The following is a 1,153,433-nucleotide window of genomic DNA, read 5'->3' as shown; positions in this document are numbered from 1 at the left end:
TGTAAGTACAAGGAAAATGGGATCCCAGGATGACTTAAAAATACCAGTTGCCGTGACAACGCAGCAGTGGATGATAAGGAGACCTCATTTGTGGCTTAATGGCTGGGAGAGAATAGCTAATGAAACACCAGCCTGACAAGAAAATTAGCAGGTGAGCAAAAGCCTTGTCCAACCTGTCTCTCAGTCTTCATTGAGGTGATCATTATGGTCTGGTATTATTATTATTATTATTTTATTCTTCCCCTCTGCATTTCGACCGCTGTGTACGGCCACTGAGAAATGAAGCAACAGGAATTCTGCAGTGGCAGAAAAGGTGGTAGCACTTTAGGTTGCAAGTGGGGTGATTTTTTAAAGAAAGGGATCCATGGACTGGTTAGACGCAGTGGTGGTGGGAGGAACCAGCTGGGGAACCTCCAGCAGAAGGTTCAGAACCCGGGAAGTGGTGGTAGGAGGACAATAAATGGTCAGAGGGAAGAGAGGGAAAAGACTGGGGAAAGGTGGTGCTGGAAGCTAAAGGGCTCAGGGGGTTGGGAGAGCCCGTAGCAGAGCAGAAATGGGAGAGGACGAAGGCCAAGAGGCAGAGATGAGTCTGGCTGGTGAAGAGGCACAGGTGTCTCTCCCTCCTCCTTCCTGCTGCAATAAGCTTCCCTCTCCTTAGGTCTCCCAGAACCAGGAGAGCCATGAAGAGGGCAGAGAAGTTAGCTTCATGCAGGCACAGTCTCAGATTACTTGGAGAAAACCCTGGAGAGGAGGGGACTAGGGCAGCTGTGGGGAGCAGTCTCATCAACTGCTTCATGGGGGCAAGACCCGCTGGAGATGAGCTGCTGTGCTCATTAGGCCTCCTGTGCAGGTCCTGTTTTCTGCTAACAAAGTTAACTTCAACTTGCTTGGTGTGATTTACTGCTGGCTTACTGCTGTCACCTGTGTTTCAGAAACAAGAAAGGAACCACACAGTACAGATAAAGGTTCCAGTCCAGGGATGGGAAATCTTTTTCATGCCTTTAGGGGCACAGGCATTGGTGGTGGGACAATGATGGGTGGTCAGAGAGAGAAGAGGGAGCAGACTGCAGGGAAGAAGTGTCAGATTCTGAAGAGGTAACAAGAGGCTGTGGCAGAGAGCAGTCCAGGTAGAAGCAGAAGGGAGTCAAGAGGAAAAGTGGAGGCAGGCTGCTGAAGAAGCCAGGGAAGGTCTCCCCATCCTGCTGTGACCAGCTCCCCTCCATCCTTGGTCTCCCAGAACCCACGGAGGTATGAAGAGGACGGAGCAAAGAGAGACAAGCATGACTGGCTATCTTTGTAGTTACTCCATTTTTAAATTGAATTTTGCAGCTTTTTCCAGCTCTTTAGTTGAATGCTATTGCTAAATTTGTTGAATTATTGTGAGCCACCTTGTACTCTTGGTTACAAAGAGGCCAGATATAAACACTTTAAATAAATAGACAAACATATAAATTACCGTAACTCCCATTTTCCAGCTGAATGAACACACAAAGCCCTTTCTAACAATTGTTTCAAACAATTCAGGGAAACAGTGTTGAGCTTTGTGTCTAACAGCTGTGTCCCAGAGTGTGGTCTGCACCTGAGGCCACCATATTGCTGAAGCTAAGCAGGTTTGTCTGGGTCAATGCATGGATGGGTTCCCTCCTGAGAACGAAATGTATACCACCCTGTGGTTTCATGAAGGAAGAAGGGATATGAATGTAATGGGTGACCACCCTGGGACTTGACTAACATTAGTGTCTTCATTTCTGGACCAGAATTCCAACAGGTTGTGTTCCTACCGTACCTACCACCTCTTAAAATAATTATAAATGGTTCAGTTAACTGTAATTTAAATAAATTATTCTCAAACACCACACCCTTCTTCCAGAATGTAACTGGGGCTTCAGTGTTCTGAAATACTCCTTGAGGGACACTGCTAAAATGCGAAGGGCAAAGGTTTGTTAAAAAACAAACAAAACTCTAGACAAAGGCAGAACTCGATTAGATTAAAAAAGTGTATTGGATATCCAATACCAAATAATAAACATGACAGTATTAAAAATTTATAGAGTATACAGCAAATACTACAGGAAAAAAATGTACAGAAAGGTAGAAGTTTACAGCAGTCCTCAGAACTCTCCTACATCAGAACTGTAAAACAATATACAGAGGTTTTCCCACCCCCTTCTCCATACTCAGCTGGAGGAAGCTGCTGTAGAGCAGCTTAGCTATGACACTACAAGATACACAATGTTCCAAATTTAAAATCACAAGATATGTAAAAAACAGTGTTAAAATGTGAAAAAGTGCAATACATATTGTACACTGACTTGAATGTTTCCTTTTTTTTTGTTTTAACCTTAAAAAACCAACTTTGAACAGTTGTTTTATTATTAAAAATATCCCCCACCCCATTCCCAGATTCATGGCAATATTGACATTCATGGTGTTCGACGTAAAGTAGCAATATATTCACAAAAATCCACCAGTGGGGGAAAATACTGAGTACACATGATGGAATTTCTTTGGGTATAGACATGAAAGAGAAATGTACACATCTGAGGAGCAGAATGCGTGCACTAACTGAATTCAGTGGACGCAATGAGGACCCTACGCAAAGGATTTCCTGTTCTTCACAAGAACTTTGCATGTACAAAGGAAAACAGCCACATGGAACATTCCCTTTCGCAGGAATGGGAAGCCCCTTTTGACGATAGGTGCCCACCCTGATTATACAGGGCTCTGGATCATACCAAACAGCCCAGATCCAGAGAAGTGCATTTCAACACCTGTGGGGGCTTTTAATGTACTATTAAAAATTCTCCTCTCCCTCACTGGAAGCTCTTTCTGATTTATGAGGCGTGTGTGTGTGTGTGTGTGTGTGTGTGTGTGTGTGTGTGTGTGTGTGTGGCACCTTCCTTCTGCATACCAAAGTATTAAGGAAAATAAAAACCTCCACCACACATAGAGAGAACAGATAATTGGATCCAGGCCAGTGTCTGAATCCTTCTCTCTCCCCAACCCAAACCTCATCTAATTTTACTCAATGCCTATTTTGCAGGTGTGCCAGTTTGCTCTTATGATGGAATTTTTGCTGACTGCCCTAACCCAAAATAAGCATCCTATTAACCTATGAGAATAAACAGGGGGGGGGGAGGAATCTACACTACATACTAAGACTGTGAATGTCTCTGGGGCATTAGGATGTTTACTGTTGGAAGACAGAACACTGAGCTAGGTGAACATGGCACTTAATTATCTCATTGTAAATTCAATACAGTATTTAAAAAATAAATGGCTTTTCTTATGCATATGTTATAGCTGCTAATCAGAATGAATTAATACATTTCTTCAGTGCTCATCATCAGAAACCACTAGTCTGTCGGCATCCCTATTTTTCATAATTGCTTCCAAGAAATCTTCAAGATGAATTTGCTGATGCAAAGTCAGAAGCAAATACAAGTCTGGAACTCTGTGAAGGGAAAGCAGCTTGAAGGGAAAGAAAGGGAAGGGCTGGGAAGGGTTAAGCATCCCTCCTTTCCCCAACCTCTTCATCCCTGTAAGTAATTCTCTCCTGATACTGGTTCTAAGTAGAGAGCAGTGGCTGGGTGTTTTCAAACTTGAGTTAGCCAGTAATAAAACCATTCTAGCCTTATTCACACAGAAATTTAAAGGATCCAGTGAAGTCTGCCTCAGATCAGAGCACTGCAAACTCCAAGGGTTATGAGCGATTTCCTCCAACCGCACTGCTAATACTGACCCTAAAATAACACTGCTTTACACAGAACAAATTTGCTAAAGAAAACTACCTATTTCGACCTTTTGCTTCTTTCCCACCTTCCAATCCTTTTGAGTGTACACCTGAATTCCAAAAGCAGCAGGATTTTTATTTTTATTTTTTTACAAAATCAGTCTCTTTTATTATGTTAAGTCACCACCCAATAGAGAGGATGGTGGTATGTCAAACTGGGCAGCAAATAGTAGAAAGGAAATAACATTTCCTTTTAGCTTCCCTTTTTCCCCCAAGCGGCACCTGAGTCACAAACATTGTACGCCTAGGTTTTTGTTTCCATTTAGAATAAATAAGCCTGCAAAAGACGTTTTGCTAATTGTGGTTTAACACTGAAGGTACTTTTGAAGACCTATGGGGCGGTGTACAACTACAGGGAAAAGTGGCTCCCCACACTATTTACTACTAACCTCTGTACATTAAAAGATCTGGAATAAAACTCAAGATGCAATGTAAATGTTAAAGAGGTTATCTTTCAAATAAAACATCAAAACAGAAATTTCTCCTGCGAAGACACACTGTGGTATCTGATGCTAAACAATCCTACATTTCTCAATGAAGCTTCCCGCCCCCATCAATTTAATAGCCAGACACACTTAATGACTAGCTCACAAAGCAAATGACAGGTTGTTGTTGTTGTTGTTTTTAAAAAATCTGTTTCGCGACTTAGAGCCTGTCCGCACAATAGGTTGTCTTGTTCGCATGAGTAATGCCAAGTGTCTCCTGGTATGTGCTTACACAGGCAGAGGTAATGTGCAAACTGATAATCACAGACGCAGTCAGGGGCCATTCCCGTGATAACTGCAGCACTTTTCCCGATCACTGTGATGAGGGAATTGTTGCAATTACTACTCAGAATCACCCGCTTTGCACATTACATTTGCTCATCTGGGCATTCTCTAAGGGATGGTTGGGGCAACTCATATGGATCAAGCTGTATTGTACTGGACCCCATTCCTTGGAAACAGTTAAACTTCTTTCCACTCAGTGGCTTCCTTCCCAGTGCCTACCTCCACCCTATATTGAAAATGCAAACATAAAACAAACATAAAGTTTCTCAGTGTTAAGATTTCAATCCAAACAGGCAGCTAATCTCACAGTGATGAGAGAGAATCTAGTCAGGCTTTTAATAATTATAATATAAAAATAAAAAAGCTTACAAAGAGCGATGCAGCATCCCCCAAGGTCATGGATTAACTGCTGGAAGGTGATATAATTATACACACACTAAAAAATAAAAAAATAAAACATAAAACAAACCGAACATTCCACACTGGCAATGAATTCCCGTACACAATAGAACAAGCAATCAAACATCTGTCTAGGCTGTGGGAAACAACACAAATTTCTTTTTCTTCAGATTACACTTTTTTTAATAAAAAAGATACAATAAAATAAAAACACACAAATAAAATTGTACATAAATGTGAATGTCCAACACTGAAAATGCAGGGAAGGTCACAGCACCGAGACAAAACCTGACTCAAATTAATGCTAAGTCCACTTCTTTGTCTGTATACTGGATTTCATCACATCGGCACGTCTCCCTCACCCATTTCTTGCAACATCTTAGGAGGAAGTGGAATCCAACTTTCCAACAGGTTCATTTCAGGTAAAGAATAGAAAAGTCACTTGGTTTAACCAGCATTGGCACTGATTATGCAGCTGGTTGAATATCCCTCTTGTGCTGTCCCCTAGTCTTTGTACATTTCCTTGTGCTCCAAGATTAAGTCCCAAGACCTGTGAAACAGGATTTGGAGTCCTTTCTTGGGGAAGGTGGTCATGCTGTTGTGATGGCATTAAGGTCCTTCATTAGTCCTTCCAGGTGGGCCATCTCTTTGGTCAGCTCATCTGGTTCATAATTCTGCAGGAGATTTAACAGGGTTACTCGGCAAGATGAGCTGCATTGTTTTGGGTGGGGGAAGAATATGGTGCGGATATGGAACATGACAGCAAAGTCACATCTATTAGATGGATTGCGTTACTACAGAAATGGAAATGTCCCCATCCCGTTTTTCATGCGAGGAGAAAGATGTGGGGAGAAGCAGCACCAGAATCCAACATGTAGACAAACCCCAGGCAGTGAATTAATGAGAGAGAATGTGATTGGGGAGGCAGGTAAGAGGGAAAAGAGGAAAGAGGGAAAAGAGGAAAAAGAACAGGGAAAGAGGAAAAAGAAAAAGAATTCATCAACTTTTGCAACCCAATGCACTATTTATGAAGAAGTAATCTAGGCATGTTCCAGCTGCCACCCAAATCTTGCTGAAAAATCTTGATGAGTTTCTCAGAGTGCATATTAAAGGAATAGACAATTTGTTAAACTCCAAGGGAATACACAAAAAGCTGAACTTGGAGGATATAGTATCCTTATTCTTCCACAGACTTTAAAATACTAGACCCACCTATGTAAAAATGTTGAATCTGTCCTTGAGAAAATATTTACGCAAGAAAACAGAAGTACTGTAATGAAAAATGATCAATGAGCTTGCCTGTGTGTTCCAAGTCTTTTACAATAAGAAACTTATCCTGGCTTTTCAGAATGAAAGATAGTTTCTTTAAGCTGAGCAATGAAAGGTTATCTCTAACAAGAGCCAATTGTCTAAACTAAGGGTAGACAAATATCGTTCCCTGCTGATGCTGTTGGACTCCAATACCCATCAGCCCCAGCCAGTATGGTCAATGGAGAGGGATGATGGGAGTTAGAGACTAATAAGGACATCATGCTGGCTAACCCTGGGCTAACATTGGGTTCCTAGACATTATGAGATTTTTTTTTTTTTACTCCATCTATGCTTTAAATCAGGAGAAGCAAACACTTTGCCCTCCAGAAGTTGTTGGACTATATATCCCATCCCTGACCATTAGCTAGGCTAGGTGGGGCAGATGGGAACTGGACTACAACAACACTTGGAAGGTACCACGTTGGCTTTTCCTGTCTTAGATCATCCCCAAATTGGGGGTGTTTTGGCCTACAACTCCCATGATCCCTAGCTAAGAGGACCAGTGGTCAGGGATGATGGGAATTGTAGTCCAAAACATTTGGAGGGCAGAAATTTGGGGGTGCCTGTCTTAGATGAACTCAAATTTCCAAATCTGATATGGAATCTTTTTAATGAGACCCACTCATCACTAATAATCAAATTGCCTTAAAAAGAAGAAGAAAAGCCAAAAGTGTACCTCAGTCTACTGCAAAGCATGAATTTTTAGAAAGGGCTGGTGCTCAGTTGGATGGCTTCCAGCTGCACTGTTTCAAGTTGTAAAGAAATTACATGAAGAATGGGAGAATGTTCGTATGGAAATACAAAGCTGCCTTATAAAAAGATAAAACCATTGGTCTATCTAGTCAAGCTTTGCTAACTGACTGGCAGGGGCTTTCTAAGTTTTCCGTCAGAGAGCTCTTTCCCAGCTCTGCTACTTCAGATCTTTTTAACTGAACCTGGGGCCTTACACATTCAAAGTCCATGCATTATCATGGAGCTACGGCCCTACCACAATCATCACTCTTGAAGAGGAAAAGGTTTTCAGAGCAGAAATGCAGTTACTGATGGGCAGAGGCCTGGCGAATAGTAGCAATGTGAGCAGCTTATACATGTATTATTAGGTAATACACTATCATCAGGTTAGAATTGTCTTTTAAGAAGTTTGGTGATCATTACAGAAGGCCTTACACAAATGGCAAAGCAAAGCAAAGAAAGGTGGTGGGAGCTCTTCCATGAAGGTCTGAAAAACTATTGCACTGTAATAGTCTTTTAGTTCTCAAAAATATGTTTAATTCGAATTCTAATTTTACTCTCATTCACTACCAAGGTTTTGTATGTGATGGAGGTTAGGCTACCTTCTAAGCAGGTTACTTACACTTTCTGAGTCTTCGAGCATCCTTGTTGTTTCCTGGACTTCAGGGGCACTTGGGACCACGACTGGCATAGGAGGCCGAGTTCTCCCTAGGGTGCCAATTGATGCAGTCTTCACTGAATGAACTGGATGGCTAGAAGCTTAACACAAATATGACCAGGATTAGCCTTCTGCAATCAGGGTTGGAGGGATGAGTAAGACTTGTGAAGATCCATACTTTAAAGTGCTGATATGTCCCTAAATTGTCTTCCAGTCTTCTGATGAGATACCATTGACCTTCTCAATTATGCAATACTGCTACCCTGGATTTTAAAGGGCATTACTTGACTGCAATTAGCTACTAAGCATGCTATATCATGCCCAGGTAAAGAGTAATTTAGAAAGGCCTCACTCAAAGTTAGTTAGAAAGTAAGGGGTAGTTTCACTTAGGCAAAAATTTGTTCCCATAACTTATCTCCAAGTGGGATGAATCCTTGGGAGAATGAGTAAGGTGCTAAAAACATTTGAATTGGAATATACATTTTTCCTAGATGGGAGAAATGTTTTAGATTCTTGTGAAACAATGTGGAGTTGGATGCTGCTGGGTGAGAACCTGCTGTCATGGATTTTGCATACACAAACAGGTAGGAGGCAAGAGAGGAGTTGATGTTGTATGCCTGGTTTGTAGGATTTTTCCCCCCTTATAATATGGGGTTAATAAATATTTTGACTGCTGGCTGATAGGCTGTGGTGGACAGAGAAGTGATTAGTGCCTTGGGGTGAGAGCCTTTTGAGTGTGAGAGACAGGAGGGGAGCATGTAAACATGAAACATACGTCTGGCTTGAATGATAGCTGTTTTGTTTCTTGCCTCAGGTTAACTGGTGTTCCAAATATATATTATGTCTGATTGATTGGTATTCTGTGTTCTCCCCCCCCCCTATTTTTTATTGTTTTGATTTATTTCTTTGATATTTATTTTGCATTTCGAAGTGTTGCTTTTTATTTGTAAGTGCTTTGTTATTGCTGTGAGCTACTTTGAGCTCAAGTCTGTGGTTGGCAAAACAGCATACAAATCTTAAATCAAATCAAAATCTGAAGATATCAAAGAAGCAGCTTAGCTCTGCTGCCCATCACTTTTCAGTTTGTCAGCTCCCTTAAACTGTGCATTACAGTCACGACTCAGCTTTCTACAGCAGTAATTCCTTCGCACTCACCTTGCTGGGATAATAAAGGTGTGCTTGGTAAGGCAGGGTCATAGGTTGCCCCAGTGGGTGGAACTGCTGGCACTGCAAAGCTCTTCAGAGGATGAGAAGGACGAACATGGGCAGTAGGGAGGCTTTGGCTCGTCTCCTCCTCCTGCGTACTGGGCAGATAAGATCCTGTGGCACTTTCTGGCTCCTGGTGGTCAGCACAGCATGTCTGAGATGAGGAAGCTGGCATGGTATCTGTGCTAGGTGTATTCCGAACAGATTCTGGGTTTGAAAAGAATATGAACATTCTCTTTTACTTTAACAAAACACTCCTGCTAGCACTAAACCAGAGTCTCTGAACATCCTTTCACCAGAGTTCTCTGGTGGAGTTACCTCACCAGTTAGATATAAATATTCTCTAAACAATTGAGACAATGAACAAGTCATCCAGAGGCACACCTAGCCATTAAGCTGGTACTTAGGTAACTCCACAGTCTGCTAGTAGGTTCTTCTGCTTTTTAAAGATATCTTCTTTTGAAAAAGAGCAGCCACCCCCCCCCCCCGGAATGGTCTTAAAGGTAAAGGTAAAGGGGCCACTGATCATTAGGTCCAGTCGTGACCGACTCTGGGGTTGCGCGCTCATCTCGCATTATTGGCCGAGGGAGCCGGCGTACAGCTTCCAGGTCATGTGGCCAGCATGACAAAGCCGCTTCTGGCAAACCAGAGCAGCACACGGAAACGCCGTTTACCTTCCCCTATTTATCCACTTGCACTTTGACGTGCTTTCGAACTGCTAGGTTGGCAGGAGCTGGGACCGAGCAACGGGAGCTCATCCCGTCGCAGGGATTCGAACCGCCGACCTTCTGATCAGCAAGCCCTAGGCTCAGTGGTTTAACCCACAGTGCCACCTGTGTCCCACAGGTCTTACTGCCATACAAATAACCAGTGAATTAAAACACAAACTGATTTACTTGGATATCTAAAATTCCCTTAAATTTGCTTTGTACTCATCTATCTTTCAGCTAGAGCATGATTGTCTTAACTGGATGGTTGATAAGTAGTAGTATCTTATTTACATTTTTTACAAGGTACAGTACTTCAATTCTGCCAATTTTCCTATTGCTTGTATGTTTAATGAACATAATGGGTGCTCCAATGTAAGTTTGCTTTAGCCCACTATTTCAAAAGAAGAAGAAAAACCATTAGTACTCTAATTAAACAAGGGGATTATTCTTGCCACAAAGCTACTATGCATTTTTATCTGTTCACAGGCTTTATAAAGAGACAGTGAATCATGCAAATCTAAATTATCAACCACAGAAACTAGATCACCATCATGAAACCATGGATCAAATAAATTATGTAAATTTAGAATATGGCAGTCACTAGAAAAATCTAATCTTGCTGAAGATCTGCAAATGCCATATAAGAGTGGTAATCTTGTTTCTTTTTTGCTATATTACAGCCGGGCACACAGGCTCATCCATGCCTTACCCTTGCACACAAGGCTTTTATTGCAACAGCATTCATTTGACTTAAATGCTGTGTATAATAATTTTAGCAAGATAAAGGTCTCAGAAACAGGGTGGGTATCTTATATGAGCTTGCCATAATATGCTTGAAAACTTAGCCACTGGCAAAAGAAGCATTCTGGTAATATAAAAAAATTCCTTCAGTAGCACCTTAAAGACCAACTAAGTTTTGATTTTGGTATGAGCTTTCGTGTGCATGCACACTTCTTCAGGTATCTGAAGAAGTGTGCATGCACACGAAAGCTCATACCAAAATCAAAACTTAGTTGGTCTTTAAGGTGCTACTGAAGGAATTTTTTTATTTTACTTCGACCCAGACCAACACGGCTACCTACCTGTAACCAGAACATTCTGGTAATAGTAATAGTAGAACCATATTTACAATTCAGAACAATAAGCAACCTACACTCCCAGAATTTATTTTACTTTAAGAATTATAATACCCTGTCACTCTAACTGCATGTTCTCAGGTTATTTCCCAAAGCACTAATAACAGCCAGCATTGCATACACATAATAAGGTGCCTCAAGCTTTTAGGAGCTGGCTGAACCCCTCGAGAAGCAGCTATCAAAATAAAATATACATACTTCAGGAATGCAAACCAAGCCTACTTCTGTACTATCCTGCTGTTTAAACACAACTTACCAGTACCATAATAATGTTCAAACTGTGCTTGATTAAATGCCATCCACAGATTATACAGGGAGGACAGGCAGGCCTTTGGAATATGTGAATTATAAAACAACTTTAAAAGGAGTAGTATTATTTTTCCTTTTGTAATCCAGATGCAAAGTTAGGATGGGATGATTCCAAATATGATAGGGGAATTGTTCATTCTTAAATTTATTCCTGGGCATAAGAGCAGCAGCCAATTTCCTTCTTACTTGCAGGGTCTCTTAACCAACACTGAACCAACAACCCTAGCCCCAGAGCTAAAAATGCTAAAGCTGCTATACAATTAAACATTTAGTCATGATTAATGGTGTCATCATTTTTAAACAAAACAAAAAAAATCAAACACACGCAGGTTCCACTATCCACACACTTGTTATGCAAAAATTCACTTATCTGAACAACCTGTGAGAATGATTTTCCTTAATGTTGCAATTTACAGTTTTCAAAAGAAAGCCCAACATTCTCCTTCTGTGTATCTACACTGCCATGATCCTGCCCCCCCCAGTTACCCTCCCCAGATCTTCTACCTCCAATTTACACTACTGATCTACTGCCTGCTCTTGGCAGCATAGGCAACCCTGTCCCATTTGCCCCTGGTTTTTGAACCAGTCCCCACTCCCTTTGTCTGGATCTGGCCAGTGAGTCAGTCAACCAGCAGTGACACTGCATGAGCCTGCGACAACAGCAGAATGAAGGCATGAAAGGGCCAAGCTTAATGACATGCCAGAGTCTCCTCTGGTGGTGCAGCTGCCGCCACCTTCTTCCTCCTCCCTCCTCTTCTTTCCTCCTCTGGCACCGAGGAGGCGGGCCAAGGCTGAGAGCAAAGCATGGAGATTGAGCCCCTGCCCCTGAGCAAAGAAGCAGTGGAGAGCATGTCAGAGCCCAGCTCACAGGGAGTCCAACCAGGACAATGAGGATGAAGAGGACGAGGAAGGGCTTGGCTTCTGTCTTGGCAGCCTTGCTGCTGCAGGAGCTGAGCAGACAGGTCTCATCACTGCAGCAGCCACTCGAAGAGTAGGAACCGGTGCTGCTGCTGGCCTTGGGCACCAGAGGAGGGAAGAGAAGGAGGTGGGAGGCAGTGGCAGTTGCACCAACGCAGAAGGCTCTGCCATGTTGCTCTGCTTGGCCTCTCTTGCAAGCTCATGTAGCAGTGCTTCTGACTCACTGGCCACATCCAGGCAAGGGGAGGAGGAAGGCAGACTGGTTCCAAAACAGCAGCAAAGGGACAGGGCTGTCACTGCCAAAACAAGTCAGCAGCGCAGATCAGAGGTGGAGGAAGATCTGTGAGGGTTACGGGGCGGGGTCATGCTGTAGATACACAGTAGGACAGGGGTGGCCAACTCCCAAGAGACTCTGATCTACTCACAGTTAAAAACTGGGAGTGATCTACCCCCTTTGGGGGGGGGGTTCAGGTCAAAGCTGTTGAGTTTTTTTAAGGAAGGGAAGCCCTGTTTTTTTGGGGGGGGGGTTAGGTCAAACTTGTTGAGCTTCTTTTAGGAGGGAGGGAGGCCCATTTTTGTTTAGGGCTTCAGGTCACAGTTCAGCTTTTTTTAGGGAGGAGGAAAATTTTGGGTGATCTTTTTTTAGGGGTGCCAGTGATCTAGCAGTGATCTACCACAGACACCCCGTGATCTACTGATAGATCACAATCCACCTGTTGGACGTGCCTGCAGTAGGAAAATGTGACGCTCCTCCAGTCCTCTCATTTTATCAGGCTGTTGGGAAAGCATTGAGATTTTCCCCACAGAAAACACTGGAAATGGTTGACTCATTATGCGAACACTTGCCCAACCAACCATTTCTCAAGAACGTGTTATGTTCAGAAAGCGAGACTTGCATGTGCATTTCAAGCACTTTTGCAGAACAGAAAAAGGGGGGGGAGAGATCACAAGACAGCTCAGTCCTATACATATGCACTTAGAAATAAGTCTTTCTGAGCTAGCAGAACTTATTTCCTAGTAAATAAGTTATGTTTGTTATCCCAAACAACTCTTTGCACATCACTAGTACAATTATATAAGCACCCATCCCTCCCCCTCACACATTCACAAAAAATGGATTTGAGTATGTCCCAGAAGTTCTTGTCTTTGCATCTTTTACTAATGGCTGCCCCAGGACATTCTTCTCACCTGTGGAATTAGCCCTGTCTGAATGGGACACGGATGTGCCAACTGGCCATGGGTTTGCCTGGTGATGGAGATAGCTGCAGGTTGGAGAAGCGAGGCTGCCGGAGTGGAAATGATGGTGGGGGTTATCAAGGGAATGGATGGGATGAGCACTAATCACAGCTGCGAATGAATATAAGACAGAAAAAATGCTTAACACACACCAACCAGCATGCATGCAGAAGTGCACCCCCCACCCATTTCACAAAAAAGCACATTAAAAACCAGCACACTATCCTCAAGGTTCCAGAACAACAAAGTCCATTTTGCCATGACAGGCCATCTCTATACCCATTTGAAGGAATCCCCCCATTTTTCCAATATTTATTTATTGCAGTTGAATCACCTCATAGCCAGGGTTCTCTGGATGATTATATTTTAGAAAATCATATCCATGTTTTCTGTTGCAATGGACATGTGGGATTTGAATATGAATTCAAGTTATATAAACTGTTACAGAACAGAATTGAACTTCCTGAGCAAACAGGAATTCTGGTTGATTTGAGATGGACTCTGTGCATCTGATCTTAATTACAAACGGAGAATATTGCTAAACTCTGAAGCTCACATTTTATAATCTTGTATTGAGGTACCCTGCAAGGGTAATAAAAAGGATGATAAACTGAATGGAAAACATCCCAGGATAAAACTATAAGCAAACTATCCCAGGGGAGGGGGCAGATACAAAAACCAGAGTGTAGAACAGTTACGGTAACAGTTAATGAAAAAGGCCTGGTGCCTATGTAATTATGAACCCTGCTTAAATTCTGGACATGGTTTGCTGCTTTAATCTGCTTCGCTTCCTAAATGTACAGTAAAACCATGGTTTATGCTTTGTTAACCAAACCTGTCACCATGGCAAGTGTATAGGGAGGCACCAGCAAGAGAGGTTTGTCATCTGGCAAACAAAGAAATGGACTTTTACCAAGGTCTGTTCAACACACATGCAACTGTTTGCAAACCCATTTCAAATCATGGTTTCACAGCATAGTTTGCAGCCAACCTTTAACCATGATTTAGGTACCATTCCTACTAATGCTCAATTCATTCCTTGAGTGCTGATCCTTATGCAGCCAAAACAGACATGCACAAGAGGGAAATATCAACAGGCTTGGAAAAAACCCAAGGTTTGCACAAAAATATTCTCAGCTGCATGTGTATAGTGGAACTGGCTGGAAGTGGCAGGTGAAAAAGGTTACAATTTTCTGTTTGTCTGAAGTGAGATAAACCACAAGCCTGGGTTTGAACATAACACTAAGCCAACCATGGCTTAGCTCAAAACAGCATTGCAACAGCAGGCCTGGAGAAAAAAAGCAGTGACCACAATCCTTTTTCCAGGAATACATACATTTGCTCATTTGTTCTAATTATGGTTTGACCTAGCATTGTGTGCAAAATGCCTCTGCCTCCATCCCTCTCCTATTTCCGCCTCCAAGAGAAATAGGGGAAACCCTCCCTCCAAAAAAGGATGTAAAAAGGATAGAGGCTCTTATTCATTAGTACAATAGCTCCCCCTAGCAAGCTCTCATTTGGATTTTTTGAATATACAAAGACATATGTGGAATAGAAACTAGCAAACCTTATGAATGAACTGATCTATTGGGACTTCTGTTTACTTTGTTGAACTTTATCTGTTGATTATATATGTGAGAAATATTTGATATTGTGAAAAATATGGAAGAGCATTATTTATGTGAATGCACAGCCGGTTACGTCTTGTGTGTTTGTTGAAAAACACTTTATGGCATACCTGCAATGTCTACTAATAGTGCAAGTCAGAAGTTGGGCTGAAGCTGATTTGGATTCACAGTAAAAATAATGCCTATTACATCTCAGGTAGCCCAGGCCAAACAGAGCACACATTTGGATGTTGAAGACTTAAGTACCATTGACTTGCATTCAGAATGAAATGCACTTCAAATTTGTTCAAAATCTATATACCTGTATTAAAAATTGCCAGACTCAGGTAATGCACGCACACACTGCAATATTTTTCTGAGGGGCTCTGCTTAATGCTTATGGCAAAGGGTTACCTTTTCATATTATCTAAACAGAAGAGTTTCACAGTACAGAAATAGTAAACAGGGATGCAAATAAAAATGAAATCCAACAGCAACAGAACACCATGGTAAAGGAAAACTGAAAACAAGAAAACTTAATTTTACACTGGATGCTCTACATACAAATGTTTCTACATAGTGGTGGTGAATAACACATTAACTTTTTCACAGTTGCAAAGACTTCTGAAATAGATTTTTAGGTCAAAGTGACTAATTATGGGCACATTATTTCACAGTAGTTCATTTGTTCCAAAAGTTGTTTCTTAAAGGCCTAAAGGGCTGTTGATCTCTCCAACCTTTCCTCTTTCTTTAGTATTCCAACAAAAGTACCCTGAGGGACCGGATCACCATCTTTCCCCTTTGCTTTCTTCTTCCTGTCTTGTGATCTTTATTCTGTATACCTCTGTTCACCTTACCCAGCACATGGCTTATCTATACTTACCTTTTACCCCACTCTATCCAGGCAACGGCCTGTGCTTTGAAGCTCCATGTCCTAGCGCCCACCCCCATCTTTTTTGCTCCAAGGCTTTCCCCATGAAAACCCACTTTCTAAAGCTGATTGAGAACAAACGGCTATTCTGGTTTGTTGTGGATTCAGTTTGCTCTGATTCAGCTTTAAAGAGCAGGTTTTTGCAAAGAAAGCCTCGCCACGGCAGTGGGTGGTGGCAGCAGAAGCGATGGCAGCCTGCGAGGTCTTGTCATGCTGGCGGCAGTAGTGGTGGCCTGCAAGGCCTTGCGGCAGTGGCAAAAGCAGCAACAGCCTGCAAGGCCTTGTCACAGCGGTGGCAGTAGCAGCAGCCTGCGAGGTTTTGCGGTGGTGGCAGGAGTCAGTGGCAGAAGCAGAGGTGCCTGCCACAGCTTTTGCCACCGCCTTCCACTACCGCCAGGAGGACTTGCAGGCCACTGCCACTACTTGCCACCACGGCGAGGCCTCACAAGCCCCACTGCTTGTGTCACCACAACACCTCGTAGGCTGCCACTACTATTGCCGTCACCTCCTGTTGCCACAGCAAGGCTATTTCCGTCACCTCCTGTCACTGCTACAAGTCCCCATGGGCCTCTGCTGCGAGGACTCGCAGGCCACCACCGCTTCTGATGCCAAAGCCTGTTGCCACTGCAAGTCCTTGCAGGCCAGTGTCATTACAACAGCTGCTTCCTACCGCCACTGCAAGGCCTTGCAGTCCAATGCTACTGCCATCATTCCCTGTCGCTGCCGTGAGGTCTTGCAAGCCACCGCTGTTACTGTTGGCACCTCCCATCACTGCCATGAGGCCTTGCAGGTAACCACCACTACTGCCACTGCCTCCCATTGCTGCCACAAGTCCTTGCAGGCCACTGCTACTGCTGTCACTCTCTGTCACTGCTGCAAGGACTTGCAGGGCACTACTGTTTGTGCCGCCACCGCGAGGCCTTGCACTCTGCCACCACTACTGCCGCCATGTCCTATTACCACCATGAGGCCTCGCACGCCACCGCTACTACCATCACTCCCTGTTATCACCGTGAGGCATTGCAGGCTGCCACTGTTACTGTCACAGCTGTGCGGCCTTGCAAGCCACTGCCATTACTGCTGCCACTTTTTGTTGCCTCTGCAAGGCCTCGCAGGCCACCACCACTACTGCCGCTGCCTCCCATCACTGCCATGAGCCCTCACAGGCCACTCCTGCTACTGCCGTCACTATCACCACTGCAAGGCCTCACAGGCTCCCGCTGCTACTCCCGCCAGCTCCCGCCACTGCCATGTGGCCTCGCAAGTCGCCACTGATTGTTCCGCCACCACAAACACATACCATGGTCATGGCAAGCTGCTTCTGCCCTGCTGCTTTTGCCTCCTAGAAGGTCTGCTTGCAGTCTGGCAGTCCCAGAATATTTGTATTCACTATGACTCATCACCGTACTTTGGATTATCATGAAGCCCAAAACCAAAAGTCCTGTTGAGATGCATTTTGGCTTGCCTGCTGATGAGACTGAGTGTGTGATGATTGATAATATTGTCATTTATCCGTTTTAGACCCCTAAGTTGTCCTGTTCTGCTCTGTATAGCTCCATCCCTATTTCAGACATTGTGGTAGATTGTTTAGCTGGTGATATTGTGAGGTTTAGCTGCTGATAACACTGAAACATTAAGCTGGTGAGTTATTGCGATGTTGAAAACCAGATATCGCCTAGCCCTTACACACATTGTGATTCGCGATATATTGCCAGCTCAAATGTTATGAAATAATTATCACGATGTGAACTTCAAACCAGTTTTGGATGATATATTGATATATTGCCCAGCCCTAATAAGTGGTGGACATTTGAAAACATTCTTTGGCCAACAAAACAGAAATCTGACCTTAAAGACAGTGCAGAAGGACTACAAATACCTTAAATACAGTGGGGAAACGCTGTCACTTTCTGCTTAGTTTGTGCTTTTCTTAAAGCGCTTAACAGTATTATGAAAAATACAGCAACTCAGCCAGAAGTTCCTATCTTTCTGAAATAAATTTTAAATAGATTGTGGGCTTATCATTAAATCTACAAAAATTAAAAAGCAGAAAATTTAAAATGTGTACTATTTTGCCAAAAGGCTATTTAGCTCTCCTATCAGGTTGGCATCCAAATACAGTGTGAGAGCCAGTGTGGTGTAGTGGTTAAGAGCGGTAGACTCGTAATCTGGGGAACCGGGTTCGCGTCTCCGCTCCTCCACATGCAACTGCTGGGTGACCTTGGGCTAGTCACACTTCTTTGAAGTCTCTCAGCCCCACCCACCTCACAGGGTGTCTGTTGTGGGAGAGGAGGGGGAAAGGAGATTGTTAGCCGCTTTGAGACTCATTCGGGTAGTGATAAAGCGGGATAGCAAATCCAAACTCCTCTTCTGCTACTACTACTACTTTGGCATGGAAATACTGCAAGATTCAGTTCTGAAAGTTCTCTATTTATAATCTTGATATTCTTTCCATAATTGTTATAATAATGCTAATGTTTCTTCTTCTAAACTTTCCTAGCATTTCAAGTAGAAACAAGATTTTGTGCACATTCATTACCCTACTCCCAGCAATACGGGATGGAATGTGAAATGTTTGACTCAAGGAAGCTTGGTGAGAAATAACTAAAGTTAGACTTACGCTGAGGTGGTTGAGAATCAAATGGCATCATCATTTTTGGTCTCATTCCCCTTCTTCCTGCAAGTGTGGACATGCTATCCTCTGACTCATGCCCTAGAAAAAGAATGAATGCATCTATAAACATTTATGTCCATCATCTTTATATCAAATCATTAAGCAGGAAGATGAAAACAAGTGTTTCATACACATTCATTGTGATTACCAAGAGCCTCTATTCTTAAGAACACTTTACAGTCTTCCTTTCTAGAAACTTCATTCAAAGAGAATAGGGGCAGGGTTTGGTGCTGTAGTTATCTAAAACCAAAATAAATTCTCACAATAGATTTTTAAGTGATGCAAATAATGTTATTAGCAGAAATGCTATGCCGTATATTATGGGTTACATTTTCTCACTGATTTACATGCAAATTGTAATAAATATAAACCGAAGTGCAGCTACTACAACTTAGTCAATCGGCAAGTACTTTAAAACCCAAGTATCTTGGCAAAACCCACCCTTTGCAATCTACAGGCCAGTTGTTTAAGGATAATGAATAAATAGGATAATGAATAAACTTAGCATGATACTAAGCCCACCTCTGTAGGAGTTCCGTCTTTGGTGGATATTGCTGTCCATAGAGTTGTCAACTGGCGTAATGTCTTGGGAATTCCGAGGGATTGGGGTGTCTGTCATGATTGGATTAGGATCTGGAGATTTATCAATGGGTTTCAGCTCCAGTCTTTCATGGTGAATCCAAAGGTCAGGAGGTTTAACATCCTTAGAATTTCCTTTGTATTTATGTGACCCATTCACAGATTTGCATGCAGCTCGCTTCCTTTGAAAGCCGTAAGAAAAATATTAGTGTATTCACAGGCTGGCATAAAACTACTACGTTTTTTTCTTCAGGTAGTTAACTAACACATGCTTCAGCTTTCTGTGCAAGCAATTTTATTCTAGACACATCATGTATGTTATATTCTGATTCTATACTTGTATCCAAAAGGTGGAGGGGGGGCATGTATTATCCTTTCTTCTCCAACACCCAGCCAACAACAATGGGAGGTTTCCTCATTTATTTTACCAGACTACTAAATTCATGTCTATTTAATATTCATGTTATGAAACCCAAGCAAAGCAATGACTGCTAATTAAATCTATGCCCCTAAAAGATAGAACAAGTTGTTGCCAAAGCATCTTACTTTTCCTGGTGAGAGGTGGTGCGCCGTGTGCAGAAGACCGCAACAATTACCACCACAACAATGGTGATCACTCCCACAGACACTATTATTACCAAAAGCATATTGTATTCCAGAGGAGAAGGGCTTCCATGAGGGCTGTTACTGCCTAAAGAGGAAAACAAATATTATTTAATTATACATGGCAATGTCTTGGGAGTTTTGAATCTAAGGCAAGGGTGAGGAATCTGTGGCCCTACAGATGTTGTTCGAAGTCCCTGTGGCTTCATTGGGGGGGGCAGAGGGGCGGTCATTCTGGGGACAGTTTTTGGGAGGGCACATTTTACTCCTCACGCCACCCTGGCAGCCCCAGGTCACATTGCAAGGCTGGCTGGGATTGGATGGTCAGATCCCAGCCATGCACAGAGCCATGCAGGGCTGCCAGGGAAGGCAGGCAGGTAAGCAAAGGAGCATCTACTCCTCTGCCAGCCTCTGCTCCAGCACATGAAAAGAAATAGCGCTCTCTTTCTTCAATTGCTTCCCTGTGTAAATGTGGCCGAGGAAAAGCAATCTGCTTCCACCCTGACCACACTGGGATGGGGAGAGAAAAGAAGCAGCACATTTAACAACAACAGAGTAAGGATGGAAGAAAGACTCCACTGCACTTTTCCACCACTCCTTCACCACCAGCCAGCAGCATCCAGCAACGTTGCCATTGCACACCCCACTGGGCCCTTGCAACATTGGAAGCCACATTTCCAAGCAAGCCGGTTAGGCTTTTGGGTTACACGGGGGCTGCCAGGGCGGTGTAAGTGCACCCTGAAGGAGTGGCATGGATGACAAGGGCTGGAATAGTGGGACAGGCTCCCTCTGCCCCCCCCTACATGCACGTATGTGCCCCGGGTGGCAGTAGCACATGCTAGCCCCTTGTAAAGTCCCATGGCTAGTGTAAACGCTGATGGAAGTTCGGAATCCAACATTTGGAGGGCCACGTGTTAGCCACCTTGCATCTAAGACAATAGTCCCTGCATAAGGAGATTGTCTTCCTTCTGATAAAAGATTGGAAATTATAATTTGTACTGAACAAAAAAACCATGCTGTTCTGTAGAGGTCACCTGCACTGCCAGGAATACTAGAGGGATTGTTTTCAACTTAACCCTCTCATACATGGTTGTAAAGATGCTTTAACTTTTCTTTGAATATGTTATGATTTCCTTTCAACACCTTAGTCAACAGAATTCTACTTACCACTCATAGGTGTTTTATAGTCTGGCCCAACATCCACTGGCCGATTTCCTTTTCCTGCGGACCCCAATGCTGGAAAACAAAATTGAAGCTGTGTCAAACTACTTGTAGTTTCTGTCTTTTTAAAACATAACTCTTATTTTTATATGGACAAGAACATATCCTAGACAGAAACACACATAGAAACAGTCCAGGAAGATTGTGGGACTTTTCTAGAAGTGTCTATCCAACTATATCAAGAACAGCTAGAACAACATTCATGCAAAATGTATGTATGCATACACACAAAACTAAAGAATAACCTGGTGCCTTCTGTGAAGAAACAAACAAGCCACAGTATTCTAGTAATGTCAGAACCCCCTAGTACTTAACTCTTCCATATGACCCAAATGGCTGAAGTTCATAGAACTTTCCTATCAATAGTTACCCGATAGAAGGCTATTAGAGATGAAAGGGGGGGGGTGATATTGGGTGATGCTTACTGGGGGGGGGAGATTCGGGAAATACCTGATTGTAATTCAGTAGTAAGGGTATTGCATTTTGTTCTTCACAGAATTTTGAAGAGGGGGAGATGCAGTGAGACTCATTACTTCTCTTTAAGAAGAATAAAGCAAGGCAATATCTAGCCTCTCCCCGTGGATCACAGCATTTTTTCAGAGAGCTGGGGAGAGGGAACATGATCTCATCTACTTCACCAAACATGAAGCAAGAGACTTTCCCCACTCTAGAGTTCTTTGTGGAGAATTCAGTGGGAGGATGCCTCTGTTGCAGCAGAAGCTTTCATGGATCTGGTGTGGAAAACACTTATTGCCTCTTATGAGGTGGGCTCTGGCACAGTAAAATATATGCCACAAAAAACTAAACTAAACTAAACTAAAACTAGAAGTCATGTCCCTATTTTGAAGCATGCTAGCACAGCTTTCACTCTGAAATTCAAACTAGTGGAAAATTGCATTTGCCTACTTGTAGTTGTGTGTGCGCATGCACACACAAACACAGTTTGAAGGTTACACTGAACACCAACAGGATTAAGCCAAAGACCCATTTCATAGCAGTCAATGTGATGCCTCCAGGAAGCACACAAAGCAGGACCCTACGGCAAAGGCACTCTTCTGCTCCCCAGCAACTAGTTTTCAGAGGCACACTGTTCCCCCCTGTACTGGAAGCGATTGTGACTAGAAGCCATTGCCAGCTTTATCTTCCATGAGCTTGTCTAATCCCTTTTAAAGGCTATTCAAGCTGACAGCCATCACTGCATTTTGTGGTAATGAAATATGTGAATATTTTCTTTTGTTACTCCCAAATCCTCCACCATTCAGTTTGACTGGATACCAAATTCTAGTACTTTGAGAGTACTTTTCCTATGCACTTTCTTCGTGACCTGGACTCCCTTGGAAAGAAGGGATGGAAATTAATCTATCAATTAATCAACCAAATACGTCTATCATGTCCCTCCTTACTTGGTTTTGTTCGAAGCTAAAAAGGTAAAAGGTCCCTGGATGGTTAAGTCCAGTCAAAGACAACTATGGGGTGCGGTGCTCATCTTGCTTCAGGCTGAGGGAGCCAGCGTTTGTCTGCAGACAGCTTTCTGGATCATGTGACCAGCATGACTAAACTGCTTCTGGTGCAATGGAACATTGTGGTGGAAGCCAGAGCGCACAGAAACACCATTTACCTTCCTGTTTCAGTGGTACCTACTTGTCTACTTGCACTGGTGTGCTTTCGAACTGCTAGGTTGGCAGAAGCTGGGAAAGAGCAACGGGAGCTCACCCCGTTGCATGGATTCCAACCGCCAACCTTCTGATTGGCAAGCCCAAGAGGCTCAGTGGTTTAGACCACAGTGCCACCCGCGTCACACCCCATATCTAACCTTTATTCATAAGTGAGTGGCTCCAGTTCCCTGATTACTTCAGTTGCCCTTTTCTGAACTGTTTCCAGCTCTACATTTTCCTATCAGACTGTACATATTATTCCAAGTGGTCACACCAGAGATTTGTAGAAAAGCATTAAGAAACTAGCATCTTTATTCTTGATTTCTTACCTAATGATCCCCAAAACAGGAAATCAACTTTTTCACAGCTACCACACATGTGGTAGCTTTTTCAGAGCTGAATATCACTTCCCTAGCCAGTCAAAGAAGGCTCAGACCCCATGAGCATACAGTATATGGGAAGCTGGGATTCTCTTGTCCCAAAGTGTACTCCTGCTCTTCTGTAGTTTTACACTTATACAGATTTTGATAGTGTTACACACAGTTTATATAACCTTGCATCTTAAAATTATATTCATATTTTTTAAGTTTCTATAAATTGCTGTTAAAATAGTAGCCTACTTAACTTCTTTAAAAGGGAAGAAACACACTAGATAAATACAGAGTTAATAGATAAAAGTTATAAGAAGAAAAGAAAGAGACCTTGCCTGTCTGTAAGCAAACAAAACACATGGATGGGATGTTTCAAGGAGTACTTTTTGACATTCCTTTACATTCACAAAGAAACTTAAAATATACACATTCTGGCATTTCCTTTGAGCAAGCCTCACTGAACTCATTGGACTTATTCTAAGAAGATCAAGCTGTTAGAAATAAATTTAATGTGGTCCCAATTTGATGTTCAAAAGTAACATTCTGGCATTTACCTTTGAGCAAGCCTCACTGAACTCATTGGACTTATTCTAAGAAGATCAAGCTGTTAGAAATAAATTTAATGTAGTCCCAATTTGATGTTCAAAAGTAACATTTTAGAAAAAAAGGAACCATAGTTTTTCTGTTAACGGCTTCCAATGGTCAGACTTGCTTGCTGCCAATAATTGTTTACCCAGCGGTGAGGGGTTGGGGACAGACAGCTTTCTTGAGTGCTTCTGAATATGGAGATTCCACCAACTGTGCTAAAGGCCAAGTCATGTCATGTAGCCTTTACTTTTGTTCCCATAATCCTATACACAGAATATACACTTGCTGGTGTTTTGCAATGCCCAATGATTTTTAGCAAATAAATCTGATTCACTGTCTGAATTACTGGTGCATTTCCAGAGATCCATGGCAGTAAAGCCTCCACCACTGCAGGTTCTACCTTTTGGCAATGACTCAATAAATATGGTATGTACCAGCATAGCCAATAAGAGCACATTAGCCATTAGGGTCACCTTATGGCTGACACAAATGCTTATGCTACATAGCATGTGGGAATAAACGTGCATGAGCACAAAAGACACATTATGAAGTCACTGAAATGTTCCATGATCCATATACAGACATAAATGAATGAATACAAGTATGGACAAAAGAAGGCAAAAAAGAAGTTCCGTATTTACTCAAATCTAATGCTCACCTTTTTTGGTCTAATTACGTTGCGAAAATTAAGGTGTGCATTAGATAAGTGTTTAATTATGTATGCAACTGCATCCTCCAGACTTCTCATAGCAAAGAAATGGAAGAGTGTACAAATACCAAAGATAGAGGATTGGCAAATTAAGTTAATAGGATACCAAAATATGGCAAGGAAAATAGGAGAAAGTAAAGGGTTATCTGAACATAAAGTTGATAAAGATTGGGAAAAATTCAACGATTATAAGAAGAAATTTGTGGAAAACGCTAACCTCTTAGCAGAGAGGTGAAGGGTTCAAGTAGTATAAATAATCAAGATATAAAACATTCAAAAAGGTATACAATTTTTTTTTGAGAAATCAATGTAGAAATAGAGAATAGGCTGGAAGTCACACAAGGGGGTGGTGGGGGTGTAGGGTGAAGGGTGAGAGGGAATTGTTTATCTTGATTTGTGTGTTAGGTTTTTTTCCTTTGTATATTTATTTATTATTATTATGTTTTGGAATTATATTTCTTTCTATTTCTTTATTTCTTTTTTCTGTTATATTATGAAAATTCAAAATAAAATAATTAAAAAAATGACACGTTTACATTCACCAGCAAATATTTTTTTTGGTTTCAAGTTTCTGAAAATTGAGGTGTGCATTAGACTAGAGTAAATATGGTAGTCAATTTTCAGGAATGAAGAATTCAAAGAATGAAGAAGCCACACAATTCTACCTATTTTTCTTTCCACTCTCATACAAAGTTAACCTCCACTCAACTAAACTGATATGGAGACAGGTGAAAAATTCCATCATACCACTACTATTCTCACTTCCACTGCTGTTGAGACCATAATTCTAGGATCCTCCTATAAAATGGATTCTGTTCATGGGCCATCAGTTGCCAGTCCCTACCATGCTAAATGTGGGGAGCCTCTCTGGTCTGTGGGCTGAATGAAGCCTCCCAGGCCTTTCATGAAGTTGAATCCCTCATCAGCTTGGTTCTATGACGTCCTCAAGTGCATGTCCTTGAACTGTGATAATACCTTTTGCATGCCTGGATGGAACACGGTGAGATGTGGGGAAGATGTGGAAATCTCTGGCTCTGCGTGGCTGGAATATCGTCTATTAATGGCAGGGGCCACACTCATTGTTCTGCTCCTCCCCACCACTGGTATGTGACACCTGGTAGGTTGCTCATGAGGGAATGCAACCCAAAGTTTAAAAAAGATTACTCAACTGTGTTTTAGGAAAAAGACAGCAAGGTCGACTATCCCCCCCCCCCAGTAACTAAATAGTATGTGAGCACATGGCTCCCTCATGTTTTACACCACCTATAGGTTAAAATGCAAAATGCGTTTTTTAGCAAGAGGAAGACCATCTTGTGACACACATTGCCTTAAAGTGCCTCTTTGGCCACTACCTAATCAAGAAAGGCTCAGATATAAACCTCTTTGTAAGTTTATGAACACCTCCGTTTACGAATTTTCGGTTTACGAACGCCGCGGACCCATCTGGAATGGATTAATTCACTTTCCATTACTTTCAATGGGAAAGTTCGCTTCAGTTTATGAACGCTTCAGTTTATGAACAGACTTCCGGAACCAATTACACCCATGCTTCGGGTTAAGTACGCTTCAGGTTGAGTACTCTGCGGACCCGTCTGGAACGGATTAATCCACTGTCCATTACTTTCAATGGGAAAGTTCGCTTCAGTTTATGAACGCTTCAGTTTAAGTACTCCGCGGACCGTCTGGAACAGATTAATCCACTTTCCATTACTTTCAATGGGAAAGTTTGCTTCAGTTTATGAACGCTTCAGTTTATGAACAGACTTCCAGAACCAATTGTGTTCATAAACTGAGGTACCACTGTACGTATTTCCTCAGTGAGGAGAATGAATGAAACCAGTGAACTGAAGGTTGATTCACTTAATTGTCGGTTGCATGTTTTAATACTTGGGGATGATTTGTTCAGGTTCACCATTATGTTCATTCAACTGTTTTTTATTATTATTATAAAGATAAGAAACAAACATGCACAAAAGTCATCTTGAAAAGTGGGGAAGGGAAGGGGCCACATGACCTCAGAGATAGCTAACCAATGTCCAGCCCACATCAGCTGTCAACAATAAAAACAGGCTTTCCGCAAAATGAATTCTTAAGATGTGTGTATGTTTTCATACTGGGCTCACCACTCAAATTATGTACATGGGGCGCAGCTGCTTTGAGCATGCATTTGCATACATGGTGCCAATCATGGATGCATCCATCTTGCACTACCTAACAAAAGAGTTTACATTCCAAACACACTATGCAAAAAAGTATTTACAGCATTTCAAACTTTAAATTCCACAAGAGCTTGCTTTTTGGCATTTAACAGTTGAAATGCTGTTAGAAGAAAGAAAGACAATAGCACTTGCATGAAAGAAAATGACACAAAAATATGCCCATTGGTTTACCTTGATCATTAGACATTTTATCTGAAGATTCAGCTACCAGGACAAGCACAGGGAAGAAGCAAACAAGAGAAAGGTAACTAAATCTAAAGGAGTGACAAAAATTTCACTGGTACAGAAGTACCATAGCAATCTCTATAAATGGGAAATTAAATAATTGCTACCACTACAGCTTACTTTATAGGAGACCCTCCCCACACGACGCCTTTACAGCTCTTGTTCATAAATTACAATAATTGCTCATATCCCATATGAAAATCAGGGAATGTTTTACTCATACATATTTAGGAATATTGGAAATGTTCAGATGAGCAGTTTGATAGCATACCTACCCAAGTAGGAGACCCTTACGATCATTCAGACATTTGCAATGAACTCATTTGCACCATACAGTATACATTCAAACAATTGTTCTATGGATGGGAACATACAGTAAACTGTGTACTCAAAAATACTGTCCCATTCACAAGACACAACTAATGACAACAACTGGAACATTTCCATTTCCAGGCTGGCAGGTACTGATTCACTGAACCAGACAGGCCCCACCCATGAAAAAGGCATTTAAACATTTGTCTGCATTTCCTCTTTTCTGCTCCCAGAGAAAATATTCAGTTAACAAGATCAACCTACCTTTAGGTGTTCTGAACTGCACTGCCTCTGACATAGGACCCATGCCTTTGGAGTTACGGGCCTGAATTTTGAAATAATATGCTGTGTCGAGTGTTAACTCTTGAATCTGGTGGGTCAGTCTATTTCCTACTACTGGCTCAATGACCCAATCATGTATTTCGGCGTTGACATCTGTACTATAGTAAATGATGTATCCTGCACAATAAATAAAATACAGATGAAGAATTATGAAAACACGTTTCCAAGGGCTCTAACCTATTTGGGAATGTTAGATATACTGAATAGATACTTGAAACAACTAGACAAACCCATATTTCTTAAGTGTCCTTATAATTCTTTCTCAATGAAGACACAGAAGCAACTGATTAGTTTATTACACCAATATTCATACAATTCTTCCCCTGCAGCATCATGAGTACCACCACTATATTGCGCGCGTGCGGGGGGGAGGGGAGCTCTTTGGAGCGCCTTCCTCCTACGTGCCACCATTCCTGCAGCTACCATGTGCTGTGGGATGAATTTCCGCAATGACGTGCCTGCTGAGCACGAGCAGGCTTCCTGTGCAATTTGGAACCCCAAATTTCCAGGTTCTAAATCATGTGGGGACTCTTCAAGGCGAAAAGGCTCCCTGCCACAGACATTCAGCCTCTGACACATGAGGGGGCCTACAGGTACGCAAACAGCCGTGCAAGAAAGTGGGATGTCTGCAGACTCATTTCTTTTTTGCTTCTTGTGCAACGGTAATCACATATATGTGGTTAAGAATGACTGAACAGGGCTTACAGCTACCATAGAAGGGAAATCACTAATTGAGAAAGCAATTAGTAATTGCTAAGGAACTGCTACACAGCTAACATACTACACTTCATAAACCTTTGGGGAGAATCCAAATTGACTGCAAAGGAATATGGATTGTTCTATTGGTCTGGTATCAGACTTCCAGATTTTCCACAGAAGGCCAGTTCATACAGATACTAACTGGTAATTTTTGTGAGTTGTGAAAGTTCCAAACAGCTCCACTAGATGGTATGCTTGAAATTGAAATCCCTCACTCACATATTACACTATTCACATAAGAAAATGACTTGCATAGCTAAAGAAAAATTGCAGAAAACAATCCACACTCCTCAGAAAACATATTTTTGAGTTAATTGGGTTGTTGTTTATGCATACTGGAACAAGTCACATGTAGATCATTTGCCCCTAAGAGTTAACTTTGAAACATGCTGGGTTATTATTCACAAAATTAATTACTATTGCCAAATTGTTGCTTGAGGCCCTTCTCTCTTCCTTCACTATTCTGTTTTGTGCTGCCCCCTACTCTCTCCTGCCATGTTTGTAACAGAAAGGAAATATTTTGTTAAAAATAAAGAATCATTGAGCAGCAAGGAAAGCTATTTTATTGTTAAAGCCCAGTCGGTTTAGTGAGACACATCAAGCTACATAAATATTTCCCAGAAAAATCACAAATGTCCTATATGTCCTATAACCATGACATACAAAAAAGGAGGACTCTCTGGGCCACCCCACATCCTGAAGGTGGGACTGAAAAAGAACAGAAAATCTCACTTAAGTTCTGAAGTTTTGAATAGAATACCATATGAAACTACTTATTGGGGACACAGGACAATGATACAAGTGGGGATTCTTAGCTTGGGGATGATTTGATGACTGGACCATTTTTTTAAAACAACAGAAGCATTCCTGCTTAAAATTAGAACAAATTGAATAAGCAGAAAATTGTGCATCCAGTTCCTTCTGCGATGGGGTTCAGCTTTATAATGCAAATCTTAAAACGTATTGCACCAGAGGGCAGACCTTTCACATAATTATGCTGAATAGAAATTCAGTATTACCCTATTTCCAAGCCTGATAAGTTCAACTGAAGATAGACACTGTAGGATATGCTAGGGCTGGCAATATTCTGTAGGTCTGAACTAATAGTAGAGCCATGTGCAAAAGACTGTGTATTGGGGGAGGAAAGAAGGAAAGAACTGAAATCCCCCACCCATTTCCTTCAAGCCCTGCCTTGGCCTCAGAGGCTTGAGGGACTTAGATGCACCACTTTCCTCAAGCTGCTGTGGAATATGTCTGTAGCACATGGAAGTATAGTGACACTAGCCCTGGATTCACGAAGAAGATAGTTGAACTGGCTCAGAACCAACCTGACCTCTCATCTTTCTCTTCTGCTGCTGCATGCAGGGTCATGGAGGTCATTAGAAGGGCGGGAAGAATCTGCTAGCCCACCTTAACTACTCTGCTTAAGCTAGTCATTTCATGCATGTGCTTCTAGCCTGAACTTGATTCCAATACTTTAATATACCATATTATATACTTCTCATTAGTATTTGGCACTTTGATATTATTTACACAGTAAATAAAATAAAATAAAATAAAGAGGAAATGGACCTAATTGTTAAACTTCAGTCATTTCATCTTGGAACATTAATACAGTATGTAGTTAATTAAAAAACAACAACCACAATTTTCTTCAAACTGAAAGAACATAGATAACTAAGCATTCTAATCATTGTTTCCAACCCTTTAAAAAGTTTTCATCCTATATACATAACCAGAATGGCAGCACAAATATACTAAACTATCCCAAATAAAATTTCACCTGTAATTTTGCCATTGGCTTCAGATGGAGGCTGCCAGTTGACTATGATGGTTCGGGGTTTTCCTTCTTTGCTCACTACTGTCACATCCTTAGGGGGAGAAGTTGGAACTGCAATGATGATATTTAAATTAATCACAGATTGTGGCATCAGTTTTCTTCTTTTAAGCATTCTTTGTCAAAGATCGCTATATTCAACTACAAAAATAAGCTACTAACTTGCAGTGATAAATTTTTTTCTACTGAAGCAGCAACATGAGTACTAAGGATTTCAAAATACTCTTTCTATTTGGAGTATCTTGGAAGAGCAGCATATGCCTTCAGAGGGTTTCTGTGAGCTCCCTCTTCACCATAAACCCTTCCTGTCATGCCCTCCAACAGCAAACCTTATCAATCTCTAGGTATGAAGCTTAAATGTGAACTCCTCCCTCCAACTGGAATTCATAATAATGTCAATGAATCATGTGGAACAGTGATGTTTATAGAGGATCAATACCCTCTAGAGGGAATAAAGTAAAATTCAGGATCTCACTCCTTAATGATTTGTTAAATCTGCATTTGATAAAACTCAAACACTATTGTAATTTTAAGGGACTTAATCTACTACTACTTATCAAACCTTTATTAGGCATTATGCAAATAAAACCATAAAAGAGAAAATAACATATAAAAGCCTTGAAATATATATAAAAAGGCAGCAGTTGGCTACATACATATATATATATATATATATATATATATATATATATATATATACATACAGAATCAGTGGTTTTCCTTGTTAACCTGCTCCTTGGAGGACTGCTACCAAAAACTCGGCTACCCCCGCCGTTACCCTTTGGTCAATGTCAGATAGGCAGAATCCCACACTTTCACCTTGCTGGGGTTCCAGACCACCCAAAAGAGGGGAGAGCACGCGTTGACGGAGCGTACTGTACAATGGGCAATGAAAGAGAATATGCTCTACAGTGTCCGGGACATTCATAGAACATCTGCAGAATCTTTTGTTTCTAGGAATGTTTTGGTATCTTCCCCTGACAAATGCCGAGGGAAAAACATTCAAACGGGCCAGCATAAAAGCCCTACGTTGGGCTGGGATTATTAACTTAGTGACGTAATTGGCTCTGCTATCTAAGATACTTAAATCATAGAATATGGGGGAGCAAATTTTGTTTACAGCTGCCATAATATTTTGTCTCTCGACATCCTTTAGTCTAGTTAGGATATTATGGAAAATGTATTGCTCGTTAGAATTGTACAGGGGCTCCAGCTCGATGCCTAAAGATTCAATCTTTTTTTCAAGGTACTGATACCATCTTGATTTATAGGAGTCTTTGAGCAAATCAGCGAGCAGACTTGATGGGGGGCAGCGAAAATGGCAGCGTAACCAGTATTTTATTGAGGTGGTCCAGGCCCAATATTCCATTGTGTGTATGCCTATTTCTGCACACATTGTTTCATATTTGATCACAGTTGGGAGTCCAAGAATACGTCTCAGAAAGCTGGAGTGAATCTTTTTTAAATCACTGTTATATGCTTGGACCCATAGCGGGATTCCATAGAATATCTGGGATTGCACTTTTGTTTGAAATATCTGATTGGCCGCAGGAATAAATTGATTACCTTTCTGATAATAAAAACGGGCAACTGCTGATGAGGTGCACTTTGCCTGTTTTATGGCATTTGTGCGATGATTTGCCCACCCTAAATTGCTCTGGAATAAGATTCCCAGATACCTATAGATTTTCACTTGTTGGATTTCTTGCCCTCTTATTTTCCATTTCTCTAATTTCCAACCATTCGAGAAGACCAAAATTTTTGTCTTCTCATAATTTATAGAGAGTTTGTTACATTCGCAGTAAAGGATCAGAGAAGATATAAGACGTTTCAGACCCAAGCTCGTTAATGATAGTAGGACAGCATCGTCTGCGTATAATAAGAGAGGAACTGGGTTCTGATTAAGTTTAGGGGCATGTGATTCTATTTTTTGGAGGTGATCTGGCAAGTCTGATAAAAATAAATTAAATAGAAAGGGGGCAAGAATACACCCTTGTTTTACCCCTTTCGAGTTTGGGATGTCTGATGAAAGGTGACCTTTGGTGTTAAGTTTGACCTGACTGGTATTGGAAGAGTATAGATTTTGTATTAGAATCAATAAGCGCTGGTCAATTTTTAATTCTGCGAGTTTCCTCCACAGCTTTGGGCGGTCAATTGAGTCGAAGGCACCACGAAAGTCTACAAAAGCAGCATATATCTTAGATTGCCTTTGGGATCTGTATTTCTCAACCAAATGCATAAGTATAAGGCAGTGGTCTAAAGTAGAGCAACCTTTAGAGAAACCTATTTGTTCTTTCCCTGGTAAATTTAGATTTTTCATCCAGGTAAGGAGTTTAGATAAAAGGTGCTTAGCGTAGATTTTCCCTATCACTGATAATAGGCTTATCGGTCTATAATTCCTTGGTTCTTTTGGGTCGCCATTTTTAAAGATTGGGATAATTATTGATCTTAACCATATCTCAGGTATGATCCCATATTTATCTATGAGAGTAAACAATTGAGCTAAGGGTTCTGCCCACCAATCTATATAGGTCTTGAATAATTCTATCGGTAGACCGTCTGGCCCAGGAGATTTCCCCGATTTGGAATTTTTAACTATCTCTCTAATTTCCTCTTCTTCTACCCTTGGCCACTCCTGGAGTTTATTGATTTTATTTTTAGTGGTCTCATTTCCTTTAAGTTCACTGTGTAGATTGTTAAATACAGATGTAAAGTATTGGGACCATTTGGATTCTGCAATTGGTGGAAGAGTTAGTTGATTTTCGGCTTTCAGTCCTCCGTACACTAGGTTCCAGAACGCTTTGTTGTTTTTACTCTGAATTGAGTCGAATAATTGTAGCCATTTTTGGGTTGCATATTTCTGTTTCTTTTCGGCCAGAATGTAATGATATTTTCTTTTTTCATCAAGATAAGAGGGCTCTAGTTTACTGCGATTATTTTTAAATGTTTGGCGCAGTTTTCTTTTTAGCTGGAAACATTCATCATCAAACCAAGGGCTAGTGCTATGTTTAAGTACCCAAACCTTAGGTGGAGTACTAAGCTCTACGAACATTTGGAAGATTTCATTATAAATTTTCGGAATATCACTGTGGGAATTAGTGGTCTTTAAGTTGGATAATACTTGTTTTCTCAGGTTGGCTGTAAGTTTTTGCCCCACTGCTGCACTCATTTCCTGGGACCATTTTAATTGGGTCATTTGTTTGTATTGAGAAGGTTCTATGATATTGTACTTGGTTATTTTGGTTTCATCCTTTAAGTTAATAGACAACGATAATGGCTGATGGTCACTTTCAGTACGCGTTCCAATTTTGAGGTCCATGATCGTATTTATAATATTATAAGGGACAAGAATATAATCGATGACACTGCATCCTCGGGGGGAGAAGTATGTAAACTCCCCGCTTCTATCGCCTTTTGTTGAACCGTTCACAATCTGCAAATTAAAGTTGTTACATAATTCAAGTAGGTGTAAGCCTTCATTGTTTACAACCCTATCTCTGGAGAATCGTCCTATTTTCAGGGCATGTGCGATATCATTATCAGTATTCCAATTTAGTTTGCTACATAGTTGTTCATTGTTGGTTCCCACTCTGGCATTAAAATCACCTGCTATTATCAGTGAGGCATTTGGGTATTTATCGGTCAAATTTTCTATATAAAAGGTTAGTTGTGACCAATTTTCACTGCTGCTATTGTTTTTGGTTGGGGGGATATAGACATTTACAAGTAGCAAAGTATCGTCTTTTTGGGTTAAAAGTAGAGCTTGTGCAAGTGGTAAGCATTTTTCTAGCTGCTTGATTTCAAACCCTAAGTTGTCTTTGATCATACAGCAGAACCCTGCTTTCGGCCGGCCCTTCGTGTTTGTTTTCAATGCGGGTTTCGTATAGGAGGTGAATCCATTGATTTTAATATCTCTAGTTGACCATGTTTCTTGTAGAAGTATTAATTCAAAATCTTTAAAGAAGTTCATTAGGTCTGGGTCTCCGTCTTTGTTTCCCCACCCTGCAATATTCCAGGACAGCAAGCGTAGGATCCGTTTTTGAGTTGGTGGCTGGTTGACGGCATTTAGTCATTCTAGTTCTGTTATTGAGTCCAGCGAGAGATTTTGTCTTGTGCAGATACAGCCATTTGTCGCTGCTTTCGGTGGGGAACATATTGGTGGATCTTCTAGATTCTTTTTTAAAGTGCGGGAAATTAAAATTTCCTCCCTTTCTTGATTTTCTTCCTTAACTGTTCCTTGTTCCTGAGAAATTTCTGTGGTTGGCGGACTGTTATGGACAGTAGGACTGTTTTCAGTCTCTACTTCCATTTCTTTGGCCTCATTTGATGTTGAGCTCAGTGTGTCAGGTCTGTTGGAGGTCGTCTTTTGTTCGACAATGTTAGAGTCCTTTGTGGTACTTAAATAAGGGGTACCTATTTCGTTTGGAGCTAGTATTTGATATCTCAGCCAGGAATTTGTGGTCTCGTTACTGGAGTTTTTCCTTGCCATTTCATATTCTAAAGGAGGCTGGATTTGAAGCTCTGCATCTATACATTTAAAAGTTCCATTAGTAGCTCTCTTTTTGACTATGCATTTTGGGGAGAAGGCTGGTAAGTGTAAAGTTTGATTGTGTATTGTTTCTCCTGCATTTTGTTGACCTTGTTGGTGTATTTCGGTCAATCTGGCCTGTAGTTTCATCAATTTACTGAGTATGTTTATTTGTTCTTTATCTGGTAGCTTGATAAAGTTACTCAGCAGATCTTCTTCTTCTGGGACTGTCCAGTCTATTGTGTCGAGGGCGAGGCTGTTATTTGATGCTACAGTCACATGGTTTGGGAGCTTGGATTTTTCTTGCGTGATTTCCCGGGTAGCTGGCTGTGGTTTCTCCCATCTACTGGGTTCTTCCACAGGAGTAGGGCAGATGTCGGCTTCTGGTGGAATGGCCTTGTTCATCTTGTTCTGTCTTTTAGATGCAATCAATGGTCTGAGTGATATATCTTCAAAGTGTCGATGCGGAATAATTCCTTTCTGGGCTAAATGAGCCTTTTCCCTTAAGATTTTGGTTGGAATTCTATGACTACCAAATCTTAGTAGTACTTTTTTGGAATATCCATCGTTAGTGAGCCTCTTGACTGCTTTTAAGTCAATGCTTCCACCCTCAAGGCCTAGGAGCAGATTTAGATGATGTCTGGCCCAGAAGGATGACTCCCAGTAAGGTAGGGGCCCTCTATATGGAAAAATGTGGAGAACAATCTCACATGGCCTCAGTATCAGGTTGACTGAGTGAGGGGGGCTTCCTCTGGTTTTTGGCTGGTTTAGAGGTATAAATTTGTATTTGTTCTGTTTATCTCCAGGGCTTGTTAAGGATGGCAAAAAGGGAGTGAGTTGCCTCCTTTCATCTGGGTTATCCAGCTTCTTGGAGATGTTTTGTAATTGTTCAAAGATTTTTTGAACTGTTTGAGCAGTCAATAGGCAGCATTCCTCCAGCAGCTCCACCTTTCTATCAATTAGTACTTGTGCCTCGATTATGGGAGTAGTAGCCTTGTCCTCATTTATTCCTAGGGATATCTCTTCAACTGTCTTTCCATGTAAAGGGTTGAGGAAGGTTTTGGGAGGAGATATGTGCTGTTTTTGAGGTAGCAGGTAATTATCTAGATTACTCTGTTTGAAACCAGAGGGCTCTGCGTCAGTTTCCGTATCAGGACACCTGAGTCTTTTGGCTCTTCTCATTGCTAGATTCTTCTTAAATCAATGAGATCAGACTTCTAAATAGAGTGATAAAGTGATAAAGTTCTTAGGTAGCAATCTCATTCAGTTCTCATTCAGTCCTGGCTGGCCTGCTGCGAGGAGTTTAAAACCGGGTCCAATTAGAGCACTCCTTTGAAGTATCCCCCCCCCTTCTCAGTTTGCTAAAACAACTGAGATGTTTGGGGGTCCACGAAGTTAGAGGTGGTGGGAGAAATTTGTGGTTTTATGAATTTGTAGTTTTTGGGGTTAAAAGCCCATTAGAAGTCCTTAAAGATCCTCGGAATAAGTTTGTCACGAGGAGTCAACGAGAAACTGGGAGGGAGTGCCTTAATGCCCGGGAGGGAATGTCTGAGAGCCTTCGTTAAAACTTCATTAACTTCATTAAGTCCCGGCACCGAGGTGGATAAGATAAGATGTTCAAAAGCACAACGAAGTAGTGAAAGGAAATAAAATCCAAAAGAAGGAGGAGAGCCAGCAACAAAGGCATTTAGTTAAAAGATTTCTTTGAGCTCCGATAAGAGCGTCTTACCTCGGCGCCATCTTTTCCTCCAACCAAGGGACTTAATCAAATATTTCAAAAAGTATGAAAAATATTGATTTTTACTTTTCTCGGGTATAATTAAAGTTGTATGATTTACTTTTCTTGACTTGAATCTCATTTCAAATGGTAGACCAAAAAGACAGATACCCAAAATTGAATGGTGCACAATTTCAAAGCACTTCTTCTGGCATCGAACCAAGTTTTAAAGGAGTGTTTTGCTACCCTGTGCTTTATTTTGAATTGTTTATACTTTTACAGGAATGGACTGAAGTTTTATGTGAGCTGTCCTATGAAGGTGGCATAGAAATTCTTACATTTTAAAAAGAAACAAAACTCCACAGGGTTGTTCTCTTCTGTGAAGCTAGAGGTTGTTTTGCTTGCCTTAAAACATTTGCTATATTTAGAGGCAATCATCTTTTTATTTCTAACCACAATAAATGAGAAATATCATAAAGAAAATAAACAGACAAGATGCTGAAGAGAAGGGTTTGAATGTGTGCAGAAATATTTCATGCCATTTGACTACTGAAACTGCCAGAACTTCAAATATCTCTATTTTAGCAAACAACATTAAAATGAAAGAAGCTTGGCACTTATGGATGCTTCAAGGATCAGATCAGAGCTTTTCTGATCTCTTACTTGCTCAATAATTAAATTATTTCCCCTATTCTCATTAATTATTAACCTTCATGCTATTTATTAGTCGCTACTATTAAGACATAATTTGTATGTATGAAATGTTTTGTGGTTCTGTACACGATAAACCTATTTCATTGTATATAAATTCTCCCTTTAGTTCAAATAACTTTAAGAATCTTCCCACACCAGAAAGAATTCAACAGTACACAATAATCAGCATAACATTTATGTTTAAGAAACCAGCAATGATTCATCTGAAAAAAGTATGTCAACTAATTTAGAAATGGCTCAACAATATCACCTAATTCAAAAGTAGTTCCATGTGCAGTCATACTCCAAGTACTTGATCTTCGGCCTTTAGTCACCATCACCGAGAACTCATACAAAGTGTTCGGTTTTAAGCCAGTTACTAAGAAGCTTAAGGTGGTGGTATTTGCAGTCTAAAGAAAAATCAAAGGGTCACAAAATGAGACACTCTCTATTAAATATCCTGAGTATGACAACAGTCTCTAGCATTATCTCATCCATATATCTCTATTCTCACAATATTAACAGCATTAATAAAAATAGTTTCTAAAGCAGTTTTGAATTTCCATTTTTGTCCATTATTTAGGCATCAACTTTCCATTTATCTTGACAGCTGATAGAAACCTATGTCCAGAATTTTTTGTTAGTTTTAAATTTGGTTTGGCAAGTACCTCTGGACTGCACGTTTTGGTTACCTTGTATTTTGTGTTTGCAGGAATGTTGGTCTTCCAGCGTACTGTGTAGTAACGGGCATCCGAGACCTTCTGGTTCTTTGGCAGAGAGTTGTCTGCCCAGGTGATTCGAATGGTGTCATGGCTCAGTATGGAAGCCTGAACTCCCACAGGTGGCATCATGGGGGAGGGATCTGGCACTGGAGTGTACGGAGCATTAACAACAAATAAATCAACCTCAGAAGTGTCTAGGGAATTGATGGGTAAAAGTAGGGTATTACAATAAAAAAGAAAGAAGGTGGCATTATATGTGAATAGAAACAAAAGGGGGAAATGCAGGGTAATACGATGAAATGAAAGGTGAGAAATGGAGAAAAAGAGAGAAAAGCCAGAGTTAATAGGCAACACAAGACCAGCATAAAAGTTTTCAGAGATTATTTCGATTCCTCCCTAAAACACATGCCATAAGCAGAGTAGGCAAAGTTCAACACCTGAGAAGATTGCTACAAAAGTAAAAGATCACTGAATCTAAATTTTAATATCCATTTGAAACTGTTTACTAATTAAGATACTCAGCATTAGCTGCATTAAAGCACTATTTCATCCCATCTCTAAAAAGAGGGTGGAAGAACAAGGTAGAATTAGGATCAAATGGGGACAAGCTAATCTTCCAGACAGTATTAGTGGGGAGGGGGGGAACTGCTTGTGTTCAAGTTCACAGTAATTCACAAAACAGCAATATAAAAACACTTAAGATCTAGGAAACATGTTCAGCAACAAGTTACAACAAAATAGGCAAGCATTATATTTTACCTGTATAAGCCCTAGTCACTGCACTCTCATAGAGCGGAATTCCTTCTCCAACATTGTTATAGGCTTTTAAAGTTATGACATAATGGGAGCTGGGATCTAAAGGAAAAAAATATATTATTTGATACTACAAATTCTTAGTTATTTCTTCAATTGATTGGTAAAAATACCGTAGTTTCAGCCATACTTGGCAACTGAAAATAATTAATCAAGAGAGTATAGAATGAAAGTATTTTATTTCTTTCATGTTGTATGTGAACTGCTATTCTAGAGAAATATACACCCAGTTGTTTTTAAAATCAGAGTGAACCCTTTACACATAAAAGAGACCCAGATAAACTTAGCTAAATTAATTCCGGCCTCATAACTAACCAATGCTAAAAACATGCCCTATAATATATTTGCTTTTTTATTGTTTTTGGACACCCTTAGTGTGGATGGAGGCAGCTAAACCAGGTGATAGAAAGTCAGTACTCTCAACACATACAGGTCAGCATTGCCTTTATACTTTTACTCAGAAAAATATCAAAGAAAAAAAATTAGTCATCATTATTACTGAATTTCCCTTACCCAAATTCTCAATAGTGTAATATCGTTGCTTATAATCCACCTTGATGGTCTGTGCATGGGGGCTACCCACACCATACCCTATAGCATAACCTCTGACCACAATGTTCTGGTTTTCAGGTGGAGTCCAGCTCACAACAATACTAGTTACAAGTGGACGGACATGTAGAGAACTTGGAACTTCTGGAACACGAGATTCTATAATAAAGAAAGAACATTATTTAACTATATTAAACATTAAATGTGATGCTTTTTATTAGCTTGTTAAGCAGTAATATTGAGTTCCTATGCTTCTTCAACTATTTCAATATTTAAGGAAGAAATAGAACAAAAACGCTGTTGTGGCTAGCTAATCCTGCACCCATGGACTGCAAGAAGACCAAACCTATCCATTATTAAGGAAATCAGCTCACTGGAAGGACAGATCGTGAAGCTGAGGTTCCAATACTTTGGCCACCTTATGAGAAGAGAATACTCCCTGGAAAAGACCCCAATGTTGGGAAAGATGGAGGGCACAAGGAGAAGGACAGAGGACGAGATGGTTGGACAGTGTTCTCGAAGCCACCAACAGGAGTCTGACCAAACTGTGGGAGGCAGTGGAAGACAGGAGTGCCTGGCGTGCTCTGGTCCATGGGTTCACGAAGAGTCGGACACGACTAAACGACTAAACAACAACAACAATCCTGCACCCACTGTGTATTGTACAGCATTTTCCACGTCAAAACTGATTTTGAGGGGAATTGAAAAGGCCTTCAGAAACCATCCATGGTCTTTTACATTTTTCACATCTGTTAGCAAACCCATTCAGAGATCCTGTTGTGAATGTGAAATGTCATTTAGGAAAACAAAGCCATCAGTGCAGTGCGGAACACAGCCCTATTTGCTAAGGCGCTACAACAGCCTGTCTTGTAATCCTGCACTGGCAAGTTCATTGCTCACCAGTGCAAAAATTTTCCAACAGTCTTCCTCCAGTTGTTTCACTGAAAATAATGCATTGTGGGTGGATAAGAAGCTGCGCAATGGGGTGAGCTCCTGTTGCTCTGTCCCAGCTTCTGCCAACCTAGTAGTTCGAAAGCATACCAGTGTGAGTAGATAAATAGGTACCGTTGCGGCGGGAAGGTAAATGGATAACAGACATATATACAAATATAGATGTGTGTCCATTCTGCATTACTTTCAATTGGATGTGCAATTCCATCCACTTTCTGCACTGGCTGCCTATAGGCTATTGAGCCAAATTGAAGGTAAAACTGTTGGTATATAAAGCCCTGAACAGCTTGAAACCAGCTTACTCAAGGGATTGCCTTGCACCATATATACCTGCTCAATTGTTATGTTCAGCTGGAGAGGTAGGGTGCCACTTGATATTTGCCTTGATTCTATGAGTGTTTAGTATGTCTGAAATGAGGATGTGGAACATATGCATGTTAATATTATGCAGGCACAATCAGTACTTTGCTTCAAATCCCAAATCAAGACTCTTCTCTTTACACAGGGTTTTTCTGATGTATAGCTCAACAATTGGCTATTGTGTATAGTTTGTCCAGATGTTGACTAAGTATTCCTATGCTGTTTTTTGGATGTGCTTTGTTCACTGCCTAGATACTTTGTTTAGTATGTGGTATATAAGCCTATAAATAAATATACAAAAAAAATCTGCTGCAATCAAATAAAATGCATGTCAGCCTAGTTTTCTCAGCAACAGGGATATGTTCCCCTCTCTCTTCCCGCTCCACCCCACCCCCCAATGCTCTATGCAAATACTTTTCATTTCTGGCCAAAGGTTGGGAGGGGGGAATCTCCCTGGGCATGCACTGTTAAAACACATTTTTAATAGTAAATGGTGCATCTTTATATCCATACCATCAAGATCACTTTCAAATGTTTCTGCTGACACCCAATCAGTAGGTAGTCCTGTACCATTGACTGTTAAAGCAGCCACCCGGAAGCTGTACTCTGTTCCTCGTTCCAGACCTGATACAAAAAAAAAAAAAAATCAGTATTATGAAAATATAACTCCCACAGTGAATACGATGCCATTACTTCCAATTAAAATATCAACAATTCATCCAACCTGATAGTTAAATAGCTTATTAAAATGAAACTAAGTAAGTGCCTAAATGAATTTCCTATATAGTTGTTTTTTCGATGATATAATTTAGGTCAACTGTGACACAGATCTAGGAAGCTAAGTGTTTTACAATTTGGCCTATCACCTCTTAGACTACTCAAGCATAACCTGAGGCTATGCATGGAAATCAACAATACTTGCAGTAGGACTCCAACTGATTCAATTGACACAGATTATCTGTCAGTTTGTGACAGGATTGACACATTACATTGACCTTCCCTGTAAGGCAACAGCAAAAGAGCATGTGGGTTACTTGTTTATGGCAATCTGGAAGACTTTGTTTTCAGAGCGTTTACTTATATTTTATCTGCAGAATAGGAACCCATTGTATGTCCTCTTCAAAGAGAACTTAATCCAAGTAAAAAATAAAGTTGCTACCCAACCCATTCACATCATCATCAACCACCTTAAATAAACCAGATTCCCATCATTTTAAATAATGCTACTCTTCCATGTATGTGAACACTTATACTATTATTTTCTTTCATTTATATCCCAGCTTTTCTTCATCATGCAATTCAAGGTGCCATATATGTGGCTCCTGGGTGGTCACCATCCAGGCACTGACCAGACTTAAACCTGCTTAGCTTCAGGAATGTGGTGGCTGAATGTGGCTTCATGAGCTATACCCTGGGCTACGTTGGACACAGAGGTCAGCTCAGCTTCACTGAACTGGTGAAAACAAGTCTTGTTAGAGGGGGCTTTCTAAATTACTTAAAGGAACATTTTACACTTCTGAAAAATGGGAGTTAATTTATGTGTCTTTTAAAAACATATTGCCTATTTATTTCTGCATCTGGCCTCTCCATAACCAAGAGTTTAAGGTGGTTCACAACAATTCATCCAATAAAATCCAAATGAACAAAAAAAATACTAAAAATTGAGTAATGGCAAATACAGTTAATTACTAATTAAATGCTCAGGAAAATTAACCTAATTTGGCATCTAAGATAGTAAAGTTGGTGCCAAATGGATCGTTATAGTATTATTAATAATAATTAATTAATTAATTAATTAAATTTCTATATCACCTTTCAGCAAAGGATCATTGGGCGGTTTATAATATAAAAAAAACAAAAATACATTAACATAGTAACCAACAAAAACAAGTATTCCATAACCAGGACCACATCCAACTCATCAGTGGCCAGACACCAATCCAGAACTTGCATTGTCTCACCAAACTCCAATGACAAGGAGAAATAGAACTGGGCATCATCAGCATATTGATAGCACAGGTTAGAAGGACATTCCTAGCTCAGTTAGGTCCCACCTCTAGGAATGGGAAGACAGGGCCAAAGAGAAGAAGTGGGAACTACCCACTAATACCCAAGATGAATAAGGAACAAGTTTAAAAGGCAAAATGAACCAACTGCAGTAAACACACAAACTACCGCAAGGCAACCAAGACAACCAATGAACAAAAGAGCAAAGCCCACTTTTACTTGCTCCTCACCTAATACCATATATGACATCAGGTATAGGAGAGATGGGAGTGACTTGATAAATACAGCATAGTGGGTCAAATGGTGGAGACTGGTGGGCTTAATCACACATGTGGGCTGTAGGTTCCCCATTTTTGCTTTATTCCCAATATTATTTTTGGCCATCCATAAAATGCAGTCAACTCTTGGTGCTCTAGAAGCACTACTCAATGTGCTTTGCAAGCCATCTGCTCAGCACTTCCCAACAGCCAACCACAGGGCAAAGCTGCCTCTGCAGTTTTGTTGGTTTGTTTAAGAAAGAGCCCCACTTGAGATTTTATGAGGCGCTACAAAATTAATACCTGATGCTTGATTTGAGGTAACCTTTTGCCGTACATCCTCTTTAACAGTTAAAGGGAGCCTCTCTGATGGCACACTTCCAGTACCTATTAATTGATTGGTGCGTAAAGCAGGTGTTCAGAGACGGATGGTCCAACCAAAGATTCAAACATGATTGGTGGGCATAGCGGCGTCTTCCTTCTTTATAGTATCAGCTGACTGACAGGTGTGTGGTAAAGCTGGCCCATGGGGTGGAAGAGAATATGGATAGATTCAATTCCCCACCCCTCAAATAAAGGATGCTGCAGGATAGGGAATCATCTCATACCTTACAGGTAAGGCACTTTCAGTGCTCACGTCATTTATCCCAGTTGGTATCCATCCTGCATCACTGGTGGTTGTTTTTTTAAAAATGGTGGTGGTTTTAGTTACCAAAATCGGTTAATCTTATAGTATGCTTATAATATTATAATTATGTCCCTTTCAACAGTTATGCTATTGTTGTTTATATGTTTATGAGTCTTCTGAGATTTTAAAAACAACAACAGAAGAAGAAGAAGAAGAAGAAGAAGAAGAAGAAGAAGAAGAAGAAGAAGAAGAAGAAGAAGAAGAAGAAGAAGAAGAGGAAGAAGAAGAAGAAAACATACAATACCAGTGATAAAGAGTATACTGCAAACATCAACATGTTTGGAGTATACTCTTTATCAGTGGTATTGCACTGTGGCCGTACATCTCAGAAAAGATCTCTTTGCCCATTCTTACTATGAAAAGCACATGCTAAATAGCCTTGCTTAGAATAAAGAACCTGTAATTAGCTGATTCTACTTTTAGATGAAGAATGCATGCCCACTCACCTTCAATTAGCTGTGAAAGTTGTGTCCCAACAATACTCTCAGTCACATCGCTTTTGCGAGTCACTTTTCGGTAACGGATCTTATAGCCAGTAATTTGCCCATTGTGTGTTCCTGCAGGAGGGGGCTGCCAATGCATCATAATGCTCTGTGGGAAGTTAAAAGACAGTATAAATCATGTTCTTTGCATTAAACTATGCTAATTCTCATGCTTCATCAATCTCCATTAGACTGGTTCAGGAAACAATTTATATGTAATCTGCAATATTGTGTGTAAACTTACATAACACCTTAGGCATTAAAATGATGTATCTCGAAGCAGCTCTGCAGTTCAGACTGCAGAGAACAGTATTTGATTTTTATACCCTTACATCTTAGGAATTAAGTAGCAGATCATGAACAATTTGTAGGCACTAGTATATGTCAAATCTAAATTTTATTTCTCTTCCATACCAAATAATCTCCAAAAGATACTCTGAAATATTGAAAATATTTGTCTTCACTGTTTATGACTAAAGGAACCCAGTTGATACATAGAAACAAAAAAATCTTTACTGCTCATAGGCTCAGCATTTGGGCTAAGAAAAACAGGCAACTCAGGATGATAAAGACCTATGGTCTGGTTCACACATAACACTAAGTAAAACTATGATTTAGTGTATGCCATCAAATGCCAACGGTGCCCTTCAGCTCTCTGTATTGGAGAAACAGGCCAAACCCTATGCCAAAGGATAAATGGACATAAATCTGACATCAGGAATCACAAGACAGAGAAACCAGTAGGAGAACACTTCAATCTCCCAGGACATTCTATACAAGATTTCAAAGTAGCTGTTTTATTACAGAAAAATTTCAGACTGGAAAGAGAAGTTGCTGAATTGCAACTCATTACCAAGCTTAAAACCATGGAGAGACCTGGTCTGAATAAGGACATTGGATTCTTATCTCATTATACATTATAAAGCAGGTTCCCCAAACTAAGGCCCGTGGGCTGGATGCGGCCCAATTGCCTTCTAAATCTGGCCCGCGAACGGTCTGGGAATCAGCGTGTTTTTACGTGAGTAGAATGTGTCCTTTTATTTAAAATGCATCTCTGGGTTATTTGTGGGGCCTGCCTGGTGTTTTTACATGAGTAGAATGTGTCCTTTTATTTAAAATGCATCTCTGGGTTATTTGTGGGGCATAGGAAAAAGTTTGCTGACCCCTGTGATAAAGCTTTCTTTAGCACCTCACCCATTGCTTTTTCCTGCAAGACCAATTGCAGTCATTAACAGTCGTTAACAGTCATCAACAGGTTTACCACTCCTATCAGCCAATCACCCATTCCCACCACCATTCTGAGTAATACCCCTCCCCACCCTCTGATTATACATAAGGGTCTGGTGACTTCTGTTTCAGATTATCTGAAGAAGTGTGCATGCACACGAAAGCTCATACCTATGACAAACTTACTTGGTCTCTAAGGTGCTACTGGAAGGATTTTTTTTATTTTGTTTTGACTACGTCAGACCAACACGGCTACCTACCTGTAACTACCGGTAGTACTATGATTTAGGGTTAACAAGCAAATGTGCTGGCACACATTTAGAAAATTACATCTGCTTCACTCTTCCCATGGTCCTGCTGCTGCTATATTAGTAAGAACTAAGCCAGAATTTGGCTTAGAATTTTCTGTAAACCCACACTACATATTTGGGTCATTCCAAACAAACCAGAAACTGTAGCCAAGATTTGTTCTAAGCATATATATATATATATATATATATATATATATATATATATATATATATACACAGTGGTACCTCGGTTTATGAACACAATTGGTTCCGGAAGTCTGTTCATAAACTGAAGCGTTCATAAACCGAAGCGAACTTTCCCATTGAAAGTAATGGAAAGTGGATTAATCCGTTCCAGAGTACTTAAACTGAAGCGTTCATAAACTGAAGCGAACTTTCCCATTGAAAGTAATGGAAAGTGGATTAATCCGTTCCAGACGGGTCCGCGGAGTACTTAAACTGAAGCGTTCATAAACTGAAGCATGGTTGTAATTGGTTCCGGAAGTCTGTTCATAAACTGAAGCGTTCATAAACCGAAGCGAACTTTCCCATTGAAAGTAATGGAAAATGAATTAATCCGTTCCAGATGGGTCCACAGTGTTCATAAACCGAAAATTCATAAACCGAGGTGTTCATAAACCGAGGTTCCACTGTATATGCACACACCATCATGCTTGCTTGTTCATCCAAACCATAATTTGTAAATTGAGCTAATACATGGGAAATTGTCATGTGGAGAGTCCCCTTGGAAAACAAGTGAACCAAGTGCTCAACTGCTAGAGGATCTCGGCTAGTTCTATTCTTCAAGTTTATCTACAGAAACAAACAGAGTATCTTACCTTGGAGTTTTGCACTTCCAGAGTTAGATTTTGGGGTGCAGCACTGGGAACTAGAAACATTAAAGTAAGTTATTCAAGAGTGAGTGTCAAAATAAATTATATAAATGAATTCAGTTATATATAATTTATGATGTTCTATATTGCCTCTCCATATTTATGGGATTCTCAGTAACAGACTACCAGTCCTTACACTGTACAGTATATAACCATCAAAGAGTAAATATTCAAGAATGGACTGAGAATCAGTAGTTTGCTTACAGAGAACCAAAAAGGTCTGGGCATCACCAATTTGTAGATAGGAACTATTTGGGGATTCCATATAAATTCTGTGAACAGGAAGGATATATATTTCATAAAGAGAACAATTTCTTTAAAGTCTACAAAAATGGCTATTGATACAATATACATGCTCTGAAATACAGCAACATTAGTTTCTGATAGCCAGAGAATATTTCTCAAGATAAATTGAAGGCATATTTCATTCTTAGACTTGACAGAGTCAACTTTTACCTTATCCACACACACACAAAAAGGTTTACCTGACCTTAGAAAAGCACACCATGAGATATGGTTCTAGGCCAGTCAGAGCAGTTACTCATGCAGAGAGGCAATACAGTCTCTTTGGAGGACAGGACATTCTTTTGCATTGCCACAGTGGGCATGGTTGAATAATCCAGCTGCACCCTATTCAGAATTACTGTGTATCAGTGGAGGCTGACTGGAAGGGAGCCAGGCCAGAGCAGGAAATCATGCAGCAGTCTGTGTAGGTAAGGTCACCCATAGAAGTATTTGATTCTTTAATTTACTTCTTGCAGAACACTAAGTGGTGCAGCACCTTAAGAACTTTAGCAATATTTATTTCAACTGCATTCTAAAGATGTGTAGAGCAAACTGGAGAAATGTATAAGATATAGTCTCATAATTTTACTAGTATTGCAATGATCCTATGAAAACATTCTGTGAATGCGAAATCACTTTGTTGTACACACAGAAACCCAGACATGCTATAATGCTACAAACAGACATGCCACGAAGAAATCAGCCCAAATAGTGAATTTAAGAATTTCTATCATACTTATAACCAAATTGCAACAACACATCATGATATAATAAAATCAGCTGCTTTAAAATGTGTACTGGCTTAAAACACTTATCCGTCAATATGTAAGTAAAGGATTGTAAGAAAATTATAAAAAATTAAAAGAAAGAAATGAGTAATAAAAATGCTGAATGCGAAAGGTAACTGTGTTGGCCCATAAGAAAATATCCAATAACAGGCCAACCATAATACCACAAAATGGTGTGTAAGATTTTGAATTTGCCTGAAGTCTTCTTCAAAGCAAGGATGAAGAGAAGAGAAAACTTGGCTGGTGGTAACATCTGGTAATTCTGCAACTGGCAGATTGTGGGAGAAAGCAGTCAATCAAGCAAGACTCATTCAGATTGCTCTAAGACCTAGTGGAAAGATATAACCTAACAATGGCTGGTGGGAGCAGTTGGCTCTGAAATTCCAGAGCTGGGGAATCCGCCATTGTTGTGTTTCTTTTTCCTGTATAGTACCATAATGCAGAAACTAAACTTGGCAATTAAAAATCCATTTAAGTTAGGAAACTTTGTTTGTAATCAGAAGATACTCACCATCTGACAGAGTTCGAACAACAACATCTTGTGTGGAAACTCCTGGACCATGTTTATTGTAGGCCACCACTCGGAAACTATATTCTGTGTATTTTTTCAAACCACTGATTGTATAGGAAAGACCTCCAACATCAATGTCCTATATTTGAAAAGATGTAAACCGGGATGCACCTTTTTTAAAACACCCAGGGATTAAAAGACTACTGCTATGAATGTTTTGTTCATTTCTGTTCATCATAATCTCTAGATCATTGTTAGATAATCAAGAACAAGCCACACTGAACCTCAGATTCACATTTCCTTCTACCATCTGTGCATGAGCAGAGTGAAAGCTGTCACGTATATAAATTAGGGGAGCTGTGGTTTATTCTAACTCGAGTTAGATAACAAAGCAGGCTATCAAAATATGGTTTGATAGCCTGCTTTGTAAACTAACTAGGATTAAAATAAACAGTAGTTCCCAGAGTTCATATCTATATACAGTCGTACCTCGGGTTACGACCACCTCGGTTTGCGAACAGTTCGGGTTACGAACTGCGCAAACCCGGAAGTGTTTTCGCCCCGCCCGCGCGCGCATAAGCCGCGCGCGCGCGATTTGCGCATGCGCAAAAATCGCGATTTGCGCATGTGCAAAATGGCGGCGCCCATCGCGCTCGGTTTGCGAACTATTCGGGTTACGAACTGCGATCCGGAATGGATCGCGTTCGTAACCCGAGGTATTACTGTATATATAAATGTAAACTGGGTATGTTCCTTCGTCTCCTATGTTCTACAAAACCGCTTGACCGATAGCGTTGAAATTTGGACACAAAGTCAAATGTGACTGTGTGAGTGTCCCCAGACTGTTTTCAAACACAGATGTGTCAGCTACGCCAGGTAAAACCCCGAAAACCCCGTGTTCCAGAACTCACAAATCACCCGCAAGTGCATGCTGGGAGCACAGGAGAGATTGCAACAGCGCCCTCTAGTGACGGCCACACTGGTACTACACCTAGGAAACCTACCCTCTCCACAGGCTTGGCTTTATAGATTAGACCACTTTCCAGACTAGGCCAAGTGGAGGTAGGGCCTTGCCTTGGGGGGGGGGCGGAATAGGGGCAGGGATAGGTAATGGGTCGGAACAGGATGGGGGGAGACACAGGGATGAAACCTGACCTCTCCACAGTATCTCGGCTCAGCTTTGCAGACTAGGCCGCTTTCCAGACTAGGCCGAGTGCAGGTAGGGGCCTGCCTGGGGGGGAGATGGGGGGGTGAATAGGTGATGGGTCGGGACAACGTGTGCCCAATCACAGGGATGAACCGGGGGATGGGGGGAGGAGGGACAGGGATAGGTAATGGGTCGGAACAGGGTGGGGGGAGACAAAGGGATGCGCCTATGTAAACAAAACACACGAAAAACGGGGACTCTGAAGGTGAGGGGAGTCTGAAGTGGGACTCTGAGGCTCCATTTAACAAACAGAGCCACCGCAACGCGTGGCAGGGCCAGCTAGTTCTCTATAATATAACCAGGGTTTAGATGGCTGTCTGAAAAAGGCTACCATGATAACTTTCTTTCTTTTGTTATTTATTTAAAAATATCTAAGCAGTACATACACACACACACACACACACACACACCAATTAAAACACAGTGCAATGTCCTGACCAAAGAAAAATCCATGGCTCTCAAAAATGTTATATAGTTGTACCTTGGTTCTCAAACAGAATGCGTTCTGCGAGTCCGTTCGACTCCCAGAACCATTTGAAAACCAAGGCACGGCTTCTGATTTGGCTTCCAAAAATCATTTGAAAACCGGATTGTTCAAGAGCTGACTTGTTCGGGAGCCAAGGCATTTGAGATCCAAAATACAACTGTACTGCTCTGTGAAACACAATGTTGTCAAATGGACTTTGGTGTCTGCTACTGAAAAAGGGCTTGGCTGTCTTCTGAAGTGGCTCGTTGAATCACCCCATTTGAAAGTAACATTAAGGTTGGGTAGAACATTTGTCAGTTTTAGTTTCTGGGGCAAAAAATAATACTACGAGAGATCTGAAATGTTTGTCACACCTTTGAAAACGTTCTCTGTCACTGTTCACCCAGCAGCTGTTGCCTCAGTGACATAACAAATATGATGGCTTAGCAATGTTATGAAGTTAGTCAGGCTTGGCTATAAGCTTTCTTCACCAAAGGCAAACAAATCTATTTTGAGTTAGGGCAAATCTACTCTGAATTAGACTAGCCATGTGCATGATTCTATCTACCGTAGCCAATCAGGAAAGTGAGGGCAGAACTTCCTGAATATGTGAACACTCTACTCTACTTCAAAAAATGAAACTAGCAATTTGCCTAGCAATTGCAACATGTCCATTTGCTGCAAAATATTAATAGCTCTTCTCTCCTGCTGTTTGTTTGTTAATAAAATCCAACAAAATAACATCCAAATTCTGAAATGAGAACTATAATGAAAACAGTAATCTTACTACAGGTAAAAAAGCCTAAAGTTCTGTGAATATTATGCTATGCATCATACCTGCTCATTGTCTGCTGCCTTCTCCATGTAGTACAGCTTGTAGTTTTGGATTTCACCATTACCAGATAAAGGTGTTGCCCAACTAATAGTGATTGATGTGGGTGAGTTTGCATATGCTCGAATATTAGGGGCTGGTCCAGGAAGCTGAACTGAAAAATAAACAAGATGTATTATAAGCATTACTAAAAATAAAATAAATAAAAATCCTTACACTTTATATTGCATATGTGAAGCAAAGAGCTCTGAAATTCTAAACAGAATTTAAGTGAAACAGTGTGAATAGAAATATATTGAGGAAAATGTTTTGGAACCAATTTGGCGCTCCATGAATCTAGCACACAGCTGAATCATGCTAATTCCTTTCCACTGGTTCAGGTGTTAAATTATACCTTGATTTATTGTGTTGGGAATGAGCCATAGAAAATCTCAGGCTCACATGCTTGCTTCCACTTCTGTAATGTAGCTACTTGGAGATTAGAAATCTTTACTTCCATTTTTGATTATCCACAGCTTGTTGTTTCATCTAAATCAGGCATCCCCAAACTTCAGCCCTCCAGATGTTTTGGACTACAATTCTCATCATCCCTGACCACTGGTCCTGTTAGCTAGGGATCATGGGAGTTGTAGGCCAAAACATCTGGAGGGCTGCGGTTTGGGGATGCCTGATTTAAATCCACAAAAACTGCATCCAATCTTAGTTACAGGTAGGTAGCCGTGTTGGTCTGAGTCGAAGCAAAATAAAAAAATTCCTTCAGTAGCACCTTAAAGACCAACTAAGTTTATATTTTGGTATGAGCTTTCGTGTGCATGCACACTTCTTCAGATACACTAGAAACAGAAGTGTCAGACCCTATATATATACAGAGGGTGGTGGGGGTGGGTGGGAATGGGAGATGGGCTGATGGGAGTGGTAAACCTGTAGATGGGTGTTAATGGCTGCTGATGGCTGCAATTAGTCCTGGGCTGAGGTGCTAAAGAAAGCTTGATCATGCATAATGAGATAAGAATCCGATATCTCTATTCATCCCAGGTGCTTCCATGGTTTTAAGCTTGGTAATGATTTCCAATTCAGCAACTTCCCTTTCCAGTCTGTTCCTGAAATTTCTCTGTAATAAAACAGCTGCTTTGAGATCTTGTATAGAATGTCCTGGGAGATTGAAGTGTTCTCCTACTGGTTTTTCAGTCTTATGGTTCCTGATGTCAGATTTATGTCCATTTATCCTTTGGCGTAGGGTTTGGCCTGTTTGTCCAATATAGAGAGCTGAAGGGCACCGTTGGCATTTGATGGCATACACAATGTTAGAAGATGAGCAATTAAATAGTCCTGAGATGGTATGTTGGATGTTGTTGGGGCCAGTAATGATGTTGTCCGGGTGTATGTGGCAGCAAAGTTGGCATCTGGGTTTATTGCAGGCTCTGGTACCAGTGTCCATGTTAAGTCTGGTGGTTGTATTATTGTGGGTGAGGAGTTGTTTAAGATTGGGTGGCTGTCTGTAGGCAATGAAAGGTCTTCCTCCCAGAGCTTGAGAAAGGGAGCTGTCATTGTCCAGGAGAGGCTGTAGATCTCTGATGATGCGTTGTACTGTTTTAACTTGGGAGCTGTATGTGATGACTAGTGGTGTTCTGTTATTTTCTTTTTTGGGTCTGTCTTGCAGCAGGTTCTCCCTAGGTATCAGTCTGGCTCTGTTGATCTGTTGTTTAACTTCATCAGGTGGATATTTTAGTTCTAAAAAGGTTTGCTGTAGATCTCTTAGGTGAGATTCTCTGTCTGTAGAGTTGGAACAGATACGGTTGTAACGTAGGGCCTGGCTGTATACGATGGATTGTTTGGTATGTTTGGGATGGTAGCTAGAAGCATGTAGATATGTTTGTCGGTCAGTTGGTTTTCTGTATAAGGTGGTGTCTATACGTCCATCCTGTATAGACCCCCACCACCCTCTGTATATATATATATATATAGGGTCTGACACTTCTGTTTCTAGTGTATCTGAAGAAGTGTGCATGCACACGAAAGCTCATACCAAAATATAAACTTAGTTGGTCTTTAAGGTGCTACTGAAGGAATTTTTTTATTTTGCATCCAATCTTAATTGTATTTTCTTTGAAACAAGCTAACTTCAACCAATGGTTTATGAACACAGCTTATTTCAACAAATTATAGTTAAAATTAACTAATTTAGGGTTTGGGTGCAACATTAAAATGTGGTAAATAAAAAATGGAAATGAAAGCATTCAAACTGCCCAAAATGCCAATTTCATGGCTGAACATCAATAATAAGATACGGGAAAACTGAATCTTTAATGAGCACTGAAACAAACAAAAAAACAAACAAAATGTGAATCAACCTACCCAACCTAAAATGGATGTTGAAAGTAGTAGGCAAAGAATGGCCAAACTTTAGCAATTAAAAATGTTTTTAGAGAGGCAATTTTTATGGTAAATTGGTTTTTTAAAAGGCCATGCATAAGTTGATTGTGGTATCTCATATCATAACTCAAACTTGGGAGTTTTTAAAGCAGGTTTGACTTCTATGCTCTATGATTCTATGCTCCATAACTTCTTTTTCTTCCTGACATAAGTGTACTTTGTGCTTCATCTCAAGTATAATGAGACTGCACAAGTAGCTTAACATTGCCATAAAACTATTTGCTTCCAAAGATAAATTTAAATAGAATGTTAACTGTAAGGGATTATCCGACGCAAGATTAGATTGCACACATGCTTAGAACATGATCTAGCCAAAACTAAACTTCCTTTGTTACTATGCAGGCAGAAGTCTTATATTTTAAATACTAATTTCAATATAAAAATTAGTCTGCAATCCTAAACACACTTGTGCGTAGTAAGCACTATTGCACAAAGTAAAAATTATTTAGAGTAAATATGCATTGGATTGTCCTATTAATAATATGCTGAGATTTTTTTGCAATGTAGGCTTAGAAGTATGGTAACTTTCACTGGATCATCTCTAAATCATTAAAATAGGCAACTGACTTTAACACAACATGAGCATATCTTAAAGGAACCAGGCTTAAGTGATAGAAATGTGACCATATAGCATTATATAGCAAGTTTAAAAACAAACATTTTATCACCATCTGCCACACCAAAAGCAACAAACAGGGTGGAAATGTTTAAAGCTTACCCTCAGGTTGTGTTGCCACCTTAAGTGGCAATGAACTTTCTCCAGGCCCATGTTTGTTTTGAGCTACCACTCTGAAAACATACACAGACTCAGGCATCAAGTTTTGAATTGTCACTTGCATTTCCCCAGGATGGCTTGTGTTTTCAACACGCTCCCTTAAAAAAGGCACATGGAAAAAGACTTGAGGTTAGAAAATATTTGGACCTGGGAAAATCTGCATACAAAGCATGTGCTCTCTCACTAAACCACAGCCCTTCTGCAGCTTCCAACATGATTAAAGTACTCCTTCCCTGCTAAAATATTTTTGATGTCCCACAAAAGCAAAGCTCCCAAAATAAGTGCTATACCAAGGACAGCCAGCATTCATGTTTGATTCTTCTAGAAATACATGATTCCTCACTTTGTGAGGGTATTCTCAAAGAATAGCATTCACAATTCAGAAACAAAGCCGATTCAATGGCTCTAAGATCCAAACAACTCATCTGCAAAGTCAGTTCTTGAAGTTTCAATAATATTTTTACAATGTGTGCTCTTAAGAGTCTTTAAATTCACTAAAGGTAAAGGGTAAAGGGGCCCCTGACCATCAGGTCCAGTCGTGTCCGACTCTGGGGTTGCGGCGCTCATCTCGCTCTATAGGCCAGCATGACAAAGCTGCTTCTGGCGAATCAGAGCAGCACAAGGAAACGCCGTTTACCTTCCCGCCGGAGCGGTCCCTATTTATCTACTTGTACTTTGATGTGCTTTCGAACTGCTAGGTTGGCAGGAGCTGGGACCGAACAACGGGAGCTCACCCCGTTGCAGGGATTCGAACCGCCGACCTTCTGATCAGCAAGCCCTAGACTCTGTAGTTTAACCCACAGTGCCACCTGGGTCCCTTTTAAATTCACTAGACAGACACAAATTGCTTTTTTCTCATCAGATACTCTCACAAGAAGCAAGGCAAGAAGCAAACAGGATGAAGCTACAAGTGTCTATTTGACAACATCTCACCCTTATTTCTTCACTCTGAAAATTCAAGTTGAGCCCATGTATCTCCAAGTAACTACATAAAATGTGTCTTTTTCTTTAAAAAAAAAAAAAGTCACAGCATTTTATTTTAGTTGGAAAGTTCTGAACTTCTTACCAGGCCTTTGGAATGGTACAGGTAAGAAATCTAAAGCTTAAAAACAGCCAAGTAAAGAAATTACTATATTGTAAATTTGTACAGTATATAAAAAAGTAAATTATACCTGTTTACTGTTTCCTTGGTGTAGAACACAGAGTAGGTGAGATTGTCTCCATGAGGATCAGATGCAGGTGTTCTCCAGGTTAGCTTGATGAAGCGGGTAGAGACAAGGGAAGCCACAACATCTCGAGGGGCAGAAGGCAACGGTCCACTTGTAGCTGGTGCTAGATGGTCAGTAGTGGCACTGGTCAGTGAAGTGGGAGGTAATGTTGGGATGGCAACATCTTGTCATGTGCAAACATTGGGGAATATGAAGGGCATACATCACGACGATTTAAAGAGAAAACAGAAAAAACCAAAAAAGAAATAAACAAAACCACGATGGGAAACAAAACAAAATGAACACACAAAAAAGGCCATTAAACTGAAGGTTGGCATGCAGGCAAAAAAGGTAACTACTGAAAACTAATGGGAAATATCAAATGAGACATCACTATAGAGCAGGCAGTCAAATCTCCATTATAATGAAAGTGGGAAGGGAAGGGGTGAAAATTGAGGATAAAGTAGCATCTCAGAATGAAAACATCAGTTTGACATTTAAGCTTTTTTTTGCACTGAAATATTTATTTATTAGAAAATCGTTAAATTTGCCATCAAATAAACAGACTTCAAGAAGACCGTCAATTTTTCTTTTAATAACTGAAGTGTGCATGCACACGAAAGCTCATACCAAAATAAAAACTTAGTTGGTCTTTAAGGTGCTACTGAAGGAATTTTTTTATTTTGCTTCGACTCAGACCAACATGGCTACCTACCTGAAAAAAACAAGTTTATACTAGTCATAAGAATGAAATAGACATTGATTAGCTTGGTGAACTGATTCTTTTGTGCATATTTTAAGTTGCTCAGTTGCGAATTCATCTATTACAGGAGTGTGAGAATCCTAATGTAGTTTGAAACCATTTCCAGTCAGTATGTGAAGAATATGAACAAGAGAGCCACTAACTCCTACCCCCAAAGAGTTTCAATCTTTCACTCCAGTCACATGTTCTCTTCATGAATCATTATTCCTCATGATTAAACAGCACCTAGCTATCGTGCTGCATGCCATCATTATTAGAGCAAGCCTGGCATGCTTAATTTCACAAATTATTTGAAGTGCCACTGCATTAAAATAAGAGTAACAATGAACAATTAACTTCTTGTTTTAATTTTACTGTAAGCTCCTCGAGCGTTAATAGAAAAAAGATGGAAGTATTTTAAGACGAAAGTGAATTAATTGAAAATATGAAGGCTGTGTATGTGTGTGTACAAACACATTTTATATGTACACAACCAACCAACCAACCAATGAAAACATTAAAAAATGAGAGCAAGCATTTATTTTTATAACAGCTTGTACAATCAATTCTAAGGAAGACCTAGAAATAGTATGATAAGGCTTCCCTGTTTCGAGAGAATATTTACATAAATAGTTCTTCATATTTTGAATCCCTGCAGTATATTTCCATATATATCTCCCTTCAAGGATATTTGAAAGAAATGGTGCAGTACAGCTAAAATTATTGTGCAATTAGCTGCCTCTTTTTGCTTTTAATTCTACTCCAACAGTTCAGAGGATTATTTAATAATTTCATGCAACTGAAAGCTCAATTAAGTAGATAATATGGAGCTCTGACCAATAAACACTGCTGAGGCTGATCTAATTTAAGAATAGATTCAATTAGAACTATTTATTATTGTAAATTAGCTAAAACATGAACATTTTACTACGAATAAAAAATTATGCAATGTTTTACAGCCTTATGTTTAAATTATTTGTAAGCTGATTTAAGCACCAAAATGGCAGAAAATGGCCCAGGATTTCTCAAAGTAATAGAGGCTAAATACTTAAGAATATGGGACACATGAGAAAGGTGCCTTATCATATGATGTGGTGTGGGCAGATTGCAAAAAGCCAAGTACCCAGGGAAGTAAAAAATATACTGGTTTAAATGCCTTTGTGGGGTTTTTCTTTTAACAACATGGTTGAGAAAAAGTAAAGAAAACAGAATAGGATGAGATATTTCTATGCCAATGTAACTTGCTGTGCCCAGATTATTGAACCATCTGGGAATAGCACAAAGGAGAAAGGGTCTCTTTTCTGAGTGACATCAGTGAGAGCAGTACAGTGGTACCTCGACTAACAAATAACCCTACTTACGAAAAATTCTACTTACAAACGATACAAATTGGGCCCGCTTAGAAATTTTTTAGACATCCGAAGGCCGGATTGGGCCCCCGCCACCGCTACTAGCAGCCTCCCGCCGCCTCAGATGCTTGGCCCACGGCCGGATCAGGCCCCACCGCCACCACTAAACTGCCGCCACGCCGCCACCCACCCGCGCTCCCTGCACCAGTTTGCATGCCTTTAACGTCTCTTTTAAAGGGTCCTTTTCCCAGGCTCTGGAACGAATTAATCCATTCCCAATGCATTCCTATGGGAAACATCGTTTCGACTTACGAATGTTTCTACTTACGAATGTGCCTTTGGAACGGATTAAATTCGGACGTAGATGTTCCACTGTAAATGGCCTATGTGCATGTTTGGAGACGGGTGGAGGATGGTCAACGGATTGAGGTTGAATCCCAGCAAGACAGAAGTACTGTTTCTGGGAGACAGGAGGGCAGGCAGGTGTGGGAGACTCTCTGGTCCTGAATGTGGTAACTGTGCTCCTAAAGGACCAGATGCACAACTTTGGGGTCATTTTGGACTCACAGCTGTCCATGGAAGCGTAGCTCAATTCTGTGTCCAGGGCAGCCGTCTTACCAGCTCCACTTGCTATGATGGCTGAGACCCTTCACCCTGTCTCGCCAGAGTAGTACATGCTCTGGTTATCTCCCGCTTGGACTGCCGCAATGTGCTCTATGTGGTGCTACCTTTGAAGGTGCCTCAGAAACTAAAATTAATCCAGAATGTGACTGCCAGACTGGTGACTGGGAGTGGCCACCGGGACCATATAACCTCAGCTCTAAAAGATCTACCTACATTGGCTCCCAGTATGTTTCTGAGCACACTTCAAAGTGTTGGTGCTGACCTTTAAAACCCTAAATTGCCTCGGCCCTGTATACCTGAAGCAGCATCTCCAACCCCATTGTTCAGCCCAGACTGTGAAGCCCAGCTCTGAAGGCCTTCAGGTGATTCTCTCACTGCGAGAAGTAAAGTTACAGGGAACCAGGCAGAGGGCCTTCTTGATAGTGGCACCTGCCCTGTGGGATGCCCTTTCATCAGATGTCAAAGAGATAAACAATGATATGACTTTCTGTAGACATCTGAAGGTAGCCCTGTATCAGGAAGTTTTTAATATCTGATGTTTAACTGTGCTGTTATTTTCTGTTGGAACCCAGTCAGATGGGTCAGCTACAAGTAATATATTGTTGTTGTTGTTACTTATCATTAGCATTAGCACAACTAGGTCAAGGGGGCAAAATGAATGACGGTGAGCTAACTTTTTTTCTGTTTTGACTAAATGAATATTTTCAAGTTTATACAAAACTTTTTACTACTGTACACTAACACATTCACAATCTTTTCAAAGAATACTTTCCCTTATGAGACAGCGAAACAATTACTGTCTTTAATTAGTTGTCCTGAGAGCTGAATTCAATATTCACTAAATATCATTTTTTCTTTAAAATTGTATATTCTCTGTCTCCCTTCATCAACCCTAATGAAAACTCATTAGCATAACCATTATGACTAAATTCCATAATTTGATCATCTGTTCCCAAATAGAAAGATTGTAATTTTATTTCCAATAGCAGGCTAATACTACCCTGGCTTCTACAACCATATTAAACAACAATAATAATTTCCCCTCAGAAATTGCATCTGCTTAACATATTATTTGAACAAATCTTGCATTATTTCTTCTTTTATTTTATTTTCAGCAGTATTTTCAAGTGTCAACTGGAGGCAATTGTTAGTTGCCACAACATAGCTGCCAAGTTTTCCCTTTTCTCGCGAGGAAGCCTATTCAGCATAAGGGAAAATCCCTGTAAAAAAGGGATAACTTGGCAGCTATGTGCCACAAGTACTATTTATACATTTGCATCAATTTCAAAGGCGATTCAAGGTTCCTGGAAGCTGTGAAGAATAAATAAGTTTGGCTAGCAAAGAGTGAGATAAATGAAAAGGAAAAGTGTGTGGCTGGGGTTGGGGGGGGGGAGTGATAGGAAAGCTCAAGAAAAAAAGTTGAGAGCCCTAAATTAATACAATGATAGACATTGTAGCTGCTTCAGGGGAACACAAGTATTATACCGTACCACACTGGTGTATTCTGCAGGAATATGCAGTGCTGCCCTAAGGCTATGATAAGGAGAACTCTGATTCAAAAAGATTGTACCCTCTTTATTTCTCAAATTACATGATTATCTCAAACTTGATACGGACTGATCTACTATAACACAGATATCCACGTTTTTCTTTTGCCTCATATTAATATTGTTCTGATTTTTGTAATCTATTCTGAAAATGTAATGAAACACTTACTTTTAAAGATTTTAATAGTTGACTGCCCTATTTAAGTTTTGTGAAATGAGTACTTTCTGAGCTCATCCCCAAATCCACCCATAAAATTTTATGCCACTTTGGCATGGAGAATGTTTTAATTTTTTCCAATGTAAACTTTTAAAGGAAGTCATAAAAGTGTGATAAAAACACTCCTCCCACACCCATGGCATATTTTGTTTTAAAGGAAGTCATTAAAAATTTCCTGTCGTGTACAATAATCAAAAAGGTGTGTCATTATCAATGCATCAAAAAATTCAGAAAGGAAAACAACTCTTCCTATCCTTTCAACCCAAAGTTATGCTGTATTTTAGATAAGATACCAGTGTTAACATAAGAGCAACACAAAGGCACAGTATGTTTTTACACAGAGCCAATAGAAAGTCACATTTATCTACTTCCTTCAGAAGCAACAAATCCATAGATAAACACTGCACTGTGCCTGAAACAAATTCTATCAGAAATTATGCATTATAAAATGGAAGAAAAAGCAAAGAGTACCTCATTAAGATTGTTTTTTTAAAAAAAATTCTTTTCTTAAGATTTAGAAAAGTCAAGCATAGCCTTGCATACTCTTGTGTAAATATAAATATCAGCAACCTCAGTCATCCAGTCACATTTTTAGATTTTAGCTATTTTTTAAGATTTTATTCTTTCCCCCCAAAAAGCCTTTGACAGCTTACCAAGAAGATTCTCTAACGAATTCCATATTTATAGGACAAACTGTAATAGAACTGTCATGCTTTATAATAGGAGAATGCTACAGAGCCCCGTGTCATAACCACAGAGACAAACGCACAGCTCTATTTTTTATTTATTTCATTTATATCCCACCTCTCTCCCAAGGCAGTTCAAAGCATAAATTAAAAGAAACACCGCTAAAAATACGCAAATATGAATATTAAAAAGCAAGTAAATGTCCTATGAAAAACAGCACTGAAAACCTTAAAACCATTCAAAAGCACAAGAAAAGTACCGGTACATCACCCACCCTTCCAAAATTCTGCCACAATAGCCAGTTCATGGCCAAAGACCAGTTGAAACAAAAAAATATTTGCCCGCCAGTGAAAGGAAAGCAGAGGGTGCTATCCTGACCTCCCATGGAACTGAGTTCCCCCATCTCGGAGCAGCCACAAAGGTCTTCTCTTGTGTCCTCACCATACATGCCTGTGCAGATGGAGGGACCAAGAAAAATGCCTCCCCCGAAATTCTCAAAGCCCAGACAGGCTCATATAGGGAAATACAATCCTTCAAATCCTTCTGATGATGCAGAACACACACACACACACACACACACACACACACACACAAAAAAAAAAAAAAACCTCCCTGCAGGATGGCTATAGAACACTTCCAAGAGTCTGCTGAAGGATGAACCACCAAGAGAATAACTGAATCTATGGAATCCAGTGCCATGCATTCAAGTGCTCTGGTTAATTAAAATGATATCATAATAGCAACACGGGGTTGTGATTAATAAATGTTAGGGGTTTTTTGGAATGATATTAAAATTGTATCATAAATGTTTTAAAAGAATTTGCTTTAAATGGCCACTGAAGGAATTATTATTATTATTATTATTATTATTATTATTATTATTATTAACAGCTGATAGTTTTGATAACTAAGATGTAATTTAACTATTGAAAAGTAATCATTATTCACTTTATCAATGCCAATTTCCTTGCTAAATTATTATATTGTTATAAAATGCTACAGTAAAGACAAATCATGGTGTGTCTTTCATCTATCATGTTCACAGGCTGAAGGAATGTACTGCAATATAAAAGTTTGTTTCAAACCAAAAAGAACACGTTTAGAAATTTTATTTTACAAAGATAATGCATTTATAGCATGAGCAAACAGCTGTCACTCATATCTGAGTAGAAAAATCATTTTGGAAAAGAATGGTTGTGAACCTGAAATTATTCTTCCTCACCTTTGGCAATATATGACCCTAGTTTCTTACCATGATCAAGTATTATCAGCTGGGCTCCAGCCTGTATGTTTCCCACATCATTGTCTGCAATACACTGATAAAATCCTTCATCCGATTTCACTAGACCTAAAACTTGTAGGTCATGCTCATTCTAAAAGAGAACACATACATGGCATCATATAATATTCACTAAAATGGAGAAGTAAAAACTACAAGAGCTTCAAAGGGTGGGGAAAATGTGGGAAACGATGTTTTTATGCCTCATGACACTTCTAAATCACATTTGTGTTCAAGAGCTCTTGGACTTCAGTGCTCAACTTCCACAACATCAAGATCAGCACAAATTGTCAGAAAAACAGCAATATTTGGCAACCATTAATGGGCATTGACAGGAATTGCTGTATGTACCAAACTTTGCTCTAATCTAATTGAAAATGGCTATAAATCAATACAGCTCAGCTCCTGAAAAGACCTGAAAAGACCATCAATGGAAAATGAAGCTGGTCAGGAGTGCCTCTGTCCCACCAAATGGAATGCAACAAACACCCCAAAGATGGGAGATCACAAAGCACATTCAGATGAGGCATTAGAAGAAGCTTTCGGTGTCCTACCATGAGGATGCAACCTATTGGCACAGTGGCAAGGTCTGCCATACTTTTTCTATTGATAAAGTACAATTAGAAGTGTGGGTGAAGCTTTTCTACCATACCACATCACAAAATTGATCCTCTAAATTTAAATGGTCTTTCTGCCTATCTAGGTTCAAACTATTGTGACTATGCAGTTATTGGAGAGAGAGAAAATTAAAATCAATAGTTTGGTGGCTCAAGCATACATTGATTAATGTACCCAATTTAGCACTAAATGCGTTTAGTTAAAACACAAGGAAATCAAGCCACAGGATACATACTAAATATATACTTACTACAATTTTAAAGTAGTCACTAGGGATCACCACATCTCCATTCTTTACCCACTTCACTGTTGGAGTTGGCTTCCCAGTCACATCACATTCAAACACAATATCCATGGATTCATGAGCATAAATATTAGAGGGTTGCTTCAGAAACTCAGGAGGAGCTTTAAATAAAAGGAAGAAAAGCACTTACAATTACTGATCAAATATGGCATACACTGTTCAACCATTTCATATGACAAAATTGAGTACAGAAGCAGACTAAATATATATTGTAGCTACAGTATATATGTGCTGCAAAGAAATCTATTAGAGGGATTACCAGCTTTCAATAATAATTGCTATTGCTCAAGATCAAGTAATCAAGCAGTTCAATTTCAGTAGGAATGACAATCTGTTAAACGTTTAACTGATCATTTGCCTCTTAACAGATTAAATAAATTAAAATACATCAAGTGATACCTTTGAGAAATTGATGCAAGTACAGTACAAGACAAATTTCATAAATAAAAGCAACTTGCTCATTGTTAAAAGAAAAAGTCATCTTTAGTATTCTTCATCATTCAAAAAATAAAATTGTCCCTTGCCAGTTGAGTAACTAAAACTAACTGGTTAATGTAGCAATTGAAGTTACAGCCCAAGTTTTAAATATTTATTTTACATTTCAACAGAATGGAGATTATGATTAAGGGCAAAGAAGCCATTGCAGAGCACCAGAACCTAAATAAAAGCTGCCCCAAATGACTGTCCTTTAACATCTGAGTGGATTAAGCTACCAAGCTGCAATAGCACTAAAAGGATCTGTTGCAGATGGGGAACAACTTAAACCAAACAGAACTGTGCAATGGGAAAAGAACAAGAGGCATAAGATAACAACCAGAAATGTGAAGTGTCTTGGCTTATCAAACAACATAATGGGTGAGTAATATTTTTTGTTTCTATGAGCAGATCCGAATACAAATCTGTTTAATGAGGGGAACACCATTCTCAGTGCTAAATTCAAGCATATGCCTGAATTCCATCCTCAATGGGTCTTGCTTTAATACAATTAAGTTTTGTTTTGATTTTTATCTTGTCATAGGATTATTTGCTTCCGTACACTCCGGTTGGAGGCAAGTAAAACCATGTTCTTCATAAAAGTTGAACATAAAATACACAAATTCATTAGACATTCTTCTCCATTTACAAGTTTAAATGTTTTTGAAAGTTTTTTTGTATCTTAACTATATTAGTATTCAGTATACATAGCAATTAGGCACAAATACAGATGTTTGTGGTAAACAAGTTAAATAGATAACCAGAGAAGAAACGAGCCAATTACATAAAATACTATTTTATTGGAAAATCACATGTTTTAGCACCAGACAATTATATTTTAAAGCAGCCTTGGATGTTTACTCTTTCCATTTCACCTTTCCTGGTGACACTATCACCCAGAGAACAAGTATATATAATGAACTATTGAATTTACTGTGATGGGTTAAGATTATGCACATTTTATTAAGCTTACATACATGGAAATTATGCAGTCCATGAAAAGAAAGCCAAGGCATCAGACATATGCTTTCAACCCTTACACTATGACTGCCTTTCATTCATTTGTGGCAAGTTTGCATAAGTGACAGGTTGCATTTCTTATACCAAGGGAAAAGAAAACTTTTAAAATCTCCTTCCAATCTGCAACTGAGCCTTTGGTCAAAAGGATCACTGTATTTTAATATATCCTTGTTTTTTAATTTTCTGCTGGAAGCCACCCAGATTGGCTGGGGAAACCCAGCCAGATGGGCAAGGTATAAATATTATTATTATTATTATTATTATTATTATTATTATTATTATTATTATTATTCCAATCCATGTTTTACAACCAGTGGTACAAGACCAAAACAAAATGTCCGTAACACTTGCAGAAGAAAACAAGTGAAAAAGCAAATTCACTATAGCCATGAATTAAATGTCTTGTTCAAAAAATACTCCTACAAGATTGGCAAACGGTCTCTTTCATGAAGCAGCAGTTGGTATAAAGCTTCATTAATATATAAAGCTCCAGTTTTTAAGATATCCTAGCTGAAATGTAGGGCTAATGCAATTCCCTCAACTCAGTATCAGTGTCTTTACTGCAGATATTCTAGACCCGTATCAACAGCTAATTTAGCCATGTTTTTGTCCCTTAGGATTTCTCAAGAACCCTTACAAAAGAAACAATTTTGCAAAATGGCATGTGTCATTGATAACATTGTTTTAAGTTTCTTAACGCTGTTAAGAAACTTAAAACAGTTTCGGAAAATAACTGCAACTACTCTGCATCTATTCCTTAAAGGTAAAGGTAAAGGGACCCCTAACCTTACAGTATATCCCCCTGCCCCCCAATACCATAAAAGGGACCCCTGACCATTGGGTCTAGTCGCAGACGACTCTGGGGTTGCGGCGCTCATCTCGCTTTACTGGCCGAGGGAGCTGGCGTACAGCTTCCAGGTCATGTGACCAGCATGACCAGAGCAGTGCACAGAAACACTGTTTACCTTCCTGCCGGAGCGGTACCTATTTATCTACTTGCACTTTGACGTGCGTTCGAACTGCTAGGTGGGCAGGAGCTGGGACCGAGCAAAGGGAGCTCACCCTGTTACGGGGATTTCAACTGCCGACCTTCCGATCGGCAAGCCCTAGGCTCAGTGGTTTAGACCACAGTGCCACCTGCGTCCCTTCCTTAAAGGTAGTTAACTAAAAATGTAACAAAATAAAAACAAATTAAAAGAGATTGGATTCTCCTTGAGAGAAAGTTGGTGAATCCTGGAAGAATTGCTCTAGGGAACTAATAGAGTAAACTGAATCTTACTAATCCTGTTAGAAATATTTGCAGCTTTGATGCAGCTGATCATGAAGTTATTGGGAATACAACTTTGTGTTTGGAAGGGATTTAGGGAACTGCTTGTTGAAAATTCTGCCCACTTTTGGCAGAGAGGACACTCAAGGGTGGTGATGGGTAATTACCAACATGATTAGGGATGCTTCCAATGTGGTTCTACAAGTTGTTGGTGTGTTCCCAAGTTGTGTTCAATATGAATACATGGCTGCTTGGTGAGATTATATTTCTGTATGATGTTCAATGCTAGCAGAATACTGGTAACACACACCTCTCTTCCTGCTTTTCATCTAGCCTTGTCCACTAATGTAGTCTTCCAATCACTGGTCATGTTTGAGAATTAGAAGTATGCAAGCTGACAAATGAAATTCAGACATGACTAAATCAGCTGGTTTTGTGACTTGGGAAGGAACTGGGATTCCTGTCACATCTGGGAGTTGACTCCCTGTGGTCCGTCTAGATACTCAGGTTGCAACAGGGCCAAAATGCTTTTTACCAGCTTCTTAATTGAAGCAGGAGGAGCAAAAAGGCACTTAAATTTCAAATCTCTCAGTACAAGTTTTTACTTTCTTCTGTAAATCTGAATGATCAGAATTCAAAACATGTTTGTTCAATGTGATGCATTTTGTGCTTAATGCAAAACTCTTAAAAATAGATACATTTAAAATGCTATTTCATGTGATCTGTAACATACAACTCCACTGGAAACCAACCATTTCCATGTAGTTTACATCATAATATTTACAGGAAACTCTGGAGACCCAAGTAGAGTGAATGAGAAATAATATATTCCCCAGCTGAAAAGTGAACTAATAACCTTGTCAGCATATGTCTGTCTCCGTGTAATTTCCTGAGTTTAACCGATTAAATGAATGCCACCTTCTGATAATCTACGTAAGGGAAATTCATCCATTTTATTTTCAGTGGCTAAATGAGATCAAAGACTACATACCCCACCCTGTCCCAACACCTTTGTATTACACACGAACCTAACTTGGAAAACACTGCACAATAATCTTAACACATTAGACCTATAGAGATTTATAGGGGGCGGGGTGCAGGGGAAGGGTGGTGGCTGCTTCCCCCCTTCCTCCACTGTGTAAACCATAATGCTTTGATTACTTTTGGGGGGTGGGGAGTGGTTAAGCAAGTTTCTGGCAAATGTAGAAAACAAAATTCTGAGGCACTATTCTCATTTATTTTTGTGAGAAACTAGACTGCTCCAACCTATCTGTGTTTTCTCCAAGCATGCAACTGAGCAGGCAGGTGGGCCCAGGCAGGTCTTCCCATGTCCCCTGTGTTGCCATTAACACTATCCCCCTGCCCATAAATGCTCACTTTGCCTGAGCAAGTGCTGTTGCCACCACTCAGTTTGCCCAGAACTCCCCCATCCCCTCACAACTTGCCCCAATCCTAAAATCCTGCTGCTAAGAGCAGAAAGTGATTTAACCCAGAGCAGTATGGTGTGAAGGGGATAAAGACATTCATTCTCCTGTTCATTCCCCTCTGCTTTAGGCCACAGCAGCAAGATCTTGGGATTGGAGTTTAAGGGATAGGATGAAGCACTTTGGGGTTAACTGTGGGGGAATGGCAATCGGGTGGCGGGTAGGCAGGGATGACTGGGGGCAGAAAGAGCTGTGGGGGGGCTGGCGGGGGGGGTAGCTGGGGTTGACGTTCAAACCTAAGTAACTATAGCTTGTGTAGCCCACAAACCAGAATATGAAGGCCCCAAATGCTCACTAAGCTATCAAGGAAGGAAGGAAGGAAGGAAGGAAGGAAGGAAGGAAGGAAGGAAGGAAGGAAGGAAGGAAGGAAGGAAGGAAGGAAGGAAGGAAGGGCTGTTGGAATATTAAACATTATATGCAAAACAAGCAACAGTTACATTGCTTATCTGTAATGAACACCGTAGTTCAGCATCAGTTTTTTGGCAAGTGCATATGGCACTGCTGGTCTCCACTCTTCTCTCATACCCAAGTTTCTCAACGTTGCTACTGTTGCTACTCAGATTGCTTCCCCAAAAGAATCAGTGAAGAGGAACAGGAAACATTTCAAAGTAGGTGAATGCCAGCCACAGAGGATGGGAGGCAAATTTTCAGCAATGGATCCCCAAGCAACGGCCCTAGCTGATAGCTGGCTCCTTTCAAGCTCTGAAAGACACTGGGAAAGAGATTGAAGAGTCCTGTGGATCTACCACTTTAGACCAAATAAGGGAACAATTGAAGCTGCCTTAAAGTGAGATCCCCAGTCCATCTAGCTCAGTAGTGTCTACACCAATAGAAGTGGGCCTTCAGAGTTTATGGTGGGGACATTCCCCAGGTCTACCTGAAGATGTCAGGAGTAGAACCTGGGATCTTCAGCTTGCAAACCAAGTGCTCGTGCACTGAGCTAGTGTACGTTGAATGTTGGTTCCTGGCCTAACGCTTAATTATAGGGATCGGTAGAAATTACTGCATGTCCTCTGCCCCATTAACAGAACGTAATTTTAAGATATAGAAATTTGTGGGTTTTGACTGTACTCTCTTGCAAAGTAGTTACATACCTTGTACAATCAGATCAGCTTGAGCTTCAATTGTTTCATTTCCATTATCTGCAATACAGGTATATGTTCCAGCATCACCTTCTGTGATATCATTGATCTTCAGAGTCCCCCCAGCCAGCAATAAATAATTTTGAGAGCTGTGCAAAACAGGAGAGATTGAATATTTTTTAAAAAAAACTTTAAAATATTCTGATAAAGACTTCACCTCCAAAGGCACACTCCTCCATTATCTCCCAAGGCAGACATATGCCACCAAGAACAACAACAGGATACAATCAACACCTATTTACTACTACCCCCTTTTATTGCATTTGGAGATCAATTTGCATTTGGAGTCACAACTAAGTTCAGCCAAAAAAGTCATTATTTTCCAATTATTTAATTTCTATTCCACCCTTCATCCAAGGATCACAGGGCAGTTTACAATTCAAACCACACTCCCTTTCCTAAAGTCAATTTTTAAGGGCTTGTTCTTCGCAGAAATCAAAAGGCATTCAATCTCTTAAAACTTTTGTAAAGAATATTCCTGTGCCACAATTTCCTGAGGCAATTTAACATATTTATTTATCCAGAAGCAAGTGTTACAGTAGCATTCAGTACAGCAGAAACATACTCCTCCAGATCTCCTATATGAGTTTCTAGAGCAGGGGTCAGCAACCTTTTTCAGCCGTGGGCCGGACTGTATTGGGGGGGGAGAACGAAATCCTATGCCGCACAGATAACCCAGAGATGCATTTTAAATAAAAAGCACACATTCTACTCATGTAAAAACACCAGGCAGGCCCCGCAAATAACCCAGAGGTGCTGTGGTGCTCAATACTCAATGTTTGCTGAGTCAGTGAGCAGCTGGAAAGCCCCAGGTAACCCTTTATCTGCTTAACACATTCCCTTCTAAGTTAATTTTATGGGCTTGCTTTTTGCAGAGATCAAAAGGCATTCAAATTCTTAAATATGAGCATTAAATGATTTCGGCACTTGAGCTTTGCAGCCTTTATCTATGCATTAAACATATTATAATTACATAGGTAACAGAACGGACAGTTGGTCATAGTCATATAACATAGCAGTCACTATCAAACGGAAAGTCAGGCTTAGTTTTTAGGATGGGAAGAGGTAGCAGAGAGGTAAGAGCTGATGTAACACCAGAACCACTACCCACCTTTCTGTAACAAGCTCTTCTTCATTTCTTGTCCATCTGATAACAGGAATGGGAATGCCTGTAGCAACACATGGCAAAACTGCATTCTGCCCAGTAATTTTGGTAAGTGAAGAAGGCTGTCTCAGGAACACCTGATTTGAGGCAACGTCAGATTCTGTAAATATTGAGAACAGAAAGTCCAAGGTTATTATAGTAAAAATTAATGTAAAGTGATATTAACAAAACACATTAATTATGGATGCAATGCTCTAGACCAGGCTGTTCCAGACTTGCTTCTTCATACATACTGATCCTTACAACTAAAGCTTTGCCAAGAAATAACCAAGGCAATTTGTGTTAAACTTCACTCAGAAGATGGCCACCACCAGTAAATAACTATACTAGACAAAAATATTTCACATAGGCATAAATATTGATCTCTGCATACTTTGCTGTCTTGACCATGTCTGCAAAAGTCTCTTGCAAAAAGTTCATTACAAGAAAATAATGTTACTATTCAAGAGTCCTCTGGCCTGCGGCTTGGCATAGAAAACCAGCCTTTAAAGTAAGCTTTTATAAGTACAACTCCCAGAGATCTACAGAATACATTGAGGTTGTTAACTTTAATTGACAAAGAGAAACTTGACAGAACCTATCTGCCAGCAATTAAATAATCTTACTAGTGAGTTGCAATCTAGGAGAGAGAAATCTGAGCACATATGCATATACCTGGAAGAACTTTAATCTCTGCTTCATCACTGTATTTGGGAGAACCACCAATTTCAATAATACAACAGTATGTTCCGCCATCTTCATCTGTAGCATTGCTAATAATTAAAGCTCCACTTGGCAATTTGAATACACGGTCATCCAGAAAGAGTGGCTCATGATCTAGCTCCCACCTTACAAAGGGTGCTAGATCAGCATTTACTTCACAATTAAGAACTATGCTGTTTCCTCTATAGACTGATGCTGACTCCGGCTGACTGATGAATCTTGGAAGTCCTAAAAATAAAATAAAAAGAACACACATAAGGTTGTGCATCTGTACTTTCCTTATTTTTTTCTTTCTTGCAGTCATATGCTTGCTTATAATGCAGCAGAATAATGTCAACTATACTTCCATTATGAAAAATAGGTTGACTCATTAGCCTACTGTCCAGGATTGTCCATTAGTATATCCCATTGTGAAGCATAGGTTTGTCTGCAAGCTCAGCTATCAAGCCACCTTTGATTACATTACTCCAGAATGAAAAAATGGATACTGAACTCATGTACCTGCTCTAAGTTACACATTTAACTAAATAGTGATATTGTTTAAGTTCTGCACTGACTGCATTGAGCAGAATAAAATTTAAAAACTGGTAGAAGAGCTGTAAAGTTCCTGATTTCAGATGGAAAATATTGCCATAATAAAATATGCAAACATATTCCTTCTCCCCCCTTCAACAATTAAGATGAAATATATATAGATCCATTTAGATGACTTTTAACTATGTGCTACTTCCATGTTTCCAATTTATGCAACTGAGAAATATATAGCATCTCATTCTGCCAGTGAATCACAGCCTTCAGGGAATGAGGCAGCCTATGGAATCTGCACAGATGGCATCCTTTCAGAGGTGGGGAACTTCATGGCCAAGGGCGAAATGCAGCTCTCCAGTTCTCTGCTTTGGGGCTCTCTATAGGCCATACCTCCTCCCCAGGTCACATCCCACAATAACCTTTGCACCCACCTCAGATGCTTTTGCCAGCCTGTAATGTGTCCTTGAATTGCTATAATGCCTTTTGCTTACCTGAATGGAGCGATGGGACCTCTCTGTTTTTTGTACGGTTGGAAAGTAGCCTGCTGTACAAAAGTAAGAGTGACATCCAGGGTTGGGCAATGTTGGGTTTTCAACATTGCAGTGTATCGCCAGCCAAACACTGCGGTTTGGTGATAAACTGCAATGTTGAAAAAAGTTGCATTGGCTCCAGCCGATGAGGTGCCCGGTGAAACTGCCGCAGCTCTCATCTTGGGAGCTGAGGCGCTTCCACCTCCACACCTCACAGGCTGTGGCCAATACAGCTGGCCCCAGCCCACTGCTCAGCTGTGGGGCGGAAAGGCTCCTGCCCTCATCTGAGTGAGCCCCGAGTCCCCTGCCACTCGCACACAACCAGCAGAGGGCTCAGGCTCCTTGGCCAGGCTCCACTGGGGGTGGGAGAGCTCCTTCACCCAGTGGAGCCAGCCCCAGTGTTTCTGCCACTCCTGCTCGAGCAACAAGGACATTGGGGCTTCTTGGCCAGGCTGCCTTTGCTGGTGTGGGGGGCAGGCGAGCTACCTTGCCCGCTGGCCCCTCACTCCCCAAAGATGGACCAGGCGGCAGTAGCCAAGTGCAAGCAGGAGCGGGGTTGGGGCTCTCTCAGCTGCAAAGGGCAGGCTTCACGCTTCCCAGCTGAGCAGCCCTGATCCCACTCCTACTTGCATGCAAGCAGGAGCGGGGGGGGGGGCTTTCTCAACTAGGGAGAAGGAACACTTTAGCGGAGCAAAAATTGAGCATGGTATCCTCCTGGACCCACTCAGTGGGATGGATATCAGAGGCATTTTGTTATGTTAGTACTGTTTCTGGCTTATGGGGTTCAGAGGGTAGCGCTGGGTGGGTGTTCTTTGGCCCTCTGGTACTTGTGCAGTGGTGTTTCTACAGAGTATTATCCTATTCCCAGTGCTCTTTAACATCTAGATGAAGCTGTTGGGAATGGTTACTGGCGTTTTGGAGCAAGATTTTCACCAGTACACTGATGACACACAGGTTTACTTCATCATATGATTATTATGATTATTATTATTATTATTATTATTAAATTAAATTAAATTTGTATACCACCTTATATCCATAGATCTCAGGGAGGTTCATGGAAAGACTAAGGTTCCTTGCGTGGGTGGTTCCCATATCCAGGATATAGGCAAGTTACCTGTTCTGTTTACTGTATGATTTTACATACAATCATTGTGAACCTGATTTTTTTATGAATAGTACTTATTTTTATAATTAATTAAATAAATATATCAACTGTAAAAGTATTCAATGTTAAAAGAAAAGGGAAGTGGACAATGAATTTAATTTTTTTATTTATAAAAATTATCCCTCCCTTCCTTTCAAAGGAGCCAGAAAGTCATTAAACTTTATAATTTAATTGAGGATTCAAAAGTTCTAAAATTTAGTTTCCTGTATTATAATCCTGTTTCAGTTATTCCATGTTTTGGGTGAGATGAGGAAACAAGGTCATATTTTAGAGTAAGGCTATTGTCTCAGCCAAACATTTCCTGGACACAAATTTCCATTAAAAAGACAACATGGTATGATTATGGAAAAACAAAAATTAAATGAGCATATGTTTATAAAATATGGAGAAAAAAGAAAAACAGGTCAAACACCAGATTTATGGCTTTTTAGCTCCTATCTGAAGTGTTAGCCATTGTTTTTTCATTTATTCTTAAATACATATAGTGTATTGTTTTGCTTTAACTGCTGTCAACAGTTATTGCACACTTCCATTTTAAAGTAACATTTCCTTCATATACATGTCCCATATTAGAATAAGGTGCTTTATGACAGCACCTTATTCATTTTTGCCAAAGTTGTTTGTTTGTTTTGCGAGGGCAAAGTTATTGAGGTTTTTTTTGCTGACTGCAGTATTCCATATATGTCCAGGAAATCTGTATGGCAACCCTAAATATACAGTCCATGAATTTTAACTACTACATACCCCGTGGAAGTGAACAGTCAAAGTTTCCACTAACTTAAATACTGCTGTATACAAGTGATCAGTTAGTGCTCCACAAAAGACTTATCCTGCTTGCACTATCACATTTTATGCCCCTAATTCAACAGAAATGAGAATTGGCATAGTCTAAGGAGTACACAGCTCAGTTGCAAATCATGAAACCCATATTAAAATTTCCCCTCTACCATGAACAAAATCTGACAACCACTTTCTCTCATCATTAGCCTCCACTTGCATCTACGGTATTCATCCTACAAGGTTATAAGGATACAAGGCATTTATATGATTATGTAAATAGTTACATAAATTCCAAATTTTCCGTGGCAGCATCCCAAAGAATATGAAACCAGCCCCATTCTTGATGGCAGTGAAAATATTCCATGTGGTCTTAATAGTTTTTAATGCAGGACTGAAAGTTTGAATTCTCCCCCTTTTGATTTTACAATTTTAGCTTAAATTTTTGTTACCTTTGCGTAATCCAACTATTTTACTTGGCAAGCCTTTCTCCAATTGCTGCTCATCTCAGAAAAAGCACAAGGAAAAGCAGATCTTCAGCCTTGTCCCCCCCCCCACTCCCCAATAGCAGCTATTTTATAATAGCTGGCCACAAAATATAGCGAATTACACAGAGGTTATGGTTTACACTAGGCTCCTTTAGACGAAGGTGTTGGGTAAAAATCTGACTAATAATAATACTCTGCAACTAGGGTTCTTGTAAGCAACATAACTTTAAGAGTCTGTGCACATTGTTGGAAAAAATTGTGTTCCATATCTCTGTAGATTCATCTCATTAGATGAGGAAATTTTGTTATCCACTAACCATTTTCTCTATAGAACTTAAGCAATAACTAAAATTTTCTGTACACTGTGATTCAGGAAATATTTTAAGAATTAGTCTATAACACAAGCAATTAAACTCAGCAAAGGCCACAAGCTTTCTGTATCACACGGTGTGAGATAGGAACCAAATATTTTGATGGGCACATGCATAGCACCTTCTATCTCTTCTTCATCTTTGCAAAGTCAGTTTGAAAGGTTGCTAAAGTCTGCTTCACAGATTAAAGGGATGAAGCTCCAAGCAGCAGGAACCTACTGCCAGTTTTGAAGCTTTGTTAAAGCTCCACAGGTATTGCACTTTTCCTCCTCACAGTAAAAATCATGATGGCAGGAAAGAAAAAAACCATGACATGATTGTATGATGGTGTTGTGTTCCATACCTTCATGAGCAGCGAGACAATCCTACAGGGGCAATACTACAATCTGTATAAGGAGAATGCACTAGTCTCTTTTTATCATTTGTTAATTTACAAATATTCAAGATGGATGTGAGGAATTATTGAAGCATGCAGTATTAATTAATAAGCCTGAATCAGATTAACATACAGCAACAGCAACACCTCCCCTGCTACCTAGTTTATCCTTTCCCTAAACTCTCAAGGGTGAAAAATTCCCAAGGCGGGCAAGAGATTCCAAGTCATTAAGGACCATTAAAGTCCTTACATCCCCAAATGACCATCAAGTTTGTCAGGCAAAAGCCCAGGACAGACCCATTTATGCTAATTGGACCATCTCATTATACCAGAGATAAAAATCAAGCACTTGTACCTTGTGTTCTTCCTTTTATCCCAATTTAATACACACAATGTTTGAATTTTAAAAGCAGCAAATATTGCTGGGTTCTGGAAGGAATTCATTACCCAAAGCTTTTTATTAATCAAAGAAAAAACCCTGAGAGGAGCTTATAGTTCATTACGGAAATGAAAGAAACAGTTACATTAGTCAAGTTATTCCTGTCTAAAACTACTATAAGGTTCTTTTCCCCTTGTTTCTCCATTCTCTGTATGCCACATCATTTACAAAATATAACAGACAAGCAGAGACCTACAAAAACACATGTTGAGAAACAAAGAAGAACAGTCCTTTGGCCCTTCACTATCATTTATGCAGAGCAACTGACTTCTGAAGCTTGTTGTATGGATGGTGTATTAGGGAGTTGCCTGTGCAGCAGCACACCAAATACACTGTGATAGCAAGTGGGGGGACCTCTCAGGTAGAAAGTCCACTAAAAAAAATTCCCTCCACATACAATGCAGGCAGAATGTTGTCTGTGGAACTGAGGGGCCAACATCTGTGAGATAGGATAATCACAAGAAAGGAAACAACTTTAAAATACTCACCGGCTACTGTGAGCTTAGCTGTTCTGCTTACAATGGTTCCAAGGCTTTCCACAGTTGCAACACACTGATAATGCCCTTCATCAGGCTTATTGTGCTTAGAATGCACTACACTGTTGATTAATAAAGATCCATCTGGTAGCAACTGGCGTCGGTCATCTGACACCAAGTTTAAGAAAGTCCCATCCTTTTTCCATTCGATTTTTGGAGATGACTCACAATAAGCTGAACAATTCAGTATAACAGATGAAGCTCTAACTGACAGAGTGTCCACTGGCTCCACAATAAAATAAAATGGAGTAAAAGTCCTCACTGTGGGTCCTGCAAAACACAAGAGAAATGAAGATTTTTTAAATGCTTCTCAGATATCCTAAATATTTATTTTACAACAATTGAATATTGTTCCTTACATTCTGATATGTTAACTGCTTTTGGTAGTAAATATTTGAAAGAAAGAATTTGGCCTTTGGTAGTAAATATTTGAAATAAATATATGCTTTGATACCCTGTGTAATGGAACCAATAGATATCATCAATAATATTAACACTTTCCATCTCATGAAGAAACTACCATAGGTTCTAGAAAGGACTATGAACTTGGTGGTTAAATAGGCAATCTTGCTTAGCATGCATATGTTTACAGAGATGTATATATTTCACAAATCACACACACACACATAGATGCAAGTTGTTGTTGTCGTTTAGTCGTGTCCGACTCTTCGTGACTAAGTAACTCTTCGTTACTAAGAAGTATAAGCCATGAGGCATATGGCTTGTAAGTCCAAAGTTTGGCTTAAGCTGCTTGATAAAACATCCTTCTGCAATCTGCTGCCCTCCAGACTACCTGAGCAATCATGGTCAATGGTGAAGGATAATGGGAGTTGTTAGCCAAAACATCTGGAAGGCACAAAGTTGAAGAAGGCTAGTATAAGGGTCCTGTTGAGTTGCAAACCATAAATTATTACCCATCTTGTCCAAAGAGAAAGTAAGAGAGTGATTATAAAAGGGTAACAAGCTGGAAACGGCATAGAGACTGGAGAATATACCCTACAGACAGAGTGAGCCTACATGTTATGGTATAACAGGACTGTTGTCGAAATAACTTACTCATGTTCTGTTTTTATCCTCACCACCAATCAGGCGCGTAGCAAGGGAGGGGCGTAGGGGGCAGGCTGCCCCTAGCTCCACTCTGGCGGGGGCAGCATGTGGGGGCAGCGCCCCGGCCCCTGGCCCGCCCCTCGCCTCCTCCGCTCCGCCCAAGCAGGAAGAAGCAGAGCGTGCTACGTAGCAGGTTGCCGCCGGGCGGCACCGGCGCCAGCAAACCGCTCCATAGCGCACTCTGCTTCAGAGCGTGCCAGCCGAGGAGAGCAGCAGCGCCAACCCGGACAGGACAGACTGTGCATGTGCGGACATGCGCAGTTTGTGATGATGTCACAACGCACATGTGTTGCGGAGCGACACCCCGGGCAGCCAAGCGGCACCGTTCACCACTGCCACCAATGTGCAATACTGATTTAACTTATGTCATTTTATCACAACATTTTGCATTTCCCTGCCCCTAGTTCAAAATTTATCTACTATGGTCAAAAAAATCGCAACATTAGGATTCCATAACATGGCAAAGAGCAAATGATACTTAATGTTACAGAGAGGGGAAATAAGAACCTGACAATTTTCAGAAATTACCCTATGTCTTTCAAAATATGCAAACCAGAACTAATAGGTCATCCAATGAAAATGATCAGCACTAGGTTAACGAAAGACTACTCACACAATGACTGACATCAGGAATTCACTACCACAAAATATGCTGGATGCTAGCTAGCTAGTTAGAGTTCTCTTTCTCTCCCTCTCCCTCTCCCTCTCTCATTTTGTAAAGCTAAGTCTACCAATACCTGTTTGCCAAGACAAATTAATGCAACTCCACATGCTGGGGGTAAACAAGGGGTTGCTTTAATGACCTGCATATAAACTCCTGAAGCCCCTGAGCCACCTGGCCGTTATTTCTTGGCATTGGAACACTGGAACAGATGGCCCTTGGCCTAATCTAGCAAAACAATTTTTATAGTCTTATGAAGTTTTGCATGTTATCTCTCACACTGAAAATTTAAAGTGAAGCCACATCCTCCCCATAATAATTTAACGTACAACATGTTCTGTTTTTTCTAGAAAAGCTTTATCCCTCATTATGTGACCAGGGTCTGTCATACAATACAGTCATACAAGGCATTGTTTTGTAAATATAATTTACATTAAATGAGAACATTAATGTTTTTACATGAAGCTTTCCCCAAGCTGCCGTAGCCTTCACATAGTTTAATCAAAGGCAACTTGCCTTTAATTGCAACAGAGCCTTAACATTCAAAACTAACAGTATCTTTGCTAAGAAATTTGTTCTCTGCAGGACGAGGCCTAAATAACCTGACTGGAATACATGGTGAATACACATTTTAAGTTAATCATATTCTCAGTATACAGTTCATTAATGTATACTGCCTTCCAACAGAAGGCAGGGCAAATATGTTAAGTAGTTTTAATCATGTGATTAGAACAGTGGGTCCCACCCAACCTTACTGGTATGGCAACCCACAAGTCAAAGTAAGTATGGTGCCACTGATTTATTGTTACGAGAAGGTTGACCTTAGAACTTATGGAAGTGTCAGTAGGCATACTTTGGAAATTGCCTCTCCCACACATCCAACTTCTTGTGTCCCTCACACTTTTCTACTGAATTTGTGGTGAACTTTTAATTAAAAAGTTAATAAAGATAAAAAATACATAATATAAATCAAAGCACATAACATTTTATAGATACTCCAAGGGCAGCATGTCAGTGGACATAGGCCAAGTAAGTGTGTCCAACCTGTACTCACTCTCATGTGTGCATTCCCATATACAGTGGAACCTTGTTTCTCAAATGACTTAGTTGACGAAAAAATCAGCTCCTGAACGCCGAAAACCAGGAAGTGTGTGTTCCGGTTTTCGAATGTTTTTCAGAAGCCAGAAGTCTGGTGTCACTTGAGTACAGGAAGCTCCTGTAGCCTATCGGAAGCCACACCTTGGTTTTCGAACAGTTTCAGGAATCTAACAGACGTCCGGAACAGATTAAGTTCAAGAACCAAGGTTCCACTGTACAGTGGTACCTCTACTTACGAATTTAATGCATTCCGGACGCACATTTGTATGTCGAAAAAATTCGTAAGTCGAATCCCATAGGAATGCATTGGGAGAAAAAAATTGTAAGTCGAAGCAGCCCTATCTAAAAATCTGTAAGTAGAAAAAATCCTATCTAAACTGCATCCAAGATGGCGGACGGAGCTCCATTCGTAAGTAGAAAAATTCGTAAGTAGAGTTATTCGTAAGTAGAGATACCACTGTAGTTGATACAGCTGAGCAGCAGCAAAGAGAGGGCTGCTCTTTTGGGAACTGCCACTTCAAGATGCTCCAGGTTCTTTGAGGCAGCAACTCCAACATTGCTGACTTCCACTGACTGATGAGAAAGGTAAGACAAGACATTAAGAATTATCCTCTATTTTAGCTAAGCAAATGGGAAATATTGAAGCATTCCTTCCCATTTCTTGCTCAACAAGGCTCCAAGGAGGAGGAGGAAGGCAAAGCATGATGAGCAGCCTATGCTGGCTGGAGGCATAGCTGCCAAGTTTTCCCTTTTCTCACGAGGAAGCCTATTCAGCATAATGGAAAATCCCTGAAAAAAGGGATAACTTGGCAGCTATGTGGAGGGATGCTATATCCATGCTCTGAGTTCACAGAACGCATGACAAGTTTTTCCCTGGGGTAGAGGATAGGCGGATGGCTGAGATCCTGCTTGTCGGGGGGGGGGAGGGTATTGTTTTGTTTGTTATTATGTTACATATTTTTGTGTTTTTCCACTGTAAACTGACCTGTGATCCTTCGATTAAGGGTGGTATCTAAACTGAGTAAATAAATAAAATCAAAATAGGATTCCTGAAGGTTACTGATTGGGGCAGTCACATGGTCATTGTTTCCCAGGTGCTGGCAATGATCATCAAGTGCTCAGGAATCAAACCATTTATTATTGTTTCTTGAGCAACTGGAAAAGGGTAACTCTCAATGGTGGTATTGGTCAAGCTGGCAAATTCCATCACCGTGGGCAACTCTTACGGCAGGCACCCCCAAACTTCGGCCCTCCAGATGTTTTGGACTACAATTCCCATCTTCCCCGACCACTGGTCCTGTTAGCTAAGGATCATGGGAGCTGTAGGCCAAAACATCTGGAGGGCCGCAGTTTGGGGGTGCCTGTCCTAAAGGATGCCTTGGAGACGGAAAAAAGAGCTTAGTAGACTTGTTCCAGGCTGCACATTGGCAGTTGAGCACCTCGAACTTAAAGTATGGTGTTGATCTCCAAAAACTGAGATAGGGGCCTGACATTTCAAAATGTTATACCCAGCCATGTTGTGCAGTCAATTTCAGCAATGTTCCTTACACTGACTGAATTATTCAACAATTCAGTCATTCATTTGTTTAAAAAAACAACAACTACCCACCCCTCATTGTTAAACAACTAAAGCAAATCTGGGGGGGGGGGTGTGTAAACAATGGATGCCACTAGTGTAATTTTAATTATTTTTCATTCATTAAACTCAATGATAAGAATTTCAAGTTCTCACTTCATGAAATGGAACTTTAAAAAATTTAACTGAACTGTCAAAATTGAAAAAAATTGAACACAAACTACTTCTTTTTTTGCAAAGTTGTAATAGCCTTTCATAAACTAAACAAGTGCTGGACATTATTTAGGACATCTTCTTCATTCCTGGTTCTCTTAAAAACTGGAAGGGGACAGCACTCAGGTTTGAAAATTACGGTAATTCCTGAATTTTCCTTCCAACATTTGATATTTCCAAACATATACATATTTAGCATTTATCCCTTCCTCTTTGAACAGAAGTGAAGGGATCAAAACAAATAATTATGTTCTGAAAGTACATGCCACATTTTACTGAACATGAACAGAATACATGTACTACTTTCTGCAAAGGCAGGGCAGACTGAGGTATTCTGGAAGCTCCATCTCTTTCCTGTCTTTGCTGCTGGTGGGTCCTAAAGCCCAACCTGACAGTATCGCTCCCACTACAGGAGATTATATAATCATGTCCTGTTTTCTATGTTTTTTTCTTCTTCCACCACAGTCTTCCACACACATAAATATATTATAACTACTACTACTTATATTTATTAAAATAAGCCTGGGAAAAGAGAAATGTGTTTTCCTGGAACAGTGCCGGATTTACGTATAAGCTAAACAAGCTATAGCTTAGGGCCCCACTCTCTTGGGGGCCCAAAAAAATTTAAAGGGAAAAAACCTGGATGTACATTTCCAAAATATAAGATAAAAAACAAATAAAATAAAACCTACATACAGCAACAGTGTTTTGTGTTGTGTAGGCAACTATTAGGTCCATAAATTACCATATAGCATATATTCAACACAAAAAACAGTGACAATTTGTTGTTGACAAAGGACAGCTGGACCATAGCTGCCAAGTTATCCCTTTTTTTCAGGGATTTTCCATTATGCTGAATAGGCTTCCTCGTGAGAAAAGGGAAAACTTGGCAGCTATGAGCTGGACATATAATGGGCCCCATTACCTACAGCTGCTTAGGGCCTCATCAAACCTAAATACAGCCCTGGGATGGAACCTAAAAATATGTAACAAAGGCACAAGGCAAGCCTCCCTGGGCAGAGCATTCCAGAAGTGTGTAGCCACTGCAGAAAAGGCCTGTTCCCATGTTGCCACTCTCCAGACCTTTCATGGAGGAGGGACACCAAGAAGGCCATCAGATGATGATCGCAGGGTCCAGATCAGTTCATATGTGGAGAGACAGTCCTTATTGTGGTTCTGAGCCATTTATATATGACATTAGGCCAATGCCTATAATCCTATATAAACCCCCATGTCCGATGTCATTCATGAACAGGTCAATACTCTATGTGCCACTTGTGCCATCTGTGGGAGGATTGACTGGTATCATGAAAGGGGAATTTTTTGTGCTGGTTGTGTCAGTTCTTTATCCCGTTAATTGTTTAATGTTGCTAATATTTGTAAGAACTGCTTGGAGGGCCCCATGGGCAAAAAAAGAAAGCTAACATCTAAACTAGTACTTGTGTTTCTTCTGGCAGCTCTATAAACAAAATATTTTCTAGAATGATATTGTTTTTAGAAACAAAGCAAACATTTGCTTTTACACTTTTAGCATATCAAATTCAAAATGTACCATTAATTCTTACAGGTTGTATTTACATCTAGATCATAGGAATTTGATAAAATCCCACTAATGAAGAATAATCACACAAAACAGGCTAATCCTCCTGGAAAGAAACAAAGCTTGTATCAGCTGAGTGGCCTGAGAAAGGAAGTATTGGTGCGTTTCCATCTGGCTATAGATTGAAAAACAGAAGCATGTTGATTTGTAAAGGAAAGCTCTTTTGACAACTAGAGCACTTGGGAAAAAATGCTACTTGTTTTTAAATAACTGTCTGTGGATAGATGCCCCTTTATAATACGGTTGAAGTAGATGACATTGATTGAGTACTAATTGCCTAGGATACCAGGATAAACGTGCAACCTCTCCCCTTCTCCCTTAACAAGAGAAATTATGGTTTTCAATAGGGTACTCTGCCTGGGTGGCTGAGAAGCACGTTCTTTAATTAATGCCAAGAAACCTAAATATAGGTTGTCAATTTTTAGACAAGACAGATTTAGCTCTTAGTTATGAGGAACAGTAGTCTGGATTTGACCTGCTATGCTATATGAAATGAAAAAAATCATTAGAGAAAGAATTCTGTATTCAAAGAGTAACTTAAAAGGTATTTACAACTAAGTTTTTCTTTGAGAGACTGACTATACATACTCTTATTGCATTTTGGCACCGCTGGATACTGTTGTATTCAGTGTGTTTGTGTGGACTTTTTCATTTACCCCTAAATTAAATACAATAAGAACAAAACTAAAAAGGAGAAGGGGGCTTGGTGGGGGAGGGGGGAAGTAAGGGGGAAACAGACTTAGGCAAAGCCCACTGGGCATGTATTTAATACAAAAAATTCCAAGTATGGGTATTGGCATGGTTGATATTTTACTAGCAAATAACTGTTTAAGGCCAGATTTTTAGATTCTCCTTTAGAAATAATGGGCCTTGTCTTGGCCCAAATTTTGCTTTCCAAATTACTATTCACTATTAGACAGAAGTAATGAATATTTAGATTGCCTCTTGGACAAGCACTTTTGCCAGTTGTTTTTCCCATCAAGAGCCTTGTAAATATACATTGCTAATTCTGGTTCAAACAAAAAGGCCTGGATGCATGGAGAAATTGTTAGCACAATATTAAAAATTACAGAAGAGTTTAGTGGCTCGTTGGAAGAAAACCTCCTATTAAAAACACTTAACTCATGTTTCTGATTTAAAAAGTGGAACAAAGTGTACAATAATACCTCTAGATATTGAGGTATATTGGGGGCAGATATCAAATTGCTGGCTAACCTGTGATGTTTGATGTATTTTTTCCCCTTTTGGTTTTAAAGTACCTATGTGAGATTTTTTTTTGTCTGTTTATTTGTAAGTTGCTTTGGGTTTGCCCTGGGCAAGATAAAGTGACTTAAAAATTTCAATAAATACCGTATTTATTTGAGTCTAATGCACCATCAATCCTAATGCGCACCTCAATCTTCAAAACCTTGAAATCCAAAAATTTGCTGGCAAATGTAAATACACCATTGAATCTAATGCACACCCTAATTTTTGCAACGTAATTCGGCCACAAAAAAGAGGTGCGTATTAGATTCAAGTAAATACAGTAAACAAATTATCTGCTGAATGCTGCTTGACTACAACCCCCATCATCCATTGCAAATCGTCATGCTAGCTAGAGTTGATGTGAGTTGTCCAGCAATATATTGGAGGGCCACAAGTTAGCCACCCTTGTCCTATGCTATAAAAAATACAGCTAATTGGAATGGTACTACAGGACCTTATAATTAGCATGGAAAGTCTGTGACATTTCAGTCTGAATGATTAAAAGCAAGCCACAGACAGCCTCTCAAGAACCATTCAGTCCTTCATCTACATTCCTTATGAGCATGTAGTTAGTGCAAACTTCAATACAGTACTGTTTTCCCACAGATACAACTTGTAGTAATTGAGTGCCTTAAAGGCAGTGGTTTCAAGTTGCAGAGAGTGGGGAAACTTGAAAACTCTGGAAATCATACAAGCCTCCATGTTCAAGAGCAGAGAAAAAATTCCAAAGTAAGTCAGGGAGAAACAAAATTAAGATTTTTAATCTAAAACCAGTCATAACAGCAAAAATGGAATATGCAAGATTTCATTTCAATACACTACACAAGTAGCATTAAACAAGTCAGAAACAATTCAAATTCAAATTCATTAGCAACAAAAAGTGTGGGAAGTAGGACAAAGACATGATTCATAAAAATTTCTATCTTTGTTCTCTGTGTTCTAAAGCAACATCGCAGCCACTAGATGGCACCAAACACAGTTATTTATATATGCAATGGATCTCAAAGGAAAAATGATCTTACTACAAGACTGCTCCTTCATTGCCAGAGTGTCAAACTCCTAGATGCCATTCCTTAATATAGAAACCTCAGTTACTGAAGCCCACTTTAAATTTGTATGCTTCCTCCCTGTCTTAAAAGACTAAGAATGAATAATAATATAAGAATATCTCCAGAATTTAGAAGCTGTTTACTAAAATTGTAAAATTAAAACACCCAACACACAAATCCCCCCTCAAAATATACCTGGTAAAATGGTATATATTTTATGAACATGTGAATATGCTTTATACTGAGTAAGCCAAGCCTTGGTTCACTAAACCCAATCCTGACTTGTTTAAAGGTACAAGCTCTCAGAGTGCCAGCTGGAGTTTTCCAACTACTACCGTGTTTCTCATATTTTAAGACATGTCTTATATTAATTTTAACTCAAGAAAATAAGCCTATGGCTTATTTTCGGGGGTGCCTTATTTTTTGCCGAGCCCCGACTGAGCGGGAACCAGCAAAGGCAGCAGCCCGCTGGGCTGGGGTTTGCCTTCCTTGTGAGTCTGTTCTTTTACCTCTTGGCGTCGCTATCACTCACTCACGTCAGTCTCTCTTTCTCCTCCTCTCCTCCGCTTTGCGTCGGAGATCTAGGCTTCAGGGGCTTCTCCTCCAGCCGCGCTGCAGGCTATTGTTTCGCCCTGGTTCACCCCAGGGCTTTTAGGGGGTCGCTTAGCCTCGCGTTGCCCCTAGACCCCTTAGGCAGCAGCTTCGTGCACGGAGCTTTTCTCAGAGCTCCCGCAGAGCGCGTCCGATGCGAGCGCGAGGAAACCGGAAGTCGGCTCCCGCGCGCTTTGCCGAGCTCCAACGGAGCGGGAACCAGCGAAGGCAGCAGCCCGCTGCCGGCTTGGAGCTCGGCAAAGCGCGCGCTGCTGCCTTTGCCGGCTCGAGCTCCAAGCCGGCGGCGGGCTGTGCTTTTGCTGGTTCCCGCTAAGTCGGGGCTCAGCAAAGCGTGTGCTGCTGCCTTTGCTGAACCCCGACAGAGCAGGACTGAGCGGGAACCAGCTGCTGCCTTTGCTGGTTCATGCCGGGTCCAGCATGTCTTATTTTTGGGGGATGCCTTATATTTTTTAGGCTTCAGAAAATCGTGCCATGCCTTATTTTGTAGGGATGCCTTAAAATATGAGAAACACGGTACTACCATAGAATATTTTACTAGAAATACTTTACATGCAGAAATTCCAATATGTGATCTACCACTAAAATATGGTCCCTCCCTAGCTGCAGAAATAACATCTTCATCGGACAGAGAATTGTGTGTGTACAAATAGGTACTGCAGTCATGAACCCCCAGCCTGATACAGCAGCAACCAGAACTGCATGCACATAGCTCTGTGATATAAGTCACAATATCACAATCAGCTATTTTGGAGAGGAACAGAATTCACACCCTTGCAGCAATCAACAGCAGTTCCCTTTTGGCCTGCTAGCTCTCCCTTTAAATATTTACCACAGTCCAATGGCTTGAGAGGTGTGTTTCAGGATACCGGTTCATCTTTCTAAGGAGTGGAGTACAAAGCGTAACCCGAGGTACCAGTATATTCAGTTTGCAGCTGGAGACAGAAGTCTAAAACCAAATGCCAAAAATGGAGATAATGCCCTAGCAGCCAAATTTTAAAGCTTAATAAGTGGGAGAAACAGATTTTTTTTAAAAAAAAAACAGTCTCTACCTTCCATGGGTAGATGAGCAGGGTGGGAGCAAGGATTTCTGCACATAGTTACCCTCCCTTCCCCAATAAGGAAGAAGTGGTGGAGTGTTCCATGAGTGAAGTGGCTGGTATACACCCTGCTATTCTTAATCTGCTGATTCTGAAACCTGTTTCTATGCATTATGGCCCTTCGCTGAATCATGATTCCTAGCCTGTTGGAGGTTGGGCAGAGGAGGAACAGAGAACTCCACCCTCTAGCAGCACCCCAGTGAAGTGTTCAAAATTTGCCAAGTGCATTTTGCACCTAGCTATCGGCCATTTGTGACCAAGAGAAGATTCTCGGGTGCCAGGATGCTGCCTGATGTCTCCACCATCTGGAGGGGCATACCTGGGGATCCTTGGATCTAAACTGTTTTCACACACTAGCAAAACATCCTGTAGAATTCTATCCATTATATTTTATCTGCACAATCAGAATGAATTTCAGGAACCAAAAAGTCATACTGAAAAATATGACTTTCAAGCTGTCTGGCACTAAAATGGTAACTAGGATTTCCATTTTGGTGAGCATAAAAGGCAAAAGATTTATACAATCTGAAGAGAAAGCGGAGTATGGTGACTGTATCCTGGTTTAAGGAGCCATTTGGAGCCTAGCTTATGTATCTGAATTTCTAAAACTGATCATGACTCAGATATCATGAACTATTAGTGTTGTGGTTTGAAAACCTGGGATACTAACTAAAAGCTTTGTATCTGCCATATCCCTGCTTCATTTTACTCTTTGTAAATGCTATGAAAGTTAGATAAGTTTCTATGCATATGCATTCATTATGTTGTTACAAGTGGCTGACTATTTCCACTAATGTAAGAAGAACACAATACTTTATAACACCCAAAATGTTATGTCCTGCTAAGAGGGATGAAGTATAGCAGTGTCAAGTCTAGGACGGCTGCCCAGCATGCCAGTCTCTCATGCCATACAGAGGGAAACTATTTGAGAGTTTTTCCGATGCGACTTGCCTCCCTTTCATTGAGGTCAGAACAATTCTGTATGACAACTTACTTCAAAGAATCATTTAATTCATGCTGCATCTCATTTGGGCTGCATAGTACTGCTGCTAGGAACGGACACATCGGTCTACATCTCAGGTATTCACTGAGATAATGGGGGGGGGGGTTCCAATGAGCCAACAAGGTGAAACAAAGCACATCAAGTGCAACAAATAACAGAATCTGGCTTCTAGGGCAAACAATGAAAAAGTGTAGCATTGTATTCTGTGCTGATAAAGTTATTCTGTTAACTTAGCAAGCTACTGAATATTCCTTTTTTCAGAATACTGCATACCCCTCTGTTAACTTTAACACACCATGAACTGAAGTTCTAAAAAGGTAACAGTGTCATGTGTAAAGAAATAAGACCTTGTGTGAAATCTCAATTTCAAGGGCATCCTTTGTTACACAGAATTAAACAACTAACAAGCACTTCACATAAAATACAATGTCATAATGCATGCATTAGAATTGATACCAATGCTTCATAAAATGTGCTAAATAGCAGTAACATAAGCTTAGAGAGAGGATTGCAAATAAACATCACAAATGCTCAGTGATCCTAAACAAAGTGATTTTGTGAGATTGACAAACCACGGATTGTACAAATTGTATAAGTGAAGAACTACTAAATCCTTAGACAAAGAACAGTGCAATTTTGTGTGCAAGTTTTCAAGAAAATCATGTTAGAAAACTTTAAATATGACCAAATCCTACCTAAAACTATATGTAAATATTGTTCATAGAACTATAGAGTTGGAAGGGACACAAGACTCATCTAGTCCAACCCCCTGCGATGCAACATAGGGCTTGAACCCATAACCCTGAGATTAAGAGTCTCATGCTCTACCAAATAAGTTATCCCAGCTAAGAACCACAGTTTTCTATTAATATGAAGGAATAATCTGATCCAGAATTACTGGCTCCCACAAAGAGGACTTGGATTTCCTCTGGTTTGGCCCAGTTTTGGATTGGTGCTAGGTTTCCACAATAAACATGTAAGTAACATCAGGACTTAGATGTTTGTAGTGTGGGTATGCCCTATATTTGACAAAATATCCAGAAAAATGGCATACCTCAAGCCATTTATTTTAAGGGTGTAAGAGCCATATTTCTATACAGTACTATGTACCTGTGATACAGCCTTCCTTAGCAAATTTTAATATAATATTAAAATGAAAGGTGGTAGAATTTAAGTCTGCTAAGATGCTGTGCTCTGACAGTGTCCTCCATCCCCAATGTGCATGGTATCACAGCAGCAAAACCATAGTCATGACCAAAATCTTTACTCTGGACAACCCACGTTTTTGTTCATTCATGCTAAGCTGATTTGGCTTATTTTACGTGTAAAACAGTTGAATATATATTTACGGAAGCTATTTCTCTTTTGTTGATTAAAATTTAACACATATCAAATAACTGCATGTAATATCTGCTGTGCCATCTTTTTCTTCTATTTCAACCATGGAACAGAATTTCTAAGTGAAGCTGTATTAATTCCTCAACACAAAAAAATGAACACCACATGAATAATGTATTAGAAATATTTGCTTCATGTCAGCATTTGTAGGAGGAAACAATATTTATGAAGTCCCTCGGGAAAATGAGAAGTTAAAAATGGAAAAACACACACTAACATTAAGGCATCTCCAGAAAAAGAAAAAAGTTTTTCATAGATATACAAGGAAAGGGTGAGGGCTGTGTGCTTGCTTGGTCAAGTTTCAGAACATACTGCAAATGAGGCTCAATCACATGTAGATTTCCTCCTCCACTAAGCAAATGCAGCCCCAGAAACTACAATCTGCGGTGGAAGATGATAATTCAGAAAAAGGTAACTAAAAAAGAATCTATCTTCATAAGTAATAAGCCTGGAAATCTAATACAGTACCTCAAAAATGACATACAACTTAATGCTTTGCATGTTTAAATATAAGCACACCAAATTAACAAACAACAATGCTACACAGAACTCTATGACATGGCTTGCCAATAGGTAAAGGACCCAGTCAAAGGCGACTATGAGGTGCAGCACTTATCTCGCTTAAGGCTGAGGGAGTTGGCGTTTGTCCACAGACAGCTTTCCAGGTCATGTGGCTAGCAGGACTAAACCGCTTCTGGCACAATGGGACACCATGACAAGTGCCAGAGCACACAGAAACACTGTTTACCTTCCTGCAACAGCAGTACCTATTAATCTACTCACACTGGTGTGCTTTCAAACTGCTACGCTGGCAGAAGCTGGAACAGAGCAACAGGAGTTCACCCCGTTGTGCAGATTTGAACCGCCAACATTCCGATCGGCAAGCCCAAAAGGCTCAGTGGTTTAGCCCACACCACCCACTCCCAGGTGCTCACCAAAAACTATCCCAACAGCAGCCATTATGCACGGAGGATAGCACTATACTATACAGTTGTACCTTGGAAGTCGAATGTAATCCATTCTGGAAGTCTGTTTGACTTCCAAAACGTTCGAAAACCAAATTGCAGCTTCTGATTGGCTGCATGAAGCTCCTGCAGCCAATCAGAAGCCGTGGAAGCCCTGTCAGACATTCAGGTTCCAAAGGAACGTTCACAAACCGGAGCAATCACTTCTGGGTTTGCGGTGCTCGGGAGCCAAAACGTCCAAGTTTCAGGGCTTTTGAGATCCAAGGTACGACTGTACTCAGAAATTCTGCCATATTTGACACACTTATCTATACCCCAAACTGAACATGCTTGCACGGTATGCACACAACCAGCAAAAAAACCCTAAGTGACAGTCTAGATTTGGGGGGGGGATGACACAATTATCCATTGGGAGACTTGTATTTAATTCCAACATCTACCATGGAATTCTTGCATGCCATTGTGATGACTCAGTTCCCATCTGAAAAATAAGAACAATAACACTGGCATGCCTTGTTTTGTGAAGTGACATGGAGACTAACAAAACATGCATTTTAAATAACTTTTTGAAACATTCAAGAAACTTGTACCGTAAGCATTAAGTAGAACTAGTGCCGCATGTCTTAACAAACACACTAATAACTTCAATAGTCATTATAAGAAAAATGAACATTATTCCAGCTGACGGGCTGTCCCAGTATTCCCCCCCCTAACATCTGATATCACATGACCATTGGTGGCCTCCTAACTTTATTTAAAGCAGCAGATATACCAGTCTATCATATTAGGCTAAGAGCACCTTTTCTCCAAACTCAGTCATCATAAGAGCAGTTCAGGTTTATAAAACATTTATACATGAGACACTTTCATGAAGGAATAGACATCTTGTGAGTACACCATAAGAATGACTGTTTTCAATCCATAACGGAGACTGGGAACCTGTAATTAACCGAAGGTCCTTAACATGTGAATACTGGATGCATTCAGGTGAAAAGCCTACATACGTGATCATGACACACCTCAATCTATGGACAGATAATCTGCAGGAATTTTGCAGAAGAGGACATGCCTCTTGTTAGCAAGTATACTACTGGATGATAACATTGTTAAAGCCCTAAAAACTTTAAAAAATGAAGTTACTTGAAGTTACTTGAAGGACCATCTCTTCATGAGAGTCTGCCTGCCTTTAATCCTGGCTACTGTGTCCCTTCTGCATATGCCATTGCCTTCTAATGCAAAGTTGGTGGCAATGCAAGAAATGCAGTGAGTGATGCCTCACATGTGGAATTCCCTTCCACAATTTGTATTTCACTAACAATTGAAAACTTCCCTTTTTAAACATTGATTCTGTTTTGATTCTGTTGCTGCTTAATGTGCAGATTGCTGCCATTTTTAGTTTTGCTTATTTGTGTTTTACGGATAAGATTATAAGCGCTTTTCTATTTGGTTTTTATTTGTAAGCTGCTTTGAGTGAAGGAGGAATGTAGGGCATAATTTTTTTTCAATGAATAATAATATGCATTAAGTTAGGAATTTGGGAAAAATAAACTTAAGGACTCAGCAAACACAACATTGAAATTCAACAAGCTTTTAACTACAAGTATGACAGGATTTGGTGTTCAAGTTGCCCTGCCTAGCTTATCAACGATAACTAACTCAAATGAACTTTCAAAGAGTTTAATTTAAAAAGACCCATTTTTTTACATGGGAGACATGAAGGCAAATTGCTGCTCTCAATGTTTTTTAAAAACCACTCCCCTTTTCTGACTTAATTTTAAAGTATGACAAGCCAGGAAGAAAACATCAGACAAAGAACAGCAACAGCCAACATACCGTACTATGTACAAAAACTTTCACTGCACACAAATAAAAGAAATTAACACAGAAAAAGTCATGTATACCCAAAGATAAACTCAGCAGCAGCCCCAACACAAAAAAGAGTAGGGTAAGGCCCTATGGTCATCTGCTGATAGACACAGAAATCCATTCCACAGGTAAGAACAGTATTTGCTTATCCAGGAGCCCACAGGTTAGGACACACCAGAGCTGAAGCATGTATGGTGGGAAATTGTATAAAATAGGCGCTACCTAATCCTAATGCACAGAAGGGAAATGCTGAAATATGTGCTTTCCAAATGCCACTTCAGCCAAGGCAAACAAGTCAATCTTGCAATAATTAATTGCCTACTGGGCCTAGCCTATGTAGCCATTCTACAGATTTCCAGCAGTGGAGCAATTTAGGCAAAAGTCAGCTAAAGTAGCTGCTGCTTTGATGGTATGAGCAAATACCTTACCAGGAGGTGGAAATTTCACACTGGTGTAAGCTAAGGAAATACAGGCTTTAAGCCAACCAGCCAAGATAGGAGTGAAAACCTTCAGTCTCAGAGAGAGGTGGAAAAACACAAAAGGTGCAGGTTTCAGGGGCTCAAACAGTGGTGAAGATCCCAGGACGGAAAGTGATGTTGGATAGCAGATTTGAGAACAGCTTCCAGAAGAGAACAGCCAAAAAAATGATTAGAACTGAGTAGTTTACCCAGATCCTTTGATAAAAGAGGGTGAAATGGAAGCCAATAGTTTTAAGGTGTTTGGCTTGAGTCAAACCATCTGGCAGAAAGCATGCCTTCTAAGGACAAACTTATGCTGACAGCACCATTCAGAAAATTCTTTCCATGTTCTCTGATGAAGCTTGACAGTCAAAGGACAATGAGATGCAACACAGCATCAATACCAAGAAGAGAGCTCTTCCTTAGAGAAGTGTCTCCTTTCAAACGCCAGCCATGAGAGTTTCAACCAAACCGGATCCAGGTGAAAGATAGGTCTCTGAGACAGAAGGCCATATTCAGAAATGAAGGTCAAGGAGGAGATGCTGTCAAATTGAATAAATTGGCAAATTATGGCCTCCAAGAACAAAAAAGGAGGCACAAAGAAAACAGATGCTCTTTATTCCCCTACCCTTTTGGCCACCAGAGGAAAAAGCAGAGACCACGGGGAGAATATAGCACTGACTGCTTTCACCTTTTGATGCGCATATTGGGAGAAGAACCTGCTGACTCGGTGGTTGGACAGAGATGCAAACAGGTTCATACTCGCCTTCTTGAAATGTGTAACCAGGTGCCTGAAGGCTCCTGGATGGAGCTTCTTACTTTCCATGCTGCATCTGTTACCTGCTGAGCCAATTGTCTTGAATTTTTTCTTCTCCTTTTAGATGCTCTGCCTTTGGAGTGTCAATATATTGCTTGCCCAAAGGAGACAGACATTATGAAATCAGGTGTCAGAGGGCCTGATATGGCTACTCTAGAGTAACGACTCCAGCATGGTCTTTTAAGGCTTTTATTAAGTGCTGATTATTTACAGTGTTCAGAGCAGTAAAAATGCATCCTTAAGGTGAGGTGTCAGAACCTCCGAATGGCGATTGGCGCGTTTTCTTCCAGCACCAAAGCTTTGGCAGACCCAACCTCTTCCCCCTACGTTTGCGTCGCAATTCGGGAGTTGGGGGGATTGGCCTCCCCCCCCCCCGTGCGTCCAACTTCCTGTCCCACCTGCGGCATGGGCTCCACAACCTTGCCTGAGCCTCGGACACCACTTCCTGACTCTCCGCTGGAGGCAGAGCTCTCCTTACTCTCTCCAGCGCTTGGGGATGGGCTGGAACTTAAGATGGGAGGGACTTCCCTGTATCCCTTGTCCCTCACATCCACCCCCCTCCCAGGCTCCTCTCCCCCCCTCCCTAGGGGCTCTCTGCTTGCTGGGGACGAGTGAGACCCCAAGAAGTCTGTGGCATCCAAGCCTGTGGGTGTAAAAATTTCCCCCCAATCCTGCGATCTTTCTCCTTCCCCCTGAGAAGACGTGAATCCCAAGAAGTCAGTGGCGTCAGAGCTGGTGGGAGTAAAAATGTTCTGCCAGTCCTCTCCTGCCTCTGACGTAGTCGACCTCGGTGAAACCCACACCTCTTCTTCCGTATCCTCAAATTCCGCTTCCCATCTCCATGGAGAGCTGCTGCCTGCGATCCCTTCCTCCCGCCCCTCCCCCTCTCCCTCCCTTTCCATGTGCCAGGGCTTGGGCCTGTGGGGGAACAGGGCGTGGAACTCTTCCACTAAAAATTCCTCAGGTACTTCCGTGGCCGGTATCCACTCATTGTGGGACGGCGGAGTGTCCTCCCATGCTATCAGGTACTCCAGCCCTCTCACCCCTCTTCTTGAGTCTAAAATCTCAGTTGCCTCATTGAGCTGTCGGGCGTCTCCCGTCTCCCCCCCTCCCTCTGGAGGCTGATCGCTGTCCCTGAACCTGGTACTTTCCCTGTACGGCGACAGCAGCGATCTATGAAACACTGGGTGCACTCTCATGTCCTCAGGCAGTGCTAGCCTGAAGGCTACCGGGTTGACCTGTTGCGTGACCGTGAAGGGGCCCAGCCTCCTGGGTGCTAACTTCTTGCATCGCCCCCTGGTGGGAAAACCTTCCGAGGATAACCAAACCTTGTCCCCCACCCTGATGACCTCTCCCGGTCGCCTGTGGCGATCTGCCCCCTTCTTGTACGCTTCCTTGGCCCTCTCCAAGTGTTCTCTGAGCTGCTGGTGCACCGTCTCCAGGTCCTCTGCCCAATCCTCTGCCTGTGGGCCCTCTTCCTCCTCCTCCCCCTCCCTCTCCGGGAAAGATCTGAGGTCGCGCCCGTAGTTGGCCTTAAAGGGCGACACCCCTGTGGAGACGTGCACCGCATTGTTGTAGGCAAATTCTGCCAGTGGCAGGCGATCCACCCAGTCCGTTTGCCTCTGGCTGACGTAACATCTCAGGTACTGCTGCAGAATGGCGTTGACCCGCTCCGCCTGTCCATTGGTCTGCGGGTGCCGAGCCGTAGACAAACTGACCTCCACCTGCAGGAGGTTCATTAGCCGCCGCCAGAACCTGGAAACAAATTGGCGGCCACGATCCGAAATAACTCTTAAAGGCAATCCATGCAGTCTGAATACGTGGTCAACAAACAGTTTGGCCGTCTCTTCTGCCGAGACCGCCCTGGCACACGGTATAAAGTGGCACATTTTGGACATGAGGTCCACCACCACCACCACTGCGGTCTTGCCCCTGGACGACGGCAGGTCTGTGATGAAGTCCATGAACACTACTTCCCACGGCCTGTGCGGTGTGGCTAATGGCTCCAGCAAACCTGCTGGTGGCGCTCTGACCACCTTTGCTCGCTGGCAGGTGTCACATCCCCTTACATAATCCCGAACATCCTCCCGCACCCCTGGCCACCAGAAGTGTCTCATGACTAGGTGAGTGGTTTTGTCCCTTCCGAAATGACCCGCCGTTGGGTTGTCATGCATCTGCTTGAGAACCTTACCTCTCAGCTGTTTGGTGGGCAGGTACAGGGCTCCCCTGTAAAAAAGCAAACCCCTCCTTTCCTCAAAGTCTTTAGTCTGCTCCCTCCCCCCTCGCAGCTCTCTGAAGATGCGGGAGGCAAACTCATCTGCTGCCGTCAGTGCTGTGAGTTCTGCCTCGCTCACCACTGCTGCTCCGCAGGACCATGCTGATGGGGGGAAAATGTGCCTGGGCGCTGGTGGCAACTCCTGCTCCATGTACTCTGGTTTGCGGGAGAGGGCATCCGCCCTGACATTCTGCTCCCCCGGGATGTAGTGGATGGAGAAGTTGAAGTTCGAGAAGAACTCTGCCCACCGTATCTGTCGCTGGTTGAGCACCCTGGCCGTTCTCCAGAACTCCAGGTTCTTGTGGTCTGTGCACACCTGGATGGGGTGCTTGGCGCCCACCAGGAAGTGTCGCCAGTGCTGGAAAGCAGCGTGGATCGCAAGAAGTTCCCTATCAAACACCGTGTAGTTGCGTTCAGGCTGTGTCAGCTTCCTGGAGAAGAAGGCACAAGGTCTCCACTCTCTGTTGGCGTCCAGTTGCAACAGGATCGCTCCCAACGCCCGGTCTGAAGCGTCTGTCTCCACGCGTAGGGGCGCATCCTGCACCACATGGAACAGGTTCTGGTCAGACGCGAACACCCTCTTGAGGCTTTCGAACGCTGCTTGCGCCTCTGGCGTCCACCTGAACTTCTGCTTGCCTCTCAGGCAGTCCGTGATGGGAGCCGTAACCCGCGAGAAGTTCTTGATGAATTTCCTGTAGAAATTGGCGAATCCTAGGAGGCGTCGGGCATCTTTGCGCGTCCTGGGGCTGTGCCAGTCCAGGATGGCCTGCACCTTGTCCTTGTCCATCGCCAGTCCCTTGTCTGACAGTTTGTAGCCCAGGAAGTCCACTTCCCTGGTGTGAAACTTGCACTTCTCCAGCTTCACATACAGGTGGTTCTCCTTCAGGCGTTGCAATACCTCCCTGACATCCTTCACATGTTGCACTGGGTCGGCGGAATAGATAAGGATGTCATCCAGGAAGACTAAGCAGTTCTTGAAGAGAAGGGACCCCAGGACGTGGTGCATGAAGGCCTGGAAGCATGCTGAGCCCCCTTGCAACCCGAAGGGCATCACCAGATATTCAAAAGAGCCCAGAGGCGTGAACATCGTGGTTTTCCACTCATCGCCTTCCCAAATCCTGATCAAGTTGTACGCCCCCCTCAGGTCTAGCTTGGTGAAAATCTTGCCCCTGCGTGCCGCTGTCAGGAGATCGTCCACTCTGGGCATGGGGAAAGCCACTGGCTCTGTCACTGAATTGAGCCGTCTGAAATCCACCACAAGACGGCGCTGTTGCGTGTCTTTCTTTTCCACCCAGAAGACCGGGCTGCCCCCTGCTGCCTTGCTTTCTCTGATGAACCCCCGTTTGAGGTTCTTGTCTATGAACGCACGCAAATCCTCGAGTTCCTGATCTGACATGGCGTACAGCTTGGCTGGGGGTATCGTTGCCCCTGGCACCAGGTTGATCTGGCAGTCGAAAGACCTGTGTGGGGGTAGGTGGTCGGACTCCGCTTCGCTGAAGACCTCCTGCAGGTCCCAGTACTGCTTGGGTATCGCCTCACCCCCTTTGACATGCATGGTGGCCACCGTGGCTATTGGAGGCCCCTCCCCTGGTTGGTGCTGCATGCAATGTTCCAGACAAAAGTCCGACCCAAACGTGATGCATCTCTGGTGCCAACTTATGGAGGGGTCGTGGCGCGCCAGCCAGCTCATTCCCAAAACGATGGGGGGGTCTGAGATGGTTGTGACGTTGAAAGCCAGTGTCTCTGAGTGCCTTCCCACCGTCATTCTCATGGGGGGGGTTTGATGAGTGATGGCCCCTCCCAGCAACTCTCTGCCGTCAATGGTGGCTACGTGCAGGGGAAAATCCAGCTGCAGAAGCTGGATCTGGTGCTCTTCTGCAAAGTTTCTCGAGAAGAAGTTGGCTGAGGCACCACTGTCAATTAAGGCGAGGACTGTCAGGGGATAGCCATTTGGGAGCGTTAGCGTGACTTCTAGAACCACTCCTGCTCTGGGAGGGGTGGGCTGGCTCTGCTCCTCTCTGTGCGGGTGGGCGGGCTGGGGCTGTTGTCTGCTGACTGTGCCTGGCTGCTGCCCCTTGTCTCCTGCAGCCAGGCTGTCTCGTTTCCCTGCTGTGGTGCTGCTTCAGTGGGGGAAGGTACAACCGTTCCCGCCTTTCCTTGCCACTCTCTGCGATGAGGGCAGTCTCTGACGCGATGCCGGGGGGAGTTGCAGAGAAAGCAATTCCCGCCTCTTCCCTCCTTGCGTCTTAAGATGGGAGGGACTTCCCTGTATCCCTTGTCCCTCACATCAGGAAAACCCAATCCTTGGCCACTGAGAAAGACATGAACAAAACAAATGGCAACAAGAAGGATAACTCAATTGAGAGGCGATGACAAGAGACAGCGATGGGTGATTGTGCCCTCAAGCCTTGTTTGCTAAGTTATTCTGATGCAACAGAAACTTTATAAAGCATCACACTCACAAAGATCTATAAAACCAACAGAGTAACAAGCAGAAAGAGCTTTTGCTGTGGAAAAAGGGAAGATACTACAAACATCATTGGTCACTGTTTGAGACTCCTTACAAGAAAAAACAATTAAGGGGGAGAAGTAATCACTAAGTGACCCCTTCTTCTTTCAACTTACCCTAGTTTCATTATCATTTTCATTTCTTATGAATATTTTCCTGGGGTAAACAATGCTAATGCAAGTCTGAGTGATCAAAATTGGTGTGTTGTGGGAGATATTCCATTTCCCTGAAGATCTCAATAACATATTTTGCTGGTGCTTTTCAGGAAAAACAAAAAATATTAAGCAGTTTCACTCAAAAGCTGTTCAGGAGCACTGAACGCCATAATGAAACCTCCACTCCAGAAGACATTAGTAGGCATTAGCGCTTACAAAGTTTGAATTATAAGAGCTCAAATCTCACAATATCCAGAAAAGGGAAAAAAAAGTGGAGATCAGTGACAGAGATTTGTTTTCCTAAGACAATAGTTTGTCTGAAAAACTTTATATCCTATACAAAAAGGCAGAACAGAAGCAGTAGTTCTCATTTCCCAATGATTTCCTGGATATTTTACAATTGTTTCCTTTCAGGAAGTTTATGTACTCTATGCAGTTCCAACACTAATAATCTGCTTGAGAAGTAAGCTATTCAAATACACCAAAGTTCCATTCCTAGAACGGAAACAATGAAAAACATCTGGCTCAGTGCTAACAGTACCATTTTTGTTTTGTGAAGTGTCTATATCAGGAATCATGCACATCCTCATGAAGTGTCCTTCAGATCTCCACAAAAAATTAGATCATCTGTCAATCCATCTGGGAATTCACTTGCATGGAAACAGCACAGACATAAGTCTAGCATTGGTGGTATGCACCTAGTCTTAAAACACTACTAGCTGGAGAACTGAGAGCAGAAAACAGAATCTGTCCCATTTACAGGCAACAATGCACCTAGACCTACTGTTTCCCTTCCCCTAATTTAGACTAGGAGTTAAGTGAAGAATTATAGCTCAGTCGGGAGAGCACGAGACTCAATCACAGCATCGTAAGTTCAAACCCCATGTTGGGTAAAAGATACCTACATTGCAGGCAGGCAGATGACCATTGTAGTCCCTTCAAGCTCTACAGTTCTATGATTATATTATTCTGCTTTTCCCTTGAGAGAGAATGGCGATCTTTAAAATCAGTGCATTCCTGGGCAGATACTAAAGCCAACAATCTCCTTAAGAGCTGAAACAGCTTTAACACCCTCTAGAGCACTATTCTCCCAAAAGTATCCTCTGAGGGTGTGAAGATGTCCCACAAAGGAATTAACAGAGGATGAAGTGGACCACTCTGCAAATGTCTGCTAGAGAAGCTTTTTCAGAGAGCTAGTAGTAGTAGTAGTAGTAGTAGTACCATTAACATTTCTATAATGCCCTTCATCCAAGAACCACAGGGCAATTTACAACATGAAAACACAGAGGCAGCTCTGATGACAGAGGGTCTTAGGTCTGTCAGTAGAGTCCTGGAATCATCAACATGGCATCTGTAGGAACAATGGTGCCCTCGCAGACTCTCAAACCCACAAAGCTTCTAAGCACCCCCTTGCTTACCACCATCAACCCCATTTTGAAAAGTACATAGAGATGAAGGAAAAGTTGGACGAGATGCTCTTTCTTCACTTCTTTCAGCTCTATGTGCTTTTCAAGGCACAGACATGTCTCTGAGTAGCTGCATGGAAATGGGGGCAACTGAGAGGGCAAGACAGAAAGGGGTATGATCTCGGAGTTGGGAAGGCAGAGAAGCCAGGGGAAGAAGGGGGGTTCACAGGAGTCAGGAGTGAGAATGTAGTGCAAAAGGGGAGGGGAGGTTCTCCAGTAGGATCCTTTTTTAAAATGTAATTTTTTCACAAGATCCAACAAACCATAGATCACATTCATCTCAGTTGAATGAACAGTTAGAAATGTGGGTATGACCTTTTCACATGCTGCCATGATTCAAAAACTTGGATCCAAGGCATGGATCTTTATTGAAGATCCTAATTTCTACAAAGGATCCCCTGAAAGCCACCACCAGGTCCCAAGACATTTCTGTATCCACAGATGTGTTATGTGATTTGATGGTGATTTTGTTGTCAACCTACATAAAAATACCGTAGTTATGATCCATAAGGATCCATGTCTTGGATCAAATATTTTTGTGGTCCAGTTAAGTCCTAGTTCTGGAATTTGTTTACTTTAACCAATGTAAGCTTTCATGGACTCATAGAATTGTAGAGCTAAAAGGGACTCAAAGGGTCATCTAGTCCAATCCCCTACAATGCATAAATCTTGATCATGCATGACAGATGGCCACCCAATCTCTGCATAAAATCCTCCAAGGAAGGAGAGTCCACCACCTCTCATGGGAGTCTGTTCCACTGCTGAACAGCTTTTACTGTCAGAAAGTTCTTACTAACATTTAGTCGGAATCTCCTTGGGGGGACTCAGTCAGTGAAAAATTATACTTACTTTGTCATGGGGGAGCATAAGTGACTTGGAGGAAATGGAAAAATGTAAGAAGAGGGCACAGTGCCCACAGCATTATTTCAAGATTTCAACTGTGTCCATGGGCCCAAAACAACCAGAGCATCTTGCAAACATCTACATGTGTGCCACTCCTGCTCCAGAGGAGTGGTTGTGCAAGGGCAAAATTAACTGGAAACACATTTTGGGACTAAACTGCAGATCTGAGTGAAGGATATCTACTCTGCATGCAAAATATGTATCTTTTCAGTTGACAGCACCCACAAAGATGAAGTCAGCAGCACTGTTTTGAAGTCTTCTAAGGGATCAAATGAAAGTTCCATTAAAGTCTAAGAAATATATTGGCCTTCCATATTGGGATTCTGACCCCCCAAAAAGCAGACCAGAGAGGCTGTCCAAAGATTATTTTTGATGTGGAGATGTGAAACCAATCATGGATAGCAGTTAAACCTTATCTGCCCCATAAACATCTATGCTAGGGAGGTACTTCCTATCTCTCATATTGGAACACAATCCCTGTACCTCCCTAGAAAATCTAATGGTATTACCTAAACCATTAGTATCACCTGCTAAAGAGCTCTCTGCTCCCTGGAGATCAGGTTTCTTTGAAACATGGGGGGAAGTTCCAAGCTTAGTTGCATTACAGTTGTGAAATCCATAGTTTTCATACAAAGTTCATACTTTCAGGGAACTGTTGCTTTAAAGGACATAGAAACTTTTGATATTATCCTCTTGAGGACAAAGGAGGAACCATACAAGCATATGGCTCGTTCAACTTTGTGCACATAGCAAAAAACCAACTTTTCATTATGTTACAAATAGCTAAATATAAAGAAAAATACTTCTGACTAATAACACTAGTATTACACTAGAGATGTAAAATTATTTAGGGCACTTCCAAGCTTAGCTGCAATGCAGTTGTGAAATCCAGTCTGAAGTACACAGTCACTTTATTATTTCTCTGTGTGACATAACTGTTTTCCCACTTCTGGGGAGGAACACCCTGACATAGCTTAGGTCACAAGTTGGCCAGAGGAAGAATGCAGTAGAAAGATGTACATTAACTCAAACATCTGTATGACAGTCCTGTCCTTTGATAAGAAAGCTGACCTAGTAACCAAGCACTGCTGCCATCAGAGGTCTGATGAAAGGATATTATTAGAATATGTGATCAATTGAAAGGTGTTGGTTTTCTAAAGAGCATATGGGTTAACTGGATCCATATTTCAAAGGCTTTGAGAGTTTAACATTGGACATAATGAAAGATCCCAACTAGGGCAGCAGTTATCAAACTGAGGCCGGTCCCCACTGGAAAGGCAGCATAATAAACTGACTGGCACTGAGAATGGCTGAGTTCAAAAAGTTCATACCATTGCAATGGGTGGCCAAGGCTCCTGCAGAAGCAGCTTCCAGGAGGGACCACCTCCTTCTCCAGCTGCTCCATCGGCTCTCTCACACAATCAAGGAGTCCTCTAATAAGATCAGGCTGGAATCCCACTGCCGGGCTGGGACCAGGATTGTCTTCAAACAGTACTGTACTTTGGAGCACAGCAGCAGTATGGATCGCTCCGGCTGCTTTTATCTACTCCAAAATCTCAGCACAACTCCTCTTCTGAGTCAAAGAGGTTTATCATATTGAGCTTCAGAACAGGCATAAACTTCTGCCAGCTTCAGACTTTACAGCAATGCAATAAACCTCTCAAGTTCTCTGCAATTCACACAGAGGAAAATTTGCTCAAGAAAGGGCATCTGAGCACAGTTGGATGTCCTGCTTGCTAAAGGCAAACACATCTATGGAGGTCTATTCCAGAATGATTGCAATTCCTGCTTAGCAAGAAATTTACATATTAGTATTATTAAAAGTTCAAAAACAGTCACTGAATCTCTTTTGAAGAAAGCTGTTTAGTTTCTACTTCAAGTTCTAATTAATATACTGAAGAAATACATTCTTATTGTTATAGTAAAAGCACCACTATATACAAACATAAAACCGCAATTCTGTGATCTAGGTCCAGGCCTGAAGTGGGCTCATGAGACAAGGGAACATCAGAATACAAAACTGCAGTAAATACTATGCAAGGAGCTGCTTAATAATAATAATAATAATAATAATAATAATAATAATAATTTATTATTTATACCCCGCCCATCTGGCTAGGTTTCCCCAGCCACTCTGGGCAGCTTCCAACAGTATATTAAAATACAATAATCTAGCTTAAAAATCATGGAGGAAATGGTGTTTATGGAAAAGCCAAGGCAGACATTAAAAGTAAAGAGCCAAGCAAGTTCCAGTTCCAGTTTTACAATCAAGTGTATATAAATGTAGTTAAATGAAGAAGAAGAAGAAGAAGAAGAAGAAGAAGAAGAAGAAGAAGAAGAAGAAGAAGAAGAAGAACACAAAAGGTGGGTTTTAATAATGTATATGAAAATGGAAATTGAAACATTGTAGATATGAGCTGGAAGCAAGTTTCAAGATAAAGAAGCAGCCAAAGGAAGGTAGAATTAAAGGAATTAACAATTCAAAATGAAACCTCTGCTTAACACTGGAGGTTATAGAGAGTAGTCATCATAAAAGTTGTAGGTAAAAGAAAAATAGTAATTCCCATTAATAATAATTGAATTTGCTTCCTTGCTTGCGCACATTTTGCTGCTTAATTTAGTTCTTCACTGTACTCTTCTACAGTATTTTAAAAGTTTTGATAGTTGGGTTTAAGTACTAATTTCTCTGAAAATGAATTTATGACCATTCAATCCTAAACATATTGTTAAATAGCAAGTCTCACTTAATTCAGTGAGACTTACTTCCTAGGAAGCAACCTAGTTCTCTAGAACCTCTTGCTGTTGGTATCCATCTGTCTCGGGAGACAATGGAACAGTGCACCTTTGGGGGTGAAGTCAAACTGTTGGAAAATTGCAGTGCCTGCTGTGGCTGTAGAGACCGATATAGGAGAAACATGGTTTTTATTTATTTATTTATTTATTTATTTATTATTCAAACCCCACCCACTCTGGGCGGCTCCCAACAGAGTATTAAAAATATGATAAAACATCAAACATTAAAAACTTCTCTAAATAGGGCTGCCTTCAGATGTCTTCTAAAAGTCAGATAGCTGTTTATTTCCTTGACATCTGATGGCAGGGCGCTCCGCAGGGCGGGTGCCACTACAGAGAAGGCCCTCTGCCTGTTTTGTGGCAGCTGGGGCATTTGAAGGCATCAGGTTGTGCTGTTGCAGATGCCATTTCTTCTCCCTATGCTCCTCCCAGCGATCATTCCTCCTCTGGTCACTGCTATAGATACACAACTTGTCTGCCCATCTCCAGGCACTGTGATCATCTGCAAGGATTCCCACGCAGTGGGGCCAATGTTGCCACACCCATGTTTGCAGATATATTTGTAACACAGAGTCAGTCTTCCAATAGGTCTAGTGCCTGAAACCAGCTGCTCGTACAGCACATCCTTGGGGATGCTACCATCTTCCATTCTGTGGACATGACCAAGCCAGTGAAGATGTCAATGAGACAGGAGTGCAAACATGCTGGGAATGTTGGCTTGGGAGAGTACATCTTTGTTTGAAACTCTGCCCTGCCTGTGCGATGCCCAAAATCTTCCTGACGCAGCACACGTGGAAGGCATTCCTGACATGGACTGAGCATGGACCAAGTTTGTTTCACTTCTGTGGGTCATATGGGTCACTTTAAGAAATAAATTTTGTATCTGTAGATTGCCATTACCTCAGTTCTGGAGATTGAAATTGATTATAGTTGTGTATGGGTTTGTATAAATGTTCACATGTATAACACCTGAGCATGGATTTAGTTTGTTTTACTTCTGCTGTGCCATATGGGTCACTTTAAGAAAGAAATTTTGTATCTGTGGATTGCCAACACCTGTAACTGAAATCAATATTGTGCCAATATAGTGTCCATATAATCCCACATTGCAACAGTTGCTGTTTATTGCAGCTACTACTATGCCATAAGATCCACAATCTTGTTACATCACATATGGTATGTACAGTTGTTTATAGTATTTATTTTATTCTTCCTATAATATTATTCTTCCTGTTAAAATGTGTAAGACTACAACATTGTATTTATTTGCATTACTCAGAACTAATAACTGATGAAGTCCAGGATGGCGAAACAAGGCCAATATTCCAGAAATCCTTGTCTAGACTCTGTGAAAGGATTATGTGGAACTGTTATGAGCTCCCATGTGGATTGTTTGGACGAATAGACACTAGTACATGTATGGACCTCATGAATGAACTGGTCTGTGAATGAACTGATCTACTGGGTCTTCTGCTTACTCCGTTGAATTTTATGAGTTATTTCCGTCGAACTCTATAAGCTATTTGATATGATATAGTGAATACTGTAATATATTTTATTTATATAAGAGCACAGCCAGTTACGTCTTGGGCAAAATATACCTGCATTGCAGGGAGTTGGGCTAGATGACCCTCATGGTCCCTTCCAACTCTACAACCCTATGATTCTATGATTGCCAGAGCTGCCTTGCCAATATGCTTGTCCAGCTCAGCACCAAGGGAAAGGCTGCTGGTTATGCTGGAACCCAGGTAGACAAAATTGTCTACTACCTCAAGTGTGTGGTCATGCTGAACCATGGAATGCTGGTTACATCCTGATGCAGGATGTTGGTCTTCGCCAGGCTTGATGGTAAGGCTGAACTCCCTGCATTCTTGGGTAAAACAGCTGATAAGTCTCTGTAGAGCTTCCTCAGAGTGCGTTGTCAGGGTTGTGTCATCTGCAAACAACATCTTCATGGATAAGGACACGCCACACTTTTACTCAGGATAAAAACTTTTAAAGAAGATAGTTGCCTTGGGTAATCTGGCAGCTGATGCACTTTTGAAGATTGATAGATAAGGTTAGTGTTAGTGCTGAGAAACAGATTCTCCACCCCATGGTCTTTAACCTGCAGGATGGCTCAAATATCCACCTTATCTCCCATGGTTTCCAACAACTGTATGAGACCACTGGGATGGGTCATCTGGAAGTTTTGAACTATTATGTTGTTAGTGTGCTGGCAACATACACTTCTACTTCTCATTTTCACCTTCTGATCCTACTGAGGCAGCAGAAGCCCTTGTCAATGCCTGGAATTAAGATAGGCATGAGTGGGAGTGAACATATGTAAGACAAGCAGTTGGGAATCCATGTGTCATCTAGCCCAACCCACTGCAATGCAGGAATCACAGCTGGCTGGACGTTCTCTATAGCTGGGTGGAAGTTTCCATCCATGCAGGGTTGCTCTTCCGCTGAAAGATCAAGTATGCAATTTAGGATTCTCCTGGACCTGGAACTATCCATGAGTACCTAGTCTCAAACTCATACCCTAGTTATTTCCAGGCTGGCCTTTTTCTGCGTAGGATTGTCTTTAAAGAGAGCTCCGAAGTTTCATTTGTTAAAAAACACGACTGCCAGCGAGGAAAAGTATCAATTGCATTTATTGCCTGTTGTTTTCGCACTACAGTACATTGAAAGTTCTAGTATTGTCATTACCTTCCTAAGCAAACTTTGGCCTTATGAGCTTCTCCAGTTCATACAACTGGCCACACAGGCACTACTCTATAGCCAGTCTCTACTGGAAATATGATTTGCATGCATGAGGGAAACAAGTGTCTCAGTGATGGCACCAAAAGTATGGAATATCCTCTCTAGATCTCTAACAGGTTTCCCTCTCTACCTGCTTTTAGACATGCTAACATTTATTCAGACAAATATTTGGCTTGTAATTTTATACTGTTTTAGCTGCCTTTATAAAGTAGCTGCTCTTTTTACTGGCTACTTCTTAATAGTGATTATAGTGTTTGTATTAACAAAGCATATACACACACTACTTTGTATACATTTTTGTAGAAAATGAAATAATAATAACCAAAAATATAGAAATAATAATAACCATCATCTACCTTAGTGTAGGGACATGGGTGGCACTGTGGGTTAAACCACAGAGCCTAGGGCTTGCCGATCAGAAGGTTGGCGGTTCGAATTCCCGCGATGGGGTGAGCTCCCGTTGCTCGGTCCCAGCTCCTGCCAACCTAGCAGTTCAAAAGCACGTCAAAGTGCCAGTAGATAAATAGGTATTGCTACAGCGGGAAGGTAAACGGCGTTTCCATGTGCTGCTCTGGTTTGCCAGAAGCGGCTTTGTCATGCTGGCCACATGACCTGGAAGCTGTACCCCAGCTCCCTCGGCCAATAACGCGAGATGAGTGCCGCAACCACAGAGTCGTCCGCGACTGGACCTAATCATCAGGTGTCCCTTTACCTTTACCTTTTACCTTACTGTATCCCATGTACCTAAAGGTCTACAGCAGGCACGTCCAACAGGTAGATTGTGATCTACCAGTAGATCACTGGATGTCAGTGGTAGATCACTGCTAGATCACTGGCACCCCTAAAAAAAGCTCACCCAAAATTTTCCTCCTCCCTAAAAAAAGCTGAACTAAGACCTGAAGCCCTAAACAAAAATGGGCCTCCCTCCCTCCTAAAAGAAGCTCAACATGTTTGACCTAACCCCCCCAAAACAGGGCTTCCCTTCCTTAAAAAAACTCAACAGCTTTGACCTGAACCCCCCAAAAGGGGGTAGATCACTCCCAGTTTTTAACTCTGTGAGTAGATCAGAGTCTCTTGGGAGTTGGCCACCCCTGGTCTACAGGAACAATAGGGGTCACTTGTTTGCAAGAGATAATTTACATGTGGTGTGAATGTCCAAGAGCAGCATGGATGGAGTTCTGGCTTGGCAATGAAGCCAGGCAAGCTCGTGAGCTATGCACAAGGCACAAACTTATTTTTCATTAAATAGATTTTTAAAAAATCCAATAAGCTCATTGCCTATGTACCCCAATTTTATCCTCACAACACTCCTTTGGAAGTACATAAGGGTGAGAGATAATGACTGGTCCAAAGTAACCCAATGACTCTGTAGATGAGCAGAAGTTTAAGCCCAACCTTATTCATATAACCACTACTCCATACTAACTCTTACGTAAAGCATACAGGTGTTAGAAGACCCCAAACCTTTTTAAGATGCTCCTTAAGCCATTAGGCATTGAAGCACCTAAACCAGGCATGTCCAAAGTCCGTCTTGGAGGCCTAATGCTAAAGAAAAAGCTGAACAACTTTGGGCTAAAATCTTCAACCCTAAAAAAGCTGAACAACTTCAAGGTATAATCATAAAAAAAGCTCAACAACTTTAATCCTAAAAAAAAGCTCTAAAACTGTGGTCGATCCTCATGCATGTTCACTTCATCAAATCTGGCCCTCTTTGGAAAAAAAGTTTGGGCACCCCTGACCTAAACTACCGGTAAGGGAGGGCCACTGCACTGAACAGAGAGACACTGCACTGAACAGATGCACTGCAGTGTGGAGACCATAGGCTGTAAATATTAACCTGGATCATCCTGACTTGCAGTAACTACTTCATTCTAGTTCTATCAAGCAGTTAAAATTAGAACCCCTCCTCTAAGGTCACTATTTTCTTAAGTATTTAATGCTACTTGTTCAATAAAGTTACTGCCATTTTTTTACTCAGCTCTGTATGGGCTCCCATTTCTCTTCTCAATTCCTCACTGTGGACATAAAGGCCTGCATATGGGTCAGTAGGAATGCACAAGATCCAAGTATGACTTTCTATTAATATATTGTTTTCTATACATTCTATTCCCACCTTCCTGAGAATATGTTCCACTGAGTGAAAAAAGACCAACTTCTGAGCCAGCACAGGATTGCACTGGAAGTCTTCTCAATACTTGCATTTCAAGTTAAGCAAGTTTCCACAAACCTAATTTCAAATCTGAAGAATATGAATGATTAAGGGCGAGTCCATAGAACTATTAGGGGAAAGGTCTACTAACAAAAGAAAGTCAGTTTTCAGAGAATGACATTTTGCAGCCATTTCACTCAATGGATTTTTAGGAGACTGTTTTCGGTAATAATTTTTCTAACCCAAGAGAACACTGGCTGTTTTGTTTGAAACTGCCAAGAGCTACACACCAAGATCAGACTTTCCCCCCCTAAAGTATACAATCCTAGCTCACTTCACACAAGCTTCCTTGTTCCTACTTAAGTGCTCTCTTCTGTGAAGCAAGGCTTTATGTGCCCACAGTGGAAAAAGCCCACTAGTTTATTTCCTTTTCAAGATGTATGCAGTTAATTAAAGTGTAAAGTAATACCTGTTTTGAAAGTTTGGCACAGAGAAGTGACACATTCTTTTAAGTTGGGACCATTGCCAAGAGGAGGTCAACTTACACTCAATGGTGCTGAAAACTATTTGGGGGGGGGGGTTTGCACATTGTTAAAAGGCTAGAATAATTAATTTGGTTACTACGTTGTGTACTGTATTTAGTTTTAAAACATTCTAAGAATTTGAACATTTAGCAGCTAGATTTGGCTTTCAACTTATTTTTTCCATGGAAGAACATACCAATTTTTTTAAAGGTGATTTGAAAGATATCAAATCAGTAAGAGGGCTACTTATTTTTCATATTGAACAGGCACAAATAGGCATCTGAAAGCATTTACTAGAGTTTTCAAGAGTCATGTAGATAGGCTTAAGAGCAGCATGCTCCAATCTTCCTCACATCACTTCCCTCATATTATACTGCTGTATCTGAACAGTATGCACTGAGAACAGTATGCACAAACTTTCCTATCTGTAGCAGATTATGATCATGACATAGTTAGAAAACCAAGTTCAATAAAACAGATACTTTGAGATTCAGCTTTGCTTACAGCTGTGCTAAGGAGAAAAAGCATCTCATACAACAACACTCCCTTTAAAATACCAAATGTGCAATAAAATGTGCATGAAAGAACGACTTCAGATCAATTTTTAGACATCTAGTATTCTCAAATAAAAGGCTTATTACTCAAAGATGCACTATCAACTCTAAGGAAATGCTATGAGAAGCATAATATTGTGTGTATATATGCAGATTTCCCTGTGAAATTGACATTCAATGAACATGCCTTGGATATATCCTTTACTTTCCATTTGAATGAAGAAAAGTTTCCCTTATTGACAAAACTACACTGAAACACTCTACAAGGGCCATAGCTTAGTGGTATAGTGTAAATGCATGCACAAAGTAACAGGATTAAATCAGTAGCATATCCGAGAAAAGAACCCTACATGAAAACATGGAATCAGTGCACCGTAGGCAACAACAAGTTAAACACGCCAATCATTTGACTCCATATAGGGCAGCTTCTTATGTTTCCTCAATTCAGTTAATCAATATACAGTGGTACATCGGTTTATGAACACAATTGGTTCCAGAAGTCTGTTCATAAACTGAAGTGTTCATAAACTGAAGCGAACTTTCCCATTGAAAGTAATGGAAAGTGGATTAATCTGTTCCAGACGGGTCCGCGGAGTACTCAACCTGAAGCGTACTTAACCCGAAGCATGGGTGTAATTGGTTCCAGAAGTCTGTTCATAAACTGAAGCGTACTTAACCTGAAGCGAACTTTCCCATTGAAAGTAATGGAAAGTGAATTAATCCGTTCCAGATGGATCCGTGGCGTTCGTAAACAAAAAATTCATAAACCGAGGTGTTCATAAACTGAGGTTCCACTGTAGCTGTTTTTACTCACTAAGAGTGTGTGTCACTATCTTTGGGTCGGATTCAATCACATACCAGCAAATTCAGGTTGTGCAATTATAGTTAATTGGGAGCTCTTCTGCCACAAAGCCACTTTCCCAAAAGATCAGACACTTTTCAATAAGGAAAGTAATGAGTAAATGCAGTAGAAAGCATGGGATAATACAGTACTTGCTTTGACAAAATGACATCTAGTCTCCCCACAAACAAATCAGAATGAAAGTTCAGTATATAGCCAACACTGTTTAATCTTGCTACAAACATATCAGAGTGACTGTTCTATAAGCTAGGGTTGCCATACATCCAGAATTTCCCAGACAAAGCCAAGATTCGGTCATCAGACACAGTGCCCGGGCAGAAATCGGTTAAATGTCTGGGAAAATCTGGACATATGGCAACCCATGTCGGAAGTGTAGATAGCTTAAAAATAGTGCAAAATCTTCATTTTTTTGAGATTTTGAAAAGCTCAACAACTTTGGGAAAAACGAAGAAAAGTTCAACAACTTTGCCCCTCCCCCAAATTTGGCCGAAATAAACTTATGTGCATTAAGCTTTATACACTTGGCAGGGGGGGGCACCCAGAAGAAAAGGCTTTGGCAATTCCATCCACCATTGAAGCCAATGTGTTTTGACTATATGCCACTTTGGCTTTAGGCGTATGATCCCCAGAACATAACCCCTATGTAAGGTGCAGGCTTACTGCATATGCCAACAAAATTTTAGATGCATGTCAAAATCAGGGGCTAAAGCACGGGTAGTCAACCTTTTTATATCTACCGCCCACTAATGCATCTTTCTTGATGGTAAAATTTCCTTACTGCCCACCAGTGCTCGATGGAACCTATGGCATAGAACCCCCTACCACCCACCTAGAATCCTGAAATGGCCACTACTGGGCGGTAGGGACCAGGTTGACAACCACTGGGCTAAAGGATTGCTTCTAGTATAGAAATGCAATACGATCATGATCAGAAGGTGCCGAGCGCCTTCTGGCAGTTCCCTCGCTACGAGAAGCCAAGCTACAGGGAACCAGGCAGAGGGCCTTCTCAGTAGTGGCACCCGCCCTGTGGAACGCCCTCCCACCAGATGTCAAAGAGATAAACAACTACCAGACTTTTAGGAGACATCTGAAGGCAGCCCTGTTTAGCGAAGCTTTTAATGTTTAATAGATTATTGTATTTTAATGTCCGTTGGAAGCCACCCAGAGTGGCTGGGGAAACCCAGCCAGATGGGCAGGGTATAAATAATAAATTGATGGTGTTGTTGTTGTTACAGAGGGGTTACATTCCAGAGATGGCATGTATATACAAAAACACATATACTCAAACCACCCTCTTGGAACCACCGATGTGAGCGTTTTCCCCCTTTCCAAAGCTGTGTGCCAAATGGGCCTTGCCCCACCCCATCCAAAGCAAGCATAAGAGCTTTTAAGCCCTCTGCCTAACTTACTAAGCTCTGCAATGCTCTCAAACTGGGCTCCAGGAGGCTCTCACAAGATCTTGCAGGACCATCCAAGTTCCTGCAAGCCTCTAAGAACCCAGTAAGCAAATCTGAGAGCTCCAGACTGTATTAAGTTGAAACTAGACATGTTAGATGTGTGCAAATTGTGACCACACTGTAATTTACTAAACTCAGATCAAGTTATGTTCATTGATACAAAATTAAAAGAAATTTACCAACAATTAACATATACTTTGGTTTCTATCCACTAAAACCTCACACAACCAGTGTAAAGTTACCTCATCCCCCAAAGAAAAAAGTTTCTTCAGCTGCAATCACTTCCATTCAAGACATGGGATTTCTTTTATAGCCCAAACCACACTGCAAACCACTTGCCAGATCCCTACTGAGGGCCTCAAATATACGTCAGCTAGAACATGAAGTATAAATGAAATGAATATATTAGGAACAGAATAAGGAGGTTGCTCAGTTTTGGGAAGTCTAAGAGCATGATCTAGCCCAGGGGTCAGCAACCTTTTTCAGCCGTGGGCCAGTCCACCATTCCTCAGAACATGTGGTGGGCCGGACTATATTTTGGAAAAAATATATGAATGAATTCCTATGCCCCACAAATAACCCAGAGATGCATTTTAAATAATAGGACACATTCTACTCATGTAAAAACATGCTGATTCCCGGACCGTCCATGGGCCAGATTGAGAAGGTGATTGGGCCACATCTGGCCCACGTGCCTTAGGTTGCCTACCCCTGATCTAGCCAATCAAGCACTTTTAAGTCCCACTGAATTCAACAGTAGCTAAACATGCTCTAAAATGTATCCAACTAAAGAAAATGGGACTTTTAAAAGTGCTGAGCTTTGACTGAATTGTTAAACTTCATGGTATTTTTGTTTATCACACCAAGTTTGATTTTCATTTTATATGCCAGCAAGTCACCTATCCTTTTAAAATGATTTTAAAAAACAACCATTAAGACAATATGACAAATTAAATAGTAAACATTAAACTAATTCTACATCCACAACCATCTTAAAATTCAATTTTGCACCACAGCATATGAAAAAATCTAATTCACAAAATAGAGAGTTCAAGAGAAAACACATACAGTCTTTTCACCCCTCCAAAATAAAATGGGGAAAAGTGAAATTGCACTTATCCAGAGATTTCTCTTCAGGTCAAAGTGAGGCACTGCCCTGCCTGCCAGCCCCACGGCTGTTAATCTTGACCCCAAACATGTGGCACCATTAACTATAGCAAACTTCAGCACACAGCAGAACAGCCACGATGGACCAGCATCAATGTTAGAAACTGGGATAGAAAAGTTATTGAGCACATGGCTATGGGAGCAAAAGCACAATGTCAAGTCACCATTTACCCCCCAATGCAGCAGCTATTTATTTATTTACAGAATTCATTTGGTTCTTTTGAGGTATTTGGAGGGTTATAACCAGCCATAGCAAAATAGGTCATACAAAGAGCACAGTGGGACTTAAGTTTAGTCATGTGTAAAGGGCAGTAATACCCAGTGAACTTCATATCTGAGTGGGATTTTGAACCCTGGTCTCTTAGATCCTAGTCCTACAGACATTCTAACTTCTATACCAGCATTTCCCAACCGGGGGCTGTATGGCCTCCTAGGGGCCCCCAGGATATTCCATGGGGGGGCCACACCATGAGACTAGGGGGCCACAGAGGGAAATGAGAAGTGAAGAAAACGAAGAAGTGACCGAGAAAGAAAACAGATAAGGAAAACAGAGAAGTGAAGAAAATAGAAAACAAGAGAAATAGGGTGGGGATGGTGGGGCGGAAAGTCAGTGTGTGAGTGCGAGTGGGAAGCAAGCACATGCATGTGGGAGAGGAAAGGACAGGAGAGGCTTGGCGGTGCTTAAAGCCTGAGCCTGTTTGTTTTTTGGGGGGGGGGAAGCGACAGGGAAAAGGAGAATGGGGTGGAATGCAAGAAGGGAGAGCAGCAGCAGCAACAGGTGCTGCAGCGCAGACTGAGAGGGAAGGATCTGCCTTTCTCCCTCTCATGCAGTGCACTGTGACAGCTTTAACGGTCTTGTGATTTTGGATCCTTTGGGCTTGACAATAGCTGAGTAACCAATCTTGCTGTGTCCAAAACATTAAGCTAGCAACGTAGCATTAAACTCTCACTTGTCTGGTGAGAAGGGACCTGGGCTGCAGCAAGGGAAGGGTGGCACCTTCCCTGTGCATGCAGCAAACCATGTAAATCATGTTTCTCCTTGATAGTCGAGCCTGTTTGCCTACAATTGGATCGCCTCATCTGCTTTGTGACCAGGTAGCAATCTCACAGTCCTTCACATTTGTAAAGAGCATTCTAACAAAGACTTGGTGGACTCAGCAAGAAATCTCAACTTTGTTGCAGCCGGGTCAGCGGTGGCATTTTTATGCTTCATCTTGCGTCTCAGTCAGGCACCACTATACTTCTGGAGGTGCTCACAATCGGGGAACTCTTAGTCACAAAATGCACCTGGAGCACTGCTAAATTCGAACGCTGACAATAAAGGATGAAAAAGTTCAAGTCAGTATCCCAAACAGCCTACACATTGTGGCTGAACTTTATGTTAGATGTCACTGACCACAATATAACACCTCCACATCATACCACTAGTATAATGAAATGTTAAGGAAAGAAAGCAAAAATAAAACACCAACAGCACCCCAACAAATGTGGAATCATAACATTATTGAACTCTTCTAGAAATTAAGAAATGCTTAGGGAAGCAGGGGTTCCAGTGTTACTTTCCCCCAGATATAAATTTAGGAATTCATAATCTATCTTTTGTGTAGATTTGCCAATACAAATAATAAAATTTACATAAAAGATGGAAAATTCCTTCCTCCTGGTTCAGTTCCTGATCAATACAGTTGGCGACCATTTTGTGAACATCCAATTGACATGTGACCACCAATGCACGGTTCCTTTTGGACTCAAAAGAGAGCAGAAAGGGGGGAGGCGTAACAGATCCATAACAGGGCAGAGCAGTTTTATGCAAGCTCCTCTAATGCATGCAGGGGTCAGAAACAAAAACCCCATGCAAAATGGTCACAGCCTGTGTAAAGTGTTGAGAGAATCATTTTTCATCTCCCTGTGCTCTCAACTAGCTGATAGTTCCTGGCCTAAGAAATGATTAAATATAATAGTTGGCAATATCATGCCATTATACAAATCTATGGTGCACCCCACACTTGAAATACAGTGTACAGGTCTGGTCGCCTCACCTCAAAAATAATACGATAGGGCAACCAAAATGATTGAGAGAATGAAGCAGCTCCCCTATGAAGAAAGGTTACAACATTTGGGGCTTTTTAGTTTAGGAAAAAAGATGAATAAGGGTAGACATCATAGAGCTGTATAAGATCATGCAAGGTGTGCAGAAATGGGATAGAGATATGCTCCTCCCTTTCTCATAATACTAGAAGCCATGGCCACCTAATGAAGCAAAATGTTGGACAATTCAGACAAAATAAAGTACGTCTTCACTCACTACACAATTACTACACAGTTCACTACCACAAGATGTATTGATGGTCACTGATTTTTATGAAAATCAAATCCCAGGCAATATCAGAGTGAAGCCAACATATGTCTACCCATTAGGGGCCAGCAATTTTATTCATGTTCCATCCTGAAGTTTGGATAAGGCAAACTCTGGACCCTGGTGATGTAATTCCTTTTCCCAGTGATGCAAACTTTCAACCCGTTTTCCTTGTCACAGTGTGGGGTCTAACCGCCATATTCTTTGATATATCTGAGGGGGTTAAAGCAACGGTAGGGAGGGTTCAATCAGTGATAGGGAAAATTTCCCATAATGCCTCAGTCTCAAGAGCATATTTGGAGACTGCACCCCTCCACACAACTTCTACCTCTGGAAGTAGGGGGGTGGGGGGAGTGCAAACTATCATCAAGTGGAGAGAGTTTAAGTTGCAATATGGCCCCTGGGCCCCACTCCTCTCCCAATAACACCTTCAGGGCATCAAGAGCCTAGAGGCATCATAAATAGAGAAGGCATCATAAATAGAGAAGAGCCAGTGAACATCTTCTTGGTTTGCTTTTAGCAGACCAATTTCAAATTGGCCATGGGAGCGCACCCATCACTATTATATATGCCAACTGGTTTGTAAAAACAGCATTTTCTAGATATAAAAACCAAACCACTTAATTACATGCAAAGTTTATTAACATAGAAAGTGGTCTTGAGATTGTTTGTTCAGGAAGATAAAATCACCCTTTATCCAGAGAAGAGACATTTCACAGATAGGTCTGGCACAATATCCTGGTAATACAATATAAAATTTGAGTATATTGTATTTCTATTATAAGAGACTCCACATACCATCAAACTGTTCCTAGTATTGTTGCCTTCTTGGATGACTTCAAATCCTGCTATCACGGATCTTAAACCATCAATATTTTCAATTGGTCATCAGCATCTTGTCATCAAATAAGGCAATTCCATCCACTATATTATATGAAAGATATTCAGGGATGTGGAATCTTACACAGTGTTATTTTCAACATGCATTAGAAATTTACATCAGGTACAGCATCATTGTAGGGTACTCAAAAAATACAAGAAAGCACTATATAGAGAAAAGAATAGTACTTTGGGGGAAAGAATCTGAAAGGTAATATGAAACTTTGGAAGGATGAACCTATGCTCACTAGAATCCACACCATTGGCTTCAAATGAAAGGTTTCCTATCACCATTTCTGCAGATCTGAATATAAGAAACTAACAGAAAAGCTTCAACTTTGATGAACAGAGTAAGACATTTTGTTGTGAGACCAGGGATATACATTCCTCAATATTTTGGAGACATATGGGTTTTACAGTTGAAAAAAATATTCAATGAATATATAGCAATATAGTGAGTGAATATCATAAAATTGTCAACCTGAATCTGCAGATTAAGTAAGAAATCTTCCCTAGCTCCTGAAAATAATACTATTTCACATTATATAAGTGAAACATAGATGGATGTGGAGTCTCACTATAAAAATATAGACTTTTCTTCCCATGTTGAACTCCTATGTGAGAAGCAAACCTTTCCTGGACCTAACCATTCATGTATAGGATGTAGCTTTTATTCTATGCAAGGAAGGTCTCTCCTGGGAATCTTGTTTTCTGAAGCATATTCTAGAGAGGTGCCAATGTGCCATACACTACTTACAAAATTCGGTCTTCATCCACATCACAGAAACTAATCCAATGAGACAAAGAATGAGGCTACTCAAAGGAAGCTTGAACCAATATGGGGTAGTGGTTAGATGGTATACCAGGGTTGAAATTCTCTTTCAGCCATGAAGCTTACTGGGTGATCTCAGGCCAATTACTATCTCTCAGCCCAAGCTACCTCATGGGGCTGTTGTGAGAATAAAATTGGGAGGAGGAGAACCATGCATACTACCTTGAGCTTCTTATAAAGAGCTAGGAAATAAAACAAAATAAAACAAATACATTTTATTATGGTGTGTGCATATAGCTATAAGTGCAGTCATCAACTGAATAAAAAAAGCTGCAAAGCATCTTCAGCTCAGGATGGCCCTAAAGGGTATGTCAATGTGCAAAGGTCATTATGTCCTAAATAGACAATCCTTGCTTCAGCTGTAGCACATTTCAAAGAATTTTAGATAGAACTGATATTTTAAATTAGAAAGCAGACAAATCCTGATGAAATGAGACTGTCACGAGATTCCGGGGGGTCTTTCCCCCACAATCTTCCTTTCTTTGCCACTTCAGAGGGCACAACATGAACTTGAAAACAATCCACAAGAATCCCATCACAGTAACAAGGACAGACACTGAATTGGAGGCTGCTTCCTCACATCCTATCTTTTCATTGCTAGCTACGAGGCATAAGCCCGTCTCACACAAGCATTTCCTAAAGGAGGGGCTTTCCCTGTCCTGGTAGTATAGTTCTGTTGCCTCAGGTCCCAAGATTAATGTTCTACAGCACCTACTATAGCTATTATCTCTGCTCTGCCTGGGAGCAACCTTTATGGAGCAGGAGAATATATTGGTATGCCCAGTAATCAGTGCTGCTGTATCACTTCCTCTTTTCTTTTCTGCAAAATACAATGAGGAAGTGCTGAAGAGCTCCCTTCAGCATGGCTACTGACAGAATATCACAGGACATTTTGACAACTTCAGTTTTTGGAGTAGCTATGAGTATGAAAAACGTATTTCATAGTGTTTTTTGTATTGTACAGCATTAATAGTGGGTATGACCCTCCGGTAAAAACATCTGCCCTATTTTCAGACAAAAGGAGATAAGCATTTGAAGCCACTAGACTGGACAAAGCTCCACTAGAATTAAATATATTGTCCATACCTCTAATGCCCCTTCAATGGTTCAAATATAAGTTTGTTTCACTCAAATTTACACCAACAAGTTGCAAGACTCATGATGTCACTCATCGTGTCACTGCTCCACATTAACAGCATGTAATTTAGAAGTCATTCCTTTTCATAGCAGCAAAGGAGCGAGCCCCTACCTCAGAATTCTTCCCTCCAATATCCCTGGATGTAGCTACAGAAAGAACAGAAACTATGGAACATGTCACAGCTGGATATTAGACACATCTAATGGTTACACATGACCTCACAACTGCAAAAAGACACACTTTGATCATACAAGCATCAGCTCTCATTAATGTCTTAATGCAACTTGAGTGATTTCACAACCTAGTGGCCTCTTTTCATGCTTACCAGCAAACAACAATGAAGAATTTGGAATACTTGCTTCAGATAACCAAAAGGAATCATTTAAAGGGGTACATTTCATTTAAAGCATCTGTACCAAATCCTGTCAGTTGTCATGGAAATATTGCATTTTAAGGAGTATTGGGGTTTCTTTAGTCTACTAAGATTCATTGCATGCTCATGTGAAAGATGTCTAGTTATGCTTCAGAAATTGTGAAAAAAAGTTTATAGGAAGATTTTCTAGTGAAGCTGGAAAGAGTCCTAATGAGCAGAATGGTTTGTTGTATGCAGTGCTAGACACTAGCGCTGAGCCAAAACTGGAGAAGAGGGATGGCAGCTTCATGAAAAGCTTGCTCAGATTTGAAAAGAGGGGGCCCCTTTTGGCTATTTTTCAGGAAACAGTGCAAATGGGCTGAACACTGCTCAGAAAACAACCCTGGATTACCCATGTAATTAGTAATGGAAACCTAGTCTTCATGTGAATCTAGTGGTGTCACTACATAACTAAACCTAACTGGTTACAACGCACCAACAGTCACATGCATTGTGTGATCCCAGATTGGCTATGCTGAATCAGCAAAAACAAAATGGCGAAAAGCCATGTGGTGATCAATACATATAGCTTCTTTACTGAAACTGATGTACCATTTTAATTTACATGGTTATAATAATGATAAAAAGATTTGCTCAACGTGTTTGTTGCATTTGTATTTCATTTTGTAAGAAATAGGTTGAAGTCTACCATCTTAAAGGGCCTTTTGATGTGAAAAGGATTTCTAATTGAGCCAGACTTTTTATTTTATGCATTACTTTATGATTTAATCAAATGGTATTTGGGGGTACTTAAAAGGTAAACGTAAAGGGACCCCTGACCATTAGGTCCAGTCGTGACCAACTCTGGGGTTGCGACGCTCATCCCGTGTTATTGGCCGAGGGAGCCGTTGTACAGCTTCCAGGTCATGTGGCCAGCATGATAAAGCCGCTTCTGGTGAACCAGAGCAGCACTGGAAATGCCGTTTACCTTCCCGCTATTTATCTATTTACCTATTTATCTACTTGCACTTTGACATGCTTTTGAACTTAGCATACCTCTAAGAGATTAAACATTTGATGTTTGTGTGCCCAGAAATAAGCTCATCTGATGAAACAGTTGAAAAAGATGTAATTTATGATTTAGGCAAAACTGCATAGCCTGTTGCTCTTAACTAGACAAAAACATGACTGTTGCTCTTAACATGACAAAACAAGAGTACACAGATCTGCATCTTCAAATCTCACCTTATTCTTTGTTCCCACAAACCAACATGGTCTTCTGAAGGAGCATTCTCCTTGCCCTGATCATTCAAACACTGTTAGTGTAAAAAATGTATACTGTATATTCCTGCGTATAAGACTACTTTTTAACCCAGGAAAATCTTCTCAAAAGGCGGGGGTCGTCTTATACACCGGGTCGTATTTCTTATATAGCGAGTATATCCCAAACTCTATATTTTAACTGGAAAAGTTGGGGGTTGTCTTATACGCCCAGTCGTCTTATACGCCAGAATATATGGTATATTGCCCCTTCCAACCAAGTCCCAAATCTGCATAGCCCTGTCCTGGATTCTGCTTCTTGCTTAAACTGTGATACAGAACATCGTAAGTGTGTGACTGTTTCAAACTAGCTTTTTATATATATATACCAGTAGACTAGCAAAATGTCTGTACAGTGGTACATCTGGTTACGGACTTAATTCTTCCGGAGGTCCATTCTTAAGCTGAAACCGTTCTTAACCTGAGGTACCACTTTAGCTAATAGGGCCTCCCGCTGCCGCTGCGCTGCCAGCACACAATTTCTGTTCTCATCCTGAGGTAAAGTTCTTAACCCGAGGTACTACTTCTGGGTTAGCGGAGCCTGTAACCCAAAGTGTTTGTAGCCTGAGGTGTTTGTAACCCGAGGTACCACTGTAAAGTCAAACCTCGGTTTACGCCTACCTCAGCAAGCAACCGCCGTGGACCCATAAGTGTTTACATCCAGGTTCCATAGCGTCGGATGTGCAGACGCGATCTGCGCAGCTCGCGCATGCACAGAAGTGATCTAGCGGCGCTTCGCGCACGCGCAGAAGCATGCCTTCGGCGAGCAACCGCCTCCGCGGAACGGATTGTGGTCGCAAACCGAGGTACCACCGTATGTGTGACAGATTCCTGGGAGGGTCACATCATGCAGGGTTCACATCAGCAAAGGTTAGGGCACTCAGTGTCAGAGCTTACGGACACATTTTACCCTAACTGTAGCTTCTGCACAACCTCACCCATGTTTCACAGTCACATAAGAGTGTGACAAAGTTTGGAACTGATTTCTGGACAGGTAGGGGAGGAAAGGAGAGTTCCAATTCTTATTCTTAATGACATATATACCCCACCCATCTGACAGGGTTGCTCCAGCCACTTTGGGCAGCTTCATCTAACTTCCACGCCACAATCCCTTCACCTCATCCATTACTCATTTTGCTCTCTCTGCAGTCTTAGAAAGTCAGCTATATAAACTAATCGCCAAATGGCACCTTAAAACTAGGTTGCGGTCACCATAACAAAATATCTAGGCCCCATTTTCCCCCAATGGAATTTGTTATTATTATTCATTTCATTTCTATAGCACTTATATTTTAAAGAAAAAAAATCTCAAAGCAGTTTACAACACATTAAAACATCAAATAAAACAATCCAGAAAAAAACAAATTCAAGCTTCAAGTAAAATATTTCAGGTCCTTCTCTAAGTGACATTTTGCTTTCTCCATATGTATTTACCTACTTACCATATTTTTCCGTCTATAAGACACCCCCATGTATAAGATGCCCCCTTTTTGGGGGGGACTCATTAAGAAAATGGGGGAGACACTATCCGTGTATAAGACACACCCTAATTTTTTTGACATTATTTTTTAGGGGGGGGAACTGTCTTATACACGGAAAAATACAGTAATTTATATAGCTGCCCCATAGCAGAAGTACTCTAGGAAGCCAGTGTGGTGTAGCGGTTAGTGTGTCAGACTAAGCTGAGAGATCAGGGTTCGAATCCCCACTTCAGTCATGAAGCTCACCGGATGACCTTGGGCCAGTGACAGCCTCTTAACCTACCTCACAGGGTTGTTGTAGGTATTAACTGAGGAGCGGGTGAACCATGTACTCCTTAGAGTAAAAGGTGGGATATAAATGCAATGAATAAGCTCTTCTGCTTACCTGCTTAAGAAAGCTGGAGGGGCCAGCCAGATGGAGATGTCAGTTGCCAATCTGGCATCCAGAGATCTCCCCATGGTCACAATCGGACCTGTGCCAGTCACAAAACATGCCTGGCACCTGGGAAATTTCAAGTACTGTCTCTTTGTTATAAAGGCAACAGCTACAGTGATGAATGATGAATGTGTGAGGAGAGTTCTTTCACCTATCCACTTCTGCTTCACTGACACTACCAAAGAACAAGGGAAACCATCTGGGGTGGCTTGGCTCTGGGAAACACTGACCTCAATGCATATCCCATCCCTCCCATATTGCCCTTTTGGCAGAGGACAAGAGCACCCCAAATTTCTAACACAGGAGACACCTGTACATCTCTGATCAAAATGATGAACATGAAGAATAACTCAAAATGCCTATTCTACCATTCAACTACTAAAATTGTGAGATTGGATACAGGCATAGCCTAGAACAATCAGATTATTACTGAGGTATCCTTTTTTGATTCTCCTTAAAAATTGCAAACTCAAAGGGTAACCCTAAATCATGGGATGTCAAAACTTCTAGTAGCCAACGCATACTCCCCCCTCCCTAAATTATAAGTCAAGGCACACATACAGCGAAAAGGTTTACTCCGAGTATGTCTTGAGTAAGAATTACCCACCATCAAAAGAGTCCACCACCCAGTGGCAGGCATCTGGCTGTGTGCCCAAACCGAAAGAAGCCAAGCTCAGAGCAGTCACTTATGAGCCAGACAGCCCACCTCCAAGAGCAGGTAATTCTGCTGCAGCAGAAGGAATAAGTTCCTTCCCTGCTAAAGCAAAAATACAGCAAAACTGCCCCCCCCCAACCAGGGAACCTCAATGGAAGAAAAGACACCCAGGACAGTAACTCATGCAGAAGCACAGCAGTAGCCCCTTCCACAGGTTGATGTGAGGAGGTCCACAAGAGCCTATTTTAAAAATTTGTTGCACCACACTAATAGCATGTTCATGCCAAACTGTGTAGAAATTGCTTAGTGAAGCTATGATACCCAAGATTTTGACTACTGTATTGGGGAAGACATAGCCAAAGATACATCAAGAACTTATAAAAATGTGACACTTATCCAAACAGTCAAAGCTTGAAACATGAAGGCAAAGCAGAACATAGAAAACAAGCTGAGCATAGGATAGCCTGCTGGGCTGTTGGGATTTCATTGCCTTTTTACATATTTTGACTCATGCCTTGATTTGAGAGTTGGGAAACTTCCCAGAGCAGCCAGGAACATGCATCATAATAATGCCTATTTTTAATGTTCTACTTACAAAACTGTTCTATACCCATATTCATTGACCACTGATAAAAAACAGATTTCCTTAAATTGGTGTTAACTTATACAGCTACACCCACATCTCTTTTCCCACTTCAGAACTTTTTTCAAATATGCTTCAATCCACTTTTCATCTCAATACCTTCAGATAAACCATCACATCATAAGGCACACTTTTAACAAAAACTGAAATGGTGTTTTAATAACTCCAGTTTAGTATATCAATACTTTGAAATTTGTAATCCTCCAAGACATTTGGCAAAACAACCAACTCATTTTGTTCTTTACAGACAGCACATATAACACATTAGCCTACATGTGAATCTCAGTCTGAATTGCATATACATATTGTAAGATTCCCCCCCAGCAAAATAGAAAAGCAGCTACTCTTAAGTCAACTTTCCCTGTGCACATACAGTTTACAACTGCACAAGAATATTGCTAGAAAAGTTATATAGCTATCATTTCTACTAGTAGTACTGTATTCAGATTCACTTTCAATTGTTTTGCTATTGGCCACAACCACAAAACACAAATGTAAAACATACCAAAAAGTTAACACAAAAAACCTATACAGTATATGTAAAAGGTGGAAAATCAAACCAATGAGTAGCATCAATTTCAATTACATATTCAATTCAGCATATTAGCACCAGTAATTGAACAAAGATCGTGGGGAGTATATTTCAGAACACTTTTTATCTCAATATTTTTGGAATACGGTAAGTAAAAAGAAAATTAACCAGCTGATTTCCCCCTCAATATCTTAATGTCAGTTTTATCTAATTAAGAGCCGTTCATGACTATAATACTGCACCTACATAACATGCATGGCTATGTTACAGTATGTTAATCAGACTGTTAGTGTACCTTATTTATGATAGTATAAGCAGCCACCTAAGGGTCCAGTTTAATAACTTTCCAGAAGCATAATCCGGCTACAACCTGATTGTTTGGAATAAGCATCATGGAGCTCAGTGCAATTTGCTTCCAAGTAAACACACACAGGATCCCACTGATGTAAGCAGGACCTAAGTACACACTGCTAAATCCGACAGAAGTTAAAGCACGGTTCATGTTTATGGTATTACAACTCACACCCACTAGCGGGGGGGGGGCAAGAGGAAGGGCACTGTGGACAGTAGGCTGGTTGTCTTCTTGAAAACATCTGAGGCTCCTTGATTTTAAGAGAATTTCTCTCACCAAATTCAATTACTACAGAGAGAGAAAGGGGAGGGGTAATTCTGGCGAAGTATTCATTGATGAATACCAAATTGAAGGGATGGCTTTGCAGTGGCTGCCTCGCCTTCCTGTACAAGGTAGTAAATGGCACCAGCAACTGATTACTACGGAGGTGTGCAGTGGCCTCTGCTGGCACATTAAACGTGTCCAGCAGTGTGAGACTCTTACAAGTGGAACTGACCTCTTTTTAACAAAGCAAAACAAAAATCCCAGCACAAAAGAGGAGGAAAAACACGCCGTTAAATAAGGAGGAACAGATTTGTGTCACACAACCTATACAAAGCTGCCTCGATCTCCAGGTTTTTTTTTTGTTTTGTTTTATTAGGCTAGCAGCGACAAAAGACCCACACTAAAAACAACACACAGGGAGCAGGACTGGGGAAAGGAGGGGGGGGGGAAATCACTGCCCACTCCTAGCGCGCTGCGCAAGGCCACTCGCTATCTGCGGCAGCAACAGACCCTCCACAGCCACCCCTATAAATACTTCCTTTGCTCAGAGGCATGCAGGACAGGATCCCGTTGTTGTTGGCGTGTGTGTGTGCGCGCTGTGTTTTTCTTTTTTGAGAACGGGGAGGGGGCGGGGGGGGAAGAGGAGAGAGAGAAGGGAATTGCCCCCTTTCGGCGTAAGTTATTAATTAAAAAGAAATCGCAGACCCCACCCCCCAAAAGCACCGAAATGCCCTCGGCAACACCATGGCTTATTGATAAAAGCTGGAACTTGACGCGGTAGTAGCCCTCCTTCCCCACATGCCAGACAGGCAACCCCCCCAAAAAACAAAAAAACCACCACGGAGGGGGTGGGGGACACACGCAAAGCCTTTTAAAAGGGGGGAGGGGGCCACAAACCAAGGCGCGCGCAGCTTCTCTTCCCCCCCCTCTTTTTTCCTTGCTCGTTCGCCCCCCACCTCCCGGCCTGAGGGTCTCTCGCTCGCTCTCACCTGCGGGCGGGAGGCTCTGCTGCTGAGGCGAAGAGCTGCTCCTGGCGGCGGCGGCGGCGACGCTCGACTCCGGGCGCTGCCCGAGGAGAAACGCCACCCAGAAGGAGCCGAGGAGGAGCCGCCAAGGGGCTCCATGCGCCGCCATCGCTCCCCCGCTAGCCCCGAGCCCGGCGAGCGGGCGAGAAGCGGAGGAGGAGGAGGAGGCGGCGGCGGCGGCTCCCTCCTTAGTGGCGGCGGCTGTGGCAACTCCTCCTCAGACGACTCAGTCACAGGTCCTCCTTCCAAGGCGCCCCAAGAATTAAAAGGAGAAGGGGGCAGAGGAGGCGGCAGCGGCGGCGTTGTTCGCCGGTTTACTCCATGGCGGGCCGGTCCCAGCGCCGGGCTCTGAGCGGGGCTCCTTTTCCTTCTCTCCTCACACAAACACACACACACATACACGGCCGCCGCTGCGGCGGCAGCAGCAGCAGGAGGAGCAACAGCGCGCGCGCGCGCGCGTTCCCGCGCACCACCACCACTCCTCCTCACTCGCCGCCGCTCACGCGACCAACCGTCCTTCCCCGCTCCTCCTCCTCACACGGCCGCCGCGCGCCGCCTCCGGCCATCGTCGCGAGCGCGCACGCTGAGCTGACAGAATTCCAAAGGAAAGGAAAAGGGGGTGGGGCAGTCCAGGAGGAGGAGGAGGAGGAGGAATGCGCGCGCACCTCCGCACGCCACGCGAGCCGTGTGCGCGGAGCAGCAGCAGCAGCAGCTCCTTGGTACTTCCCACCTCTCTCACTCACTCTCTCCCCTTCCCCCCCCCCTTCACGGACATTCCCGAACTCCGCCTCAAGTGCGTGAGTGAGAAGGAAAACCCGGCACGGCGGTTCCCCTGTCGCGCTTCCGACGTCCATCCCAAAGGAGGGGTGGGATGGAACGGGGAGAAGGAGAGAACGTTGGGGGGAAAGGATTCGACGGGTGCCGTGGGAGCGGGATGCAAAACCCGCCCTGGCTCCGCTGTAAATAGGAACGGGAGGGCTTTAAAAAAAAAAAGGCTAGGAGACCCGGCGGACTTGCAAGCCCGATCTCTCACGCTCGGTTTACTCAGAAGTAAAGGAGCCGCTGGGTTCAATGGGGCCTTGCGACGGGGTGGCTGGGCTTGCAGAGGAGGCTGTCCTGCGCGCACACTTGCGTGTAGAATGAATCCCCCCACCCCATTGAAGCCGGTTGGTTTGCTTTTGAGTAAACGTGCCTAGCCCAGGATTGGCTGCGGTGGAGGGAGGGAGGCGGCAGCGAAGGGAGAGCTGCGTCGGGAGTCTCCGTACCCCGCTCGGTGCCTCCTGCTTACCAAACCGCATCCTTTCCCCACATTGCCTCCTTTGCAGGAGAAACCGAACCGAACCACCGCAAGCAATCCCATAAGAAGGGTGCTTGATGCTTTTTTGCATTTCCCTCCGTAAACCGAGAACAAAAATCTGCATCTTTGTTCACAGCTATAAATGTCTCGGGTTTTTCTTTTCTTTCAAAGGCATCGTGTCACTCTGCATATTGGTGGGAGGGCAGAAGGAAGCTGCTCGCATGCCTGTCTGTGGGCTTCTTATCACCTATCTGTCTATTTGCTTCACTCATTTGTTGCCGCGTGTAATCAGAATTCCAGGTGATATGCAACAGTTGTATGAAGCTAAAATTAAAGTATGGCAGTAGAGGCCCAAATCACGTGTATGGTACATTGATGGACATAAGAACAAGCAGGTCACCTGCTTTAAATACCTGGGTATAGCTTTTCAGTCAACCGGGAAGTAGGAAAACCCATGGTGACTACGTTGCAGGGAATGCTCAGAGAAGTGCTAATGCCATCCTTAGGTATCTTAGGTCCAAAGGTGGACATTAAATACCAGCAGCCCTCAAGTTGTTTGAGGCCAAATTGATTGCACAACTGTTATATGTCGCCCAATTAGGCCCCTTTGCCAACTGTGCTCCATTAGAATTGGTGCAATCCAAATTCTTAAGATCAGCTTTACAAGTACCGTACCTAAATATGTGTCTAATGCCACCATACGCCTCAAAACTGGATTCATAAGAATTGAGGCCAGAGTGTGGCTTGCCACACTTAATTATTGGCTGAGACTAGCCTTCCTTCCGAGCGACCTTGCTTCTTTGACCATTAAAGACGATTTCCAAAACACATGGAAAGGAGCAGTGGAAAATATAATAACACCTTTAGGTTTTAATCCACAGATCTTACTTGCCATGGGGTATGAAGAAGCAAAAAAACAACATTAAACAGTCGTAGATTCAGAACGACAGGCAGATCTAGCCAGATCCCCAAGATTCCTAATTAGTGAAACTAGAAGATACTTGACTGCCCAAATGCCATACATAGCCAATCTTGAAATACCAAAACAGTGAAGGGCTTTTACCTTGGCCCGCTGTCAGACTCTCCCTTCAGCAATTCAGGAAGGCCGCTATAGGAAGATACCTTATGAGGAGAGGAAATGCCCATGTGGCTCTGGGCAGCAGGAAACAACAGAACATGCCTTTCTTTATTGCAAGTATTATATAGACGTTCGAGCCAGGTTTATCCAGCCCATCCTATATAAGTTCCCTGGGCGTTCAGAACCACACAACATCTCCCTATTACTACAGGACATAGCTGCCAAGTTATCCCTTTTTTAAAGGGATTTTCCCTTATGCTGAATAGGCTTCCTCGTGAGAAAAGGGAAAACTTGGCAGCTATGCTACAGGACGAAAGCCCAGAAGTAACGTATTCAGTCACCAGATTCTGCGCTGCCATGATAGATATTCGTCAAAGGATGGTCTATGATACAAATCAGTCCTAAAATGAAGACCCATATTGTTAGATCTGTATTATTGAAGCCCCATCCCATATAGCTGTTTAACGAGTCCTTTTAATCCCTCTATTAGTTTTATCCACTCATTATTTATGCTTCATCAAGTATTTTATGTATATGTTTTAATCTACGGTTGGTTTTTGCCCCCATTTATTTAATAATTAGGGACCCAGGTGGCGCTGTGGGTTAAACCACAGAGTCTAGGGCTTGCCAGTCAGAAGGTTGGCGGTTCGAATCCCTGCAACGGGGTGAGCTCCCATTGCTCGGTCCCAGCTCCTGCCCACCTAGCAGTTCGAAAGCACATCAAAGTGCAAGTAGATAAATAGGGACCGCTCCGGCGGGAAGGTAAACGGCGTTTTCGTGCACTGCTCTGGTTCGCCAGAAGCAGCTTTGTCATGCTGGCCACATGACCCGGAAGCTGTCTGCGGACAAACGCCGGCTCCCTCGGCCTATAGAGCGAGATGAGCGCCGCAACCCCAGAGTCAGACACAACTGGACCAGATGGTCAGGGGCCCCTTTACCTTTATTTAATAATTATTTGCTTAGATCCATATTGCTATGCTATTTATTTAAATGTCTTGTTTATGCTGGTCTGTGACTGAATAAAGTAAATTCATTCATTCATTCAACTATGGCAGTAGATGGAGCAGGGAAGAATGTGTTTGTGGTTGGTGAAGTCACAGCCCCCAAATGGACGGGAACTCCCTTTTCACCATAGCACACTGGTTGAAGTGTCCTGTTCTGCATGCAGATGCTCCTATGCTCAACCTCAGCATCTTCAGGCAAGGCTGGGAAATATCCCTGTCAGAAATCCTGGAAGGCCACTGCCAGAATAGGCAGTACTAACTGAGCTAGATGGACCAAAAGAGTGGCTTCCTATGCTCTTTGCCACCTCTTCTCTCTCTTTCTCTGCCCCCAATTCTCCCCCATCCTTGCCACCTGCCTGAGATTAGGTAGAGGGCTGGCGGTTGCTCACCCCTGCTTTTGAGCCTAGCTGCAGAGCAGTCTCAGCCAGTAGATGGAGGTGTGTCTTCTCCCACACTGGCTGGAGGAAGGGAATGGTGACATTTTAAATAGCATAATTCATAGAATTTTAGAGTTGGAAGATGTCCTGAGGGTCCTCTAGTCCAACCCCCTGCAATGCAGGAATCTCGACTGGATCATCCATGGCAGATGGCCATCCAACCTCTGCTTCAAAACCTCAAGGGAAGGAGAATCTACCACCTCTGATGGGAGTCTATTCCACTGTCAAAGAGCTCTTACTGTCAGGAGGTTCTTTCTGATGTTTAGTTAGAATCTCCTTTCTTGTAACTTGAAGCCATTGGTTCAGGTGTAAGCCTGCTCCATCCTCCATGTGAGCAGCGGTGATAACTTGAAGTGGGGGAAGAATCCCGATAGTTAAAAACACCTGTGATTTGGTTCCGACTCTTAAATCCCTTTCTGCTCTTTTCCTTCTAGAGTGGTGCTAGGTGAAACATACACAAGAATGTTCTTCTGTCCTCACCCCTGAGGAGCAGGAGATAATTAGGCCTATTTCACACATGCATATTCATTACTTGAGTGCCTCAATGAAGTATCAGGTTATGACTTGTCCATGTCAGTGAGCCATCACAGATCAAAGACTGAAGAAGGAATTCCCATATCACTTCTTATCAGCTCAAAACATTTGCTAATCTGCAGTCTGGTATACTCATAGTTGAAGGTGTCCTGAATATTATTTCTTAAAGTCTCATAATCTTACATGTACACTTTTTACATCTAACTCTAACGCTTCAAAACTCAGAGCACAAATTGTACCTCCTAAGGAAGGCAAGCAACAGTGAGCCATCAATGCCTCAGTCTGTAGAATGTTTGTGGAAGTTTCATTGCATATTCAGATACCTGGTTTACATTCAAACATACCTGTTTTAAGGCAAAGCTCCAAAACTCAGTGCAGAGATCCTGCTTCTCACACAGAAGGCTCCAGGTTTAATCCCCACCATCTCCAGGTAGGACTGGGAATGTATCCCGTTTGGAATCTTGGAAAGCCTCTGCCAGTCATTGTAGACCAGTGTTTCCCAACCTTTGGTTTCCAGCTGTTTTTAGACTACAACTCCCATCATCCCTAGCTAGCAAGACCAAGGTCAGGGATGGTGGGAATTGTAGTCCAAAAACAGCTGGAGGCCAAAGGTTGGGAAACACTGCTGTAGACAATGCTGAGCTAGGTGAACAAATGGTCTAAGTATAATAATGGAACAATAATTATTCAATGGTCTAAGTATAAGGCAGCTTCTTATTTTTCTGTCAGGTTTTTCTGATTTGGAACAAGCTTTCTTTTCCCCCTGCCTCCACTCCTGCTATATCATTTATTACTTTTTTTTCAATCAGACCATCCCAAAGGAGCCCAGGGCATCACACAACACAACAGCAAAAAACAACAACACGCTTTTATTTTTTATAGCAACCCAATACCCGCGTAGCTACGTAATAGCTAAGTAATGTCAAGGATGCCAGGACAATATCTTTCAGCCATCAAATGCCTGGGTAAATAAGAATGTTTTAAGATTGCAGCTAAATGTTAAAAATGAGGGAGATGGAGGCACCTCACCAGGGAAGGCATTCTGTAAGCAGGTAAACACTACCAAGAGGGCCCTGTTGCCAGTGCCGTTGTGTTGGGGGCCACAGGGGCACAATATTGTTAGGGATGCAAAATTTCAACACCCGGTGCTGCCTCAATACAGCTTCATGCTTCCCTCGCTGGGCTCCATTAAAAACAGTTTCTCCATGTGAACCAGGGAGTGACCTCTCCAGACGACGGAATGACTCTTCCTATCTCTGTGGCTGCAATCTCCTAGGTGACGTGAATGCCGTTGGGCAGTTGAATGTGCATGAGTGCTACATCCATTTCCCTCTCACCCCCTCTGTGTGGCCCCGGGTGCCAGCAACCCGCGCTATGCCACTGCCTGTTGCAGACCAGTGCCGGCTGTGAAGCAGCACCCCAAATATGCATAGCCTTCTATGCTGTTTCTCCCCACTTTACTTCAAAATGAGCTGCCTACTTTGGGGTTCCTGCAAACACCCTGTGTGATATTTTGCTCAAATGTTTATTTGATGTTTTTTATTAAAATAAATACATATATTTGCACATTAAAAACTGGGTCCAAGAAGGCTAAGGGTCTGGTGGTTAAATGACCAATGGAAAAGCCAGCAACCACCACTGTGCACAACCCTACCCTGAGGAGGGGGGAAGCGGCTTTGGGACTGACCTAAAGGCTAGGTACTGAATGCTGCACCAATCTGGCTTCTGTGGGCGGGTCCCCTTCAGCTGAATCCAATGGGGCCAATTGCTCTGCTTCACTGGAGGCCTTAAGGCCGTGGCTCTGCAGCCATTCACTATAGATGCTCCAGCTCTGGATTTGCTTCATCAAGCTAGTGGTTAGAGTTAGACGCAGGCAGAAGGATGATTTGCAGTACATCAGCAACAATTTCTGATTTGCAATTGTTTAACAATAAAATGCCACTTCTTTCTTAATTAGGCTGCTCTAATGAAGAAAGCTTGGGGAGGGGATCGGGATTAGATTTATGTGTGAAATGACTGAGCTCCATCTGGATACTGTAAACAAATTCATGGGCTGAGCACATGCACAGAGGCATCCTGTTTCTTAATTCTAGGAGCGTGTCTGCTGTACTAAGCCCCTATTACGCACCTGGCTTCAGTGGCTAGGGGGGTTATAATCAAAGAACTACAGTAAGTTGTTTACAGAAGGCTGATATCTGCCTGCCTCTGAACTAAATGTCCTACACTACAGCCTCCCCTCCAAGTCTAACATAGTACCATTGCTGAAAATGCATAATGTGCATTTCCACAATAGGCTCAGTGCTAAAATTATAGCAATGTGCCCTTAAAAGAGCCTAGAGGAGATTTTCAATAGTACCCAGGAATGTGTATGTAGGTTTGCAGAATGGAATCAGTAATTTACTGAAACAAATCTTATCAACCTGTGATTGCAACCCACAACCCCATTGCCTTGGGGCAATCCCATGAACTCCTCTAGGAACTCACTCAAGCTACTAAAGAGTGAGTGGGGTCCCTGGATTGTAGCCAAGGAAACATTCACAGGGGAAAAGTTCACCAAAAATAACTGAAAGAAAGCAAGCAGACCAAATAACAATTGCAGCGTAATTAAGTATTTATGGCTCTTCAGCAATGGGTCAATTTGCAAAAATGGGCACTGTTATTTATTTTGTGTATTTTGGCATGAGAAGTCTACATTTTGGCATTAGAAGACCACAGTTCATAACAGACATGAGTTTTTAATTATTTAGCAGCCAAACTCTATTGGTCATTGCATTTGGCTTTGGCTGACGAACAAGCACAATTGTATCCAAGTAAAACTCATGAATATTTTACATTTTCTTTATTTTACTTTTTGGGGGCAAATGTCAGTTTTAGTTGAAATATTTTTTAATCAAAACTGTTTATTTTATTCCATTTATTTGTGTTGTTTATTCTGTGCTGACTAATCTGGAATAAATGCCATCTGAAACTCCCAAGGGCCTCATTTATACAATATTTGAGCCTGTAGCAGTTGTGTTCTTTATGCAACCCACATAGCCCATGGCACCACCAGCTCAACCCACAACAGAGTCAGAAGATGATGGCTGTTGTCTACCCTGTGCCAAGCTAAACCAAACCCTAATCAGCTTTTCACATTTGCTTGATAAGCTTCCGTTGCAATGGCATGCAGAAAGCCAAATCAGACTCAACTTAGTGCATTGGCAGCCAAAACAGCGCCCTCCAAATTTTGTAGGGCTATGAGTCCCACCATCCATTACTACTGACTATACTGTTGTGGCAGATGTGAGTTGTAGTCTAACAACATCTGGAAGGCCCCACGTTGGCTATCACTGGCATAGCACACGGCTGGCAGTAGCAGCCAGCTTTCACACAAACCAGCTCATCCCTTGACAACGGGCTTAACTGAAAAGTACAACTATTATGAGCTCAAATGGATTGTGTGAATGACCCCCAGTACAGAGATGGGGAGTCTGTGTTCCTCCAAATGTTGTTGGGCCCCTGCTCCCAGCAGCCACACCAGCCTAGTTGGTGGTGAGTGAAAGTGGGATTTGTAAATGAGTACAGTTGTACCTCTACTTACGAATTTAATGCGTTCCGAATGCACATTTGTAAGTCGAAAAAAATTGTAAGTCGAATCCCATAGGAATGCATTGGGAGACAAAATTCGTAAGTAGAAGCAACCCTATCTAAAAATTCGTAAGTAGAAAAAATCCTATCTAAACTGCATCCAAGATGGCGGATGGAGCTCCATTCGTAAGTAAAAACATTCGTAAGTAGAGTTATTCGTAAGTAGAGGTACCACTGTAGTTCATCAGTTTATTAGGTGGTGATGCAATTCCCATGAAGGGTGGGTGTGCCCAGTGGTGCAGCTTCACGCTCCAGCACCGGGGGGGGGCGGAGAGCAAGTGGGGGTGAGGCTGGTGCGTGTCCTGGGGGCAGGGCGCGTCACCCGCAGGGGCGTAGCGCGTGTCCTGGGGGCATGGTAACCAACCTGCGGGGGCAGCCGTGATGGCACCATGCCAGGATCGCACTGCTGGGTGCGGTGAACTCCCCCCGCACTCCTCTTCCTCCGCCAGTGGGTTTGCCTCATCTTTCACCATGAACCAAACAATGTGCATTTTCTTAGTCTAAAGACATACATTCATAAACCACTTCATTAAAAAAAATCTCTAAGCACTGCTATATTGCACTACAATATAAAAAGAAATGATAGCATTAAAACAGAAAGGCAGCATCAAACCAACACAGCAGTAGTATAAAAAGAAAAAAGAAATTCAGTATATTCAAACATGGGGGAAAATATTTTTGGAGCACTTGGGAATGCATGTCCATTTTGGACTCCATAAGCCCCTGAGCAATGAAGTCAGTATTAAGGTCAGCATTATCAAGATTTGGTGGAATGTATGTTTAAATGTTCCACCGTCAAGCAGCCTTCCTTAATTTTGAACCCTCTGGATTGGACTGGTTTGGACTACGATTCTCATCACCTTCAGCCAGCATAGCCAACAGTCAGGGACCAAAGGAGATGTAGTCCAAAGTATCTAAAGAGCACATGACTAGGGAAGGCTGCCCTACAACTAGGTCTGCTTAAGGATATATATTCAATTTAATAGATGAATTAATAAGTATAGATGAAATCAAAGTGTTTGTATGATAGTTTCCAAACCAGCCTCCAAAGAAAGAAATAATTCCTTCTGAGATGCATTTGGTACTCAACATTTTGAGATCAACATTTGGTACTTCTTGAGAAGTTCTGTTATCTCTTTGTGCTTATCAACGTGTCTCTCTTTCTTCCATACACACAAAAGCCTAATCCACCTCTCCCCCACCCCTGCTCTTTTTTTGAGGGGGGAGGGGAAGACGTTGGCCTTTGATCTTCCGTGTCCCATTAACTTGTGGAGTAGACATGGAACGCAGGCCTGTTCCTCCACCATGGGAAGTGGATTGTCACCGGCTCATTTCATGCCAATGGTTTACTCCAAGGGTTAGCAAACCTTACATCCTGGGGGTCAGGTATGGTCCTCCTGCCCTTCTCTCCAGCCCTTGGGCCTGTCCCCAGGCCGCACCTCTTGCCATTACTGCTCCACACCCTGGCCAGGTGCTTTTGCCTGGCTGAAATGTGTTCTTAAACCATGACAATGCCTCTTGCTTGTCTGGATGAAGATGAAGAGAGTCTGTTGGGTATAAAAACCTTTGACTCTGCATGGCTGCAATGCAGCTTGCTGTACAAAGGGAGGAGTCACATCCATTCTTCTGCCTGCTTTGGCTATGGCCCTACTGACCACAAGCATGCGCCCCTGGAATATGAATGTATACGTTTGGCTGCAGTAGACCATAAGAAGAGCTCCACTCCTAGTTTTACTCCTTAGCAGGATGTGAGGGGCAAAAGGTACAGAGAGCCCCCTCCCATCCTGAGGAGCAGCTCCTCCACCAGCAGTAGCGCCAGCGGGGAGGGGGAAGAGTCCAGTGAGGAAGGAGGAAGGAGGAGACGGGGCTCTGGCAGCATAGGAGAGCCCCTGTTGCACGTGGGAGAGGAAGAGAGAGAGGGGGAAGAGGGGGAGAAGGAAAACATGGAAAGGAGACCCTCTTTCCCTCCGGTTCCAGAATTATGCAGGAGGAAACGCGGGAGGAGATTTGGGGTGCCCAGACTCTTATGTTGGCGGAAGACGCGAAGCGCGCCACTCCAGGGTTCTGGGTCAGACTGAGCGGATGTATCCTGTATAGCTCTAGCACTGTAAATAGCCTGCACTTAATAAAAGCATGAAAAGGGAAAGGTCTGGAGAGTCGTTACTCTAGAGCAGTCGCAACGCACCGCCCGTGACACAGGCAATGAATGTGAGTCCAAAATATGGCTCCCCAGTCTACTGCTCCACACAATCGTATGTGAAAATGATTAGAAAAAAAGGCTGTTCATCAGAATGGTGCTAGTCAACACAAGTTTCATTATTATGGTGACTAGCTAAACAAAGCGTTACTATGAACAGAAAGTGAAGCTCGTGAAAGCAAGATAGAAACCCTATAAAAACAAACCACGTGTGAGAACTTGCTTCTCCAGAGTGGGTGGGTCCTGGTTGACTGGCAACTTCTCAAATAATGAAAGAACAAAAGTTATGTACCAAGCATCTTAAGGAATAATATTCATACATTGCTAGGATGCAGAGTGTCTAACAAAAAAAAAGTGGAGGCATTCTTTGAAAAAGAAAGGAGGTAGGTGGGAAAGAAATATGCCTTTGTTCTTGGTTATAATTACATACATTTCCTACGCAAAATCATTGGAGAGCAAAGTGTTTACCAGCACATTTTATTCTGAGTACTGAAGCTCATTTTGCGCTGTTTTCCAGAATGAGAGAAAAGCTGCAGAGATACTTTCTTCCTCTCATAAGCATATGAAAAAAGATCCTTGTTTTCTTTCCAATTTGCCTCTTCTGAATAATATTGTCAGCGTTATTTTCCAATTGGCATTTGTGGTGTTTTGGGGGCTTTGAGGTTCCCCCCCCCAATTGCTTCTCTCTCTCTCTTTTTTAATAATGTCACCTAATTTAGTTGTCTTTCTCCTTCAGTGCATAAATTATGTACTACTAAAGCTCAAGAGGTACGGTGGTAATCATGAGATAACCATTCCCCTGGGGCAGTAAGACATGAAACACAGCTAGGCAGACTACATCCTCCAGCTGTGAGATTGTACCACAGGCTGACTTTGAGCTAGTTAAAAACACTGTCTGTGTGTGTGTGTGTGTGCGCGTGCCCCCGCTGTGGAAGAAACGTGCATGGAACAACAATAATTGCTATTCTCCATTTTTCTTTCATCTATCTATAGCTTCATCTAAAACATTCATTAGTCAGCCAAAGGTTCGTCTTAACCCATCTTATTTCTAGGTTGCAGGCCTAAAGCAAACATTTTGGCTATGTTTCAACCAATATGCAAAATTCAGATCCCTCACTCCTGGCTCCCACCCAGTACTCTGCATTCCCTAGGCCAGGGCCTCAGAACTGCACAGTGTGTATCCAGCTAGGTTTTGCTCAGTGCAGATCTATTAAATTAATAGACCTACCTTACCGGTAGGCATGTTCATTAATTTCAGTGGGGCTACTCCAAGTATGACTAGCATGGTATACAACCCTATGGGAGGGTTTCATTGCAGCTTCAAGGAGATCACGCCATCTGTGGAACTATGTCCCCTCTCCTCCTCCCCTTTGCTGTTCATTCATCCCTTCCCCTTCCCTCCCAAGAGCCAGTTGGGGGCAGGGGAAGAGATGGGGCGAACCCTATTAGGCTAGTGGAAGTCATGGTGTGGGCTTTGGCCGGCAGGACCTTTTAGCTGAATCCAGCCTTGTATGCCCACCTCACTCCATTGATGGACCTTGGGTCCCCCAATGTTGTTGGACTGCAACTCCCATCATCCTTGACCACTGGCTATGCTGGCTGGGGATGGTGGAAGTTGGAGCCCTGGGGTCCCAAGGTTGAGCAACACCATGAGTGTCTAACATCTGGGGTCCCAAGGCTGAGCAACACCATGAGTTGATTTTGATTTTGCTACCTGCGGAGATTGACCTGGCTATTCATTTTGGCCCTCTCAACGTGTGTTCTGGGAGTAAAATGAATAGCCATAAATTTTTAAAAGTTGTATTTCTCTATCAGTCTGTATTTGAGATTCCCCGTTTCATTGAGTCTTGCTGCAGTACATATCAGAATTATTGATTTCGGTTATGGTCTCTGGCACAGATAGCTTTAAGAGAGGATTAGACACATTCATGGAGAATAAGTCCATCAACAGCTAATACCTGTGACAGCTAAATGGTATCTCCATACTGAGAGGCCATGCCCTAATTCCCTCTAATAGCAAACTCAGGTGGCTGTGCACTGACAGGACCAGGGTCCAAAATGGGGCCACCAAGGAACACAAAGAAAGTGTTGGGATGTCCGGCTAAGCCTCAAGGTAAGCAACTTATTTTTTAAAAGCCCAGAGAGGCAATCCAAAAAAAACAACCCAACAAGGATCAAGCATGCGCCAAGAGCCCAGAACATTGAGTGTCAATTGGAACAGAAAAATGGAACACAGAGAGGGCAGAGGGAATAATTATTTGACTAAAGACCTAACAAATTATAATTCTGTAGGAAGGCATACATCTGTCTCCTTGAACATGTTTCCAAGCACAGTTCAAAGTGTTGGTGCTGACCTTTAAAGCCCTAAACAGCCTTGGTCCAGTATACCTGAAGGAGCGTCTCCACCCCCATCATTCTGCCCGGACACTGAGGTCCAGTGCCGAGGGCCTTCTGGCGGTTCCCTTGCTACGACAAGCCAAGTTACAGGGAACCAGGCAGAGGGCCTTCTTGGTAGTGGCACCCACCCTGTGGAACGCCCTCCCACCAGAGGTCAAAGAGAATAACAATTACCAGACCTTTAGAAGGCATCTTAAGGCAGCCCTGTTTAGGGAAGCTTTTAATGTTTGATGGATTCTGTATTTTAATATTTTGTTGGAAGCCGCCCAGAGTGGCTGGGGGAACCCAGCCAGATGGGCGGGGTATAAATAATAATAATATATTATTATTATCATCATCATCATCATCATCATCATCATCATCATTATGAACAGAAAGAATGCTTCTGTTAGGAGGTGAAGATGCACTGCAATGTTTTATTGCAGAGTCTTCTGAATACCTCTGCCATTGCCTTTCACATCTGACTTGTGAGCTTCCTAGAGGCATCTGGCTGGCCATTGCATGAAGCAGGATGCCAGACTAGAGGGAAATCTCGTCTGATGCAATAGGTCACTTCCTACATCCAAACTCCTCCCTTCCCAAATAGTCAGTAGATGTTGGCGCCCTACGAGTGCTTTCCTCAATCCTGTTTCTCCAGCAATTTCTGTCTCTGCATCATCCAAATTCAAAAGAAAAGCCTTCTTCGGAAATCAGTTTTGCAGTTAATTAATACATTCATTTTTATGTACACTGTCCCCTAACATACATACTTTTGTACATGTTATTTTGGGTGGAAAACTGCACTGGAAAATTCAGATAAGTGTGGATTTCAAAGGATAATTGTGCTTTGGTTTCCGTGTTCGAGGAGAGCGAATGACGTCATTTCTCATTAAGATGCAAACAGGATCTAATTCCCTCCCCTGCTCACAAACTATTTCACTTGCTGACTGTTTTCACATTAGGCATAAAGTGTTGAAACTATTCAAGTATTTCTCAGCACAAATCTACCAAGAAGAGGCTGTCAGCTGTCATTTAGTGCATAGGCACACATGCACATATTTTGTGTAAAATTAATGCGGAGCAAGCCAGAAATTCCATCTTTCCCACTTGTCCCTGTTTATCCCTCCACTCAAGCGACTTGCATAAAGCAAGAGGCCCAAGATTAAAATTAGACTCTCTCCGTTCACAGAGTCGGGTCGTCTTTGGGGAGGCAGAAGCTTTTGTTTCTCTGTGGAAGGTCCCTGCCTAGCAGCCAATCTGTTTAGCAGCTGGTACTAGCACAGGGCGGCTCTGTGCCCACCTGCTACATGGAGGCGAGGTGTGACTTTTCCATTCTCTAGAAAGCAGGCGGGGACTAGAAAAAATATATAACAAAAATATATGAAAGGAACTATCAAGATGACGGGGTGTACCAGTTTCTCACCAGCTTGTGCCAAGGGGCTGCAGCTAAAATAGAACATATTGACAATGACTCGTCCAAACAAAAAAACCCACCCACACACACACACAAAAACAACCCACCAGGGATGCGGAGGAAACCTAAGACACAGAAGAAATTGCTTTCATTCTAGTACAGTTTGCTCTACAAGCAGCCCTTAAACAGAAAGGCAATTGGAAAAAAGGGGCTGGAATTTCATTTGGTTGTCAATAGTTTTTCTGTTACCGGTAGATGGCAGCTCCTATGGGGTTAGCCGAGGGTGAAGGCAGAGGAGGAAGAGGACATAATCCCTGGCCAGTCAATAGTTAACAAATGAATGAAGAAGGTCCAAATAGGATATATTTCTATCACATAGGTCTGAAAGAATTTTTTCAAGTTACAAAAACAAGCCTGTAGCTGGTGGGCAATAGAATGTACAATAATAAGCAAAGAATCTTACGTGGCTTTGCAATGTTGCAATGCAGGCACAGTGTATAATAGCACAGAAATATATCCTAAAACATCTGAATATAACTTACAAATGCACAGCAATGAAACACAAACGTAGGATTGGCCAGACTTTGAAATCCAGAAGATTTCAAGGGTCTGTTTACAACAGAGGTATTTTGGAAAGACTTGCTTGTTCTTCTTCAGTGGCATGTACAGTGGTGCCTCGCTAGACGAATTTTATTTGTTCCACGGGTCTATTCTTATAACGAAAAATTCGTCTAGCGAATCCCATAGGAATGCATTGAATTTTTTTTAAAAAAAATTGCCCATAGGAACACATTAATTGAATTTCAATGCATTCCTATGGGAAACCGCGATTTGCTAGACGAATTTTTCGTAAAACGAATTCGTCTAGCGAGGCAACCTCCGCTAGAAAAATCCTTTAAGTGAAAATTTTGTCTTAATTTCGTCTTCGTTAAGCGAGGCACCACTGGACTTGGAAAGGGGCATCTCCCTGTGCATGAGCTTCATGCATGTGTGTCATGACAAGGGGGGAGACTAGCCTGTCCCCATTCACTGGCTAGAGAAGGAGCCTTGACGGAGTGCCTGGTTTCTTCTAACCTTGTTCCTAGGGGGGAAAAACACCCAGCTCCAACTGTCAGGTTGCACAGCAGAAGCAAGGGGAAAGAGCACTTTGGCCTAGAGTTCTTCAACCATAAGCCCCCAGATGTTGTTGGACTACAACTCCCATCATCTCCAGACAGCTCAGCCAATGGTCAAGAATGATGGGAGTCACAGAACACAGCTCTGACTATTCCATCGGCCAAAGGAACAGGGTCAATCAGCTGTTATTCCAGCAAGCATACCTCCTACCTGCAAGGTCATGTCCAAAGCGTAGGATTGAAAGACTAGTTTGAGCCCCACGGTCTTTGCGCTATGGGGTGTTGCAGGGTACATTCTTGTCTCCAGTGCTGGTTTTGCAAATTTGGAATGGTTTTTAAAATTATTTTTGAAAGACTTTATTGAGTAAATCAAAACAAATACAACATAGCAAAGAACCCACGAGTGACTTCCCAATGCTGTTTAACATCTACTATTTATTTAAAAGAAGAAACTTTGTTGTTGTTATTATGGCCATTCTTCATACAGAATGGTTATCGACATAAGCACATACAAAATGCAGTAAGAATAATGAATGCAAAAAATGCAAATAGAAAAATAAAATGAGAATACAGAGGGAAGGGGGGGAGCAACTGAGAATGCAATGCAGCATACATTGATCACATATAAGAAGAAAAAGGCGAGTCAAATTAGTTCTCGATAAAGCCTCTCCACATATTTATCTGTGGAGCAGGGGGGTGAGTGGACTGTGCCGACAAGTTAACACAAGAGAAAAACTTATTCCAAGTTAAATAAAAGTGGTCTATTTTTGATGAACCATTAAGAACTCTCCACTTGGGTGCCAGCTGTTCTGGCAGTGCAATTTTCCCTACTTTTGCTAGTCACTTCCTCTTGGGAAGGAGGTGAATCCGATTTCCAATGGGAAGCTACTGACATTCTGACTGGGGCAAGTAGCACAAACACTAACATCTACGTATATGAAGTCACTGGGTGTGATCATTTGGAGTTGGGGGGGTGGGCAGCGTCATCAGAGATGGTCCATAAACCAGCGGAAGAACCCATGGTTTAATCTGTGCTGTCTCCAGTTTTTGGAAAGGTAGCCCGGCAGGGAAAAGCTACTGCCTGTACCTTGGAGTGACCACATGGGCTAATGGACTAGCTTCATATAGCTTTTAAGCATTCTTCAATAACCAAATTCTTCAATATCACGTTCCCTTCCATCGCATTATCTTCAAACCCTTCACCATTATTTCTGCCAGTGTAAAACTAATGAAAGGGAGAGACAAATCTGCCATTATGTCCCTGCTATAGCATCATTTCCTCTGGGACTTTCTAGGTCACTCCATCCTCCGATATGTCAATTTCCCTCCCCCCTCCAAAGATTTAACCTTTTGCAGAGCAGCCAATGACTGCCCCTATCTTTCCTCCCCTCCCCTCTCCCTTCCCCTGGTCTCTAGCTCTGTAAAGTCCCCTTCGGGAACATAAACCATTCCAATAGCATTTTCCTCAGATCCAAAGTCTCCCAAGATGCATGCGCCAAAGAGCTGACACTCTGGAGTGCAGACATCTTGACTCAGCGCCAGGTTGCCTGTGACCTATTGTGTACCAGATGAGGCCCGTGGGAATAACTATATGACAGCATCATTTACAGCATCATTAGTGGTCAAGAAAACCACTGTTAACCCTGATCTAAATGCTACAGTTCCTTCTCAAGCAAGGAACTGACTTTCCTGTGATTTCGGCTCGTCAGATTTAAAGCCGAATTCATTTTATCCATTTTAATTTGACTCCAAGGGGCTGGGAACGGCCCCCCTGTTTCCTTTTGCAGAAGCCCTGTGAAGTAGGCAATGCTGAGAGTGACAGGCTCAAGGTCACCCAGCCTACAGTGTGGCTGAGCAATGAGTTGAACCTGGGCTGCACCCAGCACTTAATCCACTGGCATCACGATGGGTTTGGTTAAAAACAACAACAAACATCTTCAAGGGCTTATATTACAAGAGAGCTAACCATCAAATCAGCCACAGCAAAACACAAGAACATACACATAAGCGGTCGGTGAAGATGTCTTTGGAGTTTAGCAACTGTCAGCAAATGAAATGAAGAATAACAACAAAAACCCTTGACACAGCAGCCAATAAGGGTGAGGGGAAAATTCTTCAGAGCACTCAAGAAAACAAATTTGTGAAAAAGTATATCTGATGTTGGAATACCAGGAGAAAAGGGATGGGATGAGGTTCTAGTAGAAAGTAATTTCTTGCTGCTGCTGCTGCTGCTGAAGTCTCTGTCCAAAGTAAATCTCTGCAGTATTTCAAACAGTGATGCGTGAGTAGGATCTCCAATGGTGGAGGCCTAAATTACACAATGTTGTAGAATGGCCACATCCACACCATCCATTTAAAGCATGTGGATTCTCTCCCACCTGAACCCTGGGAGGTTGTTGGGAGTTGTAGCTCTGTGGTTGGGTGAACTCTCGTTTTAATGATTCTTTGGGTGAAGCCATGTGCTTTAAATGTGGATGTGACCTTAGGAGGCTGACTTACAGCATAATGCTCTCATTCCACCTCTAGGTCTGATCCATAACTTCATCCCCAGTGCTTCCCCACCACCCACCCAGTTTCTTTCTCAGGAATTAGAATGCCAACTGGGTGTTTCAAAGCTACTTGCAAGGGCATGACGCCAACTTATTGACAGTTCATGAGCCAAACTCCTAAGTGCCCCCCATTTGACCTGTTCGGTTGCAGGAAATGAGAACCAACTTTTTTATAAAAAAAACTCTTTACAGTTTTATAGTTATGAATAAGACAATATGTGAAATAAGTATTCCGTAAAGACAGCCACAGATGTAGCACACTGGGGAGCAACTGCAGTTCTCAGTAAGCATTCAATTAAAGGGAACAGCAAAATAAAGACAAACGAAAAAGAAGACCCCTCCCCCAACCAGAGAACACAAAATTAGACAAGGACAGGAGACAAGAATCCATTTCACTATTACGATGTACATCAGAGTAGCCAACATGGTGCTGTTAAAATGTTGTTGAATTGGCCATGCTGCCTGGGACTTATGGGACCTGGATTCCAATGGGGGAACAATCCTGAGTGTCCCTGATTAAACACCATAAAATTTCCATTCATAACGACAAGCAGATTGATCACACACGCAAAAGGGGGTTACGTTTTAAAGCAGTCCTGCAGGCACCACAGGAAGGGGTGTTTATTGGTCTCACATGGTACCAGTGAAGGGTTCTGAAATGGGAAGCAGCCCTTGAGATAAGCTCTGGAAGAAAAAATGCCTTCGCGGGGTGAGCAGTCACTTTGTCCAATGTCATGAGGTCCTGGGATCTCACAAGCCAGCTCACCTTCCACTCTATTTCCATTCTATCACAACTTGAGCTTTGGCAGCAGTTCAGAGGAGAACCACCTGATCACCCCAGAACTTAGGAAGCTCCATTAGATGCCAGGCCAGACAGTCCATCTATCCCAGTCTTGTCTCCTCCAGAGGTGCAAGCCCTCCAAATGCTGTTGGACTTCAGCTCTCACCATCTATTGGCCAATGCCGACTTGGGGTGGCTGGGAGTTGTAGCCCTATGACAACTGAATGGCATCATACTGGCTACCTCTACATTAAATTATATCCTGTGCAGTGTGCACGCATATCAGGAGAAGCTTCTGTGCTTTATCTCATTATTATTGTATTTTTGTAGCATAAATCTCATCAAAAATATGAATGGATTATTTTTGCTTTTCAAATCTGATTTTTGAAAATTACTTCACTGAGATTGGTGCCTGTATAACAAAATATGAAATGATCTTTCCAGGCCAGCCCAGCATTATTTGATAGTGGGATTGAGCAGGTTTTTAGGAGCCTGGAAGAGACTCAGCTCATCCATTGCCTTCATGGAATATTTAACGCTTTGCACCAAGTGGTCTATTTGGTGTGTGAACAGAATAAAGTCCAGGCTAAGAGAAGATGAAAGAGACTAAGAGAAGATGATAGACAAGAGGCAAGATGAAGTGCTCTGAAACTGGAAGACGCATGGATGCTGATGGGAGGCTTAAGACATAAGAACATAAGATCCTGCTGGATCAGGCCAATGGATGAGAGGGATAACAAAGGCTACTAGCCAGTGGCCCATCCAGCCCAGCTTCCTGTTCTCACAGTGGCTAACCAGATGCTTATGGGAAACCCACAAGTAGGATCAGAGCGCAAGGATGCTGTTGTCTCCTGTGGTTTCCAGCAACTGGCATTCAGAAGCGTTATGGACTCCAGCTTTGGAGACAAGCACAGCCATCATGGCTAGCTATTCAATCCTAGCCCAGTTTCAATAAATGCATCTTACATCTCTTTCAGAAGATGCACAGGCTCAGGCGTTGGGGGATCTCCAGAGAAAGGAATTCCAAGAATGAGAGGCAGCACACCTTCTGTGTGTGCTTGCAGCCCAGTTTGGGCACCTGAACTGGGGCATAGATTTACTGTACTGTTGTCAGAGCTGAGTGACAGGTAGGCAGGAGAGTTGTACCATGGGGTCAGAGCCAAGGGATTAAACTAGGAGGGAGAGCAAAGTAACACTCTGAAACACACCCAGTCAGGAAGGCCATTGTCCTCAGCCTGAGTCTGAGCCTAGACAGAAAGCCCTTCATAGCTCTTTCTGCCTAGGAGGGTTCAATGACCAGGCTAGGTGGGTGGAGCCACCCCAGAATCTGAGAATACTTCACTAACCAGGAAGATGCTCCAAACTGCTGCTCCAGTGACAGAATGCACAGGACAGTTGCACCCGCAGCCGAAGGGACTTTGTTCTAGTCTTGGTGTTTCCTGCAATTGTACACAAGAGAATGTCCCCATTCAGCCAAAAGGTCATGACTGAACATGGGGGGAGCAATGTGTGCCAAATGTGCTTTAAATGTATGGTGTAGATGTAACCTGAGTCTAGAAAACAATAAGAAAGGGCATGTTGATTGCTGTTGATTTTAATGTGCCCATAGATATCTCTACTTAGACACCCACCCATAAGGGAATTTGCTTTAAATATAATTAAGCAACGAAGGCTGAACTGAACACTAACTGATATTAATTTGGATTCCTTTAGTTAGTTAGTTAGTTAGTAGTGCCCAAAAATTTGTTGTACCTTCCCAAGTAGTGATACCTTCTTTTATCTAATAATTTTTATAATGGTTAAAATGGTTTATATTTATTGCTTATATTTTAGATTGTATTTTGGATTGTTTTATGTATATATGTGTATGCTGGTCGAGTACCGTAACAATAAACTAACAAACTAATAATTTGGATTCCTTATAATTAATTTAGAATCTTGAAACAGCCATGGGTAGCAATTTCATCCTGAGCAGCAAGTTTGAGAAGCCTTCGGCAAAGTCAGGTAGAGGAGCATGTCATCACCTAAGAGGCTTATCCTGCGATACATTATCAAGCCACCTTGATACTCTCTTATTTGAGGATTTTGTCTGACAGCTTCTGCAAACAATGAGAGCGATCAAGGGGATGGAGCAACTCCCCTATGAGGAAAGATTGCAACATGTGGGGCTTTTAAGTTTAGAGAAAAGGGAAGTAACAGGCAACATGATAGATGTGTAAAAAAACCCCCAAAAAACACTATGCATGGTATGGAGAAAAAGAGAGAGACCCTCTCTCTTAACGCTTGGAGGATTCAAGACACATAAAAGAAAGGACCTCTTCACACAGTGAATAGTTAAAACTATGGAACTTGACCCCTGCAAGATGTAGTGATGGCTCCTGGCTTGGATTGCTTTAAAAGTGTTTTGGACAAATTTATGGGAGAGAAGGGAATCAATGGCTACTAGCTAGTGACTATTTTCTACCTCCATAGTGTCATTGAATTCTACTCAATATTGATCCAGGTCTGATTCCAATGTATAGTTAGCAGAGTAACAACTTAAACTCGTTGCAAGATCCCCCAAAATAGACCAGAGGCAATTGTATTTCATCCAGCAGAGATTTACTGCTACTGAAGGCAAATGAGCATAATGGTCACAAATTCAATACGTTCAGGATGTCCATAAGAAATCCATTTGCAGCAGACTTACTGTTTTGATAACAATTACAATAACTTATAATAAGTCTAAAGCTTAACACGAAGCGTACTGTACTATGTACAGACCATCACACCAGAAGGAAAAGAGAGAGAAAGAGAAATTAAACCCAGACCCCTCCTGGCCTCTTATTATACCAGTCAGCATGACCTTGACAGAAAGAGATACAGTAAGAGAACCTGTTTAAGCCAGCTGTACTCAGCTTCTCTGAAGGAATAACCCAAACATCATAAACCTTCTGCTTCTTTCTTTCACACAGAGAAGCTTCCAGAACCCCCTTGAATTAAGTAGAATAGGAAAGATCAGATCAATACTTTCTGACACATACAGTAGTTGGAGGCAGTATGCTGAACACCAATTTCTGGAAACTTCTGGGGGAGCAAGTACAGTGGTACCCAAAACTGTTCTTAACTAGAGGCGTGCTTTTGCTAATGGGGCCTCTTGCTTCCGCTGCGCCGCCAGCACATGATTTCCCTTCCCATCCTGGGGCAAAGTTCTCAACTCGAGGCAACTCTTCCAGGTTAGTGGAGTTTGTAACCTGAGGTGTTTGTAACTCGAGGTACCACTGTACTGTTGCATTCACGTGGCTTCCCACGGGCATCTGGCCAGTCATTGTGAGAACAAGATGCTGGACTAGATTGCCACACTGTCCTGATCCACCATGTTCTTCTTGTTTTCTGAAACAAACAAAAGAAGAGGGGAAAGAGGATATCCTAGACTGGCTCCCCTTTGGATTTTGACATCATTAAATCTCCCTTGAACATGGGTGTGGTGCTTCATTAAGTGGAATCTAGACACATATTTTAAAAACTCTGTGAAAATGCTTGCTTTTTTAAGCGGTTTGAAAAATATATTGAATTTGCCATGAGCTCACCATCGCCATCTTGTGTCACATTAGTATAATGCACTCAAAACACACTTAAAATGTTGTACAGTCGCGCCTTGGAACTCAAACAGCTTAGTTCTCGAACGTTTTTGGCTCCCGAACGTCGCAAACCCGGAAGTGACTGTTCCGGTCTGCAAACTTTTTTTGGAAGCCGAACGTCCAACAGGGCTTCCACAGCTTCTGATTGGCTGCAGGAGCGGTGCTTTGGTTTTGGAAGATTCTGGAAGTCAAACGGACTTCCAGAACGGATTCCATTCGACTTCCAAGGTACGACTGTATTGGCAGCTGTATCGCTGAGTCCCTTGTGTTCAGGCTTCAAGCAGAGGATTCCAGTGTGAGAATGCACATTTAATTCATTATGATAATGCAGCAAACAGGGCTTCACAACACAGCAGGGGGAGACAATGTGGTGTCCTCCTGGTGCTGTTGGACTTCAACTCCCATCATCCCTGACCATTGGCCGTGGAGGTTGGGACTGCAGAAAGGTGGGGCTCCACCAATACCTGCCCACTAAATAATCATCTAGAACAGGCATCCCCAAACTGTGGCCCTCCAGATGTTTTGGCCTACAACTCCCATGAAACCTAGCTAACAGGACCAGTGGTCAGGGATGATGGGAATTGTAGTCCAAAACATCTGGAGGGCCGAAGTTTGAGGATGCCTGATCTAGAATTACCCAAGTGATCTATTCATCATTGAATCATCTCTTTTCTATGTTAGGGCTAATCAACATGGTGCCCTCCAAATGTTGGTGGATTGGTGCCACCAGCTCCAACAAGCATTGTCAGTGGTCAAGGATTATGGGAACTTTAGTCAATCAGCACCCAGAGGGCACCATGCTCTACAATGACTGGCAGTGGCTATTCAGGGTTTCAAAACAGGGATCTTTCTCAGCCAGAGATGCCAGAGCTTCAACCCAGAACGATCTGCACTAGACTCTAGCTCCCATCTTCCCTGACAACTGGCCACAAGGGTGATGGGAGCTGGGGTACAACAACATCTTGTTACCCAGCCCCGCTTTGGGGACAAACTATCAGTGTTGCATGTTGCAGTGTTGCAGCAGTAGGCTTACAGAGTGAGAGATATTTGTATAAACAGGTCCTCAAGACTTCCACATTCCACATGCAGTCATCCTAACCACAAGTCCCTTCCCACAGTTGTGCTTAGTGCATTTTTGACACTCACCTTGAGTCCTTCAAAGCACCTCTGTTTGTAAATCTCCGGAAACTGCCACAGACTGCATTACTGACATTAAAAAACTGGGGAGCTCCTTGTAGAATTTTCTCCCTCTCCAAATGCAGAATGCTGCTGTCACAACAGATTCTCATCCTGCGGAATCTTGGCGTTCAGAAAATAAGTTGTTGGAAAAGGGAGGCTTTAACAGAAAACTGGGACTGGGTTTTCCAATAAAGGTGGAAAATGCTTGACGAGAATTCTCAATCAATCAATCAATATATACTTTATTCGACCGATAGTCAGAAACAAAAAACATTTCTCAATACAAAGATAAACATATAAAACTGAAGGCATCAGAGGGATACATAAAAATATAAAGCTGAAGGCAGACGAGAATTCTCTCCACACACATAGCTCTCCGAAAATGTCAAATCAGTCCTTTCACAATAATTAAATTTGGGGTGTGTGTAGGTGTTCAGTGACACCCATACCCCAAAACCTTCCAGTGACCTCAACGACAAGCTAGCTCTCTTTCTTCTACACACACACACACACACACACACACACACACACACACACACCTGTCCCCTGAGGCCAGTGATCAAAGCCAGGAAGCTGAAGGTTGAAACTGTGAGGATGTGAAATGTAGGGGATTTCACTGTGAACTATTGCATCTTCCTGACAGGTACGCTACACACTAAACACATCAATATTTGTACCTCTGGTGTGGGTTGACCACCCTTGAAATCTGACCGACAGCTGCTCAAAATCAAATTACCCTGAGCACTACAGGCTCTGACCCCCATGCCTTGAGAGCCATTAAATCAGGTTAATTGAAACAACAAATATTCCTAGATAGTGTTGTTTCTCTCATATATATGAGAGAGAGAATGTGAATGACTTCACTGGACTGGACATATTGAGTTGCCTGCATTTCTGCCACTGCTTTTGATGTCTATTGATTTTGAGAATTATATAATGAACTTCAAAGGGGTCACACTATGATTCTGCCAGCACCGAGACACAGCAATTCATAAAACTACAAATGGAATACTGTAAAGTGCTTTATTAAAACAACAGCATCAGGAAAGCAGTGCCAGTTTTCCCAGCCAAGATCATTGGTTTCTTTAAGTCATCATTGCAACAAGATTCTTCAATGGCACCGAAAATTGATGAGAATTATTTCTATCAGATACTGTAGACCAGGCATGTCCAACAGGTAGATTGTGATCTACCGGTAGATCACTGGACATCTGCGGTAAAACATTTTACCTCCTCCCTGAAAAAACTCAACAACTTTGACCCAAACCCTCCAAAAATGGGCCTTCCTCTTTCCTTAAAAAAGCTCAACAACTTTGACCTGAACCCCCCAAAAGGAGGTAGATCACTGCCAGTTTTTAACTCTGTGAGTAGATTGCAGTCTCTTGGGAGTTGGCCACCCCTGCTGTAGACAAACTGGCCATTACAACCCCTCTCCAAGAAAGACTGAGAAAGGGAAGAATTCATACTAGAAAACTCACAGTGATGTGACCAGTATTCAAAGTGGGGCAGGTCTTGCCCTCCCATTCGGTCCTTCCAACCTAGCAGTTCAAAAGCACATCAAAGTGCAAGTAGATAAATAGGTACCGCTCCGGTGGGAAGGTAAACGGCATTTCTGTACGCTGCTCTGGTTCACCAGAAATGGCTTAGTCATGCTGGCCACATGACCCGGAAGCTGTCTGCGGACAAATGCCGGCTCCCTCAGCCTATAGAGCGAGATGAGCACCGCAACCCCAGAGTCGTCCGTGATTGGACCTAACGGTCAGGGGTACCTTTACCTTACCCAAGAAGGCTACTTGTGCTAATATGTTCATTTTTATGCACACTTTCCCCAATATATGCATTTTTGTAAACATCCTTTGGTCGGGAAGCTGCACTGCAAAACTTGGATACATATAGATTTTGAAGGATGGTTGTGTTTCAGTTCTCATATTGTATTGGAAAGTGTACATTTGATAGATTGAGCTTCAATGTGAACAGAATCAAATGCCCCCCATCCCTACCTGTGATGCAAAGTGATGGGGTATTCAGAGGAGGGGGTAGCAGTGGTGGTTGGGGCAGTAGTCAAAAGTGGGCAGGGGCTTAGTCAACAGTGTGCAAGGCCTCCTTCCTTCCTTCCTTCCTTCCTTCCTTCCTTCCTTCCTTCCTTCCTTCCTTCCTTCCTTCCTTCCTTCCTTCCTTCCTTGCCACCTGCATGAAATTAGGCCACAGCTGCCCCACCCAATGCTGCTTTCAGCTTGTATGACCAGGTCGTTAATGGGAAGTAATGGCAAAGTGCTGGACAGTCAGCTATTCCAAAAACCTGGAATGAGGGTTACACCCAGCTGTAGATGTATGGAACAGGTCTGGCCAGAATGAGGGTGCAGGGTACAGAATGCATTTGGGAAGACAGCTGAACATAGCAGTCAGCTTTCAGGTTTTGGTCCTGTATGGAGGTATTTTGAGACTAATAAATCAGAATGAGGCTAGTCTTCACACACCTCTATACGGTAATACCTGTGACACCAACACCTTTGAAGGTAAACAGAGGCAAAGTCAAATCATTCTATAAGTCTCTACTCCTGCAAAGGGTTCTTGAAAAGGTGTCCTTAACTCAGACATGGAGGGATAAGAGAGGTGGAGAATGTAAAATGCAAGTGCATTTTGCATCTTACTGAAATCCTAAATAATAATAATAATAATAATAATAATAATAATAATAATAATAATAATATATTATTTATACCCCACCCATCTGGCTGGGTTTCCCTAGCCACTCTGGGCGGCTTCCAACAGAAAAATGAAATAAAATAATCTATTAAACATTAAAAGCCTCCCTAAACAGGACTGCCTTCAGATGTCTTCTAAAAATCATCATTATTATTATTATTTATTATTATCCAAATATTATCCAAATATTAACTTTGGAAAAACCAAACACGTATTAAATTGACTGGGTTTAATTCAAATATGGAGGATATAATTTTCACCCATCTCTTTATTAATAAAGTGGGGGTCCACTGGCGGCCTTGCACAGAATTAGGGCCGCTCCAGACATCCTTTTGCACATTCATGATTTGTACTCATGGGGCAGTTATACGCTATCCCACTTTCAGAACTGTTTGTATCTGCAAAAGTGTTGGCGCAGACCCGAACCTTCATTTCCAATCCGTGCAGGTCCTGTAGTTGAAACCCTGTCACTTTTCATACCATAAACTTTTCATACCATAAACATTCCAGAGTTGTTTTGCTTTCTTCAGCTTTTATTGTGCCATAGTGTGTCCCCCCCCCCAGATAGCAATAATGTAATAATACTGGGAAAGCATCATGAAACCAGTTAATGTGTGGATGATCCAGTACAAATCCACTACTAACCCACAATTATTGCAACAACGACATATTACAGAATACACAGGGCTGGCCCGCCCATGAGGTAGACTGACGCGGCCTCTTCGGGTGGCGGAATCTTGTGGGGTGACACTCCTGCGGGCAATGAGCCCCACCCCTGCAGCCACTGCTGGGTTTGTGCAGCTGTGGCTTCTGGTTGGATCTTGCGATGGCGAAAAGGGAAGAGTCAACATTGAACATGCGCATGGGATGGAGGGGACACCAGTCTTGAGGGGGCCCTAGATTTCTAGAGAATGAGGGCCACAAATGTTGCTTCTTGGGGTTAGGGAACAGAATAGAACAGAACAGAACAGAATAGAATACAATAGAATAATTTATTGGCCAAGTATCAACCATACTTGGAATTTTGCTTCGTAAAGAAAAAACATACCTCATACAAACACTATTCCCCTCACAATACAACAGCACAGCAAAAAAAAACCCATACCACCAACTGGCCTCCCTTCCGTCCACAACTACAGATTCAACAATTTGATGGCACAAGGAAAAAAGCTATTCTAGACGTTTTTGTATATAGAGTCCTGTACCGACGTCCGGATGGGAGTAAATCAAACAGGTAATGACCAGGATGCGAAGGGTCTACAGCAGGGGCCCCCAAACTAAGGCCGGGGGGCCAAATGCGGCCCAATCGCCTTTTCAATCTGGCCCACGGACGGTCCGGGAATCAGCATGTTTTTACATGAGTAGAATGTGTCCTTTTATTTAAAATGCATCAATGGGTTATTTGTGGGGCCTGCCTGGTGTTTTTACATGAGTAGATTGTGTCCTTTTACATGTATTTAAAATGCATCTCTGGGTTATTTGTGGGGCATAGGAATTCATTCATATTTTTTTCCAAAATATAGTCCGGCCCCCCACAAGGACTTAGGGACAGTGGACCGGCCCCCTGCTGAAAAAGTTTGGTGACCCCTGGTCTACAGCAATTCTCTCTGCTCTTTTCCTGACTCGAGTGGCATAAAGTGTCTCTATTGGAGGCAAACTAACCCAATTACCCCCTCTGCAGTTCTTGCTGCTCGTTGGAGCCTCTTCTTATCTAGCTTAGATAAAATTTTATTTGCTTATAGTGCATCTATTTATCACATTTCTATCCCACCATTCCTCCAAGGAGCTCAAGGCACCATCCATGGCTCCCTTTCTCCCTGTTTTATCCTCACAACAACCCTGTAAGGTAGGCCAGCCTGAGAGTCTGCGATTGGCCCAAGGTCATCCAGTGAGTTTCATGGCTGAGCAGGGATGGAACCCGAGTCTCCCAAGCCCTAGTCTTACACTCTGACCTCTACACCACACGGCGAACTGGAATAAAGAGACCGAGTTCCGGCAACGCGGGGGAATTTAAGCGCTGCGGCCCCGCCCCCTCGTCCCTATTGGACAGGGGCGTGGGTGACGCAGTTGGAGGCTTCCATTGCGTGGGGGCTGAAACTGCAGCCCCCCACGCAATGGGCTCGTCGGGCTGCCCACAACTCCACGGAAGTGGCTTTATTTCCCAAATAGTCTGGCATTTCTCCCATTCGGGGCTCTCACTTGCAGGCAGAATTAGCTTCCTGGATAGGCAATGTCAACATTCCTGCAGCCAGCACAGCACTAATATGCATTCAGATGTCTTTTGGAGTGGATATATGTATGTCAAAATAGTTAACCCTACAATTATGCACTGAGTGTGCCAAGCAGCGAGGGCTGGGGCCTGGGAGTGCTCTGGCTCAGAAATGGTTGCACCTATTTTTAGGCTCAGAAGATACACACCCCACTTGCCGAAGCTTTTCTGTTCCCACAGCCCTGCGTGGCTCACTCTGGGGATATTGGGTACCTGTGGGGAGACAGACGGTCAAGCTGGTTCAGAGAGGGCAGAATGGAGAATAAACTACATTTGCAAAGACTTTGTGGCATCACAAGATCATTGTTTTAACTAAGCTGGTAGAATTTAGGATTTATTACTATTAAACAAAACACAGGGGGGTGTTGGTGTGGGTGTGTTTTGCTAGGGCTGGCCAGAGATATTTTGGCCCCTAAGGCAAACCACCAAATGGTGTCCACCCCCCACCAGAGAAGAAGGGGTGAGTGAACATTGGGAACAAGGGGGAAAGAGAGAACTACATTGGGATCTGCTGCCCTTGTGGCTCGGGCCACCTGAGGTGGTCACCTCACCTGGCTCCATGGGAGGGTCTGCCCTGCTTTCATCTGGCTCCCTCCCTCCCTATAGTTATTGTGATTGTGAACTTCCTTTTCCAGGAAGGTTTTTATGGCCCAAGTGTGCAACTGAATGGACTGTCTTCATACAGCCTGTTTGTTTCCTTCAGGTAAAGAGCTTGCAGACACTGCTGGGAAGCCTTCGGCACTCAGACACAGTAGCTAAAGGGGACCCACCACACACTAACACAAAATTGCTTGAAGAGCAATAACTCCCCTCCCCAGGTTACCCGCTTGAATCTGCGTCTAAATTCATAACATGATGTACAGGCAGGAACAGACAAATCTATTCATTTCAGCTTCTTTCAGCTTCTCACTTTTCCAGTCCTAAATTCAGTTCTTCTAGTTTCCACAAAAATCCTCATGAAAATCCATCAGCATTTCATTGCCAGCTTCTCTTAATATGTATGGGTTTTGCATGCAGTTTCGACAGATATACACATTTTTGTAACCTATTTCCACCATATGTAATGCATTGAAGAAGGTTCTTTTCATCATATGTGGTGGTCTTGTGGTAAGGCTTACTGGGAAATGATATATAATGAATTGAAAAGGATGTTTACAATAACATTTGTTTAAAAAAGCAGAAGCTTTTCTTTGGGGAATTATAGGGACAGAATTACCCAAATTGTATAGAAAATTATTCATGCATGCGACTACAGCAGCAAGAATGTTACTTGCCCAAAAATGGAAAGAAGAAGTCCCAGCAAAAGAAGAATGGATACAAAATCTTATGGAACGTGCAGAAATGGCAAAACTTGCCAGAAGAATAAGAAACCAAGAAAACAAACTTTTTATAAAAGAATGGAAATGTTTTACTGAATATTTACAGACAAGCTGTAAACAGATAAAAACACTGGCAGGATTACTGTAAAAACCTGCAGTTTTATAAAGAGTATATATTTAAAGTAAATAAATAAATGAGCAAATTAAGTTAATTTGGATATGCAGAAGATATTAAAAATAAATTTAAGGAACCGCAGGAAGAGGAGGAAGGAGGTCAAGTTTTGAAATGTTAAAATTATTGTGAAGTTGGTGCAATGTATAAAGTTGAAAAAGTTTCTTTAAAAGAGAGAGAGAGAGAGAGAGAGAGAGAGAGAGAGAGAGAGAGAGATGTGCGGTGATAAGCTCACCTATTTAACCTGCTACATCATTAATGTTCCGTTTGATTATGTGCAATCTGAAAAAAGGATGCACGGGGAAAATACGGGCCAGCAGCAGTTGGGTGATTTACTTAACCAAATTTATATACCACTTGACTGTAAGAAAACCTTTCAAAAATATAAAATAACACATTAAAATTATTGACAGAAACATTTAAAGACAGATATCGAAAAGATGATTAACATAAGGAAGAAATAGGACCCATGTAACTTCTGTGTGTCTGGATAGGTCTGCCGAAACAGAGATGTTTCAGGCAGGTGCAGCAAAGAGCACAGAAAAGGCGCCTGCTTGTTGTCAAGAGGCAGGGAGTTCCCAAGTATAGGTGCCTGGAGCAGTGCCAGTTTCGCAGATCGAAGTGGTCAAGTGGGCACATATGGAGTGAGGTGATCCTGCAATAAACAGCAGCAAATTAGCCAAGTGTGGCCGTTCTACCATAGACCCCCATGTTGGAAGCATCCTCTGAACCAGGACAGATCCAGTTTCGAACAAGGCAAGAGAAGGCACATTAACTTGCAGCAGCTCTCAGCGCACGATCCATGCCGCAGCCAACCAAACTTTTCATATTATTATTATTCTGCCTTGCAGCTGGCATGTCTGTAGCGATTCTGCCCTTGATATTAATAGCACAGCTCCTACTATAAATCACAGGATAGTGTGTTTACCGAATGAAATGGGAAAGCAAAAAGAGAGAAAGAAAGAAAGGAGAGAGAAGTCTTTTTTTAAAAAAAGCAGCTATTGCAGTTAAAGGGCCTTGGAAATGTACGCCCAGATCACCTCTGCTGTGTTATGACAGGGTAGCTGCAGGAATGACTTTTTCATTCCTAGATCACAGCTGCCTCTGAGAGTTATAAAAATATACAGTGTGTGAAAAGAGGACAGCCAGCTTTGGACAGCAGCTTTGAAGTGCAGAGTTGAGGAACTAGAGCAGGCATAGGCAGACTTGGCCCTCCAGATGTTTCGAGACTACAACTCCCATCATCCCCGACCACTGGTCCAGTTAGCTAGGGATCATGGGAGTTGTAGTCCCAAAACATCTGGAGGGCCAAGTCTGCCTATGCCTGAACTAGTGTTTTAATTTCAGTTTGGCTGAAGGGAAGAAGGCGAAAGGGGAAAAGGCACTTTGCTGAGCGGTTCCTGCCCGTTTCTCATTTTTCCACTTTGCAGTTGAGTTCTCCACATTTCTTTTTTTTTAAATAAAATAAACTTTATTTCGTTTAAAAACACATACATAACAAACATAACACAAAAGAAACACAAAACATACATTCATCAAATAATATCAAACTAAATCAAATCATAATAAATCAAATTGAAATCATACTCAAATCATATTCATGTTCTCCACATTTCTACATCAGCTTCGGTCCTCACAGTTAATCAGCATTGTGGTGAGGATTCCTCCTAAGACAGACGTTTTTGTGGACACTTTTGCCTAACAGACATGTTTTCGAAGGATGGTTGTGTTTTAGTCTGCGTACCGTTCTATAAAAGCGTGGATTGGGGTGAGGGAAGACTTTAAATGCAAACTGAATCTAATTCCTCTCCCCACCCCCTTTTTTACCACCAAATTGCTGATTAGTGGCCTGTTATGCAAAAGACAAGAGTGACAGCAGCAGCCAAGATCAAAAAGACACTTGACTCAGGAATATTGACTCTGTTTGCACTTATCCACACGCCAACCCCTCTTCCAAATTTCATCGCTTAATGCTCTTCCCCTGGAGAGCTATTCCTTGACAGTCTTCCCCCCCCCAATCTCAATCCTCCTTCTAGCTATTTGAACAACATACTGTAGTTCAAATAGCAGCAAAGCTGCGAAGGAAGAGAGGAAGGAATGAACATGTCATTTTAACCAGAAAAACGATGCAAATGGGGAAAAGCAGCTCTCTCAAATGCATGTAAGGCTCCATAAAGAGATCCCGGAATTTTCTGTTTTGTAGAACCCATAGTTTATACATTTAAACACACACACACACACAGAGAGAGAGAGGGGGGGGAGGGGAGAGAGAGAGAGAGGGAGAGACCCTAGGTGGGTTTTCTAAACTTTAAAGATGCAGAATTATGAATGTGTCAGATTCTTTTTACCTAGAGCTTGGAAACTCACCAGGCTTTATATGACTGAAAACCTATTTGGGACAATATTTTTTAAAAAGAGCAAAATATTATTCCCTAAAAGGCTTTCTTCTGACAATTCAAATTGATATTCTCCTAAATCCCCTCTCCCCATTTCAGACTACTGCTGGATATACTGGTTTTAGAAAGCAAGAAAGGAAGTGGTTGAGGTGCACCATTAGTCAACAACCCCCAGCAGGGCCAGCCCACCCCTGAGGTAAGGTGAGCCAGCTGCCTCAGGCAGCAGGATCCCCAGGAGCAGCAGATCCCTATGTTGATCTTTCTCTCCCCTATCTCTTGAGCCGGTCCTGGCCCCTAGAAGGCTGCCCACAAGGGGAAATGGCCCTCAGGATGAAACAGGTCCCCCCATCCCAACACAAAGCCAATGTTGTCTTATTTTCAATCCCTTACCTATTAAATCCTCTCCTGGAATCTCCACTTTTCAATGCCACCATGCACTGAGCGGAGTTTCCATTGAACTATCCATAACCTTTCTCCTGCTTAATCACCCCTAATTCAGAACCCAACAGTGTCTTCATAAAATTGAGTTGTTTTGCCCGGTTTTGAGGTGCTACAGAGGAATGAAGCAGCAGCAATTTCTTGCCTTCTGTTCCCCAAAGCTTCCACCCTCCGTAAGAATAGAAAAATGAGACACTTGAATGAAAACAGAATCGACATGTTCCCGCAGTGTGCTCTCTGCATGTAGAAGGTCTCACGTTCAACCCTGATAGGGAAGACCTCTGAGCCCCTGAAGGACTGCTGCCAGACTGAGTTGACAATACTCTACTTGATGACCTGGCGTAAGGCAACTTTGCTTGCCTCTTATTTCTGCTTTGTAAGGAACCCAAGTAACATTCCTTTTTATAACAGCTGTTTTAGCTAATATGATGGGTAGGCTGCTACGAAGGACTTTTGAGCTGACTTTGGGTGACTTCTATCCCTCACAGGAATGGTGTCTTTTTTCCCTGCTACATGAACTGGCAATGTCCATGGTTTGGCTATTGGAGCTTCAAATCGAATCAAAATTTATTAAACGATCACAGACCAAATCAACTCATACAGCTATTCAACAAAGGATAACACAGAAATACACAGAGGACAATTTCAATACAAATTAGGCCATAACAACACTTTAGAATTAAAGGACATAGATAAAATTAGATATTCGCATTCGCCTGCGTATTGACATTGGAAAGCTCTTGTTTCCTGCGTCTGATAGCAGAGACACAGAATTTGGCAACATTGATTGTAATTTCAGGGACCTTGGGATTCTGCTTCGTTTTTAAGCTTTTGTAAGGCTGGAGTGATATTGGAGCTTGAGAGATCAGCTATTGGAGCTTGAGAGATCAGCAGAGTCCTGGGGTAAGGGGTGCTGGCTCAATAGCTAAACAGCTCATGAATGCAAGACCCAGCAGGGGACACTGTGCAAACTGGTCTCATATCACACTTCCCGAGGAGCAGGAAAGATGAAACAGAATGCACAAAGAATAAACAGGTGCTGCCCCTCACATTACGACATTAAAAGCTACTGGTGTGCTCCCATTGCCCCTCCCCAAAATCACTTCCCATGACTAAAATAACAGGGTGGGAATAGTTGATCTACTGGCAAGCAGCAGCAAAACCTGTCAGCTCTTCTGCAGGATCCTCATCTGACCCGTTCTCCCACGAAGACACGTGTACACCCTCCTCTCACGTCATAATTTTATTCAAATGTGGGTAGCACTTATATTGCTTCAAATCACAACCTAGGCCATTGCCTCGGGAAGAAAGGAGAGGTACTAATTATTTCATGAGAGACAGTCATAGGGGCCCAATGGGAGGCATTTTGCTGAACTCTTCCTGCCCCACCCCCAAATCCCTTGAGCCAGCCGTGTTTCCCCCACAAGACACCCCTGCCCTGACACACGCTATGGTGCGACATTCAAATATGGCATTATTTTAAAAGGCACAACATGTGTGCACGTATGTTATGTGTTTATTCCCTGCTCTGGTTGCCTTGATAACTCTGTACTGTATTTGGTATTTAAGGTGCATAGATCAAGTAAACTAGACTGTGATGAATACAGCATAGGAATAGGAATATGTGACACAGTCAATTTAAAATGTTGGTACTGACCATTTGATCTGGGCGATGTGCCCAAGACTTCATGGGTGCAGGCCCAGCTATGTGAGAGCCCCCTATGGACGCCTGGTGATTCCGGAGGTGAAACGGCACTCATAAAAAAGTAAAAAGGAAGGCACAATTGCTCTGGCTGCAAAGAACAAGCCATGTAATTGAAGTAGTTATTAAAGCATATCAGGAATGCCATCACCAAACGATTGAACAGGAAAAACCAGCTTTTGTTTTTTTTTAAAGGAACGGGCAAGTGAGAAACTTCTGATTACAGGAACATGAGATCCAAAAATCTAGTGCCTTGCTAGTCTCTCCCACTGTGTTTTAAGACCAAAAAAAGAAAAAAAGGGGGGGGAAGCTACCACGCAAAAAAAAAAAAAAAACCCACACCACAAATCCAACCAGAAAAAGATGAGAGGGCCACACGGAAATATTGATGACCTTAACATATGGACAATAATGTATTTCCAATTCCCCTGTAAAATGGAGAGGACAAATGATGTCCAGGCCACAGCGGAAGCAACTGAATTGCCTTTTAAAGCTACTTAATCTTCAGCATATCTGCTGGTGGTGAAATCCACAAAGAAAATGTGCTCTGTGAAGTTTTACCTCCTTTTATCCATCTGCCAGTAGCTCCACTGGGTGACAGAGAAAGGGAGAAAAATTATCTCATCTATGAATAGCATTGGCAAAGAAGATATTTTGAAAAGTTGGCATTGCTACTGCCTTGAAGGAGCCACGAGAACATCATGGCATCAGCCTCATTCAACAGGGAACCAAGAATGATGACTCGGCCTTCCTTGCCAGGTATAGGATGTGTTCATTTCATTGCTGCAGCTGCAGCAAATTCATTGGGTTAAGTGCTTAGAGAGTTATATCCACAGCATACATTTGGAGTATATTATTATAGTTATTATTATCAGATTGGTTAGGATCTTTTCTTACAAATTAATTCAAATCGATTTACATCAAAACCAATGATAAACAACCACAAAACCTTTAAAGCACAGCAGTAGAAATAAAAGGCTAAAAACACAGCTGGACAAAAAAGGGAGGACTACAGGTCCTGCCCCACTATAAGAGGGGAAATAAAAAAAGTCTTTGGCTAGTGCCACGAGCTGGATAAATATGGTGCCAGGCATGCCTGCGGAGAACATATCAGCAGTGGGGGTGGGCACTACTGAAAAGGTGAGTTTTCATGTTCTCAAACCTTCCCAACTTCCCATGGTGATGTCTGGGTCTAGGTGGGTTCATGTGAGGAGAGACATTCCTTGAGGTGCTGGGGTCCTAAGCCAATAAGACCTTATTGGCCAAAACCAGCACTTTGAATTGAGCCCAGAAACTAAACAGTAGTCAATGAAGTTGTACCAGAATTGGTGGGACGCGGTTGGCACTGTGGTCTAAACCACTGAGCCCCTTGAGCTTGCCAATCAGAAAGTTGGTGGTTTGAATCCCTGCGATGGGATGAGCTCCCATTGCTCTGTCCCAGTTTCTGCCAACCTAGCAGTTCGAAAGCACATCAAAGTGCAAGTAGATAAATAGGTACCACTGAGGCGGGAGGGTAAACAGTGTTTCCGTGCACTCTGGCGTCCGTCACTGTGGCCCAGAAAGCTGTCTGCGGACAAACGCCAGCTCACTCGGCAAATTCCTTTAACGACCCAGGGGACACCTTTAACGACCCAGGGGTCCTTTATCTTTTACCAGAAGGTAAATGCTATATGTTCAGACTGCCCTGCTCCGGTCAACAGTCTGGCCGCAGAATCCTGCACCAGAATTCTGAACTTTCTTCATGGGCATTGCAGTAGCCGAACCCTCAAGTTACCAGTGCATAGACAAGAAGTTAGGCTGTCCCTATGCAGCTGGGGCACAGCTGATGGAAGTCACTTTGTGCCGCTGAGATCTCTTAAGCGACAGCAAAGGATCCAGAAGTACCCCAGAAGTACATAGCTTCCCCAAAGAATCGTGAGAGCTTTCGTTTTCCCATCACAGGGCTATAGTTTTCAGCACCCTTCATTGGGAACTCTACAATGCATTTACCCATCACTTTCCAAACAGAAGAAAACTCAGGGTTGGTTTTTGTTTTGTTACAACAACAACAACAACAACAACAACATTATTTTTTTGAAAAAATTATATGCTATCCATCTTGGTAGGTTTCCCCAGCTACTCTGGGTGGCTTACAACATAAATGAAAACACAACAAAGCATCAAACATTAAAAAACAAAATATCCTACACGAGCAACAAACAAACCAATAAATCAATAGAAATCAATAACAACAATCGCCACCCCCAACTAAACATTTAACTAAACATCAACCTGACAAAAGCAAAACAGAGGAACCAAAATTAGAACCGTTTAAAGCATTTTTAAACATTTCAGCCCATTGCCCCAACCCAATAGTGCATGCCTGAGAAAGCAATGTGGGGGATTTCTAGTTGTGAATAACGAATGACTTTACTTCTAGCTTTGATGATGTTGCATCCTGATGGCACATGCTTTTGGCAATTCTCTGATACATACTAGGTGGATATATCTTTCCCCCACCAGAATATGTGCCTTCGATGTTATTTCCTTATTATTTGAGAACAATACAAGTAGCGACAGAACATACCAATGCTGGTTAATGCCCAAATGAGCCGGTACTGCAGCAGAGGGGGCAGCGAGGGTTGGAATCGATGGCCTTTGGATCCCTTCTCAGTTTGATGAATCTATGATCAAGTGAAGCCTTTGAGTAACTTCTGCCCTTCCATGATGTTTTGGGAAACCAGCACTGTGTAATCATCTTCCGAGAAGCCTGGATTGCAAGTGGGTCTTGTTTTGTGCTGGAGGAGACTCTTGAGAGTCCCATGGACTGCAAGAAGATCAGACCTATCCATTCTGAAGGAAATCAGCCCTGAGCGCTCACTGGAAGGACAGATCGTGAAGCTGAGGCTCCAATACTTTGGCCACCTCATGAGAAGAGAAGAATCCTTGGAAAAGCCCCTGATGTTGGGAAACATTGAGGGCACAAGGAGAAGGGGACGACAGAGGACGAGATGGTTGGACAGTGTTCTCGAAGCTATGAACATGAGTTTGACCAAACTGCGGGAGGCAGTGGAAGACAGGAGTGCCTGGCATACTATGGTCCATGGGGTCACGAAGAGTCGGACACGACTAAACAACAACAAAGTTCCAGTACGTGCTTGATTCACCCTTGCAAAATAGTCTACATGCACTTTTAGTAGCAATTATATTCACATTGACTTCAGAGCAAACTCCACCAAACACAGATTTCCACTCCGATTGGCATAGGATTGTGCCGCACATCTTTGAAAACAAGCATTTCTCATTTTTTAAAAAAAGCACACACAAATCAGATGGAAATGAATCTGGAGCGGGGGGGGGGGGAGGAAGCTTTATTTGTGGTTTTGATATATAGCAGTTGGTATTTGGCAGCCAAGAAACAGCAGACACCCAAGGACAATGGCCAGAGTTAAGTGACTGCCTGGGCCAACAATGTGGAATTTATGGAATGGGACGCTTGGAACAAAGGCATAAAATGGCATTGGCTATTGCTGCAAGGGAATTTCCTCCTCTTTATAGGCTGTTGTGAAGCAGCAAGAATGAGGAGTCTCCCCCCCCCCTGTTTTATGCACAGATGAGAGCATACCTGAAGGGCAATTATACGCATGCACACAATTGCTGCACGCCAATATTTATACCCATTCTAAGCCTGCTAAAAGCAAAGACCCCTAAAGTCTTTGTCACAGATGTCCGAGGTCAGACAGCATAAGTCACGACATCAGAAAGCCTCCAACGCCCCAACACTCCATCACAGTCTCATAAAATGTTGTCCTCCTGTATTTATTCACCAGCAGACAGTACCCAGCATTGCTCAGGAATTTTTTTTTCACCCCATACTACTAACATTTATAAATAGCTGGTTTTATTTTTTATCTTCTTAAACTGTTTTTTGTTTTTTTAATTTTCAATCTAATGCTGTTGGATAAACTGCAATAGTGCTCCCCACTTAACACATGGGGTTACATTCCCAGGAACTGAGGGTATAAGCGAAATTGCGTGCCACTGGGAGAACCATATAAGTAGCCTGTAAACACAGGCTAAACCTCTGGAAGACCCGTTAAGAAAACCAGGAGCACTTATCAGACTGGCATGAATGGTGGCAATGGTGGCTCCCAGACTTCCTCATCTCTGGACGAGGATGTGCAAACAACGAGAAGGGCCACAGGCTTTGGTGCAAATGCTCCTGGGATGGCTTGCCGTTTTCCTGCTCTTTTCGTGCCATTTTTGCTGTTTTCCTGCTCTTTTTGGGCGCCCCGTCCCGGCAATAATCCAATTGGGAACTCTAGGAACAGGCAAAAGAAATATCTTCACATATGGAAAAGAATGGAGCGGTGGAAGGAGAGAAAGTGTGTTTCAGAACTAGAGAGGAGTTTTGCATATGGTACGTACAGGGCCGGTGCCTCCATTTAGGCAAACTAGGCCATGGCCTAGGGCGCCGAAATGGAGGGGGCGCTGTCGAGCCTGCCCACCGCCCACCGCCTGCCTGCGCCTCCACGCGCATCGCCGGAGCCTGGTGGGTGGCTGCTCGGCTGTGCCCCTGAAATGGAGGGGGTAGCACCGGTAGCAACAAGAGAGCGGTGGCGGCGGCAGCGCCCGTAGCTGAAGCCTTCAGCTATGGGCGCTGTTGCTGCCGCTGCCACTGAAGAGCTCACAGCATCCCCTCCATAGGCGGGAGGCGGGCGAGCCAAAATGAGAGCTCAGCGCCCTCCTGCCTATGGAGGGGACGCTGTGAGCTCCTCAGCGCCTGCAACGAGTGAGCGGTGGCGGCGGCGGCAGCGTCCGTAGCTGAAGCCTTCAGCTATGGACGCTGTTGCTGCCGCCGCCGCTGCTCACTCACTGCCGCTGCCACTGAAGAACTCACAGCGTCCCCTCCATAGGCGGGAGGCGCGCAAGCCAAAATGAGAGCTCAGCGCCCTCCCGCCTATGGAGGGGACGCAGCGGCGTCAGCGGCGTTCTGCACGCGTCATGACGCATGTGCCGGGGGGAGGTGCCAGAAGGTGATTTAGCCTAGGGCGCAAAAAGCCCTAGCACCGGCGCTGCATACGTACATATCAAAATGAAGACAGAACTGTACTGATTCACAGAAGGGGCTTCTGGTGGACCAGTGCTCCCCTACCCACCCCTGCATTTCTGGCTATGATAGCAAACATGGGATTAGGGGCACGTATTACTGAAAAAACATCTAGTTTCACCATCAGCAGCAAAAGAGAAAAACATAGGGTGCCATGCCAATTTCTCCCTACAGAATCTGGCCTAGAGAGGAAAAATTTCTGCAGGATTGGAATTCTAATGTTACTTTCTCAGCATATTTGCATTGCCACCCCTATTTGTGCCTTCTGCAAATTTTACAAAACAGGAGGCCTCCTGCAAAACACTCTTAGAAGAGTACTTTCTACGTAACAATTCTCCCACCCCCTATATACAGTAGTTATCACATCGGTGTGGGAATACAGGTTCAGACCTCGTGGGTGCAGCAGCCAAAAGCAGAAGCAAAGAAAGAAGAGTGCTCCACCATAGATTACAGGGAGTCAATTTTCTTATGTAGAAACTTATCTGTATTTCATATCAGTAGCCTGATCCTAAAATATATTAATTTGGAAGCAAGTTCCATTGATGCTTGATTACGTCCAAGTAAGATATAATTAGGACTGCAGTATTGGATAAAACAGGAAAGCTGAAATCAATTTTTAAAATACCAGTTATTGGATTTAGTTATAATTTCTAGATGCTGCAAAAAATGTAAATGGATGACACTCTTCCCTCCTCCCCTTTGTGGGTCCTTTCGTTAGTCATTTCCCCCTGTATCTTTTATAATAATCCAAATCTTTTTCATCTCCATTATATCCAATATTCACCATTAAACTGCAAGTGTTATTCCAATCCTACAAACAATTTTAACTGTTTACAATGGTTTTTAAGATAAATTATAATTTCCCCCCATTCTTTATTAAAAATTTGGTCTTCCTGATTTCTAATTCTTTTTCCCCTTGGCTTGCTACAGTGCCTCTGAACAACGCCTAGATTTGCTTCCTTCCATTTCTCTGGAGCGCATAGCTGCCAAGTACCCCGTTTTCCCTGGGAAACCCCCGTTTTTTCATACCGTTTCCCGGTGGTCCCCCATATATCTTCGTCTCCTGTTTTTTCCCCTTATATTCTCCTGCAGGCGGTCTTTTTTTTCTTCCTGATTTGCCCATCTATGGGCACCTAAAATGGCCGGCGCGGCTTCGAAAGTTGCGTCTACGCATGTCCGGAAGTGCGTAGGCGCGACATCCGGTGTCAGCAGCGGCCATTTTTGGTGCCCATAGATGAGCAAAGCTTCCTGAGTTCTCAAAGAGGGAAGAAGATTGAGTCCAAAGACCCAAGATGGTGCAAATGAAGCGTTGAAACAAAGGCCTGGATGTCTTTGCCCACTGGGCTAGCGTCTTCTGCTTCCTTCTTAGAGTGATGAAGAAGAAAGTATTCTGGATTCCCTAACTTGTCTGCCCTGAGAACTGATTCCGTATAAATAGCTCAATAGCTACGGAAGGGAGAGGCAAGAGGTCGGGAGGGAGAGATCAGATTTCTTTGTTAATTTTCAAATAGGACTCCAGGTTGTTCTTTGATCTTAGATTCTGGAAGTGCAGTGGAGTGAATCTGAGCCATCCCTTAGCCACGTTCAACTTGGATGGAGGAGAGCAAACAAGAGAGAGATTATATATAATTATAGACCTATCATGGTGTCAGGGATAAGCAGGAATCACAAGCGGCGATGAGGCACTGGATGTTGGCATACCCCCAAGTCTGGAACAGGGGCCAGCCAACAACAGGCAGCATGGCTGGAACATGCTTTTCACAATGGGGCTGTTTTCAGTGAGCCTGAGGGATACTGCTTTCTGCTAGCTTGCTTCTCGCTTTTGGCTCTGGGCATGTCCCTTGCAAAGGAAAGGAGCTTGCCCAGTGCAGTGTAGAAGCCAAACTAGAGTTAGCAGAATGCTCAGCAGCAGCAGCAACATGGATGAATTACAGACCCTTCAAGTGTCCCTATTTTCCAGGGACTTCCCTGATTTAGAGAAGCTGCCCTGGTTTCTGATTTGATCCCAGAATGTCCCACTTTTTCTCAGGATGTCCCTATTTTTACTGGAGAAATGGTGGAGGGTATGGAGTTATCCGACCCCCAAGCTGCCTGAAAGCAGCCCTGTATAGGGAAAGTTTTTTTTAAAAAAAATGTTTAATGTTTTGTTATGTTTTTTATATGTTGGAAGCTGCCCAGTGTGGCTGGGGCAACCCAGTAAGATGTGTGGGTTATAAAAAGTAAAATTATCATTATGGAATGGGAAGTCTCTGTTTTCATTGGAGAAATGTTGGAGGGTATGGGATTGTTCAGCAAGGAATTTGTACAAACGTCGCAGCTTGCTTAGGTCAGCGAAAAGGAAGAGGGGAGAAACATGAAAATTCCCCTCCACGGAATTCTGTACAAAGCAAAACAAAATATCTGTAGATGTTTCAGAGCCTTTCCACCTAAATCTGAGGAAACTGCCTCGGTGCTAAACTGGTGTCTGTCTTCAGTAACGGGCGGGATGAGGGTGAACAAATTGAAACAAAGCAGAGGTGCTCAGAAGGGAGAACAGGGGATGGAGCACATAGGTTCGCAATTTGTGTGTGCTCCTGGACATAGATGCTGAGGTCTCTGCAGTGTGCATTTGCACCAATAACGCTAGTGTGCCAGCTGCACCCGTTCCGTGAGATGTCTGCTTCGGCCATAGCTGCCAAGTTATCCCTTTTTTTAAGGGATTTTCCCTTATGCTGAATAGGCTTCCTCGCGAGAAAAGGGAAAACTTGGCAGCTATGGCTTCGGCCACAGCGGCATTTGCCTTAGTTACATTCCGTTCAGATTACTGTAACATGCTCTTTGTGGGGCTGCCTTTGAAAAATGCTCAGAAATGTCAACTAGCTCAAGGAGCTGCAGCCAGATTGCTTACAGGCACAGGTTATAGGGAGCATATAATTCCTTTGCTGTAACAGGTTCACTGGCTACCAATCTGTTTATAGTACCGGTTATCACCTATAAAGTCCCCCATGTCTTAGGCCCAAGCTATCCAAAAGACCGTATTCCCTCATATGAACCTGCCTGGACGCAGGAAAGGGCCTTCTCAGTGGCTGCTCCCAATCTCTGAAACTCCTTCCCTGGAGATGATAGTTCAAATCCCCACACAGTCACTGGATGACCTTGGGCCAGATCAGGATGCGGGTGGCGCTGTGGTCTAAACCCAGAGTCTCTTGGGCTTGCTGATCAAAAGGCCAGTGGTTCGAATCCCCACAATGGGGTGAGCTCCCGTTGCTCTGTCCCAGCTTCTGCCAACCTAGCAGTTTGAAAGCACACCAGTGCAAGTAGATAAATAGGTACAGCTGCGGTATTTTCCTGCGCTCTGGTTTCCACCACAGTGTCCAGTTGTGCCAGAAGCGGTTTAGTCATGCTGGCCACATGACCCAGAAAGCTGTCTGTGGACAAACGCTGGCTCCCTCGGCCTTAAAGCGAGATGAGCGCCACAACCCCAGAGTTGCCTTTGACTGGACTTCACCGTCCAGGGGTCCTTTACCTTTTTTTTAAAAAAAAAACTTTTTTGGCCAGGTGCCGCCTCTCAGCCTATCCTACCTGTCAGGGTTGTTGTGGAGATTAAATGAGCAGTGGGGAGAAGTGTGTGCACTGCCTTCAGCTCCTTGAAGGAAAGGTGGGATATAAATGTGCGCGCACACACAGATTATATATATATATATACACACACACACATACTAATTAATATATTTATTCTGGCCTGCTTGCATGTATGGCTTCCAGGATGTATCAAGGCCTTATTTAAAGTGCTGGTTTCAACCTGTAAAGTCTTGCATGTGTCAGTATCTCAATATGTCATGAAGTTACCCAGACCCTGAGGTCATCATCCAGCAAAAGTGCAGAGGGCGGTGACTAGAGAGAAGGCATCCTCGCTAGTGGTTCCCTCCCAGATTATGGAATACTGCCCCAAGGAGCCTCGCCTAGCGCCAACATTTACACCTGTTCTGTACCTGATGAAGACTTCCCTCTTCCTTAATCCTTTTCACTGGCTTGCTGGTTAGTTGTTACCTGGTAATTATCAGCAATCTTTCTGTTTGTATTGTGACTTTTGTTGCAAGTCACTCTGAGACGTTTCTGCTACAAGGTGATAAACCGATGAAAATAAGGATAAGAAGAATAACAGCCTCATCGTATACTATCGCACTTCCAGATATATCTCTGCATCTGCAGTGTGTGAAATAGGTGGCTGTACGCTGCATGGTGCGTATTAATCTCAAAATGTATCTAGGCAGCTGCCTTACAATACTGCATGGATCCATAGATCCATTTAGCTGGCAGCAACTCTTCAGACAGGAGTCTTTCCCAACCTGCCCTGAAGTTGTCCAAGATTGAACCTGGGGCCTTCTGCAGATTGTTGACCACGGCTGATTATAGGGTGTAATTGACTCTCTTGCCACAAGAGTTCCACTGCCTACCAGTCTGTTTCTGGGCACAATTCAAAGTACTGGTTATGACCTATAAAGCCCGAGATGGCTTAGGTCCAAGACCATATTCCCTCATATCATCCTGCCCAGGTTCTCTTGGTCCCGCCACCCTCACAGGCCTGCTTGATGGGGACTCAGGATAGGGCCTTTTTAGTGGCTGCTCCCAGACTCTGGAACTCCCTCCCCGGAGATGCTAGGCTTGCTCTCTCCTTGTTGTGCTTCCACTGGCAGACAAAGATCTTCTTGTTCCAACAGGCCTTTGGAGAACTGAGTGCTTTTAATGAAAGGGCTGGTGCCATGCTGTTTTTATTGCCATCACTGGTATGCTTGCAACAGAATTTGCATATGTGTGTAGTTTTAATTCTATCAAAGTTTAATCGTCTCTTAATGATTGATTGATTGATTGATTGATTGATTCCCACCCACACCTATGTTTTTGGCAGTTCTTGTTTTTATCTGTAAGCTGTCTTGAGTCTCGTCAGTGGAAAAGGTGGGGTTTAAATAAATAAAGATACTAATCCTGCACACAAAGCAGATGCTCCATGTCCTGGTCTACACCTTCCCAGGTACACCCTTGGAGGCTGAATTTCTAGACACTCTAGTGAAGGAGCTAAACCATTGTGGGGAAAACATTTTCAGCCCAAAGCCCACAGTCTGTCTTGGACTGGCTGGATGCAGAGGAGTGGGCGAGCACCAGCTGGGGAGCCCCCAAGGGAACCCCCAGGGGAAGAAGGCTCAGAGCCAGGGGATTGGTGGTGGGATGACGATGAGTGGTCAGTTGGAGAAGAATGGAAGGGGGGAGGTGCTGGCAGCTGAAGAGGCAACAGGGTTTAGTGGGCAGGAAGAGGCTGTGTCAGAGAGCAGTCCAGAATCAGTGGCAGAAGTGGAGGCTGGAGAGGAGTGGGGCCAAGAGGCAGCGATGAGGCAGGCTGCTGAAGAATCCAGGGAATCTCCCCCTCCTGCTGCGACCCACTCCCCTCCCCTCTGGTCTCCCAGAACCCACAGAGAAATGAAGAGGGAGAAGCAATGGAAAACGATGGAGCCTTAGGTTGCTGGGGGAAGAACTGGAGGAGGAGGAGATTAGACAGTAGTGGGAAGCAGGGACCATCAGCCCTCGCAACTCCTCGTCGCAGGAAGACCTACTGGGAAGAATTGCTATGATCACTAGGCCTGCACTGTTTTGGTTTCTTTGAATAAAGAGTTAACTTCCCAGACAAGGGGTGTTTTATTGCTGATCTATTCCTGCCTTCGCCTCCTGACACAGTCTCCAAAGTCAGGGGTTTCTACAGCCCCTCCCCCAGCATGTCCACGCCCTCCATCCAGGCAAGCAAGAGACGCCATCACAGTTCAAGGATGCATTTCAGCTAGGCAACAGCACTCCAGGAAAGTGTGGCCTGGGGAGAAAAAATGTCCTAGCAAGAGTCTCAAGGGCCAAAAAAGGAGGCTTGAAGAGCAACATTTGCCTCTGGGCCTCGAGGTTTCCCACCGCTCACCTAAACCTTGAAGGATGACATTAGCAACTTGAACTACCAAAGCACCGAATAGTTATTGCTTAGAGGCAAAAAATAGGAGCTAAGTAGGAAGAGTGATTTGCTAAGGAGCAGGTAACAAAAGATAAGGACTGTCCCTGGTGAAACGGGGTGTTGGTGCATAAGGGAGACATGCAGAAGCCATGAATCCACGCACAGCCTGCATTTGTCCACCAGTAAGATTCCCTAGCGATATCAGAAAGGACAACTGCCAGCCGAAAATGCGTCAGTTGAGTGACTGGCCAAATGTGCATTTAGCCGGGATGCGTCTTTGTGCTACCCGAAGCCACTCTTAATCTCCTCCTTTCACATTTCAAAATGTTGGCAGGTATTTAATGCTGTTTTATTCCAGAACATTATACAGCCAAAACAAAGGTTGTCCTGGATGCTAGATAAGACCGTCAATTCCGGAACTGCAGCCATGGCAAATTCTGCACTGCTGTTGGCAACTTTCGTCTCAAATTCAAAATAATAAAAATTGCATTATTACATGTAGTCTAAAATACAGCCAAAAGCAGGCAGGCAAGGAAGCAAAGTAGTGGAGGACCAAAAAAAAAAAAAAAGAAGGAATCTCAGGATTGATGCTCAAAGCCACAGAAAAAGAACAAGGAAATTGTTTTAATCACAAGGGATCACAGCAAGCAGATAAACAAGGCCGATTTATCTTCTTGCGCTTCACATCCATCCCTAAACTAGACAGAAAAACCCACAGAACACTACATTTTCAGCACTACAGGATCAATGGCTACATCTGTTGAAAAAGAAATCACTCATGGGCCGATTATTAAGTTGTTTACGCCCTAAAACAACCCAGGCCTTCTCCAGTTTGTGGGTATCTTCATAAACAAATCACTCACAAGAGGGCAATTGGTTTGAGGCTTGCGTTTGCAAATTTCACAGGCTAAAAATGAGTTTTTTTAAAAAAGCATTTCTTTACAATTCGGCCCCTGCTGCAGCACCTGCAGATTTTGTAGCCCCTAGGCTGGTTGTAAGAGGAAGGATGGGATATGCAGGGGGGGTGGGATGGAGCCTGGAGAGAGAGAACGGGGATTTAGGAACTGGGCACACGCATGCAGAAAAGGGGGGAAAGGAAGGCAAAACAGCAATCTCTCTAAGCCCTCTGAGGATATAAGTCAAGTGTGGCCCTCAAGTGACTAGTGCTTGTGTCAGCAAGGAATCTAATCAATAGACAAGGGAGACAGACAATGTGCCGGAATGGAGTCTTGCTGCACTGTGGTGGCCTGGAGGTGGGTGAAAGCAGGCAGGGCTAATGTCCCCAGATTGCAATAAAGCAGTTTGAAGGTGACAGATTTCATTGTTGAAGGTGATAAGATTCCAGGGTGGTGCTTTGCAAAATGAGGGCTGGAACTAAGAGAGAGGGAGGGGAGGGGGCTGAGGATATGGAGGAGCAGCAATGCACAAGAGCTGCTAACATCTCTTCAGGCATAGGTCGCAAAAGGCTGCTGCTTTGTCTCGCTGGCATTTCTAATTGATTAAAGGAGAAGAAGAAGTATACCTTGCTTTCTCACTCCACAAAGGAAGTTGCTCAACTTGGCTTACAAATAGAAAATGCAAAGGAAAAACAGCCATAATCCAACCATCAAAATACCACCAACGATCAAACTAAGAAGGGCAGAAAACCCAAATATATGTGCTTCAGCTATCCCTGGGGTTTCCTGCATGAAAAGCGGGTGCTCTGCTGCTAAAATACAGCCCTTCCCAATACAATAATCAACACACACACACACACACACACACACACACACACACACACACACACACGGAAGCATGCAGTGGGGAAATCACCTCAAATGACACCTGCAGCATCATTCTATTGGATCCGACAACCCCAGTGCTTTTTTTTATGGGGTACTCAAGAGTGCGGAGTACCGACAACCTTTTTTTCCTGGAAGAGAAGCACTGAACACCCCTAAATGCTTACATGGCTATTTATTGTAGGGTAACCAGCTTCATATAACGAGCATGCTTGAGTCTAATTAATGCACGAAGGGGTTAATGCCATAGAGTAAGCTGTCCTGCCAGGCTTAGCCTCTTCCACATCACCTCATCTTGGGAGGAAATGAGCAACCAAGCCTTTGGTTGTACTCAAGTCTACATGTGAATTTGGTGAGTGAGGAGCTCTGAGCTGCTCTCTCCAGCCTCATGGCTTTAACCAGCCTCTTCTGTTTCAGATAAGAATGGAGTCTGAAACTAACATTTTCCTATACCAATAATTTAGGAACTTTTACCATTTTGTAACCAAGCAACATTTTACTGCCTGTGCAGCTTTTTCTGACTGCTGTGCGGAAAAGCACATTCATCTGACCTTTGGAGAGTATTGTAGGTAAACCATTTTATTACTTACTTGTCTATCTGTATGCTGGGGGAGAGGAATACTTTGGAAAGCACCATTAAAAGTGGGGTACTTGGGGTTCATTGAAAGGGCATATTAAGGTTTTACAGCCTAAAGTTCCATGCTTTCCTTTGTTGCATTTTTTTTAATAAAAAATCTCCACTGGGGTTCCCTCACCAAAGAGTACTTGTCCCATACTTGGGTCTTAGTTCCTCAGGATTTTCAACATTTATCTGGTGCCTAAACTATAGCAAGGTGGACACCTATTGTGGGAGATGGTACAAGCCAAGTACCACTTATAGGTTCTGGCTGCTACCAGCAACAATGCTGCTAACAGACATGATCAAGGCACAAAAGGAGCGGAAATGGGAAAGCAGTTGGGTGGTGTAAGCATCAACACCCGAGGTTATACCCTCAGAATATATTTAAGTTGAATCAAGCTATAGGAGGAGTACTACCCAAATTTCAAATTTCTTCTTTCTCAGTTCCCTCCCTTTGCTGTTGCCCAGTGCAGAGACCAGGAATTACTCAACCAGATGCTGCAAGAAACATATTTAATGAACATCCTGAGACGCATTATCTTGGCTCAGCAAAGTCCCACTTTCCGGGAGTTATTTACATATTGAGTATTCAGTACCCCTGGGTACACAAGCAGGCCCCCCAGAGACAAAGCAATTTTATTAGCGAAATATATTGGAATCACAGTTGGCTGAGGTTCTGAGGATTGCCAGTGATTTAGGGCAAGGGTGCTACTTACAGCTCCTCCAACTATTAATAGATAGGTCAATAAAGGAGAGAAGGATGAGCTAGCCGAGCAGATGATAGGGAAAGCAATGGGGCAAATATGTGTGGATTGATTTTCTTGCTTGTAAAATGTGGCACAATTGGGGGTTGATGTATTTCCAGGCTGTGCTCGTTTCGCCCATGTTCATGCAGAAGTCTGTGCAGTCCAGTTTCTGCATTAATCTGCTCATAAAAAAGCATGTTGAAATTTCCTGTTGAAATGTGCTTAAAAACCTATTTAAATATGTATTTTATCACTACATGCATTTTTAAATACTTATTTCATTTTGGTCAAATGCACTTGTAGACCTATTTTATCCTAAACTACAATGCATTCTGGTAGCTTTTCAAAAATAAATAAATCTGTGAACTGAATTGCAAAAATTCGGGGAAGTGTGAAATCTGAAGGATAATGGCTTTCTCATCTGCATATTAGTCTGGGAAGATCTAGATCAAGTCAGTGCACAATGGAATTCACAGAAATCAAATCCCTCAAGCTTCCCTGCATGTAACTGCTAATTATTCTCAGCAGTAACAGTTCCAGGTATTCTTTTAGGGGGGTGCTATGCAAGACACTCTCAAAGACCTCCCATGATATGGGCCACTACTGCTGCTGCTCCTCTGCCTCATCACTACCTGCTTGCCAGCCAGCTAGCCAGAGCCAAGGAACATGGGCAATGGCAGCACTTCCTTCTCAGCACCATTGCTCTTTCCTTGCACTGGAGCAAGAGGCAGGTGCACCAGCAGCCTGGCACGGTGAAGGGGAAGAGAAGCAGGCCCAGAAGGCTCTTGTCAGTGGGTGTCTCTCCAAGATGTGGATCCTCGACAGATGCCCACTCATGCCAGTTCTAAATGCTAGCCCTGGTTCTCAGAGACACAGGGTCATAACCAACATGTTCCATCTTGCAGGGGTCCCCAAACTTACCCGGCTTCGGGCCGGTTCCTCTAGCGCCGATTGCGCAGCGGGCCGGAGGGTGGGGGGACGTGCTCCCATACACGCGCACACTTGCTTTTTCTGGCATGGGGCGGTGCTGGAAATGGCTTCTGCGCATGCGCAGATGTGATTTCCGGTGCACTTCCAGGTCAGCACGGCACCAGAAATAGCTTGTGCGCATGCACACAAGCTATTTCTGGTGCCGTGCCAGAGATGGGCAACCGCACTACAGCGTGCCAGTAAGAGCTGGTGTGACGTGGCGGGGGTCACCGGGGGCCACACAATTGGCTCGTGCGGGCTGCATCCGGCCCCCGGGCCTTAGTTTGGGGACCCTGCTCTAGTGTGAGAGCCCTGCCCTAGCAGATGTCAGGGTTGAAACAAAGGAATCCAATGCAACAGTCGTGCCTAGTGGAAGCTTGTTGTGCAACAGCTGGTCCTTGTTGTGAAATCCTTTGCACAACCATCTCTGAAATGCTCTTGTGTTTTCCTATGAACAACAGCCAATTATTTTTGTGCAGTCCATTGCACAACCATCTTTGTTTTCCTTGCACTGCCCTTCCAAAACAAACTATACAGTACTGCTTAATGACTTTAACTTAGCTCTACCTTACAGGTAGGTAGTCGTGTTGGTCTGAGTCGAAGCAAAAAAAAAGGAAAGGAAAGGAAAGGTACTGCTACTGAAGGAATTTTTTTATTTAGCTCTACCTTGGATACAACCCATAAACTATAGAGTCTTCACCATCCCTACTGCTGAATAAGACAAGTAAGCAAGATACCTTCGTCTTTCTCGTGTGTGTGTGTGTGTGTGTGTGTGCGCGCGCACACACACACACACACACACACACACGAGGAGAATAAGGCTGGGGGAAGATCTGAAATATAACAAGAATTTAAATATGATCCTGCAGACTTCTCTCTCTCTCTCTCTCTCTCTCTCTCTCTCTCTCTCTCTCTCTCTGTGTGTGTGTGTGTGTGTGTGTGTGTGTGTCTTGAGTATATTTCTTGAAGAAAGCAAATCTATATATATCACAATGGCAACCTGCATTGTGCCTCTATCTAATCATACAAACATTTTCCCTACAAAAAAAAACCACCTCTCCTTGGTTGAAAACCAGCATTTCTCCTCTTACTATGTTCCTGTGAGGGAGAATGGAGTGCTTCTTGAACCTTGCCCTTTATTACACTTTACAATCCTAGCACAACAGCGACAAGATGCTGAATGAGGAAGCCCCGAAAGCGGGAGAAAGAGAGGGAAATTGTTCTCAGCCAAGGGCTCATCTTCCCGTCCCTATTGATGTGTTACTTAAAAGGAAGCTCTGTGTGCAGCTACCCTGGGCAGGAGGGAGAGGAATACGCAGGGATCCTTTTTGCTCGGCTTTCATCACCACAGGAAGTTCCCTCATGATTCTGCACACAACAGTCCTCTTGCTGCAGTTCCTTCTCCAAATAATGTGGAGGTTTGAGAATTATAAGCCAGTTACTGCAACCCAATTATTCTGTTCCCTTTCCTTGTTTTAAACCACATTCCTTTGGGGACAATCTTCTAGAGACCACTTGGCAGTGGTGAGCAGGGCCAGAGGCAAAAACACGTGAAACAACAGATGCAAATTTCACAGTAGTTGGCTGGATTCGCACTCACACACCCCTCTCCGTCTTCCATCCAAAGCAGAGTCTAAGGACACCCCAAAAGTCCAAGCAAAAAAAACAGTCATGGGGAGAATAAAGAAGGGTTGAGAGGCATAGCCTGGTGGTGTGGCTTGAGGAGAGCCCTTGAGGTTCCTCACTATTCTCTTGATGGTCTCTCTCTCTCTCTTTCCTTTCCACCTTTCCACCCATGTCCTTTCCTTTCCCACCCTTAGGTAAAGGTAAAGGGACCCCTGACCATTAAGTCCAGTCGTGACCGACTCTAGGGTTGTGGCGCTCATCTCACTTTATTGGCTGAGGGAGCCAGCGTACAGCTTCCAGGTCATGTGGCCAGCATGACAAAGCCGCTTCTGGCGAACCAGAGCAGTACACGGAAATGCCGTTTACCTTCCCGCTGCAGCGGTACCTATTTATCTACTTGCACTTTGACGTGCTTTCAAACTGCTAGGTTCGCAGGAGCTGGGACCGAGCAACGGGAGCTCACCCCGTCACAGGGATTCGAACCGCCGACCTTCTGATCAGCAAGCCCTAGGCTCTGTGGTTTAACCCACAGTGCCACCCTTAGTGATGGGCTAATGCCTCGAATCCTCTAAGAACCTCGCAATGCCCCACACACCAGAAACTGACACCATACATAAAGGTGGCTGGGTCAGTCTAACAGGCCGACATTGCAAAACATACACAGAACAAGAACAAGAACAGGAACAGGAACAGGAACAGCAACAACAACAACAACAACAACAACAACAACAACAACAACAACAACAGCAACAGAAAGATGGCTGCAGCTCACAATTAATCTGTGCCACAGCAAAAGATGCTAAATAAAGCAGGAATGCAGAGGCAGAGAGAGAGAGAGAGAGAGAGAGAGAGAGTCAGTCTCCTCCCCCCCCCCTTGGGTCCTGAAGTGCCCAACAAGGTCAGCACTTTCTGCTGAACGTTGCCTTGCCAGATATTGATCCAGTTCCAGAGGGTGTGATAAAGAGAGTCCATAAAGTCCCTATTTGCAGTAATAAAAAATACTAATGAGAAGGGAGGTTGGAGAGAGGGGAAGAGAGAAGTCAATAGGATTCCTATAAGCTTTTTCCCTGATGTGAGTGGCCAGCTTTTTACTCCTTATAGGAGTAAATGGCGTTCTCTTGGTAACTGAAGGTCCCTCTTCCTCCTCCTCCTCTTCCTGCTTAGCTGCACGGTCTCGTCTCTCGGGATTACCTCTGCAACTGTACTTTGCAAGGATTGGTTCGTGGGTATCCTCGGGCTTCGCGGACTTCGCAGGGCAGCATAGTCTCCTTCAAAGGGTGCCTCCAGACTCCCACAATGTTGTGAGAGAAATTCTGGGACAAACTGGAAATTTTGGCTTCCAAAGCTCTTTGCTGCCTTGGTGTAACAAGTGTACCAAGAGAGAGAGAGAGATGCAAAAGTGGCAGGGAAATCTGGCCCTTCCCAGAGCAAGGAAGCAAGATGTTCAACGAGCCTTGAAAGTGTCTATTAAAGGCAGAGCTTCCTTCCCATTGCCCATCCCCCCTCCCCGTCCATCTCTCTGACAGTTAATAAGTCTGTGTCATGTCACTCTTATTGACTTCCAGTCTGGCAGCATCTCCCCTGTGGGGGATGTCAGATCCTGCTCCCTCCTTTGGTAGGTAGGAGTTCCAATTGCCATGTCAGGCACTGCTTCCCCCTCTATTTGCCTCTGGGGGGAAAGAGCGCTCCAGCCTCCCATCCTATCCTCAACCAAAGGTCAAGTTCAATGAGAGCCTCAACGTACACACAGTGTGCTTCAGTGTACATAGTTACAGACAACAGAAGCTCAGAACAGTAGCTGCTGTGCTCAGGAAATGTGCAGGGCATCTTGTCAACAGACTTACTAATTCCTCTCCAGGACTGGCCAAGGGAAACACCAGTTCTGTTTGTTTGTGCAGCAGAGCCTATCGGGTACAGCACTGATTGGCTAATAACTGGGTTATCACGACCAGTATTCCCTCAAGGGTTGTAATTAATGGACCTGGCCACCAAATGGACATTAAATCCAACAAGCATGCATGCAAAGCATTTTTTTAAAAGATGGAAAGCCCACTGAAGATACGTTGGGGAGATGAAATTAGTGCTTACATGAATATATTCTATATAGATAAACAGCTGCCTTAGACCAAGTCAAAGCATTTGTGCCTCTTGCCCAATTTTGTTAACTGGAGGTGGCAGGGATTGAACCTGAATCCTTCTATGCCACCCCCAGTTAATAATACTGGGCAAGAGGCACAGCTGCAAAGCTTATGCTCTAGCACTGAGCTATGGCCAATGAATCCTTCAGCATTGGAATCACTGGTAGAACAGTCTTGTGGCACCTTAAAGCAGTGATGGGGAACCTGTGGCCCTTCAGATCTTGTCGCAACTCCCGTCACCCCGACCATCGATTAGCCCTGCCAGCTGAGACTGATGGGAGTTGGAGTCCAAAACCTCTGGAGGGCACCAGGTTGGAGATTGTCCACATCCTTCAAGAGTTGTGCTTCTCTGAAATTCGCAATGCAGTTCTCCAGGTAAATAACATGTATGGAAATGCATATACTAGTGTGAAATGTGCATAAAAATGCAGGTATTAGTGAAAATAAATGAATTAAATTTGGGGAAATTGTTTTGCAAAATTGCGTATTTTAGGGGGAAATTGCATACAAAAATGTGTCTATCGGGGAGAAATCACACTAAAATGCTGATAAATTTGCATGAGGACATAAATACTTGTGTGAGAGTGTTGTACTGCAAACTGATGTGGAAGTGTCATAGCTGCCAAGTTTTCCCTTTTCTCACGAGGAAGCCTATTCAGCATAAGGGAATTTCCCTTAAAAAAGGGGAGAACTTGGCAGCTATGGGAAGTGTGAAAAACTGAACTTAAGAATGAGAAAAGGAGTTTCTCCTCCCTGAACACCTGTAGATGATTTCTTCATCTGCTACAGTCTAGAGCAGCATCTACAGACCACCTGCAAGGGCCATAAGCATGACTGCAGCTGGTAAAAAATGTGCTGGCACTTTCATTAAAGTTGCCACTTGCAATTTGCCACCAGTAATATGTGAGTAGGGCTTCTGAGAAGCGGAATCAAGACATTTTGACCCTCCCTGCTTCCTGATGGTGTGATATGGCATTGTCAGAATGGGAACTGTGGATCTGTGTGGTTCATGTGATCTGATTTGGTCCCTACCACCAGCAGCGTCATGAGAGACGGGAAGATACAGCCCCAAAGCCTTTGCCTAGCTATCCAGTTACCACTCTGGCCACATGCCAAGCAAACCACCATTGTCCACATTTCTATCCACTTCCATCCTTCACGTTCTGTGTCCCTGTCTCTCCACAAACAGAAATCTGGAAACCTGCAGGACTGAACACCCTCCTATCAGCGCAGCCAGGCACGTTGTAACCTCTGCCAGTCTGGCTGCGGAGAGAAGATATAACGCATTGCATCTCCGCTTCCAGCTGCCGCCACCGGAGTCAGCGGGGTTCCCCGAGTGCAGTGGAGCAGAAGCTGACCCAGCATGTTCACCCCCTCAAAGGGAAGTCCTTCTGTTCTGACAGATTAGCTTTTTGACTGAGTCTGCGCTGGCACAGCCGGGCCAGCCCAGCCATAGCAACATGCCACAGCAGGGTCCCCCTGTGTTGTGGGAATCCAACCCACGGGACATTAAGAGGGGCCAGCTTTCTTGTGCTCCAGGCTACCCACCTCATCTCCCCATGCCTGTCTTCCAGCTTTGAGTTTTTGTCCCTTTATGGCTTCCCCCTGAAGTCAAGAACATGCAGCCGCTCACATTTCAAGCCAAAAAATAAATAAATAAGGAGAGCTCAGTTTCAGCAAGGGAGAGCAGGCAATAGATTCTCTGTGGATTCGCTGGGAGATTCCAGGCTAAATTCAAATGGCTGATACCAACCTATAATGCCTTTAACCTGTGTCCCTTCAGAATGTCAGGATGTTCTACGCATGAGTAGGACCTTGGCATGTTCTCTCCCTCCTGATAGATCGTTCGGGAGCTTCACAAGCTTTCTCCAGCCTGAACATCACAGCGACTGATGCCTTGGAGACATCAGCACACTTACGGGATCCGCAGAGGTTTGCACAGTTGCGTAACAGAACTCAGTAGCACAGCATTGGGCTAATCTACATATAAGCACGCGCGGAGCTCTGCAACATGGCTCCCTCTCTCTCTAGCATCAGACAGCAAAGAGAAAGAATAAAGGACAGTAGTCCCACTTCAGGAAACACAGTAACAAACATCTTGTCTACATCACTTCCCATTCCTGTGGAATGTAAACACATATACAGTCATGTGATAGACAACAATCCCATGAATGCAAACACGGGAATGAATCTCCAATACAGAAATGGCTGGACTCCCAACTTCAATAATCCCTGACCCTTCACCATATTTGCTGGGGTTTATGAGAGTTGGAGTTCAGCAACATCTGAAGGGCCAGGCATCCCCCATCCTTATTTTAATAGCTTGGGACCGAGATCTTTCCCTGGATCAGCCTGCCTGTGTTCTCAGCACTGCTTGGAAATGAAGCAGTTCTGTTTAATGCATTTGTTCGAAATTCTCTGAGCTGCACTTGAAAGTCATTCCCATAATCACCAGGTGAACTGAACACGAAAAGTTCATTTGGGGGTGGAATTCTGAATGACTTCTAGTTCCTCTTCCAGTTCATTTTCTTGCATGTTGTTGTTGTTGTTGTTTCTTTAGACTCTTTGAACCTTTAAGTTTAAAAATCATAACTGTTGGGGAAAATAAATCAAACAATTCACATTCCACTGTGTTTGATGTTTTGATGGTGTATATTTTATACTTCCTCAGAGCATCTTGTAACATTCTGAATGCTGGGGTGGGGCAGGGAAATTCTCAAGAATAATTTGGATGAACTTGAACAGTGAGCTGCATGTGAACCAAAGTAGTTCATCTTGAAAATGGACAAATGTGAACTGGAATTTGTTCCTTTTGGACATGTTTAGCTTGAACCAGAACTAGTAGCACTTTTAAAAGAAACTCTCCAAGCTCTGGTCTTTAGGTATTCAAAGTTTTTCTCTGAGTGATTCTGTGTTCCACTGCTGGGAAAATTACATTATGTGGTGATGCAAACAGAGCCTTCTCTGTGGTGGCCCCCTGTTTGTGGATGAACACTTGGTGTTGGCACTTGTATCTTTTTGATGCCTAGTACAGACTCGTCTCAGACATATCTTGACTAGCCCACACTGCTTTTTATCTGTTTTGTAGTTTTAACTCTTTTTCTGCCTTTAACTATAGTTTTTAAATCCATTTTTAGTAGATTTTACGTAACATGGTTTGCAATTTGTGTATTTTATCTCACCCTGAGATCTAATGTGATGAAGGGCAGGGCAGAGGTATGCCTAATGAAATGAAGAAAAACAAACAGACGAATTAAGTAAGCAAATTAGTAAGATGTGCAAGTTAATTCTGCTAGCATTGATGATAAAGCTAAAAGAAGACAGTGACGGGTTAGTCTAGAGAGCAACCCTTAAGGCCTCGGGCATATGGATTCCCTCTCCCAAGTGCCCTTCCACAATTTGGGCAGCCCAGCTGAAAGCAGGGAGAGAGGTGTGGAACAGCTGAAACCCTGGGCAGCCTATTTAAAGTCTGGAATTCGTCACATCACTCTTGTTCCCAAACTCCTCGCAGGCAATGAGAGAGCAGAAACTAAATCCTTAAGAATCTGTGTGCAAGACTTCATATGGAGTGTAAATAGAGGGAAGAGGGGGCTTTTCAACTTAATTAAATTTCCTCTGGATATTTACACTGTGTGTGTGTGTGTGTGTGTGTGTGTGTTTTAAGAGTTAGCTATAAACCTACTGCTTCTCATTCGCCACACGTCTTTGTGCCTGCTGCTTAATTTGTAACTTCTGACAAAGTCTCTCATGCTGCGTAGTGGAACATCTTACAAGATATCAAGATGAATGGCATGTCAAACAAGCAGATCAGGTTTAAGAAATGCTTTCAGAGAGTGGCTTAAGACATCGGTTGCTTCCATACTAACCATTTGCTGGATATCCCTCACTTAAGTTTAGTGACTATCCTACATTCCATGCGTTTTAGTGGGGAATCCAGATGTGACTTTACCCATCATTTTTTTGTCTTCTTCGTCCATAATCGCAGTACCAACCCTTTCCCCCTTTTCTTTTTTGATTATAGCAATTTTGAAATTTCACAACTGCAATATAACAACAACAACGACAAGCAGCAGCAATAGTTTTGTTTGCAGAGAGGAGGCCAGTACTTAGAACCCTGCTTGCAGGAAACAGGAATTGACTAATTAAGAGGCTTGTTGAGAATCCCACAGCCAAAAGCCAGGGCGACTGAACAGGAAGCGATTAATTGCATTAAAAGAAAGGCACAAGGAGGAAGTTGAGCACCAACCCTGTGTTCTCCGCAGAGAGGCTTGCCTGGCCCAAAATGCTATGCCTTTCTGGCACCAGAAAAAGACCTTTTCATTTGTCCAAGCTGCCCTGCACATCCTTGTGGGACATTTTAATGGATGGTGTTGACAATTCCGTGCTGTCACTCTCATATGGTTGAGTTTATTGCATTTCTTATTGTTCCACTGCTTTTTGATTGTAGAAACCAGCCAGAGCAGGGAACCCATGGATGTGGATACTTCTAAAGGTCAGCATTCATTGAGAACTTCTTTAGCTCAAGTTTCGAGCTAATATTATTTAAGTGGGGGCTCTATAACTTAGGTTTGTAAACCCTTCCTGAGTATTACAATGAATGACTATTAATTTAGGTTTTGAAACCTCTTTTCAATTTTCCTTCGAGGAAACTGATAGTCTCAGTGAAACGGGACCCCTCTAGCCGGCAACCCGTCAGGTTTATTTAATTAAATTTCATTCTAGAAAATCCCTATTTAAGTTTATAATTAGGGTATTTTCCCTTCTCAGAGAATTCTTATATAGGTTTATTATTTAGAGTTTCACGGCAGGCACTTTTAGGTTAGGTTAAGTTTGTTTCACTTTCTTTGTATAGAATTAGGCATTACCCATTCCAGAGATTTTCACGGCTTCTACTCTTTTTTGTTTTTACAACCGTTGTCCCCGTGACTGTCTTTTTTTGCTCTGCTCCTCAACATCACAAAGTAGGCTTGGGAGAGATCTCCTGCCTGAAACCTTAGGGAGCTGCCGGTCAGTGTAGACAATGCTGGATGGACAAGGGCTCAGGCTCTGGATAAGGCAGCTTCCTGTGTTCCAACCTCTTGCCGTGGGAAATAGTGAACTACTGAACATTTGCAACACGCTAATTGATTTTACACAAGGTGCCGCCTGCACAATTGTAAATGGCCTCCTGTTCAGCACCAAGGACAAGCCTCCACTTCTTCTTTCACAGGCGCAGAAGGTGATGGGGGATGTATACAGTAGAAAAATAGCTAAGTGGCTTTAAAATCAGCCAGGTAGCAGCCCTAGTTATAGGTCACAAGGTCAATTGGCTGCAACTGTCAGAGCCTTTCGCTCCATCAGCAGAAATGAGAAATAAACTCTATCAGCCTTGCGCGCTCTACCATGCTGAGAGCAGATGCTTTGCTTTTGCCTCTTCTCACATCAGGAAACGCTAACTGAACAGCACCAGACAGATTCTTTTTCATATTTCCCATGTCTGCATAAAGAAGAGAAGAGGGTGGGTGAACCCTTGATTCCCCCCTCCCTCCCCCCAGTTGAAAACTGTGGTGAATCCAAGGGGAAATGACCCTGTAAGGGCAAAGAATAATCTGGTCTGCACCTACAGTTTTGATGTGCTTCATCTTCACCCGTGGCTGGTGTGCCACATACAGAGATAAGCCTGTGTGGCTGGACAGTGCTGAGTACCGATAGGGATGGACAGATCAGTCTGTGTCCATTTTGTACGTGTTCATTCAGAACTCTTTCCCATCTCATTTCTGCATCAATCAGCAAAAAGCAAGCAACGAGAATCACCTTTAAAAACTTGCATGTAAATGTGCATTATATTTGTACACCTCCCCCCCCTATGTTTTTATTGTATTTAGATAAATGTTTTAGTTCTGGACAGGAAAAAATGATATTTGAGCTTAAGCTTTGTGTTTCTCTTTAAAAATACTAATTAAATTTATTCCCAAAAAAATGAGCTGCATCCAGCATTCTCTGCTAGAGCAAGGGCTCTTGCAGTAGCAAATGATTGTGCTTTAATGTTGCACACCAGAGGAATCCATCATAGCAGTTGCACTAGTGGAAATTTATTGTGCGACAGATTGAGCAATCTTTTGCACCACAAAGTTACCTGCAATTTGCCCAGCCATTCTCTTGTGACATCATTCTGCTGGCACAAAACATTTAACCAGTAACTTCAACTTAGTGCTGCATTGGATACAGCCTACTGTTTAATCAAAGGACACATTTTTGTAGGCACATTTCCCTGCAAAGCACTTGTTTTATCCTCAAATACAATTTGTGCATGAATCTTATTTATTTAGTTAAGCTTAAAACATGATTTTTGATACATATTTCAAGCCAAGAGCTGCATCACATAATTTGAAGATGTGTGAAAACCAAAAGACAACTGCATTCCAACCTACATATGAGTCTGGAAAGTGTGAATATGTTGCTTCGCTCAAAATATAGACTGTATTAATTCCTTAAGCATCCCTAGACAATACACCACGGGATATTGCCTTTGATCTGATCCAGAAAAGCTGCTCTTGAGCAGAACAGTCTTAACAGCTTTATTACACCCTTCCAAAGGCAATCTCCTTCTAACCAGCTACACATTTTGTTTGTATGATTGTTGTTGTTTAGTCGTTTAGTCGTGTCCGACTCTTCGTGACCCCATGGACCAGAACATGCCAGGCACTCCTGTCTTCCACTGCCTCCCGCAGTTTGGTCAGACTCATGTTGGTAGCTTCGAGAACACTGTCCAACCATCTTGTCCTCTGTCATCTCCTTCTCCTTGTGCCCTCCATCTTTCCCAACATCAGGGTCTTTTCCAGGGAGTCTTCTCTTCTCATGAGGTGGCCAAAGTATTGGAGTCTCAGCTTCACGATCTGTCCTTCCAGTGAGCACTCAGGGCTGATTTCCTTCAGAATGGATAGGTTTAATCTTCTTGCAGTCCATGGGACTCTCAAGAGTCTCCCCCAGCACCATAATTCAAAAGCATCAATTCTTCAGCGATCAGCCTTCTTTATGGTCCAGCTCTCACTTCCATACGTCACTACTGGGAAAACCATAGCTTTAACTATACGGACCTTTGTCGGCAAGGTGATGTCTCTGCTTTTTAAGATGCTGTCTAGGTTCGTCATTGCTTTTCTCCCAAGAAGCAGGCGTATTTTTATTTCGTGACTGCTGTCAGCATCTGCAGTGATCAAGGAGCCCAAGAAAGTAAAATCTCTCACTGCCTCAATTTCTTCCCCTTCTATTTGCCCAGGAGGTGATGGGACCAGTGGCCATGATCTTAGTTTTTTTTGGAGGTTGAGCTTCAGACCATATTTTGCGCTCTCCTCTTTCACCCTCATTAAAAGGTTCTTTAATTCCTCCTCACTTTCTGCCATCAAGGTTGTGTCATCTGCATATCTGAGGTTGTTGATATTAAGGTTGTCTTATTACATACCTTAATAAGGGCCCCCACATCAATTTACAATTTAATTTGGCTACCAGAGGCTTGAATGCATCTGGTCACTCTTTAACTAACGTTAACGATCATCAGCTTGATCCAGGAGATCATCTCTTCCAAGAGATCCAGCTTGGTGCAATTTTGCAGGTGTCATTTGGGAGGCCGGCTCTTTGCTGGGGCTCGGGTGAAGAAGACTGCCCTTGCCATCTTGAAATATGCTTTTAAATCACACAGTCTGCTTTGTGGTGGTTTAGCAGTCATTTCCCATTTTCCCTGACCACTCAAAAGCTGTGCAGGGAACACGGCTGCCAACAGCTTTTCCCAGCACAGATGAAGAAACAGCTGACTTCTGCTGTCTTACTACACTGGCTGTGCATGCAACCCTTGGCCCCCAAAGATAATAAAACCAAGAGCAGACCAAAATGGCAACAGCTCAATCAATTTGCTTAAAGCTTGAGAAGGAGGGGAACAACTTTACCTTTCTAGGTAGGGGAAATCTGTCATCTGGGTGTCCAAACAGAAAGGGCCCAGGCTATCCAACATCTGAGCATGATGAGATTCAGTGACCTGGCTGCAATACCACCAAGTAAATGATGTGTTCACAAATGATTAAAAAAAAAAGGATTTGAAGATAAAAGATCCAAATTTCAAATAGAATTGTTGGGAGGCAGAATAAAATTGTTGTCAAAAATGTATGATTTGTTGTTAGAATGGTACACGAAAGATGAATTGACAAAAGATGTGATGATTAAGTGGGCAAAAGATTTTGGGTATAATATTGAATATGATGCGTGGTTGAAATTGTGGAATCAAACATTGAAGTTTACTGCATGTACTGCCCTGAAAGAAAATGTTTTGAAGATGATGTATAGATGGTATTTAACACCAGTGAAATTGGCTAAGATGTATAGGATGAGTAGCAAAACATGCTGGAAATGTAAAGAGAAGGATGGTGAATTTTATCATATGTGGTGGACATGCGAAAAAATTAAAGGATTTTGGGAAAGAATTTATAATGAACTGAAAAAGATTTTCAAATACACCTTTCCCAAAAAACTGGAGGCGTTTTTATTGGGACTTATAGGACAAGGGATTGTAAAAGAAGACCAAGTATTATTTTTGTATGCGACAACTGCGGCTAGGACTCTGTTAGGTCGACTCCGACGATTGAGGAGTGGCAGACGAAATTGATTGACTATGCGGAACTAGCAAGACTGACTAGCAAGATCCGAAACCAGGGAGAGACAAGGTTCCAAAGAGACTGGAGTAAATTTGTGGACTATATGGAAAGGAACTGTAGAAGTTTAAAGACACTTGCAGGATTGAAATAAATCCTACGAAATGACTTTAAGTAGAGGAAGTAAAGGAACTGTGAGATAGGAGCAGATAAGAAAACTGAATGAGGGGAGGGAGGGAGGTCAAAACTCGGCAGAGTATAGTAAATATGATATAGCAGAATAGATGTTAAAAGAAGAAAATGTTGTGTTTGTTGTGTATTGTTGCTGAATGTTTTGTTATTGTCTAATGTGTTTATTTGAAAATTTAATAAATTGCTTTAAAAAAAGAGAGAGAGAGAGAGAGAGATTCAGTGACCTGTCACTCAGGACCAGTTCAGCCCCATCTGTAGTTAGGGAGCTCTTCAGATAGATCTGTCTCAAATCTTTTAGGGCTTTGGAAAGGAGAATCAGCACTTGTGCCCAGAAACAAACTAGGAGCCAGATGGGATGGAACAAAATCAGAGCATCATGCTCCAAAAAGCAAGCTCTATAGAGTTCATTTCTTGTATGAAATAGTTTAGCCCCAATAGTCTCTGTCTTACACAGAGAATCCACATGGCAACACTAGGTAAGAGCTTTGGCTCTCATGGTAAAAGGTAAGTTAAAGGACCCCTGGACGGTTAAGTCCAGTCAAAGGAGACTATGAGGTGCATTGCTCATCTCACTTTCAGGCCAAGGGAGCCGGCGTTTGTCCGCAGACAGCTTTCCGGGTCATGTGGCCAGCAGGACTAAACCACTTCTGGTGCAATGGCGCAACGTGATGAGTGCCAGAGCTCATGGAAACCCTGTTTATATTCCCGCTGTACCTATTTATCTACAGTACTTGTAACTAGCATCCTTTCAAACTGCTAAATTGGCAGAAGCTGGGACAGAGCAACGGGGACTTGCCCCGTCACGCAGATTTGAACCGCTGACCTTCTGATCGGCAAGCCCAAGAGGCTCAGTGGTTTAGACCACAGCACCACCCGGTCCTTGGTCTCATTGTACAGGCTGGCAACATGCAGGGGCGGACTTTTGTAATAAGGCGCCCTGAGTGAGGACAAAATTTCGCACCTTCCACTCTCTCACCTTCCATTCTGTGCATCTCTTCAGGAATTCAGATTCTTTGCGATGACTTGGGATCTATTTTATGGCATGGAATATATACATGCCCACACACTCACACGGATACATACAGAGAGATCCTGATTTGAGATGTTTATAGATGTATACTGTAATAATGTTATATTCTGATGTTATATTTTGATGTTTTGTTTATGACCTGCGTTTGTGTCTTTTATTTATTCTATTTATTTTATGTACAATTATTTTTTTTCCTTATGCACTTATGTGCTTTGGTTTTGTGATTTATGGCTTATGTTCCTTAAAATGTGAAAATCATTATTTATTGTTGTTGGCAGTAATGGCATGTGGAATATCTTGCATGTGTGTGGGTGTGGGAGAGAGAGAGAGAGAGAGAGGGAGAGAGAGAGAGAGAATCTGACAGAACTGAGATGGCTAAATCAGTTAGAGAGTTTTCTTGAAATGTAAAGCAGAACACAAGCTGCCTGTTCCACAGCCTGCATTAGGAAGATTCATTATTCCAGTGCAGGGCAGTGGCAGGGGTAGGAATGGGAATTCCCTCTGGTTGGCAACCACAGGAAGAAAATAATGGACCAGACAGCAATGGTGGCTGGTGCCCATTAGGACAGGCAGGGCAGGAAGCCAAAATGGTAGGTGTAACCTGAGCCAATGGCAGGCAGAGCCAAATAATTATGCAACCCCGAGGCCAAGGAGGAGGAAGCTGCCAGGGCAGGTCCATCCCCATGGCTGGATGTAAGAAGGCCAGCAGTTTGGGGGCTGGCAGACTGAGGCTGGTGGGGCAAGTGCCCCAGTTGCTCTAAGAGATCTGTCTGCACATTTAGATCGTCCCTGTTCCAGCAGGGCTTGCTATTTTGTACATAATGTGGCAAACCAGGAAAATGCAAAGCTTCCAGGCCACCACCCTGTAATTCTCCCGTTCCAGTGACAGCTCCTTCCACACTGTTCAACCCGCGTTATTGCCAGCCCCATTGTTTGAAGAGTGCGTACAATTTGCCTGACATCCCCAACAAATGTAAACTGGATAAAGATCTCCCAGAGTCCCAGAATATGCCAGCCTCCCTTCCCTGCAGGCCCTCTGGCGTTTACATCATCTGTCAAGATATTCCTGTAAAACAGCTACATCCTTTAAAAACAGCTTCTGCTAACTTGCTCACCCCACCCCACCCCACCCTGCCATTTTGTATCCTCTGCAGATCTAGAGCTGTTGCCTGGTGATTTTGGTTGACATAGTTAATGAATGCATTTAAAAGCCTCAGCCTGCAGCCCCGAGGGCTTCATCTCCTGCTTCTAAAATCCTCAAGCATACCTTGGACAGCATGCCACCACTCTCAGCCGACAAGCCTCCCTTTTACATACCCGTCTAAATAATTGATCTCCTAACTTATATTTAGAGGGTAATACTGTAATGCACCATGCAAAGCTCCAACAAGCTCAGTTGGAATTGCGTCTTTTTAAGGCAAGGATTATTTCATTACCGCTCACGTCAAAATTCTATACTGACATCTTTATTGAAGTGAACAGTGCTTTTCACTATGTAGCTCAAGTGTTACTGCCCCCCCTCTCTCCCACACACACAAACATGCAAAGTGGGCAGATTTCCACCCCTCTCTCCCCCACCTTCCTTCAATATTAGAATCTTAAAATCAAAGGCCATCTCGTTCACACTTGCTGATACAGACCCATTCACTGCTTCTGCTTCTTTGGTGATCACTCATAGCCGAGTAAGATTGTCTTCCATAAACACGGTTTTAACAACGAGTCCGTAAGTGGCTGTGGAGGCCAGTTCTGGATCCACACATCCTTCCACAGTGGGGACATTGGTCTCCGGGCAGGAGTTGATCACAGTGAGGGTTTGCCAAGCGTGCCTTCCTCTTAGCACGTTTCTCCCCTGCGTCCTGAGTTCGAGTGTCTTCAAAACCCATGACACCTTTGGTAAAAGCTGTTCTCCAACTGGAGCGCTCGCAGGCCAGTGTTTCCCAGTTGCCAGTGTTTATACTACATTTTTTAAAGATTTACCTTGAGACAGTGTTTAAACCTCTTTTGTTGACCACCAGCATTACACTTTCCATTTTTAAATTTGGAATAGAGTAGTTGCTTTGGAAGACAATCATTACCTTTTCACTGCTACAACATCCCTGACAGGGTGGTCATTCAGCCTCTACCCAAAAAACTAACAAAGGAGAGTCTACAGCAGGCATCCCCAAACTGCGGCCCTCCAGATGTTTTGGCCTACAACTCCCATGATCCCTAGCTAACAGGACCAGTGGTCGGGGAAGATGGGAATTGTAGTCCAAAACATCTGGAGGGCCAAAGTTTGGGGATGCCTGGTCTACAATCTTCCAAGGCATATCATTCCCATTGGGAAGTTTAAGTTCTTTCTGCTTTTCCTCTTAAACCTTTTTCTTGTTATTTGAAGGCACTACTTTCTGGGAAGAGCAGAAAACAAATGTGCTGCATCGTCAGTGTGGCAGCCCTACAGCTACTGTATCTGAAGGGGGCATCTTACCCACAGAATGAAAGAGTCACAAAATGTTGTGCATGACATTGTTTAATGAGATGGTTGTTGGATCCTGCTGCAGAACATAAGGCTTACCCCATATATACCAAATCAATCACTGTGGTCTGCAGGATACTTGGGTTTTTACCACAAGTGTCTATTTCATATGGTTTTAGTTTTGCTTTTGATGCATCCGGGATTTATTTTCATTTTTTTTGCAGGGGGTGTTTTTCACTGTTTTCAATTATCACCAATTAACATAAAGAGCAACCATGATATGCTTTCTAGTGTGTTTAAGTTTGTATGGCATTGATTCAATGCAGGGTTTAATATATTGCAAACCACCCTGCAATTGTTAGATGAAGGGTGCTGGTGTTGTTAGTCACTGTTTTCGACACCTGCTGAAGACTTTTTGTTTAGATAAGCCTATGAAGACATATAACTCTATTAAAGGTAAAGGGGCCCCTGACCAGTCGTGACCGACTCTGGGATTGCGGCGCTCATCTCACATTATTGGCCGAGGGAGCCAGCGTACAGCTGGTCATGTGGCCAGCATGACAAAGCCACTTCTGGCGAACCAGAGCAGCCCACGGAAATGCCGTTTACCTTCCCCCTATTTATCTACTTGCACTTTGACATGCTTTTGAACTGCTAGGTTGGCAGGAGCTGGGACCGAACAATGGGAGCTCACCCCGTCACAGGGATTCAAACCGCCGACCTTCTGATCGACAAGCCCTAGACTCTGTGGTTTAACCCACAGCGCCACCTGCGTCCCATAACTCTATTATGTACTTTTTTTAATAAAAAAAACCAACCCTCGTATGTAGACATATGACGACAGTTTAAGGTACAGAGCACAAGTGAATTAGGGCTGGTCCAACAAATTATGCAGCTTGAGGCGTTGTTGTTGTTTACATTTGTATACCACTCTTCATCTGAAGATCTCTGGGCAGTTCGCAGCATAAAAATACAAAAAATAAACACCAAAGGCATAGCAGAAACAAGAACAAACCAAACCAATACCTCCGCAAGACAAAATGGCACATGCCCATGTTCCACATTCAGAAGCTGACCAGCCTTCAATCAGGTGCCTGCCTGGGGGAATGGTCTAAGGCTCAGGAGGAATGATTGCAGTTCGGTGCTATGTTATAATAAGCAAGCTTAGATGAAACAAGCAAATGTCAGTGTAACTTCCCATAAAATACAAGGGATTTCTGAATATTGCCAATGAGTTGTTACTGTAGCTGGTCTGACTGAAACAAGCAAAGTTGCAACTAGTTCCACATCTTTACTCCAAATTAGGATGCTCTCCTGTACAGTCATACCTCGGTTTAAGTACGCTTCGGTTTGAGTACTTTCAGTTTAAGTACTCCGCGGACCTGTCTGGAACGGATTAATCCACTTTCCATTACTTTCAATAGGAAAGTTCGCTTCAGGTTAAGTACGCCTCAGGTTAAGTACAGACTTCCAGAACCAATTACACTCATACTTCGGGTTAAGTACGCTTCACATTGAGTAGTCCGCGGACCAGTCTGGAACAGATTAATCCACTTTCCATGGGAAAGTTCGCTTCAGGTTAAGTACGCTTCAGGTTAAGTACAGACTTCCAGAACCAATTACACTCATACTTCGGGTTAAGTACGCTTCAGGTTGAGTACTCCGCGGACCCGTCTGGAACAGATTAATCCACTTTCCATTACTTTCCATGGGAAAGTTCGCTTCAGGTTAAGTACGCTTCAGTTTAAGTACTCCGCGGACCCGTCTGGAACAGATTAATCCACTTTCCATTACTTTCAATGAGAAAGTTCACTTCAGGTTAAGTACGCTTCAGGTTAAGTATAGACTTCTGGAACCAATTGTGTACTTAAACCAAGGTACCACTGTACTCATTTCCCTAGGAGTAAGCCCCATTGAGCTCAGTGGGGAAATGTGTATAGGATTGTGCTGTCTGTCATTCAAGTAGCACAGCCCTAGGAGGGTGTGGTATAGCATCCCTGTAATGTTTTTATTATTATTAAAGTGCATTGCAAAAAAAAGAAGTGTTGATGAGCAGGTTTGAAAGATGTGTATATATAAAATCCACCCTTGAAGCAGGATCTCATCAGCAGGTATTGCTGATAAGATGGGTCATATTTTTATTACTGTATATTACATACAGGTATTCCTTATTAATTTTTGCACATTGAAATACATTAAAAACAGACGAAAACAAAGAAGCAATCAAAATCCATGGCAACCACAAAGTAAGAAAATATAAATATATTAAGCTGCTCTTCAAATTGTTTCTAACTTTCTTTGGTTGCATTTTTTAAAATACACCAGTACATAACAAAACTGATCTATTTTTCAATAAATAAATTATCAGTTGTTTTTCTTCCCTCACCCCTACAGTATGAGTTAATCTTAACATTGTGAGCCAGTTCTTGTCCTTTCATCATACAAGGCTCTTATCTCTCCCCCCCCTTAATTGAAGATAACATCCACAGAATTCAGTCATTACAGTTGTCCTCCCCCCACCCCCCACCTTACATTTCTGGCTGTTGTTTTGGATTGTGAGCAAATGGGTTACTCTCAGTGGTGACAGAGAGAGGCTATCTGCTGAATATCATAGGGAATGTAACTTGTAATGTTCCAAGCTAGGTAGACCACTGTCACTGGCATAAATGGAGGAAGCAGGTGGTTGTTTGTTTCCTGCCAATATGATTCTGATGAAGAATAGGGATCATCCAAACAGATAAATGGATCTGCCATTCAGAAGAGATTTATCTGAAATATTCCTGAAATGTCTCATCTTTGTATTGATGGACCTTTGATGGACCAAAGTGTCTTGATGTGTATTTTGAGCAACTTTTACAAGCCTAGTGTGTATTATTACTACGTATTTTATTTATGGGTCACGTATTGCATGCGTGTCAAGACAATCTGCGAACATAGAAAAGCAGCTAAAAATAGCTTTAAAAACAGCACTAGAGTAACTGGAAATAGGGATGAAAACAATGCAAAATGAACATTTAAGGCAGAGACCTTTTCACCAAGCTGGAAAAGCTTGTCTAAACATTTGAAAAATGTCTACAGTTGCTCCTGGGAAGCACAGGAAGTGAGGGCTCCTGTCATCTCTCGACAGGAATGCTGTTCCACAGAACAGAGGAGGCACATTGAAAGCCTTGCTTTTAGACTTTGCGAGATCTGATGGTGTGCTGTGTGTACCTTTATGTGTTTGTATTTTCAATGTTTTATCCTTTGCGCTCATGTCTTGTATACCTTTACCATCGTGGTTTGTTTTCTTATCTTGTCCTGGGGCTGCATGAAGCACTCGAGCTTCACCGTAGGTCTTGATCTTAACGAAGGGGGCGAGATGTGATCCAATAAAAGGATTTGTTCAGTGTTTTAAAGGTCTGCTCATTCTTTCAATTAACCTTTCCCAAGTGGCACACGCTGTACCCATGTGAGCCAGTCGGCATTTTATGTTCGGGAATTCAAACGCCTTTCTGGAATTAGTCAAATAACAGCCGTCTGTTTTGAGGAGGAAGGGACATTGCACGGGTGGTTAATAATCTTCCTGGGCAGAGTTCTGAAGAATGCAGAAGGCACAGTGTGGGTGGCAACATTCTGCCTAAGACCGACATCCAAGAAGGTTATTGCCACTTTTCTGAAGGACAAGATTTCCTGGAGTACCCTGTACTGTTGGGCCATGGGGCAGCCCTCTCTTGCTAACTGAGACAATTAAAAGACGTTTCTGGTTTTGAGGCTGTAATCCAGGCATCCCCAAACTGCGGCCCTCCAGATGTTTTGGCCTACAACTCCCATGATCCCTAGCTAACAGGACCAGTGGTCGGGGGAAATGGGAATTGTAGTCCAAAACATCTAGAGGGCTGAAGTTTGGGGGTGCCTGCTGTAATCCTTTGCATGTTTACTTGGGAAAGCACCACTGAACTCTGTGGGACGTAAACATGTATGCTGTAGAACAGAGATGGGGGTAAGCTGTGGCGCTCCTGAGGTTGTTGTTCCACTCTTCTGATCCATTGGCCCTGCTGGGTGGAACTGATGGGAACTGGAGTACAATGACACCCAGAGGGCCACAGGTCGCCCAGCCCTGCTGCAAATGCACCAGAGTTACATGTGACATTCTGTTGAGGGGAAAGGGAACAGACCACCACCTGCTTACACAGGAACTTCCTAAGTCAGAAGATTGGTCCATCTAGCTCAATATTGTCTGCTCTGACTGGCAGCAGCTCCAGAAGACCTGATACCTGCATGCCAGGCAGATGTTCTGTCACTGGACTGCTGCTGGACTGCTTCTGTTGTAGCACCTTAAAGACCAACTAAGTTTTTATTTTGGTATGAGCTTTCGTGTGCATGCACACTTCTTCAGATACACTTGAAACAGAAGTCAGACCCTTATGTATATACAGAGGGTGGGGGTGGGTGGGAATGGGGGGTGGGTCTGACTTCTGTTTCAAGTGTATCTGAAGAAGTGTGCATGCACACGAAAGCTCATACCAAAATAAAAACTTAGTTGGTCTTTAAGGTGCTACTGAAGGAATTTTTTATTTTGCTTCGACTCAGACCAACACGGCTACCTACCTGTAACTGCTTCTATTGTGGTAGACTATTGGCCCTCATAGCTGAATATTGCCTACTTTGGACTGGCAGCAGTTCTGCGGGGTCTCATTTCCCTCTGACCCAGGAATCTTTTAGCCAGATATGCTGTGGGCTGAATCTGAGGCCCATGGCATGCACTTCATAGAGCAGCTTTCCCCAACCTGGTCCCCTCCAGATGTTTTGGACTTGGCCCCAGGGACCAAGTAGTCAGAAACAATAAACAAGGCATCAGAAACTACACAACCAAAACGATCTATTTCCACATAAATCACAAGATACAAGAAATTGACAGAAGCAACAGCAACAACCCCCCCCAAAAACAAAGCCCGCTAGACTACACCCCAGCCCAAGATCCTCCAGAAAAGTTCCTTCCAATTCTAAACTTGGTTTTTTTTAAATAACCCACTATTCCTACACATGTATGGAACAAAGAAGCCCAAAAGAAAAAAGGAAGAAAAAGAAGAAGGAAAAGAGAAGGGCGGTGAATCTTTTCAGTATGGCTAGTAAACCATATTTCACCTGAAACCAAAATAAGCATGGTAACCTCTTAATTCCAGCCACCCATCCCCGAGAAACCTTTCCTCAATCAAATTCTCACTGCCTGAACTGAAAGCGAAAAAGCTTGGTCTTGCACAATATTTATCATTGTTAGCATTTTTTATTAAATTTATTATATCATCTGAAGGCCACAGGGAGGTTTACAGTTTAAAAACACGAAGAACATAACAAAATAACCAAGAAGTCCACCTTCAAAGTGGAAGGACACATTAGGAAAATGAACATCTACATTTGATCCTAAAATGCTATACTTCGCCGCCACCCCAAACACCTAGTATCAGCCAGTACACAGTTGTTTGTCCAAGGAATTTAACCTGGAATCACTGTGTGTATTAGTATGCTTATACAGGACTTGCAAATTGTTCACCTACAGGAGGAGGAAGTTGGGTTTATCCATCATCGGTAGCTCAGTAGCCGACGTTGGCAATGCTAGCAACAAGCTCAGCTTTGAGCGCCTGCTTTAATCCAATTGCTTCCTGGGGGCTTTAACAGCTGCCGATCAGTAAACATGACAATTAAGCATTTTGCTGAGCTGGAGCCTTAAAACATCCCAAGTGAAGACAGACGTGACATCAAAAGAGGATGCCCTGTAGATTTCTTGGCTATGAAGTGAGCCCAGCTCCACAAGTGAACCAGCAGACATGGATACCAGCAAACCACGTCAGTGTTTCCCGTCTCTGCCTGCAATACTTTGCCTGGACTTACTCACCTACTTGATCCCACTGCTGCCGCCTCCATCTTCTCCACCTGGGGAAAGTTAGCAATGCACCTGAGAACAAGCCTTTCATATTACAGTGGTACCTCTACTTACGAATTTAATGCGTTCCGAACGCACATTTGTAAGTCAAAAAAAAAAAGTAAGTAGAATCCCATAGGAATGCATTGGGAGAAAAAAAATCGTAAGTCGAAGCAACCCTATCTAAAAATTCGTAAGTAGAAAAAATCCTATCTAAACCGCATCCAAGATGGCGGACGGAGCTCCGTTCGTAAGTAGAAACATTCGTAAGTAGAGGTACCACTGTACAGCTGTTCTTGCTGCAATACGGATCTTTTGCAGGAGTGGCTCCTTATTCCTTCATACATGAAGCAAACCACACTTTGTTATGGCAAGGCGACATGCTTCTTGGAACTAGCCTGTACTTCTGTAATGCTATCTGCCATGAACTGAGTTCAGGGTGGCTAACTTGCAGCCCTCTAGATGCTGTCGGACTACAGCTCCTATCATCATGGACTTCTCCCTGTCACAGATGCTCCCAGCTCACTAAGCCCTGTTACCTTCTCAGCTTCCAACACCTCTTCTTCCCAGTCTTCTCCCTCTAATCACTCACTGTTGTCCTACCACCACTCCCTGGGCTCTGAGCCTTCTTCCCTTGGTGGTTCCCAAGCTGGTTCCTCTCACCATTCCTCTGCATTCAACCAGGACATGGCATCATCTCTGACCATCACCCATCATGGACAGGGCTGATGGGAGTTGGAGTCCAGCAACACCCAGGGAGCTATAGGAGCATAGGAAGCTGCAAATATACTGCATCTGGCTCAGTATTGTCTACAGTGACTGGCAGATGTTCTCCTGAACTTTGTCTGAAGGCCCCTCTCAATCCAACCTGGAGATGCTGGGGATTGAACCTGGGACCTTCTGCAGGAGAAGTAGGTGCCCTGTCACTGAGCTATGGTCCATGTCTGGGTCACTGGATGCAGAAAATATGGATTTGATAGCAAGTTCTCTTCATGGGGGTTAAATGCAGGTTCTCTGCTTTCTACCCCATCATTTTAGTTATGTGTGAGGTCTGTCAACCTCAGAAGTGTCCTAGCCATGACACAGGGAATCTCAGGGAGGACTCCAAAGATTTTTTTATTAAAAAAAATACATTATTGTTTGGCTCGGGGGGGGGCAGCAGAAATTTGATGAAGAGGGCATGCCCTTCCATTTCAAGAGGAAAAGGTTTCTTCTGGCCAGGGGTGTGACCAGCCAGCTTCCTCAACAGTTACCTCCAAGTCCTGCTGCGATGGGATCCTCTCCCATTTCCCAAGGTTGCTACCAAAGCCACACGGCCACACCTCCTGTTGAAGGACTGAGTGAAGTTATCCTTGTAAGATTATAATGAACAGCAAGTCTCTCAAATCCAGGCAGATAATTATATGTCTGAGGAGACGGGAGTCTACTTCTTCAGCCAGGCTTGGTGCCTCAGGGGCGCTGCCTATTTTTCAGCTCGTTTTAATTTCATCAGTCGAATCAGACATTTTGGAAGCCACACAGCGAAGGCAAACAACACCTTGATCACCCCGGTTTTCCAGCTTGCATGGCATGGTTGCTCTGCTAGCTTCGTCTCCTCAATAGCTCCAGGAATTGAGAGATTTGATCAAAACACACCCATAATGTTGCTTCACACCATATTTTGAAATTAATATTGCCGTCACAAAGTCTTGCCTTGCTTATTACATGCGCTAGTCTCGCCATTGCTGTGTTATCTACTGCACCTCGATGACAGATTCAGGCTCGACACAGACACTGGTAATTGGCATATTAACTGGTTTTCAAGGACTCCAAAGCAGAGCTCTTAACATGTGCCAGCAGCAAAGTTTCTTCTGGCCAAGAAGAGAGGGGTGGTGACTTGGGAGGCTGGATTATTCTTAAGGGGACAATGAAGACTTAATGGTGCCAAAACACAGCTTATTAATCACCTAAATGCTGTTAACCTGATTAACATAGACCTAATAAAGTACTTCTGTCCTGACATGTACAACCCAGCCTCCAGATTCCCCCAATTCCTTTTCTTTTCTTGACCAGGAGAAACTCTGCTGCAGGCATATGTGAGGAGGTCAGCTTTGGAGTTACATAGAACCCTCTTAATGCACCTGTTAAATTATCAATGCCCCAAAGTTAGTGTTCTAACAAAACATCTAATATGAAAAAAATTAAGCCCATTCTGCTGCTTGGTGATCCCAATTATTTAAAAGGTAGTAGTCTTTGCTTCAGCTGCAAGGCTAAGCAGAAAAGGGATCACATTATTTGCAGATTAGTATTTGAATGGCAGAATTGTTCTCTACAGCTTGCTTTCGTTTTATGCTGATGCTGACTTTATGCTGGTGGTGAAGGTCACACCCATGCCATACAATAAAAGCACATCACTTTCCCCAAAGAATCTGGGAACTGTAGTTTGTTAAGGGCACTAGGTATTGTAAATCTGCAAGAGTTAATCGATAGTTCCCTGGATTCACTGAAGGAAGCTGTGTGCTGTTAAATGCATGGTGTCGATAGGTCCATAACTATTAAATTGATATTGTTTTAATTTATTTTCAGTGCATTTTTCTGATTGTGTTTAAAGTTTTGTAAACCATCCAGAAGATTTGATCGATGGGTGGTATAGAAATAGCATAAATGAATAAATAGCTAAATAGATGAATAAATTTAAATACCTTTGAGTCATGTCCAGCTGGAACCAGAGCTGTGGTAATATCTAGCAGGGGAGCGGATGGCGCTGTGGTCTAAACCACTGAGCCTCTTGGGCTTGCCGATCGGAAGGTCAGCACTTCGAATCCGCGCAACGGGGTGAACTCCCGTTGCTCTGTCCCAGCTTCGGCCAACCTAGCAGTTTGAAAGCACACCAGTGCAAGTAGATAAATAGGCGGGAAGGTAAAGGTTTCCGTGCACTCTAGCTTCCATCATGGTGTTCCGTTGCACCAGAAGTGGTTTAGTCATGCTGGCCACATACCTGGAAAGCTGTCTATAGATCTAACACACCATTAGCATAGAAAAACTTAAAATCTGTGCCCCTGGCACCCCAAACCTCTTGTTCATAAAGCCATAGTTTTATGCTCAGAAAGGATTATGCAAATGAATGCTATTTCTGCAAAGTGACTGATTGCCATAAATATAGGCATTTTGCACCATTTATTCTTAATACCTAAAGGTTTTCAAGAATCCCTTAAAAGGGGGGGGGGCAAAAGGGCAGGAGAAAACATTTGGGAACCAAAGTGCAGCAGGAATACACAGCAAAGAGAACATGATTGAAGATTCTAAAGGGCAAAACCAAGACAGCTGTTCATGACACAAACCCTTTGCTTCCTTTGGTGCAACCTGAGATTGTTTTTGCACCTATCATGATCTAACCTAATTAAGGCTGCATAACCGGGGAAGAGAAATTGAGTTCAGTTTGCATTTAAAGGCAACCCTACATTTTTCATACAACAAACTGAAACACAGCCTCTTTTGGAATTTGCTCTTCTCCAGATTTTACAATGCAGCTCTCCAGCTAAGCAATGTGTAAACAAATGAATATCTTGAGCCAAAGTGTTCATAGATATGCATATATCAGTGGAAATAATGTGCAAAATGCATTTTATTAGTGTAAATTGCTTTGCAAAAATGTGTATATTAGGAGAAACTGCAAACAAAGGTGTGCAAAACTGAACCCAAGATTAGAAAAATGAGAAATGGAAAAAAATTGTCACATTCATATATCTCTAATACCAACTCTTCCACTCCATTACTGTGCAAGCAAACCAAAAATAACCTATTAAGGGTGCAATCCTATTCTTACTTATGTGGGAGTAAACTCCATTTAACCACCCCTTTTGCTCCCATTTTTCTCTCTGAGTGTCTTATATTGTTTTATTATATATATCAGCATCTTATTCTAAATAATTCTTTTCCATTCCTTTAATGACAGAGGTTGTTGTTTTTTTCCTTCCAGTTCTTTGCTGTCAATATATGAGCAACATATTTCCTACTCACATATGGAACTTAGTTGCTTTTATTCCTTTGAACGTACTTAATAATAAAACTGTAGGATCTACTGGCACCCTACAATGAAAAGCCTTCTTTATTGTATCTGCTGCATGAATCCAAAACGTCTCAGGGTTGTAGCCAACTAATTTCTACTCACTGAAATTTATGGATCACAATTAGTCATGCCCATTAATTTCATCAAAAGGACATGAAAGGGAAACTCAAGCATGCAACAGCTGAACTAAAATTTTACATTCAGCCTTTAATAGGGACAGTGGCTTCCTCTCCCAACCTCTCAGGCTGGGTATAGGAAAGTTGTGCTATCAGCTATGATTGTCATAGTGGATGATTGCTGTGCTTATCTTGTGTGTATTTAGAGTTGCATCTAACGCTAGTCCCACTCAGATGAATGGAAATTAATGGGCATAGCAAACTTGGGAACATTAATTTCAATGGGGCTACTCTGAGTAGGATTTAGTTGGCAAAAACTGTTAAGCTGTACATTAGGAGCAGAGAACCTTTGGTCCTCCAGATGTGGCTGAACTGTTAGTGCCCTCAGCTCTAGCAAGCATGGCCAATAAGCCAGAGATGATGGGAGCTGTGTTCAGCAACATCTGGAAGCCAAAAGGTCGCTCTGCTTTACTTTGATCTCTTGCACACTCGAGTTTCAATGATATTTGGATCCACTCTTTACTGTGTGTATGTGAGAGCTGGACCATAAAGTGAGAGCTGGACCATAAAGAAGGCTGATCGCTGAAGAATTGATGCTTTTGAATTATGGTGCTGGAGGAGACTCTTGAGAGTCCCATGGACTGCAAGATGATCAAACCTATCCATTCTGAAGGAAATCAACCCTGAGTGCTCACTGGAAGGAAGGATCCTGAAGCTGAGGCTCCAATACTTTGGCCACCTCATGAGAAGAGAAGACTCCCTGGAAAAGACCCTGATGATGGGAAAGATTGAGGGCACAAGGAGAAGGGGACGACAGAGGACGAGATGGTTGGACAGTGTTCTCGAAGCTACGAACATGAGTTTGACCAAACTGCGGGAGGCAGTGCAAGACAGGAGTGCCTAGCGTGCTATGGTCCATTGGGTCACGAAGAGTCGGACACGACTAAATGACTAAACAACAACAAATGTGTACACACAACAACAAGGATGAAAGCTTTTGCCACAACGAATCTGTCAAGCTTAAAGATATCACACGACTCCCTTCTCACCTACTTTATGGCGTATCTCCACCCTCCTCCTCCTCCTTTGGTGATCCCTTGCAGCCTAGTAAGTTTGTCTTTCATGAATACGGTCTTAACAGTGAGTCCATAAGTGACTGTGGAGGCCAATTCTGGATCCGCACGTCCTTCCACCATGGTGAAATTGGTTTCCGGGCAGCAGTGGATCATGGTGAGGGTTTACCAAGCGTGCCTTCCTTTTAACACATTTCTCCCTTTCGTCCTGAGTTCAAGCATCTTCAAAACCCATAACACCTTTGGTAAAGGCTGTTCTCCAATTGGAGCGCTCGCAGGCCACTGTTTCCCAGTTGTTGGTGTTTATACTACATTTTTTTTAAAAAAAATTTGCCTTGAGAGAGTCTTTGAGCCTCTTTTGTGCATCTCCACCCTCCACTCACCTGTTTGCCAGAAACCCTGGGACTGGGTAGGAGACCTTTAATTTCCACCAGAGCTACCAGATTCTATGCCACGTACAAAATTCTGTGGGAAATTCCTCAAGAGTGCAATTGTTGACGATAAACTGCTCTGTTCCTTTAAGGACAAGGGCACTCTATAAATCCCCGAGAGGTCTCAAAAGCCTGCCCTCTGGAGACAGTCATCTTTCCCCTCTCCTTCTTGAGAGCTTCTCTTTGTTCTCCATTGCAACCCTTAATTTGCTATTGTGCTTGTGTGCTGGGGGGAGTCAGAGGATATTGCGAGAGCTGTAAATAAAATAATGCAAGGAGTCGACAGACCAGCAACGGGGCTAATACTTAGCGCACAGTTTCAAAGCCAAGCCAAGGCCTCCTTGGACAGAGCTGTCAGTGGCAAAAGGGCATAAATCCCATCTCTGCACCTTTTGTTGTTTAAGGAACTATGGAGAAGAAAGAGAGGAGCATGCGGGGTGTGGGGAGTGACCCTGAGCATACTCGGTCCCACACAGTAGGCGGGAGGGAACCGCCCTGGGACAAACAAAGGGAGGCATACCGTGACAATGAACGGGCAACGTCTCACAAATGATGGACTGGAGGTCTTACTCGGTGCCTGGGCTGTCTTACGTACAACTTTCATGGGAGAGTTTTTTAAAAGGCATGTAAGTAGGGGTAGGACTCCTTTTACGGACAAAGGGCAACCCCAGTCCTCTGTCCTTGATCTATAGCGGCTTATTCCCCATCTGCCTGCTCCTGCTCCACAGCTGTTCCCACCAAACCCACCTCCCAGCTGGGCACCAGAAGGGAGATGCATGCTAACGGGTGTCAAGGTGGGATGCACAAACCCCATGCATTTAAAGCACATTATTATTTCCCCTAAAGAACCCTGGGAAGTGTGGTTTGTTAAAGGCTGCTGGGAACTGCTGTTCTATGAGGGTGTGAATTAGTTCTCGGGGTTCCTAGGGGGTCCCAGGTTTCATCCCTGGCATCTCCAGGTAGGTCTGGGAGATACTGCCTGTCTGAAACCCCGGGGAGCTGCTGCCAGCCAGCTCAGACAGTGCTAAGCTTAGTGGACCAATGGACTGGCACAGCATAAGGCAACTTTCTATGAATGAAAACGGAAATATACTCGGAGTCGAGAGTGAATTTCATGCTCTTTATTCAGCTCGTAGTCATCAAGGAGAAGAAGAGAAGAATGCCCTTTCCCCAAAACCATCTGCTTATATACATTATTTACACAATGGGCTTTGCGTGATTGGCTACTTCAGGGCTACACCTGTGGGCCAATCAGTTTGTGGATTGACTTCTGCCAGCAGCCTGATTGGCTGCTCCTGCAGGCTAATCAGGTTGCGGATTCACTTCTGCCAGCCACCTGATTGGCTGCTCCTGCAGGCCAATCAGATTGCGGATTCACTTCCACCTGGAGTTGGATTGGGTGGTTCCTGCGGACCCTATTGTTCTATGATTCAGCTCAGTACATAACAAAAACACACTTAATTTTGAGCCCAATGCAGATACTAAGTGGGTTGAAAGGCTCCACTTAAAAGACTTACTGGGAAAGGGTCTGCAACAGGCACCGAGAGGATGATAGAAATGGTGGCTGTCTGATATGTGATGGAAAGGAGTTTCTGTCACACCAAAGGCCTGATTCTTACATCATGGGGGAAAGACATCCTAATGGGATGGTATCCACAGAAGGGTGTCTCCCGTCGTGATCAGTTGGGGATATAAGCAGTGAGGGTGGCTTTGTTCCAGCGGTTATTGTCACTTTCAAGTGGATCTTTTGCCCCTTTTTTGGGGGGGGGGAAAGTATTTTTAAGCTGGAGAGCTGTGTTTTATCTATGGCATCAAATGAAAAAGAAATGAAAAGAAATCCATTCTGGATCATGGAGGGGCCCCTAGATATGAGCATTCAACCCACTCACCCCAGGGCTTTATTGCTGAGGGAAGGCAGGCTCCATCTACCTCAGGATTCAAAGCTGGTCTGAAATGAAGCTTTCTGAAGCTATTCCATGCACTTCAAAAACGGGTTGTTTTGTTTCATCTATTTGCTTGGCATTGCAACGGCGGGATAAATAAGAATGTCTTGCAAATATGGTGTATCCAAAAGCAGGTCCAAAAATTTGAAAAACACCCAATGTTGTCTGGAGATGGGGGTAGCAATGAATTCTGCAATCCTATGCATATCTCATTAGAATTCAAACCCATTAGGTTCAATGGGATTTATTCCTAAGTATTAAGACCTACAGATCAGTGGAAGTTGGGAAGGGTACACACAAAACCATTTCTTCTCAAATTGCTCAATGTCAGGAATTTTTGACTGAATCACTCTAGATTCCTAGATCCTCCTCTGGAACTTCAGCCTCTCCCTCACAAGGTGTCCCTTCTCACGCTTTGAAAGCCACCATCTAAAAATGCCTTCACAGCAGAAAAAGTCTAGAGACTGGTTCTCAGCAGGTCCCTGGCTCTTCTGTTCCCAAGAAAACTCTGTCAAAAACGTGGGAACCTATTGAGCAGCTCTTGCAGAAAGTATTGTTAATATTATTATTTATTAAATTTGTATGCTGTCCCTTCATACGTAGATCTCAGGGTGGTTCACAGCATCAAAATCCACAATAATAAATACATCAAAATACATAATACAGTAAAAGCAAAAACAAAACAGTAGAATAGTAGGCACAAAGACACCTGGGAACAATGGTTGAGTCAACAGAAAATTCTCCAGTACAGTGATACCTCTACTTATGAATTTAATGCGTTCCGAACACACATTTGTAAGTCGAAAAAAATTGTAAGTCGAATCCCATAGGAATGCATTGGGAGAAAAAATTCGTAAGTAGAAGCAACCCTATCTAAAAATTCGTAAGTAGAAAAAATCCTATCTAAACCACATCCAAGATGGCGGACGGAGCTCCGTTCGTAAGTAGAAACATTCGTAAGTAGAGTTATTTGTAAGTAGAGGTACCACTGTATTTAGAGCAGCTCTCAGAGTTGTAGTCAATGTTAGTCCTGCTCAGAGTAGACCCACTGATAATAATTATTAACAGGGCTGATGAAGATGTTTTTTTCTTTGAGGCAAACAGAAAATGCCACCTCTACTACCAAGTTAGTGTCTGAGATCTTTGGAATTTGCAAGAGAGACTCTCCCACAGACCACAGCGATCTACTGAGTATCTAAGGGATAAGGCAGTCTCTCAAGTAACCTGGTCCTAGGCTGTATAGCAGGCTTCCTCAAACTCGGCCCTCCAGATGCTTGGAGACTACAATTCCCATCATCCCTAACTACTGGTCCTGCTAGCTAGGGATCATGGGAGTTGTAGGCCAAAAACATCTGGAGGGCTGAGTTTGAGGAAGCCTGCTGTATAGGGACTTACATGTTGAATTTAGTACCAACACCTTGAATTTAGCCTGATAACAATTTGGCAGCCAGTGCAAATCCCACAAGCGAAGCATTATATATTGGCAGTAGTTTGCCCCCACAAGCAACCTAGCTGCCACGTTCTGCCCCAGTGGCAAGTCTCCAGCCCAGCCCCAAGGGCAGCCCCACACAGAGCGCATTTCAGCAGTTCAGCCGTGAGATGAAAGCATGGGAACAATGGTGGAATATGGATATAAAATTTACAGCATGTTATTGTCTAAGAGAAAATGATATTACCAACTTAGCAACATCACTAGCGCTATCTCACAAAAAGCTTGGGGAAATTATGACTTTGTGGTGCATAAAATGGGTTGGATCCTGATGCTGATATTTATGTGGAGTGCCCCTTTCTTGAGAATGCTTCTGTCATTCTTTTTTTTCTAGAGTGCATGGTATTGATTTGAATGATCTTTTCACCTCCCTGTGTCTCCTAATTCAATATCCTGTGTTGTAATTTTCTCCACCACCAAGTTAATGTTTAGCTTCCAACCTTGTTCAATCCTTTTTCTCTGATATCATTTCAATTGTATTCATTCTCTCTCTCTCTTTCTCTCATATTTCGCTGGTTTTTCCTTAGTCTCTTGCCTTCCTTTTTATTGTTCCTCTCTTTAAAACCGTTTCCTAGTGAAAATTGCTCTACGCATACCACATAATATTTGCTGCATATATTTCTCTACAGGAAATATGCAGAAAGCACTCATGTCTGAGTAGGGGTGGGGAGGAAATTCAGTTTTGTTTGCATTTTAATTAGAAACTACCTAAATCGCATTCCTCAAAACAATGCAGAAACCAAAACACAGGTACCCTCTTCAATTCATCCTTTCCCAAAATTTATAATGCAGTTCTCCAACCAACCAATGTGTATATAAATGTATATATAGTAGGGGAAAGTGTGCATTATATTAATGAAAAAATGCATTATGTTAGGGGAAATGCTTGCCAAAACATGTATATTAGTCAAAATGCATACAAAAAATGTGTTTGTTAGGGAAATTTACGGTAATATGCTGAGGAATTTTCACAGGGATTTTTTTTAAAAAAAATTGCTGTGCAAATGTGGAGAACTGAATTTAAAATTCAGCATTCACCTTTTTTGCTGCTGCATCAGACAGTTGACTCATGTTAAGTTTGAGGTTCACTAACACCCCTAGATCCTTTTCACATGTACTACTAATAAGCCAGGTGCCCTCCCGCCACATCTTATATTTGAGCATCTGGTTCTTCCTGCAGAATCTTACATTTGTCCCTATTGAAATTCATTTTGTTAACTTGGGCCCAGGTCTCCACTCTGTTAAGATCATTTTGAATTCTGATTCTGTCTTTTGCAGCATTAGCTACCCCTCCCAGTTTTGTATCATCCGCAAATTTGATGAGCATCTCCTCGGTTCCTTCATCCAAGTCATTTATATGAACAGTGAATATTTATGAACGTTTATATGAACACTGAACAACAGCGGACCCAGGACAGAACCCTGTGGCACCCCACTTGTCATTTTTTCCAGGATGACCAGGAACCATTAATGCATATTCTTTGGGTTCAGTCAGTTAACCAGGGCAAGTAACTCCAGGGCAGGTCTTAAAATTGCCAGGTCCTTAACACTAAGGGAGTGTCAACAAATTACAAGCCCTATCATTACATCGTTCTTGTAAAGAGATGAATTATAAGAATTAGGGGCTGTTATCTGAAACCCAGCAGGTCACATTATATGGCTGGTGACCCCAGGGGCTCTATGTTGTAGGAATTAATGCATCAGCCTGTATCAGTTTCAGCTGTGGTCTGTCACAAGTCTGCTACATTCTGTTTTCTGCTGATATTTTGAAAAGTACCAAAAAGCATTTAAGGTGCAAGCGGTTCACATAAAACACACATTTTATGCCCATTTCCTCCTCAAAACACACATTTCTGTATGCTTTTCCATGCATTTCTCCCTGAAATACACATCTTTGTATGCATCTCCACTGTAAATTAATGCATTTTTGAAACAAAATGATACTCTGACCCTTGGATACCGTAAGTCCAAGAACTGAGAATTAGGTTGGTTCTCTAAAAACAAAACAAAACATCTACAGCCAAACAACCACAATTCTCCTCCCTTCCATGGGTCGTCCTAGGATTGTCATGGCAGGAGAAATGATGTCTCTGCACATCAACTGAACTTTGCTGAACCACGATGGAGATATCATGGAATGTCCCAATGCAAGGTCCATATTTTGAATCAAAAGTCTCCTGTAGCAAACTAGTCTGTTCCAGCATAGATTATCGGCTGCTTTGTGGCTTAAACTATTGCTTCTTGATCTGGATCAAGATCTGGATCAAGATAATGGTTTTTGCTCTGGCTTTGGTTTTTAATCTCAAACGCAACCAGCTCTAGAGGACATGTCGCCGGCTACTTTTAAGAAAGGAATCCAAGTCCTCATAATTGCACACACACAAACCCCCTTCCACGTGCTCAATGAACAAACAACCCCTGCCAAGTCTGATTGCAACTGACGTGCTACACTTTTAAGTGCTGGAAAGTTCTGGCGAGGGGGTGGGGTGGGGGCTCACGCTGACTCAAAGCAACTGAGCCGAGCCTCATACCAGCTCCTGCCCCATTAGACCCCTGATTGCATTTCATGCCTGCTGTGATTCATCAGCACGATTAATCAGTTCCATAGCCTGCTACACAGACCAAGGGACTGTTTCCACTGCCAGTGGTGACCTCAATCTTAGACGGATGAGCGTACATGCTCCCTGCAAGAAAAGTTCATTTGGCGACTGTGGCGTGGGTTTGGCCAGGACTTCGCCGGAGAAGTGTGCATTCATCTCATGGCGATCTGCATTTCTGGCATACATCTATGGCTGCTGCATTGTATTCAGGCACGGTGAATTAACTGTGCCCTGTCTTTTTAAGTACAGCACATCTCCCAGACTAGGAAAAGCCCTGCTACTTTAGGCCTGTATGAAATGTCCTGCCATGGAGTCTTGGAAATAAGCTTATTCCATTACTAACACCTGCGTAAAGCCCAAATCAGTCATCAAGGTCCCACCAAATGCCAGACTAAAAAATTCACAAGACATTTGACCAGGTGCATGAAAATTTGCACAGGGCTGCAGCAACTAATTTTCAAAGTCTGAACTGCCCCCCCCCCTAAAAAAATGAAGATGACCAGATAGTTCATCCCCACTGTAGATACTGGCTCACTCAAAACTCTCCATCTGAAGAAGTGTGCGTGCACACAAAAGCTCAATAACAAATTTAGTTGGTCTCTAAGGTGCTACTGGAAGGAATTTTTTTATTTTGTTTCGACTACGGCAGACCAGCACGGCTACCTACCTGTCATCAAAACTCTCCATTTAGAAAGGCTTCTAACCACCTCTCCTTCATTCACAACCCAACGCTGCCCATCCATCAGTCCCACCCAGAAATCTTTCCATTTAATCCAGACCAGTTTGCCTATGGTGTGGGACAAGAAAACGCAGTGTTCGAATTAATCTGTGACGGATATTAGTTTTCCATTTCTCTTCAAGTGAGTGGATAAAGGCTCTTTTGCACTTACCATTTCTAGTGGAATAATTGCTGGCCATTGCGTTCCCCCCCCCCATTTCTCAGCATGTCGCCACACAATATCGGCATCATTTGGCTAGTATTCTGCATTTATTGGCTGGGGGAGTATGAGGGCATGTTAGTGTCGTAAGGGAAACCCTATACTCACTCCCCAATAATAGTGACATGAAAGCAAAGGTGCAGACATTCATTCTTAGAAATGTTGCATCAAACAGCAACTGTTCTGCTATAAATGATAAGTGGAAAGGTCCCAAGCCTCTATCAACAAATATTAGCCACAACAGTGATATGAAACCTCCAGCTTCAGAGGCAGTGTACCTGCATTTCAATTACTAGGGAGGGCAAACAGCTTTCTTGTGGGATTCAAGAGGCAATTGGTTGCCCAACAGGAGGATGGACTGACCAAGGAGGGCTTTTCTTATGCCCCCTTGAAAAAAAAGCACAGCCAGGTTGAGCTTACAAGTAAAATTCAGGCTACAGGCACAGCTGGATGGGTAATTAAGCTCACCCAGCCCTTAATCAATGACCTGTTTCAATGTTGTGGGTTTCTGACAGACAGATTCAGCAGGGGGAATATGAAATCACTGTCCTTCTGTCCTCCTCTCTGATTAATGCATATTTAACTATGCATAATGAATTGCAGACAAACTAGATGAAACGACAGGAGCCCATGTATCTTTAAATTTTGAGAAATAACACCTGTGGGGAATGGAGGCAGTCTGGGCTGGAGGGTTAACTCTTACCCCAGCATCCTAAAAGAACAACAACTTTGATTTGACCTATAAAATGCAATTTATGCATACAGGCCATGTACAAATGAGACTGTCTTAATAGGGAAAATCGCACCTTTGAGGGTGGGTGGGTTTGTGTGATTTTCCATCAGGAAAACAGCACTGGGGCAAAGAAATGCAACACATACACACCCTTCCTGATAGGTGTCTGTAGTAATAATAACCCTGTTCAGGTGCAATGCAAGGAGGGAAGCGTGGGGCTCCCTGTTGGAGATTCATTCCCAGTGTTTGCATTCATGGGATTGTTGTCTGTCACATGACTGTATATGTGTTTACATTCCACAGAGTGGGAAGTGACGAAGACAGGATGTTTGTGTTACTGTGTGTTCCTGAAGTGGGACAATTGTCCTTTGTTCTTTCTCTTTGCTGTCTGATGCTAGAGACAGAGGGAGCCATGTTGCAGTGCTCTGTGTGTGTTTATATGTAAATAAAATAGATTAGCCAAATGCTGTGCTGCTGAGGTCTGTTACACAATTGCGCAAACTCTGCGGATCCATAAGTGTGCTGATGTTAGTTGGCATCAGTCACTGTGATGTTCAGGCAGAATAATGCTTTTGAAGCTCCCAAACGATCGACCAGGAGGGAGAGAACATGCCAGTCGGGCATGTGTCTCTGCCAGGGTCCTCCTTGCGAGTAAGAGATCCTAATATCCCCACCCCCACCATTGCAGTCCCCCCAACTTTTTGCAGATAGGAGGTCTTAGGCAAGGAGATGTTCTCTGCATAAAGCAGAGGTTGGGAACTTCAGACCGGGAAGGGGGGGGGAATCTGGTCTTCCAGGCCTCCCTCTGTGGTTCACAGGACTCTCCCCAGGCCACTCCCATATCCCCAAGCCACACCTCTCATTGCCCTTACCTGAGCCCTCCCTGAGTGCTTTTGTGGGGCTGGAATGTGTTCTTGGTCTGTGATCATAATGCCTCTTGTATGCTTGGATGGAGGCTGCTGGGATGTGGAAACCTCTGGCTTCATGTGTATCCTCCGGTGCAGATGTAAGGCTCACATCGATTGCTCTGCCACTTGTGGCCCTCGGAAGGTTGCTAACTGAGGAATGCTTACTGGGCCGTGTTCAGAAAGTGGTGGTGGGGGATGAGTGTTCAGACTCCTGGGCTCTCACTTGTGGGGTGCCTCAGAGTTCTGTCCTCCCCCCATACTTTTTAACATCTACATGCGGCCGCTGGGAGAGATCATCAGGGGGTGTGGGCTGGGTGTTCATCAGTATGCGGATGATACCCAGCTCTACCTCTCTTTCAAATCAGAACCAGTGAAGGTGGTGAAGGTCCTGTGTGAGTGCCTGGAGGCGGTTGGAGGATGGATAGTGGCTGAGTTTGAATCCTGACAAGACAGAAGTACTGTTTGTGGTGTACAGGAGGCAGACAGGTGTGGAGGACTCCCTGGTCCTAAACGGGGTAACTGTGCCCCTGAAGGACCAGGTGCACAGCCTGGGAGTCATTTTGGACTCACAGCTGTCCATGGAGGTGGAGGTCAATTCTGTGTCCAGGGCAGCTGTCTATCAGCTCCATCTGGTACGCAGGCTGAGACCCTACCTGCCTGTGGACTGCCTCGCCAGAGTCGTGCATGCTCTGGTTACCTCTCACTTGGATTACTGCAATGCACCTTTGAAGGTGACCCGGAAACTACAACTAATCCAGAATGCGGCAGCTAGACTGGTGACTGGGAGCGGCCGCCGAGACCACATAACCTACATTGGCTCCCAGTACATTTCCGAGCACAATTCAAAGTGTTGGTGCTGACCTTTAAAGCCCTAACCGGCCTTGGTCCAGTATACCTGAGGGAGCGTCTCCACCCCCATCGTTCTGCCCGGACACTGAGCTCCAGCGCCGAGGGCCTTCTGGCGGTTCCCTCACTGCGAGAAGCAAAGCTACAGGGAACCAGGCAGAGGGCCTTCTCGGTAGTGGCACCCGCCCTGTGGTACACCCTCCCATCAGAGGTCAGAGAGATAAACAACTACCTGACATTTAGGAAACACCTAAAGGCAGCCCTGTTTAGGGAAGTTTTTAATCTGCGATATTTGATGTATTTTAATGTTTGTTGGGAGCCGCCCAGCGTGGCAGGGGAAGCCCAGCCAGATGGGCGGGGTATAAATAATGTTGTTGTTGTTGTTATGTGGCCCTCATACTGGAAATGACTCCTGTCCTCGCATTTAGGGTCCCCACATGATTTAGAATCTGCTGCAACCTGGGCTCTAAATTGCATGGGAACTCAGCATGTAGAACAGGCACTGTGCTTTAGACTTTTCCTTTCTAATGTATGGAAGTCAGGAGGTCAGGGGGTGGAGGCACGGGGCAGAGCCAGTGAATGCGGCCACTTTAGCTAATGCAGTGCATCATCTCCTACAAACGGGTCAGTGAGAAGTGGCTTGGGAAGAACCGGCTGCAGAGCATGGAGGTCCGCGAGTCCCGCCAACCGCACTGACCTGGAAGCTTTCTAGTTAGCGACACATGAGCTAGCAGAGCAAGAAGGGATGTGATCAACGTGCGTGGTGGTGTGGAGAAAGAAGAGGTTTTTCTCCCTCTCTTGCAACACTACAAGTGGACCTACAATGGCGCTGAATGTTGGAAGATTCAGGGTTGGACCAAAGGAAGTGCTTCTTCCCACAGCACGCTCTTAAACTATGGAACTTGCTCACACAAAGGAGGCAGCAACGGCCACCAACTTGGGTGGCGATAGACTTTAGCCATCAACACCGAAGAGTGGGCAGGAGGGAAATCGGTGTTGATGCAGAAAATAATCCCCCCCCCCCATACACACAAACACTGTACTGAGCTTTAATGGCAAGAAAAAATTTTTTGACTCTGAGCTTGGCAGCATCAACTCCCCCTGATAGATCTAATGGCACGAACGTGGTCAAACCACTGCTGCCGCGCCTCTTGTGTGATTTCCTCTCTGCTGGGAGATTGTAAACTGAATATCCCTGTAGATACGGGGGATTGTCCACCAGGCACCAGGTCTCTTGGGTGCAAATAATATCAATTTTTTGCAGGGAACGTATCCGATTCCTATCTCCTTTTCAGTTATCCGATCCTGCCAGGTTGCAGGATATTAGATCTTTCTGTGTACTTTGATGATTGGGCATTATATAAGGTCTTGGGGTTTGGGGGCTGTTGACTCGTTGTTAATTTAGGTGCATGGGCTGAGTTACCTCATTTGTTTGGTAAAAGGTCAAATTGCCTGGGTTCAAGTGGGATAGCTATGGTTGCCACCTCGCTGCTCTCGATCGCACACAGCTCCCCGTGGTAAACCACTGGGTTTACTAGCACCTTAGAAACCAACTAAGTTTGTCATTGGTATGAGCTTTCATGTGCATGCACACCTCTTCAGATACACTGAAACAGAAGTCACCAGACCCTTATGTATAGTCAGAGGGTGGGGAGGGGTATTACTCAGAAGGGTGGTGGGAGTGGGTGATTGGCTGATAGGTGTGGTAAACCTGTTGACGACTGTTAACGACTGCAATTGGTCTCACAGGAAAAAAGCAAGGGGTGAGATGGCTACAAAAGAATTTCAGAAATAGACTGGAAAGAGAAGTTGCTGAATTGCAACTTATCACCAAACTTAAAACCATGGAGAGACCTGGTCTGAATAGAGACATTGGATTCTTGTCTCATTACAGTCATACCTCTAGTTTCAGGTTGCATACTTTCAGGTTAAGTACGCGGCGGACCCGGAAGTGTTTACTTTTGGGTTTCGCTGCGCGCACATGCGCAGAAGCATCCTGCAAGCTTCACATGTGCGCAGAAGTGTCCTGCGCACTTCGCACGTGTGCAGAAGCACCGCTCTAGATACGTATTTTTGGGGTGTGGATGGCACCCCAGAACGGATCGGGTACGTATCTAGAGGTACCACTGTATACATGATTAAGCTATTTTTAGCCATCTCACCTCTTGCTTTTTCCTGTAAGACCAATTGCAGTCATTAACAGTCATCAACAGGTTTACCACACCTATCAGCCAATCACTCATTCCCACCACCCTTCTGAGTAATACCCCTCCCCACCCTCCCACTATATATAAGGGTCTGGTGACTTCTGTTTTGGTGTATCTGAAGAAGTGTGCATGCACACGAAAGCTCATACCAATGACAAACTTAGTTGGTCTCTAAGGTGCTATTTTGTTTTGACTACGGCAGACCAACACGGCTACCTACCTGTCACTGGGTTTACTGTAGCTACATGGCTTTCTTTGTCTCTTGGGTGGCTATAAAAGAGGATTAGACAAATTCACGGAGGACAAGGCTTTCAGTGGCCATTGATGGATATGTTCTACCTGCACTATCCAATGGAGCGTGCTTCTGAATTCCAGCTGTTGGGAGCTGTAGGTGTGGAGAGTGCTGTTGTATTCAGGGTTTTCTTGTGGGCTTCGCATTGGGGCATCTGGTTGGCCACTGTGAGAACAGGAGGCTGGACAAGAGGAGCCATTGGACTGATCCAGCAGGCTCTTAAGTTCATATAAGATCCCCTAGCCTACTGCTGTAAGTGTAGGCTCCTCCTTGTTGTTAAGATGCTCTCTGCACCAACCTTCTAAATGTAAGAAAATTCTCCTCCCCTTGTTTCCACAAAAGAAGTTCAGGACTGCATGGCCTTTGGGTGGCATGTTTTTTAGGGCACAGCTGCGGAATTGCTGTGTACAGATAGGTTCCCATTTCCAGTTGCCCTGAATCCAGCCTGGGAACCTGGGACCGTTTTCTCATCATGAAGCCAATGAAGCTAATGTATGCCTCCAGGATGTGACACCTGGGAAGCAGAATCTTTATAGCTGGCCTAGTAATTACTGGTCTGAAACTCTGCTCCTCCAGAGATGCCACTTGGAGGCTACCCTCTGGTTACATTCCTCAATACATGTTTAAAACATTGCCGTTCTGGTTTTGCCAATCTGAAGCTCAACAGCATCTGCACGCCTTCTTGCCTCGCTGTTCGCCAACCCGTTACCTGGTTTGATGCTGGCCTCTTGCAAATTTTATAGAAACACAAGCCAAGCTCTTACTAAGAATTCCGGTAAACATTCATGTGCTTGGTTTGATTTTTGGCTAAGGAACTCAGTACACATCTGGGATGGCCAATCTATCTGAGCCCTCCACAACCTCATGCTTTCCTGGCTACAACTCTCACCATCCCTGACCAGGTGAGATGTGAACGATGGGAGGTATAATCCAAAACAACTGGAGGGCACCAGGTTGGGGAAAGCTGCCATGCTCCAGCCCTCAGGGCCTGAGGTCCCAGTTCAGGGAGGCATAATCCCCCCCTATGCAATGGTGATGATTCAACACCATCCAGGACAACCAGAGTTAAGCACATGGAATAAGCCCAGTTTCAAAACATAGGCCAAATGCAGGACCTAGGAGCAGTCAAGAGGCTACACCAATGGGAATCCAGTCAAGGGACAGTATTGGAAGGAGGGGAGGTCAGTGTTGTTTTGAGCAACTAGAAGGCTCAAAATGGAAATATGGTCATGATATATGATTATACATATAGCTCAGTTGGTAGGGAATGAGACTCTTAATCTCAGGGTTAAGGGTTTGAGCCCCACGTTGGGTAAAAAGATTTCTGCATTGCAGGGGGTTGGACAAGATGGCCCTTGTGGTTCCATCCAACTCAACAGTTCTATGTAGTTCATGTTTAAGGAGCAAGGATGGCACTGTGGTCCAAACCACTGAGCCTCTTGGGCTTGCTGATTAGAAGGTAAGCGGTTAAAATCCCCACAACAGGGTGAGCGCCCGTTGCTCTGTCCCAGCTCCTGGCAACCTAGCAGTTCAAAAGCATACCGTTGAAGTAGATAAATAGGTACCACGGCAATGGGAAGGCAAATGGCATTTCCATACGCTCTGGTTTCTGTCACGGTGTCCCGTTGCACCAGAAGTGGTTTAGTCATGCTGGCCACATGACCCAGAAAGCTGTCTGTGGACAAACGCTGGCTCTTTCAGCCTGAAAGCGAGATGAGCGCCACACCCCATAGTCGCCTTTGACTGGACTTAACCATCCAGGGGTCCTTTACAGTACCTTTTACCTTACCTTACCTATGGGACATGGGTGGCACTGTGGGTTAAACCACAGAGCCTAGCGCTTGCCGATCAGAAGGTTGGCAGTTCAAATCCCCGCGACGGGGTGAGGTCCCATGGCTTGGTCCCAGCTCCTGCCAACCTAGCAGTTCGAAAGCACGTCAAAGTGCAAGTAGATAAATAGGTACATTTACCTACAGCGGGAAGGTAAACGGTGTTTCCGTGTGCTGCTCTGGTTCGCCAGAAGCAGCTTTGGAAGCTGTACGCCGGCTCCCTCGGCCAATAACGCGAGATGAGCACCGCAACCCCAGAGTCGGTCACGACTGGACCTAATGGTCAGGGGTCCCTTTACCTTTACCTATGGTATTGGGGGGCAGGGGGAATATACTGTGAGGTTAGGCACCTTTACGTGCACTGTATGGGGATGTTTCAGGAAGAAGGAAAGCGAAAATAATAGCTTTCCCCTTTTCCACTCTCAATATAGGTATGGAAAGCTCTCTAGGCATGGACCATTGGCCCATCTAACCCAGTGTAGCATATGCTGATTGGCAGCAGCCCCCCAAGGATACAACTGGATGGCCATCCAACCTTATCTAAGATGTTTTTAGGTATAAACATAAAGAACTGAACCTTGGGGCATAGGTAGCTGCCTTCTACCAAGTCAAATCGTTGGTCCTTCTTGCTCAGTGACTCTCAGCAGCTCCACAGGGTTTCAGGCAAAGAGTCTTTTCCCAACCCTACCTGGCGATGCTTGGGATTGAACTGGAGTCCTTTTGCATGCAAAGCATGTGGCTCTGCCACTGAGCCACAGCCAACATGTGCACTGGCACTGAGCTTCTCCCTTTACTCGAGAGTCTGTGCGACCTCAGTCAGATGCTGCGTCTTCGTAAGATGCCCAGGAGGGAAATTCTTCCTGTTTCCTTGTCTGTCACTACAGTCCAGGAGGCTAAGATTAGGGCCATCGGGAGGAGGATTTCACACATTGATTTAGTAAATAATTGAGTGGCCCACAGTCCAGCCCAAGGTGCTAAAACTGACAAAGGTCTTCCAAGAGCAGGCTTGATTTCTTGTTAATTCCCAGCTCCCTATGGATATGCTCATCCCTCCAACAGTCTTTGAGTGTAGCCCTAACCTCATTCTTTCTCATAGATTCAAATTCACTCCAGTCATGAGGGGACAGACCATCTTTCTCATCCGTAAAAAGCCATCTCCTTTTGGGGACTTCAGGTTAACTAGTTTTGAGATGCAGCGCCATCAAAGCTCTTCCAGCTTTTACAACTTTCCTTCTCTTCTTCCTTCTACAGTAAAATTCCCCATAAATCTGCAAAATCACTAAGGTCTTCAGAGGAGTCTCTTGTGACTCAGATCCACCAGGAGTTGTATGTTTTGTATTGTGGGTCCCTTTCTGTGGAACCCCCTTCCAGTTAAGGTCAGACAGGTCCACTTCCTATTGAATACATTCTTATCGTTGTTGTGTCATTTAGTCATGTCCAACTCTTCGTGACCCCATGGACCAGAGCACGCCAGGCACTCCTGTCTCCCACTGCCTCCCGCAGTTTGGTCAAACTCATGTTGGTAGCTTCGAGAACACTGTCCAACCACCTCATCCTCTGTCGTCCCCTTCTCCTTGTGCCCTCAATCGTTCCCAACATCAGGGTCTTTTCCAGGGAGTGATGATGATGATGATGATTACAGCAGGCATTTTAAATAAAATTCTGATTTTATAGTTTTAACCAGTTTTTCCCTTGTGCATTGCTTAGAGACAATTGTAATTAAGCAATGCATAAAATTGTCTAAGTAAAAATAAATAAATAAATAATAAAGGGCTGTTAAAGTCAATAATCAGTGAACTACATTGAACTACATAGAACTACATTGGTTGGCATCCGTCTGTCTCAGGAGACAAGGTAGGAGTGTGCCTTTGGGGGTGAAGTACTATTGTTGCCTCCAACGTTTCTTTTGCTGTGTTTGGAGCACCGAAGTGACCTCCCTGGGGTGCAAGCCTGGCCAGCGAAATGGAGGTCCTGGGCTGCCTAGACAAAGGTGGAGGCAAAAAGGTGAAGGACCCCTGGACGGTTAAGTCCAGTCAAAGGCGACTATGGGGTTGCGGTGCTCATCTCACTTTCAGGCTAAGGGAGCCGGCGTTTGTCCACAGGCAGCTTTCTGGGTCATGTGGCCAGCATGACTAAACTGCTTCTGGTGCAACGGGACACTGTGACAGAAGCAAGAGCGCATGAAAATGCCATTTACCTTCCCGCCGGAGCGGTACCTATTTATCTACTTGCATTGGTGTGCTTTCGAGCTGCTAGGTTGGCAGGAGCTGGGACGGAGCAACGGGAGCTCACCCTGTGGCGGGGATTCAAACCGCCGACCTTCCGATCAGCAAGCTCAAGAGGCTCAGTGGTCAGTGGCATAGGAAGGGGGGACGGTGGGGGCAGTTCACACGGCAGATCATCCCACCGCTGCCATAGTGTGCGGCGGATCGCCCCACCGCCATACTGCACAGCGGATTCCCCCCGCCCCCCGCACGGTGGATTGCCCCCCCATGCATTTCCCCCTCCCCCCCAGGTGCAGGGCATGGCCACTGCTCTGGGCCCCCATGCAGCTAACTCTGCCACTGTCAGTGGTTTAGAGCACAGCGCCACCTGCGTCCCATTGCCCAGACAACAATACACCTGAGCAATATATCTGGCACCAGGCGGACTGCAGGAGTTGCCGAAAGGAAGTGTACAGGGCACCATCCATCTGTCTTAGGGACTCCACGCTGGATTTTGTAGGGTGTACTCCTTAGCCTTTTCTCCCCCCGAATATATCCCACAAGGCAGTGGGCTAGAACTACAGACTAAAACCACTTTCTGCTCCCCAATTACTTCCGCAATGTTATCAACGACAAAACAGTCATGCTCAGAAAAGTTCAGTTTTTCAAACTTTCAGTAGGAATTTGGGCGGGGGCTCTTCGGGGGACCCAAAAATGGAGGGTATACCCCCAACATGCAAACGCACAGTGCCTTGCAAGTTGAATTGATTTGCAGGGCATTGTGCAGCCGGGGGTGGGGGTGGGGGCAGAGACAGTGGCCACTGCATGGAGCTGGTAGGAGCCCTGTTAAGACGGCATATGACGAAAGCGGGCTGTGCTAGAGCCATGGCATCTGCCACCCTCCGACGCCAGGCTTGCTAGATCCTTTTCATTCAGAATACCGACAACATAATCCAGTATTCACAAAAATAAATTCCTTTTGAGCCTCACATTTCTATAATTTCCGTGCCTGGAAATGACAAAACAAATCCACCTCTCTAAAATCCATCAGTCTAAAAAGACACACAACACCAGGCACCTTGTCCATTTCTACCTTCTTTCGGGGCACTTTAATAGCCACTTGCACATAGATGGGATTTGTGGACTCCCCCCCCCTATACACCCACACAATTTCTGCCACTATTAACATGATTATTGTTAAGGATTTCAGGGTTTTAGGAAGATCAGCATTGGAGGAAGCCTAAGCACGCAGCCAAAATTTACATTACAATATGTAGTATTTATATCCCAAAATCATAAGTCACCAGACACTCCTGCCACATCTGTACTAAATGAGCATTTACAACTGAGCCCTTCCAACAACCGAAGCTTGCATATGGAGTAGAATTTATTAAGCCTAGCTGGTGTTAAATACCAGTTCAATTCCCACATTCATGCATGAAGCATCAATTGCCAAATCATAGTACATCATACTAAAACCCAGGTCTTCTTCCCATCACAGAACCTCGCTTATCCAGTTCCATCAATATTTGATTTTATTTTTAATTTGCCAGCACACATTATTATTCATTATCAACTTTCCCCAAGATGCCAGCTGTCTTAAGGTATATGTGCGAGACCGCTGCCTTTAAGTCCCATGAATTTTAGTGGGAGAAAGCTCATACTCCGCTCTTTCCCCTTTAAATCAAGAAGCCTTCCGAATGCTTCGCTTTGGCCAAAGGCAGAATTGTCTTTGGCAGGCCAATAGCACACAACTCCCGCTTTCAAGGGCCTTGAAGAGGCACAAGACTGCAACAGAAGAAAAGCCTCTGGTAACAGATTTTGTCCTTAATTCCTCGTGGCTCAGTTACAGCACTTTGCTGTATCTCTCACTCCCCCACCCCCTCCTCCCGAACTCAGTCTCTGGTCTCCTGCTGAGGAGATCAGGATACATGCAGAACAACTCCCCTTCCCCATCACCCCTCCCCACAAAAGCAATCCTTCATTTTTTCAAGGACTTGGCTCCCTTCCCCAGCTTTTTAAGGAAGCGGATGCAAAAACCAAGATGCTCCTTTGTGGCTTCTCCTGCAGGACACTTCAAAGTCTGCCTGTGTGTGATTGAGCATCCTAGATGCAGCTGCTGCCCCAGACGAGTTAAGAAGCTGCAGAAATACAACGGGACTGAAAGGCTGTGTGTGTGTGTGTGTGTGTGTGTGTGTGTCCAAAGCAGCAACTCTTGGCAAAAGCAACACAATAAAGATCCCCAAACGCTCAGCTCCTTATTGAACCTTCAACGGGGTTGTTAATTCGCTATTCGCTTCCTAGCCTAGAAGGGAAAGTATGTTATACCCTTGGGCCAGAACTGATGAACGGAGCCATAAATCAAGCAATTTACAAGACCAGCAATTAGGAAACAAGCAGACAGAAGGGAGAGCTCTGTGTGTGTGTGTGTGTGTGTGTGTGTGTGTGTGTTTAATAAAGGCAATGACACCATTGAATCTAGCAAGTGCATGGGCAAAGCAGGGAGTGCATTCTGGCCACCCTTCTGCTCCAGGGCTTCCAGAAGCCTCCTCCCTGTTCATTTTTTAATATAATACATTTTTATTAGTTTTCAACAGTGTACCTCTACTTACGAATAACTCTACTTACAAATGTTTCTACTTACGAATGGAGCTCCGTCCGCCATCTTGGATGTGGTTTAGATACAATTTTTTCTCCTCACGAATTTTTAGATAGGGTTGCTTCGACTTACACATTTTTTCTCCCAATGCATTCCTATGGGATTCGACTTACAATTTTTTTCGACTTATGAATGTGCGTTCGGAACGCATTAAATTCGTAAGTAGAGGTACCACTGTATAAACAAAACAAGAAGTTTGCCCCATCCCAACCTCCCCCCCCCCACCTTAAACAGAACATTAATGTATTAGATTTTGCCATAAATCCATGTGGTTGATTGGAGGGTGCCAGGCAACAGGATGCTCATTTGAGTATTTTATGAAGGAGCACCAAGCTTCAATAAAATCACCCACATCAGATGTATTGTTCAAGGCATGTACCCTCTTTGTTAGTTTTAGGATGGGGCAACTGTCCATACATTCCGTCTCCATTGTGTGATATCCAGATGCTCAAATCCTTTCCGATTCTGCTCTATAAGTAATTGCATCACCACCAGAAGAAAAGCAGTAGGTTTATGATTTGTAATATTGCATATTTTGGTGAATACTCCTTCCCAGAACAGTTCTCATGTCCACTACAGCTTCCTTACTGTTCTTTGTCCTTTCTCAAAGAACATTTTTTCAACCATTCTTGGAGTGGGGGACTTTGATCAGTAGGAATGTAGGAGAATTCCAACAAAAACAGAAGCAGGAGCGAACGTTTTTCAAGGATCTTCTCTTTCCATATGAACCTACCCGGACCCTGAGATCATCTTCTGAGGCCCTTCTTCATGTGCCGCCTCCTCGACAGGTCTGGAGGGTGGCAACACAAGAACGGGCCTTTACTGCAATGACTCCCCATCTGTGGAATGCTTTTGCCAGGGAAGTTCACCTGGCACCTTCATTATACACCTTTAGGCGCCAGGCAAAAACATTCCTTTTTAACCAGGCCTTTGGTTGACCTGATTGACAACCTATACCCTTTTAAAATGTGGCTCTTTGGGGGGAGGGGATGTTATTGGGTTATTGTTCTTATTTTGATTTTATATACTCTGATCTTTTCTGTGAACCGCCCTGAGTCCTCCGGGTATAGGGCGGTATATAAATTCAATCAATCAATCAACGTTGCTGATGTTCATTTTATTTGTCCCATATACGGAACAAAAAATCAATCCAGCGAATACAATTGGTATTCACTGTTATCACTTTCCGTCTGCAAATGATGCATAATTGATTTCGTCATTGTCCCAATTTGCATGGCGTTTCCTTTGCATTGAAATGAACGGGGGAGGAAAATGTAATTATAGTCTAACTTACAAAATTTGCACAGTTAATTACATAAGTTGCATCACTTCCCCGCAGCATATAGTGAGTCGAATAACATTAATTTTGAAAGACAGGTTGCAGTGGAGCAGATTCGGTGCTGCATGTGAACAATGCAGGGCATTGCAGGGAGTTGCCAAGATTATCAATTCATCTGAGCAGATATTAGCATGGGCATAGGCGGGGGCAGGGGGCAGTTGCCCCCCCCCTAGAAGCAGGGTCGCTGGCCAGCCTGCCCCGCTGCCCGCCCGGTGCCACTCCTTTTCTTTTACGTCTCCCTTCTCCCTGGCTGGCTGTGGGGCGGGTGGGGGGAAAGCCAGCCAAACGCTTTGCGCGGCTCTGGGGCTTTCCCTCCGCCCGCCCCACAGCCAGCCGGCTAGAAGGGACGTCTCCCTTCTCCCTGGCTGGCTGTGGGGCAGGCGGAGGGAAAGCCCCAGAGCCGCGCAAAGCGTTTGGCTGGCTTTCCCTCCACCCGCCCCGGCGATCGCGGATGGGTCTGAGGGGGTCAGAGCAGCCCATTTTCGGGCTGATTCTGGTGCCCCCTCGCCCCTGCCGGTCGCGGAGGGGGAGGTCGGAGCAGCCTGATTTTGGGCTGATCCTGGTGCCCCCTCGCCCCTGCCGGTCACGGAGGGGGAGGAGGGGGTCGGAGCAGCCCGATTTTGGGCTGATCCTGGCGCCCCCTCGCCCCTGAACGACCATGGCTTGCCTTGCCCCCCTAGTTTTCATCCTGGGTACGCCCCTGGATATTAGGAAAGGATCCAGCACTAGAGCTCGTATTCCTCCACCCATCCACTGAAATGAACACTGATGCTTTAGGAATCCTATCTGTCTAAAGCAGCCTTCCTCAACCTCGGTCCTCCAGATGTTTTGAGACTACAATTCCCATCATCCCTGACCACTGGTCCTGCTAGCTAGGGATCATGGGAGGTGTAGGCCAAAAACATCTGGAGGGCCAAGGTTGAGGAAGCCTGGTCTAAAGGCTCAGGATCAGTGAAAAACACTGGCATAGATTAGAGATGCTGGCAGAGGGAAGCCTTAAGCAACTATCAAGTGAGAGCAGGAAGCAGACAAAGATGGAAGGAGGTTGCCTTCACCCAGGCAAAGTTCCAGCCTTTGTTACAGCAGAGGTCCCACATCATAGGTGCCAAGTTCCAGATTGAAAAATCCAGGATCAGCAGCGCCATGGCACCGGAAGTGCTTCAACGCATGTCCGGAAGTGCGTAGAAGCAACTTCTGGCGCCCCTCTGCCCATTTCCAAAATGTCCGCAGCGCCAGAAGTCACTTCTACACATGTCCGGAAGTGTGTAGAAGTGACTTCTGGAGCTGTGGACATTTTGGAAATGGGCACAGCGGCATCGGAAGACGCTTCTATGCATGTCCGGCGCAGCACCAGAAGAACATGGCCGCTGGCAGGAGCTCCGTAATCCGGAGGAATACGGGGTATTCTGCCATTCGGGACACCTGCGGGAAACAGTAAGAAAATACGGGGGTTTCCCGAGGAAAACGGGGTACTTGGCAGCTATGTCCAACATACAGGCTCTGTGTGTGAAGCCATCCCAATCTCCAGTGAAGGAGGGCAATTTGAAAGCTGCCACGGTAGTGCCAGTCTAGTGTTAACCCTAAACAGCAACAACAAAGGGTGCTTGTGTCATTTGGAAAGGACCCTCCTGCTTCTCTGTACCCACCTCCTCTGGTGAAGGAAGCGTGTCGCATTGGAGAGAGCACCATCCAAGCCAGCAGGAAACTGACCCCCTCCTCAAGGAACTTGGCATGGGCAAACTGGGGCAATAGAAAGGGAGTGGGAACTGTGCTCTTGGGAAGACGACTCTGATCTATCAGCTGAGGAATTAGAGCAGGAGTTGCCAGCATGGTGGCTTGCAGCAATTGTTGGACAGCCAATTCCTACCAGCAGCAGCGACAGGGCCAATGGCCAGGGATGGTAGGAGTTGGGCATCTAGAGAGCACCAAGTTGGCTACCCCTGAATCAGAGCAGCTGTTCTTGGCTTCAGGCACATCAGCACAAATTCTAGCCATTATCTCAATTGGGTGCATGAATGGGGATGGAACGACTCACCTATGGGGAAAGGTGGGTGGTGCTTTTTACTTGAGAGGAAGGGGTGACATGATAGAAGAGTATAAAATGATGTGTGGCATGGAGAATGGTTTAAACCAGGCATCCCCAACCTTTGGCCCTCCAGATGTTTTGGCCTACAACTCCCATGATCCCTAGCTAACAGGACCAGTGGTCGGGGAAGATGGGAATTGTAGCCCAAAACATCTGGAGGGCCGAAGTTTGGGGGTGCTTGGTTTAAACCATCCAAAGCAACTGAAGATGATTCAACTGCTACCATTCCCTCCTCCGTGTCACCTGCAACTGAGGGGTAAAACTTGAAGGGAATGCAGTTGGTTCACTTTCTCTTGCTGCTTGGGAATATTTTTTGGGGGGACATACAAGACCAGGTTGGCGCTTGAAAACACTAGGAACGGGTGCCATCGGGTGCCCCCGTGTTCCTGTCCCCAGGAAGCAGTTTACTTTGAACAAATCTCATGCTAATGCCCTGCCAGTTGCCTGCGGCTTTGATCTTGACCAAGGAGGCCAAGAGATTAATTAGCAAGGACCCACAAGTGCAGGAGATGTCTCTCCAACCTTGAATTTCTAAAGACAAACAATGCGCACACAAACAGGCGCACAGGCACACACAGGGGGCAGCTCCCCAGCATGGGGGCTGGGGGGGGGGCTGTACCAAGCTCTGTGCAAAGGCCGTTTGAAGAGGCTCCAGTGTAAAATTAACAAATTAATTGCAAAAGAATGGAAATTAAAGCCGACATAACTTATGCTCTCTCTTTTTAAGAGGGATGTATCATGGAGAGGCAGATGCATTTGCAGGAGAAATTTGGGCAGCCTAGAACTCAGGAAGTCACCTATTCCAGGGTTGTTAGGGGGAAGAAAACAAAGCACAAATCAGTGTCAAATTTGGAGCCCCCAACATGGTAGGGTGTTGCTCTTTTCACCTTGCCTCTTCGTTCCCAACTCATCCTCATTCCCCATCCTCATTACCACTACGTCACACTGCAGCTTCAACAAAACTCGTGGTTCCCTGTTTCCAATGTGAAATGGTCTTCATTGTTAAGTCCTGCTAAGTACCTGGTACAGTATTCCCCAGACCCCTGATCAGAGAGATGTCTGAGTGCATGTGACTATTTTTGAATATTATCCAACAAGTGGATGTTTTGAAAGGCCTGCTAGGATGCAACCACAGAATCTAACATTTAGCGCATAGCGAAGGGCACAATTCAGCCAGTGCTAAGCACGTTTAAAATGTCGGTTCATAAGACCAGATCCCAAACCCAAAGGTCAGTTAATGGTGTCTATACCACGTCACTACTAGAGTTAAGGGATAAATTCGTTCCCAATTTGCACTTCCTTGCCTAATTCAAACTTTCCAAGCCTACAGCCAAACACCACGATATTTCGAAATTTTACCCTTCCTCAAATTTTGCAATGCAAAAACATACAATGAAAATGGGTACAAAAATGTGTGTGTTGTTGAAAATAATATACAGAGATGCATCATATTGGGCAGAATTGCTTGCAAAATTTTGAACATTGAGCAAAACTGCATGTAGAAATGTATACAGTCAGAGAAATGTGCTCAAAAATGCATTCAAATGTTTCTGCAATGTCTTCCTTTTTTTTAAAAAAAAATCACAAACCATTGGAGGAAAGAGATAAATTAGAAACCAGAGCTGACAGTTTTGCCCATTCGCAGTCCTCATCACAGCAGAAGTCAGTGTCACGCAAAACATACCTTAAGGGGAATGGAGGAGAATCCAGAGTCTTGCTTTTCTGCTTTGCCATCTGAAGGGGATAGTACACAAGCTGTTCATCTCCAGCGAAATAAATTACATGGGAAACCAACAGCACCTGGAGAGAGAAAATAAGCAAAAGCTGTGAGACTAAAAAATTAACCTTTTCTCGAGTGAAAAAATAAGTGGCATCACAATTTTAAAGTTGGCATGTTTGCCCTTAAGCAATTCTAAATTGTATCTATTAAAAACCTTTAGGGTCACTTTTTCAAAAAAAAAGAGAAAAAACCATGTTAACCCTCTCCCCCAGATAATACTAGCAATGAACTAGGTAAAGGTAAAGGGGCCCCTGACCATCAGGTCCAGTCGTGTCCGACTCTGGGGTTGCGGCGCTCATCTCGCTCTATAGGCCGAGGGAGCCGGCATTTGTCTGCAGACAGCTTCCGGGTCATGTGGCCAGCATGACAAAGCTGCTTCTGGCGAACCAGAGCAGCGCACGGAAATGCCGTTTACCTTCCCGCCGGAGCGGTCCCTATTTATCTACTTGGACTTTGATGTGCTTTCGAACTGCTAGGTGGGCAGGAGCTGGGACCGAGCAACGGGAGCTCACCCCGTTGCAGGGATTCAAACCGCCGACCTTCTGATCAGCAAGCCCTAGACTCTGTGGTTTAACCCACAGCGCCACCTGGGTCCCCCTAGCAATGAACTAAGAGACACAAAATTCCTAACCAGCCAAACCTAAAACCAGCTTGGGGTGGGTGGGAATATGCCTCACAGCCCCTTCAAAAGCCAGGTGAGGAGATATTGCTTTGTTCCCAAGGGAGAATATAGTTCTTTATCCATGGAGCCATCACTGCAAAGGCCCTGCTTCTGGCAAATAGCATACTACCTTCCTGCATGGGTGGAATGCAAAGCAGAATTAGATTTGAGGAACGTAGGCAGCTGCCTTATAAGAAGTCCGACTATTAGTCCATCTAGCCAAGCACTTTCTTCTCTGACTGGCAGCAGCTCCCCAGGATCTCAAGCAGAGAAGAAACTTCCTATCACCTGCTGTTTTATCCTCTTTGCTGTAGGTGCCAGAGATTTTACCTTCCAAGTCCCAGACTGCAGAATTCGGGACCGGCAGCCGTGTGACACTGGAAGTTGCGTCGACGTAACTTCCGGTGCCGCTTTGCCCTTCTATGGGCACCCAAAATGGCTGCCGCCGGCTTCAAAAGTAGCTTCTACGCATGACCGGAAGTGCGTCAATGCAACTTCCGGTGTTGCCCCGCCCATCTATGGGTACCTAAAATGGCCGCCGCTGACACCGGAAGTCGCGTCTACGCACTTCCGGTCATGCGTAGATGTGACTTTTGAAGCCGGCGGCGGCCATTTTTTGTGCCCATAGAAGGGCAAATCGGGGAAAAAATGGCCGCCGGCAGGAGAAAATAACAGAGAAAAACGGGAGACGATGTGATACGGGGGACCACCGGGAAAAGGTAAGTAAAAACGGGGGTTTCCCGGGGAAAACGGGGTACTTGGCAGCTATGCCAGAGATTGAACCTGGGACCTTCTGCATGCAAAACAATGGATTACAATTTCTGCAGGGGCTGAAACAGGGTGTGTGAACCCCATGGGCCATGGGTTCGTTTTCTACTTCTAACACTGTGTCATGGAAGGTGTACACAGCACTGCAGATGGAAAGCAAGATAGGGACTTTATTGTCTCTTTCAAACAAGAACAGCAACAAGAAACTCCTGACTCCATATGGAGTCCATCCTAAGAGCAAGGATTGTGCAGCAAGATTCTGTAAAGTCACCTGTATTGCTGCTGCTGCCTCAGCAGAAATTCAAGGTTGATGGAACAGCAAGAAAAAGTCGGGAGTGACATTTACCGGGTCACCTTAGGCAGCTGGATATCTTCGGCCGAGGCTGCTTGCTGAGAGTCCAGGGAAGCCTCGGCTTCCACAATCACATTTTTCCTTGCTGTGCCTTTGTTTTCTAATCTTGCGCTGTAGCTCTCAAAAATACCAAATGCCTTTGGAAAAGATGCCCAAATGGGCATGCCAACTTTCTCTCTTGCAATCTGGCGTTTCCCCAGAACACGAGAGCCTTGGAAAGATGAGTGCCTCATAATAAACCATATGCTCAATATCAGTTTCTCTCTCGATGCCAATGCTTGCCTGAGAAGAAAGAAAGCTGGCGGGGGGGGGGGGGACACATTTAAAGCAAAATCCAACAACAACTAATAATGCTGCTGATGACCATGTTTGAAATGTAGCCCTTCAACACAGCTGTTTTGCTACCTGGTAACCGTACAGCACCACTATGGGGTGCAACAGAGACCACTGTTGCCGGGCAGATTAAAGGGAATAACCCGTTGTTAATAATTACTGGAACTTTGTGACTGGACATGGGACGGCAACTGCTGCTGTTCTTGGTGTGAAATAGCAACTGTTCTATTGTGGGCCCCTATGCTCAGAGGCTGAATGCTAGCCATTGGTAAACATCAGTGGGAGACCTTACCAGCAGCATCTGGTTAGACATTGTTGGAAATGGAATGATGGGCAGGTGTCAGGTTTGGGTTATATGCAGCAGCCTGATGTGAGCTGGGAGCCATGGGACAAGCCAGTAGTCAGGACAAAATAGCAAGTCTGAGCCAAAGGACAAACCCATAAGCATGGCTGAAAAACAAGTTAGAAGCAAATAAAGCAACCAACATGCTTAAGTCTAGTTAACACATGAAAGGGTTAATAGCATAGAGCAAACTGTCCTGCCAGACTTAGCTATGTCCACTCCACCATCTTGGGAGGAAATAGGTAATCAAGGGTTCTCCCCCAGTCTACATATGAATTTGGTGTGTGAGGAGCTGTGAACTGCTCCTTTCAGACCGCATGGCTCTCACAAGCCACTCTTGAGTTTTTATACCCATAATTTAGGAACTTTCACCACTTTGTAACTAAACCGAGTTTTACTGCCTGTGCAAATTTTCCTTCGAATTTGTGGAGTCCTGAATTCCAGCTAATCCTCTTTGAGCAGGTTCCAACCATCTCCCAGGAAAGGCTTTATAACCAGCAATGAACCATTTTGCCTCCCTTTACTGCGGAGCCATGCAAAGCAATAAGGCAACTACTCGAGAACTCAGAAAGGGTCGCGGTGGTGAGAATTATCAACTGGAAATAGCAGGAGAAAGGTGGCAGGTTTTTGGAGATGCCGTGCGGCCACGTTGCTCAATTTGGGAGAGATATGTGCAAATCCAGCCAGCCAAGTTTTTAACAGACCAGAACTTATTAAATTAATATGCGAAATAATCAGATGGCATGATGGAACTTCCTTCTCCAAGTAATGCAAATGAGCCTGGGAGGCTGGGCAGAGCCAATGGATGACAGCATGGAAATGACTCAGAGAAGCATTCCTCTTGCTCCCATTTATGATTAGGGATGGGCCTTCTGGGCAACTGAGTATTTGCATACTCCCCCCCTCCATGCTCTTCGGGGTTCATTTGCATGCCCATCAAAGCCATTTCAGGTCAGTTTGGCAGCTCTCCAAATTAGTATTATAATTTCTGACTTATTAAATTCAGACTTAGGACAGGCTTGAAAAATCCCTTTTTCCTCTTTAGTGCCCACTTAATGCTGTGCTGCGATCTAAAAGGCTTCTCTCTATGATCTGCCAGCTGTGAAAAGCCAAAGCCCTTTATAATTTATAAATGGCAGGAGGGCTCCTATAGTCAGGGCCTCCCTGTATCCCTAAATGCATCTGAGTGGTTAAAGGAGGACATACTGTACATACATAAAGAGGCCTTCTCTTTTAACAGGGGTGGGAAACTGATTCCTCTCCAAGGGCCGTATTGCCTTCCACACAACCATATGGGACTGCATGTCCGTGATGGGCAACCACTAGGATGGCCAAGCGCCCTATTTTGCAGAGGGCAACCCCACTCTTCTGTCTATTGAATCACAATCACTATATTATAATCTGGCTACCTCTGTTCCTCATAGCTCAAATCCTGCTCACGGGTTCATCATATTACAATATTTCTTAAAGCACTCTAAAAAAGGCATCCATTCTTCTGTAAAACACTGATCATGAGATTCTCTTAATTTTGCTAGTTCTGCATAGTCCGTTATCTTACTTTACCATTCTTTGGTGGGAACTTCTTCCTTCCATTTCTGCACATAAAGAATCCTAGCTGTTGTTGTTACATACACAACTTTAGCATTTTCTTTGGGTTTTCTGCCTCTATAATCCCTATCAGAAACACTTCAGGCTCTTTTGGTATGCTCATTTTAAACATCTTTTTTTTTTATCTCGTCATATATCATTTCCCCAAATAATAATAATAATAATTTATTATTTATACCCCGCCCATCTGGCTGGGTTTCCCCAGCCACGCTGGGCGGCTTCCAACAGAAAAATAAAATAAAATAATCGATTAAACATTAAAAGCCTCCCTAAACAGGGCTGCCTTCAGATGTCTGCTAAAAATCTGGTAGCTGTTTTTCTCTTTGACATCTAATGGGAGGGAGTTCCACAGAGTGGCCTCCACTACCGAGAAGGCCCTCTGCCTGGTTCCCTGCAACTTGGCTTCTCGCAACGAGGGAATGGCCAGAAGGCCCTCGTTGCTGGACCTCAGTGTCCAGGCAGAACGAAGGAGGTGGAAACGCTCCTTCAGGTATACTCATACCTGCCAAGTTCCTGCCATAAAAATAAGGGGTCGGACCGGAAGTAGCAGACCGGAAGTAGTGCTTCCGCCATTTTGGAACTGGGCAGAGCATGCTCAGAAGCGACTTTTGATGCTGCTCTGCCCTGTTCCAAAATGGCTGCCGCACCAGGAGTCACGCTGCAGCCATTTTGGAACTGGGCAGAGCAGCATCAATAGTCGCTTCTGAGCATGCTCTGCCCAGTTCCAAAATGGCTGCTACGCCAGAATAAACCGGGGGAAAACAAAAAAATCCGTTTTTTTCGGCTGGGAACAGCTGGAAAAACGGGGGTTTCCCGGGGAATACAGGAGACTTGGCAGCTATGGGTATACTGGACCGAGGCCATTTAGGGCTTTAAAGGTCAGCACCAACATTTTGAATTGTGCTCGGAAACGTACTGGGAACCAATGCCCACGCTTTCTTGAATACCACCACATATGAAAAGGAGTCCTCATTTTGATGGGCTAAGTTTGAATATAACAAGCTCTAAGAAGGAAGACCAGGAGAAGCCTTGAGGTTCACCATCATCCATTGCAGCTAGACAGCAGACAGAGCGAGGCGCTTAAGTCACCTGCTCACAATCTTCCCCACTATGCTGACCTGCATTGCATTTCTATTTAAACTGCTACAACTATTTCTAAATTTGCACCTAGACATATGAATTAGCACATGCACATTGTATGCCAGCCTCTTTCTTCTTCTTTTTTTGGGGGGGAGGGGGGGTAAGCGGCCACCCTATTCTCAACACCAAAGAAGTCGAGCTTATTAGGGGCAAGGGATGCTATTTACCAGCAACTCCAGCTGGAGATCAGTGCGACAGCAAACGGTGGTTGCCCCACAGTGGGAGCACCAGCAGGGGGACAAGTAATTTGAAACCCCGAGTCACAGCTGTGTGGTGCTCCCATGAGACACCCGCCATCTCAGAAGATCCTCGTTTCTAAAACTGCCCCTTCTCAAATTAAGCAGCGCAGCAGGTTTTTCTTTTGAAAGTGACCTGGATGATAAATGATCTTTCCTGCTTCTGGGCAAACTTGTAGGAGAGATAGATGTTGCATTAGTAGCCACCTATATCCCTATGGAATTGATGCTGCAATGTTTCAGAAACAAGCTCAGAGATTGCTCTTCTTAGCAAGAGCAAAAACATGAAGGAGCAGCCTTTGTGGATGACGGTTTGCCAGGTTTGGTACTGAAAGCAGGGGGTTTTTTTCCCCCAGGTGAAAGCTACAGTCCATTAACAGTGCAATTCAGACTCAGAAGTCTGTACAAATCGAAATTATACATAAAACACAGCTAAAATCTGCAAACCAATTACAAAAAGAAACGTAAGACCACCATCATTAAGAATGATGCCTGGATCTGCCTCTAATGACGCCTAGAGGAAGGGTCATAGCTCAGTGGTAGAGCATCTTCATGAAGTGCTGCCTGAAACCTTGGAGAACCATTACCAGTTGGCATCATAGCTGCCAAGTTATCCCTTTTTTAAAGGGATTTCCCCTTATGCTGAATAGGCTTCCTCGCGAAAAAAGGGAAAACTTGGCAGCTATGGTTGGCATGCACCAGGGTTGGGGAACCTGTGGCCCTCCAGCTGTTTTGGGACTACAACTCCCATCATCCCTAGCTAACAGGACCAGTGGTCAGGAATAATAATATCGGTAATAATAATAATAATAATAATAATAATAATAATAATAATATACTATTTGTCAGGGCCGTCTTAAGCCCATCCAGTGCCCTGGCGCTAAGGTCCCTCCAGCGCCCCCCTCCAGAGCCCCTCCAAGGGCCCGGGAGTGCCAAGCGGACCGCGGCAGCAGCGGGAGGCCACCTCCGAGGACTCCGCGCTGTGCCTCCTTCTCGTTTCCCCAGCGCTGGGTTCCGCTCAGTCAAGCTTCGCCACCAGCGCGCGCACCGCGGGACCAGCAAGAGCTGCTTGGGCGCTGTGCACGCGCTGGTGGCAAAGGTCGACTGAGCGGAACCCAGCGCTGGGGAAACAAGAAGGAGGCACAGCGCGGAGTCGGAGGAGAGAGATGTGGCGCAGCCTCTCATCTCGTGGAGCGCAGTCCTGGCCAGATCGCCGGAACCCTGCGTTCACTTGGCCCCCTTCCAGCACCCGGCGCCGTGGTTCTCCACGCCACTAGCCTCTATGGCTAGGACGGGCCTGCTATTTGTGCCCCGCCCATCTGGCTGTGTTTCCCCAGCCACTCCGGGCAGCTGCCAACAGAGATCAAAAATACACTAAAACATCAATCATTAAAAGCTTCCCTAAACAGGCTGCCTTCAGATGTCTTCTAAACGTCAGGTAGTTGTTTATCTCTTTGACATCTGATGGGAGGGCGTTCCACATGGTGGTGATGGGAATTGTAGTCCCCAAACAGCTGGAGGGCCAAGTTTGGACATCACTGATCTAGGAGCTATGCTTGCTGAGGCTGATGGGAATTGAAGTCTAACAGCATCTGGAGGGCAGGTTTCACTATCTATAGTCAATGCTGAGTAGATGGACCAATGTTCTGGCTCAGTATAGCAGGTGGGGAGATGCTCTGTTGTAGGGAAGCACCAGTTCTGGACCAAGCAAGGAAAAGAGGTGGCCTTCAGAAGGCGCTCAAGGAAACAATATGATTTATTTATAAAAGCAACCCATTTTAATCATGCTGCGCTAAATGCATTTTTCAGCTTGGTTTTTTTCTGTTGGTTCAGATGAAATGCATTAAGCGCAAGAAGGGGAAACTGGAGTGCATTTGTAAATCAATTGTATTATTTCCTTGAGGACCTTGCCATGTTTACCTCTTTTATTTCTCGGGGTGGTGATGTATGACCCTCTCCTCTGCACCACCTCCCCAAATGACCTCCCCTCCACACGCTCTCCAAAGCTGATTTGGGGCTTGCTAGGCAGGGATGGGGAACAAACACAATAGCACAGTCATTTTGCATGAACTGCTTTCCTCTTTCCCAGCACAGCAATTCAAAGCAGCTTCTATTAGGGGTAGGAGACAAATTCGATTCAATTCACATTTAGAGGTCAACCTACTAAATTTGTACTGCCTGAAATAATATGTGAACTAAAGCGCAGGCATCCTTCAAAATTCACACTTCTCCGAATTTTCAATGCAGTTCTCCAGTGAAGAAATGTGTGAAAATTCACATATTGGTGAAAATAACCAGTTGCTGAGCATGGCAGGAGGGGAAAGTGCTGTTGCACTGGTGTCCATCTTTCAAGTTTCCCACATCCATCTGGTCGGCCACCATGACAACAGGATGCTGGAACAGATGGACCACCATCTATGTTCACTTTCCATGAATGAAGACTGGGAGTCCGAAAAGCGGTGTGGATGTGTAGCAGGGTGTGGGGAGCCAATGGGATACATAGGCCAACCTTCAGAAGTTGGCCGCTTGACATTGCCCTGAAACTGAAGCGGCAATCCTATATAGCTGCTTGTTTGTTTATATATACACTTTCTTGGCCGCACGTTCCACGGAACTCAGTGGGACTTCACAGTAGGCACGCATAAGATTGTGCTACGAATTTGAAGAGCACCAGCCGGGTCTGGTTTTGTTTTTAAACTGAACTGCCAGCTAAGGAATCAGCTTCAAGCGCCGCCCTGCATCAGATGAACAGGCTGCGCGGGGCAGCATCTGAAGAAACAGAAAAGCTACAGTCAAAGCAGATAGTGAATGGCTGGAGGGGTGTGTTTTGCCCTGAGACCAACCAGGGCTTCTAATGCAAACAGGCTGCCGAGCTGAGCACATCCGTGCTCACAGGCACACCCCTTCCCCCTTGCAGTACGGTAGGTATGGATACACAGAGATATTTATGTGTGCAGGCAGGGAGACGCCAATGGTTCCTGGCGGCTGAACAATAATCTTTTCTTCTCCTCCTGCCGGCACCGCCAAGCTTTCTGTAAACACCTAACCCCAAAAATGTGCCTGTGGATTTGCAACAGCGGGGTCTGTTCTCCCGCTGCCAAGCAACAATATCACTCTTATTGACTCTTTCAAGGAAGGGGGGGGGAGAGAGGAGAGAAGAAGAAAGGTGTTCTCTGGGGCCCAGCACAGCTGTACATGGATGCACGATGTGAATAGCAATTTTGAGTGCAGCCAGATGCGCATCTGAATCACATGCGACCTCTCTCTGCCCTCCAGCATCTCACGGATGAAACTCCCATGTGCTCCTTTCCCATTCCCACACCCGGGGTGGCTTTGCAAGCCCTACCCCCTTCCCACTATTTATTACACGTGGCCCAAGCATCTTTGCTGCCTGACTCTGCACTTTATTCGTTTACTCTGCATTTCTGTGGGTTTTTAAATCCAAGAGGGTGAGGGTTAAAGAGACACTACCCAAAGAATCAAATAGGACTTGCAATAGGTGATCTGCATTTCTAAACAAAAGTGGTAGGTGAAAGGTGACAGATTGTGAAGCCTTGGGCCAGATTCACACAGCACCGTGATGACACTTTGAACGCTCATGGCTTCCCTCCCCCTCAAGCATTCTGGGAGTTGTAGTTTGGTAAGGGTGCTGCGAGCTGTTAGGTGGCCCCTATTCCCCTCAGAGAGCTACAGTTCCCAGAGCAGTTTAATAATGAATCGGTCTTCCCAAGGATATCTGGGAACTGTAGCTCTGAAAGGAAGGAGGAAGGAAGCAGGAAACACCACAAAACACACAAAATCAATGACATACACACACTAGACAAAACAACAACAACTCCACAATGCTATCTCTATGGCTGTGGAAGACAACAACAACAACAACAACAACAACAACAACAACTTATTATTTATACCCCGCCCATCTGGCTGAGTTTCCCCAGCCACTCTGGGTGGCTTCCAACATAACATAACATTAAAATGCAATAATCTATTAAACATTAAAAGCTTCCTTAAACAGGGCTGCCTTCAGATGTCTTCTAAAAGTCTGGTAGTTCTTTTCTCTTTGACATCTGGTGGGAGGGCATTCCACAGGGCGGGTGTCACTACCAATAAGGCCCTCTGCCTGGTTCCCTGTAACTTGACTTCTCGCAGTGAGGGAACCGCCAGAAGGCCCTCAGCACTGGACCTCAGTGTCCAGGCAGAATGATGGGGGTGGAGATGCTCCTTCAGGTATACTGGACCGAGCCCATTTAGGGATTTAAAGGTCAGCACCAACACTTTGAATTGTGCTCAGAAACGTACTGGGAGCCAATGTAGGTATTTCAAGACCGGTGTTATGTGGTCTCGGCGGCCGCTCCCAGTCACCAGTCTAGCTGCCGCATTCTGGATTAATTGTAGTTTCTGGGTCACCTTCAAAGGTAGCCCCACGTAGAGTGCATTGCCGTAGTCCAAGCGGGAGATAACCAGAGCATGCCCCACTCCGGCGAGACAGTCCGCGGGCAGGTAGGGTCTCAGCCTGCGTACCAGATGGAGCTGATAGACAGCTGCCCTGGACACAGAATTGACCTGCGCCTCCATGGACAGCTCTGAGTCCGGAATGACTCCCAGGCTACGCACCTGGTCCTTCAGGGGCACAGTTACCCCATTCAGGACCAGGGAGTCCTCCACACCTGCCCGGCTCCTGTCCCCCACAAACAGTACTTCTGTCTTGTCAGGATTCAACCTCAATCTGTTAGCCGCCATCCACCCTCCAACCGCCTCCAGGCACTCACACAGGACCTTCACCGCCTTCACTGGTTCTGATTTGAAAGAGAGGTAGAGCTGGGTATCATCCGCATACTGATCACCTCATGCACAGATTAGCAGAATGAATGTGCAAAATATGGATGTGCCTAGGAGGGAGCAGGAGCACGGTGGCGAACCTTATCCTCTGATGTGTCTTCACTCAGCCATTGGCATGGTCTCTATGTGCCTGGAATCTGTATGCATGTGGGCTCCTATGCGCAATCAAGGACTGTGCTTTTTGCATGGCTCTCATATAGGAAGCGTGCCAATAGGTGATGGAACAGGCAAAGGCAGGGCTTGTTCCCACACACACAGTTTACTCATCTAGGCACATTTATTCTGCACACATTTGTTGTTGTAAATATTGCTCGTGTGTCCGGCAAACAGAGAATTCTTTTTCTCTCCCAATAACAATTGAACTTGGTGCCACTCAATGAAACTGAATGCTGGAAAGTTCGGGACAGACAGAATATACCGGTAGTTAGACCATGGAATCTGCTGTCATGAATACTATGTTGATGGCTAGCAGCCTGGGTTGCTTTTAAATAGGATTAGACAGATTCGTGGAGGAGAAAGCTATCCATGGCTACGAGCCATGCCAGAGGAAGAACGTCAGTGACTACCAGCAACTGGAGGCCACAGGGGAGGAGAGTTGCTCTCGCACTCAGGCCTGCTTGTGGGCTTCCCATAGGCACCTGACTATCCACTGTGAAAGCAGGAGGCTGGGCTTGATGGGCCACTGGCCTGATCCAGCAGGCTGTTCTTTTTTCTTTCTCTTTTTACTATTTAAATATGTATTTTTATTTTATTTTATTTTTATTTTGAGAAAGTAATAATCATAAATAAATAAGAATAAAAATGGGCACCCCACCCCTGAGACCCAAAATGTCAACACCTCTTGCAATGGTTTGACCAATTTCCACTTTAACAGTACAAATTCAACAAACACCCTCCATTTCTCCTCAAAATCATTTCTCCTGCACATTCCCCATCTTACCTTAATGGCACAGGTTAACTTATCATTAATAGCTGTATCCCACACCTCTTTATATCATTCTTCTATTTTATATTCTGCTTGCCCCTTCCACTTCCTAGCTATGATAACTCGTGCAGCTGTCAATAAATTTGTGAGCAATTGATAACAATGCTACCTCTGGACTTTTGGTCAGCTTTAACCCAGTGATTTGTGATCTCCCTAAACACCTTTTGCCCCCCCCCAAATTGTACATACTTACACCTCCACCACATGTGAACATAATTCCCTGTTTCCTGGCATCCCCTCCAACATAACACTGAATATTCCTTGTTTATTTTATTTAATCTGACTGTTGTTAAATACCATCTCCAAACTAATTAATAATAATTTTCTTTTATTCTTATAGACAACATTTTCAACATATTTTCCCCCCAGCAGGCTGTTCTTGTGCCTTTATTTTACATGACTATGCCTGTGATGTCCATATAAGTGAATGCATGTGTTTTGTGGCTTTCCCACGTGCGTATCAGCATAGGTCTATTCATTCTTGTTACCATCTACATCCATGCACATGGCAGCATAAATGAGCCTACAGCATCACTCAGGCCTTATGGTAGGCATGTTATTACCCACCTCTTACTTAAATGCTGCTTTAGAAGCTCCAAACAGCTTCTTATACGTGAACTATTGTCTAGCAAAGTGTCCATACTTATTAGAGCTAATTATTTCACCTGCCACTGTTAGCTGCACTGAACTCCAGAGGGAAACCCATCAACAGTTCAGAGAGATTATAGAAGGAAAAAAAATTGAACATGAATGTCATTTTGTCTCCAAGCTTTCCTAAGAGATGCATGTCTGCATATTTATTTTTGTGTTTAATTGCTACTCTGCCTTACGATCCTGAAAGGCTCCCAAAGTACCTTGCGGAAAATAATATTATACACTTATAATGAATGTTTGTCTGAGTGTATATGCTCTGAAATTAATAAGGGTCTCCTGTTTACCTGTTCACAGTAATCGAAGGACAGCTAGAATACATACTGCAGATGAGGAAAGTTACCACCAGGCCAAAGAGGATGCCAGCGTGGTTTACAAGCAGAGTCAAGGAAGCTATCAGAGGCCAGAACTGATGGCCTCTGGTGTAGACATAGAGCAAATCAGCCTGCCAGGTCTCCTAGACTTTACAGATGCAGGACAAACACCGTGGGCAAAATTACATTTCCAAAAACAGTTCGTGTGCTTCATCAAACATAGACTTCCCAAGCTAAAGGTTGCCCAGTCACAAAAAACAATAGCAGATTTGGATTTCTCACACCCGAAAATGTCTTTTTAAAACCCCTCACTAAAGAGATTTGACAATAAATTAAATTCCACTTCCTGAAATGGCATGCCCTATTCTGCCACACACTAGCTCTACTCTTGAAGGGAGTTTGCAATAGGAGTTATTTGTTTGTTTGTTGCATTTATAACTTGCCTTTTTCTCCAAAGAGCTCAAGTTAGCATACATGGCTCTCCCTCTCCTCATTTAATCTCCACAACAACCCTGTGAGGTAGGTTAGGCTGAGAGGCAGTGTCTGGCCCAAGTTCACCCAGTGTCATGGAGGTCCTAGTCTGACACTCTAACCCAGGCTTCCCCAAACTGCGGCCTTCCAGATGTTTTGCCCTACAACTCCCATGATCCCTAGCTCACAGGACCAGTGGTCGGGGAAGATGGGAATTGTAGTCCAAAACATCTGGAGGGCCGAAGTTTGAGGATGCCTGCTCTAACCGCTACACCACACTGTCTCAGCCTAAGCCAGCCTAATTTCTGCTGCCTTACTTAATGGGGGTTTTCCCTACCAATATCTACAGTTACTGATATCTGACACTATTATGGAAGACGCCACATTGATACATCGAGATAGGGAAATTGCAGATGAAGGAAGCCCATCCAGTATGAGAGGAAATCTGGATCTTGAGTTTCAGATCTTTGCATTGTGTCACCTTTGTTGCTCTGCACAATGTGCTTCAGTTAACTTTTAAATCTCAGTAATACCTGTTGCGCTTCATAAATTGAGCACAGCCTCAGTCTAAAACCTCGGGGGTGTGTGTGTGAGGGATTCCTACTCTCCCTTGCATATGTAGCCCGAAAGCTCAATAGCTTTGCATGAGGATTAATTCGTTCCCCCTGTTTTATTCTGGCAGTCCTGTAACCCAAGAAACAGTGAGGCCTCCCTACCTCTGGCCAAGAAGAAATCCAATTAAGCAGCCCTTCTTGATCTTTGATGAAACCAAGAACAGCACGTAGAAATTCATTCTGTCATTTGAGCTACAGATACCTCATTCTGTCTGACTAAAGAGGCCGTACTTTAAACACTTCCACTGCTTCATTATGTTGCTTGCCTGATCGGTCACAATATTCATAGGAAAATAGGAAACTGTCTCATGCTGAGCCAGACCATTCATACATCTTTGGCCTCTCCAGGTGCTGTTGGAGTCCAACTCCCATCAGCCTCGGCAAACATAGCCACTAGATTATGGCTGCAGTCCAAGAAGGTCCGATGGCCCACAGCTTCCCCACCCCAGGTCTATGCTGACTGGCTTTCCAGGGATTAAGGCAGGAATCCTCCCAGTCCTACCTGGAGATGCTGGAGACCAAACCTGGGGGCCTTCTGCATCCAAAACGAATGCTCTACCACTGAAGTTGTTGACCTTTAAAGCCCTTAACGGCCTCAGTCCAGTGTACCTGAAGGAGCGTCTCCACCACCATCGTTCTGCCCGGACACTGAGGTCCAGCGCTGAGGATCTTCTGGCGGTTCCCTCACTGCGAGAAGCCAAGTTGCAGTGAACCAGGCAGAGGGCCTTCTCGGTAGTGGCGCCTGCCCTGTGGAACGCCCTCCCACCAGATGTCAAAAAGAAAAATAACTACCAGACTTTTAGAGGACATCTGAAGGCAGCCCTGTTTAGGGAAGCTTTTAATCTTTAAGAAATTAGTGTATTTTAATATTTCTGTTGGAAGCCGCCCAGAGTGGCTGGGGAAACCCAGCCAAATGGGTGGGGTATTATTATTATTATTATTATTATTATTATTATTATTATTATTATTATTATTGAAGTGCTCCTGGAGGCAGTTCCATGCATCATTTTTAATGACGGTTGTTTTATGTACGTTTTTGTGATTGGGTTGGGGGTTTACAGCTACATTTCATACATAATCTTATTTTTTACACTGCCTGGAGCATTTTTCTTTAGATCAAGCCATTTATCATTCATAAAAAATAAATCCATTTGTCCATCAACCCCATTCTGCAAGTCCAGTGGTCAAGGTGTAGCCCAGCAATATCTGGAGGCCTACAGGTTCTTCACCCCTGCCCTAAAGGTTGAATGGAGGCTCCATTCCTACACACACTTACCTGGGAGTAAGCACCATTGAACTCAGCAGAGCTGACTTCTGAGTCAAAACGTCTCAAAAAGACCTGTTGCAAATTGCAGCTCTAAAATCTGCTTTTCAGTGCCAAACTTGCATTGTCTACACCAGGGGCCCATACTAAGGCCCGGGAGCCGGATGCGGCCCAATCGCCTTCTAAATCCGGCCCGCGGACGGTCCGGGAATCAACATGTTTTTACATGAGTAGAATGTGTCCTTTTATTTAAAATACATCTCTCTCTGGGTTATTTGTGGGGCCTGCCTGGTGTTTTTACATGAGTAGAATGTGTCCTTTTATTTAAAATGCATCTCTGGGTTATTTGTGGGGCCTGACAGGTGTTTTTACATGAGTAGAATGTGTCCTTTTATTTAAAATGCATCTCTGGGTTATTTGTGGGGCCTGACAGGTGTTTTTACATGAGTAGAATGTGTCCTTTTATTTAGAATACATCTCTCTCTGGGTTATTTGTGGGGCCTGCCTGGTGTTTTTACATGAGTAGAATGTGTCCTTTTATTTAAAATGCATCTCTGGGTTATTTGTGGGGCATTTTTTTCAAAATATAGTCCGGCCTCCCACAAGGTCTGAGGGATTGTGGACTGGCCCCCTGCTGAAAAAGTTTGCTGACCCCTGGTCTACACTGACTGGCAGGGTGGTTATTTTTGTTTGTTTTTTGGCGTTCCATTAAGATGCCTCTCCTAGCCCTACCCGGAGAGGCCAGGGATTGAACCTGGAACCTTCCATTCAGCTTTGGCCCTTCACGCCAATTCTATAGCTCCCCACACATAAGCTGGGTCTTCAGCAGGGTCAACAGCATCCAGGAGGAAAAGGGTGTGCAAGAACAGATTTGGAGCATTTTCAGGCGGAGTGGGCAAGGCCAGAATAGCTCATGGCTCCAGCCATTTTACGGATCCTTGGCGCAACCAAATGTTCCACCAGGACACATACGCCGGCACAGAATTGAACGCCAACATTGTGCTAATCCCTCGGTGCCTAGGTGAGGTCATTATTCTAGTAAGAGGGTAAGGATAGCTCATGGGAAGAGCTGGAGACCATATTTCCCCTCCTTGTGTGTGAAGCTCCGGAGCGTGGGAAACATGAGGCACGTTAGTCATCTAGCAGATCAACCCAGCAAGCCAAGAGCGAAAAGCACAGAAGCGTTTGTCACCCGGAATGGATTGCGCTCTCCTGCCAGACGCCTGCCTGCAATTATTTAAGTCAAATATTATGTTTCACTAACTGAAATATATATAATTAATAAACATTTCCCTCTCTTTCCCCCTTTCTCTTTAGATTAATTCTTGCTGCAAAGATCTAATTGCAGAAATAAATCTCAGCTTCACCCTATATCAAAGCACAAGAGAGAGGCAGCGAGTGTGTGTGTGTGTGTGTGTGTGTGTGTGTGTGTGTGTGTGTGTGTGTACAAGGGTCTGCATGCTGGTTTCTATGATGGGAAGTCGAATTTTCATGTAGGAATTATATTTTCCTCTAGGCTGAAGCTAGAGTCTATAAGAACCCCTGACTGTTAAGCATCTTGATTGGATCTGTACTTAGAAGTAGGAATGGACAAATCTGTCACTTTTAGTTTCTCTTTGTTTCTTTTTTCCTGAACCTTAAGGTGAGCCTTCTGCATTTCCACTTCAGTTTGCAATTATAAAAAAACAAAATTATGAAAATCCATCAGAATTTTAATGCAAATTTCTCCTAATATGCGCACTTTGAGCATGCAGTTTTGCCTAATATACATTTTTAAAAAACCTGTTTCCACTAAGATAGTAAATTTCTGTGTTATTCTATATTTTTATGCACACTTTATCCAAGTATTAAGTGCGTTTTTGCAAAATTCAAAGAAGGATGCAAAATTCTGAAGGATAGCTGTGTTTTGGTTCACTTATTGGTTCCCGAAAATGCCGATTGTGCCATTTCAGCTTTGAATGTAAACTGAATAGAATTTATCCCCCATCCCTCCTTAGAAGACCCATCAGAATCAGCTTAAGTCCTGTTGATTTCCATAGGTCTACTCTAAGCATGGCTAAGTCTGGATCCAATCCCTTTTAACCTGGGTATAACCAGGGAAAGGTCTGTTTCCTGCTACACAATTTATGATTTTGGTGCATTCATCTTGGAGGTCACTTTTGCAATGTCAATTGCACGGGGCTCCCAGACTGCAGCCAGGATGAATGACTCTGGTTATAGCCACATCATACATTTAAAGTACATTTAATGCTCATGGCTTTGCCCAAAAAAGTCTGTAATGCACGCCCTCACAACTACAATTCCCAGTTTCAATCTGTTTTTAGTCGATTGTGATTTGAACTTTTTGGAAGTCTTACTGTTGTTCATTTTTCTCGGCGATATTTTTATTCTATGCTTCATCATTTTTGCAAACGACTTTGAGGTGGGTGGTGGTATTTTTACAGTCAAGTGGTATATACATTCTATGAAATAAATAAATGCATAAAGTCTTGTCCCACACTTAACAGTGCATTTTCCCCATCACTTCCCTCATTTCAAAAGACCAGTCTGTGGGGGAAGTGAGTTTGCTGTGCAGGGACACACACTCACAACCAACTGCAATTGTGCAACCTAAATTTGCCAGCCTGTGACTGAATCCCATCCCAAAAGAGTGACAGTCTGGGAGCACCTTTAATGTGGTCGGGGAGGAGAATTTCCGGGTGGCAATCTTGCCACTTTAGATTTATACACACTGGTATGTCAAGATGTTAGCAGACCGCCAGCTCTTCTGAATCTGATTCATGAGTACTTTCCATCTTCCCATTTGACTTGTGTGAGATTATTCCTGCACACAGTCATACTGAAATATGGGAAGGGGGCCATTCTCTGCGATGCGGAATAAATCTTCCATCAGGGCTGAGTTGTTGATGATGATTATTGTAGATAGCTAAGCGTAGTTGCTCATCTAAACTTTTTGCAGTTGGCTAAAGACAAGCCAGGTGGCGCAGTGGGTTAAACCACAGAGTCTAGGGCTTGCTGATCAGAAGGTCGGTGGTTCGAATCCCTGCAATGGGGTGAGCTCCCGTTGCTTGGTCCCAGCTCCTGCCCACCTAGCAGTTCGAAAGCACATCAAAGTGCAAGTAGATAAATAGAGACCGCTCCGGCGGGAAGGTAAACGGCGTTTCCGTGCGCTGCTCTGGTTCGCTAGAAGCAGCTTTGTCCTGCTGGCCACATGACCCGGAAGCTGTCTGCAGACAAACGCCGGCTCCTTCGGCCTATAGAGCGAGATGAGCGCCGCAACCCCAGAGTCGGACACGACTGGCCTGATGGTCAGGGGCCCCTTTACCCTTTACCTTAAAGACAAGCCAAGTGTAAACATGGTTTGCCTGTGCAAAGCCCACGCACACAAAAGGTTCTGTCCCTTTAAAACGCATGGAGGCAGGGCTGTTTGTGCATGGAAGTTTCTGTTCTGAGAAGTCAAAGTTTTCATAGAGGCCTTAGAAGCATAGATCTTTAGCAGTTCTTCCAAGCAAGAAGGCCGTGGATTCATTCCAAGAAGAAAACAGTTGAATCATCCTGTCTTGTATAACTGGAGATTATTTGCATGCAGACAATCTTATAAGATCTACAACCTCTTCAACTTTATGAGTACATATAAATATACTTATGTAGGAGGTGTGTGCGCTTAATCATGCCGGCACTTCTTCTGATCCAGCAATTTCAACGCTGGCCAGGGACCAGATCGCAAATCGAACTCCCTGGAGTATCAAGCAGAGAGGGTTCCTTTCTCCAGTGGGACTTTCATATATGCTAAACATTTATAATCTGTTTCTACTTACCAGGGACAGTGCCTACAACTGCATTATCTGTGACAAACTGGTCTCTGTTTTGTCCTTACAGTATTTTGCTTTTAAGGACATCTTAATATTCTTAGACTTGCAGATTCCCAGACTTGCCATTCTTTCGGGTTCTGTTGAGGGGCTGGGGAAGCGATAGTGCTGTTAGCTAAGTTTAGACTCCGCATATGATGGTCTTAAACCCCACCTCTTTCAGTCGTAATGTGTGCATTCTTCACTTACTTTTCAAGGTGGGAAGCTCGCCGCACTGCTTTGGGGGTCCCCTTCCACTCATTCTGATTAGTGGGGCCACAGAATTCTGCTCCAGAGTTCTGTCCTGATGGTGCCACTGTCTAGAAATTAAACATCTGCGTGACAAGCAGGCATCTCAGGATATCGCACTGCATGCGCATGAACACTAAGGCATTGTGCAGCATGCCCATTATTCCACCCACTATGGCTGGCAAGGCATATTTTAAACTCTTGGTGACAACAATTAAACGTGCAGGGGCCCTGCATCTGGCCACCCAACATTGATTTTCTAACCATTATTCATTTAAAGCGTCTTTACAAGATCAACTTACAAGAATCCTGATTCCTCACCCTTTGTCATTCCAATGCCCTTGTTGCCCGCCCTGCCCAAGGTAGCATCTGATTGGCTGGGCTCACTGGCACTCTTGCTTGGGGTAAATGGTTGAATTCAAAATGGCAGGTGGCAGCAGAAGGATCTAGTTTAGTGGGTAGAGCATCTGCTTGCAGGCAGAAGACCCCACGTCCCATCCCCCGCATCTCCAGGTAGGTTTGGGGGGAACTCCTGTCTGAAGCCCTGAGAGCTACTGCCAGTTAGTGCAGAGAATATTGAGCGAGATTGGCCAGTGGTCTGACGGTATAAGGCAGCTTCCTATGTACCAGCCCATCACTTCACTTCCTTGCATGCTATGGATTACCACAACCTCTCTGCCTTCGTTTGGGGGTCCCTAACGGGTGGCGCTGTGATCTAAACCACTGAGCCTAGGGCTTGCTGAATGGAAGGTCGGCAGTTCGAATCCCTGCGACGGGGTGAGCTCCCGTTGCTTGGTCCCAGCTCCTGCCAACCTAGCAGTCTGAGAGCACGTCAGTGCAAGTAGATAAATAGGCACCGCTCCAGCGGGAAGGTCAACAGTGTTTCCGTGCGCTGCTCTGGTTTCAGCAGAGCATGTCATGCTGGTTACATGACCCAGAAAAACTGTCTGTGGACAAACGTCGGCTCCCTTGGCCTGTAAAGTGAGATGAGCGCTGCAACCCCAGAGTCGTTCGCGGCTGGACTTAACTGCCAGGGGTCCTTTACCTTTACCTTTTAACAATTCTACTGGCTGAAAGCTGAAGAGCAGCATCTCACAACTGTAAAGAGGCATCCCTCCCTCCCTCCCCAGTCTCTACCCCAAAGTCAAAGCAGAGACAGTGGCTTACCTGGGATACATACCAGAAAAGCAGGGTGTGCATCTCATAAATGGAGATGGGGAGGGGTGTCATATAGGCTGGGGGGGGTTTGCCTTCCTGCTGCCCTGCAGAGAAGCATGAGATGTAATTCACCCGGCCTGTCAGTGTGACGGCACTAAAACCACACATTAAAAAATAACAACAGCCACCACCAGGTTTATGGCCTCATGCAAATCGGCTACAAATATGCAAATCATCTCATTAGCAATTTGCATAAAACATTCTTGCAGCAGGAATGGAATATGTCTAATCTCTCCCCCCCCCCCACTTTTCTTTCCAAAGATGACACCACTACACTAAACGAGGAACAATTTTTGACTGTGTAGGGTATAAATCATAGGGAGAACAACTGGACCCATGTGCTCTCATGCTCCCTCCCTCCCTCTTTCCCACTGCTAATAACAGTACATTTGTGAGCATCTGCTCATGTATTGCTTTAGACGATACAAAATACAACAACTCATCGTCTCATTGAGTTAAGTGTCTTAGCTCCCTTCAGCGAGTCCTGGGAGTTCTGGTTTGTTAAGGGCGTTGAGAGTTTCTGGGAGAGCCCCATTCCCTTTGCAGCACTACATTTCCCAGAGTGGATTAACAACCATTGGTTGTTAATTGGGCAGAAATTGGGCAGCGCTGGCACCAGAAATTGGGCAGCGCTGGCACCGGAAGTTGCTTCTACGCAACTTCCGGTGCCGGTCTGCTGTGGTCCTGTATTTTTCTAACCAAGACTTGGAAGCTATGGACTCAAATACAAGGTGCGGCCTTCTGTCCCTCTGGACGGGGCTTGTCCTACAGGCTCTGGCTGAGTCAGTGTGGCAGTTACTCCTATGTTAGCTGAAACAAAAAATTGCATGAATGGCTGGCCTAGTTCACACAGCATCCTGTGATTAGTTATCTCCCCCATCTCACACACTTATTTCATCAAGGCCTTTGCATAATAGGTCTAGGAAGATGTTTATCTGCCACTGTCTCTTAGCTACTTTTCCTTTCTGGTTGACACTTGGGGCAAACCTGGGTTTGCTCTACGTAATGTGTGAAATGTCCCTCAAACCACAGAAACATTGGTGTCGGAGGATGGGACGGGACTAATTTCCTAGACAGCTCAAACTGAATGGTAAAAAAATTCAGGACAGGTGTCAGGGACTGGGCAGAGAAGGAATGATGGAGACCGCCTCCCCATCCTGACCCTTCCAGGGAGGAGAAAGAGGAAGACAGTATAGATTGACAACAGGGGTTTGACAGAGGTCACAGCTCAGAGGCAGATGAGGGGGAAAGCTGGGAAATCATGGGAGAGCCGGAACAACACCCAGTTGACACATTGACATTAGAAAGCATCCCAGACCCTCCATTTCCCAGAACCCGGCGAGCCTTAAAAGTAGGAGAGCAAAGAGCTCAAAGACTGAGGGCAAGTAGCAGCAGATGAATGAGGAAGTGGGAGACACAGGGGTGGAGATTCACTCGGGACAATGCCATTATCCAAGAGGCTGGGTTCTATGGCCTCTCCCTGTAAAGATTGAAATAAAAAAGGATGGTAAGAAACTTTTCCTTGCCTTTATACTTTCCTGGGCAACCAGCAGGGAGCTGCTGACAGCATCCTGACAACAGTTGAAAAGAAAGACTTGCTCACAGTGTTAAAACTATGAAATTTGCTGTCCTAAGGTGGAGTGGTGCTCACCAACTTAGAAAGGGGATTCATGGAGGATATCCATCTATGGCTATTTGTCAAGAGGGTATCCCAAGTGGTGTGCATCTGAATACCAGTTGTTGTGATTCATAGTTGGGGGAAACGCTCTTGCATTCATGTCCTGATTGTGGGCTTTCCAGAGGCATCTTGTTGGCCACTGCGGGAGCAGAATGCAGGACTAGATGAGCCTTCAGACCCAGGAAGGTTCTTATATTCTTATGTCCCTTCTCTTCATTTCTTCTGAGTTTGTCTGAATGGTGGCTTAGCAAACTTCCCCTAGAATGGATTTCCTGATTTTTGCAGGCATTGCTATAACGTAACATGAGGGCGTGTTATAAAGACCCAGCTTTTTCTGGAATTTGTTTTGCAACCCAAAAAAAATTCACATTAGGCTTGCATTGGTTTCCAGCCACACCACAATATTTCTCTTACAAAATGCCTTCCAGAGGCAGGCTTGAGGAAAGGTCAAAACATTGCAACATACTGCATGCACATGCCTTCAACCTCACACACATCCGCTGCCAGGGAGTCCGTTGCAAGTCTGAGCAATTTTAGTACCAAATTTGTGATCATTCGTGCATCCAGTTCACATTCATTCAAGACAAAAGCACACTAATGGTACATTGTGGGCAAGCCCTTAGCTACATGGCATCTAATTCAGCCATGAAGTGGTTTCTTCCTTTGTTCAACCCAATGTAATTGCTAGCCGTCACTACATATTGCAGCAAGGAGTTCCACTGATCATTTGTGTACCATGCAAGAAAAACCTACTGGTTTTATATGTCAGTGTTTTGAAAAAATATAAAGGTTCTGACCTCCTTTGCCTGGTCCTCGGACCCTAGTCGGCACAAAGAGTCCTTGAAAAAGAGTACAGTACTTTGCAGAATGCTGCTTTTATTACAAAAACAAAAACTTCTTCAACCACGACCAACAGCTTTACACATCAAACACAACCAGCTTTTTACCTACCTACCTACCTACCTACCAACAAACCAAACCAAACCAAACCAAACCGATCATCCTACATATACACAAGCATATTTGGGTGAAAGGTTGCATGAGTTATTTCAGGCTTTGTCAATTCATTGTAGGCCACTGACTCATGCTGACTTACTTACAGTGGTGCCTCGCTAGACGAATTTAATTCGTTCCACGGGTCTATTCTTATAACGAAAAATTCGTCTAGCGAATCCCATAGGAATGCATTAAATTTTTTTGATTTTTGTTTTTTTGCCCATAGGAACGCATTAATTGAACTCCAATGCATTCCTATGGGAAACTGCGATTCGCTAGACGAATTTTTTGTAAAACGAATTCGTCTAGCGAGGCAACCTCCGCTAGAAAAATCCTTTCTTTAAGCGAAAATTTCATCTTACAGGGCGTTCGTTAAGCGAGGCACCACTGTAGTTCCTTTTTGAATTAAAGAAACAGCGGCTAATTTTTACCCATGACCTTATACTTGTCTCTTGGGAATGACACGTTAGTGTGTGTTCATGTGGTGGAACTCTGGCTGATCTTACAGCTGATATCCTTAAGAAATAACCAGAAATATTTGTTATTCTATGAAGTTGCTTATTCTTGGCCATTTCCAAATCTTATGGAATAAGGGCATTTGTGTGTGTGATTCTTATTTGTTTGTTTTTTAACAGACTTGTGTGAAGGTCACATGTTAAATCAGTGGCAGGAAACCTCTGGCCCATGCATCTAAATAGGCCTCTCACACACACACAGCATTGGGCCCACGAGGCTATTTTGGCCAAGCTATGCACAGGACAGAGTACGTAAAAATCAGACTGGATCAAAAGGAAGTTTTTAGACACTGTGCAAAGCTTGGTGAGTACCATAGCTGTCAAGTTTTCCCCTTTCTCGCGAGGAAGCCTATTCAGCATAAGGAAGAAGAAGAAGAAGAGTTTGGATTTGATATCCCGCTTTATCACTACCCTAAGGAATCTCAAAGCGGCTAACATTCTCCTTTCCCTTCCTCCCCCACAACAAACACTCTGTGAGGTGGGTGGGGCTGAGAGACTTCAGAGAAGTGTGACTAGCCCAAGGTTAACCCAGCAGCTGCATGTGGAGGAGTGGAGACGCGAACCCGGTTCCCCAGATTTTGAGTCTACCATTCTTAACCACTACACCACACTGGAATTTCCCTTTTAAAAAGGGAGAACTTGACAGCTATGATGAGTACTGCTTTGCAAGCTCTGGCAATGCTAGGTGGTCTCCAGGACAAGCACTGATTATTATTTTTTTTGCAAAAAGTATTTTTCCTAATGTTTATAACAGTGGTTCCCAACAGGTGGTCCGGGGACCCCCAGGGGTCCGCGAGCTATGCCAGAGGGGTCCGCAAGATGCTATTAGAATAAAAAATATATTAAATATATTTCGTATGATAACAGATATTTTGTTTTGGCCGCTTCCTGCATGAGCAGAGTCTAGCGCAAAACTAGAATTAGATAGAGGCAGTAGTTCTGCTGTATGCCGTTAGGTGGCACTTTACAAACACTACTGTTTTGCAAAGAGGCAGCGTGCGCATTCTACTAACGCTCACCTCCCCAAGATGCTTTGCGCGCGTCGGCTTCATTTGTGCGCTACTGCGCAGGTACCCTGTCTTCACCATTCCCCTCCCTCCTCCCTGGTGCGCGCTGCCTCTTTGCGTTTGTAAACAAAGCGTTGTTTTTCACGGAAGCTACAGTTCGCGTAGTTAAAAATGGACCGTTGGTTAAAAAGTGGATCGTTAAAACGACAAAGGCCTACAGATGAAGAGGAAGAACTGTAAAAAACGTATAAATATAAAATATAAAAAGACTATTAATTTGGCTCTCACTTTTTAATTTTAGGATTAGGAATTAATGGGGGTCCTTGTCACAATAGCGGCTCGATGAGGGGTCCTCGAGAAAATTTTGTTGGGAACCCCTGGTTTATAATATTAATAATGCCTTTTTGGATGTTATTTCCACTAATATAGGCACGCTTTTGCTCAACTCACCTTAGTATATGCGTTTTTGTAGCGTTACTTAGCTGGAGATATGCACTGTGAAATTAGGAGAAGTGTGGATTTCTAAGGGTGGCTAGTTTGTGGGTTGTTTCAGAAAACATTTATTTAGGTTGTTGTTTGTTGTTTAGTCCTTTCCGACTCTTCGTGACCCCATGGACCAGCCACTCCTGTCTTCCACTGCCTCCCGCAGTTTGGTCAGACTCATGTTGGTAGCTTCGAGAACACTGTCCAACCATCTCTTCCTCTGTCGTCCCCTTCTCCTAGTGCCCTCAATCTTTCCCAACATCAGGGTCTTTTCCAGGGAGTCTTCTCTTCTCATGAGGTGGCCAATGTATTTACCGTAGGTAGCTTCACTTTTAAATGTGAACTGAATCCATTTTCTTCCCCATCCCTACCAGGGCTTTTTTTCAACTGCAACTCACCGGAACTCAGTTCCGGCACCTCTCACCGCCATTATAAGAGAACAAGCAAGGTGTTCATGGTGAGTTCCAGCACCTCTTTTTTAAAAAGAAAAATAGCACCCCCTTTCCTTCGCCCCACAGCTCTGTCCACCTTTACCCCCTCCCCACTCCATGCTGGTCTGATCTTTTCTTGCTAGGTTAGCACCAGCAAGTCAGCTGAGCTTTTTGAAACTCTGTATTGATCTCACTTTGATGCCCTCCAATAAAACACATTGACAGAAACTATTTGTGCCGGCCAAGACCTGTATGTTACAGCAAACCTCTATGGCATGTATAAAGAGAGGTTAAGCAGCCTGCCCGTAAACTCACAAGATTAGCTCTTTCAGTTAAGCACACCGGCTTCATTCAATCCACCGCCATGATTAGGATCGGAAGCGATTTCCTGTCTCTCCCGCTTGTGGCGTTTATAGTAATAGATCGGCTTGCAAGAAAGATGGCAGAGGAAACGAGAGCAGGAAAGAGAGCAGCAGGTTCTCAGTTAGCTGTCCTCCTGTTTCATGCTGGGCATTGTTGGTCGTGCAATGGCAAGAGGTTCGCCCAAAGTGCCATTGGCGTTTGCTGCTGGTTGTATTTCTCAGTTTTTCAAATTAGATCCTGAAAGTGCTGTAACTATTCTTGCAGGGTTGTTTGTTTGTTTTTTTGCAATAACTTTGCCAAATGGCCTCAGCCAAGCTCAGAGTTTTGTCCCAGGCAGACTGGGGTCCAAGGGGGCTAGAGGCAGATGATGGGATAAGATATGGGATGATGGTCGGGTTCTGCATCAAGCATACAAGGAGGGCAAAGTGAGGCGGAATGCAAGTATTTGTGCAATTTAGGGATGGGAAGATCTGCCAATTTCAATTCTCTCAGTTGCTCTTTTTTCCAGTCTCAAATTCAGTTCTCTGTTTTTCTGCAGCAATTTGTGAGATGTGTGGTGTGTTTTTTTTAAAAAAAATCATCAGCATTTTAGTGCAGACTTCTAATGAACACATAATATACACATTTCTGCAAGCAATTTTTTGTAATACGGAGCCTTTTGGTATGTTATTTTTACTAATATATATATTTTTATGCCCACATTTCGATAATATATGGATTTTTAAAACTCTGTTTGGGTGGAAAACTGAATCACAAAGAATACCTGTGCCTCAGTTCACAGTATTGTTTCGGATAAAACAAATAGCGTAGATTCACCTTTAAATGTGAACTGAATCAAATTGCTCCCCCATCCCTAAACCCTACTCAGAAACTACTTACTCATAAGGCATTGTGGGAACTCACTTCACTCCCAACTGCAAAGTGCCAAAAGGGGAGCAAGTCGATCAATTGCAGGTTGAGTTGCACTTGTGGTAAAATCACCAACCTTTTCACCACAGGAACAACTCGGCTGACTTTTGCCACACCCACGTACTTATTTATTACATTTATAAACATCTTTCCACCCAAGAACTCAAGGTGGCATACAGAATTCTCCACCTCCCCATTTTATCCTCACAACAAGCCTGTGGAATCGATTAGGCTGAGAGTCTGTGGCTGCCTCAAGGTCAACCAATGAGCTTCATGGCTGACCGGGGATTTGAACCCTGTTTCCCAGATCCTACCGGTAGTTTCTTGAATAGCAGTATTAAAGTCCAAACTACGCATTATGTGGAGACATGGCGATTCACCTCTCCCTTTTGGGGGGGGGGGAACGAGATGACCCGATTGGCATAGCATCATTGTGTTAGAGTTTCCTGACCTGCCACAAGCAACAAAACAGAAAAGAGAAATTGCTATGATTTACAGGGACCCAGGTGGTGCTATGGTTAAACCACTGAGCCTATGGCTTGCTGATCAGAAGGTCGGCGGTTCGAATCCCTGTGACGGGGTGAGCTCCCGTTGCTTGGTCCCAGCTCCTGCCAACCTAGCAGTTCGAAAGCACGTCAAAATGCAAGTAGATAAATAGGAACCGCTACAGTGGGAAGGTAAACGGCGTTTCCATGTGCTGCTCTGGTTTGCCAGAAGCGGCTTTGTCATGCTGGCCACATAACCTGGAAGCTATACGCCGGCTCCCTCGGCCAATAATGCGAGATGAGCGCGCAACCCCAGAGTCGGTCACGACTGGACCTAATGGTCAGGGGTCCCTTTACCTTTTTACAGGGCAGGTGTAGGTTGGCAGAACCCACACATCACCCCTTAATTTGAAGCCTGAGCCTAATTCAGAAGACAGCTGGAGTTCCCTAACTTTGGGGTCCTTTTCCCATTCCCCAACACTATTATTTGCTTTGCGCATTTCCTAAGCTTTGTGATTCTCCAATACAGCACATATGAATGAAGCTATTCAGGAAAATGAATGATGCTGGAACCCCCCCTTGCATATCCATTTTAGCCAGCAGGAGCAAAATGAAAAGCCTGTTCCATGCAGATATTGAACCTTGTGAAACTACAGCAAAGTTGCTGCGTGTATTTGTGGACAGAGCTTGGCTTTAAAAGGTAAAGGTAAAGGGACCCCTGACAGTTAAGTCCAGTCACGAATGACTCTAGGGTTGCGGCGCTCAGTGCCGACCTGAGAAAAGCTGGGTCCTGTATGTCCCAGTGGCGACATTCAGCTACCCTGTCGTGGCTCAATGCGGGTGAATTTCAGCAGGGGCTACAATCAAGTGGTATAAAATAAAGATATAAAATAAAGATATATAAAATAAATAAGCAACCAAGAGGGGGAGGGGAGAGTTGGCGGGATCACTGTGCAGAAGGAATTCCACAGCTTGGGAGCTGCCGCAGAGAATATCCTCTGCCAGACCACCACCCCCTCCAACTTCTAAGGGTACTGGAACTAGAAACAGAGTTGGACGGGACCTTGAGAGTCATCTAGTCTAACAGCCTGCAATGCAGTAATCTCAACATGCTGTCTCCCATCCGATTTGAAACCATACCAGAACCTGCTTAGCATTGCAAATGTCCTAGCAGGTTTTTTAAAAGATTGCTGCTCCACTCGGAGGGCTCACTCTGTTGATCTTCACCCTCAAGAAGATCTGCATGGAAGGAGGTGGCCTTTTGGGAATTTTGGAATGATTTCTATAAGGAGCATACGGGAGGGGGCTATCCTATAGACCCCACCGAAAAAACTACTGACCCCAAACAGCATCATAAATTTGTTAGGCGACCAGGCCTGTTAGTGATGCTTGTTTATTTAATTGATCCTCCCCCTTCTCCTCCCATGCTGGGGTGTGGGGTGGGGTGGGGGAGAGGTTACAAGCCAATAAAGCACAATGGCAACATAACCCGTCGGAAAGGTCGCCTAGTTCAGTATGCACAAGGGCTGCGACTTCCTGTGCTCTAGAGCTGGGAGTGGTGGACCCCCTGCTGGCTGTGCCCACCCTACGTGCGTCAATCGCAAAGCTCCCCACTGCTCGTGGCCAGATGACCCCCCAGTGGAATGAAATTTCTGGGGCTTATCGAGACAAACACAAAAGGCTTCTCGGGAAATCCAGTCCAGAGCTGTCGGATGGGCATTGTCCTTTGACAGACGGTCACACTGCTGTACAACATGCGGAGGAGGAAATGCTTTTATGCTCACCCCCACCTCCCATTTTCAAATTACCATGTAAGCATTCATCAAAACAGAGCTGTTTCCCTGGGGCTGGGCATTCACCGTTTCCTTCTCTTCTGTGCTTCCTTCTGTTTTTCCGGAAGGTCTGTTCTGGTCAAGGATAGCGCAAAACAGGTACAGATGAAGAAAAGGAAGAGAAGGAGGTGGCTCCCTCCACAGCCCCATGGTCCCTCTCCATCTGCCTCACCTGAATCAGCAGCTGTGTTATTGCCAGAGGGTGGTGCATCTCAATGCACCCGTGGCATTTGCCCCTTCTTTGGAGCTACATAATCACTGGAAAGAAGTGTGTATGTGGGCAGAATAGTTTTGGATCCTGCCACACCTGCAGTGCATTTCATGATGCAACAAGACCCAGCTCGCTTCTGCATCACCTGTTCGTTGAGCATTCACCCTGGTTTGTTCGCACCAAGTTTGTGGGGCGGGTAGACAACACTGCCTCAAGCAGTCGTAATCCTACCTTTTCCCATCGCATTGCCCCGTCACTTTTCTTATTGCAAGAAATCCAATTGGGGCACAAAGCAGGCTTGACGCACAAGGGGGCCAACACCACTTTAGTAGGGTGGCCTGAATTTGCCAGTATGCGAGTGAATCTCACCCGGAAAGGGTGACAGTTTGTGGGCCTTTGTTGGCTTCAAATGCAAGGAATTGTATTGCAAGGCAATAGGGGTGCAAACTTGATTAAAATACTTGGGGTGAGGAGCAGGTAAGCCCCGCCCCATGCAATCAATCACATGACATGGAGCACATATACCATTGGAATGGCTATGCCCATCAACTTGGGGGACCCTGGCTCCCTCAAATATTTCAGGGGGGCTGAAGGGATCTCAGCTCTTAGGAGTTGGCTCCTATGCAAGGCGAGATCCTACAGACAGCTCTTGGCCAGCACTCTTTCTGCCTACATTTCATGGTGTCATTCACTTGATGCACTTGAAACTAAGCCCCAAAGTGGGATTTGATACTGAGTACATATATAGAGGGACGCAGGTGGCGCTGTGGGTTAAACCACAGCGCATAGGGCTTGCTGATCAGAAGGTTTGAATCCCTGCAACGAGGTGAGCTCCTGTTGCTCGGTCCCAGCTCCTGCCAACCTAGCAGTTCGAAGGCACATCAAAGTGCAAGTAGATAAATAAGGACCACTACAGCGGGAAGGTAAACGGCATTTCCGTGTGCTGCTCTAGTTTGCCAGAAGCGGCTTTGTCATGCTGGCCACATGACCTGGAAGCTGTACGCCGGCTCCCTTGGCCAATAATGCGAGATGAGCGCGCAACCCCAGAGTCGGTCATGACTGGACCTAATGGTCAGGGGTCCCTTTAGCTTTACATATATAGAGTTATGGATTCTGGAGAAGTGCAAAGGTTGGTTGGCTGTGCTTCGGTAAGTGTGAATTAGGTTAAGTTCACCTTTAAATGTGAACTGAATCAAATTTATCCACTTTCACTTACCTGGATGACAGAGTGGGAAGGCACACGGGTAACCTGATTGCACAGTCTTCCTTGGTATAGTGAGGGATGTGCTTCTGTTTAAATTGCAGTAATTATTTGTAAATTTCCCCTGATGCATATAAATTAGCACATGCAAATATTATGCCAGTCTGTGCCATCTATTGCCTGGTTTTTTTTTGGGGGGGGGTTGCATATGTATCTGCCGCCCTAAGACAATGCGCTCCCTCTCTCAGTGGGCAATGTAGCACCAAAGGAGGTTTTACTCATTTTTTATTTAAACAAAATATATACCACTTAACTACAATAATCTCTAAGTGGTTTTACAAGGATACAAAAAAGAAAGAAAGAAAATATCAGTTAATACTAAAATCAAACTTCATTTGAAATACCTGCTAGATTTTTTTTAAAAAAGTACCGGTATTCAGTAGGCACTGGAAGTTCAGTAGGTAGGGGGATTGTCTGACATCAAGTGGAAAGGACTTCCATAAAATTGAGCCTGCAATACTACACATTGTGTCTCAATGGTGTTGGTTCCTTCCAACTCTACAGCTCTATGGTTCTATTATTTCAATAAGCATGAAAGGACAGGAGATTCAGAGCCCAGGGCAAAAGATCCACAGTTCAGGCCCCCTTGCCCATGCCTTAACAATGTCATTGCCGGGATGCTGTCAGTGGTTCCCGGCTGGCTCCCCAGGATAGACAAGGAAAAGTTTCTTGCCGTCCATTTTTATGTCTATCTTTACAGAGAGAGGCTATAGAACCCAGCCTCTTGGATAATGGTGTTGTCCCGAGTGAATCTCCACCTCCTGTCTCTCCCACTTCCTTATTCGTCATTCTCACCGTCTCCTCTACGGGTGCTGCTACATGCCCTCTGCCTTTGAGCTCTTTGCTCTCCTACTTTTAAGGCTCACTGGGTTCTGGGAGGTGGAGGGTCTGGAATGCTTCCTAATGACAACGTGTCAACTCGGTGTTGTTCCGGCTCTCCCATGATTTCCCAGCTTTCCCCCTCATCTGCCTCTGAGCTGCTACCTCCCTCAACCCCCTGTTGTAAATCTATCCTGTCTTCCTCTTCCTACTCCCTGGAAGGGTCAGGATGGGGAGGCGGTCTCCACCATTCCTCCTCTGCCCAGTCTCTGACAATCATTGGCTAATCTGACTGGGCCAGTTAATAACCTGTTCCGGTTTCCTAAGATGCATCATGGAGTCTCCCAGCTCAGTGTGATTATCTATAGATTATGACCTTCTGGTGTGCATGTAGATATGAAATAAAGCATCAGTTTCCATTCCAACCCATGTCCATCACCTGCAGCAGTGTTTCTGTTCCACTGCAGTTTGGCTTAGATCTTTTATAAAAAAATATGAGAGGAATTCAACATCATACTATTCTGTTCGTTCCACCAGCACAAGCACTACAGTGTGGCAAATGGAACAATCACCCTTGTCTCCCCACACCTCTCATATGCTGTTCTAGGCATTCCCTATTGTCCCCCCATGAGCCAATAGGTGGGGTGGAGTGGGGAAGGCGGGGAAGTCGTTTTGTTTTAGAGGGACTCATTGTCTTGGCTCCCACAGTACCAGCTCCCTGGGCCTACCTTATTCATCTCACTGTCCACTGTGGCAGAAAATGTATGTAATTGATTATGCAATTAATTGCGTTATTTTTATGTCATTGCACGCTATTCATCGTGATGCAAATGAAACATAACGGAAATGAGGCGGGAAGCAATTTATTACGTACCATTTGCAGACTGAAAGAACAACAGCAGAGAATAGTGAGAGCATCTGCTGGATTGACTTCTGTTCCAGACAAGGGACAAGTAGCACACATTGGTGATTTCCACTCCCATTTCCATTTCCATTGGAATTCCAGCAGCTCTACCCACATACTCTTTGTGCCCTCCAAAATTAGTATAAGTGAGGAGGCTGAGAAATGTGAGATTTTCAGAAGCGGGAGTAAAAAAAACAACCCCAACATTTCAGGAGCCAGGCTGAACAAGGATATGTAACTGAACATGGAAGGAATGGATCATCCTGGGCTGCATCTTGACACAGCACTTGGGGTGACACCTGGCTGTGCTTTTTACTGATCTTCCTCCTCTCCTCCTCCTCCTCCTCCTCCTCCTCCTCCTCCTCCTCCTCCTCCTCCTCCTCCTCCTCCTCCTCCTTATTTAAAGCACTTGGCTAGTTTCCAGTCTGGGGAAAAAATAGGCAATGGGACACATGCCCACGCCACCTCCAAAAGAGGTATTTTACTGATTTTTCTCTCCCCAAATTACTATATTTTAAAAGTCTAATTCTTCGTTTGTTTGTTGTTTGTTAAAACAAACAACCTTTAATGTGAGGAGTGGGAACCTAGTGCTCTCTTGCTGGGCTAGAACACTCGTGGGCATGTGGGGCTGGTCAGCATGGGAAGGTAGCCTATCTAGGAGAAGGAAAACTCTGATCCTAAATCTCTGCTACCTTTGGGAGAAGAAAAGGCTGAGTAAACCCTACACAAATCTGGAGTGGAGTCCCTACGATGGTTGGGTGGCGCCTTGTATGCCTCCTTCCAGCAAATCCTGCAGCCAAACTGGTGCCAAACATATTGCTCTGCTTTCCTTTGGACCACAGCAGTGAGTCCAAGAGTGGGGAATATTTGGCCCTCTAGATCAGTGATGGCGAACCTATGACACGCATGTCAGACGTGACACGCAGAGCCCTCACTGCTGGCACGCGCCCCATTGGCCCATTCGCGCTGTTGTTGTTGGTTCCCGCCCCCAATTTGTTCTCCCGCTCCTCCTCACGCTACAGCTCCTCTCCGCTGTTAAAACCCGGATCCTTTGTTGTTGTTGTTGTTGGTAGCCAGAGATTGGTTTTTTAACACTTTCTGTGCTGTTTTTTCTGGCGCTTTGGCAGGCTATGATTTGGTGTAACAGCGTTCATTTTTTAACCCGTTCTGTGCTTTTTTTTGGCGCTTTGGCAGACTATGTCAGTGCTGCATGTTAGTTCCAGCGAAGGTATTATTTGTCATTTATTTCCTTTCTCTTCCCCCCCCAAAGCGCAGCAGCTTTGGGGCACCCCCCAAAAAGCAAAACAACTTTTGCACCCCCCCAAAAAAGCCTCCTAATCTTGGTCAGCAGCTCCCCCAAAAAAGCTCAACAACTCTGGGCACTTTGTGATAAATAAGGGGGTTTTGGTTTGGTTTGGTTAAATAGTTTTTGCTTCATTAAATATTGTTATGTATTAAAATTATACATTTTTGTTATTTAAACTATAAATATTGCAGAATTATGTTTTTTTTTCTTGAAGTGACACACCACCAGAGTTATGCTTGGTTTTTTGGCGAATTTTGACACACCAAGCTCAAAAGGTTGCCCATCACTGCTCTAGATGTTCCTGAACTCCCATCATCCCTGGCCATGGCCATGCTGGCTAGAGGTGAAATCCACAACATTTGGAGGGCCAAGGTTTCCCCTTCCCCATAATAAAAAGCAGCTATAGTGGGAAAATCATTGGAGCTGCAGGACTGGAAAAAGAGATGGGGAGAAATTGGATTCCGTTTGCATTTAAAGGTAAACCTACGGTACCTAACTGGTACTTTCCAAAACAATTCAAGAACCAAAATGTCATCCTCTGAATTTTGCAGTGCAGTTTTCCAGCCAAGCAGTCTATAAAATTGTATACAATATGCAAGGATAAAGTGTGCATAAACAGGCATGCATTAGTGAAAATGAAATGTAAAAATGAGCTTTGCAAATGTGTATAGTAAGGTAATACCATGCAAAAAAGGTGTGTATTATTGGGAGAAATTCACACTAAAAGGCTGGGGTAAATGATGCTGTAAATGATGGATTTTCATGCAGATATTTCTGTTTTTATTGCAGGCACGTGGAATTGAAGGTTGGGAAAATGAAAAACTGAGAGAATCCAAAATTGACAGACTTGGGCTACCCCAATTCACTTATCTGCACCTGGTTCAGTTGTTTTGCTCCTTCCTGCTACCTTCTGGGACCCCATAAATCCTTGCCTACTTTGCAATTAGGACACCAGTGCCAGCCTTGCTTGAGCTGTGCTACATCATGCAATTTCTGCTTCTGCTGAATAATGTTGATGTCTAAATCCAAATTGGAAAGATTTGTCAGCTCAGACTTCTTGGTATCTCTGTACGCATCTGAACACAAGGATTTAGATGAGAATTTCGCCGAGACTCTATCTTTTTATCAGACTGGAACCAAACCTCAGGGATGAATCTGGATCCTGACATCACAAGCTCAGATGAATCTTGCTGACAGCAAGAAGCCATTTGCTCCTGCAAGAGACGCCACCCATCAGCCTTGAGATTCGTCCAAAAGTGAGAGGGAGTTGATAGGAGCAGGATAAGGAGGTGCATGAGGGTTAGGAAACACATGGTCCGTGGACTTTGAGGAGGGCGGAGCAAAGGGGCACAAGAGGGTTTAACTTCATATTTCAACCTCTGCTTTGGAAAAAAAACCAGCAATAGCCCTGCTAACTAGAGCTGCAACAAAAGGTTAGATTAAACACTCTCAATAGATGAAGAGGGTGCTCCAGTTAACTGGGTAGCAGATACATCAGTAGAGAGATTTTCACGAGTTTGCTGGAAAGGGGTTGGTTTCTTCCAGAACAACTGCTGAGGTTATGAGAGTTACTGTCAAGTTCTTGCCAGGGGCACCGAACCATGTTGTCTAATAGTCTGTATCACTGCCAGGTTTAATAAGTCTAATGAGTGCTGGCTGGATAAGCTTACTCCCTGGAGTGCAGGCTGAGACTTGCTCTCTAGCCTAAAGACCTCTGAGCCAGTTTTTCTAGCAGGAACAGGAGGAAAGAATTTACACGGCTCATGTTGAGCCTTTTTCAACTTCTCTCCCCACCCAGTTGTTCCACATGCTCCTTGTAAATTCAGTAAACTGATTTAAACAATGAAGTAGTCTCTAAGAAGTTCCATATATGGTATAAAATTTAGGTTCTAGCTCCCCTTTAGTACAACATTTGTTCTAGACCAGGGATGGGGAAGCTGTGTGCTCCCCCATATGTTATTGGACTGCAACTCCCATTAGCCCTAGCCAGCACAGACAATGCTCAGGGATGATGGGAGTTTGAGTCCAGCAACATCTGGAGGTACCATATTGGCTACCCATGGATTTGAGAGCAGCTTGGTTGCAGAGGAGAAATATATTCTCATATATATATATATATATATATATATATATATATATATATATTCAAATAGATTACTGTTCCAGTGTGATACTGCTATTTAATTTTTGTATAGTCTGTTGTATATTTATCCACTCTGAGTGTTCCACGAGTAGAAGAGTGAGCTACAAAGAAGCTACAGTAATAATAACCCCAATAGTGTTAATATGGAGACAGCCCAGCCTCCGGTGAGCTGAATTTAAAACAAAGTGGGGGTATTGTGTTTTGGGAGAAAATATTGCTCATTAAAAAAGTGGTATTTAAGCACAACTAAAGTGTATGTGGTAGGACGCGGGTGGCACTGTGGTCTAAACCACAGAGCCTAGGGCTTGCTGATCAGAAGGTCGGCAGTTCGAATCCCCGCGATGGGGTGAGCTCCCGTTGCTCGGTCCCAGCTCCTGCCAACCTAGCAGTTTGAAAGCACGTCAAAGTGCAAGTAGATAAATAGGTACCGGTCCGGCGGGAAGGTAAACAGCATTTCCGTGCGCTGCTCTGGTTCGCCAGAAGTGGCTTAGTCATGCTGGCCACATGACCTGGAAGCTGTACGCCGGCTCCCTCGGCCGATAGAGTGAGATGAGCGCCGCAACCCCAGAGTAGGTCATGACTGGACCTAATGGTCAGGTGTTCCTTTACCTTTACCTTTAAAGTGTATGTGGTGCACCTGGAAGCTAAAAATTTAACATTAAATATAAAATTAAAGCTTTGGGACGGATCACAAAAGGTTGGGGTGAACACAAAAACCCAGAGATGGGTTGGCAGGGAGAGAGAGAGAGAACTATGATGTAACCATGCAATGTGGAACGCTCTGCCCACTTAGATCTGTCTTTGCCCACCATCAAATGCAGCTCCAAGCTGACTGTTCCCATTGGTCAATTGCCCTTCAAAGGAAAAAAGCTTCCCCACCTGTGCACTAAGGTCTTTGCCAATGCTGATGCTACACTTCCTTTAGAGGGTGATGGCGGCCGTTGTACTTTACACCATGGATCAAGGCAGGTGGGGTGGGGGAGCTTCTGAGCTGTGTTTTGCCATCCCTCGATCTGAACGGTGCATCTGAGAATGGCCAGTGCACAGGGGACAATTAAGAGAGCGCTGAGAGCAGCAGCAACAGTGAGCTTCACAAGAGCTGACATTTATATGCGCACAGGAGGGGCTTCTGCGCTGACATTCAATACGATGAGAATCATAACCGGCTATCGATCCTTTCTGCTTCGGGGCCTGAGCAGCCTGCCAGCTGGGTTGAGGCAGGAAATTTCCCCTGTAGGTTAGGATTCTACAATTAGGTCCATTATTGGAACTTTATGCCTTCCTCTGCTATTTCCTGCACTGGCTGGCTGCTGGAGACAGAATTCTGGGCTAGATGGAATGTGGGTCTGCTCAGCCCAGCTGGTTTTATGTTCTAATTCAAAATTTATAACTCTCTGCAGAAAGCTCCACACAGCAAATATCTTTTGCTGCCCTTCTGATAGAGCAGGACGAGAGCAGAGCTACCTGCTCAGCAGATGCCTAGGAAGTAGCCCAGAGATGGGGAGCCTGTGGCCCTCCAGATGTTGTTGGACTCCAACGCACATCTGCATTGGAAAAAGGCTGCCACTTAGTGATAGAACATCAGCTATTCCTGCTTGAAACCCTTGAGAGTTTCTGCCAGTCAATATCAATGGTACAGAGCTATTATTATTATTATATTATTATTATTATTATTATTATGGTATTTAGTATTTATTAAATTATATGCCACCCTTCACCTCAAGATCACAGGGCAGTTTTCCACAGAGAAACACAAAAATACATAACAAATGAAACAACAGTGCACAAACCCTATGCACACACAGTTTAAAAGGCCATTGTTGTTGTTGTTTGTTGTTGTTGTTGTTGTTGTTTAGTCGTTTAGTCGTCTCCGACTCTTTATGACCCCATGGCCCAGAGCATGCCAGGCACTCCTGTCTTCCACTGCCTCCCGTAGTTTGGTCAGACTCATGTTGGTAGTTTCGAGAACACTGTCCAACCATCTCATCCTCTGTCGTCCCCTTCTCTTTGTGCCCTCCATCTTTCCCAACATCAGGCAGGGCCGGCTCTACATAGACCCCCGGTGGCGCAGTGCACCATGGCGGGGGGCTGGTAAGCTGGGCGCTGGCCTGGCAAGGAGGGCGCCGCGCGGCTTTGCCGCGCGGAAACCAATTGCGCCCTGCGAGGGCGGGGCAGGCGGCGGAGCGATCTCCGCCCCTCAGCACCAGGGCGCGCGATCTGCTCAAGACGGCCCTGACATCAGGGTCTTGTCCAGGGAGTCTTCTCTTCTGATGAGGTGGCCAAAGTATCGGAGCCTCAGCTTCAGGATCTGTCCTTCCTGTGAGCACTCAGGGCTGATTTCCTTCAGAATGGAGTCTCCACCACATACCCACCACAGCAGACAGCCACTGCCAGGGCTGTCTTAAGCATATGTGGCACCGGGGTGCAAAGATCCACCTGGCATGCACACCCCCCCCAGGTTGCCCAGTCCCAGGGGCGTAGGAGGGTGGAGCTGGCCGGCGGCCTCAGCGTCTCACTGGCTCCGTTGCCCCCAAACCCGTGGCGCAGAGCCACCCGCAGCAGAAGAGCCCGCCGCGGCGCTCCAACCGGCGGGTGGGCTCTCCCCCAGACTCTCGGCCTGGCGCCCCTGAGAACACGCCGCCTGGGTGTCCCGCACCCCTAGCGCCTATGGGCAAGACAGCTCTGGCCACGGCTGGCCACGTTCCTTTTTGCTTTCTGCTCTCTTTCAAGACCCTGCTCTTCTTCAGACCAAATCACAGAGAAGATATACAATCATTGCTTCGGCTGACAAGCCAATCGATGCACCTCATGCAAAAACATGCTTTCTTTCACTAATAAATATTGATCCTCACCCCCCTCATTTTGCACCATGCAACTCTGCAATAAAAAGCAGGTTAAGCAGCTGCCGGACTTAACTGCCTCCATCGTCCTCTGCTTGCTTCCTGGCTGGCTTCATTTCTTTGTTTCCATCCCATTTATGAATCGCTTCCGATAAAGGGTCTCAGACCAATTTCGTAAGAAACTGTATTTTGTCCCAGGATACGTGAGACTGGGCTTATTAGATGGGTGGTGCTCAAAGTTCAGGTGATGGGCTGCAGCTTTGTAGAGCCAAATACTGTAGAAACATTCAGAAAAGCTGGAGCCAAGCTGCACTCAACCATTAAACATACAAACTTATACAAATCATTTGGCCCATCTAGTTTGGTATTGTCTACCCCAGTGGTTCTCAAAGGGAGCAGTGGGCCACTCTGGTGCAGCAGGAGAGGGTGGCAAGTTTGGCAGCAAGAGTCAAGGACAATCAAAGAAACATTTAAACATTTCAGTATAGTATAATAATAATAATAATAATAATAATAATAATAATAATAATAATAATACAGTGGTGCCACGCTTAACGAATGCCCTGCTTAACGAAATTTCCGCTTAACGAAAGGATTTTTCGAGCAGAGGTTGCCTTGCTAGACGAATTCATTTTATGAAAAATTCATCTAGCAAATCGTGGTTTCCCATAGGAATGCATTGAAATTCAATTAATGCATTCCTATGGGCAAAAAATAAAAAAAATTCAATGCATTCCTATGGGATTCGCTAGACGAATTTTTCATTATAAGAAAAGACCCGTGGAACGAATTAAATTCGTCTAGCGAGGCACCACTGTAATAATAATTTATTATTTATTATTTATACTCCGCCCATCTGGCTGGGCTTCCCCTGCCACTCTGGGCGGCTTCCAACAAACATTAAAATACATCATAGTATCATATAATTTATTTATTTTTTTGCAGAATATGGATAGATAGTAATTGTGTTCCATGTTATAAATCGAGCACTGCTATGCCTTGTTTCTTTTTGTTTTCCAATGTATTTCTTATCAATAAAAAATTTGGTGTGGTGCGAGCAAATTTTTATTCTGAAAGTGTGGCCCAGAGAAAAAAGCTTGAGAACCATTGGCCTTCCCTCACTGGCAATGTTTCTGTAGGTTTTGAATCTGGAGGCAGTTCCAGCCCTACCTGGTGATGCAGCTGAGAGGGACACCAGCAGCAGCAGCAGCGACTAAGGTGGTCTGGGCATACTGATGCCTACGGGGTTGCCACCAGTAGCTACAGTAGATTAGGGTTGCCATACGTCCATAACATCCTGGATATAGGCGGTATTCAGACCTCGTAAGCAGCATCTGGGCAAAAATCCAGTAAAATCCGGGCATATGGCAGTCCATGTCGATAGTGTAGATTTTGGCAAATTTCATGAAAAAGAGCTCAAAAGATGGAGAGATGGAGCCCGTTTTATAGTTAGGAGGTGGCCGGCCAGCCACATGCGTGATTCAAGCTGCTCATTTTATAGCTTCCACTTTAAAATATTGTTTATACAGCACTTAATCCTTTCTGATCGTAAAATGGAGCTTCTTCCCAAATCAGTGGATGGTATTCAACCAAGTTCTACTCAGTGGAAACGGAGTAGACTAAGTTAGTTACGCCCAGGCATCCCCAAACTGCGGCCCTCCAGATGTTTTGGGACTACAACTCCCATCATCCCTAGCTAACAGGACCAGTGGCCAGGGATGATGGGAATTGTAGTCCCAAAAAATCTGGAGGGCCAAGTTTGGGGATGCCTGGTTATGCCTATTAACTTCCATGAGTCTACTCTGAGTAGGACTAGCACTGAATACTGCCTGGTGTGTTCTGGCATCAGGGCTGCAGCAAACCCCCCCCCCCACTGTATTGCCATTGACATGACAGCACTGTGAGTTTAAAATGCAAAACTCTGCTTGTTTAGAATCTTTCTTTATTAGCCAAACTGTTTTTCATTTGTTTGGGGGCAAGCATATCAGGAATGCAGAGGCACGTTGTAAAGTACGGGGTGGAGGGAGAAGAGAATTGTGAAATATGTGCTTTGCAACTGAAATAGGACACATAGATGTCTAACCCCTGCCCCACCCCACCCCCCACCCAAGAAGACCATTTAGTCCTGAGTCTAAGATTTCCAACTCTACCAGTGTGCAAAAACAGCTGTAATTAATTAAATGTGGTTTCTGTGCTGCCGACATCACCCTTCCAACCACCCAGCTCACTTTCTGTTTGGGCTCCAGTTGGCTTTCGTTTCTGTATGGAAAGAGCTAAACCAAACCCGACGAGATTAGTTTAGATTTACACTGAATGCGTCATAGGCAGAATTCCTATCTCTGCTCTTCCACGGTGGGAACGGTGCCTCTTAAAGGGATGCTTAGTCATTCTCAGAAGTCCATCTCTGAGGGTCATTTAGAGACAGGAAGCCCTTGGTTAACCCCGGCAACATTATAGTGACACGATACGTCTATGGCCATATGAGAGTCCTCATTGTCGAGCAGGGGAAACTGGAATCGCTGCTGAAGACCACACAGAATTAATGATTTGGGGGAAGCAAAAAGCCAAGTTGCAGTTAGGTAGCTCCATATACTGAGGAGTTTGGGTCAAAGCGATTTTGTCTGTTTCTTCTGGCAGCCTAGTCTGGGACAATTTATGCAGAGAAATATTCTTATGGGGCTTCTGCCGGGGGGTGGGGAGGTTGGCTTTCAAGCTGTTTCTTGGGAAGGTTTCTGGCTCCGAGGAAAGACAGATGAATTTCACACTAGTCTCTGATTGGCACTTGGCAACTTGTCCTTCTCAGATGCCTGGGGACCTAGAGAATCAAAACCACACATCTAAGGGCTGTTTGTGTTTCAGGGAAGTAGGGTGTCTTGGCACTGAAACCAGGTTTTTCTGCTTATATCTGTGGCTGGAGTCATTGTTCCATAGTTCAAGAAGAGAGTTTAAGGGTAGATAAATCTGTGAATTTTGATTTTTCTCAGCTTCTCATTTTTGCTTTCCTAAATTCGGTTCTCCACATTTCTACAGTGATTTGTGATATATCTCTATCTCTATCTCTATCTCTATCTCTATCTCTATCTCTATCTCTATCTCTATCTCTATCTCTATCTCTATCTCTATCTCTCTCTCTCTCTCTCTCTCTCTCTCTCTCTCTATCTCTATCTCTATCTCTATCTAACTATATCTTATATGTGAGATTGAGGACGCAAGGAAGGCACCCTTGGCAAATCCACACCGTGATCAACTCCCTCCCGGAAACCTGTGTCCCACTGTGGAAGGACGTGTGGATCCAGAATTAGCCTCCACAGTCACTTGCGGACCCATTGTTAAAATCGTGTTTATGGAAGACAATCTTACTCGGCTACGAGTGATCGCCAAAGAAGAAGAAGATGTGAGATATCTATATATCTGTACATATCCTTGTGCAAATACACCAGTGTTTCTGTATAAATCTCAATAAACATATTTTTGTATGTAGTTTTGACTGATATACACATGTTTACAGTTGGTTTTCCCTATTATAATGCATTATTGCATGCAATTTTCACTATGTAATTTTATGCCCACTTCCCACTAGAATACTGTATGCATTTATGTAAACATTCTTTGGCTGGAGAAGCGCATTGCAAAATGGCACAAGTACAAATTTTGAAGGACTTGCATTTCAGTTCATGTATTGATTTGAAAAGTGCAAATTAGGTAGTTTCTCATTAAAATGCAAACAGAATCAAATTTGCCTAGGAGACATTCTTTTCTTGACAGCAAAAGAAATGCATGTTGTTATTTGACCTTTGTTGTTGTTGTTTTAAATATCTTACGGTAGTTATCAATCAAATAGCCTATTGCCTTCATATCCTGTTCTTCAGCTTTCAAATAGCATCTGGTTGGCCACTGTGAGAAAGAAAATGATGGAATGAAAGCTGTTCCAGACAACCTGTATATTCAGCGTTCATCCTGATTAGCTGCAAAAAGCTTAGGTAGTTGTTAGATTTTGTCCAGTCTCTATTGAGCATTCATTCTGATTTGATTATGGAGTGTCTACATGTCTTCCAGTTAATCATTTGTTCATCCCACACTTTCCGATGCATTCCAAGCTGCAAAAAAGTAACAGTCTCTATTCCATCCTTCCTTGATCTGTCATAATAGGATGACAGTTCTTTAATCCATTGTAAGTGCACAAACTGAAAGTTCCAGTATGCACTTAAATCCCTCAAGCAGGATACGGACAGTCTAGAGGCACCTTGACATGCAACTTTGGCCTGATCCAGCAGAGCTCTTCATGCACCCAATTGACTCATTCTCATGACAGATACTGCCACAAGTCCCATGGAGACATCCTGAAGATGGTGGCAGGGGAATAATAGAATCATAGCATTGTAGAGTTGGAAGGGATCATGAAGTTCATCTAGTCCGCCCCACCCCCCTGCAATGCAGCAGTCTCAACACACAGTTCCCTATCCAATTTCAAGCAATACCAGATCCTGCTTAGCTTTGCAAATGTGCTAGCAGTTTTATTGCTGCATCACTAGGAGGCCTACAAAGAATGCAAGGCGTTTGGAAACCAGGGGGAATTGATCCGGGTAAGGGCCACAGTGGATGACCATGGGCAAAGTCTTTGTGATATTGGGGAGAAGGTTTCATAGAACCATAAAATTGTAGCATGGGAATGTGCCCCCTAGGGTCATCAAGTCAAACCACCTGCGATACAGGAATCTCAACTAAAACATCCAGGAGAAATGGCCACCCAACCTCTGATTAAAAACCTCCAAGGAGAGTCCACAACTCCATGAGAGAGTCTTTCCCGCTGTTGAACAGCTCTTACCGTCAGAAAGTTCCTCCTGGTGTTTACTCAGCATCTCCTTTCTTGTAACTCGAATCCACTGGTTTGAGAACTACCCTCTGGAGCAGGAGAAAACAAGCTTGCTCCATTTTCCACACGCCCACCCTTTCGATATGTGAAGATGGCTATCACATATCCTCTCGGTCTGCCCTTTTCCAGGCTAAACATGCCCACAGAAGGGCTGCAGTGAGTTGGCTGTGGATCTTCCAGAGGCTTCAGTCCCTGCTAGCAAGTCAGCTAGAGAGCATTCTCCTGCCAGGGTGGAACCTTTCTCCACAGGAGAGGTGCCAGGGGAGAAATCTGATAGTGAGATGGCTTCAGCATCGCCACTTCTTTTGCCAAGCACATGGAGATACCATTGTGAGCAGACCTTATTGGTTCAACATATTTGAAGGAGTCCCCATTTCCTTGCCCAGTCCCAAGATTTGACCTCTTGCCATGCCAATAGCCACCCCCTCCTTGCACTTCATAAGAAGGGTGCAGGGGGTGCATTGCTTGTTGGGTCTAAGCAATCTGGTAATGGGGATCGTTTCCGTTCCTAGTCTGATGCGGAGAACCAGGGCAGCTACAACCCAGTGATTCTTCAGAAATTTCCCATTGCAGTGGAAATGAAAGCAATGGGTTTGATTTCTCCCTATTCCCTTCCCCTCGGATGCCCTATTTCAGATAAGACTTCCTGGCTTCTTAAGCTACAATTTCTCCATGACCTCCAAACTGAGGATCTGTGGCTTACAAACCAGACTTGCAAACTAGGATCAAACCCTGGCCTGGGGACTTGGTATCTGAATTCAGCTGGTGAATAGACTGCAGAGGAGGGTATCCCAGGACTGCTTTAATCACTGGTGTGTATTAACTTATCACTTGTCAAAATACTTTTGTCATGCTTAATTCCAGTAAATTCTGAAGATGATCCCAGTAGACTAAAACACTCAGGCAGACGTGGTGGTCCTAATGTGCTGAAGATGTCAAAGCTTGCAATCTTGCAAGAGCTGCAGTCACAACCAACTGGAAAGGTCCATCCAATATTAGTATTGTCAAGTGGTTTAGATGTCTCAGGAATCACTCGATCATTGAAAAATCAACTAATAAAATAAAGAAGGCAACAGGGTAGGCCAAGAAAAGAAGTACTATACACTACCTGGTTCCTTTTTCTAGATTACATATATCACTCATCGTTACAGACTCAACATAAAATATTTTTAAATCTTCTGCAGGCCTGCCACACAAGGTCTGGTGGCAATGGGAAAACTAACATTTATTTCAGTTACGTCTGCAGTGAAACAGCCAGCCCTTGGAATCGGTGTGTGACTGCCCCATGTGGTGAACCACTGAACTGCAGGTAGCAGGCCTCTTGGCGGGTACCCTTCTGGATTGACTCAGATTTTACTTTCCTGGGCTCCTTGATCACTGCAGGTGGTGACAGCAGTCACGAAATTAAAAGACGCCTGCTTCTTGGGAGAAAAGCAATGACAAACCTAGACAGCATCTTAAAAAGCAGAGACATCACCTTGCCGACAAAGGTCCGTATAGTTAAAGCTATGGTTTTCCCAGTAGTGATGTATGGAAGTGAGAGCTGGACCATAAAGAAGGCTGATCGCCGAAGAATTGATGCTTTTGAATTATGGTGCTGGAGGAGACTCTTGAGGGTCCCATGGACTGCACGTAGATCAAACCTCTCCATTCTGAAGGAAATCAGCCCTGAGTACTCACTGGAAGGACAGATCCTGAAGCTGAGGCTCCAATACTTTGGCCACCTCATGAGAAGAGAAGACTCCCTGGAAAAGACCCTGATATTGGGAAAGATTGAGGGCACTAGGAGAAGGGGACGACAGAGGATGAGATGGTTGGACAGTGTTCTCGAAGCTACGAACATGAGTTTGACCAAACTGCGGGAGGCAGTGGAAGACAGGAGTGCCTGGCGTGCTATGGTCCATGGGGTCACGAAGAGTCGGACACGACTAAACGACTGAACAACAACAACAACAACAACAACAACAACAACAACATGGTTGGCCATTGGATCTTTCTGTGCAGGCAGGAATATAAAAGGGCTTTCGGTTTCAGCTTTGCATTGCTTGTGAGCGCTGCTGTGTCTCTGTATTTACAGTTGTTCTTCCAGCCCTGACTCATGGTTGGTTAACTCAGCCCATTTCCTGGTTTGGCTTCAGGTCCCAATTTCCTCTTTGGTCCTTGCTCCCGTCCAGCAGCTGTGCGTGTGACCTTGATGTGATCTCCTAATCCAATGACTCTCCCAGATTAGCCACTGATTTATACAGCTTCTTCCTGTCCCAAGCCCTTTACATGGAACAGGCTTAACCCAATGTGTGAGCCCTCTTTCTGACTCCAGTCCTAGGCCGGGTTGCACCGTGATCTGAGTAGTGGTGACAGCCTGCACAGAGTCCCAGTTGCATCTCAGTTCAACCTCTCACTCTCTCCAGCTGCGCCAGCTGGAGATATATGCAAGGCAGCCCGGAGTTTCCATGGACTGGGAGGCTGTTGAGGTTGGCTGGCAGGCAATGTCCTAAACAAGACATGCCATTTATAAATCCCTTGTAAATTGTTTACCTAGGTCAGAGGGGTTGATAGAACCAAAGCAGATGGGACTTTCCCCTTAGATGCCCCCCTGTTTGAATTTTTGGTCGATGGTCAAACAGGAAACTCAAAACAGAACAAGCAGGAGCAGTGGGGTTTAGAGGTGTCACCGTCTTCACTCTGCACATCCTGCAGCCGTCTTCTTCTTTATTTTTAGCAATAGTCTACAAATGATTTTGCACTCACGCCTGGCTTGTGAGTTTCTCAGAGGCATCTGGTTGGCCAACTGTGAGAACCCAATGCCAAGCTAGGCAGGTAACATATGTAGTGCCCTCCATGCGTCATTGGGTTAAGAACATAAAATGATTTTGCTGGATTGGGCCAATGGCCTATCTTCAATAGCATCCTGCTCTCACAGTAGCCAACCAGATATCCATGGAAAGCCCAAAAGCAGGACAAAACGACACTCTACCCAGCTTTGATTCCTAGCAACTGGTATTCAGGGCCACACTGCCTCTTGACAATGGAAGTAGAACAGTATGGCTCCTGTCACATCCCTGCATAGCTGCCAAGTTTTCCCTTTTCTCGCGAGGAAGCCTATTCAGCATAAGGGAAAATCCCTGTAAAAAAGGGATAACTTGGCAGCTATGCATCCCTGACCGTTGGCCATCCCAGCAAGGTTTGATGGGATCTGGACTCCCCAAACAACCTGAAAGCACCATGTTGGCTATCCATGAAGAAGAAAAAGCTAAAGATTCCTACAAGGCTTTGGGCCCGGATATTTGTTGGACCTCATTCACCCATACCAATCTGCTCAACCATTCTGGGTGTCTTCAGAAGGTTTCTTCTGGGTGCCTCTGCCTTCTGAACTATGGCTGGTGGCAACTGGAGACAGAGGGTTCTTAGTGGTGGCACCCTTCCTCTGGAGTCTCACATGCAGCAAGCCAGGCCCTTCCTGGGGGGCCCTGAAGCTCTTGTCTCGGGCACCGTCTCCTCTTCTCCTGTGGTCATAGGGGAGGTGACGGACCTTCAGTATGAGGTCAGGAATGTCTGGATCCAATGGTTCTTCAGTAGTAGACACAGAGGGACCCCTCAATGGGATTCATTTCTGAGTACACATGCAGTTATTTACACTGCAAATCAGCTAAGAGCAGCCTCCCACCAACCTGGTGTCCTCCATATTTTTGGACTGCAATTTTGATGGCCAATAGTCACGGGTGATGGGAGTTGTAGTCTAACAGCATCTGACAAGCACCAGGTTGAGGGATGCAGTTTGAGATTGTGCTTCCTACAGAAAGATCTCAGGTTGCAAGAAAGTCTGTTGAGTCAAAGAACCAATGGTCGGCTTCCTTTTCAAAATCTAAATGCTGGCACTTATTCAGGGCTGTCTCAAGCAGCAATTGGAATGTATTCCGTACTTGTGGTTTTCTCTATGGCTGGCTAAAGCTGAAATCAGACCAAGCATCCCAAAAGGGTTGGTTGACTTGAAAGCAGAACATTGTTCAGTGTCTAAAGTTTTCTTTTCCTTTTTTTTTCATCCTGAAGGATGATCTAATCCAGAACCCTACAATGCAGCAGTGTCCTCTATAAGAGCCTTCTCCAGTTGGGTGCCTTCTAGATGCTCCAGACTACAACTCTCATCAATGGTCCCAGCCAGCACAACCAGCCTTTCTGGGGCTGGTGGGAGTAACAGTCTAAAGCATTGGGAGGGCACCAAGTCAGGGAAGAATGCTCTGTCCTCAAATGCCCCTAATTAATAGATTTCCGCATTTGAATGTTTCACAGGCTACTTTCACACCAGCCATTTTAAAAAAAACTAGAATCTTTGAATAATCAATTGCAAAAACTAGGAATGTTCTGAACACCAGTAGAAGATTCAGTGGTTATCGTATATGGAACTGGCTGAGATGACCGGGAGAATTCACGACTGGGGAGAAGAAGCGACAGAAGAAGAGTGGAAAGATTTTAAAATTTATTTTAAAAAAAATATGCTAAAATTGTATATCGAGATTAGATTTAGAAGTGTATAGAAACTGTGGATTTGGGAATTATGTGAATAGATGCATGAGAGATTTGAAATTGTAAGGAATTTTTAACAATGAATTGGAAATTGCTAAAGATAAAGGAGAAATGAACCGCAGATGGAGGGAACTCGAGGAAGTCCCTACATACAATGTTAAAAGAAAAGGATGTGTATTTGGATTTTTGTGTTTTCTTTTTATTGTTATGTTATTGTGTTTTATTGTGTTGTTTGTTTTTTGCTGTTTTTGTTGTAAAATCAATAAAAAATATTTTTTTATTTTTTTTAAAAAGAAGATTCAGTGGTTATCAGGACTGTCGGGATCTCTCACACTGAAGAAGTACATCCCAGCCCTGGAAGAAACCACTGGTAGATTTGCCCCCAATATGGGGAAACGAGAATATGGCAGAGAAGTTTGTTTGAGGAAATGCTGCCAAGAGGTGGGGGGGGGAGGTCTCACTGCAGAGGGATGAGGCAAACTCCACGAAGGAGATGATCCTCAAGAGGAAAGATTAATCATTATTGGCAGCTAAGAATGCACACAGCTAACAAAAGCCAATAGTACTTTTTATTACAGCCCAACTGCAGCAGAGCAAGCAACGTCAGCTAAGAATCGTTAAACCTCTTGCAAGAATAAATTCTCTTTGGGCTGGATCATAAAGTGGGGAGAGAGGGGGGGGCCTAAAATTCTCTTAAGCCGGGGACAATATCTAATGAAAGAAATCCCCTTCACACAGACGAACATATGCCAGCAACCTCCACAGACCCAATAACATAAAATAAAATGGCTCCAATTATTAACAGGAGAGATTAGGTTTCAGCATGGAAAATATTTGCTCAGGCAAAAGCTAGCTCATTCATTATCAGCTGCAAGTCATTTTAAAGTTTTGTATTATAATTGGACAGAGTAATGGCATTTGCTGCCTATACAAATATGGATTTGTGGATCCAGTTTGCCCATGATTCCGGTACAGGAGAAGATGATGGAGAGAGAGAGAGAGAGAGAGAGAGAGAGAGAGAGAGAGAGAGAGAACAAACCCTTCACATTGCTAGTTCTAGGTAGTCTTGGTACTCCTGTACTCAGCCAGTAATAGCTGGGCGTGGGGCACACATTTCCTGGCAATATAAAATCAGTGAAGGTAAAGTCATGGACTTCTTATGGAAGCAGGTCATTCAATAAACAAAAATGTCCAGCTGACAACCAGCCATTTTGTGAAGATTACGACCTCCCCCCCCCCCCCGGCAATGCTGAAGAGAACCATTTCAAAAATGGGTGTGGGAGATTTATATCACACAGGCTGTGTTTTTAGATGGATGGAGATGATGTGATAGATCTGCTGCTACTACTTTTGCATGACGCATTCTGGGCCTGGCAACAGTCAAAGGCATCTTTGAGTAGCTGCTAAGAACAAAATGCCCTGGCAGAGGCGGCCATGGCTGTGGGAACTGGTTCTAGAGTGGGTCTGTAAATATTGATCCAGGGCACTGGGTCCTTAGCAGTCCTTAGCCAGTGTGGTGTAGTGGTTAAGAGCGGTAGATATCAAATCCAAAACTCTTCTCTCCTCTCTCTCTACCATTACTGCCACCACCATGTGAGCCCACTTAGGAGAAAGGGCTGTGACTCAGTGGCTAGGTGTCTGTCTTGCACACAGAAGGTCCCCGGGTCACTCTCTAGCTTGTCCAGGAACGGCTGGGAATGTCAGCTGTCTGAAATTATGGAGGACCACTACCAGACGGTGTAGCCAATTCTTGTCATGAGCTCCATGGAGATGTTATGGAGGGGACAGTCAGATCCTAAGAAGGAGTAGGATGAGCTCAAGGAGGTGGACAACCCAAGAGAGGGCCCTAGTGGGTTGGGGGAAGTGCCTGCAAAAATTCAACAAGTGTCTGGGCCCAGGGAGGGAGACAGTAACCTGAGGACTAGAGAACTGAACCCTTAACAGAGGAGCATTTCACCCCTGTGACATAAGACACCTCCTACTCAGACAACTCTTATTGTGGAGCTGTCTCCAGCACCTTCTCCTGTCAGTGTGGAGTCACTTATTTTGTGGGAGGTGACTGAGAGTAAACTGAAGGCTGAGTTGGCACAGACGCCACTTCCATGTCATAGGACATGGAGATACCAGCGTTGGCACAAATGGACCTTGCAAGCCCTACCTACTCTGAAGAGGCCCTCTTTGCTTGCCCATCCTTGGGACTCCAGCTGCTTGACATGTTAAGTGCTATGCCCAGCCCCATTCTCCAAATAAAAGGACATGCCGGTTGTTGGGTCAACGACTCAGCTTGAATATAGCTATGTGTCTAATCACCTAGCACACCAGCTGTGTCTTATAACCTGTGCCTTGCCTAAGTACTGCTCTGATTCATGCAAGGAAGCTAGCCTTGCCCTGTCTTTAAGAGCTTGGTGGGTGGGCATGCCCACACATTGGGACAACTCATTTGCTTCCATGCAATTCTGAACTCCTTGCCTTCTTTATTCCTGCTCACCTAGCCTCTCCTCTCCTCTCCACTAGCCTGAGAGTAGCAACTGCTATGACTCGTTAACTGTTGCTGAGCCTGTAGCTTTGATGTGCTGCAAAAAAAAAAATCTCTTCCCTACTTTCAAGTAAGTGCCTCTGTTGTTGTGATCCGGGTGTGAGCCAGGAAAGCAGGGGTGATTATAGAGAATCCAGAAGTGGGGGATGAATCCAGCTGTACATCAGGTCTAGGGCTAAATGAGCCATTCCATTCAATTCACATTGAGGGACAAAATCACGTAATCTGCACTTTCAAAAACAATGTGTTGACGAAAACACAGCCATCCCTCAGAATTTGGACTTCTCTGAATTTTGCAATGTGGGTTTCCCAGCCAGGTCATGTGTACAAAAATGCATAGATTGGGGTAAAGCCCACCCAATGTACCCAAACATGTTATATTACGAGGAAATTGCTTTTAAAAATTGTGTGTGCTTTAGCACTAAAACACTGATGAATTTCCATGAACAGCTAGCTATTTATGGACAAGGGCTATGGCAAGGGTGGAGGGAAAGTACTATGCTAATTAAAGAACAGGCAATGGGCATGAAAACAATGAGGAAAGGGGTTAGGGGTAGGAGATACCTTGCAATGGCCAGCGGATGAAGGAGAGCTGGTTCTATTTTCTGAAGGATTCTATTAATCGAAGCATAGCTTTGCCCTAATTCCTATTTACTTTATCAGATTGCGGCATGTCGGCAGGACTTTTCCTTGGGCAGCCATTATCCGCTGGCTCACTCGCTCTCTACCTCTGTGCTCGTGAGTTACCCTCATATTTTCTTGTCAAATATGACAAGCAATTCGTTTGGGGCGGGATGTGTGATCTAAAGCTCCTCCAGTCTGAGGCCTCCATTTCCTCTGATTGCTGCTCTCATCTGAGGTGAAGGAGCCAGATTCAGGGTAAATCAATAAACAACCTTTAACGGGGGGACAGAGAGAGAGAGAAGAAACATTCAAACAAAGAGGACTCTGTTTGGTGCTTCCGAGCAGCGGGATGTTCTGATGCAGAGTTTACAAAGCCAGTTTCCTTTGGAGAAGAGGGCAGCAGAGACGTAGGTTGAAATCCTAGGGGCACACTTTCCTGGGAGAAAGCCCTGCTCAGCACAGTGGGATATACTTTCCGAACAGACATGACTGGGATTTGGCTATTAGGGCATTGCTATAATCCTCAATTCCTCTAATTGTGAGTTCAGGTGTCAAGTGCCGGCAGCAATGGAGTCAAAACAGGTCGGTTCCTGACAAATGAGAGGGAGATAGCAGCATTGTTTGCCGAAGTATAAATAATCAATAAAAACACACTGCAAACCCAATTATTCAGGGTGATGAAACCCAAAGGGGATTGTGAATAATTCCAAAATAATCTCCCAAAATGGGGTGAATAAGAAGTAAAATGGTGGTCCAGTATAAGAATCAAGCAGGCATGGGGAACCTTTTTCAGCCTGCGTGCTGCTTGTCTTTCTGGGCTAAAAAGGAAAGGGATAAAAAATAAAATAAAACCGCCAGGAAATAACTTGTTGTTATACAAATCCATGCTGTGTACAGTTCTGGTAACCACACCACAAAGATACTGTAGAGCTGGAAAGGGTCAGCAAAGGGCAGCTAATAAGATCAAGGGGGTGGAGAAATTCCCCTATGAGGAAAAGTGACAACATTTGAGGGGGTTTGGTATAGAGAAAAAGATGAGTCGGGGGGACGTGTTAGAGGCATTTAAATTATGCATGGTGGAGAAAGCAGATAGGAAGATCTCTCTCTCTCTCTCTCTCTCTCTCTCTCTCTCTCTCTCTCTCTCTCTCTCATAATACAAGAACAGTAGAACATGGGATCATTCAATGAAGCTGGATGGTGGGAGATTCAGAACAGACAAAGGGAAATTCTACTTTACAAAATGCAGCATTCATGTATGGACCCCGCTGCCGCAGAATGTGGCGGTGGCCACTGGCTTGGATAGTTTTAAAAGGGAATGAAACAAAATTATGGAGAGGGAAAGTCTATCAACGGTGTTGATGGCTTGTTGGACCTAATATTATTATTTTCTTATCAAGTGCCTAATATTTTTTAAGTGTTGCACAGAGCTTAAAGGAACAACAGGGTCCTTATCTGCAGGCTTACAACTGATAAATTCAGAAGAGGAACGGGAACAGGGAAGAGGAAAGCAAGCAAATTCATGCACTAGTCCTTCATAGCTCTATAAATTATGGAACATCTTCACTTGGGGGTCTCCAGCATGGCATCCAGTAGCTCCTCTGGACCCCCCAATAGGCATCAGAAATACACTGTTGTTGTTTAGTTGTTTAGTCGTGTCCAATTCTTTGTGACCCCATGGACCAGAAGGGAGTCTTCTCTTCTCATGAGGTGGCCAAAGTATTTGAGCCTCAGCTTCAGGATCTGTCCTTCCAGTGAGCACTCGGGGCTGATTTCCTTCAGAATGGATAGGTTTGATCTTCTTGCAGTCCATGAGACTCTCAAGAGTCTCCTCCAGCACCATAATTCAAAAGCATAAATTATTTGGCGATCAGCCTTCTTTATGGTCCAGCTCTCACTTCCATACATCACTACTGGGAAAACCATAGCTTTAACTATACGGACCTTTGTCGGCAAGGTGATGTCTCTGCTTCTTAAGATGCTGTCTAGGTTTGTCATTGCTTTTCTCCCAAGAAGCAGGCGTCTTTTAATTTTGTGACTGCTGTCACCATCTGCAGTGATCATGGAACCCAAGGAAGTAAAATCTCTCACTGCCTCCATTTCTTCCCCTTCTATTTGCCAGGAGGTGATGGGACCAGTGGCCCTGATCTTGGTTTTTTTGATGTTGAGCTTCAGACCATACAGTGTGCAATAAATTATTTGCTCTTCCTGCTCAGTTCCTCTCACCGGCTGATCGTTTACACCAAACATCTCCAAACTTGGCCCTCCGGATGTTTTGGGACTACAATTCCCATCATCCCTGACCACTGGAGACCTTCTTTGGAGGTCTTTAAGCGGAGGCTTGACGGCCATATGTCAGGAATGCTTTGATGGTGTTTCCTGCTTGGCAGGGGGTTGGACTGGATGGCCCTTGTGGTCTCTTCCAACTCTATGCTATGATTCTATGGTCCTGTTATCTAGGGATGATGGGAGTTGTAGTCCCAAAACATCTGGAGGGCTGAGTTTGGGGGTGCCTGATTTACACTATGCTTTCCATAACATACCCACATTTCACTGGCCGCAAGAATGAGGCACCCAGCCTCCCATTCATTCTGAAAAGAGGAGAGGTGCAAAGAGCTTCTCTCTATAGGCAAATGTGGAGGTAACTGAGGTAGGTGCCTTTTTCCAATTGATGGGGGAGTTTATGGGGAGAGAGCAGAAGGTCCACACCATTTTGTGGGCCCTTCTCTCTTTTTTGTTCTCTTTTAGATGTGGCAGCCATTTTGTGCTATGCCACAGCCCACAGTGGCCATTTTGTGGGTGGTGTCTATGGCTGACCCACTTTCTTAGTTCATGAGATTTATCTAGCCCTTTCTGACGTTTTTATAATAATATTTATTAGTTTTCAGTTACAGTCCAATAACATAACAATGCTGAATTATAATACAATTACTAATACCAATCTTTCAAATACCAAATTATATATTTTGAGTGGCCTCCCACATGCTAGAATTGATGGTTTGATGATTTTCTTTATTTCTGCATTCCACAATCTTATAAATTTAAATTACATTACGGTCAAAATAGTAACAACAACAACAACAACAACAACAACAATTTATTTATACCCCTGCCACTCTGGGTGGCTCCCAAACAAATGTTAAAAACACAATACAGCAATTCCTTATACAACAACAGCAATATTAATAACTTCTATTTGTGTTGACACATTAAATGATTTATCAAACTACAAGTGAGGCACTCAAACCATATCCTTGTTTTCTTGTGTGTGGCAATTATTCTGTCTGTGATGTTTCTTCCTGTCTTTGTAAAATGTTATGTCTATCTTTTCCCGTTGTTGTTGTTCTCCATCATGCCTTGGGCAGAGCTAATATCCCATTGTTGTTTCAGAAATTTCTCCATAGCCCTTTCTGACTTTTGTTGCCTGGTCAAACCTTTTGGAATTATCGCAGGCAAGATTATTAAAATGCCACATGCCTTTATTTTGAGATCTTTTTTATCTAGAGGGAGGAGAGGAGAGGAGAGGAGAGGGGGGGGGAGGAGGAGATAAATTATTATTATTGCCTGTCCCAAATCAACAGTTCTAGATATATTTTATGATCAGATGGAACATAGGCACATAGGTATCAAAATGGCTTCCACTGAATCAATCCATCTACCTCAGCATTGCACGCACTGACTGGCAGTGACTCTCTGGGGTTTCAGGCAGGGTCCTGGAGATGCCAGGGACCCTTCCCTAATAGAATGGCTGCTGAGGTTGCAATCATAAACATACTTATTAGGAAGTCACCCTACTGGAAACAGTGGGCTTACTTCCATGCACAGATGCATAGGATTGTACTGGACAGGAGACAGAAGAGGATCAAAATGTCAGCAGCCCTCAGCCCATATCCCTGAGCAGGGCCGGCTCTAGGTAGAGTCCCGGTGGCGCGGTGCGCCAGGGCGCCGGCCCGGTAGGCGGGGCGCTGCACGGCAAAGCCGCGCGGAAACCATGGTGCGCCCTGCGAGGGCGGGGGCGCCGGAGCGATCTCCGCCCCTCAGTGCCAGGGCGCCCAACCTGCTTGAGACTGCCCTGTCCCTGAGTATCAGATGCTGGCAGGGGCGGGGTGGGAGAACAACAAAGTAGAGCTATTGCCTTCATCTCTTGCAAGTAGGGAGCTTCCCAGAGGCATCTCATTGGCCACTGCGGAAAACAGAACACTGAACCAGATGGACCAGTATAGCTCTTCCTCTGTTCTTACAATAGCTCAACTTGGCTTGTCCACAGCTGGGTTCCGAGTTCATTTTAATTCAGCTCTATACTCGGGCTGTTAATGCACACAAGCCCGATATTCAATCTGAGTTCGGGCCTTGCTGAATGCCTTCTCAAGAACCAGATGCTCTCCTGGCTTTAAAAGTCCTCCCCCCTCTGTGCCCCCAAGGAGACTGCTTTGGTATGCTCCAAGCAGACAAAGGTCTGATAGACTCTTTCAGAGGTTTTGTGGACTGTTGGCTAAATACATCATTAAGGAATTGTTGAAACACAGACTATTTATCCTGTGTGGCTGTTCTGCACTCAGGGATCAATGCAGCCCATTGAGTTGAAGAGCTAAAATTTCCTGTCGAAAGCTTGGCTAGTTTTTGCTCACAGAGACATTTTGGCAGCAAAACTCTTGCTGCGAATATTTGTTCTTCAGGCCATCAAAGAAGCAACAGTGACTTGCAGGCTGGGCATTTTAAGGCACATTGCGCCAGCAAGTGAAGCTCTTTGGGTCTGCTATGATAGTACTCTGGCACTGCAGGCAGATAAGCTAACACATATGTTTGCGTCTGGAATACTAGGGTCAATTGACAGAAGATATGCTTCCCACACAGTGAAAGTCTAGTCTATGTGCTGGCAATCTCAAGGCTAGATTACTGCGACACACTCTGTGTGGGGATTCCCTTGGGCATGGGCCAAAAGCTTCAGCTGGCACAGAATGCGATGGCCAACAACATGTGACAGCATTGTTAAAACACCTGCACTGGCTGCCCATCCCCTATTGAGCCTGGTTCAAGATCCTTGGATTAATTTACAATGCCCTGAACATATTGAGTTCAGGATATCTTAGGTACCACTGAGCCTCTTGCGATTGCCAATCAAAAGGTCGACGATTGGAATCCCTGCAAAGAGGTGAGCTCCTGTTGCTCTGCCCCAGCTCCTGCCAACCTAGCAGTCCGAAAGCACATCAAAGTGCAAGTAGATAAACAGTGTTCCGTTGTGCCAGAAGCGATTTAGTCATTCTGGCCACATGACTCAGAAAGCTGTCTGTGAACAAACGCCAGCTCCCTCGGCCTGAAACGAGATGAGCGCCACAACCCCATAGTCCACTGGTGGAGGAAGGGGGTGTGGTGGGGACAAACTGCCCCGGGTGTCAACCCTGAGGGGGGGTTGCATCGCTGCTCTGCTCCCCTGGGACACTCGTGACATAGCCACGCCCCTCGGTGCGCAGTATGTGCACTGCTCCGGGGGCCTGAGCTGCTAGCTCTTCCACTGCCATAGTCGCCTTTGACTAGATAGACTTAACCGTCCAATCGTCCTTTACCTTTACCTAGGTACTGATCAAACCCTTATATCGCAGCTCAGATTGACAGGCTTATCCTCCATGAGTTTGTCTAACCCTCTTTCAAAGTCATCTTAGTTGGCAACTCTCTCTGGGAGTGAAATCCACAGCTGAATGAGGTGCAAGGTATGTTGTGCTGCGAGGAACGTGCCATTGGGACGCACATTGCTTGAGCATCTATGCAACCTCTAGGAGAAGCTCTCCAAAGAGAGGACATCAAACACACACACACAAAAAAACTACAGGTCAGCAAAGTTTATTTACTATTTATTTACTTACAAGTTACGTTCCACTTGATTGTAGGGGGGGAAATAACTTCAGATGTGTTTACAAGAAGATTACAACATTAAAATAATCAGTAATAATGGTTTTTAAAAACTGTTTAAAGCATTCAGAAAATAATTACTATCAATGATAAACTGAAACCCAGATTAAAACGCACATCTTAAAATGCTGTAAGCATGTGACTGATAAGGGGCGGGTCAGCCACACCTGTGCTCCATTCAAGGCTTGCACCCTGGACAGGGCACAGTGATCCAGTGATAGCCCTAAACCATTGCTCTCTCTCCAAGTGACCACGAGATGCAGCAGTCTTTTGAAAGTATCGTCTCTCTGTCACCAGCTGTCTACAGGCAGGCTTGCAAACTAATACATGTGATACAAACTGACGGGTGGGGGGGGGGGATAGGCAAAGGCAAACAATCAAATTTGGGCACTAGTTCTTGGTAAGTTACAGTCTGTCTCTGTTGACAAGGAAGTCCACCTTCTTTGGGGGTACTGCACATCTAATTTAGCTCATTACCTGGGTTGTCTAGAATCATAAAGTGAGTAAGCTATTTGCTTAAAGCAGATTGTGAGTGTGTGTGTGTGTGTGTGTGTGTGTACATTTTGCAGTGAGTTGTAAATTATTCTGATGATTTGGTTCTTATTAGAAGGCAGACACAAAGGGAGCTTGCCGATTGGCTCTCAGTGATGTCATACTATGAACAATAGTAAGCTACACTCCCCCCATCCCTCTCTTCCTTTTAAGTGTGTGTGGATATATGTTATCTTTCTTTCTTCATCATCAGATAAGTGAGTGCTCCCCTAACATTACCTTTCAGCACTCACATATGGGGAGGAAGCCCCTTGCCCACCCCCAACCCCCTGGAGTGGCTTTTTGTTCATTTCTTTTGCGGGAGCATGAGATTGGCAATATTCATTTTGCAGTGTACACGCCACCTTCTTCCGTGGACCTCTGTTTTCAACAGGACAGCAAGGTAGAGAGACCTATAATTTTAGGGCCATGTGCAGCCTAGAATAAGCTGCCACCAGACACTGATTGGAGAGGGAATTGGTTTTGATCTTTGCAAAGCTGTCTAAGTTACAGCTTGGCGTGGATGTGAGCAGTGGTGCAGTTAGGTAATTTTAGACTCTAGATTTAATGGCCTTACTGAGCAGGCAGCGGGTGGGGGAGGGAGGGGGCCTTCCTTAGAGAGTCAAGTATTACTTCTCACTTACTTTGAAATGTGGCAAGCCAGCTGTGACAAATTGAAGCACTTTTAAAATGTTTATTCCTGCCCGGCTGGCAAAGAGTTAACCCACCTCCAGCCTGACTGACATAGAACTCTGATGGGGGCGGGACTGTGCCCGGTTTGAAAGGAGGGAGTGGCGGTTTGGTCAGTTAGGAGGGAGAGGGAGGAAGGTGTGGTGTGATGTTATGTGGTGGCTTGTATGAAGACAGTTAAGAGGCTAGGAAAACTTTAATTAAATGTTCGACTGAGTTTATTTTGTACAACTGGAACAAAGCTAATTAATAAATGACACGTTAAGGAAACACTTATGTTTTTAACACAATAAAACTTCATCTCTGTTTTTGCCAAAAAGAGGTCCGTCTTTATTTTTCCAGCGAGGTACCAGGACTCACAACCGTGGTGGCTCAAGAGAGGGCAAAACTCACCTCAGGCAGGGAGGTGGCAGTTTGTGTCCTGAAGTTACACGGAGGAGGCTTAGAAGGGTAACCTGAGGTGCCAAGGAGTTGCCAGAGTGCATAGGGCAAACTTCTACAGTGGGGAATCCAACTGAGGGAGACCCTTTACTGGAGGCAAGAGGTTATTCCGTGGGACAGCCTAGAGTTCCTTAAGGTACCAGGTCACGCAGGCTGGAAGGCTCTCCTTACTTAGAAACCCATCAGCAAAAGGGGTTTATTTTTGAGGCGGCAGGACCAGAGGGTGGGTGTTTTCCCCTCTGTATTCCTGTGTCACAGTGATAGTAAGGGAGAGTGGGACACGGGTCGTCACATTTTTGGTGGCAGCGTCGTGATCGAAATTAAAAGCTCACGCGCCTAGTTTGGTTTGAGTCTGTCAGGATTTTCCTGTGAGGAAAATGACTCACGTAAGAAAACCCAGAGAGGCAAAAGGAGATGAAAGAACGGAAGGGGCTGAGGGAAGCCCAGGTTCTGAGGTAGAACTGATGAAACTACGAATTGAGATGGCCCGAATTGAAGTTGAGAGGGAAAAGATAGCATCTGAAAGTGAGAGAGAAAAAGCTAGGATTGAAGCTGAAAGTGAGAGAGAAAAAGCTAGAATTGAAGCTGAGGAGAGAATGCAGTCCGAGAGGTTAAGGGTTCAATTAGAACAGGACAGAATGAAGCTTGAGGAGATACGTTTGCGATCAGAATTAACCCAGAGTCCAGTTAACAATGATAGTACCGCAATTAATTTAAAAAGGTTCCCCAAATTTGGAAAAGACGATAATGTCGAATCGTTTCTATTTACCTTCGAACGCGTTTGTGTGGAATTTCAAATACCTGAGGAGAACTGGATGCTTTATTTAAGACCTCAAATTTGTGGGATACTAAGTGAAATTTATGCTGACCTGAGGGAAGAAGAGCTGTCATGTTACCAAGTATTTAAGCAAAGGGTCAGGGTTCGATGTGGACTCACGGCTGAACAAAGCAGAAAGGCTTTTCGTGAGGCAAAAAAGGAACATAAAGAGACTTATGCCCAACTAGCTAGCCGCTTAGATAAATTACTTGACAGATGGATTCAAGGGAGTGGAGTGAAGGACTTTGATGAGTTAAAACAATTAATTTGTTTAGAACAATTTTTTAAGCAAATCCCTAGCAATTTACGTTGGTTCTTGAGGGATAAAAAACTGAAAACTGTGGCACGGGTTGCTGAGGTCTTAGACGAACTACAAGGAGATTTCAATGAAATAGCATTCCCAAAACACTCACAGAAGGGTAATCCATGGAGAAACAGAGAAAATAAAGACAGGCAAGAAAATTTTCCTGTCAGGGAATCAGTTTCTGACAAGACAGGTTCTAAGAAAATCACTTGTTTTTTCTGTAATCGTGAGGGCCATGTACGTGCCAGGTGCCCCCTGCTGGTTAAGTCGCAAACTACACCTTCTGCAGCTAAACAAGTAAAACTGGTAATGCAGTCACAGGAAAATAGCTCGCCTCAGACAGAAGGCTCAGAGAAATCAGACAGTCCAGCTGAGACTACTTCTAAGGTCTTACAGGTCTGGAGGGCTGAGCAGGAGTGCAACCAAGATTACATGGAGCCAATTGAATTAAATGGTCAGTTTTTTTTAGGTTTGAGGGACACAGGAGCAGAGGTCTCACTGGTCAAATCACAATTTGTTCCAAAGGAGCAGTACCTCAAGGGTCAGTCCTATAGTTTAAAAGGCATATGGGGCCCACATTTTGAAGTACCATTAGCTGAAGTTGATATTACCTACAAAGGATTTTGTGGCAAATGGAGAGTAGGAATCCTAAATGAATTGGAGGTACCCTTTTTAATAGGGAATGACCTAGCTAGTCAGAAGCACCGTATTCAAGTGATAACTAGGTCACAGTCTCAAGTCACTGAGAGTAATCCTCCTGCAGTTATAGAGTCACCCATAGAGCCTGGTGAGGATGAAGGGCTGATTAGCGTGCCAGTGGTCCAGGAGCACGGTGCCCAATTCTTGAGTGATCAAAAAGAGGATGAAACTATAAAAGAGCTGTGGGGTAAAGCACAAAGTCCTACTGCAGAAGTAACTGTGGAGAACCCCTGCTTATTTACCACCATTGAGGGAAGATTGTATAGAATTTCTAGGAGGAGGAAAACTGCTGCTGTTTGGGAAAGGAAGAAACAGTTAGTGTTGCCAAGAACTTACCGGTTGCAAGTGCTACAAATGGCACACGACGCACCCTCAGCAGCGCATCTAGGCATTAGAAAGACTAGTGATAGAATCCAAGCAAGATTTTACTGGCCTGGGATGGGCAAAGACATCAAAGAGTATTGCAAGTCCTGTGTGATCTGCCAAAAAGCAGGCAAAAGAGCGGACAAAACGCGAGGCTTGTTACAGTCTATTCCCGTAATTACTGAGCCCTTTTCCAGAGTAGGAGTGGACATCCTCGGGCCTATCTCCAGAGTTACAAAAAGGGGGAATAAGTTTATTTTATGCCTCGTGGATTATGCTACGCGCTATCCAGAAGCAATACCTCTGAAGGACATTGACTCAAAGACTGTAGCAAAAGCCCTCATGTCGGTGTTCTTAAGGCTTGGATTCCCCAAAGAAATTATAACAGATTTAGGGACATCCTTCACGTCCAAGACCATGGAAGAGCTTTTAACTCTTTGTGGAATTAAGCATGTTAAAACTACGGCTTATCATCCACAGTCGAATGGCTTGACGGAGAAATTTAATTCGACCCTGAGCCGGATGCTAAAAACCTATTCCATCAATCATCCTAACGACTGGGATGAGAGGCTGCAACACTTCCTATTTGGTTATCGCGAAGTGCCGCAGGAGAGCACAGGGTTCAGTCCTTTTGAACTCCTATTTGGACGACAGCCACGAGGACCCCTAGACTTGATGAAAGCAGCGTGGTCAGGGGAGGAGCAGATCGACAGCCCTGATGTTGTGACGTATCTACAGGAGCTGCAGAGCGACCTTCAAGAGCTACGGGAACAAGCTGCTCACAACTTGCAGCAGGCACAGCGTCGACAGAAACAGTGGTATGAGGCACACGCAAGAGACAGAACTTTCCAGCCTGGTGACAGTGTGCTCGTGTTAAGAACAAGACGTCGGAAGAAGTTGGAGATGTCGTGGGACGGTCCCTTCAAAGTGGTCGAGAGGATATCAGCGGTGAACTATTTGGTAGAGTTAAATGGGGAAGGGAACCGATGTAAAAATTTTCATGTAAACTTACTTAAGCCTTATTTTGACAGAAATAAGTTGGTGTTGCAAGTAAAGGGGAAGGTGACACAAGGAATTCATTTAACTGGGTGGGGAGAGCTGAGTAAGGGCACAACTCTAGCAGAGGTGTCATTCGATGAAGGTCTGACCCCAGAGCAAAAGGAGCAGTTAAAAATAGTCCTTGCTCAGTTTGCTCAGATCTTCTCAAACATCCCAGGGAGGACCAGCCTAGCAACTCATAAAATAGACACAGGGTAAGCACATAAGTGGGAAGGAAAACATCATAGCGGACGCTTTGTCTAGGTATATTTTTGAGAGGTATAGAATGGTGCAAAGTATTATATGAAACGGTGGTAACCCTAGCAAAACATTTGTGCTTAGGCGTTATAATCTGACACATGCCAAACATGGTTTATTTGTGTACAAGTTTATGAGATGTTAATTTAGTTGACTTTGTAATATGAGTGTTATAGAATGCATTGAAGGATTTATAACCCCAAGCCCATTGCTTTGGCATTGCTCTAGTTAGTTAAGAGCAAGCCGACGCAATGTCTTTGTGGTGGGGGGAGATATGTGACAAATTGAAGCACTTTTAAAATGTTTATTCCTGCCCGGCTGGCAAAGAGTTAACCCACCTCCAGCCTGACTGACATAGAACTCTGATGGGGGCGGGACTGTGCCCGGTTTGAAAGGAGGGAGTGGCGGTTTGGTCAGTTAGGAGGGAGAGGGAGGAAGGTGTGGTGTGATGTTATGTGGTGGCTTGTATGAAGACAGTTAAGAGGCTAGGAAAACTTTAATTAAATGTTCGACTGAGTTTATTTTGTACAACTGGAACAAAGCTAATTAATAAATGACACGTTAAGGAAACACTTATGTTTTTAACACAATAAAACTTCATCTCTGTTTTTGCCAAAAAGAGGTCCGTCTTTATTTTTCCAGCGAGGTACCAGGACTCACAACCGTGGTGGCTCAAGAGAGGGCAAAACTCACCTCAGGCAGGGAGGTGGCAGTTTGTGTCCTGAAGTTACACGGAGGAGGCTTAGAAGGGTAACCTGAGGTGCCAAGGAGTTGCCAGAGTGCATAGGGCAAACTTCTACAGTGGGGAATCCAACTGAGGGAGACCCTTTACTGGAGGCAAGAGGTTATTCCGTGGGACAGCCTAGAGTTCCTTAAGGTACCAGGTCACGCAGGCTGGAAGGCTCTCCTTACTTAGAAACCCATCAGCAAAAGGGGTTTATTTTTGAGGCGGCAGGACCAGAGGGTGGGTGTTTTCCCCTCTGTATTCCTGTGTCACAGTGATAGTAAGGGAGAGTGGGACACGGGTCGTCACACCAGCCCTGCTGTGTTTAGGGGTCCTCCTGCTCATTGGGGCCCTGGATTTTTGCCCTGAATTACTACCCCAACGGTACCACAAAATGAGAGATCTAATTAGGGATGCAATGATTAGTAAGTTTTGGTTTCTCTCCATTTCTCATTTTTCCTCAAATTAACCTCAAATTCAGTTCTCTGCATTTTTTCAGCAATATGAGATTTACTTAGTTGTTTCTTTTGAAAACCTCATGAAAATTCATCAGCGTCTTAGGGATGTGGATTTCTCCTAATGAATACTTTTTTTCCGTATGCAGTTTTGACCAATATACACATCTTTGCAAGCAACTTTCCCTAATACAATGCATTCTTATATGTCTGTTTCTCAGACAATCAGCATTGCAAGGTTTTGATTTAGAAATCCAGAATGGGCTAACTCAGATGGTAAGTCTGTGTGCAGGTAAATCTCATGATCCTGAGACAGCCATTCCAGACTCCAGGTGGGGGAATCCTATGCTCAAATGCGTCTCAAAAACTATGTATTCTTATGCAGGGCCGGCGCGTCCATTTAGGCGAACTAGGCCACTGCCTAAGGTGCCAAAATGGAGGGGGCGCTGGCCAACCTGCCCACCGCCCCCCGGTGTCGCCTCCACTGTGCCTGTCACCTGTTGAGCGGCTTCAGGCCGCTCTCCTGAGGCATGCGCTTGCCTCCGGAGAGTGGCCTGAAGCCGCTCAACAGGCACAGCTGACAGGCGCAGTGGAGGCGGCGCCAGGCTCACGCTCCCCGCGCGAAGCTCCGGAAGTGCGCGGGGAGCGCGAGCCTGGGGCCACCTCGCCACGCCTCTCAGCTGTTTTTTATTTTATTTTATTTCTTCTACTTTTTATTTTTTCTATTTTCTATTTTTATTTTTTCTACTTGTTTATTTTTTTCTATTTTTCTATTTTTTATTTTATTGGGGGGGGGCACCAGAAGGTGACCTCACCTAGGGCGCAAAAAACCCTAGCACCGGCCCTGTTCTTATGTATTCATTCTTATTTGTGCATCCACAGTAGTGACCAGAGGAGAAATGGCCGCTGGGAAGAGCGCAAAGAGAAGAAAGGCCATGGCGCACCTGTAGCAGCAAAACCAGACACCTTCATCTGCCCCAGCTGCAGCAAAACATGTCTCTCTTGTGTTGGTCTCTAAAGCCACAGTAGGCACTGTAACTCTCCAATGGTTTGACTTTAAAAGGTGCATTCCTCCATTGTCTTCCGAGAGAGACGAATGCCAACAACGAAAAACATTCTTATGCACTTCCCCCCTAAATATATGCACTTTTTAAAAACATTGTTTGATTGAAGAACTGCGTCACAAAATTTAGAGAAGAGCAACTTCTGAAGGATAGCCGTCTTTCAGCCAGCGCATAGTTTCAGGAAGTGAAAATTAGTAGAATCATCTTGAAATGCAAACGGAATCAATTTTCTCCCCATCCTTCATTCCAACATATATAATTCAGATCTCTCTGTTGTGGAGACTCTGAGATAGACAAGAGAGGAGAGCTGAGAATTGCTTTACTGAGTTAAGTTTACACATATCCTTTTAATCTTCTCAGAAATGGTACCTGGTAGAGTACCATTTTGTATGTTGATAGAATTCTCTGACATCCCTAGTCTGAGCAAATAGTCAGTGTATAGCCATGCCGCAGATTCCTAAAGCCTTTCCTCTTTCCCCTGAACAGCTGCTTTTTGCAGCCCTGTCACTTGCCTGCCTGTAATGAGTAATGTCACCTGCCTCTGGCCCTTTAGAGTGTTGGCTGCAGACTTTGGATCTTGGCCCCTTGCCCTGGTGGAACTGAGTTCCCTACCTCTGACCTCTTTTGGCTGCTGCCCCCAGAACTTGAGCTGGGCCTGCTGTCGACAGTGCTAGCCGTCTTCTTTCCCATGGACTAACAGTCTGTACTACTGCAGAACCTTAAACCTACCTGTTTGAATGCCTGACCCCATAGGGCCCTGAGAGAGAGGGAGCACACCGTCAGTTCCACCTTTTTCAAAGTCCAGGTAGACACACCTGCACCATACATTTAAAACACACAGATTTCCCTGAAGAATCCGGGAACTTTAGTTTACCCCTCACAAAGCTCCAATTCCCAGCACCCTTAACAAGCAACAATTCCTGTGATTCTTTGGGGGAAGCTATGTACAGTCGTACCTCGGGTTACGTACGCTTCGGGTTGCGTACTTTTCTGGTTACGAACTGGTTACTTCCGGGTTCACCCCGCGCACATGTGCAGAAGCGTGTTTTCGTTATTTTTCAGGTTGTGTACTTTTCAGGTTACGTACCGCACCCCGGAATGAATTAGGTACGTAACCCGAGGGATCACTGTACTTTAAAAGTGTACAATAGATGTGACCTACTTCCTCTTCCTACATATTTTGAAGGAATTGAGGATTTCATCCTGACACCTCCCTGCGGTTAGGTAAGGGACTGACAAAGAAATAAATAAATATATATATATATATTTATAAGAAGGAAAACAGCTTCTTTTGCTGACTCCCCAAATGGAGTCTGAGCAGCCAAGCAAGACAAGATTCCCCTGTGCCCTGCACCGTCACAGTATCAGGGCCTTCTTGGTGGTGGCTCCCTATTTGTGGAAAGCCCTCTCTGGAAGAGGAATGCCCTCCGTCTCCATCATTACGAACATTCAGGAGAAATTTAAAAACATTCCTTGGTTCGCCCAAGCGTTTGATAGCTGGAAGATATGGTTTCTGGCAGTTTTGAGGACAGGTGATCGCTTTTAAACTGTTTTTAGACCTTCTTATCATGTTTGTTTCATTTCTAATTGCACCATTTGCTTATTTATCGTTTGCCCCCCTGGGCTAGTTTGGGAAGAAGGCTGGTACTGAAAGGCAATGTGTAAACAGTTTAGCTCACCTTTAGCTCTCCTTGCCTTAGCTGTGCCAGGAACTCTGTTTTCCTACCCTCCGTCCCTCCCTTTTCGCCCAGAGCTGTCTCGTAGTCTCTGGAGCAAGAGAATCTGGGCTTTGAGTTAACCCAGACAGCTGGGGTGTCTCTCATCAAGGACACGGCAGACTCGTTTGTCCTACGCCGGCATGAGGCAGACACACCGATCATTAGGAAGATGGAGCAGCCTTTGCACATTCCCTCGCTGGCCTGCATAAAAGAATTCAGGCATCTGGCCTGTCAGAAAAGGCAAAAGATGGTGAGAGATCTGCCATTCTCAGTCTCCGGCTTGTGATTTCTGACAAGGGTGTATGTGTGTCTATTTCTGGCAGCAGCCTAGCACCAAGTTGGGGTGGGTGGGTGGGTGTGCGCACGCACGCACGCCCAATTTGCTCCCCTTGATCTCCCCACAAAACCAGAATCAATCCTTTTAGCCATTGGTGCAAATGAAAGGCACCAGGGCTCAGGAAGTCAGCGTTAAAAAGGAGCTAGCTCTAGTTCAATGAGCCTTGACTTTTTTTCCCAGCATTCAGAATTATATAAACTGCTGCGCTGATGTCTAAAATATACTTATGAAGGCTAAGAGAGCATCTAAACCCTCACACAGTGGGATGTGAATTGCTTAATTGATTTCCCCCCAACTATTACCTTTAAGCTTAAATGCTTAGAGTGACTAAAGAGTGAAGGGGGGGGAATGCCTCATAAAAAAAACACATGAGCTAGTTCAAAGTTCTACCCCAAAATTAACTTAATCCAAGTTCAGTTTATGGGAAGTACTTTCATGTGTAGTTTTGAGCTACTGATGAGGTGAACTTTGCTAAACAAAACTAGCTCATTCTAAGCATTGAAGGGGCAGGCTTCACATTATTTAGAACAGTAGTGGGCAAACTTTTTTTTCTGTTGAGGTTTCCATTCTCTCCGACACAATCTCTTGAGTGCTGAATGCCAGTTGTGGGCGAGGCAAACTCCAAAAGTGAACCGGCCACTTCCTTTCTGCCCGCTGAATTTTTCCATGAAAATGCATTGAAAACGAGGAACCTCTGGCCTGGGAGCCAAACGTAACCCTCTCTATATGTCCCTTGGAACTCTCCCCGGGCCACAGGGAGTGAGACACAGCTGTCTTTGGAGGCCTCATCCAAGAAATGAGAAATAATATCCTTGATGGCCTCATCCAAACGAAATAGAATGCAAATGTGTGTGCATGTGTTTGCAGGGGAGGGACATAAACAGTTATGTATCATTTGCAGATTAAAAGCAACGGCCGCTCATACTGATCTTATTTACTGGATTGATTGCCATCCTGGACATGGGATGAATTCTGAATTCTCTGACATCCCTACTTGGGACAGCAAGAAGCACGTTGCCCCTCCAGAAGCACAACCCACAACATATTCCTGGATACAAGGATCTCGGGTTCAGGGCCTTGTGTGATTGCTTCATCCTATGCCCAATATGCACTGGTCCATCACAAAGCTTCTGAAGGTACAGGTAGGTAGCTGTGTTGGTTTGCTGTAGTCGAAACAAAATAAAAAAATTCCTTCCAGCAGCACCTTAGAGACCAACTAAGTTTGTCATTGGTATGAGCTTTCGTGTGCATGCACACTTCTTCAGATATCAGAAATGATATCAGATATCAGATTTGATATCCCACTTTATCACTACCCTAAGGAGTCTCAAAGCGGCTAACATTCTCCTTTCCCTTCCTCCCCCACAACAAACTCTCTGTGAGGTGAGTGAGGCTGAGAGACTTCAGAGACGTGTGACTAGCCCAAGGTCACCCAGCAGCTGCATGTGGAGGAGCGGGGAATCGAACCTGGTTCACCAGATTACGAGTCCACTGCTCTTAACCATTACACCACACTGGCTCTCACAGTGAATATTGAAGCATTCATACGGCCACAGCAGTACATACCAAATGGCCCATGGATCAAATTAACAAGCATCCTCAAATGCCACTTGGGTTGTGTGAACTGGTCTTGAGTGCGGAAGCTTAGATCCAGTCATGCTTGAAATTCCTTTGCCAACTTAGCAGAAATGAGAAATGAAGAGGGGGGGGCGCCACAGCACATGGGCGATGTCTTTGGGAACAATTTGTAAAAGTCTCTTTACACCTCTTAATTCATGGCATAACCTGCATGTTCTTTTGGCTTTCCAGATGCCGGTTACAGAGCAGGACACACTAGCGACAGAATCTGGCCCTGTATACTTATTGCTTTCTTGAAATGCAAGTCCCTCTGTCATTAGATTCTTAATTAATTTGTTTTTGATGTGTCAATCACCTTCCCCTCCTCACTTGAAGGCATTATTGGATTATAATACATAGTAGAGGCTGTTTGGAGGGTGATATGAATCAATTTCCCAGGAGCGGGATGGGGCTTAATTAATCATGGCTGTCAAATGAGCGCATTGATCCCATGTTTAGAGGGCCTGGGTTGGGTGGAGGCAAGGCTTGGAGAAAGGTATTAATTTAAGGCATTGGGGCATGTGTGTGTGTGTGTGTGTGTGTGTGTGTGTGTGTGTGTGTGTGTGTGTCCCCGTCCAAATCTGTGCTGGAGGAATATTTTGCCATTCTAGTTGACACTGTAAGTGTGGGAGGATGGAAGGGAAGAAATGAAATAAAGGAAGCTAATTGGGCTCTATGTGTGCCTGCAAGTGTGTGAGTGCATGTGTGATTGCTTTGTCTGAATAATCATTTGCCAAGCAACTGTACAACAGAGCAGCAGATGAAAAGCGAATTGCCTAAAGATCTTACCAGAAAGGCTCTTTGTGTGTGTCAAGCAAATAGGATTCTAAACCGTGGCCCCTACACCCTCAGGTTATTGGGGGAAGCAGGAGGGAGAATATGGCTCCGACCGCCAAGCAAAAACGTGGCCAAGTTTATGAAAGCAGTATATGCCAAAAGCAAAGCCAATGAACACTGTAGCATTGGGGACAATGGAAGGTGTCCTTGCATTAAACTCTCTCTCTCTCTCTCTCCCGGCTGCTCGCTGCTTCTTCCCTTCCCCCACCTCCCTTGCAAGTGTGGCCTGGCAGGAATCCAGCTGGAAGGGGGGGGGGGGAGAAGAAAAAGAAAGAAAGGAAAAGAAAGTCTGTCATCTGAAATAGTGGGGGATGATGAGAGGGGCTTGGCAAGCTCATTCGGAGATAGCAGCGTGCCAGTCCTCGCCGCGGGGAGGCGAGAAGGTGCCTACCCCAGCCGAGAGGGCATGGAAGGGGCAGGCCTTTCGCTCGCAATCTTGCGTGCGCAAGGCGGCTAGCCCACTGCTTCCTGCCCACGGGGTGCCCTGTAATCTCTCGAGGCAGACCTGCTGTTGCACACACTCTCATCATTGGCGCAGCAGGTGCAGCGAGATGGGCGTGGGAGGCGGCGGGAGCCATTCAGCAGGGGGTTAATAAAAGGCCCCGTGCCAAATTAACATACACACATGCGCACACACACACACACACACACAAACCTGTGGCAGTCACCATAAGCTGCACTTTCCCTCCAACCCACAGAAAGTAAATACCATGCTGTATGACATGCGCGCTCTGCAACCAGGAAGGGTACAAGGCAACGAAAAGGAAGGGGCAGGAGACTGGAGGATGTTGGTGGGTGGGTGGGTGGAATTCACAGCAACTTAGACATTTCCAAACATTTCCACTTGACGACTTGCCGTCGGAGGCGGCGAACCACCTCCATCGAAAAGCGCTGCATCCTGTGTGACATGGATGCTCTACCCCAATGGCAGTCAGATGCTCTACCTAGCAGTTCGAAAGCACACGTGCAAGTAGATAAATAGGTCTACCCTATTTATCCTATAGGGCAGGAGATATAGAAGTATAATCAGTCGTACCAACAGGCTAAAAAACAGTTTCTATCCATGGGCTGTTAGGCTGCTGAACAGAAAATAATATAGTGCAACTGACTTTCGGGGTTGGTGTGTTGTGCGACAAGCACACAGAGTGCAATGAGATTGAGTGTTTGGGGGGGGGAGGCTCGGCTTGGTTAATTTCCTTGTACACAGGTTGTACATTGACCATAAAGGTGCGGTGCGGCAGGAAGGTAAATGGCGTTTCCGTGCACTCTGGCTTCCATCACGGTGTTCCGTTGCACCAGAAGCGGTTTAGTCATGGTGGCCACATGACCCAGAAAGCTGTCTGTGGACAAACGCCAGGTCCCTCGGCCTGAAAGCAAAATGAGCACCACAACCCCATAGTTGCCTTTGACTGGACTTAACCGTCCAGAGGTCCTTGACCTTTCCCTTTTTACCCCATAGTTTTCAATTGGCAAGGGCTTGTTTGCAAGTGGAGGCGGTTAATATATCCTTGCAAACTGGCCTGTTTTGAATTCGCTTCCATTGAAATTCAGGGCAGACAAGTGGAAGTTCTTCCTGCAACCTGCATGGGATGGGGCGAAAGTCCGTCATGTAGATGAGTTTAATTGGGGATTTGGGGGAGGGGGGAATAGCTCTCTCATAGGACTAAGATCACATTTAAAGCACATGACTCCTCATCAAAGAATCCCAGGAACTCTGGGAACTGTAGTTTATTAAGGGTGCTGGGAACTGGAGGTTTGTGAGGGGGGGAGCTACACTTCCCAAGATTCTTTGTGCCAATTCATGTGCTTTAAATGTGTGTTCATTCTGCTTTCGATGTATGGTGTGAATTTGCCTATGGGCTACTAACTATTATTATGTGAAATCTCCATGTTCAGAAGCAGTGAGACTCTGAATACAAGTTTCTGGAAGGAGAGGGGGAAGGGGGAAGGGAGAAGGCTGTTGCCTTAATGCTCTGTTGCGGCCACTCGATGCTGGACTAGACGGACCTTTTGTCTGATCCTGCAGGTACATCCTACCTTACAGTCTTTTTAAATATTTAATAGTCTTTAAATAGGCCCAGAAGACCTACTTTTCCACTAAGACCCTTGATGTGAAATTTAAGCTGGGATCATAAACTAGGCTGTGCTGAGGTCTGCAGAATTTGTAGTGCTATTATTATATTGTGTGTGTTTCATGCTAGCCTATAGGGTTAGCATTTTGTAAATGTATATTTTAGATTGTTTTATGCCATGTTGGCATTGTATTTTTATTTATGCCATAAGGTGCTTTGGGGAACACATACCCCAAATACCAATTATAAGTTTCCCCCAAATAAATAAATGGTATAAATACATTTATTATTTGCTTATTATTCATTTAAAATACTTCTCTGTGGTCTTTCAGAAAGCTTGCACACTACAATTTTTAAAATGTGAATGCAGTAATCTAAGGAGAAGAAAGGATCCCATTCTCTACCACATTAGCTATGAGTGGGGAAGGAATGGTCTGTCCTTTGCAGTTCTCTCCATTTCTCACTCCCCCCCCCTGATCTTAAATTCAATTCTCCACATTCTACAGCCATTTGCATTTTTTATTATTAAAAAAAAGCTCATGAAAATTCATCAGCGTTTTAGTTCAAATTTCCCCTAATAAATACTTTCTATGTGCAGCTTTGACAAACGTGATCATTTCTTGCAAGCAATTCACCCTAATACAATACGCCTTTGTATGTTCTTTTCACTTGTATCTCCATTTTTACCCATGTTTTCCCCAATGTATGCATTCGTGTGAACTTTGCTTGGCTGGAGAACTGGATTGCAAAATTAAGATAAGTGCACATTTCAAAGGATAGCTGTGTTTTAGCTGGCTTTAAGTGCCTGGACTGGATTTCCCCTCCATCCCCAGCTATAAAAAGTGGTCCTCCTTTTTATAGTATGTTGCTACAACATTGCTCTGTCACCAGTGTAGCACTGCATTTGTGTCCACAATGTAAAGGCCTTCAGTTGACTGGGGACTCCCATTTATTTCCACTAGTATTCCTTGTTGCTCCCTATGCCTTGCAGAGAGATCCTGTTTTTGACCCTGCATTGTTGTTATTTTCCGTGCCAAGCTCTGGAATCAATGGGCTTCATGGGAAATCCTTCACCCCTGTTTTCTGCCTATTACTGCCTGGTTTATGCTGCATATCGTCCCTAATCCATGAAATATGTGATATGGCAATAAATCTGGTAGCAAAACGGAGGATTTGCCATGCCACGGAAACCAGGCAAGAGTAAAACTGGAAAGGGCAGGGTGCTCTCTAGTGCCTCCCCAGCATACTGCAGGCCACACGTGCTGTCAGAGCCTGGGAGAAGCCCTTTCACCCTTCCTCCATTCTTCAAGGCTTAAGACAGTCATCGTGTTGCTCTGCTTATGCAGCACATAAGTGCTTTGTTTGGTTTTAAAACGGTGTTCCTGGGAAGCCTGGGATTTTTCTAGAGTGTATCAGGAGAAGCGGGCAAGCTGGCAGTTTGCACACCATTGCTAATCTTCCCCCTCACTTCTTTCAGAATGAAAGCTAGGCCCAAGTGGTCTGGCCAGTATCCCAAAACAGCATGGGCATTCGACTGGATCCCCTACAGCCAACTCAGAAGAGACTGCGATCTACTCAGAGTTAAAAAGAGGCAGTGACCTACCCCATTTTGGGGGTTTGAGGTTGTTGAGCTTTTTTAGGGAGGAAAGCCTGTTTTTAGGGGTTCATGTCAAAGTTGTTGAGCTTCTTTGAGGGGAGCCAGTGATCTAGCAGTGATCTACCACAAACATCCAGTGATCTAACGGTACCGTAGATCACAATCTACCTGTTGGACGTGCCTGCCCTACAGCACTCTAGTCCAGGAGTGGGGAAGCAGATCCAGCTGGTGAAGTGGATCCTTTATCTCCCACACCTCCCGGGTGATGTTGACATCAGGTGTCTCATTATTGCCCACAGCAGTGATCACGCAGCTGATCCTTGGGGCTTGCAAAGCACCGCACATGGAGCTGAGCAAGCTCTGACTGTCACCTGAATGTAGGGAAAGGTGGGCAGACTGGGCATGGCTTGGCCCAATGAAAGTTCCACTACCCTTATCTAGCCCTATCCAAGTGTTCGAATCCCTTATCTGATTGGAATCGCGACATCATGGGCCCCATGGCTCCACCAGGATTTGCCTTGGTTTAGCTTTAGCAGTGTCAGATGATGATGATGATGATGATGACAGAGGAGGAGGAAGGAGCAGCAGGTGGGTGGCTGGAAGGCAGGCAGGCACCCGAGGAGAGAGGGGAAGAGATCCTCCCCTTGTGTTTCTAGATGTCAGAGGGAAGGAAGCAGATCTGCCTGCTCTCTCCCCTGCCCCACCTGCGGAACGTAGAGCCTCATCAGGGAGTGGGGAGGACTTTGGCCGGTCAGCGGGAAGGGGCTAAACAGGGAGAGCTGACATCAGACCTGGAGGCAGAAGGGCAGGAGATGGTCTTGCAACCATAAACCAGTCTCCACCTTCATAGGTGGGATCAGAGCCACCTGCCCAGATGGAGTGCACACGCAGCAGACTTGCAGGGCGAAATAGTCCCTTGAGCTCACCCAGCCTCATATTTAAAAGGCTGGTGGAAGGGTTGTGTCCATGGCTAGGACCCTTCATCTCTTCCATTCAGGCACAGACCACTTTCCCAGCTTGTGGACCTTGGAATCTTAACCTCAGAGCTTGTGCTGCTAGTCCTGCTATTAGTCCAAATAAAGATCCCTTCCTTCTTCTCAAGGGAGAGTCGCTGCCGGCGTCGTGTTCTTGTACGAGAAAATGACGCTCATGAGGCAGTGTGGGGATAAGCATACTAGCTCTGGCTCCCTCCATGAGTTGGCAGGAAAGGTATTGAAATATACTCAGATACATTATTTACACAATGGGCTTTGCGTGATTGGCTACTTCAGGACTACACCTGTGGGCCAATCTGTTTGTGGATTGACTTCTGCCAGCAACCTGATTGGCTGCTCCTGCAGGCCAATCAGGTTGCGGATTCACTTCCACCTGGAGTTGGATTGGGTGGCTCCTGCAGACCAATCAGACTGCTGATTCTGGATCCTATTGTTCTATGATTCAGCTCAGTACATAACAGGTATGCAGTGGGGAACCAGCATGCGTAGAAAAGCCTCTCCACTTCAGAAGTTATCCCTCCAATTCATGGATGGCCATGGGGATGGTGCAGCTAAAGGGCTCACAGCCCACTCTCTCACTGAGTGAGGCATCAGAAGGCCTCCATTCCCTGTATGCTTATGGGTAGCAACCAATGTGGGTTGCCTCAAAACCAACAAGGAAAGGCATTTCTGAAGGCAGTAAGTTTTATGCATTTTTGTGCATAGCTACTGGTGAAAGAGCTGTAAGATTAAAGATAGTGTGGGATTATTATTTTTTAAATTTTAATTCCTATATTGAATGCCACAAGGGTCAGTTCAAAGGAGACAACGGAGTTCTGGAGGTTTCATTACAATATTGTACAGATAGCTAGACATTAGCTGAACAAGATTCCTTTTGATTGTGAAGTTGGCCTGTAAGACATATGAAGGAACCCAACTAGTGAATCACCTAACAGGTCATTTCTCAGTAAAATAGGCTACCTCGCTCTCTGTTGGAAAATTCAAGGGCATGCAATTTATGGGACATTAGACAGAGTGTCATATGTAGTCCAAATAAAGCCTCTCTGTGGTATCCAGGGTGTGTATAAAGTTGCATTTGCCTTATCAGCCCGCATGATCCAGTGGTTAGTATTGAGCCTAGATTGAAAAGACCTGCGTGCAAATCACAGTGGAAGGAAATTATAGGTATTCTTGAGTAAGTCTCAAAAGAGTTGCTCGCCCATGTCTCTTGCACTGAATGTCTCTTTTAAGATTTACACTTGTGGCAATGCATGAATGCATCATCTAAAGCAGGAGTGGGGAAACTTCCTCCACCTCCTCCCACAGGGCCGTCTTAGGCATGTCGGGCACCCTGGTGCGATGATCGCTCCGGTGGCCCCCCTGCCCCGTTTCTCACCGCGGCGGGCGGGCGCAGCATGCAGCCGTGCGGCGCCCCCCTGGCAGCCCTGCGCCCTGCCACCCTGCACCACCCGGGCTTGCCTTAGAGCCGGCCCCATCCTCCCACAGCTGTTGTTGGACTACAACTCCCATCATTCATGACCCTGGCAAAGGCTGATGAGAGCTGCAGTCCAACACCATCTATAAGGCCGCAGGTTCCTTACCCCTGCTCCAAAAACAGAAAGGAATACCTTTTGCTGGTATGGTTTTTGTCCAAGCTTTCTTTAGCCATAAGACTAGATCATGTTATTGCAAGATTTGTTTTTTAAATCTCTGTTAGTACATCACACTGTCAATGATTAGCCAACCGAGATTCATTTCATTGGCTAAAGGTGAGATTGAAATATGTTAATAAACAAATTACATTAAAAAAACAACAACATAGTTGCACTTACAACAGGGTTCACCTAAGGATTTCTCTATTTTTCTAGGGTGTTGTTCATTTCTACACAAATTATGGCCAGATTGGGGGTGATCCGAGACAGAGGTTCAAGAGCCAATTCAAAGCAAATGGCATTGGATGCCTTGGAAGAGAGGCCGCCCCTAACTTCAACCTCAGATTTCTGACTGAGTGTTAAGTTAGTTAATGAACTAATCTAAAACAAGACTGAACACTTTGTCCTGTGTGATCCTGATTTGAGTGACTGCGAGGTTGACATGCATTTTGCAGTTGTCGGAGACTTGAAAGCGTTCTGTCATTAACACGTCGTCGTATAATTAGGGAGCCCAGCAGGAAGGGAGGGAGGGGGGTGTTCTCTGTCGGCTGACAGTCCGTTTGTAGAAGGAGTGTTATGAAATCGTGTCAGGTGACAAGTGAAAATGAATTTTGCAGTTCAAATGAAACAACTTGGCACAGTTTTTCCATAGCTGGTATTATCTGCTCAACAGAGAGCGTGGAACAGAATACTAGGGGGGTATACTGCATGATCTTTGTATCACATATGGAGCAGGCGTGTGAATTTGCATATCACATGCCAAAAATCTTGCTTCCACCTTTCAGATTCATATATAATTGCATTTTTTTAACAAAAAAATACAACTATGAGACAAAATGCTTCCCAAAATAACAGTTTGCACAATTTGGAAGGTGGCATACCCTTTAAGAAAATCCAAAATCTTCTTCTGTATTTGTGTTTGACAGAAATTGCAAACCTCATTACTACAAAGTAGTGGGGGGGGGGTCTGCTGAAGATCAACATTGGGCTACATCTTTTGTTTCATTTTTTAAAAATTATATTTTTATTGATATGTCGATTCCTATACAAAAAAAAATAAATATTACGCAGACATAGCAAACTATAACCCTAACAAAACATAACCGTACTCTTTTATAACAGCACAGTTCAGGGTGATAAAATAAGAATTGGCAGACATGGAGTGAGTGGGGTCCCATCAGAAGAAACAAATCCTAGAAATGATGCACAGGGCAACACACCCCAAACCAGGCAACAGTCCAGAGAATATAAACCAGAGCCTTATAGGTTCCACCAAATACAGTGGTACCTCGGTCTATGAACAGTTCTCTTAATGAACTATTCGGGTTACGAACTCCGCAAAACCGGAAGTATCGTTCTGGTTGGCAAACTTTACCTTGGTCAATGAATAGTGGAAGCGCACCGGCAGTGGGAGGCCTCATTAGGGAAAGTGCGCCTCGGTTTAAGAACGGCTTCGGAAACGTACTGGGAGCCAATGTAGGTCTTTCAAGACCAGTGTTATGTGGTCTCGGCGGCCGCTCCCAGTCACCAGTCTAGCTGCCGCATTCTGGATTAATTGTAGTTTCTGGGTAACCTTCTAAGGTAGCCCCACATAGAGCGCATTGCAGTAATCCAAACGGGAGATAACTAGAGCATGCACCACTCTGGTGAGACAGAGGTAGGGTCTCAGCCTGCATACCAGATGGAGCTGATAGACAGCTGCCCTGGACACAGACTTGACCTGCGCCTCCATGGACAGCTGTGAGTCCAGAATGACTCCCAGGCTGCGCACCTGGTCTTTCAGGGGCACAGTTACCCCGTTTAGGACCAGGGAGTCCTCCACACCTGCCCGCCTCCTGTCCCCCACAAACAGTACTTCTGTCTTGTCAGGATTCAACCTCAATCTGTTAGCCGCCATCCATCCTCCAACCTGGGGCTGTTGTTTGGGGATGTCGTTTGTTATAATTCCTAAAAGGAATGTTTCTGGCTTCTTGCCAATTGTTGTTTTGAACATTTTTTTCCAGTTCCTCATGTATAATTCCCCCCCCCCACACACACACCCAAAATTTTATTTTATCACATCCCCACCAGTCTAAGTGGTGTTTTCACACCGGTGCTGGCATCTCCATCTCACTTGGCGATGCAGGAGGAGAAAGTGCCTACTCATGTCAGACTTGTCATCCAGTGCCTCCTCTTTGGGTGCAAGCTGATTGACAGGAGGCGGCACCATGGGTCTGCCTGTATGGCAGAGTGCTGCTCAGAAGCATCAGGCGACATAAGGATGGCCTCCTTCTCTGACATCCTCCTTGGTACCTTCCCGGGATCTGACTCTGTGCTTGCAACCTCTGAATCTCCCCAGGAACTGGATGAAGCCCATCCCGACCCACCAGGACCCTACCCAGGATCATCAGGCTTTAGTTCTTCAAGCTCCCCTTAACCTTTTTTTCCTGATCTGACCATCCCCTCTAGGATGGCAGGAGGAGATTGCCAGGAGCATGCTGGAATACAGTGGTACCTGCAAGACGAATGCCTCACACATCGAAAAACTCACTAGATGAAAGCGTCTAGCGATTCTTTGTTGCCTCGCAAAATGAAGCTTTCTATGGCCACGTCTAGCAAGGCGATTTTTTTTTTGCCGCTTTTTTTTTGCCGTCTGCCGTTTGTTACCGCAAGACGAAAATTTTCGTAAGACGGCACGACCCGCAGAACGAATTATTTTCGTCTTGCGAGGTACCACTGTATGAACTATCCCCACCAGTGATTAAGTGATAGTTGAAATGACTGGAACAAACAAAGAAACCTATTTCTTTTCAAAGTACAAAGCTACTATTTCTATAAATGCAAATTAGCCGGTGAGAATTTTATGTGTAAATCTGTGCCCTCTTTCTTTTTGGTGATGCGGATGAAACCACCCTATTCCAGCCCTTTGTAGTCTGAAAAACTGTCCAGAGAACCTAATGGTAGAAGATGATCTACAGTATCGGAAGTGGGTAATCTGGGAGAATTCATTTCTATATCTTCACTCAAGGAAATGAGAGAGAGAGAGAGAGAGAGAGAGAGAGAGAGAGAGAGAGAGAGAGAGAGATGTGGCTCATGCAAGAGAAATAGAGGGACAGTAACTTTGACTTGTGCTTGGTGTAGTCTTCTCCTTTCATTAGCAGCACATTAGAAAGTAATTAAAAACCACCCTGAACTGGGATCATTGCTAATAACCTGTGTGCAGAGTTTGTAAGCAATCTGCTTGCAATGTGGCCCTCTGATTAAGCCTTACTAATAAAGGAGTCCCTGAACTGTGACAATACGTTTGCTTGTTGCTGTCTTAGAGGCATGTCTAATTATGATGTTTAGTGACAAAGAATGGGCTCCTCCAGGTTGAGATCTTATTGTGCTCAGCATTGTCTACTTTTAGCAAGCTTCCCTACTGCTTACACGGCCATAACTTAAGTCTGAAAGTAACCTCCTCTATCAGGAAAGGCATAAAGCAGTAGCATATTGCATTGATCTTCAATAAGTTATGTTGCACCACCAGCACTGCGCCAGAATAGAAAGATGGGGAGGGGTAGAGACGTGAGAGAATAGCAGTCGGTTGTTTGCAGTGCTGCACCCAAGCCACTTAGCCGTACGCCTGTCCTGCTGGCAAAATGTGTAGCATTTAACTTGTGTACATTCAGCTTTACGTGCTTGGCAAATTAAAATTAAAAAATTAGGGGGCGGAATGCAGGAGAGCATCTGGGAAACAAGACTTTGGCAATCCCACCCACCATTGAACCCAATGTGTTTTTAACTACAGACGATTTTTACTTTAGGTGTGAACCCCAGAATGTAACCCTAACATATGTTGAGGGCTTCCTCTACTGCAAATTTAAACCACTTCTATACTACTGGTTCAGCTGTCATGGCTTCTACCAGAACATAATACAGAATAAGAATTCTGTATTAGAATTCTCTCTCTCTCTCTCCAAGATGAAATGTGGTGTCCTTCCAACAGAAGCACAATAGAAGGTATGTGGGCCACGTGCAAGAAATATGAAGCAAATGCACATTTGCTGGGGGTAGGAGAGGAGTAAGCCTGATTGGATGGACAGGCTCCAGCTGTTTTTCTGTAATCTGTGTAATCTGTCGCCAGCATACTTGAGGATCGAAGCGGTTAAGCAGAAAACTTAACCTGCAGCAGCTGTTTGCGCAGCATAGATTTCTTCTTCAGGGACTGCGCTCCACAACTCAGGCACTTCAATGAAATTTACTGCAGCTTATACTAAAAAAGATTGTGAACTTTATTAAGAGTTTCTCAAGGGCAATTTTCCTTCCCTGGAGTTATATCTCTTTGATTTTCAGTCGCAGCAAAGGGAGGAGGTGAATTCTTGTGGAAAAGAACGAACAGCTTATAAAAAAAAAGGAAAAGGGGGGGGAAACACCTAAGGATTTTTTAACAGAGCCCTTCTTCATTTTTCTTTACAACTTTGAAGAACAAATACTAGAATTCAAGCGCCGAGGAGAAAGGATAAGCTGGCCTAGAAAGGAAAGTTTAAAAACCAAAATGGAGGCCAAGTCTTTTCAACATAGCCAGTGATGTCTTTTGAAATATATTTCTACAAGCATGAGGGTTAGCAATGGGTTTTTTAAAATCTGTGGTTTCCCCTCCCCCCAGGGAATAATGCAGTTTTCGGATTTAAAGAACCCTCTGTAATTACATGTGAAGTTGCCATGAGCCAGACCATGGGCCCATCAAGCTCAGTATTACCGTAGCTACTCTGACCGGCAGCAGCATTCCAGGGGTTAAGATACATTATCACCTGTGGTTATCTGATCCTTTTGATTGGAGAAAGGGATGGGAGAAAAATCAATCCAGTTCACATTTAAACACAAAGCTAACTGGTTTGCACTTTCCCCCCTTTCTTTCTTTTATCAGTAAAGAAATGTTATTTTACAACACATCAGTTTAAAGCTTTGTAAATTTAAACAGGGAAAACAGGTAGAGAAAAATGGGACTCCACATTGCCATCTGCAGGCACAATGTTATATTGCATATACAATGCATATAAACCACTTTTTCTTTACCAGTCTAGCTGAGTTCTTGGTCTATTAGGGTCAAGTCAGGAATTGTGTTCTGTAAATAAGTTGGAAGAGGAATGCACATGGTTTCAACATTTCTGGAATGATAAACAGAATGTGGTTTGTTGGTATTCCTTTCCCTTCACTGTGAACTTTGTTAGAAGCATGTTTCTGTGGGTTGTTTTTTCTTTAGTTTTATTTGATGCCATAAAACTAGGGAGGGAACCCTTTGTTATTTTTGTAATTGCCTCAGCCATGTAAGCCGGAGGAGCCACCCAGTGGGACGCCTGCAGTGACTCAGGCTTACAAAATGACATCTTTGATTGGGGAGATTCAGCAGACTTTGGGGTTTAAATTACAAGCCCCTAATAAAAGAAAACTAAGGAAAGAAAGGAACTCTATTAGCAAACCACTTCCGTTCTGTCTTTCGTTAAATCTCACCCTTTTCCAGATTCGCCTGACAGTGAAGGGTTTGGCTCAGTGGTAGGTCATCTGCTTTGCTTGCAGAAGGTCCCAGGTTCTCAGCTTCTCCATGTCCAAACTCCTGCCAGGCAGGTGTAGACGATACTGAGCTGGAAATGTGGCCACCCAATGTAGACAGTACTGACTGGCCTGCCTTCGTAAAAGGCAGCTTTTTATGTTCCTATGATATTTGTCTCCCAGAAATCCATCCATCATTGAGTGGAATGAAACACAGATAGACGTGCTCTGCCATTAACTTCAGATAAAAATGTAAGAGGGCTGGTGGAGGAAATGTTATTGAACATGTACAAGGTGTGTTTCTAATAACCATTGTGATTACAGTTATGCTAATCCAAGGGCAACTGGGCCTCTAAATCAAACAGTGACAAATAACCTTGAAAACTGGTAAGCTCCTCATACTACCCAAAAAAACCCTAACAGGATGGTTTCATAGAATTGTAGAGTTGGAAGGGACCCTGGGGATCATCTAGTCCAACCCCCTGCAATGCAGGAATATGCAGTTGGATCACCTACAGGGATCCAACGTACAACTTTGGCATTATCAGCACTACACTCTAGCCAACTGAGCTATCCAGGTTTACAACATAATACTGTAACATAATGCACAACATGATGTACATAACATCCATTAAATGAAACAAGAAAATAAGGTGATTATTTAAATACAATACATAATACAAGCAATGGCAGCAATTGAACCTGGGGTTTTTTTTATAAAAAAAATTCTGCTTTTGTCATGCAACGTGTGCCCTCTACCATTATTGCTGTCAACCAGGCTGGCAGCAGCTCTCCAGGATTTCAAACTTGGGGGTACCTGGGGGGTTAAACCTGGGATCCTTCTGCATACAGAGCACAGGGTGCTCTGCCACTGTTATGGTCCTTCCCCTTTTCTGCCTCTTCTATTCTCTCCCTTTCCCCTTCTACCCATCCTGAGTCAAGGGCTCTCCTTCCTTGGAGGCTTTTAAGCAGAGGCTGGATGGCCACCTGCCATGTATGACCTAGCTAAGATTTCTGCATTGTAGGGGTTGTTGTTACAGGTAGGTAGCCGTGTTGGTCTGAGTCGAAGCAAAATAAAAAAATTCCTTCAGTAGCACCTTAAAGACCAACTAAGTTTATATTTTGGTATGAGCTTTCGTGTGCATGCACACTTCTTCAGATACACGTGTATCTGAAGAAGTGTGCATGCACACGAAAGCTCATACCAAAATATAAACTTAGTTGGTCTTTAAGGTGCTACTGAAGGAATTTTTTTATTTTGCATTGTAGGGGGTTGGACTAGATGACCCCCGAGGGTCCCTTCTAACTCTACGATTCTACAAATGGCATCATTATCACCATCACCAAACTGGTCCAAGCAACTAAGGAGAACGTCTTGCGTACACCCCCGCCTTGCAACGCCTGATGGAACATTCCTCTCCCTCCCCTTTTTCCCCTCCTTTCCTCTTCTAGTCGCCCACCCCTTTCTCCCGACGATTGGTTACGTTCCCTTTTGATTGGCAGCTAAGCTTCGCCCGGCCGGCTTCCGAGTTGCGGCGCCCGACGATTCTGCAAAGCTTGCCGCGCCCGACGGGAGGCCGCCCGCTTGCCCGCCGGGGGAGAAGTTAGGCAGAGCCGCGCAAGCTGCGCAAACTCCGCAAAGAGGCGGCGGGTGGGGGGGGGGGACCAGCCGCCGGCGGGATACGGACATGGCGTAAGGGAGCTGCCCGCTTCTGAGGCGGCCTTTCGAGAGCCTCGGGCTGCGGAGAGGCGCTCCAGGGCTCGCGGTTCTCCTCGGGGACGGGAAGAGCCGCGTTTTCTGAGGGGAGCAGCCCGTGGGCTGGGCTCCACGGAGGGGCGGGAAGGTGCCGGGGCCCTGCTGCCCCGTCAGCTGTGAGGTAAACTTGCGACGAGCCCGCGCTTTTCTCTCCGCCGGAAGCCAACGAGGGGTTTCCCTCAGGGAAAGGGAGGGAGGAAACCTCGTTTTGCAGGGTAGGCCGCCTGCAAGTCCCTCCTTCGCCTTCCCTCGTCGCGCTCGCCGCCTTCCTCTACCCTCCCTCGCCGGTGGTTCCCGCCGTCTTAGCCCCTGGGTCGGGGGCTGGGGGCGGAGCTGCAGTCCAGCGACGCCGGAAGGGACGCGGGTCCGACGCCCCCTCGACCCCGGCTTCTCCTGTCCCCGTTCCTTGCTTTCGTTTCCTCCTAATCGAGGGGAAAGGGTTGTTGGGGAGAGAGTATATATCTATATCTTTTATATATCATGAGGGGCGGACTTTGGTAATAGGGCACCCTAAGCCAGAACAAAGTTTGGCGCACCCCCTAGCTATTATTTTCACAATAATTGAGTAGGTACCCATATAAATAGAGGTGGTGGTGTTATTTTGCATCCCTTTGGCTGTGCGCCTTGTGCCTCCCCCTTACCCCTAAAACCGACTCTGGTTGTGCATACATATATATATATATATATATATATATATATATATATATATATATATATATATGCGCGCCCAACACTTGCCCATCTCTCTCTTCGTACCGCCTCTTCTCTAAGTCATACCTTTTAATAACTTGAATGAGAGGCAGGTGCAATTTCCCCCACAACTAACTCAATAGGTCTCCCCCCCCTACCTTATTGTACAGTACAGTATAAGGAAATTAATAATATAACAGGGAAGTATAATAAACCTAGAGGCAGGGGAGGAAGGAAAAGCAAAAAGGCTATGATCATGAGGTGGGGTTTGCTATACAAAATCTAATGCTCATGTTATTTATAGGTTGTGAACATTTATAAACGTGAAGGTGGCAGTTCTGGAGAATTTTCAGGCCAGACTTAAGAGAGCTGCCATATAAACTTCATTTGCACTCTTCGCCTTGAGCTTTCGCTTCAGGACATCAGCATGTGGAACAAGTCGGCATGTGTGGCCTTGTTGGCTCTGGCTACAGGCTATGTCTTCCTACTGGACTCTGACCTGCCAGATTCAGTGCTGAAGTATCTCTCAAGCTCCTTCCTATATCAGCTGCAAGGGGATCTTACGTCCCCAGAGAGCAGCATGGCAGCTGCCTGGGATGTGCTTATCACCCAGCCGGCCAAACAGTGGAACAGAGTTGCTGTTGGGTGAGTGATGTCTTAAATTGTTGTGTATAGATCTCCCTGAGTGTTCTTTGAAACACTAGCTAATAAACAACTGTTCCTGCTATAGAGGAGTGGTTCTTATATTTTCTGCTGTGGAGGAACCTGTTTCCATGTATTTTTGACTACTAAGGATCCCCAGCATGTTTGCCAGACAGAATATTCTAGGGCAGACATAGGCAACCTTTGGTCCTCCAGATGTTTTGGCCTACAATTCCCATCATCCCTAGCTAACAGGACCAGTGGTCAGGGATGATGGGAATTGTAGGTTGCCTATGCCTCTTCTAGGGCACATATTAGGGTGCACACTGCAATGTGCGACACTAGCCAGTCCTACTGAGCCTTGATGTTACTTTGTATAAACTAAGTGTAAACTAAGATCATGCATTAGAACACACTTCTATGTGGTTGTGCGTTGTAAGGGAAGGCCAGATAATGGTGGGAAAGCTTGTGCAAAGTAATGCAAGCAAGGAACTGCAAAATAAGCTTGAATGCATATATCATTGTGGATATGTTCCTTAAAAAGTAACCTAGATTATAGCTTTTTATCTGTTATTGGTAGGGTCAATGCCTGTGTAGATGTTGTCCTTTCTGGTGTGAAGTTGCTGCAAGCCCTTGGTCTAGATTCTGGTGTTGGGCAAGACCACTCAATCTTGCATTCCACAAAAGATTTGAAGGAAGCCTTCATCCACTTCATGGGGAAGGGAGCTGCTGCAGAACGCTTCTTCAGTGATGCAAAGTCCTTCCACCACATCGCAGAGACTGCTTCAGCATATCCTGGGGCACAGGTACATTATCTAGCTTGGAGCAAACTCTTTATCCCTCTGTGGCACATAATACACAGCATATATTCAGTACCTCTTTATAGCTTCTGTGGTAAATTGTTTAGCTTTCCCTTAGTTTGCTTTTCTTTCTGCTCTCTAGAGCAGAAGTGACAACATTTTCTGGCTTCAGGGCCACATCAATCCTGGCAACCTTCCAGGGCTACATGGAATTGGTGGGTGTAGCCACCCAACACTTTGCAGTACACATGCAGGCACACAGCCCCAATTTACATATGCAGCACTGTCAATATTTTAATTTTGCTTGGACTGTTATCTAGGCCCCCAAACTGGGAGTTAGCAACATGCCATAGAACTGCTAAGTAGCCACCATGTGGATATTTGGAAGGGGGGGGGAGTATGGCCTTCAGCTGATGGTACACATTTTTCAGAAGAATAGCTCTGTAAATCTGCAGCAGCAAAAAGACACTGTTGTGACACATCAGATGGGCACATTGTATCCATAAAGAGCTTGGCAATCAGCCTCATGCTTCCTTGCTTACTGCTCTCCCCTCACTGCATGGAAAAGTGAATGATTAAGTGATAGTTGTTCTTATTTTGGAATATTTAAACCATCAGAATTTAGCCTCCCTTTAAAGGATTGTGTGCTCATATAACCATTTTCCCTATAATTTTATCATACTTTTCCCCTGTAGTTTGGCAGGGGTGGGGTGGAATGGGGAAAATAGTTTCTTGTTTGGACCCAAAGCATTTTACCTGTATTTGTTATGACAAAATAAAAAATCCTTCCAGTAGCACCTTAGAGACCAACTAAGTTTGTCATAGACATACATATGACAAACTTAGTTGGTCTCTAAGGTGTTACTGGAAGGATTTTTTTATTTTGTTTTGACTGCGTCAGACCAACACGGCTACCTACCTGTTATTTGTTATGAGTTACTTTGCTTCATCAGATATATAAAGTGCAATCTAATAAGCTTTACAAAGCTTATGCTACTACTATATATCAAGAGCCCTGCAGTTTTTTTCATCTTTTGTATACACTTAGTGATGAGCCCTTCTCAAAATGTCACTTGTATGCACTTTTGTATCTTAATAAAACTATTAAGAATACTGCCCAGTATAGTAGAGATGAAATTCTGTCTGACAAGATTGGCCTTGCAAAATATATGTTCATTATTTAAAGTTGCAACATGCAAAAAAGCTTAAGAAACATGGAACTTCCAAAGGTTGGAAGGGTTGAACACAAACTAGTCTTTCAAGACCACGTAAAGTCACTGCTTCTGGAAAAACCTGTTTCTAAAGTTAGTGTTTCTAGAATAACTTGTTTTTACTGCTGAGACTGGCAGTAGACTTTTGACAAAGTCCTCCATGATATTCTTGGGAGGAAGCTGGTAAAATGTGGGTTGACCAAGGTAGCTGTTAGGTGGATTCGTAGCTGGTTGGCTGACTGAACCCAAAGGGTACTCATTAATGGTTCCTCATCATCCTGGAACAAAAGTGATAAGTGGGGTGCCACAGGGTTCTGTCCCCGCTTTTGTTCGACATCTTTATAAACTACTTGGATGAAGGAATTGAGGGGATGCTCATCAAGCTAACAAAATGAATTTCAGTAGGGACAAATATAAGGTCATGCACGTAGATAGGAAGAACCAGGTGTACAAATATAAGATGGGGGACACCTGGCTTACTAGCAGTATATGTGAAAAAGATCTAGGGGTCTTAACTGTTTGTGAGAGCCAAGCAGTCAGCGGCTAAAGTGAGTAGAGCAGCTTTGCTGCAGCTTTGGCATACTAGTACTGTAGTTAGAGGGATGCAGGTGGCACTGTGGATTAAACCACAGAGCCTAGGGCTTGCCAATCAGAAGGTCGGCGGTTTGAGTCCCCGCGACAGGGTGAGCTCCCGTTGCTCGGTCCCAGCTCCTGCCAACCTAGCAGTTCGAAAGCATGTCAAAGTGCAAGTAGATAAATAGGTAGCACTACAGCGGGAAGGTAAACGGCGTTTCCTTGTGCTGCTCTGGCCACATGACCTGGAAGCTGTACGCCTGCTCCCTCGGCCAATAACGCGAGATAAGCGCCGCAACCCCAGAGTCAGTCACAGCTGGACCTAATGGTCAGGGGTCCCTTTACCTTACTGTAGTTAGATAAGTGAACGTGTTTATTCCACTGATAACTATGGTTATATTCTTGATAGTACACATATAAAACTATGCAGAGGACTGTGATCATGTAAAGATACATAGAAAATGCAGATTAAATGTGTGCACAAACTTGTGTCTTAACAGTTGTATGTGGGGGGCAATGCTGCTCTCATTGGCCAGAAAATTGCAACAAATCCAGACCTAAAGGTAAGAATATCAAATGCCAACCCTCACTGATTGCCTATAACTGTACACCTCTTCTCATTGGCATCTAATCATCTAATCATTGTCCCCATTTTATCCAGTAAATATGCATGCATGATGCAGAACAATTTTTCAGTGGAAAAGTTCATTTTCCTTTTGATGACACAAACTTCTTCTAGTGATGCACATGCTTGTAGCTATCACTTGAGGCAGTCCGGTGCCATGCCTGGCTTTTTGATTACGCAAGGCAATGAGTAGCACATGGGCAAAGTACTGGGTAATAATGTATGAAATAAATAAAAACAGCACAAGCAAAGGCAGCTGTGCAAGTTAGTTCACGGAAGTGTAACTACCATTGCTTCCTGGTATCTCTAGCTGAGAGGCACACAAGTGTGAAGTATGTTACTCTAATAAAAAAATAAAACCAGGCCTCTGAGTATGAGAAGCAATATATGGCAGAGAAAATAGCAATTGCAGCTTGGTAGTAGAATGTGTGAAGCTGTCGAGTGAACAAATGTGATTAGACATACAAGGAAATTAAAAGAAATTGGAGGAAAGTTCTAAACAATATTTCACTTAACTCTTTGGAAGAAGGGGTTATTACTTCTTTCTTACCTCTAGTACTGTGCATAGAGATGTACTTGGAATGTCAAAAGGAATCAATCCGTAGTGGAATGTCACTTTTCCAAGTGTCCATATACATTTGTATATGTAACTTAGTGGACCAAGTTATTGGGATGTGTCTGCTTATTTCAGCCATTATATGTAATAGTAGCTATTCATATTATGATATCAGTATATGTCAGGCATCCCCAAACTGCGGCCCTCCAGATGTTTTGGCCTACAACTCCCATGATCCCTAGCTAACAGGACCAGTGGTTGGGGAAGATGGGAACTGTAGTCCAAAACATCTGGAGGGCCAAAGTTTGGGGATGCCTGGTATATGTGGTCTTTTAGAACAGGGGTGGCCCTCCAGATGTTCTTGGACTATAAATCCTATAAACCCTAGTCAGTGTGGCCAATGGCCAGGGATGACCAACATCTGCCAACCTTGCTTTAGCGAAATAAAAGTAGTGACTTGTGCTGTGAGATTTTGCTATGCAAAATTGTTTGTGTGTCTCCTCCCTCCTGCCCGTGTCCCACATATTCCTAGTACAAGAAGCTCTGCACGGCTTCATTTATTTATTTTAATAGGAAGAACTCATTGTTAGAGAAGAAGCCAGACAGTCTATTCCAGGCATGTCCAACAGGTAGATCATGATCTACCGGTAGATCACTGGACGTTTGCGGTAGATCACTGGCTTCCCCCAAAGAAGCTGAACTGTGGCTCCCAAAAAGCTCAACATTTTACCTCCTCCCTAAAAAAACAACTTTGACCTGAACCCCAAAAAGGCGGGTAGATCACTGCCAGTTTTTAACTCTGTGAGTAGATCGCAGTCTCTTGGGAGTTGGCCACCCCTGGTTCAAACTCGCATGCTCATGGATAGGAGAAAAGTTGCATTCTTAGTTCTTCCATTTCCAGACGACACAGAACTCTTATTGCTGGTGATAAAGATGTAGTACTAAATGTCTTTTAAGCTAATTCGGATATACAGAGAAGCAAAAGACATGTCCCATTTCATAGGAAAGTTGACATGATATCTCAACTGTGGACGTCATCCATATTATGTTTGTACTGTAATTTGCCTTCTAGTAGGGAAATGTCATATTAGGATGCTTATTGATGTCTTGGTTGTTAAGTGAGTTGACTTCTCCCCACCCCCACACTTGATGCTCAACTGTTTCTTCAGAATGGACTTTGGAGTCTCTGAGAGCTTGTTACACATGGTTATTTTATTTTGAAATATTCTGACAAGAGAACTGTATGACCTATCTGCACACATAGTTCATCTATTTGAAACAGGACAGAAAAGTGAATGCATTGGAATCCAGTTTATAGTGTCTCTATTACAATGAGAACCATCTCACTGAAGATTGCACTAAACAGAGATGATAACAGTTAACTGGTATCAATTGGTTGATTTGTAGGTTCTGCTGTGTGGCCCAATTGGTCCTAAGCTGCATGAGCTGCTTGATGAAAATGTAATCGTCCCTCCAGAATCAATGCAAGAATTTGATGAATTTCACCTCATTTTGGAGTATCGAGCAGGTATGCTTTATTGAAAGATGCAAAAGACCCAAAGCTGTACAGTGGTACCTTGGTTTACAAACTTAATCTGTTCCGGAAGTCTGTTCTTAAACCAAAGCGTACTTAAACCAAGGCGTGCATTCCCATAGAAAGTAATGGAAAACGGATTAATCCGTTCCAGGCGATGAAAAGCAACCCCTAAAACAGCAATTTCACATGAATTTTACAATCTAACAAGGCCATTGATCCATAAAATGAAAGCAATAATCAATGTACTGTACAGTGATACCTCGGGTTAAGAACTTAATTCATTCTGGAGGTCCGTTCTTAACCTGAAACTGTTCTTAACCTGAGGTACCACTTTAGCTAATGGGGCCTCTTGCTGCCACCGGAGCACGATTTCTGTTCTCATCCTGAAGCAAAGTTCTTAACCCGAGGTACTATTTCTAGGTTAGCAGAGTCTGTAAACTGAAGCGTCTGTAACCCGAGGTACCACTGTACTATAAAATAAATAAGACAGCATTGCAGATGATAAAAATTAAAATTAATTTTTTTTCTTACCTGCACTGATGATAGTCATTGTTTGAATGGGGGGTTTATATCCATTTCCACAGTCACACAATCAATCAGCAGCTGAACTGGGATCCACACGGCTTGGCAGCAAGAAAATGTTCCCTCTACCCAGCTGGGCTGCGGGAGGAATGCGCTCTGTTGCACAGTTTCCCCAGACGAGAGCCAGCTGTTTGTGGGCTTGCAACTCCCCCCCCCCCCATGACGCTGCTGGAGAAGAGCGTTTCCCGCAGCTGGACAAATGCAGTGCGTGAACTCCAGCCAACCCGCCCTCCTCCCTTCCCCAGGCGTGTTTACTCGGAAGAAAGTGCCATTAAGTTGCATGGCACTTACTCCCAGGTGCGCAGAACGGCAGCCGGCTGGACTCGCCGCCTCCTCACCCTCTGACTTACTGGGGCCGTTGGCCAAGGCAGCTGTGCGCATGCCTCCACATAGTTCCCAGGGAGCAGCTGCCGCTGTTGCACAAGCAGAGCACCTTCCTCCTGCAGCCCGGCCAGGTGGAGGGAACATTTTCTTGCTGCCAAGCCGCTTGGGAGACGGAGGTGCATAGAAAGGCCACACGGTTTCCCCAGGCGAGAGCCAGCTGGTTTGTGGGCACCCAGCTTCCCTCCCTCGCTGCGGGAAATGTTGTGACGACCCCCTTCTCTGCTGGACAACGGAAGTGTGGCACTCAAAATGGAAGTGCACCTCTGTACTGAGTACGTTCGTATACAAAAAAACACCCCACAACCAAGAACACTCATTTCCGGATCTGAAGTGTTCGTAATCCAAAAAGTTCATGGGCTAGGCTGTTCGTAACCCAAGGAACCACTGTATTTGTATATATATCAGCATTAATGTGTTGTGTTGTTGGTATAGCACAGTGCTTAGGAAGTGAGCTAGCTGCTTTCCATATCAAAATCGTAATTAGTTTTGTTACATCATCTAGGAAATGTAACTCCTACTTCTACCTGCTATGGAAACTAGAAATATAATTTGTATACTCCCAGATTGCATTGTGAAGTGGGTGCATGAGTGAAGTAGGTGCATGAGATCTTGATAGAGTGATTCACAATTTGAACTCTGATAGAGAAAGTACGTGGCTACTGAGAAATTTGGTTCAACTGCCATGCTGTGGAGTGGGGGGGGGGGAGCAAGAGGTTTGGCTTTGTTTTGAGCAGTGAAGGTATCCATGTGACAGATAGGCAGTTCCCTACTGTGTGAGTCAGTGATGATCCTGGCACATGCTGGTGTCAAGCAGGAGGTTACACCCATATAATTCCAGAGTCCAATGCCATATCGAAAAACCACGCAGCAAGAATGAGAGCTTGTTTCTAATACATTGGATTAATTAGATCAATAGTATTTATTTTTCAGTTTCCTGAGAATTTACAAACACCATATCTTTTCTGCAAACAGTGGACTGAGTAAATGGAAAAGCCCCTGTGACATTTAACTAACTCATGGTGTCCTAGGAACACTCCACCCATGTTTACTTGTTATAAAATGTCACTCAGGTCCAAGATCAGACTCTGTGCAATAAGCCCTTTCAAATTCAGGATAAAGCAGTATGATGTGTTTTTCCTAAATGCCTGAGGCTATGGATTGTCTGCTCATTTGGTATTTGTAAGCCTTTCTTAGAGACTTTTTTGGCTGAAGGGCTGCGTAAAAATGCCAGCAACGCAACAGCACATATTCACATAAAAAATTTTTTGCAGAACTTCTTGCCAGCAACAGCACATATTCACATAAATGTGGGTACTGGCACACTAGCGAACAACATATATCTAAAAATGGCAAAATACAATTGTGAATATGACACATGCTTCTGAATGGCTGTTGACTTGCTGTTTACGCAGAAGAAGCATTTTGGAAAGGATCCATGCTTATTAAAGGGGAGCATAAGGAGAAAGGGATGACAGAGGACGAGATGGTTGGACAGTGTTCTCGAACTTACCAACATGAGTCTGACCAAACTGCAGGAGGCAGTGGAAGACAGGAGTGCCTGGTGGGCTCTGGTCCATGGGGTCACGAAGAGTCAGACATGACTAAACAACAGCAACAAAATGGGACCATTTAAACTTGTATCTGAGTTGAAATGTGAATTTCTAGAGATCTGAAAGTCTACTGAAGGAAGAAAAAACTGGCAGTGGCACCAATGCACCACACCCATTGTAACACAGCACCAAGCAATCTGATGCAACCAAGATCTTTATTTCATATAGTGAGTGTTATGTATAGGTCTGCTTTTATAAATTGGTGGTTCTACCATAATACAGGTTACTCAGTATGAAAGTAGGAAACAATGACTTCATTTTCTTTCAGTGTTTGGAAATTGGCAAGGTGATTTCTGATTTCATTTAGTTGAGTTGATTGAGTTGAAAGAGTTTGAGGAGAAGCCCAACATGGAAGTCGTGATGACTTTTGGCAGTGAACGTTGTGCTCCAGAAAAAGAATTCAGAGCATTATGCAGTTACATATTTTTTATTACTTGAAATACAATGTGAAAATGTCCCATTTCTGCAACAAGTTTTTGCAGAACTTCTTGCAAGAAGACAATCTAGATTAGATTGATATTTTGTCTGATAACTGTATCTTCCATTTTATATGGCAAAAATGCTGATTATCAGATATGGTAGCATGCAGGTGATGAGTCATTTTGCTGTTTCTAAACTTTGTAAGTGGGTGGAGGAGTAACCTAAAACTTTTGTATTGCTGCTGCAAGTGTTCCGGGTGAAGCCTTAGCTTCCTAGAAGTGACTCTTGTTTTAAGTGATGTAGTTCCATGTGGTACTTCCCTTCTGAGTACTTTATTATCTTGGGAACAGTTCATTGAGTGTGCTGATTATTCCTAGATGCTGTCAGGTTAGAGAGTGAGGAAATCCTGTTCTTTGAAGTGTTTAGGTTAATTTACTGGGGAAGATGCATTTGTTTGGCAGAGTTCAATGATTTCAGATTTTTTGTAAAGGTTTTTTAAAAGTTGCTTAGATGCCACAATGGTACTGATTATAACCCTAGTTTATTTTTGACTTTATTTACATCTCAAGTAAATTTCTTAGCAGTCAAGAATAATCTGAATTAGTATTAGAGCTGCCATTGTTGGAGTCTGGTACTTCTGCTGGATTCATGCAGCTTCCTAGGTTGCATAAGCTCCAGCAAGCTGCTCTTTTCCATTTGAACTAGAGCCCCATAAACGCTCTTCTTCCTCTATTTTCTACAGCATTGCTATACTCCTAGTTTTTAGTGTGCCTGCATGTTTCAAAGTGAAAAATCTAAATGATCTTTCCTAAAGTGGAGTTGGAATGAAACCCATAACCCAGAATTCACTTGATCTTCTTATAAATTTCTGGCTTGGTTGGTAGTAATCAAGAACATTTCTTAGTTTCTTCCTATGGCATTGTGGATGAGTGATAACTGGCTTCTTCTCAGAGCAAATTGAATATATGCTTTGTGAGAATGAAATGCTGGGCATGGTTGTGTCTCCAGTGCATATTTTATTTATTTTATTTCAAGTCATCATTTCTATCATGCTTTTCTTTCTAAAAGATAATTTTTAAAGCATTCTCGTGCTCCCAATTTTGCTTGATACACAGGGAATAGGAGCATGACTGGTTCCCCCATATTAAAAAATAAACTGACTCTGTGTTGAATTCCTAACTGCTAAAAATGTTGAGAGGAGCCTGCTGGATCAGGCCGGTGGCCCATTCACTCCAGCATCCTGTTCTCAACAGTGGCCAAACAGATGCTTGTGGAAACCCACAAGCACAACCCAAGCACAAGAGCACTTTCCCCTGTATACAGTGCCCAGTCCTGTTAGCAGTGCACATTTATGCAAGTTGAGTATGAGCAGAGCTCTCATAGGTTTGGCACTTGGAATTTACAGGGGGAGCAGAGAGAGTTACCGAGATGAGCAGAAGGTGTGGTCCTCTTAGCTACTGATTTTATAAAGCTATGGGTGGGGTATGATTTTCCTGTAACTTGCGGAATTCAGTAAGGGGCATCACTTCTTTCCCCTAAATTCTAGCACTGCACTGGTCTGAAATGCCTGTAGATTGTGGATTTGCTCTAGTGTAGACAACTGTCTTAGTAGGCAGTCCCTGAAATTATGGCAACAACCAGATGATCACATTTCTTCCTTCTTGGCTAAAAACATTCATTGCAAGTGGATCAAAAGGGATATGTGTCCAGGGTTACAGCTGCTACACAAACACATTTGCAAATTCGGGCTTTGAAAGAATCAAAGCTGCCAGTGTTTGGATTACTGTATCTGAGAGGGAGAAAGGAGAGAGATTTCATTTCTTTTAAAAAGGTCTCTTGAAAGAAAGAAAAATGTAGCCAATATTGCCATGTAATTATTAGGATAAACACAGCTCCGAAACCCAGGATATTGTTCATTGGTCCACATTAATTTATCTCACATTTTGTTGTTCAGCATAGAATTTTCCCTCATGCCCACTGATGGCTGCAGCTGACTGTAGGATTCAAATCCTCTCAAGATTGTGAGGAATTCACAAGCTGTGGCTAAAGGGATGACACACACTCTGCTTTCATGTTAAATTACTAATGCATGGCAGTTCAGCAGGGCATGGCTTGCTTGCATATTCTTAAACAGCATCTCTTGGAAATGCCTTAGGCTTCAAACAATCTGGCTTCATTCAGCAAGTGTAGAGATACTTAAGAATCAAATTGTTAAACTATTGAGACTTAGTGGGAGTCTCATGAAGGGGACAGAGCAACTCCCATATGAAGAAAGGTAGCAGCGTTTGGGACTTCTTAGTTTAGAGAAAAGGCAAGTGAGAGGTGACATGATAGTTTATATATGATGCATGGCATGGAGAAAGTGGATAGAGGACCCCCCCCCCAAAAAAATCTCATAACACTAGAACTTGTGGACATCCAAAGAAGCTGGATGTTGGATAATTCAGGCCATATAAAAGAAAGTACCTCTCCATGCAGTGCATAGTTAAACACTAGAACTCACTCCCACACAAGGCAGTAATGTTCTAACCTAGACTGTTTTAAAAGAGAATTAGACAAATTCCTGGAAAACTAGGCTATTGACAGCTACTAGCCATGATGGCTATGCTCTGCCTCCATAGTTGGAGGCAGCAATGCTTCTGAGAAACCACAAGAGGGGAGAATACTGTTGTACTCAATTCCTGCTTGTGGGTTTCTCAAAGGCATGTGGTTGGCCAGTGTGAGAACAGAATGCTGGACTAGATAGTCCATTGGCCAGATCCATTAGGCTCTTCTTACGTTTAAATACTTCAATTTGTAATAGTGCATTGAGTAATGTGGTGTGGATATTTGTATCCTGCAGGAGGATGCAGGATAACACTGTGAAACAGATGGGGAGAAATAAAACCCACCCTACTTGCTACTCTGACGAAAGGTCAGAGTTCACTGCTAAAGAAAAGAAGCCATTAAAACTAATTCAGAGGCCTATCTATATGGATCCCATATAATTGTGTGTCTTTTGGGGGTATTCCGTAGGTGAAGAGTGGGGGCAGCTGAAAGCCCCGAATGCCAACCGCTTTATCTTCTCTCATGACCTATCTAATGGGGACATGAACATGCTGGATGTATTTGTGTCCAGTCTGGAGGAGTTCCAGCCTGACCTGGTGGTCCTCTCAGGTCTGCATATGATGGAGGGACAGACAAAGGAGATGCGTCAGAAGAGACTCCTAGAGGTAAGAGCACCTTGTTCCCTCAGACCCTAAGGCATTCCAAGGTGCACTCCGTTGGTCCTTCTGTCACTGTGCAGGCATTAGGTACAGTCATTGCCCTACAAAGGACTTGTTTTTAATTTTGTAGCACTCTAGGATATGTGTGGGCCTCTGTCCACTAGCTCATTTGCTGGGCAATCCTATACATGTCCGCTCAGAAGTAAGCCCTCAGGGTTCAATTAGAGACAGTTGAATTCCATTAGACTACTTGTATGGGATTGCAGCTTTAGAAATCTGACTATATCTGCAGCATATATAATACTGTACTTTTTATCAAGGTCATTCTCTCTCCACCCCCTTTTTTCCTACTGTTAAGTTTTTTCCTTTGTTTTCTGCAGGCTGTAGCTTCCATCTCTGACATTCCCTTGGGTGTACCTGTACACCTGGAACTGGCCAGTATGACTGACCCAGAACTTATGAGCGCAATCATTCATCAGGTAACCTAAATGGCAGGGTATGACCTGTACCTCAGACATCTAGTCAACAAAATCCTTGTTCCCTCCCCCAAAAGTATTGCCTCACTAATCTGTTAGTTATTTGAGAGTGTCAACAAGCAGACAGATAGAGGTGATCGATTGGAAACTATGTATTTAAACTTTCAAAAAGCTTTTGACAAACATCCTTACAACTAAGCTTAGCAGTCAAAATACATAGTCCTTTGTGGATCAGCAGCTGGTTAAGAAACAAGAAATAGAGAGTAAGAATAAATGGACAGTTCTCCCAATGGAGGGGTATAGCAAATGGTGTATCCCAAGAATCCATATTGGAACCTATGCCTTTTAACTTTTGCATAAATGCTCTAGAGCTAGGGGGTGAGAAAAGAGGGAGCAAAGTTTGTTGTTGATAACAAATTGTTGGATTGTGGAGAACTTCAAAAAATCACCTCCAAACTGAGTGGATGGGTGGTAAAATTTCAAAATAAGCATGTATAAAGTGATGCCCATTGCAGCAAAATTATATATATAAATTTCACATATGCGTTCTTGGGATCTGAACTGGCCCTGACTGACCAGGAATGAGACCTTGGAGTTGTAGTGGATAGTTTGATTAAGATGTCAGAACCTGTGGGAAAAGGTGAATGCCATGTTAGGGATCATTAGCAAAGCAGTTGAAGATAAAACTGCCTGTATTATAATGCTGTTATAGAAATCTATGGTGTGGGCACATTTGGAATTCTATGTAAAGTTCTGTTTGCCTCACCTCAAAAACGACATTGTAGAGCTGGAAAAGCTTCAGAGAAAGGCAACCAAAATGATCAAGGTGATGGAACAGCTCCACTATGAGAGAAGGTTACACTTGTAGCTTTTTGTTAAGAGAAATGGCGGTAAGAGGGGACATGATAGAGGTATATAAAATTATGCATGGTGTGGAAAATGGATATAAAAAAGTTTTCTCATGATAAATTAACTTGGTCCAGTCAATGAAGTTGAATGTTGGAAGATCCAGGACAAAGTACATCTTCACACAGCTCATAATTAATTTATGCAATTTGCTGTATAAGAGGTAATGATGGCCACCTCCATGGATGGCTTTAAATGAGAATTAGACAAATTCATAGACGATAAGGTTACGCTCTACCTCTGCTGCCAGAGGCAGTATGCCCCTGAATACCAGCTGTTGGGAATTGCAGATGGGGAGAGTACAGTTGCACACCAGTTTGACTTTTGGGTTTCCCATGGCCATCTGGTTGGTCACTGTGGGAACAGGATGCTGGATAGATGTGCATTTGGTCTGATCCAGCAAGGTTCTTCCTATGTTCTTATGTTACACTAGCTTTGCAGGCACTGGTTCCTATATGTTTGTCAAAGCCTAATCTAAAAAATTGGACTCCCCTGAAGCCAATCTGTCACTTGCTCTGTTTGTTAGCAGGTCTTCCCTCTTGTGAACTCAGTTGGTTTGAATGAACAGGAGCTACTGTTCCTCACTCAAGCAGCCTCTGGACCACATGCCTCACTGGCTTCCTGGAATGGTGTCCCAGATGTGGGTGTCGTCAGTGACATTGTCTTCTGGATCTTGAAGGAACAGGGAAGGACTCCTGGGAAGGCATCAGATCTTACTCGTATCCACTTTCACACTTTGGCCTATCACCTCCTAGTTACTGTGGATGGATATTGGGCCAACCAGGTGGCAGCTGTTGCTGCTGGTGCAAGAGTAGCAGGGACACAAGCTTGTGCCACCCAGACCATTGATGCCAGCAGAGTTTTCCTTAAAGCGCCACTGAAGTTTGCCACTTCTAAGATGGAGGAGGCCTCTACAGTCTCCTTAAATCCCCACGAGCCTGTGTCAGAATGGCACAGGGATGGGGTAACATTCCATTACACTCCTGTTCTGGTGTGCAAAGATCCTCTGCGGACCGTTGGCCTTGGTGATGCCATTTCTGCTGAAGGACTTCTTTATTCAGAAATATACCCTTATTAACCTGTGGAATTAAGATACACTCCACAAAAAATTGAACCATGCAGGCATGGGCTGGAAGTTAACATTTAGTAGAAAGCCAAAGAATAAAAGTTAGGCACAGCTCAGCTGCTGCGTGTTGCTACAGGGATGTCTACAATTAAATAATGAGGTATGACTTGTTAAATAAATGGGCTGCCTTTTCCCTAGAATGACAACTTAAACCAAAACAGCTTCTGCTTCAAGTAAGCCAGTCTTATTTGCAGTAACTTAAAAAGCTGGGAACTGAAAGAAGTTTGATGTGACTAGCTGTCACAGGAAGGCTATTTTTGTCTTTCACACCGTCATATTTCTGGGAAGGCAAAGGTAAAAGATAATTGTGTTACCTCTTCATCACATTCCAAACATGGCAAGAGCCATTGTTTTGTTTGGTAGTGGTGGAATGAAAAAGTATAGCACTTGGGTTGCACCATGCCAAAGGAACACTGTCCCAAGTGAATAGTACAAAAGCTTGTTCTGTAAGCTCTACAAATGGGAGGTAGGCAAGATGAAAGCCTTGCCTGTGGCAAGGAAAGGATGCTGAATCGTAACTTTTTTCTCCTTTTTTTGACCTCATTAAGTGGACATCAAACTATTGGGAGTGTGGCATTTTGTCACATGTGCTTCCTCAGCTAGTGTATGCTAATTTTGATACTCTGTTTTGTTTTATTGCTGGCAGGTTGTTGTTGTTTAGTCGTTTAGTCGTGTCCGACTCTTCGTGACCCCATGGACCATAGTACGCTGGCAGGTTAATCTACTTTTAAGACAGTTGCATACCAAATGCTCATGCACACAATTATTTTACCTCTCAATAGCCTCTTAAGCAGTGACTTAGAGATCATTCCTATGAGTGAGAGTTTATAGCACAATTGCTAGTCTTAGCAAGTGACAATTAGTCTGGGTCAAATTCCAAAGAAATGTAATGTACAAAACCTGAAATGACTCCTTAAAAAATGGCATAAACATAATTTTCAGTGGAGAAGAGGCTAGCGACCTGGCACATTCTACTATTCCACGGTTACTGTATTATTCTGCAAGGTTATGTGGAGCTGTGATCACATGATCATAGTAAGTGTTCCCTTGAGCAGGTTGTGTGTGGGTAAAATCCATATTACTTTCTGTGTACTTACACATAGCAATAGAACTATATAGAATCAGAGATATGAAATTTGACTTCAGGATGAGGACAAAATCTGGCAGTGATGTACTACTAGGTTAGCAGAGTGTTGAGTTTCGATGGGAGAATACACGTGCAAATCTGTACCCAGACATGGCTCTCACTAGGCTTTATCTTTGCCTAACCTACCTCATGGGGTTGTTGTGATGTTAAGAACTGTACTAAGCCTCAGAGTAAGGGTGGGCTACAGTAGTAACAAATGATGAAACTGAAAATTCCCAGAATGCCAGTACAGTATATATGATTAAAACAGGTCAGGGTATGATTAATGCTGGTAGATCTGAACAGGGCTAAATGCCTTTACAATTAAGGAACATAACAGGATCTGCAGGACTCCATCTGCTTAGCACAGATTTTCATTAGTTTTTTTACAATGTGGTGCTAGCTGAGGGGAGCAGAAATTTTGCACTGTGTAATATATTCCAGGTTTTGTTGTCTCTTAAGGTCAAACTAGATGTTACTTCAAATGTTTTTAAACCTGTTCTAGGGATTCCGTGTGCCTCTTCTACCAAAAGCAGTGGTGGGGCCTCTTGAGAATCAGGGAGGATGACTTCAATTCTTCCCATGCTCTGAGTGCCAGAGTCTTGCTGAAAGTTTCCCTTTGCTGCAGATAGTGGTCTGGGAACTGGGTGGGAGAGGCGGGGCGTTCTATAGAAAAAACCATCAAAATGACTTTATAATAAGGGCTGATAAGGTTTGACTTCAGAATTAGAATTGACATATAGGTCTTGAACCTGATCATGGATGTGTTCTCACAGTAAAAGTTTCCGAACAGTGGCTTAGGGCATGCTGATATGTTTTACATCAAGGTATAATGCTTGTTCAAATTGCTTTTTCTGCCATACGTTTTCTTTCTCATCATTCTGATGCAGTGATTGTTTCGCCACTGATCCTGAATGTGATGTTGCATGGTGTTAACAGTGCCAGAAACTTGTGGTTGAGATGTGGGGGGAAAACACAAGAGGGGACTCCAAACTACCTCTATAGGTCTTCATTTGGCAGCAATGTAGAGGGGTAGACTATTTTGTCTGCTTGGGCTCCACCATAACCAGCAACCTTTCCATTGATGTTGAGCTGGACAAGCACCTTTGTAAGGCAGCTACAGCAATAGCTCGCCTCTCCAAAAAGGTATGAGAGAATGATGTTAATGACTGATACCAAGATGAAGGTCTACCAGGCTTGTGTGTTTAGTACACTGCTTTATGAAAGTGAGTCATGACCAGGAGTGATACCTCAATGCTTTCCATTTGTGCTGTATCACTTGGCAGGACAGAGTCTCAAATGAAGATGTGCTCTTCCAAGCCCACAGCCCCAGCATATTCATACTTCTGTACACAGAATGAAAGATGGCAGAATCCCCCATGATGTGCTTTACGGGGGAGCTGGCTTCAGGCACCAGACCTGTTGGCAGACCAAATCTATGTTATAAAGCAGTCTACAAATGTGACATGAAGGCTGGCAACATTAACACTGCCGTATGGGAATCCCTTGCAGACGATCGCAGTGCCTAGAGACAGATGGTCAAGCTGTGTATCCACAGCAGTGACCAGAGGAGAAAAGACAGCTGGGAGAAGTACAGAGAGAAGAAACGTCATGGTACATCTGTAACAGTGAAATCAGATGCATTTATATGCCCCAGTTAAAATAAAATGTCTCCCATATTGGTCTCTACAGCTATAGTAGGCACGGTAACTCTTCAACAGTTCTCCTTTACCCCTGATGGTACACTCTTTCATTGTCTCTCGAGACAGACGGATGCCAACTAACTAGAGGGGACTTCCTCCAGGTGGCTTACACAATCCAAGTTGTTTGGATTTAGAAGTTATTTGTGTAATGCTTCAGAGATATTTATGTAGATACTGTTTGAACTTTCTGAAAGTCTCATTGCTGGATTTCTGGATTTACAGAGTTCTTGTTTCACCTTGAATAGATGGGCCCGGGGTGGAGAACTGTGAAGGGTGGCCTCCTCTTTGCTACTTCAGTGCTGCATTTAAAGGCAGTAGCAATGGATGATCTGTGCAGTTAGCTGCTGAATAGCTGTAAAACAGGTGAGGTAGCAACTTCAGGTGAAGTAGCAGTGCAGAAACCATTCCTTTGATTTCTGTTCTCTTCACTCTTTTTTCCCCCACTGTTCTCTCACCCCTGGCTATTTTCCTCTTAGCCAGGTTTATATCCAAATATTGAGTCTTCAAAAGAAAAGGCAGTGATGGAAAGTTGTGGACAAAGGAAAAGTTCGGAGCCTTTGCTCAGTGGTGGAGCACTCACTTTTCATGCAGAAGGTCAGGTCACTGGCATATTCAGATGAGAGGATTTAGTAGTAGATGATGGGAAAGACTTTTATGTATCTGAGACCCTGGAGAGCTACTGCAAGCCAGCACGGACAATACTGGACTAGAGGGACCAAATAGTCAGACCTGGTTCAAGACAGCTTCCTATGTTCCACTTTCCTCTTGGCCTGGAACTGACATCTCCATCTCTACCCCTATTTATACCAGTATGGTAGAGAACTTTGATAATACAGATGTGCTACCATCTCAGCTAGTTTTGTCCTTAGTCAATTGGCTTCTCTTGGCTCTTTGCAGCAGAGTAGGCCTCATTTGAGTGAACCCCATCTGCAGGCATTTTGTTACCCAGCTGCAGCCACTAAGATGCTAGCTGTGTATTTAGTCATGCTTGCTGGTATAAACCCAAGTACAGAATGTCCGTATAATATTCTTACCAAAACATCAACTTGTAAAAGTGTTGCTTCTGTGTGCATGAATAGTATTACCAAAAAGGACTCCAAGGGGTTTCCGTAGACCACGGGCTCATGGCTGTGCTTTGCTTGGATGAAGGTTTAAGAACAGGGAGCTTGACTACTACATAATCACATTCTTGGTTCTGTGGGAAGGGCTTCTGACTTTAGACATCTCGAAACAGGTCACTAGGAAAGCATAATACGTTAGCGATCCTGAGCTGTGAGACTGAAGTATTCTCTTGGCGTTTGCTGCTTTTGTGAGACAAATCATAGTGGTTAAATATGCAGCTTCATTTTCCAGGTTTTGCTGTTTTGAGTTTAGGGTGTACTGTACAAAGCACTATTGTAGAACTTGTTTGCATTCCATAAACAAAGTAAATGAATGGCAGCTATACAGCAGTGGTGTGTGTTGGATTTTTCTTAGTTCTTTGCTCTTCGCAAAAGTGTATCCTAATTAGATCCACGTCGTTATTTATTATCACACATATTCCAGTGGTGACAGCCTCCATTTGTACATGTGTTTCTCTACTTGATATGCGAGGCCTTGGTAACCTTATCCCCGCTGCCCCCGCTCTTGTTAACACAGGTTTATTTGAGTTCTGTAATTCCTACCTGAATCAGGAGCGGCCCTGGGTAGAGGTGATCCTACTTCTGTGCACTCTTGTATTTTACTCACCCTTTTCATTAGAAAGACAAAAGGAACATGAACCCCAAAGTCATCTCCTACCAACTAAAAGCCGAAAACTCAAGTTAATTGTGTCTTAAGAGTACCTGTAAAAAAGATACTTGAATGCATTGGTTTTAGTACTTCTCCTGAACTCCTGGACACTGTCTACCCCTTTCCCCTGCCTTTCGTGCTTTCCTGTATACAGAATCATAGAATTGTAGAGTTGGAAGGGACTCTGAGGGTCATCAGTTGCTATACTAATAAATTGTTTTGTTCAGCCTACGGAATGAGCCTATCCACTTGGCCACAAGCCAACCCAGCTTTAACGGCAATAACAATGTGAGTGCTCAGTGCCAGGGCCTCTTGCCAATGGGTAATGTGAGACAAAGTCTTCCTTACAACTCTCCTTGCACTAGGAAAATATTCTGTGAAGCAGAATACTGAAGCAGGTTCATCCTCTCTATATCTGAAACCCTATGGATAGAAAGTAAAGCTTTTGCTAAGAGTTCTAGCCTGTGCTTTACACCCAGTTGTTTCTTTAATGTGACAGCTAAAGTGAGCTTTTTGCTCTTCTGAATGGTAAAGTTTCTTGTCCACATTGTCAAATTGGAACAACTCTCTGTCCCGCCAGAATTCTCAGGGAGTTGCTGACCCCAGAATCTAACATGGGATCAGAGGCTTCAGAAACCAAGCATTTGTCATCTTGGTGTCTGGCACTTGCTAACACAAAGGGTGGTGAAAGTCACCTGTGCTGTGCAAGCTACACTTCCTGTTTTCTTCTTTTGTAAATAGCAGGGATAGAGTAGGTGTCATTTGCAAGAGCTAAAAAGCATCCTTGAAAGCAAGTTCTCAATACCTTCTGTTGCCAAATTGTTCTGCCTCTACAATTCCTATGAAAAAAGTATTTCTGGACATTGTGTTATGTTTCACTGTATATGATTATTAAAACCTTAGATTCTGGTGTTAGCATAAAACAATCTTTTTGCATTTAGAATGTACTGTGTTCTTTTTTCTTTCTTTTTTGCAATTACTTGGTTTAAAGTTCCACGGTTTTGAGTGTTTGACTAATCTGGAAACATCAGAAGGTGCCTTATACGAAGATCATTGGTCTATAGAGCTCAGTATGTATGGCCTGCAATACTAGAATGCCTCTCCAGGGCTTTGTACAGGTAACTTTCCCATTGTTATTCAGTTGTTGGAGATTGAACCTGTAGCTTTTGCATTCAAGGTATGTTCTCTACCACTGACCTATGGCCCTTTCAGCTTTTTTTTTATCGGGGGAAACTACTCCATAGTAAATCGGGATTGTTATCCTTTCTACTGACACCATGTCAAAGGTACCATACAGCCTTGGCTTCAGGGCAGTGGTGCAGTGTCTCTAATGCCTGAATGCTGCTTTCCAGATTCCTATTCAGATGTGGCTCAGTGACAAAGCACTCTCAAACAAAACGGGAGACAATTCAGAATTGTCCACTGGCCACCACTGACCAGAAAACCACAATCAATATACAGTTTGAACAAAAGCTCTTTGAGAGGGTGGCATTCACAATAGGCTGTGAGTGCTTGAATGGTGTGGTTTGGCTAAGAATGAAGATAAGTTGGTAGGATGGAACTGTTGGCTAGTGAAGAGCCTATGATTGTTCTAGACTTCCTACAAGAACAGTTCCACAGCTGGGTCCCCCTTACTGAGTTTTGGTTCTAGGTCAGGGGTCAGCAAGGTTTACATTGCCTGGGCTGATTCACTCCTGTGGAGATTGCTCCATGGGCCGGATCATGTTTGTGCAGACGCAATTTCCAGCGCCGCACGCTGTTTAGCGCAGCACGCGGGAACTCGCCGAGCAGTTGGCTCAGTTTGGGCACGGCTCGTGAGCCGTTTAAACGACCCCCGTGGGCCGCAGGTTGCCAACCCCTGTTCTAGATGCACAGCTAGTACTAGGGGCTGAGATTGCCTCTGTCAAACTGAAACTGAGAAGCTGGCAGAGCCCTTCATGACCTGCCTCTGCCCTTCTTTGATAACTTCATTTCTCAGGTATCTAATCTGGAACCTTGGGTAACATTGCTCTTTTATTTCATTGGCAACTGAGACTTGTCTTCTTTGTTTTCTAATACTAAGATATATATATATATCTGTCAGGTAAAAAGATAGCAAACATAATTCAAAGTTCAATTGTTACTTCAAAGTTAATTGAGTCTTGCTCAGAAATTCACAATATAAAGGAGTTAAGTAACACATGGGACAAGTTAAATACAAGTGTTTCAATCATTTTATTAAATATTTCTATTTACTGTACATCTTTTTAAAAGCTCCCCCTATATATAAAATAATTCAGCCAAATTGGCTGTAGTGATAAAGTCCACCATTCAATGATAGGAGAAGGAAGATATCTGCTGGTCATTCATCTGCTTGATTTTTCTGGGATCCTAAAGCAGTAGTTTAATACATTCAAAATTTGACAACCTCGGAGAACTTAGTTTGAGAGTACAGTAGCAGATGCTTCAGGCTGCCCTTTAGCAGTTAACCACTGGCTACTATCAGTACAGATATGTTATGAGAGGGCAAGACAAAAGCACAAGGAATGCTGCAGTCTCAATTTTTAGGGCACCTCTCTACAATTGTGTGTTTTTCTGTCAGTTAACATGAAGAATAACTGTAAAAACCCAACTTCTCTTGCTGCAACGAACTAACTTTTTCCAGGACTACTCCCAAATTTCATTTGCTGTTATCTTGAGGGCATCTTTCATAATCCTTTTAATTTGGAATACTGAAGAAAGTAGATTTTAAACAGTTCCCAAGCATCCTGCTGGCTCAAGGATGGAGGGAGAACCTCTTGCTGGAGCAAGGCTTGGGTGATACCAACCTTACACATCTTGCTCCTCTCACTAGCAGGGCAAGTTCTGCAGCTCTACAAGCTGTCCTGGTAGTCCCTTCAAGTTTCCTTTTCTTGTTCCATAGGCGGCTCCTGCCCTTCAGCAGATGCAGCTTTCTCTGGACCAGAGACAGGCTTAGACTCCACTGGCTTTGCCAGCTGAGTTCCAGCGCCTGAAAATGAAAGTGAGCACAAATCAGCAATTTGCTTTTCTCTTCTAAACAAGAGAGAGCTTTTGGTGGATGGTGAAATTCCTAGTGTTTCTATATTGCTTACCATGCAGGTTGGCCCAATTCCATGAGCAGCCTTTGCTCCTGAGCATCCTTATGGCTCAGTTGGGCCATTGTAAGTAACCTGGAAGTAGCAAACATTTCTCTTTGGCCTTGATTGTGGAAGGAGACTTCTCCCACTCCAGTAACTTCTAGAACCATTGAGTGAATAAACTATTGCACATTGTTTTTGGGGGTGGGGTGGGGGCGGTGGGGGAAAATGGGCCAGCCTGAACAGAGAACACACAGAGCCCACAGAGGCTTTTTCTACTGCCTGCATGGTTTTATTCCCCCTGCTGAAATTAGGCTTGACAGAAGAAGCATTATATCAAGAAATCTGCAGGGTGTCTGTGATGCCCACAGCAGTTTCTCTGGTTTGCAGATGTGCCTACTGGCCCCAAAAGGTGGGCAATATCTGTTAGTGGGTAGAAACTGCTTAGAGGTTCTATTTGCAATCAAGCAGCATATACATTTTGTTAAATAAACAAATGCTCAATCTGCAGCGGATAATGTCTTTTGCAAAACTATCCTGAGGCCCCTGCCTTTTAAGAGCCAGAGTGATCAATGAAGATCATGTACAAATTTGTGATGATTCCCTGTTCCCTCCTTTATTTCCTCTGCTCCTGCTCTACACTATCCTGCTACTATCACTTACTGAATAAAAGGCAGAATATACATAAAACCAACACTCCTCACTGCTGAACCTAGACCTCCTGGGAACATTTTCGAGCACAGACTAAGACTAGGTATTATATGCATGGTCTCCAAGCTGCCTGGAGACATCACCTGCTATTTTTGCAAGTTATATGCTAGTAGTGGGCACAGAATCTGAATGAGGATCCACCCTTGCCATTAAATTCAAACTTGTGCTTGCTGGAGCATAACTTGTGTCTATATGAAAGTTGGTAACTCAACTTTTTTCTGCAGAAGTATGCAGGAACTACTTCTAAAAGTTTTTCACAGTTAAATCCACCTCTCCATTTAACCTGAACAGTTGCAACACTGGGTTTAATTGCTTGAAGGCTAATCTACCTGTGAGATTACAGATGACTAGTGAATACTTAAAATGCTACTGTGTAGCTCCCAGTTGTCTATAGCATTCAGACAATGAAAGGGGGGGGGGTTGATTCTGCCTATGCTAATAGCCATGGCGCAGATGGGCATACCTGGAATCATGGTCTTGGCGTATCCAGCTGCAGAAGACATGGCCTGTCCCAGGGCTTGGTTTGAGCCCAAAGGCTGTGCGCTGGAGGATTTGCTAGATGCAGTTGCCCGCTGCTTTGATTTGGAGTCTTTAGCAGGTTTAGCCCAGACTGCAACCTCTCCCAGTTGCAAGGCAGCACCTAGTCTCTGAGCTACATCCACCATCTGCCCAAGTGTGAAGAGGGAAACGGGGGTGGGAAGAAAATACCATTGCCATCAATTCTCATTCCAGTTCTGCTTCCATATAAAACAGGGGCACTAACCCGTAGCCCTTCAGATGTTTCTGACAACTCCCATTAGCCCCAGGCAGCATGCCTAGTAGTCAGGGAAGATGGGAGCTGCAGCCCAGCAATATCTGGGGAGCCAAAGGTTCTCCCTGATAAAAGGCAAAGGAGGAAGGGGAACTTGGGGGAAATCCACATATACCTCTTGCCATATGTTCCCCTAAGGTACATCATCCTACCCAGCCAAAGATCCTGAAGCAAAAGAAAACTTTGACAGATATGCTAGTATTTAGCAACCTGCCTTTCACAAAAATCAGACCATTGGTCCATCAAGCTCAGGTTACACTGCCTGCCAGCAGCTTTCCGGGGCTTCCAACAGTCTTATATGGAGGAGCTAGGGATTAAACCTAGGACATTTTGCAAGGAGACCATGTGCTACCCCCTCCCCTTTTAAGGGCAAAATGTGAGGGGGAAGGGGTGCTCATCTTCCTGAACGTTGGCATCTCTTGCCCTTTTTCTGTGTGCCTGCCTCCCCGTCCCCAGAGGTGCCCAAACTCCCCACCCCAAATTTCAGGGAATGCTATCTAGGTCCAATGACTTGGCTAAAGAGGCATCCCAACCATGTTACTACAGTGGTACCTCAGTTTTCGAACATCTCCGTTGACAAACATTTCGGTTTCCGAACGCCATAAACCTGGAAGTAAATGGTTCGGTTTTCGAACGCGCCTGGGAAGTCGAACATGCCACACAGTTTTCATATTAAGTTTTCCGTTTTGAGGCTTCCGTATTGAATTTTCGGTTTTTGAACGTTTCGGAACTTGAACGGTCTTCTGGAACGGATTATGTTCGAAAACTGAGGTACCACAGTGTTGGTTATTTCTGATTTTTTTAATGGAATCTGTTACATTCTCATTTTAAAGGGCGCTATTTTTGACACATCTATACTCTCTTCTATCCCACCCCTACCCCATAGTTGTCTCAGTAACCACACACACTATTTGAAGTTCTGCTAACAAAACATAGCTGCCAAGTCTCCCGTATTCTCTGGGAAACCCCGTTTTTCCAGCTGTCCCCAGCCGGAAAAAAACACGCATTTTTTTGTTTTCCCCCGGTTTATTCTGGCGCGGCGGCCATTTTGGAACTGGGCGGAGCATGCTCAGAAGCGACTTTTGATGCTGCTTTGCCCAGTTCCAAAATGGCCGCAGCGCGACTTCTGGTGCGGCGGCCATTTTGGAACAGGGCAGAGCAGCATCAAAAGTAGCTTCTGAGCATGCTCCGCCCAGTTCCAAAATGGCGGCAGCGCTACTTCCGGTCCAGTCCCTTATTTCTCAGGCCGGAACTTGGCAGCTATGTAACAAAACAACCCCTCTTCTCTTATACCCAAGCTGTGTAGCTGTTTGGGAGCTGCAAGCAGTGGTTTAAACTAACATACCTCAGGGTCAAACTCCAGAGTGCTATCCACTAACGCATGAACCTTTCTTTTCATCTCATGATACTGGAGAACAGCCCCCTTCTTATCCCCTTGATTGTAGAGCAGGCTTGCATAGTTCAGATTTATCAGCGGGTTGAACCTGAAACCCAGGAGAGACAACATGGTAGTATAAATGGTACTGGTGCTAAAGGGAGGTAAACTGCACTGTTGTCAGCAAGTATTACAGCCAGGACCAAGACCCATCTGTGAGATCTCTTAAGCAGTAGCCTTTTGCTTGCTGGAATTTTTAATTGATGAATTAGATTTCTTGCCCACCCGTTAGCATAAGGTCCCAGGGAGGGATACAACAATAAAATACACAGTTATATAAAAAAATTACAACCACAACACAAGGAAAGTGTCAAAACAGTTAAAAATAAGTTCATCTAGGAAAGCAAGCCCACCTATAAAAACAAACAGTTGCAGCACAGATAAAATTAAGAGTTCTGTAACATAGTAGGTCAAATTCTACTTTTTTCAGAAATGAGTAGAATAGATCATAAAAATGATGTAAGTATCCAAAGGTAATTTTCATCTTAAACATTTGATCAGATTAGCTGAACAAACAGTAAGAGAGTAATGGGAAACAGAGCCTGTACATGGACAAGGACCTGAGCAAGGAGCTGTATGAAAGTGTAGCCTCGGGCAAAGAGACCCTTGGGGCTTTTAACACATCCTACATACGCCCTTTCAAGTGTGCTCTCCAAAACTATATGAATGAAGAAGAGAAACTGGGTTTTTAAAAAATGCAAATGAAGGCTTTTAAGAGCATGTCTAATGATTGTGCTGGAAGCCAGATTTTGAAGTTTTTGAAGTGCCTGGGAGCATGCACTGAACTTGTGTCTTTGGAGTCATGGGTGTAGCCAGGATTAATTTTAGGGGGCAGTCGGGGGGGGGGGCATAACCAAGTTATCTGCAAAGCAATTGGTCAGTTAGTTAAGTATTTTTATTTACTTGATTGGGGGGGTAGCTCTCCCCCCCCCCCGGCTATGCCTATGCTTGGAGTTCAGCAGCTTCTAAGTCTCAGGACTGGGCAGGATTTGGTGCAATGTGACCAAAATCAGCTCCATAGTTATGCAGTTGAGGCAAGATAATAGTTGGTGCATAAACAATCCTAGATGCCACAGTTGTAATCCCCCAACTGCAAGAGATTTCTAACTGGCTTTGAAACTCATGTCACACCTGTATGGTGAGGTACATGTTCAAACCTATCCCCAAAATACCTTGCAGTTGTAGGGCAAAGCACCTTATCATAGTCCTGGAACTTGCAGGCTGGCAACTGTTTATTGAACCTATTCCAACAACATGGAGCAGATGGAGGTTAAATACTCTAATCCCAAGGGAAATAATTTTTAAAAACCAGAAATGCCTCTCCCATCTGGTCTCCAAAAGCAACCCCAAAGGGGGAGGCAGGAGATGGTTTTTATAATGTGGCTACCAAAAACACCTTCCCAGGTAGCACACATGTTATCTTTGAGATCATGAGAAGACACAGTAGAAGTGCTTTCTTACAAATGGTGAGCTGCAAGCTCTAGAACAGGCATTCCCAAACTGCGGCCCTCTAGATGTTTTGGCCTACAACTCCCATGATCCCTAGCTAACAGGACCAGTGGCCGGGGATGATGGGAATTGTAGTCCAAAACATCTGGAAGGCCGAAGTTTGGGGATGCCTGCTCTAGAACTAATGTAGTCCTTGGCTCTGCTAAGGACCTGGGAAGTGATGCGGTTTACTGCCCACTCTTGCAGATTTTCTAAGTTTTTAGGTCAGCAGTGATGCAATTGCACTTGAAAGAAGCAAGTGAAGCTCAGCAAACACTAGAGGCCAAGATTGTCTACTTTACAGAGTACATTTCCAGATTAATCTGTGCAGGATAACGTCTTGCACACAGCTATAGACCAGTGGAATTAGGTTCATATGGCAAGTTCCCAGAGGGAGATTTAGTGTGGAAAACACTTTTCATGGACTAGAGCCCACTTACAGAAACATGCATGCACAACCTCCTGATCTCCCCACCACAAAAACAAAAAGTTGAGAAAGTGTGGTCCTAAGAAACAAGAAAGCTCACAGATAGTGCCAGCCTTAAGGTACAGATAGTGAGGAGATGGGAGAGGATATGTGCTCTATGGAGCCACTTTTGGGTAGGTGCAGAAAGAACACTATTTAACAAGTAAACTGCCCCAAGTAAACTAAGAAACGTACGTGTCCAGCGCTGAAGCTTTTTGATAGGCGAGCTTGGCATTCTCTAAATCTTCAAGATTTGTCAGAGCAACTGTATCAAGAAAGGGGAAATGGGATAACTCTTGCTGGCAAAGTGAATATATTCTAAATTAATTCTGTACCTTTGGCCAGTGTCTTTATTCTCATATTGCAGCTGGGAAGGGGACTGAGAGAAAGACTTGCCTTCCAGGAAGCTGATGGTGGAGTAGGGTTTGAATTTGATTCCCTGCCCCACGCCCCCACATGCAATGCTCTTAAGGAATGTTTGAGGCAGGGAACAACAAGTCTTCTCAGGAGAGCTGTAGGTAGAAAGGCCCTGCTCAGGTTTCCAGGTTCACTCCCTGCCAACTCCAGTTAAAGCAGAAATGGGGAAACCTGTGGCCCTCTGGATGTTGTTGAACTGTGACTTCCCTATTCACCACCCAGAATGGCCAAGGGCTGAGGGATAAGGGGAGTTGTAGTCCAGCAATGTCTGGTGGGCCAGAGGTTGTTCATCTCCAGCTAAAGATCTCAAGTATTGGGTGATGGGAAAGACCCATTGGCTGAGACACAGGAAAGCTACTACCAACCAGAAAAGGCAATACCGGGCCACATAGACCAATGGTCTAAGTATAAGCCTGCTTCATGGATTCAGAATCAATGCTAACCAAAGATAGGAAACCTCCATGGATCTGGTACTTCTGCACCTGCATCGCAGCTGATTTTATTTCAAACCAGGGTTTAGTTCACTGAACAGAAAGTTGGCTGTGAACCTGGGAGATCTGGATTCGAACTGCCCATTTAGTCATGACCATAAGAGGTAGCCTTAGGCAAGTCAGTCTCTTGAATTAAGTTCCCAGTCTGTATAATGGGAATAATGTCTACTGGGATTATTAAGGGAAGAAATGATATCATCAATATTGAACAAACCACATACAGGTACTTAAAACACTACATCAATTTATACTAGTGGTTTCAACCAGGGTGGCATCCCATAACGTCAATAAGAAACAGAATTTCCATTGTAGTAACAGGTAAGGGTGGCAGGTGTGTGTGGTGCTACCTGCTAACAACATGTAGAGTTCTGCCAGCTTTGGCTGGAGATGGATGGCAGCACTGATGAAATGGAACGCAGAGGCATACTGCTGCATTGTCAGATGGACGAGGCCAAGGTTGTACAGAATCTTCCAGTCAAAGGGAGCAAGGTAGTTTGCTCGTTTCAGGCAGCTGATGGCCTGCAGGGGGAAATGACTCCAGTTAATAAAAGAAGGCAGAGGCATTAGGAAATGGCTGCTTTAGGGGTAGAGGCCAAGGGTGCCATTTTCTTGATCTTTCCAAATAATAACGCCTCTCAAAAAGAAATTCATTCATTTATGTGAGGGACAGGGGATATCGCGAAGTCCCTCCCCTCCTGAGTTCAAGCCCGTCCCCGAGCAAAGGGGAAAGCAGGGAGAGTTCCGATTCCAGTGGGGAAGCAGGAAGTCGTGTCCGAGGCTCAGGCAAGGTAGAGGAGCCAGGGTCCCAGGTGGGACAGGAAGGGGCAAGTAAGGGGGGAAGACCCATCCCCCCAACTCCAGAATTACGCAGGAAGAGGAGGGGCAAGAGGATGGGTCTGCCAAAGCTTTTGTGTTGGAGAAAGACGCGCCAAAAGCCATTAGGAGGTTCTGAAACCGACTGACAACATCGCTCCGTGTAAATAGCAATGACTTGAGCACTGTAAATACGCAGCACCAATAAAAGAATAAAATGCAGAGCTGCGTAGCGTCGTTACTCTGAAGTAGTCCACTCCGGCCACTGTGACAGCAACCTCCTAATCATTTTTGGGCTACTTTGGAGTTGCCGGGATGAGCGTGTCAGAGGCGGAGAAGTGGCGGCAGATCGCTGAGCAAGCCCAGCTAGAACTGCAACAGCTGTCGCTGCAGGCGCAGGGAGAATTGAAGGCAGCTAAAGAGGAGACTAAGAAGGTCCAGGACGACCGGCTACAACTTGCGGAACAGGTGAGAGAGCTCCAGGAAAAAGAGCAGCATTTAAGGGCGGTGGCGGTAGACCTCCAAAACAAGCTGGATGCAGAGAAAAACAAGGCGGGAGGGGCACCCCAAGTCCAAGTGCTGCCAGGAAGGAGAGCCGGGACCCTAGTAAGCAAGTTCAATGGAGACCCGAAGGAGTTTCAGGGCTTTGAGACTGAGATTGTGTATGCTCTTGAGCTGCACCACGATGAGTTCCCTGATGATGAGCACAGAGTAGCGTTTATTGTGGAGCACCTTACAGGGGCGGCCAGGGAGTGGCTAAGACCGTTAATTGCAACAAGGAATCCTTGCATGAAGAATGTCAAACTATTTCTAGAAGGTTTGAAAACGATGTATTCGTCCGATAGTCATATGGACCAGACTAAGGAGGAACTTCATAATTTACGCCAAGGAAATATGACAGTTCGCGCGTATTGGGCGAAATTCACCATGCTGGTGCACAGATTGGGGTGGGATCTGGAGTCTGCCCCAATGCAAGCGGCGTTTTACTTGGGGTTGCATGAGGAGGTGAAGGATGAGCTCTCGAGAGGTCCAAAGCCCAGTAATATGGATCAACTGAGCAAAGCGGCTCTGGCGGTGGGGGTGAGGCAGGAATCCAGATGGAGCGACAAGCAAGCAACGCGCGCAAAGCGGGCTTGGCTCCCACGGTCGCAGGAGAAGCCACTCCCTCAACAACCCTTTCAAGCCACGCCTGGGGCCAGTCAGGACCAGGAACCCATGCAGATTGATAGCGCGCGCGCGCGGGCTTTTCAAACCCCAGCGGCGCCAAGACGCAAGGAGGGAAGGGGTGGGAATTGCTTTCTCTGCAACTCCCCCCAGCATCTCGTCAGAGACTGCCCACATCGCAGGGAGTGGCAAGGAAAGGCGGGAACGGTTGTGCCCTCCCCCACTGACGCAGCACCACAGCAGGGAAACGGGAAAGCCTGGCTGCAGGAGACAAGGGGCGGCAGCCAGGCACAGTCAGCAGACAACAGCCCCAGCCCACCCACCCGCACAGAGAGGAGCAGAGCCAGCCCACCCCTCCCAGAGCAGGAGTGGTTCTAGAAGTGACGCTCACGCTCCCAAATGGCTATCCATTGACGGTCCTCGCCCTAATTGACAGTGGTGCCTCAGCCAACTTCTTCTCGAGAAACTTTGCAGAAGAGCACCAGATCCAGCTTCTGCAGCTGGATTTTCCTCTGCACGTGGCAACCATTGACGGCAGAGAGCTGCTGGGAGGGGCCATCACTCATCAAACCCCCCCCATGAGAATGACGGTTGGAAGGCACTCAGAGACACTGGCATTCAACGTCACCACCATCTCAGACCCCCCAATCGTTTTGGGCATGAGCTGGCTGGCGCGCCACGACCCCTCCATAAGTTGGCATCAGAGATGCATCACTTTTGGATCGGACTTTTGCCTGGAACATTGCATGCAGCACCAACCAGGGGAGGGGCCTCCGATAGCCACGGTGGCCACCATGCACGTCAAAGGGGGTGAGGCGATACCCAAACCATACTGGGACCTGCAGGAGGTCTTCAGTGAAGCGGAGTCCGACCACCTGCCCCCACACAGGCCTTTTGACTGCCAGATCAACCTGGTGCCTGGGGCAACTATACCCCCAGCCAAGCTGTACGCCATGTCAGACCAGGAACTGGAGGATCTGCGCGCTTTTATCGACAAGAACCTCAAGCGGGGGTTCATCAGAGAAAGCAAGGCAGCAGGGGGCAGCCCGGTCTTCTGGGTGGACAAGAAAGACACGCAACAGCGCCGTCTTGTGGTGGATTTTAGACGGCTGAATTCGGTGACAGAGCCAGTGGCTTTCCCCATGCCCAGAGTGGATGATCTCCTGACAGCGGCACGCAGAGGCAAGATTTTCACCAAGCTAGACCTGAGGGGGGCGTACAACTTGATCAGGATCCGGGAAGGCGATGAGTGGAAAACCACGATGTTCACGCCTCTGGGCTCTTTTGAATATCTGGTGATGCCCTTCGGGTTGCAAGGGGGCTCAGCATGCTTCCAGGCCTTCATGCACCACGTCCTGGGGTCCCTACTCTTCAGGAAATGCTTGGTCTTTCTGGATGACATCCTTATTTACTCCAACGACCCAGTGCAGCACGTGAAGGACGTCAGGGAGGTGTTACAGCGCCTGAAGGAGAACCACCTGTATGTGAAGCTGGAGAAGTGCAAGTTTCACACCAAGGAGGTGGACTTCCTGGGCTACAAGCTGTCAGACAAGGGGCTGGCAATGGACAAGGACAAGGTGCAGACCATCCTGGACTGGCACAGCCCCAGGACGCGCAAAGATGCCCAACGCCTACTAGGCTTTGCCAACTTCTACAGGAAGTTCATCAAGAACTTCTCTCGAGTTACGGCTCCCATCACTGACTGCCTGAGAGGCAAGCAGAAGTTCAGGTGGACACCAGAGGCGCAAGCAGCGTTCGAAAGCCTCAAGAGGGTGTTCGCCTCAGACCAGAACCTGTTTCACGTGGTTCAGGACGCGCCCCTACGCATTGAAACAGATGCTTCTGATAAGGCTGTGGGCGCCATTTTGTTGCAACTGGACGCCAACAGAGAGTGGAGACCCTGTGCCTTCTTCTCCAGGAAGTTGACCCAGCCCGAGCGAAACTACACAGTTTTTGATCGGGAACTTCTTGCGATCCACGCGGCGTTCCAGCACTGGAGACACTTCCTGGTGGGCGCCAAGCACCCCATCCAGGTGTGCACAGACCACAAGAACCTGGAGTTCTGGAGAACTGCCAGGGTGCTCAACCAGCGGCAGATACGGTGGGCGGAGTTCTTCTCGAACTTCAACTTCTCCATACACTACATCCCAGGAGAGCAGAATGTCAGGGCGGATGCCCTCTCCCGCAAGCCAGAGTACATGGAGGAGGAGGGCCCACAGGCTGAGGATTGGGCAGAGGAACTGGAGACGGTGCACCAGCAGCTCAGAGAACACTTGGAGAGGGCCAAGGAAGCGTACAAAAAGGGGGCAGATCGCCACAGGCGACAAGGGGAGGTCATCAGGGTGGGGGACAAGGTGTGGTTGTCCTCGGAGGGCCTTCCCACCAGAGGGAGGTGCAAAAAGCTGGCACCCAAATGGCTGGGCCCCTTCCCGGTCACGCAACAGGTCAACCCGGTGGCATACAGGCTGGCACTGCCAGAGGACATGAGGGTGCATCCAGTGTTTCATAGATCGCTGCTGTCGCCGTACAGGGAAAGCAGCAGGCTCAGAGACAGCGAACAAACCCCCGAGGAAGGGGGGGAGAGGGAAAGCAGGGAGCAACTCAATGAGGCCACGGCCATCCTGGATTCAAGGTGGGGGGTGGGGGGCCTGGAGTACCTCATGGCATGGGAGGATGCTCCACCGTCCCAGAATGAATGGGTTCCCGCCACTCAGATACAGGAGGAATTCTTGGTGGAAGAATTTCACGCCCTCTTTCCCCACAGACCCAAGCCCTGGCACATGGAAAGGGAGGGGGAGGAGGAGGAGGCACGGGAGAACAGCTCACCATGGCGCTGGGAAGCGGAGTTTGAGGAACCAGAGGATGAGGTATGGGTGTCGCCAAGATCCACCCAGTCAGAGGAAGGAGCAGATTGGCAAAACATTTTTACCCCCACCAGCTCTGACGCCACGGACTTTTTGGGATTCCCGTCCTCCCAGGCGGAAGGGGGGGGCTCGCAGGACTGGGGGGAGGTGTTCACACCAACGGGCTCGGAGAGCACCGAGTTTTTAGGCTTCCAGTCGTCACCGACACATGGGGGGGGCCTGGGGAGGGGTGAAGGAGAGCTTGGGAGGGGGGTGGATGTGAGGGACAGGGGATATCGCGAAGTCCCTCCCCTCCTGAGTTCAAGCCCGTCCCCGAGCAAAGGGGAAAGCAGGGAGAGTTCCGATTCCAGTGGGGAAGCAGGAAGTCGTGTCCGAGGCTCAGGCAAGGTAGAGGAGCCAGGGTCCCAGGTGGGACAGGAAGGGGCAAGTAAGGGGGGAAGACCCATCCCCCCAACTCCAGAATTACGCAGGAAGAGGAGGGGCAAGAGGATGGGTCTGCCAAAGCTTTTGTGTTGGAGAAAGACGCGCCAAAAGCCATTAGGAGGTTCTGAAACCGACTGACAACATCGCTCCGTGTAAATAGCAATGACTTGAGCACTGTAAATACGCAGCACCAATAAAAGAATAAAATGCAGAGCTGCGTAGCGTCGTTACTCTGAAGTAGTCCACTCCGGCCACTGTGACAATTTATTTTATTAATTATTAAATTTGTATGCTGCCCTATACCCGTAGATTTCAAAGAGGTTCAAAACACAAAAATATAAAATAAAATATACAAAGCACAGAATAGATAATAAAAACAAAAATAAAGACAACCCAATAATCCCCTTTCCCGCAACACATTTAAAAGGCCATTAGATGCCAATCAGCCAAAGGCCTGATTAAAGAATAACGTTTTCACCTGGTGCCTAAAGGTGTACAATGAAGGCACCAGGCGAACTTCCCTGGGGAGAGCATTCCACAGATGGGGAGCTACTGCAGAAAGGGGCCATTCTCGTGTTGCCACTTCTCATGGAGACACATGAAGAATGGCCTCAGAAGATGATCTCAGGGTCTAAGTAGGTTCATATGGAGAGAGACGGTCCTCGAGGTATTGGAGTCCTGAGCGGTTCAAGGCTTTATAGGTCAAAACCAGCACTGATGTTGCTCTCCCAGTTGCCAACGCTAGCTAAGATGAAATTAACAAAACCCTGACTGCTTTTATCTTTTCCAAACATCAGTGCAAATAAGATAAAACCCTGCCTCTCTTTGTGCCAGAGGGTTCAAGGGGTAGGTGGGAATTTCTCTCCTTTATGCTGGGGTATGGAGAAGCCAAGAAATAGCAGGAGGAACAGCAATGCTATTGAAAGAAATGCCTGCCTCCCCACTTCCAATTCTGCATGGTGGAGGATTGGGAAGAGGGGAAGGAGGGGGTAAAAGACAATCACAAATGGATGCAAATTCAGGAAGATAATAGGGTAGGCAGATGACACAAAACACACCTACCGCCACATATTTCTTTTTGCCGAAGAAGCACATTCCAATGTTGTTCCAGAGCGGGGGGCTTTCAGGGACAGCACAAGCGACCACTCGGTACTTGGTGAGGGCTACATCGAAGTCTCCATGTGTCTGCATCATGCTGCCAGCTGCCAAGATGGCCTTTGGAACAGAATAAAGCAAAAACCAAATCGTAGGGGGCTAATAAACTGGCTTTTCACCACTATCGGTGAGTAAAGAATGCGAAGGCATTATCAGAGCAATGACTGGAGAAAGGTTTTGCACATCAGGAATACACCCAAAGCCACACATACCTGGAACCTAGTGGGATAGGCAGGACCAAGGACTAGGAAAGATCAGCCTTCCCCAACATGGTGCCCAGAAGATGTTTTGGACTACAACTAGGGCTGACGAGAGTTGCAGTCAAAAACGTGGAGAGCGCCAAGAAGGAAAGGGTGCTTTAGTGACTCTGACCAGCTCATCCAGCTGTTTAGTTAGGTTACCATTTTGTGACATTCATATTGATTTTCTTCTGTTTCCGCCAACAATTCAATATATTCCCATCCCCTGAGTTACCTTATAGTTGCTGGGATCATACGTGAGTGCATTCCCAAGATACTCAAAGGCTTTCTGATGAACCTCGAGCTAAGTAAAGGGAGGAAATATCAGTAGAATATTTAAACAACTGAAGCACAATACATTTTTCACTGCATCTTTGGATGGCATGCTCTAAATCTGGCTCTCCCCTAAAAAAGTACTCAAAAGTCAACCAGTCCCAAATATCACACCCCAGAATTCAAAGCCCTATCATTTCCTCCTGGGAAATCTACACTAGAAACCTAATAATCTTGGGCCATTATTGAGGCTGCTAGGAAATGAAGCAAGCATTTAGATGAGGAAATCCTGCCCAGAGACAAAATGGAGGCCCAAGTTGCATAAACAAGAACCATTTGGGGAGTGAGCTAGGGATTTGGCAGAATTATGGTACAGAGAAAACTGTCGACTCATGAAACTGTGTGACATTGCTTATCCCCAGGAAACTTTAAAGCCATTTCTGAATTTCTCTAAGGTGCCTTTGTATCCAATACGTGGTCCTTTCCTATATAGAAAACTCACAAAGCTACTGTTTCCGTCTTCATATACTTGGACTAGCAGGTTATAGAAGCAGAGCCTATCTGCATTCTGCTTTGGCTCAACTGCGTAAAGTAAGTTCCTTCCTGTGATGATCTAAAGCACATATTTAGAAGAGATAAAAAGGTAAAGGGGCCCCTGACCATCAGGTCCAGTCGTGTCCGACTCTGGGGTTGCGGCGCTTATCTCTATAGGCCGAGGGAGCCGGTGTTTGTCCGCAGACAGCTTCCGGGTCATGTGGCCAGCATGACAAAGCTGCTTCTGGCGAACCAGAGCAGCACACGGAAACGCCGTTTACCTTCCCGCCGGAGCGGTCCCTATTTATCCACTTGCACTTTTGATGTGCTTTCGAACTGCTAGGTGGGCAGGAGCTGGGACCGAGCAACAGGAGCTCACCCCCTTGCAGGGATTCGAACCGCCGACCTTCTGATCAGCAAGCCCTAGACTCTGTGGTTTAACCCAGTCTGGTGTAATTTTTTGAGAAAACTCTCAAAGCGGCAATGGGGATGCCTCAACATGAATGCCATTAACAGCTGCTGGACCAAACCGAACAACTAACCAATTAGCAACCTCCCATACCTCCAGGTAGAGCAAGCCCAGAGTTGTAAGGAGCTCTGGGTTTTCCGGGGAGAACCTGAAACAAAAAAAAGAGAGACCCTAGAGTTTTTATGACATCTGGTGCCCTCATTAATACAGAGTGGCATCCATTGTTATGCAAGGGCATGGACGAGTTTCACGCAGAGATGGCCCATGACATTTCTGCCCCATATGCAGAAAATACAAATGTTCCCCACTATGGTGATAAAAATAAACTACAGTAATTATCGTACAAGTTGCTGCCCTTTGACGGTGGTCCAAAAATTGCCACTTGAAGTGATCTGCTTCCTGCAGAATGGGAGGACTAGCCCCAATCGTGCATGTGGAGACATTTTATCAGCCTTAAAGAAGGACTACCAAGCCCCCGTCTGCCACTTTGTGGCCTGAGCAGAAGGCTATGGCAAATGACGTGCCGGGCAGAAATCTTTACTTGCTGAAAGCAAGCGGCTCACAGAAAGGCTTAAATACATTTGCCTCTGGAATATCCCAGGGCTAACAGACCCATCCAGTTGCCACATTGCTGCGTATTTTAATTGGCTGGGGCAGCAAATGTAGAGGAGCTTTCCCCACTCTGCCAGAGGTGTTGTTTGTATTTTGTTTTTGTTTCTCAATTTACATACTGCACCACAGCAAAGCTCTCTGATCGATTTACATTAAAAGGCCATAAGCTGTTCTTATCGTTCCTCTCGGCTTTGCAGTGCATGGCTGTTTTATGTGCTTTTATGTAATTTGTACTCTGCCCTGGGATCTATTGCGATGAAAGGCAGGTTCTAAATGCACTTATTAAATAATAAATAGATACAAACCGGGGAAGGAATAAAAGACAAATGATTCCTTTTTTTAAAAAAACAACACCAAAAAATGAACAAACCTAATTCTATTAGAGGCTGTTTGAACAGAACCCCTTTTGTTGGGGCTGACATATGCTCCTTGGCTCATACTGTGAGAACAGCAGCAGCAGATTCTGTTTCCCCTCATGAGTGCTATGAAAATGCTCAGAACAGCCTTCAGAAATAGTTTGAAGAAGCTGATTTGCAGGCTGTCACACAGGCTTATAGCCTTGGGGTTGAAGACCTATGTAAATTCATGCGCTCCAAAGGGACCTGAAAGGTGGGAGCAGTAATCCAAAACTCTGCCTAAGATGGCTGCCTGGGCCATGAGAGAGAACTTTTCTCAGCGCTTTCTAGTTCTGTACAATGAAGTTAATTCCTGGTCACAAGACATCTTTCCTACCCTCCACCCCCAACAGAACAAGAGAAGAAAGGCTCTTACTCCACTGCTTTCTTATAGACTTCAATGGCTTTGTCCGTCTGCCCTTCCAACAGGTGGATCTTCCCCAGCATCATGTATGTCAGGTCATGTCGGTTGAGCTCCAGGGCATTATTTAGCTGATCTTTTGCCTGAGCAGAGCACAGAGTGTATTATTCATTTTCAGATATTTATATGCCACTGTTCAGGTGAACTTCATGAAGTGGTTCACACTGAAATGGTAAACCTATATCAGACATCCCCAGACTTCGGCCCTCCAGATGTTTTGGACTACAATTCCCATCATCCCTGACCACTGGTCCTCTTAGCTAGGAATCATGGGAGTTGAAGGCCAAAACATCTGGAGGGCCGCAGTTTGGGGATGCCTGACCTATATAATAAAACGCCAAAGATGAGCGACAAAAAAACCTTTTGAAAGCTATATTTCTCCTTAATGAAATTGGCAAAGTGCCAGCCTGAGCACTGGTTCATTTACACTAGGATAGCAAGAGAGAGAAGAGACAGGCGTGTTTCTGCAGCCAGTGGGCTGAAAAATACTTGTAGTCTTTGTGGCTGCAAAAGCCTGAAAGCAGAAGGGCTGTGTTTGGTGGTCATGGTGGTGGTGACTCAATGACCCAGAAAAATAATGAGCAAATAGGTTTGAGCTTATGCAACTGCACTGTACGAAGTCAGACCGTCCATTGATTTAGTTCAACGGCTGTGGCTCTTCAGGGTTTCAGACAGGAGTTTCTACCACCCTTACCTGAAGATGCTGGAAACTGAAGCTGGGACATTCTACCCCAGGGCTACTGCCCTTCTCAGGCTGAGAAAGTCCAGCTATCTGTGTCCCTTTGAACTGGAGATGTCAGGGGTTGAACTGGGACCTTTGGAATGCAAACCAACCAGGTATCTGGTCCCACCAATGGCTAGTTACTCCCTTGCTGCCTATACTGTATGATGCAGCTCCACCCGTAAGAGAAAGACAGAAAAGCAACCAAGCTAACACACTCGCCAATGATCTCCCTTTTGGACAACTGTGGATGCCTCACAATTATAAAAAAAATCCCCTTGCTTGTTAATTCCTCACTCCCTTTTGCTGGTCCAACTTGAGCTCCTCTGGTGATATTTTCTTTCTTTCTTTCTTTCTTTCTTTCTTTCTTTCTTTCTTTCTTTCTTTCTTTCTTTCTTTTTTCTTTCTCTCTCTCTCTCTCTCTCTCTCTCTCTCTCTCTCTCTCTCTCTCTCTCTTATGGACGGAATATAATTTATTGCATGAAGCTCTTGGGATAAGCCCTATTTTCTAACTCTCTCCCTCCACTGCCAAAACAGGTCTTATAGTAGACAAGCTCAGATCTTATAGTAGCTCAGGTCTTATAGTAGACATCGAGGACATATAGTAGACATCGAGGACAGGTCGTGAAGCTGAGGCTCCAATACTTTGGCCACCTCATGAGAAGAGAAGAATCCTTGGAAAAGACCCTGATGTTGGGAAAGATTGAGGGCACTAGGAGAAGGGGATGACAGAGGACGAGATGGTTGGACAGTGTTCTCGAAGCTACGAACATGAGTCTGACCAAACTGCGGGAGGCAGTGGAAGACAGGAGTGCCTGGCGTGCTCTGGTCCATGGGGTCACGAAGAGTCAGACACGACTAAACGACTAAACAACAACAACAACAACAGTAGACAAGCTAGGAGCAGAGTTCATTTCCTCCTTCGTTCCCCCCTGAATGCCCCTTCCCTTCCTGTCTTCCTGGGTGCTTCTGCGAGTTAAATAGGCCTAGAAACACTAGGAAGCCAGAATCTGCGGACTGGCAGGATTGGATGTTACCGAGGCTTTTACAGCTCATCATTCCACAAAATGCTTATCCCAGCACTGAGCCAGGAGGGCTGCTGAACTGCACAAAGGAGCAGAACTGCTCCTCCTGGGCACATTGTTAATCCCCTCCAATGAGAAACATCGATTGCAATGGCCTCTTTTCCTCCCCTGGGCCCAGCCGGTGGGACTGGAATGAAAGGTTGCAGGTTTTCTTCTCTCTTTTTTTCCAGGCACATTAAAGGAGAGAGATGCTGACAAAGTAAAAAAAGAATTATGCAGCCACGGGATATTCATTGCTAAAAAGCTAAAATGCCAGCACATTCTATAGGCTTCATTATATTTTATAGGCCCATGTGACTCGATGCAAGGAAGCAGCATGGTGTACGGTCGGGGCGCAGCAAAGGGGAAATGTGAGCAGGAGGAAATTTCTCATACTAATGGCCCATTAACACCTCAATGCAAATGTTTGTGTGCCCAAAACTGGAGAGAAGATGCCATTTTCATGGCTTACAAGAATCAAACTGGTGCATCTTCCTAATTGGTGAGAGTAAAGCAAGCTCTGACCTGAGGGCTACAGTATTCTCAGTAAAGACAGTATCACTATCTTGGATACTTTCTGCAACTGGCTTCATTACTCAAAAAAACCCCACCATCCCTGACCATTGTCAATGTGGAAAGGGCTGATGCAAACATCTGGAGGGCTACAGATGCTAAAGATCCCTTGTTGTTTAGTCGTTTAGTCGTGTCCGACTCTTCGTGACCCCATGAACCAGAGCACGCCAGGCATTCCTGTCTTGCAATGCTTCCCGCAGTTTGGTCAAACTCATGTTCATAGCTTCGAGAACACTGTCCAACCATCTCGTCCTCTGTCGTCCCCTTCTCCTAGTGCCCTCAATCTTTCCCAACATCAGGGTCTTTTCCAGGGAGTCTTCTCTTCTCATGAGGTGGCCAAAGTATTGGAGCCTCAGCTTCAGGATCTGTCCTTCCAGTGAGCACTCAGGGCTGATTTCCTTCAGAATGGATAGGTTTGATCTTCTTGCAGTCCATGGGACTCTCAAGAGTCTCCTCCAGCGCCATAATTCAAAAGCATCAATTCTTTGGCGATCAGCCTTCTTTATGGTCCAGCTCTCACTTCCATACATCACTACTGGGAAAACCATAGCTTTAACTATACGGACCTTTATAGGGATCTATAAAGATCCCTATGCTAAAGATATGGTGGGAACCAATCAAACAACACATGGAGCCCAGGCATTTTCATGTGATTGTCCAAAAGTCTCCAGGCTACAGCTCAGGAAACAGGTGGTGTGCTTGCCAAGTCCGAGGCTCCCTTTCGTGGTACTTCTTACTTCACCAAACCTTTATTAGGCATTACAAGTATAGGCCATCATAAAACATCCATATATAAATTTTTTAATATGTAAAAATAAACAGCCATGTAAAATATATGACGGGGATTCTTCTAAATCGCTTTCGTGCCAACGACACATGCAGGTCATAGTCAAGATACTGTCAGGGGCTGATTGGACGCAGAGGAATGGTGGGAGGAACCAACTGTGAAAGACCCATGGGAAAAAGGCTCCGAGCCAGGGGATTGGTAGTGGGATGAGTGGTCAGAGGGAGAAGACTGGGGGGAGAAGGTGTCGGAAGCTGGAGAGGTAACAGGGCTCAATGAGTGGGGGTAGTCTGTGGCAGAAAGAAGTCCAGAATTGGAGACAAAGGCTGAAGCAGGAAGGAGGCCAAGAGAGAGAGATGACTGAGGCTGCTTCATGGGGGCAAGACCTGCCGGAGATGAGTTGCTGTACTCATTAGGCCTGGCGTTCCTGTGCAGATTCTGTTTTTGCTTATAAAGGGTTAACTCCGACTTGCTTGGTGTGGTTTGCCACTGGCTTGTTCCTGTCAGATATCAGGATTTTGGAGACTTTCCAGCTAGATTCTTCTACTAACTCCATGAGAGGCAGGTATCTCTGCTCTTCTAGCTTTCCACTCAAAACTCTGACAGCCAATACGTGGTGTGGATTTGGTTTAACATGCAGAGGATTCTGCATTTAGGGTCCCATTCAAACAGGCCTCACATTTTGCAGAGACTGAGAAGGTCTGGGCTGTTTCTGTCAAACACTCACTAACTATAGGAACATGGGCTAGGGACTCCAGGGGCCATACACATACATGCTGCTCAGCCACATATAATTTCCTGTCTATTAACAACAGTTCTGCTCACTTCAATCTTACACCCAAGCCTTCTCCAGCCTAATGCCCTCCAGATGTTTTCGACTATAGTTCCCATCAGCCTCAAACAGCATGGTCAATGGTAAGGGATGATGGAAGTTGTAGTGCAAAGCATCTTGTGGGCACTAGTCTGGGCAAGGCCGTTATACCCTGATAGCCTGCCCCCCCCCACTCCTCCATGTGTCAGTCCTTGATACCCACCCACCAAAAAGGCTGATTTCTGCAATTCAAACCCAAATCCTACTAGGTTGTACACAAAGTTGTACACAAAGTAATATTATGGGAAAGTTTTAGTTGTGCGTAACTTATTTGATGATGATGGTGATGATGATGATGATGATATTATTAATAATAATAATAATAATAATAATAATAATTTATTATTTATACCCTACCCATCTGGCTGGGTTTTCCCAGCCACTCTTGGTGTCTCCCAACAGAATATTAAAAACACAATAAAACATCAAACTTTAAAAACTTCCCTAAACAGGGTTGCCTTCAACCCTTGTTATGACCGTAGCAGCTGTTTTAGGAAAAAACAAATATTGTGGTTCTAACATGAGAATGAGAGGCATACTAGGAACCTGTCAGTCAGAAAAGAACCCTTTCCAATGCTTAAGAGAACAACCCCCAAGTCCTTTTATCAAGGTGCCCCCTCTGCAATGTATCTGCAACATGCAAGATGCCAATTAGGACTGGAATATCTTTTCTGCAACTGGTATTGATGGAGCAGCACACACTGAACAAGAGGAGGAGCTGTTGAACTCAACCAATGGCTCTTTTTCTAGAGCTCTACTGCATAGACTTCCTTCATCTCAATTCCATACAGCTATTGAGGGTTCCTCAGGATACAACCCAACCACTTGGACCAGGCATCCCCAAACTTCAGCCCTCTAGATGTTTTGGACTACAATTCCCCTCTTTCCCAACCACTGGTCCTGTTAGCTAGGGATCATGGGAGTTGTAAGCCAAAATGTCTGGAGGGCCGCAGTTTGGGGATGCCTGACTTGGACTGTTATTTATTTGTTTGTTTGTTTGTTTGTTTGTTTTATTAAATGCATATCCCACCCTTCATCTGAGAATCACAGGATGCTTTACAGTATAAAACAGGATGGATTTGATTTAAATCAAATTGATTTAAATCACAATTTAAATCACTAGTCAGTAAGACTTGATTTAAATCATTTTTTTACAGAAAGACATTCCTACTGGTATAATCTTAATATTTACAACCAAATGAAGTTTTCAATTTTAGAATAATAAATTTTCAGAGTAGTTTTTACAGTTATATCAAAAATTACTGATTTGGTTATACTATTAGAAATACATAGATAATTATGAAATTATTGTGAGGTTTAATAAGTTAACTGTTTATATTTGAAAGGAGAAAAATAATCATTTCCTTAATAACAATTTCCTTAAAAACCAAATTAGACTGAGTTTCTGCACACATGGAAAAACTTAAAACAAATCCTTATTTCCTTTGGACTATAATGTAACTTAAATAGAAAACTATATTTAGAAAGATTTTTTCCTCCAAAAGCATTTTACTTTAAAAATCCAATTTAAATTTTAAAAATCCAATTTTTTTAAAAAAAAAATCATTGTTTTTTATCCACCCTGGTATAAAAAAATTCAAAAATACATAACATAATAACCAAAAAACCCAATACCCTGCCCCGGTTTAAAAGACCATAGATTGTTTAATGAGCCAAAGGCCTGGCAGAAGAGGAATGTGGTGCTTAAAGAGGAACCTGGTGCTTAAAGTTATGTAACGAAGGCACCAGGCAAGCCTCCCTGGGGAAAGCATTCCAGAAACAGAGCCACTGCATAAAATGCCCATTCTCAGGCTGCACCCTCTGGACCTTCCATGCTTGCCAGACAACCAGGCCCGGCTCTACGTAGACCCCCGGTGGCGCAGTGCACCAGGGCGGGGGGGCTGGTAAGCTGGGCGCCGGCCTGGTAAGGAGGGCGCCGCGCGGCGGCAGAGCGATCTCCGCCCCTCAGCACCAGGGCGCGCGATCTGCTCAAGACGGCCCTGCAGACAACTGCCCACTTTACCTTGTTGAAATGCTTCAGGTGCATGTAGCAGACACCCAAGTTGTGGCAGATCTCCTAGATGTGAGGGGAAAGGGGACGTGTAAATCCACATGTGATACATGAGGGGATAAAACCTCTTGTCATTACAGTGGAACCTCAGTTTATGAACACCTTGGTTTACGAATTTTTGGTTTACGAACGCCGCGGACCCATCTGGAACAGATTAATTCACTTTCCATTACTTTCAATGGGAAATTTCGCTTCAGTTTATGAACGCTTCAGTTTAAGTACTCCACGGACCATCTGGAACAGATTCATCCACTTTCCATTACTTTCAATGGGAAAGTTCGCTTCAGTTTATGAACACTTCAGTTTATGAACAGACTTCCGGAACCAATTGTGTTCATAAACCGAGGTACCACCGTATTGGTCTCAAGCTCAAGCTCACTAGTTGCAAAACCACAATGTGCTCAAAAAAAAAAAAAACAACCCCAGGAATGGCACAATCTATCACACCACCAAATGGCCATCCCATTTTCTCAGATTGGTAACAAATCATTTCCATTCAGTAGAATATTAACAGTACTAAATGCCCCAGATCTGTGCTTGAAAAATCTCTTCATTTACAAATAGCCAAATTCTGGCCTCATTCACACATCACAGTAAACCATAGTTAATAGTTTACCATGAACATGCTGATCTAAGCGGCTTCGCTCATCCCCACTAGTTCATGTGAAGAACAAACCACAATCCCTACTATGGCATTGTGTCTGAACTGGAGATTATGACTGGTTTTACTTGAAACAAAGCATGATTTTTTGCTTCCTGACTGACTGACTGGGTGGAACAAAACTACTATGATCTCCAATTTGGATATAATGTTAAGCCAAGAAACATGATTTGTTGCTGTGGTGTGTTAATGGGAAGCAGCAAAGTGGCCCAGATCTGCATGTTCATTGTTCACAGTAAACCATAAACTATGGTTTATCACGATGTGTGAACTGGGCCACTGTAACTTACTTGGTCTTCCAGAATCAAAAAGAAAAGTTCAATGGATCTGAGTTGTTAACTTCAGCCCGTTATGACCAAAGATGCTACAGAAATACAATTAAACTGAAAACCTGGCAAAGATTTAGTCAGACACATCTGTTAATCTTTCTTTTAACAACTATCATTGGACTTCTGCATATAAACCTGATGGATGAGCTTATGCAAGCAGAAAATAAATACTGGGCCCAGTATATATTTACATCATGTAATAAGGAAGATAAATTTAGTTATAAGGCTTGTCAGTGTGCCACTTCAACAACAGAGATGCTGCCAGGGTTCTCCAGAAGTCCAAGCCAACTTGAGCACTATTTGGGTACAAAGGCATGATAGGCATTTAACAAATAAATGAACACTAGATTCACCTGGGCAGAGTTCAATGTCATTTGTGTGCCTGGCAAGGGTAATTCTGTTTGCTCAAGCACTTTTTGAGTGTTTAGAGCCTTACATTTTAAGACCTCTGATTTAACATGTCTGGCACTGATATATTCTGGCTGCTTTATCAATGTTAATTGTACTTAGGCTTTTTGCTGCTTCTAAATCTGTGTTAGCTACTCTGAGAGCTCTTGGCTGAAGACCGGAGTAAGAAATGTGACAAAGAAATGAATGGATATGCCTTGGCAGTGATCATTTTGGTGTCCGTTGTGGTAATCCAGCTTGGTACACAATGTTTTGCCTATGCTGATCCTCTGCTGCGGCAGACTCACCACCCAAGATGCGGCATTCGGTCCAAGAGCAAGTATCAAGCCATGTTTTGTTTTCCTGCTGAATATTAAAGCAGGGAGCCATCTGTGTGCACATCTGGCAGAGACAATAACCAGTGCTTCCTCTGTTTTGATCAACTATGTGGGAAGGTTGTATATTCCTTCCTGTATCATGGAATTTATGAAACAGGCTTATCTCTTCAATGCAACTAGACTCCCAATGGGACTAAGAGCTGATCCACATAGTCACTTTCCCCTATAAAGGGGAAGTCATAGCTGTCCTTGGTCATATGACTGCACATGATCACAATGGGGAACATATCAAACTGAGCAGTACATGCAATAGAGGCAGCAGCAGTTCCTGCTGTTGCAGGAGCACCGTTCCCACTTGCCACAGGAATCATTAAGGCTGTGTCTGTGTAGACCCAGATTCCCATTAACACCTCTCATAAGCTGCATTCCGAGGACAGGCTGGTGCTGGAGCTGCTGCCCCTGCACAGAAGAAAGTGCTGTGCAAAACTGACTCATAGGTCAGCCATCGATCTGCAAGTCTCAAATTCTACTCCATTCTATTTACAAGTAGCAAAGAAAACCTAGGGCATACCCAGTCCTTCTCGTTGTATTGGGCCGCATCGTTGTACACTTCAATGGCTGCTTTGTGTTTTCCCAAAAGAAACCTGCAAGAAAATGTCAGATCTTATTTTTCTTACCCTTTCCTCCCAAGGTATCACTGGACCATCAATTGTGTGTCAGTCAGAGGATCAAAGAGAGCTCTAGGGAAGCCTACTGTGCTGTAGAGTCAAACAGAAGAATCCAATACTTGTCCACTATACAGGGGATTCAAAGCATGCCGCAACACCTGTTAAAAGGACTTTATTAGAATGGAGGCAGGCTGTTGCTTTCATGTCCTAGAGGTGTCTAGTTGGCCACTGTTTGAAATAAGATGCTGAATTAGATGGTCTGAATTGGTCTAGTCCAGCAGGGTTTTTATGTTTTTAAGTGTGTGGACAAGGGAGGGTGTATGATTAAGTAGTTCGCCCATGCAAATATGAAGGCTCATGGGAGTAAAACGGCCTTTGGTAACCCCACTCCCTTTATTCAACACCCAAAATCTGAAGAATAAAATGGAACCTACAGCGATCGTGCCACCTGCTTGAGGTTGTCTGCACTCCGGGGCGTAAGAATAGCACAAGTCTGGAAAAGCTCAAGTGATTCATGAATCTTCCCTTCCAAGCGAAATATCAAAGCTGAAAAACAACAATGCACAGCATGTTAATCGGGAGTCCTTTCGAGGAAGTAAGCTGCACCCTGGGCAATGCTGAAATGTATAGAAGTGCAGGAGGGGAACCTACCCCCACCAGCTTCCCAGCTGAAGCACTTTTGAAGGAGGTAGGTCAAAGCGGAGCAGAACTAGCAGCTGGTGGGTTCTGTATCTGGAAACCATGGTGCCATTGCCACCACTGTTCCTTTGTGGTAAGCGAAGCCCATGGGGTAGTTTAGCATTTCTCTGTCCCGCTTGTCCTGAAAGAGCCATAGGATCGCTTTTGTCTGTTATCATGGCCCAAACTATACACACCAACTGTGGCATAATGTGTGCAGCCGCAGCAGACAAAGGCACTTTTGCAGTGGCAGCAAGGTCCACAGTCGATGAAGAGATCAAAGCTCCAATACCCAATTCAACTTTCTGCCATGGATTTTAGCATCCGACACAGCAACTAGGAAAATTATAGAAGCTGTCACATCTTTATCCTATAATGGTGAGTTCTGCCTTATTATGTCCTGCACACTGACGGTTAAAATGTAAAAACAGCAAATGATGCATTTCTACTAGCTCCAGTAGGTATGACCCCATATAGCCTGGACAGAAGAACTGTACATAAGCTGCTCTAAGCTCCTCAGGGGAGAAGAATGGTCTAAGGGTAAAATGATAATAAATTTATAGTAAGAGTGCAATAAGTGTTGAATGTTTGTATTGCTGATTTATTGTAATTTTTTGTATCGTATGCCATGTGCCATTTGGTAGAAAATGTAGCTAATGAATAACTAAAATAAATACCACCAATTCTCAGAATCCTGCAGTAATCTTCAGCTAAATGTGTACTGAATATCAACTTTCTTGGTAGTTTGTAAGTACATTAAATATTTTAGGGCACACTTTAGAGAGAGAGATGTACAATTGTCCTCTTTTTCAGACTTCTAGTAATCATGTCACAGCAAATTGTAGTTAGCAGTTTGCCATGAATGCTTCTATCTGTGCTATTGTTCTCCTCCCTCTTTCCACTGGGAGGTAACAAAGCACGGTTCCTGGCATAATATTACTTCTGAACCAGAGATCATGGTTTGTTTTACTCCAACAATCCACAATTGGTAAGTAAATAAGAAACCTTGGCTGCAGATTGTGGTTTGTTGGAAGTGAAAAGCTAAGTCAAGGATCATGGTTTGTCTCCTCCCAGTATAAGCAGATGAGAAAGGAAAAATGAAATCGGAAGGATTTGCTTGTGCATGGTAAGCCACGCTTTTATGTTAATGTGACCTGTGTATTTTGAGCTGTGTTTACAGATTTACCTCTTGCTAGTGTGGAAATATTATAATATCATTCTGGGCTACAATTCATGTTCCCTCCCATCCCCTTAAGAGTGAGAGATTATGCAAATGTACCATTTTTAAAAAAGTTTTCTAGTAATGAGGATTATGTGGACTATGGAAGCAGCCTCGTATTTTTGGAACTCCCTGAGGGAGTCAGTGAAAGAATTTTATTTTCAGCCCTAAAGAGAGGTTGCTCGTGGAAAATGTGTCAGACAAGTTAGAAGCATGTCAGCCATTGGTGGGTGCTTTTAGCTTACCTTGAACATAAACTGCATATTCACATATCCCACGGGTCTCTTGGAGTTGCTCCTTTATAAGAATCTGAACCACAAAGTAAAGAAGTTACGTTCCAATAAAAAGATTTTCTTTTCTTTTTTGGATAAGGGGCAGAATGTTGTCAACTCTACCCTTTAATAAGTTATCCTCAACATTAAGCCAGTATTTGTTAATGAAAGGTATCTAAAAGATCAGGGGTGAGGAACCTGTGGCCAGCCAACATTGTCAAGGGTCAAGGAAGATGAGATTTGTAGCCTAGCAGTATCTGGAGGGCCACAAATTCCCAGTCTCTGTGCTAGAGGGAAAAAATGCCTAGAATTTTCTCCTTTTTTCAGAGCAAGGAAATGCCTGTTGAAACCACTACCTCTCGCGCTGGTAATTTGTCCTTCCTGGAAAAGAGCCTCCTAAAGTCAAATTATCCAAGAGCAGGAGCTTTTTGATAGCTTTGACATTGGCAAGGCTTTCAATTTCATTTAATGGCACTATAAAAAAAACCCTTTTGCATTAAAAAATGTTAACATTAAGGCAACGACCTCTGAATAGGTAACATTAGGGCAAGTGAAACTCCTGCCACCCAAGTACTTGTGGAATAGATTACTGTTATCCATCTATTGGGAAATTAAGTGCCTGCCTTGATGGTCCTTAGAAGTACACACTCTCTTTGCACAGCACCAAGAGTAAATTATTTTTTAAAAAAGGTTTTTTTTATTTTTTTGTTTTTTTAAAAAAGGTTCCCAAAGATTCCTGTATTCACTATAAAGAGAAAGCTGCACATCTAGGAACCAGTGTGACATAATGGTCCAAATTTTCATACCAAGTGGGCTCCAAGCAGTGGAGGGCAAGAGGGGCACAGATTTCTGAGAGCCCCCACAACAGGCTCCCTCATGGGGCTGAGCTCCTGCCGTCTTCCAGAGCCTCAGGAAGGCAAGCTGTGCCCAGACCGGGCCTCCTTCTCCTTGTGGCCAGCGAAGGGACACCCATGGGTGCCCCAACCCTGGGCTGGCTGAGAGGCCGAGGCACCCAGCAAGAAGAGGAGTTGCAGCAGTAGGCTGCCACCACAGCCACAACAGGGGAGGGCATGGCCAACGGGCAACAGTGGGTCATGCAAGAGCAGCCCTGAACTCTCCCAGCGCAGGTGCCAGCCAGTGTGCCCTCCACTGCGCCCCCACACCACCCAGCTTGGCCAGGAGGGGGGCACCAAGCCAGAAAGAGACGTGGCCACCAGCAGCGGCAGCGACACCAGCCATGTGCCTCCCGGGCTCCATTCTCGGAGTCCCACTGCAGCGGATGGGGCTCCCACCACTCTGAACCGCTCTGGGTAAGCATGCATAGGATCACCAGCAGAGACCCGATGACAGTGAGGAAGGACCGAGTGGGGAGATCTAGGAGGCTGCGATTTATTCAAAAGGAGAAAACGGGTAGCTGCATCCATGACTCTGACAAGTTTTGGTAAAGGGGTAGCAGTTCCTAAGGATGGCACATGTTAACATACTGCCATGCTCTCATTAGATTTTGAAGCAACCAACCAACCAAATGCAAAACAAAAATTCAGTTAATTCAGTTAACAGGAGGCTTTTTGGAAGAGAAAGAATATTAACCATCACTAGGATAAACCCGGGGTATGCAAACCCACTTCAAATCATGGTTTGGAAGCAATCTTGATTAGTGTGAACCATAGTTACCTCTGATTCAGGTTTAATAAGAAACTCTGTCTATAACAAACCAGAGAAGGGTGGAGGAACCTGTACAAGGAGCCCTTGGTATATTCCCTATCTTGAAATCTTGTTTTGGAAGTGTTCCAAGAAGAACCGAAGTCCTTCTCCAAAGCAAAGGCCTAGGTACTTCTCTGAAGTTATCCTTAAAAGGCACTGGTGGCAAAACTATAGCCCTAAAGATGCTGGTTTGCAATTCTGATAATATCTGGTCATTGGCTGCCTGGGGCTGATGGAAAACGGAGCTCAGCAACGTCTAGAGATCCACAGGTTCCCCACCTTTGATTTAAAGTGCCAAAAAAGTCAGGGTATATCATATTCCTACCTTACACGAATCATAGTCTTTGCGAATGTAGTACAAGTGGATCAGCCAATTCCTGCTCTCCAGACTGCGCAGTTCTGGCACTGTGCAAAAAGGCAGCAGAACAAGAATTTAGAGATCTAGTAGATGATGCCTTTTGAGACCCAGTTTTTGTACTTTACCCAGAGAGAAGCTGAACCTTGGACCAGACCTGCTACATGAGGTTCTTGGCTGTTCATGCTCCAATGAAGCAGAAAACAGGAGGAGGCAGCAACGAAGAAGCAAGCAGGGAAGGAAACATCATACTAAGCATTATTACTGTGGTAGAGCCATGAAAGCTGGACACAAGAATAAAGGATGGCTGATGTGACTCATTCACTAAATATTTATATCCTATGTTTTCATCTCATTTCCTGGTGGTACAAGGCAGCTGACTATCACCTTGTGTTAAAAATAAAGGCAAGACCAGCAGGCAAGATCACCCTTAAGTAAGCCACGAAACATTTAAAAAACCCCTGACAGGCCACCAGAAGAAAGACGCTTTCATTTGGTACTGGAAGAGAGCCTGGTGGATCTTCCAGGACAGGGATTTACGCAACCTGGATGCTGCCACAAAGCAGCAACTGCACCTCAGACAGTAGGTGATGGAACAAGATTTCTCTGGTTGATCTGAGTGGATAAGCAAGATCACATGGAATTGTACTTTAAATCTGAAGTCAGAGCTTTAGAGGCAAGAACCCAATGGAACCCAGAACTTGTCCTACTTGTGAGTAGACCTGGGGCAACTGCTTGGCTATTGCAAGATAGACTTTGGGACAGAGCCAGTGTTTCAACTCTGATCCTCTCATGGCATAGTTTACTGCAGAGAAATCAGTGTTTTAAGCTCTAAAGAAGTACCGAGTCGCAATGCAATCAATGGCAAGCATGGACACTGCTTTTCCTGGTACTATTTAAAGTTTTCAGAACAAGCCACTGTTCACATCAAATGGGCATGAGTTGCAGTTCATCAAATTCATTTCTGCATCTGAAATTATGGCAACCCAAAGGTAACCATAGCAACCAATAGGAAAATCCAATGTCTGCAAGCCAGTATCACGATGGAGAAGCCTAGCAGGAAACAAAGACAAAAGACTGCCAGAGCAAGAGCGCCGAGTTGGTGGTGAAAATTTGAGAGAAAGCACCTCAGAAGGGGAATACCCCCCCTTCTAATAAGAGCAAAGCCCCCTTTACGTTTGCCCAGCTCAGACTGAGGCTTGTATCCTGTCTCTAGCATGCCCTCTTTTCAAGGTAAAGAGACTTTGGTTTGGGGAAATGGGAAGCTTCATGGAAGACTGAATCAAGTTCCAACTGAACCCTCAAAAACACACTTTTTGTCAAGTGTTTGACTGAAACATATAAATAGTTCAATTTATTTTTAAAGCAGATAGGAGAGGCAAGAGCCCTTCTGTGGAGAAGCGCTACAGGCAGCCTATGGAACATAGCATACTTACCGTTGGCCAGATATGTGGGCAGACATTTTTAATAACCACAGGGAGGGGACACCAGTGGAAGCCATGTGCAGTTACTGTGACATAAGCTACCTGAAGGGTAGTCAGTGCCAAAGCATCATCTCTCTGGACCCAAACTTGTTACCAGGCCCCCCCTTCACCCATGATCCCTCTCCAGTTTTGAAATCCTGGAATATAAGATATGCGTCCTTTAGATTATTCAAGTTCCTTTTGCTTAAGCTCATGGCATTTCTGGCTGTCTGATTTGGATTTATAGCCAGGCATGCCAGTGTGACATGTATGTACATTCGTTATATGAGTGCACTGGCTTTTTAGACATTGTTCCCTATCTCTGAGATTCAGTGCCTGATCTTCTCTGCCCACTGGAAACTACGGGCCTCACTTGTTTGCTCACATCTGATCTAAGGCCTGTAAATCACATCAGCAGAGCTGGCTCCTGCTGTCCGGGAGATCTCATTGTTCCTGGTTATGCCGGTGCTTGTCCTGTCCTCCTGTTGCCACACCCTGTTAGCTCTTCCTGCTTGTGCATGGAAAATACCTGCAGGAACTCCAGGACTTCGAATGATTGAAGAGAGGATGTTGCAAATTACAATTCACAAATTACAATTACAAGTCCTACACTTTCCCATACAATAACACATTCTCTCTCTGAGGATCCTAGCCAGCAGCTCATTGGTCAGAATGAATTTTGCTTTTTCTGTTCTAACACTGTTTCTGGTTGGCTCCAGTAAACCACACAGGATCTGGGCACACTGCATATAGTTCCTAGGAAATAAGTCTGTATAAACAGCCTCAAGAATGACAAAATAATTTCCCCTTCTATCATAATAGGCTTGCAGCTCTGCTGCCTCACATCCTGAACTTGAGTGACACATAAAATACCTGTTTCTGTCTTCCCTTCCCCCCCAATTCTTGGGCCGTGAGAAAATTCAAATTAATGCATGCATTAGATTATGTCATGGACTGTTCTAAGCACAAAGTATTAACAACTAGCAAGGAGTGCCTGGCACTGCCCAAGAATTAAAAGAAACCAAAACATACTATGGGTTTTTAAATGCATAGTGTAATTTTTGAGTTTCGACCTGCCGTGCCAAGAATAAGTGAGGTCATGCCAAAGTCACGTTTTGGTCCACCACTTTGATTCAAAATAATGTCCGGTGTCCAAAGACTATCCATCTGCCACCCCCATCTCAGGACCCTTTGTGCCAAGTTTGGCAGCGATATCTCAGGAGGTGGCCAAACCTATACCAAAGAAGCAGGGAGGGTCATGCAAAAGCCACATTTTGCTCTGCCATCTTGATTCAAAATGGTGGCTGGTGTCCCAGCATCAAGGAGAACTGCTGCTCCCACCTTGGCCACCCTCATGCTGAATTTGGCAATGATACCTCAAGAAGCATCCAAACCTATAGAGAACACATAGACAGACAAGCAGACAAACTACTTTCCCAAACAAATAGTAGTAACACTCAAAACCTCCAATTTTTAATAACAGTAATGTTTGCTTTCCCATTTCTGCTACTAGGGGAGGCAGTTCCAGATGTGGGACTTGGTATTTGGGGAATTTATTTGTTTTGCCTCGTTTACTGCCAACCTGTGGGGAATAAATCTTTGACTGTTTCCATTTTTTGCAGCTTTAGAATTATCCAGGCCAGGGGATTTATAATTCCTCTTTAAAAGAAGCAAGGGAAGCAGCGGTAACAAGGGCCTAAAGAAACAATGGCAACAGAAGAGCAAGGAGTAAGGATTCTGGCACAAAATGAAAGGCACTACGCTAGCATGAATAAGTCTTACATCCAGTCGGCTGCCATCGCTTCCCTTTAGCAAGGATCAGAGAGGAGGATTAAAACGTATGCAGGAGCCCTAGGAGACCTTCCAACATTTCTCTTTACAGGCCAATGGTTTAAAATCCCTTTGCCACGAGGTGTAAGATGTCTTTTACGAGTGATTCTGTTTTCACCTAGGATTCCAGAGATGTGATTGCACCCGCAACAGGAGAAGTGAAGGGTTTGCTTAAAGATGTTAAACAAAAGAATAGTGGCCAGCATCTACAAATATCCATGATCCCAAGGGCTGAGAATAATCACAGGTGAAGCATGACAAACTCATCTAACCACAAAGGTGTCTTACTATATTGCACACACAGACTCAAAAGCACATGCAGGTGATAAGCCCATCTCCTGGCACACACACAAACAATAGAAAGCTTTCAAATCTCTCTACTCCCCAAGACACAGCTGTTGTCTCATTGCTTAGTGCTTCTTTTCCCTTTGCTCACTTTTGCAAACAGCCACTGGAACCAACTTTAAATCAAACAATAAACCTGTATGGCTCACAGTTATTTACAGTCAACTGGGTTTAATAAAACCCATCATATACAATTCTGATGCTTGCAACAAAGCTATAATTCATCTCACTATTCTATATTAATAGTCCCCATACACACAAAAGGAAAAAATTGGATTGAAATTGAAAAAATAAGAACAGCGGTTTAAATATAGAATAGCCATTCCTGGCTCCAGATCTCCCCCTAGTGGAAAACGGACTATTTGACAAGTTTTTACCTCCCTTGTTTCTAGATTCCTTTAAAATAACTAAAAGGAAAATTGGGGAAATTATAATTAGCATGCCTAAAAACGTGTTTGTTTGATGGTTTATCACAACAGTGCAGGTTAACTGAGACTGAGCAAGTCACAAGTCCTCACTGATGCCCAGTCTTTGCACGCTGGTCTGTAAGAATGGGTCAGGGTATTTGCTGGCAATATCAGGAAGCTTTTTTAATATAGTTCTGCATTGTGGAGACTGAGCTACACACCAGTTTACAGAGTTAGAGGTATCCTGTTTCCTTCAGAGACCCAGACAAAGATCCCTGTAAAAATAAAAATAAAAATCAGGCAAAGCAGGCAGTTTCTCTTATAGTGGCTTGTGAAAACCATGGAACTCTGTGCAAAAAAACAACAACCTGGATCTAGGAGACTGGGGCCAAGTGCTGGTCTTACTAGGTTTTCTGCTCCCTCCTCTATTTCTATGGGGAGATTGGGAGGGGGGCATCCTCCCATGCAGAAGATTATCAGCACTGCAAGGGCTCCAACTATTGTAATAGTATTTAATGTGTAAGGAGAAGGTGGGGGGGAGCAGACTTGATATGGAGATGAAGAGGCCAAGCCCTAAAAATTACTTCTAATCCAGGCATCCCCAAACTCAGCCCTCTAGATGTTCTGGGACTACAACTCCCATGATCCCTAGCTAACAGGACCAGTGGTCAGGGAGGATGGGAGCAATAGTCCCAAAACATTTGGAGGGCCGAGTTTGGGGATGCCTGTTCTAATCTGTCTACTATTCTTTAACATTCATGAGCTGTTTCTTTTCAGTACAGTTGGAATCTTTTTAAAAATTTAATATTGAACCAGCATGCCCCATCAATTCAAAAATATTTCCATGTTCCCTGCTAGCAGGAACAGGCCCCTTGTTTTCTGGTATTTGTCTCTGGCAAACCAGTATCCCTGTTATGTCTTTGGAGAATGTTGTGTTAAAAAACAAAACAAAACTCTAAGAGCCAGTTGCCAGGATTCAGTTCACTCGCCAGGGTTCCAAAAAGTTACGTGTCTGTGTGGATAAGGTACGGACAGGGCCGGCGCGTCCATTTAGGCAAACTAGGCAGTTGCCTAGAGCACCAAAATGGAGGGGGCGCTGGCCAGCCTGCCCGCCGCTGCCCGCCGCCCCTCGGTGCTGTCAGCGGCTGTCAGCTGTTGAGCGGGTTCAGGTCGCTATCCTGAGGAGCGTGCGTGCCTCCGGAGAGCGGCCTGAAGCCGCTCAACAGGTGACAGCCGCAGTGGAGGCGGCCCTAGGCTCGCGCTCCCTGCGCAAAGTTCCAGAGGTGCGGGGGGGGAGCGCGAGCCTGGGGCCACCTCGCCGCACCTCTCAGCTGTTTTTTATTTTATTTTTTTCTATTTTTATTTTTACTTTACAGTGGTACCTCTACTTACGAATGGAGCACCGTCCGCCATCTTGGATGCGGTTTAGATAGGATTTTTTCTACTTACGAATTTTTTCTCCCAATGCATTCCTATGGGATTTGACTTACAAATTTTTTCTACTTACAAATGTGCGTTTGGAACGCATTAAATTTGTAAGTAGAGGTACCACTGTATTTCTTATTTTTTAGGGGGGGGGCGCCAGATCATCTCGCCTAGGGCGCAAAAAACCCTAGCACCGGCCCTGGGTACGGATCCAGCATGCATAAACCCATGTGGGTGGCCAGTTCACATACACCACAGCTGCCAAGGTATATTTCCAATGGTTGATAACTGCCATAGGGCAAGCATGCTTTTCTAGGCTCTCTTTAACCAAAGAACAGTCACACTCCAGCCTTCTAAATCCATGGGAGGCTATTTCAGACTAAATTGACAAAACATTCAACAGGTGGAATAGAATCACTGGCCATGTATAATTGCTTTAAAGCCCTAAACGGCCTCAGTCTAATATACCTGACGGAACGTCTCCACCCCAACGTCATAGTCACACACACCCCCCTTTTGGAAAGGAAAAATCAACACGAAAAATGTGACCATTACATGGTAAAATGCGGTATATATACTGCTGCATGATGCCCTAATTATTTTATGTGACTGTGATACACACACACACACATATATTTCATGTTATAGAAAGATGTTGGCTGTGGGAGCCACTGCTAAAAGCGACAATAGAAATATATCTGTGCTCATAGCAAACAAAGTATTCCTCTTGAAAAACATCTGTTTTGTGCTCATCCGGCAATAAATTCAACCTTTTCTCAGGCTTAGTCCATTTTCCACTATTTTGTGTCTATTTCACCACAAGAAAATCCAAATGACTTAATTCCATTTAGTGTTCTGCTTTCCACAATAAAATGCCTGTAATGAATCTGGCCAAAAAACTGGACTGAACACCAGAACAAATTATTCAGGAGATGTTTATTCTATAAACTTAACAAACAGGGCTTAATCAACCAGAGGCTTACCATTTGCAAAGAGCATTTCCTTACAAAGAAAGAAAGAAAATAAATTGGAGTCGTGCTCCACATGACCAGCAGTATACAAAGAGAGAAATGCCTTCCCCAGTATGACACTATCACTAACTACAAGATTATTTGATTGGAATGCTCAGGGAGAGGAAATGGGGATGACTGGAGCTAGTCATTTTTAATTCAAAACCAGAAAAGCATTTTAGAAAATATCCAATTCATTTACAATGAAGTAGTAAGATTAATATCTTGACACAGCACGATTATTATTAACCCCATGCTGCTTCAAGAAGCAGAGCTCCTTTTATTCAAACACTGTTTGATTCTGGGTGGGGAGAAACTATTTGGAGTATATTCTAGATTTTGAGGCACTAACAAAGGAAACTGGTTTTTCAGAGCAGATCTACCCAGGAGGTAAAGTAAGTGTGTGTGTGTGTGTGTGTGTGTGTGTGTGTGTGTGTGTGTGTGTGTGTGTAGAGATGAAGGTTTCCCCTGTGAATGTGTTAGTCCCTGAATAATGCCTGGCATGCAGCAAAGCTCTGAAGGGTTTACTTCCTTCAAGGACTTTCATTCAGAAAGGATTTCAAGGTTCAAGATAATTTGTACAACATAAAATTATCTAATCATTTGTCAAGTGTTTTCTAGCTACATCATTAAGAGTATGTACCGTGTTTCTCATATTATAAGACATGTCTTATATTTATTTTTTCCTCAAAAAAACACACTATGGCTTATTTTCAAGGGATGTCTTATTTTTTCCTCCTCCTCCTGCTGCGGCCAGCATTGCTGCTGCACCTATCACTATGTCTTATTTTCGGGGTATGGCTTATATTCCTTGAATGCTTAAAAATCCTGCTATGTCTTATTTTATGGGTATGTCTTAAAATATGAGAAACAGGGTATGTTGAAGAATCCTGTTGGAAATTAAATGGGAGCAGAAATTGCCCTGATGCAGGCAAAACAAAACAAATAAATAAATAAATAAAATCCTTCCGGTAGCACCTTAGGGACCAACTAAGTTTGTCATTTCGTGCATGCACACGAAAGCTCATACCTATGACAAACTTAGTTGGTCTCTAAGGTGCTACTAGAAGGATTATTATTTTTTGCCTGATCTGAATGTTCGTCTGAGATCCAGAATATGGGCAGTATTTGCTGTCACCCATTTTAGTCCACAAATGTGGACATAAATAATTATATGATTTTCTGCATTGCTTTTGATCTTTCCGTTCCACTGAAATCAATTACATATTTACAGATAGTGACATTAATAACGTAGGTTTTACCAGAAGCCAAACTGTAGCAAATAGTATGGAACTTGCTATCTCCTTCTCATGACAATCCTTTATTCTCTCCATTCCGTTACCTTTTCCTCTTCTGCCTTTGGTGCCTCTGGTTATTATGTTTTTAATGGAAAGTAGTATTTCACTGTTGTGTTCATCTACCGTAGACACATTGTTAATTTCTTGGAAGGATGTCCAGGATTGCTTCCACACCAGAGCCCCTTAACACTACTGAGATATTACTTTTTCATATTTAGCTGGAAATGGAATTGAAACAGAGGCACCATACTTCTGTTACATGCAAAGCAAGAGTTTTTCCATCTAGCTACGTCCTTTTCCAGAAGTGCCATATGGAATTTAATACAGTGCTATATTACCCAGCAGTGCCCTACCCCAAGGCATAGATCATTCTGTAACATTTAGTCACAAAGGTCCTTTGCAACATTAATTAAAGGTTTCCTGTTTGCAGTTCTTCCTGTTTTATGCTTCTTGTTGATTCCAGCTGTAATGATTTGAACAGTCCCCGTCCCAGTTTCTGTTCCTGCTGGCTAGTACATCTTTGTGACTTTTATTTTTAAGGCTGCTGAACTGTATCAGTCACACCATTTTCTGTTTCTGCAGCTATGCTGTACATTTCTGCAAAAGCAGGATCAGCCTTTTCACCCCATCTGGTTTAAATTATTTAAAAGTGAGCAAGTTTATTCTTAACTCTGACTTGCCTTTGCCTTTCCCTCAGAGGAAATTCCAGAAAGAGGGCTTAGCTTTGCTCCTCTTTGCCTGCTTAGGAATGAGAGTGGATGGTACACAAGTGAAAAGCTATGTTTCATAATAATGCTAAGGAAAAAGGATGCAAGGACTTTAGTGGATATGGGGGCGGATCAAAATGCACTCAAAAGTCGACTAGTAATATAAAGCTGATCCCAAGGACAAACATAAGGAACAAAATGCAGGATTCATATTCATGAGATAACTAGTTGGATAGGACATTGCTTAGAAAATCAGACATCACAGTGGGTAGCAAAAGAATTCTCCACTCCTCTACCCTGCTGATATGCTAAGTAACATACAGAACTCCACTGGCACATATCTGTAGTAATCCTCAGAGAGCCCAAGCACACAAAACCTGGACACATGGTAGTTACTTGAAAAATATGGTTATGCGTCAGCTTCCAGTTCATGGAGAACTATTTGCAGTTTGACATACAAAACTATTGGCCTCGTTCAGATGCACTTGTAGAGGCAAGGAACAAACAATGGGACTGCACATTCTTTTCTTGACTCTTTCTTTTCTCAGTGCTAACATCTAAACCCTAAGCTGTGGTTAATCCTAACTATGGTTAGACAAAGCCAGCCAGCCTGATAACCCATACTTTGAAATTGGCATGGCTCCCATTGTATTCATGCACTTCAGCCGGAAACATGCGGATACGTTTGGGGTACGATTAGGGAGCAGGGCTGGCTAAGGGGTATTAAAGGTCAGGGAGAGAAAGGAATTCCCCACGCAGTCTATCTTGAAACCGCAAATGAGATTTCATCCTGGTTACACTAATGGAGCCTTCAGTCAGGAGAGATGTCAAAGAAGCAACTCTTGCCTCGCAAATTTTATTGTGGAAAGGTGACATATAAATATTTTAAACAGTATTATTATGTAGCACCATCAATAAAACAGTAAAATAAAGCAATGAAATAAATAATAACTGATCTCGCATTCTGAAACCTTTTTTTACTGCATAGTTATCAACTAAGAAGGAAATGACTTTTAGCTATGAAAATCTCCTGGGTAACTTTCCATTAATGCTTAAGAACATGGCTAGCAGTACGTTTTACATACACTTGTGCTTCCCCTGACCCCAAATTGATTGTTCCTAGATGTTTTCCAACCTGTTTGGGGTTATTTGTACTTATGGGTACCCCACTGAGGGACAAATGGATGGGGGGAAGTGATGCGGGGGCAAGAATGTTCACCTCCTCCCCACCCAGTTTTGCCTGAGTCAACACCTCCATTCGGCCTACTTTGGCCTAGTCTGTAAAAGCGAGCCGAGGTGCTGTGGAGAGGAAGGTTTTATAGCTGCAGTACCAGTGTAGCCGCCGCTAGAGGGTGCTGTTTTGCAACTTCTTCTGGCTTCTTTTCCCCAGCATGCACTTTGGGGTGAGTTGTGTGTTCTGAAACACGGGGTTTGGGGGGTTTTACCTTGCGTAGGTGTGACATCTGTCTACGCAAATTGCATATGCTTCCTCTCACAGTAGCATGGGACGTTGTGTGCAAATTTGTACGCTATCGGTCAAGCGGTTTCGGTGAAAAATGGAAACACACCCACATGCCCTTTTTACATTTTTATATATATAGATGAGAAAACAGACTGATTATAACACAAATCTGATGCTAGAATGATAGTTTGGCCAACAGGTATCCATTGAGACTAAACTATTTGTCACTACTAAGTGGTACCAGTATCAAATGAAAGACTGATAGATCATTTCCAAGATCACAATGATATATGGAAATGTCTCTCCACACCCACCTGTAAATCACTGGGGTGTGTTTGTGAGTGTGCGTATAGAATGGATCTGATTCACTAGGTTGGGTCAAAGCAATTCAGTAACTGCAAAAGGATAATTCCGTTATTTTACGAAGCGTTTTACTCATGAAATAGATAAGCTAGAACAAACCTCTTGCTGAGCGAGCTCTTGGGGGTTCTTTGGATGCTGGGAAGGATGCAGGCTGAAATAATACAAAAAGGGCATTAAAACTGTGCCAAAATGAATAACATAGGACTATCCAGAGATGAAATACAGTCTAGACTTGTTCAGACGCTAATAATTGTGGATTATGACAGGGATGGCCCTCCAGATCTTGCTGGACTCCAACTTCCATCCGCCCCAGTTTTCACTGCCACTAGTACAGGCAAGATACACATACATTAATAAAGCAAATAGCACATTATCAAATATCTTTTTTTTATCTTTTTTTTAAAATACTTTATTTCAAATTCTTAAAATTTACATAATACAAAAAACACACAGAAAACACAAAAAGAAACCGAGAAAAACAAAGAAAAAACCAAATAATCTATAAACAATATACATGAACCAGAACTCAAATTCAAACATAGACCAAACCAAACATACAAAAATCATAATAACCAAACATAATAATCAGAAATAACGTGTATATATATATATGTACCTACATGCATATATATACTAACTCAAAAAGCTGATTCCCAAATAACTTGCACATTAAACATCAAGCATAATGCAGAAAAAAAACCAAAAGAAAAACACAAAAGATGATACAAAAAAACGGAAAATCAGAAAAATGCAGAGTACCTAATGTAGATACATATGGAAACAAGAATAAGGAGTAAACAAAAAAAAACAAAAAAAACAAATAGAGCAAAACAAAAGAAAAACAAAAAAAGACGATACAAAAACCAAAATGCTTCCAATTGTCTGCGTACTGATACCTTGTGTTGTAGTCTTTTCTTTACTTGTTTTACTCCAACTTTCGCCCCCGGCCACTTCCGGGTAGATTTACCTACTTTTACCTGAAATGTGTTGTCTATTTGTACAGATTTTAGTTTAAGCAAATCACCAACTCCGATTTTAAACCTTCCTTTGTTAAATATTCCTCTAGTAATTTCCATTCCCTTTGGATTTTTTGATTTGGATTTCAAAGATCTTGTTCATACAGAGGTGATAAAACTTGCAATATACAACTTCGGAATATACACAACACAACCAAAAAGCAAACCCTGACACAGTTTTTACATGCAGGGGTTTTTTTTATTTTTATTTTGCATTGGAGGAACTTTCACTCATGTGAGCCTCCACTGCTCACAGCCTAGATACAGGTTCACTACCACAGTGAGAACAAGGCCCAAATCTATAAAGCATTACTTCTATATTTATTAGAACTGAGAAGCAAAATCTCCTCTCTAGAAAAGCCTAAATGTCGGGCTGACTGAAAAATTCAACCATGTGATCAATAAAACACTTTTTTTAGGGACAGAAGCAGAGAGTCAAGCAAAGGGAAGGTTTCTTTGGGCTGTGGAAGTTAATGGGGAACTTTATTTAATAGCTTTCAAATCTGTTTTTTTTAAGCCTGCAATATCATTTTTAAGCCTGCAATATCACACAACACAGAGAAAGAGAATAGATTGGGAGGGAGTAAGAAATGAGGAAACACAAGTACTTTGTTCCAGGGCTAGCTCAAGACATTTTGGCACCTGAGGCAAAAAAACAAAATGATGCCCCCCCTCTCTGCCAGGGAATAAGGGGTGAGTGCAGATCTATATCAGGAACAAGGGGGTGGAAATAAATACAGTACTGTATATGCATTAGGATTTGCTCCCCCTGTGAATCTTTCTGCCCAAGGTTGCCCCCTCACTCTGCCAGGTGGGCCAGTCCTGACTAGTTCTAAGATGTTATTTTAATGACCAGCTGAGATGGAAGGGCCAAACATTGCTGGTCTCTCAACTGCAGCACCAATAGGGGGGGCTGCTTCCCTTTTCTTCCACTTCTGAGTCTGATGGAATGACTGCTGCCATGCTCACACTTGATGGAGAGAGAAGTCTTGCTTCTCAACAGGGCTGACAACAATACAGCCACCTTCCTCACTCCAGCCTCCATTTTTCCCTAGCATCTAGTATTCTGATGTATACTACCTCTCAGCATAAAGGTTCCATTTACGTTAATAGCAGGTGAATTTATCTAGTCCCCTTTTAAGCTATCTAAGCTGGTACCTCCTCACCCCCATCTAATCTTGAAGCAGCAAGTTCCATACAGTTATTATGCTCTGTATGCAATACTACCCCTGTATGACTGTTCTGAATTTTCACAAGTTGATCCCCGAAAAAAGGGGGCATTCTCTCTATTCACATTAAGCACATTTACTTTTATCGATCTCTGACATGGCACCACTTTTTTAAAAAAAACTTCTTATAAAGCCCCAAATGGTTCAGTTTTTTCTTATAGACCTAACAGATGCAGCTTATGCTCTGTTATCAACAAAGGAGACAGAAAGCCACCACAAAGCTGCTGAGTGCATTATATCTATTATTAGTAACAGAATTAGATTAATTCCACTTACTTACACCTGCCATCCTGCTGCTGCTGTTATTGATTATATGGATTCTGATAGTGTGCAGAACTTTTAAAGTGTGTAAGAGTTGCCGCCTGTCCTGAGTGCTGAAATTCTGGCATGAAGCTGGACTTGCACACAGGAAAAAAACTGGATTATTAAAAAACAACTGTTGTCAAGAGCAGTGGTCGTGCATGTTTGTGAGTATATATTTGACTCTCATCACCACAACATGGTGATCCACTCCCTGCTTTGACAATTAGGTTCATAGACTAGAATTCCTACTAGATCTATCTGTCCTTTTATCTGTCCAAGGGGCTGGAGCAGCACAAACCATCTTACACTTGGTAAGGTTGATGCATGGCCTCTCCTAGACAAAGACAGGTGGCCACATTTTTTTAATGTTGTGGCAATGTCCCAGCTGCATTAAAGTTTTATGTTGGGCTGCCTACATGCAGTTTGGAAAAAATACATTTGGTAACCCAGCAGCTGCATTTTGTACTAACTGAGACAGATGTATGTTGCTAGTCTTAAACAGTTTCACAGAGTAAACATCTGGGTTCTATTCAAGATACTAGCTGAACCTTTAAAACCATACATTTGTTAATGCCAGTATACATTAAGGACCACCACCAGGACACATACATCTGCCTGATTTCTGGGATCTTCTTTGGACACCCTCCTTTGGGTCCCTCTGCTAGAGATCTGAGGCAACTGGTGATCCACAAGAGCGTCTTTTGAGCTGTGGCCCTCAGGCCCCTGGAATGCTCTATCCAGGATGACTCAGCTGGTGCCAATAATGATGTCTTTTTCGTGCCCAATGAAGAAAGATATGATTGTTTCTCCATGCTTTTTAAGCTTTAATCTAGCCATCTGCTTTTAATTCCTCTGCTAATGTTTTATGACATTTTGTATTGTTATTATGTAAAGGTAAAGGTAAAGGTAAAGGGACCCCTGACCATTAGGTCCAGTCATGACCGACTCTGGGGTTGCGCGCTCATCTCACATTATTGGCCGAGGGAGCCGGCGTATAGCTTCCAGGTCATGTGGCGGCATGACAAAGCCACTTCTGGCGAACCAGAGCAGCACATGGAAACACCGTTTACCTTCCCGCTGTAGCGGTTCCTATTTATCTACTTGCATTTTGACGTGCTTTCGAACTGCTAGGTTGGCAGGAACTGAGACCAAGCAACGGGAGCTCACCCCGTCACAGGGATTCGAACCGCTGACCTTCTGATCAGCAAGCCCTAGGCTCAGTGGTTTAACCCACAGCGCCACCTGGGTCCCATTTTTATTATGTACTTAAGTGTATTTTCTTAACCACCCTGTGGTTTTTACCTGAAGAGTAGCACAAAAAATCATTCAATAAATTAATGTTGTAAGCTTTCAGGCAAACTGCTGAGACACAGAGTACAGCTATGACGACAAAGGAGGTTATTCATCGTGATCCATGTGTGTCTGCCCAGGAGGAAAGCTTTATGTCACATTATTTTATTCTTAGAATTGCTGCTTTTAAACACTACTGTCTGCAACAGTTAATGGAAAAACAAAAGTATTTATTTTAAATTAATAGTGACCTGGGGCAATGCTGTAGCAGTGCTGGATAATGAAGGTACTTTGGTAAAAAAAACATCCAATGTAAAAATCATTCTGCAACTAAGACATCAAAACTTTGTCATTGTACTACCAAATATAGTCAAATACAGCTGGACAACCTTGCAGATCAAAATCCTTCTGTCAGATGTGAAATGCTGAGCTGAAACCACCATTAAAAGAGCAACTAAAATTCCTGGAATCTACCATAAAGAATCTTGGTTCTAACTATATTCTCCAGCTGTGACCACCAAAAAATTAACATCAATGAATCATGTCCTTTGAAGTGATGTACTGGAGCAGGCATCCCCAAACTTCAGCCCTCCAGATGTCTTGGACTACAATTCCCATCTTTGCCGACCACTGGTCCTGTTAGCCAGGGATCATGGGAGTTGTAGGCCAAAACATCTGGAGGGCCACAGTTTGGGGGTGCCTGCACTGGAGGATATTTTAACAAATCTAATGTTAGAGCACACTGCCATAAAAAGATACCTTTAAAATAATCATTCTGTATTGTTTTTAAGGGTATTTTATCTCTTTTATAAATCTTCTTGTACCCTAGGATTTTGTTATGAGGTGCATACTATATACATACTTTAATAAATAAATTGCAGCTACTGCTGACATTCCCCACCCCCTCAATTATTCTCTGTACAAGGGGAAAGGTAGCCTGGTGCATTCCAGATGTTCTGGACTACAACTCCCATAACCCCTGGCCATTGGCCATGTGGGCTGAAGCTGATGGGAACTTTATGTGATGAAAACCAGGATTCATGTAAGGATTAGAACATTGAGCATAAGCACGGGAGACTTGGTTGTTCAAATCCCTGCAAAGCTTAGAGGATGACCTTGGGCCACTCACTCACTCTCTTTCTCTCTCTATCAGTCCTGTCCCCACCACTGACAATATGGAGATGGTGCTGAGTTTAAAGGGCTTTTGTAAAGATGTACTGTATTAGAACCAGGCCTGATAATAAATAAATAATAATTGTAGGTTTTATTTTATTTGTGTTTTTTTATCTTATATTTTCGAAATGTACACCCATTTTTTTCCTTTTAATTTTTTTGGGGGCCCCAAGACAGTGGGGCCATAAGCTATAGTTTGTTTAGCTTATACGTAAATCCGGCACTGATTCTTGACGCTCGGAGCAAATCGCGTAAGCTTGCAGCCTGCCCTTATTATCCCTGCGCCAAAGCGCCACCGGCAGTGCTATATAAATAAGGATTATAACATCCTAGAGCCGGAAGGGAACCCCCAAGGGTCATCTAGTCCAACCCCGTGCCATGCAGGAATGCCACGTTGTGAAGGAATCTGAGGGTGCTAAGGACGGGTAGGCAAGCAAGCAGGGAGCCCCCTCGGAGGACGGTGCTAAAGATCCCCCCCCACCAACCCCAATATCTACACGTGATGGGGAGGAAGAGGAGCACCGGTGCCTGCTCAGCCTGCCTGTTTCCAAGCCAGGCTTTCTAATAGCAAACAGGCCGCGCGGGCTCTGAGAGAAGGACCCCGACCGCTTCCCATGGGGAGCGTGGGGGAAATGGGGAGTGAAGGCAAACGTGGCAAGAGACGAGAATACAAGACCCCCTCGCTCACCGGTCGTACGGCCACCTCCGCCATGGCTCCTCAGTTTCTCAACCAGGCCCTGCAAGCCGCTCGTTGCTATGGTTACCAGACAACGCGGAAGGTTTCCCTGCACCGCGCGAGGAACCCGGATGCTGTTGCCGCGGTAACCACAGCTCTCCTCGATCCAGCCCCCGACAAACGGGATTTTACGTGAGCGGAAGAAGGGAAGTGAGGATGCGGCCGCCGCGAGGCCTGTCGGGATGCTGGAGGGGGGAGGGGAGGCGCGGCCGCGATATAATAAGCTCCTCCTCCTTGTTATCCAGTTCTCCCTTCCTTACTCCCCATCGTTTTCGCAAATGGACCTTTCCCAGCGAAGCCTTGTGTAATTGAGTATGTAGTTTTGAATGGAGCAAATGAATACTGTAGTTTGAAACACTTGTGGCATAACCTAATAGAAAAGGGGCACACACTTTTTATGAACGGTAGGGGGGAATTGCAAATATAAAATGGAAGAATCAGCAGTGAAGTAAAGCTTTATTCCGTTTGGCTACACCCACTTTGTACTGCAGCAACTGTGTGGGCTGGATCATGCCCATCATGACACTCACAGAACTGGAGCACTGGTAATAGTTGTGTTCATACATTAATGCAAGCTAAGAACTTTAAAAATGAGATTGATACTTACTTTTGCACATCTACAATTCTTCAGTTGTATTCTTCAGACTTAAAAGGGTTAAGTAATGATTTTTAAATCTATATAAAATACTGCCTTTTAAAAACACTAAATTTCATAAATTATTGAGCACATCTGGGATTCCACTAAGACTTAAAGCCTTTTGTGGAAATTGCTTTTAATGAAATACTTTTCAGTGGTTGCATTGCAAATACTCTTAAACCACACTAATAAAAAGTTAGATTTTGCTTTTGTTTAACAAAATTGGCAAGAGGCAGGATGCAACACCTTTGCACCTAAAGTCAGTTTCAGAACTGCAGGTGCAACAAGTGACTAAAAGCTCGTGAAAAAAGGTGGATGAAAAACAGCTATGCTTCTACCTTTATGAGCAGCAAGATGGATTGCAAAAGGGTTCTGTTTCTATGGAAACAGTCCCCAACTGTGTTGAGCACACTGTCATAGTTAAATTGCTAGTTGCCTAGAAAAAGGCGGACACAGATGTCATTCTTCTGAGGCTTCAGAGTTAGTATACAGCCTCTCCTCAAAATACATTACAAAACATCATGCCAAGCATCTTTTCATTTGAGCAGTTTCTGTAGTCAGTGGGACAGGTTTCAAAGCTGTGGTGGGGGCTCCAGAGAAAGTTTTCAGAGGGAAGCTACTGTGAAAACATATTTATGTATGCCTGTTGCACAGACTTCACATTTCTGCCACAAAACAGAACATCCTCCTTTCCAGTCTCATTCCTAGTGTCCCCTCTTACCCACTTCCCTCCTCCTCCCTCTCAGATTGCCACTCCCTCGTGATCCTAGTGCTTTAGTGTTATTGTCAAAATACATGTAATTTAAATACTGTAACTGCATATTCTTCCCTTCCTCACCCATCTCTTCCTTCCTCGTTTGTTTGCCTGTATCTACTGCAAGTCTCTTTGGTAAGGACCTGTTATACGACTTACATGTCATGTAGCTGGATATTGCTATATAGCAGGCATGTCCAACAGGTAGATCACTGGACATCTGCGGTAGATCACTGGTAGATCATTGGCTCCCCTCCCAAAGAAGCTGAACAACTGTGGCTCCCCTAAAAAACTCAACAACTTAGACCCAACCCCCACAAAAATGGGCCTTCCTCCCTAAAAAAAAGCTCAACAACTTTGACCTGAACCCCCAAAAAGGGGGTACGGTAGATCACTGCCAGTTTTTAACTCTGTGAGAAGATCGCAGTCTCTTGGGAGTTGGCCACCCCTGCTATATAGTATATAAAATAGAAAGAGAGAGGCAAACATTAGAATATCTGAATACTCAAATGTGCCTCACTGCTCAGTGTTGGTTCTAAATCTGTTTGGCCATTTTACAACAGCTTCTGCTTGCAAGCTCATTGGACAACCTTGAGCAAGACACTGTCAGGGACGATGGAAGTTGTAGTCCAGCAACATCTAGAAGGCCACAGGTTTTCCACCACTGAACTACAGGGAAGGGATCGAGTATGTTATCTGAGCTCTTTGGAAGAAGGGCTAGATAAAAATTAGATGCGTCAAGCAGTACAGTCATCCAGAGAGACAAGGAAGTGGAGCTGGAGACATGTGGAGTGTTGGTACATCTATGTCTGTGAGGGGATATGTTGAGATTTGAGTATGGGCGATAGATCCACATCAACAGTGGCTTCATCAAACCAGCTGGAACAGGAACAAATCCAAACTACTGTCTGGCCCATTCTCTAGCTGTTCACTGAAACGTATTCCAAGCTGGGACATTTTCCTAACTTGTTATCACAAACTTGTGTCTGCACCCACCCCCCTTCTGGGCCCTCACTTGTGGGGTACCTCAGGGTCCGTCCTTGCCCCCATGCTTTTTAACATCTACATCAAACCGCTGGGAGAGATCAGGGGGTTTGGGCTGGGTGTTCATCAGTATGCAGATGACACCCAGCTCTACCTCTCTTTTAAATCGGAACCAGTGAAGGCAGTGAAGGTCCAGTGAGAGTGCCTGGAGCCGGCTGGAGGATGGATGGTGGCTAATGTATTGAGGTTGAATCCTGACAAGACAGAAGTACTGTTCTTGGGGGACAGGGGGCGGGCTGGTGTAGAGGACTCCCTGGTCCTGAATGGGCTAACTGTGCCTCTGAAAGACCAGGTGCGCAGCCTGGGAATCATTTTGGACTCACAGCTGTCCATGGAGGTGTAGATCAATTCTGTATCCAGGCCAGCTGTCTACCAGCTCCATCTGGTATGCAGGATAAGACCCAACCTGCCCGCGGACTGTCTCGCCAGAGTGGTGTATGCTCTAGTTATCTCCTGCATGTACTACTGCAATGTGCACTACGTGGGGGTACCTTTGAAGGTGACCCTGAAACTGCAACTAATCCAGAACGCGGCAGTTAACTGGTGATTGGGAACGGCCACCGAGACCATGTAACACCGGTCTTGAAAGACCTACATTGGCTCCCAGTACGTTTCCGAGCACAATTCAAAGTGTTGGTACTGACCTTTAAAGCCCTAAATGGCCTCGCCCCTGTATACCTGAAGGAGCGACTCCACCCCCATCGTTCTGCCTGAGGTCCAGCGCAGAGGGCCTTTTGGTGGTTCCCACTGTGAGAAGCAAAGCTACAGGTAACCAGGCAGAGGGCCTTCTCAGTAGTGGCGCCCGCCCTGTGGAACACCCTCCTGTCAGATGTCAAAGAGATAAACAACTACCTGACATTTAAAAGACATCTGAAGGCAGCCCTGTTTAGGGACGTTTTTAATGTGTGACATTTTAATGTATTTTTAATCTTTGTTGGAAGCCGCCCAGAGTGGCTGGGAAAACCCAGCCAGATGGGTGGGGTACAAATATTTATTTATTTATTTATTATTAGAGTAGTCAGCATTTCTGACTTCAAGAGATTGAGCATCCAACCCAGCAAGCTCTTTAATAAACAACAACCAGGCAGTGACAAGAAATGCCTGCTCCAATTTAGAAGCAGAGGACAAAATTACTGCAAGCAAACACAAAAAAACTAATGAAATAACAAAATAAAAGTTTATTAGAATTAGGAACACTTTCTCTCCCTCTGTTTAGCCTTAACACGGAACAGTCCAGCAGTTACAATGAAGTCTAATAACAGTTATTTCCACAGCATGAGGTGCTCTTTAGATGGAAAAAATTAGAAGATTACAAGTCTTCAGTCCGTCACAGCCCAGTCCGATTGTCATACCACCCCCCCAAGTGCTGAATAACAAAATCCTCCTGTCCATGGAAAGGTTCTCCAAAGAGCACTGCTCTTGTCTCACGTAATAACTGATTTTTAACACAGCAGTTGTACTAAAACATTTCAGGGTTAAATGGTTTTGAAAATTAAGACTGTCTGATACATACACTACCAAAAAAAAAAACCCAAACAGCTGCAGTGAATTAGGTGGAACAGAAAGAGGGTGGGTGCTAAATACAGACCATGCTCTGCTCTCCTGTTGTGTGTGGCTAGAGGCCCTCATTCAATTAGCTCATGATAAAGTCAACACAAACCATTATTTAAGCATATTGCACCAACCAAAGCTTGAGTAGCATCTTCATTGCCAAGTATTTGCTTTTTAAGGAAAGAAGAGGCTGCTTAAAGGAGAGGAGGAGGAAAACTGTCTAGGATTGATGAGCAAGCCTTTACAAGAGCTTCTGTTCAAATGATCTCACTCCAAAGCCCACAGAGTTTTAGAAAGTTTTCCAAAATTAAGTGTACGATCCTCAGGAGCAGAAGATACAGCAGATTTATATACAGTTTTGGATTTATTTATTTTAAAAAAATGGATGGGGGGGAGGGTATGGCAAGAGCAAGGTGTTTAGAAATGAGAAAAATCTGGGGGAAATGCTGAAAGTATGGAACACATTCATCCAATTTACACACCCACACAGCAGGGCTACCTTTTCCAGTTCTAGGCAAAGATGCTAAAAGAACATGGAAAAGAAATCTTAACTGGACTGGAAGTTCAGTCTGAGCAGCAGTGTGCGAAAGCATAGTAAAAGACATGACAGAAAGCCTTAGAAGGAGAGGTATCCAAGCAACAGTTGCACCACACTCAGTTTAATGGAGTGGAATTCTTTGAATATTCACACCCCACTGAAGGCCAGAACTCATCTTCCACTACAATGTTACCAAGTCAAAGCTGAAGTTCCTCTTCCCTCTATAACATCTGCCCGATTCAGCTTTTGGGACAGTGCAGATGAGCAACAAGCAACTAAATAAGCCCTGCCAGACAAGTTACGTGTGAACAGATGCTAAGCTCGGCTTCTTCTTGTACTGCTCAATAAACAAGCTAGGCAGCATTAGATTAACCCAAGAGCTCAGCAAAATCTCATTACTCTTTTCAAGAGCAGACGCTCAGAAATATTTCACACGCTTGCTGCAGTTCCTTTTTCTTTTCAGAAGTCTTTGCCAGCTGACATAGGAAGCTGCTGTTCTGGAAACACATGCCAAAGCATCACTGGGGACTCATGGAACTAGCTGAGCAGATCTTTGGATCTGGGCCACAAACTCTACTTGAACGAGCAGCAGAAACTGGCTTTAAATACCGCTTTAGCAGATCTACTTTTTCTCTCTCTCAACTTGAAAGTGTGAAACCCTGCCGTCGTGGAAAAGTACCCACATAACGCAGGAGCAGATTTTAAACAAATTGCTTCCAAGTGGTGCTTTATCATAGCTTTTATTACAAAAAAGGACTGTGTATATGAAACTCACTCACTCTTCCCTCTCATGGGGGGGGGAGAGGGGAAATACCCCAATGACTTCAGGGACTGCAGATCCTTGCAACTAGATGGAGTGTTTGCTGTATCAGGCACTTTTTCCAACAACCAAGCCGCAAAAATGTGACCCAGAGGAGCTCCGTCTCCCTTTTTCGGTGTTTCACAGCTGACAAGGCAAAGCAACAAGGAATGTTCCATTTGAGCACTTCATTCCACAGAGGAAAATCTAACACTTCCTATGTATGACGATGATCCAGGTGTAGGGTGAATGTTGGACATGCATGGAAATGGACAAGAGGGATGGCTATTCTGAGCTAAAAAAACAAAGCAGCCATAATCACTACACTTTCATTTCCAAACGTTAAAAAACACAAACCAAGGTTAACCAGTTTGCATCAGAAGCTGAAGTGCAAATGGGACAGTGTCCGTTGCCAGCAATGAACACACCCAAACCATGGAATAGTTGCAAAGGAGCTGCAGGAGGAGGAGGAGGAAGGAAATCAAAATCTCAGAGAGAGAGAGAGAAAGGGGAAGATTTGTTACAGCAGCACACACTGCCCCCCCCCCAATCCCAATCTCCGGTAAAAAGCAAAATGAAAGAAAAATGCACAGCAAATAGACATCATCTTGAAGATTTTTAAAGAATAAATATTTTTGTAATTAAACATTATGCAAACACGTGCCACGCTTGCTCTTTGTCCATGCATATGCGCTATATACAATTTTGAAAAATACTGTGTTGTCCTCTTTGTTTTTTTAAAAGTCATATACAAAGTTTTTTCCTTGCTGTGTGCCCCGCCTCCCCCCGCCCCCAAATCCTCTTTACAATAAGCCAAACAACATTCACCCATGGACTGGTGCATGTGGGGGGAAGAGGGGAGAGTAGAGAAGGGGAGAGGGAGGGGGAAATCTCATACCAAAGTACATCAAAATGGCTGGTTGGACATGAAAAGCAGTGTCAAGAAACTGTTTTAAGTTTTATCTGTAATACGCATAGGAGAAAGAAGGAGGGGGGAAAGTCAGCTTGGAGAATGAAGCTACATTACAAGTTAAAGTTGGAGGGTTGTTTTGTTTTTCTTAGTGCGTCTGTCACACTTACTGGCCACCTAGAATACTGTTGTACAATGGTTTATCTACCTTTTTTATTACAATATAATTTACTTAAATTTTTTTCCATTAACAAAAACAGAATTCCGGTACTACAGACCAGCGGTGTAATAGGCGTAGTGCCCCTTTTTGTGTGTGTTTTGCTTTAATTGCATGAGCACTCTAGATGGTAAAAGGTTTTCAGAGTTCGTTTTATGCAGGCCAGTCTCAGTCCTCAATATACTCCCACAGATCCTTCTCGTAGCCTTCATGCACATGCTGCAACAAAACCCTTCGCCGGCTCTCGCAGTATCTGCAAGGGGAAGGACGCACAGTTACAGTTAAGAAAACAAAGGCTGAGTATTTCGCACACAATGCATTTCAAGGCAGCATAGAAATAGTTTAGTCAACAGCGGCTCGCAGTGGGAATGTCTACCTTTACCTTGCTCAGAATGAAAACAGACACAAAGGGCCTGCCATCTGGGTAATTTCACAGGTGGGAGAGATTATGCGCTGAAGCAGAGCAGGCAGGACCTATCACAATATAATCATTATGCTTATTAATGCTAAGACAATTGAACTCAAGCTGTATTTGCTAAGCATGGGTCTTGGCCCAATTTCTTAAAAGTGGAGCCTATTAACTGTGAGGACGGCACAATATTTACAACCTGGAATTTTGTAAGCCGAGACATTTTTGTAAGCAAAAATGTTATCCCAAGGAAACCCACTAAAGGAACCATGCCTTGTAGGTGTAAAAACTTCCTTTTGTGACCCCTTAACATTAAGGCACAAGTGTGTCACAAAACCAGTCCCACGTGCCAATTTCTCATTCACTCAAAGGCAAGATCATGTCCTTTAAAGCAACAGAAAACCAACTTGCATGCAATCTGAGGTCAATGGCTTCCTTCAGCTCAAGAGCTGGCAAAAAATAAGGACTCACTTGCTAGGTAACAATTCAAAAGACACCAAAATGTTAACAGCCAAGAAGCTCCTGTAAACAGGGCATGCTAACTTGATTTTCCCATGTGCTGCAACTAGCTGCTATCTCCAACTGCTTGATTAACAGCAGCAGTCGATCAGGAAAACCTGGTTGAAGGCCAACACAGAAAGTTAGCTGGCTAGCCTCCCTCCACCATAGATTATATTGGGAGTAAGCAGGAGAATCTCTCTCACCCATTTCCTGGAAGTCAAGCCACTTTAATACGTAAGAGATTGGCACATGAAATGAATTAACAATCCATCAGTTTTGAACAAGGAACATACCTGTACTTATCTTGCACTTTCTGCTTTATGTCTTGCAGTGAATCTTGAGATATATCTCGCTCCAGATACCCAGAAAGGACCTCGGTAGCATTTTCCAAATCTGCTTGATTATTCTAGGCAGGCAAAATACAAGGCACACTTTTAATAAACTTAAGCAGTTCCTTGAATTGAGAATCATCACATGAATGAAATTTAGCCCTTCGGTTAGCAAATACTCATTGAAGCCTACTTTGAATATTTTTCTAGTCTTGTAGAGGTTCTCTCATTTGGTTGTATGAATACCAGGCAGGAAAACACACCAACGTATTGGAAAACTTACCATCACCTTCTATAGGACTACTGGCAGACAAAACCATCTTGTGGTTGCAAACCAAGTAGATGTTATTCTGAGCAATCATGACTTCTGACCAACAGTCATTACTCTTTCCCATTAAGAAATCACAATTCTTAAGGGCATTTATCTATGTGACCAATTCACTGCTCCTGTCCTGGAGGTCAGGTGGAAGCTATCTTATAATAGGCTCCAGCAGTTAATTAGTTTGCATTTTATAAGCTAGGAAAAAACCTATTTACCAACCAGGCATTTCTATCTGGCTCTCAAAATTCTCACCAGCTCATGCCTCTCTCTGACCTTGCTTTACAGCGCATAATCTCTTTACTACAACTCCCATCATCCCTAGCTAACAGAACCAGTGGTCAGGGATGTTGGGAATTGTAGTCCCAAAACCTCTGGAAGGCCGAGTTTAGGGATGCCTGGAAATGAAATCTAATATTAAAGATGGCCTTTGTGGCAAGGCTGAAGGAATGAGAGGCAATTTTTACTTGTTAAATTGTGAATTTGCTTAAACACTTCCTTTGATAACTCCAAAACGTACCTATACTGCACTTTTGGTAATATAGCAAGTTGAAATTTATTTATTTGCATGTATTTGAGAAATTGGTTTGTCTGTTCGCTATGCATTTGGACACGTCTTAAGATATCGTGAACAAATTTTGCACAATGGTTCCTAAGATCAAGAAGCAACTTTTTGTTTATGCCGGGATACAATGGGATCCTGTGTTGACTCAATACGGTTTACTCAATATGGCAGACAATATAAACACAAGTGTATATTGCTAGAGTGCCTAACCAAGTAATAAGGTATTAAAATACAATAAAGAAAATAAGCTGTACACAGACACCAACTAAAACAGCAACGGTCTATCCGAGTAGAAAGTAAAAATCAAAACTGCTACAAGTTAACAAAGAGCTAAATTTGGTAGTTGTTTTTCATTGTTGTCATTTTGCTTAGTTCCTAAATGAGGGTACCAAGCAGGCCTTCTTAGAGAAGGCATTTAAAAGACAAGGAGACTCTATTGACAAGTTATGTATCTCTAAAACAAGCTTCAATGCCCACCATTCTGAAGAAACTCCACAACTACTGACTTTTCAATAGTTATGGGTATAATCCTGGTTAACTTTTAAAAAAACAACCACAACTCTTTCCCATGTTTATTGGAATTCCTCAACAGGACACTTTGCAAGGTGGCTTACAACGTGAAATGAAAGTGCATAAAAACAAAGAACAAACTAGAAACAGCTGTCTTTTTGTGTTCCTCCCCTCTCTGAACTGCCTCCTGCAGTGACCCTCCACCTGGCCATTATATAATTTCATTACATAAGAGTTTTGTGAAGCTGAATTTGCATTTACTTCTTCCACCATTCTTTCCTGATCATGTCTCTAGTCAGGGCAGGCCAGAAAGCAGACAAATCAGGATCTATCAGTAGAATGCTGGTGATCTGCAGATCATCAAGGAGTCTTGGAGGCCCTGCTCCCTGCCTTGCAGGCCTTTCCCACCTGGCCTGGGAGGGTGGGGCCCATACTGACTCCAGCTAAAAAAAGCTGAGGCTGCTGAAGGGACTCTTCGGCTGGATAACTGTTTGCAGGGTTTTGCTGTGATTTTTTTCTTCTGTTGTTGATGTTGATTTTTTTTGTATATTTATTTTAAATCTTACGATTTATGTGAAAATTGTTCAGTTTGGTTGTGCATTTTCTAATGTTTTATTTATTGCTTATGGCTACTTTTATGTTTTAGTTATGTATTTTTTTCCTGTTGTCAGCAGCCTTGAGCAGGGGCTGATCTGTGGAAAGGCAGCATACAAATAAAATTATGCTTGTATGTATGTACGTCAACACCTGACCCACTGTTTTGCATCATGTATGCCCACGCCCATCTTAAGTTTGCAAATAAGTGAGCCATGGTATTAAGTTGTAAATCACTTGCAGATGCTGTTGCTGAAAAGTGGGATGTGGTAAATAATCAACAAGGTTAATAAGCCTATATTGCCAATCACCCCAGGCACTTGCATGAAATTGTTTTTGTTTAACTAAGGAACACATACAGAGTTTGTGGCGGACAGGACTACACAACTCTGGAGCCATCACAGAAAAGGCCTTCAGAACAAAGCCGCTGGGAAAAAATCACATAGTTGTTACAGAAAGTCCCAATTTTGGGGCTGCACAAGTCACTCATCCAATGGGCCCTAAATATACACCTGAGCTGCTCATCAATGGCTACTATAACTAGCTTCAGGATCTGAGGCAATAAGGCTCTGGATTGCTGGTTACTAAGAAAAAGGATTGGAAGAGGGCTATTGAGCTCATGTTCTATGTGTGGGATTCCCTTAGGCATCTGGTTGGCCACTATGGGAACAGAATATTGGACTAAATAAGCCTTGATCTGATTCTACAGGACTCTTACGCTAGGCTAGGACCCAAGAGCTGGGTTAAAAAAATGTCTGGTAAACTCTCCTTACCTCGAAGATAATGGACTGATTATTCTTTTTGAGGTAGAAGGCAAAGACGTAAGTGTACATGAGTGTGGCACGACACTGGCAGAGGACATCGACTGCTTTCTTCAGGAACTGGACCTCGATCCATGACATGTTGTGCTGCTGCATCTCCTCCATTTTCTGCTTGACTTGGGCATAGAGTTTGTGCTCAAAGCGCAGGCTCTGCATATGGTTCATGTAACGGTTGCAGTAGAAGAGGTACCTCTGCAGGGCTGCTCTGGATCGCTGTGTTAATTCCCATTAGGGAAAAAGAAAATCAATAGTTAAAACAGAGTAATAGCAGGTTGACTTGCCTATAAATGAGGGGCCTCAAGGCAAATGTGGCCACCACAGGGCAATGTTCTTATTTCAAAGTCCTACAGTATTCAGGGACATGGGAACAGGAGGTTACTGCCTTTTGCTTTGAGCCTGATCTTGTTAAACAGTGCTATAGGGCTCCTGGAGCCCTGAACAGGGACTTAGGATGTACTTCATTTTGTTGCAATTCTCCACTTGCCACATTTGTGGACCTGATAAACTGCATATACCCGGTCATGTGATGAACAAACATGCTTATTTTTCTATATAAATGCAAAGCAGAAAGGTCTGATTGGCAGTGGGTTCTGTGGCAAAACTGCCCGAGTGGAACACGGTGAAATAAACTGCCTAGACAGAAATGATATCCATACAGAAAGTAATCTGGTAGAAAACCTCTTTCAGCAATAAGCAACTGTCAAGAAGGGTTTGGCTGGTAGGATATGGGGTATGGCATATTCATACTCAGATTACTGCTGCTTCCAGTGCTCAAGTTGGGTAGTTTTACAAGTTGGCCAGGACAACATCAGGGAGCAGTAACAAAATGGGTCGGCCTCTTGTGTCAAAGTCTAACAGCTTGAAAGCTAGCAGTGCTCAATTGGAAAACGCAAGCACAGTGAAAAGCTAGGCCAAACCATCTTACTGAAGCTGATAATATTGGTCACCAAGAGTTATGGACTCACCTCTTGGGCATCTCTTGCTGCCTTTGCATCATCCTCATTATAGCGATTACAGTTGTACCTGAAAAAAGATTTTTTTTTTTTATGAGCATAGTGGTTTGCAGAACTTCTTTTGTTTTTGCCACTCTGAGGCTTCCAAGTATTCTTTCGTCAGTACATAACTGTAAACATAATAAGCCCCTCCGATACCTTGAGCAGAGGCTCAACAAGAAACACCCCAGACCTTTCTCACCCTAAGAAGTATAGACATATGCACCAGCTACTGCTGTGTTTTTCTCCCACAGAAAATATTTTTGCAGGGTACAGAAACAAAACATGGCAGTACAATTAGACACATCAAGAAAGCTTGGGAGGAATTCGTTTAAACTTACCAGGCGGACCCATGAGGTTCCCAGGGGCCAAGACACACCCAGCAGAACTCTGCTTTACAATTCTGGTTCCGACAGACCATGTGATTGCAGCCTCCATCCTTTTCTATGGTCACGTGGCATTTAGGGCATTCCTGTGGCGGGTATGAAGAGTGGTGGAAAGAAATAAAAGTGGGTGTCTTCCAACTTTAAAAAATGGGGAAGGATGCAGGCAGTGCTTTGTGATGTTACAAAGAATTTGCAACAGTAGCTCTTCTAGTTACACATCCAGCTGTCAGCTGGCTTCCCATTGCTGCCTTAGCAATGTAGTGAAAAAGTAGTCGTAAAGCAATATAATAACACAAAATAACTGATCAATGCCAGGAGAAGTTGCACTTCTTCCAGTTCATGGGATAGCTTGGATAGGAAGCTATTTGCAAGTAATGGGACATTTCGTGTGTGTGTGTGTGTGTCATGCTCAGCTTTGACACTTGATATTAAACATATTCTAGATCTACTGATTTAAGTCCACTCAGACTGGGTTCCTCATACACTGAATGAACATACTAAAGAGATGAGCCATTGTGAAGTGAAATAGCACGTTTTGCAAACCAAAGGTCTAACCCTTGACATTGCCAGACAAAGGCTGGGAATGGCCAAACTCTGAAATCCTAGACAGCCACATTCAATCTGCATAGGCAATACTGAGCTAGGTAGGACCAATGGTCTGATTTGGTCTACAGCAATTTTCTGTATTCCTATACTCAGCAAACCACATGTAAGTACTTCTCAATCTACAAAGTACTGAGATGTTTGCCAATTTGGCACCTCTCTTCAATTTAGCTCTAAAAGCCTCATTTTAAGTAGAGCTAGACAGAAGCCTGTTGTACCTTTTGGTGGTAATGTTTGGCTTCACTGTGAACTTTGAAGTTGGGGGGGGGGGTTAGGAAAACACAGCCCCATTATTTACATGAAGGACTTACCCCTCACTACTCACAATGACAGTTCAGGATTTGACAGTTATGTCTTTGTAAGGGAAAAGCAGCTCTGCAAGCGTGAAATTTTGAGCACTTAACGTCTTGGCCAAAATATAAGCCACACCTTTTTTTCCAAATTCTGATTGTGAAAAGTTAAAGTGCAGCTTATATTCACTGGCACCCCCCCCCCCGGAAGCAGCCCGGGAGCACGGGGCAATGGAGCGCAGCCCGTCCGCAGCTCCCAAGCCTCTGAGTTTTAAAGGTGCAGCTTATTTGCGGTGCAGCTTATATTCGGGCCAATATGGTATGTTTTAAAGAGAAATGTGATGCTACTGAACCTTTGTGTTTGCTGCAATCCAGTTTGAAGTTTCACTGTCATCATCACACTTCTTAATCCATTTCTTTAACCACTGTCAGGAGAGAGAAAAAAAAGAATTGTAAAACAAGAGAAGAAGTGAAAAAGGCCACACAGAAATGTGCACCTGCATCTCATGGCAGTTCAAAGTGTTGGTGCTGACCTTTAAAGCCCTAAATGGCCTCGGTCCAGTATACCTGAAGGAGCGTCTCCACCCCCATCGTTCTGCCTGGACACTGAGGTCCAGTACCGAGGGCCTTCTGGCGGTTCCCTCGTTGCGAGAAGCCAAGTTGCAGGGAACCAGGCAGAGGGCCTTCTCGGTGGTGGCACCTACCCTGTAGAATGCCCTCCCATCAGATGTCAAAGAGAAAAACAGCTACCAGGTTTTTAGAAGACATCTGAAGGGAGCCCTGTTTAGGGAGGCTTTTAATGTTTAATAGATTATTTTATTTCATTTTTCTGTTGGAGGCCGCCAAGAGTGGCTGGGGAAACCCAGCCAGATGGGCGGGGTATAAATAATAAATTATTATTGTTATTATTATGGCTCACAGGCTCCTCTGAACTGGACACATAATAGCCTATTAAGCAAGGGTTGCCCATTCAGATCCAACACTCCAAGATAACACATCAGGATTCCAGAATAAACCTTCGAATAATTCTGTATTGCGGATATGTCTTACAACTATGATTTTCTTCATGTTTGTATCAAATACCCTCTAGATGGAAATAAAATATCTGAACTAAGGGGAGGAGTGCTTATTTTGTTGTTACAGTCAAGATGGACTATTCTTTCATACACCTGTTACCCAGAGTCAAATAGTTCAGGGTGAATTACACACAACTTAAGGGAAAGTAAACAGGTAACCATGGCAAAGATGTCTGAATAGCTTGCTAAGTATCATCAAAATATTTTACAACACTACAACTGTGATATTTAAACAGAAAGGCTAGGTTACTTTTCCAGCACTCTGCCATATACACTTAAAGTGCTCACCTTGCATTTAACAGGATCATGCCAGTTTTCACCACAGTTAAAGCTGTAAAAATAAGATTTATACATATTACACAGTCTATAGTTATGCAACACTAAAATTTAGAGGCTTGCTCTAATTTAAGCAACCATAACTGTTACCTACTAAGCCAAACATTATACCAGCAAGGTAATTTGGCTTGACGGGTACTTGAGAACCTCAATTTTCCAATCCCAGACAGGATGCAAAAACTCATAAGTTTATCAGATCCCAAACGGGCAGTGTTTGGCTTGCTGGTAGTCAGCATGAGTAGGCCTACCAAGGCAACTTGTCATTTCAAGAGAAACAGGAACCACCTTCTGCTTAGTGGTAAGCAATCCAAAATCATTACAACCCAACACAAGAAATGTTTGCTTACCAAAACTGACGGCCACATTTACAGCGAACAGGCTTAGCATCAGGATACTGAACTTTAACAACATGGTGGCAATCTGGAGCAGGACACCATTTTAACAGCCGATTGCACTGCAAAAATAAAAAGCTACCAGATCTTACTTGGAAATTGACCAGAATTAAAGATATCAAAGTGTGGTATTTCCCTTCCATTTCCCCAGAAGTCTCCTTTTAGCCAAAGCTTGGTTTCATCTTGACAGGAAAATGCCACAATTCTCATTTCGGTATAGACCTTGTCCCTCCACACCAACAGCCAAGCAGAATACACCAAGCCAATTTCACAGAAGCAGTTATAAAATGAGATAGGGCCCCCCAATGTTACCCAGGATGACCTTCTAAGAACTCAGATAATCAATTTAGTCCCCCACCAACCTTCCCAACTGTCACTAAGACTACAAATGCAACCTATAAGAAAATCCATGCTGATGAAAAAAAGCAAATTAATACACTCTAAAGGCCATAATCTATGCCTAAAAGACAGCCACCCATCCAACCTAAGGTATTTTGTTCCCTTTGGCAAAGCTTTAAAAATCTCAATTTCAGCTCAAAAATAAGCAAGGTAGCTTGACAAGGTAGCTTTAAAAATGGCTCATCTTTCATGTTAAGTGCTTTAATTTTTAGGGGGCCAAAGGTCCGTGATGTTCATTTATGGGCTGCTCACATGTGTCGTCTGCTCAGGGGACCCTGGCAGTTTTGTGGTTTAGTGTCACACCGGTGCAGGCACATTAACAAAGATTGAATTGAGGGTCACATGTGGCTTATTGTGATTCTTCAGTCCTCTTCAGCTTAGGCTTCACGGGCATTCCACAAATTGAATTCAAAAATCCTTTTATAACAAATGAGGGGACAACAAGCAAAGCTGTTATTGTTTCCTCAAAGTTTCACCAATTCTGAAGTTGTAACAGATCTGCTTAAGTAGCACCCTACAGTAATACTAGAGTCAGTTCAGAAGTACCTGCTCTAGGTTCTGATGAAGGCACAAAAAGTTTGTGCCTAGTTGTTCTCAAAGGACTGTAAATCAAGTGCTTGAAATACCTGGGACATAATCAGCAATGTCCCTTTAACAACTATTACCTTCTCTAATCTCCTGAACAGCTGTCTATAGCCATTACATTAGGCACTAGGATTTCAAATTTCTGCTGCAGAATGCTGTGCCTATAAAGTGATTTTTCCAGCTTAAAGTATTTTCGTATTTGAAGCAGCATTCTAAGTAAAATCATGCCACCTATTAACAAAAAGCTTAACACCCTCTATCAGTATGAGCAAGACCAACCCTGTTAATTGGGGTGGGGGAAGCAACCTCTGCCAACAACTGAACAAAATCTGACACACACCCCACCATGAAAACTACATGTCAATGCCGGCTGTGTGAGACAAGAAAGAGATGGGCGAAAGCCCTCAAATCACAGCCTGTCTTCAGCATAGTTTGAAACATAACACTCACCTCTACAAAACTATTAGTTATTAAATGCTGGTACTTTAATTTAACCTTTGAATCTGTGATGAGGCGCCTAAGAAGAGAAGGGAGAGAGAACATTTCATTGAGAACATTCATTTTTTGGCAGTCAAGAAATTGTTTGCAACATCAGCTTTATTGCTTGGCAGAAGCCGTGAGCAAGGAGAATCATTGTTGCAGATTGCATAATTCCCCACCCCTACCCCTATATTTTTACTTGGCAACCACACATTTTAAAAGCAGAATTAATGCCCTGCTTTAAAAACAAAAAAACCCCACCACTGTTTTGTGACCAGATTTTATTCGCTTTCTTGTTCCCCAGGTAATATGTTTTGCTTATTTCTACTCAGTTGTTGGCATGTCTGCAACCAATTCTTTCACAGAGCTCAGAACACAAAAGCAATGTTTAATCTTTATTTCCATCCCAATGTAAATTAGTGAATGGACATACAACACTGTACTTGCAAAGTCATAAGCAAAATGAAAAACAGACACTAACTAGTGCCACATGCATACCATACAGAACCTATCATCAAAAGTTAAAACAGACACCTGTAGATTTCTGGTGGCACCACTCAAATATTTAAGAGACTTTTTTTTGTAAATAACCATATACTACAAATTACAAAATTACTGAAGGCAATAATCTGAAGCAGTACATCGTGTGATAAATGAAGAGCCATAACAAAGATCAAACTTTAATTTAGTATTTAGTGTTTCTGTCTGTGATGTTTAACATATGCTTTGCAGCTTTATTTAGATAATTCTGCTCTAAAACAAGTATACTAGACAAAAAAACTTAAAGTAGAAGCCTTTGACAAAGGGGTTTCCTTTAAGGAATGTAATGGTTGTCCAACATTAATGTTTAAACTCCTGACTAATGGCTATATGCAACCTCTAGGTTCAGGAGGAGTTTGCCACTAAATACCAGCACTTTGGTAGAAGACCAACAGCTTTATTTCCTCTTTCTGGGGGGTTCCCGCAAAATGCTGGACTATTGGGATTTTTGGTCTGATCAAGCAGAGCTCCCAATATCTGCACTATTTATTCCATCAACTAAGTAAAATTTTTACTGTGGAGATTAACTCAAGCAGCTTTGCAAATGGGCATCTTGTGGCATATGGCCTACAATATTTTTGTTGCTTTAAAGGACAAGTACACAGAATATACGGTACATGCCATTTCTGCCTGCAGCATGTCTTCCCTGCAAATGCCATAATGAAGCCCCTGATGGTTCTGAAAGATGTACTTAATATTTTTTATGTTGTCCTGGGTTAAGTCCTAGGTATCAGCCAAATACAAATTTTAGTTGTCAGGCTAAGTCATTCATATATATATATATAACAGAATTCACACACCACTTAATTGTAAATAAAACCTCTAAGGAGTTTACATGCATGACAATACCTAACTAGTGGCATGGCAATAAAACCACTAGCACATTTGCAAAGCTAAGCAGGGCCTTTTATGGTTTCAAATTGGATGGGATACTGTGTCTTGAGATCTGTATTGCAAGGGTTTGGACTAGATGACCCTTTGGGGTCCCTTCCAACTCTACAGTTCTATGAGTTATGGAAGGAATTACAAGGCAGGGGTGCCACCAAAAAAAAGCTACACTTTGGTCCCAACTAACCTAACAGGCGGATAAAATTTGAAGGCAGTCTGAGCCTCCTGGGAAGACACTGAAAAAGCAGGCTAGGGTTCATATGAGCACAGGCACTTAAGAAGATAGACTGGGCCCAAGCTGCACAATTGCTATATGAGCAAGAACTAGCACTTTAAACGTAGCCCAGAAGATAACAGGGTCCTTGTGCAAACCTTGGAACACTTGTGTCACACGCTGCCTCCTGCTAGCATTCAACAAAAGGCAAAACAGCTGAAAGACAATGCCTGCCTTAAAGTTAACCATTTGAGGCAACACAGAAGTGTGGGGAAAAGGTATAGTGAGGGAAGAACAAGAAAATTCAAACACCACTAGGTAAAGTTAAATAGAGCTAAGCGAGAGGAGCAGCCAAATTGAGATGACAAATAGTATCAACAATACTAAAAAAAAAAACAACCCCAAACAGCAACACATTCTTCAAAGCACAGGGATAGCAATCCGCATTTTAAAAGTGTGCTAGAACACACTAATAGGCATGCAAGACCAAACAATGATGCATTTAACAGAATTCCTTTTCCATCAATTGACAGCTATTCAAAGTTAAAATCATGTTCTGTGGCTGAGGAACTGCATTTCTGACACTGGTAAGCCTCCTCACACTTACAAGTGTCCACACACAAAAATAATATGGTAGGTACAAAAGATGGTGGTGATTATTTTTTGCCTACCTAACCCCTAATCTTCACTGCAGAAGTTAAATCCAGAAACCCTCAATATAGCATTTTATTGCTTTGTTGTATTACTTTATGTTTATTCTGCTGTTCTGCCAAAAAAGGTCCCAGAGGAACTTACTAATGACTACAAACAGGAACTGTCCCTGCCCTCAGGCTTACAGTCTAAAAAGACATAATATAAAAGTCAAATGGACTGGGAAGGAAGAATAAATAAGCAAATTCATGTACAAGTTCTTGATTACAAGTTCTTCTAATGATGAGCTAGAGTAGAAACAGATTAAGCAGAGGTGGCACCAGATATTGCCAGTCTCTCAGCTACACTAATGCAAGTGGCTCGGCATCCCTTCTCATCCCTCCTCTGCTGCTGCCTGATATAATGGCTGGTTCCTGTTGATAAGAGGGAGGAGCCTTGCAGATATATCTGAAAAGGTTCATCTGAAGCATTACTTCTGTAACATTTAATGGGCTGCAGGTGCCAGCTCTAATGAAACTCTTGAAAATGAGCACTGCTTCATTGTGTTATTGTTATGTTACCTAGCCTCATATGGGCTTAAAGAAACTAGAACTTCCATGGCCCACGAAGGAGCTTTATGTGTACAAACCAAGGGTACACTTACATTCTTTTAATATTACACTGTTTGTTACTGATTTCAAGCTTTCTACCTACAGGAAATTATTTCAAAGTTGAGAAATCCAGCTTACTGAAGAGGATTTGGGGAACATGCTCAGGGGTGCACAAAGTTTTTTGCAGAGGTCTACTGGGCCTCAATCCTGTCCCATATGAACTGAGTGTAACAGAGAGACAGAGAGAGGGAACAAGAGAACACTGAGACACAAATCCCTTCCTGCAGCCACATTGCAGGGGAATTTTGGTAACTATGCACAAGCAGTCTTTCTGGGTAGTTTATCCTGCATTACTCATCTTCTCAATTAGCTATACCCAATACGTTTCTGAAGAAACATGGGTATCCCCATAAAATTCAAGTTTCAAAACCACTGCATTAAGGTGACCTTAGAGTTACTGTGGGACGTAGGTGGAGCTGTGGGTTGGGCCAGAGAGCCTGGGGCTTGCCGATCGGAGGGTCGGCAGTTCGAATCCCTGCGACGGGGTGAGCTCCCGTTGCTCGGTCCCAGCTCCTGCCAACCTAGCAGTTCAAAAGCACCTCAAAGTGCAAGTAGATAAATAGGTACCTTTACAGCGGGGAGTTAAACGGCGTTTCCGTGTGCTGCTCTGGTTCACCAGAAGCGGCTTTGTCATGCTGGCCACATGACTTGGAAGCTGTACGCAGGCTCCCTCGGCCAATAATGCGAGATGGGCGCCGCAACCCCAGAGTCGGTCACGACTGGACCTAATGGTCAGGGGTCCCTTTACCTTTACCTTTTAGAGTTACTGTCTCCTGCCTCTCCCCTCCCTGTGCTCCTTGTCTGAAGAACAAGGAGGCAAGCCAGCTAAACCACACATGCTAAGGCATATTCCAGAGCACTGGCACGCTAAAACCTACAATACTAATTTCCAACTTTTGTACACTGGACTAGATGCTCTTCCACTTTGCACTGCTGGATCAAATTATACGTAACAATTGTCTAAAAAGACATAGGACAAGAAACTTTTGAAAGACAGCGACATCCCTTCATACAGCTGGCTATGAATAGAGAGATGTGCACCATAATCTAGGGATTTCTACTAGCATATTAAACACTCAATGAGTGAACTCTAAGGAAAACAAATGAATTAGCTGGTCGCTTTCAATCTTTTTTTGGGGGGGGGGGTTCAAGGAAAGCTGCAGAAAGCTGCTGGGGCATATGGTGTCCGCTGCTTACCCTCTTGTTTATTCATTGGCTGGCACTGGATATAAAGTGTTGGCTGCTAGGCAGCATAACAAATGTTTCAACATGTACTTGGGAAGCACACATTTTAAAAGGTACAGATCAGCCTTTGTTAACCTGGTGCCTTCCAGATGGTTTGGAATATGCATGGTATTCGATTAAGTTTCACCACTGAAATTAATGAACTCAACTTAAGTCATAACATTAATTTCAATGAGTCTATTCTGAGTAAAGCTGGACACCACCCTATAACTCTCATCATCTTCTCATCATGAGAAACACACTGATTTGATGCCTTGAAGATTCTAAAGCAATCTCCCTCTGTCAAAGTGTGCCATAACTGAAGCATCATCCATCAGTTGCTTCTAATGTGTTTTGTAAAGATGTGTTTTTTTGCCTGAACATATGAGATTGAACCCTATTAACTGAATTTCTGTTTTTATGACTCTGTTTTATTGTTTCTATATTGTGTTTCTGTATACCACTTAGGGCTTTTCTTTTCTTTTAAAAAAGTGATTTAGAAATGTTTTTAAATAAATAACAAACATAAAAACAAATTACAACTACAAGAGATTGGGGGTATAATTCTCTGTGAACCAAAACAAGCCTAGGTCTGACAGGTACGTTACATGGAGACCACCTGTGAACCTCTGAGATCCTTGGAAAATGAATGGAACACAACATTTAAAACTATGGGGATGTCAGATAGAGGGGAAAAATCAAATACACAATGACCTAACAGATGACGACATTTACTTCTGGCACAGTATTCCTCTCTGAACAGTTCTCATTAAAAATAAGATACGTAATTAGTGCATGTGGAAGAAAATGTAGGATACCTAAAACATATGCCTTTTTGTTTTATGCTTTTTGAGGACAGTCTCAAAAGTACTCCCTTGCAACTGATGTTGTATTACAAGATAAAACTAGTTTAATAACCAGCAAAAAGTATATGTTTTAGTCAGATTATTTTAGACTCTATAAAAACAACAGAACCTTTTACATGGGCTTCACATGATGACAACAGTGCAGTTATACCTACTTTCCATATTTATACGAGCCCCAACTTAAAATGGAAACAGTTGCAAAAGGACCACAACACTAATTTAAACACTAAAAGCAATCTACAAAGAATGAGGGTGAATAAGGCCAAACTCGGGATTTTATTCCTGGAAAGGATTATACAAGGTTGACTAAACCATCTAATGTAAGGCTGTGAGATCATGAACTTAAATTTATTAGATGACCTAACTGCAGTTCAGAGGTCTCTTGCTTTAAGTCTGTGAAATCAGCCAATGGAAAACTTCAGCAACAGTCATTTTATGACTTTGTACAAAAGCTCCTGCAAGCAAAACATACTGCAAGCAAAAAGGTGAAGTTGATGGCAAAGCAGAAGCATTCTTTGGTTTCCATTTTGGAGACTACAGAGGAGGCTCAATTCTCCCAAGGCATCCAATGATAGGTGTGTCCATGGATGCTCATATAAGACTGACCCATTATATTCCGATAAAATACAGCTTTGGGCCAGTCAACCCTTAACCGATTTTTTTTTTTTGCGCTCAACACAGGAAGGGAGGTATTACTGAAGTCATGTATCAACTATAATACTTACATAACTGTATTGTCATCAACCAAGATATCACAGCCATGAGCAGGGCATGAAATTGTCTGGTGAGGGGGGGAAACAGGAGTCAGAAAGAACATCTGATTTAATTTGAATGGCAGTGAAGAATCTCTAAGAACTGTGTATACTTGGCAGCACTTCTAAAACACAACACAAGTTACAAGAGGTTGGCCAACCAAGGGCTTAAGCTCTGAGTTTAACTGTTCCCCCCTGAACACTCATCAGCTGTAATATAAAACAAACCTCCCAGGTGCTTGTTTTAAATACCCTCCCAAGGCAAAACCTAAACGAAGAGTCCATAAATTCCGGTGGTCAACCAGAAGTTTGTGGTTGCCAGGAGACTGGTTTTTGACGGGGGAGATTTGGAAAGGCAGGTGGGTGTCTTATCCCTGAACTTGCACTGAAACTCCAAAACGGAGCACAGAGTGAGGGACAATTCCCTGCTCCACGCTTAGAGCTGGGAAGGCAGGTGAAGGATCATTTTTGGATTTGCACTGCATGGAAGCATAGCTTGATACCAAGATCTTGATACCAGTTTCCCTCTTTGGTTCACAGCTGCTTCTGATGCAATAGAATGCCTTGAAAGAAGAAAGTCAAGCCAGCAAGCTATCATCCCTTCAGCACAGAGCTGGAGTGAGTGTTGGGAGTTTGTCGTTTAAGCACTGCGCTTCTGAAGCCCTACAATCCTCAGGCTTCCTCTCAACCTGTGAGCAGGGGAGGTGGGGCAGGAAGGAAACTGGCTAAGTGCAGAATAACTAGAGGGGCAACCCCACCTCCAGTTTCATGGTTGGGGCAAACCCTAAGGCTCTCCACACCTCCTAGACACATGAAATGGCGAGCAAAGTTGTGGACCCTTGATCAAACAATTCTTTCTCAGACATCAAAACATAATGGAGAAAAAGTTTTTACCTGTCCCATGCCTTCCTCCATTATTTTGGTAGTTAAATATTCACTCCAGCACTGCATACAAAACTTATGTCCACACTCCAAACCGGTGAAGTACTGCAAAGAGAGAGAATGTTATGTGTACTGTGTACTCTTTTCCCACTGCTGCAAGATTAGCTGTATGCAGTTTTTTCCTGAAAGAAGAATCATCTTGCAAAATGTCAACATCTTTCCTTCAGAGCAGCCCTTCCCAACCTGGTGTCCTCTGGATTGTGTTGGGCTGCAATTTTCATCAACCTAGAGACTGGGGCTGATAGGAGTTGTAGTCCTGAATAATCTGAGGGGCACTGGGTTGGGGAAGGCTGTTAGCTATCATTACTGCTACAACAGTTACTTTAGAGCAGGGGTCCCCAAAATAAGGCCTGGGGGCCAGATGAGGCCCAATCGCCTTCTAAATCCGGCCCGCGGACGGTCCGGGAATCAGCATGTTTTTACATGATTAGAATGTGTCCTTTTAGTTAAAATGCATCTCTGGGTTATTTGTGGGGCACAGGAATGTCTTCTTCTTTTTTTCAAAATATAGTCTGGTCCCCCACAAGGTCTGAGGGACAGTGGACCGGCCCCCTGCTAAAAAAGTTTGCTGACCCCTGCTTTAGAGCTTCTTTCAAGTATTAACTGACCTAACCGCACTCACTTGCTTTAGCCAGAAAATCCTATGGTGCCTTTGTTTCAAAGTTCAAATAGCACATAAAAAGTAAATATCCCCATTCCTCATTCTTATAATGTAAAAAATAAATAAATCACAAATCAGAAAATCAGTATACATGATCATAAACACGTTACAGCAATTGTTGTTGATGTCATCCGTCTGTCTTGAGACACAATGGAATGCGCCTCCTTCTCTGAGGCACAAACTTAGGCAGTGTGTATGGAGATCCTGGGCTGCCCGGACGGCCGCTGTCAGCCTCACTGTGGTCCATAGGAAAGCAGAGCAATACATTTGGCACCAACTTGGCTGCAGAAGTTGTCAGAAGGAGCCATACTAGGCGCTATCCAACCATCTTAGGGACTACATTCCTGATTTGTGTAGGGTTTACTCCTTAGCCTTTTCTTCTGAAGATGTCCCGCAAAGCAGCAGGTACAGATTTTTACTCAGGGCTTACTCCCAAAGCATTTCTTATAATAATACCAGATGTCAAAATAGTACTCTGTGCACTATGGAGTTCTTCGACCAAAGCATCATCTGAATCCAGTGCTAGGGAACCATTTTTAGGCGATGGGTCATATTCTTATCTGAGCAACCTTCTGGGGGGGGGGTGTCACATGAGAGCATGGATGTGGCCAGAGGCAAAACTGAGCAGAGCAAAGAATCCTATTGTTACCTTTGCATAGAAATTAGCCAAGTGTTCACACTCACAAACCCCTGTCTATCCTCCATCAAGGGAAGCAAGAGGAATTCTCGGAGTTCAAGGACATATTCCAGCCAGGAAAAGTCTCTCAAGGAGGATGTGAAGCAGGGACAGTAAGGGTGTGTGGCCTGGGGAGAATTCAGAAGGGCTTGGAGGGCCATTTCTATGTGATATATCAAAGATGAAGGTGGAGGCAGAAAGTAGTGACAATGAGATTTGTAATATGAGAGAAAGAACTAGAAGCAACATTGGCCTCTTGTGCATCATTTAATGCACTATTAAATGATTATTTTCACCACCCTGGTTCTCAAAACCTCCAATTTGACTTAAATCTCCACAGATTTAAGGGGTGGCTGTGACTACTGCCCCCTTCCCTATCACATGCCCTGCCAAACCCAACCCCGCCAATTTCTGCATTCAATGCAGAGGTCCTGGATCATGCAGAACATGTACACTTCGCATATTTTCCACTCAATGCATGGGCACAGAGGAAATTCATAATCAAGAGAGGCATGGCCAAAAGCACAAGCCTGCTCCCATCTACATGCAGAGTTTATGAATGGCAGTTAACCTGTGGAAGTTATAATCACTGCCTTCTCTGCTCTACTGCCCCCTCTGCTATTCCCATGTCTCAACTAATTTCTGCACATCCCAGTGCTTCCAGTCCCCATACCAACACACACCAACACACACACATGGGGGGGGGGGAGGGAGAGGGAGAAGGAGAAGGATAATTCCGCCCAATTTTCCAGGTATAGTAGCCCCAAGGGTTGAAAGCTGAAAGATGTGAATGCAGGCTTGTTTACAGCTTTTCATTAATCATTTTTAATGAATGGTCTACACTTGCAAAAAGACATTCCCTAGGTGTAATAAATGTAGTCTACCAGTATGACAATATGACAGCAACAATCACAGATAACAATGGCTCTCAAAGTGAACCATTCACAGTGGGACCAGGTGTTAAACAGGGTTGTGTTACTGCCCCAACTCTATTCATTATTTTCATTGCCATGATCCTACACTTTGTCGACGGGAAACTCCCCACCGGAGTAGAAATCACATATCGAACAGATGGAAAGCTCTTCAATCTGAACAGGCTGAAAGCAAAAAGTAAGGTTACCGTAACTTCCATCATAGAGCTTCAGTATGCTGATGACAACGTAGTGTGCACACGCTCAGAAGATGACCTCCAAACCATCCTAAATATCTTTGCAGGAGCTTAGCTTGGCCTATCACTCAACATCCAAAAAACCAAAGTGCTGCACCAACAAGTACAAAATCTAAATAACCCCTCTGCAGCGCCACAAATCCAACTCAGTGGTGTAACGTTGGAAAATGTTGATCACTTCTCCTACCTAGGCAGTTACCTTTCCACAAGGGCCAACATTGATGCTGAAATCCAGCATCGCCTGAGCTCTGCGAGTGTGGCTTTCTCCCGTTTGAAGTGCAGTGTTCGAGGACCAGGACATTCGCAGGGAAACCAAAATGCTTGTTTACAAAGCTATTGTACTACCAACCTTACTATATGCTTGTGAAACATGGACCACTTATAAACGCCATCTCCAACTGCTCGAAATATTCCATCAACGGTGTCTCCGAAAAATTTTACACATCACTTGGGAAGACAGGCAAACTAATATCAATGTACTGGAAGAAGCAAAGATCTCCAGTGTTGAAGCAATGATTCTCCAACATCAACTTCGTTGGACTAATAATGTTGTGCGGATGCCTGATGATCATCTTCCAAAGCAACTACTCTATTCCGAACTTAAAAATGGAAAGCATAATGCTGGTGGCCAACAAAAGAAGTTTAAAGACTGTCTCAAGGCAAATCTTAAAAAATGTAGTATAAACACCGAAAACTGGGAAACACTGGCCTGTGAGTGCTCCAGTTGGAGAACAGCCTTTACCAAAGGTGTCATGGGCTTTGAAGACACTCGATCTCAGGACGCAAGGGAGAAACGTGCTAAGAGGAAGGCACGCTTGGCAAATCCACACCGTGATCAACTCCCAACCGAAAACCAATGTCCCCACTGTGGAAGGACATGCGGATCCAGAATTGGCCTCCACAGTCAATTACAGACTCATTGTTAAAACCGTGTTTATGGAAGACAATCTTACTCGGCTACAAGTGATCGCCAAAGAAGAAGAAGACCAGGATAGCGAACCTCTATCAACCTGAGCTGTATTAGAACTTGCCTAACCTTTAGTGGACATACACAAAAATCTTCCCCAAAAGAGGAAAAAAAATGTGTGTTTATTCCCCCCCCCCGACACAAGCACACATCCCAGCCCCCTCCTCTCACTCTCTCACACACACTCTCAGCCTCACACATCAGGCAGGCACAAACACAGTCAGCATTTGTAACCTTCTCCACTGAAGCACTGAGGTATGGGTGGCTGGACAGATCCCCGTCCACTCCTTAAACAGCAGCATTCATACCCATCTGCATCCCAGCACTGGAATGGGGGTAGGGAAAATTTTGCCTTTTGCTGTCCAGGATGAAGCAGGAAGCTAAAGCACCAACAACAACCCCAGGACTTTTTTCAAGTCTAGCTTCACATGAAATTTAGGCTACTTTACTGCAAAAGTTTCAAACCTGAGGACAACAACAGGCAATGCAAATATATGTCGTAAATTCCCTCTATCTAAAATGTGCAAAGCCAAGGGATGTTAAATGCATGGTGTTAAACCTCCAGTTGCCTTCTCTTCAGGGCTTCCTTTTAACTTGTTGAACTTAAATCACATTTATGGACTAGTCAACAGACTTCAAGGAAACAGCAAGAAAGCCTGGTCTAGTACTGTAACTAGCTGCTGACAAAAGCAATGGCATGAGATGCTCCCCCACGCAGAAATATTTGTTGCCAGCTATTTATATAGCATATCTCCTATTTTGTTCATCCTCACCAGGAGATCTGAGAGGCACGTGTTTAATGCAGTGCAGCAAGTGGGCAGTTAAGAGTGAAGGCTCAACCAAACCCAGTAAAATCTGCAAGAGCTCTGGAATCTCACCCCAGGCTTATTCATCTGCGTTGTTTTTGAGTTCAAGTTTTGTGTTGCCTTCTGCTGTAGAATGAAGTGCATAAGTATTTCTATAGCCAAGTTTAAAGTTCTGCTTCCTAGACTCTGCACATTCAGACTCGGTATATGAGAACACACGCTTGCACTCCCTGATAGCAGACTGCATTCAACATAAAAGGTCCACTCCGTGCTGCTGCTGGGCTACTACCACCCAGTCCCTGCGACATGCAGTCAGAGTTCCTGCCCAGTGGAGCCAACGGTCACCCTGGGTCATACATGTGAACTCTGGTTGTGGTTGGCACCCGTCTGTCTCAAGAGACAATGGAGTGCGCCTCCTCTCTGGGGCACAAGCCTGGGCAGTGTGTAAGGAGGTCCTGGGCTACCTAGACAACAAGATTCTCCTCTCAAGCCTTAGGGGTTGCTGGAAGTACCTCCAGATTAATTATACCAGTTCTGCCTCAATGTATGTAAGAGCTGTTCAGCAGTGGAATTTGCTACCAAGGAGTGTGGTGGAGTCTCCTTCTTTGGAGGTCTTTAAGCAGAGGCTTGACAGGCATATGTCAAGAATGCTTTGATGGTGTTTCCTGCTTGGCAGGGGGTTGGACTGGATGGCCCTTGTGGTCTCTTCCAACTCTATGATTCTATGTATGTATGACGTGGGTGGGGATAACATAATTAACATGGTGGGGCTGAAAAATATGAGTACATGCCACCACACACACAGGCCCTGTCAGCTGCTGCCATGAGAAGGCAGTCCCTGTCAAGACACACTATGCTATGTAAAAGGTAAAGGCAAAGGGACCCCTGACCATTAGGTCCAGTTGCGGATGACTCTGGGGTTGCGGCGCTCATCTCACTTTACTAGCCAAGGGAGCCGGGGTACAGCTTCCTGGTCATGTGGCCAGTATGACTAAGCCGCTTCTGGCAAACCAGAGCAGTGCATGGAAATGCCGTTTACCTTCCCGCTGGAGCGGTACCTATTTATCTACTTGCACTTTGACGTGCTTTCGAACTGCTACGGTAGGTTGGCAAGAGCTGGGACTGAACAACGGGTGCTCACCCCGTTGCGGGGATTCAAACCGCCGACCTTCTGATCAGCAAGCCCTAGGCTCTGTGGGTTAACCCACAGCGCCACACTATGCTATGTGCCTGCCTCTAAAGACCTCAAGGCATTTGGCTGGCCTTTGTTCGAAACAGAACACTGAACTAGATGGGCTTTGGCTGATTCAGGAAGGCCGTTTTTATATTGCTATAGTCACTAGGTAAAGGTAAAGGGACCCCTGACCATTAGATCCAGTCGTGACCAACTCTGGGATTGCGGCGCTCATCTCGCTTTACTGGCTGAGGGAGCCGGCGTACAGCTTCCAGGTCATGTGGCCAGCATGACAAAGCCACTTCGGGCAAACCAGAACAGCACATGGAAACACCATTTACCTTCCCGCTGTAGCAGTACCTATTTATCTACTTGCACTTTGACGTGCTTTCGAATTGCTAGGTTGGCAGGAGCTGGGACAGAGCAACGGGAGCTCACCCTGTCACAGGGATTTGAACCGCCAACCTTCTGATCGGCAAGCCCTAGGCTCTGTGGTTTAACCCACAGAGCCACCCGTGTTTTTATATTGCTATAGTCACTAGTCACTCTCAATTACCTGTGGGAAATACCTGCTCTGCTGCTTTATAAGTTCCAAACTTTGACTCTAGCATCAGTATTCTTCCATCTAACTTTGCTGTTTCAGAAGCAGAGATCTGTGCTCACAGCAATATTCATAAAGCTGCATCATCCTATGCAAACAACCCCACTGAACTCTTTCTAACCCCTGCATATACAGCATTACTCAGAGTTCTCTGTGCACCAATGGCCTGGTCACCAGACACTGGGGAGTGAGTAAAGACAGACAAGGGGAAAATTCAATTTGGAATTAATGAGAGGAAAAACAGAATCTCTAATGTTTAATTATACATTGCTCCCAGGAAAATCAGAGGATTTCTATATCAGGTTCCTATTGGAAGACCGGTCAAATGCCAGAACACTAGCAGTGGCAAAGTTTTTATCGGTGGTCACAAGAACTAATGTTTCCTATTCCGAATTTGAGTAAGATGTCTGAGTGGTTTGAGGGCGGGGTGTCCCAGCTGTGTATCACTTGGTAACGAATTGATGGGTCTATGGACCGTAATAAAGATTGTTGTTGTTGTTGTTTGATTATACATTTTCATCTACTTCAAGAGGATATGCATTTTGGTATTACCATTGGCAAAACCTCAACATTACCTCACATTTTCTTCAAGATTGATTCATTATTCTACACTTTTAAAAACATTACTAATGAAAGGTAAGTGATAAGCATTAAAAGTCCACAAAGATTAGTTGGACCTAAATCCATTTTTCCATCCATCCACCAACATTAATTGTGCTTAACTCCTATTGGGGCATGAGAATATCATGTTGAATATTTTTTTTAAAAGATGACAAACTATTATAAAAAACACATGCTAGGGAAGGATAATGGATATTTGGAAGTGCTATACAACAGGATGATGCACCATGGGCCAACACAGATTAGAACAAAAAATATTATAAGGATCCCTTTGAACAACAGTTTATTAAATATACAAAGGGAAATAATTTTAGAAGGAAATTAATTTTGAGACTACTTTGGTATACAGGCAGCCCCCTAGTTAATATGTGTTCAATATGTACATTGCACCAAACACAGAAGTAACCAGGAAATGTCATAAAGACATCACTGAACCGTCACTAAAAGAGCAGAAAGGGACAGGGTGGAATGTTTTGCAGGCTTTTTCAATGGGTTTCAATTATAATTCCACAAATGGGGAGCTACTGCAGAAAATGTCCGTTCTTGGATTGCCACACTACAAACCTCTCATGGAGGAGGCACACAAAGAACGGCCTCAGATGATGATCTCGTGGTCCAGGTACCGGTAGGTTCATACGGGGAGAGGTGGTCCCTGTGCAGTCCTAAGCCGTTTAAGGCTTTTTGGTCAAAACCAGCACTTTGAATTGTGCCTGGAAACTAATGGCAGCCAGTGCAGTGCTCAAACAGTCTTCTCCCAGTGAGCAACCTGGCTGCCGAATTCTTCACCAGCTGAAGTTTCTGAACCCTCTTCAGAGGCAGCCCTATGTATATCACGTTGCTGTAATGTTACTAGAGCATAGAGATGCTCTAGGCTGGCTCTGTCCAGATAGAGGTACATGTGGGCCACCAGCCCAAGCTGATGGAAGGCACTCCATACCACTGAGGCCACCTGAGCCTCAAGCGACAGCAAAGGATCCAAGCTGTGTTCCCACTCCTTCATAGGCAGTGTAACCTCATCAAGAGCAGGCAGCCGCCCGGTTGAAGGAACCACTCACTAACAATGCCTCAATCTTATCTGGATTGAGCTCCAGTTTGTTGGCTCTCATTCAGTCTATTATCAAAGCAAGACAACAGTCCAACACAAGCATTGCCTCACCTGCAGATACAGAGGAGAACTGTGTGCCATCAGCATATTGCCGGCAACATACTTCAAACCTCTGGATAACCCCGCTCAGTGGTTTAATGTAGATGTTAAACAGCACAGGGCACTGGTTTTCAACCAGAGTGCTGAGGCACCCTGGGGTGGCTTGAGGAACATTCAGGGGAGCCCTGGGGGGTACCCTTTAATTAACTTGCAGCTCATATCTTCCTGCATATTCTCTCTTTTTCTCCCTGAGGAACATTTGGGGGAACTGGCAGCTTTAACCTGCAGCCCATTATCTTCCCGAAACAAAACAGTGGCAAAAAAGTGGGGAAACACTTTTGCATGACTTAAATCTCCCCCCTCCCCCCCAAAAAAAATTATCCCCAGCTTTAGTAACTAACAGTTCCTTAGTTTTACACTTGAGAAATGCAAAAAACAACAACAGCAAAGTAGCTCGATGGTGTGTGTGTGCCCTGTAAGGAGGGATTTAAACATAACCCTGAAAGTGAGGAGTGTCTTCTGTGTTTCTCTCTCCTTCTACCCCCAACATTCCTCCTCATTCTTCTTCTCTACCTCTCCCTGCAGGCAACCCACTCCTCCTTAACAGTCACCAAGCTTTATGGGGACAGGGAGAATGTTGCAGGAAAAGAACCATGTATGCATGTGTGTCCTGTGCAGTGTTTCTCACTTTCCTTCCCCACAATAAGAAAATACTTCTGCTCTTAATATTGTTTTGCACTCTCCCCAACCCAATGTACACTCTAATTTCAGGAAAGGCAGGCTAGGGTTGCCACGTGGAGTGCGTCAGCTTGGCCCTGCAAAGCAATGGCAATCCTTGGGTTCCCGCTGACACGTGCTCCCACTTACAGACGTGCCAAAAATGGTGCCAAAAAGAGTCAGGGCAGAATGGGAGGAAGCCCCACTTATGTGTGTCCTGTAACGGAACCCCAGTGTACATGGCTGGTGGATTCAAAGGGAGCCATGGACTCAAAAAGGTTGAAAACCACTGACATAGGGGATAAAATTGAACCTTGCAGAACCCTACATTGAAGGCTCCACGGGGCACACCCCTCAAGCAACACCCATCCAAGTAGGATCCAAATGCGTTGGAACATTGTGATGCACCATATGCCAGCTGCAGGAGTAACTCACTATCAACTGGCAAGTATAAAAGCATTTGAGACTCTGCCTTGAAGCTGAAGAGCATTCATATATACAATTATGTTTTAACTTGTGCACAATGATCCAAACAAATGATATAAGAACCAAAAGGATACACAATAAAAAAAATGAATGCAAGACAGCACATGAAGATATTGCATTTTACTTAGGAAACTCAATTTTTATTACTCACTGACTGGCATTAGAACTTGTTATATAATTAAATTACATGAAGTCAGAAGTACTTGGATATAAATCCCATAAAACAGAAGCAAAGTTAAAAGACTGCATGAAATTCTAAGAAGAACAATGTTAATTAAGATGTTATTGAGATGATAAAAAGAAGGGGATAATCTCTCAAAACAGCATTTTCCAGATGTTTGAGAAACCCTGGGATTCCCTAGTAAGATCAAATAATATGGCAGGTTGCATGTCACTGTTAATCTTCAATATGGAATATGCTGGACATGTTGGTCACATTGGAAGTCACAGATAATGCAAATGGAGTAACAACGAGATCCAAAAAGGTTCTCAGGGGTCCAATGTGAATTGAGTATGTGTTATGCTATAATGCAGAAGAGGGAGGCTGTGCCTTGGGCAAGCAAGTGAATGAGAGTAACACTTGAAGCCATATAATTTGAAGGACAATGTCAAAGATCCATATTCAACTGGAAATATGAGCCTTAAGTTAAATTATTGGTTAACAGCTATACCTTTTGATTATTCTTGAATGGAATCATTAGAGATACACATTATTCACTGGTGTCATATTTATTACTTGCAGCAAAACAAACAGCAAAAACTCTGGCAAACTTCAAATCTTTCAGCCATGAAATAAGACTTAAATAATGTGTGCTACACAGCTCAAACGATGAAACAGTAATGCTTAAAGAATAGACTGTATAAAAACTTCAGGGAAAATTTTGCAATCATTTATTGCATTCAAAAAATTACAATATTGATACAATTGCATTAGGATAATCTTATTAGTTTTGAAATACATGTGTTATTTTCCTGTTCCCTATTTGTATAAAGGGATAAATGTTTTATTATTAGCCGTATATATAGCTTTCCTGAAATATTCATATTAAAAGAAAAAGAAGCCTAGTTCTCAAACAACAAATGAGGAAAACCTGTTTCTACCATGTACCACTTCAGCCTGTAGGAAGAGGTTCACATTAAATGTTCCTCTAGTCTATACAAACAAATTCCCTGTGCAGGGAAAACACATGTGTCGGAGAGAAGATACTGTAGCTAGATGAAGGCCAAGACAGATATAGGAAAGACTACTGGCTATTATCTTCCATAACAACCCATATACAAATTGGCTAAATTGCAGACATCCAAAATAAGAGTTTAGAATGAGAATGTTTTAAAAATTTAAATGCCTTTTTAAAAAAGTTACTCACAGAGTTAGGATAGTTCAAATAGCAGATCTGGCAAGGCATGTCCTGTGCAGATGACCTTGTGTTCATCTGACGTGTTCGAGACTTTTTACTAGGATTAATTACATGACATTCTGCAAAGAGCTTCTCCAGGTTGCCATCAAAGTACCTGCATGAACAGAAAAGGGAAGTGAAGCCAAATGTTTAAAAAACGCCACCTAAGCCTCACCTTGCCATTTGTATTCGCCCTGTAAAACTGTGAAGATGAGGCAACCCAAATAACCCTGCAATGTTTGCAGCCAGGAAAACACCAGCAGTCAAAGGCTACAAAGATCAGGACAGGCATATCTAGTATATGGGCAAGTGTTTTGGATCGCCTACCTTAGATCTGCAGTTAGGCAAGACATTTTGCAACAACTGTAGGTAGGCAACAACTACCGGTATAAAACAGTTGTTGTTTGGATTGTCAAGATGGCAACTTATCAAAGCATCTTCAAATTTAGCCTTTGGAGTGTACAGACAGCCGTTGAAGTGTACAGACAGCAGGTCTGCTATGCAACAATTGCTCACAGGAAAAAAAATATTTCCAGCTTCTTCAGAAGTTACCTGTGAAAACTTTGGACAAATTCTTCTGTTTAGCAACTCTAGTTTCCAAAATATGTAACATTGCTGTACAGGGCATACTTCATAATAAATTCATCCCCACCCAATTCCCAGTGCTGTCTTAGTGCACTTTTTAAAAAACCTCAATTAAAAACAGCAACAGTAAAAAGAAAGTGCATCTACCTGTGCAGATGAACACCTCAAGAACCTTCTCTAACAAGCCACGCTTTCAATTCCTACAGTAATGTCCTGCCACTTCCGAGTTGCTGCAACAGGTCTTCCTGCCTCTATTACCTTTACACAGGAGTTGCATTATGATAGAAGAAACTATGCTGCTTCAGCTAATGGTTTTAGTTCAAGTAGCAGATTAGATGCTTTGCAAGCAGAAGCTGCCAGGTTCAGTTCTCATCCTCTCCAAATTGCATTCAGAAAGACCCCATCTAAAGCCCTGGAAAACTGTTGCCAGTGAGTATACTAAATATTGCGCTAAATGGACCAACGGTCTCATTTGTCGTACAGCAGCTTCCTACGGTTCTAATCCTTGCGATTTCTGCAGCTGCTGCTCTCATTGCTTAGAATAACCAACTGCCTGTCTTGAGCTATCACACTGGAAATTTCAAAAGCAGCAGCCATCTTTATTTCTTGGGTGATGTAATAAAATCATTCGTCTTTAAATGGGCAGTGTCTGATTCAGGTCTGTGATAGCCTGGTATTTAAGGCCACTCAAAGAATGAAAGGAAACCATTAAATACTCTGGAGGAGAGGTGGGGGAGGAAAGAGCTTACCCAGTTGGGGCAGCTGTTGGAAACTTGCCCTCTCACAGGTCTTGCTAAACTCCTTACAGGAGAAAAACAAGAAGGAACTCTTAAATTATGCCAAGATGGGCGTTTCCCATTATCTAACACAACTAACACAATGTAACATAAAATATTAACAAGAGTGTTGCAGCAGATTTTTGTTCAGGCATCGGATTAATCTGTTGCTTAGAAGAGAGTGTTGATAGTAGAATGGCAGATATTTATCATTTATTTATTTCAACAATTTGAATACCACCTAACACCACTGCTTATAAGTACAGTGGGCTTACAAACAATACAAAACATAAATTCAGTTAAAATCAACTAAGAAGTCAGAAAAGCTTAATCAAAATGCCTGAAGTTCAACAGGGCTAGGAGAAGAAGGTTACACAGAATTGGGCCAATATGGAACACACGGTTTCTAGTGGATGGATGCAAGCCATGTGGCTATACCTCAGAAACAACATGTCTTGTGATTCTCAGCAGCTGGTATTAACAGAGGAAGAGTGCTATTACACTCACTTTCTTCTTGTGGGCTTCATATACCGTGTTTCTCATATTTTAAGACATGTCTTATATATTTTTTTTCCGAAGAAAATAAGCCTATGGCTTATTTTCAGGGGTGTCTAATTTTTTGCCGAGCCACGACTGAGCGGGAACCAGCAAAGGCAGCAGCCCGCCGCCGGCTTGGAGCTCGGCAACGTGCGCGCTGCTGCCTTTGCCAGCTCCCGCTCTGTTGGAGCTCGGCAAAGCGCCGCTGCTACGGTACCTTTGCCGGCTCGAGCTCCAAGCCGGCGGCGGGCTGCTGCTTCGCGGCTTCTCCTCCTCCTCCTTCTCCTCACTGCCGCCTTTTTCGGGCTCCAGCTCCTTCTTCCCCACAGGCTCCTCTGCGGAAGGCCCGTCCAGCAGCTCGGCCTCTGAGTCGCCGCTGCTGCTGCCGCCTCTTTCTCCTTCTCCTCCTCCGCTGCCGGGCTCTCCTCCTCCGGGCCCCTCGTCCTGGGCGGGAAGAGCGGTGGTGGGGTTCTCGGCGGCCGCCAGGCTCTCCTGGGTCTCCTGCCTTCCCGCTCGCCTCACACGCGCGGCGCACGAACAGGCAAGGCGGCGCGCTGGGCCGAAAAGGGGGAGGGAGGGGGGAGGGTGAGCGCAGACGCGCGCGCAGGGGAGGCTCCCTCTCACCGGGCCATGTGCGCGAGAGCGGACCCGGCGGCGAGTCTCGCGAGAGGGGGCAGGGACCAACTCGGCACAGGAGGGGGGGAAGGAACGGATTCCAAAAGCGGTGTCGTTAGAACAATCCTGGTGGTTAAGTCCAACATGGCGGCTCGAGGCCCCCGCATTAAGCCCGCCCTTAGGTGGGGTCGGATGGACCATCCCAGAAGGAGGGTGGAAGTGAAAGTAGTGTCGTGAGTAGTGGCATCGTCATTGCGTCCTTTCGCTTGTGGCAGTATTGTCGAAATTGAGCGGGAAAGCAGCAGCCCGCCGCCGGCTTGGAGCTCGGCAAAGCGCGCACTGCTGCCTTTGCCGGCTTCCGCTCCGTTGGAGCTCGGCAAAGCGCGCGCTGCTGCCCTTGCCGGGTCCTGCTCATGTCTTATTTTTGGGGTATGCCTTATATTTCGCAAGGTCTTGAAAATCCTGCCATGCCTTATTTTTTAGGGATGCCTTAAAATATGAGAAACACGGTATGCATCTGGCTGGACATGGTGAGATCAGAATGCTGCACTAGTCAAATTTAACATAATATAAGGACAAATATTGCTTTGCCAATGTATAACAAGTTAAAAATTCAAGTTAAAATTCCTAATCAATTCTGAATCAAGCAACCTAGATATAATAAGCGGAAACTGCTTCCTAGAATTACTGTACAATATCACGTGTAACTGAAAATGAGACACAAGAAGAAAAAAGTGGGAAATCCAAAGGATTTGGAATCAAAGGGATTCTGGAAGCATACTTCTATCATTTCAGAGCAAGGGATCTTCCTAATAGTTTGCCCAAGAGGATTTCAAAGCTAAATAGCAGATTACATCAGTTTACACATGGAAGAGCATCCTTTAATAGATTCACAAGCATTACTGGAATGAAAAGCTATACCACAAATGAAATCTGTTTTCCAAAATAAATAATATTCCTTGGGACACCTGGAATAAGTGCCACACAACTAATGTATATTTTTCCTACTGGGTAGTGTTTGCTATGCTACCTGAAAGCTATGCTCTTAAAAAAAAAGCAAACAAACAGCCAGTGTCATGCTTTATTTTTGGTGAAAACATAGACCACCAGTAGTTATGTGATTTTCTAGCATGAAAAAAAAGCTTAATGAATCCATTTACAACTTTTCTACTTTACTAGCAAGTGTAAGACACAATTACTCAACCTCATTTCCCTACTCAGTTGTCTGGTGTTCCAAGCAAGAGAAAAATAGGCAGTTCAGATATGACTTTACCATTCTCTTAACTAAGGTTCCCATCTTAAACAAGTTGTCAAACCAAATGTTAATATGCAAGAAATATCAATTAGTCTTCTCTTTTACACCAATATTTTTAATAGCTGGATCCAGCTATTTCTAAATAGATTTAAACCACATTTCTCATTTACAATTTTTTCTTGGTGATTTAAATACCTCTATCTTGAAAGCAGCTGGAGCACAATGAAGAAGGCCACATTTTAACTTGGTTGAGGAATCAGCAAAGCACCAGATTCTTCAAATTTATCTTTGCAACTATGAAGGGTAGATTGTCAGTCTCAGACACTATGGTTGAGGATGAAAGTAGCTGCAGACTATCAACTTCTGACAAGCCACAGACTCCCTACCTCCATCAATTTCTCCTCTTGTATCATATTTCTTATGTTACTCTTTGAACTGGGACTTAAAAAAAAATTAGACAGTGTGTTGGACATTTTAAGTGCAACAACAATGAATGCTGAAAGTGCCTCATGCCATGGCGTACCATTTCCATGAGTCCAACTCTGAACTCCTCATGGGAGTTAGAGAAGGAACTCTTTTGATTTGAGAATATTTGGCTTCCTTGCAGTTGCTTAACCTCCACATTTTCATGTTGGCACAGTTCAAATATAACTTGCAAAAAAGAAATAAGATCTGCATTTCTTGAAAATAGTGTTTTATTATAGCAACACTCAAGCTACAAATTAAACGTAGCAAGACACAAGCCAGGTAGCTCTGCCCACATTATATGGTTGTTCAATATCTGTCAACAGCAAGTAGCCTGACATTAATACAATGAGTATTGTCAGGTACAAGCAAGGGCCAGTGCCAGCATAACTAAAATCACCCAGATTTGAAAACTCTCCCCAGTCACCACCCAGGACCATGTTTACGCTTGCACTGAGGGTTATGAAATCCTATGGAGAACACATTGTAAAAGACGGGCATATTCAATATAAAAAGGCAGGGTATCTCTTGGGAACAGGAGGCTTCTCCCTGACCCCACCCTTGTCCTCTCCACTCTACCACCACAACCTTAAAACACAGCATGCCTCGCATTCAGCCATCTGATTGCCTCTAACATAGGCAACTGGTGACTGTCTAGATAGAATGAAGCACTTACATACTCAGGGTGGCTTGAACACCATTTTCTTCACTAAGAGAACTTGCTCTCACAAAAATCTGAAAACCATTGTGAATGCTAATCTGTAGCCAAGTATAGATAACTGGAATACTAAACCTACCAGGTTACCAGAACACTTTCCAGAAGGAGAAAAGCAGTTTGCTTACCTTTCCATCAGCTTTTCTTTATCCCAGTTGAAATGACTAAGGAGTATCCTGGTGATAGTTGCTGGATTCTAGAAAAAGGGAGGGAAATGTCATGGTAGAAGTTAATGAGCAGCAAAACAGAGCCGTGCCCATAAAGAACTGGAAGTTTAACATGCGTAGGCATCAAAGCTCCAATACACATTTACATCCCCCCTTCCTCCAACGAGCTCTGGGCAGTACACTCGACAAATATTTTGCACAGGGGTTCTATTTCTGGCCCCTGCACACGTTGGCGGACATGATTTGACATGATGCTAAGCTTTGGAGGTGCTCAGTGTCTCAGAGTCGCAACTCAAGTGCAGTGTCACAAATGGCTGAACCTCTGTTTATAGTAGTGGTGGGAAAATTGTAGCCTTGCTAATATTGCTGGACTACAACTCCCATCATGCCTGAATGCCTGGCCATGCTGGCTGGGGATGATGGGAGCCCAGCAATAGGGAGAGGGTCACAGGTTAGCCACCCTGGAAAGTATAAACAGGTTTTAAAGTTACATTAAAAAAACCACAGACACCTTGCTTATTATTACAATGTGCTTATGTTTCCTGTTTTCCTAAAAGAAATCTTAAGGAATCAAGGGTTTTAGAAAAACAAAGCTCTTAAAGACAACTGCAAATCCTTCACTATCCCCAGACTTCTCTGCAGCTGAATTTCCTCCACCATATTTTGCTAGATACACCTACCTGCTTCCTAAAAACAACACAACTTGCCAGTGTTCAAAACTCAGATATATAATTTAATCGCCCAATGGCACCTTAAACCTATGTTACAGTCTCCACCATGGAATGTCTAGGTGCAATCCCTGCCCTCCCGGTGGAATTTGTTGTGGTTAGAAACATCATTATTTCTACACTGCTTTATATTTTAAAGAACAAATCTCAAAGCAGTTGGCTGTTGTTTAGTCGTTTAGTCGTGTCCGACTCTTCGTGACCCCATGGACCAGAACACAAGGCAAGGTGATGTCTCTGCTTTTTAAGATGCTGTCTAGGTTTGTCATTGCTTTTCTCCCAAGAAGCAGGCGTCTTTTAATTTCATGACTGCTGTCACCATCTGCAGTGATCATGGAGCCCAAGAAAGTAAAATCTCTCACTGCCTCCATTTCTACTCCTTCTATTTGCCAGGAGGTGATGGGACCAGTGGCCATGATCTTGGTTTTTTTGATGTTGAGCTTCAGACCATATTTTGTGCTCTCCTCTTTCACCCTCATTAAAAGGTTCTTTAATTCCTCCTCACTTTCTGCCATCAAGTCAAAGCAGTTTACAACACATTAAAACATCAAATAAAACCCGGATTAAAACAAATTCAAGCTTCAAAGAAAATATTTCAGATCCTTCTCTAAGTGACATTTTGCTTTCCCCAGTTGGCATCCTAAGATCTCCATGTCGTCACAACTAGACCCGCGCTAGTTGCAAAACACGTTGGTGCCTGACTAATTTCTAACACTACAACTTACACTCAGCAACAGGAATCTGTTAAGTGAGATGACTTCAAGGAAGGAAGGAAGGCTTCCTTGTAAGGAAGACTTACAAACAGGAAGTTCCTGATATAAAGTTCTCTGGGAACTGTAGGTTGCCATGCCCCAATGCTACTGCTGCTTGAAGTTAAGGTTTGGGGAGGGAGAATGACACAGGGCAGGGAGGCTTGGAAATGGCATTTGTTTATTTATGAGCCTAGCTGAAATACAAATGGTATTTTGGCTCATGTCATAAAAGCTTATTTTATTTCCAAACCCTATTCATCCCAGTTGCAAAGCTAAGCAACATCACTGGTTCTGGCACCCATGGACAGAAATTCAGAAATGGCACCAAAAAGACATTACTTTACACTAATGTAATGACTAATATTCTAATTATCCAGCACTACAGTGTTTCTCCTAAAATAAGACGGTCCTCAAAAATAAGCCATGTCAGGCTTTTCATTAGTAGAATAAATATAAGACATCCCCCGAAAATAAGCCGGGGGGGAGCAGGTCTGGCAAGGAAAGGAAGGCATTTAAGCGCCTTCGGAGGAGCCGGCAAGAGGCAACAGCGCGCTTGCTGGCGATCTTCTTCTTTTCATGCCACTCGCAGTGGCTGTCTCCAGCGCCGCCGCCGTACTTTGGGGCTTGGCGCGCGCCCACAGCCACCTCCGCAGCCCCTGGGATTACCGTCGCTGCAGCCGCGCTCCTGGGCGCTCTCGGCACTTCCCCCGCGGCCGCCTCAGTGTTTTGCGGGGGTGGGAGCCGCTTCGGGGAGTGCAGCGCAGCGCGAAGAGCCTGGTGAGAGGCAGCTGCGGATGCAGATGAAGCCCGGGATCTGCGTGGGCGACTGGGGACGAGCGCCCTGAGCGCTGCGGCGGTAGCGAAGAGACGCCCGATCAGCCCGCTTCTCAGCTGATCGGGCGCCTCTTCGCCACCGCCGCAGCGCTCAGGGCGCTCGCCCGCAGTCGCCCACGCAGATCCCGGGCTTCATCTGCATCCGCAGCTGCCTCTCACCAGGCTCTTCGCGCTGCGCTGCGCTTCCCGAAGCGGCTCCCGTGCAGCCGCCTCTTGCCGGTTCCTCCGCTGCCGCTTCTCTCACAGCCGCCTCTGCGGCTGCTTCCTGCTCCGCCGACGCGTTTGGATCCTTGGATCACGGCGTTTCTTCTGCTCCCCAGCAGCACGCAAATGGGAGGGCCGGAACCCCGCTGAGCTCCGCAGCTCCGCAGTATTACGGTATTATTGTGCTTTGTTACAAGGGCAGCCTTGCCATTTTTATTTTCTGCTCCCCGGCTCTCAACAGGTCGGGGCTCGGCGCAGCATGCTGTTGCCAGCTCCCGCTCAAAAAAATAAGACATCCCCCGAAAATAAGCCGTGGTGTGTTTTTTTGGAGGAAAAATAAATATAAGACGTGTCTTATTTTAGGAGAAACACGGTACTTCAGACTCATAGCACATACTACCTCAAGTACCCACAGTACCAAAGGCCAGACATGTGGGATTTTTTTTAGTAAACTGCTATCTGGGACAAGAGTTACACTACCAAATTCTGAGTGTTGCGATTTTGACAACAGTTTTTAAGATGACAATATCAAGTCATTCAATACCTCACCGGCCAAATTCATAACCGATTTCTAAATATTCTAACCGTTGCCAGAAGCCTACAGTAACAATTTGCTACTTCAGAAGACTACTGCTAGTAAAATGAATGTGCAGCACTACAAATATAATCCAAATCACAAAATCTGCCACTATATGTTACATCCAGGGTAGGTGGGTAGAAAACCACACATGCACACACAGCCTGATATTATTGGACTCCAACTCCCATTAGCCCCAAAAGCATAATCAAAGATCAGGGACGAATTGATGGGAGTTGCAGGTTTCCAAAATAGTATTTAAATATCAAGTTGCTTCGATCACTTCATTTCTATTACAGTACTATGCTACAGTTGTAAGAGATTATGGGTTTGCTACCTCAGAGGAAAATGTCAATCCTAGGACCCTGTGGAATTTGTATCCACACAAATAATCTACAGTATTAGAATGCAACAGTTTCACTGAAAAGCAACTTTGTTATGCTTGTTTATAATAGAAACACCCAGAATAGACCCAGAAACCACTTTTAATCCCAACATGCAACACAGGGAGGAAGATGCAAAAAAAAAATCCTCAGATTTTAGATTGAGATATAATCCATTTATGAGTCCCACAGCACCAACTGAAGACCATTATCTCTAACTGATCTCCAATTGCAAGAAAGCCAAGAGCAGCGGTTGGCAACCTTAGGCCCATTAGGCTTGTATAATCGGCCCATGGCGACCCCTGCCACCACGGCACAGGGACCAACTTCCAGGTTGATGGCGCCTGTGCACGGTGCACGTGCACACACTCTATTTCCGGTGCACTTCCTCTGACCCGGAAGAGCGCACGTGCACACACACTCTGGCCCATCCTCCGATGGATGGAGCGTCAACCGGCCCATTCTCGGAGAAGTTGTAACTCAACTAGCACGGATTCAACTCCCATCCGTCTCTGCCAGTACGGCCAATGCTCAGAGGGGAAGGCAGATGTGGTCCTAGAAAGTGCTGACTGCCCTGGGCTTGTTACAAAACTCTTGCCCACAGTATCTGGAGGAGGGAAGGGGGAAATAACAACTAGGTCCAAGTTCTGTAATTACCTAGTCACACTAATACAAGCAAGATTTTATCGGTTTTTGGTATGAATTCTAAACATTAATTAAAAAGTACAGTGGTGCCTCGCTTAAAGAATGCCTTGCTTAACGAAATTTCCACTTAACGAAAGGATTTTTCGAGCGGAGGTTGCCTCGCTAGACGAATTCGTTTTATGAAAAATTCGTCTAGCGAATCGCGGTTTCCCATAGGAATGCATTGAAATTCGTCCGGTTTCCGCCGGCAGGAATGGCGGACCTGTTTTCCATCCCTCTGACCTTCGTAAGGAATTTGGCGGTTGCTAGGGGAGTAAATGGCAACCCCCTACCCTCTCCGGGGGTTACGGAGAGGGGCCGCTGGCCCGCGATGCCCCCAGACCCACTCCGACTGTTTATGGAGTGGGGGGAGCTTGGGCTGAAAAGCACTTACGAGGGCCAGGACTCCCGGACGCTAATCTGCATGGCGGGGATTTCCATGGTTAAAGAAGATAATTAGGCTTAAATCTATGGACATACTTCAGAAGGAGGGGAAGAAGCGCTGTTTACTGCTGAGAAATCTATGCTGCTGAGGGAGAGGAGTTAAAGGCTGTATATCATCTGGAAGAAGGATTGATGGGGACGGAGCGATAAGGGAATGGAGTTTTATTTTTCTTCATATGAGTTACTTCGTACCTTCCCAGACGCGATGTCCTGGCTTGTTTGGAGTGAAAGAGAAGCAAAAGACTGTGTGAGTTGAACTTTATAAACTGTTGTTACTGAGCATAATTTTTAAAGATGTGGAGTTGCCGATGAGAAAAGCCCCCCCCCCTAGTCGGACGGAAGGAGTCCTGGACGCGCTCGGAGGATTTATGAGCTGTGACGCACTTTGAATTGGAGCAGCGACCTGAAGCTAAGTTCAGCTATAGGGCAAGGAGATCCATTAATTTACCAAGAGTTTATGGTTTGATGTTTGGGTCTTCTGCCTGGAAAAGCTGTAAATTTTATAAAGATCGTTAATCTTCATGGCTATGAGAGAAAACGAAAGTGATTTGAGCTTTTTAAGATGGCGCTGCTTCGACGCAACAGGGAGCTTCAGACTAAGAAGATTTATGGGGAGGCTGGACTGATTAACCCACACAGGAGAAAGAACATTTGTGAAACCTTGTTTGATATTTATCTCAGCAGCTGGGAAACAATCGGTTGAAAGTGGAAAACATCTATGTGACTGTAAGGGGAAGATCTGGATTATTATGAACTTGGAGGACGATTTGAACTTTAGAAAAAAGACGGCAGTGGACGGTTGCGAGGAATCCCCAATTTCTTGAAGCATGGGAACCCAAATAAAAAATTCTTTAGACGATTTGGCATAACATTCGGTTTGATTGATATATATATGTGTATAATTTGAAATAATGAATGTGATATAATTGGTTTTAATTGGAAAATTAATAAAATATATTTTTTTAAAAAAGGAATGCATTGAAATTCAATTAATGCGTTCCTATGGGCAAAAAAAATTCAAAAAAAAATTCAATGCATTCCTATGGGATTCGCTAGACAAATTTTTCGTTATAAGAAAAGACCCGTGGAATGCATTAAATTCGTCTAGCAAGGCACCACTGTACTTAAACATGAATTGTGTTCATGGCTACACACCCTAGGGTTGTTCAATACAAGGGAAATGGAAGACACTTGGAAGGCAAGGAGAGAGAGCAAGAGAGAAACTGACTATAGATATTCAGCAGTATTAATCTGCATACGGGATAAGACTAGCAAAAATTCACTATAATTTGGGGGAGGAGCCTCCTTGCATCTCAAGCACTGTATAGGTACAGTGGTAGTTCAATGTAGAAAGACTTCAGGAGTGCTGAACTCTTGGCTCTCCCTATGCAGGCATAGTTCAAATGTAAGAAAGCACTGCCCAGTCAATTCATCCATTTGTTTTGAATGCATGCACACACACAACATTTTAGTTAATGAAGAAGCATTTCATTCAGCATTTCTAAAACACAACTCAAAATTAGCAAAACATTCCTGCCTACCATTCCATGTCAAACAGTTCCTGGCTAAATTTAAAAATCATTTCTACCTAATTAGACACATGCGTGACTCACAAAATTTCAGATGGTATTAGCTCTCCTACAGGCCAAGGCTTAAGGTAGGGGCTCCACTTCTGTGCATGTACCACTTCTACTGGCTTCATTACATGCATAGCCAACAAGTGTCTCCTACCCTTTCTCACTGAAATCCTCAGAAACCATTCAACTGCACAAGTCACCTGAAAGTGCATGGTATCAAGGAGCAAATGATGAAGCTTAAAATGGAAGCTAGTTTTGTTACTTAGAAGCCCGGACTCAACATTTCTCACATTACTGTTCCACTTTCCTCCAGGAAGCTCAGGGTGGCATACATCAATGGGCTTGTCACATTTTATGCACTGGCTGTCCCAATGTCACCCAGTAAGTTTTGTGGCTTGTGAGTATTCAAACTAAAGCTCCTTGAATCTAAGCTCAAAACAGTAAGCAGTACTTCACACTAGCTCTCAATGAAGGGAAAGACACTACCACCAGAAAACTAATGAAAGGGGAAAGGTAGTTTTTTTCAATCAGCTCCAGTGAAAAGCTTTACACTAGAAATTTGAGACAATGGGTTTACAGTGGTGCCTCGCTAGACGAATTTAATTCGTTCCACGGGTCTTTTCTTATAACGAAAATTTCGTCTAGCGAATCCTATAGGAATGCATTGATTTTTTTGGATTTTTTTTGCCTATAGCAGGCATCCCCAAACTTCAGCCCTCCAGATGTTTTGGACTACAATTCCCATCATCCCTGACCACTGGTCCTCTTAGCTAGGGATCATGGGAGTTGTAGGCCAAAACATCTGGAGGGCCGCAGTTTGGGGATGCCTGGCCTATAGGAACGCATTGATTGAATTTCAATGCATTCCTATGGGAAACCGCGATTCGCTAGACGAATTTTTCATAAAACGAATTCGTCTAGCGAGGCAACCTCCGCTCGAAAATTCCTTTCGTTAAGCGGAAATTTCGTTAAGCAGGGCATTCGTTAAGCAAGGCACCACTGTACAATCTCCTACACTTGGTTTTATTGTATAATGATGTAAAGGGTAAAGGTAAAGGGACCCCTGACCATTAGGTCCAGTCGTGACCGACTCTGGGGTTGCGCGCTCATCTCGCATTATTGGCCAAGGGAGCCGGCGTACAGCTTCCAGGTCATGTGGCCAGCATGACAAAGCCACTTCTGGCGAACCAGAGCAGCACACGGAAACGCCGTTTACCTTCCCGCTGTAGCGGTTCCTATTTATCTGCTTGCATTTTGACGTGCTTTCGAACTGCTAGTTGGGCAGGAGCTGGGACCAAGCAGCGGGAGCTCACCCCGTCACAGGGATTCGAACCGCCGACCTTCTGATCAGCAAGCCCTAGGCTCAGTGGTTTAACCACAGCGCCACCTGGGTCCCAATAATGATGTACAATCCAGCATATTACTGCAAAATTACTTTACTTGTAACCACTTTAGGAGCTGACACTGCAAAGTGGGAAGCCCGAAATTTTATTGCTTCAGAAAAGAACAGCCCAGTTAATAGATTTCCACCTTTACTCATGAACGAACCATGGGCTTCCATATGGTTCCACCCAAAGCTTCATTCTATTAGAAAAGTTGGGAATTCTTTCAGGGTGAAGGTGAGTTTTGGCAATCTGTTTTGGGAGGAGCAGGAGAGTGAGATGATGAAAATACTAAAACAGCAGACATATTGCTTTTATGCAAAGTGTTGCATTTTGTTGCATGCTGACCTGACACGGTGTACAGTAAGTGTTCACATATATAATTCCCTATTTTTGCATTTAGAATAAATGTGAGCAGTGAACGGAAAAAGGTCACACGACTGTTTGCATATATTTTCGTGACAAGCTTTACATCTGTGTCATTTCATACAAAACAGAGTATGCTGGCATATTAAAATTTGCTCAAGTGAAAGCCATCATGTAGGAAGGGGCTCTTCAGATATATGGCAAAGGAAAATGTGAGTGAAAAGGAAACACATTTGAAAAGTGGAAAAGATAAATCAAGGATATTAATGTCTTGTGTTAGGCATCTGCCAGTATATTTTGAAGAAGACAGCAGAAACACTATGATGACCAGTTATTTGAGTTTCATCCTAAAATTTCAGACATTTTTAAAAAACATAGCTTCTAAACAGTTAGATGTCCTTAAGGGAAGGGCTGTAGTCCATGTTTTGCATGCAGAGGTTCCCAGATTCAATCTCTGGCATATTGAAAACTGAAAAAGACTGGTGTTAGTACAGGCAATGGTAGACCAGGAGTCTGACTTGTATAAGGTGACTTTCCTATGTTAAATATTCAATATGGAACAATCCACAGCAACACGATATGCATTTGATTAAGCAGTACTGCTAACAGGATTAATTAATGTGTTATTCTGAGAAAAACTAGCTTTTACCAGGGCTTTTTTTTAAAAAAGCTTTTCTTATCCTAGTAAAGGCCATGTCAAGTCTCTTGGGCATTTTCTGCAAATGTCAAATTTACATAGTACCCATGTGTACCCATACACTTACTGTGGTGGTGTAACACGTCCTCACAGAAATTATGATTTGACAAATGTTAAATGCCCATACAATACAACTGAATAATTTAGAAAGAACTGTAATCAAGATTTTATAGGAATAGACTAGTATCAAGTGGTCACTAAGTGCAACATACCACCCTTTTAAGAGGGAGTCTTCTCAATTGGGTTTGTTATAGTTTTCACTGCAGAAAATCTACTGAATTTCTGCAAAAAAAAAAATCTAGAGGAAAGTCAGAATAAATATCACAGGTATTCTCAAAACGCAGTAATATGGCCCCCAAGAGTTATTCAGGTTACGCATGTTTTAAAAAATATTTGCAGCCTACAAAAAAAAAACCCACATAACTCAAGCCAGCTTATTCTAAACCCTTGGAGAGTTACATAACACCCCCTTTCTACTTAGGTCTGGGCTAGTGTGATTACATGTGTGCTCTGTTGCCTGAAGACTGCTAGTGGCAAAATAAACAGCTGTCCTATTCCAGTAGGCAACCCTCCTGAAGTTAAAAATATATCAAGGATCTGCAAGTCACTTAAGCATTGAAAGTGACAGCTTCTAGTAATGGTCTTCATTTCTGGAATGGCTGCCACAATTAGCACAGAGCAGAAATATCAGCAATATTTCAAACAAATCTATTTTACAGCCACAGAGACTCAGAAACATTTCAGAATACTCCAAGTATGAAATTACTTTGCCAGGTTTCAAACAGAGACTATAAAAGCCTCACCTTTTTTTTCAGTACCAATGGTTTCAGTGTGCATCATTTTAAATGACAGACAGCCTAGGCCTTTTTTTGTACATCAGTGATAATATATGAAGTTGTGCAAACGAAATTAATGCTAGATGCAATTACAGAGCTGGAGATTGCTCCACTATTATATTATAATCCTTCCCTTTCTCTGAACAGCTCAGAGCAGAATATACCCCCCTCTCTTTATCCTCAAAGCTACCCTGTGAGGTAAGATTCAGCTGAGACCAGCTCAAGGCTCCTCAGGAGGCTTTGTGGCCAAGCAGGAATTTAAGGGAATGTCTCTCCAACAAATCTAGCTACTACATTACCAGAGCACAGTCCACCAAACCCAGAATCAAAAGGCTTGTTTTTCCTACCACTGTCACAAGTGGTAGCTATTCATTTGCTTTCGAAAAACAGAGAAGTAAAAGAGTCAAATTCTGGTTGGCCAAAGAGGGCCTGCAGTGCTGCCATTTCCACAACTGCCTCCATTAGCCAGTGGCAAAAAGAATACGGTATAAACCTTTCTATTTATTGTTAATATTAAAGAGTTGCTTTTCTGTTTCTTACCTTAGAAACAAAAAGCATTACACCTGATCGTGATCCTTCAATAAGACAGTTTCACATATACGAACACTTGCCAATCCACTCTGATTCTTCAAACTCATGTCCTTTCATGCTGGTTAAAGGCAATGCCCAACTTTTAAACCAATTCAATTTTCCTCCAATTCTGCTTCCATCAACAACCACTAGGGCGGTGTGGCCACATCCAACAAGCTTTATCTTCCAGTACAGTCATACCTCGGTTTGCAACCGCAATCCGTTCCGCGGAGTTGGTCGCTCCCCGAATCGGTCGCTCCCGCGTAGCACCGATAGAACACTTCTGCGCATGCTTCTGCGCATCAGAGCGCCGCGGAACCCGGATGTAAACACTTCCGGGTCCACGGTGGTCAGAAACCAAAGCGGTCGCGAATGGAGGCGGTCGCAAACCGAGGTCTGACTGTATGACACACCTTAAGTATTTTTGGTCCACTCCCTGGGAGTCAAAATAAAGAGGGAGTCCAAGGAACAATGAATTTTGAGCTCAATTTCAGTCCAATCCATTTACAAGAGCTTATCAAAGGGACCCAGGTGGCGCTGTGGTTAAACCACTGAGCCTAGGGCTTGCTGATCAGAAGGTCGGCGGTTCGAATCCCTGCGACGGGGTGAGCTCCCGTTGCTTGGTCCCAGCTCCTGCCCACCTAGCAGTTCGAAAGTATGTCAAAATGCAAGTACAGTGGTACCTCGGTTTATGAACACAATTGGTTCCGGAAGTCTGTTCATAAACTGAAGCGTTCATAAACTGAAGCGAACTTTCCCATTGAAAGTAATGGAAAGTGGATTAATCCGTTCCAGACGGTCCGCAGAGTAACCGTTCAGAAACTGAAGCGAACTTTCCCATTGAAAGTAATGGAAAGTGGATTAATCCGTTCCAGACGGGTCCGCGGAGTACTTAAACTGAAGCGTTCATAAACTGAAACATGGGTGTAATTGGTTCCGGAAGTCTGTTCATAACCTGAAGCGTTCATAAACTGAAGCGAACTGTCCCATTAAAAGTAATGGAAAGTGAATTAATCCGTTCCGGATGGGTCTGCGGTGTTCATAAACCGAAAATTCATAAACCGAGGTGTTCATAAACCGAGGTTCCACTGTAGATAAATAGGAACCGCTACAGCAGGAAGGTAAACGGCGTTTCCATGTGCTGCTCTGGTTTGCCAGAAGCGGCTTTGTCATGCTGGCCACATGACCTGGAAGCTATACGCCGGCTCCCTTGGCCAATAATAATCCTCCTTGAGGATGGGGCTATCAGGGACTCCTAACCATGTGGGTTATATGCTTTACTTCGACTGTTGGAGGCAGTGTGCTCCTGAACTAGGCCTCACATTTATCTTTTTTTCAGATTTTACCTTCATGCTGACTTTCCTTGGGTCTTAAGAATCATATTTATCACATGATGTAATAACTGTTCCAAAGCATGCTAGCGTGCCATAACCCAGAGGTTTTCAATCTTTTTGGGTTGACAAATCCCTTGACCAACTACATTCTTTCCGCAGCACCCTGTGGGGATCAGGAGCCCAGTTATGTCACCCCTTGCCTGCAGAGCTGGTAGCCACTCACCCTCCCTTAAGGAGTGTTCCCTCAGCCTTCTCTCCTCCCTCCTTGAGAGTCCTCTGGGTAGCCACTGTTGCCATCCCTTGTCTCTGAGCTGCCCCCTCCCCTGCCCCAAAGATAGGTGCCTCCTCACACTGCTCCACAGGGACATGGAAAGTACCCCCTGGCCAGCCCCAGAAGCACCATTCACTTGGGGAGCTAGTAGCCAAGGCTGCTGCATCAAACAGCTGCACAAACCTTCAGAAGGCAGAGATGCGAGAGGGCATAAGAGGAGGGAGGGAGTGCGAGCGCAAAGGACAGAGGCCAGTGTTGTCTATGGCACCCATGACCATAATTCAGGGCACCCCAGGGTGCCATGGCACACTGGTTGAAAACCACTGCCATAACCCATTCCAGATGCAATATGATAATTAAGATAGCTAAACACATGGATTCTGTTACTTCAATTTGTGGCACAAGCCCACTGGACAAGAATGGAGTCCAAAGTGAGAGAAGAGGGTTAAGGAAATTTGGGGGAGAGAAAGGAGAAAACAAACAAGCATCAATGTTGCTAAAGAGGCCATGGGTAGCTGTGTCTTCCTAGCAGCTGACCTCAGGACAAAGGGAACAAAGTATTCCTCAAGCCAGGGGCCACAGTTTCCTCACAAGTAAGGAGGCAGAGAACACAACAGAAACTGGACTCGGTTTGTAGGGCTGCCCATAAAAGGGAGAAAACAAGGAGATGTTGACGAAGCAGCAGTTCCAGAACTGTTCTTGGACGAAGTCTGGGTGTTTGTCAATTCTCTTCCCTCCCTTCTGGAATAAGCCAGAACATGTGTCCAACAGGTATTTGTGTGAGTTCTCACTAATGCAAACACGTATCTATGTGCAAAAACCTCTATCCTACTACACATATTGAGGCATAACACTCAAAAGTTTAAGAACTTTAAGTAGTATTCTCTTCTTCCATGCAAAGTCCCATATGGAAAAAGTGAAGAAAAACTATCCAATGACAATGAACAAAGAAACAGTATTAGCTGCTTTATAGGGAAGTATTGCAAGCAAGCTGCAAGCCTGACTCTCAACATAACAATTTTATACAACATCACTAGTCCCAAAGTAAAAAAAAATAGATCAAATCTTTCTATTAGAAGAGCTTGTGTGCATTTCTTATCATTAGGCAAGAAGCTATTCAGAAGCCTACTTGTATTCATTCATTTGAGTTGTCTCTAAAAAATGAATTTATTTCTTCATGGTCATGGGGATATGCTTAGTTACTTTAGACTGTAGCAGCTTGTAGTTCCATCTCTTGTAGCAAAAATATACCTGATTATTGTCAGAATCAAAATGTGTTAATTTTATTATTTCATAACGTACCAAGTAGCATTTTATGTGGTAACTGGTAAGTCATTTAATGCATTTAATGTTCAACTTCCCCTCTCTTCTCTAACCCTCTGCTCAAAGCCTAAGGGAAATAATGTTTATTGGCTTCAATTTTCAAGGAATGTTAGGTCTGTGCACTTAACCTTTAAAATACAAGCAATCAACAATTAGGAAAGGATTAGTTTTCACTTGCATAAGAACAAATACCAACACATGCATTTACTTCTGTCTGACACTAGCTTGGTATTCTGTATTCTGGTATTTTTTCCAAAAACAAAAATATCTTGTGTTAAGTGGACTGAAGCACCTCAGATTCAGAAACACAAGTAGCAACACAATAATGTTCTGATAATTTCCAAAGCACATTTCAGGACTTTTCAATAAATAACTCACATTTGAGAACAATGGTGCCTGGATAAGAATTCAGCAAAGTAACTAATGATAACTTAGCATTCAGCATGCTTGCGAAAGTAATATGTAAACATGAACATGTGATGTTATATAAGTTAGTTGAACTGCTCCCTCCTGCTCATTATAGACTTTTGATGCAGATTTTGAGACTGAACAAGTAACCCCACCTCATTCCAGGGTGGTAAGTCATTCCTAGTAAGACACGGGTGGCGCTGTGGGTTAAACCACTGAGCCTAGGGCTTGCTGATCAGGTCGGCAGTTCGAATCCCCGCGATGGGGTGAGCTCCCGTTGTTCGATCCCAGCTCCTGCCAACCTAGCAGTTCAAAAGCACTTCAAAGTGCAAGTAGATAAATAGGTACCGCTACAGCAGGAAGATAAACGGTGTTTCTGTGTGCTGCTCTGGTTCGCCAGAAGCGGCTTAGTCATGATCTGGAAGCTGTACGCTGGCTCCCTCAGCCAATAATGCGAGATGAGTGCCGCAACCCCAGAGTCGGTCACGACTGGATCTAATGGTCAGGGGTCCCTTTACCTTTAAGTCATTCCTGTGTCTGTCACACACACAAAACCAACAACCCAGAAGGCATTCATTCTAAAGTTTCTGTTTGCTGGATAATATATTGAAGACAACTTCAATATGTCCCAAGGTAGAAGTGTGTTAAGCAAGTAAAAAGCATGTGCTAGCTCAGCCTCACAAAAACTGAATACCTGAGGAGCAAGAGCTGGGAAGCCGATCATATAACCCAACAGCAGCAGGCTGGGACTGGAGATCAAGTTGACCAAGCACATTTGCTCCCTGAATAAAACTCCAATCTTATGTTTGACCTTGAAGTGTCAGACACAAAGATACAAAGATACACACTTCTTACATATCTCACACTACAGATTAAGGAGAGATAAGCTTGAGATCAGGGTCTACTTGAACAAAATTGAAGCAGAACACAATCCATCCACACCCACTGTTACTCACTCTGCAATAACAACCACCCAACCCTTGCAATTTGAAATCTGACTGCAGCCATTTTTTATCTTGCCTTAAAAAAAATCACCAAAGGACTAAACCTTAAGGCTGAAGGTTCCCAAAAAGCAAGAGAGTTTCACTACTAATGTGAAGTAGCCAACATGACTTCAAACAAAAAGTACACAAATAGTGCTACAAGTTACTTCACAAGTATTTTCCTACTTGCTGTGTAGTCAGAATCTATTGCAGCCCTCCCTGTTAAGCAAAACTTTGTTGTATTTAAAGTGCAAACTGTCAGGCTGCAAACAGTCAGGGTGGGTAAGAAAAACAGATAATGACACAGCAGCTGGAATCTACAGGGCAAAGTACACTACCTCTCACATTCTTCTCACCACATCAGTGAAGGCCCTTTAAAAAGTTTGGGTTCAGTTTGCTTTCAGTCTAACCAAAACACTGCCTCTATAGATTTAGGGCTGGAAGCTGAGAGTTCCACGCCCAATATAAAAATGACATGCAGGTCTTCTGTTGGGAATAGGAGAGCAATCTCTGGCCACAATGACCCCCTCCAGGACCCCAAATAGGTTCACGGTTACCCCTTTCCAATGCTTTTTTTCTTTAAAAAATGGTTAGGGGTACTCTCATTTTCCTACTCATATTGAAATACTGCCCCTCAATGAGGCCAAACTTAGATTCATAAAATGTTTAGGGGTATGTGTATCCCTGCATCCTTCCCAGGAAAAAAGCACTGCCCCTTCTCTTTAATCGTGTTTAGGGCCAAATCACTGTGATATCAAAATGTAGAAGAATGGCAGTAAGAGCCTCTCTGGATCATCTGAATGCATTTTCCAATCCTAGCTTCTCTCCTGTCTCATCACAGTTAAAATAAATGTTAGAATGCTGCCCCCCTCTCCTACTGCTTTTTCCACCTGCCGAGACAGATATACCAGTACTACATCTCTTTTCCCCTCAAAGGACAGGAGACTTTGATTTAGCAAAGTATTTTCTAGAAAATGGTTAGAACACACACATGCAGTAAAACAAAGGTCCCATCTGCACTATACATTTAAGGTACTCTATAAGGTATATCACATTAAAGAATAATGGATTTACACAAAGAATGCTGGGAACTGTCATTTGTTGCTGAGAAGCTGTTGGGGGACCCTGGGAAGAGGGATTGACTCCTGTGAGAACTGAAGCTCTGTGAGGGGAATACTGGGGAATACCAACTCTCAGCACTCGTAACAAAATACACTTCCCAGGATTCTCAGGGGAAGTGATGACTCTCTAAAGTGGTACTGCTTTAAATGTATGGTACAGATGGGGCCAAAATCAGTCAGGGTACCATGCAACTTATCTCCCATGGTAGATCCAAGTTTGGCAAACGTGAACACCATGCAAAGTGAGGATGCCTGCACTTTTATCGTCAAAGCAACTTCCTCTCCTATTTGATCCAAACAAAGGAGCTGCTGAAGGAAGAAGTTTTCAAAGAGTTTTATGTAAGCCACTGATTGCCTACCCCCTGCTATGGCAACTAACCTGTGAGACAAGGGAGGGCAATTATTCCTACCAACCAGAAGTAACATGGTTGCCAAACAAGAAAAGCAGCTTGAACTAAACAAAATTAGAACCAAAACTTCCATAGCTTAATACCTTCCTTAGTATATAAGACAGAGTGCTCCTTAATCATGTTAATATGTTATTAACTTTCCTGAATAAGTCAAATGATACTTTGCAGGAATCATTAATGACTTTTCAGCAAGATCAGTATGTGTAGGGGAGCACTTATGTTTTATTCTAGTATATTATCTAAAGGCAAACTATTAAATATGGTTGTAAGTTCATGATGGTGAAGATGCTAACAGAATACTGCCTGCCTGTCTACCTTAATAGTTATTGTCTGTGTAAGGAGGGGGGCACACATTTCCACATTTCCAATCCCTAGGCAACTGTATCTCAACTTGAGGACTGAAAAGCACAGGAAAATACCCAGATAAAAGCATTAACAACTAGACACCTGAGATTTTCCTAGTCCTGAAGAACCAGCAATCTTCAAGACAGCAACATGTAAAGATGCCTAATATGAATGGATTGGTTAGAACTAAAAAGATTTAACGACCATCTACCTTCATGACCAATATCAGGAATAATTTTTTTCACAAAAATCAAAACACAATTTATTTTACACAAGTGGAATTTTAACACACACAACCCTAAAATATTATAGCGGCATCTCCCTGCCCCCAAAATCATATTTTACTGTAGCCAAAAAGCATTATATCAGACAAATGAGACCCCTTGGCAGTTGGAAGGCTCATCCCCCTACTAGCAGACCTGGCAACTATCCAGCACAAACCCACTGAAATTAATACTGAAGCTAGTTGTGTCCATCAATTTCAATGCAACTACTTGAAGTATGATTAACCCCAGCTCTGATAAAGTTCTAGTATCTGTGGAACCTGCAAAAAGTGCAACATGAACAAGTGTTTCTAAACATGTGGGTGCAGACTAAAGAATATCTGAAACTATACAGCTCACTAGGCCACAACAGTACCTAAAAACTCCAGACCTACACCACTCTACACACACTCTACACCCTGCCCTGTTGTTGCTTTTATTTTGCAATACTGAAAAGCTGTACAGCACAATCCAGAGGGATTTTTGGGACTCAATTCTTGGGCCAGGGTGCCAATCCCTGGGTGCAGTCCAGAATCCTTTAAAAAGATGGCTAGGGATCATAGGGGCACACTGTGTTAACATCGATTATTTCTGATGATAATAGGGATGGAATATACACATTTAAGGTCCATAGAGAATTGTCACAGGCCATGCATTTCATGGCTATTAGTCACCCTCCACTGCTTACAAGAAAGAGTGTGTGTATATAACCGCCTCTCTTTCTTCCAACTGGGAACAATGCTTTATGCATCTGGGAACTCCAGCTCCTATAAGCTGAGGCTATTTTGTTGGTTCCACAAAGCCGCTGTTTCTAACGCAGCAAGGCCCATTCGGCTGCCCCTCCGGTTGCCACGCCAGGTTCACTGAAAACCCTGAGCGCGCACACACTGACACAGCCGGCAACACCCGCTTGAGCACATACACCCCTCCTTCCACCCATCGCAACAAGACAACGGAACCCCGAGCCATTGCTACTCATTCATCGTGCTCCCCACTCCGCTTCGCCCCTGCCAAGAGGCAGAAATAAGAGCTTATCGGGAGGGAGGACGAGGGAGAAAAAGCAAGGGCCTCCCAAACAGCTCGCTGGCTGGGCGAAGTGCTTGTGCGAAGGCGTGGCTGGAGCAGGCCGCGGCCGATCCTCCTGGCCCTCCACAGCCCGCATTCCTGCACGAGCAGCGCCCACCCCTTCCCTCCCCCCACCCCGAGCTTCCTCCAGCCGCGGCTGCTCCGCTCCTCTCCACCTCCTCCTCCTCCACAGCCGCCACCCGCCGCGTGCAAGCCAAGCCGGCCCCCTCGAGCCAGTTGGACCGGGCCGGGCTCCGCGCGCGCACCTGGATGACCTCGTTGACCTCTCGGATGCACTCCACCATGTGCTGCAGGATCTGCTCGGCCGTCAGGACCTCGTAGCGGTAATCCTCCTCCTGCTCGTGGCCCAGCCCTCCGCCGGGGCCCGGCCCGCCCAGGCCGCTGCTGCCCAGGCCTCCGCCGCTCCCGCCGCCGGGGCCCAGGCCTCCCGTCTCGCCGCACAGCAGCCCGTCGCGCTCGCCGCCCACGCCCAGCCCGGGCTCCACCAGCTCCACCTCGCCCAGGTCCAGGTTGTCATCGTCGGGCTCGTCCTCGTCGTCGGGCTCGTCCTCATCCTCCTCGGCGCCGCTGTCCTCGCTGCACTCCTCGTCCTCGTCGAACTCGTAGTTGTAGCCTTCGTCCGAGTCCATGGCGGCTGAGGCGGCGGCGGCGGGGAGAGACGGCGCGGAGCGGGGCCGGCCCCAGCGGGCCGCCGGGGGGACGGACGGACTCGAAGGCTCCGGCCTGGCCGCCTCCCTTCGGCGGACCGATAACAAACACCCGCCGCTGTTGCTTCTGCCCGCTGCTGCTGCTGCTGCTTCTCCTCACAGGCGCCGCTGAGCCAACAAAGGGACGCGTCCGGCCCGCTCCGTCACCTCGACGCACGCACACGCACGCACGCAGCCAGCGGCGAGGCGCAACCCCGCGTCGCATGACGTCGCCGGCGTGGCGGGCCGGGCCAGAAAGAGTGGGGTGGGGAAGAGAGGCGACAAGCCCCGCCCTTTTTCTCTTTTTAAGACCGGCGCGCTGACGCTTTTCTGAGGAGAGAAAAGGCTGGTGGCCCGTGGTGACGGCCATATTGAGTGTGGCCACGCGCGTGAAACAATAAAAGGGAGTCTCCACTGCGGCGGCCATTTTCTGAGCGGGAGAGGTTTCCTTACTCTTTGCTCCCCTTCAGAAAGGGAGTGGTTGGGCACCTCCATCTTGGGTGTGGCAAAAGAGGTTAGGGCGCAAGTTCCGCGCGGTTTGTGGCAAAGAGTTTGCTAGATAAGAATAACAATTTCTCATACCCCGCGCATCTGACTAGACTGCCCCAGCTTCTTTGGTCGGCTTACAACAAAATACGGCATCAAGCAGTGCAAGCTTCCCCAAACAGGGCTGTCTTCAGACGCCTGCGAAAAATTGTATAGTTGTCTTAACTCTTGGCCATCTGCAGGATGGTCACAGTACAAGGTGTGGCCACCGAAAAAGGCCTTCTGGCTGGTTCCCTGTAATTTCATTTTGGAAAGTGCATGCCATACCCGGTAGTATTTCCTCAGTATCTTCATGGTTTGTGTTAGATGCCATGTGTGAATTGCTCCCCATAAAACACCTGACATCCATTTCAGTAAAATAAAATCCCACCGACAATAAACATATTTTGGATGCATTGCTCCACAATACATTGGATGCATTGCTCCACAATAACATTCAATAACATTCAATAACATTCAATAACAATAACATTCACAGGCAGGCCGCCATGGCATGGGCAGCTGCATCTTCTATGGATTTGTATAAATCAGTGATGGCCAAACTTTGCCCTCCAGCTGCTTTGGGACTACAATTCCCATCATGCCTGACCACTGGTCCTGTTAGCTAGGGATGATGGGAGTTGTAGTCCCAAAACAACTGGAGGGCCAAGTTTGGCCATCACTGGTCTAAATCTACAGAAGTGGGCAACCGCCACAACATTTATAGCAATTGCAAATTCTACAATGTATGTAACTGTACTGTGTGGAGGAGCCCTTTCACCTCATGTTTTATTTGTATGCCGCTTTTCCATAATCGTTATGTCAGTATTAAGCACCAATAAAAATTTATGGTGCTGGAGGAGACTCTTGAGAGTCCCATGGACTGCAAGAAGATCAAACCTATCCATTCTTAAGGAAATCAGCCCTGAGTGCTCCCTGGAAGGACAGATCGTGAAGCTGAGGCTCCAATACTTTGGCCACCTCATGAGAAGAGAAGAATCCTTGGAAAAGACCCTGATGTTGGGAAAGATTGAGGGCACTAGGAGAAGGGGACGACAGAGGACAAGATGGTTGGACAGTGTTCTCGAAGCTACGAACATGAGTTTGACCAAACTACGGGAGGCAGTGCAAGACAGGAGTGCCTGGCGTGCTATGGTCCATGGGGTCACGAAGAGTCGGACACGACTAAACGACTAAACAACAACAAAAAATCTATATTCATCGTGTAGAGCATTTCAAAAAAAATGTCCTGATTAAATAACTGAATCAAAACTGAAGAGAAAATGATACCAAACACAAACATTGATGAATAGCATACAAAGCATCACCCCATTCCAAGCAACCCCTTTGTTTCCAACGATTAGATTTTGAGACTCATCTTTTCCAACATACTGTATATGTGAAGTTAGGCTTTTTGGTATGAGACCCAGTGGCATTTCCTTCTCAGTAGACATGCACACCACTTATTTTTATATTGCTCATTCTGCACAGTCATCTAAGCAGTTTACAACACTGTATAAAAGCACAATCAAGCCACATCACAAATGCATACTTCAAGTACATTAATACATAAAAATAAAACTGAAATCAGCAGAAAAGCAAGTCAATATCCTTGTAAAAACTAGCACAGAAACAACATAAAATGAGCAGAGAACCAGCCTTAATCCAGCATAGGAGAATAGTGCCAAGTTCTAGATCCAGGAAACTTTAGCTATAAATAAAAATGGTCTTTCTCTGGTGCTGAAAGGTCTGCAACCAGACAAGCCTGTCAGGAGAAGAGGGTATTCTATCACTAGGGCTGCTTTTAAAAAAATCTAATCTGCTAAAAATTTCTTGTAAGACAGCATGGAGCAAAACATTCATACCGGTAGTCATCAGGTTGTCTGACTAAGTTCATGTGATTGCCCTTCCCAACAACACACACTTTGAGGGCCAATTGCTAACTGCTATTAAAAGATTCTTGCTTTTTTAAAAATGAAGAAAACAAGCCGTGCACTGTAGATAAATACAGGGCAAGAAGTATGAATCAAGAAGACAGAACAAGGAAAAGCAGTGAGCATGTTCTGTGTGGACTGTGAGAGAATGCATCTTGTGGCTTGACAGCAATTAAGGTCTTTAAAAAAGCAATACTAACACACAGGTCCACTGAGAAACCAGTGACCTGGAAACGTCTGACCTGGGAAGTGCTGTTTTCTCTAATCCTCACTTTTCGAGGACTGGCTTTTGCTACTCACTAGTAAAGCAAAGTACCCAGCACATGCTCAGAGTAACTCTCTTATTGGTGACAGCTTCACTCATGAGAGTTCAGCCTCAGACAGCTTCCTCTAAGCCAGTGGTTCCCAACAGGTGGTCTATGCCAGAGGGGTCCGCAAGATGCTATTAGAATAAAAAATATATTAAATATATTTCGTATGATAACAGATTTTTTGTTTTGGCCACTTCCTGCATGAGCAGAGTCTAGCGCAAAACTAGAATTAGATAGAGGCAGTAGTTCTGCTGTATGCCGTTAGGTGGCGCTTTACAAACACTACTGTTTTGCAAAGAAGCAACGCGCGTATTCTACTAACGCTCACCTCCCCAAGATGCTTTGCATGCGTCGGCTTCATTTGTGCGCTACTGCGCAGGTACCCTGTCTTCTCCATTCCCCTCCCTCCTCCCTGGCACGCGCTGCCTCTTTGCAAAACAGTAGTGTTTGTAAACAAAGCGTTGTTTTTCGCGGAAGCTACAGTTCGCGTAGTTAAAAATGGACCGTTGGTTAAAAAGTGGTTCGTTAAAACGACAAAGGCCTACAGATGAAGAGGAAGATAATGCATTAGATGTTCAAGCAAGTAAGTCAGCGACTCTCGAACCGATCTTGTCAGTGTCCATTTAACCTAAATCGTCGGCGTCCCTTGAACCTAACCCTTCCAAGATCAGTGTTAAGCTTACTGGAAAAATTAGATTAGAAATTAGGAATTAGATTTAGGATTAGGAATTAATGGGGGTCCTTGTCACAATAGCGGCTCGATGAGGGGCCCTCGAGAAAATTTTGTTGGGAACCCCTGCTCTAAGCTCTGTGGTCTGCATTTGGGTCCACTCCATCATTTTTATTAGAATCATAGAGTTGGAAGAGACCACAAGGGCCATCCAGTCCAACCCCCTGCCAAGCAGGAAACACCATCAAAGCATTCCTGACAGATGGCTGTCAAGCCTCCGCTTAAAGACCTCCAAAGAAGGAGACTCCACCACACTCATTGGCACCTAATTCCACTGCCGAACAGCTCTTACTGTCAGGATGTTATTCCTAATGTTGAGGTGGAATCTTCTTTCTTGTAGTTTGAATCCATTGCTCCGTGTCTGCTTCTCTGGAGCAGCAGAAAACCACCTTTCACCCTCCTCTATATGACATCCTTTTATATATTTGAACATGGCTATCATATCGCCCCTTAACCTTCTCTTCTCCAGGCTAAACATACCCAGCTCCCTAAGCCGTTCCTCATAAGGCATCGTTTCCAGGCCTTTGACCATTTTGGCTGTCCTCCTCTGGACACATTCCAGCTTGTCAGTATCCTTCTTGAACTGTGGTGCCCAGAACTGGACACAGTATTCTAGGTGAGGTCTGACCAGAGCAGAATACAGTGGTACTATTACTTCCCTTGATCTAGATCAGCGTTTCTCAACCGCTGTTCCGCGGCACACTAGTGTGCCGTGAGACGCTGGCTGGTGTGCCGCGACGTGCGGCGACGAGAAGGGCGATTTGCATTGTCACGTGCCTGGCGGCCGCCAATAACCAACACTGACCCACCGGAAAGCAATATTTCTCCTCCTCTTTCCCAAAGCTCAGTGCAAACGAGCCTGGCGGCCGCCAATACACAACACTGACCCGCCGGAAAGCAATATTTGGCAAGTGTTTCTTACAGTCATAATTATAATATAGGGCGGCACAGAGTTAAATTTTTTAACTTTTTTAATGGTGGTGTGCCTCGTGATTTTTTTCACGGAACAAGTGTGCCGTGGCCCAAAAAAGGTTGAGAAACACTGATCTAGATGCTATACTCCTATTGATGCAGCCCATAATTGCATTGGTTTTTTTAGCTGCTACATCACACTGCTGACTCAATTTATGGTCTACCACAGGGGTCCCCAGACTACAGCCCGGGGGCCGGATGCGGCCCAATTGGCCTGCCAATCCGGCCCGCGGCGACCCCCGCCGCCCGCCGCCCGCTCTTATGGCGCGCAGCGCGGCAGCGCTCTTCTGGGTCGGGAAAAAAGCGCCGAAAATCCTTTGTGCGCATGCGTATGCGCCTCTCCCGACCCGGAAGAGGTCATTTCTGGTGCACTTCTGGGTCGGGGGAGGCCCATACGCATGAGCACAACGGATCTTCGGCGCTTTTTCCACCCTGGAAGCGTGCCGCCGCGCCAGTAAGCGCCCGTGCGCATGCGCACGGACGCGCACTCCCCCGCCCGCCGGCCCGCACTCCCCCGCCCGCCGGCCCGCACAGGCACGCGCTCCCCCGTCCTCCGGCCCGCCACGCGATCGGCGCGGTGGGAACCGGCCCAAACGTCGGTAAATCTGGGGACCCCTGGTCTACCAAGACTCCTAGATCCTTTTCACATGTACTGCTCTCAAGCCGAGTGTCACCCATCCTGTATTTGTGCCTTTCATTTTTTATTTTTTTATTTTGCCCAAGTGTAGTACTTTACATTTCTCCCTGTTAAAATTCATCTTGTTTGCTTTGGCCCAGTTGTCTAACCTGTTAAGGTCATTTTGAAGTGTGATCCTGTCCTCTGGGGTATTAGACACCCCTCCCAATTTGGTGTCATCTGCAAACTTGCTCAGGATGCCCTCAAGCCCATCATCCAAGTCGTTTATAAATATGTTGAATAAGACTGGGCCCAAGACAGAACCCTGTGGCACCCCGCTAGTCACTTCTGTCCAGGATGAAGAGGAGCCATTGATGAGCACCCTTTGGGTTCAGCCAGTCAGCCAGTTACAAATCCATTGAATGGTAGCATTGTCTAGCCCTCATTTTACTAGCTTCTTTACAAGAATATCATGGGGCACCTTGTCAAAGGTCTTGCTGAAATCAAGATAGGCTACATCCACAGCGTTCCCTTCATCTACCAGGCTTGTGACTCTGTCAAAAAATGAGATCAGATTAGTCCGGCATGACCTATTTTTCAGAAACCCATGCTGACTTTTAGTGATCACAGCGTTCCTTTCTAGGTGATCACAGACCGTTTGCTTAATGATCTGCTCTAGAATCTTTCCTGGTATTGATGTCAGGCTGACTGGGCGGTAATTGTTTGAGTCCTCTCTTTCCCCCTTTTTGAAAATAGGGACAACATTTGCCCTCCTCCAGTCTGCTGGGACTTTGCCTGTTCTCCAGGAATTCTCGAAGATTACTGCCAATCTTATTACAAGTAAGAACGTTTAAGAATTTAAGATAACAAAACTACTACAATAGTGAATATCAAAATCAGAAAAATCATAGGGTGTTCCAGATGCCCATAAATAAGTGAAGATTTATACCATTCATATTGATGTACCTGAAGTTAACAGTAAAAGGTGTTATTCCAGAAGCATTGCCAGGGATTCCAGATTTTGCATGATGCTGTTGCCGCTGCAAGTCTTTACATATGAAATAAAGTTCCACTAAAAAATCTCTGGGTGTTTCTGTACCTTTCAAAACATTTCAATCAAGCATTATTTTATTAGAAATAGCAATGTTCCATATCCCATATGCTTCATATGTGATACTTCCCCTTTCTGTGTGATGGAGGTGTTGGGCTGTGTTGAATATATGCTATATGGTAATTTATAGACCTAATAGGTATCTCGGAACGCAGGTGGTGCTGTTGGGTTAAACCACAGAGCCCAGGGCTTGCCGATCAGAAGGTTGGCGGTTCGAATCCCCATGACGGGGTGAGCTCCCGTTGCTCAGTCCCAGCTCCTGCCAACCTAGCAGTTCGAAAGCACATCAAAGTGCAAGTAGATAAATAGGTACCGCTCCAGCAGGAAGGTAAACGGCATTTCCGTGTGCTGCTCTGGTTCGCCAGAAGCGACTTTGTCATGCTGGCCACATGACCTAGATGCCAAAAAGGCGAGATGAGCGCTGCAACCCCAGAGTCGACTTGGGACCTAATGGACCTAATGTTTCTTAGTTTGCCTTTTCCTGGGTAGCCTGGCCATTCCTTTGAGATGGAAATCACTTTAATCCTTGAGACAATGAGAAAGTTCATTCACCCCTCTTCTCTCCTTGCAGAGAAACATTTGGTCGTTTTGGGAGAATCAAAATGGTTTTCAGGCCTGTCTTCCTGTACTGTTTGCTTGGTACATTTATGAACATTTATTATATATATGACCTCAAAATTCTTACATGTCTCCTTGCTATTTTTTGGAAATCTGCATTCATTCGGAAATCTACCCATTCTTAAGGAAATCAGCCCTGAGTGCTCATTGGAAGGACAGATCCTGAAGCTGAAGCCCCAATACTTTGGCCACCTCATGAGAAGAGAAGACTCTCTGGAAAAGACCCTGATGTTGGGAAAGATGGAGGGCACAAGGAGAAGGGAACGGCAGAGGACGAGATGGTTGGCCAGTGTTCTCTAAGCCACCAACATGAGTTTGACCAAACTGCGGGAGGCAGCGGAAGACAAGTGTCTGGCGTGCTCTGGTCCATGGGGACACCAAGAATAGGACACGACTAAACAACAAATCTTATATTTTGGAAATGTACATCCAGTTTGTTTTTTCCTTTAATTTTTTTGGGGGCTCCCAAGAGTGGGGCCCTAAGCTATTGCTTGTTTAGCTTATACGTAAAACAGGCACTGGTTGCAGTCGGAGATGGGCTGCAAATCCTCGCCCTATCCTCCCCAGGCACGTTTGCACGGCGGGCTCCCTGACTCCGCCTTGTCGCCGGGGCACCACCCGCTTCCCCTTTTGCACGATCACATGACTCGCCCGCCCCGCCCCGCTTGCATCCTCCGATCGGCTGTGTTTCCCCGGGCGAGCCAGTCCCCGTGCGCTCCGCTGGCGACCATGGCGGGGCTCCGTTGCGCGCTGCTCTCCTTGCTCTCGGCCGCCTCCGTCGCCGCTGCCGTGTGGCCGCAGCCGCAGTGGCTGATCCAGGCTGCCCAGGGCGGCTGCCGCCTCCGAGCCGGGAGCTTCCGTTTCGGCTATGCCGACTCGTCCGCCGTGGGACCCGGCTGCTCGGTGCTGGACGAGGCGTTCCGGCGCTACTGGGCGCTGCTTTTCCTTCCCGGACTCAAAGACGCAGGTCAGGGGGGCTGGGGGCTAAGAGTGATTTTCAAGGAGAAGCATCGCTCTTCTTCCATATCTGCACGCTTTGTCATCCCGGATAGGGCTTTCGGGGTTTGATTGCCGAGGGGAACTCTGTGCATGCCCAGAGACACGCCTCTTCCCCCTTTCCAAGTTGGGGAACTGAAAGCTCCGAGTCTGACCCCTGTTTGTAGAAAGCCTTGTATCCAGCAGTTTTATTTCATTTCAAAACTTAATGCGCGGCTGGATTTAACTGCCCTGTGTTGCTGTGGGTTTTATTTTTTGAAATTATTATTTGTATTACGATACACAAAGTCGTTTACAAGCTGAAGAAACAACAAAGTAAGGCAGCAGAGATCACACATGTAATAACAATGTGATCCATTATTATTTTTTAAAAAACCTTACAATAACTTTAAAATAAACAACTTATGTCAAATAAAACAATATTCAATAATCCTGATACTGTACTGTATAGTAGTAAACGGTTAACAGTGCATCTGGCAGTTAGCCAGAAGTTTAATGGATTGAGCCCAGCCAGGGATGGCTGTGGGCAAGATTCCTGCATTGTAGGGGGTTGGACTAGATGACCCTTGGGTTCCTTCCAGCTCTACAATTCTCTGATCATTGGAAAGAACCTCAAAGTGGTTTGCAAGAAGGAAAACGAGTAAAAAGCAAGGGAAAAAAAATTACAACTGTACTTTAATATTAAAACTTAAAATACTAAAACAAATTAAAATAATCTCAACTTTCTCAGCATCTGGGTAGGCTTGCCTAAACAAGGATGCTTTTAATAGGTGGTACACCCCCCCTTTCCCTCCAAGGAGCTCAAGGTGGCCTACATAGTTCTTTCCCACTCCATTTTATCCTTTTAACAGCCTTGTGAACTGGCTCCAGGTCACCCAGTAAGTTTCATGTTCAGGTGAGGATTTGAACCCTGGTTTCTGATGCTCCAACGTCTAATCCAGGGGCCGGCAAAGTTTTTGTGGCTTGGGCCAGTTCATGGTCCCGCAGATGCTGCAGTGCGCAGGAGTGTGCGTGCACACATGCACGGATGCGCAAATGCTATTTCTGGCGCTCCTTCCGGTGCGGAGGAGGTGTGCGCAGCTTCCTGCAGCCAATGGGAAGCCGGCCAGCGTTGTGGAAAGCGGTCTCCACTCTGCTCTGCGCTGGTTTAGCACGCCACACAGGAGCCGCCCGAGCGGACGGCTGGGGTCCATGGGCCGGTTAAACAACCCCCATGGGCCGCTTGTGGCCCATGGGCCTTAGGTTGCCGACCCCTGCTCTAACCACTACTCCTCAATTGTCGAGGCAAATATGGATACCGTTTTAGTGGTTTGGGAATGCAGGGCAGAGCACTGAGAAGTGAGCAAGACGGTAGTTTGGTTTTCAACTTTGTGACCAATTAGCATAGAGGGAACCAAAGAAGGAGGAAGATAATAATCATAAGAGGTTGAGTACTCATTTCCTTCTTTTCAATCAGTTCCTACTTCCTGCTAGCTGTTTAGATGCTGACACTGTTTTTTTGGTGTGTGTGGGTTTTTTTTGCAAGGTTGTATGCATTTCTTTCCAATAGTTAAAGGTTATAGTATTATTATTATTATTATTATTATTATTTATTAAATTTGTATACTGCCCTCCATCCACAAATCTCAGAGCGCTTCACAACATAAAATTACAATATAAAAACAAAACACATAGTAAAAACAAAAACATCAACAAATCAATAATCCCTCCTCCTCATCTCACAACACATTTTAAAGGGCATTGGCTGTCAATCAGCCAAAGGCCTGGTTGAAGAGGAATGTTTTTGCCTGGTGCCTAAAAAGTTTTAATGAATGTGGTGCCTTTCCCGCATTTCAGCTAGCTGAAAATCTTCTGTTTTTAGTGTTGAATCTATGCAGCCAGAAGGAAGCACCACGGAGTTAATTCCTGTAAAAATTATGCATAGTATTTCATTTGTACTCATTCTGATAAACTAGATATTGTGGTACGATGTGCTGCTGCTGCTGTTTGGGATGTGTGTATGTGCATTATTTTAAAATGTAGCACTACACTAATAATGCCGTTGTCAAAAATAATGCAAATAATTTTTATTTAGTTGCATTTCTAAGACCTTTTTATCTGGCCCCCAGGACCCTCTGTAGGCCATGCCCCTCCACAGTCCCTGCTTTGCACGCTGCATGCATTGTTCCTGGTGTTTGGCTCAAATGAGTCCTTGAACTCTGGTTGTAGATTGGTTGCGGTAGACTGGTTGTGTGTGTGTAGCAACTAGCCCTGGTATACAAAGGTCAATTTTATATTTATTGCCTCTGGCCCTACTAGAACATGGTTCATTATTTGCCTTCTGAACAACAACCTCAGGGCAATGTACCCTAAAGATAATGCAAAACAGTTAAAAGCACAAAAACAGCAATACAAAGCAGACATTCGTGGTAAAGACCCATGTATGCCATTGGAGAAACTTGTTGGAACAAAAATGCCTACTGTTTTTCTGGAATGTATGTAGGTAGTAGTGGACACCTGTCATATCATTTGACAATGGCACCTGCCAGAAGATCTCAGAATGTTTGAATGAGCAGCATCAAACACCACAGGCAGGAGGTTTCTTCTATTTCAGATAATAAATTGCATGGACAAGCAAAAGAAAAATGTGAATTAAAAACTCTCAAATCTGTGCCTTATACACAAATGCCATCGGGACGGAGATATAGAACTATGCAGGCAAGAACGAGCCGTCTCAGGAACAGTTTCTTCTCTAGAGCGATTTTGGCCTAAAATGGAAAGCCTGGACTTTGAAGTCATCTTATTTTACTTGTTATTTGTATTATATTTACTGTTTTTAATTAGGTTTTGTAATTTTGGATTATGCGGAATGCTTTATCTGAGTGGATGTAGCAACCGAGTAATTTCGTTGTTCCCACAAGGGGACAATGACAATGAAGATATCTTATCTTATAGTCTTTATTACCCTATTGCAATTCAATTTTATATTGTATCATCATCGGTACAATTTTGATACAGTAGTCACCATATTCTCAGCCCTAACAATATTTTTCATAATATTATAGGGGGGGGGAAATAAGTGTAATCATTGCCCAAATTCATTGACAGGTGTTTCCTGTACTAGCAGAGACGATGATTTATCTGTGTTCTTTCATTTCTGTGTTCCGCAGAGAATGCCCACTCTGAGGACTCCTGTAACAAGCTTCTTGTGACTGTCACCGAGCCAGGGTGTGATGGCTATCCTTCTCTGGACTCCTCAGAGAGCTGTAAGAGAACCAAGTGTCTTAGCACCACCTCCAGAGCTGTGTGGGCTACTGTGCTTGAGCAACTGTGCTCAAGAGCTGCTTCAGTGCAGCTGGAAAGTATTGCAAGCAGGCATTGGTGGCGCTGTGGCCTGAACCACTGAGCCTCTTGCGCTTGCTGATCAGAAGGTCGGTGGTTCAAATCCACGCAATGGGATGAGCTTACGTTGTTCTGTCCCAGCTCCTGCCAACCTAGCAGTTCAAAAGTACGCCAGTGTAAGTAGATAAATAGGTACCACTGTGGCAGGAAGGTAAACGGCATTTCTGTGCTCTTTGGTTTCCGTTACGGTGTTCCGTTGCGCCAGAAGCAGCTTAGTCCTGCTGTCTGTGACCAAATGCCAGCTCCCTCAGCCTGAAAGCGAGATGAGCGCCGCAACCCCATAGTTGCCTTTGACTGGACTTAACCGTCCAGGGGCCCTTTACCTTTACCTTTTGCAACAGGCATCCGTCACTGAATGCTGAGTTAGGGTACGTTTGTTTATTTCAGAGACTGCCCTCTGTACTGTAGGAAGAATAAGAACAGGGGAGGTCAAACTGAGACCCTCCAGATATGATTGAATTTTTCATCTCCTCATTGCTGGCCTCTGGCCATGCGGGTTGGGGTGAATAGGAGCTGAAGTGCCAAACACCTCAAGGGCACCAAGTTGGGGAAGACTGGCCAAATTGATGGGAGTGAACTTTTGTTGCTGCTTCTGTTCAACATTTGGAAGTCAGGAATCTTTTCTAGGCTGCTGTAAATCACAGTATAGATCCCTTATTTGCCTTCTACTGACCCCTGCTATATATAAACCTAGAAGAGCGGACTCATTATCTATCCCAGGTTCCCCATATACTGGCATAATTCTGAGAGAGGCTACATTTTAAGAAGTCCTAACAACTCTCTTGCTTGATGCTCTTTCAGATAAGCTGACCGTTTCAGATGAGCAGATGCTTCTGACAGCACATACTGTATGGGGAGCTCTCAGAGGTAAGGCAACTGAGCTTTCCCACAGTTCCTCTGTAAGCAGAAGGTCCGTAGCTCAGTGGCCGAGCATCTGCTTTGCATGCTGCAGGTCACAGGTTCAATCTCCGGCTTCTGCAGGTAGAGAGAAAGACGCCCTGCTTGAAATCCTGGGGCAGCACTCCCAGCCGGCTGAGCTAGATGGGCAAATGGTTTGACCCAGTAGAAGACAACTTTCTATGCTCCCATGTTTTGTTTTTAAACCATGCACATTTAAGTTGATCTTGCCTTGTTTCCACAGGGCTGGAGACCTTCAGCCAACTTGCCTGGAGAGACGATGATGGGGCGGTGAGTGAATATGGATCTTCCGTGGTTGGTGATATTGATGTAATGCATCTGGTTGGCCACGGTGAAAACGTGATGGGCCATTGGCCTGATCCAGCCTCTCCTTTCACTGCCCTGTAATCACAGAACATCTGAATTACAGGATATTCTTCCCCCACCTCTACCCACAACGAGGCTCAGCAGGGCCAGCTGAAAAAATGGATGCAGAGGCTAAGTTCAAGAATGCCCAGTTCCTGAGTCAAATGGGTTGCATTTCACTGCCACCATGCCAGCTGTTGTCCTTTCCCACAGGCAAAGGGATTTGAGATGGCAGGGCAGAGGAAGTAGCTGCTAACTTGTGCTTTTGGGGTGTTTGAAATAATCCAGCAAATACAGTTATGCTTCAGACGTGCCAACCTGGAGTAGTTGCCCCATACCAGTCAGAAGGCCCATGCTCAGATGTGATGAGAGATGTGAACCAACAACACTGGGTGGGGGTGGGAGCAAGCATCAGGTTGGGGAAGGCTGTGGTAGTAAAAACCGGTCTGGGCCGTGGGGAAGCTCTTTGCCGTCAAAGGGTTTCGGAGACTCTCCTGACTGTCGTTCATCTTCTCCCCTGCACAGCTCCGCATAAACAAGACAGATGTAGTTGACTTTCCCCGCTTTCCTCACCGAGGTCTGCTGCTTGATACGTCACGCCATTACCTGCCTCTGAGAGCAATTCTGGAGACACTGGTATGTGAAGTTGGCTTGGGGCAACAGGCTTTCCTCAGGGATCTCGTTCCCCCTTAGTGTTGCTAGTCTTTCTGGAAAACACACGAGTCTGGTTCAGGTTATCATCTGAATCAGTGTAGAAACTCTGGTCCTCCAGATTTTTCTGGTCTATTGTTGACATTTATTAGTAATAATCAGAGAACCCCTTTTGGACTTTTTTTAATGTAAAAAAGGGAAAGGAATAAACCTATTTGAGTTGGAAGATTGGGGAAATTCTAGGGGGATGATGCGAGTTGTAGTCCAACAACAGCTGGAGACCCAAGCTAGGGAAACACTGCTAAAGAACCTAACCAAAGTTGCTCCTGAAACGGGCCAAGATCTACTTGCCATGATCTCTGCAGGCCTAATATAGCGCAACAGGGTCCTGCAACTCCGTAGTAATCCCAGTTTTAGCCTGAAGAATGAGAAGGGGCTAAAACTGGGAGGAAATGCACGTGGACTGGAATGACCCCAGCATGGCAGGAAGTGGATCTGCTTTAAAAAACAGCGAAGAACCCTACCACCTCTTTTAGAAATCTGTTTCTGATTGCTGTGCCTATTGACTCCACCCTCGCCCACAGGCCCTACTGCATTTATACACGTTGTGACTGGCAGCAGATTGTCTTGCCATGTAGCACTCAGCGCCAGAGGAAAAGGCCTAGGATGTTCCTTTTGTGCAATGTTTAGGTTTAAGTGCATCCAGAGGTTTATGTATGGTAATAAAACATAAAAATGAAGGGAGGGGGGATTAACAAACAAAACAGAGCACCTGAGAAAGCCTGGGCAAAAGAAAGCATTTTTGCTTGGTCATGAAAAGAAAATGCAGGCTTTGCCAGGCAAACTTGCCTGCGAAGGGAATTCCAGTGACAGGGTGCCACAACGGAAAAGGCTCTGGCTTTAGCTGCCTGCTTCTCTTTGGAAGACTTGTGAGACTGGATAAAGCATAAGGTGGAGCCTCTGAAGCCCCTTTGAATAGTCTTAGTAATTATAATAATTTATATACTGTATGAATGTAGACCATGTTGGAGTAGAAAGGTGATTTCTGGCACGGTTTAGTGCAGGGATGGGAAACCTGTCGACTTCCAGATTTGAGTGAACTCCCAGCTGCCATTGGTCCTTGCCAGCATGCCCTTTCGTCAGGGGTGATGGGTACTTTGGTCCATCACCATCTGGAGGGCTCCAGGTTCTCCCCATCCCTAGACTTGTGGGTGGGGAAGACGTCCATTGACAAACAGCACCTAGGGTACATCTCAGTTTTTGGACCCCAGTTTTTGGACCTCTACAGGGCTGCTTCTTGAGAAAGCCAGCCAGCCAGCTGTTGCTAATACATCCCTCGGGACTGTGTGTGCTGCTCTCCAATTCCCTAGGATGCCATGGCCTATAACAAATTCAACGTGTTCCACTGGCACATTGTGGACGACCCATCCTTTCCGTACGAGAGCGTGTCATTCCCAGATCTCAGCCAAAAGGTAAGTCAGCACAAGGAGTTTTCCAAGGAATCCCTCGAGGACATGGCAAGGGAGAACTTTGCACATGATCTCCCTCCCCCTTGCTTTTCTTTAGGAAATTATTGGGAATACAGTGTTTGTGTTGGAACCGAATGCTTGTGCCCTTCTGGAAAACTGCAGCACTCATCTGAAGTGTATTTCCTATCTTGTCTGGTCTTGTTTGCTCATTGGGAAACTGCCTTTCTGGGGGTGGGGCCAAGGATTGACTTGGTCAAGCATGTGTTGAGTGACGCTATCTTAGCAGGAGACCCATGGGCGAGCTCCCTGGACCTGCTCCTCCTTTTTTTTTTTTTTTAAAAAAAGACAATTTATTAAATTTTCCAATTAAACACATTTAAACAAAAACAAAACAAACAACCACAAAAACAACTAAACATAATAAACACAGAATTTTTCTTCTAAGCATCTTATCAATCATTACAGTTTTCTTTGCTCTGCCGAGCTTTGACTTCCCTCCCTCCCCCCAATTGGTTTTCTTGTCCATTTCTGTCTCGCAGTTTCTTTATTCCTTATCTAAAGTCAATTCGTAGGATTTATTTCAGTCCTGCAAGTGTCTTTAAACTTCTACAGTTCTTCTCCATATAGTCCACAAATTTACTCCAATCCTTTTGTAACTTTGACTCTCCCTGGTTTCGGATCCTGCTAGTCAGTCTTGCTAATTCCACATAGTCCATCATTTTTGTCTGCCACTCTTCAATCGTCGGTAATGACCTGCTCCTCCTCTTATAGAAGCATGGGATCCTAGCTGGAAGGGACCCTGAGGGCCATGGAGTCCCAACAACATGCAGTGCAGGAATCTCATCCAAAGCATCCATGACAGATTGCCATCCAACCTCTGCTTAAAAACCGCTAATGAAGGAGAGTCCACAACTTCCTGAGGGAGACCGTTCCACTGTCAAACAGTTCTTATTGTCACCCCATAGAAACAGGCTTGTCCACCTGCCTTTTACCCGGACCTGCTAAATCATGGTGGCAATCAGGAGAAGTGGGAGATGCCGCTGTCTCCTTGCTTATTGGCTCTCTGCCTGACAAGCAAAGCAGGTGGTAGGCAAAAGACCCTTGGACGGTTAAGTCCAGTCAAAGGTGACTATGGGGTCATCTCGCTTTCAGGCCAAGGGAGCCGGCGTTTGTCCACAGACAGCTTTCTGGGTCATGTGGTCAGCATGACTAAACCGCTTATGGCGCAACGGGACACCGTGACGGAAACCAGAGCGCGCGGAAACACCGTTTACCTTCCCGCCGGAGTGGTACCTATTTATCTACTTGCACTTTGACGTGCTTTCGAACTGCTAGGTTGGCAGGAGCTGGGACAGAGCAACGGGAGCTCACCCTGTCGCGGGGATTTGAACCGCCGACCTTCCGATTGGCAAGCCCAGGAGGCTCAGTGGTTTAACCCACAGCGCCACCGGCGTTCCTTTTTTTAAAGCAGGTGGTAGCAATGAGGAAGACGAGCAGCTAGAACAGCTGGTGAAAATAGCAGTGAAAGTACAGACTCCTAGAAGGAGAGTGTCTTTCCCAAAGAGTCTCCAAAGCCTGGAGTTAGCGCTATGCATGTCTTTCTGCTAGGCTGAAGGCCCCATCTGCACTAGACATTTATAGTGGTATCATACCACTTTAAACAGTACTGTTCCCCCCCCCCCCGGAATAATGGGAACTGTAGTTTTTCCAGGATCCAGAGAATTGTTGGGAGACTCACATTATCTTCACAGAGCTACAGTTCCCAAAGTTCCCTGGGAAAGAGGGATTGATTGCTAAACCACTCTAGGAATTGTAGCTCGGGAAGGGGATTAGTGGGGTCTCCTAAGAACTCTTGGCACACTTAACAAACTACATGTCCCAGGATCCTTTGGGGGAAGCCATGACTGTTTAAAGTTGCATGATACTGCTTTAAATGTATGGTGCAGATGGAGACTAGGTGAGGATTTTGAATAATCCACTTCTCTTAAGGGCTCCAGCCTAGACACAATTTTAACAAGACTTGTAGGGCAGTAAGATGTTGTGACTTTGTGCCTTTCCAGGGAGCCTTCCACCCTACCACCCATGTGTACACTGCCAGAGATGTGAAGACCGTGATTGAGTATGCCCGTCTGCGTGGGATCAGGGTGATTTCCGAATTTGACACTCCTGGCCACACTCTCTCGTGGGGTCCAGGTAAGGGCTGGGGCCTGCAGCGACCAGCTGAATGGCGTACTTAGTGGTTCTTGGAGCCAATGTATATTCTGAGTTAGGATTGGAACACAAATGAAAACCACCTGGCTGAAAGAGGTGTGTTAGATGTGTAGCTCTTTGAGGCAGGTGCTTATATGACTCAGGGTCTAAATCAGGCATCCCCAGACTTCGGCCCTCCAGATGTTTTGGACTACAATTCCCATCTTCCCCGACCACTGGTCCTGTTAGCTAGGAATCATGGGAATTGTAGGCCAAAACATCTGTAGCCAAAACATCTGGAGGGCCGCAGTTTGGGGATGCCTGGTCTAAATGTTCAGCAGTTAAAAGGCAAGCTGCTGAGTGGGATGATGGTCCCTCCAAGGTGCCTTGATTTGTGTGTTTCATGCGTACTTGGGAAGCAGGAAGAACTTTCTTCCATAATGCTAGAATGCTTGAATGTAGGGATAGGAAACCTGTGATGCCCCACATGCTGGGCTCTTAATGCCCCCCAGCCTCGTGCAGCGTGGCCAGTGGTCAGGTCTGATGGGAGCTGCATATCATTGTGGTTTGACCCACTTGTTCGTCATGTAGAGCAGGGCTAAGGGATATATTTTGGCTTTATAGATCAGCTCCTAGTCTCCCAGGCCAGATTTGAAAGTTGGGCCAGGCCACTCACCTGTTGATCACCTGATGACACAACAAAGCCCTGAAGTCGGGACTTCGGAGCAGCGCTCAGAACTTCCGGAAAGCCCAGTGTGGCTTCAGCTTTGCCACCTGCCAGCTGATGGGCAGTAGAGCTGCCGCCCGCTTTCCCTTGCCAATGCACAACCAAGAGTGCACTTTAAGGCTCCAGATCGAACACTGGCAATCTCACATAAGCATCAGGTGTGAAACGGGATGGGCATGGTTTGGGGAAAACAGCCCCGTGGGTCAAATTTGAACCCCTGGAGGGGCCAGGTTTAGCCTGCAGACCAGAGATTCCCCACCCCTGCAGTAGAACATTGAATGTTTTAGGCTCCCATTCCTGGGACCATGCCCCATTGAATTCAATAGGGCTTCCTCCTGAGTATCATCAAAACAGAGAATCATAGAGTTGGAAGGGACCCCAAGGATCATCTAGTCCAACCCTCTGCAATGTAGGAATATGCAGCTGGCCCATACAGGGATCAAACCCCCAACCAACTGAGCTAACTGGCAGGTATATAGATTCAGGTAGGTAGCCGTGTTGGTCTGACACAGTCGAAATAAATTAAAAAATTGTCCTGTAGCACCTTCGAGACCAACTAAGTTTGTTCTGGGTATAAGCTTTCGTGTGCATGCACGCTTCTTCAGATATATAGACATGGTTAGGATTGGGCCGTTAGTGAATTGTAACTTTCTGCATGCTATTCTTAGCTTTACAAGTCCATTGGGTCCCTTTTGGCAAAGGGGACCAGTGCGTCATCTTCTAGGGCCACTCATTCAGAGCTTGCTTTTTTCTTTCGTTCACTGCTTGTGTGTTTAAGCCGACTCTCCCCACCCCAACCCCAACTCCACCCCTGCCTTTGTTTGTATTTTTCATCTTAGGCATGCCAGGCTTGTTGACTCCCTGCTATGTGGGCCCAAATCCTTCCGGAAGCTATGGGCCAGTCAACCCCATCCTCAATACAACTTACCAGTTCATGGCCAAGTTTTTTGCCGAAGTCAGTTCTGTGTTTCCAGACTTCTACGTTCACTTGGGAGGAGATGAGGTTGACTTCTCATGCTGGCAAGTCTTGATTTCTTGGAGGGATCTGGAGTGGGAGTGACAGGGAGGTGGGGGAAGGAGAGAAGCTGGCTAGTTTCAGGGACCTGTGTCTTCTGGGATAATAGTTTTGTTGTACATTGTAGTGGTGCTGTTACGGCTACTCTTGAGTAAAGACGCCCGAGTCCGCTCTGTCTTTAAGAGTTTTATTGTGCATGGTATTTACAGTGCAGAGATGGCAGAAAACATGACCGCTCAGCCACTCGCAGAATCCGGGAGTGGATGTTTCCAGTTGCGTGACCAGCATAAGAGTTTGGGCACCCCGAATCACCTCCTCCTGACCTTACGTTTAGTGGTGCGCTTTAATTTGGGCGCCGGAAGGGGCTGCCTGTTCCCCTCCACCTCTTGGTCAAGGCGGTGCAAGGGCTCTCCAACATCACTGAGCCCCGACACCTCCGTCCCGCTAACTTCCTGATTCCCCTCACCTGACCCGCTGCTGCTGCTGCTGCTGCTGCTCTCGCTGGGCAAAGTGCTGGTCAGCAGGAGTGGGGGGATGTTCCCTGTAGGAACATAGGTGCCAACTCCCAGATTGAAAAATCCAGGATCGGCAGCAGCGCGGCACCGGAAGTCGCGCCGCAGCCATTTTGGAACTGGGCAGAGCAGCACCGGAAGTTGCTTCTATGCATGCTCTGCCCATTTCCAAAATGGCCACAGGGCCAGAAATCGTTTCTGCGCATGTCTAGAGATTCCAGACATGCGCAGAAGGAGCCTCCCCGGGCTGGTAAGAATCCGGGGGATTTACGGGGTTTTTTAAAATCCGGACTGCCAGCGGGAAACGGCTGGATAAACGGGGGTTTCCCGGGGAATACGGGAGACTTGGCAGCTATGTGTAGGAAGGTCCCCTGACATACATGTACAGCTTTCTTGCTGTGAACCATAAGTGTTTCTTCTCCCCCCCTCCTCTCTCTCTCTCTCTCTCTCTCTCTCTCTCTCTCTCTCTCTCTCTCTCTCTCTCTCTCTCTCACACACACACACACACACACACACACACACACACACACAGTTTTCTTGGAAGATGTTGTGAGTCTTTCAAAAATTCCTCCACCCATCATCAGAATTGCTGAAACCCTGTTTGGTCCTCCCTTTCTCTGGTGACCAGGAGGGCATGCTCTGCCCATTGTTTTCAGGTTTCTTCCTGTCATCTGGAGTGGCTAGAATCATAGAAATATATACTGTAGTTGGCAGGGACCCCCAAGGGTCATCTAGTCCAACCCCCTCCAATGCAGGAATCTCAACAAAAGCATCCATGACAGATGGCCACCCAACCTCTGTTTGGAAACCTCCAAGAAAGGAGAGTCCGCAACCTCCCAAGAGAGTATGTTCCACTGTTAAACAGCTCTTACTGTCAGAAAGTTCTTCCTGGTGTTTAGTCAGAAACGCCTTTCTTATAACTTGAAGCTATTGGTTCGGGTCCTACCCTCCGGGGCAAATCATGCTTGCTTAAAAAAAAAATCAAAAGGGATTCTGCTAAAAGAAAAAGAAAGGGAGGATTCTACTTTGTATACTGCAGTTCATTGTGATTATGTAGAAAATCACCTGATGTGTGCAGGATGGGAAGCCCGTTCTTGTTTTTATTTTTGTTGACCCTCGGAGAATGCCATCATTCAGAGTCTTTGGTGGGTGCTACCTGTTCCGTGGTTCTAATCTGGCTCCTCTCCTTCCCACGCAGGAGGTCTAATCCAGAGGTCCAGGCATTTATGCAGAAGATGGGGTTTGGCGAAGACTACACCAAGCTGGAGTCATTCTACATCCAGAGGTAAGGACCTTTGCTCCAAGTTGCTCAGGGGCTTTCACAGAGCAGGAGCTGTAGGGAGTACTGCCAGATGTTGGAAGATCACCCCAGTCTTCCAGGTGATCCTTCTTGTACAGGTGCATGGCTTGTAACAAAGGCCCTGCCTAGTTTCCTCTGCTTTCGGCCTCCCGAGGGAAACATAAAATAAAAAAAACACTTGCAGAGATTATCAAAACTCTGATCTCCCAACACCTCTCCAGATCTCAAGATATTTAGCACAGGGAAAGTCCTTTTTGGTTTTGCCCCTTTCTTGAACTGTTTGGAGAACTGATCCAAGTTAGGCTGCAATTCTATACATACTTATGTGGGAGTAAGCCCCACTGAAATCAGTGGGACCTACTTCTGAGTAGCTAGGACTGGCGAGTAGCACTTGAGCCTCTTCTTTCTCCCTCCCCCAGTTGCTTTGGCCTTTGGCACAGTCCCTGCAATGTAACCCCCAAGTAAGCTGTGGGCTTACTGTATAGTTCTCCACTTCGTTCAAATAAGAAACTATGGTTACCACTTTTAGAACAAACCATGGTTTGAAGTTTATAGCCTGACATGTTCCAAAGCTGGCGATTACAGTTTTTCAGTTGGACCAGGTGAGCAACTTATTAATTAATTGCAGCTTGTGCAAAGGTGCTCTGTGGACTCATTCATATCTTGGTTTATTAAGCTAAGATATGATTATCCAAGCTAGCTTTTTGAGTTGGGAGTGCAAATGAAGGAACACGGGAAGGTGCCTTATCCCCGGGTCAGACCATTGGTCCATCTAGCTCAGTACAGTCTTACACTGACTACCTGCAGAAGCTGAGGATGGAAGCTGGGGCCTTCTGCATGCAAAGCAGATGCTCTAGACACTGAGCTATGGCCCTTCCAGGTACTTTGCATGGAATATAGGCAAAGTAGGAATAAATGGGAAGGATGGGAAATGCCTCCTTTTTTTCAATAGTTCTTCTCGTTACTCCAGGCTGCTGGATATAGTCTCTTCCTACAACAAAGGCTACGTGGTATGGCAGGAGGTTTTTGATAACGGAGTGAAGGTGAGAATGCCTCTAGGTGAAATTCCAGCTGATGTGTCCTATTCACAACTCCACCCCCCCCCCGGGCAATATATAGATCTGCTTCTTGCATGGTGCAGCGGAAATCCTTCCCCTCTCTCTTCCCCCGCCCTGCTCCTCCCTTCTCTTTTATGCAGACAGCTGGGCAAATGTCGTGGTAGCAAGATCTGGTAGCGGAGCAATTGCATGTAGGAGGAATGTTTGCGTACTGTGGATCCCTCTGCCCCTCTCCCCACCAAATGCTGCTGAGCAAGAGTGTCGTTGAATTTGCAACCTTCCCATATATTCCTGCTCAAGGCAAAGTACCTGGAAGGGCCGTAGCTCAGTGGTAGAGCATCTGATTTGCACGGAGAAAGTCCCAGGTTTTATCCTCAGCATCTTCAGGTGGGGAAGGGTGTAGCTTGGAGGGGCGTGTGGCCTGGGGAGGGTGCCAAGGGCAAGGTAGAGGGGCCTGGAGGGCTGCATTTGACCCCTGGATCAGAGGTTACTTATTCCTGGGCTGGGTCAAGGTCGCAATTACAATTCTGAGAAGCCAGAATAAGAGCCATTTCCCCATTGGCACATCTCCACCATGGTAGCACCAAGCCTGGGCTTCTGGCTGGACTGCTGTATCAAAGCATACATAGGGATGAATGTGTCTTTCATCACCTACAAGTCTCATCTTGGCCCTGCTGCCTGGGACCAATGGGATTCGAGAGCCCATCCACACCTAGAGGGGCACAGATTCCTTAACTCCGGGCCTGCATGAGTTGGCAGTGTGGTTAAGAGCAGTAGACTCCTAATCTGAGGAACCGGGTTCGCGTCCCCGCTCCTCCACATGCAGCTGCTGGGTGACCTTGGGCTAGTCACACTTCTCTGAAGTCTCTCAGCCTCACTCACCTCACAGAGTGTCTGTTGTGGGGGAGGAAGGGAAAGGAGATTGTTAGCCGCTTTGAGACTCCTTCGGGTAGTGATAAAGCGGGATATCAAATCCAAACTCCTCCTCCTCTTCTTCTTCTTCTTGGCAGTCACCAGAGCTGAGAAAATATCACAAAAAAGTGTGCTTGATCTCATGCGCTGTTTGGTTCTTTCTAGCTGCTACTTGTCTGCTGTGCTGCTTCTCTCCCTCCCCTCTCCCAAAGCCGCTTTGCTGACCCACCTTTAGTTCTGTTTAAGCACTAAGCTGTTCTGCTCTTGCTCTAAAGAGGAATAGGTTGCCACTGTCCCATTCAGGCTGTTCCCGTATTACAGGATTGCCTGGCTTTTGGAACATTGAGCTTTGCATGTAGCCTGTGTGTGTTTGGTCCCTTTGGCTCACCTTCTTCTTGTTTTGTGTTCTCATTTTGTATTTTTCTGTGGTGAGCTGCCCTGGGATCTCTGGATGAAGGACAGTATACAAATATTAATATTAGGAATATTAGTACAATGGTACCTCGACATCTGAATGACTTGACTTCTGAAGGTTTCGACTTACGAAGTCGAAAACCCCGGAAGTCTTTTCGCCACGCGCTTCACGCGTGTGCAGAATGGGCGCTTCGACAACCGAAGATTTAACTTACGAAGAGCGCCGCGGAATGGATCGTCTTCGTAAGTCGAGGTACCACTGTAATAATAATGATTCATATATCTGAGCCAATCAATGCATGCATATCAATCACATGGTACATCCGATTAAGCACATGCTACACATCTGACGTGGGTGGCGCTGTGGTCTAAACCACTGAGCTTAGGGGCTTGCCGATCAGAAGGTCGGCGGTTTGAATCCCCACGACGGGGTGAGCTCCCGTTGTTCGGTCCCAGCTCCTGCCCACCTAGCAGTTTGAAAGCACGAAGTGCAAGTAGATAAATAGGTACCGCTCCGGTGGGAAGGTAAACGGCATTTCCGTGCACTGCTCCGGTTCGCCAGAAGTGGCTTTGTCATGCTGGACACATGACCTGGAAGCTGTACGCTGGCTCCCTCGGCCAACCCTAGAGTTGTCCATGACTGGACCTAACGGTCAGGGGTACCTTTACCTTTACACATCTGATGAATGGTGTTCCTGGGGTGTGTGAGAGGGGTGGGGTGGGGTTTTAGTCAGGATCACGGTGGTGGTTATCCCCTCTGGTTTCCTTATCCCCCCCTAATTTATTACTATTACCAATTTAATTTGTGCATTGCTTCCCATGGAACATGTCAAAGTGATTTACGATACAATAAAAACATATATAAAACACACGCAAAATTAAAAAAATTGTCCAGTAGCACCTATAAGTTTGTTCTGCTATAAGCTTTCGTGCGCATGCACACTTCTTCAGATACGGGTGGACTTGCATTTCATGCGGCTCAATGTGGTGCCTTCCATGATTCTAGGTTCAGGCAGGTAGCCGGGTTGGTCTGACGCAGTCGAAATTAAAAAAAAGCCCAGTAGCACCTTATAGACCAACTAAGTTTGTTCTGGTGTCAGCTTTCGTGTGCGTGCACACTTCTTCAGATACCAGATATATAAAATATATATAAATATATCAGATACATAAAACAGTTGCAGATATAAAATGCGGTTGAAACCATTGCATATAAAAAACAATAACAAAGAAAGCAATTCTGGGGGTTGGAACAACAGCAGCACCTACCGTACTTATAAATTCAGTTCAAGTCCAGTGCAGATACCAGCTGGGATAAAGATCTCCATTTAGAGTGGACACTTCTTCAGATACCAGATATATAAAATATATATAAATATAGCAGATATATTAAACAGTTGCAGATCTAAAAAGCGGTTGAAACCATTGCATATAAAAAACAATAACAAAGAAAACAACTCTGGGGGTTGGAACAACAGCAGCACCTACCGTACTTATAAATTCAGCTCAAGTCCAGTGCAGATACCAGCTGGGATAAAGATCTCCATTTAGAGTGGACACTTCTTCAGATACCAGATATATAAAATATATATAAATATAGCAGATATATTAAACAGTTGCAGATCTAAAAAGCGGTTGAAACCATTGCATATAAAAAACAATAACAAAGAAAACAACTCTGGGGGTTGGAACAACAGCAGCACCTACCGTACTTATAAATTCAGTTCAAGTCCAGTGCAGATACCAGCTGGGATAAAGATCTCCATTTAGAGTGGCTGTAATTCACTGTTGCGGCTTCCCATGATTCCACAGCCGCCCTGCTGTCCTAACTGAACGCATGGCCCTTCCCTGGTCTCTGGTCTCTGACGTGCTTCCCTCCCTGCTCCTCTTTTGGGCAGGTGAAGCCTGATACCCTAATACACGTGTGGAGAGAAAACGCAGGGACATACCAAGCAGAGATGGCGCGCGTCACCAAAGCCGGCTACCGGGCTCTTCTCTCTGCCCCCTGGTATCTTAACCACATCTCTTATGGACAGGATTGGATGGCGGTTCACCAGGTGGAGCCATTGGCATTTGAAGGTACGTTCTTGGTGTTGGCTTTCCTGCCCTTCCTGCCATCTTGGGTACTGTGAGGCAGAGAGCCTTGTTGGCACAGAACTGGGGCAGGGCCTTCTTGGTGGTGGCTCCCCATTTGTGGAAAGTATTCTGGTTCCCCCAGGCAATTGAAATTAATGGCTGTGAGAGTATGTGACTGTTTTAAAATGTTGTTACAGTTTTTGATGTTATTGTTTTAAATACATTTCCTCCCACCTCCCACCTGCATTGCATTGTTTTCAGATTGCTTGCTGCCTTGGACTCGTTTGGGAGGAAGGATGGGATAACAAATCCTTATTTCCTGATGAATAGCCTTTGGGCTATAATGTAACTTAAATAGAAAATTATCTTTAGAAATAGTTTTCTTCCAAAAGCATTTTATTTTCAAAATCCAATTTACTGTAAATTAAGAAAAATCTGATTTAAATAAAAAATAATCTGATTTTTAAAAAATCCGTTTTAAATAAAATATATATTATTTTTATTAAAAAAAACATTGATTTTTATCCACCCTGCAATCCAAGCAGCAAGGCTGAGAACTGAAAAGTTCCTTTTACGCCAGATCTGCTTGGGGTTACCAATTTCCCCTGAGGTCTCACAAGAGCATCCCCATCTTTGCCTGTGTATAGCTGAAACCAAACAAGTGAGCGCACAGGAGATGTAGCCTGTGCTTCCTCCCTCCCACCCACCCAAAGCTACTACGTTTATTCTAGCAGCAATGGGAAGATTAATAACCGTTTGTGGTTCACTTGCTTTCAATGTTGAGTGTAGCCAGCGTCGCTTATCCCCTGTCCTTGCGTACCTGCTGTAACGATAAAGCCGTGTAATAATAGCCTTGCAATAATTGGTTGAAGAATACATCTTGTTGGCAGGCAGCCCGGAACAGAAGAAGCTGGTGATTGGAGGAGAGGCCTGCATGTGGGGTGAATTTGTGGATGTGACAAACTTAACCCCAAGACTCTGGTAAGATCAGCGGTCACTAAACCAGGCCACACCTTGTCTTGTAGGGGCACGTTTTCTGATCGAGGCCCTCCTTGAGCTCATTTGCCTGGCTGGAATGTGTCCTTGACGCCTTTGGCTTCCCAGGAGGAGAGAGGGGCGGCCAGGTCTGCTGATGATACTAAATTGGGTTCAGGGTTGTTAAAATACAAAAAAAGAGAGGTTGCGATGAGATGCAAAAGGACCTCTCCAAACACGTTTGGGCGTTAAAATGGCAAATTCAATGTAAACAAGTGTAATTCAGTGTAAACAACTGTAAAAATCAATTTGGGGCCAGTGATCTTAACCTCAGGCCTAGGGGGCCATATCTGTCTAGCCCAGGCTTCAGCAAAAATTTTGTGGCTTGGGCCGGCTCACGGTCCCACAGATGCCGCGGTGGGCTGGAGTGTGTGTGTATGCACGCACACGCAAACGCTATTTTTGGCGCTCCTTCCAGTGCGGAGGAGGCATACGCAGCTTTCCATTGGCTGCAGGAGCTTCCTGCAGCCAATGGGAAGCTGGCCAGCGTCATGGAAGGCTGTCCCCGTGGTTTAGCGCGGCGCAAGGGAGCCGACCGAGCGGGCAGCGGGGGTCCATGGGCCGGTTAAATGACGCCCATGGGCCGCTTGTGGCCCATGGGCCTTAGGTTACCGATCCCTGGTCTAGCCCTCTGAACTCTCCTCAGGCTTCGCACCCCAAGAGTTCTTGCCTGGCTGGAATATGTCCTTGGACTCCAATAATGCTTTTCATTTGCTTGATGGGATGGAGACTAGAGAGGTATGTGTAGAAACTAGCCTCCTGAGCGCAGGCAAAATGTGCACATGCTGCTTTGCCTGCTTTTGCCTCTGGCTCTGCCTGCCTCTGGCATGTGGGGCCCAGAAGATTTCCCAGAATGCATCCCCCAGACTGAAAAGGCACCTGATGTAAAACGACCTCCCTGCACCACTAGACACCAACTACATGGAACCAAAACAAACCTGTCCTAAGGAGTGGGCAGGTCCCAAGTATTTCGCCACGGCCCCATAATTTCTGCACAGGCAGGTAATGGTCTGTCCAACAACAAACCATATTTTTCTGTGTATTAGACGAGGGTTTTTTTGTTTAAAAATCATGTTAAAAATCTTGGCTCATCTCATACACAGGTAGTGCTGAGGAGGGATGTGTGATTGGCTGCAGCCGCGAGTCACAGATTCTCAGCGGCGATAGGGCGGCTGATTGGTGGTTGTGGCAAGGGTTGTTGGCAATTGGCTGCAGCTGCGACAATTGGGCAGCCCCGGCGATGCATGCGATTGTCTGTGTCCATGTGGTGGGTGAGCGATTTTCGGCAATCCCCCCCTTAAAAAGTTCCACAGCTCTGGCCAATTCCCCCTTAAAAAAAGCTCAACGAATCTCGGCAACCTCTCCCCCATTTTCTTCATTTTGAGACCCCAAAAATAGGGGGCGTCTTATACACGGGGGCGTGCTATACACAGAAAAATATGGTAAGTCTCCTGCTGCCCTGCCCACATGTCTAGGCCTTTGCAATTAATTCCCTGTGAATGATTTTTTTTTTCATTTGCTTTTAATATGTGTAGAGGAGATGCTGCTCTTGCCATTATATCTGGTCTGCCTATTTCGATTTCTATTTTCTGGATTGTGGTGGCCTTTAGCTTTAAGGCTTCAATGCCATGATTGCAATGGAGATGGCTGCCTCCATCCTGCTACCAGATCCATTGTTGTGTTCGCCGGATTGCTTTCTGTTCTGGACACGGAATGAATAAGCAAATAGTGACAATTTCTGCTCCTGTTTCCGTTTTGGTCAGAATTCTCACGTTCCAAGCATGCGTGCCATTCCTTAAGCTTAACCCAGGAGCCCCTCGCCAGGTTTCAGGGCTTACTCATAATCTGTGACTTATTTTCACCAGCCCTGTCATAGTTTCTGACGTGAGGGCTGTGCTGTTTTATTTCCTCAAGGCCTAGAGCTGGGGCTGTAGCAGAGAGACTCTGGAGCAATGCGACGGTCCGAGACCTTCAGGATGCGTATAGGAGGCTGGGAGACTTCCGGTGCACCCTCCTCAGGTAACACTCTCTGCTGAGCCCTCTGGGAAACTTTGTTTGTACCCGTGGCTCTCAAGAACGGACGTGCAGCGTGACCGTCACATGTAGCCATGAAGAGTGAAAAGGACAGGACATACCTGTGAACTGTATCTGGATATACAAAGGCCTTTGCGCTTGATGCCCTGAGATTTCCACGCACCTCAGGCAACAATCCTGTACGCTGGGATGGGGAACTGGATCTGGCCGTCTGTCAATCACCGGCTGTGACACCAGACGACCTGGTTTGGTCCCTGCACTGTTTGAAATCAAACCAGTACATTGCAAGCCTTAGCAACCAGCTGATTGTCAACGCTTGCAGAGCATAGATCAGTGGGGCCAGCAAACCTGCTTTTGGCCAAGCCCCACCAGTAACGGCCTTGCTCCTTGTATTTTATGTCAGGTGCAGGGCAGGTGGGCATGGCTTGGCCGATAAGGTTGATGCGGTCTTGCGCGCCAGATAGTGAGACCGGGGAAGCCTTGTTAAGCTGCTGTCCACGCTTGGCTGGGAATCATAGAATTACAGAGTTGGAAGGGACCCTGATTTTCCTCTAGTCCAGGGGTCGGCAACCTAAAGCCCATGGGCCACAAGCGGCCCACGGGGGTCATTTAACCGGCCCACGGGCCGCCCCCAAACTGAGCCGCCTGCTCGGCGAGTCCCCGTGCGCTGCGCTAAACTGGCACCGCGCGGCGCGGGGACTCGCTTCCACGTCACCGGAAATTGCGTCGGTGCAGACACCAGAAATCGCAGGCGCGTGCACGTGATCCGGCCCATGAAGGGATCTCTGCTGGACTGAACTAATCCAACCCCCTGCAATGCAGGAATATGTAGCTGTCCCTTATGGGGATTGAATCCACAACCTTGGTGTTATTAGCCTTACCTTCCAAGTCCCGGACTGCAGAATCTGGTACCAGCAGCCATGTGACACCGGAAGTTGCGTCGACGTAACTTCCGGTGTCGCTTTGCCCTCCTATGGGCACCAAAAATGGCCGCCGCCGGCTTCAAAAGTCGCTTGTACGCATGTCAGGAAGTGCGCTGATGCAACTTCCGGTGTCGCCGGAAGTTGAGCCTATGCACTTCCAGACATGCGTAGATGCGACTTTTGAAGCCGGCGGCGGCCATTTTTGGTGCCCATAGAAGGGCAAATCGGAAAGAAAAAAAATGGCCAGCAGGAGAAAAGAACAGAAAAACGGGAGACGAAGTGATACAGGGGACCACTGGGAAAAGGTAAGTAAAAACAGGGGTTTCCCGGGGAAAACGGGGTACTTGGCAGCTATGGTTATTATCACCATGCTCTAACCAACTGAGCTACAATTTTGTCTATCTTTTATTGCTCCAGTCTCTAGAAAACCAAGGGTGGGAAGGACTGGGGCTCCTCAGATGTTGTTGGACTCCTGTTCCTATCAGCTCCTGACCAGAATAGCCAATGACCAGGGAAGATGGGATCAGGAGTCCAGCCACAGCTGCTCTAAAATAACAGAAGCCGTTCCTTGGTACATTGAGATCTCCTTTTAGCAACCGAGAGCTGCTTGAGTTAGAGGGGGGAAGTTATTATTATTTTATTATTTATACCCCGCCCATCTGGCTGGGTTTCCCCCGACACACTGGGCGGCTTCCAACAAGTACCAAAATACAATAAAATATCACAGATTAAAAACTTCCCTAAACAGGGCTGCCTTTAGGTGTTTTCTAAATGTCAGGTAGTTGTTTATCTCCTTGACCTCCAATGGGAGGGCGTTCCACAGGGCGGGCGCCACTACTGAGAAGGCCCTCTGCCTGGTTCCCTGTAGCTTTGCTTCTCGCAGTGAGGGAACCGCCAGAAGGCCCTCGGCGCTGGATCTCAGTGTCCGGGCTGAACAATGGGGGTGGAGACGCTCCTTCAGGTATACTGGATGCTCCTTCAGTTATAGGTTGGACTAGATGATCCTCATGGTCCCTTTCAGCTTTACAGTTCTGTGATTCAGTGACTCACCGGAATCCAAGTAAGGCATGTGTTCCAGCACATGTTCTCAGAATCCCTTGGTCTCTCTGTGGATTGACAGATGGTTTCGAAGAAGCACAAGGGGTGTCTTCAGAATGCTGTTAGTATGCAGTATGCTGATGTGCGTTTTTATTTCTTTTGCACACTGTTGATTGCATTTGTCTTTTGAATGTTTTTCAATCTCTTTTGATGCTTATGGATCATAAAAAAAAATGGGGGGGGGGGTAAACTGCTTAGAAGCTATATGTAAATATTGTGAAATGAAAAAAACAAAAGCACATCTTCATTGAGCATATTTAATTTTTGTTTTGTTTGTAAAGCAGTGTGACCTTCCATTGATAAGCTTTTTCTTCTTCTTTGTTGCAGACGAGGAATACGGGCAGAGCCACTGTTTACAGGATACTGTGACTATGAATACAATGCCTCTTGACCTCTACACCCTTGTCCTGTTCTCTGCCATATCAGTATGACCACCCACATGGAGAGGGTAGCACTGATTTAGTACTATTTTCAATAAAAAAAAATCAATAATTCGTCAAAGGGAAATCAAACTACTATTGATCTTGGGTCTTAACAAAAAAGCCACACCATTTAAAATAAGAATGATAATAAAAATCCGTTAAACAAGTTATATTTGAAGTTGTATGGTATTTTTTTATGTTATATTGTATGTTATTATTTTTATATTATTGTTTCTTTAGTGTGTTTGCGAATGTATTTTAATTTGAATTCTAATCAAGTTGATTTCAATATTAAAAGAAAATCAGTTAAACAGACCTAGAGGTCTACTGCAGAGTTTCCCAACCTTGTTCCTCCAGCTGTTTTCGGACTACAATTCCCATCATTCCTGACCACTGGTCTTGCTAGCTAGGGATGATGGGAGTTGTAGTCCCAAAACATCTGGAGGCACAAGGTTGGGAAACACTGGTCTACTGGACTCTATGTATATTATGTTTGCATGTTGGGGGAGGGGGGTCTGAACACTCTCCACCAACCCCCACCCCAAACAAATCTCCCTTCCCAAGAATGATGGCAGAGGCAAGGATGGCCCACGGGATATCTGCCCAAGCCCCCGACAAAAAATAATTCTAGAGCTGTCACATCACCAAGAGAGCACCCTTACCCTTACACCAGCCACTGAGTCCCCCTACAGCTCTTTCTACTTTTTCCAGGGCCTAAAAAACACTGTTATACTCTGGGTTTCTGGCTACGTCACGAGTCAATGGTGGTTGCTCCTCGCTGCCCTCCGTGGGCAAAAATCCTGGCAGTGTTCCCCAGTGGCGTCTGGGGAGCTCACTGCACCCCACTGTGTTGCTCAAGCCCATGCCTGCCAACTTGAAAGGCAGAACGGGTGAGACCTGGGAGTGTGTTCCTGCCATGGACGAGTCTCCGTCTCTAGCATGATTTGTGGTTGGCTCCTCCATAATTCGGACAATTGGCATTAATCAAGAGGTGCTCCTGGATGGACATATGCTAATAGGCTGCAATCAGTCAGCTGTCGAAAGGACGGGGCTTGGCTCTTTGAAGGTATCTGAATGTTTTCTTTGAAGCTTGAGAATCCTTACAACAGCTGGGAAAGGAAGGGGGAGGACAAGGTGCTTTGTGCTTTCATATGGTTTTCAAATGGTCTCTCTTCTTGTCCTCCCCTGCAAAAATGAAAGATGTGTATAGCCACATTTATGTCATTCTGCCTGTCACTGTGGAAAAGAAGGGAGAGGCTTTAGATTTATGCTCAGCAAGGAATTTAACAATGTTTTGTTATGCCCTCCTCCCTCGACCAAGGTTGAATGGACTTTATTTAAAATTATATTTGGATTGAACTAGGAGTGTGATGGAGCAAAGCAGAGCAAGGAGAATGAATGGCTGCCGAATAAATCCAGCAAGAGGATGAATTTGAGAAAATTCTGTTCATAACTGTGTGCCGAGGAAGAACTCCAGAGCGGAATTTTAATGGCGGAGACTGGACATGTTTCTCTGGGAGTTATTTATGGCCGTAGCCCATATGCTAGTTGGTGAACAGTGGAAGGAATGGAATGTGACCTTGTACCATTCAGATAAACACTGCAAAGAACTAAACAATGGAAGATAGTAATTAATTCTCCCAGCACACCAGGTCTGAAACAACAATGTATATTATATGAAGGACTACACACGTGAAATGGATTTTATATTTATAAGATGTAATAGAGGTGCTGTTTGTAAGGAGGAAAGATGCGGTCAGCTGCAAGAATGATGTAACGACGAATGAAGGTTGACAACTGGACACTAAATAAGAAATGATGCAGCTATGGGAGGAAATGATTGACATACGTTTGCAACAGGAGCGGGAAACCTGATTTTAAGAAATTGTATTAAATTTAAGTACAGTGGTACCTCTACTTACGAATTTAATGCGTTCCAAATGCACATTTGTAAGTCGAAAAAAATTGTAAGTCGAATCCCATAGGAATGCATTGGGAGGAAAAATTGTAAGTAGAAGCAACCCTATCTAAAAATTCGTAAGTAGAAAAAATCCTATCTAAACAACATCCAAGATGGCGGACGGAGCTCCATTCGTAAGTAGAAACATTCGTAAGTAGAGTTATTCGTAAGTAGAGGTACCACTGTAATTTGATTTGATTTGTAATAATTTTGAAAACTAATAAAAATAACATGAAAAAGAAAACCCTGTTATACTCCTTTATGCAGTCCTGACATCTTGCGTCATACCTTTTCCAGTGGACCTTAATTACTGCAAGCCCTCAGCCCCTTAACGGTTTCACCAAAAAACCCGATGTCCGATTCACTTAAAAGCAGTCCCAAACACCTGGCAAATTGCGCCCTGCAATGTTTAGCAGTGTAAACCCCACATTTCATGGAAGGTCATAAAATGAGCCATCAGCACCCTAATACATGGGGTCGTGGTTTCGCCAAAAACCCAACACTGTCCGATTCACTCAAAAGGGACGCCAAATCCTGGCAAATGGCCCCCTGCAACATTTGGAGGTGCAAACCCCACATTTCATGGTAGGTCATAAAATGAGCCATCAGCACCCTAATTCACGGGGTCGTGGTTTCGCCAAAAACCTGATGTCCGATTCGCTCAAGAGCAACACCAAACAACATCAACTGGCCCCCTGCTATGTTTGCCAGTGCAAACCCCATGTTTTACGATAGGCCATAAAATGAGCCCTCGGAGCCCTAACCTGCAGGGTCACTGTTTCACAAAAAACCCGATGTCTGATTCACTTGGAAATGGTGCCAAACACCGTCAAATGACCCCCTGCAAACACCACGTTTCACAGTAGGCTTGGGGCGATAAATATTTTGGGGAATAAATAAGTAGTGTTTCCTTACCATCCTAACAGCCTGCTGGCTTTCTTCACAATGGACAAATGCTGTAAACTCCTTGCCCTACATGCAGGTTTTCCCCAAGCTGTCTGAGATGGCTTTCTTCCTTGCACACACCTGGTCTCAAATGGAGGCCACGATTTCCGCTTGCAGGAATTGCAGCCAAGAGTATTGAGGCACACAGGGGACCACAGACACCATTCAGACCCTCATGAAAATTCATTATTCATTACCCACTCAGGCAGAACTGTTACAAGACCTACCAATTAGGGGCTGTGGTGTGCCATATCCTGAACCAAGTTGGGCCAATTCAGGTTGATCCAGGTGTATGTATGTGTCTATGGTGTCCACCATCCACCCCCAGTTTATATACGTCTGCCCTTGGTATTAACATAGGCTGTAGGTCTTCAGCCAGAGGGTCTGGACCTACAGGTGAGTTTTGAGGCCATCCAGGTGTATTGCAGTGAAGCTGTTGCTGTTGCACTGGATTCTAGTTCAGGCTGACCAGACCAAAGGAGCACAGCCTGTGCGTCTGGAGTCTGGACTAAGACTTACTATTCTGATGAGATGCTCTTTTATTAGTTTCAGTGGGTGGTGCAATGTAGGAGAAAGCTGTGAGCCATTTTATAAATAAGATACAGATTTCTGGCCGGTCCTATCCTCATGCCTCTGTCTTGCCACATTGCAGGACTGGCTTTCCTTTAGCAGTAATGCTAAGGTAACATGAAGTATGGCGCTCTGTATTTCCATTTTAAGATTAAATAATTATTAGCACTGTTAAGCGTTAATCAAAAGAGAAAAATGGGTCCCTTGTTACAGCTTGGGAGTCAGAAGTGAGTCGCTCAATCGCAAAAATCCTTACAATATCTATGAGATAAAGGTAAAGGGACCCCTGACCATTAGGTCCAGTCGTGACCGACTCTGGGGTTGCGGCGCTCATCTCGCATTATTGGCCGAGGGAGCCGGCGTATAGCTTCCAGGTCATGTGTCCAGCATGACAAAGCCGCTTCTGGCAAACCAGAGCAGCACATGGAAATGCCGTTTACCTTCCCGCTGTAGCGGTTCCTATTTATCTACTTGCACTTTGACGTGCTTTCGAACTGCTAGGTTGGCAGGAGCTGGGACCAAGCAACGGGAGCTCACCCCGTCACAGGGATTTGAACCGCCGACCTTCTGATCAGCAAGCCCTAGGCTCTGTGGTTTAACCACAGCGCCACCTGGGTCCCTGTTATCTATGAGATACTCCTGTATAAAATATAGAGGGATAATTAGGAAATTAAAATGAGAAATGATAAATAAGTGGAATATTTTTGGGGAGAAATTAGAGGCTAAGGGGAATCATTATAGATAAGCAAGAGAAAAATGATTATTTAGGAAGAGATGGAATATTGATGTGTTAAAAGTTGTAATTTATAGAAGTATGGAAGCTGTTTAGATGGGGATTAAATTAGACTCGGGAAGGGTGAGACGGGGAAGTCGGAAAGGTTATAATTAAGTGATATTGTGAATTTCTTTTGCTTTTTTGTTCTTTTTTGCTTTGGTGTTTTTTGTGTTTTTTTGTTTTTTCGTCTTTTTTTCTCTTTTCCTTTCCCCTTTTTAAATTTTTTATAGGAATTATTGGTGAATTACATATTAACAGTAAATGTTTAAAATTTTTGTATTTTGTATTTTAAAGAAAAAAAAACATTATATATATATATATATATATATATATATATATATATATATGTAGAGAGAGAGATATATATACTCCTGTAAAAAATAAATAAAGGTAAAGGACCCCTGGACGGTTAAGTCCAGGCAAAGGCGACCATGGGGTGCAGCGCTCATCTTGCTTTCAGGCCAAGGAAGATGGCGTTTGTCCATAGACAGCTTTCCAGGTCCCATGGCCAGCATGACTAAACCACTTCACAATGGAACACCGTGACGGAAACCAGAGTGCACGGAAATGCAGTTTACCTTCCTGCCACAGCGGTACGTATTCATCTATGTGTACTGGTGTGGTTTCGAACTGCTAAGTTGGCAGGAGCTGGGACAGAGCAATGGGAGCTCACTCTGTTGCACGGATTTGAACCACCAACCTCCTGATTGGCAAGCCCAAAGGGCTCGGTGGTTTAGACCACAGTGCCACCTGCTCTTGCCCCCTGCAAGATAGGTTGTATTAACTTGCCTTGACTGAGCTGAAATCTGAGCCTGCTGTTTCTGTTTTTATCTTGCCGGCCTCATTCCAACGTTACCCCACCCACTGCTCTGTCACACACAGAAAATGCAGCAATCGGTTTTCCAACTCCACACTTGCTACTTCTGCAGCTGCCTCAGGAAGCCTGTGTAGTTTTTCTAAAATGCCAGCAGGTGGCAACGCTGAGCTGGGGATAGGATCCCACTTCCTCCCCTGCTGGAGCTGCTCACTGGGTTCCTATGGGGGCAGGAGGAATAATTATTCTGCCTTCTTCCTATACTTAAAAGTCGCTGTCACTTTCCCATACAGTGTAAATTAGTACCTTTTAGTGTGCCTGCTTTTGTTCCAAATGCAGAGCTGGCAGGAGCCTGCAAAGCCGAGTAGTGCCAGGAATACAATGTGCCTGTTGTGGATTCCCTGCAGGGCACCAAGGCAGGTTTTGCTGGATTCACAAGACCACTTGAATACAGGTATGCCTGCTTCCCCATTCCTGTGGCTGAATGGCCGCTAATGTTTCTACTATATTCAGGCAGTGAAAAAAACCTCACAAAAAGACAAAAAAACACAGCAAACTTTGGGGGATACTTTCTCACATTATGATTCTAAAGGGGGCTCTCATACTGTTGCTGTTTTTGGGTGGGATTCAATTGCATATCTTCAAATTCATATTTTATTGTGGGGGCCAAAGGCCCCACAGCCCCTAGGAGTTGGCTCCTATGCTTCCTGGTGGGGAGCAGGAGAGAGCATAGTGTCTGCAATTTTCACACTATGCATTAGCATGCTTGTTCATTCATGCTAAACCAGGCATAAGGAAACTCGACCCTCCAGATGTTTTGGGACTACAACTCCCATCATCCCTGACCACTGGTCCTGTTAGCTAGGGATGAGGGGAGTTGTGGTTCCAAAACATCTGGAGGGCCAAAGTTTGCCGATGCATGTTCTAAGCCATGGTTTGGCTTAGCATGGCATGCAAACCAGAATAGCATTGTGTTGGCCACTGGCTTATTTTCTTATTACTAACATGTATACCCCCCCCCCCCTCACACTATGGTCACAGAGCTGGCTATAGCATCAGAGAATTAAATAAAATTGGTGGATGCAAAATTAAATCACTAAAACATCTAAAACCAGTCTCAACAACCTCACATCCACGATATTTTTCATCTCTGATGAGCAGAATAATTATTAACATCTGCTGCCCTGCCTGAAGGCCTGATGAAATAAAACAAGCTCCAGCTGTGGTTGGAATGCATTCTGGTGGGAGCTCCTTCCAGAGCTTGGGTGCAACTGCTGAGAAAACCCTGCTCCAGGTTTCAGTAAACCAGATCTCCCTTGGTGTTGGAACAATTAACAGGAATTGCTTGGCTGATCTCAGATCGCAAGGAGGAGAGTATTGGGAGAGGCATCTTTCCAGGCAGCTGAACTCCAAGCCATTTAGGGAAGCAGGAAGAAGAGGGTCCATTAGTGCCAATTTGGGATTCTTGGTTCTAGAGGAGAACTGAAGGGAAGGGAAATTAGAACCACAACACATGTAAATGAAGAATGAACTAGCCCAGTCTGGCGAATGCAGTTTGCAGCACTGGATTCAGCATCATTTCCTTATGTACAGATGGGGAACCTTTGGTCCTTCAGAAGGTGTTGCTGGGTGCATAATGGTTGGGGCTCGTGGGAATTGGAGTCCAACAACACCTGGCATGCTGTCGGCTCCCCATCTCTGCCGGTTGGGCAAGAAAAGTGCCAAAACAAATATACAGAACAAGGATAGGTTTATTTGTCTTGCCAGATCGACATCTCCAAAAATAATAAAAACTAAGGGACCTTGCTGCCATTTGCTGCACATCCTTTACCTGAAGCTCATACACTAATCCTTATCCATTAGTCTGTGTGTGTGTGTGTGATAGAGTAGGAGGCAGGGAACCCCAAAAGTAGGTGGAGCCCAAGCCAATGACAGGCAAAGCCAACTCATTCTAGTTTTGTCCCCCTCCTCCCTCCTGTGTCATGGACTGGTTGGATGGTGAGGTGGGGCACCAACTCAGGAACCCCCATGAGAAGAAGACGCTGAGTCCAGGGGTTGGTGGTGGGATGATGATGAGTGGTCAGAGGGAGGAGACAAGGAAGAGGAGGCGTCAGGAGCTGAAGGGGCTAACAGGGTTTAGTGAGCAGGAAGAGGATGTGGCAGAGAGCAGAAGTGCAGGCTGCAGGGAAGGGAGCCAAGAGGCAGAGATGAGTCAGGATGTCTCCCTCTCTGGCTCTGACAAGTGTGCTGATCCAAGGGTAAACCGAGAGGCGAGGTCCAGGGCCAGTCCGAAGTCTAGGGAATCCACGAGAGGTCAGTCCAATGAAGCTGAGGCAGGATGCAGGGCGGGAGACTAGGCGAGGTCAGGAGCAGGAACACAGGTAGGAATCCAAGGCAGGTCAGGAGCAGGAACACAGACAGGTCAGGTTCTGGAGCACAGGCAGGATCTGGCAATCAGCAACTTTGCTCCCGCCTTTTATCTCTGACGAGGTAATGGCCAGTCCCGATCCCCCAATGACTCACCACCCTGCCTCGCCTGAAGACGAGCACTCCTCCTGCGAGTACTCAGGTCTCTCCTCCTCTCAGCCCTGAGTCTCTGCAGCTCGGGAGACGATGGTTACTGGACCCAGGAGCTGCCTCAGCCTCTCCTGACCCAGGTGGTAGTGGACCAACTGTTGGCAATGAGGTATTCTCAGCACCTGGAGCCAGGACAGGCTCAGGCCCCTGAGTCGGCCCAGCTGGTCCTTTTTGCAGGGGAACCTGAGCAGACTGAGGTTCTTCAGGAACAGGCCCCAGACTAGGTTCAGCCGATGTCCCAGGCAGAGGGTCCAGTACAGGCTGCGATTCCTTCAGCTCCGAGCCCGAGCCCGAGCCCAAGCCCGAGTCCCAGGCCATCACAAGAAATTCCCTTCCCTGCTGGTCTCCCAGAACCAGAAGTGGTATGAAGAGGGAGGAACAATGGCAGGCACTGCGAAGGAGTCTCAGATTGCTTGGGAAGGACCCAGCGGAGGAGAAGACTTAGACAATTGTAGGATGGCAGAGACTCTCAGTCCCCACAACTGCCTCATGGGGCAAGATCTACCAGGACAAGTTGCTGTGCTCACTAAGCCTGACCATGTTTTCTTGAATAGAGAGTTAACTACACTAACATTGTGTGATTTATTGCTGGCCAGTTCTTGACACCCGTTCTTGACAGCAGTGGCATTGCTTGGCAGGCAGATGGGGGCTGGCTGACAGCAGACAAAGGCTGGTGGGGCAGTGCACCACTCACCGAAGCTGACCAGCTCCCACTGCCATCGGAACCACCTTCCCCTGTGCAGGGATGAGAGCTGGAACATCAGAAGGGAGCCTTGCGCTGCTTTTGACATCTTCCGCACTTCTCAGCGCGCATGGAGGAGACACGGGGAATAGCTCTTCAACTCTCATCCAAATGGGTGCCAGATCTCTCTGGCGACACATTATCTCATCATCCACACAGTCTAGTTGGAGATGGTGCCGAGAGATGCTGAGAGTGGATGCAGAAAGGTCAAGTTGGTTTCTTAGCAACTGTTTGCCAATTGGACTAGCGGAGGACTCTCCTGGTTGCTATGACGGTTGCTGTGATACAGCTAGTATTTGTGAGCTGAGATAAGTGGTTGGAAAAGAAGGGAGGAGTAGAAGCAGCAGGTTTGTGTGTAGGTCTGCATGTGTGTGCATGTGTGGCTATGGGTGTGAACGCAGATGAACAGGTTAGGCTGCTAAACGTGTTGTGTTGATCCATCTCTGCCAGAATCTGGTTGCTATGTCCACAGTTCCAGAATCTCTCAGATTAGAATCCTCATTATTGTCTATAACATCTGGAAATGCCAGACAATAGCCACCCATTACTGCCCCTTAACTACAATCTCTCTCTCTCTCTGTGGTATAGTTACAGGTAGGTAGCCGTGTTGGTCTGAGTCGAAGCAAAATAAAAAAATTCCTTCAGTAGCACCTTAAAGACCAACTAAGTTTATATTTTGGTATGAGCTTTCGTGTGCATGCACACTTCTTCAGATACGTATCTGAAGAAGTGTGCATGCACACGAAAGCTCATACCAAAATATAAACTTAGTTGGTCTTTAAGGTGCTACTGAAGGAATTTTTTTATTTCTCTGTGGTATGTTGCTGCATTAAGCAATCTCAAATATATGCGTCAAGAATGGAGGAGAAACTGAGCTGCTCCATTCTTGACCCACCAACTTTCGGAAAGATTGAAAAGAAACCAAACTCAGTTCTAAATATTCTACTTCATCTCTGGGGATACATACTTTGATACCCAAACCTTTGTTGCCATATGAAATTTATTACCAACAGTCCAGAATGAGGGGCTGGTTTCTCAAATTTATCTTACACTTATTTATATCCTCTGCTGCTGAGCTTGAAATCCCCCTGGGAGCGGGACTTGGAGAGGAAATTGAGATAAGTAGAATAGGACTCAGCTATTTTTTTGTTTCGTTTCAGAAACCATTAGAGAAAACTCTATGGAAACTATCCATAGGTGGTTTCTTATGCCTGTGGCGACACTGTCGAACTGCAGGGGAAAATTGGCACCTCTGGAGGTCCTGTTAATCAGTCCACACTTTCTGGCTCCCTGCGATTGCAGAAATTAGGACTGCAGTGCAGAGTAGAGGCAGACTTGGCCTTGTTCCTTCTGTCCGTTTTAAAAGGTGACAAATCTTCCACTTGGCTCAGGTCACTGATTGTCTTTACATGTTGCTGTTTGCTCAACTACTTGTGGCCCTGGTGTGGAAGGATGCTCTGCACATTGCAGCCATGGAAGAACTCACCCACCACCTGAGAGTTTTACATGACAACGCAGAGGATGCTATAGAGGTGAACCGCCCTGAGACCTCCGAGTATAGGGCGGTGTATAAATTCAATAAATACAAATAAATAAGAATAGAGGTGGCATGATGGGGCTGCTGATGAGGCAGAAGATCTGGCCTCCAACTAGCACATTGCCACTGTTGCTGTCAGTTTAACAGCAGCAGCAGCAGCAGCAGCGAGCTATGTACAGTGGTACCTTGATTAAGACCGTAATCCGTTCTGGAAGTCCGGTCTTAAAACAAAGCGGACTTAAAGCAAGGTGTGCTTTCCCATAGAAAGAAATTGAAAATGGATTGATCTGTTCTAGACAATGAAAAACACCCCCTGAAACAGCAATTTAACACGAATTTTACTGTCTAACGAGACCATTGATCCATAAAATGAAGGCAATAATCGATGTGCTGTACTATAAAATAAATAAGACAGTATTGTAGATGAAAAAAACCTAACATTCCCCCCCCCTTACGTGCACTGATGATAGTCATTGTTTGGATGGGGGGCTTTTATCCATTTTATCCACACCGGGCAGACTCAACAGGAAGCCTCTGATTACGGTAGCAGCGAGGGACTCAATTAACAAACGAAACACACTCAACAGGAACCAGACGATGAAAAGCGACCCCTAAAACAGCAGCCGGGCCCGACTTATATTTAAAAAATGACTCAAACTGGAGCACTCATTCCCGGGTTGCAATTGGACTTAGTCCAAAACGGACGTATAATAGACTGGACTTTAGTTAAGGTACCGCTGTATTCCTTGGAGGCTGGATCTGCTGCCCCCATGGATCCTGCCCTTTGTGTATGCAATTTTGTTTAGCATCAGAAAAGCCTGATGGATCAGGCCTGTTGGCCATTCTATTCCTCTGCTGAAGCAAACTGGGGCAGCTCCATCAGTCGAGCATGACACTCTTAATCTCAGGATTGGGTGTTTCAGCCCCACATTGGGCAAAGGATTCCACCCTGCAAGCGGTTGGATAATAATAATAATAATAAATATATTATTTATACCCCGCCCATCTGGCTGGGTTTCCCCAGCCACTCTGGGCGGCTTCCAACAGAAAAATGAAATAAAATAATCTATTAAACATTAAAAGCCTCCCTAAACAGGGCTGCCTTCAGATGTCTTCTAAAAATCTGGTCGCTGTTGTTCTCTTTGACATCTGATGGGAGGGCGTTCCACAGGGCAGGCGCCACCACCGAGAAGGCCCTCTGCCTGGTTCCCTGCAACTTGGCTTCTCGCAACGAGGGAACCGCCAGAAGGCCCTCGGTACTGGACCTCAGTGTCCGGGCAGAACGATGTGGGTGGAGACGCTCCTTCAGGTATACTGGACCGAGGCCATTTAGGGCTTTAAAGGTCAGCACCAACACTTTGAACTGTGCTCGGAAATGTACTGGGAGCCAATGTAGATCTTTCAAGACCGGTGTTATGTGGTCTCGGCGGCCGCTCCCAGTCACCAGTCTAGCTGCCGCATTCTGGATTAACTGTAGTTTCCAGGTCACCTTCAAAGGTAGCCCCACGTAGAGCGCATTGCAGTAGTCTAAGTGGAAGATAACCAGAGCATGTACCACTCTGGTGAGACAGTCTGCACAGGGCCGTCTCAAGTATGTTGGGCGCCCTGGCGCGGTGATCGCTCCGGCGCCCCCGCCCCGCTTCGTTTCTTGCTGCAGCTGGTGGGCGGGCGCAGCGCGCAGTGTGGTTTCCGCACGGCAAAGCCGCGCACCGCCCCCCCCCTACCGGGCCGGCGCCCTGCCGCCCCACGCCACCCAGACTATCCCTAGAGCCGGCCCTGAGTCTGCAGGCAGGTAGGGTCTCAGCCTGCATACCAGATGGAGCTGATAGACATCTGCCCTGGACACAGAATTGACCTGTGCCATTTCCAGCTCTAGATGCCATTTCCAGCTCTATGAGTCTATGACTATAGGCTGCTTCTTTTTTTGCAAACAATCTTTCCCTAACGCAATGCAGCTTTGTATGGAATGTTTCTGAACATATGCATTTATATGCACACTTCCTCTAAAAGAAACGTTTTGTCAGTATGCTTTTCTTTGGGGCGGTGTTGCCGTTGGAGAGCTGCATTTTACAATTGGGAGAAGTGCAAGCTTCCAAGGAGAGCCACAACTCTGGGCAGCTTCCAACGTATATAAAAACACAATAAAATTAAAAAATATTCTCTGCCTTCAGATGTCTTCTAAAGGTTTATGGTTACTTATCTCCTTGGCTCGGGGGTTGCATAACTCCACACCGTCCAACATTTCTGTGATGAAAACAGGGGCATCCTAAGGAAAAGCGGGACATTCTGGGATCAAATCAGAATGTTAATCTGGGACTGTCCCTGAAAAATAGAGATACTTGGGGAGGGGCTGGTGGATGCATTTAACATATCTGTTTCTGCCCCCTTAACCATAGCAGTTCCTGGGAATCACAAGCAGGGAGAGTGTTGTTGCTTCCAGACCAGATTCCTTTGGGATCTGGTGGGCCACTGTGAGAACAGGGTGGTGGATGCAGCAGGGCCTTCTGAAGTTCTTACTAACAGCTTGTTGGGGGCATGGGAGATTCAAATATGGGGAAGCACAGGGGCAGGGCAAGTATGGTTCTGATCCAATGCCCCCACCCCCTGCTTTGTTGGGAGTGTGAACCTCCCTTGTCTCATTGAGTTTGACCCTCCCTGTGGGTCATTTTTCCAAACAACGTTTCACTGCCTAATTCCAGCTGCAAATGGGTCTTTACTATTGTAGTTATGGCTTCCAGCTTTTGTTTCTTGTTTGCGTTTTCCTGCTAAATTAAATTATATGTGCAATTAATGTTTATTAAGAAAATGTTAGAAAGATACACACTCCTGCTGCAAGCTATCTCCTGTCTCCCATCCCATTTAAAAGTAGGAGGAGAAGGACAAGCTAGGTCTAAATATGCACTGCAAATTGACTGATTCGGGGAGCAATACTTAGGCCTTTCAATTAGAACTCTATTTTTACACTCTCTGAACCTTTCTGCTTTGACCGCCTCAAGGAGCTGGAGTTGAAGAGCAGCTTGTTGTTATTGTCAATGTTAGACGTCAAATGTATTGATGAGTCAATCAATCGGTCTATCTCCCAAGCTGCTTCCTAGACATTTTGGACCCTGAGCTTTTCATGCACAGAGAAGTCTTTTGTGTCTTATTTTTCTCTCCTTTGCAGGCAAATCCTTTGTTCCAAATTGTGCTACCCTGGTTATTTTCTTGCCCTGATTTTTTTTAAAAGCACTCTGTTATTTTCATTTTTAGCAGATGTTTAGCTCAGTTTGTTATATTTTTCTTTATTTTTAAGTTCAGATACACCTTTGTTTCATTGTGTGGTTCAGATATCTTACTGCTGTGTCATCTCATCCTTTCTTTTGGTGTGTGTGTGTTTAAATAATGAAAAGTTGAAAATATATTGGGGGGGAATAATATGTTTTGTTAGATGTGATTACATACACAATTCCCTTACCACATCTTCAATCCACGTACCGAACCCCATCCCAAGATGCGGATCTACTAGGTCAGGGGTCCCCAAACTAAAGCCCGGGGGCCGGATGCAGCCCAATTGCCTTCTAAATCCGGCCCGCGGATGGCCCGGGTGTCACGGTCCGGTCGGCGGGCGGTTGAAGCCCTGGCTGAGGACGTCAGGACCAGAGGCAAGATGGTAGGAACTAGACAGGGCTGTCCTTTATCACCGTTATTGTTCATCATGGTCCTGGAAATATTATTGATCAGATTAAGAGACCTATCTACAATTAGAGGTATTAAGGTAGGTGCAAAGCAATTTAAAGTGAAAGCCTTCGCAGACGATTTAGTTTTAACATTGGAAAATCCAAAGGAAAGTGTTGCAGAAGCTATAGAAGTAATGGAGAAATTTGGCCAATTGGCAGGATTCAAATTAAATAGACAAAAAACCAAGGTTATGGCAATGAATATGATGAAAGAAGAAAAACAGGAATTACAGTTAAAACATGGACTCGACGTGGCTAAAAAGGTAAAATATCTGGGAATATGGATGACAGCAAAGAATATTAATCTTTATAGTGATAATTACGAACAAGTATGGAAGGAAATAAAGAAAGACCTGGAAAGATGGACTAATATGAAAATGTCATTCTTAGGAAGAATCGCAACAATAAAGATGAATGTATTACCTAAGATGTTATTCCTATTTCAAACTATACCTGTGGTTAAAGGTACGAGGCAATTCCAAGAGTGGCAAAAGATTTTATCAAGATTTGTCTGGCAGGGGAAAAAACCTAGAATAAAACATAAAATTTTGGTAGATAAGAAAGAAAGAGGTGGATTCGCCCTGCCAGACTTGAGACTTTATTATGAAGCGTCTTGTATCTGTTGGATAAAAGAATGGATAACTCTAGAGAATACGGACTTGTTAGATTTGGAAGGTTTTAACAATAGATTTGGATGGCATGCATATTTATGTTATGACAAAAAGAAATCACATACCGGGTTTACGAATCATGTGATAAGAAGATCTCTGTACGAGGTGTGGGAAAGAAATAAAAGGCTGTTAGAGACTAAAACACCCTGGTGGGTCTCACCAGCAGAGGTATTAACAGTTAAGAAAATAAATATGGAGAAGAGGCGGGCCACGTATGAGGAAATCTTGATGAAAACTGAAAAAGGATGGAGTTTAAAACCTTTTGAGGACATTAAAGGAGTGTTAACAGGATGGATAGAATACCATCAAATAAATGATGTGCTTAAAGAAGATAGAAAAATAGGTTTTGAGGATAAAAGATCCAAATTTCAAATAGAAGTGCTAGAAGGCAAAACAAAGCTTTTGGCAAAGATGTATGATTTGTTGTTGGAGTGGTATACAAAAGATGAGTTGACAAAAGAAGTGATGATTAAATGGGCAAAAGATTTGGGGCATAATATTGAATATGATGCGTGGTTGAAATTATGGAATCAAACTTTAAGATTTACAGCATGTACTGCCTTGAAAGAAAATGTATATAAGATGATGTACAGATGGTATTTAACTCCAGTTAAATTAGCTAAAATGTATAGAATGAGTGACAAAAGTTGCTGGAAATGTAAAGAGAAAGAGGGTGAATTTTATCATATGTGGTGGACATGCGAAAAAGTTAAAAGATTTTGGGAAAGTTTATATAACGAATTGAAAAAGATGTTTAGATATACTTTTCCAAAAAAACCAGAAGCATTTTTGTTAGGAATAATGGGAGGAGAGATTAGAAAAGAAGATCAAACACTGTTTATGTATGCAACAACCGCGGCTAGGACTTTGTTAGCCCAAAAATGGAAATTACAGGAATTACCTACAATTGTGGAGTGGCAGACAAAAATGATGGACTATGCTGAACTTGCTAGATTGACATGCAAGATTCGTGACCAGGGGGAAACAAGGTTTCAAAAGGACTGGAGTAAATATGTGGACTATATGGAGAAAAACTGTAGATCATTAAAAACTCTCGCAGGATTAAAATAAACCTTACGAATTGACCAATATGTCAAAAAAGGAACTGCAAAAAAGGGAATTAACAAGAAACCCGCATGAAGGGAGGGGGGGAAGTCATAGCTCGGCGGAGCAAGGTAAAAGATGTGAATATAAGATTTTGTATAAAAGATTGGTTTTGTTAATTTGTTGAATTTGGAAAATTGGAATAAAATGTATTTTAAAAAAAAAAAGGACCAGAGGCAAGATGGTGGTGTAGAAGCAGGAACAGGTGCAGGGTTGAGGGTCCAGCAGCAGGCAGCCGCAGGGTCAAGGAGCAAGGCAGAGGCGAAGGTCTGGGAGTCAAGGAGCAAGGCATCGGCAAGGCAAAGGTCCAAGGGTCAAGGATCAAGGTGTCGGCAAAGGCGAGGGTCTAAGGAGCAAGACGTCGGCAAGGCAAGGGTCCAAGGAGCAAGGAGCGAGAGGCCAGATGCAACCAGGCAGGGATAGCATTGCTGTGGCAAAGAGCTGAGCTTTTATCCCTCCCAGCTCCTGCCACCAGGTGCAGTGAGATATCAAGTGGTCTCACCTGAGTGGCCACTCCCTGCTTCTCCAGCACAAGCTGAGGCAGGCCCCAGTCCTGCAAAGCACTACAGGCCCCAGAGCCCGACTCCTGCCCATGCTCCTGACACCGGGAATCAGCATGTTTTTACATGAGTAGAATGTGTTCTTTTATTTAAAATGCATCTCTGGGTTATTTGTGGGGCCTGCCTGGTGTTTTTACATGAGTAGAATGTGTCCTTTTATTTAAAATGCATCTCTGGGTTATTTGTGGGGCATAGGAATTCATTTTTTTCTCCAAAATATAGTCCCGCCCCCCACAAGGTCTGAGGGACAGTGGAACGGCCCCCTGCTGAAAAAGTTTGCTGACCCCTGCACTAGGTGTAGCAAGAATAGATCGTGCCAACTGATTCTAAATGACAAAGGGACATGTAAATACTTTCTTTAAAAGCTGAAAGACAGTGTTATATTCACTGCCTTGAGTGACAGGAGACATTTCTGTGCTTCATTCCAACCCCCCATGAAAAGTACATAAAGCTGACAGAGGAAGTTGGAAGAGTTACCGTACAGTCTTTCACACTTTCTCTTTCAACTACCGTGTTTCTCCGAAAATAAGCCATACCCCGAAAATAAGCCATAGTGATAGGCAGTTTAACCTTGTAGGTTAAACTGTACCATACTTAATAAAAATAAATAAGACATCCCCTGAAAATGAGCCACCGTGGGTTTTTTTGAGGAAAAATAAATATAAGACGGTGTCTTATTTTTTGAGAAACACGGTATGTGCTTTCCAAGGCTCCTATTAATTTTACTGGGTAAAACCTTTGTCCAGATCGCTTGGAAAAACAAAGTCTATATGTAATGCTGTTTCCCGCCCCCCCCCTCTTCCTGTCTTTTGGGTGCTTGTGGGTGGGCAGGGAATAGAAGAGACCATGGCACAGCGCTTGCTCAAACATCCAAATAAAGAGAGATCCCATCTCTGCCACCGCCTGCAAATATAAAATGAACAGGAAGCTTCTTTAAAAATTTTTAAAATGAACCTGGACAGGCTTATAATGAAGAACAGAAGGATAACAGGTGCAGAAAGGAAATGCCAGATCAATACCCACAATCCAATTCATTAGCTGGCTTTTAAAGAGACACAACCTGTCAATACCCCTGTACTCATCCGAAGCCCATTTACTCTTAACTGATGGTCATTTGGCTGCCTTTGACCGGCAGGAATTGGATTTCTAGGGCCCTTGCCCTAAACGCCTTTTCGATACGGGTTGTGGGGGCAGAGAGATCAGTTATGCTGAAGATCTGCAGCTAGAGGAAGCAATAAGCAGAGATGCAGCAGCCTATATGAAAAATTCTTACCCCAAAAGTAAAATAAAAAATTAGGGGTCCGATACCTTTGGCTTTCTCAGAGCTGTATGAAAAGTGATATTCAACCGAGGAAACTGTTCTCAAAGTCAAATGTAAGAAAAAGCTAGAATTCTGCCCTCACATACATTTGCACCCTGAACCCGTATTAGCAGTGGATTAATATTTTCCATTACAACAATGGCAGTAGAAATGATAGTAATGGAAGAGAAGAAGGTTTTTCGTTTAAAAGTACTGTAAATCAATCAAGACATTCTGAAAACTTGATATCTTCTTGTACAGAAGTATATTGCGGTCTTGGGGCCAATTCTAGTAGTTGTACAACTGTTAGGTCAACAGTAGGCAACCTTTTCCAGCCTGAGGGTCAGGTTCACTCATAGACTTCTGGGGGCTGTATGCAAGGGATGGGCCCAGGATGGGCGGGGCTAGAGGCAAAAGTGGGAGGAGCAACAGATGAGTCTTTCTCCTTAGTATAGAAAAATACCTTCCAGCGATGCAAAAGACACAAGTCTCTAAAGAGAGAGAGAGTACAAGTGTAGACACACAAGCAAGAGGCATTGCCACAGATCAAGGACACATTCCAGCCACACAAAAAGCACTGAAGGAGGGCTGGTGAAGGCCAGATGGAGAGAGCTGGAGGGCCACATCCAGCCCCTGAGCATGAGGTTCTCTGTCTCTGTTGAAGAGCAGCAGAAGAAAAAGTATGTCTTGGGGGATGCAAGAACAGCACAAAGGAGCTGCAGACTCTTAGACTGGAAGAAACTTTCCAAAACAATATGATACGATAAGCTCGAATTATGGCAACCATTTATGCATCACCAAAAAAAGAATGCAAACAGGGACACAGGGTTGAACAGTATTTGCATACCCTAACTTATAGGTATAGATGCAAATGTAGAAATGATTACTATAATTTAAAGGGAAGATGGTGATCAAGTGACCCGTGTGTGGGCTCAGTCTCTCCCCCAGGTGCCACCGTCCTCCTTTGCATCTGGCTATCCTAGAAGCCAAGTCTTCAAGGCCAGTCCCGATGACTCCACTATACTGCATGCGCTCAGCTTGCCCAGCTATTGACCCCAGTTAGCAAATAGGAGCCGAGAGCAGGATAAAAATCACTGATCCTTCCCAATGCCTTAACCCGTTTCCTATAATCTTGTTATGCTGATTGACACGGGATTGGCAGGCAACTGACTCCCCTACTGCACGCTTTGCAGCAACGCCAATTCCCAGCTCACAAACACAACACTATTAACAGTGCTATTGATTGGGCTCTGGCCGCCGCTTGGTGGTAATTGAAAACTCCTCCAGGCTTCAGGAAAGCAGGCAAAGTGCACCTCTGAAGGTAGCCCTTGGCCCATGACAGGCAATAGTTCAGAAGGAAGCACTACTAACCTTCTGGCCTTGGGCACCCTTGTGGGTTTCATCTCTGCCTGAATGATGCATTCAGGCATTATTATTATTATTATCGCCACCTGAGTGCTGGACAGCATGCTACTGGAGTTGCAGGGAGAGCCTTCCCCCTGCCCCCCTGGAGAATTGCTAAGGGCTCTTCTGGATAGGGACCCAGGTGGCGCTGTGGGTTAAACCACTGAGCCTAGGGCTTGCTGATCAGAAGGTCAGCAGTTTGAATCCCTGTGACAGGGTGAGCTCCCGTTGCTCGGTCCCAGCTCCTGCCAACCTAGCATTTCGAAAGCACATCAAAATGTAAGTAGATAAATAGGAACCGCTACAGTGGGAAGGGAAACAGTGTTTCCGTGTGCTGCTCTGGTTCACCAGAAGTGGCTTTGTCATGCTGGCCACATTACCTGGAAGCTATACGCCGGCTCCCTTGGCCAATAATGCGAGATGAGCGCGCAATCCCAGAGTCGGTCACGACTGGACCTAATGGTCAGGGGTCCGCTTTACCTTTACCTTCTGAATAGAGATAGTCTTGCCACAGTTGCCCACACCCTGGTATTAATTCTGTTGGGTTTACCGACTTCCCATCTGCTGCTGGGTGCAATTCAAGGATGGAAGAATCATTTGAACTGAGGTTGCTCAAATATGTAAGCGGCCCTGCTCAAACCAGAGCACCCTGCAATTCAAGGCAAGCATAGCTAGTCTTTAAACATTGCAGGAAGAGCAACAGGGCGGAAGGGTCTGAGTCTGTTAACCCCAGTGGCACAAAGAAAGGGAGAGGGGAGAAAAGGCAGGAAACGGAGCTGCCTTAGGGAAAAGAGGGGAGGAAAGATAAGGGACATGGAAAGAGAAAGAGAGGTGGTGGTGGTGGGGAAACGAGAGAAAACTTACATAAAACAAAACAAGCAGAGTGGCATTCTGTGATGGAAGGGGGAACCCATTTATTTGAACAAGGTCTCCCCCAGGGAGGTGTCTTGGACAAGATACTACCTGATGTTCTGAGCACTCCAGGGACCTGAGACAAGGCTAGAGTTGGCCATATATAATAAAATTCATTGTTGTATTATAAAAAAAATCTGTACCATATTAGCTGCCTCGGAAGTGTTGGCTGGAAACGGGCCCAGGAATCATGTGTGTGTGTTTGTGTGTGTGTAATCTGTCCTCTTATTACCTGCTGAGTACCTCCAGCAGCTCTCTGCCGATGCCATTATTAGAATTGCAAAAATGCTCTGGCGCTCTGCCTCCCCCAGTAGAGTGAGGCTTGGTTTGCCGGGGTGAGTCATTCTGAGTCTTAAAAAAAACCACGAAATACCTTTCCTGCAGCGCACCTGCTCTCTGTTTGAGGCAGATGGATGCCTGGATTGTGTAGGCTGATTTTTGGTAGGGAGCTGACAAGAGGGTTGCCATGACAAGAGGGGAGGGTTTGGGGTCTTTCTCTGTCTCTTAACAACCTGAGCCGTGTATTTGGGGCAGCCCCACCTTGATTTGTGTGCCAGGTGTTCAATCGGGAGGCAAAGCCATAGTGAGGGCTGGATGATATATAATGAATCGAAAAAGATGTTTAAAATAATGCTTGTAAAAACAACAACAACCCAGAAGCCTTCCTTTTGGGAATTAAAGGGACAGAACTACTCAAACTGTATAGAAATTTATTCATGTATGTGACTACAGCAGCAAGAATGTTACTCGCCCAAAAATGGAAAGAGGAAGAAGTCCCAGCAAAAGAAGAATGGATACAAAAACTTCTGGAATATGCAGAAACGGCCAAACTTACCAGAAAAATAAGAAATCAAGATAACAATTTTTTAAATAAATGGTTTATTGAATATTTACAAAAAAATTGTAAACAGATAGGAACATTGGCAGGATTATTGTAATAACCTGCAGTTTTATAAGAGTATATGTTTATAGTACAGTAGATGAATAAATGAGCAAATTAAGTTAATTTGGAATATGCAGAAAATATTAAAAATAAATGGAAGGAACCACAGAAAGAGGGGGAAGTAAGTTAAGTTTTGAAATGTTAAAATGATTGTAAAATTATTGAAATGTATCAAACTGAAAACCATAAACTATATATCAGAAAAGGGGACAGTTGGTGTGTGTGTTCTTAAAGAGGAGGGCATTGTTGTTCACAGAGATCCTGGTAACTGTCCAACACAAAATGGAGGATTCCTAGACTAGAGGACTATAGCCTAGGACAGGGGTGGCTACCCTGTAGCTTTCCAGATGTTGTTGGACTACCATTCACTGGTCACATGTTCCCAGTACATTTAAAGAACACATATAGTAGTTTAACAGTCATGGATTCCACCAAAGGATCCTAGGAACTGTAGTTTGTGAGTGGTGCTGGGAACCACATTTCTATGAGGAAGGTATAGCCAGATGTCGGTGAACTACAACTCCCATCAGCCCTAGCCAGCATGTTCAATGGTCAGAGATGGTGAGAGTTTTAGTTCAGTAACCTCTGGAAGGCCCCACAGATGTGAGAGGTCTACAAAGAACTCACAACGACCTTCACAAACTGCAAGTTCCGGGATTATTATATTTTTTTTTGGGGGGGGGTGAGCCACAGCTATTAAATGCTTATAGGAGTGCAGTAGATATGTTGTTTATGAGACCACCTTTGGTTATGCTGGTTGGAGCTGATGAAATCCCACAAGAGCTGGAAGGCTGTAACTTAGCCCCCCCCCCCGGCCTTGGAGATCTCTCTCCTCTTTGAAGGACCTGCAGGTCTTGAGCGCCTCCCAGAATCCTGTGGGATTGATTGCCTCCATAATAGAATGCTCTTAAAATCAAGGGGTTGCAAGGAAGAAGGGGCTGGATGAGTGGGCTGCAGAGACGTGCGTAATTGGCTCTTCTTGTGCTTCCTCTTCGCCAGGGCCTTTGGCCTCCCCTCTCCAAAGAGCTCTGCATTGCCATTAAGCTAACAAGGGCAAATTCTCCTGCTGTTGACCTTTAAGACTGCAGTAATTTATCTGGTGTTTACCCATAGTGACATGCGATCCCTGCTGGGGATTTAATTATTAACCCAGATTGCTCCAATAAAGCTGCAGGGTGGCAATTACTAGGTGGTATTTATGATCAAGTACAAACATCTTTCTCATCTCATTTGTTTGCTTTCTTTTATTCTTCCTGGTTTGCCCCAGTGCTCTCACTCTCTCTTGCTCTCTGTGGCCAGATGGAGATTGCAAGTTGAGCATGAGGAGGCTTTCTGGGTGCACGCTAGCCAAAAAAAACTTTGAGTGAGAAAGAGTTGTGTGCGGTTGCTAGGGGTTGCCAACTGACCAGAAGAAGTTCATCCAGGCTTCTTATTCCAAAAAATAAAAACCAGCAATGGATGATTCATTACTGATCCAATGAACAGCTACAGGAGCCAGTTCAACAGCTGGCAACCTCATTGGTTGCATCATCAAATGTTTCAAACTTCAAAAGACAAGAAGGACCTGCAAGAAATGGCAGTCCCTTGCTTGGAATATATTGACCACAGCTCTGCATTCATTGGTAACCTCAAGGTTGGGTGTCTTCAATGTGTTCTACGTGACACAACCTTGAGGTTGGCGTGGAGGCTACAGCTAGTGCAGAACAAGACAGCTAGGATATGAAGATAAATGCTCTTTCAAGCATTTGTGACTAAGCTCACTCAGGGCTTCGAACACCATGGCAATGGACCCAGCAGCAAATAGACATTTATCAGTGCAGAGATTTGACAGGTATGGCTCCTGACCAGGCTGAGACCAGGCTGGGCCACTGACCAGGAGTCAGAGCAATGGGACAAAGCAAGGGACAGGACATAGGAGAAAGTCTAAGCCAGGGGTTCCCAACAAAATTTTCTCGAGGACCCCTCATTGAGCCGCTATTGTGACAAGGACCCCCATTAATTCCTAATCCTAAAATTAAAAAGTGAGAGCCAAATTAAGAGTCTTTTTATATTTTATATTTATACGTTTTTTACAGTTCTTCCTCTTCATCTGTAGGCCTTTGTCGTTTTAACAAACCACTTTTTAACCAACGGTCCTTTTTTAACTATGCGAACTGTAGCTTCCGCGAAAAACAACGCTTTGTTTACAAACACTACTGTTTTGCAAAGAGGCAGTGGGCGCCAGGGAGGAGGGAGGGGAATGGAGAAGACAGGGTACCTGCGCAGTAGCGCACAAATGAAGCCGACGCGCGCAAAGCATCTTGGGGAGGTGAGCGTTAGTAGAATGTGCGCGCTGCCTCTTTGCAAAACAGTACTGTTTGTAAAGCGCCACCTAACGGCATACAGCAGAACTACTGCCTCTATCTAATTCTAGTTTTGCGCTAGACTCTGCTCATGCAGGAAGCGGCCAAAACAAAAAAATCTGTTATCATACAAAATATATTTAATATATTTTTTATTCTAATAGCATCTTGCGGACCCCTCTGGCATAGCTCGCGGACCCCTGGGGGTCCCCGGACCACCTGTTGGGAACCACTGGTCTAAGCTATGGAACAAACAAGAACCAAAGGAACCCACAGAAGCATATCAGAGTTAGGACCACTGATACTGTAAGTTCATTGGTCCATCTATCTCAGTATTGTGTACTCTAGCGGTATGGAATCTTGGGTCCTCTAGCTGTTGGTGGGCTCCAATTCCCATCAGCTCTAGGCAGCATTTTCTTCTCACTTTCCTAACTGCAAAAAGTCCAGGCTTATTCACACTTTCCTTTCCTCCACTCTTTTCAGGCACAGGTCTGCAATTTAAGGCTTCATGTCTAAGCACCTCCCCCTTTTGCCCCAGAGCTTTTCCCTTAAAATACCACTCTTTGAAGCTCAATTGGAGCAAATGTCAATCTGCTGAAAACCCAAATTTACAGTTGCTCCGTTTCAGCTTTAAAGAGCGGGTCTCTGCAGGAAAAGCTCAGGGCAAAAACAACACTTGGGCACGGAGCGTGAATAAGTGTGGATAAGCCTTCCCCTTTTTAAAAAGTGGATTTGTTGTACTTTGTCAACTTAATGCACTTTAACTGTGCAAACTTAAATTTCTGGTACAGTACATGTTTGAATCCTTTAAATTATCACTCAGTGGCACCCTTAGTAGCTACTAGGCCTCACTAAACTACAAACTCCAGTGTGTCTCCGTGCTTGTGGGTATACAATCGGAAAAAGGAAAACCACAGGTATTGCTCTTAATGGCTTACTGTCCAAGAAACAAGTCTCCAATCTGTTTCAAGCAGAGCCCTTAATTGGGGACGGAATCCATAGCCTCATTCTTGTACAGGAAACAGAGAAGTTATCTGGGGCCTACAGTGCAGATAACGTCTGCATTTGTCTTGAAGACTCGGAGACCTGCTACAGATAACTTCTCCCGAATGTCACTGCAGATTCTGCCCCAATAAAGATGACTGCTTGAAATGTGCAGGAGGACTTTTGCGTCTTGGACATAAACCATGGATAGTACTGGTGTCCACACCTCGTGCTTTGCCCCCACCCCCAAAGAGTAAATGCATCACCAAGCCAGGAGCCCCAAAGGATGCAGATCAACATAAAGATTGTGTAGGCTATAGATGTATGTAAAACATTGTTACTATATTGTAAATAGAAATGCAGAACAGCTCACTACGGCAGGACTAGGGGACCTGCTCAGCTGCCTGCCTGGGATGGGCAGCTTCATAGCTCTTGTTCTCTTTCCTTAATAGAGGATCACACTTCAAAATGACCTTAACAGATTAGACAACTGGGCCAAAGCAAACAAGATGAATTTTAACAGGGAGAAATGTAAAGTACTATACTTGGGCAAAATAAAAATAAAAATGAAAGGCACAAATACAGGATGGGTGACACCTGGCTTGAGAGCAGTACATGTGAAAAGGATCTAGGAGTCTTGGTAGACCACAAACTTGACATGAGTCAGCAGTGTGATGCAGCAGCTTAAAAAGCCAATGCAATTCTGGGCTGCATCAATAGGAGTATAGCATCTAAATCAAGGGAAGTAATAGTACCACTGTATTCTGCTCTGGTCAGACCTCACCTGGAGTACTGTGTCCAGTTCTGGGCACCACAGTTCAAGAAGGATACAGACAAGCTGGAACGTGTCCAGAGGAGGGCAACCAAAATGGTCAAAGGCCTGGAAACGATGCCTTATGAGGAACGGCTTAGGGAGCTGGGTATGTTTAGCCTGGAGAAGAGAAGGTTAAGGGGTGATATGATAGCCATGTTCAAACATATAAAAGGATGTCATATAGAGGAGGGAGAAAGGTTGTTTTCTGCTGCTCCAGAGAAGCGGACACGGAGCAATGGATTCAAACTACAAGAAAGAAGATTCCACCTAAACATTAGGAAGAACTTCCTGATAGTAAGAGCTGTTCAGCAGTGGAATTGGCTGCTAAGGAGTGTGGTGGAGTCTCCTTCTTTGGAGGTCTTTAAGCAGAGGCTTGACAGCCATCTGTCAGGACTGCTTTGATGGTGTTTCCTGCTTGGCAGGGGGTTGGACTGGATGGCCCTTGTGGTCTCTTCCAACTCTATGATTCTATGAGGGCATCTTTAGAGAAATGGCTGTCCATACAGTCATTTGAACAGAGGACTGCCCCTTGTAAAATAGGAGACTTGGACACTTCAATACAGGCAGCTGGAAGCTTTTTCTCTCTGTGTGTGTGCTCCTGTGGGGGCAGTGAGAAACAGCAGTTGCTGCCTAGCCCACCTAGAACCTCCTGGATTTGTGACCAGGTCTCCCAATGCTTTCATTTTTATCTAAAGGCAGCCATGGCAAACAAAGGGCTCAGGGTTTGATCAGAGATGGGGTTGCCAGTGTGGTGCCTCTGAGTGTGATGGTGCCCCTGAGGTCTTCTCCAGGCGCCCTCAAAGCCGACTCACTGCCTCACCTGTGAGGTATATGGTTGCCTTTCTCTCCCTTGAGAAGTGCATAAGGCCGAAGGAGGAAGTTGGTAGAGTAATGTTCTATCCAACTTCTTTCCGCTCTATGTGCCTTTGAAGATGCAGATTAATTCTACCAGATCAGACTTTGACCCAGATCTCCTGGGGATGTGAGCATGTGCTGCCTGTATTGGGTGTGTGCATGCAATGTAGTGTAGGTGGCACCTATAACACTTCCTTAAAAATACAGCTGTGCCCATGGGCCTAAAATGTTTGACAACCCCTGTGTTGGCAGGAGGAGGGTTCCATCTTTTCCCCTGTGCCATTTCCTTGATGGAAATTGTCTCATTTTCCTATTATCCCTGCAGGAGCAGGGGAGATGTTAATATCCCTTTGCAGAAAGCCCTATAGGCACCATTCCTCTCCCTCCTCCTGCACTGTGGCTCCAAATTTGGATCTCCCCCATATCTGCTTTTAGGTGAAACTGAAAATGTTGAGAAGTCTAGTGAGAGGTCTCATCTAATCTGGCCTTGACTGGAGAAAAACCAAACAGTCTTCGATCAGATTTAAAAGAGGTACATAAGAATGAGAAAATTAATTACTTTTCGTGACTGGAGTCACTTGCCAAGTCTAAAAGGCCCTAATCCTGTGCCAAACATGGATTCAAATCCTGTAAGGAATAACCTTTGGAGTTGTGTATAAGCTTTGATTTCTCTGTGTCATGGAATAAACCTTGATCTGGGGTTGCCAACTTTTTCTGGCAAGGCATTTGTGCTTTTAAAACTCTATGATGAGCAGGAATGTTGCAAGATGAGCTTCCTTCTGTCATGGCAAGATTGGATGAACTTGGTTGGCTGCAATTCCCAGCCTCCCAGAAGTTGGTTGTCCTACAGTGTGGGACCCAAAGCTTTGAATCGAGACCTTTGGGAGTCGTTCTCCTAGGGGTAACTATTTCTAACCAAATGTGGAGGAAAGAGGTTGGTTATAAAGCTGAAAAACAATGCAATAATTGTGTAAAAAGAGAAGGGGGGGAAACAGCTGCATGAAGAACAACAAATAAAGAGATGTTCACATTTTTACTCCACTTAATGTATTCCACCCTAAAATATGCCTGATGCATTTAGATTCTGCAGACTCCTTTGTTCAAGGACAATTTCAAACAATTCAGCCTTACATTTTCAGCCTTTTCTCTTCCAAAGCTTTGTCATATTGATATTGAATAGTATCAGCCTTCCCCTTTTGAGTTCTTCCTACATAGGAACTACAATATCTAGCTGCTGCAGGGAGCCATTGCAACTGGTTCCCCTTCCGTGGCTCCATAGGAGTCCTGCTTTCGACTAGCAATGGGTTGCCTATGGAATTTGGGATTTGAGTTACAGCTGAGTGACAGATCATATAATTAGAATATCAATTATTTCACACATATTTATATATCTGCTCATTGTACATAACACAGCAAGGAACAGAGGAGGAACTAGCGACGGACAACCCCCCACCCCCCAGCCTCACTCAGAAATGGCTTGGGAGAATCCATCAATTTGTCCTTGGCGTAATAATGGGATGTGCCCATTTCTCCATACCAGGCAGGCCTGCCTGGGAATGTGAAATTCTGCAGTGTGCCAAGCCTGCATGGCAGTCATTACTCAGCTCCGCACTGCAATGATGGCTGAACTTTTGAGAAGGAGCCATCCTCTTCCAGATGGTGCCTGCTAAATATGCATGCCCACACCGTGTGGCACAGCGGCCAGCATGCTTCCAGATGCCTTGCTGTTTGGCTCAGCAGCTTCACATGGGGAAACAGAGTGCTTCCACACACACACACACCCGCCCCCTCCGTCTCCCTTCCAACTTTGCCACACATTGGCTTCCTTCAAGAATGTCTATTTTTAATTTGTATTTCTCATGTAGGGCTTGTCTGGATAATGTGAGAACATACAGCGTGTGAATCACTCAGGGCCCATGTGCTTAAAAATAGACCGAGGCTTCATTAAGGAACATCTGATGCTTAATGTGTGACATGGAAAAGGCAGCCTAGTTAGGAGTAATTACACCCTTCTCTCTCATCTCTGCTGTGACAGGTTCTTTCTTTCTTGAGGAGAGGGATCTGTTGGCAGAGTGTGGTTTTGGAGTCTTAAAAAAAATAAAACACCCTTTAGCAAGGACAGAGGCAATGTGAAAAGGCACAAGCATTGCTCACTGGCACATGTTAGTTCACCCTCATCCTTTTTTAAATATTATTTGTTTGCAACATTTGCACATCAGATCAGTCAAAGTGATTTTAATGTTGAAATAAGTCTTAATAGAACGGGGCTGGGTTGAAGAATATTCCCCTGCTGCTTTATTTATTTCGGGCTGGACGTAACACTCTCCATCTGCTAGTGCAAAGGCTCTTTTTGCTAGCAGATGGGTGAGTTTTGAGGCTGCCCCACAGAGGAATCCAGTGCAACAATTGTGTTAGTGCAAACTCATTGTATAATAGATGGTATAATTGGCTGTGAATGGTGTGCGGAATGAGTGGTAAGCCCTTTGGAAAAGGAGCAAAGGGCAGTGTTTGCTTTACCACAAAGTTTGGTATTTCAGCATGAAAAAATTATCCCAATACGCAGGTTTTTAATGCAATTTCCCCTAATCAAACCCAGCTCTGGCCCTTCGGTCATTAGATGCTGGTATAAACCACCCCCTTTTACCCTTGGATCTAACTCTTGTGCTGTTTACTTCTGCCCAGTTAGAGATTGCCTCCCATCGGAAAAACACCAAGGGACCATCTCTGATGGGATGGCAAGAGAAAGTTTGGGATATTGGCTCTTTCTGAGCATCTAACACACAGAGAAGGGTTGTTAGAGGCCAAACTAAGCATAATCATTTTGATAAGGCACAGTCCACGTATTTCAGCTCTGCAAATAGGAGTGATGTTAATCTAAAACAGGCACCCCCAAATTTCGGCCCTCCAGATTTTTGGACTACAATTCCCATCATCCCTGACCACTGGTCCCGTTAGCTAGAGATCATGGGAGTTGTAGGCTAAAACATCTGGAGGGCCACAGTTTGGGGATGCCTGATCTAAAACCTCCAACCATTTGTGCCTACTTATGTCAGGGATAGTTGAAGCCTTCCGGTGTATTCAATGGTTCAGTTATTTGACAGTGTTCCCACGCAGGTTTTCTTTTCCTTATATGCGACTGATATAAGCATGTAACACCCTATATTTCTTTTTGGAACTGAGCAGGGTCATATTGCTATAAAATTTTAAATGATTGGCGTGGATGTGCTCCAAGTGATTTCCACGTCCTGTATTCATTCACACATTGCATTCTTGCAGGGGGTCAGGGCCAGGAAACCTTTGCAGATGCAATCCCATGTCTATTAACATGCCCTCCCCCCTTAAATGTATTTTTATTAAAGATTTCTTGATTTACAAAAGTATGTGAATGTCTCTTTTTTCCCACGTTACATTTTCTACAGATCAGCTTCATTTGTTGAGACATTAGTGTTACATTAGGAAGAAAAGGGGGAAAGGTGGAGCAGGGAATGGTGAGTGGGGGTGGGGGGGGTCTATTTTTCTTAATGTATGTGTGGGGTTTTGTATCAGCGACGCTTGTGCAGGTTCTCTTTGCTATTCGCTTGGGTTCCTTTGGTGGTGAGAGAGGTTGGGGTCAGCAACCTTTTTCAGCCGTGGGCCGGTCCACTGTCCCTCAGACCATGTGGGGGGCCAGACTATATTTTGAAAGGGGGGGAATGAACGAATTCCTATGCCCCACAGATAACCCAGAGATGCATTTTAAATAAACGCACACATTCTACTCATGTCAAAACACCAGGCAGGCCCCACAAATAACCCAGAGATGTGTTTTAAATAAAAGAACACATTCTATTCATGTAAAACACCAGGCAGGCCCCACAAATAACCCAGAGATGCGTTTTCAAGGACACATTCTAAGGACACATTCTACTCATGTAAAACACGCTGATTCCCGGACCATCCACAGGCCAGATTGAGAAGGCGATTGGGCCGCATCTGGCCCCAGGGCCTTAGTTTGCCTACCCCTGGCGTAGGGTGTGGTTGTTCATTTGTGATTGACTGTGAGTGGGGTGGGTGGATGTGTTGGATGTTAACATGGCCCTTTGAGAACAGGCAGCAGCTTTTACATTCTGGTGAGTTCCTTTTGCTCTCTTGTTACTCAATTGGGGAGGCCTCTCCTCTTCTCTCCTTCTGCCGAGGTCTCCATCCCCCCCCCTCCATCTGGAGAACCAAGGGCAGGTGACATTTTTGAAAACAGCAAAGACTTTGTATTTTCAAATGGAGATGTTTTATAAAAAAAAATCTGGGGGAAATTATTGGATTTCTGAAAAGAAAACAGCAAACCATGCTAATCCCATCTATATAGCTACCAATAAAATAAATGCAAATGGATCGATTATGATAAAAGGAAGAGGAGGAATTTACTCTTACAGAGTACCACCCCCCCTTGCAAATCCACATGGAACAATGTTCTTCCATGCTTATTTTGGAAGTCTCCTTTCATCTCTTTGGCTGTTGCGTAGCAACACGTCTTCTCTCTACATTGCCAGTTACTCCACTTGGTGATTTGCTGCCAATGGCACAATGCCCTGTGGCTTATTCAAAGGGTATATAAACTAGTGAAAACAGCCAAGTTGTCCAATTGCCCCACTGGGGGCTGTATTCAATGTGAACTGAAATGACGTCTAATAAGACTTTGCCGGGCTGCTTGTTTATAGCTCTTAACAGCCCCCTGGGAAGATGAATCCATATCTTTGTAACCATGGCATAAAATCCATAACCATACATCAGTTTAAAGTGCCCCCTTCTGCTCCACTAATGCATTTATTAATTATCAACTGGGGTTCTCTACTCCATTGCAAACCAAGAGTCAGACCTCCGTTGTCAAAGGCTGGATCTGACCTCCTCTCACTTTCCTCTGACGCGGACCCCCTTCCATGTTTGTCTGTGTAGGAGAGTATGAGATAGCTTTCAAACAAGGGGCTTTTGCTCTTGTTGAGAGAGGCTCAAACAGCAGGCTGCCAGTGCAACTGTTGTGAAAGCGTCCAAAGGATCTCCTGCTTGGTTATAGCCTGAATCACCAGATGGCGCTGTTAGACTATTTGGATCTGCTGTTGCCATACAGACAAACCCCATCATCTTGTAAGAAATGCTGTAATGTTGTTCCCCTGCCTTACAGAGACATTTATGGGGCAGATGGGATGGCTGTGGGGGGAAAGTTTCTTCTTTGGTGGATGGCTTTCCAAGTTGTTCAGAAAACCTGCCCAAATGTCAATTTAGGTTTACTTCATTTCTCATTCTTCCAGTTCTTAATTCAGTCCACGTACGTACAGCAGTTTGTGGATCTTCATGAAAATTCGCCAGCACCTTAGTGCAGATTTCTCCAAATTAGCACATTTTGTGTGTGTGCAGTTTTGACTAATATGCCCCTTTCCCCTAATGCAGTGCATTTTTGGAAAATTCACTAATAAAATTCATTTGTGTGCAAATTTCCCCAACGTATGCATCTGCACACATTGTTTGGTTGGAGACCTGCATTGCAAAATTCAGAGAGCTGCAAATTTCAGAAGATGGTTGTGTTTCAGTTCAAGTCTATGTTCAATAAGTGCAAAATAGATAATCTTTCATTAAAATGCAAACGAATTTGAATTTCATTCCCATCCCTAAAGCGGAGCCTGTCTGCAATTAAGTGTTTGTGAACAGGCTGTCCATCTGATTAGGAGTGCTACATGGGCTTCCAGGTTGTACGAAAAGCACCCCTTTTCGGAATTGGGCTGTATTCCACTCACTTGTACTCTGTAGACCCACTGAAATTAATGGACCTATGTTAGATATGCCAATGAATTTCAATGGGTCTCCTGTGAGTTGGACTAGGACTGGGTGTAAGTAAGCCATTGTGCTGAACATGCAGGCAGTGGGCATAAACATGCAACACTTTCTGTTTGTTAGGTGAACCCTAGGGCAAAAGAGCCAACACCCTCTTGTGTTTTGAACACAGCTGGAGCAAAAACCCATGACATGAGAATTAGGGCTTCACAATTTTTAGAAAACCCAAATTAAATGTAAGCTCTAGCCTCCAAATTGACTCAGGGCTGTTTCCAGGTTGGGTGTTCCCATGTCAACCTGAGCCGGGTCAGGAATGATCTGGAGCTCTGAGTTTTTGTCTGTGCAGCCCCTAATGCTTATTTATCTTCTCATGAATCATTTGTTTACCTGATACTTGAATCATTACTTTCCCAACCTCGAAAGTCCACTTTTTTAAAAAAGTGTATTTGTTGTGCCAGGGCCACAGTGCGCTTTAAGCGGGCAAATCTAATTTCCCAGCCTTCGCTTGGACTCCTGCCGCAGAATACAGAGAAGTGTGAAGGCGACATTACGAGCAAGTAAACATGGATAGATGCATGGCTGAAAAAACTCAGAGCCTACTAGCTGGGCTACAGGTGGTAGCCTGATAGGGATCGGATGCTGCAGCCGTGAACAGGAGGACTCTCATTGGATGTTGCTATGGTGACATGCAACTGGTGCTGCTCCTGTTGCTGTGAATGGAATCTGAGGTTTTGTCTGCTGTTTCCAGGGTGGATTGAAACAAGGGAAGATGACAGATACTGCCCTGTAGATGCGGGAAACTTCATCACTGTGCTGCAAGGTGGGGCTGCAGGGTTGCACTCTTCATTTTTGAAATGTCATTCTGGTATTTTGGTATTTCATTAATTTAAAATATGCACAACCCACCCTTCTGTCACATATAAGGATGGGGGAGAAATGCAATTTGGTTCACATGTTCATTTGTACTTTTGAAAACAATGCATGGGCTGAAACACAGCCCTCCCTTGAAATCTTCACTTCTCTGAATTTTGCAGTTCTCCAGCCAAATCACATGTACTAAAATACTGGAGCATCTACTGGAGTAAAGTGTGCACCAAAAGGTATATATAGTGATGAAAATAACATGCAAAAGTGCAAAGATGTGTATATTAGGCAAAAGTGTGTGGAGATGCTGGTAAACTTTTATAAAAAGGTAAAGGGACCCCTGACCATTAGGTCCAGTCGTGACCGACGCTGTGGCTGCATGCTCATCTTAAAAAGAATAATCTGAAAACTGTTGCAGAAATGCAAAGAGCTGAATTTAAGATGGGGAACATGAGAGAAACCATCCTTGATGGATTTGTCCATACCTAGGCACTGTGGGTTAAACCACAGAGCCTAGGGCTTGCCGATCAGAAGGTCGGCGGTTCGAATCTCCGCGATGGGGTGAGCTCCCGTTGCTTGGTCCCTGCTCCTGCCGACCTAGCAGTTCGAAAGCACGTCAAAGTGCAAGTAGATAAATAGGTACCGCTACAGCAGGAAGGTAAACGGCGTTTCCATGTGCTGCTCTGGTTCGCCAGAAGTGGCTTTGTCATGCTGGCCACATGACCTGGAAGCTGTACGCCGGCTCCCTTGGCCAATAATGTGAGATGAGCGCCAGAGTCGGTCACGACTGGACCAAATGGTCAGGGGTCCTTTTACCTTTACCTAGTCACATACTAGTCCACTAGTCTAGAAGCTAGTGAGGTTTGCATATGCCGCATGAGCATAGGCATTGCAAGGTTTTGTACCAGCTGAAGTTTTCTAACCCCCTACAAGGGCAGTCCCTTTGCAGCACATAACAGTAATCCAATCCTGACGCTACTAAGGTAGTTCCATGGCTCCAACTGACTCCATCAACAGGTGCAGTTTGCTCACCAGCCAAAGGTGTGCAATAGCACTCCTGGCCTCAGGTGTCACCTAAATCTCCAGCAGGACCAATTCTAGAATCTGATTCTCCAAGGGGAGTGCAGCCCTAACCAAAATAGCCCATTTCCCTATACCTGGATTAACAGGCCTACTGTTGGAAGCCCTTCTGCCTTGTCTGGATTAAGTCTTAGTTTTCATACCCATATCCTGCCCAATCACTTAGACTCAGGCCTGGAGGCTGAATGTTCCTCTCCAGCTTCTCTGTCTGACCTTTGCAACTCTCCTCACAGCTGGAGTGATTTGGCCTGGCTGGCTTTTTAAAAAGGGGGTACTCAAGGGTACGCAGTACCAGCACCTCATTGTTGTTGTTGTTGTTGTTGTTGTTGTTGTTGTAGTAAAACGATTTGTACTTACTGTAACAACTTCATAGTGAGTACCGACACCTATTTTTCTGGAAAAAAGCATTGTTGAAACGTGTCCATGGACTCTGATCATGGCTCTTGCTTGCCTGGATGGTGGACAAAGAAGGGTACCTGACTGTGTGTAGAAAGCAGCCTACTGAACAAAAGTAAAGTTTATTCATTGCCTCACCCATTTTTGCCCTCTTGCCCCACCCACCAGGGGTATAGCAAGGGGGCTGCGGTAGGTGTGGCCCACCCCAGGTGTCCCCACAGAAGGGGGTGAAAAAATGGTGGGTGGCACTCACTACGGGGCCTGCAGCGCACTTGAGCCATGTGTCTCTCCTGGGAGTGATGTGGTGGCTTGAGCGCCCACAGGCTCCATACTGCCCCAAACAGTCCGCCCACAGCCTTCCCCTCAGCTGTAGGGCAGCTGAGTGGGAGGAGCTAGGCAGACTCCTTGGAGGCCGCGTGGTGCTCCCATGGGCGGCTTGCCCCCCACACGCATGTGCCGCCCCAGGCCATAGCTGCCAAGTCTCCCGTTTTCCCCGGGAAATCCCCGTTTTTCCAGCTGTTCCTAACTGAAAAAATGGATTTTTTTGTTTTTCCCCGGTTTATTCTGGTGCGACGGCCATTTTGGAACTGGGCGGAGCATGCTCAGAAGCGACTTTTGATGCTGCTCTGCCCAGTTCCAAAATGGCTGCAGTGCGACTTCTGGCGCGGTGGCCATTTTGGAACTGGGCAAAGCAGCATCAAAAGTCACTTCTGAGCATGCTCCGCCCAGTTCCAAAATGGCGGCAGCGCTACTTCTGCTCTGCTATTTCCGGCCCGGTCCTTTCTTTCTCTGACAGCAACTTGGCAGGTATGCCCCAGGCGCCTGATTGGCTTGCTCCGCCGCTGCCACCCACCACTGGCATACGGCCCGTGGCAAGTTGCCCAAGAGGGAATGTTGCCCTTGGATTGAAAAAGGTCCCCCCTCCCTGTGATTCAAAAGCTTCACAATATTGCAGGTATGGCCTGATGGAAAGGAAAGAGAGAGGGCTGCAGATCATCGGCCTGTGGGCGATGCCACCACACAAGACTCTCCCGTTGTGAACCATTTCATACTGGACAGGATGACACAGATCCACAATAGCATCTGAGTTGCATCTATGCTGACTCCAGATTTGGCGGCAGGGATTTGGGCAAGTTGTTTTCAGTGTCCCCTACTCTCGGTGGTCCCCCCCCTGCTGTGGCCACTGCCCATTCACTCTGGGATCTCTGGGCCCAATTGGCATCATCTCTCAGAGAGGGATGGGTAAAAACATAAGGAGAGCCTGGCCAGATCATCTGTCCAGCATTGTGTTCTCAAAGCAGCCAACCAGATGCCCATGGGGATCCCACAAGCAGAACACAAGCATTCCCCCCACCCCCTGCATTTCTTGGCAACCTGCATTCAGAAGCACACTGCCTCCAACAGTGGAGGGAGAACATGGCCAGTAGTCATGGAGAGCCTTATCCTCCATGAATTTGTCTAATCCTCTTTTACAGCTGTCCAAGTTGGTGGCTATCACAGCTGCTTATGTGAGGGAGTTCCATAGTTTACTACGGAACTTATCTTTTCTGTGGGTACCTGTGTGCCAGTGTGTGTGGGTACCTGACTGGGGAGCCAGTGTGGTGTAGTGGTTAAGAGCGGTAGACTCGTAATCTGGGGAACCGGGTTCGCATCTCCGCTCCTCCACATGCAGCTGCTGGGTGACCTTGGGCTCGTCACACTTCTCTGAAGTCTCTCAGCCTCGCTCACCTCACAGAGTGTTTGTTGTGGGGGAGGAAGGGAAAGGAGAATGTTAGCCGCTTTGAGACTCCTTCGGGTAGTGATAAAGCGGGATATCAAATCCAAACTCCTCCTTCTCTTCTTCATCTTCTTTTCTCTGTCCTGAATCTTCCAACACTCTGCTTCATTGGATGGACCTGAATGCTAGCATTATGAGAAAGAGGGCAGGGGTTTTTTTCCACTGCGCAAAGGCATGCCGAATTGGTTGCTCCTTGCTTTTCTCACACTTGCTCATGCTGAGAAGGCAGGTGGACAGGAAGCAATGGCAAGGAGAAGGAGCTACAGGGCTAAGGGCTTCAGGGATTGGCAGGGGGCCCTTTCCTGGTATGACCCTCGACAGATGCCTGGCAATGCCAACTTCCCAGACCCCCTCCCAAAGCCTGTGCCTTCAGATCTTTCACTTCCAGCAGTCTCCTTTCACCCTTCTGATATTACTGAATGCTTCCAACAAGTTTGATAGGAGCCCATGGTTCGTCCATTCTGGAGCTCCCCAGCCATGGAGAAAGGTCAGCTGCCAGGGAAGCCATTAATTCTCAATGTCTTCCTTTTGCGCTCAAATAACTTAAAAATGGCTTTTTAAAGGCAGCAAATTTGACTGTGGTTGGCTGTCCAATGAGGCATGTGCAAAGGCATTTGGGTTAGAGATAAAATCACAGGCAGGATTATGGAGTGTGGTTTGCAACGTCCATCCGCCCGATGGATCATACCGTGGGACGTGCAAGCAGTTCCTGCCCAGTGACTGTGACTCCAGCTCTATACACCAATGGTGACCAGCAAAGCATAAAAGACAGTGAGGCAGGCTGAGGGACCCCCGCAGGAAGGAACCTCGATCAGGAGCTGTTGCGGGGCCCACCCCATTTCACGGGCTGAATATTTAGGTTGTGTTGTGCCTTTGTTTGCCCTCTGGCGCAAGTTCCTCTCCTGTGCTTGGAAAGCAGTATTTGAATGCAACGCTGAGATTTTGAGGGAGAAGCGGCTCAGAACTCTGGAGCATAACGAAATGCAGGAACCTCACACCTGTACCCAGAGGGCACTCAGGACATCTCCAACTTTAGCTTAACTTGCTTCCAGGTGAGAGACTTACCTCATTGGCAATCGGAGCAGAGCTGTGGCACTTAATTACAAGAGGGTGACCTGCTTTTCCTGATAAGGCATTGCCGTGCCCTGGCACCATGCAGGACAGGTTGCGCATTGTATGACAATGCTCTCTCCAAAGTCCAAGCCAATGTCAGCATCACGGACAGAGAGCAACAGCCGACACACTTCATCAATTCTGTGCCCAGGGCAGCTGTCTATCAGCTCCATCTGGTACGCAGGCTGAGACCCTACCTGCCTGCAGACTGTCAAGCCAGAGTGGTGCATGCTCTAGTTATCTCCTGCTTGGACTACTGCAATGCGCTCTATGTGGGGCTACCCTTCAAGGTGACTCAGAAACTACAACTAATCCAGAATGCGGCAGCTAGACTGGTGACTGGGAGCGGCCGCTAAGACCACATAACACCAGTCTTGAAAGATCTACATTGGTTCCCAGTACGTTTCTGAGCACAATTCAAAGTGTTGGTGCTGACCTTTAAAGCCCTAAATGGCCTCGGTCCAGTATACCTGAGGGAGCGTTTCCACCTCCATCATTCTGCCTGGACACTGAGGTCCAGCACCGAGGGCCTTCTGGTGGTTCCCTTGTTGTGAGAAGCCAAGTTGCAGGGAACTAGGCAGAGGGCCTTCTTGGTGGTGGCGCCCATAGCTGCCAAGTTATCCCTTTTTTACAGGGATTTTCCCTTATGCTGAATAGGCTTCCTCGCGAGAAAAGTGAAAACTTGGCAGCTATGGTGGCGCCTGCCTTGTGGAACGCCCTCCCAACAGATGTCAAAGAGGAAAACAACTACCAGACTTTTAGAAGACATCTGAAGGCAGCCCTGTTCAGGGAGGCTTTTAATGTTTAATAGATTATTGTGTTTTATTTTTCTGTTGGAAGCCGCCCAGAGTGGCTGGGGAAACCCAGCCAGATGGGCGGGGTATAAATAATAAATTATTATTATTATTATTATTATTATTATTATTATTATTATTATTATCATCATCATCATCATCATCATCAAATATGAAACTGGAGACATGCTTGCAATGCCCCCTTCTCTCAGAGGACCACGCAAGGACCTCTGCTGAAGTGCCACCCAGCCCTGCCACAGATTAAGAAAACAAAAATGCAATTGGGATCTGCAAGAAGATGTTACCCCAAGGAGTGGTGGCTGTGGGCCAATCTGTTCCATTCTCCCTCCCATCCCCAAGTTTTCAAATTTGTCCCCCCTCACAGTCAATCAGCATTCTGCTCCCAATGAGCATGTTGCATGTTGTGAGAAGGGCCATAGCTCAGTGGCACAGAACATGCTTTCCATGCCAAAAGGTCCCAGGTTCTATTCCTGGTATCTCCAGGAAGGACTGGGAAAGGCCTATGCTTGAAACTCTGAAGAGCTGCTACCAGCCAGTGCTGACAATACTGATGAAAATGGACCAATGGTGTGATTTGGTGAAAGGCTTATGCCATGATAAATTCATTAAGGTTGTAGCCAATTTAAGCATTTAGGGACACAGGTGGTGCTGTGGTCTAAACCACTGTGCCTCTTGGGTTTGCCGACTGGAAGGTAGGCGGTTTGAATCTGCACAACGGGGTGAGCTCCCATTGCTCCGTCCCAGCTTCTGCCAACCTAGCAGTTTGAAAGCATACTAGTGTGAGTAGATAAATAGGTGCTGCTGCTGTGGGAAGGTAAACAGTATTTTCATGCGCTTTGGTTTCTGTCACGGTGCCCCCAGTGGCAGAGTCCGGGGGCGTGATGCGCCACCCGCATGGGTGTGATGCGCATTCTGTGGGTGTGTTGCACCGCCCACAGGGGTGTGATGTGTGTTCTGGGGGCCGGGACAGTCGTGGTGGCACCCTACTGGGATCACACTGCCGGGGGCAGCATGCTCCCATTGCCCCCCTCTTCCTATGCCCCTGGGTGTCCCATTGCACCATAAGCAGTTTAGTCCTGCTGGCCACTTGACCCGGAAAGCTGTCTGTGGACAAACGCTGGCTCTTTCGGCCTGAAAGCGAGATGAGCGGCGCAACCCCATAGTGACCTTTGACTGGACTTATCCATCCAGGGGTCCTTTACCCTTTACCTTTACCTTAACCAATTAAATCCTACTTTGAGTTGACCTATTGAAGTTAATGGTCCTGAGGCTACATCTGCACCACATTTTAATGCATTATTATGCTGCTTTTAACAATTATGGCTTCCCTCAAAGAATGCTGGAATTGTAGTTTATTAGGGGTGCCGAGAGTTGTTAAGAGATCCCTATTCCCCTGAAAACTACAAGTGCCAGAATTCCTGGGGAAGAGGGACTGATTTTGAAACCCCCATGGGAATTGTAGCTCTGAAAGAGCTGTGGTCTAAACAACAGAGCCTAGGCTGGGCTTGCTGATCAGAAGGTCGGCGGTTCGAATCCCTGTGACAGGGTGAGCTCCTGTTGTTCGGTCCCAGCTCCTGCCCACCTAGCAGTTCGAAAGCACGTCAAGTGCAAGTAGATAAATAGGTACCACTCCGGCGGGAAGGTAAACGGCGTTTCCGTGGGCTGGTTTGCCAGAAGTGGCTTAGTCATGCTGGCCACATGACCTGGAAGCTGTCTGCGGACAAACGCCGGCTCCCTTGGCCTATAGAGCGAGATGAACGCCGCAACCTCAGAGTCGTTAGCGACTGGACCTATAGGTCAGGGGTACCTTTACCTTTTAATGGCTCTCAGCACCCTTAACAAACTACAGTTCCCAGGATCCATTGGGAGAAAGCCATTACTATTTAAAGGGACATGATACTGCTTTAAATGAGGATAGTTAGATGTGTCTATTAGTTTCAGGAGGTCTACTCTGCGTAGGACTAACATTGGCTACAACCATTAGTGTTTAAGAGTCACTTGACTCTTTGCATTTTCTGGAATATCCTGCTTCCATTCTGTCTTTTGTTGTGCAGAGATAAACCTTTTACATCAAGTTGCAGCAGTGGCAGATCCTACTCTTGTGTCCTTGGATCTCTGTCTGGTGCTTGTTAGAGGAATGAAGCCAGTGGGTTGAATCTGGCCCAGTAGTCGCTTCCGGTGACGGTGCGCTGGCGATCGGGTGATTAAGGAGAAGCTCCGTGGACATCGGAGCGATAAAACAGCGGATAAAAGCGAACAGGGGGGGTGTTGGCGCCAAAAACCCCTCCAAATTAAGACGAGAGTACGGGTCACTCGTCGAAAGCAAGAAAAGCGGCGTCGGAACGGCAGAACTCAGTAGCGGCACCCAGAGTGGTGAGAGCTGCGGAGAGGAGCCTGACGCCAAGATACAAAGTATCCGCTGTTGCGGCGCCTAAATCGCTCGCCCAGGAAGCACCAGAGCTCTTCGGCTTAAGAATATACAGAGCCACCGAACCGTGAGTGTGTTTGTTGATATTTAAGATCTAAAGTGTGGGACCACGGGCGGAAGAGCAAGTCGAAGAAACCTGTAATATATCGCTCTAAACTTGCAAACAAGAGCCCTGTGAAACAAGAGTGGGAACTTTTAAGCTGTCAGATCGCGCGCCGCGTCCAATGCCGATCTTATTAAAAGATTGAAAGGAAAGAAACGCGGTGATAACAAAGTAACTATTGGAATTGGTTTGTTTAAAACTGTTTCAAAATGGAGATGTTACTTTAGACAAGTCATTCCACAAGCTTCTTTTCCGGTTCTAACGCAGGGGAGAGGAGGAGGAGGAGGAAGGAGGGGGCAAGGGAGGACTGGAGACGGGAACCCTACGGCGACAACTAGTGGAGCAGGAGCCTCTGGCAGGAGAGAAGGACAACGTGTTGCTTAGGAACGCCGTCTGAGAACAGCATTTCGATGCCCTGACTCCTTGAAAGTGAGATTAAGAAGTACAAAACGATCCTTATTTTTGAGATAAAGCTGCAAAAGATTAGAATGGCTTGCTAAAGGTGAAGGAGGGGCTCCCAAGGGAAAAGAGAGATTTTGGGTCTCTGTATAATAAGACTAATAAAGAAGAATTTTGAAAGAAGAGACAATAAGGAAAGACTTTCTATTCTTTATTTTCTAAAAAAAAGAGTAAGAACTGTATAATATGCCTATAAGGAAGTATAAAGAACAACAAGGAACCTCGACAGGAAGCTCAACAAGAAGACAATCCAACCCAATGGCAGGCGAGAGTGAGACAATGGGAGATATCAAAGAATTGATTATGGAAATGAGTAGAACTCTGAATGAAAAATTGGTACACCTAAATGACAAGATGGACTCTGTGGAATCTAAAGTTGATGGGAACACAAAAATGATCTCAGAATTATCAGGTCAAATAAAAGAATTACATGGAAAGCATAAAGAATTAGACAAAGCAGTCAGAGATTTAAATGGGAAGGTCACCAAACATGATGATGCAATCAAGAAAATAACTACAGAATTTAAAGAAATTAAGGCATCAAAGGAGAAAGAGGGAGAAGAAACCCGGAAATTGAGGAAGATGCAGGAAGATCTAGCCGATCAGATGGCGCTGATTGAGATGAAACAGAAGGAGCTGGTTCTCAGAATAAGGGGCGTTCCAGAAACAGCAGGTGAACAAATTGAGGAGAAAATAACCCAGGGATTGTCTGAATGGCTGCATGTAAAGGAAGAACAATTATTGATGGACATAGACAAAATTTACAGAGTGAGGATAGACAAGGCGCGCAACATCAAGGGACCAGGAGATTGTTTGATTTACTTGAATTCCATGCTCTTAAAAGATAAAATTCTACAGAAGAAAAAACAAGAGAGCCTAACCATCGAGGGGAGAACAGTGGCTATATACAAAGAAATCCCCAAGAGATTCCGACTTAAGAGGCAGGCGTATAATGTATTGACAGACGCCCTAAGAAAACAAGGAGTGTGGTATACTTGGGAGTATCCCAATGGAATCACCTTTGTGTTTAGAGGGAAGAAAAAGACTTTAAGATCTGCGGAAGAAGCGGAAAGATTTTGGGCCAGACACAAGAAAGAAGTGCTTAAAGAGGGGGAAGAAGAACAGGACGACGAGAACCAAGTGACTGGTTAAATTTCAAATACCAATCTCAATTTAAAGTTTGATAGTGTGTTTTTATCCCAGTGGTGGACCAACTTGTCACTGCCCAGTGTAGTAAATATAGCAAGTATGAAAGTATAAGAGGCTGATTTGCTTGCCCTGATTGTTTTGTTCTGTTTTGTTTGTTTTTCTCACTTTTTCCTTTTCCTTCCCCTTTTCTTTTTTCCCCCTTTCCTCCCCCCCTCTTTTTTCCCCTCCCTACAAACCACTTTCCCATTTCCCTTCGTTTTCCTTTTCCCTAAACTTTCAAATTTCCTCCCCCCCCTTTTTTTCTTTTTGTTGTGGTTGTTGTTGTTGTTTTTCCCCCTTTCTTATCCTCCCCTCCCTTTGTCCTAATTTTTACAGAGTACCCCCGGAATATCGGATTTGCTTAACAACCCCCACTTTCTTTTGGAAAAATAAAATAAAATAAAATCTGTTTAATTTTAATTGGGAAATTTTAAATATATAATAAAGAATGAATTCTAATTTGAATGTTATTTCATGGAATGTCAATGGATTAAATGATAAATTTAAAAGAAACAAAATTGAACATATATTAAAAAAAGGAGCATGGGATATCATGTGTTTACAAGAAACACATGTAAGCAGAGATCATGAAAGAGTATTGATAAATAAAAGATTGGGGGAAGAATTTCTATCCTTAAATAAGAAAAAGAAAAGGGGGGTAGTTATTTATGTTAAACCAAATATCAGAGCTGAAAAACTGTTCCAAGATGATGAAGGAAGAATGGTGGGGTTACGGCTAAAACTGCCAAATAGAAATGTAATTTTGGTTAATATATATGCACCAAACGGATGCAAAAGAGAATTTTTCAAAAAATTGGAAACAAAAATGGGAGAATATATATTGGATGAAGAGATTATTTTATTGGGAGATTTTAACGGGGTTATAAGATCTGAATTAGATCGAACAAATGGAGGGAGGAGGGATAGAGGGAAGCTGCCAGAAGTTTTCTTCAATATAATAGAGAATTACGGTTTGGAGGATGTTTGGAGGAAAAACAACCCAGAGGATAGGAAATTCACATTTTTTTCGGGAGCAAGGAAGTCAGCTTCTAGAATTGATATGATTTGGGCTACCTCAGGGTTATTAACAAACTTAGTAAAAAGTGAGATCTTAGCTAAATCAATATCAGATCACAATCCGATATCGATTAGAATAAAAGAACAGAGAAAGAATAAGTGTCTGAGATGGAGGTTAGATGAGAGAATCTTAAATGATGAAAATTTTGTTAAGAAGGTTAAGAAATTGATAAAAGAGTTTTTTGAAAATAATACTGTGCAAGAAACAGAGCTGACAACGATATGGGACGCGGGCAAGGCCTTTATTCGGGGCTTATATATTCAACAAAAAAGCTTGGTTAAGAAAGAAAGAGAAAAGAATATGAATCTAATCAAGAAAGAAATAGAAGAAAAAGAGAAAGAATTAGTGGCAAATCCCCAGAAAGAAGAGCTGATACTGAGGTTAAAAATTTTGCAAAAAGAACTATCAGCAATGATAGGTTATGAAGTTGAAAATAAGATAAGATGGGCAAAGCAAAGGACATTTGAGTGGGGAGGGAAGGTTGGTAAATTGTTGGCTTGGCAGCTCAGGGAAAAACAAAAAGATAGATTAATCACGGAAATTATGGATGGTGGTAAAAAATTGAATAAATTAGAGGAAATACAAAAAAGTATAATGCGATTTTATAGAAAATTATATGAAAAAAAGGATATAAATAAGGGGAAATTGGAGGAGTTCCTCTCCAAAAAAGAAAGAGAACAGATTACAGAAGAAGAAAAAGAATGGCTCGAAAAACCAGTGTCTAAACAGGAGATTTTGGAATCCATCCAAAAATTAAAATTAGGGAAAGCACCTGGAACGGATGGGCTGTCAAGCCAGCATTACAAAACCTTTAGGGAAGAATTGGGAGATGCCTATCAGAAATTAATAAATGAAATTATGGAAAAAGGAACACTCCCAGAAACGTGGCGTGAAGCGTATATAACCCTAATCCCGAAGGGAGAAGATCGGATCAGACAGGTAGGGGATTTCAGGCCAATATCCTTGCTCAATGTTGATTATAAAATTTTTACAGACATATTAGCTAATCGATTGAAGAGGATTTTAAATAGAATCATTGGACGGAACCAACAAGGCTTCCTACCAGGCAGAAAAATGGTCAAAAATGTAAGAATTATTTTGGATTTAATAGAGTATTTAGATTGGGCCCCGGGGAAGAAAGCTGCTTTCATATTTTTAGATATAGAGAAAGCATTTGACAATTTGTCATGGGATTTCATGGAAAGAGCATTAAAAGCAAGGGGTATCAATGGGAAGTTTATGGAGGGAATCAAAGCAATATATAAGAAACAATATGCTAGATTAATTTTTAATGGGGAGGTATTAGAAAAGTTTGAAATTAAGAAAGGGACCCGACAGGGATGTCCCTTATCCCCGTTATTATTTATATTGGCAATTGAATTACTTATAGAGGATATCCAAGAAGACAAAGAGATACAAGGCATAAGGGTGAAAGGTATTGTCTCCAAAATAAAAGCCTTTGCGGATGACATGGTATTAATGTTAGAAGAACCGGCAGAATCAATAATAAAATTAAAAGAAGTATTAAAATTTTTTGAAGCGATATCGGGGCTCAAAATTAATGAAAATAAGACAAAAATAATAATTAAAAATATAAGGGGAAACGAATTGTTAAGATTGGAAGAATTAGTGAAGTGGGAAATAGTGAAAAAAGTCAAATATTTGGGCGTGGTGATAACTGCCAATAACATAGAGTTGTTTGAAAATAATTACGCAAAGGTATGGAAAGAAGCTAAAAGAGATATGGAAAGGTGGAAAGGCCTAAATTTGTCTTTTACAGGTAGGATAGCCGCAATTAAAATGTCAATATTACCTAAGATTTTATTTCTATTCCAAATGCTGCCAGTGATTGGGAAGAAGGAGGTTTTTGATATGTGGAAAAGAGACATGAGCAATTTTATTTGGCTTGGAAAGAAGGTGAGAATTCAATATAAATTATTAACGGACGCTAAGGAAAGGGGAGGATGGGGAGCCCCAGATTTAAGGATTTACTATGCGGCAGCCTGTCTTTGTTGGCTCAGGGAGTGGATCTCCTTAGAAGATAAAGAACTTCTAGGAATAGAAGGGTTTAGGAACACGATGGGGTGGCATGCCTACCTCTTAGCAGAGAATGAAGGGAAATTTAAACATTTCTCGGATCACGTAATAAAAAAATCGATTTTTGGTATTTGGAATGAATTTAAAAATTTAATTGAACCTAGGACACCTTGGTGGGCCTCCCCACTAGAGATGACTGCGATGGGAGGGAAAGGTAAGAAGGAGAGTTGGTTGACGTATAAAGAATTAATAGTTAAAGAAGGTGATGATTTAATATTAAAATCTTATGAAGAAATTAAAACATCCTGCACCAGCTGGCTTCAATATTGTCAACTTAAAAGTCTATTCAGGAAACATAAAGAAATTGGATTTGGGAAAGAGAAATCGAAATTACAGGAAATTATAATTGACGACAATACAAAATCATTATCTAAAATGTATAAATATTTATTGGAATGGAAATTAAAGGATGAAGAGACAAAATGTGTAATGATTAGATGGGCCCAGGATTTGGGTAGACCGATTTTTAAAGTGCAATGGGATATATTATGGGGAAAAACAATGAAATTTACAGCCAGTGTGGGCATTAAAGAGAATATGTTGAAATTAATGTATAGATGGCATTTAACGCCAAAGAAATTAGCGAAATTTTATAAAAATGAATCAAAGAATTGTTGGAAATGCAAAAATGAGGTGGGAGATTATTTTCATTGCTGGTGGGGATGTAAAAAGATCAATAAGTTTTGGAATGAAATATACGAAGAGATGAAAAAAATGTTAAGAATCACCTTCAGGAAAAAACCAGAATACTTTCTGTTAAGCATCTTACCGGAAAATATACCTGAAAGGAAGAAAAATATTTTTCTCTACTCCTGCGCAGCGGCTAGACTATTAATTGGTCAAAGATGGAAAAAGGAAGAGGTGCCCACGGTCCAGGATTGGCAGGTGAAATTAATTGAATTTGTTAATTTGGCAAGATTGACGGCAGCGATTAGGAACATATCTAAACAGAAATTACTACTAGAATGGGAGTGTGTGGAATTTTATTTTAGGAAAAATAACATTAAGACTGAGTTAGCGATCTGTTGGGATTAGATTCACATGGGGGAAATTTATATTTAAATTTGCAAAGGATTTATAAAAATGGATAAAATAGATTTAGTAGGAAAATAAGATAAGATATTGCAAGTAAGAGAGAGTTTATAAGAAAAGCGATGTATAATTGGTTGGGAAGAATGGTTTTTTTTAATGTAAATGTATTGATGTGGAGTATTGTTGATTTGTATAATTTTTGTTTGTTGTTTAGTTTGTTTTTGTCTTTATAGGTTGGTATTTCTTTGTTTATAATTGTTTACAATTGTTTATGGTTTATGAATTTGTTATGTTTTTAAGAAAAGAAATAAAGCTTATTTTTTAAATCAAAAAAAAAAAAAGAATCTGGCCCAGTAGTCTTACACTGGAGTCAGATTTTGGAGAGCTGCCCATGTACACCAAATGATAACAGTAACAGTAACAATAACAATAATAATGCATTGCTTTTTCTGCCCACCTGCACGATGACTTTGTTTTGACCACTCCAGTTTTAAGTTGCAAAAGAAAATCACACCGCCAGAATTTTATCTCTGGTTCTGTTCAGAAGCCACTATTGATTTTTCAGCTTTCCTATATGGTGCAGGTTGACACAAGGTCAGCTGATGTGATCTGATTTCATTCGGCAGTGGGTGGCTATCTGTGTGACTGACAGATGTACCGAGCAGGGGATTACACGTACTGCTCTGATTGCAACAATCACCCGACCTGCAGGTGTATCCTTTGGGACAGAGCTGTGAGCAGGCTGGCTGAGGACGCAGCCGTCTCCTAGCCATCAGTTGACTGGGAAAGCTTTCAAGGAGCATGTGAGGACGAGGGAGAGCCTTGTGTGGCAAAAGGCTGGGCCACCACTGTGAAAGATTCAGGGGGCAGCTGGGGGCATGCCAAATCCCTCCCGTGACCTCCCTTTCACAAGGGAGATGTCAGGATTACTCTTACTTCTGGAGATGTCAGGATTGGTTGGTTTCAGTTGGACGGTCTTTGTTTAACCCGTCACAGCCTGTCTGAAATATACTCGGAGTCGAGAGTGAATTTCATGCTCTTTATTCAGCTCATAGTCATCAAGGAGGAGAAGAGAAGACGAGTGGCTCTTTTCCCAAAACCATCTGCTTATATACATTATTTACACAATGGGCCTTGCGTGATTGGCTACTTCAGGGCTACACCTGTGGGCCAATTATATTGTGGATTGACTTCTGCCTGCAGCCTGATTGGCTGCTCCTACAGGCCAATCAGGTAGCAGATTCACTTCTGCCAGCCGCCTGATTGGCTGCTCCAGCAGGCCAATCAGGTTGCGGATTCACTTCCACCTGGAGTTGGATTGGGTAGCTCCCGCTGATTCTGAATCCTATTGTTCTAGGATTCAGCTCAGTACATAACACCCCTCCCCTCTAAGTTCCAGTCCTGCCCGGGAAGTTGCATTCGTAGTCCCCAAGGTCTGCTGGCCGCCTCCGTGTGCGTTGTGGCCTGGGGTGTTCCTTGGTCAGGGGTTCTGGTTCTGGCTCGTGTTCCGAGGCTGCTGGCTGTGCCGGGGCTGTCTGGTCTGGCGCCACTGAACCACTAGGTTGTAGCTCTGGTTCCGGTGTCCTTCCAGCCTCGGGGCGCCCCTCTGTGCCTACTGCTTCTGCTTCCCCTGCCCACCCCTCTCGCTCTACGGGCCTCACTGCCCTGCTGTCCCCTTGGGACCCCTCTGTCCCGCTCTCCTCCCGGGTTCCTCCTGGGAATCGTCGCCGTAGCTGGTCGCAGTGGCGGCGCCAACATTGCCCCCCTTCCGTTAGTACCTCGTACGACACGGGACCGGTCACCTTGGTGACTGTGGCGGGTACCCATGCTGGGCCTGCCCCAAAATTCTTTGCATACACTGGGTCCTGGGCCACAAATGTCCGGGGGTTCCTGCCTTTCCCCACCACTACCTCATCCTGAGCTCTGTCGGGGTGAAGTCGGTCCAGTCTAGTTGCAAGGCGCCGGCCCATTAGTAATTCAGCTGGGCTCCGGCCCGTCGTTGTGCTTGGGGTGCTGTGCTGTGCTAGAAGAAATGCGGCAAGGCGGTATTCCCAGTCCCCTTGTGTCATGCGGCGGAGGCTGTCCTTGGTGGTCCGCACCATGCGCTCCACTTGGCCATTGGTGGCAGGGTGGAATGGTGCTGAGCGGATGTGGCGGATGGCGTTCTGCGCTGTGAAGGTCTGGAACTCCTCTGACGTGAATGCGGTTCCATTGTCCGAGACGAGGGTGTCAGGGAGCCCGTGGGTCGCAAACAGCTTACGTAGTACCCGGATGGCTGCCGCCGTAGAAGTGGATGGTACCAGTGCGACCTCCAGCCATTTGGTGTAGGAATCCACCACTATGAAGAATGTTTTTCCCTGGAAGGGGCCAGCGAAGTCCACGTGCAAGCGTGACCATGGATGTCGGGCGGACTCCCAGGGCTGGACTGGGGCCCTAGGGGGATCCGGGCGGGATTCTTGGCAGGTCTGGCAGTGTTGGACCCAGGCCTCTATCTCTCTGTCAATCCCCGGCCACCACACATAACTCCTGGCAAGGGCCTTCATCCTCACTACCCCTGGGTGTGTCTCGTGTAGGGCTGTGAGGACCCTTTTGCGGAGGGGCTGGGGAACAACAACCCTGCTTCCCCATAACAGGCACCCCTTGTGGGCCGACAGTTCATGTTTGCGGTTTGTGTAGCCAGCGAATTCTGGCCCGGGGCTGCTGCTGGGCCATCCTCGCCACACCCAGTCCAGGACCCGGGAGATGACCCTATCTTTTGTGGAATGGTGCGCAACTTCTTGTGCCTGAATGGGTCGGTCGGGAAGCAGCTCCAGGGTCATAACCTCTTGCGCAGGCGCTGGGTCGGGGCCTGTTTCTGGTAGTGGTAGCCTGCTGAGGGCGTCTGCGTGGCCCATCGCCTTCCCAGGGCGGTGGATTAGTGCATACTGGTAGCCGGCAAGGAAAATTGACCACCTGAGGACACGTGGAGACAACACTTGGGGGGTCTGCTTCTCAGGGGCAAACAGGCCAAGCAACGGCTTGTGGTCAGTCACTATGGTAAAGGGCCGCCCATACAAGAAATCATGGAATTTTTTTACGCCCTTCACGATTGCCAGACCCTCCTTGTCAATCTGTGAGTAGTTTCGTTCGGCTGCAGCAAGCGTCTGGGAGAAGTATGCCACCGGCACCTCTCTTCCATCCGGGAGTTGGTGTCCCAGGACAGCGCCGATGCCATAGGGAGAGGCGTCGCATGCCAGCACCACTGGCAGCCTCTCGTCGAAGTGTGCTAAGACCGAGTTCGAGACGAGCAAGTCCTTGACTGCCTGGAATGCGGCCCTTTGTCGCTGGCCCCACACCCAAGGGGCCCTTTTATCTAGGAGTCTGTGTAGGGGCTCCGCTACCGCTGCCTTACGGGGAAGGAAGGCATGGTAAAAGTTCAATAGTCCCAAGAATGACTGAAGTTCGGGCTTGCTCTTGGGCGCTGGGGCCTCACAAATGGCCCGTACCTTGTCACCGGTTGGATGGACCCCTTCTGCGTCCACCTTAAATCCCAGAAAGTCCACCTGCGGCACTCCCAGTAAACACTTTTCCCGCTTCACCTTGAGGCCCGCCGTCTGGAAACGGTGCAGGACGGAGCGGAGGCGGTCCTCAAATTCCTCTGGTGTGGGCCCGGCGATCAGTACATCATCGAAGAAGGGGGTGACGCCAGGAATCCCTTTAAGGAGAGAGTCCATTAGATTCTGGAATATGCCTGGTGCCACGCTAACGCCAAATTGCAGCCGCTTTACTCTGAATGCGTCACAATCGTCTGGGCCTCTGCTGTGGCTTCGTCCACAGGCAACTGTTGATACGCTTGGGCCAAGTCCAGTTTGCCAAAGATTTTTGACCCAGCCAGGGTGGCGAGGACATGGCTGACCACTGGCACTGGGTATGCATGGGCTGTGAGAGCCTTGTTTATGGTGCATTTGTAGTCTGCACAGATGCGGACCGAACCGTTAGGCTTGACGGGTGTGACAATTGGAGTTTCCCAGGGGGCGTTGGGCACCGGCTCCAGCACTCCTTGCTCCACGAGCCGGTCCAATTCCTCGTCTATGCGGGGTTTCAGGGCGAACGGGACCCGGCGGGCCTTGTGCCTGATGGGTTGTACAGCGGGGTCTAGCTGTAGGGCAATGGGGGGTCCTGTATATCGTCCCAATGCCCCATCAAAAACCCCTGGAAACTCTTTGCATATGGCGTCCACGTCCACTTGTAAGCTAGTGCGGTTCACCCCGGTAACGGCTAGCCCCAGAGGTCCAAACCATGCCAGTCCCAGTAAGCTAACGTAGGGGCCCTTAACTACCAGCAAGTCCAATTGTTGCTTTCGCCCTCGATATTGCACCCTGAAGGTTCCCACCCCCATAGTAGGGACCTTACGTTTCTGGAAGTCCCGGAGGGTGAATGGGGCCGGCCTTAGTTTGGGACCCCCATTAGGGCACAGTTCCCTTAATGTTCGGGCCGAGATTATGGATAGAGTTGAACCCGTGTCCAGCTCCATGCGGCATGGGGCTCCCTCTATCTGTACCTCTATATAAATTTTCTCTGTGCTGGGATGGGGCAACTGGAATACCTGATAGTCCGTGATCTCCGTCGAGTTGCCTTGGTGCATGGTGCCGTGTGACCTGGGGCTCCTGGGTCGGTCATCTGATGCTTGTCGACGTGTGAGTCGAGCCCGACACACCCGGGCGATGTGTCCTAATTTTCTGCACTGCCTGCACTCTGCGTTGCGGAAACGACAGGTCCTCCTCTCGTGGTTCTCCCCGCAGCTTGCACAGTTCCCTCCTTCTCGTCGAGGCTGCTGTGGTGTGTGTGCTGCTTGAGTGCGCCGCTGTACTCTGTGTACTTCCTCCCTGTCAGATTCGGATTCGTCGGTGAGGTCTTCGTGGTAGACCCTCGGTTGGGATGGCGGGGCCGGTCGTGCCTCTTGCGTTGACCTCTCGGCGGCTTCGGTTGCCAGGGCTTCCTCCAGAGCAATCTGGAACGTGAGGTCTTTTTTGGCGTAGAGGCGTCGTTGCAACATCTCGTCCCTCAGGCCACCGACGAGGCGGTCACGAAGCATGTTCTCCAATTCTGAGAAGTTGCATAACCGGGCGGCTTGGCGGAGGGAGGTCACAAACCCAGTTATGGTTTCCCCCGGGGCTTGCCGCTTTGCGTAGAAGGCATTTTGGCAAGCTACCACCGAGGGCTGTGGTGAGAAGTGCTCCTTCAGCCGTTCCATTATTGTTTTGTAAGAGACGGTAGCGACATCTCTAGGTGCAAGGAGAGCCCGGGCGATTTCAAACGTCTCCTCTCCACAGACGCTGAAGAATGTCGCCCTCTTCATGGCATCGTTGGTGACTTCTTTCGCTTGCAGGAGGAAGTTGAAACGGGCGGCGTACCCTTCCCAGTCTCCTGATGCTGGTTTGAATGGCGAGAAGCTGCTGTCGGTTGCCATTCTGGGTTCCTTGGGTCCTGGAGCTGAAGCCTGGATGCACGGTGCGATGCAGCGGTGCAGCAGGTGGCGGTGCTGCGGTGCAGTGCGTGGTGGCGGTCAGCTCAGCAGGATCCCACCTTCGTCGCCAGTGAAATATACTCGGAGTCGAGAGTGAATTTCATGCTCTTTATTCAGCTCATAGTCATCAAGGAGGAGAAGGGAAGACGAGTGGCTCTTTTCCCAAAACCATCTGCTTATATACATTATTTACACAATGGGCCTTGCGTGATTGGCTACTTCAGGGCTACACCTGTGGGCCAATTATATTGTGGATTGACTTCTGCCTGCAGCCTGATTGGCTGCTCCTACAGGCCAATCAGGTAGCAGATTCACTTCTGCCAGCCGCCTGATTGGCTGCTCCAGCAGGCCAATCAGGTTGCGGATTCACTTCCACCTGGAGTTGGATTGGGTAGCTCCCGCTGATTCTGAATCCTATTGTTCTAGGATTCAGCTCAGTACATAACACTGTCCATTCCCCTCCTGAAAACTGATGAGTCTTCTCCAACTTATGTTGATTTTCCTGCCTTCAGCATTAGAATCTCGCCTAGAGTTCAGCTGAGTTTCTCAGAAAAGGTGGCGGACTCTCCTTCACTGGAGGTTTTTAAATGGAGGTGGGGAGACCATCTGTCAGCGATGCTTTAAATGAGATTCCTGCATTGCATTGTGGGTCTCTTCCAACTCTACAATTCTGGGATTTGGGATGCATCTTCCCTTTTGACTTTCAGGGACCTCTTGAAGTCTTGCTTGTACTTAGAGGCCTAGGCAAGTTGTTTAAAATTTTATTGAGTAGCCACTCATTTTAAGGATTGTTTTGTGTTACTTTTAATTCCCCCCCCATGTTGTTGCACACTGTCCTGATGCTTTGTTGAGAGGTGGAGTATATAAATATTTTTTATAAATACATATAGACACGATGCAAGCATACCTACAGGTAAAAAGGTAAAGGGACCCCTGGCCATTAGGTCCAGTCGTGACCGACTCTGGGGTTGCGCGCTCATCTCGCATTATTGGCCAAGGGAGCCGGCGTATAGCTTCCAGGTCATGTGGCCAGCATGACTAAGCCACTTCTGGCAAACCAGAGCAGCACATAGAAATGCCGTTTACCTTCCCGCTGTAGCGGTTCCTATTTATCTACTTGCACTTTGACGTGCTTTCGAACTGCTAGGTTGGCAGGAGCTGGGACTGAGCAACGGGAGCTCACCCCATCACAGGGATTCGAACCGCTGACCTTCTGATCAGCAAGCCCTAGGCTCAGTGGTTTAACCCACAGTGCCACCTGGGTCCCATACCTACAGGTATACGTACACATTTGCACATGGGAGACGTGACAGCTTCATTAGAGAAAAGAAAGCCATCAGCAGAGAAAGACATCTGGCTAGCTAGGAACCCAGCCATGTGCCGCCTTTAGGTGTATGGCTGGGCATGTGTGTGACCATGTGCAACCTCCAGCGGGGAATGACACAGGGAATAGGAGTGGAAGGAGAGAAGAGGATGACAATGTTTGCACAAAACATCTTGTGTCCAAAAACGAGATTAAAAAAGCAATTACCGATGTGTGGAATGAAGGACAAATGTATTTCTTAGTGCAACAAGCGCTGGGGATCAATAATTCCCTGCTTAGGTTAAGATGGTAAAAGATAAGCATGCTTTTCCTTTGGGTTTCGTTGTGAGTTAAATGGAGATTCGTGATGTATAAATTATTTTCTATTATCCCCCCCCCATCAAATTATTGCTCTGTCGATGCCTTTCATGCATTCCCACACATGCGCACTTGAGCATGCACACATTCTACCTTCCTGGGCAGCCAAAGACTCCTACTAACATATATTCTCAGTGGCAGAGCATGTGTTTCACAGGCTGGAGGCTATATTGACTGGCAATGGCTTTCTGGCGTTGCAGACCAGGGTTTCTCACATCCCTATCTGAAGATGCCAGAGCTTCATCTGGGGACCTTTGGCATGCAGGCCGATGCTCTACTACAGGGGTGGACAACTCCCAAGAGACTGCAATCTACTCACAGAGTTAAAAACTGGCAGTGATCTACCCCCTTTTGGGGGGTTCAGGTCAAAGTTGTTGAGCTTTTTTTCAGGGAGGAGGTAAAATGTTGAGCTTTTTTTAGGGGAGCCACGGTTGTTCAGCTTCTTTGGAGGGAGCCAATGATCTACCAGTGATCTACCGCAGATGTCCAGTGATCTACCGGTAGATCATGATCTACCCTGTTTCTCATATTTTAAGGCATCCCCATAAAATAAGCCATAGCAGGATTTTTAAGCATTCAAGGAATATAAGCCATACCCCGAAAATAAGACATAGTGATAGGAGCAGCAGCAATGCCGGCCGCGGCAGGAGGAGGAGGAAAAAAATAAGACATCCCTTGAAAATAAGCCATAGTGTGTTTTTTTGAGGAAAAAATAAATATAAGACGTGTCTTATAATATGAGAAACACGGTACCTGTTGGACATGCCTGCTCTACTATACTATGGAGCCATGATCCTTCCCCTTACTAACTCTGCACATCCCAGGACTGGCACTAGACATTTCATTTATGGTGTAAGGCCGAGCTCTGGCTCCTTCTGCTCACTTGGTGCTCCTTGTGCTTCAGCTTCCCCTATGAGATAGATGACCACGTCACTCTTGCAACCCTGGAAGGAAGTTCCAGGCCCATGCAGCAGAGACCATATAGGGACTGAGCTGGACCCTGCTGGGTGGCATCCATTGGTGGGGCATGGCTTTTGCCCAACCAGCCTGACAGCACAGCACTGCGAGCGCCTGCAGTGATTTCGGGAAGAGATGGCAGCTGAACCAAGCCACTATCTTTGGAGGTGTTTGGCCACTTAAGAGGGAAACCATGCCAGTTCCTCCAGAGCCTGCAGGACTTGGCCAGAGAGAGGAAGCGAGGCCTCCATCTGCTCTGCTGGCCTCTGAGTTTTGAAGATGCAGTAAAACAAACAATCCCTTGACTTGAGCGCTTGGCACAAATGCTGCTTGGCACAGCTGTCCAGTGCAGTCCCATGGACTGTAATTAAGTGGGATGAATGTGCTCTCTTGGACAAGGCTTTCCTGCAACTTGGGACCACTACTTGCTTAAGGTTGCCCAGTCGCAGAATGGCATCCAGCAACTAGGGCTTCTACTAGTCCCTGATGCCAACAATGCCTTTGAAAGTGGGCCAAAAGGCAAACCGGAGCCTGCAGTGTTGGCAAGGATGTGGCCTTCAAATGGTGATATTAGTGTCAATGCACACGGGCAGCCCGTTGAACCTTTAAGCTACTTATTTTGAGTTTTTAGACCTCCCTAACCCCCAAAAGCTTATCTTATCTACCTGGGCTTCAGTGATGGTCCCTCTAAGGTGTCCCTTATGCATCATCCCAAAAGAGGAAAGGTGTCATCTGAAAGAGAGGGGAAAAGATAGATTTGTACAGAATTTGCATATGCTAACTTATACATATAAATATATTATTATTATTATTATTATTATTATTATTATTATTATTATTATTATTATTATACTGGCCACAGGGATCCATGCGAGGATCACCTCCAGGCTTGACTATTGTAACTCGCTCTATGCAGGGCTGCCCTTAAAGCTGACCCAGAAACTCCAGCGGGTGCAGAATGCCGCAGCGAGGCTCCTTACAGGGTCCCGGCCGCGGGATCACATTCATCCAGTGCTTTACCAGCTGCACTGGCTCCCGGTGGAGTACAGAATCAGGTTTAAGGTGCTGGTTTTGACCTTTAAAGCCCTATGCGGCTTGGGACCCTCGTACCTACGGGACCACCTCTCCTGGTATGCCCCGTGGAGGACCTTAAGGTCCACAAACAACAATATTCTGGAGATCCCGAGCCATAAGATGGCTAGATTGGCCTCTACTAGAGCCAGGGCCTTTTCAGTACTGGCCCCAACTTGGTGGAACGCTCTTTCCCAGGAGACCAGGGCCCTGCAGGATTTGTCATCTTTCCGCAGGGCCTGCAAGACAGAGCTGTTCCACCTGGCCTTTGGGTTAGACTCAGCCTGACCCCTGTGTTTTCCTCCCTCATGGCTTGGATTTATGGACTACTTGAAATGAGGCTACACTTTAAATTTTAATACTGTATTTTAATTTGTATTTTAATTAATAGTTTTTATGTTTTATTGTAATTCTGTTGGTGTGAGCCGCCCTGAACCCGGTTTTTGACTGGGGAGGGCGGGGTATAAATAAAAATTTATTATTATTATTATTATTATTATTATTATTATTATTATTGATCTACCTTTCACCATAAGGTCCCAGTGCAGGCTATGATAGTGTGAAAATGCAATATTAAAATCATTAAAATCAATTTAAAGTCAAAAGAATAGGGTAGGTAATATATTAGAGGCTGGGGTAAAGAGGTGCCTCCTCAGCGTGCAATGAAAACTATGCCAGGAAGGTACCAGCCACACCACTATGAGGAAGGAATTCCTCAGCTTAGAAATTATTCCTGTCAATAGAAATATACTCCATTTCACCATAGTGCGAAAGACCAAGTGAACTTTTGGCCTGCTCAGTCACCTGCCCAGGTTTCTATTGCTGCTGGGCAGCTTCCAAATGCCTCCACCCATTCTTTGTTTTTGAGGGCTCCTGCTCTGCCTCCTTATGGTTAATTCAATTATTTATTTAACAAAATTTATATACCGCTTTGATTATCTAAAACCTCTAAGTGGTATACAAGATACAGGTAGGTAGCCGTGTTGGTCTGATGTAGTTGAAACAAAATAAAAGAATTCCTTCCAGCAGCACCTTAAAGACCAACTAACTTAGTTGGTCTTTAAGGTGCTGCTGGAAGGAATTTTTTTATTTGGTATACAAGAATGTAAGAAGAGCTTGCTGGGTCAATGGCCCATCTAGTTCCAGCATCCTATTTTGTGTGACGTAGGCCCACTCTCCTGTTCTTTTAAGGACATTTCATGTGTTGGATACAGCTAGGTTGGGGTAACCAATAATGCGGTGCCCTCTAGATATTTTGGACTACAACTCACATCACCCTTGACCATTGGCCATGCTGGCTAAGGTTGATGGGGGTTGGAGTCCACCTGGAGGGCACATCATCATCTACCCTTGCAGTTACGGTTGCTAAATTTTTGATTGGTCTTGCTCCTGCAACAGCAGCTGGGCATACATGCTGAGATGACCAGACTACGCATCTGAAGAAGTGGATTCTGGCTCGCAGAAGCTGATGTTGCAAGAGGCTTGTTAGTCTTTAAAGGTACCACAAAGCTCTTCATTGTTTTTCAGCAAGTGACTTCTTTTTTCTCCCTGGAATGGAAAATTCCTAATCAAGCCACCACCAGCAGCCTAATTCACAAACAGCATCCCTTAAACATCCAACACAGACCATTTTTTCAGACTATTGTAAAGCCTACCTCAGACCTTGCCAAACTAATTGAACTCCCTGGGGCTTATCCTCTCTGAATTCCCTGGAGCACCACAGGACTCCTAAGAGGTTAATTTCCTACGGAGCTCCACCCACAAGCTAAGACTGGTGGATGCGTCAGCTGGTTTCAGTGAAACTATACCATGTAATGGCCTGTGCCTGTGCTATTCTGCTCTGCCAAGTGAAGAGATGGTCCTTTCCCCCCCTCCCAGGTTCTTTTATAGCCTGCTGATGGATGCTGAACAACAGCTGTTTCCTTGATGGCCACTAAAAGCTTGGCCCACTCAACTGTCTAAAGGCCTTTTGTGAGCTATACCCACCTGCAGGGTGGAGAGGCTAAAAGGAACTGTGTGTGCTGCTTGCAATGAGGGAAATGACTGTAGTTTGGAGCCCCTGGCAATGGACCTCAGGGCTGCAGCTCTTTGGGCCTACCAAGCACAGTCCCTGAGAAGGAAGAGTGGGTGACTCAGGCATTTTCTACTGCCAGAACCCTTTCCAGTTGGGTGGCATGATTTTCTAACTCACTCTCCTTGCTTCTGAGTGCCAGGGAGCAGCACTAGAAACTGCTGACTGCCAAGAAGGGATAATGGGCCAAGCGCCCTAAGAATGGCAGCAGTGGTGCTGTTGTCTCCACGTTTGCAGAGGGAGACACTGAGGCCTGCTTCACACATAGCTGCAGTTTATTAAACCATGGATTAGCATTATGTGTGAACGCAACCCAGCATCTTAGTGTTGTTTATGAACTATATTTAAAGATAACTTACTAACCAAGGCAAGTGTGCCAGCTTGCCCTCGCAATTGAGGGGGCCGGTGCCATGTGCCATGCAACGTGCCGATGTCATGCGTGCACGCCGTGCAATGTGCTTGCACTGTGTGCGCACACCATGCATCATGCTGATGCCATGCGTGCACGCAACAGTCTGATATGTCACGTGCATGCCACGTAAGAGCGTGCCACACAGCATGCGCAAGTGACATGAGCACATTGCACTGCGCATGGTTGCCACACAATTTGGGGGGCCCTTGGCCCTGCAGCCCTTCTAGATGGCGCCCCTGAACCAAGGTTTGTAGCTGGTTTATAAGCCTTAGATAACGTTAAGCAGTGCTTAGTATTACATGTGAAACTAGACCTCTTCATTAGCGATGGTTAAGGAGCTGTCCCTGCAGGAAAGCTGCAGAGGATAAATCGTTTCTTCTTGGACCTCCATCAGAAGAGCCTTGCTGGATCAAACCAAAAGTCTGTCTAGTCCAGCATCCTGTTTCCATGGCAGCCTGTCAGATACCCATGGAAAGCCTACAAGCAGGGCATGAGTACAGCGGCCCTCTCCTACTTATGACTGGCCAAGCTGGGTGGTGCTGATGAGACCTCAAAGACAACATCACTTGCTAGGACCCAAGATTTACCTGCTGCTGTCTGAAAGAGTCTCTGGCCCTTGGGGAAGGGCTGTAGCTCGGTGGCAGAGCATCTGCTTGGCATGCGAAAAGGTCCCAGGTTCTATCCCTGGTGTCTCCAGGAAGGACTGGGAAAGAGCTCTCTTTGAAACTCTGAAGAGCTGCTACCAGCCAGTGTTGACAATACAGAGCTAGGTGGACTAATGGTCTGCCTTGGTATAATAGGGCGTGTCATTTAAGGACGGGTTCCCCCCCCCCCGAATTTGCTCAATGAGGGGTTCTAAAAATATGTTATTGCACATGAGGAATCCAAATCTGCAATCATTTTTATGATTGCTTGATGATTAGCTTGGTAAATTGAGATCTGTTTGAAATACACTTTAAAAAAGCCAAAAACTCGCATTTTGAAGCAAAGTTAAAGTTATTAATCATTTTATACAAGCGAAAATATAAAGAAATTTTGTTTCCAGCTGTAACAACATATCATTACTTTATCTTATAACGTCCTATTATAGTAAAAAAAAAAAGAATAATAAATGAACAACTTCAAGGGCTGGTGTCACATGAGGGCCCACATCTGAGCAGGAGAGCCACTGGCAGAAGCCCCCTGGACCATGCTCTTCAAAAGAAGTGTACACTGTTAAAATTTGATTCCTGTAGAATCTAAAGGCCTGCTCTTGATCCTCACAAAGATGGTGTCAGACTTAGAGAAACCATATTCCATGCAGGTTAAGACTTCTGTTCATTTAATGGTTCTGAAGCAGGAGAATACATAGTATTTCCATCCTTCCATCACTGTGATAGAAGGGTTACCATAATGCTTATTATCCATGCTACTATTGAAGGAACTAAAATCTTGTCTTTCTTAAAATGTGGCAATCCTTCTCTTAAGATTGGGTGCCTGTCCAACACCCTGAATCCTATTATTTTCATCTTGCAAGGTGCCACTGTATCTTGTAATCAATTTTAGGCACTTATCAACATCTCTTTTCATGAAAATTGGGGAATAACCTATACGTTTAAATGACAGATTTTTTTAAAAAAAATGTTAAAAGGTAGGAACTTTTCACATAGATATTTACCAAGCAAGACCTAAATATTTACAAGTAACCAAAATATATTTCAAATTACCTAATCATACCACAACTTTTTAACACCCCTCAAATTAGGATTTTTAAAGATGGAAAATTCAACATGCCCTTTTGGTCTAAGGCAGTTCCGTATGTTCAGGGGATGTGGCAATGCCGCTGGGAGGCAGAGCTCAGGGTGAAGGAAGCGAGTCAAGCATTCCCCACTCTGGGAGCCAACACGATGCTTCGGTGGCCATGCCGTACACATTCTTCCCAAAGATGCCAGCTATTTCTGGAGAGTCTGGTTTTCTTAATTAAATTCCTAATTATCTGGTTGCTTGTTAATTAGGATTGTAAGGATAACTGGCAGCAAGAGGCTGCTAAAGAGGCAATTACCCAGGAAGAAGCCATCTCACTATGTTTTTTTTTCTTGTGAGAGCTGGTTTGCTAAGGATCTCCACCAGCTGGGGACCTTCACTCGCTTCTGCCATTCCCTTCTTGGCTCTGGCTCTGGCTCTGGTTCTGGCTTGCTTGCAGCTGGGACTCTTCAAAGATGCAGCTCTGCTCAGCTCCTCCAGCTGAGCTTGGGCGTTTGACAATACCTTCTGGGCTGCAACTGCTGACAGAAGCCCCATACCAGGGTTGGCTGTTGGAATAAGCTGCTACTGCTGCTTTTGCTACCAGGAGGGAATCTGGAGAGCTGCGATCCAAATGGGGGAGGGGGGAAACTTACAGTGGCAAGAAAATGTGCATTTGATTTTTAAAAACTGGCTCTTTTCTGCTTTTGATCCCACCTGACCAGCATTCACACTGTGTACAAATAGCATGAAAGAGGCTCAGAAGTGCTTTTTAGGAATGCTTACACAGGGCACATTTCAGCCAGCTCTGAGCCTGCCAGGGAGTTGCAGTTCTGTGAGGGGACAAGGAATCTCTAGCAAAAAATAACTTGGGGTGGGGTGGGGTGGGGGCTGTAGCTCAGTGGTGGAGCACCTGCCTCACATGCCAGGGATTGAACCTGTGACCTTCTGCTCTGGGTAGGGCTGGGAGGGAACCCTGCCTGGAACCCCAAAGAGCTGCTGTTAGTGAAGACAGTTCTGGACTACAGGGATCAATGGTCCGACTTGCTTGAAGGCAGTTTCCTATGTTTCTCAAATCATGCTAGTTTTTCCCCAACCAGATGCACATTTGCTGTAGATGTGTTCTTAATGTGTGCTAGCAGTCACAGAACAAAGCAATGAATACACAAGGAGTCTTGTGGCAAGTTAAAAGATGAACAGAGTCATTAAGGTACCGGTATAAGTTTTCATGGGCTAAAGTCAGTTCCAATCAGGCGCATGGCTGTGGAGTGCAGCAGATTGAAGATTTGAATTAGAGGGGACTCTGGGGTTGGTGGGGGAGGGGGGGACATGAATCCAACCATAAAATGGACCACCTTCAACTGTCCGCCTGCATGGGATTCTCCTGTGGCAGGGGAGGGCCCATGGGAGGGGGGGTGGAAAGAAGGTGGAAAATATGTTTAAGCAAGTATTTTTCTCTTTTTTTGTAATCTGTAAAACTAATAAAATTATTTTTTTTTAAAAAAAAGATTGAAGATTTGAATTATGCTTTCCCTTCCAGGCATGGGAAAGAGGTTTGGCAAGGAGATGGGTGCTTATTGAACATTCATCCTGATTTGTTTCTGGGGAGGTTAGATGATGTTGCATCAAGCAAGTGTCACCCCACATTTCCCCTTCACTTTCCTTATTGCAAAAAGTCCAATATTTTGGGGAAGTGGATTTGTTGCACAGGGCCTCTCAATCAACTGTCTTTGCACAACCTGAATTTGCTGAGATGTGATTTTTAGCCCTGTTTAGGGAAGTTTTTTAATGACTGATGTTTTAATGTATTTTTAATCTTTTGTTGGAAGCCACCCAGAGTGGCTGGGGAAACCCAGCCAGAGGGGCAGGGTAGAAATAAATAATAATAATTATTATTATTATTATTATTATTATTATTATTATTATTAAAGGTAAAGGTAAAGGGACCCCTGACCATTAGGTCCAGTCGTGACCGACTCTGGGGTTGTGCGCTCATCTCACATTATTGGCCGAGGGAGCCGGCGTATAGCTTCCAGGTCATGTGGCCAGCATGACAATGCCGCTTCTGGCGAACCAGAGCAGCACATGGAAACGCCGTTTACCTTCCCGCTGTAGCGGTTCCTATTTACTTGCACTTTGAGGTGCTTTTGAACTGCTAGGTTGGCAGGAGCTGGAACCAAGCAACGGGAGCTCACCCCGTCACAGGGATTCGAACCGCCGACCTTCCGATCGGCAAGCCCTAGGCTCAGTGGTTTAACCACAGCGCCAACTGGGTCCCATATTATTATTAGTTGTTTATTATTCCACTGGAAAACAGCAACAGCTTGGAAGTGTCTCTATCTCTCCAATCCCTCCCCATCTTGCTTAGGCCACCATTCACTACCCTGCAAAGTCATGAAGCCACCATGTTGTAGATTGTTTCAGGGTTACCTGGCAGAGGAGGAGTTGCCTGCTCTTGGATCTGCCACTGCCCATGTTGCTGCATAACTATGGCTCCCTGCCCCTTTGTCTGTTTTTCCTGGTAATGATCAGTTTCAGCCCTTAGAACAGAGCTTTCCGAACTTTTCATGTTGGTGACATATGTTTTTAGACATGCATCATTTTGCGACACAGGACCCAGGTGGCGCTGTGGGTTAAACCACTGTGCCTAGGGCTTGCTGATCAGAAGGTCAGCGGTTCGAATCCCTGTGACGGGGTGAGCTCCCGTTGCTTGGTCCCAGCTCCTGCCAACCTAGCAGTTCAAAAGCACGTCAAAGTGCAAGTAGAAAAATAGGAACCGCTACAGCGGGAAGGTAAACAGCGTTTCCACGTGCTGCTCTGGTTTGCCAGAAGCGGCTTTGTCATGCTGGCCACATGACCTGGAAGCTGTACGCCGGCTCCCTCAGCCAATAATGCAAGATGAGCGCACAACCCCAGAGTCGGTCACGACTGGACCTAATGGTCAGAGGTCCCTTTACCTTTACCTAATTCAGTTTTACTAGCAAACTGGAGGTTAAACTAACTCCTTTCCAGCCCCGGGAGGAGTATGGGGAGCATTCACATGACACACTAACAAAGGGGTCAGCAAACTTTTTCAGCAGAGGGCTGGTCCACTGTCCCTCAGACCTTGTGGGGGGGGCAGCGGACTATATATATATTTTTTGGGGGGGATGAACGGATTCCTATGCCCCACAAATAACTCAGAGATGCATTTTAAATAAAAGGACACATTCTACTCATGTAAAAACACGCTGATTCCTGGACCATCCGTGGGCTGGATTTAGAAGGCAATTGGGCCAGATCCAGGCTTTAATTTGCCTACCCATGCACTAACATGTTGTGACACACAGTTTAGAAAGCTCTGCCTTATGGCAGATGAAGATAATGGAATTCATGGAATTGGCAGAGATGACCGGAAGGATCCGCAACCAGGGGGAGGAAGCGATGGAGGAAGAATGGAAAGATTTCAAATTGTATTTTTAAAAATATGCTAAAGTAATTTATTAGATTAGAAATTAAGTGGTAAATAAACTGTGGAATTTGTGAACATGATATTTCAGAGGAAGAAAATAAGCTTTTATAAGGTGATTAAACTGATACAGAATTTGCTAAACATAAACGTATTTAAGAACCACAGGGAGGGGAACCTGAGGAGGTCCCAATATACAATGTGAAGTGATATAAGATTTTGTGTTTTATATGTATTTGTTTTTCTTCTGTGTTTGTTTTTTCTGTTTTTGTCTCTATTGTTTTGTATTGTTGTATTTTTTGAAAAATTTAATAAAACATTATATAAAAAATAAATAAATAGAAAGCTCAGCCTTAAAAGATCTATCAGTGGCTCCCCCCCCCCCCAACAGCCCAAATAGGAACAAGATGGCATAGTGGATGGGCTGTTGGTTTTACAAGAAAAGCTTTCTGAGTCTAGGAAATCTCTGCTTCCTCCTCTATCGGCACTGAATCCTGATGCTCAGGAGGTGTGACCATCTAAGCCTCCAAGGATCCATGGTCTCTAGGGTGTTTGCCAGCTGGGGGAAATTATGAACGAAAGGATTGCCTGGTGCAAATTATAATACCTGCAAATTAGGCTCTTTGTAACATCCTCACATATCTGTAATGAAAGAAAGAGACTTGATTAGGTTTGAGTTCCTTTCAAGGCTCCTATAGTTTGGTCTGAAGCTGCAATCATCCACACTGTTACCTGGAATGAACACACTAGGTCTTTCTTCTGAGTGGACATAGAAAGGGCTTGATTTTATTGGTTTACAAGACTTTATTGCTGGACCCATTCTTCAAAAAAGAAAAGAAAAGAAAATGAAGTATATATTGAACTAGTATTTTAATGCATGCATGTTATTAATATTAGAGGAGAGAAATATAAAGCTCATCGCATCAAAATCAGGTAATCAAAGTGTGTGTTCCCCATGTGTGTTTCTGCTAATATGCAATGTAAAACTGAAACCTAATATGTTCCTTGCAACTTTGATATTGGCATGATATTTCATAGGCCATAACAAGCAAGAGCTGCATATATATATATACAGATATATATATATATATATATATATATATATATATATATATATATATATATGTGTGTGTGTGTGTGTGTGTGTGTGTGTGTGTATGTGTGTGTATATATATATATATATATCCCCATCCTCTACATTTTAAAAATCGTGTTTTATTAGCATTTCCTGACATAAGACAACAAAGTGTACAAAACTGCAACCTAAGAAAAACAAGATGTTTTACGTGATATTTTGAGCTTGCTGATACACCCTTGCTGGTGCCATTTGCGTGTTCAGACCCAGAGACCTCCCCCCCTAAATAAATTCACACTTGACTCAAATTTTTGTTTGGTTTTTGGCAGAATTTAGACCACAACTTTATTGATTACAGAAAGTGAGTGGTTGCATAGGCTCTGGTTTGACTAGCTCCCTGCACCGTTGCAGGTAGCGCTGACCCTGAGCACCAGCATAGGTCAGCCTAGGGTGAACACCCGGATAGGCCGAAAGCCAGGGACATGCTGTGTCCACCACCCAGATGTCCCCCTGGACTCAGGCATGGGCACAACCCCCTCTCAGGGCTTGACCAAACCATTTGAGTCCCTGGACTCCTTTAACGGAATACCCTTCACATAGGGATGGCGAGAGCATTCCCCCATCCCTATCACCTGAACCAGTGCCTATCTGCAACCTTACAAGTTGTGACGATTTGCTATGCGGCAGGCGAAATCCAAATGGCAACAGCCAATCAGCCAAGTGGGGAAAATTCCTGCTGTGCCCCTGTCCCAATGACAGACGACACACGATAGCATAGCAAGGTCAAGCGCAACAAAGCCCTAAAAGTAGGAAGAGGGGGGCAGGTGTAACGATGCACTGAGCCCCAAAGAGGAAGCTCTGGGTCACGTGCATGGGTATATATAGGTCCCTCGATCTGTTTGGACTGCGCCTCATTGCCCAGATCGTACCCAACATCGAGGGACCTAACAATCAGGTGTTGTGGCTGACCAATCTTACCCACCCACAACACCGAAGGTCAGTCTCCAGGTCTCACCTGCATGACTTGAAATGAAGCAATATTTCCATCCCAAAACTTTTGCAGGTGCAAAGAGTATCAAAAGGGGTGGTGTGCAACTGCCATTACACCATCATGCACACAAATCATGAGTCTCCTAGGATGCTGGCTGACTCTCTGCAGATCTGGTATGGGAACAATAGGCTTTCGCTGTCTGTTTTAAGCCCTTTGCCCCCACCTCTGCTCAACTTGTGCACTTGCAAATAAACATAAATCTTACAAATTGTCAATAAGCCTCCAGAAACTTCCTTCTAAGTGTAGTATCCCTAGATCTTCTCAGTGCTCACAGAAATGGTGTGAGTGTAACAATATTGATCAGACAACCCCATATGCTTTTTTTATTATTAAAAAAGTTTTCCTCCATAGTTTTCACCAAGCCCCATTTACCCTTTTGAAATTTGCGTTCCATTCAGGCAAGAGTTGCATGCCATCTGCTCAAAATCTTATCATCAACTTACCTGAGAAAAGTACCTAAAGAAATGGCTGCATCATTCTTCTGCTCTACATCTGTTCTTTCCTTCTCAGGAAATGGTTTTAAGATGCCCCATGTCGCAGCATCTGGAAGCTTTTTAAGGCTGTAATCCAAGCACACTTCCAGCTGACCTGTTTATTGAACATTCATCCTGATTTGTTTGCAGGGAGATTAGGTGATGTTGGCTATTGAATGAGGATTCATTCTGGTTTGTTTGATCCCCCAGTCTCCAGTGCACTTTCACCATCACTTTCCTCATGACGAAAAAGTCTGGTTTTTGGGAAGAAGCAAGCTTGTTGCTCACAACCTCCTGTTTACCTATGTGTTCAGCCATCTTCACATGCCACCTACAAATGTAGTTGCATGGGCAAAGGTCATTGCTCAAGGGCAAATAGGACCATATGCCCTAGCAGGGGATGCCAAATGTAAAAGAATTGGGTGGGTGGAATAGCAGGATGAACAAGCACAGCAATCATTGGTTTCACAAGACTGCCTGCGAAACAGGGTTGTAGGGAGAGGAGACTGAGTCTATTTCTTAAGAACTTATATCCATTATTTTTTAATTTCCTTCCAATTAAGCTTTATTAAACTTGTTAAATATTTTGTTCTCTATTGCAGCAATAAACCGTTGCTGACTCTTGTAATATTTGCCTGTGTTTAATATCCTGTTTAATGGCCTTTGATTGTTGGCTAAAAATATAATAATTTTGAAAGTCCAGCTCTGGTCTTAGGCCTAAATGAATGAATGGGCTGAACTTTCTATTCCACCCTGACACTGATTCCCAAACGTAATCTCTCTGATTCTGACATGGAATTAGGGTATTCCATGTATTCCAGAGGATGGTCCTCTATTTGAAAGATTTCTTTATCTCAGGTGTGGGGAACCTTTGCAACTACAATTCCCATAATCTGATTGGTCATGCTTGCTGGGGCTGATGCAATTTGTAGTTCAGCAACCACTGGAGGGCCAAAGGTTCTCCACACCCGTTTTACGTGAAGTGTCCCCTGGTTCAAGACTAGATTAAAGATAAAGAGGCAAAATGTTTAGCCTGGTAAAGATATTCTTCAAATATCTCAAGGGCTGTCACATGGAGGATGGAGCAATATAGGTTTCTCCTACTTCAGAGGCTAGGACCTGAACCAATGGAATCAAGTTACATTACAAGAAAGGACATTCCAGCTAAACACCAGGAAGAACTTTTTGGCAGTAAGAGTTGCTTGATGGTGGAATGGACTCCCTCGGGAGGTTGTTTCCTCTCTTTCATTGGAGGTTTTAAGCAGAGGCTGGATGGCCATCTGTCGTGTACGATCTTGTTGAGATTCCTGCAATGCAGGAGGTCAGACTAGATGACCCTCAAACCCCTTCCAACTCTACAATTCTATGATTCTAGAATGAAGAGAGCAGGAGGGGCCTTGAATTTGCTTGTCAACAGTTAGCATCTGAACTATGGCTAAGTGGGCACACAGGTCACCTGGTTGCATAGCTGCCAAGTCTCCCATTTTCCCCGGGAAATCCCCGTTTTTCCAGCTGTTACTAGCTGAAAAAACAGATTTTTTTGTTTTCCCCCAGTTTATTCTGGCGCGGCGGCCATTTTGGAACTGGCGGAGCAGCATCAAAAGTCACTTCTGAGCATGCTCCGCCCAGTTACAAAATGGCAGCAGCGCTACTTCCGGTCTGCTACTTCCGGCCTGGTCCCTTATTTCTCTGACAGCAACTTGGCAGGTATGCTTGGTTGTTGTCTTCCTCCCCACTAAAGTGAGAGGGATTGCATTTCCATTTAAAGTACAGCCATTTATAAATATACATTAGCACAAGGGTGGCTAATCATCTTTGGAATCAAGGGCAAAGCCCACCTTTGACCAGCCTTCCACGGGCTGCATGCCACCCCACATGCTTTCTCACATGCACACTCCTTCATGCACACACGGAAGCAGGCACATGCACAGGTACCCAGACCCACTCCCTAGATCAGGCATCCCCAAACTTCGGCCCTCCAGATGTTTTGGACTACAATTCCCATCTTCCCCGGCCACTGGTCCTGTTAGCAAGGGATCATGGGAGTTGTAGGCCAAAACATCTGGAGGGCCTCAGTTTGGGGATGCCTGCCCTAGATAATCTATGAGAGCCATTGTGGCATAGTGGATAAAGCATCAGAGTGGGGCCTGGTAGACAGGGGTTCAAATCCTCGCTTGGTGTCAGGGATTGGACTCAAGGGGACGTGATGGGGGAGGAGGAATGGGGGACATTATACCCACCCCCACCCATTTTCCTGATGCTGCAGGAGAAGAGGAACGCAGCATTGATTTACAGCAGGAGTTTGAGGACGGTCACAGCTCAGAGAAAGACGAGCAAAAAAGTTGGGAAGTGTTAGGAGAAGGGGGGGGCAGAGGCAGAACAGCTGGCTGACACGTTGTCACTGGAGAATATTTCTGATCCCCTCTTATACATTTTAGCCACTTTCTCTGGCGTAATGTACCATCTATACATCATTTTCATATAATTTTCTTTCAATCTGTGAATTTTAAATTTGCCTTCCACATCCTTTCTCAATCTTCAAATTGTATATTGTGACCTACGCTGAACACGGCAGAGGCGATGCTGCTGGTTGCTCCCCACCAACCCCGTTCGAAAGCAGGCTTGTTTTTGCAAACGGTGTTGGCGGGGAAGAACGAGCAGCATCCCTCTGCTGCCCCCCGTTTCTCGCTGAACGCAGCAGAGGTGCAGGGTAGCGGTGGAGATTCTTCACAGAGCAGGGAAGGAGGGGCGGGCGGCGGGCAGCTTCCCTGCTCCCTGTCAAACATCTCCTTCCCCCGGCTGCTCTTCCTCTCCCCCCCCCCACAGCCGCCGAAGCCGTGCCAGTGCGCTCCGCTTTTGCAAGTGGAGCGCGCGCAGGGGGGGGGGAGCCTTCGCTCCATAGGACACACTGACTTTTCCCCTTCCTTTTTGGGAGGGAAAAAGTGTGTCCTATTGAGTGAAAAATACGGTATGTTAAGAAACCAGAAACATTCCTCCTAGGGATTTTAGATCAAGAAATATGAAAAGACAACTGGAAACTATTTATGTATGCAACAGCCGCAGCAAGAATTCTACTAGCACAAGCTTGGAAGACAGAAGAAATCCCAACGAAAGAACAATGGCAAGAGAAACTTATGGAATATGCAGAATTAGCAAAATTAACAGATAAAATACATGAAAGGGACAAAGTTGGGGGTCGTCTTATACACCCAGTCGTCTTATACGCTGGAATATATGGCAACAAAATTTTTATAAAAAGAATGGAAATGGTTTGTTGAATATTTACAAATAAACTGTAAACAGATAAGAAAATTGGCAGGATTATTGCAGTAACCTGCAGTTTTTATAAGAGTATATATTTAAGGTAGATGAATAAATGAGCAAATTATGTTAATTTGGAATATGCAGAAAATATTAAAAATAAGTTTAAGGAACTGCAGATAGAGGAGGAAGAAAGGCGAGTTTCAATATGCTGAAATGATTGTAAAATTATTGAAATGTATAAAATCGAAAATCATAAATAAAAAATAAAAAGATGGGGCCAGGAACTTATGCTGGTGGGCCACATCAGCCCCCTAAAAAAAAACTAGGGTTGTATAGTCGCCCCTGTATTAGCAGACTCATATTTTTTTCAATTAAACTTTATTGAAATTCAAATCAATACACGTAAAATTACAAATCATATAACTTCCAAATTTTCAAATCAAATAATAAGTAAATAAGTAATACACAGATCCACTATCCTTTCTTGTCTTTTCATTTACACCTTCTAAATCATATTAAAACAAACATAAAATAAATAAACATAACGTACAAAAGCAAACAAACAAAATTAACCTCTCCCTCCGTAAGACTTCCACTTATCTTCATCTCGAGTTGACTAAATTAAACTAATTACTGCTTCCAAAATCGTAATATACTTCCCTAGTATTTCCTCTTATAGATATGATTTGCAGACAGTACAGAATATTAGAAGTAGACCCAGGATTTTAGCGTGGGGCAATATCTTTTCATATAGTCTCCAAATTTCTCCCAGCTTTGATAGAATTTTTGTTTGCTACAGCCTCTGATTGAATTTGTTAACTTCGCTAGGTCTAAATAGCTAAACAATTTCTCTTGCCACTCACTAATTTTTGGTATTTCTTGTTTTTTCCAATATGTGGCAATCAATATTTTTGTGGCTGCCATCGCGTAAAGAAATATTTTTTCATCATTTTTATGTATACCTTCATCTAACATTCCTAATCATAGCTGCCAAGTCTCCCGTATTCTCCGGGAAACCCCCGTTTTTCCAGCTGTCCCCAGCCGAAAAAACGGATATTTTTTTTCCTGGTTCATTCTGGCGCGGCGGCCATTTTGGAACTGGGCAAAGCAGCATCAAAAGTAACTTCTGAGCATGCTCTGCCCAGTTCCAAAATGGCGGCAGCGCTACTTCCGGTCCGGTCCCTTATTTTTCAAGAAGGAACTTGGCAGGTATGTTCCTAATAGGAAATATTCAGGGTTCTTCTTTATATTAGACTTCAATATTTTTTTTGTTTCTTCAAAAATCTGGTTCCAATAGGGTTTAATTTTTTCACATTGTCACCAAACGTGCACGAAGGTCCCTATTTCTTTTTGACACCTCCAACATAAGTTGTCTTTTGTTTTATACATTTTGTGCATTTTAACCGGCGTCAGGTACCATTTATAAAACATTTTTATCATGTTTTCCCTTATTCCCTCAGAGGCTGTAAATTTCCATGAGACATTCCAAAATTTTTCCCATTGTTCTATCTGGATTGTTTCCCCCAAATCAGATGCCCATTTAATCATTGTCTTCTTTGTTATCTCATCTTTGACTTCCCATTCGAGTAGAACATTGTACATTTTAGAGATGCTCTTTTTGTTACTTTGTAATAGATGTTCCTCTAACAGTGAGGGTCTATCCAAGAATCCTCTTTGTGTTTTATCCTTATTAAATTTACTGTTTATCTGGTGGAATTGGATCCATCCCGTCAAAAGATGTTTTATTTCCTCATATTCTTTTAATTTGAGCTTCCCTTCCTTTCCCTCTATTAGATCTTTATATTTCCCCCACTTCCCATCCGAGTTCTTCTTTTTCACTGTTATTATTTCCACCGGTGACAGCCATCTGGGGTTTTTGGGTTCTAATAGTCTTTTATGTTTCTCCCAAACTTTCAACAGAGATTTATTTATAACAGTGATGGTGAACCTATGACACGCGTGTCAGACGTGACACGCAGAGCCCTCACTGCTGACACGCGTCCTATCGGCCCATTCACGCTGTTCTTGTTGTCCCCCCCCCATTTGTTCTCCCGCTCCTCCTACAGCTTGTCTCTGCTAGAGCTTGTCTCCGCTACAGCTTGTCTCCACTGTTAAAACCCGGATCCGTTGTCGTTGTTGTTGTTGGTAGCCAGAGGTTTGTTTTTTAACCCGTTCTGTGCTTTTTTTCTGGCACTTTGGCAGACGATGATTGGGTGTAACAGTGTTCACTTTTTAACCTGTTCTGTGCTGTGTGCTTTTTTTTTTTTAGCACTTTGGCAGACTATGTCGGTGCTGCGTGTTAGTTCCAGTGAAGATATTATTCGTCATTTATTTCTGTTCCCTTTCCCCCCCAAAAAACGCAGCAGCTTTGGGGTATTCCCCCCAAAAAAGCAAAGCAACTTTTGCACACCCCCAAAAAAACTTCCAAAACTTTGGTCAGCATCTCGCCCCAAAAAGCTCAACAACTCTGGGCACTTTGTGATAAATAAGGGGGTTTTGGTTTGGTTTGGTTAAATAATTAGTTTTTGGTATATTAAATACAGTTATATATTACAATTATACATTTTTGTTATTTAAACTATAAAAATCGCGAAATTATGGGTTTTTTCTCAAAGTGACACACCACCCAAGTTATGCTCGGTTTTTTGGCGAATTTTGACACACCAAGCTCAAAAGGTTGCCCATCACTGATTTATAACATGGTTGTTAAACCCTTTATTCACTTTTATTTTGTCTTTCCCCCAGGTAGGCATGCCATCTGAATTTATTTTCATGCCCCTCCAGATCTAATAGTTTATGATTGTCTAACATAATCCACTCTTTCAACTAAAGAAAGCCCACCGCATCATGATATAAATTTAGTTCTGGCAAAGATAGACCTCTTCTGCTTTTTGTATCGATCATTAACTTGTATTTAATTCTTCAAGATTTGCCATTCCAGATAAAGTTGGTAATATATTTTTTCCATTGTTTAAAGATGTCAGTTTTTGATCCTAAAATTGGCAGCATTTGAAATAGGAATAGCATTTTAGCAGGATGCTCATTTTAATACATGCGATTCTGCCTAAGAGCGATAATTTTAATCTACGCCATACCTCTAAATCTTTCTTTATTTCCTTCCATATTTTAATATAATTATCTTTAACCAAATTGTTATTATTATTTGTAATCCAAATGCGCAAATATTTTGTTTTGTTCACTATCTTTAATCCCTTTGATTTTTTCTTCCTTTGATTTTTTAAAGATATTATATTGGTTTTATTCAAATTCAAATTGAAACCTGCCAAATTCCCAAATTCCATGATCCTTTTTAATGCTTGGTTAATACTCGCCTTTGGTTCCTCCATTGTAATTATTATGTCGTCTGCGAATGCCTTAATTTTATGTACATCTCTCCCAATTGAAATTCCTTTAATCGTCTCATCTTTCCTTATATTCTACAATAGAAATTCCAAACATAAAATGAACAATAATGGGGATAGGGGACACTCCTGTCTTGTGCTAACAACTTCATTGTTAATTACCAATTTTGCTCTTTGTATTTTATAAATTGCATCAATTCCATTAAATAATTTGTCGCCAAATCCTAATATTTTTATAATCTTTTTCAAAAAATAACCACAACACTTTATCAAAGGCTTTTTCTGCGTCTAATAATAGAAATGCTGCTTTTTTTATTAATCTTGACACTTAAATATTCCAGAATATCTATTACATTCCTCAAATTGTTATGCATGAGTCTATTAGGGAGAAAACCTGCTTGGTCATTATTAATTAGGTCTTTCATAACTATTTTCATCCTTTTAGCTATAATTGCTGCAAATAATTTGTAATGATTATTTAACAGGGAGATTGGCCTGAAATTCTTAATTTGACTTGTATCTGCGTTTTGTTTGGGAATAACTTCTTCCCATGATTTGGGTACTTTGCCTTTTTCAAGGACTTCATTCATTAATACTCTTAATGGTTCTGCTAAGAGTTTTTCAAATTTTTTAAATAAAATACAGCTGACAGGCCATAAGAACCTGGTGATTTCCCTGCCTTAGCGCCTCTTATTACTAGTTGAACTTCCTGGAGTGAAATTCCTTTATTTAGGCATTTCGTGCTCTCTTTATTTATCTTGGCAATATTGCTATTTTTTAATATATTTTTCCACATCCTCTGGCTCAGCTTTTTCTGCCGTGTACAATCTTGAATAATATTTTACAAAGGTATCTGAATTTTTTTTAGGTTCTGTAATCATTTTCCCATCCTCTATTATTTTATCCATTATTCTTTCTTTTTGTCTTTGCTTCAATTGTAGCAGACTCATATTTTATGCCAATTGATAAGGCATGTAGGGATGGTGTAACCTAAGGAGAATGCCCAGGACCAGACAGAGAGGCCTAGATGGCATTGTATATGGAAAACGAAAGAAACAACGCCGAAGGAAAGGATGACTGTAAGAAACAGAAGAAGAAGAAGGGAAGTCGCAGAATTATAACATTAGAAAACGAGATTGATAATTGGGTTTTTTTACTTTTTATTTTTATTTTCCCCCTCTTTTTATTTTTTATTTATTTCTCTTTCTTCTTCTTCTTTTTCCCTCGTGGAATTTATTGTTCATTTCAAGATATAAGAGTTACTCTGGTTATCATTTCTTAGGCTGTGAAATATAATTGACATCATATATATTATAAGGAAATAACTGGAAATATCAACAAATGAATTGATTTGTATCAGTGTTTATTTGATAAATTTAATAAAGATCATGTTATAAAAAAAGAGAGCGAGAGGCCTAGATGGCTGCCTCTTGAGCTCAGGCCTGAGCTTCCCCATAAGGAATGCAGGCTCCAGGTTTTATGAATGCCTCCACCCAAAGAGTTAAAGAAGACTAAAACCTGAGCAGCTGTTGAGGCCTTCAGCCAAGGGAAGAAAGGGAACTCCACCTTCTCCCCATTGCTCATTTTTAACGGGTTCAATGTTCTGTGTAGGAACATTAAATTCCAAGCAAGCCATGCATGCCGGTTCATGGACACGCACATAGGCAGAGCATCTGAGAAATGAGCAGGTCCTTCACCCCGAGCGCACACACATGAAATAAAATGAGGAGAGGGTCCTGGAGAATTTAGTTGGCATGGAGGTGCCTGAAGACAGGAGTGCCTGGCGTGCTCTGGTCCATGGGGTCACGAAGAGTCGGACATGACTAAATGACTAAACAACAACAATCACCATGCAGGTCTTTTGGGATCTTATCGGTGGGCTTTTTTTTGAGGGGAGGGGAGATGATGATGGCTGCTGCTCTTGCAGTACTGACTAGATGAGCCATAGATGAGTTTTGCCTATGAAGACCATCCAAAAATGGCAAGGACTTGCTCTTCAGGCCAGAATGAGTGACCATTTTTTGAGTCATCCAAATGATGTTTCAAACAGAGGGAGCCATTGGCAGGGAATTGGCCTTTTGAGGTACTGTAGTCCTCTTCGAAGTCTTGTGACCTCCCGCCCCTGCATCTCTCTAGGGCAGAAGTGGCAAACCTGTGGCCTTTCAGATACTACTGGACTACAACTCCCTTCATCCACGACCATTGGCCATGATGGGAGTTGGAGTCCAATAACATCTGCAGGGCCATGGGGTCCCCATGACTGTTTTAGACACACCTGATGCATCACATTAAATTGTGGCTCTTTGTAGGCCATCATTCAGCATGAAGCACTCAGGCCAAGAGGCTAGTTCTGGTGCCCTTCATATGTTTGGGACTCCAGCTGTTATCAGTCCAGAGCTGGTGGGTCTCATAGTCCAAAACATCTTGAGGGCACCAGGTTGGAAATCCTGGACTAGCCAAACAAATGGGGAGGAGGAACTGAGGCACTTCAGAGCCTGCTGAGTGTGCCTATCCACGCACCCACCTTTTTGATCAAAGCAAAGCAAACAAGTAGAAAATTAATTTTTCTAAACATTTATATCATTTCTGTGAGGGGGAAAGAGTACAGAGAGCCCCCTCCCATCTTGAGAAGCAGCTCTTCCACCAGCAGTAGCATCAGCGGGGAGGGGGAAGAGTCCAGTGAGGAAGGAGGAAGAAGGAGACAGGACTCTGGCAGCATAGGAGAGCCCCTGCTGCACGTGGGACAGTAAGAGAGAGGGGGAAGAGGGGGAGAAGGAAAACATGGAAAGGAGACCCTTTCCCCCTCCGGTTCCGGAATTACGCGGGAGGAAACACGGGAGGAGATTTGGGGTGCCCCGACTCTTATGTTGGAAGAAAACACGGGAAGCGCCATTCCAGGGTTCTGGGTCAGACTGAGAACATGTATCCTGTACAGCTCTAGCACTGTAAATAGCCTGCACTCAATAAAAGCATGAAAAGGCAAAGGTCTGGAGAGTCGTTACTCTAGAGTAGTCGCAACGCTCATCCTGTGACAATTTCCTTTGAACATAACACAAGCAAACAGTTGAAAAAATGGGAGTCCAAGATAATAGCAACTAGGTAGGGTGGCCCCAGCTTTTAAAATAACTAGGCATGTAACCATCCCATCCATTGCTGATCCCCAAATTCCACCTCTGGTGTCCCCTCTGCCATGTATCTCAGCTGTCCCTTTTCCAGGCAGAAATGGCAAAATATGGCCTAGGCACGACAGGGTGTCAATCTTGTTCTCTCCTGCTGTGGACAAATCTCTCTGCAGAGCCCTTTGGCTGGCTTAGAACTCTCCTATTGAATTATTGACTGCCTGGATTCACTTAATGAGCTAACCAGCTTTGCTGGAGGCAAAAGCCTGTCCTGTTACCCTCCCAACTGCGAGGGCACACAGCACACTTATTTGCCTCTTGGGTTCCCACGAGGACATGCTGAATCTATACAGAAGAAAAACACAAGACAGACAACCTGTCTGTGTCCTGTTACCTGAGCCAAGGCACTTTAGCCCCTTTTTTCAGGTCTATCGCCTAGAGTCCTTCAGCAACTGATCACAAGGGCCAACCCCCACCTTCTAGGGGGAAGGTGGGGAAAACTTTCAGCTTGAGGACCCACTTGTCAAAGAGATGAGAGAGTTCAGGATCTGACCCTCTGCCTGCATCCATTCCCCACTACTACTTGTACTTTGGCCCTTAGAATTTCATTTCATTGTTGTTGAGTCAAGAGGAGTTAAAATATTCATGGTTTTTAATCTTTTAATTTGGTAAACAGTTTTTAAACACTGTGATTACCATTATAATTTAGATTAGACCTGCTTTCCAAGGTGTTTGAGGACTACAACATCCATCAGCCCCAGCTAGTATGTCTGTGTTGACTGGGCCTGATGGGAGTTGTAGTCAAAACATCTGGAAGGCACCAGCTTAGGGACTGTTGATGGAGACAGTGCCCTAGTTTACCTGTGTTTATGCTTTCCTACACCAGGGATATGGAGCTACCGCTCCCATAATTCCTGACCATTGGTTATGCTGGCTGGGGGTCATGGGAGATGGTCTCCAACAAAACATCAGGAGGGCACCAGATTCACCACCTGCCATATACAATGATGGCTAAAATGCACTGATTATGTTGGCCTCAGAGGTTACCAGTCCAGCTCTAGTAGCTCTTGACTGTGTTATCAATAGTGGGTCAGCATTGTTGTTTACTTGGCTTCCCAATGTGGAGCAACTGAGAAAGTAATTGAGAAGGAGAAAGGGATGAGTGAAGGGATGAGTGCAGTGCAGGTGCAGCAGCGGAGCCAATCCAATGGTCCTGCTGCTGCACCATCACCGTGCTGACCTGCCCACTGCCTTGCCTCTCCCCTCTCTGTTTCTCACAGCAACCTCTGCACTGGGAAACCAGACGTCCAACTTGGCCACTGCTCTGCGCTGCTTGCTGCTACTGCATGTTGTATAAACTACCAATCACATGACCAGCCGATTATGTACGTTGAACTCCTTCCTGCTGTGTCCCCCTCCTGCCCAGCGCTAGATCATGCCATTGCCAGCTGCAGTGTCCAAATAATCCCTTGACCTTGCCAAAGGAAGCCCTCCCCATTAAAGACCACTCCACTATAAGCAGCCCCAGCAACCTACCAGACTGCTTTTCTGGACATATTTTTCTCTCTATAAAAACGCTTCCATTATGTGAGATGGGGGGGGGAGCTGTCAAAGACCCGAGTATAGTAATTATGATGTCTTTTATTAGACTTGCCAAAGAAGATGAAGATTTTACAGCCCTGGAGACCTCATGTGAGTACTTTGAGGTCTGGAAATCTCCTGTGCATTTGTCCTTTCTTTAGACTAATAGGAGATGTCATGATTGCATTTCCCACTTTCCCCTTAATTTTACAAGGCAGCATGTGTCTTGAATCCTGAAGAAAATTGGCATGCGGATCGGCACATCTCCTTCAGTAGCTGGAGGACTAAGCAAAGGCAATGATGGCTGTGTAGACTTGAGTGTTTCGAGGGCAGGTGGAAGGGTGTATCAAGGTCCATCGTAGGAGTTTCCAAGCCCCAAGTTCATCTTGTTCCATCCCTCACCAGAAATCTACCACTATTGGTTGAGTGTGCATACAAATTTACACCAAGCATACAGTATGTGGCTCCCCCACCCCTGCCATCCAAGACAAATAACACACCGTTCTCATATTTTTAAGATGGGAATATTAATGTGAAATATACAGTAATGGGACTGAGTATCCCTCCAAGTGCCTTCCAGCTTTGCGGTTGATTGTGAGATTGTGGCTTGGCAAGAGAAGGTTTAACTTTAGTGGAACGCTAGGAATTGGGGACAATTATCTCAACGGTGCTGGCAGGGTGGACAAATGCCTTTCTTTCATTAAGGAGATTTTGTTAAGGGATGGTGGGGAATTTTTTTTCAACTGAAGAGCTGTATTCTCCATTCTGGGCAACCTTTTGGAGACCACACACCATTAGATAGCAATGCCTGAGGCAGAAATGGGTGGAGCATTGAAAAATGGGTGGGGCAATGAATGTAAATTCCACCTTTGTACATTAGGCCAGTTTCCACCCACACTCACAAAGCCCTGTCTATCCAGACCCTCCAAGTGTCCCTATTTTCCAGGGACAGTCTCTGATTCACATCCTGGTTTCTTATTTGATCCTGAAATGTCCCACTTTTCTTTTGGATGACCCCTATTTTGATTGGAGAAATATTGGAGGGTCTGACTACGCCCCGTCCGGACAAGTGAGATGCATTACTGGAGGACACTTTCCAACCACCAGGCAGAAACAGCTGGGGGAGAAGGAGGGCCAGTGAGTGGTGTGGCTCTGAGGAAAGGGGTTGTGGCCTGGGAAGAGTTCTGAGGGCCAGAGAGAGAGGCCTGGGGGGCTGTGTCTGGCCTGAGGTTCTCCGCTCCTGTTCTGGATGGAGGGAACTCTTTGGGAACCAAGGCTTTGCCATCCTCCCAGCAGAGAAATGTGTTCAACATGTCCTTGGCAAAAACACAAGCAGCCTGTAGTTTAAGACTGGTGCAGGCTGAGGATCAGAAAGCTTAGCTGGAGCTGGTAAGAGTTTGGGGCTGCCTGCTGTCAGAGGCGCATTTAGGGAAGCACAGCCAGTTCTGTTGCATTGGTTGCGAAACCTTGGGTTTGAGGCAGCTTCTGATGTTCCTGTGCTGATTTGTAAATCAATACGATTTTTGTAAAATGTCAGAAGGCTCCACTGACCTCATTAAAAGGAAAACAAGCCGGGCGAGCACTGCCCACCTGAAATCTATGCATTTGGAGAATAAGGACTAGTGCAGGCACCCCCAAACTTTGGCCCTCCAGATGTTTTGGACTACAATTCCCATCATCCCTGACCACTGGTCCTGTTAGCTAGGGATTATGGGAGTTGTAGGCCAAAACATCTGGAGGGCCGCAATTTGGGGATGCCTGGACCAGTGTAACAATAACATATTTCTGTTTTAGAAATCACGGGCAAACCTTAAATGCTAGATCTGGAGATTCCCTTGCCATCAGTAAGAAGCTCAAGCTCCTGGTCTCCTGTGCAAACCACCCACTTGCTGTCAGCCATGGCCAGGAAAGCATTTTTCCCAAGACTAGTTATAACCTGTTAAAATATTATAATTTGGGTCTTCAGCATGATACATCTGTTTGAGGATGCACATGTTGTGTCAAATGAGCACATTTAAGCACATGATTCAGAAACACACACAAACTGGCCACATATTTCCATTCACCAAAAGGCAGCTATGATCTAAATTGGGAGAGCAGCACAGAGCAGAAAGAGTTCAGCCCACCTCCTGCTGCACCTGGGCCCTGATTTGGGTTGGGGCTCCCGTGGCTGCTTTTTGTAAAGAAAGAGATGTGACGAGTCCAAGCACAATTTTATAAAAAAAAATGTTGTGCTTTAAAAAGCCACCTGTAAAATGGATTAAATGTCCTGGAGAGATTGCAGTTCTTTTGTGGCAACGAGAATATGTGAGGTGTGGGGGTGCTCTCTTTTCTAGAGGCCCAGGTTTTGGCGTATGGAAATTTAGAATGGATGCAGCTTTTCCGTTCATGGCTATAAATGGTGGGGGAAATTTCACCTGTCTGAAGTTAATGTAAAGGAATGCTCCTCAATAGTCAAGGCCCTGCCAGGGAGGAACTTAGACAGACTGAAATCAAGATACATTATGTTGACAGCGTCCCCTTGATCCACCAAGCTTGTAACTCCATCAACAAAAGAAATGAGATTTGTCTGGCATGATTTATCTTTGAGAAACCCATGCAGGGCCTTAGGAATCACAGCATCATTTTCTAAGTGCTCACAGACTGACTGGGCTGCTGTTGCACCACTCTAGGGACAGGGGGGGTTGGGAGGGGGGCTGCCCCCTATCTTGGCTTGGGGGGGACTGGGCAGCAGGTTGCCCCTTCTCTTGGTGTGAGGAGGGGCTGCCCTTTCTACTGTGATGGTACAAAGGCTGCTCCTTCTGTTGAGGGGGTGTGTGTTCCTGGTGGAATCTGCCCTCTTCTCCCCCGGGGTGTGTGTGGTGTTAGTTACCCCCTTCCCTTGTGGGGGGAGGACCTGGGAAAGGGAGGGAGCCGGGAGGAGCTGCTTGGCCTCAGGTCTTCCAGGCACCCTCTGGGCTGAAAGGGAGAGAAAAAGAGGGATACTCCGTTCATTCATGAAATTATTTCTGTACTGCTTTGTCTCATACACACATACATATTCATTCATGGAAGCTGATTACAGCAATCCAAGCCATAGAAGGATTAAAGACAGGGATGCACTAACCCTCTGTGGAGAGCTGTGTCCTCCTCTTGTCATGAATATAATGCATGGGGATAAGTGCATGCTTACAAGTATAAAGAAGCACAAACACAGTCCCATACCCCGAAAGAAAGCGCTACAGAAAAATGGCAGTTGCCCTTTGAATTTTAAATCCCCTTAGGAAACAGCGGCCTCTATAGGAAAAACAGGCTCTGCAAAAGGGCTTGTCCACACCTCAGCCATCAAACAGCCATCAAACAACAGTATGCCGAGTTTGCTGATGTGTTCAGTAAAACAGAAGCAGCCCCCTTGCAACCTCATCGACCCTACAACTGTCCTATCAACCTGATTCATGGGTCTCAAATTCCAGTAGTCTATCTACCTTTTGTCGGATGCATTACGCGAGTTCCTCACCAAGAACCTGCAGAGATGTTTTATACGACCCTCTTCCTCACCAGCTGCTTTGTGAAGAAGTTGGGGGAGTTGCGGCTTTGCAATGACATCTGGCGGTTAAACCAGGTTACCATCCATGATTGATCCCCTCTATTCTTCATTGCTGAGATTTGGGAGCAGCTGCGAGGGACCACACTATTCACCAAACTGGACTTGCGGGGAAGCCTATAACCTGGTGCACATCTGCGAGGGTGATGAATGGAAGACAGCATTTTGGACACAATATGGGCACTTTGAGTACACCATAATTTTCATCAGCTTGACCAACATGCCTGGTCTTCCAGCATTTCATGAATGATGTGTTCCAGGACCTCCTTGACCACTTTGTTTACCTTGACAACATCCTGATCTACTCCTCTTTGGCCACTGACCATGAGCAGCATGTACGCACCCTGCTGCAGAGATTACAAGAACATTGCCTGTTCACCAAGCTCTCGAAGTATGAGTTTGACGAGCCCACTATTGACTTCCTGGGCCATCGCATCTCAGTCGATGGCATTGCCATGGACCCTGGCAAGGTGGAGGCTATTTTGTCCTGGCAGTCTCCCCATAACCCGAAGGAGGTGCAGAACCTACTGGGATTTGTGAACTACTAGATGAATCCCAAGCCGGAATTAAGATTGCCGGAAGAAATATCAACAACCTCAGATATGCAGATGACACAACCTTGATGGCAGAAAGCGAGGAGGAATTAAAGAACCTTTTAATGAGGGTGAAAGAGGAGAGCGCAAAATATGGTCTGAAGCTCAACATCAAAAAAACCAAGATCATGGCCACTGGTCCCATCACCTCCTGGCAAATAGAAGGGGAAGAAATGGAGGCAGTGAGAGATTTTACTTTCTTGGGCTCCTTGATCACTGCAGATGGTGACAGCAGTCACGAAATTAAAAGACGCCTGCTTCTTGGGAGAAAAGCAATGACAAACCTAGACAGCATCTTAAAAAGCAGAGACATCACCTTGCCGACAAAGGTCCGTATAGTTAAAGCTATGGTTTTCCCAGTAGTGATGTATGGAAGTGAGAGCTGGACCATAAAGAAGGCTGATCGCCGAAGAATTGATGCTTTTGAATTATGGTGCTGGGGGAGACTCTTGAGAGTCCCATGGACTGCAAGAAGATCAAACCTATCCACTCTTAAGGAAATCAGCCCTGAGTGCTCACTGGAAGGACAGATCGTGAAACTGAGGCTCCAATACTTTGGCCACCTCATGAGAAGAGAAGAATCCTTGGAAAAGACCCTGATGTTGGGAAAGATTGAGGGCACAAGGAGAAGGGGACGACAGAGGACGAGATGGTTGGACAGTGTTCTCGAAGCTACGAACATGAGTTTGACCAAACTGCGGGAGGCAGTAGAAGACAGGAGTGCCTGGCGTGCTATGGTCCATGGGGTCACGAAGAGTTGAACAGGACTAAACGACTAAACAACAACAACATTGCTCGTTCATTTTCTGCACTTCTCTCAGGTGAAAGTACCTCTGACCATCCTCCTTCGGAAAAAGGTTGTGTTTGTCTGGGACGGTGCAGCTCAGGAGACATTAGATGCTGAGTCAGATACACCTAGTCAAATACTGTCTACAGTGACAGGCAGCTGCTCTCCAAGGTTCAGGCAAGCATCTTTCACAGCCCTCCCTAGAGATTAAATGTAGGTCCGCTGCATGCAGAACATAGAATCATAGAATTGTAGAGTTGGAAGGGACCACGAGGGTCATCTAGTCCAACCCCCTGCAGTATACGAATATTTCATCCAACGTGGGGCTTGAACTCCCCCCACAACCCTGAGATTAAGAGTCTCATGCTCCACTGATTGAGCTATACCAGGGGTCCCAAAACTAAGGCCCGGGGGCCGGATGCGGCCCAATCGCCTTCTAAATCCGGCCCGCGGAAGGTCCGGAAATCAGCATGTTTTTACATGAGTAGAATGTGTTATTTTATTTAAAATACATCTCTAGGTTATTTGTTGGGCCTGCCTGGTGTTTTTACATGAATAGAACGTGTCCTTTTATTTAAAATGCATATCTGGGTTATTTGTGGGGCATAGGAATTCATTCATATTTTTTTTTCAAAATATAGTCCGGCCCCCCACAAGGCCTGAGGGACAGTTGAGCGGCCCCCTGCTGAAAAAGTTTGCTGACCCCTGAGCTATACTGAGCTCTGTCGCTGAGCCATGTGGCCCTTCTCCATGGATGAGGAAGATGAGGGAGACATTTGACCTTGATTACTGTACCTTTTAGGGGACCCAGGTGGCGCTGTGGTTAAACCACTGAGCCTAGGGCTTGCTGACCACAAGGTTGGCGGTTCGAATCCCTGTGATGGGGTGAGCTCCCGTTGCTTGGTCCCAGCTCCTGCCAACCTAGCAGTTCGAAAGCATGTCAAAATGCAAGTAGATAAATAGGAACCGCTACAGCGGGAAGGTAAACGGCGTTTCCATGTGCTGCTCTGGTTTGCCAGAGGCAGCTTTGTCATGCTGGCCACATGACCTGGAAAATATACGCCGGCTCCCTCGGCCAATAATGCGAGATGAGCGCGCAACCCCAGAGTCGGTCACGACTGGACCTAATGGTCAGGGGTCCCTTTACCTTTACCTTACTGTACCTTTTAATGAAAAAGAACCACCTACTTCACACTTTCTTCTCAAACCAATGCACAAACCAAAACACAGATAACTTTTTACATTTGTACACCTATGGATTTTTCTATGTCATTCCAACCAACCAATGTGTACAGATACGTATCACTTTTGGGGAAATTGCTTGCAAAAAATCTGTACATATTCGTCAAAACTGCATCTAAAGATGAGTTTATGAGATGAAATTTATACAAAAATTCTAATGAATTTTTATGAGTACAGACATACCTCGGAAGTCGAATGGAATCCATTCCAGAAATCCATTCAACTTCTGTAAAGTTTAGAAGCCAAGGCACAGCTTTCGATTGGTTCCTGTTTGCGCAGGCATGGAAGCTGTGCCAGACGTTTGGCTTCCAAAAAACGTTCAAAAACCAGAACATTCACTTCTGGTTTTTGATCGTTCAGGAGCCAGAACGTTCAACTCCCAAGGCATTTCGGAGCCAAGGTACGACTGTACTTTTGGGGTGAGGAAGCAAAATGTTATAGATATGTGGAAAACAGAATTGAAAACTGGAAAAACGAGGAAGTGGGAGAAATTGGACCTGACCATAGCTGTCAAGTTTTCCCTTTTCTCATGAGGAAGCCTATTCAGCATAAGGGAATTTCCCTTTTTAAAAAAGGGAGAACTTGACAGCTATGGCACCTGACAGATTCTTCAAACCACAAACCTTTCCCCCAACTCCACCTTTTTTGAGTAGCCTTTGGCTTACCTCCTTAATTGCCCTTCCCAACTGTAGCCCACAAGCCGTTTTAAAAGAAATTTCAACCCAATGTCCACGGAGCTGCTATGTTTTCTAATTTTCCTAAAATCAGGGGAAAGATTTTTATCACTTTTAAATATCACTTTTCAGTATACCTGAAGGTGCGTCTCCACCACCATCGTTCTGCCTGGACACTGAGGTCCAGTACCGAGGGCCTTCTGGCAGTTCCCTCGTTGCGAGAAGCCAAGTTGCAGGGAACCAGGCAGAGGGCCTTCTCGGTGGTGGCGCCCGCCCTGTGGAACGCCCTCCCATCAGATGTCAAAGAGAAAAACAGCTACCAGATTTTTAGAAGACATCTGAAGGCAGTCCTGTTTAGGGAGGCTTTTAATGTTTAATAGATTTAATAGATTTTATTTCATTTTTCTGTTGGAGGCTGCCCAGAGTGGCTGGGGAAACCCAGCCAGTTGGGCGGGGTATAAATAATAATAATAATAATAATAATAATAATAATAATAATTAAAACCCAACCAGTTTTTCATCAAAATAATAAATGTCCTGGGTTGCCCTGTTAGATTGTAAGGTCATTGCGCGGCACATATCTGTTTTGCCTATGACTATGTGCTGATGGGACTGTAAATTTACATTAGTTTTCTGCAGGGAAATAGCTGGAGGGATGAAAACACCACATTCCCAAGGCTGGCTAGACTAGTTATGCATTTTTCCCCCTGGAGAGCAATCAGTTTCTTTTCATCTTTAAGTACTGGCCATTGTATTGATATCTTGTGGACACTTCCCATTAAGGCCTCTTATTTTCATATCCACATGTCTTGTTTCCCCTGCACTTATGCATGTCAAAAGGTATCAGGGAGCTATTATTTAAAATTAGGGGCCAAGAATGGTTCATTTAAATCTTACCTGCCACTCAGGTGTCCTGATAAGATGGGTCTTGAGACTCTAGAAGCAGCCTCTCCCAACTTGATGCTCTCTAGATCTTTTGGATTGCAACCTCCACCAACCTTGACCACTGGCTGATGAGAGTTGAAGCCCCAAATATCTGGAAGGCAGGGCCGGTGGGTCCATTTAGGCGAACTAGGCAGTTGCCTAGAGCACGTAAATGGAGGGGGCGCAAAACCCTGCAAAACCCCCGCGCCACCGCCGCCCTCCCACGGCGCGCGCTCGCGCTCCTCCCGCCTATGGAGGTCCTATGGAGCGTGAGCCAAAAGGAGAGCTCAGCGCTCTCCCGCCTATGGAGGGGACGCTGTGAGCTCCTCAGTGGCTGCAACGAGCGAGCGGTGGTGGTGGCAGCGCCCGTAGCTGAAACCTTCAGCTATGGGCGCTGCTGCTGCCGCCGCCGCTGAAGAACTCACAGCATGCCCTCCATAGGCGGGAGGACGCTGAGCTCTCCTTTTGGCTTGCGCTCCTCCAGCTTATGGAGGGGGCGCAGGGGTGCCAGGAGGTGATTTTGCCTAGGGCGCAAAAAGCCCTAGCACCGGCCCTGCTGGAAGGCACCAGGTTGCTGAAGGCTGGTCCCCCCTAAGCCCTTCCTCTGCCTTCCCTAAGGCTGGTAAGGAGGAACCTGGTTTTGGGAAAGAGGCATGAGGGCTCTGGCAGGGTCCCAGATCTCCCCCACCTCCTTCCCAAAGCTGGGAAAGCACTAATTAGGCTCTGGGAAGGAGGCAGGAGGACTCTTGGAGCCTGTCAGAGCCTCACACCTTCTTCTTGGAGCCCAGCACCTCATTTACCAGGCTTTGAGAAGGCGCCCCCTCAGCCCAGTGCCCAGTTCCTGCACATCTCTTGCACAGCCCTAAATCCACCCCTGCAATGAGGAAGAACAAGTAAATAAGGTGGTGCTTTCTCCAAATTCTCAGCCTATGTACGGTGAATGCTCACACCCTGATCTGATTCTGAGCTGAAGAGAAGGGAACAGAGGAGCTGCAACCTGGTTCTGTGTTGGAGAGCAAATGGGGTTTCAAGAAATGGCAGAGTGAAGGGTCTTCTGACTTCTGATCTGCTACACCAGGGATAGGGAAACTCTGGGCCTCTCCACCTGGCCCTTGCTCTCTTTCCAGGCCACCCCCCCTCCAAGCCTTGCTTTCCACCACCCTTGAGTGTTTGTTTTTGCCTGGCTGCAATGAATCATTGCACTTCTTGCCTGCTTGGCTGGAGGATATAGAAGGGCGTTCAAGTGTGTGTGGAAACCAGCCTACTGTAGAAAGGTAAAATTATTTATTTTATTTTTATTTTAAAAAATTCTATACCACTTTATATTTTAAAGAAAAACCTCAAAGCGATTTACAGCATATTAAAACAATAAAACATAAATAAAACAATCTGAAGAAAGTCAAATATATACAGTCAAAGCAACATAACAGAACACTAAAATATTATCTTAAAGATTTCAAAATAAAACATTACAAAGGAGGTCAACTACAGAATACATATTTAACATAGTAGGGCTGGTGAGTTAGGGCCCAGCTCCCTAGGCCAGGTGGAAAGGGCCTTGCAGGGAGCAGCCTTCACACACAGCCAGGCGATGTTCCTTCAGCCTCATGAAGAACTTATAAAACTGTGCGAATAAAAATCGTATTTACTGCCCTGCCCACTTTTGCCTTGCCCACCACTGGCATGGGGCTCCTGGAAAGTTGCCCAGAATGGTAACCAGCTCTTGGGCTGAAATATATGCCCTACACATGGGCTAAATACACTCTGCAGGAAAGGAAGTAGAACAGACACACTCCTATTCATACTGATGCATAAAGGAACATGCTCAAGGCTTCTGCCAATGCTCTGTGAGTATTTTCTGTGTCAGTTAACCTCACCTTCTTTTTCACCAGCCCTGTGGATGGAGTCCCAAGGGAGCTGCCCAGCCTCTCATCTGTGGACCCTTCCCTGGGGCTTGTTTTGGACTGGTCTAAGATGCCTGTCGGGAACAAGGTGGCGCTGTGGGTTAAACCACTGGTCAGCGGTTCAAATCCCTGTGACAGGGTAAGCTCCCGTTGCTCGGTCCCAGCTCCTACCAACCTAGCAGTTCGAAAGCACGTCAAAAATGCAAGTAGATAAATAGGAACCGCTACAGCGGGAAGGTAAACGGTGTTTCCGTGTGCTGCTCTGGTTCGCCAGAAGTGGCTTTGTCATGCTGGCCACATGACCTGGAAGCTATACGCCAGCTCCCTCGGCCAATAACGCGAGATGAGCGCGCAACCCCAGAGTCGGTCACGACTGGACCTAATGGTCAGGGGTCCCTTTACCTTTACCTTTAAGATGCCTGTCACATCCATCTTCGGGATGTGTGTGTAAGCTGCTCTACCCCACCCCCACCCCCACCTGCCAGCTGAGTGCCGGTTTGGTTTCCTCCCACTGGGGACCTTTGTGAAACTATGATTTGGAGGATTCCCACTAAATCAGGTCATGACACAATCCCTCAGCCACACATTGGTGCCGACATTTGCTATTTGTGGAGTCTGTATTTATAGAGACGTGGGTGTGTGGCCTGCATGGGCGCAAGTGATGCTGGAGCTGCAGGTGCAGTTCTGCTGGCACAAGAATTGGCATGCTTGCCTGGGGGGGGGGGAGAGAGGAGAACCCAGTTCATCCCATTAAGGGTCAGGAGCTAGTGTGGCCGAGAGAGGGGACCCTCAATTCTCTGTGCAGCCATCCTGTGTGAGCCTTCAAAGCTACCAGAATGGAGCAAATGCCACTCTCTAAATCTTGCCTTTGGGAGCCTCAAACCTCTTGCTTTTCTGAATGGAGAACAGAGAGAGGAACGTGAGTCTGCTGTGCAAAGGTAAAGTCTGCATCCATTGCTGCTTTCACTTTTGCCTCAGGCCTTGCCTACTAGCAGCACATGAACACGCATGCACTTGTGTGCGCATGCATGCACTGTACACAGAATCCCAGAGGAGGAGTTCACATATTCCTGAAAGGAATGTGCACACATGTCAGTTTCGGAGCAGGACAACATACTCCTGAAATCAAGTCATTAATTTGTACTCCTCAAATGAATTTAGCCTGAAACTAATCTGAAACACGCATGCATATTTAACTGGCTGAGTGTGGTTTGGTTGCATGTTGTCCTCATGCTGCTTCTCCTGCAAGCAGGTGAGTGAGCAGAAAGAGAGAGAGCTCACTTCCTGGCAACCTGAGCTTTGTGCATGTTTTTTGCTTGTCCCCCCCAATGGTGAAAGCAACTCCTTCCTGCTCTGTGTGACATGAAGAGGAGGCTCCTCTGGGGCCTTGGAGAAGAAGGATGAGGGCACAGCATTTAAAAGGAGGGGGGAAATCATCCATATTTATAATGTGATTGGCTGAAACTGGGAAAAATAGCTTGTGTGCTTGGTCTGCTGCATTTTAAGAATACATAAAACCCTGCATAGACTGAAACCCATTCATTCCATCTCTTCTTGTTCAGTTTGCATCTTATAAGAAGAACCCTTAATTCACTTAGTCCAGCATTCTACCCCCTTCCCTCTGGGGCCCACCTGATGCTACTGGAAAGCCCGCAAGCAGGATCTGAAAGCAATGACCCTCTTCTGCTGGTACCTCCAGCATCTGATAGTCAGTGGTATACTTCTTCTGACCCTGGCGGATCCATTGAGCCATCATAACTAGGATCAGCTGATAGGCTCACCCTCTGTGGATCTGCCTAATCTCCTTTTAAAGCCACCTAGGCTTGTGGTCTTGATCACACTGCAATTTTGAATTGTGTGAAGAATTACTTTCTTTTGTCAATCTACTGGATGTCCTAAAGTTCCCATATTAATTCATTCCACACGCTGGCTTCACTGCATCACCCTTTATCATGTCTAGGAACAGGCAAGTCTGTCAATTTGGGCTTCTTTCAGTCTCACATTTCCCCCCCAACCTTAAGTTCAGTTCTCCATGTTTCCACATTAGTTTGTAATTATTACCACCGTTGTTATTTTAAGAAGTCCTTGGAAAACCCATGACCATGTTGGTGCTAATTTCCCATTATAAGGAAATTTTTGGCAAAGCATTCCCCCCCCCTACAGTTCTGTATGCTATCTTCACTAATATAGCCATATATGTGCATGTTTTACCTTACTAGGTTCATGTGAATTTCAAAAGGTGGCTGTGTTTTGGTTCAGGATGAGTGAATTAGGTAGGTTTGCCTTTGAATGTTAACCAAACTGAATTTCTCTCCCATAGTCAAATCATGGCCACATTTTCTACAGTAAAACCCCCCAAAGATGTAGGCTTGTGGTGGGGAATCTGTGGCACTCCAGATGTTGGACTCCACCAGCCCCAGGCAGCAAGGGCAACAGCCAGGGATTATGGGAATTGTAGTCCAGCAACCTCAGGAACGCCACACATTCTGCAGTCCTGATGTAGCCTTCCTGCAAAGGGGAAGGTGCTCCAGCCTCCCCATCAATCTTGGTTTCCCCTTTCTTCAACATTTCCACCTCTCACAACATCTCATCCACTGACAGGAAAATGCTTTTCATGGGGCGCAGCCTGATTAGTTGAGCTCTCAAGCAGTATTTCATGCAGATGATGGATGAAAAGATGCAGAATCAACATTCTCTTTATCATACAGGCATAACTACATAGTAAGATAAGTCCCTCCCTGTTTCTTTTAACTATCTAGTATTCATTGTATTATTATTTTTTGGTGGCTTTACTGTAGCTGTTTGTGGGCGTTTCCCTTGTACAAAAGACCTACACATGAACAGGCAGAATGGGGGATGAATGCCCTGATCTGCTCTTAAATAGTGAGGGGAAGCACCTCGAGGAGGCTTTCCACTTCCACAAGTTAGAGCAGGCCTAGGGAACCTCTTTGAGTTCAGGGCAGCCTCCCAGGGACCAGAGATGGGTCAGGCCAGAGGCAAAAGTGGGTGGGGCCATGAAATGTTTATTTGTACTTTGTACTTGCTTCTACACACATGCACACCTCATCTCCATCCGCACAGCCATGAAGCATCATCCCAAGGTGGTGGGATGCACTCTGTACATGCTCATTTCCCAGGCTGAGTTTGTGCACAGGGAAAAAAAATCATTTGACTGCTTCCAGTGGGGTTGGCACTAGTACAGTGTCACATAATACCCATTCTGTGTTTGTCAGTATTCAGTCCTTTAGTGTGGCCACACCTGCGCTTTGGAACTCCCTGCCCTGCCTATTGAGATCAAGCAGGCACCTTCACGGTACTAGTTTCGACTGTTTAGGCATGTGGACCCAGATGCTTTGAAAGTTAAGGACATTCTTTTGCACGTAGGGTTGCGATTTCTTATTCTCTTGTTTTACATTTTTTGCAAACTGCTTCAAAGGTTGTTTTTTGTGTCTTTTTCAGTCAAGCTGTGTGTAAATTTTATGATTAATATTAATATTAATTACCCAAGCCAAATCCTCCATGAATCCTGTCTGAGGGGAAGAACCCCTACTTGCAAGCGGCCCGTGCTCGCTTAGCCCGACTGCAAGTGGCCCTTAAGAGCTCCCCCCACCCGCAGCCACACACCTTGCAACTTGAGGAGCGCCTGGCTTCCTTAGAGACTCTCCTTTCCCTCCCCTGCAGCGGGAGGCGGCCCCTCTTCCCCCCATTCCGCGAGAGCTCCGTGGGGGCTCCCTCTCCTCCTGACTCTCTTCTCTGTCTCCCTTCTTCCCAGCCCTCGCCTGCCTGCCTGCCTGCCCAGCCCCGCCCCTCTCCCCTCCCTCGCGCCCTGATTGGCTGAGACTCTCCCCCCCCCACGCTCCGCTATGCTAATCTTATGCGAGTAGTTCGGGGGCCAGTCAGCTGACGTCATCCGGCCCAGTGGCAGCCGCCGAGGGAGGGAGGGAGGGAGGAGGGAGGGCGTGCGCGCAAAGCGAGGCGAAGCCCCAGCCAAGCCAAGCCAGGCGAAGGGAGGAGAAGGGAAGCGGCGGCGAAGGAGGAGGGCGGGAAGGGGGGGTGGAGGGCGAGATCTGGGCTGAGCGCGGAGAGGGGGAGCCCGGGCTGGGCAGCCCCCCTCCCCCCTGCTCCCGCGCGGCGCAAGCAGGCAGGAGCCGGGGCGGGGCGGGGCGGGGCAGAGCCGGCTGGGAACATCATGGCTACTCTGGCCAACGGGCTAGCGCAGCAACAACCTCCCCCCGGGCCCCCGCCCCCGCCGCCGCCGCCTCCTCCTCCGCCTCCGCCGCCGCAGGCGGAGAGCGCTGCCTTCAGCACCACGAACAGCTCCGGGAGGATGAACGGGCTGACGACGCCGACGCACGGCCCGGGCGGCACCATCGCCATGAAGGACCACGATGCCATCAAGCTGTTCATCGGGCAGATCCCGCGCAACCTGGAGGAGAGCGACCTCAAGCCGCTCTTCGAGGAGTTCGGCAAGATCTACGAGCTCACCGTGCTCAAGGACCGCTTCACCGGCATGCACAAAGGTACGGAGCCCCGCCGCGCGCCGCCCTCCTCCTGCCTCGCGCCGGGTGGATCCCTTTCTCCTCCTCCCGATGCCGATGCCGCCTCGGCTACTCCCACCACGCCTGCCCCCCCCCCTCCCCGGCCAGGCGAAAGGGCCAACAAAGGGATGGAGAGGAGAAGCTTGCCGCCGCCGCGTTGTGTGTGAGAGGCTGAGGGCGGGTGGGGGGGGGGCGCGGAGAGGAGTAAGTGAATGAAGCAGATTCAACCGAGAATCAGTCCCACAAGGCTCGGTATAGCACTTGCTACCATGTGTAAGAGTGGATATAGGATTCGCAGTGTGTGTGTGTTTGGGGGGGGGGTTGGAATCCGTAAACAAGGAGGGAATTACACATCCTCTAAGAGAGGGGGAAGCGTACCCCCCTTCTCCAGTGCCATCTCCCCCCTCTCTGAACATGAACACACACACACGTAATGTGTATAAAGTTGGGTCACGTGTAATGACTGGATGAGAGAGAGAGAGAGATCAGTGAAAGGATGTGCACGCATGTGCAGGAAGAAAAGGAAGACAAACACAGACACTCCCTCCCCCCCCCCCGCGCGAAAAAAGATCATATTTTGCATCAGGGGGAGATTAGGACTTCTGGCAATGGCCCCTCTCTGCTACTTTGTTCTTCTCATTTTAAGTTGTTGTGGCTAAAAGTCCTAAGTGCCGGTTGCTGGGAGCAAGCCCCTTTGAGCTCAAGCGGGGTGGGGGCTTTTTTCCTGACTTAGCATGCATCGGATCACACAGCATGTGAAAAGTTGGGCTGGATGAAAAAAAAAGTAAGTGTGCATGTGCGTGTCTGCATGCAGGAGAGTGTAAGGCAGAGAGATATGTGTCACAGTGTGAGAGAGTAAGTGTGGGAGGTGGAGACCGTGGAGGGAGATTTGTAAACAGAGACAGGAAACAGACATCTTCTGAATGGTGCTATGGTGGGGGGAGGATATGGCTGAAAGAGGCCCCAGCTCCCTGCAAACTTACATTACATACAAAGAGAAGGGAGCCGAGGAAAGCTGTATATTCGTGGAGGGGCTTCTATGCCATCGGAGAGGCAGATGGCACATAAGCACTCATTAGGCAGGGGTGGGGAACTGGTGGTTCCCCAGATATTGCTGGACTCTAACTCCCAGCAGTCCCATCCGGCATGGGCAGTGGTCAGGGATTATTATTTACTGAATTTATATATGATGGGATGATGGGAGCTGGAGTCCAATAACATCTGGAGGGCCACAGGTTTCCCCACCCCTGGATTAGGAAATAGGTCTCAGCAGTGGCTGGATCTAAAGTAGTTAGCATACCTGTAAAGGTATGCTTAACCCTTTGCTGAGTTAGTTGGTGTGCAAAGTTGAACTGGATGAAAAGTGTGTGTAGGTGTGTGAGTAACAATGGGGTGACAGTGCCTATGTTGCCAGTAACAAGGAATATTATAGTGCTGGCACCTTGATATCAATTTTACCAGTTGCTGGTAACTGGACAGTTGAGCCAAAGATCCGTGGTGTAGTGGTAGAAACTGTATGGAGAGTCCATCTTGGCTCACAGAATCAGTTTCTGCATCATTAATCTTTAACCCAACTGCCTAGTTACCTGAAACATGCAGAATTAGCATCAAGATCATGGCCTTATAATATTCATTGTTACTGGCAACATAACTGACAACCTCATATATCCTTCACAGGTATGTATTTTATTAGCCAAGACCTGTTATTCAATGTTACTGCAACTCAGAGTAGAGCCATTGAACTTAATGGACACAGGCAACTTAGGTGCACAAATTTCAATGGTCTACTCTGAGTAGGGCTTAGTTAAATACAACCCTAGAAGGTGTTTTGTGCTATTGTATTTCATACCCCACACGGACATGCCGGGCCCAAGGAGTACAATTCTTTGTGGCTTCAAAGTTAGAAAATGATCAAGATGGTAAAAAGTGCTCATAAAACACCACATGTGCTAACATAAACCGTAAGATTATTATAGGCCCAGTAACTTGATGTTAATTTAACTTTAAGGATAGAAGTCGACAGCCATGTAGATAGAAGAAAATGCCATGTATGTCCACACAAATATATGTGTGTATATACACACACATTATACACACCCACACCTGTTGGTGAGTTCTAGTAACAGTTGCACATATGGGACAGGCAAGAAATGAATGAGTGAATTCACAGAGGAAGAAGTTTGCATCTGGATAGATGCTTCCACTTCACATTATTTTCATATGGTAGATTGTTCTGCACTATGTTTAGTCAACTTTTTAGAACCAAATGGTTGAAGGCTCTCTCTTGTTCTTTAAGTACTGAGATAAAACACTGTGCCATGTGTATGCCTAACATTTCTTTCGATATTATTCCCCGAGGCTGCATGCGATTAAATCTGACATCCCATATGCATTTACCTGTGAGTAAGCCTCATTAAGTAGCACTTAACTTCTGAGTAAGCATGCATAGGACTTACTCCCAATAATTGTGCATTGGATTTTACTCTAAAGTAGTGACACCCCACATATCTAAGGCACACCGACTGAATTCATTGCCTTCAAGTAGTTATATTTAGGGCTATTGGTTCCCTGTGAAATACAGTTTCCAGCTCTTCAAGTCGGTTGCCTTCTGGTGAGTGGCATCTGGTGGTATATAAATTGTTAAGTTCCAATGGAGGCTAGAGTTGCAATTTTAGATCACATCTTGTACCAGGGCATAAACAAAACAACACACACACACACACACACACACAGAGAGAGAGAGAGAGAGAGAGAGAGAGAGAGACCTCCCTGCTTTTGCAACTTTCCCCAGGCTGCCTTATTTTGAAATGTGTCCCTTCTGAATGGAAAGCAACAGCCTGGTAATGGGTTGTTTTTTCCTGTGCTGCAGAAAAAGGAGAATGCAGTATGTAGTCCACAGGAAGATTATATCTTAATTTCTAACGTCTCCTAGGTAGATTCTTGGAAATGGCCTTTAAAAACTGCAGGCCTTCAGTTCAAATGCATAGACAAGATGATGGAAGCAGGCAGGGATGTAGGTTAGGGCAATGAAAGACTGAAATAATATTAACATTTGGAGAGAGTGTTTCTCTCCCCACTCCTCACCATAGCTGCCAAGTTATCCCTTTTTTAAAGGGATTTTCCCTCATGCTGAATAGGCTTCCTCGCGAGAAAAGGGAAAACTTGGCAGCTATGCTCCTCACCCCACCCCAAAGCAAGCAACCCAGTAGTCATGCCAGTTTATCTCTGCTGCTTAACAGCAATGTAACAGGAGGTTCTTTGTCATCACAATAAATAAATATGACTATCACATTTCAAATATCAGACCTTGAGATTGATGGAGGAAGCTGGGTCGGATGCGACAGTTTCTAGGAAGTGACATGAAACTTGACTTAAATATGATGGGAAGTCCCTTTTGAAAATTGTCAGGTGCACCAATATTTATGCCTTAGCATGTTAAAAAGTCTCCAACGCTTCTTGCATTGCTGCTTAACTCTTCCGACACTCTCTAATCCAGCACCCTATGGAAGGATAGCAGTTGTGTGTCCTCTCCCAGTTCCATTTATACCTAAACTGAAGTCTATACTTCAAACTGCGTGAATTATTTTCTTTTTTAACCTCCTCAGCCCTGCCCTACATATCTGAAACTGTGCGGGCCAGAAAGAAAATTAAAACTCCCCTCTCCTTTTAAATACATAGACTGATCAACACAATTAAATGCCATCCTTCATCTAATTAAGGTCCTCATTAATTCTGCTCCTCTGTCCAAATATGCGTTTTTTGTGACTCTCTTGTTCACAAAGGCAAGTCAGTGGAATGGAAGTTTGAGGATTGTTTTGAATGAAGCAAGACTGCTGCAACCAGGAGCAACTGTCTGCCTGCTGATCGGTCAGTCTGCATTCTCCTGGCTACACGGCTTGCTTCCTCTCACTCTTGAATTGCTTCTATTTGAAGGCGAGACGGTTGCACTTATTAAGAGTTATTAATACTTAATCATCTGGCAGATTTAATTGTGCCAATATTAAAAATGCATCAATGTCAAATTTGGTTCATTAAATATTTACATTTTTGAAGGGAAACTGTTTTGCTGCTGTTTTAATATCGTTTTAGGAAGATTTATATAGGATCTATTATTTAAAAAACAAAACAAAGAAAAAACACCTAATCATGTGGATCGTGTGCTGCAGACCGAGCAGAATTGTTGTCGCTCCTGTATTACAAAAAGGCTAGCAAAGTACCCACGCTTGGATTTGTTTCCATCAACAAGAGGGGCAGCTAGAGTTTCTGCCTGGGCTGCTACATTTCCACAACAGCTTTGCATAGCCGTGCCATGAATAGCATGGGCAAGAAAGCAAAGCAAAATCTGTGCAAACCTTATATTCGTGGCAATGCGGACTTGCAAACCTTTAATCGAGCTCCTCCTGGGAGTAAGAGCTCATGAGGGTGAGTCAGTGTTGAGCAGTCTTCCCCCTCCAAGCCTTTTGATTCACAGCCCGCAGTGTGTGCTAAGGAGGGAGAGCATTTAGGAGTGTAACACACACACACACACACACACACACACACACACACCTCAGCAGTCCCATGAAAATTCCACAGAACTACTCACAGTGTAAGGTGCTAGTAGACACCTCCGATTCAACCGAGAAGAGATTAGGACAAATGATAATTCCATACTGGCTGTGGGTGGAAGAGAAATTTGATTCAGTTTGCATTTAATTCACACTATCTGAAACAATATGTAAGCTGAAACACAGCCATCCCTTGAAACTCACACGTCTAATTTTGCAGTGCACTTTTCCACCTAAGTAACATGTACAAAAATAAATTTGCTAGTGTAAAACATGCATATTAATGCATGTTTTAGTGAAAATAACATACAAAAAATGCATGGCATTAGGTAAAATTGCTTTGCAAAATGTTAGGCAAAGTTGCATGTGCATTTTAGGAGAAATTTGTACCAAAATGCTAATGATTTTTCATGAGAAGCTTTTCTAAAAAAGATTTATTTTTTAAAAATCACAAACTGGTCGGAAATGTGGAGAACTGAAGATTGGAAAAACGAGAATCTGAAAGCAACAAAAAATTCCACATTTGTCCATCTCAAGTGCTAGCTCCATGTGTTTGTTTTGTTTTGAGGTGTGGGGAACCATCCTGCAAGATGCTTCCAACTGACCCCATCCTGCTTCTCCTCTCTCATCACCCCCTCGTACTCCCTCTGCCTCTGGGCCCAATTCCTATCACTGCCTTAAGGGAAAGGAAAGTGAATTCGCAGGCAGCGGCTGATGCTGTTCCCAGCCCCCTTTGCTGCCAAAGGCCAGAGGCTGGTTTGCAAGCCAGACTCCAGCAATGGCAGGAAGAGCAGCAGCAAAGCCTTGAAAGGGGGCCCTGGGGGTCAGCTGGGGGAACATGCCCTGCCTGGCCTATTGAAGTAAAGAGTGTGTTAGTTCATTTCCATATGCATCTCTAGAATTTCTCCTTCTGTTACTTGATAAATTTGCCTGTACATACTTAGGCGCATGCAACACTTAAAAAAGAAAGTTATCTTGCCGTCATGCAGATTGGGGTGCGTGACCAAAGTACAAAAGATGTTTATTCGGCTTTACGCCCATCATAAAACACAACACAACAAAATAAATCAAATAAAACAGCGGACTCGTACAAGCCACAAATAATATAACACAATTCACAGCTCACAAGGACAAATATTAACAATTCAAAAAGAAAAGTTTAAGATTATGATTAAAAATTTAGGCACTACGCTAAAATCAATATCTGATGCCATTATAGAAAATTCTTATAACTATAAATAATCAGCTAACATTCCATTCCGTCTCTTGTACGAGAGGACGGCTGTTAGGAATTTAGCAACCTGTAGAGTAATATAAGGATCCACATCTTGAAGAACCCAGGCAAGCTGTAGGTCAACTGGTTTGTCAGCCATAGGCTGGATTATGGAGTTTAGTATACTAGCACGAGCCGAACTGTACATAGGGCAGATAAACATAACATGATGTAGAGATTCAGATGGGTGCGTGACCTACATTGCTGGGCCCAAGACATTTCACTGCTGGGAGCAGAGCCCAGAAGGTGGCTTGTTAGTGACATCACTTTATAAAGTCTTGCAGGACCATTCAGACACCAATTCCCGCTTTCATCAGTTGTGGTGAGCGATGCAGGTTGTTTCATCATGCTGTATGGTGGGGTGGGGGCTCTGGAGATGTATAAGGTTAAGATTTCATTTTCAAGTCCTCATTATTATTATTATTATTATTCCTCCCTTCATCCGTAGATCTTAGGGCGGCTCACAGCATAAAAATACAAGATTAAAGCACAAAATACATAGTAAGAACAAGAACAAAACAATACCCCCCCAGCCCTCCCACAAACACATTTTAAATTATATGGGATGTTAGTTAGCCAAAAGCTAAAGGGCCAAAAGTTAGCCAAAAGCTAAAGGGGGAACATTTTCCTTCCTCCTCTTCCTCCTTCTGAATGCTGAACAGTGCAGGGCTTGGGGGAGAGATATCCCCCAGCATGTTCTACTTGACATGCAATGTAAGTGGTATTGCCCAGGTGAGTTCCTCTGCGCAGTCTTTGGCAAAGTAGCCGGCCAACACTGCTTTTCTCCTTGCAGGTCATAGGAGCCAGCTCCTAGGGGCCAAGCTCCCTTCAGCACACTCCCCATGGAAAATTCGAGGGGGCCAGCCCCCACAAAGTTGATGAGCATTGTCATTCAAATGGTGTGCCTGACCATGTCTTGTGATTGCTTATGCAGGTCAGGGCTTACCAGCCCCCCCAATATTTATTCAAGTTGGCACCCCTGTTGCAGGTCATTGATATTAAAAAGAAAGTTGGGACCTTTACTCCCAAATAGGATCATCAGTGCTCATTTTCGGTGTGGGGGACAAGTAAAATGTATCAAATTTGTTGGAACTGGTTTTAATCTTTTCACTTTTAAATGGTTGGAACCTCATGGTGAAGGATGGATGAGTAAACCAATAAATAGTGAGTTGTCTCCAACCAAGTAAGTTAGTCAGTCCCATTAATTTCAGTGGGTCTACTCTGAGTATGAGTAACACTGGATGCAACCCAATAATAATCCTATATAATAATGTCCAAGTTGTCCCTGTGTCCAAGCTGTCCCGTGTGTCCCTGGGTCACTGTGCATGTGCGCTAGGGATACAGGGATTGGACAGCAGAGACTACGCGCGCGCACTCTCCCCCCCTCTGCCTCCTCCAACCGCCGCTCCCGCCGGACACCGCCTCACTGCAGGGCACATCAGGGAAGCGAGGGTGGAGGCCGGCGAAGGCCTCCTCACAACCCTCCCTGGCCCGTGAGAGGAGCGGCGGTTGGAGGAGGCAGGGGGGGGGAAGAGTGCGTGCGTCCTTCCTTCCTCCGTTCCTGTCCCCCTGCCGCCGACAGCAAGGACGGGTCCCAGGGTTCAGAGAAGCGCTGCGCAAGCGCTTCTCCGAACCCTGGGATGTCTGCTTCCTGTCGGCGGCTGCGGGAGAGGAACGGAGGAGGAGAAGGCAGCGCTTTCTCCTCCTCCGTTCCTGTCCCCCTGCTGCCGACAGCAAGGACGGGTCCCAGGGTTCGGAGAAGCGCTGCGCAAGCGCTTCTCCGAACCCTGGGATGTCTGCTTCCTGTCAGCGGCTGCGGGAGAGGAACGGAGGAGGAGAAAGCAGCGCTTTCTCCTCCTCCGTTCCTGTCCCCCTGCCGCCGACAGCAAGGACAGGTCCCAGGGTTCGGAGAAGCGCTGCACAAGCGCTTCTCCGAACCCCAGGATGTTCTAGCGCCCGTTATTAAACGGGCTGAAAACCACTAGTAATAACAATAACATAGATCAGAGAGTATTATAGGCAGTGAGTGCTGAACTTGTCCATTCGAGTATGTTGGACACCTGTCAACTCCTTTTGCAGTGGGTGATCAAGGCTGGACTTTGGGATTTCACTTACTCCTTGTCCCCTAAGGAGTTCTGGGCTAGTTAAGGTGGTCTGTCCTTGAAGGCTGATGATCCCAGATGGCTCCCAGACTGGATGGGCTAGCTATCTTATTACAGGGGCTTCCTGCTGGTTGCGGGAGTGACCAGAGCGGCAAATGAGAATTCTTCCTTTGCCCTGTAGGCTAGTCTCCATCCTCTCCATCCTTTCATCCAGGCAATGGTCCAAGAGGCATTATCACAGCTCAAGGACACATTCCAGCCAGGCAAAAACACTCAGGGTGAGGTTCAGTGCAGATGACAGTATCCTTTTGGATCAGCTCTGTGGATTGATGGTGGTGAGCAGGAATGCTGAGAAGCTTCTCTCACTGAGTGGTGTCAGAGTGGGGGTGGGTTCTTGCTTTTCCCCATGGGAATTGCTCCATGGGGTTCTGTGCTTGTTCCATGGCTTTATGGTGGTAAGGAGTAATGCTGAGATTGGCCACAAAGTGCCCCTCATATGCTAATGATGCCCAGCTCTATTTCTCCTTTTTTTCCTAGCCAGGTGAGGCAACTAGGTGTAGAATGACTACTCAAACTGTTCTAGAAAGCAGCATCTCATTTGTTGCCTGCATTTGTTCCATGTAGAACGTAGAGTGTCACTTCTAAAAGACCTTCACTTGTTCTCATTTCATTTCCAGGTTGAATTCAAAGTGACAGTGTGGATCTTTATAGCCAAAAGCCCAATACAAAGGGTGAGACCCTTCAGATGTTGGACTCCAAATTCCATCAGCTCCAGCCAGCATGGCCAGTGGTCAGGGATGGTGGAAGTTGGCTACTAATGGCATCTAGAGGGCACTATTTCGGTCGGCCATCCTTGCTTTTGGAGGGGGGGAGGGCCATGGCTCAGTGGTAGAGCACCTGCTTGGCATGCAGAAAGTCCCAGGTTCAGTTCTAGCATCTCAAGACAGGACTGGGAGAGACTCCCTGCCTAGAACCCTGGAGAGTAGCAAAACTGAGCTAGGTGGACCAGGGGTCTGTATCAGTAGAATGCAGCTTCCTGTATTCCTATTCCTATTTCTATAGGTCCCATCACAGGGATGGGGAAGTAGTGGCCCTCCAGATGTTGTTGGATTCAGCTCCAGCCAGCATGGCCAATGTCAGGGGCTGGCTGGGTGAAGAAGTGTGGTGGGAGCTGCCTGCCCAAGAGCACCCCAGGGAGGACACAGAAGACGGCAACTTAGATCCTGAATCGGAGTTGTGGGACGCTGAAGAGCAGTCTGGGGAAGGGAAGAGCTGTGAGGTGTTAGAAGCAGGGGGGTTGAGTGATCAAGGGGATCAGAAGGACAGGGTTAGAGGCTGGGAGTCACAGTGTGAGTGCAAACTCAGACAGAGAGGAGTCAGAGGCTTCTCCCGCTACTCAGCAGCAGGGCAGTCCCAGTCCTGCTGGCTCTCCTTCCCCTCAGACACCCCGCTTGAGGAGAGTTAGGCCCAGAGAAGGACCTCACCCCCTTGACACAGCCTTCATCTGCTTGGGAGGGATCCATAGTGAGAGGGGGGAGGGGGCTATTGTTCAGTTTCTGCAATGTCTCAGCTCGATTAAGGTGAACCAGAGGACTCTACTGTGTTTTTTATTTTGTATTAATAAAAAGCTAATTGCGTCTTGGGCCTCCCGTGCTTGGCCTGGGCACGCTTGGCAGCTCTTTGGCAGTCAATAGCCAGGGATGATGGGAACTGTAGTTTAACGGGATCTGGAGGGTACCAGATTGGCCATCCTTGCATTACCGGGTTGTCTTATTACAACCCGGTAATGCAAGGTAATTGGGGACGCAGGTGGCGCTGTGGGTTAAACCACAGAGCCTAGAGCTTGCCGATCAGAAGGTCGGCGGTTCGAATCCCTGCGACGGGGTGAGCTCCTGTTGCTTGGTCCCAGCTCCTGCCAACCTAGCAGTTCAAAAGCACGTCAAAGTGCAAGTAGATAAATAGGTACCGCTACAGCGGGAAGGTAAATGGCGTTTCTGTTTGCTGCTCTGGTTCACCAGAAGCGGCTTTGTCATGCTGGCCACATGACTTGGAAGCTGTACGCTGGCTCCCTCGGCCAATAATGCAAGATGAGCGCCGCATCCCCAGAGTCGGTCACGACTGGACCTAATGGTCAGGGGCCCCTTTACCTTTACTAATGCATGTGAATGGCTTTGAACTCTTGAAAGTGTTATACAAATGTAAGGTGGTAGTAATAATAATGATAACTACTATTAGCAAAGATGTGAGGAAATGTCGCTCTCAATAGTTACACAGGAATGCATGAAAATCTTTGAGAGCATGTGAGACAGTACGTACTTTCTTGCAGGGGGTTGGACCAAATGGCCCCTGTGGTACCTTCCAACTCTTTAATTATATGCCTAAATGTGTCTGAAACCATCACTGAGAGAACTTTTATTTAATCAATGGATTTCTGCCCCCAACATTCCATCAATTGGTCTTCAGAGGAGTTTATGGACGAGTGTTCATAACTTGAGCATCAAGTCAGGACAAAGACCAAAAGCAACCCATAACACAAGGACACAACAAGCTTGACAGCCAGCTATTAGCAATAATCAAGCAATTCCATATTGTGTCCTGTTGAAAGCTCAGGAAAACAGCTTCATGTGCAGCTTAACGGAAATAGCAGAGTAGGTGCTGCCAAATGCATATGGGGAGGGCATGCCATATTCAGGGTCTCCCGACAGAAAAGGCCCTGCCCACTATTTCTGGCTGATCATCTCAGCAAATGGGCATGTTCACATGTGGGAGGGTGGTCTTCAGAATCCATACCTGCTTGTGTGTGTTCCAGTTTAAGGAGCAAAAGGGATGCGCAGGTGACAAATGCTGCAGCTTCCTGCCAGCAGCCCAAGATGATATTTAGCAAAAACAGAAGAATCTGCCTTAGACTGAGTTAGACCATTGGTCCATCTCGTTTACCATTGTCTACCTTGACTGGCAGTGGCTTTCTTGCATTTCAGATAGAAGACCTTCCCCTGGCTTAACTAAAGATGCTGGGGATTGAGCTTGGGACCTTCTGTGTGTAAGGCAGATGCCCTGCCACTGAGGTACACTGAGCTATGTGTAGTTACAGGTAGGTAGCCGTGTTGGTCTGAGTCGAAGCAAAATAAAAAAATTCCTTCAGTAGCACCTTAAAGACCAACTAAGTTTTTATTTTGGTATGAGCTTTCGTGTGCATGCACACTTCTTCCAAAATAAAAACTTAGTTAGTCTTTAAGGTGCTACTGAAGGAATTTTTTTATTTTGCTTCGACTCAGACCAACACGGCTACCTACCTGTAACTAGAACTATGGAAGGCACCACATTAAGCCGCATGAAATGGAAGTCCATCAACCTCACCAAGAAACTTGCACAGGTACAAACTGACATCTTCTGAAGAAGTGTGCATGCACACGAAAGCTCATACCAAAATAAAAACTTAGTTGGTCTTTAAGGTGCTACTGAGCTATGTGTGTTATCATAATTCAAATACACATAATCCCAGCCAGCCCAAAAGCACTTGATGAAAGCATGGAACCATCTGCTGAGGTATGTGGCCTGGGGAGAGTCTAACGGGCCAGGTAAAGAGGTATGGGTGGAAGCATTTGGCTCCGGTCACTGGAGGTCCTCCACCCTTGCTGTAGGCCCTCATATACGGTAATATGCTCCTCCAACCACAGCAACAAAAGAAAGCTACCCCTATAGCTGCTGGCAAGGCAGGATGAAGATCTGATGTGCTAATCTGGAGGGCTTTTGCACTAATCCCAGTGTGTTTGCCTCTGCCTGCCGATTCCAATTAACCAGGCCCTGCTAATCCATACGAATTGCCTTAAATCAAATCCCCGCTGGGCTGCGGACTGACCTGCTGCTGAATTCCGCTCATCTCTTTGAGGCTAGGCGAAGCTTCCCTGGAAAGGGAGCATCCAGCTGCTTTGCAGAGCAAGGGACACCGCAGGCGGCATTCCAGTTGTGCTGTAGAAGCTCTGCCTTTCTCTTTCCACTGCAAATGAAGGTGTGGACTGGGCAAAGCCGTCCCTTGCTGAGCATGACTGTACTCGCACATGACTTCATGCAATAACACGTTCCCCTCCCTTCTTCTCTCCAGGCTGTGCCTTTCTTACATACTGTGCCCGGGATTCAGCCCTCAAAGCCCAGAGTGCCCTGCATGAGCAGAAGACATTGCCTGGGGTAAGTGATGGTGTTCTTCTCTGGCGCAGGCCCTGCTCACCTCCTTTAGCTCAGAGTCCTGGGCTAGAATTCAGCAAGTATTGCTCAGTGTCCATTTGTGACAGCAAGAACCCATTGCAACCGAGGGCAATTCACACTTGCCTTTCCTCTATGCTTCCCAGGCATGGCCCACACTTTAAAGCTCTGTATCCAATCACCCCACCCCTTTTTGTTTTTGCTCTGGAGCTTTTCCTGCAGAAACCCACTCTTTAAATTTGAATCAGAGCAAATGGCAATCCGCAGGCTGCCCAATCTAATTTTGTTCTGATTCAGATTTGAAGAGTGGGTTTTCATGGGGAGACTCCTGAGTGGGGGTGGGGGTGGGGTGGGGAAGGGTGCTTGGACATGAAGCATTAAAATGTGGGCCAATTCCTGGAAAGAGCAGGGCAGAAAGTAAGTGTCATTAAGTGAGTCCTGTAGCTTTCAATATGGAGGGTGCAATCCTAGGTATGTTTTTGGGCTGGATGGATCAGTCCTCTTCTGCTCTGTGTCAGTTCCACACATGCTCAGTCAAGTCTATTAAACTGCACCCAAACCAACTGTGTTTACATGTTTGTACGCACTTTTTGTAACATGCATTTTGCATGCATTCCCTCCAAATGCATACATTTTATTCAATGCCTTTCTATGCGTTTCTCCCTAAAATATGCATTTCCCCTACAAAATTCTCACTTTTTGGGGGAACCAAAACAGCATTCTGAAATTCAGAGCAGTGCCACTGCTATCTGCATTCCGATCCGCATATAAATCTAAGAGCTGCAAATAAGGTCAATTTGCTTTAAAATGCGGACTGAATGAAACTCTCCTCCATAGCTCACAGGGAGTACACCCTCTTGAGTGTAATAGGACTTACTTCTGAGTAGCCACCATAAATGTTTGCCCTTAAGAGGCCTTTGGGTTGCCTACATTCCACTGACAAAATGTTTTGCACCAGCAGTACATCGCGTTGCTAGTTACTTTGCTGTGCAAATCTGTTGTGCAATGAGTTTCCACTAGTACCACCATTGTGTTGGGTTTCTCTGCGGGGCATCATTAAAACTCACTTGTCCATGAGCATCAGAACTCCTGCCCTGGTCGGAAGAGAACACTGGGCACAGCCGTTTCTTTCTCTTTATTCTACGGGAGTGTTGCATATTTTGAGAAATGGATAAGGAATAATTTTAAGGAAAACGATTTCCCTTTTGAGGAAGCAGCATCAACCTACCATCTTTGAGGTTTTCATAATCTCCCTGTGAACAGATTCTTCTTTATCTAAAACAAACCGATCAGTTTAATTGTTTAATCAGGTGTGGGACATCTGTCAGCAGGGCCTTATAGAACTAGCAGGCTTGCTTACTTGCGTTTTGCCACAGATGGGTGTTGGCTACTCCCGAGTAAGCACTCCACACCTCCTCTGGATTTTTCAGAGTTTTATTGTGCATGCTATATACAGTGGTGAGATGTCTCAAATCATGTCTGCTCTGCATGGGGCAGAAGCCCGCAATGGCGTCTCGCAGGCTCTGACCCCCCTTTTAAGACTGAGCATCCAAACGCCCCTCCTCCTGGCTCTACGGTTACTCCGTGGTCCCAAACTAGGCTCCTGAGGTGCCGTTCTACCTCCCCCCTCCTTTCCAGCCCCTGCTGAAGCTAGCTCCTCCCCTGCTTCCCTGTTACCAACCTGGAGCTGAGCCTCCAGGACTCTGCAGAGCCCTGGACCCGTCTTTACCACTTCCTGTTCCTGGTTTTCCCTCCAAGACTTGCTGCTCTCGCTGCTGCTCTCCCAGCTGGTGGAAGTAAGCAGAGTGGGATGCTCTCTGCAAGCCCTCTCTCTTACAGGTTTCGATGCTCCATGTCTTCTCTGAGTTGTTTGGATAACGTGCTGTTCGCTCTTAGAGTTTTGGAGTGGCAGTAAGACAGCAGATGAGCATCAGTTCCCAAATGTCTTCCTGAAATGTAGTGTTAGTAGGGATTTCTTTAGATGGGCGACCTTCTCCCTAAAGGCACATTTCCACATGTCTGCCTTCGAGGATCAAAATATGCATTCCATGCTCATTGAGTCTCCTACCACACACAGTGCCTGCTTGTTGCTGCTTCTTTCTCATGCAGTTAGGGATGTAAGGAGGCTTCAATTTCCATCCACTCCGTATTTGTCACATGTAGCGCTGCTTCCGTTCCACTGCAGTTTGGCTTTTGACAAAAAGGACATTCTTAATCTCGCTGTGGCAGAATTTTATGTAGTGGATTATATAATTAATGGTGTCATCGTCACATTATTCCACACCATTCATTTCAATGCAAAGGAATGCAGTGCAAATGTCTGTGTGTATAAGGGGCAGGTAATCAGTTCTGTATCATTTAGAAGAGGAGGAAGAGAAGGAGAAGGAGGAGTTTGGATTTGATATCCCGCTTTATCACTACCCTAAGGAGTCTCAAAGTGGCTAACATTCTCCTTTCCCTTCCTCCTCCACAACAAACACTCTGTGAGGTGAGTGAGGCTGAGAGACTTCAGATAAGTGTGACTAGCCCAAGGTCACCCAGCAGCTGCATGTGGAGGAGCGGAGACGCGAACCCGGTTCCCCTGATTACGAGTCTACCGCTCTTAACCACTACACCACGTTTTAGAGACTGAAAACAGCAGCAGTAAATGTGGCTCAAACTGTTCTGGACATGTGACAAATGAGTGAACATTGGCAATTTTTGCTCTCATTTCTGCCAGAATTCTCTAGCATCCTTCACTACAGATGTTGTGGGTTCCTAGTTCCTAGTTCCAAGTGGCAACAACAACATTGCCAGAGGCTTTGCCTGTACTAGTACTGTAGTGTTCAGAGCCGTCTTTCCCATAGGGCTTAGTGGTGCATAGCGCCAGGGCGCTGGCCTCTCAGGAGTGCCCCAGCAAGTGGGGGAGCTGCACGGCTTTGCCAGGCTGCTTCCCCTTTCCAAGCCACTCCCAAGCCTTCATGGGAGGAGAGCGCAGCTTCCCTCCCAAGCCTCCTCGGGAGGAGAGCGATCCCCACAGAGGCTTGGGAGGGAAGCTGTGCTCTCCTCCCGCGAAGGCTTGGGAGGGACGCAAATTCACTCCCAAGCCTCTGCGGGGATTGCTCTCCCGCAGCGGCATGGGGGAGAGTTGCACCCCCCCGATAGCTGGCAGTGCTCAGCTATGGCCACCCCAACACTATCCGTGGTAAATTGGGGGCGCTGGGCAGATATTTGCACTCCGGCACCGCATCTGCTAAAGACAGCCCTGGTAGTGTCGTTGCTTGTAGAGACACCACATCCTTATGCACGCCTGACACTGAGAGAATGGAGGCTGAAATCCTGTGTTGACGCATCCTTTGAACCAGAGTAAGGATGCAATGCTGCACCTGGAAGAAAGTCCCATAGATAGTAGTGATGGGGAAGAATTCAATTTGGTATGCATTTAAAGTTGCATCTGTTAAATCCACACTTTCTGAAACAATGCACTGAAACTGAAATACAGCTATCCTTTGAAATTCTTGTTCAATTTTGTGACACAGTTCGCCAACCCAAAAAATGTCACTAAAAATGCATCTATTAAGGGAAAGTGTGGATATTTATTAGGGGAAATTCACAATAAAACCCTGACTAATTTCTGCGGAGGAAGGTTAAACATTTTTTTTCTTTTGCAAATTGCTGCACAATGTAGAAATCTGAATTTAATATTAGGGGGAAAAGCCAAGAAATGGAGCGAACCAAAACTGACAGGTTATTCCATCCCTGGTAGAGGTGCATCACCTTGTATTGTTGCTTTCGTGAATATGTAACTGGATAGCGCCTCCCATGGCTCTGAGATACATCAAGAATCGAGTATTAGGTTGCATACACACCACACCTTCAAAGCACATTTAAAGCAACACCCCCCCCCACACACAAAGAATCACAGGAAGGATAGCTTACCCCTCATGGAACTACAGTTACCCCAACCTTAACAAACTACATTTCCCAGATTTTTTGGGCTGTGTGTGTGCTTTGAATAGGCCTTAAAGGTATATGGCATGCACAGCCCCGGTTATTCCTGCATGCTATTTGTTCCCAAACAACCCTTCCTTTCTTTTCCACTTGCTGCCTTTCCAGAGCAAACTATCCACCCTCCTTAAAGGTAAAGGTAAAGGGACCCCTGACAATTAAGTCCAGTCATGAACAACTCTGGGATTGCGGCACTCATCTCATTTTAAAGGCCAAGGGAGCCGGCGTTTGTCCGCTTCCGCAGACAGTTTTTCCGGGTCACATGGCCAGCATGACTAAGCTGCTTCTGGCGAAACCAGAGCAGCGCACGGAAACGCCATTTACCTTCCCGCTGGAGCGGTACCTATTTATCTACTTGCACTGTGTGCTTTCGAACTGCTAGGTTGGCAGGAGCTGGGACCAAACAATGGGAGCTCACCCCGTTGCAGGGATTCGAACCACCGACCTTTGGATCGGCACGCCCAAGCGGCACAGTGGTTTAAGTCACAGCGCCACCCGCTGTTAATCCTTAGGTTAAGCTATAAATGACATGGTGTTCCATGCAACTTTCAAAGTAAACCAATAGCTAGAGGCATCAAATAGGCGCTGAGGAGAGTTGGATGCTGTAAGTGTTGCACACATTTAGCAGTGGAAAGGAATAATTTTGAGGAAAATCTTTCTTTTTCTTTTTTTCTGAAGCTGAGCACTTTGGATGACTTTGAATAAACCTCAGACCTCCATCACTGAGGTTTTTATGACCGCCCTGTAGATAGATTCTTATGTAAACTAAACTGCTTATCACTACTCTTAGGCTGTGTAAATACTATACATTGAAAGCACACGTCCCCCCCAAAAATCCTGGGAGCTGTAGTTTACCCCTGACAGAGCTACAATTTCCAGAATCCTTAACATACTGCAGTTCCCAGAATCCTTTGGGGGTGTGCTTTAAAGGTGTTGTTTGGATGCAGTCTGTGCTACCAGATTCACTGCAAATCCTTTCTGGGGTCACATGGAGAGGGGAATGTTTAAACTTTTCCATGCCTGCTGGAATTTTATCCTCAAAATTGTCTCATCCACCTGGTATCCTCAGGATAAAAGATATCGGGGGGGGGGGAGGTGGTAGCCCCCTATCTGTGGGCTGGGAAGAGAAGCAGTTCTTACATGGTGCCCCTCCTGTATCTCCCTATCCATTCCCTATATCTGGTTGCCTAGGAAGCTGCTAACTAACAAAGTAAGATACCTTAAAAGAGTATATTGATAGCCATCTAGCATCTTTGGTCTATTTGACTTGAAAGGATGTTGAAAAGCATGAGGCCAGATGAATCCAAGACCACAAGGCCAGGTGGCTGGAGTAAGTGATTGAGAGATAGGACAATCCATTAAGAAGAAGGAGATAGGGTTCCCACTCCTCTAGTAGATTGGTAGTAGAGGGTAAAGTCAGATGAACCCGAAATGGCAAGGGCAGATTGGTTGGAGTCAGCGATCCAGAGATACGGTGCCCTGGTGCAAAAGAAGACTCCTGCACCTTTAATAGTTTAGCAGAAGAAAGGATTTTAGCAAGTGTGGCAGGTTTTGTAATGGTGTAATGATAATAGAGTTGGAAGGGCCATGTAGTTCAAATCCCTCTGCAAGGCATGATGGGAATTGTAGTCCAGCGACATCTGGAGTGACACAAATTAGCTGCCCACCCCTTATCTGATTATTACTGCCACCCAAACAAAACTCTCAGGGGGCGTTGGGATCAGAGCTGAAGCATGCCCCAAGCCTGTGTCCTGTGAAATAGGCTTTGGCCAGAAAGGGTAGGTTCGGACATTCAAAGCAAGCACAGAGAAAGCATGGCATTTGACAAAGAATCTACATACCTGGGAATCTCGGCTTTCTTATTGTCGAGCTTTTTTAAAGAGGAAACTACTGAAATTGTGGAGCTTTTTTAAAAAACAAAAACGCCAAGAAACCTACAATTTTTCAGTTGACTTGCCTAAGATCCAGGACAAAGCTCCTCCTTTTGGAAGTTTTCCCCAGATGTCAATTTCACTTTTGAAACCCTAGTAATATCCAGGAAAATCTGGATGTACGACAGCCCAGTTTACAGACCCAGGAAGCACACAATGCTTCTACATTTTTTTAAAGCATCAAGAAAATAGGATGAAGATTTTTTAATATATTTTTATAAAAATAATATGAATAGAGGGATTACAGGAAAGGAGGTCTTTTTCTCTCTTATAATATTAGAATTTTGGCCCATATCATGCAGCTGATGATTCAGGAAACACAAAGGAGGTTACTTCTTCACACAGTACACAATTAAACAATGAGATTTGTTCCATCAAGATGTGTCAGTGGCTATAAATTTGGGTGGGTTTGAAAGAGGATTAAAGATATTCATGGAGGAGAAGACTACCAGTGGCTATTAGCCACAGTGGCTATGATCTGCCTCCGCTATTGGAGGCAGTATGCCACTGAATACTAGTTGCTGGAAATCACAGCTGGGTAGAGAGTTGTTTTGCTCATGTCTTATAGGCATCTGGCTGGCCACTGGGAGAACAGGAAGCTGGAATAGATGGGCCTTTGACCTGGGCTGTTCTTATGTTCTCTTCCACATGACAAGCAGAAGCAAAACAATATGGAAATTTGCTTCATTTGCATAATTTAGACAGATAGCATAATCCAGTTTTTCTTTTTCTGTTAAATCAGCTTTCTTTGGGGTCTTGCTTGGATTATGTTGGTGCATAATTCTGATTTGGTCATTATTCTTTTGGGAAGGGCACACAGCACTGACAATAGCACCTGCTTATATGTTTCTGTAGCTGTATATCGACAACACCCTTCAGGTTTCAGAATCTGCCAATGAGAGTTGTTGTTGTTGTTTAGTCGTTTAGTCATGTCCGACTCTTCGTGACCCCATGGACCATAGCACGCCAGGCACTCCTGTCTTCCACTGCCTCCCGCAGTTTGGTCAAACTCATGTTCGTAGCTTCGAGAACACTGTCCAACCATCTTGTCCTCTGTCGTCCCCTTCTCCTAGTGCCCTCAATCTTTCCCAACATCAGGGTCTTTTCCAGGGAGTCTTCTCTTCTCATGAGGTGGCCAAAGTATTGGAGCCTCAGCTTCACGACCTGTCCTTCCAGTGAGCACTCAGGGCTGATTTCCTTCAGAATGGATAGGTTTGATCTTCTTGCAGTCCATGGGACTCTCAAGAGTCTCCTCCAGCACCATAATTCAAAAGCATCAATTCTTCGGCAATCAGCCTTCTTTATGGTCCAGCTCTCACTTCCATACATCACTATTGGGAAAACCAATGAGAGTAGCCTGCCCTAGATTCCACCCCCTAGACCCAACTGCTCTCTCTCTCCAGTTGACCAAGCAAATGTTGGCAGTGGGGAATGCAACTTATATAGCCAGAATGACACACGGGAAGGTGATGGAAACATTTTTGGTAGCATTTGGCAGATTTCCTTAGAGTTTCAGGGCAGGCATGGTGCCAGGGCATCTCTCTGTTCTTCTCCCCCACAACAACTCGCTTCCTCCCATCCAGTTCTTTTCTGAAATCAGAGTTGTATACCTCTTATGGGGCACCCTGCGTGGTTTGTTTCTATTTAAGTTCAGTATGAGAAGGAAGATCTCGGCTAGCCGCTAGAATATTGTTTGGATAGCTGACTTACCTGTAAGTCCCCTGGCATCCATACCTGCTGTTCTCCCCCCAGGCCTTCTGTCATCTCTCTACCCCACTAACATGCTATCCCCACCATCAGAATTGTGCTATAAAATTCAGCGGTGGTAAAACATAATCAGGTCTGGGAATGTAATTTTTTTAAAAAACAACAACAACAAAACCCACACACCATATTTTGTTTTGCGATAAAAATACAACAGCCAAAAGGAAAAAACTGCAAGAAACGTAAGGACCGAACAAGATCAATAATAGGGGGGAAAGAGGAATGTTCATCATCGCCCACAGATTACGAGCCTCGTGTATATCATGCGGACAGTTAGAGTAAAACAGCCTGAGGAGCAGAATGCTGGCCATTGAGAGAGTTTGGATGTTAGTTATGTAACTGAATCGAAGTCAGACCAAATGCAGCTGGAATATGGTTAGAAGCCATACCCCTCAACTGCCCCGAAAATACCAGGATCATCATCAAAACCCTGAGCCATCACAGCTTCTCACTTTTTCACGCAGAGTCCCAAATTCCAGAGGGATCTTCCCTTCAGTACAGTATTTCAACGTGTTACAGGATGTTCAGATCCGTTAGTCCCTCTAACACATTACCTAGGCCTGTGCCTCCCGCTCCCTTCCCCGCCCCGCTCAATATGGCGCCACTTCCTGTTTTTACGAAAACAAGATCCAGATCACTTGGATGCCTCGCAGCATGCTTTTCGCTGTTTCCCCACTCCTCAGTTGGTTGGTCTCCCATGAAGAAAGTGGTGGGTGGGGGAGCGAGGCAGCTGCCATGGCTGTGAGGGGTGCTGAGGGGTTGTGGGTGTAGAAGAGCGGCCCCGGACATTGATGTAGAACAGGCACCCCCAACCTTGGCCCTCCAGATGTTTTGGGACTACAACTCCTATCATCCCAACTAACAGGACCAGTGGCCAGGGATGATGGGAGTTGTAGACTCAAAACATCTGGAGGACCGAGGTTGGGAATGCCTGATGTAGAATATGTCTGAGGAAGGTTGGAGGGTATGAGAAACTTGAAGGAGTTCTACGTAGGAGAGAAGCAGAAACTATTGTGCAGAGCTGGGGAAGCCTTTTGGGCCTGCATTCCCTCTTGAGCCATCTTCCAGGGGTCACATGCCAGTGGTGGGTGGGGCCAGATTCAAAAGTGGGTGGAGCAATGAATGCAATGTTTTGCTTTTGTTTTCACCTTTGTAAAACAACTTAGTTTCTACACGGTGTTAGGAATTAGCCAGGAGCGTATTGCTCCTGGTTTGGGTCCAATTGCAACTACACGGAGATTTCTGGGCACCAGGTTGGCAACCGCAGTTTAAAAACCTCTGCCTTAGTCCATCGTTAATACCATTTCCATTTCCACAGCATGCGTTTCTCCTTCTTGCATACTTGGATAAGTGAAATGTTGTAAGAGGCAAGTTACAGCCAAGCAACGTAGTTGAGATCACAGAATCATAGCATTGGAAGGGACCCTGATGATCATCTAGTCCAACCCTCAGCAAATAGACATTTCGCTGTGGCGGCCATAACCTAGACCTAGCACCTAGCTTATATATCTGACCCTGTTTCTCATATTTTAAGACATACCCATAAAATAAGCCATAGCAGGATTTTTAAGCATTCAAGGAATATAAGCCATACCCCGAAAATAAGACATAGTGATAGGCACAGCAGCAATGCTGGCCGTGGCAGGAGGAGGAGGAAAAAAAATAAGACATCCCTTGAAAATAAGCCATAGTGTTTTTTTTTGAGGAAAAAATAAATATAAGACATGTCTTATAATATGAGAAACACGGTGAGTTTCCAGCATACCTCTCTGTCCTTTGTCTGGGCAAGAGACATTTCTGAGTTCTAGGACATATCCCAGCTCAGCACAAATACCCCAGCAGGGTGCAAAACAGGGCTGGTGAAAATTCTAAGCTTAAGAAAGTCTTTTCTGGCCACCACGGTATCAGCACAGGCATTTTCCTGGCCTCCTCATCCAGAAGGACCCCTCTTTTGTTATTTCGTAGGGCCCAGATGTGGCAAAGAAACTTGCCAGGGCTATCACAATTGTGGTGCAAAGCAAGAGGTTAGCACTGCTGCTGCAAGGAGGACCATGTCATGGGTGGGGGGGGGAGTCCAAACGTTGGTGAACGTGGCAGCTGGGGATGGTGGCACTGCCAGGAGCATTGGCACCAGAGACATTGGCAAGGGGTGCCCATTGGCTAGACTATGCCAAGGGCACTGCCCTGTGGAGTCAGGGACTGCAGAATGAAGATGCCAAGATCAAGAAGCAAACCAACTATTGTGAGCCTTTCCATCAAGCTACACCCAGGAAGTAAAAGAGGCTCAAGTGAGCAAATGTTAGCAGAAATAGTAATATGCCCAGATTGATTGAAGGAAGCTTGGGCCATGGATGCCTTGCACCTTTACGCCAGTTTAACTGTTAATGCTCTCCTCCAAATAAACTCTTGGGAAATTTTGCTCCATTAAGGGGAAGAAGAAGAAGAAGAAGAAGAAGAAGAAGAAGAAGAAGAAGAAGAAGAAGAAGAAGAAGAAGAAGAAGAAGAGTAGTTTGGATTTGATATCCCGCTTTATCACTACCCTAAGGAGTCTCAAAGCAGCTAACAATCTCCTTTCCCTTCCTCCCCCACAACAAACACTCTGTGAGGTGAGTGGGGCTGAGAGACTTCAAAGAAGTGTGACTAGCCCAAGGTCACCCAGCAGCTGCATGTGCAGGAGCGGGGAAGCAAACCCGGTTCACCAGATTACAAGTACACCGCTCTTAACCACTACACCACACTGGCTCTCATTAGGGATCATTAGCATACCTTTTTCTGTACTTTTGCAGAACTATGGTTCCCAAGGTTGCTAAGGAAAATCCATGCAATTAAATCAATTTAGAACTAATTTGTGCTTGTAGCATAGCTTGGATCTGATGTGGTTTCCTTCTCCCAGCTTTCTCATTGGACACGTAGTACATCATTATTAGTTGTATTTCTAGTCTCATAATTATCATTGTCATTATTAATGTACGTGTTTAAAGTCTTAAATGTTCCCAAATACCTGAAGGACTGCCTCTTTCCCAAGAGAGTCTCCTGGGTGCTAAGATCAGCAGAGGTGTCCTTCTTGGCTGTTCCAGCACCCTCAGAAGCTCTAGGGGTGGAGGGCCAGGGGAGGGCATTCTCTGCAACAGTCCCTAAGTCTTGGGGTTCCTTCCCCACGGAGGTACATCTGCCATTTTCACAACACAGCCCCCCCCCCCAGCCCCTTCATTTAGTCTTCAAGGAAGTTCACAACTGCTGCTAGCCTACAAAAAATTATATTAGCCAACCCTCCCACTTTTATTAGTCACATGTGGCACATAAAGGCAAGCTGTGTTAGGGAAGAATCAAACTTTCTTTCTGGCTTCTACTAATGCCATTGACTTTAGAATTCCAGTTCTAATTCTGCCTTGCTTCCCTGGCAACACATAGCCAATGACAGCTAGAGGAACTCTGATGTGTTTACCTGCAAAGCTCCAGGGTAACATCAGAGGCCAGCTATTTCCAGCCATATGGTCTGTAGGCTGTGGATGCGCTACTGAAATATATCCCAAACAGAGACCGAGATGCGTATTTTATGGATTCAAAAAGCCAGTTTCTATTACTCATGTGATACAGTTACTTTTTTTAATGGGTTTCATGCTGGCTTTATTGCATTTATTTTTGTAAGCGGCTCAGATCTCTGGCAGGTAGAATGAAGCAAAATTTCAGAATGCCATGCTAATAGTCCTACAACTATGATCTCAGAAGTAAGCACCACTGAACTGAATGGGACTCACTCCCATGCAGAGCTGGAAGGGCCTGTCAATTTTTGTTCTCTGTTTCTCTCATTTTTCCATTCTTAAATTCAATTCTCCACATTTCTGTATTAATTAGCAACCTTTGGGTTTTTGTTTTTTTAAAAAAACCTCATAAAAATTAACCAGCATTTTTGTTTATTTTCAGTAATACATCCATTGTTATGCACAATTTCCCCTTAATTGATGCGATTCTGTAATTTTTCGGAAGCATTGATTGGAGAACTGCGCTACAGAATTTGGATAAGTGTGACTTCTCATATTGGATAAGCTGGTTCTCATATTGGTTCGGAAAGTGCTAATTTAATAGATGTGCCTTTAAGTGAGTTGAGCTCCCCACCCCATCTCTACTCCCACGTAAGCCTAAGATGCACACATGCACCAGTGGTTTGCTTCTGAATAGATATACATAGGATTGCACTGTGAGAGAGTTTTTGACAGGTACGTTTCCGAGCACAATTCAAAGTGTTGGTGCTTACCTTTAAAGCCCTAAATGGCCTCGGTCCAGTATACCTGAAGGAGCGTCTCCACCTCCATCATTCTGCCCGGACACTGAGGTCCAGCACCAAGGGCCTTCTGGCGGTTCCCTCGTTGCGAGAAGCCAAGTTGCAGGGAACTAGGCAGAGGGCTTTCTCGGTGGTGGCACCTGCCCTGTGGAACGCCCTCCCAACAGATGTCAAAGAGGAAAACAACTACCAGACTTTTAGAAGACATCTGAAGGCAGCCCTGTTCAGGGAGGCTTTTAATGTTTAATAGATTGTTGTGTTTTATTTTTCTGTTGGAAGCCGCCCAGAGTGGCTGGGGAAACCCGGCCAGATGGGCGGGGTATAAATAATAATAATAATAATAATAATAATAATAATAATAATAATAATAATAATTATACGGGCACCTGGGCTACTGGCTATATGTGAAACTGGGGCTTCAGTGTGATTAAAGGTAAAGGTAAAGGGATTACCTGGCAATTATTCAGCTATTTATTATATCCCTAACTCGCCCTTTCTTCCAAAGGATCCCAGGTGGCAAACAACAAAACCAGACAAGTTTTAAGAAGCAGTGGAAATGTTTTTAAACACCTGAAAGCATTCCCCATACCCTCGCAGCTAATACGTTGCCAGGAACAGTATCTTTCAGCCATCAAATGCCTGGGTGAACAGGAATGTTTTGACATTCCTGCTGAATGTCAATCATGTGGGAGATGGACAGACCTCAACCGAGAGGGCCTTCCACAAACAGGGAACCACTACCGAGAAGTCCTGTCATGAGTCAGCGCCCAGTGGCAGCGCCATCGTAAGGACCAAGATGGTTATTCAAATCGAACCTCTTCTCCCTTTTACATAGGTCCTCAGTGTGGCCCAAAACCAAACAAACCAGAAATGATAGGTTCAAAAGTATAGAATTTCGGTCTGTAGGCCTATGACAATTTTTGGAAGATGAGCCCACCTTGAAGGTGGAGCAAAGCCTCAAACTCCAGGAAAGGGCTGGCTTCTCTCCTCAAGGTGCCTATCAGTAAGTTCCCTCCTGCCCCACCACACACAGTTTGACTGGATCTCAGACGCCACCCGCCCTCTGCGGTTCCCACAATCCCCTGGAGCAGCACTTTGTTTGGTGCCCCAAGGCATTCTGGGATATTGGCAGGCAGACTTCCAGCCCCAGCCCTACTACTGCTTAGAATGGCAAGGGGAACAGGCAAGCAGGAGGGACAGGAACACAGGAAGCTGCCTTATACAGGGTCAGAATACTGGTCCTTCTAGCTCCCTATTGTCTACACCAGGCATAGGCAAACTCGGCCCTCCAGCTGTTTTGAGACTACAATTACCATCATCCCTAACCACTGTTCCTGTTATCTAGGGATGATGGGAGTTGTAGTCCCAAAACAGCGGGAGGGCCAAGTTTGCCTATGCCTGGTCTACACTGACCAGCAGTAGCTCTCCAGGATTTCAGGCAGGAATCTCTTCCATCCCTTCCTGGATATGCCAGCGGGGATTGAATCTGGGATCTCCTGCTTGCAAGGCAGACATTGCTCAGTGGTAGAGCTATGGCCAAAGTGGGTGTCAAGGCCTGGGGGCCCAAAGGGGGCATCTCTACTGGTGGGTCCAGTTTGGGTCCCCAGGATAATATGGAAGGGTGAGGGAACTATTGTGGTGCGCAAGTAAAGGTAAAGGGACCCCTGACCATTAGGTCCAGTCGTGACCGACTCTGGGGTTGCGGCGCTCATCTCGCATTATTGGCCGAGGGAGCCGGCGTATAGCTTCCAGGTCATGTGGCCAGCATGACAAAGCCACTTCTGGCAAACCAGAGCAGCACACGGAAACGCTGTTTACCTTCCCGCTGTAGTGGTTCCTATTTATCTACTTGCATTTCGACGTGCTTTCGAACTGCTAGGTTGGCAGGAGCTGGGACCGAGCAACGGGAGCTCACCCCGTCACAGGGATTTGAACCGCCGACCTTCTGATCAGCAAGCCCTAGGCTCAGTGGTTTAACCACAGTGCCACCTGGGTCCCTAGTTACCGCCAAATAGTACTCAGTGGGAAGACATTTCACTCCTTTCGTTCCCAAACTGGTAAATCATTCTGTGTCGCTCAAATGATGTCATCCATTTAGCTCGGTTTATTGTTCAGATCTCCTTTTAATCCGGCTGTTTTATATGATGGTGCTTTGCCGTCAAGGAGGTTTCCAGGCACACATGGATTCCCAGAAGATGTCCCACAATGCAACAGAGAGGAAAAACCTGGCAGTGACTCCTATACATTTTTATGGGGGACTGTCAAATTCTTTGTGATTAAGCATCTACTTATTTAACCATGGCATTGGTTCTCGACACTGATAGGCCCATATTAACACCTCTGACTGGTAGCAATTCCCTTCAAAATATCAGCCTGAGGTCATAGCCAGCTCTGGAACTTGAACTACTGTAAGTGGGGATGTTGGAGTTTGAACCTGTGGTCATAAACCTCGGCATGCAGATATGACAACAAACTTGGCAATAAATAAAATAAGAGATATATTTCATAGGTCTTTATGGTATTGGGGATGGAAGAGGCTAAATCAGGATGGCCTGTAGATCTCTTGGTGCTTTGCAATAGGTCAGGAAAGTTTGTTGTTGTTGTTGTGCCCGGGGTGAAGAGTGTCTTGCCCACACAACCCTCCCCTCCATGCTGAGTTCTGCAGTGTTGCCAAGCTATGTGACTTGTGCAAGATTGCAACAGGCAGAGCTGGCGTCAAGGACTGGAACACCTGGGCATCTGCTGAGAGCCCCACACTTCAGCACTGATCCAGTTCTGAATTTGACCTCTTGCCATGCACACCTTTCGGATCCTTTCCCTTAATTATTTATGGTGCTGATAGCATTTGCAGAATCTGTCGTGCTTATCGTGCTTGGTTAGGACAGCCTCTGAAGTGAAGCCGTCCTCTGCTGATTTTTATCTAGAACAAATGGCATCAAATTGGAAACCAGGAAAAGAAGCACGACGTTAAAGCTAATGGATGGAAATTCGTTTCATAATGGGTACCCAAGCAACCTGCAGAACTTTCAAAAAAGTTCAAAGACACTGACTGCTGGGTTTGTTTCTTTTTTTGCTCTGTCCCAGTACTCAACAGATACTGAGCTACGGAGCTCAGTTTTGTGCCCCATTCAATTTCATGCCAACCAGTAGAGGCAGTTCCATTAGGGTAAATGGGACACTGGTCCACCAACCTTAACCTGCACTCAGCCAGTCCTCGCACCTGCTTGCTATCTTACAGTCAATCAGGGAGCAGCTCCACTTTCCATAGGCTCTGGCTCCACCTACTGTTGGCCTGCCAATTTTCTGCCCTACCACGGCGAGTGGGCACTCGCCACCACTGCTGCTGAGTGTGAGTGCCCACTCAGCCCAGCCAATCTTCTAGGAGGTGCTAGTTGTGCTAGTGCTGTGTCATACTATGGAGTCTGTGGCCCTCCCATTGTCTCTGACCATTGGTCATGCTGGCTGGGGCTGATGGGAGTTGAAGTCCAGCAATCTTCTGGAGGGTTACATGTTCCCCACTCCTGCTAGATGACATTTCTTGCCCCAGCCCCCATGTTCAAATTGGCTCTGAGCACTGGCAGAACTGTGGCAGTTTTTAGGTCACTTTTTTCTTTTGTATGGAGAATAATTACTGTGTCACTCATGACTGCAAACTCAAAGAGCAAATGCCATGTCTCAAAGGCAATCAGCAACGGGCTCAGCCTCAGAGGAGCTCAATAGCCCTTCTCCTCCTCTCGGTTCGTTGCTCCCACCAGGCACCTTAGGGTGCCCCTGCCCGGGGTTGGAGCTTGCTGGAGGAAGCTTACACCCTGCCTTAAAAGAGGTTACATGGAAAGCGATTGACCTGCTGTTCTAATTGCCTGACATTCTGTTTAGTAAACCCTAATTACTGGAGCGAGGAGTTAAATGGGAGGCTGTTAAACGAGGATTGACAGCTGTGGCCGTGGATCTAATTACAGGCATTCCTGATGCAGGGAGTGAACCTGTGCTGCTTCTGTTGCCGTGGAAACGCACAGGCTGAGCGAAGGAAACCATCAGCACCAGGCAGCCAGGCATGCGCCATGCCACACAGACTCATGTGACTCTCTGGTTTCTTGCTAATGCAAGCCCAAGGCCCAGAGTACAATGTCCAGTGAGTAACACAAACCCCGAGTAATAATAAAAATAATAATAATTTTTTATTTATACCTCACCCTCCCCAGTCAGAACCGGGCTCAGGGCGGCTCACACCAATAAAATTACAATAAAACATAAAAATCAATTAATTAAAATACAGATTAAAATACAATATTAAAATTTAAAATGCAGCTTCATTTTAAGTAGTCCATAAATCCAGCCATGAAGGAGGAAAACACAGGGGTCAGGCTAAGTCCAACCCAAAGGCCAGACGGAACAGCTCTGTCTTGCAGGCCCTGCGGAAAGATGACAAATCCCGCAGGGCCCTGGTCTCCTGTGAAAGAGCGTTCCACCAAGTTGGGGCCAATACTGAAAAGGCCCTGGCCCTAGTAGAGGCCAATCTAGCCACCTTATGGCTCGGGATCTCCAGAATATTGTTGTTTGTGGACCTTAAAGGTCCTCCACGGGTCATACCAGGAGAGGCGGTCCCGTAGGTACGGGGGTCCCAAGCCGCATAGGGCTTTAAAGGTCAAAACCAGCACCTTAAACCTGATCCTGTACTCCACCGGGAGCCAGTGCAGCTGGTAAAATGCTACCATGGTGTAGGATGACTCAGAAGGCATTGTTTGCCCATGTCCGCACATTGCACTCAGCACACCGGATGTGCATAAATGCACAATGCTATGATGTTTTGGCCTCCCACTGCTGGACATTCCCCTTATGACACTTGTGTGGACAGACAAGGTAATTGTTTTTTTCTTTGGTCTTCAAGAACATCTCAGATGACAATTACAGCTTGGTGCAAGCAATACATTTAAAGCACACACTGCCTCTGAGAATCCTGGAAACTGTAGGTTACCCCTCACAGAGATACAATTCCCAGCACCCCTAAATGACAGTTCCAAAGATTATTTGGGGGGAGTCATAGAATCATAGAAATGTGGAGTTGGAAGGGACCGCAGGGTCATCTTGTCGAGCCCCCGGCAATGTAGGAATCTCAACATGCGCTTGTGTGCTTTAACTGTATGGTGTGTATGCAACCTACATCTCTTGGGTCATGGTTGTGATGGCTGCAACCTTTCTTGTGTGGGGTAAGTCCACAGGAGGCAAGGCAATGGGAAGTCCAACAAGCTCTGATGTTCCGCCTAGATATTCTTCAACTGAAGGACTTGCCGGTACCTCCCCCCACTGCAGCTCCAGGGGAAAGGTCTCATCGAGAGCAAGGAGGGCTGGCTGGAAAGAAAGCCTTCTCCTCTCTCCAGTTCTTAACCTGACCTTTGCATTTGTCCTATCATGCTCCCTATTCATCTGTGAACCGAGAGATGCAAGCTGTAAATCGTTGTTGGCAGAACTAAATGAGAGAGTTAGGGTGTTTGGGGCTGGAGGGGGCATTTCTCAGCAACGCAAAGGGGAGATACAGACAGAGGGAACAGCAAACCAGGAAGTGATTCAGCACAATAGGAGAGCAAAGGAGCAGGAGTGAAAGACTGAAGCACGTTCAGCGGACTTGAATATTATAATAATATAATCAGCAGCCTGCTGAACTTCCATCCCCATGGTTGATGTTATTCCCAGGGGACTCTTATTGAATGAGTGTATTTCAGAGGGTGAAAGCTATGCAAATATAGGAAAACAGAACCATAGAATTGTAGAGCTGGAAGGGAGCCCAAGGGTCATCTAGTCCAACCCCTTATATCTCCCTAAATAGCCCTTTAAAGGAGGGTGCAAAAAGGGGCAGCATCTAAAATAAGTAAGCACCACACAACCCTGTGTATATTGATCAACACATTTCTCTCTCTCGCCTTCTCCAGATCTTTCCACAGAGCCCTTCTTTAAACAGTTAATGGCAGCTTCTGCCATTTGTTCTTTAGGTAGGACTTAAAATTCTCAAAGTGCTTAAGGCACAGGGTTTGTTAATCTTCACACCATCCCTGTGTTGTAGATCACTCTTGTTCCCGTTTCAGTGGTAGAAAACTGATCCAGCGCCTTGTCCCAGGCCAGAGTCTGTGCCTGTGGCAGCAGCTAATTCTCTACCGCTGGACTGTGGAGATATGTTACCAAATGAATAATAAATTCTAGAAGTGCAGCGGCACTAGCCTGTTGCGTCACCCCCACAACCAAAAGAAGAGGGCAGGTGCATGTGTTCAGAAACATCAGTTTGTGGACAACAATGTGAATTAAACGGTGTTCCGGCAGGCGAATGGAGATATGGATTTACTTAATACGATAGGAGTTATGTACTGGCGACTGAAGAGACTTTGAGAGGTTAAGATTGGAATTTGAAACAACAGAGAAGAAAGCAAAGAGAGAAAATGTGTGAGATAATTGCCCCCCCCCATTTTTTAAAAATTTGGAATGTAATTGGGCTTTATATGTTTGTATTGTGATTTGATTTGTTATTGGGATGTTTTTAATTGGGAAATTTAATAAAAATATTTACAAAAAAGAAACGAAACATCAGTTTGGAGAGAGAGAGGTGCATTTAGCAAAGGTACTTTGGGGTGCAGAGCCTCGCCAGAAATCCATTGTGGGGTAGCAGTTCTCCTATCTAGTAGGAGCACCTTCCCTTTGATTCCATATATGCTTTACTCGTATATTACAAATAAAGGGAAAACACCGCAACTCTGGAGGATGTGCTGTAGCTCAATGGCAGAGCATCTTGTTTTGCATGGAGAAGGGCAGAGCATCTTACATTCGCAGGTAGCGCAAGGATAGACCTCTGCTTGAAACCCCAAGAGAGCTGCTGCCAGTAGTGTACTGTCAGTTAAGTTTATTTGCTAAGAACCGGTGGTCACACAAGACAGTTGTGTCGCTCAGAATAAGGCAGCTTTCTATGTCCCTTTATCGTTCCATCTTCTAAAGGAAAGTGAACTCGCAGAAGCAGTGCCTGTGGAACTTCTCATTCCAGACCACATGCAGCACCAGTTTGAGGTGGGGCTTTGCTTCCTTAGAGCAGACATATGGCTTCATGCCCAACTGGGGGATGCTCCATAGCTTCCTGCTGAAGTCCTGTAACTTCTTTTTGTTTGCCACAGGTGTTCCAGTTTATTTTTTGTCCTGCTTTTCTTGCGCTATAGAGCAAGGGTGCCTCTCCAGATGGCAACAATGCAATAACATGGAGAAACATCACAGAACAACTAATAAACCAGAATGATTTATGGGCAGTCCAATATAAACCCACCACCAACACAATATTATTGCCTCTTGGAATTATGGAATTGTGGAGTAGGAATGATATGTCAATGGCATGTTGCAGAATACACTTTCAAAAAAAGAGGCCTAGAGAGCTGACGTCATTGAGCCAAAATGGAACCAGTGATCAAACTCCAGAAATTACAATTTAGTATGAGAATTTAAGTATGAAATCATGAGTTAAGTATGAAAATGAGCATTCAGGCCTCAGTGACGAGATGTTTTGCAGTTGCACAAGGGGTCCAGGAGAAGGCATGTGACAATATTTTTTGAGTAGCTTCTTGGACTGGCTTTGTGGCTTTTCCTAGACATATCTTCCTTATGGTTTACATTTTAGGCTTCTGCAATTGATTTTGGGTGTTTGCTTCAAAATGGTTCATCAACCAGACCTTTCTTTTTCATGGGGGGGTGGGGGTGGGGGTGGGATAGTGATGAAATAAATGGGAACATTTCCAAAAATAAAACCAGCATAAACCCAAGTGGAAAAGAAGAACACTTTATATTTTAAAAAAGAAATGTGTCTTCTGTGGCATAAACATAAATGTTTTCCAGAATTATCTAATGATTTTTTAAAAAAATGCAATTTCAATAGAAGGGTAGGAATGCTTCACCCAAGTGCTAAGAATAGTATTCCCCCTTCCTTAATGATAACTAGAAATAGTAAACAGCAGCAAGAGAAAGTTATGGGTTGGAGAAGTATCTGAAATTGTTGGAAGGTCTTCTGTTCCTCAGCCGCACCACAAGTTATCTTCACAACAGCCCTGTGAGGTAGGTTAGGCTGAGAGAAAGAAACTGGACCAAGAACTACCTTCTGAGTGAGGATTTGAAACCAGGGCTTCTTGGTTTGTGGCTGATGCTATGATCCTGTAATTGCCTCCCAAGCTCAGCTGGAAAAAGCTGAATTCTGCTGGTGGGTGTGTTTATTCCCAGGACCTGACAAACCTGACACGTTGGTGGTTCAGCTACATTGTTACACATTCCCTTTAAGTGTGGGCGTGTGATGTGAGCATGTGCAAAGCCGCGGTTTCGATGATGATGGCAGAGCAGCTTGGCATCCAGGCTAAATGCTTGCCAGTCTGAGGCTGACAAAGATGCAGGAACAAAGGTAGGGCTGAGAGATGACTGACTGTATGACTGACTAACTGTATGGATATGCTTTTTCAAAGCTGAGGTTCAGTTAGGGATGCTTGACACCCATCTATTCCAATAAGGTTTTCTGCCCTTGGCGGTTGAGGAGTGAAGTTTGTGCCCTGGAAATCTCTGGTCCTCTTCCTCCAGTGAGGCATTTTATTAACTCTCCCGATGTTTTGGTTGCACTGAAACTGACTCTGGCAAAGAGACGCAGATCTTTCTGTGGCCCATTTCAGAAGACTTTAATGAGGTCGGGGAGGGGGCAGAAAAAAGGGGGTAGTTGCACTTGTGAGCGTGCTCTTCCTTGCACACAGGGCTGTAATTTTTGCTTTTGCTTGTTGGTTTTCCCTGCTGAGTCTCACAGGGAGCTGTTCTTCAGCACTCTTGCCTGATCCATTCACTCCCCACCAGCAGCTCCAAGAATTACAATCTGCTCAAGTGGTTGCAAGGTGGGGAGGGAAGCCTCCTGCTGGTTTCAATGGAGATTTGGATGGGAGCCCAGTTCTGTGTGTGCGTGTGTGTGTGTGTGCGCACACACGTGTGCGTGGGAGGGATTAGGTATAGCTGGGGAGAAGGTGGGGCAGGGAAAATAGCCACCCTGCCGAGGAACAGAGCTGCAGTTAGCTTGAAGAGCAGAGAGCTGAGCTGGAGGATGGGATGGTTTAAATGGAGCTCCCTGTAGGCAGACCCGAGTCTGCCAGGCTGTTTTCTGATGTGATTTGCCTGACAGTCCTCCACAAGGCCATTTGGCTGGGTGAAGAAGTAGCATCTCTCTTGCACTGAATGTCTCAGCCGACTGGACCTAAGCAATTTCTGGCCCTCTGATCTATGGCATGGGCAAACAACCTTCCAATGGTCACAGGTCAGTGGTGGGCGAGACCAGAGACCAAAGTGGGCGGATCAACAAATGGAAATGTTAGTTTTTTACACCAGGCTGTTTCCATGGACACTCATGTCTGTTTGCCTAACCAGGCAAGCAAAAGGCATCATTAAGGACACATTCTAACCAGGCCAAAACACTCAAGGAGGGTTCAGACAGGGTCAATGAGCAGTATAGTCTGCGGAGAGTCCAGAGGGCCAAATAATGAAGCCTAGAGCAGGCATCCCCAAACTGCGGCCCTCCAGATGTTTTTAGCTTACAACTCCCACGATCCCTAGCTAACAGGACCAGTGGCCGGGGAAGATGGGAATTGTAGTCCCAAACATCTGGAGGGCTGAAGTTTGGGGATGCCTGGCCTAGAGGGTTGCATATGGTCCCTGGTGTTGAGGCCCCCCACCATTGATCTACATTGTGTGGCGTGACTTTCATTTTCTGGTGCCACCTACATTTTTTTAATGAGGAGGAAGTGGCAGTGCAGCTGCTTTTTTGGTTGTACAACTGAGAAGGCCAGTCAGCTGCACCCCAGCTTCTACAGCTATGGTTGGGACCCTGGGACCCCCCCCCCTGATGGCGTTGGACTACAAACACACATCACCCTTGACCATTGGCCATGTTGGTTGGCGCTGAAGGGGAATTGGAGGCCATCAACTCCTGGAGGGCCACAGGTTGCCATTACTGCTCTACTGAAAGGCTGCTCTACCCTGGCAGTAGAAAAAAAATGAGGCTGCTTGCTTTCTCCAATATCTAATGCAGGCATCCCCAAACTTCGGCCCTCCAGATGTTTTGGACTACAACTCCCATCTTCCCCGACCACTGGTCCTGTTAGCTAGGGATCATGGGAGTTGTAGGCCAAAACATCTGGAGGGCCGCAGTTTGGGGATGCCTGATCTAATGTTTTGTAAGTTGCAGGCATCTTGAAATAAAGGTTGGGCATGAGGAAGGATGGGGCAAACTCCATTGGCTGTTTCATGCAATGTGTCTATTTTTGAGCCCCTTCTCTGATTCCCACCCTATTAGAATTCTCTGGGTTCACTAATGTTGGTCTTCCCAACTCAACTGCTGGGGTGAGCAGGTGTGTGTGTGTGTGTGTGTGTGTAGAGGGGTCTCTTTGCAAGAGACTCATTGGCCTTGGAGGCAAAAAGCTGACATCTTTTACAAATACTAGATGCAGCATGCTGACAGATGGTGGTTTTATGGAATGAAAGAACTGTCCATAAATTACCAGCGAAACATCTCTATGTCCTCCCCCCCTCCCCGCCCCAGGTTAAGGCTCCAAGCGGAGAGCATCTGCAGCTGTGCTTGGTTCCATGCTGGGAATTGTTCCCCTTTGCTGCTTTCCAGATTCCTCTAGTGCAGGTACCCAAAGGATAATACACAACCACCTTTTGTGTGTGTGTGTGTTATAACTCAAGGGCAGAGTGCATGTCCTGCTTGCAGAAGGAAGTCCTGGCTTCAGTCTCCACCCAAAAATATTCCTGGGCAATGAGAAATGACTGATTCCTAGGAAGTGCCACAGCTCAGTGGTAGAGCATTTGCTTTGAATGCAGAAGGTCCTGGGTTCACTTCTTGGCATCTGCAGGTAGGACAGGTAATGTCTCCCTTCTGAAACCTTGGAGAGCCACTGCCAGTGCAGACAATACTGAGCTTGATGGTATAAGGCAGCTTCTTATCTTCTGTGAGGAACTGCGGCCAGCCAAAACAGCCAGCATCTGGCCAGCTAAGCCAATGGTTTGATTCAACATGTTCTCTATATTGCTCCAAAGGGCAGGGCTAGAAGCAATGGGTAGAGAAGTGGCAGGGAGGCAGGAACCTGGCTAAATAGTCTGAGAAACTTCCTAACTGTACAAGTTACTCAATAATGGAGCAAAGTGCCTTGGATCTTAAATAGAACCTGGGCATCCATTTCTCATGGATGCTATATTTTCCCACTGGCTGTTCAAAAGGATCTGATGCACAGCCTCCTTCAACAGATCCCATTTTATATCACAGTTCATGGGTTTTGTATGCTGGGACCAGCCATATATCCTACACAAAGAATGCTGCCCTGTAACTTGCTGTTTGGGATTTCACCAAGAGTAATGAAGCACAGTTCATTCAACTATGATCCAGCTGGTGGTCTGTGGCCGGTTGCTTACACCCACCCATGGAAAAACCAAACAGGAAGGTGATCCCAGCTGCTTTGCTCTGGGGAGGCTTGGCCAAGCCACCTGTGTGAGGTCTGGATGAGGTCAAATATTCCCCAAACCACAAGCCATTGATCTTGCCTTGCTTGTGCGCTGTTCTGCTTTATGTGGGCTTCGACCTCCTGAGCTTAACAAAGTGAAAATAAATATTTAATTATTCTCCTAAATAAAAATCAATAGAGCTGCTGGTTGGCTAAGTAAATCAGGGGGCCCATAAATTTTCCCCTTGCGCTGCTTGGAGTTCTTCCATTAATGGCTGTTCTGCTGCACAGAAGCAATAATTAAAAGGTGGGAGGGAGAACTGGCAGGGGGCATGCAAGGAAATGTGAGGCTGAACTGGAGATTCCTGCCCCTGCCGAACAGGGTATCTTGGGATTGGATCCAAAAGGAATCTGTCAATGATGCTTGATCTGCTGCACCATCTGTTGAAATATGATGGAGTGAGCAAAGCAAAGAGTGAGCAGGGGCAAGTGTGACTCACACTAAGCAAAACCACCACTAAGCAAAGGTAGAAACACAGCTAACTTGGTCCAACCTGGATAAGGTCCATTGCTTGGTGGCAGAGTGCATCCTTTGCATATAGGTGGCCCATCCTAAAATGTTTAGGTAGAAGGTGAATGGAAAGGATTAGATCTTGGAGAGCTACTGCCAGCCAGTGGAGACCTTACTAGGATAGGCAGCTAAACAGTTTGATTACTAAACAGCTAAAAAGTTGGACACAGAAAGACAGCTTTCTATGTTCTTGTGCAAACCGGACACAGCAATGTCCAGTTCAGTTTATGCACTTAAAAACAACTATCTTCAAAAAGAGTTAAACACACACGTTATGAATAACTTTTTGCATAACCTTAAAAACTTTCCATTGTTCAAGGGTGGTGCCCATTTGCACAGTGTTTGCAAAGCACTAACATGAGTGGCGGCACACAGAGCTAATGTGGCATAATGGCTGGAGTGTTGTCTAGGACCTGGGAGGTAAAGGTAAAGGGACCCCGTGACCGACTCTGGGGTTGCGGCGCTCATCTCACGTTATTGGCCGAGGGAGTCGGCGTACAGCTTCCAGGTCATGTGGCCAGCATGACAAAGTCGCTTCTGGCGAACCAGAGCAGCACATGGAAACACTGTTTATCTTCCCGCTGTAGCGGTACCTATTTATCTACTTGCACTTTGACATGCTTTCAAACTGCTAGGTTGACAGGAGCTGGGACCGAGCAACGGGAGCTCACCCCGTCACAGGGATTCGAACCACCGACCTTCTGATCGGCAAGCCCTAGGCTCAGTGGTTTAACCCACAGTGCCACCCGCCACCTGGGAGAGCAGGGTTCAAATCCCACACTCAGCCATGAAGCTCACTGGATAACTTTGGGCCAGTCACTGCCTCTCAGCCGTATCAACTTCCGAGAGTTGTTGTGTGAATAAAATGGAGGGGGGTGGGTAACCATGTATTCTGCCTTGAGCATCATGGAAGAAAGGTGGGATAACAATGTAAAAATCAGTCTATGGAAATTCTCCTAAGAGCCATCTTGGATTTAGTTTTCTAGTGTGAGGGACAAATTAGCTCTTCCATCAGCAGCCATTCTCTGTGCTTTGGGTCCAAATCCATAATAAAGTAAAAACTTTCCTTGGAGAAATGTTTGCATGCCTGGGTATTCATTGTTTTTAAAGAAATAGCCGCTAAGAATACCAAGTATTCTGGAAGTATTCTGCATCTACTTGTATGCACATACTTTATCAGCCTTTTTGCTCTGTCACAAGCTAAGCATGAAACCTCCAACATCTGGGCACCACTTACTTATCCTTTGACTGCTTATCAGGCTTTTGTTGTAAACCAACCAAACCAGCCACTTTTTCAGCAGCCTTGGCTCCTGCATATTTCTCATTCATCCACCGCAGTTGCAGCCAATGCATCTTTAATGCTTTGTGAATGTGGGCCGTAATTGAATGCAGAGACCTACTTCAGCTCTCAGCATTTGAGCAAGGTAAATAGAGTCATAATGAAACTCGTTACTCTAAACATGTAAAAATATAAATTTTTCTGTTCGATATCCTTAATATAAAACATGAAATGGAACTTTTGAAAACCACAGTGTTGCAAGATCACAATGAGAGAGAAATGATCTGTTGTTTTTGTTGGTTTTTTTTTTTAAAAAAAATGACTCCTAACTTGCTTTCACACTCTTTTCTGTAAAATCCCTATCCTTTGTACACTCAGTTTTTACAGAGAAATCCAATAATGTTGCTGTCAGCCCATTGCTTTCTGTGTTGTCTTCCTCCTGTTGCTGTTTTTAAATTTGATTTGTGATGATTTCATTTTTTTTAAACTTAAAATGCAATTTTTAAGTGCCGATTGCCAGGTGTGGATTGACAAAGTGCTATTGGGACTCTTCAGAAATGCTGCTAGTTTATTTAAAAAGAGATTCTGGCCTTGTAATTAATTGCTTCCTGTTCACTTGTGTGACCACAGTTTCCCTGTAAGTGCTTTGCTTCTGTCCCTTTGCAAAAAGGAAGTAGACCTTTAACTACAGGCTTCCATTATGCAGCAGATTTTGATGTTGTATGGCACGCATAGGCAAACTCGGCTCTCCAGATGTTTTGAGACTACAATCCCCATCACCCCTGACCACTGGCCCTGTTAGCTAGGGGTGATGGGAGTTGTAGTCCCAAAACATCTGGAGGGCCGAGTTTGCCTATGCCTGTTGTATGGTCACATAAATCCATTATGTCCTCACAGGTAAAAGCAGCCAACATATTCAAATAACCAGCAGAGGAATGTCACAGCTATGCAAACAGCCAGGAAGCAACTAATTACAAGTGTACAAGGGGCTTTAAAAGAAAAGGATGAGGGACTCACTAATTAAAGGGACAGTATCAAGGAGAAGCAGGAGGTTTCATGTAAAGCAGGCATCCCCAAACTGCGGCCCTCCAGATGTTTTGGCCTACAACTCCCATGATCTCTAGCTAAGAGGTCCAGTGGTCAGGGATGATGGGAATTGTAGTCCAAAACATCTGGAGGGCCGAAGTTTGGGGATGCCTGATGTAAAGGACTTGCTTACAACTAATTATAGGAACCTAATAATTAAAGGAGAGAAGCAATGCTTTTCTTGGAAAGGGACCACCTTCTGAGAAAACTTACAGCAAGTTATTGCACATGGAGATGGGCACTGCTAGATTTTTATGGGGAATATAACAGTGCAGTAAGTGCCATGTTTTTACTTTGTCTTCCAGCTGAGTGCGTTAAACCAACGCCTCAGCAGCACTAAAGGGCCCTCAAGTGGAAGCAACCCAAATGTCAGCACCCAAAGAGTTAAGACAGATAACCTGAGAGTCATTCAGAATTCTCGTCAGAAAGATTTGGGACTTATTTCCATTAATATCTCAGAGGATTTGAAAGAGTCACATATTTTGTCAGCTAGAGGGGGCTGGTTTGCAGAAGTAGGGATGCCATGCTCCAGGCTGTTGGAAAGGAATGCCCTTCCTCTTAAAAACTTAATGGGTGCTTGTTCTCTTCATACTGATCCTCTGCCAGAGCTCCAGAAAGGAGACACTGGGGGCCTTGCAGAGCAACTGGTCAGGCCTGGAGAGTGGGTTTTCAAGTTTTTGCTTTGAAAAGAATTGAATCTGCTTTCTCTCCCCATTGTTTTTCTCCTTCTTTCTCTTCTTGAAGTTTGTCCATTTGCAACAAATGCATTTTACTCAGCCAATAGCTCTCTGTGATCCATTTGATTGAAGTTGAGCCCTGGCTGAAGGAGAAAGGAGGAATATTTGTGCGAGTGCCCCTCTCACTTAAGGGGCTTCTGCTCTCTGCTTTCTTTCTCCTTCATATCTTTCGGTGAGAAATTCGAGAATACTCCACCTCTAGTGGAAAACCTGCCCCCCAAATCAGACAGCAATGTGGCAGATCTGAGCTGAAGGGAAATGGGACTTTCTTCCCATGGAAAGCCAAACAGGGGCACTGGCTCTTTGATATTCATGACATGCTGTGATTGGATTTGTATTAGCCCTGAGCAGCAGAACCTTAAATGCCCCTTGCCGCATTGCTCTATCTGTGACAACCACCATTTCCCCCTCTACATGATTGTTATTGGCAACTTCCAAGTTGTTTGAGGTCTGTCACCTTCGATATTTTTCAGAGTGAGGACTTACTGTATCCCTCATCCTTCAACACAAGCCCCATTTTTTACTTTGGCTCCCTATTTCTCTTGTCTCTAATGTGCTCAGATGTCAAAGAGGAGCTCCCGACTTTCTTAGCACTACCCAAATAGAGGATTTTGGAATTGGAAACTTTGGGTAACTTGCTGTAGGGGCCACAATGGCCTCTTCTGCAAAAAGTGCTAACGTAACCCCTCCCCAAGTCGGTGCCTTCCAGATGTTTTGAATTAAGCCCCCATCAGTTCCTGCCAGGGATGATGGGAGTTGTAGTCCAGAATATCTGGAGGGCACTAGGTAGATGAGGGCAGCTATTAAAAGTACAGGAGCTCCACCCTCCTTTGTATCAGATCTCTCACTATCTTTCTGTTCCTAGTTTTAAAAAATAAAGGAGGGAAATGAACAGGTAAAAATGGTAGTGATTAATGATGTCACTTTTGCCACTGATCTTTGCTTTGGAAGGAAAGTATTTTGCTTTCACCAAGGTCCCAGTGTGGATCAGGGGTTCATATCTGCTGTTCTGTTCTTTTTAAAACAAAAAACCCCTAACCCAGTCATAGGCAAACTCCGGCCCTCCAGATGTTTGGGACTACAATTCCCATCATTCCTGACCACTGGTCCTATGCCTGCCTTAACCATTCACACTATTGAATTGTATGAAATGGTATCCTGTCTAGTTTGCCCCAGAGTAATTGAGCCATTTGGATAGCATTGACAGCTTACATATCTCCTAAAGCTGTGATTTCGGAATTGTTTTGCACAACCCAAAATTGGTGAACAGGATCCACGCATAATTCACCACTGGAGGAAGAGGCTATGGAACTGTTTTGGGTCTGTGCCCACCGCTCCTCAGCTCTGTGCTGGTGGGGAAGATATGGATTGAGCTGGTTGCTGTCCTCATCCATTGTGATCTCAGCCACTGAGAGGAGGTGAATGCCCAAACAAGGTGGAGAAAAGCAGAACTGGAATTCTGCAGTTTGATTTGGTAAAGTCAGCATCCCTGACTGGATCAAAAATGCTAGTTCAGTACCTAGAGTTCAGGACCATGGACAGCAATCTTGAAGTTAAGACAGAAGGGACTGGCTTGGAGTGACTGGAAGAGATGTTGGTGGTCATTTAGTCTAGGAATAGCAAGTGAGGATCCCCGACAGATGCCAAACAGGGAAGGGAGGAGGTGCACTGCCTCTCAATACCAACTACAGTGGTACCTCGGTTTATGAACACAATTGGTTCCGGAAGTCTGTTCATAAACTGAAGCGTTCATAAACTGAAGCAAACTTTCCCATTGAAAGTAATGGAAAGTGGATTAATCTGTTCCAGACGGTCCGCGGAGTACTTAAACTGAAGCGTTCATAAACTGAAGCGAACTTTCCCATTGAAAGTAATGGAAAGTGGATTAATCCGTTCCAGACGGGTCCGCGAAGTACTTAAACTGAAGCATTCATAAACTGAAACATGGGTGTAATTGGTTCCGGAAGTCTGTTCATAAACTGAAGCGTTCATAAACTGAAGCGAGCTTTCCCATTGAAAGTAATGGAAAGAGAATTAATCCGTTCCAGATGGGTCCGCGGCGTTCGTAAACCGAAAATTCATAAACCGAGGTGTTCATAAACCGAGGTTCCACTGTATTCCAACTCTTACTGTTACAAGTTTCTCCTATAGTTTAACCAAAATCTACTTAACTGCAATTTCCACCTGTTGGTTCTGGAGCAACAGATAACAAGTCTGCTTCATGTTCTACACAACAGCCCTCCAGACAGATGTAGACAGCTTTTTTTTTGTCTCCCTTTAATCTTTTCCACTCCAGGCAAAACACACCTAGTTCTTTGCACCACTCCTCATAGGACTTGCACTTCCACACCCAGTTTGTCAGTGTTTCCTAAGTGGTCTTCTATTCTGGCATGGTTTCAGCAAAGTTGCTATCTTGTGTGCCTTCAGGCCAGACTCTGAGACTTCTAGAGGTTTTCTAGACTGCAGGGTTGTTGCTGCTGGTAATTCAGGCCTGACTCCACTTTAAACCCTTTTGGTCAACATTTTGCTCTCAACTCTTCATACACAAACATTGAATTGGTAGCGAACACATGCCAAAGTGTTTTAAAAGCAACCCCTTTGTGTAAACACAGCAGGAGCTGAGCTGTGCTGAACACCTCCTTAAATTGGACCAGTATTCTAGTCACTCATGGGTCTTGATTCATTTCTGTTTACCTGGTGATAAGGAGCCAGCTGCTCAGTTGCGCTTTATTCTAGCATCTTTTTTGCATGCTTTGTAGAGAAAGGAGGAAGAACAGTGGTAGGGAAGGACAAAGCCAAGGCTAGGCGTGGAGATGATTGGGGAAGGCAGGGCTAACATTTCTTTTTTTATATAATAAATTTTTATTAGTTTTACAAAATAAAGAAAAGAAACATGCATACATACATACATACATACATACATACATACATACATACATACCTACAAAAGATACTATCCCACTCCTTCTATCCCTCCCTCCACAAGCCCCCTCCTGCCATGAGAGAGTCCCATGGAAAGTGGGCAGTCAGAGGTGGTCCATTTTATAATTGGGTTTGTCCCCATCCCACCCCTCCCATCCCATCATTGGTAGGAAAATCCTTTATCCTGAATTTGCTGTGCAAATCCTAGGTCATGGCATAACTCCTAAGAAATAAACTTGTGGTTCTCTAGATGCTGTTAGGTTCCAATTCTCATCAGCTGCAACCAGCATGACAAGTGGCCAAGGGTGATGCAAGCTATAGATCAGCAACATCTGGAGAGCTGCAGGTTCCTCACCACTGGAGTACCTGACCTGTGCTGTTCCATGCATAGGTTAGCACTCTCATTGCATTGCTCACTGCCAACCCGTAATGCCACGTACCCTTAAGGGGGATACTAAATTAGATGAGACCATAGAGATCTCTTTGTGCCTGTAGCTGAGTAGTTCCTTGGAGGTGATAGAAGAACAATAAACAGGCAGATAGACAACTAGCTCCATTTGGGTGGCGTTAATGAGGAATCAGATCAGGGCACAGCACTGAGCAAGTGGTGTTTGTACTTTTTTGTTATGCCTTTCCCCTAGTTTAAGTGCTTCTCTCAACTGAAATTGCTATTTTTTGGGGGGGGGGCGCGGTACAGTGATAGTACAGATACCTAAAATTGCATCTAGCTCATTCCTTAATAGGGTCAAGAGTTGCAATCCACATGGATGCAAGGTTGCTCCAAAGTCCATCCATACAGTTGAGATATTTCATAATATTCTGAATAAATCTCTTATGAATTTAAGGACCAAGGCACTTGGGACAATTTTGCAGTCATGTTCCTAGACCTTGATGTATCTAGGTATATGCTTACTTGTATTTGTCTTTCATTGTCATTTCAGTTGTCTTTCGTCCTTGTTTATTATCTATCATCATCATCATAGGGGACCCAGGTGACGCTGTGGGTTAAACCACTGAGCCTAGGGCTTGCTGATCAGAAGGTCAGCGGTTCAAATCCCTGTGACGGGGTGAGCTCCCGTTGCTCGGTCCCAGCTCCTGCCAACCTAGCAGTACGAAAGCACGTCAAAATGCAAGTAGACAAATAGGTACTGCTACAGCGGGAAGGTAAACGGTGTTTCCGTGTGCTGCTCTGGTTCGCCAGAACCATGCTGGCCACATGACCTGGAAGCTGTACGCTCGCCCCCTCGGCCAATAATGCAAGATGAGCGTGCAACCCCAGAGTCGGTCATGACTGGACCTAATGGTCAGGGGTCCCTTTACCTTTATCATCATCAATGGGTTTTGTTGTTGTAATTATGTTGTAGCAACACTATTTTGCCATTACACTTATTAGTTTCTAGTACATTTGCAGGGGAGGGTGTGTGTGTGTTCAATTTTCTTGTATGTACTTCCAGTTTGCTTTTGAGGTTCATCCTTCTCTTTTTCTCTTGCTTTGGGGATCATATATCTAAGCAACTTTGTGAACCATATGAAGAGGCAAAATTGTGGTTCAGTAGCCATGAGAGAGGGAGCCAGAGTAGAGTATCAATACTTTCTGCTCTTCAGTCCTGAAAGACCCTTGCCGCTGAATTTGTTCTGTTTGTGTTTTTTTTATAAAAAAATGCATTTCCCCCCTTCATTGAACTCTCCTCTGAAGTCACGAAGGATAAAAACTTGCCAAGTTGGTCAAATGGAAGCTTTGTTTCTCAGGTGCACAAATACTATTTTCAAATTCCTTTTTCTATCCTTCAGGAATCTGGTTTCAAGCAGAGAGTTGCCCTCCTCTTCCTCCCCCATCTTGTGTTATTGCAGTATAATCGAGGCAGCACAGATTTTGAAGCAAGCCAGTGTTCACAAAATTAAGTGGAAGTGTGCAGCATGATGGCCGACGCCTCCAAGGCTGCCATCCTAAAGGCACACTTCAAGGGAGCATGAACAGGACTAGGCTGCATAGGTGGTTTGCCTCTCCCTGTATGTGACCTTTCCCTGATGCTCTGAGCTGCACACACTCACCCACAGAACCCAGCAATGCAAGGATCCATTGCAATCTGCCCGCCTGCCAACCCTTCCCCCCTTCAGCCCTGCCTTTGCTGCATAGGAGCCCTCTTTTTAGGATTCCAACCACGTGCCCAGCTGCCATGTAAACCCTGGGGTTCTGATAATCTGGTGCATTTTTACATCCCATTTGTGTCAGTTTATGTAAATTTGACATTTGTATCAAAGAGCCTCCCTAAGCCTCTCGGATCTTCTGAGCCAAATGAGAGCAGCTCAGTGTGTCAAACACCGGAGTGTCTGGGGGCAGCAAAGCTACTCTGCAGCATATTGCCCTGGCTCCCTCTTCCTTCTCCTGACTGCTCCTCCTCTGTCCGGCTCCTCATTGCTGGGGCTTAGCACATCAGTCCAGAGTCTAAGGCCCTGACACATAAGGGAGTGGATTGTTTAATTTATAGCCACAGAATCATAGCAACTCTTTCTGCTGGAGCAGAGCCAGAATTCCCTGCTCCGAAACCAGAATTCTGGTGGGCATGAGGCACAGAACTGACTATGAAAGCACAGCACATCGTAACTCCCAGGAAATACAGTCTCACGAGGCTCCCCTTTAATATGCTGACACATGTGCAGAGTTACCTAGAATATTCACAGGTGTTCATAAATCCATAGCTACAGAGAAACCTGCAGGGATTGCCACATGTGGGTGTGCATAGTACAGGCAGGTGTGCATGCTGTGAGCTCAACCATTTCGAGTTCTCTCTCAAACTAAAGAGATTCAATCTTCAGCAATAAATAAATAAATCTCTGTTTACATTTATGCAGTGAAGTAGTGTTTATACATTGTGTTCTTCCTTTTGCAGAGCACAGCTAAATGTTACGCTACTCAATAAAAGCTACTTCGGAGAGGGAACAAGGTGGAGAAGGGAGGAGGTGTTTAACCTTATTCCACTGCTGCTTTTCCATTGCAACTCCCTCTTCAAGCCACCCGCTGCTTTAAATATTCCAGATGTGCTTCCAAGTTAAGCACGTATCTGCACACCCCTGGGCAGAAAACCAGCAGGGGGTGGTGGTAGTGGATAGTTGTAGCAGGAACATGTCAGCCAAGAAAAGGGTGAAGCACACACTCTACGACACCACTGCTTCCCCCCTCCATATTACCTCCTCCTGACCTCCTCCATGCAAATGTTGCCATGGGGCTATGCAGCTGCATGTAACTGTTCTTCCCTGATGTTTGGCTCATTGCTACCTGTTGAATGATTTGCAACCTGATTATGTGAGGCAGGGGAAAAGTCTCGAGGAGGTGATGAGCAACATGGTATACTGCAGGTGGAGAACATGAGCAGTGGGAATGTCCTAGGCAGCGAAATGAGCGGGGAGAGTGCTATTGCACTCAGGTTCTTTTTGTGGGCATGGCATCTGAATGGCTGCTATGAGGATAGGATGCTGGACTAGATGGGCCTTTGGTCTGATTCAGCTCCAGGACTCTTCTTATGTTCTTAATGAACAGGTAGACATATGAAGGCATTTGTGATGGGTTCCAAGGGCTCTTATCTGAGATGCAAAGGACATTGCTGCAATACTGTACTATTGCTTTTGGGGGTGTGTGGCTGTGATGTAAAAAATGGGGTTCGGCTTTTGCTGCCCAATTCTCCATAGGACTCTGAGTCCCCTAAGTCCATGACTGATCAGAGAAAAATGAATGGAGACTGGATCCAGTGGAAAGCAAGGCAGATATTTATTTTTCTGTTGCAACAGAGTTCCCTCCCCTCCTTCCAAGGAGAGAGAGAGAGAGAGAGAGACCCTGAATGAAAGTGTGCAGGAACCTTTAAAGACTTTTGACATTGCCCAACCCCCATAGCCAAAGACCACCCCAAAATCATCATACATACATCACAGGAGGCACTCTACAGCAGAAATGGTCACTGGTTGCATTACCTGGGCAGCCTGGCCATTCTTTTGTGATGGTTAATACTTTAGTTGCTGAATCCAGGTCACAGGCTCACCCTATTCATACACAAATACACCCTTAAGACAGGATTTGTAAGTGAAAAGACAATGGGAAGGCTTTCTCCATTTGCCTCCCTTACTGCAGAGGAATATTTGAGGTCATTGAGGGAGTCAAAATGACTTCAGGATTGCTCTCCTTTACTATTTCCGACGCATGGTTTATATATTTAGATATGTGTGCATTTATGAATATTTATTCTGTATTTGAGACCTTAGAATTCTTATAACAGCTGCCGCTGAGAAATCATTCTCAAAGCAAAGTTCTCAAAAAAGGAGAACCAGATACCATATTCCCACATGGCAACGTTAAGTCAAGTCAATCTTTATTGTACAGCAAATATATTAACCACAGTGTATCGCCGACAAACAATTCCATAAGAATACAGATTAAGTCATTGATATCACATACTGTACTGTATATTACTATTACAGTCGTACCTCGGGTTACGACCACCTCGGTTTGCGAACAGTTCGGGTTACGAACTGCGCAAACCCGGAAGTGTTTTCGCCACGCGCGTGTGTGCAGAAGCGGCGCGCGCGCGACCGCGCAATATGCGCATGTGCAAATCGTGAAAATCGCGCTTTGCGCATGCGCAAAATGGCGGCGCCCATCGCGTTCGGGTTACGAACTATTCGGGTTACGAACTGCGATCCGGAACGGATCGCGTTCGTAACCCAAGGTATTACTGTATGTGCATTACATGTGGCTCTTCTGTATAGTCTTATTAACTCATTCCTCAGGATGTGCAAGTGAACATTGACTGCACCCATTCTAACTGATGTGAAAGGGGTGATTTTCTGTAAGAAACAGCATGAGAAACAGCTTGCTGTGTGGCTACTAGAAACATGGATTTGCTCTTGTAAGCAGGTGTCAGGAGCTGCTGGGATCTCTATGTAGCTGCCTTATGTGGTCAGCAACTGAACCCCAGATGGCAACGTCGCAGTGAATTGCTCTAAGGCCCTGGACTGATTCCACCCACACGGGGTGGGCATTAGATCTTTCTGGATAGGAAGGAGTATAGGGCTTCCTGTTTCTAGTTGAGCCTTGCTTGAGCTACAAGGTCTTCCTGAGCTCTGCCATGTTTCTGTATCTTTGGCAGTTCTTTGATTCTTATCTGTGGCTTCTTGCTTTTGGAATGCGTAGCACAGAGCCTCTGAGACAAACATTCAACTACCCCTTGAATGACTCAGTTCCCAGCTGGTAGTGAGGTCATAGCCTGTTCATCATGAGTGACAGGTAAGTATTGCAGAGATCCTGGTGAATTTTTCCAAGTCTGCTTGACTTGAAGGGATGTCAGATTTTATAATCTAATGAGAGTGAGGCCAAGACTCCAAGCACCAAGAAGTAGTATTGGTGTTTCTATGTTTACTCAATAGATCTTCATTATATTTGACAGTGATGGGGAACATGTGAAATAAATGTGACTCAACATGGTCCTTCTGAATACAGTCCAGATGTAGGGAAATCAGGCTAAAGAAGGGCTTTGGGGGATTTTAAGGATAATGATTCTATATAAGACAGAGCGGGAAACACATAGCCCACCAAAGGTTTCTAGACTGCTACCGTACTCTCATCATGCTTGACCAGTGGCCATGCTCACTGGAGCTGAGTGGTTTGAGGACCACACTTGGAGGACCACAGATCTTGGAGGACCACAGATCTCCAACCTTGCTTTAAGATGAAGAACCCCGCCTTGGGGTAACATGATCTCTGGAACAATATTTCATTTCACAACAATTCACAAAATGGTTACACCAATATACAGAAAAAAGAACCAATACAAAAACAACAACTGCATATTGAATCAAAATCCTTTTTTCTTTTTCTTTTTGGCGTTCAAGTATTATCATCTACATGAGGTCTGCAGGTAGGGGAACAAGAGGAAAACATGACCAAATTGTAACAGATTATAAATATGCCACACAAGTATATACTTGCTCGGGGCCAGGAACATTTATTTTGGGGTATGAGCCCTAGGGGAGCAAACAAATAGCAAATCATAGGTTGTCCATAAATTCTCCCCTCTTATAACACAGTCGGCAAGCTCAAGGTAGTAGTGAACACACTGCACTTACTGAAGAGAGGACCAGAAAGATTCTCCATCAGGCCTCTTCGAAAATGGGAGTGGAAAATATTTGGGGCTCACCAAATAGGCATTTACCTCCCCTTTGGGAGGCTCAACTCCAAGGAGGGCAGAGTTTGGGATCTTGCTAGAAGCTACATTTTTAATATTGCCAAGGACCTGGAATTAAAACATGCAGATAAAAATAGGTTCAGCACCATGAACAGCAGCTCTCTCTTCCAGCCATGGCCATATTAGAAAACTCGGATCTTCCTGCAGAAAACTGCAGCAATTATCATTGAACGCACGGTTCACGTGTGTGCTTGCCCCTTCCCCACAAAAAGAAATCCTGCTGCCATAACACATTCCCATATTCAGATCCTGCCATTGGAATTAGAGCTTTAGAACTGGCCACAAAGGAGAATGTGAGCCATTTGAATTTCAACCCCATCCTTTCCCAAACGCTTGACATGGGTTATGACATAATCAAACCATCAGTGTAGGTTTGCGGTTGGTTTGGATTTAAATGGTGATGAATATAAACACACAGGAGACAAAATGTATACAAATTGGCATTGCAACCTTCGCCAGTGCCACTGTTCCAGAGTGCAGTGGCTGGGCTATGACTAATTCATGCGTCATCAACAATTTTTAGCCCTGTGGACAGGTACCATGAACACGACACCCTCTGGCCACTTCTATCCCATCTCTCCCAAATCAGCTACCCTGAGAGAGAGAAATAAAGTGTGCATATAAACACTCAACTTTCCCGTGAAGACAGCAAACAGTTCCCCTTGCAGGGGTCTAGTATATTTTCCAGCAAGAACAACAAACCTTTGCATCCCAGGCAGCTCTAGCTAATCAGTCTGCTATAATACATTTTTTATATCTGCTACTATACCAAAGGGGGTCAGTATATCCCTGCAGCTATTAAAGTTTTAAAACTGGGATGACATGGTTTTTAAATAACATTGTTTGTTAGTTGTTTTTGCTGGTTTAAATGTATGTATGCATTTGTTTTTTGAATAAAATATTGTAAGTCAGTTTAAATCGCAATGGCAAAAGACAATTAATTAATTAATTAACTAATTAATAACCAATCAGTTAATTAATAATACCAACCTCCCTGTTTCTTTATGGAGCTCCCTTTTGGGTGAGCGGAGTGTCATCTGAATTGTTAAATTCCTGTTAAATTCCTGCAAGCCCTTTTATGGATCTCAAGGTATGTTCCTAATGCAGCTGTACTTTTGGAAATGGGACTGTGTCCTTTAGAGATAAGAGCTTGGTTGGCAGCCTTAAAGCTTTGGCTTAAAGGTCCCTTTTTTAAAATAGGAAGAGGGCCCTTAGCACATTTACCCGAGGGCACCTATTGTGTTTGGAAAAAACTTGTTGCCCCCAAAGCTCCCTGTACTGAGCTCTCACTCATCTTCCTTCTTCACATGTGACACAACAAAGCATCTGACCTGGAAAAACAAAGACTGTGGAGCATTTCTTTTGAAGATGATCTGACTCATTCATGTACAACCTGTTCACCTTGCTTCTTGGGTACCTCTTACAATGATCCTTCTCTTTTAGCTGTCTACTTTAGGAATCTTTATGTTGTCAAATGTTGCAGAAATTTTACTCATCCTAAATGCTTTGGGGCAGGTGTGCTGTCATCCCTCTCTCCTCAAGGGTATGTCCCTGTAATAATCAGGAGATACAAATCTATAGAACATGTCCTTCTGTTTTGTAATTTCAATGCTGCAGTTTGGCAGCATGCGGTTGGCCCTTTACTGACCAAATTTCCGGAAGGTCAGTTCAATTTTATGTCAAATATCTGATGGAAAATAAACCCCCCAAAGTGTCACTCATAGTAGGCCTAAGAACAAGTGAAGAACTCACCATCTGAAACTGGAAAAACCATCTCCATGGGCCAATCCAAGATAGCTGTAGCTCTATAAAAAGGTTTTTATGTCACACTTTTGAATCTGTTTTGCTTTGAGATTCTAATGTACTGTATGCTTTTATTCTATTTTATTTTTGGTATATGAATGTAATAAACATGTTTTGACTTTGCTTTCCCCAACAATTTGTGTAAAAGTCGGATCCAATAGAATTAATCTGAGCCTTGCCAAGCCCACAGAGCTGAAAGAGGAAGAGGGGAGCCGTGTCATTTGAGTTGGTGGCCATCACTGGCTCTTGTGGGAGATAATTCCATGCTTTAACGTTGCAATGTGTGAAAAAGTTATTTTGTCTGCCCTCAATCTTCCAACATGCAGTTTAATTGCATTTGACTGAGTTCTAGTGCTATAAGAGAGGAATAAAATTGTTCTCCAAAACCACGAATAATTTTAATACACTTATATCATGACACTTCTTTCTCACCTTGAGGAAAGACCTCAAGGGCACCATTGCACCCTTGGGTGCCATATGGGTGGCTGCTGCAGGTCTAGCCCAAAGGCTATGCAGCTGTTCCTATCCCTGTTTTTTCTCCTTTCCCAAATCAGAGAAGCCCATTTGTTAGCAGTTGGCTTGTTGCACTCCACATCAGGTGTCTCTGGCTTCGCTGGAATAGGGGGACTTTGCTCTTTATTATTTGCTCAGTGCCCTGACACAGGATATTGCAGGAGAAGGAGAAAGGAATTGACTTGCCCCCCCCCTCCTTTGAGAAAGAGGCAGGGATGGGAGCAGATAAAGATGTTCCATGCAGCTTCAGTGGGTATTCACAGATCTAATAACTAAGCCTCCACCTGAGTGCCTTCCTGTCACTCATGTCAACATCACGGGCAAATGTTATTAAAGGGAAGGTCAGAGCAATCTGGCACTTGAGTTGTGTACTTGCGTGTGTGTGTGTGTGTGTGTGTGTGTAGAGAGAAAGAGGCAGTAAGAACGGCACAGATAGCATGAGCTCCTTAAGGGTACAGCAGGATGTGGCCAGCACTTCACAAGGGCTAATGGAACAGACCAGGAGAACGAAGCTTTAGTGAGTGTCCAGTTGTGGGCGCCACATGCTAAGAAAGGCCACAATCAGACCCTTTGCTTCTTAGCCTGCAATTCCAGCAGACATACCAGTCCTTTGAAATCATGGCATGAGAAGAATAAAGCAACAACAACAAGTTTACCATGAGGAAGAGGGATAATCATTTTCACCGGAACCACTGAATGAAGGCTGCAGGAATTAGTAAGCTCCTCAGGGCAGAGACATAGCCAACTGTACACCATAGAGCAGTGGTCCTCAACCCTGGGCCTCCAGATGTTTTGAGACTACAGTTCCCATCATCCCTGACCACTGGTCCTGCTAGCTAGGGATCATGGGAGTTGTAGGCCAAAAACATCTGGAGGCCCAAGGTTGAGGACCACTGCCATAGAGCACCTAGCCTATTGATGGCCAATGGAGGTGGGTCCATTTGGGTGTTGCCCCACTAACCTCAGTCTACCCTCAGCCAACCCTCACCTGCCTGCCAGGGTGGTGATGGTGGCATTGCCTGTCAGAATCCTCCTCCTCAGTCTCACTGTTGCCCTTATAGAAGTTAGCTGGGAAAAGGATAGAGACACTGCCAACATTAGATGGCTCTGCCTGTCATTTTGGTGCCACTGGTTGTTTGGGTTCCCTGCCTTCCACCTTACCTTTCTCAACGGGCACCAGCCATCACTGCTGATGGCACAGTATAAATAATAACAATAACAATATCATTCTCTGGATACAGGGAGGGGAAAACAATGGTTGGGAATAGTACTTTAGATTCTAAACTCAAGAATCTTGCTAGTACAGGAGCTGGGCTAAAATGTAATTTTTGAGTATTTTCTACTTTCTTAACACTCTGATTTGAAAGACTAAATGAGATTTTCTGACCCGGTGGTTGCAAAATGGATTCTGCTGCTCATTATTGACACAGAAAGGAATAGTCAATGGATTTTTCAGGTTCATGCTGAGAGTAAACCTTGGGAAAACTTATTCAATCACAGCTTGTAATTTTTTTTTGGTGACATTTTGTTTGCATGGTATAGTCAACTGTGGTTATATAATTTCCATTGACACCTCTCCTCTACTTTATCATTTTTCAAATGAACTTTGCGATACAACTTTAGCTGCATGGTTTGTGATTCTATGAAACAATAAGATAAAATATAACCAAGACCCTCAGGGCAGCCCCCAATGCAAGTGTCATGTTATAGAGGAGTTCCCACTTCAAGTGCATTATTATCATTATCTTCATAATCAGATTTGGAAGTATTTGTTCTGAATTCCATATAAATGTTAAAGGGAATATAAACTGAGAGATTAATGCGCATGTCTGCTGGCCATTGTGAACATTCCACAGGCCTCGCAAAGAGGGAAGTGTGCCCATTTTCTGGTCAAAGTACACAATCCCCAACAAGCCTTGGAGAATGTGGATGTATTGTATCATGTATTGTGGATGAATGTTGTACATTCTTTGTTCATTATGCATAATCCTCAGCAGGCCTTGAAGAAAGTGCAGATCTCAACAAAATTTTGTGCATTCTCTGGTCATTATGAAAAAACTCCAACAGGTCTTGAGGGACGTGTTAGATCTAAACCATATGATCTACCACTGAGCTATGGTCCCTTCAAACTGCAGCATGCTGTAGGTCTCCATAGGTTTTGTTTGCACACAAAAACCAGCCTCTCTATCCCTCCAGTTATATAAGTTTTCATGTCCATACCATGGCAGGGGGAGGAGTACCCAAAGCAAAAACTGAGTGCACTTCAAAGCATGTCTCTGTAGCTGCTAGTTAACTGATCAATGGCTATAGAGTTCCCATTCAAGCCTTGATAGCTGTGAGTCAACTGACGGCATTATGACATCAGGTGATTGACAGGGGGCAGTTCCACCCATCTACCAACGTTGGTCCATGAAGGATGAAGGAATTAGGGATTTGCCCTGCCTCCCAGATCAAATTCCCTCTGCACAGATTAGAAACAGGGTTGTAGAGATGGAACCACTTAATAATAATAATAATAATAATAATAATAATAATACCACACCCATCTGGTTGGGTTTCCCCAGCCACTCTGGTCAGCTTACAGCACACTACACCCTGCAAACATAGTTGCATACTATCCCAACATGTACTGTATACTATCTTATTTCAGATGTGTCCAATTTCCTATAATGTATACTAATCACAGGTATACTTTTTCCTGCACTATTTTCAAATGTATACCATCTCCTATTTCATATATACTGTCCAATTTCACATCCTTACCATACGATCCTCGCCATTATTATAATTTTTTCCCATACCATTTTATCATTCGTGGCTGGGTTATTGCCCCTTCTTCTGCATGTTACAGTTGCCACCTAATACAAGTCACTATTTCCTCCTCCTCCTCCTATCATTTTATGGCCAGCCCACCTATCAATAGCTATTGCTACAATCCCCTCCTCCAGAATTCTCTTGCTTGCCAGAAACCAGAGCAAACCTTTTACAGCAAAGTTAACATCCATCCTACTTTGCTCCTCTTTGAATCGACATAAAAGTCCACCATTCCTTGTCTGAGCGTTGCTAGCAAAAGGTCATGTGAGCTTTTCAGAAGTGGCATGGCGACACAGACAAGCAAACATAGAGGCAGTGAATGCAAAGGAACAAAGTAGCTGAAAGTGGCTGAGACTAGCAGCCTAAATGAACTGTATGTATGTACCATATGTATGTATGTATGTATGTATGTATGTATGTATGTATGTATGTTCTTAATGGCCTTTGTATGCACACATTGGACCCAGGTGGTGTTGTGGGTTAAACCACAGAGTCTAGGGATTGCTGATCAGATGGTCGGCAGTTCGAATCAGTGCAATGGGGTGAGCTCCCATTGCTCGGTCCCAGCTCCTGCCCACCTAGCAGTTCAAAAGCACATCAAAGTGCAAGTAGATAAATAGGGACCGCTCCGGCGGTAAGGTAAACAGCGTTTTCGTGCGCTGCTCTGGTTCGCCAGAAGCAGCTTTGTCATCCTGGCCACATGACACGGAAGCTGTCTGCGGACAAACGCCATCTCCCTCGGTCTATAGAGCGAGATGAGCGCCGCAACCCCAGAGTCGGACACGACTGGACCTGATGGTCAGGGGCTCCTTTACCTTTATGCACACATTAGTCCTCAGTTGCTCGGGACCCAATACGTTTCTCAAGGAAGACTTTCAGCCGATCCCCATGTTTTATCCACACAAACCTATCCACCAGCTCTTCATAGCTAGGACTGTGGGCACTGCTGACACCTCATATTTGTTGAGATTGGCAAAGTCCACTTTGGCAATCAGCACCTTCCTCTTCTACTTGGCCCCCACCTTTTCTATCTGGGGGCCTAAGATCTTGCAGGGACTGAACCACTGAGCATGGAAATCGATCCCCGCCGACTTCTTGCTCTTTAGAACCATGTCTTGGAAGTCATCCCCACCCTGGATGTTAAAAGCAGACTCAAAGACCCAAGTAGTAGGAAATGTCCTTGTAGTTGCAGGCACAGTGACACAGGGAAGGGGCAGGTGCCAACGAAGACCTCCCCCCCCCACAGATGCAGTGAGGTCTGGGAACATTGTGATTTAGGGAGCTGCTTGGGAGGGATTTTTCCGTATACCTGCCAGTATGTGTTGTCCTCCCCACTGTTTTGCTGAATGTCTAACCTGAAGAAGAGTTATGGTGAACCCGAAAGCTTATTCACTCCTTTGAAATGTTTTTGTTGATCCTAGTAAGATCTTGGCCTGCTGTTACTTTTGGATCTTCTATAATGGAGCCACACACCTAATTCTAACGCTTGCTTCCAAAAGATTCTGGCTACGACCTCAACAAAAGTTTCCTCAAGAGTTTCAGACGTGGTTGTGAGGAAGGGGGCAGAGAGAAATGCGACTATTTCCTGGTGAAGTCAAACACCCTCTTTATTCCTGCTGTAATCCCCACACAGCTGCTCCCACTGTGCAGTTAGTGGAAGATTTTATGACCTCGCCCGATGTTATTAGATAGAGGCCACCCTGCTGCTATCCACTTCTGTCGCTTGTTAGCGTGAGCGGAGCTAATGAAGGAAGCCAGGATAGAGGCAAAACGGTTTCCTGACAGGACACATGCATCACAACCAAGTGTGAAGAAGGATCAGCTGTCACATGGAGACCTCCTCCCCGAGAGAGTGTGTAATTACAGCCGTTTAGTGAACAGCTGGACTGCTCTGTATATTTCCTGGAACAACAGGGCACCTGGCTTAGAATGCTCACAGCCAAGGGTCCATGAAAACTCCCTCTCTTTTTTGGAAGAGACAAAAGTCAGTTGGCCCCAAGACTGCATAAAGTTGGCGAGCCCACAGCTCAGCATCAGCCATGGAGGTCCATTAATTTCAATATGGAAAGGACTGTTGCTCAGTGGTAGAACACTTGCCTTGCATGAAGAAGGTCCCAGGTTCAGTCCCAGGCATCTCCAGGTAGGGTTGGGGAAAGACCTCTTTTCCGAAATCCTGGAGAGCTACTGCCAGTCAGTGTAGACAGGACTGAGATGGGTCGACCAATGGTCTGAGGCAGCATAAGGCACCTTCTGGCGTTCCTAATACCAAATTAGTATGTGGGATCCACAAGGTTTTAAATGGCTTCATAGAGGATGGCTATTAGTCACGATGGCTACACAGAACGTCTGTATTCAGAGGTAGCATGTCCCAGAATATTTTTCTTGTGAGCAATGTGGGGGGAGCTATTACCTTAATATGTGGGGTTCTCAGAGGCAACTGGCTGGCTGCTGTGGGAAACAATAAGATGGAAATGCTGGACATTTTAACAGATTCAGTAAAAGTCTTATTTTATTATGCGGTTAAGAGGTGAGTAGATGCATGCATTTATGGGCTTTCTTTGAAAGGCCTCGTGCTTTTAAAAAATTACATCAGAACTTCCATCTTAGCTGAAGAAATGTCTACTTTCATGGATTTTGGGTTGTGTTTTTTTTTAAAAAAAGTGTGTCAAATATATCATCCTGATACTTGTACGTTCACAGTGATCTTATCAATCCACCCAATTCCCAAAATGACTAGTTCGCTTTCAGTACCATGGACAGCAACTCCCCATTCAGTTGCATTGTAGAGTCCAGTTTCATCTTTGCCTCTTGGGACAGTCATGCAAGCCCAAATGCAAAAGCGTGATATCTAAGCGACACATAATAGAGGCTGAGAGAGTAACTTTCCTGTGGGAAGTATAGATGTACAGCTGTTCTGGTTTTTTTTAAAAAAAACACACAACAACAACAGGAGATGCATGCAACCATCTGCTGCAGTAGAGGAGTATGTAACCTTCAAATAAAAGAATAAAATAAATGGAATTATTTTATTTTTTGCCCCAGGGTTGCTGTGAGGTGTTAGGGGAAGCCTTGCTGGATGCTTATCACTTTAAAAAAATAGCTAGTTGAGCATTCCTGTGCTGCTGTAGCACTGAGGATGGGGTACTGAGCTTTCAAATTAGGGGAAGTAAAGTAAAATGTTTTACTTGGGGATTAAGAACTTGTGGCTCTCAGCATAATGCATAATTTTATGTGCCCTCTGCAAGCGATCAGTTCAGAGCTGTGTTAATGGAGGGGTGCAAATGGAGGTGAAGGGGGGAAATGGAGAGAAAAAGAGGGAGAAGCACAGAAAGGTAGAGATGGGGTACCACAAATAGAGAGAAAGGGATGAGTGGCACAGAGGGAGGGAGGGAGGGGTATGCAGTCCTGAACGGCTGTAAATTGTGCCCATTGTCAACTCTAGCTCCACGCACCACTGGATGCACATACTTTTTTACCAGTCGATGGCCCTTCCTAGGAAAAGGGTTTCCTATCCCTGCATGTGCACTGAGGATAGAAGCTGCGTTTCCACTCACCAATGATGTCCCAGGCAGTGTCCAAATGGTACCCATGACATTCTCACAAATACATTCCAGCCAGTACTGGAAAGCACTTCCAGTTTCCTAGTAGCCACATGTTTCTTTTTAAATGTTGGGAAAATACAATATTCCTCACAGCTGAAGCACTACCTTGAAGAAGGACATCTTGAACCCCATAATCAATATTAAATGGAAAAAACCCAGTAATCCAGAATGACTAAAGGCTGTAATGACAATGCCATCCCAATTGGTGACCTGAACATTTTGGAGGAGCGATACTTCTGATCCAAAAAAAAGGGGTGTTTCAAATGACCTCAGCAGATGCTTTTATTAGATGTTTTGGAACAGAAAACAACAATAAATAGATATTCATGTTGATACATTGCCATTGTAATATAAGGCCTCAAGTCCAGTTTAGCAATATACTTGTATATTTTTGTGCTTTTACAAACCTAACCAGATTTCATGATGTTTCTGAGTTTGATTCTCAACATTTCTCATTAGAGTAGCCTTCCTCAATCTGGTGCCCTCGGAGTTTGTTGGAGTACAACTCTCATTAGCTGTGGCCATTGGCCATGCTGGCTGAGGCAGATGGGAGTTGTAGTCCAAAGCATCAGGAGAGCACCATTTTGGGGAAAGTCATACTAGAGCAGAGATTGGGAATCTGTGGCCCTCCAGGTATTGTTGGATTCCAGCAAGCCAATTGTGACGGATGGTGGGAATTTATATCTAACAATTTCTGGCGGGCCAGAGGTTCCCCATTCCTACACTAGAGGATCATCCAGTTTGCCTAGATGTAACTTGAGATTTGATTAACTGAACTAAAGAAACCAAATGCTGTGGGATCTAGTATGGGCCATATTGACCCTTTCCGTGACCACAGAGAATAACTATTGTACTTTCTTGGTCATACTAATGAGTTGGAAATAGAACTTGACATACCAGAAAGTGACATTTCTAGAAACAAAACTTCAGTCCAGGAATGACACATTCCTGAGTGCCATTAAAATTGCTTGGGGAAGGGGTGTTCATTCTCAACTTGAGTTCAGGTGCAAAATGGTCTAAGGCCAGCTCTGATTGGAGCTGTTAATGGGATGGACTTTGACTTCTTATTCAAACCTTTGCTTGCTAATGGGAGATTATGAAAGCATAATGACTGTCCACCCAGCCTGGAGATACCGTAATTGACCACAATGCGGATTACGTAGCCCAGGCAAAGGTGAGGGTCACCTGTCTCATTAGAATCTGCAAAGGTGCTTGCTTCTACCAGAACATGTTAATAGCATGTTACTAACATGTTATTAACATGTTAATAGCAAAATCAAGGATTCATCTAGTTGGAGGTCCTGTTCATTTGTTTACAGATGACACCTAAACCCAAGTGCTTCCTCTCGGCTTGCAGATGGGCAAATTCTGGTCAACTGAGTCTTTATTATTATTATTATTATTTAACTCAACTGCACCAAGCCAGAGTCTGGGGCCTTTTGGGCAACCCAGTCTGATGAGCTGCATTTTGCCACCAAAGACAATTAAGTACAAATTGTGAAATTGCACCACTGGTGAGGAAGGCAGGATCCTGAGGCTCTAAAGGTGAGTCCAGGGCTGCATTGGAAATTTCAGGGAAACATCTGTCGAGCAGCCTTCTCCAGCCTGGTGCCCTCCTGATGTTCTGTTCTTTGCTTCTTATCAGCTCTGGCTGTGCTAGAAGGCCCTGATGGGAGCTGTAGCCCCCAAACACCTATCACAAGGTTGTGGAAGGCTGCTTGATGGGATCTGCACTTCCTTGCCTCTTGGTCCTCATCCATAAGCCTCTCCCATCTGCACTGAGGCTGTCCTCAAAGAGGGGGTCAGCTTCTCTGGCTGTACCACCCAGGTCATGGAATGCCGTCCTCCAAAAGGTTCTCTTGGCACCAGTATTACTGACTATTCTTTAGGTGCCAGGCAAAAACATTTTTGTTGTTGTTGTTTCCCCAGGCATTTGAGTGTGAGTCTGTGTTGAGATTTTATCTGTTGCTTTTGTCTTTGGTCTGTATGTTTTATTGATTTTGTTTTAATGCTTTGTACACGGTCCTGAATTCTAATACGATGCAGGGCAGTGTAGAAATGTTTTAAATTGCAAATAAATACAAATCCTCCGACGTCTTGGTGTCGGATGAGTTATGGTCCTCTGAAACACAAGCTCTTTTGCTACTGGCCTTGGTAGATGCTCCTGAAGGGGGACTGGTCAGGATTGGAGCCATCAGGCCTAGAACTGGGGGTACCTGACTCCTCATATGGTGAACCCTAGGAAGCTGTAGCATTCACCTATCTCAGTGCTCTGCCACTGAGGTCTGCTGCTTTTCTTGAATGTCACGGCACATGTGAAGCTTACCTTGAGCCAGACCATTGGTGCAGCCAGCTCAGAACCTCCTACACTGACTGGCAGCAGCCCTCCAGGATTTGTGACAGGAACCATAAACCCAGCCCTACTTGGAGTTTGGGCATGGGGCCTTCTACCTCCACAACTCTCCCATTGAACTATGGACCTTCCTGCCCCAGGGCTGTGATTTGGAGGATCTCATTGGACAGGCAAGTGTTCCTAGCTTTTCAATTGGTGCTGCCTACTCAGACCAGCCATTAGTCCCTGCCCACCCACAAAGAAGAATGCTCCCTGCTTAGCCTGGGTGGGATTTTGCATGGACAATAATAGTATTCCTGTCTTCTGGTGTGACACCTGGCATGTGCCACCCCACTCCCTAAAGCCAACCTCTGATAAAAATCTTGGCTTCATCACACAGCTACCTCTCCCTCTGTTTTGATAGCACTGTTGTCATCCTCTGAAGGACCTCCACCTCGGATCCAGTGTACAATGTACAGACTTATTTTCTAAAGCATGTCAACAACAACAACAACAACAACAAAAAGCTAGTGCAGTCTTGGGCTGTGTTCTGATCACAAGAAGTAATGGTTTGGCTCAACTTTGTGGTCAGTGTAGACCAGTTTGCTATAAAAATCATTTTGTAGCTGTAGTTTTGGGAAGTAGCCCAACGTGTTTTGGAGCTACAGTGGTACCTCGGTTTACAAACACAATTGGTTCCGGAAGTCTGTACTTAACCTGAAGCGTACTTAACCTGAAGCGAACTTTCTCATTGAAAGTAATGGAAAGTGGATTAATCCGTTCCAGACAGGTCCGCGGAGTACTTAAACTGAAAATACTCAAACTGAGGCGTACTTAAACCGAGGTATGACTGTACTCTGTTTTCCAATTTAACTTGCTATTTGGAATGGAATTAGATCTGTGAAACTTTTTTCCTTTTTTCACAGAAGTGGGTCAAATTTACAGGTATTGCAGCCCACCCAGAGTGGATTAAGTCTGCCAAATTGTAAACTAAACTTTTTTTGTACAGGACATCTTTAAAATTAGATTAATAACAATACAGTGGTACTTCAGGTTACAAACACCTCGGGTTACAAACATCTCAGGTTACAGACTCCGCTAACCCGGAAGTAGTACCTCGGGTTAAGAACTCTAGCTCAGGATGAGAACAGAAACCATGCGCCAGTGATGTGGTGGCAGAGGGAGGCCCCATTAGCTAAAGTGGTAGCTCAGGTTAAGAACGGACCTCCGGAACGAATTAAATTCGTAACCAGAGGTACCACTGTAATAGGAAGAAGAAGAAGAAGAAGAAGAAGAAGAAGAAGAAGAAGAAGAAGAAGAAGAAGAAGAAGAAGAAGAAGAAGAAGAAGAAGAAATTTATAACTTCCATTTTCTGCCAGTATTGGATGCAATTTGTAGGTGTGGTCACCCCTTCTGGTACCGTAGGATGAAGCCTGCAGTGGTTCTCCCACAAGGGCACACTTTTGGGGTAGGTAGAAGAGGAATCATGGAAGGGTGGTGGTAGAAAAAAGAGCAAGGACCCCATTACCATGGGGTTCATTTGTGAGGTGCATCTTTCTGTGCCACAACCATGGATTGTTGTGATACAACGTTTTCGCCTTAGGGGAGAGAGATTACACCATTGATCTGCAAAGAGGAATTGGGAATGGGAAAATAGCATAAATCCCTGAGAAAGATTGGAGTAAGAAAAATGTCACCGCCCACCAAGGATGACTCCCACTTCCATGGATTCTTTTGAGATACGATGGAGATTTTTCAGTTACATGCATAGGGGAAGGTATACATCAAAAACAAACACAGTTTTTTAATCTCTCTCCCTCAATCTCTGTAATCTAAACGCCCTAGGAAAATAATTGTCTATCATTAAAAGTTAGGTCCCAGGTTCAATCCCTGGCATCTCCAGGCAGAACCCCATCTGAAACCTGGAGAACCACTGCCTGTCAGTGTAGACAATACTGAGCGAGATGGACCCAGCAGTTTGACTCAGTATAATAAGATTATACTGAGGGACAGCCCCCGGATTTACAAATCAGTCCCCATACAAAATCCATTGAAGTTGAAAAGTGTCCCTGGATTCATTGAAAAAAATCTGGTAACCTTATAGTATAAGGCAGGTTCCTATGTTGCATTGCTAAGTATAGATTCTGTAAGGTCTCTCTATGACAGTGATAGCAGCTCTGATGCATATGCCACAGTGATGTTCCACATTACTCAGTAGGATGGCGAGAGCAGGGCAGGCCCTTGGCCAGACAGTGGGAGTGAGGCATTCATCATTCCATCTGACCATCTCCTGGGCAAGGACAATGCCCAAGCAGGTCAGCAAGCGATGCACCCAAGTCAGTCACTTGCTGAAGGACACAGCAAGTGGGGAAAAAATTGAATCTTGATATCTGCCCTATAGCATAACATTCAATAGAAGGACAGGAAATGACATGTAAATAAGTGAAGGCTCAAGGATATTGCATTGTGGTTCTCTGGAAAATACTACTACTAATAATAGTAATAATAATAATAATAATAATAATAATAATAATAATAATAATAATAATAAGGGACCCAGGTGGCGCTGTGGGTTAAAACACAGAGTCTAGGGCTTGCTGAGCAGAAGGTCGGCAGTTCGAATCCCTGCAATGGGGTGAGCTCCTGTTGCTCTGTCCCAGCTCCTGCCCACCTAGCAGTTCAAAAGCACATCAAAGTGCAAGTAGATAAATAAGGACCGCTCTGGTGGGAAGGTAAACGGCGTTTCCGTGCGCTGCTCTGGTTCACCAGAAAGCAGCTTTGTCATGCTGGCCACATGACCCGGAAGTTGTCTGCGGACAAATGCTGGCCCCCTCGGCCTATAGAGCGAGATGAGCGCCACAACCCCAGAGTCGGACACAACTGGACCTGATGGTCAGGGGCCCCCCTTTACCAATAATAATAATAATAATAATAATAATAATAATAATAATAATAATAATAATAATAATTTTTTATTTATACCCCACCCATCTGGCTGGGTTTCCCCAGCCACTCTGGGCGGCTTCCAACAAAATATTAAAATACAATCGTCTGTCAAGCATTAAAAGCTTCCCTAAACAGGGCTGCCTTCAGATGTCTTCTAAAAGTCTAGTAGTTGTTTTTCTCTTTGACATCTGGTGGGAGGGTGTTCCACAGGGCGGGTGCTACTACCGAGAAGGCCCTCTGCCTGGTTTCCTGTAACTTGGCTTCTCGCAGTGAGGGAACCACCAGAAGGCCCTCAGCACTGGACCTCAGTGTCCAGGCAGAATGATGGGGGGTAGAGACGCTCCTTCAGGTATACTGGACCGAGGTCATTTAGGGCTTTAAAGGTCAGCACAAGCACTTGTGCTCGGAAACATACTGGGAGCCACTGTAGGTCTTTCAAAACCGGTGTTATGTGGTCTCGGCGGCTGCTCCCAGTCACCAGTCTGGATTAGTTGTAGTTTCCGGGTCACTTTCAAAGGTAGCCCCACATAGAGCGCATTGAATAGTTCAAGTGAGAGATAATTGCAAGGTGGCATAATAAGATTCTTCATGTACCACTAATTCCCTGGTTCTGAGCCTTCCTCCCCTGGGGTTCCCACCACTCCTCTGTACCCAGCCAGTCCATGACACCCAGTAAAGCTTGTGGCTCAGGGATTTTAATCTGGGTCTCTCCTGCCCTAGTCTGGCGCTCTAACGACTCACAACAGCAGCATGCGAGCAAAACAAGCTTAAGTTCAGTTCTTCACATTTCTATATCAGTTAGCAAATCCTTTTTTAAAAAAAGTTCTCATTTCTCCTACTAGGCAATAAAATGCCTAATATACACATTTTTTTGCAAGCAGTTCTCCTAATATAATGCATTTTTGCTTGCTATTTTAATAGATATATGCATTTGTATGCCCATTTTGTCCAAATATGTGCTTTTTGGTGCACATTACTTGGATGGAAAACTGCGTAGCAAAATTCGAGTAAATGCAATTTCCAAAGGCTGTGTCTTGGTCCATATATTACTTCAGAGAATATGAATTTGGAAAGGTTGCCTTTAAATGAGAATTGCACTGGATTTCTCCCCCAGCCCTAGTCAGGAATGAGGAATCTTTGGTCCTGATGTTGCTGGACTCCAACTCCCATCAGCCCCTGCCCACATGGCCAGCTTGTCAGAGAATATGGGAGCTGTATTTCAACAACATTAGTGTTTGTATTATTTTGATTTCTTACCCACCCTTCACCGAAAGGTCTCAGGGAAGGTTACAGCATTGTAGCAATACCATATTAAAGGAGGTTTAAAATAAACACCTGGAGATCCACTGTTTGAAGTAAGTTCATGCAGCGACAAGCCCATGAGCATCTTCACAGTTCCCAAAAGTCTCCGCTCTGCCTTGCAGTCGAGCATTACAATATTTTCATGGATCGACACAAAAAGGCAATGAGAAGTCAGGTCTCACTCACGTGAGTTATAAGGATATGTTGGTTTGAACTAGACTGCCCTGCTTTTTTTACCATACAAATCCCTATGAGTTCAAAAACCACTTGACGTGGATTGAAACCCATCTTAAGCAAGCCACAGTTTCTCACTCTTCCTGTAGGGAAGTTGAAGCTTTTCACTGGCTTGTAAGAACAAACAGACAATTAGAGCAGAGGGCACATTTGCCTCTCTAGCAATTGTTTGCTGATTATAAAGGCAAACTATTTAATAGGATTTAAAGGGCAACTGGAGTGAGTTTCATGGTTAGTTCTATTGCACATATTTTCTCACTCTTTGGACAGTGAAATTCTGTCTATCTATCCATCATCTGTCTGTCTGTCTTTCTGCCTTTCCAAGAGATTACTAGACAGTGTTTTTGCTTGTTAAATTTATTTTGCTACCTCGGGACTTGGGCCATTTTGATTACTACCAGAAGTGGAGAACCTTGGGACTCTTCTCCGACCAACCCCCTCACAAGCCTGGTTTTGTGCTGTCCTTGGCTCTCTTTGCCTGGACGGAATGCATCCTTGAACTCTGACAATGTTGGGGTTAGAGGGTCAAACTAGGACCTGGGAAACCCAGGTTCAAACCCCCACTCAGCAATGAAGCTCACTGGGGTGACTTTGGGCCAGCCACTGCTTCTCAGATTAATCTACCTCACAGGGTTGTTGCAGGGATCAACTGAGGTGGGAATTGTACCATCTAAGCCACCTTGAGCTCCACGGAGGAAAAGGTGAGATATAAATGCAAATAATAATAATAAGAAGAAGAAGAAGAAGAAGAAACACAGTGTGTCTGTGAATGCACTGTATGTAGAAAGCAGCTTACTGTGCAAAGGCAATATTTACATCCTACATACTCTGCCCACTTCTGCTCTGGCCCCACTCACCACTTGCATGTGGCCCCCAGAAGGTTGCCCAGAAGAGAATGCAGCCCTCAGGTTGAAAAAAGCTCCTTATCCCTGATTTAAACTTTCAGAGTGCATGCTCTTTTTGCTACCTCCCTATTCATACATCTACTTGAGTCCTACATCAGCCATACTACTTGGATATTGCCTGCCACAGATGCTATTCCTTTTATTGTATCCTACCCATCTTACAGATTGCACAGAGTGGTGTACTTAGTTCCCACCCTTTGTGTACTCACAGCAACCCTGTGAGGTAGGTTAGAGGGGCTGGCCCATGGTCACTCAGCAAGTTTTGTGACTGGTGGAGATTTGAACCTTGGTCTCCCTAGTCTAACTCTGATCCTCTGGTCATTGTATTTTTCATTCATAAAGCATGACAGGTTTGTCCGGGTTCAGGACTGAAATGAGGGGAGGGTCAAACTTGCCCCCACAAAACAAACCAGGTAGTGATCCCTGAAATGGGTTCAAGGTGAGAGCAGGGGCTTTCCATGACAGTTGTGAGGAGAGGCTTCTTTCCTTGCCACTACCACGAGAATCCCCCTTCCGATGAAACAGTGCAAATCAGTTAGCACTGTACCTGTCAGGGACTGGGCAGAGGAGGAATGGTGGAGACCACTTCCCCATCTTGACCCTTCCAGGGAGGAGAAAGAGAAAGACAGGATAGATTGACAACAGGGGGTTGAGGGAGGTAGCAGTTCAGAGGCCGGTGAGGGGGAAAGTTGGGAAATCATGGGAGAGCCAGAGCAACACCCAGCTGACATGGTGTCATTAGAAAGCATTCCAGACCCTCCATTTCTCAGAACCTGGCGAGCCTTAAAAGTAGGAGAGCAAAGAGCTCAAAGGCAGAGGGCATGTAGCAGCACCTGTAGAAGAGACGAATGAGGAAGTGGGAGAGACGGGGGTGGAGATTCACTCGGGACAAAGTCATTATCCAAGAGGCTAGGTTCTATAGCCTCTCTCTGTAAAGATTAAAATAAAAAAGGACGGTAAGAAACTTTTCCTTGTCTTTGTAATTTCCTGGGCAACCAGCTGGGAGCTGCTGGGAGCATCCTGACAGTAGCTCTTCTTCTCCTCATTCTCTCTGAAATGCCACCCTAAATGATGGTTACTCTTAATTACGGTTTAGGGGGGGGAAGTCAACTTTATAAGCTGTAGTTTGAAGCTGGCTTACTTCCCAAAACTATAGTTCAGACTGACTAGTTTGGGTTCAGACAGTAGTTAATTAAAGATGGAAATGAAAGCACCCAGTCTCCTCCTTGTAGATGTGCCAAAAAGGCTAAGGGGAGTGCACAGTTCCAGTGCTTGTTCATGCGACACTGAACTTCTGATCAAGGCTGTCAGATGTTGCTGGATCTGTGTGCAGATCCTACATGTCAACTTCTGAACTTAAGGTGGCAGCTTTGTAGTGAAGTCCCTCCAGGCCCTGGACTGACTAGCACCCAGGCAGCCCGAACACTGGATGTTTCTGGGCAGGAAGGAGTACAAGAGGCAGCCTGTCACAGCTGAACAACAGGGTATTCCTGAGCTCTGGTGGTTTCCTGAATCCTTGCTGTGCTTTGGTCTGGAATTATAGCTTGCTCCTTAATGTTTAGGGACCTAGGTGGCGCTGTGGGTTAAACCACAGAGTCTAGGGCTTGCTGATCAGAAGGTCGGCGGTTCGAATCCCTGCGACGGGGTGAGCTCCCGTTGCTCGGTCCCAGCTCCTGCCCACCTAGCAGTTCGAAAGCACGTCAAAGTGCAAGTAGATAAATAGGTACTGCTACAGCGGGAAGGTAAACGGTGTTTCCGTGTGCTGCTCTGGTTTGCCAGAAGCGGCTTTGTCAGGCTGACCACATGACCTGGAAGCTATACGCCGGCTCCCTCGGCCAATAATGCGAGATGAGCGCGCAACCCCAGAGTCGGTCACGACTGGACCTAATGGTCAGGGGTCCCTTTACCCTTTACCTTAATGTTTGTCCCATGGCTTCTGGTTCACCTCTTTGGCTGTCCTTGATGCAGCAGTGAAGGAGGCATGTGGTATCATTGCACAACCATTCCAATCCCATCCCTCCCCACTCGTGTCTGTGTAGGTGTACTTGGAAGTGTGGAGCTGGCAGTACTTTCACCAATGATACAAAATTACTATTACTACTGCTGCTCATGGTTACAGCAAGAGCTTTAAACCCCTGAAGATCAATGCAGAGAGGTTACATAACAGCAAGCAAGGCTGTCCCAATAGATTATCTGTACACAAATGCACATTTGGTGGACATTTGCCTCTAGCATAGAGGTGGCCCTCCCTATGCTCTGTTGCTGAACGCATTCACTGCTGGGTTATATTAAAAGCAATGCAGTTGTCCTGTCTATTGGTGTTTCTCTCTCCGCTGACCCCAGCCCGGACACCCATCTCATTTCAGGGGCACAAAATATCATTGCACTTTCCTGCTCATTGCCATGTTAGCTCTGCAGTCATATGACTGAAGTGTTAATAGGATACAGGGCAGGAGGACTCTGGTGACAAATTAAAATCAGTTGCAGATGTAAGTGGCTCTTAAGCTGTCTTTCCCCTACTTTTTACTCGCTGTATGGAATCTAAACTAATAAACGGTTTGCTAGAATTAATCAAAGGTGAAGATTTACTGAAACGGGGTCTTCTAGGGGAATGTTGCATTGATCCCAGGGTTTAGGAGCCTGTGGCTCTCCAGCTGATGTTGGGCTACCACTCCCATCAGCCCCAGCCAGCATGGTCCATGGCAAGGATGCATTTGTAGTCCAACAGCAGGGCAGATACACGGGTTCCCCACCTCTGATTTAAGCACCATGAGACCTGGTGCACATCCAGGATTAGCATCAAAGGTTGCCAAGTTTGGTCTGGTGTCATGAGTTGGGACAAGTTGGGCTTCAGATGATGATCACAGGCTCCAGGTTGGTTTATATGGGGAGAGGTGACCCTTGAGTTATTGTGGTCCTGAGCCATTTAAGCCATTAAGGGTGGCGCTGTGGTCTAAACCACTAAGCGTAGAGCTTGCTGATTGGAAGGTCAGCGGACCGAATCCCCGCGATGGGGTGAGCTCCCGTTGCTCGGTCCCAGCTCCTGCCCACCTAGCAGTTCGCAAGCATGTCAAAGTGCAAGGATGTCACAGTCTGGTTGGCGGGAGTTAGCAGTCCCGACTCAGGACGTCAGGACCAGAGGCAAGATGGCAGAGTGGAAGCAGGAATGGGAGTCCAGGTGGCGTGGGGCTGCGGGTCAAGCAGCAGGAAGTCGCAGGGTCAGAGAACTGAAGGTCGGGAAGCAGGGTGTCACAAAGGCGAAGGTCTGAAGGTCGAGGAGCAAGGCGTTGGCAAGGCGAAGGTCCAAGGGTCGAGGAGCAAGGTGAAGGTCCAAGGAGCAAGGAGCAAGGCAAAGGCTCAAGGAACAGGAGGCCAGATGCAACAAGGCAGGGATCACGTTGCTGAGGCAAAGAGCTGAAGGAAAATGCTGAGCTTTTATCCCTCCCAGCTCTTGCCACCAGGTACAGTGAGTTATCAAGTGGCCTCACCTGAGTGGCCACTCCTTGCTTCTCCAGCACAAGCTGAGGCCTCACCTGAGTGGCCACTCCTTGCTTCTCCAGCACAAGCTGAGGCAGGCCCCAGTCCTGCAAAGCAATACAGGCCCCAGAGCCTAACTCCTGCCCATATTCCTGACAAAGGAAATAAATAGGTACAGCTCTGGCGGGAAGGTAAACTGCATTTTTGTGCGCTGCTCTGGTTTCACCAGAAGCGGCTTAGTCATGCTGGCCACATGACCCGGGAAAACTGCGGACAAACGTTGGCTCCCTCTGCCAGTAAAGCGAGATGAGTGCTGCAACCCCAGAGTCGTTCGCGGCTGGATTTAACTGTCAGGGGTCCTTTACCTTTACCTTTTTAGGTCAAAGTCAGCATTTTCAATTGGGCCTGGGAACTAATTGGTAGTGCCGATGACATGTTGGGACAACCCCATGCTTGTCGTGGCAGTCATGAAGTTCTGAGCCACTCTGGATGTTGAAGTCTCCCCAAACCAGCTTTCTGATAGGACTCAATACTGCCTCCAAGACCAGCTCTGTCAGTTCAGGCGAGGAGACTGCTTGGCAGCGAGGTGGGTGATAAACCAGCAGAATCGCTCATCTGTCCCCATTACCCATCGCCAGGAACAAACACTTTAGATCCCTGCTCAATTGGAAAGAGAGTCAGGAGAGAGAGGCGGAATTTCTATAGACCATAGCAACTCCTCCCCACCAACCCTTAAGTCTGTCCTGATGCTACACCGAATGCCTAGGTGGCACAGCTGGGTGTGAACAACTCCATTCTGCTCACCTACCCAGGTCTCAGTGATGGCGAACCAGATCCTCCTCCTCATCCACAATCAGAGCATGGATGAGGGAGATCTTATTCAGAGCTGACCTGGCATTCAACAGCAGCAGTCGCAGACCCAAGGGCTGACTGATAGGACAACTACAACCCCCCAGGTTGGAGTGGGGGGCTGGCACATGGCACAGTCACTAACTATGCCGCATATGCCCCCAAATATGATTCTTGTGAAACAAGGTTTTGAGTTATAGATGCTGCAGCATTGAAGGTTTTTTGGGGGAAATGGAGTGTAAAGTATTGGAATTACCAGGTTACTGCCTTTAGCAAAATCAGGCCCTTTTTTTAGTTTTTAGATGCAGATTGCTGAGCAGGATCATGTCTACATTCAAAAGCACTATAGCACCTACTGGTCTCAGAAGAACGTCTGAGCTTTATCTGGCCCCGATATGGATTTTTGAAGCATTTCATTCCATCTTTAGGCAGCATTGACATGGGTGCAGGCTAGGGATATCAATCAATCATATATTGTACGGTCACAGATCTGTTAACAGGCTAGGGATAGATGAATCTGTCAGCTTTGGTTTCTCTCAGTCTCTCATTTTTCTAGTATTTAAGTTCAGTTCTCCACATTCCTGCATCAATTTGCGACTGGAGAAATTGTCAGCATTTTAGTGGAAATACACATTTTTGCAAAGCAATTTCCCCTAATAGAATGCATTTTGCTATATTATTTTAACTCCTGTATGCATTTCAGTGTGTCCATTCCCCACTAATATGCACTTTCTCTTGGTTGGAGAACTGCCTTGCAAAATTTGGAGGGGTGGAAATTTCAAAGCATAGCTGCGTTTCAGCTTGCACATTGTTTAGGAATCAGAAAGATAGGCAAGTTTTCATGGAAACCCTAACCAAAATAAACTTCTCCCCCACATCCCTGGTGCAGGTGCTTTCTTAAGGTGTGTCTGCAGCCAGCATCCAACCCTTGGGGCTCTATGCTCTGGAGCAAAGCCAAAATTATAAAGAGCTGCACTCCAGACAAAGATGACGTTGGGTTTCTTCCTAGTATGGATCTTGCCTGTTCTGCCCATGACACCCCATGCCTGCCATGTCAGTTTGAGGGGATCAGACACACTGGATATACACCCCCAGAGACAGCATCCCACACAGAAGCACCCTCAGAGGAGCCAGAATTACTGTTGCATATGTCCAGAGCGGCGCAGTCAGCTTTAACCCACCCAGGCAGTTTCTAAAATAAAGATTCGGAATAAATTCCCCACCAGTATCCTTGGAAACTGAGAGCATGCATAATCATCGCCATCACCCGAGCCAGATTAATCATTATGTTAAGTGTGCTTTGGCGTCAGGCCGCAGCTAAGTAAGGGTCTTGGCTATGGAGTGGCCTGCTTCCCCCTGTTTCTTTATATCCTCCAAAGGTCCCCAAGTGCAAATTGTTCCTTTACAAGAAGACAGAGACGGCTTTCATTAGCGTGTCTTTAAGCCATCTGAATGGGAGTTTAAAATATCTTACCACCATGATGTGGAGAATAGCTGCAGTTGTTAGGCTAAGGCTGGTGTCAGTTGTTCCTCATGCCCTTGAGGTTCATTTGGCTTCACTAGGGACCAGGTTTTTAGTGTATCCTGTGGAACTCCTTGCAGGTTGAGGTTTTTCAGAAACCAACCCTCCCTTCTTTCAGACATCTCTTGAAAACCGCACTGTTTAGACCAGGCTTCCCCAAACAGTGGCCCTCCAGATGTTTTGGCCTACAACTCCCATGATCCCTAGATAACAGGACCAGTGGTCTGGGATGATGGGAATTGTAGTCCAAAACATCTGGAGAGCTGAAGTATGGGGATGCCTGGTTTAGACGGTTCCTTTTAACATGAATTTTCTTTTTGAACCAGTCAGTATTTACTGATGTTTTAAATCATGCACATATATTTATATTTAAATGTGTAAATACAAAACATGGGCTATGAGGTTGGGGAGAAGAGGGTCTCCCCCATGCTTTTCAACATCTGCATGCAGCCGCTGGCAGAGATCATCAGGGGGTTTGGGCTGGGTGTTCATCAGTATGCGGATGATACCCAGCTCTACCTCTCTTTCAAATCAGAACCAGTGAAGGCGGTGAAGGTCCTGTGTGAGTGCCTGGAGGTGGTTGGAGGATGGATGGCGGCTAACAGATTGAGGTTGAATCCTGATAAGACAGAACTACTGTTTTTGGAGGACAGGAGGACGGTGGGTGTGGAGGACTTCCTGGTCCTGAATGGGGTAACTGTGCCCCTGAAGGACCAGGTACGCAGCCTGGGAGTCATTTTGGACTCACAGCTGTCCATGGGGGCACAGGTCAATTCTGTGTCCAGGGCAGCTGTTTATCAGCTCCATCTGGTACACAGGCTGAGACCCTATCTGCCTGCAGACTGTCTCGCCAGAGTGGTGCATGCTCTAGTTATCCCTCGCTTGGACTACTGCAATGCACTCTATGTGGGGCTACCTTTGAAGGAACTATGATTAATCCAGAATGCGGCAGCTAGACTGGTGACTGGGAGCAGCCGCCGTGACCACATAACACCAGTCTTGAAAGACCTACATTGGCTCCCAGTACGTTTCTGAACACAATTCAAAAGTGTTGGTGCTGACCTTTGAAGCCTTAAACAGCCTTGGTCCAGTATACCTGAAGGAGCGTCTCCACCCCCATCGTTCTGCCCAGACACTGAGGTCTAGTGCTGAGGGCCTTCTGGCGGTTTCCCTCACTGCGAGAAGTCAAGTTACAGGGAACCAGGCAGAGGGCCTTCTTGGTAGTAGCACCCGCCCTGTGGAATGCCCTCCCTCCAGATCTCAAAGAGAAAAACAACTACCAGACTTCTAGAAGACATCTGAAGGCAGCCCTCTTTAGGGAAGCTTTTAATGTTTAATATACTATTGTATTTTAATATTCTTTTGGAAGCCACCTGGAGTGGCTGGGGAAACTCAACCAGATGGATGGGGTATAAATATATTATTATTATTATTATTATTATTATTATTATTATTATTATGCCTACCATAGGTTTTGCTCTGACCTCTGACCATTGCCCATGGTGGCTGGGGCTAATGGTAGTTAGAGTGCAAAACATCTGGAGGGCACCAACTTGGAGAAGGCTGTTTTGGAACATTGTTCTTCAGTGACCTCCTTGCTGACATGATACCCCCCCCCCTTTTCTCTCTCTCTCATCACACTCAAACTCTTTCAAGGAAGCTGAATGTTGGAAGATTCAGGATAGAGGAAAGAAAGTACTGCTTCACACAGCACATAGTTAAGACTATGGAATGGTCTACCACTGAGCTAGGATCTGCCTTAGTTTTCAATAGCTTGCACCACTTAATTGAAAGGGGGGGGGAACCTTTAAGAAATTTACATAAAATATTCCTAAGAAAAACACAAATAAAAGCAACAGACTTTAAAAGCAAGTCAACAAAATATAATTATCAAAATGTAGATAAAAGCAACCATTTAAAAACAAATATGCAGGATCAAATGATATATCTGGCTGACCTTGCCTGAATGAAATAAGTTTTTAGCAGGTGGCGACAACAGTACAACAAAGGTCTGGCTGCCTAATATTAATAACAGTAAACATTATTATCATTTAGCCAGGCTTTGAAAATTATTTTAAAGTCTGGCTGAATGATAATAATTGTTACTGTTTTAATGTCTGATTTAATCTATCTATCTATCTATCTATCTATCTATCTATCTATCTATCTACCCATCTATCAGATTTGCTTTTCTGGTCTCCCTTTTATATCACATTTGTATTGTTCTTTTGGAGTGATTGTGGGGTTTTTGCCCAGTTCTCCACTATCAGCTACCCTGGGAGTTGTGGAGTTGAAAGGCCCAGGATAATACATTCTGGAAGTAAATAAGAACATGGGAAACTGCCTCACACTAAATCAGATTCACACCAGACATTTAAAATGCTGCAATACTATTTTAAGCAGTCATAGCTCTCCCTACCCTCAAAAAAGGAAGGAAGGAAGGAAGGAAGGAAGGAAGGAAGGAAGGAAGGAAGGAAGGAAGGAAGGAAGGAAGGAAGGAAGGAAGGAAGGATCTGAGGGCTATAGTTGTTTAAGGGTGCTGAGAGTTGCTAGGAGACCCCCTGTTCTTCTCCTAGGACTACAGTTCCCAGAAGAGATTGACAATTGATTCCTCATCCTAGGGAATTATGGGTAATGCAGTGTAAGAGGAATGTGAGAAACTGGGAGAGAAGCCCTCCTATTACAACCAGGAAAATGAATGCAATAATCCTCATGTCTGAGTGCACCCACTGATTAACCAAGCCACGTCTGTCTCTCGGTTTCAGAGTCAACAGCAGGTTAAGTGCCTAAGAGCCCCAAGGGAGCAAAGAGATGATTTGTTTCGTTCAGCATTCAGTTGATGGCAAGTGCCTCTGGGAAGCCTCCCCAGGGCTAGAGTGGGCATGCGTGCTACTTGACAGAGGAACAGTCCTCTATTGGAAGGCTTCCTCTTATTTTAGATGCGTCCAACATGGTGCTCTCCATGTGATGCTGGACTACAATGCCCATCATCCCTGATCATTGGCTGGCTGGGACTGAAGGGAGGTGAAGTCCAAGAACATCTGGAGGACACCAGTCGCTTCCATTGGAAAGGCTGCCTGGTTCAAGAACCATAAGAGGAAAAAGCAGGATAGGCCCATCAACAGTCAGCAGTTGGACAGCAATCAGGTGGCCTGATCAGCCTTCACTGCTATGGCGAGATGTTTCGTGTTTCCATTTAAATTACAGTGATTATTTCAAAAATTGCATCTATGCCTATAAATCAGTATATAGCCATTTTATTTTGTCATTGTTTTCATCATCATCACAGATCAGTGCCTTCTTTTTGGGCGATGAATGCAACAGCACTTCCTTGATTTTTTTCTGTCGCCAGCATCTAAATCCAGAAGTGTATTGCTCCAGGACTTAAAGATCCCATTTAGCAATCATAATAACAACAAAAACCGTGACAAAGCTTTTATTTATGGATCTCCTTTTTTTAAAAAAGATGCCTTCATCGCATCTAACCCACCCCTTGCTGTGTCAGGAACAGCTGGATCTGTTTGCAACTTCCCCATCTGGTGAAGCACTGAACTGCCAGTGGCAAGTTCACAGTTCAGTACCCTCAGTCCCTGGACTGAAGCCATTGCATCCTCCTGGATAGGAAGAGATATCAAAGGTCTTCCCATTCAGTTTGAGCCTTCCTTGAGCAATGAGGTCTTCTTGAGCTCTGGTGTGTCCTACGTTGGTCTTTGGTACAGATGCCTGGCTTGCTCCTTGGTTTGCCCTTAAGTCTTCATTTCACTGCCCTTAAGTCTTTGACCACTGCTTCTTGACCTGGTTTCCTTGTGCTTCTGACTTACTTCATGATCCACACTACTAGCTGGTCCCACAGATCCTAGCCATCAGCTTTTAACTCTCCCGAGGCTGCTTCTTCACAGCCCAGACCCAACACCTGTATTCTCCCCAAAGAGCAGAGCCCTTGCTCCCCATGGCAGACCTGCACATCAGTGTTTGAATTTGATCTACCTCCACTAGCCACCACGTTGCAAAGCAAATACCTTACTGACACCATTGTATTCAGACTCAGAATCTGCCTGCACACACAGGGAATAGTTATATCCTTGATAGCCATAAATTTCATGTGAAGATTGGTGGAGGGAGTTATTGCTCGGAAACTGTGCTGCTGACTCCACACCAAACCTTTACAACGTTCTGCACTATGATACATCAGTGCCTGTTGGCAATGGCTGTATGGAGCATGGATTTCAATGAATGAATGGATGGTGCTGCCTTCACATTGATGTCATAAAGGCAGAGAGCATTGGCAGAAATTAAATCTGGACGCCTTTCCTGGAGATTTCCATGAGTAGGAACCAGAGTTAACTTCCGGCAGCTTGATCAACCAAAAACCATTAAAGTCATTGGCGGAGGGGGGAGTGTATGGCACATTATGTATAACTTGTGTATAACTTGGCACCTGTTTGTTTATTCATTTTTAAAGTAATGGAGGCTAAAAATAGGAGGCACAGCTCAAAAGTTGACATGAAGTTCACATGGCTGGTAGAGAGGAAGCACAGAGCTGAAGGATGCTTGGCTGTGGAGGAGGGAAGTTAGAAAGGAACATGATTTCCTGCCTCTGCATCACCCAGTAGGGGAGGGGTGGGGAAACTTATTCAGCCCAAGGCTGCATCCCTTTCTGGGCAGTTGCCTGGGGACCATATGTTAGTGGTATGTGGGTCCAGAGGCAAAAGTGGGTGGGGCATGAGGTTTTGCCTCTGTGCATTAGGCACAGCTTCACATTGGGTGGGGGAGAACTGGCCAAAGCAGGCATCCCCAAACTGTGGCCCTCCAGATGCTTTGGCTTACAATTCCCATGATCCCTAGCTAACAGGACCAGTGGTCGAGGAAGATGGGAATTGTAGTCCAAAACATCTGGAGGGCCGAAGTTTGGGGATGCCTGGGCCAAAGTGATCTCAGATAGTGTTAGGGCCTGGGCAGAGGAGGAATGGCGGAGAACACTTCCCAGCTTGACCTTTCCAGGGAGGCAGAAAAGAAAGACAGCTTAGATTCACAACAGTGGTTTGAGGGAGGTCTCAGTTCAGAGGCAGATGAGGGGGAAAGTTGGGAAATCATGGGAGAGGAGGAGGAGGAGGAGGAGGAGGAGGAGGAGGAGGAGGAGGAGGCAGAGGGGTGGCAGCTGATGGACACGGTGTCTTTAGAAAGCATTCCAGACCCTCCCTATCCCAGAACCCAGCGAGCCTTGAAAGTAGGAGAACAAAGAGCTCAAAGACAGAGGGCATGTAGTAGCACCCGTAGAAGTGATGAATGAGAATGACGAATGAGGAAGTGGGAGAGGTGGGGCAATGCCATTATCCAAGAGGCTGGGTTCTATAGCCTCTCTCTGTAAATACTAAATAAAAAAGAATGGTTAGAAATCTTCCCTTGTCTTTATAATTTCCTGGGAAACAGCCGGGAGCTGCTGACAGCATCCTGACAGATTTGGTCCTTAAGAGTCACATGAGGTTTGTTCCCCCCCCCAAAAAAAATGTATTAGGGACAGCTCCACATTAGGTGGGAGAGAACTGGGCAAAGTGATCTCAGATAGGCCCCAATCCTCTGTCAGTGGTCACTTTTGGGCACAGCAGGTGACAACATTCTCAGCAGCACTGCAAGCAACTCTAGCTGGATGAGTCTAGTTGAATAATATACTGCCTTGGCATCATTTTAATAAGAGGTAGTATATAAGTATTTTAAGTTCTTTGAAGTTAAAGATTTTCCAGGCTATTGATTACTTCAATAGGCAAGGATTTAGCTGTAAATGTAAGAGAGCCAGGGAACAGCGTAGGAACGAATTTATTATTGTTACTTCAATTCATTACTTCACAGGCTGAAAGCTGCCAAAGTAAGATGAGAAAAAAATACACAAACTAAAAGATCAACCCTTAAAAAAAAATCATTATGGATCAAACAGCACCCACTCAAGCAAATCTAAGACCAAACATCAATTAAAACTAGAGTAACACCTTACATTCCTCCAAAAGCTTTAGAACACAAGTATGTATTATATCAAGAATCCTCAAACTTCGGAGCTCTAAGGAACTGTTGTGAGCAGTGCAAAAATACCCATTTAAAAGCTGGCATTCTGTTTACCTCTCAGTTATCTTCCATCATGGGACTCAGTGTTGTGTGCTTAGGAGTTCTCAGGTCATCTTCCATCCAAGACCCAATGAGATCCAGATGTTGGCACCTGCAGTGCCAATAATAGTCAAAATATATAGAAGTGCATGAGGAACTCAAGAGGAGTGGAGGATTTCTGTCAGAGACAGACGTGGCTAGACTCTCTACCAGCTCATAGCGAAGAACTATTAAAAATCTTGTTTATATTTAAATCAAGCCACATACAGGCTTTTATTTCCTGTGGGAGAAGTGGCCTCTAGAGGCAAGAAAATGTATGGCTATTAAAGGTATAAAAAGGTAAAGGGACCCCTGACCATTAGGTCCAGTCGTGACCGACTCTGGGGTTGCGCGCTCATCTCGCATTATTGGCCGAGGGAGCCGGCGTATAGTTTCCAGGTCATGTGGCCAGCATGACAAAGCCACTTCTGGCGAACCAGAGCAGCACATGGAAACGCTGTTTAGAAAAAGAGAATTCTGGAGTCCAGAATGTGCCACAGAGACTCAATCTGCATGTCAAACCACGGTTTCCAACTCTGGCACAGAGAGCAGGCATACACCGTGGTTTGTCCATCCTGACATAATGATAAGTTATGATTTACTCTAATTTGGCAGAAATGAAGTTAATGAGTTTGTGCAAGGGACGAAAGGAGGAAGAAAGTGATCCCATGCATTGCTCATGGAATAACAAATAGTGGTTTGTCATTTTGTGTGGACCAACCCAGAGTCTCAGCTAAAGTCTGTATATGCAGTGAAAGCCTATGCATATTTGCCTTGTGTTCTGTTGTGCTTACTCCGCAGTAAGGCTGAACCAAAATTTCTCAGTTTTTGGTCATGCTGACAGGGGTGAGTTCAACATCTGGAGGACCATAGAATCACCATCCTATAAATTAAGTGGAAGTGAGATTAGAAGAGTGCTGTTGGATCAGACTAAATGTTGATTTAGGCCAGTATCTCATTTCCCACAGTGGCCAGAGGCCTCTTGAAAGTCTACAAAGAGGGCATGTAAGCAGCAACCATACCTAGTTGTTGTTGTTTAGTGGTTTAGTCGTGTCCGACTCTTTGTGACCCCATGGACCAGAGCACGCCAGGCACTCCTGTCTTGCACTGCCTCCCGCAGTTTGGTCAAACTCATGTTAGTAAGTTCAAGAACACTGCCCAACCATCTCGTCCTCTGTCGTCCCCTTCTCCTAGTGCCCTCCATCTTTCCCAGCATCAGGGTCTTTTCCAGGGAGTCTTCTCTTCTCATGAGGTGGCCAAAGTATCGGAGCCTCAGCTTCAGAATCTGTCCTTCCAGTGAGCACTCAGGACTTATTTCCTTCAGAATGGAGTCTCCTCCAGCACCATAATTCAAAAGCATCAATTCTTTGGCGATCAGCCTTCTTTATGGTCCAGCTCTCACTTCCATACATCACTACTGGGAAAACCATAGCTTTAACTATATGGACCTTTGTCAGCAAGGTGATGTCTCTGCTTTTAAAGATGCTTTTAAAGAACCCTTGCAACTTCATATTTAAGGGTTCACTGCCTCTGAATATGGAGGCTGTTTAGCTGTCATGGATATTAGCTGCCAATAACTAATCTGATGTGGGTTTGTTGAACCCAATTTTTACCAAGAAACCCGTCTTCCACATCCCAGAAGGGCAAGTTAGCGACGAGAAGGAATTAACTCTGCACATGCTCAGTGGCCTTTTTTATTCCCACTTATAGGCGCTGAACACACCTCCCCAAGCTGAGTTATAGGGAACCCTGGCTCAAAATTGGACAAGCTAAGTAGAGCATTGTCCGTACATGAAGGGTTTTTTTTAAAGGGGGTGGGGCGACAAATTCAGACCATGAGCAGGAACTTCCATCAAAGGTAAAAGTTGAAATTGAGAAGTAACGAGATTCACGTGAGGGATGCTAATTCAATTCCTTCCGCTTTCTTTCTCTTTCTTTCTTTCTTTCTTTCTTTCTTTCTTTCTTTCTTTCTTTCTTTCTTTCTTTCTTTCTTTCTTTAACATTTCTTTTGCTGTTTATATGCTATGAATCTTCTGGGGAGTGTCAGTTGATCCTCCTGTTGCCAATAATAATTAATATACAGTAGTCTGGAACAGTAGTCACTCTCCTTCTACAGATGGGTCATGGACTGTGTGTTTTGCTGGTATTCCAAGGTCTTCATTGGCTGCTTTCAATCCACAAAGCTCTTGCATATGCACTAGGACACCTCCTGCCTTTTCATTGGACTGTGGTTTCTAAGATCAGCTGAGGATGCTCCCTTTTGAAGGCACTTTGGGTAGTGTACATCTTGCATGTCTGCGAGCTCACAATGTAACGGCAGAATTTTGCTTCTGGTATGAGATTCTGAGAGGAAAAACAGATTTCTCCCTCCCCCCTAATAAAACCAAAGTAGCTAGTCCTCATGTTTCTTGAAGAAAACATTTAAAACATTATACCTTTACCTTTTTACATTGGTTATTACCTGCTGCCAAACATACTGCCATTTAGTGAAGCATACAAAAAAAATTTCTTGTATGACATATTGCCGGGGGGGGGGGAACGGGACAAAGATTCTTCCCCTCTCTAAAAATTCAAGTAGCTGGTCCTCATGGGGAAAAATATAATTTTGATTGTTATGTGCTGCCAAATATAGATCTGTTTAGTAATCCATGGATGGAGTTTTGCATGCGTTGTCTGACTCATCATCGCACAACCAACTTCTTTCTTCTCCATCCTTCCTTCACCACCCTTGCAGTCTAGCCTCAGTCTCCATCCCCTTGCTCCCCAATTGCCAGTGCAGAGTTCCCTAAAAAAAAAACCCCAAATCCTTTATTCTACTTCTGTATATTATTCTTCTCCCGCGACAGATGGATGCCAACTGATTATTCTTCCTTTTTAAAAGAAAGCATGCATGAATGCTTAATATGGGCATGGTTTATTTTGCCTGCAGAACCTAGATTTCCTCGGTGCCAAATTTGGGGGGGGGGAAGTCCATTGAAGCTTACTCAAGGCCACAACAAGCCCTTTTTACCTCTGGCTAAAGAGCTGAGCGCTCTCTCTTCCTTCTTCCCTTATGCCACAGAACTCAGGGATGGGGATGTTGGTGACTGGTGAGGGGTCTGCAAAGAGGTGGCAATTGGGGGTGGGGGGGGGGGGTGGGCTGAGACAGAGAGAGGGAAGAGGGAGAAAGAAAGAGACTGAAACATTTCATTCCATCCACCAAGCCAGCTGCACTTTCTTTCCTTGGCAAGGCTGGGAGCTGTTTCCCCCACGCCCACCCCTCCCCCAGCCCTGCCAGTGGCTGACACTGTGATGTATTCAGCAGCACAGCCAGCTCTCTATGTGTGTGTGTGTGAGAGAGAGAGAGTGAGAGAGAGAGAGAGAGAAAGAGTGCCTGCTTGTGTGTGTGTATGCCTATGTGCCTCTGCTTCTTCGCCGACTCCGAAAAGCGGCAGTGGCAGCCGAAGGAGCTGGGGACCATGCAGCTGCCCCAGCTCATGGCCCCCCCTGCCAGCCGGGTGCCCCTCATTTGGATGCCAGCCGGCTCCAAGTTCCTCTGCATCGAGGTAGGCTGAGTCTTCCCTTTCCTCCCCCTTTTTATTTTACCCCTCCCTTTGTCTGGATCGCCTCTCTCTCTCTTCCTCTCTCTCGCTCTCTGGCCTTTGTCTGGAATCAAGCTGAGCCGGTGGACCCAACCTCTTCCCCCCCCACCCCAGGCAGGGGGCTGTCTGCCACTCAAGCCCCCTTGCCCTGTTCCCTGGCATTGGACCTGCCAGATGGCACAGCCCCTCCCTAGAGGACCGTATCCATTTTGGGAGCAGCGGAGAGGGTTGAACTGGAGAGGCTGAGAGCGAATGTGCCAGGGGTCTCTGGGGTCTGTTACTGAAAAGACCAAGGGAGTGGGAGGGAGGGACTGTCGCCAACACATTCAGGAGCACCGATTGGCTTTTTTTTTGGAGGGGGGTGAGAGTTGTCTTTGGCAGGTATTTGGGCACAGTTGGGTTTCGGGAGGGGGCAGGGTGGAAAGGGGGGGGGGGAGATGCTAGCCTGCACATTTTGGGCTGTCTTCATCAGCAAGGGGGGTTTGCCCAGCAGGACTAAAGAACATGTGCCTCCCTGTGTCTGTCTGCATCCAGCATGTCAAGGGACAGTGTTTGTCTAATGCATGCGTGCAAGAGATGCTTAATTTCCCATCGGGTGTTTTCTTTTTCCTGGTATGGATGTGGGATTGCAGGGAGCCGACATTTCAAGGTGTTTTGGGTGGGTGGGGGCAAGCAAGTGAGCTCAGGCCAGGCAGCAGCCAACCGAGGAGGACAAGGCCTGGGCATGTGGGTGTGGTTGGTGCAATTTAGATTAGGAGTCAAAATGGAGGACAGAGACCCGAGACTATTGGAAAGAGCTGGACAAGAGCATTGGAACATAGATAACTGCCTGAGGCTGTTGGTCCATCTAGCTCAGTATTGTGTACACTGGCTGGCAGCGGCTCTTCAGGGTTTCAGACAGGGTGTCGCTCCCTGCCCTACCTGGAGATGTTAGGGATGGAACCCGGGGCAGATGCTCTACCACTGAGCGACAGCCCCTCCCCTTAAATCTAGCTACAGAGAGAGGGAAGGTGGGCAAGATGGGAAAGCCAGGAGTGAAGAAGGTGTGTTTGAGGATGGAGGGAGAATGATGGGCAGGAAGTGAACTGGCCAGCACAGGAAGTCCCTCCCACTCACCTGACCTCTGGCATGGGGGGTGGGCAGGGAACTGAGTCGTACAGGGGAGTCCATGTGCAAACTGTGAGGTGTGGGGTGGATGGTAATGAGGCCGAGCAGAGGCATGAATTTTTTCTGGTGCTGCAAATACTGTATTTTTCCGTGTATAAGACACCCCCATGTATAAGGCGCCCCCTATTTTGGGGGACTCTAAATTAAGAAAACACCCCTCAGCACTACCCGTGTATAAGATGAGCTCCAATGTTAAACCTAATTTTTTTGGTTAAAAAACCTAGTCTTATACACGGAAAAATACAGTAATTTTCTGTTCTGCCCTTTTTACTCCAAGTTTCCTGTCATCTTCACATGTTGGTTCCACACTACATGGGATGAGGGGGTGAGGAGAAATATGGACTGTTGTTTTCTATTTTTAGTATTCCAATAGATAGATAGATAGATAGATAGATAGATAGATAGATAGAATTAATTTTTTAAAAAAACCAAACAGGTGCTGGTGTGCCACGCCACACAATGCCTTCATGCCCATGTGGGTGCCATGTTTTATTTGAATGTAAAAACACTGGTGTCGCTTTGCATGTTGATCTGGTCCCCCGACTTAGCACACTCGCAGGACTCACTGGAAGAAGGCGTGTAAAAATGTCGCTTGTACTGACGCTCTCTCTTGCTGTTGCTACATCAGCCTGAAGGATGATTCTGCTCATTTGTCCAAATATTGCCCAGAAAAGCCAAATTACTCTGTGTAATTGTTGCTAATGGGCGCTGACGTAAGAACAGCCTTCTGGATCAGGCCAATGGCCCGTCTAGTCCAGCATCCACTTCTCCACAGTGAACATTATAGGAAGATAGGAAGCCGACTTAACACAGAGTCAGACTGTTGGTCCATTGAGCTGAGTGTTGTCTGCACTGACTAGGTGTGGCTTTCCATGGTTCTGCACAGGTGGCTTTCCCAGGCCTACGTAGAAATGCCAGAGATTGAACCTGTGTCCTCCTGCAAGCATGGCAGATGCTCTACCATAGAGCTGCCTTCCTCCTTCCACACCATACATTTAAAACCCATTGCTTCTCCCAAAGAATCCCCAATAATTGTAGGTTACCCCTCGTAGAGCTACAACTCCTAAGCACCCTTAGCAAACCACAGTTCCCAGGATTGGTGTGTGTGTGTGTGTGTGTGTGTGTGTTTTGCTTCAAATGCATGGCATGGGTGTGACCAGAGTTTGCTTCGCATTTCCCCCCAAAATAGCTTCTTCCACTTTTCTTCACGCAAAATTTCAGCTTTCTCTCTCTTGGACATCAGGGGTGTGTGTCACACCATTTATTAACACAACAGCTCATCCCACCACAACCTCCCAACTTCCATCACTGCCCAAAGCCCATTTGTTCTGGGATACCAAACCTTGGTTACGTGAAATTTGTTCTGGGAGGCAAAATTTCAAAGTAGAGGCATTCTTCCAGAGCACGTTGGTCCAAAGAAAGACGGGTCCTTAGGGTGAATGTAGGATTCGGGGCAGAGGAGGAGGCCCAGTGATGATGTCTTGAAAAGATATCCATAAAAATCTAGGTTAGATAGCTTTCGAAAGAATAAGAGGATGAGAATCCTCCCCTCCGCTTCTTTGTGGGTATGCCCCTCTATTTTTACTTTTGGGGGCTAAATGGAATATGCAAATTCATACTGTGATCTGTCTTAATCTCTTGGCCATGGCAGCTAAAATAGCTAAAATGTTATGTATTTTTTGTGCTTTTGTACTGTAAATATATGCCCTTGATCCTCAGGCAAAGGGCGGTATATAACTTTAATAAACAAAATAACTAAACCTCCAGCACCAGAGGTAGTATAGCTTGGAGCTGCAGGTACCAGGTGTAAACAACAGGGAAATGCCATAGGTGAGCTTCTTGGAGACCTGGGGTTGGCCAAAATTGTGCTGAACAGAATGCTAGACTAGGAATGCTTTTGGCCCCATCTAGCTGGACTTGTCTTACGTTCTTAACTTGCTGCTCACCCTGGAAGGGAGAGAGTCATGGCTTGGGAAGCAAATGGATTGGCTCAGCTAGTATTTTCCCCTTGGCTCCACTGTCACACGCCAAGGGATGATGCTGGCAGGGGCTCGTTTCTTTCTCTTTCTCTTAGACTCAGGGCTCCCAGGCAAAGCAGCATGAGCGGGAGTCCTTGGTGAGCCAAAAGACAGCGGGAGGGAGGGTGAAGAGGAGAAATCGCTCCCCAAACTAAAACAGTGCCTTTTAGGGTAGCCACTTGAGCATCAACCCCCCAGTCCTAAGGAAACAGGTTTGCATAAAAACCACACATGAAAAAGTATATGTATAGGTAGCAGTCTGGAAAACATTTGCTATAATTTAACTAGAAATGAAGTCCATCTCACACTATTGTGGAAGACTGTGACCAGGTGGCCTGTTTCTGCCTGCTCACTCTCCAGGAGCTATTGATGAGTAGCATCAGGGGCCCTGCTCTCCTTTCTTATAGGAACATAGGAAACTGACTATTACTGAGTCAGACCATTGGTCCATCTAGTTTAGTTTTGTCCACCCTGACTGGCAGTGGCTCTCCAGGGTTGCAGGCAGTGGTTCTGCAGAGTTTCCAGATTTCCGACCTGAAGATACCAGGAATTGAACCTGAGACTCTCTGCCTGCAAAGTGGATGTTGTACCACTGAGCTGTGGCCCATCCCAAAAAGACCATAGGGTTGGATGGACACCTGTCATGGAAGCTTTAGCTGAGATTCCTGCCCCTTGGGCTCCCTTCCAACTCTACGATTCTATGACTGTTTAGCCCTTCAGCTAGAGGACTCCTTCAAATAAAGGACTGTAAAACAGGACACATGGCCACCCTAATCTCTGTGTCTGTCTGTCTCCTCCCCCAGAGTCCAGAATGGAAGTGAGCAACAGAAGCATGTTAAAGGAGGGAGGACTGAAGACCAGAGCAGAAGAGGGGAAACATCACCTTAGGCAACCTGCTCCTTTCCCCAGCCATCCTTGGATTTTGTGCATCCAGGTCAGCCTTCCCCAGTCTAGTGCCCTCCCAATGTCTGGAACTAAAACTCCTCTCAGTCCCAGCTGCTTTAGGCTGATAGGAGTTATAGTTTGAATGCATTTGGAGGGCACCAGGTTGGCTAAGGCTGATACAGATTTCCAAAAGGAAAGCCTGTTCAGGAGCAGTGCCATCACCTGTTTGGAAGAAGGCAGGTAGGCAGGAGCTGGCTGAGGGCAGATTAGGGTTGAGGGGTGCTGCTCCATTCCCCATAATGGCCCAGCCACCCTTGCATTCTCTGTCCAGGCAAGCAAGAGGCATCATCAGATTTCCAGGGGAACAGCGGGGGAGGGGGGAAGCAGGGTGGCCTAGGGAGACTCCTGAGGGCTAGATGGAGAGGCATGGAGGGCCACATTCAGAACCCAGGCCTGAGGCTCCCCATCATGGCCTTCATCTTCTGTGTCAGACCCCAGATCTCCTTCATCTCCCTACTTTGATCTAAACTTCTTTAAAAAAAAACCCATATCACTTATACGGCAGCTTCACTTGCTGCAAAACATAGAGCAATGAGGCTCGCCAAGGAAGTATGCTAGATAATGCTTGTTTTAGTTTTCATATGCACAAACTGAAGGAGCCGACTGAGAGTGAGGCAGAGGGCCCAATCCATGGTTAGCACACGGGGTCCTGCAATTTCTGTGGGCCCCTCATGTGACCCTCCAGATGATGGTGGACTCCCAACTCCCATCACAGTTACAGTTAATGATCGGGGTTGATGGGAGTTGTGTGCAGAAAAATCTGAAGGGCCACAGGTTTGCCAACCTTGCTCTATGGTGAAACATAAGACTGGCTAGAGCTGATGGGAGTTGTAGTCCAAACCATCTGGAGGGTGACAGTTTAACTGGTGTAATTAGTTTGAGTGCTGAGTAGCAATGGGCGGATCTGTCGATTTTGGTTTCTCTCAGTTTCTTATTTTTCCAAGCTTAGGTTCAGCTCTTCACAATTTGTTTTCATTTAACTCAAAAAAAGTCATGAAAATCCACCAGCCTTTGTGCACCAATTGCTCCAAATATACATGGTTTTGTGAAGCAGTTTTTCCTAATGTAATGCATTTTTGTATGTCGTCCTCACTAATCTATGCCTTTTTATGCACACTACCCCTGTGTACATACTTTTATGTACATTATTTGGCTAAAGAGCTGCGTTGCAAAATTCGGAAATGCGCTGGTTTTGAAGGTTGCTGTATTGCTTTGGATAGTGCCCATTAGATGGGCTCACAAGCTGAATTGCATTTCTCCCCAACCTATATTGTTGAAGTGTGTATGTGACAGACATGGTGCGTTCATGAGTGGATTGGCAGAAAAGTGTTCACACAGAAAAGTGCATCAGAAAAGGGAGAGGAGGCTTCAAGGACTTTGTACTCCTTTGCCTTTTTGAATGTGACTGTTGGTTGGGCTCCTACAGATGCAATGGCTTTTTGAGACTGTATACCCCAGGGTCTGGCTGTGTCTTGCCATATTAACTTGAGAGGTGAGCAGGAAGGGGGAGGCAAGAGATAGTAAAAATAACTATTCCTTCATGCCAGAGGAGGTGAGAAGCAACACCATTTGGCTCTGCTTCTGCCTCTCACTTCATTCTTTCCAGGAGTGAAACTCCCAAGTGAAAAACAGAAGTGGCCTATGGCTTCATATTCCAGCACTGATGATAAACGGCTGGCATTAATGGTGTCTCCCACCCCCTTGTATACCTGTATGGTCCATCTTGTCCATTAATAGAGAGAAAACAGGAAGGAACATATTTGATGATAGAACAGCATGTTCCATGCCCTTTGGGTTGTGGTGAGCACCCCCTGGCCTGACATTGTGACACCAGCTGTGAAGTAGGCAAAGAAGCGGCTAGTCCAAAAAGAGATTTGCATTCACCCACCAAACCCTGTGCAATACCCCCTCCCCAAATGTGCTGCTCTTTGCAAGCCTGGCAGTCAGCTGGTCATTGGGGTTTGCGTAGAGCCATATGCAGCTCTTTGAAGCCCCCAAAACCAATGGATTGAAGCCCCAACAACCACAGCACAGCTCTATGCAAGGACTGACAATCAGTTGATAGCACTCCAAAGTGCCATGCATAGTTTCGTTTATCTGAAAGGCTTTGGGCACTGAGTGATTAGAAGGGCTGTGTGTCAGTGACCTATCTGACCGCAGTTGGTTATAAGTCCCATTACAGACTTGTTACCCAATACTACCCTTTCAATGTATCATGTTACACACTCACAATCAGGATAATTTAACCTTTTTTATGATTCTTTTAACAAATTAAGATATGCATATACCACCTTTCAGGTGAACCCCACAAAGGAATTTGCACATATATGTTCGAAAAATAAGCATCAATTAAAACTATATACAGGTGACAAGTCCTTTTGAAATCCAGCTCTCCCCTCCCTTCAGGGCAAGATGATCCTTAGGTAGCCCTGTGGTGAAAGTTGATGGAGGGCAAGGCCACCTCATCTGGATCACCAGCTACTAGATGGTGGACCATCAACAGACTGAAGAGGTGACAGATGCGCCCCCATTTCATAGGACCATGCCTCCAATGGCCATAAGGAAACGAAGGGCAGAAATGACACACACACAAATGGTATATATGGCACTGCTAGGAATGTTGACTGTTACACATATAGATGTGATGGTTAAAATGAGAAAGGGAAAGAGGGAGGAGGGGAGGGGAGGTTGGTTTTTCCTGCTTTGGCTGTAATATGTGAAGGAGGTGTGGATCCTCCCATAGCAAGGCCCATGAACAAGAGTGATCTACAGATCCCACTTTGGGAAAGAACAGGTATGAGTCTCTTGCATGCCTTTTCCCACACCGACACAAAGGATGAACCAGCTTAGCTTGTGAATATCGAAGTGGGGGAGGCAGTTTTTGAAAATTTATGTTATGTAGGAAAGTGTGACCAATCTAAAGGGAGGTTTAGCCGGCATGTGTTGACAGCAGTGTCATCTGAGCAGGATTTAGGAGCAAAGGTACAGGGCCTTGCTCCTCAGAATGAGGAAGGACCAAAGCATCTGCATTTGTGGTAGAGCATCTATGTTGTATGCGGCCAGCAAGATACCCACCACCCCATTCCGTGCAGAGAAGCTGACCAGACTGGTAGTTGAATCTTACATCAACATTGGTAGTGGCTCAGTGTCCTCTACTGCACCTGAGGGAAGCAGACTACCTCAAGGAGAACAGGGGAGATCACATGGTACACACGCAACTCTGCCCTGCAACATCTTGCCACTACTTCCCGCCCCACGGCACCTGCCACTGAGAAGGCTGCCTCCCTCTGCCTAATAGTAGGGCCGGCCCTGCCAATCAATACCAAGTCTCAGAAATTTCATTCCAGATGTCCCATTATGATCACCATGTGCAGCCAACATAGCATGCTCCAGAAGTTGGACCCCAACTCCCATCACCCCAGGCTACCATTATGACAGGTCAGGGATGATTTGAGTTCTAGTTACAGGTAGGTAGCCGTGTTGGTCTGACGTAGTCAAAACAAAATAAAAAAATTCCTTCCAGCAGCACCTTAGAGACCAACTGAGGTTGTCATTGGTATGAGCTTTCGTGTGCTTTCGTGTGGTATCTGAAGAAGTGTGCATGCACACAAAAGCTCATACCAATGACAAACTTAGTTGGTCTCTAAGGTGCTGCTGGAATGAATTTTTTTATTTTGATTGGAGTTGGAGTTCAACATCTTGAAGGCACCATGTTGGCTACCCTATAATGGGCATCTTTCTCCTCCACTTTGAAAATGGGTGCAGGGAGATCAAGGTGATCTTTGAACCTGAAATCCAGATTGTTGTCTTCAATGTCCACTCTAACGTCCATTGGGGTGCCTTAGTTCTCAAGGGAGCTATTGTACTGTTTTGCTGCATATTTCTGCTTGAAAGTGTAGGGGTCATGCTGGGGTTCACACATGTTAATGTGAATTGTGAGATGCAATCCTCAGCCTGCACAATAACCTTTGCTCCCAAACCTCTGCCATCAAAGGAGATGCAATTGTGTTGTGCATAATTCCTTTGCAGAACCTTTTGGAAAACAGCAGCTGGAAGCTGAGCTGAGTTGAGCTACAGTCCATGCATGCAGAATATTTTGTCTCAACATGCATGCCGACTCTGATCTAATTTTCAAAGATCTTGCATTGCATTTTCTCCCCTCCCCAGCTAGGTTGAGCTACCATTCAAATCTAAACCATAGAGTTCTGCTCCGAACAGGGATCCCAAATGTCACTGTGATATCTTACTCTTCAAGAGAATCACCATGTCACAGTCAAATGGAATGCTGGGTGAAGTCAGTTAGGAACATAGAAAGCTGCCTATACTACGTCAGAGCATTGCTCCTTCTAGTTCAGTATTGTCTCTACCAGTGTTTCTCAAACTTGGGTCTCCAGCTGGAGTACAACTCCCATCATCCCCAGTTAGCAAGACCAGTAATCAGGGATGATGGGAGCTGTAATCCAACAACAGCTGGGGACCCAAGTTTGAGAAACACTGGTCTATACTGACTGTCAGCAGTTCTCTGGGGTCTCAGGCATGTCTTTCCAAATCTTACCTGGAGATGCTGGGGATTGTACCTGGGACCTCCTGGCCACAAAGCACACGCTATATCACTGTGCCCCTTCCCCTGAAAACTTAAACACAAGGCACTCACTTTGGTCAAGCAATTAATCCTCCAATGGAAAGAGGAACTTGAAGAACTCTGTGGCTCACAACAGACCTGGTCTATGGACGATAGCATTTAAAATGAACTCATTAGCTGCTGTGTCTGTTGTACCCTTCAACTCTCTCTTCCCATTAATCTGTGGCAAAGGAATATAATCAATGCTGTTGGGTATATCCCATCCTGCCTCCCCCTTTTTCTGCTCCCAGCTGTGTTTTTGAATCCCACCCCATCACATCTCTGCTCAGTAGCCTCTGTGGTCCAACTTGGCTCTTGTGGTCTCTCCATCTCTCTCTCTCTCTCTCTCTCTCTCTCTCTCTCTCTCTCTCTCTCTCCTGCATTGCTTCTCCACCTAGTCCCAACTCCCCGCTAGCAGAGCCAGCTATTAATAGAGCAGTGGATTTATCGAAAGAGGCAAGCTGACTGCAGCACTCCCCTTGCAAGAGAGTGCCCTGAGCTAATGGCAGGCATCCATTGGGCAGCAGCTGAATGCGCATGGCCACTCAGAGGGTGGTGCAATGTGGCTGGCAAGTGTAAGAGAGCCCATGCATGGTGGTAGGCCAAAGGGCATCTGTTTCATTAGAACACGGGGTAACCAGGAGCTGGAGAATGAGAAGCACAGCCAGTATTTGGATGGACAGGGCCATAATATTAATGGGTAGCAGAAGAATGCAGAGTTAACATCAAGAACAAGACATTCATGAGGAACATCAAGTTACTAGATATTCATGAGTAGCCCGTATCTTCACTGTTGTTGCCAGACATTCACAGCAGGGAGATCTGTGGATAACTAACAGCGAGGTTTCTGCCTCCACATTTTTAAATAGTAGCAAAAATAAAGGGATTTTAGAAGTGAAGAGAGAGAAAATGTTGAGTAAAAGAGTCCCTCCAATTTCCCCAAATTAACATACAAATTGTAGAGGAAAATTGCGGGGGTGGGGTGGGGTGTTCACCTTATTTTTAAAAAAACAACCTCCTTTTTTCTGCTTTCACCCCTTTTTTCCTCTATGTCCAACACTCTAGTTTAGGGGTCAGCAAACTTTTTCAGCAGGGGGCTGGTCCACTGTCCCTCAGACCTTGTGGGGGGCCAGACTATTTTTTCCGGGGGGGGGGGGAATTGAACGAATTCCTATGCCTCACAAATAACCCAGAGATGCATTTTAAATAAAAGGACACATTCTACTCATGTAAATACATGCTGATTCCCGGTCCATCCGCGGGCCGGATTTAGAAGGCGATTGGGCCGCATCTGGCCCCCGGGCCTTAGTTTTGGGGACCCCTAGCTCTAGTTCTACCCCATTAATGCTGGGCTAGATCTCTTGGCCCAACCAAGGTATCAGATTGTCCTAGTCATCCCATGGCATCATGAGACCCTGCCCCAAGATCCTCAGTTGTTTGGGGCACCAGAGACCTGAGAACCTTCCTTCTCACTCCTGCTGCATGGAATGCTAAGCAGCATCAAACACATAAATGCCCTTTTTGGGTTTCTTGGAGTCTGGAGTACAGCAGGGAGGAATTTATCCTTGTTCCCTGGGACTGATGGCCATCGAAATGGAATTTATACTTGCTTGGCCTCTTCTTTCCTGCCTGTCAAAAAGGCCAAGGATAGGCTTTCTTATTCTCTTCCAAGTCTGGGCTCTGACATTTTGATACTATACAGTCCCAAATATATCCACTGAATTCTACTCATGGCCAGTGACATTCCTGGTTAGAATGCTAATATAGATGTTGCTGGACCACAACTTCCACAATCCCTGAACCATTGACCATGATGGCTGAGACCCATGGAAGCTGGAGTCCAGTAATACCTGGGGCCACAGATTTCCCCATCTTGTTCTAGGACAACATTGACTCTTTGGGCTTGTTTGACTGCCACCTTGCATTTAGTTTAGCATCCAGTTCCCCACTGTGACCAACCAGGTCGATTTCTGAAACCTAGAAGCAAGGCTTGATATCAGTAACTTTGTCCCCAGCAGCTGATCTTCAGTGGCCTAGCATCTCTGATTCTGGAGGTTCCATAGAGCCATCATGACCAGTAACAATGGATAGATGGATTCTTCGTGAATTTGTCTAATTACCCTTTAAAACCATATAAGAAAATGCCTAATATTTCATCTCATGTCAGTGAAGTGTGTGTCTGAGAGAGAGCGGTGGGGGAAATGGAAGGAGAGGAGATAACAGGGGTTGGAATACATAGAAGTAGCCAGCAAAGCTCCCTCCAGATACTGCCCAGCTAAAACTCATCAGTCCCAAGTAGCATAAGCAATGGTTAGGGAAGATGGGAATTGTAGTACATCAACATCTGGAGGGAGGCAGATTGGCTACTCATGGACTTGAGCAGGCATCCCCAAACTGCGGCCCTCCAGATGTTTTGGCCTACAACTCCCATGATCCCTAGCTAACAGGACCAGTGGTTGGGGAAGATGGGAATTGTAGTCCAAAACATCTGGAGGGCCGAAGTTTGGGGATGCCTGGACTTTGTCGCCAGGAGAGGGAGCAGTAAAGTGGCAAAGAAGCCAAGCAGAAGTTCTTAAAGTTGCTCAGCTATGTGCCGATGTGACCATCAAGAGTACAGGGACCTCTTGCTAGCACCGGAAGAGAATTGCAAGCAGTGAGACTGAACAGAAGAACACGTTGAGCATTGTGGGTTGAGAGACACCCTCATTCTGACAGAGGCAATCGAGTGGCCTAAGTGAGGCTCCTGCCTCTGGTCTCAGCAAAGCCTCGTTTGAGTCACCAGTGTTCCTGACAAATTGCTCTCCTCTTGAGGTTGTTTGCAGATGGCCGAAGCGTTTGACCGTGGACCTGCTGAATATGATTATGTCCTCAGCGCAAGGAATTCCGAGCCCTTGAAGGGGGGAGATCGGGCAGCCAGCTAGTTGCTAAAATGTGGCTACAGCCCCCTGGAGGTTAAATGGCACCTTAAAAGAAATGGGTTGGTTTTTTAAAAGATGGAATTGGATGTAGCAGTATTTGCCAACAGCTTTGCTTTAAGACTAGACGAGAAGATCACTATCAGGCCTCGGATTCTCTACACATTGGCACGTTGAGCTCCTTAAATCAGGCAAAAATGACTAAGCCTCCCCAGATATAGCTAATCTAAAAGCAAGGCATGGCAGTTATGTTCAGACATCATCTTCAAATGGTTTGTGTTGGACAGACTGTGTTACATGTCGCAGGTCACTCGGAACTCACATGGGATTTGGTGGGACTGTGGGAAGGAATAGCAAAAAATAAAAAGATGCGGTCCTTCCTCAGAAGTTGAACAAGTGAGACCTGTAACAAAACCTTGCAGCCTAGAGTGCTCCTCTTCACTTTTCTAGCCAGCCATTCCCTAGTCAGTATTTCATGGCCACTGAGCATGCTCAGTCCTAGTGGAACTATTTTCTGAGGGGTGTTTGTTTCACCTCTAGTGTTTTTCTTTCTAAATATTTGTTTCTGTGCCTCCTGCAAACCTTGGGGTTTCCCCAAGCCTGTTGAAACTTCCCACTTGTGTACAGACGGTGCTATTTTGGTTCCATGAGAACCAACATCTACCCTTAAACAGCAGAGAAAGAGGGAATGCCATTTCATACAGGCTACGAGAGCCAGTGCAACATGGTGCCAGGAGTAAGATCCAGGTTTTAAACCCCACTTAGCCATCAAGTTAATCAGGTGACTCTCCTAAACTTCTCCAAGGATGAAATAAGAAGGTAATTGCATTTTATTTAGAATATTCTCAATGAGACTTTCTAGACACAATTTCCAAAATGTGTTCCTTGGATCTTTTTTTCTTCCCCCCTTTTCTGTTTCCTCTTCTCTTCTCTTCTCTTCTCTTCTCTTCTCTTCCTGTGGCTGATCTAGGGCTCATCATGCTTCAGCCGATCGGTGAATGGTCTGTTGGCCCCTTGATTAGTAGTCAAGCTGCTGCAGCAAACAAAAGGCAGCAAGTTGCCAGAAAGTGACTCTCTCACAGTGCCACCCCTCTTAACCTGAAGTCTTAGTGAGGGTGGCTTCATGCTTGGAGAACATAATGCTTTTCTGGAGTGGGTAGTAGGGCAGTTTGGCAGTGGGTGGGTGTGAAGAAGAAAGTCCCCAGCCACCAAAGGCCTGAGAAATTAGTTGTCCCCACAGTCTCAGATAAATGGTCAAGATGATGGACCATTCAGATTTGAGCAATCTTCACTACTGTTTGATTTATTTATCTAAGCAGGGTGGTTTCCAAATAGCTTGTTTAGTCAGTACAAGGATTTATCCTTGTGCAACAGAACTCCCCCCCTCCCCTCCCGAGCCCCTTAAATCTGTTCAGGGTTCACCTCTAACCCTTCAGAGCTGGCGTACATTTGGAGAAGGCACGAGTCCAGTTATATAAACAGAAATCCTTATCCTGATGGAACATGTTAATTGGAAACAACCTCTAATTCATATCCCACACATTCAACATAACTTTTCGATCTCAGGTGGTTAATAGATTAGTAAGTTGGTGTGTGTGTGTGTGTGTGTGTGTGTTACAAATACATGAAATTAGCACTCTAAAGCAGGGGTCAGCAACCTTTTTTCAGTCGTGGGCCGGTCCACCGTCCCTCAGACCATGTGGTGGGCCAGACTATATTTTGAAGGGAAAAAATGAACGGAATTCCTATGCCCCACAAATAACCCAGAGATGCATTTTAAATGAAAGCACACATTCTACTCATGGAAAAACACCAGGCAGGCCCCACAAATAACCCAGAGATGCATTTTAAATACAAGGACATTCTACACATGTAAAAACATGCTGATTCCTGGACCACCTGTGGGCTGGATTGAGAAGACGATTGGGCCGGATCTGGCCCCCGGGCCTTAGGTTGCCTACCCCTGCTCTAAAGCATCGAAAGCCCTTTCAAATATACAACAAAATCAGACTTCTCTAAATTCAAGAATGCTCACTCACATCCTTGTGCAAATGTTTATGTTTCTCATTTTCTCGTGAGTACACATAGCCAGAACAAACTGTTACAAACAGGGCTGGTCCTACTGTTAGGCAAAGGGAAGCAGTTGCCTCAGGCAGCTGATTTAAGTGTCCCAAAAAGGACAGCAGATGATTAGTTATTTAAGGTATTATTTTTGGGGTTTTTTTACTACTTGGAAAGGGTAGGTGCATTTGTGGGATGATCCACCACAGATGCCATAATAATGTGGGGGGTGACTTTCACTGCTCTGCCTTAGGCAGCAAAATGTCTTGGGCTAGCCTTTGTTATGAAGAGGCTGTCTGAGAAACATCGGGATAGTAAAATTGTCAGATGTTCATTTGCTTGATTGCTTGTTTGTAAAAAGAACACTTTCCGCTAGAAGATGCCCTCTCCTGTTTTAAAACATGACAGCATCAAACAAAAAAATCCACAACTCCAGTGTTCCCCTGTTTTCATTGGATAAACTTGTGGGGTTTTTTCCCCACCCAGAAGCAGGACATGGGACTCAGAGCTGGTCAAATTCCAAGCCCAAGGAGCTTCTAGAGACAGCCTTGCAAAAAGTCCCAGGAGAGGTAGAAATGGCAGTAGTCAAACTGGGAACCCCATAGCCAAGCAGAAAACCAACCCACCAGCCAAATACATAAACAGGCACCCAGATGTACAGTACATGCTGGGGGAAAGAGCCCAGCAAAAAAGAGGGTCCAGCAAAAGCCCAGGCACTACACTTTGTGTTATGAAATGTCATCCGGCATAGACAGGCAGTGCTTTATGTGGTGTGGCATAGAAAGTGAAACTAGAGCTATGACTAGACCACAAGTCTTAGTGTGTTCGCTTTCAGACAGTAAGAGTTACCATTAACCTGTTGCAATCTCTGACATTCATTTAACGCAGGATGCAATTTGGTAAGCATGTTCAGACCTAGGGGTGGATGACACTGTCATTTTCAGCTTCTCATATTTCCCATCTTACATTGAGTTCTCCACATTTCTGCAGCAATTTTCAAGCCGCTCACCAGATGCTCATTAAAATTCATCCTCATGCACAAATTGTTGGATGCAATTTCGACTAATATACACATTTTTGCTAGGAATTTCCCCAAATGTCTTAGGTTGCTAAATGCATGCATTTTTATGTACAATTCCCCCAAGATATTTGCATTTTTGTACACAACTTTTTATTGAAGAACTGTATTGCAAAATTCAGAAAACTCTGAATTTCAATGGCTAATTGGGTTTCGGTTTGCATACAGGTTTGAGAAGTGCACACATTTTCATTAAGATGTAAACAAGATTGAATTTCTCCCCATCCCTATTCACAACACAAGTCTCTTACTCGTTTTCCAAAAGGGAGGAAAATGCCAAAGACTGAGACGATGAGATATTGCCTTTGAAAATATTGGAACAAGAGTCGAACAGCGTTGTGTTTAGAGAGCAAATCTCAGCTCAGCTTCTGCACACATTTTCAGAGAGTCCGCGGACGATTTTGAACATATAAATCGTATCTTAGAAATTCTGCTTGAATTTAGGAAATGGCGTAACAGTCATATTTCAGGGTGGGGTGGGGTGTCTTTTGAGAGTGGGAGACTGAACCTCGCTGGTGTTCCTGTGGCTCTTTGCTCTGCCCGCCACCAACTTTAATATTCCCACAATGCACCTGGAATTGTGCCTTATCACAATGTCGCATCATTCTGAGGGTCATTCTGAGCGGGGGGGATGACAGCTCATGCTGGAGGTTGAAAATTTCTCCCAAGAATGCTTCCCAGAGTAATGCTATGAAACAAGGGGGTTACTCTGGGCATATTAAAGACAGTGGCAATGAACCAGAGGGATGCTGTTCGTTCCACAGTTCCCCTAGCTTCAAAATACATTCCACCTCCGAAAAATACTGGAAATATTCCTTTCTCACCTGCACGGCTTCCAGGGCCGGCTCTAGGTAGACCTCTGGTGGCGCGGTGCGCCGGGGCGCCGGGCTAGTAGGCAGGGCGCCGCACGCCGAAGCCGCGCGGAAATCATGCTGCGCCCTGCGAGGGCGGGGGCGCCGGAGCGATCTCCGCTCCTCAGCGCCAGGGTGCACGACCTGCTCGAGACTGCCCTGACGGCTTCTGATTACAGTTATGAAAGCCAGAGGGCCTTGTGCAGGGGCCATGCTAATCTTCTCTGTATCATTCCAATTTTAGTATATGTGCTGCCGGGGGGGGGGGATGATAAAAAATAGAGGAAATAAGTAACTGTGCGGTAAAAGTGTATTTAACAGATAACGTACAATGAGAATGTTTGGAGGTCTTCTTTAAAACCTCAACTTCTTCTTCTTCATCTTCTTTTCTTTCTTTTGTCATAAATTGTAGTGTCATGTGTACTGTGAGGTATACAAAGTATCTTTGCTTCAGTTGCCATCATTTTCTTTTTTGTTTCAAACAAAAACAGAGAGTGTTGTATAAATGTTGTATATTTTTTTAAAATGATAAAGATTGAACGAAATTTTAAAAAGGGAAAAAAGAAAGTCAGGAGACCATTTTGCCTCACTGCTAGCATATACAGTGAGATACTTTCCTTGAAGACAAGATCGTGATAAAAAGTAGCCTATCTGCAATAAAACAGCAATAAAAACAGCCAGATATTTTTTACAATTAAAAACAGCACTGCACACACAGCCGTCTGTCACTGGGAGTTTATGGAGATCATCCATGCTGTGTGCTGTGGTGGCGCAGGACTTGCCGCCTCCTGTTCTGTGCGCTGGTTCTCAGCCTTTTGCAACTGAGTCACCTGATAGCCAGGGGTGCATTGTGGTGGTGCCAGTGCCCGAGAATTCAAGTGGTATCAGAAAGTGCAAGAGCAAGAGCGGGAGGTGTCCAAAGTAAAATAGGGATGCCAGCACTCTTATCCAGTGGTTTAGAGGTGAATTTGGAAGTGCAGAAGCTCATCATGAAGCCACGGCCCTTAATCGAGTTCCCAAGGATAGTCCAGAAATGCAGACAGCCATGTGGATCCATTTTATGCACACCCGCACACCAACAACAGCACTCACTGAATAGTAAGCCAGTCTCGTGCTCTGGTTTCTCCTCTGCTGTTGTTGTTGTTTAGTTGTTTAGTTGTTTAGTCGTGTCCGACTCTTTGTGACCCCATGGACCATAGCACGCCAGGCATTCTTGTCTTCCACTGCCTCCCACAGTTTGGTCAAACTCATGTTTGTAGCTTCGAGAACACTGTCCAACCATCTCGTCCTCTGTCGTCCCCTTCTCCTTGCACCCTCAATCTTTCCCAGCATCAGGGTCTTTTCCAGGGAGTCTTCTCTTCTCATGAGGTGGCCAAAGTATTGGAGCCTCAGCTTCACGATCTGCCCTTCCAGTGAGCGCTTAGGGCTAATTTCCTTCAGAATGGATAGGTTTGATCTTCTTGCAGTCCATGGGACTCTCAAGAGTCTCCTCCAGCACCGTAATTCAAAAGCATCTCCTCTGTTAATGTGCCACAAAAAATGGTAAACATTGAAAGCCTCCTCATCCCCTCATCCACTGCCGAGAGACTGCCGATTAATTACCTTGGTGCTCTGGCAGGTGAGGTCATTATCTTGTGGGGGGGGGAGTTCCACAGCTGCACTCCACTGTCTCCCATCCCCCCCCACCGCATTGCAGCCCATATCTGGGAATGAACTCTACTGAACACAGCTAGTTCTCCTGAACAAAGTGACATAGGATTGGGGCTACAATCCTGTACACCTTGGATGGGGAACCCTTTTCATTCTATGGGCCACATCCCCTCGTGGGACACCTTCCAGGGGCCGCATGGCAGTGGCAGGTAAGGCCAGAGGCAACAAGTTGGTAGAGCAGGAGAGAGTACCCTTAACCGTTGTTTAGTAGGCTATATCCCAGCCCCGCAAAGCCAGGGGCTTCTTTCCGCCACATGTCTCATCAGAAGTAAATCCATTCAGTTCCTTGAGGCTTACTCCCAGGTAAATGGGCATAGAATTGCAGCCTAAATATGCTTTTAGTATTTAGCCTTCTTAGAAACAGACTTTTCTAGCGCCTCTGCAATAAGCTGAAATGCCTTTGGCATATTGCATTTTCCAAAATCGCAAAAATAAAACAATTAAATAAACATAACAAGCAGCTGCAAACAGCCTCTAATTATAAAAATAAGAGAGAGTGCCAGACCATAAAATGTGTCAATCAAAACCAAATGCCTTTGCAAAAATAAAACCATCTTTACATATTGCCTTGAAGCTTGCACTGTGGAAGCAATATGAAGCTGGGAAGAAGGGATGCCTAGAAGCCACCACCAGAAAACCCCTGTTCTGTGTCACCACCAATCATTTTCATGATGGTGAGGGACACAAAGAAAGGCCTTTCCCGAGGTCCCAACAAGTGGGAAAGTTTATATGGGGGAAGGCAGATCCCTGTTCCAGACTTCTCCAGTCCTGTGCCCAGACCCATCTTTCCTATTGGGGCTACTGGCGCGTTGCGCCAGGGCGCCGCCTCTCAGGGGCACCCCAGCGAGTGGGGGAGCTGCACGGAGCAAGCGCCTTTTGCTGCCCATGTGGAGGTGAGGCCGGGGTGTGCTGCGGAAAGAGCGCCGGCAGCACCGCCCTCGCCCGCCTCTTCTCAGGCTGTGGGCGCCGTTGTGGGGAAGCTGGCTGTGAGCCTCTTGTTGGTGCAGCAGCCAGGGCTCCCTGGATGGCAGCATTGCACAGCTGCTTTGGCCGAGGAGGCGGAGGCGGACCACAGCTGGCAGCGTCCCTGCCTGTCGGACCACCCCTCCGGCGGCCCACCGCACCTGCCCCTGGCCCTGCTTGCAGCGGGCAAGAAGCAGAAGGCACAGCATGGCAGCGTTGGGGGGGGGAAGCAGCGCCTTGGAGGTGCGCGAGGCACAGTTGCTAAAATGAAACACACGCACGCAAGCGCACACGGGTCCCCAGGTCAGTGCGTGGCTCTGGCTTTCCAGCTGGGAAAGCGGAGGCGCATGGCGCTGGAGGGATCTCTGAGCCACGGCGCTGGATAGGGTTGAGACGGCCCGGTCTGTGCCCTCCAGATGTTTTGAACTACAACTCCCACCAACAATGAAAATTTCCTATGCTGGCTGGGACTAATGGGAGGTGTACTCCAAAACATCTAGAGGGCTCCATGTTGAGGGAAGATTCCTTAGTCCAATTCATACGGCTATCATAATTGGTGCCTTTAACCTTGCCCAGGAACAAATCGGGAATCAATGTAGCTCAGACAAGAAAGCAACATCATCCTTACATTAGGCTCCTGAAAGCAGTCTGACTGCAGCATTCTGCATCAACTAAAGTTTTTTAACACTTTCCAAAGATTGCCCCTTAGAGAACTGAAGGCCTGGAATAGGCATGCAGCCATCGCTACTTGTTTCATATGCAGCAGGCCTATCCAGACCATTTCTACTTTAGCAAGGCTAAAGATGTATAATTTAGTTATGTATGCCTGTCTTAAACTTTTGCTGCTTTTATCTGTATCTTATTGATAATTTATAGGGTTCTATGTGCGCCACTTAAGGAATTTTTGATTAAGCGGTTTTCTAGGCTAAATAAATAAAGGAACTAGTAGCCATTGATAGCTTTGTTGCGCATTTGTCTACGCCCCTTTTAAAGCCATCAACGTTGGTGGCTGTCCTCACATCTTGCCACAGAGGTTGACATTGTTTAACCATGTGCTGTGTGAAGAAATACTTTGCTGTGTCCTGACCCTCTCGCCATACGGGTTCATGGAGAGTGCACTGGATGCAATCAAGGCATGAGTGATAGCGGGCAGTTCTGATTTCTCCAGAACAGGGTGCAACGGGGACTTACCTTCCAAGTCCCGGTCTGCAGAATCCGGGACCGGCAGCCGTGTGACACTGGAAGTTGCGTCGACATAACTTCCGGTGTCGCTTTGCCCTTCTATGGGCACCAAAAATGGCCGCCGCTGACACCGGAAGTGGCGTCTATGCACTTCCAGACATGCGTAGATGCGACTTTTGAAGCCGCCGGTGACCATTTTTTGTGCCCATAGAAGGGCAAATCGGAAAGAAAAAAAATGGCCGCTGGCAGGAGAAAATAATGGAGAAAAATGGGAGACGAAGTGATACCGGGGACCACCGGGAAAAGGTAAGTAAAATCGGGGTTTTCCCGGAGAAAACGGGGTACTTGGCAGCTATGAACGGGGGTGCCAGACAAGGTTGTGCAAAGTCTCCCCTGTGGGTGCCCATGCGCTGAAAAATCAAGCAAGGGTGGTTAAAACAAGAAACAAACAAATGTAAACGCAGCAGCCATCTTTTCCCAATCGCTATCCCTAGGCTTTGAGGCAGCATGTCTTTTAATACCGGTTGTCATAGAGTCGGGAAAAGGCTGTTACCCCCATGTCCTACTCATGGACTTCCCAGGAGCATCTCCTTGGCCACTGTAGAAACAGAATTCGGATGAGATGGGCTTTCGGTCGGATTCATCAGGGCTCTAATTCTGATACTAAGCCTCTTTACAGGGATAAAACCTGCCTTCAAGAGACAGGTATGAAATCCGGTAGGGTGGGATTGGGCTTTCTTTATGCAGGAACATGGGTAGGCAAACTAAGGCCCAGGGGCCGGATGCGGCCCAATCGCCTTCTCAATCCGGCCCGTGGATGGTCCGGGAATCACTGTGTTTTTACTTGAGTAGAATGTGTTCTTTTATTTAAAATCCATCTCTGGGTTATTTGTGGGGCATAGGAATTCGTTCATTTTTTAAAAAAATATATAGTCTGACCCACCACATGGTCTGAGGGACAGTGGACTGGCCCCCTGCTGAAAAAGGTTGCTGACCCCTGTGCTAGAACATCCCCTGCTTTTGTGTTCAGTTCAGATTCTGTGCCAAGTGAAAAGCAATTCTGCGATCAGAATGCATTGTGGAAGAGTGCATGAAGGAACCACATCATAAAAAGGGAACCTAATCCTAAGTGCACACTGTTCTTTCCACGGGAAGGTCACATCTAGATTCTAGACAGATGGTTGTTTTCTGTGTGTGTTGGCATAGGCTTACATCTAGCTGACTGTTCAAGGTCTCATAAGGCAGTGTCAATCTTCTGCGAGAGTAGTGTCTCCATTCTCTGCCACAAGCCTCACCCCCTTGCCTTATAGGCTTCGCCTCCAGGCACCAAGAATTTGGCCCGTGAGAGCTGTGAGCAGGGAAGTTGCTCTTGACTTCTTCCGTCAGTGGAGGGCAAATCCCTTTGGGAAAGGAAGAATCCCAAGAGAGAGAAGTTGCAAGCCAACGGTGCATGCTTTGCAAAGGGACAGCTCTTCTCATATTAAGTACTTTGGGGGCTTCCCCACCCCTTTTGGATGTAGCTGCTCTATACAGTGGAACCTTGGTTTATGAACACCTCGGTTTATGAATTTTCGGTTTACGAACGCCACGGACCCATCTGGAACGGATTAATTCACTTTCCATTACTTTCAATGGGAAAATTCGCTTCAGTTTATGAACGCTTCAGTTTATGAACTGATTTCCTGAACCAATTACACCCATGCTTCGGGTTAAATATGCTCTAGGTTGAGTACTCTGAGGACCTGTCTGGAACAGATTAATCCACTTTCCATTACTTTCAATGGGAAAGTTTGCTTCAGTTTATGAACGTTTCAGTTTATGAACTGATTTCTTGAACCAATTGCACCCATGCTTCGGGTTAAATATGCTTTAGGTTGAGTACTCCGCGGACCCGTCTGGAACAGATTAATCCACTTTCCATTACTTTCAATGGGAAAGTTCACTTCAGTTTATGAATGCTTCAGTTTAAGTACTCCGTGGACCATCTGGAACAGATTAATCCACTTTCCATTACTTTCAATGGGAAAGTTTGCTTCAGTTTATGAACGCTTCAGTTTATGAACAGACTTCCGGAACCAATTGTGTTCACAAACCGAGGTACCACTGTATATGGATTCTACATACAACTTGTTCTTTCTCAAAGAGAAATAAAGCAAAAGGCAGTCATTCATATGTTAAGGGTATACACTTTTGTTTTTGGAAGAAAAAGTCCAGTTTCTGCATTACAGATTGTCCGTTTGCTAGCTCTAAAGCTGTGTGACAATTGTGAATGGATGAAAAAGCTGGTTGCAACTCCTCAAGCAGGACCCTGGTGCAGGCTGGGTGGGGTGGGGGGTGGATGCATATAGGTATGACTCAAACTTGCAGCTTCCAGTGCTGCAGTGGAGAGAACAGCCTCCAGACTACAGGCCTGGCCTTCAGAGAATAATCTTTCTTGCTCTGCTCTTGTTGGGACAGCCTCCAGACAGGCAGTGTCTTGTGAAGTGTAACCCTGTGCATGTTTACTTGGAAGCAAATCCCTGTGTCTTCCGTGTGCATAGGATTTGAGATGCAATAGGTAAAGGTAAAGGGATCCCTGACTGTTAAGTCCAGTCGCAGACTACTCTGGGGTGGCGGCGCTCATTTCGCTTTACTGGCCACGGGAGCCGGCGTACAGCTTCTGGGTCATGTGGCCAGCATGACTAAGCTGCTTCTGGCGAACCAGAGCAGTGCACTGAAACGCCGTTTACCTTCCCGCTGGAGTGGTACCTATTTATCTACTTGCACTTTGACGTGCTTTCGAACTGCTAGGTGGGCAGGAGCTGGGACCGAGCAACGGGAGCTCACCCCGTCACAGGGATTCGAACCAACGACCTTCCGACTGGCAAGCCCTAGGCTCTGTGGTTTACACTGCAGCGCCACCTGCGTCCCTTCAGATGCAATAGGCAAGACTTATTGAATGTGATGGGACTTTTAAGTAAACAAGCACAGGATTGCACCGAACGTTTCTCATACCATTGGACAATCTTTGCCCATGTCAGAGCTAGAATCTGTTGCAAGCGGCAGCTGATTTTGCACAGGGTATGAATATAGGAAGCTGTCATATACTGAGTCACACCTTTGGTCTATTTAGCTCAGTGTTGCCCACACTGACTGGCAGCAGCTCTGCAGGGTTTCAGGGTTTCTTCCAACCCTAGCCAGTTATGGTGAGGATTGAACCTGTGGCTTTTTGCACACAAGGAAGATGCTCTATCACTGAGCCATTGGATTTCCATTGCTCAGAATTATCTACATCAGGGGAGGGGGGTGAACCTTTGGCCCTCCAGATGTTGCTGAACTCACATCAGCCATAGCAAGCACAGACTGGCAGTGTTTCTCCAGGACATCCTTCCAAGTCCCACTTTGCGACTTCCGTTCTTGTATCCATGTATGGAATTTTCAGGAATCACGAAACTTGCCGGGGGAAAAAAATCAAAAATCAAGATAACAAACCTTTTATAAAAGAATGGAAATGCTTTATGGAATATTTACAAATAAACTGTAAAGAGATAAGAACATTGGCAGGATTGTTGCAATAATCTGCAGTTTTATAAGAGTATCTATTTAAAGAAGATGAATAAATGAGTAAATTAAGTTAATTTGGATATGCAGAAACTATTAAAAATAAATTTAAGGAACCGCAGAAAGAGGGGGAAGGAAGTTGAGTTTTGAAATGTTAAAATGATTGTAAAAATGTATAAAACTTAAAATCATAAAAACAAACAAAAAATACTTTGCAACTTCCAAGCTGGGTTACTCTAACATGATCTCTGGGAAGAATGAGACTTACTTGCAGATCACTGGGTGATTGCCAGTAGATTGGCAAGGGTTTCTGATAGTGTTGAGTAAAGTTGCAACTTGTGGGAGGGGGGACCCTTGCACCTGTAGGCCTTCTGTGCTAATCTCTGCTCTCTCAGCCCGCGTCTACTGGGCCAGATCATTGGTCCATCTAGTTCAGTATTGTCTACACTGACTGGCAGTGGGCCTGCAGGATTCAGACAAGGGTCTCTCCCAGCCCTAGCTGGAGATGGAGGGGATTGAGCCTAGGGACCTTCTGCATGCAAAGCAGAAGCCTTACCACTGATTCCCAAAGCAAAGAATGCAGCGTACAGCCTGGTGTGTAACCATGGAGTGAAAGGCTCTGAAGAGTCCCCTGGTATGGAAATAGGGGCGTTGAATGCTTGTGCCCCAGTTTGCATATTTGAAATGTTGAAAGGTGGGGGAAGCAGGGTGTATTTGGGGAGCCTGCGACAGCCATTTCTGTGATTGTGATGGTGTGTGAGAGGGTGGGGGGGGGAAGAGACAGAGAGACAGAGGAATTGGCAGCTGGCTGCCCTGTCGGTAACAAGCAGCCGGTCAATTTGTATTCAGAGGGTGGTGCAAGGAGAGAGATGTCTGGCTACTTTGCTACAGGCGCTGCAAGAACCGAGGAGGAAAACATGGGGAAGCTTGAATGTGGCGAAAAGAAAAAGCAGAAGGGAGACCCAGCCGAGATGGGTGGAAGTGGGCCCAACATAGTTTGCTGTGCAACTAAATCCACAATCCCTTGATATGTTGCATCATCATCATCATCATCATTCTTATTTTTAAAAACCTGTTATTCCATCAAGTGGCTGAGATCTGTGGTGCACACAGGGGTTGGCACAGCTTAGCTCAGGCATCCCCAAACTTCAGCCCTCCAGATGTTTTGGCCTACAACTCCCATGATCCCTAGCTAGCAGGACCAGTGGTCAGGTAAGATGGGAATTGTAGTCCAAAACATCTGGAGGGCCGAAGTTTGGGGATGCCTGGCTTAGCTTCACAACCACCCTGTGAGGGAGCACATTTCAGAGAGGCAGCTGTGTTATTCAGTTCCGGGAATTCCATAAAACGAAAAGCATGTGGCAACTAAAACAAAGGGCTGATCTTGAGCTTTGCAACAACTTTGTTCCTATTCATTTAAGACTCGATCTCAATGGAAAGCACAAGGGTGGGGGAGAGTGGCTCTTGTGCTGGGGTCCTGCTTAATTAAGGGTTCTGCCTGGCATCTGGGTGGCCACTGTGAGGACAGGATCCTGCATTGCAGGGGGGTTGGACTAGATGATCCTCTGGGTCCCTTCCAACTCTATGGTGCTATGACTCTGACTAGAAGGGTCGTTGGCCTGATGCAGCAGGCCCTTCTTGTGTTCTTATGCTAAGTAAAGAGCAGGATCCATGGAGTAGGAATGAGAGAAAATTTGCTCAGTTTTAGTTCTCGTTAAAAGGTTAATCCGATTAATCCACACTTTCCAAAATGAGAACTGAAGCACAACGGTCCTTTGAAATTTGCACACCTCTGAATTTTGCATCGTGGGTCTTCAGCCGAACAGTGTGTACAAAAATGCATATGTTAGTGAAAATAACATTCCCAAGTGCTTTTTATTAGGGGGGATTGCTTTGCAAAAATGTGTATCTTAGACAAAAAGTACATGCAACCATGTACATTAAGAGAAATTAGCGCTAAAAATGCTGGTGAATTTTCGTGAGGAGTTCTTTTTATTTTTAAGAAAATTGCAAGCAGATGTGGCAATCAGAACTTAAGACTGGGTAAATACAAAACTGAAAGAAAACCTAAATCAACATGTTCTCCCACCTGCAGTGCATGTATATATAGAGATCAATTGTGGATGCTGGTGGTCTGGGGACCACAATAGCATGAAATGGGGGTGCAGGGAGAATCTAACATGTACCCCCCCACCTGTACCAGCAGCTGCCTCTCCTGCCTCATTTCCGCCTCTCTCGGAGGTTAGTCAGCCCCCAAAGTTCAGCTTACACAAGGCAGGCTTGACATTTATAAACATCAGACAGTCCCAGAGAATCAATAGAGTTTAATAACCAGCGAGCAAAGCAGAGAGAGACACATCAAAATGACATTGGCCTGTTCAGTAAATGTTATTCTAAATCATACTCACTGGAGTTTTATTACATTAAGCATATAGCAGAGAGACAGATTCCATCAAAGGCCATTTCGCTCATAAAGGTGATTGGCAGCTCAGCAGCAGTGGGCCTCACCTGCTCCCCTCCCTCCCCGTTTCAGGGAAGAAGGGTGGGGGAAGACCCACAACTACCACTGTTTGTTTCCTCGGTGCTTTATCAGGCATCCCCAAACTGTTTTGGCCTACAACTCCCATGATCCCTAGCTAACAGGACCAGTGGTCGGGGAAGATGGGAATTGTAGTCCAAAACATCTGGAGGGCCGAAGTTTGGGGGTGCCTGAAGTAGTGCATGCTGATGCCCAGGCTGTCATCTGAGATTTCACTCCCGACATGCAAACGCAGATATCTTTGGCCACCCAAGCAGGAAGCAGAAGACATTCTCTGCATGTCTTACCCACTCTGAACATTTCCCAGAAGGAAACCTGAGCGGTAAAGGAGAGGGGGACCCAAAGCAAGAAAGAGGGAGAAGCTATTGTAGAAGACTAATTACTATGCTCCATTACCCTATCCAAGTCACATGTTCCGAAACAATACACAAACTAGAGCATGCAACAAAATAAATACTAAATAGAAGCATATTTCTGCATTGAGGGTTGTAGAGCGCTTTAAATGTGCTTTCAGGAGTTGCTGTCATTTGCTTTCTTTTCTTAAAAAACAAAAGCCCGTTTCCCTGCCCTCCCCAGCCAGGAATCTTTCTTAACCCACACAAAATCAGGTGACATTTTTCAGTGGATCAATGTTACGTTGGTGCAAGATAGCCTTTGCCAACCTGGTGCCCTCCAGGTGTTTTCGACTACAACTCCCAGCTAACGGCAGTTGAAGCCCCAAAACATCTGAAAGGCACCAAGTTGACAGCATTTGGTGTACAAGCACACACATTTCTAGTTTTGTGGAAATTTTTGTCAGAATTTGCACCCACTCTCCCTTTGGAATTTAGCATCTCAAGTTCCCCCAAACACGAAAACAAGAACAAAATTGAGATTTGTTTAATGTAACATGCTTAGATTTCTTTGCAATATGAATTGTTGTTCTCTTGCAGCTTCTCCTTTGGAATATATTTGTCTTTACCTGAAATTTCCCCCAGTAGCTCTTAAAATTCCCCGGGCCTCCCTATCCCAGCATCTGATCAGCGCATTGAGAAACTGAGTCTCCAGTTTTTAGCTCCCCACACAGGCCTTTTGTAATCCTAAGCCTCAAAGAGAGATCTTTAAGCCTTCCTTACACTGCTTCTGTGGTGTTTCTGAGACATGGATTACATGAAAGCCCCAATCCAGATCTCCACATGATCTCACAAAGTATTTGGTCCTGGTTCATCCAGGTACATATCTAGGATTTGGGCTTGTTCCCAAGGTAGCTGTGGTAAAAAAAATTATCAGAACTTGCTTTGACCTTGGAAGTCAAACAGAATCCGTTCCAGAAGTTCGTTCGACTTCCAAAATCTTCAAAAATCAGATCGCTGTTTCAGATTGGCTGCAGGAAGCTCCACAGGTGCCCCCTTGAACGTTCGGGTTCCAAAAGAACATTTGCAAACTGGAACAATCACTTCCAGCTTTGCAGCATTTGGGAGCCAAAATGTCCAAGTCCCAGGGCGTTCAGGATCCAAGATACGACTGTATTATGAGATGGCATTCACCACACCAGGGCAAATTGGCATCTTGCTTTGCCGTGGCAAATGCAAAGATGCATTTCAAAGAAAATAACTTGCAAGACAAATGGCATCAGAAATAGGCCCCATTCTTTTCAGTGGGGCTGACTTCAAGATAAGTATGCAGACTACAACCAACTTGAGAGAGTCAAATTGTAATATGAAAGTGAGTTTGCCACACTAAGAGGTAACTTGTGACAGCAATGTTTCTCTATAGTTCCTTACGTTGCTGTTCTTAACCTGTCATGTCTTTGCCACTGATTCCCTGCCAGCACTTTCAGCAACTGACTGAAAGTTGTCATCCTCAACTTGGGATCCATTGATCACAGTCAAATTTATCTCCGAGTAAACACACATAGAATTGTGTGCCAGTTTGGGAAAGGGTTTGTAATAATGGAATCTGCTTCCGTGGCTAGGATTCAGATTGCTTATATGTATTCATGGAAGGATAGGCTCATTGTGAGAGGATGCCAAGATGACATCACCACCTGGAAAGGAGGCTCCGCCTACAAGGTATCACACATTCACCCACCCTATTGTGTGAGGCTTCCTGTCCGCACCCCTTTCAGCTGTGCTCTTGCTCTGTCAACCACAGTCAAGACACTCGCTCAAGGCAGGGAGCTGTGTGCCCTATATCCACATACAAAAAGCCATCTTACTTGTACAAATCAGTGCAATGAGCTGAATATCCCACCATTCAACCCTACCCATCCCTGCCTTAATGTTTATGTTACCCTTTGCTGTTTGTCTTTTAATTTGCCCTGAAAGTCTCTGTAGATCTTTGACTTTCTGGGGTCATTTTGCTTATATTACATCTGAGGATGGGCAAGTCTGTCTGTTTTGGTTTCCCAGAGTTTCTCATTTCTTCAATCTTAAATTAAGTTGTCCGCATTTCGACATCAGTTTGAGGATTTATTTATTTATTTTAAGTGCAATTCTCTCCCCCCCAATATACACATGCTTTTATGCAATTTTGTCTAATAAACACATTTTTTGCAAAGCAATTTCCCTAATATAATGCATTTTTCATACTTTTCCCAGCGATGTGTGTGTGTGTGTTTTCAAGCACACTTGACTCTAGTATACACATTTTTGTACACATTACTCACTGGAAAATTTTGAAGGTTAGTTCTATTTCGGTTTGCATATTATTTCGGAAAGTGTGGATTTGTTAGGTTTTCCTTTAAATGTGAACTAAATCTAATTTCTCTTCCCAACCCCCATCCCTAGTTACACATAGATAATGTGCATGCTGAATTAAAGTGTTCACAATGTCTTTAACATCATTCAATATGCACAATTAATATATTTAATTAAATACACAGGAGACGTAATATATTTAATTATTAAACAAATCCAATACACAAATGCATGTGCTTTTGCTAACAATGCACGACACACAATTTTTTTTTTAAAAAAAAGGCTTTAAGATGTTTTTTCTTGAATGTTGCCGAGGGCCGCCAAAAAAGGCCTTGTGGGTCACATGCAGCCCATGGGCTGTGGGTTGGACCACCCTTAAACCCCTTTAATTTCTTTTTCCATCACTGCTGCAGTCCCTTGTTGAGCGCTCCATACTTGACACCAGAAAGCAGCTGGCCAGGTTCCTCCTTCTCCCCTCCCCCCACCGCATATTCTTCTTTGTTGGCAGGACTAATTTGTTTGGTCTTTCTTATACACATTTACAGCCCCACTTGCCCCCACATGAAATCTTGCAGAAGGGCCCTAGCTCAGTGGGTAGAGCACCTTTGCTTTGCATGCATAAGGTCCCAGGTTCAGATCCTAGCACCTCCAGGTAGGGATGAGAAAAGACTCCTGCCTCAGACCCTCGAGAGCTGCTGCCAGTCAGTGTGGACAATCCTGAGCTGGATAATTCAATGGCTTGTCTCTGTATAAAGCAGCTTCGTTGGGAGTGAAAAGGCTGTTAAACAGCTCCCGGGCAGGGCAACGCCTTTTTCCATCTCTTGCAGCAACTAAAATCCTCCACAATATGGCTTGCCGTCCTGGGCAGCTTGCTTGGTCCACCTGATTATTATGATTTCCCTGCCCACTGTGTGTTTATTGGCCACTGACTATGCATTGTGCAGCTGAATCTGAACCATAATTCTCGGCACACGTTCCCCACTCCACCTGCGCCTTCCTGGACACCGTTACCCCTGACTCCGCCCGAGGACCCCCACAATTATAATCAGCTCACAAAGTAAATTGTTCATCTGTGGCTTGCCTCCCTGGTTGCCATGGCTACCCTTATCAAGCACACGGCACGTCTCCATGGCAACGCCAGGGAAGCACTGGCTGTTGCCCGAGCAACAGATATAATTGTAGTGCTCGTAGGATGGGGAGGGAGGATAAAGTGTGTGGGGGGAGAGAGAGAGAGGGAGAGAGGGCAGGCGACAAAGCATGAAATTGCTCAGTAGGTTCGGCAGAAGGAACAATGAAACAGCAAAAGAGCCACGTCCCCTTGGTGTGTGTACAACAAAAGAAGTGACATCCCCTCGATGTGCCTGTGTTATGTGCCCACAAACGCAACAAGCAGCATTCTTCTTGTGTGACAAAATTGGAAGCCTTCTGTTCAGTGGGCAAGCAACCTGCTGGGGGAGCGGTTTCGCTTCTAATAAAATAGGGTTCTTTTCAGAATTGTGATGTCAGTTGTGTGAAGTTCTGTGGGGCTCCTGCCCTGGAAGAAGGGTTTCTGGTACATTCTGTAGGGCCAGGATTTCTCTGGGTTTCACGGGGATTTTGCTGGGTTTCAGGCATCCTTCTGAAGGAAGGAAGGACAACCAACTGTAGAGATGGGCAGGTCTGTTTTTCATTTTTCCACATTTCCCCATCAGTTTGCAATTTTCTTTTCAGTCCTCATGGAAATTCACCAGGATTTCAATGCACACAATTCTCTAAATGTGAATATTAGGCAAAAATGCATGCCTAATATTCACATTTCCCCAAAGCAACTCCCCCTGATACGATGCAATCTCGTATGCTATTTCCAGTGATGCATGCATCCTTACACACATTTTATCCCAGTACATGCATTTTTGTACACATTTCTTGGCACTGCAAAATTCAGTGAAGTGTGAATTTTTGAAAGATGGGAGTGTTAGGTTCGCATACTGTTTTGGAAAGTGTGATTGCGGAAGAGTCCCCTTTAAATACGAACCAAATCAAATTTCTTCCCCATCCCTACCTAGGAGCAGGCTTGGTAGGGAGGTGGGTGGCAGCACCCAAGCAGTGGACTGCAATGTATTTGGAAGGGAATGGTGTCAAATGTCCCGTGTGTCTTTGATATGTGGCTCTGTGCAATCCTCAACTTATCTGATCAGAAGTAAGCGCCATTGTGTTCATTGGGACTTACTCATTAGCAAAGTAGGTATAGGACTGCAGCCTGTGAGTCTGTTAGTGTGTGTGAACAGCAAAGTAAATGATCATATCAGGGAGCTAGAATGAGCCAGTATGGTTGGACTAGGTCCTGGGAGGGTTCAAATCCCCACTTAGCCATGAAGCTCACCAGGTGACCTTTGACCACTCATGATCTCTTTGCCTAACCTACCTTACAGGGTTGTTGTGAGAGCAAAATGAAGAGTGGGAGAACCATGAGTCCTTTGGAGGGGAAGTGGGATATACAGGAGCTGGTGATTGTCATAGAAATCAGGTTCTTTGATTAAGACAAAGAGATGCATATAGGGATATCAACCAAGACAGGATCTTCACCAAGGCTCTGGAATTCGCTTCTTAGGGAGCCGACACCCGCTCTGCTTTTCAACAACTGGTAAAGTTGCAGTTTTTCCATACAGCTTTTTGTGGTAAAAGATGTTGGCATGCTTATCCTCTGATTTTGTGTATTTATTTTCCACCGTTGTGTTTTACCGATCTTAGCAGACTTGTTTTACTTTGGTGCTTCCTTCTTTATTATACTGTAATGTATTGTTCACTGCTTCGTGGGCCCTGGGATTGGGAGGTGGGAATATAAGAATGCATAACCAATCAGCTTCGACAAACAATGGCCAAGGAACCCAGTTGAGGTGGCCTTTGTCTTTTGTGTCTTCAAGGCAATAGGGATTCAGGGTCGAAAGAGTTCTCCCGGTTGGAACATGCAGGGAGTTTACTATCTAGCTGGTCAGTGCTGGGCACCTATTTTTATACCGAGAATGTTTCAGGGTTGTTGTTCTTTTTTGGGGGGAGGATAGTGCAAGAGTGAACCTCCAGATGGTTGTAGTGCTGTAACACTGGGGAAGTATTACAGAACAACTAACAAAGCAGAATGATGCATGGTTGGTCAGTAAAAGATTTCCCACAATTGTGCTATTATTGCACCAATGAGATATTGCTGGATGCACTCTGATGTTGTGGTGGGGCACCTGGGGCAAGGCAAGCCCCCTCAGCACTGCTGGCTGATAAACAAAGGGGCAATAGCTCAGCGACCTACCTGAGAGGCAGCCGCAGCACCCTGTGAGCGTCAAGTACAGTGGAGAATGAACCTGGGGATTGGTCGGGAGCGGGTAAAAAGGTAAAGCAAAAGGGACCCTGGGCAGTTAAGTCCAGTTGAAGGCAACTATGGGGTTGCGGCACTCATCTCGCTGCCGAGGGAGCCGGCCACAAACAGGTCATGTGGCCAGCATGACTAAACCGCTTCTGGCGCAAGGGGACACCGTGCTGGGTGCCAAGAGTGCATGGGAATGGGTATCTTTCTAAAGCCCATGCAGAAGGCACCCTAGCAACTGTCTGTTTCCCAAATCTGCTCCTCAGTCTGCCCACACAAACATTGGGAGATTTTCTGCGTGAGAGGGAGGGCACACTAATTTTTATTTATTATTACTACTTTTTCCTTTTTGCTTCTGAAATTTTGTGTCCCTAAGAACTTTGTGCCCAGGACAACTGCCCCTGTGTCCACGCTATGCCCCTGGGTGGTGGTGAACCTGGAGAGGTCCTTTTGAGGGCAGCCCTGAGACTAAGGAGGAGGAAGCAGTGCGATCCATTAAATTGGAAAAGGCAGGCCGGTGAAGGCTGGCTGATGGTAGGCTGATGTTGGTGGGGCAGGGCCTCATTCACTCCAGAGGACCAGCCTCCACTGGATTCTAGCACAAATCCATCGGGAGTAAAAGGCTATGAAGCCCCTTTATCACTACTTTCCCTCACAAGCGCAGTAGGTTGGCCTGCCGTAAGTCAGGAGCTGCTTGGGCACATTTGGGAAGCTATCTGGGAACTGTCCATATTGGTCCCCTCTTTGCCTTCCCATTGCTGGGGCACAGCGAGAGGGAAGATGGATAGTGTTAGCCTTGGAGAATATGTCACACAGTGTTAGCTCATTTGAGAGCAATTTATCTCATTTCCTGCAGGGCCATACAGATCTGTAGAGGCCCACGTGGCAAGCAGGTTAGAAGAGCATGCATCGAGGATGAGCTAGCGCCATTAATGCTCTCCAACCACAGCAGGCCATTAGGAGACTGGCACTGTGCCCTGAGCCACTAGGGCAGTCACAGACACAGGAAGGACCCATTGGAAGGAGCTTTATCTTGGGGTGCTAGCACTACCAATCGCCTACCATTCTCCTTTGCTATCCTCTGTTTATCTGAATGTAATTTAACCTACTCCAGGTGAAAGGCAAAAACCAGTCCGACCTGTTGCATCAGTATATTCATGATTGCCTGAGACTAAGAGCTCCAAGACTTTGTGTGCTGCCTCCTCTAGAAAGGGAAGGTGTAGGGACTGCAGTTTTGTGTCGTGGTTGCTGTGTGAGAAGGCTCAGACGCACACTCCTAAGAGTGCTGAGTAGCAAAGAACACTTTACTTTGGTCCCTCTTATACAGCTCTATTATCATTAGCGCCAACTAGCAAGACTAACTGGAACTGCACTTACTTTACTCCTACTCCTATTATTATTATTATTATTATTATTAGTAGTAGTAGTAGTAGTATGCCACCCTATACCTGCATGTCTCAGGGCGTTTCACAGGATAAAATCACAATATTAAAACACAAAATGCATAACTATCAGATCCCGTATAGTACATGGGTATGTTCACAACCTCCTGCCCACCTAGCAGTTCAAAAGCACGTCAAAGTGCAAGTAGATAAGTAGAAACCGCTCCGACGGGAAGGTAAACGGCATTTCCATGCACTACTCTGGTTTACCAGAAGCGGCTTAGTCATGCTGGCCACATGACCTGGAAGCTGTATGCCAGCTCCCTCAGCCAGTAAAGCGAGATGAGTGCCGCAACACCAGAGTCATCCACGACTGGACCTAATGGTCAGGGGTACCTTATGTTCACAACACCAACTGATTTCCAAAAGATAACAGGGGCACTGAATATGCCTAGAGTCACTGAGAATTATTCTGTTTCCAGGTCTGGATGCAGAAAAGTCCATTTCTCATTATAGTGGAGCTCAGCTTTGCATCCGAGGAAATTGAGACTGTGACATTGTATAGCACCATTATGTCCACGGGATGTTTTTCTCAGAGGGATGCTATGCAGGCTGCTTGCTGTGATGCACCCCCTGGCACTTTTAAGCAGGGGTGGGGAACCCATGGTCTTGCAGATGTTGCTGGGCTGCTGTTGTTGGAATGCAATTACATCTGGAAGACCAGTTTCCCCTCCACTGAGGTAAGAAAGGAGAGGAAGGAAAACAACAACACAGCGCTCATATTTGAGAAGTGAGACATGCACACCTCTGAAAAGTATTAGATTTCTCCCCCCAAAATGAAATGAATTGTAGAGTTGGAAGCAACCACAAGCAACCTTGTGGTTTGCTGTGATGAAATTGCATAACTTATGTAATTAATTAGGGAAATTACAAAAGTTACATGGTCGTTCCACTATTCTGCCCCATGGGTTTCAAAGTAAAGGAAACACAATGCATTGGGGGAGAGGGGATGTGATCCACTAGATATCATTTGCGAACTGAGCAACAACAGCAGCAAATACCAATTGTATCTGCTGGATTGATTTCCATGCCAGACATGGGAGAAGTAAGCAAACCACAGCAATTTCCACTCCCACTTATGTTTTCAACAGAATTCTCTGGCCTCCCTACTTCAGGGGCACGCTCACCCCCACAAAATTCTGGGTTGAATTCTCCAATCCAGTAGTCCTATTTTATATCTGGCTCTGGTTGGTGGACTTTGGGGTTCTAGCAGGGCCGTCTTAAGCATATCTGGCGCCCTGGCGCCGTGGTGCGAAGATCCCTCTGGCACCACCCCCCCGTTACCCAGCGCGGCTGTCTGGTGGGCATAGTGTGCTGCGCGGCTGCCGCAGGCAAAGCCACGCGGCGCCCCCCTGGTGCCCCGGCGCCCCCCAGCCTTGCTGTAGGGCCGGCCCTGGCTTCTAGATAACAACGGCAACCACCACCACAAACCCCCCAAGCATGACATCTGTCTTAGGAGGCCAGAGAGAGTTGTACCTAGGACCTGTACTTACTCTAATCTTGTTAATCAATATGTTATGTTACCAACACCAGTGAGGATCCTAAAATCAGCATCCAGGGTCCAATACACGCAGGGCCGCCTTAAGCGCCCCTGGCGCCGTGGAGCGACGGATCCCTCCGGTGCCCCCCCCCGCCCCGTTTCCCAGCGCGGTGGGCAGGTGGGCACAGTGCGGCTGCCACAGGCGCTGCTGCGTGGCGGGCAGGCAGGCACAGCGCGGTTGCCGTGGGCGCAGCTGCGCGGCGGACCGACCGGCCAGCGGGCGGGCGCAGCTCGCGGTGCCCTCTTGGCGGGCCGGCACCGTGGTGCCCTGTGTTAGCATAAATCCTATACATGGTACAGATGCGGCATGTGGCTGAATTGTTTACTTTATATGATTGCTTTATATGATTGCTTTATATGAGGATGGTTGAGCTCTGGTTCCGATCCACGGACCTCTGAAAAGCGTAAACTGGCAAGGAGGCCTCAATCTGCAGCAGCTGATCCTGAGGAATTTCGCCTGCTTGGGAGTCACCGGTTCCTGCGTTCCAGGGGAGGAAGAGCACGGATAGTCTGCGTTCCTTATCACCGGAGCAGTGAGTAACCGGGACTGATTTATAGCGGCAATAAAACCTCTAAAGCGGCAGCTTAATTGCAGATGCCTGCCGAAAGCCTAATTTGCAGCTTCTTTGTACTTTGAAGTCAGAAGCTAGCAGCACGCTTACAGAAGCAAGATGGCTAAAGCCGGGGATTCAGATCAAACACCCAAGAGTTTGTGTCCTCTGTTAAATGACTCAAATTACGCAACGTGGAGTGTTAAAATGGAATGTGTTCTTATCCGGCAAGGACTTATTGAGTTGATTCAGAACGCACCGCCCGTTTTGCCAGGCCAAAGGTGGTTGAATCGCAACGCACAGGCAAGGGCAACAATAGTTCTGCATTTGGACCCATCACAGCTGGTTCATATTCGGAACTTAGATAATGCTTATGATGTTTGGACTCATCTTCGGGACGAGCACCTGAGGTTGCGCGCCGGATCAACAACATTATTCTTTCAGAGATTAATTAATTTGCGTCTGAAGGAGGGAGGAGACTTGAGAGCCCATTTGCATCAGATGCGTCAACTACGCCAGGAGCTAGCTGACAGAAACGTCAATTTGGATGACGACATTTATTGCTTTACAGTGCTAAATAGCCTTCCCAAGTCCTATAATGCTATTGCAGCCCAGCTGGGGGCTCAAGACCCTCAGCAAATGACTGCAGCAGGAATTTATGCTTCATTGCTTAATGAGGAGGACAGGACCCGCGCACAGGCGGAGGCCAACGGGGAGCGCTACTCACCCTCACCTGGTGCATCTGCAGAGACTGCACAAGCCCTTAAAACTGTGGTCAGATGCCAGTTATGCAATATTCCTGGGCACACAGCCAAGACATGCAGACGACCCCAGAAGGACTCAGGAAGTCAACAACAGGCTTCTGGGCCTAAGGGGCGAGGCAGCGGCGGTAGCGGCAGCAGCAGCAGCGGCGGCAGCAGCAAGGGCCCTACAGCACACAAAATGCTTGTAATGCTCACTCAGCTTGATGACCAAGAAGACGACGGGTCTTATCTGATCATAGATTCGGGATCTTCGCACCATATGGTGAACGACAAGAGACTGTTCCAGACTTTCGAGAAGCTGGACTCCATCGTGTCACAGGCAGATGGCAATTCTTTGAAATCCATTGGAAAAGGAACTATTTTTCTGAAATCTCTAAATTTGAGTATCAGTAATGTGTATCTTGTTCCAGAGCTGAAGCAAAACCTTTTCAGTGTTTCTCAAATAGATGAGAAGGGGTTTGAGCTGTGTTTTCACAGGGGCACCTGTGTGATTTCTAAAGATGGAGAAGTTCTTTTGACGGGACACAGAGACAAAGATAACCTTTTCAGATTATCTTATGATAAAAGTGATGCATGTTTTAATGTTGTTGATGATTGTTTGACAGGTCCAGAGGAGCCTAAGGAGGCAAAGAAGCAACCAAGCAAGAAAGGTCTAACACGTTGTTTCCAGATCGTTTCTGCTCATGTTTTTGGTCCTATGCCGAAGTCCCTTGGCAAGGCCAAATATTATCTTCTGATAACTGACCACTTCTCTAAGTATACGTGGTTTTATCCTCTGCAAAAGCCTCAGCAGGCTATTGTGAAATTTTCTGAATTTCATGCTAAGGTTGAACTGAAACATGGTTGTAAAATTGAATGTTTATTGACCAATGACATTCCTCTTTTTACTTCACAGGAGTTTCAAGCTTTTTTTGATGACAAAGGCATTCACCACAAGTTTGCCAAAACCCAGGCAGCTTGGGACAAAAGCTTATGTGTTAAGGTTAACACTAAGTTAGAAGCAGGCATGCAAGCGCAACTGCTGAGTTCAGGATTGTCTGAACAACTGTGGGCTGAAAGCATCTCATTTTTCCTTTACCAGTGGCTCAGACAGGTTCCTAAAGGACAGAAGCGTTCTCCTTATGAGATTCTGTTCCAACAAAAGCCTGATGTGAGCAACACTAAGGTTTTTGGAACCAAAATGTGGGTGGCTTCGCTCGAGGGCAAGCCAGTCCAAGGCATTCTATTGGGTTTTGAGGAAGGTCAATACAGAGTTATGTTGCTTTCTTCCAATGAGGTGATTCTTACTCAAGAGGTAGAACACTCTCCTACGCCACAAGAAACATATGTTCTTGATGAATTTCCCATAGGTGCCAATGATTTTGATGCTTCCTACACTGACACAAATGGTAGTGATAATGATTCCTTTGCTGAAGGCTCTACCCCGAGTAGCTCTGACACAGGGGAGACAGTCATACACAAAGGAACTCATGCTGTTTTTAACAGACCATCATCGGATGATGAAAAAGTGCTTGAAGCACTAGATCCACTGTTTACCATTGGTATGAGTTCTCCCAAAAGTCCTGAGGGGGAGAATCTCAGTAAACAGGATTTGCACCTCTCACGCAGGTCTGAGAGGATTAGAAGAGGACCCAAGAGGTATTCTCAGGAGTTTGCCAACACAGCAATTGCAAATTTAGCTGTGCTTAGAACTCCAAAACAGGCAGCAGTCACACAGGCTAAGCCACAACAACAGGTTGTCAAACGCAACACTGTTTCTGTCAACAGAGCAACTGCTCTGGTCCCCTGGAAGCCAAAGCTGGTCAATCCAGTCTCAGAGAGTTCCACAGCAGGAAAGTCCTACTTTGTTTATGACAACTGTCTGTTCACTTCTCTTAATGATGCTCTCACATTTGCATCTTTTTCCATTTCAGGATTCAGGGGAGATGTTAGCATAAATCCTATACATGGTACAGATGCGGCATGTGGCTGAATTGTTTACTTTATATGATTGCTGTAACTTTCCCACACACAGGAGACTGTGTAACTTGATCTCCTGTCATGTGATGTTCTTTGTTCTCTTTCTACTTTCATTTTCTTCTGAACTGGAGAGTGATGGCTGAACACACACTCTCTGAATAAACGTAGATTAGCACCTACGATTGTTTGCTGTCTTCTTTACCGAAGCCAGTGGCAATAGTAAGAATATTGGTGAGTAACACCCCAATATTCCAACACCCTGCGCCACCCAGCCTGGCTGTAGGGCCGGCCCTGAATACACGAGCACCACCCATTCTCCACACCCCAAGAGGCACAAGCAAAAATAGGCAGGCAAAGAAAAATGGCAGGCTTTGCTCATCAGAGTGAGAGGGAGGAAACTGGAACACGAGAGAGAAACAAATCATTAAAAGTGCCTAACTTTATTTTTTGAAATGTCATTTTCCTTAGAGCCACCCTGTACCCAGTGTCTCTGGCTTCTATTGGAAGGTCCTCTGTTTGAAGGACTGCCCCGTCCAAGTATGGTTTAAAGCACCCTTCTCTGAGTGGTGGAACTTTGGTTGGTGTTGGGTTGACTCCCATCAGCCCCAGCTATCATAGCTGACTGACAGGGATGATGGGAGTTGTGGTTCAGCCGCATCTGGAGGGCACCAGATTGGGGAAAGTTGGCTTAAAGTGAAGGAACACTCTGAGAGGAGAGAAGGGGGCTTGGCATTCCCCATCAGCAGTTGGACCCTGAGCAGCAGACTGAGAAGACACACAGGTCACCTGGGCACGGTCTTCTGCGTTATGGCGAGATGTATTGTATTTCTACTTAAACGACAGTTACTTTCTAAATTTGCATTTATATACTGTACATAAATTAACCCATGCAAATTTCATGCTAATCTGCACCCCCTTTTTATCCCTCTCATACTTTAGCAATGTATCCCCCCTTTGGGGAATACATGGCATTAGCGGCAGTCTGAAACCACTGGTAGAACACTTAGGAACAAACTTGTAAATAGTAAACTAAAATAGAGTACCCAGAACAACCATTAAAAAAGAAAAAAAGATTACACAGCTTCTTCATATATCTTCATCTTGTAGAGTGTTTGCATTGTCTATGTTAAATCTTTTAAAAGACAGAATGGTGTTGGGAAAAGAGAACAGTGTGAGTCTCTTGTTGTGGCCATAAGTGCAGTCACATAGAAGCTAACTCTAACTGGACCTATCGCCTTTCTCCATATAAAGCAGTGGTGGGATATATCCTGATTTGCAGACCTGAATTCTCCCTGTGCTTTAGTGTGCTGTCTTGTGTTGCTAAAGGGCCGCCGGGCTGCCTCATCCTCCTGGAGACTATATCTTGCTGTCAATGTAATCTCTGTCAACAGGATTTGGAAAATATCCTCTGGGAACACAAGAGCTGGAGAAACAAACACAGAGAGAAATAATTATTACTGATTAACCATTAGCTACATCTCCACATGGTGCTCCACTTGCATAAGTGTGCCAGGGAGAGGGTGGGGGAGGTCCCAGATAGGGGTTTTGCACTGCCCTTCTCCAAGCACACACATATAGCTGGAGCCACAAGAGGATCCGCCACCTCTCTTGAGATCTTTTGCTGTCAGGCAGTGTTGCCTGGTCTCCATTGAGGCTGATAGAGTGGGAAGCAGGGAGCCCAAGAAGTAGGTTGCACCAGAGACAATTACAGACACAGCCAACTAATTCTAAGGGTGCCCCAGCCCTCTGTCCAGCTGGGGTTGGCTAAGTGCAGATTGGGGGTGATGCAGCAGCTCTCAACTCATGGGCGTACCCAGGATCAAAACTAGGGGGGGGCACGCCAGCCATGCCCCCCAGCCCCAGCCACCCGATTGGCTGGCTGGCAATGATGTGGCCAGGATCCCCCAGGAAGCGTGGTCAACATCCACGCCCCCCAGAGGCATATGCAAATGAGGTGCCGCGGAGCATTGTGGGGCAGCACTTTCTGTGCTGTGCTCGCTGTGACTTGAAGGAGTGTGGGCTGAAGTTAGCCCAGGTCCAGGTCCAGGTTTCTCTCGACGGAGGCAGCTTCACTGGCAGTGTCCCTGCCTTGCCGTGCTCTTTATACCATTCCCCCCTTTTTTTGCTTCTAGGGGGGCAGTTGCCCCCCCTGCCCCACTCTGGATACGCCCATGTCTCAACTCACCCTAACAGACTGCACTGCACCTAACTGCACTGTGGCAGGGGAAAGAAAATCTCACTGTGCCTAACTTTCTGTGGGGCACCAACTCAGGGCAGTTATAGAACAGGAAGGGGTTGAGACCATGAGGGTGGTGAAGGGTGGTACACTGGGGTGAATGAGATGTTGCCTCACCAACCTCAGTCTGCCCTCAGCCAGCCCTTGCTTGCCTGACTTCCTGCTTGCAACCAGTCCGAGGGGTGGCGATGACTTCCATCTTCCTCCTCCTGAGTCTCAGTGTTGCCCCTCGCAGAACTCAGTGTTGCCCCTTGCAGAACTCAGCAGGGAGGAGGATTGAGGGGGGCAAAACTATATCCAGTTGGATCTGCCTGTCATTGGTTCTGGTGCCATCAGTGGGCATTGCTTCCTTCACTCAGTGGTGTGGCATCCTTTGCTGGCGCCCAGGGCACGCATGCACATGTAGGCACATGCACCAGGCAGGACCAGGGGCTGAGCATGGAAGGTAAACAAAACCCGCCGTGCCAGCCCAATGCTTCCCGCTGCTGGGCACACAGAAGTGTTCACAGGCCAGCCAGCCCACCCACGCAAGGGAGAGCCAGGCCATCCAACATGGCCCTTGGCAAGCACATCCCCCCCCCAACACTGGTAGGGCAGCCATTCAGCAAGGGGGCCAGGGGCACAGCGACAAGGCAAGGAGCCCATTGACTCCAGTGGCAGGCAGGGCAGGGATCCCTGTGTGTGGGCGCCTGGGTCGTACTCCCTCTAAATGCGCCCAGGGCTATGGCCCTCTGACCCTCCCTATGCTACGCCCCTGGGCACCACTGACTGCCATTGCATGAGGGATACTACCAACCTCCCTTTCAAGAAAATAGACCCAGGTGGCGCTGTGGGTTAAATCACAGACTCTAGGGCTTGCTGATCAGAAGGTCGGCGGTTCGAATCCCTGCAACGGGGTGAGCTCCTGTTGCTCGGTCCCAGCTCCTGCCAACCTAGCAGTTCAAAAGCACATCAGTGCAAGTAGATAAATAGGGACCACTCCGGTGGGAAGGTAAACGCCATTTCCGTGCGCTGCTCTGGTTCACCAGAAGCAGCTTTGTCATGCTGGCCACATGACCCGGAAGCTGTCTGCGGACAAACGCCGGCTCCCTCGGCCTATAGAGCGAGATGAGCGCCGCAACCCCAGAGTTGGACATGACTGGACCTGATGGTCAGGGGCCCCTTTACCTTTTTTTACTGGTACATGATGGGGAAGAGCACACCCCGAAGCAGTGGGCTTTGTACTGGCTGGTAGGCTTTACCAATCGCCAGAATTAGGGGGCTAAGGTGGGCTTGGTAAGCCAGAGCCTTTCCTAGCTTGAGATGCCAAAATGTTGTTTTTGTAAGGTTTTCCAAACACAGTGGGGGCGATTTGTCTACAGTTTTTATGTGTTTGGTTTAGGCTTTTATTTTTTTTTCAGAAAGAATGAAAGAAATGGAAATTGAGGTGGGAAATTAAATTACTCTTGTATTTACTTGGCTCTTGGTACAAAACAAGACAATATCCTTTGGGCTCAGCAGGCTCCCCTGATGATATTGCGCAGATATAACACGTTTGTAGCAAAGCAGTTGGGGGACATTTAATATTATTCTGTTCTCACGGTGAGAAAAACTAGGAATCTGTTATCAATGTGGCCTCACCTCTGAAAATCTTGTCCCACCCCCACGTTTAACAGATCTTGGGGTGGGGTGGGGGGTGGGGGGCAAGTGTGTGTGTTTTTGTTGGTTGTTTTCACACCCCAGATTCTTATGGCGATTTTGCATGCCCTGACCCCTACATAATGGGTCTTGATGAGTTCATGTCTTTCTCCTCTGCTTCCCAGGAAATGCTCATCCATTATGCTGCCTGGGTGTGTAAAAGTGTCCTTTCCCTCCCTGACAAGGGGAGAGGGCTTGACATATAACCTTGCCCCACACAAACAGAGGGAGGGGTGATGCAGGGACACACATGCCCCAGTGCGTGTGGGGCCACCTTAGCACTCTGAATGCTCCCTGGCCAAGGAGCAGCGGTGGCAGGAGACAGGCTGGAGCCCGCCCTCATAAAAACTCCCCTCGGTGTCAGTTTGACTAATTTGCTCGTCTTATCGCTGGCAGGATCCGACGTGCCCATCGCAGGCACAGGGCCATAAAACTAATGTAGTGAGGAGGCAGGCCGCAAAATGATAGATACGGCCCGTCGCTTGGAACAAGCATTAGCTTTATGAACCAGGGGTAATTGAAAGGAAATATTTGTCATTGGTCTCCGGCGGACGAGAAGTTTGCAGCAAACTTTGCGGCGACTGCCTCTGTTGGTCGGCTCGCCTGCCATGTCAGTGCGCAGGGACACAGGGTGTTAAGTGGCAGTAGTTAGTGGGGGTGGCAAATTGGTCTCCACTTGCTATCCTGGGCTTCACTCCTTCTTTGTCCCTTTGTCCCTTCAGGAACAATCAATCCCCCTAATGGCAAGCTCAGGTGAGGTGTGCCAGCAGAACTGCAGCCAGAACGGGGCCACTGAGAAGCAAGAGGGGGGTATCGGCATAGCGTGGGAAACCCTGAAGTTTGCTAAACTACCCAAAAACCCCCCACAAAAACTCATTGTAAAGTGGTGTGGAGAGAGAGTCCCAGAACAGCCGAATTAAGACTGAGCATGCTCAGTGCCCTGAAATGTTGTGCATCTGTTGTGGTGGGTGGGGGACAGAAAACTGGGGTAGTGGCACATTAGGGGACTCTGGAAGAGGGTGTGGCTTGCTGACTGGCAGAAACAATGAACAGGGTAACTCCACACTGCACCGTTTTGTTGCCAGCCTCACTTGTATAGCAGTTTTGGCAGAGGTCGTGAATGTGTTTTGTTTAGAACGAGCCCTACATAGCCCTAAATAATGGGTGGGGTGCCTCCACCCACAAGCCAATCTTCACCCACCAGACAGTCCGGTTTGACCCACGAGTCCAGTTTCCTGAAGAAACAGGCCTACCTGCCCATCAACAGATGGCAGCAGGATTTCCTGTCTAGTCACCAGCATGAGGATTAAAGCCTGTTCCCTTCTTCTTTGAACAAGAAGGGGTGGCAAGGGGGTGGGGGGCTATCTTATCCCCACCACTCACTGCTATTGCCCACCCGTTTAGAGGAGAAGCAGAACAAAGGTGCCCTTTGAAGATGCCTCTCCCCTTTAAGGGAGCAGTGTATGGTGGCTGTGTGTGTGTGGGAATCTTCCACCTCCATTGCTGACCGTTCACTCACTTAAAGGAGCAGGGAGGCTGTTTCAAAGGGTGCTTTTGCAAAGCACTTTAAGGGTAGGTGGCACTGTAAACAAACCTCATACATTCACAAACCTCATCCCCAAATGTGGGCTCTATACTAGATGGTTCCGTAGTGCAAGGGTCACTCGGATCACACCCTAACCATAACATTCAAAGCTTTTCATACCACTTTAAGTGTCATGGCTTCCCCCCAAAGGATCCTGGGAAGTGTAGTTCGTTAAGAGTCTTCTAACAACTTTCAGCATCCTCTGCAACCTACAGTTCCCAGGATCCTTTGGGAGGAAGCCGTGGTATGAAAGTGCTTTAAACATATGTCATGGGTGTGATCTGTGTTACGCATTATTGATCACTGTGGGGCATAGCTGCCAAGTACCCTGTTTTCCCCGGGAAACCCCCCGTTTTTACTTGCCTTTTCCCGGTGGTCCCCCGTATCACTTCATCTTCCGTTTTTCTCCATTATTTTCTCCTGCCGATGGCCATTCCCCCCCCCAAACTTCCGGTGTCGCTTTGCCCATCTATGGGCATCAAAAATGGCCGCCGCCGACACCGGAAGTCGCGTCGACGCACTTCTGGCCATATGTAAAAGTTACTTTTGAAGCCACCGGTGGCCATTTTTGGTGCCCATAGAAGGGCAAAGCGACACCGGAAGTTACATCGAAACAACTTCTGGTGTCACGCGGCTGCCGGTCCCGGATTCTGCAGTCCGGGATTTGGAAGGTAAGCTGTGGGCATGTTGAATTTTGCAACTTTCACATTCCAAAAATGAGGGGTTCCAGAATGTTGCAACATGGCTTAGGAATCCAAAAGTTATTTGGGTTCAATTCATATAATTTAGTTATGCCTAGTAAGTAAAACATGTGTCAAATTGCATAGAAATCATTAAGAATGATCATGAAGTACTTGCAATTATTATTATTATTATTATTATTATTATTATTATTATTATTATTTAGGCATTATCTTACATTTTCAGAAGGTATTTCTTCATCAGACTTAGATGTATCAAGCTAAATGTTGTCCAATCACAAAATAATAGCAGTTTTGTATTCCTCACACCCTAAAGCATATTTTTAAGACCCCCCACAGAAGAAATTTGCAAAAATGAGAAGGCTTAACCCTGTGTACAGATAAGGATTTCTTGCATCTGATGTGTGTGTGGACCAGGAATTGGATGAGGAACCAAACCAGGCTGTGCCCAGGCACTATGCCATTTATGGCTCATGGTTGCATTGCATAAACAAGCAAACAGAAGAATTGATTTAGCTACAGGGACCTCTTAAAGGAGGAGAACAAACATCCTTTCACTGCCAATAGTTCCTGGTTTCTAGATGCTGTGGCCATCTTATCACAAATTTACCTTTGCACGCTCCCTTGGAAATCCAAAGGCAAACAGAAGCTATACACGTGAATGCATTCCTGGTCGCCTGCAGGGCTAAATGGCACCTGACTCTTCAGGACTGCCGATCCAGATGACTTGCAGCTTTTCCCTGAAGAAGTTCCCCTGCAGATAGCTCGCGATGTATGCGGTTGTGATCTTTGTGTGTCCCCCTGCGTGTCCAGCGAGGCAGTCAGGGGTGGGGGTGGGGGAGATGAATGATTGGATACATCAGCATCCTTTCATCTGTCATCCTGATGAGGCAAAGGAGCTTTAATCGACTTTAATAGCCATCAAATGGCATCAACAACTTCTCCTAATACGCAAATCAATTAGCAAGATTGATTGGCAGGAGGAGAGTGGTCAGGTGGCTCTGGGAGGCAAGGAAGGAGGGCTATAGCCTGCCACAGAGCCGTTTTGGAAACTCCAGAGCGATGGAGAAGACTTTGGGAAACAATACTGTTGCTGTGCTGTGGTGCCCTGGGGACTTGTGCAGGCATTCCTGTTACTCCTTGTTTGCCGTTCCAAGATGTAACTGCTGCATTCATCTTTTTTCGTTCGCTGCAATCCTGTCTGTTTAGTCTGCGGCTTAGAATGGACAAGCGGGAGCCTGCAACAAAATGTTGCAGTGGTGTCATACTGTTCCACATTCCAGCTAGGCACCCATGCCCTTTTCCCGAATACACCACTCCATTTTCCCCACTCCATGTACCTTGGTAATTCCCATCTATGGCTGCTGCAATAATGATATCTGGGTACATGCAAATGCAGGCTCCGGCGGATGAAGCAGACGAGACTTGTAGCCCAATGGTCAAGAAGGCAGATACCGCAAGTGCCGTAGAGAAAAATGAGAAGGTAGCCCATGTAGGAGAAGGAAAACTCTGGCCCTCAATTGTGGGATATCTTCAGGAGAAGAAAAGACGAAAGAGTAAACCTTACACATATGTGGAGTGGAGTTCCTGTTTGACGGCACCTTGTATGCCTCCTTCTGGCAACATCTGCTGCCAAACTGTTTGCTCTGCTTTCCATTGGACCATGTTTGCAAGGCTAAGGGGGGTGGGTGGGTGGGTGGGTCTTCTTATCTGGACAGCCCAGGACCTCCATACACACTACCCAGGCGTGCGCCCCGGGGAGGTCACTTCATTGCTGCTAACACAATGGTTTGACTTCACCCCTGGAGGCACACTCCATTGTCTCTCGAGAAACCTCTTGTGGAGGAGGCACACAAAGAATGACCTCAGATGGTGATCTCAGGGTCCAGGCTGGCTCATATGGAGAGAGGTGGTCCTTGAGGTATTGCGATCCTGAGCCGTGTAGGGCTTTATAAGTGAAAACCAGCACTTTGAATTGGGCCCAGAAACTAATCGGCAGCCAGCACAGTCAGGCCAGGATCAGTGTAGTATAATCAAACCATCCTGCCCCCAGTAAGCAACCTGGTTGCCAAATTCTGCACCAGCTGAAGTTTCCAAATGTCTTTAGAGGCAGCCCTATGTATAATGCATTGCAATAATATAACCTGGAGACTACTAGAGCATTAGGCTACCCTTGCCCAGACAGGGGTGCAGCTGGGCCACCAGCCCAAGGTGAGGAAAGACACTCTGTGCCACTGAGACCACCTGAGCCTCAAAGAGCCAAAGCAAATGATGAATTTTAACAAGGAGAAATGTAAAGTACTACACTTGGGCAAAAGAAAAAAGAAAAAAAAAGGCACAAATACAGGATGGGAGACACCTGACTTGAAAAGTACATGTGAAAAGGATCTAGGAGTCCTGGTAGACCACAAACTTGACATGAGTCAGCAGTGTGATGCAGCAGCTAAAAAAGCCAATGCAATTCTGGGCTGCATCAATAGGAGTATAGCGTCTAGATCAAGGGAAGTAATAGTACCACTGTATTCTGCTCTGGTCAGACCTCACCTGGAGTACTGTGTCCAGTTCTGGGCACCACAGTTCAAGAAGGATACTGACAAGCTGGAACGTGTCCAGAGGAGGGCAACTAAAATGGTCAAAGGCCTGGAAACAATGCCTTATGAGGAACGGCTTAGGGAGCTGGGTATGTTTAGCCTGGAGAAGAGAAGGTTAAGGGGTGATATGATAGCCATGTTCAAATATATTAAAGGATGCCATATAGAGGAGGGTGAAAGGTTGTTTTCTGCTGCTCCAGAGAAGCAGACACGGAGCAATGGATTCAAACTACAAGAAAGAAGATTCCACCTAAACATTAGGAAGAACTTCCTGACAGTAAGAGCTGTTCGGCAGTGGAATTTGCTGCCAAGGAGTGTGGTGGAGTCTCCTTCTTTGGAGGTCTTTAAGCAGAGGCTTGACAGCCATATGTCAGGAATGCTTTGATGGTGTTTCCTGCTTGGCAGGGGGTTGGACTGGATGGCCCTTGTGGTCTCTTCCAACTCTATGATTCTATGATTCTAAGAGACAGCAAAGGATCCGAAAGTACCCCAAAGCCGTGTGCCTTCTCCTTTACAGGGACTGTAACCCCATTGAGAGCAGGCAACCTCCCACCCCTTTCATTTTGAGCATCCTCTGATTGCTTTCGCTCTGCTTTCCTTTGGACCATGTTTGCAAGGCTAAGGCGGATGGTCAAGAAGGCTTCTGACTAACCAGCTAAGCTGATTTGAGGAGCACTGGATGGCTAGACTCTAACCAAGGGTGCCTGTGTTTTGTTTGACAGATGAACCGCCCAATTCAAGTGAAGCCAGCAGACAGCGAGGGCCGAGGAGGTAGGTTGCTCTTCATTTTCAACCCATTCATCCATGCTTGACTAACTAACCCTGAGAATCTATTTAGTGTCTCGACCGGGAGCACAGTTGCACCACTACCCGGTAACGGCCGATCAGACTCTTCTAGCTCTGCAGCTGCGCTGTGCCAAAATCCCCTCTGCTTTGCCCTTTCCCCTCTCAGTCAGCGGCAGAGATGTGAGGCGTTCGGAAGCCGAGAGATCAGCGCAGCCCCACCGACCACCATCTCCTCATTAAAATGAGTGAACAGGATGAAGGTCCATTAATTTAAATAAATCTCTTCTGAGTCAAACCACCTTTTTGTTCTTTCTGGGTTTTAGTGTTTTGTTTTGTTAATTTAAATTGCATTTTGCCACCTCTGTTTCCTTTTTGTGCATCCACCTTGGGGGGCCCTTATTACAGCTCAGAGGCTAGATAATAAAATGTTTAATTTAAACAAGTAAACACCATACACAGAACATTGATGCTTTTCTTGCTGACGCTGATGCTCCAGCCTGCACCCTTTAACCTCAGTTGCTCTGGCTGACACACTCTACAATTTCACCTGCCTTTAATGTGGTTTGCCCCCTTCCCCAAAGTGGCTTTTCCTGTGATTCATCTCTCTCCCAAAAGTGGCTTCTCAAGAAAGGATTCTGAGAGGTTTGCTCATGTAAACAGATTGCTGACATGGGCTTTCTGTTTCCAAGGCTCAGATGGCAGATCATGAGACTCTTAATCTCAGGGTTGTGGGTTCGAGTCCCACATTGGGCAAAATATTCCTGCCTTGTGGTTCCTTCCAATGCTACAATTCTAGGATTCTATTATCCTTTGCTCTCTTACTTCAGTCATGAGGGCTGCATCTAGCATAGCCAATGGGAAGACAGGAAGAGGCAGCAGGACACTGTCATTGGATGGGGTGGACATTGAGGGATGGATGGGAGCATGTGACTGATAGCTGGATTTGTTTCATGCCTGGCTGCACCTTCTGGTTAGGCACACATTTTTGGATGCCACAGATACTTTCTTCAAAAAATACACAGCGTTCATAACACAGAGAGGCTCACGAGGCAGACTTTCTGTTAATGAAAATATTGATGATCATAGAACAGCCCTGCACGATCTACTCTGTTTATTTAAAGCACATGAATTCCCCAAAAGAATCATGGGAACTGCAGCCTGTTAAGGGAGCTGAGAATTGTGGGAAGTCATGCACTGTAACTGTGCATGGTATGTGCTTTAAATACATGCTGCGGATCACAGTGGTGCATCAACTTTATACATAAGAAAAGAAATTGGAATGCTGTGCCATGGATAGGGATACAGCCACCCGCATGCATAATGCAGATTTTGCATATTTGCATGCTTTTTTCTTATTTTGCATAATGTATTCTGTTTCTGCTAGTCACAGGGAGGGACGAGGAACAGCACAAGGCACTGAAACTCCACCCCCTCTCCTGAGCAACTGAAAAAAGTCAGCTGCCCATTGGGCTTTGGGCATTTAGCAGATTTACATGCTACCAAGCCTCTCTTCCAATCCATAGCTTAAAACAATGGAAAGCTGGGAGTCTTGTGACAATGGATTTTGTACATAATACCATGCTTTGCACCTTTTCTAGTCTCGTGTGGAACCGCGGACTAATGGTAATGAGAGCCAGTGTGGCATAATGGTTAGAGTTTTGGACTAGGACCTCACAGGGTTGTTGTGAGAATAAAACAGAAAGAGGAAGAAGAAGGGTTTGTGCTACCTTGAGCTCTGTAGAGAAACAATCAGATGCAAATGTTACAATAAATATATAAATAACCTTGCTTGCATAAGCGAAGAATGAAGCCCTCCCCTTGTCAGGTTTTCTGTCCATCAGGCTCTCCTTTGCAGTAGTATAGGGCATCTAAATAACATTGCTCACAAACATAGAACAATCAGAGTTGGAAGGGACCATGAGGGTCATCTAGTCCAACCCCATGCATTGCAAGAATGTTTTCCCAATGTGAGACTCGAACTCATGACCCTGAGTTTAAGAGTCTCGTGCTAGCTCAGTTGGTAAAAGCATGAGACTCTCAATCTCAGGCTCGTGGTTTCAAGTCCCTCATTCGGCCAAAAAATTAAATCCTGCATTGCAGGGGGTTGGCCTAGAGAAAGAACCCTTGTGGTTCTTTCCATTTCTACAATTATATGTGCCTATGCTAAGGCACATTATTAAAATACAGTATCATAAAACTGCAACATTAAAAAATATATATTGCAGTGAGCACTTTTTACAGCTCACCGGGGCGAGCGGGGAGGAACCTCATTTAAACAGTATTTTGAAACACCAAGATCAAAGTTTCTTGAAAGGCCTGGGAGAATTTTCTTTTTATAAGTCTTCCCCTAGTAATGCCAGAAGAACATAGCAGAGGAGCTGGGATGGCAAGACAGAGGATGCTCTGTCCTGGGTATCTGTTTATTTCATTTCACTTAGCTTCAGGGGTCCTTTTCTTCCCCCTCCCGGCCAGGCTCATGTTCTCAGTTTGGGACATTTCGGTGCTGCAGCCGATGGAACTGCCATGCTCTCCTTTCATCGGATGGCTTTCAAAGGAGCGAGAGCCCCATCTGAGCCTGGACGTCTCAACCACACCAAGCCCCTTCTTTCTCCGGCTGATCTCATTACAGGCTGGGCTGGGGCCAATGCTGGGATCTTAAAGGCCACCGCTCTGATGCTGCCTTGCGGTGGCTCTGTCACTCCTGCCTGCAGTTAGACCCAATTCCTCCCCTCGAAATGTCAGGCGGCTGCGGATTATTGCATTTGAGGCGCAGCACAAGTTGAGATAAAGCACCCCGGGAATCAATGAGGAGTTGGCCTCAGCCCTGGTTCCCCATTGATTGATGAACCTGTTCCTGCACCAAGCACAATTACTCCTGGGGTGGTGATGGGGGGGGGGGGGCAAGAGCCAGTTGGGACTTAGGTGCTGCTGTGAAACTTCCTCTGACACCCCCAGGTAGAGGATGCCTAGAGAGGCAGCTTCTGTGCTTTTCCTCTGTGAGTTTGTTACAAAAGCCTGGCTATATCTTGTGGCAGGGACCCAGGTGGCGCTGTGGGTTAAACCACAGAGCCTAGGGCTTGCCGATCAGAAGGTCGGCGGTTCGAATCCCTGCGACGGGGTGAGCTCCCGTTGCTTGGTCCCAGCTCCTGCCCACCTAGCAGTTCGAAAGCACATCAAAGTGCAAGTAGATAAATAGGGACCGCTCCGGCGGGAAGGTAAACGCCGTTTCCGTGCGCTGCTCTGGTTCGCCAGAAGCAGCTTTGTCCTGCTGGCCACATGACCCGGAAGCTGTCTGCAGACAAACGCCGGCTCCCTCGGCCTATAGAGCGAGATGAGCGCCGCAACCCCAGAGTCGGACACGACTGGACCTGATGGTCAGGGGCCCCTTTACCTTTATATCTTGTGGCAGGCAGTCATCAAGATTTGTTCTTCCACCTTTCGTGGAGGTTTGCCTGTCTTGTCTACATTTGCTCACATTTGGTCCCATCGAGGTCTGTTTTCTCCTAATCTTTCCCAGGAGATGGGCCTCAGCATGAAGAGAACAGAAAAGTCCAATGTAGAAGTTTTAGGCATTTCCTGTCTCTGAGCTCCAGGGCAGGCAACCCAAGGTTATGCCCACCCAGAGCGTTTTTTTAAGCCAGAACTTCTCAGGTAGATGCCACTGCCATTATAAGAAAACAAGGGAGGCGTTCATGGTGAGTTCCGGCACCTTTTTTTCTGGAAGACTAACACTGGTTATGCCCTTATCAAATTGGTCTTATTCTCGAGGCAATTAGTTGGGGGTTTTATGTAAAAAAAAAAATGGGAAGGATGAGGACATGGCCATAGCCAGGATTTATTTTAGTGGGGACAGGCATTATGTTGGAGGGGGCAGAACCAAGTTATCTGCAACACAATTGGTCAGTTAGTTAAGTATTTTTATTTATTTACTTGATTTGGGGGGGCAGCTGTGCACCCCTGCACTTCCCTGGCTACACCCATGGATGAGGAACCTGTGACCCCCCCCCCAATGTTGTTGGATTCCAGCCTCCAGGAGCTCCCATCCACATGGCAAATGATCAGAGAGGATGTGAGCTGCAGTCCAATGAGATCAGGAGAGCCACCGGTTCCCCGTCTCTGATTCAGAATACGTATATCCTGCTCTCAAGGCATCTTACCAAAAGATTTGCACAATGCAACACAGATTGGGCATAGTTTCAGCGAGAGAAATAAACATGGTGTCCACCTGATTACTCCACTGGCATTTCCTGCCTGCATTCCCTGGTGTGGCCCTTCAGCCTCCACCTAGTAAGCAGCAGAGCCCACTGATGGCCTCTGTGCTAGCAAAGTTACTTAAATAACATAGGCGGTGCCCAGAGAGAAAAGTAATCCTGATAACACTTTACTGAGGAAACTGATCAAAAACAGTATATAATTTGAGCGGATAGGAACCTAGAGGTTTTTTTCTTTCTTACTTCAGGCTTCGTACATAATAGGGATAGGGATAGGTAAAGGTAAAGGGACCCCTGACCATTAGGTCCAGTCGTGACCGACTCTGGGGTTGCGCGCTCATCTCGCATTATTGGCCGAGGGAGCCGGCGTATAGCTTCCAGGTCATGTGGCCAGCATGACAAAGCCGCTTCTGGCAAACCAGAGCAGCACATGGTAAATGCCGTTTACCTTCCCGCTGTAGCGGTTCCTATTTATCTACTTGCATTTTGACGTGCTTTTGAACTGCTAGGTTGGCAGGAGCTGGGATAATAGGGATACATTCAACCAAACATCATAGCATGTGTTACCTTTCTAGAGATCTACTGTGCCTGCTTGCTCAGTAGCATCCTCCTCCTCTTCGCTAGTTGACTTTAACACTAACAGGGTTACAAACCGAATGATCCTTGCTGCTGCAGTTCCAACTGTCTGAGGAGTGGGGGCTGAGCAGCTTTCCCTTTGCGGGCACCTGGCAGTTGCCAGGCAGTAGCTCCCTCTGGGGGTTTCTGAGGCAAGAGGGGAGGCCAACCAAGCAGCTGGAACTCTGGACAGCCAATGATTAGGGATGCTTGAGGAATTTTATTTCTGCAAAGTGACCTAATGTGTGGTTCAAAACTTAATTATCCATTGCACTTCACTTTTCTTTTCCTTTTGTGGTACTGTTCTAAAAAGAAAGAAAGAAAGAAACCCAAAAAACACCATACCAAAATGTATTTTAAAAAATACATATTTTAAGATAAAATGCATTTGGGAATGCATGCATTGAGATAAAATACATCTTTAAATAAGAACATAAGAAAGAAGAGCCTGCAGGATCAGACCAATGAGCCTTCCAGTCTAGCATCCTGTTCTTACGGGCCAAAAATCTGCAGGCACAGGAGCCCTTTCCCCTCCTGTGGTCTCCAGCTCCTGATATGCAGAAGCCTTGCTGCTTCCAACTGTGGAGGCAGAGCACAGCCATTGTGGCTGGTAGCCATTGATGGCCCTCTCTCCGTGAATTTGCCTAGTCCTCTTTTAAAGCCAGCTGGCATTCAGAGTGTGTTGCTTCCAACCATGAGACAGAGTGCAACTGTCATAGTTTGTAGCCACCAATAGCTTTATCCTCCCTGAATCTATCCACTCCTCTTGGGTTGGTGGAAATCGCTGCCTCCTGTGGGAGTGAGTTCCATAGATTAACTGTGTGCTGTGTGACAAAGCTCCGTGTCCCACAGTCCCTCAGTGATTAATGCAGACATGGATATTTAGAATTATGGGCTGAAACTTTATTGGTTTCAAATGTGAGCGATTTGGCTTAAGCACTGGGTGAAGCCAGGCTATTTCTCGACCCCCCGCCCATCTGCAGGGAGTCAAATTAAGAGTAAACCACCAGAAGGGGGAGCCCTATGACTTACACCAAACAGGGGCACCTCGAGGGGTCCTCATTGAGGTCGTGGCATGACCCTAGCCCATGCCCAGGCTTCGGACAGGATCCACACCCCCAGATCTCTTTAACAGGATACCCTTAATGAGGAGGGGCAGGCGGGGGATACAACCTCACCTCCATTAAACAAAAGCTTACCCAATGCCTAACCTTGCAAAGTTGTGACAATCACTACAAGGTAGGCGAAAACCAAGTGGCAGGTGCCAACTTGCCAAGAGGAAAAATTCCTACCCGGCCCCAACAACAAGGTGGCCGATATTTGTCCGTAGCAAGGTCATGCATACCAAAGTTTAGAAAGACGGTGGGTGGTGGGAGATCTGGCAAGGAGGCGAGAGAAGGAAGCCCCCGGCTGCGCCATGGTTTAAAATACCTGCGGCCACCACCACCCCCTGCCGGCATATATTGGCTGGGAGGGGGTGATGCGGCCGAGGCAGGTGCAGAAGGGGGCGTCAGTCCCCCGTCCCTGAGATGGGTCACCACGAGGGCCCAGATGCCCGGCCACAACCTCGCCCACCACAATAGGTGAGCGGTCTTACTTGTCATGAATCTTCTAATAGCCAGCTTCACTGGATGCCCACGAGCTCTGGTGATATGCGAGAGGAAGACGGTGGCCATGTTTCACCTCCACTATCTGAGTCGGTAATGCTTTTGAATGCCATTTGCTGGATTCTGCAGGAGGTGAGAGTGCTTACGTGCTCAAGTTTCTCTTGAGGGTTTCCCATAAGCATTTGGTTGGCCACTGTGAGAACAGGATGCAGGGCTAGATAGGCCATTGCCCTGATTTAGCAGGGCTCTTACAGTCCTATGGTCTTCATAGAATCATAGAATTGTAGAGTTGGAAGGTACCCTGAGGGTCATCTAGTCCAACCCCCTGCAATGCAGAAATATGCAGCTGTCCCATAAGGGCATCAAATCTGCAACCTTGGCATTACCAGTACCATGTTCTAGCCAACTGAGTTATCCAGGCTTCTTCTTCTTTTTTAAAAAAGCCCTAAATAAAGATTGAAGAGCAACAGTGAAACCAATTACAAAGAGACCCCACACAGTTTTGCTAATGGCATGTGGCAGGGCAGATTTGAGGAAAGCATGATACAGAGAATAGAAAACCATTCAATTAAACAACTGCTGGATTATTAGCAAAGGCTTAACAGCAACACTTGAAACAACACCCTGGGACCACCAGCATTGTACATCCAAAGACGTTGTCCTCAAAATGGCTTGGTGCTATGTTCAAATTTGACTCCTTTTACGGATACCTTTCATGTTGTTGTTTAGTCGTGTCCGACTCTTTGTGACCCCATGGACCAGAGCACGCCAGGCACTCCTGTCTTCCACTGCCTCCCGCAGTTTGGTCAAACTCATGTTCGTAGCTTCGAGAACAATGTCCAACCATCTCGTCCTCTGTCATCCCCTTCTCCTTGTGCCCTCCATCTTTCCCAACATCAGGGTCTTTTCCAGGGAGTCTTCTCTTCTCATGAGGTGGCCAAAGTATTGGAGCCTCAGCTTCAGGATCTGTCCTTCCAGTGAGCACTCAGGGCTGATTTCCTTAAGAGTGGATAGGTTTGATCTTCTTGCAGTCCACGGGACTCTCAAAAGTCTCCTCCAGCACCATAATTCAAAAGCATCAATTCTTCGGCAATCCGCCTTCTTTATGGTCCAGCTCTCACTTCCATACATCACTACTGGGAAAACCATAGCTTTGACTATACGGACCTTTGTTGGCAAGGTGATGTCTCTGCTTTTTTAGATGCTGTCTAGGTTTGTCATCGCTTTTCTCCCAAGAAGCAGGCGTCTTTTAATTTCATGACTGCTGTCACCATCTGCAGTGATCATGGAGCCCAAGAAAGTACGTTTCATACCTGGTTGTATTTCTAGGCAAATATTTCTGCAGACCACATTTAAACTACTACTTTTGGCACCTGGTTGTGGGTATTTGTTTGTTGTTGTTGTTTTTTCTGGAAAGGATCTTCATAAGTGACGGGCACTGAAAGGAAGGTGTTAAATGTCATGACAACTGCCGTAACTGGGTCAGGAAAACAATGGTGTCCCCTCTGGTACAGCACCAGCAGTAGCCCATCAGTGATAGAAGCCCAGCTCTGCCGCTTCTTCCTCCTTTGCTGGTTTCAAGCATCTTCACCAGCGCAAACATGGAATGATAACACGGACTTAGGTAAATAGTGTGTGAAGAGGAAAAAGAAAGTAGCCATTCAAAGCAACTCATCAAGCTGCATTAGAAAAACCATGCACTTCAAGGTATATAAAGCAGTGAAGATTTGAGCAATTAAACTCAGCTTGTGAAAAGGGCCTGGAGAATGCCGAAGCCAAGCAAGTCTGGCCTGGGGTAGGGCCTGGGTGCAAGGCCACATGGAAAACTTTCTGTACCATTGTGATAAAAAGTGAACCAGCTCACACTGTGCTGCACTGGGTCACATAGCCTCATTGACTCAGAACCGGATGAAACCATTCAGATGCTGAGTCCGTGCTAGAGGCTCTCAGCATCCTTTGCAAACTACAGTGTTGGAAGCCATGACTGTTAAAGTGTTATAACAGTGCTTTAAACGTTCCAAGGGGGAACCGGGGACGCCCGGTGCATCAACTGGGGGAATCGCTGACCCTCCCCCATGACCCAAATTGAGCCGGCCACCTGGCCAACTGCCCAGTGGTGCTCCAGGGCCAGTAAAACCCCCAGAGCCAACGCAGGGAGAAGGAGGAAAGGAGAAGGAGAAGGAAGAGAGAGAAAGAGGAAGAAGAAAAAAGGGGGGGCGACCTTGCCGCGCTGCCGCCGCCACCACTGCTGAGTAACAGAGGTAGGAGAGTACTGGGAGGGTAAGGACACATGGCCAAGCTCAGGCCCAACCCAAGCCTACTGTATGGCAGATAGCACTCCAAGAGATCAGACCGGGGCCCAAAGGAAGGCCATGCAACAGAGGAGACCCAGAAGAGAAGATATCACTGCTTAATTATTATTCTTTTAAAAAAAGATTTTTTTAAAATAACTTTTTTTCTCTCTTTTTTTTTTTAAAAAAAAAGTGTCCCCAGATTCTTGGGGGGGGGGGAATCTGGTAACCTTATCCCAGAGGAACTTTGCAGACCAGAGCAGGAATTTGTATTTTTGAACCAGAGCTGTGAGCAACACCCTCTGGTCCTTTATCTCCCTCCATCTCTGAATCAGCCCTTCCCATAGATAAAGACACGCACACACAAATGGGCACACCATTCTGCTTTCCCAAGTGATCAGAGCCAGTAAAAAGTAATCGGAGACTTGAAAAGCCCATAGAGCTGAAAAAGGGGAAAGGGGAAAGGGGAAAGACTGTCACGTTTCCAACTTCCTTCGTCAGATCTGTACACTTCAAGATAAGGGCAACCGCTCTCGGCACCTCATGGCCAAGTGGGCCGGGAGAGGGGTCTCAGAGGCCGCATGTGTACCAGGGAAAGACCTCAGGCGCATTGCTGTGCCTATAGGTGCCACATTGACAATACCTGCAGTAGAAGTTGCAAAAGCAGCATTTGCAGCGATAAACCAAGAGACAGTTGGAGCAGATTGCACTCTTTGCAGCCCTTTCCATTAGCCAGAAAACTGAATCATAGTACAAGAATACTGAGATGTTTGGAAAATGTTGTTCTAGTTAGCTGTTGTTGTTGTTTTTAGAAAACTAAGGATTATTTATTGAAGGGTTGTCAATATGCTCACCAGTTTACCATAATCTGGCTTTGACCGTGTGGCTCTAATACCCAAGTTCAGCTGGCTGTGACCCCCTGACTCTCTGCTCTTTCTGCATCTCAAGAAGCTGCAGGGATTGTAGCCAATGGATGACTAGCACCCTCTAGGGGAAATACCAGGCCAGTAGCTCACCCTGGAACAAGGACTGGCTTCGTGCTTGGCATCAAAAACCACATTGTAAAACTTTCTCCATGTTCAAACCAAACTCTACAATCATGAGAGATGGGCTAGTACTTTTAATTAAAACTTATACATACATTATTTTAGAGGTGGGCCATTGCTCCAAAACTTTCCCAGACTGACTTTTGAGAACTTTCTGTGTTTTCCTGCGGTGGAGGAATGGAAAAAAAAGATCACATCTCTATACGAAGATAAGAAAAAGGTTGCAAAAATGAACACCAGGTCTGTCCCTGAACAAACCACAAATGGTAAACTGAGAACAGGTCTTGATTGCAGTTCATGGTTTGTTTGGAGAGAAGCAGCTCCTAGCAGTGTAGCAGCAGCAGGAGGAGGAAAAATGGGTTGCTGATGGGATTTAAGAGTCCAACAGCATCTGGCAGGAAACTGATAGGAATAAGTGAATCTGTCTTTCCCATTTTTTTCCAGTCTTCTGTTCAGTTCTACATATTTACATATCAGTTTGTGGGGGACGGGGGACGGGACGTTTTTTAAAGGTTCTCATGAAAATTCATTAGCAAATTTCTCCTGATATACACATTTCTGCAAGCACCTCTCACTGATATAATGCATTTTTTGTATGCTGTTTTCCGTAACATATGCATTTTGTGCATAGTTTGCCCTGGCATATGCACCTTTGCACACAACCAGTCTGGAGAATTGCACTGCAAAATTTGGGGAAGTAGAAATCTCAAAGCATGACAATGTTTCCTTTTGTGTATTGCTTAAAGGAGTGTGGGTTCGGTAGGTTGCCCTTTCAATGCAAACCGAGCCAAATCATTCTGAGCTGCACTCATTCATTAATTTACTGCCGTTATAGTCCATCTTTTTCCACAAGGAATTCAAGGTGGCATACAGGATTCTCTCCCCCCCCCTCATTTAATCCCCACAACAACCACCCTGTGAAGCAGGTTAGGCTGAGAGGCAGTGACTGGCCCAGTATCACCCAGTAAGCTTCATGAGCAAGTGGGGGTGTGCACCCTGGTCTACCAAGTGCCAGTCCAACACTAACCACTATGGAACACTGCCTCTCCTTGCTTTAATCTCTCTCTCTCTCTCTCTCCTTCTTCTTCTTCTTCTTCTTCTTCTTCTTCTTCTTCTTCTTCTTCTTCTTCTTCTTCTTCTTCTTCTTCTTCTTCTTCTTCTTCTTCTTCTTCTTCTTCTTCTTCTTCCCCATTTCCTATGGCGCCTGTCTGCAGACAAATGCACACGAGGATCGGTATTTTAAACCCAGTGATGTTTTATTCCCAGGGTTCAGTTGCTTGAGCAGGGTAAATAACAGTGTATTCAGAGAGAGATGTAGTTATTAAACACGACTCAGCTGGTGCCAGCAAAAGCTCCGTGCGTCCCAAAGGGAACTGGGAAATAAATTACCCACTTACAGAATGTAATTGGTGAGGGATTAAAAATCAATAGACAGGCAAGAACAAGCAAGCTGCCTCAGCCAGGCTCTGTGGAGGAGGAGAAATCCCATTGCAAGAGGATGGCACTCTCGTTGCCCAAGAGCGCGGGCATGTGCGGCTAGTTTCTGGCTATCTGGGGGCTCCTCTGCCTTTTAAGAGGTCAGCGGCAAAGAGATGTTTGATAGGTAAAACATGCTGTGACAGAATGGCCACAGCCCTTTCCACCCAAGTCCTACAAGCCCAATGGAATGGACTGTAGGATTTAGATGCAAGAAACCTTAGATTCAAAGCCCAGCTCAGCAGTGATCTATCCCTTTGGCCCTGCACTGTTTTCCCAGAGGATCAGGTGAAATATCCCGAAATATGCCTCTAACTCTCCTGGGAATGAAATCATTAAAAGTGCAGGAGGCCACTTTGAATTAATAGTTCCCCAAATCGGCCGGCGCAGTTGCATTGGTCTGTGGCCGGCCTTGTGAGAAAGAGCAAGCCCCTCTTTGGCTTTTTTTGAAATGAAACAGAACTGGAATGAATGCATACAAAAGGGATAAGAAGGAATACAGTTTTCGACAGGGCTTGGAAGAATGAGTATAGACAGAACTGGATCTAGGTCTGAGGGGGCAAGGGGCAAAACGTCATTTGGCAGTGGGCTCAGGTGGGTTTGCCCTGCAGTAATGGCATGGCTGTGAGCAACACAGGGCAGCCTTGAATTCTCACAGTGCTCCAGAGTGATGCTACACCAGGGGCATTGTGGGAAATTAAAGGGGTGGCTTCAGTCAGCTGCCACTGGGAGTGCAGGGTCAGAAAATAATAATACTGTACTGAACAGAGGATTCCAACATAAGCATTAGCTGTGCACCCTGGTGGGGCATTTGAACCCTGGCAGCTGTTGAAGGATGTCAGCCTTGAGGATCTGTCAGTTTCAGTTTCCCATTTTTCTAGTCTTCACATTTCCACATCACTTTGCAGATTTTTGATTTAGCACCTCATGAAAATTATTATTACTATTACTATTATTATTTTCAATTTTATGCATTTCAATAATTTTACAATCATTCTAACATTTCAAAACTTTACTTCCTTCCCCCTCTTTCTGTGGTTCCTTAAATTTATTTATTTATATTTTCTGCATATTCCAACTTAACTTAATCTGCTCATTTATTTATCTACTTTAAATATAGGTAAATGTAAAGGGTGTTGGGCAAAATACGCACCAACTGAGTGGCAACAGCGGCAGGGTCGACGAAATAACAAAGTCGTCTTCAGTATCTTTGCTTGCTTTTATTTACAATTATATACAACACACTCCTCTACTCCTTTCCTCTCATTTCACAATACATCACCACCACCACCACACCCATGAACCATTTGGGTAGCTTAAATACAGAATTCAAAATAGTCAATTACCCAATCACATTACAGTAGGCAAACTCTACCTTCAATTATTCAAATTAGCAAAAGCTCACAGGTGTGTTAAACATTCAGAACAAGGTTACAAACACACATCTCTGTGTAGCACCATTGACCACATCAGTCTTAAAGGAAAAACCTAACAACCCCCTGCTGGTCAATGATGCGTAGCAGTAACATTCAGCATCTTCTGTGTATGTTTAAGATGCGTAGCTGTTGGCAAAGCTTTTGTGAAAATATCTGCTATTTGCTCTAGTCCAGCTACGTATTCAAAAGTAATAATTTTTTCATTAATCATTTGTTTTTCAAACTCCAAACGTAACCGTAACGTTCTGGTACGTTGGGTATTGCCTTCTGACATCAAAATGGCTATTCCACTTTGGGAATCAATGTGCACTGGTATTGGTAATTTTAGTTTTATTTTTAGGTCTGCAAATAACTGCAAAAACCATTCAATGTCCCTTATGGCTTCAGAACATGCACAAAGTTCACTTTCTGTGGTTGACATACAAATTATATGCTGCCTGCGTGTTCTCCATTCAAATGGACATTCATTGTATCTATAAACAAAACCGGACACACCTTTATATTTGAAAAGTTCAGACGCATGAGATGCGTCACAAAAAATATCGAACCCTGTATCATTATGCGCCTTAAAATGTAATCTATAATGCAGTGTGTGTTTAAGATAAAGCACCACTCTTTTTAACGCTCGGAAACACTGCTTGGTTGGATTCTCCACAAATGTGGAAAGAAAATTAAAACTGAAAGATATGTCTGGTCTGGACACGCGCTGAATAAAGTTCAGCTTTCCTAATATCGACCGGTAAAGTGTTTTGTCATGAAAAGGTGCATCCTCTTTAGTAAAAGTAAATCCACATGTTAATGGGGTTTCTTTTCCTTTTGCGTTCTCCAAATTTAGTACTTCTATTAAATCCTTAATTTTTGCAGTTTGATGTACAGCAAAAGAACCATCTGCTTCCCTGTCTATTTGCATGGACAGGTAATTCTTAACTTTCCCCAAATCTTTTACATCAAAACGTTTACCAAGTTGAGAAAGAAACAACTGGTATTCCTTTAAATGTTTACATGAAAATAATAAATCATCAACATAAACGGTCAATTTGACAACTGAATTATCACATTGTTTGGTAAAAATGCAATTATCAGCTTTCCCCTGCACAAACCCAAATTCGATCAAGGTTTGTTTTAAAGTTTCGTGCCAATTCCTGCCACTTTGATGCAGGCCATACAGAGATTTGTTTAATTTACAAACTACTCCAGGTGCAGCATCTACACCATCCGGAACTTTCATGTATATGTTTTCATGCAAATCAGCATTAAGATAAGCTGTGGAAATGTCACAATGGTACAATTCACACCCATTTTTAACAGCGTCTAGCATCATCAACTTTATACTTTCAAACTTCACACTCGGAGAAAACACATTCTCGTAATCAATGCCTTCCAATTGTTGGTAACCCCTTGCTACTAACCTAGCTTTATATCTCATTACTTTATTTTTATCATTAAGTTTTACTTTGAACACCCACCTTGAGTCTATGACCCGCATATCAGGTGTTTGCTTCACAAAAGTCCAGGTGTTATTTTGATTTAGAGATGCAAGCTCAGAGTCTATCGCTTTCATCCATTGTTGAGCTTGTGACTTTGGCATGGTTTGTATCTCTTTAAAACTTTTTGGTTCAAAATTAACTTGGTTACAATATACATTGTTTGCAACTTCCTCTTTTTCCTCATCAACAGTAGCAATATTTCTACGTTTAAACAACTGCTCCTGTCGTTTCTGCCTTTGTAGCTGTTGTTCATTGATGTAACGCTGCGGCTGTCTAGTTATCCTACTGGAGCGTCTAAGCTCTGGTAAACTTTCACTGTCAGCTTTTAAATTTCCTTCCAAAACTTCAGAAATACGGCTAGTAGAGGGCTTTGGACTTAAAGTATGGTCTGAGTTGTCCATTGCCTCTTGTTCCCCTTTAAACTCACATTCTCCAATCTCTGACTGATTACTGTCAGGATCGGTATCAACTGGCTGCTCGTTAGCATCAGCTGTACTCTTTGGGGATATTTCTTTAAGACCATCACTATCTTGAAACTCAGCTACACCATCCCAGTGTACTGAAGGTATAATGCTACGAGTAAGGTGAAACTTTTTTGTGTCTGGTAAATAAATGCGATAATTCCCTTGCTGATATCCCATAAATTTACCTGGGATACCTCTTTCCTGCAGCTTCCCTTTAGCTGGGTAATGCATCATAACATCACTGCCCCAAACACACAAATACTTTAGATTGGGACGCTTTCCAAAAAGCATTTCATAAGGTGTTACTGTTAATGCAGAATGATAGGATCGATTCTTTATATGGGTATAACAGCTCAAACATTCAGCCCAGAAGCTATCAGGAAGTTGAGCGTCATGGAGCATTGTTTTTATCCCAGATTGTAGGTTTTTGTTAACAACTTCAGCAATCCCATTCTGCCAGGGACTCCTGGGTGAGGACACTTGGTGTACTGTCCCCTGCGCATTTAGGAACTCTTCAAAATCCTGCGACATAAATTCACCTCCAAGATCAGAGTACAGATTTTGTATATTTTTACCAAAATGAGTCTTAACCCAATTGCAAAACTTTTTATACATTTCTAGTGCTTGAGACTTCTTAGAGATTGCATATGTCCAAACATATCTGGTTTTCTGGTCCACAAGTGTTAGCCAGAATCGGGACCCTCCAAGAGATTCTGGCAATGGTCCTACTAGATCACAGTGAACCCTTTCAAAAGGCTCTGCTACTTCTCTCATAGTGCTTTTGCCCTTTCGTGCCACCTTAATTTTATGTTTGCAGCATGACAGGCAGTTCATGTAAAATTTACACGGTTTAATCTCTAGACCATGCACTATATCCCGTGTTTTCAAAACATCTGCAAAGTTTTTATGGCAAAGTTTGCGGTGAGCTTCATGTAGGCAGTTTTTATGTGGCTGGCAATTTGCCAACCCCTGCCTGCTCCTATTGGCTACACCACAACAGCTATTGCTTCCTCCTGAAGAGGAGTGAAACTTGAGCCTGTAAAGCCCATGAGTCTGTTTTGCATAGAGAACCTGCTTATTGGCCCGATAAAATCGACACATTTTTTCAGTAAATTTAGCTCTAACACCTTGACGTGCAAACTGATAAACCAATAATAAGTTCCCACACAGTTCAGGGCAATAAACAACATCTGATATAGTAATATTCAAACTATGCAGTTTTATAGTCCCCTTCCCAAGTGAGGGCAAAACTATTCCATTCGCTAAATGCACATTTCCAGTCTCTGGTGTGTAAGTTATGAAGAGACTGCGATTGCTGCACAAATGCTGCGATGCGCCACTATCGATGATGAAAAAGTCCCAGTTACCTCTTTTATCCTCACAAGGCTGTGGTTCTGCAAAGAATGCTTGTGGCTCGGGTTGACTACCTCGCTGCAGTCGCTGTGAAGGCTTCCATGCCTGAGTGGCTGTGCGTCCCTTTTGCAACTTAGAGGAAGTCTTTTTACTCTTTGCTCTGCATTCCGAGGCAAAATGTCCCAAAAGGCCACAGGCAAAGCATTTCTTGTTGGCTCTTAAAGCTACAACGTCCCCATTGTCATTTGAATGCACATTCTGCTCTTTGGGAACCTGCATGATTGAGGCATCTCGCCTGTCCAGCTCTGCCATCAGTTTTGCAGTCACGCCTTCAATACTCAGCTGGTCAGGAGGGACCAAAGCGAGCTGGCTTGCGACTGCATCATACTCTTTGTTTAATGAGCAGAGGATTATAAAACAAAATTGATTAACAGGAACCACAATGTCTCTTCTCAAAAGCTCCAACCTGATTTCCTGTAAATGTCTCAGGTGAGCTGCCAAGTCACCGCCAGGTTGCAGCTTTGCCTGATAAAGCTGGCGGTAAAAAGCCAAGGCTGATGCGGACTCTTTTCTCAAATGGACTGCAGCCAAACTCTCCCACATTTCTTTAGCCGACGTTTTATCTCGGATATACACAACTTGCTGGTCAGACACTGCTAAGTTTATAAAAGCTTTGGCTTTGTTATCCCCCCGTATCCATTCAGGGGTGAGTGGCTGAGGAGGGGTGTCTGTGGCGTAGTTAAACAGGTCCTTACATTCGAGTAATCCTCTCATTCTAAAGGACCAAAGACTATAATTACCATCAGTTAGTTGAGGAAAGGTAAGCGCCGTCTTTTCGCCGTCATCCATCCTGGATATACTCCAGCTCCTTTTTGACCGGCAGATAGCTCAGCTTCGCAGCCCTCTTAGCAAGCAGTTCAAACACCCATGCGCAGTTCCTGGGCCCATAACCGGATGTTGGGCAAAATACGCACCAACTGAGTGGCAACAGCGGCAGGGTCGACGAAATAACAAAGTCGTCTTCAGTATCTTTGCTTGCTTTTATTTACAATTATATACAACACACTCCTCTACTCCTTTCCTCTCATTTCACAATACATCACCACCACCACCACACCCATGAACCATTTGGGTAGCTTAAATACAGAATTCAAAATAGTCAATTATCCAATCACATTACAGTAGGCAAACTCTACCTTCAATTATTCAAATTAGCAAAAGCTCACAGGTGTGTTAAACATTCAGAACAAGGTTACAAACACACATCTCTGTGTAGCACCATTGACCACATCAGTCTTAAAGGAAAAACCTAACAAAGGGACCCCTGGCCATTAGGTCCAGTCGTGACCGACCCTGGGGTTGCGGCCCTCATCTCGCATTTTTGGCCGAGGGAGCCGGCGTATAGCTTCCAGGTCATGTGGGCAGCATGACAAAGCCGCTTCTGGCAAACCAGAGCAGCACATGGAAACGCCGTTTACCTTCCCGGTGTAGTGGTCCCTATTTATCTACTTGCACTTTGACGTGCTTTCAAACTGCTAGGTTGGCAGGAGCTGGGACCAAGCAACGGGAGCTCACCCCGTCACAGGGATTCGAACCGCCGACTTCTGATCAGCAAGCCCTAGGCTCAGTGGTTTAACCCACACCATATACTCTTATAAAACTGCAGGTTATTGCAACAATCGTGCCAGTGTTCTTATCTGTTTACAGTTTATTTGCAAATATTAAATAAACCATTTCCATTCTTTTATAAAAGGTTTGTTATCTTGATTTCTTATTTTTCCAGTAAGTTTCACCATTTCTGCATATTCCATAAGTTTTTGTATCCATTCTTCTTTCGCTGGGACTTCTTCTTCTTTCCATTTTTGGGCAAGTATCATTCTTTGCCACAGTAGTCACATACATGAATAAATTTCTGTGCAGTTTGGATAGTTCTGTCCCTCATGTAAATTCAGCATCATTTCATTGCAAACTGTTCCTTACACATTTTTCTATGCAATTTCCCCCAATACAGTATGCACGTTTTCCCCCCATATATTATGCATTTTTGCATGTTATTTTCACTGACATGTGCGTTTTAATGAACACTCTACCCCAGTATATGCATTTTTGATGCTGTAGCCACCCTGAGAGGTTTAGGGCGGTATACAAATTTTAATAATAAATCATCATCAATTTTTGCACATGCTACTTGGCTGGAGAACTGAACTGCAAAATATAGAGAAGTGCAAATTTTGAAAGATGTCTCAGTTTGCATATTGTTTCAGAAAATGCAGGTTTGATAGGTTCCCTTTTATTTATTTATTATTTTTTGTTTATCCATTTTCATAAACTTAGTATACACACCTTACATTTTCATTCCCTAATTTCTTATCAAAAGTTCCCAATTTCTTATCAAAAGTCTTCCCTTTTAGATGTGAATTGAAACCCCTCCCCATCCCTACAAGAGGGTCCCTATTTTTTATCTATGAAGTGTTGGACAATATCCTTAAAGTCCCCCACTTCCTCAAATTTCACGTTATCATTCCCTTTTTGGCCAACAGAGCAGCAAGAATTTGGCTCAGAGCAGGACTCCGGCTTAGGCCATAAGTGAGGCAGAAATTCAAATCCTCTCTGAAGATGTGCTTGCGGTGAGGAGGGAAGTGTCAGGGAAATTTAAGCTAAGCCAAAGACTACAATGCTATATACAGGGACAGGTGGTGTTGTTTTTAATAGAGATGGTTTATGTTTAACTAGACAATGTATGAGCCCTGGTCTCTTAACTAATTTTCCTAGTGCCTGACAAAGCGCCCGCTGTGCCCTGCTGTTATTTCTTTATTTCCCAGCCTGCGCACTCCGACAGGCCACCTTATTTCTGTTGTCAGACGCCATTAGAGCCCAGTGCTGGTGCGAGGGCCGCGGAAGACAGATGCCGGCAATAATCGCGAAACACTCATTATTTACCATCACTCCAGTGATGTTTTAAGTTATTTATGTCCCTTGGGCTGGGCTGGCAGCGGAGGGTTATTTGAGTAGTCAATCATAACCATGAAACGGCTTGCTACTTAACCGTCTCTCTCTTTCTCTCGTTGCCTCGTTGCCTCCATCTCTCTCTTTCTCATTCCAAGTACCCCCTTTATTTCCCATTCCTTCTCACCAAACTCCATTCCCCCCTCCCTGCTCCATCTTTCTCCACATGTCCCCCTCTTTCTCTCCTGCAAACTTAGGAAATGAAATAGTGCAAGACCCTGGTTTTAAACTTATTATTATTATTGTATTTTTAAATTGTTATAATCCACTCTGGGACTGTATGGTGACATGTGGGTAAGAAAGTGTAAACAACAACAACAATAACAACAACAACACTAGCAGCTCTTTTTTTGTTGTGCTCCTATATTGCTAAAAGTGCTGTGGGTGCCCACACAAAATGGCAGCCATGGGCAACAAAAGCATAAATAATAGTATTCAATACAAGTGACTACTGTCACAAAAAGGCCATAATAATAATAATAATAATAATAATAATAATAATAATAATAATAATAATAATACAGTTAAAAACATTCCCTCTGCGGTGTAGTGGGGAACTGCCTCATTTATGCTAGTGGGCCAATCTTCTTCTTCTTTGGTGATCACTCGTAGCCGAGTAAGATTGTCTTCCATAAACACGATTTTAACAATGGGTCCGTAAGTAACTGTGGAGGCCAATTCTGGATCCACACGTCCTTCCACAGTGGGGACATTGTGGGCCTTCAGATGTCTTCTAAAAGTCTGGTAGTTGTTGTTCTCTTTGACCTCTGGTGGGAGGGCGTTCCACAGTGTGGGTGCCACTACCGAGAAGGCCCTCTGCCTGGTTCCCTGTAACTTGACTTCTCGCAGCGAGGGAACTGCCAAAAGGCCCTCGGCACTGGACCTCAGTGTCCTACCAATCCTTCTCCCATCCTGCTGGGTCCCACCCTGTGGTCCCTCCCATCTCTTCTTTGTGTCAGACACCCCACCCCCATGACACCTCTTCGGGACTCATGAGAAATTCACAATGCTTGCAGGCTGAGAACAGGTTGCTGGCTAGATGGGTTAAGGTTGTTCTTATGTCCTGATGTACTCAGAAATGCATCCCATTGAGTTCAATGCAATTAAGTGTGATTCAGAACAGCAGCCCAGACACAAAGGCCATTCGCCTGTCCGGCAAGCCCCTGCAAGGGTTCATAGTTGTCGTACAAAGCCCTGGCCTGGACCAGCCGCCAAGTCAATAAGACCCCACCTGTGCTCCCGTTTTGCCCTACTAATCGTGTGTGGCTTTGCGTGGCTCTTGCTAATGAGGAGTGGTTTGTTTTTAGAAGACAGGAAGCTTTTTGTGGGCATGCTGGGGAAGCAGCAGAGTGAGGATGACGTCCGGCGACTCTTTGAGCCCTTTGGCCAGATCGAAGAATGCACCATCCTCAGAGGCCCCGATGGAGCCAGTAAAGGTGAGGAGCAAGAAGTGGTGGAGAATGACATCGGCAACACCGGAAAGGGGTGGCGCAGCTCGCTTTCTCCTACTATAGCTCAATAGAAGAGCATCTGTGCTCTGCAGGCAGACATTCCCAGGTTCAATCCTTGCTGGCATCTGCAGGTGAAGTCAGAAATCCTGTAGAATGTCTGCCAGTCAGTGCAGACAAAACTAAGCTAAATGGACCAGTATAAGGTACAACTTTGTAAAAGGGAATGGGGGGAGATATTCAGGGCTGAAATCAAGATCCTCCCTGCAATGTCTGCCATGCAAGCATATCTCTGCCAGCTATTATTTTGCACAGAAGAAGCCAGGATATAAATAATAATACAGAGGGGTGGCCAAAAGAAGTGGGTCCTTCTGCTTCGGCACATATTCCCGATGCTACTTTCCCATTGCCTGATACTTGCTAGTAGTATTCTCCAATCCTTCTGAGCACCTATTTATTATTATTATTATTATTATTATTATTATTATTATTATTATTATTATTATTATATCTCCCTTCATCATAAGATTTCAGGGTGATTCATAGAATAAGATGCAGGACAATACCCCCCCCTTCCCATAGACACATTTAAAAGGCTGTGGAATATTAATCAGTCAAAGGCCTGGTTGAAGAGGAATGTTTTTGCCTACTGCCTAAAAACATATAATGAAGGCACCAGGTGAACCTTCCAGGGAACAACATTCCACAAATGGGGAGCCACCGCAGAAAAGGCCCGTTCTCATGTTGCCAACCTCTGGACCTCACGTGGAGGAGGCACACAAAGAAGGGCCTCAGAGGATGATCACAAGAACTGGGCAGGTTCATATGGAGAGAGGCAGTCCTTGAGGATTTGCAGTCCTTGGGTTAAACCACTGAGCCTAGGGCTTGCTGATCAGAAGGTCGGCGGTTCGAATCCCTGTGACGGGGTGAGCTCCCGTTGCTTGGTCCCAGCTCCTGCCAACCTAGCAGTTCGAAAACACGTCAAAGTGCAAGTAGATAAACAGGAACCGCTACAGCGGGAAGGTAAACGGCATTTCCATGTGCTGCTCTGGTTTGCCAGAAGCGGCTTTGTCATGCTGGCCACATGACCTGGAAGCTATACGCCGGCTCCCTCGGCCAATAATGCGAGATGAGCGCACAACCCCAGTCGGTCACGACTGGACCTAATGGTCAAGGGTCCCTTTACCTTTACCCTGGTTTTGACATCTATTGTCAGGTGTTTAAACTGATTTTAACATTGCATTTACGCTTTGTGGGACCTACAGTGAAGGGTGGGTCTGTTATTATTATTATTATTATTATTATTATTATTATTATTATTATTATTATTAAAACACACTGGTTTAAAGGTTGCAGTCCCATGCGCATTGACCTGGACTAAGCCACACCAGGCGTAGTGAACCTTATTTCTGAGCAAACAGGCACCTAACAGAGCTGCGAAAACAAAACACATGCTCTGTGCTGTCTGTTGTGAATGTCCCCTTTGTACTATTGGTTTTCGTTTATTATGGATATTGCTGTTGAATTGCCTCTTGTTTTAAACTTTTGTGCATTTTAATTGCTGAGAGTCACACTAAGTCCTTTTATTGGGTGGGGGTGGGGGGAAGCATCGGCCCAAAATTTAATGATTTGAAAAATAACCTTTTGCAACCCTGGAACACACACAGGAAGAAGCAGCCTCTCTCCCTGTTTATTATGGGCAAATGCACCCCATTCTCAAGTGACAGCGCTATGCTTGTCTTTTACTAGTGGAACATGGGATGCCCTTCAACCCAAGTTACCAAAAGCAAAATGTGATAAAGGGCATGCATTGGCTTACAGTGGGGAGAAAGAATCCTAGATCTGCCAGACTTCTGGCTACCGCTTGCATTTCCCCACCTTGACTGGCTTTGCCAATATGGAGATCCACTCTGGGTTTTGTTTTGGTTTTTTTGGATATGCCTCTGAGCTGACCATTGATACTTTCTTTCCTCTTAGGATGTGCCTTTGTCAAATACGGGAGTCATGCAGAGGCGCAAGCCGCTATCAGTAGTCTCCACGGCAGTCAGACCATGCCGGTAAGTGCTGGGCAAATGGCCAAATCAGTGGGTTAGAGATGCCAAGGTTGCAGGTTCGATCCCCTCGTGGGACAGCTGCATATTCCTGCATTGCAGGGGGTTGGACTAGATGATTCTCAGGGTCCCTTTCAACTCTACAATTCTATAATTCTATGATGGGGAATTGGTTTAGGTGTTCCCTGTGCTCAGCCAGAGGTCTATGCAAAAGACATCCACACCTTTGCCCTTGTTCTTAAACTTCTACTCCTGTGGTGTCTTGCATGGGAAGAAGTTTGCTGAAGTTTCTCTTCACCATAAAGCATCTGAGATAGTGTCAGGGAATTCAAGCGCATTGCTGAGTATACACAATATATTTAAACCACATAATTCCTAAAAAAGAGAGAGCGAGAGCTGGGAACTGTCGTTTGTTAAGGGTGCTGTGGATTGTAGCTCTCCGAGAGATAAACTGCAGTTCTTTAAATGTTTTGTGGTTTGTGCACAGTCACAGAAAGAACATATTTAGAATATTTGAGGCATATTTAGAATATTTAGAATATTTTGATACAAAACGACCAGACCCACATATCCTGGATTAATTTGTAGATTGGAACTTTGTTACTCACTGGCTTTTGTGCTTCCTTGATGCAGTTTGACAGATGATAGATATATGATAGATAGATAGATAGATAGATAGATAGATAGATAGATAGATAGATAGTTCAGAAATTTTGAGTGAAAATATATATATTATGAGAAAAATACATGGAAATGCACATGCAAGTTTTACTTAAGTCTTCATTTTCATGCAGATACTGGGGGAGGGGGGAATTGCAGATTAATGCAGAGATGGAATGGCTCAATAAATGAACACATGCAAAAGTGACATAGGCTGAACATCATCTGATGTGCCCAGAATGACTGCAGCTCCTATCATTCCTGACCATTGGCATTGCTGGCTGAAGCTGATGGGTGCTGGAATCCAGCAACATCTGGAAGGCCACAGGGTCTCCTGCATTAGGACCAGCAGATATCAACCCAGATAGCCTCACTGTGGCTATCTGGATCTAGCCACTGTACACCCTGCCCTTCAACTTCAGCAGCCCTTCCCTTCCTGCCTCCTATGGGACAAAATCTACAGCATCCTCATGAGCACAGCTGCAAGAGGAGGGTGGTAGGCGAAGGAACTGGCAAAGCGGGAGAGAGCAAGCACAGCGATCCTTAACTGCTCTGCACCTTTTGGGGGTAGAGGTTCGCACTTGGTGACCCTGTCAATTCCACAATACCAAAGATGAGGAGAGGGACTAAAAGGTCCATCAGGAAACAGGGAATATTCACATGGCAGTGGAGTCTGGCTCGTTAGGGGAAATTGGCCCACCAGCCTAAGACCCTGGAGCGAGGACCCTAAAGTCATAGCTGCCAAGTCTCCCGTATTCCCCGGGGAAACCCCCGTTTCTCCAGCCGTTTCCCGCTGGCAGCCCAGATTTTAAAAAACCCCGTAAATCCCCCGGATTCTTACCAGCCCGGGGAGGCTCCTTCTGCGTATGTCTGGAGTCTCTGGACATGCGCAGAAGCGATTTCTGGCACTGCGGCCATTTTGGAAATGGGCAGAGCATGCGCAGAAGCGACTTCTGGTGCTGCTCTGCCCAGTTCCAAAATGGCCGCAGCGCGACTTCTGGTTCCGCGCAGCTGCCGATCTCTGATTTTTCAATCTGGAAGTTGCCACCTATGCCCTAAAGTAGGCCAGCCTTCTCCAACCTGGTGCCTTCCAGATGTTTTGAATTTCAACTCCCATCAGCCCCAGCCAGCATGGCTAATGGTGAGGGGTGGTGGTGACTGTCGCCCAAAATGTCTGGAGAGGGAAGGCTGGGGTCTGCAGTACTAAGCTAGATGCACTACAATTTGACTTATGGTGGGGAGGTTTTGTACACCCTGCAGATAGAGAAGAAAAACAGAGGTGGCCACCTAACTGCTTGGAAGCTATATTGAAATTGACAGATAAGCAGTGCTAGGCTCTTTCCCAGGCTGCTCTCAAGCAACCAGAAGCCTTTATCATTGGCCCTGTTCCTGTGTTTTCAATCACAGCTTGACACGCAGCAATTAAGCAGCTGGAATCCCCTCCCACCCTCCCTTAACTCATCATCTCAGCTCACCCACTTCTGCAGAGCATATTACCCATTTATTATTGTGTTTTTATTCCACCCTTCCTCCAAGGAGCTCATGGCACAAGGGTTGTATTGAACAAAGTTATATTAGAGGTTACCGTCCACACACTTTCGCTGTGCAGATACTGGTGACTCTTTTAAACTGTTTTAGCAGAGTTTATCTTCTTTCTCTCTCACACGGAACAATGACAAAGTTTTCTTTTAAGATGACTCACCAAACTGTGAAGTCTCAGTCAAAAGATTTTATTCCCAGACGGGTTACATGCATTAAGGTTGCAAAGGAAAATTTTCGACTGTTAACACAAACGGTACACTATAAAACCAAAGTATTACTGTATGTCCAGCACATTGTAAATCACAGCAACAGTCCTCCAACAGACTTCACAGGCAACACTCTTCTGACATACGCTTGCTATCAGGTATCTGCAAACACAAAGCGGAGTGGTCTTTTTATTAGTACTTTCAGCTGACACTAATTAAGATCAGAGTGCCACTCCCAAATTTAAAGGAAAAACTCTGGAACCTTCTAGAAACTTTTACTTGTTTCTTTGCAGAGCGATTCCCTTATACCCCTCTCAGTTGCACAGAAAAAACCCCAGTATTATGAACATATACAAAGTATTCACACATCATGCAACACAATTCCCAACTTCTCAACTAGCTGTGCATGTCTTTCAAACGTAAGCAATTTTGTAAATACATCTGCCACATTTTGCCTGCTTTCACAATATTGCAGCTTTATCAGGTTTTGCTTCACATTTTCTTTTACGTTTTGATATTTAATCTCCCTGTGTTTTGTTCTACCTTTAAACAGTTCAAACTCCCCCATTGCAATGACTGCCTGATTATCCTCCCATACTTGTACTGGATAATTACATTTTACACCTATGTCATTGAGAATCTGTACATAGTACTTCAATTCCTTGATAGAGCACTGTATTCAGCTTCCATGGAGGAAGTGGCTACAATCCCTTGTTTCCTGGACTTCCATCCCACCAAAGAATTACCAAACTGAAACACCATCCGAGACACTGATTTTCTGTCTGGTAGATTTGCCCAACCACTATCAATGAATGAACTTCTGATCCTAATGAAAAAAATTAAACAATAGTCAAGTGTATTTTGTAAATAACGAAAAATGTGTTTTAGTCCTTTCCATGTATTTTCAGTGGGAAATTACTTACAAGTCTATTCAGAATGCCAACTGAATAACAAATCTGGTCTGCTCCATTGTGAAATATACAATAAACTTCCAATAACAGAATGATATTATTCTGGATTCACGGGCTCTGAACTATCCCCTTCATTTTTGGGGGAGAAAAAACTGTTTCCATTGGGGTTTTCACACCTTTGCAATTCTGCATGTTGTTCCTTTCCTCTGGAACCTTCTAGAAACTTTTACTTGTTTCTTTGCAGAGTGATTCCCTAACAAGTTATCCCCTTCCTGCAAGGAATTCTGCTTGCTCAACAGAACTTTCCCTCCCTTTCCTCGCCCTGTGCCCCTGCTTGGGGGGAGGGGGTTGCAAGAAAACCCAGACAGGATGGGGGGGCACATGGAGGAAGGAGAGGGAAGGGGAGTTCCTTTGCACAAGGCAAGCAAATAAACTTTGCATGAACAGGATGACTAGTCGAAATTTGCTGTTCTCTGTCATCTCCATTTTATCCTCACAGCTGCCCCAATGAGATAAGTTGGAAGAAAAGATTTCAATTGGCAGTAAGTTTTAAAGAGGGCTTTGGTCCTGAGGGCCAGTCAGAGAGTCCTGAAGGGCTGCATTTGGCCCCCCCGGGGACTGAGGTCCTACACCTCTGATCCATGCAAACTCTCAGAGACAGTGCCTTATGGAAATACCATTTTCTTTCCTTTTTAAAAAATATATAGAAAAGCAATCTCAGGAGCCGCTCACTGCCATATAGAAAAGGGTAGCCCCACAGAGCAGGCCCCCACCCCTCACAAGACTGTGTTTTTCTCCTTAATCCAATCACCGGCTAATTTATCCTCTCTTTGATTGGATCAGAATCTTGGGGATCAAATCACTTGTTGTAAAAATAACGCAGGGCCCATCGTTTATTCTGATCAGCAGCTGTGCTCTCTAGGCAGGTGTTAGGAGGTAATTCAATCACTGGCTTGAGAAAACTGCCATTTAATTAACAATGAAGGTCACAGTTCTAAATGAAGGCCAAAGAAAGGGGAAAGAGCCCAGGGAACCGGCCATGATTATAAAAGAGGTCTGCATTGATCAGAGATTGCTCCTGGCAGGGAGGCTGTGCTGAAGATGAACTCTGATCTGGTGTGGTTGGTTGGAACAGCAGCAGCCTTCAGAAGGGGGGGCGGCACGCACACTGGTACGTGCTAATCACAATTATCTCACTCTATTGAAATCAAAGAGATGGGATAAATACTCAGAGGAGCAAAGGAGATGCTTTGCTGTTTCTGAATCTCCTCACGTCCCACTAAGGTGACTGAGGTTAAAGAAATACACTTTCAGAGGTTCAAAGTCCAAGTGCCTTATCCGTCCTTCCTCCAAAACCTTTCCCCAGAAGGACTTCTTCACCCACAACAGACATTTAAAGAACTCTTGTACCACTTTAACAGCCATGGCTTCCCCTGCACACAAAGAATCCTGGGAACTGTAGTTTGTTGTGTGGAGGAAATCATAGCACTGCCAGGCACCTCCTGCTAACCGTCAGCACCCATAACAGAGTACCAAGGGGGCCAGGGTTGTTTGTCCATGAGCACAAGAGCTCTTGTGCCCATGGATGGCAGACTTTAAAGGTTGTTCAAGGAAGGAAACCTGTGCAATTGCACTAGAGGAAGCTTATTGCATAGGGGCTGATTCTTTTTGTGAAATCTGAATCTTTGGTAATGTTTTCCCTTGCACTATGATGCCCCGCAGCACAACAAATATATCACTGCATTGGTTACAACCCATGCTGGATTTCAAGGAATTGTTTGTGCATTTATCCTGGGAAACTTCAAGTTGAAGAATGGCTTACAAATAGAATAAATGACAATACAGAGGATGCTGTTTTAAAAGTGATCCCATATTTGTGAACATTCATTGATCATTGTTGTATTTGTAGAAGTACCCGGGATGGCTCAGTCGGCAGAACATGAGACTCTTAATATCTGGGTGATGGGTTTGAGCCCCACGTTGGGCAAAAGGATTCCTGTACTGCAGGGGGTTGGACTGATTGCTCCTCGTGGTCCCAGCTCTGCAAGTCTATGATTCTGTCATTCAGTTTCTCAAAGGATCCACTCAAACAACTTTTTCAGCACACCTGTTTGGTTCGCCTAACGTCTGCCTGTGTCTCTCTAGCAGAAATGATGTGCCCTAGTTGTTATCCTTATGCCATAATCCGTATCGCTTGTCCTTGCTGGAGGGTGGGGGGATGTGAATTATGTGCCAGCTGCCACCGCTTCATACAGGAGCAATGGATACACTCTGCCCCACTCTCTCTGTTTGTGCCTCTGTTTCTCTGTCCACTCTGCCAGGGAGCATCGTCCAGCCTGGTGGTGAAGTTTGCTGACACAGACAAGGAGAGGACCCTTCGGCGGATGCATCAGATGGCAGGGCAGCTGGGGATCTTCAATCCAATGACGATCCAGTTTGGAGCCTACGGGGCATATACGCAAGCGGTAGGAGATGCTGCAATCCGCTGCCAGCCCTATAAGGTGGAAGCATTCAGAACTGGACAAGCCAGAGGGGGCTAGCATAGCTGCAGGTGGCTGGTGAACTCACACTGCATGGCAGAGACAGCTTCCAAGGACGACAGCTGGTGCTCCTGCTATGCTTTGTACCACAATTCTGATCAGCCCCAACCAGGGTGGATGATGGACGTTGTTCTCCAAAAAATCTGGAGGTCACCTTCTTGGGAAAGCAGGTTTTCCATTAACTGGGGAGACAGTCAAGAGGTCTGATGGGCCACAGGTGGCTTGTGGACTCCTGTGTAAGCTGAAAGATTAGCTGGGAGCTGAACAGAGTGGGAGTGTCAACAGTGGAGGGAAATCCCCAAAGGAAAAGGTCTTGCAAGCTCTGAGAGCCCAGAAAAGAGGTTTGGAGGTGGAAGGTATGGATGGAGTGTCAACCTCTGGAGGAGATGCTGCTGCTCTTTGTCTTGATAGCTGTTCCAAAGGAAACTGCTGCCAGATAGCAAAGAGAAGTAGGCGGAAGACTGCAGAGTCAGAGGCCAACATCACAGTCCTCCTTTATACAGTGTTTAGCCCAAGCTAGATGATTAGCTCCAATAACATGTAGCCACCAAGTTGGAATGGCTTTAAAAGAGGGTTAGATAAATCAATGAATGAATGATAAGGCTATTAGCCAGAATACATCCATACTACCTCCTCTGTCAGAGGCAGTTCACCTCTGAATATCACTTCCCTGGAAAGCCCAAGTGGCTTCCCATAAGCATCTGGTTGGCTGCTGTGAGAACAAGATACTGGACTAGTTGGGGCCTTGGCCTGATTCAGTTGCAGGACTCTTCTTACACAGTCCAATCAGTCTAGAGCAGATAGACAGGGGTCTGATGATGAGATCTAAGGCAGGATGGTGTTCCTGTTATAGAGCAGGCAGGCCAGTGGCCACATAGCTCGGCTTGCACCTTCTCTCACTCAGATGCAGGTGGAACAGAGGACACAGGGCCTGCAGCTTTCCTTGCTGTGCAGGAGAGAGGGCTTTGGCAGGTGCAGTTTGTCAGGCAAGCTGAAATCTGCCCTTCTGCACAAGTGGTAAAGGTGCTGGAACCCTCTGTTTTTCCTTATTGGTACTTAGACTAAGGAACCATGGCTGAAACATCATCATCATCATCATCATTATTACAATTCATATACCACCCTTCATCTGAGGATCATAGGATGGTTTACAGTATCAAAAGACATAACATAATAACAAACAAAACAGCAAACTGTGTCCCCCACCCGCCCAGTTTGAAAGGCCATAAATTGTTTAACCAGCCAAATACCTGGTTATCAGGTTCCATCTTGTCCATTGGGTCTACTGGTGTGGTGCGCCAGGGCGCTGGGTGTTCAGGGGGCACCCCAGCAAGTGCGGGAGCTGCGCAGCGGCCTCCCTTTCCCCTCCTGCACACCCGCCAGCTGTGCCACTTAGGGGAGAGCAGGGAGGTAAGCGAGTCAGAACAGGCACTGGGACCCTGTTCTGCCCAGCGGCGCCAGGGTCATCCCTCATCCCGGCGCTGCGTTTCATTGGTAGAGGCAATGCCACACGGCAGCAGCTCTACCAATGAAACGCAGCACCAGGGTCATCCCTGCTGGTGGGAAGGCTCCGTGGCGCCCATCTGGCCTCCGCTGCTGGCGGGAGGGCTCCAGACTGCAGGAGGACCTTCGTAAGCCCTCCAGCAGTCTGGGGCTCTTCCCGCTGGTTCTGTGGTGCCCATCTGGCCTCTGCTGTCCAGAGCTCTCCCTGCTGGCTCCACCAGGGGGGGGGGAGCCGACCTCCTTCCCATCCTTGGGATCCTGAGCAAGCCCAGGGCTTGAGGCTGCCCACCGCCCGCCCTTCCTCATTGTGGCCAGGGCACAGCAGGTGATCCCTCCCGGAGGTGAGTTCCCGCCCCTGCACTCTGACTCAGAGCCAGGAGCCGCGTAGGCCGGAGGGAAAGGGGGGGCGCCAGAGAAATGTTTGCATCAAGGCACTGGATACCCTTAAGACGGCCCTGCTGGTTATATGTAATAGAGACACCAGGTGAGCCTCTCTGGGGAGAGCATTCCACAAACAGGGAGCCACTGCAGAAAAGGCCCGTTCTTGTGTTGCCACCCTCTGGACCTCTCATGGAGGAGGCACACAATGAAGGGCCTCAGAGGAGGATCACAGGGTCCGGGCAGGTTCATCTGGAGAGAGGCAGTCCTTGAGGTATTGTGGTCCTGAACCATTTAAGGCATTATAGGGCAACATCAGCACTTTGAATTGGGGCCCCTGGAAACTAAATGGTGGTCAGTGCAGTCTGCCAAGGATTAGCATTATATGATCAAACTGTTTTACTGCAGTAAGCAACCTGGTGGCTGGATTATGCACCAGCGGAAGTTTCCAGTCCGTCATCAGAGGCAGCCCCATGTATAATCTGTTGTAGTAATCTAGCCTAGAGGTTAGGGCAAGCCAGGCCTCTGTTGGTTCCTGGACTGAAACAACTGCAGCACCATCTCTGACCATTCCATGGGTAGCATAGCAGAATAGGAGGTATCCGACCGGAAGCTCCTTTTGCCTGAGAGCTGCCTCAGTGGTGCCCCAGGAAAATAAGATGCCTGGGTCCTGTTGCCAGCATTCTCCAACATGGTACCCTCCAGATGTTTTCAACACCAACTTCCTTCATCGCTGATGGTTGGCTGTGCTGTCAGGGGCTGGTGGGAGTTGTAGTCCTGCAACACCTGGAGGACATCAATTTGGGGAAAGCTGTTGTACACAATACTATTAGACACTCTACTCGGCATAAGATTTCTTCCTACATTCCTGCCATGCGCAGTGTCAAAGGCTGGAAAAGGTCCTTCGGCAACAAAGGCAAAACTAACTTGCACCTTCTTGTTTCTCCCCTTCTTCCTCCTCCTCCTCCTCCTCTGTGTCCTCTGCTTCCTGTTCTTGCTTGTTCCTCCTCCTCCTCTCTCTTCCCCGCCTCCACTGCTGCCCCTCTTGCTTACTCCGTTTCTTTTCCTTCTCTCTGCCCCCATGCCTGTCTTTCTTTCCTTAAGATAATGCAGCAGCAGGCAGCTCTGATGGCTGCAGCACAAGGAACTTGCCTCAACCCCATGGCAGCCATTGCGGCGGCACAGATGCAACAGATGGCGGCGTTTAACGTCAGCGGGCTGGTTGCTGCTCCCATGACACCATCATCAGGTATTTGCCACCAGGGATGGTAGAGAAATTCAGTCCAGTTCACATTCAAAGGCAGACATACAGAACAGACAGTTTCCAAAACAAAAATGCTCACACTTTCCCCAAATTTTGCAATGCAGTTCTCCTGCGAAGTTACGTATACAGTAATGCAGGCATCCCCAAACTGTGGCCCTCCAGATGTTTTGGCCTGCCTGCAACTCCCATGATCCCTAGTTAACAGGACCAGTGGTTGGGGAAGATGGGAATTGTAGTCCAAAACATCTGGAGGGCCGAAGTTTGGGGATGCCTGTACTAGCCTAAAGCAGGCATCCCCAAACTGCGGCCCTCCAGAAGTTTTGGCTTACAACTCCCATGATCCCTAGTTAACAGGGCCAGTGGTCAGGGATGATGGGAATTGTAGTCCAAAACATCTGGAGGGCCAAAGTTTGGGGATGCCTGGCCTAAAGTGTGTGTAGATGTACAAACATGCATTTTGGGACCAAACTGGCAATGACCGGGACTCACTCACTCTTGATGACTGCAACACAGCCCAGATGAAGAAGTGGAATGGTTTTTTAACAGCTAACTTCGACCAACCAGATTCCTACCCATTCTAGTCAGAGACCTCACCCATCCTCTGTGTTTGAGGAAATAGCCAGCATCAAAGGCCATCTCTAACTTGTCTCTTTCTCCCCAACTTCTTGGTGGTCCATAGGTACAAGCACACCTCCAGGGATCAGCACAGCACCTGTTCCCAGCATAGCCACACCCATCGGGGTGAATGGATTCAGCCCTCTCCCACCACAGACCAATGGGCAGCCAGCATCAGAAACTATTTACACCAATGGAATCCATCCATACCCAGGTAAGGTTTTTGGCCAAAAAAAAAGGGAGTCGGGAAATAATGGGTTTGCTGTTCAAGCTCCCTGCCATTTGGCTGCAAGAGGAGAGCTAGTCCTTTGGGGCCCCAGGAAGACTTAAATGCCCAGCTGGCGCAGTATAAAGAGCAAACAGGAAACTCATCCCTGCTTCTCTATGCGCAACTATGCCCCTATGTTAATGCATTTGCACTTTGGGAGATTATGTATCATTTTTAAAAAGCAACCTCCCTTAGTCCAGTCTTGTAAATAAGCTGGCAAAAGTTACTACCCTGACATATTTTTGCTAACAGGCTAGAATCCTGTGTCCTCTGCTGGATGCCTTGGATGGGAAGCGCCCTTTTTCTCAGCTAGCATCAAAATGCAGGACACCAGCCTCTTAGAAGTCTAGTAAAAAAAAAAAAGAGCGGGGGGGGGGGAGAGAGGCAGATGGAAGAGGAACAGAGCTGAGGGATAGGTTCTCTTTCTCTACAGCCAGCAGAGAAAAACCAAGAGGACTGATGGAGGAGGAATGGAGAGATCCTTCTGTCCTCCACCTCTGCTTGTTCCCTCGATAGAATTCAATGCACTCACTTGCATGGGATTTCTGCTCACCTTTGGCTACCAAGCAGGTTGTCCAGTGCATGGCTGCCTTAGTTCCTAAGCCAGTTTCACAGCTGGTGTCAGTCACAACCAGAGAATTTACACGGTCCAAGCCTCGGCTGCCTTTTGCAGGTATTTGCCCACCTGCACTGAATGGCTGTTGAGCTAAAACTAATTTCCAGCAACCTTCTAACGATGCCATTGCCTTATTGCAGACTTTCCCAACCTGGTGCCCTCCAAATGTTGTTGGGCAACAATTCCCAGATAGCATGGGCAGTGGGGAGGAATGATGGGAGTTGTAGGCTAGCAACACCTGGAGGGCACCAGGTTGGGAAAGGACTCCTTAGGGGGTGAGGTCTCAGGGAGCTGTGTTGCATCCACAACCTGCAGGTTCCCTCCATTGCTCACTCTGAGCTAGATATGAGATCTTAGGGCTCATCCAGCTTGTCATGTGCCTAGAAAACACATGTCCAGGTTGTTTTCCACTTGCCCTATGCTTTCTAGGTACAGATCTCCAAGCCGTTTGCATTTTCTTTGCCCTGGAAAACCTGCTCTTTAGTGCTAAATTGGAGCAGACAACAATCCCTGGAAAACCCTATTTGTTCCGAGTCAGCTCTAAACTGCAGGTTTCCCCAGGGGCGGGGGAAGCAAATGGAGGTGTGGGCAAGGCCTTAGAGTACCTCTGATCACATAGAAGGGCGGCAGGCCTATTGCCATAGAGCAAGTGTTTGCACTGGACCCAGCCTGTTGTTCTCAGATATGTGACCATTAATCGTGACAAATAGGGCAAAAGTTAGAGGATAGAGGATCCAAGTGGTCCAGGAGGATGAGGAGCTGCATCAAAGAACCAGAGTTGTGCCATGCAGTTTGTGTAGTTTGCTCTCATGTAGTTTGTGGCACATGTAGCTAGACTCAGGAGTGACAGAAGAGGAGGGACGCAATGGGAAGCCAAGGAGATATCTCGAGTGGTTTGCTGCTTGCCCCAGTGATTGTGCTGCTCTGAAAGCTGTTCTCCTTTAGTTGCACTTGCTTACTCTCTTCCTTCTTCCTTCTTTTCTCTTCCCAGCTCAAAGTCCCACTGTGGCAGACCCCCTCCAACAAGCCTACGCAGGCATGCAGCACTATGCAGGTCTCAAACATTGCTTTGCCTGTCCTCCTCGCCTCCCCACACCGCCTCCCCTCTCTCTGTCTGCCTCTCCCTCTTTCCCTGCATCTTCCCATCTTTCCATGGCATCTTTGTGATAATGATGAGCATGTGCAAAAGAGCCAGATGCAAGGAGGAGGCTGCGGGGATATGGATAAAATTTCTCCACCCCTTCTTAAGGAATCCTGGCTTCTCCATTCTGTGGCACACCTGAAGCAGGAGTGGGCAGCTTTGGGGGAACGTGTCGTATACTAGGAAGGAAGGGTGGTGGTTGGTGGAATATATCAGGCCCAGTTGCTGCAGGCTTGGTGCCCAGAAAACACACCAAAGAAACTAGGAAGGGAGTGTTTGAGAACAAGCAAACCCATGAGAGTGGCAGAATGTCAAGCACCCTCAGCAGAAAGAAAACTCCACATGTCCAGAAGCTGAAATGCAACTTATATGAAGCCCCGAAATAGCCACAGTTGAGGCAACAGTTTGTAACAGTGGCCCATTATTTGTCCTTTTGTGCCCATGGATGGTACTGCTGGGCTAGTCAACTGCTAGTCTGATGAGTGGGTGAAATGAAGGGCAGGGCTTCTTTTCCTGTTATGTATCAGCAAGAGTGTGTTGACCCCGCAACCCAGCAGAATTTAGTCCTAGTCTGGTGAATGGAACCAAAACAAGCTTCCCTTCAACACTGTAGTCCCAGGACAACCAGGAGTTGGCAGCAGGCTTCCTGCAGCTGCTCTTTCTCTGCCCAAATGATGGCACCAAGTTGGTCTCCCACCTTGCCATGATGTTCTTCCTGGGACACAGAGAATGCGACCTCCCGTTGGCACCTGAGCTCCCTGGTTGATGGACGGAGCCAAACTGTAGTGCTGTGCTGAAAGTTTCTTCTGCGTCCCCCCCCCCCAAACCATTTTCCATCAGATCATGGGAGAAGAAATGGCATTTGAATATTATCAAAGGAGAAGTACATTTTGGGTGACATTCATGTGCTTTTCTGCCCAGGCTTCCCATGACCTGTAAAATTAGACCATCTTGTTTGTTGTTTGTTTGAATTCCCTTAATTCTTTTTTTATATATGCTTTTGTAATACTGTTTTACTGGTTTTATATTGCATTTTTATTTTTATGGTCATATTTATGGTTTTAAGGTCGTACACCACTTACAGATTTTAAAACTACTAAGTAGTTTATAAACACTTTTAAAGAAATAAAGACGTTTGTAATGTGCCAGGGTTTTATTCTACCTGCCTTACTTCCAAGGGGGTTGATGAGTGTTAGTGGCTGTTTATTCTTCATGGGTGCTCACACTTGGTGAGAACCCCCTTGATGTCCATAGGTGGGTTTTCCTGGAAGCATAAGAAACAAGAGAGGCTGTCTGTTGTTCTCCTGACAGGTGTTCGTTGTTAATTTTTCTTATGTGAGGTCTTTTTCTTAACCTTTTAATGAAATCAATACAGGAAAAATAAGTAAATGGAAGGGATTCCCTTTTCCAAAAAATAAAATCACACCAGCTTCTGCAGCGTCCTATGCTTCAGTCAAAACCCAGAAGAAAACATCAAGAGGTTTCTCCTCCATGGAGCTTTCTCAGGCCAGGAGGTGTGGGTGGACAGAGAGGTTGAAAAGTGCTGGATAAGTTTTTAAAGGACAGAAAAACACCCACCACCTTCAGCTACCTTGCAATTATAAGGCAATCTGAACTTCACACACACACCCAAATGCTAGAGATTGCTACAGATGAGGCAAATGAACTAGAGGCCTCATTTTCAAAAGCAAACCTCTGAGAAATGGAGAACAGATTCCCCTTTCCTTCAACATTGTAGTCCCAGGGCAAGTGGCAGTTAGACCCCTTTTTCTGCCAGGGAAAGGTGAAAGCAATTATGCACTGCAAGCTGGAGGTCAGGCCTGGAAACGATACCTGAGAGATGGACTGGCATGCCTAGTCAGCCACAAACCAGCACGTCCCTTGCGCTGGCCAGCGATTAGTTTAAATGAGAATACCAATTCAGGCAAACAGTATACACATCCCATTAGAAGGCATGTACAACCCTGCATGTCAGGCTGTTTGATCTAAGGCAGGTCCTTGGAACAATATGTTGGAACATGAAGAAACAGCTCGTAGGATGTGAAGAAGAGAGAATGCTTGGGCGGACCTGCCAGGATCTCTACAGTAGTAATGCACTGGGGCACCCCTGGTTCAGAGAAGAGGAAGAGGAAGTCAAAGCCAATGTTGCTGGGCTTCCACTCCCATTGTCCCTAGCCATTGACTCTGTTGGCTGGGCCTGATGGGAGTTGGAGTCCAATAGCATCTAGAGGACACCATTTTGGCTGCCCCTGCCACGCTTTGCATGTCTGAAATCCCATAATTAATCCCTGGCCTTTGCAACTCAACGCTCTCACATAGCAGCAGGAGACAGGAGAAACATCTGCCTGACACCAAGAACAGCCACTGCCTGTCAGGGTGGACAACACTGGGACAGATGGACCAACGGCACCAGTGTAAGGTGGCTTAAATACGTACATAATTCGGTGTGCCTAAAGTGCTCTTTGTGCTAGGCTTCATGCAGCTCCAAAGGTTTCATTCAGACCTCCTGAGCCACACAAGCGATCTATGTCACTTACTCTTTGGGACTGTTCCATGAGTACAAGCCAACTCGATCATGGAGGCAGCAAAGTAATATTTTTGTATGTGATCCATGCGTACATCTCTGGAATTGAGTCATGCTCAGGATCCACTGCTGAGCACCCCACTTTTGTCCCCCATTGGTTTTGCTTTACCATACTTTTCTCAGCACTAGCAGGAGGCTCTGTTTGCCCTGACCATTCTGCTTTTGTGTGTTCCAGCAGCATACCCAGCCGCCTATGCACCAATCAGCCAGGCCTTCCCCCAGCAAGCTCCCATCATCCCCCAGCAGCAGAGAGAAGGTAAGATTGGTTGTGGGCATTTCAGAAGGCAGGGATTCCCGAAACTGCTGAGTAACACTGCTGTGATCGATAATGAAGTGCTTTGTGCATGACTGATATCAACATTGCTATCCAGGATGGGGTGGCCTAACACAAAATAAATAACCAAGATGAATAAATGTAAAATAAATGTGTCTTTTAGAAAAAGGTTTTCCCACCCTTCTGTAGAACAAACTATCAAATTTAAATGCAACTTTAAATGTGCAAAACACTAAAATAATAGCTGTATTGCTAATTGGCTGTAATGCTAAACCATAGTTTAAAGGTAAAGGTAAAGGGGCCCCTGACCATCAGGTCCAGTCGTGTCCGACTCTGGGGTTGCGGCGCTCATCTCGCTCTATAGGCCGAGGGAGCCAGCGTTTGTCCGCAGACAGCTTCCAGGTCATGTGGCCAGCATGACAAAGCTGCTTCTGGCGAACCAGAGCAGCGCACGGAAACGCCGTTTACCTTCCCGCTGTAGCGGTCCCTATTTATCTACTTGCACTTTGATGTGCTTTCGAACTGCTAGGTGGGCAGGAGCTGGGACCGAGCAACGGGAGCTCACCCTGTCGCAGAGATTCGAACCGCCGACCTTCTGATCAGCAAGCCCTAGGCTCAGTGGTTTAACCCACAGCGCCACCTGGGTCCCTTAAACCATAGTTTAGCATTCCACAAATGAGTGCATGATTAAACTATGGAATTGCTACCACAAGATGTCATGGTGGCTACCATCTTGGAAGTAAGATTCCCTGAGGACGAGGCATTCGGTGCCTCTATTGGATGCTGGGAATTGCAAGTGAGAGCAGTGCTATTTGTGCTCATGTCCTACTTGCAGGCTTCCCAGAGGCATCTGGTTGGGCACTTTGAGTACAAAATGCTGGATTAGATAGGACAGGGCTAAGGAACAGGACCCAGCTGGCAGGCTGGATCTTGAGTTTTCCCATCCGGCATGAACCACTTTGACAGGTGGGTGGAGCCACCTGCCTTTCAATCACCATGGCATCAGATGACTCAACTTGGGAGCCCACTGTGAGTGAGTTCCTGGTTCTCTTCTGCCTTCTTTTGCATCCCGTCTTGAACTCAACAGATTAAAACAGATATGACAGCTGAATACCTATCATGTGAATGCATCTCACTCCCCAAAAGACTTGTGAACAGGAAACCTGACTATCCAGTGCTGTTCTTTTAGGATTTTATAGAGGGAAAGATGCATGCCTGGCCAGTTCGTATAATGCATTAGGATGCATGCTTGGACACACAGAAAAAGCCATTTCTTGCAGTCCCCTTCTTCCTGGGATCTGTAATGTACAAACTGACAGCTACATAAATGGTGCCGGTGAGGATTAGATGACAATATGCATATATTGACAGAATGGCAGGTGGCTTGGATGATTAAATCAACATGCGGGTTGGTAGAAGGGTGGCAGAAATTCAGCAAAGGGAGGATAGAAACAAGGCTACAAAGAAGTGTGAAACAAAAAGAGAGATGGAGAGTTGAATTGGAAGGAGACGACACCAGAGTTCTGAGTGTGAGGAGAAGGTGCTGAATGAGTCAGAGCTCTTGTGGTTGTGTTAATGAACAAAGGAACATGGAGGGTGGACTCAGTCCTTGCCCCTGTGGTTCCCCAACACATCAGAAAGCAGAATGTTGATACCTTCTCCTATGAAATAAATTTAGGTTAGTTTTATTTATATTATGCTTTTCCGTAGGGACACACAACAAACAAAACAAAGAGTTGCATGGGAAAAAATGGTGACAAAATATGTCCATGCATTCAAAATAAAGCAAGGGTCAGGAACCCACGACTGATGGGCTTGACTACAGGTCCCTCTTGGGATGCTCTTTGGAATACACCCCTCGCCAACTCTGATCCACACTCTCACGAAGCCCTTCTGCATGGCTGGAATGTGTCCTTTAAATGTGGCAATGCTCCTTGCTTGCCTCCAGATGTTGTGGACAGCAGCTCCCATCATCTTTGACCATTAACCATGCTGGAAGGAATTGATGAGAGGTGTGGTCCACAACATCTGAAGGGCACCATTGTTGGCAACCCCTCAGTCAGGGAAGAAAGATACATCTCTGCATGGGCCTCCATAGCTGAATAAGTGTGAGGACAGAGGCCTAGATATGTTGAGAGGTATGTAGAAATACATTTCCTTGTTTCCCCTTAGACGTAGGTGGAATTGGAGCACTTCAGGCATCAGATTCTCCCACGATGAGTCGGCACTATAGTTCTAAACCATGAGGATGAGTGTGCAGATTACCGGTAGAAAGAGGTTGTAAGAGCAACTGTCTCTGTCTTCAGCTGATCCCATGTGGTCGTCCTCCTGATCCCTGATGTGGTCTCTCCACTAGCAGGAGATCACCATTTCTCTATGCAGTTTGTGGGTGTCAAGAATCGCTAGTAGGCAGCTTTCATAAAACTATGGAGGTTTTACAAAAATAAATGAGTAGGTAAGCAGCAGTGCATTTCTGCTTTAAGACAGGGGAGCTGCAAGTTGCTGAATGTTAATTTGCTGGGCTGAGAAACTTTTGGTCTCGATTGCAATTGCTATTGATTGAGTGGTTCATTTCTATTTGCCCGAACAGCCATTTCTGTTGAATGTGCTGCTTCCAGTTGTTCATCTGACTGATCAGCTGAGGCTCCTTCCCTTTGGCAGTAGGATTAGAGCCCCCTCCAGACCGGTGGCGTCTTCTTCTTTTGCAGGTGTATTTGGCAATATACCACTAACACAATAATAGCACTTTGATGATGGACTGACACTGGACTGTCCACACATCATTCGGCTTTATTAGTTGTTCTGCAAAGATTCACCAATGTTGTTGAATTATTGCCATCTGGAGGGACAACTCTAAAAATAACAAAAGCAGGACAAAAAACAGCAACCCTAGAACATCTGTGGTATGGAATGTTTTGACAGGAAACCATGGGGTCTGTACCTGTTGCAAAAGAAGCAGTATTAAAGCCCCCAAAACGTTCACAGGCACAAGTGGTGATTGTGTATAACTACCCCCCTAGTCATCATGAGCATAAATTCTGATGAATTCTTAATAGAGGATGTCTGGAGGGGCCCAGTGTAAAAGCCAGGAAGGAAAGGATTCAGAAATTATCCCTTTATATCTTAAAGACTGACCCTGATGGTAATAACAAGGCTCTTCGGTGTGGAACTAAGGGATCGTTCAACACTTCCACTTGTCCCATGCCTAGCCAGCATGGGGCTAAGACGTTTTCTCCTTCTCACATGCTTTTTAGGCCTAGGTCCAAGTGATTTTGTCATTGTCCCACCACTTTCCGCAGAAAACCCGCTCTTTGGTGATAAATCGGAACAAACAGCTATCTGCAGAAAACCCAACTGCTGTTTGTTCCTGTTCAGTGCTAAACCACAGGTTTTACTGGGGGTAAGCAGTGGGGCAAACAGAAGTGTGGGTGAGCTGTTGGACTGCAGCTGAACTAGAAATTATTATTTGAGTAAGGACACTCTGCTATATAGCCATTCTGAGACCATGTTCTGACACTCTGGGAAAGAACTCTCTGTATGACTGGGATTGAATTGATTTTAATATACATCTAGATATTTGCTCAAGGTGTGTCATGATTCTTTTCAGCTTTATGCTCTAGCTGATGGGTATTAGAAAAAAACAATTGCAATGAACTGATTTTTAGAAAGACTTTTATCTGCTGAACTAGCAGATAAGCGAACTGCAACAAGCAGTGCATCGTGAAAAAGTAGCCAAACATCTTTGCTGCTAACGCATGTCTTTTCCTTTGTCATTATCCCAGGTCCCGAAGGCTGTAACCTCTTCATTTATCACCTGCCCCAGGAGTTTGGGGATGCAGAACTTATGCAGATGTTCTTGCCTTTTGGCAACGTCATCTCTGCCAAAGTCTTTGTTGACCGTGCCACCAACCAAAGTAAATGCTTTGGTAAGTAGCTGACGTGCTTCCTTCGAGATTCCAGGAAGATAGGAAGTCATCCTATACTGTGTCAGAACATCTGTCAATCTCGCCCAGTGTTGTCTATGCTGTTTGGCAGTGGCTCTCAAGGGTTATGGTCTCTCCCAGCCCTACCTGGAGATGCCAGGGATTGATTCGGGGTCCTTTTTTTACACATGCTCTGTCACCGAGCCACACAGCCCTTCTCCATTGTGTTGGTAGCTGCTGAAACATGTGTGTTCTTCCTACACCTCACACCACAAATAGATGACAAGTAGGATTTTGCTATATAGGGAACTCTAGCTCCCAGGAGCCAACATGCAATTCTGCACATCTCAGAATAAAATGTGACCGAAGGGGAGAATAAGGAGGGATAGGATTGACTATTGTCAGGCCTCGGCAAGGGTCAGACTCCAGGCAGTGGAGTTCCAGGATCCTGGGCAGCTGTCATAAGTAGAGCAGAAGCAGATTCATAACCCCACAGCAGCAATCGGGGAATGGGAACAGGAGGTCAGGCAGGGTCCTCATACCTGAGACAAGTGGCTCAGACCGAGGAGCAAGCTCTGAAGCTAGGATTTTGGGAGGTGTGGTAGGCAGGGTTCGGCGCTTGGGGGACAACTGAATGGAACAATGCTCAAGCAAACTTGTACCTGATTTGGAAGGGAGTGTAACTGCAGAGAAGAAAGGCATTAGTAGGGTGTGTTTTTTAAAGCGTTCCTCAAGAATACTTGCAGGGGTGGAATTGGAATTGTTTGTGTATACTCAAGGAACACAATCCACGCGCACACACCCCTCAGAATTTCAAGGCAAGTTAAAGGAATAGTGTCTGTCACTAGTATTATAGGCAACATCCAATCATGAGGCTCACCCATATGGTTTGTTTCCGCTCCAACGTCTGGAGAAACTTCTTTGGTTGGTTTTTGTATATGCCACCACTGTAATGTAAAACCAGGCCACTTGGAAGCATTCCGTAGGCCAGGCATGTCAAACCTGCGGCCCTCCAGATGTTTTGGCCTACAACTCCCATGATCCCTAGCTAGCAGGACCAGTGGTTGGGGAAGATGGGAATTGTAGTCCAAAACATCTGGAGGGCCGCAGGTTTGACATGCCTGCCGTAGGCAATTGCTACATTGCCCAAGTGTAAAATATTGGTCTTTGATATTGATAGGGAATGGGGCATTCTGTCTTGGTTCACAGGGCTAGCATGAGCTGTTTCATGCTTTTAGTGCCATATATCTGAGCAGGGGTAGTCAACACGATGCCCTCTAGATGTCAGGAAGCTGCCTTTTACAGAGTCAGACCATTGGTCCATGTAGCTCAATATTATCTGGACTGACTGGCAGCAGCTCTCCAGGGTTTCAGGTGGGGGACATTCATGGTCCTAGCTAGAGATGCTGGGAATTGAACCTAGAACCTTTTGCATGCAAAGCAGATTTTCTACCACTGAGCTATGGCCCCTTCCCATAAGCTATGGCCTCAGCTCCTCTCTGCCCCAATCAGTGTGGATGATAGTCAGGGGTTATGAGAACTGTAGTCCAACCACATCCAGAGGGCACAATGTTGGCTGCCCCATGGAAATGTTACTTATATTGTATCCAGCTAAGTGCTACTCAGAGTAAACTCATTTAAATGAATGTTCTAAGTCTGTTAACTTCAGTGGGTCTACTCTGAGAAGGAGGGGCACTGGAAGCAACCCTTCTTTTTGTGGGAATGTTAGGGATGTGGATTAGGATATATTATTAGATATATATTATTAGATATATTATTAGATATATCCAAGCTTGTGTTATCAAGCTTCCAATATCAGCAGAGTGACATTCCCCTTTTGTGCACAGCAAAACGTGAGCGTTTGGTTCGTTAGAACCTATACAACAATATTATACTTCCTGACAAATCCCCTTTGTCCCTCTTAAAAGAAATACACAACACAGTGTTCATAAAATAAGATAGAGTTTACTTACAGGTTCATCCTGAGTTAACAGCATAATCTCAAAAAGGCAGGCTTGCTTAGAAAAGGTTACAGAAGTATTCATTTGGAGTCCTCTGGTCTCTCTCTTGGTAGCAGGCCAAGAGGGAGAACCATCCTAAATGTAGGTTCTGTGCAGATGTGATCCCAAATAAGAAGAGAAGGCTAAGAGAGAGAATGGCTGCTGGCTAGGGGCTTTTGTCTGCCAGCTAATCCTTCTCATCTGCATGTCTGGAGGAACAGGAAGCTGAACTTAGTCAGGTGTCCCTCCAGGTGAGTTCCTCTTAGTGGACACTCTAGGAACTGTTGTGACTTGTCTGCCCCAGTGTTCCATCCCACACTTTTCTTACATTATTAACGTGCCTTCCTGCCATCACAAAACCAATTGGTTTAGCTTAGTTTCAGCAAGGCGGTGGCCTCAAGTGCCTTCAGATCATTTCCTGGGACTGCATTAGGAACAATCAGAAGAGTTTCTATAAACACGCTGAAAATATCCAGAAAGTGAAACAAAAGCCCGTTCATTAGAGGAAAGAGTACTAGTAATCCACAGTACAATGAAAGCTAAATTGCTCAACGTCTACTTCACTTTGGTTTTCGCCAGTGAGATAAATTGTGACCAGATGATTAGTAGAATCAATATAAACAATGAGGGAGGGACAAAGGTTAGGAGAGGCAAAGATCTGTTCAGAGAATATTTGACTATCTTAAATGATTAGAAGTCAGCAGGTCATGATGAATTGCGCCCTGGGATGCCGAAGGCATCTCCAAACCACAAAGCAATCATTTTTGAGAAATCATGCATGACAGGTGAGGTTCCAGTGGAATGGAAAAAAGCAAACATAATGCCCAACTTTAAAAGCAGGCATTTATAGGCCCATTAACTTAACTTCTCTCCCTGGGAAGTTACTAAACCAAATCATAAAACAATTCATTTGTAAGTATCAAAAAGAAAACAGAGGGCCAAATTTACTAATATGTAGAGTAGGCACTAATCTAGGGCCTCAAATTAGCAGACCCCATACAAAAATGCAACAGAGGTGTTGCTTCGCAAGCATAATTTGCATCTCATGTTGCTGCAAATAAAGTCTGACCACTTAATTTAACTTACAGCCACCAACTTGGGAGTTTCGCAAGCCAAAGTTCATTGTCTAACGTAGCCTGAATATTTCTTAGCTGCAAGACCCTGCACATGTCTGGCCAAATCCAGCAATTGTTATCATCCTACACCAGCGCACCAGCAAGGTCCACCACTTATGCCTGTCCCCTACGCACACACACACACACACACACACACACACACACACACACACACTGCAGTGTCATTGATGTAACATCACTCCAATGCATTGTGGAAGGTTAATATGAACCTCGTACCCACTGAGGGCTGCCGGGTGCTCATCAAAGGCAGTGCTGAATCCTGCACTGCTGCCAGTGGGCAGATGTAAAGGAGTGTCCTCCAGTGGGCACTTTGCCTCAAATCTGGAGCCGGCCTTAAAACTGGTACCTGGCCTTGCCCACACAACTGATGCAATGGCATCATAGACTAACTACAGTAGCCATTCCTCCAACCACGTTCTCTCCAGATGGTTTGAAGTACAAGTTCCATCAGTCAGGGGTGGTGAGAATTGCCGCCTAAAACATCTGAAAGACCACAGGTTGGGGGAAAGCAGACTGCAGCAATGCATTAGGCATGGGGCTGGCTTTGCAGACTGCCTGGAACAAAACAGAGCCACTAAGCTAATGACTGGAACTGAGCACCGGGATCACATCCTGCTGATGCTTAAAGAACTCCATTGACTTCCAGTCCTTTCCCAAATACAATGCAAAGGGTGAGTGCTTACCTCTTAAGACCCTATACGGCTTGCAACCTGGATAATTGAGATGTTTTTCTCTTACATGAACCTGCCTGTATGCCAAGATCTTCTTCAGGTATGCCCTAGGGCAGGCATCCCCAAACTTCGGCCCTCCAGATGTTTTGGACTACAATTCCCATCTTCCCTGACCACTGGTCCTGCTAGCTAGGGATCATGGGAATTGTAGGCCAAAACATCTGGAGGGCCGCAGTTTGGGGATGCCTGCCCTAGGGGAAGAGGTGCATGTGCAAGGGGCCATAGCTAAAAAGGGCCTCTCTCCCCTCCATCCATCAGCCCTTTGCGTTTGCACCTCTTTCCCTAGGGAGACTCACCTGACACCTGTGGTGTCTTTCTTTCCTGGGTTTGCTTTTAGCATGGCCTTTTCTTGTGTTTGTATTAGTTAGGGGTTTCTTAATGGGATTTCTGAATGGAAGGGCAATATACAAATATTTCAAATTAGGGGTTGGCAACCTTTTCAGGCCTGTGGGCACTTTTGAATTTTTGAGTGGGTGCCACGCACCCCCAGGGTCACTTCTCTCTCCCATCCCCTGTCAGCCATTGTTTACTGAATAAATGTGGCTATAGATTTTAAAAAAAAAAATTTTTTTTAAAGCAAGGCAACTGTTGTTGTTGTTGTTTTTAAAGCAATGCAGACTTTCGTCCTGCGCTGGATCCTTGATCTATGTACTAAGAGCAAAAATAAAGTAAGAGCTTGCTCAAACACTGCTTCAGCTTATTTTGATGTTGAAAGGTCAAACGAAACATACAGCCATTTCAGCATATTCTCAAATGGTTAGCACATCCTTCCAAACTTTTTGAAGTCCCATTGAGTGAGGACATGTCAATTCATTATTTTGAAGTGTGTTAGAAACATTCTGCAAACTACTAACACCCTGTGAAGCTAACTAGCAGGCCATGATTATAAGATGTTCTCATTGTAATGAAAAAATATGGTGTCTTTTGGCTTTAAGGAAGGCATCCCCAACCTTTGGCCCTCCAGATGTTTTGGACTACAGTTCCCATCATTCCTGACCACTGGTCCTTTTAGCTAGGGATCATGGGAGTTGTAGGCCAAAACATCTGGAGGGCTGCAGGTTGGGGACGCCTGCTTTAAGGTTTTCCTCAGTGTCCTCACAACACCCCAGACAAACCAAAACCAAACCTAGACTCCATGAGTTAAATGGATTGGATTTCTTAAATTTTGCTTTTAATGACCATTGCTAAAGAAGAATCTTCTGTGGCTGGAAAGTGAACAGTGGCCTAAAACAGCCTTCCCCAACTTAGTCCGCTTCAAATGTTTTGGAGGACAACTTCCACCAGCCCTTTGCAAGCCCATCCTGTCATCACCATTAAGAGCAGCTTCCCCCAACCTGATGCCCTCCGGATATTTTGAGTACCAAACTCCCATCAGCCCCAACCAGTATGGCTGTGCTGGCTGGGGCTAATGAGAGTTGCAGTCCAAAGCATCTGAAAGGCACCAGGTTGGGGAACCTGCCCTTAAGCAACCAGCCAGCTCTGACATTCACCTGTTTTGAGTTCCTTGGGATCTATTTTCTGTGAAAGGTTGCAATGAAACAGCAACATGCAGGGAGGGCTGCGGCTGCTGTCCTTGGTGCTGAACTGTGTCCCTCCTCTCCTTCTCTGTTCTCACCCCGTCACCCCACTTTCCTCCTTGACCCATCCCAGGTTTCGTCAGTTTTGACAATCCAACTAGTGCTCAGGCAGCCATTCAGGCCATGAACGGCTTCCAGATCGGCATGAAGAGGCTAAAGGTCCAACTAAAGCGGCCAAAAGATGCTAACAGACCCTACTGACCCGTGTTCACCTTGGCCCTGAAAGCAGGTAAGACATTGGCAGGCAAGACTGTCCCAGCTACGCTACCAGCAGGAAAGGGGGTTAGCCTTCCTCAAGCTTTTGCCACAAGGCTGGTGTTAAACCTGGAGGAAATTGGAGCAAAAAACCACAAATGGTGTGTCTAGTTCAAAACGGCAAATACAGTGCATTTTGGCCCAGCCCATGTCCATCGCATGAGAATAAGCTAAAAGGTAATAAATGACGCATAGCCTTCCCATAGAGGATTGACTTACCCAAATAATCTTTCAATGGTTTATTATTCTAATAATGTACAGTGTCAACGATCCTTAATGTTTGTCTTAAGGCATAGAGAATGATCCCAATCCAAATAGAATGAATTTATTTTATTTATTGACCTAATATATCAGCCAATCTTCGTTACACGGTAATCCCATGGAAGTTCCCAGCATATCTTAAAACCATAATACAAACAAAACAAACCATAGGATACCAATAAGATAAAAACTAATATAAAACCACAGTAAATGAACAGCAGCAGGTCAAACAAACAGAAGCCTTAGTTTAGAACAATGCCCAGCTAGTTGATATCAAGGGAATTTAGATTTATTGCGGCTAATTTGTCCCACTGACTTTAAGCAGGATGCAAGCATGTCTCTGTGTCTTCAGTGGGACAGAGACAGATATGTTCAGGTCCCACTCTCCAAACACAATGCGTTCTCGGGGAATCTTTGTTAAGTGAGCCATTTGCATAACAAGCTGGTGATTTCCATTGTTTCCGATGGGAACATTTCTAATCTGTGATTTGTCCATGCTCCCTACCTGGTCTCTGCCTGAAACTGTTGCAGCCAATCAGCGGAAGCCAAACAAAGGAAAAACTTATTTGTTCAATCCCTCCTGTTCCCTGATTTGTCCAATCTCTCTCCCTCCCTCCATGGTTTTCTGCCCCAAATGGCTGCCACCAACCAACAGAACACAAACAAGTAAGGAAGTGGCCAAACTTTGGCTGTTTGGATAGCTGAACCAGTCGTTTATGTAGCAACGTTTGGGCACAATTTTTTGTATTCAAATAACAGAGATCTTGGATAATGAGTGTTCCGAAAGTGGGACCTGTGTCTATTACATTGTTTAAGTTGTTGGGTGTCATAGTTGATCCACAAATAATCAGCACCCAAAGTGGTTCACATAGAAGATAGTCTAAAAACAGTGGTACAATATCAGTACATAAAAATAAAACGTATAATATCACTACCATAAAGAAGGCTGATCGCCGAAGAATTGATGCTTTTGAATTATGGTGCTCGAGGAGACTCTTGAGAGTCCCATGGACTGCAAGAAGATCAAACCTTTCCATTCTGAAGGAAATCAGCCCTGAGTGCTCACTGGAAGGACAGATCCTGAAGCTGAGGCTCCAATACTTTGGCCACCTCATGAGAAGAGAAGAATCCTTGGAAAAGACCCTGATGTTGGGAAAGATTGAGGGCACTAGGAGAAGCGGACAACAGAGGACGAGATGGTTGGACAGTGTTCTCGAAGCTACGAACATGAGTTTGACCAAACTGCGGGAGGCAGTGCAAGACAGGAGTGCCTGGCGTGCTATGGTCCATGGGGTCACAAAGAGTCAGAAATGACTAAACAACAACATCACTACACTGGGGGGGGGGAGCCAATGAACAGTTTATTTAACATGCATCAAAATTTAAATGAGCATAAAATCACCAATAGGTCAAGTCATCCAGTAACTTCACATCCAAAAGCTTTCATAGTTATATAAAAAGAGACAAGGAATAGAATACCTGTGTCCAAAACCTAAATCTGTAAATAGGAAGGAAGGAAGATAATCTAACATGTCTTCAGACCAAAGAAAGGGTAAAATCCAAAGCATAGTTATGTGGTTCCATTGAAGTCAATATACCCAAGTTGCTGTGTTCAAAATCATGGCAAGAGGACCAAACAGAATACATGTTTTTTATTTGTTGAAGCCATTATTACCCTGCCTTTTGGCCTGAAACAGATCCTTGGGGTGACTTAAAGGCTAAAATCCAACAAAATGCCACCCTTCAAGTCCACCTCAAATGGTAATTAAATCAAATGTTTTGATCTGATTGGGATAGTCCGAAGTCATCACGAATTTGTTTATCACCTCCTGGCTCGGCACATAGTTTGAAGGGGTTTTCAGGATGAGGTGAGTTGCATTCACAAGCCCCTCACCACTGCAAAAAAAGAGAAAAGCAAAAAACCCAATTTAACCATATCAAGGCAGTGTGTAAATCAGCCGCAGAGTTAAACTGAACCAAAAGATCCACATGATGCATTTAAAGCATGCCCAATGCACATTGAAATCACATGAATCCTGTGAACAGAGTGAATTGTAGCTCTGTGTGAGGAAACTACAGTTCCCAGGATTCCTTGGGTGAAATCATGAGCTTTAAATGTGCTCTTACTTTCTGAGAGTAAGAGCAGTTCGACTGTGGGACGGACTGCTTTGAGAGGTTGTGGACTCTCCTTCCTTGGGGGTTTTAAAGCAGAGACTGGATGGCCACCTGTCATGGATGGATAGTTGAAATTCCTGCCTTGCGGGGGGTTGGGCTAGATGTACCTTGGGGTCCCTTCCAACTCTACAGTTCTATGGTTTATGGTTGGGTATGCTTTAAATGCATGATGCAAATCTTCCCAATTTTTGCTTAAGTCGTGGCTTAGGTTTCACAGGTTTGCTTATTAAGGCTACAATCTTATACCTACTTACCTGGACATTCTGTGGAATTAAGTTCTCAGTAGATGTGTATAGGATTACCCTGTAAGTTGCACATCCACTGCAAGCAGTTTGCAAGAGAGAAATCCCACAGAGGGGTGCAGGATACAATAACATGAGAACAGACCTGCTGGAACCGACCAGAGGCCCATCTGCTATTACACTAGGGGGTGAGGAATCTGTGCCCCCCCACATGTTGTTGGATTCTCAACTCCCACCAACATTGGCCTACTGAAGGAGACTATTTTCAGGCTCACTAAACATTTTAAACACTTTTACCCCACTTTAGCAGTCATGGCTTCCCTGCAAAGAATCCTGGGAACTGTAGTTTGTGAAGGGGGCTGGCCTCAGAGACCTAGACCATACCTGCCAAGTTGCTGTCAGAGAAATAAGGGACTGGGCGGAAGTAGCAGACCGGAAGTAGTGCTGCCGCCATTTTGTAACTGGGCGGAGCATGCTCAGAAGTGACTTTTGATGCTGCTTCGCCCAGTTCCAAAATGGCCGTCGCGCCAGAAGTCGCACTGCAGCCATTTTGGAACTGGGCAAAGCAGCATCAAAAGTCGCTTCTGAGCATGCTCCGCCCAGTTCCAAAATGGCCGCCGCGCCAGAATAAACGGGGGGGAAACAAAAAAATCCGTTTTTTCAGCTAGGAACAGCTGGAAAAACGGGGATTTCCCGGGGAAAACGGGAGACTTGGCAGCTATGACCTAGACTTCTCAGCGCCCTGCACAAACTACAGTTCTCGTGATTCCCTATGACTGCTAAAGTACTTTTATCAGTGTTTTAGATGTACCATGTGAATATGTCTTCAGAGGACTCCTGCTCCATTTTGCAGCTATCAGAAGAAGCAATGACCATTAATCCTGAGAACTCGCATCAAACCAATTCATCTTTTCTTTTATATTTTTGTTTCCTCCAACCCATCCACTACTTTGTCTCTAACCAGACCAGGCCAATCATAGCTCCAAGGATGACCCCACAGTTGCCTAGCAACCCTCTAGCTGTTATGGGAGACCCAAACAAAAACTCTCCCTCCCAAATTATCTGAAACTGTAAGTGACTTAACTCATGTTGTCATCGTCCTCCTCGATGACGCCATGTGGCCGGTTGTAATCTTGTTGCATGAACTTGACGTTGATCTTTCTACATCTCTGCTTTATTTTTATTAGTTCTTCTTCCCACCCCTTCCTCCTCTCTTTTTGGCGGTTGTGCAGTGCCATATCGATGCCCATGGTGGATAGTTTTTGGAGTGCTGATTGGTCAGTCTTTTACTAGTTGTGGATTTCTTGAGCCCATAAACTCCACTTTGTCCTTCTTTGTACCTCCTTTTCTCTCTGTTGTGATGTGGCAATTGATGTGTGTGCCCTCTATATTTACTGTGTGGTGATGATGGCTGAGTAACTCAGTCCTGGACAAGAAACACCAAGTTGTGCGAGCTCTTCACCCTCTCCCCCCCCCCCACACCATCCCAGCATAATTTAGAGTCTCTATATTACCCCAATGCTTGTGGAAATTCAAGCATTCCACAATCAATTCATTCTCTTCTGTAACATCTTCATCAGGGCTGGGAGAAACCTGTCTGAACCCTTGAAGAGTCACTTCCAGTGTGTGTAGGCCATCTTTCCTCAATCCTGTGTCCTCCAGATGTCTCGGCCTACAATCCTCATCATCCGTGACCATCAGCCATGCTGGCTGCTTCTGATGGAAGTTGTAGTCCAAAACAGCTGGACGGCACCAGGTCAGGGAAGGCTACTGTGGAAAATACTAAGTTAGATGGACCAATGGCCTGCCCTAGGCTTCCTCAACCTCGGCCCTCCAGATCTTTTAGGCCAGGGGTCCCCAGATTACAACCGGGGGGCCACATACAGCCCCGAGGCTCTTTTATGTGGCCCCCGGGGACCCCCGCCACCCGCTATTACCAGCACAGTGTGGCGCGGCTGCCGACTTCCGACCCGGAAAAGTGACGGAAATAGCTTGTGTGCACGTGCAAGCTTCATTACCGGTGTACTTCCGGGTCGGAAGAGGCTTCTGCACATGAGCACAAGCTATTTCTGGTGCTTTCCAGGTCGGGAGTGTGCCAGAAATAGTGTTTGCGCATGTGCATGGGCACGCGCAGACACGCGCTCCCGTGCCCGCATGCGCGCTCCCCCACCCTCTGGCCCACCATGCAATCGCCGTGGCGGGCATCCGGCCCAAAGCCGGGTAAGTTTGGGGACCCCTGTTTTAGGCCTACAACTCCCATGATCCCTAGCTAGCAGGACCAGTGGTCAAGGATGCTGGGAATTGTAGTCTCAAAACATCTGGAGGGCTGAGGTTGAGGAAGACCTGACCTGTTGTTCGGTAGCTTCTCACGTTCCCGGTTGGAGATAATGAACCTATGATAGCCTACTCCAGGATAAAAGATATGTAAAGCAAACAAAAGCCCTGTTCTGTTTTGTTTTCTTTTTGCATAGAAAAAGTCCTAATCCTGATTGGAGGCATGGAGTGTGGTACCTTTAGCAGAGGAGCAGGAGAGTGTTACTGATGTAGCATTTCATAGGAGATGACCCTTCATTCAGCAGCAGCGCATATAAGTTTAATGCAAAAGATCCTCAGTTCAGTCCTTCAACATTCAATTAAAAGGATCAGGTAGAAGGGGTGGGAAATGTTCTGCTCAAGATCCCTGGAAAAACCACTGCCAATCAGAGTAGACAATACTGGACTACATAGACAAATATTCTGACCTGGTCTAAATCAGCTTCCTATTAAAGCACACATTGGAAGCACATGACTTCTCCCAAAGGATTGTGGGAACTGCTGTGTGTTACGATTGCTGGGAATTTATAGCTCTGTGAGGGGGAAACCACAGTTCCCGGAAATCTTGGAGGGAAGGCATGTGCTTTAAATGTATGGTGTGGATCTGCATATATGCTCCTAATAGGGTAGAAATGCGTCAAGGATGGAAGCTGCTCAAGATGGTCACCAGTTCCATCACATAGGGAACTCTTGGTCCCTCGCTCTCCTCCTCAGGCCCTGCCCCTCCCTCTTGGCCCCACCCCTTTAAGCTAAGACAAATCTCAACCAATATGATAATCCCTGGCCTCCTGCAGTTGCTATGCTAGCTTCTGGCAGCAGTTATCTGAATGATGGCCAACAATACATCGATAATCTTGCTCCATGAAACTTGTTCTGCATATGGGGCTGTTGGGAGAAATTGCTTCTTCTTTTTTTACACAGGCCCTACTCTTTTTAACAGCAGCCTGACACAGCAGTGGAAAGGGGGGAGCTTGTTCCAGCAGGAAGACGCATGGCGCGAGAAGCTTCACCAGCTTCACGTCTGGGATGGGGGCATACCTGCCAAGTTGCTGTCAGAGAAATAAGGGACCGGGCGGAAGTAGCAGACCGGAGGTAGCGCTGCCGCCATTTTGGAACTGGGCGGAGCATGCTCAGAAGTGACTTTTGATGCTGCTTTGCCCAGTTTCAAAATGGACGCTGCGCCAGAAGTCGCACTGCAGCCATTTTGGAACTGGGCAGAGCAGCATCAAAAGTCACTTCTGAACATGCTCCGCCCAGTTCAAAAATGGCCGCCGCGCCAGAATAAACCGGGGAAAAACAAAAAAAATCAGTTTTTTTCAGCTAGGAACAGCTGGAAAAACAGGGATTTCCCGGGGAATACGGGAGACTTGGCAGCTATGGATGGGGGGGAGGGGGGAGAAGAAGTGGTTGGAGATCAGGAACCCTCACTATGCGGCATAAGTGTGTTACGTACAGAAAACAAGATATTGGTGTGGCAAAGTGGTATTTCACAGAGTTTAAGGTTGCTATGTATGTTTATTTCGCAAGCCGCATTGGCCCATCTATCTCAGTACTGTCTACACCAGGGGTAGTCAACCTGTTTTATACCTACCGCCCACTAATGAATCTTTCTTGATGGTAAAATTTTATACCGCCCACCAGTGCTCGATGGAAGGAGGATTCAACTTGTGCTGTAGAACCCCCTACCGCCCACCTAGAATCCTGAAACACCCACTAGTGGGCAGTAGGGACCAGCTTGACAACCCCTAGTCTACACTGACTGGAAGCAGCTCTTCAGGGCTGTTGGGAGTGGGGCGCCCACAACAAATGGAAGGCCAGACCTGACTTAGAACATTTCAGAATTCAACCTCTTCTGGTACAGAATTGGGGTATCATTTGATTATGTTTTTTACACACCGAATAGAGGTGGCCCTGACAAGGGCTTCCTTTCTCTCCTAACGCCATCACTCGCTACTGGGGATGGGGCTTCCTGCTAGCTCCTGGCATCACCTGTCCCTTCTTAACATCCCTTCTCTCTCTTGCAGATGGGATGCCATGCGGCGTACGAAGAGTATTCCCCTTGTCCCACGTGCAGTATCCAGACTTGTAACTCTCTTTCTTTGCAACATATCACGGAGGAGATTGAGGAGGAGGTGGAAGAGGAGGCAGGATGCTCGTGAAAAAGAGGAGAGCCAGTTTGGTTGTACCTTTTTAATTTTTTTTATTTTCCAAATCGGTTGGGGTTTTTTGGGGGGGAAATTCTTTTTCTTTTTCCTTTTGCCGCTTTAAGGCGAGAGAAAGCAAAGGAGGTGGTTGTGACGGTATTGGACAAAAGGGAAAGAGGCATCGATATTTGCCGACTCTAAACTCCATGACGGGAAGGAGCCGCTGGAGAAGACTTTTTTTTAAAGACCCCTCACGAGGAGAGGGGTAGGATTTTGCAACAGGAAAAGGTCGCAGGCACAGAGCCTGCTGGTGGGACCAGCCTCTCTCTAAAGCACTTGACCGATGCTCAATATTTCAGAAGAGGGAGGCCAAACAGATCTAAACCAAAGCCGGTGGGTTTGGACCAGGCCTGTATGTTACACCTGGGAAACGCTTTTTGTTTTTAAAAGGGGGGTGGGAGAGAAAAGGGGAACTTTTTTTTCCGCATCCGTTTGGGAAAAGAAAAATCAGTTGCTAAGAGGATGTTGAACTTAACAGAAGATATATATATAAATAGGTCTATATATCTATATCCCATGGATTGGGGGTGGGGGTTTCCGTCCCACTTTGTCACCAGTCCAAGGAGATTGGATTAACTTCTTTCAAAGTCATATCATTCCTTAGAGTTTAGGGACCAAAGGACTATTGCTTTTTTAATATATATATAAATTAATTAATTTAAAAAACAAAACAAAAAAGAAACTCAAAGAGGTTTAAAAAAACTAAAAAAAAAAGCTTCATGTCAAAAGCTGCAAGTTGTTTCCAAGAGAAGCGAGCTCAAGCAAGCAAGCAAGCAAGCAAGCAGATGTCGCCTTGTGAGCAGTGTGGCCATTGCTGGTGGCCTTGTGACCGCATTGAACACTATGGGGTTCGGGTGAGTAGTGAAGCTGGCAGGAGGGGCCACTTTGGCCAGGGTGGGGTGGGGGGTCTTGGCAGCAAAAACTCTCTCTCCTCCTCTCTCCAGATAGGCACTTGGATTTCAAAAAACTGGGGGGGGGAGGGGGTTGTAATCACGGTCCCTGATCTGCTTCTCCCATAAATTGAAAGCTAATGTAAACCAGAGTACGAAGAGACACAGGACCCTATTTTTGTGCACGAGAAGCTGCCTTGTGCCAAGGCAGATCATCGGTGCGACTAATTCAGTATTGCCTACACTAGGGGTGGACTCCAGCTCCCATCAGCCCCAGCCAACATGATCCGTGGCTAGGGATGATGGGAGTTGTGGTCCAGTAGTGTTTGGAATGCCACTGGTTTCCCACCCATGCTTAGATGGCTGTGTAGAGGAGCTGCAACGTCTCTCCACACTTGGACAATGCTTTTTATTAGGACCACCCACAAGTGTCACAAAATGTTGGGCACGCTCTTAGTAGGCTGAACATCTAGCAAAGCAGAGGCAGGGTGAGGAAGAGAGAAAGTTTGGCTTATGGTAGCTTGAAAGTGCATTTGGTCACAGTGTTACCATAAAGGTGCATTAGGAAGTTGCAGGCACAATTGGATGAGGCTTGGCAAAGGTGTTATGCAGGTTTCACAGTGCGCGCAGGCATGGGCGTACCCAGCGCGGGCCAGGGGGGCAGCTGCCCCCCTAGAAGCAGGGCCGGCGCAGCCGTGGGCAAGAACGGCGCTGCCGGCGGGGCTGGTGAGCAGAGGCAGAGCATAGCCTGGTGGAGCGTGAGTTCGGCGTTCCCGCCCACCGTGCCGCACCCTCCAGCTTCCCGTTGCGCTCTCTGGTTCCCCGCTGCGCTTGTCCTTGCCGGAGGATGTGGCGCGGTGGGCGGGAACGCCGAACTCGCCCTCCGCTGGGCTGTGCTCCGCCTCCGCCTCTGCCCACCAGCCCCGCCGGCAGCGCCGCTCTCGCCCATGGCTGCGCGCTCCACCTGGGCTCTGTAGCCCTGCCCACGTTCCCACTTTGTGACCCCTCCCCTCACGTGCCTTGGCCCCGCCCCTTCCCCCCTAGTTTTGATCCTGGGTACGCCCCTGCGCCCAGAACTGATAGGACAAAGAAATGATCGAAGCTGGCTCATGGGCAAGTCTGGAGCATGACAGCAGCCAGGAACTGGAGGTGGTGTTCAATACTAGTCCTCTTAAACTCCTTCCTGCTCAGGAGGAGCCAATGACCAGCCTAATGGATGGAGTCAGCCCACAGCCTGGAAAGTTCTTTACTGAGAGGCTGCAATTATGCATGTCACCACATGGACAGCAGTCAGCAATTGCTGGCATAAAGAGGGGCGCATGAGCTCACACACATGCACACAAATTTTTTAAAAAGAACCTAATAAAGGACGTCACCCTAACATTAGGCAAAACACACTGGTTCCTTCTTAGAGTGCAAAAGTAAAGAGGAATATGGCTGGAGGTTGATTTCAGGTGGAACGCTAGGTTTTAAAAAATGTCAAAAGAAGTAAAAGTGGGTTGCATTACCTGGTGGTCAGAAAAGTAAAGTGCCATATTCAGGTGGTAAAAAATCATATTCCTTCAGTTTTAGGGTCCCACTTCTGAATGGTTAAATTTGGTTATCCAAGTCACACACAAAGCAAGAAGAAGTCCACAATGGGGAAAAAATCCAAACTCCACAGTCAGGCAGCAATATCATTCTTAGCCCTTGCATATTTCCTGGTCTCAGTAGTCCTTAGTTGCACCCTGAAGCCAGCCTAGCACCTAGTCAAACCTCATGTACTTGATGTCTGCAACCTCCTCCTGCATTCAGTCTTAAGACTGTAACAAAATGCAGAGTGGCCACAACATGCTAGTTTCCCCCCCACTTCCTCTCCCCACTTTGCTAAACATCCAGCCTGACAAAGAGTTTTAGAAAACTCAAAAGGTTGCTCGCCATTTTGTGGCATCTTGGCCTGACCTAGTAGAGGTATTTCCTGATTGTGGGTTTTCCTAATGCACCAGCATGGCTTCCTTTTCTTAAAGTGTATCTTGGAGAATTCCCTCCCTGTCTGGGATAAGATGCAGAACTCTTTCAGTCAGAGAGCTCCAAGGATGGAGACAGCGGAGTTCTTCAAAACTCCCCAGGAGATATCATCCAAAGCAGTGACACCAGTAGAAGCGTTTGTGGAGGAAGAGCTCCATCAGACAGTGGGGCCAGCATGCCTTGCTTCGAGGGATGTAGCTCTGCTCCCCTTATCTGACTCAGATGACTCCACTACCTGCAGCTCCAGAGGGGCTGTCATGGGAGCATAGGAAACTGCCTTATACTGAGTCAGACCCATTGATTCAACTAGCTCAGTATTGTCTGAGCCGACTGACAATAGCTCTCTCGGGCTTCAAACAGGGGACATTCCCAGGACATTCCTGGGGGTGCCAGGGGTTGAATCTGGGATCCTCTGCATGCAGAGTGGGTGCTCAGCCATTGAGCTACCATGCCCTTCACCCTGCCACATCCAGAAGCCAGGAGAGGTGCTCCAATCTCGTCCGAGTGCACACCTGTATATTAGAATACTTTAACTACCAAGCAGGCTGGCTCCAGGGAAGCCACGCCACACGATAAAGCTTCAGCCAGCTCCAGACCAATGATGACACAATATTCCTAGTTCTTGCAAGAACTATTCTGCTCCACAGGGAGCTCTCTGTGGTCCTGAAGCTCAACCATCTACTACTGATCCCCTCCTTGAGCTCTAGCCTTGAAACAGGTCGCTCCGTGAGCAGGTGCTGTTTGCAGATCACATGGGATGGGATTATGGAAGAATTCTTCAAAGGGAAATTTCTCTCTGTGTGTCTCTCATTGCCCTGGTGTAACCTTAGCCAAATTCTCTATTACTTTCAAGAATCTGCTGGGGAAGAGGAGGAGGTCAGGGGGAGGGGGGTCAGGTTTAAGAAAGTGCCAAATAGAGTGAGCAAAATGTCACGGTACATGAAGGACCTGGGGTTGTCTCATTGTCCTTCATGGTTCACTTTCCCTAATGCGGTCGCTTGGCCACTGGACGACTTCTTTTTCTTTCTTCTCTTCTTCCTTTTTATTTTTTATTCTTTCTTTCTTTTTCTTAAAAATATGTGCTTCATTGTTACATTTCCTAGTGGTTTAGAACAGAATGCTTTTTGTAGAGCGGTTAGCGTTTAACATAGGAGAGCCCTCCATTTGAAACAAAGGAAACCTAAAAAGAAAAAAGGGGGGGGGAAGACAATCGACTTTAGTGACCTTGTGAAAGTGACTTTTTTTATATAAAAGAAAAGAAAAAGGCAAAACAAAACTATATAACACAGAGACCTAAATTTGGGGTGGGGGAAGGGAGTTGTGAGCACTGGGACTCAAGGTGTGTTTCAAATGCTGCCTGCTTGTATGAAATGGCAGGAGGAGGGTGGTATATTGGGGCAGAGTCCAACTACATCTGCTGTAAGGAAAGCAATTGCAGAAAGCAAGGATATTGGGTGGAAGAATGGGCAGGTGTGTTCTGGGGCAACTGGTCCAAGCAGCCCCATGAACTCTTTCCATCTGGTCAGAACCAGAATGAAGTTGATCATGTTCTCACAAGTCTCCTTTGGAACCCTGGCAGGGAGGTGTACATGAAGCTGTGGGTTGCAGCAGGATCTCAGCCGTAGTTAGCTCTTGGGACCATCCACATTAGGGTGAGGGACCTGTGGTTAGTGGCTCGACTCCAACTCCCATCATTCCTGTCCATGCCGCAAGGAGCTGATTGGAGTTGGATTCCCACGTCATTTGGAGGGTTACAGGTTCCGCATTCCTGATCTAGATCAAGGTTCTAACCAACCTGAGAGAATCGCATTCCTGTGCTTGAATACAGAGGGATTTCTTGGCCTCTTTGGTTGCCTTCAACTAACAAGCCCGCTGGCTAGACCAAGAACCAGATCTCTTTATTCAGGAGCTCTGGCTTACTTTTTCCGATCCTGCAGAGGTAACCTTTTCTCCTCCTCATTCTTGGGAAGTACCCTCTGCAAGAGAACATTAATTGGGGATTTGCTTTAATCATGCAGCCACCTCTGTCGTTTGCCCTTGCATGAGATGGGGAGGGCCCAGTCTACACTACAGGCTTTAAAGTGATGCTAACTGCCATGTCTCCCTCCCTGGGAAGTGCAGCTGGGCAAAGGATGCTGAGAGTTGGGGCTGGTGGTGCTTATGCATGTCGTAAGCAGATGCAGCTGGAGATTACATCAATGAAAGGTCCCAAACACTTTGCACTTCTTATCCTTACCTTGGAGCAAGCGTGAGGCAGGTCCTCTTTTGTCAGCACCTTGAAAGGGCTATGGAAGCACTGGCCAGGGAATAGGGTTGCCAGACTCAATAGTGGACAGGACTTCTGTGCCTTTAATTGCCCTGCTCTCTTTTGAGTCTGGAAACCTTAAAGAGAAACCAGCAGACCCTTTGTTTAATTTCCAAGCAAAGGGTCTGCTGGTTTCTCTCTAAGGTTTCCAGACTCAAAAGAGAGCAGGGCAATTAAAGGCACAGAAGTCCTGTCCGCTATTGAGTGGCAACCCTACCAGGGAACCTATGTGTCAGCAGATGCATTGCTGGGCTCCCAATGCTCATCAGCCCCAGTGAGCATGGACAGTGGTCAGGGCTGGTGGGTAGTTGCATTCTGAGAACCTCTGTGTTAATGATACTGAGCTACCGAGACCAATAGTGTGGCTTGATTCAAGGTGGCTCCCTGTATGCTCCTAAAAGCAGGCGGACTGCAGGCCCATTGCTTATGATGTCGTAAATCAGACAAAATCGTGGGCCTACCCTTGCTACTCATGACCTAAAGCATCCCAGGGCTACTCTGGGAATGCACCAGCCCTGGAGATTAAGGCTGCCAGATTACAGCCCTGCATATAACTTTAAATGGGGAGCAAGGTACAAAATACAGCCATTTTGCCTCAAACGCCACTCCTCCACCAGTTGGTTTTACTTGGCAACAGGTAGTGCGGAAGGTTGAGCAAAGAGACTGCTGGACCGTGGTGCATATTGTGACCCCTTCCATCTGGGGCTGATGGAAATTGGGAGTCCTACAACATCTGGAGGGCCACAGGCTTCCCATCCTTGATTTTTAGATGGACGGTCTCATGGAGAGAGAGAGAAAGACCCTCTTTAGACATTTCAACATGCGGAAAGCCAGCCCTGCTGGGAGTGAGGCCCCTGGTGGCCCTGCTGCTGCTGCTGGAGCAATGTCACAAGAGGCACCAGGGCTGCACAGTTCGTGGCAGAGCTTGTAAGGGGGAGGGGGAGGGGGAGGCCAACCTGAGTTAGGAAGAAAGAGGGGGGGTGAGACACCTCAATGGGATGCTACCATGTGGGAGAGATGAGATCTAACAGTTCCTGCACCCGAGCAGAAGCTGGTGCTGCCCGTTTTGCAAGTGATCCAGGTTCATGGTTACATTCCCTGCAGCTAAGGGCTAGGGGAAGCCTCTTAAGCACCACTGTGCCTTTCATTCCCTGCATTAGCTAGCACATCCCTGTGCCAACAGGTCTGCGATAGTTACAGCCACGGGGAAGGATTCCTATGTTTGAAGCAGCTGACGGTGTTCTCCTCAACCCAAGCCAAGCAAGCCAGCCCTAACAGCAACACAACTTCTGTGTCTTAATATCGGTGTTCAATTGTGAAAGTGCCAAGACATGGAGCAGATGACAGGAGGGGACAGCAACAGCATCAGAGGTGGGGCAGCATTTGCAGTGGGGGCATTCATTTGCACTGGAGGGAGAGGCACCAAGGACTCTCAACTTCTCCAGCTTCCCTTCTCTGGCAGTTTGTTTTAGCACAAAGCAGGGGAACCCTTGGCCAGGGACATTTCTAGGTACTAAAAAGGGCAGAGGCCCATGACACGAATAATTTGCATAACATTTGCCTATGCAATAGTTTAGCGATTTCATTCTGAACACATTGAGGTGGGAGGTGGTCTCACTGGCCCTTTGCAACATGCCCAACAGCCCTCTAAGCATAGATTAATAAATAAAAGGGAGGCCACCCCTAACAAGACCCTTGCTGTTAGCAGGGGATGCTGTTCACACAATACTTTTGTGAATGCCCAATGTCAAAAATGTTTGAGAGAAGGCATGGCTTTAATGCCCTCTTGTAGGTTCCCTCGTCTGCCAATGGGTCTTAGAGAGCTTTCTTTGTGCTGGCCAGGGGTTGGGGGGTGGGTGGCACTAGGCAGCTTGATCTAATCAAATCACCAATTCAATTTCCCCACAATTCTCAAGAGCAGCATTCACCCTGCCAATCTTTTGGAACTGCAGCTCCCATCATCCTCAGCCACCAAAGCAGAGGCTGGTGGGAGTTGTAGTCCAAGACATTCGCAGAGTATGTACCAGGTTGGTGAAGGCTGCCCCAAAGCAGAGCTACTTCGTGGCACTCTGCTGAGATTTAAATGGAGGCTAGTCCCAGCTGTTGGGTGCCACTTACAGTGCGGGGCCAGAAAAGAATTAACAGGAGGAGCAGAGTAGACAACAGTGCTGGGCCCTACCTGGGAGCTGGCAGCTGCCCAAGGATACCGATTGGTGCTACTGGTGCTGCCTTTATGGTTTCAGAGAATTCCTTGCTAAACTTCCCTTAGCATTTGCAGTGGCCCAAGAAGCCCTTCGGCCTGCATGGCTTGCCTTGATTCAGGGAGGACAATGGGCTGCAACATCAGGAGACTGAGCGACTTTGCACGATACTCAAGCTACGCTCAATAGTTCTGCCTTGGCCTGCATCACTCACACACACACACACACACACACACACACACACACACACGCACAGCTCCATTGACCCACCCAACCCAACCATGCTTTTCACAGTGGTGGGGATTCTCTGCACATGTGCTCAGGGCAGATCTAGAAAGAGCTACGGTCAGCAGGCTGCATTGCCTACTCAGCAGTAATTTGGTTGGGTGGGAGGCTACGTCTGTAAGAAGGACGAGGGTGCCTTTGAGCATGTGCAAAGTACACTGCTCTTGCCAGCTCTTACTACTGTGACAGTATGCACCTGTGCAAGTGGCAATCGGTGGGTGTGGGGGGGAGAGAGAGAGAGAGAGACTTCTTTCTATCATTCCCTCACTTTTGCCCATGAACAGTTGGGATTTCAGAGGAGGTGGGAGAGCTCCCTGGAGGGTGAAGCCTCGACAAAATCAGTTGTTGTCTGGGCATGTCCAAAGCACAGCAGCAGCACCAAACTGGAGGAGACCATTCAACAGATGGTAGCGGCCGCTGATTCCCTCTGCCTTTGCATGGGTGGCAATTGTTTTTCTTGAACTGTCTGTAAAGGGACCCTTTTCCCAACCCTCTCCAAGCCCTTGCCAAAATACTGGCGGATCTGTACAGTAGTGGGCTGGATTCCCGTCAGTGAATCAAGGTTGCGGACCATGCATTTGCCTCGGGTCCAGGAGATGTTCTACTGGACTTCTGCAAAATGCCTCCCTAGCCTGGAACGACAGGTGCCATCTCTGGCTCAGATCGCCACTCCCTTTCTCTTGCCTTGAGGTGTCTGCTCCTGATGATTGCCAGCTACCTGCAGCAGCTGTATATAGCAAAATAATAATGGATTTTCTTTATAAATTATGAGCTTGTAAATGCAAGTGATTCCATTGGGTTTGTGAAAACAAAATGGAAGCCAGTGACGGTGGAGGGTGAGAATCTTTCTGGTTCCTCTGAAACACCTGCTGTTTGTGGATAAAGGCTGAAGAGAAGATGGGAACAGAGGGGAGAAAAGGGAGAACTCTTCTCAAGGTGGGATGGGTGATGGGAGAACCCTTTCCTGCTCTTTTAAATGAGAGGGAGCCTTCTCAGCTCAAGGGCCACATTCCAGGGGTGGAGGCAGCCAGAGGCAAAAGTGGGCGAACCAAAAAGAAAGGCACATTTTGCCTTTGCACAGCAAGCTAGTTTCTACATGCATATTCACACACACACACACCATCCTCCTTCCAGACACGCAAGAGGCATGATCAGAAGTCAGGGACACACTCCAGCCAGGCACAAACACCCATGGGGCACAGGGAGGGGTGTGGCCCAGAATCGTAGAGCTGGAAGGGGCACCATGGGTCATCTAGTCCAACCTCCTGCAATGCAGGAATCTCAGCTAAAGCATCATTTACAGATGGCCATCCAATCTCTGCTTAAAACCATCCAAGGAAGGAGAGTCCACAACCCGAGGGAGTCCGCTCCACCATCGAAGAGCTCTTACCATCAGAAAGTTCTTCCTGGTGTTTAGTCAGGATCCCCTTTATTGTAGCTTGAATCCATTGGTTCAAGTCCTGGCATGTTGGCGTAGTCCAATATGAATGTATAAGACTACAGTCTTCTTTAGACAGACAAAGAATGCTGTGGGTACAGGATCTTCCTGTGCTGCAGTGTTACTCTTGAAGGACCCTGGCAAATCATATCCTTTTGAGGTTCTGCTTGGGCACTCTTGTGCCAACTTGTGCCAAGTAAGGAAGACTGCCTCTTTCAACTGCAGCCTGGAGCCTCCGCTCCATCATCCCTGACTTGGCTCTAGGTGCTGGCCGGCTTCAGCAGTTCCCACTCCCTTCTCCTCGGCCTGCTCCGGCTACTGCCGCAGTCGCCATTTTAATCCACAGGCTCCAGCTAGTACTTCTCATTGTAGCCAAATGCCCACCAAGACGGGCTCTTACTTAGCCTTATCCAAGCACCATTTTATTTTGTTGTTGTTTTTAAAAAGAATCCACAGTTTAACAGCCATGGACACTGGGGTCCATGCAGGCTTCAGGAGAGAGAAAAGTGTGACTTAGATGTGCAAGAGACAGGATGGAGGGCACACTTTGGCCTCTCCCCATCTAAACTAACCATTTCTACGGGGCCTTTCCCCAAGACCCACTATTCCATTGAGTCCTGCTCTCATAGCTAACCCCCTCTCCCCCAGCTCCCATAGAGCACAAACAGCCTACAGCAGTGACTGCCGTCTCTAAGGGCTACTTTTTTGCTACCATAGTCTTATTGCTACTTTTGAAGGGATGCATGGGGTGGGAACTGTAGGAGTGTTTCTTATTGCAAAGCTACCTCTGATGCCAAAGCTGGTCTGTCCCACCCTCCTCCCTTGCCAGTCTCCAAAACTCACTAGATGCACACCCCATTCATTGTTTCCTGCAAGCAGAAATTCTCGCGGCGGGGAGGCTCGAAGAAGAAGACTTTGCAGGGGGGAGGGAGGGGGTTGCTCTTTGCCAGCTCAGGCCAATGCAAACCTCCCAAGGGTATACGAGCCTGAGGTCTCCTTTGTTCTTGGATGTGATGAGTGGGGATTTAAGTTATTTAAATGGGAGAAACTGTGTGCCCATTAAAGATTTGTTCTGGACATTATTATTTTTATGTGGGGTATCCCTGGTATGGGGAAAACTGTGCATTTGAGCTGGCGCTTGCTGGAATAATTCATTGTTTCAAAAGGCAACAGGGGGTTCTGGAACTCGAACACCGAGAGCCTGCTGGCACTGTGTACCATATACAGATTGTGTCCTGTTTGCAAGAGAGGCAGGCAGACAGACAGACATAGGAGCAAGTGTGCCTTCCCTTCTCCATTTACTCACTAAAAAGTCTCCTACATTTCTGGGAATATAGGATTTGAACTTCTGGATAAGAGCTCCCAGCACTCCAGAGAAACCCTTCCCCCAAATTTGGTACTGATGGAGATTTGGCAGCCAGCTCCTGATCCAGAGGTGAGAAGACTCAGCTGGCTGAACTGTCACCCATATTAGAACGAGGAAGATGGCAAGTAACAAATGCCTTTCTATCCTGCTGCTTTTAAAAGTTACTGGGAAGTTGTTGAGATGTGGCATTTTCACCTTCCCACTGTCCCCTCCTGGTTCTGCCTAGGCAGCAAGAGCCAAGGAGCCTAAAGAGCATCTTTCACACTCAGGTCCTGCTTGTGGGTTTCTACTAGGGTGTTGGAACAGAATCCTGGACTAGGTGACCTGATCTGATCCAGCAGGGATCTGCTTATGTCCACTGCACCTCAGATAAAACTGATTCTAGCGTGGGACATACAATTGATGTTTGAACGATATACATGCACAGACACACTGCCTGGAAGGAGGGAAGGCTGCTTCCCCACCCACCCTCATGCCTCAGGCATCATAGAAGGGTTATACAGAAGGTGAGTTCACCCCAGTTGCAACAACACCAGGAAATGGCTTCGTGTTCTCACAATGATTTTTGGAAGCCATCGCATTCACTTGGGTGGAACGGTCACATAGCTGGGTCACATCTAAGCGATGGAGAACCCGTTTTGACGAAACTTTTCCACAAAGACTAGCTCATGTGAGAGTTTCCAATTTAACAGTAATTGCGTGGACTGAAGAATCTACTCCAAGAAGGAAAAGGAAGGTCTTTTCCCCAGGCTGAGCCCAATATTTCCATGCATATTCCTTGTTGCAGTGTCTCACCTGATAACCCTGGACCCAGGCATGGGGAGATGGAAATGGGAAATGGGTGTAAATCTGTTGTACTGCATTGGGAGGAAATGTGAGGAAGGTTTGTGTCCTCCAGGTGTTCCTCACAATTTTACAGTGTCTGCTTAAATATGCCCTGAAATGAGGGTCTTTGTGGCAAGCAGGGATTCCCTCTCAGACTCCTTCAGTCCTGCCTAGCTCACAATTCTTACAGTAGTGCAGCCACCCAAAAAAGAATCGGGTTGTGCTCTCGCATTCTTACCACATCCTAAAATTGGTAGCTTCAGCAGGGGTGTCACTAGATACTCAACAGATTCAGGGCACAGGCTTGGGACACAAATTTGCGTATATTGACTCATATGCACAAATGCAAATTTGGGTCTCAAGATGGTGAGTGGCTGGGCTGTTGTTAGCACTGCATTGATGCTGAAGAGGCAGGAGATTTAGAACCCAGAGCAAAAGATACGGAGGAGCTTGGACCCTCTGAGTAACCTCCTGACAACACCCCTGAAATTTAGTAGGAGGCCAGCGAAAAAATTGTCCTAGGCACTCCAAAAATGTGACCTGGGTCTAGCAAAAGCCAGGGGAATAAGGCAAGTGGGAAGACTAGTAAGAGGTAAGTAATTATTGCCCAAGGATAAGTGGAGCACATAAAGAGGGTTGAAGCCCCAGTACACCCCCATATGAACGCACAAGGACAAAGGCTGTTGCTGACTCCTACTGATGACTCACCCAAAAACTAAGATCTAATGAATTCCTTTGCTCTAGTATTCTCTTCCTGGTCAGTCTTGGTTTTATGTAGGAAGGCTACCTGCCCAACTAGGGTCTCAGGAGGACAACACTTGCTGGCCTCTGAGCATGTGTCTTTCCCCACCAAGTTCCACTACTTTGGGGGGGGGAGATGCATCTTGCTCCGCCCCACCCCAAATGGGCTTTCTGTTTCAGCCATTCCAAAAAGGAACGCTGCCTCCCGGGGTTTGCAGGGGGAGCAGTTTTGGCATTCCAGTGGATTTACGATTCTTTTGACGGATCTTTCTTATGATTTCTTGTAGTATAATAAAGAAAGACAAAATGGACATTGTTATCTCTGTAGCTCTGTAGTTAAATGATATTCTGCTTAGACTGAAATAAAGCACAGTCCAGTGGGAATTTGCCCGGATTGTTTGTGTGTGAGTCTCTTATTGAGAGTTGTTCTCTGAACCTCAAAAAAATAAATAAAGCCCACAAAATCAGGGGAAGTATCACTAGGAGATAGTGTAAGGCAGCTCCCTATATTCCTAAATACAAATTGATGCAGCTCCTCCAGTAATGTTTACACTGACTGGCAGCAGCTACCCAAGGCTTCAGGTGTTTGCCATCCCTACCTGGAGATGCCACAGATTGAACCGGGGGCCTTCTGCATGTGAAGCAATTGCTGTACCATTGAACCCAAGACCTTCCAACTGTTAGCTCTGCTTCTATCCTTAGGTGAAAGGTACAGGCTTCTTTAGTAGATGGAGAACAGGAATGAAGAGTAATTATGTACTTCTATAAGGTTTAACCCACAGGTGGCGCTGTGGGTTAAACCACAGAGTCTAGGGCTTGCTGATCAGAAGGTCGGCGGTTCAAATCCCTGCGATGGGGTGAGCTCCCGTTGCTCGGTCCCAGCTCCTGCCCACCTAGCAGTTCGAAAGCACATCAAAGTGCAAGTAGATAAATAGGGACCGCTCCAGCGGGAAGGTAAATGGCGTTTCCGTGCACTGCTCTGGTTCGCCAGAAGCAGCTTTGTCATGCTGGCCACATGACCCGGAAGCTGTCTGCAGACAAACGCCGGCTCCCTCGGCCTATAGAGCGAGATGAGCGCCGCAACCCCAGAGTCGGACACGACTAGACCTGATGGTCAGGGGCCCCTTTACCTTTTTATAATGCAGGGATCAGGTACCTGTTGCCCTCCATATGTTGCTGGGATCCAACTCCCATCAGACCCAGGCAACATGGCCAATGGTTGGCGATGCTGGAAGCTGTAGCCCAGCAACACCTGGAAAGCCAAAGGTTCTACATCCCTGAGATCAATATTAGATGGTGTAGTAGCTATTAAAAAGTCTACAGAAGCCAAACTGGGTAGCTTTACTTGGGCATGGGAGTAAACATTCTCACAGAGAACACATTTCAGAGTAATCTTTGGGGAAACACAGGGCTGGCGTACCCATGGGCTGAGGTAGTGGCCTCAAGCAGCGTTAAGCCTAGGAGTCAGCATCCCTGCAGGTACCCCACCCACTCACCTGCCTGTGTCACCAACAGAAAAGCGATTGTCTGAAGGCAGCCTCAGTCTTGGGACTCTGCTTTGCTTCAGTAGATCATCAGAAGTCAGACCACTGGTCCATGCAACTCGGTATTGTCTCTGCATTGACTGGCAGGGGCGCTTCTGGGTTTCAGATAGGAGTCCTTCCCAGCCCTACTTGGGAGATGCCAGGGATTGGGCCTGCAAATCTTGTGATCTACTCCTGAGCTACACCTGGACCTGTAACTTGAGTCATGCCATCATACACCCTTTTCCTGAGCACATATGCTTTGCCATGCCCTTCAAGCGAATCCATCCCAGATAGAGACTGGCAGCCATTTTTGAATGGTGCAGACGTAAAGGTTTGCAGATAGAGTGCATTTGGGTTCCTTATCAACCCCCTGGAGGGTTGAGAGCTGTCATCCTGCCCCCCCACCCCCCACATTGAGTGTGTGCACGAAAACAGATGGCACGACAACAGGGTGGCGTACCTGTCTCTCTCTCTCTCTCTCTCTCTCTCTCTCTCTCTCTCTCTCTCACACACACACACACACACACACACACACACACTGCCTTGTTGGGGACAGAGGAGAGATGAAGGAGGCACACAGGCTGCATCCACACTAAAAATCGAAAGCAGTGTGGTATCACTTTTCCCCAAGGAATCTTGGGAGCCAAGGGTGCTGGGAGTTGTCAGGAGACCCCCGTTACCTGCCCACAGCTAAAATTCCCAGAGTTCCCTAGGAAGGGGAGGTCGAGTGTAAAATCAGTCTGGGAATTATAGCTCCATGGAGGGAAAAGCGGGTCCCCTAACAACTCTCAGAGCCCTTAACATCATGTAGTTCCGGGATTCTTTGTGGGAAGCCATGACTTTTGAAGGGGGAGAAGAGCAAGCCTGCAGGATCAAACCAGTGGCTCAGCTGGTCCAGGAACCCGGTTGTCCAACCAGATGCCTCTGAGAAGCCCCAAAGCAAGACCTGAACGCAACAGCTCTCTCCCCGCCTGCATCCCTCACTGGGCGCAGAGCACAGCCATCATGGTTGGCAGTCATTTATTTAAATGTATACACCACTTGATTGTTTTTTAATAAAAAAAACAACAACCCCCAAACAAACCCACACACCTCAAAATGGTTTACAAAAAGCCAATGAATAGTCGTTGCCGCCATTCAAATTGGTGGCCACCATTGCCTCTTGTGGGAGGGAGTTCCGTAGTTTAACTATGCACTGTGTGAAGAAGTTTTGTTTGGTTTTTCTGTCTGCCCCAAATCCTCCAACAGTCATTGGATGCCCATTGAGTTCTAGTGTTACAGAATAAAAACCCTTTTCTGTCCACTTTCCCACCATGCATGATTTTGTATGCTTCCATCACATCGCAGATTACTTGCCTGTTCTCTAAACTAAAATGTTCCAACTGCTGTAACCTTCCTTATTAGGGGAGTCGCTCCATCCTCACTGTGATGGGATTCGCTTGCCCTTTCAGCATATGCCATGGATAGAATGCAGGTGTCTAAAAGCACCACAGGAAAACTGCCTGACACTGGGCCCATCAAAATATTTCTCCATCTATCCAGAAGCAGCTCACTGTCTGAGGTGGAGCCATTCTGCTCACTTCCTTGCAGGAGAATCACCGCTGTTTACTGGAATGGGAAGAGGGAAGGGACAGGGAGATCTGGCGCTCCTGCCAGTGCTTTTGCACCGCACTCACCTTCCCACACCCAGCAACTAATCTTCTGGGAAACAAGCATTGCAGCTCCAGCGCACCCAGCAAAGCACTTTCACATCTAACCCAGTATATCAGGCACATCCAACAGGTAGATTGTGATCTACCGGTAGATCACTAGACGTCTGTGGTAGATCACTGGTAGATTACTGGCTCCCCCCCAAAAACTTTAGCTCTCCTAAAAAAGCTCAACAAGTTTGCCCTGCACCCCCCAAAAATGTGGCTTTCCTCCTCCCCAAAAGGTCAACAACTTTGACCTGAACCCCCCCCCAAAAAAACAGGGCTTTCCTCCTCCCTAAAAAGTTCAACAAACTTGACCTGAACCCACAAAAAGGGGGTAGATCACTGCCAGTTTTTAACTCTGTGAGTAGATCACAGTCTCTTGGGAGTTGGCCACCCCTGCAGTATATGATCTATTCTGCAGGCCCTGGGTAATAAACACCCAGCACCCTCAGCAGGCTGCCAGTGGGACCTGCCAGGCCTCCAATATTATCTCCTGAGAGAACAGAGAGAGTAGCCAACTCATCAGCCAGCATCTGCCCTCGTTTCTCACCACCTGCCACGGGACCTTCTGCAGGCAAGGCATGTGGCCTACGATGGAGCTGCTTTTCAGGGAGACAAGTTCCCCTCTTCACGTCTACGGCATCCCCCACTTTAGTATACACTATACAAAGAGGTTGTCTCTTTTTCATTCAAACACAATTCAGCTTGGGAGAGCGACGGGGATCTAAAACACTGGGCACTTCAAGGCGGTCGCTGTTCTCAGGCGGGATCCAGGCATATGCTGGCAAACTCAGGTTGCACAATTGAAAGGATGTGGTGCTCTGGAGCAATAAACCCTAATAATAATAATAATAATAATAATAATAATAATAATAATAATGGGATTTTTTTGCAATAGGGACCAGAAAATGCACTTGAAAGTGTGGCAAAACACTTGCTTGATCTTCCAACCTCGCTTACAACAATCAGGATGAATGCCTAATAAATAGGTTGTTTTGAAGAGGCCACTGTCTAATGTATAGACCCAAAACCACAGTTTTCAGATCTACTGCCAGTGGAGGTTAAGCCATCTAGGTGAATGGGGCACATCCTCAATCTACCCTCACCTGCCTGACTTGCAGTTAGTCGGGGGGGGGTGGCACTGTCTATCAGCTTCGTGCTCCATAGCCTCACAGTTGCCCTAACAGAATGGAACAGAAAGGAGGATTTGTTGGCTCAGTCGGTCATTGGCTCTGGCGCCACCTGCTGTTTGTCTCCCTGCCTTCTGCCCAACCACTTCCAATGGTTGCCAGCACAAGCCCAAGTGGGCAGGGACAGCACAAATACATATCATGCTTGGGTTGATGCCCTTGGCCACTTCCAGACAGACAGTATTTTGTGAGAGGGATTCCATCGCATACCAGAAAAATAGGCCAGTATAATTTAAGTGGATTAAAATACTCTGGCACAAGAAAATCTTTTAAAAAAACAAATAAAAAACACCCCTGACTTTTTGCAGTTAGGAAAGTGACAGGGAAATGCATTAAAAACTGTGCGATAAACAACTGATTAGTGGGAAGTTGTAAAATCAGGGTGCAAGCAAATCAGGATGAATGCTTCATGCCGTCTTACAACCTCCCTGTGAAGGAAGTAGAATGAATAGTCAGTTTAAAGATGGGGCATCGTCTTGCCTGTGTATAAGTTTGGGGCAAACCCATCAGGATGACCACAGAACAAACAGGTCACATCGAGGTCACAGGTCTGACCTCATGGGCAAAAGGAAGTAAAGGAAATGGCACATCTGCTGGGCACACACACAAGTAAAAGTGCTTCAAACACACATATACACGCACAGAGTTTGTGCAGGTGCAATCAGAGCTTCTTTTTTTAAAGAGAATTTTAACAAGCTAAAACCATTTGCGCTCTCTCACTCTCTCCCATTCTCTCTGTCTCTTTTTGTTTGTTTTTTGCTTGTTTTCATTGTTAAAAATGTTTTCATTGTAAACGTGGGAGCGCAAAGTCAGCCACCCCAACTGTCCTTGGGATTTGGTCCAAGTCCCCCCATTGGAGAGTTTCTCTGTATATTCTAGGTGCAGGCTGGGTAGATCCACTTCCACCCTTCCAGAGGTGCTCCCGCGGCCTCTGCTGCCCAGAAATGACACTGGTTGCCCCTTTGCCCCCTCCTGTGGATCCAGGTCTCCAGACAGCAAGGGTTATCATCGCTTCGTTGGCAGCCTCTGACCTCTGGCTTCCTTCTACCCATGGAGGGGCAGGGGCAACATTGGCACAAGCTGAAGGAACAGGGTCCTCCACCCCCTCAATTTGTATAGACCTGAGCGCCAATCACACGCATTATCTCCTTTTGGATTTTGGGGTCCTGAGTATTGATGTTGGCATCTCCAACTTGGCCGTCTTCATACCTGTGAGGGAGACAGAAACTGTTTCAGAAATTGCCTTCTTCCACCATACCTTTCAAGATGGCGCAGGGCTATTGCCAATCCCAGTGGGTGAGCTGGCACTGCCCAAGACTACAGCATTGGCATTGCCATCTCCCTGTTCTGCAAAATAGAGCAGCTTCCCTTTCCCTACCCAGGAAATGTGATCACTCACACGAAGAAAAAGCGAGTGCAGACGTGGTCCGACACTGGACACACCCAGATGTTGCCGTGCTTCTGGAGATCCTTTGACGTGATCACTGCAAATGAGAAAAGCATCGGTCTTCTCATAATCAGCACACAACACACAAGGCCTGCCAATATCGTCCACTAACTAATCAGGTACTTTGGTGCCAGAAACCCTGGATGTTGCCTTTGACTGACCCACTTATGCAGTTATGGACAGGGAAGGGGAGGGCAATGAATAGCATCAATCGTCTTGCTTGTGACATAGTAGAATGGAGGACCAGCCAATGAAACAGATTGTCAAAGGTTTCAGGATAAACCAAAGGAAAACGCATAATTTCACTGATGGAATTCACTGGTAACGGGTACCAGATTAGGTGCCTTCAAGACAAACCAGGGTTGGGATACCCATGGCTCTCCAGATATTGCTAGACTCCAAATCCCATCATCACTGACTCTTGTCAATGATGGCTGGGGATAATGGGAGTTGGAATCCAACAACATTTGGAGGTCCACATGGTTCTCCATCCCTGGATTAGAAAAAAACAAAACAAAAACAATGGAGGGTGGCAATATCAACAGCAATTAGCCTTGACAATTATAAAAATGTAATCTCCAAGTTCAGAGAAGGATGCTTCTGAATCAAAAATGTTGGAGTCAATTATTTCCATTTTGTCCTGCTTTTAATATTCCTTCCTTCCTTCCATGGGGCCTTAAGGTTCACATACATCAGGTGTATCTACCACCCCAGCCCTCCAATGCTGCCAAACCGCAACTCCCATCATCCCTCACCATGGGTCATTCTTGCTGGGGCTGATGGGTGTTGTTTTGAAGCAACATCTCGAGGGCAAAGGTTCCCCTCATCTGATGTACATGCACATAGATGTGCATTAGAGGCAGGCTAGACCCTGAACAACTCTAGAAATTCATGCTAACAGCATATTGTCATTCCCAGGAGGCAAAAAAACAGACACCAATGAGTCTGATTCTCATCCCATACATTGTCATTCCTGTTTGCTATACCACTTCTGGCGCTTATTTCACAAAAAGAATGTTCCTCATTTCTAGAGCAGGAAGGAAGAACCTTGTGCTTTCCGGATGTTGCTAGACTCCTGCTCCCCTCACCCCTCACTATTGGGCAAGCTCGCATGGGGCTGATGGGAGTTGAAGTCCAGAACAACTGCAGAGAACCAGATTGGGAAATGTTGTTCTAGGAGCATGGAACTGGTTGCTGTTGGAGACAGTCTGCTGGACCTCTGGTGTGATCAGGCAAGATGAGCTTCAGGTTTCCCCGGCACACATTCCTTAAACTGGCATTTGTATGGGCATGGGAGCCTGCATTTGGGCCATAGCTGCCAAGTCTCCTGTTTTCCCCGGGAAATCCCCGTTTTTCCAGCTGTTCCTAGCTGAAAAAACTGTTTTTTCCCCCGGTTTATTCTGGCACGGCGGCCATTTTGGAACTGGGCAGAGCATGCTCAGAAGCGACTTTTGATGCTGCTCTGCCCAGTTCCAAAATGGCGGCAGCGCTACTTCCCGTCTGCTATTTCCAGCCCGGTCCCTTATTTCTCTGACAGCAACTTGGCAGGTATGATTTGGGCTCAGGCAGGAGTCAGGACAGATGTGGAGAGAAAGGAGCTCCAAGAGAGGGAGAGACATTGGCTGATGTGCCTCTCTCGCCCCATCGCTCACCTTCACAAAGTGCGATGCAATTCAGATTGCGACTCTGCAAGAACCTGGACTGGATGGATCGAGTCTGCAAGCAAACCAGAGAGATCTAGAGTTACACAGACCAGAGGTGGGGAACCTTTTGAAAGCCTAGGGTCACCACATTCTCTCATGGGCAGCCTTCCAGGAGCCACATACCCCCATCATGAGTGGAGACAGATACCAAAGAGGGCAGAGCAAATGGATATGACTTCCACCTTACAACAGGTGGCATTCCAGTCATGAAAAAGCCAGAGGTTTCTACACACACAAACACACAGGCCATTTTTCTCTTGACCCTCCCAGGCAAGCAGGAGCTGTCACCAGAGTTCAATGACATATTTCAGCCAGGCAAAAGCACTCAAGGAGGGCAAGGCTTATGAAAAGACTTATGGCATAGGGAGAGTCCCAGTGCCCATGGACTAGAGCAGGGGTTCCCAAACTCCTGCCTCTGGACCACCAGTGGTCCACAATGTTCTTTCAGGTGGTTACTCTTTCCCCTGCTCCAAAGCGTATTGCTGAAATAAAGAAAGCTTAGAGACTTATGCAGAATATGCAGGTGGTTACCTGGGGGATGGTGTTCATTCGGTTATACCTCTGCACCAGCTCATCCTTGGAGGGCATCCTGTGCTGGCCTTTCCCCATCCCTGCATTGACAATAAAGAGAGTAAGAACAGCAACCCACAGGGTGTCAGGACCAGCTGCTTGCACGAGCGAGGAATTCTGCCAGTTGCTGGTGCGGTCTGTGCAAGGAGGGCAGTGCAAACGAGCCCAGAGACACAAACAATGGCCCATGATCTCCAAAGATGTAGCAATGAGAAGACAGACATTCAGCCCTTATCCAGTGCGGTCTATACTACTTGGGAGCAGCTCTCCAGGAGTCTTCATCTGCACAGCTTCCGGGCATCCTTTAACTGGAGAGCCTGGGAACTGAACCCAGGAACTACGGCATAAGGATCTACCACTGAGCTACAGTCTCAGCTCAAGCAGCAAGCTCATCAGCATGTCTCTTCAACAGAAGCTCACATCATCCACTAGGTAAGGGAGAACACAGATAGAGGTTGCCCTGCCCTGGAAGAAATGAAGGTGTGCTACTTAAGTCTTATCACTTTCCTTCTCATGCACACAATACAAAAACACCAAACGTGTCTTACATGATAAGCACCAGAGAAACCACCTATCCCTATGGCCTGCACCTCTCCCAAGCAATGGAAGGGAATCATTCCTGGGGACAGAGAGAGCATCGGGCCTGTTTGCAGCCCATCAGTGCTGTGATGAATGCACATCAAGGGCTTGTGCCTTCCATTGAGTTTGGGTGCCCAGAGGAGAAACTAGGGAGATCGCCATCAAGGTCTATAACAATCCCAGCTCCAGGCCGTGGTTGGGCCTAGCTGAATCTCAAGACAATGTCTGCAAGGCTACGCGAGTTCACGGCTAGGCTGGAAATCAACACGCATATGCAGCCGATCTCCCACCCACCAACCATCACTCTGAGAATTTCAAGCTCCCCTGGAGCCCAGCATGTGGATGGAGAAACACACACAGCGGGGGTGGGGTGAGCGGCTCTTGGATGCACAGCAAGCATGTCTGCAGGACGAAGGGGTGCACTGACAGATGGAAGGGGACAAAGAGAGCCGCTTACCTGAATATCCAAAGGAAATACTCGAGATGGGGCTCAAATAGATGCCTTTGCCATAGGCTGCTCCATGCAGCTTGCAGGAAAACACCAATGTGAGCCAAAAAATAATTTGGGGGGGAAATGTGCAGGCCAGGGAAGGGGGCATGGCACAGTGCGAGCATCAGCAAACCCTGGGGTCTGTCTGTCCTTCCTGAACATATTTGGTACAAAGAATCTGCTGGATCAGGCCAAAGGCCCACGTGGCCCAGCATCCTGTTCTCATAGTGGCCAAACACATGCCCCAACAGGACCTGAGTGCATCAGGAAGTGTCCCCACTGGAGATTACCATCCACTGGTATTCAACCTGCCTTAGATGGCAGAGGTATTCAACTGTGCCACCAGGGCAGGATTTGGGGGCAGACAGCAGGGGTGTCACACACCATCACCCTGTGCATCAGGACTGGCTTCACACATTTGGAAATAAGTGACACACATTGTTCATCGAGGGGGGGGTGGCTCCCTTTGCCAGGCAGCTCCACGCAGAGCCAAGGATGTGCATACAAGCCTAACCACAGGAGACTGGTGTTTCCTTAAGCAGAAGAAGGTATATTTTGCTTTGAAAACAGAGAGGAGGACCAGGACGGGTGACTCCAGCTGAGATGGGGAGCTAATAATGCCATCTGCTGAGAGGAGCAGGAGGCAGCAGCATGAGCACCTGGTGGTCCCCAGCCAGCCCATAGGAGCACTGGGAGCTGCTTAACACCAAGTCAGACCATTGGCCCAGCTAGATAGCTAGCTAGCTAGCGATGACTTGCAGCAGGTGTAAGGCAGGAGGGCAACAGCAGGTGGAGCTAGAACCAATGACAGGCAGAGCCAAGTAGTCTTCTCCTCCCAGCTGAGTTTGACAAGGGCCACACTGAGACAAACCATCCATCAGTGCCACCTCCTTGACAGGTAATAAGGCAGCTGGCAGGTAGGGGCTAACTGGGGCAGTTGGTGGGGCAGTCCCCCATTTGCCCTACTGGACCAGTTTCCAGTGTGGTGTAGTGGTTAAGAGTGCTAGACTCGTAATCTGGGGAACCGGGTTGCGTCTCAGCTCCTCCACATGCAGCTGCTGGGTGACCTTGGGCTGCCGGTAGTCACACTTCTCTGAAGTCTCTCAGCCACACTCACCTCACAGAGCGTTTGTTGTGGGGGAGGAAGGGAAAGGAGAATGTTAGCTGCTTTGAGACTCCTTAGGGTAGTGATAAAGCGGGGTATCAAATCCAAACTCTTCAAATCCAAACTCTTCTTCCAGTGCATCTACCTCAATACTATCTGCACTGACCAGCAGTGGCTCTTCTAGGGCAGACATTCCCAGCCCTACCTGGGGAGGTTGAGGATTGACCCTGCATCCTTTTGCATGCAAAACAGATGCTCTACCACCAAGTTATGGCCCTGCCCCCCCTCCATTTGATGGCACCACCTCCCAGGAGGAGTCGTGTGATACCACTGTTTAATCCTACAGACAGCAACTGGTATTTCCAGATCTCTATTATTATGGCAGCAATATCACCCACTTAAACATTTCCGATATTAGAGTGTCGGACTAGGACTGCAGAGAGCTGGGTTCAAATCTCCACGTAGCCAAAAAAGGTCGCTGGGTGACTTTTGAGCCAATCATTCTCTCTCAGCCTAACCTACCTCACAGGGTAGGGGTGGCCAGAGGGATCATGTATGCCACCTTGAGCTGACTGGAGGAAAGGCAGGATAGAGGAAAAAAAACTTTAAAAGGCCAGGCTCTGTTATTGCAAATTGCTGACAAATACTGACAAAGAAATGCAGAAGTTGTGGGGGGATGGGCTGGTTTTTGGAAGAGCCCCCGGTAGAGATGCAGAGTGGCTGGCCAGTGTTGGATGCCTGACTCCTCAAAGAAGCCATTCTGGCCTTGAGAGATGCCGTGCTGTTGCTTGTTTGTTCCCACGGCCCACAGCAGTGCAAATATGGCAGGATGGCAGCTGGGTGCAAACATGCGCTGCCCAACTAAGCTCTGAAACCCCACTGTGTGGATCAGAGTCTTAGGATCTGCCTCAGCAGTACAGGGAGGGAGGACTATACCCAAGGTGTGCTATGTCCTCCAGGCCGACCAAGTGGCAGTCTTTGCCCTTTGGCCAGGGGCAACCCATCTTGTTTCGCCACCGGAAGTGAAATGGGAAGGCCCTGCCCCAGCGCCAAAGCCCCTGTCCTCCGGGTCATGTGAGATCACACGAGAACTAGCAGAGCCCACCCAAGATCTCATGGAGAGCATGAGATCTTGATAGATTTCGGTGGCAGAGGCAGCGGGGTGGGACGCCTGCGGGGGTGCTGCCTCTTTGGTTCTGCTGCCCGAGGTGCATAGCTGCCAAGTCTCCTGTTTTCCCTGGGAAATCCCCGTTTTTCCAGCTGTTCCTAGCTGAAAAAACGGATTTTTTTGTTTTCCCCCGGTTTATTCTGGCGCAGCGGCTATTTTGGAACTGGGCGGAGCATGCTCAGAAGCGACTTTTGATGCTGCTCTGCCCAGTTCCAAAATGGCTGCAGTGCAACTTCTGGCGCGGCGGCCATTTTGGAACTGGGCAAAGCAGCATCAAAAGTCACTTCTGAGCATGCTCCGCCCAGTTCCAAAACGGCGGCAGCGCTACTCCCGGTCTACTATTTCCGGCCCGGTCCCTTATTTCTCTGACAGCAACTTGGCAGGTATGCCGAGGTGGTTGCCTCAGCCTTCCTCCTGGGTGGACCGGACCTACCCAAGAGGAGGTGGAGCCAGAGCCAATGGCAGGAGGAGCCAACTAATTCTAGATTTGTCCCCATCCTCCTCCTTGCAGAGTTGTTAAGGGGGGAAACACTGAGGCAAAGGAGGAGGAAGATGTCATGGCCACCTCCTGGACAGGTTGTAAGGGGGGGAAACCAGCCAGGTGGGGGCTGGTTGAGGGATGACGAAGGTTGGTGGAGTGGCTCCACTGCTTGAGGCTGTTCTAGCTATGGGGAGTAGTAGAAAGTGTCTGTGGAAGTTGCTTACCTGCAGTTTGGTGTAGGATGCATTGACCAGCCCGTTGCGCAGAATGGAGTGCCAGTTCTCAATGTGAGAGCCACTGCAGGGGGAGAGAAATGGCTCAGCTCACCAACACTTGGCCTTACCCCAGGCCAACACACACAATAAAAAAAAGATTTAAAATGGTGCACGTTTACTCCATTCCCTAGAGCTTGTGCATCCACAGGAATGTCCCCTGCCTCTGGACACCTTTAGATCCAGACCATATTTTTATTTTAAAAAAAACTATTCAAATTTGGAGCTGGGGCTGAGCTCAGCTATGCAAGCAATAAAGGAGTTTGCTATTTTATTCAAGGTGCCTAGGGTTGGTTCCGCACAGCGCTAAGTTAAAAGCCACTGAGCAGAATCCTTGTTCCACTGGCAAAATGTTTTGTATCAGATGAACACCGTTGCCAAAGGGTCTCTGGTAACTCTGTTGTACAACAGGCTGCATGGTCTGTTTGACAACAAGTTTACACCAGTGGACAGGGAAACCCTTACGCTGGGGAGGGAGAATGCTGGAGACAGCCCTTAAAATTTCCTCGTTGCACACACTTTATCCTCTTCAGCTCAGTAATATTTTCACTTTCCCTTCCGAAATGCGGAGTCTGCACAATTGCACTCGTGCAAACCCCCAACAGATCTCATGCTGGAAAGCAGCAGAATGAAATCGGAGGGTGCCTTGCAGAACAGGTGCAATGGGCAGCAGTTATAGACATTGCCTGGAAGAACATTGTGCAGCTAAGGAGGCCTGGGGCTGGTTAAGTGCCTGGATTAGAGACCATCTAAGGACCCCAAGGAAAAACCTAGAGTCCCTTGTTGAAGAAAAGGGTGGATATTCAATATAATTCCAGAGGCCCACCTTCCCTAACTTGATGCCCCCCCCAGGTGATTTTAACAACTCTCATCCCCGCCCCGACTATTGGCCATGTTGGCTGAGGCTGATGGAAGTTGTGGTCTGTCAACATCTGGAAGACACCAGGTTGACAAAGGCCAATAGTAGACTTGTTCTCTTGGGGTGAATATTTATGCATTCATGTGCAAGAGGGAGATATCCGCAAGTCTAGGGGAACCTTGAGGTTCCTAAAAATTCCTCATGGCCGAAGCAAAGGGCGAACCCACCCCGGGAGATGAGGCTTTGGGCAGTAGTCACAGAATGCTGAATATCTGGAGAGAGAAAATGAGAATCTGGGGGTGGGGAAGGAACAGGGTATCCCAAGAAAGGGCCGGCCAGCCACAAACATGCCACACTGTAACATTTTTTTTGCACTTTCCGCTTATAAGTGTTATACTTCCCTGTCAGCATATATTATTTTTAAAGGTTCCAGCAGTGATTTGAAGAGAAGCAGGACAAAGGCCAAGAAACACTATTATAAGGAACGACAAGCTTTTAGCCTGAGGGAAGTAAAAAAAACAAAAACAAAACAGTGGGGTGTCCAAACTTACTGGAAGGCAAAAGTGCTGCCATAGAGCTTCTTGGCTGTTCGGAAGCGGGCTTCCTTGGCAGGGGGGCTGCTCAGGAGGAGGAACTGGTGAGAGGTGTGCATAAATTTCAGCTGCTACCAAGGGAAACAGACCCACAGGAAACGGAGAGGGGCAGCCAGGAGAAGGAAGAAAAGCAGAAGGAGAGAGAGAGAGAGAGAGAGAGAGAGAGAGAGAGAGAGAGAGAGAGAGAGAGAGAGAGAGAGAGAGAGAGAGGCCATCATGCAAGGAAGTTTATTCCTCCCCCTCCAGAACCAACTGTCTGCCTTTCCCTATTATTATCGTCATTTTGAAATGCCCCATAACTTAGAAAGCTTGGCTTCATGCCCTGACCGCCTGCTCATTACACAAGGCACCCAGGCAGTGGCGTATTGTGGGTGGGTGGGGGCACAGGGGCAGCTCCCCTGGGCGCAAAATTCTTAGGGGCACAACATTTCCGCTCTTTGCTTGTCCGAGGCCTCGAAGCAGCTGAGCTGCACCTCAGAAATCGCTTTGGCAGCCCCTACGGCTGGGACGGCAGAAGGCGGACTCCACTAGCCAACGGTGAGGCAGAAGGAACGGGAGCTGGGCTTGAGCATCTAAGCGAGGGCCCATAACAGAAGCAGCTCCCAATTTGGGGAGCGGCAGGCGGGAAGAATTGTAACGGGTGAAGCAGAGCCAGAAGAGACTCGCAAGGTGGACCTTGCCCACTGATTCATTTTGTGTCTCTCTCATTCTGTCCTCCCCACCTTGCACGTACATAAAACCGGGTGGGGGGAGAGAGAGCATGGCTGGCGACTGTGGCAGTGACCATGAGAGCTGAGGCAGCGCTTCTCCCGCTCAAAACTGTCATCCCAAAGAGACGGAAGAAGCTGAGGCGCCCAGTCAGTTAGCATAGGCGCAGTTGCCCCCTCAGCCCCTTTGGAAGGGGGAGTTACTGGACTGGGTGGGAGCTGAGGGGAGAGTCTCTCAACACTCTCCTTCCCTGGTGAGGGGAGCCAAGTCGAAAGGGGCGCTGAGAATCATCTAGTCCAACCATAGCTGCCAAGTCTCCCGTATTCCCCGGGAAATCCCCGTTTTTCCAGCTGTTCCTAGCGGCGGCCATTTTGGAACTAGGCGGAGCATGCTCAGAAGCGACTTTTGATGCTGCTCCACCCAGTTCCAAAACGGCAGCAGTGCTACTTCCGGTCTGCTACTTCCGCCTGGTCCCTTATTTCTCCGACAGCAACTTGGCAGGTATGAGTCCAACCCCTGCAGTGCAAGAATGTGCAGCTGTCCCATAAGGGGATCGAACCAGCAACCTTGGCGTTATCAGCAACCCGTTCTAACCAACTGAGCTATCCTAGAGATTAAGTCTTGTATGTGCTCCTGAGCTATGACCCCTCCCCACAATGTCACACCTTGTGGATGGGATGGCTGAATGCAGGAGTGGTCACTTACCCTGCTGAGAGGTAGCTTGACGATGTGAGACCTGTTGCTGGAGATTATCCTAGGGAGGACACAGAACCTATTAGTATGCTGGCGAAAGCAGGCTCACTCTGCCATTGGTCAATCTGAAGGCCAGGTGAGAAGACTGCGGCCTATGGCACTGGGGCAGCTTCGTGCCATGCGCTTCAGCAGAGCAGCCTATCAGCACATCCACATCTGGGGAGGCCCGTGGTGTGGTGGCAGTTAGGCAGAAAGACCTCCCAAGCAGGCAGCGACACAATCTGATGCTGTGAAACCGTTTAGGACTAGGCGATCTCAGGGTGGAGATTAGGCAACCACTATGCAATCTAGGGCATCCCTCAGGACCCCAGAGGTCGAGATTTTCTGAGCTATAACTCCAAGCAATCTTGCTTAGGATCTCACAGCCATTGGGGACCAAAGACTATTCTCTACTCGCTATCCATACCTGCACTTCTATCCCTTCTGAAACAGAACGCAAGGTAGTGGCGCCCGCCCTGTAGAACACCCTCCCATCAGATGTCAAGGAAATAAACAACTATCTGCCTTTTGAAAGACATCTGAAGGCAGCCCTGTTTAGGGAAGTTTTTAATGTCTGGTGTTTTATTGTATTTTTAATATTTTGTTGGAAGTCGCCCATAGTGGCTGGGGAAACCCAGCCAGATGGGCAGGTATAAATCATTGATGGCCAAACTCTGCCCTCCAGCTGTTTTTGGACTACAATTCCCATCATCCCTGACCACTGGTCTTGTTAGCTAGGGATGATGGGAGTTGTAGTCCAAAAACAGCTGGCGGGCCAAGTTTGGCCATCACTGGGGTGTGTGTGTGTGTGTGTGTGTGTGTGTGTGTGTGTGAGAGAGAGAGAGAGAGAGAGAGAGAGAGAGAGAGAGAGAGAGAGAGAGAGAGAGAGAGAAACTGTGCAAACATTTTTTGCTATTTTAATTCTGCACATGTTCCATTTAAATTTTGACACTTTTTTTTTTACTTTTTGAAAAAATGTAATATAGGAATTGCTTTTTAAAAATTTCAAAAAGTGGGGAGGGATTTCGGAAAGCCAAGTTTTAATGGGGTGTAGTTAAAAACAATATACAGTGGTACCTCGGTTTACAAACACAATTGGTTCCGGAATTCTGTACTTAACCTGAAGTGAACTTTCCCCTTGAAAGTAATGGAAAGTGGATTAATCCGTTCCAGACGGTCCGTGGAGTACTTAAACTGAAAATACTCAAACCGAGGTGTACTTAAACCGAGGTATGACTGTACTTGCTTTGGATCTCATAGCCACTGGGGACAACAATCTACCAAGAAGCAATGAAGCAGCCTCATGCCCTGCCAGACCATTGGGTCCATCTAGCACAATACTGCCTACACAGTCTGGCAGCAGCTCTCCAGTGTTCCAGGTATGGGACCCTTCTATCCCCCCCCTGGGGAAGCCAGGGATTGAACCTTGGACACAGCCAATGAGTTATGGCTCTTGCCTATGCTCCAGTCACTCACTGTATCATGTGCTGTTCTTTCCCCTGGCACTGGGCAATATCTGCCCAGCAATCCCCCTTCCTGTTCCCGTCTTCCCAGGGGCAGTCTTTGCGGCCCAGCATGGTTGTGGGGGCAGAGGTGGTTTTAGCGGAGCGCGGCCAGTTCGGTCACACTGGGTGCCAAGCCGAGAGGGCGCCACAGGGCTACAACTATGCTGTAGATTAGGAGGCAAGGGGTGGGGAGGGGACACCAAAATTTGGTGTCGCACAGGGCACCGCTGAAATCTGAGACCCCAGGGTCCGCCACTGGTGGGGGAAAGGGCAGGAAGCATCAGGAATCTCCTGCCCTGGGCAAGGAGCTTTGCAAGTTCCGGGTGGATTTGGAAGCCCATCAGCTTTGTTGCTGGGCTCCTAGGAGGCAGGGCTTCTGAGGCAGATGAGAGAGAAGCTTGGTCTGCTTGGTCTGCTCCGGGAGCACAAAAGCAGTGCCCGTCCAGCCTTCTCCACTGCAGACCGTAGTAGATACATGACCATTGCTTATGCCAAGCCTATGACACTGTGATCAATAAAACTGTGGCCTGCTTTTGATCCCGCTTAGATTGTGTCTGTCTTCCCGCCTCCCGCCCAGTTGCACTGTGCCCAGGTCCGCAATGTCTCCGTTCTTTACCATTGCAGGAGAGGATGGGCCAGAGGGTCCAACTTGTCCATTTGTTTCTTGATCTCCAGGTAGGAACCCTGTGGAGAAAGGGCAGCAGGGTTATAATCAGTGCCAGATTTACGCATAAGCTAAACAAGCTATAGCTTATGGCCCCACTCTCTTGGGGCCCCCCAAAAAAAATTTGAAGGGGGAAAATGGATGTACTTTTCCAAAATATAAGATATAAAACAAATAAAACAAAACCTACATACAGCAACAGTGTTTAGTGTTGTGTAGGCTCCTATTTGTTATGTGCAAATGGCTTTAGATGCCTATTAGGTCCATAAATTACCATATAGCATATTACAGGCATCCCCAAACTTCGGCCCTCCAGATGTTTTGGACTACAATTCCCATCTTCCCCGACCACTGGTCCTGTTAGCTAGGGATCATGGGAGTTGTGGGCCAAAACATCTGGAGGGCCACTGTTTGGGGATGCCTGGCATATTATATTCAACACAAAAAACGACAATTTGTTGTTGACAAAGGACAGCTGAACATATAAAGGGCCCCATTACCTACAGTAGCTTAGGGCCTCATCAAACCTAACTCCAGCTCTGGTTATAATCACAAACAGAACATCTCACACAGAGCTAGGAATTCACACCAATTAATTAAAAGGCCCTCATAGGAAGGGTGATGTGGCTTTAAATTGGTTTCCTGGAACATAGAAGGTTTTTTAATAAAAAATAAAAAAGCTTTTTCTGTTTTTGTCTTTGCCAACTCCCAGTTTCTCTTATGCATTTGCCTTGCTTTAAATATACCAAAAAATTATCTAGGCAGATATTTTTCCAGGACCCACCTTTTTCTCTTGAAAGGCTTCCCCAAACCTTACATTTTCTCGACGGTTCACTCCCATCCATCCCCCTTCATAATACCATTTTGTCAGCACCATTTAGTTGTTTAGTCTCATTTGCTACATGATCCAGCCAATCAAGGTTCACAGCCAGTGTGATAACATCATAGCATCACACAGCCAAGTCAGTGCTGGCTACAGAACCAAATCAGAAAGTCAAATCAGAGTGACGGGTGATGTTTCTTGCCTTCACTCTGAGTGGACAAGCCGTTTCGCTCCATTACAAAACCTCACACACTCAAACACAGGCTTGGAGAAGAGATTTCTATGCTTTGCTTTACAAGTTTTCTAGGTGTTCTTGGGATAAACATCGGGGCAGGTGTAATGCCAAGCATCCCTGCCTGGCGATGGTCTTAAGCCACTTCAGACACAAAGGGGAGGGGCAGACAAAGATGAAGAAGAGGCCTAAATGATAGCGAGCATCAGAGCAACTTGGCCACATTAAGGAAATTTTGCCCATGGTATGACTATTTTCCACCTTCCCATTTCAACTCTCTGGCACCCTATCAGCATAACCTAGCAATTCTAAAATATAGGCGCGCTTTTACTCTCGCAAGATTGAATGCATTACTCTCAGCTGCACTTGAGGGACAATTCCAACAGATTCCACACGAAAAATGCTTATGTCTCTGTGGAGATGGCAGTACTGAATCGGTAGCACATGCCCTTTTGGCTTGCACTCTTTATAAAGACTTGAAGTATGAGATTATCACCCCTCTTTTATTGTCCATTCTGGGTCGCCCTACTGCTGCTACAGTGTCCTTTCTCTTGGCAGATGAAGATGAGCAGGTGACAGCCAGGTTTTTAGCTGGGACAATCAGAATAAGATCCCCTATTTGACTATTGATTCGAAACCCTAAAATGGTTTCTATTCTTTGTATATCGTATTGTTGTTTTCTTGCTATGGCCGATGGCTGACACAAATAAAGATTCATTCATTCATTCATTCTGTGTCTTTTATGAATCCGCTAGAAGATTGGTTTTTTCTATTAATTTTTTCTGATATTGTTTAAATGAGTTCCAATTTTTTGTTAAAAGAACAAGAGAAAAAGAAAGGAGAAAAAGTATGTATAAAGAACGTAACAAAAAAACAAAAGACCAGAGCAAAGGGGGGATTGGAAGTCAGTTTTTAGAGGGTGAAGAGCGGGGAGGAGGTAACGGAGGAAAGAAAGGGGATTTGCTTTTTATTTTAGGTTATATTTTGGGATGTTATAAATATATTATTTCAGACTATATTCCAGGATGTTATAATTATATATGTGGGTAGATGGAATAATGATTTAGAGGTTTAGTTTGAGTATGTATGAAACACACACACATATATATGATTTATTAGTAATTTATTTATGATTTTGTTATTAAATTTATGTTCAAATTTAGTTTATTTAAGATTAAGTTGAAAGTATCATTTATTTTGTTATTTGCTATTTGCTATTTGAGTCTGATATTTATTATTTGAGTTTGGAGAGTATTGTTTACTTAATTTTCTCTTCTTTTTTTAATCCTTTGTTTGTTGATTATGTTTATGTTTGTTTGTTGTTTATCTTTTGTAAAAGTTTTTTTAATCTCAATAAAGTTTATTTTAAAAAAATGTTTTTTAAAAAAACATTCATTCATTCATTCAAGGGCAAGATGCAGAGAAAATGTGTTGGTACCTACTTGGGTCATTTCACGGATCGACATGACACTGTCCAGAGCCTTCTGCAGCCTCTCATAGTTCTTTTTCTGGGTGTCAGGGGAAAAAGAGAGAGAATGTGCACCAGATACACAAATAAGCTCTGCCCTATTTCCCTGGACCCATTTCCAGGAAACCTCATGGCCCGAGTGCTGAGAAGGTCTGAGCATATTCAAGGCATGCTCCAGAGTTAGCTATTCTCTGCCAGAGACGGTATTGCTTCTGAATACCAGTTGTCTGGAGAGCACTGTTACAGGCTTAGGGAGCTGGGTATGTTTAGCCTGGAAAAAGAGAAGGTTAAGGGGTGATAGGATAGCCATGTCCAAATATATTAAAGGATGTCATATAGGTTCAAATATATAAAAGGATGTCATATAGAGGAGGGAGAAAGGTTGTTTTCTGCTGCTCCAGAGAAGCGGACACGGAGCAATGGATTCAAGCTACAAGAAAGAAGATTCCACCTAAACATTAGGAAGAACTTCCTGACAGTAAGAGCTGTTCGGCAGTGGAATTTGCTGCCAAGGAGTGTGGTGGAGTCTCCTTCTTTGGAGGTCTTTAAGCAGAGGCTTGACAGGCATATGTCAAGAATGCTTTGGTGGTGTTTCCTGCTCGGCAGGGGGTTGGACTGGATGGCCCTTGTGGTCTCTTCCAACTCTATGATTCTATGCTTGCAAGGCTTCCCTGTGGAGCCAGCCTCCATATATCATGGGTCCCGCCCCAGTCTTAAGAATCCCTCGCAGCCCTGGGCCTGCTACCTTACACCAACCTTGGGGTTGAAGGCAAGGGTCTTAGGGTCACTGGGGTCCACAACAGAGGGGTAAGGCTCAAAGATGATGCTCTTGCGAGGAGACTCCAAGGCGGCTCGGCACATCGCCACCAGCAGGTCCACTACCTGAAAGAGAGAAGGAACTGAGGAAGGCATATCCCAACACCTCATCTCATCTCCATCCTGTCTTGCCCAGACAGAGACAATATAGGGCATTGTTTAATTTTCATGGAAATAAACCGGAGCCCTACAACCCAATGGGGCTAAGAAGCTTCCACGTGGGGATGGATAGCTTCTGAGGCCGCATTGCCAGGGAGATGTTCCAATAAAGCTTTTCCACCCTTCTCAATGAGTGGCTAGGCGTACTCATTCGTAGTGGCAAAGGAGAGCTTTGATTCCATTCACATTTAAAGGCAAATATATCCAGTTCGTACTTTTCAAAACAATATTTGAACTGAAGCACAGCTGTCCATCAGAATTCACACTTCTCAGGCTTCTGTAATGCACTTCTTCCACCGGGTAATGTGTATAAAAAAAACATCTACAGTGGTACCTTGGTTTAAGAACAGCTTAGTTTAAGAACGCTGCAAACCCGGAAGCAGGTGTTTTGGTTTGTGAACTTTGCCTTGGAATAAGAACATGTTCCGCTTCCTGTTGAGTGTGTTTCATTTGTAAATTGAGTCCCCCGCTGCTATGGGAAAGCATGCCTTGGTTTAAGAACGCTTTGGTTTAAGAACGGACATCCAGAATGGATTAAGTTCGTAAACCAAGGTACCACTCTACTAGGATAAAGTGCATAATTTAAAGTATGCCTTAAAGGACATATCTTCATGAAAACAACATACAAATCACTATGCCCCAGCTCTCTTTTTATGTACAGCATTGTAGCTGCCCAGTCAATTGTTGCTTCTTCTTCTTCTTCTTCTTCTTCTTCTTCTTCTTCTTCTTCTTCTTCTTCTTCTTCTTCTTCTTCTTCTTCTTCTATTATATTATTATTATTATTATTATTATTATTATTATTATTATTATTATTATTATTACAATCATTTCAAAACTCTACTTCCGTCCCCCTCTTTCTGCAGTTCCTTAAATTTATTTAAATTTAAGTTCCTTAAAATTATTTTTAATGTTTTCTACATATCCAAATTAACTTAATTTGCTCATTTAAATAGATACTCTTATAAAACTTCAGTTATTGCAACCATCCTGCCAATGTTCTTATCTGTTTAAAATTTATTTGTAAATATTCAATAAACCATTTCCATTCTTTTACAAAAAAAAATCGTTCTCTTGATTTCTTATTTTTCCAGTAAGTTTGCCATTTCTGCATATTCCATAAATCCATTCTTCTTTTGCTGGGACTTCTTATTTCCATTTTTGGGCAAGTAACATTCTTGCCGCTGTAGTCGCATACATGAATAATTTTCTATGCAGTACAGAATCCTTGCTTCTTCAGTCAGCTTCCTAGATTGCGATGACACCGTTAATTTTACCGCAGTCACACTTGCGTGGATGAAAGTGTGACACCAGAAGTACTCCGGATCAATAGAAGGAGAACTTTCAAGAATCAGCCATGGCTGTAGGAGAGCCCTCAATTATTGTTTGGTTCCCAGTTCTGACCCCAGACAGTCCCCCTCTTCAAGCTCAGCATCCCAGCCCTTGTACCTCTGCTCCTGTGGCCACCTCTTCTGCAGCACCGGACATCACACCCAGAGTGTAGAAAGAGAAGACACACAGCTCCCGTGTGCACACAGCTGGCTGAAGAAAGGCAAAAATAAAAGGTTTTAAAAGCCGCAAAGCCAAATAGAGAGAGAGAGAGGTGCCAAAGTCCCTCTGAATGCCATGATAACACTCCCTTGAGGCCACCACCGATGGCCAGGAGAGACCCTAATTGTGCATGCAGAAGGTCCCTGGTCCAAGAACACAGGGAGCTGCCTCGCTCTGCCCAATGGTAGGGCTGGCCCCGCCTCATGCTCCATTAACATGACCTCCAGAGCCTCTGTTCTTTTTTTTAGCCAAGACAAATCAAGGACTGCACAATGCCCCCCAATTTTTCCAGCGTCCACTCAGCTCCCCCACCAAGAAATCCAACGAAAGGACCACAAAGTTTTTCAACTCTCGAGCTCAGGGATTTTATCATCAGTGAAGAAAATCTTCCCCACAATGACATTTCCCCTAGTTTGGATTTATATTTTCTTCTGAATATTTTATAATATTTTATGGAAATAAGTTAGGGTTTTTTAAATTTTAATTAAGAAATATGTAAATCTTGTTTTAAAGGGATAGATTCTACCATATACCTTGGAAAGGTTTTGTTCACTATGCATTTGGATAGCTCTTAACATATCATAACCTATTTTTGCCTAGTGGATCCTGAAATGAAGGAGGAGGTTTTGATCTATGTTTGGCTGTGATTGGATGCCCTTTTGAATCAAGATGGTGGATTGCTCCATTCAAAACTGCACTTATTTAACCACTGGTTTCGAAATTGCACTGGGTTTTTCTTCTTAGAATTCCCGAGCAATGCCAGATATGAAGCTGCTAGTTTATTTTTATTTTGATCATTTTATTATGTGGACTTGTTTTTAAAGTCTCTTGATTTTATCGATATTTCTTAGGAATATTATTTCCATACCTGCCAAGTTGCTGTCAGAGAAATAAGGGACCGGGCCGGAAATAGCAGACCGGAAGTAGCGCTGCCGCCATTTTGGAACTGGGCGGAGCATGCTCAGAAGTGACTTTGCTGCTTTGCCCAGTTCCAAAATGGCCACTGTGCCAGAAGTCGCACTGCAGCCATTTTGGAACTGGGCAGAGCAGCATCAAAAGTCGCTTCTGAGCATGCTCCGCCCAGTTCCAAAATGGCCACCGCGCCAAAATAAACCGGGGAAAAACAAAAAAAAATCCGTTTTTTCAGCTAGGAACAGCTTGAAAAACGGGGATTTCCCGAGGAAAATGGGAGGCTTGGCACCTATGATTATTTCTATATATATTGTTATATTTTAAAAAAATACACTTAAACATTCATTCATACTGGCAGACAGAGAGAGAATCATAGAGTTGGAAGGGACCTTGAGGACAACCTAGTCCAACCCCCTGCAATTCAAGACTCTTCTTCCCAACGTGGGGCTCGAACCCACAACAATGAGCTTAAGAGTCTCACACACTACCGACTGAGAGAGAGTAGTACCTTCAGCATGGATCCATTCTGGAAGACGTGCTGTTCGTCACACACCACACAGTACTCATTCAGGGTAGGGATCCTCTGCTCGGCATACTTCATGATCTGAGAGAGAGAGAGGAGACCACATCTAGATCAGACAAGGTGGACACTTCCATGGCCAAACACAGAGGGATTCTATCACATCACACAGAAAGAGGAGGCCAATTAGCGTAAAATCTGCACACATGAATTTCTGTGGGCAAATGCAAATGTAGAAAGAAATCAATCTACACAGAAATAGAACCAAAAAAAAAAAGACTGTGAGCAAGTGCTGTAAGTCCAGGTGCTATTTCTGCCTTCTTAGGATTCTTCTTCTCTATGCAGGACTTGAACCAGTCAGCCCTTCAGATAAATGACTGTCTTTGGACAGCCCTCTGTAAAATAGAACACAGAGCCACCTTCAGGTCAAAAGAAGGGCTTGCTCTGCTGAACAGGGGCTACAGCTCAGTACATGCCAGGGCTGGCTCGCTCCTCCATGAGGAAACGCCCCTGTGGGCATCTGGCCTGCCCCTGCCCTGTCACTGGTGTCTCACAGTGGCAGCTTCCGACGAGATCTTGGGGAACTCTTGCGAGATCTTGCGGATCTCGTCAGAAGCTGCCACTGCCTTGAGCATAGCTGCCAAGTTCCGGCCTGAGAAATAAGGGACTGGACCGGAAGTAGCAGACCGGAAGTAGCGCTGCCGCCATTTTGGAACTGGGCGGAGCATGCTCAGAAGCTACTTTTGATGCTGCTCTGCCCTGTTCCAAAAGGGCCACCGCACCAGAAGTCGCACTGCAGCCATTTTGGAACTGGGCAAAGCAGCATCAAAAGTCACTTCTGAGCATGCTCCGCCCAGTTCCAAAATGGCTGCCGTGCCAGAATAAACCGGGGGAAAACAAAAAAATCCGTTTTTTCGGCTGGGAACAGCTGGAAAAACGGGGGTTTCCCGGGGAATACGGGAGACTTGGCAGCTATGGCCTTGAGGCCCCAATCCGTGGGGGATAAGGGGGGCAGCATCCTCTCACTTCGCCTTAGGCAGCAAAGTGGGATGGGCCGGCCCGTTGCCTGCAGAAAGTCCCAGAAAGATTCAGTCTCCCATATCTCCCCTTCAAGGATCTCAGCAATGGTGGCTGGTGCCCATTAGGGTTGGTGGGGCAGAAAGCCAGGCCAACAGTCAATGCAGCTAGATTTCGATGGCATGTGGCGTTGTAGCCGATAGCAGGCAGAGTTAAATTGTTTTAGTTTTGTCCCCATCCTCCTCCCCGCTGAGTTCTATACAAGGGGCAACACTGGAACTAGGGAGGAAGCTGACAGCCAGGACCACCTCCTGGATTACTTGTGAGTAAGAAGGCAGGCAGGTGGGGGGTTGGCTGAGAGAAACCGACTGAGGTTGGTGGGGCAGTGCCCCCATTTGCCTAATGGACCAGCCTCCAATGGGTTTCATGTAACAGACTTCCCAAGCGGCACTGCCAGTCAAATTAAAGAAGACTCAGCAATATGGACCTTTGATGGAGCTGTCCTTAAGGGGAGGGTGGGAGACCTCGGTCCTTGGGCCAACTACAGCCCCCCAGGTCTCTCTTGGGGAAGAGCCATGGCTCAGCATCTTCTATTGCATTTTTATTACATAAATGCAAACATAAAAGAAACGCGGAAATGGAACAATACCCCAAGGAGGTAATGTTAAATTTCATGAGACATATTCCACATTAAGAAGAATACAAGAACAAAATCATAAGTGATATATGTGAGGTGGAGGAAAGTAGGAAAATATCTCTGTAAATATATCTATCACTATATCTGAAGTCTGAACACAATTCCAGATTTCCACAGATACTGCTGAAATCTGGCGCTGCAAAGTGGCACCATTAATATCCACCAAGTTGCATAAAAAGCCTGTGGTCACTTGGCCTCGTATAACTCTCAAATTATGTATCCTTTTCTTTCTTTCTGAAATGGTCAGATTCCATACATCTGATACCATAACGCAAGTCCCAAGGTGTCTAAGGTTTTGCAACTTTGAGTAATTAATACCCACGTGGCCATTAGTGAAAGGATATGAAGTTCCTTAGTTTTGCCGTCTGCATTGATGTTGTCAAATAATAACGACAGCCGATAATAACGACAGCCGCAGTGCACTTTGCAATGGTTGCTTCACAATTCCCAGATCAGTTTAACAAGCAATGCCTCATCCCAGGGAATTGAATAGGGGTCGCTCTCCTAAAAGTTCTCAGCTCCTTCAACAAACTGCAGCTCCCAGTATTCTTTGAGGGAAGCCATGGCTATTTAAAACGGTATGGTACTGCTTTAAAGTGTATGGTGCAGCTATGGCCTTTATCTCAAATAAGCCTCCTCAGAACCCTGCCCAAAGGAAAAGATTCCACAATGTGTGCCTGTGCTTCATCAAACTCCCTTCTCCAGATCTTCAAAGTGACAGAAGCCACCGCAGATCCATGGAATCACTTTGGCTCTCAGGTGTGCTGAATCGGAAAACACAGAACGAGGGTTACATACCTGCACGAGGAACCCATACTCCAAAGTAGGAATGTTTTTGCAGTGGCCACCAACCTGCAAAGTGAGCAGACAAGGAAAGAGCCCGGCCACATTACTCTGCATCTCTTCATTCATCACCAATAGGACACATTAACTTTCTTCAAGCATGTATCTGCCGGCCACCAATTACATGTAAAGATATTCTAGAAGAGTGTCTCTAAGCCAGACCCTCTGGAATTCCTATTCTGGTTGGAACCTTGGCATATGAGAAGAGGCTGCAGTCTCTCTAGGTCAGGGATAGGGAACTTGTGGCTCTTCAGGTATTGCTGAACTACAAATCCCAGGCTACTGGCCATTCTGGCTTGGATGAATGGGAGCTGGGAACCCAACATCTAGGGCACTTGCAAACTTGCTGTGACCACGAAAGCTTGCTGATTCTTTCTACAAGATCATGAAGAAAGGAGCCTGTTACTGCAAGGGAGTTGAGGCTGAGAAACCTCACAAGCAACAGCCAGGCTACAGAACTGAATCTCAAAGCCAACCTGCAACTTGTCGTGGGGGTACTCTAAACATGATGGGTACCAGAGATGTGGGCAAGCTCAGCTGGCGATGCAACTGAATGCCAAACCTCTGAGAGGTGTGCCCTCTCCAGCTCAGAAAAGCCTGTGGCTTTCCACATGTTGCATTCCAGTTCTCATCAGCCCCAGACAACACGGCCAAAGATCAGGGATGATGGGAGTTGCAGCCCAGCACCATCTTGAGGGTCACCAGTTCTTAGTCCTTGGTCTAAAGCAGTGCTTCCCAAACTTGGGTCTCCAGCTGTTTTGGGACTACAACTCCCATCATCCCTAGCTAGAAGGACCGATTGTCAGGGATGGTGGGAACTGGCCTAAAGTATACCAACATCCAGAGTATAAAATCCCATCTTCAAGAGGTGTCAGATCAACTTCATCCAATTTAGGATTCTGCTTTTTTATGGCTAAATTTGGTGTGTGTGTTTTTCAAATCACATTCAGAATATTGTTTGTGGGAATGCTTACTCCAACTATTTGGTATAGCTACCCAATTTGGCTTCTATTCAGCTTTTTTTTTTAAGATAGCACAACTTTAATCTCTGCATCTGTTTACATAAGGACTAGCTTAGCTTCTCTTTGTTCCTTTTCTGAGCCTAGCAAAGAAAAATGTGCATGTCACCTATAGGTGGAGGCAGAACGGTTAGAAAGACCATGGCTCAGTGGTAGAGCTTAGGGCTGTGCACTGGATCTGGCTACAGCCCAGATCCCAAAATGAATCAGCCCAATTTGGGCTGATCTAGGCTTTAGCCAGATTGGGTTGAGATGTCCCCAAAATCTGCTTGACGCACCTGGAGGATCCAGGGCTGTCAAAAGGCAGGATGGTTGGACAGCAGGCGGGAAGGAGGAGAGGCAGGCAGCCTTTGCAGCGCATTCCCCACAGGGAATTCTCTGGCAAAGCAACACCCAGCAAGACCAAATGCTGCAGTCATCAGCTGGTGAGCGGAAGATTCAGTCCGAAGGCTAAACCCTAATTCGACACTGAGGCAGGGCCCTGTTCAGGGTCAGCTCAGGTCAGCTCCAGCTTTGCCCAGGTTGTATTGGGGCTGATTCAAAGTGCTGGATTGGGCCCTGGATCGGAATGGATTTTGGGGGGGGGGGTGCACAGCCCTAGAAGAGCATCTGCTTTGCATGAAGAAGGTCTCAGATTCAACCCCCAATATCTCAAGGTAGGGCTGTGAGAAAACCTTGGTCTGAAGCTCTGGAGAGCTGCTGCCAGTCAGTGACAATACTGAGTTAATTGAACTGATAATCTGAATCAATATTAAGGTAGCTTCCTATATTCCTACGGTGGTTGTATTTGAAGAGGTGGGGATTCAGCCATTATGTGCTGCTGCTTCTCATGAGGCTGTGGTGCAACTTCAACTCAAAAGCACCTGTAAACACCCCTTTTGAATGTCTGCTGCCTCCTCCCACATTCCATCCACATGGACGGCTTGACAAACACCAACAGCCTTTTCTCTCTCTCTCCTCCAGGCCACCTACTACCACCACCACCGCTGCCAGCATTTTTAACATCTAGCCTGATGAAGAGTTCTGTGGAACTCAGAAGCCAGCACACTATGTTATGACACTTTGCCATTGCCCTGAGAATCAGAACAGACAGTACTAGGCAAGATGGACTGGCTTTCCATTCTTACATAACAAGGCAGCAGCTGCTGTTCCAATGAAATTCGCTGTAGCTTTCCCCAAGGCAGGCAACCCCCTGCATATCTGAGATGTAAGGACAAGGGAAAAAAAGAGGCACTGCCCACTTGTTTTGGAAGAATAAAGAGAAGGGAGGCTATTTTTGGCCTGGACTCTAGAACAAAGGGCCTACTTTCCTTTGCTGCTCTCAGTTGCCAACAGAGACCAAATGTCTCCAGCGAGCAATGGATGAAAAGCATCCAAATATACCCTTGTAAGTTGCAGCCAAGCTATAAATTCGACAGCATCACGTGGGTGCAACTACCAGATGATTCTCTTCCAAACGGCAGGTGACAGGTCATATTTGAATGTTACTCCCATGGAAAAGCAAAAACAAAAAACACGCCAACCTCTCTGCACAAAGAAAACTAGAAAGTCAAGGTTAAACCCCAAGATGCTCCTAGAGATGCTCATTTTCTACTTGCATTTTCTACTTGTGGCTCAGGGGTTTGGGGTTGCATTCCCCCCCTGGCTCTGAGACTATCCAAAGATAATAGAGCGAACGAGGCGGGTGTCTTACTCTACCAAATGGCAATCCACCTAAATTTAGTTATTTTAAACGGCACCTGCCCTCCTGATATCCCTGGAGACTTCACTCATCTGGGTTCATCCTCCAATAGTGTCCTTGATTATTTTTTAGTTTCCAAGGACCTATTCACAGATTTCTTTTATTTCAAAATAGAAAATGTACAATTGAGTGACCATCTCCCTTTAGTCGCTAAATTTTCTTTGGATTGGCTGCCGGTTGGGAAAAGACACCCTACCCACATGGGACTAAATGCCGTGGGCCAAATAAGAGGAATAAGATGGTCAGCGGCTCAGGCCCAAAAATACACGGTATTCTTCCAAAAAAAGATAACCAAACCTCATACTGTCCTATTAGCAGATACACCCGACTACAATAAGATCCTGGACTCGTTCTCTCTACTCTCAATGGATTTTTTTTTTAACGGTTCCAGCCCACTTGGTTAATCAGGTTCAGCTCAAGGTTGGAGCTCCTTGGTTCAATTTGCAGTGCAAACAAGCTAGACTCCATCTTTGTTCTATATATAATGAGTATAAAACCTCTGGCGCCCTATCATTGCCCCCTAATTATTTACAAGCTAAAATTGCATATAAGCAGGCACAGAAAAGAGCCAAACGTGAATGGCAGCAAAATCGCTGGCAGGCTCTAATTGTAGCCTCCAGGTCTCGCAGCTCCCGTGAATTTTGGTGCCTGATAAACAGAAGATCAAAGAAATATCCCCTATCAGTTATCCCCGCCCCGATTTGGGAGCAATTTTTGAGGAAATATTTCTCGCAGACAGAGACCTTTACGTGCCATTCTGATGTTTGGTGCATTCAATATAGCACCAAGTTAAAGTCATTGTCAGCACAACTGTTGCACTGGATTCTTTTGCAGCCCAACCTTTAAACTCTGCCATCCATTAGCACAAGGACTCTTGTTATAGCAGACAAAGAATGTTGGGTCCAGGCAATTTTTTTTAATGTGGAAAAGAATCTACATATGCGATTCTCCCTGACTGGAGGTTTTTAAGCAGAAGTTGGATGGCCATCTGCCAGGGAGTCTTTAGTTGTGATTCCTGCATTGCTAGATGGGCCCCTGGGGGTCCTTTCCAACTCTACTGTTCTATTCTTCCATTAGCAATCCAAAACATTATGGCTTAGCAAGAATGACGCCTGCATGATTCTCCTTGTCCTTTATCCCACCTCCAACTGCTAAGCACTAGGAGGCGGAAAACATTATCAAGAGCCCTCCAAGAGAAAACCCATAGCCAGCCCCAAGGGACAAGGCCAGAGAGGAAACCCACCAGAATGTTGAATGGGGCGACACCTGCCTGGGTGCTGGGAGGGTAGCCAAACACTTCCACCTTAGGGTTTTTCATGGTGCAGGAGATGGAACGGTTCATGAGGCGGTTGACTCGCAGCTCTGGGACGCTGAGTTTGCCCTTCAGCATGGAGTCCTGGATGACAGGGAAGCTGGGAGACCTGGAGACACAGAGAGATCGGCCCTCACCATCGGAGGAGCAGTTGCGACTGGCACCCATTGGGACGGGCAGGATAGAAAGCAGGGGGTCCAACAGGAGAGGACGCCAGAGCCAATGATAGGCTAAGCCAACTCATTCTGGGTGTGCTAGGGCAGCCCTGACACAAAGGAGGAGGAAGCCAACAGAAAATGCCACCCCCTTGGGTTGCTTGTGAGAAGACAGACAGGTGGAGGCTGGCTGGGGGCAGATTGAGGCTGGTGGGGCAGAGCCTTTGCTGACAAGGAGGGGTCTCCCATCTGGACTTTGGAAAGGAGAGTTGCACAACTTTTCAGGACCTTCTCTGGGCTAGTTTTTGGGCTGGGCTTTCCATTTAGCCACACCCCAAACTGGAGAGCTTGTTTGCTCTCTTCATCCCTCAGAGAGAATCACAAAGTAAAGGAATTATGAAGAAGAAAAGAGAACTGCTCCACTAGGTTCGTCCTTCAATTGTCATCTACAGCAGCCATTCCACCAGGCTGTGGGGCAGGGAGAAAGATGGGGCTTGCAGGGCCTCTCCACTGGCTCTGCTGAAAGAACAGACAACTTTTGGCTCGTATTTTTTAAAAAAAAGATCAGTTCCTGCTGCTCACTACAAAAGCTCTGTCACTAAGAATTAGTGCCTGTGCTTGCTTTTTTCCCTCCTCCTTCCTCATACCTTTCTTTTTTGTGTCATGTCTCTTAAGCAGGCATCCCCAAACTTCGGCCCTCCAGATGTTTTGGACTACAATTCCCATCATCCCTGACCACTGATCCTGTTAGCTAGGGATGATGGGAGTTGTAGGCCAAGACATCTGGAGGGCCGCAGTTTGGGGGTGCCTGCTCTTAAGAGCCGTGAGCCTGAGGGAAGGGATTGTTTTCTCTCCGATATCTGTAAGCTGCTGTGGGAGCCCTTTTCAGCTGAAGGGCAACATAAAAATGATTACAAATAAATAAATAAAAGACCCCAAGCCACTCTTGGGAGGAGACAGCGGGAAAGTGGAGCCATACTTGGGGATGGGTGAGAAGATGCTGAGACCGGCACGGAATTTCTTGATGGTGCCACTGGCCTTGAACCAGCTGTGCCGCTTCTCCTGCTGGGTCTTGAGGAAGTCGTTGCTGAGGTGTTTCCATTGCTGGGATGTGAACATTCCCAGGATCCTATTGTGACAGAATCAGTATCATGAACCCACAAACTGGTAGTGACCACAACACCAAGTCAGTGGCTAAATAGGTCAGAGGCTGAAAAGCTGGACCAGGTTCCTGGCTCTGAGACTGAAGCTAGTGGTCAGAGGCCAGCTGAAATTGCTCCTACAATTTTGGGGCCTCTGGAGCCAGAGCTGGAACCCTTATGAGTGCCATCTCCTGGACTGGAGAGGTGGACTAGAGACAGAGCCTCAAAAGGCGTCCAACCCTTGTTGAAATAAGTTTCTCACTAGGAGCTCTCCATAAGTGCTGAAGCAGCTAGCCTGCTTCAGCCCCAACATGCCCTGTGGGTGCCATGTCAAGACCAGAACAGGCCAATCAGATGGCAAGGAAAGCAATGTGGCATGACACTTGCTCATTCACAGCTTCCCATGAATGGGACAGGTAGAAAGGAGCCCAAGAAAAGATCTTGGAAGTGTTTTATCCCCATCATTGAACCCCAAAGCACTCAATACAATACTGCTTGAATACTTGAATTCTGTAAGACTTATGTATGAACCTACATACAGCATAACCTACTGTAGAAGGGTAGAGAGCCATGCCCATTGTTCCAATCACTTTCCCTTCTTACCCCACCAACCACTGGAATGTGGCCCTTGGACTAGACAACCCTTGCTCTAGAGCAACACCTTGTGCTTCATGACTCAGCTTAAAAAGGCCTTACTCACTTCTTCAGCTGTAGGCCCAGTCCAAACCCTTCCTTATTGGATGGCTGGAAAACTTCAATGGACGGTTCTGAAGAACAAGAAGAGTTAAGAGTTTACTTTTTTAAAAAAAGTTTTTATTGATAATTTAAACAAATACAACAATAAAAACAAAAACATAACAAAACAATTCAGCACATTATCAGATACAAAAAATCCCCCGCCCCCACCCTGAGTCCTACCCCTACCCCTATCCCTGTTCCTTCACAACCTAACTTAGACTTATCTATACTATACTTGTTTCCGGTCACACACGTTGTTACACGGTAAGTACTTAATTTTTATAACTGCTAAGTTCACCAAAAAATTATGATTATTACAGTGTCAATAACATTCATATAACTGATTTACTCTCTTTTTATTTCTAGAGTCCTGCTACATCAGAGAGGAGAGACGATTTATCTTCATAAGTGCTCAGATAAGCGGTAAGTGACTCCCATTTCCCTACGTTGTTCTCCAGATTTGTTTCTTTCAATATTTCGTGTTTTCTTGCCAAGTTATAATATAAAATTAATTTTTCTAACCATTCCTCCTTTCTCGGGATTACTTGTGATTTCCATGCTCTTGCGACTAGTAGTCTTGCTGAGGCAGTCGCATAGCTCACTACACATCTATCTTTAGGTTTTATATCCTCTCCCAGCATTCCTAATAGGAAGATTTCTGGTTGTTTTCTAAAAGAATATTTCAGAATTTTTTTCAACTCATTATAAACTAATTCCCAAAATTCCTTGATGTGATCACAATTCCACCAAACATGAGAAGAGTTAAGAGTTTACTTTTAAGGTAAATTATATATTTTCCTCATTCCTTATAAAATTTTTGGTCTTCCTGGTTTCTGATTTTTTGCCATTTTGGCATAATCCATCAATTTAATCTGCCATTCTTCTCCGGTAGGGAAGAATCTCTGGGCTAGTAACATCTGAGCAGTGGTGGTCGCATATATAAATAGTCTTTTCTGATTCATTGGGATTTGGGCACCTAGAATTTCATGTCAATGCTGCTTCACCCCATCTAATGGGTGGGCCGGCCCTGGTGAGCTTTATGAGTCTAGCAGTACAAACTGTATCCTTCAGAAGCAAGTACGGTACTTCTTTGTACGGTACATAATTAACACTATGGAATTTGCACCTACAAGAGATAATGACAGCCACCAACTTGGGTGGCTTTAAAAGAAGATTAAACACTTTCATGGAGGGTAAAGCTACCAGTGGCTACTGGCCACAATGGCTAGTACTGCTGGAGAAAGGATGTCTCTGAATACTAGTTGCCAGGAATCATTGGTGGGGACGGTAGCATTGTGCTCAGGTTTTGCTTGTGGGCATCTCATGGGCCTCTGGTTGGCCGTTGTGAAAACAGGACGTTGGACTAGGTGAACCTTTAGACTGACCCAGCAGGGCTATTCTTATGTTCCTCCTTGTTTACAGGCAAATGTGATACTCACCGGGGCCATCCAGGTACTGGGAAAGAGAGAACCGCAGTCGGAGGACAATGGGCTCGGTCCGAAGGACCTTCCAGGCTGTCGCCACTTCTTCCTGCAATGAGAAGCAGAGCATCCTTGTTAGTCTGGGCTGTGACTATGGAAGAGGAGAAGGACCAAGGGCTCAAAGTGGAAGTCAGAAAAATACAAGTCTACCCAGGAAGCAAAACACTGCAGTGGATCATGGCGCACTGGATCGGGAGACGTTCTCCTCCCTTTCTCATATTCCTAGTACTCAGGGTTCTCCAGTGAAGCTGATTTGCTAGAGATTTGGAACAGACAGAACATGGTACACAGTTGATCTATGAAATTCACTGTCACGGGGATGGCTGCTGTTTTAGATCACTTTAATTGGGAATTACGACAAGGGAATAAGGCTATCAACAGTTGCCAGTCTCATGCATTATATGGGTTCTAGATGACAAGGAGAAACTATAAGGATCATTGCTTTTAAGCCTTTCTTTGTGGGCTTCCCAGAGGTATGTGTTCTGATGGCTGTGCTCTGCAGGCAGCCATGCTTCTGAATACTAGTTGCTGGAAACCCCAGGAGGAGAAACTGCTCTTGTGTTTGAACCCTGCTTGTGGGTTTCCCACAGGCACCTGGTCGGCCACCGTGAGAACAGGATGCTGGACTAGGTGGGCCACTGGCCTGATCCAGCAGGACTATTCTCTCCCCCCCATAAAATTTATACTGTATGCTACTTGATTGTCAAACTAAAACAGAAACAAAACCTCAATGTGACTTACAAAGAGGATAAAACAATAAAATTATCAGTGAAAGCAACTCTTTAAAACGCCTTTTTTTAAAAGAACAGAATCAGCAATAAACTAAAACCAGATTAAAACATGCATCAACAGTCTAGGTGTCAATGGATCTACGCCAATTCTGAACTCTAGCTGTCCGACCCATTGCACCATAAAAAGTGCAAAGGAAGTGTGAGAAATTCCTGTTGCTAATCCAGGAGGAATCAACCTTCCTGACAGTGTCAGAGTTGGGGGAATCTTTCAAGCTTCTGGGTCTGCGGATATCTGGAAAGTGGGGAGTGCATTTAAGCATGTGTGTGTAGCCCCTTTCTGCCCACCCACCCTCCATGTGACTGTGTCCTGAAACTTACATCTAGAAAGCCGATGTTTATATGCAGGTCAATATCCACGTCGTCAATGGTCCCATATTCGCTGAGGAGGAAAGTAGGAGCATTAGGGAAAGACCAGTGTGAGAAAGAACAGGAGGGAGAAGAGTGAAAGGTTGGGGGCACATGGAACTAGCTGATGTCAGGGGAAGTAACACGGAGAAGCTGCCCCTCTGTTGATCTGCAGCTTTCTGCCTCCCTGCCCTTCTTAATCCAAACCTGGAGTTAAATTTGTGCTGGCTACTCTAGGTGCCAATGCAAACACTGTTGCTTTTTGCTTACATTCCACCATGTGGCTCTGTTGGACCTTGCCATGGCTCGGGCTGTTTTCCTGACTATTAAAAACCATCTCAGTGTTACGCAGACTCCCAATCTCTGAACAGCAAGGATCTTGGGGATGCAGTGTGTTACCTAGGTTTGGTTCCCTTTAAATGAAGTCTACTGGAGTCAGGCGGCTATTGCGATACAGTGGAACCTCGGTTTATGAACACCTCGGTTTACGAATTTTCGGTTTACGAACACCGCAGACACTTCTGGAACGGATTGATTCACTTTCCATTACTTTCAATGGGAAAGTTCGCTTCAGTTTATGAACGCTTCAGTTTATGAACAGACTTCCGGAACCAATTGTGTTCATAAACCGAGATACCACTGTATTGGCATTTGTTTACAAAGATACAGGTTTAGCACAGATGGAGAATTCAGCTTAAACCGGGTCATCTAACACAGGATAAGGTACCTTCCTGTGTTCCTGTTGGTTAAACCAGTTTGGTAGATTCTTTACAATAAAGAAATTGAGTCAAAAAACCCCTCTTTGCTCATCAAGATCCATCCATGGACTCAGATCCTAAGGTCCATAGTTGTGCAGAAGGGACCTTGCGCCTTTCATAGTTGCACAGAGGAGGGAATTTCTGCAGGTGCCACTTGGCATGCAAGCCACACCTGCTGCGCTCCTGCTACACATCTGTCACCTGTATTACATCTGGTTGCAATACAGGAGAGGAGAGGGGCAGGACCACTCCATCGGTGAGAGACCAGCAACCTTTGGTGCCTCCTGCCCTTGATCTGCTTCACCCCAAAGTGTGCTTATGTCCTCTTCTTTCTCACTTTCCTTTTACGTCATGTATTTTTAGACTGTGTGCCTGAGGTAACAAACTGCCTTTTAAGTGCCACTCCAGAAGTCTTTTTTGGATGAGAATTGAGATATGAAATTCTTTAAAAGAAAAAACAACAACTGTGAACTATTAAGGGTGAAGGAAACCTGTTTTCTTTTGCATCTTCCCACTGTACTCAGCATTCTTCCTTCTAGGGATATTTCTTCTCACCGTTACTGTCCAGCCTAGAGCCCCAACCTGTATGCACAAGACCTACACTGCCCCTCTGTTGTCATTGGACTCCACTCTCAGTTGCTAGGGGTATGTGCATTGCCCCGCTTGTCTTGGCTTCAGTGCACCAGCTGAAAATCATCTCTAGTTTATCTCCCTGGGCACAGGTTTGCTGACGATGCTGTTGCTAATGGGTGTTTCTGCTTCGGAAGACTGGAGAAGAGGTAACTTGCCCCAAGCCACGATCAGCTCACAAACACACACACTGTAAAGGGGTCTTTGAAAGAACAGAGTAAAGCCCTTAAAGAAGATTGCATTGTTCTTTCATTGTTAACTCTAAGTCCATGGAGAAGGCAGCGCTTCTCTTCTATCAGAGTACTCGGAAATATTTCCATTGAACAGCAAGTACGGTATCATTTCCTGTTAGGCAAAGGTTAGTTTTCTGTGCAATTCAACAAAGGCACTGGTTAATTGCAGGTGGCATGGCAGAAGAGGTTGCCATTTTGATGGAGAAATGCCTGTCTGCATATATGCTTCCCTCTCACTTCCCCGCCACCCGTTTTCCCTGTCCTCGGAAATGCCTGAGTCTTGAGAAGCGACTATGTCCCATGCGAGAAGGCTTTGAAAACTTGGTGCAAAGACAGGAACAGTGGACAGAGAGTACTGGATACAGCCCTGTGAATACATTCCCTACCCTAATCCAAAGGAATTGAGAATTGATGATCTCCAAGGGGCTCAGGTGACCTCTCCAGCTTCTGGTAATATTTCAGTGTCTTATTTTTATTGCATCCACTTAAAGATTTGAACACAGGTGTCAGGCGGCAGAAGAACCAACCCCCCCGGCTGCTTTTTTTCAATATTCACAGAGAGGGGTTTGGGAATGCAGCCTCTTGGATAATGGTGTTGTCCCAAGTGAATCTCCAACCCCCCCCCCCGGTCTCTTCCACTTCCTCAGTTGTCAACAGCACCACCCCCTCTACGGTTGCCGCTTTGGACCACCTGTCTCTGAGCCCTTTGCTCTCCTACTTTTAAGGCTTGCTAGGTTCTGGGAGATGGAGGGTCTGGAAGGCTTTCCAGTGATAACGTGTCAGCCAGCTGCTCCGGCTCTGCCTCCTCCTCCTCTCCCATGATTTCCCAACTTTTCCCCTCATCTTTCTCTGAGCTGTGACCTCCCTCAACCCCCTGTTGCAGTTCTGAACTGTCTTCTTCTCTGGAAGGGTCAGGCTGGGGAGGCGGTCTCCACCATTATTCCTCCTCTGCCTAGTCCCTGACATCAGGTCCCTGATGAAACCCTCATAGCAAGACAGGACAGAACTCACCGGACAGACACAGAATTCTCACTGTACAGTTCCTTCACGGCCTCAATGTCAGCATCCAACTGCGGGTGACGGTACAGGTCCGCCGCACAGGTCCCCTGCAGAAATATACACCAAAACAGTACAGGGGATATATATTCAGAGACAGCGAATGAGTGAAGCATGAAACCAAGCCTGATGAGGAATGGTCGAGGGAGTTGGGGTAGGTTTAGCCTGGAGAAGAGAAGACCTCGAGAGGTGATACGCTTGCCATCTCCAAATATCTGAAGGGCTGCCGCATGGAAGGTGGAAGAGCTTTCTGCTTCTCCAGGACCCAAACCAATCGATTCGAATGGCAAGAAATGAGTTTCTGACTAAAAGTTAGTGAGAGCTGTTTGACGGTGGGACGGACTCCCTCGGAAGGTGGCAGACCTTTGGAAGTTTTTATGCAGAGGTTGGATGGCCATTGGTCAGGGATTCCTGCATTGCAGGGGGTTGGACTGGATGGGGCTCTGGAAACTCTCCCAACTCAACAGTTCTATGATTCTATGAGCTTTATTGAGGGTCTTGGTCAGATATCATATGTGGCTGCCTGCAGGATTGTGGTCTTTGGCAAGTGCCCAGCAGTATGGACCCATGAGAGGAGGCCTGTACATCCTTGTTGCTTGCTCTGAACCTCCACAGGAAATTGTACAGAATCCTGCAGCTGTTCACTGCTACCCACATTTCCCCTCCACGAGCACTGGGAGCCTCACCTGTACTCCATACAAGAACTCCTCCGACTCATTTTCTCCATCAGAATCATCATCAGTCCAGTACTGACCTTTGATGTCCTAAAGTCAAGAAAAGTGCCAGATGAGGAAGAGTGAGGACTCTGCAAATATAATGTTTTCACAATGGCACATTTTGAATCGCAGCATCTGGTGTTTTACCCAATATTCCAAGATTCCTTTAAGCTTTCTTTTTCTAAAATAATAAGTTGCCGTTCCTCGTACATGAATATGAAGCCATGTTACATGATCCTGAGGATGTGTCTTTATGAATGGAGTGGCATTTATTTCCTCCTGTCTGCTTTCAACTCTGTGTTCCTCTCCTCTCTCACGTTGCTTCTGTTGAACTTTACACTGTAAGCTCCTTAAGGCAGGGACCTGTCTCCTTCTGATTACTGTTCAAAGTGCCGGCAGCACGTTGATGGCATATACGATATGTTCATCATTCCTCCAATTTCCAGCATTCCGGTGGTGAGTGGCAATTCTTATGTGGCCGAAATGGCACCGCCCGCCAAGAGGGAGGCAGCAACAGGTTAGGTGGAACCCAAAGGTTGCGGAAATGCAAAACACCTTTAGGGGAGTAAAACTCTAAGGGCGGATCTTAAAAATACCCCAGGATGCTCAGGGGCTGTGGAATGTTGACTGACTGCTGTGATGGCAAATGGAAAGCCAATAATTCACACAAGTGTTATAAGAATTTTAAGGTCATATCCAAACGCTTTGACTACTGAAGATTTCAACTTCCGAAGTCGACACCCTCCAGAAGTCTTTTCGCCGTGCATGCCTGGCGCACGCATTCTACGCATGTGCAGAAGCGCAAAATCGCACTTTGCGCATGTGCCGAAGCAGCACTTCGACATCTGAAAACCTCGACTTACAAAGACGGCTACGGAACGGATCATCTTCGTAAGTCGAGGTACCACTGTATATAAAATTGGGACGTGGGTGGCGCTGTGGGTTAAACCACAGAACCTATAACAGGGGCCAACAGAGTCTAGGGCTTGCCGATCAGAAGGTCGGCGGTTTGAATCCCCGCAACGGGGTGAGCTCCCATTGCTCGGTCCCAGCCCCTACCAACCTAGCAATTCGAAAGCACGTCAAAGTGCAAGTAGATAAATAGGTACCGCTACAGTGGGAAGGTAAACACCATTTCCGTGTGCTGCTCTGGTTTGCCAGAAGCGGCTTTGTCATGCTGGCCACATGACCTAGAAGCTGTACGCCGGCTCCCTCGGCCAATAACGCGAGATGAGCGCCACAACCCCAGAGTCGGTCACGACTGGACCTAATGGTCAGGGGTCCCTTTACCTTTATATATAAAATAGATGTTCATAAATGTACCAAGCAAACACATACAAATATGTAAACCACATGTCTGAAACCCACAGAAAAGCCCTGAAACCATTTTCTCTCTCCCAAAATGACCTCAAATATTTCTCTGCAAGGTCAAAGGAAATGGAAAATCTCCCCATTGTCTCTTTCACAAATCCTGTCTTAAGGGCACATTTAAGATATGAATAGGGTGTGAGCCTGTGACCTGGATTCAGGAATTGAGTAACAAAAGAGTGGCCAGGATGCCCAGGTAACCTAGCAGACAGGAGAGAAAAAACAACGCACTCAGATTTCTGTTGTAGTCGGCCCTTTCTGTGATGTATGTATGATGTTTCTGGGGGTGGTCTTGGACTCCAGGGTGGGCAATTTAAAATGTCTATATAAGAGCAGGCACACCTTTGTCCTGGGTCCTCCTCCTCTATCCTGTGTGTGGGAGGAGCACCCTGTTGCAAGAGCTTTAATAAAGATCAGGCTTACTAGCTGCTTTGCTTCTCAATATTCTCTGGTTGGCCCCTGTTATTTTCTCCTACCGATAGAAAACCTACAAAAGGACTCTATAAGGGCTCTTGTGTTCCCCATAAGGGAAAAGGAGCAGTTTTTTTCTCATAACACAGGCACCTCCCTCAGCTCTCAGCCATTTCATGCAGGATTTAACTCGAACAACTCATTTTAATGCTACCCATTCTCCCAACCCAAACAGCACCCCCCCCAATGCACTCCCTACAATTCATCATCACATGCAGATGAACACAGCATGTGGGAGGAAATCACCCCCCAAGTAATCCTTAGCACAACCACCCCCTTGCATCCAATGAAAAAAGGAATACATACGTAATACATATATAAGTACACACGGGTCACACCCACCCCTACATTTAAAGCAGGCTTCCAGCACTTTTACACATATAAAAGTATTATCAAAAATGTATAAAATGCTGTTGGAGTGGTGAACTAAAGAGGAATTTGGGAAATCGGGCAGATTAAGTGGACACAAGATGTGGGTCACAATATGGATTATGAATGTCATAGGCGTCTGCGGCTACTCTTGAGTAAAGACACTCCACTCCGTCCTGTCTTTCAGAGTTTTATTGTGCATATTATTTACAGTGCAAAGATCTCAGCAAACATGACTGCCTAGTCCGAGTCAGAACCCCGCAATGGCTTCTTCCGGGTTCTCGCCCAGCATAAAAGCCTAGGCACCCCAAAGCGCCGCCCCCTGGCCCTACGGGTGGGAGCGCGCCTCAATTCGGGCATCGGAGGGAACGGTCTCCTTTCTGGCGGCCCTGTGTCCGACATCTCTCCAGACTCCTCCTCCCCTGACCCTCTTCCATAGCGGGGCTGGGGCTCCGATGCCTGCCAGAGCCCTCTCTCCACCCTGCTCACTTCCTCATTCCTTTCTCCTGACTCGCTGCTCGTGCTGAGGAGCTAGTCAGGATGACAGGGGGTGGCTCTCTGTATGGAGTCCCTCCTGACAATGGATTATGGGGAAAGTTGTGGAAAATAAATATGAATTTTACGGCATGTTATGCAATAAAAGAAAACATGATGAAACTGACCCACAGATGGTATTCGACACCCACCAGATTGGCGACTATGTCTAAAAAAAGGGAAAGGTATACAGTTGGAAGTGTAATGAAACTGAGGGATCTTTTATTCACATGTCGTGGTCCTGCAAAGTAATTAAGGAATATTGGGAAACTTTATATGGTGAATTAAAAAAAGATACTTTAAAAAACTTTCCCCCAAACACTTGATATTTTCCTCTTGGGGTTGGTAGCAACAGCGGTCCCAAAAAAACAAAAGAGTTTATTACTATACACCACTGCCGCAGCTAGAACCTTATTGGCACAAAGGTGGAGAACATGTATAGTCCCCACTCAGGAAGAATGGCAGTGTAAAATGTTTTAATATGCTGAACTGGCTGGTCTGGCGAACAGGATAAGCGAAAACGAAGATAAGGAATACAGTGGAACCTTGGTTTTCAAATGTAATCTGTTCCGGAAGTCTGTTTGACTTCTGAAATGTTTGAAAACTGAGGATCAAAGGGCTGTCTGCAAGTTCAATGGGGAAAATGCCTCGGAAGCCATTCTACTTCGAAAATAGAAGCATTCACTTCCGGGTTTTCGGCATTTGGCTTCCGAAACATTCGGCAGCCGAGACGTTCAAAAACCGAAGTTCCACTGTATAAGGAGGAATGGATAATGCTTATTGAATATTTTAAGAACCGGTATAGACAAACACATAAATTAGCACAGTGCTTTTTTCTGGGGGGACGCAGGGGTATGCATACCCCTAAACATTTTGTGAATCTAAGTATGGCCTCATTGAGGGGCAGTATTTCAATAGGAGTAGGAAAATTAGAGTACCTCTAAACATTTTTTAGAAAAAAAGTACTGGGTTAGCGGGTCTTGAGTAAATCCAGCAGAGTTGAAATAGATAAGAGTATTTAATAGATGACAAATTGGATGATTAAAAATATGTGGATTACGTGGAATAGTAGAAAAGCAAAGGAACAAGGAAAAGGATGGAAGGGAAGTCATATACTATATGTACACATGCTGTATTTGGTGCAAAGTTGTAAGTGGGAATATATATATATATATATATATATATATATATATATATATATACATACATACATACATATACATATATATATATAATTAAGTCTTCTACCACTTTAACAGTTACAGCTTCCCCCAAAGAATCCTGGAAACTGTAGTTGGATAGGGGTGCTAAGAGTTGTTAGGAGACCTCTCAGAGAACTACAGTTACCAGCATCCTTAACAAACTACAGCTCCCAGAATTCTTTGGGGAAAGCCATGACTGCTGAAATGGTATAAGAATTCTTTGACTGCTTGGTGTGGATTGGCCATACCGACACCTAGGATGGAGGGATCGGGTTACACTGCAGCATTTCATTGCAAGTCCCACCCATTCACTCCATTTCCAATGTTTCAGGCATGACTGGAGTCACTTAGGCACCCAGAAAGTCAGCACTACCTGACAAGAGGGGACCCTAAGGCTTGCAGATAAATGCAGACACACAAACACACATACAAACATGCGCTTAAGAGGTTTTTAAAACTCATTAAGAGGTTTGCACATGGTTTGAAATAAAAATAAAAGAAACAAATAAGCATTAAACTAAGGTGGTGACTGTTCAGATTAAAGCAAAACCATGATGTGATCCCTTTTTGGAGGAAAAGGTGGGATATAAATACAATGAATAAAATACTGCTCCTGGCCCCCCAATTCTGCATTTCATTTTCCCACTTAATAACTCACCTTTGTTTCACAGGGTGTATACACACTACACACTTATAAAGCACCTTTCTTTCCCCAAAGAATCCTGGAAACCGTAGTTTACAATCCCCAGAACCCTGAACAAACTTCAGTTCCCAGGATCCTCTGGGGGAAGCCATGTTCTTTCAATGTACGGCGTGTATGGAACCCACTGTCAAACCTCCAATCCATTTCTTATTTTTGCAATTTAACCAGTCAACCTTCACTCCTTGCTCTTCTCCTCCAACACACACGCAGAACATCCCTTCCCAAGCAAAGTCAGCTTTGGCATCCATGGTCCAACAGTTGCTCGACCCCCCCGCAACCACCGCAAACCCATCCTGTGAGCCTCATCCTGCTTACCATTTGCTTTGTGGTTCACAGGCACTCCTTCCGCAGGGCTAGGCCTCTCCTCTCCATGCCACCAGCCAGCCTGGGAGCTGCGAGACAGACATCCAGGCGGTGTTACGGCCTCGATGTCAAGCCAGGAGAGTCAGCCTGGGGAGTATGTTCTTCCGTCGCCCTGGCAACCAAGTCACTGTCCTCGAGAAAGGCTGAGAGCGATGGGGCTGACGTCAGTGCCGTGCAGAGGCCTCCTCATTGGCCGTTGGAGAACTGAAAAGGGGGAATCCAATACATTTTTGGTGTTTACATTGGAACCTATAGTAAATACAGAATGCAAGGCAGGGGGGGACCTATGAGGTCTCCTACTTCCAGGATGTACGGTCGCATTCTTCCATGGCTGCCAACCCAGGAGTGGCTCATGCATACAGCCCAAAGCTCCTGCTGCAATAAAAATTGGCATGCGCACACACACACACACACACACACACACACACCTTGATCTCAAGTGCACAACCATTTTTGCAGCATTAACAACGAGGCTTTGATGCCTAGCCCTTTTCAGGTGTGTGGATTTGTGCTCTACGCTGTCCTCTGCCGGTTATCCTTATCAGAAGCAAGCTGGAAATGCCTAAGGCAGGGGTCCCCAGACTACGGCCCGGGGGCCACATATGGCCCCCAAGGCTCTTTTATGCGGTCCCCGGGGACCCCCGCCACCCGCTCTCACCGGCACGGTGCGGCGTGCCAACTTCCGACCCGGAAAAGTGACGGAAATAGCTTGCGCACACGCGCAAGCATCATTTCCAGTGTACTTCCGGGTCGGAGGAGGCTTCTGCACATGCACACAAGCTATTTCTGGCACTTTCCAGGTCGGGAGTGTGCCAGAAATCGCATTTGCGCATGCGCATGGGCGCGCACAGCCATGCGCTCCCCCACCCTCTGGCCCACCACGCAATCGGCACGGTGGGCATCCGGCCCAAAGCCGGGTAAGTTTGGGGACCCCTGGCCTAAGGGGTGTGCCATGGAAGGCTTTCTCATGCAAGGGCCAGCCCTGCCATTAGGCAGAGACAGATGGCTGCCCTCAGGCAGCTGATCTTGAGTGTCACGGAAGGGCAGTAAATTGTTAGTTACCCTAGCAACTTGTGTGTTGGGGCAGCACCGCTCTCCTGATACCAAGCCTTGCTGCCGCTTGCCTAGGCAGGGTGAGGTCAGGGCTGCCCAGGCACAGTCAGTGCCCTCACTGGTGGACCCCCACAGCCCTGATCTCACAGCTGCCCTGCCCCGTCCCCACCCAGGTCAGCCACAGAAGTTGGGGCCCTCCACATGCTGTTGGACCACAACTTGCATCTTGCCCCTGCCAACATGGCCCATCATCAGGGATCCAGCAAACAACAGCGACAAGTGAGGAGCAGGAGCCGGGGTAACTGCAGCGCAGGTAAAACTTTTGTAACAGCCTTCCCACTTTGCTTTGCTACTGCTCCCCCATGAAGGGGGAAGACGCTGGACCCACCCACCACTGATTCACAACAGCTGGCCTTGACTCCAGACTTCTAGGTGGGGTGGGGAGATTAAAGGGGGCAAATTGTTTGTTCGATGTGAATTATTTTGGAGAAGGGGGGTTGGCTGAGGTTTTGTTTGTTTGCTAAATAGTAGTCCGAGTATTGCTTTGTTTATTCTTTGATTATGTCATTTGCTATTATTTATATGGCTCGTATGCTACTTTTGTTTTCCATGAATGTTATGTTATATGAAATATTGGTGTATTATATGATTCCCTCCTTTCCCCTCCATGATCTTATGCCCTGCATATTTTTCTTTGCTGTAATTCACTTGGAGACCTTCGGGTGACAAGCAACTAATAAGTTTAATAAATATTAATTAAACAGGAAGACCACATTGGCTGTCCCTGAGCCAGAGCCAGAGCCAAAAGTGGGCAAAACATTGGGTGTCTCTTATGGCAAAGTCAGAGAACTGTGGAGTTGGAAGGGGTCCCGAGGGTCATCTAGTTCAACCCCCTGCAATGCAGGAATCTCTACCTCTCTTTCAAATCAGAACCAGTGAAGGTGGTGAAGGTCCTGTGTGAGTGTCTGGAGGCGGTTGGAGGATGCATGGCGGCTAACAGATTGAGATTGAATCCTGACAAGACAGAAGTACTGTTTGTGGGGGACAGGAGGTGGACAGGTGTGGAGGACTCCCTGGTCCTGAATGGGGTAACTGTGCCCCTGAAGGAACAGGTGCACAGCCTTGGAGTCATTTTGGACTCACAGCTGTCCATGGAGGTGCAGGTTAATTCTGTGTCCAGGGCAGCTGTCTATCAGCTCCATCTGGAACGCAGGCTGAGTCCCTACCTGCCTGCAGACTGTCTAGCCAGAGTGGTGCATGCTCTAGTTATCTCTCGCTTGGACTACTGCAATGCGCTCTACGTGGGGCTACCTTTGAAGGTGACCCGGAAACTACAACTAACCCAGAATGCGGCAGCTAGACTGGTGACTGGGAGCGGCCACCGAGACCACATAACACCGGTCCTGAAAGACCTACATTGGCTCCCAGTACATTTCCGAGCACAATTCAAAGTGTTGGTGTTGACCTTTAAAGCCCTAAACGGCCTCGGTCCAGTATACCTGAAGGAGCGTCTCCACCCCCATCGTTCTGCCCGGACACTGAGGTCCAGCGCCGAAGGCCTTCTGGCGGTTCCCTCGCTACGAGAAGCCAAGTTGCAGGGAACCAGGCAGAGGGCCTTCTCGGTAGTGGCACCCACCCTGTGGAATGCCCTCCCACCAGAGGTCAAAGAAAACAACAATTACCAGACCTTTAGAAGGCATCTCAAGGCAGCCCTGTTTAGGGAAGCTTTTAATGTTTGATGGATTTCTGTATTTTAATGTTTTGTTGGAAGCCGCCCAGAGTGGCCGCGGGAACCCGGCCAGATGGGCGGGGTATAAATAATAAATTATTTATTTATTTATTTATTTATTTATTTATTTATTATTATTATTATTATTATTAATACTCAACCCACAGTCCCCCCATCCAATCTGAAACCATAACGAACCATGTGTAGCTTTGGGAATGTGGTAGCAGTTTTAATATTGCCCACCACACAAAGTCAGAGGTTTCTAGTCCCCCACCCCACTGATATCTCCGTCTTCCATCCCAGTAAGAAGGATCACAGTTCAAGGATACATTCCAACCTGGCAGAAGCAGTAGAGAGGGGCAGGGGGCCAGTGGCATGTGTGGGGAGTCCTGAGGACCAAACGGAGACACATTTGGCCCTTGGGTCTGAGGTTTCCCCACACACACACACACACCTGCTTTAAAGATACTCGGGTGCATTGACACATCCACAGTGGCTGAAGCTACAAAATGATTCCATCATCACAGCAGCATTGGTGGCACTGCCAGCCTTTCAATACAGACAGAATATGATGTTTCTTTGGGGTTTGGCATAAGATCACCAAGGCGATCCTTCTTCTCACTGCTCAGCCCCTGGACGATGGTTTATTGCACTCAGCATCCAGCATTTAAAACACCTTTAAAATGTTGTCCCACGGGTGCGCATCCTGATGCTCTACCACCTGGACTCGAGTTTTATTTATTTGTTTACTTGCTTATTTGCCTGCAGAAACTTATCAGTCACACAAGTGATCATGAGTCTGAAACAAGCTGAACATGGCCCAGGGATGGAGGAGGAATTCAGTTCCGTTCACATTTAAAGGCAAACTTCATTAATTTGCACCTCCTGAAACAAGGTGCAACTGAAAAACTCTCGTTCTTTAATATTTGCACAACAGCAGCAACAACAGCATCTCTCATTCCTCTTTCCCATGTCCGAGTTCAGATGTTCAGCCAAGCAATGTGTTAAAAAATGCATAATACTAGGGTCAAGCGTGCATAGAAATGCATATAATAAAAAACAGATGGAAATGTATTAGATTAGGGGAAAGGGAGTTGCAAAAACACATATTTTAGGCAGAATTGCATACCAACATTTGTGTATAAGGGAAAAATTCACAATAAAGTGCTGGTGTATTTTCACGAGGACTTTAAAGAGATAATAATCTACAAATGTGTAGAATCAAATTTAAGACAGGAAAAATGAGAAATTGAGTGAAACCGAAATTTTTGGATTCAACCATCTCTAATGTGGCTTCACTGTCATTATCCTCATTGTTATATAATAAACAACCACATCAGTTAACCCTTTCTTTCACACCCAAGTCAATGTGCATAGTACTCAAAGCTAGTCAAGCTATTTTGGCACCAGAGGCAGAAAACCCCTTCTCTCTGGCAGTAAAAACACAATGGTAAGCATGGTGACCAACCATTTGCTGTCCTTTCATGACCTTCATTCTGCCTAATGGGCCAGCCATGCTTCCTTCGGCACTTTGTATCATGCAAAGTGCTTTACAGTCACTGTAATTCTCTCTAATCCTTACCAACTCCCTTCGGAGAAAGGCCATTAATATTCCTGTTGCACTTACAACAATAAGTTCATGGCTCAACAAGCATAAAAGCCAAATTCGCAGGCACTTTTTAGCCACTTCATAAACATTTGCTCAGCAATCTTCCCTTGCTTTAGTTAATGTGCATTAGAACAGTGCACAAGTTAATCTTTTTCCACTTTCAAATGCCATCACATGTTCTCCAGCCTGTAGAGAAGACATTCCTTCCCTAGCCTAGCATGGATATTGGCCCAGTCTGCCCTGCAAATGGATTAGGATGTGTTCCTACCATGCTGGTGACAGGCTGAGCATGTGAAATCCACCTTTTTGCATTACCCCACAATTTTCTAACAAAACTGACAAGGCTGGAGGAAATGCTGCCTATTTGCCCTCTTGGGGATCTGGTTAAAACTGACAAAGTCGGGAGAAAGCTTGTCTGTTTCATCCATTTGTATGGTTGCTGTTACTGTTGTATTTTTGCTCAAACAGACGTGGTACATACAGTAATATTAAAAATGCAACAATTTAGTGAAACGGAAAAAGTTTCACTGAAGGCCAGTCAGAGGGGACAATGAAGGAAAAGGCCTTGAACCTGATATTTGAGTCAGCATAAAAAGAAGAATTAGGTATGGGGGCCATGATGTGCTGGTTCAGTGGCCCAAAAGAGAACATTTCGCTACAGGGAGAAGAGGTTAAAAAGAGATAGGATAATTAGATTCAATCGGGGACTTTGTAATTTGTAGTTTTGTCTCTTAGCCAGCATTTATCCTTTGAGATATCCTCTACTTCAGCAGAAGTGCTGTAAAGGAGCTACTGCTGGGTTTTTGATGACCCAAGTGCTAGCCAATCAGTACTGTGCACAGATAACTTCTACATGACAGCAGAACCAATTTCCCCTAAACTCAATCCTGGACAGGGAATTATACACTTCCCCAATGGAGCAACTACTCGAACATACTCCCGCCTCTTCACCATCAAATCTGTCTGGTTTCCTTAAATGACAATCATCTTGCACTTCTGTAATCTGCACTGACCAGGCTGCTTCTAGAGTTCTATATCCAGTTCTGGGTCCTGCGTTTTAAGAAAGATGTTGACAATCTGAAGCATGTCCAGAGAAAGGCAACCACCGCCGTGGTGAGAGGTCTAGAAATCATGTCGTATGAGGAAAAGTTGAAAGAGGTGGGTATGTTTTGCTTGGGGAAGATTAAAGACAGGCATGAATGATAGCTGTTTAAAAATATCTGAAGGGCTGCAAGATGTGGAGCAGATTTTTTTATCTGTTGCTTCAGAGGCCAGGACTAGAATGAACAAGTAGAGATTGTAGGGAAGTACATTTTGTGTAAACATGAGGAGAAACCGCCTAATGGTAAGGGTTGTTTGACAGTGGAACAGGCAGTCCCAGGAGGTGGTGGGATATCCTTTCCTGGAGGTATTTCAGCAGAGGCTGGGTGCCCATCTGCCAAGCAGATGGTTGGACCATATGACCTTTCAGTTGCTCCAGGCCAGTGCTGAGGCACCTTGTTCTGTCTGTCTCAGCTGTGGGATTGCTGTCCATGGTCCTGAACCCTAGGCACTGAACTCTGAACTAGCATCTCTAGCCGTGCCCTGGAGTGCTGATTCCAGAATCCCAGACCTGCCTTTTGTCCATCTTGCATGGGCTTCTGCATTCAGCACAGCAGACCCTGCACTAAGCTGGGGATTGGACTAAGATGACTTCTAAGGTACCTCACAATTCCAAGATTCTTTATGTGCATAAAAGGAATGAACATATAATAATTATGAACATGCGTTCTAAATTCTATAAATCACAGGTTTTGGGATACTGGAGACTTGGCAATGCCTGTGGGAACCTGGGAATAGGGATTGGGAGGGCAATTCAATGCAGTTCACATTCAAAGGGAAACATACCTAATTCACACTTCCTGAAATAATATGCAAACCTAAACACGTTGTTGTTTAGTCGTTTAGTCGTGTCCAACTCTTCGTGACCCCATGGACCATAGCACGCCAGGCACTCCTGTCTTGCACTGCCTCCCGCAGTTTGGTCAAACTCATGTTCGTAGCTTCGAAAACACTGTCCAACCATCTCGTCCTCTGTCGTCCCCTTCTCCTAGTGCCCTCAATCTTTCCCAACATCAGGGTCTTTTCCAGGGATTCTTCTCTTCTCATGAGGTGGCCAAAGTATTGGAGCCTCAGCTTCAGGATCTGTCCTTCCAGTGAGCACTCAGGGCTGATTTCCTTCAGAATGGATAGGTTTGATCTTCTTGCAGTCCATGGGACTCTCAAGAGTCTCCTCCAGCACCATAATTCAAAAGCATCAATTCTTCGGCGATCAGCCTTCTTTATGGTCCAGCTCTCACTTCCATACATCACTACTGGGAAAACCATAGCTTTAACTATACGGACCTTTGTAGGCAATGTGATGTCTCTGCTTTTTAAGATGCTGTCTAGGTTTATCATTGCTTTTCTCCCAAGAAGCAGGCATCTTTTAATTTCGTGACTGCTGTCACCATCTGCAGTGACCTAAACACAGCCATCCTTCAAAATCCACACTTATCCAGATTTTGCAATGCAGCCCTTCAGCCAAGCTGTGTGAACAGACATGCATATAAAGTTTGCATTAAAATGCATATATCAGAGAAAAGAGCATTATATTGGGAGAAATTTCTCTGCAAAAATGTGTCTATTAGGCAAAACTGCATACAAAAACGGTGCATGTTGGAAATGCACTGACATGCTGAAGAACTTTCATTGTTGTTGTTCTTGTTTAGTCGTTTAGTGTGTCCGACTCTTCGTGACCCCATGGACCAGAACACACCAGGCACTCCTGTCTTGCACTGCTTCCCGCAGTTTGGTCAAACTCATGTTGGTAGCTTTGAGAACACTGTCCAACCATCTCGGCCTCTGTCGTCCCCTTCTCCTAGTGCCCTCCATCTTTCCCAACATCAGGGTCTTTTCCAGGGAGTCTTCCCTTCTCATGAGGTGGCCAAATTATTTGGGCCTCAGCTTCAGGATCTGTCCTTCCAGTGAGCAGTCAGGGCTGATTTCCTTCAGAATGGATAGGTTTGATCTTCTTGCAGTCCATGGGACTCTCAAGAGTCTCCTCCAGCACCATAATTCAAAAGCATCAATTATTTGGCGATCAGCCTTCTTCATGGTCCAGCTCTCACTTCCATACAAACCCTTAAAAGGGAAGGTTGCAAAATGATGTGGAAATGTGGAGAATTCAACTGAACATTGGAAAAATGAGAAATGGAGAGGACCTGGAATCAAGCAATTCATCAATTCCCACCTGGCAGGCCCATCTCCAGGGCTCCGCAGTGCCTTTGTACACTGTCCCTCCGCCCCCGTCCCCCATCACCACCAGTGTTGGTTTTCTGATCCTTCCTTTGCCACAGTGTCTAATTGGAGAGGCAGCACCAGGGGTGCAGTTAGGGACCCCAATTGACCAGAGGCCTCTTCTTGTGTCTTTTAAGAGCAGCATAATGTGGGGAAAGCAGCAGGTAATGCTTTCCAGGGAATGGAGATCAAACATTTCATCAGCTGCTAACGTCTGCCAATCAAGCTGCTGGAAAAGAAACAGATGGGAAGATGGGGGTCGGGGGGGGGGATTTCAAAAGGTCTCTCTGCTAGTGGGAAGGAAGAGGCAATCCTAACCTTACAAAGGAGGCGGGGAGCTGTGAATCATCACCGATCTGTTATTGACAGACACGAATGTGTGAATCAGCTCTTCCGTAATGTGCAGAGAGAAACATATGGGGCAGAGAGAAACATATGGGGCAGGTTGTGCAACAGGACCTGGTGGGAGAGTTTAAGCATTCTGGGAGAATTTGGGGGATCAGCTCTCAGCCTCTTCAACACAGACTGGGAGTCTGAGCAATAACTTCCCAGTAACTTCAGGTGCATGCGTAAGGATGGCCACATGTCCTACTTTAGAGGGGGCAGTCCTCTATTAGAAGGCGTCCATTGTTTGAAGGGCTTCCCAGGCCAGATGTTCTTTAAAGAGAAAGAATCGTAAGAAGGGAGAGCAGGAGGGACCTTGAAGTTGCCCATCAAAATTAGTGCAGATTCAGCGGACATAACCAGGGTCACCTGGCCACATTCTTCAGCCGCCATGGCAAAATGCATTGCAATTCTATTCAGATTATAGCAATCGTTTCTGAATTTGCATCTTATCTCCATTGCATCTTAGCAATGCAAATGCAGATTTTATGCAGATCTGTATCCTCAGTTGTCCTCTTCTGTGGTGATGAAAGAGTGGCGAAGCATAAGTGTTTACTAGTATAAGAGGAACCGAGAATATTTTGCCTGCCCTTTTGAAAGCCAGGCATGTCCTTTCCTCTCCCAGAATACAGCCTCACAGGGCCACCTCTGCAGAAGCCAAAGAGGTCAAAGGAACATTGCACAACAGAACAGCTTTAGGGTCAAACTAAGCAATATGCTAAATGCATTCGTGTACCTTTAATCTTTAAGATGAAAAAGAAGAAGAAAAAGCAGTCATGATTTTCCTGCCCCAAATGGAATCAGGACCATGGCTCAGTATGAGAGGGAATTAATCATTTTCACACACACACACACACACACACACACACACACACACACACACACACATGCTGTTTTCCCCATGAAAATCTCTTGCCCACCCTTCCCAAATTTGCTATTTGCTGCAGGAGGGAATCATCTACTGGTGCAAATGCACTTTCCCTTCCAGGTAAATAGCAGCTTCCAACTGGTGCCTTTTATCACAAAAAAACAGCACAGAGAATAAAGAGTGAAACAGCAACTATGACCCCTGCTTTTTCGGGGGGGGGGTTAAGGATACACTAGTCTGATTGTGTATTTAATACAGGGGTGGGCAAAGTGAATCCTTATGGTCTCATGTGGGCCTTGGCCTAACTGCAATAGCTCAAGTTGCAGGTGATCAGTTCAGACCTCTGGCAAGCTGGTTGTTGGTTGGGTGGGGAGAAAAATCGGAAGCAGGTGGTGGTTGTGAAGTGGATGGCAAGAGGGAAAGAAAAGGGTGCACATGCTCACTTTTGGTTCTCAATTTCTCATTTTTCTGGTCTTAAATTTGCTTTGCCCCCTTGCAATTAAAAGAGGGGGGCATATTCAACACTGTCTAACACTGCCTGTATGTCCAGTGTTCTCTGCCTACTAGCACAAGATCCCATGTGCTGGCAGATGACAGAGTTCAAAGGCTGCGCAAAAGCATCCATGCAACAGTTGCCCTGGCGGACGCTTATTGCACATTTATTGGTTCCAGTTGCGCAACCTGTTGCAAAGCTACCTTCAGAAGGGGAATTGCATTTTCCCTTGTGCAATAACATTCTGCCAATGCAAGAAGTATACCACTAAGTGACTTTAACACAGCGCTACCTTGGGTACAACTCAACATCTGCATGAAAATTCATGTGTATTGTTATTCTTGTTGTTGTGTGAAATTATATATAATAATAAGGATATATAATATAATAAGGATTGTCTAACATAAGCATTTTGCAAGCACCTTCTGCCATATTAATAATGCACTCTTGTGTATCACTAATATGCACATGTTTGTAAGCAGTTTTAGGCTGGATACCCGCACTGCAAAATTAGGCACCGGGCAAATTTCACAGGAGAGCTGCTTCAGTTCACAGCATTGGTTTGGGAAGTGCAAATTTGGGAAGTTCACATTGAAATGCAAACAAGGCAGGTGTCTCCCCATTCCTGTTTCTGTCTCTGCTGCTGGCTTTGGCCCTGCCCACCTCAAGCATGTGGCCCCTGACAGATTAGCCTCAAGGGAAAGTGGCCCTCAACAGAAAAATGGTTTCCTGCTTCTGGTTTTATATATTTGACTACTCCAGTTTAAGGTCCATTGACAGTGGTAAGCAAAAAGCTGACAATGGCAGACAATTCCTCCATATCCCAAAAGTATCCACATCCAAAGGGGATTCAGGTGCTAAAACGTGTTAGTGATCTTGACAACACTCAAACACAATTAAAACTCACACCAATTAGTTTCGGATTTAAAAAATGTTTCCATGTAGTTGCTAGTTTCTTTTTAGACTACAAAGGCTGAATTATGAATAGAAATAATATTGTTACTTCCTAATCCTAGTAGGATAGTGGTGGGTAGCTCCAGTGGATCCACAGGAGCAAGATAAATATACTCTGCACATGATCAGAAACATTTTCACTATGATTTTTAACATGTCCTGAGCAATGGGGGAGTTGGAGAGCATGTAAGGAAGCTCAGAAATGAAACAATGGTAAGCAGAGAGAGAGGTTTGGGGAAGCTTGTGGCAGTGCACAGAGGCAGACTGCTATGGACCACAAATAGAGAAGGAAAGGGGGTCTTAACTAGAATGAATGAAAACAGCACAGCCTGAGAGACTTCATTACATGAGGCAGAACCTCCCTTCGTCCAAACTCAAGGTGCCTACCCAAGGCTGATCAAGTTATTTCAGCACCTGAGTCAGAAAATCCCACAAGCAGCTCTGTCTCTGGCAGAAAAAACACAATAAAAATAAATCAAGTAACTTAACCATTTTGTTCCCCTTTTGTGGCTCCCAAAACCGGTGTGGCATGAGGCAGCTAATTTGCCAAATTGGGGGGGGGGGTGTTGTACCACCCTGGTGCGAAGAAGAAAAAAACCAAGTCCGAATTTTCCAAAACCTCATTTTCTGTGGTTACCATAGCAGTGTAGTCATCATACGTTAATTTTATTTTAAAAAGTCAAAGTGGCCCTCCAAGTGATTTTGAGCTGTGCATCCCAGCTCTGGACAGACAGGGCCCATGCATGCGGAGAAGTGAGAGCAGGCCTATCAGAGAAGCCACCTGTTGACTGTCATGGAAGCCTTGGGCTCTTGAGTCTTGGCCTGGTTTATTTGTCACTCTGGGCTTTTCCATGGGGCAGGCGGGGGACTGCAGAAATCCCTAGCTCTAGACTCCAGCAGAAATCTCTGAAGCTCAAGTCTCCAGCAAAACACACAGGGAGGGAGGGTGGGGAGGAAGAGTAAAGGCCCTGATCAACCCAGCCGGATTTGCTCGATGTATGTACGTGCACAAATGCGCAGCAGTCAAACAGGCACAATCCTTGGCTCAGATCTTGCTCCCAACCCGACTAGAGATCAACTGCCGCAACCTCTGGATTGGCAAGGGGGCATGCAGCACAGCTGGAGTTCGGGGTCCTCGCCTCCTGGCTTCTCTTCTGCCTCTCTCGGCCTCGGTACCCGCAAAGGGAAAATCCATGCAAACGTCCGTCCCCCGCGCGCCCCGTTCCCCATCATACTTACCGCACCTGCCTCCACCGCTACGGAAGGCCTGGCGAGAGGGGGACCGGGGGGCTCACGAGGCTGCCGGTGGCAGGAAGACGGGCACGGTGCAGCGGAAGATGATAAACCTGGACGGGAGATCAATGGCCAGCTGCTTCTGCTGCACAAGGAGCCAGGCAAAAATTGCGCGCGCGCTAGAGAGAGCGGGGATACAGCAGGGCAGAAAACAAAAGGCTCGTCGGCCGGCGGCTGCTGCTGCTGCTGCTGGCTTTGTCGCTCTCATAGAGGAGCGCTGTGGCCCCAATGCTTTTGCCCATGCTCAGTGCAGCTCTGGGATGCTGTCATGTGATGCTTCGCAGCGAGACGAAAAGGTTCGGAGGGAGAGAGGGATGCCGGGGAAGAGTCAGGCAGCCAGGCAGCCAGGCGCCCGGGGGCGCGCAGGCGGGGGCGCCACCAGACGCGCGCCACCCATCCGAGGAGTCTGCAGTCAGTGCTACCTCCCATTTATCAGCCTGGCACTGGCAGGCAGTGCCCCTACTACCTCCCCACCCCAGACCTTGCTGCGTGTCTCACACAAAGGAGGAAAACGGGAGGGGGCGGGCTCGCGCTTTTGCCTAAGCATCTGTTGTTGTTGTTGTTGTTGTCGTTGTTGTTATTGAATTTATATACTGCCTTATACCCGGGAGTCTCGGGGCGGTTCACAGAATAAAATCAAGATATAAAGCCACGAAATACCTAATAAAACTAAAAACAGCAGCGCCTCCCCACAAAAAAACCCCACACATTTTAAAAGGGCATAAGGATGTAAAATGGATCAATCAAATGCCTGGTTCAAAAGGAACGTTTTTGCCTGGTGTCCAATGGTGTATAATGAAGGCGCCAGGCGAACTTCCCTGGGGAGAGCATTCCACAGACGGGGAGCCACTGCAGAGAAGGCCCCGTTCTCATGTTGCCACCCTCCAGACCTCTCGAGGAGGAGGCACACGAAAGAGGGCCTCAAAAGATGATCTCGGGTCCAGCCAAGTTCATATGGAACAAGGCGCTCCTTGAGGTATTGCGGTCCTGAGCCGTTTAAGGCTTTATACGTCCACTTGAAACGTGTGGAAAACAAGCCATCCTCTGTTAACTTGACAGTCCAGTTGCAATTAAGAAATCTGCTGGAAAGGGATGCAATCGTGCTTTCTCACAATTCCACATGAATGTAGAAAAACGGGTGGTTGGCTTTTGCTGCCTACATCCCCAAGGGACTGAGTCCCCTAAGTCCATGATCAGTCAGAGATGAATGGATGGAGGCAGGATGCAGTGAATGCAAGGCAGATCTTTATTTTTCTGTTGCAACAAAGTTCCCTCCCCTCCTAGCAAGGAGGCAAGAGAAACCCAGAACCAAGAAGAAACATCTCTTTTAAGGGTTTGCATTTTGGCGTGGAGGACATCCCCTCTACAAACAGTCAGAAATTACATCACACGTAAGGTGGGGTTGCTGTGGCTCAGGCAGGCCAAGGTGTGATTTAGCAAGTTTCACATCGTTCCAGACACAGTTTACACAAAACATTAGCATTTGATAAGACAATCAGGATCCCTCAATGCATAGCATCTGGGCAAATAATGACAATTAATGCAAAGGAGGTTCATAGATAGAAAGGAGGCTCCCAGTACATTTCTGAGCACAATTCAAAGTGTTGGTGCTGACCTTTAAAGCCCTAAATGGCCTCGGTCCTGTATACCTGAAGGAGCTTCTCCACCCCCATCGTTCTGCCCGGACACTGAGGTCCAGCGCCGAGGGTCTTCTGGCGGTTCCCTCACTGCAAGAAGCAAAGCTACGGGGAACCAGGCAGAGGGCCTTTTCGGTAGTGGCACCCGCCCTGTGGAACGCTCTCCCATCAGAGGTCAAGGAGATCAACAACTTCCTGACATTTAGAAAACACCTAAAGGCAGCCCTGTTTAGGGAAGTTTTTAATCTGTGATATTTTAATGTATTTTGGTATTTGCTGGAAGTCGCCCAGAGTGGTGGGGGAAACCCAGCCAGATGGGTGGGGTAATAATAATAATAATAATAATAATAATAATAATAATAATAATAATAATAATAATAATAATAATAGATATAGGAGAGGAATCCTTTCAGGAACTTCCCCTGATTGTTCTCAGACAAGAGGGATTAAGGAGGCAGAGGATATAACAGTATTTAGAGTCTTTTGGATTGCTCTCCTGTACTATTTTAGACATGTAGTTTATAAATTTATTTATGTATGTGTGTTTACCTTGTGCAATGATAAACATTTATTCTATATTCCTATAACAGCTGGAAGGATGACGTACACATGGCACTGAGTGTAGAAGTGGGAATCCTGGGAATCCTACATATTTATTCATTTACCTATTCCCCTGCCCCTGCCCCCATCTGGAGGCACAAGATGCATTGCCACCTTTGCTGAAGCTAAGCAGATCTGGTTCTGGTCAGTGCCCGGATGGGAGACTCCCTGGGAACTCATTTTATGCCACCTTGAGTTCCATGGTGGAAGGAAATGGGGATATAAATAAACCAGATGAATAAATAATAAAGCCGGAAAGACTTTAAAATGTGGGGCAAGGAAGGATGGGGGAGAAAATGGATTCAGTTTGCACTTAAAAGCAAAGCTACATACCGGTAATTCACACTTTTCAAAATAATATGCAGGCCGAAATGCAGCCATCTTTCAAAATGCACACATCTCCTCATTTTGTAACGCAGGCAAGTAATGGGTACAAAAAATGTATATACTTGAGTAAAGTGTGCATGAAAATGCATATATTTTGCGGGGGGGATTTAAGTGGTTAGTAGAAAAAATTGCTTTGCAAAGATGTACAACTAGCAAAACTAAATGAAAAAGCATGTACAGTGGTGCCTCGCTAGACGAATTTAATTCGTTCCACGGGTCTTTTCTTATAACGAAAAATTCGTCTAGTGAATCCCATAGGAATGCATTGAAATTTTTTTGAATTTTTTTTTTTTGCCCATAGGAACGCATTAATTGAATTTCAATGCATTCCTATGGGAAACCGCGATTCGCTAGATGAATTTTTCGTAAAATGAATTCATCTAGCGAGGCAACCTCCACTCGAAAAATCCTTTTGTTAAGCGGAAATTTCGTTAAGCAGGGCATTCGTTAAGCGAGGCACCACTGTATATTAGGAGAAATTTGTACAGTCATGCTGATTTAAAAAATCCTCATGAAAATTTAAGAAATTCATAAACTGAAGTAGAAATACGGAGAGCTAAACTTAACATTGGAAAAATGAGAAAGTCAGAGAAACTAAAACAGACAAATTCCCCTGGTAGGAAATGAAGTGGGAAAAACTGAGTGGGGGAGATCAGCCAGATTTCCAGTGGCCAGTGACTTATGCGTAAATGCTGCTTCTGTTCTGTTTTGGGCAGGAGCCAGGACAAAACCCTAATTTTGGTATGCTTTAATTGTTTAGAAAATTCATTAAAACTCAAAGTACGGCAAATCATCTACAAAACATTAAACTTTGATTGTTAATATGCATTGTTTATTTTTATCATCAACTTTTAAATTCAACAATCACCACACACTCAAAAGAGAAGAGGGGCACGTAAGGGGTACAGGATCCATTTTGCAATTTACCCAGTTATGTGTACTGGCACCTCATATTTTACATACACACAAAGGCATTCAGTGTGACAGTGTGCACATCTGGGTGTAGCAATGCACCTGCTATATTTTTTTGTCCCTTCTTGGGGAGATGCCAAGGGTTCTATCATGGGCTGCTGCACTCCTACATTTACCTGTACATCATATTCAGATTGTCCATGAGTTGCCTAAGCTTCCTTTAACTGGTGAACCCCCTCATTGTAACAGAGCCATATTGCAGGGTAGCTTCTGTGGAAGTGAGAAAAATCCCCTCTGCAATTAAATGCTTAGGAACTCCTTCTTGCAGAGTCAGGAAGAGAGGAAGTCTGTGCTACCACCAGCCTCTCTGCCAATCCAAGAAATGATTCATTTCAGAAATGGACCTACCTGTTTGTTTTCTTTATAAGAGCTATGACAGGCTTCCAAACGCAGCTTTCCCTCATCCCCCACATAGCAGCGGGGAGGCTGCTGAGTCGTGACAGGTCCTGGCTGCCTGCCTAGAGAGAAAGGGCTGTAGTACCAGTGGAGCTGATCGGTGGAGCATCTGTTTTGTGGACCAGGTCCCAGGTTCAGTTTCAGACACCCCCAAGTAAGACTGGGAGTGTCTGCTGCCTGAAACCATGGAGATCCATTGCCAGACAACACGGAACTAGATGGACCAAGGGTCCGACTCTAGATAAGACAGTTTCCCATCTTCCCTTCCAGAGCTCAGTGGCAATCTGTCTACAGTATCTAGGAAGAACTTTGAGCAAATGGGGGCAGCTGTTGCCTGCTGGGAATGCAGAGTTGGAGAACCTTTCCTGCAAGGAAAGGCTAAATCCTTTGAGAGATTTGAGTTTAGCTTTGGGGGAGCGGGAAGACAGGGGTTGGAGTGTCTAGGTATTGTTGCAGTACCATTCCCACGCAGGGGAATGCACGCAAAGACAGGCTCCGGCAGATTGAGCAGACGAGACCAAGACTGGGTCCAACAGTCGAGAAGGTGGTTTCTGTAGAGGGAAGTGAGGGAGCAGGTGGGGCTCATTCACCTAGGAAGGTAGCCCATCTAGAACCCTAAACCTCTGCCGTCTTGCAACTACAGTGGTACCTTGGTTCCCGAACGGCTTAGTCGACAAACAAATCAGCTCCCGAACACCCGTCCAATGCAGCTGTAGGCTATTGTTTCCAGGGTGCCTGTGCCAATCAGAGGCCGCGCCTTGGTTTTCAAACATTTTGGAAGTTGAACAGATTTCCGGAACGGATTAAGTTCGAGAACCAAGGTTCCACTGTATATTCATTTGTGAGAAAGGCTTAGGGAATAAGCTCGGGGGGGGGGGGAGAATCCATACCTGCTGCCTTGTGGAACGTCTTCAGGAGAAGAAACGGCTAAGGAGTAAACCCTACAGAAATCCATAGGGGAGTCCCTAAAATGGCTGGATGGCGTCTTATGTGCTTCCTTCTGGCACCTGCTGCAGCCAAGCTGGTGCCAAACGTATTGCTCTGCTTTCCTTTGGACCACATCAGGAATGCCAAAGGGGGTGGTCTTGTTGTCTGAGCAGTCCAGGACCTCCAGACACACTGCCCAGGCTTGTGCCCTGGAGAAGTCCCTTTTGCACTGCTACTGCAGCAAAAACAACATAGGAGGCAGCAGTTATGATTTGCCAGTCTCTGCAGCCACGGCAGGTGCTGTGATTCTCTAATGGTTTGGCTTCACCCCTGGAGGTGCACTCCATTGTCTCTCGAGGCACACAGGTGCCAACAACTACCGTTTCCATCATCCCTGGCCATTGGTTATGCCAGCTGGGGCCAAAAGGAGTTGAGAGTCAATCAACACCTGTAAGGTACTACATTGGCTACCCCATGTTTATTTGAAGAATTTAGGCACGCACTTCCCTTTCCGCCTGCATCTCAAAGCAGTTTACGAAAAGTAAAATCCAACCCGGAACGCACGAAATTCAAAACACATGCTTAAACATCAGAAAATAAAAAGAACAAAGCAGCATTCAGTGGTGTCAAGGCATCCGGAAATAAAATGGCCTTGATCTGACACTTAAAACTTTGCAGGGCCAAAGGTTGCCTTGTTTCTGCTTTACAAGAAATAATGGGTAAGGGTGACATACCGATGCACACTTACCTGGAAGTAAGAGCCATTGAAGATAGTAGGAATTGCTTCTGGAGGTGAGGAGCATGAGTTTTTTTTAAATAATTAGATGAAGGGAAAAGATTGAGCAGAGATTAATTTCTGCTCATAATATTAGAATACAGCATCGCCCAGTAAAATTGGCTGGCAGGATGACTCAGGACAAAAGAAATTATTTATCCTCCTAATGCATAATTCACTTACAGAAGGGATGCGGTAACTCCAGCCCTCCAGTTCTTCGACCTCACCTCCTCTCAGTTCTGCCCAGCAAGGATGGTGGGAATTTGTATATATATATACAAATATATATATATATATATATATATATATATAAAATCAAAGCAGCTTACAAAAATAAAAATGTACAACACACGAAATCTAAAACATAATCTGGCTGGACCACAGGCTTCCCACCCTTGGTTTATCATATCCATTGCAACAAGCTCCATGGTATGGGGGCTATTAGCAACGATAGGTAAATGGAACCTCCATGTCCAGAAGCAGTGTACCTCGTGAGTGCTGGTTGCTCTGGATATTGTTGGGCTCCAAACTGGAGGGTCACAGGTCGCCCAACCCGAATTGAGGCTTTACTTGTGGGTTTCCCAGAACATCTGTGTAGCTACTGTTGAAAACAGGATATTAAACAAGGTGGGTGGGCACATGTGGCCCTCACAATATATATTTTTAATTGAATTTATATGCCCCCCCTATACCCGCAGGTCTCAGGGCCACTTCCATCATCCATGATCAGTGGCTGTACCAAAAACATCACGGTGTCCAGCAAAATCTGGATAGTCACATCCTTTCCCCACTCCTGGACTAGGTAGACTTCAAGTCTCATCTTGCGGGACTCTTTTCTTATGTGTTTAAGAACACTGGTAGGTGGGGGAGAGAGAGACCATTTGTGAGTGAGTGGCAGACACACACACTGGACCTGGGCACACATTCGGTTACAGATAGGCACAGATGCCCCACGCCATTTTGGTGCCCAAGACAGAAATGTCTAGATGGCAGCTAGATGGCAGGTGGTATAAACTAAATAATAAACCATTTCCTGCTCTGATGTTGTACCTCCAGAGGACTAGCATCAGCTTTTTTTAATTACTTGCTCCTTTTAACTGCACACTGAAACCGGGGCCGTCCTACAAGCAAAGCACAAAGTAGATTCCTGCATTGCAGGGGGCTGGGTCTCTTCCAGCTCTACAGTTCTATGATTCGCTGAGCCATGATTCATGCTCCCATGGAGCTATCCCATATTGAATGATCCCACAATCCCTTTCAGTCTTAATAGAGGGAGGGAGGGAGGGAAGTAGCCTATGCAGAACAATGAGCAGAGCATGTGGACTGCAGAGTACAGGTGGGTCTCAATGTCCTCCTCCCCGTAGCTGAAAGTCACTCTTTGTCAGCAAAGATGTGAAAGTCACTGAAATATACTCGGAGTCGAGAGTGAATTTCATGCTCTTTATTCAGCTCGTAGTCATCAAGGAGAAGAAGAGAAGAAGAATCCCCTTTTCCCAAAACCATCTGCTTATATACATTATTTACACAATGGGCTTTGCGTGATTGGCTACGGTACTTCAGGGCTACAACTGTGGGCCAATCAGGTTGCAGATTCACTTCTGCCAGCCGCCTGATTGGCTGCTCCTGCAGGCCAATCAGGTTGCGGATTCACTTCCACCTGGAGTTGGATTGGGTGGCTCCTGCGGACCAATCAGACTGCTGATTCTGGATCCTATTGTTCTATGATTCAGCTCAGTACATAACACCCACCCAGAGACTGCAGTGGCAAGAGGAAAGACCATTTTGGTTTTGGGGCACAGGAAAGAGGAACATGGGTGACTTGCACCCTTCCGCCCCGAAAAACAACGCGGCATGGGGAAAGCCAACTCAGCTAGAGAAAGAACATCTGCAGGGAGTTCGTTTTATCCTTCCCTTTTTTTTTGATACAATCCTGAGTTTGCAATGAGAGGGAGTGATTTGCTGGTAGCACCATAATATGTGCTGAAGCCCTCAATGGGCAAGCATAACAACCACCTGTCAGGCTCTAAGTAGATTTAAAAGGCACAGGAGAAGGCAGGCCTCAGTGGAACTACCAAGCCCAAGGAACGGGGATGCTGGGTGAAGATGTGCTGCCAAATGAGTGTAGCCAGAGTCACACCATCCACATGTCCAGCAGGTTGGTAGCAACGTAACCCACGAGGCCGCAAAGCAAACAACACGCTGAAAATAAAGACCTCACAGAATTTCTAGTTATGATATGCCCCTCTGGAAGTTTTGCATGAATCCAGAAATTTGCTGAATAAGTTAAATAATAAGCCCTACACTTCCAGCAATAAGAACTACATGGTGCATGAGAGAGATCATTCAGGCATTCACAGCGGCTACCAAATTAAGCACAAAAAAATTAGAGGAGTCTGGGACAGGGGGAGAGAGCAAAGATAAGCTCTGAGTGCCCCTGCTCACTGTTGACAGCACAGAGGACAGCAGCAATCAAGGCATGCCATGTCATTTGTTTTTTATTTGAAGGAGCTAGAAACAAAAGACCATCTGACTAGTACCAAATGAGGGTTTCACAATGCATCCTGGGTAAATTCATTATACAAGGGATTCTGACACATGCAAGTCCTCCCACCGTCGGGACATAAGAAGCTGCCTTGTACCAGGTCAGACTAGCCATTCCTTTTGGTCCACGCCACTGTCTACCACAAGTGGTAGTGGTTCTCCAGGATCTCAAGCACAGGACTTCCCTGTCCCTTGCCCCATCTGATCATTTCAGTTGGAGATGCCCAAAATTCAGCCCTGGGACCTTCGGCATGCCTTTGCACCGAGCTCTAGTTCCTCCATCTTTCTTGTCATCCGTTCTTTTTGTCTTCTCAGTCCACTGAATCTCTGCCTGGAGGCTGGCTGATGGGGCCTTTTGGAAGATGATGGCTGCTCACATGACTGAGGACAGAGACCTGGATTTGACAGATGAAGTAGAGGATGAAGTAGACAGATGAAGTAGGATCAGGAGAGACATTGGAGCCAACTCCATTTGGGGGGAAAGGCAGATCCTATTGGACAGCAACCAGTCGGAAATCCCATGTTTCGTCTGCTCACAGGAAACGACCAGCTTTGAAGCTGCCGCAGATAGAGGTCAAAATAGAGAGCCAGGGGTCAGCAAGTTGTGAAACCAAGAGGAGGTTGGTGGCTGGTTGGCCCATTTGCACGCTCCCTCTCTTGATTTCTCGTCCCTTTACAACTCTCAGTCAAAACAGGAAAGCTATCTCCATAGAACAGTACCATGCTTCATGTGACGTTGAATGATATGAACGCTCAATCTGCGATGCGCAGGCAACATGTGGCCAATAGGCCTGCTGGAAGTGGCCCCAAAGGAGTCAGATGGGAATAATGGTGCTGGGGGTTAGACTCCTTTGCACTCAAGGTGCCACCCAGCTTTGTCATTCCAAGTCCACCTCCCTGAGAACTGGTTTTCTCCTATTTTGGGGGGCCTGCCCTGAAGATGTCAAGAGAGTTAACTGGCACCCAACGAGGAGGGCCTGGAATCCCAACATGCAAAAAGCCTGGTTTCCCCTGCAGATGCAGAGCAGTTCCGAGGTCCGTTTGGGTGGCCTGTGCCTTCCAGCCTCACCTTGGATGCCTCCTCTTCCAATCCATGCAAGCAACCGCAATCCAAAAATGTTCTGCTCTTGTCGAACGCTCACCCGTCCTCCGCAAGAAGTCACTGCTCAGCTGCGAGGCAACTGGAGGGTTGCGTGGTGACTGGATAGAGCAGGGACATGTGCTCTGCTCCCTGGATGGGAAGCTTGTGGCTGGAGTAGTGGTGGATGATCTCGGGGACGTTGTCAAACGGAGGGCTGTGCTGGCCCAGGACAAACTTGTGGTCTTCAGTCTGCAAGAGCTTCATGTGAAGGAAGCCTTGGCTGCTCCTAGAGGAAGGAATGGTAGGAGGTTGGGTCAGCAGTGGGTTGGATCAGAGGCCCTGGGCCTCTTTCTCTCCCAGCCCTCTTCTCCCTGCTGAGTAGCCCTTTCTCAGCTGGTTAAATCCTCCCCTCTTCCTGCAATTCCAGTGCTGATTGACCCCCATGTATTGAGCTTTCTCCTAAGCTTAAAAGCCGCATGGGGTAGGGAATTTCCATCAAAATCCCCTTGTGCAGCTCGGTGGAGGGAAAGGGGGTTGGATTTTTATCTGGAGCTCCAGCCCTTCTTCCTGCTGCTCAGTGGGAGAGTATAACGTGGGCCCTGAAATATTAAGCAGTGGGCAGGAAGCAGACCAGAGGTGCAGATTGCGTACTTCTGTAAAAGAGGCAAGTTTCTTGGAGACTATGCATCCTGACCAGAAAATGTGCATATTGCCTAGAAAATGTACAAAAGGCTTGCTGGAGATTACGCATACCCAAAGAATGTACAAAATTCATCCATGATATGTACGTTTACCCAGGGGTCAGCAAACCTTTTCAGCAGGGAGACGGTCCACTGTCCCTCAGACCTTGTGGGGGACCGGACTATATTTTGAAAGAAATAATGAACGAATTCCTATGCCCCACAAATAATCCAGAGATACATTTTAAATAAAAGGGCACATTCTACTCATGTAAAAACATGTTGATTCCTGGACCATCCGCGGGCCAGATTTAGAAGGTGATTGGGCCGGATCCGGCCCCCGGGCCTTAGTTTGCCTGCCCATGCGTTTACCCATGCCAGTTTGAGACTATGTTTATTGACAGGAAAATGTGCACATTCCCCTCTTCATGGATGGTTTCTGTGCAGATTTTCCATGAGGTCTGGCGAATGTGCACAACGTCCAGTTCTAATGCATATTAACCACTCAAATTACACTCCCCTTCCACTTACTATTATTCCCAGATGGTCACCCATCCGCCTACCAACCAGACTGAGACCTGCTTAGCTTTAGCAAGTTCCAGATTGCAACCTTTTTGCTGCACGGCCCCATTTACTTCATCCTAATGCTCTCTGATCCCCTGCCAGGCTTTCCCAGTGAAACTCCGTGAACTACTTTAGTCAGCTCAGAACAGTACGATGCTTACAGAATCCTCAGTGCTCGCTCACTCACTTCAAGGAGAGGGAGAAGGCATCATGGCTGCTCTCGCTGTTCCGCACCAGGTAACTGGCTTCTCTGCAAAGTCGCAGTAGCCCCTCAGCACCCACTCGGCTCAAGGTCCCATGATACCACCTGCAGAGGAGAAGGGAAGTCATCCACTCATACCGCTATAGAGAGGCCCTTCATGAACCTTCGGCTGGAGACGTGAGGTACTAGTAGTAATCTAATTTAAAAATAAACTAAACAATAATAGTTTGTGGTCCACATGCGCCTACATACCAAGGCATGCATTTCTCCACAAGGAGCCATATAAATAGAAGACACCTGAAGGTTTTCAGCCTGGATTAGGTACCACCTTTGTCACTTCAGAAAGATTCAAAGGGAGGCTCCAGAATGAAACTCATGATCTACTAAAATTGATGGAGTGGTCTTAGGACTCTGTTGGAACAAAGGTTCTCTCCCCCGGCTGTGGATGTTAAATTAGCACAGCAAAGCTAAGACGGGTGTGAAAATCACCCGTTATTGCTGTTGTGTATGGCTATTGTTCTTCTATTGTATGGGTGTGGGGAACCTTTACTGGCTTTATCTCTCTACCCATGCTGAGCCAAATGTGACAGGTGGGAGGCCCTTGCCCACTTGCCAATCCCCTGATGTCACTATGATGTCAAGCGATGCTGCACTTTGAAGCTCCGGTTGTCGAAACTTCAAAGCACAGCACAGGGCTGCTTGAAAGCCCCTTAGCAAACAGCCCTGTGCTGTTCCTTAAGCCTCTGAAAACTATTCTCCCTCCTTGAGCAAGGCACACACACTTTGTTGTGTGATGGGAGCACAGCAAAGGTGCAAAGGAACACCCAGGAGCTCACTTTAGACTCCCAACTGTTATTTGGGGCCCCACAGCATCTGATGAAGTGGGTTTTATCCACACAAAAATGGATGCCACGATGAACCTTAGTCCTTCAAAGAGCCACGGGTCTCTTTTTTTAAAAAGCATGTTTCACTACTGCCATTCTTGTCCAGATTGTGATCATCAGTCGCTGCTTATTGGCTAAGAGGCCCAGGATGAGTTCTAGAGCGGGCCATTGGCTTGGTGTCTCTGTCAACAGATATGGCCAGAGCAGGGTTTTGCTGAAAGTGTTGTATTCCTATCACGCAAAACTCAGCAGAGGAAGGTGGATGGGGTCAAGTATGTGGTGTTGTGGCTGCCCTGGTGTGTGATGCAATGAAGATAGCCAGTGTCCCTGTCCCAGCCTCCTCTCCTATGCTCAAGCATACTTACGCTTGGCTCTCCAGCGGCAAAGTGGGCTTGACGCGTTCACCGAAAGCTAACCCGTGCTCCATGCTCAGCCAGCATGCGCTACCCCTCTTCTCTGTGCAAGGCTGGTTCTTCACAGCTTCCTTGCCTTGGGGCAGAAACACATGAGTGTGCATGAAAGAAGGAACACGTGGCGGCGGGTCCCAAGGTGCAGAACAAGAGCGACTCGGAAAGCAGGCTAAGATTGGGGAAGAGCGCAAGGAACTCGGGAGCCCTGAATTTATAGTGCAACATCAGGGTGTGAGACGAAAAAGGAAGAAGGTGGGGTGGGGAAAAAAGTGACAGAAGATCACACGGAAGGACTACCCGGTAAACATACAAAAGAATAGAGCTACTAAACCGATACATATTTGCCTGGGAGTAAACCCCACTGAACACCATGGGGCTCGCTTCTAAGTAAGCATGCACCACAAGGCCTGGAGTGCAGTGTGGGAGGTTTGCTGCAGGCAGGAAATCTACTCCCTGATCACTGGAGGCCCCATCCTGACCCTTGCTAGTATCTCAGGGTCAAAACATGTTTTGTCTACACACCACTGGGGTTCGGTGTGTTTTAAAAAATGAAAAAACAACTACTGCAGGGAGCTAGGGGGTTAGGGAGACGAGGGCTCTTTAAATCTTTCACTGCCAGCCACTCTAAAACCACACATCTCTCCAGCAGCTTTGCTTCTCAACGGGGAAAGGATGTGGGGATCTCATCACATACGCTTTTCACCATGGAGTGAGTCTACGAACTCGGGAGAAAGCAATTTTGAATGGACAAATTGCTGGCCAGAAAAAGGTTCTATGGCCCCTTGCAAACCGATGCCCCCTGTGGCTACTTCCCTTAAAAGCATAAAAAGGAGTCCAGTAAACAGTATCAGTCACATAACTGTGCTGTGTTGCCCTCTTAGCCTTTTAAGTAGGAGCTGCCCATTTTCAGATTCACCATGAGGACTAGGAACTTTATCTTTAAATACAAGATAAAAAGAAGAGATTTTCAGGACTCTGTGTTGTCTTGCGTGTCTGTGGAGAAATTGCTGCCACGTAAATGCCCAGACCCTCTGGCTATATTAGCTCAATACATATTCCCATCCCCAAGCTTGTGTGGTTTGTGGATACCCACTACTGACATCCAGGGGTCTGGTCAGAGCTTCAGGGTCCTGGAGGCTGGCGCTGGCATCCTGGAGGCTTGGTGGAGCATCGGCCGGCAGGCATCTGGCACTGATGCTCTGAAGAGTGGGTGGTCCCTCAGCATCCAAGTGGTTCGCAGAGCTGTCTAGCTGCCCAACGGGCGGGGGCCATGGCAGCTCCTGAATTCCTTCAATTTCAACTGGACGAATCATTGGAAGAGAAAAGGAAGAATTCTGGAGGGAGGCTGGCTAGATATTCCCAGGGAGCAGAACAATGCCCTGGGTGTAGGGCAGGCATCCCCAAACTTTGGTCCTCCAGATGTTTTGGACTACACTTCCCATCCTCCCCGACCACTGGTCCTGTTAGCTAGGGATGATGGGAGTTGTAGGCCAAAACATCTGGAGGGCCGCAGTTTGGGGATGCCTGGTGTAGGGTGTCAGCCTTGCCGACTAACAGCCGGCATAAATTGCTGGATGGGAAAGGGCTTAAAGCCCCCTCCCAAAGAGGTGCTCAGATCAACCTGTCAGTCCCCACAGCAACATAAAAAAGACATTAGGACATCCAGACACCCGGGCAAAGGGATGGAATGGCCAACGGTCAGGGGTAATGGACGCTGCAGTCCAGAACATCTGATGCACACCAAACTGTGGAAGGCTGGTTCAACTTTTAGCTTGGTTCTCCATCCCACCACAAAAGCATATATAAAGCAGATTCTGTAAGGGCTGGGCAAATCTGTCATATTCAGTTTCTCAGGGTTTGTAAGGTTTCCAATCTTACGTTCAGGTAGGTAGCCGTGTTGGTCTGACGCAGTCAAAATAAAAATAAAAAATCCTTCCAGTAGCACCTTAGAGACCAACTAAGTTTGTCATTGGTAAGAGCTTTCATGTGCATGCACACTTCTTCAGATACCTGATATCTGAAGATACCTGGTATCTGAAGAAGTGTGCATGCACACGAAAGCTCACACCTATGACAAACTTAGTTGGTCTCTAAGGTGCTACTGGAAGGATTTTTTTTATTTTTAATCTTACGTTCAGTTTGCTATATTTCCATATAAATTTGTGATCTTTTGAAAAGTCCTTGTAAAAATTCATCAGAATTTGAGTGTGGATTTCTCCTAATGCACATATTTTTGTGTGCAATTTTGCCTGATATACACATTTTTCCACAGCAAGATTCCCTGATATAATGCATTTGGTATGTCATTTTCAGTAATATGTCCTGCTTTGCCCTGCTGTCTGCATTTCTGTACATGTTACACGACTGCAGAGCCGCATTACAACCTCAAATAGGTTTGAAAAACAGCTGTGTCTCCGTTTGCCTATTGTTTCAGGAAGTGTGAATTTGGTAGGTTCGCCTTTAAACGAGAGCTAAATGGAAATTCCATCCCGGCTCCCTGTCCTCTGTCTTATGCGTGCCTAATCCCACCTATTCCCCCAAACCAAAAAAAGTCCCTGTGCCAATGCCCCCCTTTGGCTACTTGCCTGCAAATACCCTGGAGATACGCTCCTTTTTCCACTCCCAGGGCTGATCATATTCCTCTGGTGGCCGGTCATCGTCTTCCGGCAGCCATGAGTATCGGCACTGCACGCCAGGGGGTTGCTGGAGGTTAGGGTCCATGGAGTTTTCGGGTGCTTCATAGGGAATGTCATATAAGTGCAGAGGTTTTTGAGCAGCTAGGGCATCATTGGAGCTGGTTTTCTGGATCTCTGGTAGCAAAGAAGGAAAGATTTCACTTTAAAGCAGGCTTGCAAATAGTTACTAGCCTACAAAATAATTTTACCTGCCTGCTGGGAGCTGGCAGAAGAGGGATAGAGTGCTCCTTCCCTCCCTCCTGCAGCAGTTTGCGGTATCTTTTTGCAGGGCACAGAGAAGGCATGGAGTGCCCCAGCCCACTCCTGTGTCTGCATGGGTTTCCATACACTTGTCTGCATGCCATTCTTTTTCGCTTCTTATGGCTACTGCTTAAAATGCAAGGCCATTTTAATATCCCTCCCTGGATTCCAGCTTTGCACCTCTGGGATTTCACATGTCCAGTTAGAAACTACCCAGTTTCTTATAGCACACTTGAATTAACAGCTCCTCCAGTGACCTGTTTAATTATTATTATTATTATTATTATTATTATTATTATTATTATTTATTATTTATACCCCGCCCATCTGACTGGGTTTCCCCAGCCACTCTGGGCGGCTTCCAACAAAAAAATAAAACACAGTGATCTATTAAACATTAAAAGCCTCCCTAAACAGGGCTGAACTGACTGCACAAAGTATACATGGTGTTTGGAGGACATTCAGTCTTTGTTGAGCATTCCTTCTGATTTGTTTACAGGGCAGTTATACCACAACGGGAATTCCGCCTGTATCCGTCCTGATTTATTTGCACTGTTTGCACACCTTCCTACTGACAATTCGTAGAAACCCCCGCCAGCATCTGGGACAGAACTTTCATTAAGAGATTGCCCAATGTTTCTGAGCTTTTTTAAGGACACCAGCCAAAGTTGCTGCTTTTTAAAAAGTGGATTTGTTACTAAGGTAACAAGAGCACTTCAATCCACTTTAATGTCCCAAACCTACAGTTCAAGGATGCATTTGAGCCCCTCCTGCAAAATACTGACAGTCTAGACTGCTGCAGGTTGCTTTTTGTATGCGGTGACAGGCAGAGACAGCAGTGGCCATAATTTAACTTTCATATTTGGGGCAACTATTTAGTGACATGGTTAGGAGGAGGAGGAAGAGAAGGAATGGAATTCCTTCCAGAACAGGACTGCCTCCTTCCGTGTTTGTTTGTTTCTTTAATACAATGCCACATTTCTGGTGTAGCATCAGAACAGGACTTGAGGAATCCACATTCTCTCAGCCATGAAGGTCCCTGTGGCAACTTTTGGCAGCCACCCAATCATTCACTGGAGTGAAAGATTATCAGTCATGGGGGCATGGAGAGTGTGTTTATGAAAAAGCTCAGCTTTTTATTTCATTTTTAAGTTGCTATTTTGTTACTGTTGATAATATGGTTTTATGGATTATAAATGCCATATTGATATGTTAATCACATGAGTTTTGTTGTAATTGTGATTTTTAGCTTATTTTTAGTAGCTGCTTTGTTAATAGTGTTTAAAGTTTGTTTTATTGATGATTTGTTACTTATTTTAAATCACTGTGGTTGTGATGTTCCATTATGTTTTATTATGTTTTTGTCCTTTCATAGAGTTGGAAGGATCATCTCATCCAACCCTCACATTTTTTGTAAGCAGCTTTGGGAATTCATTTGAATGAAAAGCAGCATAAAAATACAACAAATCGAACCAAATCAATCAAAATTTCAGGCTAACCTTCCTCACAGGGTTGCTGTGAGGATAAAAGGCAAGGGAGGAACTGTCTATTCTGCCTCCAGTTCACTGGAAGAAAGATGAAATTTAAATGTAGTAAGTAAGGGACATGGGTGGCGCTGTGGTGTAAAACCACTGAGCCTTGGAGTTGGGCTTGCCGATCTCGGCGGTTCAAATCGCCGCAACGGGGTGAGCTCCCATTGTTCAGTCCCAGCTCCTGCCCACCTAGCAGTTCGAAACCACGTCAAAGTGCAAGTAGATAAACAGGTACCACTCCGGCGGGAAGGTAAACGGTGTTTCCGTGCACTGCTCTGGTTTTGCCAGAAGCGGTTTAGTCATGCTGGCCACATGACCCGGAAAAACTGTCTGCGGAAGCAGACAAACGCCGGCTCCCTTGGCCTGTAGAGCAAGATGAACGCCGCAACCCCAGAGTCGTTCACGACTGGACTTAACTGTCAGGGGTCCTTTACCTTTACCTTTAAGTAAGTGAATGAATAAATAAATCAATGTGGCCTTCAAGGAAACATAACAAAACAGAAAATATCACAAAACTGTGAGCTCACAGCTAGAACAATGAGCATGCCACTACTATGATTTTTTTCCTATTAAATACTTTATACTAGCTTAGTGAATGTACAGAAGCCAACTTGGAAACACAATAAATTGAAGGATGAGGTTGAAACAAACAAGTACTGAGTGTAGGAAAATAGAAGCTACAGCAATGAAATAATGATCATATACGACACTCAATAGATGTCTTTGCACTAGCTCAGCTTTCCCCAACCCAGTTCTCTCCAGATGTTTTGGACTACAGCTCCCATAGTCTCAGGCAATTGGCCATACTGGTACCCAGAAAGTACCAGATTAGAGAAAGCTGCATCAGAGAGCATCATTATGTTCCCTATTTCAAAGTTTTCCATTCAACACTGCAAAGACTCACTCCAGATCCGGGAGGTCAAGCAACACAGAAGGCTTAGCATCAAAACGGTACTTTACCCGCCAGCAACTTCTGAGCTTCATATGGTTCCATATAGCCTTCGCTTTTCACCCTTTCCTGCTCCCCGGTTTGACAACTAGTTTCTTCTCTGGTATCAAACGGATCTGCATAGTCCTCCACAATCATCATCTGAAAGGGAGAAGACGACCCAGTTAGTTAGGAAAGTATGGTGCTCCTTTACACAGAGTCAGGCCACGGCTCTATCTACTTTGGAACTGGGTTTCATTGTATTTTACCTATTGTTTGTAACATGTTTGCTTTATCACTTTGTGCTTTAAATCCATAATCATGTGGAACCTGAAAGTCAGGTGAACTGTTCTCCTTCACCTCCTGGAGGATAGTCGCGATGGCAATGTTCTGCCTCCCCTGTCAGAAAAGGTTATTTATGTGTGCATCAACTGCAGCCCGTGTTTTGTTAGCCCCAAAATGGAAAACAAGTGAGGTCCCAGCCAAAGAATGGCAACTTAAGTTGACAGAATATGGCACAACTTGCAGACTTAACATATAGAATAGGAGAACAAGAAGAACATACGTTTAAAGAATATTGGAAAACGTTTATTGAATATATGGGAAATAATTGTGTACAGCTGGAAACGCCAGCAGCATTAAGATAAATACAACAGCGTAAATAAGTTGTGATGGATGCAATAATGGAAAACCGATTGGTATAGTTTTTGTAAAATATGCAGGGATTTATAATATGTAAAATGAACCATGGAAAGAGAAGAAGGGAAGACATTGATATCTTAAGGATGTAAAATGTTTATTTTAAACTGTAAAACAGAAATTATGTTCCGGTGGCGCTGTGGGTTAAACCACAGAGTCTAGGGCTTGCTGATCAGAAGGTCGGCGGTTCGAATCCCTGCAACGGGGTGAGCTCCTGTTGCTCGGTCCCAGCTCCTGCCCACCTACCGGTAGCAGTTCGAAAGCACATCAAAGTGCAAGTAGATAAATAGGGACCGCTCCAGCGGGAAGGTAAATGGCGTTTCCGTGTGCTGCTCTGGTTCGCCAGAAGCAGAATGCCAGCTGCTGGGAATCGCAAGAGGCAAGATGCAGGAAGCCTGTGCAAGTGGCTTGATGCAGGAATACCAAAGGATGCCCCAAACACCAAATGGCCAGAAAGGTGTAAACTTACAACACAGCCTGCAGAGTCCTGCTGCCTTTACAGACTCGGAACAGACACCAAAACAGCATTCCCGGGAAAGCATTTAGGCAGTAGTTATACAAAAGCAAGCTACCGTACATAAGCCAGTGTCTACACCCCAATTAACTGGCCCTTGGCTTGCAGACCCCTTCCCAACTCTCACCATAGGAGCCAACTCCCAGGGGCCAAGGTACCTTCAGCCCACTCCCAATAAATTTCTGAGGGGGCCGCCTCCCCAAAAAAGGTTTATGGGCATCGCCATTAAAATGGTGTGCATGCGCCATGTCTTGTGATCAATTCTGCAGGGCAAGGCTTACAGCCCCTTACCCCCAATATTTTATTAAAGTTGGCACCCCTGACTCTCACCCAACTCCCCGATAAGGGAGAAGCCGACAGGCAGGCAATGTAAGAAGCCTCCCCTCTCCCAACTAGCTAACCACCCCAAGCCCGCAGGTCAGCAGCGCATCAAAGCAAGCCAAACAGCACATAGCAAAAGCAAAGGCTTAAACATATGGGAACTCATTCTTGCAGCAACTAACAATTAGTCCCAGTGCTTCCAGAACATTTTCACGCTTTGGTGTTCTGCACAGGAGAGGCGAGAGCACTGTTGCACTCAGGATCCACTTGTCGATTTCGCAGAGGCATCTGGTTGGCCACTGAAGAGCGGGCCTGATTCAGCGTTCTTATTCTTTATTGAATTTATATACCGCCCTATACCCCAAGGTCTCAGGGCGGTTCACGGAAAAGATCAACATAAAATCAAAATAAACAACAACAACAACAACCCAATAACACACACACACCCAAAAAGAGCCACACAAGAAGTAACTCTCTAATGCAGAGGTAAGGCAGGAGCCTTTGGCCGCCAGGTCTTGCTGGACTCCAGCTCCCATCCTCCCTGACCATTGGACATGCTGGCTGGGACTGATGGGGGTTGGAGTCCAGCAACATCTGGAGGGCGCTGCATCGGCTACCTGTGATCTAAGGGCGGGGGGGGGGGATAAACAAATCCTGGTAACCTGTGGTGCCCAAAGGGTCATGAGTCAGAAAGAGTAGCCAAGGACGTGTCTATGCAAAACAAAGCACGACCACTTTGATTCTTACATTGCAGGGGTTGGGCTAAATGACCCTGGGGTCCCTTTCCAACTCTAGAATTCTACGATTCTAACAACTGGGAGAGAGACACGCTCCAAACTGCTGGGGAGGTGGCCTCCGGTCCATGCAGGGCAAGGGCACGGTCCTATACACGTGAACTCGGAGGTCAGCCCCAGTGGGCTTCCCGGCTGCTTACCCCCAGGGAAGCGTGTCTGGGATCGAAGCCGAGACCGGAGAAGTCCTGCCCCGCCCGTCCCCAGGCTGCTTTTTGCGTTTTGCTGGGACAAGAACAATGGGGGCTTACTTCCGAGTAAACAGAGCCAGGCTGGAGGCTAAAACTAAAGCCTGCCACCCCCACCCTCCGGAGAAAGAGCGTCTTGGAAACACGGGCACCTCCGACTCCAGCTCCCGCCCCGGCAGCCCCCCGACGGAGAGGGCGGCCCCACCTTTTCTCGCTGCTGGCCCTGGGCATCGCCGGTCCCGGAGGCCGCGGCTGTTTCGGGCGCCTGCGCCGCTTCCACCCGGATGAGGCGCCTCCGGGGCGATCGGCAGCGGCGGCCTTCGGGGCCGGTGGCGGGCGCGGCGGCGGCGCCGCCCGCGTAGGGGTCTTCGAAGTCCCGCTCCCGCTGCAGCCGGTAGGCTGCGAGCAGGTCGGGCTGCTCCGGGCCCGCCGCGTAATCCGGCTGCGGCGGCGCCGGCTTGGCGCTGCGGAAAAGCAGGCGCTCGCGGAGCCAGCGCGCCATGGTGCGCCCCGGGGCGGCGGCGGCGCGCGAGGAGAAGCGGCGGTTCCGGGCCCGCGGAAGGGCCGATCGCAGCTCTTGCTCGCCTAGCCGGCCGGCGCGGAAACACTGTACCCGCCCATCGCCCCTGATCTCCCCCTCCTTTCCCGGCGCGCTGCTCCCCGAGACGCATCGGGCCTTTGGGGCGCAAGCTTGGCTACAGTGCGGCGATCGCCACGGAGCGCCCCCGACCTCGATCGCTACCGTGCGGAGCGGAGCAGAGCCTTGGCCTCCCAGACACCCCACAGCCTCAACAGAGCCATGGGGGTTCCTTTTCGCGTGCGTTCCACGTCCCGTCCCCCCATCGACGGGCCCCGTTTCCAAGCATAGCCCCCGGATTCCCCCCTTTTGCTCGGGTCCCTGAGAGTTGTTACCCGGAAATTGGAGGGGGGGGATGAGAGACCTCCCACCCACCCAGCCTTGCCTCTCCACACTAGGAGGCAAAGACAAAAAGCCTCAGCTCCTCCACATACCAAATACTGTATAGCAATTCACTGATAAATTTATCTATGTACTGTACTGGCTCAATGGGGAAACTTTGTGAAATCGCATCGTGGTATCAATGTTCCAATGGCATTTAGGACCCAGGGAAGTAAGGGGTAAGGGGAGGGGTGAGTGAGCCCACCATAATCCCTGAAATGTACAGTCAAGTCCAGGGGTAATATCCTGCCCCAAGAGTGTCAGACAGATAAGCATCTCAATCGCAATGCCTACCCACCCCATAGTGGGATGAAGCCCAGAAAAGACAATGGGGGGCATTTGACTTGACTCAGGGACCTTTCCTTTGTACAGTACTCTGATGGAGTATATTTGAGTGACAGGGCCATGCCTGGATCTCAGGTTCTACCTATGATGTCTTGATGATACTTCTGGAAATGGGAAACTTTAAAATACGGATGTAACCATTGTTTGTGACTTCTCTCTTCTTCTATGTGGTAGTTTGAAGTCTTGTTGCAACAATAAAGATCAGGCCTACTGCCTGCTGTTTTGCTTCTATCTCCTGACTGAAGTCTCTTGCTTGTTACCCACACACACACACCTGAACCTATGGGAGCCAAGGTTAGGCAATTGTGGGGTTGCTCCAAGGACTCCCTTATACACAGTGAAATCTAGCGCACATGCAATCGGATCCCATGCAGAACTACTCAGAAGAAAACCCCATTCACTCCCAGGGTAAATATGTGGGATTGGAGCGTGGCATCACAACCCTAGACGAGTTGCAATCAGAAGAGAGTTGTTCTCTAGCAAGGACATGCCAAATTGCAGCCTTGTGTACCTTGACATGCATTGAGTTCTGTGGGGCTTGGCTGCATGCACACGCCATACATTGAAAGCACATCGCATCCCCTCTGAAGAATCCTGGGAACCATAATTTGTTGAAGGTGCTGTGATGCATAAATTACACTACCCAGGATTCTTTTTGGGGAGGAAGGTGCTTTCAATGTATGGTGTGTACAGTCCCAACAGATGTGGATCTTGCTGTTAATGCACATAATATACAACAACAACAATAACAATTTTTTATTTATACCCCGCCCATCTGGCTGAGTTTCCCCAGCCACTCCGGGCAGCTTCCATTAATATGCAATAATCTATTAAACATTAAAAGCTTCCCTAAACAGGGCTGCCTTCAGATGTCTTCTAAAAGTCTGGTAGTTGTTGTTGTTCTCTTTGACATCTGGTGGGAGGGTGTCCCACAGGGCGGGTGCCACTCTGCCGGTTCCCTGTAAGTTGGCTTCTCATAGTGAGGGAACCGCCAGAAGGCCCTTGGCACTGGACCTCAGTGTCCAGGCAGAATGATGGGGGTGGAGACGCTCCTTCAGGTATACTGGACTGAGGCCGTTTAGGGCTTTAAAGGTCAGCACCAACACTTTGAATTGTGCTTGGAAATTATTATTATTATTATTATTATTATTATTATTTATTATTTATACCCCGCCCATCTGGCTGGGTTTCCCCAGAAATGTACTGGGAGCCAATGTAGGTCTTTCAAGACCAGGGTTATGTGATCTCGGCGGCCACTCCCAGTCACCAGTCTAGCTGCCGCATTCTGGATTAATTGTAGTTTCCGGGTCACCTTCAAAGGTAGCCCCACACAGAGCGCATTGCAGTAGTACACGCAGGAGATAACTAGAGCCCTCCATCCTCCAACTGCCTCCAGACACTCACACATGAATATATTATACCCCTTTTATATTGAACACATGGAAAGATGGGGGTGTGGCGGGAAAGAGAGAAGCATAACGCACACCATTTTCACTGCCATGTATTGTTCTGCTAAACCTGCCCTTAGATTCTGGGCACGTGACCAGTAACACTGGAAAAACAGGCTTCCTGAGATTCCTGATGCATCACCAGAGAGTTTTGGATCACACGTGTGCAGCTTCTGTGCCCATGCACAAAGCTGAACATGCAGAGTTGGTGCATGCATGGAGATGGTGCATGAAAACCCACTGCTCCACTCACATGCGTTCGATACATTATATGAAATGTGTTCATCTTCCAACACCAAACCTGAGCACATTTGACAGCCATGTATTCTTCCCCGGTTTATCCCTGCCTTAACTTCCCCTGTTGTTTCTCTTTAGATTGTATGCTCCTCAGGGCAGGGGCTCTTGCACCTGTAAAATCCCATGTACAGTGATATATTAATTGTAACCATAACCTATTTGAGATATTTTATGGGAAGTGAGTAAATAAATGAAAATAAATTGCACTGTTTTTTTGTTTCAGCCGTTGAGTGGATAATGGACAACCTGCAACAGGAGCCTCACAAGTGCAGTTTGCCTGTGTTGCCTACCCCTAGATCTCAGAGGCAGGGGACCCAAAGCAGGGTCCCTCCTACAAGATAAATAAAGTTGACCAACATATATGGAGGAATACTATTCTTGAAATATTCTGTTCCTGGGTGTAGGGCTTCATGGTAAAAACAGCTCTTGATTTGAGCCCAGAAACAGATGGGCAATGTTGGTTCAGGATCTGTGCAATGCAAGCTGACAATCTAACCAGTTTGAATGAGCCTGGCAGGCAGCCACCTTTTCAACCAATTAAAGTTTTCATGCTTTCCTCGGGAGCATCCCCCGACAGAGGGCATCAGGGTAGTCAGATCTGGAGATGCCCAGCCCACAAAAGCATGAATGCTGGGAACAGACAGCTGTGTGTCCTACAGTATTTTCTTTACGAAAGTCCCTTCGATTGGAGACCCAGCCAAGCCCAAGCCTGACCATTGCAATATTGTGTGCCACCCTAGGTGTTTGTTTTTTTAACTTTCTTCCTTTTCTTTTCTTTTTTTACTAACAAACAAGATCTGTTTAGGCTGGTCTTTGTGGGTCAAATGTAGCTGCATTTTAATAAAATTCATTCTGTTTGTGGCGGTGGGGAAGCCTTTGTTACTAACGCCGCTCTTTAGGGATGGAGCAGGCTATAATGGAAGAATGCTACGAATGGAAGTACAGTACTGTAATGTGTGTCGCAATCTTAAAAGAGCATAAATACATAGTACCTACATTAACCAAGTACCGTATAATCTGGTACCATGCTTGGAATCCGGGTAGAACGCGAAGTTTTTGCATTATAATGAAATGAAAACCAACAAACCGCTCTTTTAGCCGTAAAAAAAAAAAAAATCACACAGCTCAATTCAGCCCTAACTCACATCATTGCGTCTCCAAATGCCTTCCCGCTAATCGAGTCTAATCCGGTACCAAGTTGGCACTTGGGAGCAATGCTCGGTAGGTTCCACGTTATAAAAGCACAATTAAGCAAAAACCAACCTTCCTTTGAATCATTAAAAAGAAAAGAAAAATAACTGCCTTCCTGCCGTGACTCGGATTCGAACCGAGGTTGCTGCGGCCACAACGCAGAGTACTAACCACTATACGATCACGGCGAGCTACAAGGGAAGACGAGAGGGTAGGACGCAGCAGCCCTCTTCACTGTCACAGTCGATTACGTCACTCTCGAGCTAGGAAAGGTCGTAACCTCTTTCACCGCCCCCTTTCGAACGCATGCGCTTTATCGCGGCTGCTCTCAAGGCGCGCACCTGCGCTCTAGGACGCCCTCCGCCATCAGACAGAAGCCGGGCTGCTTGCGGGTGGGGAGAGCCTGGAGGGAGCCGCTTTATGCAATCTACCGCTCGATTGCAGCAGGAAAACCCTCAGAAGCTAAAAAAAAACCCCAAAACCTAAAGATAAAAGGAGCCTCTTGTACTTTCCTCGTGGCCTAGGTGATGCTTTGCGCCACTCTACACTTTTGCAGGCTCTACAGTCACTTTCCTCGCCCCGCCCATCTTGGGCTGAGCACGCTGGCGTGCTGACGTTGACATCTCATATTCCAGCCCCGCCCCTTCCGAGAGCGGCTGTTGCTCGCTCTCTCGCGCGCTTGATTTGAACGTGAGGCGACGGTTGGCTGTCGAGGGGGCGGCTGAGGCGGCCTGTTGCTCGCGGCCCTTGGTTGGCGGCTGAGGGCCTCGCTCCGGCCCCTTCCTCCGAGATGGTCGGAGAGGTTGTGGTCAACGTCTCCCGCCCGTCGGGTTCTTCCCGGCATTCTTGGCTCGAAGGCTGAAGGGTAGAGGCGAGGGCCTCCACCGCGGTCTTCGCCGCCGCCGCTTTCCTGAGGTGACACAGCCGTCGTGGGAGCTGCTTCGTACACCGCAGCGCCTTCAAGCGGTGTCCCAGCTTCCTCTAGTTTCCCTCGGCGCTGGGCAAGGGAAAGGTTGGCCGTTTCCAACGCCTCCTGGAAACGGTGAGGTTTGGGCGTCAAATGTACGAATTCCTCATCCGGGTGGATGCACTTCAAGTTACAAGTTACAAACTGCGTGTTCAGTTTACCTTTTTTTAAAAAAAAAAATTAAGGGTCAGTGTATGTTTTAGTAGATTCTAAAACTGCCCCAAGAAGCCGGGATGTAAACCTTAACAAACAATTCCTTCCATAGAAAAAGCTCATAATATCAGAGCCAGTGCAAATGCCATGCAAGGAATTCTGAATGGATCTCCCCTCCTTGTTCATAAAGTAGCCACAGAGGGATGTCGGGATGTCTTCATTTTGATTATATATATTGCTGTTTTTAAGGTTGATCTCTTCTGTGAATCCCTGAGGCCTCTGGGTATAGGGCGGTGTATAAATTCAATAAATAATAAAAATAAAATCTGTTGAGCTTTCCTGATCAAAACCAGTATACTGGGGTGGGTGGGGGTTTCCCTGAGATAATAAGCTCTGGCCCAGAAGCTAGTGCCATCCACTCTTGAGGAGACCATCAGTGGCCCAGAAGCTCTGCTGTTCTATTTTTATTTTATTTTATTTTTGCAAATTTTAATATTCCTGTGATAATGGAGGAGAGAAAACCCAGGAAAGGTTTGGTCAATAGAATCTTCCTCACAATCAAAGGACCCGTGTAAACCTCTTGAGAGCCTTTAGCAGTCTGTAGGCTGATCTTTATTGTCACTGTTGCACTCTCCATATCCACAGGCAGGCGTAAGAGAGAACCCGGAACATAGATAAGACCTGGGCTTATATCCCTTTCTGCACCCCCACCCCGCATGCCAAAATATACATCAGGTACATGCGAGACAGGTGTGTCATACAAGGTTTGGGGATTGCATGAGGTCTTATATTTGGTTTGTTTCCCGTTCCCCTAGGTGTCACGAGAGGATGAAACTGGAAACATAGTCGGAGACAGTGCCTGACAGGATGTTTTTCAAATCCAATCATGGACTCACAGACTAATTTACAGGAACCATAAAGACATTAACAAACTGAAAGATGATAATGAAAGATGATAACAACGATCTCAGGAATAAACAGTAAACTGTGTTGCAAGTCATCAATCAGTGGTTACAAAGTACTTAATTAAATGGTGCAAAAACAAACTGTTACATGACTTTGCAGTCAGTCACAAGGGGAAAGAGTCTGACTCATGGGGATACATTTTATATTAAGATACACTTTATTTCGAGATTCACATTTGGAGGAGGAAATTGAGACAACATTTCCATATCACCTAAATTGTAAACCATTATGGATGTCTTAGCAGAAGGGTGATACATAAATGCAATTTAAAAGGTACTTGCCTTTCCTCCAAGCCCACCTAACAGCAGCATGGAACGGGTAAGTTGAGAAAACAGCACTGGAATTACATATTTCATCTCCAATAAAGGCCCCACTTCAAATGAGATCCCTTGAGGAAGGGAGACAGGATCACATGTCACACCTTCATCCCTTTGTCTGTTTTCTTTGCTCGGCAATAAAATTAGTAATGGTCTGTATACACTTGTTGCAAATCATAAATTTGCCAAAGAGCTCAGACTCAAAGGGATACCCAGTAGGCACCAGACATAATTGCCTCCCCCTCCCTGGCCTTCATTTTAAGATCTCTTTCAAAAATATATATTAGGAACATTATATGACACTACAGTGCTCACTGGAAGGACAGATCCTGAAGCTGAGATTCCAATACTTTGGCCACCTCATGAGAAGAGAAGACTCCCTGGAAAAGACCCTGGTGTTGGGAAAGATTGAGGGCATGAGAAGGGGACGACAGAGGATGAGGTGGTTGGACAGTGTTCTTGAAGCTTACGAACATAAGTCTGAACAAACTGCGGGAGGCAGTGGAAGACAGGAGTGCCAGGCGTGCTCTGGTCCATGGGGTCACGAAGAGTTGGACACGACTAAACAACAATAACACTACAATACAAAATATAATGAATTTTGTTCCTGGCAGGTAATCTAGTGCAGGAGTTCCCAGTGTGTCTGCAGGTGCACATGTGCTCACAGAAGCATTACTTGGTACCCACAGCGCCCTCCTCCCTTTGCTGAAATGTGGATTGAAATAAACATTCTGTTGTAGCAAATAAAATAGACTGCAGCATGTGCTTGACTGTGGTGTATTTGTTGTACCTGTGACAGTTTCTCCAGTTTGCAAAAATGCCCATGAATCAAAGAAGTTGGTTACTCCTGAACTGGTGTAGTTGCGAAAGGTCCGATCTAACATTTTCTTTAACATGCTACATTAACGGGGTCACAGTTTCACAAAAAACCTGGTGTCTGATTCACTTGAAACGGTCCTAAAAACATGCAAATCACCCCCTGCAATGTTTGGTGGTGCAAACCCCATGTTTCACAATAGCGCACATGTGCAGTGCAAGTCCCACATGTTTTAGTGCCTGAAAATCATAAATTGCACTCTGTCTCCCTCTAAATTAATATGTAGTACAGTCCACAAGGAAGTTCCTTTACACAAACAAAGTTGAGGAACTGGAACATGGCTGGTAGTTTGCCCATTGAACTTGCCAATCTTTTCTGGTGACCAGATGATATGCTCCTATGTCCTGGTTTCTGTGGCATTTTTCTGTGGCATTTTTGCTAATTCTGTGGCATTTTTGCTAGGAGCAAGCTGGTAAGGTGCACTGCTGGTTGCTGAGCTGCTTGGAATAAAGATCTTGAATGAATTTGTGGCCTATCAGCACCTGGCAACCTACAAACAAACAATTTAATGGACTGCCTGAGTGGGGCAAAGCAACAAAGTGGATTTCAGTAAGCGCAACAGGAGTTTTCTAGACTAGAAGAGGGAAGGAAGTCACAAAAAAGCTTTTGTGTAGGAATGTTCTGAAATTATTATTACAGCAACATTTATCACATGCACAGCTACAGTGTCAACTCCATTGAAGTGGTACATCAATCTGCCATACTCGGTTGGAAGTTATAATTACCACAACAATCACATTGTCTCTCTGGTTGCCTAGGTGAGATCTGAAATTATCGCAACATTTGCTCTGTGTGGATTTGCCAATCCGGGCTCCACTGGAATCATGCTGGGATCTTTGAGGAAGTAATTTCACAAGCTCACAAACTGGGAAGGGCAATAAACTCCGGTGAGATCCCCAAGTCTTGCATTTTTAAGCTGGGTCCCCAAAGTCTTGGAAGAACTGCCAGACCCATAGCTATATCACATGCTGATACAGCTTCCCACTACTGCTTGCAACAGTCATGGTTATCCCCATCTGGGGCTTGGCTGGCTCTTTGGGCATGGGCCTAACAGGTGTGTGCCAGAAAATGTGCAGTACACCCTGCTCACCCAATTCCGTCCTTTTTATGTCCAGCATCCCTGGCACCACATCGCAAGAATGAATTTTCTATCACTGTTGTGCAGGCATTGTTCACTGGAGCCAGTGTCTCCCTGATCAACGCATCTGTTGCAGGTATTGTATGGATGTTTCAAGGCAGGGGTTACCTAGAGATTAAGGGGATGGAGTGGAACCTGGATCTCAAATACAAGTTGATGGAGGAGTTTTTCAGGGGAAAGCAAAGTGGGCTGAATGTTACCTTTACTGAATTATGTGATTTGGAGAGAAGAGGACACTACTAGAAAAGTGTCCCCTGGAAATGTCACCAATTCTGCCTTGCGGTTTGGCTGTTCTTCAGCCTTCAAGATGTTGGAAACTTTCTCATGACCCTTGCACCTGACAGGTCTCCTATATGTGCCCAGAGAAAAAGAGATTGATTGCCTGGACCTCTTCAGCATAACTAATTTCAACATTACAACCTACTCTATTTATCGTTGCTGTAAACAGTTGTTTGCCAGGTGAGCTGGAGCATAGCCATGAAGTCTTCTCATGGGGTGCAAGTAGTAAAAGCCATTAGTTTTTATGTTTCTTATTTGTTCATTTATTTCCTCAAACTCTCATGATACGATCATATAATACATATACTCTGAGCTTTGGGTGCTTCCAGACTGTTGCTACTTTCAGATGGAATTCACATACCAGCAATTTTAGGCTGTGCAGTTGTTGAGCTCTTGCTCAACAAATCACCTTTCCAACAAGTTTTGGACTTTTTTTTGCAATAAGGAAAGTGACAGGAAAATGCACTGGAAAGTGTGGAACAACATTTGCTTGATGCTATGTCATCTGTTCTCTCTTCAAACATACCAGGATGTATGCTCAATAACTAAGTTGTCTGGTTGATAGCCTTTCCTTTATATATCTGTGATGACCTTGAGGAAAAAAATATTGCCTTGGAAAAAGCAAAATAAGGGGAATTCACTCCAAAGAAACCATCCTTTTGTTTCTGTGAGCTTTCTCCTTGCAGCTCATGAGTTGGGGCATTACATCTTCACTGTAGTGTAATATGTAGTTTTCTATTTCCCCAGAGTTCTTTCTTGTGAAGTTAGTGAACAGTAGATGGCACAGTTTTCCCATAAAAAGCTTTAATTGGGAATCCAAACTGCTGACTAGTTTGAAGGATTCAGCCAACTGAAGTGTTTGTAACCTGAAGAGTTTGTAACCCGAGGTACCACTGTACTCCGTTGAATAGCTTACGAGGCCATTGTCACAGACAGATCACTGAGGTTCAAGCTCAATACACCTACTTTATACTGTGCAGGCATCCCCAAACTTCGGCCCTCAAGATGTTTTGGACTACAGTTCCCATCTTCCCCAACCACTGGTCCTGTCAGCTAGGGATCATGGGAGTTGTAGGCCAAAACATCTGGAGGGCTGCAGTTTGGTGATGCCTGGAATAGAGGACCTATTTGGCTGAGGTGGCCCATAATATTGAAAGCAATCACTTACCTCTAACAATGGTACTAGTAGCCCCAGTATTTAACCATTCTCCTGCCCTAAACTCAATTTATCTCTAATGCAAACTTAGGTGTGACTGCAGGCAATAGAATTAAGTGATTTTGCTCCTGCCTCCAGGGCTTTTTCCAAAAAGTTGTGGGAGGGCACTGTTTTCAGCACCATGGGAGATTTCCTGTCTTGACCCTCATGGTTCCATCTTGTCTCCCAAGCTATTTAACAGCTACTGTATATGAAGTGGCTGAGAGCTGTCATCAGCAGTTTGCAAATGGAGTAGCCTTTGACACCAGATACATGTGTTTTCAGGACCCACCCTATTCCCGTGACTATTTTGTTTCAATTGTTTTTCATTCTGAATTTTAATTTTAAATTAGCACAGGTCACAAGAAATCTAGACACCCATGGACAGGAAGGATTGGGAGGAAGGATGAATCAGTTTAATTATTTTTGATATACCCTGTTCTCTTGAAAATCCGTGCATAAATATGTTTTTTTCCTTATTTTAAAAAAAACCCAACAACCACTGCTAACAGATAACAGAACTGCCCAGTTCAGTATGACTAAAGAGTCTGCCACTGTAAATTTGTTATCTGTGCCTTCCAAGGTTGGTAGTAAAGCAGTTGGCACCAGCAGCTTTCCAAAGGGACTTTAGCATGTTATGTTTTCTGCAAGTGAATTTGCAAGGATTAAAGGTTATTCTTTTCCTGATTGCAGTCAATTGAATCCCTTTTTTTTGCATTTGTGGTTAGAAACAGGAGCTTTTAGAAACAGGAATATAAATCTTACATTCATTCAAAGGATTTGTAGCCTACTTTAGACCTCAGCCTTCCAGAATGGCTTACGGTACTTAAAATTAGGTTTTGTTTTTGTTTAGTCATTTAGTCGTGTCCGACTCTTCGTGACCCCATGGACCATAGTCTTCCACTGCTTCCGGCAGTTTGGTCAAACTCATGTTCATAGCTTCGAGAACACTGTCCAACCATCTCATCCTCTGTCATCCCCTTCTCCTAGTGCCCTCCATCTTTCCCAACATCAGGGTTTTTTCCAGGGAGTCTTCTCTTCTCATGAGGTGGCCAAAGTATTGGAGCCTCAGCTTCAGGATCTGTCCTTCCAGTGAGCACTCAGGGCTGATTTCCTTCAGACTGGATAGGTTTGATCTTCTTGCAGTCCATGGGACTCTCAAGAGTCTCCTCCAGCACCATAATTCAAAAGCATCAATTCATCGGCGATCAGCCTTCTTTATGGTCCAGCTTCCATACATCACTACTGGGGGGAAATTAAATTAATTTAATTAATTTAAATTAAATTAATTTAAATTAAATTAAATTAATTAAATTAATTAAATTAAAATTAGGTTAAAAATACTAATAAAATACTAATAAAATAACAACAATCATACAAATAAGTGAAACAACCAGATAACAAATGGAGTGGCAGAAAGCCCAGTCATTGATAGATAACTAAATCTGAACAGAATGGGAGAATAAAAGGTCTTCATTGGATGTCTGTGTCAAGCAAGTCTTTGAGTGCAAGGATGCTCCCAAGTTGGCGTGCAACCACCGAAAAGTTCTTGTCTGCATTTAGCACCTGCCTTATCTCTAATGATGGAGGGACCCTCAGAATGGCTCCTGGGGCAGATCTTAATATCCAGGTGAGTTCTTGTGAGAGAAGGCGGACCTTAAGGCATTGTGATCTCAAGCCACTTAGGCTGGAATCCTATACACACCAGGAAGTAAGGTTTACATGTGAGCAGAAACCGGTGAGCAGAAACCAGTTCTGCTTGTACTTTAAAAGTTGAGACCAGCATGCCATGAACTGGTATCTTTTAAGAGCAGGTTGCACATCCCTCTGACTCCAGTAGGCAGGGCTATGCGTATCAGACTTGCGCACACACAATGTGTTAGGAAGAAGCCTCTTCCCATTTCAGTTCTGGCTTGCTCTAAAGAATGGGAGTTTTAACGGAGCTCTGCCATTTTCTGACCAAATTTCCTTTCCCATCTCTCCTGGGTGAGTCCGATAAGGAAAAAAAGGAGTGCTGTCTTCTCTCAGTGGACCAGCACATCAAATGACACTGTACTGTTCTTTTGCAAATAAACTGAAATCCGGAGGACCACTGCTTCCCCAGCCCTGTGCTAGATAAAGGGATCCTAGTTCAGAGAAGAGTTTGGTCAGATGGTTCTCTCTCTCATCCATCTGGAGGAACCTGCCTTGCCGTTTCCCAGAAAATGATACTTATCAGCAGGAAGTAATGAGGCTGAAAATAAACAATCCCTACGTGAGTGAAGAGGAGCAGGACTTTGCTGTGATAGGAGATCTGCCTCCAGTTCTTTGGACTGTGCTGTTAATTGATAACTTTCCATTGCCTGGCCTGAGGCATGAGTGGACCTGACCAAGAAGGAAATTCCTACGACTCATGAGGAGCAGGACAGAATTCGATACTGCTGTGAGTTATTTGCCAGCCACTCAGGATGAGATCACTAGGGTGGGCAGCATTTATTTTGAGGGAAGAGAGCATTTAATTTGGGAGAAGTTGAACAATCGAGTGATTGGGAAGATGGGGCATTTCTATGCAGTACCTGGTCCAGGAGATCAGAGAGAGAGAAACAATGGCCATCTCTGGTGCATTCAGATCATTTGCTTTCAAAGCATTTCTATGCAAAGAAAAGAACATGCAACCCTGGGTGTGCATTGCCAAGGTGGGGAATCTCTTTTCTTTGAGGGTGATGTTTTGACTTTTTCAAGGGCCCCAACAGACTGCACCTTTTATTTACCACGTTAAAGGAGGATCGAGCAAATTCATGGAGGAGCGGCTATCAATTACAACTAGCTACAATGGCTATAATCTACCTCCACAGGCAGAGGCAGCAATGCTTCTAAATACCAGTGACTGGAATCCACAGGAGAGGAGAGTGGGCTTGTCCTCAGGTTCTGCTTGTGGGCTTCCCATAGGTTGGCCACTGTGAGAACAGGATGCTGGACTAGATTGGCCTGATCCAGCAGGACTCTTTTTATGTTACGGTACTGTGTTCCTACTCCTGGGCAGCGCAAGACATCGGCATATGATTTTATTAGTGGGCCAATTCTTTTCCCAGCTCAGACCTTTTGCAGCCCATTCATGTCTGCACTCCGATTTATAATGAGTACAAGACCAGACAGAAGGATTGATGTGATCCTGAGGCAGGAGGGTGCCGAGGGCTCCTTTGCTTCCAGACTGACTATGCACTGTCTTTGCCAGCAGAGTGCCGGAGAGATGCGAGAAGTCAGGATTTCACTTGGAGCTGGCGACAGAGGTTTGGAGAATCCAGCGTTAGAGCTCACGGTAACACCGCCACTGCTTGTTAGCTCTGCCCTTTGCACTTTCTCAAAAGAGTTGTTGCTGTCTTTGTTTATTAATTTATAGCACTTAATGCTAAAATAGGCTTATAAGCAGTAGAAAAACTGCACCTATGTATGCCTAGACCAGAGAGAGCAAAGGCCACCTCTGGTGCATTTATATCAACTGCTGCTTTAGAAGCATTTATGAACAGGAAATATTTCCCTGTGCCCTTTCGCAGGAAGCAGACAGAAATCCGCAGGTGGCAGAGAACCCTTGGCCTTCTGAGATCAGGGAAGGCAATGATGCGCATGATACTTCTTTCCAGAGGTATGGAAAATATATTCTTTATTGATTCATTCTGCACACATAAAATAGTTATTACGGTAGACACCTTTATTTGCATTGTGCAAATAAAAATAAAGCCACAATAAAGCTTAAAAATCCAACCCAGCTTAACCCCCAAATGCAAGAAGAGATCGCAATAAAAGACCATACACATCCTAGGATTTGAAAACAACCTGCAAATGCAGGATACCTTAAGGTTTGGACAGGTACTTACAGGAGGAGGTATCCCTTCAGCAGCCCCAGCAGCCTCAGAATTGGAGGAAAGGTGGTTATCCAAAGTCACACTGCTGCATCCCTGGTCCCCAAAGCAGTGACTTGAAGGGGCATCAGGTAAGCATCCTCATCTGCCACTACCCCCCTCACCTTTTAACAAGAGTGAAGGGAGCCACACAGGTGCAGAAGCTCCTCCAGCCTCTTGGAGGACACCTGCTGGAGCTACAAATGGCAGCCCCGTTTCCCCTCTTTCAGACATGCACCCAGGCTTATTCTCTTGGTGTGATTCTCTTCAGGATCAAGAATGCAGCAGCTGAGCCTTTCTCTAAGGCAAGGTGCTTTTGCAAGGCTCATGCCAAGATACTACGGAAGATCTTCTTGGGCATCCTGTATGCAGGTGAGGCTATTATGCACACACACACACACCTTGACACTTTTCTGGCACTGGAAGGAGTGGGGCAACACTCCTAAGAATTTGGGTTTTCTTCCCTTTTGGTAAACCTCTAGGCCACATGAGCCGATCATATATGACCCCTCTAAAAGTCTCCACACCGATTGTGGATAGTGACGTTGGGGGAGACCACTCTGCTGAATAGTCTTGGGTGGAGGGTGGGAAGAGGTGAGATTCTCTAATGGCTTCCCCCCCCCCCATGGAATTGTAGAGTTTGAAGGGACCCTAAGGGTTGTCTAGTCCAACCCCCTGCAGTACAGGAACCACAGCATTCTGAGAAATTTCAGCTCGTGTCACGCTGAATGCAACATGATTGTTAAGCTCAAGCCGGTGTACAAAGGAAGCATCAGGTTAAGACAGGAAGGTGTAGGAAGTAAGCCCATTGCTTTCTTCACCAATATGAAAACAATGTTCCCTGGGGAAGACCAAAATTCTCCCAGTGTTCAGGAGGAGCTTTTAAAAAATCCAAATAAATTTTGGCTCAGATGGAACATTGGGAGGGATCTTTGAGAGTGAAGTGAGGAGCACTTGTAGGATCTAGCTCCCCTACAAAGCCCTCTAGAAGCAGTTGTGTCTGGTGCCCATTGGGACTGGTAGGGCAGAAGACAGGGAGCCTAACAGTAGGTGGCGCCAGAGCCAATTACCACAAGACTTAATTCTGCATTTGTAACCATTCGCCTTCCTGCTGAGTCCTACAAGTGCAACACTGAGAGAGAAAGCTGGTTGTTAAGTAGGGAGGCAGGGGTTGGCAAAGAGCAGGCTGAGATTGATGGAGCCGTGCCCCCTTTGTCCTAATGAACCAACCTCCACTGACCAGAATTGCCCACAGCTGTTTGCTATGGAATGCGGCCTATATACCGAATGAAGTGGGGCGACTTGCTAGATTTCAACATTGCAATACCGTACCTCAGTGCAACGGCCTGGAGAGAATAATATCTTCATAACTACAGGGAGAAAGCAGAGCCCAGCCCTGCACTGCTGGCAAAGGACTTGACCAACCGGTGCATTTCCTGACCTTTTCATCTCTTCTCTCTAGGCTATGTGGCCTACTTCATTGCAGCCTGTTGGCTGGACTTTGACCGAGCCTTGGCTTTGGTCGTTTTGACTGCCCTGGTGATTTGTTTCATGATCTATAGCATGGTCAAGAAATTCTGGGGTTCCAAGATTGTCCAGATGTTCAGCCCTTTCCGAAAATGCTGCCGGAGCGTCTGGCCATGGCTGAAATGGTGAGTTAGGGGCTTGCTGCACAGATCCGAATAGGAGCGATCTCCGCCCTCCTATTCACCCATTGTGAAGACTGCAAGGGAACCTTTTGCAAATATGCTCAGGATGGTGCAGTTCTCAACACACTTAATCTGCGAGCAAACCCCACTGAACAAAATGGGACTTGCCTCAAAGTAAACCTGTATAGAGCTGCACTCTGTAAATGTATTTTGCTGTAGATGGACAGCTTTGTAGTGATTTATTCCATACTAAAAATTATCGTTTTTCGTACAACAACTCATTTTTTCAGTCTTAAACATGGTTTCCCACATTTTGCAACATTTCTTTCTTTTTTGGGGGTGGGTAAACACTCATGAAATTTACAATTTACAAATATTTGTAATGAACACATTTGTATGGGCAAAAATGGGTGATCACATTTTTCCAAGCAATTTTGTCCAATATAATGCATTTTTGTATGTTTTTTTTTACAAATACCTTCATTTTTATGCACAGTTCCCCCTAAAATATATATTTCTGTGAACACCATTTGTTTGCAGAACTGCATCGCAAAATTCCAGTAAGAGCAAATTTCAAAGGATGGTTGCATTTTGGTTCATAGATTATTTGGGAAAGTACAAATTTGAATAGGTAAAGGTAAAGGGACCCCTGACCATTAGGTCCAGTCGTGACCGACTCTGGGGTTGCGGCGCTCATCTTGTGTTATTGGCCGAGGGAGCCGGCGTAAAGCTTCCAGGTCATGTGGCCAGCATGACAAAGCCGCTTCTGGCGAACCAGAGCGGCACACGGAAACGCTGTTTGCCTTCCCGCTGTAGCGGTACCTATTTATCTACTTGCACTTTGACGTGTTTTCGAACTGCTAGGTGGGCAGGAGCTGGGACTGAGCAATGGGAGCTCACCCCCTTGCAGGGATTCGAACCACCGACCTTCTGATCAGCAAGCCCTAGGCTCTGTGGTTTAACCCACAGCACCACCTGCGTCCCATACAAATCTGAATATTCAGCATCAATTGCTCACTGAATCAAATCTATTTCCCATCCTTAAATGCAATGTTATACAATAAAATGGCCACACACACACAAAAACTCAACAAAAGCCGAATAGAAATAGTAGAGAACTTCAACCAAGTTCTGTTGGCAAGCTATGTGTAGGTGCAGCAAGAAGAAAGAGTTCAAAAGACAACAGTTCAGTTCTATAACCCTTCAATCCAGCAGGCCACATGCTTGCTAGAATAAAACTATCTTAGCAAGGCAGTGGAAGGGGGTGAAGAAGGGGATGAATCCCATAATCATGTGTGGACACAGTCTTGCATCCCAACCATCGGGATGTGAAGAACTGCCTCCCCAACAAATCTCATTTATTTAGCAAAGCCTGTCTGGGTGTATCTCTGCAATGATGGTGATCTGCTTCCCTCCTAGGGTGCTGTGTGCAATCATTTTGATCGGCCTGGTAGTATGGCTGGTTCTCGACATGTCCCAGAGGCGAGAGCAGTTGGTGTCACTGGGCGGCTTCGCTGCGCTGGTGCTGGTGCTCTTTGTCTGCTCCAAACACCACGGAGCTGTAAGTAGCTGCATTTTCTTTGGCCTGGTGCCCTTAGATGATTTGATACACCTGCAACCCACACTTTCCTGTCCCCTTCCCAGTCTATAAAACCCACAATCCTATGTATCTATCCCTGGGAGTAATCTTCCCGGAGTTCAGTGGGGGCTTAACTTGAGAATTAGCAGTTATAGAATTGGGCTGAGATTCTGCTAGAGCTCAGGCACTGGATTATAAATAAAACCTGCAGAGTGGTTGGGCAAGATAGAACTTCGTAACGATAAAAGTTACAGTGAGGTGTGTGGGTTGCAGGCCCTGGTTGATGCCAGAAGTCCAGAACTGCAGCGTCCAGATGGCAGTCCAGTATCCATAGCTGCCAAGTCTCCCGTTTTCCCTGGGAAACCCCCGTTTTTCCTGCTGTCCCTAGTCAAAAAAACGGATTTTTTTGTTTTTCCCCGGTTTATTCTGGCGTGGTGGCCATTTTGGAACTGGGCGGAGCATGCTCAGAAGCGACTTTTTTAAAAAAATATTTTTTATTAAGGGTTTTCTTGGTTTACAAGGATATGTGTAATGTCTCTCTTAGCATTTTTACATAACTCAGAAGCGACTTTTGATGCTGCTCTGGCCAGTTCCAAAATGGCCACCACGCTACTTCCGGTATGCTAATTTCGGTCCGGTCCCTTATTTTTCAGAGAGGAACTTGGCAGGTATGCCAGCATCTGTTTCTGAAGACATGCAATGAAGGGCAGTTTATTTATGCCCTACCTTCCCAGGCAGCCTATGAGGCATGTCATTCCCCATTTTAATCCATGTGAGGTGGGACTGCGTGAGAGGTCATTCAGCAACCTTTATGGCCGAGTCAGGGTTTGGACGTAGACCTCCCCAGTGTTAGCCTGACACTCTAACTAACCACTAGGCCACACTGGGTTACGCCATCTGCTCTTTCCCTTTGGGGGCAATAGCTGACAAGTTCAAATGGCTCCCATTCAGTTGATTTGCTCACTTAAGGCCCTCTCTCACAGAATCCAATTGAAATATGTAGAATTTGAGCTGATTTTTTTGGACTTTGTATAGCAACTGCCCTATTCATGCAGGGGATCATTGGTGCCTCCTTCTCCAGTGAATTCAAGAAATCAGTGTGCTTTGTTCACCCTGAGGTTAACAACTTCTCCAACCTGGGGCTATCATTGATTCTCACTGACATGTCCCCTTGGTTCTTTATTCACAAGATTCCATTTTGTGCTGTGTTGCAGGTGCCGTGGAGAGCTGTGTTGTGGGGGCTTGGCCTGCAGTTTATCCTTGGAGTGTTCATCATGCGGACAGAACCTGGATTTCAGGCTTTCCAGTGGCTTGGTACTCAGATTCAGGTGCAGAGCAGTGTTGTTCGGAAGTGACTATATCTGAGTGCATTCTTTGCACTCGCCGGCTCCCACATTCAGCCCCAAGTAAATGGGTTGCAGATCCAGTAGCATCCTCTACCCAAGATCTTGGGAAGCAGCTGCTGGATAGAATAAACAGGACTAGGTTGGTTCAAGTTCAACCAATGTTCAGACTCAGTATTAGGTAGAGGTAGCCAATATAGAGCCCTGTGAATATTGTTAGACTCTAAACTCCCATCCAGCTCAGCCAGCAAGGCCAATTGTCATGAATGATGGGACTTGCAGCCCAAGAACATCTAGAAGACACCACATTGGCTACCCTTGGTGCAATGCATCTTCATGTGCCAAACATCCTAACTCAAGGGAATGACAGCAGCCCTTCCTGAGACAGGTGGGAGTGGAAGGAAGGTGTATTGAAAATGTGAAATAAAGACCCGTTTAGAGGTGCATCAAGCTGCTCCAACACCATCCTGGTCCACAGACAGTGAGCTAGCATGTCAGTTTGATTTCCCTCAATGGGGTTGAACAGAACTGATTCAGGTGACAGGGAGCCACCTAACTTTGGTGGTGGCAGCAGTGGCAGTGCAATGTCGATACGGCTCTCCTTCTCTTAATACCACCACCTGTGGAGGGACTTCTTCTTCCCTTTCTCCCACCACTGTCACCATAGATGGCCAAAGTAGCCAGAGGTCTTGCTCTCTGTTGCCATCTTTCCTTGCTCCCAGCATGCCGGTTAGCCATAGTGTTGTATACAGAAGGCCCCCAACATCTCCAGGTAGGACTGGGGAAGATCTCACCTGAAACCCTGGATAGTTGCTGCCAACCCTCAACTAGACAATCTAATATAAGGCAGCTTCCTAATGGTGGTGGCAAGGGCTCTTTATGGGGGAAGTGGTGGGCTGGTTTTTTTTTTAAAGGGGGGAGGGGATTTCTGAGCAGCAGTGGGGAAAAGCTTTCTATTGTGTGGTGACCAGACACTGGGTCATGAGCCCAGAATAAGACTTCCACAAGTAGCACCTCTGGCTTCACAACAATGCTTGAACTGTGTCCACTGTAACATCATATGTACATTTCAGGAAAGATGTTCCAAAATAAGCACTAGGTCTCCACCTTATCCAATGCACAGTATCCTGTGCATACTCATTCTCCCCAATGTTCCCTCTATTCCCTTACAGACATTCCTGAACTACACCACAGCTGGTTCCAGCTTTGTCTTTGGAGACAAATTGATCCAAGAGGCATTTGCCTTTCAGGTTAGCTTAAGGGGCATGTTTGACCCTAATCTCTCTCTCTCTCTCTCTCTGCCTCATCCTTCTCTCAGTCATCTTTGCTATTGAGTCCTTGACACAAGAGGCTGGCTTTTCATTGCATGGTTGGACTGGGATAAAACATGTCTGAGCTGTGGGCTACAGTCTGGTGGGCTACAGGCCTAGTGTCATTATCTGGCATAGGGGGACAAAAAATGCCAGGCTCTATGGAGCCCATCTGTGGTTGACATCAGCATTCTTAATTTTTATTTCTTTTAAGAGCTATGTCCTTTGGAAAATTCATAGCAGGCCAGGTAGTTTTAGCTGCCACCATCTTCCCTATCTCCAATGCTTCTGGGTTCTGTTCTGATATGCACTACGTATATTGGAGACATTGGGGAAAGTGAATAGGGCAGCTACAGCAGCTTCACCGAGCGCTGGCGGGAGATGGGAGCTGCTGTGCTTTCCCCACCAACACCTGTCCCTACTGCTTTCTGCTCCTCTTCCCCAATAAGCTTGCAGGTGGCAGACACAAGAGTAACACTTAGGAGGCGTCATAACCTCCACAAAGCTGCTGCTGTCTTCCTGGAATTTGCACTCACAAATGCTCCCAAACAAGCCAAGTGGTGAGTTTCTGGCCATTGTGTTAACTCCACAGATGTCCAGCCATGTTAAGTCTGCCAGTGTGGGCCATTGGACTAGCTCACTGTGTCCAGGATTTCTATAACATTCTGCACCTTAGAAGCTGCTCGGACCTTCTGTGCTCAACTTTATAATCAACCCCTATATGTGCTGTGTTGTAGGTTGTCTAGAACTCCCTAAAGTCTGATGTTCACTGTTTGCTTTCTGCCCCCAGGCTTTGCCCATCATTGTCTTCTTCAGCTGTGTGATGTCCATTCTCTACTACCTGGGAGTCATGCAGTTCATAATCCTGAAGGTAATGCTGAGCACAAGGCTCTGGGCAGTGGAGAGATGCTTTTGAGCCCCCACCGTGTAGCTGAGGAGGGTCAACCATTTCTCACTACCATGCAGCTTATTGTAAAAGATCATGAAAGATCTCTGAGCTCCGGAGAAAGACTCCCAAGATAAGTGTGTGTGAAGATTTTGGACGATGTGGGAAACCTAGGTAAGGCATGGCTGCCTGCTAGTGGGGAGGGAGGTCATGCCACAAGGATGGAGCAGTTGTTCTTGCAGGAAAGATGAGGCAACCAGTATGGCTGTGGTAGAGAGAAGGGGGCAGGAAGAGTGGTTGCTGTCACAAAATGCGGTGGGGAGGGTTTGTTGATGGAAAGTCAGTACTAGGACATGTGTGATGGAGTAGACGAGAAGCAGGGACCAACTATGCTGTCTGCAGAAAAGGAAGGAATACAGGAAGCCTTCTTATGCTGAGTCAAATCCTTGGTCTACATAGCTCCATCTTGTCTACTGGCAGCAGCTCTCCGACATTTCAAGAGAGGGGTCTTTTGGCGATACCAAAGGCTGAACCCAAGAAGTTCTGCATTTGCTCATTGCTAAGCTTCATAGCTAAGGAATGGGTATGGGGAATGGTTATGCTTGCAACGTGAGCCAAACAAGAGCAGGAGGAAAATTCATAGCTACTGAAGATCTTCATTGTCAAGTCTTGGGACTCAGGTGGCCTCAGCGGCACAGAATGCCTTCCATCAGCTTTGGCTGGTGGCCCAGCTACTCCTTATCTGGACAGGGATAGCCTAAACACTGTTGTCTATGCTCTGGTAACCTCAAGGTTAGATTACTGCAGTGCGTTATATGTAGGGCAGCCTCTGAAGACAGTTCGGAAACTTCAGTTAGTGCAGAATTCAGCAGCCAGGTTTCTCACTGGGGCAAGTCTTTGAGCATATTACACTGATCCTGGTCTGACTGCACTGGCTACCAATTAGTTTCTGGGCCCCATTCAAAGTGCTGGTTTTAACCTATACAGTAAAGCCTTAAATGGCTCATGACTGCAATACTCCAAGGACTGCCTCTTTCCATATGAACCTACCTGAAATCATCTTCCGAGGCCCCTCTTCATATGATTCCTCCACAAGAGGTATGGAGGGTGGCAGCACGAGAACAGGCATTTTCCGCAGTGATTCCCCTTTTGGGGAATGCTCTCCCCAGAGAGGTTCGGCTGGCGCATTCATTATACACCTTTAGGAGCCAGGCAAAAATGTTCCGCCAGATCTTTCACTGATGGACATCCAAAGCCCTTTTAAAATGGTGTTGGGGACGTGGGGGATTATTGGGTTGTTCTTGTTTTTATTTTGATTATGTACAGTATTCTGTGATTTTATATTTTGATTTTATCCTGTGAACGGCTCTGAGACCCGTGGGTGTAGGGCAGTATACAATTATTAATAATAAATAAATAACAATTATTATTAATAATAATACTAAGTCTCGCAGTCTCTTCTGTGTCAGGGCAATAATGCCTTCTGACCATCTCCTACCCTTTCCGGCAGTTGTCCTGGCTCCTGCAGATCACCATGGGCACAACAGCCACAGAATCTCTGAGTGTGGTGGGGAACGTGTTTGTAGGAATGGTAAGCAGGATTTTTCTTGTTTTTTACCCATCCCCCAGGGAAACCTGCATTATATACTTTTAAGGGCCAGGGGAAAAACATTCCTCTCCAACCAGGCTGATTAACATCCTATACCCTTTTAAATGTGTTTGTGGGAGGGGGTGGTGAGTGGGGGTTATTGGCTAGTGTGTGTGTTGTTCTTGTTTTTCTTCTTGTATTTTTATGTTGTGAATTTCCCTGAGATCAACGCGTGAAAGGCGCTATACACCATCATCTCAAAATGCCCAAATTTGAGCACAATCAGATCAGGAGCGTTTTGCTTCAAGACTCTGTGATTTGTTCTGTTTGTTTGCATTTGCTCTGGAAGCAAAAATCTCTCTAAATTCACTACTTCTTTGAGTGCTGTTTCTAGGGCTGCAAACTGGGGGGGGGCAAAAACTCTGCAGCATGTGCCTCCCCCCTTTTCCCCCTTCTGCCTTCCAGACAGAAGCGCCACTGCTCATCCGTCCCTACCTGCTGGAGATGACACGGTCAGAGGTTCATGCTGTGATGACTGGTGGCTTTGCCACCATTGCCGGCAGCGTGATGGGAGCTTACATTTCGTTTGGGGTGAGTCAGCAATGCAGAGAAGCTACCCAAGTGCAAGGGGATTCTTCTAGAGTGGGGATGGGGAACCTTTGGTTTTGTCAATGTCTCTGAACTCCCATCAACCCCAGAAATTATGGCCTCTGGCCAGGGATGCTGGGAGTTGCAGTTCTGCAACATCTGGAGGGCCAGAGTTTCTGCACTTCTGTCCTAAAGAGTTGTGTTTGGCCTGCTGTTACTTATTTGCAGCACACTTTGCAGATTAAATTGCTCCCATCCAATCTAACCAGGATGTTACATTGGCTATTAGTTTTGTACCGAAACACCACTCAGCCCCTATCACTTGCAGGCATTTGGATGGATTTCGGTTAATGAAGTATGCCAACAAGGTTCTTGGAGAAGTCCATTCCACCATATGACCTTTCCAGCCTTGCCCATCCTGGATGGGGACCGCTGAAGAAGTCTGGCTGGCTTGCTCAGCTTGGTGGTAAATTTTTCATTGTTGTAGGGGCATGTACCTGATTCCTTCACAGTTCTTCGGCTCCTCCTGAAAAAAAATCTAGCTCCATTATTGTTTGCACTGACTATCAGGCAGGCAGGGGTCTTTGATCCCTACCTGGAGATACCACAGTTTGAACGTGAGATGAACTTCATACAAACACTGCCAAGGTGGAGTGCCATAGCTCAGTTGCAGAAAGCATGTTTTGCATGCAAAAGGTCCCAGGTTGAATCCCCAGCATTTCCAGGTAAGTCTGGGAATGTGTGCTGCCTGAAACCCTGGAGAACCTCTGCCAGCCAGTGTAGACAGTTCTAAGCGAGGTGGACCAAGGGCCTGGTTGTAATAGGCAAGTTCCCATTTTACCATAAGTGCCCTTTCTGGAGGGCACGGTACTTGAGAGAGTAATAGCTGACCAACTCCAAGGGCTCTTGCATTTAGCTTATTGGTCTGGAATCCATATAAATATGGTTTCAGGCCGAGGTTCATGACAAAAACTGCCACCACAAAACAGGCCCTGTCTCTCATCGTCCACCACATGTCAAAGAGCAAAGTGACTTGCTGGATTTAATATGTAACATTTTTTAGTTCTTTGGGGACACCAAATATGCCTACCACCCCATCATTCTACAGTATTGTGGTGCTACTGAGATACGCATCCAATACCACAATCCTGCATTTACATCCTGCTACAGATTGATGCCTCATCCTTGCTTGCTGCTTCAGTAATGGCAGCACCTTGTGCTTTGGCTATGGCTAAGCTCGTCTACCCAGAAGTGGAAGAATCTAAGTTCCGGAGCCAGGAGGGAGTGAAAATTGCCTGTGGGTGAGTGTAGTCAGAGCATGTGACATGAGGATCACAAGGCTGCCGAAAGGATCCTGGAATGGTGCAGGATTAAGTGGGAAGAGGGGTACAGGAGTGGGGTGCAGAACTAGGGGAGCCAACATCTGAAAGGCACAGGAGCCTCTTTGCATAACTTCTCCATAGCCAAGAGAAACAGAGAAAGCTGTGGGAAAGCTAATGTGAAGTAGGGAGAACTATTACAGTGTAGCACTCAGTTGGTGAATCTTTGGCTCTCCAGATGTTGTGGAATTCCATCTCCCATCAATCTGAGCCAGCAACATCTGGAGGTTCTCCCTACCCCAGGCGTAGTGAGCGGCATGTTAGCCAGACACTGCATGAACACCCTGCCAGTAATTATTTGGCATGAGTACTTAACTGGCCCAGTGGAATCAACAATTTAGGCCATTTACTGCTATAAATGAGAACGACTGGAGTTGCTCCTCATATCTAAACCAAATATGTGCAGGTCTAAGTAAAATGGGAAGAAAGTGGATTAACTGCTAAATAATGCTCAAATATGGACAAGCCCTCAGACAGCAGGATGCAGAATTGTCTGTTGAGCTCCACGGTATGTGATGGAGCTTTGTATATCATTGCTGCTTTGCCAAGGGAGTCAATCTCTGGACCTGTTTTCTTCTCACTTGGTGTATTGTTGCTGCAGGGAGGAGAAAACTGTCCTGGAAGCTGCCAGCAATGGAGCAGCTGCCTCTGTGGGGCTGGTGGCGAACATCGCGGCCAACCTGATAGCATTCCTGGCTGTACTGGCGTTCAACAATGCTGCCCTCGCTTGGCTGGGAGGCATGGTCAATCTGCCAGAACTCTCCTTCCAGGTACCATCCACAAGGCAGCCACCCTGTGAGTACACCAGGGTGGTCAATGGATGCTAAGAGGGAATGATATGTGTATTGTCACTTATTGGCTCTCTTGCCCTCTCACTCAATGGGTTGCCAGGGCAAGGACAGGTCAGACATCTGAACTGATTGGTGCAGAGGGCTTCCCCTTACTGCTTCTATGTGTCAGGGGCTCCTGGCTGGTTGCCCAGGAAAGTATAAAGACAAGGGGGAAATTCTTGCCGTCCTTTTTTATTTTTCTTTACAGAGAGAGGCTATAGAACCCAGCCTCTTGGATAATGGCATTGTCCCAAGTGAATCTCCACTCCTGTCTCTCCCACTTCCTCATTCGTCATTCTCATAATCTCCTCTACGGGTGTTGCTACGTGCCCTCTATTATTGAGCTCTTTGCTCTCCTACTTTTAAGGCTCGCCGGGTTCTGGGAGCTGGAGGAGCTGGAATGCTTTCTAATGACATGTCAACTGGGTGTTGTTCTGACTGTCCCCAGGATTTCCCAGCTTCCCCCCTCATGTGCCTCTGAGCTGTGACCTCCCTCAAACCCATTGTAAATCTATACTGTCTTCCTCCTCCTCCTCCCTAGAAGGGTTAGGATAGGGAGGCGGCCTCCAACATTCCTCCTCTGCCCAGTCCCTTACACCATCACTCTGCCCATTTCAACTTCCTGTCCCCATTTTTCCCCATTTCACTCTCCAGGCTCCCCCTCTTCTGTAATCTTAGTGTGGAGGATTTACTGTGGATTCACGACAGACGGGGGGTGGGTAGCTCGGCAGGAGTAGAGATGGGAAGTGAATTTGTGCCATGGATATGGGTGCCGGTGAGGATGGGTGGGGAAGGTGGCCCGGGATGGCAGAAGTGACCATTGATTTTATTTCTCAACCTTTCTTTTCCCTCTGGCTTCTAGTTGATCTGTTCCTATGTCCTGGTGCCTGTAGCGTTCTTGTTGGGAGCAAGCTGGGAGGATGCCCCGGTGGTAGCTGAGCTTCTAGGAATCAAGATATTCTTAAATGAGTTTGTGGCTTATCAACAGCTCTCAGGCTACAAAGAGAAACGATGGAAAGGACTACCAGAGTGGGACGGGACACACAAGCAGTGGATTTCGGCAAGTGTGCCAGTCATATGGTGGAGGGGAAATGTCAGTTCAGTGGACTTACACACCAACAACTGCCCTCCAGACGCAACCATTGCAACAAAACCCGACTGTTGTGCAGTTGAGTTTGAGGCTAGGGACACAGCACAGCAGAAAGTAGTTGTACATTGGGCTGGAGGAGAAATTGGATTCAGTTCACTTTTAAAGGCAAACCTGCCCACTTCTCACTTTCCCAAGCAATACTGAAATACAGCAAATCTTTTGAAATTTGCACTTACTGTTCAGGTTTGCGAACTATTTTTGGAAGCTGAACATCTGACGGGGCTTTTGTGGCTTCTGATTGGCTGCAGGAGCCTCCTGCAGGAGCCAAAAAAATCACTAACTGCAATAGCAATGTGTAGTAACAAACTGAACTAAAGACTAGGCAAATGAGGAAATGGAGAGGAACTAAAATGAGTCACCTATTCCGGTTGCACATCAGCAACCTTGTGTGTGCAACAACCCCATGGTTTCAGAGTAATATATGCAGGCTTGGTAGCTGTGTACAGGGAAGTGATAAAGCCCTGGCACAGGAAACCAGTATGAAAACCCTTCACCTCCTGAAGCTCATTGCTGCTTTCTGTGTTGGCAATGGAACTCCTGATTACCCAAATCCAGCAAGTCATTTTTCTTTTGTTCCTTGCTCGTTTTCTCTTGGGTACCCAGGAAGTTTCCCTATATCAAGTCATCCAGCCCAGTATTGCCTGTTCTGACTGGCAGCAGCAATTCAGGGTTTCCCACCCCCTGCTACTTACTCCTTTTAAATTGAAAGTGAAAATGCCAGGAACTGAACCTGGGATTTCTGCCAGGGAAAACAGGGGTGGGAGACCTTTTAGGCTTCATGGGCCAAATCTGACGGGTGTGTGGGGACCCAGGTGAGGTTGCCCACACATCAATTGCCTCTAGTCGAAGACATCAGGTAATTTGACACTTTGAAGTCCTGAAGTTGAGACTTCAAAGCACCCTGTGCCGCCCCAGCATTGGGTGTATGAGGGCATTCCCCAAGGGTAGCTCTCTTGCACACCAGATCCAGCGGGCTTTGACTCTACTACCTATCTGCAAATGAATAACGTTTGCCTTGGCAGAGCCAAAGCCCACTTTCCCTTGCCAGTGCACAACAGAGAGTGCACTTTAAGGCTGTCAGTTGTGACCTGGTAGTTGCATCTCTACATGCCCCACCCTCGATCATATATGACACCAAGCACCAGGCATGATGTAGGTATAGTTTGGGGGAAACAGCCTCATGGGCCAAATATGAATTCCTGGCAGGCTGGAGGCTCCCCACCCTGATGCAAAAGCATTTGCTCTGCTCCTGAGCTAGTGTCCTCCTCCAGAATCACAAGGAGCCATGCTGCTTCTCAACTCTATCGCTCACCTGGGCACTGACTGCAGCCCAGCTCTGGTCCCAACGGCCATTTCTCAGCTGCTCCATCGTCAGGCTGTTTGGGTTCTTGGCTCCATTCACTCCACCCAGGCAACAGACTTGGAGTAGGTGAAGGCTTCTCCATTCAGCACCCCTGTTCCCCCATATTTGATCTTGAGTCCAATATATGTATATCAAAACAAACACAACATTTATTCAGGAAGTTACATAGGTTGGGTTAGGTTTGAGAGAAACTAGGATGGCTGTTCACAAACAGTCAACGATTAAAATGCACTTTCCATCATAGCACTTATTGACGGCCGCCTTAAATTTGCACACTAAATAACTTTCAGCCCGTTTGAAGGAAACCAATATTCCTCATTTGCCATTTATGTTTTGAATCCTTGTCCACAGTCCTCCTGTTGTGGGGTGCTGTTTTGGACTCGCATGCAATACAAAGGCATGGGTTCTGGTGCAAACAGCAAAGTAGGAGCCTCGGAGTGAAGCTAATGCTCATCCGACCCTTGGATTTCCATCAGAAAAAATGTGCCTTCATATTTCCTGAGGTATCACAGGGCTGGCCCCTCCCTCCCAAAAAAGACAATACATGAGGGATTCTGACAATGCATCCTGGGTAATCCATGTTTAGGAGGTAGGTAAGCTGTCCTAGTGAGGCAATGAAGGGACAGAGTTTGCTAGACTTGAAAGAAGCATGTTCTCTTGTGTACGCTACTAGCCAGATTAGGGTGAGCCTTGCAGCTCCCAAACTCCTGGTGAGCAAAGCAAGATGGAAAAATACTATTTCTTGCAAAGATCTGGGCTTCTATACTCCAGCTTGCCATGCACCTTGGTGCAGAGGTGGTCAATATGGTGCCCTACAGATGTTGGACTACAGCTCCCATCATCCCTCACCACTGGCCACACTGGCTGGGGCTGATGAGTTGGGAGTCCAACAAGGTCTAGATGGCACCCTTGATCTGTTGATCCAGAACTCAGAAACAAGGAGCAACCCCTCAACTAGCTAGCACTGACTTGTGCTCTTGATTGCATTGGGATGCTGATGCTGCTTCCCACAGAGCATCCCTCTGCCCTTTGCAACAGGGCAAAGAGGGGGGCTGGTATTCACTGTGGCAGGAGTGATTGGCATGGGGCCACTTGTGCTGTCACAGCAGAACTGATCACACTGTCTCTCTTGTTCCGCAGGAGAGAGCTGAAATCATAACAACCTTTGCTCTTTGTGGATTTGCCAATCTGAGCTCCATTGGGATCATGTTGGGAGGCTTGAGTAAGTTGGCCGTCCGGTGAGGAACATGTAGGGCTCTGAGATCAGGAGAAACTGTCCAGCCCATAGCTACGTCTCCAACTGCTGGGGCTTCCTGGAACTGTGTGCCCTGGCTAACGCACTGTAGACACTTGGGGGCTTCGATCTGGTGTGAACAAATCAGGAGGAAACCCCATATATAGTCACTTGATTCAGTTCATCCTGCTCATCCAGCTATTTTTTGTGTGTGTGTGTGTGTGTGTGTGTGTTAAGCTTCCATGGCACCACAACGCAAGGGTGAATTTTCCAGCATCGTTCCCCGGGCTTTGTTCACTGGAGCCTGTGTGTCCCTGATCAACGCATGCCTTGCAGGTAACATATGGGTGTTTGGTGGCAGAAAGGGGCCCAAGGGTTCGAGGAAAGGGAGCCTATGGCTCTCTGGGTGTTATTGAACTCCCAGCCAGTTTGACCAATGGTTAGGGATGATGGGATTGTTCCAGCATCTGGGAGGCCACAGATCCCCATGCCTGGATTAGAGGAAAGGGTCAGTTTGCCCTTGTCACATTCAAAATCAGGAGCAATAAGGATCCTGGGAGAACAAAAAAGGGGGGGAAGGGGGAAACTAACTGTTGGAAATGGGAACATGTAGGAAGCTGCCTTAATCTGAGTCAGACCATTGGTCCATCTAGCTCAATACTGTCTACTCTGACAGGCAGTGGCTCTCCAGGGTTTCAAGCAGGGGACATTCCCAGCCCCACCAGGAGATGCTGGGGTTTAAACCTGAGGTTGATTTCCGCACACAAAGCAAATAGATGCTCTGCCACTAAGCTACATCCATTCTGGAGATTATTTGAGAAGGGAGAGGTCAAACTATATGGAAGGGCTAGGATTTATGATAGCCATACGCAGAGAAAAGGGGTGCACTCAGTCAACCCCAAAGAACCTTGCTCGTCCCATCAATATGCTATGCAAACAACGCCATACAAAAGGCTGGTGGACAAAGTTACTCCTTCAGTGACAGTATGGCTCCCAAACACGAGCACCAGCCCAAAGACATGCAGATCTCCTAGGCACATGCCACCAATCATATATAACTCTCACCCACTTCCCAGCCTTCTCTCATGGACTTTGCAACCCACAACAGGTATCCTTTATGTGCCCAGAGGAGGGGTGACTGACTGCCTAGACTTCTTCAGCAAAACCAACCTAAACTCTACCAGCTACCCAGTCTATATTTGCTGCCAAGACTTGTTCACCTGGTGAGTGTATTCCTCTTACCCATTCCCCTTGCAGTGCTAATGTTTGCAAAAGCTATATGACCACCTTCAGCCGGCAGGGGAAGTGGGAGCAGTAAGTTAGAGGGAAGCCAGGAGATGGTCAGATGCCCATGCAAATGTGTGCAATATCGCCTGGTTGTGCCAGCACCAACGGAAGGCATAGCCAGGCACCTGCCAAGGGCCCACAGGGGTTCTGTCAATCAGAGCTCCCTGGAGCTGCTACCCTGTTTCCCCTTTTTTAATACGTAGTCAGAAAGTAAGCCATGGCAGGGTTTTTAAGCATTTGAGAAATATAAGACATACCCCCAAAATAAGCCATACTTCCGCTCCGCGGAAACCAACCCCCACAGGCACCTCCACTCAGAGTCACTCCATGCAGCTGGCACTGCAGGAGCGCGATCAGCTCTGAAGTGGCGCTCCAAGAGCTCCGCTTAACAGCTGATCGTGCTCCTGCCTTGCTGGCTGCATCCCCGCGCTCCGCCTTCTCGTCCATCGCCGCCCTGCCGCTTCTGTGCTTGTCGCCACCGCTGGGCTCACTGCTTCTTCCTTGCCTGGCCTGGCCAAGGAGCTTGGAGCGCCCTGCAGCGGCAGGCGGAGCGCCTGAGCCAGCGGCCTCTGCCTGGCCCGGCCTAGGATGCCTGCTGCCCCGCCACCCGGAACCAGTGGCTGCTGCAGCGCCGAGCACTCAAGAGAACCGAGCAGCGCCCTGAGCCAGCGCCCTGAGCTGTAAAAACTGTACCGGTAATAAAAAAAATAAGACATCCCACCGAAAGTAAGCCACCCTGTGTTTTTTTGAGGAAAAAAAGTTATAAGACGGTGTCTTAAAAAAGGGGAAAGACGGTATTTCTCTTCAGCACTGCATGCCCCCTGTTTACCCACTTCTGACTCGGATCCAAGGGAAGTAATGATGCAAACAGGGAGCAGGAGCAGGAGCAGAACTGCTGCCAGCTTGCTCACTAGCTCTCAGCCTAACAAGCAAGCAGGCAGTAGCAATGGCATGGAAGAGAGCAGCTGCACCTGGTGACAATGGCGGTCGTAGGGGAGCAGCATCACTGAGAGAGGGAGCCCATTGAAGGCATCTTGCCTCTAAGAGCCTGCCTGAAACAGGTAACTGGCATTGCCTGGCTCTGTGCATTTCTGTGTTGGAGGTAAATATGCGGCGATGCTCTCATTCTGCGCTGTCATCTCATTTGCCACCTGGCCAGTCTTAAACCATCCTCTCAGAATGGGACAATTACTCTTTTTTTAAAAATAATAATCAGCAGAGCTATTAAAATGCACATATATTTAAACGAATTAGATGTGCTCACATCTTTTTGCTTCTACTTTTGGGGCATGCCAATTGTGGTAGCTGCCTGTTCCTTTGGTTGGGAGCCGGGAGTGTGAAATCCAAAAGCACAGGATATGTCCCTGGAAAAGGCAGAGATGTAAACTTCTAGAAGCCAATTCAATGACATGCTGTTGTTTGCCTTGGTCTCCCAGTTATCTCTTTGATGCGTTTAAAGGAACTTAAGAGAGCAGGTTTCCTGAAAGGAATCTTTTAGCTGTCAAAGATTTGGTACACAGCTCTCTGGTTCAATGGAGGTTTTTGGCAGGCCAAGCTTCTGCCTAATCTCTCTCTTTACAACTTAAGAGCCCTGCTGTGTCAGACCAAAGGTCCATCCAGCCCAACATTCAACAAGGCAGCAAACTACTAGATGACTCTAGGAAGGCCACTGGCAGGATGCAAGGAAAAGACCCCCCCCCGGCTGCTCATGTTTCCAGCAACTGGTATCCTTTGATATGGGAGGTAGTATACATTCATCGTGACTAAAAAGGTAAAGGACCCCTGACAGTTAAGTCCAGTCGCAAACGACTCTGGGGCTGCGGCGCTCATCTCGCTTTACTGGCCGAGGGAGCCGACATTTGTAAAACGTGGTGGCGGCAGCTGAGTTCTGGAACGGAACAGCCCCGGAGCTGCCTGATCTTCTGGATTTTACAGACAAAATCTCAGCTCGGTGACGAAGCCAGTGGAACTATGTTCAAACTCTACACAGAGCTGGTCACGTAACAGAGTGACTCTCAGCAGGAAAGTGAAGCTTTTGTCCTTATCTCTTAGAGAAGCTGGGCAGAGGGGTTTTGCAGTGTTCTAAAGTGGAAGATGATTCTGCACCAACACCACTTCTGGGAGCCCTATGGCTTCTTGCCACCCGTTGCCACCCCAATGAAGTGGAGATAATTTTTTTCTCTCCAAAGAGCAATCTGAAGGGGGGAAGCATTGTCTCATGCCATTGCCTGCCTTGTGCACTGCTTGCAATTTTGTAGATTGAACCAATTCTTCTATTAGGGAAAAGGGAGTTTATGGCACCTTCCTGTCCGTGGACGTCTCCCTGTGAGAATGGCTGTTCAGGGAAGGCAATTTGATGCTGGACTGGTGCCTGCACACGAGAGACTGAAAGCCCCTAAAAGCATGCAGTGAGGCAACATGCTGAAGAAAAGCACCCACTATTAGATGTATGGGAGACAGCATGAAAGAGTAGCGCCTGGTACCAGAGCAGTGCTTCCTGGAATGCGACAGGCTCAGTCCCTTCAATGCTATGTGCGAAAGCCAAAGGAAGCCCATTAGAGACAGGTCAAAAGATGACCTGGAGGGGCGAGACACAGACACCAGACAGCACTGGTGACATTGTGGCTGTCCTCAATCCACAAAAATAGATTGAGGTTCAAACTGTTGGGTCACAGGCAGAGAAGCATCACAGCAGCTGCAATGCAACAAGTGGGGCTTCCTGCAGTGCGATCCTTCAAATTGAATCCCACACGTCTCAAACAGAGTAGATGCACAAAGATGACAACACAATGCAGCCAATGGGGAAATGCAACTGTTGTGGAAAACCAGAAAGACCTATTGTGTAGACTTCTGCAATGGAGGCCACGGGCATGATCCAAGGCCTAGCATCAGAATTGTCTTTCCTCCGCTCAGAAAAAAAAAAGAGTGCTTCTTCCAGGTGCAATGGAGATTTTACAAACATACCAGGATATTGTCATTAGTGAAGCATGCCTGGGTGGTCAGTTGCAACCTGAGGTTGACTCAGCAGCAGGAGTAGTTTACATGCCATGAAGACTCCTCCTGCTGCATGATACAATCCAGCGAGAGAGCAACTTGAAATGCTCCACAGCAGTGTTATCTCAGCATCAGCAGAAGCCACTGCTTCCTGGATATACACCACCTTAGTGGTAAAGAAGTGATCATGCAACACTGGCCAACAAAGGCCTAAACTTGAAGAAGAAGTGGAGAAATGCCCTGATCCAGCACCTATGGTAGATAAAACACTGTCAGAATTTCCTATCAAGAACTGCTGTGGCTTGAACTAGAAACCTTCCCGTCTGTGTAGAGCTGGCCCATGTGCCAAGCCACAGAACTGCAGGTAGGAGCATTTGCCTAGCAATTAAGCATTTGTAGGCCCTGGGCTGACTGCCCACCCATACTGGCCACTGGACCCTCCTGGTCAGGAAGGGCTATAAACAGCTTTCTGCTTTGGTTAGACCTTTGCCTGAGCAACAAGGCCTATCAAGCTCTGATATGTTTTTCACCTTTGGTCCTGACTTTTGGCTTGCTTTTCAATTCTGGTTTTGCTCTTCAGACCTGCCTTCTGGCTTTGCCCTTTGGCCTCCTGGATTGCTCCTTCCTGCTGGCTCTGGCCTCAGCTCCAACATCTAGATAGTCCTTTGGTTGGGATTTCTGCTTGATTCAACTCTGCCTCCTCAGATTGCTTCTTGGTTTCAGCCTCAGAGCTCAACTGCTAGCTCCTGGTTCCCTGTCCCTGGTTCCTCTGACTTTCAAAAGCTAGAATCTTCTATGCTCTGTGATAGAAAGAATAGATTTTGGCACCCGTTACTAGGACTCCAGCATGCTTGCAATCTCTGCAACTCCATTTAGTCACTTTGGGTGGCTTCATATGCCAGTGGGGATCTGTCCAGCATGACAGAGGTCTTTCAGAGCAGACCTAGAAGGGTGGAGTGAAAGTAAAAGAAGAGGATATTCCATAGTAGATGAAGGCTGTGCAGTATCATGGAGGAAATCAAAAGCCTTTCCACAGCAATGCAAAAACAAAGACATTAAACGGAATGCAGAAAAAAATGCAGGTGAGAAAGAGAAAGTTAACATATGATGGACAGGTCGGGAGGCTGAAAAGGCCCTCACACACTTGAGGCAACCTGAGCCATGCCAGCTCCAGCAGACATGAAAGGAGTGCAATACAATATTGGAATGTTTTGTCGCCCAAGTTCTGTCTTCATTTGGCCACAGTTGTGAAGCCAATGTGACAACTTACCAGAAGGAAGTTCAGTAGGAATGGAGAGCTCCACAATACCACACGTTCATTTCAGAGAAAGAAATGATTGCTAATGCCCCAGCCTTGCAGGACTGTCAGACAGAACAACAAACAGACACTCCAATGTAATGCATCTGAGAAAAGCCTCAGTTTAGACCTTTCACTGGGCCACCTAATGGCCTTTGTGAGCGCACCCTGTTGGGAACTGGACAGGGTAATAACCAGACACAGAATTCCTTGCCATGATTTTCTGGAGTTTAGCAATTCCAGCAATAACCTATGGTCATGCAGTCAATGCTATCACTTTAGACAATAACATCAAAGCCACCTCCTGGGTGCTCAAAGAGATTGCTGTGCAATACTATGATGCCCACACTGATGGCAGGGAGTTAGCAGACATCCTTAGCAAAGCATATACAGCCAATGGCAAAAAATAATAATCTAGAGCTGGCCCATGTGCCAAGTGATCAATACATTGCACTATCTCCCAATATCAGCAACCAATATCCATGAAATTGAGGAGGCTGCTGAAAAATACATCTAGGTGCACTGTTAAGGAAGCAATAGTAAAAGGATGGACTGAAGACAAGAATCGGCTACCATCAGGAGCAGAACAATATTTCCTAATCAAAGATGAGCTCACTGTGGAAGAAGGAATCTTTCATTTCAAGGGCAGAGCACAGTTGTGCCAGCCTCCTTGCACGAGAAAGTTAGGAACAAACACTTGGGCAGAGTGTGTTTACTGGCCAGGAATGAACACACCATCAGGAATTAATTCTTGATAGCAGGATGTGACTCCTGTTGATCATGCATAAATCAACAACATAGATTCTTCCACTGCATGTGCTACCCATAAAATCATGGGAAAATGTTGGAGTTATGTTGCTCACCTTCAGGGAGCAGGAATTACCTGGTCACATTGGATTATTACTCCCAATTTCTGGGAGATTGAAGGCAATTCAGATGCTAGAAATAAGGCAGTCATCAGTAAACTGAAGGCCCATTTTGCAAGATTTGGTGTCACCAACACAGTGTGTTCAGATAATGGGACTCAGTTTGCATCAGAGAACTTCAATTCATTTGCAAAGAAATGGGAGTTCTCCAGCATACTCACAACGTAATGGCAACACAAACTGCTATGTAAATAGCTAAAGTGAATTTCTGGACAAGGCAATGTTATGACTTAATCATTCTGGCACAGACCCAAATGGTGTTGCCAATGACAGGAGACCTTCTGCAACTAGCAAGAGGAGGGTAATGCAGAAAAGAACTCAGAGGAAGCAAGCATCTCTGTATACTGAGCAACCAAGGAGTCTCTCTCTCTCTTTCTCAGACTCCAGGCACTCCTAACCACTTGGCATGAATCAGAGGAAGCGCCCAAAAGCAGCATGAGAGAGGAAGCAGCATGCAGGTCCCAATTTCACAGAATCTTTTTCTTTACAAATTGCACAATCTCCATGAACATGTGGACCAACCTGGGCCAAGCCTGCCTCCTGCACTTGTGGATTGTGTGGATTAGCTGTCCTGTACCTTTTTTTCAAAAATTAAGCCAGATTGCCGCCACCATTTGAAGATGTGGTGGTGGGAGAACTAGGACCCTCCATCCTTTCGATAAACTGGAGGTGGAGGGATAGATTATGGCAGGCATCCCCAAACTTCGGCCCTCCAGATGTTTTGGACTACAATTCCCATCATCCCTGACCATTGGTCCTGTTAGCTAGGGATCATGGGAGTTGCAGGCCAAAACATCTGGAGGGCCGCAGTTTGGGGATGCCTGGATTATGGTGTCCTCTGGTCAGAGGGTGGTGTCTCACATGGTCAAGTTGACTACATTGTCCATTTGAACCAGTACTGGCTACACTGACTGACAGCAGCCCTCAGGAGTCTCAGGCAGAGCAAGGTCGTCTCACATATCCTGCTCCCTGGACCTTTTAGCTGAAGATGCCAGGGATTGAACCTGATGTCTTCTGCATGCAGCGCATGTGTTTTGCCACTGCGCTACAGGCCCTCCGGATTAGATCAGACTAATTCAACTGCATTGCCACCACTGGGAACTGTAAGTGTCATGGAGGCACGGGAGCAAGTCTGCTTGCCTGCAAGGCAGCACACTTTTAAAAAATACAATTTTAAATGCGGGAGGACCCATGAATGCATTCTGGTGAAGCCTTTCTTCATGGCCACCTGTGCAAATGTTTGCAACGATGAGCTAAGCTCCTCAGCTTTATATTCCATTTTGACCCCATATGCTGCTTGTGGCGTAACTGTGGCCATTTCAGTGTCTCTGAAGGTCTTTCTTGTGAAGATGAGCATGACCAGCAGATGGCACCCACTTTCCTTTGAAAAACATTTATTACTGGCTGGTTTGGAATATTCAGCAAACCTGTAATAGTCAAGCAACATGAGGACCACAAGTTCCCTATCTCTAATCCAAGAGTCTTTCTCAGCAGATGCCAGAAACTGAACCTGGGATATTTTTCATACAAAGCATGTGCTCTATCACTCAACAATGGGGCTTCCTCCAAATGACAATATACGGTCAATGGCATGAGAAAAGGAGACTTTACAGCCTGTGGCCACCAGAAGTGCCACCTGGGTCACCTCCTTTCTGAGTCAATGTCACGAACAATCAAAACGTTCACATCTGCCTGTACCTTCAGATGCATTCAAGGTTTTCTCAACCACAAGGTTGAGAAAATGAAAGTTGAACATTTTTGGATTCTAAAAAAAATATATGACACGTCGGCTGCAGTCCTACCCACACTTGCCTACTTTTGTAAGCCCCATTAAGCTAAGTGGGATTTATTTCCAAGGAGGCATGAATAGGATTAAGCAGCATAGCTACCAGAATTTGCATTGAAGTCTGACGCTGTACAACAGCATAATGTGACAGTGTAGGTTGCTTCCTCCAACACCATTTTTACTTCGTCATCTTTATTCCAGTAGTTCTTAATCAGAGCAACATGGTGGAGTTTCCAGTTTCAGAAGATGCACATCTTTACCCTGACTTTTGATACTTGAGATGTGTATGTTTAGGACCCACTTCATTTATGTAATTTTAATTCTACCGGACTATATTTTGTGCTTTAATTGTTGCCACCTGCCCTGAGAACTCAGGATGAAGAGTGGGATAATAATAATAATAATAATAATAATAATAATAATAATAATAATAATAATAGCTATTATTATTATTATTATTATTATTATTATTATTATTATTAATATTATTATTCCTGGGCACTTAAGCTAATGCATGTGTGCAGGATAACCATTAGGTGTATGAATTGATGGGCCAAGGTGCAAAGCAGCCATGCTGTTTCCAGGTCCCTTTGATCAAAATAAATGCTCTTGATTAGTGCAGGCGGAGTAGAGGGATATTTTGGTGCCAGGGGACAACAATTCTGATGCTGTTACTTTCTCATATTTTTTCCCCTTCTTTCATAGCACCTCAACTGCAACAAATGGTTCCCTTTCTTTCTCCGGCATTTGGGAAAGCTTGGATGTTGGGACTTCGGAGATGTATCTGCAACAGTGCTGTGCTCACTATAATGCCACAGCCTGTTCCAAGCCATAACGGCTCAGGAGCACAGCGCAAAAGAGGGTCTTGCCTGGAGAACAAAGATGCAACAAAGCAGTTTTTTATAGGAAGTGTATTGGTCTGATTGTGTGTGTCAAATTGCAATGCAGATCTTGGCTAGCAAGGGCAAAAATCTCAGCGTCAAATGTAAGAGCAACAGGGGAAAATGTCAGCCATTCTCTATAGATTCATTGAAAAATCCCAGTGTATTTTCAGGTCACATTGCCCAGAGTCATGTCCAATGGAAGCAAGAGGCTACTGTTTTCTGGCATGTCCAGTGAAAGAGCTGCTGCCTGCTTTTCTGTTTTGTGATGTAAGAAAAATTGGACAGGCAGGAAGAGTTGGCTGGCGAGACATTCACAAGATTTCCCAGCAATTTTGGACAGACTGTTCAGCCAAGAAGTATTCACTGCTCTCCAGTCAAGCAGAAAGAGGTGTCATTATTTTCATGGCTTTTTGTGCTTTGGTCTCTACGAACTACCATATTTTTCCATGTATAAGACGAAGTTTTTTCCTTTAAAAAATACTGTCCAAAATTTGGGGGCATCTTATACATCAGGGGTGGCCAACTCCCAACAGACTGCGATCTACTCACAGAGTTAAAAGCTGGCAGTTATCTACCCCCTTTTGGGGGGTTCAGGTCAAAGTTATTGAGCTTTTTCTAGGGAGGGAGAAAGCCATGTTTTTTGCGGTGCAGGGCAAAAATGTTGGGCTTTTTCTAGGGGAGCCAAACTTGTTGAGCTTCTTGGGGGGGGGAGCCAGTGATCTACCACAGATGTCCAGTGATCTACCGGTAGATCACGATCTACCTGTTGGACGTGCCTGTTATACATGGATAGATCTTTCCCCATTTTATTAAATCAGAGTCCCCCAAAATATACATGGGGGCATCTTATAGACTGAAAAATACGGTAACTTGAGTCTCCCCTTCCATTAGTGACTTATAGTGTCATCCTAAGCATCTCTTCTCAGAAGCAGGTTTCCTTGAATTCATAAGAGCTTGCTCTCAGGTTAAATGGGTAGAGGAATTGCAGCAATCCTATGAACACTCACCCAGCAGTAAGCACCACCAAATTCAGTGGGACTAACTTCTGAGTAAACAGGCAACAGCCGCCAGTTAGACCTTTAAAAATAAACTAGCATGCCTCCCATGTTTTTCTAAGGAAGATTGATGCTCTCAGGTTTAGTTTCCATAGTTTTACAAAAAGCTTGGAAAAGGACGCACATGAACATACCCAGAAATTCAACAGACAGCTCTCAGTTGCTTTCATGAGTGAAATACTTTCCAGCTCTCTTTATATTTAATCAGCAATTATTGGGCCACAAACCTAGAACTTCCCATCCAGTCCATCTCTCCAGAGAATCAACTTTAAGCTGTGTCAAGGCAAGAAGTCTTACAAGGTAGTTCCTGCAAAAGAGGCCGCCTTGTAGCCAGGATTTGACCCGTTGCTGCCAAGATCCCAGCTTCAGCAGGCACTTTGATGAGCTGCAAGACAAAAGTCTATACTCTTGCTGCCATGACCCAACAGGCTGGAGTCCTTCTCCACAGCTTGAACTAACACTGTTCTTTTCCTTCTACAACCAACAAGCATTATTGACACTTACTTATTGCGCAAAATCCTTAGCAAAATTCTGGTAACGCACCGACCTGCAAAGGAAACCCTCCTTGCCAGACCCACCAACAACTCTGCCCCTGCTTTCGTATCACCCTGGGGAATCTTCCTTGCCCCTAAAGTAGGTCTCAGTCTAGGCTTATTCCTAGGAAGGGTAAGGAAAGGTATCATTTAGTAGCGGGAATAAAGAGATGGGTCCTGGCACCTGCCTGACCCGCATCAGACGTCAATGGTCTATGGTGAGAGGTTAGTCTGTGGCATCTATGTTCTGAATGTGTTCCTAAATGCTTTCGGTTTACTGCTCCAAGGTGTCCTCTCTGAATTGCCCCTCCACCAACATCTCTCTTGTTGGATTTGGAGGAAGCTCAGGGGGAAAAAAAACAGTTGCACAGTACGGTACGAGAGGAAAAGGAGAAGCAGAAGTACCATCGAATATTTCAACAGAAAGCAATTTCCTTGTTAAGGAAGAGCCATTTCTATCTGACTAGGCCAGAGGTAGAAACTAGTGACCTCCTGATGTTACTGGACTCCAACTCTCATCAGCCCAGCCAGGCAGCAGGGGAGTTGTAGCCCAACATCTCAAGGGGCACAAGTTCCCTGCACCTAGATTAGCAGGTCACACTTCTTCCATCTTAGAACGCAAGAACATGGCCAGTGATCAGGGATGATGGCAGATGAAACCCAACATTGCCAGGCGTAGCCAGATAGCAGAATGCAGCACAATGACAGAGGGGGGGGATGCTGCTATTTGAGGACAGTAGCAGCTTACAGACATCTGAAACAGCATCATCCATGGGGCCCAGCACTGTGATTGGCAGCAGTTTCAAGAGGATCAGATCTGCTGGACCTGGAGACCACGGGGAAAGAACCTGGGACCTTCTGCGTGCAACGCACATGCTGAACAATGAGCTCCACGTGGCACTAGTGGAAAGAAAGCAGCAAGAAGAGTCAAATCTGGGGGCTGAGAGTCTGTGGCCTTCCAGGTGTTGTCAGACTCCAATTCCCATCAGCCCCAACTGGCATGGCCAGTGGTCAGGAATGAAGGGAGCTGGGTGCCTCAGTGAAGATTAAGAAACCCCCCTTCTCTCTTCTAAACACATGAAACCACTTGACATTTTTATTGCCCTAAGTGCAGGCCCAGGAAGTCAGAACCATACCCTCCTCGGACACAGCCCCGTCAAGAAAGCTGCTTCTTCCACCCACAGGGAAAGGAAAGAATCCATCCTCTCTTTTCCGCCATATGGGAGATCCATAGGGTGGGCGGGCTGACTAGACTGCGTGTCAAAGGGCCCGCTGTGGTGATGGGCGCAGACAATCACGGGGAAAGCAGCAAGTGACAGGTCTTCTGTGGGAAAGTGCTGGGTGTTGAGAGTCAAGTTGGCAGGGCCTTCTCTGGAGCCAACAGAACACAGGGCCCAGCTGTCATTCCTGCCAGGGCTCCACGCACCGAGGAGTTTAGCCCCTGCTTTTGGCTGCATCCTTATGGGGAACCAGAGGAGCAGCCCATTTCCACAGGACATCTAGCACACACAGCTGAGATGCCCCAAATGCATACAAGGGGGGGCCCACACAGCGCTGGTGGCATTGTGCACCCACACAGTCCGTCCTTTTCCCAATCCCTTTCCAAGACCCCACCCCACCCCCGAGGGCGGTGCGCAGGCAAGGCCCTCTCTCCAAGGCACATCAGCGTGGCTCCCTCCCTCACACACCATAAGCCGCACACACTGGAGGGGAGGAGCCACGCAGGAGGGTACGGCAGGGACAGCAGCAGCAGCAGCATCCCTTCCCCCAGGCACACACAGCGCACTTCTGCAGAGGGTCCCCGCGCCCGTTCACTGCAGCCAGCTGGCTTTGCCACTGTCCCCTCCTTTGGGCCTTGCTACTGACTGCGACTCTCCCGCGTTTTCAGGGCATTTCCGGGCGCTCTTGGGGCTCACAGAACCTTTCCTGGAGGCCTGGGGGCTAGCCAGGCCTTTCTTCTGCAGCTGGGGGCTGGACTGGGCTGATGGGGTCTTCCTGCCCATGATGGGGCTCCGAGAGCCCTTGCCTTTAGGTGGAGGCTGGGGGATTTCAATGCTCTTCAGGCCCAGGAGATGGCAGAAGTGGTTACACTGGTGAGACGCCTCGAAGTGGTCAATCAGGCTGGGGGAGCAGCTCTCCTTGAGGCCTTGGTACCTGGCAATAAAGAGAGGATTACACGCCAGGGCAAACGCCCTCCCAGCCCTCCCCACCCAGCTCAATTTGGAATGCCAAGAGAGTTCCCGTGGGCACCAGCCGCAAAATGGCTGCCATGGGTTACGGGGCATAACACAAAATGCCTCACAAGAAACTGAGCAGGGAAGAGCAAACACTCTTGTGTACTGTGTGGATTGGTGAGGGGATATTTATTGAGAACTTTAGCAGGTGCCATAAGAGGTTCTAAGTATCAGGGAACTTGCCTCCAGATTAAGGAAACGATTCTTAATTCACAAATTCATATACAGTGGTGCCTCTACGTACGAATTTAATGCGTTCCGAACACACATTTGTAAGTCAAAAAAAAATTGTAAGTCGAATCCCATAGGAATGCATTGGGAGAAAAAATTCGTAAGTCGAAGCAACCCTATCTAAAAAAATTTAAGTAGAAAAAATCCTATCTAAACCGCATCCAAGATGGTGGACGGTGCTCCATTCATAAGTAGAAAAATTCGTAAGTAGAGTTATTCATAAGTAGAGGTGCCACTGTATAGTACGAGCCAAATATGCACACTAAACGAAAATGCCCAATAATGGTCCATGTATATGGCAGTAATACTCTCGATGCTTACTGTTTGCAAAACATTGTAAACAGAAGTATTTTAGTTAAAGTATACTATTTAGATGTGGAATTGTTCCTTTTAGAGCAGGCACCCCCAAACTTTGGCCCTCCAGATGTTTTGGACTACAATTCCCATCATCCCTGACCACTGGTCCTGTTAGCTAGGGATCATGGGAGTTGTAGGCCAAAACATCTGGAGGGCCAAAGTTTGGGGGTGCCTGTTTTAGAGGTTGAAAGTTGCTTTTAAAAAATCTATATGCATTTTCAGTTCTGCTGGTGCTGTAAGAATATGTATTTCCATACCACAGATTTTCATATTGTTTTGTAAATGGATATAGATCTCCGTTTTACTACTGAAGAGACCTGTATGGGTTGAAACATGTCGAGTATTATATTATCAGATGTATTATTGTCGTGTACTACTCAGGGACAGTTACAATGAAAATGGGTGATATCAAACGTTAGCCTGTCATACTCAGAGTAGACCCACTGGAATGTGAATGGACTTAAGTCACCTAAGTTCAGTTAGTCTGCTCTAAGGATAACTAACATTGAATATCACCTTCAGTCTCTTAAAAGATGAGCTTGTGAACTAAGAATTGCTTCCTTAAATTGTATGTAGGGACTGTGGTGCATCTATTAAGGATATTGCCTTGTGAATCTCTGTGCACCTAAGTGCATAAATCAGTTCTCCTCCCTCAGCACCCCCAAGCCTGGATCATATAGCAGGCCACCAGGAAGCCGGATTGTCCCTCTCCTTTGCTGAGCAATTGTGACCAAAGGCTTTATCTGGTCATAATTCTAGGTCCACTGCATTCTAGGTCCCAACCACACCCCAAACATCTGCAGTGGTGGTGGGCCAGCTGTGGCTTTCCAGATGTTGTTGGACCACAGTTCTCATTGCCCCTAGCCATTGGCCATGCCGACTGGGGCTGATGAGAGTTGGGGAGTCCAGCAACCCCCAGAGTTGCCGCAGCTTCCCCCACCCCTGGTCTGCAGACTCCAAAGATGGAGATGGAAGACATAGCTGTTCATGGTAGTGCCATGGGACACACTGGGAGCCCCAAAGCGGGCATGAGCCTGTCAATTTGGCCAGGGGTGGGAGGTAGCCATTGGTGCCAATGACAGCTTCATTTTCATTAGGGATGTGGCGAAGCCCCCTTTTCCCTGCACACTCCCGTTCCAAACTCGATGGCCTGCAAGTACTCATGCCCCACTTGCAGAATTTCCCGAGGCATCTGGTTGGGAGCAAGATGATGGACTAGATGGGCCTTTGGCAACAGGGCTCAGGTGTCCCGGTTCGTCCCTCTGCCCCGCGGCATCAGGGTCGAGACAGATGCTAGGTGGTCACTTACCCCTTTGTTTTGGTAGCAATCCTGACATTGGTGAGCTTCCACTCAACACCTGTAAGAGACACCCAACCTCTAGGTCATGGAGCAGATCAGCAAAGAGGTAAGCAGCCCCTGCCTTTTGCGGAGCTAATGGGACCTGGCCCAGGCTTCCTCAACCTCGGCCCTCCAGATGTTTTTGGCCTACAACTCCCATGATCCCTAGCTAGCATGCCTCGTGGTCAGGAGTGATGAGGACTGTAGTCTCAAAACATCTGGAGGGTCGAGGTTGAGGAAGCCTGGCCTAGCCCAACCAAAATCAATTCTGCTGCAGCACTTACTGGGGGCCTAGAAGATGGAAATCCTAACCCTAAACTCAACCCTAAGCCTACTCATGGTTCAATTGACATACAGAACAACAATGATGAGCAGGGAATGGGACTGACTGCATCTGCTGGTCCTTTCTGTGTCCCTGTCAGGGACTGGGCAGAGGGGGAATGGTGGAGGCCACCTCCCCATCCTGACTCTTCCAGGGAGGAGGAAGAGGAAGACAGTATAGATTGACAACAGGGGGTTGAGGGAGATTGCAGCTCAGAGGCAGATGAGGGAAAAAGCTGGGAAATCATGGAACAACACCCAGTTGACACATTGTCATTAGGAAGCATTCCAGACCCTCCATCTCCCAGAACCCAGCGAGCCTTAAAAGTAGGAGAGCAAAGAGCTCAAAGACAAGACAGAGGGCAAGTAGCAGCACCCGTAGAAGTGATGATGAGAATGACAAAGAAGGAAGTTGGAGAGACAGGGGTGGAGATTCACTTGGGACAACGCCATTATTCAAGAGGCTGGGTTCTGTAGCTTCTCTCTGTAAAGACTGAAATAAAAAAGGACGGCGAGAAACTTTTCCTTGTCTTTATACTTTCCTGGGCAACCAGCTGGGAGCTGCTGACAGCATCCTGACAGCCCCTTGCAGATTGGCTGCTGTCAGGGTTCCTGATCACAAGCAGAGTTCCGATGCACGAGCTCCTGCATGCACATCGAGCCTCTTATCACCTTGGACGCAATGCGCAGAAATTGGGGGGAGGGGGCGGGCTACACCATCCAGCACCACCCCAGTCCCGCTCATCAAGAATCCTTACAAAAGGGATTGAAGACTGAACTGCAAATACTGTGATGCCCTGATGCAAATCTGTGGCGCAACTAACGTTTGGAAGGTTGCGTACATCTGTAGGTCACGGCAGGGTGTGACACTGCAGAGCTGGAGATGGTGTAGAAGTAGGCAACCCAATGAACGCCCCACCCCCCCCTCTGGATACACTCCTAAAAATATGGCACCCAGAACTGGACTCCATACCCCTTGACAATTAACAGGGCTTCACCCCCCGCCCCCACTGCCCCGAAGCCATTCCCAGAGAGTGAGGGGCCAGGGACGTGAGCCTCACCTTCCAAGTCTGTCACCAGGATGTTGCCATTTGTCCACTGGTACAGCCAGTGCTGGAAGGCGCAACACTTTTGCCCAACCTCGGAGAGGCTGGCTGGAGCCAGGCTGCCATCTCGCTTTCGCCCACAGTAGCACTCGAACTGGCCGGGCAGGTCCTCCTCCATGGTGGCATAGGGAATATTGTTCGCCGGGCGGTAGATCAGGTAAAGAGGGATGATTCTGTCAAAAGCAGATTCCCACTTGGGTTAGTGCGGCTGCTCAGACCATTGCAACCAGGTCAAGTGCTCCCACACCTCGACGGAGCTGGCATCAGGGGGGCAACTCTGCCAGGACACCCACTAATTCCCACTGTCACCTCCAGAGCCTCCTGGTCCTGGTGTCGTCTGCTGCTGCCGCCTAGACCCCTGACACATGAGCAGGGACAAGAGCAAGGAGCCACAGCCTCTACTGGCATTGCCCTCTGGTCCTTGGCAGCACTGCCAATTGGGTGCAGAAGGAGAGGCGGCGGCCATCATTCCTGACCGTGCTGTCTGGGGCTGATGGGAGTTGTGGCCCACTAACTGCTCCTGCTCCAGAGAGAGACTGGCTCCTTTCTGCCTACCTGCCCATTGTTCCTATCAGGGTATCAGGAGTGTAGGGTTGGGTTCAAAAACTCCAGGATAGCTTAATTGGTAGAGCATGAAACACTTGATCTCAAGGTCATGGGTTCGAGCCCCACGTTGGGCAAAGGATTCCTGCATTGCAAGGGGTTATACTAGATTGTCCTTGTGGTCCCTTCCAACTCCACAATTCTATGATTCTATGAACACTTTTCAGTGGGACGTTGCTGGCTGGACTGCAGAGATACAACTTACTCAGGCACCGGACCAAAGGCAGCAATGGCTTTGGCCTCAGCAGCAAAGATCTTGCAGTATTCCCGACTTGAATTCTGGATCTTGCATTCCTACGGAAAGGAAACAAACAACCCTCCATGAGGCTTTCGGACTTTGCAGGCAGAATGGAGGGGTGATACACTCATGGGCACAAAATGGGTAGGCCAGACCAGCAGGTAGAGAGGATGCTTAATCAAAGCGACCTAGGACAGGCAGTGTTCTAAGCACTCTCCTGATTCAGATGGGATGGAGAGACAGATCTGGGTGGCATCTGCATACTGGTGACAATCATCTCTGGGTTACACCTCACAGCAGTTGCATGTAGATATTAAGCAACAATGTGTCAGGGACAGTATAGGGCAGGCATAGGCAACCTTGGCTCTCCAGATGTTTTGGAACTACAACTCCCATGATCCCTAGCTAAAAGGGCCAGTGATCAGGGATCATGGGAGTTGTAGTTCCAAAACATCTGGAGAGCCAAGGTTGCCTATGCCTGGTATAGGGAGTCAGGGATCCTGAATCTTCCCAGGAGCAGGAGGACAGTATCGATTTGGAACAGTGGTTTGCAGAGGGGCATAGTTCAGAAGGCAGAGGCTGGGAAATACTGGATGGGGAACAGCTAGGAGAAGAAACACTGGAAGGGAGAGGGTTAATAGATTCACAGTTTATAGACAGCCTTCCTCCACCGCCCTCCCCAAAGTCGAGAAGGGCTCAGAAAGTGGCAGAACAGAAAGCACAGAGGGGACAAGCTCAGATTACGAGACATAGAAGTGATGTAGAAGGGGGTGGACTCCTTAATTGGGAGCACCGCCATTACTAGGAGATGTGTTCTTTGTTCTCTTGCTGTGATTATTAAAGTTTCTAACTGGTACGGTAAGAAGACTCCTTTTCTTTTGTTTTGCTTATCTACGGCCACGGAGGGAGGGAGGCGATTCTCTGAAGCCTGACACAATGGGAACAGAATGAAACCTTCGGCGAACCCAGAAGCCATGAAGCTATGCAGATGCACCCCCAATGCTTTTTACCTGGTAACAACCCTGCAGGCAAGAGTGGAATGACTGCCAAGCAGTGCCCCCAACACCCAGAGCCATTCCAGGAGGATACCTTGGCCAGGATCGAACCTGGGACCTTCTGCATGCTAAGCAAGGGCTCCAACTCTGAGCCAGCCAAGGCCATTTGGCAAGCAGCAGAGCACAGAGTCTCCCTCTACCCACCTGGATGGTGATGTCATAGTTCCTCTCCACCAGCGTGTTCTCACTGCGCCCGCCAAAAGCGATGAGGTTGCGGACCTTGATGACGCCTGTGTGCCCAGATTCAAACACCGGCTCGAGGCCGTAGATGGCACGGGCGCGGCATGCCTTGCGCAGGAAACCTTGGCCCACCTCCAGCTCCTCCATCATGATCCGGCCAAAGAGCTTGTCCCCCCAGAAGCCGGAGTCAGCCAGGCCTTTGGCAAACACCATGGGCGTCATCTCAATCTCCTCGCCAACTGCAAGAGAGGGAGAAGGTGTGGGGCTCAAAGAGTGGGGAAAGGAACCGGTGCCCAATGTGACAGCACTCAGTTCTCATGGTGGAGACGGCGATGGGGGGAAAGGTTCACTGAATGATCATGGGGGCATGACTTGTTCTTCAGCAACAGGTGGAAGGGGCTCTCTCCTTGGCACACCAACCAGTGTGCTTGTTCCTTGATGCTCAGATGCAGCTGTTGGGTGATAACAGGAATCCAAGGGAGAACAAGGCAAGGGACAAGGAGAGATGTTGGGCAAAAGGCCCAAGGGACCCAAAGCCAACCAGGTGAGTGGATGAGCAGGATGTCACCCATAAAGATCACGGGACAACATGGAGAGAAGAGGGTGGGAAAGACAGGGAGCCCAGCAAGGTATGTCTGGGTATCGTGGCTGTGAGGTCCATGGGGATGGAAGTCTTGCTAGGACCAGGCAGGATGACTGAAGATGTGTCACTTGGAGAAATAAGGAAGCTAAGAGGCTCACCTCAAAGCAGCACCCTCTCTCTGCCTTTCGCCCCAAAGAGGAGACCATATCGCTGATCTCTCCTACTCCTTTAATGCTAAACTTTGCACGCGGCAGTGGCAACACAGCTGGAACATGTGGGAACAGAGGTCCTGTTACCTGGAGGGGCACAAGACTCGCCACGCCATCTGCAGGGCAAAATTTACCTTCTATTTCTTCCTTGGAGATAAATCCCGATAGCACTGGGAAGAAAGAGAGAGAGAGAGATGCACATTTATCACAGTTATGGAGCCCCACATACATTCACACCATACATTGAAAGCACACATTTTTCCTAAAGGATCCTGGGAACTGTAGTTTACCCCTCACAAAGCCACCATTCCTCACACCCTTAACAAACAACAGTTCCCAGGATTCTTCGGGGGAGACGCTGGGTGTTTTATAAGACAGCTGAGAAAAGGGAGGAGGAATCTTTCAGCACATCTAATCCAAATTTTAATCATGGTCCAGCTCCCTTTTCTTGCTGGAAGGTCTGAGTAAGTCTAGCTTCTCTTTGCCCTATTGCAGGTGGAGCTGCTTTGCACCCTGAGATTTTGTATGCTGAACTGCTTTCCTATATTCATGTACGATAACAATTCATCAGCGTCTCTGCTGAGACTCCTGGCTGCGTTCCAGAATAGGACGCACTCACTATTATTATTATTATTACTACTACTACTACTACTACTACTAGATACTACTACTACTGCTTCGTTTATTTATATCCCAGCTTTCTCCCCAGAACCAGGACTCAAGGTGGCTCACAAAAAATAAAACAAATATGGATAAAATGCAGAAAGCTAAAAATAATAATGATAAATTAATTAACATGTGCTACATCACCTTGCTGACAAAGGTCCGTATAGTTAAAGCTATGGTTTTCCCAGTAGTAATGTATGGAAGTGAGAGCTGGACCATGAAGAAGGCTGATCGCCAAAGAATTGGTGCTTTTGAATTATGGTGCTGGAGGAGACACTTGAGAGTCCCATGGACTGCAAGAAGATCAAACCTATCCATTCTTAAGGAAATCAGCCCTGAGCGCTCACTGGAAGGACAGATCGTGAAGCTGAGGCTCCGATACTTTGGCCACCTCATGAGAAGAGAAGACTCCCTGGAAAAGACCCTGATGTTGGGAAAGATGGAGGGCACTAGGAGAAGGGGACGACAGAGGACGAGATGGTTGGACAGTGTTCTCGAAGCTACGAACATGAGTTTGACCAAACTGCGGAAAGCAGTGGAAGACAGGAGTGCCTGGCGTGCTCTGGCCCATGAGGTCATGAAGAGTCGAACACGACTAAACGACTAAACAATTAACGTAAGGTGGGGAATATGCAGGAGAAATGATTTTGAGGAGATATGGAAGGTGTTTGTAGAATTTGTACTGTTAAAACGGAAAAGGGGTCAAACCATCGCAAGAGGTGTTGAAATTTTGGGAGGTTGGATAGTTACAATAGAATGGTCTCAGGGTGGGGTGCACATTTTTATTCTTATTTATTTATTATTATTACTTTGTCAAAATAAAAAATAAAGTTGTAAAAAAGAAACAAGGATAAATGGCAGCTCTAAAAGAATAGCAACTACTGTATTAAACTATTAAATAGTAAAGAAAAAAAGAAATCTAAAAAAAAAGATAACAGATAATGGTTTAATTACTTTTTATTTATTAAGGTTTGCATGTTTTTAGCTTTCTGTGTTTTTTCCAGGAATAGAATAGAATCAAAACAATGTAACAAAATCAATACCATTCTAATTATAGAATTCTATATTTAAAATGATATAAAATCAAATCTAGAAGAGCTAGCAAACCAGTCTTGTAGAAGCAGCTCAGCACTACTAAAAGCCCTTTCTTTAAAAGTAGCCAGCTCCCCCAAACCTGCCAGAACAAAACAGTCTTCACCTGCTGGTGGATGGACAACAAGGAGGGAGGCTATCTACTCTCCCTAGCAAGGGAGTTCCCTAGCAAGCAAGTTTGGGGGATGTGAGGGACAGAACTACAGGCAGGTCCCTCCCATCTTAAGCAGCAGCTCATCACCCAATGGGAGCGCTAGTGGGGAGGAAGAGATCTCCAGCGGAGATTCAGGAAGTGGTGTCCGAGGCTCAGGCAAGGTAGCGGAGCCCATGCCCAGTGTGGGAAGGGAAGTGGGAAAGGAAGGAGACCAGTCCCACCGACCCCGGAACTGAGGAGGAGGAGAAGGGGGCGGAGATTCAGTATGCCGAGACTACTTTGCTGGAGGAAAACACGCGAATCTCCATTCGGAGGCCCTGACTCTTAACGGACAACATGTACATAGTACTGCTCTGCACTGTAAATAATCAGCACTAAATAAAAGCATGAAAAGACAACGCCTGGAGGAGTCGTTACTCTAGAGTAGCCACCAACGCGCCTGTGACAGGAACAGCCACCGAGAAGGCCCTCTCCTGTGTCCCTACCAGGCGTGGACTAAGAGCAAGGCGTCCCCTGGAGATCTCAGAGCTCGGACCAGTTTGTATGAGAAAATGTGGTGTTAAGGCTTTATAGGTCCTATCGAGCACTTTTCGCACATGCATGTGCATGCACTTAACATGCACCCCACGCTGTGCATTGCATGGTGTGCGTGCTCAGCAAGCTCCCCACAAGAAGCCTTTGTGCTTCCAAACAGGTGCATCAGCAAAAAGCGGCCCAGCAGACCAGCGCCGTGATGTGCAACGGGATGAAGCCAAGCACCTGCGGAGCTCAAGCACCCTGTCCACAGCCCCAGGTGTTCTCCTCCGCTGTGCATGTCTTGTAAGGTGAGCACCGCCTCCAAGGAGCAGCCGGGCCTGGCAGCAAGGGGCAGACTCACCTTCAGCGCTCAGCAGGAAGTCTGTGGAGTCAGTGCCGTACTCGTTCTGGATGGTGCACTGGTAGACCCCGCAGTCCTTCAGGGAGACCTGCACAATGGCCAGGGCCGCTTGCCCTTCGTCTCCAGAGCTGGAAGAGAGCCCACCGAGAGATGAGAGCAGGGCACACTGCAAGGAAAATGGGTGCATGTGGCCTTCAAGTGGTCACGAGACAGAAAGAGGGGAGAGGGGTCTGCTGCAGGTGATGAATTGGGGGGGGGGAATGCGGCTCCTTTCTATGACTGGTTTGAAGACTTCTACAAACTCGCAACATATGAACAACTTGCATATGAGCACAGACTTGCCATGGACAAATTCAATGATATTTGCAACCCACAAATTCTGTAATAGGTTAAGATCTGGTGAAGTACAATAACAACTTTGTAAAGTATTCAATCGTAACTTGGAAGCCAAACGCCTTGGGAGTCAAACGTTTTGGCTCCCCAAAGCTGCAAACCCAGAAGTAATTGTGCTAGTTTGTGAACATTCTTTGGAACCCGAACATCCAGCACAGCTTCCACAGCTTCTGATTGGCTGCAGGAGCTTCCTTCAAATCTTGAAAGACAGCTGTGTTGTGGCACATGCGGCGTTTCAGAAAAGTGTGGATTTGGTAGAATTGAATTTCTCCGCCACCCGAACCAGCACCCCTCACCTCCTTTTGGCATCCGTCACAGGAGCCTCATCCTTATACCAGGTCAGCTTTGAGTCACCCAAAATGTTGAAGAACTGGCACCAGAGCTTCAGATTTCCAGAGGCATCCGAGAACTGTTCAGCTCGGATTTTGCGAATCACCTGGGGAGCTGCAAAGAGACAGTGGATGAAGAAGAAGAAGAAGAAGAAGAAGAAGAAGAAGAAGAAGAAGAAGAAGAAGAAGAAGAGGAGGAGGAGGAGGAGGAGGAGGAGGAGGAGGAGGAGGAGGAGGAGGAGGAGGAGGAGGAGGAGGAGGAGGAGGAGGAGGAGGAGGAGGAGGAGGAGGAGGAGGAGGAGGAGGAGGAAGAAGAAGAAGAGGAGGAGGAGGAGGAGGAGGAGGAGGAGGAGGAGGAGGAGGAGGAGGAGGAGGAGGAGGAGGAGGAGGAGGAGGAGGAAGAAATTTATTACTTATACCCCGCCCATCTGGCTGGGTTTCCCCAGCCACTCTGGGTGGCTTCCAACAGGAGATTAGACTGTTGGAAAAATGTGATTAGTCTGGTAGACAAATAAATGAGCAAATTAAGTTAATTTGGATATGCAGAAAAATTTAAAGAGAAATTTAAGGAATTGCAGAAAGAGGGGGAAGGAAGTTGAGTTTTAAAATGTTAAAATGATTGTAAAATTATTGAAACACATAAAACTGAAATCATGAATGAATGAATGAATGAATGAATGAATGAATGAATGAATGAATGAAAATGTGCGTCCTGGCAGTTGCAGCGGTTGGAGATAAGCCTGCCCCTGCAATGGGTTCCAACATCAGTCCTAAACTGGGAAGGGGGGTTGTTGTTTGCTGTTCTGCCCCAGGTAGCACAAAACAGAGTAAATAGCTGCTTTTCAGGTCCTGCATTGTTTTGGAAAGTGCAAATGGCGCAGGGCCACCTTTCTCCTTCCCTCATCCTCACTCTTTCTACCAACCATGCCTCTGCCATGAACTACCTCCTGCACCTTAGGGGGCTCCAATGCCCACCCTCTCCTGGCTATGACTGTGGAAGCCGGGGGGGGGGCAGGGGCAGAGAAAGCATTGGTTCTTCTAACTGAAAGCATTGTGGCAATGCATGTTGGGGGGCCCTTGGGCAAGACCTCTTCCAACCCTCAGCGAGTCTCTCTCCTCCCTGCCACTCTCACCAGCTCCAGCTGCCGCCCGCCCTCTTTGCCACCCCCTGCTTCCATCACTCGCCAGACAGCCAAGGAACAAGCAGCCAGTGGCAGCGACTGCTCTTCCTGATCCTCGCCACCCTTGTGTGAGCCAGAGCAAAGGGTGGGCGAAGAAGCAGGTTGCTGTGGCGAAGAGGAGAAGCAGGACCAGAGAGAGCTCTTCCCAGGGATCCCTCTGCTGGGTGGTGCTGCTACAGGCCTCCAGTGGATGCCCAGCCATGCTGATCCTTTGCACTGCCAACCCTGCCTCCTGGCCCCTGCCTGAAGGTGAGAGCCTGAGGAAGAGCGGCCAGCATGCTGTGGTGGTTCACATCTCCACTAAGCCATGATGCTCACCGAGTGACCAGTGGCCACCTGTCTAAAGTGCCTCACAAGGCAAGGACTCAGGCAGGAAGGTGGTCCCTGCAGGTGGGAGGGGGTTCGATCAAGGTGGGAGACTGGGAGAAGCAGCAGGCTCCTGGGTGGGCACTGGGAGGAGGGTCTACTTTTCTGTGTGTGAATAAATATGACATATATTATATAAATGTGATAAAGGACCCCTATAGTTATCATTCAGCCCGGATACTGAGGCCCAGCGCTGAGGGCCTTCCGGCGGTTCCCTCGCTGCGAGAAGTAAGGTTACAGGGAGCCAGGCAGAGGGCCTTCTCGGTAGTGGCACCTGCCATGTGGAACGCCCTCCCACCAGATGTCAAGGAAATAAGCAACTACAGTACCTGACTTTTAGAAGACACCTGAAAGCAGCCCTGTTTAGTGACGTTTTTAATGTTTATGTTTTATCGTGGTTTTAATAGTCTGTTGGTAGTCTCCCAGAGTGGTTGGGGAAACCCAGCCAGATGGGTGGGGTATAAAATAATGATACTACTACTACTACTACTATTACTATTTCCTTACTTTCTCTCTTTTTCTTTCTGCCCTTTCTTCTCCTTTCTTGGTTTCTTATTATTTTTGTTATTTAGATTAGTTTGATTTCTATTTTATGCCAAAAAAATTCAATAAAAGTACTTATTAAAAATTATTACTATTATTATATATTATATTACCGGTATATATTATAATAATATAATTATATATTATATTATATTTATTATATTATATTATATTATATATTATATAAAATAATAATAATACTAAGTACTTTCAATAAAAGTACTTATTAGAAATAATAATACCTCACAGGGCTGTTGTGAGGATAAAATGGGGGGAGGATCGTTTACACCTCGAGCTCCTTGGAGGAAAAATGTCAAACAAACCTCAAAACGAATTAATTACAGCTCAAGGGGGGGTTCATCTGGGAACTCTTCTTCCCCTAGATGTGACTTTCCCTCTCAACCTGCAAGAAAAAACTTTTCTCAGGGTTGGGCTAGATCAGGCATCCCCAAACTGCGGCCCTCCAGATGTTTTGGCCTACAACTCCCATGATCCCTAGCTAACAGGACAGTGGTCAGGGATGATGGGAATTGTAGTCCAAAACATCTGGAGGGCCGAAGTTTGGGATGCCTGGCTAGATGCCCTCCCAGGAAGGCTAAAAAGCAACACCCTCCTGACCTTTAAATGGGTCATTTGCTTTCCGGGATTCCCCCGCTTGCACTTCGGTCGTGGTCTCCTCCAACTTCTCTGGAGCTCGCGGGGAGCCGTCTTCCACATTCTTGTTTTCTTCTGCTATCTCTTCATAGATCTTGGGCACTTCTAATGTTGCCATCTTTCTAGCCGTGGTAGGGGAGCGCTTCTCCACGGGGAGGAGAAGCCGGGGCGGGGCTTTGCAAAAGTGCTGTTTTCTTGCGGCCCCTGCTGTGGGGACACGGTGGGGCTGCCCCTTTTTGCCCGTGGCTGCCCATCTGGGGCCGCCCCTTCCATCTCGTCGGCCTGTTTGCCTTTGTTGAGGTATATTTTGCGACGCGCCCCGGATGCCAGTTCCTGAGGCGTGGCGCTCGGCAGTGCCGACGACGGCGCCTCGCCGGAAACCTCTGGAGACGTATCAGGGGCCCTGCCGGCTCGCTGGAGACGCTCCCCACCACAATCGAGGGCACGCAGGGCAACGGGGCGGCCTCCGGTTCAGCCACCAAACTCTCTTTGCAAGCAAGCAGCTCCTGGTTGATCATCCCCGTGATCCTCCGGGAAGTCTTGGGCGTCAGCTGCAGACTCTCTGCGCTTTGGAAGAGCTGGTTGGTTTCTACTCGCTCAAAGATCTTCCTCGACGTCCTGGGGGTCAGGCCGGCTATGCCCACATCTGGCAAGTGCTTGGGAATGGCAGTCGGCGGGACCCTTTCCCCCGCAGCCTTGACCTCTTGCTTCTTGCTGCCCTTGCTTTTGTCGGCCTCTGTGGTCATCTTTAAGAGCAGAAGCAAGTAATTTTTCAGGGAAGACACTAGGTTTGTGTCCTGTGCCTTATCTGCGGTTTGATCCTCCTCCATCGAGGTCTCTGTTTGGCGCGAGTCCTGTATTGCAGGTGCCTCTGAGACTGTTCTCTCCCTTTCCTTAGTTCCGATGTCAATCTTCCTGCCCGGGCCAAACGACTCCTTCTCATTTTCCTCACCCCTCAGTGGAGTTGGGGGCTCTTCCTGGACATGGACCTCCGTATTGCCAACCTGCCGTTGCTCTGATTCTGAAGCTGCCGAATCTGATGGCTTCCAAGTTTCTATTTCTCTCTTCACATCCCTCAGCAAATGGGCCACGGACTGGTCCTTCTCAGCTGAGCCTTCTTCATCCGGAGAAAGTGGAGCAGATTCTTGGAAAGCCAGAGGCGTTGCTACTGGATGAGGAACTGGATGAGGTTCCTCCAAAATACTTTGATGGGAAACTGGGGCTTCTACAGCAACCTCTGGGACCAATAATGGCCTTGCCGTCACTGTCGGAGGCCTCTCGCCCTCAAGCCCTAAATCCCTGTTTAGCCTAGACCTCTTGTCTCCCTGGACCTCAAAGGCTTCTTCTTGCTTTTCTTTGCTCACGGTGTCAATTTGAGGGGCATATCGCTCCAAGGTGACTGTAGGTCTAGGCTCTAGACTGGATTCCTCAACCAATGACCCGGGAGCAGCCAGATCCTTACTCTCATGACTTAGAGCTGGTTTGGCTTGGATTCTGTCGCTTCCAAAACGCGGGGAACGCCTTTTCACTTCTTCTCTCGAAACCCGCTGTTCCTTCCCAACGGGCTGTGTGGTGCCAAGGGAGAGAACTGGGGGATTCTGGGAAGTCACTGAGAAGTGCTGGCTGCCATCCTGGCTTAGCACCATCTCTTGGGCCTCTCGGCTAGGATCATCTTGCTCCTGAGCCTGTTTGGTCTCTGCCTCTCTTGGGGCACCTTCCCTTATTGCAAAGTGGCGAGCATCCTGGCTTGTTTCTTCTCCAAGACCCACACCTGGAGTTTGCAGGCTGTGAGCAGTGGGCAAGGCTGGCTTTAAGGTTTGCGGAGCCTAGGAACAAAGAGCACAGAGTTTATTAGTAGCAATGGGCACACACACACCCCAATTTAATGCTAGCTTGGTATATTTGATTATTTTCAGAGAACACTTTTGTCAGGGAACCACCAGGGGCCAGCGGAGAGCCCGGTAGATCGGGACAGGGGCTCTCGGAGGCTGGAGCCCCAGAGCCTAGCACCTGGCAGCTTCCTCTGTAAGGTGGGACGGGGGCTCAGGAGCAGGTGCAGACCCTTAGGGATGTTGAGGATGTTAGGAGATTCAGTTCCACCTTAAGGTTTAGGCATGTTGCTGCTGTTGTATGTCACATGTCTAAGCATTTCCGTTTGTACTTTTTCTTTACTGTACTGTTTGAACTGATGGAAGAGAGGAAGCATCATTTCGCTCTCTCTTCAGATACGCTGTAAATAAACTGCTTTAAAATGCCTCTCATCTGTCTTATCATCTCCGCTGAAACTGCGTGGACATCTCTGCTGATTGCGTGCTCAGGTTACTGAGACCCTGAGTCGTGTTCCATGGGAATCACCGGGACTGAGAATAAGAGGGGGCTGCCGGCTGGACCTCCCAATGGTGATATCCCAACAGAGGAGACGGGGGTTTCCAGAGGGAGAGCTGCAGAGGGTGGACCAAAGCACTCAAGAGGGGGAGGCTCCAGAAGCTACAGTGCTGGTCCCTCAACTGAGCAGCTCTAGTGGAGAAGGTGCTCCACCAGCACCCTCACCCCAACGGGGGGGGGGGAGGAGGGACCAACGGAGGAGGTTCAAAGTCCCCAGGGGGCTGTGTTGGCGGAGGTCACAAAGGGAGGTGCTTCCGGATTCTGAATCGGAATAGTACAGTCATGCTTTTTGATGCTCTGTCTTGTACATACAGTGTTTACAAACCTCGGTTTACAAACACAATTGGTTTGTAATATACATACAGTCAAACCTCGGTTTACAAACACAATTGGTTCCGGAAGTCTGTACTTAATCTGAAGCGTACTTAACCTGAAGCGAGCTTTCCCATTGAAAGTAATGGAAAGTGGATTGATCCGTTCCAGACAGGTCCGCGGAGTACTTAAACTGAAATTACTCAAACCAAGGCGTACTTACACCGAGGTATGACTGTATGTATATAATAAAACCCTGTAAAAACCAAGCACGGGGGTTTGGAGCTGCTTACTCATGAGGAAGCAACCAACACCATTGCAACTTTGAAGGGAAAGCTCATCTTTTCCCTGGGAGTTTTCTCACGGCTTGTAAGGTTGGCACTCTTTTTAGCTCTGCTTTATTTTATTTTATTTTATTTTATTTTATTTTTTAAAAAGCACTTCTGTTTTTCAACTGTGACTCAAAATTCCATCCAGACCCTTGACACTAATCACAGCTCAGGCACAGCTTGTGTTCGGAAAACGCTCATTACTTGATGCATTAATTTGTGTTCCAAACCCAAAACAGCAAAAGGTCAAGGATTCCCTCTTTCTTGCAAAGTGTTTCACAGAGTTCTTCCCTACAGAGGAGAGAGCACTTAGAGGATGGACAGGATTTCGTGATGGCTTAGGCTCCTTTGAAAATTCTGTGCTAACTAGAACCACGAGCTATATGATAAAATAAAACTTGCTATGTTTCTTTTTCAGCCAGTTTTGGTTTTGTTGAGAAACATTTCAATTGGCTGCACATTTCCAGTTGTTCCTTTACTAAAACCACTTAAAAACAAACAACCGGCACCACAGCAGCCTATGCAGAAGGGATTTTATGCTCTGTAAAGGTAAAGGTAAAGGGACCCCTGACCATTAGGTTCAGTCGTGACCCACTCTGGGGTTGCGTGCTCATCTCGCATTATTGGCCGAGGGAGCCGGCGTATAGCTTCCAGGTCATGTGGCCAGCATGACAAAGCCGCTTCTGGAAAACCAGAGCAGCACATGGAAACGCCGTTTACCTTCCCGCTGTAGCGGGTCCTATTTATCTACTTGCATTTTGACATGCTTTCGAACTGCTAGGATGGCAGGAGCTGGGACTGAGCAACGGGAGCTCACCCTGTCACAGGGATTCGAACCGCCAACCTTCTGATCAGCAAGCCCTAGGCTCAGTGGTTTAACCCACAGCGCCACCTGGGTCTTATGCTCTGTAGCTCTGCCCAATCACCCTCACATTATATAAAAAAATCCAAACCAGGAAATGATGAACTTTGAAAATATTATTAGTCTCCTTGTGTGAGCTTAAGGCAGGGGTAACCAACATGGTACCCTCTGGGTGTTGCTAGACTACAATTTCCATCATCTTTGACCACTGATCTCGCTTCCTTGCCCTGATGGGAGTTGGAGCCCAGCAACATTGCTACCTTGGCTTAGAGAGAAAACATTATTGTAGTCCAGGGCCCATATGAACACCTTCAAGCAGCTGCTAGGGTACCAGGGTGCCAGGACCTAGGTGGGCTCGTCCACCCCATCCACCCCATCTGGTCCAGCATTCTGAGCAGCACTGGGTGAACGGGTCACATATAAAATTTCCCACAATGCCACAGAACTAGCATCACTCCAAGGTACTGCTGGGAATCAAAATGGTGGCTACACCCACCCAGCTTTTAGTGATGCTGCCAGGTGAGCCTAAAGCAGGCATCCCCAAACTTCGGCCCTCCAGATGTTTTGGACTACAATTCCCATCATCCCTGACCACTGGTCCTCTTAGCTAGGGATCATGGGAGTTGTAGGCCAAAACATCTGGAGGGCCACAGTTTGGGGATGCCTGGCCTAAAGGATCCTACTGGCAAAGGCTGGGGGCTACCAGGGCCCGCTGTCTCGGGGCCAGTATGTGAATGAATCATGCATGTATCAACTCCACTAGTGAGAGCTTAGTGTCAGAAACCATCACTGGGATCAAATCTGGATCAGTGTTTTGCCCTGGACCACAAAGCTTAATCAGCCACCTAGAAAAAAACCCCAAATATACAAATCCCCAGCTGAGATTATGATGAAGATTGACCTCAATGTTTCAGAGATCTTGGACTTCACTGAACCTGCATTTTTTTTTTTGCTTTGGTTGCGAGCTGCAATGTCTATCGATCAGAGCAGCTTCTCTTCCACCAGGAACTGACTGTGTGGTCAAAGGAAAGGGAACTGTGTTCTAGGTGTGTATGTTGAGGTCTGGGGAGGTCTCAGGGGTCAATTTGAAGAGAAAGAAAGAGAGCTACTTCCAGGGTTCAAATCTTGCTCCAAGTCACACATTACTCCAAAAAGGGTTTCCGTACAATACACCTGGAGCTAGCAAAGAGAAGTTTGAAGATGAACCGTTGCAAGTAAAGGCCCAGAGACTTACAAAGAAACACAAAGAACAACTTTCTTTTTGTTCTTCAAGGAAGAGGTGGCTAACAAGTCTTGGATGGTTTGATGTGTACGGCTGAAAACGCTGGCAGCATTAAGATAAATTCAACAGTGTAAATAAGTTTTGATCGATGTAATAATGGAAAGCCGATTGGTATAGTTTTTGTAAAATATGCTAGGATGTAAGATATGTAAAATGAACCATGGAAAGAGAAGAAGGGCAGTCATTGATATCTTAAGTATGCAAAATGTTTATCTGAAATTGTAAAACAGAAAATTTAATAAAAATCATTTTAATGTGATCCTGAAACCTCACCTCCTTTGAATATCCTCAAAGCCTCCAATTGCACCGGGAATAAATGATCTAACTCTGGCTCAGGCTTAATAATTCCTGGTTGTCGAATCAAGACCTTTTTTCATTTAAGCAAACAAACAAAAAACCTGGAGCCAGGTTATTGCCAAATCTCCATAGAAAATCCAAGGCTGCCATTCAGCTAGTGAAGTGACCTGCGAGGGCCCATCTGTCAACTCTGAAGGTTGGTGCAATGGCACCAGGAATAGCTGCCCAGAGGATGGGCAACATCCAAGCCACACCGACCGCCTGAACAGGAGCGTCGAGATCAGGTGGCTGGAAGGACTGACGTCTGGAAGAGATTAAAAGAGCTATATCTGTCCAGCCTGGCTGAGCAAGGGCAAAAAGGAATGGGGGGGGTGGTGTCCAGACTTGTGGATGTGTGTCAAAAATACAGTCATCAAAGCAGAGCCAAGTAATCTGTGAGGCTGGGGGGGAAGGAGGAATAAAAACAGAAAGGGGGTTTAAAAAGACAAAAAGACAGAAGGAAGGAAGGAAGGAAGGAAGGAAGGAAGGAAGGAAGGAAGGAAGGAAGGAAGGAAGGAAGGAAGGAAGGAAGGAAGGAAGGAATCAACAGTTTCCCCATCAATGGCTATTGAAACATGATAGCTGTATGCTCCCTCCATGTTCAGAGGCACCTTGGCCTCTGAATGCTAGTTGCCGGGGAACAACAGTGGAAGGGAACTTTGGCCTTCCTAGAATCATAGAATTGCAGAGGTGGAAGGGGTCCCAAGGGTCATCTAGTCCAACCCTCTGCAATGCAGGAATCTCAACACCTGGTCCCAGCCTCCAATCTGAAACCTCACCGGACGCTGCTTAGCTTTGCAAATGTGCTAGCATGGATGTCCAGCTTGGGATTCCCAGAGGATACTATGGATCTTCCCCACCACAAAATGACAATTGTGCTTGTGTGTGTGTGTTAGGGAGGGAGGAGAGGCACTACTTGGCAACGCTGCTCTGCAAACCCAGGCAGCTTCACATGCAAACAGACACACACACACCCAAACCCTACTTGCTGGTCAATGGGAACAGAAGAGAGCTTACATTGCTTGGCAGTGGGAGCAATGCTAAATCTCAAGACAAGAGGCTGGAAGATGAGCCTCAGGGATTCTCTAGGGGCAGAAATGATGATCACCCTTGTGAACCTCTCCATTCTGGCACTGCTCTTCAATGGGGAGGGATGAGGCAAAGGAAGCTATAAAATGAGCTCTGCATTATGATGCCGTGATGTATTTAGCACTGCTTCGTGAAGCCTTGTCCTGAAAAGTGGAGTAGATGTGTCTTAAATAAATGAACACAGCCACAGTATCCAAAATAGGTGTCCTTGGACAATTTCATTCATAGGAAAATTTGTGGCTGAATATGTATTTTATCACAAAATGCACTTTATAAAGGTATTTTATATCAATGCCTTTAAAAAAAACTTATAGTTTTTTAATGCATTAGGATACTTTTTAAAATGTTTCAAGCTAAGGCATGTTTCACAAAATTCAGAGCAGTGTGAAATCCAAAGGATAATGAAGTTTCCATCTAAACATCTAGTATAGGAGGGGCAATTCATAAGGGTTGAATAGGTGACTAAAGACTAAAAAGTCCCGAGGGGCCGAGAGAAGGATGCATGGAGAGAAAGGAAGGTCTACTACACTGTCTGAAAAGTTGGGGTTGTACAGATGTGATAGATTTTAGCTTTCCTCTTCCCTGCCCTTCCGTTTTTCCTTTTGTGTCACATATCTAAGTGCAGAGTCAAAGTTGCTTCATATATTTAAATAAATGCACAAGGAGCATGGGTTCCCCACATCATGTATGTTTTGTCCCAGGCATAGGCACACTCAGCCCTCCAGATGTTTTGGGACTACAATTCCCATCATCCCTGACCACTGGTCCTGTTAGCTAGGGATGATGGGAGCTGTAGTCCTAAAACATCTGGAGGGCCGAGTTTGCTTATGCCTGTAATTTGACCCATGGCCATTTTATTTTTAATTTAAAAAACCCCGGAATGTGGAATCAGCTCCCACACCGGGGTTTCAACAGGCATGCCAGGCCCTGTTCCCATTATTGGCTTAGAGGGTCTCTTCCTTGTCAAAGGCAGAGATTGTTTCGCATCTCCTAAAATGGAAACGCATCGAGCAAATTCCAACAGGACTGTGCTGCCACTGCCAGCAGCAGCCCAAGTGCTGAAAGCCACTCCAAGAGGCTGATAAGAGAGAGGGAAGTCAAGCGGCATGTCCTGAAACATTCCGAGACAAAGGCTTCCTTCCTCGCCTCTGTCTGCTCTCGGCAACATGGACACGCAGCAAAAGGTGGACAGCAGACATAAAAGGGACAGCAGAAATTATACGTAATTGTTTTCTACTTATGCAAATACTTTCACTATGACTTTATGGCATTGTGAATTCAGAGATACTACACAGGAAGTGATTCATAAATGAAATTAAGGATGTTGCAGGAAGCTGAGAGTTAGAGCAGCTACACTACAGAGCAGAACAGATACATCTTGCCTTTCTGCTACGGAAGAAAGGGGCATGCATTAGAGTTTTGCTCTCTCTTTTTAACGCAGGCCTAGCAATGCATTTTTTTAAAAAAAAGCTGCTTTTACATGATGACCCTTCAGTGCTGTGGAAGCATCACTTTTCTGCGGTCCTTTATTACCCGTGACCAAAACCCTTCTGCGACATTTATTCAGGACTGAGGTCTCCTGCAACTTTAGTTGAAAACTTCCTGCTTGTTGCTTCTGCCCCTTTAATTGCTTCTTGTACAAGAGAAATGTGGCATGAGTCAATCGCCTCTAAATGGCTCTTAAAGCATTAGTTCTTTGGGGGAAGGAGCTTCAGTTACTGGTTTCCACAGAATTATTTTCTGTTGCAAAGCAGCACTTTTTCACAATTTAAAAAAAGTTAATGGGAGAAAACCAGTAAAATAACCTCCCTGCCCCTTTTTTTGCAAATAAAAGAAACCCCCACCGCCCACCCCACTCTGAATCAGGCAGCTGAGAAATAGAATCATAGAATCATAGAGTTGGAAGAGACCACAAGAGCCATCCAGTCCAACCCCCTGCCAAGCAGGAAACACCATCAAAGCATTCCTGACAGATGGCTGTCAAGCCTCCGACAGGACGGAAGCTTGGAAGGAAAACCAGGAGTGGATTTGTGTGTGAAAGGACTGTGCAGTCAGTTTTGGTACTAAACAAAAACCTGGATTAAGCATGTGCTTCTTGGCACCCTGCTCCTTAATTCCGTGGTCTATCCTCCAGAACCCCTATTTTGTACCTGGATCTGGTGGAGGGCAGGTTTCTAGGTGTTTAAATAACAAACAAACCACCCCACACACTAGATGCTAGAAACATGAAGTAGGGGGTACTGGCCTGGAAGGGCCTGGGGTCTGACTCGGTGTAAGGCAGCTCTCCACTTTCCCACATTCCCAAGGGATTGGCTATGTTCCCTCTGCCTCTGAATGCCAATTGCCGGGAACCCCAAGTGCTGTTGTGCTTCTGGTCCTGCTTGCGGGCTTCCCATAATGGGCATCTGGTATCCGGTGCAAGAACAGGATGCTCAACTAGATGGGCCACTGGCCTGATTCAGCAGGCTCTTTTTACGCTCTTAGATTTGGCTGCCCACTGAGCCCTGGAGTTCCCAGGCAGGGCAGGTCAACAACCTCTGGAAACCTGAGCCAGAGTCTGTTTGCAGTTGCCGGGGCCTTGCAGCTCGTTGGAGCACTCTGAAGTCCTGCACCCGGAGACCCAGCTCCTCTCTGCGCACCCACGCAGCCCACTCCAGTCGGCAGGGATCCTGCAAATGCCAACCCCGTGAGGAGCAGCACGACATCCCCCACACACAAGGACCCTGAATTAGGAAACCCCCTGCTAACAAGGCACACACTTGTTCTTTCCTAATGAAGAATTACACGGAAAATGCTTCAGAATAAGCAGCAAAAAATAGACACCGGCCAAACCAGGATGTTGAGTGTCAGGGACAGCTGCGGCCAAGACTGCAGGCCGGCAAAGCAATGATGCCTGTCTGGAGGGCCGGCACATGAGGCTGGGTCCCAACTCCACACCAGCCCGTAAATAAACCCAAGTGCTTGCTGGCCACAGACCACCCAATGCATCTGGCTCATTTCTGACCAGCTGCAGAAATAATAATATAAAAAATTGGCCAATGCAACGTTTTACAGTCAGGGGTCAGAGCTAGACTGGAGAGAGAGAGAGAGACCACCCTGCTTATTGCTAGTCATGTACATCCCTGCATTCCCAGCTATAAATAGCAGGCAAAGCTCTGGCAGTTGCTGGTTAACAGATTTGGGAAACATTTTGCATGAGGTCAGTCATAACAAACAAAAAAAGAAGAACTTACAGTACCTCACAAGGCCCTTGGCCGGGCAGCTGCTCTCCCAAGGAGGCCTCCTTCAAGTCTCTCCCCGCTTCCTGAAAGCACACAGATGAATCCAGCCCCATGGTCTTCTTCTGGGGCTGTGGGGATGGCTCTGCTTCAGGGCAGAGAGAGTCCAGCAAGTCCGTTTCGCGGAGGTCGGCAACCATATCCTTCGAAAGGGGAGCCCACACCCCAAGGCCAGTCTCTGAAGCCTGGCTAGGATGCTGAAAATCTGTTTCAGGAATGTCTGCCACATTTCCCATCCGAAGGGAACCATGTATCTCTTGCACGGGCTCTGTGGTCCGGTTAGGATGCTGGGATAAGTTTGCATTGACATCCCCGCCAGCATCCGTGGCTGCCGTCATTTGGGCTTCCTTTGTTTCCACAGCCTCCTTTTCCTCTGTTTCCTGCTCCTCGTGTGGCTGTTTTTGCCCCTCCTCTGGTTTTGCCCTTTTCAAAGCCGTAGGGGTTTCTGGGATGATCTCTTCCAGAACGGAAGCATCCACACTTGGCTGGTTCCGATCAGCCTCACCTCCCTTGGCTTCTGGCGCCTTCTGCTCAGCCTCAGCTTTCACCCCCATGTCAAAATACATATCTTTCAGAGAAAAGTACACATCTGCTTTAGGGGGCATTGAATAGGGTCGGGCGATGGGCTTCTCCGCCACCTGCCTTGGAGGTCCTCTGGGTTCTGTGCCCCCCAGCCCATTTGTTGCAAAAGGTGACGTGCTGTAGGCCAAGGTATTAGGTGTGGCATCTTCATGCGCCGAGCTAATGCTCCTCTGTTGTGTCCCATCCTCTTCTCGGGAAACATCCTGGCTTGCATTTGGCAGGGCAGTGGTGACCTCCTCTTTCTTCTTCTTCTTCTTCACAGAAAACTCTTTGGCCGCCGTAGGCTTCGCTTTAATGATCTCCACCGTCTCATAGATATAGGTAAGAAAGCCGCTGGCATTCTCACCTCCGTTTTCCTCCCCGCTCTCCAGAGAAGAGTCCCCATTAGTGGTCACCTCTGCGTCTAGGTGCCCTGTTATGAAGTTGTTTGGGAACAGGGTCTTTGCATTCACAGAAGTCTCTTTGCTCTTCTCACCCTCTCCAAATCGTGGCTTCCCATCTGGGATGCGCACCTTTGCCACCTCCTCCTTGTCCCAGAGGGAGATGCCCGATCGCATGCCCACTTCGCCGGTCAAGCGGCGCTTCCGCTGGAACCTGTCCGGGCTCACCCTCCTCAGCTGCTCCAGCTCCACGTTCTCCTTCCCTCGCTTCCTGCTCTGCTCGATCTCGCGCAGCTTGACTTCGGCGCTCCGCTTGAGCTTGGCAAACCATCGCTGGTGGATTTTGTACTCGGTCATGGTTCCCACCTCCAAGACCCCCGAGCAGGACACGATGCCCTTGTTGTTTCTGGCCGAGGCTTGGTAAATGGCTGCATCTTCCTCTCTGCACCTGGGGGCAAAGAGCAACAGCGCCATGAAAATAACAAAACTATTCAGGGAGCACATTGTTCTGAGCATTAGTGCACACAGGTGCCAAGTTGCACATCCTTCCCACCCCAAATAAACAGGGGAACTGTAGTTGGTTTCCGGGCCCAATTCAAAGTGCTAGTTTTGGCCTATACAGCCTTAAACAGCTCAGGACCGCAATACCTCAAGGACCACCTCTCCCCATATTAACCTACCCGAACCCTGAGATCATCCTCTGAGCCCCTCCTTCGTGTGCCTCCTCCGAGAGATCTGGAGGGTGGCATTACGAGAACAGGCCTTCTCTGCAGTGGCTCCCCATCTGTGGAATGCTCTCCCCAGGGAAGTTCACCTGGCGCCTTCATTATACAAATTTAGGCGCCAGGCAAAAATGTGCCTCTTTAACCAGGCGTTTGGTTGATCTGATTTACAATCTATGCCCTTTTAAAATGTGTTTTTTTGGGGGGGGGGAAATTGGGATGCTGTATTATTTTCATTATTTTGTGGTTTTATATCTTGATTTTATTCTGTGAACTGCCCTGAGATCCCTGGGTATAGGGCATATAAATTCAATAAATAATAAATAATAATTTACTCCACACAAAGCCTCAAACACTCTTACAAAACTATAGTTCCTAGGATTTAGAGGTGGAGACAAATGTGCTTTTAATGTGCCTTAAATGAGCAGCTCCTATGTGTTTGGTAGAATGCTAGCCATATGAGCAGAGGGCAATCTTGTGTGTTTCTCCATTACATTTGCCTCTGCTCTGGACTGCCATCTTCATGAGACAGGCTCATGCAACTGAGCAGAAGAGGATCATCCAGCTGACATCTGCGCACACTTGACAGGGTCATTTTGACTGCTCAGGGTTGCACAAAGGGGCATTCTCCTGTCCCCCCTTTATCGCAGGAAAGGACAGTCACAGCACCCAAGCTGGGAACCACAAAAACTCTGGAAATCTACCCTGAGCACCATTTCTTAAAGGCAAACCAGACATTATGGCATTCACATAATTAGCAATTGTGTCCATAGCATCTGAGCTTGTCCACACTTCCACTTGTTCTGTTCCTAAAAAGCACAGGTCTGAGTGTTTTCCTCCTTGTCCCATGCTTTCCAGGCATGAGTCTGGGTGGTTTTGCTTTGGCCCCACTGCTTTCCCCTGGAAAACCCGCTCTTCCGTGTTAAATCGGAGCAGATGTCCGTCTGGAGAAAACCCAATTGCTGTTTGCTCCAATTCAGCAGTAAAGATCGGGTTTTCCCAGGGGAAAGCACTGGGGCAAGTCTGGAGGAGCCCTCACTGAAGTCAGCAGGGGGCAGGGGGCGGGAACGTAACCCAAACTGGAACCGTGGCAGTAAGATCACTTTAATAACACCCTGCTGTAACCCCAGTTTGGGTTTGAAAAGCCATTCAGACCATTTCCAGATGCAGGGAAAGTGCTGTGCCCAGTTTAGAAAAAGATATGGGAACTGAAAGGAACTAGTCTCTGGGCAAAATGTGGGGACCCCCAAATTATAGAATTCTGACTTTAGTTGCTAATAATAATACTCACTACTTTTTTTTAGTAAAGAAAGAGGTGTCAGTACTCAAATCTTGAAAAGGCACCATGGGCAACAAAAAGAGGAGTGTGTCCAGGGCCAGATTTAGGTTTGATGAGGCCTTAAGCTACTGAAGGCAATGGGGCCCTTTATACGTCCAGCTGTCCTTTGTCAACAACAAATTGTCACTGTGTTTTGTGTTGAATACATGCTATATGGTAATTGATGGACCTAATAGGTAAATCTCAAATCAAAGCTTTATTACGGTCATATACCAGCTATTAAAACTAAAAATGCTTTACAAAGCTATGGGAGTTGTCACTCGGGGTGGATATAAGAGTCTATGAGTTTGAAGGGGCTATGTTTCCAGAGGGCGGGTCCAGCTGGCCTTTCCCCAGGTGCTGCTCTAAGTCATCAGTTTTGTACCCGAACGGAGGAACTACTTCCCACAGTCCAAACCGAGTTTGCTATTCCATTGGCTGTCTTGTTCTGGGGGGGGGGGTAGACTGGTCCTGCGGATCTGCATGCAGAATCTGGCTACCGTCCACGTTAACTTTTGCTCCTTTCCTAATAGTAGGGCATTTAGTTTGGTCTTATCTGGGAGGTCGGCCAGGCTCTCCAGAATGGGGACGATGGTATCTCTGTGTGCCTTATCGTACAGAGGGCATCTAAAAAATAGATGTTCGGGGCTGCCTACTTCCCCCAATGGGCAGGAGCAAAGTCTCTGCTCGTATGGGAACTTTCCGAAGGAGCCTAACAGCACTGGCAAGGGCAATGCCGAGCTTCGGGCGAGTGTGAAGGCTCTTCTTGAGTTTCTGGATTCAAGGCAAAAGAGATACACTGCCGGGGCAGCAACGTATTTCTCGTTTTCAGCTATGTTGAAATCCAGGGACCTCATGCTGTCCAGCTGTCACTCCGTGTCCACAATTCTTTGTCTGACCTCGGATCTCGCTTGGTCTATGCCCATGGCCAATAGGGCTTGGGGTGAGAAGCCCAGTTTCCGGAGAGTGGCCTGGACCTCAAACTGCCAGCCGGACTGAAATTGGTCTCGAAGAATCAGACCTAATAGGTATCTAAAGCCATTTGCACATGACAAAATGTGTATTTTATCAAAGTAATTGTTGAACAGAAATACAATTAAGAAGAAGTATAAAGGTAAAGGTAAAGGGACCCCTGACCATTAGGTCCAGTCATGGACGACTCTGGGGTTGCGGCGCTCATCTCGCGTTATTGGCCGAGGGAGCAGGCGTACAGCTTCCGGATCATGTGGCCAGCATGACTAAGCCGCTTCTGGCAAACCAGAGCAGCACATGGAAACGCCGTTTACCTTCCCGCTGTAGCGGTTCCTATTTATCTACTTGCATTTTGACATGCTTTCGAACTGCTAGGTGGGCAGGAGCTGGGACCAAGCAACGGGAGCTCACCCTGTCGCAGGGATTCGAACCGCCGACCTTCTGATCAGCAAGCCCTAGGCTCTGTGGTTTAGACCACAGCGCCACCCATATCCCTAAGAAGTATATTGATAGTGAAATACAATTAAGAAGAAGTATATTAATAGTGATAGTGATATTTTAAGGAGCAGGCTAGCAGGTGGGACCCATGACTTACATCATATGAGTCTACACAACACAAAACACTGTTGCTCTATGTAGGTTTTATTTTATTTGTTTTCTTATCTTATATTTTGGAAATGTACATCCAGTCCCCCCCTTTAAATTAAGCTATAGTTTGATTATATGTAAATCTGGCACGGAGTGTGTCGGTACTCTGTACTGATGAGTACTGTCACACACAAAAAGCACTGATAATACTCATATATGCCTTCCTTTGTACCAGGCATGGAAGCCTGTGGTTCCCCCAAATGTCTACAACTACCAACACTCATGGTTCATGCTGGTTGGGGCTGATGGGAGTTGGAGTCCAGCAATATCTGGGGGGGGCACAGGTTCTCCAAGTCGGATGTAGGCTAAGGTTCAGAAACTGGGGAGCCTTGACCTAGATCCAGCCCTGGCCCCACCAATCACACCCATTGCCAATCTACAGACAGAAGAGGGGTCTCAGGGAAGCGATATTTGTGTGGCAATAGCTAGGAAGCCACTCTAGGAACTCTGTGGGACTTCTGAATACACATGGGTACGATTGTGCTCCTTCTGTAGCTTCATTCCAAGAAGCCAAGGGATGTATCAAAATCTGTAATATACAGCACAGAACATGTTTACTCAGAAGTCCCACGGAGTTCAGTGTGACTTACTGGAGAAGCGTGCACAGAACTTCAGCACACAGGGACATCTGACGTCACACCGAAGTGCAATATCAATATGATAATACTTAGCATTCACGCAGTACTACCAAGGGTTCAAATTGCTTCACATGCCTTCCCTAGTTCTAATCCTTAGAAGAACCCAGTTATTAGTAGAAATGGAGGATCAAGAAGATCAATTAAAAGAGGTGCGGGAAAAGGAGACAACAGGGCAGATAAATAGTCAAAGCCGGGGGGGGGGGGATATGGGAGAAACACACTTTGAAACTGTTGTCTATAAAGATAAAAGAAAATAATTATCAGTTTGGAGATGGTATTTAACACCAGTCAGATTAAATCAAATAAACAAGCACTATTCGGTGTTATGTAGGCGGGAATACCAGGAAACCGGCACTTATGTTCAGATGTGGTGTACAACTTTTGGGGCAAAGGGCGTTTAAGGAGATAGCAGAAATCACTGGTTTAAAGCTGATCAAAAGTCCAGAAGCAGCATTGTTATCAATTCACGATGGGGTGGAAGGTTCGCAGGCTATGAAGGACTCGCTCACAGATTTACTGATGGCTGCACGAGTTATTATAGCTAGGAAGTGGAAGGGGCAAGATGAACATCATATGGAAGAATGGTATCAAGAGGTGTGGCATATAGCTAAAAATGATAAATTAACAGGTGCTATTAAGGTAAGAGGGACCCGGGTGGCGCTGTGGGCTAAACCACTGAGCCTAGGGCTTGCTGATCAGAAGGTCAGCGGTTTGAATCCCTGTGACGGGGTGAGCTCCCGTTGCTTGGTCCCAGCTCCTGCCAACCTAGCATTTCGAAAGCACGTCATAATGTAGATAAATAGGAACCACTACAGCGGGAAGGTAAACGGCGTTTCCGTGTGCTGCTCTGGTTTGCCAGAATCGGCTTTGTCATGCTGGCCACATGACCTGGAAGCTGTACGTCGGCTCCCTCGGCCAATAATGCGAGATGAGCGCGCAACCCCAGAGTCAGTCACAACTGGACCTAATGGTCAGGGGTCCCTTTACCTTTATTAAGGTAAGACAGGGAATATGCAGGAGAAATGATTTTGAGGAGATATGGAAGGTGTTTGCAGAATTTGTATTGTTAAAATGGAAAGGGGTCAAACCATCGCAAAGGTGTTGAAATTTTGGGAGGTTGCATAGTTACAATGGAATGGTCTCAGGGGTGGGGTGTACATTTTTTCTTATTTATTTATTTATTATTATTACTTTGTAAACAAAAAAACAACCACAACAACACAAAAACAAGTACCCAGTAAGGTAAGCCAATATTATTTCCTCCCTGCTAAACTGCAGACAGAAGGAAAAGTTTCTCCTTCTCCCAGTCTTAAATTCAGTTCTCCACACTTGCAAATCATTGTTTTCAGACAATGCTCATGAACATTTGTTGGCATTTCTGTGCTAATTCTCCTCCTATGAATGTATTTTTGTTTTTACTTTTGACTAAAAACCACGTTGCTAGCAATTCCCCCAAATATAACGAAATTAATGCATGTTCTATGCACACTTTCCCCCATTGTACGCGATTTTGTACACCCTGTTTATTTGGAGGGCTGCATCACAAAATTTGGGGAACTGCAAATTTTGAGGGTAGCTGCATTTTGGTTCTCGTAAGGTTTCCTAAGAACATAAGAAGAGGCTGCAGAATCAGGTTTGGGGTGTTCATCTAGTCCAGGACTCAAGCGCAAGAGCGTTGGCCCATTCAAATATCTCAAGGGCTGTCACGTGGAAGATGGAGCAAGCCTGTTTTCTCCTGCTCCAGAGGGAAGGAACCGAACCGATGGATTCAAATTACAAGGAAGGAGATTCCGACTAGGCATCTAGAAGAACTTTCTGATGGTAAGAGATGTTTGGCAGAGGAATGGACTTCCTTGGAAGGTGGTGGACTCTCCTTCCTTGGAGGTTTTTAAGCAGAGGTTGGATGGCCATCTGTCATGGATTCCTGCAGAGATTCCTGCATTGCAGGGAGTTGGTCTAGATGACTCTCAGGGTGTCTTCCAACTTTGCAATTTTATGATTCTACTAGTGTCATTCAGCCTGTTTAGAAAACGGGCGCTAGAAGATATGTGAGAGGAGCAGCGGGGCCGCGGCCTTCCCTCTCTCTCTGTGCTCGGCCGCGAGGCGCGCCAGGAATGCAAGTAAACAAACTCGCTCTCCTGTCATGCCCCGCGGCTGAGCGCAGAGAGGGAGGGAAGGCCGCAGCCTCACCGCTCCTCTCACGGGCCCCTCCGTCGCTGCTCCGCATCCTCTAGGCGCCCATGGAGGCCGGCCCCCTGAGGGCGAGGAGCTCAGGACGGGCAGAGGCCAGGGAAGGTGAGGCATGCTCGGGCCGGGCTGCTCCCGCTGCTGCTGTTACCGTCGCTGCCTCCGCCTCCTTCCTTCGGCTTTTGTGCTGTCAGCAGCGCGCCAACCGCTCAAGACCTGAGCCGGGTGGCGATGCGAGAGGGGAGTGCGTGAGCGAGCGAGGGCGAGCGCTGGTGAGCGCTCTGCGTCCAATCCCTGTGTCCGTGGGGCACATGCGCAGTAGTGCGGACACAGGGACACAGGGAATCTGGACGCAGAGACACTTGCACTTTATTATATAGGAATATTCTGCCGTTTCCAGCAACTGGCATTGAGAAGCACACTGCCCCCAAAGTGTAAATCGGGCAGTATCTCCTTAAAATGTGAACATAACCAAATTTCTTCCCATCCTAACTTATAGAGCAATCCCATACGCATCTGTTAATAAACAAGGCAAGTGTAATGGAATGTGCTCCCAGGTAAGTAGGGGGACAGCATTGTAGTCTTGGCTGCTATGCTACTTACTGTTGTCAGAATTACATAAATGCTATGCTAGTTACTGTTGTCAGAATTACATCAACATATTTACTTTTCAATTTGAGGAGGAGAGGGAGAGATGCTTAGTGCCCACTAATTACTCTTTTAAAATGGAAAACAGCACCACACATGTCACATATCAAACTGATGTGCTAATGCATTTGAATGGGTACTGGCTAGATTAGCTCAGGAAAGCTAATAAACCACAGCTGGGCTGTAGATAAGCCCTGAAACCCCTCCTTCGTGCAGGCTGTCCTCTTTGCACATTCTTGGACAGCAATGAGCATGCGCCCTGGATCGTGAGTGTGGACGTAGGGATTAAATCAATACCGAAGGAGCCAAGAGACATTTTCTTCTCAGTCAGCCCAGTTTAGGAGAATGACCATCTGTGGCAGAATGTCTCTCTGCGGCAGACAGGGGTGGGCAAATCTGTCCATTTTTGTTCTCTCCGTCTCTCGTTTTTTAAATCTTAAAATCCAGTTCTCCACATTTTTGCAGGATGGTTTTTTTTTAATCCTCATGAAATTTCACCAGCATTTTAGTGGAAAGTTCTCCTAGAATATACATTTTTTAAAAAATACGGTTTTGACTAATACGTGCATATTTGCAAGCTATTCCCCCCCTATGGTGTATTTGGGCAGCCTATTATCACTTAATGGCCCCTGTATCGGGAAGTTTTAATGTCAATGTTTTATTGTATTTTTAATATTTTGCTGAATGCCGCACAGAGTGGGTGGGGAAACCCAGACAGATGGGCGGGGTATAAATAAATTTTATTATTATTATTATTATTATTATTATTATTATTATTATTATTATTTAGAAGGCTATTAGCTCACCAGGAAGCTAGCCTGGCTGTTCCAGGAATTGAATCCATGCTGGATCTAGGAACTAGAAGGGGCTCAGGCATGCAGCCGCCCCCTTCACCCAAACTCATAACAATATGTGAAATGGCAGCATTCAACATCTTGCATCTCTAACACAGACTGCTCGCCTTTTTATATACAGTGGTACCTCGGTATATGAACACAATTGGTTCCAGAAGTCTGTTCATAAACTGAAGCATTCATAAACTGAAGTGAACTTTCCCATTGAATGTAATGGAAAGTGGATTAATCTGTTCCAGACGGTCCGCGGAGTACTTAAACTGAAGTGTTCATAAACTGAAGCGAACTTTCCCATAGTTCTGGTTACAGGTAGGTAGCCGTGTTGGTCTGGATCGAAGTAAAATAAAAAAAATTCCTTCAGTAGCACCTTAAAGACCAACTAAGGTGCTACTGAAGGAATTTTTTTTATTTTACTTCGATCCAGACCAACACGGCTACCTACCTGTAACCAGAACTATGGAAGGCACCACATTGAGCCGCATGAAATGGAAGTCCATCAATTAGTTGGTCTTTAAGGTGCTACTGAAGGAATTTTTTTTATTTCCCATTGAAAGTAATGGAAAGTGGATTAATCCGTTCCAGACGGGTCCACGGAATACTCAACCTGAAGCGTACTTAACCCGAAGTATGAGTGTAATTGGTTCTGGAAGTCTGTTCGTAAACTGAAACGTTCATAAACTGAAGCGAACTTTTCCATTGAAAGTAATGGAAAGTGAATTAATCTATTCCAGATGGGTCCACGGCGTTCGTAAACCGAAAATTCGTAAACCGAGGTGTTCATAAACCGAGGTTCCACTGTATACGGTTGAGACGACTTGGTGTTAAACAGCATCCAAAAATAATTTTATACAAACTTTGCTTGAGGCTCACATCGACAGTCCCGTTTAAAGCTGTCGTCCGAAGTATTGAGTCTGGGTGGGAAAATACTGTCAGAGGGAACTCAGGAGCAGCGCTATGCAGGACGGAGTTTGCTGCACATGATACTCACAGTGCTGGCTCCCACACCATCATTAACATCATCTCAAATGACAGGACCGCTTCGCTGTGCAAACATGTGGGCCTACATTTCCCAAGTTACAAGAAAGGAGATCCCGACTAAACACCAGAAAGAACTTCCTGACAGTAAGAGCTGTTTGACAGTGGAACGGTCTCCCTCGGGAGGTTGTGGACTCTCCTTCCTTGGAGGTTTTTAAAGCAGAGATTGGGTGGCCATCCGTCATTAATGCTTTAAATGAGATTCCTGCATTGCAGGGGGTTGGACTAGACGACCCTTGGGGGTGGGGTGTCCCTTCCAACTCTGTGATTCTATCATCCTAGCAACAGAAAACAGATGTTTTAGTATTGGGGGGGGGAATATAGTTTTTGTGCAAGGGACAATCCTTACTGAGGAAAAGGTATAATTCATTTTAAGCATTTCTACAGCATCCTTCAACAGGAAACCCTCAGGGCCATTTACATAAAAGATGAATTACAAAACAAACTAGAACACTAGAACATTTGGGAGACACAGGTAAAGCAATCAGAACCATCATAAAGCAAAGGAAGTGAGCTGGGAAAGGAGAAAAGTGGCTGAAGTAATATTCTTATTATTTAATTTATGAATCACTTGCTACATGCATCTCAAGGTGGTTTACAAATACAAAAAACAAACTTAAAATAGTTTTTAAAACAGTGAAAACAGAACAGAACGCAGAATGTAGCATATGGGAAGGCTTCACCGATCAAACGCCCCTCGTCTCAAAAAGAGCATTGTAGAACCAAAAAGGGGGCAGAAAGGGGCAACCCTCGTGATCAGGAGTTCCTCCCATACAGGGAAAGACTGCAGCATTAAAACACAGACGTGGCTCTGCTGGATCAGTCCAAAGGCCCATCTAGGCCAGCATCCTTTGCTCACAATGGCCAACCAGGTGGGAAGCTCTGAAGGAGGAATGCAATGGCACTCTCCGCACTGATGGTTCCCACCCTGTCTCTGACTGTGGAGGAAGAACTTTGCCATCCTGCCTAGGATACATGGACAGCCTTATCCTCCAGGAGATTGCCTCACCCTCTTCTAAGCCATCCCAGATGGTGACCGTCACAAAAATTCGAGGGTGGTTTTAGTTGAGAGAAAAGGTGCCTTAAGGGTGATGGTGGAGACACGATAGAAGCTTATATAATTGTCCTCTAAAAAACACTAGAATAGAACTCAGAGTCATCTGGGGAAACTGACCGGCAGAAGATTCGGCAGAGACAAAAGCGGTCGCTTCTTCACAGGGCAGGCAGTGAATTTATAGAATTGGCTGCAATAAGAGACGGTGACAGCTGACAGCTCAGATCAGGAGGGGAGAACCTGTGGCCCTCCAAAGGTCGCTGAGCTGCAACCCCCCCACCTGTCGCTGACCACTAGTCATGCTGCCTGGGGCGGCTGGGAGTTGGAGTCCAACACATAGCTGCCAAGTCTCCTGCTGAAAAATGCGGGATCAGCAGTGGCGCGGCACCAGAAGTCACTTCTACGCATGTCTGGACATGCGTAGAAGCGACTTCTGGTGCCGCTCTGCCCGATTTCCAGTGCCCAGGCATGGGCAGAGCGGCCCCCGAAATGGAGCCTCCCTGGCAGGTAGGAAATCCGGGGGATTTCCGGGATTTTTTTCTATTCGGGAGAACAGCGGGAAATGGATTAAAATCCGGGGGTTTCCCGTGAAAAACGGGATACTTGGCAGCTATGGTCCAGCAACATCTGGAAGGCCGCAGGTTCCCTACCCCTGGCTCAGGTGTCTTCAAAAGGAGACGAGACACAATCACGCAGGGGGTGTCTGCCAATGGCCACTAGCTACCGTATCTTCAAATGCAGGGCTTGGAAAGGGGGAGCCTGCCACTCAAAACCATTTTCTGGGGAGCAATGATGGGAGGTCACCCCCTGTTTGAGAGCTTCCCAGAGGTATCTGGTGGAGCGCTGTGGAAAGCACAACGCTCTGTGACAGCGCACTTCTTTCACACGAGGGTCCCCTCTCCTACTGATATGCGAATGGAACAGGCACATGGCCTTTATCTGGTTTGCTCCTCTGGGCCACCAACCAAACCTGGCTGAGAATCAGGGAGGAGAGGACTATCGATGGCTACTAGTCGTTATGGCGAGGCTCTGTCTCCACAGCTAGACGCAGCTGTGCTTCTGAACACTAGTTGCTGGAAACCACAGGAGGAGAGAGAGAGATCTTGTGCTCAAATCCTGCTTGCAGGTTTCCCCCCCACAGGCGTCTGGTTGGCCACTGTGAGAAGAGGATGTCGGACTAGGTGGGCCATTCAGCAGGTTCAACTTAGGTTCTTATGTCTTCTGTGAAAAAGACAAGGGAGTGTGCAGAAATGGTGAAACTTACCGGAAAAATAAGAAAAATAAGAAATCAAGATGACAAACTTTTTATAAAAGAATGGAAATGGTTTATGAAATATTTACAAATAAACTTTAAACCAGGCATCCCCAAACTGCGGCCCTCCAGATGTTTTGGCCTACAACTCCCATGATCCCTAGCTAACAGGACCAGTGGCCGGGGATGATGGGAATTGTAGTCCAAAACATCTGGAGGGCCGCAGTTTGGGGATGCCTGCTTTAAACAGATAAGAACATTGGCAGGATTCTTGTGGTAACCTGCAGTTTTATAAGAGTAGATATTTAAAGTAGAGGAATAAATGAGGAAATTAATTTAATTTGGGTATGCAGAAAGTAATAAAAATAAATTTAAGGAACTGCAGAAAAGAGGGGGAAGGAAGTCGAGTTATGAAATGTTAAAATGATTGTGAAATTATTGAAAGGTATAAAACTGAAAATCATCATCATCGTGAAAAGGAGTGACTGGACCTCTGAAGCATGGCTTCTATTCTGTGAACTGCCCTGAGACCCCTGGGTATAGGGCAGTATAATAATAATAATAATAATAATAATAATAATAATAATAATAATAATGGCAGTTTCATGGATCTGGGAATTTGTATCTCCTCATGCAAAGGATGCAAGAGCCCCTTTCGCCTTGAGTCCAGGAACTGATAGGGGCCTGAACAGATTGTGTATTTCAGAAGGCCAATCTTCCTCAACATTCAAACCAGCCACAGCTAGCTAACAGGTATCCCCAACACACACACACACACACTTTCCTTACTTGTACAACTGCAGCGTGTGTCGGTTTCCATGACGAAGGATCTCGTACTTTGGCAAGCCACAGTATCTGTCCATCTCTTCATCATCTTTGTACCAGGTCACTTCCGGTTGTGGGTAACCTGATTAGGACATGACACATTAGCAGGAATTGGGGCACGGGAGTCAAGGAGCGCATAACCCCGGGGATGAACATCATTCCAAACTGCGTGAGGGAAAGCCCCACATTCTGCAACATACAGGTTGATACCAGAAACTGCTCTGTTCTGCGTCGGTGTCCTGGTTGCAAAAGAGAGGTTGATTCGAGCTGCAGAAATTTGGGGACATGGTCCAGTTTTTACAGGGCTGGAGCAAAGAGAGGCTGAGGCAAAGAAGCAGCAACAAGGGCTGCAACTGAGCATGACTAAAGGAAAAGTCTGGGACCCCCCACTGTTGCTTGAGGCTCAAGTGGTGTCGGAGGAAATGAGTGCCTTCTGTCAGCTTTGGCTGGTGCTCCAGCTGTGCCCCGATCTGGGCAGGGATAGTCTAACTTTTGTTGTTGACACTCTGGTGACCTTTAGGTTAAATTACTGCAGCTTGTTATATGTGAGCTGCCTTTGAAGGTGGTTCGGGAACTGCAACTGGCCCAGAATTTGGCAGGCAGGTTGCTCAACAGGGCAAGAAGGTCTGAGCACTGATCCTGGTCAAGAACTGGCTGTCAATTAGTTTTTGGGCCCAATTCCAAGAGTTGGTTTTGACCTATGAAGTATTATGTAATAAATAATAATAATAATAATAATAATTATTATTATTATTATTTATTTGTACCCTGCCCATCTGGCTGGGTCTCCCCAGCAACTCTGGGCGGCTTCCAACAGATATTAAGAATAGATTAAAACTTTAGTCATTAAAAACTTCCCTAAACAGGGCTGCCTTCAGATGTCTTCTAAACGTCAGGTAGTTGTTTATCTCTTTGACATCTGGTGGGAGGGCGTTCCACAGGGCGAGTGCCACTACCGAAAAGGCCCTCTGCCTGGTTCCCTGTAACTTGGCTTCTCGTAGCGAGGGAACCACTAGAAGGCTTTCGGAGCTGGACCTCAGTGTCCAGGCAGAATGATGGGGATGGAGATGCTCCTTCAGGTATACTGGACCGAGGCCGTTTAGGGCTTTAAAGGTCAACACCAACACTTTGAATTGTACTGTGGCTCAGGACCCTAATATCTCATGGACCACTTTTCCCACATGAACTGACCTGGACCCTGAGATTGCTGTCCAAGGACTTGCATCATGTGCCTCCACCATGGGAGTTGCAGAGGGTAGCAACATATGATTGTGTATTTTCTGCGGTGGCTCCCCATTTGTGGAATGCTCCCCCCAGAGAGGTTTGCAAGTCCTCAGCATGACCTATCTTTAGGCACCAGACTAAAACTTTTCTTTTCCAAAAAGCCTTTGGCTTTTAATTATCTGTAGTCTTTTTCAGTGAAAGGATATTTTAATCCTGCCTTTTTAAAAATATGTCTGTTTAAAAACCTTTTATGTTTTATTTTATGCTGGTTTTAATGAATGATTTATTTATTGTTGTAAGTCCCTCTGTTTTATTCTGTAAAATTGTGCAACTAATAAGCTAAATAAACAAACAAACAGCAAGAATAATAAAAATGTAACGGCCCCTGCCTTCCTCTCCCATCCCCCGCCAAAGTTACAATTCTCAGAGTAGTTTAATAATGAATAGCTTTTCCCACAGAACTCTGGAAACTGTAGCTCTCTGGGAATAGGGGTCTCATAATAACAACTCTCAGTATCCTTAACAAACTACAGTTCCCATAATGCTTTGGGGGAAGCCATGACTGTTTAAAGTGGTGTGATATTACTTTGCATGCACCATGCAGATGAGGCCCAAAATCCAGAGATTTGGGGGAGGCAACAGAGGAAGGGGAAGGATACAAAGGCAGGAGTAAAACAAGGAAATAATATTCCTGACCATCCAGATGCAAAAGGAGGGTAAAGGTAAAGGGACCCCTGACCATTAGGTCCAGTCGTGACCGACTCTGGGGTTGCGGCGCTCATCTTGCGTTATTGGCCGAGGGAGCCGGCGTACAGCTTCCGGATCATGTGGCCAGCATGACTAAGCTGCTTCTGGCGAACCAGAGCAGCGCAAGGAAACGCCGTTTACTTTCCCGCTTGGAGCGGTACCTATTTATCTACTTGCACTTTGACGTGCTTTTGAACTGCTAGGTTGGCAGGAGTGGGGACCAAGCAACCGGAGCTCACCTTCTGATCGGCAAGCCCTAGGCTCAGTGGTTTAACCCACAGCGCCAAATGTCAGTAAACGTCCAGATTGCAACTGAACCACATGCTAAAATATCTCCCAAAAGCAGATTAAATTGGGACATGGCAAGTTGCGATCTAGACGTATCAAAAAACAAAACAAAAAACCTACCCTCTGAAACCTGATTCATTGGGATTCCAACATGGCCTGCCAAAGTCAACCTGTGCTTAAATTAATTGCATGTTAAGGTGAAGAGGAAATCCCTAGGCTGCTAAATCATATGGGAAGTTTTTCACCCGTTGGAACAAACAACCGTTCGTAAGCATGACTTTGGAAGAGTGTAGTGCAGATCAGGTGATCTTTTCTTGTCACATCTGACATAGATGGGAGATGAGAACATCCCCGCTGTTCTAGGAAGTGAGCCTGCTTTGGGGGGTGGAAACCTAAGGTTAAAAAACAGACACTTAGCAGAGGGCCAGAAGCTCCATGGAGAACCAAGCATCGCAGTCTGTAAACTGAACCCAAAGTTTCCATTGGACAGAAGCAACAGCAGTTGCATCACAGCCTGCTTGTGCCCTCCAAATGCCATTGGATGACAGATGCCATCTGCCTTTTTAGTACAATGACATCATGATAACATGTGTGACTGGCTGCTTCTGAGCCAAACAGGCTATATTCTTGCTAGGATCAGCTATGGGCATACGGAACTAAGATGGGCCAGAGGGGAGGGGAAGGAATTGCTCGTCTCTGAAGTTGCCTACCCCTCCGGGGAGAGTTAAAGTTGCCCGCTTGCCTTACAAAATAGCTTCCTCTGGGTCCAATCCTCCCTGCACCGACAAGTAGAGAGGGCACAGAGAGACGACTGGCTCCTGCAGTGTAGCTTTCGCACCCATAGCCCCTCGTGGATCAGGGGGTTGGAGAACCTGTGACTTTCCAGACAGTGGAGGCTGAACAATGAGGGCAAATGGGGCAGCGCCCCACCAACCTCAGTCTGCCCTCAGGTCTGCCTTCATATTTGCATCTAGTCTAGGGGGTGGCATTGCCTCCTACCAGCTTCTTCCTGCTTAGGCACTATTTGGGCCAACTCACTGCTCACCGCCAGCCATTGATTGAACCCTCTTCAACTCATCCATGGCTGGCCCTCACCTAAATGCCTGGGACACACAGCTACTAGAACAGTGTTTCTCAACCTTTTTTGGGCCACGGCACACTTGTTCCGTGAAAAAAATCACGAGGCACACCACCATTAAAAAGGTTAAAAAAATTAATCCTGTGCCGCCCTATATTATAATTATGACTGTAAGAAACACTTGCCAAATATTGCTTTCCGGCAGGTTAGTGTTGTTTATTGGCGGCCGCCAGGCTCGTTTGCACTGAGCTTTGGGAAAGAGGAGGAGAAATATTGCTTTCCGGCGGGTCAGTGCTGCCTATTGGCAGTCGCCAGGCACGTGACAATGCAAATCGCCCTTCTCGTCGCCGCACGTCGCGGCACACCAGCCAGCGTCTCGCGGCAGTGTGCCGCGGAACAGCGGTTGAGAAACGCTGTACTAGAAGATCTTACCCTTTGTGTCGTCAACATGGAACTCACTAGGGGCAAAACTAGAAGAGGTTGGCTCTGCTCGTCCTTGGATCTGGGCCCCAGCTACTGCCAAGTTCTCTCTGCCTGGTCCCAATGGGCACCACCCACCACAGATTCTAGACAAGCGTTGGTGCTCCAATACCCACCAGAACCCAGCATGGCCAATGGTCAGAGGAGATGGAGCTGTATCCCAGCAACACAGGTTCCCCCACTCCTTCCTTACACAGCCTAAATGGCCCCGGGGGAACTGAGAGGACATTTGGGGTTGGTGTTGTGGTACACAATGCTAGACATGCCTTTGACTCAGAGAAGTCAAGGCTCATATTTCCTGACTTCCAAGCACAAGACTCGGGAGCTAATGATGCTTGTCTCAAATGCGCAACGAGCACCACACTCCTGAATTCTGATTCCCCATGGAGCCCCCACCCCCACACAAAAAACCCCTCATCTTGCCAGCCAGTCACATTTGCCCACCTCTACCCCCCCCCAAGCCAATCCTAGCCTCCTAGCAAACAGGAAGGAGGGAAGTACAGCAAATTATCCCTGGGAAATGTAGTTTCCCCAAGGACTACAGCAATTTAAGGGACCGAGCAAGTGAATGTTGGCTTTGGAAATCAGTTTGGCTTGGCTCAGAAATCATTCGAGCTATTTTGTGATGTTTGAGGAAAGAGTTTGGCTTATCTTATCTCATCTTATCTTCTTCTGCCTCTGGATTTGAGAAAAGCTCAGGCTGCATGAATCCACCCAAGGAAACCTGTGCATAAGCTTGGATCATATTCTTGCAAAGCGCATTCAGCATCCCCTCTAAGCTTCAGGGATGTTTGCACAGTGATAATTACAGCTTTAAACCCAAGGCATTAACATAAGACTCGTTTCCTAAACCCATTCCTATTGATTTACACACTGTGGGGGCAAAGCGTCCAGGGAGCAGCTTGGTTTTCTGCTGTGCTTCCCTGGTTATCTCTGGTCCACAAGAGGGAGGATTAAGCTCCTGCCAGTTAACACACACACACACACACACACACACACACACACACACACAGTGAAATAGGAGTCAAACTTACAAGATACTGAATGGCTATAGCAAGGGTTCCCAACACAATTTTCTCAAGGACCCCTCATCGAGCCGCTATTGTGACAAGGACCCCCATTAATTCCTAATCCTAAAATTAAAAAGTGAGAGCCAAATTAAGAGTCTTTTTATAAGAGTCCAGGGAGGAGGGAGGGGAATGGAGAAGACAGGGTACCTGCGCAGTAGCGCACAAATGAAGCCGACGCGCGCAAAGCATCTTGGGGAGGTGAGCGTTAGTAGAATGTGCGCGCTGCCTCTTTGCAAGACAGTAGTGTTTGTAAAGCGCCACCTAACGGCATACAGCAGAACCACTGCCTCTATCTAATTCTAGTTTTGCGCTAGACTCTGCTCATGCAGGAAGCGGCCAAAACAAAAAAATCTGTTATCATACGAAATATATTTAATATATTTTTTATTCTAATAGCATCTTGCGGACCCCTCTGGCATAGCTCGCGGACCACCTGTTAGGAACCACTGGGCTATAGGAAACCAATTTGGAACAGTTCTGCAGTGACTTGTCCAGAGGGCCTTAAGGGGATAATCAAGCAGACTAAGGATCTCCAAGGTCACTGGCTCTAAACTCTGACTTAGGGACTGTGGAAAAACAAGAGGACCAGAGCCTCTGGCCACCTCTTGCTCCAAGCAGGTGCGCTTGGGGAATATGAGAGATGAGCTTTGTAAATAGGAACGCAGCTCTGAGGACCTACGCACACTATGCAAACACACAGATGTATCTGACTGCTGTTATTTATTTCACATGGCCTTTCTCTTAACCACAGAATCCCAGGACAGGATTCGGAGGCAACCAAAGAGCCAGCAACGGCTCCTCCGCCAGAGCCAGTTTTCGCAGGCGATAGGGAGGCCAGATGCCCAAGGAAAACAAGGCTCCTGTGCCCTTTTAAAGCCGTGGGAAAGAATTTCAGGGGTGTATATTTATTTACCTGCTGAAATTCCCTCATCTCTATAGCTGTATATATAGAAAGAGGCACAAGCCACTGTCCTCTCCCACATCTGGTTATGCAGTTATTGGGACATGGACTGGAAAGACCCAAGTTCAAGTCTCCCTTCAGCCACAAACCACACTGAGTGATCTTGAGCCACCATTGCTTCTCATCCTGGTCTACCTTGCAGGATTGTTGTGGGGATAAAATGAGGACATCCACCCACCCCAATGTGCATAGACAGGGCAGGATAAAAATTACAAGTGCACACATATGCAAACAGGGGATGATCTAAACCTTGCCTGTTTTTCCTCTCCGGAGGGGCCTACCTCTCTCCCCTCCCAGTTTCCAAAACCAGCCTCTCTCTCACACAACTATCCTTCCAATTTGCCACAACCAAGGTGACCTCCAGTGTCTCTCATTCCATCCTCTCCCTTCCCCTGCTTAGGTCTCGGCACTTGGGCGAAGTTCAAAAAGTTATCTCAGCTCACAGGCACACACTGCCTTGCAGAGAGGCCACGGCAGGGCTGCCTGGGTGGCAGAAGTCCCCTCACACACAGAGGAATACACAAGAGAGCCCCACAAAGAGAGCAGGGCTCTCTAGCCAGATTTGGAGCCATCCTCTGGACTGCAATGAGTCCTAGGCAAAGAGTGCAACTAACCAGAAAGCAGTTCTGTTGCAGGAATGGCTTTTACAAGATGTAATAGCAGCTCATTTCCTAACTTAGAATCATAGAATCATAGAGTTGGAAGAGACCACAAGGACCATCCAGTCCAACCCCCTGCCAAGCAGGAAACACCATCAAAGCATTCTTGACATATGCCTGTCAAGCCTCTGCTTAAAGACCTCCAAAGAAGGAGATTCCACCACACTCCTTGGCAGCAAATTCCACTGCCGAACAGCTCTTACTGTCAGGAAGTTCTTCCTAATGTTTAGGTGGAATCTTCTTTCTTGAAGTTTGAATCCATTGCTCCGTGTCCGCTTCTCTGGAGCAGCAGAAAACAACCTTTCTCCCTCCTCTATATGACATCCTTTCATATACTTGAACATGGCTATCATATCACCCCTTAACCTTCTCTTCTCCAGGATAAACATTCCCAGCTCCCTAAGCCGTTCCTCATAAGGCATCGTTTCCAGGCCTTTGACCATTTTGGTTGCCCTCTTCTGGACATGTTCCAGCTTGTCAGTATCCTTCTTGAACTGTGGTGCCCAGAACTGGACACAGTACTCCAGGTGAGGTCTGACCAGAGCAGAATACAGTGGTACTATTACTTCACTAGATCTAGATGAATCCCCTCCTTCGAGGTTTCAGACCAAAATCCTTTGCCAAGCTTTCCTGGAGGTTCCAGGGATTAAATCTGGAACCTTATTTCCTTTGGGGAGTTATAGGGACAGAACTACCCAAACTGTACAGAAATTTATTCATGTATGCGACTAGAGCGGCAAGAATGTCACATGCCCAAAAATAGAAAGAAGAAGTAGTCCCAGAGAAAGAAGAATGGATACAAAAAAACTTATGGAATTTGCAGAAATGGCGGAACTTACCGGAAAAATAAGAAATCAAGTTGACAAACTTTATACATATATATATATATATATATATATATATATATATATATATATATATGAATGGAAATGGTGTGTGGAATATTTACAAATAAATTGTAAACAGGTAAGAACATTGGCAGGATTATTGTAATAAGCTGCAATTTTATAGGAGCATATATTTAAAGTGGATGAATAAATGAGTAAATTAAGTTAATATGGATATTTAGCAAATAAAAATAAAAATAAATTTATGGAACCACAGAAAGAGGGTGGAGGAAGTCGAATTTTGAAATGTTAAAATGATTGAAATGTATAAAATTGAAAATCATCAATCAGTCATCTGGGACCTTCTGCTTGCCAAGCAGATCAGCAAGAGATCTTTGCCAACTACTCTAAGAGGGGTAGCAACGGGTCCATTTCCACATCACATTGCCCATTAAAACCATCCTTTCAAAGGTGCCCTGGGAGGCTTGCCTTGCCCCTACCAAGATCTCCAACTGGTCCACGCAGATGCGGTGGCTGCAGAATGCAGCAAAGAGGCCAAAGTGAAGCGCAGGGCCGGCTGGTTTGCCATCGCTGCCCCTTCAGCAGTTCTTCTGGCCAAGAATCACAGGAGTGACGTGCTCAGAGGGAGCCGTAATAGGAGCTGCCTCTCCCCACCCCCGCAGCATGTTGAAGATCTGCCCAAGAACTTGGTTAGACCGTTTCCCTCCAGGGACTCTGATTACATCTCTCAGACACATCATCCCAAATAGTCACAGGTGCTGCTGGGGGCAGTTGGGATTCTCTATAACTGAGGATATCATGCACAGACGAGGCTGCCAGGTTTGGCATGGGGGGAGGGGAGAAACCATGTGCACACTTGCATATACCATGGAGGGATTCCCACTGTACGCACCATGCATTTAAAGAACATTTAAAGTCCTCTCCTGCCCAGGAATCCTGGGAACTGTAAGCTGCGAAGGGTGCTGGGAATTGCAGTTCTGTGAAAGGTAAACTACAGCTCCCAGAATTCTTGGGGGCATGTTTTAAATCTGTGGTGTGTACACAGCCAAAGCCCCACCACCACGTGTCCTTGTGCATGCATGATTATTTCTGCTCACGATGGTGCTGAGCGGGGGGGGGGGGTATATGTGACCCCACTTTCAACACTGTTTGCACCTGCAAAAGCTTTGGGGCAGACATATCGCTTTGTTTCCCATCAGTACAGACAGTCCAGGAGAAATCTACTCACAGGTACTATTGTTGCTCTCTGAATAAACCAACCATCTAGAGCAGGGGTTAGCAACCTAAGGCCCATGGGCCGGAAGCGGCCCGCGGAGGTAGTTTGACTGGCCCACGAGCCACCCCTGAACCAAGTTGCCTGCTTGTGCGCTGTGCTAAACCGGTGCATCACGGCCCGGGGACTAGCTTCCGCTGCGCTGGAAACCGCATCTGCGCACGTGCTGGCGTCGGAAATTGTGGCCGCATGCACTTATGTGCAGCCGTGCAATCCGGCCCACGGAGGGATCTCCGCAGGACCGATCTGGCCCAGGCAAGATAAACCTTGCCCATAACCCTGAGGCACTCATCTGCCCCCTGAGCCTTAAACAGCTCTGGACCGCCATACCTCAAGGACCGCCTCTCTCCATATGAACCTACCCAGACTCTGAGATCACCTTCTGAGGCTCTCCTTCGTGTGCCTGGGGGGGGGGGGGTGGCAACACAAGAATGGGCCTTCTCTGCAATGGCTCCCTGTCTGTGGAATGCTCTCCTCAGGAAATAAAATAAAAAAATTCCTTCAGTAGCACCTTAAAGACCAACTAATTTTTTATTTTGGTATGAGCTTTCATGTGCATGCACACTTTGTCAGATACACTGAAAAAGAAGCCACCTTATGTATATTCAGAGGGTGGGGGGTGGGGTGATGGGAATGGGTGATGGGCTGATAGGAGTGGTAAACCTGTGATGACTGTTAACAACTGTTAATGACTGCAATAGGTCTTGCGGGGGGGAGCAAGGGCTGAGGTGCTAAGGAAAGCTTGATCATGTATTATGAGATAAGAATCCTATGTCTTTGTTCATTCCAGGTGGCTCCATGGTTTTAAGCTTGGTAATGAGTTCCAATTCAGCAACTTCTCTTTCCAGTCTGTTTCTGAAATTTTTCTGTCATAAAACAGCTGCTTTGAGATCTTGTATAGAATGTCCTGGGAGATTGAAGTGTTCTCCTACCGGTTTCTCTGTCTTGTGATTCCTGATGTCAGATTTGTGTCCATTTATCCTTTGGCGTAGGGTTTGGCCTGTTTGTCCAATATAGAGAGCTGAAGGGCACTGTTGGCATTTGATGGCATACACAATGTTAGAAGATGAGCAACTGAATAGTCCTGAGATGGTATGTTGGATGTTGTTGGGGCCAGTAATGGTGTTGTCCGGGTGTATGTGGCAGCAAAGTTGGCATCTGGGTTTATTGCAGGCTCTGGTACCAGTGTCCATGTTAAGTCTGGTGGCTGTATTATTGTGGGTGAGGAGTTTTGCCTGCCGCCTTCATTACACACCTTTAGGTGTGAATATTTGACGTTTTCTCCCCTAATGGCCTATGGCTACCACTAAGAGGCTGCATTTTAAAGTGTATTCTAACTTACATTTTAATCAACTGTTTGGGTTTTTTTGTTTGTTTTTGTTTTTAAAGTTTTTACTGTATTTATATTCGGTGTTAGCCGCCCTGAGCCCGGGAGGGCAGGGAGGGCAGGGTATAAATAAAAATTTATTATTATTATTATTTATTATATGTGCCAGGCAAAAACGTTCCTTTTTAACCAGGCCTTTGGTTGATTTTAGTTACGGGTAGGTAACCGTGTTGGTCTGACGTAGTTGAAACAAATAAAAAAATTCCTTCCAGCAGCACCTTAGAGACCAACTAAGTTTGTCTTTGGTATGAGCTTTCTGATATCTGAAGAAGTGTGCATGCACACAAAAGCTCATACCAATGACAGACTTAGTTGGTCTCTAAGGTGCTGCTGGAAGGAATTTTTAAATTTTGTTTTGGTTCATCTGTTGGACATCCTATACCCTTTTAAAATGTGGCTCTTTTCTGGGGTGGTAGTGGTATTGGGTTGTTGTTTTTATTCAGATTATATATGTTGTGATCTTTTCTGTGAACCACCCTGAGACCTCCGGGTATAGGATTACCGATAATTTAATAAACTCAAAACTAATTAATCTCACGAGTGCCAGTCCAACAACATCTGGAGGAGACCATGCCCATGAGATGCAGGTGTTTCTTAATTTTTATCTGGCTGTTTTTTTGAGGGGGGGGCAGATTTCTTGCATAGAGGAAAGTGCCCTTTTTCAAACAGGACAAAACCTGCAAATGACATGCAATCTCATCTCACTGGAGGAGTTTATCACACTTCACGAAAATAAATTATGGTGGGGGAGTTGGACTGGAATTTAATTTCCTCAGCTTCTCCTTTGCAAATTGAGGCTAGGGAGGTGTGATTTGCAGCAAAAAAAAAAAGTGTCAAGAGAGGAGGAGGAGGAGGAGGCCACTTAACTCTTTCCTAGATGGCTAATTTCCCCCTCAAATCCCCTACCCTCCTGAATACACATTCAGTTTCAGGGGGTCCAGGTCCATGTTTACTTGCAAACATGGGCTTAGAGCCCAGTGAGGGAGACAATTATCCACTTATATTTATTTACAAATTTCTATCTCTCCATTCTACTATGAACAACCCTCACAACAAATGGAAAAATAAAATATTATAAAAATCAAAAGACCAAGCCATGCATTAAAAGGACTGGAGAAAATTCATCAACATTTTATTGCAAATGTGTTCTAAAGTACACACATTTGTGTGTGCAATTTTGTCTGTTATACATATGTTGCAAAGCCATTTCCTCTAATACACAGGTGGCCAACTCCCAAGAGACTGCGATCTACTCAGAGTTAAAAAATGGCAGTGATCTACCCCCTTTTGGGGGGTTCAGGTCAAGGTTGTTGAACTTTTTCTATGAAGGAAAGCCCTGTTTTTTTGGGTTCAGGTCGAAGTTGTTGAGCTTTTTAGGGAGGAGGAAAGCCCTGTTTTGGGGGGGTTCGAGTCTAAAGGTGTTGACCACCTTTTAGGAAGAAGGAAACCCACATTTTTGGGGGGTGCAGGGCAAAAATGTAGAGCTTTTTTTAGGGGAGCCAAACTTGTTGAGCTTCTTTAGGAGGAGCCATTGATCTACCACAGATGTCCAGTGATCTACCAGTAGATCACGATCTACCTGTTGGACGTGCCTGCTCTAATACACCCTAGGGCTGGGTGATATATTGATGTATTGTCCAAAACAGGTTTGAAATCCATATTTTGATATCGGTTTCATAGTTTTAGACCTGGCGTTATATTGCAAATCTCTGTGTATTTGTGTGCTGTGCAAAGATCACAATGTGGGGAAAACTGTGAAGCTCCATCCATATATCAGTATATCAAAATATTTCGTGATGCTGAAAGCCAGATATGCCCAGTCCTAATACACTCCTTTCGCAAATAATAAATTTATGCTGCTGCTTCCTTTGCACATTTTACCCTAATATACACTTTTTTTGTACACATTACTCCACTGGAGAACTGCACTGCGAAAAATGTGGAGAAGCACAAATTATAGAAGATGGCCGCGATTCAGTTCCTGTACCGTTTCAGAACATGCAAACTAGGGAGGTTTGCCTTTAAATGCAAACAATTGAATCTCTCTCCATCCAAACTCAGGGCTGAGGAATATGACTCCAGGTGAGTTTGAGGTGTGTCAGCTGTTTGGTCCCATTCACACAGCCACTAGTGGCTGATTCCTTCGGAAGGTAACACAGGGTGAAATGAGAATCAACAGTCTCATATCCCTCGGGAAGCCTCTCCTATGACAGTGACTGCAGAAAGATGATGGCAATTCTCTGTAATCCCACAAAATGCCAAGTGTTGGCATGTTGCCACTAACATACATTGTGTACCATTTTAATTTATTGAAGGTATTTGTTTGCTGCTAAATGATGCATAAAGGTAAAGGGACCCTTGACCATTAGGTCCAGTCGTGACCGACTCTGGGGTTGCGACGCTCATCTTGCATTATTGGCCAAGGGAGCCAGCGTACAGCTTCCAGGTCATGTGACCAGCATGACAAAGCCGCTTCTGGCGAACCAGAGCAGCACAAGGAAATGCCGTTTACCTTCCCGCCGGAGCGGTCCCTATTTATCTACTTGTACTTTGACGTACTTTCGAACTGCTAGGTTGGCAGGAGCTGGGACCAAGCAATGGGAGCTCACCCCGTCGCGGGGATTCAAACCGCCGACCTTCTGATTGGCAAGCCCGAGGCTCTGTGGTTTAACCCACAGCACCACCCGCGTCCCTTCATACCCAGCCCTAAAATGGAAAACAAGGCAATTGGGAGGAAGGATAATAGAACTGTAATCGTTTTGCTCAACATGATGCTTTACTATGTTTTTATGTGTGTGGTAAGTGGCCCAGAGTGGCTGGGGAAACCCAGCCAGATGGGTTGGGTATGATAATAATAATAATAATAATAATAATAATAATAATAATAATAATAATAAACAAAGCAACAACATGGGGCTTGAACCCTCGAACCTGAAATTAAGCATGTTCTCTACTGTTTGAGAAAGGAGAAATATTACACCAGCCTTGCTCAACCTGTTGCACTCCATAAGTTGTGGGACTCCATCTCCCATCAGCCCCAGCCAGCATGGCCAATGGTCAGGGACAATGAGAGTCAGATCCCAACATCTGGAGGTCACAAGGCTGGGGATGAGTGGATTATTCACTTGTTGATTTTGTATTTGTCTGCATAAACTTCAGCAGGCTTGCCTGTCTCCCGCCCCTCTTTGGCTGTGTGGAGGAAGGCGATTTACTCTCCTTTGTCCATGGTTTTAATGCAGAGGCTGAACAGTCACTTATTAGAGATGCTGTAGCAGCAGATCTGCCTCGACACAGGTGGACTAGTTGCCCTTTGAAGTCCCTGAAAGCTCCAGGATCTTACACAAAAGATGCTAGTCATCACAGATACAATTGTGCCCTTGCCTAACCTCCCTCTCGCTGAGCCGAGATAATTTATTCCTGCCATTTCAGAGAAAGATACAGGCTGTCACTGAACAAGCATGCTAGCCAAGCCACCAGCCTCCCAAAAAGGAAGGAAATGTTTTTTTTAAAAACGGAAGGGGTGGGGATACTGTGAATTGTCTGAATATATGGGGAAAGCCAGACATGCATCGGGGAGGTGCTATTTTTACTTTGCTTTGGGGCCAGCAGAGAGATCAAGACAGCAGCCGTTGGTCAAGGAATGAAAGCAACAGAAAGAGAGACAGACAGAATCCTGGAGCAGAAAGGGCATTTGAAACCCACCAGGAGGCCAAGGGGAGAGAGGCGCAGACGAGATCACCCTGGGTGCAAAGGGAACATCAGGAGCATTCAGGTCCACAGTTGGTGTGCAGTAAAATCAAATTATACACCAGCCCAAATAAAATGCAATTAAGTGTCAAGGAAATCTAGGTGCAAATCTATTTCACTATGTTATGTACTGAGCTGAATCATAGAACAATAGTATCCAGAATCAGCAGTCTGATTGGCCCGCAGGAGCCACCCAATCCAACTGGAAGTGAATCCGCAACCTGATTGGCCTGCAGGAGCAGCCAATCAGGCAGCTGGCAGAAGTGAATCCGCAACCTGATTGGCCTGCAGGAGCAGCCAATCAGGCTGCTGGCAGAAGTCAATCCACAAACTGATTGGCCCACAGGTGTAGCCCTGAAGTAGCCAATCACGCAAAGCCCATTGTGTAAATAATGTATATAAGCAGATGGTTTTGGGGAAAGGGCATTCTTCTCTTCTTCTCCTTGATGACTATGAGCTGAATAAAGAGCATGAAATTCACTCTCGACTCCGAGTATATTTCACACTATTTGGGGAAAAATTATACCATTTGCAAAAGAGTGATTTTAAAAGGGTTTGGCGTTGTTCTTTGAAACTAGAGAGGTTCCTCTCAAAGACTACCCTTCCATACAGTCCCTACTTTTGGCTGAGACACAGTCACAAACTAGCAAATTCAGGTTGGACAATTATAGTTGATTGGGAGGCCTCATGAACAAAAGATCAGACTTTTAAAGACAGGTGATGGGGAAATTCCCTGGGAAGTGTGGGATAATACTCTCTTCGGCACACTATCGGCGATCCCCGCCCCACAAACGAATCGGAACAAATGCTCATTAAATAGCCAAGTCAATCTCCCTGCAAACCAGTCAGGATTTATGCTCAACAAACAGCTTATCTGGAAGTGCCCTAAAATGAAAAAAAATGGCTGGAGGAAAAAAATGGTGCTGTGCTTGTTGCAGGGTGTCTAAGTAGCAAAAAAAGTGTGGTTCCAATGCAAGTAGCAGGAGACATCAACTCTCTGCTCCAACTACCAGGTTTAGGAATTCAGCCACTTGGTAGGGGATTAAAAAAAACCAAAAACACCCTTGCGCATTATTCCAAGCCATGAAAGAAGCTGTCACAAGCGCACAGATCCGGCCTGTTATCAGAAGAAGGGCTCCAGCGCCTGCAACCTTTTATCTTGGTCTCTCAAGAGAAAACCGAAGCGCCTCTAAGAGATTCCGTCACAATGTTTGGGAGATAGAAGCAAACATTTGAAATTGAGAGAACTGGCTGTGAGGTGTTCTTGCACCCAGAGCTAGGAAATTGACTGGAACTAGATAGTACCACCAGCTCTTTAGGCAAGTGATTGGGTCACTTGCTGGGTGTGATTATCTCTTAAGACTTTTAAGAGAACAGATCCTGGTAACGGACAAAAAACTCTCAGGGCTGAACTGGGAGAGCCTCCAGACATTATTTTTTATCATGCATTCAGGATGATTTCTGCTCAGGATGGTACCAGGGCAGTTCTATGTGAACCCGCTTTCATTACTTTTTGTGCTCACGAAAGTTTTGGTGTGGTCATACCGCTTTGTTCCCAATTGGTGCATGCCCCGTAATTTCCTGCTAAAACCTTGTAACTTTTTATGCTGCAAACGTTCGGGTTTATTCAGTGCTAATTTTAGATCTGACATCATGCACAAATGGGGCAGACTCATGAACATGTCTGCCACCATCATGTCTAGCTGGACCCTGGGAAAGAGAGAGAAGCCCACGAAGAGTGCTGAATTTGGCAGCCAGGTAGTTCGCCAGCGCAAGAAGGTTTGAGGAAATACAGTGGTGCCTCGCTAGACGAAATTAATTCGTTCCATGGGTCTTTTCTTATAGCGAAAAATTCATCTAGCGAATCCCATAGGAATGCATTGAATTTTTTTTGAATTTTTTTTTTGCCCATAGGAACGCATTAATTGAATTTCAATGCATTCCTATGGGAAACCGCGATTCGCTAGACGTATTTTTCGTAAAACGCATTCGTCTAGCAAGGCAAGCTCCGCTCGAAAAATCCTTTCGTTAAGCGGAAATTTCGTTAAGCAGGGCATTCATTAAGTGAGGCACCACTGTAATGCCAATCCTGGCCCAACTGCAGGGTATGCCAATAAGTTTCCAGGCCCAGTTCAGGTTTTGACCTATAAAACCTTAAAGGGCCGCCATGCCGCAAGGGCTGTCTCTTTCCATATGAGCCTATCCGGACCCTGAGATCATCCTCCGAGGCTCGCCATTTGTGGAATGCTCTCCCCAGGGAGACTCAACTGGACCCTTAATTTTACACTTTTAGGCGCCAGGGGCAAATGTTCCTCTACAACCAGGCCTTTGGCTGATTGACATCCAATGCCATTTTAAATGTGTTATGGGAGCGGAGATTATTGGTTCGTTCTTGTTCATATTTTCACTACATATTTTGTGGTTTTTATATTGTCATTTTTATGTTGTGGACCGCTCTGAGGTCCACGGCTGAAGGGTGGTATACAAATTTAATTTAACAACAACAGCAACCATTGTGCTTTATCTGAATCCCTGCATCTTGCTGCTGGACAAGAAGCAAACAGTCCCGTCCCGTCCCGTCCCGTCCCCAACTGTGCTAACTTACCTGTCACAATGCAGGTGAACTTGGCATCTGCATCCTCAGAGACGGCGTACGACTTGAGAGTAGTTTCAAAAAGGGGCTGGGTTTCCTCGGTCAGCTGAGCAATGATGGCACAGAAGGTGCTCCTAGAAGCAATACAAGGAACCATGTTAGAACATGGTCCAGGTATGTGGCGAAGAAGTGCCAAGGCATTCTGTGGCCTTGTTCCTCCTCCCCGTTCGCCTTCCCTGCTCACAAGGATCTACCTTACGAAGCGGCCTCACATCCCAGCTTGACTCCCATTGCTGAGAAACTGCTGGGCGAGTTAAAAGAGGCATGGCTCTGGGAAAACTGATCATGAAACTGCTCCCGTTGGCTATCAAACAACTATTGAGTCGCATCAAACTAAGGTTACACGCCATACATTTTAAGCACATTTAAAGCACACACCCCTGTCAAAAGAAAAAGCAGCAGCCTGGGTACTAGTTTATCTCACACACAGCTACAATTCTAAAAAACCCTGAACAAACTACAGTTCCCAGGATTCTTGGGAAGGCATTTGTGCTTTATATATATGTTGCACATGCAGCTCAAGTCCAACCATTGGTCCACCTAGGCTGTCTATACTTGAAGCATATCATCCCCCCTTGGAAAGAATCCTGGGAATTGTAGCCCCCGTGAGAGGCAAACTACTGTAACATTCCCATGATTCCGTGGGAGAACTGGTGTGCTTTGAATATACAGTGTGCGTGGGACCCCGCACTTTTAGTTTTAGTAGGAAGGTCTTACTCATGTCCATCCATTTAAATGAGTCTACTCTGATGAGGCGTAACCCTAACCCATTGGAATTATAGCATGGGAACTCATCCATGTTATCAACACGGGCCAGAGAGTTCTGCTATTGCCTCTCTTTGCAACGTCCATCTCTGGGGGGAAAGATTGGAGGGCTAGAACGAACCACAGTTTTTTATATTCAGACATGTCCCGACAGTCACCTGATGAAAATTGTGCACATATATCCTAACCACACACCCATGCCTCTGTGATTTCACACCCAAAATATTTGGGGGGGGGGGTGCAGCTTTTGATCCTGGACCTCTTCCTAGGTCTCAGAGGATCAAAAGGATGTGCAACTGTTTCTGCACCAACATATTAGACAACACATGTCATGTGGACACGTCCCTGAATTAACTCAGAGGTATGTCCCCATGGTTGACAAAGATCAGTGGATGCACTTCAAGCCATCAAACCGGGTCCCGTCTGTGAATTATTCTCCTGTCTATTGAAAAGAGACATGCAGTAGTGCAATCCTAGACATATTTATTCAGAGAAGTCAGTCTAATGCAGTGCTTCTCAAACTTGGGTCCCCCACTGTTGCTGGACTATAGATCCCAACGTCTCTGACCACTGGTCCTGCTAGCTAGGGATGATGGGACTTGTAGTCCAACCACAGCTGGGGATCCAAGTTTGAGGAACAGTGGTCTAAGGGATTTCAGCAGACCTGACTCCAACCAGTAGGTGTACAGTGAATTGGGGGCGGGAGCCTCTCCCAAAGCAAATACCAGCATTAGTAGGTGGGTTTTTCCTTGGGACCATGCAAAGAAGGGAAAGGGTTAACCCTCTCCCCAGTCCTATCGCTACACACTGATTTGCTATTTGCGCTGAAAAATTAATTGCCGTAAGTGGAAAGCAAATGCCAGATCTACTTTTGGCCCCCAGTTGGAAAGACTTAATTGCATCTAAAGAGGTACCTGTTAATATTATTATCTCCTCCCCATTCACTGCTTCAGTCACCTGTGCTGCTGAGAAAAGCCATGAGGTATCACAAGTACACAATGCTACTTAGCCCTCGTTCCCAAGTTGCTCCCCAGAGGACTCGGGGGGGGGGGGCGACGACACCTATTTCTCCCTGTGGCTATTATGGAACTATGAAACAGCTGCAGTTGGAGCAGCCATGGCATCTAACGCACCATACATTTAAAGCAGTAGTATACCGCTTTAAACAGTAACAGCTTGCCCCAAAGAATCTTTGGGACTGTGGTTCGTTAAGGGTCCCGAGAGTTCTTGGGAGACCCTTTGCAGAACTATGATTCCCGGAGTTCCCTGGAAAGAGAGACTGTTGAGAATGCAGGTCACAAACAACTAAGCCAGAAAAGCTGAAAAGAAAGAAAAAGCCAAGCCCCTTAGAAATCTGATGCTGGTGGCCAAGAATTCAAAATATTTTTCAAGCCCCCACAACAAGCTTGAGGGCTAAATATTTGCTTTGAGGAGGAAAAGATAAGCCACACACGCTTTTCAGGGATCCACATTCTTCATCCAGTATCAGATTCCCATGCAATTTGGTATGAGCAAAACTACAGAGACCAATGGAGAATGTTCTTGGGGTGCATCCACACCACACACTTCATCACTGTTTTGTGTGCATGTGTTTCCCCATCCCCACTTCCTTCCTTGGTTCCAGACCATGCCATTTCCCCAGGACATTTCCATTGCAAATTGCAGCCTGGAGCTTTGCTGAATTGCATGATTGCTCTTGTGCATTTATATACAGAGCCCAATCACTAGAAGGAAAGGTGGGAGGAAGCAAGGGAGATGGGGGGGGGGGGTTGCGATCAGGGCTCACCTCGTGTTTAAAGAAAATCAGCAGAAAGTCTAGGTAAATCGGTGCATGGGTGGAATGGTGCAAATTTACCGTGGTAGGCAAGATGGACAACAAGGGGTGGCTTTGATCCAGTTCCATGGTGCAAAAGTGTCTATTACCTTAATAAGGTTCAGGATTCTGTGCAAAGACACACACACACACACTAACATGTCCAGTGCAAACCGTGGCAGATCAGGAAGTAAGTGTGTGGACTGCTGAAGTTTTTCTTCAATGCATGTAAATCATGAAACCTCCCTGTCTTTAACACAGCATAAGAGCCACAAATTAATATACGCCATCAGAGAGCTGCTTCTCCCTTGTAAAGCCCCTTTTAGGAGGTGGCTCACAGCTTAGTGGCAGAGCGCATGCTGGCATGCAGAAGATCCCAGGGTCAAACCCTAGCATCTCCAAGTACAAAGGAGCAGATGGCGGGAAAGGGGAAAGACCTCCACCTGAGAGAGACCCTGTAAGAACTGCTGCCAGTTGTAGTGCAGATCACTAAGTTAGATAAACAGATACTGTATTCCAGGGGTCCCCAAACTACGGCCCCCGGGCCGGATGCGGCCCAATCGGCCTCCCAATCCGGCCCGCGACGACCCCCACCGCCCGCTGCCGCCGCCCGCTCTTACGGCGCGCGGCGCGGCGACGATCAAAAAAATAGGCAAAAAATCGCCGAAAATCCATTTTGCGCATGCGTATGGGCCTCTCCCGACCCAGAAGAGGTCATTTCCGATGCACTTCTGGGTCGGGGGAGGCCCATACGCATGCGCACAAGCGATTTTCGGCGATTTTCCCCCCGCCCGTGTGCGTGTGCGCATGCGCACGGGCGCACACTCCCCCGCCCTCCGGCCCGCTGCGCGCGCACTGCCCTGCCCTCCGGCCCGCCGCGCGGTAAGTCTGGGGACCCCTGCTGTATTCTAATCTGTTGGAGAACTGTTTCCTGTTGTTCTAGAAAGGGGTGGTATAGAGTTGAGGGTGTGCTTAACACAGGCATAGGCAAACTCGGCCCTCTAGATGTTTTGGGACTACAACTCCCATCATCCCTAGCCAACAGGACCAGTGGTCAGGGATGATGGGAGTTGTAGTCCCAAAGCAGCTGGAGGGCCGAGCTTGCCTATGCCTGGGCTTAACACTTTCCCTTCCAGCCCTTTTCCGCCATGGTTCTCTGTTTCTACACACACATTCCCCAACCTTGTTGCATGTCCCCTAGCTCACTTTTTATCTTTCAAATGCAGTTCAGGAACCCCACAGTAGAGAGTTTCAGGGGGAAAGAGGTCTGGCAGGAAAAGGGTTCAGCATCCCCTCTCCACTGCAAATTGCCCCTTCCTCAAGGTGCTTTGTAAAAGAGAAGCAGTCCTCAGACTCATGTATCTATCTCATCTAGCTTGGAATTTACTCATCTCTCCTGCTCCTGTTGGGACAGGAAACAATCTGAAGAAGGTGGGTCATTTTATTCACACAGGAGAAGTTTCTCCCTTCCCTATAAAATCAAACTCTCTGCTATTCTAGCATGCCCCTCGTCCAACGCAGAAGCATTGCCAATAGCCGTATTCAGGAGATTTGGTGCCTGCTCCTCAGCGACTGGTGACAAATCTGGACAAGCCAGGTAGTCTCCCGTAACCTTTGTCAAGCCTAAGCCATTTCACATAGCTAGCACAACTTATTAAAGCCAGCCTCTCCCAACCTGGTTCCCTCTAGATCAGGCATCCCCAAACTTCGGCCCTCCAGATGTTTTGGACTACAATTCCCATCATCCCTGACCACTGGTCCTCTTAGCTAGGGATCATGGGAGTTGTAGGCCAAAACATCTGGAGGGCCGCAGTTTGGGGATGCCTGCTCTAGATGTTGTGGACAATGACTGCCAGCAGAGCTGGTGGTCTTGTAGTTCCAAACATCTGGAATAATGTTGGGTGGTGCCTATTTGGACTGGTAGGGTGGAAGGGAGGGAGACCAACAGTAGGGACAGCCTGATTGGCTGTAAGAAAGAAGACAGGCAGGTGGGGGCTGGCTGAGGGCAGACTGTGGTTGGTGGGGCAGTGCTAAGGGGCCCGCCTTCAGTGAGAAGGCACCAGGTTCGAGGGAGCTGACTTGAACCAAATAACAAAAGCATCCCAGAGTGTGGGGGGGGGCAACATCCTTCTTCTTTAAAAATATCCACTTGTGTATTCCACACACCTTTATGGAGTTTCTTCAATACAAGCAAGCATAAGCATGCAGGATGGAGGCAGCATTGTCAGTGCGGTTAGTACCCCTGAGCTCAGTGGGTGAGTTTGCCCAGAAAGTCTTCTTGACCCCAGAAGTGTGCAGTCAGACAAGACTAATACAATATCATTTACCTTCCAAAGCTGGAGGGAGATAACCGGCTGGTTGATAAGCTAAGCAGAGACAGCAAACAAAATAATTAGAATTTAAGAGTAGTAATAATAAGAAAGGATAAAAGGGAGCTCAAAACAACAGTTATTGGGATGTATTAAATGAGTCCTCGCAACACAAGTCAAGAGACTATTAATAAAATTCAGCTGCCTTCCACCGCCTGCCAGTATAAACACACGGCGCTGTAAATTGCAACCAAAGGCTATGAATGAAAAGGGTCGTTAACAGCAGGGGAGAAAGGCAAGGGCAGTTCTGTATATCCCCAAAATGCCACTTGGAAGTGTTAGGCAGGCACCGCACAGTTGTGGGCACAAAGCAGAGAGGGCTGGCACAGTTGTCAGAACGAGATTTGGGGCAGCGGATTGGCAGCCCACCTTCTCCACAATGAAGGATGAAGATGGGATTGGCGCTGCAAGAGAGCAAACGGTGCAGGATTCACCCAGGAGAGAGCCACAAGGGACTGCACACCGGCCGGGCCGGGTGACCTCTGCACAACTTGACCCAAAGGTGTCGACATACCTCTTGGAGAAACCAGAGACCTGTTTGAGCAGGATCTGATAGTAGCTCAGCTGGAGCACTAAAGCATTCCAGAAAGCAGCTATATATAAATAGCCCAGCTCTTTCTTAGTCAGCTGTTCACCTCTCCAACAGCCCTGCTTGCAAGCCATTCCAGACAATAACGTCTCCTTGCAATAGAGCCGTCTTTATTAGCTCATTTGTTAAGGTGGTTCCGGAAGTCCATCCCCTGGAGAAGTGCCACCATAGCACATGGGACACAGGGTGGGTTGAAGGAATCAGGTGACGCAAGGGTTTCATTTGGTGATATAAAGTTTCCAGGGATGACCTGCTCCTTCAGTTACTGTCGTTTGTTATTCAGGTGCAGAAGAGACCAGGGAACCTGTTGGCCTCCAGATTGTTGGTGAACATCAACTCACACCAGTTCTAGCTTTCATGGCCAATAGTCCAGGGTGATGGCAGCTGGATTCTCACATCTAGGAGAGGGGTGTAACATGTTCCCCATCTCTGAGCTACTGAACTGCTCTCAAATGACCATCCCACCTTACCTTAGCTACTTACTTGACCGGTCCCAGCCTGCCTCCAGACTGTCAGCTCTATGAGCAAGTAAAATCCTCAATGATACACTGGGCAATAGATATTGGTCATAATATAGATACGGAAGCATGGGAACGATTGTGGAATACGGATATAAAATTTACAGCATGTTACAGTCTAAGAGAAAATTATAATTGTAAATTATATGTGGTGGTCTTGTAGTAAGGTTAAAGCTTACTGGGAAATGATATACAATGAATTGAAAAAGATGTATAAAGTAACATTTGTAAAACAGAACAAAACACAGAAACCTTCTTTTTGGGAATTATAGGGACAGAACAACCCAAACTATATAGAAATTTATTTATGTATGTGACTACAGTGGCAACTAAACAACTAAACAACAACAGTGGCAATAATGTTACTTGCCCAAAAATGGAAAGAAGAAGAAGTCCCAGCGAAAGAAGAATGGATATAAAAACTTACGGAATATGCAGAAATGGCTAAACTTACCGGAAAAATAAGAAATCCAGATGACAAACTTTTTATAAAAGAATGGAAATGGTTTATGGAATACTTACAAACAAACTGTAAACAGATAAGAACATTGAGAGGATTGTTGTAATAACCTGCAGTTTTATAGGAGTATATATTTAAAGCAGATGAATAAATGAACAAATTAAGTTAATTTGGAAAATGCAGAAAATATTACAAACAAAATTAAGGAAGCGCAGAAAGAGGGGGAAGGAAATCGAGTTTTGAAATATTGAAATGATTGTCAAATGATTGAAATGAATAAAATTGAGATCATCATCATCATCTGACTGTCACCTCTACCAGAAAGTCTGATACAAATCTGAAGAAGATAAGTCACAAATGCTTTTAGTCACTGTCCTCTCCTCTTTCAAGAGCCAGTGTGGTATCATGGATTAGGATGGAGGAAACTCAGATTCAAAATCCCCATTCTGTCCTGAAGGTCAGAGTGTGACCATGGGCTGGGGGACTTATCTCTCCCCATTGACCAGGGTGGCAAGGGATGATGGGGCTGGAAGCCCAACCACAGCTGGAGGGTACAAATTCTCCATCCCGGCTGCCAATAAATACATACCTATCACCAACCTCCACAACTCCAGCTGTGTTTTGCCTGTCTGGGCTCAGAGACCCAGTGTAAACCTGGCTCAAAGGAACAACACAGCTGGGAAGAAGTGGTTGCAGGAGCAAAACCAGTGAGCACCTCTTCCCTGCCCATCCCTGCCCTGCTTTGAATCACCCACTGTTGCAGCGCCAGCGTGACTGTTGCAGCGTGACTGTCCCGTGTTCTAAAAGCCAAAGTCGACATGACATTTGTCGTGTAGTCTGGCATTGCATATTTCATTTTTCTTCAACCAAGAGCTGGCACAGGGAGCAGGCACTGAGCTTGATCAGGGCTGTGGCATGGAGGAGCGGGGTTGTAAACCTTTCCCCACTGAGATTTCGACTGAAATCTTGGGGGGGGCGACGACATCCTGGGAATAAAGCCCCCACCGGTGTCAACAGGAGCTTTTTCCCCATTGCAATTGTGGGGGGGGGGGGTTCCTGCTCAGGCCTGTATTGGGCCCAAAGGATTCATGCCCCACTCTCCCAAGCAACAGTCCCAACCCAGCTCGCTCCCTTCCCCAAAGGAAAATGGAACTCAGTGCTTGGAAAGTTTATTTTTAAAAAGCATTTTTTTTCCAGGTCAAGTTCAAAATGGAATGAGTTCCATTTCAGTTCAATTCACAGTTTTGTCATGTGGTCCTTCACGTGTGTTCCCCCCCCCCCCCCGCCTTCAGAAATGCACCAACTGCTCCGCTAAAGTGCAAAATATATTTTGAGCTCCTGAGAGAAGCTCAAAGGGGATGACCATAAATGTTCTTGGGTAGCAGTGCAATTAACAACAACAACAACAACAACAACAACAACAACAACAACAACAACAACAACAACAACAATTTTATCATTGATCTTATCATTTATACAATTCCTGTGGCTAGCAACATGAGTATTCACTTAGCTGCAAAGGCACTGGAGAAAAGAGAGAACCACTTCCGCATCCCACGGAGGTGGTGTTGTGGGCTTGGCCCGACTGAACTCTCGCGATGGGGGCTGAGAGCTCAGCCCCCTCGCGAGGGGGGGTCCCGCCTCCATCATACCTGGGCTGGCCAATCAGGTCAGCCAGGAGGCGGGGCTACCCCTCTTTTAAACTAGCCAGAGGCGGGAACCCAGCCTCTTTCGCCCCGGCTCCAAGAGGGGGGGCAGGTTATGTCATCCTCTGCCCGAAATTGGAGATTTAATCCCGTTAAAGGGGTTCCGGGGGCGGTAGCTTTGTCCTGAGCCTACGGAGGTCAGGACCCTATAGCACACACACCCCAACGGTGGCCACAGGAGGTGTCTCAGTAGATGTACATCACTGGGCTCCTTTCTGGTGGTTAATTTCTCCCAGACTGTAACACATGGGTTACATTTGGATATAGCCGGTTAGGTTCCAATGCCTAAGCCAATACCGCTCAACATCCGAAACCAATAAAGTTGTGGCCTTTTCACCCACTTAAAATCAATTCACTGTGTCTTGCGTCTTATTTCCTGGGGGGGAGGGACATTGCCACACAAAGTTGTGCTTTCGCAATGTGTTGACTCTTCTCTGTCAAGTTTGAAGAGCAGGATTTGAATCCTAAATATCTTTGAAGCATCTGGTAAGCATGTGATTGGAGGGTACAACTGGCTGAGGCATGCCCAGTGCATGCTTTTTGCATATTTACAAGAGAGAAAAGGGCAATAGCATGGCTTCTAATGAATCAGAAGATTGGTCCATCTAAGCCAAACAGACTGGCAAGTAGTCTCTACGTCCTTCTCCAGAGAAGGGTCCCTCCTAGTCCTGGTAACTTGAACGTAGGAAGTTGCCTTACAGCAAGTGGGACCATCTAGTTCAGTAGCATCTATACCAGAAGTAGGGAGTCTGTGGCTTTTCAGATGTTAGTACAGAGGTACAGAATCAGAGTTGGAAGAGACCAGTGTTCAAAATTCCCCAGGCACCACCAGGCGTGTTTTGTGACTGGCACAGGCTCCATTGGCCACCATGGGGAGATCGCTGAATGCCAGGTTGACAACTGGCTGGCTGGTGTTGCGGTGTTGGGTGCGGCGGCAGCGCCACAACCAAAGATGCGCATCAAAAGATTAGCATCTTGTGCTTCTGCGCTGCCGCACAAGTCAGCTGGCTCGCCAAAGGTTACCATTTCCCCGAGAGCTTCCTATGCAGCAAAATTCCCAACATGTTTCATGTAGGAACATTTATTGCATCGCTATCCTGCCCTACAATATCCAATTAGCTCGCAGCAGCATACGCACCGTCAACAACCCTGCCGGGTAAGTTAGGCTGGGGTATTATAACAGGCCCAAGACCACACAATGAGCTGTATGGGGAAATGGGGATTTGAATTCAGGGCTTCGCTACATCACCCTTGATTACTACCGATGACAGTCAACATGAGTGCTGAAAAATCATTTGCTACACTTGGGGGGGGGGGCCTTTAGGGAAGAATGCCATAATATCTGAAGCAGCTCTTTATCTATAGACATCTAGACCTAGGGGTGAATCAACAGAACCCAGAGAATGTGTGGCAGTCCATGTTTGGAATCTATAAGATCGGCACCTGACCCTGGACGCTCCGTTTAGGCTCTGTTTAGAAGTCACAGGGGGATCGCGCCCCGACTTCTAAACGGAGCGTCCAGGCTCAAGTGCCGATTGTGGGGCGGGGCAGGGCCCCGAGTGCCACCCCCCCTCCAGCAGGCACCCACACGGCACCCAATCGCTCGGCCGGCGCACCTGCAGCTTCCCCCCCCCCCCGGAGGCTGCCGTGCAGAGGCAAGGGGCGGGGGCGTGGCCCCGAGTGACACCCCCTCCAAGGCGGTACCCGGGGCAGACCGCCCCCCACCCCCGCTTGCTCCGCCCCTGTCTTGGCGCTTTGAGTTGCTTTTTCATTGGCACATTTTTGGTGTGCGGCCCATGACCCTGTTGACTGAAAGACAATGCCCAGATATTTAAAGGCTTTAACCTGTTAGATTGGCTGATTATCCATTCTCCAGCTATGTGGTCTGTGTTTCCTTGCGAAAACCATAACTTTAGTTTTCTGCTAGTTAACTACCAACTGCTCTCTCCTGCAGTATGCTGAAAATTCTCCTAGCAACCTTTTTAGGCCTATTTTTGTTCGCGATAGGAGAACCGCATCGTCCGCATATAGGAGCGCTGAAATTTGTTTTGCAGCCAAATTGGGAGCATGAAATTCCGGGGATGTTAGACATTTAATCATGTCGTTGATATATAGGTTAAATAAGGCTGGGGCTAGAATGCAGCCTTGCTTAACCCCTTTAGTGACTGGAATTGGGCCAATGAGTTGCCCATTGACAACTCATCTTACATGCAGCTTAGTATCTTTATATAAACCGTTGATCAGAAATAATAGCCTTTTGCCTAGATGTGTTCAATTTGGCCCAGAGTCTTACTCGTGAAATTGAGTCAAAAGCGGCCTTCAAATCAATGAAGGCAGCATATAACACCCCACAAGTTTTCTTGGCATATTTGTCAATGAGGTGTGCTAAAACAAAACAATGATCTGTGGTCGATCTGCCTTGTCTGAATCCAGCTTGCTCCCATAGCTACCAAGTTATCCCTTTTTTTAAGGGAAATTCCCTTATGCTGAATAGGCTTCCTCGTGAGAAAAGGGAAAACTTGGCAGCTATGCTTGCTCCTCCGCCAATATAGCCTCAGAATCCATCCAGCTGGTTAATTTGATATAGAGATGTTCAGCATATAATTTGCTGGGTATGGGTAGAAGGCTGATGGGTCTGTAGTTCGCCGGGTCCGACGTGGGGCCCCTTCTTGCAGGTTGGAATAATTATCGCCTCAACCCAACAATCAGGAAATAAGCCTGTTAAATCAATATAGGAGAATATTAATGCCATTAAGGGGGCCAATGTTGTTCTTCAAAAGTTCTTCAAAAGTTCTGGTTCTTCAAAAGTTCTGGTGGAATATAATCTATGCCAGGGGCTTTGTTGTTTTTAAGTGGTGCAATTAAATCCACGAACTCCTCTATAAAAACAGGTGCCATTGTGCTAAATCCTCTATATGTATGCTAGACTTGGTGTACTGAACGAGGCTGCTGCCAAAAGTCCAGACTTCATCCCTGCTGGCTGGGCTGATGGGAGTCGTAGTTCAACAATACATGGAGAGTTCCAGGTTGGACTCGCCAGTTGCAGTCACCTGATTAAGTCACCAAACGCCAAAGCTGCCCCGGATTTTTGTAATCCAAATGTCCATTGACTCAGGTGATAGTCCTCCGGGCAGAGCAGGACTCACAGATCTAATCATCCTTCACCATTTGCCATTCTGCTTCCCCATCCCTGCTCAGACGTGCTCAGTTTGTAGTCTTGCTGTCCCGAGCACAGCCTCACAGGGCAAATCTTATATTGTTGTTGTTGTTTAGTCGTTTAGTTGTGTCCGACTCTTTGTGACCCCATGGACCATAGCACGCCACGCACTCCTGTCTTGCACTGCCTCCCGCAGTTTGGTCAAACTCATGTTCGTAACTTCGAGAACACTGTCCAACCATCTCGTCCTCTGTCATCCCCTTCTCCTAGTGCCCTCAATCTTTCCCAACATCAGGGTCTTTTCCAAGGATTCTTCTCTTCTCATGAGGTGGCCAAAGTATTGGAGCCTCAGCTTCACGTATATAGGTCTACTCAAAAGTCAATGTGGCTTATTCCAACGTAACTTGGTATAGGATTACAGTCTTAAAACAGCTCTTTCAGTAACTGATCCAAGCACTAGGAAACACAGCACACTGCTCCCAAGACTGTGTGCCATTGTCAGTCCAGAAACTCTCGGAAATGTCAATAGTTGCTCACATAAGAAAAATGGTCAGCAATGATGAGAAATCAGGACTGCGGGCTGGCATCGATTTCTGTGTTCTCCGAAGTTCAAAAACCACTTCAGTGATCTCAAAAGTTGCTAAGAGTCCACAAGGATGACTCACTGGCTCACTCCTTAGGTTGAGTCACTACAAGGGAGGATGGCTAAGCTAAGACTTCTTATGCAAGCATGAACTGCAAAGTGCCACATGTTCCACACTCACAAGAACGCAATATTTTAGTGTGGCACGGATTTCTCTGGAAATCCCTGTCTACACCTTCACTGTACTGCTTTTCAATGCCTGCTAAATACAGTACATTTTTTGTTTCGGGAAGCCTAAACCCAGCTATTTAGTTCTACTTATGTATACGTGCTTCTAAAACTTGAGTTTGATCATTTTGTTGTGCCAACCATTTTTAAAGTCTTTTTAAAGTTTTCAATTGCTATCTTTTTAAATGAATATTTCATACTATTTTATGAAAACCATTTTGAGTTTTACTTCACTGATTAAGTACTGTAGTACACAATTCTTGCTTAAAAAGAGGGGAAGATACAATATCATCATTTGAACAAAGTATTTAAGAAAGATAGGATACGAGGGTTCAGGGAACAAATATCACAACTGGAGAGAGCTCTGTTGGAATGGAATGTAAAAGTGCTGTCTAAAATGTAAAAGATATTACTGGAATGGGAGACATAGGATGAGCAAGTAAAATCCTCAATGATACACACTGGGCCATAGATATTGGTCATAATATAGATATGGAAGCATGGGAATAATTGTGGAATATGGATATAAAATTTACAGCATGCTACGGTCTAAGAAAAAATTATATGAAAATTATATATCGATGGTACCTAACACTGAGTAAATTGGCAAAAATGTATAAATCCAAATCAAATAAGTTCTGGAAATATAAAGAGAAAGAAGGTTCTTTTTGTCATATTTGGTGGTCTTGTAGTAAGGTTATACCTTACTGGGAAATGATATATAATGAATTGAAAAAGATGTTTAAAATAAAGTTTGTAAAAAAACCCAAAAAACCAAAAGCTTTCCTCTTGGGAATTATAGGGACAGAACTACGCAAAGTGTATAGAAATTTATTCATGTATGTGACTACAGTGGCAATAATGTTACTTGCCCAAAAATGGAAAGAAGAAGTCCCAGCAAAAGAAGAATGGATATAAAAACTTATGGAATATGCAGAAATGGCTAAACTTACCGGAAAAATAAGAAATCAAGATGACAAACTTATTATAAAAGGATGGAAATTGTTTATGGAATATTTACAAATAAACTGTAAACAGATAAGGACATTGACAGGATTTTTATATTAACCTGCAGTTTTATAAGAATATATATTTAAAGTGGATGACTAAATGAGTAAATTAATTTGGGTATGTAGAAAATATTAAAAAAACAAATTTAAGTAACTGCAGAAAGAGGGAGGGTCGAGTTTTGAAATATTGAAATGATTGTAAAATTATTGAAATGCATGAAACTGAAAATCCTAATAAATAAAAATAAAGAGAGGGGAAGAGAGAGTTCCCTGAATCAGCCCCTTTACTTGTACAGTATACATAGAGCTTCCATTACTGGCCGGCAGCTTAATAATAAGCACTTGGCAGCTGGTGCAGAGCCAATTCCAAATGCCCTGGGAAAAATCGCCTCTGCAAGCCTTGGCTTGCCCTGGCTGCTCTCTGTCCTCCCAGCCGATTCTTCTCTTCCTCCTCTCCTCCTGGGTATCCCTCAAGGCCAGCGAGAATGCCAAGCGCATCGCGCCCGCTGATCAACTAGGTTCTTTTGCTAGCAGCAGGGAACGAAGCAGACCTCTAGGAAATTGCTGTAATAAAACAGCTTCCTCCCTCCTCCTCCTCCTCCTCCTGGTCCATTGGCCAAGTTCACCACTGCACCCAAAAGCCCAGAAAAAATCATCTGCTTTATCCCTTCGCCGGCCTCGAGGAGGCGGTTTATAGCCTCACAGAACTATCCACGAAACTGTAGATTTGTGCGTGCGTTGTTTACTTGTGGTTGTGCATTTTGCACATTCTCCAAGGCACCGACCTTTCCCTTCATTTATACTTCCAATGCGGAGAGGGGAGGGAAGCAAGGCCCGACGCTGAAATCTGCGCACAATGTAAATACCTCTGGCACTTTAATAAGTACATAAGGCAAGAAGAGCGCTGCTGGATCAGGTCCATCTGTAGCCCAGGGCTGAGGAAGGGTGCTGGAATACACCTCCCATTATCCCTGGGTCCACGGGCCAGGCTGATGAGAGTTGGAGTCCAGCATCCAGAGAACCAAAGGTTCCCTCCGAGAGGCCCACAAACCAGACGCGTAGGAAACTGCCCTCCCCGATTTCATGCCCCAGTCAGGTCGCCTGATCCTATGAGATAGGCTGCCACTGGACGTCGAGGCTCCATGGAAGGACTGCCACGGCAGTTGCCGCCGGCCGACCTCTCCTCCTTTCCAAGCCCTCTGAGCGAGCGGCCCGCTCCCTACATCTGGTGGCAAAGAGTTCCACAGGTTCCCTCTCCCTTATTTCGACGAGCCCACCCCTCTGACCATCCGCAGTCTCTCCCCCGAGCATCAATTCGCTTCCCAACACGAAAGAAAAGCGCTTGACGCCCATCTGTTTCGTTCCGCCTGGCCGGGAGGAATGCCCCCCGACGTAATCACAAGGTGCCTCCACCTTTCCCCTACCCCGACCCCTCACCCCACCTCCGGGCCTGGATGCCAACAGCACCCCACATCTCCCTCCAGGGCACCGATCCCCCCCCCGCCCCGACGTCGCGTACCTGTTCTCCGGGCGCACGTTCAGGAAATAGCTGCGCCGCTCGGGCCGATGCTCCACCAGGGGCCCGTTGTCCTCGCCGTCGCTGCCCTGGCCGGGGCTGTAAGGGCCGTTGCCCGAATAAGAGCGGCCCAGGGGCCTCCGCCTGGAGCCCATCTGCCCCGCAGCGAAGAGCGACGCTCGGTCTCTCCTGGCCGGGAAAAGTGGGGAGCTGGTGGCTGGGCGCGCGGGGGTCCCGGGCGGCTCGCAGTCCGCTTCGACGCCGCGCAGGGAGGCAGCCGTCAATCACGCGCGGCGGGCCGCCGAACCTGCTATTTATAGTCGTCCGCACATGGGGCTGTCACTCAGAGACAGCGGGGCGGACCCGCGCCCGGCGCTCTCCCTGCCCGTCGGGGCCCCAGCGCAAGGCAGCTCGCTGTCAGCTTGCTGCGAGACGGAGCCGACGGCACGGCTGTCCTGGCGCAGTGCCGGGTTTACGTATAAGCTAAACAAGCTACAGTATAACGTGTGGGGCGGCCTGGCCCCCCAAAAAAAAATTAAAGGAAAAGAAAACTGGGTGTACATTTCCAAAATATAGGGGGGGAACACACAAATGAAATAAAACCTACATACAGCAACAGTGCTTTGTTTTGTCTTGTGTTGTGTAGGCTCCTATGATGTAAGTAATGGGCCCCGCCTGCTTGCATCAACTACAATAGCATTGTACAGGTGACAACACTTAATTTTATATTGATAAAGCTATTTATAATTATTAGTAGTTTGCAACATATATCACCTGTTATTGTTTCATGTTATAGCAAGTTTTTAGAGACTAGCTTATGAGTCTTTGTGAACTGTGTTTCTAAAGGAACTTTTGTTATTGCCAAATGCCAATGTGTTTGCATTATTAAGTTTGTTATGAATAAAATATCATTTTAAGTTAGAGCTTAATAATTATTTCACTATTAATATACTTCTTCTTAATTGTATTTCACTATTGATATACTTCTTAACTGTATTTCAGTTCAACAATTACTTTGATAAAAAACATATTTTGTTATGTGCAAATGTCTTTAGATACCTATTAGGTCCATAAATATATAGCAAATATTCAACATAAAAAACAGCAACAATTTTTTTGTTGACAAAGGACAGCTGGACATATAAAGGGTCACTTTACCTTCAGTAGCTTAGGGCCTCATCAAACCTAAATCAGGTCTCGGTCCTGGGTGTCGAAACCTGGGGAGCAACCTTGGGGCGGGTGGGGGGCCCACTGATGCATGGCCAAAATGGAAATGCTTGTTCTTTTTCTTGGGTGATACACCCTGCAAAAAAAAAAGTGGCTGACGGGTTTTGCATGCAATCTGCACATGCTGATTTATAAGGTGGCGGTGCAAACAGGGCTGTAGCTAGGTGGTGAAATAGACCCCTGTCAGAGGCGCAGGTGAGGGGGGAGCAAAATTGGCTAAAAAATATGTCCATAAATATGTCTATAAATAAATATATTGATTAGTGCATGAGGAATTGAATGGGTGGAGGGGGGGTTGGAGGAGAGGTGGAAAGAAAAGCTACCAGTAATTTGTCTGTGGCTAGTCACGAAATTAAAAGACGCCTGCTTCTTGGGAGAAAAGCAGAGACATCACCTTGCCTACAAAGGTCCATATAGTTAAAGCTATGGTTTTCCCAGTAGTGATGTATGGAAGTGAGAGCTGGACCATAAAGAAGGCTGATCGCCGAAGAATTGATGCTTTTGAATTATGGTGCTGGAGGAGACTCTTGAGAGTCCCATGGACTGCAAGAAGATCAAACCTATCCATTCTGAAGGAAATCGGCCCTGAGCGCTCACTGGAAGGACAGATCGTGAAGCTGAGGCTCCAATACTTTGGCCACCTCATGAGAAGAGAAGACTCCCTGGAAAAGACCCTGATGTTGGGAAAGATTGAGGGCACTAGGAGAAGGGGACAACAGAGGACGAGATGGTTGGACAGTGTTCTCGAAGCTACGAACATGAGTTTGACCAAACTGCGGGAGGCAGTGGAAGACAGGAGTGCCTGGCGTTCTATGGTCCATGGGGTCACGAAGAGTCGGACACGACTAAACAACAACAAGGGGGTGCAAACTGGATGGTTCTGCCAGGGGCGCAAGATCACCTAGCTACGGCTCTGGGTGAAACCGATAACACGGGGCTCTAACCCAAACTGTATAGAAATTTATTCATGTATACGACTATAGCGGCGCCAGCAAGAATGTTACTTGCCATCGAGGACTAGGCTGCAAGCTGAATCCTCACGTGAATTTGGCAAGCAGCGTTCCGAACGTCAAAGTAGACATACATTTAACAAGAAGGTTTTTAACAAAATGCAAATAGCATCTCCTAGAGAGGGTTTTACACATGTGAGTGGTTGATGTGCTTTAGGGCCGTGGTGCCATCAGAGGAAGACCCTGGGGCAGACAGCCAGGGGTTCACTCAGCAGAGGGGCTCGGGACCCCCCCCAATGTAACAGGACTGGCTTGCGGCATTTTGAAATAATGCACCTCATCATCTAAAAGGGGGGGTGTAGGGTGTCTTAGAAACCCATGAAATTCAGAACCTAACATGACCTAACCTCCTCACTGAAATCCACTTGGGACAATGACAGGGAATTCTGAGCACAATTAAAAGTGTTGGTGTTGACCTTTAAAGCCCTAAACGGCCTCGGTCCAGCATACCTGAAGGAGCGTCTCCATCCCTGTTGTTCTGCCCGGACACTGAGGTCCAGCTCCAAAGGCCTTCTGGCGGTTCTCTCACTTTGAGAAGTGAGGTTACAGGGAACCAGGCAGAGGGCCTTCTTGGTAGTGGTGCCTGCGCTGTAGAACCCCCTCCCATCAGATGTCAAGGGAATAAACAACTATCTGACTTCTAGAAGACACCTGGAGTCAACCCTGTATCGGGAAAATTTTAATGCCTCAATGTTTTACAATTTTTTATGTGCTGTAAGCTGCCCAGAGTGGCTGGGGAAACCCAGCCAGATGGGCAGGGTATAAATAATAAAATTATTATTTATTATTATTATTACAGTGGTGCCTCGCAAGACGAAAGTAATTCATTCCGTGAGTCGCTTCGTCTTGTATTATTTATTATTATTATTTAATGGATCCTAAGGGAGAGGCTTGAATTCAAGCACAATGGTAATGGCCAGACTGAACCTTTAGGCCAGACATAGGCAAACTCCGGCCCTCCAGATGTTTGCGACTACAATTCCCATCATCCCTAGCTAACAGGACCAGTGGTCAGGGATAATGGGAATTGTAGTCCCAAACATCTGGAGGGCCGGAGTTTTCCTATGCCTGCTTTAGGCAATGAGTTTTTTAGAGCCTTTGCAAGGGCTGGTTTTCAGCCTGAAGCATTAACAGGTGCTGACCTCAGCTGGTGGTTGTGGAAATGACAGCAGGTCTTGCAAGCAGAGCCCTGTGCTCAGTATCGCTGTGGCTACTCTGCAGTTCTCTCTTTCTTTGTCGCTGCCTCTCTCTTTATTAAAGTGGCATAATGGTGCTTTACCTGTATAGCGCAGGTAGGGCCACTGTTGAGGAAAAGCTAAAGGCTGCTGGTCTCTCAGCAGAACTGATGTAGTAACCCTGCTTCCCTTCCCTCCCTCTGCTCTGCAGCCCAAATATTTGGCTGCTCTTAGAGGTCTGTGGATCCTTGCACAGATGGCAGCCCCTTTTACAGAATGTAATTTAAGAACATTGGAAGCGGCCTTAAAGCAGGTCACACACAGTATTGGTCTGCTGAGCCCAGTCTTGGATGCTCTGACTAGTAGCAGCTCTCTAGGGTGTCAAACAGAGGTCTTCCACACAGGGCTGGCCCTATATATTTTGGCACCTGGGGAGAACCACAAAATGACATTTCCTTCTGCATCAGGAAAGAAGAGGTGGGGGTAGCACTGTGCTAGAGGCTGCATGATTTTCCATTGTATTCTGATTGCTTCTCTTATTTCTTTTATATTGCATTTTATTACATTACAATTTGAAGTCCATGGAATAAAATGTAAAATGCAACAATAAGATGCAATATAAGAAATACAAGAAGCAATCAGAATACAATGGAAAATCAATATTAATATGGGATTGTCTTCACCTGCTGTTCACGACGGTTGCTCCCCATGTTCTTCACACACACACTGCAGATCACCTAAATGAAGCTTGCAAACCCCCTATGGAAGGTGCCGCACGGATTTAAGTTTGCCCCTGAAGCATGAACATGAAACACAAGCACGAATGGCTGGTGTTTAACTCAGACTTGAGCTTTCCAGCTCAGCAGTGATGCCCCCAGGAAGATTATTTGGGTTTCTGACCCATCTTCCCACTTGATCTTCTTGAATGTCTGTGCAAGCGGAATGGAGAAAAGACAGCTGATTCAGAAAACTTTCTCCACTGTGCTATATCTACACTTCCTTCCTGACACTCATTAATGCCCATTACATCTTTTCCAAAACTACTTGACAAGTTAGGGAGATGGTTGAAGTGAGAGGCTTCGGGTAGCAAAGATGCCAAGCCTGCTCTTCAAGGCCTGAGGTTCTTGGAGATAAAAGAAGTCATTAACAAGGCACAAACAAAAGACATCATCAGTGTGTCAATGTGCCCCTGGTCTGAAATGAATGAAATAACCTTTTACATAATCCCATTAGCATTTTCAGTGAAAATGATGGCATTTGAGCAGATAGTTAAAAGAATGCTTTTTCCTTCTGCTGCAGAAAGGCCAAAAGTATTTATCTGATTTAATATTTTAGGATTGATATTAAACAATATAGAGAAAAGCATGTGGCATGCTGTGAGACAGCCGCAGACTACCCAGCTTTTGCAAGGTGCTCCAGCTGTAGGAGTTATAGCAGGCAACTTCCCGGCAAAAGAGAAATCAGTTCATGTCACTGGAGAACCATCTGCTGCTTCATTTGGTTCCGCCAAAATGTAACTGCATGGGGGGTACTAAAAATGTCCCCTTCTATTCATAATATTGATTACATTAGTATACTGCATATATAACTTGAGTTCTCTCAGTTGCATTTTTATGAATTATTATTAATAAATAAGGTTAACCCTTTTAAGGACAGTGGTGCCTCGCTTAACGAACGCCCTGTAAGACGAAATTAACGCTGAAAGAAAGGATTTTTCTAGCGGAGGTTGCCTCGCTAGACGAATTCATTTTATGAAAAATTCGTCTAGCAAATTGCGGTTTCTCATAGGAATGCATTGAAATTCAATTAATGCGTTCCTGTGGGCATTTTTAAAAATAAATAAATAAAAATTCAATGCATTCCTATGGGATTCGCTAGACGAATTTTTCGTTATAAGAATAGACCCGTGGAATGAATTAAATTCGTCTAGCGAGGCACCACTGTATCTGTATATTACAGCACTTACTACTTCGCCTTTTCAGGAAAAAAAAACAAGCTTTTTGAGCCAAGGTGCAAGGGAATATACACATGCAAAATGGTTGTGGGATATTGTTTAAAGAGTCAACTGGAATGTTACATGTGTGACCTAATTTGGAATTTTTGTCTGTGAAATGTTGGAGGGTATGCAATCATTTTCATATGATTCTATTATTGAATGAAACCTGGTTGTATACCAGTCGGTAAATCACTTCCAGTTCTGCTCTGCAACATCTCTACTTGGATTGATTGACAGCCCTATATGAGGAAAGAAAAAAACCAAACCCAAATATACTGAGGGTCTGATTGTCAGTTGTTTCAACTCCAAGTTCTTGTCTGTTTCTTCCCTGTTGCTTCCTTTGGACTGCGATGTCCGGACTTTGGTTTCTCGCTGGACCTTGGGTTTAGATTATTGATTTCATCTTCTTATGAAACTTTTGGGGAACTGCCTGTTCTGTTAAATCTGACCCTTGGCTGCCTCCGCTCAGTCCCTGATCTGTCCCACTTTATCTGAAGCATCTTTTATTCAGACACAAATCCTACAAAGAAGAATGGGGTTGTGTCATTCCCAACAGTAAAAGGTATAGTTACAGGTAGGTAGCCGTGTTGGTCTGAGTCGAAACAAAATAAAAAAATTCCTTCAGTAGCACCTTAAAAACCAACTAAGTTTTTATTTTTTAATTGCTCATCTTCTAACATTGTGTATGCCATCAAATGACAACAGTGCCCTTCAGCTCTCTATATTGGACAAGCAGGCCAAACCCTACGCCAAAGGATAAATGGACATAAATCTGACATCAGGAATCACAAGACAGAGAAACCAGTAGGAGAACACTTCAATCTCCCAGGACATTCTATACAAGATCTCAAAGCCGCTGTTTTATTACAGAAAAATTTCAGAAACAGACTGGAAAGAGAAGTTGCTGAATTGCAACTCATTAGCAAGCTTAAAACCATGGAGCCACCTGGAATGAACAGAGACATAGGATTCTTATCTCATTATACATGATCAAGCTTTCCTTAGCACCTCAGCCCTTGCTCCCCCCCCCGCAAGACCAATTGCAGTCATTAACAGTCGATAACAGTCATCAACAGGTTTACCACTCCTATCAGCCCATCACCCATTCCCATCACCCCCACCCCCACCCTCTGAATATACATAAGGGTCTGGTTACTTCTGTTTCAGTGTATCTGTTGAAGTGTGCATGCACACAAAAGCTCATACCAAAATAAAAACTTAGTTGGTCTTTAAGGTGCTACCGAAGGATTTTTTTTAGTAAAAGGTATATTTACGAATCCTTTAAAACTACAAAACTATGCACTATAAACACAGGGGGGGGGGTTTACTTAAAATCACTCATCACAACTGATAACAACATGAATTTACTGGAACCTGTTGTAATTTGAACTGACAACTGGATTTTTCATGGAGACCTGCAGATCAAAATGTGGAAACAAAACTGAAATCCAGAAGTGCTTTAGTGGGCTTCACATATGAGTAAGAACTCCAAACTCCATGAACTTTGAGCACATAAAGCCACCACTGCTTATATAAACTCCCTTCTAGATACTAACACTAACCAGAAACTAATACTAATAGGGAGGCTCACCTGGCACCTTCATTATACACCTTTTGGCTCCAGGTAAAAATGTTCCTGTAAAGGTGCTTCTGCCACCTTCCTTATGGGTTTGTGAACATTGCCTTGGAAGCTGAACATGTTCTGCTTCCTGTTAAGTGTGTTCCATTTGTAAATTGAGTCCCCCGCTTATAATCAGAGGCTTCCTGTTGAGTCTGTCGGCTGTGGAGTCCCGAGGACCCACGCAACACAGAGGTGATATTTGAAGCTTTTGTTTTTGCTATTTAAAAATGGTGTTTTTGTTTGTGTGGCTTTTTCATTATTTTGACTGTGACTCGTTCTTCATTTTATGGGACTGACTTGTGACTGTGGCTTGTGACTTCGTTTTTGTGACTGTGTGGAACCCATTTCAGCTAATGATTGATTGTGTAACTGCAGAAATGGATAAAAGCCCCCCCCCCCATCCAAACAATGCGTACATCAGTGCACGTAATAAAACATAATAATTTTAGTTTTTATCATCCACAATACTGTCTTTTTTATTTTATAGTACAGTATATTGATTATTGCTTTAATTTTATAGATCAATGAAGAAGAAGAAGAAGAGGAGGAGGAGGAGGAGGAGGAGGAGGAGGAGTTTGGATTTGATATCCCACTTTATCACTACCCTCATGAGAGTTGCAAGGGATGCGGGTGGTGCTGTGGGTTAAACCACAGAGCCTAGGGCTTGCCAATCAGAGGGTTGGCGGTTCAAATCCCCGTGACGGGGTGAGCTCCCGTTGCTCTGTCCCAGCTCCTGCCAACCTAGCAGTTCAAAAGCACATCAAAGTGCAAGTAGATAAATAGGGAAGTGTGGTACGCCAGAAGTGGCTTTGTCATGCTGGCCACATGACTTGGAAGCTTTACGCCGGCTCCGTCGGACAATAACGCGAGATGAGCGCTACAACCCCAGAGTCAGTCACAAGTGGACCTAATGGTCAGGGGTCCCTTTACCTTTACCTTTAAGGAGTCTCCAAGCAGCTAACATTCTCCTTTCCCTTCCTCTCCCACAACAAACACTCTGTGAGGTGAGTGGGGCTGAGAGACTTCAGAGAAGTATGACTAGCCCAAGGTTACCCAGCAGCTGCATATGGAGGAGCGGAGACGCGAACCTGGTTCCCCAGATTACAAGTCTACCGCTCTTAATCACTACACCACACTGGCTCTCATTAGACAGTAAAATTCATGTTAAATTGCTATTTTGGGGGTTGTTTTTAAAAGTCTGGAATGGATTAATCTATTTTGTGTTACTTTTTATGGGAAAGCACGCCTTGGTTTTTAGAATGCTTTGGTTTTGGAACAGACTTCTGGAACACATTAGGTTTGGGAACCAAGGTACCACAATCTTTTGAGATGGCAAATACTTTAGTTCTTGGATCCAGGTCCCAAGCATACTTGATTCATACACAAAATATGTCTTCCGCATGTGAGGGGAACTACACACACACACACACACACACACACACACACACACACACACACACACCTGGCAATTACCATATTTCCCCATCTACAACATGCCCTCATGTATAAGACGTCCCCTATTTTGGGGGACTCAGATTTAAGAAAATGGGGGTGGGGGAGAGAGATGTATCCATGTATAAGACGCCCCCTAATTTTTTGACATTGGGGGGGTGGTCTTATACACGGGAAAATACGGTATATTTCAGGCTACAATGGTACCTCGACTTATGAATGCCTCGACTTCCGAAGGTTTAGACTTCCGAAGTCTGCTAACCCAGAAGTATTTTCGCCGTGCGTGTGTCTGCTGCGCATGCGCAAAATCGTGCTTTGCGCATGTGCAAAATGGACGCTTTGACTTACAAAGGATTCAACTTCCGAAGAGTGCCGCGGAACGGATCGCCTTAGTAAGTCGAGGTACCACTGTACTGCCTTGCAGGACATCTTTGGCGAAGAAAAGGCTAAGAGGAAACCCTACCTACCCAAATCTGGAGTTGAGTCCCCAAGATGGTTGAATGGTGCCTACATGCCTCCTTCTTGGGAAGACAGGCATCACTTGGGAAGACAGGCGAACTAATGCCAGTGTACTGGAAGCCGCAAAGATCACTAGTGTCTAAGCAATGATTCTTCAACATCAGCTTTGTTGGACTGGTCATGTTGTGTGGATGCCTGATTATCACCTTCTGAAGCAACTACACTATTCCCAACTTAAAAATGGAAAGCGAAATACCGGTGGACAACAAAAGAGGTTTAAAGATGACCTCAAGGCAAATCTTAAAAAATGTAATATAAACACCAACAACTGGGAAACAATGGCCTGCAAGTGCGTCATGGCCTTTGAAGACACTTGAACTCGGGACAAAAGGGAGAAATGTCCCAAGAGGAAGGCACTTTTGGCAAACCCTCACCATGATCAACTCCCGTCCGGAAACCTATGTCCCCACTGTGGAAGCATAGCTACCAAGTTTTCCCTTTTCTCGCGAGGAAGCCTATTCAGCATAAGGGAATTTCCCTTAAAAAAAGGGAGAACTTGGCAGCTATGTGTGAAAGGAAGGACGTGTGGATCCAGAATTGGCCTCTGCAGTCACTTACTGTTAAAACCGTGTTCATGGAAGACAATCTTACTCGGCTACGAGGAATTGCCAAAGAAGCCACATTCTGGCAATTCCTGCAGCAAGCTGGTGCCAAAGGCATTGCTCTGCTTTCCTTGGGGATACATCAGCAAGTCATCTGGGCAGCCTAGAACCTCCACAGACACTGCCCAGGTTTGCGCCCCGGGGAGGTCATTTTGGTGCTGGCAAAAAGCAACCCACCCACCCCACCTCACAGGGGTGTTATGAGGCTCAAAAAGCAGGACCTGAACTGCTTGGAGGAAGAAGAGATGTATGAAGTCATGGGGAGGTCACTTTGGAGCTGGCAAAAAAACCCTACCTCGCAGGAGTGTTATGAGGATCAAAAAGCAGGACCTGAACAGCTTGGAGGAAGAAGCAAATAAATAGCATGAGGGAAATAATGAAGAGAAGAAACAACAATGAAATAAATTATGTCTACCACCCTGAACCCCTGGGAAGAAGAACATAAATAAACCTGTTCCTATAACATTTGAAAGCCACGCTGGGGAAGGCTGGTTCCCCCCCCTCCTTTTAAGGTGGGTTATAAATGCTATTTATAACAGGAGTGCCTGGCATGCTATGGTTCATGGGGTCACGAAGAGTCGGACATGACTAAACGACTAACCAACAACATAAATGCTATTATAAGCAAAGTCATTAATTGCTTTCGGTGCCTTTCAGGGCTTATTATTGCAAATAACAAGAAAGGCCAGAAATAGTGAGGTTTGTGGAGGTGTAAAGAGGCAGAGGGAACATTTTTCCACATGTGGTGGACATGTAAAAGGGTAAGAGTATTGGGAAATGATCTATAATGAATTGGAAAAAAATATGTTTAAAATTACTTTCCCCCAAAACCCAGAGTCCTTTCTGTTGGGGAGAATTCAGACTGAAATTCCCCAGGTGTCAGAAAAGGTTATTTATCTATGCAACAACTGTGGCCCGTGTTTTGTTAGTCCTGTTATGAGGGAAAAACTGCTCCTTTTCCCTTATGGGGTACCCAAGAGCCCATATAGAGTCCTTTTGTAGGTTCTCTATTGGTAGGAGAAAATAACAGAGACAACCAGAGAATATTGAGAAGCAAAGCAGCTAGTAAGCCTGATCTTTATTAAAGCTGTTGCAACAGGGTGCTCAGGAGGGGGGGACCCAGGACAAAGGTGTGCAAGCTCTTATATAGACTTTGAAATTGCCCACCCTCTAGCTCAAGACCACCACCCAGATACATCATACCTACATCACAGAAGGGGTGTAGCCGAAGACCACCCCCTTAATACATCAGAGAAGGGGCGGAATACGACAGAAAGGTTACTTGATTGGATTACCTGGGCATCCTGGCCACTCTTCTGTTATGATAACTACTCAATCCCTGGATCCAGGTCACAGGTTCACCCTATTCATATCTTAAATGTGCCCTTGAGACAGGATTTGTGAAAGAGACAATGGGGAGATTTTCCATTTCCTTCTACCTTGCAGAGAAATATTTGAGGTCAATTTGGAAGAGAGAAAATGGTTTCAGGACTTTTCTGATGGTTTCGGACATGTGGTTTACATATTTGTATGTTACAGGTAGGTTGGTCTGAGTCGAAAAATTCCTTCAGTAGCACCTTAAGGGTCTGACTCTTCTGTTTGATGTGTATCTGAAGAAGTGTGCATGCACACGAAAGCTCATACCAAAATAAAAACTTAGTTGGTCTTTAAGGTGCTACTGAAGGAATTTTTTTATATTTGTATGTGTTTGCTTGGTACATTTATGAACATCTATTATATATATAAGACCTTAAAATTCTTATAACAGCCCCAAAATGGAAAATGAGCGAGATCCCAACCAAAGAAGAATGGCAACTTAGGTTAACAGAATATGCACAACTTGCAGACTTAACATATAGACTAAGATGCGGTGTATCTGAAGAAGTGTGCATGCACAGGAAAGCTCATACCAATGACAAACTTAGCTGGTCTCTAAGAGGCTGCAGGAAGGATTTTTTTTATTTTAGATAGACTAAGAGAACAAGAAGATATGTTTAAAGAAGAGTGGGAAACGTTTATTGAATATATGGGAAATAATTGTGTACAACTGAAAACGCTGGCAGCGTTGAGGTAAATTCAGCAGTGTAAATTACCGGCAAGTTTTGACGGATGTAATAATGGAAAACCGATTGGTATAGTTTTTGTAAAATATGCAGGGATGTATGATACGGTATGTAAAATGAACCATGGAAAGAGAAGAAGGGAAGTCATGGATATCTTAAGGATGTGAAATGAGTATTTGAAATTGTAAAACGGAAAATGTAATAAAGATTATACAGTACAAGAAAAGAAACGGCGAGGCTGTTGGAGTGAAGGCGAGCGGCTCCGAGCGGCGCCTAGAGCTCAGGGGGTCGGGGCGGGCCTCCACTCCCAACCCGAGAGACGCCGCTCCGGAGAGGCGGCGGAGGCTGCGGCCGCTGAGGCACCCGCCGTCTCCTCCCTGCCCGACCCGGGCGCTTGTCCGCCTTAGCGGCAGCCGCATCCCGCTCACTGCGAGGCCGCCGGGGCGAGTGGGCCCGTCCTCCGAGGCCCCGCCCCGTGCTCAGCCCCTCCCGCGCCCTCCGCCGCCATGTTGAGGCAGCCGCTGCCCGGCGCTGGGTGAGGCCTGTGCGGGCCCGGGCGGCGACGGAGCCCACCGCGGAGCTGACGGTGTCGGTAAGTGCCGGCGGGGCGATCGGGCGATCGGGCCGGGGCGCTCGCGGCCTGGCCTGGCGCGGGGCGCCTCCCTCGGCGCCTGGCCTAGCGTAGCCGCGGCCCCATCGCTGGCGCAGGCCCCTCTCCTCGGAGGCTCCCCGAGACTCGGGTAGGCGCGCAGGCAGGGAGACGAAGCGGGCGGGCGGGCGGGCAGGCAGGCAGGCAGGCAGACTGAGCCGCGTTGCAGGCGCGCGAGAGCGGAGACCCCGGGCAGCCGAGCTCCGCCGCCAGTCAGAACCCCATTTCGCCCCGGCGGCGGCTCCAGGCAGGGTCCGTTCACGGCATGCTCTCCGTAGGGTTGCGGAGCTGGGGGATCCCTGCCTGCACGCCGGCCTCCCCTATGGGGCAGACCCACGGGCAGCGTTCCTCTTGCCCATCGCCATCATCAACCCGCCCCCGGGACCAGCCTGCGCCAGACCCAGGCAGCCTCCTTGCTCCACCCCACCGATTTACACGTCCAGACGAGATATCTGCGCCTTGCTCCCCCCCGCCTCCGCCCTCTCCCCACTTTCGCAACCCACCCCCGTTGCATTTTATTTTATTTGGGGGGGGAGTCAGAATACTAAAAGGGTGCCAGTGCACCTCTCTCTCTCTCTCCCCCACAGCTGAGTGCAGTCGCGTCCTGTCTCCTCACTTTAGGGGCGGGAAGATCGGAAAGGTGGCCCTAGAGACCTTCCGGCGTTGGAGCGGGCATTGCCCTTGGCAAATCTCTGCCTTGCTGACCTGCCCCAGAGGTCGGGCAAGGTGTCGTCTTGTGGGGATGCCTACAGGCAGGCCAAATAAACGGGCAGTGCATCCCTCTGAATGGCTATTCAGGATGCTGTTGCAGAACGACAACGTGCCTCCCCTCCCCCCCCACATACTGGGATGATTTATTTGCCCCCACCCAGTTATAGGGGTGCCGTACACTCTGTTCCCTTTTGTAGCAGGGGTCACTTTGTGCATTGTTTGACACTTGTTTTGCTGCTGTGTAGACATTTGGATAAGAGGACACACAGCCCGTCCTGACTCCCTTATGTATGCACCTGTATAACCCATGGGTTTGCAAATAAACCTTGGTCTCTCGTGAATTTTCCATAGATGCAAAAGCATAAATTGCAAAGCAGACTGAGCTCACATTGATTTGGCAAAGAGCTGCCTTCTTAGTCTTAAATTCTAGATCTAATCTGGGCACCCTTGCAGAGCTGCCCACTTTTGGGTCTCTTCTCAACCTTGACAGGTGCCTTATTGATCAGATGTTGGTTTTTCTCCTGCTCCTGTGCCCTAAGCTTCAAAATACCTAACCTGCTATCAACACCACCTCCTTCTGGGCATGTTTACTCGGTTTCTACCCCCAAGTTGCAACATTCATGAGCACTCCCCTGGGGAATTCACATGGTGAGTGCTGCCGAGCATTTCCGTTGGCCAGTGGAAAGCTCCTTGGGGATGCTAAGCTTCAGCTGATTCTCAAATTTCTTCAGAAAGACCAGTCAGGTCTCATAAATTTTTTGCAGTCTGGTACAAAACATGCTAATAATCAAGTCCAGTAGATGATATTGGAACTTAATTTTGAGCAAATGTGCCTAGCGTAATTTGTTTACAATGGGCTGTATTCCACTAACTTTCACAGTAGTCCATTGAAATTAATGGATATAAATTAGTCATGGCCATTGATTTTAGTGGGTCTACTCTGAGTAAAAGTTAGTTGAATACAACCCTGTTTTTTTTTATCAAGAGCTGAAAGCATTCCACACGCAGGGCTGTTGTAAGGATATTTTGGATAGACAGATACTATCACCATATTATTGACAGGGGTTGATTATTTACTTAGTTATTGGAGCATCTCAAGGCTACCCATGGCTGAACTAATATTAAACTGGGAACTCATCATTTTGACATTGAACCAACTCATAGCCTTAACAGGGCAATAAGTGATGTGGAACAGAAAATCTTCCAGTGCTTTATTTTTCCATGGAAAACTTTCAGTTTTATTTGTTCAGTACTAGCAGTGATTGGATGCCAGTTACACATACAGCATTTAGCAAGCTTGGCAGTTTCAAAATGTTTACTGTTGTTCGCTAAATGCAAGTAGAATAAGCATGCTAAATTAGATCACTCTTTAGCTCCTGCAAATTGAAAAGTATGCTTTACAAATTACTCTAATTTGTGGTGGAAAAGTTTCTAGAAGACTCACATCACTGAGCACAATCCTGTGCATGTTTACTCTGAAGTATCATCTCCCCCCTCCCAAAAATAGCTATACTCATAGCTGCCAAGTTATCCCTTTTTTTAAGGGAAATTCCCTTATGCTGAATAGGCTTCCTCGTGAGAAAAGGGAAAACTTGGCAGCTATGCATACTCTATTTATTACACTTACGGTATAATATTCCACTTTCCCCCTCTGCAATTGACCATGAGGACCCAGACAGTCTCCCACCTAAGCACTGACCAGAAACAGACCGACTTAACCTTAGCAAGGTTGCTGCATCAAATGCGTTCAAACCATGTCCATCATGTGGGTCTGGAAGAATAATAACAATCCAAAGCATCATTGCCTTGAAGTAAACCCTGCTAAAACTTATGAGATCTACTGTCATGTGATGTTTCAGGTCAGGCTTAAAAAAGGTTTAACTTCTTTTGCTAGAATGACATTTTTACTTAGATATTGTGAGACAATTCAACATCTTTCTTTTGGTGGGGGTAGGGTGGGGAAATCACCTTTCAATTGAATGATTATGCCAAAATAGATGTATCAGTATTTCAGGAGCAGAAAAACGATGCTTCATGCAATTGTAACAATAATACTGTACCAGAAAATGATTGTAAACATTGGCAAGTTAATTGTCTAGGTAAAGCAGTGTTTATCAAATGGAGGTGTTTGGAGGTGGGTAGTTAGGACTCCGCCAAGCAATTCCCAATAGACTGTTTTGTGGCTGTGATAGGAGGAGGAGGAGGAGCTGAGCAAGAATACCCACTATGGGTTTTCGGTTGGTGTTGATGGTGCGAATACTAAAGAGCCAGTAAGCTTAGAACTGAAGTGTGATTTTCAAAAAATTGAGAGGTCACGAGAGCTAAGGGGTGCTATGATTATTCACTAACAGTTTATGTGAACAGAATTCCTTGCCCTGAAAAACAACACTTTGCAATTTGACATAGGCAATGGGGGGGGGGAGACAAAGGTGAAGATAATAGGAAAGAACGTTCTTTGGATTTCGTTATACTGTATGTGCTTAGGATACTAGGTTACTACTTGTGAATTTAGCTTTAAAAATAGAGCAACACTTTTTACAAGAAATTTTTGTCTAGTCTGTGACTTTATCATTGAAGCTGTTCATTTCAAACTTGAACTTTCAAATGTGTTTGCCGCCAGCAAAATAAGAGCCTTTCCTTTGGTAGCATTTTTAGTGTCTTCAATCTGCCCTCCAGGTGTTTTGCAGTGTTACACTTATTCTGTCCCTCTGGTTGGCTTGACTATTGTTGGGGAAATTTAGCAAACTGTGACTGATGACCGTTGCTGGTGGAAAAGTTTTTGAATTGTTTTTGCGTCATCTTACACTTTGGCAATCTCTTTCCCTCTTTAATGAAGGCATTAAAATGCCTGATTGTTTTTTAATAGCATTAAGATTCTTCAGATTAAGACAGTTTCAAAAGTGAACAGGCAGTTAAGTCTGTGAGTGAAGTTAAATTGGACAGGTCATTTGCAGTGAATGCATGTAATTTCTCTTTGTGTTGGGCCTTGTCTCATCTTGATGGGACTATAACTCATGATGATGGTGAAGATATTAGTGTGCAGTCCTTATCTCAATTCAGCTTTTTAGTAACCTCCTAAGGTTCTTGCCATTTCCATTTGCTTGATGGGGCAATAAAACTGCACATTTTTGGAAAGGGTTAGGGGCACATATGTGAACCCAGTTGGAAAAGGGCTGTAGCTCAGTGGTAGAGTGGATGTTTTGCATGCAAATGGTGTTGGGTTCGAGTCTCAGCCATCTCATGTGAAAGTCTCTTTTTTGAAATCTTTGAGACCTGCTGCCAGCCTGTTTAAACAATAGTGAGCTAGATGAACGAAGAGTCATCTAGCGTATACCCCTAAAACAAGGTATAATACAATATGTGGCATAAGCTAAGGAATGCCAAAACCCAGCCCTCAGGTATACGATTTCAATAAGGATTGAGGAGCCTGTAATCTTTCAGATACTGCTTTACTACAACCCTCATCATCCATGCCAGTGGCCATGCTGGCTAGATCTGATGGAAGTTGGAGTCCAACAACAACTGGAGGGCCTCAGGCTCCCCATCTCTGATCTAAATAGACACGCAAGGAAAACGAGGGAATAAGTGGGTAAAGAATATCAACCCAGGATGTTTAGCAAATCCTAGAAGGCTTAACACATTACCATCCCTTGGACATTTATTATGAATTGTACGACTGCATGGAATGTTCTTCTTTGCATATTTTGCATCTGCAAGGAGGATACCAGATTATGATGGATGGATGCACACTTCTTCTTGGCTCTCATAGATGTGGTTTCCAAACTGAAGCTAGAGAGGGCAGTTCATAGAATATCTGAGAGATGACCAATGGGCCTCTTAAGACCCTGGTATTTAATGAAGGCAGTGAATATTTTCACTCCTGTATTTGGCATGACCAATTTAAGTGTGCATCATGCTATATTTGCATATTTTAAATTTTGCAGAGTGTAGTGGAAGTCTCAGTAGAGCCCTACAAGTAAAGAAGGGTGCTAGGATAACATAGGAGACTGAGCCAGACCACTGGTCAGTCTGGCCCAATATTGTTTAAAAATTGTGGTTAGCTATGGCTTTCCAGGGTCTTGGGATGAGACTTCCATATCACCTGTTACCAAATCCTTTTAAGAGGAGATATAGGGAAATTGATTTTTTGTTCTTCTGCTGAACTATGGTCCCTTCCCCATTTGTGATTATTCATTTATTTAAATAAACAGATAAAATATTTGCAAGCAACAGTTGTGAGTGCATTTGGAACTATAGCAACACCCACAGCTTTTCGAGCTTTTCCAGCTGTTTCATGAGAATTTAGATTGTCTACGATGGCTTTGTGATGTCTGAAATGTCTTGTTACTTAGCATGATGTGTTAGGAGCTCAAATGTTTCCTTTGGTAGTGGATGCTACGATTCTCAGACTTCAGCAGAGAGAAAGGCTACTACCATATCCACAGACAAGTTGCGGCTTGAGTAAGCTACCCGGACGTGTTATCTTATTGCCGCAATATGAATTTTGTATCATGAACACTTTAAGAAAGTTCTCTACTTCGTAGTTTTCCCAAGAGGTCGTACACTAATACTAGAGAATATATAGAAATTGACACCTAAAATGATGATCATCCCTGTGAAGAAAAGCTTAATTTCAGTTCAGAGAAAAGGTTAGTAAGGAATGGCAGGGCAGGATACTATTACAAATATTGTATACTAGCCATGATGGCTCTGCTCTGCTTCCACATTTGGGTGTACTCGATTAAAAGGTAAAGGACCCCTGGACGGTGAAGTCCAGTCAAAGGCGACTATGTGGATGCGGCACTCATCTTGCTCCAAGGGAGCTGGCGTTTGTCCATAGATAGCTTTCCAGGTCATGTGGCCAGCATGACTAAACTGCTTCTGGCGCAACGGAACTGTGACGTAAGCCAGAGTGCGCGGAAACACCGTTTACCTCCCCGCTGCAGCGGTACCTATTTATCTACTTGCACTGGCATGCTTTCGAACTGCTAGGTTGGCAGGAGCTGGGACTGAGCAATGGGATTACCATTTGCTGGAAACTGCAGAAGGGGCGAGTGCTCAAGCTTGGGTTCTGCTTGCGGGTTTCTCACGGGCCTCTGGTTAGCCACTGTGAGAACAGGATGCTGGCCTAGATCCAGCAGGGCTTCTTATGTTCTTATCATCATTAGAGTGCATAGAGAGCAATGCTTGTCTCCCCAAACACATCTGGCATTGTTTGGCAGCAGATTCAAGACAAATTAAGAAGTATCAGAGTATAGACTTAGAGCTTATTCTGATGCTACTGGCAGTTATTCAGGGGTGGACTTTGGTAATATTTTGTAACACGACGCTGTGTGTGAGGCCAAAATTTGGTGTCCCCAAATGGATCTTCTCAATTATGGATCTTCTCATTTTTGCGCCCCTCGGCTCAGCGCTCTGGGTGGGGGAACCACCTGCACCACCCTAAACCTGGCGATGAAACTAGGAAAAACTTATTGATAAGTGACTGGATGGGAGGCTGTAGTGCTGATCCTGTCTCAGGTGGTGTGGGGACAACGATGACAAAGCAACAGTGAGATTTTGGAGAGCAGAGCTATGTTTGTTATTTCATTTGTAAATAAACAGTACTGATTGCAGGATGACCAGATGAAATTCTTCATCAAAAGATAATAGCCAGTAGAGTAAGAGAGCATTAAAGAAACATTAGACAAAACCTTGTTGGCTAACTTATTAGCCTTGACACAGTGGACTATCCATATTCAAACTCAATATACATCTCAGATACTGGGGGTGAATAACAATGGATGGCTGTAACTATTGTACTCTTTGCTTTTGAGCTCCCAAAAGACAACTAGTTGACTGTTGTTGGAAATGGAGCACTGAATTGAGCTTTAGTCATAACTATCAAGTGCAGTTTTTAAGTATGACAAAAGTTTTAGAAGTGAAATTAAAACTGCACATAGCTTTATAGTCCTGGTTCAGATAACCCTGAAATCCATGTTTTGTAGACTTTGGCCCAACTTTTTACGGTAATAAATGATACATGCAAAATCCCAGAAAACTGGAAACTGAGTCTGGTAGCCCCCATCTATAAGAAGGGAGGCCCCCAAGACCCGTCAAACTATCGCCCCATAAGTCTCCTGGACATCGCGTATAAACTTTATACTCGTTACCTGCTAAATAAATTGGTTGACTGGGCTGACCACTCTAACTTGTTCAATCCGGAACAGGCAGGGTTCAGAAAGGGCCATAGCACAACATGCCATTGTATGGTATTACAGACAATGATAGATAAAGGTACATAAGAGCAAACTTTTGTAGATCTTACATCTGCTTTTGATTCAATTTGTAGGGACAAATTGTGGCAAAAACTATATGAAACAGATATTGATAGACGACTTCTCAAAATACTTAGAGAGTTACATACAGACACCACAGTTAAAATCAGAACTGGGATGTCAGGCAACTATACTGACCCAATGCCACTGGGGAAAGGGGTTAAACAGAGTTGCTTGTTAGCGCCGTTCCTCTTTAATTTTTATATAAATGGCATTGTTCAACATATGGCGAAGTACAAGTCATCAGCTCCTGCCCTGGAAGGCAAACACCTGAATATATTGCTATATGCTGATGACATGGAGGTCATGGCACTTACTCGAAGGGGTCTACACAGCATGCTGGAGGGGCTCGCAGCTTATTGTTCCCAAAACTCTCTAAAGATAAATTATGACAAAACCAAAATTGTGGTGTTTACTAGAGCTCGCCACACATTTAGATGGTCTTTAGATGAACACATAATTGAACAGTGTCCTTTTTAAAAATATCTTGGTATCACTTTCCAAGCTACATCTAGTTGGCTTGCCCACTTCAAGGCTGTAACCCTTCTAACACGTAGGACAATCGGTGCTCTGCTCAGCTTTTTTTATACGAGGGGAGGGCAACTGGTGATCCCGGCACTAAAAGCTTTTGTTGGAAAAGTGATTCCCCAGATGCTATATGGGGTAGAACTCTGGGGATGGAATCAGAAGCTGCTGGAACGGCTTGAAATCTTCCAAAAAATTTATCTCAGCAGAATTCTAGGCCTCCCTCAGGGTACTCCGGCAGCCTTCTTAAGAGTGGAAGTAGGATTACCTTCTGTGTCTGCCAGGGCCCTCTTAAGATTTCTGCGTTTTTTCATCAACCTCGCAGATGCCTCAAACACCTTATTGGCTAAACAAGCTAAACAAGCCAATACTACTTGGCGTCAAAACCTATTAGATATTGTATCCAGATACAATCTACCCGAGTTTAATACTCTCAAACTGTGGAGCCCTGATAAAGTTCGGGAATGGATCTTTGAAAAAGACGCCTTTTTAGACACCACGAAGATAAAAAATTCTGGATTTTCCTACTGGTTCCCCCGAGTAAAGGCAGTCAAAATCTGTGCCAACTACCTGGTGGATATCACTGATCCCACCCTTTGGAGAGCTTTCACCATGGCCCGGTTTCAAACATTGCTAACTGCATACCTGACCGGTAGATTTACAAAAATCCCAGCCGAACACTGTTTATGCCCTTGTTTCATGAAAATTAAAGAGGATCTTATACATTACCTCCTCTATTGCCCCATTTACTCGGGCTTTAGAGATGTGATGCTGCAAACTATACCCAACTCTATAATCAATCCTGAAGATAGAGTAAAATTTTTGTTAGTTGATGCTAACCCACGAATTACCCATGTGGTAGCGGTCTTTGTGATGAAGGCCATGAAAGCCAGGGAAAGATTTATGGATGATAAAGCAAAGACCCCTTCATCGTCTGTTTAACTCGTTGCTTGTTTTCCTTCTCTTTCTATTTTGTGGGATGAAGGTTTTGTTGGGATAGTATGTAATGAATTTTAACATTTTTAATTATTGTTGTGTTGATATTTGTGTACAGGCATAGTCCTCACAATAAACGGTTTTGTTGTTGTTGTTGACTTTGGAACAAGCTCGGCTTATACTCTCATGCGTAACTTTACAGTCTGTTTATTTTTTGCATAGCCTTTCCCAACTTGATGTCTTCTATATGTTTTGTACTCCAGTTCCCATCAGCACTAGTCAGCCTGACACTGGCCAGTGGTCAGTGATAGTGGAAGTTGTAGTCCAAAACATCTAGAGAACATCAAGTTGGGGAAGGCTGGCTTAGCATTATTTTCTGTGATGTCTGAGTTGGGCTTCCTGTCTAAAGCACTGGAAACCATGGATTGTCTGAACTGCCCAGTCTTTCTAACCCTTAGTTCATAGATTGGCACTCACCAACACCTGGGATGATCTTCTGTGCTTCTTAATCTTTGCAATCTTTGGTCTACACAAGAAAATCTGTTTTCCCATCACAAGGGATCTTTTCAGACCCTTTCAAATACATACCTGCATTCATCCCAGTCTTGTGAAGAATCGTTAATTTTGGGTAGAGCACAGTACAGTGTGGCTTAGGGTATTTTTCACACTTCAAGGCTTCGAATGTTCAAAGTTCAAAAAAAGAAAAAAAGAGTAAACTTGCATAGAAACCATTAACCTTTCTTTATGAATCATCTGTGGTAGGCAAGTTTTCCAAACTTAGGTTAACAGACCACTTGTAGCTTGTAAGTTTCAGTTAGGTGGTCTGCAGAAGAATCACAGAACAGTCAAGTACATTATATTTGGCCCCATACGTGTTTTCCCTCCTTTCTGACAGTGCAGATGAAGGCGGTTTTCGCCAGGGTTGGATGTATCTAGTAACAGCTGGCAAGACTCTTGCTTAAGGCCTGTGGTTTTCATTGAAGTGTAGAGTTTGAAGTCCAAAATATGAGGTGGTGCAGGGGTGGTGCCTGGCTAACTTCGAACCCTGTGCTGCATCCTGGCCTAGCACTCATGATTTTCATAACAAGGCACTGGTTTTTTTAATACTAGTTTTGCCTGAACATGGATCATCCTGGGCCCTGATCTTGCTAGTTCATCCATTTTTACAGTGAAGCAGCAAGATATTGGACCAGTCAATCTCTCTCAGCCTAACCTTTCTGAAATGGTGGTTCTGAAAATAAAACAGGATGGTCCTTACATATGCTACTCTGAGCTCTTTGGAGAAAGGGCAGTATATACGGCAGATGAAATCTGTTTCTGTCTTTGCCAGTTGGGTTTTCCGCCATATTAAAATGAATATGTTACTTGAAGATGGTGCTTCTCATACTGTAGCAGCTGACACACTCCTTGAAGCATTTGAACTGATGTCAAGAGAAGGGTGTCCAGCAGCCTTTGCCAACCAGGTGCCCTCCAGATGTTTTGGGTTGTATAGGAAGATGCCTTATATCAAGTCAGATAATTGGTCCATCTAGCTCAGTATTGTCTACACTGATTGGCAGCAGCTCTCCAGGATTTTAGGCAGGGTTCTCTCTCAGCCAAACATGGAGATCCCATACGCCCTGGAACTTGGACGTTTTGGCTTCCGAACGCCGCAAAACCAGAAGTGATTGTTCCGGTTTGTGAACGTTCTTTTGGAACCCCAACGTCTGGCAGGGCCTCTGATTGGCTTCAGGAGCCGCAATTTGGTTTTCGAACATTTTGGAAGTCAAACGGACTTCCGGAACAGATTCTGTTTGACTTCCAAGGCACGACTGTACTAGGGATCAAACTTGGGCCCTTCTGCATGCAAAGCAGAAGAGCTACAGTCCTTCCCTTATCAGCTGGACAGCCAATAGGCAATGTAGACTTAGCTCCTGTTCTGGCTGGGGCTGGTGGGAATTGGAGCCCAAAACATCTGTAGGACACCAGGTTGGCAAAGGCTGGAGTATAGGATACCATACCCAGGCACTCTTGTGCTGTATAAAATGGCGTGAGTTTTAAGTTCCAGCTTCTGCAGTTGTGCTTGGCTTCTGCAGCAGGAGAATGGAAGCGTTTCCCCTTTAACTTTCTGTGTTGTCACACTTGACCGCGCTGGAGGGCACGTCGCAGAAAGTGGACTTTGCTATTTGTATGACCTTTGTGCAGTCTGGAGCAAAATAATGATTCCCTTATATCACCCTGTGTGCGCAACCCAGAAAGGCATGAGGTAAAGAGGAGCCATCTCCATAAAACTTTCTATCAGCCAGGAAGGGATTGCTCTAATGCGTATTTTGGCACTGTTTCCCATGGTGGCTGTAGACCAACTGCAAATAATCAGTTTATGCCACACTTTAGTCCCTTCCCTCCTTGGCTGGGCTTGCTGCAAGAAGCGTACCAACCGTAACAACAACAAAAAACAAGGTAAATGACACACAAGAAAAATGACGAGACCCTCAGGGTGCCAGGAATACAAGGATGTTTGTTTATTATATCTTATAACAAGAGGGAACCTGCAACAAAGTGTTGCAGTGTATCCTCAGCCCTTAACAGGAATTCTCCTGTTCAGAGCTCTAGCCAGCCTGAAAAGATGCCTTGCAGTGCTGTTTAGGGCTTGTGGTATGTGGGGGGAGCTTTTCTTTCCCACGCTCCTCAAACTTTCCCTCGCCATACTGTAAAAGAGCTATTAGCCCTGAACTTGAGCACTTTTTTGCTATGATGTGCGGAGATAGAGGGGGAGGAGATTCTGGTGCTGTGAGCTCCCTGCATCCCTGAGCCCTTGCACTCCCTCGCCGGGTCTCTCTGCTGACCCCTGGTGATCCCCTGACAAATGGGGAGGAAGTTAGAAAAGGCAAAGCATGCCTCAAGGAAACTGCTTGTGGTCTGTTCATTATAAATATAACATCTTTCATTCCCATGCTAGAACATGTGGGTGTGTAGTCTTCTGAAAAATCAACTGAATCCCTCAAGAAGCCTTCCCTAACACAGGGCCCTTCAAGATGTTTTGGGCTACAACTGCTCTCATCCCCAGCCAGAGCATGGGCAATGAATGTTGCAAATAGTAGTCCAAAACATCCAGAGAGAGAACCAGGTTGGAGAAGTTTTTCCTAGAGTACACTATAGAAACTATTAATAGAGCAGTATGCATGTTTTCCTACTGTTTCTACAACCCAAATCTTGGCATTTCTAGAAAGAGAGATAAAGTCAGAAAATGCACATGGAGAATGCTTTTGACAATGTTTTGCTTTTTTTGTAGTTTTCATCATGGGGGACATGAAAACGCCAGACTTTGATGACTTGCTGGCTGCGTTTGACATTCCTGACCCAACCAGCCTTGATGCCAAGGAAGCCATTCAGACAGCTGGTGAGGAGAATGAAAACCATCTCAAGCAGTCCGGGATTTGTATAGATGAAAGCGCATCCTTGTCTCATGCAGCGCCAGCTTCTGACATTCCAGTTGTGAGTGTCATTGTGAAGAACACGTGCCGACAAGAGTCATTTGAAGCAGAAAAGGAAGGCAACCACCTAGGACCAGGCCTGCTGCACAATGGATTCCGGGGGTCTGATCTTCCCCTGGAGACTCACAATTATGGGAAGTTTGATTCCACTTTCATCAATGGCGATGGCTTGAGGAACTATCCTGAAAAGTCGGAGCAGACAAAGTCAGAGCCCTTACCAACATTCAGTCAGTTCAGCCCCATCTCCAGCCCTGAGCCGGAGGATGCACTCAAAGAGAACAGTATTGTAGATAAACCTAAACATGTCCAAACTCCCTATTTTCCACCGCATCCAATGTATATTCCAACTGGATCATCTGTGTTAGATCTGCTTAGTAGGACCTTGCCAGAACCAGAGTTTAGTAGGTTTATGTCAACTGGGCCATCGCTGCTAGATCTGCTTAGTAAGAAGATAGCAGAACCAGAGTTAAGTATGTTTGATCAATACTGTAAAAGAGATCCAAAGATAGATATGCATGAACTGCAAGAAAGCAGGGTGGATGCCAGCAAGAGGGAACGCGACAAGAGCCCTGAGAAACGGGAAGGCCCTGTCAACGATCTTGTGGACACCAATAACTTCCTCAGCGAAGGATTGCAGCTTGGCAATTTCCATAGCAATAACTTGGGTGAAAGTAAAGGATCTGTGCCTGAAATGAACTACTCCTCTTCGTCAGTTCCACCTCGCCAGCGTATCAAACCTGCCCACTCCAAGCTCTCATCCTGCGTCGCTGCACTTGTAGCCCTTCAGGCCAAAAAGGTTGCAGGCATCTCGAAGGAGGACCAGGGAAACTTGACGAAAGAGTCTTCTGGGCCCTTTAAAGATGGCATCAAGGGCAGCCCCAAGATGCCAAAGTCACCAAAGAGTCCCAGAAGCCCCCTGGAGATGGTGAGAAAAGTCAGCAAGCAGCCCGAGTCTCCCCGGAGTGTGTGCAGTGACAGCAGTAGCAAAGGCTCTCCTTCGGTGGCAACCGGTTCGCCCCCAGCAATTCCCAAAGTCAGGATCAAGACTATTAAAACCTCCTCTGGTGAAATTAAAAGAATGGTAACAAGGATCCTGCCAGAAGTCGATGACTTGGGCAAATCTCCTCAAGAATCGCCCGTGGAATCAGCAACCGAAGAGTTTGTGAAATCCTTCCCTTCACCAGAACCAAATGCATCCATGGACACTGAGTCGTGCAAAGGCTTTGCTAAAGCCACTACTCAAGAGGCAAACCTAGCAAGTCCCCACGTTGACAGTATGAGTGCAGACATTCCTGTAAGCAGCACCCCTGGTGCATCCCTGCTGGCAAACAGCAGCGGCGGGACAATAAAAGTCGGTCTTGTGGGACAGCCGTCAAGCAAGAAGCAGCAGCCGGGTGTGGTGGCGCAGCCCTGTAACCCTGCCAGCCTCCTTCCGAAAGCCGTGCACCTGGCCAATCTCAACCTGGTCCCCCACAGCGTTGCAGCTTCTGTGGCGGCGAAATCTTCCGTGCAGCGGCGCGGCCCGTCCCAGCTCACACAGATGTCTGTGCCGCTTGTGCACCAGGTTAAGAAAGCTGCTCCTCTTGTCGTCGAGGCATTCAACAAAGTGTTGCATGGTGCCAATCCTGTGCCAATCTATACTCCAAACCTCAGCCCTCCTTTTGACAGCAGTATTCACATACCTGCGTCTGGGTATTGTTGCCTAGAATGTGGCGACTCGTTTGCCTTAGAAAAAAGCCTCACCCAACATTACAGCCGGAGAAGTGTCCACATTGAAGTCATGTGCACTCTGTGTTCGGCAACGCTGCTGTTCTTTAACAAGTGCAGCTTGCTCAAGCATGCGAGGGATCACAAGAGCAAAGGCTTTATCATGCAGTGTTCTCAGCTGTTCATGAAACCCATTTCCTTAGACCAAATGTTTTCACCTTCTCCAACAAGTTCTTCAATGTCTTTGACATCTCAGACTTCACGGTTGCCCCCTCTTCCACATAAGACTTGCGCTACGCCAGGAAGCGGGACTGGGAGCTCGACAAATGCTCAGCCAGCTTTGCCCCTGTATGCGGACCCGTTGAGACTAATTCGTCACGGATTAAAGTGTTTTGAATGTAATAAGCAGGCACTGGACTATGTTGCCCTAGCAGCACATTATCAGAGAACCTCGGAAGATAATGAGGGACTGGTAAGTCACTTCCTAAATAAAGATCAGAGCTATTTTCTGTTGGGCCTAGATTAAAAACAGCCAGACACTCCAAACGTACATTAAGATAGGCTCATGAGATTAGTTAACCACATCTTTCCATGTTCTTGGGTGCTATACACTCTGTGCAAATCTAAGAAAAGTGGCAGGTGACTGAAAAGAGCATGGAGATTATGATCTATATGTGTAATTTATGATGATTAAACCATTCAGTGCCAGAAATATATTGCTTCATCCCCTCAAGTTACTGAGGGAGAGAAGAAGAGATTGATGTATTTCAAAGCTTTTATTATTACTACTATTGTATAGATTTATTTGTCTAGGGGTTTTTTTTTAAGTAGCTTGCTCTGCTCCACTTGTTGGTGCCGCGAACAACCCATTTCTGGCCAGTGTTCATTCAAAAATATTAACGACCTAAGCTTCAGTTCTCTGCCCAATGACATGTAGAGAATTATGCAGATGGAAGACTGTGGTTTAAAATAACAGGTTTGCATAGCAGCCAATGTGTTGTGTCCCCCCCCCCCCCCGTCCGCACACATTTCCCGTCTTCTTCCTTCATGGAAGGAGATTTGTTTAGCCGTCCGAATTGATAAATTGACAAACCAATTTCAGACCATAGTTAATGAAGCAGTCCTGTTTAAACTAACCATAGTTAGAATTAACCACATTTCTGAGTCTGGCCAACATAGCGAGCTGTGATTAATCAAAGACAGGAGTGGAAGCTTTGAAATGCTGCCTCTTTGACTGAAGGGTAGAGGGACCATGCAAGCCTGAGTCTCGCTGCAGCTTGTTCCTGCTTGTTCATGTCACATGAAACTTTGGTTTAGTGTGACATGCAGGTATGTCATTATTCGGTTTGTTCCCCTGGAAATATTTGCCTTCTTTTAGACCAAGAAGGCAAAAGGTTTCTTTAAACTAATGGTTTTCTGCACACTTTCCCTCTTACCGATGCTGCTTCATACAAGAAATGAAACTGAACTATGTTGCTACTTTAGTATACAAAAATTGGATAAGCAAGAAGCAAAATAGCAGTTTTGGCACCAAGGTTTTCAGCTCAAAAGCTGTAATGCTTAAACAGACTGCAATCTTTGGCACATTTACATGGACATAAGTTATGTTGAAAACAGTATGTGATCATTCTAAGTAAAAGTGGTCAGGGTTGTTAAGAACACAGTTCTCTCCGATCCAACATTTTACATCTAAATGTAAATGTTGACCCACTTATTGGGTTGTTTTTGTTTTTATTATATATTTTGTGTTTTTATATTGTGATTTATGTTGTAACTGCTGTGAGACCTGCAAGTATAGAGCAGTATACAAATTTTAATAATAACAATAACACTAATAAGTGGGGGGGGGACCTCGTCACACTTTCACTTCCCATCTTTATCTGTCACTCTCTAGATTGCAGAATTGTTGAAATTCACAAAATAACCTTGGTTGTGTTATTGCACCCCATTGGTCATAGAGGATGTTTCAACAGCAACTCCCCCCCCCCAAGCAATACCTTTACTTACTTATAATCAGCAATAAAATTAAAGAGGAAAGAAAAATGAAATGAAATGAAACAAAACGAAAATTCCATCAACAAGCTTTCTGCTGCCCACTCACCTGCTGGGTGCCTTCTGCAGCATTATGTGGGCTTGCAATTTAGTTTTGGAGTAATGGACTATTAATTAACAACCATCTTCATGTTCTAACTCCCTGGCTTTATTTTATAAGCTGCATGTTTTGAAAGCCTTTGGGATAGAACTATTGAAAATAATAATGAAAAAGGTAGGAAGGCTTTGGGGTTAAGATATTGAAATACATTTACTGTTTAATCCAATAAACTTTGAGTAAACCTATTGAAATTATTAACTATGACTACCTTAGGTCCATTAATTTTAGTAGATCTGCTCTGAGTAAAAGTTAGTTGAACACAACTAAATTCCTAGCTGCTTATACAAATACTACTCTGAGGGAATTGGCACCCCTGTCCTTTGCACAATTAATTTGAATTACCACATTTACTCGAGTCTAATGCGCACCTCAGTTTTCAGAACCTTGAAACCAAAAAAAGGGATTTGCTGAAGAATGTAAATGTGCCATCGAATCTAATCCACACCTTAATTTTCGCAACATAATTTGGCCAAAATAGGTGAGCATTAGATTCAAGTAAATATGGTATGTCTCCCATGGATTTCAGGCACCCGCTTTCTGATTTTGGTGTACTTGTGTTTACTTGTGTGGTGACTGAAAAATCAGTGTGCAAAGTCTCTAATTTCAACTACTCAGTGAAAAGCGACGTAAAGTTCCAGGGTGCAATCTTTATTGATACAACCCAATTTAATTTTTTAAGATCCTTAGATGTGTCAATTCTACAGTGTCTAATGGCTATTCTGTATTGGGAACCATTGGCTAGGATACTGGAACTGACTGGAAATCTTGACAGTTCCTTGAATCCTGTTGGGTTTTGGCTGAGAGTTGTCTTGGCAATCACAGCTCCAGTTCTGTGTAGCTTTTATAATAGGTATTTACACAGTTTGCTTTATTCTTAACCCAGTTGGTTGTTGCATTTTTGTGTCTTCTGCCCCCCACCCCCACCTCTTCTGTTCATATTTGGGAGAGAAATCACAAAGCCTGCTTAGCCTAGTCTGTAGCCCAGGCGCCCCCCAACTTATGCATGATTGCATATAGTTGTGTGACCCGTGGGGTGTTGTGAGCCACCTGTTACACCCAAAGCATGGAGAAACCACGTATAATTTATTTTAGCTGACCTCCACATGGCTGCTGTAACACGTTAATTAATCCTCAGGTTGCCAGCTGAATGCAAAATTATTTCCCAGTAGCCTATACTGGAGGCATTATGCTTTTGAAGATGTACATTTCCATGCGCACACATGGGACCTTTGCCAATCCAATGTTTTCCTCCAAGGCTGTGTAGTCATGTGGAGAAGATGTCATATTTGGAGTTGAGCATTCACTTGGCATAAACCCAGCAGTGGGAACAAATCCAATTCTGGCTTCCATCTTAAGTGCTATATGCTATATTGGACTTTTTTTTTTGGTCTGGCACCTCTCAGGTGGGCACTATTGCCATTACAGTGGAACCTTGGAAGCCAAATGCCTGTAAACTCAAATGTTTCGGCTCCTGAACAATCGGAAACCGGAAGTGATTGTTCCGGTTTTCGGATGATTTTTGGATGCCGAACGTCTGGCACAGCTCCCAATTGGCTGCAGGACGCTCCTGCAGCCAATTGGAAGCCACGTTTTGGACATCAAACGGACTTCTGGAACGGATTCCGTTCGACTTCCAAGGTACGTCAGTATAAGAGAGCAAGGGAGGTGCTCGTGGTGAGTTCTAGCACCTTTTTCCAGGAAAAATTGCACTGGTTTTACCTGTCTTATTTTGGGGGATTTATTGTAGTTGCCAGGTGCTTTCTGTAACCACTTCAGCCCCTTGAAGGTAGGGAGTTGAAACAGTAACTGTTGAGGTTCACGTCGGAAAAGAGTTAATATTGACAATGCTGATTTTGCAGCACTGGGTGGTAGAGGAAGTAACATGCTCTAAATCGCTATTGGGGAAAATCCTCATTTGTAGCTGTGCACTGGTAGGGGCAGCAGTATTGGGCGGCACAGACAGGGTGGTGTCGCTCAGCTGCCTTCATCAAACATCACTGCCAGCTCCTAGAGGAAGAGGCAGGTGAGAAGCGTCGCCCAGCCTGCACTGTGCTGCTGACCAGTAGCGATCTCTGTCAATAGTACTGTGGGACTTGCTGTACTCTGCAATGCCTCAGGTTACTCCAGGACAACCCATGCTGCAGCTATCCATCGCAGGGGCTTCTCCCAACCCCTTAATGTCCTGCTTTGGGCCCTTTTAAAAAAGCACTTAACTTTGCTATTCAGTGTAGCCTCGTTATGAATCCCAGAGCTCTTGCTGGCTACTTATTTATCATATTATTATTTATTAAATTTCTATACAACCTTTCATCCAAGGATCACAGTGTGGTTTACAATATCCCAGCTTCTTTTGGGAGTGCTCTTCTACTCGGGTTCTGCTTGTGGCAGTGTTAGAAACTCAGTTTAAGCTAGGCACCAAATTGTTCCTTAAACCAACGTCGTTGTTGTTGTTGTTGTTGTTGTTGTTTAGTCGTGTCCGACTCTTCGTGACCCCATGGACCATAGCACGCCAGGCACTCCTGTCTTGCACTGCCTCCCGCAGTTTGGTCAAACTCATGTTGGTAGCTTCGAGAACACTGTCCAACCATCTCGTCCTCTGTCGTCCCCTTCTCCTAGTGCCCTCAATCTTTCCCAACATCAGGGTCTTTTCCAAGGATTCTTCTCTTCTCATGAGGGGCCAAAGTATTGGAGCCTCAGCTTCACGATCTGTCCTTCCAGGGAGCACTCAGGGCTGATTTCCTTAAGAATGGATAGGTTTGATCTTCTTGCAGTCCAAGAGTCTCCTCCAGCACCATAATTCAAAAGCATCAATTCTTCGGCGATCAGCCTTCTTTATGGTCCAGCTCTCACTTCCATACATCACTACTGGGAAAACCATAGCTTTAACTATACGGACCTTTGTCGGCAAGGTGATGTCTCTGCTTTTTAAGATGCTGTCTAGGTTTGTCATTGCTTTTCTCCCAAGAAGCAGGCGTCTTTTAATTTCGTGACTGCTGTCACCATCTGCAGTGATCAAGGAGCCCAAGAAGGTAAAATCTCTCACTGCCTCCATTTCTTCCCCTTCTATTTGCCAGGAGGTGATGGGACCAGTGGCCATGATCTTGGTTTTTTTGATGTTGAGCTTCAGACCATATTTTGCGCTCTCCTCTTTCACCCTCATTAAAAGGTTCTTTAATTCCTCCTTGCTTTCTGCCATCAAGGTTGTGTCATCTGCATATCTGAGGTTGTTGATATTTCTTCCAGCAATCTTAATTCCGGCTTGGGATTCATCTAGTCCAGCCTTTCGCATGATGAATTCTGCATATGTTAAATAAGCAGGGAGACAATATACAACCTTGTCGTACTCCTTTCCCAATTTTGAACCACTCAGTTGTTCCATGTCCAGTTCTAACTGTAGCTTCTTGTCCCACATAGAGATTTCTCAGGAGACAGATGAGGTGATCAGGCACTCCCATTTCTTTAAGAACTTGCCATAGTTTGCTGTGGTTGACACAGTCAAAGGCTTTTGCATAGTCAATGAAGCAGAAGTAGACGTTTTTCTGGAACCAACGTTACAATCAACGTTACAATCGCCAAAACAGAATGTCTTGTTGCCATTTGGGGGCAAGACGGCTCTAAAGTCTTGTTTTTCAAACGATGGACTGACCATGATTGAGTCTCAGTTAAACATCTGACAACCTTGAGCTAGGTTAAGAGCTTTGAGATCCTAAAGAAGAGAAACCACTTGATCCAGGAACAGACCACATTCTGTGCTCATTTTGGTTCCAGATATTCTGATTGTACAGACAAAGTATAATGGATAGAATTCTACAGAAAGTGTTGCTAGCATGTGATAACAGTCAAGATCCAAAGATCCCCAGGCATGCACATCCACATGGTGGAGACTTCGGGTGCCATCCTGCCGCCTGGGCATCTTCACTTGGTCGCAATAGCCAATAGCCAGGTGCCAAAAGTGCCTGGCACCAGGCGAATTTTGGAACGCTGGATTGTGGGCTTCCTATAGGTGTCTAGTTGGGCGCTGTGAGAACAGGATGCTGGACTGGATGGGCCACTGGACTGATCCAGCAGGCTCTTCTTACCTTCTTATTAGCAGGTTTGCACCCCCCTACCTCTCCTGCTGCCAGATGGCACTGTGGTTAACGCTCACCAGCATTTGCCTGTTAAGCAGGGTTTTAAGGCTAGCTTTGAAACTGGTGTCTCCTGTGCTGTGGGTGCATTGTAGAAACACTCTAATGTGCAGATTTCTATGTCAGGCTAGCATGTGATATATTCTTGTAACTCTGTAAGAGAAGCCATCAATTTTCCCATTATAAAAGCTGCAAATAACTCCAAACCCCTGAAAACAGATTAGCACCGCTAAAGCTGCAGTTAGGGCATTAATCAGCCTCTCTGGCCTACATGAGAACACAACAGCAGCCTTTATTGTGTTGATTCATAGCCTGCAATGACAAGAGCAGCCAGGTGGCACCTGGGTGGCACCCACCATTCCAGTGGGCAATTTCAGGGCCCCCAAAGTTTTGCATACGCTGCCTTTGTATTATTGGATTTGAGGAGCCTGTCTCCAATAGTTTTGCAGAATTTGATTTTCTAGAATTGCACTGTACATGATAGAATCCATCTTAAATCTTCCGTAGAAACAGAAAACACCGCCTTATACTGAGTCAGACCAATTGGTCCATCTAGCACAGTATTGATCTGACTGGCAGTGGATCTCCAGGGTTCCAGTCTTTACTTGGAGATGCCAAGGATTGAACCTAAGACTTTTTACTTGAGTGGGTGGGAGCGGAGCTGGTCACATGGGCTGGGTACAGATATCATCATCATATTTGGGGGTTAATGCAGTTGCTCACTCTTACTCTGAAGCAGGGATAGGGAGCCTGCGGACTTCTAGAAGTTGTTGAACTGCTGCTCCTATCACCTTCCCTGACCATTGGCAATGCTGGTTGGTGCTGATGGGAGGTCATAGGTCCCCTGTTCCTGCTTTCTTCTACGCCAGGGGTTCCCAACAAAATTTTCTCGAGGACCCCTCATCGAGCCGCTATTGTGACAAGGACCCCCATTAATTGTCTTACTTGCTTGAACATCAAATGCATTAGAAATTCCTCTTCATCTGTAGGCCTTTGTCGTTTTAACGAACCACTTTTTAACCAATGGTCCATTTTTAACTACGCGAACTGTAGAATGCGTGCGCTGCCTCTTTGCAAAACAGTAGTGTTTGTAAAGCGCCACCTAACGGCATACAGCAGAACTACTGCCTCTATCTAATTCTAGTTTTGCGCTAGACTCTGCTCATGCAGGAAGCAGCCAAAACAAAAAATCTGTTATCATACGAAATATATTTAATATATTTTTTATTCTAATAGCATCTTGCGGACCCCTCTGGCATAGCTCGCGGACCCCTGGGGGTCCGCGGACCACCTGTTGGGAACCACTGTTCTACGCCATCTGTAGGTGGGGTTGAGTTACACTGCCAGGGGCACTCATAGCATTCAGGCTGCCTATGGCCAGGAACTTCCAATATGTACAAAGTCATATAGAGAAATTGAAGAGGTGCAGGGAAGTTGTTAGAGAGCATTCATTCCAATAAAATCTGGCTTTGCGTTAAAAAAAAAGCGTTAAAAATAAAGTGAGCTCTTACAATGTTTCTGAAATAAACATGTAAGCTTAAAAACTGGTTTCATCCAGTGGGTGTTTGCCAGTGAGTTATGCAGCTCTGTGCTGTTCTTGCCGCTTTCTCACACGTAGGCTCTCCTTCAAGAAAATTAGTGCAAATTTCATGTGTCTCATTGGTGAAGTTTTTGGCTTAATTAAAAACAAAAACTGTGTGGTTGAACTTCAGTAATTGCCCAGAGACAACCTCTAAGCAGATGGCTGCCTTTCCCTAGCAGGGCAACCAGAGCAGGTCACCACACTATAAACTTTCAAGCAATAGATTATAGAGCAGGCATAGGCAAACTCGGCCCTCCAGATGTTTTGGGACTAAAATTCCCATAATCCCTGACCACTGGTCCTGTTAGCTAGGGATCATGGGAGTTGTAGTCCCAAAACATCTGGAGGGCCGAGTTTGCCTATGCCTGTTATAGGGAATACAAATAAAGGAAAAAAAACAGAGAACCCACAGTTGGTCAGTACTTCTATTAGGACATTGCCCAGAATAGTGGGGAAGCTTCAGAACTCTTTATCGGACAGAATGTTAAACAAGATGGGAGGATGGGAAGAAAAAGCTGGGAGGAGTGCTGTTGCTTCCACATCTGCAGTTTATAGCAGTCTTTAGGTGGGACGCAGGAGGAATTTGGCAAGTATTTTTGAACTGAGACAGAACTAAATAATTTCTAGATTATTGAATGAAAAATAAGGCTGAGGCATTTAAATACTTTTAACTTGTTCGATCAATTGATTATCCGTATATGAGCCCTATAGTTTCTTGAAAACACCATGACTTCAGTTTTCTTGTAATTCACAGCCAGCTGTTCTCTTTCGCAGTATCCTGAGAATGCCCTGTCAATATTTTTATGCCCAATTTTGTTTGGGATAGAAGTACCGCATCATCTGTGTGTAATAATATAGAGATGGCTTTTGTGGCCAATTTAGGGGCATGATACTCTGGACAATATCATTTGTTGTTGTTGTTTAGTCGTTTAGTCGTGTCCGACTCTTCGTGACCCCATGGACCATAGCACGCCAGGCACTCCTGTATTGCACTGCCTCCCGCAGTTTGGTCAAACTCATGTTCGTAGCTTCGAGAACACTGTCCAACCATCTTGTCCTCTGACGTCCCCTTCTCCTTGTGCCCTCAATCTTTCCCAACATCAGGGTCTTTTCCAAGGATTCTTCTCTTCTCATGAGGTGGCCAAAGTATTGGAGCCTCAGCTTCACGATCTGTCCTTCCAGGGAGCACTCAGGGCTGATTTCCTTCAGAATGGATAGATTTGATCTTCTTGCATCCCATGGGACTCTCAAGTCTCCTCCAGCACCATAATTCAAAAGCATCAATTCTTCGGCGATCAGCCTTCTTTATGGTCCAGCTCTCACTTCCATACATCACTACTGGGAAAACCACTACTACTACTACTTATATACATTTATATATAAGTAAAACTGTGGGAGGTAGGATGCAACCTTGCTTAACTCCCTTTGTGGCTGGTACAGATCCTGTGAGCTACCCATTTGTAGAGCAACACACTTTCAGCACAGTGTTTTTATATAGACATTTAATCAAGAACAATACAGTAATATTTCATCTGTATTTAAGAGTTCAACTAATCCCACAGTCTTAGTTGAGAGATTGAATCGAATGTGGCTTTCAGATCAATGAAAGCTGCATATAGCACACCACCTGGTTTCTTAACATACTTATCTATAAAATAGACTAGTACAAAGCAATGGTCTATAGTGGATCTGCCTCATCTGCTTGCTCTTAGGCAAGAATAGCTTCATCAGTTATCCAATCAATTAGCTTATTGTAAAGATGCTTTGCATATAAATTGCTAATTACTGGTAGCAAACTAATTGGTCTATAACTAGCCAGATCGAATGTAAGGCCCTTTTTGAATATAGGGATGACTACTGCTATGGCCCAAACTTCAGTAAATATCGATTTATCGTTTGTCCCAAAAAAACAACACTTCCTTTCCTCTTACCGGTATCAGTGGGAACCCATTCAACGGTGTTCGTATCCTTTTTAATTCTCAGGAGAGGACTACCTATTTCATTAATTTCTGATTTCTGATCAGAAGGTCGGCGGTTCGAATCCCCGCAATTGGGTGAGCTCCCGTTGCTCGGTCCCTGCTCCTGCCAACCTAGCAGTTCAAAAGCATGTCAAAGTGCAAGTAGATAAATAGGTACCACTCTGGTGGGAAGGTAAACGGCGTTTCTGTGTGCTGCTCTGGTTCGCCAGAAGCAGCTTATTCATGCTGGCCACATGACCTGGAAGCTGTCTGCGGACAAACTCCAGCTCCCCCGGCCAGTAAAGCGAGATGAGCGCCGCAACCCCAGTGTCATCCGCGACTGGACTTGACGATCAGGGGTTACCTTTACCTTTACCTTTAATTTCTGATAGCTCAGCCAGGAATTCGTAGTCATGCCATCGGGATTGTCCCTCACCCTATCATATTCCAAGGGTGGTTGAGTTTGCACCTCTGCATCTATACACTTAGAAGTTCCTCTGGTAGCCCTCTTTTTAACTACGGTATACATTTTGGAGAAACAGCTTGTGGCAAAAGGCTTGATTGTCAATTGTTGTCCATGCTGTTGTATTTGGGTCAACCTGGACTGTAACGTAGCTAGTTTGGTGAGAATGTCACTTTGCTCTTCATTTGGTAGGCTAACACAATTACCTAGCAAATCCTCTTCTTCTGGGACTGTCCAGTCTGCTGAATCTGGAGGGTAATTTTTATTCAGAACTGCAGTAGATTGATTAGACCTCTTGAATTTTCTTTGCATAGAGTTGCTGATACCGGTAGTAATTATTCCCATTGACTGTGATCTTCTTTGGCAATAGGACAAATGTCAGCTTTAGTTAAGGTGACTTTGTTACTCCTGTTCACCCTTTTGGGTACAAACAGTGGCTTAAGTAATGTGTCTTCAAAATGCCGATAAGGAAGGACTCCTTTCTGGGCTAAATGAGCCTTCTTTTTCACGATTTTAGCTGTAATTCTATGGCTACTGAAAGTTAGATGAGTTGTCCTGCAATATCGGTTGATTTTAAATTGATATTTCCAACATCGCAACTTAGGGGTTTTCTATAGACACATAACAGTGCAGAATCTTTGTTCATATTTTATGACATTTGGGTGGGTCAGATGCAGTGACATCTAGTGATTCTGGATGTTGTTGGAGGCCAGTGATGGGATTGTGGGAGTTGTAGTCCAGCAACATCTGCAGGGCTAAAGGTTAGTGTTGTTATGCATATATGCCTGTTTCATCCAAACTGGCAAACTGTTACATTTGTCCTGCAAATCAGGAGAAAAAGAGACATGGAATTGTGGAGAACATGGGCCAGGTGTATTGAAAAACTAAACTTTCATTATGGAAACTTTTTTGTATAATTTGTATAATTTACAACTATACAAATGAAAATGTAATTTCAATAGACAACACTAATACAGATAATTTATTTTTTAATTTGGATAATTTAATGCTAAACCTGTCAGCTGACCACATTCCTTTGTATGCAGCTGTAGCTGTAGCATATCACAATTTCTAATTGCATAAAGTCAAATATTTGATTAATTACAAGCTACTGCAATGAAACACTAGGATGAGAGAGATTCAGAGTTGCAGATAAGGGATGTGCAAGTCTTTTGCTCAGGTAGCATTATGGGATGGGCAGCTGCCTCAATGGTAGCATTTACTTACGGAAGGGAATCCCTTCACTTTAGAAATCTTAGAATATGTGTACTCTATTTACTTAATGCACACTTTAGTTTTATTTTTCAGTGAAAGCCTCAAAGTCAGTTACTTTTCTATTGGGAACATACAACAGAGATACAACATTTGGTGCTGGGTTCTGCTGATTATTTTTAACTATTTCCCTTTATTTAAACAGATAGTACCATTGTAGTGTCTACCCAATTGCTCAGCATTATTCAGTAGTTCAGTATCTTCGTGGTTTTGCGGGAGATAGTGAGTGAGAACTGGTAAAACTGCTATTTTACCAACATCCTTTTCTAAACTAGGTTCTCTCCCCACCTAACCTCCCTCTCCCTGAAGATCTGCCTGACAGTTCACCAGATGTTTAGGAGGCTGGAAACATCAGAGACCCTGAAGTGCTACTTAGATCAGGCATCCCCAACCTTCAGTCCTCCAGATGTTTTGGACTACAACTCCCATAATCCCTGACCACTAGTCCTGTTAGCTAGGGATCATGGGAGTTGTAGGCCAAAACCTCTGGAGGGCCACAGGTTGGAGATGCCTGACTTAGATGATCAAGGACCAGCGCAACTGTTCCCCTATACAGTAGATTAATTTATTAATGTACTCTACTTTTCAACCAAAAAGTTTCAAGAGAGACTTACATAAGATTAATGAAACAAGGCAGTTCCTATCCACAGATTTGCAGTCTAAAAGAGACAGGACAAAGGAATGAGGAGGGAAAAGGGAAACAAGCAAACGCAGGCACCAACTCTTTTGCATAGTTGTTCTTATAATGACCAACTGGAATGGAAGCCATTTATGGAGACCTGCAGCCTGATGCAATGGCTGCTGCCAGGTGACTGTTGAGAGAGGGAGAGAGTCCTCATCAGCACTGTGCTAACATTAACTACGTGCTCCTTGTTGAGCTATTTTCTTTCCCTCTCAGGTGGATGGATAATTGTGAAGTACATTTTAGGCCAATTCAGTTGCAATACCAATACATAGTTTGGAGCCATATGAATGAGCCTGGCTAGGGCCCCTTGGACTTACATGCTCCTCCTTCCTTACCCTTGCGTGCCACTATTCTGTCATTGAGTAGAGGCAAGTTTCATCCAAACTGAAAATCTTTGGTGTGTGCTTGCCCTGAAGCCGGATAGCAGTGCTTTCCAGCCCCAGTTTGCAGCGCAAGCGCAGAGCATAGTTTACCAGTTTGCATGAATCTTCTCATTGTGGTTTGCTGCAAACCAGAAAGGGGAAAAGGGAGTGGAAGGCTCATTTGTGCAGCACTAAACCATGACTTGCATTATGTCTGAATCAGCTACGTGCCAGGATGCCAAATCCACACGGATTTTTGCTTCCCAGTGAAAAGTTGTCTTCGTTCCTCCATGGAAGGAAAAAAAATGCATTGAAACCAGCCCTTTAAACAGTTCGTGAGGGTCTTCTTTTGTGTAGAAGAGAAAATAGAAGGGACAAACATGCTGATTGAGATTGTAGGGCAGAACTATATGTTACTTGTTCTGCATTTTTTCTTTTTAGTACAACGTGGCCACTGAGGTGGTACTGTGACGTAAAGGCCATTACGTTGGTGGTGTGCATTTTCCTCTTGTGCAAAAAATTCTTCTTTCTGCCAGCTGTTTCCTCCGCTGCTGGATAGAAGCTATAGGTACTGTAGTTCTAACGCTAATTTCAGTTGCCGCCAAGGGGACATAGAAGTTGAATCCTTTCATTCACACACACCAGCTCGTGAACATATTAAACTGGGATGCCACTGCAGTTCCAGAAGGGAAAGAAAATAAGACTGAAGGAATGGAGCCCAAGATTGTTTGCTTCTTATGCCCTTTCCCTATCCTCAGACCCAGGAAGCTCCATGGCAAACTCATGGTCAATTTTTTGAGTATTGCAAATGAATGGATGCTTTAATGGGAGCATAAGTGAAGAAGAGCTGAGGGTGAACAGGAGATAAATGATAGTGGAGATTTGACTCCACTGAATTGGTGAAGCTCATGAGGCTTGGGAGGACCTTAGAATTTAAATTTTAAGATAAATTGGTAGCTTTCTTTGGCAAAACCATCTTAAGTATTTCCCAGGCATCAAGGGCATTCCAATAGCACTGTTGTGGTACAAATTGGTTAATCTGTTTTGGAACCTTTTTGATGAAAATAGACAGGCAATATTTGCTGTTTATGATGTATGATCATTTGTTTACACATTTTGTTATACTGAGTCTCTGGGGACAAATTGGACATTAAATGGAGTGTGTGTGTGTGTGTGTGTGTGTGTGTGTGTGTGTTGCCTGCTGGAAAATGCAGAATGAAGCACTTGAGAGAGGGGGAAATTCCAAAACCATATAAAAATAGGCATTTTATAGGTCTTCGAGAATAGAATAGAGTAAGAGAGGGGGTCCTGTTTTGAATTAAATGCTTTGATATTTTTAAAAGAAAAATCAGCATGTCAGTTCATTGCCCATTCCTTCCAAAAGTTTACTTACCCAAAACTTAACCATCTGCAAAATAACATACAAGAGTAGATAAAAAAAGCTTAAACCCACAACATACAGAATTTGGTAGGAAAAACTTCTATGGCTTAAATGGTTGTGGATTATTACCCAAATTTTCCTCCTTTTTACTCACATTTCTTATCATGGCTTTTCAGTAACTTGCATTACTTTCATAAGCCTAAGATAATTTCAGTTTTTATATAAACGTTTACACTTCACAAAATTAGACTGGATGGTCTTGATGAAATTGTTGGTACAGTAGCATGAATAAATTGGATTCTGAATCAGGCAGCTGCTATGAAAGAAGAATCTAAGACCAATTTAATCAGGGGTCAGCAAACTTTTTCAGCAGGGGGCCGGTCCACTGTCCCTCAGACCTTGTGGGGGGCTGGACTATATTTTGAAAAAAAAAAAGAACGAATTCCTATGCCCCACAAATAACCCAGAGATGCATTTTAAATAAAAGGACACATTCTACTAATGTAAAAACATGCCGATTCCCGGACTGTCTGTGGGCTGGATTTAGAAGGTGATTGGGCCGCATCTGGCCCCCGGGCCTTAGTTTGAGGACCTCTGAATTTAAGCATCCAAAGCATGACTCCAATTAAAACAACCGCCACACACTCTCTGTGAATCAGGGCCTTTGGGCCCCAGAGCATACTAAATGTTGAGATTCCATAGTTCTTGTCATCTTTCCCCATCTGTGCTACCTAAAAAAGCTGCTGACAGTGGGGGAACAGTAGGTATGCTTAAATTTCCCATTGTGTAAAAATCTTCTCACACATAGACAGCTAATATGTCAAGAAGTTTCATCCTGCTCTTTGATGTGCAGCTTTCCATATGCAGAGGTTTTTTTCTGTAGGGGAAGGGGTCAGAAGTGTTCTGCTGTGTGACACTCCTTGCCACCTGCAGGGGTGCAGTCCAGTGTTGATCTTAAGGGGCAAGGAGATGGGAAGAGGCAGGTTTGTAGGCTGTTGGAATTCTGGACTGTTGTTCCTGAGCTTTTACTCTGGAATTTCAGTGTTTACTGGGTTTTGAGGCCCAAAGGTCCAAATTTTTAGGGTTTGTGTGATAACTGGTTATATTAACAATAACTACTGTGTTTCTCCAAAAATAAGACACCGTCTTACAGTGGAACCTCGGTTTATGAACACCTCGGTTTACGAATTTTTGGTTTACGAACGCCGCGGACCCATCTGGAATGGATTAATTCACTTTCCATTACTTTCAATGGGAAAGTTCACTTCAGTTTATGAACGCTTCAGTTTATGAACAGACTTCCAGAACCAATTGTGTTCATAAACCGAGGTACCACTGTATATTTCTTTTTCCTCAAAAAAACACACAGTGGCTTATTTTCAGGGGATATCTTCTTTTCTTTTTTCTTTTACTAAGTATGGTACAGTTTAACCTACAAGGTTAAACTGCCTATCACTATGGCTTATTTTCAGGGCATGGCTTATTTTCGGGGTATGGCTTATTTTCGGAGAAACACGGTAAAGGTTTTCTAAAAGCACAGAATAAAAATATAAATAGGTAACTATTTAAAACCATGCTGAGGCTATGAATAGAAACCTGTGTACATAAGTCTAGTAAACATTCAGTACTTGGATTGCGAGTCTTTCCGGGACAATGATCAGGCCTCTGATGAAATTGCTGTAACTTGTGTGTAGAAACATATGTAGTAAAATGGAATGATCAGTAAGAGAGCTGCCTTGCAGTGTCAGGGCACAATCCTCTGTCAAATCCAAATCATCTGTATTGGCAGCGGGCCATGATGTGGGCTTCAAGAATAGCCATGACTGGTGGGAGGCAGAAAACTGCAGACGGAGAGTGACAAGAGTTCAAGGGCAGAGAAAGGAAAGATCTTTAGGGTTGAATCAAAGCACAGAAGGCCCAGGAAGCAGAAGTGCTGACTGTGTGCCCTGTTGTGTAGACCAGGAGTGGGTTGATGCCATTCGTGATCCACAGAAGCAAGAGTGTGTACTTTGATTCTCTTTAATTGTTAAGGTCTAACTCAACTGATTTAGATTTGGTAGACAGAGTAGCCTGAAGAACTATGGATGGAGGATTGTAACATTATACAGGAGGCAGCAACAAAAACCATCCCAATGAAAAGGAAATGCAAGAAAGCAAAGTGGCTGTCCATTGAGGCCTTACAAATAGCGGGGGAGAGAAGGCAGGCAAAATGCGAGGGAGATAGTGAAAGATACAGGAAATTGAATGCAGATTTCCAAAAAAATAGCAAGGAGAGACAAGAGGGCCTTCTTAAACGAGCAATGCAAAGAAATAGAGGAAAACAACAGAATGGGGAAAACCAGGGATTTGTTCAATAAAATTGGAGATATGAAAGGAACATTTCGTACAAAGATTACAATAATAAAGTGGAAAGGACCCAACAGAAGCAGAAGACATCAAGAAGAGGTGGCAAGAATACACAGATGAATTATACCAGAAAGATATTGAGGTCTCAGGTTGTGTGGTTGCTGACCTTGAGCCAGACATCCTGGAGAGTGAAGTCAAATGGGCCTGCTTCTTGGGAGAAAAGCAATGACAAACCTAGACAGCATCTTAAAAAGCAGAGACATCACCTTGCTGGCAAAGGTCCGTATAGTTAAAGCTATTTGTTTTCCCAGTAGTGATGTATGGAAGTGAGAGCTGGACCATAAAGAAGGCTGATCGCCGAAAAATCGATGCTTTTGAATTATGGTGCTGGAGGAGACTCTTGAGAGTCCCATGGACTGCAAGAAGATCAAACCTATCCATTCTCAAGGAAATCAGCCCTGAGCGCTCACTGGAAGGACAGATCGTGAAGCTGAGGCTCCAATACTTTGGCCACTTCATGAGAAGAGAAGACTCCCTGGAAAAGACCCTGATGCTGGGAAAGATTGAGGGCACAAGGAGAAGGGGACGACAGAGGACGAGATGGTTGGACAGTGTTCTCGAAGCGACCAACATGAGTCTGACCAAACTGCAGGAGGCAGTAGAAGACAGGAGGGCCTGGCGTGCTCTGGTCCATGGCGTCACGAAGAGTCAGACACAACCAAATGACTAAACAACAACAACTCAACTGATTTTAGCTTAAGAAGCGCCTTGTTGGATCATAGAAGGCTACACATAGCAAATTGCATTCATTGCAAGAATCCCAGCAATGAGCAGGTGCCAGGAGGTCCACCGCAAATTGGCTAGTGCTCCAATATCTACCCTTGCCTTCTTTGGTTGTAGATGCTCGAGCCAACTGGAATTAATGCCATCCAATCAATGTTTTTTGCAGAATATCTCTAGGAGTTTAATTGCTCAGTGCTCAGCTGTCCTGTCTATCGCTGTAGGTAGATCACTGGCCTTGGACAGAGCCATCCCGGTTTCGGTTCTTGAAAGCCTGGGCACTAAACAAACTGTTTGGGTATGGGCATGATGCCTGAGCAGCTTCAGAAGTGATTGTTTCTTTGGTTCTCCAGCTCTTGAAAACTTTGGCGGTCTTACACTTTGAACTTGCAGGCGTGAGCATTTATTTAGGCCAGAGGGTCACTGTAGATGGCAACAGCTTGTAAATTATTATTTTTTAAAAAATTCATCTTTATTCATTTTTCACAAAAAAACCCATACAGAAATACAAAATATAAAAAGAAAAAGAAAAAACAAAGAAGAAAGAAAAAACACATATGAAGACAAAAAATACATAAAAAACAAAAAACAAAAATTTCTAATATTCATTATCACATTATCGTATCATTTAGACTCCCCCGGTTTCCCCCCCCAATTGGTTCCCCATTTCAAAATCCTTATAGAACAGTTTTCACATAGTACCAATTATTTTCCCATTAATTAAAATTACCTCTCTAATTAAATCCTTTCACTTTTATCTAATTCACTCAATTCTTATATACATACATTCTAATTAATTACTTCCCCAACTTAAATTTTCGTCAGAAAAGAATTCTCTTTTAATACTCATTCTTCCCTCCTTCCCCCGGACCCAGATAATCCAGAAAAACCAGCAAATTCCATAGTTCATACCAGTGTCGGACTTTCTCCATTAATCCAGCCTTTAACCACATACTGTACATAACTTTTTTAACCCACCCCCACCCTCACTGCAACCTTCCCACAATATTTTGCGAGTTCAGCATGTTGTTTCCCCATTTTTCTTGTTGCTTCCCAGCACCCTCCTCCCATCCCAGTTTGCCAGTGGTTTCCCCGCACTCCCTCTCTCACTGGGAGTGCAAGGGTCCTCCCTGGTTCCCGATTGAGGGGTTCTTTAGTCAAGTCCTGAATCAGCCCCACATCTCTCACATGTGGGACATTTTGCCACCCTTCTTCCTCCTCTTCTTTGTAGCTTTTAGGTTTTTCTTGAATGTCCTTATTGTCTGTCATTTGTAATTCCTCCTGTGTTGTCACAGAGCTGATCTGTCCTCTTTCCTCGTCTTTTTCTTTGTCATCACCTGGCACGTCCAATCTTTTTTTAATTTGGCTCCATTGCATATTGTTCTTATTCAGTTCCTCTTTAATATACAAAAGTTCCAGAAAGATCTTTTGGTAATAGAAATCCTGTGATGGTGTTGGAACTTCCATCATCTCTGGTCTTCAATCCCGTGGGAAACAGCAGATAATAAAACCGGATGTGGCAGGAATCAAATTACACTGTAGAATCCATTTTGAGTCCCGTCCTGGCTAATCCATTAATCCATGTAAACCATGTCATCTCATCGTAATATCAACAAAATTGTAAGTCCATTCACTGATCTCTCCAGAAACCAAGGTCCGGTCTCCTGGAGGGTTTCAAAGTCTTATTTCTGATGATTTAATTGCTCCACTCCCTTCCCTTGTCAGAGAACAAGTTACTGTAATTTAAAGTGCCCAATGTAGGAGACCGACTTCCGTTTTTTTTTTCCAAATCTCCTACTATGTCCATCGTTAATAAAAAAAAATTGCCGCTTAGAATTTTTACTCACTTTTTCCAGTCCTTTAATTCACGGAAGGCATCTGCTGCTAACTGCCTGAGGGATCAGGGCTTCGTTTCGGAAGGTGGTGAAAGTGCCCAAAATGGCTCCCGCAACTACCACTCCGCTAACTCTCGAGAGCTCTACGGCTTCTCGGGTAGCGGAGGAGTCGCGTTAAGGAGCACTGCTGGGCCAAAAACGCCCCCGGGAAGCTCAACCTGGGGATTCTGGGGGTCCGCGCGCCCTCGCGGGTTTCCCCCCCCTCCGCGAAAGCCAGAAGCCTCGGAGCTCGAGGCTTCTGCGCCCTCTCGGCAGCGCAGCAGACCGGAAGTCCGCAACAGCTTGTAAATTAATGCTGGGTGGCGCTGTGGGTTAAACCACAGAGCCTAGGGATTGCCGATCAGAAGGTCGGCGGTTCGAATTCCCGCGACGGAGTGAGCTCCTGTTGCTCAGTCCCAGCTCCTGCCAACCTAGCAGTTCAAAAGCACATCAACGTGCAAGTAGATAAATAGGTACCGCTACAGCGGGAAGGTAAACAGCGTTTCCGGGTGCTGCTCTGGTTTGCCAGAAGCGGCTTTGTCATGCTGGCCACATGACCTGGAAGTTGTACGCCGGCTCCTTCGGCCAATAATGCGGGATGAGCGCCGCAACCCCAGAGTTGGTCACGACTGGACCTAATGGTCAGGGTTCCCTTTACCTTTACCTTTCCAAATAGTTATCAAGACTTGGATGTTGGTTGAGGACACCAGATTATAGCTGGTAGGCATGTTGCACTACTTGTACTTTTCTAATGCTGCAGTTCCAAGTGACATGGAGAGGCAAGTCTTGGGATGTTTTGGAAATGATAACCTGTTAACCAAGAGCTTAGAGTTGTAATTCAGCTGTGTGTATTCTCAGTCCTGCCTGAGCTGCTTATGATTTATGACTGGGAGCTAACAGCTTCGCCATTAATACCACCTGGCTTGGTTGTGACCTACAGTGGTTGGAAAGGCACAACTTGTAGGTATTGTCAATTCATGGCTTGATCTGGAGACTGTGGGGTGCCCTTTATGCTGCTTGCAGAACCTCACATATGAATGTAGCCAGCACAGAGAGGAGAGCTGTGGGATGGTGGGAGTGGATGTTGTGCTACTGGCCTGTAAGAATGAGGTGTCTGTTGGACTTGTCACTTGGAGATGGAGAGAGCAGTTCACCCTCCAAGAGGTTCCTTCTTTCCCAAACCCATAAGGAAATACAGTGGAAACTGGTTCAGGCCCAAGGAAGTTGGTTTGGACCATAGCACATCATTTCATCTGCAGAGCCAGTTGGCTAAAAATGAGCACCCTTTAGAAAACGAGGAGGGAGACCTCCAAGCCTAAGATCTCTGATAAGCTTTTTCAGTAAATGGTTGCTAAGCCAGAGACATTTACCAGTCGTTTGGGCTATCCCTAATCACTGGGTTCAGAGAACTCTGGAGATGAAATGTGGGTGTTCTACAGATGCTATATAGATAGATAGATAGAGGTGTTTGGAATTCCATTATTTCATTTCCTCCTTCAAAGATAACACCATCATCAGATCCTTGCCCAGCCATGTGTACCCAGCTCCAAGACAGTTGCATTGATTCCCGCTATCTGGATATCCATTGCTGCACTGCTGTTGCACTCTGGGCCTTACAAACTATGGCAGTTGCAAAAGGTACCACTTTGGGTGGGGATCTGGGAGAGGCCTTGAAATTCCCTTGCTCAGGTGCTAGAAAACATGGTGCTAATGTTAAGTTGGCTTGGAAAGACAGTTGCCTGGCTTAAGTGCTTCCTCAGAATTCTTTCTACTGGTAAGTACATTAGGATTTGACTTTGGAATGACTTGTCACTGGAGAATCCTGACAGCTCTCTTTACAACATGGTCCTAGTGTTTGGAAAGTAGAATAATCATTTTGTTAGATCTCTCTTTCTTTTTACACACACCCCTCTGTGGGGGGGGGGCAGGGAACACTTGCCAAAGAAAGCCAAATAGGGATACCATTTAATGCCAGCAGTATATGGGCACCCTATAGAACACAGAAGTGGCATGGCAAAGAAGATAAAGGGAGAGCATAGGATTTAGGTAAGAAGTTCTGTTGGTAGAAGTTCTCGTAACAGAAAGAAGCAGGGAAAAGGTGTGAAGAGTGCAGCAGGAATGGCTAATTGTGGTGTCTCCTTTTCTTCCTTTAGACTTGTCAAGTATGCCTGATGCTGTTGCCCAACAAGTGCAGTTACTGTGCTCATCAAAGAATCCATGCCCACAAATCCCCTTATTGCTGCCCAGAGTGTGGCGCCATTTGCCGGTCGGCCTATTTCCAAACCCACGTCAAGGAGAACTGCCTTCATTACTCGCGCAAAGTTGGCTACAGGTTTGTGCTAAATTGAGGGGTTGGGGGTGCACGAGGATGATGTGTCGTGACATTTAATGCACACCGAGCGGGGATGAATGGGGCGAGGGAGAATTGAGCTTAAAATCTTATCAAGTCCTTTTCACTCCACACAGCTTTGCTGCCAACTGGTTTGGTGATCAGACAGGCTGACAATTTCAGGATACCAAATGCTGATAAGGCGCGTTTCTCCTGTCGTGCCTCCAGGAGGCACATCTTTATAGACACTTTGGCAATGAGTGTTCTTCTGTGCTTGCAAGGACGCAGGCTAAGACGGGGGAAATGCTGCAAATGCCAGGGCTTTTTCAATGGACTTTCACAGCCCTCTTAAAGGTTATGAAGAAGTGATGGCCTGATTCTGACACATAGTTTGCTTCCTCTGTATGCTTTATAGTTCTGTCGCTCTCTGGCTTCTCAGTTTTGTTGCTTGCAAAGGAGGGAACTGTGGTGTTGTTTTTTTAATTATATTGCATTTTTTTTTAATTCACTACCATTGGATTAGACATTTAAAAAATAAATAGTATCCATAGGTGAAAAAACTGAGTTGATCTAAAATTTGGTGTTTCTATGTCTTAACTGAAGAAGTACAGATGCGATGCTGACTTTATGCTGCAGGCAGGGAACTTGTGGCCCTCTTGATGTGGCCCTCTTGGCTGTGAGTCCTGGAAGACCTTGCAGGCCTTTTCCCACCTGGCCTGGAAAGGTGGTGCGCTGACTGACTCCAGCTACAAAAGCTGAGGCTGGGGAACAGACTCTTGGGTATTGTTTAGGGTGGGGTTTGTTAGCAGGGTTTGTTTCTGTTATTTAAATTTAATTTTTGCATCTTTATTTTTAGATATTCTTACGATTTTATGTGGAACTTGTTCAATTGGGTTGTGTACTTCCTGATTTTTTTAATGTATTGTTTCTGGCAATATTTGTTATATTTGTAATTATGCATTTTTTCATGTTGTAAGCCTCCTTTGAGCATAGTTTTATCCATGGAAAGCAGAATATAAATTGCTGGACTAGAGCTGCCATCACCACTGGCTGTTGGCCATGTTTTCTGGGGCTGATGCGAGTCCAGCAGCAGCTGGAGAGACCACAGCTTCCCCACCCTTGATGTAAAAACAGGACGTTTGGCAGCAAGAGCAAGAAGAGCACCAAATACTTTACTTTTATTGCTTAGGTGGAACAATGCAGCATGAATTAAAGGGTGCTTGGCAGACTCCTAAGTGACTTGGTTTGCTTGGAATAAAAGCACTGAAGCCCAGGCTAATGCAGGCAATAAATAGAAAGGAAGTTTGTTCCTGCGCTTACTTGCCTTTGTGGCTAACAGCAGTTGCATTTTGATTTGAACACCCCTCAAATTGGAGTGATTTTGTCCAGTGTCTGTTATATCACTGGATATTTTAAAACAATTTCAATGTGCATTTCATTGGGACTTTGAGTGTCTATCAGAAAACAGTCTCCCCCCCCCCTGTTTCTTTTTATTCATTTTTGTCTTTACCACCATTATCGATCACGCTGGAACACTTTAATGCTGTGGGTTTTACAAATGCCGTGGGTTTTACTACTCCCTCCAGGTCAGTGAGGCAGAGCTCAGTGGGTCCTTGTTTCCTGAACTTTCACAGAAATCTCAGTACGTGCTTATGATTTTTTTGTTTTTGTTTGCAGACCTCCAGTTTAGCTCTCTCTGTCTCTCTTTCTTTCCAGGTGCACTCACTGTGGGGTTGTCTTCATGTCGCAAGCTATGCTGAAAGTGCACATTCACGAGAAGCACTGTGAAGTCTTCCACAAGTGTTCGTTCTGCCCTATGGCCTTCAAGTCTGCAGACAGCACCACTGCTCACATTACCAGTCAGCACCCTGCAGAACCTCATAAGACATCTCAGTAAGTGTCTTCCTGGTTAAATAAATGTATTGCCCAATTTCTCTTCTCTATCCAGTTTATCCCCACCAGGCTTACAAGAACAACTGTATGGAGGGAGAGAGAGAGAGAGAGGGAGAGAATAAACTATGTTGTGGAGACAGTTTTTAGTAGGATCTGCACACCTTCTCTTTGAAAGAAATGAAGGGTTGGGCAGAAATCTTGTTTTCTAATCTTAATATTTAGTTATGTAGCCCATCTGTTCCTAAGACCGTTCACACTTGGAAAGAAGCAAGGATGGATTTATCATCTGTTAGTGTACCGTGTTACCCCTATTTTAAGACGTAGTCATAAAATAAGCCGTAGCAGGGTTTTTAAGCATTTGCGAAATATAAGGCGTACCCCGAAAATAAGCCATACCTCTGCGCCGCGTGGAGCGAGACCGCCAAGCGCCCCAGCCAGCCAGTGGGATCCAGCACGCTGGCTGCGGCAGGAACAAGGGGAGGCCTGCCGGGTCAGCGCCCGGAACTGGCTACTGCTGCTGCAGTGCCATGCCGTCCTGCGCGGAGTGAGACCGCGAGCGCCCCAGCCAGCCAGCAGGACCCAGCATGCCGGCCACAGCAGCAGCAGGAGGAGGAGGCTTGCCGGGTCGGCGCCCAGCAGCACTGCTGGGAGCGCCCTGAGCCTCCGGGAGCGTTGCTGCTGCTGGCGTCCGGAGGCTCGGGCGCTCCGCGCAGCGCTGTTGGGCGCTGATCTGGCAGGCTGCCTCGGGTCCTTGTGTTTGTGCCTCTTACTCAGCAACTCATCGCCATTTTCCTTTCTCTTCCCTTTTGTTGTTCCTCATCCTCCTGTCTTTCCCTTCGTTTCCCTTCTGTCTTGCTCTGCTACACACTTTCGCTCTCTGTTTTCCGCTCGCCTTTCCACCCCCTCTTCCCTCTTGCTCTTCTCCTTCCCAGGCTCTCTCTGCGTTCCCTCGCCTTCCTGCCTCTCCCACGTCGCGTTTTCTCTCCTCCGAATACTCCTCCCTCCTCCCAAGTCCCTCTTGTCCTTATTATCTGTTAGTGTCTATAATGAAAGAGAAAAAGAGCAAGAGGGGTTTTTCTTTCTCTTTGTTCCCCTTTGCTCTTCCCATACACGTTGCAAGGTTTCTCAGCAAAACTTTCATAAATCGACATAAGGTGAGCCTACTTATTTCTGAATCCCTTGTAACTGTAAAACGTTTACATAAAATCAGCTGTCCCCCAGATACTCTGCTCTTTCACTATTTCTCCTTTGAGGTAGCTGTTTTCGGCGTCAGTTTAACTATTGAGAAACTTGGTGCCACCCTTTCCGGGTTCTGAGGCATCTCGCGGTAGAGGGTGCAGCCTCTTTAGCGCTGGGTTTTCTGCTTTCCTCTTTGCCTCAAAATGTACAGTAGTTGAAATTTGGGTTCTGTTAGAGCAGCAGATAAAGCCCCCTTTTGCACTGCTCGGGCTCTTTGCTGAGAACCTCTTCCTCAGCTTTTTAAGGGGGGTTTCTTCGCAGACACTCCCCTCTCTCCGCAATGAAAGGTGTCCTGCTCAACTCACCAGGAACGCTTTTCTCGACCCGTTCTTAGAGCGCACCTTGCCGGATGGCTCGGGGCACTCAGCAGCAGCAACGCAGGAGGAGGCAGGCACCCGGAACCATATGGTACCGTATTTATGGCATAGCTGCCAAGTCTCCCATATTCCCTGGGAAACCCCCGTTTTTTCAGCTGCCCCCAGCCGAAAAAACAGATTTTTTTGTTTTTCCCCGGTTTATTCTGGCGCGGTGGCCATTTTGGAACTAGGCGGAGCATGCTCAGAAGCGACTTTTGATGCTGCTTTGCCCAGTTCCAAAATGGCCGCAGCGCGACTTCTGGTGCGGCGGCCATTTTGGAACAGGGCAGAGCAGCACCAAAAGTCGCTTCTGAGCATGCTCTGCCCAGTTCCAAAATGGCGGCAGCGCTACTTCCGGTCTGCTACTTCCGGTCCGGTCCCTTATTTCTCAGGCTGGAACTTGGCAGGTATGATTTTATGGTAATAAAAAAATAAGACACCCCCCGAAAATAAGCCATAGGCCTTGAGTAAAATAAATATAAGACGGTGTCTTTAAAAAGGGGAAACACGGTACAGACAGCTCCTGTGCTCTGCATGTTGTTATGTGTTGCTCTAGAGCAGGCACCCCCAAACTTCGGCCCTCCAGATGTTTTGGACTACAATTCCCATCATCCCTGACCACTGGTCCTGTTAGCTAGGGATCATGGGAGTTGTAGGCCAAAACATCTGGAGGGCCGCAGTTTGGGGATGCCTGCTCTAGAGGCACAGAAACCCATTTTGGCGGACCATGAGGAGAAACAATGGTAAGAGATGTTTGACAGTGGGAATAGACTGTCTGCAGAGCTGTCAGGGTCTCCTTCACTGGTTTTATTTAAGCTGGGCAGCCATCTGTTGGGAATGCTGTACTTGCATCCAGGATTTCAGGTCCTGCATTGAGCAAGAGATTGGAAATAGATGCCCCCCAAGGTCCTTTTGATTCCATGTCTCTGTGAAATTGCCTTGTAACCAGGGTGAATAACAATCAAAGATTTTTAAAAAAAATAATTTTAAAAAAATCAGATTTTTTGATTTAAATCAGATTTTTTTAAAATTTAAATTGGATTTTTAAAATAAAATGCTTTTGGAGGAAAAATCTTTCTAAGGGTAATTTTCTATTTACCGTATATTCCGGCGTATATGATGACTGGGCATATAAGACGACCCCCAACTTTTCCAGTTAAAATATAGAATTTGGGATATACTTGCCGTATAAGAAATACGACCTGGCGTGTAAGACGACCCCCGACTTTTGAGAAGATTTTCCTGGGTTAAAAAGTAGTCTTATACGCAGGAATATACAGTAAGTTACATTATAGTCCAAAGGCTATTCATCAGGAAATAAGGATCTGCTTTAAGTTTTTCATGTGTGCTAAAACTCAACCTAAGTTGTTGGGTTTTTTTAATTGTTTAACCACATCCGTTAACAAACATGGATACATATGCTAAAACGTTTTTGTTTTAGTTTATATATAGTATAGTTTATATATAGTATGGTATATAGATTATACCAGCAAGAATGAGTCTTTCTGCATAAAAAAATGATTTAAATCAAGTCTTACTGACTAGTGATTTAAATCGTGAATTAAATTGTGATTTAAATAAATTAGATTTAAATCAAATCCACCCTGCTTGTAACTCTTGTTTGCTGGAGAAGCAGTAATGGGAGCTTCAGGCAGAGCCTGTCCGGGAGAACTACAAATTAAAATAAATAGCAGCACTTAGAGCAGGAGTAAAGAACCTTTTTGGTTCTGTGGGCCAAATCCTTGTCAGGATTAGCTTCCCGGGCCAAATTTGATAGGTGAGTGAGGCACCCCACATGATTGACAGGTGGGCAACACATCCACCCATCAAAAGTCCATGCTGGAGCAATGTTAAAAGGACCCCCCCCCAAAAAAAACCCAACAACAACCAACTTCTTTCTGAAGCACATATACACTTAAAGGTAGATCCAGCTGATGCATGAAGGAGAAATTGCAACTCCCAGGAGATAGGGGGAAACCACTTGTGGAAGGCTGTGTGCTACAAAATGGAGCATAAATTAACCCCTGCTCAGCACGCGCTTCCCAGGAAGAGGGTGGGGAAAGCCCCCTTTGCAAGGAACAACCTTCCCTACCGGTTTTTCCCTCCCCTTCCCCTGGGAGACATGCCTTTTTCAAATAATGATGCAGAATTAAGACGGGTCTGCTTTTGCTGCTCTTTCCATGGAGTAGGCGTGCACCATGAAAGCAAGGAGACTCAGTGTTTTTCTTCTGCTTCCTTTGGCTTTATGCACCTGTTACAAAGAGGGAACAGATGCACTCAGCCAAATGGAGCAGGATTTAACCGTCACCTGTAAGCTGTTCCTGCTGGGAACAGCCACTTGCAGCAATACAGCATTGAGACCCACCCGCCAGGTGACATCACAACAATGCTTCCTGTTAAATACATGTTTCCAAGTCGTTTTGTTGGAGTTGGGCTTCTAATGTTTTACGCTGCCCTGAGATCTTCTGGCAAAGGGGGTTGTATAAATGTTGAATAAATAATAATAATACTTCAATCATTAATTAAATGACGATGATAATAATTTTTTCTGTTTGTCTTTTTTTGTTTAGAGTAAACTTTCATTGCAAATTCATTTTTAAATTGTTCCAGGGTGATCTACAAATGCTCTTGTGAGACGGTCTTTAACAAGAAGAGGCTTCTGCAGGAGCACTTCCAGCAGAATGCCAACAGGCTGATGGTGGGAGTGTTCAAGTGTCCACACTGCCAGCTGGTGTATATGCAGAAACTTCAGCTAATGCAGCATGTTAAGGTTGGTGACTGAAGAGGATACCCTGCCTGCACGGAACACTTTTCTACCTTCTGAATTGAGATTGCTTTACATGAAACACATTGGCTTCCTCCCTTCCTCCCTTCCTTCCTCCCTTCCTTCCTTCCTTCCTTCCTTCCTTCCTTCCTTCCTTCCTTCCTTCCTTTACCCACCACTGGTGGATACCCTCAGAAGCAGCCTCAAAACCAATTCAAAGATTGCATGTAAAACAGTCCTCCCAGAAGTGTATTGCGTTAGAGTCCAAGTACCTACAGCAGCTAGATTTCTTACTGAGACTGGTGTTATACTGACTGCACAGCCTCCCAGTTCATTTCTGGGCTCAGTGCAAAGTGTCTAGCTTAGGACCTGCTAGGATTTGCAATCGCAGTTAGTTTGCCAGTTCAGATGTATCTGCAAACTTTTACTTGGTTTAATCAAACCATAATGTGCTGCACACAGGCAGAGGAGGGAGCACTCTACAGCAGCAGAACTTTTTCACAATCCTCCAAACTGTGAATTCAGTCTTAAGTCTGCTGCAAATACACACGCTGTTCTGTTATAATTTACAGTTAAGTGTATAGTTTCTCACTGTGTTGATGGAATGAATTACACTGCGTTAGTGTTAACATAGCCTATTGGCTGTGGGCATAATCTCTATCTTAGTCCTGGGCTGTATAAAACAGGAGGAGGTGGGAAATGATATGCTTTTGTTAATCAGAGCAATTTCCTGCTATTTTAGGAAAATAGGCAACTTCCCTTTGCCCTGCTCTAATGCTGAGGCTTGATTTTTGTTTGTTTGTTCATTAGAGCGTCCATGGAGTCCCTGAGAATCCTGAAGATCTCGCTAGCTTCCGACAGAAGACAGAGACAGCAACTAACAGAAATGTTCTTCCAGCATCAAAGGAGCTGTCAGTAATCAATGGTACTTCCCAGACCTCTTTGCCCACAAAAGGGACGAGCCCAGAATCAAAACCCAAGCCAAAACCCTGCAGTTGGACATGTCGGGAGTGTTTGCAGTGCATCTCTGACCGAGAAACCTATGTGTCCCATATGAGGAAAAGCCATGGAAAGGTAAGGGTCCGGGGGCTATATTTTGTTCCTCTTTCCCACAGGATTCATCTAAAACTCTTCAGCAGCCTGCCTGTCATTTTTTGAGCTCCAGGGGAACAAGTTTTTGTTTTCCTGCACATTTGTTGTTGTTTAGTCGTTTAGTCGTGTCCGACTCTTGGTGACCCCAAAAGATCTTATAAATTAGATCATGAACATTCCCATTCTGCAGCTGAGGAACTGGCTCAAGGCAAGCTTATCAGGTTTATGGCCAAGGGCTGCTTTTTATGCTACAAGAGAGTGTTTGTAGCAGGTCAATTGCATGTCTCTGTGGTGAGCACAGCGAGCCTTGAAGAAAAACATTTCTGTAGCCCCTTGGGAAATGCACACCTAAGGGCCACAATTGGCCAGGACTCTTAAATGTGTTTACCATGTTTCACAAAAGTACATTTTGTCATATCAAGGGTGCAGGCAGATGCATTACAGATGCTAGTACACAAATCTAGATTGTGTGGATTCTTTTGCACAGAACAAGACAAAAAAAAGAGGCAGCTCATTCTTGCTGTCAGAACTAACACTCCCATTCCTCTCATAGAATGTGAAAAGATATCCCTGTCGGCAGTGTGAGCGGTCATTCAACGCCTCCAATAGTCTGCACAGACATGTACGCAATAACCATGACACAGCAAAGAAAGTTTTCACCTGCTGGTGAGTACACAACTGTTTTCCTGAAAATTTCTATGAGTGTTCCAGGCTACAAAGTGCTTTGTAATGGGCCATATCTAAGGCTTTTTTAGGGCATTGCTTAGAACAAAGGATCTTGCACTAGCTCAGGTACATTTTTAGGTTTCACAGCTAGATTCCATGATAAGACTGCAGCACTTTAGGCATTCATGATGCACTGGGCTATATCTAAGCAAATGTAGAATGCTTAGTTCCTTTTATATTAACCTTGCTGGAGCCAGTGTGGTCTAATGGTTAGAGTCTGGGTTTCACTGTCTTGTTCAGGTAAAGCTGCAGTGGCTATTCACAGGCACAATCCCACTACTGATCAGCACGGGACTTTTTACCTGCTCCGTCTCCAACCTGGGCTGGTTCACCCCTCCTTGGGCAACCTGGAGCACCTCATCTCCCCAGGGCTCACCATATTGATGCCAAACTTAGGGCGGACACCCGACCAGCATAGCCCACAGCAGGGGAGCAGATGGCACTGTGGTCTAAACCACGGAGCCTCTTGGGCTTGCTGATTGGAAGGTTGGCAGTTTGAATCCGTGCAACGGTGATGAGCTCCTGTTGCTTTCTCCCAGTTTCTGCCAACCTAGCAGTTCGAAAGCACACCAGTGCAAGTAGATAAACAGGTACCGCTGCGGCAGGAAGGTAAACGGCATTTCCGTGCACTCTGGCTTCTGTCACGGTGTTCCGTTGCACTGGAAGCAGTTCAGTCCTGCTGGCCACATGACCCTGAAAGCTGTCTGTGGACAAACGCTGGCTCCCTTGACCTGAAAGCGAGATAAGTGCCGCAGCCCCATAGTCACTTTTGAGGGGACTTAACCATCCAAGGGTCCTTTACCTTTACCTTTTTACCTAGTGGCTAGAGTGCTGGTTTGGTGGTGGGAGATCCAAGTTCAAAGTCATGAAGCCTTGAACAAATCACTGCCTCTCAGCCTAGCGTCCTTCCCAGGGTGGTGGTGTGGATGAAATGAGAGACTAGTCTTAGTAATTTGAAGGGAAAGGTGAGGACACAAATGAGACAAACCACTAAATAGATTTCCTGTAAGTCTACAGGTGACTGCTAACTGCTAAAGTGTAGCCGCCAATGTAACTCTGTAAAATGATGCGTGCTCTGAAAGTATTTCAACATTATTATTTTGTTGAATAAATGTATTTAAACGCCAACAGTTTGCTAGTTAAACAACTGTGCATAAAATATGGGCATCCAGTCCTTTCATGATCACCTTTAGTAACAGACTCGCATGTTAAGGTTTGTATTTATCTTTTTATAATGCTGTATTACACAAATGTGACACGTCTTCTCATGACTTCCATGACCAAGGAGACTCTGATTCTGAGCAGGATCGTGACTTTCACTGATACACAGTACATTTTGTTGTACAAGTACATCTGGCAATTTAGTCTTGAAAGTTCTAATGTGGGCACATTTTCCACACAGACGTAACAGATTCTGCTCTCGCTTGATTCTTTTTTAAATTACGTATTGATTCTCTAAAAGGGAAGCAGTTGTTATCCTTTGCTATTGTATAGAGAAGAGCTGTAAAATGAGCCAGGTTAGGATCTCTTACTCGCAAGTAGAACCCTGGCAGAAACACATGCCCGACTGGCATGTTCTCTCCCTCCTGGTCGATTGTTTGGGAGCTTCAAAAGCATTCTTCTGCCCAAACATCAAAGCGACTGATGCCAACTAAAATCAGCACACTTACGGATCCACAGAGCTTGCGCAACTGCATAACAGACCTCAGCAACTCAGCTAATCTATTTTATTTACATACTAGCTGGCCCGGCCACGCGTTACTGTGGGTTTTTCTGTTAAATGGACCTTTTTCTGTTAAATGGACCTTCAGAGTCTCCCTTTAGAGACCCCTCACCTGCCCTGTCCCAACCCTGACTCCCCTACTGTAAGTTTCAAAAATAAGATTCCCCCCACGCATGTTCCTGAAAATGTCCCCCCCACCCCACTGCTTTGGCTGACTTAGGGTCCTACCTCCCCCCCCCCATGGCTATGTGTTTTCCCCCCCTCCCTTTGTTGTGCCTCATCCCTGTGAGCCCCCTTCCCCATTGTTGTGCCTCATCCCTGTGATTCCCCCACCCTGTGAAAGGCCCATATTCTGTTTGTTTTTGCCTGTGGCCTACTGGGCAATGTTGCGGCCTACTCAGTTTTCCCTGTCCCAACCCACCCCCCACTGTTTTGGCTGACTCAGAGTCCTCCCCCCCCCATGGCTATGTGTTCCCCCCTCCCTTAGTTGTGTCTCATCCCTGTGACCACCACCCCCCATTGTGAAAGCCCCATATTCTGTTTGTTTTTGCCTGTGGCCTACTGGGCAATGTTGCGGCCTACTCAGTTTTCCCTGTCCCACCCCCACCCCCCCACACACTGCTTTGGCTAACTCAGGGTCCTCCCCCCCCCCATGGCTATGTTTCCCCCCTCCCTTTGTTGTGCCTCATCCTTGTGCCCCCCCCCGGTTGTCAAAGGCCCTATTCTGTTTGTTTTTGCCTGTGGCCTACTGAATGTTGCGGCCTACTCAGTTTTCCCTGCTTGGCAATGCTGCGGCCTATTGAAAAAGCTGTGCCTTGTTGCTGCAAAAGGACTGTTTTCAGTTGGTTGCTGTGGAATTTTGCGATGTCATCTGGCGGCGCAGCTTTAGAGGTGGCAGCGTGCGATCTGCCTTTCTGTTGGATGCTGCTGGAGTCTTCAGAGCTTCTGGTGGTGATGTCTAATTTGGGCGCCACTTTTTTGTGTTTAATCATTATTTTAGGTGTGAAAGGTGTGGTTATTTGGGGGGGGGAATTATGCCAGATCCCTCCCTGATGGGCATGGAACGTTGTGGCCAAATTTGTTACATTACGGTTCAGCAGTTACGGAGAAAGGCTGTGACCTCCATGCACGCAATGCCTACATTTATATATATATAGATAAACACACACGGAGCACTGCAACTTGGCTCCCTCTCTCTAGCATCAGACAGCAAAGAGAGTGAACAAAGGACAATACTCCCACTTCAGGAAACACCCTGTCTTCGTCACTTCCCACTCTGTGGAATGTAAACACATAAACAGTCATGTGAAAGACAACAATCCCATGAATGCAAACACGGAGAATGAATCTCCAACATTACCACGGTGCTGCTGGAATAGAAATAGATGGCTCTTGGAAGTGAATGTATACGTAGATTGCTTTTGGTCTTTTGTAGTAACTAAGAAGGAAAAATGAGGAAGCCTCATGTCATCCAATGTATCATTGTTTTTCTTCTATTATTGTTGTTGTTGTTTAGTCGTTTAGTCGTGTCCGACTCTTCGTGACCCCATGGACCATAGCACGCCAGGCACTCCTGTCTTCCACTGCCTCCCGCAGTTTGGTCAAACTCATGTTCGTAGCTTCGAGAACACTGTCCAACCATCTTGTCCTCTGTCGTCCCCAGGACAAGATGGTTGGACAGTGTTCTCGAAGCTACGAACATGAGTTTGACCAAACTGCGGGAGGCAGTGGAAGACAGGAGTGCCTTCTATTATTATGGTAGGTATTTTTTGTGTTTTTAAAATGTAAACCGCCCTGTGATCTTTTGATGATGGATGATATGCAAATTTTAATAATACAGTGGTACCTCGATTTACGAACAATTCGACAACGAATTTTCCGACTTACGAATGGGGCAAATGGCCGCACGCTTACAAATTTTTCGACATCCAAACGGAAACCGCGGCGGTTTTAGATAGGGTTTTTTCGACTTACGATTTTTTAGATGGGGTTGCTTCGACTTAGGAATTTTTCCATTTCCAATGCATTCCTATGGGAAATCGCGTTTCCAATGGCGCTTTTCGACTTAGAAATTTTTTGACCTACGAAGGTGCCTTCGGAACGGATTAAATTCGTAAGTCGAGGCACCACTGTAATAATAATACATTTGAAACCATTTGAGGGGGCAGAACTGGAATGGGTTATTTGTGCAGGTGGCTTAATGACTGTCCTCTGAAGCAAAACAAAAATGTCCATTTTTGAGCTACTTGGATAAGCCCAAAGATAAGGTCCATGCCCCAAGAAACTTGCAATCAAAATATTGATAGTTGTGGGGAGCCGACAGACAAGTGGGAGAATAAGTAAGGGATGAGAGGCAGAATACTACTGATATAATGCTCATGCTTCATTATGCAGGGAGGTTTGGGGTTAACTTCTTGACATCCTTAAAAATGTCATAGATTTGTGGAAAACTGTGTTTATCCTCTCTTTAACCTGTGATGTAACACCTTTTCTTTTTCATGAATCTGTTTGCTCCTTTTGTTATTTTTATATTGCATATTTTATTTTTATTCCTTTTTACCCTTTTCTACTTAATATATTTGTATAGATGCCTGCATTAACAAAATCCAATAAAAATATTTTCCAAAAAAAGAAAGAAAAAGAAATACTACTTATATCATGATACTATTTTGCTTTGTATTTTTAAGGTACTGCACAGATGAAATCCAGACATTTCCTCAGCTGTCTATGCTGGAGAGCCACATCAGCCTTATGCACGGCATCAAACACCCAGACCTTTCCCAGATCTCCAAAACCAAAGCTCCGGCAGAAGACTTGACAAAAGTAATCTACCATGCTTTTCTTAAATAATATGTAATTCTATCTCATGTGCTTGCCTTCCCCAGTTTTTTTTTTTTTTGCCTCCTTCAAGAACTGTTCTCCTTGTGTGGCCTGTGGAATTCATTTTCAGCTTTTTATTTCCATCAGGATTTGAATTCCAGATGTTTTGGAACTACAACTCACATGATCCCTGGCTAACAGGGCCAGTGGTCAGGGATCATGGGAGTTGTAGTTCCAAAACATCTGGAGAGCCAAGGTTGCCTATGCCTGATATAGATTATATACAAAACTGAATCTCTTGGAGGAGCTGCTAGATTTCCCATTAAAAATGTGGTTTTTAAACAAATATGTAGGGAAGTTTCAGTCCATCTAGTTCCTCGATCCTCTGAGCACATGTCTCTTATAAATTAGCCATCGTCTTGTTAAATTACAATCCTGTGCACTGAAGAAACTTAAATTATAATCCGGACTAATAGAGTAATTAAACTGAAGATAACCAGGCAGAATGCGAGGAGAAATTAAAGGCTTCTAGGGAGCTGGTGGCAGGTCATGTTGGACATCTTTTGGCATCGTTAGAGATGGGACAGAGAATTTTCCACATGGAGAACAATGAAATGCAGATCAGGCCATTAATACAATTAGTGATATCGGGAAGGAGCATCCACTTCCAGCAGCTTTAGTCCTTTTTTATGCAAAGCATTGGTGGCAGCAGTTGCTAAATCTTTCTTCCCGTCTCCTCCCAAAACGCTGCTCCATTGCATTGTGTGTCTGTCAGGGATGGAAAACTTCCAGAGGTTATTGGACTACAACTCCTATTAAGCTTAGCCAGTGGTCAGGGAAGATGGAAGCTACAGTCCAGCAACCTCCGGAAGGCCACATGCTTCCCATCCCTAGCATAAAAATAGATCAGATCTGGGGAGTAAGTAGTCTATGGCCTGGTCTGGTCCACTGTGAGTACAGCACCCACATCTGAAGGGATCTGCTCTCCATAGGGTGTAATAGAGATTTTTTTTGTGCTCTTGCTCCTCCCTGCACACACACAGCATGGTGAAAGTACACACACACAAGCACTGTGCAAGGCCACTGTGGGCGTAGCATGTTCCTTGACCAGGCAGAAGGCTTGATCAGGGATACAGGAGTTGTGCCCAGGCTTCCTCTGTCACATAATGGCTTGGTTTGCTAAGCAAGGAGGCCAGGGAAGGGGACATGGATGTGATACCCTATGGCAGCCTTCCCAAACCGAATACTCTCCAGGTCTTGTTGGGTTCCCATCATTCCTGAGCATTGGCCATGGTGGGTGGGTCCGACGGGAGTTGTGGTCCAACAACATCTGGAGGGCTCCTGGTTGGGTAAAGATGGGCGGGAACGTTGTCTTGCGGTGCTGATTGGCGCAATAAAGCCATGTGTTCATTTCCTAGGCAAAATATCCAAAGAGGGTATCTGCAGGTGGTTTGGACCAAATGGAAACTACGGCATCGGGATCTGAAGATCCACCGGCAAAAAAACTGAAGGCACACTGGAAGTGTGCCAAGTGTGGATTTGCGACGGCCGCTGAGAGTGAATTTCTGGAACACATACCTCGGCACAAGACAGACAGCTCCACGTCCCAGTGCCAGCTCTGCGGCTTGTGCTACACATCTCACATCTCTCTGAACAGGCACCTCTTCATTGTTCATAAAGTGAAAGATCCGGAGGAGGAACAGGAGGAGCCTGAGCCAGATTCTGAAAAGGGGGCTCTGCAAACGGAGACAAGCGAGAACGGACTTGCAGAGCCGAATGGCAAGATGAACACTGCAGACGAGGAAGGAGGTGGTTCAAAGAGCCAGGACTCTGAGGGTGGCCCCGCGTCCTGTGATGCAGAAAAGCCCAGCACGCAGAACAAACATCCGAAATCTCCAAATATTTAAAGAGCGTGTTGATTGGAGGGGTGGGGTGCATTCCATTCACTTTAATTAGGAAGGGAAATCAAAACGGCAAACTGCCACCGTCTCTGTAGCACTGAATATGTAACAATTATGAGAGGGGGAAGTAGAATGTGATGAGGATGTCCAGCTGAACCATGTCTGAACCTTCAGGGTCAGGAGCACTTTTCTGCTCTGTGTGTGTGCGTGTGTGTATGTCTCCCCCCACCCCTTTTCCAGGAAAAGCAGGACCACTCTTGTCCCATTAAGCCTCAGTTTTCCTGTTTTTTCATAACAAGCATTGCCTTCCACTTAAGTTCCTTGCCCAAGCCTGCCAGGCATTCTGTCTGGGCTGCAAAGCCTGCGTCAACTCTTTTTCTCTTGAGATGTGAATCTACAGAGGCTTTCCTTCCCTAAAATCAAGTTGGCTTCACCTTTCAGGAACTCCATGAGTCTGGTCCCCCACCCACCCAGAACACAAAAACAAAATTGGTCTTTTTTTTTTCTAAAAGAGATTTGGTGCCACTAAACATGGGTTAAATTTTGCACAAATGGAGTTTCTAGGTTCCCGCTGTGTGTTTATACAATCATCAGCCTCAACGTTGGCCCTTCAGATAGCTGCATCTTTACAACAAGGCTCCAATTGGAGCTCTCCTGTGTTCAGAACTGGGCCAGGTTGTGCTGGAGCTTCTTAGTACAAGCTTGCACTAATTACCCCACATGCACATACCTGGCCTGGGAGTATTTAGTGACATATATGATAGACTGCAGGATGCCTTTCTCTCACTGGGCATATGACACTTAAATAAGAATTGGGTTGCGTACGTGATAAAACTTTGCACGAGTAAATGTCTACACTAGAGGGTTTGCTCCCACGTCGTCTCTCATGCCTAAACTGCCCTGTGTGATCCGGCCCAGAGTCTCAAGATTATCCCTCCTTGTAAGTTTAGCATATTGTTCTGCCTGTGCTTGGCTCCTTCTCTTGCTGTATCAGCCAGAGCAGGATAGTCCCGTAAGAATTTCAATCATGTGCAAAGGGCGCTGCAGGAGAATCAGTATTCAAGGAAGCAGAGTCTGTCTGTTGACATATCCAGCTGCCAGGTATCGTCATTTGAGAATGGAGCTTTCCAGATCACCCCCAGCAAAGTGAGGACAAGAAATTGGTTGGTGCCGAAGACGCTTGCTCCAAGAGATCTCCCTGCCTCTTCCTTTTCCAAGTGCTCCTGCTCTTGAGGAACTACATTTACATCTCTTCCCTGCCCCTCCCGCCTTTGCTCAATTGGCCGAATTGATTCTGGAGTTTCCCTTCCACACTTGCATTGACTCGTCTCCCCCGTCTGTGCCGTTCCCCCCTCACCTGTGCTTATCCTCATGCTTTGTGTAATACTTAACTTTTTTTATACGGTTTTTATGTTTTGAGTCTGAACCCTGCTCATTGTTTACTATAAATAATTTAAAAAAGGGAAAAAAACTATTTATCTTATTGCATTTGAATTGCTCACTTTCTCGTCTGAAATGTGTTTTGATAAAAACCCTTTGTATTTTTTGATACTGTGTACATTTTAGTCTAGGGAATGTTTTACAAGGTAGCCTAGCTATAGTAACAATAGCAGGGGGTGGGGAGGGGGGTGTCCCTCCCAAGCCATCACATATCTATTTAATCTGCAGTGGCATTTGTGCCTTGCTATAATGTTTACTTCAAAGTATTTCAAATAAAACCATCTAACAATGTGTGGCTGCCAGGCTCCATTCTCTAATACTGTGGTTCTTCCATGTGTGGGGCAGCAAGCCCTCCTTTAAGGAAGCAAAGGCCTTCCCCACCCTCCTGAGTTCAGGGTTTGAGGGCCATGATGGGTCATAGGCAGCCAGTTCCTTTCAGTTCTTCCCCTCAAGGCTGTAATTCATGCTATGCATGAGAGGACGCGGGTGGCACTGTGGTCTAAACCACTGAGCCTCTTGGGCTTGCCGATCAGAAGGTCGGTGGTTCGAATCCTCGCAACGGGGTGAGCTCCCGTTGCTCGGTCCAAGCTCCTGCCAACCTAGCAGTTCGAAAGCATGCCAGCGCAAGTAGATAAATACAGGTAGGTACTGCTACAGCAGGAAGGTAAACGGCGTTTCCATGCGCTGCTCTGCTTTCGGTGTTCCATTGCACCAGATGCAGCTTAGTCATGCTGGCCACACGACCCGGGAAAACTGTGGACAAATGCCAGCTCCCTCAGCCTGTAAAGCGAGATGAGCGCCGCAACCCCAGAGTTGTCTGCGACTGGACTTAACTGCCAGGGGTCCTTTACCTTTACCTTTTTATTACTAAGGAGACTGTTCTCTTGCCTTCTCTTGTTTTATGAAATTTGCCTCACGAGAGAACAATAAGTGCATGGTGTGCAATCTGCTCCTGTCACTTGTGGCTTTTAGCTCAGCAGTTTTATGTTGTGTCCCAGTTTTCTCCCACCCTCCTTTGCAGTTTTCTAGCAGTGTAATCCTATACATGTTTTACTCAAAAGGTAAGTTCTGCTGTGCTCGGTGGGCTTTATTCCCAGGTAAGTGTATAGGATTGCAACTTGCCAACATTCAGCAGTTGGGAAGGCTCAGCTGAATTTCATTGCCCTAGCCTACTTTAATGCCTCCAGATTACATCCACTGTGCAATAAAATCTAGAAAGATTTGCTAGCAAAGTGGGGAGAGGGTGACTTGTCAGAGGTAGCATCTGAATGCTTCTGTCAGATTTAACAGCTGCCAATATCAGCGTTTCCCTGCTCCGCAATAAATATGAGGTTGCGCAATTGGAAACATGATCCCTCTCCAGCCAGTAGATAATTTTGGTTTCTTAGGCAGTTACATGCACACCTGAGTATTAGATACACATTTAGTGTTCCAGAGGCAAACTCATGACCCTTGTACAGTATATGCCCTTTCCAAAAAGAACTCTGCAGTAGCTCCAGCTATGAACCAAAATGGCAATGCTCTCCAATATGATTTCCGGCAGTGTGGCCTTATTAGTCTGTTACAGCAAAACCATCAAGAGTCTAACGGCATGAGTCCAACATGTGTGACATATGAGTGTGCCGCATTAAGTCAGGTCCCAAGACACTTGTTTTTGTTCCAACATAATCACCCATTTTTTAAAAAAGAAAAGAAAGAAAGCCTGATGCAATAATCTCAACCAGTCCTAATACACTGTGTCACAGTGGCTCTCACACACTGTTTTAGAGAAATTATTTCCAATACTGCATATGTCATCTTAGCATGATACTGCATTGTGTATTGTTCCTCCATAAGGCCGGTTCCTCTAACCAAACTGATCCCACCACCATTAAGTTCCTTCTCAGATTTCAGTACTTAATGCAGGGGTAAGCAACCTCAGGCCCGTGGGCCGGATGCGGCCCAATCGCCTTCTTAATCTGGCCCACGGATGGTCCAGGAATCGGTGTGTTTTTACATGAGTAGAATGTGTCCTTTTATTTAAAATGCATCTCTGGGTTATTTGTGGGGCATAGGAATTCGTTCATATTTTTTTTCCAAAATATAGTCCGGCCCACCACATGGTCTGAGGGACAGGGGACCGGCCCCCGGCTGAAAAAGGTTGCTGACCCCTGACTTAATGTATTGCCTGGGTAATGGACTGGATGAGAGCCAACAAACTGAAACTCAATCCAGATAATACTGAGGTACTGTGTTAGTGGGCGGTTCCCAAGACTGGATAGATTTGAGGGGGGCCTGTTCTTGATGAGGCTGCACTCCCTCCGGGTACGGAGCTTGGGGTTACTCCTAGATCCAATGGCTCAGGTGGCCTCAGTGGTGCGGACTGCATTTCTCCAGCTGCACCCCTATCTGGGCAGGGATAGTCTAACGTCTGTAATCTGTGCTCAGATAACCTCTAGGTTAGATTACTGCAGGGGTCAGCAACCTTTTTCAGCCGTGGGTCGGTCCACCGTCCCTCAGACCATATGGTGGGCCGGACAATTTTTTTTAGGGGGGGGAATGAATGAGTTCCTATGCCCCACAAATAACCCAGAGATGCATTTTAAATAAAAGCACACATTCTACTCATGCAAAAATACACTGATTCCCGGACCGTCCATGGGCCGAATTGAGAAGGCGATTGGTTTAGGTTGCCTACCCCTGGATTACTGCAATGTGTTATACATAGGGCTGTCTCTGAATACAGTTTGGAAACTTCAGCAAGTGCAGATTTGGATGACCAGGTGGTTCACCAGGAGAAGATGGTTTGAGCATATTACACTGATCCTGGCCTGACTGCACTGGGCCCAAAAGCATGATATTTACCTATCAGGGCTCCTGTCCTTTAAATGCATCATGACAAACAGAAAGTCAATAGGAGACGCATCAATGAGGCTCTACATAATTTCCTGCCTGTCCAAGATTAAAACTAATGGAGTGCAAGGTGCATTGTGGTGGTCTGCTCTTAAAGCATAATTGCCAGAAATAATAGAGAGCAATATTGTTTCCATTTTATTAAATTGGGGGGTGAAGCAAACAACAAGCCCTGCTGTCTCTCGTCACTGCAAAGGGGTGGAGCAGCTGCTGGGAGTTGCAACAGAGCAGGTTTGGTGATCATCAGGCGACCTTCAAGTCCCAGCCTTGCCTACTTTACAGGGATGTTGTGCTAATAAAGGAGGAGCACAGAAAGCTGCTCCTTTACCTCTTTGGACAGGATGGGAAAATGCAATTCATAAATGCTCTTTCCAAACCACTGCAATAAAAAAGGAAATGCACTCTGTGAGTCTAATTTACAAACACACACACACGTGAATAAAACAAAAAAAGCACCTCGGGGAAGTGTAGAGGTGGAGGGAATGTTCTTTCATATGTGGTAGACGTTGTTGTTGTTTAGTCGTTTAGTCGTGTCCGACTCTTCGTGACCCCATGGACCATAGCACGCAAGGCACTCCTGTCTTCCACTGCCTCCCGCAGTTTGGTCAAACTCATGGTGGTAGACATACAAAAGGGTAAATGAATATTGGGAAATGATTTATAATTAATTGGGGGGGGGGAATGCTTAAAATCACAAAGTTCTATCCATTGGGGATAATTCAGACTGAAATTTCCCCAGGTGTCAGAAAATGTTATTTATGTGTGTAACAACTGCGGCTTTTTGTGTTAGTCCCAAAATGGAATCTGAGCGAGGTCCCAACCCAAACTTAAGTTGACATAATATGCATGTGTAAACAAAAACTGCTCCCTTTCCCTTATGGGGTCCACAAGAGCCCTTATAGAGTCCTTCGTAGGTTCTCGATCGGTAGGAGAAAATAAGAGGCCGAACAAATAATATTGAGAAGCAAAGCAGCTACTAAGCCTGATCTTTATTAAAGCTGTTGCAACAGGGTGCTCCCCACACACAGGAGAGATGAGGAGGACCCAGGACAAAGGTATGCCTGCTCTTATATAGACATTTTAAATTGCCCACCCTGCAGTCCAAGACCACCCCTCCAATACATCATACGTACATCAGATAAGGGGATCTGAGTGCATTGTTTTTATCCTGTCTGCCAGGTTACCTGATTGGATTACCTGGGCATCCTGGCCACTCTTGTTATGATAACTACTCAATCCCTGGATCCAGGTCACAGGTTCACCCTATTCATATCTTAAATGTGCCCTTGAAACAGGATTTGTGAGCAAAGAGACAATGGGGAGATTTCCCATTTCCTTTGACCTTGCAAAGAAATATATCGGTCATTTGGGAGACAAAATGGTTTTAGGACTTTTTTCTGTGGGGTTTTAGAGATGTGGTTTATACATTTATGAATATTTATTTTATATATATAAGACCCTAACATTCTTATAACATGCACAACTTGCAGACTTAGAATAAGAGAACAAGAAGAACCTACGTTGAAAGACGTTTGGAAAACGTTTGTTGAATATATGGAAAATGATTTGTGTACAGCTGAAAACTGGCAGCATTAAGATAAATTCAACAGTGTAGGGCAGACTAAATAAGTTTTGATGGATGTAATAATGAAAAACCGATTGATATAGTTTCTGCAAAATATGCAGGGATATAAGATATATAAAATGGGCCATGGAAAGAGAAGAAAGGAAGTCATGGAGATCTCAAGTACAGTATGTGAAATGTTTTTCTGAAATTGTAAAACAAAATTTAATAAAAATCATATTTTAATATAAGCGCCTCGGTTTCTTAAACGTTCTTCTGCCCTGATTCCCCACATCCCTTCATCTTCCTCCGCGCAAGCAGCTCCGGAAGGCACGCGAACTCCCGTCCGGCTAGGAAAGGGGCGGGGAGGACCAGCTTCCCTCGGGCCGCTCTGGGGAATGGATCTCCATGGTCGGGGTGGGCGGAAGCGGTGTCAGGCGACCGGAAGCGGAAGTGAGGGGCCCCATTGGTTTTCCCGGTGCTGGCATTTTTTTTTTGTTCCCCCCACCTCTCCCTCCCCAAGTCCCCTCGTGATGCTTTCTCTGGATTTCTTGGACGATGTTCGGCGGATGAATAAGCGGCAGGTGTGCGCGGACGCCCGGAGGGGACGGGGAGCTGCGGCCCCCGAGGGAGAGAGGGGGAGGGAAGGAGGGGGGAGGGAAGGGGGGCTGCAGCCCTGGAGAGAGGAGGGGGGAGAAAAGGGTGGGGGAGGGGAGCAGCAGCCCCGAAGGGGGGAGGTTGTGCAGCTTCATAGGATCAAAGGCCTGAGAGGTCGCCTTGAGAAGCCTGTGCTCAAGGAGGAGGAAGGGGCTTGGGGGGGGAGGTTTAATTAACTTAAATCCCGCCTTTTTCCCTGACAGGGACCCAAGGCGGCTTGCAGATAAAACCAAGGAAAGCTAAAAACATAGGGGAGGCGGCGGGGGGTAATTGAAAAAAACAATTAAACATTAATAGAGTCAATATTAGACTTTGATACCCCTCCCTCCCTTAACTTGGATGCAGGGAGGAGCCACCTAATGATGAAAAAAAAACCTTGCTGGCTGTATATTTAGGACAGACAGCATAGAGCCGTGGTTCTCAAACTTTGCTCGCACCACACAGACTTTTTAATTCAGTATAAATACATTGGACAACACAGCTAGGATTGTCCTCGGTATCACATGGTGCTCTTGCTCTCATTTTGAAAAGATACCTATGCACGTTCTGTAAATAAAAATAATAATTTTGATACAGTGGTACCTCGTGTTACGTACCGCCCCCCTTACGAATTCTGCGGGTTACGTGCTCCGCTAACCCGGAAGTAGATGCCCCTTGTTGCGACCTTTGCCCTGGGTTGCGAGCCAAAGTCGCACTCCAGCGGCGCAGCAGCAGCGGGAGGTGCCATTGGAGAAAGCGCGCCTCATGTTACGGGCAGCTTCCTGTTACGAATGGACCTCCGAAACAGATTAAGTACGTAACACAAGGTACCACTGTACTGTGCTAAACTACACATAAATCTTTCTCTGCCCTTGAATCTTCCCACCACAACCTTTGAGAGCCACTGACATAGAGCATAGGAAGCTGGGAGTCAGGATACTCATTGGTCCATCTAGCTCATTATTGTCAGTACTAACAGGCAGTAGCTCTCTGGAGTCTTCAGGCAAGGAGCTTCCCCCAACCTGAAGATGCCATTGGAGATTGAACCTAGGACCTTGTGCATGCAAAACAGGTGCTTTGCCTGTTGGATTGTGGCTTTCCCCCTATGCAATGGGCCCTCTTCACATAGCACATTGTTTTAAGAGAACAGGGGGCTTCCGTCTGCTAGGTTGACACCTGTATGTTTATCATTCATTCATTCATTCATTTAACCTTTATTGGCATCATTTCCAAACATTTAAAATACATAATCCAGTGCAATCTTGTCACCAGCTAATCAGAACAGTCACTTGCCAAAGGGGAAAGAAGGCCAGCAATTTATTTCACCTCTATGGGTATCCAATGGGGGCAGGATCCTGTAGTGTACTTCGACAGCAAAAGATCAAATAGAGGAATTTAGCTACAATCTTGGTTACGCTCCCGGTCTTTCCCCTGTAATAGGAAGCGTATAACCTCTTATCTCCAGTTTCCATTTAGGGATACATAGTTGGTCCAGGTATTACTGGCGGATGTCATACATTTAAGGACCATATGAGCTAAAGTTTCAACCAGATGGGCAGATCCTGTCTCCTTCTGCCGTCCATGCGAACCTATCCCTGAGGACGTTAGAGGGGTTGGCGTTGAACCTAGCTAGCAAGGAAGCCCTTGCAGGATCATGTCATCTGCATATAGAAGGATTGGGATTTTGGATCCATTGAGTTTGGGGCATCCACAAATTTTAATAATGGGGCGAGGTCATTTAAGAAAAGGTTCAGAAGGGAAGGCGCGAGTACACAGCCCTGTTTCACGCCTCAATTTATAACAACAGGGTCTGGCACCTCGTCCCCTGGGATTATTCTTATACGACAGGTATTATTTGAATAGAGCAGGCATCCCCAAACTGCGGCCCTCCAGATGTTTTGGCCTACAACTCCCATGATCCCTAGCTAAAAGGGCCAGTGGTCAGGGATGATGGGAATTGTAGTCTAAAACATCTGGAGGGCCGAAGTTTGGGGATGACTGGAATAGAGTTTTTTAATCAAGAAAAATAACCTAGGATCTAAGCCCAGTGATTCCAGTTTGGACCATAACAGCCCGCTATCGACTGAGTCAAAAGCAGCCTTAAGGTCTAAAAAGGCCACATATAAGCCTTCCTTATGGTGCCTCGTGTACTTGCCGGCTAGATTGGATAACACTATACAGTTATGTAGGGTGGATTTCCCTGGCCTGAACCCTGCCTGCTCTGGGCCTATGATGTTGTTCGCATCAAGCCATGAGGTTAACTTGGATAATAGATGTTTTGTATACAATTTCCCAATATTTGACAATAGGCTTATTGGTCGATAGTTGGATGGCAGCTTTTTGTCCCCCTTCTTAAAGATTGGGATAATTATAGATTTCTGCCATGAATTGGGCATAATTCCAGTAGTATGCCACTTGCTGTGTGCAAAGCAATTTTACTCAGAAGTCAGTCATGTCTAAGGTGGCAATCTTATGAAATTTCATGTTACATGATGTCCCTCCCCTGGCTTACAGCCTGAGGCTATACATCTTTATTTAGAAAGAAACCCCATTGATTTCAATACAGTATGTGCCTTAGATAGCTTTGAAATGGTGTTTGGCAGGTATCTTCAACCTTTTCCAACCTTGGAGTCACCTTTAACCAAGCATGAATTTGGGGACAGATTTCTTAATTTTTTTACCATATATTTGCATCATTGCATGGTGATAATGCTGTTGTGACCCACCCTGGATCAGACTTGCTCCCACTATGCTTAAAGGTTGATTTGCCCAGGTAAAGGATGCTTTTTCCTTTTCCTTGGCTCAACTGGAGATTAAGAGCAAACAGATTGTAGATACGGCTATTTGGAAGTAAGACCTGCTGTGTTTAGTGGAGCTTGCTTCTGTTTGCAAAGGATTGAAGCCATGCAATATGAACTCATGCTTGTTTATTTAGAAGTAAGTGCTATCAATTGAAAAGAATTTACTTTCCAGTAAGTGTGGCTCAGAATGCAGCTTGAAGGTGTGGTGGGAAGGGGTGTTATCACGCCACACTTGCATGAAGCAGTGTTCAGCTGCTGGACTCAAGGTGATTTGCTACCAGTAAATACAGGAAGAGTTGAGCTGTTTAGCACAGAGTGCCTATAAAGCCATCCAAAGTCCCAACATCCTGCTGCAAGATTGGAAGTCCATTAATTGGCCACTGTGCACAAACTAGTCTTCAGTATCCCCCAAGGAGACAGCAGAGCACTGAAGAGCAAGTGTGACTCACCTGTTTTGGGGCAAAGGGCCACAAAACCCATGATCAACCCTCCAGGTCTGATGAATGATTGAAGTGCAAAAGTGGGCATAGTCATTAAAATTCAGATCCAGTATGTTGACCTCCAGACAGTATCGAGTCTCAGAATATTCTGCTTTTTAAATTTAAAGCTGCCAGTTTAAACCACTTTATTTGAACTGGGTTTGAACTGTTTTGACAGTGCTTGCGAATTCAAATGCAAGTGTATGTCTGGGCAAGCTGCTGGTTGCACTCCACTTACTCCCAAGTAGTGCTGTTGACAGTGATGGGACTTGCAGAGGAAACAAGTTTGCCAACTAGAGTTAGAGAAAGCAGGGTGGGCTTTTGGGAGCGGGGATTCTCTTGAGAGAGATCTTTGTGCCTATGTATCTTGGGCAGGGGAGGGGGTGGCTTTTGTGTTCTCAATGCCTGCCTCACCCTTGTCCCCTTCACCCCCTCCCAGCTGTATTACCAGGTGCTGAACTTTGGGATGATCGTTTCCTCAGCGCTGATGATCTGGAAGGGGCTGATGGTGGCAACGGGCAGTGAAAGCCCCATCGTGGTCGTGCTTAGGTAAAACTGTGCTGGGAATCTCTGCTTTCAGGGTGAGACCTCAAGGATTGCTGGAGCTCAGAGAGCCTGGAATGGCTTTTGTCTGGGCTGGAGCATCTTCTGGGCATGGCCTCCGCCAACCAGCACAGACCCTTTCACCACTGCCAGCTTGACAGAAGGGCCTATGAAACCCAGAATAGCAAGAAACTGCTATTCAAACATCTGTAAAAAGACAGGGCGCAAACCCTAAAATATTCAAAAGCCCACCACGTAAGGGGTGCGATTCTTGGGTGACAGAGTGCAAAAAGGCCTGTCCATTATTAAGTAAACTGTATTTTTCAAGACAGGCATTGCACTTTTAAGGTAGGGAGGGAGAGATCCTTTGAAGAAGAGAGTAATTGGCCCTTGGGGGGAGGCATTCTAGGAATATGAACATATCTATTCATATGAAGTCAGCTCCTTGGGCTATTTAGTTCAGTGCTGTCTGCTTTGATTGACAGCAGACCACAAAGACTTCCAGTGTAATACTTTCCCAGACGTGCCACCTGAGGCCCTTTTAATGGGAGCGGGGTGGGCTTAAAACTGGAACTGCAGAGCAGAAGGAGACAGTAAAGCTATCCAGACTTCTGAACCTGCATTTTGCTGTGAGGCAGGCCAGACCGTCTCCACTGGTGGCCACTTGAACTATGGGGTTTCTAATAGCTTGATTATAGTAGTAAAATGCTGGCAGGTCTTCATATACTCCCAGGGTTACCTAGGTCTTCTTCAGCTGCCTTTGAAGCTGCTTCTCTAATGGAGCCAGCAATGTGAATAATCTGTACTAAACTGTTACGTAAAAGGGAAAATATGGACCCACAGCTTGAGAAGAGCCAAGGTGCGTTTCTTGCTTACCCACATATTAAAGCGTATGAAATGAAAAGAAAGGCTGCCAAGAGATCAGTAGTCCAAGTCAGCTGGCAAGGAAGACTAAAAGGCACAATAAAGTGTGCAGCTTCCTGGCTTCCTCAATACAGACTGTCCTGAGAGAGCTGGCAGTGTATTTCTTTTCTGGCTCTTTTAGCTGCAAGGATAGAAGGCCTTGTGAATTTTTATCTCTCTGCCTTCTGCATGCAGTTGGGTCCACTTAATGGGGAACCTTCAGCCCTCCAGATGTTCTTGACCTCCAGCTTCTATCCAATGGTCAGGGATGATGGGAGTCCTGGTCCAACAGTATCTGGACAGCACAGGTTCCCCATCCCTGCTTTAAACATTAACAGCCATACCATGAAATGGACTTGTGGAAAAGAGTGTATCATGTCCATGACTCCTGTAGAGCTCATTACTTCTTCAGAAAGTTCCCATTGTCAGGTGTGGCAGTACAGTAAAGGAGCTTCGGGTGGGCTGGATTTTATATACAGGCAACTCCCCATTTGCGCGAGGGTTGCGTTCCAGGTCATAGCACGATTGTATGAAATAGTATGTTAGCTGAACATCCATGGAAAAGCCTTCATGCACCCTGTTCTGCCCCCTTCTTGTGACATTTTAGGGTCACTTCCTGGTTCGACATGATACACGCTTGTGCGTTTGTGCACATATTGGACACACCTAAAACATTTGCTACCTATACTTACGATAACATGTCTATACCAGCTTTCTTTGCAATGCAGATACAAGACACATGACAACAAACAAAATGAATCAATACCCTAACAATAAAACTGATTAAAATATAAACAAAGTCCTTAAAGATGGAACAAATCCTAAAATGCTTTAATTAAAACACACACACACACACACACACACACACACACACACACACACACACTGAAAGGGGGCAGTCTTAGGATACCAAATACACCCATCTGAGGGTGTTGTTCCACAGTATGGGGCCACTACTGAGAAGGTCATCTCTTGTGTTCCTATGAGCCAAACCTCCATCAGTGGTGGGACTGTAAGAAGGGCTTCAGATGCTGTGCAATCTTCTCTAAAATGTTCATACAGGAAGAAGCAGCTCTGGAGAAAACCCTGGTCTTAAGCCGATGTTCCCCAGTTTGGGGCCATTCAGATGTAGTTGTTTTCTATAAGGGTTGATGGGAGTTGTAGTCCCAACAACATCTGGATGGCCCCAGGTTGATGAAGCTTGCAATAGCCAAATAATATTCCAAAGCTTTATCCCTAAGTTTACATCCCATATGGCTGATGGCTTGCACTGGCTTGCACTATCTGCAGATCTTCTGCCAGAGCTTGAAATGAGACACCAGAAGACTTCCTCTTTGCCTTTGCTTTCCTTGTCTGAATGTCAGTATTTCCTGGCGACTGCAGGCATAACATACAGATGCACAGTGCTTACAAAGTTCAGCATCTCTGCCTGCACTAGATCAATGATTGCAAAATTTGAAAGGTTAAGGATTTTGAATTACTTTGCCATTTCCCAGACATAAGTAATGGCCTAGCAGTGCCTGGGATAAAATAATGCTGGTGATGGAGAGAATCAATAAAAGCCCCTTACTGCAGCACAGGAGGAATTAGATTCCTGGGAGTATTTCTTTGCGTGTACATGAAAATTCCAGATGTGTTTCATTCTTAAAGTGATAGCTGGTGTAGTTTGAATATTCCATTCTATCAGTCCTATAGCTCTTCAAAACCACCCTGGGTGATGATATGTCAGGACATAAACGCTGTGCTCATTAACCGGTGGCTTTGTTTTCCAGTGGCAGTATGGAGCCTGCATTTCACAGAGGAGATCTCCTATTCTTAACCAATCGTATCGAGGAGCCAATCAGAGTGGGCGAAATCGTGGTCTTTAGGATAGAAGGAAGGGAAATTCCAATAGTGCATCGGGTTTTGAAAATTCATGAAAAGTATGTGTGCCTTTCTGGATGGCGATCGCTGCAAAAGTCTGTTGACATGTCGCTTTATGCTGGGATCCTTTTCCAGACAGTGGCTGTGTTCAGATGTCACATCACCATGGTTTAGAGAACAAGTTCTGTGCTGGTGCAATCCCTTCTCCTCTTCTATGCTCAGTTTCATTTGTTACTTTGTGGTTTGAACAAACCACAGTCTGCCGTTGCATCCAAACCATCGAGCTGGCTTGAGCAAACCCTCTGAACCAGGAGTGCAGCCATGATTTGATCCTCATTTTGAAATCGTATTTGAATGGTTTGTTCAAATCACAGGTTAGTGATTCAGAACAGCAAACTGTAGTTTGGTTAAACCTGGAATAGTTTTATTAAGCCCAGTGCTTGAGGAGAAGAAGAAGCTTCTTCCTGATCCTTTAAAGATCACAAGATAAGGGTATGTGATGTCTGAATGTGTTTGGCTGGCTTGGAAATAACACAGGAAATAGCATTCTTTCCTTGGGTTAGTGGGGGTATTTGCAGTTCTGGAATAGCTGTGGAATCTAAACCATGGCTATTTTATGCTTCGGCACAGTTTATTGGATGAATGTTGCTGTTCCTGTTCCCCGTCGTCGTCCGCTGAGTTTATTGGACTGTTTTATTCTTTTAACCCATCTTGCATCCTATGTTTGTAAGAAGGCCTCTCACATCTATTCTCATAAAAGTATATATGCAATGACCAAATAAACTGTCTGTCTTTTTGAAAGGAACTACTTTTAATGTGATCCCCTTCCCAATTGCTTGACTGTAACATTTTCTCTGTCCTTTAGCTTTGCAACATCCCTTAAAACCTGTAGTCTGCTGGACCTGACAGGGTATCCCAGTAGTGGGGTGTGTGTGCAAGCGTGTGTGTGTGTGCATGCAACATGTCTGTCTCAGACTGAAGGTGCATAATTTATATTGTAGTTGCTTTGGGGTGTCTCACGGGAGGTGACTAATAAACGTAATGAAAATCAACAATAAAAAATTTGTAGAATCTCTCCCAGAAATGCATCCCATTCATTTTCTCTCTCTGGGGCAGGCATGTTTTGTTACATTTCTGACCTTTGCACACATCTGGCTGTAACCCTGTTGTGTAACGGCATCCTGTCCAGAGAAATGAGAGGCACACCAGTTTTACAGGTTTTTTTAATTTAAAAAAGTTGCTGGATTCTGCCTTGGTTGTCCTTCAGCAGCTACCTAACTCTGGTTTTTCCTCCCCAAGACAAAACGGAGACATCAAGTTCTTGACGAAGGGTGACAATAATGCTGTTGATGACAGAGGCTTGTACAAGCAAGGCCAGCACTGGCTGGAGAAGAAAGACGTGGTGGGGCGAGCAAGAGGGTAAGCTATGAGCCAGCAGGGGACGATGTGTAGCATACCTTGCATGTTCAATTTCCTGTGAAGCTGTCACTCTTTACCTCACATTTTTTAACGTTCCTCTTTATTAATAGTAAAAAGAAACTAGCACCAGGAGGGGAGGGGCTGGGGTAGAAGTTCTCCCTCAATGTGCTAACTTTTGACTTGCAGAATTTGCGGGGAGGAAGCATGCAAATGTTGCGTTCCCCCACCTCTCTGAAATGGTACCATTTCAGGAGTCTGCCTTCTTGTTTTTCCTCCATGTGGCCTATCTATCTATCGAATGCATCTTCAGAACCAACAGTCAACCCAATGAGTGTCTAACGGTGGCATAATCTCTCTCTTTTTAGATTTGTGCCATACATTGGAATAGTGACCATCCTTATGAACGATTACCCAAAATTTAAGGTATGATCTTCCACTCAGTTCATCTGCTGGAGAGATTATCTCCTCCCTTATGCGGGAAGCTTTTATGTAGAAAAATTGTTAGTGGAATGGAGTTCTTCACAGTTCTTTCCACTTGTGCAACAGAATTCCTTCCTCTCCTCTGCTTGTATATCCCCTAAATTGACTCTGAGGGTTCCCCCAACCTCGTGGAGCAGATGGGGGGGGCACATGGGAAGAGGAAAGGGGACAGGAAGTTCCATTGTGCAAGTGGAAATCCTTGCATTGGCAGGATGAGTGAGTCGGATACCGTCCCAGATTGAGATCCTGAGCCCCTTTTAAACAGATCAGACAATGTGAATCTGCTTCTAATTATGTGATCGCAGTGTTTGAGCATCCTCTCTACCCACCCCCCCTTTGCAGAGCTTGGAGCTTTGTTTAACTCTTTGGGCATGGACTGGGGATGAGGAAAGGCCAGAATACATAAGGTGGGGAGGCATTGATGAGGACTTAGCATGATAGGGAAAGCCAAGGAATTGCAGCCCATCCCACACTCAGACTTGCTCTGATTTCCAAACGGGTAAAGAAACTATACATATTCTAGACATTTTCCATTGCATCTCTTCGGGCTTGCTCCTCAAGAAGGTGATAACCCTGTCCCCGGGATGTCCCACTTCAGATTGGGGTGTGCGTGTTACATGATTAATCCCTCCATTAAAAAATAAATCCCTGAATATAAAAAACTAGCGCAGTCAGGGTGAAGGCTAAACTAGAACCATTTCTCCTTTGACATCTAGCTTTCTGTGTGGAGAGAGAGAGGGAGGGAGGGAGGGAGGGAAGAGCAGGGGTGGGTTTGATCCCATCATGTAAACCCCACCTGTAATCTGAAGGTGGTGGTATGGTCCACTGTCCAGGTATTAGTTTGCCACCTTGATGAGATTATTATTATTATTATTATTCCACTCTATACCCACAGGTCTCAGGGAGTTCACAGGATAAAATCACAATATAAAAACCGAAATTACATAATCAAAACAAAAACAAAAACAACTCAATAACACCCCCCGAAAAATAGCAACCCACATTTTTAATTAGGTTTTTTTTGTTAGGTTTTTTGTTTTTGTTTTGTTAAACTGGGATGTTGTGGTTCTATGAAATCTTGAGAATCCTGTATCATAGCCTGTCTTCCATTCTATTCTACAAATCACAACTGTGCATTCTTATCTGTATGTTTGACAGCTCAAATCCTTTTGTCTTTCCCCCCCACAGTACACTGTCCTCTTTCTACTGGGCTTGTTTGTGCTGGTGCATCGAGAGTAGCCTGCCACCCAGGGAGGCCAGCTGGAGATGCCATTTGCTCTTGAGTAGACAGTGAGGTGTGATGTATGTACATTTCACTGCTTCTTAACCAAGTTCGGTTTGGCTTTTGTTTTTGTTTTTCAACAGCCGTGTAACAGGAGAGTCGATCCCAGTATTTTGAACAGTTTGTCACATTTTAGCATTTTTGTACATCAGTGAATTTTTTATATTAAAAGATTTAAGCCAAAGCATCTTGTCTTTCTATGAGCTTATGAGTTCTCTCTTCCCTCTTGCTGGTCACAATAAGTTAGACGGGAGCAGGACTTTGGCTGCCAGCTTGAGGGCACCACAAGTGGATGAAACCATGGGGCAAGCAGGCTGTATCAAGGTCTGAATGAAACATCGTGAGGCACCCATAATCCCTCTCATACCTTCTGATTTTAAAACTAAAAGTATAGCAGCTTCTAAGGTCTCCTTTGAGAACTACAGGGAACAGCATCGAGTACTTGGCATTTGAATAGCCATGCTTATTTTATCTGGCACAATACAATTCTCTTCCTCCTCCACCACCACCTTTCCTTGAGTGAAAGGCTCCAATTTTTGTGGCACATATATTTTCTATATGTTTGCAAGAACTCCCGCTGGGACAACACAGTCCCTGCTGTGTTGTAGTGGAACATAGCATGCAAATACCAGTTGCAGTAGGAACATGTGTTTGACATAGCATGCAAAAACCAGTTGCAGTAGGAACATAAGAAGCTACCTTGTACTGAATCAGACCACTGGTCAGTCTAGCTCAGTCCTGTCTCCATTCACTGCCAGCAACTCTCCAGAATTTCAGGTGGGGGTCTTTTCCCAGTCCTACCGAGAGATGCTGAAAATGAAACCTGGAGCCTTCTGCATGGATTATGAGGCATCATTAAGACAACTAGGAAATTGTTTTTAAATGTGTTTCCTGCCCCTCCCACAAGAAAGCTTTGGGATACTTGCACAGGCCACAGTGAGATTTGAATGGGAAATGGTGTACAGCAGGCATCCCCAAACCGCGGCCCTCCAGATGTTTTGGCCTACAACTCCCATGATCCCTAGCTAACAGGACCAGTGGTCGGGGAAGATGGGAATTGTAGTCCAAAACATCTGGAGGGCCGAAGTTTGGGGATGCCTGGCGTACAGCTTATCAAGAAGAGGTACTGAGTTCTACCACAAAAGTCAGATGAAGACCACATGGGACTCTTCATAGAAAGGACCTGGTTGACATCTTGCAGAAGAATGAGATGGGAGAATCTGGAGGTGCAGAGTGGACCGTACCACTTCAGATTGGGGGTGTCCTTCGTGAATGCTTTCCCCATGTGTAAAAACAATAGAAGAAGGTAATCAAACAGAAAACTGGGGAAGAAACCACTAACCCAGCTCATGCTTAGCTTTCTATTTGCAGGGAAATGTTTAAGCAGGGTTTTTGTTCTTTAAAGAGCAGAACAGAGTACTTTGGACTGCGCTGCTTCATTGCTACCAGGATCTGTTGGGTGTGTAGAGCACTTCAAGTAGATTGCCATCACCAATGGCAAATACTCGAGTATTGGTGGGTGGGTGTGCAAAAAGGGCCTTACAAGTGTGCCAGACCTTTTGGCAGAAGCAGGAAAGACATGGATCTTGCACTCTAAAGCCGGACCAGTCTCGACATAGCAGAGGAAATGCGAAGGTGAGGCAAAACGCAAAGGAACGTGAGCAAATGTAACTTCATGGGGACAAAGATGGGTGAAACACAGGTTTTGGTGAACCTCTTTGGGGAAGGAGCCATAGCTTGGTGGTAGACGGCATGCTTTGCCTGCAGAAATCCCTAGGTTCAATCCCTGGTATTTTCATTTTTTAAAAAAATCATCTGGTATCAAGTGAAGAGAGAGAATGCACTGTCTGAAACTCTGGGAAGCTACCTCCAGATACAGAGGAACAGGAAGTGATTGGGTAGATCAGGGATGGGGAGGACATGTTGGATTCCAACTCGACATCAACCTCGTCTGGAACGGTCAAGCATGAGGGGGGTTGTCAACTGCACCTGCAGAGTCAAAGGTTCCCCTGGCCTAGATGGACAAGGAGCCTGACCCGGCACAAAACAATCTTCAGTGTTCCTAAAGCTGGGTTCTGAGATAGGACTTGAAGGAAAAGAGAAGGAGCCCTTGCATTCTGGAGCCTTCACTGAGCGCTACTCAGAGACTTGCTTCTCTGCATTCTAAAGATGTGGAGGACCCCCATGGTTTCATTGATGCTGTGCTTGGGACAGCACACAGCATGTCTGTCCCAAGCAGGGCTGCGTGTCAATTTCCATGGCATGTCGCAGTAAGGAAGCCGGGTGGCCAGAAGGAAGGTAGCATTGCCTTCCATGCAATGTACGTGATCTCTAAATGCTGTGATTTTATGCACTGAGTCACTTTTCTCTTTGTAGCTCCCCATTAAGAGAGCAGAGGGCACTTTCTCATGAGTAACTTGACTCCTGCCCCAACAGCATCACACCTCTAGAAAGGTCACCAAAGACGTGTGTATACTTTAGCACAATCGCATCCTCATAGCTGTGATGGTGCGAGCTCCTTCAGGAGTTTCTAACATGCTGGCTTGTCACTTGCGTGTGCATCACCAGCTAAATGTGCTAATATCTCCACATCTATCACTTTGCAGTGAATCCAGAATCCAGCCTGGCTTCAGGTTGAAACCCTTGGTGGAGTAGTATCTTTGCTCATGGGTAGGGAACCTTTGGTGGCCCTTCAGATGCTGCTGAACTACAACTCCCATCATCCCTAGCCATTGCCCAAGCTTGCTGGGGCTGATGGGAGTTGTAGTTTGGCAGCACCTGGCAGGCTAAACATTCCCCATACTTTCCTCAGACGGTACAATTTGGAAGCAGAAAGAAAGCCAGTGTGGTCTAGTAGTTAAGAGCAGTGAGTGCAAACTTCAAACAACTCCTCACTTGATCACAAAGTTGGCACTTGGTCAACATATCAGCCTAACTTGCTTCATAGGTTTGCCGGGAAGATAAAATGAGGATAAAACCTTGGTACACTCTGCCCCTAAGAACTTTGAGGTCAGCCTGCAGCTGGCCACCAAACATTTGATGTTGTATCTTGGACCAAGTGGGCTAGTTTGGCTCCCAAACGTCGCAAATCCGGAAGTGACTGTTCCGGTTTGCAAACTTTTTGGAAGCCAAACGTCTGACAAGGCTTCCTGCAGCCAATCTGAACCCGCGATTCAGATTCAGAACCCGCGATTTGGTTTTTGAACGTTTTGGAAGTCAAACGGACTTCCGGAACAGATTCCGTTCGACTTCCAAGGTACGACTGTATATGTATATATAAAATAGCCCTGCCCTGCAAAATGCAATACTGCCGCCATTGCAGCTCAGTAACACCAAATTATAAGGGACCCAGGTGGCGCTGTGGTTAAACCACTGAACCTAGGGCTTGCTGATCAGAAGGTCAGCGGTTCGAATCCCTGTGACGGGGTGAGCTCCCATTGCTTGGTCCCAGCTCCTGCCAACCTAGCAGTTCGAAAGCACGTCAAAATCCAAGTAGATAAATAGGAACCGCTACAGCGGGAAGGTAAACAGCGTTTCCATGTGCTGCTCTGGTTTGCCAGAAGTGGCTTTGTCATGTCATACTGGCCACATGACCTGGAGGCCAATAATGCAAGATGAGCGCGCAACCCCAGAGTCGGTCACGACTGGACCTAATGGTCAGGGGTCCCTTTACCTTTACCTTTAACACCAAATTACTAGTTTTGGAGCATCTGATACTGAGAGAGAAGCTTGCAATAACCGTACAACATAGTCTACTGTTTCTATTACATGTTGGAGGCTGAGAGTGGTTACAACAACCCTGTTTGCCTAATATGTAGGCAAGTGGTGAGGAACTGTGGAGGTGGCTTCTTTGAGGGGCTCAGCATCCATCACCTGATCTGCACTGAAAGCAGACCCCACTGGCTGCACTAGGGAGTTCCTGGTGGCTATGCATTTACCTGTCCACATACAATGGGGCAGGTGGGAATGCTTTTTTGGGGGGGGACAGCCTTCTGGGCTGAATTAGGTCCACAGGCCAGAGGTTGTGTGGAGGCCACAAGGGTGTGGAACCTTTTGCCCTATAGAGGTTGCTGAACTACATCTTCCAACAGCTCCAACAAGCATAGGCAATGGCCTGGGATGATGGGAGTTGCAGTTTGGCAACGGACGATCACCATTGCCACTTTTTGCCATTGGGCTGCAGCTCCATCGTAGAGCATCTGCTTTGCATGTGGAAAGTCGCAGGTTCAATTCCTGGCATCTCCAGGTAGTGTTGGGAGACATGGCAGTCTAAAACCCCGGAGAGTTGCTGCCAGTCCGTGCAGACAATACTCAGCTAGATGGACACAAGGGTCTGAATCAGTATAAGGCAGCTTTCTATAGTCCTACGAGCCTTAGTGCCACTTTAATATTCACTGTCTTCAGATGAGTAAGGGACTCAACTTGTCTCAAAAGCAGGCTGAAAAGTTGTGTGTGTGTTTTAATACTCCTTAGATTTGCTTCCAGGCAAAAGTACTGTACAGTACCAGAAATGTGGTCCTCTGGCTGCATCCTTTTCTTGGGCATTTATGTGTGTGTTCCCTGATGCAAATGTTGCTAATCAACACCTTGTTACACTGTGTGCAGATGCTGATATTCTGCATGCAGGCAACAGCTAATTGCTGCGAAGAGAGGTGTTACCCACAAATATTGCCTAAGAGTGGCACTTTTTTTCTAAAAAGCAAAAAAAAAAAAGCATTAAGATTCTTTCGCCCCATGGGATTTAACTGTAATGAGAAGCCTACAGCAGACTTTGCTGGCGAAGCGGCAGGATTTGCGGAGGAGTGAAGTGAATCTTCTATCTATCTACCTCCCAGCATCCTTAAGAAGCCCTGGTTTCTGTGTGGCTATTGCACACTTTCTCCCTCAAAGACTGTTCCAGCAGCATTGTAGCCATTGCATGATAATTCTGCAATGGTAGGTAAAGCTCTGTGCCTGTAAAAATGTTTGCAGTATATAGGAACTACAAGTATGTTAAATGCAGGGTAAACTGTATGTGTCAAAAGGGCCAGAGCAATCTCTAGCTGAGGCATGAGGAGCTGGATCCTTCCCCAGTCTAGGAGGGCTGACTTTGACAAATGCGCTGGGCCACCCACCTGTGACTCCTCTGATGTTACATTGATGATGTTGGGTGACTACCTTTTGCAGAGCACTGTGCAGACCCAGTGATCAGTTTCTTTACTTGCCTGTACTACAAACATTACTCCTGATTTCTGATTTCACTCGAGATGGAAGCTTCTCTTGTGATGAACTGGCAGCAACTAAGTTGGGCATATTCGCTTCAGAGGTACTCTAGATACCTTCTTTGCTAATATAAATCCAAGTTCTCTGATAAGCATAAATTAAGCAGATTTTGATTCCCTCTATATCATATAATTCTGCTTCCGCAATGCAAGCTTTTGATGTATTTTGCTTTTTTTTTTGCAGGCTTTGTATATTAAGAATTGAAAAATGAGGCTTCTGAGCTTTCTGATCATTATCAGGCCTCCCCAGCATTGGAGACCGTTTAAAAGGGAAATGCAAGAGCAGATTAAATCGCCAACTACTGAAAAAAATCCATCAAAATGAGTTCTAGAAACCAAGGCAATGTCCGTAGCTGATCGGATCGACATTTAAAAACATGGAGACATCAGAGCGAATGGGTAGTTCATCTTTGGCAGGCAGTGAGAGATAATACTTCAGAAATCTGAGCTGTCCTTTCACAGTTCTTAAGTTCCATCAGATTTGACTGGCCCCATGCAAAGTATCCCCAGGTGGACTCCCTCCTCTCTCAACTGGGCCCTGGTGGGCTGAACTTGGTGTGTTGGCAGCATCCCAAGCAGTACTGGGAAGCTGGGCATTCCAAGCTGCCCTTTGAATTTCCCACAATGCTCCAGGGTGATGCTAGAGGTCAAGGGCATTGTGGGAAATTCAAAGCATGGCCAGATCTGGCCACCTGGCACTGCTGTGAGTGCCAGGCTGGGTGCAAGAGGATTAAGAAGCATGGGGAATGCCCTGCCAGGGCAGTGGGCATAGGCAGGTGTCCAGAGATGCCAAGTGGTGTTGCCAACCTTGGAATAGACCATAAAGGAAACTGATTATTGCTCATAATTTTAAAAAAAAAACCCAGACAGAAACAATGAATGACTGCTTATCATATTTGGACCGATCCTCCTGTGCTCTATAGAAAGGCACTTAACTTGTTTCATAGTCTCCTCGCACAGAGCGCAGATGGAAGCCTTCTTCCAGTCTTCTCCAAATGCCAACCATGCTGTCACTCACAGGTACAATATTCAAGGAATATAAAGGAATATAAGAAGAGCCTGAGAGCATGGCATTCAAATCCTCACACAGCCATGAAGCTCACGGCAGGGCCGGCCCTACCGCCAGGCTGGGTGGCGCAGGGCGCCACAGTGCCAGCCCGCCAGGGGGGGGGCACCACGCAGCTGCGCCCACCCGCCAGCCACTCCGCCACGCAGCAGCGCCATCGGCAGCAGTGCTGTGCGCTAAGCTCGCCCGTTGCGCAGCAGCACCATCGGCAGCCGCGCTGCGCACTGAGCCTGCCCGCCTATCGCGCTGGAAAACGGGGCGGCAGGGGGCGCTGGAGGGATCCATCGCACCATGGCACCAGGGCACCAAAGGTGCTTAAGACGGCCCTGGCTCACGGGGTGACCTTGGGCCAGTCACAGCCTCTCAGCCTGACCTCCCTCACAGGGTTGTTGTGAGGACAGAATCATAGAATCATGGAGTTGGAAGAGACGACAAGGGCCATCCAGTCCAACCCCCTGCCAAGCAGGAAACAAATGGGGAAGAAGACCTTGCGCTCCTTGGAGGAAAAGTGGGAGTAAATCAATAAAGAATTCTAATCCTGGGTGTTCTCAGGTGCTCTGTAGTTAGAACACTGACCTTTCCCAGCAGTAATGATCGTCCTATTCATAAACTTTTCGGGCAAACAAGGATTTGCCATTTTGTATTTGCACAGAGACTTCCTTTTCCTCCATGCTCTGAAACAAAGCCTGATTTAACAAAAGACGGGGGCGTGTTTCAAGTGGTATGTAGCGCAGCCTTATACTGTTTCAGGTCAAGATCAGAATCACCTGCACTGACTGGCAGCAGCTGTGCAGGTCTGAACCGTGGTCTTTCCTGGCCCTACCTAGAGCTAGACTAACCTGGGACCTTCTACATGCAAAGCAAATGTCCGGCCACTGAGCTAAAGCCCTGCTTCTTGAACATCACTGGGCATGCAAAGCAGACTTGCACTGAGTCAGACCATTGGTCTATCTTCCTCAGTATTACCTACGTGGACTGGTGCCTTTTGGGAGATTCCAGACAGGTGTCTTTCCCAGCCTTACCTGGAGATGCCCTGAACAGAACTTTGTCCTTTTTGCACGCAAAACGCTGTGCTGCGGCACTTCAAGCAAATCCATCCCACGTTTTTGCCACTCCATAGGATGCACCGATTTCCTGCTTCTTTTGCTCTAATACAGCCTCTTGTTTTCCTTCCAGGCAATCTCACGGAGGCATCCTGCATCTCATCAGACATGCCTGGATGCATCCAGTAATTTCCCCAAGGAATACGAGGCCACTGCTTCCTTTGGTCAGCCTCCACTTGGTATCAGCTAATCCCAGTTTCCTTAGACATATTCACTGTAATCCTTTCTAGGCTCTGGCCCTGTTCACTCTAACACCCACCTCCTTCTGCAAAAAAAATATATCAAGCAAATAACTCCACGCTGTAGGTGCTTCTCATTCGCCTGTACTCTGCATGCCCCAAAATCTTGGACACTAAATCCCCCCAAAGTTGATGATCCATTGCTTGCCAAACAAGATGTAAGCATGAATAATGCAATCTTGGCTTCTTAGGTCACACAACACAGCATTCTTTTAAAGGTTTTTAAAGATTTGTGCCCCAGGGAGTTCACTTCAGTGAGGCTAACACAGTGGTTTGACCCCCCCCCCAAGAGATGCACTCCATTGTCTCTTGAGACAGACAGATGACAACAACAATTGTACACAGTATTCCAAGACATAGCTGCCAAGTCTCCCGTTTTCCCCGGGAAATACCCGTTTTTCCAGCTGAAAAAAAATGGATTTTTTTTGTTTCCCCCCGGTTTATTCTGGCGCGGCGGCCATTTTGGAACTGGGCGGAACATGCTCAGAAGCGAATTTCGATGCTGCTCTGCCCAGTTCCAAAATGGCTGCAGTGTGACTTCTGGCATGACGGCCATTTTGGAACTGGGCAAAGCAGCATCAAAAGCCACTTCTGAGCATGCTCCGCCCAGTTCCAAAATGGCGGCAGCGCTACTTCCAGTCTGCTATTTCCAGCCCGGTCCCTTATTGACAGCAACTTGGCAGGTATGTTCCAAGTGTGTCCACGCTGTAGACATGAGATGCTGACATTTTGTTTTTAATTCCTTTCCTAAGGATCCCCAGGATGGAGTCTGCCCTATCATGGCTGTGGAACTTGGGTCCTTGGGACTCTGCAGGTACAAAGGTCCCAGGTGAAGCTGGTAGTATTTCCAGTTGACGGATCTCAGGTGGAAAGGATGGCAAAGACCTCCTGCCTGAGACACTGGAGAGCTGCTGCTGCCAGGAGGCCTCCAAATAAACATGGATCTAGGCCTGGCATCCTCTGCATAGGTTGAGGCTGTTGCTGATGCAAGGCAGAATGAGAAACAAGGTGTTGTTCAACACACCTGTAAAGCACATGGCTTCCTCCAAAGAATCCTGGGACCTGTCGTTTCCCTCTCATTAAGGGTAAAATTCCAGCACGATCAATGAACTACTGTTCCCAGGATTCTTGGGTGGGGGAGAGAGAATATGTGTGCTGTAAATGTGCATTCGATACACTTGGATGGTATGGTGTGGCCCGCAGTATACTCACAAACCAGGGGTTTTCCCCACCCCACCCCAGCATAAAAAAATCTGCTCTCACAAGGGGGACTTTAAAGGTTTATTTTAACTGGGCATTGTGAACATGAAAGTGGTGGGTGGGCTGCAACAGCTTCTGGGGACAATCACAAGCTCCCCCTTCTTGAAATGGGCACGTGTATTGCTTTATCCTATGTGTTAAGCCTCTGCTGCGTTTTGGGGCCGCTCAGACTCAGTCCACCCCTAGAGTTCTGCCCCTAAAGTCCTGTCCTGACAGCACCTCTGCCTGGCCGACTACATTGAGGGGCAGCAGCAGATCTGTGGTCCTCCCCTTCGAACAAGGCTCTCCTTCCTGCACCTCCCTGTCTTGCGCCAGTTTCGCCTCCTCACCCGGGCCGCTGCGCGTCTCTTTGGGCGCGGAGTCCGCGCACCTCCGCACCGCCGCCGCCGCGTTTGTCCGGAATGCCGCCCGTCCCGTCGGAGCCGACCAGAGAGGGAGGGGCCCGGGGCGGGGCCGAGAGCCTAATTTGCATGACGCTGGCACGCGACCCTCCCGGTCCCGGCCGCTATTTAAGAGCGCCGCCCCGCCCCGGGCGCCTACAGTCCGTCCTGCGCTCAACTTAAATGACGACCCCGAAGCCCCGCCGGTAAGTCTCCCGCGCAGCTCTGCTCACGGCCGCGCGGAAGGGGGAGCTCGCCGCGTAGTGCCTTTGCCTTTCCCGACGGGACGGACCCAAGCAGGGAGGAGGAGAAGGCAAAGACCGCGCAAGTCTCTCCTCCGCGCTGCCACCTCCAGGGTCCCTAGTCTGAGGCTCCAAAGGAGACTTCTAAGCAGAGGTTGGATGGCCACCTGTCATCTGGGCACATGCTGCGTCCCAGAAAGGAATCTTTCCCTGCGGTGGGTCCAGGACTCTTCGGTCGAGAGCAGAGGGAGAGACACAGGCAGACTCTTTCTTTAGCCAAACGCAGCGTAACGGCGGGAGGAACATATTCCCACGGGCAGCTGTCCATTTATTTATTATTGAAAACTTTTTAATTTCTTGCCACACAAGGGTCTCCAAGTGACTGACATCGTGATATACAGTATGCCATAGAATCGTATGATACATTAACGTTCCATACGACATACTGGGAAAACAAAGACAACACAGTTCACCCCTAAAATGAATAAAAAAATTAATTAGAAAAATACTCAAGCAATAAACTGAAACAATAAACAAAGCTATAGTTCCACCCACTAACTAGCAGAGGAACATACAAACTCAGCGCTGGCAACCCACTTCCTAGCCCCCCCCCTGCCCAAAAAAATACCCATTCCTGTTCAACTGTTGAGTCCTTTCCCCTCCCCAGAAGTCTGCACACAGTGTAACAAGGTGTTGATTTGCAACATTTGCATCAGGGGACCCACATGCAAATGCCCAAGAAAAGGACGCAGCTGGAGGACCACATTTCTGGTACTTTTAAAAGGCGCAGAAGCAGCTGCTGTGAATCCGCGGTTGGTGGGCCCAGGGGTGGGCCCCCATTTCGCCTCTCTTCAGAGGGAGCAGAAGCAAAGGCAGAGCAGGAAGACAGTCTCAGTTCCATCTGCTCTGCTGTTGTCTAGCATAGCTGCCAAGTTATCCCTTTTTTAAAGGGATTTTCCCTTATGCTGAATAGGCTTCCTCGCGAGAAAAGGGAAAACTTGGCAGCTATGTTGTCTAGGCTGCTCCTCCTCTCCTGCTGCTGCTGCTGGAAAAAGGTGCGGAAAAGCGAGGGGCCTGCCTGGGAATTTATCCTCCATGGCCACTGCTATTATCATCATTGCCATCAAGTCTCACTTTACAACTTTGTCCTTGATATGCCTGCCATACTGAGATGTCCTGCATTTGGAGTGAGATTGAGTCCAGGAAAGCGTGTGCCACAACAAATATGATTGTCTTTCAGGAGCCACAGAAATGTGCATCTAACGGGGCTCTAACGGGGGCTCCCGGGGCTCTCTCGGCTTGAGCGCACAAAGCCTGCTTTGCAAAGGATCCCTGAAAGTTTATGCATTATATTATATTTATTATATTATATTATATTAATGATTTTCAGTTTTATACATTTCAATGATTTTACAATCATTTTAACATTTCAAAACTCAACTTCCTCCCCCCTCTTTCTGCGGTTCCTTAAATTTATTTTTAATATTCTCTGCATATCCAAATTAACTTAATTTGCTCAATTATTCATCTACTTTAAATGTATATACACTTTTGAAACTGCAGGTTATCACAATAATCCTGCCAACGTTCTTATCTGTTTACAGTTTGTCTCCTGCCCAGAATTGAGGAAGGCGCTTTGCTCGGTTGTAGGGGAAGCTCTCGTGGCTTATTTGACGGCAGCTTTTACCACATCCTTCCGTCTCCTAGGGCTACCCAGTCGCTCTGCACTCTGTTTTAGGTGCTCAGAGATAATGCCTTTCTGTCATTTCACGAGGTTCAGGATTGAGCCTGGCACTCCAAATAGATCCAGGAGCAGGTGGCATAGCTGTCAAGTCCCCCCCCTTTTTAAGGGAAATTCCATTATGCTGAATAGGCTTCCTCGTGAGAAAAGGGAAAACTTTGCAGCTATGGCAGGTGGGCTCGGATCAAACCCTAAGCTCTTCGATCTCCCTTGGATCCGTGCTTGCCCCGATTCCTTCTTCTTTTCTGCACCCAAACCGTCCCGGGGGCACCCAAGAGTCCCGTTGGGCCTCAAAGTCGTGACAAGGCAAGTCCAGGGCGATCCCTCTCTGGGCAAGCGCTGCTAAGGTGACGATGCCCCGCGTCAGTCCCCGCCCCGACGGCTGGGCTATTTAAACAGCAGGACCGCACGCGGGGCGAAGACCAGGAAAGAGGCTTGGAGGAGAGGAGCCATCTAGTGGTCAGAGGAGGCGTGACAAGGGCGTCGCGTCCGCCCGTCGGTCCGTCGAAGTCCGCTTGCTGCCCGGAAAGAGAGCCATGGCGGCGGCAGGATTCGCCAACACGATCCTACAAGTGGGGAGCTTGGCTTATCTGCTCCTTTTCGCCACCTTTTCTGTCTCGCCCTCGCTCGGCGGACCCATCCGGCTCCGGGAAAACCTCTGGGCTACAGGTACGACCCCAGCGTCTCCCTGTGGCGCTGGAGGGGACGGTCTGCCAAGGGGGCAGCTTCCCAACGCAGACGGTGGGAAATGATTGCCTGTTAGTAAAGATCCTGGCAGAAAAAAGGCTGCGTGTGTGTGTTGAGAGGGTGGGGGACAACGAAGGACTGGAGCAGAGGCTGCAGAATTGTGTTCCTTACCTGAGTCCGTCTTTTAGACGACATCTGAAGGCAGCCCTGTATCGGGAAGCTTTTAATGTTTTCGTATGTGTATCTAAAGATAATAAAGTTATGGGGCGGGCTTGGGGTGGGTGGGTAGAATCTGTGCTGCTAGATCAGTTATGTGGCCAGTTCCGTCCATCGCGTTTAGCTGCTAGAGCTTCTCAAATAATAAACACTATTATAATTACAGCTGTGAGAGAGATTAAGGAGCCAATTGATGAGATGGTATTTCAAAGGGTGTATGCATCTGGATAATCGGAGTAGTGTCAGGGCATTCCGGCTAGTCCAAGAAAGTGTTGTGGGAAGAATGTTATGTTAACTCCGGCAAATATTACGCCAAATTGAGCTTTTGTTCATGAGGTGTGTAAGGTATAGCCTGTAAAGAGTGGGAATCAGTGGACGAATCCGCCTATAATTGCAAATACAGCTCCTGTTGATAAAACATAATGGAAGTGAGCAACTACACAGTAGGTATCATGTAGGACAATGTCTAGTGAAGAGTTGGCTAGAATAATACCTGTGAGACCACCTACTGTAAATAAAAAAATAAACCCTAGGGCCCAAACCATGGCGGCATCTCATTTAATTATTCCGCCGTGAAGGGTTGCGAGACAACTAAATACTTTTACCCCTGTAGGAATTGCGATGATTATTGTAGCAGAGGTAAAGTAAGCTCGGGTGTCAATGTCTATTCCTACAGTAAATATATGGTGGACTCAAACAATAAAACCTAGAAAGCCAATTGACATTATAGCTCAAACCATACCCATATAGCCGAAAGGTTCTTTTTTTCCTGCATAATATGTTACAATGTGAGAAATTATGCCAAAGCCAGGAAGAATAAGGATATATACTTCTGGGTGGCCAAAAAATCAGAATAGGTGTTGGTAAAGAATTGGGTCTCCTCCCCCTGCAGGGTCAAAAAAGGATGTGTTTAAGTTTCGATCTGTTAATAATATTGTAATTCCTGTGGTGATCAAGCTGTCCTGATCCAGAAACAATCATAGCTGTCTTCCTAGCCAAAGTTGGGGGGAAGTACTTTAGCCGCCAAGGGCACCTGCACTTCCAGCTCCCATATCTCCACGGGTGGTGTCATTTCAGGGCATTTCATGGGGAAGAAGAGTATGCTGAGCTCTCCTCATGTCCAGTCTGCATTCTCAGAAAGTGCAGAGACCAACAGAGAGGGGGTGAAAGACCTGATGATGAGCGAACTTCTTAAAATACTCCTGCAAGAGAAGCTGCTGGAGGAGAACCGAGGGATGCATGATCCCAATGACCAGGTGAGCACCATCCTCTCTAGATGTCCTGATGGGAACAAATGTGGTGGCTGGTGCCCAGTGGGGCTGGTGGCACAGAAGACTAGGGGGCTGACAGTAGATCCAAGGATAGAGTCATAGTATGGTAGAGTTGGAAGGGACCCCCAAGGGTCATTTACTCCAACCCCTGCAGTGCAGGAACCTCAACACACGGCCCCCAATCCATTTTGCAAATGTGCTGGCAATTTGATTGCTGCACCAGGTGGAGCCAGAGCCAAGGACAGGCAGAGTCAACTAATTCTTGTCCCATTTTGCAAAACAGGGCCCCCTATGAGATGTGTTTGAGTTAGCTAACTGTGCTCAGACCATTGTGTGTTGCAGACAGTGCTTCCCCCCCTTTAAAAGTGTTTAGGAGTACTCTCATTTTTACTCACGAAAATCACCATTTTATAGTTCAAATCGGGGAAAATAAATACAGTAAATGGACAAAAGTACAGAGATTCACAGAATGTTTCCCTCCAGAAAAAAAGCACTGGTTGCAAACACTTGTGTGATGCATTGCAGGCATCAAAGGAAACTATGTAAGGAATTTGTAGGAAAGGAATAAAGCCGGTGTCTGTATTTTATATATTAATACCTTCTCAATGTGTTTCCCTTGGTCCTCCTCCTACTGTAGGGAGCACACCAGCAGACTGGCATGGCAAGGATCCTGCTGGCATCAGTGGTGGTGGAGATGGCTCTGGGGAAACTTCCTCCCCTTTTCTGACACTGGGGTTTAATTGCATCCCGGAGTGGGGATTTGACTGGCAGGCCAGTTCAGGCTTCCTCAACCTCAGCCCTCCAGATGTTTTTGGCCTACAACTCCCATGATCCCTAGCTAGCAGGACCAGTGGTTAGGGATGATGGGAATTGTAGTCTCAAAGCAGCTGGAGGGCTGAGGTTGAGGAAGCCTGGGCCAGATCCTTGCCTCCTCCAAGTTTGTGAGGTGGGCGAGTCCGTGCTTCCTAGGTTCCTCCAGCTATTTCTTGTGGGCTGGTACCAGAACCCCTCTCCCTTTAATGCAGTTTGGCTTTGTTGCGCATCATCTCCTGCTTGGGCTGGAGCTCTCCAAGGTGCTGAACCCCACCCAGGTGCCTGATCTCAGTGACCACCAGATCTTTGTTGCTCATCACTCTCTGGTCTAGGTAGCTTCACTACCAGAGAGGTCTTAATGGAATAAACCCCATGTCATTGCAACAATTTGATGTCATCTTTGATGTCACTTGAAGGCCTCAGAAGGGTGGGTGTCATCCTTCTCCATCGGCTGACTTACTAAAAGGGTGAGATCGTGTCACTTTCTTCCATAAGCAGAGCAAGTTATAAATTGGGGATCCCACAGAGCTCAGGAGGGGGCAAAACCCACCCAGATGGGGTAGCTATACTTTTCTCTCATCAGTGGGCAAGGCCAGTTTGCTTTCTATTATGTTGAAGTGTAAGCTACTGATGCATGGTTTTTTTTTCATTACAGGAGATACCTTTCTTCACAAAGTACCTGGCAAAATACATTTAAATAGATGAACTGAGGAAAACACCAGGGACTTGGGGGAAAGGGAGCTCCTGAAGGGGTGTTCCCAATGAAAGCATCAAGAATACCAGAATTGTGGTGTAAAATATCAAATTTATAACTGTATTCCTAATACTGACCTCACCCCTCCTCTGAAGAACCAAGTTTTGACTGTATAGAAAATTCCTGACATTTCCTTGCGCTGCAGCGGCTGGTGGAGGAGGCAGGACGAATAAATGTCTCTCTTTGCACAGGTGAGAGGATTGTTTTCAGTCCGCAGTGCAGCAGGAGAAAGCAAGCAGCCACAGAAGGACTAGCTCAGAAAGGGATGGAGAACCAGGGATGGAGAGAACCAGATGTGATTGGGCTACAACCCTCACCATCCCCAATTATTGGCCATTCTCTCTGGGACTCAAAGGTGCTGCAGTCCAAGGAGATATGGAGGTTTCACATCTCTGTGAAAGAGAGTACTGCATTTCAACCAGTCTGTCCTAAGTTGTTGACAGCTGCTGTTGACAGAATTGACTGGTCTGTAGAGGAAAGAAGGGCTATTTCTGGAGGACATAAGACACCTGTTTGGGTGACAAACCCTAGCAATGTAACCATAGATGGCCCAATGACCCAGGCAGTGGATGGTTAGATGGGTAGGTTCAGGTACCTCACCCATCTCTGCCATTGCCTCCTCAGTCAGAGTATCTTTCATATTTCTCCTCTACAGCCATGAAACTAGGAGCCGTTGGTCTGCTTGCTGACAACAGCTTTCAGATTCCACGATGCAGTGCAAGTAAGCAGATTACCCCCAACCCAATAATAATACACTCAGATAGAATCATAGAATCCTAGAGTTGGAAGAGACCACAAGGGCCATCCAGTCCAACCCCCTGCCAAGCAGGAAACACCATCAAAGCATTTTTGACATATGCCTGTCAAGCCTCTGCTTAAAGACCTCCAAAGAAGGAGACCCCTTAACCTGCATTGGCAGACCTCTAATGGGTGGTTTGTGGGTGTTTTCCATGCGAGATTCCAACTGCTCCTGTGTGCACTTCCATATTTAAATAGGTCCTAATATTTCTTTATTTGCATATGCATCGTTTGATAAGAGTTGCACTGCTTTATTGCTTGAGTAATATACGATAGGCCACAAAGTCAGTCGTCGCTTAGGTTAGCAATGTACCTCAATAGTCCTGCTATGCATGCAGCTAAGAGACCGTCAAGGTCTCTCCTGTTTCCCAGGATGTTCTCAGGTATGGAGGGCTAATGACCACTTCTCCTTCCTGCTTCTGCTCCACCCGGCTCAGTGTGTCATAACCAAAAGCCAAAGCCATTCCTGCATCCTATTCCCTTCTAATATAGGAAGCTACTGCACCTTATACCAAATCAGATCATTGGACCGTCTAGCTCACTAATGTCTATTGTGACTGGCAGTGGCTCTCCTAGGCTTTAGGCAGGGGGCATTTCCAGCCCTAACGGCCAATTCCAGGGGTTGAACCTGGGACCTTCCGCCTGCAAATCAGATGTTCGACTACTGACCTATTGGCAAACACAATAGGAAATGCCAACCATGTGTCCAAGAGACACCTTGATACCTGAGTAGTGATGGAGAACCTGTGGCCCTCCAGATACTGTTGTGGGCATGGCCAATAGTCAAGAGACACTGGATGTCGTAGTCCAGCATCACAAGAGGGCCACACGTCCCCGCCCTAGTGCAGCTCTTGAGAAATATCTGAGCCTTGTTGGAAGTCATGCCACAGCTGCCTTGGTGGCTCAGATAGAGCAGACGATCAAGCAGGAAACTTGGTTGCCCTCGATCACCCCAGGTACCTCTTCTTCCCTTGGTAAACCTTCCTCCTTGCCTTGTTTGAAGTGAAAATTCAGTTGCATGTGCAGAATGTAGTTGAGAACCTCTGCAAAAGATCCAGCGCAGGTTTGGAGAACCTTTGGTCCTCCGTATGTTGCTGAACTACTGCTCTCATCAACCCCAGCGAGCATGCTCAAAAGCTAGGGGTTATGGGAGTTGTAGTCCAGTAACATCCGGAGAGCCAAAGCCCCCCACCCCCACCCCCATTTGATCTAGCAGAAGCTGCAGGGCTTAAGGAGAAGAAATCCAAAGAAGCAAGCAAAGGCATGGCTTTCCTGCTCTCCCATCCCAACGCTTTAGCCACAACCACTGCAGTGGTACACATGATCTTAGCTAGGGGTCAGCAAACTTTTTCAGCAGGGGGCCGGTCCACTGTCCTTCAGATCTTGTGGGGGGCCGGATTATATTTGAAAAAAATATATGAATGAATTCCTATGCCCCACAAATAACGCAGAGATGCATTTTAAATAAAAGAACACATTCTACTCATGTAAAAACATGCTGATTCTCAGACCATCCGCGGGCCGGATTTAGAAGGCAATTGGGCCGCATCCGGCCCCCGGGCCTTAGTTTGGGGACCCTGATCTTAGCCAACCTGGTGGCCTCCAGCTATTGTGGATTCTTAACACCCATCAGCCTCAGGCAGCCTGGCCACTGGCCACAGAATGGGGGAGTTGTCGCCCAAAACATCCAGATGGCACCAGGTTGGCTAACCCAAGTCCAGTTGACCCAGCTTGACCAACTATCAGAGGCATAGGAGGGGGGTCAGGGGATCACCGCCCTGGGTGTCATTGCTGAGGGGGCGACATTCGGCGTGCCACCCACCCATGACTCCCAAGCCTACTCCAAGCTGTCGATATGGGGGTGGGGGTGTGTGACAAAAAAAAAATCCGCACTGGGTACCACCTGACCTTGCTACGCCTCTGCCAACTATACATAATTGCATCAGGGATGGTACCATATAAACCACGAGTGGAAAAACTGGCCTTCTAAATGCTTGAGCTACATATTCCATTTTCCCTGACCATTGGGCTCTGCTGGCCAGGGCTGCTGGGAGCTGGAATTCAATGTCGGAATGGCCACAGGGTACTCATCCTGGGTATAAACCAGCCTTCCCCAACCTGGTGCCCTCTCTGTGTTTCAGACTACATTTTGGGGAAGGATGGAACAAAAATGCTCCAATTGAGTATCAAAACAACAGGGGGAGCACTGGTGCAAATATCTCCAAGGTACAAACCTCATGATGCTTCACCCAGACAGTGACATACAACACAAATGGCTTTTACAATTTTATTAACAAGTCAGTTTACTACACAGAAACACAAAATGTAACATCAACGAGCTCCAAAAGGGCCTTTCCTAGGATGCACTCACTGCTTTTGAAGTGCCGCATGGAGGTTGCTGCTAAAGGAGAGCCGTGGCCAAGATTGAAATGCTTAGGGATCAGTCAAGGTGAAAGAGGGTTCAGTTCTACATCCTGCGTGGGACTTGAGAGCTACTTCTGACATTCACCTTGGTGGGTTTTGTCTCCCACCAAGGCAGACAGCAAAACAGCAACGCCTGCTTTATATATGTTGGTTCAGGCACATTTTTCAATAATTTTTTTGCTGCTCAGGCGAGGGGCTATACAAAGGGTGGGGAATCTTTGGCTGAACTGCACATCTCCCACTGACCCCAGCCAGCAAGTATTCTGAGTCTTGTCCATTCACCTAACAGCACTAGCTTAACAGAACCCTTCCTTGCAGCCTGCCTCCTCTTCTGGACTCAATTGGCCCCTGCCTGTAACGTCTCTATGCTCATCCCTTGGTTGGTGGCCACGGAGATGGATCCATCAGGGCAAAAGGGGCACTACTTCAACTGCAGTCTGCTCTTGGCTGGGGCCCCCTGCCCATCCACCTCAAGGAGCAGCCACCGGCTCCCGGCCTCAGGGTTTTCTATGGGACTCAGCAGCATGGGCGTACCCAGCATGGGGCGGGGGGGGCAGCTGACCCCCCCCAGAAGCAAAAAATTAAACGGTTATAAAGTGATGAAACAGGCAGCAGCCGAGCGAGGAAAGCAGGCATCCCACCAGCGACACAGCCGCCCAGAAGGGAAAGGGAATCCTCAGAGGGAGCAGCTTGAGCTCTTGTAAACGTGTGACGGATTGGGGGGGGGAGTTTTGCCAGTGAGTTTCGCGGAGAGAAGGCAGGCGCGTTTCCCTCAACGCTGCGCTTCATCGCCGCCACCGCGAGCACAAAGCAGCTCCGCTCCGCTGGCCCGGCGCCTCCCGTGCCCCTCACACCTGGAGCGGGGCGCCAGCTCCCCTTCCGCCTGTGGAGAGGGGCCAATTTCTGGGAGAAGCACCCCTTCACCCAATCGGCGAGCGGGCGGGCAGGCGAGCGCGCAGCCAGTGGCCCTCGAGCGAGCGAGCGAGTTCCAGAGAGGCGGCCAAAGAGCCTCTTCTCGCTCCTCCTATCCGCCGCTGGGAGGAGAGGTGAGGAGGTTGCTGGAGAGCAGTGAGCGCAGCCGGCGATCCCCTGGCATGGTCCCCATGGCTCCCCCCCCCTAGTTTTGATCCTGGGTACGCCCCTGCTCAGCAGGGAAGCAGCTGGCTTTGCCTAACATTCGCTTTGGCTCTACTGCAGTCTTCCCTGCTTCCCACCCAACCACTGGTTGGAGGCATTCCTTCCCCCAAACCAAACAAGCAAAGTGCTTTCCGATTGTTCTCCAGACTTAATAAAAACAAGGCTGCTGAACTGCAGCTGCTGAAGGCTGTGGGCAGCGAGAGAAGCCCAGCTTCCAGCTGCCCCTTTTCAGGATCAGTGCATAGGATAGAGTCATTATTCTCTACTGGCTATGCCAGGGCAGGTCACAATCAATGTCCCTGTTGGAAGAACAGGTCCCGAAGGTCCCCCCCCCCCACAAGCTTCGCTCTAGCTGTCCATGATGGTCAGCCTCAAATTGGCCGGCGCTGGCTTCGTTCGAGCATAGTGGGGGTTAATGTACACTTCTCCCAGCATCCCCTCTTCCTCCTCCTCCTCCTCGCACAGGTCAAAGAAGGCTTTTAGGAGGTTGGGGCAGGTATAGTGAAGTGTTATCACCACGACTCCGATCAGGAAGCAGAGCAGCCCTGGAAAACACAGAGACGGACAGTCAGTTAGTGAACCAAAGACAGACTTTGTCGCTGGCGAGGAAGGAAGCCGGAATGGCAGATTTGATGCAAGATATAATGCACTCTTTGTCTATCGCCTTCCACACCTTTTCTCAAGGTGATGCATAGAATGCAATAAAAAACAGCTCAAAATGAAACAGCAGCAGATTTTTTAAATTTAATACCAAGTAGACACCCATGACAGAGACTGATTCATTCAGCTGGGAGGGCTTGAAGAGAAACATCTTCAGCCGTTTCTGGAAAGTGAAGACAGCGGGCGACTGTCATCTCTCAACAGGAATGCTGTTCTACAGATCAGAGGTAGTTGCTCTGGGAGCACTGCTCTGGGCTACTGTGGAGCAGGATTCTGGGATCTTTGGAATGCGAATAAGCCCCCATGCAGACCGACCATAGAGACCTACTGAGTATATAAGGGATAAGCAACCTGGTCCTGAGCTTTGTAGGGCTTTATAAAAAAGGTAAAAAGGTAAGTCCAGTCAAAGGAGACTATGGGGTTGTGACGCTCATCTCGCTTTCAGGCCAAGGGAACTGGTGTTTGTCCACAGACAGATTTCTGGGTCATGTGGCTAGCAGGACTAAACCGCTTCTGGTGCAACGGGACACCATGATGGAAGCCAGAGTGCATGGAAACACGGGTTACCTTCCCGTCACAGTGGTACCTATTTATCTACTTGCACTGGCATGCTTTCGAACTGCTAGGTTGGCAGGAGCTGGGACAGAGCAATGGGAGCTCACCCCATTGTGGGGATTCGAACTGCTGACTTTCCAATTGGCAAGCCCAAGAGGCTCAGTAGTTTAGACCACAGCGCCACCCGGGCCCCATTGTTTAGGGCCTTATAGGTTAGTACCAAAACTGTGAACTTGGCTCAGTAGCAGATTGGCAGCCTGCACCAATCCCTCAAAGCAAAGAGTTATATGAGAAAGATAGTTTGTCCCCATAGGGAACTAGTCACTGTTCTGTACCAGCTGCAGCCTCTGGACCAACCTCAAGGGCAGCTCCACATAAAGCACATTGCGGCAATCCATTATGAGCTTACCAACACATGGGCAACTCTGGTCAAACTATTCCAATCCGAAAACAGCCATAGCCATATTACCAGCCGAGGCCACTCATGACTCCAGTGACAGAGCTGGAACTAGGAGCACCCCCCCCCCCAAAAAAACCCTACACACCTGTTCTTTATTGCCAGTATTCGAAAGGCTATACGTTTAGGACTTCTTTATATCCCATATACAATCTGCTTTTTGTTATAACTTGCTCTCTTTATATGTTAACGCTTTGATCCCCAGTATTCACTTCCAATAGTTGACAGTCTATACTTGGTGCTAGTGTCCCCCCCAAAAAAAGATAATAATTAAACACTGGGTTTTATGTGTCAACAGACAACCATGAATTCTCTGCAAGGATCCCCTTGCAGAGATCTGTGCAACAATAGGGTGCCCATCCAGCGTTGCTTGAGTCATTCTCAATTCAGTGTTGGAACGGTGCACACATGCTGCAGGGTGCACAATTCCTGTATCATTCAGTGTGGTGCAGTGGTTAGAGTTGGACTAGGGCAGCTTGGGTCCAAACCCCACTTGGTGGTGAGGTTCACATTGTGGAGAATGCTGCTACCCCTTGGGACTGGTAGGGTGGAAGCCAGAACACATGGCTGCCAGAGACAACTCATCAATTTTATTAATTTCTTTATTTTTACAACTTTTGCCTCCTCCGCCCTGCTGAATTCTGAAAGGTATGTTGTCAGAGGGTCGTCGTGGTTACTCTAGAGTAACTCCGCTCGAGTCCAGTTTGTCTTTAAAGACTTTTATTGTGCAAAGTATTTACAGTGCAGAGACAGCTTAAAACATGACCTCTCACTCCGAATCAGAATCCGGCAATGGCGTACATCTGTTTTTACGCCAGCAAAGTAGTCGGGGCACCCCAAAACGCCTCCCCCTTGACCTGCATTGCGGTGCTCTCCTTAACTCTTGCGCTGGAAGGAGCGATGCCCTCTCAGTCTCCTCCCTGTCAAGGCGGTGGAAGGGCTCTCCAGCATCCTTGAGCCCTTGCCTGCATCTCTCCTCCTCTGAGCCTTCCCAGTGTTCCGCACGCTGGCTTCTCTCTCCCTCCGAGTCTTCCCCCTCCCCTCTGACTGCTTCAGAGGGACTGCTGCTCCCTGTACTTGGCGAGGTGGACATTAGGATGATGGGGGCTGGCTCCCTGTAGGGAGCCACCCTTACAGGGTGCTATAATAAGGAGGAGGAGAATAACTGAGGAGAAGCTCACCTGTGGCAAGCGTCAGCCAGAAGGATGCCCCATAGGCGAGCTGCAAGGAGGTGGGGCCGAATTGGATGACGCAGGAAGCACTCCTCCCAGTGGAGAAAGAGAGCAGAGCAAAGATGAGGAAGCCGCCTGTGACGAGGGTCATGTAGCCGCCGTACACGGGGACTGGCATGGAGAAGAGCATGTTGGAGACCAACCAGGTGCAGAAGGCAAACCTGCAGGGAAGAGACAAAGCGCCCGCCATTTATCACAGCTCAGGGGAAAAGAGACCCACTCCACAGGCAGAAGGTTTAGGGGCTGCATGGGGAGGGGAGGGTTTTCACGCTGCGTAAGAGAAAACCCAGCGCAGCATCTGCGGCGGAGGGAATTTGGGGAGCAATCCATTGCACCACAAAGCGAATGGCAACCCAAAGCTGAATGTTGGGAGATTCAGGGGGTAGGCAAAGGGGAAGGCCTTCTTCATGCAGTGCACGGTTAAACTATGGAACTCGCTGCTGCAGGAGGCAGCAACCACCACTAACTTGGATGGCTTTGAAAGAGGACGGGACAAATTTTAGGAGGTGGGGGCGGCTCTTGATGGCTCCCAGTCACAATGGCTATGCTGTGCCTCCATGGACAGAAGCAGTATAGCTTCCGAATTACGAATAGGAGCCAGTGGTGGCTTAATGGTTAGAGTGTTGGACTAGGAGCTGGGAGGCCAGGGTTCGAATCCCTACTTGGTCATGAAGCTCCCTGGGTGACCTTGGGCCAGTCACTGCCTCTCAGCCTAACCTACCTCGCAGGGTTGATGTGGGGATTAAATGGGGGAGGGGGAGAACTATGTAAGCCACCCTGCGCTTCACAGAGAAAAAGTTGGGATATAAATGCGACAAATAATAATTTCAGTTGCTGGGAACCTCAGGAGGGGAGAGGGCTCTTGGGATCAGGGCCTGTTTGTGGGTTTCTCTCAGGCATCTGGCTGGCCATAGTGAGAACAGGATGCTGGACTAGATGGGCTAGGGGCCTGATCCTGCAGGGCCCTTCTTATGTTCTCATGCATTATCCTGCACAACAACATTCCACTGGTGCAAAACATTTCATGGCTAAATTGTTCAGTTTCTGTTAATTGGTTCTCATGGGAAACTTACAGATTCTTGCTTCATACAATTAACTCAAGGCAGTGTCAATTTACTCTTGGCAGAAAGCCAAGGTCTGCCTGGCCTGGAAACTACTCTCTGATTGGTTAATGACCAGCACTGAACTGGGTTATCTAGGAATGCTAGCACAGTTGTTTCTTGTTGGGTGTTAGGAGTAGGAGTGCTGCGTATGGTTGGAGAGAGAGAGACAGAGAAGATTTATTTTGCTTTGCTTTGTATGCAGAAACTCTGCTGCTTTTATTTTCTTTTAATAAATCCTGTAAATAGTTATTCTGCGTCTAGCCGACTAGTCATTTCCACCTCAACTAGCTTCTGCGCTGTGCAGGAAAACTCTGCTACGTTTGGGCTAAAGCCACTAGAGCTATGCTTGACACTTCAAAGTTCTAAGATAAATGACTTTAGACTTACGCCACCTTGGAAACAGGCCTCAATTTGCAGCATCTCCATCCAAAAACTCAGCTAAGCAGCTTTTGGAAAGACCTTCTGTCTGAAGCCCTGGAAGCAGAGCCTATCAGCAAGTTGGCCTTCCTCACTCTAGTGCCCTCTCCCCCCCCATGCTCCTGCGACTCCAGTACCCATCACCCCCGGCCATTGGTCATGCTGACTGAAGCTGATGTCTGATCGCTTCAAGCTCCTTTCAAAGCGCAGTGCAAAGCAGTGGTCTGAAAGGGGCTTCTGGAGACCCCCATGGGCAAAATAATGTGACTTGATGATTGGGGGCAGGGTTCCACCCACAAGGCAATGGGGAGATAAGAGCCTGGGCTTGCTGGTCTCAAATGGTCCCGTCCCCCCACTATCCCTTTTGGTGTCCCAAGATGTCTGGGGGAAGCAAGATTGGGGGAAGGCTGTGAGCCCCTCCCTCCATTCAGGAGCCTGGTGATACCCACTCACCACAGGGTGGCTGATGCATAGTGTCCTGCCATTCTGTAGAGGTGATGGAGGCCACAGGGGCTGTTCCCGGTGAACTTCTCTGCCACGTAGAGGATGGGGCTGGGCAGGCCGTGCTCCAAGCCTTCGTCAAAGTCGTGGTCGTACTTTGCCCCAAACCACCAGGAGAAATGCTCGTTGTAGTTGATGGTTTCATTGAGCTGTTCCACGGGCTTTCCTGCAGAGGCAAGATTGGTTAGTGTGTCCAAGGAAGGGCTGGGTTTTTGAAGCGGTAGCCATGCCAAGGCTAGGGCACTCTTGGCCTTTCTCCCTTTTCCGTGGTTTCTTCCCAGCCATTCATGGCTCAGCGCAAACCTCGGCTATTTTACAACCCACGGACACATTCCTGCTTATTATGGGACGAGGAGGTGCATGTGCACTGCAGAAAGGGCAGCACAGATGCACATAATGCTTAAAGAGGTTTGGGTAGGAGCACACCTCAGAGGGACACCACCACATGGCGTAGGAGTAAGCAGGCCTGGGGAGACCCAGGTTCAAATCCTCCCTCAGCCTGGAAGGTCACTGGCTGACTTTGGGCCTGTCGCATTCTCTCAGCCTGACCTGACCTCACAGGGTTGTTGTGAGGATAAAATGGGGCCTTGAGCTCATGGAAGGAAAGGTGGGATATAAATGTAAGATGCAGGCAACTGGCTGCAGAAACACGCTGCTGCCAACATGCTCTGAGAGAGGAGCTATGCTACCCTAGTAAACACAAGGGGTGGCCTTCAACATAACATGAAGTCTAGGTTTCTGTGAGTGCAAGCATTTCTCCTCACACAATGGAACATTCTGCCCCTCTCCTCTCCCCAAGCACCCCTAAAACTGTTCTGGGGTTCCCCAACACTCCAGAGCATATTTTAAGATGTTTTGGGGGAGAGAGAAATGGGGTGAAGTCCTGTTGCACTAGTAGGAATCCTTACACATGTGCAGGAATTTCTCAGAATGCTGCTTAAGATTCTGCCAAGGTGACACAAATGTGGTGCTAAAGTAGGCATTTGCAGAGAACAACAGGATGCTTGCTTTTTTATTTGTAACAGTTCTGTGCTAATAAATAATAATAATAATAATAATAATAATAATAATAATAATATTTTTTATACCCCACCCATCTGGCTAGGTTTCCCCAGGCACTCTGGATGGCTTCCAACAGAAGTATTAAAATACAATAATTTATTAAACATTAAAAGCTTCCCTAAACAGGGCTGCCTTCAGATGTCCTCTTAAAGCCTGGTAGTTGTTTTTCTCTTTGACATCTGGTGGGAGGGCGTTCCACAAGGTGGGGTGCCACTACCGAGAAGGCCCTCTGCCTGGTTCCCTGTAACTTGGATTCTTGCAGTGAGGGAACCGCCAGGAGGCCCTCAGCGCTGGGCCTCAGTGTCTGGGTAGAACGATGGGGGTGGAGACGCTTTAAAGAATTTAAGATGATGAGCCTGCTGCTACAGATCCGCCTTATTTCTCTGTCTGAAAGCTGTTTTTGAACTTATTTTAATACGGTGCTTTTAATTGTTGTAACCTGACTCTGGGACCTTAGGGTGAAGGCACGTAATAAAATTTAACATCTGTAATAATAAACCCACAACAAAGTTTATTTATTTCTCACATTTTAAACCCACCTTTCCTCCAAGGAGCTCAAGTTGGCATACATAATTCTCTCCCTCCTCTTTTAAATAATTATTATTTAAATACGTAAATTATTATTTATATGATGTTAGCCATTCCGAGCCCAGCTCCAACTGGGGAGGGCGGGGTACAAATAAAATATTATTATTATTATTATTATTATTATTATTATTATTATTATTCCCGACAACAAGCCTGTGAGGTGGGCTAGGCTGAGAGGCAGCGACTGACCCAACCTTCACCCAGTGAGATTCAGGGCCAAGCGGGGATTCGAACCCTGCTCCCCCCCCAAGTCCTAGTCCAACGCTCTAACCGCTACATCACACGGGCTCACAATGGTAAGGGACGTTACCTGGCAGTGGTATTTGCAATAGCTGGAACTGATGGGACTGTGGAAGGTTGAGCCACATCTGGAAATGCACTGTTAGGAAATGCCACCCCCCCTTGTTGGCACCCCAGACTCACCAACTAGAGTGACGTTGAGTCCTGCCAGACCGACGTGCAGCCCGATCTCTGCATGGACCTTAGCTGGGCTGAAAGACTTGTACGTGGTGATCACTGTCCCCTGCGCCCTCTCCCAGTCAGAGGTGAAGTGGACAGCTGCAAAGGTGTGGAAAGTCCCTGTGAGTGTCGGCCGCAGAAGAGTGTTGCCAGCCCTCTTTTGGGGTGGTTGTTCCCCCAGAATTTACCCCTTTAGTTCCACACACACACACACACACCCTCTGCAATCACAGATTAGCAGCAGAGGTATGCAAATGTGGGTCAGGTCGACACCACACTTTTAAGGAACACGGCTTCTCACAAAGAATCCTGGGAAATTGCTGTTTTACCCTGCGCAAAGCTTCAATTCCCAGCAGCACCCTGAACATACTACAGTTCCCAGGATTCTTTCGGTGGAGGGGGGGGACGACTTAGGCCAAAGACGGAGAGGTTTGCTGAGGTCAGATGGAGAAGGGGACTCACCAACGATGACCCCTCCGATAAAAAGGCTTGCGATGACCCGGAAAAGCCAGTACAGCCTCTGCCAACAAATGGAACAGAAAGTCAAAGGGGGAAAGAGGGTTTGCCTTTCGCTTAGGTTAAAATTTCATCTCCCTTCCGCCCCCCTCCCGCTGCCACCCAGCCCTACTTGCTGTGGGGGTGGAGAGGAGGGTTTGCAAGGGGTGGGTGGGAATGTTCCAGGGGCCACATCTGGCCCATGAACTCGTGGCTCTGCATCCCTGCTTTAAAGAAACAGTTTTGGGAGAGAGTTCTTTTTTTTTTAACTGAGCAGCATCAGCAAGGTTGGGGTTTCCCTGAACTAAACTCCCCCTCCCTCCCCCAGCTGCTAATTAATTAAAAGCATTTCCAAACTGCTTTATATTTCAGGGGGAAAAAAACACCACTAAGCCATGCAGAGAAAGTACAACATCCACTGGAACAAAGATACAGCCTCAAACCAGTAACACAGAAAAAAAACATCTAAAAGCCAATAAAGCAAGAGATCCAGAGAATTCAGACATGTAAAACGGGGTCCAATCTTAGGGATCAAGAAGGACCTGTGCAAAAAGATGCCTGAAGGACCTGACGGCTGCTGCTTCATGGATGTCAGAGGGGAGGGCATTCCACAGTACTGGGGCAACAGCAGAAAAGCCCCATTTTGGGGGTCCCCACCCTATAATGTTTTGCAAGGTGCATTGCAAAGTGTTGAAGGGATCTCAAGGGTCTGTCCATACAGGGGCAGGCGGCTTTTAAAGTAACCCGGTTCTAAGCCACCATGAATATGGCCCCATAGCTGTTTGACAGCCAGTACAGTTCCCTCTACCAGGTGGCGCTGTGGGTTAAACCACAGAGTCTAGGGCTTTCTGATCAGAAGGTCGGCGGTTCGAATCCCTGCAACGGGGTGAGCTCCCATTGCTCGGTCCCAACTCCTGCCCACCTAGCAGTTCGAAAGCACATCAAAGTGCAAGTAGATAAATAGGGACCGCTCTGGCGTTTCCGTGTGCTGCTCTGGTTCGCCAGAAGCAGCTTTGTCATGCTGGCCACATGACCCGGAAGCTGTCTGCGGACAAACGCCGGCTCCCTCGGCCTATAGAGCGAGATGAGCACCACAACCCCAGAGTCGGACACAACTGGACCTGATGGTCAGGGGCCCCTTTACCTTTACACAGGGGTAAGATATGTGTATCTGGGTGCTGTCAACCTATTACTCATGTCCTGGAATATAGGAAGACATGATACTGATACTTGCATTTCCCTCCCCCCCCCTTCTGTGAGTTTAAGGGGTGGGAGTGGCGGTTAGATCAGGAAAATGCAGCAGGGGAGGGGAGATGGTTAAACATAGCCCTCACCAGCTTTTCCCTCACCAAAATACGGTTGCTGTAGTATAAGGGGAGGGGGACCTGGAGATGCCATCACACGTCATGTGATGCCTGACCGTAATTAATCAGTCAGTACAAGGAACACCTGTTCATGAGAGTAAGGTGCTGAATTAAGAGCGTTGAATTAAGGCTGGACCTGGGTTCAAATCCCACTCGGCTACCAATCTCAGTCACTATCTCTCAGTCTGGTCTACTTCACAGGGGTGAGGACAGAGCAGAGGAGAAGGGAGAACTTTTTGCACATGCTGGCTTGAGATCTTTGGAGGAAAGGCAGGATAGAAATGTAGTTCTAAAAAATCACAGTAAGAATAAATACACAGCATAGCACAGTGTATGTCTCCCTCTGGTGGCCAACTCCTGTGAATACACCATGCCAGTTCTAGAAGGAAGAGCCTGGAGGAACCTTGGCATCGTCTCCAGGTGCCAAGGATCAAAAGACTCTCATCTCACACAGGTCCACAGATCCATTTTATAGTTGAATTTTTCTACACATCTTATTAGAAGCTGCTTTCTGAGTCCATTTTGGTGGAAGGGTATGAATACTCAAGCCAATAAGGTGAAATGCTGTGCTGCCTAGCAAGCACAGCCAACTCCAGCAAGCTCATGCCAACATCCGTCTGGCAAATGCAGGGCACACCAAAGGCTGCCGAAATCACTTTGCAGCAAAGAGTGGTTTTTGAACCTGTTGCAGCATAATGGCTGGGCATCTGGCTTTTGAACTGGAAGATTTCTCACTACCTTAAATTGACGGGGCTCTGGTGAGCCTGCTTGGCTTATACTGAGTAAACAGTAACACATTATGCCTGGTCAATTGGACAGGCTTTATAAAAAAATAAAATAAGGAAGAGTGCTTTTGATAGACAAAAAATTGTTTTAAAGGGACCGCTGGAAACAACTGACTTTTGTTAGCATGCTGGGGGCTGGGGGGAGTTGTAGTCTAAACAGTTGAAAGCCCCACCTTGGCAAATGCTGCCTTAAATTGTGTTTTATTTGTTGGTTTCTTGTTGCACACACACACACACACACACACACACACACACACACACACACACACACGTATGTATATTATGTATATGTATAACTTATTCTCATTTTTATCTTGAGAGCTGGCCAGGAAACTTATCTTAAGGGGCAGCCCATAATAGTAGAGAGAAATGAAATAAAAGCGGGAGAATTTCCACTTCACATCCCTGTGTGCAACAGAGGCTGGTTCATGCTCAACTCAGTGTGTGTTGTTGGCACACTAACAAAGACTTGAGCATGAACTACTCAGAACTAATTGCCAATGCAAATGTAAGAACAGTTGGAAGAATAGGCTGTGACATTCAGTCGGGGGTGGTGGGGGGGTGGGTTGCAAATTCCTGGATCAGGTTCCTTATTTGTCAGGTACAGCACTTGTAAAAAGTGTTCCCAAGGTGGCAGCGGGGGGTGGTGGGGAGAGACTTCCAGCCATGGTCCATTGACTCTGTTTTCTTGTGGTCTTATGCAAACATATCAGGACTGGAAAACCCTGCCAATTATATCTTAAAGGGTAAAGGTACCCCTGACCATTAGGTCCAGTCACAGACGATTCTGGCGTTGCGGCGCTTATCTCACTTTACAGGCCGAGGGAGCTGGCATTTGTCCGCAGACTGCTTCCAGGTCATGTGGCCAACATGATTAAGCCGCTTCTGGCGAAACCAGAGCAGCGCACGGAAACACCGTTTACCTTCCTGCCAGAGCAGTACCTATTTATCTACTTGCACTTGACGTGCTTTTGAACTGCTAGGTGGGCAGGAGCTGGGACCGAGCAACGGGAGCTCACCCAGTCATGGGGATTCGAACCGCCGACCTTCTGATTGGAAAGCCCTAGGGCTCTGTGGTTTAGACCACAGCGCCACCCACTTAGGATCTTATCTTAGGGTCTAGCTAATATCCCACAAGCCACCAAGAAGCACATTTTTGTGCATTATGTTCCCAGAAAGCAAACAGACTGTTGGGAGCTATTAGAAAAGGGAATTTTAGGGTGGGAGACAGGGAAGGAAATGTACTCCTGAAAAGGTTGATAAAACTGCCAGGATTTTTTAAAAAAATTAATGTTTCCTTTCCATTTTAAAAATTTGACATCATACCTTTGTATTCTGGCTTTAACCATTGTGGAGATTGCTACTGAGCCTGCCTTCCCCACCCCCAGGGTGGACTTCGATAATATGGCACCCTGAGTGGGGACAATATTTGGCGCTTTCCTCCTAAGTATTTTCACAGTAATTCCTTTTGGTACAGTTGCTTTTTATGATTCTTCTCAGCAGGTATCCGTATTATTATTATTATTATTATTATTATTATTATTATTATTATTATTATTATGCACCCCCTCAGCTCAGCACCCTGTGTGAGAAACCTCCTGCACCACCCTAAACCCAGCGCTGATCACTCCCTTTCCTTTCCTGCATAAGCAGTAACTCACAGTTGCATCACGCAGTCGCAAGGCTCTGTGGTTTTACGGCTTTGCACACAAAGACAGGCACACCCACATACTGCCTAATAACTGAAGATAGTTGTGTCGTCGTATGGAGATGGTGCAATGCATAACAGGTTGTGAACACAGCTCCAAAGTCCTTTTCTTTTTAAATACTAATTCCTTCTAATAGCAAAGTCAGGTACCACCTTTCCTTCCTGCCACCCTAAACATTAGGAAGAACTTCCTGACAGTAAGAGCTGTTCGGCAGTGGAATTTGCTGCCATGAAGTGTGGTGGAGTCTCCTTCTTTGGAGGTCTTTAAGCAGAGGCTTGACAGCCATATGTCAAGAATGCTTTGATGGTGTTTCCTGCTTGGCAGGGGGTTGGACTGGATGGCCCTTGTGGTCTCTTCCAACTATGATTCTACCCCTTTGCTGCCTCTCCTTTGCTCAAAATCACAGCCTCCCGAGGCTGCTTTTCATTTAAAATGAATGCAAACGTATTGCCGTTTCGTTGCAGAGATCAATAATATGCTCTTCTGAGCACAAAGGGCAACACGGGGAGCTGCCTTTTGTCCAGGGGAGGAATGATCGCCAGGAGGAGTGCAGAGAGAAGAAACATCATGGTGCGCCTGTAGCAGCACAACTGGATGCAACAAGCATGACTCTCCTTTGTTGGTCTTTACAGCCACAGCAGGTGCTGTAATACTTGATTTCGCCCCTGAAGGCTCACTCCTCACAGATGGATGCCAACCATAGCTGCCAAGTTATCCCTTTTTAAAAGGGATTTTCCCTTATGCTGAATAGGCATCCTCGCGAGAAAAGGGAAAACTTGGCAGCTATGATGCCAACACTCTGACCTCGTATTATCAACACTGATTGGCAGCAGCTTCCCAGCATTTTCAGGCGTGACTCTCTGAGCCTGACTTGGAGAAGCCAGGAATTGAACCTGGGACCACCTTCAAACAAAGCAGATGCTCTACTACTAAGCTTTGGTCCTCCTACAATAACAGTACTCACCGCTCTGCCCCGAATTCCAGGAAGGATGAGCAGGAAGCTGAAGGCAATTACAAGGAAGACAATAATTACAATGATGGTATCCACATCAAAGACAAAGGGCTTCCTGGATTGGGGGTAAAAGGGATAGATGCCATCAAAGAGCGTCATTCTGAGGCAGGATACCTGCAAGACAGAGGTAAAAGGTGAGTCAAAAGCTGCCCAGATCCAGACCTGCCGAGGCCTCGTGTGCCTTTGGACCCATGCGCCGATACCCTTTATGTCTCTAGTGGGCTAATTTGGCCCATCTAAAATACTGTTGCAAATCTGGGATAAGAGAGTTTGATGTGCAAAGGGCACCCATAACTTCCGGAGTTAGTGAATGTTAGAAAATAATACATCATAGAATTAGATAATATTTGGAGTACTGAAGGGAAGATGCCTGGGAAGATGTTCGACAGTAGAATTTGCTGCCAAGGAGTGTGGTGGAGTCTCCTTCTTTGGAGGTCTTTAAGCAGAGGCTTGACAGGCATACGTCAAGAATGCTTTGATGGTGTTTCCTGCTTGGCAGGGGGTTGGACTGGATGGCCCTTGTGGTCTCTTCCAACTCTATGATTCTAAGATAGAAGACAAAAGGTGCTAGAAGCAAGTTCTTAACCCATCAGAGGAAACCATCAACCAAGCAAGCAGGCTTGGCGAGGGGAAGAGGTTGCCAAGGTGATGGGAGCAAGGGTGGTGATGTGACACAGAAAAAAATGTGTTCAACTTAAAAAGTAGGTCTGGAGAAGGGGAGCAAGACAGAGGGAGGAGCAGCTTGGAGCAGCGGTTCTTGGGAAGAACGAAAGTGGGCCAAATTCCAGGAAGAGGCCGTGCAAGGAGGATCATCTTGGCAGGCTGGGACAGAGGCACAGAGATGGAATGGAATGCAGGATGCCTTGGACTCAGATGCTGCACTGCTTTGGGGAACAAGCCCCTTTTGAGATGTACTGTAATACTCCAAACTCTCTCCGTAGTAGACCCAGGTATACATATAAATATGTGCACAATAACTACATTCAGGGCCGTCTTAAGCGCCCCTGGCGCCGTGGAGCGACGGATCACTCCGGCGCCCCCCCCCGTTTCCCAGCGCGGTGGGCGGGCGGGTGGGCGCAGCGTGGTTGTCGAACCGGCGGACCGGCCGGCCAGCGGGCGGGCGCAGCTCGCGGCGCCCTCCTGGCGGGCCAGCGCCGTGCTGCCCTGTGCCACCGGGGGTCTACCTAGAGCCGGCTCTGACTACATTTCTTAAAGGCACTGCTGTGCCTCAGTTTTCCAACGGAAACACAACCCGGGGGGAGTGCCTGGAATCCTGCGATGGATTGGCAGAGTTTGGAGGGTGGCGCACAAACTTTGTAGCAATATGACGCGACTTGGAGAGATTTTGCAGAAGAGGGCAAGTGTTTGTTTAACTCTCATGCCATCTTTACTCCAAAGAGCTTGAGGTGTGTCTCCCTTAAAAAAACCAAAAAACAAACATCCAAGCTGTGTCAATGAAGAAAGAGGTGGCCTGGATTCGAACCTCCTTAGTGAGAGAAGGGAGGCAAGAACCAGGCGAAAGATACGTGAAATGGGGAGACAAGAAAAAGAGAAAACTGGAGCGGGATTGGAAAAGGGGCTGTTGGAGAGAGGAAGCTGGGCTGGAGTGGTCGAGAGACGGAGTGGGTTGAGATTTAGATGTAATCAAGGCATGGATCAAACAGCATGAAAATGGACTGTACACTGGAGCTGGTGGAAACATCCGGGAGAATGTCATCTGGTCGAGGAGAGGGGACTTAAAATTAAATTTGATAAATGGTGAGATGCTAGAATTAATAGTGTGTGTAAGTTAGAATATTTTTAGTGAAAATTAAGAGGCTAAAGGGAATAATTAGAGGAATAAGAAGTATATTATGCGATCCAAAGAATTTTATATAAGGTATTATTGTAAGATTTAAATTGATGGTCTTGGAACCATTTAATCATGAAAATTGCCAATATGGGATAAAATTAGACTCGGGAAGGGATGAACGGGGAAGTCAATGCTATGACAGAGTTTTTATTATAAGATTGATTTTTTGCTTATTGTTTTTTCTTTTTTGTAATTTTCTTTTTTTCTTTTTCTGTTTTTTTTCTTACGTTTTTTTATATAGGATATTATGATGAATATGATGATGTGAACGAAATCTTATGTTGAAAATGCCAATAAATACATTTTTTTAAAAAAACAACAACCCCCAAACAAAAACTTAACAGCCCTGCAAGGTAGGTTAGCTGAAAAATACAAACTTCAACAGGCTGCCTGGGCAGATGGCCAGCCAACCAAAGAAAACAGAGGTCACGCCCATCAGTCATGGACAAAGAAAAAGGCATGGCTACTGTCCCCACCCTGCAGCCCTGCTAATAACTCCCACCTGCCCCATGGCAAAAGGTTGGGTGGCCCTTCAAATCGGCTGAGAAATGTTTGCGGAGCAATAACAGGTTTTAGCTCCATCACTGTCTGTTTCCCCAGCAACCTATGAAGTTTTTGATCATGTGATATAATTGGTTTTAATTGGAAAATTAATAAAAATCTATTTTAAAAAAAAGAAGAAGTTTTTGATCATCTTCCCATGCTTTTGGAGAGGAAGCCTGGGTCTGGGAAGCGCCTGGAGTTGTGAGAGTCAGATTAGGACCGCAGACTTTGAAATAAGGAAAATTATGGGGAAAGGAGCTGGAAAGGTGTGTGTGTGTAATTGTGTGCCACATCATATAGCGCCCCCCCCAAAATGCTAAAAAAGATAAAGAAAAACCCAATGTCACCTGACCACCCTAGTCTTGAAGCACACAATAATATACAGGACACATGGCAGCCACTGTAATTTTGAGAGCTAGTTTGTGGTGATAGTTGGGCTAGAACTGGGGAAATCAGTTTCAAGTCTCCACCTAGCTATGACAGCCACTGGCCTGAGGCCAGTCACTGCCACTTGGTTTCGCCTACCTCACAGGGTTGTTGTAGTGATGAAAGAGGCCACCGTGAGATCGCTGTAGGAAGAGTGGGATGAAAACATAGCAAAGAGAACTACACAGGAGGTCAGCTACTCAGATCTCCCACATCCTCGCTGGACATTTAAAGCACGTGTGCAGCTTCTCCCAAAGAATCCTGGGAACTGTAGTTTGATAAGGGTACTGGGATCTGTAACTGGGGGATAAACTACAGTTCCCAGGGTTCTTATGGGGGGGGAGGAGAGAGCTTTAAATGTATGGTGAGTATCTAACAAAAAAAATTGTGTGCATGTGTGCTCATTTACATGCAAGTACTGTAGAACCGGGCCTTGGCGGATGACAACTCGAAAGTTAACCCTTCCCGCTCACATCTGCTTCGTGATGCACATCTGCCCCCCAAGCCTCAATCTGAAGTTAGCGCAGGTAGCAAACAGTGAATATTTAAGAGGAAATCTGCTTGCCGAAACGGGCATTTTGGCGACCAGGACGCGCGACCAATGGCATTAAAAGCGGGGAGTGGTATTTTCCCGCATCTAGCCCAGCGGTAGCCAACGCGGCGCCCGCCTTCACTGCTGAACTACATTTCCCACCATCCTTGACTGCTTGGCGCGGCGGAGGCTCAGGCGCTGATGAGATTCCAACGGCTTTTGGTACGCATCCCTTTGCCTCACCACCCTCTTGGGAAAACACTCCATACGTTACCCAAACCTGCGTCTGGAAAATCTGAGGCTGCAGATCGCTGGGGGCGGGGGACAGCGGTACCGCAGAATAGAGACGCTGCTGTTTGTCCTCCGTGCCGCGGGCCAGGCAGAGCCCGAAACGCGCGACGCCCCACCGCGCCCTGCAGGGTTGGGCGATGGGAAATGTTCGACGGGCGGGAGCCGCTCAAGAAAAGCCGGTCGCCTTAAGAACACAAGAAAAGCCCTGCTGGGCCAGCCCAAAGGGCAGCTCCCTCTCTGCCAGGCCGGCATCCCGTTCTCCCAGGACCGAAACAGACGCCTGAGAGGAAGCCCTCGAGCAGGGCCCGAGCGCCGCAGCACACTCCCCAGCCCCGGGTTATGCACCCATCCTCGAGGTAATAGGGAGCCATTGCGCCTGGTAGCCCGCCGGTAAATGGGCCGGCAAGCGGCTTATAGAAAGGGAGGGGGGCTGCAGACGTACAGTATGAGGCGCGTGTCTTCCCCGACGGCAGAACACCGTTTTTCAAAGGAGATCTTAAAAACACTCGGGTGACGTACTGACAGGCACCCACTGCCCCTAAGGCTCCCTGCTAATGGCAGAAAAAAGGGGGGAGCGCTCTGCGCACGCTCAGAGACAAAGCCTTCTATTTCCAACATATGGCTCGACGGGAATTCCCCCCTCCCCCCGTTTGGAGTCAAATTCACTTTTGAGAAAGGGGTCTGGCTGCCACCTTTGGAATCTCCCTGCATTAGATCGCACGGGGCTCAAACCCTCTGGTGAAGGACGGCGGGCATCCATGAACACTAAACATCTTGCACATCCTGTGCACGCTCCAGGAACACTCGCGTCTATTGCCAGCGCGAGGCTTGAGGGAGTTGAGCATGAAAAGCGGTTCAAAGGGATGGATTTGCTCCGCCTTACAGAATCAAAGAGTTGGAGGGGAACCCGAGGGTCACCTAGTACAACCCCCTACAACGCAGGAATTTCTCCTAGAATCTCACACATGACAGGTGGCCATCCAACCTCTGCATAGATGCCTCCTTTGGAGCCTCAGTCTAGGGACCCTGGAGGTGGCGGCGCGGAGGAGAGACTTGCGGGGTCTTTGCCTTCTCCTCCTCCTCCCTGCTTGGGCCCGTCCCGTCGGGCAAGGGCAAAGGCAAAGGGGCGCTATGCGGCGAGCGCCCCCTTCCGCGCGGCCGTAAGCGGAGCTGCGCGGGAGACTTACCGGCGGGGCTTCAGCGTCGTAGTTTAAGTTGAGCGCAGAGCGGGCTGTGGGTGCCCAGCGCGGGGCGGCGCTCTTATATAGCGGCCGAGAGGGTCGCGTGCCGGCGTCATGCAAATGAGGCTCTCGGCCCCGCCCCCGGCTCCTCCCTCTCTGTCCGGCTCCGACGGGACGGGCGGCATTCCGGACAGACGCGGCGGTGGCGGAGGTGCGCGGACTCTGGGGCGAGAGACGCGTCAGCGGCGGTGGCAAGGACGGCAGCAGCAGGCGCAGCGGCCCAGGTGAGGTAGGCGAAGCCGGGGGCAGGACAGGGAGGGTGTGCCGCGAAATGCGTGTCCGGAGCGCGGGGCTAACAGCAGGGTTGGAACGAGCGAGCGAGAGGAGGAGATTTTCACCTGGGAAAAGAAGGCAGGTCGCCTCCTCGGCTGCCGCGAGGATCATGCATAGCTCTTTTTCGTTGCCTGAAGGCAAAGATCCCGAGAAAGGAAGCCGTGGGAAGTGCGCGTTGGGAACTTTTCTTCTCAGGGAAACCGGCTTGCTTCTCCACATCTGTGGCTCAGTCACGCCTGGGACTTCACTTGATCGTCCCGCCCAGCCAGGGCTGGATTTAGGTTTGATGAGGCCCTAAGCTGCTGGAGGTAATGGGGGCCCTTTATGTATGATATTTTCAGGCAAGCATAGGCAAACTCCGGCCCTCCACATGTTTTGGGACTACAATTCCCATCATCCCTGACCACTGGTCCTTTTAGGTAGGGATGATGGGAATTGTAGTCCCAAAACATGTGGAGGGCCGGAGTTTGCCTATGCCTGTTTCTAGCAGGCAGGGCCCATTACTTACATCATAGGAGCCTACACAACACAAAACACTGTTGCTGTATGTAGGTTTTATTTTATTTGTTTTTTATCTTATATTTTGGAAATGTACATCCAGTTGTTTTTCTTTAAAAAAAAATTTGGGGGGGGGGCAAGAGAGTGGGGCCCTAAGCTATAGTTTGTTTACCTTATATGTAAATCCGGCACTGCGCCCAGCATGCACACACAGAGGACCTTGCAGACTCTTGACTCCTAAGGCAATTTTATTGTCTTCTACCTACCCATTGTTACTTTGGAAGGAAAAAAGAAGCATGGCTAAGTTTCACCACTGGAGGACAGAATAACAGTACAGGTCTTTTGCATATGATGCAGTCTGGAATTTCTACCGTGTCTGCGTTTACATGCACATCCATGCATATTAGGGATAGTCAGTGTAGGACTACAACTCCCATCAGCCCCTGTCAGCATATGCCTGCCAGCATCAGGAGGACATCACACTGGCTGTCCTTAATATTTATTCGATCTGATGCCACCCTTTGGTCTACATACTATTTTATTCAGACTTGGAATTTATGTACCAATCATATTTCAGGATCAACCGTGACATGTGCCGTGTGTTGTGGTTCCCTTTCTGACTGCAAAGGCATCAGGTGTAAAGGACAGAGGATGCATTCCTAGACACATTGGAACTTGTGCCAATCTGAAGTGGCTTGGTCCCGCATGTAGCACACCCTGACTGCTACAATGTAATTTTGGGGTGATTTTTGATGTGGGAAGGCCTTAGATCAGTGGTAGAGCACATGCGTCGCATGCAGAAGGTCCCACATTCAATCCCTGGCATCACCAGGTCAGCCTGTCTGAAACCCTTGAGGCTGGCTACCATGTAGACAATGATGAGCTAGATGGAGCCATGGTCTGACTCTGTAAAAGGCAGCTTCCTATATTCTATCTATGTAATGGTTGGTAAATCATATGCTTTGCAGGCAAATAGCCCCAGTTTCGATCCTTGTCATTTCAAGGTAGGGCTGCAGAAAAGCTCTTGTTCTGAACCACTGGGTGTTAGAGTGGAGAGGATGAAGTGACTATTGTTTATACATAGCGACAGATGAAGAATCAGAAGTTCTTTTATTTCTGTATTTTATATTCCCTATTCTCTTTTAAGTTCTCTTCTGTCTTCTCTCGTTTTCTCCCTCATTTCTTCTTTTCTTTTTTTCCTCCTCCTTCCCTTTTTCTTTTCCTCTGTGTTTTTATTTTATTTCATGTTGGATTAGAAAAAGATGTTTGGTATTAAGTTTTGTATCTCTCTTTATAAAGTGTAATAAAATTAATTTAAAGAAGAAGAATAACCACTGCCAGCCAGTGTAAGACAATATTGAGTCAAATGGGCAGGTGGTCTTACTTAGAATAAGGCAGCTTTCCATGTACCATGCCCTAGACATAAAATCCCAGTGAGATCAGTGAGATTGGTAAGCATGTTGAGGAGAGCAGCTGAGGATTTTTTAAGTGTGAATGTGACAAACGTGGCTGCAGCATGGATACATTCCTCGTTAGGGACCCAGGAACAGGTATGAATATTTGTCAGACAGTCACTTGGTGGAAATTCCAGATTGCATGAGATACAAAATGACCTTTTGGAGTTTTACTAGTGAAAGTATTGTAAAAATAAAATAACCAAACACATGGAAGAACAAGCCCTACTGAAGCAGAGCCAGCATGGCTTCTGCAAAGGAAAGTCCTATCTCCTGAACCTATTACAATTCTTTCAGAGTGTCAACAAGCATGTACCGTTAGATAGAAGTGATCCTAGTGTACTTGGACTTTCAAAAAGCTTTTGACAAAGTACCTTGCCAAAGAGTAAGCTTAGCAGTCAAGGAATAAGAGGAGAGTTTCTCTTGTGGATCAGGAATTGGTTAACTTGCAGAAAGCAAAGAGTGGCAATAAATGGACAATTCTCTGAATGGAGAGAAGTAGAAAGTGGAGCCCCCCAGGAATCGGTATTGGGACCTGTGCTTTTGAACTTGTTCATAAATGATATGGAGTTAGGAGTGAGCAGTGAGGTGGCCAAGTTTGCAGATGACACTAAATTGTTCAGAGTTGTTAAAGCAAAAAGAGATTGTGAAGATCTCCAAAGACCTCTCCAAACTGAGTAAAGGGGTGGTAAAATGGCAAATGCAATTCAATGCAAAAAAAGTGTACGTGATGCGTGTTGGAGCAAACCCCCCCCCCCTAATTTCACATATATGCTCTTGGAGTCTGAACTGGAGATGATATACCAGGAGGAAGACCTTGGGGTCATAGTAGATAGCTCAGTGAAGATATCGACCCAATGGCCATAAAAACCCCCCACAAATTCCATGCTAGGGATCATTAGGAAAGGAATTGAAAATAAAGCTGCTAATGTCATAATGCCGTTATACAAATCTATGGTGTGACCGTACTTGGAGTACTGTGTACATTTCTGGTCTCCTCAGCTCAAACAGAAAATTAGATAAAAGGCGAGTAACAGGTAACATGATGAAAATTGATAACCTTATGCATGGCATGGAGAAAGTGGATAGAGAAAAGTCCCCCCCTCTCTCATAATGCTAGAAATTGTGGCATCCAATGAAGGTGAATTTTGGAAGATTTCGGACAGGTAAAAGAAAGCACTTCATGCAGCACATAGTTAAGCTATGGGACTTTCTCCTGCAGTTCCCAGTGATAGCCACCAGCTTGATGGAGGAGAGGGGTATCCATGGCTACTAGCCATAGATCATTGTGCTCTGCCTTCCAATGTTGTATGCAACATTGTATGCTATGGTGTACTGTACCTCCATAATTGCAAGCAGCAATGCTTCTAGGTACCAGTTGCTTGAAACCACAGGAGGGGAGAGGGCTCTTGTGCTCATGCTGTGCTTGCTGGTTTTCCATTGGGGCATCTGATTGGCCACTGTGAGAACAGGATGCTGGACTAATGGGCCATTGGTCTGTTCCAGCAGGCTATTCTTATGTTCTTGCCTGAGCTTGCTTGCCTGCTGGAACTCTTGAGTGGTACCCAAGGTGAGGTAGCCCATGAGGTCTTCTGGCAAGTTGTGATGGATGTTGTCTTCCAGACATCCAGCTTTGCTAGTTCTTTCCACTTACTTGATGATACACTTGTAAGTACACACAATGCTGTCTTTGAGTGCATTGTATTTGGAATGCTGTAAGGAGATATTTGCCTTAAGCAAGAGGTTCCACTCCGGGTGAAAGCAGAAGGCCGGTGTTTTTCTAAACCCAGGATCCAACACCGACCCCCCCCCTTCTAAATGGATATTTGTGCCTCTAACTGCATTTGCCAATCAGGTGCAATAACTTAGAAGGAATGTCCTGAATTTCTGGGATTTTTGTTTCAACACTTGCAAATGTACACACACCTTAGAATGACTCACGCACCTGTTGGTTATTTCAAAACATATTTATTCAACACAAATATGGTTGCTTGTGTGTGTGTGTGTGTGTGTGTTTCTATCTATCTATCTACACCCTTTCAGATTCTTTTGTGAAGAGTTGTGAATAAAGGGTGTGTTGCCAGTAGCAAAAGCTGCTTCTTTTTTTGCAACAGAGTTCCTTGACGTGAAACAGATGGAACTGCTTGTCTTCTGCTATCACGGAACTCTTAATGTTTTGTCGCCATAGTACTGTATTTGCAAGTCTTAGAGGAGTAATAGGAAGTGCATCTATGCAGGCAGGAGTATGTTAAGGTCTACCTTCAAAGTAAATGCTTTTCTTGAATTTAGAGCAAAGAAGGCCCCATCTGCACTATAAATTTTAAGCAGGATCATACCACTTTAAGCAGCCATGGCTTTGCCCATTAATCCCGGGAACTGTAGTTTGTTAAGGGTGCTGAGAATTTTTAGGAGACTTATCTAACTACAGTTACCAGGATTCTTTGGGAGGGGGGATCGTGTATGTTTAAAGTGCTGTGGTCCTGCATTAAATGTATAGTTCAGATGGGACCCAAGAGGTTATAGTCAGTGGAAGCCACTGGACCCAAAGACCCTTTTCAGAGTATGTGGAGCTCATTGGTATAGAATCCTATATACTAATAGGAAGCTCATTCTCTGAGTGAGGATTCTTAGAGTTGCCAATATTACTCCTACTAGGAACAGACACATTGAAATTAACGGGCATGACTAATATAGGTCCATTATTTTCAGTGGTTCTACTCTGAGTAAAAGTGCATTGGCTACAACCTTTATGTAGCCAAATCAGCACATCCACGCTTGCACAAGAGGGAAGTAGCGGACATACAAAACATCCTTTTTGGTGGGGGCAGGTAGAATGGAGGGAACAAAAAACAAGGGGGGCGAGCAATATAATGGAGTACTTTGGAAGAGGGCATGGCTGGCTGGCTGGCTGGAATCCTGAACAGGAGCAGTCTACGCTGTAATATTTTGTTTGAGGTTCCTCTTGCTTTGAGCATAAATATAACCTTTTTAAAAAGAGGTTAAAAGAGGTTTAAATGCAAGGTGGATAGATGTCAGGACATTTACTGACTCTGGCAGCCAAAAACATAATATAGTCCCAGTATATATTTGCCCAGAGCAGAGATGTAGAACTTTCTCAGCCTGAGGGCCACATTATTTTCTGGGGAACTTTCTGGGGCCCACAGATGAAAGTGGTTAGAGTAATTAATAGAAACTTTAGCTTTGTATAACTGGCTCGTTTCTCTGTACTGTCACACTGTTCTCCATTCTCCATCCAGCCAAGCAAGAAACATTGTCTGAAAGCAAGAACACATTCAGGCAGACAAAAAACAAAAAACATGCTTGAGGAGTGTGCAAAGCAGGGCCAGAGAGAAGGGGTATGTGGCGTGGGGAGAGAGAGGATGTGGCTTGGAAGAGTCCTGGTGACCAAGCAGAGAGGCCTGGAGGGCCACATTTGGACCAAGGACCAGAGGCTCCCCACCCTGATCCAGAGTCAGAAGAAGTCTAGGAAGGCAAACAAAAGGAGACTTAGGGGGTGGCTAAAGCATCCTTACTGGTGGAGTGGAAAAGTTACAGTGGCCAAGGATGCTAGAAAAAGCAAAACCGTTCATGCTGCAGTATTCACTGGAGCAGGGCAGAAATCAGTTTGTCTTGCAAAAGAAAGCACACAGATGCAAATCTAGAAAGTGCAGGCATTCATGTTGCAGTTTTGAAGTTGACCAGCTAACTGGGTTCCCAGAGAAGACAGTAGACGTTTTTAGGGAAGTTTTTAATGTGTGATGTTTTATTCTGTTTTTAATCTGTTGGCAGCTGCCCAGAGTGACTGGGGAAATCCAGCTGGATGGGCGGAATATGAATATATTATTATTATTATTATTATTATTATTATTAGTAGTAGTAGTAGTAAGGATGGATTCCTGACTTCTATACTCTGTGCCCATTTGCCATGCTGGCTGGGGCTGGCAGGAGTTGTGGTCCAACAATATATGGAAAGCCACAAGTTCGCCCATCCCTGCACTACAGAAATGGGAAGCCACAATCAAGCCTTTTGGCTGAGCAACCCTTTGAACATTTAAAAGCAGCTGAAAGGAACCCCATATCAAAGCCTGTGTGGGGTGCCCATTTGGGTGCTGAGGAGTGTGGGGAACCAGTGGTATATCCAGTGTTGCTGAACTACAACTCCCATCATCCCTGCCCATTGGCCATGCTTGCTAGGGCTGATGGGACTTGTGATTCAACAACAAGGGGGGGGCAGTTAGTCAAAGGTTCCTCACTCTTGGCACAGAACAACTAAGGGCTGATGTCTCTATGGCAGCAGTGCACCTTCGACCGTTCATGTTGCTCATTTGCTGCCATCCTTATGGCATGGGAAGCACAAGTGGCATAGGAGTGTTGGGTCCAGGAGGTCTTCCCAATCGCCTGGCTTTGGCATAATATCAAACTTGCCCTCCCACAATGTGCTTCTGCTGGCATCTCTTCTAAGAAGACAAGAGGGGGAAAGCCACTACAAGGCATATGCTGCAGTGGTGCTGAGCCGTACTTGGGAGGGGTTATCCACCCCACTGATTTAATGGCATGCAAAAAGTAAGCCTAGGAGCATCCCTTTGAGAAAGGTAATAATGACCGGTGAGTTTCTCTTGCAGTATAATTAGGAGAAAAACTTTTTATAGACCTTATGAATGAATGAATGAATGAATGAGTGAGTGAATGAATGGGGTAAATCACTGCTTTCTAGCTAACTTGGGGGAATTCTCACAAACAATTCAGATTTTGTATACTGGAAAGTACCTTTGGGGAAGTTGGCTAGTCTCTGGGCTAGTGACAATTCTGGATTGCATTTGTGGGCTAGTAACTTTTATCTCCTCCTTCTTTTTGAGCCAGTGTTAGGACAGGTGTCATAGTGCCGCTATCAGCTCCCACTCCTTTTACTGTCACAGCTCTTCCTCATCGGTCAAGATACCGTGCAGTGTACCTGCGTAAGTAAATATTATCGCCTGTTTCCTTGTAGTTTGGACCTTGAAATTGGCAAGGAGATGATTGCCTAAGGCTTCTAAACTTGACCAGTAAATCTCAGCATCCCTTCCGCCCCAACCCTGCAAATATTGCCGCAACAGACTGCAAATAACCTGCTCTTCCCTTTTGCAGAATGGATATGGGAAAGCCCCAGATTTTCATCTCTCTCTCTCTCCTTCTTCCTGCTCGGAGAGAGACTGGTTTTTCTCCTTTCTGCATTCCCTCCGTCCACCACCCCTATCTCTTTCTCCCACCTTCCTCTTGCCAACCACCTGACTAATCACTCAACAACCCAGTTAAGTCATAGAATCACAGAGCTGGAAGGGACCCCATGGGTCATCTAGTCCAACCCCATGCAATACAGTAATCTCAACGAAAGCATCCATGACGGATGGCCGTCCCAACCGCTGCTTAAAAACCTCCAAGGAAGGAGAGTGAAAGCCTTTATGAGCACCTGTGGTGCCTTTTTGGAGATCCCATAAGGCTTAACACATTGATGGCAGGATAATGAGGCTTATTGGAAGTTATACAAAGTCTCTACTTTTATATTGCCAGAGATCCCAAGGCTGTTCAAGGCTGCTATTATGAAAAATTGTCTCCAGATGGAGCTAAACCTCTGTTTACCACAAGGGCTGGTCAGGAAACTGTGAATTTCAAAGGGCAGCTGTGCTTTGGATTCTCACATTGTTTTGGAAAGTATGAATTAAATAGATTTGGCCTTTACAAGTGAATTTTTTGCCCATTTGAATTTTTTGCCCATCTGTACAGGGGTCTAGGTTTAAAAATGGGAAATTTAAACTCATCCAATGATCAGTCTGGTGAGGGGGCATATTACATTCTGTTAAGGATGCTGAGCTTCACAGAGCCCCAAGGTTATGTATGTCTGTTTCAGTTTTAAAACTGTGATTTTGCTGTTGTAGCCACCAAAGGTGGGGCTTGATCTGGCCTCTGGGCTGGGGCTTAACGGTAAAGATAAAGGTACCCCTGAACATTAGGTCCAATCATGGACAACTCTGGGGTTGCGGCGCTCATCTTGCTTTACTGGCAGTGGGAGCCAGCGTACAGCTTCCGGGTTGTGGCCAGCATGACTAAACCGCTTTCTGGCAAACCAGAGCAGCGCACGGAGACACTGTTTACCTTCCCGCCAGAGCGGTACCTATTTATCTACTTGCACTTTTAGGTGCTTTCGAACTGCTAGGTGGGCAGGAGCTGCGACCGAGCAACGGGAGCTCACCCCGTTGCAGGGATTCGAACCGCCGACTTTCTGATCGCAAGCCCTAGGCTCTGTGGTTTAACCCACTTAATAGCTACTCCAATATAGGTACTCTCATGCCCATATAATAATAAAGTGATGCACTGTCTCATTTCTCTGACACACACTCTGCCTCATTTTGATAACTTTTTAAAGAGGACTTTTGAAAGTTGCATGGGCTCTTAAGCTTGAAACAGCATTCAACCATGATACCACTCCAGCTGAAGTGTTCATGTAGCTCTTTGAATTTTTTTAAATGGGGGACAAAAAGCAAATCTTGTAAATAACAAAACACAAAACTTGTGGTGTTCTGTTTTTTTGTAATAAAAACAAACCATACTGGCTACATCTCATTTCTTCTATGGCAGTTCTCTTCCAAAACTCTTGAATTGCTCCGCCTTCCCCCCCCCAAAAAAACCTTTTTTTTAACTGTCAAGAGAAGGATCAGACTACTTCCAGACATATCATCTCCCCCTCCCCCAAGTGGAACTCTAAAGCATTCTCAGAAACTTTGTGGGCACAAATTCATGATTGCAGATAATTGCACCCAGAAGAAGCGTTAGGCTCACCACACTGTGTGGTAGCAGTCACACCTGCTCTCATTCGTATTCATGGTTAATTATAGGAGGAAACCTCCTGTGTAGCTATAATTATTTGTAGAGGCATATTTGCATTGACTGCATTCGATATTGGCTTAGGATCCTGTAAGGGGGAGGGATTATAGAGAACCCCCCCCCTCATCAGAAGCAGCCCGTCTCCCAGCAGTCATGAGAGCGAGGGGTCTGAAGGGGTGAGTCAGGAAACGGAGAGGGAGTGCCAGGGCTCTGGCAACATCCAAAAGCCCCTGCTCCATAGGCAGGAAGAGAGGGAGGCGGAGAAAGTGGACAGGAATAGGTCAGACAGAAGACCCTCCCCCCCCGACGCCGGAATTAAGGAGGAGGAGGAAAGGGAGGCGTTTCTCAGTTCCGAGGCTTTTATGCTGGTCCCGAACGCAAAGGGGGGTAGTGCAGGAATCTGACTCGAGCGGGTAGACATGTTATGAGCAGTCCGTTACACTGTAAATAATGTGCACCAATAAAAACGTCTGAAAGACAAGCATGTGGAAGGTCGTTACTCAAGAGTAGTCACATCAACCCTGACAGATCCTTTCAAAAGAGATCTTAAATTTGCATCATTTCTGCTGCATAGGAGGTATGGGAAAGATGCAGTTAATATTTGAATTGCATGATTGGAGATGATATAAAATACCTGTTGAAGGGAGGGAGGGAGGGAGGTTGAAAGCTCGGCAGAGCAGAAAGGTTTTGTTTTGTATTGTGGAGAGTGTTGTGAAAGTATGGAAAAATAAAAAATTATTTATAGAAAAGAGTATCTGCAGTCTGTCTTCTAAAACTCATAGATGGTGCTCTTTTTAATAACACAATTAAAAATGGTTATCACTTGAACATGTGTAATATGTACTGAGTGTGAAAAAATATATCAGAGCATGTGCTTTGCATGAGTAAGAACCCAGGTTTAAGGTAACTAGCCCTCGTGATTGAAGGAAGAAAAAGTGGAATTGCATGGTTAGTGTTTGTCAAAGGGAGCAGTGGGCCAAGTCCAAGTGTGGGGCTTATCTTTCCACCCCCGTAGCATTTGGCTTCCGTTGCCCATCTTGAATGACTCGTGTTTCCTTTTTTTCCAACAAGTACTGTAATGATGTTTCCACCCAAATAAATGTGCAAATTAGAAGTTTTATAGAATGTTTCTGAATTTAAACCAGATAAAGGAATTGGATTCTTTCTGGGGGGGGCAGGTTTTAGGTATTTGCAATGTATCTGCAGTGCAGGGGATCAGTGCGAAAAACAGTCTGTGAATCTGGACCACAGACACTTATTTATACAACAGCTGCACGAGAAAAGGGATTAGTTGAAATGTCTAGATCTAAAATTAATGTCTCTGTCTCTGGCATTGTTTGTTTCCAGAGGGAAGCATCCCTCACTTTGTGGGCTGTTGAGGTTCCACCTGGGTCATTTTATATGTTTATATGTTGCATTTATATCCCACTTTTTTTTCTACAAGGAACTCAAAGTTTCCCCTCTCATTGTTTAGTCCCCACAAACACCCTGTGAGGTACCGTAGGTTAGTCTGAGAGGCAGGGCTCCCAATGAGCTTCAGGGCTAAGTGGGAATTTGAAAGGTCCTAGTTCAGGGGTGTCAAACTCAAATTCATCGGGGGCCGCATCAGCAGTTTGGTCACCCTCAAAGGGCCGGTTGTATCTGTAGGACTATGTGTCCACTCTTTATTATCATAAATTATTGTCACTGCATTCAATTATTACTGTTTTTTGTAATAATGTAAGTAATAACTAGCTCTGAAAGCAGAAACATAATAATGGCAAGTAGATATTCAAATGTACAATTATTGTACAATTTATTGAAAAATGATTTTTGGTAACTGCACTGGGTGGTGGAGGCTCGCTAGGGTTTCATGCAGGACCTTTGCAGAGCTACTAGTACCTGGAGATGCTGGGGTCCTTCTGCATGCAGGACAGATGTTCTGCCAGTGAGCCACCACCCTTCACCAAAGGGACTGGCTGAGGTTGACTCACTGAAGCTGCTCTCCTGGTTCCAGGGTTTAAGGGCCAGAAGTATAAAGCAGCATCCTATGTTTCTGAGGAGAGGGAGGGGGAGGGGAGGGGAGGGGAGGAGGGAAGGAAGGAAGGAAGGAAGAAAAGAGGGAGTGGGAGGGAGAGAGGAAGGAAGGAAAGAGGGGAGAGAAAGAAGAGTAGGAAATAAGGAAGGGAATAAAGAAGGAAAGAAAAAGAAAGAGGGAGAGAAGACGGAAAGGGAGAAAGAAGGAAGTAGAGGGAAAGAAAGAATAAGAATGAGGGAGAGGAAGAAAGATAGGAAGGAAGGAAGGAAGGAAGGAAGAAAAGAGGGAGCAGGAGGGAGAGAGAAAGAAGAGTAGGAAAGAAGGAATAAAGAAGGAAAGAAAAAGAAAGAGGGAGAGAAGACAGAGATAAAGAAGGAAGGAAGGAGAGGGAAAGAAAGAATAAGAACGAGAGAGAGGAAGAAAGAAAGGGAAGGGGGGGGTCACCGCCTTGATTCAGCGCCAGAAAAGAGCGTGAAGGGACCCAGGGGCAAAAAGCATTTCCCGTGCAGCGTGAGGCAGCGGGTGTCCGTTTTAGGAGAAGTGTGTAAAGCCTCAGAGTTGCAGGTTCGTGGGGCTGAGCCGCTGCTGAGCTCACGTTCATGAGGCTGAGCCGCGGCAGGAGGAGGAGGAGGTGAGGCAAGAGGAGGAGGAGGTGGCGGCTTGCCGGGTCGGTGCCCGGCAGCGCCGTGTGGAGAGTCCCGAGCCTCTGGGATGCAGCAGTGCTCTGTAGCACTTTGAATCCTCCTCCTCCACGCGGTGCTGCTGGGTGCTTTGTCTGTGCTTCAGCAGCAGCAGCAGCCGTTTCCAGGCGCCGAGCCGTGGCAGGAGGAGGAGGATTCAAAGTGCTACAGAGCACTGCTGTGTCGCAGAGGCTCGGGACTCTCCGTGCGGCGCTGCCGGGCACTGACCCGGCAAGCTGCCTCCTCCTTCTCCTGCTGTGGCTCGGGGCACTCCACGCAGCGCTGCTCCGGCCGCCTTTCTAGCCCCCCCCCGGCCCCAGCTGTTTGTCGGCGCTTTGTTGGCGCAGCGCTTCAGCAGCAAGGTCCCACTGCTGGGTCCCGCTGGCTGGGGCGCTCGGCGGGCCACATGACGAGGTCTGGCGGGCCGGATTTGGCCCCCGGGCCTTGTGTTTGACACCCGTGTCCTAGTTCAACACTTTAACTGCTGCACCACAAAATGGAAATAAGTGTATTAGGCTTTCCAGGACTGTAAGATGCAACTACTTTTTATTTTTTGTCTTTCAGGAAAAAAGTCCCCCAAAGAAATGTGGACTGATCTAATGACTGGAACTAAAACCTTTATTTTGCTTTGGTTTGTCCTGGCAAGTTTATGGCACTTGACCGGTAAGTCTCTCCAACTTTCCCCTGTCCAGTTAACAATTGGTTTTCCTAAAATGGATTTCTTCTTACAGCCGTTACCTGACTGATAAAAACTTTTGTTGTTGAAGGCAAGCCTACCCAGAAGTGCAATTTTATTATGTCTGTTTTGTTTTAAAACTTTTTCTCTATTGTGAGACATTTTATGTCTGCTTGTTTTTAATGTTTGATTTTATCTATATTTTCTTAAGTGTATTTCACATTGTTTTATGGAAACTGCTTAAAGGTTTTTGTTGATTTAGCAGGATATAACTCTTGTTAGAGCGACGCGGGTGGCGCTGTGGTCTAAACCACTGAGCGTAGAGCTTGCCGATCGGAAGGTCGCCTGTTCAAATCCCCGCGACGGGGTGAGCTCCCGTTGCTGGGTCCCTGGTTTCTGCCGCTGCTCTGGTTTTGCCAGAAGCGGCTTAATCATGCTGGCCACGTGACCCCGAAAAACTGACTGCGGACAAGCAGCCAGTAAAGCGAGATGAGCGCTGCAACCCCAGAGTCATCTACGACTGGACTTAACTGTCAGGGGTCCTTTACCTTTACCTTTTTACTAACTCTTGTTAGGACAGTATTGTGAGTCTTGGGGCTCACATGTAGACTTTGCTACAGACTAGATCCAAACAGTGATCTTGTTTTTGGTGCCCTCTCAAACAGACAATGTGGCCAAGCCTTCCATTTTCTTAGTCATTGTGCCCATAGCTATCAAATGATTTCCATTCCACTGGAATATAAGATGTACACTTAAGAGTCATGGGAAATGGAGCATGTCAGGAATACCGAAAGTTGTAAGGAGATCATTAACAAAGTACAGTTCCCAGAATTCCAAAGAATAATGATCCCAGAATTCCAAAGAGTCATGATTCTAACCCCGTGAGAAAAGGTTACAATATTTTGGGCTTTTCAGTTCAGAGAGGAATGGCAAGTTAGAAGTGACATGATAGAAGTCTATAAAATTATGCATGGTGAAGAGGGAGCCGATAGGTACGTTTTACTCCCTCTTTCATAATATGAGAATCCATGTGATATCCAGTGAAGCAGAATGCTGGAAGGCTCAGGAGAGGCAAAAGAAAGGACTTCTTCACATGGCATAATATAGTTAAGCTATGGAATTGACTCCTACAAGTGGCAACGATGGTCACCAACTTGGACAGCCTAGGCCAGTGCATGGAGGAGAAGACTATGTTCTAGAATGCTTCTGAAAACCAGCTGCTGGAAACCACAGGAGGAAATGGTGCCATGTCCCATGGACATCTTGTTAGCCACTGTGAGAACAGGATGCTGAACCAAGTGGGCCACCAAACTAATCCAGCAGCCTATAGTAATATAAAAGTAGTTTAAATGAATGGTGTTGATATGAGCTTAGTTAAGCCATACAAAAGCTTTCTTTTCTTTTTTTAAAATTTATTTAGTTTTTCAGATTTTAAAAATTTACAGTTATCAAGCAACCAACATAAAAAAGAGAATTCCGAAGAATCTCCTGAACTTGCCCCTTTGTGGGTCTTTATATTAACCTTTTCCTCCTGCATCTTGTCTATTAATCCAAATCTTTTAACTCTCCATTATACCCAAAATTCAACATTAGACTTCAAGTGTAATTCCAATCCTACTAATAATTTTAATTGTTTACAATGGTTTGTAAGGTAAATTATATATTTTCCCCATTTCTTTTTAAATTTTGGTCTTGCTGATTTCTGATTCTTCCAGTCATTTTTGCTGATTCGGCATAATCCATCCACTTAATCTTCCATTCTTCTGTGGTAGGGACAATGTCTTCTTTCCATCTGTGGGCTATTAACATCTGAGCAGCAGTGGTTGTGTACATAAATAGTCTTTTCTGATCCGTTGGAATTCTGGCACCTAGAATTCCTTTGGGGTTTTTTTTAGAAAAGGTTATTTTGAACATATTTTTCAGTTCATTATACAGTATATCATCTCCCATAATTCTTGTACTACCTTACATGTCTACCACATATGATAAAAGTTGCCTTCTTTTTCCTTACACTTCCAGCATATATTTGACCTTGTTTTGTACATTTTAGCTAGTTTACTAGGACTTAAACACCAACGAGACATCATTTTCATATAATTTTCTTTCAATGTATAAAATGCTGTAAACTTCAAATCCCAGTTCCATAGCTTCTCCCATGCTGTAAGTTGTATATTATATCTAAAGTACCTCGCCCAGTGTATGATGCATATATTTTGAACCAGAAGGGGCTGTTACAGAGTCCTGCCAGTTACGGCCACCATGAAGAGACACCGCCAGTTCACCACATACGAAAATTTGAGTATCTTCCAATATGCCGACGCCCTAATCAGCCCTGATTTTTCATGAAAAACTGGCTCTGCATCCAATAACTTCATTTCCTTCATGTGTGCTTTACTCTCAGGCACCCAAGAGAATATCCACTGGGAAATTCAGCGTTATGACGGCTGGTACAACAACCTCATGTACCACAGGCACAACTCAGCAGGTGAGAGCATCCCTGGGGTTTTCAGGCCTCCAGTGCTGTTGCAAATGCCATTTCTGATGCCAAGCATTGGGTCCATGAGTACTGGGGGGACTGGCAAATTCTGCGAAATGGTACTGTGCCACTGCCAGTTCACACGTCTATCTGCAAACAGGAATGGAAAATCGCAGGCGATCGGCATTCGTTTTTTCATTCCCCCTCGCAGTCCTAAATTCACACTTGTTCCCCGCCACCGGCACCATGCTTATTGATGACGTTTCCACCACACTCCTGTTGAAATAAATGGTGCGGAATACATCAATAAAAGAATTAATCGTATCATTAAATTTGGCTACAGCAAACAGCGAGTCAAAGGGTGTTGTTTTTGGTGGACTGGAAACAGCACTGCATGCAATGGGTTGAGGTGGGATATATAAGAGCCCTTGCGATCCCTGAGGTACCCTGGGTAAGGGTTCACAATGCTGCCTTAAAGAGCAGGGAAGTTGTGTTCCTCCACCTTGTGCATTTCACAGCTTTTTTCCTCCCAGCTGTTCACAGCAGCACATACGTGCATCAGAGCTTGGGGAAGCAGGCTCACCAATCAGGCGCGGTGCTAGGGCTTTTTGCGCCCTAAGCAAAACACCTTCTGGCGCCCCCGGGCGCGCATGCGTCATGACGCACGCACGCCGCTGATGCCCCTGCGTCGCTCTCGGCGTCCCCTCCATAGGCGGGAGGGCGCTGAGCTCTCCTTTTGGCTTGCGCTCCTCCTGCCTGTGGAGGGGACGCTGTGAGCTCGGCGAGCGGGCAGGCGGCGGTGGCGCGGGGGTATTCCGGGGCAAGCTCGGCAGTGCCCCCTCCATTTTGGCGCCCTAGGCAATGGCCTAGTCCGCCTAAATGGACGCACCGGACCTGTCACCAATGCATACAAGCATGTCTTAAAGGAGCAGAATCCCAGTCTCAGTTACAGATTCACTTTCAGAAAGGGTCCAGCCGCCTTGTTTCTCAGGACATACATTGCACATCACGTAAGACACACCCTAGGGACGCGGGTGGCGCTGTGGGTTAAACCACAGAGCCTAGGGCTTGCCAATCAGAAGGTCGGCAGTTCGAATCCCTGCGGCGGGGTCAGCTCCCGTTGCTTGGTCCCTGCTCCTGCCCACCTAGCAGTTCAAAAGCACGTCCAAGTGCAAGTAGATAAATAGGTACCACTCCGTCAGGAAGGTAAACAGCATTTCCGTCCGCTGCTCTGGTTCGCCAGAAAGCAGCTTAGTCATGCTGGCCACATGACCCAGAAGCTGTACTCCGGCTCCCTCGGCCTGTAAAGCGAGATGAGCGCTGCAACCCCAGAGTCATCCGCGACTGGACCCTAACAGTCAGGGGTCCCTTTACCTTTAAGACACACCCTACCTCAATAGGGTGTGTTGAATTTATCAGCTTTCAGTTTCCAAAAATGAGGGGTGCTAAAAGGGTGTAACATCACTTTAGGAATTCAAAAGATATTTTGGTCAAATTAATATAATTTAGTTATGCTTGGTAAGTAAAATGTCTTTAAATTCCATAGAAATAATTAGAAATGCTTTGTCCCAAGTACTTGCAGTTATATTATATATTATAATTATTTATTATTATTAATATTATTTAGCATTACTGACGTTTTCAGAAGGTAACATTTAAATTCTTTGGCTTTCCGAAAGCAGTGTACGAGCTTCTTCATCTAACGTAGACTTACCAAGCTAAATGTTCTCCAGTCACAAATATAATTGCAGATTCCTCACCCCCAAAGACATATTTTTAAGACCCCCTCACTGGAGAAATTTGCAAAAATTAAGTCTCGCCCATGGCCGGCTACCTCAAGCTGACATGCTGATTTCTCACCACTAGGATCGTGGTTGTCGCGGCTCCTTCCTGCGAGCTACGCGGACGGTGTGTACCAGGCCCCCCAGGAGCCAAATGTCCCCAGTGCACGCCGACTCAGCCATGTGGTGGCGCGAGGGAACTCTGGATCACCCTCTCAGGAGAACAGAACTGTGCTGGGCGTCTTCTTTGGTAAGCTTTGAACTCTTGAGTGATGGCCTCCATCAACATCCATGCCACCGGGGTGCGTCTGAGGGAGGGGTGAGGCAGCAAGGCTCCCTCCATGGGTCCAACGGCCATTTGGCTCCTCCCTGATATAATAGAATCCTAGAATTGTACAGTTGGAAGGGTCCAACCCCCTACAGTGCAGGAATACACGGTTGTCCCATATGGGGATTGAACCTGCAACCCTAACTCTAACCCTAATCCCTTCCAATTCTGCTGCTTGCATGACCATTGATGATGTAGAGGCTCCCAAGAGTGGGTTCCTGAGTTTGTGCGTGTCTTCTTTCTTCCTCCTCCTCCTTTGGTGCCATGTTTCTTAAGATTCTAAACAACAATCATAAAGCTCAAACTGCCAGGATGGTAAAAGATGCAGTAAATAAACATTTTGGTCCTGCGGGACTTGACACCTTTCTGCAGAGCCTGCAAGATGGAGCTGTTCTGCCAGGCCTTTGGCCCAAGGCACAGTCTGACACCCCCCCCCCTGTCCTTCTGTAATCTTCATAGAACTCTAACCCGATGGTTGCCATTAATTTGATTCTGAATTGATTGATTTAATTAATTGACTGTGCAATTTTATGTGCACTGTGCTATTTTTACCTGCTGTTAGCCACTCCGAGCCCAGCTTTGGCCGGGGTGGGGTGGGATACAAATAATTTTTTTTTTATTATTATTATTATTATTATTATTATTCAGCAAATCTCCAGCAAAAGTCTTATGAAAGAATCAGCATCATTACAGGGAACAGGACTGATTTATCTGGTGTGGGCCCCTCTCCAATGTATCTCCTGAAAGCACCTTTCAATCATGGAAAAAACAGAATGGATTCCTGATTTTGCAACTGCCCACAAATTCCTTTGCCTCTACTCTGGCAATGTCTGCTCCATACATTTACCAACCTGATTCCCTCCAGATGTTTTGGACTATAACTCCCATCAGCCCCATGCAGCATAGTGGCTGGAGCTGATGGGAGATGTAGTTCAAGGCAACTGGAAGGCATCAAGTTGGGAACTTCTGGCCAGCTCTGCTTTTCACAGCACTGACATCTTGGAGGAACGAGGCACTTTATATAGTCAAGGCCCACTTTCTACCACATAAATATGGGCCTCGAATCGAATCCTGTAACTAATGGAGTAATGTGACCAATTATTTCAATTACAGGATTGGGAGAGGTTCTGGCCACAGAATTATAGTATTGGGGGGTGAGGGATTTGCCAAGGTTTCCAGGCCTTGTGACTGTAATTCAAATCTCAGTGTGCCCCTTTTTCTCTTCCGCTGGCTCAAATTTAGATCATAGGATTACCTCCGAGAGGATTACTAGGCTCTTCCATGACTGGTTTTATGTCTTATTTCCGCAATGGTCATGTTTGCCCCTCCTTGCGGATTTCTGCTCCAAACCCCAGAATTATTTGGTCACTTAAACCTACTTCCCCCTGGGTTAACCTTTGCCAGTGTGATCCGGGCATGTTTGGGAGCCTGGATGTTGCTAGGCATTTCTACTGAAGGCTGAGTAATGCTTGGAGCTTAATCCCCTGGAATATGTTCAAACAAGACCGTGGATTTCTCAGAAGCCATGATGAGAGAGTAGGAAGAAGAGGAAATGGGTTCTTTGGCACTTCTGAGCCCCTTAGCGGTTTAGGGGGGTGGTAACCCAGGAGAAAGCATTCTCTGTGGCAAACCCTTAAGTTGCAAAACTCCATCCCCTCAGAGGGGTGTTGTTACCTTCCTTTTATGTACCGGTAGTTCCTGCCATATGCTGAAGAGAAACGCCTATTTATCTTTTGACATTTCTGACATATATATCATAGGACCCACCCTATTCTTTTGACTAATTTGTTTTAAACCAATTTTAATATTGTATTTTTAAATTGCTGTCCCTTCACTTATTGTGGAAGGTGGATAAGAAACCTAGTTTGTAATAGTAACATTAGTAACAATTAATAATAATTTCACATGTTCTTACCACATTTGAACACATTTCTTATAAGCATCTCTTTTGTGTGGGTACCTCCTTATGTTAAACATCCCTGGGTTGTTGTTTTCTTTTACTTTCTTCCTTTTTCCTTTGTCAAATTTGATATTATTATTATTATTATTATTATTATTATTATTATTATTATTATAGTGGTAGTAGTCGTTGTTGCTGCCGCCGCTACCGATAATTATTTCCTTCATAATTGCCACTGGCTGAGCTCTTTCTAGGGGTTGTAATAATTTCTGTCTGCTCCCATTTGGGGGAAATTGCCAAGCCTTAAAAACTGGGCTTAAAAGAGACTCAAAAAGTTATGCACACATTATTCAACCTCACTGAAATTGATCCACAGAAAAGTATCCCTTGTTACTATTGGATAGTCTATGGAATCATTGTTTGAGGAGAAGAGACTCCTCAGGGATCCACCAAGGAGGCAATGAGATATGATGGCATGTGGCTGGATTACACTCTGTGAGCAGGGCTGGCTCAAGACTTTTTGGTGCCTGAGGCAAGGAGGACAAGATGATGCTTACCTTCCAAGTCCCGGACTGCAGAATCCGGGACCGGCAGCCGTGTGACACCGGAAGTTGCGTCGACGTAACTTCCGGTGTCGCTTTGCCCTTCTATGGGCACCAAAAATGGCCGCCGCCGGCTTCAAAAGTAGCTTCTACGCATGACCGGAAGTGCGTCGACGCAACTTCCGGTGTCGACCCGCCCATCTATGGGCACCAAAAATGGCCGCCGCTGGCTTCAAAAGTAGCTTCTACGCATGACTGGAAGTGCATCGACGCAACTTCCGGTGTCGACCCGCCCATCTATGGGCACCAAAATGGCCGCCGCCGACACCGGAAGTCGCATCTATGCACTTCCGATCATGCGTAGATGCGACTTTGGAAGCAGGCGGCGGCGGCTTTTGTGCCCATAGAAGGGCAAAAAAAAAAATGGCCGCCGGCAGGAGAAAATAACGGAGAAAAACGGGAGGCGAAGTGATACGGGGGACCACCGGGAAAAGGTAAGTAAAAACGGGGGTTTCCCAGGGAAAATAGGAGACTTGGCAGCTATGGATGATGATGAGGAGGAGGATGATGATGATAATTTTATTATTTATACCCCACCCATCTGGCTGGATTTCCCCAGCCACTCTGGGCGGTTTACACCACGTAAAAAATTGTAAAACATTAGACATTAAAAATTTCCTGATACGGGGTTGACTCCAGGTGTCTTCTAGAAGTCAGATAGTTGTTTATTTCCTTGACATTGGATGGGAGGGTGTTCCACAGGGCAGGCGCCACTACCAAGAAGGCCCTCTGCCTGGTTCCCTGTAACCTCACTTCTCGCAGGGAGGGAACCGCCAGAAAGCCCTCGGTGCTGGACCTCAGTGTCCGGGCTGAACGATGGAGGTGGAGACGCTCCTTCAGGTATACAGGACCGAGGCTGTTTAGCACCAACACTTTGAATTGTGCTGGGAAACATACTGGGATCTAATGTAGGTCTTTTTAGGAACATACTTTCTATCCAAATATGCATTCTAAAATATATTTTGATACTTTTTTGAGGTTAGCAGGGGAGAACTGCATTGGCTCATTTGGGGAACTGCGCACACTCCGGTGTGTAACTGAAGTTCTGGTCTGCAGCTTAATAATAATAATAATAATAATAATAATAATAATAATAATAATAATAATATTTATACCCTGCCCTTCCCAGTCAAGACCAGGCTCAGGGCAGCTAACAACAAAAATATAAACGCAAGTATAAAAGAAACAATTCAATTAAAATGCAGATTAAATACAATGTTAAAATTCAATTTTAAAATTAAAAATCTACAAGTAAGATAAAACCATTATAAGATAAAACCTTAGGGGAGGGTAACCCTGGGGTCAGACTGCGTCAGTCCAAAGGCCAAGCGGAACAGCTCTGTCTTGCAGGCCCTACGAAAAGATGACAAATCCCGCAGGGCCCTAGTCTCCTGAGACAGAGCGTTCCACCAGGTCGGGGCCAGTACTGAGAAGGCCCTGGTCCTGGTCGAGGCCAGCCTAACCACCTTTTGACTCGGGATCTCCAATATGTCATTATTTGCGGACCTAAATGAGAGGTCAGCGTGCATTGAAACTGGCAAATATTGAAGCTTCTCTAAATGCAACACTCTTGAGAAGTCGCGGCAGGATTTTCGTGGAGTGTGGTTTCAGCCCCTGTGAATTCACGGAATTGAATTTTGTAGGTGTCATGCTTCGCTAGATGTCATGTTTCATCCACCCTCTGCTGGTTCCTTCCCTTTTGGTGTCTGCCAGGTTTCCATGTGCTCTCGGAGATTCTGGAAGCCGACAAGCCCGGCTGCCCTGCCGAGTTCCTAAACATACAGATCCCTGAAGGAGACCCTGTGTTTGACCCTGCTGGCTCAGGTGATGTTGTCCTGCCCTTCCAGCGAATGCAATGGGCTCCAGGTACGGGACAAAGCCCCAACAGGCCCCGGGAGCAGGTAAAATCCAGCTGGCTGCATATCAATGTATATCCCTTTGCCCGTGTTGGCACAGTACATTTCACAGGGGAAAAGGGCAAATATAGGGCGTGTATAAGAGGATTCATGCAGCGGCAGCATTGCTGGGAGAGCAGTCAGATTCAGTCGCTAAGGGTGGTGTCTAGATGCAGAAAGGAATGCTCTGCAATGATTTGCTCAGTTTTCTGCCCAGGACGTTTCAAAAATAAAACAGTGTGCCTTTGAAAAGGAAAGTATACTAAAATGAATAAACAGAATGGGCAAATCAGGGGATGGTTTTAAGATGTCAATCTTTGCAGAGAGCAGTCCTCTGTTTGAAAGGCTATCAGCAGTGCTAGTGAGGAAGGATGGGGGAGAAATTCAAAAGGTGAATCTGCCTGCCTTTCCTAAACTACGTGAGAACTGAAATTCCAACCATCCTTCAAAATTTGCCCTTATCTGAATTTAGCAGTTCCCCAGCTAAATAATGTGTTCAGAAATGCTTGTATGGGGACAATGGTTGTTGGGCAACCATCTGTCTTGAGAGACAATGAAGTGCACCTCTGGAGGGGGGGGTGAAGTCAAACCGCTGCATTAGCAGCACTGAAGTGACCTCCCTGGGGCACAAGCCTGAGCAGTGTGTATGGAGATGCTGTGCTGCCCAGATGACAACCCCACCCTCTCTTGGCCTCACTGATGTACAGTAGTTCAAAGAGACACATGGGGGGGGTGAAGTGTGCATTAAAAATGCTAAGACTAGTGATAACAGCACACACAAATGCATTACGTTAGGGTGAATTGCTCTCCAAAAATGTGTATGTCAGGCAAAATTGCATGCAAACGCTTATATTAGGAGAAATTCACTCTAAATTGCTGGTGAGTGTTCGCAAAGGACCAATGCAAATTGATAAGGAAATGTGGCGTACTGAACGTAAGAATGGAGAAATGCCAGGATGGAACCAGGGATCTTCTGCATGCAAAGCTGATGTCCACCACTGACCTTTTCCCCGTTTGCTTGAATTACCTTATTTAAAAGTTTATTAAGCAGTCCATCAAAACAACAACAGCAATAGGTTGCATTTGAGGATCTTTCATCTCCCTTTGACTCGATTGCAATAACCTGGCAGTATATCTATAGTACAGTCATTCTGGCAAGGGTATGAAAAAATTCCTTCAGTAGCACCTTAAAGACCAATCACCCATTCCCATCACCCCCCACCCTCTGAAGATATATTAGGGTCTGGTTGCTTCTGTTTCAAGTGTATCTGAAGAAGGGTGCATGCACACGAAAGCTCATACCAAAATAAAAACTTAGTTGGTCTTTAAGGTGCTACTGAAGGAATTTTTTTATTTTGCTTCGACTCAGACCAACACGGCTACCTACCTGTGGCAAGGGTATGATAGGCTAAATCTTCTGTCCGTTCACCACCCTGCACAAAGCCTCTGTGGTAGAGAATGCCTGATGGCCCCTGGCCAAAGATTTAGAACAGGGGCCAGCAAACCTTTTCAGTCATGGGCCGGACCACTATCCTGGCTGGACTATATTTTGAAGAAAAATAAATGAACGAATTCCTATGCTCCACAAATAGCCCAGAGATGCATTTTAAATAAAAGGACACATTCTACTCATGTAAAAACACCAGGAAGGCCCCACAAATAACCCAGAGATGCATTTTAAATAAAAGCAAACATTCTACTCATGTAAAAACACCAAGCAGGCCCCACAAATAACCCAGAGATGCATTTTAAATAAAAGGACACATCCTACTCATGTAAGAACACGCTGATTCCCGGACCATCCGCAGGCCGGATTGAGAAGGTGATTGGGCCAGATCCGGCCCCCGGGCCTTAGTTTGCCTACCCATGATTTGGAAGGAACTAACCCACCTGCTTCCACCCCCTCTCTCTTTCACCAGCTAAATGGGGTAACAGGGTGGCTCGATGGGAGTGCCGTCTATGGCTCATCCCATTCCTGGAGTGATTCTCTGAGAAGTTTCTCACGAGGGAAGCTGCTCTCCGGAGAATATGGTTTCCCAAGGCAGACAAAGGCAAACAGCTTGATGTGGAAGGCTCTGGATCCGTCCACAGGACAAAGTGGACCACAAGGACTCTTTGGTAAGGAAGGTTGGTGGCAGCTGGTGCCCATTTGGGACTGGTAGGGTGGAAGGCCAGGAGGACAACAGTAGGGGGCACCAGAGGCGATGGCCTGCAGGGTCAACCGATTCTAGCTTTGTTTCCTCTTCCCTACTGAGTTCTACAAGGGGCAACACTTAACTTTTGTCCCTCTCTTTTCAGGCACTGGTTGGCACTTTAAAGCTCTCTTCTTTTCACACTGGAGCTTTCCCTGCGAAAAACCAACTCTTTGAAGCTGAAACGCAACAGACGGCAATTCGTGGTTTCCACAGATTGTTGTTTGCTCGGATTCAACTCTAAACAGTGGGTTTTTGAAGGGAAAGCTCCAAGGCAATAAAAAGGACACTCGAACATGGAGCTTTAAAGTACAGGCTATGCCCAGAGCGTGCGGAGGAAAGGTCAGTGGGGATGAGCCCTGAGACTAAGCTGACAGGCAATGAGAGCAGACGGAGGTTGGTGGTCCAGAGCCCCGTTTGCTCTATTGAGTAATTTTGGATACAATCTGAAGTTGAGAGCCTGTGAGAAAACAGAAATAGGGAGGGGAGAGGGTTCATCTCTTCAGGCCCTCAGCCATAATTTTCTGCACAAGATAAAAGAAAGTTCCGGCACCTCTCAGGTGGGAGCTATGACCATTATAAGAGAACACGGGAAGTGTTCATGGTGAGTTCTGACACCTCTTTTTCTAGAAAAAATGCACCTATTATTATTATTATTATTATTATTATTATTATTATTATTATTATTACCCTGCCCATCTGACTGGGTTGTCCCAGCCACTCTGGGCGGCTTCCAGCATATATAAAAACATAACAAAACATTAAACATTTTCAAACCTCCCTATAAGGGGAGCAAACAGTCCCAGTGCACAGACAGGTAGAAAATGTTGCACAGCCCTTAGGGTCCTGTATCTTTTCAATGGGCATTGGAGAATCACTAGTTTGAAAGTGGCAGCATGGCAAATTCTGAAGGTCAAAAGGACACATCTTGCTGCAGTTGTTGCATACAAAAACAGTTTGTTATCTTGTCTACTAATATCCTCTCCCATTCCAAGTAGAAAAGCTTTTGGTTTTTTGATAAATGTATATCTTAACATCTTTTTCATTTCAGTGTATATCATTTCCCAGAAGCTTTTCACTTTCTTACATTCCCACCACATATGATAAAACGTTCCTTCTCTTTCCTTACATTTCCAACATTCATTACTTGTTTTTACTTGGTGCACTCCTCTCATCAGGTCTGTATCGGCTCTTAGGATCCAGAAGTAAGTTTAGAATTGGCTCTTTTTTCTCTCTGTCTTCTAGACTTTGGAAATGCCAAAGGGAATGCAGACCTGTTCCTGCAAGCAATGAGCATCGTCTGGTTCCGCTACCACAACGTCCTGGCAGAAAAGCTCGCCCAAGAGCATCCTGGTTGGTCTGATGAAGATGTGTTTCAGCACGTGCGCAAGTGGGTTATTGCCACTTACCAGGTGAGCGAGGCATAGAAGAAAGACTGTGTGTGGCCAGGGGGGGAGGGGGGAGGCATCCAGCAAACCTCTCTGGGCACATAAACCCCTAGACTGTAATTTGTGTCCTTGTTGTCTCTAAGCAACAGACAACAGTTCAGTGGCAGAGCATGTGTTTGACATGCTGGAGATTCCAGATTTGATTCCTGGCATGTCCAGGTAAAATTAACAGGTTCCAGGTGATGGGCAATCCTTTCTCTTCCTCAGACCTTAGAGAAGGGGTGGATAGTCTTTTTTTCAGCCTGGGGTCTGCATTTCTTTCAGGGGCTACATGGCAGTTGTGGGTAAAGACTAGAGCCAAAAGCAGGTAGAGCAATGCATGCAGATTTTACCTGTATACAGTAAGCAAATTTCTTTCTTTCTTTTTTTAAAATAATTTTTATTGAATTTTACATAGAAAAAGCAAAACAAAAAAGGAAAGGAAAAAAGAGAAAAATTTAAAAAAGAAAAAAATACACAAAAATACAGAAAAGAAAAATAGCAATATCTTATCTCCAAAATTCCTCACTTCCCCTTCTTACAGTCATTATTAATAATTAACTCTTACCATTTCCACATCTTACCTAAACATCATAAAATTACATCTTACAGTATCTCCCATTTCTTAACCTTATTCTTAAATCATTCTTAATCATTTCGTGTAAAAGAGTGAAGGAAAAATAGAAAGAAAAAACCAAAATAAAAATAAAAAGACATAATCATATTATTACCCAATTTCTAATCTACACATTTCGGACTTCCTCATTTCCCCTTCTTGAGTTCCTTATTAATCACTAATTATTGCAGTTTCCAAATCTAATATTACATTCTTTCTTCCAATTTACAACTTTATTTTAACGTTTACCCTTCATACTTCTCTTTACCTTTATTACCCAATATTCTCTAACCTTTTACCCAAAAATATTCATAATTAATTTTCAAAATCTTTCCCCCCTTTTTTGTTCCCACCCTCAAAACTAAATCTACCCCCTTTCCTTGGAATCGGTATCTCCAGAGATTTCAGCTAGCTCCTTAATACTACAGTAAGCAAATTTCTACACACCCTGAGCCAGGCAAGCAAAGCCATTTTCAGAGTTTAAAGACACATTCCAGCCAGGCAATACACAGAAAAATACGGTAACTAGTCAGTGGATTGCGGACCATTAGGGCTAATGGGGTACTGTCCCATCGATCTCACCCAATCGCCTCTGAGTGCCCTTTTATTTACAACCAATCAGTGGGTGGCTCTTCCTGCCATTGGCTCTGGCTCCACCTGCTCTTGGTCTTCCTGCCTTCTGCCCTACCTCTCCCAATGGGCGCCAGCTACCACAGCAGATAGTCTGACTGGGCGTGGAGCAACTTCCTGTGCGTCACAGCTGCCTCTTCCTCTTTGTTTCCCTAGAACATTGTGCTCTACGAATGGCTGCCAGCCTTCGTTGGGAATGACCCTGCTGAACCTTATGCAGGTGAGGAGGAGGAATCATGGCATGTGTAAGCGGGTGCTGTTCAATGGGGGCCAGTGGACTGAGCTGATTTTATTCTGCTATTAGTGTGTGGGGTTTGGGGCGTGGGTGTGCATATGTGTTTAAATAAATATAAATCCACTTGGGGTTTACCTGAGCCTCTCCCGTTGCTTAAAACCACCATTTTCCTCCCAGTTTTCACCTTTACTCAAACTTTGGCTGTTGTTTTGAACCACCACTTTCCCCTTGGAGACCTTGGTAGCAAGCAGCTAACAAGTCAAACCAAATCAATCAATAAGAAAGCATGTTAATAAACAAATTTTCTTTATTTTTTATGCTAATTATTTCCATTTTTAAATTAATAATTCATCCCCTTTTGTGTGGGGGGCAGTTTAGGGTATGTAGGTTAATGACTAAATATCAAGGAAAGGGACTGGAATATCAGGAATAGTAAAAGGTATAAGAAGGGCTTGCTTGGACACATGTACAAAATAACCCAGTGACAAATAATATCTTTGTAATCAGCAAGAGAATCTGAAGCTACAATCCTATGCATGCTAACCTCGGACTTGGGAGTGCATTTCACTGAACTCAGTGGGGCTTTACTTCTGAGAAGACTGAGGTTGGTTAGATAAGACCCCCTCACAGAGCTACAATTCTTAGAGGGGAAGTCATGAGTATTTAAAGTGGTAGAACAGTGTTTTAAATCTATAGAGCAGGCGGAGCCTGAAATGTATTTGGGGATTCTGCATGCCTCTGCACCATAAAACTACAGATTTCATTAAGCAAATATGCAAACTCTGTCCAAAGAGTGTTTCCATGGAGTAGTGGGGCATCATCCTGCTGTAGTCACCCTCCCTGCCATTCATTGAATATTGTAATTCAGAGCTGTCATCTCTGTTTCAGGTTACAAGCAGCATGTGGATGCTAGGATCTCGCCTGAATTTGTAGTGACTACAGCGCTCTTTCTGGGCACCATGGTCCCTCCTGGCGTGTACATGAGGTAGGAATCTGCCTTACTTCTAGCCTTCTTATGGATTGGCTGATACATCAGTTGGATGAGCAGACCTCTGAGGCTTGGGCCATGCATGCCAACTGTAGAATGGCAGCCTCGATGGAAGACACATTTCACATGTGCCAGGCCCTAGGTTCCATTCCTGACCACCTCCACCTCAAAGGATCTAGCAGCAGGTGATGGGAGAGATCCTGTAGAGCAGTGGTCCTCAACCTTGGGCCTCCAGATGTTTATGGCCTACAACTCCCATGATCCCTAGCTAGCAGGACCAGTGGTCAGGGATGATGGGAATTGTAGCCTCAAAACATCTGGAGGCCCAAGGTTGAGGACCACTGCTGTAGAGTCACCACCAATTTGAGTAGACTCCGGAGAACCACTGCTAATCATAACAGACAGCTCTGATCCAGATGGACCAAGGATCTGGCTCGGTATGAGGCAGCTTTATATCTGCAAGGCCCTCTCATGCCCCAACCGCCTGCTATTATCGCTGACAGTGGAGGGTCACATTGTAAGCCCTGGTGTCAGTGCATGGATAGGTTTGCATGAGAGGAGGAGGTCCTTGAGATATTCTGCTACCAGATTGTGGGGGGCCTCCAAAGGTAATAAAAATAATAGTACTTTTTAATACCAAAAATGAGGTACCGGAACTCATATATTTATAAAAATGCCATGGGTGCCAGCAAAAGTATTGGCATGGGCAGGGGGGAAAATAGGAGACACCTGCCACCGAAAAGAGCCCTGAATTCTGTAGGTAGTCAATGCAGATGGAATGACGCTGGAGTTACATGCTCCAGGTAGTATTCACTGGGTGGCAATCTGCCTTGCTGCATTCTGAAGAGACTGCAGTTGATGAACGCTCTTTGAACATGCTGCCAAGTCTCCTGTATTCCCCGGGAAATCCCCGTTTTCCCAGCTGTTCCTAGCTGGAAAAACGGGGTTTTTTTTTCCCCCGGTTTATTCTGGCACGGCAGCCATTTTGGAACTGGGTGGAGCATGCTCAGAAGCGACTTTTGATGCTGCTCTGCCCAGTTCCAAAACGGCTGCAGTGCGAATTCTGGCGCGGTGGCCATTTTGGAACTGGGCAAAGCAGCATCAAAAGTCACTTCTGAGCATGCTCCGCCCAGTTCCAAAATGGCGGCAGCGCTACTTCCGGTCTGCTACTTCTGCCCGGTCCCTTATTTCTCCGACAGCAACTTGGCAGGTATGTCTTTGAATGAAGCATGAGTGACTCTGGACAGCCCTAGTTCAAACCCCTCACTGATATGCTTTCCTGCCTCACAGGGTTGTTATAAGCAATACTCATGCAAGAAACCCCTTTAGCTCTTAAGAAGCAATGCAATGCAATGCAATGAGCGTGTGTTTATTAAAAAGTTTCCCCACCTGTCTGCTTTTGTTGGTGCAGTAAGGTAATCTTAGACTCAACTTAATGGTCTTACAGAGAGCTCACTTTAGATGTTGACGTGATACGGCTGCTGTGTTCTCTTCCTCACTCTGTTCAATGGAGCCCTGTTTGGTTTTCCCGCTCTCCCTCCTGCCTTCCCTAGGGCCCCTCCAAACATCTTTTGTTGTGCATTCACGATGTTTTGAGCTCATTGTGCTATTAGGGGAGTTGCGTGTGACCCTACTTTCAATACAGTTTGCAGCTGCCAAAATTTCAGGGCAGACATACAGCTCCGTTCCCAATCAATCCGAGTCCTAGACCTCCAGATGGCAACAATGCAATAACCTGGGGAAGCATCACAGAACAACCAATAAAGTGGAATGACGTGCATAGATCCTGCATAGATCCACCACCAATGCACTATAGCTGTGTCAATAGCATGTTGCAGGTTACACCTGGGGACACCCGTCTGGAGGGGCTCCTATGCTCATGGGTTTGGATATCAAACCTTTCCTCCTTAGAGCATAGTTTCACTTCTTTTGCTTTTCTTTCAGGAACTCAAGTTGTCACTTCCGAGAAGTGATTAACAGAGATGGCACCCGCTCCCCGGCACTCCGGTTGTGCAACAGCTATTGGAGCAGAGAGGTAGGGGGCTTGCAACTAAGCATCAATTTCTAACCAAAGGCACATATTACACCACTTAAAAGGAAAATAAATAGAGTAAATTGGTTTCTGTTGTTGGTCGCCATTGGTCACTGGTAGAGCACATGCTCTGCATGCAGAAAGTCCCAGGTTTGATCCTTGGCACCTCCAAGTTGAGGTGAGACTCCTGTCCAAAACCTTGGAGAGTCACTGCCAGTCAGCATAGACCAGGGATGGAGAACCTATGGCCCTCCTGCAGTTAATAGACTACAACTCCCATCATTCCTAACCATTGTCCATGTTGGCTAGGGTTGATGGGAGTCCAACAGCATTCTCAGGACCACAATTCCCAGCTTCCTTTATCACTGGTTAAGCAGGTGACCTTGGCAAGGCATGTAGCAACTCTGGACTCAAATAATGTTTTCAATAAGGTTGTGTTGGTCTCTGTTAGCTGTGGGCCAGGCTACTGATCTAAAGATCTGAACTGGCGGCTTCCCTGCAGTGCTGCTCATACTAGCTCAGAACTCGCAATGGATGTAGCTTTGTGGGATGCTGATGCTGTATGCTGTGTCTTTTCATCTATCCTGTTCAGAATCCCAATATCAAAACAGATAAGGATGTTTCTGACCTGCTGCTGGGGATGGCTTCTCAAATTGCTGAGAAGGAAGACAACATAGTAGTTGAAGATCTCCAAGGTAGATTTTTCCTTCTTCCTTTATTCCTGCCAGTTTTTAATCCTTCTCCCTTTCCTCTCTCTCTTTCTCTTTTAATTGCAAAACAATTTGATCCCAAACTAAGAAAAGCAACAAAAAGCAAGGAATCTTTTGCTCAGGATCATTCTAGGAAGGGTTACTTTGTGAGCTCAGCAGACTTGGGTTACCATCACAGTGCTGTTCAGATGCCTTTTTTTTTAAAAAAAATATATATATATAAAGAATGGAAGACCAGGACAATCCTAACTGGTGTAGATCACCATCTCTTACTCTCCTGTCCATTCCTTCAATACATTTACAGCCCAGGTTTTGCCTCTCTCTGCTTCCTTGTTGCACTGAAATGCAAACAATGCATGTAATCGATTCTCTCTACATCAAGCATGTCAAACCTGCGGCCCTCCAGATGTTTTGGACTACAATTCCCATCTTCCCCAACCACTGGTCCTGCTAGCTAGGGATCATGGGAGTTGTAGGCCAAAACATCTGGAGGACCGCAGGTTTGACATGCCTGCTCTACATCCTTAGGCTGAAACTGGAGAGAGTGAGGACTTGGCATTGCGCTGAACTGGGAGGGATTTGCAAAACAGCGAAAGATTTCAGTGTGTTGCAAATCTCTCTGAGGCTCAGTGAAAGTGAAGGGATTTTCCACACGCAAGCTTCTCTGAAAACATATGGAGCTTTGACTTCTCCCTCCTTAAATAGACGCCAATTGTGCGGGGCTGTGGGTGCTCCAGCCCCAACAACATTCCCCATGAAGGGGCAGGGCACCCACAATTTTTTGTGCCGGGTGCGTGTGTGCCCAACGTCAGCATGCTCAGTCGTGGAGTGCCAGCTGATGAGAGGGGCGGCCAACTCCAGGAGGTCCTGGAGTGGCTCCACACGCCACCACTACGTCCCCCCACCACATGCCTCCTTACTTTCTGGAGGCCCATTGTGGCCTCCGGAAGACCCAACGGGGGCCCCCACAGCTGCGGAAAGGCCCATCGTGGCTATGGGAAGGCCTGCCGGGGCCTGGGGAAGGCCCGAAGGCTCATTGCTACCACCCAAGGCAGGCCTTCCCGCAGCCGTGACGGGCCTCATCAGGCCTTCCCGAAGCCACAGTGGGCCTCATCAGGCCCTCCAGAGGCCACAACCCCATTTGGCCTTCTGGAGGCCACAACAGGCCTCCTCCAGTCGCATGATGTCACACATGCGCAACACATGTGATGTCACAGGCCTGCGGCAGGTAAAGAGGAAAAGAAGCCGGCAAGCACACCGAAAGACAGAAGAGGCTCTAAACAAGAAGAAGTTAAAGATCTAGAAGCTTTATGGCAAAAAATCAAAGATGAATTTAAACATAGTGAACAGCGAATGGATAAGAAATTGGGAGAGATTGACAAGAAGATTGAAGGAGCGGTGGGAGAGCTTTCGACTCAGATAAAAGATCTGTCAGTGAGATCCAAAACAATGGAAGATTCAATTAAGAAGACACAAAAAGAAGTAAAAGAGGTTAAAAAGGAAACGGATAAAGTGAAAGACAAAGTGAAAAAACTGGATAAGGCACATGAACAAATGCTTGACAATTTGGCATTGATAGAAATGAAACAAAGACAGTTGAATCTGAAATTGAGGGGTATTCCTGAAGAAACGGGAGAAGATATCAAATCGAGAATAATTGCTGAATTGGCAAAATGGATGGGAAAAACAGATGAAGAAGTGAGTCAGACAATTGTAAATGTATTTAGAATTAAGGTGAAATCTGCAAAGGCCAAAGCAAGGAAAGCACCTGGTGATTGTGTGGTGATATTCAATACAATGGAGATGAAAAATGAGATTTTAAGACTGAGTTTCACCAACAAGCTAATCATCAGTGGTAAGCCTATAATTGTGTTTAAAGAGATACCAGGAAGATTTTTGAAAAAACGCGACAATTATAAAGCAATGGTGGCCTTGCTTAAGAGAAATGGAATTCAACATAGATGGGAATACCCCGAAGGAATGATGTTTCATTATAAGGAGAAGAGACATGTGCTGACAAGTATACAGGATATCGGAAAATTCTTGAGGAAGTACGAAAAATTTTTGGGAGAGTTGGACCCAGAACTAGCTGTTCTGGCAGAAGTAACAGCGGAAGAGGAAGAAGACCCAAGACCACAAAGAAGGAGGAGAAAGAGAAGAGAGGAAGAAGAAGAAAAGGCAGAGGAAGAAGACCAAGATCAAGAGTCAGAGAGAGAGGAAGAAGAAGAAGAAGATAAGGATTTAAATAAAGAACCCGACCAAGTTTAGTAAAATAATTTTCTGCTCTTCCTGATAGTAGGAAGTAAAATGGCATTGAAGTTACATTCCTGGAACGTGAATGGCTTGAATAATAAGACTAAAAGGAATAAAATTGATCATGTTTTGAAGAAGAAGAATTTGGATATAATTTGTCTTCAGGAAACACATGTGGCAAAAAAACATAGTTATATTCTTAAAAATAAAAGGTTGGGTAAAGAGTTTATAAGTTCGATGGAAAAGAAAAAGAGAGGAGTGGTCTTGTATATAAAGGAGAAATTAGATCCGAAATTGATTTTTAAAGATGAAGAAGGAAGAATAATCGCGGCTCAAATATCGATTGAGGGAGAAAAAATGTTAGTGGTGGGAATCTATGCACCGAATGAAAATAAGGCTGAATTCTACAAGAATCTGGAGGAAAGGTTGACTGAATATATGGATCAAAAGATAATGCTTATGGGCGATTTCAATGGAGTGACAGTGCCAGAATTGGATAGGACCAAGAAAAGGAAGAATGAAGGTAAATTACCAAAATCCTTCTTTGAACTAGTAGAAAACCTGGGTCTAGTGGATATTTGGAGACTGAGGCACCCTACAACTAAACAATTTACATTCTTCTCAGAACCAAATCAGAGTTCGGGAAGGATAGATAACATGTGGATCTCCAAGGAACTAGTGCCCAGGGTGAGTAAAACAGAGATAATACCACGTACACTGTCAGACCATAACTCTATATTCATGGAATTGAAAAACAAAGACCAAAAGTCCTTCAGGTGGAGAATGAACGAAGATTTATTTGATGATAAAGAGGTGGTCTCGAAAGCTAAGAAGACCCTGAAAGACTATTTTCATTGGAATTTATACAAGGATACCGGACTGGATATGGTATGGGATGCAAGTAAAGCAGTGATGAGAGGCTTTCTAATACAGCAAAACAGTTTTCTGAAACGAAAGAAAGAAAGGAAGAAAGAAGAAATTTTGAAATGTCTCATGGAAAATGAGAAGAACCTGATTGATAAACCCGAGAATCAGCAAATAAAGAATAATATAAAGATGTTACAGACACAATTCTCCATGTTGATCAATCAGGAGATTGAGTGGAAAATAAAACAAATGAGACAAAGAAATTTCGAATCGGCGAATAAAACAGGAAAACTGTTGGCTTGGCAGTTAAGGAAACGTCAAAATCAGAACATAATAACTAAGATTAAAACAGAGGGAGGAACGACGGAAGATTCAAAGGAGATTAAGAAAACCTTTCAAAAATTCTATAAGGATTTGTATTGCAAAAAGAAAGAAGATGAGAAGAAGATCAGTGAGTATCTAGGAAAATATGGATTGAAACCAATTCCAGAAGAAGAGAGGAAAAAGCTAAATAACAGGATAACGACACAAGAATTACAACAAGCAATAGGGAGAATGAAACAAGGTAAAGCACCAGGACCAGATGGTTTAACGGCGAAATATTATAAAGTACTGAATGAACTGTTGGTTCCAGTTTTAGAGGAAATGATGAATGATATTCTGTTGGGGGGAAAGATCCCAAATACATGGAAAGAGGCATACATAACATTGATCCCAAAGCCGGATACGGATGGCTTAGAAGTCAAAAATTATAGACCAATCTCATTATTGAATAATGATTACAAACTCTTTGCAGATATAATGTCCAAGAGATTGAAAGAAGTTTTAAATCAAATAATACATAAGGATCAGGCTGGTTTTCTTCCTGGTAGACAGCTAAAGGATAATGTAAGACACATAATAGATGTAATAGAATATCTGGAGACCAAGATAGATAAACCAGCTGTCTTGATGTTTGTAGATGCTGAGAAAGCTTTTGACAATATATCTTGGCAATTCATGAAGAGGAATTTGGAATCAATGGTTGGGAAGAATACATTCGTGAATGGGATCGAGGCGATCTATTCAGAGCAAAAGGCAAGATTGATAATTAATAACACCCTAACAGAATATTTTGAAATCACAAAAGGAACTAGACAGGGTTGCCCTTTATCACCGTTATTGTTCATCATGGTCCTGGAAATATTATTGATCAGATTAAGAGACCTAATTAGAGGTATTAAGGTAGGTGCAAAGCAATTTAAAGTGAAAGCCTTCGCAGATGATTTAGTTTTAACATTGGAAAATCCAAAGGAAAGTGTTGCAGAAGCTATAGAAGTAATGGAGAAATTTGGTCAATTGGCAGGATTCAAATTAAATAGACAAAAAACCAAGGTTATGGCAATGAATATGTCGAAAGAAGAAAAACAGGAATTACAGTTAAAACATGGACTCGACGTGGCTAAAAAGGTAAAATATTTGGGAATATGGATGATAGCAAAGAATATTAATCTTTACAGTGATAATTACGAACAAGTATGGAAGGAAATAAAGAAAGACCTGGAAAGATGGACTAATATGAAAATGTCATTCTTAGGAAGAATTGCAACAATAAAAATGAATGTATTACCTAAGATGTTATTCCTATTTCAAACTATACCTGTGGTTAAAGGTACGAGGCAATTCCAAGAGTGGCAAAAGATTTTATCAAGATTTGTCTGGCAGGGGAGAAAACCTAGAATAAAACATAAGATTTTGGTAGATAAGAAAGAAAGAGGTGGATTCGCCCTGCCAGACTTGAGACTTTATTACGAAGCGTCCTGTATCTGTTGGATAAAAGAATGGATAACTCTAGAGAATACGGACTTGTTAGATTTGGAAGGTTTTAACAATAGATTTGGATGGCATGCATATTTATGTTATGACAAAAAGAAATCACATACCGGGTTTACGAATCATGTGATAAGAAGATCTCTGTACGAGGTGTGGGAAAGAAATAAAAGGCTGTTAGAGACTAAAACACCCTGGTGGGTCTCACCAGCAGAGGTATTAACAGTTAAGAAAGTAAATATGGAAAAGAGGCGGGCCACGTATGAGGAAATCTTGACGAAAACTGAAAAAGGATGGAGTTTAAAACCTTTTGAGGACATTAAAGGAGTGTTAACAGGATGGATAGAATACCATCAAATAAATGATGTGCTTAAAGAAGATAGAAAAATAGGTTTTGAGGATAAAAGATCCAAATTTCAAATAGAAGTGCTAGAAGGCAAAACAAAGCTTTTGACAAAGATGTATGATCTGTTGTTGGAGTGGTATACAAAAGATGAGTTGACAAAAGAAGTGATGATTAAATGGGCAAAAGATTTGGGGCATAATATTGAATATGATGCGTGGTTGAAACTATGGAATCAAACTTTAAGATTTACAGCATGTACTGCCTTGAAAGAAAATGTATATAAGATGATGTACAGATGGTATTTAACTCCAGTTAAGTTAGCTAAAATGTATAGAATGAGTGATAAAAGTTGCTGGAAATGTAAAGAGAAAGATGGTGAATTTTATCATATGTGGTGGACATGCGAAAAAGTTAAAAGATTTTGGGAAAGTTTATATAATGAATTGAAAAAGATGTTTAGATATACCTTCCCAAAAAAACCAGAAGCATTTTTGTTAGGAATAATAGGAGGAGAGATTAGAAAAGAAGATCAAACACTGTTTATGTATGCAACAACCGCGGCTAGGACTTTGTTAGCCCAAAAATGGAAACTACAGGAATTACCTACAATTGTGGAGTGGCAGATAAAAATGATGGACTATGCTGAACTTGCTAGATTGACATGCAAGATTCGTGACCAGGGGGAGACAAGGTTTCAAAAGGACTGGAGTAAATATGTGGACTATATGGAGAAAAACTGTAGATCATTAAAAACTCTCGCAGGATTAAAATAAACCTTACGAATTGACCAATATGTTAAAAAAGGAACTGCAAAAAAGGGAATTAACAAGAAAACCGCATGAAGGGAGGGGGGGAAGTCATAGCTCGGCGGAGCAAGGTAAAAAATGTGAATATAAGATTTTGTATAAAAGATTGGTTTTGTTAATTTGTTGAATTTGGAAAATCGGAATAAAATGTATTTAAAAAAAAAAAAAAAAAGATGTCACAGGCCTGCACTGGGCACAAACAAAGTGGGGCAAAACCTGGCACCCATGCCTCCTTACATTGGGTTGGCTTGGAAAACCACAGGACTGACCTCACTTCAAGTCACAGAAGGGAGGTGGGAATCCTTCTCCCTTGCAATGAGCCTTAGGTTGCTTTGCAATATATTGAGACATTTCACCCTTTTTGCAAAGTTTTGGTACAACAGGGAAGTTGGGGGGGGGAACAGTTTAACTCTTTCTGCTGTTGTTCTCCTCAAATGTCCCCTCAGATCAGGTTTCCCTTACTATCAGATAGGGATGGAGAGAGGAATTTGATTCAATTTCAATTTAAAGTTGAATTTACCCAATTCTCACATTGCAAAACAAAAAACCAGCTGGAACCTGGCCAGGTCTATTAATTCACCATGAACTCCGTTCGTTTCAGTGGGCCTATTATGAGTAAGGATGGCAGAGAAACTTGATTCAGTTCACATTTAAAGGCAAGCGAACTTGATTTGCCTTTTTTTTTTATAGGCAAACTAAAATTTAGCCATCCTCTAAAATTTGCTCTGCTCCGAGTTTTGCAATAGAGAGGAAGCTCAGCATTTACCGTGGAACCACTTTTACATTTCCACTTACAGCTTAAAGCTGAACAGGGATGCCTTGGCACTAACACTAAGGAGTCCTAATGTGGAAGCAGGTGGAAGAAGGGTTCCTTCTAGAGCAGATGCCCGTCTGAGCGCTCAGAGGTGCCTTGCCAAGGCCACCATTCTGCTCTCTGCAGGGACTCTTCTGTGTTGCAGTGCCTTGATGGTCCTGTGTTGCACTTGTTCTCCAGATTACTGGTACGGGACCCTGAAGTACTCCCGCATGGACTTCGTAGCCAACTGGATTCACCGTGGGCGGGACCTTGGATTAACTACCTATAATAAAGCAAGGGAGTTCTTCAACCACTCCGTGGCTACCAAGTGGCAGGACATCCACCCAAATGAAACGGTACTCTGTCAGAGGTGTTGTAGGGGGTGGGGGCATAGATAAGCCGGGCATTAAACAGGGTGCATTTTGTCTCCTATAAGCAGGACCATCCGCGGAGATGGAGCATTTCCCCAAGTGCCTATAAGAGCAACCCTGCATTTCTGTGCTGCACCCCGTAGAAAATCAGACATTACCTGAGAAAATTCAGGCAGCTGAAGCATTGCAAGAGAGGCAAAGCCTCACAATTTTGCAACCCTTCAACTTAGTAGAAGAGCACCTGTTTTGCACGCATCAGCTCCCGGGTTCAATCCTTGACATCTCCAATTATATATTTTTAAAAATCATGTATCAGATGGGGGAGGGGGGAATTACCTCCTTGAGTCCCTGGGGATCTGTTGCTAGTCGGAGCAGACATTGCTAGATATAAATCATCTGACCTACTACGGTATAAGTCAGCTTCACCGCTCCACAGCTTTCAGGCCTGCCCATTGCCCTCTTTAAGACAGCCTTCCCTAGTCTCCAGCCCCCAGGTGTTGTTGAACTACAATTCCCATCATCCCTGGCCATTAGCCCTGCTGTAGTCCAGCATCTGAGGGGCCAAAGTTAAGGAAGGTCTTTGGGAGATGTACAAGCTCAAAAGGGACCCAGGTGGCGCTGTGGGTTAAACCACAGAGTCTAGGGCTTGCTGATCAGAAGGTCGGCGGTTCGAATCCCTGCAACAGAGTGAGCTCCCGATGCTCGGTCCCAGCTCCTGCTCACCTAGCAGTTCAAAAGCACATCAAAGTGCAAGTAGATAAATAGGGACCACTCCGGCGGGAAGGTAAACGGTGTTTTCGTGTGCTGCTCTGGTTCGCCAGAAGCAGCTTTGTCATGCTGGCCACATGACCCGGAAGCTGTCTGCAGACAAATGCTGGCTCCCTCGGCCTATAGAGCGAGATGAGTGCCGCAACCCCAGAGTCGGACACGACTGGACCTGATGGTCAGGGGCCCTTTTACCTTTACAAGCTCAAAAAAGCCACAGAGCACTTTCTCACCAAGCACTGTAGCACTGCTTCCATAGCACCTGCAGAAAAATGTTTTGAAGGCTTTTGTTCTTCTACTGCATGATCAGAGTGAAGCTGCTTTGGTTGACAGATTCAAAGCAGCCTCTCTCTTTCTGTATATGCCATACATATGGTATACACAATTGCTTCCACCAAAGGATCCTGGGAACTGTAATTTAGCCTTCACAAAATCCCCAGGATTCTTTGAGGGGGAAATAATGTGCTTTAAATGTACGGTGTCGATGCAGCCTCTAACCAAGCAGCCTGGAAAGCCTCCCGCTCGTCTTGATGCAACAACCTAACCTTGCGGCTTGTTCCCAGCTTTGCAGAGAACTTGCAGAGATGTACGGCAGTGACACAGACCGCCTGGAACTGCTGCTTGGGGGCCTGTTGGAAGCTGATAGAAAGCTCTTCCGCAGCATCATTCAGGACCAGTTTCTTCGCTTACGGGATGGAGACCGGTTCTGGTTTGAAAACACCAAGAATGGGTAACAGCTAACCAACTTTTTGCATGGGGCGCATGTACAACGGGAAGGCCAGCTTGCAGAAAGAGGGAGGAAATTTCTTGCTGTTGCCACCAAGTACCAGAAACTGTAGACTGATTCACACTACAAATTTACATCATATTTGTGACTCCTGGGAGCCATAGTTTCCTCCTCACAGAGCTACAGTGTGCAGCACCTTTATAACAATCCGCAGTTTCCCAGGGCTCTCCGGGGGAAGTCATGTACATTTAATATGCTTTAACCGCATCATGGGGATCCATACTCTGTGACAGAGGTTGGAAAGATGTGGCCACCCCCCCCCCCATGTGTCATTGGACTTGAACTCTCATCATCCCCTGCCAGCAAGACCAAAAGCCAGGGATGATGGGAGTTGTAGTCCAGCAAACTGGAGGACCACAGTTTCTCTCCCCACCCTGCTCTATAATGTCTCAAATACAGCCCCCCCCCAAGGAGGAGGGCCAGATTCCCCATCCCTGGCATTCAGGTTTTGAGAGAGCCCTTCAGCAAGGGCTTGAGTACAGCCACTTCCCTCTCCTCCTTTTCCTTCCATTCTTGCCTTCTGTCTGGGCCAAACCTGCACCATCCTGTTTGCAGGATGAGAGTGCAAACAAAATGTGTTGCGGTTACTGCTGTTCCTCCTCCTCCTCCTCCTTGCTCCTCCAGCAGCAGCAGCGGGGCCAGGAGGCTCCAGGGATTGGCAGTGGACCTCTTAGTAGGATGTGAGCCTTGGAAATGCTTGAAAACGCCAAGCCCCGATGCTATACCTGTCTAAGTCAGGGATGGGGGACTTTGTTCAGCCTGAGGGCCACATTGCCTCATGGGCAACCTTCTAGGGGCCATGTACCAGTGGTGGGTGGGGCCAGATGCAAAAGTGGGTGCAGCTTTATACAGTAAGTTACATTCCAGTCATGCAGAGGTGAGAGGTTTCTGTACCCACAGACACGCTTTTCGCATCCAGGAATAATAATAATAAAAATTAATAATTTATTATTTATACCCTGCCCATCTGGCCAGGTTCCCCCAGCCACGGCTTCCAACAAAATATTAAAATACAGAAATTCATCAAACATTAAAAGCTTCCCTAAACAGGGCTGCCTTGAGATGCCTTCTAAAGGTCTGGTAATTGTTATTCTCTTTGACCTCTGGTGGGAGGGCATTCCACAGGGTGGGTGCCACTACCGAGAAGGCCCTCTGCCTGGTTCCCTGTAACTTGGCTTCTCGTAGCGAGGGAACCGCCAGAAGGCCCTTGGCGCTGGACCTCAGTGTCCGGGCAGAACGATGGGGGAGGAGACGCTCTTTCAGGTATACTGGACCAAGGAAAACAAGGCATTCTCACAGTTCAAAGACACAGAGCAGCCAGGCAAAAGCACTCCTGGAGGGTTTGGCTTTTGGAAGTGGGTGTGGCCTGTGGAGACAGATAGGGCTGTAAGACCAATATTGGTCCTCCAGCGCTGAGGTTCCCCAACCCTGGTCTAAATGAATGAGCAGCCCTAGAAGTTGTTGTGACAACAATGATAAATCTTCTCGGTGCAGAGGGCAGTGGGGCAAGCTACTCTAAAAGGAAAGGGAAAAAAGACACTGGGGCTGTGGATATGAGAGGGTTGGAAGTTCAGTGCTAATTGCTGAGTGGGAAGGATCACATTTTCACAGCAGCAAATTGCAGGCTGAGTGATGGGAAAATGTATTTCTCTTGAAACTGAGGCACTAGCTTGTGGAAAGATTTAACTCTCCTGACTTCATAACTGCACCGTCCCTGTGCAATATCTTTTTATAAAAAAAAATAAGCCAACATCAATAAGCTAATTTTCTTAAAAGTCATATATACTCAGGAGGTGCACATGGTATGATAAATTCTCCAGCTTTTGTGCTGGTACAAGGAATAGTTAAATGGCAAGATTGTGTGCATGTTGCAAATCTCTACAAGCACAACATTTTGAATATTAGATGTAAAGTGCAGCCACCTGAACATTTAACCCCCCCAAAACTGCCCATGGTTCTACTGCCCGAGGTTCTAGACCTTATGGCTATAAAGGCACACTTGAAAATGCAGAGCAGTGTGAAATCTCCAAAGCCATAAGATGCCATCTCCATTGGTTCAGGCCAGGGCTTCCATGTCCTGCATAATATCAAGATGCCCCCTACATATTTCAGAGCTTCACAAAAATTCCAAGCACGCACAAACATGTTTAATTTGCACAGTGTACATACATGGCATAGGGACCCAGGTGGCTCTGTGGGTTAAACCACTGAGCCTAGGGCTTGCTGATCAGAAGGTCAGCGGTTCGAATCCCTGTGGCGGGGTGAGCTCCCGTTGCTCGGTCCCAGCTCCTGCCAACCTAGCAGTTCGAAAGCACGTCAAAATGCAAGTAGATAAATAGGAACCGCTACAGCGGGAAGGTAAACGGTGTTTCCGTGTGCTGCTCTGGTTCGCCAGAAGTGGCTTTGTCATGCTGGTCACATGACCTGGAAGCTGTACGCCGGCTCCCTCGGCCAATAATGCGAGATGAGCGCGCAACCCCAGAGTCGGTCACGACTGGACCTAATGGTCAGGGGTCCCTTTACCTTTACCTTTACATACATGGCATAATTCATATCTGTTGGCACGGAATTTGGATCTGAAGCTTGGGGCCATCGGGAAGGGGGAAATAGGTCACCAGTTTAAAGGGATCATGTATCAAGTACTGTACTAGCAGTGCGCTTCTGCCCAGGACCCCACAGACTACAACAGGCTGGGGCTTCACTTAACCCTTTTGCTGACTCCTTGTTCCTTTCTCAGGTTATTCTCCTCTGACGAGATTAAAGAAATTAAAAGTACCACATTCCATGACATCCTGGAAGCTGTCACTGATGCAGAGTCAAAAGACATCCAGGCAAAAGTGTTTTTCTTGCACGACGGTGGGTTTTATGTTCTGGGCTGTCGACCAGTTGGTATAGCAACCCCACAGGATCCGTTCCATAACCCTTGTCTACTTATCCAAATAGACCAGGACCAGACACCATGGTTTGGTGTTGCTTGTTCAGATAATCTGGAATTAAAACTCACTACAATTTGTCATGGTTTGGAAACAAAACAACAAACTGTGTTGAAACAGAAAGTGAATATTTCTTTTCTGTTCCCTGCAGCTGTGTTAGAGAAGGGGAGATGGGAGCATATAAGCCCAAGGGTGTGTGTGTGGGTTGTTGTTTTTAATACGTTAAGCTGTGGTTGTTTGGGCTATGTCTGAATGCAGCCAGAGGTTTTAACCAGACTGAATATGATCCAGATTGAAAATGATCCACTCTCATTCAAAAGGCTTGAAGCAATTTAAATATATCAATATTTCATTTGGAAAAAGGAATAATGTAGGCTTTTTGGGGTGGTTGGTTTTTTTTGCACCTTGTGATATTTACAGTGGGAGCATTTTTATGACATTCCTTCCATCTTGCTGCAAGAGCGGCGTCATTTATTTTGATGTTAGATGCCACAATCTCTTCAGTCCATTGTTGCGGTATGGAGTAATTTCCAGAATTTCAACACACTATCCCCTCAGTGTACCCACACCTGTAAACCTAGATCACCTGAGATGCTTTCTGTCTGCTAGAGAGATAGAGAAGCAGTAAAAATGCCATTGCCAAAGCGAGCTCCATCCCTTTTGGCCAGAGAACTTGGAGCAAGTTGTCTCTTGGCCTGGATGGGAGTTGACATAAGATCAAAGCGTCGCTGGAGTGGGGTGGGTCTGCGTATGAATTGCAACCATGGGAGAGATAAATACTTGCTGCATTTATGCAATCTTCAGGAACTCTTGGGTGGGTGAGGGCACAAGTGATCAGTTTGGTCTAATGCCCCGGCCACTTTGTCTGTCTTCCCAGGTGCTCCATGTCCTCAGCCCCAGCAAGTGACTTCAGAGTTGCTGCCCGTCTGCGTCAAGCTAACCGTACTGGATTACTTCGCAGGGAGTGTACCTGGATTTGTGATCACCATCCTTGCTCTCTGTTGCTTCCCTCTAGGTTTGTTTCAGACCAGGTTTTGCTTACTTTACATCCCAAGGAGGGGTTGGATTGGGGTCATGTCCTTAGGGGTGCTGCACTGCTATCAAAAGTTTCTGCAAAGTATGGCCATGTTTATATGATGAGTCTTCCATGAGTCATTGGTACTGAGTCTAAGCCAGGCATCCCCAAACTTCGGCCCTCCAGATGTTTTGGACTACAATCCATAGCTGCCAAGTCTCCCATATTCCCCGGGAAACCCCCGTTTTTCCAGCCGTTCCCAGCTGGAAAAACGGATTTTTTTGTTTTTCCCCGGTTTACTTACCGGCCGGGGGAGGCTCCTTCTGCACTTGTCTGGAGTCTCTGGACATGCGCAGAAGCGATTTCTGGCGCGACGGCCATTTTGAAACAGGGCGGAGCATGCTCAAGAAGCGGCTTTTGAAGCTGCTCTGCCCAGTTCCAAAATGGCGGCAGCGCGACTTCCGGTGCGACGGCCATTTTGTAACTGGGCAGAGCATGCTCAGAAGCGACTTCCGGTGCTGCTCTACCCAGTTCCAAAATGGCAGCAGCGCTACTTCCGGTCTGCCGATCCCTTATTTTTCCGGCAGGAACTTGGCAGGTATGCTACAATCCCCATCATCCGTGACCACTGGTCCTGTTAGCTAGGGATCATGGGAGTTGTAGGCCAAAACATCTGGAGGGCCGCAGTTTGGGGGTGCCTGGTCTAAGCTGATTTAATCAGTGGGCGACCCCAAACACTGCCGCCGGTTCTGCAGCTTCCAGATTATGCAGCTCTTAACCTGTACTATTTTGAGGAGAGTCATGTGTTCTTGCTGAAACTGATGTCACACCTTTTGCGTTGCTCCTTCCAAGCACAGGTCCCCACTTTAAAGTTCTTTCCCCCCCCTGAAAACCCACTCTTTGAAGCTGAATTGGAGCAAACAGCCACTGGGGTTTTCATTCAGTTCATTAGGCATTAAAAGGCGAAATTTTACCAAATTCACAGTTTCCAAAACAATATTTGAACCAAGACAGTCATCCTCTGAAATTCACACTTCTCCAAATTTTGCTGTGTGGTTTTTCCAACCAAGTAACATGTGCAAACATGAACATGCTAGGATGAAAAGTGCATATAATAAATGCATATATTGCTGAACATAAACCTATAGAAGTTTCTTATATTAGGGGAAATTGCTTTGCAAAAATGTAGGATATTAGGAAAAGCTGCCTCTCAAAATGTGTCTATTTGGAGAAATTCACACTAAAATGCTGATGGATTTTCACGAGAGCTTTTTATTTAAAAAATATAATTAAATTGAAAACGTGGAGAACCAATTTTAAGATTGGAGAACTGAGAGAAACTGAAATTGGCATATTCACCTATCTCTAGGACCAACCACCACGTTGAAAAAGACCATGGTTTGTTTGTTTATTATTTATTTCATAAAATGTATAGTTTGATCAGGAATGGGGAATATGTGTCTCCAGGTGTTACTGGACCGCAACGCTCATCCTCCCTGCTGGCTGTGGCTGATGAGAGTTGCAGACCAAAATACCTGGTGGGCACCAAGTTGGAGAAGGCTGTTTCAGGAGTTGGCAGTGGGTCCCCTGCAATGCCAAGCCCCAGCACGGTCATTAGCGGCAAGCAACCCTGGCTGCTAGGGCTTAGCTTTGCATCCAGGCATGTCCCATTGGTGTCTCTGCAGTGAGTCTGTTTGTCGCCTGGATCGTTGCTGCCTTTCGGAGGAGAGCATTCAAGAAGCTGCAGAAGAAGAAGCAAAGCCCCTCGGTGCAGGCAGAAATATCTGCAGATTCTATCCACGGTGAGGCATTTCCCAAAGCATCAGGCCCCAGAGGCTCCTGCAGATGCAGGAGTAGCGGGGAAAGTCTCCTTGAATATCTTTTGTTCTTTGCTCAGCAAACAGTATTATTACTTCCTCTCTACATCTATGCTAGGGGTATGTGGGGTGTTAGGGGAGGGCTGGTACTTCTGGTGGAGGACATGCCATGCTCCTTCTGGGGTAGTTTGTCCACCTTGGTCTCCTACCTTTGGTCCCCTGCCCCTCTCACCTGTGGCTCCGGTCAGCATGCGACAGAGGCCACACCCTGGGAATGACTTTGACTGACCGGCTAAACCTGGTGAGGGTAGCCGATGGATCCTGTGCATTAGCGACTTTCTCTGCATACGAAGACAGTCTCTGGCGGATTGAGTGGATGAGACCAATAATTCAGGGGTCAGCAAACTTTTTCAGCAGAGGGCCGGTCCACTGTCCCTCAGATCTTGTAGGGGGCGGGACTATATTTTGAAAAAAAATATGAACGAATTCCTATGCGCCACAAATAACCCAGAGATGCATTTTAAATAAAAGGACACATTCTACTCATGTAAAAACACGCTGATTCCCGGACCGCCCGCAGGCCGGATTTAGAAGGTGATTGAGGCGGATCCGGCCCCTGGGCGTTAGTTTGCCTACCCATGCAATAATTGGTCCAATGGTCAAGAAGGCAGTTTCTGCACCTGCTGCAGAGGGAAGTGAGGGGCAGATGGAGCTTGCCAACCTGGGAAGGTAGCCCATCTAGAAGAAGGAAAGCTCTGATGCTAAAATTATTATTAAAATTCCTGTGTGTTTTTGGTTGTATCTGTTTCAATTTATCCCACTTGCCTCCTTGGGTCCTGAACCCAAGGCAAGATATCAATAAATCTATTCCTTTCTCCCAGCATTTGAATGGCAAGACTCCAAGACAGACAGCTCTCTAGTCTACCTTCAGCTGCAGGAAGACAAGGGGATCAAAGTTCTTGACTGCAAGTTGGCCGTGCTTCGGAGCATCTTTCTGAAAAGCCAGCAAAAGGTGGAGACCGTCCTTTCCAACAACAAGGGCAACAAAACCTTGCTGTTGAAGATCCCCAAAGAATATGACCTGGTATGCAACTTGTACGGTGTCTGTCTGCTTGTTTACTCATTCATTAACTATATTGAAAACATTAGACTTGTTCACATGCTGCTGTCTGTACCCATGGACCATACCTGCCAAGTTGCTGTCCGAGAAATAAGGGACCGGGCCGGAAGTAGCAGACCGGAAGTAGCGCTGCCGCCATTTTGGAACTGGGCGGAGCATGCTCAGAAGTGACTTTTGATGCTGCTTTGCCCAGTTCCAAAATGGCCGCCGCGCCAGAAGTCGCACTGCAGCCATTTTGGAACTGGGCAGAGCAGCATCAAAAGTCACTTCTGAGCATGCTCCGCCCAGTTTCAAAATGGCCGCCGCGCCAGAATAAACCGGGGAAAAACAAAAAAAATCTGTTTTTTCAGCTAGGAACAGCTGGAAAAATGGGGATTTCCCGGGGAATACGGGAGACTTGGCAGCTATGCCATGGACAAGTGTTGTACAGCTCAAATGTTGTGTACACAGTCTGTACGCTCCTTGGACATTGTATGTGAATAACTTTAAGAGTGTGCACAGGCCCAGATTAAGACATGCTGAAGCCCTGAGCCACGTGTGGGGAACCTTTGTCCCTCCAGGTAGTGCTGAATTGCCACTTCCATCAGGCCCAACAAGCATGCCAACGGCCCCAGGGATTATGGGAGTTGTAGTTCTGCAGCATCTGGAGGGTCAAAGGTTCCCAGCACCTGCTCTAAGCTGTGTCAGGTTTAAGAGGGCCTATTCAATTGCATTGCCAAAAATATGCATCATTCTAACAGAAATGGACATAGAAATAATAAAAAATTATATTTGCCTTTATATACTGATACATAGATGAAGATGCAACTAAAAAAACTAAAACATTTGTCTTCCAGTAAGCATATCTGCATTTGAAATGCTTTCAAACAGAAATGTCTTCTGATTTCTTACTTAGCATATATGAAAACTGTTGACATACAGAAAGACAATTATGCTAAACTTTAAATATAGTTTAAAGATGTATTTATAGGTCCTTTGAAATATTTAAGCTTCAGCTTCAATCCAGCACTGAGCATGCAGCTCAGGTATTTGTGTCCACACATTGAACACTCATTGAATGTAATGTCTGTTGAAATCCTGACTTCCTGTCAGCCAAAATCCCTTATTAAGCCTCAGTTTAAAACAAATCAATTAACAGCAGCTGAAGCAACATTGTCCATCCAATGTTTTTAGTTGCTATGTAGAAAGATAAAAAAGGAGATATTCCTGAGAAGGGATTTCCACAATCAGAACTACTCCATCTCATTTATTCATAGGTGTTGCAATTTGATGGAGAGGCAGAGCGAAAGGAGTTTCTTAATCGTCTGAAGGTCTACCTTGAAAGAAATGGACTCTCTCTCCACATATCCGACATGAAGGAACAGCAGCTGCTGAAGAAGGCTGTTACCAAGGAGCAGAGAAAGGACATCCTAGATATTTTCTTCAGGCATATATTTGCCCAGGTACTCTCATAACACTAGAACTTGGGGACATCCAAGAAGTTGGCTGTTGGAAGATTCAGGACAGACAAAAAAGCAACTGACTTCTGTTGGTGCACCAGGTTAATTGAATGTATTCAACTTAATCCTATTCAGAGTAAACCCATTAAAAGGAATGAAACTAAGTTAGCCATGGTTATTAACTGCAATGAATCGAATAAAGGTAAAGGTAAAGGGACCCCTGACCGTTAGGTCCAGTCGCTGACAACTCTGGGGTTGTGGCGCTCATCTCGCTTTACTGGCCGAGAGAGCTGGCATACAGCTTCCGGGTTATGTGGCCAGCATGACAAAGCCGCTTCTGGCGAACCAGAGCAGCACACGGAAATGCCGTTTACCTTCCCGCTGTAGCGGTACCTATTTATCTACAGTGGTGCCTCGCTTAACGAATGCCCTGCTTAACGAAATTTCCGCTTAACGAAATGATTTTTCGAGCGGAGGTTGCCTCGCTAGACGAATTCATTTTATGAAAAATTCATCTAGCGAATCGCGGTTTCCCATAGGAATGCATTGAAATTCAATCGATGCGTTCCTATGGGCAAAATATATATATATATAAAATTCAATGCATTCCTATGGGATTCGCTAGACGAATTTTTTGTTATAAGAAAAGACCTGTGGAACGAATTAAATTCGTCTAGCGAGGCACCACTGTACTTGCACTTCATGCTTTCGAACTGCTAGATTGGCAGGAGCAGGGACCGAGCAACGGGAGCTCACCCCGTCGCAGGGATTCGAAACCGCCGATCTTCTGATCGGCAAGCCCTAGGCTCTGTGGTTTAACCCACAGCGCCACCCGCATCCCTTCTACTAAGATATAAATAGCTGCAAATGTAAACGTCTGTCTCTGAGAACATGTAGAAGGCAAACAAGATAAGCCGACGATGTTATTGTGTATAATCAAGGTAATTTGCCATGTGTACGTGAAAAAGAGCCTCAGTGTTGCACTGTGTTACTCAGGCAAATGTTTCCAACTCTTTCCTTAAATAGCCCTTCTCGGGGATAGATCTGTGCTTGTGCCTACCTATTTGACAAAAACCTTTCAGTATAGGACAGCTACTTTTAGAGTCCCACAGGGGATGTGTTCCCATCATGACTTCCTCCACTTCCTCCTTGAAAAATGCTCATCCCACCAAGAGGATTGCATGTCAGTGACGCTGTCAGAATCTACTACTCAGAGTAGATTCACTGAAATTAATGAAGGACACGTGTTCACTAACTTCAGTGGGTGCATACTGTGTAGGGCTAGCGTTGGGTATAACCCTAGGCAAATTTGGCACATATTTTTTTAAGCCCCCTTCAAAAATGCAGAGCCTGATGAGCATGGCAAGAAGGAGCATGGTAGTTTGTTTCATTTCATTCATTTTTTAAAATCCCACCCTTTCTCCAAGATGTTCAGAATCATGCACATCCTCCATTTTTATCCTCACAGATATACCTTGGGTGCTCAGTGAGAGTTGGAGACAGTGGCAGGCCTAAGATTTCCCCAGTGAGATTCGAACCTGCTGTCCTTTGTGTATTCCCAGCATTCTAACCCCACCTCCAAATACTGCCTCTCAAATATTGCAGTAAGCAAAAGGGTGGGGAAAAGACAGCTAAGGCCAGCATTTCTTATTTATATATATGATTTTTATTAAATTTTCTGTTTTACATTTTAAAATACTCATTTTACATCTGTCAGGGGATTGTTGCGGCTACTCCCGAGTAAAGACGCTCCAGTCTGCTCTGTCTTTAAGAGTTTTATTGTGCATACTATTTACAGTGCAGAGACATCAGAAAACATGACTGCCTAGTCGCTCCCAGAATCTGGCAATACCGCCTTCCGGTTTCTGGTCCAACATAATATGAAAGAACATTCCCTTGCACTTCTTGCCAGAAATCTTTGCCCAAATGTGGCATGAATAAGTCATTGCTCATTCTTCCTTACAGCAGCTTGTCTCCCAGTGTGAGAACTATGTCCTTTTAATTGTTGGGGATTTCCTGTATTCTTTTTTGTTAACCCTAAAATAGAGGCACTTACATAATGCTTTCATGATCCGATTGATGTTCTGTGGAGACAGAAATCAAACCTTGGTTGATAAGTTATTTTAAACTAATATTTAATAGTTTAAGTTATTTTAAAGTAATATTTAATAGTTTAAGTTATTTTAAACTAATATTTGCAGGAGTGCCTGGCGTGCTATGGTTCATGGGGCATAGCTGCCAAGTCTCCCGTATTCCCTGGGAAACCCCCGTTTTTCCAGCTGCCCCCAGCCGAAAAAATGGATTTTTTTGTTTTTTCCTGGTTTATTCTGGCGCGGTGGCCATTTTGGAACTGGGCGGAGCATGCTCAGAAGCGACTTTTGATGCTGCTTTGTCCAGTTCCAAAATGGCTGCAGCGCAACTTCTGGTGCGGCGGCCATTTTGGAACAGGGCAGAGCAGCATCAAAAGTCGCTTCTGAGCATGCTCTGCCCAGTTCCAAAATGGCGACAGCGCTACTTCCGGTCTGCTACTTCCGGTCCAGTCCCTTATTTCTCAGGCCGGAACTTGGCAGGTATGCCATGGGGTCACGAAGAGTCGGACACGACTAAACGACTAAACAGCAACAACAATATTTGCAGAGCAGAGAGAAAGGGGCCCTGAGTTTTTGCAGCTCTGTTATTCCTGGGAAGCCTGTGAAGTCTTCTTCCAGGAACCTCACCATGTGTCTTGTCCTTTTCAGGTTCTAGACATCGACAGATTAGACGCTGGGGAGCTCAGCTTGGAAACTTCTCAGAAAGCCAAGGAAGCGTTGAAGTGTGAGCTGAGCAGGACAGAGTTTGCAGATGCATTGGGGCTCAAGCCCCAGTCTGTGTTTGTGGACTCCATGTTCTCACTCGCTGACAAAGACGGCAATGGATATCTCTCATTCCGGGAGTTCCTAGACATCTTGGTGGTCTTTATGAAAGGTGAAATGGGGTATCAGCTAAAAAGACTGGGAGGGAATGGAGCCTAACCAGGGCATTCAGAATTCTATGCGGGAAAACATTCCAGGTGTTTATCATGTGTACGTCAAGGAACATCTCTAGTAGGAGAGACCAGCAGCCAGATGGTCAATGGGGAATCATGTTGGTTCAGCAGGAAGTGAGTCCTGCTCAGCCAACGTGAGAAGCTACTGATCAGGATAATTATGGGAAGGCCAGTCCCAATAAAGGTGGGAGAGAAATTTGATTCAGTTCACATTTAACAACCAATTCCAAACAGTATGCCAACCAAAACATAGCCGTTTCTTCAAAAATTCACACCTACCCAAATTTTGCAATTTGGTCCTCCAACCAAATAATGTGTGGAAAAACCAACAGGGCAAAAGTGTGCCTAGAAATGCATATTTTAGTGAAAATAACATACAAAAATGCATTGTATCAGAGGAAATGGCTTTCTAGGAATGTATACATTAAGTGAAATTGCATTTCAAAATTGTATTCTGCACTAAAGTGCAGGTAGATTTTTATGAGGATTTTAAATAAAATTGCCAGCTGATGTTCGGATGTGAAGAACCGAATCTAAAGAGTGAAGAAAACAAGGGAAACCGAGAGATCTGCCTCATCGTCATGTGTCAGGCTGCAACAATAGTCTCTCCCACCTCCTCTCACCCACCGGTTTCCCGGAACACAAATCCCACCCCTTCAGTTATCAGTTCCTCTGAAGTTATTGTGGGGCTAGAGGATTGGGCTCTCATAAAAATTCCTTATCAAACGGGCTTTATGATAAGCATTTTTATGGTAAGTATTTTTGATGTTACTCATCTTATTCTGCCTCCACCAGGATCTCCCCAAGAAAAGTCAAAACTGATGTTCACCATGTACGATATAGATGGAAATGGCTTTCTTTCAAAGGAAGAATTCTTCAGGATGTTGAGGTATTGTCTAGTGCCGGGGACAGGAGTCTTTTTCAGCCGGAGGGCCACATTTTCTTCTCCCAAGGGCCGCATATCAGTGGTGGGCAGGGCCAGAGCAAACAGGTCAAGAAATGTAAACAGTAACTTTGTACAGCAGGCCAGTTTCTCTCTACCCTCCATCCAGCCGAGCAAAATGTGTTATCCAAGTGAAAGGACACATTCCTTCCAGGCAAAAGCCCTACAGGGTAAGGAACAAGGCCAGTGACAGAGAGTGGATTCTCCAGCCCCAGTGTTGAAATTGAAATTCACAGGAGGCAACAGTTTATCCCTAGTGGATTCTGATATTCTTTTTAAAAAAAATTAATCAATGCTCAGTACACATATGACATCTAGTATCATAAACTCTCAGCTGAGAACAGAATGCATAATGTAAGGAAAAATGAAGCTGGTAGAGGTTACGTTGTTAATGACCAGAAATGCTTGGGAAGGACTTCTGACTGCAAGGGTCTTAGTGAAGACTCAGATGTTCTGAGCCCCTTTTCTGAACATAAATTTTACTCTGTACATTTCCCATGTACCCATGCCACTTTGCCACACGGCCCTTTGATTCATGGCAGCTTTTGTAACAGGCTCCTTGTTTGCTGACCGCGTTGTCTTCTCCTGCCCCTCAGGTCTTTCATTGAGATCTCCAACAACTGCCTCTCGCGAGATCAGACTGAGAAGGTCATAGAGTCCTTGTTCAAGGAGTCGGGGTTCGAAGACAAAGAGGAGCTCACCTGGGAAGATTTTAACTACATGCTGCGAGACCACGACCACGAGCTTCGCTTCACTCACCTCTGCGTTAAAGGTAATGGAAAAGGGAGAGCCCAGGCCCTAAGCTTGGGAGGGGGGGCATGGAAAGGCAAAATTAAGCCGTGGCAGCTGAGTTTGTTAGGTAAATTTGGAATTTCCAACCCTCACAACACTGGTTGAGCGTGATTGGACTTGAAAAGGAGAATCAGACTTCCTTCTACCTCAACGATGGGCAATCTTTTTGGCTCCCCATCTCTTCCTGAAGCCATCCTGTGGGCCAACTTTGACAGGTGGGCAGGATAAACCACCTTTCAATCCTATGGCATCAATCATAATGCCCTTGCGTGGGATTGCCAAGCACCCAACCGCCAGGTAGGTGGCTTATCTGCAGGGCTGTAGCTAGGGAGCGGTGAGGTGCCCCCCCGCCCAGCGCTGAAGGCAAGGGGCGGGGCGCAAAACTGGCTATAAAATATGTCCATAAATATGTCTATAAATAAAAATATTGATTAATGCCTCATAAGAAAAGGTTATAAATAGAGGGTGAATTGAATGGGGGAGGGGTTTGAAGGAGAGGTGGAAAGAAGAGCTAATTTGTCAGTGGCTGGGGGCACAATCTGGACAGTTCTGCCAGGGGTGTAAGATCACCTAGCTACGGCTCTGGCTGTCTGGCACTTGGGTTAAGCGTCTCTTTGCACCACTGATTTCCTGCTAGAAATGCCTCTGTGTATGTCTTCATCCATCTATATTTACAATGCCACTGTGAGATACAGACTATATGGACCTTTGGTCTGAGACGCAACCCTACGAAGTTAGTGAGCTCTTTCTCTTCCCCTTGTTCTGCAAAATGCTTCATATGAACAGACATGACTTTCCTTATTTTGTCTCTCGAAGGAATTCCTGACAGATTCAGGCAAAATGTGAACAATCGAGTCTCCTTCATCGACAAGGATAGAGGCAACAAGTAAGCTCTCTGCTCAGCCGCTGATTCTCTGTGAGCCGGGCTCATCTCAAGCGCCGCCCGGCACTCGCTCCACAGATACACAGCATCCATTTAAGGCACATTTCCCCCTCTAAAGTATCCCAGGGACTGTTACCACCACCCTCAACAAACTACAGCTACAAGGATTCTATTGGGGGGGGGGCGGCAGGGATGTGCCTTAAATGTGTTTTAAAAGTATTCCTCACTCTCCATTTTCCAGCTGAAATCCTTACCCTGCCAAAATAAATAAATAAATAATGCCTCTGCCACTTCCCCATGGTTTTTAAATGGTTGCTATGTAAGGTGTTTAAATTGGTTTGGAGGAGGAACGAAAGGTTGTGAAGATGAACTTGTCTCTGCATATTTACGGTAGTGCGGAGGTTCTTTAAGGTTAAGGTTCTTTCAACGGCACTGAGTGAATTTCCACTGTGTGTTTCCTGGAGAGAGGAGAGGGTGCCGAGGCCGTTATGCCCTCTGGGCTATTACTGTGCCAAAGAAATGTCTAACTGCAACCTGCTCATTCCTTTGAACAGTGTGCCCCACCCCCAGTATTATTGCATGGACTATGATGCAGCAGTTAACCTGAGATCTTTGTTTCCAAAGAGTAAACGACGCTAAGCCTAAGGGCACTTCCAGACACAATGCCAATGAAAGTGCTGGGTACATAAGTTGCTCCTTTAAAAGGGTATCCCCCGGCATGTGATGTTACTGTGGTGCTAGCAGCAGCCAGCCCAGACTACCAGTCACGTAGAAAAAACAACCTGATCCATAAGTCATGCATGCAAAATGACTCAGCTCCACTTGCTAGCATCTCCTTGCTGAAACCCTGGAGAGCTGCTGCCGGTCAGCGTCGAACCAACATGGTCTGGCTTGGTATAAGGCAGCCGTCCTATGTCTCTATATTTATTTTATTATATTTATACATAAAATTGCATGCTGAGGAATCAAGAAAAAAATATTCTCAAGAGTGGTGTACATAAAATCAAAGAGGGAAAAAAGGCATAAAACTCACTCACATGACAGGGTAAATGAAATCATTTTAAGACAGCATATAAAACAAAACACAGACGACCCCTGCCTAATAAATGATTCCCCAGTATAAGTGCTGCTATGTTAAACACAACCTTATGGCTGTGAAACAGATGTCATAAGAAACATCCCCAGAAACACCCTAAGAGGAATGCCTGTTCTGTTTTGTATGCAGCATTTTCCGATTATCAAACCCTTTTGTACCCCCCAACTTGAAGATAGACTGAAGGATACCTTGCCAAGGCCCCAAAACCACCAAACAAAGTGAGGTTTGGCCGAAGGGGTCAGCCTCTTTCCCTTGGCCCTCGCCCCACCCCAGCTGTCCAAACATGTGCAGAAGCGACTTCCGGTGCCGGGCTGCCAGAAATTTCTGGGCACCAGAAATTGCTTCTGCGCATGCCCAGGCATGCGCGGAGGCGATTCCAGGCAGCACTTGGCAAGTGAACGAGCAGTGAGCGGGACATTTACGGGGTATTTTACAATCCGGGGTTGCAGCGAGAAACAGATTTAAATTCGGGGGTTTCCTGCCAAAAACGGGAGGGTTGGCAGCTATGGTTCCAAGTCGTGTAATAGATAAGACTGTTCTCTGAAAGGCTCTTATCTGCTTCCTTAAGCATCATCCTAAATCGGGAACAGCCCCTGATTCTGGAAGGAGTTGCGACCTCTGGGGGAATGCCAGGGCAAGACCTGCGGAGGAGGCCAGGAAAAAAGTAAGTGTCTGATTGTATTTGTTAATAGCCTTCCAACATGACATCTATTTAGACTTTATCATGGTGATCCCAAAACAGGCATTTTCTGCTACTGTAACATTATAGAACTCCCTTCCCTCTGCCATATGTGAAGCAGAAACCATCAGTTACATCAGATCTCATGTAGAGTCATATTTTTGTCCAGGGCCCTATTTTTGTTTCTCTCCACTTTCTGAATTCCTGCTTTCCATATGCCTTTGAACTGCTGTTTTATTCTGGATTTCTGTTTTAATAATATTGAGTTGTAGCCAAGGTGTACTCAAGAGTAGGCCCAAGGGCACAAATTGACCTAAATTGATCATATCCATCAATTTCAATGGGTCTAATCTGACTAGGAGTAGTATTGCATACAGCCCATTCATTTCAATAGATCTATTCCTTAGAATTTAAAAAAGTAAAGGTAAAGGACCCCTGACAGTTAAGTCCAGTTGTGAACGACTCTGGGGTTGCGGCACTCATCTCGCTTTACTGGCCGAGGGAGCTGAGGTTTGTCTGCAGTTTTTCTGGGTCATGTGGCCAGCGAAACCAGAGCAGCGCACTGAAACGCTGTTTACCTTCCCACTGTTTACCTTATCTACTTACACTTTGATGTGCTTTCGAACTGCTAGGTGGGCAGAAGCTGGGACCGAGCAATGGGAGCTCACCCTGTCCCAGGGATTCAAACCGCGGACCTTCCGACTGGCAAGCCCTACGCTCAGTGGTTTAGACCACAGCGCCACCCATGTCTTTAGAACTTAGTTGGGTTTATTTACTTATTTTATCAGCATTTCTATACCACCTGCTTGTTAAAAAAAAATCAAAGCAGTTTTTGCAAAAAGAGTAAAATTATCAGTGAAAACAGTTGAAAACAACTATTTAAAACATTTTTTATAAAAAAAAATCCATGATTAACTAAAAACCAGATTAAAACACATGTCATCATTCTCCATATCTGGATAAAAAGGTAAAGGGTAAAGGGGCCCCTGACCATCAGGTCCAGTTGTGTCCGACTCTGGGGTTGCGGCGCTCATCTCGCTCTATAGGCCGAGGGAGCCGGCGTTTGTCCGCAGACAGCTTCCGGGTCATGTGGCTAGCATGACAAAGCTGCTTCTGGTGAACCAGAGCAGTGCACGGAAACGCCGTTTACCTTCCTGCCGGAGCGGTACCTATTTATCTACTTGCACTTTGATGTGCTTTCGAACTGCTAGGTGGGCAGGAGCTGGGACCAAGCAACGGGAGCTCACCCCGTTGCGGGGATTTGAACCGCCGACCTTCTGATCAGCAAAATCTGGATATGCTTCCCTAAATAAAAATGTTTTTAGCAGGCATTGAAAAGAGTACAGTGAAGGTGCGTGCCTGATCAAATGGGAATCTGTTGGGTCAAATGGGCACCTATAGGGTCAGGTGATCTCACAGCTTCAGCCCATTGTTTATTTTTGTTGTTGTTGTACACCGCTTATATACAGTATATATTTAATCATTAAGCAGTTTATAAAGGCTTGTGATTAATTAATTTTAAACGGTGCTACCCCGACAGCCAGTATAAAGTAATGGTTAGTGTTGGGCTAAGATTCAAATCTCCACCGAGCATGTTTTATAACCTTGAGTGATGGCACTTCCAGACTGTTGCTGCTTTTGAATGGGATCAATCACATACCGGCAAATTCAAGTCAGGCAGTGAGAAAAGCAGGTGGAAAATGCACCGGAAGATGTGGAATAACACTTGTTTGGTGCAGCATCCCATCAACCCCCCTTGCAAACAAATTGGGACGAAGGCTCAACAAATAGCCACCATTTCCTAACCTTTCCCTCAACCCTTTTGCAGACAAACAGGTCACACAGAAGCTGGTTGCTGTCCTTTCCTCATAACAAGTAGGGGAGAAATTGAATTGTTAAAGAAGAGAAGAGAGAGAACCATGTTTACTGCTCTCAGCTCCTTGGGGGGAATTAGAACGCAATGCAGCAGCACCATTCTTAAAGGCGGATAGGCATCCTTCCATGCCAAGTTTCTGCTTTGTCTGAGGTTTGGCAAGGGATGCTCACTGAAGCGCCAAAGTTGCCATTGGCATATATCCATTTTGCATGCCATTCCAGATGCCCCAAAGGTAAGATTAGGACTGCAGCCCTGTACACATTTACCTGAAAGTGAACCCCATTGAACTCCATTGGCCTTATTTCTGAGTAGACATAGGCTTCTTCTATAGCAGGGGTGGCCAACTCCCAAGAGACTGCGATCTACTCACAGAGTTAAAAACTGGCAGTGATCTACCCCCTTTTGGGGGGTTCAGGTAAAAGTTGTTGAGCTTTTTTTTAGGAAGGAGGAAGGCCCATTTTGGGGTAGTTGGATCAAAGTTGTTGAGTTTTTTTCAGGGAGGAGGTAAAATGTTGAGCTTCTTTAAGGGGAGCCACAGTTGTTCAGCTTCTTTGCAGGGAGCCAATGATCTACCAGTGATTTACCGCAGACGTCCAGTGATCTACCAGTAGATCATGATCTGCCTGTTGGACATGCCTGTTCTATAGGACCTTATGATGCACTTTTATGTTTTTATACGTGGAAAAGGAAACTTTTAAAACATACATGCAGATGGCATAATTTCTTCTGAAGCTGCTACTTCATTCTGCTGTAGTACAAAAGGGAAATAAAAGAGTCCCTGGGGCAGGGATGGGGGGTGGCAGATGTAAACATTCAGATAGCATCAGAGCTGATTGCATTTTATGATTTTTCTCTGGAATGCCCAGCCTTTGTGTGCCTATAGCATCATCATATTTCCATATTCCTGTAAATGTCTCCCACCTTATCACCCCTGCCTGTGATGCAGCACTTTGATGAGAACTGTTGTCCATTTCTGACAGACTCTCCCTTAAGCAAACACATAATGTTCATTTTATACGCTGCTGAGTTTTGTTGATATCAATGGCTTGTTTGCCTTGTGGTCAGCTTTTAGGCCACAGAGCAAAATAAATCCCTGGAAGGTATCCAGATATATCATTGTCTCACCTGTGACAAAGCCTTGGCACTAACCTCAGAGAAAGTAGTTAATGGACTTCATATTGTTGTGGTCTGAGGGCCAATATATCAATATGTGATGCATCAATCTGAGGTGGCAACACGGGCCCTTTTGGTGGTGCTTTGGCATCTTGCTGTGTTCCTAACACAACAAAGTCTTGTGACTCACCCTGCCATGACCAAAATTTCTTTATACCACGTTTCTCCAAAAAAATAAAATAAACCATACCCCGAAAATAAGCCATGCCTCAAAAATAAGCCATAGTGATAGGCAGTTTGGTTAAACTGTACCATACTTAATAATAATAATAATAATAATAATAATAATAATAATAATAATAATAAAGACATCCCCTGAAAATAAGCCACTGTGTTTTGTTTTGTTTTGTTTTGAGGAAAAATAACGGTATATTTCAGCTGTGATCAAGAACTGTTTCTGCAATGTAATTGAGTTGGCAAATAAACATTTAATAATGGGGCGTAATCAGTTTCTGGATTTGCTCCATCTTGCAAACATCTTACACTGGGATTTCTGCACAGTACATTATTCTGGCACTACAGTCAAATGCACTGGCAACTAATTAGCATAGATTTTATTGCTGAGGAATGCTGTGTGCATGACTAGCTGTTCTGGGATTCCTAGTTAGGTTAGGTTGTCCTGATATCTTAAATCAGTGCCTTCTAAACAACACATTAGTAAAAAAATATGTTCAGTTCCTCAGAAGGAGGTTTACATTTTCTTATGATATATTCTGAAGGTGTATTAAAGTAAGGCAATTAATTTTTACTGAGGTCAGTGGTCCATGTATGTCAATAATGTTGGCTGTACATAAAACCATCATCTGCTCTGTAGATCTTCTTTCAGCTTTTGGTTATATACATAAACTTCATAATCTTTGACAAGGTCCAAGATACTTTAAGAACAAACTTAATGCCCGTGAATATATCAGCTTGCTTTGTTCTTTCTCCGAGGACCGACTTTGTGTCTTCCTGGCCATCTCAGGTGTGATGGTGAGCCAAATGAGATGGTTTTTCTAATGTTGGTGGTCAAAGATGATGGGTGTTGTGCCCCAACATCTGGGGGGCACTGGCAGGATGGGTGGGGCTCTCCTAGTCAATTCATATCTTGGCAGCCTTGCAAATCCTCATATGGACCTTCATTCCTTTGTTACAGGCTGTCCTTTCCCCAGCCATATCTCTACACGGAGGCGCGGAGGGAGAAGTACCAGAGGAGCAAAGTTCACCAGAAAGTCCAGCAGTTCAAGCGCTTCATTGAGAATTACCGTCGCCACATCATCTGCGTGGTGATATTCTCAGCCATCACAGCTGGGGTCTTTGTGGAGAGGGCATACTGTGAGTTACCAGCCTATTTAGCTCCGCCAAGCCAACTGCTGCGCCCAGGACCTAGCGTGGCCAGCCAGGGCCGGAACTCCACCTCCTCATTCATTGAGGAAGGAGAAGTGTCTGTCTCCAGAGGAGGCAGTGAGTGGCAGCCCCAGCTAACAATGCCACCACGTACGTATCTGCTTGCAGCACAAACTAACGCCAGACTCAAAACAAAAAACAAAAAAACAAGACCCAAAACTGCTGCAAGTAGAGCTCATTAACTGCTAACGAGGGAAGTTTGTTGCTCAACTTCCTGGTCCTGCTTTTTAGTGGCTGCTTTAGAGACCCAGACCTATAGGGTCACAACTTTAGTTGCAGTGCTGTTGCTGTAAAATGAAGCAGAATAGCTCCAATATAACCCATACCCCACCCCACTGAGCACACAGTAAAAAGCAGGAGGGAAGTTCTTTCAGGGTGCGAGTATATATAGTAACAAAACATATTATTTAGAATGGCTTTGCATTGCATTGCTCTTTCCTGGCAGGTAGTAAAGGGCTTGTAAGGCATGCCAGCATGTTTATAACCCGAGCCTGCTGAGAGGGGAGAATGGGAGCATGTAAGGTCATCGTTCCTGCAGCAAACCATTTCTTCCCTGTCTCTAGATTATGGATTTGCATCGCCACCCACAGGAATTGCAGATACCACCTTTGTGGGCATCCTCATCTCTCGGGGAGCGGGAGCCAGCATCTCCTTCATGTACTCATTCATCCTGCTCACCATGTGTCGAAACCTCATCACTTTTCTGCGGGAGACTTTTTTCAATCGCTACATCCCTTTTGATTCTGCCGTGGACTTCCACCGTTGGATTGCAACCGGAGCCCTGATCTTTTCAGGTAGATTCTGAGAGGTCCTGCACCATACCTGCCAAGTTCCTCTGGGAGAAATAAGGGATCGGACCGAAAGTAGCAGACCGGAAGTAGCGCTGCCGCCATTTTGGAACTGGGCAGAGCTGCATCAAAAGTCATTTCTGAGCATGCTCCGCCCAGTTCCAAAATGGCCGCCGCGCCAGAGTAAACCGGGAAAAAACAAAAAAATCTGTTTTTTCAGCTGGGAACAGCTGGAAAAACGGGGGTTTCCCGGGGAATACGGGAGACTTGGCAGCTATGTCCTGCACACATGCACAACTGCCTATGCACATATTGCTTGGGTTGGCAAGGCACCTCATAAAATAAAATTTTCAGGAAAAATAAATCATAACGATTAAATAATGATACGAGGAAAGTGCACAGTAAACTTTATCCACGTAAGAGCAAAATGCTGCAACAAAAAAATACAACAAAAAGTACAAGAGCTAAGATCACCCTCAAATACAGGAGCTGAAGACCACCAGCCGAAACACATAGACTGACAAACGACACCTTAAAAGACCTAAGAGAAGTCCACTTACCTCCTTTGGTGGGTGTCTTTGCAGCCAGGCCTCAAGCCCCCATGGTGATCTGGCCAGGGGGCAGAGACTGGCGCCCTGCTTGCTGGTGCTTGGCCACACCGATGCAGCTGGGTGGGGCTGCACTCGGGGAGCGGGTTCAGCTGGGCAGTTCGGCGGGGGATTTAAAGCACAATGCGGCGGGGAATCGCCCTCTCTTGCCCCTCGCCGGATCACTGCGGGTCATGGGGCCTTGGCACACAACAGAAAAGTATTTGCTGAGTACCAAAAGGAGAGCAATGTAGGTGAGAAGTGAGGAACCTGAGAAGCTGCTTTGTAGTAAGTCAGTGTTGTCTACTCTGACTGGCAGCAGCTCTCTCATGATTAACGCTGTTTTGTAACAACAAAACAAATGCTTGCTTGGTAAGTGGGACTTTCCCTACATTTCATTTCTGCTACAGCCCCTTCCACCTGCCAGAAAAGCCACTCCTGAGGTTTGTGGGTTCCAAACCAATTTGTTAATTTCCATTTCTTCAGTTTCTCGTTTTTCCCGTCTAAAATTCACTTTTTCACATTTCCACAGCCATCTGCCATTTTTTCAAAAAATAAAAAATCCTGAAAATTCTTCATTTATCTCGCCTAGTTTTATTTATTTCTCCTAATGAACACATCTTGCATGCAGTTTTGATTAATGCACACATTTTTGCAAGGAACTTGTATTAATAGAATGCATTTTATGTTGTTTTCACGGTTATTTTTTTATGCATGTTTTCCCCTAATATAGTCATTTAATTTATATATATTGTTTGGAGGGAAAACTGCACAATGAAATTCAGAGAAGTGCAACTTTCAAAGAGTTAGCTGTGTTTCAGTTCAAGGACTGTGAATTTGCTTTTTTTTTAAAGAAAAGAAAAGAATGCAAACAGCCTGGAACAGATTTGAAATTGCTTTTATAATTGTTGCTGTGGATGCATTCTCTCACTACTTTTGCACCCTGCAGTTCTGCATACCCTGGGCCATATTGTGAATGTCTACATCTTCTCAGTCACCCCTCTCAGCGTCCTATCCTGCCTCTTCTCCAGCACCTTTACAAATGATGGGTAAGTTGGGAGTGCCTTCTCCCCCTTCATACATAATAGCTGAAGAAGAGCTGGGCAACCCAGATGGCTGGAGAAAGAACGGAATACATGATCTTTGAGCATTTGTGCAATTAGAGCTTTTTCTTACCATGGGAAGGCCCAAGACTTATTTGGTGGATTTTGACATATCAAATCAGTCTTGTGAATACTCCAAAAGTCCTGTCCAGGCAATGTTCTGAAAAGGTGCATTGAAACCAGCTGCATTGAATCGCAGTCTGCACATACCCTGTTTTCACAAGATGGCTTCAACTTGGGCCCAAAGGAGAGGTCAAGATTCCCTGCTTTAAAATAGCAATAATGATGACTCATACATGACTTCTGTAAAGATCAGTGAGTTGCGGAGGTATTCACCCTTTCCTCTCTGTACTATCCCCCCAGTCTGTATCACTGTGCCTCCAAAACTTTTATTTCACTCCCACCCCTGTATAGTAGGCAATGACTTTGGGGGGAAAACCGCACAGGGCAAAGGCAAGGGTTCACCTTCTCTCTTGCAGTTCCCCTCTTTTCAGTGCCCTCGCGTGGAGCTGCTTATTTCCAAAAACAACAACTAAAATAAATAAAGGTGGCACTGTGGTTAAACCACTGAGCCTAGGGCTTGCTGATCAGAAGGTCGGCGGTTCGAATCCCTGTGACGGGGTGAGCTCCTGCCAACCTAGCAGTTCGAAAGCATGTCAAAATGCAAGTAGATAAATAGGAACCGCTACAGCAGGAATGTAAACAGCGTTTCCATGTGCTGCTCTGGTTTGCCAGAAGCGGCTTTGTCATGCTGGCCACATGACCTGGAAGCTATACGTCGGCTCCCTCGGCCAATAATGCGAGATGAGCGCGCAACCCCAGAGTCGGTCACGACTGGACCTAATGGTCAGAGGTCCCTTTACCTTTACCTTAATTGTAAATAGCACTTTCACACTAATAGGAGTCGCTTCGTTGTTCCAGTCTATGTTGCTTGTGCTTATCAAGGCTTTACATTGTGCCATGATTTCTTTTCTTTCCAGGTCACAGTTTCCTCGCAAATATTACTGGTGGTTTTTTGAGACTGTCCCAGGTAAGGGCAGGTGGAGGTGTGGGCGGGCTGCAGCAGCAGGACCACACATGGTGGCCGTCTATTTTGACACGAGTCCCTCTTCCCCCCCCCCTTTCTCTCTCTCACAGGCATGACTGGGGTGCTGCTTCTAGTTGTCCTCGCCATTATGTATGTCTTTGCAACTCACTATTTCCGGCGAATCAGCTTCCAGGGGTTCTGGATCACTCACCATCTCTATGTGGTCCTCTATATCCTGGTAATTCACTCTGGAGCCCTGCCTCTGTCCTAGTGCAATTGTAACAAAAGGCACACCCACACACCATCCATTTAAAGCACGCACAAAGCTGCAGTTCCCAGCACCCTTAATGAACTTACAGTTCCCAGGATTCTTTGGAGGAAACGGTGTGCTTTAAATGCATTGTGTGGATGTGACCAAGTGCAAACAATACACAATGTGTCAGGATTTGGGGGAGATTAGCATTTGCAGTTTCTGCAATGAGGAAGCCCACATTCTCCATCCTGAAGGAGCGTCTCCACCCCCATCGTTCTGCCCGGACACTGAGGTCCAGCGCCGAGGGCCTTCTGGCGGTTCCCTCCCTGCGAGAAGCAAAGCTACAGGGAACCATTTCTCATTTAGAAAATACCTAAAGGCAGCCCTGTTTAGGGAAGTTTTAATCTGTGATTTGATGTATTTTAATGTTTGTTGGAAGCCGCCCAGAGTGGCAAGGGAAGCCCCGCCAGATGGGCGGGGTATAAATAATAAATAAATTATTATTATTATTATTATTATCCTGCTGTGCTGGATGGATCAATGTTCTGGCTCGGCATGAGGCAAGTTTGGATGTTCATGGAGGCTTCTGGGTAGAAATACATAGCTCTTTGCTTGTGCGAGATCCTTTGGTGCTCTGCCTGCCCACTTGAGAGCACCGTTGTGGAAGAAGAGGTTTTTCTTTTCCGCTCAATGCAATATAACTGAAGTGTTGGGTTACGATGTGTCCTCCAGGTTATCATCCACGGCAGCTACGCTCTGATCCAGCAGCCCCGCTTCCACATTTATTTCATTGTCCCAGCCCTTATCTATGGGGCAGACAAACTCATCAGCCTGAGCAGGAAGAAGGTGGAAATTGCTGTTGTGAAGGCTGAACTTCTCCCATCAGGTACAACTTAGAAGTCTTCTGGTGGTGGCCCCCTCTCTCTCTAAAATACGGCAGGAGGAACTTCCTATCCTTGATGTATCACTAGTAACATCTAAGACAAGTGAGGAACAATTTCCAGCCCAGGGACCACATTCCAGGCAACCTCCCAAGAGTCACAGGCCAGTGGTGGGTGGGGCCAGATGCAGAAGTGGGTGGAGCAAGGAATGTAAAGTAGGGTGTGTTCTTCCACAGACCCCTCACAGTCCTTCATCTGGACAAGCAAGAAGCCCTGTCAGAATTCACGGACACATTCCAGCCAGGCAGAAACACTCCTGATTTGAAGCAGGGCCAATGAGGGGGTGTGGCCTGGAGAGAGGCGTGGCCTGGAGGAACCTCTGAGGGCTAGAGAGCTCCATTTGGCCATGGGACCTGAGGTTCCCCACCCCTGATCTAAAATGACCCTCCCCTCCCTCTTTGGCTGCCATATTTGTCAGTGGCAGGAGCTGTTCTTCAAGGCAGCAGGGCTTTCTCAGGCATAGCTGCCAAGTTCGGGCCTGAGAAATAAGGGACTGGACCGGAAGTAGCAAACCGGAAGTAGCGCTGCCGCCATTTTGGAACTGGGCAAAGCAGCATCAAAAGTCGCTTCTGAGCATGCTCCGCCCAGTTCCAAAATGGCTGCCGCGCCAGAATAAACCGGGGGAAAACAAAAAAATCCGTTTTTTCGGCTGGGGACAGCTGGAAAAACAGGGGTTTCCCGGGGGATACGGGAGACTTGGCAGCTATGTTCTCAGGGGAGGGACAGGGAGGAAGGAAATGCTCCTTCTGGACAGGAACAACTCTGACAGCAGGAGCAGCTTAGGGCTCTTACTGGGCCCAGACAGGGGCAGCTCAGCCTGCTTAGCTGGGATTCGAGTGGACGGTATTGGGACTGGATATCTTTAGCTGAGATTCCTGATGACTAGATGACCCTTGGAGTCGCTTCCAATTCTGTGATTCTATGACTTGTGCCTTAATGGCAAACATGCTCAGGCCTCTCCTTTTTCTTGGCTCAGGAGTCACTCGCCTCCAGTTCCAGAGGCCCCAGGACTTTGACTACAGGTCTGGGCAATGGGTGCGGATTGCCTGCTTATCTCTGGGGACCACTGAGTACCACCCCTTCACACTGACCTCTGCCCCCCATGAGGACACATTGAGCCTGCACATTCGAGCAGCTGGGCCTTGGACAACTCGGCTGCGGGAGCTTTACTCCCCGGAAAGCGTAGCAGAAATTGGCAAATATCCCAAGGTAAGGCTATAACGTCTTGTTCTCTCCACCTCACCCACCCTGGCGTAGATTTATAGCCCCGCGGTACAGTCATGTCTTCAATAGGTACTTAAAAGCACTTGTGCTTTCTGGTTCCAACCACGGAATTGCTTCCTCTGCTGCCAGTTCAGAAAACAAAGCAGGGAAGAGGAATCTGTGGCCCACCAGATGTTGCTAGACTACAGCTCCCATCATCCCTGACCATTGGCCATCATGGCTGGGGCTGATGGGAGCTGGAGTTCAGCGACACCTGGAGAGCCACAGGTTCCCCATTCCTGGCAAAAAGCCATCCCTCCAATGTTGATGTTTAGTCGTTTAGTTCTGTTCGACTCTTTGTGACCCCATGGACCATAGCACGCCAGGCACTCCTGTCTTCCACTGCCTCCCGCAGTTTGGTCAAACTCATGTTCGTAGCTTCGAGAACACTTTCCAACCATCTCATCCTCTGTCATCCCCTTCTCCTTGTGCCCTCCATCTTTCCCAACATCCAGGGAGTCTTCTCTTCTTATGAGGTGGCCAAAGTATTGGAGCCTCAGCTTCAGGATCTGTCTTTCCAGTGAGCACTCAGGGCTGATTTCCTTCAGAATGGATAGGTTTGATCTTCTTGCAGTCCATCTTCTTGCAGTCCAGCACCCCTCCAGTACCTACCCAAAACTATTAGTTGTAGGCAGAAGTTGGCTCTTGCTAACTAGACTCAGTGGGAGTCATCCAAGCCGTGCTGGCTCTCAGGCTCCCTGAGTGGGTCCCCCTTCCTCATGTCTCATGAAATGTTTATTCCGTTCCCCTCTCCTTCTGCAGCCGCTGCCTTAAGAGACCAATCTGCACCTATGCTGTTTTTTCTCTCCTGACCATGCCACTCTTTGAATGCTAAGACAGGGCAGGGCAGCAGGCAGAGACACCAGGGAGGGAAAGGAAGTGATCCAGCGGGCACCCTTCTGGGGTGTGGGCTCAGCAGCGGCTCAGTGGTGCCAAGCTCTGGTGCCAGCCCTGGGAGCAAGTGAAGTTTTCTTTCCATCTCTCTCTTCCCTCCAGCTCTACCTGGACGGACCTTTTGGAGAGGGGCACCAGGAATGGAACAAGTTTGAAGTGTCTGTGCTGGTGGGAGGAGGCATCGGGGTGACGCCCTTTGCTTCCATCCTCAAAGATCTCGTCTTCAAGTCATCAGTTGGGTCCAGGATCTTGTGCAAGAAGGTGAGGTTGAAGGAATGGAGAAGTGGCTGGATTCTTGTCCTTGCTAGCCAGTGAGTCAGTGTTAAGGGGCTTGGTGTGGTTCTCAAAGCGTAAGATGTGTCTCCCATAGCAGTTAGCAGAAGAGATGTGAACTTTACTTTGAGTCCTCTTGCACCCTTTAAAAAATATATCTGGAGAACCTAATACAGAGTACATATGCTGCCGCCACCATCCTGTTCCTATGGAGGTTTTGTGGACTATATAAGTAACAGAAAATGAGCAATCATGTTTTTTTCATAGTTTCCCCTGACTTTACAGTCTCTCCTTTGCAAGCCTTAAACCAAACTCCCCCAAGCTGGTGCTGACCAAATATTGTAGGACCCCATTTCCCAGTAGCTCCAACCAGCATGACCAATGGTCAGAGATGATGGGAGTTGTAGTCCAGCAACATCTGGAGGGCACCACATTCGCTACCTCAGCCATAGAAGCTTCAGCATGCTTTCCCCTAACACAGGAATGCTTAATATTCCCACGTTGAAGAACGTGTGATGTATAATCACTTGGATTTGGACCTAGAAAACTGAAGGAGTTGCAACTCTACTGAGCTTAGCTTGGTATGCACAAGCAATCACTGGGCTCGGGTGAGAAGATCCAAAAGGATCACAGCAAAAGGATCACATTCAAACTACAAGAAAGAAGATTCCACCTAAACATTAGGATGAACTTCCTAACAGTAAGAGCTGTTTGACAGAGGAATTTGCTGCCAAGGAGTGTGGTGGAGTCTCCTTCTTTGGAGGTCTTTAAGCAGAGGCTTGACAGCGATATGTCAAGCCATATTTGATGGTGTTTCCTGATTGGCAGGGGGTTGGACTGGATGGCTCTTGTGGTCTCTTCCAACTCTATGATTTTAAGCGATGGTGAAATGATAATGGACGCAGAGGTCAAAGCATGAAGTTCTGACATGGCCCAGTGGGGTTTCCTGGTGCAATTTAGAAGACCAAGGGAGGTCAATGACAGGCCTCTAGATTCAGCCCATGGAGTTGATAGGATGAGAGGGGACCAGGTGAGTGGAGAGGTTTTGATGCAAGAGCTTGGAAGGGGAGCCCCTTCAGCAGATGCTGGTGTCGTTTCAGGGGATTTCTGATAACGGCCTTGCTCACTTTCTACTTGTTCCCAGATCTATTTCATTTGGGTGACGCGGACTCAGCGGCAGTTTGAGTGGATGGCCGACATCATCCGAGAGGTGGAGGAGAACGATCAGTGCGATCTGGTCTCTGTGCACATCTACATCACACAGCTGGCGGAGAAGTTTGACCTGCGCACCACCATGCTGGTGAGCCCCTACATGCAAAAACTGCAGAGCAGCCAGACACAAGGCCATATGTGCGGAAAACCTGAATGGATGTTTGTTTTGATTCCGCTTTAAATAGCAGGTTTTCACAGGGAAAGCTCGGGGCAAAATAGGAAAAAAATGCTTGGACACGGAGTGTTAAAGTGGGGATATCTGCCTGGAAGGAGCAAGGCAAAAGGTTAAGTCTGGATAAGCCCTAAGTTTTTTACATATGACGATAAAAGCAAAAGCACAACACCAGTGACCTTCCAGTTGCTCCTGCTGTTTCTTCTGCCACACGAGAGAAAAGGTGCTGCGCACGATTGACAAATACTAGAGCTGGTGTAGCATAGTGTATACGAGACTGGCGACAATTCAGGAAATCCCTGGTTTGAATTTCTCCTTTGGCATGAATGCTACTCAGCCTCAGTCCCCGCATTTGCAAGATAGGGAGCAGAATAATAAGAATGCCTACCTTAAAAGGCAGTTGTAATGCTTGCAATTGTGTGCAAAGTGCTTTGAACATGTGAAAGTGATATACTCTACAAGTGTTAAGTATTATTAATTAGTAGGTCCTTTTATGTATAAAATTCAATATTACTTTATTTATATTTAATAACTTTAGACTTATTAGCTGAGCTGTTCTGGCTGTTACCTTATTATTTTTCCCACCAACCCACATGCATTTTTTTAATAAAAAAAAATCATTAGTTTACGCATGAATTTATATACCACTTTTAACTTCCACATAGTTTCCCTCCCTGAAGCAGTTCACAAGGATAATAAAATATTGAGAAGAAAATAAATTTCAAACCCACAATTAACACTGAAAATAGCAGTGTCATAAGCCTCCGAACATGAAGAAGTATGGAAAGTGTGTCTAAACAAAACAGTTTTAACAATCTTTCTGAAAGTGGGAAAGGAGGGGATTAAAGAAGCCTTCCGGAAGATAAAGTTTCCAAACCTAGGTGCAGCCACCAAGAAGGCCCTGTCCTCCATTTCCACCAAGGACACGTGAGACATTGGTGGGATTGTGCAGCAGAGCCTTCCCAAAGCTCTTAACAGGCAGGCAGAGTTGTGCCAAAGCTGGTGGTCCTTCAGATATTCTAGACACAAATTGTATACAGTGGAACGACTCGACAACTGAATTTTTTGACTTACGAATGGGGCAAATGGCCGCACGCTTACGAATTTCTCGACATCTGAACGGAAACCACGGTGGTTTTAGATAGGGTTTTTTTGACTTACGAATTTTTAGATGGGGTTGCTTAGCCTTAGGAATTTTTCCGTTTCCAATGCATTCCTATGGGAAATCGCGTTTCCAATGGCGCTTTTCGACTTATGAATTTTTCGACCTACGAAGGTGCCTTCAGAACGGATTAAATTCATAAGTCGAGGCACCACTGTATTATATTAAGTTAGTACAGTGGTACCTCGACTTCCGAAGGCGATCCGTTCCGTGGCGCTCTTCGGAAGTTGAAACCTTCGGAAGTCGAAGTGTTCATTTTGCGCATGCATGCACAGAACACGCGCACGGTGAAAATACTTCCAGTTTAGCGGACCTTGGAAGTCGAAACCTTTGGAAGTTGAGGCATTCGGAAGTCGAGGTACCACTGTATACCCATAGATCTCCACATCACATTCCTTTCTACATGCCTGGATCAGAACATTGCTTGTTCTAACAGAACCTGCTTCTACGTTGAGGGATCTAGAACGACAAGGTGGTGATAATGGTGGCCGTGGACAGTGGGTTCCTTCCCCCGACACAAGCCAAACTCTGACCGTCACCGTCTCTCTTTCTAGTACATCTGCGAGCGGCACTTCCAGAAGGTCCTCAACCAGAGCTTGTTCACCGGCCTGCGCTCTGTCACCCACTTTGGGCGACCACCATTTGTCCCTTTCTTCTGCTCACTGCAAGAGGTCCATCCTGAGGTCAGTGCTGGCAATGGGCAGAGGGCTCCCGTGGGCAGTTGGGGGATTCAGTTTTGTGCACTGCATATTACAGGCTTCATGCAACTCTTATGCCAAGCGTGCTTGCTAAATGGAACACAGGAAGCTGCCACCTCCGAGCTCAGATGTTTGCTCACTGAGATGTTTTCCCCATCATCTGCTCCCTGAGATTATTTTAAATTGGAATTCTAGGGAATGAAACGGGGGCTTTTCTGCAAGCAAAGCAGGCCAGGAGCCATAGAGCTATAGCCCCTTCCTGAAAGGATGAGGAAGGCCACCACAACAAGCTTTCTAAGGAGTAATTAGCAGTGCTGCCTGTGACGCTTCATCGCTTAGCATCCCTCAGGTACAGGGGAGAGAATTTGATCCAGCCACTGGGTCAGATTCCTATCTCTCCTGCTGTTGGGACAAAAAGAGACTCTTACTGAGGAAGTGTTGGATTACATCAGGTTCTGCACTGACAATGTAACACAGAGGCGCCGGATAAAGATCTACCCAAACAGGAAGCCCTGGATGACAAGGGAGGTACAGGGGCTGCTAAAGGCAAGAAATGCTGCTTTTAGAAGTGGAAATAGTGTCTCTTTCCTTTCTCTCCTCTCTTCTGCTACTGCCCAATGTGTTGGGTAATACCTGGTGACCAAGTTCTTTTGGTTTGTCGTTTGCAGGTGAGGAAGATTGGCGTGTTCAGCTGTGGCCCTCCAGGCATGACCAAGAATGTGGAGAAAGCATGTCAGAAGATCAACAAGCGTGATCAAGCCTATTTTGTCCATCACTACGAGAACTTTTAGCTCTTTAGCAGACTCTGCTCTGCCCATCTCCCCAACCAGCAGTCTTCTTTCCAGTGTGCATTGTTGGACAGTAGTTTACATTGGATTCTTACTTTTAGCACCATAAGGACAGCCGTATTTTTTATCCCTGTGTAGAATTTTAATGCCTCTGATGCCTGCGAAGTTACTGCTGCATGGACTGGAAACATAGCTCTAGCACTCACTGCTTTGTGTGTAGATGGAAAGTGATGTGGCAGCCTATTCATGCAGCATTAGTGCAATTGTAAACCAGTGTGAAATTGGTTTAAGGGTCGAATTTATCTTAATGCTGCCAATGTTTTCAAGTGTACATAATTTTTACCCATATATTCAATAAACATTTTCCAATCTTCCCTAAAGCTATGTTCTTTTTGTTCTCTTATTCTATATGTTAAGTCTGCAAGCTGTGCATATTCCATCCGCTTAAGTTCCTATTTTTCTTTGGTTGGGACCTCACTTGTTTTCCATTTGGGGGCTTACAAAACACGGGCTGCAGTAGTGGCATACATAAATAACCTTTTATGATGGATGTTATAATGTACTACTGAATGGCTTAGTTTTTGTAAAATATGCAGGGATTTATGATATGCAAAATGAACCATGGAAAGAGAAGGGAAGTCATTGATATTTTAAGAATGTTTAAATGAGTACAGTATTCAAAATTGTAAAACAGAAAATTTAATAAAAATTATATATATAGGTTTAAGGGTCAAGGCTTCCTGCAAAGAACCCTAGATATTGTAACTTTTTCAGGGTGTTAGTTGACTCATTTAGGAAAACTCTTCACAGGGATGGGGAATCTGTGTTGTTGGACTCCAACTCCTATCAGCCCCAACAGTAACTGAAATGGTTACGTAGCTTTTACCCGCTTAGGTGTCTGAACATCACCTAACTGCTTTGTTAGGGCTTGAGTTTGTTCACCTTTGTCATGTTTAGCTGATGGCTTTCACCTTTAGAAGGAGACTTATGGTGGATAACTCAGTCAATAACTACTACAGAAACAGTTTAGCTCTGAGGACCAAATGCTGGAGTCTAACAGCCAGTGATGTAGTGCAGTAGGAGCTTGGGGGAGAACAACTTTGGTACAGTTCTTTCTTTTTTCTTTCTGCGGAAAGTTCAACGTCCATGATCAGGAGTAGTGTCTGCCAGTGTTGTAAAGTGGAGTGGTTATAACTAGAGGTGCATGAATCTGCCAGTTTTGGTTTTTCTTAATCCCCCCCCCCAAAGTCTTAAATTCAGTTCACATTTCTGCACCCTTCTGCAATTTTTTTAAAGTCCTCATGAAAATTTCTCCCATCACATTTTTGTCTGCAATTTTGCCTGATTATACATATTTCTGCAAGCAATTTGCCCTAATATACCGTACTGCATTTTTGTAACTTATTTTCACTAATATGACATTTCTATGCACACTTTCCCCTGATACAGCTTTTCATACCCACTTTTTGTTTGGAAAACTGCATCACAAAATTCAAGGAAGTGCAAATTTCGAAGGATAGCTGTATTTAGATTCACATATTGTTTAGGTAAGTGCTAATTACTTGGGTCCACATGAAAAGTCAAATGGAACCGAGTTTCTACCTCATCCCTAGTTAGATTATAGGGCATGCTGTATTCATTAACCAACCTGACAATAGCCTTTCCTATTAAAATACACAAACGTTCTTCACATTAAACAAATATTGGGGGGGGGGACACGGTTGTCCTACTTTCTGTTGGAGCCTCAACAGCATGTGATATGCCAGGCTGTGCACTCTACATAGTACCTCATGTTTGTAGCTCTATTTCCATCCTTCCTCCATTGAACTCAGGGTGCCACGCATTGGAATGACTGGGTACAGTTCCAATAAGCTTCCAGTGACTTTACAAAATAAACCCAACCTGAGTAAAATAAACCCAACCTGCACGGCTAGAGCTTCTTGCCATTCAGACAAGTGTGATGGGCAGAATATGGTCCTGAGAACACACCATCCCCCAAAGAGGACAACCAGCAGCATGTTCTGTACCTGACCCACAATTCCTCCTTAAAACTCAAGTTTGCATGCTCTTGAAACTCAAGTTTGCATGAGAGCTCGTGGACATAGCTTTGGGAGTCCAGATCCAGTCTTTGCAATGATTCTTCCATTGAGGAACCTCTGTGGCCCATCCTTTATTTCAATGAGCAGGAGCAATGCCAGGCAAGACTTGCTCCAAAATGCTGCTCTTCTCCGACTTGCCCTTAGCTGGCCTCTTCCTTGGCAAGGCCGTCTGCAGAGCTGTTCCCATTTATGGCTTCTTGCTGGGAGCAGCTGCTATCCCTGCCAGCTCATGGGACGGCTGTTGACTGGAATATGCCTCCTCTTGGGCTAAAGCCACATTCGTAAGCCCTGGGGCTCTCTGCTGCAAGGAAGGGTTATAATTTTCTAGACCAAAGGGCAGCTGGGCAAGTTCAGTCAGGATTCACTGCTTAATTCAGAGCAGCTCAGGGTTTTGCGACTATTTCCACAGAATTGAGCATCCTAATCCCCTCAAATCCATGGGGCTTAGATGGTTGAGGTGAGGGTGCTGGGTGCTTTTACCCATGTGGCTTAAAACATTTTGCCCTAATTGTTTTGTTCTCCAACTGGTTGGCCATGCAAGCAAAAAGCTCATGTTGTCAGACGCTTCCTCTGCATGGCAAATGCCTCTCTTCCACTCTCTCGGCATGTGGTTTCGGGGGGTCTGCAATCTGAGCTTAAAGGGCCGGCCCTGCCAATAAGGCAGAGTTGAAGCCACTGCCTCAGGTCGCATCCATACCATACTTTCAAAGCACATGTCTTCCCCTCAAGAATCCTGAGAACCAACCAAGGAGGAATGGCAAATCAAAGTAATGAATTATTGCAATTTGGCCAAGAAATATGAGGAAGTAAAGGGAATAAAGAAAGAAGATAGTGCGAAAAATTGGAAATCATTTATGGATTATATTAAGTGCCAGGCGGAAAAACCAAATCTATTACAGGATTGTTAAACGCTCAAATGATAACATGGCAGAGAGAGAGGAAAAAGAGAAGAGAAAGGAACAGGACATAAAAGGAAAGAAATAGGAAAATAGGATAGAAAGAATGTACAAAAAGTTGTAGAAGATCAGTAAAATAAATGGTATGTTGTTGGAAAAGAAACTAAAAGGTGCAGATACAGATAAGAAGGAAAATTGATAAGACAGTTTAGTGAAGGTTGAGAAGAAGGGGAAGGGGTGGGGGGACGGGGGGAAATTAATAAAATAAATTGGTAAGGATCTGATGTATTTTAAATGTTGACTAACTGAATGGACGTATATGTGTATTTCGTTGTTTTTTGTCTTTTTTGTTGTTGTTTTTTGTTTTTTACCTTATCTTTTTTTGTATATTTGTAGATTTTGTGTAATGATTTGCAATAACCAATAAAGTTTCTATTAAAAAAAAAAGAATCCTGGGAACTGTCATTTGCCCCTCACAGAGCTCCAGTTCCCAGCACACTTAACAAAGCTCCGGTTTCCTGGATTAAATGCATGGTGTGGGTGATGACTAAATCTGAGCAATTTGTGTTAGTATTTTTGGAAGAGGCATATGCAGATTCTGCCCTTTCTTCATCTGGAAAATGAGTCCACTGTGGATAGCTGCTCAATTTGTTCTGGTTTGCAAAGTGTTTTGAAGAGGTGGGTTATATAACACCTGAAACTTGTACAAGCTTTTCTTGTCAGGCACTAGGCAAGGGAATGGGCCCCTCGCTGGACATCACAATGACATCAGGGCACCTTTGGAAAGAAAACGTTTTTGGCTGCAGAGCAAAAGCTTTGGAAGCTCCTTTCAAAGAGCTATTTCATATGGCACCTGAAAGCAGCTTTGCAGGCAAAGGTTAGCAGTGCCTCCAAACATCCTTTCAGCTGAGCCAGATTTTTTTTTAACCTGCCCACACCTGGATGAAAAGGTTGGTAGAGGTGCAGAGACAGCTTGTAACTGTATTCAGTGTAACATAAGAATGACCCTTTGGCCTATTGTTGTGAGGTAATCTCAGTTTGTCTGATTAACACGAAAAACACCTTTATCAGTGTCACTGTAACCTTTATGACAACTCCCTTAATGAGAAAAGAACAGATTACTCACTTATTGACTTGTCTGTTAAAAAGGCTACGCTGGGCTACCCATGCTCCGCATTTCTGGTTTGTAGCCTAACAAAATTGGAAAATCTGTGTCAGTGAGCCACAGTGAGACACCCACAAATATGAGTTATCCCTCTCTCTATTTCTTCCTTCCTTCCCTCCCTCTTCCATCCTTGATAAAATACGGGGGGGGGCAGATAAGCCCCACATAGAAAGCCCATCAACATGGGGGGATGACTCTTTCAAATACGGTATTTACCAGTAATTGGGGGGGGGGGAGGCACCTAGGCCTCTAGGAGTTGGCTGCTATGCCTAGGAGTAGGACAATTCAAGAAAGCAGAATGATGCATATGCTATGGTAATATATCAATAGAGTCATAGAATTGTAGTCGGAAGGGACCACAAGGGTCATCTAGTCCAACCCCCTGCAATGCAGGAATTTTTTTCCTAAGGTGGGGCTTGAACCATGGTTGAAATATTATGCTGATATGCAGCAACGCCTCGGAGCCGTCGTGGCTGAGGCCGTGCCTTGCCTCGCCCTCGCCCGCCCTGCCACCCCCTCTCGCCTGCCCAACCCTCCCGTCCTCTCCAGCCAAGCAGGGTAGCCGCCAACGCTGCCAGCCGCAGAAGCACAAGGTGGCCGCTGCCGCCGCCGCCGCCACGATGTCATCAGGCCCGCTGGCCCTGTAGCCCCGCCCACATTCCCACTTCGTGGTCCCTCCCCTCCCGTGCCTTGGCCCCGCCCCTGAACGACCATGGCTTGCCCCCCCCCAGTTTTGATCCTGGCTACGCCCCTGGTTTCCGTGTGCTGCTCTGGTTCGCCAGAAGTGGCTTTGTCATGCTGGCCACATGACCTGGAAGCTGTATGCCGGCTCCCTTGGCCAATAATGCGAGATGAGCGCCGCAACCCGAGAGTCGGTCACGACTGGACCTAATGGTCAGGGGTCCCTTTACCTTTTACCAAGTGCTACTCTGATTTTCTCTCTCTTGCTTTTAACACTGGAAAGCTCCCTGGGACACTGACTTCAAAGGGTGGGATCTTTGCTACTCAGGATGAATGCTTTTTAAAAAATGAGAACAGCCATAATTTAGTAGGTAGAGCAGACTAACATTGATGAACACCCCTGATACCTTCGTATTCATCCCAATTTCTTCCCTTTCCTGATTTGATAGCTATGAGCTCTAAGATAGCTATGTAGCTTATTCTTTATATGTGTCTATTATTATTATTATTTATACCCCCTCCCATCTGGCGCCACTCTGGGCGGCTTCCAACAAATACCAAAATACATTAAAATATCACAGATTAAAAACTTCCCTAAACAGGGCTGCCTTTAAGGTGTTTTCTAAATGTCAGGAAGTTGTTTATCTCCTTGACCTCTGATGGGAGAGCGTTCCACAGGGCGGGCGCCACTACCAAAAAGGCCCTCTGCCTGGTAGCTTTGCTTCTCGCAGTGAGGGAACCGCCAGAAGGCCCTCGGCGCTGGACCTCAGTGTCCGGGCTGAACGATGGGGGTGGAGACGCTCCTTCAGGTATACAGGACCGAGGCCATTTAGGGCTTTAAAGGTCAGCACCAACACTTTGAATTGTGCTCAGAAACGTACTGGGAGCCAATGTATGTCTCTTAGGACCGGTGTTATATGGTCTTGGCGGCCGCTCCCAGTCACCAGTCTAGCTGCCGCATTCTGGATTAGTTGTAGTTTCCGAGTCACCTTCAAAGGTAGCCCCACGTAGAGCGCATTGCAGTAGTCCAAGCGGGAGATAACTAGAGCATGCACCACTCTGGTGAGACAGTCTGCAGGCAGGTAGGGTCTCAGCCTGCGTACCAGATGGAGCTGATAGACAGCCGTCCTGGACACAGAATTAACCTGTGGCTCCATGGTCTATTCATTATATATGACCCCATTGCAAGATGAGTAGCTTTTATACTTGATTTACAATATTGTCTTATTCTTTATATATTTCTATTTTTATTTTCATATATAAATTCATTGCTAGATAAACAAAATATAATTACATTTTTCAAGTTAAAGCAACTGGCAAGTTCTACTGTAAACATTTTTATGTTTAAATAGAGTAAATTAATTTAATCTAATTGAATTAGAATAATTCAAACTATAGTAAACTCACACTGTGGAAGCAATGAGGTTGCTCTAGAATAACCTTACTCTCATTCCTAAAAGAATATGTTGGGGCAAAAGGTAAACACTACTTTCATCAATAGTCTCTGACTCGCCTTAGTCAATGTAGGGAACCTCTAGACCCCTCAGTAACGCCATGGATACCCATACCGATTTGAAATGTTCATTTCCTTCTCACGCTCCACAAAATATTTCACCCTCCCTACGGAAGTCCAGTGTGATGCCTCCTCCCTCTCTCTCTGAGCTTGCCTTTTCATTGCCTCTCGGATGGGCCGTTGTTCTTCAGTTATTGGCAAGGATTCTTCGAGGTCGTCTGGAGGTGTCCTCCAGGGAATAAAAGTATCCCCTCGGTATGGCGGAGAGGCTGGTGGTTGCACTTGCAAGGACTGAGCTCTCGTTGCAGATGATCGGATGTTGCTTAGGAACCTGGGGATTTCACCTGGCACAGCTGGCCGGTGAGGTCGGGTGGGCAGCCTCTCAGAATTGGGGGGATGTGGTCTCCACCAGCTGGGGTGGGGAAGCTGAGAGCTGGATGGCCATCCTTCGTGGGCATGCGAAGCTGATGGCTTTGGCAATGGCTTTGGCAATGGATGTTCACAATGGGTGGGCAGTCTTTGGGAAGAAGAAGAAGATTGCTGCCTAGGAACGGAGAGGGGTGCCAGCCTCTGCGCCAAGTAAGGTGCTGGCCTTGGCAGGGAGGCGGGCTGGGGAGGGGGCACTGGCTTATGCAGGGACTTCAGAGGAGGTATTTCCTGTGGAGCCTGTGAGTTCCCAGAACTACTGCTGGCGGCAGTTACCGGAGGGAGGTTTCTGGTAGCCATGGATGTAGTGTTCTTCTTCCCAAGGGGATGGAAAACTTGTACAGACTCCATCATGTGCCAAGCCAGATTGGTCCTGGGGATTGGCATCAAGTGGCGGTCTTCCAACTTGATCTTTTTCCCTTTAAAACCCGGTGCGCTCCCTTTCACGGCAGCCTTCTCTTTGGTTTCAGGTCCCATCTCATTTTTCTCCAACCCTGTCTGGCAATGTTTGGAGTTTCCTTTATCCGAATTGTCCTCTTCGTTTTTAAAACTTCCCTCCTCTTGAAATGGAAGCTTTCTCTTCTCCTTACCTTTTTTCTCCTGACTAGGATGACTTTCCTTAGAGTCCGTTATGCTTGTTCCCTCTATGCTCAGAAAACACTTGGGAAACTTTGGTGAAGCTTCTGCCTTTGTCAAAGGGCCTCTCCTTTTCCCCTTAATCTCTGGTAATGCCTTTGGCTTCATGGACTTTTCATGGGCGAGCTGGCATTTACTAGAGCCCTCTGGGATAGGTTCCAGAGTGATTCTGGGGAGCTTGGTTAATGTCTGGGACTCAGCAACACCCCACTTTCGTCTCCCTGTCATGCTGATGGCTTTGCCTTCAATTTTCCCGTTCCCCTCGCGTTTGCCTTTGCTTTGGGTGGAATCACATTTTGACTTCTGGGTTTTCTTCAAGGATTTGGGTCTCAGAGGATCTGGTGGAAATGGAAACCCGATATCTTTTAAGATGTAAACTGGGCGCTGGATCAATGGGTTACCCCAGGGCTTATTCAGTTTTGTATCCTGCTCATCTGTTGGAGGAGGTGGCGCCTGTCCCTGTGTTGCTGAGCCCTTTCTGAGTATGGTCACCTCTGCGCTCTTGATGTTTGGATCATTCACCAAGGAATGTGGGTGCTGGGCTTTTGGCACCTCTTTGCATGACTCAGGGGCGTCCGGGATTGACTTTGCCTCTACTCTGAAAGACCTTGTGGACACTGGGGCTAATGACTGGTGGCTCCCCAGGGCTTCCTCTGGAAGGCAGCCCTCCATCAGCACCCCTTCACTGCCTTTGGTTGTCTCACCGGAAGCAAGAGGTGGAAATAGGCCTTCTGGAATAAGCGGCTCCAGTGAAGCAATCAGGGTCTCTATCTCGGGATACTTGGAGAGGAGGTCCTCTGGCAGCTGGAACTCGTCTCGGAGGAGACTTTCTTCATCAGCTGGTTGGGGAGGTGGCGGCGGATGTTCCACCACTGAAAGAAAACAAATGGAAAGCATAGCACTGAGTGTTTGAAGACAAAGAATCTCCTCCGGTTGGCTAAGACAAACTTGAGGAAGTCCAAGACTCCCATAGAGCATCTCCATATTAAATAAAGTTTTAGAATGGCATATGGATCTGGATCCATGTTTATCATGTGTAGATTCTTAGCCGAACTATCAGAAGTGCTAGATTGGGCCATGACATCTAGCCCGGAAAGTACACTTGGAAAGCACATGGTCTCAGTCGCTGTATGTTCCCACACTTACCATTCAGCCCAGCATCGTTGAGCTGGGTTCCTTCCAGTTTTTCTTGTGCTATAGATGCACCTAGGACACCTGTCACTTGGGCACTGACTGTTCCTCTCCCCTGAAGTCCATGTGGGACGTGTACCACTGAAAGAAATTAATCAGGAGAGATCAGTGATTCTACAGACAAGGAAGACCATCAATTAATTAATTCAGTTACTCTTTCTTCTGTCCAGAGGAAGGTAAGTGAAGGCCTTGTTCTCTCCCTAGGGAGGCTCAGCAGCCATAGACTTTCCAACTAGATAATGCACACAACTGTCTAAAGGTGGGTTCAGGGGCTAAAGTGGCCTAGTTGCACTACTGGGCTCTATGTGTTTTCAGTGATATAAACTGGGGTCCATTTTTTAATACACCTCAAATTTCAGTGTTCAGTGATGAAGTGAAAGCGGGGAAACTGAATAGTATGAAGTACCCTGAATCCAACATTGTCCCAGAGGATTATGGGTGGTAGTATATGGTGTGTGGTCTGCTCACATGACATGCTGTTTTGGATTAAGAACATAAGCCCATGAGAGGAGCCCTGGCGGATCAGGCTAAAGGCCCATCTCGTCCAACATCCTGTTCTCAGAGTGGCCAAGCAGATGCTACAAGGAGGACCTGCGTGCAACAGTGTTTCCCCCACTTGTGATTCTCAGCAACTGAGAACAAGGAAGGTAGAATATGGCTGTTGTGGCCAGTAGCCATGAATAACTTCAGCTATGAAATTGGATTGTTTTTCTAAACATACTTGTCTCTCTGCTGCGATAAGAGGTTGTCCCTTGCTATCATAATCTTGCAGCTAATATAAATGGTGTTCCTTCCATACCTTTACATTATGTGATTTGTTTTTATCTTGAAGTGGCAGTTAAACAGCTAAAACTGTTGCCCATTTTCCCATAGTCTAAATCAGTGTTTCCCAACCAGTGTGCCTCCAGATGTTTTGGGACTACAACTCCCATCATTCCTGACCACTGGTCTTGCTAGCTAGGGATGATGGGAGTTGTAGTCCCAAAACATCTGGAGGCACACTGGTTGGGAAACACTGGTCTAAATGATGTGAATCAATAGGGATTAGTAAACCAACTCAATGACTTCATTAAGGATAATACCCTTATAGGTCAGTCCAACTGAAATATAGGCCCCAACCGTTCTACAAAAGGGAGTTACTCCAACCCCTTAATAATTTTGGTTTCTCTTTTCTCAACCTTTTCCAGGTCTCAATTACCTGTTTTGAGGGGGGAGGCCAGAATTGTGCACTGTACAGTATTCCAAATGTGGTTGCATCGTAGATTAGGATAACAGTTTTTGGATATTGCAACTTACTCCGTTCCATAAGAATATACCCAACGCTCACCCACATTGCAGGGCCATGTGGAAATGGTACTAGGAAATGGTACCTACTGAGGCTAGGTTAATTGCCTGGTGAGTTAGATGGTCCCAGACACCCATTAGAAAGCAAACGATCCCTTTACAAAGATGAGCACAGACCTTGTGAAGCTGGAAAGTACCCAGTGGCTGGGGTAGGTTCCAGGGTGGGTTGCTGGAGGACCAGAAGCATTTCATTGTTCGCAGCTGGTGGCATAGGGACAGTGCTACCAATCCGGACGATGGGGTTCCTCTGCTCCAGTGGGATGGGGGCTAATGTTCCATGGTGGTAGAGGCCCACCCCGTCCTGGAAGGAGGTTGGGCGAATGGGACCAAGACCAGGAGGCTGCAGCTGAACCAGCTGGAGGTGAGGTTGTCTATATAATTGATTCATAGGCCTGGCCGTTGCAAAGTCCCTGTGCTGTGTTTGCAGTGGTGCATACAAAGGCACTGAGAGGTGTCCAGTTGTGCCCCACCCATGGAGAGAAGGACGCAGAGCTACTGGGGTGAACATCTGCTGCTGATCATTCTGTACACCCTGCAAGAGAGGTATTTCACCATGAAGGTAGCCCTGGGTGGTGCTGCTGCCTTGGTTTGGTTGGAAGGGCAGAGCTGATCCTTGAGCCCGCAGCCAACCACAGGTCTCACATGGTGCTGATGAGTGGGAGATCCGGCTGTGTTGACATTCTCCCACCATGGAGCTGGCAGTCACTGGGGTGCTCTGAGGCTGGCTGTTGCCCCCTTCGGTCCGCCTGCTGTTCGGAGCCTGATCTGCAACGCAAACAAAGGGAGCAGGAGTGTAAAGATCCCTGCAGTTCCTGATCAGCCTTCGCAAGAATCAGCCCTTCCTTAGCAAAGTGGTTTTCTTACTGTTAGGTCAGCCTCTTTAAAAGGTTGAGGTACCCCTGACCATTAGGTCCAGTCGCAGACGACTCTGGGGTTGCGGCGCTCATCTCGCTCTATAGGCCGAGGGAGCCGGCGTTTGTCCGCAGACAGCTTCCGGGTCATGTGGTGAACCAGAGCAGCACACGGAAACGCCGTTTCCCTTCCCGCCGGAGCGGTACCTATTTATCTACTTGCACTTTGACGTGCCTTCGGACTGCTAGGTAGGCAGGAGCTGGGACCGAACAACGGGAGCTCACCCCATCGCGTGGATTCGAACCGCCGACCTTCTGATCGGCAAGCCCTAGGCTCAGTGGTTTAGACCACAATGCCACCCATGTCCCATGTCAGCCTCTTTACCACTTCTAATTGTTAGGTATTTTACAGACCCTTTTCTTCAGTTCCCTCTCTACTCTTCAGTGCTGCTCTCCATCCCTCCTTAACTTTGGGCCTTAACCCCTCATGAATGCATGCTGCGCTCAACAATGCCCACCTTGTTTGGCTTTCCCCCAACTCGTGTTGCTGGAGGTTCTAAATCTGGAGGATCTTTGAAAAGGGTTGTGGAAAATGCAGGTGGGTGGCCTTCTTTTGCTGCCTTGAGGCCTTCCTGCTATTCTATTATCCCCTAGTATCTGGTTGCTTATGAGATAAAATAGCGGTCTACTCCAAAGGGGATTTGGGCATTTAAGCTGGCATATTTTATCTGAGATTTCCCTGCTATTCTAGTTTATGCAACAAATAATCTCTAGCAGACTTGCCATGGAATTGCTAAAAATATTTAAAAAAATGTTTTTATGGTTATTGTTGTTTTCCCTTTTGTTCCCCCTGTGAACGATGCCATCACCTTTGGCTAGCGCAATAAAGTTTATGAATTGAACTGGTTGCTTATGATCCCATTGGGGAGGAATCTTTGTTCCATCCTATCTCCCTCCCTCTTTCTTCCATGGAGGAATAGCCCCACCCTGCTGCTGTTGCCATAGCAGATTCTGTCTTTCATGCTCTGCTATTCTGTCCACCCCCTCAGGGTAAACACGAGGGTGAATTTTCCCCCAGTGTTCCTCAAATGCACCCATGCTCAGTGTCAATTCTAGTCAGCATCCCATAGTGGGAACCCATGGAACTGAGATCATATGAACCTGTTTGCTCCTGTTACCACAGTAACCAGCAAGATTCTAACTGGCCAGAGAATGTTATGATGCAAAAGGCAGTGCAGAGTCATGGGCAGTTGGCCTGAACTGAAGGTGCCAGGAAGAGAAAGACGTCTGTTAGGGGAACTGAAGAGTAACTGAAGTTATGGCCAGTTTGAGTTGTAACAAGCCCTACTACACTCTCCTTCCATTGTAGGGATCCCCCCCAGTGTGACCAGGTTAATCTGGATACCTAGTGAAGTGACAGGCACCAGCTAAATCTTACACATTTTAAAGTCACCTGTTTATATAATTTGGTGAGATAGGGGTCACAACAGCAACAAAGAGCACTATTTTTCTAAGGACACCACTCCTCTCAAAGAACAATTGCTGTTTCTGGCTCTCAGATGAGAGCAGAATCAAACCAAACTTCTTTTGGCTCTGGATCAGTAGATAATTTATGGATATGTACTTATTCATCTACTGCTTTTCATCCCAAAGTGAATGTTCTGTGCCGTTGCTCCCTGGAAACTCTTGGCTTGTGAGCTGCTTTGGACAAAGTACAAAGTACCTTATTCTACAAAGTGCAATGTAGGTTGACAGTGGTTCCGAAATAATTCTGTGATTTTGAAGGCGCCTCAGATTTGATTGGCACATCTCGTGAAAGTAATATTCAAGACTAAGTCCCATTGAACACTGAATAGGCCTTAGTTGTGGCTTATCTAAACCCCATGGGTGGTACTGGGACTCTGGAGCTTTTTGTGACTGGTGGCTTTTTAATGGAATCCCCCTTTCTCCCTTTTCTCTTATTTCCGCTTCCATGTATGTTGCCTTCTCTAAGTTGTCGAAAGATTTACTCCATTCCCCTGCTATAACAACTTTTCAAATGGCTTCTCTGTCTGCTTCATGGGACTATGAAACAGAACATCTGAACATTAAATGGCACAATTTCCTACCTGCCATGCCAGTATAGGAACACTGAAATAGCACAAATATAAAATGAACCAATGGAGAGCCGTCCTTGCACTTCTCATGGATCCAGTGTCCGGTAAGAAGTGGGCAACGGAACAGCGATGGTACAAAGTTGTTTATTGGTGTCTCTATGGTAACCCTGCAGAATGTGAGGAAGGGGCTAGGAGAATATTAGAATCAGAATCAGATGATGTCATCATGGAAGGTGGAAGAGCAGTCCAGGGGTGAGAAAAGGGTGATCAGTTCACACTACCTGGTTGACAATTCACAGGCTCCCTTCAAATTTTAAATATGGTCATCTAAATTTTCCTTGGGGTGGTGATTTTTGAATGGAAGACCAATGTATTATTATTTTTCCTTATTAAATGCTTGCTCCACATCCTGTTAAGGTCAACACACCTGTAGCTGTGTCCCATCATGTTAAGTATAATGTTTTAATGGACATTGAAATGGAAAATGCTTGTATGTATGTTGCCGAAGGTTTAACTGGAAAATTCCATTGGTCTATATGGAAGCTAAGAAGAGCTATCTGAGAACTGAGAAGGGTTGATAATTAACTGTTTATGTTCTCTGCTAGCTCTTACATGGTGAGAGATGGATTCAATTGCAAATGCAGGCATCCATGACAGACGGACATCCAACCTCTGCTTAAAAACCTCCAAGGAAGGAGAGTCCGCCACCTTCCAAGATAGTTTGTTTCACTGTCAAACAGCTCTTATCATCAGAAAGTTATTCCTGAAGTTTAGTCGGAACCTTCTTTCCTGTAACTTGAAGCCATTGGTTTGGGTCCTAGCCTCCAGAGCAGGAGAAAACAAGCTTCATCTTCCATGTGACAGCCTTTTAGATGATTTGAAGATGGCTAGCATATCTCCACTCAATCTACTTTTTTCCAGGCTAAACATACACAGTTCCCTCAACCAGTCCTCATAAGTTTGGAACAAGGTGAATAGAATGAGATGTGAGACCGATTGTAAAGTCAGTGGAAAATATTAACGTTCACCCAAAGGTGAAAGGCAGAGAGCTTTTAATGGACAAGTGACATGACGGGTACTACCATTTATCTTCAACGCCTCCTCTTCCTGTGACATGCCATGACGTGTTATTGTTGCCACTCTTTTCATGGGGTGGGATTGCTGTAATGGTTTGGCAAAAACAATGCCGTTACGTTCTTTATTTGAGGCTGCTTCTTCCTCTAGCCTTTGGGAGTGAAAACCTTGTTGCAATAAAATAAAGATCAGGCTTACTAGTCACTTTGCTTCTTGCCTGGCTGGTTTCAACTTCTGATTACTTTCTCTGACTGGCAAGCAGACCTTGTGGGATCGGGGTGAGTCCCTCGAGCAAGGGGTGGGCAGTACTGAGTGACCCCCTATTTCTTAAAACACAGGTTATATTGAAAGCCCCCCCCTAAACCTTAAAAGCCCCCTGAACCCTGGAACAGACTACACGCCTCTCCAAATCAGGACATTCAAAATTCCTCTTCCTAATTCAGCTTTCCCTATCAGCACTTGCCACCGTGGTCAGCATACCAGTGTACCGGAAGAAGCAAAGATCACCAGTGTTGAAGCAATGATTCTTCAACTTCATTGGTCTAGTCATGTTGTTTGGATGCCTGATTATCGTCTTCCAAAGCAACTACTCTATTCCGAACTTAAAAATGGAAAGCGTAATGCTGGTGGTCATCAAAAGAGGTTTAAAGACAGCCTCAAGGCAAATCTAAAAAAATGTAGCACCTTAGAGACCAACTAAGTTTCTCAATGGTATGAGCTTTCGTGCGCATGCACACTTCTTCATATAAAATACTAAAAAAATGTAGTCTAAACACCAACAATTGGGAAACACTTGTCTGCAAGTGCTCCAATTGGAGAACAGCCTTTACCAAAGAAGAAGAAGAGTTTGGATTTGATATCCCGCTTTATCACTACCCGAAGGAGTCTCAAAGTGGCTAACATTCTCCTTTCCCCTCCTCCCCCACAACAGACACCCTGTGAGGTGTCATGGGCTTGGAAGATGCTCGAACTCAGGATGCAAGGGAGAAATGTGCTAAGAGGAAGGCATGCTTGGCAAATCCACACCGTAATCAACTCCCACCCGGGAACCAATGACCCCACTGTGGAAGGACGTGTGGATCCAGAATTGGCCTCCACAATCACTTATGGACTCGTTGTTAAAACCGTGTTTATGGAAGACAATCTTACTCAGCTATGAGTGATCGCCGAAGAAGGAGGAGGAGGAGGAGGAGGAGGAGGAGGAGGAGGAGGAGGCAGGGGTTGAGGGGAGTTGCAGTTCAGAGCCCCCAGGGGCCACCAGGTTGAGGGAAGCCGCACCAATTCAATATTAATGCATTTATCTTTGCCCTCCCTTCCCCATACTAAAAGCTGATGAAGACTGCAATTTGAAGTGGACCGCTCACTACATTGCCCTCATATTGAGGCCCCTCTTTCTTTTGTATTTGCATTTCCCTGTGTTTTATTTATTTATTCATAAAAGTTATATACCAGAGATCAGTGGTGTACTGTGGAGGGGCCAGGGCGGCCATTGCCCCGGATGCAAACTTCTGAGGGGGCAATGATTTGCAGATGGTATTTAACTCTGAGTAGGCTTGCTAAGATGTATAAGACTGAATCAGATAAGTGCTGGAGATGCAAAGAGGTGGAGGGAACGTTCTTCCATATGTGGTGGATTTATAAAAGGGTAAAAGAGTATTGGGAACTGATCCATAATGAATGGGAAAAGATGTTTAAAAGTACTTTCCAAAAAAAACCCAGAGTCCTTTCTGTCGGGGATAATTCAGACTGAAATTCCCAGCTGTCAAAAAAGGTTATTTATGTATGCCACTACTGTGGACTGTGTTTTGTTAGCCCCCAAATGGAAAACGAGTGAGGTCCCAACCAAAGAAGAATATCCACTTAAGTTGACAGAATATGCACAGGTTGCAGACTTAACATATAGAATAAGAGAACAAGAAGAACATACGTTTAGAGAAGATTGGAAAACGTTTATTGGATATATGGGAAATAACTCTATACAGCTGAAAACGCTGGCAGCATTAAGATAAATTCAACAGCGTGAATGGGTTTTGATAGATGTAATAATGAAATAATGAATGGTATAGTTTCTGTAAAATATGCAGGGATTTGTGGTATGTAAAACAAACCATGGAAAGAGAAGAAGGGATGTCATTGATATCTTAAGGATATGAAAATGAGTACTTTAGTAAATTATAAAACAGAAAATTTAACTAAAAATTAAACACACACACAAACAAACAAACACATACACACACACACAATTCTGAGAGGGCACAACCAGGCACCCTCCGGCAGGCTCCAGCTTCTGTGGAGACCCCTGCCACAGCGATGCATGTTCTGGTGTTCCCCATCCTTCCCTTCCTGCCTGTCCCCTGGGGTCTCTGTGCCGCGGAACTGTGCCTGGACTCACTGCGGCATTCCTGGCAGAGGCTGGCAACTGTGGAGGCTCTGCACAGGCCAGGCGGAGAGCTATATCCACTTTTCTCATGCTCCTGAGTTCATTAGCTGTTCAGGTATGTCAAATGTCTCGACATACTGTAAACTCACAACGCTTGGTGAGCAGGATGAGCATGAACAGGCCTGCAGGCCACCGTAGGCAATATCCCACAGTCTTTGCTCTAGTGATCTGAAGACTATGTTGAAGCCCATGTGTTCAAGAAGAGATGGGGACAGCCCAATTGAGCAGCTTTTTGGGCGTTGTGCTTGGACCAGCAACTGACGAACTCGTCCTGAGCTAGATATTGGAGCAGTCCTATGCCCAGTTTGAAAACATTTACTACCTTATGCCTGTATTTTAAGGCTACTCACCAGGCCCTGGTCAGTAGAGGCCATTCCCCAGTTTCCAAGAAAATGACTGCGTTAGGCATACACCTGGGGATCTGGAGGAGAGCCCTCAATTATTTAGCCTGGAGATTATCCAGCTCAGATGCTAATCTTCCACTCTAGAGGTATATAGTAATTGGGCCGCTGTCTTTTTCTCGCTTTTTTTTGGGAAAAGATTTTTTTTGATTTTACAAAACAAATCTCACATTTAACACATTTATATTTTAAAATAAAACAAGATCCTTCCAAACATTTGGACTGCCCTCCTCCCCTCCGTGGGTCCTTTATATATCTACGTCAACTATAATTCATCCGCATTATAGTCCTCCAAACTAACCAAAGTCTTTGTACCATTGCAAGAGTTATTGAAGACTTGCCAAAGAGCTCAAGTGATTACAGGGTTCTTTTAAGTAACAGTCTGTATTTGTCCCATTCCCTATTGAAGTTTTGATTTCTGATCTTCCCTATCAGCCTCGCCATCTCTGCATAATCTACCGTAGTAGTTTTTTCTGCCAGTCAGCTTTTGTCTGCATCTTCTGCCCTTTCTCCCCCCCTCCTTTATTCCGCCACATATGATAAAAGGTGCCCTCTTTTCCTTACTAAATAAATTCCTTATTAAATAAATTGCCGTACAATTTCAGCACTCTACATAGCATATATTATATTAAATATACAGATTCCCCACATCTAACCCCATACCCTATTCACCATTTACCCAAATACCCATGTGACTTCCCTCACCCACGTGCACGATGTCCTTCTCGCTACATTAAAACTCTATCATTGTGTTTGTATTTATTCATCACATTAATCAATCCTCCATTCTAGAATCATTGCATCTTAGCTTAATGAACTCAATCAGTACTTATCCAAAGATTCCGATGGAAGTCATATTGTACAATATATTCTTCAACACACTTCCATTCCTTTCTTAATTCTTGTTTTGATTGCATTCTAATTGATGCTGTGACCTTGGCTAGTTCAATATATTCGCAGAATTTAATTTGCCACTCTGACATTGAGGGAGTCTCCTTGCTCTTCCAATTTTTGGCCACGTATAAAAAGACTCTGACCTTGTCTTTAGCGATATCGTCTGAGACTAGACCTAGAAGAAACACCTTAACCTTTTTTGGAAGGTTAATTTTAAAATATTTTTCAATTCCTCATAAATATTATTCCAAAAAGTCTTTATCTTTGCTCATCTTCTGCTCTTTCCATCGCTGGGCAAGCAGCATCCTGGCAGCTGTTGTCATGAACATGAATTTGTTGTTTAGTCGTTTAGTCGTGTCTGACTCTTCGTGACCCCATGGACCATAGCACGCCAGGCACTCCTGTCTTCCACTGCCTCCCGCAGTTTGGCCAAACTCATGTTCATAGCTTCGAGAACACTGTCCAACCATCTCGTCCTCTGTCGTCCCCTTCTCCTAGGGCCCTCCATCTTTCCCAACATCAGGATCTTTTCCAGGGAGTCTTCTCTTCTCATGAGGTGGCCAAAGTATTGGAGCCTCAGCTTCACGATCTGTCCTTCCAGTGAGCACTCAGGGCTGATTTCCTTCAGGATGGATAGGTCTGATCTTCTTGCAGTCCTTTTGACTCTCAAGAGTCTCCTCCAGCACCATAATTCAAAAGCATCAATTCTTCGGCGATCAGCCTTCTTTATGCTCCAGCTCTCACTTCCATACATCACTACTGGGAAAACCATAGCTTTAACTATACGGACCTTTGTCGGCAAGATGATGTCTCTGCTTTTTAAGATGCTGTCTAGGTTTATCATTGCTTTTCTCCCAAGAAGCAGGCGTCTTTTAATTTCGTGACTGCTGTCACCATCTGCAGTGATCAAGGAGCCCAAGAAAGTAAAATCTCTCACTGCCTCCATTTCTTCCCCTTCTATTTGCCAGGGTCCCTCTGTCTTGTACATAGTTGTAAATAAAGCCTTGTAGAGATTACTCAAGGTAGCCATGCGTCGTGACTTGTGGGAAGCATCCTCAGCACCGTTACAGGACCATATAACCCTGGTCCTAAAGGATCTTCACTGGCTCCCAGGATGTTTCCGAGCAAAATGCTGACCTTTAAAGCCCTAAATGGCCTCGGCCCAGTATACCTGAAGGAGCGTCTCCACCCCCATTACTCAGCCCAGACACTGAGGTCCTCCCCCAATGGTCTACTGCTGGTTCCCTCATTGTGAGAAGTAAGGTTACAGGGAATGAGGCAGAGGGTATTCTCAATAGTGGCACTCACCCTGTGGAACAACCTCCCTTCAAGGAGATAAAGAACTACACGACTTTTAGAAGACATCTGAAGGCAGCCCTGCATCAGGAAGTTTTTAATGTTTGATGTTTCAATATGTTTTTATGCTGTAAGCCACCCAGAGTGGCTGGGGAAACCCCACCAGATGGGCAGGATATAAATAATAAAATAAATTATTACTGCTACTACTAAATAAAAGAATATAAGCTTTACCACACACACCCTCGCCCCTCTTTTTCTTCCCAATCCTACCGGTAGGCTGCATATAACACTAATATAGGTAAAGGTAAAGGGGCCCCTGACCATCAGGTCCAGTCGTGTCCGACTCTGGGGTTGCGGCACTCATCTCGCTCTATAGGCCGAGGGAGCCGGCGTTTGTCCGCAGACAGCTTCCGGGTCATGTGGCCAGCCTGACAAAGCTGCTTCTGGCGAACCAGAGCAGTGCACGGAAATGCTGTTTACCTTCCCGCCGGAGCGGTCCCTATTTATCTACTTGCACTTTCGTGCTTTCAAACTGCTAGCTTGGCAGGAGCTGGGACCGATTAACGGGAGCTCACCCGTTATATCTTACACAACAAATGTAATTGATCTGTAGAAATCATAACCTGAAAAAAGAAACAATGCGCTTCCTTTTGTAAACTAAGAAAATCTTTAATAAAAACAAACTGTTCAACTATAAAACTGTTAAAAGGCTATGAGACAATTAAAAGATAATGAAGATAATAAAACAATAAAAGCGAGACTTGCAAGTAGCATTACAACAACTTTGGCTATAGAACTGGAGGTTTCAACAAAGCTACAGCTGCTAACACCATTTTCAACTCCTCACTTGGCATGCTCTGTGACCCGGACAGCAGGAGCAGCAGCCCATGCGAACGGCGAGTGGGCAAGGACTCACCTTAGTCAATGGAGGCAACCTCTAGACCCCTCGGTAACGCCATGGATACCCAGAGGGATTCGAAATGTTCATGTCCTTCTCACGCTCCACAAAATATTTCACCCTCCCTACGGAAGTCCAGTGTGATGCCTCCTCCCTCCCTCTCTGAGCTTGCCTTTTCATTGCCTCTCGGGTGGGCCGTTGTTCTTCAGTTATTGGCAAGGATTCTTCGAGGTCGTCTGGAGGTGTCCTCCAGGGAATAAAAGTATCCCCTCGGTATGGCGGAGAGGCTGGTGGTTGTACTTGCAAGGGCTGAGCTCTTGTTGTAGATGATTGGATGTTGCTTAGAAACCTGGAGGTTTGACCTGGCACAGCTGGCTGGTGAGGTTGGGTGGGCACCGTCCCAGCAATGGTGGGCAGTGGTCTCCAATGCCTAGTGTGGGAAAGCTGCAAGGTGGGTGGCCATCCTTCATGTGGATGTGATCCTGATGGCTTTGGCAATGGCTTTGGCAATGGATGTTCCACCATGGGTTGGCAATCTTTGAGAAGAAGAAGAAGTTTTTTTCCTAGGCAACGAGAGAGGTGTCAGCCTTGTACAAAGTGGGGTGCTGGCCTCAGCATGGAGGGGCGATCAGAAGCAGGATATTTGTTAATTCCTCGGGCTCTGGAACACCCCAGTTTCTTCTCTGTTTCCCTTCCTATTTGCTTTGGGTGAAGTCTGGAACAAAAGGAGAAAGGAGGTGCAGTACAATCATTATTTTAGATGCAGCTAGTTTGTCCATAATGGGGAGCCTTAATTTATTCCATTGTATTATATCCATATTCATACCTTTCCAATCTGACTATAATTAAACTGACCCACCTTGTTCAAATTTTGGGTAATTTGTACCCCCAGATATCTAAAACTTTCTCTAGCTATTGGACTCTTCAACATGGCTGTAAAAGTCTGCTATATATGTGGTGATGTATGAAAAAACGTTACCTCTGCTTTCTTAAAAGAAACAATCCTGAGACCCTGGAGAACTGTTCCAATTCTGTGCATAATATTTTGCCTGCTCTGATAAGGTCAGAGGTGCATAAAATTGTATCATCTGCAAAGAGGCCTGATTTTTGTTCATTTCTGTTTATAACCACTTCTGTACCTTTGGGGGGGAGAGATAAGTTTTCTTTTAAATATAATTGGTAGAGTGGACAGGAAAAAAAGTTTATGTATGCTACCATTGCTGCTTCAATGATTTGCGCCCAAAGATGGAAGAAGGAAATAGTTCTGACAGAAGGAGATTGGCAATCAAAATTAATGGAATATGTGGAAATAGCAAAACTAACCAGAGGAATAAGAAATCAGGGAGGGGGACTTTTTTAAAACAGAATGGTGAAAATTTATTGACTATTTGAAGATATATTGTAAACAAATCAAAACATTACCGGGACCGATATAAACCCATGCAATAAGTGATAATTAAGGGGGGAAATAGGAGGAAAATAAGGGGGAAATAGTAAATATATTTGAATTGGACATGCAGTAATAATAATTAAAAAATAACCACAGAAAGGAGGGAAGGGAAGTCGAGCGGAAAATACATTAGATCTGTAAAGATTTCGGTTTTAAAATATGTAAAAAAACAAAAATGTTTATAACCATTCCTGTATGAGAGAGAGGATTGCATACTCTGATTGCTAATGGTTCTAAAATTAATACAACCAACAGGGATGACAGAGAACATCCTTCCTTCTAAACTACAAGGCACCAACCTTTCCACATAAGGGAGTTATTCCAACCCCTGGATAATTTTAGTTGCTTATGATCCCATGGGGGAGGAATCTTTTCCCCATCCTATCTCCCTCCCTCTTTCTTCCATGGAGGAATAGCCCCACCCTGCTGATGTTGCCATAACAGATTCTGCCTTTCATGCTCTGCTATTCTGTCCACCCCCTCAGGGTAAACATGAGGGTGAATTTCCCCCCAGTGTTCCTCAAATGCACCCATGCTCAGTGTCAATTCTAGTCAGCATCCCATAGTGGGAACCCATGGAACTGAGATCATATGAACCTGTTTGCTCCTGTTACCACAGTAACCAGCAAGATTCTAACTGGCCAGAGAATGTTATGATGCAAAAGGCAGTGCAGAGTCATGGGCAGTTGGCCTGAACGGAAGGTGCCAGGAAGAGAAAGACGTCTGTTAGGGGAACTGAAGAGTAACTGAAGTTATGGCCAGTTTGAGTTGTAACAAGCCCTACTACACTCTCCTCCCATTGTAGGCATCCCCCCAGTGTGACCGGATTAATCTGGATACCTAGTGAAGTGACAGGCACCAGCTAAATCTTACACATTTTAAAGTCACCTGTTTATATAATTTGGTGAGATAGGGGTCACAACAGCAACAAAGAGCATCATTCTTCTAAGGACGCCACTTGTCTCAAAGAACAATTGCCATTTCCGGCTCTCAGATGAGAGCAGAATCAAACCAACTTGCTTTTGGTTCTGGATCAATGTGGATAATTTATGGATATGTACTTATTGATCTACTGCTTTTCCTCCCAAAGTGAATGTTCTGCATTGTTGCTCCCTGGAAACTCTTGGCTTGTGAGCTGCTTTATTCTACAAAGTACAATGTAGATCAACAGTAGTACCGAAATAATTATGTGATTTTGAAGGCGCCTCAGACTTGATTGGCACATCTCATGAAAGTTATATTCAAGACAAAGTCCCATTGAAGAACACCTTAGTTATGGCTTATCTAAACCCCATGGGTGGTACTGGGACTCTGGAGTGGATTGTGCCTGGTGGTTTTTGAAAGGAATCACCCTTTCTCCCTTTTCTATTGCTTCCACTTGTATGTTGCCTTCTCTAAATTGTCGAAAGATTTTCTCCATTCCCCTTAACTTCTCAGATGGCTTCCCTGTCTGCTTCATGGGACAATAAAGCAGAACATCTGAACATTTAGATGGCACCATTTCCTACCTGCCATGCTGATAGGAACGCTGAAATAGCACAGATATCGAAGCTGAGAGCAGTCCGAGCACTTCTTACAGATCCAGTGTCCGGAAAGAAGTGGACAACCAAATGGCGATGGCATAAAATTGTTTATTGCTGTCTCTATTGAAGCTGACCAGATTGGTCCTGGGGATTGGCTTCAAAGGGCGTTCTTCCAGTTTGATATTTTTCCATCCTTCTTGTCAATGTGAGCCTGATGGCTTTGGCAATGGGCTGGAAGTCTCTAGGCAAAGAAGAAGATTGTTGCCTAGGCAGCAAGAGAGGTGCCAGCCTTCGCTCGAAATGGGGTGCTGCCCTCAGCAGGGAGGAGGGATCGGAAGGGGGCACTGGCTTAGGTAGTGTCGGAGTGGACCTGGGATGCGCTTCAGAGGCCATTCTTCAAATTTGTTCCTGTTCCCTCTAGTACAGTACCTCGTATTGTCTCTTTGCTTTCAGCTCCATTTCCTTTTTCACCACACCTTACTACTGTCACCACAGTAACCAGCAAGATTCTAACTGGCCAGAGAATATTATGATGCAAAAGGTAGTGCAGAGTCATGGGCAGTTGGCCTGAATTGAAGGTGCCAGGAAGACAAAGATGTCCGTTAGGGGAACTGAAGAGTAACTGAAGTTTTGGCAAGTTCATCGAACCCTTCCCAACCTGCCATGCTGATAGGAATGCTGAAATAACACAAATATCGAAGCTGACCAGTGGAGAGCAGTCCTCGCACTGCTTACTGAACAAGCGTCCGGTAAGAAGTGGACAACGGAATGGCAATGATACAAAGTTTTTTATTGGTGTCTCTATGGTAACCCTGCAGAATGTGAGGAAGGGGCTGGAGCAAGCATCCCCAAACTGCGGCCCTCCAGATGTTTTGGCCTACAACTCCTATGATCCCTAGCTAACAGGACCAGTGGTCGGGGAAGATGGGAATTGTAGTCCAAAACATCTGGAGGGCCGAAGTTTGGGGATGCCTGGGCTGGAGAATATTCGAATCAGAAACAGATGATGTCATCATGGAAGGTGGAAGAGCAGCCCACGGGTGAGAAAAGGGCCATCAGTTGACCATACCTGGTTGACAATTCATCTTCACAGGCTCCTCACAATTTTTTTAACGTGGTCATTTGAATTTCCTCTGGGGGTTTGTTTGACTGGAAGACCAATGTATTATTATTATTTCCTTATTAAATGCTTGCTCCACTTCCTGTTAGGGTCAAGGCACTACCGTAGTAGCTGAGTCCCATCATGTTAAGTATTTGTCCCTTCCAATCCACTCTTGTACACAGCTGTACTTGCACCCACAAAGATCTCATACATTCACTCAGTTGACACTCTGTTTGTTGTTAAGGCGGTCTAAGAAAGTAAATTGAGGGAGTCTAAGTCAAACAGTCTGAGAAGAACAGGAGGAAGAGGATGAGGAGCCTCTTTCCTCATTTCCTGTATTGTTTTGTTTTTTGCTTTCCTGCCTCCTGCTTCCACCAGGGTAATACCACCTGTCAAACACTAGGATTTTCATCCTTTTAGCCCTTGTGATTTTGTAGGTACTGTATTAAGATACAGCACTGCTCTTTTTGTAACCTGGGAAATAAGATACAGTACTGCAAGGAAGAGGCATCTTCTCAGACTCCCCCTGAAGTCACGGGACATGATGCCTCCTCAACAGAGAAGTTCCTGGTTTAAAGAGGCTCACATGAGCTCCTAAGAATCAATGGAACAGCCAGAGGCATGGAGCACAACAGTTTTTTGTTGTTGTTGCTGCTGCTTTTTTATAGAGTACATCACACCAGCTAGAACACCACTGGTCCACACTCTCTTCGGATTGTTCGGCTCCAGTGTGACCAATGGTCACGGATGATGGGAGCTGTAGCACAATGACATCTGGGTGGCGTTTGTATGGCTAGGGAAAAAACCCAGGATTAAGCTAAAAATCTTGGTTGATAAAAAAGAGAGACGAGGATTCGCTTTGCCTGACTTAAAACTTTATTATGAGGCAGCATGCCTTGTATGGCTAAGGGACTGGATCTTGTTGGAGAACGCAGATCTACTGGACCTTGAAGGTTACACAAACCGCTTTGGGTGGCATGCATACGTCTGTCATAACAAGGCGAAAGCCCACAAGGGATTCACTAGCCATATATTTAGACGATCATTACTCGAAGTATGGGATCGTAATAAGGCCCTATTGGAAAAGAAAATGCCCCTGTGGGTGTCCCCTCTAAACGTATTAGCCATTCGAAAGATCAACATGGATAAGAAGGGCCTTACCTATGAAGACATCGTTATCAGAACAATTTTTTTTAAAAAATATATTTTTTATTAATTTTCCAATTAAAACCAATTATATCACATTCATTATTTCAAATTATACACATATATATATCAATCAAACCGAATGTTATGCCAAATCGTCTAGAGAATTTTTTATTTGGGTTCCCATGCTTCAAGAAATTGGGGATTCCTCGCAACCGTCCACTGCCGTCTTTTTTCTAAAGTTCAAATCGTCCTCCAAGTTCATAATAATCCAGATCTTCCCCTTACAGTCACATAGATGTTTTCCACTTTCAACCGATTGTTTCCCAGCTGCTGAGATAAATATCAAACAAGGTTTCACAAATGTTCTTTCTCCTGTGTGGGTTAATCAGTCCAGCCTCCCCATAAATCTTCTTAGTCTGGAGCTCCCTGTTGCGTCGAAGCAGCGCCATCTTAAAAAGCTCAAATCACTTTCGTTTTCTCTCATAGCCATGAAGATTAACGATCTTTATAAAATTTACAGCTTTTCCAGGCAGAAGACCCAAACATCAAACCATAAACTCTTGGTAAATTAATGGATCTCCTTGCCCTATAGCTGAACTTAGCTTCAGGTCGCTGCTCCAATTCAAAGTGCGTCACAGCTCATAAATCCTCCGAACGCGTCCAGGACTCCTTCCGTCCGACTAGGGGGGGGGGGCTTTTCTCATCGGCAACTCCACATCTTTAAAAAATATGCTCAGTAACAACAGTTTATAAAGTTCAACTCACACAGTCTTTTGCTTCTCTTTCACTCCAAACAAGCCAGGACATCGCGTCTGGGAAGGTACGAAGTAACTCATATGAAGAAAAATAAAAAAAAACTCAATTCCCTTATCGCTCCGTCCCCATCAATCCTTCTTCCAGATGATATACAGCCTTTGACTCCTCTCCCTCAGCAGCATAAATTTCTCAGCAGTAAACAGCGCTTCTTCTCCTCCTTCTGAAGTATGTCCATAGTTTTAAACCTAATTATCTTCTTTAACCATGGAAATCCCCGCCATGCAGATTAGCGTCCGGGAGTCCTGGCCCTCGTAAGTGCTTTTCAGCCCAAGCTCCCCCCACTCCATAAACAGTCGGAGTGGGTCTGGGGGCATCGCGGGCCAGCGGCCCCTCTCCGTAACCCCCGGAGAGGGTAGGGGGTTGCCATTTACTCCCCTAGCAACCGCCAAATTCCTTACGAAGGTCAGAGGGATGGAAAACAGGTCCGCCATTCCTGCCGGCGGAAACCGGAACATCGTTATCAGAACAATTGAAGGTCACAAATTAAAAACATATGATCAAATTAAAGACAAATTAGCAGGATGGCTGCATTATTATCAAATAAATGATTTATTTAATAAGGATAAAAAAGAATTCGGCTTTGAAGACAAGAAATCCAGATTTCAAATTGAGCTATTAGGCAGCAATTACAAATTGCTATCCAAAATGTACAATTTACTTTTGGACTGGCATACCATGGATGAGGCTGTCAAGGACTCTATGATCAAATGGGCCAAAGACTTCGGGCACAACATCCCATCCCATATGTGGTCAAAACTGTGGAAACAAAATATAAATTTTACAGCCTGTACTGTATTGAAGGAGAATGTAATGAAACTTGTATACCGCTGGTACTTAACGCCAGCAAAACTTTCTAAGATGTACAGGAACCAGAACAAATGGTGTTGGAAATGCAGAACGTCGATGGGGGAATATTTTCACATGTGGTGGGGGTGTGATAGGATAAAAAAAAATTGGGATCTGGTTTATAACGAACTTAAAATTTTTTTGAAACTTACCTTTCCGAAGAAGCCTGAGGCTTTCTTGTTGGGTCTAGTCGATAAGTAAATCCCAAAATCCGATTTAAGATTCTTTATGTACGCCACAGTGGCAGCCAGGATTCTCATTGCCCAGAAGTGGAAAACAAATGATATACCATCTATAGAAGAGTGGCAATCGAAGGTTCTTGAATTTATGGAATTAGCCAAATTAACACACAGAGTACGTGATTCGGACGATGCGAAGTTCCAAGCTGAATGGAGTAAATTTATAGAGTATGCTAAAGGAAATTATATGGGTATGAGAGCGTTAGGGGTAGCAACATAACGTCTACAGTGTCTTGAGTCTGTTGTAAATAGAAAATATGAAGTAGGATTGACAGAATTTACCACTTATGGGTTGGAAGGAAGTCATATAGGTTGAATTATTTGTAATATGAATGTTTGCTAATATGATTATGAAAAAATGAATAAAAATTTATCTTTGAAAAAAAATGACATCTGGGTGGCACCATGTTGACAAACCCCTGCTCTACCTTCTGCACTTTCTTCAAAACATTAAATGGTAAAGTAAAGCAAGGTAAAAGGTAAAGGGACCCCTGACCATTAGGTCCAGTCGTGACCAACTCTGGGGTTGCGGCGCTCATCTCGCATTATTGGCCGAGGGAGCCGGCATATAGCTTCCGGGTCATGTGGCCAGCATGACAAAGCCGCTTCTGGCGAACCAGAGCAGCACACGGAAACACCGTTTACCTTCCCGCTGTAGCGGTACCTACAGCGAAGGTCGGCAAGCTCTAGGCTCTGTGGTAAATTTAACCCACAGCGCCACCTGTGTCCCATAAAGTAAAGCAAGCTAATTGTCAATTCTTCCAGCAGCAACTGAACACTAAATTCTGCTGGTATTCTGGGGCCGCGACTAGCAGCAACTCCAGCTTCTAATAGTAAAGCGGTGGTAAAATCACCAGGGCAAATCCCTGCTCCCCACCCCCGCCTCAGCCTCAGAGTCCATTTTAACATTTAGTTTTTCCTTGTAGAGTTGGAAGAGGGAGCTTCATTGTCCAAATGTGAATGCCTGGTTGGAAGAGGTCATATCCAGCAATGGGGGTGTCTGTTAAGGAAGAATCACTCTATTGTACCCTTTTCCCATTCCCTACGTGGAGGTCACTTAAGGGATTTAGAAGCCCATTGTTACTTGAGAAATAGACAATCTGAGTTAATCATCAATGCTTAGAACTCCAAGGAGGCCCTTTCCTATATTTGGTTTTAGATTTAAATATCAGAAGGAATGATAAATCACTAATCTTGGGGTTCCTGGAGAGATTTTATCTCTTATTCCTTGCTGGACTGCTTTTGTAAGGGAGGCATGATAGTTTATTGATAGAAGATGTTGTTTCTATTCCAGATGATTCCAATTGTGTTGGGGACGGCACAGGATGCTTCAGGGAATGGCAGAGGGATCTATCAAAATTCATTTGGAAAGGGGGGGGGGAAACCCAGGATTAAATATGAATTACTAATTGATATTAAGGACAGAGGGGTTTTGCATTACCAGATTTGAAACTTTAATATGAAGCGTCCTGTCTTTGCTGGACAAAAGAGTGGATGATTCTGCAAGATTCTGACTTATTGGATTTGGAGGGATGGGACAATAGATTTGGGTGGCACGCCTATTTAGGCTATGATAAAGTAAAAGCACACAGGGGTTTTCTAAATCATATAATACATATAATCATATAATCACTATACATGGTGTGGGACAGGTACAAAAATCTATTGGAACCAAAAACTCCCTGGTGGTTATCCCCTCTAGAGGTCATCTTAGTAAAGAAGAAAAACATGGGGGGGGGGGAATTGAGCAACCTATAAAGCAGGGGTAGGCAACCTTAAGACCCATGGGCCGGATGTGGCCCAATTGCCTGCATGTTTTTACATGAGTAGAATGTGTCCTTTTATTTAATATGCATCTCTGGGTTATTTGTGGGGCATAGGAATTTGTTCATATTTTTTTCCAAAACATAGTCCGGCCCACCACATGGTCTGAGGGACGGTGGACCGGCCTACGGCTGAAAAAGGTTGCTGACCCCTGCTATAAAGAAATTATAGAGGAGGAACAAAACCAACTCAAATTGAGAAAATTTGAAGAAATCAGACATCATCTTACAGATTGGTTGCAGATTGGTTGCAGTACCCTCAGCTAAATGATATTTTCAAATTAGATTTAAAAAATGGGTTTGCGACAGAGGTATCGAAAAATATATATTACAGAAAATACTATCTAAAATGTACAGATTACTGTGTAGCCTTATTTGCTGATAAGGGTCCTTTAAGTTGCACCCAGGCAGGACAGAGATAGTCAAAACGACACCGGGGTTGAGTTACAGAGAAAGAGTTTAATTCTTAATTAATTAAGAGACTCAAGGTGGTCAGCCACGACAAGAGTAGAGAAACACATATTGCAAAGCTTCTTATACACTTCTTTGGGCTCCTTTCCCCCTCCCTGTAAATGTGCACACGCAAGGGGGTCACGCACGCAAGGGGGTCACGCATGCAAGGGGGTCACTAGTACACGTCCTGTGCGTAAACACATGTTGGCTTGACAAAGCCTTTAGCCTTCAGTTTGCGCGTCAAGCTAGCAACTTCCAGCAGCCTTTAGTAGGACTACGCAGCTGATAAGTCCTTCTGTGTTCCAGACAGGGCCAGCTCATCCTGCCTTGATAGCTTAGCTGGGCATCCTGTTTTGTTTTCATTACCCTTTGGCACACAGAGAGAGGCAAAGGGGAAAAAAGCATTTTAAGCAAGTCATCCCAGGGATATGGGGGGGCTAAGCCATACACTCACAATTATACAATGCAGGCAATGCAAACTATAGGATCAGATCTAGCTCAATAATACAATTGGCAATTCTCTCCCCACACTAGATTGAGAAGTAAAAAAGAAAAAGTGAGGGATGTGATGATTAAATGGTCAAAATACTTTGGTTACTCCATTCAGATGTCTGCTTGGGAAAAATTATGGAATAAAGATCTAAAGTTTATGGCTTGTTATACACTAAAGGAAAACTTTATGAAAATGTTTTATAGATGGTACATGACTCCCAGCAAATTGCCCAAAATGTACAAAACAAATTCAAACATATACTGGAGGTGCAAGAAAATGGAGTGAACAATGTACCATATGTGGTGGGGCTGTGAAAAATTAAGAACTTTTGGGATATTGTCTATGAGGAACTAAAAAAAATGTTTAAACAAACATTTGTGTGTGGGGGAAACAGAAGCCTTCCTTCTGGGCATTCTGACAGATGATACTGTATTCCAAATTGTTGCAGAAAAATACCCCCCCCTTTCATTCTTCTTATAATACATAGGTTCACTATCAAAGGGGGATCTTGGAGGATTCACCCAACGGCCATAATCCAGCAAGCAAGACAACACATACACAGCCTCCTCTGGCAAGGGAATTTCCACCTCCAACTGTGCCAGACAGCCGAATGAAACGAATAACTGTATTATTAAACAAACTCAATAAAGAATATTGGGGAAAAAAAGAGAGAGAGATAGTTTATGAATAGAAATTGAGACACAGATTTTTGAAGCCTGGTTTTTACTCCATCTCGAATCAGCTTGTACATGAAAGCTTCTGATTTCATGGGAAATATATTAGGCTATTCCATATCTTATACTCCAGGAATGGGGACCTTGTGACCCTACAAATGATACTGGACTCCAGCTCCTGTTGGTGCAGAAAAAATATAGAAAAGAGAATTCCTGGATGCAAGATCCAAGTTTGGGGAAAGTAATCTTTGGTGAAAGACCCCCAGCAGAGATTTAAAGTTACAAAATATGCAGCAAAGTAAAGCATGGAGCTCTAAACCTATAAAACACGCCCTTCCAAGTGATTCCAAATTTTCCTCTTCCTCCAGCATAGGAAAAGGCCACACATTTGGCAAAGCTAAAAATTGGTGTATTTACAAACTCTTCAAAGGTCTGGTTCATGTCATTTTCCATACATCAGAAAAGTTGCACAAGCAGTAAAACGTAGCTTAGTTACAAGGTGGTAAAAGTTCTTAAATTATTGGTATAGGAACTCAAGAGAGGCTGGTGAGAGCCATGCGGCTTTGCTGGAGCAACGCACTCAAACCTCTTCAGACACTGAGCTTCTCAGGTAGTTCATCCTGGATGTTGAACAAAGGCTTGATTACCTATTTCTTCCCAAAGTAAGAGGAAGTGGCATAGCTGTGCTTGCAAGACAGCTTACTCTATGGTTTTAACTCCTACCTGCATTAATTAGACTTAAGAACGTTAGTTATATGAGGTTGGTTATCCCACAGTTCCCATCAGCCCCAGCCAATAGTAGGGGATGATGGGAGCTTTAAAGTAGAAATAAATAAAAAATTGTCCAGTAGCACCTTAGAGACCAACTAAAGATCATACCAAGAACAATCTTAGTTGCACACGAAAACTCATACCAAGAACAAATTTGGTTGGTCTCTAAGGTGCTATTGGACAATTTTTTAAATATTTTCAATATACTGTATATTTCTACTGTGTCAGACCAACACAGCTACCTACCTGAATCCATACCTTTAAAGCATATTCAAAGCACATTTCCCAACCTCAAAGGATTCTGGGCATTGTTGTTTTCCCCTCACAGAGTTACAATTCCTTCTCACTTTCCCAGGTACTGGCAGCAACCTCAGTATTGAGAAGCCAGGTAAACAACAGCATCCATCTGGCTGGCTGGTACTGTCTAAAATCTAAATAACCTCCAAGTTCACTTCCAATTCTAATTCCTATGACCCTATTGTGCCAGGCCTACCCAAACTGCTGGGCTCCTCCTATTGCTCACCCCAACCGAAAAGACAGTAGTGCTTCTCTCTGAAACCATCCCAAAGAGTGTGCCCACACTTCAAATTATGGGACTCCTCTCTGGACCCATCTGAAATGGCTGGAACAAACCTTCAGCCATGGGCCCACCCAGCACAAAACAATGGGCTCCAACTCTATATTCATGACCTGTGAGCTCTGTTTCCCTACCAAGGGGCTCTACAACATGTATTGGAACATATCCAGAAGACCACTGTTACCAGAATTTTTATAAAGGTTGGGCGGGGGGCTTCCAGTTAAATGGGACACTGCACCCCCAGACCACCCCCCAAACCGACACCATTAAATTTTGTAAATATCCCCATAAACCTGCCACAGTTTTGCTACATTGTATCTTCTTCAAGGTTACATAGTATTCAGCTTCACTTATGCAGCAAAACCTTCAAATATTCATATAAAATCAGGCCTATGTCAGACCGAGCCATTCCAACTTCATTTTACTCAGGGAAAAGGGCGGATTGGGGAAACTGGTAAAGAAAGCCATAATCTTTGAAACCTGAGATCACATACACAGCAGCCTCTTGCACAAGAGATAAAAAGGTAAAGGGACCCCTGACCATTAGGTGGGAAAATATTGTTTAAAAGGTGTAGTCATAGGTATATCGGTGTATCCAAATCTGAATTGTCAAATTGGGGTTATTACTGATTACAGGTAGGTAGCCATGTTGGTCTGGGTCGAAGTAAAATAAAAAATTCCTTCAGTAGCACCTTAAAGACCAACTAAGTTGTTATTTTGGTATGAGCTTTTGTGTGCATGCACACTTCTTCAGATACACTGAAACAGAAGTAACCAGACCCTTATGTATATTCAGAGGGTGGGGGGGTGATGGGAATGGGTGATGGACTGATAGGAGTGGTAAACCTGTTGATGACTGTTAACGACTGTTAATGACTGCAATTGGTCTTGCGGGAAAAAAGCAAGGGCTGAGGTGCTAAGGAAAGCTTGATCATGTATAATGAGATACAAATCCTATGTCTCTGTTCATACCAGGTGTCTCCATGGTTTTAAGCTTGGAAATGAGTTGCAATTCAGCAACTTCTCTTTCCAGTCTGTTTCTGAATTTTTTCTGTAATAAGACAGCTACTTTGAGATCTTGTATAGAATGTCCTGGGAGATTGAAGTGTTCTCCTACCGGTTTCTCTGTCTTGTGATTCCTGATGTCAGATTTATGTCCATTTATCCTTTGGCATAGGGCAGTGATGGCGAACCTTGGCACTCCAGATGTTTTGGAACTACAATTCCCATCATCCCTAGCTAACAGGACCAGTGGTCAGGGATGATGGGAGTTGTAGTCCCAAAACATCTGGAGTGCCAAGGTTCACCATCACTGGCATAGGGTTTGGCCTGTTTGTCCAATATAGAGAGCTGAAGGGCACTGTTGGCATTTGATGGCATACACAATGTTAGAAGATGAGCAATTAAATAGTCCTGAGATGGTATGTTGGATGTTGTTGGGGCCAGGCGCAGTGCTAGGGCTTTTTGCGCCCTAAGCAAAACACCTTCTGGCGCCCCCCTGGGTGCATGCGTCATGATGCACGCACGCACGCACACCGCTAATGCCCCTGCGTCCCCTCCATTGGCGGGAGGAGCGTGGGCCAAGGGGGGAGCTGGGCGCCCTCCCGCCTGTGGAGGGGATGCTTTGAGCTCACAGCGTCCCCTCCGTGGGCAGGAGGGCGCTGAGCTCTCCTTTTGGCTTGCGCTCCTCCCGCCTGTGGAGGGGACGCTGTGAGCTCCTCGGCGAGTGGGTGGGCGGTGGCAGCGCCCATAGCTGAAGGCTTCGGCTGCGGGCGCTTGCCACCACTACCCCCGCCGCTCGCTCGCTGCGGCCGCCACCGCTGGGGAGCTCTCGGCGTCCCCTCCATAGGCGGGAGGGCGCTGAGCTCTCCTTTTGGCTCGCTCTCCTTCCGCCTGTGGAGGCGACGCTGTGAGGTCCGTGGTGAGCGGGCAGGCGGCAGCGGCAGCGCCCATAGCTGAAGGCTTCGGCTGCGGGTGCTTGCCGCCACTACCGCCGCTGCTCGCTCGCTGCAGCCTCCGCCGCTGGGGAGCTCTCGGCGTCCCCTCCATAAACGGGAGGAGCGCAAGCGGGCGCCTTGGGAGGGCAGCGGTGGCGCGGGGGTTTTGTGGGGCAGGCTCGGCAGCGCCCCCTCCATTTTCGCGCCCTAGGCAATGGCCTAGTCCGCCTAAATGGACGCACCGGGCCTGGTTGGGGCCAGTAATGGTGTTGTCTGGGTGTATGTGGCAGCATTGATTTTCAGGTGTCTTTTGAAGATCTTTTTGTGCCCTCAGGCCTATCCAGTAGCTATTCGTTTTAGTGATTGTTTTGTCCTGTTTTAAAAGGTTTATGATGTTGCTCTGAGGCGTTGTGAGCGGAAGCCATATAACTAGTGTAGTTTTATGAATGACCAAGGCTTTGTCATGATTATAAATGTAATTATAGTTGGCACTGATCGGCTCACCTTGACACTCTTTAACACAAAACATGAGATAAGGCACCTGCTTTGCATACAAATGGTCCCAGTTTCAATCCCTGCCATTTCCCTGAAACCCTGAAGAGCTTCTTCCAGTCAGTCCAGACCAGTAGCCTTTGACTTTCTCAGACCCAGGACCCACCTCCAACTCAAACATGCATACGGGGGGCCATTTCTTAACCTTTTACCATACAGTGGTGCCTCGCTAGAGGAATTTAATTCATTCCACGGGTCTTTTCTTATAACGAAAAATTCGTCTAGTGAATCCCATAGGAAGGCATTGAAATTTTTTTGATTTTTTTTTTTGCCCATAGGAACGCATTAATTGAATTTCAATGCATTCCTATGGGAAGCCGCGATTCGCTAAACGAATTCGTCTAGCGAGGCATCCTCCGCTCGAAAAATCCTTTCGTTAAGCGGAAATTTTGTTAAGCAGGGCATTCGTTAAGCAAGGATCTTAAATGCTCCTGGTGCAACCCACCGCGGATCAGGCCACCAGCGGTCTAGAGCAGGCATCCCCAAACTTCGGCCCTCCAGATGTTTTGGACTACAATTCCCATCTTCCCCGACCACCGGTCCTGTTAGCTAGGGATCATGGGAGTTGTAGGCCAAAACATCTGGAGGGTCGCAGTTTGGGGATGCCTGGTCTAGACCGAGATGGCCCAGCTTTTCATCCCAAGTGGGCCACAAGAGCATTTCGACACAGAACCCACGAGCCACACACTGCCTTGTGGGGGGAAGCAAGGCCCAAATTTGAAACCCTCGCGCTGCCTTCCCAGAGCTGGGCAAGTGAGGCACTGGGCTTTGGGAAGGAGGTGAAAGGGGATGTGCACCAGCCTGTGTGCCACCCCACCACGAACACATGATCGTGCATTTCCTGCATTGCTTTTGGGCCCAAATCAGGGTCAGATTGGTCCCACATCATCCTGTGCTAGTTCAGAGCCACTCTGAAGTGCTGGATCAGGCCCAGAATTGGATTGTGAGGTACCCAACCCAACTACAGCACCCATCACCACTGGCCATGCTGACTGATAGGTGTTAAAGAGCCCAACAATTACATCTCTCTCTGTGTTGTGCACGATCAAACAAAGATTAGGACTGCTTAGTTAAACATTTTAGCTTCTTCCTTCCCAGAAATACAGCTGAGGGTTCAAATCAACACTGGGAGTCAAGTGTGTGTGTCAATATTGAATCATGTACACAGTACGTAAATTTTGTATTTGGAGATCATACCTGCGTACGGAAATCATTTTATGAAGCAGCCCTAAAAGTCACGGTGAACCCTCTCTCTCTCTCTCTCTCTCACACACACACAATCACAAGAAAGCTACAAAAGTGTCACACACCTTTAAGTTGCCAAGAAAGTTAAACAAGAGAACAAGTACGAGTGAATTAAAGCTATCAAAGATCAAAGCAGAAAAGGGTAGAAGAAAACAATTAAACTAGGAAAATAAGAAATACAAAGTTTCAGAAATCATGCAAAACTCAGAGTACAGTTGTACCTTGGAAGTCGAACAGCTTAGTTCCCAAACGTTTTGGCTCCCAAACATCACAAACCCAGAAGTGACTGTTCCGGTTTACGAACTATTTTTGGAAGCCGAATGTCCAACGGGGCTTCCTGCAGCCGCGCTTTGGTTTTCAAACATTTTGGATGCCAAACGGACTTCTGGAACAGATTCTTTTCGACTTCCAAGGTACGACTGTACTTGATTTCACTGGGCTCCTTTGGGAGAAAGGGTGGGTTACAAATTTAATAAATAAACGCGAGGAAGACCATAATAATATAATCTCATAAGATAGAAAAAGAAATATAGCCTATTTATTATTACAAGATTAAGATCCATTCATTTTGATGAGTCTACTCTCAGTAACAGTTAGCTGAATATGACCCCATACATTCGAAGTATGACTCCTCCTGAAGAATCCTGGGAACAGTAGTTTGTTAAGGGTGCCAAGAATTGTGGCTCTATGAAGGGCAAACTGTAGTTCCTGTGACTTTTTGGGTGGATGGGTAAATACACTCTAACTGTATGGTGTGTACATAACCGCCCAGAGTAGCTCGGGAAACTCAGCCAGATGGACGAGGTAAAAATATTATTATTATTATTATTATTATTATTATTATTATTATTATTATTATTATTATAGCCAAGAGTTGGCGTAGAAGCTACCATATGAGTATAGTTGGGCTTGTGTTCCTGACACTTTCCATTTCCTCTAACTGTATTGCCCTATGCCACTTATAGCAGGGGTCATACCTGCCAAGTTCCAGCCTGAGAAATAAGGGACCGGACCGGAATAGCAGACCGGAAGTAGCACTGCCGCCATTTTGGAACTGGGTGGAGCATGCTCAGAAGTGACTTTTGATGCTGCTGTGCCCAGTTCCAAAATGGCCGCTGCACCAGAAGACACACTGCAGCCATTTTGGAACTGGGCACAGCAGCATCAAAAGTCGCTTCTGAGCATGCTCCGCCCAATTCCAAAATGGCCGCTGAGCCAGAATAAACCGGGGGGAAACAAAAAAATCTGTTTTTCCGGCTGCGAAAAAATCCGTTTTTCCGGCTGGCAGCTATGGCAGGGGTCGGCAAAATGTTTTAGCAGTAGGCCTGTCCACTGTCCCTCAGACCTTGTGGTGGGCCGGAGAAGCGGCACCGGGGCGGGAGGGGAACTGGAAGAAGAGGCAAGGGGGGCAAGTAGTCCTCTTCCCCACCTGCCAGCCCCAGCCGCTGCACTTATCTTCCCAGTGGCTGCCGCTGCCGCCACCACTGCGGCTGCTTCTCGTGAGTAGGCAGAGCGAGCTTGTCCGCTCTGCTCTCTGGCCCACAGGAGCACCAGGGCGGCAATAGCGGTGGGAGGAAGAGGCCAAGTGGCGGCAGCTCTACCAATCAAAAGCTGCACCTGGTTTACCTCAGCGCGATGCAGGGACGTCTCTGCCAATCAAATGCTGTTGAGGTAAACCAGGCGTTTGCGTGGCAGAGCCGCCGCTGCTCGACCTTGGCCTCCCATCGCCATCGCCAGGAATCTCGGCATCATAGTGGGTTCCGGCTTTGTGATGCAGGCCGGATTTACGAACTTGGGGGCCCGCATTCAGCCCCTGGGCCTTGGTTTGCCAACCCCTGACTTATAGGGTTTGCTAGCAAATGTAAATGTGCCATCGAATCTAAGCACACCTTAATTTTCGCAAAGTAATTTGGCCAAAGAAAGGTGAGCATTAGATTCGAGTAAATACAGTACAGTGGTACCTCGGTTTATGTACACAATTGGTTCTGGAAGTCTGTACTTAACCTGAAGCGTACTTAACCTGAAGTTAACTTTCCCATTGAAAGTAATGGAAAGTGGATTAATCCGTTCCAGATGGTCCGCGGAGTACTTAAACTGAAACATACTTAACCTGAAGCGAACTTTCCCATTGAAAGTAATGGAAAGTGGATTAATTTTTTGCAGATGGGTCCGTGGAGTACTCAACCTGAAGCGTACTTAACCTGAAGTATGAGTGCAATTGGTTCTGGAAGTCCGTACTTAACCTGAAGCGTACTTAACCGGAAGCGAACTTTCCCATTGAAAGTAATGGAAAGTGGATTAATCCGTTCCAGATGGGTCCACTGAGTACTTAAACTGAAAGTACTCAAACCGAAGCGTTCTTAAACCGAGGTATGACTGTATATAGCAAATCAGTGCTAAATATAGACCGGGAATCATGGCTGGGGAGAATTAATGAGCCCCACCAAGAGCACAGTTGTGATTTTACCCCATCTTACTCAATTCCACAAGGGGTGGAATTCCCCAGGCACATTTTAAAGCCCTCTTCCCGCTTGACGGTGGATGGAAAGGAAACACAGAGGTCATTGCTTTACAAGAAATCATCTGTGTCTTTCCATGAGTAACAGAGTCAGATGAGCTTAGGACAATAAAGCATACAGTACGTTGCCTGAGTGTGTTACGTTGGTCACAAAAATATACTTCCTCTTCCTCAGTGAACTCTGTGATTTAAACTGTTATAGAGGGAAATCACTGAATATCACACTGTTCACACTATTAGTTAAAAGATGCCTAAAAGATCTTCTTGGGTAGAAGATTCGATCCCCTCCCGATTTTGCCTTTGAAAGGACAGTATAGAAAATATATTACCAGCAAATGTTGATAAAACGGAGGTCTCTTCCTCATTGCACTCATAATTTGCATAGGTAACAGTAAGGAAGATTTTTATTGTTTGCATAGAGTGAATCACTGGTGTCTAGCCCAGGCGGTTTACTATTACCGTAATGTCAAAAGCCAAGTGTGATAAGGAAGGAACACGTTTTCCCTCTATTCATCAGTCTTATTTAGTTAATAGCAAAATAAATATAGTTAATAGCACAATAAATATTAGGTTGCGTTTCAGAGGCTCCCCATTCAGAGGAGACTCATTGAAATAAATTGACATAACTAATGAACATTAATTTCAATGAGTCTAATTCCGAGCATAGCTGCCAAGTTTTCCCTTTTCTCGCGAGGAAGCCTATTCAGCATAAGGGAAAATCCCTTTAAAAAAGGGATAACTTGGCAGCTATAATTACAAGCAGAACCTAGTTGGATACCACCCATGACGACACATTTATGCTACGTAAGTTGCTCATTGTGGTGTTACGTTAGTCACAAGAAATGTTGCATGCAAAACACATTTCAGGTAACATGTCATCATATTTCCTTAAAGGAGAGAGGGTTTTTTTTGGTAATAAAAATGTTATATATAGCAAATATTTCTCTTCCTTTTACTTATTCATAATCAATATTTCGATGTGATTCTGCTACCTGCTTTTCCCCCATGCCACTTTCCTGGTCTTTTATCCATAGCGCAAGCCATATAAATGACTGGGATCTTCCACAAAAACACACACACGTTCCTGTTCAGTTTTTTCATCCAACTGTGCTCTTTTTCAGAATATTCCATCCCCTCCAACATTCAATCACCACCCTTTGCCCATTGAGCCTGCCAGGTCATCGCAGAACTGTTTCTTCTAACTTTTTTTGTATTCTGCAAAACTTGGAAGTTCCTCTAAGCTTGCTGACACCCCCCCACCCCCACCTATGGATGGTCAATAGGCTTTGCAGTTTTGCCTGCCTCATACCAATTGTCATAACTTTTGGCTGTTTAGGATTGGGCAAGCCTTAGTCATGGCCTGCCCCTCCGAGTGAATGGGTACCCTGTTAACGGAATCCAGGGGAGCTGCTTCTGCCCAGACGCCCAAGCTAGGGCTAGGGCCATAGCACTCTTCCAGACAGCATCCCCTTGGGTGGGGTTCGGTCCAGTATACCTGAATGAGCGTCTCCACCTCCATCGTTCTGCCCGGACACTGAGGTCCAGCACCGAGGGCCGTCTGGCGGTTCCCTCGTTGTGAGAAGCCAAGTTGCAGGGAACTAGGCAGAGGGCCTTCTCGGTGGTGGCGTCTGCCCTGTGGAATGCCCTCCCAACAGATGTCAAAGAGGAAAACAACTACCAGAGTTTTAGAAGACATCTGAAGGCAGCCCTGTTCAGGGAGGCTTTTAATGTTTAATAGATTACTGTGTTTTATTTTGCTGTTGGAAGCTGCCCAGAGTGGCTGGGGAAACCCAGCCAGATGGGCGGGATATAAATAATAAATTGTTGTTGTTGTTGTTGTTGTTGTTGTTGTTGTTATTCCTATTTGATATAGGTCACAGGACACTTCCACCTCTGAATTGACCCTACAGGTGATACTTCTGGCAGGCAGGCTGGAAGTCAATGATTGTACCCAATGCCTATGCTGAACCTCTTACATCTGGGATCAATAAAGTTGTGGCCTTAAGGTAAAGGTAAAGGGACCCCTGACCATTAGGTCCAGTTGTGACCGACTCTGGGGTTGCGGCGCTCATCTCGCGTTATTGGCCGAGGGAGCCGCCGTACAGCTTCCAGGTCATGTGGCCAGCATGACAAAGCCGCTTCTGGCAAACCAGAGCAGCACACGGAAACACTGCTTACCTTCCCGCTGTAGCGGTACCTATTTATCTACTTGCATTTTGACGTGCTTTCAAACTGCTAGGTTGGCAGGTGCTGGGACCGAACAACGGGAGCTCACCTCGTTGCAGGGATTTGAACCGCCAACCTTCTAATCGGCAAGCCAAGCCCTAGGCTCTGTGGTTTAACCCACAGCGTGCCTTATTTGACCCAAATACGTTGTCTTGCCTGGCTATTACTTTATGGCTTGAGTTTGCTCCTATGGTTCCAGTGGACTGGGGGGAGGTGAAATGTGGGAATCTGAGGAGGGGGGCCAGT

The 1,153,433-nt window shown here is 45.3% G+C and overlaps 18 protein-coding genes, 2 non-coding genes and 1 pseudogene across 48 annotated transcripts; 8 read left to right on the top strand and 13 right to left on the bottom strand.

Moving 5' to 3' along the window:
• Positions 1 to 1,979: 1,979 nt before the first annotated feature.
• NEO1 (neogenin 1) lies at positions 1,980 to 123,642 on the bottom strand. 13 transcript variants are annotated; one of them, XM_088657044.1, is made up of 29 exons: positions 122,886 to 123,642; positions 74,279 to 74,596; positions 69,066 to 69,341; positions 68,358 to 68,511; positions 67,199 to 67,335; positions 61,806 to 61,960; positions 60,911 to 61,031; positions 54,457 to 54,616; positions 53,228 to 53,382; positions 50,082 to 50,230; positions 47,572 to 47,710; positions 45,934 to 45,983; positions 43,542 to 43,686; positions 40,657 to 40,767; positions 38,797 to 38,991; positions 38,230 to 38,325; positions 37,441 to 37,664; positions 37,020 to 37,158; positions 29,757 to 29,864; positions 27,137 to 27,331; positions 26,507 to 26,539; positions 20,740 to 20,808; positions 19,516 to 19,660; positions 18,913 to 19,151; positions 18,337 to 18,429; positions 13,131 to 13,289; positions 8,819 to 9,076; positions 7,628 to 7,764; positions 1,980 to 5,636 (listed from the first exon to the last, which is right to left on the bottom strand). In XM_088657044.1, the coding sequence occupies exons 1-29, from the start codon at positions 123,028 to 123,030 to the stop codon at positions 5,553 to 5,555; spliced, it is 4,389 nt and encodes a 1,462-aa protein (XP_088513170.1). In that variant the 5' UTR covers positions 123,031 to 123,642; the 3' UTR covers positions 1,980 to 5,552. The 13 variants fall into 13 exon arrangements, with proteins under 13 accessions (XP_088513170.1, XP_088513171.1, XP_060138948.2 ...); XM_088657045.1 differs by having other exon boundaries at positions 37,441 to 37,616; XM_060282965.2 differs by having other exon boundaries at positions 54,457 to 54,676; positions 122,886 to 123,430.
• Positions 31,130 to 35,362, bottom strand: LOC148683622 (uncharacterized). Its single transcript, XM_088657050.1, is given in 2 exon segments — positions 31,130 to 31,328; positions 31,330 to 35,362. Coding segments are annotated over 2 exon segments (2,508 nt in total). The 5' UTR covers positions 33,781 to 35,362; the 3' UTR covers positions 31,130 to 31,271.
• Positions 123,643 to 305,672: 182,030 nt separating the features above from the next.
• Positions 305,673 to 321,985, top strand: ADPGK (ADP dependent glucokinase). 4 transcript variants are annotated; one of them, XM_060282966.2, is made up of 8 exons: positions 305,673 to 305,896; positions 306,770 to 307,110; positions 307,688 to 307,913; positions 310,192 to 310,254; positions 312,280 to 312,400; positions 318,421 to 318,617; positions 318,992 to 319,090; positions 320,523 to 321,985. In XM_060282966.2, exons 2-8 carry the CDS (start codon positions 306,893 to 306,895, stop codon positions 321,069 to 321,071), a joined length of 1,473 nt encoding a protein of 490 aa, XP_060138949.2. In that variant the 5' UTR covers positions 305,673 to 305,896; positions 306,770 to 306,892; the 3' UTR covers positions 321,072 to 321,985. The 4 variants fall into 4 exon arrangements, with proteins under 4 accessions (XP_060138949.2, XP_034973963.3, XP_034973982.3 ...); XM_035118072.3 differs by having other exon boundaries at positions 320,520 to 321,985; XM_035118091.3 differs by having other exon boundaries at positions 305,697 to 305,896; positions 306,884 to 307,110; positions 320,520 to 321,985.
• A 5,923-nt stretch (positions 321,986 to 327,908) lies between these two features.
• On the bottom strand, positions 327,909 to 372,750 carry BBS4 (Bardet-Biedl syndrome 4). Its single transcript, XM_035118050.3, has 16 exons — positions 372,681 to 372,750; positions 367,081 to 367,132; positions 356,642 to 356,721; positions 354,586 to 354,649; positions 352,878 to 352,989; positions 352,347 to 352,419; positions 350,013 to 350,066; positions 343,932 to 344,059; positions 342,642 to 342,696; positions 341,508 to 341,576; positions 340,941 to 341,093; positions 334,962 to 335,133; positions 333,902 to 333,971; positions 331,663 to 331,801; positions 329,970 to 330,171; positions 327,909 to 328,707 (listed from the first exon to the last, which is right to left on the bottom strand). The coding sequence occupies exons 1-16, from the start codon at positions 372,702 to 372,704 to the stop codon at positions 328,595 to 328,597; spliced, it is 1,560 nt and encodes a 519-aa protein (XP_034973941.3). The 5' UTR covers positions 372,705 to 372,750; the 3' UTR covers positions 327,909 to 328,594.
• A 3,576-nt stretch (positions 372,751 to 376,326) lies between these two features.
• On the bottom strand, positions 376,327 to 429,470 carry ARIH1 (ariadne RBR E3 ubiquitin protein ligase 1). 2 transcript variants are annotated; one of them, XM_035118027.3, is made up of 14 exons: positions 428,846 to 429,470; positions 410,987 to 411,054; positions 405,881 to 406,025; positions 395,445 to 395,537; positions 394,524 to 394,579; positions 388,736 to 388,802; positions 387,257 to 387,363; positions 386,862 to 386,904; positions 385,851 to 385,922; positions 384,560 to 384,690; positions 384,192 to 384,249; positions 383,179 to 383,439; positions 380,382 to 380,494; positions 376,327 to 379,431 (listed from the first exon to the last, which is right to left on the bottom strand). In XM_035118027.3, exons 1-14 carry the CDS (start codon positions 429,227 to 429,229, stop codon positions 379,347 to 379,349), a joined length of 1,683 nt encoding a protein of 560 aa, XP_034973918.1. In that variant the 5' UTR covers positions 429,230 to 429,470; the 3' UTR covers positions 376,327 to 379,346. The 2 variants fall into 2 exon arrangements, with proteins under 2 accessions (XP_034973918.1, XP_088513183.1); XM_088657057.1 differs by having other exon boundaries at positions 383,179 to 383,452; positions 384,193 to 384,249.
• A 7,266-nt stretch (positions 429,471 to 436,736) lies between these two features.
• On the top strand, positions 436,737 to 459,746 carry HEXA (hexosaminidase subunit alpha). The gene is made up of 14 exons (XM_035118040.3): positions 436,737 to 437,070; positions 440,249 to 440,344; positions 441,282 to 441,347; positions 441,622 to 441,668; positions 442,269 to 442,379; positions 443,765 to 443,866; positions 445,924 to 446,056; positions 447,620 to 447,800; positions 449,506 to 449,592; positions 450,578 to 450,650; positions 453,887 to 454,067; positions 454,955 to 455,045; positions 457,014 to 457,118; positions 459,482 to 459,746. The coding sequence occupies exons 1-14, from the start codon at positions 436,746 to 436,748 to the stop codon at positions 459,543 to 459,545; spliced, it is 1,662 nt and encodes a 553-aa protein (XP_034973931.3). The 5' UTR covers positions 436,737 to 436,745; the 3' UTR covers positions 459,546 to 459,746.
• A 48,968-nt stretch (positions 459,747 to 508,714) lies between these two features.
• LOC148683621 (uncharacterized) lies at positions 508,715 to 510,566 on the bottom strand. Its single transcript, XM_088657238.1, has 2 exons — positions 509,919 to 510,566; positions 508,715 to 509,027 (listed from the first exon to the last, which is right to left on the bottom strand). Exons 1-2 carry the CDS (start codon positions 510,564 to 510,566, stop codon positions 508,989 to 508,991), a joined length of 687 nt encoding a protein of 228 aa, XP_088513364.1. The 3' UTR covers positions 508,715 to 508,988.
• A 39,390-nt stretch (positions 510,567 to 549,956) lies between these two features.
• Positions 549,957 to 732,720, top strand: CELF6 (CUGBP Elav-like family member 6). Its single transcript, XM_060282460.2, has 12 exons — positions 549,957 to 550,353; positions 562,396 to 562,478; positions 678,154 to 678,202; positions 698,517 to 698,645; positions 700,635 to 700,714; positions 706,349 to 706,492; positions 709,553 to 709,697; positions 710,392 to 710,541; positions 715,112 to 715,192; positions 718,993 to 719,136; positions 724,651 to 724,806; positions 731,848 to 732,720. The coding sequence occupies exons 1-11, from the start codon at positions 550,023 to 550,025 to the stop codon at positions 724,776 to 724,778; spliced, it is 1,464 nt and encodes a 487-aa protein (XP_060138443.2). The 5' UTR covers positions 549,957 to 550,022; the 3' UTR covers positions 724,779 to 724,806; positions 731,848 to 732,720.
• LOC118093326 (U6 spliceosomal RNA) lies at positions 646,636 to 646,695 on the bottom strand (annotated as a pseudogene).
• A 16,426-nt stretch (positions 732,721 to 749,146) lies between the features above and the next one.
• Positions 749,147 to 799,679, bottom strand: PARP6 (poly(ADP-ribose) polymerase family member 6). The gene is made up of 23 exons (XM_088656715.1): positions 799,181 to 799,679; positions 787,486 to 787,737; positions 782,494 to 782,571; positions 781,763 to 781,857; positions 779,104 to 779,164; positions 777,953 to 778,043; positions 776,476 to 776,542; positions 775,613 to 775,762; positions 774,410 to 774,587; positions 770,362 to 770,415; positions 767,838 to 767,933; positions 766,316 to 766,408; positions 764,651 to 764,776; positions 763,869 to 763,934; positions 761,324 to 761,391; positions 759,176 to 759,224; positions 757,721 to 757,830; positions 756,263 to 756,335; positions 753,252 to 753,321; positions 752,177 to 752,256; positions 751,595 to 751,658; positions 749,895 to 749,979; positions 749,147 to 749,704 (listed from the first exon to the last, which is right to left on the bottom strand). Exons 2-23 carry the CDS (start codon positions 787,486 to 787,488, stop codon positions 749,602 to 749,604), a joined length of 1,860 nt encoding a protein of 619 aa, XP_088512841.1. The 5' UTR covers positions 787,489 to 787,737; positions 799,181 to 799,679; the 3' UTR covers positions 749,147 to 749,601.
• Positions 799,680 to 806,354: 6,675 nt separating this feature from the next.
• Positions 806,355 to 827,179, bottom strand: LOC118093191 (SH2 domain-containing adapter protein F). Of its 3 annotated transcripts, XM_088657315.1 has the most exons (8): positions 827,116 to 827,179; positions 827,025 to 827,082; positions 816,719 to 816,848; positions 813,876 to 814,100; positions 812,384 to 812,590; positions 811,246 to 811,369; positions 809,982 to 810,101; positions 806,355 to 808,836 (listed from the first exon to the last, which is right to left on the bottom strand). In XM_088657315.1, exons 2-8 carry the CDS (start codon positions 827,076 to 827,078, stop codon positions 808,629 to 808,631), a joined length of 1,068 nt encoding a protein of 355 aa, XP_088513441.1. In that variant the 5' UTR covers positions 827,079 to 827,082; positions 827,116 to 827,179; the 3' UTR covers positions 806,355 to 808,628. The 3 variants fall into 3 exon arrangements, with proteins under 3 accessions (XP_088513441.1, XP_034987997.3, XP_088513440.1); XM_035132106.3 differs by lacking the exons at positions 827,025 to 827,082; positions 827,116 to 827,179 and adding an exon at positions 819,405 to 820,024; XM_088657314.1 differs by lacking the exons at positions 827,025 to 827,082; positions 827,116 to 827,179 and adding an exon at positions 819,405 to 819,843 and having other exon boundaries at positions 809,956 to 810,101.
• TRNAH-GUG (transfer RNA histidin (anticodon GUG)) lies at positions 823,555 to 823,626 on the bottom strand. Its single transcript has one exon. It is a non-coding gene; the product is annotated as a tRNA-His (tRNA).
• Positions 824,125 to 859,217, top strand: LOC118092486 (sodium/nucleoside cotransporter 1-like). Of its 10 annotated transcripts, none has more exons than XM_088657306.1 (21): positions 824,125 to 824,480; positions 825,374 to 827,605; positions 827,884 to 827,932; positions 830,894 to 831,752; positions 832,548 to 832,628; positions 832,864 to 832,952; positions 833,480 to 833,580; positions 834,671 to 834,860; positions 836,277 to 836,418; positions 837,651 to 837,764; positions 838,952 to 839,029; positions 839,880 to 839,960; positions 841,486 to 841,566; positions 842,029 to 842,154; positions 843,322 to 843,452; positions 844,132 to 844,300; positions 845,223 to 845,420; positions 848,014 to 848,095; positions 848,345 to 848,443; positions 849,216 to 849,330; positions 857,103 to 859,217. In XM_088657306.1, the coding sequence occupies exons 4-21, from the start codon at positions 831,723 to 831,725 to the stop codon at positions 857,230 to 857,232; spliced, it is 2,037 nt and encodes a 678-aa protein (XP_088513432.1). In that variant the 5' UTR covers positions 824,125 to 824,480; positions 825,374 to 827,605; positions 827,884 to 827,932; positions 830,894 to 831,722; the 3' UTR covers positions 857,233 to 859,217. The 10 variants fall into 10 exon arrangements, with proteins under 10 accessions (XP_088513432.1, XP_088513431.1, XP_088513436.1 ...); XM_088657305.1 differs by having other exon boundaries at positions 827,834 to 827,932; XM_088657310.1 differs by lacking the exon at positions 830,894 to 831,752.
• Positions 859,218 to 859,983: 766 nt separating this feature from the next.
• Positions 859,984 to 927,979, bottom strand: ALPK3 (alpha kinase 3). Its single transcript, XM_088657302.1, is given in 17 exon segments — positions 859,984 to 861,023; positions 863,001 to 863,049; positions 864,413 to 864,630; positions 865,266 to 865,354; positions 866,498 to 866,772; positions 867,460 to 867,495; positions 870,115 to 870,242; positions 870,804 to 870,951; positions 873,545 to 873,734; positions 873,736 to 873,783; positions 873,785 to 873,978; positions 873,981 to 875,406; positions 883,414 to 884,863; positions 896,533 to 896,650; positions 912,936 to 913,057; positions 917,889 to 917,927; positions 927,701 to 927,979. Coding segments are annotated over 17 exon segments (5,025 nt in total). The 5' UTR covers positions 927,853 to 927,979; the 3' UTR covers positions 859,984 to 860,680.
• An 11,864-nt stretch (positions 927,980 to 939,843) lies between these two features.
• Positions 939,844 to 991,236, top strand: ZNF592 (zinc finger protein 592). The gene is made up of 9 exons (XM_035130763.3): positions 939,844 to 939,954; positions 951,772 to 954,152; positions 974,816 to 974,994; positions 976,708 to 976,884; positions 981,090 to 981,249; positions 982,054 to 982,317; positions 982,889 to 983,001; positions 987,472 to 987,607; positions 989,023 to 991,236. Exons 2-9 carry the CDS (start codon positions 951,780 to 951,782, stop codon positions 989,509 to 989,511), a joined length of 3,891 nt encoding a protein of 1,296 aa, XP_034986654.3. The 5' UTR covers positions 939,844 to 939,954; positions 951,772 to 951,779; the 3' UTR covers positions 989,512 to 991,236.
• Positions 983,308 to 983,489, bottom strand: LOC148683620 (signal recognition particle RNA). The gene has a single exon (XR_015946943.1).
• A 4,634-nt stretch (positions 991,237 to 995,870) lies between the features above and the next one.
• On the top strand, positions 995,871 to 1,005,991 carry SEC11A (SEC11 homolog A, signal peptidase complex subunit). The gene is made up of 6 exons (XM_035130764.3): positions 995,871 to 995,985; positions 999,757 to 999,866; positions 1,002,536 to 1,002,685; positions 1,003,926 to 1,004,045; positions 1,004,411 to 1,004,468; positions 1,005,714 to 1,005,991. Exons 1-6 carry the CDS (start codon positions 995,935 to 995,937, stop codon positions 1,005,762 to 1,005,764), a joined length of 540 nt encoding a protein of 179 aa, XP_034986655.1. The 5' UTR covers positions 995,871 to 995,934; the 3' UTR covers positions 1,005,765 to 1,005,991.
• An 11,534-nt stretch (positions 1,005,992 to 1,017,525) lies between these two features.
• NMB (neuromedin B) lies at positions 1,017,526 to 1,023,123 on the top strand. Its single transcript, XM_035130765.3, has 3 exons — positions 1,017,526 to 1,017,768; positions 1,019,080 to 1,019,258; positions 1,020,742 to 1,023,123. The coding sequence occupies exons 1-3, from the start codon at positions 1,017,636 to 1,017,638 to the stop codon at positions 1,020,781 to 1,020,783; spliced, it is 354 nt and encodes a 117-aa protein (XP_034986656.3). The 5' UTR covers positions 1,017,526 to 1,017,635; the 3' UTR covers positions 1,020,784 to 1,023,123.
• Positions 1,023,124 to 1,023,911: 788 nt separating this feature from the next.
• Positions 1,023,912 to 1,042,471, bottom strand: DUOXA2 (dual oxidase maturation factor 2). The gene is made up of 7 exons (XM_035130488.3): positions 1,042,430 to 1,042,471; positions 1,037,551 to 1,037,712; positions 1,032,696 to 1,032,753; positions 1,032,198 to 1,032,332; positions 1,030,077 to 1,030,290; positions 1,028,053 to 1,028,264; positions 1,023,912 to 1,025,744 (listed from the first exon to the last, which is right to left on the bottom strand). The coding sequence occupies exons 2-7, from the start codon at positions 1,037,695 to 1,037,697 to the stop codon at positions 1,025,548 to 1,025,550; spliced, it is 963 nt and encodes a 320-aa protein (XP_034986379.3). The 5' UTR covers positions 1,037,698 to 1,037,712; positions 1,042,430 to 1,042,471; the 3' UTR covers positions 1,023,912 to 1,025,547.
• A 112-nt stretch (positions 1,042,472 to 1,042,583) lies between these two features.
• On the top strand, positions 1,042,584 to 1,113,269 carry DUOX2 (dual oxidase 2). Of its 2 annotated transcripts, none has more exons than XM_060282514.2 (34): positions 1,042,584 to 1,042,712; positions 1,054,828 to 1,054,926; positions 1,057,341 to 1,057,424; positions 1,059,282 to 1,059,446; positions 1,063,740 to 1,063,927; positions 1,065,841 to 1,066,039; positions 1,067,359 to 1,067,525; positions 1,068,943 to 1,069,006; positions 1,069,910 to 1,070,006; positions 1,071,954 to 1,072,044; positions 1,072,634 to 1,072,736; positions 1,079,827 to 1,079,984; positions 1,081,328 to 1,081,494; positions 1,084,289 to 1,084,407; positions 1,085,362 to 1,085,499; positions 1,087,185 to 1,087,301; positions 1,088,198 to 1,088,400; positions 1,089,693 to 1,089,878; positions 1,092,614 to 1,092,839; positions 1,093,696 to 1,093,789; positions 1,094,440 to 1,094,615; positions 1,095,452 to 1,095,521; positions 1,097,183 to 1,097,278; positions 1,101,478 to 1,101,656; positions 1,102,292 to 1,102,522; positions 1,104,053 to 1,104,152; positions 1,105,187 to 1,105,236; positions 1,105,344 to 1,105,471; positions 1,106,219 to 1,106,372; positions 1,107,404 to 1,107,636; positions 1,108,687 to 1,108,845; positions 1,110,002 to 1,110,157; positions 1,111,958 to 1,112,086; positions 1,112,770 to 1,113,269. In XM_060282514.2, exons 2-34 carry the CDS (start codon positions 1,054,848 to 1,054,850, stop codon positions 1,112,890 to 1,112,892), a joined length of 4,629 nt encoding a protein of 1,542 aa, XP_060138497.2. In that variant the 5' UTR covers positions 1,042,584 to 1,042,712; positions 1,054,828 to 1,054,847; the 3' UTR covers positions 1,112,893 to 1,113,269. The 2 variants fall into 2 exon arrangements, with proteins under 2 accessions (XP_060138497.2, XP_088512772.1); XM_088656646.1 differs by having other exon boundaries at positions 1,042,625 to 1,042,707.
• A 6,004-nt stretch (positions 1,113,270 to 1,119,273) lies between these two features.
• Positions 1,119,274 to 1,123,348, bottom strand: LOC148683619 (uncharacterized). Its single transcript, XM_088656699.1, has 3 exons — positions 1,122,958 to 1,123,348; positions 1,121,452 to 1,121,577; positions 1,119,274 to 1,121,177 (listed from the first exon to the last, which is right to left on the bottom strand). The coding sequence occupies exons 1-3, from the start codon at positions 1,123,346 to 1,123,348 to the stop codon at positions 1,119,274 to 1,119,276; spliced, it is 2,421 nt and encodes an 806-aa protein (XP_088512825.1).
• Positions 1,123,349 to 1,153,433: the final 30,085 nt, after the last annotated feature.

This window comes from Zootoca vivipara, chromosome 13 (genome assembly GCF_965207765.1).
Source record: "Zootoca vivipara chromosome 13, rZooViv2.hap1.1, whole genome shotgun sequence".
In the NCBI taxonomy this organism is placed as follows: domain Eukaryota; kingdom Metazoa; phylum Chordata; class Lepidosauria; order Squamata; family Lacertidae; genus Zootoca; species Zootoca vivipara.
Note: the sequence above shows the minus strand (reverse complement) of the source record. Positions and strands in the feature narration are given on the sequence as shown.

Coding starts and splice junctions, on each gene's coding strand:
- NEO1 (XM_060282965.2), bottom strand. CDS start 123,030: ATGGCGGCGCATGGAGCCCCTTGGCGGCTCCTCCTCGGCTCCTTCTGG. Junction 54,677..60,910: donor GCTGATAATACTTGATCATG/GTAAGAAACTAG, acceptor GCACATGACAAG/ATGTTGCCATCCCAACATTA. Junction 19,152..19,515: donor ACCACCTCTCACCAGGAAAA/GTAAGATGCTTT, acceptor CGGCTTTCAAAG/GAAGCGAGCTGCATGCAAAT.
- ADPGK (XM_035118072.3), top strand. CDS start 306,893: ATGTGGAACAAGTCGGCATGTGTGGCCTTGTTGGCTCTGGCTACAGGC. Junction 310,255..312,279: donor CAACAAATCCAGACCTAAAG/GTAAGAATATCA, acceptor GTTGATTTGTAG/GTTCTGCTGTGTGGCCCAAT. Junction 319,091..320,519: donor TGAGCGCAATCATTCATCAG/GTAACCTAAATG, acceptor TCTGTTTGTTAG/CAGGTCTTCCCTCTTGTGAA.
- BBS4 (XM_035118050.3), bottom strand. CDS start 372,704: ATGGCGGAGGTGGCCGTACGACCG. Junction 367,133..372,680: donor CGGAGGTGGCCGTACGACCG/GTGAGCGAGGGG, acceptor GTATTATTTCAG/CCTGCATCCTTCCCAGCATC. Junction 341,577..342,641: donor TGGGCTTGCTCTACCTGGAG/GTATGGGAGGTT, acceptor CCCTTTACTTAG/CTCGAGGTTCATCAGAAAGC.
- ARIH1 (XM_088657057.1), bottom strand. CDS start 429,229: ATGGACTCGGACGAAGGCTACAACTACGAGTTCGACGAGGACGAGGAG. Junction 411,055..428,845: donor AGGTCAACGAGGTCATCCAG/GTGCGCGCGCGG, acceptor CCCTTTTTCTAG/AATCCAGCAACTATCACCAG. Junction 395,538..405,880: donor ATTTGAACTATCCTAACTCT/GTGAGTAACTTT, acceptor CTCTCTTTGCAG/TACTTCACCGGTTTGGAGTG.
- HEXA (XM_035118040.3), top strand. CDS start 436,746: ATGACTCGCCCGCCCCGCCCCGCTTGCATCCTCCGATCGGCTGTGTTT. Junction 441,348..441,621: donor TGTATGGGGAGCTCTCAGAG/GTAAGGCAACTG, acceptor TTGTTTCCACAG/GGCTGGAGACCTTCAGCCAA. Junction 450,651..453,886: donor TTTTTGATAACGGAGTGAAG/GTGAGAATGCCT, acceptor TCTTTTGGGCAG/GTGAAGCCTGATACCCTAAT.
- LOC148683621 (XM_088657238.1), bottom strand. CDS start 510,566: ATGGAACGGCTGAAGGAGCACTTCTCACCACAGCCCTCGGTGGTAGCT. Junction 509,028..509,918: donor CGGAGATCACGGACTATCAG/GTATTCCAGTTG, acceptor CTCTCCTTAAAG/GGATTCCTGGCGTCACCCCC.
- CELF6 (XM_060282460.2), top strand. CDS start 550,023: ATGGCTACTCTGGCCAACGGGCTAGCGCAGCAACAACCTCCCCCCGGG. Junction 710,542..715,111: donor TGGAATCCATCCATACCCAG/GTAAGGTTTTTG, acceptor TGTGTGTTCCAG/CAGCATACCCAGCCGCCTAT. Junction 715,193..718,992: donor CCCCCAGCAGCAGAGAGAAG/GTAAGATTGGTT, acceptor TCATTATCCCAG/GTCCCGAAGGCTGTAACCTC.
- PARP6 (XM_088656715.1), bottom strand. Junction 753,322..756,262: donor CATCCTACACCAAACTGCAG/GTAAGCAACTTC, acceptor TTTTCCTGCAAG/CTGCATGGAGCAGCCTATGG. Junction 749,980..751,594: donor TTGCATCGCACTTTGTGAAG/GTGAGCGATGGG, acceptor TCTCATTTGCAG/TGATCACGTCAAAGGATCTC.
- LOC118093191 (XM_035132106.3), bottom strand. CDS start 819,701: ATGGCGCGCTGGCTCCGCGAGCGCCTGCTTTTCCGCAGCGCCAAGCCG. Junction 812,591..813,875: donor TATCTCCAGGGTATTTGCAG/GCAAGTAGCCAA, acceptor TGATTCGTCCAG/TTGAAATTGAAGGAATTCAG. Junction 810,102..811,245: donor TTGCCGCTGGAGAGCCAAGC/GTAAGTATGCTT, acceptor TCTCCTCTGCAG/GTGGTATCATGGGACCTTGA.
- LOC118092486 (XM_088657304.1), top strand. CDS start 831,877: ATGCAGTACCTGGTCCAGGAGATCAGAGAGAGAGAAACAATGGCCATC. Junction 836,419..837,650: donor GCTCCAAACACCACGGAGCT/GTAAGTAGCTGC, acceptor GCTGTGTTGCAG/GTGCCGTGGAGAGCTGTGTT. Junction 839,030..839,879: donor AAGAGGCATTTGCCTTTCAG/GTTAGCTTAAGG, acceptor TTCTGCCCCCAG/GCTTTGCCCATCATTGTCTT.
- ZNF592 (XM_035130763.3), top strand. CDS start 951,780: ATGGGGGACATGAAAACGCCAGACTTTGATGACTTGCTGGCTGCGTTT. Junction 974,995..976,707: donor TCGCGCAAAGTTGGCTACAG/GTTTGTGCTAAA, acceptor CTTTCTTTCCAG/GTGCACTCACTGTGGGGTTG. Junction 976,885..981,089: donor GAACCTCATAAGACATCTCA/GTAAGTGTCTTC, acceptor AAATTGTTCCAG/GGTGATCTACAAATGCTCTT.
- SEC11A (XM_035130764.3), top strand. CDS start 995,935: ATGCTTTCTCTGGATTTCTTGGACGATGTTCGGCGGATGAATAAGCGG. Junction 995,986..999,756: donor GGCGGATGAATAAGCGGCAG/GTGTGCGCGGAC, acceptor ACCCCCTCCCAG/CTGTATTACCAGGTGCTGAA. Junction 1,004,469..1,005,713: donor ACGATTACCCAAAATTTAAG/GTATGATCTTCC, acceptor TCCCCCCCACAG/TACACTGTCCTCTTTCTACT.
- NMB (XM_035130765.3), top strand. CDS start 1,017,636: ATGGCGGCGGCAGGATTCGCCAACACGATCCTACAAGTGGGGAGCTTG. Junction 1,017,769..1,019,079: donor GGAAAACCTCTGGGCTACAG/GTACGACCCCAG, acceptor GTGTCATTTCAG/GGCATTTCATGGGGAAGAAG. Junction 1,019,259..1,020,741: donor TGCATGATCCCAATGACCAG/GTGAGCACCATC, acceptor TTTTCATTACAG/GAGATACCTTTCTTCACAAA.
- DUOXA2 (XM_035130488.3), bottom strand. CDS start 1,037,697: ATGACGCTCTTTGATGGCATCTATCCCTTTTACCCCCAATCCAGGAAG. Junction 1,028,265..1,030,076: donor TATGCATCAGCCACCCTGTG/GTGAGTGGGTAT, acceptor TCTTCCCTGCAG/GTTTGCCTTCTGCACCTGGT. Junction 1,025,745..1,028,052: donor CTGGCTGACGCTTGCCACAG/GTGAGCTTCTCC, acceptor TGTGTTTTCCAG/GGCTGCTCTGCTTCCTGATC.
- DUOX2 (XM_060282514.2), top strand. CDS start 1,054,848: ATGTGGACTGATCTAATGACTGGAACTAAAACCTTTATTTTGCTTTGG. Junction 1,070,007..1,071,953: donor CCTCCTGGCGTGTACATGAG/GTAGGAATCTGC, acceptor CTTTTCTTTCAG/GAACTCAAGTTGTCACTTCC. Junction 1,085,500..1,087,184: donor TCTCTGTTGCTTCCCTCTAG/GTTTGTTTCAGA, acceptor GTGTCTCTGCAG/TGAGTCTGTTTGTCGCCTGG.
- LOC148683619 (XM_088656699.1), bottom strand. CDS start 1,123,348: ATGTTCACCCCAGTAGCTCTGCGTCCTTCTCTCCATGGGTGGGGCACA. Junction 1,121,578..1,122,957: donor GTACTTTCCAGCTTCACAAG/GTCTGTGCTCAT, acceptor AATTTCTTTCAG/TGGTACACGTCCCACATGGA. Junction 1,121,178..1,121,451: donor CAACGATGCTGGGCTGAATG/GTAAGTGTGGGA, acceptor GTTTTCTTTCAG/TGGTGGAACATCCGCCGCCA.